Consider the following 1,111,955-nt stretch of genomic DNA (forward strand, 5'->3'; position numbering starts at 1 on the left):
TACAAGCGTATCTCCTGTTTTATTTGCAAAGCGAGAACGGTACCGTAGGAGAGCGGGGAATTGGATTCCTCCGAGCCTGCTGTTCCTAGTCAGTGTGGCTGTAGACAGCTGGGCGCCCACTACTGTTAAGATCAGAGGCCTTGATAACCTGGGCCCTGATTTATGGAGAGCGAGCGGCCTCTGCAATCACCTAATGAGGTAGAGAACGCAGAGTGTTTACATGTTTATTAGATAGCCAGAACCAGCTGGGGACACATTCTCTCTGCCTCGCTGTCTCCCTCGCTCTGTTTTCAACATTTACACTGTTACAGTCTAACGTTGCCTCATCTAATAAAGCCTGTACCTGGATGCTACACTGTAGCACATTGTAACATGCTCTGGATTATTGATGGGTGAATCACTTCTGACCCTTTAATTATATGAATATGTGCTTTTGCTCCGAGAGGAGGAAAAAGGTCGGTCAATGCTGTAATTCAGTGAAAACAAACATGTCTGTCTGCGTGTTGCCAGTTAGATATATTTGTTCCTTCCTCAGTCTGCCTCAGGTACTTTATGAACCAGAGCAGGTTCCGTTGTCTGCGTTCACAATCTCACTGCTCCACATACTTTGCTTGGAAAAGCTCAACTATGTGGCCTTTGGTCAGTTGCAGGAGACTAATAGTTAATGGCTCTGAGTCTTTGGGCTTTAATAATGTGCAAATCATTATTTAATATTCATCAGTTGTATGAACTACCTGTATTAGTGCTGGTAGGTCAGACAGACACCATATATAGACATTTTTCAGCTTCCAGCGCTCACTAGAAATCAGATCTTCTAATCCCTGCTGTTGGCGGCTCCGTTAAAATAAAAGGTGGAACAAGTGGCGGTGGAGGTTTGAGTGCTCCGTCTATTACGCTCATGTACGTCCGCACACAGATGAGCCGTCTTTCAACAATGTTCTCGAAGTTGCAGTGATAAACGATAAAATAACACACGTGTGCGCGACGCACACACAAACACCCGTGCAAAATAAGCCACCAGCATCTCTGGAATCTCTCTGCACCTGGGAAAAACTTGCTGCTGTCCAAAAACTTTAATGCACAACAGACCACTTGCTTTCGCTCTCTCTCTCTCTCTCTCTCTCTCTCTCTCTCTCTCTCTCTCTCTCTCTCTCTCTCTCTCTCTCTCTCTCTCTCTCTCCACTTGGCCCTGTAAAACCTTTGCAAATCAAATCCTCTCTCCATCAGAGTTCGATAATTGTTGTTTTGGTTCGAGGAACAGCGGTTCCAGAGCCTCAGAGTTTGTCTCCAACAGGAACGTGTCGCTTCTTGGTTTTTATCTGCTGCAGTGTCCTGGTGCTCCTCACTGACTCGGAAGAGCGAGCGAGAGAGTTCTTATTAGAGTTGACTGCAGAGGCTTTTGTCAGATCTTTCTGGGGAACAGGGCATATTCAAACACATAGTGGCTTGAGAACAGCCAATATGCTATAATATTAATGGCACTGACTGTTCACACAGGATTCTGGACCCACTGGTTTCTCTGGATATGAACTGCACCTACATCAGTCTGCTCTTTTAGCCTTACAGTAGATGCCGACCGGCTGGCGCTCCTAATCAGCCCCAACCCCCACAAATCACTCAGTTTTATACAATTACCTCTCGCTCCCTTCCTGCGCATGGCTGGGTGCGAGTGTCGCCCGTCTGCCTGCCATTGTGTGCTAATTTTAGGCCCATTATTTGCTGTAACAAATGTGCAATGGGCAGAGTCACTTTCACATTAATAGTTTGCACCCAGAGGGGAAGTCTTCCCCCTCATCATGGATCAAAGGTCCCCTCTATTGTATCTGACTTCCTGTTTCCACTTTTAGCCGCCGCGTGTTGTTTTTTCTCACTCCTTTAACTTCATCTGAAGCACTCAGCAGTTTAGAGCCCCAGATCGGACGCTGCTGCGGGTACGACGCGATGCCTGTTGACCTAGTTGTTGATTGCAGTGGAGCTGACAGATGATTTGTGGAAGCAGGAGGGGATGAGAGGATATGCATAAAATGAAACCCATGCTCTTGATATCGTGTGTCCACAGATGGGAGGGGAAATGTGGATTCCATTGTTGGACTGTCAGCAGAGGTGTCTGAATTTGACAAAATACCTCATCACCTTTCCGTGGTTCAACCACCGCAGATGGGAACCGGCAGAGGCTGCGCTGCTGACATCACCCTGACTGTTAGCTTTCCAGAATAAGACCTTGTTTTAGACCAAAATGGCCGCTCGGATAAGCTCACGCCATCACAATGTGAGGTCACTGCCACCTGCTCTGCATTTCAAGTTCAGGAGGTTGTGATCCTATGTACAGTATCACCTCCAGTGAGTTACTACTCGGGATGCGGTAGCTGTATGTAACAGGAAGCAGTACAGTGCAGCAGACTGGTGGGCCCTAGCACCATAAAACTAAACAAAACGTTACTGTTGTACGATGACACAAGCGAGCCGATGCACGTCCCCTATGAATCACACAGACGTTTGTAGGTAAGAGCTGGGCAATAAATGACCAGGCGGGGAAAAGTCAGTGTCAGCACCAGAATGGAGAATCACACCATCAGATTCAAACCTGGATCTATGTACAGAACAAGTAAAGAATAGCTTGAGTCACGCAAAGATCACAGTACTTGTCCTGATCCTGAACCCACAATAAGGCAAAATGGTACATTTGTGGCAGAAATGGATCATTTATTTATTAAAGGAAAGGTTATAAGGTCTTTTAGAATCTGCAGCTAATTCAACTGCTTCCTGTGGAACCTTCCTTGTCTGATTGTTTATGGGCTTCACAGAATGGGAAGTGTGAAGAGCCACAGCTCAGTCAGTGGACGTTCCCTGGTATTTTAACAGGAACCTTGAAGAGAACAGTCAGAACTAATGTAAAAGGACCTCAAAAAGACCTTAACTCTACATTTAACTCACGTGGACCTGGACTTCATTGACTCATTTGTGCTGTGCTGCTTTTCTCCTGATGCTTCTCGAGTCTCTGTGCCAAAACCAGCATGTCTTTCCCTGTTATCCCCAAAGATAACTTGCTATAGTTACAGTGGGCTTTGCATGGAATAGGCCCAGACACACTGACTTTATCCTCTTTTGTAAAGTTCAGGGGTCTGACAGATGGACAGACAAACACAGATGGGGAAGAATATCTCTAAGCATCTGTATGTCATGGAGTCATGGAGTCTCTCGTGGGGCATGTTTAGAGACTGTGGAGCGGGGCTGAGAGGCAGTCGGGGTTAGAGCTGTGTGGAATGGAGCAGACTGATGGGGGGGGGGGGGGGGGGGGGGGGGGCAGGTCAGGGCGCCTTCGGGCAGGTGGGGGTGGCTCCGGAGTTAATTGGTAGTTTGTGGTTTGATGCTGAGCAGTGGTGACAAGTCTGTGTGGCCAGACCCAGTGAGCCCCTGCTGCTCATACTCACTGTTGCAGGGCATCGTGGCAACTGTCACAGCTCCACCAAGACGGTGGAATAGACAGAATGGAAGGGGCAGTAGTGGAAGATGAGAAAGAGGAAGTGGAGGACAGATTTTATTTACTCTATCTGTCATACTTTTCTCACTATGACGTCCAAACCTGGTCAGGTTATTATCATCTAAATATGACCGCTAACAGGCAGGAGAAGGGGCCTCGGACGCGGCTCCGTGGAAGCGTGACGCCGAGGTGACTCACTGGAGTCCTGCTCCTAATTGTGGCCCAGGGAAACTGCTGTAGCCGGGGCCCGGGTCACCGTGGGCCTCAGGAAGGTTACATCGGCCTCTTAAACCTGTTGTTGCCCGGCGCTCACATAAAAATTACACCTCGTAAATATGGACAGCCAGGGAGTATGTGAGGCAGGACAGGGTCAGTTACTTCGCTGAACCCTGCCCTTTAAACTCGCCGTCACCTCGGCGCTGCCGCCGCCTGCCCGCCTGCATGGCAGCGGCGTGTTTACCGCGCGTTACCAGAACGTAGAAATGCAGTCATTTCAATGTCAAAGGATTTTGTGTCAGGCCTCAGCAATCGTGAAGGCGCATTTGGTGTTTTGATCGGAATCCGGTCGCATCTGCGACACGTAGGACCCCACTTCACATTATAAGTATTCCCTGGTCGGCCCTCACTGTATGCATGAGGTGTACTACTGCATGTACATATGTTCAGCAGGGCTGTTTGAATAAGGCCTCTTTTGTCGGTAAAGTGAATAATGGGGATGCAAGCAATGGAGAGCCCAGGGGAAGGCATCAAAACCTTTGTCAGTCCAATATTGTTTTACAAAATATTTATTCAGCCTCAGCCTCATTACTCTCTCTCCCTCTCTCTCACTCTCTCTGCCCATTTTCTCCTTCTTTGGTTTCCCAGGGACCTTATGTGGGAACAATAGATGTACAATTAACGTGGGCTAGGCGCAGGAGGGCTAGCGTTTGATGTTGCTGTTGAGTGGCCTCCATGCTGAGGGTAGGAAAGCAATGTTTGCCTGTGCTCAGGCTTTACTGTGTGTTTTTTCTTGCTTCTGAAGCATGTTAGCTCCCAGATTATTAAAATTCAAACCATAAATAAGCTGATGGCAGCTGCAATATGCCAGAAATAATGTTTACAAAGGCAAGACCCTCATTATCTCCCCGAGGCCTAAAGTAGGAAGACAAGGAGAGGGAGTAAAAAGGAAAAAATGCTTTCAGCCTCCTGTATGCTCACGTTTAATCTACTCTTATTCATACTCATTACTCCCAGTTGGTGGGAGGAGCAAGAAAAAAAAACAAGCAATGCTAATACCAAACTAAGATTATGAATATTCTCCCCAAAAGTCATCATACAACGCTGAACAGAATAGCTAAAGTGTAAAGTGTAGGTTATTTTTCAGTGGAAGAATATGATGATGTACAGAAAGTACTCTCTCTTTACTGTAAGTCTACTGTATATTTTTATCAATAGGCAAAGCATTCAGCAGCCTAATAACCAAAATAACATCTAAATGGGAAAAAACTGTATGTGGGCTTTACCGAGCTTTCTTACTGTCGAACATACTTAAATCTTAAAAACCATGAACACACAAAACTTCCACCAAAAATCAAGTTATTAGCTGTCTATTCAACTACGTATTCATTGTAAAATATTCTCTATTAATGGGACTTTTCCAGAACTTCAGATACACCATCTATCCCATTACAGATTGAAGGATAAAGTAAGAATAGATTGCTTCTATAGATAAGTGAATCAATCAGTGATATCAAATCCACTACAGATTACATTTCACAATGTTATTGTCTGCAAAACTAGTCAATATAAAATGCCATAAACAGTATTCGCTACAACAAGATGCTTCAGCATTATTGAGAAATCATTAACAACTGCATTCCCATTTCATTTTGAACAGGAGCACATCCAGCCGTTCCTCTAGCTCTCTGCTGAGATGAGATGTTTGGAGGTTCTTCTGAGACATCACCGCAGAGGAGTAAAACAGTTAGCGCAGACAGAGGAATCCATCCAGTGGAGTGGTCCGGCCAAATGAAGCCCGTGGACATGAGGACCGCGGCCGATTCATCCTCAAATGTGGTCACGACGACAAAAGACATTGAAAAGCATGCCTGCTTTGTGGCCGCACAATGGCCATTCTGGGAGGAAAAAATATTGGGGGAGCCCTGAATTGGCTTCACTTGGCTGCCCTGGCAACCCGAGGAGCGAACAATAGCGTTTACATGCACCGGAGGCCAAGTTCATGGAACCTTTGCCATGAAAAGTGTCCAGGTTGAAGTGACACCGCCGCAAAAACAAGCTTTTGTGGCTGATTTATCGAGCTTCACGTCGTAATGACAATAAGTGCTGCCACATTTTGACCTGGCTCACATCGTTTAACACGCGGCCACAAGATATCACCATATATCACCAACACAAAGTCCCGTGTAATGAGTAAATGTTGAAGAGGTCCTTTTTTCCCCCCGCTGACATCCAGCGGCTCACTCCTGGTGCTTTTTTGCGCCGAGACAGGATGCAATTTGGGCCAAACTGAAAACACAAGCCTGCGTGGGTACATGTGAAGTAACAGGCGCAAACACACACAAACCAGGAGCGTGCGCTCGAATCCCGGAGCAAACACAGCGCACGCTTTCAGCATATTGGTGGCAGGTGCTTGTTTTAAATTTAGTGGCAACATCAGCGTCTTTGATCACTGGCACCGCCGATGGAGGGAGCTGAGGGTCGGAGTGTGTTTTGATACAGGATGAGGGCCGGGAAGCAGGCGACATGTCGCACAAAAGCCTGGAAAAGCAGAGCGGAGCGAGCGCGAACTTATGAGGAGGGTGTCGAGTCCTCTCAGGCAAAGCATAAGCAAATGCGACGTCACGTGCTCGCTCCCAACGCGGGGCGGGTGGAACTCCACCAAACACACACACCAAAGCCACGATTAGGGTTCAAAGCGTCGGTGTTGGTTCTGTTGGGCCTCAAAAGACACTGCAGTCGCCAACAGAACTATGAATCAATTGAAAGTCACTTTTCCAACCGCCATCTTGATTGTCCAACCCGAAGCATGCTTCGCCAACCAGTTCTGACAGATGGAGGGGTATTACTTAAAAAGCAGATTTAAATAACCCACAAAGAGCGGAGCTTGGTGGATTTAGGTGGAAGATGTTTCTTTTTCCTTTTTTACTCCAGTGGTTTCTCCCTTCTTGTCTTCTGCGATCCATCTGGTTAAGTGTGTCTAAGGCGATCCATTTGCCTGTCACTTTAGATCCGTTTCTCGTGAAAGCTCATCTACTCCTCGTGGCAGCTAATGGAGGTATTGTGGAGGTGTGGCACTCTGATGGCACATTGGCAGAGGGAGGCTAAGTGTCAGCATGGAGCAATGCCTCCCAGTGATGGTTTTCAGTTTCACGGGCGAAGAACGGGAGGTCGGTGTCGTGAGGGGAAATTTGTCTAAATTAGGGTCAGTGTAGCCATTTGGCTGACGGAGCTCGGCATTATTGAGACCTTTAAGTGCACAAACGGCTCCTTTATGCCAGTGTTTTGAAGTAAGACAGAGAAGGTATTAGACATAATGGAGTTTGCTCCTTTAAAACAAACAAACTCAATGAAACATGCTTCTGATAAAATGACAACAGCACGGAAGAGTGGTGAAATTTATCGGTGGCGCCTATACAAATTGGCAGCATGGAAAAAAGCCCAATATACTCCGCGTAGGATTTAATGAAACGGATACTACTCATGCAATTGCTGCCAGCTGCAGAGCTCCTTTTGCAGCTGAGAGCGAGAGGGGGATAAATCAGAAGTCAAATGCCAATACGCCATCAGCCAAATCTCTCAACCTGATGAAACACAAGAATAATCAGATTTAGAGACGCTTTTTTTGGGAGTGGAAGTTGTGTGTGTGTGTGTGTGTGTGTGTGTGTGTGTGGGGGGGGGGGGGGGGGTTTAGTGGGAGAGTTGGGTGATGATATGAGCAGAGGGGACAGAACAAGGGGCGCTTTTTTCTGACTGACAAACAGTCCCAAACAAGATTCTTCTCTGGGGCAGGGGTGGCGGTGTGGGGGGGGGGGGGGGGGGGCGCAGGGGTCTCGTCCTCAGACGTGATCCCAGGAAAAACTCAGAGGGGAATAAAATGGACTTCTTTGTGGGGGACTGAAGATGCGTTGGTTGATGTGGGTCAGATAAAGGTGGGGAAATTTAGGCCTTGACAGATGAATTAGTCTTGGTAATTTTGTCTTATATAATGTTTTCATGTGCTTGGGTGGTGGTTTTTTTTTCGGCTCAGGGTCAAATATGTGCACATCTAGTTATTTTTTTCTTTATTAACTCGTTTGTTGGTGCATTTGCTCTCCATCAGTTGCTGTTGCACACTCCTCCTCCCACTTGCCATCACTTGGTCTGCCGCTGAGTGTTTGCATACATTTCCCAGCGTCGTTCATTTATCTGAGGACTCAATGAAACATGAGATTCCCCTTCAGTGGGCTGCAGTATGTAATAATTCGGGACGTGATTCATCCTTCACAGGCAGAGCATGTTTAGACAGGGCAGTTTGCTACAGCAGTCATACTGCATCCTGAATTATCTACAGTGAGAATTTTATGAGCGGATGCAAATTATCTGTAAAACTTTGCAAATGATTCTGCGGCGCCTGCCATAACTTTACTTTGAAATGCTCTTGAAATGAGCGAGCTCGCACAGAAACCTGTTGGCTGCGATAATGTCAAATGTAACAGGATGCACGTGAAGCTTCCAACCTACCAGTACATGCAGAAAGGTACTGCAGCCACTCATGGTAATGAGAGAATAGCAAGACGGTGATGTTAAATTGCATTGATGGCAAAGGGCTCTGAATAAATCTGAAAATAAAAACTTAAGTTTGTGATAAAATACACAAGTAGCATTTAAAACGTGCTGATTGGGTGAAACTTCATTTATGCATTTTTTCTGAACTAAACAAATTTTAATCTAATTTTAGTCTTCTGTTGTTGTACAGTAGCAACAACTTTGGTTTGGCTTCATCCTTTTCAAGGCTCTGCTTCGTGACGGCTCAGCCCGTGATTACGCAGACGCGCTTCCCACACGACGACAACGCCAAACCGTGGAGAGGCTCCGAGACGACGTCGGCGGCCCAGCTGTTTGTGTGACTTCCACTGATCCGCTCCATTCAGCTCAGTCAATGGGAGCAGCGGCGGCGCCTGCAGAGGGGAGGGGAGGGGGGGGGGGGGGGGGGGGGTCAGCAGGCTGCAGTTGGGCGCAAAACAACGGCGTGTTCGCAGGAGGAGACGTCACGCTGCTGGGACGATCTCCCCGTCGTTCGGCTCCAGTTCGCCACGACTCCGTGGTGCCGTTTTATGTTTTGCTTTGCACTTGTAAAGTGATGCGTACGCGCGAGCGCGTTGCGGTGTGTGCAACGGAGAGAGGGAGGGAGGCAGGGAGCGCGCGCCATAGGCTAAAGTGTGCAGTATCATGCTGCAGCAGCGCCAGGTAGGCAGCAAACACGCTGCGCGCGCTGCGTCTCCGTGGAGCAGAGACAGACACAAGGCCTGAGTCCAGCAGCCAAAGATTAATGAAGACAAGGCAGCAGGCACGTATTCTTTACTTCATTTTGATCACGGGCAGACTAAACAAAATAACCTAATAACATGAGATAAGGTAATAACATAGCAGCCTCTAATACTATTATAATAATGATAAATATGGCAAAGCAAAAAAAGTGTTTTGCCACGTGCATGTCAGAGTAAATATGAACAATACCCCTAATAATAAAATATTAAATGCATTCCTAAAGGCAACCCACATATTTCTAGTATACTGTAAATCCTGTTGCATTTTTGTTGAAGCTGCAACAGTGTCATTCATGATATTTCATTATATAAATTTTAGTTTATCTTACAAAAATAATTCTTTATTACACTCTGCCTCTGAGAAGCGGGAAGTTATTTTGGGATTGTGCTGAAAAATATTATATTGACTGATAATAATAATAATAATAATAATAATAATAATAATAATAATAATAATAATAATAATAATAATAATAATAATAATAATAATTTTTGCTGCCTTCGTCCTGTCAAAGTCAAAAGTCCTGCAGTTCCCTAGCGCCATGCAGTGGCGGGAAAATATTTTTAACGCGGCTATATTCCATATGAGTTTGGTCTCCAAACTGCCCACAAGCGATTTACGCGTATCTTTGTCACATTGTTAGATCCTATCAAAATAAATAAACAAAATAATTAATCATCCCATTTCTATTTACCTATATTTGTTTTTCTTTGTTATTTTGATGGCCGGTTGAATTGTTCGACAATGAAATATTGCTTAAGCAAAACTAAGCGCTTATTTCGACTTTAAACGAAATTGCATGCATTGTATAAAAAACAAAATAAACATATTATAGTATTAAATCAGCTTTGATGTCAAGAATCAAAAGCGTTTTCGTACAAAATCTGTTTCACGGGGAAAAAGTCTAATAGCCTAATTGGCTCTATCAAGTAAAATTGATACAATAACATCCCCTCGCTCGGTTCAAAGAATGCCCAAAGAAAACAGTGACACTTTCTTGTGGTCTAATGACCCCTGCAATTTTCCTCCACCCGGACCTATTTGCCGAGGAGGGAGGAAATATTACATGGGACCATTTGAGGAGATGTTTTTTCTTTGAAACAGACTCTCCAGGTCGCTCGTGGGGGGAGTTTGAAAACATGTCGGACCTAATTAGCGCTTCAGAAATCACACACGACTCCAGGAGTTTTAGCGTTGGAATAGTTTAAAAAAAAAAGCAGTATGTTTCTCTATATTAGTCGACCCAATCTGCGTGCGATCTTGTTTCATATTAGGCTCTAATTTATTTCGTGATGATATTTGATCTATAATTATAACGACACCGCAAAGTCATTAATTTCGAGAGGCTTATTTACATGTTAAATTTTAGCGTCATTTTGCCAAAATATTTAAATTTCCCCGATGTAACGTTATGTAAAAATACGGGAACGTTAAAAAAAGAAAACAAAGTAAAACGTATCCGATAAATATTTACTCCATTGTTTCACGAAGAAGATGAAACAGGCACCAGGTTTCCTCTATTTCTTACTTTCCTATCTGCCAAAATAATGCACATTGTCAGTTATTTACAGCGGGGTTGTTAATATTAAAAATGATTCGATTGGAAGCGGATGTAACATTAATACAGACTAAAAACATCATAATAGCTCAATACAAGCTTTTCTCTGTATAAAATGAATAAATAAAATTATTTATTATTGTTCATGTATGTTCTGCATTTCTTTTCACTCTCACGCAAAACGGTATAAGCAGAAGGAATATGATCATGCATCATGGCCATTTCAATTGCATTACATCAGTGATGATACCAGTATCATAACAATCATTTACCCCAGTTGCCTATTAATCACCTTCCATTAGTGTCTTTACCGGCTTTCAGAGAGGTTCCAGGATCCCAGTCCATGTTTCAGGATAAATGACTCATCAAGCCAACCACAAAAATACAATAACTGAATTTATTCCTCGGGTTTCACTATTTATTTATTTTTTATTTGGGTTCACAACATGATGGTGAGCATCAATTAAAATATGTTTTCCCACCATCAGGACTGGACACAGGTCAGTTTCCCGTGGGATCATCGAAGGCTGGTGGAGAGGAAAAAGGAGAACGGAGGCTCATGTGCAACACTTTAAAAGACCAGGGTTCTCCATCTTGCTTTGTCGGGGGCCTGCTGACATGGGGAAACATCTGCTGCATAGAAATGGAGAACGATGACTCAAATCATATGCAGTCAGAGGGTCTGCCAGCTTAGATGGGGAATGTGGCAGAGAATACGGATGGACAGCATCCAGCCAGCCCCCGGGGCCCAACAGGTATGAGCTCGGAACTGAATGTACTGTAACCGCTCCTCTGTCTTATGCTGGTGGAAACACATTTGGCTCGCTGGGGTGTTGGTGTGTAAACATGAAAGTTCCGAACATGAGTGGGTACGTGTTTCTCTCCACGAAGGTCAAAGTGTGCCTCACCCCGCGTGCATCAGCAGGGCTGTTTGTCGTCCGCCTCTATAATCTGGGCTTCTGCAGCCGAGGAGCCCGTCTCGCTGGTTCACTTGAGTGAAAGTGGAATTTTTAGGAGCACGTTTACCTCTCGGCTCGGCTCCGCGACGGCAGCTCGCCGATGCTTTTATGATTAGGGCCACTAAATTAGAACCAGAAAAAGGGGAGGCAGGAGAAAGAGAGGAACGGGCGAGGATCGTTTTCCGCTGCCACTCTGTCCGGCGGTAACACGCACAACCGGCTCGTGGCACGAAAAAGCACAGTACACGCTGTCCCCGACAGCAGCCAGTTGCTGTGATCATCCCAGTAAAACATGGGACTGGGATCGTTTCATTATATTCCTCCACCACAGGTTGGTTTACATGCAATTGTGAATCATGCAGGTGAATAACAAAGAAGAGCAGGAAATGAAGATACTGTAGGAGGACCGTGTGCTTATGTTCTTGGTTTCAGTCATCAGAGTAAGCTAGTTTATCTTACTATAAGAGGCAGGTCTGGAGAATATGCAGAGAGAAAGCTAATGGATCATTATTATGTGTTCCTCACTCCTCTGCCGTCCCAAACGTCTGCAGGGCTTCGCCGTTTCTGGCTTTGATTTGGAGCCCATTCTCCGATGTGACTTGAGTGGACTAGCTGAGCTAAGACACAATTTCCAGGAGATTGCAGAGTAAGTGCCTCTGGCAAGGCCTTTTTTATTTATGTGCCACTTGACTTTCTCCATCCCTCGGCTCCCGTTTGACAGACAGCAAGCGGGAGAGGGGGAGAGAGAGTGTTTCTAATTAGTATTGATTGGGTTTTAAGGGATGACAAACACGATCAAATGCAGGTCAAATATAGTAAAAGTAGACATGTTTCACTTTTGCACATGATGCTTTAAAGCAGGAAAAAATACATTTATTGTTGTGTTTAAAGTCTATTAATGTTCTCAGTGATTTGATGATCTAATGAGTTGAATACTGCTGTTTTTATTTATAAAGTATATATATAGTCAAGGTAAAAAAGCTGAAAATATGGAGAATTTCAGACTTTCTTTTGCAAAAATACATATAATTTTGTGAACTATACGCCCATCATGTCATGTGGTCACTGCATGTCCATTCCGGAGTCCCCACACACATTTATGAGCAATGCACGAGGTTTTGTTTTACCACTGCCTAAAACACACCTTGTGCTGCATTATGGAGTTAATCTGACACGTGCACAGTCACATGTTTCTCTTCTCAAAATCACAAAATAAAGGTTTATTTTGTACCACATCCTTGTCTCTGTACATTTATGTGGGTACCAGTGAGTGGGCGGGCTGATACTGACACACTTTGATTGGTTTGCCACTTTGAGCCCCCATCAAATTGCAAAGACATTGCTACAGTATTTTGTTGTGTGTGTTTTTGTGGAATAAGCAATAAAGGTTTTCTCCTTCACATTAATAAAGTCGTTTAAAACCTAAAATATGTTTGTGTGTTTCTTTTTGTCTTGGTGTCGCTGATTACAGTTGTGTGATTAGTCTGAAGTTAATGTAATAGTTTTGTTTCAATACAGTTGATGTGATGAATATCTGCGTGTTCCAACTGTTCTGAGGCTAATGCGTATTTCATCCGTTGACTAACACCCCTCCCTTGTGGGCACGGATGACATTGCATGACTGATGAACTCACCTTCACCTTCTATTGCTGTGTCACTTTAAACATTACACTAAACAGATACATGTATTAAACACAACAATAAACCCTAACAATAAGCAGCACATCTGAACAAAAGGCTGTCGCTAAAACTGTCCCATCAGCACATGTGACATCATCTTATGCTCAGCCAATCACCTGTGTAGTCTGTAGGCTGCTCTTAATAATTAGGTCAAATAACAAATGAAATAGAACACAGAGTGTGGAGAGGCTTGTTTTATGGCCTTGACAGACTTCTTCATGCTGCCAAGAGGAGTTTAAGTGTTGGGTGACTTAAGGATCAGACACTGAATTTGTCCTGAAAGACATTAAAGTTGTATCAGTAATCAATAAGTGTGTGTACATTTCTTCAAGGTTTCAAGGTTTTTCATTTTTATTTTTTAAATTTATTTTATTCTTAAAATATTGAGCACTAAAACAACAGAATTAAACAGCAAACAGTAATATGTATTGATTTAGTTTTATTTGTTTACAGCCATGCTTTGAGCCTCAAACTGCTCTTACGGCGTCAGCTTTCTGGCAGACTCAACTGGAAATAAGCCAGTTCATGTGTCAAAATATGCTAAAGCTACACTTGCACATCTGTCTGCTAGAGTCCATATCAAAGCCAGATTCTCCTGCTTGTAATTGCTTCAGTGATGTTAGAGTGCAGATTTGCATTTTTTAGGCGTCCTACTGTATAATTCATTAATATTCAAAAAGTAATCAGTGCAAAACTATGAAGTACAGAGCAAACATGACGCTGAAATATGTGACAGGCTTATCATCATACACATGCTACGTATCAACACGTGTCCCTGCTCCACAAGATTTGGCACAAAGCTCTATTCCCCATCCTTGGGTTTCCTCGAGGTCTTATTTGCCCATTCAGTCTTCCTGGATCACTTGTGATGCACAATCATCAAGAGGATTAATGTCCTTCAAACTTTAATATCCGACATAAACGGCAGATTGTTTTCTCTGCAGCGTTTTGATGTGAGCGAGAGAAGGGCGCACGGGGACTGCTTTGAAGTCTGCAGAGCTTTTATCTTCTGCTATTTACATTGGCTAAAGTGTTAAGTGGAGTTCTTGTTGGGCTTGAAGGATGTAATGGCCCGCAATGACAGATTTACAGAGCAAACCCTGCATGCTCCTTTTTTGCCAGGTTTCTAACAAAACCTATTTATGCAAATGAAAAAGTCTTTTCATTAAAAACGTTTCTCATTAAATGCTGTACTAAATGTTTTGTATGTTGTAATGTATGTTTTGTCTACAACACACTACACTAAAGCATGATTTTGATGGAATACTATACTATATATATAATATACTTTCTGATGACATACTAAACTATGACACTTTACCCCCTTTTTTCCCTCTTGACTTTCTGTCATTACATGCTTTATTATTATATGGCCGTTTTCACCAAAAATGCTAAAGGTACATTATGCCTTATATACCAAGGCGAGTTTTTTCATCACATACTATACTATGATTAATTTTTACCATATATTATACTATGACATTTTTTCACAATATACTATACTATGATCCTGTTTTGACCACATATTATACTTTGAAACTATTTCACAATACACTATACTATGATACTTCACCACATACAGTTCCACAGTAAGGCATGTTTTTTCACTGCATACTACTGTACATACTGCATTCTACAGTATATACTGTCATACATACAGTACATGTACATACAGTTTTTCCCACTTAACTTGGCAACACACTCTACTACTGTTCTTAACCACATACTATGGCACTTTTCATCATGACATAAGTGACATACAAATATGACAATATGCCATATTTTTCAGAAAATACTGTACTAAGGTTTTGGTGACATACCATGCTAAGGCATGTTTTGTGACGACAAACTGTACAGCAATTATAACAATTTTCTCCTGCATGTTATACAATAATACTGTTTTTACCACATGCTATACTATGACAAGTTTTTCAACAAATGCCATACTATACCACCATTTTAACCAAATACAGTACTATACTATGACTATACTTAGGCATGTGTTTTTTTCGGCAACACAGTATACTGTGTCAGACATGTTTTTCTTCAAATACTATGATGTGTTTTTGAGCACATACTATATAGTACTAAGTCATGCTTTTTTTACTGCATATTTTATGTTTTTTTTCCTGTGACATGTTTTTAATGATATACTTTAGTATTTGGTGAAATATACTGTAAGGCACAGTATAGTACAGTACTGTATGTCATGACAAAAAGTGTCATAGTATAATATATAGTCAAAAACACATATTTGGTGAAAAAGTGTAATAGTACAGCACAGTATGTGATAAACGACACATCATAATATAGTATAAGGTGAAGAAGTAGTGTAGTAAAGTATAATGTATGGTGAAACAATGGTCAAATGTGACAATATATACAGTAGTATGTGATATTAAAAAGTGTCATAGTTTAGTATGTTTTAAAAAAACATGTCTTAGTATAGTCTGTTCCTAAAAACTCTAATAGTATAGTATTTGTCAAAAAAGGTTTTAAAGCACTGTATAATATGTTTTCAACAACAAGGCATAGTATAGTGATGAAAAAAGTGTCATAGAATAGGATCTTGTGTAAAAAGAGCTATAGTATAGTATGTGGTGAAGAAATAGTCAAAATACACTATGTTATGAAATAAGGGCCATAGTAGTATCAAAAACACGCCTTAGTATAGTACAGAACAGTATGTAATAAAAAAGATGTCATAGTATAGTATAACATATTATAGTGATAACAAAAATTTATTAGGTCTTCAAAAAGTTTGTTTACTTTTCGTATTTTGTTTAGTATACTATATTACTAAAAACACACCAAAGTTTCAAATTATAGTATGTTGTCAACAACACACTACAGTACAGTATAGTACAGTATGTGATGCAAAAAGTGGCACACTATAGTTTGTGGGGAAAAAAGTGGCATAGTATAGTATGTCGTCATGCTTTAGTATAGTACTGTACTATACTGTATGTGGTACATAACAGGTCATACTATAGTATGTGGTAAATAAAAGTGTCACAGTATAATACTATATGTGTAGAAAAAGTGTCAAAGTACAGTATGTGGTCAAAACATGCTGCTGATGACCCTCTGCAATGAGTGGAAACTGCCCCAGGGCTGCAGTTTCTTTTAACCATCTGAAAAATGTCTGAGGATTTGCAGTAACTTATGTACAGCAAGAGATGCTGATATTTCCACTCAGTAAAATACAGTATGTGTATATAAACCAGGCCCACACTATAGGCCATATCGGCAGTAAAAAAATTGGGTTTGGTTACTTTGCTTTGGACCAATTATGTGCGATACATTTCATTCAAATTCATTTGGGTCAAACCAACCCTTTAGAAAACAAGAGCATAATAGAATAATAATCTACTACCACTGTATGTGAGTGGATGGAAGGAGTACAAATAAACTGTCCTGAAAATAGACAGTAAGATACTTTACTTTACTTTACTGTACCTCATTGGATGGAGGCTGATTAAAGTGGGCTGCAGCCAATCTGGAGCTGCTTTGAAGCTGAATGTTTGTCAGAAGCAGCTGTAGTGTGAGATCTTCAATGAGGCATATAACATAATTACGTCATGTCGTCCTGTCAAATGTGTGACTCAAATCCAGCACCTCTTTTACGTAGTCAGATTATCTGTGAAGCCATTGGTAAAACAAACAGATATGAGCAGGTGACAGAACAGAGCAGGTAACAGCCAGATGTGGTGAGGCTTCACTTCGTGGGCATCATATACTTTAAGTGCTTTCTGACTCAAATATGCACAGTGTTTTTTAAAAATCAATAAAATTATCACAATAAGCCAGATTTTTATGTCCCTACAAGCCTTTTCCTGAACAACCTTGTCGTTTATCGTGACCTGACATGTCAGCGACTTCTAATTGTGTTTGCTAGAACCTGGCCTCCCTTTGTTCTGCCTGTGGGCCATTTGGCTGCACTTGGCAACGCCAGAGAACAGGTGAATGGCTGTGGCCTAATAGGCCATCTGTGGAGAACACGTTGCCGTCAATTAAGAGTCCACTTCCTCCAGCTGTGATGGCCATTAGGCAACCCCACCACAACAAGTGACTCTTCAGCGGCTTTTACTCTGCAGCTACCTGCTCTTCGTCATTCACGGTGTCCTCGAGCTGCCCAGTGCCTCAAAGACTGACTTTAGGTGGAGTTTTGTTGTCCAGTATGTTTTTCTATATCCTATTGAAATCCAGTTTTTCACTCAAGGATTTTATGTGACCCTGATGGTCAGAAATAAACTCCTTCATTATCATTCCTGCTTTTTCTCTCCTGTCCTTTCTCCAATCTAAAGGACAGTTCTTAGTTCCCCTCAAGAGGACACACTTTAGAATCATTACACAGACATAATGAAAAGAATTCAGGCTAAAAGTCCTTAACGTTTGTTTGACAAATGTATTTCTTATCTCCATATTTTGTCTCTCGCGTCCTCAGCCTTCTGGAGCTCCGGCAGCCTTCAGTTCTGACACTGGTTGATGTGGCCTGCCTGGTTTCGTGACTCACTTCCATTTCCTTAGCAGTGTTTTTTAACAATGCCCACTCACAGAGATAATTGCAGAGATAACACTTTTTATGTAAAAATTGACTTTACTATAACTATTTCTGTGCTTTCTAAAGCAGTTTAATCAGTGGACTGAACACACGTTATAAAACTAGACCATCTCGTACAGGAAGGCTCAACAGCTGCGTGATAGTGGGAAGTGATTATATTTAATTAAGCAGTCGTAAACGTTGCTCATCTTCAAAGGTCAGGATATCTCCTCCACAGCCATGTTTTACTCACAACAGCACAAGTTGTTCTTATTGTTTTGGCAAAGCGCTAGTTGGATGTAATGTGGAAGGCAGATGTTGGAAAACGAGGGTTTACACCTCTTCACAGCACAGTCCAGGAAATAATCTTTTATTTTCAGGTGTTGTGCAGCTTGTCCATGGTTATGCTCGAAGAGTATATAAATAAACCCTTTAAGATTTATGCACTGTTGCCCATGATGTCATATTGAAACTTTTTAATACGTTCCCATTTTTACTTCTGTTCATTCACATCTGAATTCACTTTTGACCAGGTGAACAATGATGTTTTTTATTTAAGTCAGTGTCCTAATCATTTTATGAAAAGAGCTTTATGAGCAGCAGTGTATTGAGTATGTCTATACTATAAATACTAAACATATGAGACAATCTATTTGAAAAAGTCAAGTTAAAAAAAACTAGAAGGGTGAAAGCATTTTAACACAAGTGACATTATTTCATTAGTGGGAGGCAGCAATGTACTAAACTCAGCCACGTCTGCTGGAAAGACTTGCAAGAAATCATAAGCAGGACTTAGACACTCCGCCTAATTCTGTTATAACTAAACAAGACCATTGAGCGTTTTTACCTTCTCCTGGCATTTTCTAAAAGTGGGGAATTCAGTTTCTCCATTCAGTTTGTGCTGTTGCCAGCAACACTATATTTCAGATTCTTCCAGTAATTGGGCATCAGAGTACATTTTACACTATTGTTGGACAATGAGTAAAATATGTGCAAAAGAGAGTTCAAATAGTGAAAGGTTTTTTGCTCCCAAATCAAGCTTTGATGTTGACTGTATCGCACAAAGAACAGCACTGAAAAACATTGAAAAACAGTGTCTGGTGTTATTAGTCTTTTGTGTTTGAAGGAGCAGACTGAACACAAAGTCATTTTCAAGAGTTTTAATAATTTACTAAAAAAGAGTGTAAAAGTAACAGATCGTGGACCTGTTTGATATTCAAAGTGATGACTGATGTAACAAATTTTTGCAAACTTGCCCTTGTCTGTACATTTTTTGTACACTTACTTGGCAACAACATCTCAGCTGGAATTAAATGGGTTTTGCGCTGTATATTGTATATCAAAAAAGGTTACAGCAAAAAAAAAAAAAATAATAACTAAAAAAACAAAACAATTTTGATATGAATCACTTGAAAATAAACCAACCAGCATGAAATATACAGTTTTAAGAAATGTTTAAAAAGACACAGCTGAAAGTGTATATACAAACATGCTAGGAATCTAACAAAGAGCAGACTGAGCGAAGCTGAGGAGGCAGGCTCTCTAACGGTCGCTTGACATCACTCAGGAGATCCAGAGAAATAAAGCATTATTGTTAAATATTTAATAACCTTGCAATGTTCAAATACCATCGTCTTCTATTGCCTATTTCAAGTTTTTTAACAGAAGAGAAACAATTTATAAATATACAGTATACTGTATCTCCTGCATCAATTAATTTAATTTAAGCTCATTAAATAAAACGTTAAAATATCAGAAAATAAAAAAAGAATAACTCAAATGCTTTGAATAATGTTCATACTGTGTCCACTTCTACAGAGATGGTTGTGTTCATCCACATCATCATTAAGTGCCTGCTTCGAAGAGGTAATATATATTTATGTATATACATATATATCAAATTCTATGACATGATATAATTTGTATAAATATGGCATCTTTACAATTGCATTAAAATGACAATTTTTATTTCAGATCCCAAGACAATTAACAGTCAATTGGGGACAAAAGGCCTTGTTTAATTTGTAATTTTATTGTTTTAAATATTAAAAATAAGTCTCAATTCTTTGCAAATGAGTGTCTTATATTATAAACAACACTTCTGTCTTAACTGGTCAAAAGCTTCCTGTGTATAATATCTTCAACACTTTGGAAGGTGAGGAAAAAAGTGCCATTAACAAATGCTCCCCTTTTGGAGGAAATGACGACCCCCTTTCAGAGTAAAGTTTCATTTTCCCACAGCAAGTCCCACGAAGCTCAACAGCGCAGTTCTATACAAAACTGTAAAAACATCATTGGTGTAACGAAGCCACACGTTTGTGTTGTCATGTCACTTTGCTGGTTGTGTGGAGGTGTGATGACGATCATACGGGTCTCGCCTTGACCTGTCATCCACAGACGCTTCAGAAGCCGCATGTGTGGGACATCGTGCTGTTTCCATGAGGGGAACGATGACACTGTGATATGTCAGGAAAGTGGGCATAGTTTGACCGTACTCCTGGTTGCCCCTCACGAAGCACCAGCATCAAACATACAAACTGCTCTGGGTTTGCATGCTCTGCTTTACCAAAGTTGCTGTTCAGAGCACTTCGCTTGCTTATTTATTACATTCCAGGTCTGTGGGGGTCCTACGTGCCCTGTCCTTTATTTGGCATGTCTACCAAAACCACAGAGGAGCTCTGCTGCTCTCTGGTGCCCAGAAGGAGGAAGCGTAGGCACGGAGAAAGTGAAGGTACTGTAGCCACCACCCCCCAAGACCTAAAGCATGTTCAGGATGGCGTTGTACATTTGGGTCAGTACAGCCAAGTGGACGGGCAGGCAGGACTGGCGGTCCTGGGTGGCAGGGGTGCACGTCAGCCAGGAAAGGGCGTTGTACTGCTCCAACACAAACCTAAGGTTGAAAAAGAACAAGAACACATTTTTTTACTTTTAATATGAGATTTGAATTTAAAAATATGATTTTTTATAATGTAAATGTTTACTTATGTCATTATTCGTATTTTATCATAATATTTAGAAATCAAAAAGTGAAGGAAATGACAAATGATAGTCAGCTGTTAATACATTTCCATCTTAGCTACTTCAATGCACCTCAGACTCTGACTAGAAGGCTTTACACATTTCTACTCTGGCGCCTGTGTCCAATTTCAAAAGCCGTGTTTACTAGCAGACGACAAAGACGTCTGCAGGTACGACATGTGTTACGTATTTACCTGAGCACATCAGAGGTGGTCTTTGAGTCTAAGGGGTGAGGGGTTCGCTTGCTCTTGTCTGACACCAGCTCATCAGACTGGGCTATGGAAATGTGGTGGTGGAGAGAGGCCTGAAGAGAAGGAGCGAAGGGCACCATGTCAAATGCTTGAACAGACCAGTATGAAGGAGCAGGAGTTTTGATCAAACCAATATGTCTTTGAGTACCTTGAGGAAGAGTGGACATTGGTTCTCAGCCTGTGGGCAGGAGGCCCAGAACCAGTGAGGAAGTCCGTTTGCTTGTGCAGTGGACACGTAGTAGCCCAGAGCCAGCGGCTGCTGCTTCAGCTCCTCTGGTGGATTGTCCCTGGACAGCAAGCGCTCTCCCTGGCCCTGAACATGCAAGAGGAGGCCAGAAATTAATCACATGTACAGCCTCCATTGTGATTCTGACAGTTCTTGGGTCATGGCCCATATTATTTATTCATGCATCTACAGCCTATGTTGTTAGGCAGCTGCACTGGCGAGGCAAACATTAATGTAAACAATAATATATTCATGGGAATGCAAGAAAACAAAAACAACACAGGCTACTAAACATAGCAGAGAGCATGCAGTAGAACTGCATAGTTATTTCCAACCAATATTCCGTATTTCTTTCCAGCGATCCCGGGACTCACCCTCGTGTGCTGGAAATGGGATCCCATTCCCATTCCAGATGGAGAGCCAGGTGAGGGCACCGGGGACGTGTTGGGGGACGGGTGAAGGTTCCCTGTGATTAGCATCATGTCATGGCCAATGTCATTCTCCAGTTCATCAGGGAAGGGCAGATCAAACATGTCATCTGACGGGAAAACAGGGAGAAGAAACTATTTTATTTGAATAGTCTGTCATCACTGCACCATTTACTATACATCATGTTCTTTTGCACAAATCATTTGTGACTTTGATAAAGTTAGCAATATCTTAGCACAGTCCTGCCCCCTGCTGGTAAAGCATATTTACAGTATGTTCCTCAAGCAAAGCGCTATCCTGCCAGACGTTACCATTGTTGTCCTCGGTCGGGTAGGAGCTGGGCTCCAGCTGGGTGGTGGCAGACGTTGGGAAGACTAGGATGTGTGTACAGGAAGCGTCCTGAGGCGTGTTCAGCTGCGACGTTTGCAGGTTCAAAGCAGTGCTGCGACCAAACACCGAGCCCATAGTCACCGCATCTAGACACATACACAGAAGAAAAAGGAACATTAGTGGGTATTAATATGTGAAGTTATGTATTTATTTTGGTTTGCTGTAATATCCAATCCTGTTAAGAAGACAAGCTACTAACCGGGCATGACGACCAGCGAACCCTGAGGCTCCATGGCGACCAGGCAGGCGCTGAGGATGCTGGGAGAGTCAGCAGCTGAGATCCCACACATACGGCACGCTTCCCTCAGCTGGCGTCCTATCGAGTGGAGGGAGTGCTCCCCGAGGAGTGAGCTCCAGTCTGGTCAGGAGTGAATGAGAGAGAGACCGAAAAGCAACAAATAAGAGTGAGAAAAAATTCATAATTTAATTCAGTTTTTCTTTTGTGAGCAGTCACCTTTGAGCTCGCCATGGCCCAGTCTGCCTAACCGGCCAATCACAATCCTCCATGGCAGTGAGGTCATCTGGATGATGCCAACACACCACTCCCACAGTTTCTGCAGCCCCACCTTCCTGGCTGAAACCTTGGGCCGCCGTGCTCTGAGGTGACAAACATGATTTGCACAGTGTCACGGTGCGGTGTCAGAACAGCTACCGGAACCGCTGTCTCTCACTAACAGTGAGTTCTGACCTGTTTGGGACGTCGATGTTGATGATGCAGGTCTCGAGAAGCTCGCCCTGCTGGTCCGTGCAGGACACCAGGATCCAGCGCTGGTCATGGGACAGGCAGTATCCTACGAAGAGAACGTTGTACTTGGGAGGCAGTTCCGCCCAAATCTCTCCAGGTTCTGGCTGCTTTTGCCGGGTCGGTCCAAGTATATACGGTGGGGAGTAGAGATGAAGGGGGCTGGGATGCTGGGGGAGAAAAGGGAAATTGATTTGCTAGAAAAAGCACGCTGAAAGTTGACGTTGGGAGATGGTTTCCATCTTTGTGTTTACCTCTGGACTTTTAAAGACACAGTTGACAGTGGACACCGGCCCAAAGCCAGTCAGGGACTTGATGTGTGTTTGCTGGGGCAGGAGGCGTCTGCACTGGGAGTAACAGGAGAAGGCAAGAGAGCGCAGGTGCTGCATGTACAAATTGCTTTCCCCACTGGCGGGCTGGAGAAGATACTGGCACGGCACCACCTGTGAAAAGAACTCGTTAGAAGGCGCAACAGAGAACTCTGAATGTAAATACCAGTGGCTGCTTTACCTGTAGCACCAGAGCAGGTCTCATCGTCTCAGGCAGCGTCTGTAGCATCTCTGTGTAGCAGCGCAGGAGCCCGAGCAGCCAGACGCTCCCCGCCTCTGCCTCCTCACCCTCCTCTTCCTCCCCCCCTTCATTCCTGGCTCCGCTCAGGCTGAGAAATGCATCCACTATGTAAATAACGATAGCTGGTGGGTTGGCGTGGCTGTCCACCGAGTCTGCAACGGTGGGGATGCCGATTCTGGACTGCTCGAAGGTGCTGAAACATCGCAACAGAGGAGAGAAGTTGTATGAGACGATAGCGGTCCGAATGTGCGGAACGGCGTTTTTAATGGAGCCACGTACAGTTCTGGGTTTTCTGATGAAGCGTTGGGAGGGGGCGTGGCGCCGGGCCCTTTGGGTTCGTTGGAACCTGCTGGATTCGTCTCCCCCGTCTGTGCTCCGGTCGGCGTGGGAGTCTTTGCTGAAGGGCCAGCGCCTGGACCTTGCTCTCCATCTGGGGCCCACGTCTGCGGCTGCCCGGTCGAAGCAGGCTGACCAGAGGAAGGGTTGTTTACCGGGGGCTGGTTCTTCGGGGGCAGCAGAAGACTGGCGTCCAAAGGCAGCGCCGACAACTGGGGAGCTGCAAAACGAAGACAAACAAGAGAAAAGATCACTGATTCTGAATGCAGAGCGGACGATTTAAAGGTCTATCACTCACCTAGCTGCAGTTTGCAGGCATAAGCGTAGAGTTTGAGCTTGCTGAGGTTGTCGGTGTGTTGCTGCCCTGCCCAGGGCCCCGTCATCCACTGATCCACATCCACCTCGTCCAGCTTCTCTGGTTCCACTTCCTCGCCCACGCGGACGAGGCCGTCCCTGGACACCTTGGCCAGCGGACGGTGCTTCCCGAGGCGGCACGTCTGGAAACACAGTCAAAACTACTGCTCTCGTTCCCATTGCACCGCTCACGGCCCCAAATGTGTTGCCCGCCGCACCCATTCCAATTCTTCCCAGTCAGAACCCAGGCTTTTTTACCTCGTAAACGGCGCTGAGCTCCTGGAAGAAGGACCGGGCAGCAGCCAGCAGGGAGGGGCTGCTGGGGCACAGCACCACATAGGCCACATCCCGCTGCCCCCCGTACGGCTCCAACAGCAGCTTCTCCCAGAAAGGTAGCGCCAGAGGCGACAGCGCCAAGAAGTCCCGCTCACATTCATAGCCCAGTAACACTGTTGGAATGGGCAAGGGCTCCGGCGACTCCTCCGAACCTTAGACAAGTGGACACTGTGACTTTTAGCATTAAAGGCGCCTCGCAGTAAAAGAAATGAGGGCCCTTTCCGGACCGACTCACCGTAGGAGCCTCTCCCGGCCATCTTGTGGAACTGCTGCCAGGTGAGCGGGCCCTGGACGTGCTGGATGTTGTCCCACGTCCGGCCCGTCCTCTTCTTCTGGATGGCGTCCTGCAGGAACGGCTGCAGCGACAGCAGCATGCGGACCATGTCCTGGGACGACAGCATGCTCATGTCCACCACTGCGGAGCGGAGACACATGCACGAAGGCGCACAGACAGAAAGGAGACATGGGCACACATGTTAACATTCTGTACACGGAAGGAACAAATGAACAAACATAAAACACATTAAACACAGTTTAGGTAACACAGAGGCAAAAACAGGTCTTCATAATCTACGTGATTTACTCGATGAGCCACTGTTATTGCGATGCATGGATGCCTGATCGTGCTTACTGTTAGTGTGAGGCCACGAGTGAAGAGCTGTACTTCGGACAACAACCGGATCTACTTTCCCTCCCGTAGGGTTATCCACGTACTGCAGCCCCTGCTCCAGGGCGTTGAAGCACTCCACGCAGGCGTCACTCCCATCCGCCCACTGCTTTTCCGACATCCAACTTTGCAACAGCGCCCCCTTGCGCCCGTGGCAGGAACAGCTGAGAGGGAGATGCAGCGACGCCAGGGAAGAAATGGGCTGAGAGGCCTGTTCCTGCAAAAGGATCATGACCGGCGGGGTGGCGGGGGCCGCGTCCTGTGGTCTCTTGGCCTTTGGGTCGCCCATGGTCGGGTCCCGCCTGCAGAGAGCCAGCCGTCTCTCTGCTGCCTGGCCCACTTCAGAGGTCCGGCCAAAAATATCCAGCTCGTCCTCCAGGAAGAGGCCTGTGCCGTGAGCCAGCCGCCTGTTCACAATGGCGCTGAAGCCACACATGCAGCGATACTGATCTTCACAGGTGGAGTCGGGGATGTAGACTCCCACATCTGCCCCTTTGACATTCATATTGCAGGCACAGATACAGCAGCTGTCGAAGTTGCGGTCCTTGAAGACGTTGAGGACGGAGTCTGAGAGCAGGAGGACGACGTAGAGGCTGTGGGCCTCGGGCAGGGAGGGTCCCGGGCGAGCGTGGGGCTCCACGGAGCTGAGCGGCAGGCTGGTGGAGGGCGTGGAGATGGGCGAGCTGAGCTCGGTGCCGTCCTGCTTCACAGAACCCTGGCCAGAACTGGCGGCGTTGATGCCCCGAGGGGTGCGGGGCGTGCGGGGGGTGGGCACGGAAAAGCGGGGGGTGGCCGGGGATGGAAGGATGCCACCAGTGGTGCCCACGGAGGCCGAGGCGGCGCTCATTTGGCCATACTCCTGATCTGTGATGGTATTAACGCTGGGAACATTTCTGAAAAGCACGTAAAGAAAAAAATAACATTATGCATTTCTTCCTGTCTGAGCAAACGTTCGACTGAAGCAGAGTAAATGGTTTGAACCAACACAAAGCAGCGGTTCACTCACGTGTAGCCGTCCCTAATGAAGTGGGCGTTCTGCGGATGCATGACCGTGGCGTAATGTTCCATTTTGGGCAGGAGAGACCAGGAGGGACGGTAGAAGCACTGCTCAGGAACCTTCAGAGGAGGCAGCGTCTGGCTGGGCAGGCAGGACAGCGGAGCGAACATAGAGGAGCCCATGTGCGGCTGGATGGAGAGAGTCATTAGTTCTCAAGACTTGAAATTATTAGATATGAAGACGTTGATGTTTTTAAGCAGGCAGTAACAGGGTTGCAGAAACGAGTCCAAATGTCTCTAAATGCCATTTGAGCCAAATTTGGTCATTTCCTTAATATAAGCCATTGGCTTTAAATAGCTTTCATTCCTGTTCCAACCCTGGCAAAGCTCTTCTCACTGTGCTTCTTCTCCAGATAATATTTCCACTTCACTTAGCAGTAAATGTGTGTTGATTGCACACAGTACAGTACCAGATCACATTAATGGAGGCTAAAATAAAATGTATTACGAAAGCAGCTCACGCTAAGTAGTCGTTAATTTACTTAGATTAAATCTAATGAAATGTTAAATTGAACCTTTGAATCTATTATGTACGTTTCAACAAGAGTTGTTGCCTGTTATTTGTGTTAACAAGGAAATGCACCCAATAGTGGATTCAGGGATATTTATGACTTCTGATGTATAACTCACTACCAATTACAGAGCTACAGGTAACACTAAAACGTAGATCTGACCAGCAGTCAGTCACTGAGCATGAACAAGGTCCCCAATGCTCAGACTGGTGCTGGTGCTGGTCTGAGCGCTTCTCACCTTGAGGTCGTCCTGCCTGGGACTGGCCATGGCCTCCTCCACCTCCATCCTCAGCTCGGCGAGCTGCGTGGACGCAAAGGGCGGCAGATGGTCAGCGGCTCCGCTGGGGGCGGGCGCCTCCTGGCTCGGGGTGTCTCGGTACGTCATGATGGGAGAGAAGGCCGGGTGCTGCTCGAGGGAGGGCGGGGTGGGAAACATGCGCTGGAGGTCTGCTACTGCTGAAAGAAGGCGACGGAAATGGGGAAGGAGAGGTGGACTAGGTCAATTGATTCATTAAAGGGTTATTAAAGCAATAACCAATCACATTTAGTCACATTGTTATACGCTTCAAGTCTATTAGTGGGTTATTACTGAGTGACTCACTTGATGGATAGGGCACTGGGGCTCTCCCTTCTTTCCCCATGGGGCGATCCTCAGTTGACACTGGGAGCTTGGTTGAGTGCTGGTTGGAGTAAACAGTCTACAAATAAGCAGAGTAGTGGATTGTTGACTGAACCTTTTTATGCCAATTACAGAAATACATTTGTATCACAATATCATATCATAGTACCCCCAACTCTTCCTCGTCTTCATCAAATATGTTGTCTAGGTCCGAGATGTTGACCACCAGGTCTTTTTCTCTGGTCAGAGAAGGATTGGCTTTGGCAGATCCGTCATCCTGACCCGATTCATCTGAAACAACACAAAGACAACCTCAGACCCAATGTTTGAAGGTATAAATTGCTCTGAAGCTGCGTCCACTGTTGGATGTGTAGTTGACGTCGACCTCCCACCTGATTTTGGTGCAGAGTTAAAAATGGACATGGCGTCTTTCCCATCAGGCAGTGAGCTGTTGGTGGTGATTTCTTCCCCCTGATGAATAAAATGCAACACAAATAGGATGCTGTCAAGTCAAATAATTTGTAAATGAATGATTGGTGGATCTTCACCAATTCGTATGTCAAAGCACAGTTGCTGTTGTTTCATGGCTTCAGAAACTACTGAGTTTTATAATTAGAATAAACAAATAAATTGAACTGAGCCCTACCTTAGCCTTCTTGCTGGCTTCTCGTCCTTGGCCCTTTAATCTCTTAGAGGAGGAGAACGTGTACTCGATGTCTCCTTCCTTAAAGTCGTATGGATCGTCCCCCGGCTCCCGCAGAGCATCCACACCTGGCTGCTGGAACAGGCCCAGCGTGTGGATGTGGTCCCTCAGCCGCTCCTCGGAGATTTTAAATCTCTTCTGGGTCTGTGTGTACAGTCTGGAGAAGACAAAGAGACAAATGCAATCATTAGGGTGAAGCAGTGGTAGTTTGTTCTGGCTGTCCTGCCTGCGTTCTCTAGTGCCTGTACCTCAGATGCTTTTATTGGCTGTGTTGTACACGAGCTACTTGATAATGTGTTAAATCCCACACTTTTTATCTGTTAGTATTCAACTATGTGTCTGGCTCAAGGAGCAGGGTCACATTAAAAATTCTAACAGCCCACAATCTTTCTCCTACAATTCTGCATTCGTGACTCTCCTCCGCTCCCTTTCATCTAAACCTATTGGCATCTTTTACCTCTTTAGTGGAGCTCCCTCAGTGGTCGTCTCCGTCTTGACCTCCTCTAACTTATCAGTGGGAAGCTCCGGAGGTCTGAAGTCAGTCTTATCAGTCCTGGGAGTCCTGAAGCCTCTCCACCAGCCCGCCCCGTTCTCCCGCTGCCTCAGGAGAGCCATGTACACCGACGTCTCGCTGGCGATCACCCCCACGCCCGGAAGCCCGTCTGGACAGACGGCCATGTCCACGGGCCCGTCGAGAACCTCCCGGTCCTGCACCCGCGGGTGAGGGCTGAGCGTGGGTGGGAGCGGAGACATGGGCGAGTGGAGGATGGACTCGGGGGCTTTCCTGCCATTGGGGAGGGATTTGGGGTACTTGCAGCTTGGCAGAGCTGCCAGAGGCTCCAGGGGTGGCTCCAGAGCCACAAGAGCCCCAAGCGGAGCACCTCCTGACGCGTCCTGCTCTAGAGGGGCCTCCTGCGTTACGAATAGGCGGTGATGGAAGGGGATCATGGCTGGCTTCTTGGACTGTTTGTCGGCCTTTTCCGTCTTCTCACTGGTTTTGTGTTTGGGCACAAAGGAAGGGTACGACGTGCCGGACTGAGCGTTGGCACTAGTCTGAGCATTGGCAGTGGAAGGGACGGCCAGATTAAGCTTCTGCTGCTTCAACCTGCAACAGAGAAAGAAATATTGTTAGGTTTATGTAAACTGTACATCACATGTGTGTATAATGCACACACACAACAGCTGTAGTACCTGGAGCAGGTGCAGGATGCTCTCACTCCCAGGTCACTGAAGTCCCACGTGGTGACTCCATTATTTGGCACCTCCTTCTTGGTCACATCAGCCCCAGACGTATGACGCGATCTGCAGGTGAACGCAAAACCAGGTGAAGCCGCCGGCTCAAGTTGAGCAAGCAATCGAAAAAGAGAAGACAAGCTCGGGTGCGGTTGAACCTACAAGTGCTGGGGGTGGTTGAGGTGGCACTCCTTCCAAGCCTGGTGGATCACCTGGCAGGTGAGCTTCTTCCCAGAATGCTTGGGGCTGATGCTGGCCACAGCCATGCTGCTGTCTAGCGTGGGAACGCTGGAGACGGAGGTCACGAAACCGCTGTCCGCTGAAAAGAGTGTCAAAAATATCCCGTTTGAACGGGCATTAATAAATGATCCGTAACGTGGGTTCACAGGTTACGCGGATCAGCCACAACATGAAATCCACCTGGTGGTTTTAAAATTTAAAGCAAACCCGCAGACACGGTTCAGCAAACCGGCTCTGACAGCCCGACACGGCCACTAATGCGTGTGAGCGAGGCCTCCTGACCGCCGCAGCATCGCGCCGGCGCCGGGCCGCGTGTGGTACCTGAGCACGGCTGCTCCGGCGAGGTGGGCGGCGTCAGCGGCACGCTGCAGTGGTTGGGCTCCCTGCTGAGGCCCTGGGCCGCGGCAGCGGGCGCGGGCTGCTCCGCCGGCAGGTCCCCCTGGGCGATCAGCACAAAGGCAGCTGGGTAGGTCATCCTCACTCCGCCTAGAACGAGGCACAGAGACGTCAGCGGCTGCATCAGAACCTCTCAGCTGCGCGGCTCCTTTCTGCTATTTGAACAGTGGGCGTCAGATAAAACAACAGCGGCTTGTTTTCTTTATTACACAACACCCACATAAGAAGGACTGGGCCAAAACGCTGATGAGTGGCCTCAAGCAGAGAGACTCCATAGTATTTCCACTTGCTCCTTATCCATCCATAATCACGCTTTCCTATCTGTTGCTCCTTTAAAACTTATCTTAAATCCTGTTACACTCGCTTCTTTGCCATCATTTCAGGCTGTTAAGACCAGACAGGCTTTTCCTCTTTAGATGTAAAAGCCACTGCTATCCCTAAGAGTTTTGATTAGAATCAGGTTAAACCAACACTGTGGGATCAGAGCGATTAGACATCGCTATGAGAGGAACTCCCCTGGAGCTTTGACCTTGTCTTCCATATCTTTGCCTCTCTCTCTCTCTTTCTACTCCTTCCCTCGTCCACTCGCAGGATCACTGCAGTTAAAGCACTCCTCAATGGCGCCGCTGTTCAAACCGCAGCTGCTGCGCGTCTGTGTGGAGCTAATCAATGTGATGCTGATCCCTCGTTTGCTGCTCCGGTAGAGCAGCATCACTGGGGTCCGACGTCTTATTGCTGCTTCAAGCATCAGTGTTCTTTCCAACTGTACACGCTGGTGTGCGACTACATAAACCACAGCAAAAAGTCTGAAAAGATTTCCATAAAGCCGTCAGAGCTGCTGCTGCTGGTGATGCATGACGTTCGGGTCCGCTAGGCGCCGCGTCCGTACCTACGATGACCTCCACCGCCACGTGACAGTTGCGATCGTAGGTCTGGCTGGCGTCTTCCTTTTCCTTTTCCCCTCCTCCCTCTCTCTGCCTTAGCACCATGGGGTAGAAGTAGCTCCACTCCTCCATCAGCTTGCGTGTCGCTGGGTCACTCATCTTGAAGGCCTGCCCCGTCAGAGTACCGCTCAGCCCGTACGGACTCAAGATTACTGCAGGTGGAATAAACAGGTTTGTTTTCATGGCGGGGCGTTCTTTTAGTGCCTCCTCGCTGAATGCTGAATGGAAGAAATCGATGGCTTTGTGGTGTTACCTTGTACTGGTGCGATGGAGCTCTGTGCGAGGCGGATGTGGTGCTCTGTGATGTGGTACGCAGGCTGGTGCTGGGCGATCTCCACGCTAGTGCACACGTTGCTCTCCCCGTGGAGGAAGAAGGAGAAGGAGCACGATAGGTGCTCGCTGGGGACAGAAGACAGCAAAGGCTTGTGACGAAAAGCCGCTGGAGCGGAGCAGGAAAATGGGATCAAAATCTGCTAAAAGGCAAGTGTTCTGTTTGTCCATTTAGAATTTTATCGACGAGAACCTACAGAACTGTTGATATAATCAAACTGAGTTTTTACAAATATGAAGTTGCATTTAATTATGCTAAATTGGATATTAAATGAACCCGGGAATCGCATCTTTTGAGGAGTAAATCATGGACACGCCAGCCGTTCCGGCAGCGACGTGACAGATGACGAGTGCCGTTCGCCACGCAGCAATTTAGCAAACAACTCAGAATGTCTCTAAAAGCCTGGCTGCGCTCAACCTGCATTGATCATCTTCATCATTTCCCACACAGGCTGCTTATTGCAGGTATAAATCCTCATTTGCTCATGACTGATGGCAGTGACTACATGTGTACATATGCAACGCTCCCTTTATTAAGCTGCCCAGGCACTTCTCCCCTTTTTTAATCAAAGACAAGTAATTGCAATCTATATACCAGTGGGTGTCCTGGACATCATTAACTACCAACATGGCTTCACTGATGTATATTTTTAATCTATAAAACTCTTTACTGCCTTGGTTTATATATACTGTGTGTCAGACTGGCAATACGGTCAGCAGGTACTGTAATCTCCTTGTGATTACCCTGCTGCCTATGCAATATCCCCTTAGCCCTAAGGGAGCTGCACCTCTATTGGAGCTGTAATGGATCATCAAATTCAATAAAATAGCCAGTTCCACAGTTCCTCCTGGACAGAACTAAACACAGTCATGAGGAAGCCCAGCAGCCTGTGACATTAACCGTGACGACCTCCAGATGGCGCTGATTGAACCCAAACAGGGGAGCGACGCCAGTTTATCAGTTCCTTAAACATTCCTGATGCTCCCAGAAGCGACGAAAGTGTATAACAGCCAGCGGATTAAACACAGGTCTGCACAATCACAGGAGGATCGAACCTCGGGCGCATTAACGCGTGCACAGTGCAGATCTAAACCTATGACCACAGTGGTGCGCGGTGCCACGCGAGTCAGAATGCTTTCAATGTCACTGCCCTCCAACCTTGTCCTCAGTGCATAATTACACCATACGAAGTGCTATATATAGCTGCATGTGCAAGTTCAGGGGAACAGCTGCAAGTCAAGAGGACCAATCCAGCTCAAACAACCACAATTTACAGTACCTTCAGGGATCTACTGCACACAGGACACAAGCAACAGCACACAGTATTATCACTTACTGTACAGTAAGTCTGAATCTTTATAAAGCCATAAAACTCTATGGGTACAGCCGACATCAAGGCTGCTTTATGTTGACCCAATGTGTACTTATAGCCACGTGCAGATTAAATAAGGCTGTGAAATGAAGCATCCAGTCGAATTTATTCCCCTCTTGTTTTAATAACTCGGTTTACTGTATATTGTTATTTTATTTTTTTACGAGATATGTGTGTACTGATCAGCGGTGATGTGCACACACAAAAAAAAAAAAAACGACTCCCTAAAGAGCCCTCGTAAAACCTCAGGCCTGGCTAAATAGCAGGGAATCACAGTTGGAAATGGTTTCCACTGAATCTCCGTTATCTTCCTCTCTCTGTTTTTAAATGATCATGATCCAACAGCATCAGGGGCTGGAGTCCACACTGTTTCTGCTAACATGACAGCGCTAATGAAAAACTGTAGACCTCAGGTCAATTGAAAGCTCTGTAATACTGTAGGCATTAAAGCAAAGGGCAACTGATTAACATGATTTAAATAACCTATTATTATACAGAGAGGGGATGTTTGGTTGTCTAAACAATTAAAGTGGATAACAGAAACAATCCATCTCACCAATGTGCGACAATGTGAGCTGAGATCTATTATAACAGCAATAAAGTGCAATTAAATATGAGTCAGAGAAAAGCAGAACTACCAAAAGAGCATCAAACTGCAGACTGATGCAGCTGGGAGATTGATGCTCCCTGTCCTTTTACAAAGGGCATTTTCCTGCACAGTAAGCGGGTGTGAGTGTGTGGACACACTGGGCTTCTCGCGTCCTCAGGGACATTTGTGCAGCCGGCAAGGGCGTGCACGTGCGCGTGCACGTGTAGGAGAGCAGTGGACGGAGATGCGAGGCAGCGGTGTGTGTGTGTGTGTGTGTGTGTGTGTGTGTGTGTGTGTGTGTGTGTGTGTGTGTGTGTGTGTGTGTGTGTGTGTGTTGAGCTGTATGAGTACAGGTATTAATAAATGAAGCAGAGTGATGGCTGAGACTTGCCTCAGGGCTGACAGTACTGGAGAGAGATGGAGAGAGGAGAGGAGAGAAGGAAGGGCAGAGTGTGGGGGGGGGGGGGGGGGGGTGGAGAGAGAGAAAAAGATGTGAGATGAAGAGAGAAGAAAGAGTGGAAAGAATGACAGCAATGGAGACAAAGTGAGCACTAGAGGTAGAAAAATTAAAAAAAGGCCTGGGAACAACTCAGACAAAAAGGGAGAATAGAGGAAATTAGGAGGACAAGGAATGGAAGATACAGCATGAAAGGAGGTTTGAGAACAAAATGAGCGTGAGAGAAAGAGGAGGAGGTGAATAATTCAGTGCCATGCACCGCAATAGCTGCACACATATCGATGAGATCAGAGTTTTAATGGGTGGCTACTGAGCACAATTTTATGGTGTAATCTATCAGGGAATGTGGAGCAGGGGAACACGTGTGTGTGTGTGTGTGTGTGTGTGTGTGTGTGTGTGTGTGTGTGTGTGTGTGTGTGTGTGTGTGTGTGTGTGTGTGTGTGTGTGTGTGTGTGTCATTTGATTTATTGCCCGCGTTTGCATGGGACACGCAGCGAAAGGCGTCGATTCAATTAAATCCAGGAAATCATACGTGAGCAAATGCCATAAACCTGCGCACGCCTCAGCCTACAGTGAACATCTGGACACATGTTCACACGGCACTGATGTGAAGGTTGCCGTGTGGCACCAACATGGCACCAGACAGACAGACAGACAGACAGACAGGCAGGCAGGCAGGCAGGCAGGCAGGCAGGCAGGTAGGCAGGCAGGCAGACAGACAGACAGACAGACAGACAGACAGACAGACAGACACAAACAGGCAGGCAGACAGACAGACAGACAGACAGACAGACAGACAGACAGACAGACAGACAGACACAAACAGGCAGGCAGACAGACAGACAGACAGACAGACAGACAGACAGACAGACAGACAGGCAGGCAGACAGACAGACAGACAGACAGACAGACAGACAGACAGACAGACAGGCAGGCAGACAGACAGGCAGGCAGACAGACAGGCAGACAGGCAGGCAGGCAGGCAGGCAGACAGACAGACAGACAGACAGACAGGCAGGCAGGCAGGCAGGCAGGCAGGCAGGCAGGCAGACAGACAGGCAGCAGGGGCGCTGGTTAATGTCCGACATGCATCACAGCCTTGACACGCGCATCTGTGTACAGCCACATGCACACAACATAACAATTGTTATCTTGGTTGTTGGGCTGCACTCATGTCCAACCCGGGGGAGGTGGGGATAAAGATTAGATTAAAGGAAATAGAAAGCAATAAACTGCAGAGCAGGAGGCGCGCCAGCCTCCGTTTCAGCCGCGAAGCCGACGCTTCGGCCGCGGAGCCGTTTCTCCGGGACTCGGATCAGGAGGCTGAGAAGAAGCGCCGCTCGCCCCACGCTTCTGCTGGCGCAAACCTTCCCACACACACACACACAGCGCGGCTTCCTGGAAGCAGGAGAATGCGGACGCTCCTCTGGCGCATGTGCTGCGGCGTGGAGGATGTTTACCCTCCTGTTAGCAGCATGTACACACACGCCTCAAAAGTCCCCACCGCACTTACACAATGCTGCCTATTTATCCCATACAAACAAACGCTACCAAACACGGATAATACGCTCGGGCTTATGCAGGTGCGCGCACACACACACACACACACACACACACACACGCGCACACACACACACACACACACACACACACACACACACACACACACACACACACACACACACACACACACACACACACACACACACACAGTATTAGCACCAGCATAAGGGGGATGCAGTCAGCTTGATGTATTATTCAGTGGCCCCCGGTGGGTGGCTTTAGCCAGTGTTGCTATCATAATGTTTGCGCTCAAACACTGCTCCAACTAAGTATATGGATTCACAGCGAAAAGGTGCCAGGCTCAAGGACACAAACTGTGCACACGCCGCCTTTTCTTTGGACACAGGAAGCGCAGAAAAATATCCGTCAGCTGCAACCAAAATTAGATTTATTGTTAGCCCTGAAAAATAGCAGAGAAGGAGAAATTTGTCACCGGGGCCGTTCCCACACAAATATTGCCGAGAAGAAAAACCCAAGTCGCTTGAATGTGAGAACATCAATGCAAGATACCAGGCTTTTACCTTCATATCTGTGGTCCTAATTAAAAAGAGGAAAGGGGTGTTGGTAGGCTGTTGCTATGATGTATCACCATCCTCTCTATTGATCTGGCTGTTTTTTTTATCTCGCTTCCCTCGCTCGCTCTTTGTGGTTTTACCTGGCTGCATTAAAAATCTGCAGGACGTCATCTCGTGTGCTCTCTGCTGTTTTTGTGCCTGAGAGACGCGACAGAACAACAGTCACAGATGTCTTACAATGAAACAGGATGCCAATCAAAATATATAACGATGAGATCAGTTAATTATAGGTGATGATAAAAGCCACTGTACAGACTGTGTAGAAGCTGATTGAATCTATAAAAGCTTTTTAGCCTGAATTAGTAATTAATTTTCTGGTAATTATAAAAAAAATTTCTGATCAGTGCAATTGTTTGCATCTAAAACTATACTTCATTTTATTATAGGAGCTGTTGAAGCGCACAGGTGAGAGCAAGAGATAAATATATATTTCAATGACTTAAAGTACACAATAGATTTAAAAAATGAGCTCAGCATCCTGAAATTGAATGTCAAAAAATGTCAAGTAGTAATTAGTAAATCTTCCCACGGTCAAATATTACAGTAAGCCCTGGAAAAAAAAACAATCAGCAATAAAACCTAATCAAATATTCAAATTGTTATCGCTATCACACAGCGCCGCTGCTCTCGTAAAGTTCCTCCGTCACTTGAAACGCTCAGCGCTGCGTGTTTCTGTGTGACGTGACGCCTCACGAAACGCTATTCCTGTTACACCGTAGAATATTAGCTTTATTAATGCATGAGTGTGTGGCCATTAAGGCACCTATAGATTAACGAACGCGCCGTCGGATCTCCTGGAATTGACAAAACTAGCACGCGAGCTAGATGAAAACATCCATTCAGCCGTCTATGGTGATGATTAATTTACGACCCCCCACCTTCGCTGATCCCCACTCCCACACACACACACACACACACACACACACACACACACACACACACACACACACACACACACACACACACACACACACACACCGAGCCTCCTCCCTGCTCTTTCTGTCTCATGCCTCTTCTCTCACTCTCTCCTCTGTATTCCTGCAACTCCCTCTCTCTCTCTTTCTCTCTCTCTCTCTCTCTCTCTCTCTCTCCCTCTCTCTCTCTCTCCCCTCAGCGTCTGATGCAATCCGTTACCAACCCAGAGAGCCTTCCTCCCATTCAGACACAAAGAGAGTGTTGGGTTGAGATGTGGAGTGGGAGTGGGAGGGGGTGTTGGGAATCTTCTCCTGGATTTGCCAATCCTCTCCGTGCCCCAGGGACACACATGAGATAAACAGCAAATAAGCCTGACAAAGGTAGCAGCCCCCAGGAGCAGGAGCTGGCATGAATAAGGGGGCACGGCGTGGATGCGAGCGCAGAGGCGCCCCCTGCTGGGGATGAAAGGGATGAAAGTGTGGGAGTGAGGAGGAGACAAAGGAGCTGGTTACAGCGGAGGCAGGGTGTCAGTGTGTGGCATGAAAAGCGCTGATGGGCAGGGATCTGCAGGGGTCCTCACACCGCCGACCGCACCACCACGCTGGCGAGGCAGCGGAGGGTGCGCGCCGGCGTTTAGGACCTCGCGTGCGCGGGGAGGAGGAGGTGGAGATGTGTGGGAAGGAGGAAATCGCCACGGTTCGCTTGCGCCATGTGATGTATGCAGCAGAGTGCAAGCCTGAGAAATGACAAGCAGCGCAGACATCTACATAAGATTTGTTTTCATTTGTGTCTGAGGACCTGAATCTCTCTCTCTCTCTCTCTCTCTCTCTCCCTCCTTCTCTCCTTCAAGGATGTTCAATAATTTACAGACAGTACGAGTCTGGGTTGGCTCAGCAGGGGGCGTACCGGCTGGAAACATATTCATACAGGGCTGTCAAATGAAGAGAGTTACATGAAAAGACACACACATGTAAATCCCTGCATGCGCAAAAGCTTTAAACTCAACAGATGTGTGCATGTATAAAGCATCCACGCACACACACACACACACACACACACACACACACACACACACACACACACACACACACAGGACAACGACACTCTCTTCACACCTTCCTACTTCCACTGTTCCACTTGCAATGCGCTCTTGGATACATTTTAAATTACTGTAGCAACAGTTTTTTTCTCCTTCTCTTATTCTCACCAGATCCGTTTTGAAGGCTAATTAGAAAGAATGGGAAGAAGGGGAAAGAAGAGCCACGGTAATTAGAATCTGGGTCACCTTGTGAGCGCGCGTACGTGAGAAAAGTTGGTGAACCTATGGAACAGAAAGCGTTTACATCAGCTGCCTGCGCCGACGCTGCGAGTGCCGCGAACTTGGCCGTCGAGATGCTGTTTCACAGTGTTTTTATGATGGAGATAAGATCTCACACTGATAAGGCCTTTACATGATTCACATCCTCCTCACACCCTATAAACCTTTGTGTTGTATAAAAGAAGCAGCTGCATTCAACATATTCCTGTTTATTTAGGTTCGGTTTTCACACTGGTGAACTCGTTCAGTTCTCATTGTACAGTTACGGTCTTCTAATCTTTATTGAGGTTCTGCACAGCTCAATTTCCCGTTTTTGCGGCACTTGTGACACGTTCAGGGACCGCTCCCAACGACTGAACCTGAGTCTGCTGAGGCGCATCTCGGCAGCCTGCACTGGCGTCAGCAACTTTCAGGAGCCGACGGTTTCCTGTGCGTCGCCTGATCTGCACCCTATTGACACGCTAATGCAATTTATGGCTCTCCAGTTCAAAACGACCAGGCAAACACAAATACAGGAGGGATTCTGGTGCCGCCGGGGCTCCGAGCAGAGGCAGATAGGGGCCATTTGACAGCTGACTGGTTTCCTCTGAGTCATTTCGCCGAATACTCAGCATCTGAGCGCGGCAATGCTAGAGATGCAAGGAATGTAGCGTCCTCACCAGCGGGAGAAGCTGCAGTGGGCATGCTGATATGTGAGGGAGCTATAATGGCTGTAGCAACAAGTCGAGCTACTGTCATCACACCCACAGCTTCTTTTTCTCTGTTTCAGCCTCTCGCTCTGTTACTCTCTCTCTCCCCCACACTGCCAGCACAATTACACACACACACACACACACACACACACACACACACACACACACACACACACACACACACACACACACACACACACACACACACACACACACACACGCGCGCTGCCCTCATCCAGAGACAGAGCGCTTTAAAAAGCTCAGGTCGGGTCTCACCTCTCACCACCATTTAGAGACAAGACAAATACCGGATCAGGTTCAAACTACATGTCACATTTTTACACACATATACTGCAATGCTGTATTGATCTCCCAGTGTAGTGCAGGTGAAGCTTTATGGGCCCAGACGCACAAATAGCATCAGTGTGTCAGTGATGTGTGTGGGTTCAATGTTCACTTACCTGTTGCCCAAAGACTTTTCGTCCACATCGTACGGTTTGAGGAACCACTTCCCGATCCGCACGAACCCCTTATCCATCAAACATCTGTTCAAAAACAAAACACAGAGTCAGAAAAGCAACAAAGGAATCATTTATTTTATTATTAATATTAGAATTATTTAACATCCCCTCTGTGTTTGTCTCTCTTTAACTGTGTTAAACGCTTCTCAGAAATCAGGGTATGACCTGGTTTATGAGGAGAAACTAACTGTTTAATGTGATTTATATTCACTCCACCTTGTTAACTCACATTCATTATTCTCTTTGCTTAAAACAAAATGAAGTCACAACAAAAGCAAAGCGGAATTGTACCGAATCCAACTTTGATCCTCTGTTGTCTTTTACAGATGGAGTCCAACAGCTGCATCTGAGCAAAGTCTGATGTGAAGTTGGCGAAATGAACTCTCGCGATCTAAAATCCCCTTTTCATCAGCTCTGACCTCTGTCCCATCAGCGCTTCCAGCCGCAGCGCTCCCTATTCTGGCTATCGCTCCATCTGTTCACCGTAGCTCAGCCTCTGTCCGCAGACTCGGCCCGACACGCTGAGCGTCGGCCCGTCTGTGTGTGCGGGTGCCAGCAGACTCCCAGCCAGATCCCTTGACCCGGGTCGAGGAATTACAAAATTATTTTACGGACGTCTCTCCGCTCGTCCGGGCTCAGTTAGTCAAAGCCTCGGCCTCCAGCTCCACCATGTTTGGTGTTTGTACGTGTCACAGTTTTCTTGGGGCGGCCCCTCATCAGATAAGTCTCTCTGTTGCTCTCTCGCTTTTTAAAAGGATGTATTTTATACACACATCAATAAAGAAGCTTAATAGACAGTGACTTATTAATATAATGGTCAACAAGCAAACTGTGAATGAAATACTAAACCTTCCTCAGTGTTAAATAAACACTAACTCAAATTATAATGTTCATGTCTAAAGGATGCAAAAATATTTCCCTTAATTAAAAAAAGCCAATATCTTAATGCCACAAGAAGACAATTCCTAATAGTGTGTTTTGCGGCTTGAAATAGAGTTTGGTCTCCTCTTGTGAGAAATGCTTTAGATTTCTGCAGGATATTTGCTTGATTAGCTGGTGACTCGCCCACCTACTCATTACATACAATCAAGCTTCTCCTAGTGATCCAAACATGTTCCAAACATGATCCAAACAGCAGAGCTGGCGTTTGCTGGCGACACCACACCACTGTTCACATCTTCACAGTGGCTTCCAGTAGCTTTCCCACGTCAAGCCACTCTGCAGCCCTGAGTCCAAATATTAAAAACCTCCTGAAGATAATCAGTCTGGAAAAAAAAAGTCCCTAATAGCGTTTCAATCTAAAACCAAAACTGCAATCTAAAACTCATATCATGGGAAATAAAAGCATCTGGCAAATGACTAAACATTAAAGTAAATGTCTCCACAAACTATGACCTCAGTTTTCCCTGGATTCATTCTGCTGTAAAATCAACATAATCAACAAAAGAAAATCTGCACTATTTAAAAATTAGATGTTCTGTGTTTGAGTCTTAATTGTAATTCTAATTTAGAATCCCTAATAATAATAATAATAATATTAATAATAATAATAATAATAATAATAATAATAATAATAATAATAATAATAATAATAATAATAATAATAATATTAATAATAATAATAATAATAATAATAATAATAATAATAATAATAATAATAATAATAATAATAATAATAATAATAATAATAATAATAATAATACAAGCAGCCTTGAATGGGGTTGATTTCATCTGTAGAGTGTGTGAGAGAACATGGAATTGATCCCTCCAGTAGAGAAAGAGTGAGCTATAAAAAGGAGTTAGCTTCAAGGTAATAGGAAGGTTAATTCAGCCTGCCCCCTATGATGATCACTGATGCTTAACTTAATAGAGAGCAAATATGTACTGCTTCATTTAACAGATGGCTCTGACTCAGAAAGGAGAGCTTTGGGTACTTGAGCAAGTGATTCAGCGCTCAGATTATAATTTCATTAAGGTGAAGCTGCAGGAAGAAAACCAAAGCTGTCTATCAGTGAAACCTAACACTTACTGTTTGCGTGACTATTATTTGTACTCATTTGTTTATTTAAAAGTGAAAAGAAATAGCCCTGTAATTTATTTTAATTATTCTAAAAGCCGTGTGATCACAGGGGCACGTGGGTGCAGTTTAACTAGAGTCCGTCTCGTCCAGCAAACTAAAAATACAGAGGAACTTTGACAAACTCAATTAGAATCTCTTGAACCCTAAAGCAAATAACTAATGATGCTGAATTATGAAATCTAAAATAATTATAAACCATTAAGGTCTTCTATCAGTCAGTGCTGGAGTAAAAGCGGTCTGTTACTAAACCAACACTTCACCACACGGCTAGTGATCTACTCCATTAAATATGTACAGTAACTGCAACGATGCTGGTTATTCTGTGTCAGTCAGTCTCAGCGTGGCTGCAGCCGCCGCTGTGCAGCTGATGAAGTGGCCCCTGGACGGTGGTTTTACCTTTCCAGCAGGTTGTGTATGGCCTTGAACAGCAGCGTCCTGCACTCGTAGGACAGTCCGCACTCCCACAGCCCCTCCTCAGCCACTGGAAGAAAGCAGGAGATCACAGCATTTGAATGTGTAATCAAGTCGATCATTGGAGAAGTAAATACTCGTAATCCTTTAATTATGTTTCCTGTGGCGGCGAAACATCTGCGAAGGATCGATAATACACGATTCTGCTTCTGAAGCAGGAGCTGATGAGGAGACCTGCCCGACTTATCGCAAACTATAATTAAGATAAAGCGCGTGCGTGTTCGGTGGGGGCCCGGCTCTGCGGCTGTCAGCTCGGCCCTGTCGAGCCCCATGCAGGTGTCAAGCCCAGTTAGCCTGGTCCCGGTCCGCGCGCACGTCAGGCGCCTCGCGAACGAGTCGGAGCCCTGGTGATGTTTTTTTAACCCCTTGACCCCCACCACCCCCCACCCCCAGCGCCACCAACACCACACACACACACACACACACACACACACACACACACACACACACACACACACACACACACACAAGCTCAGGCCAGTTAAGCGTCGCTCTTTGTTCCTCGCCATATACCTGCAGGGCTGCTGGCAGGAGCGGAGGATTGTGGGTGGGTGCCGTGTTTGCTTATAGGGTGACGGCAAACAAAACAGGCATCAGAGAAATACACAAGAAAAAGGGAAATGATGACGGAGACGGAGGCAGCCGCCTGGGGGATGGGTGGCACGAAACCCGGCAGAGGGCTTTCTTCTCTTTATTTTCAGGTGTTGTGTGTCCTGCTCAGTTGCTTTGTTGATCTTCCCCTCCTGTTTTCTCCTTCTTCTCCTTCTTCTTCATCCCCTCGTCTTCATACCAGAGTGAATGAAATTTCCTTACTCGCCAGAATTGCCCCGTAACCATGGAAACGCTGGCGGTAAGAACATGGCGCCCTGGCATTCAATTTCAGCGCCGGTCCCTCCCGCCCCTCACCCTCCCCTCTCTCCTCCTTCCTCTGTTCTTCTGCTTCCAACACCCAGCAGCCGCCCACCCCGCCCCCCACCCCTCATTTACTCCTGCTCCGGGGCTCAGACAGGAAGCTCGCTCTCGCCAGCGCCTCTACAGAGGAGAGAGATAGAGTGAGAACCATGAGCAGAATGCCAAGTCTCCAGCAAAATCCGCTCATTAGCTCCCACTGTCTCTATATCTCCCTCCCTTAAAAATCCCCCAACTTTTTCTTCTTCCCCCACTCTGTCAATCCTCCACCTCCCATCTTCATTTACTCTCCTCACGGCAGACTCCTGACCCCCATTACTCCAAAACGGTGTCACCGGCTCCTCATCATTGCATCTTCTTGACATTCCCGCGCGAAAGTCATCAAAACTGAAGCGCACACACCTCAGAGGAAGCCTTAAAGACGCTTTCCTCCATTTGCAGCTTTTACAAGAGCAGACGTAATGTTTTTCAAGCAAAAAGAAAAAACCCCAGCAGTGCAGGAAACATGCGATCCACATTTAATGCTCCTGTTTATATTGTGGTTGTCAAAGAGCCAGCTCACTGCACCATTTCAGCACAAGGTGTGACAAATCACTCTCGCAAGCAAACAAGGTCAGGCATCCGCAGAAGCACGCACACGCGTCTGCACGTAAACATTATGAATATGGAAAAGGTGGCGGGATACGAAACAATGATCACCTCGTCCCAACAGGGACGGGTGACACTTATATTTAAAGGAAAAACACCAGCGACGTGTCATTTTCACAAAGGCTCAGTCAGTAACGACCAGGCTTCGCGTTGCCGCCTGTTAATCAGAGGAGGAACACAGATGGCCCACGGGAGAAGGATGCTGTAGATACTGAATGTACAGCTAAGTGCAGTACAGCAGGCCTGCGTCTGTCATCTATCGCAACATTGTGTCTGAGAGAATAAACCTCCGTCTCAATTAGATTAAACTAATGGCTCATACAGTAGTTTGGGTTTTTTTATTACATTTTTATTGGGTTTCACTGACAAATCAAGAGAAACATCTCTATGGAAACGATGTGAAGATATATTTTTATATTTATTAAACATATTTTAAACTCAAACAATCACTATGACAGCGTTAATAAGTATAAGAATATTAATAATACATTTACTACCAGTTAATTACTTGATCTTGATTTGGTTTTGCAGAATGTTTCCCTAAATTTCATTGTGCAGCCTTTGTGCTTGGCGCACACTTTGCATGCGTACTGTATGTGCATGCGTGTTCAGAATGAGGTAACGCGCGTACAAATGCCCCTTTATTTCAAACAACCTCTCCTCCCCTGATCCCCTCGCACACAGCGCCAGCCCAAACACAAACAGGCAGTGATGGAACTGGGTCGCCACCACTCATAACGTTTCCACCTCCCATCCCCTCCACTCCATTCACCCGTCTCTCCACCTCCGACGGCCCCCGCTCGCTTTCTCTCTCCCCGCGGTTCATTCACATCCTCGCTGCACCCCCTTCAGGTGCCCCAACTGTTAGCATGGCTCCACTAGGGGGAGCGGCCACTCGCCGCTAGCAAACACTAGGCTGGTATTGATCTGAGGGGGGAGAGAATGTGGAAGTTGAGGTGTGACAACACTCAGTTTTGTACGTGATGAGCCACACATATTCTTCCACATGTCTCTCTCTCTCTCTCGCTCGCCCAGTTGCTCATTTGTCTTGAATCGATGGCACCGGCAGCCGGGGTGTCCGCGTGCGTCTCTGCAGTGTGTGGACTATGAGCCTTGTAACAGTGTGATTACACACAAAAAGAGCCCATTGCCACTCTCCTAATTAGCTGCCGTGCTGGGTGTCTAAGAGGGTCGTTCTATCTGCGTGCACATATTTGCTGTGCCGCGTGTGTAGCGTGTACATGACAACATGTTTCCACACGCTAACATGTAACACACGCTAACATGCAAAGACAGAGAGAAATCTGACAATGTTCTTAAAGATGGACAGAAAGTAAAAAAGCAGTAGAGAGAAGAGTAATGATGATGATGATGATGATGATGATAATGATGATGTCTCACACATATATTCACACATGGCCTGACATGAGATTACAGATTATTAGCTAGACCTACAACATTAGACCTAAAACATTGGTTGCATTTAGTTTTTACACTCATTCACTGATTCAAAGGCATCTGAAAACAGGGCTGTCCTCCACTCAACACTTTGTGTATCTCCATTCACTTGCATTCTCCCAATATAAAGAGGTAAATTCCCACCTGGCCCAGTGTAATAAGAATTTGTCAGACTGCTAACAGAGAACTTCCCCCGGGGCTCTTGCCTATATAGTAAGAGGAGCAGCAGTTATTATGGTAATAATATGCTGTATCACCCTGGCACTGAGCCACAGTTAAAGCAGACGGGCAGCTGAGCCACAACGGCCTCAGTGAAAAGCCCCAAACAAGACGTTTTCCAGGACATCACCAGTTACTGTGCTGGAACTTCACCCAAGAAAGCTGGAAATTTGAAAAATATAAACATTTGAACATAGCAGGTACAATCAGTATTCAGTATTATTATATGTACAAAAACATTTGTAAACACTTGTTGTGTGACCTGCTGTAATCAAATGATTTTTATTATTTTGCTAAATGTAAATAAAGTCAATTTTACTGACTGTAGCTTTTGTATCAGTTTGCCAGCGTTCGTCTTACGTAACTCTACACAGATCTGTGCTCAGTTACAGCAGCTCCTAGCTCTCTGCTCGAGCCCACTCCTTCTGGCTGCGAAGTTCAAGCGCAAAAGAAGCATCGCGTCCCACGTTGGCCTCGCCGCCGCGATGCGGAAAAGTCTGCTGTGCAGCTTCAGGCCGACTCTTATGGCGCGGCTGCTATTTCAGCTAAGTGGCTGTTGAGAAAAGACTGAGAAAGTTCCACGCGAGAGAACAGGAAAGGTCAATCAGACATGGAGTGTGTCTGACGCTGAGAGCAGGACATGACATCTGCCTGTGTATTAATACAAGCCTGGGCTGCTACACTCACAGTGCTTCACACACTCGGATGCACGAGGTCGAACTCGCTTCACGGAAGCCGCTGCATGAAACGCAATTGGTGCAAGTCGGCGTTTTAATTTTCCAAGAGCGGAGGCTTCTCCCCACAGCGAAACGAGCTCACGCACTGTTCACCACGTTCGCCGCCGCGCCGCCAATCATTGACCACGCCCGCCCGTTGTGACAGTCGCCCACGCACTCTCGTGCACTGGTGACACGATTCCCGAAACTTTTCAGCACCACCTGTCAGCTGAACGCAGCGCAAGACAATTTAGCAAAGTTTAGAGGGCAGTAAACAAGAAACTCACATTTTTATTACCTCTAAAACTGCTCAGTCGCTTCTATTGCCTTTCTTTCAGACGGGAACCGGTAAGATTTACAACTTCTGGTTAAAGTTGCGCTTATCAGATCCATCAGCTGTAAAACTGCAGGCACTCAAATGTGGACATTAATCAGCTCCTTAATCACCCAAAGCTGGGAATAGATACATACAATTCTGCGAAAGGACAGGACAATTACCAAACCTCTATGGAATCGTGACATGGAAATAACAAAGAAAATAGGACGAGAACATGACGAATGCCCAGTGTTTAAACAAGAAAGGAAACTAGTTGAGTGCATAAATGGCAGGCACTGAGACCCAGTGAGCCAGACAGATGGACGAGGGGCAGTAGTGACAGCGGGAGGAGGGGGAGGAGGGGGAGGCAGCTCAGGGAGAGCGGAGGGAATGGGGGGGGGGGTCTGGAATCAATTAGGCGACTGAGCTGGAGTTGCTTGCATAGTTGTGGGGGTGAGTCAGGCAGAAAGAGCAAAAGAAGGGACCAGGGTGTGAGCGTTGTGCCACGAGTCTATTGGAATAAACACAAGGGTTCGAAAGCAAGTCCAGTGGTACAAATGCGACCAGGAAGGCGCTGAAAACGTGGCCCCCGTTTCCTCACACGCCTTTTCCTCGAACACAACGCTCACGGCACTCTTGCTTCCCATCGAATAAATACAGCGGTGTTTTGTTTTTTTTGAAACTGTGCAGACGTGCAGAACGGATTCAAATTTGCAGACATACGCGCAGAATATATCAGGCTGGAGCAAGACGTTGTGCCCGCGCCATTATCGCTGCACAGCGTGATAAAGTGCTTCCTGCGATGACCTGCAGTGAATACTAGGAGCCGGCAGCACCTCTGCCGTCATGCATAAGGCATACTGATGACTAGAGGGAGGACAGAGTGGCGTAAATAAAAGGTGAGGACTCGGAAGTGGGAGAAAAAGACAATGACTCAAAGCGATGGAGAGAGAGACAGGTAAGAAGTGACCGGCGGGTTGAGGCCTCTGAGGAGAAAGCTGTGCATTTTATCCACCTGAGAGTGAAGCATTGTGGGCACGAAGGAAGAAATTATGTTAACAACAAAGGAGCTGCTTCGCGCGCGATGCTGCGCTCAAACACCGACTCAGATCGTCGCCATCGAGTCAACAAGACGAGCAGAGCGCGCCGCTCACGTTTAATTTGCCGCATTAGACTCTGTAGAGATTAAAAACCTCCGTCGGGTTATTTCTACATTGGTTCGCCTCGTGCGTTCCATTTAGTTTTTATTTGGTAAATAAAAATGACACGAGCCCCTTTGATGGAGCCGCAGTCTCACCCGTCAGCCCGGTGTTGACGCGGAGCGATAGTCTGTGTGATTCCAGTTAGAGCACTGTCAGCGTAATTTATAATTTACAGGATATGTGTTTTAATGCCAGCCAGTGGTGTAATTAGAGTGACTGGAGAGGATTCAGCTCGGGCCATTATACCAACATCAAGAGCAAACTGTGATTACTGGCTAATGTGACCCGCCGTGAAAGTGCATGCGAGTTTGAGCGACCGGAGGAAAGAAAAAAGACAAAAGGAAAGCGCTGAACCAGCGACAGATGAGGCAAAAGGGGTGAAAACTGGTTCTGGAGGATACTGCGAGTAAAAAAAAAAAAGAACGAGAGTGTGTGTGTGTTAGTGTGTGTGTTAATGTGTGTGCATGGGTTGTGCGTTGGCTGCCTGCCAACCCTGACAATCAAAAAGAAGCCAATTGTGCAAAGAAAAGCCAACAGAATTATCCCACACCCTTACATAATATGACAGTCACTTAGCTCGTTCAATCCCACAAGACACACACACACACACACACACACACACACACACACACACACACACACACACACACACACACACACACACACACACACACACACACACACACACACACACACACACACGCACGCACACTCTCGTCTGATGTTTGAGATGGTACGGATGGATGGATGCTAAGTGCTGAGTGCCAAGTGTTTTCCCATAAGTCAGTGGGAAATAAATAAATGAAGGGACGTGGTGTCTGAACTGTTTTGCACACATTGTCATGAAAACACATTTTATCTCCGCGGTCTCATAGAATCACAATCATCCTCCCGGATTTCCGCACACAAAATTCGAAAGTCTAAAAGAATGGAGTCGCACTAAATTCGAGGAGCTGAACGAGATTAAGTGAAACACTTTTTTGTGCCTCTATCAATTTTAACACTAGACGCATTAATATTACTGTGAATGTTTTTGGATTTTGACATTATATTTCCTGTACGAATGAGGCCCCTGTGCCTGCTTCTGTTTAGATACCTGCAGCTGAATGTGAGGAGCAGTACTTCTGTTTACATTCTGCTGTTTTTGCAGTTTAACCACTGGCTGAGAACGTGTCTGGCACAGACTTCATGTTGTTGCTACTTGTATGAAAGAGCAGCGGAGGCAAATGTCACGACCTGATTTTCCAGACGCTGTCTAGAATTCATGTGAGGAAACTGAGATTTAAACAATATCCTCATCACCAGGGAGATTAAAGCGTCAAAACAGAAAGTAACCTTCAAACGTACAGAAAAAAACCCTTTCCATCACGCTTTTAGCCGTTGTTTATATTTGACTAGTGATCCTGTCGCGTCATTGTATTTCCTCTAATGTGTTTTAATAGAACGTGACTGGAGAATTATGTGCTGCAGCAAATCAAAAAGGATTAAACACTATCAAAAGCAAACAGACCTGAAGACTTCACCTCAGTAGAAACAAACACCTCCTGCTCTTTTCCTCTCGCTTCCACCTCCGATAAGTGGCTTCTTCTGCTTCTCACTAACCAGCGACTCCAACCTGACACCAAACTCCACCTGTGCCGGTTCACGCAGGATTCGCGTAATTAAAGAAAGGTGGGACTGTTATTTTGACTGCACTCACTTCACACCGCAGCCGTTTACAAATGCTTAAAAACAAGGTGCCGGAGGGAGCGTTTGATGGAAGCTGACTGCGGGTGAAGTGGCTCCTGCCTGCTGTTGTTGCAGTCGGGAGCACGAGGTCCGTTTGGGACCTTGATATTCAGAGCACTGCTCATGTGGAGAAAAGTCATACTCCTGCTGTGTGTAACTTTCTCAATAAGTGCTGGAATATGCCAATATACAGCATCATCTGTCTCCAAAAGCAATACTTGATACATACATAGAATGTATTTAAGTACATCTTCATGTGAGCAAGCTCAGCAATTAATAACATGATGACTATCTGATGCACAAAGCAGATCTGACAAGCGCTTTCACTAATGCACATGAGACTGAAATGCTAACAGATTATATTATAAGAGCACAATATCATTAATCACTTCTGCAGCGTTTCGCGGGAACGGCTGGAGCCGGCGGTGTAAAAGGGCCCGTTTCTGTGGTGTTGACCCTCATGTTAAGCCACAGACACTTGAGCACCTCATTAGAAGTGAATGGGCCTTGAGGTGGGAGGCAGGGCAGCTATTGAGAAGCTTAGCAGGACCCCACAGGGCTTGCTAACTGCCACTAGAGGGAATAGGAGAGGGAGACCGAGGGAGACGCTCTCTCTCTCTCTCTCTCTCTCTCTCTCTCTCTTTCTTTCTGGAGGAAGGCGTGATGGAGAGTTCTGCTCTTCCAGGCGGGCCAAGCAGCGGTACTTAGGCCCTTGGAGTATGAGGACAGTTTTCCAGCCAAGTCTGGGCATTACACAGCAGAGATCAATAGTTGGAGGCTGTGTCTGAAAAGATGTCATGTCTCAAATATCACCGATCTGAACATGTTTAATTCAGGTCCCTCTCAGTGGCCACATGCAGGTAAAACAATGAAACGTAAGGATGATCCGGCCAAATATGAGCACAGGTCTCTGCCATCACTCTATTTACGGCTGCAGGAGCAATGTGTTCAATTATCAGCCATCGATGAGCTCATAAGAAAAAGGAGAGATACAGAAAGTCTCAGCTCTGGTTCATCCATCCTATTCTTTATTACAGATCCAGACATGCATTGTTTACCGCTAGTGATTAAATGTTAAATCCATGAGGAGAACAATCCAGAGTGAATCTCTCAAAAGATTTCTGTTTTTGGCTTCAAGAAGTATCGATATGTCGGATTGGAATTGTTTTGTTTTGGAAGATTGAGAATTCTCCCAGTCCAACCAGAAATGAGTTCACAGAAGATTAAGGACAAATAAAGATGCAGGTGAGGAAATGAAAGTCCATTTAAAAAAGTGTAAAAATTTACAAGTACCAAACCAGGGACATAAATGCAATATAAAAAAATGTGACTGAGCACATAACCAGTAGATAGCACAGCATGCAGCATAACATGCACGCTGTTAGGATCCAAAAGTGCAATTTTCATAATTGCTAATTGTTTTAGCGAACAGCAGTAGCCGCTGCAGGAGAATAGCCGTCTATTGATTGTGTAGTTACTGCAACAAAATCAGCATTTCTGTGCTGGTGATAAAAACACCAGGGGAAAAAATCAATTTGGCCGTTGTAGACACTTGATGCGGGCGGAGGGGACCCACGAAGCGCAGATATCAAAGGCAGCTGGCTCGTCTTCAAAATGGAGGATAGACGAAAGCAACGAGGCCCGCATTCGTTGCATTTAATCCTCGATCAGTCATTTGGAATGAATCTATGTATGAACACTGTCATTTCTGTTTAAGAAATCTAGCTTCAGCGTGTGCGTCATGATTCTCGTGCCCTCGAGCTAAATAAATCCAATCTCAGATGATGTGGAGGAGTGCACTCATTGTCTACAGTTCTTGTTGTTCTTCTTTATTTGTTCTTGTTCTTTAGCTCAAAGCAGTTTGCTGTTATGCACGTTTCTCACAATACGCGTCCCTAACTAATGCTGACAGCACCGGCTGACGAGTCAATTTTAAGTTGGCCCCGTTTTGAATCTGTACAGCGTCATTTACAACCTGCTGGCCGATGACCTCTGACCTTTAAAAGCTCTTACACAGGGATACAGCACAGAGATACATTAAATATCTGCCTAAAGTCAGTGAAGTTGTATTATTTTATATTTGACTGTGGTCCTACAACCTCCTGTGCAGTCTGTGTCTGTGTGCATACGCAAACATATCAAAGGCTGAGTTGAGTGAGTTTCATAAGCGGCCGCTTGTGTTTATTGTGCTTCCAGATGATCCCATAAAAGGCGGCTGAGAAACACGTTCGTTTTACTTCAAAGACCAACACAGCTGCCTTTGTACGGAGCTGAATGGGCAAGACGCACAATTAAAGCGAGTATGTTCAGGGATCCCCACTAATCTGTAGATGCATTTTATTCATGCATGCAAAATAAAAGGTCGTAGCTTTCCCCCAACCTCCTTCTGACAGTCGGCCCCACCCCTCAGCTCTGCTTCCCATTTCTTCACCCTCACTTCCCTAAAACAGCCTTTCCTCTTTCTCCTCCGCTCCCTTTTCATTTGCTCTGTACTTCTTTTTGTCTCTCCATCTCTTGCCGTGTCACTCCTCCCCTCTGTCTCAGACACACACGAGTACAAACACACACAAAGCTCTTATTCTCTCGGTTTGTGGCTTTTCTCTAAGTGAAAGCTTGCGAAGGAAAACTCGCACCACAGCCCCCTCTCCCCCTCACCCCCCCTCCCCTCACCCACCCCTTCTCCATGCAGCTGGGAAACTTCAGCCGAACCATCTCATCTCACACGCACACACACACACACACACACACACACACACACACACACACACACACACACACACACACACACACACGGGACAAGGTCAGGAGGTCACAGGCCACGCCTCGACAGCCCACAAGGGGAGGAGAGAAGGAGAGGAGGAGGAGGGAAGGAAATCAGAGATTCTACTTCTTTCCCCACAAAATTTACACACAAGTAAACATGACTGAGGCAATTTTTTCCCTCTCTTCTCGGCACCAGCTCACTTTCCGTAGACTCGGCCTCTCGGTCCGGGCAAAACCTCCCCGCGAAGCAATTCTGCCTGCGAATCTGCGACAGCATCGGCCGGCGCCGACGAACAGACTGATCGCTCGCTCGCAGATTTGACGCGGGAAAGATGTGAACAGGAGGTGCGAAGCGGGCGATTTTCAAAATAAGTGCATGTTGTTTTCTCTGGCGCGGCGGCGAGTAAGAAAACACGGGGAGCGCGCAGCTCCCACACCAACTGCACGTCTAACGGCGCACAGACAAATCGCAGATGTTCCCCTCGCTCCAAACACACCACTTCTTTTCTTCTTTTTCAAGCCTGAATTCCCGTCACACGCTCCCCTCCCTCTCTTTCACTGCATCCATCTTTCTCTCTTGTCCTTCTCCTCCCTCTTCGTACTCCCACTGCCGCCACCCCTCCTCCCTTCTTTCTCCTGCTCATGTTTTCTTTCCCCCTTTTTTTAATGCTATCATGGAATCGCTGCTTTCCACGTGTGAGTCACTTTTTCAACAGCCAAAGCCAGACGGGACGAGTCATAAAGCTTGAGTCCTCTCTCTCTCGCGCTCTGACTCTGTCCTTCTCAGTAGGTGAAGCAGCATTCCTTCAGGGGGCTCTCATAACCTCCGTAGGTCTCCCTCTTTCAGTGAAGTCGTTCCCTATTGAGACGTGTCAGCCGGCGACCTAGTTCCCGATCCCAGCAAAAAAACTGGGAGGCTAATTATTCATTCTCTCTGTTTGAGTTTTGCTTCTGAGAGCTGAAACTGAAGACAAACCCCGGAGGGAATAAAGGGAATGAGTAGGCCTTGATTGGCAAGCGCACACCCCCACCTTTTATTTGCCAAGGAACCGAGTGCACTCGCAGACATTCGCCACCCGAACATCACAGACAGCAACCCCAAAAACAAGGGAGGAGAGAGAGAAAAAGAGAATGGAGCACAACAAAGCCTGAAAAGAGGAGGAGTAGCAGTAGGGGGGGGGGGGCACGGTGAGAGGGCTGGAAGAGGCGAGAGTGAATGCCAAGTAATACTTGTTGACACAGAAATAAAAGCTTGGCAGTTATTTCAGATCAGTGTCATGTTGTTGTTTTTTTTGTTTTTTTTTTTTATTAAAATGAGATTTGCAGAGAAGCATTTCTACGATTCCCCTAATGAGGAGCATCGTCAGCTTTAACCCGATGCAGTGAAACGTGACCGTACCTGCGGTTCTGTCTTTTTTTACAGGCCGGTTGGTGAGATTTGTTTAAAAGCCCTGTCTCGTTATTATTGCAAAGATCAGCAGCTCGCCGTTTACACTGAAGCGACCCCTCGACGAACACCTTCAGCGCTCACGCGGGCCCTCCGCTCGTCCGTTCGCCGTTTTATGCCACTATAATTGGCGCACGCGGCTTCCGTCGTCCTTTCATCTAGTTTCCATTCACCGGTTTGTGGCCACAAGTCACAACCTGAGGACGGGCTTTCGAACAAAAGCCGCAGGGCAAAGGAACGAGCGCTTTCACCCACATTATCAGGTCAGAAACACGGTTTCCTGTCTGCGCGGCGGCACCTATCCGATCCGCCATTATTCAGCACACGAGGGGGGGGGGGGGGGGGGGGTATGGGGGGCAGGAGGAGCGCCAAGCTTTTTAAAGTCACCTGTGACAACCGCTCCTTTTCCTTTTGTTAATGTGCCACCGTACGGTATCATTAGGCCGGGGGTGATGACGGGAGGAGAATGGGGGGCGAAGCGGCGGAGGACGGATTATAACACACACCCCAACGCGCAGATGTGCGCCACATCTGACGATTTCACACGGAGAGACCCAAATATAGGCTTAAAGGTTAAATTTCACACTACACAGTATATTGCCCTGCTCACTGTCATCATCAAAATGATCTGTTGGGCGCAGCTCGCAGTAAATCACCGAGCGCCGGCCCTTTAGGATCACCGATTTGAATCTAGGCTGCCATTATCAGGGAGGCGAAATGGACACCTGTCTCCATTCACTTAACAACCGCTGCCGAGATGCACTTCAGCAAAAACACTTAATCCGTCACTGATTCGGGAGCCGCGAGTCGCAGGCCGGCTGTTCTGTGGAGGACGGAGGCGCTATTAGCTGCATAGGTGTAAATATTTGTCATCGCACAAGGAGGTTGCTGTCAATTGCACATAATATTTAAAAATGGCACATCCCATCATTAAACACGGGAGCTGCTATATAGTTAATAGTTAATGCACTGTGTTTGGCGCCTGCTGGATTTCTGTGGGTGGACTTTCTTGGGAAAATAAGCAGATCTTGGCATGAAGCATCCTCGCCTGCAGACCTATACCATCGATAACCTCGGCCGAACCCGCATCGCTGAAGCAGGTGGCAAGTGTTGAGGAGGCTCCGTCTCTGCAGGCCAGATTACGGGTTCACAGCCAGATGTGGACAGATGGAGGCAGAGGTGAGCCCTCACGCCCGCTACCGACTGCACACACACACATTTGGCAACGATTCTTCACAGGACAATTACCCTGCGACCTCTGCCAGCGCGCGCACACACACACACGCACACACACACACACACACACACACACACACACACACACACACACACACACACACACACACACAAATCGGCCACAGTCGCCATCAAGCCACACATACATACTGTAGGAACTTGTCATAGAAGCGACATGTCACACAACAACGTGCCCTCAGCTCCACAAAATATGCCAAGCAGCTCTGCTTCTGAAGGGCACAGCACCCAGCTGCCGCTTTCTAACACAGCAGACACACACACACACACACCGAGACTCCGCTTCCTCCCTGTCCGCATTAGGCACCATTTTTTTCCCTTAGCCTGGTTTAAACCTAACGCCTGAAGTCATGTCCAATTCACTCTCCCCATGTTCTGCTAATTCCATTATCTCTGATTATTTTCTCATAAGCATTGCTGGTCTAATCCACTTGTTGGGCCCATATCTTTGTTGCAGCAGCCAACCACTGTGCCGATAATGGATATGCACAACCCAGGTTTTTAATTCACTTCTATTACACTTTGCTCTCACACTCACTGTTAACTGTCACGACAACACACGCACAAAGCAGAACCGTGCCGAGAATCCATCTAAACTATGATAATGGCAAAGAGTTGTAAATGAGTCTACTCTTCAAATCAAAGTGTAGGAATGTTATTTAGGCTGCGCTCTTTAAGATCAGTTCTGACTTAAATATGAATATAATTTCTCTCAGACAGTGTGTTTAATACTCCCATCAGTGGAACAACATCCACCCGCAGCTAGGATTGATTCCAGTCACTATTTTTTCTTCTGGATTTCCCCTACTTTGTATTCCTCTCAGCTTTACTACAGTATGAAGCAAGAAAAGCAAATCTCGGGCTGGAGGAACGCTCGCTCGGGTAAAAACACAAAGATAAATGTGTCCTGTGATATTTTGACAATGAAAGGAGCAAAAATGTCCTAAAAACCTAAAAGCGTTTGAGGCGTTAAGGTTAAATGCAACACATGCATATTTTACCAAGCTCAGACAAAATTATTCCGATCATGCAACACCTGCGACGCGGCGTTGCGCGAATGACCCTCTCGCTGCTCGTGCTGCTTCCGCGTTCACCTTGACCACATGCTGTTTCAGTGGCACGCAGGAGCACCGCCTATGGCGCTATCAAAGTCATCAGCCCTCGGAATTCTGTTGTAGACGCTCCTAACAAGATAACACTACCCACACACTCCTCAATCCATAATCAATTCCACTGTGGTGCCCTTTGCTCAATGTGAACTGAGCACATTTGTCAGCTGACAAAATAACCGAACATTCCCATTTTAGGATCCACTGCAGCTGATGTTTTTATTCTGAGCAATTTGTGATGAGTGCAACAGTGGAATAATTTGAAATTCATAAATTACCAAACCACAGTAGGGGCTGCAGTGTTGCTGAGCCCGTGTAACTCCTATAACAGAGTCCTTATTTGTGCTAAAGGGCTTCTGAAAATTTAATGAAAGCTTTGTTTTTTTTCAAAACCTATTTCTGTCCTACTAAAAAAAATTTAAAAGTGCAAATACACAAATTCTTCTTCTACAAAAACATATAACACAACCAAAAACATAATAATAGCATAATCAAATATTCTCTATTATTATTGAGTGTCTAATCATTGTAAACTAGTCATTTTGTTTGTACTGAATTGGACAGAAATCCTGAAACTAGATGAAACAAAAGGTCAATATTTGAAGCCAGTAGAGAGAAACCACAATATGACTCAGGCATAGTTTCTGAAGCTGTTATGGAGGAGAGGTAATGATTTGTGCTTTTCTAACTCAGGTGAGAAAGTCATTCCTCCATGGGGAAGAAAGGAGACGGCAAGGCCACTGCAGGAAACGGGATAAATAATTGGACAATTGTACCAGAACAGAGTGCATGGACAAAAGTCTAGGTCATGGCATGAAAGCATGAGTGTTGTGTTCAAAGTCAGTGTGTAGCGTACGGTTGTGTGCAAGGTGTAGGACGAATACAACAGAAGGCATTTAGGGGCCGTATGGACTTTACTGGATGCAGCTTCACAGATGAGATGCAAATAAAGAATACAGTATAAAAGTAAATAGTTGGCAGTTAAGTTTTTATGTTTGTGGATATAGTCTGGCTTTGGGACATGTGGCGCGTTCAGATCGCTGCTGTGATTTGAGGCTCCCACAGCATTTTGTTATCCGAGTCACTGCAGGGCTGTCACTATTGATAGGGAGGTCTTCCACACAGTTTTCCAAAAGGAAAACAGCTGCAGTCTTGTCAAGGCTGAGCTTATGATGGTGGACAAGCGTTCGACTGGAGTTGTCAGGGAGGCGAGAACAGGTGAGCGCCGCTCGGCTGAAAGGGAGCTCTCAGTCCCCATGTGTCATATTCCCAGCTGTCAAAGGTTGGAGTGTGAAGGTAGAGCACTGCTGGTCTCACAGCTGCGGGGAAAGCTGTGATGTGAAGGCAGAAGCAAAGTCTGGTGGAGAGAAAGAAGAGGGTGGGCCTAGCGGTGAACCCTGAGGGACACCTGTGGAGACTGTGTGGAGCTTGTCTCTGAATCCTGGCAGGTTTTTACCAGTGAGTCATACATAAATAGATGAGGCATTAAAGGGAAAGCGCGAAGCTAAATAAAGAAAATGTGAAGTATCTGGACAAATCAGAGCGCTTATTCAAATGAACTGCAGAAAATCCTTCTAACGCATCAGTTAAGTGCAGCGACTGATTTTAAAAACTCTGTTTTCATTTCTAAAGCCTGTTAATACCTAAACGTTTTCCACGTCCCCTCGTCCACTTCCGATGTTTGAAGGTTAAGTGGGCAGCCATTTATTGAGGCTGTGTTTGGTCAGCGTGATGAGGCTGCTGACTGTGTGCCTGCACGCAGCCAGCTGTGACTAAAGACTTGTTTACACCGGACACGAGTCAGACTAATATTTTATAGTCATTCGTCTCGCGGAGCAGAAACGCCTTCACTTGAACAAACGCTGCCGACTGCAGCGGCCACGCTCCACATTCACGCTCCGACGCCTTCCCACTGGCGTGACACTGACCTGAAGCATTGCCTGATTTCACGTCTAAAGCTCGGAACATTTAATGGCCATCTACAGCATAAACACCAGGGTCTGTGCTCGCACTGGATACAGCACCGTGTCCTTGGACCCGGACGAGCTGCCAAAACCTGCAGTGGCACCATCAACAAAGTTGTTCTCGTTATTATACATCTTCAGATGCAGTAATTGATGCTATCTTTTAGCATCTGACAACCTATTCAAACTGGAGATGAATCACATCATCATCACCAGACTCATAACCACAGAACACAATGCATGTGTGTGTCTGTGTGTGTGTAGACGAGTAATGACACTGCACTCGGGGGCCCGGGTGCCTCTGTGTACAGTATGTAAATGCGCTGAATGTCACGTGATCCGTGCGCTCTGTCCTACGTCGGCCATTGTTGCATGTGCATGCACGTTGTAAAACCTGCACAAGTGCTTGTGTGAGTTCACGCATGTGACTCGCGCCCAAACTATGTCGAATTCTCTGTGCAGCGCTGGCAACGTGCTGATGACTCAGCCCATTCGACGCATTTCCTTGCAGACTGTACTCAAGCCACCCAAGCAATATCGAGACAATATAATTATCCATACAGCTCCCAAACTTTAACTGGATTTGGCTGCAGACTCCCTTTTGTTCAGGTTTCTCCTCCATTGCTCGTCGTTAGCAGACCAGACATTTGGCTTCAGAACAGAATGAGCCTGTAGTAGTGGAGCAGCAGCCAATTTAGAAATGACAGAGGGGTCAGAGACTTCACTTCTTCTCCTAGAGCGTAAACATTTGACTCTGCCTTGAAAGTGAACTGCATGTTTGACGCTTTCATTTTCTGCACACGTCTACGTGCATTTTAAAATGACACGTCAAGAAGTGAATGAAACTCCGATGAGGAACTTGTCAATAAGAGCCTTATAAGGTTCTGAGGAACTTTTGTGTAACTCAGAAAAAATGTGTCAGCAATCTAAACTGTCATCACTGAAACACCTTTAGCAGATGACCCCTCCCTTCCGTAACATAACATTGAGTAATTTCTTGGGGACATTCATCATCTTCATGTCATTAGCTCGTGTTTACATGACGTCACCTTTGTTTCTTTTGAAACGCATCACTGCTGATAATTATTACTGTTTCCATTTGACATGTGATTGACCTCCTACTCCACACCCTTCTCCACCGGCTATACTTGTTTTGAATCAGCTGCTAAATCATTTCAAATTAAAAGCGGGATAAAATTGTAAGATTTTATGAATTATCTTTACACTAAATGTCCCCAATGGCGTACAGTTCATGTTTTGTTTGTACAAGGATTCTAAGCTCAGCTCTTGGAACATCATGGACCAGTCACAGCCGAGCCTGACTGGGTCAGAGCGAGCAAAAAGCAGACAAAGGAACCGAGGGATCACATGAGGAGCAGAGTGACACAAGTGAGACAGAGGAGAGGAAGAAGTCGAGGCGACATGAGAGACAAAGCCGGTGGAGGGCAGGGACGAGACAGTGAACACACCAGAACATTCCCACAGTGAATACCAAGCCAGTTGTGGCCCTAAAAGCCTCATATTCTGTGTTACAACTGAATCTAATTTGGCGGAACTCCAGCTTCGCTTTAATTACCAACCGCTCACACCCAAAGCGCTATTCTTAGTGCTTAATAGGGATTATACGGAGACCTGTGAGATTTTGCAGAAGTAAGAAAGCAGCGGTATCATAATTGAAGGCAGAATGACTGTGTGAGCGCACATCTGCTGCGTAGAGTCCCCTCGCTCTCATCCAGATAGTCAGATGGTGGAATCTGGAGCTCATTCAACTGGACCAGCAAAACGAAAGCAGGTGTGGAAGTTCAGGGTTGCCAGGTTGTGGACGCGCCACATTCAATAGCTCCAGCACGACGTGTAAGGATTTAACCAAACCTCCTCTGGAACGTCACCACACACCCGTGGCGCTGACTGTGTGTTTTTGGGGATCGCTGTCAGACGCTGTGGCCGCTCGCAGCGTCAGTCATCACCGCATGGAGCAGTTCTGCCGTCGTGGTGCGCTCCACTGCTTGTATTGTCAGAGCAAATCTGTCAGAGACGTACTGCAGGTCCGTTCACATCAAGTCGGCTTTATTAGGCAACTGCAGAGGAGATTTTCCCAATATCACTTCAGCCTCTCCATCCAATTACTCCTCCTTCCCTCCTCCCGACTGTCGATCACCTGAACCAAACCTAATATAATCGCTCCCCTGTCTCCCTCTCTCCTCGTCCTCCCGGGGCTCGGTCGCGTTGTTGGCCTTCCGCGCACATGCGCCGCCAGATAATGCAAATGTTTCTATAAATAGGGACAATACTGCTGACAGTCGCACTCTTTCAAGTGAGATATCGCGGTGTAATTTCCACCAACACTCACGACCACACTTACACTCGCAGTAAATAGTGGCAGAGGAAATCTACGGCGCTGCTGCGAGATTCGCAGACGCGTGCTACAGGGAAGGAGCTCAAAAAAAAGACTGCAAAAGCTTCAATCTACATAACGCAGGGCCTTCTATATCTTCCAGGTGAACTCCTTCTCAAACATTTGCCATTTGTACAAGTGATCTTGCTGTAACACACAATATTTCACCCCTCCACAGTCAGCTTTAGACTAAATAAAACCGCGAAAGTACTGTTTCCACGCAATCATTCCCCAGTCTATATAATCAAATGCAGCATAATAAAAGCGAGCATGAAATGACACCGTCTGTACAAGGCTCCGACCTAAAGTTTCAGCGCGTGAACGAAAGCTGCGGCGAAGAGCGATGAGATGGAAAAATAATTGGGACGGCTGGAACAGCAGAGCCGCCGCTCATCCTTCACCTCCGTCTCCCTCCGACTCACCTTCCAGCTCGTGATGAATGATGTCGGAGAGGCCGGGCTCCTCCCCCCACCAGAAGATCCACAGCTCCTTGGCGTCGGGTTTGATCTTGCGCCGCCACACGCACAGCAGGTTGGCCTGCACGCAGCGCATGAAGCTGCGCAGGACCGGGTCGTCCTGGGCCGGCGCCGAGATCACCGGCCCGTATTCCCCACCGCTGCGGAAGTTGTAGCAGCGCCATTTAATGCCCGTCAGCTCCGCCTGGGAGAGAGGAGAGAGTCCTGATTAAAACACGGCAGACGAAACCAGACTATTATGTGCACAGACCTAGATATAATTCAATTTAATCTTCTGTTCCGGCGTGTTTATTTGTTACATGCACACAATTGACCCGTTTAATGAAGTCAGTTAAAAGACGAATTATCGGAATTCATTCTGAATAGGTATGAATCACTTGAGACAATTTTGTTGTTAATACACATCAATGTGAAACAAAACCATCGGATCATCATATTGGAGTCTGGGAAATAAAGAAGGAAATAAAGTCTCTTATCAAATTGAACAAACGTGAATGTGTTTTAATTTTGTATATATAGAATTAGTCACATAATATGTTATAATTGTATTTGAACAAATCTTTGATTTAATATTTCCGACTGGAACAATTCTTGCTCTTTTGGATGTTAGGCTAATGGATTTTTAAAGAATAGTGCAGTGGGTGTAATTAAACAATGATTATGTTTTATACCAGATTGCATGATTAACTCAGCGTCAACTAAAAAGCTTGCAGCGACTGAATGCGAGATTATTTGGCTTTGTGTGTCACCGAGCGTCAAACAATGACGATGCAATCAATAACGCACAATCGGCTTTTTATACTTTCATCAATTACCTGTTTACAGCCATAATCTTTGCGCTGGAGTGTGTTTAATGTCGCCCTGCTCTATTGTTGTAACCTTGTTCAACCGACGCACTCGCTCACAGCTGAGAAGAAAGTGACAATGAGGCATAAAAGAAGGCCTTGAATCACATACAGCGACTGAACTACAGTAGGAGACGCGCTGGGTTATGAAGAGAGCTGCAAACAGAGACATGAGACAGGAACCATCGGGCATCGATACTGAATCTAATGCCCTGGTAGGAGTTTATGCTTACGTTTAGTAATGGGCCCAAAGAATAACTCCACCTGCACAGGGGCCGCCACTGCAAACACGGGTGCTATTTAGAAAATGATGCTGCACATGTGGACAAGCAAAAGCATCTGTGATGCTTGTGTGCTTTGGAAACTTTTTTTTGTGCGTGTTTGTTTGCGTTTGTGCATGAATGGGCGCACAAAGGCACTGTTGAGGAGAACTGAACCCAGATTTGGCTGGCTGACGAGGGGGGGGGGGCATCACGCTGCCCTCCTCTCCTGTGTTCACCCAGCTGTGGGGCTCGTGTTTGGCAGACTCGCCCGGGCGCCGAGCCATTCAAGACCAGCTGAGAGGGAGCGAGAGGGCGGTAAAAAAAGGAAAACACGACCCGCTGTTAAAAGCGACACAGGTAGAGAGGAGGCGCTGGATATTAAAGTCTGCAGAGAGGATTTACAGCCGGGAGGGTGGTGGAGGAAGGAACCAAGACAACAGGTAGTGAGTCCAATTTGGAGCGGGAGCCCAATCAGAAGCAAACTGATGGTAAATGGAGGCACCAGATGAGGGGACACGCACGCTGCAGCACCTTAGAAGTGAATGCGCAGCACACGACCCCCAGGAACATCCTGACTGTCCAACGCAGCCATAATTACAAGCGCGGCCCTCCTGTAATGACAGTGTGTGTAATGGGAGATACAAACATTGGCGCTGTGATAAGCCGGGCCCTAAAATTAGCCCTGACAAGGTCAAGGATGCCGTTTCTCCCAAAGCAAAGAGGGAAGACATCTGCTGCACTGCCTCGTCACTCCCAGTCAATGTCAAGAGTCCCTGCGCTGTTTGACACAGCTGTCTGCCGCTACTGAACGGGGAGATGAGGAGAAGTCAAATGTCAGGAAATGTATTCACAATAAAGGCACAGCGGCTGCTTTCTGAGCCAACACATGCACGCTGCTGAAATGACTGTTAAAGACTAAAGAGAGGCTCGATAATTCATAATATTTGAATATCTTATTACGTTTTAGAAATGACCGATTGTCCTCGAATGCACTCGACAACAAAGCACTAATGCAGAACTTTCAGTATGAATACACTATTGTTTATTTGTGCAATAACGGCTCCTGTTTCACTCAGACTCCACTGAAATGTGACTCCAAATGCCTGGGGCTGCACTATGGCTTCCCCGAGCACAGTTGTGTGTGTGTGTGTGTGTGTGTGTGTATGTGTGTTTTTTCTTCTGGCCATGTGTAAAGCACTAACCTACAGTAACACCCTGCTGAACTCCTGTAGAAGATTAACTGTGGCACTGTTGCAGGAAGAGGAACGGTGCCACAGTCACATGCTTGCAGGCTGCGCCAAACACATGCCTGCACACACACACACACACACACACACACACACACACACACACACACACCGCAGCAGCTGTGAGGATGTGCAGGCCAGAAGTGCTCTAAAACACTGAAATGCATCAGGAGGCAGGCATATTTTCCGGCTGATGTCCAGTTAGATTTCGGTGGTGACAGCTAAGATCTGCCCGTCTGTGTGTCTTCTGCTGCATGTTTCTGTCACGCATCCATATGTGCATGTGTGCAAACGCTTACACTCTCACTGATTATGCCCCAGATTGATTTCTCACCCTGCCTCTCCCTCACCATCAGCCCTCTGAAGTCACAGCGATAATAAACAGCTAATTATCATATTTTAAGGAATACATTATCATACATAACACATGAAAGAACACATGTCAAGCACATTGAGCTATTACCGCTGCAGCTTTCGCAAATGTTGTGACTAAATTCCTTTCAAGCCGCATAAGTATTATTTTAGTCGGTGCAGCAAATGACGCGCGGGACCGAATCGCAAGAAGGTGGTGAAGTTGAAGCCGTAAAAAGCAGAGGGCAGAATTTGGTGCAATCAGTGGCAACGATAACGGGTTTGTTTAGTGGAGCGTGTGTGTATTTATGAAGACAAGAGCAGAGCAAGCAGATGTAAAGCGACTGTACATCTAAAAGGAGCTTCTTCCTCGCGACGAAGAGGACGGGAGCGAATCAACAATGATTCCAGCACCAGTCTCCGCCTCCTTTAAACACCACCGCAGGGGTAAAAGGGCCAAAGGGGTCGAGCAAAAAGACAGTGGATTTGGTTTCACTGTCAATAAAGCCACACTCCTCCAAGCCCCCTTAGTCTGTAGATTGGCTGCTTCAATTCCTGATTGAGTGCAGGACCAAAAACAAGAGCTTTTCCTTCCATCGCAGAGACGAACCAAAGCTTTGACCTTACTCTCACCTCTATTATCTTTCTCGTCTCCACTCTCCCTCTCATCTCTCAGCGCTCTCTCACCGTCACGGACGCCTATTGAATACAGCAGGAGGATCTCACGCCCCCCCCCTCCCTCTTCCTGCCGCTCCTCTTTTATTCTTCTCTTCATGTCTTTATGTCTCGTAAACAGAGGAAGAGGTGACTGCTGCTGTATGTTTCCAGCGTATTTTTGTATTACTACAGAGGAGGTGGAAGATCACTCTGAATTTCTATTTTATTTTAATTAAAATCCCTCTGGCTTCAGAATCCTCCAGCACGGTTGATTTATTGTCGTTTGATAGGCTTTTTTTAAATATTTTTTTAATCAGATTTTAAAAAAGGAACCAAACCATCGGAATAATTTCCTGACATAAGGTGAACTGGGCCCGGGCTTGGAAAACGAAATCTGCATCTCAACCAAAGGTCAACGTCAGTGCAACCGACGTGTGTCTGTAATCAAAGAAAAACATGGAAGCCAGAACGTTAATCTGTAACACGCGCCGCTCAAACAGAAAGCAGTGGATAAGGATCCGCGCTCCTTAAACAGAGAGGAGGCTCCTTTTTTCCGAGAGATTGAAAATATTTGTCATAGAGCATTAAATAAAGCAGGCGCTGCTTACAGTAGTGGCACTTCACAATCCAGAGGAAACCTTCATTTGTTAGAGAGCGGAGCCAAGCGGAAAAGCCACTTGACATACACTCTGCAAGGATGCATCTGCAGACTGAGCATAATTCACTTCTATCTTTCTTACCTCTTGTGGGACCTTTAAAATTGACCTATTGAACTTCCAAAATGCAGCAGAACACATGTTTACCCAGCATTTTCACATACAGTAGGAAAACACAGATACGTACTTGAACTCGACTTGTAAAAGATCCTACGAGGCTAAATGCATGCGTTTAACCAAGCAATGAAACATATGCAGCCCACATACGTGCAGCTGCTTGAGTCTCATTAGGAGCATGTTCCTGGTGAAACCGCAGCTTTTGTGGTGGTTTGAATTAGCATCCAAGCGGATAGGTGCCGGGCGCTCCATCAAAGATGACAGAAAGCTCAATCGAAGAGGCACGGCGCTTCTTCAGGAGGCTCACAACCGCACAAGAGCCTCGGAGTCAAAGAGTCTGACAAAGGAGGCACTTTAGGCGATTGAGAGACAGCTTGTATCAGCAGATTTACCTTTTCTGGCACGAGCGAAACACTTATTGTGTCAGAGCGGCATAGCTGTCTCATCAATGTCAAGTCTGTTTAAGCACTTGACAAGCTGCCAATATTTAGGGGTGTATTCAGATCACTTGTGATGCCTGAGCCTTTAGATAAGGCTTGTGGTCTTTATCAGAAACATGCAACGCTATCTGTTCTCTTTGATTTCAAAGAACAAGGGACATTTAGTTATTTCTAACACACACACGCTGGGAGCGAATTAGCTCGAACTTATCTGAGGTTTCTGCAAAAGCGCTCAGCAAAGTTACAAAAGCAGAGAAACTTCAGCATTCATGACCCGTGGCCATTTCATGTATTTGCATCTCACGTGCAACAGTAAATGTTACTCCGTGTAAGTTCTGCCTGTGGATGTCAGTCACAGCTGGAATCAAGGGCATGAAACAGGCTTAATTAAATTAAACACAGGTAACTGATGATGGATTTCCTTTCTCAGAAAAACAAGAACAAATATTTGGGGCCTTTTCTCACAAAGGCGGTTTTAACAGCATGGAATCTTTCATTATTTTACATAAAACTGGGTTTTATGAAGACAATGAGTTGGTTTGGCTGCTCTAACTTTGCTTCCTAACACTGCCCAGCGAGTGTTTACTGTTATATATGACCCTGCCTCCGGTTGCCATAGTAACACACCACAGCGTTATCAAAGTCCTACGGATTACAACTGCAACGACACAGTTTCTCTGAACGTGTCAGAGCTGCAACACTGAAACGAAAGAAAAGGAAGACGACGGACAAAACTTCACTTTGCCAGTTAGAAGAACCAGTGGCAGAAATCAGAGCAGGCGACGACTCCCCCCTTCATCAATTAGCCCCGCTGAAATCAAATTAGCCCACGAGGAGCCGCGCTCCCCTCTGGCATCGCACATCACGCATGAAGAGCGATGTGCATTACTGTGGGGACGCGAGAGCAACACAAACGCTCCAAACAGGTGGAGAACGGCCTGTGGGCCTCAGGCACCAAACAGATGTTTTCCTCTGCTTTATTCTGACACCTTTACAAGTCCCTACTAAACACGGGACAGCCATTTGATCGGTGTTCTGGTGTAGCATCCAGCCCTGGGAGGTGAGCAAGCCAAGCGACCTAATTAGAGCAGCCAGAGTCCCCAGGGCTGAGTGACGGATAGACCTGCCAATCACGCCACCGAATGCCTCCATCAAGCCGTGACTTCACCTGACACAAAGAGAGGCAGGAGGCAGCAACGGTGGAGGACGAATGAGGGGAGAAGACACTGTGTACAGTAGCCCCGCTCCCCAAAGGTGGATACAGCATCAGGCTGTTATTAAGTGTTAGGGGACGGGCTAAAACCGTGGCCCTGCGTGGCCTAAATTATTAACGTGCAAATAAATAAATCAGTCTCCGCTTTACTGGGGTCTGTGGATGCAACTTAATTAACAGTGACAAGCCACGGGGATGAGGAAGTGGGGAAGAGACACAAAGAAACGCTGGGAAATCACAAAGAAGGGAAAACAGAAGACAGCGAGGGAGAGAGAGAAGTAAAAACAGTTGCTAGGCAACATACAACATCTGTAGGAATTCAGCAAGGTATTCAGTTTTTGAGATTTCTGTCTCCAGGGTTACGGTGGAAATGTAACATCTCAACATCTCCGTCTGCGGACCCTCGCCCAATTCCAAAAATCACAGGCAAATAAACCGGATCTCGTCTCTCGAATTATCCCAGCGCCGCTGGAATCGGCGGGCTCAGGTTTGGCTGAACGAATCATCGAGTACGTCAGACATGCGTCAGGAAGGTCCTGGAATTACCTGAAGCTGGATATTAACATTATAGCATAGGATTACCTATGGGGGGGGTTGTCAGCCAGTGATTAGAGTTTTATTAAAAAATTATTCGACACAGCAATTGCACAATTATGGAGGTTCCTGAAATGCCTACAAGTAGTTAATAGTCTGATTGTTCTTGAAATTGGGCAAATGGAACCTAAGCGGTATGAAGAATATCTCGTTTGGCTTGTAATTTCCTGCATTGATTTTTTTTTTTCCACGGGGAAGCTAGTTCAGATGAAACGATAGCCCCGCACGAGTCGGCGTGCACCTCCCCTGTTCAATACCCGGCAGCCGAGCGAGATCCATATAGGAGCTGGAGCTGCGGAAGTGCTTGGCACCGGCAGCGTCTCCGCGCGTGGGGCGCGCAGGACGTGGGCCGCTCCGCCCGATCGGGTCGCACCTGAGCAGGTCTCAGCCCGCAGCTCACCTGGCTGCTGCCTGCAAGCTGCCGCGTGCTTGCAAAGTGGGAGCGGCGGTGAATCAGACACACGCACACACACACACACGCACGCACACGCACACACACACACGCACACACACACATGCACGCGCACGCACGCACACACGCACACACGCACGCACACACACGCACACACTTATGTAATCCCACGCGAATCCGCCTCCTCCGTCCATTCACGCTGCACGATGCTCACAATAACGCGACGGCGTGTTCGTATCTGCTTAAACACGCCGCGCGGGCCGCTTGTACAGCGCTGTTACACTGTAGCGTCCATTTACTCCAGCGAAGCTGAAATTGAGCTGTACGGGTTTTCATTAGCATCTGAGGAATCACGGGGTGTCCGCCTAATTCAAGATGAGAGAGCTGCTGTTTGGCAGCAGAGGGAGAATCAATGCACCACAAATGGCTGTGAATCAACAGCCTGCACATAATGTGTTTGTTCTCATCAAGCACCCGTCTGATTGGTCGGCAGATAATCTCTCAATGGAACGTGAACACATGATAATTAGAATTTGCAACAGCACCGCACACAGCGTTAATGCCCCCCGCCCCCCCTCGGGTTTTGTAGCACTGGAAGACACCCTAACCTAAGTGTGCTCTAACTGCAATTGAATCCCAGCCAAGCATGATATTGGCGAAGCTGTCTGGCTTGCAGAAAATATTTGCCCAGTTACAGGCAGGGTAATATCTCCCTGTAAAGAAGTTCTTTGTGAGCGTGTCTGCAAGTCAGGTGAAGAGACTGCCAACAAGAAAGAGCCCAGAAGAACGCCGGCTTAACGTCTGTCTGGAATTTATCTACCAATCAGGCGACAGGTTTAAGAATCCCAATTTGAACTAAAGGCTCTGCAGCAGCACAGCTGATTTATTCAGGACATTTATTCACTTGCATTTAAATATTTCTTTTTTTTTTTTTAACATGATACATTTTAGAGGGTAAAATATCCTTTTTTACAGATTCAGACTAATGTTATATTTAAACCTAATAGTCAGATTTTCTTTTATTTTATATTATTTCAACAGATTCAGAATAATGTTATATTTAAACCTAATAGTCAGATTTTCTTTTATTTTATATTATTTCAAATCGTGACTTTAACTATCGACACCTTCCCAGCTCTTACGAGCAGCTCCTGTCGCCCCGCGCACGTGCAGGAACAGAACCCAGCTGGCAGCGACAGGCTCACATACTTCACACTCAGGCCACTGCTTGGAAATGGCCCAGCCCGGTCCCAGTCCGGTCCCAGTCCCGTCCCAGCGGCTCCCTCCCTCCCTGAGCCCTTCTTTCCCTCTGAGTCAGAGCCATGACAAACCTGCAGCTCAGATAATATCACGGATACACGCAGGAGAATAACTGTAACCAAATCATTTCATTTTGGTTATTTCTGTGTGTGTGTGTGTGTGTCCGGCGCCGAGACCTCCACGTTCACATAGGCGGGTCGTCCTACAGCGCTGACAAGGGATTCCCACAGCAGTGACAGGGTCAGATTAGTGGGAGGCGCCGCACACGGACTCAAGGTGAAGCCGGCGCCGGCTGTCAAAACCGTAAGCGAGCGGAGCCCGGACGCAGATGCCGCGTGTGTGTGTGTGTGTGTGTGTGTGTGTGTGTGTGTGTGTGTGTGTGTGTGTGTTGGGTGGGAAGCAGCCAGATGGAGCTGCTCTGTGGGGCGAACGGCAGAGGGCCGGGGCAGCTGCCTTGGAAACCCGGATCGATCGTCTCCTCGAGTGAGAGGACAGTCACGGAGTCAGAGACGCCCTCGGACGATCACTAAATACACGTAGACTGGGTTTTAGTTCTAGTTTTCTCCAAATCTGTTCAATCTGTGAGAAACGATTCAAGGTTATTTCCTATCCCTCTCCCTCACTCTTGTACGAGCGGTGATACGTGCATAAACAGCGGCGTGAGCGGTTCTCTAGCTCAGCGCTCCCCGGCGCACGCTTCATCCAACCCCTCCGGCTCTTTTCATCTTCCGCTACACCCAGCGCCATTAATAACGGGCAAATGCAAACAGCCTATATTAAAAAGGCAGCGCTCCTGATTACCTGCTTCTTCCTACAAGCCGCGGCCACTCACCTGCCATAAATCAAGACACCGCTGTTAATGCCGTTCCCTCAGCCACATCTCTTAGCACTTTATTTCCACGCCAGACAGTGGCATCATTATTACATATGCAAGATCTCTATTGGAGTACAGTTTGGCTAATGAGCACCTCTTAGTTGATCACATTAGACCTCCACTTGAGGACACTTAATTACCAGTGTTGCACTTGGCGCTCGTGTGGACGGGGGACAGGAGAACGCCTTTAATTAAGGTCTCTGCGTTCTACCTATGTATGAGCAGACCTCTGTCCTTGGGAAGCAGGAGGCATTCAGGGTCCGGATAAAGGCTAAGACATAAAACATGTGGCGTGTTTGTGTGTGGGTGGATGATTTAGTGCATGCATGTGTGTTGGACTTGTGCTACATATGTTTGTGTTGCCATGTGGGTGTTTATTCCTTCTCTCTCTCCCGCTCTCTCTCTCTCTCTCTGTGTCTGAGTCTGTGTTTGTGAATGCATGTGTGTGTATAATATTATGGGCGTTTGAAGTTTGTCTCCTGAGTCTGAATCGTTTGCAGTGAAGCAGGCACACACACACACACACACACACGCACACACACACACACACACACACACACACACACACACTGGGGCTTCCTGTGTCGTGAAGCTCTTAGCTGTCTCCTCCTTGCCTTACATATTCAGGCTGGGACTCGGCGCGTTAGAAGAACCTGCCCAGTCCACAGAACCATGACTGTTTTCTCTCCCTCCCTCTCTCATTATGTTCCTCCCTCTTTAATTTTCTCCCTTGCCCCGTCTCACTCTTTCGCTCTCTGTTTCTCTCGCAAAACAGGCTGAGGCTAGCAGTCAGGAAATGCACATCAGTCATAATACTTTCCTAAAATGAAAACAGATTCCACTGCAGTCCTTCAGCCGCCTGCTCTCTCTCTCGCTCTCTCTCTCTCTCTCTCTCGCTTCCTCGCTCGCCCTCCGCCTCGCTCCTTCGGCTGAACACATTCCTGTGTTCCTCCTCACGTTCTCCACCCTTTCCCTCCTCTGTCGCCACTCCAGCTCAGATCACCAGCTTGGATCTTTTCTCCCACTTACAAGGGCCTCGTTTGCTTTTTCCGTCACAGACGGATGATCCCCGCCGCACAGGACAGTTGTTTTGTGGGCTGCGTGATCACAGTAATCTCAAGTATCTGACACCGGCCACACAGAGCACTTGCTGGTAATTTGCTGCTCTCCCTATAAACCCCACAGTACGGCCACTTATACTTTTTAAAGCCCTTTTTATTAATGCAGCTTGCAGTAACAGCCAGTAAATCAGTGTGAGGGATGAGGTTGGAGCATGCTGGAATGCCGTCAGACCAGAGCACTCGCTGGTGAGTTAGATATTTACACTGGCAACACAGCGGATGTAACCTGGAGGGAAGGTTCAAGGAATCACGCCACGCAGAAAGCTCCGAACGTGCAAGTTGAGCCCTGTAACCCATTATCAGTGTCATCTGTGCATTGATTGCGCTTCATTTCCCAATAACATTAATAAAAAAGGCTGGAAATGAATTTCCCGTCAACGGCCCTGATGATTAATTGATTCGTTTCTCCTACAATAAACAAAGAGGCGACTAGTAAAATTCAGGAAATGTAATTATTCACACACGTTTCCAGTCTTTTTATGCTGAATCGATCAAATCCAAGGCCGAGATGCTCTCCGCTCTCATCTCGCTCCGTGTCTTTGCCGGGCCCTTCACCCCTGAGCCTCCGTGTCATTACCGCTTTGGTCTATTTTGCGCTGCCCGGCCAGTGAGTAACTGCTGTGGCACCAGCCAGTCATAAATATTCCCAACAAGGCGGCTGATGGATGGCCACTTTCTCCGTGACTTTGAATAGGACGTCGCGGGAAGCCGAATGGAGGCGGGTTCCACCAGGGACCAGCGCCGTGGACTCGGACAGGGTCGGACGGGGAGAATCTGAGACGGCCGACGCCGCGGCGCTGCTGCATTTATTTATCTCGGCTTTAGCACACAGACAGTGAAGCAAGATGCCTCTGAAGAGTCTGAGGAGCCCGCGGTGCCCCCCCCCTTCAAAATCCTCTTTTACACATTTGTCACATTACACAAAAAGGGAGACTTGGCCCCGCTTTGTGCTGAGATGTGGGGGATTTTCTGAAAGCTCCCCGACACCGACTGTACAAAGTTCGCCCGTGTTCTTGCATCCGCCGAAGAACAATTAAAATCCATACCGTGCGGCACTTGTTTATTTAGCTCCAGGGCCGGCTGCTGTTGCACATTGACAAAAGCTGCGTGCTCACCTAAAAAGCCCTCAGGATGCCTGTGTTGTTGTGCTTCTCAGCAGCCTGGGCGCTGAGCGGTCTATTGCATGCCGTTCCACTCGGCTGCCCGTTGTAGTAGGACAGTTAACGCGCTGATTGCAGGATAGAGGAAAAAAAACTGTGAAAACACGCTGCTCAATATCTTCCACCCTGGAAAAACCAGCGACTTCTGCAAAAATGATACCGCCTGCACAGTCAAGAACACCTTTTTGAGACACAGAGTGTGAAAGTCCTGTTTCCGCAGCTCGTCCAGATGTTATTAACCTTATTTTCTCTGCGAGACATGATTATACTTTTATTTCACCGGTTTAGTGAGTTCTCCTCAGCTGACATTCAAGCCTAATGGTCGTCCACATTACAGCGTGGTGGGATTTCTGCAGCTCGACACGTGAAATGATTATTTACCGCAGATCAGGAAACGTTGTTTTTTTTTTCGCTCCTCAACAAACATTTGACAGAGGAGCCAGTGCGCTTCTCTTTCCAAGTTAGTTGCTTGGCAATGCAGCAGAGCTGAACCGAGATTCCCAGTGAAATCATAATTTAAAGGGGGGCTGAGCGGCAGCCAGAGCACATTGTGTTTTTGGTGGGAATAAAAATCTGTTCATCATTATAAACATAAATGCTGAAGAAGTTAAGCATCAGCTCGTTTTTTGGATTGAAACCTAACAATAAGGTAAATAAACCACGCCGATATGAGCCTATGGGAAGATCATTATTATTACAATAACAGGCTTAGTGGCGAATGGTGGCGCTTTTATCCCCGGACCACTAACCCGTGTTAATGATTGCCCAATAACAACATCAACAACGAGTTCACCTTTGCACAGCAGTCACACATTCGAGCGTGCCTCCCACGGCTGGCTCGCGTGTCTGTAACGAGCATGATTTATTGATACTGTACCAGAGAGAAGACGTTGGAGTGGCAGTCCTCGAGGCTTGCCCCGTTAGCCACCCAGTTCGCCGTCGTAGTCATAATGGTCCGCCGTTGGGGTCGTCAGCGCTGGGCATGTCGAAATCCTACATCGGTACCAAAACACCGAGCAGGGGCGCCGAGCGGGTCTCCGAAACACGCGGGGGCTAGAAACCCACGAGAGGTCCAGGCGATCGGACGCGGGATGGTCGGGCAGAGGAATGGGCGTATTCAAAAAGAAGTGCGGGATGCATCAATGAAGCCCGGGCGACAGAAATGTGGCGACGTTGTAAATCCAGGCGCGCGCGCGCGCGCGGATCAAAACATTGTTACAATCCAGGTCAGACGTGTCCAAATCTGGTCGCTGTCAAACGCCGAGGGCACAGGAGCGTATCCATTTCAAATTACGCACAGAGGAAGATCGGCCCGTGTCCTCGTCAGCCGTTCCGCCGATAGTTTCAACGTGAAATACGCGTAATCCATGGGGAGACGGCTCCTTTCTTCCACACGGAGGGAACACCCCCAACAAAATATGAGATTAGAGTCGAAACTTCTTTTCAAAAAAAAAAAAATCTCAGGCTGTACGTTCGCCGCTGTGTAAAACAATCAACTTAGAGCCGAGGCATTACACGCAGGATGTGTGTGATTCCGTCTGCTCCACAAGCTGATGCACCACTTGTGATAGTTTTCGAGAATTGCGCGAGCTATTTATAGCCTTCTTTCTTACCACAACGGCTCCTCTCACAATGTAGCCCAGTGTGCCTCACACACGCGCGCGAGCGCGCGCGCGCACACACACACACATACACGCACGCACGCACGCGCGCGCACACAAACGCGGCGAGCAGGAATGTTTAATCCCTCTGTTGCTCTTGAATTGAACGCACCGCAGACGAAGGGGTCGCTGAAAAGGAGAGACCCCCCTCCAGGTGCCGCCGCCGCCGCCGACGCCGCTTCTCCTCCGCGTCAGGGCGGACAAAGTCGAGCGGGGTGGGTTTCTGCCGTTTTCTTGCCCGAATCGTAAGTCAAAGCGTTCGGCCGAGAAAAAACTATTCTGACACTCCGCCACCAGGAAAACGACAAACAGGCGTCTGTAGACGGAGGTTTGAAAAAATCCTTCCTTCCTTTCAGTTTTACATCATTACGAAACGTTCTCTCGCGACCGCAACAGCCTCAGTCTTGCAGCGGCAACAACCAAAAAAAATGAGGTCTCGCGTCGTTTTTGGGTGAATAAATGCACAGTTCAGACAAAAGTGACAGTTATTGTCTGGTTGTGAGCACGACGAATGCGTTGCACGCTGCAGAATCGTTCGCTTTTTTCTCTCAGCTTTTCAGCTGAACGCGAATCCTCCTCCTTCCTAAAACGATCGGGTCGTGGAATTAAATCCTCAAAGTGAGCATCGTTGCTCCGGCGGCGACTCGTCCTCGCCGCTTCTCTCTCGCAGCGTGTTATTATATTGGTAAATAAGTGGAAGTGTGCGCGGAGCCTGCCCGTGTCATTCTCACCCTCTGTCTGTTTGCTTTACGCGAAGCGCCGCTGTAGCGTTTTTTTTTTTTTTTTTTTTTTTTTTCTCTCGTCCTGCCCACCACGCATTGTAATGTAATGGCGGTCGGAAGCGTACTACCGAGACTCGCCTTCCCATTTGGCCAAGTTTGCGCCCACGTGATCAAAGTCTGGGATTACAGTACTGTTTAGTATCTGTGATATGAGGCGGGTTGCGACGTCGGAGACCCCGTGCCAGGCGCGCGCGCCGTCGGTCCGCAGCCGCAGGGATCCCTTTTATTGTCACACCTTTTTTTTTGTTAACCGTGGTTTTTGTTGTTGTTGTCGTTGCTTCTGGTCACCCGGCTGTTGAAACGCTCGAAGGGAGATTTTTTCGCGTCTATTTCCACCACTGCGGGGTGTCATTCTGGGATGCACTGGTTACATAATGTAACCGTGTTCTCACAACAGAGGATGTGACAGAATAGAGGTCAGAATGACTTACTGAGCTCATACTGTTTCATAAGAGACCTCTACTGTATGTAGGTTAGTCTTAAACTGAACTCACTCATAATGTACCGCATGATATCACTTGGTTCGCCTCATCATTTTTAATCTTAAAATTAAATTCATATTCAAATCACTGGTTTAGCAGATTTCAAAATTGCTAATTTCCTGTTCTGTAGTTGAGATTTTAAAGATACTGGGGTCACAATTTTTGCATTGAATACATTATGTGGAGCATCTTAATGTTAAATGTATGTGCACTATATCTGACCTAGTATTTAATATTTACACATGTGAATTCAAATCAAATTGCCTCTTATTGTAAATATGTCGAGGCACAACAGATTCATTAGGTTCCTGAAAAGAGCCCGTTTCACACAAACACACTCCTACCTGATGAAAACGACGCCCGATGAGAAGCAGTCGCACTCGTCTGAATAAAACCAAAGCAGACAGTCGTTTTCCTGAAAGAACGAAACTGAGTCAGAACGGAGGAAAAGAAGGTCAACACAGTGTCTGAGTACTTGCACATGTAAATGTGTGACATGCAACCAGAACATTAAGACCGGCAGCTGTGTGCATTTCATAAATCAATTATCTAGTAGTGATGTAGACTACAGTACATGATCATCACCACACATTAGAAATTCATATTAATGAAAAAAGGGGAAACCCATGCTCACTTCAGAGACTTCCTTATTGTAAACAATAAGGACTAATGACTTAACCTTTAATATGAGCAATAAAGTAAAAGGCGTTACGGTAGCAGCCGTAGTCATTTTCATAGACAGTTGGTGGTTTTGTTTACACTATCTATAAAAATCTGCTTCAGTTCTTCCTTCGGCTCTGCAAGATAGCAGGTGGCCTTTGAGGCTGAGGAACAAAAGGCTGTTGATACAACCACAGTTTCCCGAGAAAGGAAAAGGGGGCCGCGCAGCAGCCAGTGTGTGAAACGTTGGCCGCAATCAAACCTGCAGCGAAGATCCAGAAATATCCGGGCTACGTGTTCGCAGGTGCAGTCAGTTTGCTTTGGCTGAGATGTGTCTACAACTCGAATCCACTCAGTTGATGGGACACGTGCCCGTGTGTCACTCTACTGTAAATGCCATGGGAAAGCCAAGCCCCGCCCACGGAGCTCTGTGATAAGCCATATCTCATCATATACAGTAGATAAGGGCAAAGGTAGCTTTTATTTATACAGTAGGACTCGGCTTAACCTCAGCCACAGTCGTGGACAAACAGGGAAATCAGTCGACTCCTGTGGATCTTTGATGCGCGTGCATCAAGGTCTTCAGAAGATTCACCACTTAGTTTATTCAGTCAATAAGCCTTTATCCCACAATCACACTGTCACTTACAGATAAATGTACGTATTAAAGTGAACTGAATGGACGTTTTCATCTGCTGCTATAAAGCTGCAATGATTTTTTTTTTAAATCCTGACAATGTGTAAATACATTCATCCTGTATGAGACGCCTTTGTTTTTTTTTAGGGATTTATTCTGCATGACAGCGTATCGGCATGAAGATTCAGCCAAGACTATTTTTAAGACTAAATTAGTAACAGGCGATGACGAGTGAAGTGTCTTCTTGTGTTTGTAAAAAAAATAAAAAAGCAAATAATACCCGTGTTCCCTTGAAGCGAGGTGTTGTCGTTAGCGCGGGAGGTGCAAACACATGATTGTGTGGCTTCTGCTAACTGCTGCTTTTGTGTCCTGATTACCTGACTGATCTTTCCAACATAATTGCACGGCTCCAGTGATAAACAGCCATTTGAGCGGCTGCGCCCGATACGAGACGTGTGTCGACGTCGCCGGGTTTGTACAGTTTCGCCTGAACATCGACAGGCCCAGAAACAGTGGCAGGGGGTCTATTTAATAATTCATACACGTTGAATGTAAAACCATTTCTACATAAATGATACAGTATGTTACCTCTAAGTGTAAATGTAACAGGGAGCTTTTTATAGACAGCTGTACAGTATGTTTGCCTTGCTGCAATGTATCAGGCATCCAGTGTACATTAGCATTTACATTAACCGTGCGGGACCATTGGGGAGCATTGCATGTGGTACATGGTGCCACAGGGAGGAAACCTGTAGTCCAGGATTCATCCTGTACCTGAAGAGCAGCCAGGAAAGCGATATGAATCAGATGGATGAGCAGCGGCTTAGTCTGCTGGTTATCGATCCCCTCGCTCCAGGACTGATCCACACCTCATCAGGAGACGCTTTCTCTCTCTCTTTTTTTTCTTTTTTTAACCTTTTGTTCGATACACCCTCAGAGGCATTGAAAAGAGTCGCGCGCGCAGTCCGGCACGCTCGCGTCGGAGCGGATGGAACGAGATGCTATCGGCGTGAATGAATCCATTCCAATGCGCCGCGCGTCTCCTCTCGTCGGGCCCCCACTGACTTGACTGACTCGAGGAGAAAGGGCACTGATTTAGGATAATGTGTTTGTCTGGACCATGTGATGTCTGTGTGTTTAATAGACTAGTGTGTCATTTAAACTTACCTGTAGACGTATTTGGACATTTTAATTTTAAATTGAAATCAGGCATTATTTACTTTAGATAAATCTTGAAGCCTAAATGATGTATACACTATTATTTATGAGGTCTGTGTATAAATAGACTGTGTTTAATAGACTAGTGTGTCATTTAAACTTACCTGTAGACGTATTTGGACATGACTCTAATTTTAAATTGAAATCAGGCATTATTTACTTTAGATAAATCTTGAAGCCTAAATGATGTATACACTATTATTTATGAGGTCTGTGTATAAAACTATGACTTTAGCAAAGACACTGTCTTTGAACTGGTGCCTCCAGTGCAGAACTATGTGGGAGTAGATGACAGTATTAGTATGACACTGCATCCAAGCAGCGTTTTCACTCACAGTGAGGTCTTAATTGCCAAAATAACTCCTAAGGTTCTTTAAATCATCATAAATAGGCCACGGTGACAAATGATTAGACGTGTTTTTCAAAATGTTTAGCACGCAGCTAATCGCTGTAGCGCTCATTAATAATTCAGGGTGTAATGTAAGGGACTGTGCTCCAGCAGACTTGGAGGAGCATTTGTCACGGCGCGGGCAGCGTTTCGTGTGTGTTTTAAGACAGTAGCCTCGCAGTGTCTTCATTAGTGATTGATGGATCGCCGTGCGCCACCTCAACACACCTAGCAGCGCCTTTTCTGCACAGCATCAGGCGAGAGCGTCTCTCCCCCTGTTTGCGGCTCCGGCAGCTCCCTGGCATTTCCTAGAGCGCAGAGACTCCGGCTGAGAAGAATAGATGGTGCGCATTATAATGAACAGGGGCTGACACCGCCTCATCCATCATTTCACCCGGGAAAATTATAGCTGTGCCAGAGAGGGCGAGAGAGAGGAGGAGAGAGAGAGGGGTAGATAGAGAGACTCTAAATCACACATCTTCAGGTCTAACTTGTCTCAGACTGTCATCAGCTCATTGTTGTTGTTTTTTAACTGCCTGCTCCACTTTTGCTCTCAAAAAGAGCCCGGCCAGTGTCGGAGCTCCTTGTCAGTTCACTCTAGTTAACTACCAGTTAGTTTGGTTTGGAGTTGGCAGAGAATGATGTGTTCACTTTTGCCAACGTTAGAATGCTGGAAATGATCAAGACCAAAAAAAAATAAGAGAAAAAAACTTAATCAAATAAAGCTGTATGTTTACTCGATGTTAATGTTCACTTTAAAGGATTTAGGGTTTGCCTGCTCCTGTGCCGCCGTTAGTCATAAACCGGGTCAGTGGTCAGTCAGTGAAACACTGAACCAAGCAGCAGATTAGTAAATTACAAACCCAGAAATCTACTGGAGCACATTTTGATATGTTGCTCCTTTCTTAGAGACCAATGATCCACACCACATCCACTTTGTCCCATCACGATGCTGCTTTTTGCATAATTTTACATTCACATTTCATAGGGCTGCCTCTTACACAATAAAATCATGCAAAAACATTTGTTCAAGGCTTTTTACATAATCTTGTTGCTGCACTCGTGCACGACGCGCCCGAGGTGACAGCCAGAGCCTCCCTTTGTTCCCGCGCCGCCGCCGCCTGCGAGCGCACGCCCGTCCGCGCTCTCCGGCGATTCACCCGACTCTTGTAATGGTGTTTCCGCAGCGTATTGATTCCACGACGAGCAGATGATGTCTTTGTAAGACGACTCGAGAGATGGGAAATTAGACGTTATCTGGTAAAAAACAGAATCGTACAGGGGCGCTATCTGATCTTGTGTCAGTTATGCTGGGCTGTCGGACCCCTGGCACACAGCGTGGGTGCCACAAGCCTCTCTGCATGATTAGTACAGATACACTGACTCCTGATGGTAAACAACATATAGATTTTAATTTAGACTGTAAATAGCAGCTCGCAGCTACGTCTTAAAGGTCAGAACTCGGCCCCTTTAATTCCCCGTTGTCCTAATAAACCTCCTCCGCGGACCCCGGCTGGAAAAACACATCTCAGGCCGTATGTGGCACTTTGATGTAGAAAGATTACCACAGATAGTGTACTTTAAGCGACCAGGCAGCATTTCCACTCGGCTGCACAACTCTGATGCCACCTGAACGGAATCCAGCAGGAGCCTTCAAGCTCCTCATACATAATGCATGGCCGAAGGTCTGCTCAGTTTTCATGTTCTCCTAATTCATTTTCGCAAAGAGAGCGAGCTCCGTCAGCATCCAGAGCCCACAGCCTAGAACGCACTGTACACGGTCACATCACGGCACGTTTCATGCTGCAACACACACACCTATTGTCTTTTATTGAGCTTAAACTCTATGTATTCCTAATATCAGCCCTTGCACTCAGACCTGTATTTTCCAAAAGGTGCTTTTTCAAACTGTACCGATAATGAGCTGATTTACTCAGGTCGGGAGCAAAGAACTTGATCCAGTCTAAATAACAGCCTCATTTAACGGAATTCTCCACGCTCTTTGTCTTCATGTTTCACAGGCACAACCTGATATTTATTAGTTTAACGCTCCGCGACACGGCTCTGGCCTTGCCCTTGATTCTTTATGCCTCCTTCCCGTTTTTTGTGCCGCGACTTGATGTGCCGCGATTGTCTTTTATTTCTCTCTCGCTCGCAGCACAAAATCATTCACGAAAGTCAATCCGGACGCGGCCCCGCTCTTCTGTTTCTCAAAAACGTAGCCTCCTGCTGACCTCAATAAATCGACCAGTGAGCGTTAAACATTTCAGTTAGTGCCCTTAAAGTGGCCCTTCCACGAACACGGTCCTTCACTAAAAGGGGGGCACTGAAAGCTGCGCGTCTGTGTGAGAGGGGGACGCGGTCGTGTAGTAACCACTGTTGTAGCACAATAAAACATGGCCCCTGGTAGAAGATGTGAAAAAGAACTGGTCTTTATCAGTGGGCCGAATGAAATAAGGGTTTTTAGCGGGAACTCGGAGGTTCAGTCATGAACCGCTACAATACATTTAGGCACAGGAAGTCACATCTAAGTCTCACTTTTAGTTGAAGTCTCATCTCTAACTTTAAAGTGTGTTATAAAGGTCAGGCTCCTGCTGTGAACATCACAGAATAAGTCTAGTCCCAGTTCACTTTACTCCAGTCCCTCTGCAGAGCCCCACTCTGCCACCACATGCCCCCTCGTCCCCTTCTACACCTGCTGCACTTGTCAAAAAGCCACCGCCACCATGCTTCTGCTCTCAGGCTGCATTATTATCTAGTTGCTAAATAGATTTCAATGTGCAATCCTCAGGCCACACAAAGGGAAGGAAGGAATCGGAGCTCCGTTCTCGCCATTGAGTCGGCTTTTACCACCTGTTCCTCCAACGGGTCAGGCGCCTCTGAAACGGCAGGTGCTCGGGGCTGAAGATGGCCCCTGTAATTTACAGCCTCTGAACAACAGGTTTTGCAGAAGAGGTCAGGAAAAAAAGTTGCACTGGACGTTCAGACCCACTTTAGTTTATTAACATAAAACGCTGGGCAGCACAGCGTGGTCGTCTATGGCTTCATATGCTCAGGGTCAATGAAGCAAACCATTAGCTGGAATCAGAACAGGATTTCTTGCTTTTTTTGGACCAAACAAGGAAAATCTAACCGAAGTTCGAATGCCAAGCTACTCCACTTTGCACTTATATGGGCTGCACTGTCAAAGCTAAGAGGATTACATTTTCTGTGTTTACATGTTACTGGAACCCAGTGATATCAACTTATCGGATTTCTTGCTTTTAGCCTATTTCAATTACAAACATAATACAGGTTTGGGGTGTGGACAAGATGATTTAGTGTCTGAATTAAACAACAGCTGTATATTAAACGAGATGAGAGAGACAGATAACTTGTTTCCTTTTTCTGGTGCTTGTTTTCCTGCATCTGGCTGTATGGATATGAACATAAGCCGTGGAGTGAGAGACATTGAATGGCTGGGAATTCCTGGGGGGGTTCGGGGCAGCAAGACAAGCGAGAAGGAGAGGGAGGTCTTTTCGCCACTTGTGGCCTTCACAACCCAGGCACAAATCATAATGGGACATGGCAATTGGAGTGACAGATGAACAATGCTCCCCTTTTCCAACCCCCCATGAACAGGCCTATCCATCACAAGAGGGTAGATTAATTCAATTCATCAGATTTTTTGTCTCCGTGGGCCCCCTCATATTACCCAAAGGGGGCTTGTAAATGTTTGTGGATTTGATCAGAGTCTGCTTGCTCGACATTGAATTAAAACATTACTCTTTACTCTCAGCAGTACACTGGACTTCCACTAGTGTCATAATTCTGATGAAGAGTTATGCATGAACAGGAAAACATTTAGCAAAGGCATTTTGCTAAATTTACCACCAGTGAAGACATAACACAAAAGATATGTGCCTGTTAATGTTGAAGTCATGCTCTTGATAAAGTAGGGGGGCAGCAAAAAAGACAGCAGAGAGTGAAACAATATGCTGAAGGTTGTGCATCAAACCACTGGTGTCACAGGACAAAGATTTTAGGACTTGATGTCTGGTGGAACCCAGGGTTTACCACTGAGCTGAACACAAGGTTAATGGCGACATCTAGTGGTCGTCACAGTAATTGCATTAAACTTTTGAATGAAGAATGTGTTGCAGGAATTGCATTAATAATGCAAAAACTAATGAACACATTAGACTTCTTCGGGTAATTTCAAACAGTGCATTTATTTAAATGAAGGCATGATTAGGTTTCTGAAGCTGATAGTGAACCCTGCCCCCTCTCCAGACACACAGGTAGTAGGCCAAGCTCAGACACCCCAGTACAGCCACCAGCAGGACGACTGCCACCAGGGCAACTTTCCACACTGTGGAGTCTTCTCCTTCATGATCTGACAATAACGGGAAAACAAGTGTAGGAATCAACTAAATCCATTGAGAATGTTGCGTATTTTACTCTAAAACCTAATGTTCTACCCACCTTGGTCTTTAATGACATATGGCTCTGGAGTCGTCTGGACGTTCTGGTCCTTCAGTGAAACCAGATGAACCATTTCTAGCTCAACATCAGGCCAGTAGTCCTCCACTGCAGCTACTGACTGTTCATCAGCGGCTTCAGACTGTAGATTCTCATGAAGGAGAGCCCACTTGCCTTGAATGTAATGAGGTAACCCTGTAAATGTTAACACAGAACAGGTGTAAACTGATCAAACGCAACATACAGTAAATGATATGCATCTTTTCATACCTGATTGAACGCCTACTGCAGCTAAAAGAGCCAATAACACAAGATTTAGAAGAGCCATGACTGGAGCGACCAAGGCTGCGTTCTTAGTGTTTTAAGTGGAGGGCTCATCTGCAGAACTGGCCTCAGCTGTGGCTTTCAGACTAAAGTCACACCTGCTCTGATCTGATTGGTTGAACCATTCTTTCAGCGACACCTCTTTCATCTGCAAGTGACACAGGTTACTCAGGAAATGGAAACTCTGCCTGCAACAAAAAGCAGCTTATAATGCTGCTGTTTGAAATCGATGTAGGCGTGTTTTTTTATAGGAAGCTCTTGATGCAGATTGTGTTTAGCATTTTCCTGAAATAGCACTGTCAAAAATCCTCAAAGCCACAAAAGACGCTGTTATACTTGTTTGTAGTATAAATGTAATGAATGCAAGTATGTTGGTTTAACAAAGACTCAACTAAACGTGTCTCGTCATTCATCAACAGACCACAAATCAAGCGAACTTTTCTTTGATGTAGTTTATTTGTCAAGTGTTTTTTCCAGTGTTTTAGTAACTGTTACAGAATGAAAGAAATGCTGAGAATCCAGCATCTGTTGTAATGAATGGAGCTTCATTACTTCACTTTTTACATTTAAAACAACTTATTTGCACCTTGTGAAAAACAGAAAATGGAACAGTTTCAGGTTTGATGAGCTTTTTTTCAGTTAAGGCTGAACACTTGACTCACAGAAGCCACTTCCGAACCCACAGTGACATAATAATACATCAAAACACTTTCATAAAGGTAAACCTGTCTTGTCTTTTTCAGCATGTAAGAAAGAAAATACAATATTATGCCACGTGTAAAATTTAAAACACTAAATATGAATATATAGATTTTTACCTATCTTGCAGAAAGAGCACAGGCATAACTATTAACACAAATAGAGAGTGCACTACATTACAGTGCTGGTAGCGTGGGGAGTTACAGGCCTGTGCTTTTCCAGCTATGACAAATCAAACTGTAAAGATAAAAATCTGCAACCGTTTTTTCTCCATCTCAAAGTGAACCACAAAATCTGTAGAGCAACAATGTGAAGGTACACAACAACAGAAGTGACAGTGGTGCATGCCGTTATAAAAAAGCCTATCAAACCATTTCCAAAATTAAATTCCCTCTCTCATCTAACTACATTTTGGATGTATTTCTAAAATGGGAGAACAGTTCCAATGATTTGCAAAGCCTGTGTACGTACAGCACAGATTCTTGCTCCCCTTGCATAGTTTAGTTTGAGACACAGCATATGTTCCTCTAAGCAAAGCCTACAGTACATACACAGCACCCAAAATGAATCCCTTTAACCATCGTCTGCACAGATAGATAATAAGCTCCATTTCTTAAACAGTCCATGCAAAATAAAGTTTTTAAAATGTCCTGACTAAAGTTATTATAATTCGCCTTAATAAAATATAGGCATGACTATTTATGAATTTAAACTAATGTTGCATAATCACACAAATACTTGAAGGTGTCCTGGTGTCCTCCATAAGTACTACTCGCTGTTAAAGGAACCATAAAATATATTGATATATATATACAATATACAGTATATATACACAATCATCCAGATTGTAATTCAAATGTGGAAAAAAATGGCTAAATGGTGGAAAAGTGCATAATAGATGTTCCTGAAAATTTTTTTTCAGAAAGAGACTAAAAACGCTAAAAGACGCTGTTACAGCAAGTACTAGGTATGTGTAAGTACAGTAACATCATCTGAAAGTGTCAGTACAGTACCACTAATTATGGCTAATTGGTATTTAATAGCTTGACTTATGGACATGAGCTCTGTGAACTCTAGCCCATTAGGTCAAACATGAGTCTCCTCTAGATTTTATCGCTGACATCTCACTGCACACTGTGTCCCTTCAATAAAATACTAACAAGAGGGATTCAACACGTCCACTGACATATTTATACAGTTACATTTGTATTTAGACATTTTTGGTGAGGCTACCTAGATTGCCCTGAGAGGTTAAAGATAGAAAACCCCAGTCTTTCCTTATTTGTGCTTCTCCCCCCCATCGTAGACCTTTCGAAGGCTCGAATCCAACAGGAAATCCACAGACCTACAAGGCAGAGTGTGAAAACACTGGCATGAGATAGAGTCATCCAAAGTGGTACAGTAAGTGCAGCGGAGCATGTGAATCATGTGTTATCAACTTTTTATGTAGTACATGCAGAGTACAGACACTGTAGAACCTGATGCACATACCTGTCTATGGGAGTAATGATGAAGGGGATTGTGGAGAGCCCAATAGCTGTAGTGGCCCACTTACGGACAGGCAGAGGCCATTTGGTGGTTCTGCCCAGCACATAGAGCGAGGCGGCGCACACGCGGTTAATGGTGAAGCCCGGGATCATCACAGAGGCGAGGGCCTGCCACACAAAGGTGTCAACCACGGCCGCCGCAACCCGCGTGGTCCTCCCTGGGTTGTCTCCATGGGCCTTGGAAAAATCACAGGAATTATTATTTTTTTATATTCTTGTGCATTTTTTTTTATCCCAATGTTGTAACTTCTGTTCGATTGCCACATCTTACCGCCGCGGCTTTCTTCCCTTTATCCACAGCATCGGCAGTAACGTACGCGGTGGCCACGGCGTAGCTGCCCCACACCAAACTCACCGGCACCAGAGCACGAAACGCCTCCCCGACCTCGTTGGCATAGCCTGTGGGCACATGGATACACAGTTTAACATTCATGGTGTCCTTTAAAAGCATATTAGCTTTGGACAGCCTCTAAACACAGGAGATGCTAATGAACCTCCACCTGATACCTGACATTGCTCAAGTAAAAACACCAAGGGACAATTTGTGATATCCATTCAACAGACTTAAATGTCCTTGATGATTTATTAAAAAGTCCCCTCTGCCATTTATGTAACAAATGCATATTCGTATGTAAATCACTAGTGAATTGAAATCCAGTTACGCAGAGTGTTATCTTCGGTTGAGTGGCGACAGAATTATCAGGCCACGGCTGAGTCAAATTCTTCTGCTGCTGTTTGTCTCTATCACCGGTGCAGCTGACAAAAGTCAGGCTACTATGCAAACACTGCACTCTGCTGTGCTGAAGCAGGCACTTGTGTTACAAGCATTAATATCACAGGCAAACAAACCCAGCTCAGTGACAATCTATTACGCCCCCTACAAGGGCCGATAGCTAAATAAATAAGGAAGAATCATCTTTATGCTCTACCTAATCAAGACTTAGTGAGGAGTCGAAACTTCATAGCCATACAAATAAGTAAAGCATGCTTGAGAACCATACGGTGTCTTATTCACAGCTTGTCACTTTAGTGTATTAAAAGTTAGTTATCCACAGTAATAAGTTATTAATCCAACAAATACTGTACATGCTGTGGACTGCTAAAAAGGGCTACACCCAGACTACTGCACCATCGTGGCAAACTGGATTTTCCTGTCAGCCCGGGAGGTCACGCCAGTCACATTCCAGGATAAATCCAGTGTTTGTTATGTGACTTCTATCCCAGATTTTTACAATCATCGTAAAAAATAATCAGTTCCAGAAATGCAGCAGAGTTCTGGCAAATGCAGTAAAAAGCTATGCACGGCAGCATCTTGTGCAAATGTTCCTGATGTAAAAAGTACAAAAGGTAAAAATACTTTTACTTCTTTACTATATATTCTGCTTGTAAGTTTGAGAATTTCGCACCAGGAACCAATAAATAATAAAACAGATGCCATAATAGTTTGACTTTTTCCAGTCTCGTGTATAATAGGATAAAAATACTACAGACAGATGTGGGGCTGCGCTTATATTCTACTTGCTCCTCAGTGTAGAGATTACTGGACAGGGGGGATTAAAGGTAACAGCCAACAGATCAGTGAAGGGATAAACACGTTAGCATGACATCAAATGAGCGATGCGAGGCATGGAAAGAGCCGGAGGGGACGCGTTCTCTGTGGGAACAGCTGCAGCCTCAATGCCCTTCACGTGCACGTGTCCTTCCTCAGGTCGTCGTGTAACCAGATCCCTGCAGAAATGACCCCCGTGCTTCAACAGAGAGGACCAGCGGTGAAAGCAGGTACTAAGTTGCTACTACAGAGACTCTACACTGTGCTGTCAATGTGCGGCTGTGAGTCACGCGTGAACTCGCTACCGACATTCAATGAAACGGCGCTGGTGACAAATCAACACAACTCAACACAACCAACAGTCATAACGCTAATTCGACGGTGTGGGAGTCATTTGTGCTACAGTGTCAAAGTGTGCGTTAATAGTCAGTTTTGCTATAAAATTGGGGTAAAATTTAAATGGGGTTAGCCTGTTATGCTAACTTCTAGCTAGCTGGAGCTCGCCTCCATAATAACATAATAATCACGCCCGTTTCCTGAAGCTACTGGTCTGTTCGTTCGAAAACAAATCGGAAGCTTTACCCAAGTAGCGGACCCATGTGTCGCGATAAATGTCGACTGGTTGGCTCGTTTGTTCTCCAGCGGGATCCATGACTTTCTTCCTGCATTTACTCCATCCCCCCTGGTGCTGCTACTACTACTCGCTCAGCACCGGTGGGAACGTGCGCGAGTGTCAGTCTGCGGAAAGTCAAAGAGTGGGAGGATCGTGGAGGGGGCGGACCACGTTCTACAAGAACAGTTCAATCAATTTCATTCAAAGGGGAAGGCTAATGGTTCATTTCGGTTCTGTTCAAAACTCATATGCAACAATGTGACATTGAGGGACAATGTGTGTTTGAATTATGCCGTGAAACACGTAAAAATTCTGTACAGAACACTGTACATTAGTAATAAAGTTGTATACAATGCGGATGTAAGTGCAATAACGAATATTAACGACGATTTCCCCAGTTTATAAATAAAAACATTATATATATGGCATGTGTTATTTATTATTTATTATTATGCTGTACTGTCAAATGAATAAACGTTTAAGGTCCGGTATACTAGCCATGCAAAAGAACCGTACCGGAGGTCCAATAAACTGCGTGCATTAGGATTGACAAAAGAGGCAACCAATAATAACGATGGTTCAACACGTCGGGCCAATAGAAAGGTAGCCGACAGTGTAGTGGGCGGGGTTTAGCTGAACGATGGCCGCCGCCTGCAGCAGAAATCATTCCAGAGAATCCAAATCTCCGTTTTGTTTCATTCTCAGAGGAAACATAATGGGTTTTCATATATACCGGGCCGTCGCTTGTCTTATTCTTACCATAAGCCCGTGTTTTGCCGAGGATGATCACGAAATGGAGGAGTTTCTGAAGCGGGAGTATTCCCTGTCCAAGCCCTACCAAGGTATCCCAGCGGTTAGTGTAACACTGGAGAGAGACAGATGTTTCCAGAATAATCCATTCGGTGATCTTGTGTGTTTGATGTCTGTATCGTTTAGTAACGAATAGTTTGAACACCATGTAACTCTTATCCATGACATTCAGTCAATAAGACGATATGTTGTTATTTGTATAGTTTTACGTTGTGCTGTGTCAGCTTTGGTAAAGATGCTGGTGTTTGTGTGTTCAGGTGTAGGATCCTTAGGCTCCTCCCACTGGGAGCTAATGGGGGATGCCATGGTAACCACGGACCAGGTGCGCCTCACACCTGAGATGCAAAGCAGGCAGGGGGCAGTCTGGAGCCGCATTGTGAGTATATACGGGTATTCTTGTCTACATGGGTGTCCTGTGTGTAGAGCTGCAACTCTATGAATATGTGAGGTCCTGGAGCATGACCTTCGAACCCTATTATGAACTATCATACAAGAGAAAGATCCCACAATGGTTCTAATGACTCCAAATGTGAACTTCTACTCAATCTACCTTTTCTTAATTATTCAATAAACATGTTTGTCTTTTTAGCCTTGTCACCTGAAAGACTGGGAAATGCAGGTGCACTTTAAGGTTCACGGGCAAGGAAAGAAGAACCTGAATGGTGACGGACTGGCCATCTGGTACACTAAGGAACGCATGCAGAAAGGTACAAGCTAGAGGGAGCAAGTGCACTTCTCAACTCGTACCGAACTGTGATTATTTGATTACTGTCAGCGCTGTATTCTTTTTTACAGGCCCTGTGTTTGGAAACATGGACAACTTCACTGGTTTGGGTGTTTTTGTGGACACGTATCCCAATGAGGAGAAATTCATAGAAGTATGTTGCAGTCGTACTGCTTAGATCTGAGCTGCTGGGTCACATGCTTACAGGCGTTTAAAGAGGTTGTATCTGTGTTCTTTTGTGCAACCCTGGATGCAGGCACAGAAAAAGAGATACACTCCTCGCACACAGGTAATCGACCATTTAACACTCAGCCCTATGTCTCTTCTGTTTGTTCCGCATGTCTTTGTTTTATCGACGGTAGGAAGTAACATACATTTCATTTTTGTACATTCGTGAACATTGTGAACTTCTGTTGCCTCCTCTGATTTTGCTCTGACCACCTATAGAGGATCTTCCCTTTTGTTCTGGCCATGGTGGGGAATGGCAGCATCAGCTACGACCATGACCGGGACGGTCGGCCCACAGAGCTGGGCGGCTGCAACGCCATGGTGCGCAACCTCAAGCACGACACCTTCCTGTTCATCCGTTACGTCCGCCGCAGGTTGACGGTGAGCGTCACACCTTTCGTTTCCTCTCTTCCATTCCCTAGATGCAGAACAACACGGTAATTCCTAGTATTTTTGAATGTGACATCAGTCAGGGCCTGAGAGGATGTTCAGGTTCAGAGCATGTTCCAAAGCAGGTTTCCTGAATAGTCACATGACCCTTATGTGAGTATACTGTAAATGAAGCAAACCTAAATTCACAGCAGCTTCCTGTTTCCTCTGTCCTTCAGGTGATGATAGATATCGATGGGCAACACGAATGGAGGGACTGCCTGGACATACCTGGTGTGCGACTGCCCCAGGGGTATTATTTTGGAGCGTCAGCCATCACTGGTGATCTCTCAGGTGAAAAGCTTTCCCCACACAGCTCTCAGGTCATCATGTTGATAGTGGCACTTCCAGCAGCGCTTTGACTATTTTTAGTCTTTTTTCTGTGATGTCACAATCTGCAATGCTTACATGCATACAATATATATAGAATTGTAAAACCTCTGATATTTAGATGACATACTCCTTTACACATCACCTAATACTGGTTTACCAATAACATAAATATTTTTTGAAATAATACATTTAGCTGAAATAGGTCTAAGACAATAACTTATAACTGAATCCATGTGTTTTTTCCTTGTTTTCTATAAGTACTGTTTTCTGATTCTTCATTTATAGATAATCATGATATAATTTCCCTGAAACTCTATCAACTGACTGTGTTGCGGAGTCAGAAGGAAGTGGACGAGGAAGAAGAAATAACCATACCCAGTGTGGATAACATAGAACTACTAAGATGTAAGACCAATATTAATGTGTTCAACCTCACTATTAGCCTTTACTCCATTCACATGGTTTATTCTCTTCTCCTCCAGTGGATCAGAATGAAGAGGGCATGAGCGGAATAGCCATTTTCTTCACTGTTCTCTTCTCCATGCTGGGTTGCATCTTCCTCATCGTCATCTGCCTGGTGCTCTACAGCCACTGGAACGAGAGCCGACGCAAGCGCTTCTACTGACACGCGGAGACAAAGAGATCCGCGATTGTGCTGACCACTGGGGTTCACAAACCGGTTGCACGAAAGACAGCAGCAGAGCGCTGTTGTTGTGTCCTGAGGACATCACTGACTGCTAAAAGCCATTCTCCAACTTCACTGTTAGTAGTGAAAAGTAGTGTGCTGACCTGATGACTTTATCCTCGGCCGCCGCCTGACACACACCAACTTGGCCTTACCATGTGATTATTATTTATTTGTTGCCTCTTGTTTCATCTTTGAACCCAGCGCCTCCTTTGACTGTGTATATGATGTAGTATTCAGTGTGCTCTTATCCTGTAGTGGCTGTAGGATGCATGCCAATTTTGAATTTATTAGTCTTATCAATTGTCTGGGCCACAACTTTATTAGACCTTGACTGTTTTATGCCTTTCTGTAGGGGCGCATGTACTAATGGCAAAGATTAAAGTTTTTACAGAGAAAATAACTAATAATTTAAGTAGAGGATTCAAGAAAAGGTTATGTATGCAAGTACTACATGTAAGCACTATTATTCTTCCTGACTATATATTCAAAAAGCAAATTCTTCTAAATATATTTAAATGTAATGAACGGGCCCTTGCGCCGAAGGCTGACTGACAGCCCATTTACTACTGAAGGTATGTTTGTTGTTTTGTGTGTGAAGTGTACACAAAAGGATCACTTGTGTTTTTATGTGGACTCTGTCATAGTGTGTTTCCAACATGCTGGTCTGGCCACGGGCTGCCTCTGATAAATGTGGGTGTCGGCCAGCTGTTGTCGACTCTGCTTCAAAACCTTCACGAAATGGTTCCAAGACTCATGTGGTGCTTTGTTTTTCATTGTGCAATGTTTAAAGACTTCATTTCATGTGGCCACTCTGACAACGTCCCTAACTTATTTATATTCTATGAAAACTTTGCCTCATTTTTCCTTTCAGTGAGACACAGAGCCATTTTTAACTCAAGCTGTTTCACAATATCCCACTAACGATCAAACAAGTCTCTATATACAGATATTACTATACAGAATCACAATTGTTCTACATTTGAAGGACAATGTTGGTTTTGTTTGAGCATTGAATTAAAAGTTTCACAATGATCCTGTGTTTTTAAATACGTCCTTGCAAAGTGCAAAAACAGCTCCAGATCAGACCTTTTGTGAGGATTTCAAGGGGATAAATGGAGTCTGTCTGTTTATTGCCAATGTTTGTTTTATTAAAAAAATAAAATACATATGATGACCTAAAGAGTACACAGCAGACATATTCTCAAAACCAAAGCAAGTTTATCATTCAGTGCTTCCAGATCTTTTCCACTTTACCAATTTTAGCTGGTTTAAAGTCAGGTGTGTCATTGTAGACAATGAGTGGTTTAAAGTATTTCTGCTAGTGTCCTGGTCTAACTCTAGCTGACTGTGTTCCATGTTGAGGTCTTTCATATGTATAGTATATACAAATTTTGGAAACTGGTGGTGTTGTACTTACTGAGGATTAAAAGGCAACAGTTAAATATTCAGATATTTCAGTCAGTTAAGAATCAATAAAATGAAAACAAGATGAAAGCAGTTGTTCAATCTAAGAAACACAACTTACTGGATTAGTGCAACAAAAGTGAGGGATGGAAATGCATCAAACGGATAAATGTGCCTAAAAGGAATTCATCCAACAACACCCAACATTTATATGAAACTTCTTCTTTCGGCTTACACAACTCATTCATGTGGAAAAGTGTTAGTGGTTGAGGAGGCAGACTGGAAAAAGACAAACTAAAACTAAACAAAATATTAACTAGAATGGCTTTTGAACTGAAAGCCCCCCAGCTGACATACATAATTGAAATAGCATTACAAGCATATATTTATGCAGGCTTTCTGAAAAAAAAAAAATGCAAATACACAGACCAGCCAAAGTAGATTACAGTACAGTGCAGTGCCACAAGTACAGAGAATGATATTGCTTGTACTGGTGTCCACAAACAAATGAAAGTAAGAAAGGGTTCGCAGCATACAACAGTAGGTTTAGGTTTTTGCATAGCCTAGTTGGGTAAAGTACAAGATTCTACACAGATGTGATGTACAGTTAATATTGGGCGACAATATTCACGAAACAACTGCTTTGGCTTTCTGAGAGTGGTGGGTGAAAATGCAATAATTTAAAACTCTAGCACTAGTTGTTATAACCCTGAGAGTGGGAATCCTAATACACCATCATCACGACAACCACACAAACACACGCAGCTCAGTGAAAACGGAGACGATCTGTGTACGACCACCGCTGTCATCACGTCTACACGGGCGGCCGTGCCCTCCTGTTTCCAGGGGTCCGCGACACAGAGCGGTGCGGACGAGAAAAATCAAACAGCTACAGCGCTGGCTACAGTTTCTGTTACCAAGACACAAGCTCGGTGCAGCGCGGACGTCCACAAAGCACCACCGGAGCACAGCAAAACCTCCCGTAACAACTACACATGCAACGTGAAGACTTGTTTCCCACTGGACGGGGTTTGGGTAGGTTGCATCACACACCTCAGCTGCAGTAAACAAAAAAGGCAATGTCGAAGCCTAGAAACAAACACACGGTCATATACAATCAACTATTCTTGAATAGGAGCTCCACCACAACAAGAAGACAAATCCAAACAATGCTCACGCTGCAAATGTCTGATCAGCGTGACGCTGACAAATGTGGTTTTAAATGAACGACAGAAATGAAATGCTTGACCACAACCGATGACTGTTCTAGCCCTTAGGATCGGTAAACATGAGAAAGTAAGAGCAATAGTAGTTTGGCAAAGGTAAGTCTATAAAATTCCAGTTTACTCATGCACAAAAAAAGCCCACTCCATCCCTCATTCCCTTGCTTTGTCTGTTAATCTGTCTAAATACAAACAAGCAAAAATGCACATCGGCAAAAAGGTTACAAAGCAATCTGTATAGTTTTTACTCTCCAATTTATAAATATAACCATAGGCTGTCCATCCAGTTATTCCACAAACTACATGAGCACTAACTCGGTCTACTCTTGAAAAATTCCATCAGCGCCACAATTAACAAGACACACAGTATTTGAAATTTAAAAACAATCACCCCTAAGGTACAAACCCAATGAACAGTAAGTAAAACATCACTGAGCAGGCGAAATTTTTATAGACCAAAAACTTTTCTAAACGCAAGCTCAGATGCTATTTTCCATCGATCCAAAAACACTCCTCTGCAGCGATCACGCTCCAGAGCAACACAAATGTCACCAATTAAAAGAAAGCTGGAAGAAAACCACTTATGTAAATCTGATCTAATAAGGCAGTAGCACGTCTGTCGTCCCGCTGAGGCTGAATTATACTCTGCAGCTCCGTTGTCAGAAATGTTTCCTCTCTAAAAATGCAGCAAGGCAGTTGGAGGCATGTTGGTCAAAAACAGTCCTTGTGTTACTTCTGCTAATGTGTGTTCATGCTCACAGTCTAACAGCTTTACTGAAAAGGTCAGCGTCATTTAAGCACCTGTTTCAGTGGGCAACACAAGGTGTTCATAATGTGAGTATCCAATGTTTAAGGGAACATTTAAGCAGGCGTCCATACTGAGTGACCTCCAGGATGTTTTTCCAGTTTACAACAGCAAATGCTCCAGCTCACAGTATAGAACTCAAAACACACAACCTCTACAAGTGAGCTCCAGGTTATGCTATTTGTAGGTTTCATGCACCACTGAGCTGTGCAGCTTCTAAAATTATACGTATTTAAGCAGAAGCCGGCGTTAGGTAATGCCAAGACTGTTCTACTTGTCCTTGTCAGAGTTCAAACTGTTATGATATGAAATGTTGGTATCTGAAAAACATGGACCAACTCAAAATGGAACGTTTGCCCTTGAAGTGCCTTAACAGGTCTTTGGAGTTGTTGAACAGTTCAAAAGCTCTTCACATGCTGAGAAGCATAACACAAAGCACAGGTGAGTGTTGGTGTGAGGCCGCACGACTGACCTGAGATGTTACACAATGTGCCAATTTATCACACGGCACCAGAGCAGGCAAACAAAAAGATAGCTGATCATACTTTGTCTGCAAGAGACACGGACTCTTTAATCTCAATCAATTTCAGTTTTTTTTCCTGTGGTTTCCATATCTGACAACATCCAGTATGAATGCTACGCTTTGGATATATACACACAAACACACACACACATACAATACAACATGTTGGACAGGCAACAGCAACACAGGAGAGCATGCACTTATTCACAACCGCTGCAGGCGTCACTGAATGGACTGCAAAGCAGCGCCTGCATCCACCTCAACTTGCTGCACTTGCCCTTTGCCACAATGGAAAATACCATCGCAAATCCCTCACACTGCCGAGAGCTACAGGGGCCATAACGAGCCAGGAGATCGCCAGCTACCAATGCTGTCAAACTCTATATCACCATTAAAAAAAACTTTATGAACACAATGAAACCAGATCCAGTAAATTAGAGCTTGAGCTTCTCTGCACCAGCATCTGGGTACAGAGTTGTGTAGCCCGTCACTGTTATAATAAGCACACGGCAATGCAAGTAACACAGCTGCTGGAAAATGTTAATTAACTCAAATTTAAAGACAGAAATTCATGCTTCATGCAAATATACCAGTGCGTTTTATTTTTAATCCACCTCAGAGCTGAATATTTTAACCAGATGCTACAGCACTTTAAAAAAGGTACACACACAACCCGAACCTACTGAACTAACACCCACTGACTGGTACGATTAGTACGGCTTTGTTGCAATTCATGATATCACCTGTTGCATTTAATGAACTAGCTCGTCATGAAATAAAAAACAAAAACAAAAAGAAAAACCACATCCTTCTTTACAAACGTACAAAACACACGCTGAGCAATCTACTCCGCTGTAACAGTAAATCACACATGCTAACAAAAAGCCACCACAAGGCTTTTATTGATTAAGAAATGTTGGTGGCGTAGCCCTTTTTGGCTATTTCTCTCCAAAAAAATGCAGTCAGAGAACAGACTCTGAATGTGCACACAATCAATAAATCACAAAACGTTGATCACCCCTTAATTACAGTCATAATAATCTGTGAACCCTTGAGGCCACAGTATGGATATCAAAAAGGAAAAGGGTGCTGGGTGTCAGGAGGAGGGTGACTAATTCAGCTCATTCATATCTCTCTCTACTACCGGTTGTGGGTTTTTCTATTACCCTGCCTTATTCCCCCATAGTCTAGGTACAGTCACTTTGTAAGAAGTTTCTCAGACTTTACACCAGATGCTGGTTGTCAATTAGAGCTGACATCACCATGCAGCTGTGCCCTAGATTACACAGCACGCTCACTAGGTTTCTTACACACACTGCTTCAGGGATAATGAAATGTGTACTATAAACGTCTAACCACTATGATTGTAAGGTTTGAAAAGGTTTGCTTTCTGGTCTGCTTAGTCCTAGTGGGGATACAACATTTTGCTTGATTTTGATGGTAGGCTCCTAGCTAGTCCTCTATTCAAAAAGGATTTGCTACCAAATTATATTGTCACAATTAACCAGATAGAAAATCTGAAAGTCTGCTAGTTTACCCACTAAGAAAAAGCAAAACAGAAAGAGTCAAATAGGACTCCATGAAGTGTCCTTTCGAAACCAAGGGCCATTAGATTAGTTATCATCATCATCATCATCATCATGCCTGTGTTAGTTTTGATATGAAAACACAAACACTCCCTGTGGTGAGGATGATGATAGCAGCCATTATGTTATATCACCCAGTACGAGGCGGAGAGCAACACATCACACCATGTGGTCTCCAGTGGTGCTGGTGGTTTGGCTGGGCAGCTCAGACGAGTGCTCCTTCTGTCTGAAGGGCTGCTGCTGCTGGTGCCCAGAGCAGCAGTCTCCACCGGTGGCCTTGCACATTTGATGCTCTTCATCACTTTCCTCCTCAAGACCTGAGCCCTCATCTACATCTAGCTGGCAAATACATACCTCAATACCTGAGTCGCCGGTTACGTGCCGACGGCGAGTGATTAGCTCCTCATCCTCCTCCTCCTCAGCCAATAATGAAGCCTCCACATTCTCCTCTTCCCGATGCTCTAACTGGATGTGCACAGGAGCTGCTGCTTGAGCCAATGATGAGCCTGAGGCCTGGCTGTTTAACTCTGGTTCTGTCCCAGAGAGCAGCTGTGGCCCTGCGGCAGCATGTGGCTGAGGATGGCTCAGTTGGGGAGGGAGGGCTGGATGCGTTTCAGGAGGGTTTTCGGAATAAGGAGGTGGTGGTGTTGGGGGGTGACCTACTACCTCTTCATAGTCAGGAAGCTTGCAGTCATTCCAAAATCCTAAAAGGAATCAAATCAAAAATCAAATTAGAACCTTTACATCCACAAAGGACAAGTTTAACAAATATATATAACATAATATTTAACAAATATATATAACATAACTTTTATATGTATATTTTTAATGGTAAAACACTGAGATAAAATAAATAATATCTACAAAAACTGCAAGCCAATATTAAACATGCATCATTTAGATGCTTTTCAAATTATGTGTCTTAGTTTGTCAAGGATCAAAAAGACATAACAAGGACACAAGGTTGTGCAAACACTTACACACATTAATAGCTAACCTACTATATCGCTACACCGCTGTGTTCTTATTAGGGACCACTGCTCTCATAACACAACCACCAGTGAATGATCTCATTAAAAGGTGAGTTTAAACCTACAATGTTGAAAAAACCTAAACGACTTGCCTTGGCTTTTGCTAAGAGCTATCAAAGTACATGTTGCTATGTTTGTGTGTGAGTCGCTGTCTGGGTATTCTTGACATTATCGCAAGCGTTTTATTTAATGCCTTTAGACCCTGACAAGTGTGTAAGATGTCCCAGTCAGCTCTGTTTTATTAGTGGACATGATATCGAATTGCAGACAAGGTCCAGACTGACCACTGACATCAGGGTTGTGTAATCAACCCCATGGCCGTGGATTCACATTTGCAGCACCGTTATGAAGATTATCATGACACTGATAGAGGCTGTATTAGCAAACAAAGAGACCACTCACTCAGATTGAGTGGTGGAGGAGAAATGAAGGAACTAGAGGCTCCCTGGTAGGCCATGAGACTGATCTCACGCTGACGTTGCTCTTGCTGAAGGCGCATTTTAACTCTTCGGTGTCGGTAGGCACAGCAGCAGCTCAGCATGATGATTAGGGTCCATACCAGCCAGAACCCTGTGAAGGGGGGCAGTCCAAATGTAATCTTATGATCACTATAGGCAAGTCACCTAAGAAACATTAGATCAGCCTGACTTATAACACGTAACAGGTGAAGGTCGCATAATTGGGCACACAGTATATCACTGAGAGAAGGTTGTGAATACAACTTCAAAATAAATATTAAATGTGGGGAAAAGTGCGCTAAAAGTAGTGTGATGTGATGTTTCTGAAAGAGACGCTGAGTAAAAGGAGGGACAAGAATAAAAAATACTTACACCAAAGCTCATAGTAGTAGGTGCAGCACTCGGTCTCTCCACAGCAATACCCCATCTCACAGCGGTACTGTTCATTGTTTACACCGAAACAGAACTCCTTGCCCTTAAATACACACAGAAGGTAAACAACGTGAAGACACGAGTAAATGCTCCACTGCCACAGTAAACACGTGAACGCACAGCATCCTCTTGACGGATCTGGGATCTATTTATCCAGTTGCCACTTGTTATGTCGGCGTCAGTTCCTTTCAGATTTCATTCAAGTCCAAAACGTGGCACCAATATTAGTACAGATTAAACCATGCTGAAATTAAACACATCTTTAAATGTTAAGATGCTTTTATGAATGCAGGTGAAATTTTTCAGGGAGCTAGACAAGAAATACATTTGACTGGTAAGTCTGGACATAATAATAAGAAACCTTGCGTAAAGAGTAATTAATCGATGACAATAGAAATGGGTTCTACAGGTTTAAATCACTATTGGCGAGTTCAAACTTTTAAATACCTGCATTCGTAAAGCAAACAGACGAGTGAGTGTCTCGTCTTCCTCCTATTAGTTAGCTCACACCAAACGGCATCATCGCCACTTAGCAACGTTAATCTTTATCTTTCCGGATTCAAACTGAAAACACCCAGGCCACGAAACACACCCGCGTAGTTCTTCGCGTGAACACGAGTTTCGTCTAAAAAGCCATCTGTCAAAATATAAGTCCAAACTTTGACTAACTGACGTCACCCTCGGTGTCGGTAGAGAAGCAGTTTCCTTTGTGGAGGAAACAAAAAGGGTCGAGGAGAGGCCTTAACCCAGCCCTAGAGCCGCGGTCTGGCCTGAAACCGTCGGCCGACACGGGGGGCGCTAGTGGCGGCTTACCTGCACCAGACAGGTCCCGGTACAAAGAAGACCTACAATGGATCCCAGTGCTTTCTGCGGCATCTTTCTGGGTTGTCGGCCGTCGACACGATGGGAATCACATAGCAGTCGGTCGCCCCGACAGCTTGTTGCAGCGACTGCAGGTGGCCGTCGCTCCTTTAGCCTCGCAGCGCGTCGCACTCGGACATGTTTTTGTTGCCGTTCGACTCAGAATCGCCACTTGTAGTGTAATACGACAACCGGACGCCCGCCGCCAGGGGGCGCTGTGCGCGTGCGCACGAGTGAAAACACATGATTTCGTGTAATGTAGGTTCACGTTCCGTAGGGCAGATTAAACTCAACATAAAGTGGCTATTAATTAATTTTTAACGGTTTTTAGAATTCCCGTTTTGATAATTCCTGTGAGGAGCATGTGGGTCAAGGGAAAAGTAATGTTTCTTGCGTATTTCAGTTAACTCAAGTCTTTAAATCGTTTTTCAATTTTACTGCATGTAGAACATGTTGAGGTTTTAATGACTTTATACATATTTTATTTTCTGTCTATTTACAGACGAGGTAAGAACATGAATATTAAAAAATACGATCGTTACATAATGCATAATACAAATATTACAGGTATTACAGGTACAATACTTCGTGGTGCCTTCCCTGCTCTGTAATTTGTTGTTCTCATGACGCCCAGCTGTCACGTTGTTTATGTTGACGTCATCGTTTCCACGCTCTCCCAAGAAGCGAGATGTTAATCCAGTCATCGTGTAAAGGGACCACGACACCTGAGGAAAGCATGGTGAGTTATAGCGATTTACACTCATGGCAGGAATAGAAGCATTAGATTAATACATACACTTACAGCGTGAATAGAAAAGTCACCAACTGCTCAAACCCTTAGAAAGTTGACACTGTTGTTTCTGAGGGCAATAATATGTATTATGTAATATGTATTGCATTATATATGCATTCAACCAATATTCCAGCCTCAGCAAATGTTATTTGAGTTTTTATTTACTATTCATTTGTGTTGAGGAAACAATTTAAAATATTAAAATAAATGAAAAACAACACACATTAAACAATAATTACATCACATCAGATTAACAAAAAGTGAGTTCTAAGATGTAAACTGAAATATGTTTTAATTCTTATTATGATTATTGTCGGGTGTGGTCTGCTCTGGTGCTGACACAGTCACAGAGACAACGTTTCCATTTCAAGAGAGCACGTTGCCACCTAAATAGCTTGAGTCATTAGTCTTCCTTAGCATCTTCTGGACGGAAGTAACTCTCCGTGCACATGCCTAATCTGGGCTAAATGCTTTTGGCCCGCTACATTTGTAGGTCATTGCCAGCTTCCAGAAGCTAAATCCTCAGCTGCTCTGCAGTAGATGGCTGTTGCTCTAGGGTGAGTGTTTAACCTCCTTGTTCCTCTGATGAGTGGTGCATGTTGCATTGGGTGCCAGCCCGCTGATTGCTGGAGACTTAATCTAATGAACCAAGGCCATGATGCAGTAAAAATGCCTGCAGGTTTCACTATTCTAGTTGTTATAAAAACCTATTTTCTGTTGAAGCTCATCATCTCTTGCATATTCTGTGATCCAGGGCCTGCTGTCCATTCTGCGGCGGCTGAAGCATTCTCCAAACCAGGAAGTGCACATACTGTTGTTAGGTTTGGACAATGCTGGCAAGACTACGCTGCTGAAACAACTGGCAGCTGAAGATATTAGCCACATCACCCCCACACAAGTACTGATAAGCACACACACATCTGGAACCTACATTATGTCGTCTGTGCTCAGTGCTAACCTCTTTATGTTGCAGGGCTTCAACATAAAGAGCGTTCAGTCATCGGGCTTCAAGTTAAATGTCTGGGACATTGGAGGACAGCGCAAGATCCGGCCCTACTGGAGGAACTATTATGAGCACACAGATGTACTGGTAGATTATGTTTTATGTACTTATATATGTTTTTAAACCCAGTACACAAACATAATTTAAACATGAACGAGTTACAGTAAAGTGTTTTCTGTACATTTTTCAGATCTATGTGATTGACAGCTCTGATATAAAAAGGTTTGAAGAGACAAGTTTGGTAAGATGGAAGCTTTTCATTTGTGATGACTAGTTAAGGAGTATCATGAAAGTTAAAACATCATTTTATGTCATATTTTAATTTCCTGTAATGACCTAGAGTTGTGTACTCTGTTTGTACAGGAACTGGCTGAGTTGCTGGAGGAGGAGAAACTTGCTGCTGTGCCGCTGCTCATCTTTGCCAACAAACAGGACCTGATGACAGCGACTCCAGCGTCTGAGCTGGCGGAAGGTCTCAAGCTGCACACTATCCGGGATCGCATGTGGCAGGTGCAGGCCTGCTCCGGCCTGACTGGTGAGGGACTGCAGGTAAATGCAGCACAGACAAATCTTTTTATTTTTATATTCATTGTACCTCAGCTCTTGTTTCTTTACTGTTAGTCAGGGGCACTGATGCTGAATTGGAGTTGGTTTTATCTCATAGAGTTTTTGTCTGTTTTGCTCTTCCCCAGGATGGTATGACCTGGGTTTGCAGAAATCTGGCTTCACGGAAGAAATAGGGGAAACATCTATGAAGAACTAAACTTGCACTTTATCTCTGATCTCTGTTTATGCATGTCTATCATCGCTTGATAGTATGAGAACCAAATAATGTACAGAAGCCTTTGTGCTCAAATGTATCTACTATATAATAATACAATTATTTATTATTTATTCATTTATGTGTAGCTTTAAAGGTTTGTGGTAAATGTCTGTCTGTTTTGTATGGTGCATTTGTAAACTAGCATCATTTGGCTGTAATTCTCTCTAATCACCGCTAGAGGACGGTCTTGCATTATTATTGTGTTTTATATTTGTCCCTGCGTTAAAAAGTATATATTCTTCTCTTTGGACTTTAGCTGTATTTTCCAAACAGATTCAATGCCATATACACAAATCATGCAGTAATCAGTTTGCCTGTTAATATTTATCTAAACTTTTACTGAAGTTGGCTTCTGTGAGTGAAAAGCAACAAAAACGTACAGAACTACTACTGCAACACTGCTTATTCACCCCCAGTTCTCCTCTGGCGCTGAAAAAAAACCTATAATTTGCAAAAAAATGACCATGAAACGTAAACACCTGCACGTGCAAACAGGAAACAGACCTCAACGCATTTCTCCTGCATCCACAACAAACGATTCAATTACTCAACTTCTCACCTTGTTCACCGTGATTTACCACAAGGCAATTGCATTTTCAGACCATTTTCCTATTTTGCCTTTTGCAACGCATTTGCCACAAACCCAGTAAAGTGAACTGGCCGAGCACCTCGCCGTGGTCCTATAGGGCATTTACATACGAACCCTTTCCAGGACTAATAGCTCCCCAATACCATTTGCATTTATATAGCCCCTTCATACCAACACGATCTGGCGCCTTTGCCCATGATAAAATAAACCTCCTCTTTTGGCCTTGAGTTACTGCCCTGCTGCCGCTGCTACTGCGAGTGTTACGTGTGCATGAGTGTGTGTCGCTCTCCATATGTAAGGCTGGCTGGCTTTAATATGCCAGAGCTGCTTGACCCTCTGATTGAGGCTAAAACAAGTGCACAAAGTGTAAAAATCCACCTATTTGTCGGCTTTAATCTTTTTTGATAGTGTCTCGCCTGTTAGTGTTTTTTCTATTATTGCTGATACAGCAATATGCACGTAGGACACTTAACTTGGGTAAAGGGTCACAGGGAAAATATTAAACCACAGCAGAACCTCAAAAAAAACCTTGTGTGTTTTATTAAACCTTTTAATTTGTTCTTGAATGTGCGCACACTTTTCAAAGCTCCATGGAGCAAACATCAAAAGAAAAAAGCAGAATGTAATGAATAAGGAAATGAAAATCTTCCATGTGAGACAGACAATAAAAGCCCTCCTTCTCTGTCCTTGGCTTGCTTAATCATTAACATCTAATACATGTGATAATCACCCAACCTGTAAAAAATATACCCAATTACACATTAAAATAGTCAGATGGATGTTTTAATGCTATCTAGCAAAGCCGTATAAATCACACAGCGAAAGCTGTGAAGTGGCTTTGAATCCCAGATGAATAACATTGGATTTGCCAAACAGAAGGGTGGATTGGCGCAACCCGTCCTTGTTACCTCCGGCTCCACCATCAGCGAGGTGAGAGGCAGTCAGGCCTGCAAAAGGCCATAAATCATGGGACTTTCCCAGCTACTCAGGCCTGCACGCTGGCCTCCCACACAGGGGAAACTAAGGGCAGAGAGGCTGATTGACTTACAGGGCCGGGGAGAAATCCTCTGACTTAATTAAAGTGCATCGTGCCAACTTTAACTGCGGCGCACTCACTTTGGTTAGCGGTGGCGCGGGATTATTCAGATTCTAAGACGAAAGGTGCCTGACGTATGTATTTTGTTTCCTCAGGAAAGTTTGTCAAGTTTAAACAACAATAATAATAATAACATATTCACTGGACAGTTTAGAAAAATTGTGGCAGAGACAGGAGGCATTAGGTCTATTTACAGTTGAGGGAAGTTATGTTTAAAGAATGTTGTGAAATACAGAAGACAATAGAACAAAATGTATTGCCTAATGTACAATAAGTATGGTCTGGAATGTTATTTGCCAGTAAAACAGAAATAAATAATACCAAAAAAAAGGAACAAACCATTGTCTGTATCTAATAAATGGGCAATTCTAAAAGGCACAAGTCTAAAATGAGTATAAATAGTGAACTCACTCAGGTGCGTCTTAACAGCAGCAGGACTCTTAATGTTAAAGTAAACTGTTAGCTTGTTCTCTCCTCATATTAAACTCCCATGTAGCTTGTAAAGGGCTCTAATCACACTGACGTTGGCCCATCCCTTCAGTAACAATTACAGTGTGGGGTAGTGTTTGTTTGGTCAGCGCAGAGTCCCTCCTGCCTCATTCCCAGGCCAATCCTTTATGATTAAGCAGATAAGTGCTGGTACTGGATGATAAAACAAACAACAAATGTCCACATTCCACTCATAGCTTCTTTGAAGAGCGTGTGTGTGTGTGTGTGTGTGTGTGTGTTACCTCTCCAACCCCTCTTTGCTATAATCAAACTGCAGAGTCATAAACAGCAAGGGATGGGGACTATAAAAATGATTGGGAGGTTCTATCAGCCGGGGGACAAGAGTTCACACCTCGGAGCGGGTCGGTTCAGAGCGTGGTGGGGGTCGGCTTGGCAGGGGGTCCGAAGCCCTGTTTGATGTTCCTGAAACAGAAAGCAGACGGGAAAGAGAAGCGTGTCTAGTATTTGGTGATCATATAACGATTTGGTGATGTTTCAAACCAATTCTGAATCCAGAATCTGGGATCGTGCGTCTCATGTCGGATCATTCTGGGACTATTCCTAGTAACGCATTTTATTTCGTTTATTATATTGTCCTGCCAATCACATCCCTGTCACGTGTTTGTGTTAGTGCTTTCACTTCCAATCACTGCAATTGGAAAGCAATCGTGTCCAGCAGATAATGACATGAGTAAACTGGGAGGCCTATGAATCAATAACCGACCGACTGGTGTCTCACACTCCACTAGCACGAGGTCAGAGGTCATACTCTTGACCCCTCGCCAACCCCTCGCTGACCCTTCACTCCAAAGTGCACCGGGAGGAAATAACACTTTCACGGTCCTGAAATGCTCCCAGATTGCCTGATTGCCCTTATCATTTGACGGATCTTGTCCAGTCCTTGTTCCCCCCCCCACCCCCCACCCCCCACCCCACACTCTCTCGTCCCTCCCCACCACTCATAATTTGACTTTTTATCACCTCTCCCTGAAAGAGAGACCCAGCGCCATCCGTCATTACAGCATGCGCTGACATCTCCTCACACATGCATGGATTTCTGCATCCGACTCCATCCAGGGGCTTACTTTACTGTAACCGATTCAATATTCCTCAAATGAGCCGACTGATCTATATACACGGCACAGTGGATGGGATGATCTATTGCATTTCATTAATTGATTTCCCAGCCTGACTAGTTTAGTTGAAAGGGCATAATTTGTGCAATAAAATATAATCATTTATTTGACTTACGCCTATGGATTTACAGCAAATGTGCGGTGTCCTGTTTTAATTCACAATTCTTTTGCTGCTTTTGCTGGTTTCAAAGTCTATATTGTGGGCAATAAATGTGAATATGTGGAAATCATGATTAAATGACATTTCATTGGACGGTAAGTGAAGCACCCCCCAAACCCACTACAGAAACCGGAGTCAGCAAAGTGTTGGTGGGTCAAAAATACACACAGATGATCACAAATGAGATGATTTAATAAATGCAGGAATGAGCTGTGTTTGTTTGCGTTCATACAAAACAGAGCCCTCCAGCACTAACTGAAGTGACATTTTCACCAACGCCTTTCGAGTTAATGTCATCACATTCTTTAATTCTCCGTCTTGTGCGTTCAGAGATCATGCCATAATGTACTTATTAGCTCTGTTAATTGTCTGGCTAATTATTCTGGTTGTGAGTGACTTTTTTACTTTAGTAAAACGTCCACATGGTAAAAAAACAACTTCATGAAGAGACTTCTAAACAAACAGAGCCATTAAGAAACATAAGCAGCTTTACTGTCTTTCTGCCAGAGTTTAAATAAGACAAAACGTGTGTTTCCTGTGGCATCGTGATTAAAACGTTTATGTTGATAGCGTTCCATTTCATATTATAAATACATTTCAGGGGAGCACACGAGAGAGGTGCGCGTTGTGTCTGACGAACACAGATTATCTGCCACAAAACGGAAGAGGAAATATAGCCCGTGTTCTTATTTTGTCGGTATCTCGCTTCCTTTCATGGCTCCCGCGCGAGCCCTGCGAGCGGCAGCAGCGAGGGTGAGAGAGAGCGAGCGAAAAAGAGTATTCTCAATTTCCTTCTAAAAAGAAAATTCATTTGCAGTTGCTAATGTAATGTCATTGTTGTGTTTACTGAGCGTGGATGATGTATAGGGGATGTTGCATTGAGTGAGACTGCTTAATGATGCATAGAATTAAGTCTGTGGCTTTCAGCTGAGCTCCCCTCTCTCTCTCTCTCTCTCTCTCTCTCTCTCCTCTCCCTTTTCCTCTCCTCTACTCGCTCTCACGCACTCTCACTCTCTGACTCCCTGTTCCCTCCTTATTCCCTTCCCTCCTTTTTACCTCTCTTCGTTTAATCCCCTCCCTCCCCCTCACCGCTCCAGCCTCTCTTTCTCTCGGATGCAGGCTGTCTTGGACTGTTGGCCACACGTTGCTCTGTGCTCCGTTGCCTAACTCCATCAATCACTGAGAAGGGAAAGGAGAGAGAGAGAGAGAGAGTGTGTGTGTGTGTGTGTGTGTGTGTGTGTGTGTGTGTGTGTGTGTGTGTGTGTGTGTGTGTGTGTGTGTGTGTGTGTGTGTGTGTGTGTGTGTGTGTGTGTGTGTGTTGGGGGGGTGATAAAAAGAATGAAAATAAGATATGGTCGGGGAAAATATGGGCGCACACATTGGGTGTAGACATTTTACAGGAAGAGTTTTAGGAAGCCAGAGGGAAGAGAGCAAACGAGAGGGAAGAACACCTCTAACATTTAATGATCCGCTGTGCACGGTGCCAGTCCAAATAACTGCCTGGGTGTGAATATATGGGTGCAATTGTGTTATTCCTGGCACTAGCTCTGATTACAACTGTGAGCAGATGATGATGATGATGATGATGATGTTGATGATTATGATGATGTGATTTTAGTGCCTATGCTAACGTTTATTACCTAAGTCGGATGACTACCTGGTTCAGATGAGGGCTGAGCAGGAGGATCGTCGCTGCACGGGAGAGAATAGATGATTTTATGCACACTTCACTTCATGCAAAAGCAGGTGTAAACAAAGTACAGTATGGTGCATGTTGTGTTCGTTTTTGCTTTTTACTACTGTATGTACAAGATTTAGAAAGGAATAAACGCTGATATTGCTTTCTTATCTGTAAAAGTATGTGAAACTAAACGTCTTTGGTTCGTTGAGGAATAAACATTTAATTGTAAACATATGTGACGTTGAGTGTCTAAAAACAATATGGCTTAGAGAAATAACAAAAACTGGGAGGATATTGTGATACTTTTATGTTTATTCAGCACATAAAAGACATATGTTATATTGCAATACAGTTTCCTTTCCTTTCCTTTCCTTTCCTTTCCTTTCCTTTCCTTTCCTTTCCTTTCCTTTCCTTTCCTTTCCTTATCTTTACCTACACTAAGCATATTATGAAAACTATCAATAGCACTGAATAATCTCACGTGTGTTGAAGTATTTGTCCAGATGAGACTGGACTCGGACACGTCAGCCAAGTGTTGGTCTGCTCAGAAATGTACAGTACATAACAGCTGTCTGACAGTGGGTTTGTTTGTGTGTTGATTTTACAGTTTGTCTCTCTCTCCCCCCACTCATTCATCTCTCTCTCGCTCCCTCATTCACTCCATTGCTCCGTTGTGATCCAGCTGTCCACCCCATTCATCATCCCGCCACTCCCTCCGCACAAAATTATTATTTCTTTGATGTGTTACTAGTTGAAAACAAATCCATTTTTCAGGCCATCAATTTATCATTTGGAACGGTGGGTGTCACACTTGAGTTGCAGGGGCAGCCGCCTTTTCCCCAATTCCAACCTGCACCGGGTGCTGTGGCAGTTTGTGTGCGTGCGCCTGGCTTTGTGTACACGGAGAGTCAGACGTGAAATGTGTGTGCTGCTGTTGTGATTGGGGCTCGGACTGAAGACAGAACAAGGCCAAAATGGGAATTAAATAAAGGGAATAAAAACTTAGGGAAGTGGAAGTGTGTGAGAGAGAAAGTGAGAGCGAGCGAGCGAGCGAGAGAAAGTGAGAGCGCGAGAGAGAGAGAGAGAGAGAGAGAGAGAGAGGGAGAGAGGGCTTCCCTCTTCTTCTAGTCACCCTCCTTCACCTAACGTCTGTGATAATTTATCACTCCTCCTAGCTTGGCTGACAAACTATTTGCAGGAAAATGAGTTTTTCCGCCATGGATTTGTCCTCTGGGAATAGAAAGGGGAGCTGCTGTGTTTTTATTCCGTCACACACACACACACACACACACACACACACACACACACACACACACACACACACACGAAGGGTTGTGCATGTGCACGTACGCAGTCCTACACACACACACACACAGGGACTGAGGTCTCCAGTATTTATTGGGGGGAGGGGGAGGTGGTTAAGATAAATGAGGTAAATTAATAGAGTCACTGAGGGAAAAGATCTGCTTCCGCACCAGCAGATCTGCAACTGACACACAAGAGATGAGCACATACATCCCCCCACCTCCACCTCCAGCCCACCCCTCTTCATTCACTCTCTCTTCCTCCCTCCTTCACCTGCCAGGCCATCCTTTCCCCTCTCTCTCTCTCTCTCTCTCTCTCTCTCTCTCTCTCTCTCTCTCTCTCTCTCTCTCTCTCTCTCTCTCTCTCTCTCTCACTTTGCTCTCCGGTCCCCCTGATCGCCCCGCGTGCCCTCCCGCAGATGACAAATGTAACAGTCAGACAAACAGCAATCGGGGCCATACAGCATAATGTCAGCTTAGATCAACACCGGCACAAAAGCAAATATCACAGCGGCAACACAGCATTACAAGCAATGTGTGCGAGCGTGCCGTTATTACGGCAGCTGGCCCAGGTCACCGGATTTCAATCTCACTTTCAACCTCATCAGCCCAGATATTGACAATGTGCTTGATGGAGAATTACACGACAGTAAATGCCTAATTATGTCGCTATTACCCTGGGCTATCCATAATCTTCAAACACGACGCATCAGTGGGACATCACAGCAGTAAATCTGCAAGCGCTCCCTTTGTCTCTCTGAATGCCAATTAGCGTTACACTGGTAGCATTTCTTTCCCCTTTATCGCCAGTTGACGACAGAGAGGGACACGTTTCCAAAAATCTTTCCAATTCAATAATATACTAAAATAATAAATGCATTGTTTTCTATATGTAAATACACACAGTATAATGGGAGTACATAACCAGATTACACGGTTTAGGTTAAATTTGTGTGTCTGTGGATAATGGGTGTTTATCATTAGCTTGTTATCAGGCTAACATAACTAGCTACAGCCCCAGTACCCGTCCAGAATCTCCGTTCCTTTCAGTCATGATGTGAGGTTTTCAGCTTTACACCAACAGACGACTCTGAGAACACCAGGTTCTCCATGAGTGGGGCTGTGGTCCATCTCCCGTCTCGCAGCAGGAACACCTGCGTTCCCACGAGGACTCTCCACGCAGCTCCTCACCCCTCATAACACGGCAGCCAGTTGCCAACTTTGTGATGCTCATCTCCATGGACACCACCTCTGACTGACAGGCACGAAGATAAGGTCCACCAGTCGCTCTGATCCTCAAAGTCCTCAGCAATTACTAGTGTGTGGCGATGGGGGTGGATGTGTGTGTGTGTGTGTGTGTGTGTGTGTGTGTGTGTGTGTGTGTGTGTGTGTGTGTGTGTGTGTGTGTGTGTGTGTGTGTGTGTGTGTGTGTGTGTGTGTGTTCTTGTATCAATCCCTCTGATCTCACTGATGTAAACCATCAGGTCAATGACTGCACAATAGGTCTTCTACTTTTATTCTGTTTTAGAGGAAATTTAAGCCAAAATAATCAAACATGGATCATCAGCGACGGACAAAAAGACACAGAGCTCAAGTATGATGTATAAAAGATCAATGGCGATTAGAAGACTTCACATCTTACCAACAGTTCAAATGCACATAGGTTAAACACAACTTCTCAAAACGCTCCTCAAAGGCCAAGCCCCTCTGCCTCTACACACTGCATGTCATTGTAGGACTCACAATGGAAATCATGCTGGGATTTTGTGTGACGCTCGCTAGCAACAGTTATTAGTGCCCCCCAAAAACACAGTTAGAGAGGGAGAAGTCCAGAAGACTTGGGGTCCTGGGGAGGCGGGCCACCAGGAGGGATGGGGGGTAGGACAGGGTGCGGGGTCAAAGGGCAACACCAAAGGGAAATGGGAGGCACAGAGGTAACAATGGATGGGGCAGGACTAGGACACACAAAAGCAGGAGGAAGGGTGGACAGTACACAAAACACAGGAAGGTGAAGAGAAAAAGATGAAGGGACAGAATGGAGGGATACCAAAACAGATGGTAAAGGCTGGTCGGAGCGAGGGGGGGGGGGTGATGCTGAAAGAAGGAATGAGGAGGGCTGAAAAGCCATTGGCAACACATGAATCATGACAGTAACAGTGAGAGAGAGAACCTCAGGACCTAAACATGACTGGATCCCATATGGCAACGAGCAACGCTGCAGAGATGTTTGCAGTCGAACAGACAAACTGGGAAACTGGGAAACTGGGAATGTCATAATATTTATGGCTTTCAGACTAGAACTTAACTAACAAATCAAGCCGTTATGGCGAATAACATAAATTCTGACTCCTATTCCAAACGTGTAATTATTGTAGCCGTCGTCCAAACATCAGCGTGGGAAAACACAGGCTACATTTCCGCACTTGTGCGCTGAGAAAATCACTGCCCTAATGAGATCATCAATACCGAGGTGTTTCTCCAGCTATTATGACCTAATTATCTGGCTCATCTCGACTCGCTGACCACAAAGCGACGCGCGCTCGCCGGGCCACATTTATAAAAGTTGTCATTAAGTGGAAGCATTTATCTTCAGGGAGCGCGCAAACGAGCGGGAGGCGACGCATCAGTGCGTACGCGCGCGCGCGGGCGCCGCGACTCAGACGGATGAGACGCGGAGAAGAAGCCGGAGCACGTGCGTGCAGTTTATGTTCTAATTTCCAAACATCCAAAAAACTATGAACAACATAACTATAACTAATGTATTGTCATCGCGTCTGTCGGAAGCGACGGCTCTGACCTTTTAGCCTCGCCGCTTGTTTCCACCTGTCGCCGCAGGTTACGCAGCTATCTCGCGGAGAGACTAAATCCGGAGATACACCCGTCAACAAGACACGCCCCGACAGGGAAGGAGTCATCTTTTTTTTTTCTCAATGTACTGTAATGGTTTACTCATACGCGGTACTGGTACGTGGTTCACCCTATAATGCAGCGTTTATGGGGTCGCCACGGTTTTACGGCAAAATTAGCCCACGTGCGCTCGCAGGCACAAAACGTGTGCCACGGTGGGTTTAATGACTCACTCATAAGTGGGTGAAGGAGACAGGTGTGTGTTTACCTGTAAACTGCCCTGTTGTGATTATGACAAGCCTTAAAGATGAATAAAACAAATAGTTATATTTCATACAAGTATGTCAGTCATATCACAGTTAAACGCACGAATTAACATTATTTCGCTGTTATTTGAGGCATTTTGCACCTCAATATCTTTTATTAATTGAATATTACCTGATGACAAATTACTTCTTCTCAAATTTTTGGTCAGTGGCACATTTAAATGATTCTTACAGCAGAAAATCCTCATTTTTTACTCTCCCTGACCACATAACGTTCAACGTCGTTGCTGCTTGGAGGCGTCAGTCACCTGATTCTGCCATAGGACGAGCCAATAAATGCATGTCAGCTTCCACGTCTTGCGGCTTCTCGGCCTTTACCTGCGTCGTTACAGTCCGACTTTAGGGCGTGTGTGAATTCTGCCCCTTGGCAAGAGGATCCATGTAATTATGCGCTATTTTAATTCACGGTATCGTCATGATAGATACCAATCTGAGAGTTTTAATCCCTTGTTAAACTCTCTGTAACCCCTCTCTCTCTCCCCTCTCTCTCGAATGCAACGCATCCCTCCGGGCATCTGCGCTCTGGTCACTCCACAGAAGACCGTCTCATGTTATGATTCCCCTTCATCTCTTGACAGTTTTATTTATTTGAAAACAGCCGTCTCATTGTCCTGCAGCATCACTGATAGTGACAGGGGTCATTTTGAAAGACGAGGAATTAGAGGCTCGACGAGGTAAAGATCACGCACCAGGCGTATATTTTTTTTATTTAGCGTCTATACGTTCTCACCTCTGCGTCTTTCAAGAAACTCTGTAAGAGTAAACCTGCGTATAAATCACTGCTAGGCCGCGGGGGGGCCATAAATGAGTGTTATTAGAGGTGTTGTGTTTGTTTTACAGTACTGTGAGAACAACACTAACGGTGTTTTAACTCAGGGGGTCCTGACACCCTGGTGTGTCATCACGCGTAAACAGAGCCTGTTCCACGCAGGGCGCAGAAAGTAAAAACATCTGACTGCACTGCCCCGAAGCTCTGAGTCGTTTTTATCCATTAAAAAACACTGCAGCTATATTCTGCTTTGTATATTTACACATGACAGGAAAACAGGTTACACGGTTACAGGTAAAATATAATTTTTAAGTCCGGTTGATTCCTCAATTAGATTTTAATTTTATTTGATTAGGCTTTTCTTTATCTGGGCAGATATAAAGATCCCCGTCCATTTAAATCAGTTTATTTGAAAAATTAAATAGCTTCTGTGAAGCATCCGTGACCGCCTAACACATTTCACATTTAGCTATTTAATTTATAAAGTACTCTACTATTTATTAACGCCATTTATAGGGGCGAACACGGTTTGACGGTTTCACGGACATAATTGAACGTTTAGAATAAAAATTATACGAGGTTAAAATATAGTATGGAACAAAATTTGTTGTTCTGTATTAGTTTTATTATTTTCTCTATCCACAAATGCTCAGTGTAAACGTGAAAGGTTTGGGGTGAGTTAGTCTTCTCTGCGCTGAACTTCCTATTGCTCAGACAGGTGATTTTCTGCAGCCCAGAGGCGAATCTGTGACGGATCGGAGCAAACACAATCGTGGGACCGTCGGAAGCGGCGTCGCCTGCCTGGACACGGTCTAATCAAAGCGGCTCTGTCTTGGTGACAAGTGTTTCCGTACAGTCGCTCGGTGGGTCCGATGCCATCACAACACAGGGTCGGTCGTCCTGGCTGCGTTTTTAGGAGGGCGGCTCTTTGAGTTACCATAAACCACGCCCCCTCCTCCACCTCGTCCAATGGCTGCGGGGCGTCGTCCCCTGCGCAGCCCCGGTTGGATAAAACCTGGTTCAGCGTTGGCAGAACACACACACTCAACACAACAGCCCGGACACACACCGCATCACACCATCGGCGTCCCAGCATTTGGATAATACCCAGAAACCTGCTGCGAAGCGTTTTTGTCCTGAGCTCCAGCGTGGAAAAGGTAGGCCGCGGCTTCAGTCTATTCATGTAATGTGACATCTGCTTTCCCGCTGCAACCGTAGTGAACCGCAGATCTGACAGCAACGAGCCAGACGCTGAAATGATCCAGAAACACTCAGCGAGACGCGCTACACAAAAATGTATAATTGAAATCCGCTTTAACGATTCGCAGAGACATGGAATATAAACACGCGGGTTCTGTGACATGAAAATGGACCAAATGTGCTAAAAGTCTGTTCAAACACAATTTTCATTGTTATTGCGTACGATGAAAGATTTCAGGATTTTATTTTGGTCCACGGACTAAATCCAGAATAAGAGTTTATGTGTTACTGATTTGACGCATTACAGAAAAAAGATTTTAAGCAAAAACCGAACCCTAATAACGCAACCATAACTAAGAAAACACGGACAACTGAAACAAAGAAATCGTCGCTTGGAAAAAGACAATTCATGGATTAAAATATTAAAAGAAGCTAAAAGACAAATGTAAAATGTTGCATGATTTAAATATTTAAAGAATTGCGAAAATTTGTTCCTATTATACACCCGAGGACAAGTTAAACCTGTAGTTAAATTAATAAATAATTTAAACTTTGACTCTGTTGATTAAGCAGCTGTCTACTTATCAAGAGATACAGATAAAAATAAAAATCCCTTAAATTCTAATGAAGGAAAATAATTGGAAAAAATTATGAATTTGTTTACAGTTACTGCCTCAAAATCAGGCGATATTCTAACAAATGGCTCCAGCAATGACTGAAATACTTAATTTAATTTTTTTAAATTGTTTTTATTTATATCTAAAATTATTTTAGTTGTTTATATATTTTTGTATCAGTTATTTAAACCTAAAATCACATCTTACACTGAAAACAATTACACTTAAAACCAAATACATGCAATTAGATTTCATGAAAAAATGCAACATACTGTTTTTTTATCTTATTCACAACACGTTAAAATAAATCTGAAAGGAATCAAGAACTATCCATTCATATCACCTGTCAAGCACCAGACCCACTAATTCGACAGTCTTTATTATTTATTATTGGGCATTTTTAAAACGCAACACTGCAGCAGGGAACACACTGTTTAACACCAGTTCATCATTGTTTGCATAACTGTGCTTCTTTATTACTTACTTTCTTCACGTGATCATGTGGGCCTTTCAATACGGTTTTGACCTTGGTGTGAATGTAAAGCGCTCCCATCTCTGTGCCTGTGCGTTATTAACACATTACGCAGTGTTATTAGTGTTTGGTCTTGTTAGTGTGAACTTCATGGGTCTGGAAGTTCCCCTGCTTTATTACACACAGTTCACTCTGCAGCCTGGAGCAGATGGAGCCTGTAAACAAGACTCAAAACAAATGCCAGCCGTCACATTGACAACAGCTTTAAGATCCTTTAATTAACCTTTTATTTATTTTTTGGATTTCATTCATATCCGTGCTATTCATCAAAATTTAAACAGAATAAAGATTCTGTTTCTAATTGTTTTTCATGTACGAACTAATTAAATTAGATTAGTTTTAATTGTAATTTAGTTTAACCTTTTGACTCTTAAGCCCCAGTAAAAATATAGTAAAGGCTAATTCCTGTCCATCAGTTCTGTACAGCTACAAACGTTTTCCAATGACAGACTTCGGATAATATATTTCTACTTCTTAAATTTGCTAATGCTAATGATTTAAGATGATTAATGAGAGCAGTCATTCCCAATTACAAAGCAATTAATAGAGGGAATTTTATATTTAAATTTGAGTTGGCTGAAGGGAAATTAATTAAGATACAGTCACTTTCCACAAAACAGGCACATTTTGCAATATTAAAATTAAAAGGGCCTGAAGTTTTTTTTAAGGCTTTGTTGCTGTCACCTCCCTGTCTTTATAACAAACACAATCCCTCAGCCCTAGAGACCTTCATAATGTCAACCAGCTTGACTGACCCCTGTCGTCCCGCAGGGTGTGATCTGCAGCGGTCTACTCAGGAGCACACTCATGCCAGTCGAGGCCAGGCGAGGGATAAACACACTTTAACTGGGACACTGTGGAGCAGAGAGACGCGTTCAGCAGGTGAAGCAAAGACAAGCAACTCAGGGATATGTCCAGCAACAGTGGAAGAGGTAAATACCCAACACTGGATCCCACTGACCTCAGCCAAAGAAACCTCTCCTTCTCACCAACAACCAGCTAACATTGGCTTTTCCACTCGGACGTCCCTCTTTGCAGCTATTTCAGAAAGAATGCGTTGGTTACTGTGTGTCCTGTTTAGTATGCAGTACATGGATACACCGTGCTTGCCTGCAGGTTAATTATTAAAGCTCATGTGTCCATGTTTGTTATGACTACACATAGTTTGGTATCTTTGGAAACTTTGGGAGTTCAACTGGAGGTTTCCATTAAGTTGGTGATTGATAGTGACTAAAGTTTGGATAGAAAGCATGAGGGGCCCAAAGATGAATGACACATGAATAAGAAGTCTATCTATCTATCTATCTATCTATCTATCTATCTATCTATCTATCTATCTATCTATCTATCTATCTTCACAATGACTGCGTGCACGCGATGTCTGTGCGCGTGCCCGCCGGCTCGCCCCCCCCCACCCCGGGGCTGCTCCGCTTTAATATCCTGCAGGTTGATGAAGCTTGGCGGGGAGATTTTTTCCACACTCCGCTGGCAGCGTTAATAGAGGCCGCTCCCCTCCCTCGCTCGGCCTCGTCCGGCCGCTGTTTGATGTGGAAATGAAAGCTGGGAAAAGGCTGCGAGAAAGAAGCGACTCAATGGGTTAAATGAAAAGCAGCGGTGTCGCCGCGGAGTCACCAGCGCGGAGGCTGCCGGAGCTCACGTTTCACTTTATAACTTTTATTTTGGCAAATTAACTGTTGAGAGTAAAACACTGTTTTACAACATATTGAGCGTGGCTGTAAAACATACTAATATCAGATCAGACTGATAATGGCAAATTATCATGTGCGTTTAATTAAATAATTAATTCTGAATAATTAATTTATATGTATACGTGCAAATAATCTCGTTTACTTCACTTGAACTTGACCACTCTCTATATATATTAGTATGACCAAAATTATTACTTCTCAGTCAACTCCTAATGATGCCATTGTCACCACAAATGACTAAACTATAAATTAGATATAGGTATTATTAAAACAGAGTATTAGCATTTATTAACTGTTATACAATGTTTTATGTTTTAGTATGATTTTTGGTGTTTGGATGTTATAATTTTGATCGTATTTGATTTGTAGAGAGAGACAGACTGAGTAACTAAACTTCACCTTCAGTCTTTCTTCATGTCTGCACTTTAATAATGAACAGCGTCTTCACTATGACTTGAGTCTGCCAACCTCTGTTTAGGGCTGTGCAGGGTTGTTTCCTCTTACATAACCAGCCAGTTCAGGCCTTTTTGCTTTTCTAAAAGTCAAATAAAAGCTCTGACATGCTCAAGGCTGCAGAACTAAAACAATGAGCTGTTGCTAAAGCTTTGAGAGTATTTGTTGTGTTGTTTTTTCATGATCACTTGCAACATTAAATCAGTCAATTGACTGAAACCCGTTCCTCTGCTCCTGTGACTGACAGTTTGCAGCGTGTGGACGCTCACGTGGTTCCTTGACATTTATGAGTGTTCATCCCGCCTCCTCCCCCAGGTCATGGGGGTCTTAACCAACTAGGTGGAATGTTTGTTAATGGTCGCCCGCTTCCGGAGGTGATCCGGCAACGCATCGTGGACATGGCCCACCAGGGGGTCCGGCCCTGCGACATCTCCCGGCAGCTCAGAGTCAGCCACGGCTGCGTCAGCAAGATCCTGGGCCGGTGAGTCCTCACGGGAGCCGCCCACTGAATGTCCCGTTACCGCGCTTTGACCCTCGGCCCACTCATTCCTCCTCACAGCTACTACGAGACCGGCAGCATCAAGCCGGGGGTCATTGGCGGCTCCAAGCCCAAAGTGGCCACACCGAAGGTTGTGGAGAAGATCGCCGAGTACAAGAAGCAGAACCCCACCATGTTCGCCTGGGAGATCAGGGACCGGCTGCTGACGGAGGGAGTGTGTGACAGCGACACGGTGCCCAGCGTCAGCTCCATTAACAGGTGGGGAACTGCCCTGAGCCACTGCAGGGACGTGCAGGGTCCAGGCTGACATGTTCCAAAAGCAGCCACAGGTCACGCCCAGCGGTGAAAGTCTGTGTTTTCTTTCAGAATAATTCGAACAAAGGTCCAACAGCCGTTCAACCTCTCTCTGGATGGAAAATGCCTGAGTCCAGGACAAACCATGAGTAAGTCCTCCTTGTTCTGCAGCACTAATGCTGGAACAGAACCGCTGCGCAGCTCGGCCCGTCTCTAAAGTGTCGCCGTGGCTCTTTCAGTTCCCAGTTCGGCCGTGACTCCTCCCGAGTCCCCGCAGTCCGACTCCCTGGGCTCCACCTACTCCATCAACGGGCTGCTGGCCATCCAGCCCAGCGCCGAGAGCAAGAGGAGCCACGACGACAGTAAGAACCGCACGTTAGGAGCGGCCGCGCGCGCCGCCGAGCGCCCCCACTCACGCCCCCACTCACGCCCCCACTCACGCCCCGGTCCCCCTCAGGCGACCAGGAGAGCTGCCGCCACAGCGTGGACTCCCAGGGCAGCGGCGGCGGCGTCCCCAGGAAGCAGATGAGGCTGGACCACTTCTCCGTCGCCGCACAGCACCTGGACTGCGGGTTCGAGCGCCACCACTACCAGGCGGACGCCTTCGGCTCGGCCTCCGGCAGCAAGGCGGAGCAGGTAGCGTGGCGCTGGGGGCAGCGGGCTTTAAACCCATCCCTGTGGGGAAAATGAGACGTCTTTCCTACGTGTTTGGTTGGTTCCTCCGCTGTTTGTGCCAATGGCTAATCTCGGTTTGTCATCCCCAGACTTTGTACCCGCTGTCCCTCATCAGCAGCAGCCTCGACGAGGCCAAGACCAGCCTCTCGACATCCAGCTCCGCCATTGGACGGAACCTGACGCCGCACCAGACCTACACCATGGTGACGGGTGAGACCCCCGGCGTTAGACCCGGCCCAGGCTGCTTCAGTCCAACATCCTGAAGCCGCTCAGTCTCATCGCTCAGTTGGCTTTTAATTCCACTCACGCTCACCATTTTGTTTTCGCCTCCCCGCCTCCACCGCCTCCACCTCAGAGCCCCTACAGCCGCTGCCGCTCTGCCTGAAACAGGAAATGTCTCCAGAAGCCACCAGCTCCAGCTCGTCCCCGAACGTGGCGGCGTCCAACCTGCCGTTCATGGAGCTGCAGGTGCGACAGAAGCCCATGTCGGTCAGCAGCAGCGGCAGCTGCAGCGGCTCTAACCACTTCCCTAACGCCTTCAACTCATTCTCCCATCATGCTCCTGTGTACGGGCAGTTCAGCAGTCATTCTATCATCTCAGGTAACGCAGGCATCCATCTCATTCATGTTCACACCCAAAACATTTGTGTTTATGTTCTCACTTTTTATTTTTTATTTATTTCTTTATTAAATTTACTATACGTGTGTGTATTTTTCTCATGATGCTGAAGGCGTGTGTGTGCTTTCAGGGCGTGACATGGTGAGCTCCACTCTGCCAGGTTACCCACCTCACATCGCCTCCTCTGCCCAAACGGGATACTCGTCCTCCGCCATCACAGGCATGGTTGCAGGTAACAGACCCATGTCACCAGTCTGCCAAATAAAGCTCAGAGGGATTGAGTGAGTGAAAGAGGGACACAGAGAACGTGAAGGGAGGCTGAAGGAGGCAGGAAGGGAAACACGAGGCTGCGATGGAGGCTCGTAGATTAACGCGAGACAGGCTGAGTTAATGAGTAGCTTTGCCAGGGTGAACTGTGTGTGTGTGTGTGTGTGTGTGTGTGTGTGTGTGTGTGTGTGTGTGTGTGTGTGTGCGTGCGTGCGTGCGTGCGTGCGTGCGTGTGTGCACATGGGCCCAGGGGGTACGAGGAACAGGCTGGGGGTTCCACCCTGCTGACCATGCCCCCACCCACCCAGACACCTCTGACCACACATCGCCATGGGAACGAGGGGGCCCAGGAGGGAGATGCAGCGATGGGCAGAGGCGGTGTAAAGTCTGTGTATGAACAAATAGGAGTAGGTCTTTGTGATCTGTGTAAGTGTGTGTGTGTGTATGCACATGAAACGCGTGTGTCTTCATATGTGTGTGTGTGTGTGTGTGTGTGTGTGTGTGTGTACATTGAGATGCCTGCATACGACCACAGAGAGTGTGTGAGTGCGTGCGTGTGGTGTGCTGCTTTTTATTTGAAGTCTGCCCTCCGAAGCGCGAAATGAGAGGGTCTGATTTATTATTTTTCTGGTGGGCTCGCTGTGAGGAAGCGTTGATACACAATTACTGAGCGAAGGAAGGGGGGGGGGGGTGCGCGGGTGACGGCGGGTTTAGGACGGGGGGCGGGGGGGAGCTCAGGGATTCATTCCAGGCAACATAATTACCAATTAGATATTGGAATGTTTAAAAAAAAAACGAGTGAGAAAAGAAAGGAGGAGTGGCAGAAAGCAGGAAGTGTACGGTGAGAGTGGGGGGTGGAGGGGGGGGGGGTCTCTTAGAGCCGAGTGCTGGGGCGAGAGGGCGCAGGGGCCGGCTGCGTGCACGCACCACTGGGCCGAGGGATTCTGAGCCTCCGTCCACCTGCATCGCAGATTAATGGTTTACAGGCCGCACTAACTGTTGGTGAATTATGAGCTAAAGCTGAGCAGCAGCCGGCCGGCGACGGAAAAACAAGTTCCCGCTGATGTTTCGACTGTGCAGAGCTCTGCTTTAACGCAGCTCTTCTTCTTTGCCACAGCAGGTGCAGACTACACCGGTCAGACCTACAGCCATTCGCCCTACACCTCGTACAGTGAAGCGTGGAGGTTCAACTCCAGCATACTGGGTGAGACATCGGCTCAATATTGACCTTTACCATTGAAGACCAACATTCAGGAGTTCACTAGTGTCTCCATAGGCTTAAAAACTCTCCCTGAGAATTAAAGAAAAAAGTCAGTGACCCTATGATTCAAAATGGACGACTACCAGGAAGCAAACGGCCTCAGTCACATGTCGCATAATGCAGCTTTTGTCCTCTGTAAAAGTCTAACAACGAGCTCCACGTCATTTATCTATATTTACTTGACCTTGTTCTGCCCAGACAGGTTAGAAAATGATAATGAGTTGTAATAGAAATAAAAAGAGACCCGGGTTCTAAGGAGACACGCTCAGACTCTGTTCACCTCCAAACTGTCCGAGCCCTTTGGACCTCCAGCTCTGAAGGCCGCCATCTTTGTCCCCCCCCCCCCACAGGTTCGCCGTATTACTACAGCTCCGCCTCGCGCACGGCTCCACCGTCTGCAGCCGCCTACGACCACCTCTAGTCCCGCCCCCCCACCCCCCCCACCCCCCGCGCTGGGTGGACGCGGGCCGAGGCTGGAGAACTCTACATCAGCAGGCGCATCTGATTCCAGGCACCTGAGTCCAAACTGGATGTGGAGCTTCCTGCGCAGCAGTCCTTCATGGCCCGTCTTGGCCTAAACGCCTGCTTCTGTTATTTATTTGTCCTGACTGAGACCATTTTCCAGGGTAACGCTGAGTCACACACGTTTACACACTGCAGACACTGAACTCCTCCTTGGGCCTGTTTCTTCAGGCTCCAGACCTCTCTGACACTGTTTCGGCCAAAGACTTTATTTCTCACACGTCTGCGACTTGAATCCACTGATCAAGTGAGCAGAGATATGCAACATCTTTATACTATGCTTGCTTTTGTTTACAATGTTTCATTATTATTATGATTAATATTATTGTGAACCCTGTCCATTCCAGATGAATTCATTCACTGATCTCTGCTTGCTAATTAAGTTTGACATTGGATTCTACTGTAAATTCAGATTTTAAGAATTGCCCCTGTAGTGAAAATAGAGCAACACAATAAATCACACTTACAACATGCACACAAATGCCCCTCAAGGACAACTAATGTATCTGTCTAGCAATATGTACATAGTGTAAATGATGATGCACAAAGTGATGCAGTTTTACACAGAGAACAACTGATGAAGGAGGAGGCGGCAGCGGTGATTCGGCCCCTAAAACCAACAAGGCTTGAAATACATTTGTTTGCCTAAAATAAATTTAGTTTGTTGTCATGCTGATGTTCTGATGTTTGGTAAGAACTGTGACTATTTTTTCTTATACTGTCATTAATATTATTGCAGATGTAAATAATGAATTTCTAAAAAATTATTTTAATTAAAGCATGACAAATGTATTACTGCTTGTACTGTTGTATTTCTTACATTATGTAAGCCATTACATAAGCTACAGATTTTATTTTTACATTATTATATATTTTGTATTATTTACAGTGTTTTCCAACTCTTGCATGATGATTTTCAGTTGCTTGACCTGAAATGTGGCGTATTTTTTTGCAACTCTCAGCATTTTTTAAAGGACAAAAGCAATGATCCCGAAAACACGGGCATCTGTTTAATTTCTTCCTTTTTTTATTTTCTGCATCATGTAGTTTTATTTGCAATTATTTCGCTCCCGTTTCGCGTCTCATTATTGCGCTGCGTTAACGAGGCCACGGTTCGGCGCTGCCGCGGCCCACCTGGTGCCACCGCGCGCGGGGTGATGGAGCGGGCGGCCAAGTGTCGCGCGCGCTGAGCGAGACAACGTGCGCGCGTGGGCCCCTCGGAGAGACGCGCGTGTAACTATACTTAAGCCTGTGTTTATAGAAGAAATCGTACAGGATATTATATTATATCACAGCCTCTATAAAACCAATCACACAAAATAGTCTAACAGAATGAAAATACGTAAAGTAAAGTTGTTTATTACCTCTGCTTAACTAGAAAATAAAACCTGTAATATTTATACGCAGTTATAATATTTATTATACTGATATAATACATTTAAATCAATAGAAATGTTCATGAACTTGAACCTCACTCTGCCTCATTAGACCACTGCAACCTCCGCAGCAATTTCCACTTCTTAAACATCTGCACAGTTCATGACCTAACAGATCATTCGACCTAATTATTGATAATCGCGTCTGAACCCGTCTTTTGTCCGACGCCTAAGAAAACCCCGTCAGCTCCTCGGTATCAGCTCAGTGGCGGCGGATTGCGTCCGCTGACGAACACGGGCCCTGACGTTTGCTGTTTACAGTAAGCGCTCGTCCGTCTCGCTGCGTTCTCGCCTCACGCCCTCCTGGCTGTGGCCTTGTCCCGCAGCCACGTCACCGCACACACCGCATACCACGCTGCAAACTTTGAACAATAGCCGCACTCGATGCCATTGTTGTCCAAGCGGCCTGGCCCTCTCCAGACGCCGCGTTCTGCCCTGGCCTCTGCTTAGGCATGCAGAAACCCATCCACCTACACTTCTACATGAGGAGCTTTTAGGCGGCTTCGCAGTCCCCTAACAGCCGAGCAGAACGCGTTAAACATTAACCGTCTCGCTGCCGGCCGAGCGAAAGACAAAGCGCGCGCGGCGCAGCAGGACCGGCTCCTCGCTGTCTCTCTCCGGGCCTATTAGCGCGAGGGTTCCGGGCCACGGTGCTTCTGGTAATGAGCCCGGCAGCACAATACGGGCACCGGGCCGGAACAGCTGAGGGCAGACAAAGCTGGCAGGACGGGGCGACGGGGACCCACTACGTTTAGCACGGAGCCACAGGAGCGCGGCGTCTGCGCGTGAAGGAGAAGGCATGTGTCCCATTACCATTACGGGGCCCGGCCCAAAGACACAATGAGGGCCCCTTGAGGAATCGCTGCCAAAAAGGCAGCGGAGAAGTGTGTGACAATCAGCGGGATGACGGGTCAGGGTTGTCCCGCGCCAGTCATCTGGAAAGTCCCCCACTTGTCTCCGGGGCCCGCGACGGCGGCCAAAGCAGTTCGGCCCGGCGAACGCGTATTATGCAGGCTGGCAGGACGCGTCCGTCCAAATGGGCTGCGGAACCCGTCCTCGCTTTGACGTGCGCGCGCAGAAGCCCGACTGTGCGGGTTGTTTGCGCTCATTTCCTGTCAGAGCCGCTACGCGTCGTCCACTAGTAGGAAACTGATTCTGGAGTCGACGCTGCCTGTGATTTGCCTATTGCTGGAGTTGACATGCATCGTTTTACTGATATTGGCTGTTAAAAGAAGAAATGAACACCTGAGCGGACTTCAAACAGCATCTTCGAGTTTCAAGATGCTATCTGACGTCCTCCGCCTCGAACCGCGACGCACCTGGAACGAATGTGGCCGTGGAACAGAGCACAGTGGTCAAACAGAGGGTGTTTCTGTGCAGGAGGAGGAAACATAGGTGCCCTGTGTCAGACCAGACTATTAAACTCCACACAGCCCCGCAGGCAGGAAGCGACTATTGACTGCGACGCATCAAGAAAAACGCACCTTTCAAAACACACACACACACACACACTCAGAGCTATACACACACACACACAGGTGGATAAAATCTTCCAGGTATCGGGTGCTGCCCTCAGGGAACGCTGTGACCTGCCGAGACCGGAGGAGTCAAACACACAGCTGGCAAAAAAACACCATTCAACCTCACACACGTCTCAATTATACTTATTTATCCCACGCAGTGGATTAAACATTACTCAGCTGATGCACCAGATTATAGTTCACGTCTTGTGTCCGCTGCTTTTACCCATAACGAGGCTGGTATGTTTGTCCTGCATGGGTTTGTGCCTGAGGCCTGTTGTCAGAGGCAGGAGTGTGTGTGTGTGTGTGTGTGTGTGTGTGTGTGTGTGTGTGTGTGTGTGTGTGTGTGTGTGTGTGTGTGTGTGTGTGTGTGTGTGTGTGTGTGTGGAGGCCAAAAGCAGGTCATGCGTTGAAACGCCCTTAAGCAAGGCACTTGATTTAACTCTTTCAAAGAGAGGCTCCTTTGCCACAAAGGCAAGCATTCGTAAAAAAGGGTTAGTTATGATGAAATCCAAGGGCCGAGTCGCGTTGGGATGAGGTCTGATTGGCAAACAAAATGAAAATGTCTGGGTTTGAGCCGGGCCACGGGGGGAGCTACTAATGAGCTGCCAGGGAGGAAGCAACGCAGGGCCCACGTTCGTCTCCAGTGCGTCCAGTGTCCTTAAAAATCATTTAGTGCAATAAAAGAGCAACGCTGCAGCGGAAAAGGAGCGTCACACTCCACGATGTGGAAACGGGACCGGGGCGCGTTCAGCTCCGTGCAGAGGACAGCGGCGGTAAGCAGCGGCCGCTGGGTGGGAGTCAGTGGAGGAAACGAGTGGAGGAGACGAGTGGAGGAGACGAGTGGAGGAGACGAGTGGAGGAGACGAGTGGAGGAGACGAGTGGAGGAGACGAGTGGAGGAAACGAGTGGAGGAAACGAGTGGAGGAGACGAGTGGAGGAGACGAGTGGAGGAGACGAGTGGAGGAAACGAGTGGAGGAGACGAGTGGAAGGGCCCCGGAGCCACGGCGGTCGAGCTCCAAAGATGGAGCTCAGACGCGGGCGAGGGAGGAATTAAAAGAGAGAGAGATTAAAACGTAACAAATAGAGCATGAGAGGCGTCGGCGGCAGGTGGAGAACGCGCGTCAGGAGGAGCATCGAGGGCTAAAAACGCACGCTGGGGTCAACGCGAGCGTCTCCAGTACAGTTAATGGTGGTTGGCAGCGGCCGCAGGTGTTAGTGGCTCATGTTTACAGAGGGTTTCAGAGCCAGAGTGGATGTTGAGCAATGAGCAGTGGAAGAGGAGTGAAAGGAAAACAGTGTGTGTGTGTGTGTGTGTGTGTGTGTGTGTGTGTGTGTGTGTGTGTGTGTGTGTGTGTGTGTGTGTGTGTGTGTGTGCTGGACTGGCCCCTAATGATCACAACTTGAGCTCTTGCCTTTTTAATTACCCACCCAGGCCTGACTGAGCCGCACAAAGCGCAGGCAGAACAAAAAAGAAAAAAAAAAAAAAAGAGCGCAGGCGGGTTCCTCGGGAGCGACGCCCTCAGAACCCGGCGGCGAGCACGACAACGGCGCCGGCGCCGGGGTCATGGTCCGCGGGCCACGTGAGGAGAGCGTCCTCTCTCTCTCTTGGCCCAGATCGCACCAGGTTCCGGGACGGTTGGTGGATGAGCTGCTCTTCCTGTAACGCTTGGCCCCGGAGCATGTGGGTTAACGGAGGTGGCGCCGCCCTCCAGAACCCCCCGCCCCGGCCCCTGAGCCCCTCTGAAGGCGCTGCCACGGCCCCGGGGCCCCTGTCACTCACTGTGGCCCATCAGTCTCCCTCATCTGCTCAATCTGACTTTATCTCAATGACTTGTTGTGATTCCTGCGCATGAATAGAGGCCGCTTCCTCTCTGAGGACGAGATGAGCGTTATCACTTTAACCGAGCGCCGCAGTTCATCAGGGTGACGTCCGTCAGAGGAGTAAATGGAGAAGGACGAATGTTCAGCACCTGGACACAGTCTGGACGTCCAGACAGGAGGATGTGTCCGTGTGTGTGTTGTCTCTGCTCCACATTACGGTTTCCTGTTGTCACATCACATTCCCACGTCTGACTGAGAGAGAGAAAGAACCACTTGAGACAAAAGAGCAACGGCGGCATGTTGTTGTTTCAAATTCACAAGTAACTTTTTATTATTTCCTCAAAAGAGAATCCTTCATATTAACAAAATACTTAAAAGTGACATCACTGTCAACAATTAAATGATTTATATAAAATAGTGCTAAAGTGCAGTTATGAGGCTTTTAAACCGAGGGTCTTTTCTTGCTCCCTTCACCAGGACGTCAGGTGTCCGGTACTACAGCGCCCTCTTGTGGTTTACATTTAAAAGGCACATTTCCCCCCAGGTTCAACACTGCACTTTGTACTATTTGTAAGTGTTCGTAACCAAATTCATTTCAAAAATAAATTATTTGAGTCCAGACATTTTGGGTCATAGAATCACCCAGGCACCTGGGACTTGGGAATTTCCTGAGGTTTCTTTTGTAAAAGTGCCAAAGAAATAAAAACTGAGGGTTTGTTGCATGTTTATCATGTTTCTCCGCCCGGTAACTGGCTGTGTTTCCAGGCGACACCCGTTCAGGCCTCTTTGTTCCTCCGAGGGACCACGACCCTGCGCTGCGTCCGCCTCTCCGAGATGTTCCGCTTCACCTTGATGACGGCGGGCGGCGCCAGCTCCACGGCCAGCGAGGGGCTGGACAGGGACTTCTTCAGGCCGCCGCCCTCGCCGTCCGCCTCCTCCGCCGCGTCTGCACACGTGGCTCTATCGTACCGCTGCAGCTCCGCGGGGCTCGGCGCGCTGCCGGCGCCCGCGGCCGCCGTCCTCCAGGCCTCCAGCACCCGAATGTAGGCCTCATAGCGACTGATCTGCAGCACGTGGACACTGGGTCACTAACAGCCTTGTTTAAAGTCACACAATCGGCCAGACGCGGCCTCGGCTCTACCTCGTGCTGCAGGTACTCGGCTCTGACGCGCTGCTCCTCCAGCTCCTTGCCTCTGATCTTCCGGTTCTCCGGGGGGTTCTGCTGCAGGTGCAGCAAGTCGGCCTTGAAGGACTCCAGCATCCCGGCGTGCGACTGCAGCTGGCGCTCCTGTGCACGGACGGACAGACTTCGTGAGGCCGCGCGGGGCGAGGACGACTGCGGTGTGTGTGTGTGCGTGTGCGTGTGACGTACCAGGGTGTGAGCGGACCGCGAGGCCGGCAGGATCGGCCTGAAGAACTTCCTCTGGGAGCCCACGGCGGCGGGGAAGGGGGGCGAGGAGTGGAGCGCCGAGACCAGGTTGATCCGACTGATCCACGAGTTCATCTCCGCTTTGGATCTGAAGCAACAGCAACGAAAAGTGACTGTCAGACACTCGCACACACACACACACACACACACGCACACGCACACACACACACACTTACGAGGCCTGAAAGAGGAAAACCCGCCAGTCGGCCGTCTGCAGCCGGAGCACGTGCGGCTTCTTGGTGTAGTCGGCCGCCTGCTCGGCCAGAGAGTGGTGCACGCTCACCACCTCCTCGTTGACCTGCTGCTCCGCCCGGCCGTCGCTCTGGCGCACACGCAAACAGAATTCACCCATTCGTGTGGCGCCGACTCAACGTCCGCGCAACACAACCCAGAGCTGAGAGATTCTGACCTTCTGCAGGTACAGGACCATTCCACGCAGGACGCCGTAGAACGTCTTCCAGCCTCTTTTCCCCCACGGAGCTGCGGCACAAAACAACAAAGTGCATGAGAATTATGAAGAATATATAAATATATATATATATATATATATATATATATATATATATATATATATATATATATATATATATATATATATATATATATATATGGTTCCCACTCACTGCGTTTGCCGTCGATGTCGGCGTGGACCTTCCTCCTGATGAAGCCATCTTTGACCACGGAGGCGTTCTTGTCGTGGGGGACGTCCAGGAAGGGGTTGGTTTTGGAGCGCGGGCCGAGTCCGTCCACCGTGTCTTCCTCCAGCAGCATGGAGCTCTTCAGCTCGTCATCGTCACTGCAGCGGCGAAGGGGAGATCGGCGTGAGCTGCGTGTGTGTGTGTGTGTGCGTGCGTGCGTGTGTGTGTGTGTGCGTGTGTGTGCGTGCGTGTGTGTGTGTGTGTGTGTGTGTGTGTGTGTATACTTACACGGCCCACTCCAGCGGCTCGTTCTTAATGGAATTGTAAAGACTCTAAAAGGTCAAAGTGGGAGGAGGTTCTTAAAAACAACATCGTGGGAAGAATCTACGAACGGAGATGAACGGCACCGTCACCTTCAGGAGGTCCTTGCTGAAGTTTGTGCCTTCATTCATCTCATCCAGGTTGGAGACAAACTTGGAGGACGTCATGGACTTTCCTACATTCTAATAACCCACACATGTAAATATCCCAATGCAGCTATTGGAAATGACAGGGTGATCATGTTACACAGTCAATATTTCCCACCTGTCCGTGCAGGTCAGTGTTGAGAAGCATCACGGCACACGTCAAGGTCAACGCCGCGCCTGTGAGCGTGAAACACGTAGAAGCAGTCACGTGACGACCTAACGCTACGTGCAACGCTACGCAGATACTCGCTGCGAGGAGGCACCTGAGGAGGAGAAGCTGCCCGGGTTGCACTGGTGGAAGCGGCAGGCGAAGTGCTGCAGCACGCGCTCCCTCTCCTGGGTCTCGCCGATCAGAATCACCACCTTGAGGAAGGACCTGAGGAGAGGAAGCGGTCCGGTCAGCGGACGGCGCTCCGGGGCCCCGGGGCCGATGAGTGGGACTCCTACCTCAGCGCCTGGTCCAGAGTCTGCCCGCTGAAGTCGAAGAACTTCAGGTACTCCTCTCCAACAGCGCGACTGAAATGATTGCTGAACAGAGAACGGCGTGGTTTTTATATGTGTGTTAGATGTTCAGCGGCGGCGGACGCCGTAGCCGTCTGTTACTCACTCTTTGTCCACGTGCTTCACCACATCGACGCGCTGGATGTCGTCCAGGTTGAAGAGCCGCTGCGCCAGAGCGCGAGCCATCTCTCTGTCCACGTCCCCGTTCGCCAGCACCGGCGTCCGATCCGCCGGTTCGGCCCGGTCCGCTCGGCTCGGCCCGGCCTCCTCCATCCGCGCGTCCTCTGGCCCGGCTGCGTTCTGGGCTCGGCCCGGCTGCGCGCTCGCCTCCGCCGCCGTCTCCATCTGTTCCTGCTGAGCTGCGACTCCAGGTTCTTCCGCTTCAGCGGAAACTGTCCCCTCGGAGCGAACAGGCCGTTCGGTCCCGTCTACGTTCTCATCTTGAATCGACTGATCCGGACGCTGCGACGGCTCTAACTGCTCGGAGGCTCCAGAGTTCTGCTCCTCTTGATCCTCTGATGCGTTGGTCATTTGAGGCGATGGTGACTCGTGTCCCGTCTCCTCTATCAACTCAGTTTCTTTTGACAGCTCCCGTTCTACGAGTACATCTACATCTCTACACATTTCCGGGTCTCCAGTTTGACCTGTGGAACCTTCATGCGTCCGTTCTAGTACCTCCGTGTCCTCGGGTTCTGACTGCTGGCCTTCTTCCAGATGTTCCACTTGCAGCTCATCTGAGTTTACAGTTAGTCCAGTGTCAGTTTGCAATGGTTCAACAGGAACGTCTCTAAAAATAAATGAGGTTACATTAATGTTAAAGCAGAACTTATATGAAACCATTCAAAGGTTAAATACACTTCCTGTTCCCCTTTATTCCAGTCTGTAATACTCACACGTCACTAGAGCAACTGACAGTTTGTAATTCCTCGCTTTCTTCAGTACAGGATGCATTTACGTCACTCAGCTCCTCTTCTTCTTCACTCAGCTCCTCTTCTCCACGCTGCTCCTCATTCGTGTCGTCCGTCTCGACACCAGTGGCTGCAGTTGCCTCTTCTTCTGGGTTTTCCAGTGCAGCGAACAGAACACCGGGCTCCTCCTGCTCCTCTTCTACTTCACTCAGCTCCTCATCCGTTGCCTGTGCAGCAAACAGAACACCGGGCTCCTCCTGCTCCTCTTCTAGTCGAACGTCCACAAAGCCGTCGCCGTCATCTTCGGAGCCTTCGGCCTCAAGAGGATTAATGACATCAACCGTTTCCGGAGGATCTGAAGCCGAGGAGAGTTCCTCTTCCTCCTCTGAGTCCGTTCTCGGTGAGGTTTCTAGAAGGTTGAACGTAATTAAAGTCACCAAACCCCTAACACTGCACCAATACTAGAAACTAAAAGAAAAACAAAGGCATGTGGAGGCATCGCTGAGTAATACGCACCGCTTCGACTCTCTGAGGGCTCATCTGTCACTTCTACTTCCTGTCGCCTCCGCTCTTGCGCGTCCTCAGCATCACATGGCTGAAAGTTGCAACACGGGCCGTCGATGGTGAGAGAAAAAAACAAACTTGTGACTGCGAGTGGGTTCAGGATTACGTCCACTCCCACCTCCTCCCACTACAGCATCTCAAGCCCCTTTAACGGACGGGTGAAGGTCGTGTCTATACTTACTGATACGTGACACTGGTAATGACACAGGAAACCGTGTCTAATTCTGTACATGCAGGGCATTTTATGACTAACAGCAGCACCTTCCTATACGTGGCTGCTCACAGCTCCTACCTCGTATGCGCCTCCTCTCCACTCCACGTCCAGGAACAATGGGTCGAACCCAGCATCTTCCTCCCCCTCCCCCGGCGCGAAGAGCTCAGCGCTATCGCCTCCAGACGCGCGGGGTGGGGGGGGTGGGGAGTCTCCGCCGTCCGGCCCATTGGCCGAGGGGCCGTCAGTCACCAGGGGAGGCGTCGCTCCCGAGGAACCGGGCATGTCCCACTGCACCGTGGCGAAGGAGAGAGAGGCGCCGGTGCGGAGCGTGGGCGAGAGAGGCCACGCCACGTGCTCCCACGGCGCCGCCTCGTTAGGAGCCTCCCGCCCGGCGCCGGGGGGGGGGTTCGGCTGATCTGTCCCGTGTGACTGCTTTATCTGCATCTCCGTCTCCCCCCAAACAATGGTCTCGTGGTCACCATTGACGCACTGGCTCTGCACCGGGGTCCCGGCGTCTGCCTCCGGCTGCCGAGGGGCTGCAGAGCAGCGCAGCCTTTCCTCCTCCATCGGCGTCGCTTTCAGTCAGTTCCGTCGTTGAGGTCTCTGCGGTTTTCCGCTGGAAGCGTCGCTACAAGATGTCCGCCTCTGCCCTGTGAAGGGTGTCCATGTTGTAGCGACGCACGAACGCGACACCCTGATGCATGTTCACAGATCTGCAACAAAAACAGCATCATAGTTCAGAAACACTGAACCTACACCAGCATCGCTCTTAGTTTAAGCTTGAAAACCACAGTGTTGCATGAAGTTTTAGCAGAAAGGTCACGCTTAAAACGCTCCCAGAGTTATGTTTAAATTACACAATGTCACAAACAGAAAACCCAACGTGTCATCACGGCCCTGAATACACAAACATACCCACCATCCTCACCACTGTTCCTGTTTAGAAGCGAGAATTGCCAGTTGGGTTTCATCCCCTTCTCTGTTCATCTACTTCCTGACCACTGCCGCAGCAAATCATTCAAGTAAAACACAGAGAAGTGAATAGTGGGGATTAAGACGAGAGGCCGAGGGTGGGGCGTTGTGTCTGGTTGCTACTTTAACTGTCTGCGTCCCGTGTTTATCATTTTATCGCCACGCCGCACCGCGATCCCGGCTCATGGATAAAAGCGCGTCAGTAAAGACTCTGAGCTCCCAACACAGCAAAAGGCCAGCAGCAGAGCCTCCACACACGGAACAGCAGCCGAGCAGAGGGTGTGGAAACCCCCCCCCATCGAAGCGCTGCCAGCGTTAACACACTTCAGTTCTCCACAGACTCATCTCCGCAGACGCTCGCTGCAGCAACTCTTGCCTTCATTAGCCCGTTCGCGTCACCCAACCAACATCCGGGACAGACCGTGGCCACATTTCCTGTGTGGGTGCTTGCTTCTCAGTTCCTGTCAGGGTGCAGCAGGGTGCTATGGTGCATTCATAAAGACTAGCAAGAAGTATCATCGGCGCATTCGTTCAACCCTCAACGGTTTTGCATCTGGAGCGTGTGCAGTTGTAATCTGCCTTAGCTGATTATGGAGAGAAATATTTGACCATCATGTGACTCTTGGGTTTCACATGATAACACTGCCAGTCCTCTCATTGTGATGTTATCTTTGGCAGCACCACAGACAATAAAAAGCCGTAGAGATTGTTTAATAAAAAAGGATCAGGATTAACAAAAAAAATGCGTTCACCCAAAAGTGCCGTTACTGAGACAAACTGCAGCTTGCTGCAAGTGTTCCAGGAAAAGTTACTTATAATACAAAGGGGAAGTTTATACAGAGTGTCAACGTGCTGACAGAATGGGAAACAAATAAAAGCAGAAGTAACAACTGTAGAACATCAAGTCAGACTGGACTACAGAAAGAGAAACAGTCGGGGGCTGATGTGAAAGTCGGTAACAGACCTGAGTATGTGTGTTATACCATATAGAATAATGAAATAGTTGAATTTATTCTTACCAGGAAACATTTACTGCTTACAAATAAGTCTTATTATGAGGAATCCATTATAGTAATAGAGAGATGGAACACTTACCCCTCCAGGATCTTTAAAGCATCATCATATGATCCGCCCGTGAGTGAGGTTTTTAGTCTTGTGGGAGGGTAAGACACCACTGTGTTATACTAAGCTTTGCCTTCACAGACACAGCCAGGAGCACTCACGCACATAAGTATACAAATAGCCCTCAGTGAGTCAGTCTGAACCTGCTGCGCACAACAAACAAGCCTCACATCCGCTCCCTTTCAGCCCAGCAGCCTTTAAGACTGTGGTGTCGCATGAAAATGCTTGCAAGTCACAAGCCCTTCTCTGCTCCGGCTCCGGCTCCCTCTTCTTCGGGTTTCCTGTCCATGATTGAATCACGATAGCGCGACGCGCTCCCCTCTGCCCCGTTTTCCCCCTCTGCAGATAGGGCAGAAAAAAAAGAAGGGGGCCAAAAGTTAGACGCGCCAAAGCATGACAGCGCTGCTCAGCAGAAAACAACGAGGAAGAAGTATCTCATCGCTATTGGCAGATTGTGGAGGTGGAAGACACCTGAGAGGCCTCAGCCACTGCCCTGAAGGCAAGTGAGCACACACATAGTCAGGTAAGGGGAGTGGCTCAGCTTCATTCCTGCACCGGCAAGGATGTGGTAAAACCAGAAGCTGAAAGGACTCCAGGTGAGTTACAGCACTGGAATTAGTCGGCGCTCAGTCTGCAGCCTTATTGGCTTATTGTGTGCTGGGCAGAAAAGCCTGTTTAACACAGACATGAGGCAATATTTGCAATGAATGTACTAGAACAATAATCACAATGCATTATTTATAGATGTAGTTAGTACTGTAATAGTAGCAGTGGCAATAATGGTAGTTTACATTATGCAGTGAGAGATCACATTGGAATTAACTGGTGATTAGTTCTAGTAACTAATGTATATTGATATCCAAGTATTATTACGTACCTTGGGCTTTCAGATAGTTGCATATATTGCTTGCAGCATTCTATTCGTGTTGTTTTAAACGCTATGCATCTGTTACTACGCGTACGAGGCGCCTGCAGTTCCCCGCCGGTCCGCCGGGGGCGCTAGAGGCCCGGGCGCTGTTAACAAACCCAGCCCCGCTTCTCCTCGCCGTTCCTCTCGCGCTTTCTTTGTCTGGCGCACGGCTGCGCTGCGCAGATGCTCTCGACCGTGTAGAATTCGCCTGCTGGCTCGTCTGCAGCCGCCTCTGCTCGACCCGACATGGACAACTCCAATGACCTGAAGCTCTACCTGGAGTCGTCGCTGAACGAGATCTTTAAAGCGACGGTGAGCGACATCCTGGACTCGGTGGACCGGACTCTGTGCGGGTTCCAGGGCACGATACAGAGGATCGAGTCTGAAAACGAGGGCCTGAAGCGGCTGCTGTTTGCTCAGCAGAGCGCCGAGCCTGGAGCCAGAGGTAACGCTAGCCGTGTGTCCTCCAGGAACAGCCCGCGTTTGCCCTGATTGTGGACGGCGACGCTTCGCGCAGCCGCCGATCCTTTGTTCGCGCTCCACGGTGTCGGCGACCTGTAACCGTGCGTTTGTTTATCCAGACACCCAGTAATAATCACTGCCTCCACGTCGAGAACGCTGCACTTGACCTTCTAACATCATCATTTGTTTTCGTTCTAGGCCATTTAACCATTATAATGATTGTTTTTACTCCATTTTGTAGACAAAGCTATTGAATAGCGAAAGCCAAAAATAGTTACATCATTGTTTATAAGTTATAAATTTACACCGTTAATTACTATGTAATAGACAGCTTGTACGTTTCATAAGTTTCACAACATTTGTTCACCTAACATTACATAATACTTTTCATTTACTATGTTAAAAATCAACCACACCACAAACACACAGATTATATGGTTGCATTAAGTTAACAAAAAGGCTATTTTGTTCATTTCTTATTGGCATAAAAAATATTTCAGCTAATTATTTAATTTAGTTGAAGTTTAGTACATACCTCAGTGTCAGTTGGTGCTTTTTTCTCAATTCTGTCTTTCAATCTTTACAGATGCACAAGAAGACAATGCCACAAACAGCTTTCCAACTTCAGAGTGGAGCGCTCATCCGGTCAGCTCTGTTCAGGGCAAATTCAAAATGTCCATATCCAGCAGTGACAAGAAGAAATGCAGAAGGAAACGTCAAGGCAAGAAGAGGGAGAACATATCATCTGCCTCCTTCTACCTGCAGGCTAATCATCTAATAGAACAACCGGACGTCAACACATCAGGGGTAGATGTGGCCACACAAAGCTTTATGTCAGTCAAATCTGAGGCTCTGGAGGAAAGTGGCGCTGTTGACCTCTCCCAGCCCTCGTGTCTTCTCAATCTGACAATGCAGCCAATCAAAAATGAGAGCCCATTTATCAACTGTGACACTCATGTTGCACGTACACCTCTACTGTCCTCTTCAGGCCCTGAAGAAGTTCTCAGCGGCGAGGACAGTGAAGTTAAAGTCCGTTTTATTAAGTATGACGACTGCAGTCAGGATGAACAATTTAAGTCTGAGGAGGAGGAGTTAAATGAGAATTTAAAGTACAATGAAAGTTTTCCTAAGCAAGAGTTAAACAATGTGTTGAGTTATTATCCTGAATCAGAAACAGATCCTGAGGAAGTGAGTAGACAAATTGTGGAGGCAGGAGAAGAGACAAATCAGGACAATGTTTCTCCTCCTGTACCTGCAGGGGAGCTTTTAGAGATTAACAACTTTCTGCGTTGTCCCACCTGCCCGAAAACATTTAGTCGAGCATCTTCACTGAACATTCACATCAAGACGCACTCTGCTGAGAAGCCCCACGTCTGTAGCTACTGTGATAAACGCTTTGGCCGCGCCGATCTGCTCAGATCCCACAAGCGCACCCACACGGGAGAACGGCCCTACAGCTGTAACACCTGCAGCAAAACCTACGCTCATCCCAGTCAGCTCCGGATACACAAACGCATCCACACCGGCGAGAGGCCGTATTCCTGCGCGCACTGCAAGAAGCGCTTCAACGAGCACAACCAGCTCAAAGTCCACCTGCGGACTCACACCGGGGAGAGGCCGTACAGCTGCCAGCAGTGTGGCAAAGCATTCAGCAATACAGGAAACCTGCGCATACATGAGAGGATCCACACGGGTGAAAAGCCCTACTGCTGCGCACAGTGTGGGAAACGGTTCAACAGCTTGGGTGACCTCAAAACACATTACAGGATTCACACTGGAGAGAGGCCCTACAGCTGTGAGCTGTGCAAGAAGACCTTCAGCCAAACGGGTCACCTCACCATACACATGCGGATGCACACAGGGGAGAAACCGTACGGCTGCAACGAGTGCGGCAGGAGGTTCACGGTGGCCAGCAGCCTCAAACTGCACCAGAGGACTCACACGGGTGAGAAGGAGTACAGCTGCTCACACTGCAGCAAGAAGTTTAGCAGGCTGGGCCACCTGAAGAGACACGAACTGGTCCACACCAAAGAGAAAATCTTCCTCTGCAGCCTGTGCGGAAAAATGTACACGGACCAGTCTTCCCTTAATAAGCACCTGAAGCTGCACGCAGCCAGGACACAGAAGTAGAAAGAGGGAGGCAAACACGAGTTACACATAAAAAAAGAAGGAATGTAATATAAAAGTTCAAAATCTTCCGACTAAAAGTCGTCCTGAAACGCCCTCAGTGAATTCTTTACACACAGCCTGTCGGCGGGTTAAGTTGAAAATCGCATTTCTACCGTTCACTTCAACAAAAGGTGAAACAGTAGCAGCAGCGACACGTTTCACTCTGTGTGTAGCGTCTGCCTTTTCAATCTGTTGCTCCATCTGGACTCCCCGTATCGTTTTCTGTTGTCCGTCTGCTGTTCGACGCCCGTCAGTGCAGCCCCCCTGCTCTTGCTCTGTTCTAAGGTTGTGTGCTGTTAAAAGGAGGGAGCCAGTAAATTAATCTCCTTGTCTCGCCACTGTTCCTATGATTAACAAATTATTTAAAAACTGTGATGTTTGTTAATAGACCTTTGACTAATCTAATGTAATTTATGATCCAGTAATTTAACTATTTTATGCAATTTAGCATTTTTATTCACTATAAAGATAAGACGGGGGTCTTATCTTTATATTGAATAGTTTCCCTTCAAACACTACAGCTGTATGCTACCAAAATGTTGGTAATATGTTCTTTTAGGAAGCTTTATGAAAAAAACAACACAATTTTATCCCCCAAGCTGATGTCTTTGATCAATTCCAGGTCCAAACATAAGTCTTGACCTTTATCATTACTGATCACTAGCACAGGTTTGCCAGTGATCAGTAATCACTACTATTAGTAAAAAGCAGAAGTATAAATGTACACATTTATACACTTGGTTAGTTAGTTAGAAGTTTGCAGCTCTGTGATTTATTGCTGTACATAGCTTTAAATATAGAACTTGCAGTTTGACCCAGTGAAATGACAAGAATGTATTTATATAACAATGTGATTGAAAAAAGTATTTATAAACGTGCAATAATAAAAAAGAATAGATATGCTGATTTTAGAGACAAGATTCCAGATTATTTTAGGTTGTTCCCCGTAAAACCAGAGGACACATCAGATGATGAATCTGACAATGAACATGCACAAGGAAACAAAGTGTTTGTTTGTTGAGGCTGTTGGCTGATATCCCTGTAAAGCAGCGTTTTGCTGTAAACAATGTTTTGTGATTTGTGTCAACATTAAAGAAAACCTTGTACGTCTCATTTTTCTCATTTCCCATCAGCTAAAGGACACAAAGGCTGAAAACGTGGCTCGTCTGTTCAGAAGAATGTAGAAAACTAAACAAAATACAGAATGTTCTGAGGAGCCATTCTATGTTTACGGTCTCCAACTACTACTCTTCATTTACATCTAAACCAGCATAACCAACACCATCAAGCACTTTACTCGATGTGGGTTGTGCTGGTGATGCTGGGGATCGGGATCCTGTCGGAGACATTAGCTTCCTGTTGGGGGTGCGTTACTCTGATCTGGCAGCAGTCCGTCACCCGTGTCATTTTCTCCTTGGACAGATAGAGCACAGGCTGAATACTGCTGCTCAGGTTCATCAGGCCAAAGGCGATGTTGTGAATATAGCAGCGGAACACGTCAGGGGAAAAGAAGTCCTCGAAGGGGAACAGCGCAACAGGAGGGGAGTAGTTGAACACTATGATGACCAGTATGACAAGGACGAGCTTGAAGGCCCGTTTCTTCACCGGGTGCATTGCATCCCTGCCCTGCCGGGACTGCCGCAGGGCGATGAGGATCGCAGTATTGCAAAAGACCATGAGGAAGAACGCTGCCAGAATGATCCCTATGAAGATCTTGTCAAAGTTCACAACGCCTCCCAATGCGCACTTAGCTGCTGAGTAGGCGAAAATGAGGAGCCAGGCCACCAGGGCCAGGATGGTCCTGTGCTGCCGATCTTTGAGTCTGGTGAAGGTGATGGGGTGGAGTACGGCTACATACCGGTCCAGGCAGATGCAGGACAGGAGCAGCGGCGAGGTGTCTTTCATGCCGTAGAAGAAGCGGAGAACATACCCGGCGGTGCTGGTGGTGAGGAAGACGATGTTGGCCAGCTCCAAGGGGAAGATGAGGCAGAAGAGTATGTCTAACACGGCAAGGTGAAAGATGAAGATGTCCGAGGTGGACGAGTCCCCCTTGTTCTTGTGGATGAGCCACAGCACCATGAGGTTGGCCGGGACGCCCAGGAACATGTTAATGGACTGTAGGACGAGGTACCAAATGAGAACAGCGTTCAGGTCTCCGCAGCTCTGGTACACCGTCACCGCACCGCTGGTGGCATTGGGCGGCCTGTTGAGGTGGGAGACGTCCATGACGTGCGCATGAGCGGATGAAGCCGAGGGAAGAGAAGTCTGCGAGACAAAGAAACAAGCCAGGGGAACGCGTCACATTCGGCTGATGAGGCAGCGAATGGTGTCGGTTGACCCCTGTAGTTCTGTCTGTAATAATTTAAACATGTAGCTGTTTAGAAAAAAACAGAACAAATGTGTTACCACCGTAGTTTTGAGTCAGAGAGTGTTCTAAACAACATTATTAGATTATACAATAGTATTAGAAGCTAGATGCAATAAAGAAGAACAATTTGGTTTAAATGAAATCCTAAATAAAGCTGGGTTTGAATTCAAAAGTAGAAGAGATGTGATGTTTTAGTCTTTATCTGCATCATCAGGTAATAATCATAGTATCTTACCTTTAACTAACTAGTGTTGCACGGTCTTTGTCCTCAGCGACTCTGTCTGAAAGCTCCTTTCCTTTTCATATACCTATACAGAGTTCTGTGACATGACTGCATTCAAATGTTGCTTTGTTCGCTCATGTTTCCTGGAAGTAAATCAACATCACGTTATCTCTGTCGGTATGTAAATGTGCACCTGAACTAGAAATCGGCTCCTCCAAACATTAAATAAGGTCACAATACCGACTCTGTAGGAATGACTGTGACTGTTGTGTTTAAAACCTGATTTATAGAAATAAGAGATCAAAGTGCTGCTCACCTGACTGACAGCGTATTCCAGCACCGTCTTGAGGAACCTGTGTCCTTTTCAGGTCTGCTCCAACGTGAACAATGTCTAAGCCCCAACCTCTGCCTGTCTGTCTATCTAAAAAGAATGAAAAACATATTTTCTATGACCCAACACTTCAGGGAACCTGCTCCATCTGATCAACCAATCGCAGCATCAGGATGCGGGTGTGGATGGTGAACGTCTCCCTCTGGATGCCATGAGGCTTTCGTGCATCCCATGTTAAATCAAGTAATAAATTAGCAAATAAAGAGCAAATAAATGGCCATAAACAACATTGGGGATCAAAAACTGTACGATGTGAAGCTGTGTAAAAGTCAAAGCGGGAAAAGGTTTGGAAACATGGAATGGGTTTCTTTCGGATGACGTGTTGTCGCCCATTCGCGCTGATTGGCAATGATGCAACAAACAAATGGTGCCTGATGGAAACGCGTAAGTAAACAACTGATGCAATAGTCCAGAAAATCACTTCTGATTCAATTCAGTGTAACGTGTTACATGAGGCCGACACTTTTCAAGGCTCAAATTCTGTTGAAGACTTTAACCCGAACAAGCAGAATAATGACTTGTGTACCTGTTATTATATTTGAATTCACTTTTGAAGGATAAATGTTATGTTATATTGCATTGAGTTGATTAGGTTCTTGCAAGCTATATGCTATATTACTAATTAGTTCTATTGGATGCAGTGTTAAAAACCTAGTTAATATATAACCTGTGGCCGGTCGGCTACTTTATTATTAGAGGTCTGTGTTTTATTACTGTGTTGTGTTGTGAGTGTTTCAGGCTGTTTGAACAGCTTGACAGCCCATCTGCTCAAACTCGACCCCGGCTGGTTTACTTTCATGCTACGCGGTCTCTGAACTCGTTTGTATTGGTGCCAGTTTCTCTCTCCGCTAAAGTCCACGATTCTCGCAGGTTTGCTAAATTCTGCATCCAAGGAGAAACACGCGGCGTAGCTGCCACAGCTGCTTTTGCCCCAAGAGTCTGTGGCTCCTCAGAGTTCGATCCTTTGGAAAATACACTGGAAAGAAGCCCAAACAGAGTCTGCGTCGTTCGGCCAGATTTATTTTTTTTAGCTCTCAACAGCTGGAGTACCTTCAATAAAAAGTGTAAGCAAGAGTTTGACTCACATATAAGGTTTGAGCAGCAAGAAACACAATCAGCATTTGGGAGAAGGACATAGAACAGAACATAACGATATGTGCAGACGTCCCATCAGTACCATGAAGATCCATCAGAACACTACAATGCTTCTACTGGCACAATGACTAAATATTTGTCCTGTAAACAGCTAAATGTTTTTATAGTTTAGTCTAAAACCAAACCTTTGCGAGTGAAGAACCACGATTAAGAGGACAATTAACATTTAACATTGTGCTAATATTTAATCTCTAAATTCCAACAGAAATCTTTTTTTTTTAATCTGTTATGATCCATGCAAAGGATCAGACATACAGGAGCGTAGCAGAAGGAGGCCAAAGTAATGATGTGCTTTTCATGTCGTCTCCAGTCTCCTACACATTCATCGCCTGCTGCCTTTTATCCTCCTGGGCTTTTTTTTCTACGTGCAAACTTCCAAACTTTTCCCATTAACCTCTGCCTCGACGTTTCGCCGGCTTGTAAACTGTCCTTTCGTCTCTTATTTCAATCTACCAAAAGAAAAGCACATTTCAAACTTCACGGAAGGCCTTAACACACTTAACATACTACTGTTACCTACAGCACAAGCTGTTCTTACAGCCAGTTATCAAACACTCTAAAGCCAAGGAATAAATGTCAGGTAAACAATATCATTCAGATACAATAAAAAGGAGGAAATGGTGAAAGACAGTAAAGTCTGTTAGTATTGATTAAATCCAAGTATCAATCTTTTAACAATAACTTAAATGATAGGTCACAGCAAGCCAATTTGTTTTACAATAAACTGTAAGATTATGGCATTTTATTCCAACAAAACCGCTGTCCTATTACATTTTGGACCATTATTTTAAAGTTAATGTTTCGTCTACTGTCGGTGCAGTTGAGCAGCAAAATGAAAAGCCTCCATTGAGAACGTGGTCGTAGCCTCATATGACTCCTGACTCATTTCTGGATACCGATCCTGTCGTTTCAGCATAATGGGAGTGTTTCTTTTTAAAGGAAACATTAAAAAAGGTAGCAGAGCCTTTTGACTCTACGGTTCACATTTGAGTAGTGCATGAGTTGGTTTGAGTGGAGTGGTCACGTAGCAGCTGAGGGTGTTGCAGGTAAAAGGTGCTTCACTGGCACCAAGCAGTCAAAGGTAAACAAGTTAGCTTCAATCCTACCAATGTCTGTTCCAGACCGACAGATATGCTGACATTTTGTCCTAGTGTTTCCTCACTGGAACATGGCAATGTTTTGGTGCTGGGTGGGGTTTAATTGTTTTCAGATGAAGGTGGAGTCCAGGGTGCTGGTGTCCTGCACACAACGCGCTCGAGTCTCAAAAAGCTGTTTAATCAGTGCAGACTTCTCCTGCTCCAGCTGGGTGATCCGTTCACTCTTCTCCGTCACCTCCTTATTAATGAAGAAACAAAGAAGAAAGTTAGTGGCAACCGCACGCCCAGAGGCTACAGCGACGTCTGTGTATTGGCAGACTGGAGCGTGTTGGACCTGTGTAAGCAGTCGATTCTGGTCCTTCAGTCTCTGGATGGCTTGTGGAGGAGCTGGAGCTGGAGGCTGGGAGTTTGCTGATAGGGTCTGAGCAACGCTGGAAGGGAATGACTGCTGAGAAACAGAAAGAGGAGCATGGTTTACAGAAACATTTGGCTGGATTGTATTTGCAATAGTTGTGGATTTAACTTTTCTTAATAACTTCACAGTCTAAATTTTGACAGATAAAAAAGAGTGCTTGGAGTCACTGCAAGAAAGGCACTCACCACCCCAGTGCTGGAGATGAGGTCATTGAGGCACCGGTTGACTTCTTGCAGTTTGGGAATGAGAACATTCATGCGACTCTGGCTGGCTTCAGTAAAGAAATCCTAGTATGAATTCAAGGTGGTTAAAAAAGAGAAAGGACGACTTAATAACTTTTTAAAAAAGGACAGGATTTGGTAAAATAACATCTCTCTAGTGGATTTTCATTTCAGCAATCCTGGCTAGTGACTAAACACATGCAGGTATCCACCCAAGTAGTTAAAAAAATTTTAACAATATTAGATTTTGGACCCACTGTGCATTGGGAGCTCTGCCCGACCTGCCGCTGCCTCTCTGTGACATTGTGGATTTGGCCTTGGTACCACTCTCGGGCCCGTTCCACCACTTCCAGACCCGCCAGCAGGGAGTCCTTCTCCTGTTCCAGCTCTTTCATTTGCTTCAACTGTGCAAGTTAAAAAGTAAAAAAAAAAACAATAAAATAAACAAGACATTGTGCTTCTACATTTTATTTTGAACTCTTTTACGTCATCAATAACTGACTCATCAAGCCCTACAATGCTTTGAGGTGTTTATTGCATTATTCTGCTGGCCCTCATAGCCGATCCATAGAACTTGACGATTGAATTAGATTGATTCCAAGTTCCAAACACTCTGCATTATGGACAAACTGCTATTTTTCCCCCCAAGGGCATCTGCAGCAAACTCCTTTGTGCTGCCCGAGACAATGGCGCCATTCCAATTGTGCCAGACTCTCTTCCATCCTCAACAATGTTTAGAGAAGCAATCAGCCCAGCGTCATGGCAACCACACAGCAACCTAAGAATGGGGAAAATAGCAGACCCACTTCAACTATTGCCACCCCAGTGAGTGTGTGTGTGTGTGTGTGTGGGAAAGAAAGAGGGAGAGATGTGTGTGCGTCCCAGCAAGGCTGCATTGAGTTGTGCTGACCAGGCTGTCCATGCAGCACACTGCCATAGTCCAGGCCTCATTGCTGGCATTCAGCCACCTGGCATGTCATCTTTCTATCCACCCTCTGCTCCATCCCTGTGTAACTCATTCACCGATCATGGCTCACACACTTGGGTGCATGTCGCAGAAGCAAAACAGAAAAAGAAACACACAAGCACACAAGTGAAGCTCTTTTTCACACACTTGTGCATTTTTCCCCTGGACACTAGAAAACACATATGTAACTGAGTCAAAATGTGAGACGGGAGTTCTGTGTCAATAATGAGCCAGTGTCAATGTTTAGTATATATGACTGTGAAAGTGAGGGGGGGCAGATAGAACACGCAGGAAGGGAGTAACAGCCAACAGCTGAAAGGTCATGGAAAACTGTGCATGTCTGTCTGTGTGCTCTCTGCTGCCTGAACGACCAGCCATGAATACGCACAACAAGGCACATACAATAACGTGACATCCTCTACACAAGTTGTTTAGACAAACGCACAAAGGACAGAATGACATCCTTTCAAATATCATACACAAAGCAGCACCGAGTGAAGCCCACCAGCTCTGTCATACAACAGGAGGTCAAAGTCAAACGTCAGATGTTTACAGGCTCCATGAAAAACGTGGTTTGTTCAACCCAAGGAAAAATAGATGTTCTATATTAATATTTAAGTCTTGTCCGATCAATTTTCTGCTGATTATGTTTTAAGACACATCCACAAAGCAGTGCACAATCAGACTTTGCTGTGTAACACACAGACTGACACAAAAAACATCAGGAAAGGCTCAAAATGTACTCACTTCAGAACTTTCTCATAGACAGACTTTAAATTCTGTCCTCTACATCAACCGCTCCCTCCCTCACCGTCCTACTGCCCCTCTCGTCCTACTCACCCAGAGGAAAAAGTGCACGGCCTTGCTGCTGTAGAGGCTGCTGCTGAGGGGGATGAAGACGGTGGTGTAGGCAGCCCAGACAGCCGTCCAGGCTGGCTCAGGCCGCCCGAGCGAGTCCTCTGCCTCCACCAGGCCCCTGGGCCCGACCCGGCTCACTACCATCAGGGCAGCAGTGGGCCAAGTCGGCCTGGGGTGGGAGGGACAGAGGGAAGGGGGAGGAGGAGAGGGGGAGGGATGGAGGGAGAAGGAGGGGAGTCGATCGGTCAGCCTCCTCAGACACAGAGGCCAAGGGAGGAAAAGAGACGGAGACGGCAACACAGACCGTGAGCAAGGGGGAGAGGAGGCGAGCTGGAGAGAATGAGAACGGTGGGGCAGGGGGGGAGAGACAGCGACCGAGAGGAGGTACCGACTGGAGGTGGGAGGGGCAGAGTGAGAGGGGGAGGCAGAGGCAGAGGGCAGGAGGATGGGAGGGGAATGTGGAGGCCAATATAAAAAGGTCTAATAGAGAAGTCTTTCCCTTTTCACATTTTCTCATTTCTACCAATTATATCCAATCAACAATGATCGCTGGCATAAGACGTATATAGAGTGTGTGTGTGTGTGAGTGTGTGTGTGTGTGTGTGTGTGTGTGTACCAACCATTCCATAATCCACTCCATTGGATATGGTATGTCGCCTCTGCTCTTCCCGACTCCGCCCGCGTCGCCTTGAGCCTCCTGTAAAGCCTGTGGCCGACTCGCTTTGAGATCTTGGTAAACCTGATTTCGCAACACCTGGACAAAAAGGCACGTGTTAAATCCGTTCGGGCACAGCTCGATAGTCCGGCTCAGACGTTTGTGGTGGAACACCAGGTGACTGTACCTGTTGCTACAGTTAGGAGCGGCAGAGGGATAGAAAGCCTGTTTTTACATGTTCTGACATAGACTCATGGCATTCGGGTGGGTCCGAAACTCAGACTAAGTGGTGGCATAAGTACTGGATTAAAGTATTTCATCAAAACCTTTTAAATATTAACTATTGAATGTACATGGATTACAAAAAATACTCATTATTACAGTCTTTAAATGTTTCTAGCAGGTGTAGGTAGAACACGCTTGACTTGATCAATCCCTTGGGCTGCTGGTGTTACACCACTGGAGGGAGCTGTGCTTTGCAAATGTTTCTGGCATCAACATATGAGACAATAATCATAAAACAGCAATAATGAAATTTGTGAAATATTTTTTTAAAGGAAAAACTAAATCATATTCGTGGATTTGCTTGAATGAAAGTGGAGCAGAGTGAAATATGGCTGAGGGGAGAGTAACAAGCAGAAAGTTCCTTAATACATTGATGTTAACAAACATATTACAAACATAAAAAGGGAAGTAGGACTTGTAAATTAGGCTTTAACAAGGTTTATTTACTTGTACGATCTTCTCTCTTTACACATTTTTTTCTGGATTTCTTCTGTTCGGTTCTAATGAATCGATGGCATTTTTGTGCCTGTTGCTCTATTGTCTTTACTTGTCTAGTACTTCTTGCATTTCCATTATGAGATGTCACAACGGATGCACATAGCGCTCTTGTTCCACGTCTTTTCCCGTAAACCACAGCGCAGGGAGACAGAGAAAGTGACAGAATGTCAGGAATTTGTGTTCGTGTGCAGGGGAGGATTTCACCAGTGCAGTGATTTTGTGAGCCCTGGTCTTTCTGATGTAATCTGGCCTAATCCAGCAGGGTTTGGCTGCATGTGAGAGATTACTGTACACACACTGTCAAAGTATGAACACATTTCTCTTATATTTAGTATTTTAAAGCAGTGTATATATGTATATACTACTTTAGTACCTTCGTTTGCACAGGGTAAATCTTACTGTACACATTTACTCCCAATTCTGACCGAAAAGTATATAAGCATTCAGTGGTGTGGTGGATCTACAGTACCATTTATCAGAAAGAAAGCCTGAGGGCTCAAACACAGGAAATGTAAGCTTGTCACTCTGATGGTTCCAGACAAGCCTGGCTGTACAGAGATCAGCCGAGCTCAAAGGGACTGGAGTGTGTGTATGTGTGTGTGGAAAAAGAGGAACTGCAGTGAGTCTGCGTTTAGAAGGAGATAATGAGGCACAGGATATAAATGTGAACATGCACACGAGTGACCATCACTAGTCAGAGACACTGACAGACTCCCTGCAGAACCCTGAGTTAGAGAAATGACCTCTGACCTGACCTTAACAGATATAATTTAATTAGTGAAGAAGAGGTCCGTCATGTAGTTTAGATAAGATAAGATTTATTGATCCCACAGAACAAAGCGATACCTCAAGAGGACCACTTTGACATGCGGGTTAGAATTTCAAAATGCTGAAGAACCAGCTCTGCAGACACGGTCCATGGTGTGGCTTCAGCACACGCATCACTGGATCCAGTTCATTTACAGTGCGAGGTTGAAGCTGGCACGAAGTCAGACAACAACATCGGCTCAGTTATGCACGCATTTAAACGGCTCTCGTGGGGGTTTAATCTCAAGGGTGTTTTTTCCCCTTGTGTACTGGCAGGTATTCAATGATGCACCAGCTCCACTTTATCCATATACACATAATGTTCACACGAGATTTAATTCTAACTCAACAGCAAAAACATTATGTTTTACTTAGATTCTGAAAGGGTTTTTTCTTAATATATGACGTATATGTAATATGTCAAATACTTCATACATATTTTTTGCAGGTTGACCCATAAGTCTTACTTGATGCCACTTACTTGATTCATGGAGCTGCGGTGACTCCAGAGCCAGCGACTCAATGGACCGGACCCTGCTCTGCTGCGGCTGTGCTGCTTTGGTGCCGTGGCCCGCTTCGGTCGCGTAGCACGCGCCCTCCGGAGGGACGGGAATCCGCTCCAAACTTCGGCCGGACCTCTCGAAGCCCGCGTTGTAGCGCGCCGGTCCGCACGCTTGGTAGCCGGGCCCTTCCTCGGGCCGGGCCCGGTTCTGCAGGGAGGAGGCGCGGTGCTGCTGGGTGTTGGTCACGTTGCTCGGGCCCAGCGGGCGGACCTTGTTTTCCGCCCGGGTTCCGACGCTGCATGTGGACAGCGGTGCGGGTTTCTGGGGCTGCTTCGGGTTCTGCTGCGGGTTCTGCTGCGGGTTCTGCTGCGGGTTCTGCTGCGGGTGCACCGCAGCCTGGGCCCTGAAGTGAGAGCTGTTCTCCGGGTTCAGCATGGAGTAGCGCAGCCCCGCCACGAACCGCTCGAAGGTGAGGCAGCCGTGCGGCGGGGTGACCCTCCTGAGGCAGGGCAGCACCCCGCCGGGTAGGTCCCGGGTGTCCGCACCCTGCCAGCGGCTCTCGATCTCCGAGATGTGGACGTAGCCTCGTCCACCATCGTCCAAGATGTCAAACAGGGTCCTCAGGCTGTGCAGGAACGCTTTGGGCAGGCCGTCCGTGGAATACTCGGCGTCCCTTGGCTGGAATTTGGCCGATTTAAAATTCTCCCCTTTTCCATGAAACTCCTCTTTTCTTGGTCCAACTCTGCCGTAAATCACCGACATGCCGTTCACTTTGCAGCCCTGGTCAGTGGCGATCAGAGCCATGGCGGCGCACGGACTGATCAATCAAACGGCACCAACACAAAGTTGGCTAACTTTACATAAACACACAGGGCAATTAAACGAACCACCGCTAAATCACTGATCAACAAAACGCGTCTCTCTGTGTGGAGGTCCAGTCTGACATCTTGCACTTTCTTCCCAGTTCCACCGTCTCGTCGCAGCGAAACGCCGCCGCTCTGTGATCCATACTTTTCTTTTTCCGACCAGCACCTCCCCTTCAAACGGCTGTGCGCGAGCGTCCCGGGACCTGCCATTGGCCGCGGTGTGCACGAGCTCGGCGTTGATTGGCGGAGGCGTGAGGTAGGCTCTCGTTTGAGTTGCGCTTTTGTTACGAGACGTTATTCATAAAGCCTGGATTATTATGCCGCTCATCTTAATCAGAAAGAGCTGAGTAAACGATCGCCCCCCACACGGGCAACACAAGCTCTTTGTTTCATTTAAGTCCCCCCATAAAATGTTCTTTAGTTCATAGCTCTCAGTTTCCTGTTCATAATAATCTTATAGACACACCAAAAAAGTAAATTTACTAGTTAGTTCAACTATAACATTCATGTCTATAGGATATATGAAGATATGCTGTTATTATATAAGTTCTTTTCCCCACACAGAGAATTTAAAGTACTCGTTAAAAATATTCGATTGTATCTTTCATTCATAACATTAAACTAATGCATGCAGTGTTATCCCCCAAAATTGGCACACATTTGTTTTTTGTTAAAGTTGACGCCTGATCCCCAAATTAAGTTACTTAAGTGACAATGATGACAAATAACAAACAAATAATCCTATCCACTCAAGAGCTCCTTTTCCTTTCCCGTCTAAAGATCCTTTCATTCCTTGTGAATCGGATATATTACGTAATGTGGCTTATATCCAGATCTTCTATCAGGCAGGCTAATAGCTGCATTCATGCATCTCCACGCTGATCCCAAATCGACCTTTCACATCTAAACACATCAGAACTGACACTTGGATGACAACTTCTTTCTCTCTAGCGATGAGCCACACTGAGAAGCCCTTGATTCCTGTTGGCATTCATCTCTGACCTGCCCAGACTTGAACTCCCATCCTGTCATTATCTGTAAAAAAAAACTCAGTAGTGATTAAAGATATTGTGACACTCGGTTATTTTTCCTGTCAGACCAGATATGGTTGATCGAATACAAAAGCTAGAATTCACGACCAGTTAATCTCCTGGGGGAAAAATATGTGCTGCCCGTCCTGTGACAATAAATCAAACAGCAGTTGTTGTTCACACATTCACTTGTCAAAATTGATTATAACTCTAGGGCACAGAGCGAATGTTCACTCGATTAGATGCTGAAATACCCAATAATACAGACTCCCAATGTAGAATTAGCCCATGACTGGTTTGGTTTGGTTTGGTATGTTCGAAAAAGTACAGGACCTGTGCATTTCAATGTACAGTGTTATATAACCAAAGAAACACAAAAAGTCGAAGAGAGACGAGAATGACACACACACGCTCACACACACCATCCAGTTGCTGCTCGGCTCAGTGTGATCACTCGACACGCAGGGTCAGACAACTGAACACTCGCTGTCGTATTATCTCGTTCTGGGTTTGTCACGCATATACATCACTGTTGCTGCTGCAGAAATCAGCCAAACACACACGCACATACACACGCACACACACACACACATGGAGAAGGCTTAAAACCATCCCAGAGCCGAGCATGCCAACAGGCCAGTTCACACAGCTCTATTTTTTGGACGTGTACCCATCTTCAGCTTCATCGGACAGCGAGTCCTCTCATGTAACACACACACACACACAAACACACGTCGACATTCCTCATTATCATCCTTTGGCTCCGTTACCCGGACTCTTTTCTGTTAGCTGTATCCCTGTGCATGTGACGAAGGATTTGAGAGATTATGCCATTCATGACGGCTGTTTTCTGGATGCAAAACGACACAGAAAGCGATTTCCAACCCCTCAAATCTCAAAGGTGTTAAATCAGATTTGAATTACAGTCTGTGGGAGTCTGAGAGCAAGTGGAACCAAGAGAGGGGGTGGATTCAGGCTGAGTTAAAGCCAGATCGTTCCTAATTCAAACTGTGTCTTCTGTCAGGATAACCATGCAGGCTTCTTTCTCCCACAAATACATTAAAGACATTTCCTACTGAGCTGGTGTCAGCTTATGTTTTCCTCTTAGAATTTCTTCATCTGCATGAATCAAAACCTTGGACTTTGGTTTGGCTTGTTCACTCAAGGTGTTTAAGTATGAAAGACCTCATTGTTTTCAATGGTCTGCACAGCATGGTGCAGAATTTACATTACCAACTCCTTTCTGAATAAATTAGTTCAGCAATGTAAGTCTAATCACAGTGCACAAATATATATATATATATATATATATATATATATATATATATATATATATATATATATATATATATATATATATATATATATATATATATATATAAAATCCCAAATTCCTTTGAAGACAGCCAAGCCAGAACGGTAGTCCTCCTCCGTGGTATATACAATATGTGTAAAAATAGCATGTTTGATACAGTATCAAAATGATATATTGCTCGGCCCTTGTTTTATTTTCTGGCATTTTGTGTTGGCTTAATCAGCGCACATTTAGGCGTGGGAGGAATCTAGCTTACTGGTGCGCAGCGTCTGCTTCATTCCAAAGGCATGAAGTGGAAAGATGTGGGCAGGATATGGGTGATGGTGTAAGTTTGTTGTTAGGAGTTGTTTTCAGAACAAATCTGACTGACCAGTGGCAACTAGTGTTTAGTTTTGACATTTGTGCATTTATTGTGAAACACAAATGGAAATATCACATTAGATGCTCTACGTGATAAAAACCCGAGCCAGTGTCTGATCTTTGTCCAAAGAAAAATCTGTTTCAGAAAACATGGTAGATGAAAGTCAGAATACAGCAAGATGCATTAAATGAGAATTTATGCTATTGTTCAAAAGTTTGGTGTTAATTAGTGTCATCTTCTTGTTTCTTTTAAGGACATTTGATTGACAGCTCAGTCTTAAAGATTACAGTTCGTTCATACAGAATAGTAAATATTAGATACATTACTTAACCCCAAACTTTTGAACAATAGCATTTCAGGAGGTTTATTTTTATATAATTGATAGAATACATTTATTATTTATTATCATACTCAGTCCATCACATCTCCATACTTTGTACTCTTTGGTCGTTGTTGTGACTCATCTGGTTTAGGGACTGAAACAAGCAAAACAATGTTCATATTAAAACAAGGTATACAGGGGTCTTTATTCAGCCAGCAGAGGTAAATCTGAGAATACTGGACAAAATACTGCTCTAAACATCAGAATCAGTACCAAAATAAAATAAACATTTCATAATTTTCCAGATAGAGAGGCAAGCAGGTACACGTATTTACCTTGTGCTGATCTGTCTGGGACTTGTCCCGTTTCTAGTAGCAGCCAGAGGTCTGAGCACTTTTGTGTTTCCCAGCGAGTTACTGTATAACTGCCCACTGACGCTGCCACTGGGAGACGACACGAAGCAGGAATTACACAGGACACAGAATTACTGAAGCACTAGTAGGTGTAAGTTCATTCAGTTCTGTGTCGCTTCTCACCCACTGAGATGAGCACGTTCCACTGAAAAGGATATGGAAACTTTCTCTGAAAAGCCGTCTGAATTGCAAATAGTCCTGCAGCTCCTGCAAACGCATGTACAAAACACACACTGTGCATGAATGTCTTGCTGAATCCTGAATCACTGAAATCTATCGTGCTTTGTTGATGCAGCTCCCTCCTGTGGTAAACACTGGTTAAAATACTGTTCACTTCACTTTATGTACGGTCAGCCTGTGTGCCTGTTAGCATTTAGCTACTATTTAACTCAGGGGCTTAAAATCATATTTTTAATAGCTACATCTAGTACTAGTACTAGTACTACTACTAGATGTAGCTGATTCTGTGTCAATGATAGTAAAATTATTTCAATTTTTCAGTTACAGAAACTCACCAAGTATGAAACTCACAGTCCCCTTCATGAAGGCTTGAGACTGACATGCAGCATAAGTCTTCAGACCCTGAAAGGAGACAAAACTCTTACCCTGACGTTTTCCAGGTACATTGCACAGTAATATAAAAGTGATGGTCATGTTTTCTCCACGCATCATCAACATGTACAAGTGAGAAAACCTACGGGGTGTTTTGCTGCCAGTGCGTCGTCCACCTTAGTGATACCGAGATTCACCATTTCTACTGTTGTTATGAAGTTATAAAAAGGTAAAGCAATATACTAATAAAATAATGGAGTGTAAACACAACTGGGTTGTGATCAGACTTCCGTGCTAGAAAGGAAGAATCGCGTATGTGAAGATGTTTGTATGTCGCACTGGCGACACCTTGAGCAGCGGAGGCGACACTGCAGCTCCACCGTTCAAGACAGCGTTAGAACCTTTTAAATTCAAAGTACATATGCACAGAAAACAGAGCACAAAACATATACATTAGTGACAAATATAAAAATGTGATGACGACGTTTTTTTGCACCGCATAGAAAAATAAAAACATTTTATATTTAGGTTTATAGGTTTTATTTAGGTTTGTATTTTCCACTTTTCACACTGAGGCTGTCACTTTTTAAAACTCTAAACTAATTTTGACGCATAATTACAGCAGCTTTGAGTTAAACTAAATAGCTAAACCAGTCAAGGCTGGTGCTTAAATGAAGCCACCCTAAGTAAACTTGGCCCTAAGCGTGTGAGACAGACGCACGCTGATGTCTGTGACCCGCTCTGGTGAACTCGGAGCGAGGTGGAGGCTCTCCTGCAGACTGCAGATGTGTGGGAAGGAAGAGATGCAACAATATGGAGAGAATCCAACTGCGGCAAAGACACGAGTAACAGAGGATTAAGTTACCACAGAGCCACAGTGCTGCAGCTCCACATCTGTTACGAGTTACATTGGAGAACAATGAAGCATGTGACCGAACAGAGAAAATAGTGATAAAGATTTTATGTTCTTAAGTATTAACTCTAATTACATACATGGACACACATCAGATGAGATTAAATCCAGATTTTCAGTTTAAATACAGACTGATTTAAAGGGCTCATATCATGCAAAATCCACTTTTTAGACATTTTGGAGCGTCCCTATGACTCTATGGGTCACATATACACACACTGAGCACGGTAGAAATGCATTTCCTGCTTTTTTCACATTTTGAAAACGTAAATTTTCTCATCCAATGGAGAGAGAGATCTACTGTTCTGAGGCCGTTCCCCAGGTTTCGTCATACTGGTTGAAAGTTCTCCTTGCAAATCCTGAACCACCACCCCCACAATGATCCCGAACCAAAACTGGACTTCCGCCATTTCCCCCCTCTCACTCACCGTGAACAGACCAGCACGGCAGCGCCCAAGTCCTCCCATAGAAATAGTTCAGTTCTTAGGTGTTCTAACCAACACCAAAGTCTATTCACTTTACCAAGGGATCAACAAGTGAGGATTTGTGGGTCACTTTTATTTTTAACGGACCGGTGCCAGAAACACTGCCTCAGCATTTATACGTATGTGCATTTCAAACAACGGTGCGTACAATGCTGGGTTTGTTTCACGGCTCCTGTTGGGAAAAAAAGGACCTATTCCTAAAGTCCGCCATCCACTCACTGCAGTAAGTACATGCTTGATATTTATAATGTTTTAAAATGTTAGTTTGTCCGTTTAAAATGTAGTAACCTATGTGTGGGGCAAGTTACTAGCTAGCTATGCTAACGGCTACAGTCAGTCGACCGAGCCTTTGTCCCCTTCAAATGTGCTCATGTGGGCTCCTGCAGCCACACACCTGTGTGGAGAAAAGCTAATGACTATCGGCATCGAGCGGCTACAGGCAGGGAGCGGTGGGTCTAGCGTCTGTCCTTTTTCTGTAATCTCATACACCTGCGGGGAACAGCTGATCGTTATCGCCCTTCCAGCGGCGACAGACAGGAAGCGGTGGATCTAGCTCGCTGTAGTAAGTTTGTGCTTGATACTTGTGATATCTAAATATGTTAGTTGGGTCTGTTTAAAATGCAGTTACCCACATGTGAGACAAGCTAATCGCTAGCGTCGCTAACGGCTACAGTGAGTCAACCGAGCCTTTGTCCCTTTCAAATGTGCTACTCTGAGTTGGTGCAACCACACACCTGTGTGGGGAACAGCTAATAGTGATGGGCCTTCGATCGGCGACAGGCAGGAAACGGTGGATCGAGCTTTTGTCCTGTTGACGTGCTGCCGCTCCTGTTTGTGTTGCGTTAGCCGTTAGCATGCCTTTAGGCCTTTGCACTTTAGAGCTACAGCTGGTCGATCGCTACAAAAAGAACCTGCAGATGAACGCGGTTATGTTTATTACCCAGTCCTGTGTCACAGCCTAAATCAACTTGTGATTTGGGGTTATGTCATTGTTCTATCAAATTCTAACATGATTAGTTGGAATGATTACTGTGTTGTGTTTCAAGCTTAGTTGCTAATTAGTCACATCTCTACAATACCTGCTGCTTATCTGGTCAGTTACCGATAGCTTGTACCATAGCCATTATATTTGTAGGACCAATACAATTTACAGTAAATGTAACAGTCTTTTCTATACTGTAGGAGGGCAAATCCCAGTTGCCCACATGCAAGGAGGCTGTCAAACAGAGAAATCACTGCAGACTGTTGGTACACGGACATCTGCTGCCCAGCTCAGGAGTAAAGGTATGTACGTTTGTATGTACCAACAGTAAGATAGGTAATAGAAGATTTTAATTGGTATATACTGTTTAGATTTTATATTTGAATTGTAACAACTGTTACAATTGTTGTAACAGTTGTTTTAGCACAGACAGGCCTGTCCTCTTGTTTGGTTTAATTTTTTGTCTGGTATTGTGTGTTCTTACATTAGAGAAGGTTTTGACCTACATAATAATGTAGGTCTAATCTACAATTCTGATTGCAGTACCTTTTGTTTTGATGAGGTGATGGTGAGGACAGCCACAGCTTCCATCTGGTAGAGGACTGCTTCCGCTCAGTCTTCCTAATAGTGATGAGAACAAGGATCACCACATCTCCCTGTTTACCCTACTTTCATGCATTTCGTCTTCAAGGCCCTGCAAAAGCTTCTGACCTCAAACCCCCAGACCTCTTAATTAACTCAGTAACCTATACATTGCACATTGGAGTGTGAAGGTAACAGTTTGTTCTAACTTTGGAGTAGTGGTGTATTTTTTTGGTTTACAATAAAGTTGGCTTTAACTATTATGTATTTCACTAAACTCTGTTTCTGAAGGTAAAACACTTTTATTTAGGAAATCATAGTATTGAAATTACATGTTTTTCTCTTTCTAATATGGTAAGCTATAAAGTTGAATCGGCCATAAATAAAAAGCATATAAATTATATATAAATAAAATAAAAAAATTCTTAATGAGTGTTGCACTCACAAAAAACACATTTTTACTCAAATGGTAAAGGAGTTATTCCACAGGTGGTCTACATCAATCATACTATGAGTGTTTTAGTGTTTTATCCATCAGGAAACTGCCTTCATCTACAACCCAAGCATGAAGAGATGGCAACTCAGATTCTTCACCCCAGGAATTCTCAGCACCAGCTCACTAGCCTCTGTAGACTAGATACCTGTAACAACTTCAGATACAGAGACATATTACTGTCAAATTTATCAAGAATGACAAAAAACAATTAAAAGCAGTAAAAATACGTTAGGTCAATATATAATTTGAACCAATGCTTTTTGTTCCCAGGAAGGTCATGCAGTGATTGCTCTAAATATTAATGCACATTTTTAAAATAAAATTGTCAGAGCAGCAGCACAAGTAAGACAAAAACAGTGAAATGTGTAAATCTAAAATGTATTTATATTATTTCAGCTATGCTCTCAAACTTATTTATTTGTATAATGTAAGCTAAAGTAGTGTTTTCTATTAACGAGAGTTTTCCAGGTAAGTCGTGTTGTGAATATTCAAGCTGCACACGCCATTTAGCATTCGCATTAGCAACCGCTAGTCGCTTTGCAAATTACATAAATCAATTAAATTGAAGTAAATGCGACATTACCAATGAGACACATCTTGCATCAGCCGAAATGTGGCGACTTCAACAGCCTCCTCTTCAGCTTCAGGGTCAGATTCGGGATCGTAGACGTATGGTTCTACAACGCTACGAATCAGCTGGCTAATGTTGTGCAGTTCTGTAGCGGGTCTTCTTCTTCTGTGGAGGATTGCGGTGGATTGCATTCTCAATGTCGCACTACTGCCACCTATTGTATTGTAACCGTGCGGTGGCTCGTATCCATGGAGCCAATTTAAAAAAAAAAAAAACAACAACAACAAAAAAGGTATGCGCTTCCGCACAGAGGTGTGTTGAGCAGCTTCGCTTGCGACACGCCCAGAAAACAGCGTTTGCTGATGGGGAGTGAGAACCACATATTGACAGGGGCAGTGTGGACGATCTAAAGGGTTTTATGGGATGAAAATTTACAGAGACCTTACTGAGACATTAAACTCTAATATTTTTTAGAATGAAAAGTATGATATGACTCCTTTAAACAATAGCCCATCAGCATCCACATGCTGTCCAAATTGATTTACATTTTAATTTGCCCCCCTCGTATATTAAAGGGCAAACTATGGAGAACATTAACCAGGAAAACAAAGGAGCTAAACTATTATTTGTGGCTCTGTGGTTAATAGTGTCACTGCACTGTGTGGTAAGCGAGAAGACTCCACTCAGCCAACTGGCTGGTGTCCATGAGGCATCCTGAAGCTGATCATACCAAGAACCCAGGATCTAACTTGCCATATTGACAGATGGATGGAAGTAACAAGGCCTGCAGCAAACTGACTAGCAAACATCTCTTCAGTTTCTTTCCCAAAAAGCATTCTTTTGACAAAAAAAAATATTTTGATTGATGGTTGATAATTGTAGGCTCCCAAGTTTATCATTACTGAAACTGCAACGTCACAAAGCAGTTCCGACAAATGAGGCTGATTTTATTTATTATCATTTTACATTGGAAAAGCAACGCTCATTTATCCCCAACTGTACTTCCACTGACATATTGTAGCTCTTTATTTCTAGGTGATTAATGCTTATATTCTTACAAAACAAACAAAAAAAGATTTTAGACACAATCTGTAAACCGCAAATCACAGCCCTCTCTTCAAACCATCAGTGACAAGTACACTAACATGGGAGACAAACTTTAGTGCAGAGTTGAAAAGCTGTTCTCACACAGAAAAGGAAACAATCAACATGTTGCATGTACATGTGTGAATTACATGCTCATTAAGTATCTGGACTGAACATTAGCAGGTGTGCATTGTAGGTAATACAAGGAAGGCAGGTAATTCAGGATTTAACTGACATGGAAAAAATTAACTTTGTCTAAAAACAAAAGCGGGAAATGGTTTAGTTACAAAACAAATCTCCAAAATAAAATGCAGCTCAAGTTTTACACTCCCAGACATCTCACGTGGAAGATTTGAGTGACAACAGTGTGCAGTGTTTTCGTGGAAAATCTGGAAGGTCAAATGCAAGGACTCACTCACTCCTTCGGTATCAGTAAAGTAGAATAGAAAATAGCAGGGGTAAATCATCCAGCCTCCCTCCCTGCTTAAAACCGCTGTGACATAAAGGTCCTACAAATCATTTACCTTCAAAATCACCAGGACAAAAACATGTTTAACAATCAAGTGTTTTAAATAAATATAGCTCCATTGATAGAATTTCTTCAAAAAATAACCCTCAGAGCAAACTCACAAGAAACTGACGCCCCCTCCAGAAACCAACACGCACAAACACACCCAGCAGATTTAAACAATACTGTGTTGCAAAAAGGACGAAGGTTAAGAATGCCAAACCACAGTAGCACACTTTGGCTAAGATACCTTCCGTTTTCTCATCACAGTAAAACGTTGTTAGAAACAATATTTTGTGGCCACAAGAAATAAAAGGACAGATTTGATAAGTAGCTGGACAATTTAGCTTGAAATAAATCTGATTGTGGTAATTTACTAAAACTGTGCCTTGTCTGACCAAAGTGATTTTAAACAAATTCTTTTTATAAACATTTCAAGAAACCTGTGAAAAAAATATTAAAGCCTTTATTTGGCAGCTACTTTATTACAGAACACTGAAAATATTTTAACCCATGAAATAAACATTAAATTTAAAACTGTAATATGGCCACTTTAGAAAGTGAAGACAAACATTAACCAGTCCCTTAACCCATGTTGGCCATTTTAATGTCCTTCAGTACATACTGGCAACACATACATACATTCACACACACGCACACACACACAACCTCAATACTGGTAGTGCGATTTAATCAGTGACATTTATCTGATGCACGTTGTTCTTGTTTGTGTGCGGAGTATAACAGACGGGGAGACGGCTAATGTGTGGATGACCATGTAGACGGCAGCTGTGTGCACCAGAGAGGTCAGAAAAGGAGCGATACAGTGAAAAGGTCCATGTCCCATTGTACCAAGTGAATGACGGGTACTGTAGCTCCTGGTGTCCCCCGTTTGCACGGACGTCACCACAGCCAGTAGTTTGTTTGGTGGAGGAACAGAAGTGGTCGACGACAACTGTCCGCATTAGACCGTGGTCCAAAGAAGCTTGTCAAGTTCATCAACAAGAACATATACAAAAATCATAGCAGCAGGTAGAGCTCGAGGGTCTCCCTCCTTGAGAAAAAAAAATAATTTCAAAATAAAATAAAATACCTTTCCCCATCATCCACATGAAAAGTAAGCTATGGAGAATTACCAGTTCTGGGAAGTGGCAGATGTCTTTCCTTTATTTTTCTTCCCCTCCTCCATCAAACAATTAACCAACATTGTCCTCTGTTAGCCTCTTGTCAGCAATGCCCCCCACCCCCCTCCATTTTTGCACTTCATTATCCCCCCCCTCCCATAAGTCAAACTGTGCCCCCGACCCACTCAAAATCTTCCTCATAAGCTCCAAGGTAGGGATGAGGGCAGATCATCGCTCGGGCTCCGACTCCAGGGCCAGCACCCGTTTGCGTTCTCGACACTGCTTCTTATGGGCGGGCCAGTCCCTCTGCTGGCACTGGGAGCCACAGTAGCGTGCCACCTGGCAGCGACCACAGATGTTGAACTCCCGCAGCTGTGAAGAAACGACAACAACAACAAGAACAAGGAATCACATGCAACTCTTTTTTTTTTTGGTAATGTAATCCCAGATTGGACTGGCGACCTGTCCAGGGTGAAATGACAGCTGGAACAGGCTTCAGCATACCCAGCACACATCAAGGATCAAGAGTTTCAGAAGATGAGAGAGTGTAATCCTAGGTAACAACTTTGCTGGACAAGGCTTTGCTCATCTCCTGCTAACGCTATTCCTGTGGTGGGACAGTCTGTTAGAATTATACTTTGTCCCACTACTCAACAACATTGAGAAAATGTTAATGACTGATTGCAGCAAAAACATGAACTGGCTGTTTATTTTGGCTGGCTGTACAAGAGAACTTTCTACAATGTTGCAAGACATTTATCTGATCTGAATTGTACATAAAAAGGTAATTCACAAAGATGCGGCATACAGTACATACCCTCCTCTCAATGAGTGAACAAGGAGGATAATGACACTCGTAGTAAGTGCAGGAGCACTCCTCTTCCTCCACAAGCTCCCCGTTAGCGTTGTAGTAGCGCGTGCGGCTCAGCTCTAGATACTGCTCCTCTACTGGGTCAGCAGGCACCTGCTGGATGGCCAGCCAGTACAGAGACTGCTCTCTAGACAACAACAGCACATAGAAAGACATATTAGACGTGTGTATGAATTTGCCCCTTCACCACAGCCACTGTGGTCCTACCTCTGCTTGCTAGAGACTTCCTCTGGTTTGGGGCTCCAGCCCACCGGCACCAGTCGCAGGTTGTCTAGCCTGTTGTCCACTGTGACTGCATTGATGTGGATGACTTGAAAACTGGGTGCAATACCTCCTCTGTGTTTCTCCCTGAATAGAGACAGGAATCCAGATAATGTTAACTAGTCTGCAAAACAATTACAGCCCATCAGGGTAAACTCTACTCGTTGCTGGCTGCCTACACTGGCATTGACAATACTGCCCATTAGTCACCTGTGGCTTCTGTGGAGCCAGATATAATGAGAGCACCCTGCTACACAACATGGGAAATTAGCAAAAGGCTCAACTTCATGCAAAACTCTTCAGATGCCGTGTAAGCAACAGGTAGGTCCGCGGCAAACAAGCTGATCTTTATCCCAGTAGAAACCAAGGTACAATGTCAGTTACTGCACCACACAAAGAAAACAGATACTGCCCCCTGGTATTTATCTCAGTTTCAAATACTACAATGTAGACATCCAGAGTGCCTAAGAAAAAAAAAGATACTAAACTCATCCTAAGAAAAGATTGTTGATAATACACACCTATGTGCAAATCAAATACAATCCGTAAAACCAACATCAGTAATCCACTCAACAATTTAGAGCTTTGTAGGACACCTCCTTGTAAGACACCTCCAAAACTGTCATCTCAGAGAGGGCAGGTAGGGTGTCCCTTCACTACTGACTACCCCAGAGTTGCCTCAACAGCTCTCATCTCGCAGTTTTAGAAAACTATTATAAATCATGGCCACAATCCAGATGTTCATGTTCACATCTGGGTTAAAAATGATCAGCAGGTTACAGTAACACTTCAGAATATTTGCTTCATCTCACCAGATACATCAACAGGAAGTGGAGGAGACAGCTTCATCCCACACAATATTATTAGAAAGAATATTACTTACCACAGCAGCTCATGCAGTGGCCTTCCTGCCCAGCGGCCTTTACCGATGTCAAACGCATAGGCAAAGATCTTCGCTCCGTTGCCATCTGCATCTACTTCCATGCGCGCCTGGAAAAACAGAACCAAGATTTCATTAAATCAGAAAATATCAAGGATTTAAACAATCTGCAGCTCAAGCCTCATTATTTACCTCAAAGGCATAGTTTTCCACAAGTGGTATGTCCTGTTCATCTATGAGGGTGTATTTTGTCTGAAATGACAAAATTGAGATGATCACAACTTTTTAGAGGTTAGCGATTAATGAAAATTAACCTGAAGATGAAAATTATGTAAACATTTGCATGAAAGGCAGAACAATAATACTCATAAAAAGACAAGAGCAGTTTACAGAGGGAGTCTGATCAAGGTCCTTCTAAGAAACCCGCCCCAGAAGCGACAGCTGCAACGAAGGCACACAGGGAATCTCTTCAAGCTTCAAACACCTTAATATCATCGAGAGAAAATACGCCTAGACCCGTGCGTTTCATTCAAGGTGCAACACGTTTATGAAAATATAGCTCTGCCTATTTAAGTGTCCTGCGCTCCAATGCAATGTGACACTTCGTCTCGACTGTGTAGACGTTAACAGTGACATCATGTAAATGAGTTGTGTGACTGCTGCCCGGACCCCAGCGGCTCTGTCAGTCAGCCGGTGAACAGCTGACTCGTCACAGCTCGCGCAAAACTGCCTGCACCGTTCATCCCGGAGTGTGAGCGTCTTGTGACATAAGCAGCCGGAGGCATTTCTTGACCAACATTCACAAATTAGCCGCACGAATGTTTATTTGAACCCCCCCCCCCTCCAAAAAAAAATATGACCGTGCCAGCTTTCGCAGGCTGCCCCGGCGCTTTGTCACGTTGCACAAAAGGACCAGTTGGTGGAGGATGGCGACGGCTTCCTCATTAGCAGACACTTCACCGTGTAATCCCGATAACACGGCTAGCGCGGCGGCGCTAACTCCGCCACCGACCGTTAGCGTGATCCGTGCCGCTCCGAGACATAAAGCACGTCCCTGCTTCCATAACACACGTGGTGACACAACCCCTGTTTAATATAGCGCCTCTATTTTACATTTTAACATGGACAAACACCCACACTAACGTGCTACATGCTAGCTAGCGTTAGCTTCCTAGCGAGACTGGTGGCGGCTGTGGTAGAGAAAACAGCCTGTCGGCGCGGCCGGCTTTTCTAACCTGCTCGAACTAGACAAGAATCAGCAAAGCGGAGCCACCGCCGCATTATCGCGGATTAGTAATCATGAAAGCTAGTGACTTTAGTGATTTTTCCCCAACGCCTTTTGTGATGCCCGCGGGCCCTCCCCCGGCCGCACATGGCAGCCCTGGGATCCAGCTCACCTTCCCGGCCACACGGCCGAGCCGTACGATGCCGAGCTTGAAATCCGACATCGGGAGGACGGGTGGTGGCACGAGAGAGGCGCGCGATCCAACCTAACCGTTTTTTTAGGTGTAAAACTCGCAGGGGCAGCCCCTCAGCCCCGCTGCGATGCCAGGGTGGATTAAGTGGTGTGTTTCGCCCTCACTCCGGGTGTCTCCAGCAGCGGTAGCCCAGCCTCGATAACACACCGCTGCTGGCGCAGGAAAGCCGAGCGACCTACTGGGGGTGGAACGGGATGACCCACGGCCTCTCCCTCCAATCACCATTAACGTAGCTCTGGTTTCCGAAGATGCTGTCCAATAGGAGATGGGCATTTTTAAAGGCCCGCCCACTTCTAATTCTTCGTCACGCCACTCTCGTGACCACTTCCAGCCATTTTCGCGCGAAATGTTTGATATCTGGGTGGGACCAGAGTCCTTTAACTTAGCGGTGTTTGACGTAATACTGCATGACGTCATGATTCACGCCGTTAATATACGTGTAGGTGGGTTGTTTTTGAAACCTAAAGAATATTTGAATGTTTTAAAATTGACCCCAATTGCTTGTATTCAAGAAAAGAACATAAGATGCAGAGTTCATGAGAAGAAAAACCTCCAAAAATAAGTAAAGGGGCTTTGACAAGAGTTTGGGATAAGTACCCAACAAGAGATTTCAAACAGAGCAATATGTAGAAAACAGTGAGGTTAATTTTTCAATCACTTGACAACATTGTGTTTTTTTTCTGACTTTTGTTATGCCAGCAGGTTAAATGTTGCCTTATATAGACATTCTACCTGTCTGTTTCCTAATTTCTATCCATTACAGGATAAACCAGTCATATTTCAGTTAAATAACAGGTTAATCTCAAATAATTGTTTTTGTATATTTTCACTGACCCGTTAAATGCGATTTATCGTTGCTTTGTACATGTGAGAAAATGCAATGTACAAACAATGGACAACTTCTGCTTCCTAGTTACACAACACATTTTATTTGGGCAGAGAGATACATTTTTTCAGAGTATTTCTATTTCTCAGTTTTATACTTAATATGTGTATTCATCAATATAAATCTTTGACTCTCGTTTTGTTTCATTTGTACAAAAGCAGCACATCTGCTCAATAGTGGTAATGAAATAGTGGTTGACCTAGTGACTGAGCGCCCTCTAGTGATCGGGAGCTATAATGCATACAATGTTCTACTTTTATTACTTCCTTAATGTGTGGCATTTGTCAGGTGAAACACGTTGAAATTAGTTACTTTGACATAAAATGTGAAGGAACAAAACCTTTTATCTACAAAACCCAAACTATGATACTTAAAATTGGTGTGCTTGTTACACACCAATTTTATAGTAACTATAGTAACTAATTTTATAATGGCATTTATCTCCTGCCAGAGAAAAAGGGAACACCGCCATGATTCACTCAACAAACTGGAAACTCGTGTTTTCTTCACTCTGTTTCTCTATATCTTCTAGTTTTACCTGTTACAAACCAGCTTTTATGACGTGCTGTTGTTCTTTCAGGGTGAAACGTGGAAGCCTTTCTGCTATAGTCACTCCCATCCTCCTGTAGTGTGTGTGTGTAAATACACCTTGTTCCTGCACATTTGTCAGCAGTGAGTAGAACATCTTTCATCATTTACAATTGGTTTCAGAGTTTATTTTCCAGACAATGGGAGCTGCTCCCTGTGTTGTCCCTGAGGTGTGGCTCTGATCCTTGGGTGTACTAAGAAACAGCTCACTCAACCCACCAGAAAAATGTTGTACAATATTCTCTGTAAACATAACTTACTCAGTTTCATTTTGAGACATATGACATTTATTTAAAAAGTTGATTATATCGTAAATTATTACTTTAGTGTAAGATCTGAGTTTTAAAGTATGTTGTAGCACTCAATACATGCATAAATATGTTGTTAAAGGCCAAAACTAGATACCTGAGAGAAATAAAGGAGCTCAAAAATGAGTTTGTATTTGTTGTGTAATAAGGCTTTTATAATTAAAGGATTCACCCGTTTGTATTGGCTTAAACCCTGATTTGAGACCTTAATATGCGCGTATCAGCTGACGCCCAAAACAAACAGCTGAAAACCAGCAGGGCAGAAACTTTTTGCCTGCTCTGACCTCTGGCGTCCGCGTTACTTCCGTGTTCCGCTCACCTGTTACACCTGTGTAACAGCGCTGCGCGCGCGCGTCTCCGGCTCAGTCGGTGCACCTGTTGCTTTATTGCGCCATGACCGAGGAGTTCACGGCGTGTGACTTGACGTACCCGTCCTCACCGGGGGCCCCGGGAGAGGCCCCGAGAAGTGCGGCGGACGCGGGGATGAGCTGCGAACAGCCCATTTTCTCCGCGTTAATAAGCGGCGGCGGCGGCGGAGTGAAGCCGGCGGCGTCGAGCTCGTGCGGCGACGGAGCGACGTCTCCGGCCGCGGCTACTTCGGACACGGAGTCTGGGATCTTTTCTGGTGAATGCGAGCTCTGCGTGCAGCATGAATCTGAACTGGACTGGTTCTGCGGTACCGAGCAGAAACTCATCTGTTCTCACTGTGCCATCGTGGGCTCCTGCCACGGACACACTGTGACCCCTCTGTCCACCAGAGTTACCACAGTCAGGGTAAGTGTCCAGACCGTGGACTGGAGCATATGAAACACATTTATTATTTTATATCTTTAATTATTTTTCATTTGAATGCAAGGTGTTAAATGTTATTTGCGTTTTTAGTGAGTGTGTGTTTAGGACAGGCCTACCTGCAGACTAAAAATAGCACAGGAAGCTGCTTTCACATGAACCAATAGGAATCGGTTTGAACCATTTTTTCTATTCTTATTATCTGATCTACTTTAAAAGATACACTTTTGCAAGTCTAAATGTATTTTTAGAAAGTTTCCATCCTAAATTTTCAGAAGAAATTTAAAAAAAAGTGTATTTACACTAATTGGCCACTCATGTATGAGCACTGACCTAAGCATTTCCTGTTCCCTTATTTTGAGATGTCACTGCTTTCATTCCTTCTTGGGTGTGTCACATTCACCATGTGGTCCACCTTTCTGATTCCTGTGGCATTTGAAAAGACCGGATTTTCTTGTTGCGTCATCAGCTGGTGTTGTCCTGTCTTATCAAAAGCTGCTGTGTTTGTGTTGGCCGTATCAGAACCAACTGGTGGACGCGTGTGAGAAAATGCAGCTGCAGGCACTGAGGATTGAGAAGTTCATTAACCAGACGCTCGCAGCCAAAGAGCAAAAGCTTCAGGTGAGGCGTCCACTTCCATTTTCCAGCCCACAATGAAACCACTAATCTATTGATGACAGACGGCGCCAAAGCATCATTAACAAGACTGTAGTTAATACACTGTGATCGGTTTCACAAGGAGTGTGGATGGATTGGGTCTAATGGACACAGGTGTGGGTCAGTGGTCAGGAAACCCCCAGGCCACAGATTCTGTATGAAGAGGAGAATAGAACCTTTTGAGCACAGAACAAAGACAATAGATTACTGCTCAGAGGCCACAAAGAATAGCACTTACTGTATAAATACAAAACAAGTAAAGAAAATCACAAACATTAGAAACAAACACATGAAAAATGACAGAAAAGGTTTAGAATGTAAACATAAAGATGAATAAGTGACAAATAGAAGTAGAAAGTTGCTACTGAAGCAAAACCATGTGTAGTAGTGTGGAAAACCTTGGAACAAAGATCCTTTTTGCTGTTTCGGTGAATTAATCAGTGATACGGTGCAAAGATAGGGCTGCAGACCCCCCCCACATGTTTATTAACTGCTTTTAACACAGAGGGTCCACAGTGGTCAGGGGTCCGGTTGCCTAGGCAACAGGGCGAATCACACCCGAGGCAGTAATCAGAAGCTCATAGGAGTGAAACCACTGAGAAGAAATCAACTCACAGTTCTGTAACAGCGTTCCACGCGATCAAAACTGCGCGTCGACCCACATTTTGGTGTTTCTCAGCAACCCCTGGAATCAGGTGTGAGAAGTCGGAGGTGTTAAATGTCACTCAGGACCTTGAACCGACTTCAAAAGCCATTGTGTTTTATTTCCTAAGGGAGGGAGGCAAATCACATGTTCTCACGTAGAACAGAGCAAACCATTATTAGTTGACAAAGAACCGACTGACTGGCAAACTAAGTAGTAGTAGTTAGTAACATTACAAGCTCGGGTTTTTTTTATTTTCATTTTGTTTTCCACTCATTTCCGTTGGCTCCAACCCCGCAGGCCGCGGCCAGCGCAGCCAGGGACCGGGTTCTGGCTCAGGTCAGCGCGGCGCGCGAGGCCCTGGAGGAGGAGGAGCAGCGGCTGCTGGAGCGCGTGCAGAGGGAGGAGGAGCGCGTGGAGCAGTGCCTGCTCACGCAGCGGGCCCACTGGGGCCAGGCGCTGGCCAGCCTGACGCAGACGCGCTCCCGCCTGGTGCACACGCTCACGCACACCCCCGACGCACAGCTGGTGGTGAGACTGAGCACAGGTATAATCGACTGCTCCATTTTAATGCTCAGGGGAGTAATCGGTCGCTTTTTACCTTTGCTTTCTTTCCAGACCAACATCCAGGACATAGCTGAAAGGTAATGTTTTATCATGAGACGGACTTGTGAATATGCCCGTGATGCGACCAGAGAGGTCCAATCTCTGCTTCCATCTGTGTGTGCGTCAGGGTGGAGGAGGCAGAAGGCGTCGGGGAGCCCTGCGACACAGACAAGCTCAACATGAACCCAGGCTGCGGCGAGAGCCGGCTGCTCCGAGGCCTGTGGGCCACCGCGGTGCTGCTTGGACCTAACGGTTAGCACGGCTTTACGCATTCAAGCTGCCTCGTGTACTTCCTGTGATGCTGATCCTTTTAGTCCTCCCTCAGCTTACGGGTCGAGCCATTTGAGGTTCGACGGGCGCACAGTGAGCCCCCTCCTCTCCCTGTCCGACGACCTGTGCACCGTGACCTTCCTGCACAAAAAGCCCCGGCAGGCGCTTCCCTACGACCCGGCGCGCTTCGACTGCTGGCCCAACGCGCTGGGCTCGCTCCCCATGTCCTGCGGCACCCACAGCTGGGTGCTGGACGTGGGCGAGAGCGGCGCCTTCAAGGTCGGCGTCTGCTACGCCTCCCTGGAGCGCAAAGGTTCTGGGAACCAGGCCCGGCTCGGGGAGAACAGCCAGTCCTGGGTGCTGTCGCATTACGACGGGGACTACAGCTTCTGCCACGCGGGGAAGAAGGTGCCGCTGCAGGTGGCGAGGAGGCCTCAGAGGATCGGCCTGCTGCTGGACTGGCCGAGTCAGACGCTGCTGTTCTACGAGCCGGAGTCCGGCGCCGTGCTGTTCTCGGTCACACAGCACTTCAGCGCCGCGCTGCTGCCGGCGTGTGCCGTGACGGACCAAAGTATCACCATAGTGCACTGACACAAGTCACCAAACGGCCTTTAACATGTGAAGACTCCCAGCTTTTAATTAGCAGCAGGTCACGACCCTCAGTCTGTGAAATAAGGAAGATGTGGACACTTTGCTATTTATTATTAGTAGCTGCCTACATTTAAGCGGAAAATTATTTCTTTCAATTTTTATTTGTTTTAGATTGTGATACAGTGTTGTTTTTGTCTGTTGATGACATTGTGTATTAGTTATTGCTATTATGACTGACAATTATTGTTTTTGTATAAGTTTGCTGTGTTTAAGAATGAATGTTTCAGAATCAATTCATACTATCCTGGTTGATCCAGGACTGTTTTCAATGTAAAGTTAAAAAAAACTAGAATAATAAAACACTTTTATATAATGATTGTGTTTTTGCTCAGTAATAAAACAAAAACAAATTACAGGCTGACCATTTTATTTCTGACTTTACAGCAGACATTTAAAGAGCACATAGGTCACTGCTGGTATATAAGAAAAAGATAAAAAATAAAGCAAATGCTAGAAAAGACTTTATCAAAACTTTATCAGAAACCGCTCAAAATGGTTGTTGTTTAAGACGTTTTTGTATTCAACAGTTAGAGAAAAAGGTCCTAATATGAGCAAAAAGACGCTATGGACACTTCGAATGTCATCCGCCAGAGGGCAGCAAAGTCAAATTATCAAGAAGAACCAGCTTCACTATTAAGAGGCTGCTTGACAAGTAATTTCAGCAGAGTAAATAAAGGCGAACAGGTCTTTTCCAGGACCACGGACAGCTACAGGGCCGCCATGAACTTTAAACTGCGCAAATAATGCACAGATGCTGGAATATCTCAGCCTTCCAGAAATCAACAGAATCACGACCCCTTAATTTATAACACCTAAATTTTCAGGTAAAATTCCACTAATACTGTGAAGCAAACTAAACACTAGGTGGAGACATTTGAAGGGGAGGATAATAACAGAGAAGTGGAGTTTGTCTAAAAAGGATTTGTATCAATTAAAACATAGAAATGGCACAAATGCAATGTATATATATCAATATATGTATATATAAACACACACACGTCTTTCTCCTCACTGTAGGTTGAAATGTTTCACTACTCTTCCAAGTAGTTTCATGAGTCTGACAAAGATACTTGTATGAGTATTTAGAAAGAAGACTTAAGAAATCCAGTTGACATGAGTCAGCTTCAGAAGATCACAAGCTTACTGAGTAATTCAAACCTTTTCATGGTGCTTAAGCCTGTTCAACACAGACAGATAGTTAAAGCACAGTGATGTAAAAGCCAAAAGTGCTTTAAACTATTATAGACTAAACCAGCTAAACATGTTCAAAGTCATCAAATCCCGTACTGACAAGTTACCACAACAGATAAAAATATCCCAGCCTCATTTCCAGTAACACGTGTCGGCAGTCAGGCGGCAATAAGGAAAACCTTACTGCCGGTACTTCATGGAAAGGTTTACACATCAAACATTGTTCGTTCTTTGTGTTTCCTAAAACGTGAATTTACATTTTAACTGAATTTTAAAAACAATATTCTACCTGTGTTTCATTTTACCCAGAAAGGAGGGAGACAACATAACCGGAGCAGCTGCACTGATGCTCGTTTTAGCCGTCTGTTCATCTTCACACGTTGGTCTTATGACGCCTAAAATGTGAAAGCTATGATAATTAGAAAAGTTTGTTTTATAAGCTCAAAAAATCAAATAAAACAAGTTCTACTGTCTACATGGCTCAACAGAAAACAAATGACCTCATTCAAAACCTTTACTTTATTTTAAAGACAAGCAGACCTAGAATGTACACAAGAACAAACCAAAGTTTGGCAAATGTGACATTCCTCTATTTCCTCAGTACTTAGAAATTCCACTGTATTGCATCCTAAATATTCCTGGTTTGTCCATTATTGTCTTTTAGGTTCTTGTTCCTGGTTTTGGGTTTTCAGCTGCTGCTCTTGTTGGATGCACTGAGCATTAGTGGGGGCGGCTCGATGTTGAGCTCCTGACGGAGGTCTTCGAGACTCTGTTCCCATCGTCTCTCGTAGAAGATGCTGAGGACGCACCGAGCCTGTCGGCCGTTCTTCAGGGCCCAGGGGCCAAGGGATGTCACCAGTTTCTGTAAACGTCTATGAGGAGGCAGTACAGTAAAAGGGAAGTTTAAGCATGATACAATAGTAAAAAGGAACTTCTGTCATGCTGAGCAAATGAGCCAGCCACTTCCCCAGAAACTAAGGTAACCGTCAAAGACTGAGGATGTAATAATACACGTAAAGACACTGTTTATAACATAGTAATGATTCTTAGGAAGCTAAACCTTTAGTATTATTGTTGAGAATAATGTGAATATAAGGAACATTATTTGTTGCTGATGCAAAACAAAAACAGCTGCCACAAGTGCTGCTTGTTTTTCATGTTTATATTTTTCATTTGTTGAAGGATAAAGGTCCATGTAGGATTGGTGCCTTTGTTACTGAGTAAAATGTTTAGACAGTTACCTGAAGAAAAATGACATTTTTATTTCATGATATTTCATAAGCTACAGTGAAAAGCTACAGAAAAATCCCCTTTTTTCAAATCTCTGTGTCATTGGATCAAAGAACTCTGTATCTGATCTGTATCTGTATTCAACAATTAAACCAACTTTGTACTCGTACCGTGTATTCAGTCGAAGGGGTCCCAGCACAGCTCCAAGGGCACACATGGGAAGCCCCGTCTGAGCAGCTTCAAACCATTTTACTGCTACCTCACCTGGACTCACCAGAATGTCAGGAAAAGAAACAGACATGTAAAATCAAAAATCAATTCTAAGTTCTGCAATGAAACTGTTTCTGTGGTCAATATTTCATTACTAAACCTAAAGCATGAATCAACGTTAACTAGTTAGGGTCTGTAAAAAGCAGGGGATTTGTTTGAACACCTGGACAGGAAAGTGTGGGAGAGACACAAATAGGTTCCTGAGAACTGAGCTGCACTGCCAGCAGTCGACTGTGCAGCTCCAGCTGTGAGCCATAAACACAATTCTCATTGACACCGTGGAGCAACTGTACAGATGTCCTTCCTTTGCTAGTTTACTATGGCTTTATAAATGCTGAACAAGGCTGCTGATACATAGCACACACTGTGACTCACCCAGCATATTAGTGGGCATGCCCAGCAAGGTGTGCAACAAATCATGAACTTCTCTATATCTCTGCATGACGTACGCGAGCTCCTCATCGTCCACAAACTTCACATCGACCCTGGAGTCAGGAGTCACGTGCTAGGAAACATAAAACACGTTAAAATACGTTAAAATAATATAGATGATGTTATAAAAGAAAAGGTGTTTTGTGGATTATTTTGTACCACAAATCAGTGGATACTGACATTGTCCTCCAGAAAACGAAGGTATTCCTTTCCAAAGGAGCCATCAGGCAAAGAAGCCATTTTGCTCAGGTCAAGTGTAGACAACCGGATCCTGGGCCTTTCTCTGCCACAGCCAATCAACAACAAGTCTACATGTGATATATTCACCAGGAGAAAAGGCTATTATAAAGCACCCATATGATAGTCACCATGGTGCAGCAGAGACTCACATGAGGATGGTGTAGCCTTCTGGGTCATTTCTCATCCTGTTCCTCAGATTTATCAGTGCTAGGTGTCCTGTTGTCTCTCCAAGCACTGCAACCATGTCTGTGTGCACAGTAGTTGATGATGAAGATGGGGTTGTGGTACAAATATGAATTTAATTTAAATCAAAAGCTAATTTAACTACATTTATCACACTTGAACTCGAGTATTTCTGTATTTGTTGTTCGTATGAGTTATATTAGCTCACTCATCATGGAGAGTACCCAATAAGCAGCTGATGTTTTCTCTGTTGGTGGATGACATTAATTGAGTCTTGTGATGTCATGAGAGTTGTTTCTGTATCGATATGGAGACAGCACATGACGATTTCAAAAAACAAAGATGGCTCAAAAGAACAGACTCAGATTCTGTAGTTTCCCAAATCTTCAAACAAGAAAAAGTGAAAGTATTGAGGCTGTAGGAAGTTGTTGTTTCATGTCAAATGGAACAAAAATCAGGTCTATGAATCAAATCAGTATGGTTTTAAAATAATTACAGGCAGAACCAAGTGGCACAAACTGATACTAAGCTTTAGGAGCAGAAGGGAACTTTTATAAATACTTAGATCTCTAAACTAAACTTCACATGAAAAGTATTATCGCTTTGTTCCTCAGTAGGTTTCAGGGTAACCACCACACGCTGCATAGCGTGACCTTGATTTGTTTCTCATTTCAGTTTCCAGAACGACCTTCATAAAGATTGCACTTCAGCACTCAATTATTACAGAAAGCAGTGTAGGTGAAATCCCTGCTGACATCTCTTCACTGAAAACACACAAACAGGATGAAACGGTTGTGTTCCTGTTAACGATCGGAGACCTGCCAAGTGAGCAAGTTCCCAACGTGCAGAATCACACGTGCAGGATTTTTAGTTTGATAGATTTAGATTGATTAATATTTCACCTGCAACAAAATGCTTATATTAGCTGTACTCTGAACTCTCTACAGCTGATGATAGCCTCACCGTGCCTGTAGGGGTCCTGTAGCGCAGCCACACCTGAGCCAACAGCCAGCAGGGCCTTCTGGATGGGCGTTGTGGAGATGTGTCCAGGATACAGCCCATCATAGCAGCGGTCTGTAAACGCTCTGCTGCTACTGTGGGCACAAACCGCTGGAACAAAGGCGAAGCAGCGTTGTTGAGCGGTTTGTTTTTGTTACAAAGCAGTATAATGATTGGTTATTTAAACCTGGAATGAGTGCTGTGTCAAAGGGCAAAAGAGTCAAACCCTTCAGCAGTACTTGTTTTCTTAGATTGTTGATGGAGCATTTGCACATTTGTAAATGGGGTATCACGTTCTTATATATTTGTATGTAATAGGTGTAAAGCATGTTTCCACAATTAGCTACATCATTAATAATGAGAGTTCTGGTGAATGTATCGAGAAGATGAATGATCATAGCACATCACCTTTGGACCTGTTGCTATGGCAACAGCCAGCTAGCTAACAAGCAAGAATCCAAACTCAAGTGCAATCATAGACATTTAAATCTGTTCATCCGGGCGTGAAGAACATGACCCTGAGATCCAAGAAACTGAAGCGTTTGCTGTTTAGCCCCAATGTCATGCTGGCGCTGCGTGACTGCCGTACATTAAGCTAGCTAGAAACCCTTTCGCTTTTGCTTTAAGCCCGTTCGAGCCTGTACATTTGGCGCTTAACGCAGCGCCGTGCAATAACTGGCGCGGATCACTAGCACATTTCGATAACTCGTACCTTTGGCGATCACCTTGCTGTGTCGCTGGTGTAAGCGTCGCAGGGCTCGACCAAAGCACGGCCACATTGCTGAAAGCCTGCGCATGCGCGTCGCGTTACTAGTGTACTTGTTTGCAGTTGCTGTGCAGTCCTCGCACGGGGGGCGGTGTTTGTCGTTAACGTCTGTACTGCGGAGCCGGAGCAAAGGGCGACTCCGGCTGTGCTCATCACAAAATTAAGCGCAAGTCCTGCAGTAAAATTGTAAACATAGTTTCCAAACGACTGAAGGCGTCCTTCAGCGAACAGTGCTGTTTGGTACTTGAGCTGGTGTCGCTTCGTGCTCAGGTGAGTAACGTAGAAATGAGCGGCGTAGTTCACGAACACAAACCCTGTTTAACTTAGCATAACACGACGTAATGTTAGCTGGATAAAGTTGCGCGCGTGAGCTAGTTACTCATACGAACCAATAAGTAACAACGCAAGCTACGTAATTCAGTTATATTATCGCTTGTCCAATGTAAAAATAAGTAAAATAATATATTCATAATGCGCCACAGGCTGAGCACGGGACGCTACGATCAGCTCTAGTCACAGAACACAGCGCAAATGAACCTTCCCTCCTCTCACCACTATATATATACTGACTGCGCTGACGTGACTACAAATAGCAAGGAGGGTTGGTGCGGCCCCTATATGAACAGCCGTCCGTCCTCAGTCCTGGTGAGTAAGTCGTGGTTGGTTTCGAGCTAGTCACTCACACCGGGTTAAGAGTTTACAGCAGGTTTAGGGAGCAGTCACTGGCTGCAGTGCAGCATTTAAACCGAATAGTGGGCAGGAACATGGCGGCGAGGACACAGAACAGGCAGAGCAGGAGGGCGTTCTTTTTATTCAGTTTGAACCAGACGTAGGAAACAGTCAGACACAAGTCACGGCTGTAGAGACAAAGAGGAGAACGTGGTTCAGCTCTGCTTTTGAAGCCACTGCTTTGATTGAAACTCTTTTAAAACCTAAAGGTTTTGTTGGTCCTTGTTGTAGTTCTGTCCTCACTACTTTTTCAAAGTTAGTTGCGTTTGCTCTTTAGTGTGTGGACGTGGCTGTTGTGTCACTTCTTGTTTTTTTGTTGTTGTTTTCAACCACACTGTACCCAGTGTCTAGTCTGTGTCCTCGGGCTGGTGGTTTGTGATGTTGGACAGAAAATCCCCATGGTTGCAGGAGATTGACTTAATGGGTGTTTTCACTACTGTGCATGCTGACATTGAGACTTGCAATAAAGAACTTCCTGCCATGTCACAACGGTGCTGGGTGTGTTTGCAATCTGAACTGTTTCATCAGATATGTACTGAGTCATTTACAAGGAAAAGCATTTCCAAATTAAAACTGCAATGGGCCTTTACATAGAGATGCAAAAATGAAGTACATTGCGCACTATTGCCATGTAGAAACTAAATGGTGCTAGTCTTTAGTAAGTGGTAGTTGCAGTTTAATTTAAATTGGGTAAATAATAAGTCAGAAACATTATTTAGCATTGTTAAAAAATAATTGTAACTAGTTATTGTATTTTTGCGTAATTAAAATGCTTTGTAATGCCCTCTTCAAAATTAAATAATTTTCCTCAATATTTCCACAATTGCTTAATAGATACAAACTATGTCATGAAGCCACTTATAATATTACTACATTGTAACTGAACAGGCTATAAGTGTATTGACAACTACTAACACTGTTTGAACAGCTGTCACAGCTGTAACTGTGACAGCTGTTCTGTGAATTTCACTGTTCAGACTGGCAACTTTTTACAGCGCAGTGACTCTATTTTACTTCCTACATTTTACTTTCATTCAATTCTTTTGCTTATATAAAAACAAGCAATGTCAGCAAAGAGGTCTTTGAGACACAGAAAAAAAATATGCAAACTTTTTAACAGAATATGTGGGGAAGTGGTTCTGCTGGGAAACAGTAACTCAAACTAACACTGCATCATAGCTAAACAAGTCGTGGGTTGCTATTGTGACTCCCACGGTTAACTATGTGGACACTATGACATTCAACACTCATAATCTTATTCATGGAATTTGTCCAGGGGTTGTACAGACATGCCAGAGTTCATTAGTTCACATTTTTAGAGTTCTCAAGATATCTACACAAACAGTATGCTGACGTACACACTAGCACACAGTTTCCCCTGAAGCCCAGTTTGGTGGATGGACCGGAAAGTGTCAATATATGATGACGTCTGGTGGTAAATGTTCCCACGTAAGGTATTTTTGCATGTTTGATAGTGTGGGTGGTTCTACATAGTACCAAATTCAAGCGGTGACATGCTTCTTAGCATTTAGAAACTTTGTGGAAATCCCTTGCGTGTCGTATCTTTTCTAGAATCTGTGGGCTGTGGTTCGTTGCTGATAATGAGATAGGGATGACGCAGTAAAATCCTTTAATCAGCAGTGGATCATAACTGATAAAGATACTGAAAGTCCTGCTGTTGCTGCAACTTCTCATGTGTTTTATTAGTTAATAACAGTGAGATAGTGTTGGGGCTTTCGCAAAAAGGTTCACGCTTGGTGACACATTTGTTTCCTACAGTGTCATTCCCAAAAGCTCCCCCAGATGGCACTGTTCACGTTAACGTAGCAGCATGTTCGTATCTGTGTAAAAAATAAAACAAGCATATTTGCTCACATTTCAGTTAAAATTGTGCATGTGTGACATTGTTGTACTGTGCATTCAAACCACAACATATCACTTAAAGCATGAATATGAACCATTGTATAGTAATTATGGACCTGAGAAAAAGAAAACTATTAACGTTTAGGTCTGTAATGTGAACATAGTCGTAGTTGGAGACATTGTAGCAGTTGGAAGATGGTGCGATTTTGACATTACTCATTACATCGGTTAACCACATGGTGGCGCTGTAACTAAAACGTTTTCGTTATGTTTACGTTGAATATGTCAAAGACAATTATTTCGTTTTTTCGATATATTTAAAAACTCTTAAGTTAGCATTCGTTTTTCTTGTAACTCAGCAGTACCCATATTTTTAATATATAATAGCAGCTCAGATCAGTATTTCAGCTACAGATTTTCCCCCTAAGAGCCTCCATAGCAACACAGTAGATAAGAAGACACACCACATATAGACCACAATTGCGTGTTGTAAACAAACGGGAAGTACTCAGTAGATTGATATGAGGGGAAGCACAAGACATTGAGTGATGTTCTACATCTGCTGGTGACTAATAGCCATGTGTGGTTGTTTATCACAGGATAGAGCACCAGATTGATGGAGAAGAATGGCTCGAATCTCGTTGGAATCCTCCAACTCTTTACCAGGGATCCCCCTCAGTGTGCTGTCAGTGCCCATGGAGAATAAATACAAATGTCAGCAATGTCTCCAGGTTCTGAGGAGGCCTGTCCAGGCTCAGTGTGGACATCGCTTCTGTGTACACTGCTTCAAGCAGCTCACCAGGTAGACTGGAGGTCCTCAGACCACCCTCAGACGTGTGACTTGCAAACCCCTTCCCCTCCGTACTGCTTCACCTCTTACTGGACATGCTTCAGCATACCCTGTGTTCTTGTTTCCGCTCTCCTCTGGGATTTTTTTGGCACCCAAGGTCAATTACTTTATGTCGACTCATCCCTCACATGACTGGATTCTTAACACTGAATCACAAGGATGGTCCCTTAGGACGCTGATTCATTCTAAAGGTGTCCATTGTTTTATATTTCTTGGTACTGATACACGAAACTATGCATAATAACACAAACATTTCAAACATCACAATGCAGCAAAAAGCACTTTAAAAGAAAGTTGTCTGAGTCATGAGATCCTATGAAAAATGTTCCACAGAATGAACTATATCCTTAATAGAATCCATGACATTGCCAATGTGAAGGGTGACCCCACTAGTTTTTCCTTTTGCCCTAGACTCAGCAGGCTAGTCACACTTTACCACGTGCTTTTTGTTGTATGTGTGTGTTTCTGTGTACATGGTGTACTTGTACATTGTTAAGGAACTAAAGCATTTTTCTTTTTTTTTTTCCACACTTCATCATAGTTGGATCATTTGTGTTGTGCTTCGAGCTTCTTTTACTGCTTTCGCATGGATTAATGTTCCATCTGTTCCGAACACTGATTCATAGTGGTCAGCAGCTGTTGCAGTAATGGATCAGTGGCGAATCATTGACTCTTGGTTTAATCCAGTATAATAATGGGGACACTATAAAAGGTACCAACCTGTTCTTGTTTGTTAGTTCTGGCCCAAAGCCTTGTGAAGCCTGTCGCCAGGAGGAAATATATGAGGAGCCCATTTCCATACTGAATAGTAGTGAGGTAAGTCACAGCAATATACATTCTGAGCCACTTCTGTCTTGTTTAACAGGAAATTATATAATTAGCATGAAGGGGATTTTCCTTCAATAGCTGCCAGACAGTGTAAGTCATGGTTATATTTGAATGGATTCTTTGTTGTTGGCTCTCCCACCAGGCATTTCCAGATAATGCAGCAGGTCGGGAAATAGCAAGTCTGCCTGCCAGGTGTTTGAACCAAGACTGCAATTGGACGGGCTCAATAAAAGAGTATGAGGTGAGTAAGAGCTTTTATTGTTTTTGTTCCTGTTTGCTGTGGTGCAAAGTCAGTCCCATTTAAGTTTTGTACTAGTTTTACTTTTTAGTATGAGCTAAAGGTAATCCGTCTGTCCTTCCTAAGCTTTCGTTGTGCTAACAAAGCCGACAAAGAGCTTGTATTTCAGTGCCTGAACAGGCGGAACAGCATGCTCAAATTACATGCTGCAGAGAAACAGGAAGTGAAACCTAACAGCCTGGAAAGTCCCTGCTTATTCAGTAAACAGTGGAAAGTACCAGAGACGAAATGCCATTTGACCTGAGTAGCTTGATTTCCATTACCATTAAATCATACTGAAAGTGCTGGACGTAGAGTTCCTGTGGGAGCTGAATTCATGCTGGCTTGAAAGGACAAAACTGAAACTCAAAGTGCATTATGATATAAACATAGTCCTGTTTGTCGTCTGTCTTCAATTGTTTGTCTGCAAACATTTCAGTGTTTGGTAAGTTAGTTATGGCATGTTATGGCAGGAAATATGGTTTAAAAGTGTGGTTGCGGGTGGTTATTTGCAAGCTCTGCAAATGTGCAAATGTGAGACGCTACTGAAGCGCTTTGTATGAGTGGAATAATGTATAAAGCGGCCACGCTTGTGTCAGTATATGTGGGTTGGTGTTGGTCTCAAACATGGCTGCCTAGAAAAAGTCTGTATTGCAATTGGCACGGAAACGTAGGCCTCGTCGCGCTGGAAAAGTAGACAAAATGTGGCGCGTGAGCGGCCTGGTAAGAACAGGGATTCAACGGAGAGACTGGTAATGCTGACTCATACTGGTGTGGTATTCGGGTGTAGATTTTTCAGTTTAGCGTGTATCTGAAAAGTGAGTAGTCAAAGCGAAAAACAGGCTAACATACCTGTGGCTCTCGTTCTGTGGCTTCACCATGCTGCTGCTGGTAGTCATGAAATGAACCTACTTCCCTGTTTTTAACTCCACCTCCCTATCAAGCCCCTCCCCCCTTTCTGGCGATTTTCAAAAATACGGCGATAATTTTTTTTTTTTTTTACGAAAATATTTTTTGTTCCTTTCTTATTTATTTATTTAGTTTATGTTTTGTTTACCTCTGTTGTTTTTTATGTCAGCGCCAGACAGTAACTTGCTGGGTGTCATTTCTATTAATCTGTTTGTCGGGTGTGGCTCCAGTTAAATTGCATTTTGCTCAAGGTATTTATTTAAATAACTCACAAGGGTGTAACCCCTTTACCCAAGCTCTTACATAGATCATTTCATTTGCAAATTATCCTTTTGCATTCTAATAACTTAACACCCTATAAACCCCAACTGTCAACGTTTGTTATCTAAGACCAGACAAACCTGACTTGCATGAGAACAATAAGTTGCAGGAAGGTTCTTGTTATAATAGACTTGTCGTCCATTTTTAGGCTCAGCATGAAGGTCGCTGTGATTTTGAACGGATACAATGTGAGGCCTGCCACAACTTCATCCTCCGTACAGAGAAAGACCGACATAACGAGAGAGAATGTGAGGCACGAACACTCAACTGCAAATACTGCAAACTGACCTTCAACTTTAAGGATATCAAGGTCAGAGACTAAGATTATCAACAGTGAGGCAACTGTTTCTTATATCTGTCTCTGCATGAAAAGAGTAAATGACTCTCTTATTCCAGGCCCATGATGAGATCTGTTTGAAGTATCCTTTACAATGCAAGGACTGTGGCAAGAAGAAGATCCCAAGAGAAAAGGTTTGAGCTTCACCTAGACAATCAGTGGTCACTTACACATTCTGTACTGAGCAGTGGTTACATAGTAAATGTTCTATAGTGAATGAAATGACTATTTTATGAGAAGTGAAAGTTGTCTATGTCAAAAAAAGCTGGTCCCATGGACAACTGAATGCCTTCTCCTATCACCATTTAGTTTCTTTCTGTCTAAGAGTACTTTGCTTCACTTCACTTTCACTTTCTGAATCATGCACTGTCTCATAACGTGCTTTTTGTTCTTTCAACCTTTAGTTCACTGACCACATCAAGACTTGTGCCAAGTCAAAGAGTGCCTGTCCATATAGTGAACTAGGCTGTAAAACTGTGGTATGTATACAAGATATAGAATCCTCCTTCTAGTGTTTGTGCATTTTAATTTTAGTGAAACTGGTTGACAGAAAATATTCAATACCTAGACTTATCACTATGTTGTAAATAGATTTTGATTAGATAAAGAGGTCAGGATCTGGAAGGAAGGCTGTGTGCTAGATTTTATATCTGTGCCCCTGTGATGTCCTGGTAACTAGTTCATAGTGTTCACCGCCTGTCATGGTTTATAGTAACTAGCATATAACAGGAAAAAGTCAGTTTAGGCGGCTACAGTATTTGTTCTATATGCCGTTAAACACACTCACAGTGAGAAAGCCATTAAGAACACCACCCTCTAATTACTGACTTTTTCAAACTTGGATATTTTATATTCATGGAGTCAGAGAGATTTAAAACCATATTTTTCACACACAGATCTTTATCGAAATGTTATGTACACATAGCAAGTGTTAGATATAATAATATATATCTAATTATAGTATGTGTTTGGCCCTAATCACAGCAGCTAAACAAGCTATGTTGTGTTCCTCAGGTAGAGAATGGGAAGATCAGTGAGCATGAGCAGAGCTGCACCATGGAGCACTTGCGCCTGCTGCTGCCCATGGTGCTGTCCGTGACTCGAACCCGTTCAGAGGCGTCTGGTCCCGGGGAGTGGCAGGAGGACGGGCCTGGTTGGGGCCTATACAGGGGTCCTGGGGATGGAGTGGTGGAAGACTCTGCCGCCATCCCACAGCCAGTGGATTTGGATAAAAAGGCAAGTCTGAGCAGATTTAAGGGCGTGTTAAATCCACGGTTATCTTTGGGTGTTGAATCTGGGTCTAAGTGTATTTGTTGTCATTTTTAACAGGTATCTGCTTTGGAAAACATTGTGTGTGTCCTAAACCGGGAAGTTGAGCGCAATTCTCTCACACAGGAGGCCTTTGCTCACCAACATCGATTAGACCAAGAAAATATAGAAAATTTGTCCAACAAAATTCGACAGCTAGAAAGGACGTTGACGATGAGAGACTTGCAGTTGTCTGAGACCGAACAACTAGTTCGGGAACTCCAGTTCTGTACCTATGACGGGGTATTTGTCTGGAAAATCTCAGACTTCTCGCGCCGCAGGCAGGACGCCGTGGCCGGTCGAACACCTGCAATGTTCTCACCAGGTAAGATCAGATTGGGCCCATCATGCATTTCAAACATTTCATATAGTGAGACTATGAGACTGCACAACTATTTGGGTGTGTTGAGATCAGGGAGTTTGCTTGGTGTCAGCTTTTGGCCTGTAGACAAGTTTCCATTAACTACACCCTTGTGATTCTATAGGAGGAGTGCATGCCATTCCTGTTTGCACATCATCTGTTTTCTTCCAATTCTTTGCAGCGTTTTACTCAAGCAAATATGGCTACAAAATGTGTCTGAGGCTGTATCTGAACGGGGACGGGACGGGGCGAGGAACACACCTTTCGCTGTTCTTTGTTGTCATGAGGGGCAAGTGTGATGCTCTGCTCAAATGGCCATTCAGTCAGAAGGTAGGAAACATTTACCTGAGCCTTTGTTTGAATTCATGCAATAACTGGCACAAAACAAACTGGTGGTCTTGTCTTTCCCAGGTGACTCTAATGCTCTTGGATCAAAACAACAGAGAGCACATTATTGATGCTTTCCGTCCTGATATCACCTCCACCTCGTTCCAAAGGCCGATCAGCGAAATGAACATCGCCAGCGGCTGCCCGCTCTTCTGCCCACTGGCTAAGCTGGCTGGCAAAAGCCCTTATCTAAGAGATGATACAATTTTCATTAAAGCCATTGTAGACCTCACAGGGTTATAGGCTACAAGGTGTGGGCTGTGGAAGCCACACTTCAGAAACTGCAGTAAAAAAGGCACATAAAATAATAATATAATATATAAATAATATAGGTATATAATAAACCTATATTTATTTAAGAAATGACCTTATTATAATAATATTAATAATAATAATGATAATCATAAGGACAATTATAAAGTTAAGGCTATTAGCTAATTTACATACATTTTATTACTTACAAATGCTATTGCATACTTTATAAATCAATTATATTACTGAAGGAATGTTACATTAGTGTGTAGATAACAGCTGAGTTTAGGTGGTTGGTTGAATTGTATAAATGTTTGAACTTGTAAACATTAATAGGTGAATAGTCAAGTGTTGCTTTCTAATTCTTAATCATGCTAATGTGACATTCCTCTCAGATGGTAAGTAAAATACACGAGGTATTATTACATATCCTGGTATAGGAGAAATACAGTAACCCATGCTTAACTTTCTTTGTATTCTTATATCTATGTATTTCCTTTGGAATTTATAATATGTTCTTTGATATTATCCTTTATTAGTTCTACATTTAGATTTAACTTAAAATTTTAACTAAATTCTGTTTAATGCACTATATGCAATTTAATCTGTTATACCTGTTAGAATCTCCTACTATCAGTTTTACATGTTTGGTGTGATGTTTTAGTGTGTGATTGTACACATTAATAAAGTAACCATTTATTGCAATAACGTGTTCTTTAATATAAAAAAACAATGTTTGGATGTAGCACAAACTCTACAATATAAATTAACCTTGATCTGGAAATAAAAGGTGCAGAAGACAATATCTGCCTTAAAATGAGCTCTGTTTGAAGTCAAAATATATTGCAATAAAAAAAGGACATTTCTACATGTAGTTCATATTTTCATCGTCAGCATTTGGAGTTCTGGTAGTACACTAAACTAATTTAAAATGTTTTATTTGTTTACTTTAATCTGCTTTCTAAAAATTACATTTAAAATATGTTAAATTTGACAAATATGCTTAAATATACACATTTATTAAAAAGAGCCTTATTGTTTTTGAGCAATAAATAGTTAAAACATTTAGCAGGTGGTGGCCAGACTTTTGCAAACATCTGTATGTAGACTAGACATCAGTGACTGAATCATGATGAGTGTAACAGAGTGTGACTCAGTTTCATGTCTCAGTGCTTCAGCTAATATTTATGTCTCTGTTGCCGATGATCGTTTTAGGTGAGGTTGAAAAAGCATCACTGTGCTCGTTAAACCAGTTGTGTTTGCTGTGGTTTAGAGAAATGTGCATGTCATTCTGTTCTTTAGTTCTGGTACAGGAGGTGCTAGGCTCGTTTTCTAAATTATGTTTTATACAAGGGTGTTCCCCTGATTGCACGATGTAAAGGTCAGTGCAATTGCAGTATGTGCTGTAACTACTCAACTTGTGACAACAGGTGTAAGGTCAGGTTGGAGGGAGTTTTTTTTAAGTGGGAGAAAATGCTGCGATGAGTTTGAAGCAAAAAAATATATTTTAATCTGAACGTTATTTAATTGGAACAAGACTCGGTTCAAATTTTTAATTTTAGGATGTAGCTTTACATTACCAACACATTTTATATATAAAATATATTTCTGTTTTGTGCTAAACAACAGAAAGATCATTCTTTCCAAATGTAGGCCATGGTATGAGCCAGTTTAGAGGTAGATCGTGAACCCGGCCAAACTAACCAAGACTTTAAACTAGTTTTCCAGGAAGCTCGTTATAACTCGTACCTACATACTTGTGGCTGTGTGCTGCATCATTCTGAGCGTCTGGCTTATTTTAACCTCGAGTGTTAACCACAGGTACTGCTCAACCAGGGCAGTTAACGCCCACGCAGTGAAACATCTTTCGACGCATCCAGTTCACACTAAGCAATTGTGAAAGTGTCTTTTCTGCAAAGCAAAGGCATCTGAGCGTACCAATTACTGGAGAGATTATTAATTTTACTACAGACATTTTTCTTCTTACAATGAATTAATGACACAAGTGATGTTTCCTCTCCATCGTACAGGCAACGGTCTAAACAAAGAACCATAGACCTTTCCTCTAGCTCTTCCAGGGGGACCCAAAGGTGTTCCCAGGTCAGCTGAGAGAGACAGTCCCTCACCTGGAATACGTCCCACTGAGGGCGTCCCAAGTGATGCCGGAGCCAACTGGCTCCTCTCGATGTGGAGGAGCAGCATCTTTACTTTACCTGTGTTTTTAGTCATGACCCTCAAAAAAGGCCACATGAAATAAGATTTCCTAGCAGAAAAGGTATTAATCCGACACTTACTCAGGCTTCTGGCCGTTCAGAGCATGCTTTTATTTTGGGGGAGTGAAACAGATGGTAAAAAACATGATATCAGGGTTTTAAAGAGGTCCAAGGAGAAAGCCCACGACTGACACATTTCAAGGGCAACGATGAAGCATTCACATTGCTGAAGTGACAGTAAAACCATCTACAGAAGAAACTAATTATGGAAACTAACGTCTACGTGGTAAAGTACCTGAAGTCTGAATCAGTTAAACTGAGACGGAAAAAAAACCTCTCTAGGTTGTTTATTTCTAAGTTACTTTTTGTTTTGATTACACTGGTCCTTGAGTGACGCGAATAAAGAACATTGAGAGAGCAAGGATGGAAGTCCAGGGGAACCCACCCACACAAACAGTTAAAGAGAGCTGTTACTGTAAACAGTTTGTTATTTATTGTTCATATTTCAGGATTCCTCTGTTAGACGCCATCATACTTCAGTACTTTAATGACGCTACACAATAAAACGATTTGAGTAGATGTGGCCTGTGATGTTTTTTCTTTATGTTCACATTAATGAATAATTACACTTGGATAGATGTATTACTTCTATAATTCATCATTGCGTGTCCTGAAATGCATATACTGTAACGTACAGTCGCCATGAAACATTCCTTGTGTGTACTTAGAGGTCCTGAAACCCATTCACTATGTGAGGATTTTTGGCATTAGTAGGAAATAAAACCTCTTTGCCACAAAACAAACAATTTGCCCATGTAATTAAATAAAAGAACATAATTTATTTTATGAAAAAACTAAAAGATCTATTTCTGAGATCCATTCTAAGTGTCAGTCAGTCATTACACAAACTTAAAGGTTGCAGGTTTGTGCTACCAATGAATGAGGGTGTTTAAATACATAAGACAAATTAACAACACAAACTATTTTTCTTTGAAGTCATGCAACACACCAAATGTTCCTCAACAAATAATCTAGACTTCAATACTTAATTCTATATTGGAAGGAACAGTAATGAGTCACTGAAGATGGAACCTTTTCCCCTTTTGGCTTTAAATGGTCTGAAAACTGTGTTTACACTCAAGACATCTATTGAATAAGTCCAGTATTAAGAAACATCTTGTTGTTCATTTTGTCGTTATAGCACTTTGCCTCTGATGAGCAGGACATTACAACAAATATTAGTATCTGCAGGACACTTACAAACATTTACAGCTCAGGTCCAGGAGTTGAGTGTCCGACCTGCTCAGACGCAAAGTTACAGATAAAACCAAGACAAAAGTGTCTCTTAAGGATCAGGTTTGGACTTCCACTTGACGTGCACTCAGGTATCAGCTCTACACTGTCTGTGATAACACAGAACTGCTGCCGATTTCAGCCCTTTGCTTGTGAAACAGCGCTCCCTTGTGTCTAACCCCGAATCACATCTCATCTCCAGCTGCTGTGGGTTACAACACCATGAGCTCAAGCAAAACCACTGTCACCACACTGTACTTGTACATGGAGTGCAAATATAGTCACACCTATTGGGAAATGTTTGAATTTCCCACTTCCCACTCCCTCCCCTCTTAGTGTTTTCCAACCTGGCTCATGGTTTTCCACCGACACTGCTGGCAGATGTGGAGTTTTTGTTGCGGCTCAGCCAGGATGACAGGAGGTTCCGAGGCCTCAGCGGTCTTGCCGGAGTCTGTGCTAGACGGACCATGCGTGGCGAGCGCCACACTTTAATGGTAGAGTCATCGCTAGCAGAGAGCAGCAGCTCTTGATCAGCAGGGCTAAATGCTACTGAGTTCACTACGTCGTCATGGGCCAGACGTGCAAGACAGATGTTGTAGTGCCTGTCCCAGATGTAGCCGTGCTTGTCCTCTGCTCCACTACACAGAAGATGTGGAGGAAAAGGTAAATAAAACCAACAGAATGGATTATTCCAACATTGCTGTCTAAATGTTTGTCTTTCTTTAAAAATGGGATTAATATTAAATCTCATTAAAGGTCACAAGCAGAAAAATAACGAAAAACAAAACAGAACAAAATCATACTCATGTATCTGTGAGGTTTGAACTGAAGGTACATAAAAAATGCTAATACAACATTTTTAAAAATTTTCTCTTTATACACAATTTATAAATGCTGGGTTCTCACACCTCAGATTGTTTTGATCTTGTTGAAAATATAAATTTCTGCTCAACTTCTGTTTACACTGTAAAATCTCACTTCCCCAAACTCATTTTCACAAATTAACAGTGGAGGTTTATGTGTGAACGCTGCATCTGTCAGATACAGCAACATACTGTATTTTTGCAGAAGCACATGCTCTGTAACTCACCTGGCAACAAAGTCCCTGCTGACGTCTAGAAAGATAAAAAAACACTCATCGTTGGGCGTGAAGGCTCTGTGAGCACGAAGACTCCTCCTTTCCTCCCTCAGATTCTTCAGGTCGATGACATGCAGGTCTATCTCCTCAGCAATGGGAGGTGGAGACATGGGGTCAGAGATCACGCATCCGGCCGGCCAAGCTCGGCTGTTCACATACAGGTACCTGATCAATGAGAAAAGAACAAGTCAGAACTAGTACCAAGACATCTAGGACAGTATCGAGCATTAGTTCCTACATATATGTTCAGAATATATAATGAACACATCATCTGATTCAAATATTATATGCTTAAAATGACATGTACAGATGAATATTCCAACTGATATGCAAGAACTGATAACCAGTTATTAAGGCTTTAGACAAACTGTCACAAAAAGTTATCTAACATAAACTTGTAACATATAATATAAAAACTTCATAAAGGAAAGAGATTTGTGTTTGTGATCTAAGATTAAATGAATCATGTCTAGCAAAACAAGGCTCAGATGATTCATTTAATCAAGTCACTTGGATAAAGTGAAAAAGAAAAATGTTAGAGCTTAGATTTGCAGTGGACAACAGACAACTTTCCCATAAAAGGAGAGGATTTAGTTCTGCAGCTAAGCCGAGCTAAATCCACTCCGAAGGCGAGTGCCCAGAACAGCTGTGACCTTTAGATGTACTGTATCTCCCACCAAAACTATAAAAATATGACTCAGAAGCAGTTGTGTGGGAAAACAGGAATAATGTTCACAACATGTGACTATGATTCCTAAGATCGATGTAGGACAGATTAACAGGTTTTTAAAATGAACTAAATACTGATATGGTACCTGTGGTCTGGAGAAAGGCCCATACCAATGATGTGTCCATGGATATCAATTACATGATCCAAGGAATCGAAAAACTCATCTGAACTTCGCTCTTCACCAAGGACTGGGCCACTAGTTGTCATCTGATCAGGCTTGATTCGTTTAATCCCTGGAATTTAGAAGCAAATACCACATGAGAGGAGATGTGTGCAGTGTATATTTCTTTCAAAAACGTGAGCTTGGGAAAAAGTTGTACCAATCTGGTGAGGGGAGTACGTAAGGCTGCCAGTGGTGAAGAGTAAATAAGTCTTATCTTCTTGCTCTCCGCTCTCAATTAGGTTGGAATCCGGTGCTTTTGTATGGGCTCTGCCCATCATCTGAGCCACATGGGTTTCAATCTCCAGCTCTCTGGATCCAACATTTTTACAACTCTAACAGTAAGATAAAAAAATGACAAATCAAAGCAAAATGAAAAACAATAGCTACTGAATAAAACAGTCAATAGTAGTGTTACACCTAAAGAAATATCACCCGCATAACATGGTCGAGACCAGAGATGGTGGCTTGGGGGATGCGGGCAGTGGAACGACCATGATGTCTTGCTTCTCTATGATACTCATCGTCTTCCTCCTCCTCCTCGTCCTCGTCTTCTTCACTGCCAGAGGTACCCAGGTCAAAAAAGAGCGGCTGGTGCTTCTGCTGATCTTTCTGCCTGCGAGCCTGAGACTGAGCCTCATAGTCCAGCAACAAGTCTGGGTTGTCATGACGACGGCAATGGGCAACCATGACGGTACGAATAGTGCTGGCATTAATGTTCTGAATCTTGAAAAGGCGTTTCACCACATTGACATTCTCCGATTCAATATCCTGTTAGATGAAATCAAAGAAAATGTGAGTAAAGAGCTTGTAAGATTTTTTTATAATTTAATATGTTTCTGATCAAAGTTTTGAACTGTACTAGATGAATATCCAGTTTTAGACTATGCAAAAGTTCAATTATTGCATTCCACAAGTGGCCATTACAACCTTACATGAAATAAATAAGTTAACTTAAGTATGTTAATGTTGATTTACAGCGTAGAAAAGGTAAACTTGAGTATAATAACATAAGACAAAGAGCTACAAAACTCTACACTTGGTTTACTGACATAAGTCTTACCTGAAAAGCTTTATTAAGCCAGAGCACAGAACAGGACGTCATGTTGCCTATCCAGTGCAGGTTCCCAGAGATCAGATGGGTCTCATTCAGCCAGCAGCCAAACACATCATATGGTTTATTCCTCACGCGGGACAGAAGTGTGTAATTATCTGTGATGATGAATATGAAGAGGAAAGAAATGGATAGCAGCAGCTCAGGTAAGATATAAACAGCTCTGTACTGGAACTGTTGTTTTCTAACTGTTCACTTTCTGCCTAGTCTCCACTGTGTAACCAAGATAGAGTATACTATAACAAACAATTGTAATACTGAAAGCAACCGACCAAACAAACTGACAGATTTAGACTATACTTTCTATTTTGTTAAAACTCAAAGTATTTATGACATAATTAATATTTCATTGCCAGTACAAGAATTTCTAATCAGCTGAATGTACCCGATAGTTCCTACATTTATATAAACCAACATGAATCTTATACTATCATCTATCTATACAGAATAATGTCAAACCATGTCAACTGCATTTATATCTCTCACAATGATGACAGATTTATTAGTGGGAGAAAAATTATAACATTAGAATAAATAATATAAAGAAATGGGGACATATGACAGTTGGACACTTTTTATTTTTGTTCCTACCGAGACTGATCACAGCAATTTCTCCAGAAGAGGAGTGATGTGGGCCCAGGTAAACACCAGATACGAGAAGCAGACTGTCATCAGCATTAAACTGGGAGAACTGGGTGTAACCCCAATTGAACTGTCGCATGCTGGAACTGTGCACCAGTGAGATGTTACCATCAGATCGTTCTGTGTCCCACAGCTGCACACAAGAAAAAAGGTTTGAAATAAAGAAGGTCAATGTTAAGATGAATGACAACTGCTTCTGATCGCGCATCAACACCTGGGACAATAAACTAATATCAGAACTGCTGAACTAATCAGGCTCACAAAATGCACCATCAGGGCTGTCCTTAGATGCATTCCATGTAAAATGAAAGTCAAGCAAACTAAATACCTGATGTGTAAATTAGAACTGAAATTTTTAAATCACACTTGTAAAAACAAGTAGCACCCTGCTAAAATAAATATTAAACTGCAAGATTAGATTTTGAGTAAAAGTTTAATACTGACCTTGACAGTACAGTCTTTAGAGCAGGATGAGAACCGATGGCCCCTGTGAGAGAAAGCCAAGTGGAGGACTTGGTCGCTGTGTTCTCTTAGTGTCTGAACCTCCACACAAGGGATGCAGTCAAACAGACGCCTGAACTCTCTGTACCATGACACAGCCGCTGCAAATAAGTAAGAGTAAGTTACTAAAAGCTGCAGCTGGCCTTCAAAAAAAGTTTGAAAAAAAAACACATGTTTCTAATTGACTCACGCGTGAAAGATATGGATAAAATGATTTACCTGGGTGTCGGGGTACGCAGCGCGGGATGCGGTAGTAGTTGTAGAACAGCGCTCTCCAGAGGAACTCATCTCTGGAGACAGCCAGCCACTGTTTACAGGTCAGACCAGCTCTCAGCACAGCATCATGAGGCAGACGAAGGAAGATCTCCAACACCAGGCTGTCCGGTAAAACTTGGTCGCACTCCATCCTAACATCCTGTGGAACACATGCACACACAGAAATGCTAAATTATTTAACCTGCTTCTTCTGATTAAATGCAGCAATCTGTGATACAATTAATCATTTGCCTGTAATAACTAATAACCCAACACACAATGAAAATATAATATATTAAATTTACTGTGAAACATAAAAACTAACAAGCAAGCAAATAATTATGGTAAAAGCTGGATTTTGAGAATGTTTGGCATTTTGCTTTAAGACAGATGAAGTAATTAAGTAATGAATTAATAACAACTGGATAATTATTTGTTTAACCATGTCAGCTCCACATTAGATACTAAACTTTATGTGTATGTGTGTATCTTCAGTGATTATTAAACAGTAATCTAAATATTACTATAAATGTAATATTGAGATACATTGATAAATAAATATTGATAAAAACGATACTCAGAGTTCTGTTTTGTATTTATATTTTTCTGGATGTGAAGCCCTAAAGAATTTCAAACACTGTGTGCTACAATAGACAGTCAACAGCCAGTGCAATAATATTGCCAACCCAATCATTGTGCTTCTGGGCATGTCATTGCATCCAGTCACTACATTTCGAATAACGGCTGTGGGTTAATTTTTCTCTGTTACCACAGAAAAAGACTTCTGCTGGAGCAGAGCGCGACATTACCTCCGACACAAAACAGTCGTAATAATAAAGAAATCAGTGCTCATGTATTTAGCAGGACCCTTATTTAATGCATGCATCTTATGTCTTTTGTCTCTTATATGTGATGAAACAAATCGTCGTGTGAAGATGACCTAAAATGGAAATTTGTCTAGCTGAGCATTAAACTCCAAACAAGTTGACGTTTAACTTATAGCAAACTGTCTAGCTTCCCTACTAAATAACAAAATAGTAAGAAGACAGATGTCTGGTTGTAAAACGCTGTAATATTTGCACTAATAACAATCAACAAATGCCTATATTTAGAGGAACACTAGCCAAAGATGTGCTGTGAAGCTAACGTTAACTAGCCAGCTAGCTGTTAGCTGACGTTTGCTGCCAACTTCGAACTACGTTATACAGCAGTTAACTTAACGACAAATCGTTTCCTTTATAAATGAATGTGCTCGTTGCATGAGTGAACTGTTGTGGTTAAGTAAAAAGTTGCTGACATAAACTGTAACCCACCTGGTGGATCAAAGTATGAGGGAGAGAAAATCACACGGCTAGCTAAGGCTAGCCTAAGGAGTATGACAACAATCCTCCTTGAGCAGCGGCGAGTCGACAAGACTCGATTAACAGATGACAGACTCATTCCAGCTGCAGCAAGACAAACTCAATCAATTACAGATGAACAAATAAGTAAATCAATACGATCTTATTTTTTGATTCGACCTTTAGGTTTGTCAATGGGGGATTATTATTTTTAAATTAAATAAAAATCTCTAACGTATCCCTCCTCAAAGTGACGTAAGACCTACTGTATGAATAACTAAAATATTCTGTCACACACTATTATGCAAATTGGGCACAAATTTCAATTCAGGCAAATATATTTGTATTGTTTTATATGTAACGTTTTATACTGTAATATATTTAACTGAGTGTAGGTTTCAGTTCAATAACAACCTGCTGAGTGTCATGCATTATTCAAGCCTGTGAAAAATGTTGTCATTGTCCTCCTCGCTTCACAGACTAGAGCTGGTCTTCAAGACTAATACATAAAGGTGCTAAATTAACTGAAGTAATGCTGTGACTACTGTTCTCTGGTGAGTATTTCAACTTTATCATATATTTGGCGACTGTACTGTACAGTATTGCAGACAGACTTTTTTAAGTTGTTGTTTACTGAAAAATTACATAGTTTGTTAATATGTTACCTTTATCTTGATGGCGTGTTAATGAAAAAATATACAACTAAACAAAAAAAATGTTTGTAAATAGGCTTGTTTGTAAAACAGGGAGTGTTAAACCTGATAGGGGTGGGATGAGGTTACCTGTCACAGCTTTGTCTTCAGCAGACTAGACGTGACGGTAGAGTGACTAATAGTACAGACAGACAAAAGAAAGATGAAAATGTCAGTTTTGTCCTGTTTTTCCAGTACTGAGCAATGCAGCTAACTGGATAGTTTCCTGCTGTGGCTGCTCAGACAAGAGCCAGACAGCAACAGGATGACAATACCTGTATAAAGGTGCACCCAAGGCTGTTAAATTATACCAAATGTTTATCTAAGTAGGTTTGGAGGCTCAGCTGTTTTCTTTTCCTTCTTTTGCAGATGAGAAAGTGTGGACAGTCTCTAGTGATGGAACATCACCCAGTCCCAGTCCTCTTAACTTCACTGACTAGAATGGACACAAGATTCCCACACGGGTCCACCTGCTCACTTTATCTATACATCTAGTTGATGTCTCAGCTCTGCAGTTGTTACAATGATGACTTATCTGAAAACTCCTTAATAGAAGCTAGATAAAGTCTGAAAACTGACAAGTGCAGCAATGGCACCCCTTACACGTTAATTGTGAATCCAGTTATTTAAATAAATAAAATGTTTGGGATTGTTTGATGTAAAACGTGCAATAAACCTGCTTTTGCAGGAGACTTGTTTTCTGCGTGTTTGGCGCCATCTTGTGGATAAAAGTGTCCAACTGTGTGACTCAGTATAGATCATTAACTTAAATTTTTCATAATCTGCAAATTTGCTGTGCGAGAACTGAATTGACTGAATTGTCTTTCGTCCATCTGATAAATCGATCAATTATCAAGTGTAGGAGATGCAGGCAGCTGAGAGTGTAGTAGAACAAGGCAGCAGGCTCTGGGCATCTTGTCCAGTCTTCTGCAGAATAATGAAAACATAAGCCACAGGTTAAAAGAGACAGTTGTGTTGTTTGACCTTAAAAAACTATCAGTTACTTCAAACAGGGGTTCTGGCCCCTAGGGGCTGTGTTTTCCTCTCAAAAAACACTTGCAACAAAAAAGTACTTTCAGTAAAGACCTGCTTTTGTCAGCAGAACCTTTTTAGAATTCACAAAGCCTCATGACAGAACTGTGGCGAATAGAGATAGTTTTAATATCACATTATTAACTAATAACCTTGTTGACATTACATTTCCTACATTTTTTCGTTTACCCACAAATACCTAAGATTATATATTTGTTTTTATTTTTGTGAGTATTAGAATCCCAAAAAACGCCTGTTGCTTGCCTCAGACCAGGCTTTTCTTACTCTTAATACAAACGAACACAAACTGATGAAATTCACTGTATTGGAGCATATCATTTATTTAGAATAGAAGAAAACACAAATATATTTACATTCACATGTACAGTAGCGTACAATACAATTTTACAATGACACCATTTTCCAAAGTCTTAAAGGTTAAAGTGACAGGTTCTGTTTACATTATGGAGCGATGGGTCTTCGTTTCTACTGACTAAAATCTCTGAGTGCGAGCTCAAACGATCTTTAGGAGATATAATGTAAAATGTAAAACATGTTGAAAACATTTGACTCGTCTCACATTTGATCAAGTGACATTTGACACGTTTTAGTTACCAAAATGACCCAGTCTTGTAACATAGGTGTTTTTTTAAAGTTCCAAAATACAAACATTAAAACATCGCTCTGCAATTTAAATAAGGCAACACATTTGAATGTCTTTGTGAAATGCTTTAACACCACGTCTGTTTCCACCCTGAGGAGTGTCCTCCTCCGGGAGCTCCGCTCTCACGAAAGTGCAACGTTGTTCCTCCCGACTGTCCCGCCGTGTTTGCGTCATCATAGCACCATGGTGGGGATGTGGTGCACGAGGGGCATCGGGTGCTGGTGCGCTATGGCGCTAATCTGCGGCGGGGGGGGCGACACCTGGGGGGCCGCGTCGGCGCCGGCCGCCACCGGCTTGTGCCGCGCGCTCTTCTGGTGCGCTCTCAGGCCGGCGAGCTGCGAGTAGGCGCTCTGGCACACGTGGCACTTGTAGGGCCGCTCGCCGGTGTGCAGGCGCACGTGGTTGCGCAGCGTGGACGACTGGCTGAAGCGGCGGTTGCAGAAGCGGCACACGAACGGCTTGTCCAGCGTGTGGATGCGCATGTGCGAGCGCAGGTTGCTGCGGGAGTTGAAGCCGCGGTGGCAGATGACGCAGCGCATGCGGCCGGCGGTGGTGGCCGCGGAGGAGGAGGAGGAGGCGGAGGAGGAGGGCGAGCACGAGGAAGAGCCGTCACAGGAGTGGGACTCATCTGAGGGAGTGGGAAAAGGGGGCAATGTTAGTCAAAGGTTGTCTCGGGTGGAAGCTACTCGACTCAAATGGTGGATTTTTATCACCAAAATATTTGCAGTATTAAAATGCTCATTCACCATTTCTGCTTTTTTTCTGGTGCTCCTCCTCGACTCCAGGAACTCCAGGGATTCCCAGGAATGTGTTGTGGGTGTTCCCATACCAGACAAGAAGCTCCTGGTCTGGAGGAATGGTCTGGAGGAGCAACAAAAGATGGAGAATGTCCGTTAATATCAACATGGGACTTTCGTGCCACCCATCAATCAGCTCGTCTAAATTAGAATCAGTTCAATATTCATTTCTGTCAACAGGTGACGCTGTTCTAAAGGACATTTACTCCCGTATCCGCTAAACTGTTACTTTGTTTTAGTTCCCACCTCCACCGCCTTGTAGAAGATGCTGCTGCCGATCTGCACCACCTCCAGGTTCTGCTCCTGTTCGTTCCTGGCGCACTTGATGTAGGTCATCCAGCTGCGCTGATCCTCCTGACTCGCGTCGATGAAATAACGCACGGTGCCGTCTTCGTTAAACACCTGGGCGCAAATGAGAGACGCAACAAGTTTCAGAACCAGGAAGCAAAGTGGATTTAACGTTTAACAGATCGGTTTAACGTCGAGCATCACAGGCCTCAAATATAGAAGGCTTCAGTAAAACTGTTAAAACTCACCTCCCACATTAGGTTGTTATTCTTGAGCAGGTCCACGTGTTCAGGGGACAAGACTCTCCCAGTGAATGGGCCCATTTCGGTTCCGGCTTTGATCCAGGTCTTTGAGAAGATGCCCAGACCTTCTCCGGGGATGGAGCTCTGGGCGATGATCACCTCGCTGGGCAGCACCAGGCTGGACAGCTTCTGCACCTCTGCGAACAGAAACGCGAGCTTGTGAGTTTTGAGTTGACAACTCTGTCTGCTAGAGATTGATAATTTCACAATAAACTTTAGAAAACCAAGAATAAATGTTGCGGTCACAGTGTGTGAATGTCAGAACGTCGCGTGAAACCGGATTGTGGGAAAAGTCCTGAAAGCAGTATTTGACTGGATCTTATTTTAGTCACGAAATATTAAACTGCACATTATCACCCGTTTAATTCGATTATCTGGCTCAATTGGACGTTTTTGTTGCACAGATAAAACCTCCGCGGAAAGCATTTTCATGCGCATCAGAAAAGGGGGGAAAAAGAAAAATTGCGCTTCTTTAATGTGAAAATCAAAGATTTTTTTCCCCCCTAAGTTTTAAAGCTGTAAAAACCGGCCAAACGGGGGTCCACTATTGCCCAGGGTCCAGCAATTTGTCATGCTCACGATGTGATATTCATTAAAGTTTACTGGAAAAGAAACGGCTAATTCCAAATTCATTATCCTTTTAAGAACTTTGTAGCAATAAATTTGCGCTGAATGAAACGAGGACTTGTTTAAAAGACCCAGGAATTTCTGTAACAAAAAAATGGAAAGGCGATTAGATGGTTGACATGCAATGAATAGCATTAGATTTAGCCTTCACGGTGCATTATGCGGGGAACAGCAAATCTTTTAAGGGGAGAGAAGGAGAAAAGCTCCGGAGCCCCATAGCTGCCAAGAGAGGAAAAGAGACTGTCCGGAGATTGATGAATGCGGGATAAAACCCGGGACGTCTTAAAGAAAGGAAACCTTTCTCTCTCTCTTAAGTGGAAACTTTCCCAGGTCAAGCACAAAGTTAACCAAATGAATTTAATGCTCTGCGTCTTTCAATCAGCGGCAGTTACACGCCTAACAAGGCTCCAAACGCGAGGTCTCGGAGCTTTGAACGGGTTAATGCGTTAAATGGCTCGAAATAAAAGCAGCAGAATAGGGAGAAGCGCAGAAACAAACGAAAAATGTTTGAAAAATATATTATATTTAGAAAAGTTAAGGTTTTTCGGATCATCTCGAATTGTGAGTGAGTGATCACACACTCGCTGCAGACTGGGATTAATTACACTCCAGAATTTCAGCAAAAAAATATGTTAAGAATATTTTCACAAGGCTGAAATAAAATATGCACTCAGCCAAGTGTTCAAAAATGCACAATTTGACACGTTTGCTCAAACGCGCATCTCAACGTACCTCCAGCGAAAGACTGCGCCAGCACCTCGGCGGTGAAGGCGGTCTTGGGGCTGCTGCTCTGCCGCTCCTCCGTCAGGTGTTCGCCCAGCACGTTCCTCCACCTGCCGTACAGGAAGCTGTGCAGGATGTCCGACGTGATCACGTCCGACAGAGCGCGGCTCGGACACTTAAATCCAGACTTGAGGGCCAGAGCGTCGGCGGGAAGCACGGAGCCCATGTTGACTTCTCCTTTTTTTGAAAAAAAAGCAAGGATGGAGAAGGAGGCGGGTTGGTGGAAAGAAAGCCCCCGGGAACGGCGACGGCGACGCGGCTGCTGCGAGTGGAGCGAGGCGGAAAAAAAAGAAAAAGAAGGGAGTAGTGGACGCAGAGCTGCGGCTCAGTCCGTGCCTCTGCTCCAAACCGTGCGTAAAGCTACTGCGTCTGGCTGCGAGGGCCTCTTATATAAGTGGCTGGCGTGACCCCTGGCTAATTACTTATTAATGACACACCCCTCACGGCGAGGACCTGCCTGCTGCAGGCAGCACCCAGCGGAGACGCGCAGGGGAGAGGGAGACGGCGGCCCAAACTTTATTGTCACCAATTATCTGTATTTACGAAACCAGCGCGGCTGAGAGTGCATTTTAGGCTATTCTTAAAATGGAAATAAGCAAATAAACGGATGCGGACAGCTGATGATGAAGCACGAGTTGGTCTTATTTTCTATTTAGGCCCACGCTTGATTTAATATTAGCGCGCGACTGCGAAAAATAACGCAGCAAAGGTAAAAACAGCCGAAGAGAAAGAAAGTTTGTTCAAACGGGCAGAAGTGGGTCATCGAGTCTGGGATCTGCTCGCCCATTTTCTTCTCAGGCATTTCGCATTCATGCGCTGGTGATATTAATTTTTTTTTGTGAGGGCTGAGCGCGGGAATGACGAGAATGGAAACAAGTTCGACGTGGATTTTTTTTTTGTGCGCGTCCCGCAGCTTTGTTCGCATGCAAAAAATGCAAAGCTGTTTTGACGTGGTTCACTTTTTCAAGCCCTTGTTGAGGTAAGCGGTTTAATATTCATTGTTGTTCGGAGCCCCCTTCGCATTGTGGCAACGTTTAGATGAGCATTTACGCTCCTTTCTTCTCTATAGTCACAGTCCTCTGTGTTTTTTCCTCTCTTGCCTATTTTTCGGACTTGATGGACTGGGGCTAAATGGGCAGTTTTCCTTCTTTTCCAGCAGAGAGGACATCTTTATTCCATCCCCGGCTCACAGGTTTCCTATTCAGCTCCCCTCCAAGTAATGTCAGGGCCCTGAAAAGTGCTGCAAATCAATCTTTCATGGTGTTTTGAGGGCAATTTGACATCCATGCACTCGTCTTTTCTCTCCAACAACTACAAGGGGATTGTCCGAAAAAGCTGGGCAAGTGGCGCTCTCTCCCTCTTTCTCCCTCTCTTTTCTCTCTGTGGACGAATATGGACTATGGCGATGTAATGAGAAAGAAGATGTGGCAACTAAATACAATGGCGCAGAGTTTTGTTGAGCAGCAGAGATAGTGAAAAGGCAAGGTGAGTGACAGGGCACGAAAAAAGATTACTGTGAAACAGCTGCTTTTTATGAGCAGGGCCCCTCCTACGTTTGTCTCCTTTTCCCAGATGAAATTTCTCTGCTCTTTCAATGGGATTCTTTCTCATCTAGATTGATTTACATTTATAGCATTCATGGCACAAATCCGAGGTAAATGGCAGGGACAGGGGGGCGGGGCCGCTTCTTTATTAAAGAGGAATTAAATGAATTGAATTGGGGTAACGCATGGATTTGATTTGCTTATTTATGCATTAACCTGTGGCATTATCTGGAGCTGGTAAAGCCGCGGGCATGTCAGCAATAGCAAATCATCCTGCTTAGCTGTTCCATTGTAAAACAATTTAAGCTATTATTCCGTCTATTTAAAGCTTATCAATTTAATGTGGATGATTGACAATTATTGCACAAAGAGGGCAGTAATTGTTTTATTTCAAAGAGGTGGTGGGAAACCTATCAAAGAAAAGCGTTTGTTTGTGGATTAACAGCAGAGTTTACGCTCATCAGGAGAGATAAAAACACTGAAGGACAAAACAGGTTCGATCACGTTAAACTATTTAAGTTTTAATGATCACACAGCGGGATTTTTTAAAAAATTGATATGAATTAACTTTTGAAATTGTTTATTTTTTTATGATTTAGCTGCGTAAAATAAAAACGAAAAATGACAAAATGCGTTAAAAACGTGACTAGTCACGTTAAGAGAAACCTGCGGGGAACACACACACACACACACACACACACACACACAGGCGCGCAAACAGCTGGAGAGAAAGAGCGCGCGGTCTCTCGGGATCCTCTACAGTGTCATTAAAAACAGATTAAGGTAGCTGCCACAGTGTGCGGGATACTGAAGATCGGCTTATCTGTTGCAAAGGTGAGCGAGGTGCACCCCCCCCCCCCCCCCCCCCCCCCCCCCTCCTCCTCCTCTCCGACCAGAAAAGATTTTTTTTTGCTTTCCCTCTTTCATGTTGAACGGAACGGGGGGAGCCGGGACACCTGCTCGTTTTGGAGGAAGTGGAGGTGTGTGCGCGTGTCCTCCTCAATTTACGCAGCATGGAAAATGTTTTTGGAACTGTTCAGTCCGCAATTTGACTTAAGCAGCTGCAGCCCTCCGCGTCTGGAGCAGTTCTTATTCATTTAATTATTCAGAAGGTAACATTATCTGTATATGAATATATCCAAATTTTTAACACGTTAAAATACAAATAAAAATGAATTTCCATATAAGATCTCAAGCCACATCAGCACAGATGTCACAGGAGCGTGTTCTCCCACCTGTTTCACAGAGTTTGGCTGTGCATCATGAGGCCACCAACACATCTTCTGAAGAACCATCATCTTAAAATGACAAACTCCAGCAGCGTTGGAGGAAACTTGAAACTGGCTGTAAACTGATTCCAAAGTTGTTGCTTTGACAGTGAGGACATAGGACGTATTATAGTCTCTCCTCACAAAGGTAGTTTTGGGACCACATAATCTGAGCTGAAGCAAGTTATAACTTCAAGTGTTTCAAGGCTAACACTCAGCACCCCCTTTCGTTTTCTGTAAAGAGACATGGGCAAAGAGTCTTAACTTCAGGAGAAAACTCCAATGTGGCCAAGAAGTCATCAACACCAAAGACTCTCCTCCCATTATCTGTGACAACAGGGCCAACATCTCAATCATCCCAGGTCAGGGATGCAAAAAAAAAAGAGTCACACAAAGCCCACGACTGTCCCAGAGCCAGAGAGAACCAAAACAAGCTCAGTAGGCCAACATGACGAGATCCAAGATCCCAGGACTATAAAAAAGCGAAGGCCGATGACATCATCACTAACAGAGATAACAAAAGAAATCTTTGGTGAACAGGACATTTCAAAAAAAGCAACAATTTGTCCATCAAAAGCGGCGAACTACTGTTAAACTTGAACTCAGTGGATGATTTGAGGTGTAAAACTGACATAAATAAAATTAGCCTTAATTGGAAATAAAGGGGGATCAGAATCAATTGCTGAATTTGTAAACAGCTGCACGGAATCAATCCAGTGCCACTATAGCACAAGGCCCCCTGCTGAGCACTGAGATTTGCAGTGACAAAGGTGGTGGGGAGTGGAGATCAGACGTGCTGTCGGCCACAAAGAAGCAACGCTGGTGCAGAGGAAAGGATTACGTTGAGGATACCTTATACGTAAACCATAAGTAACTTCAGACAATCAGTGATAAAACAGCAGTTGGAGAAGAGTCAGGCAGAACATTTTACCTCATTGCATGTTACTTTAATCAGGCTGTAAAGTAGATGAACAAACGTTTTTCATATTTCACATAAAAAGGCCGCAATTATAGCAGCACGCAGAGACGTCGAGTGTCCGTGTACTAATGAAAAGTACCTCAGTATCTGTTGTTGTGATGTGCACAGTTGGAGAAATATTCACCAGGCATTTACTCAAGTGTTTCACTAAAGGTCAAAGTGCATTGAACTAAAAAGCAGAGGAATAAGGTAACACTTAAAACTTGGTAACGATATAACTCAACCACAAGAGAGGCTTGCGGAAAATTTATTTGAATTAGAGAACTGGCAATGGACTATAGAAAATAGATATATATTCTGCTTATAAAACATGAATACACACAGTTGGCCTATATAACCTCTATGCATCAAACCTAGCGTAATCAACACTTTGTATCATAATACAACAGAAGACATCCAAGAGCTTATATTATTGACAAACAGAAAATCAGCTTAACAGTACACAAAGGTAGTCTGGATGTTTTTAATACATGGTTAACTGTACACGTAAGGGAAAAAAACAAAACAAACAAACCTCATAATTAGACATCTTGAAATTATATCCCTTTGTCAAGAATGACACTAATACCAGAATCATTTTCCATAATAATGCATCATTTATATTAGCTCACACAAACAAATAAAAAATTAATTAAAAAGTTATTAGCATTGGACTGAGTCCAACACCCCACTGAGTCCACAGCAAGGGCTCAGTGGGGTGTTGGTGAACTGGGAGGTTCCAAATAAGACAGTTTTTGATCATAATACTTAAAACATAAAAATACTACATTAAATTTTACACAGGTAGAAGTACAGAGGCTTAGCAGTCTTGAATAGTTCAGGTACAAAACATACACAAAAATCTACCACTTCTTAGTTTTCTTCATAACAAGATGCAACATCAAATTTCAAATCACACAGTTACAACATTTTCAGTATGAAAACAGAAAAAGAGGGACAATTTTCCTGCACCACTGATCCCAGGAAGGAAATCTAGATAAGTTTATATATGAAATATATTTTTTAAATTAACAGTCAAATATATGCGATATATACACAGTCTTACAAGATAGCAAAGGCAAAACAGCTATTTGCAACATCCCCCTAAATTCTATCAATGAAATAAATCAGATCAATGTAATAAATTATCCATGACATTTAATTTGAAATAAAGAAACATCTTAAAACTACAAGTTAAAAGTCTGTCAAAATATACCCATCTTTGTTTCAAAAGTGAAATAAGATATTGCACCTTTTGTTAAACCAGAGCACAATAAAATGACAATGAAAAACAGCATACAATGCACATCAGGAATTAAAGTAGAACTATTGCCACTGGTGGACATTAATCCTTTTTAAACCTTGTAACAAAAATACATTTCCTGTAACAAAACATCACAGTTTCATTTCACTGAATTATGTAAAAGGAAAACAATTTAACACACTCTTTAAACATCTTATGACATGACAGGCACTATTCAACACTGCTAAGCTTATAATCATGGTTTCATATCAACAGAACTAGAAAAAAATAGATCATATTGCCTTGTGAAATGTTACAAGTCTTGGGTTCGTTTTGGCGAAACAATCTGAGTCAAAGACAGGAAAGTATAGAAAAAAAACAAAACAGCTCTCTCAAGTCCAAAAAGGGATCCCAGATACTGTCTATCCAAAAAAACGTAAAACAGTGTACATAAGCATTTAGTAACAAATAAATGTTCCTGATTTTAGAAATATTAACGTTATCATACAAGTCATTCTACAGCTAGTGTTTCTCACTAAGAAAAAAAGTCTTGAAGGCGTTGCAAATCTAGACCCCCCTCTGTTCAGAAAGGGCCGTTTTCATCATCTCAGTGATTCAAGTCTTTAACCTGGGAGGCTTCTCTAATGATCCTGTGAAGAAAACCAGGTAATGGCTTTGAATTACAGCTATTTTCAACTAAATAAATAACACATTTGACATTTGGATATTAAAAAGGAACAGTGATAAAAGTTTTGTTTCATTCTGACAAAAGACTAACAAGACGACAAAACTAATTGTTTACTGCCGTTTGGGACTACAAGTAATTATTGGCCCTTAATTCCTTATATCTAGAAAAACTAAATAGCAACAAAAACAGTATTAATGTTTTTTTACTATAAGAAAGAAAAAGAAACCGCCCTAAGATCTGTGCTGGTGCACAGCTAAAGCTTGAGGCAGTGCACCCTCTCACCTGAAGGCCTGGGGCTTGTGCCTGCTGTGCTCCTTGGTTGAAGTAGGCCATCGGCTGTCTGTAGAAGTCAACCCAGGCGCTGTAGTCGGGATTAGAGGTCTGCTGAGATGCAGGACTGGCTGCCTGGCCTAAAGAGTGGCGAATGCATAAAATAAGGAGTAGTAATAACAGCTTTGAGGCGTCAAACCTGTAGTATGAGTGTTGTAAAACTTACCCCAAGATTTGTTGTATTCAGGAGCAGTGCTCTGAGCTTGATTCTGCTGACCTGCAAGAGATTTTTATTTGACACCAGACTGATGCGAGCGAAGTGTATGAAAAGCTAAATGAGAGAGACATTAAGCCCTGAGCAGCCATTTAAAATATTCTTTTCTCTCTGAATGACACTTGCCTAGCTTTTTATAATACTGCTCCCAGTCCATCTGGCCCGTCTGGGATCCATTGTGACCTGAAACCAGACACAGATAACGCCACAAGAGTTACTGAGGGCGAGCTAAGCGTTCGCCTTTCCACCTTCTGCTCTCTAATTATTTCCATTGATAGCAGCTTTAGAATCTGTCCATACAGGAAAGACGTGGTTAGCCACAGGGAATGCAACGCTCTCATCCCAGTTTGCATGAGACGGAGCACAGAACAGCAATAAAACTGGCCTGACTGCTGCTCTGGATCAAATGGAGATCTAAACATTCAGACAAGACTCTTGACAGACTTGATGTTCTTTCTTCAGGTTTGACAACAATTATCCATCTGAGCAAAATTCAGGCTGTTTTGTATTGACTTACTGTGGTCCTGTTGGCCTTGAGGCTGCCATATCTGAAAGGTCGTACCCCATCCTCCAGTCATGAACGTCTGAGGTCCACTTTAAAAAACAAAATTAGGCAGAATTGTTCTCAGAAATTGGGTCCTACCTTCGGTTTCATTTCTTTTAATGCATTACTGGCCAAACGCGACATGAGAGAAGTGAAACCTTACTGTTGAGGAGGAGTGGTTGGTCCTTGGTTGTAGGGATTCATGCCAAAGCTGCTGTTGCCCCCCATGCCTGGGCTCTGTAGCAGAAAAAGGGAAAAGCAAGAGAGAGACCACACTTGTGTTTAAAGGGAGCCAACAGGCAAGGTCAGAGGGCAGGGCTGGCTGCTGATGCACTCCATTAAGTCCATTTGATGGATTCTTCATGTTTAACCTCTGGTGACATCCTGCCGGCCACCAGCACCACAGCAGCTCCTCGCCACTGACATGTGCACTCATGAATATCAGGAAAGACAATAGTGACTTGAGGGGGGGCAGCGAGGGTAGGAGTCAGACCACCTACCCCAATTCTCTCATCGATCAGCTGGCGGGCCTTCTCCAACTGCTGAGGGGTGCCTCGGATCGAGAAGATGCGTACGTTGGGGTCGGTGTTGGGCGGCGGGATTCTCTGTAGCTCCACATGGGCACGGGACTGCTCTTTGATGTTCTTGATGGTCTCTCCACCTGAAGAGATGATGTCCTTTAACGTCAGTGTGCTTTTTCATCTGCAAGCCCCTCACACCTCTCTGAGGTCACATCAACATACAGTTCATAAGTGAATGTTGAACGCCACACATTCACATGGTTACATTCAGAAGGGTTATTAACTTTAAGCCTGATCTGCGATTACAGACTTGCTAAATGGTAACGATGCTCATATTGAACGTGGCAATAGACCAGACCGTGGTAGTTGTACCTTACGAAGACTCTGGCATGTGTCTCACCACTTATCTACCATTCTGTGGTAACATCCATGCAAATCGGGAAACAAAAGGAGACATCTCCTGCACACCACCCCCACCACGCCGCATCAGATGCCAGCTTCCCGACGTGTGGGGAGAGCAATTACACCAGCAGGGAGAAATGAAACATAGCTGGCAGGAGAAAAGGGCCAAAATTGAAGCGTATCCTCCTTCTGGGATATCGTTTGTCTCTCTTACCCTTTTCATTCTTGACTATGTGTTGTCTTCTGTGATGAGAGGAGGGAGTGGACGGGGGGCATACGGCTGCCCCCCTCCCGCCACAATGCCCATCTGAATGAAAAAGGCTGAGGGTGCTTCCCGGGGGGACACTAGGGCTGTCCCAACATCAATTACACATTTGTTCACTTGTGGCTGACACTCTGATGACCCTGGCTGACCTCCGAATGAAAACGCTCATCAAAACCTCTCCTCCTTCCGTAGCCTATTCCTTGCTGGCAACAGACTGCACATGGGCCATTAACCCATTGTCAACCAAATGAAACTTCTGCCTTAATGAAGCCATTATGAGCTCTTCTAGTCAGACAGCAGAGAGCAATGAAGACCCTGACTATTCATTTCATGGACTGGGCTGTAGTGAGAACAGATAATACAGGCCTTATTAATGAGACTGGTTTAGTGAGCTGGAGAAAAGGAGGGATACAAAAGTGCAACTGGTGACAGCATTCAGAGCGAAGCTAAGGGTCTTGTTAGCTGCAGGTGGGGAAAACGACGAACCTCTGCTTCACATGAACCTAGGAGTTGGCAACGCGGTTAACCTTTTCCGCCCAAAGCCTACTTTCTGGGGGTAACTGTTTTAGTGCGGATAAAATAAATAAAAATATGCCCGACGCATATGGAAACCTTTAACACTACATCCAAATTTAGGCTGGCAAAATAAGTGTGTCAATATCTATATTCATGCATGTAAACCATTTAGCAGTGACACAGAATTAGAGAACTACACTTAGGAGTGTCTGAAGATTGGAGGAAAAGAACATTCTGATTCTTTGCCCACCATCAGCTTTTTAGATAACTGTTTCAGGATGTGGACAGGGCCATGCCCAACAAGTCAAAGAATCCCCCATGAGCTTCCCACTAATGCCAAGATTTCACACACGTGACTTGATAACTGAAAATAACTGCAGGACATTTACTTATCAGACAGATGTGCTTTTATATTAAACTAAAGATATTATTTATCTCCAAGAATTCATGTAAGTTTTAACAGTCAGCAGCAGAAAGTATCCTTTGAAACACTAACAAACTGCATTTGCTGAGATGGGGTAGAAATCTGCCTGCAAAACCAAATAAAAGAAGGTTTAGAGATTTTTTTTAGGTCAAAAATCACGAGTTAAGCTGTAGGATGCTCCTGCAATGAATTCAGAGCTGTAATAAAGCCCCAGCAGGTTGGTGGGTGGCTTGATTCATCACGCAGTGTGAGTGAGTGAGTGTGTGTATAGGGGGTCAAAAGAGTGGGGCAATGGGCTGCATATGGCATCGTAAAGATATTAATCACTGCGCCCTTTAAGGAATGGCTGACAGCATCCAGACCCACCGCCATCTTCACCATATTGGCCCACTTCATATGCTAATGCCCAAAGAGGGGGACGCAACGCCCAGGTTTATTTGTTTCCCTCGCCCCACTACATGCACAAAAGCCACTTGACATTTCTATTGCCATGTTTTTATCTTAGGTAAAGAGGCCCCCCTCCGACCCCACCCACCAACTGCACATGCACGCACACACCAAGGCAAGATGCATGCACACATTTCCCTTCTCTCACACACACCTCCTTCCAATGCAATGGTCAATGACTTTTAAATAGCTGGCAATAGAGTGGGCATGAATAGCCAATAAGCTAATTCCTCCTATTCATTCCCTCGCTGCACTCTATTGGCTTGAAAGACGCTCATTAGATGCCAGGCAGCCTTCCACATGATTGAGGGCTGTTATTATGCACCTTTAACAATTAATGTCACATTACACGCATTATCCCCGTCATTAAGCCCTTAGTGAAGCCAATGAATGCCACTTGTGCTGTATACATGAGCCCTGGAGGGAGAATGGGAGGGTGGTCACTAACCCCCTCTTCTCATCAGCTTCATGCAACCAGACAGCCTTTGGTTATTAAAAGGAAAAAGGCAATCTGGTGAGCTGGACATGCTCTGAGTAGGACAATACAAATCTTTGCATTGCATAGAAAGAACCAGCAAAAAGCTCATGGGGCTACTAAATTATCAAACTCTAAAAGCAAAGACATAATATTTACCTTTGCCAATTACTAGGCCACACTTATCAGCAGGTACCGCATATGTCACTTCCTGCAGTCCTCCCACGTTAGAGTCACCTCGCCCCCGGCGTCCCATTGCACCCCCAAATCCATCTCGCTCCTACAGGAAGAGGATTTATACAGGTGGGAAATTAAATTTTGGAGGTTGCCACTTGGTTGGTCCACTTTGTAGATGTTTGCCTTTTCATGCTTTTAAATAGAAACGCTGATACATACCTGAGCTGTTTGAACCAGTTCATTTATGAGATGAACTGCATGGTGGCAGTGTTCAGGCTGACCCATCACCTGAGCAACTCTGTCAGGACTGACCCCATCATCTGGGCAAAGAAGACAAGAGGAAAATGTAAAGATGCGTCTTAGCTGCCAAGACACTGGTTCAAATCAACTGTCTGCTTTTGTCTCTGTTTCAAAGTTAACTTCCTACCTTGTTTGAACTGGATCCTGACCCCAGCATCGTTCTGGATCCTCTTGATCATCTCTCCGTTTCTGCCAATGATGATGCCGACAGCAAATCTGGGAACAGCAACCTGCAAAAACACGAGACCAATGAAAATGTTACTCCAAATAAATGAATACAGTCAGAATGAACATGGTTGTCCAGCATTTAATAAAATCAAAGGCATGCTCTTACATCTAGACTGTTTCCACCTATTTTGGATCCAAAGTCTGCCCTGCCAACCCTGAAGTCTCCTTGGTCCTTATCCCGAATGAGCTTTACCACAAGTTCCCGGGCTTGCTGCAGAGAAGATTGAAGGACATCAAAATCTGATGTTTTATTACCAGGTAACTATGGTTGTAAAGCAGAGCAACAGCCCAGCAGAATGTCTCAATAAAAAAAAAGATGTTTTTCCAAATGTTTTGGCAAAAGCTGAGAGATAAAATGTGTAAAACCGAGTGTAAACTAGAAAGACAGTGGAACACACTGAGCTCCTCGGAGACCGACCTGCACTTTATGGGGATCCCCAGTGATTCTCAGAGGCTTGTCTGCTCCAGTGGGCATGGGGTCATCCTGAATCATTATCATCTGCACTCCTGTTCTCTCCTGCAAGAGTAGAATCACATGGAAGCAGAAAACAACCATCACAGTGTTACCTGGGGCACAAAACACTATTCACTGAAGGGTGAAATTTGTGTTTTGATCAGGAAGAAATAAGAATTAATATTAAGCCCAAAATACTTTAAACCCTGCTAAATGCCATTAATGAAGGAATCATTATTTTTAAAGTTGGAAAGATTGTGATGTTTTTAGTTGATACTACAGCAGGTATTGGAAAGGAGCAGTGTTGAGTACAGGTAGCCTGTCCACAATCAAGCAGACAAGAAGAAACAATAAGATAACTATTTACTGTAGAAGCTAAAGTTTAGTGTAACCTGCTACCAGACCTGCAGTTGTTTGATGGTTTCTCCACCCTTCCCAATGACCAGACCAACTTTGTTTGCAGGTATAAGAATCTGCTGGATGGAACTGTTGCCGTCCATGTCATTGTGGAAGCCTGGGCCGTACCGACACTGCTCCACGATCTCACTGAGCAGCCTCTTGGCCTGCCTGTGTGGGCGGATCAGAGAGCAGGACATGTGCCACCAGTTACAGATCTGACACAAAAGCATTTCTGTGTCACATTTTTCTTTGTCACACGGTGAAAGATGTTCAGGTGATTCAGTCACTGATTAAGAGGAGATGTGAAAAGACATTTGAGTTCATGCCGTGGTTAAAACAACAAAAGAATACTTTCCAAATGCTCCCTGCGCTTTTAATAAACCTGTCAAAATCAAAAGCTGAGCCTGTTTGTCTGTCTCGATTAATGTCAGATACAGACTCATTTTTCCATTTCACACATCAGATGTGCGTTACATTGTGTAAAAGGTGGCTCTGTCTTGCGCTGCAATTCGTTATATGCCAAAGTTCATACGTTTTGGTAACTAAAGGTGTCTGTTTCATAGTTAGCGCTTTTTGGAATTCATCACAGCTTTTTGCATAAAAATATACACTGCCAAATTTGCGTAAAAATATACACTGCCAAATTTCTAAAATTACATTGCATCACTTTCAGCCTGTTTGGGGAAAAAAGACAGCATAGTACTACAGAGCTGTGAATGCAGTGCAAGACCCATTTATAGTCACCCATTAAAAAAAAAAAAAAAAAAAGCAGATTATGAAGGATAAATATATTCAGAAGAAGAACATATGTTGAGCATTCGTGGGGAACAGGAATGAATTTACAAGTACCGTTTCAGCACCATGGCTCCATATAGGAGGTAAATTAAATTATTTAGTAGATAGAAACATCTGTTAAGATTGCAGCAGAACAGTTCAAATGTTGATTATAGACTCTGGCACACCTTATTTCTAGATTTATAAAAAGGTGCTGACTTACTCAATATTCTCTGGGGTTCCAGTCAGCGTACAGGGTCTGTCCAACATGCCTCCACTGTCTGTATAAAAAGATTAAACTGACTGAATATGAAAAAACCTGGCGATATAATACATATGGTACTAGGGTTACATTTAAATATACTATTATACAACTAAATGTCAATGATACTTTAAGCAAAGTCATTTAGGAAAGTATAAAGAACACAGACATATGCACGGATCCTGAGAAAGACAAACACTGGGCACGTAAATGTGAAAATAATTGTTTTTGCCATGTGTTTTTCACATTGTGGCTCCTCTATACATTTACCTGAGTTACACAGTACATGCAGGATTAGGAGTTTTCGTCCAAATTAAAATGATAAAACGGGCTTTTCTGCAGGCACCAGCCTGAGTGACAGGTCTGACAAGCAGTTTACAGCATGTGTTTGTGTGCACCCACAGGTAAAGACATATGGCTTAGGGAGGCCTAATCGCTCATTAGCTAATGCCTCTCAGTTCTAACCAGCAGCAGAAAGAGGCAGGCTTAGATAATGTGTTTAGACAGAGCTTACCTGAAGCAATCTGGATTTTACAACCCGATTCCAGTTGAATTCTTGAGATCTGCTCTCCTCCTTTTCCAATGACTGTGAAGAGGTGGCGACAAAAGACCAGTTAGTCTCTTTTTAAAATTTAGACAGGTGCAGAAGCAGTGACCTAAAACTATGTAGAATGTCAATACTGATTATCACCGATGAAACATTACTCTGAACGATAATAGCCTCAAGGTCTACTTACTGAATCCCACCATCTTATCAGGCACTTTGAAGTCTTCTGTCGCAAAAGCCCTGAGAAAGAGACGAAGACTGGATGAAATATAAAAATGCAGAAAACCATTCTACAAAAAAATTTTTAATTTAAAATCATTAGGACTGCAATTATTCATTAGATTTAGAATATCCCCTGTAAAGGTCAACATGGTCAGGAGCAATATTTAAACAGTAACTACTTTAAGCTATAAAATGTTTAAATAAATGGAGATTTCCTCCTATATGAATGAAAACTGTTGCACTAGTTTCAAAAGAAAAAAAAAAACAAATATATACTAAATCCTTATATACAACAGTAAAAGTTATGTTCGGTTAGGAAAAGATTAAATATATCTGAAAACATCATGTCATTAAGAAAGCTCACCTTTGATGTACCATTGCACCAAGGTGATTCCCTACTGAGAAATGAGATCAAAGCAAACCAATTAAACATAATTTGAGATCATAGATAAAATATGTACTAAAAATATCTGCAAAAGTGAAAGCAGACAAAGCAAAGTTTGAAAAAAAAAAAAATGTTGGGGCTGGAGGGGACAGAAGCAGATGGATACGGTTCTGCCAATCCTTCATGTTCGTGTCTGACCCACAGTGGGGGGCTTTCAACAGCATGGAAATCAGGCCTGCGAGTGTATGAGTGAGTATTTCAATCAGAGCTGCTCATAAATAGAGAGGCGGCAGCAGACGGGTCAGTGGCTGCTGGTCCTGAATTGAATTTTGACAGGTAGCACCACGCAAAGGTCCTGCAGGGTCAGTGGAGGATGCGCTGCCGTGGATGTGAACACCTGAGTTGATATCTAGCAGGTTCAATCAATTTTATGGTCGTTTGCACTGATTTCACTTCTTCTGGAAATGCACCAGGGTTAACGCTTGAGAATGGAACAGCTATGAATATAAAAAAGGAGGTGTACTGAACTCACAAGGACAAGACTGGAACATAGTGAGATGGCTCACGTGTATCATTATACTAGTATGGTGAATATTTTAAATCAGAAGACCTAAAATACTTAGTGCTTTACAGTCATGTAATAACTGTCCTTTTAGTCTGTAATAATAAAAAGCTTACAAACTTCAGAAGTTTACTTTATTTGACTCAGAGCCTCCTTTTGGAATTCAGTCATTATTAATAAAACAGTGCATTAAACAAAGCTAAAGAACTGCCTATGACATTTCTATCCATGAATAAACTGTAGAAAGACTATAAGACTGACAGATAAGTTACGTACATTTCCAATTCATGCGTATGAAAAAGGATGAAATCTGTGTCAGACACAAGGCATACAGAGGTAGGATGGGACTTCGACAACACACTGCAGGGTCAGACACTTGATACCGCATAAAGAAAAACAACAAAACATGTAGGAGAACAGGAACCCTGTAGGCATTGAAGACTTACCCCCATTGTCTAGTGAACGCTTTGGGCCTCCAAAACCATAAAGAGAGGGGTCTATGACAGGAGGGGAACTGTTCATGTTGGGCATCTGCTCTCCTCCCATCTTGGCTGCCATCTGAGGACAACAAGACCATATAGTAAAAGGTGAGAAGTAGATAAGTGATATGATTTGAATACATATCATTTTCACAGTCACTTCTTCAGCCCTGACATGCTCTTGAGTCCTACGGTCCTTGAGATTAGGGATGATGGCCCTTTCCTTCAAACCACTCGCCATGTGCGTGTCTGCGAAAATAACCTTTTCCAGCTTTCTCTGACAAATGACACGCGTCATCATGGCAACATCTCTGAATTTTGCCAGTGGATTTGTTGCCTGAAAGTTATGACAGCTGCCCAAAAACAGACATTTCCATACCCTATAAGCCTGAGGTCTTGAATCATTCCAGTGTATAGAAAGATAACAATAAATAAATAAAAATTTGTTTATGCTTTTCAAATCAATGAATGACCTATTTGTAATCCTTGGCCTGTACTGACCCAACCTTTCTGTTTGTGTTAAGCAACAGCACAACAACCTCTGCACTCAACATCAAGAAACAGGCACATATTCACGTCACCGCTTAGCTAAAAATCAATCTGCACCTATTTTCAAAAATCAGTCTTTCGCCGACCTAAATAAGTCATGCAGATTCTGCAGTGATGGACATGTAAATCTTCGGTTACGCTGCTGCTGAATGCCAACAGCATTTTCTACTCCCGGTTAATCTACCACCTCTCCTTTCATTACAAAAATATAGCATTTCAGAAAATTACACTAAATTGAAACCTGTGCCTGACTGGGATTTTTTTTTCACAATATGAAAATGCAGAGATGGCAATTAGAGTCTTCCATCACCTTCAGGGATGATTATCTACTTCAGAGCTCACCAGTGAAATGAGAGGGGTGAAGTGGAAAGAAGAGGACAGAAAAGGAAACCGGTTGCCATTTTACATAATACTCAAATAAGATTTTATTGTCTGGAGAGTTAAGACAAACTGTGTTGTGTCTGTGTCACACTATCAGACGTTGGCTATGACGCTGATCTAGGGTTTACTGCCAAGTGATAAATGGACAAAGACAAGATTGTGTCATTTTTCTATAGTTTGTTTCTTACAAACAACATAGTCTGAATATACAATAAATTCCCACACTCACGTGGATGGTGCACATCAGATCCTGGTTTACCTTGGTCACCTCACAATCAATTATGCATCTGAGGCAGTGAGAGTGCCTCCGTGTGCGTTTACAGTTAATAGTCGTGCACTCAGGTGACTTTAGTAGCAAAAGGGTACCAGCTATCTACGTTAACAACATGTGTTGATCGCAGAACTTTAGGGTAGTAGATAAAAATTAAGCATGAATTTTCCTCTACAAAACAGCAAGCACCATAAAAAGGAACATGTTCCCTTTGTACAGACAAATTTCAATTATAAATGTCATTTCTAATAAATCTAAATAGCACACGCTGTACTGTAGCTGAGCTGTATGAGGAACTCGCGTAACAAGGCTCACAGGAATGAAAGTATGTATAGTTTATATTTAGCATGAGAGAACAATGTGCCCAGAGACTGCGTCATTGCTTTAATGTATACTATACTAACCATGACTGACTTTTACTCACTTCCATTTTCAGAGTTTAAGTTGCCACTTTTACATCATATTTTTGTTGAGGTTATGGCAGATTATTATGTTTGGATCACCAATACTAGCATTAAAAACACTAAATAAGCAGAAGGGAGGGCGCGTTTATCTTCTTCGCGATTTGCTCTGCTAAAGCAGCTAACATGAAAAGTGCTACTGAGAAATGTCGGCCTGTGCAGCATCACGATTTTCCATGAGAAGCAGGTGACCACTTCAACAGCACTGTGGAAAGCACCACCGCACAGTTTAGAGAAGCATTAGACTGGAGGTGTCTACTTCCCATCTCTCACCAACCTGCCTTGTTATCACGTCACATGGACATCACATGATGCCATGCAATATAAAACGGCCACTTACAGCCGTGTCAATTGTGTTATCACTGGAACTCATTGTCAAGTTAACAATAAATACGGCTGAAATGAACAGCTTCGATGTGAATTCAAAGTGTCAAACATCCTGTTGGTTGGTGGTGATGGTTTACAGGCAGAGGGTTTCTCCTTGAGTGCGAGTAGTTTGTTGTGCTGAACGTGACATCTTCTGAACAAGGTGTGAGCACAGATAAAAAAGTGGGACACACAGATAGGACGGTGGCACACGTCACGCACAAAACTACGGGACAGTACGCGTCTGTACATTACACGCTTTAGACTTTTGCACAATGTGTGGAGTGGATCTCTTGTGTAAATGGACGAAAAAAAATGAAGGCGATATACCTGGTGTTTACAGTTTGTTCTGGAGTTTACTGGTTAAACTAGCAGGTTTAGGACTAAAGTCCAATTTGCAAACTATAAAGTGCACTTGGTGCTGTACTAATCGTGTAATTCAGTGAATACTCAGCTGTACTATTGCCCAGGTACAGTGACTACACTGTCACTGTCCGACACCAACGAGCCACAGTGAAAAAGGCTAGCAGTGAATACAGGTGGTATTTCTAAGAACGTGTTTTCTAAACAGCAACGGAAAAATCCGTGTGCTCACCAGGAGGAGTGGGGGCTTATTTGAACAGATGACGTTACATTACATGGCCTAGCTCCAACTCTGAGGACACACCGTGCCACACATGCTAAAGGCTAACACGAGCTAGTGTGGATTACTTCGTGGTGATGCGTGCACAATGTGCCTCGAGCTCTGGCCACAAACATCTCATCAAGATAAATAATGGGGTTTAATCGCGAGTTGTGTGTGTGTGTGTGTGTGTGTGTGTGTGTGGTTACTGGGCGACTTCTCAGTATTTCGCTTCATCCGGCACAACAAACTCCTTGACTTCAAAACTAGCGAGCTAGCACGTCGACAGCGTGTCAGACGGAGCGCTCGGTCAGGCGTCATGTGTGGATTAAATGAAAGTTTAATCACGGTGTGGTTCCGGCTCCAGAGCACCAAACTCGTGTGAGTAAGTTAGCCGGCTAAGCTAACTTAGCAGCAACTTATGTGACTTGACAACAGGTTGCAGTGTCGACTTCGCCCACTAAAGTTGCACAAACTCCGACACGCTCACGTCGCTTTCGGTCTCGTGTGGGCCGTGGCACGTCCGGCCATGCGGGCAGCTTCACCGCCGGTTAACGCGTCTCCTGCTCCGTGTTAACTCTAATCTATCCACTCAGCTAACTGTTATGCTGCCTCGGCTATTTCACGTTAGCTTGCTCGCTGCATGAGGAGTGCTTGGAGCGGGGTGCCCCGACCGGAGCCCGGCCCGGCTCCGCCGAGCGCGCGAGCTGCCCGCGACCCGAAAGCAGCCGGCTCGCGCTCGCCGCGCGGCGATTTACCTGTCGCACCCGACGTATCGTGTCAGCGAAGTCATCTTTCGCTCCAGGCTGAGCCACCGAGGCCTGTCCCTGAACCAGCTCCGCCATCATCATCCTCCGCCTCGGCAGCTGAGAGCCACACTTAAAAAAACAGCACACGTGCCGAGTCCAAGCTCCGCGAGCCGCGTGATATCGCGAGCGGCCCTGAGAGCACGAGGAGGCGAGGACAGGAGGCAGCTCGTAGCTCACGTTGTTGAGACAATAAAACCAAATGATTTTAGCAACGTAATCGACAATGCGAGCTGAGGCAACTGTTGAAGGCGATCGAGATTTGGTTTACGTTCCTCGTATAATATTATTTCTACAAAAATCTAAAATGTTCAGATTTTGTCAAGTTTAAAGTGGCGTGTCAGTACTTTCATTCGGAGACTCTTTTGATACAACATTATATGATTTTCAAGCATGAAAAATGCAACAGTTTCTCTGGAACTGACCATGAAAACGCTCATTGAGGTCCTGTGTCTTTAAGCCCCCCCTCCCCGCACCTCGCTTTATTATGATTGGTCAGCTTGTGGACGTCTTCCTGTTTTCCTGGGGCTTAAATGGCCGTGTACCTGGAGCAGGCTGTGAAAATAGCTGTAATCCCCCCAGAACTGTGAAAGGAAAGAAGTTATTGAATGTCACGTCATTTTAATGTTGTTAAGTTCACCTCAGGACTTGCATCTTTGACAGTGAGTAACACAAGACCTCCCAACTCCACATACCTGTATGATTAATACCGTTCCTGTAATTTAAAGAGTGAATGAGAAAACCACCTAAGTTATAAAAATGTCATTCAACATTCTTGTAATTTTAATCATAAATGTGAATTAAATCTAACCCATAACCCAAGGAAGATGCCACAAAAGATGCTGGTATTTCAACATCACCTTTGTTGTCTAGAGTCTTAACTTTTAATTCTGTTTTGACAGAATGAAAAAAAAAGGAACACAACATATCTGACATCCACACAAAAGAATACAGAGGAACACTGGTTTTTCCCCTGTGCTGCACATGTGGAAACATCTATCGCGGAACATCTGGAAAATGCCAGCAGCCAGACAGAAGAAAGTCAAATTGCAGCGAATTTCCAAACTGTTTATGCAAAACAGTTCCTGCTCCATAAATTGTATCCAAACGTCAATGAGCAAAGTGCACCAGTAAAGGCTAAAATCAATGTGTGGTCCAACAGAGTTCACAGTGATTTGTGCTCTTGGTTTTCAGTATCTGGGGGAACCTTTCCTATAGAAAATGGCATTTGATGTATATTGTAAATATTTTCCAGTAATTCTTCTGGTGTGAATGCTCAGAACTGTTAAATACCTCATAACACAAGAAATGTGAGTTTATGACATGGACAATAATGGCATAAGAGAAAATGTATGTTTACTGAGTTCTGTGCTGCTTCTATACGCTTAAATAGTTTCCCTAGTTACTAGTTTCTAGTATATATATACACATATATATATATATGATATACATATATACATATACATGTTCATGCAGCTGCTACAAAAATGATGACTGACTTAAATTTGACACAAGCACCTTGGAGTTCTGTGTCTTATAGACATCTATGCACATATCAATTTCCCTTCCCCATCAGCCCCTGGGCATTTTATCGCCTCCAAAAAAGACGCAGAGAAATTAAGTGGACCAGCACCTCTAAATAAAGACCTCCAATTTAGCATGATTGAAGTCTGATCCTGACCCAGACAACATATTGCTACCATGTGCCTTCCAATGTATTCAAACCTGGAGGTGGCTGGGGAATGATGCTCGAGCTCAGTATCAAAGGGAACAGTCAGGTGGTGGTCATCATACATCCAGATGATGCATACATGTACATGAGCTCATATGGACACAGATTTATTATGAATTCAGTCCCCATCTGGTCAAACAGACTAAAATGTAAAGGCAGTTAAAGCAGGTGTGAGTCTCTGGAGTCCTGCCAGTGACGCAGTTGGACAAAGTGTGTGTCTGTCTGTGTGTGTCAATCTGTGGTTAGCATGGGAGGCCGATCAAATATCACACACACACACACACACACACACACACACACACACACACACACACACACACACACACACACACACACACATACACACACACACCTTATTGTCTTGCATAGAGCCGATTCTTGTTCCCAGGGTTCACTGTGGTAAAGCTTAACCTCACTGAATAATTTCAGCAAAACTCAGGTTTTTCATTGACAAGACGTACAAGAAATCATCATCATCACCACCATCATCATCATAATCATCATCATCATTAACATGTGCTGAGTAACTGAACCATTTTGATTCTCCTGCAGCAAAAATGTGATGTTTTGGGGTCTGGCGAGTGGAATTCGTGCCCAGTTTTATAAAAAAGGAACATCAATATTGGCACACGTAACTCTTTTTAACCACTGTGCTTTCACCTCCTCCTCCTCAATGTGAAAGGAGCAGGCCATATGAAACTGTAATTGCTTAATAATTGCCATGATTCTGCTATGGGCGTAAATTTCTAAAGGCAGGATGCAAGAAAGGGATAATGTTACATCCTGAGACCCGAGAGGGAGCCCAGCACGGCTTTCATTCAGGAACACATTGTTCACAAAGAACAAGAAGGGAATAAAAGCTATAACTTGTCTTGAACATGTCTTTACTAGAGAAATAGACTCAGCAGCATATGACACGCTGACCTTATTTCATCTTTTGCTTTTATTTTGAGCATAATCCTCATTGTGTTATTGCCATCTTGTTAAACTATCTAGTCATATTCTGGTAGACCTCACAGAACCTGCAATTCATCAGAAACAGAAATCTTGATTTTTTTGCCAAAACCTGCCACAGACGTAACCCACGATACATCTGAACGGCCAGCAGTTCAATCGCAGCTTCACTTATGAAGCAGCTAACGCCTCTAGAATCTTTTTTCCCCTACACTTTCCAGCATTTTTGACTGTAGTCAACCCAGCGCTGCCTAAAAGCATACTTGACGTATTTCATCACCGTCTGCTTTAATTGGAGTCAACTTAAACTTTATATGATGTCCATTACACACGTTTCGCACTTTTGCTCCCTAAGAACTGAAAACTGAGGCGGTTATGTAGTTATGTAGGTACAACCGCTATGTTTCAGTTATTTAAATAATCAATGAGCTGAGTTCGCCACCAGTTATTTTGTCCTTCACTGTTTTTTTATTCTATTTGTGCAATTTCCAATACACATTTCAAAATACAACTAAAATAAAAAGTAATAGAAATAAAAAAGACACCTAACCAACAGAAGCAGGAGAATCATGGTGGGTGAAAGACTGGCATAAAAATAAACAAAAATACATCTGACAGGTAACATCCCGGCTTGAAGGAGAAGACTGACGCATGAAAAGAATAAACAGACCAGTTTTGTCTAATAATGGGAGACACACACTTGTACCTCCTTCTTTTTACCTCTCTTTGGTTTTACCTTTCAGCCTCCTCTTCTCCTCCTCCTTCACCAGCCACTTTTGCTTTGATTCAGCTCTGTATCTGTATTTTAAATGACTCAATTACGTGGGATCCCGTGGTGAAAATTACGGATGTTTTCCACTATTTCCCTCCCCTGGGACACCGTGACCCCTCCCTGGCTCCAATAACCTCCCGTCTTTTCTCCATCCCTCTCTCTGGGCCTCTCTCTCCCTCTCTCTCTCTCCACCTGTCCTATTTTGCTCCTCTCCCACAGTCGCCCCCTTTTTTTTTCCTCACTAAGCGTTGGCTCTGCCGTGCGTATCTGCGACTGAGAGGAAATAATAGCTAAATGGTCTTGTTTGTGAGCTCTCTGCACAGCGAGCTGACAAAGAGTGTTTTCGCAGGTAATTCTTCTGCTGTCACCAACACAACAAGCCGCCAAAAAAGAGTTTCTTAAGGATGACATGAGGCACCATTCAAACCCAAACACCAGGCATGACAGAAATAAAAGCACATCAGCAGGCAGAGTAGGCGAGATGGACAGAATGTTTTTTTATTCATCTAAAGCAAAAGCAGTGGTGATTCTTGAGCACTTTAAACCCTCAGCTTATGGGGGCCTGAAGCTTTTTAAAAGTGGAACCCATCTTGGATGTGCTCTGTTGGTGGTGAATCTACTTTCAGGGTAAAACTCTCACCCACCGCTGTATTGCTCATATTCAGTGAAGTGCAAAGCGACAAGTAATGCTCAGTGTACGGCTGGATCAACTTCAAGGTACAAATACATCCACTAGTCCCGTGAAGCAAAACATGTTTTCCTCATATAATGCATACAGACGGGCCCCTGAAATGCTTGGTGAGCGGGAGGACCGGTCGGGAGACCATTAGGCCAAACATCGCCAGAAATTCTTCAGCTTTAACAGAATTTGAAGGTCAGTTAAACACCCAACCCAAACAGACTGTATACCCTGTGGTGTACTTCAGGCACCATCGGAAAACATTGCATTATCATCCATCATAACACACGCCAACACGGCCAAATAACCAGCGCCATTAAACATTTAGATCGTCTGAGGGATTCACGGAGAGTGGGGAGACGGACCTACCAGACCAGGCACCTTGAACATGATCGGTCTCTCGTCCATTGTGAGCACAGCAACAGATCGAAGAACATAAAGCGCGGAGACCAGCAAACACACCCCACCAGTGGACCCCCCGGGGGAAAAGAGGGGAAGGGGAGAGTCCCTTTAAAAATGAAGGAGATAAGTTTATTGATTTGAGATCATTTGCATTACTGCTACTGCACCAGGGGGACAAGGAGGGTTCAACAGTGAAGGCTGGTTTTTGATAAGAACGGGCCGAGCCTGTGATCCAGTTCAGATGTGGCAGTCAATGTTCTGGCACCTTCAAAACTCACTCTCATCTCTGACTTGCGTAACCTTTGCAAAGAAATAACTTTAAAAGTGATTAGTGTGGGATTTAGTGTCTGCTGAACCTTTTAAAGGTTGAAAATGTTAGCAACCTTCAACAACCAATGCAAATATTCAATCAATGATAACAGAGTAACTTAATCTGGCGAGAACAGGTTTATTGATTCTTGTTCGGCCTGCAGACTCCAGTCAAGTCACTGTTAGAGGGCCGTCGAGCTATACTTTTCTGTAACAGGAGACAGGAAAGTCCTCCCACTCATTAACCCTTTTAGATGCAGCAGGCAAAATATTTCTATTTTTCCATCAATATTTCATCACCGGCTTAGCCCAAACAAAGCCAGGGGCTTTGACCGTAATGGTTCCATCTGTCTATAGATCTTCAGGACATCAGCATATGGGTGTCCTTTGACACTAGGAAATAGGCTTTGACATCGAGGAAACAAACTGCGCGCACGCACGCACGCACACGCACACACACACACACACACACACACACACACACACACACACACACACACACACACACACACACACAGGATCCATGGATGTTATCCAGCCTGGAAGGCAAAGTGTATCCTGCTTTATTTTGATGGTTCCTCACAGATGGTCTCTTGATGTTGTAGCAGAAGATCGAATTTCATGAGAATGAATGAATGGACAGCTCAGTTATTAGGACCAATCAGAGCTGTTAGTCTGCATAAGTGGTCTGAGCCACAACCTTGATCAATAAATTAAGATGAATTAGAGAATTTCTGTCACTTTCATACAAACAGCATATTAAGATATTGTTAACAAAAATAATTTTACATCAATCATATTACATGAGACACACTTTATTGAGTGTTCAAAGCAAATGTAGAGGGTATAAATATGAACACATATTTAAAGTGAACCAGTCCAAGCATGATATCCTGGCCTGTGGATTGACCATTGTTTCTTAGCAATGAAAGAATGACATCATCATCTTAGCCCGACCCATTAGCTTTCTGCCCAGACCTCAGGGGAGCGGTCCATTAATCCCTTACCTGCTAAGTAAAGCAGCATTAAGTGAAAACAAGACACCACTGGCAGTTTAATAAGATATAACTGAGTTTTCTTTACACAAGTGTGGATAAAATATGAGAAATGAAATAAGAAAAGTGTAAACATGAAACATTTCATTTTCAATGCACATGTTGAATTAAACATGGAATCTTAGAAAAGTCTCAGCTCCTGGTGACGACCCGAGACAGAAGGAGCGATATTTACAATAGAGGCTCCACGCAGCTTCCTGGGCTTGAGTTACACACAAACCCATAGTGATGGAGAGCCACTAATTGGAGGTAATTAAACCTCTGTGGTCATTGTTCCGGTCTCATTGTGTTTTAAGAGGAAAGGTCAGCGTGTCGACGCAGACAGGTAGACAGACGACGGGCACAGATTAAATGACCCAAAAATATTCTGATGGACAGAAGACAAGATGTTCTTGTGTGATTTGATCATTGCATTGATTGATTTTACCATTCAGTTGTTTAATAAAAAGCTGAATATTGTGGTAATGGGCATCTGCCATTTATTCTAAATCAAGACATTGCAAAGCAACTAAGTGTTCAGTATAAACTCTAATGATGGAGAAAAAAGTGACTCTACAGTTTCCTCTCCCAAACCTTGAGTCATGCCATGGTTTTCCATGGCTGCCCCCTCATCGCCAGCAGGCACTTCATCTCAAGAGGTCATGGACCCTGATCTTGAACAATGGCGCCCTTTGTATGTGTGCTGTTGCAGAGTGACAGGGACTTGAAGGTTTGTCGACCTGGACTCCCGAGGAGACGCGGCCGCACAGGAGCGTCCATTAGGGCTCGGTCCGGTGACGCCGCCGTCTTTCATGTTGCGCTATTGTTACAGTGCTCTCCCCTGAGAGGTGGACACAGAGTGGGTAATGAGGGGTAATTGGTCCAGGGTCAAGGATGATTAATTCCCTTGGTCAGGTGTCAGGCAGTTTTCATACCTGGCTGGCTGGCTCGACAGGTAGGAGGGAGGGGACGGTGGATGGAATATGAGACGCGGTAGATGAGTGGATAAATGGACGGTATCCAGGGTGAACACGGGACCGGCGATGTTAGACGTCTGAGCCTTGGCTTGAGTCCACGAGCAGAAACCACGTTACATTACTCAAACACACAGATCTTGCATAAAGCTGCCACATCAGTATAAATTTCCCAGGATCATATCTGTTCAGAACCAAAGATGAAAGGTCACCGCAGTCCTCCCCCTCCAACCACAGAGGCCAGATTGAGATTGATAGCTGTCCCCATCCCTCCTTTCAGCTTGACTGACTAATCTGAATACCTCTCCATCCATCCCTTCATTCCAAGCGGGCAATTTTGGACACTGATTATCTTGCAACCTGTGTGTGCACGACAGTAAATGCAGGGGCTGGCTGTAATTGACCAGGCAAAAACTGAGACGCCTGCCGCGTAATTGAGTGGGGGCTGAGGGGCTCTTGCGGGACTGAAAGGGTCCGAGGATGCCTCACTGCCCATTAGACCTGGCAGGGGGTCCCCGGTGCATGTGGACTCCACCGTGAGGCCCACACTGCTCCCAGCATGTCGGTGCAGGACGTGCACCTTTTAGTGGTGGGGAGTGAATAGAGGTGCTCACAAGAAGTCCTCACATTGTGGATTTGGAAGAAATACAGATCTTTTTGAAATATACAAAATATGTTTTAACACCAATGCACTAATGACGCATCCGTTTTGGCACAAAAGCCTCTTCCTTAAGGATTAGAGTGTATGCTTTTAAAAAATCACTGTAGATGGTAGATGTAGAAGTTTCCTGTTCTCAGAAAACACACTTAGATAGTGATAAGGCTCATCTCTAATTGTGACTTTTGTGATCGAACGCAGCAGAGAGAAAAGCAACCTCATTTTGTTTATAGTTCCTGCACAGGAACTCACCGTTGTCACAGCATGGTGCATAATTGGAAAGGATGGTTCAACTTTAATTTTATGACATTTTCTTGTTTGGTTCTTTGAGAAGCATCTTCATCATTACCACTAACACACCAATTGAAACTTTTAAAAGTAGCAATACCACAATTAAATGTCTGAAAGCAATGTAGTCTGCATTACAATTTAAGATGCTTCTTTGTTTTCTTTTCATTACACAAACGAGCAGTGCAATATACCACGTGCCTCATCAGACGTTCTGCCTTTTAAGCTTATTAAGGGGACACAGCCTTTTTACTGTGCCCACCTGGTTCCCTTTCGCATTTGCCAGACGCCTGCGCTGCTCCTGCCTCATCTTTCATCTGCATAGTGTAAACAAAACGTCCTCGCTGACCCAAAAACCTTCACGGGGCAGTGACTGTGCAGCCTCAGGAGTTAAACAGGCAGGCATTAATAAATAGGCTGTCTGCCAAAGACTATTAATCACCGACGGAGAAGGTGATAAACGCTTATTCCCTGTAACGGGCAGAGAAATGATCCAAACAAGCAATAATACAATTAATTGGCTATAGTTTTATTTTTTCTATCCCAGCTTACTTACAATGGGTAAGGAATGCATGTTATTACATTAACATTTTTCAAAAAGCCACATTCTGCGTTAAAATCTAAGGCCAAAGGTACAACACAGAAACATAGCTCACTGTAAGCTGGAGATAAGCTGGAGCTGGAATCAGTTCTTTTTGCTGGAGAGTCCCTGCAGACGATGGTGCTCCCTCAGCCTATGGAGAGAATATGAGAGAATGAGTGGGGAAACAGGTAGACATGCTTCATAGATGTGCCTTGCTGATGCCAACCTGACTGCGTTGATCCTAATGAATCCAGTGGCATCACATGGATCGTAGTCGCCCTGAACGTCCATGCTGGAGTTAAGAGACAAATTAGGAGTTAAAAGTAAATGGGGGAAGTTCTTTTTAAATCTTTGGTTTGGGGAAACCAGCTGAAAAAGAGCTGAAAGAAAAAAAAAAGTTACAATAAATTCTGGTAATTTAATTGAAATGTTTGGCATCAGTGTATTAAACTTGAGATGGAGCCTCATCAACTACTGGGATAACTGGATCACTGATAATCTGCTCTCATTGATTCGCTTGATTGCTCTCCTTTAGCATTGTTTGTCCCGAAAAATGGAGAATCAATACAGGAGAATGAAAACGCGCCCGTGTTTTGATTCTGTGCATTTGGCGCAGACAAAAGACACACGCGAAATCCCATTATATCAGCTGTGAGCCAAGTGTCTGGATGATTTTGCAATCCGTCGTTTCGCTACTCAAGTTTATCCTCGTCTTAAAAAAAAAAAGTAGTAAATCTATAGTTTGTTTGCCTGTCCCACATTGTTTAGGCTGCTTGTTGTATGGTCATCTCTTCTTATTGTGCGAGCGAGGGTCTCACAAAGAGAATCCGTGCGCTGTGTAATTACAGCAGTTTCTACCTGCAGTGCTTAATACACTCTCTCACCGAGTCCTCTCTTCCCCGTGACACCCCCAACACCCAATGTACAGCTTGCTCGCATTCTTCAAAAGCACTTAGCAAAAGAGGAAATTGCCAACAAATGACAGGATAAACACTATAAAAAGAAAGACAGACAACTAAATCATCAACTCTCAATACAAGGCTCCCCGCTCGCCACCTGAGCACCATTATGAGTGAGTGGATTCAAAGAACACAAAACCTCGCGTCTGTGGGTGTGCGCGCAAGCGAGTGATATTTTGTGTACTGCTTTAAGAAACCCTGCCGTCTAATTGAGCGCGGAGCCTGCAGACGGCGAGGAGGGTGACATTTCTGTCTGAGGCGGCCGCAGTGACGGCTGTATTACCAGCGTGTTAATGACGCCGTTTACTGTTGCCTGTGGAGAGCCAACAGGATGTCAACGGGGGCTTCATGTCTAATCTGCTCTGTGCGTCCGTGTGACTGAGTCAGGCTTTCACGTATGCACGGGTTATGGGTAGAACACCTTCACAGGCCCTGTGTTACAACTAGCGTCTAAGAAGGGAGCCTCATTTATTAGAAACTTTAGATTGATTTAATATCATAAATTGCTTGTCAGTGGTAAATGACGAATGGAGAAGTCAATTCTCACTTTGATGTTTTCCTTTAATTCTTCAAACATTTGTCTACTCTCAAAAGCAATTTACAAAGCTTAAACACTTCCACCCTGAGCCTAATCAATGCATTTCAGTTTTTGCAGAGAAATCATTGTTTTTCCGGTAAGAAATCTCAGTGGCTCGATTGCGCGACAAAACCTAAAACTGCAACTTTTGCTTCCTAGTTTTCTCTGTACCTGCCCCAGTAACAGTTGGGCTGGGAGGGAGGCGGGGCGATGCTGAGATTTTTCCATGTATACACGTAGAATACTAATATTAAATGTCCGAAGGTCAGATTATTTGGAAGCAGCGGTTCTACAGTGTGTTAGCACATTAACATGGATGCACAGCATCCGGCAAGGTAAATGGTCAGAGGAGCTGGAAACTAGCTTCAGGATGAAAAATTTGTTTTTAAAGCCTTAAATGGTCTGGCTCTCCCTTATCTGAGCTGCTACTGTTACATTCCCCCTCCAGCTCGCTTAGATCAGCTGCTCCTGGATGTGCCAACGACACAGCTGAAACTTGGGATGGGGCATTTGCTACTGCTGGTCCTAACTTATGGAACGCACTGCCTGTACGGGTTAGACAGAGACTCTGGCTTTTAAACCAATAGGAGTTGGTGCTTTATTGATTTTTACGTCATTTTAGTTAATTCAGTTAGTTTTGTTTTATTGTCGAGCGCTTCGGTCAGCCTCTGCTTTTTTAAAAAAGAGCTTTATAAATAAAAAGACGACAAGAAAGATGTCTCAACGCCGCCACATAAATCAAGAGCGCATACAACATTCGAGTCTCAACAGTTTTCAATTGTCTGCACAGTGCAAACATCTTGGCGCCATGTTTAGTACAGTGTGCAAGTGCATTGCATTCTGGTTGTTGTAGAATCTGACCATTTTCAGCCACAATACTGCCGCTTTTTCCTGTTTACTCTGGACACAAACCATCAATGTTAAATGTTTTGGCCAATTTTTAAAACAACTTGCTCTTTAGTGAAGTATCGCTTTAATTTATTTGTAAACATTAGTAAAGAGGTTTTGCAGTTTAATATGCAGGAGATGTTAAAACCGATAAGTGTAAGGTCTGTCAGTTTGATTGAAATCATTCACATGCATGAGGTTCTAGGTTGCTGAACGGCAACAACATCAACTTGAGTCCGATATGTGAGTCTTATTGTTTGGCATGGTGTAATGAACTCTTATGGGCAACCGCTGGGCCCATCTGTCCGTGGCCTCAAGGACTTTTTTCCCCTTCTTATTTAAAAAGCAGTCACACTACATCTGTCGCTTGTATCCGAGCTGAGAGAGAAGTCTCGGCAAGGTGACATGCTGAGATGGGAACAGTGGTCGAGAGTGTTTCTGAAAAGGTCAAGAAATGTCAAATACTTCAACCAGACTAAGCTGAAGTTAGTACAATACGGACCTTTAAGGCTGAATGAATACAATTAGTACAGTATAATCACAATGCATCTTCCTCTCAACGGAATGTACTCTGGGTATTGATTTTTTTGCCTTCTTTCCAATCCAGTGAGGAGTGGACTGGCCGACTGTGAGGGACACGTCTCCTTGTCTCCGTCTTTCTGACCTGCTTAACTAGCATGACACCCTGGTACGCTCCTCTTAAAAGCCCAGTGTAATCACCTCTCTCCTCTGGCTGAAAACACCATTAGCTCTCTGACTCTAGGGTACAAGTGTGTGACTGAAGTGGGGTTTTGCGAGGCATATGGCATATTTTTACTTTAGTCAGTGCTGAGCCTGCCCAGGGGGCACGAGGGGTCAGGCTGCTGAACAAACCCACTGTTACCACAGGCTTAGGGTCGGAGGCTGCCCCCCCTCCCCAGAACAGAGCCCCACACTTCTGATGTCTTTGTGAGGCAGGGCCGGTTTAGCATGTTGATGTGGAGGTCACAAGAGAACTTGGACAAGCTGACTGGCTGCTCCAACACAGCTGTCGCGCAAGAACAGGCAACTTTCAGCCCCAACCTCACCTGACCAGCTCTTCGTTGTACAGGGACTTGGGTGACGAGCGTCCCAGGATGTTGACCTGCCCCTTGAAGATCGACAGCTCTACTTTGCCCTCCACATTGGCCTGGGACATGGCGATGCAGGCCCGCACAAAGTCGCACTCGGGGCTGTACCAAAAACCTAAAAAGGAGATCAGTGGCAATTTTAATACAATAGAAAAACTTTTTTATTTCCACAATTGTACCATTGAAGAAGTCCTTTTTCAGTAGCGGGGTCTACAGGGATATGTAATGACGTAATTCTCATTTCTGTTCCAGGTGTACTACATAACAGCCCTCTTTGCTCCCACTCGGCCGACCGGGCCCGTCACTCAGACAGATGGGTGTGTGTCTGCGTCTATACGTTCAGAGGTCGGGCACGCCCCGCTCAGCAGGGGTCCTCCTCTCATCAGCGGCTGACCTCCACCTCATCATCTGGCCACGTTCAAAGACACAGTCCTTCCCTGCTATTATTACCCCCGAGCTGGCACCACGACAGGACTCGTTTTAGTCCAGGGTCAGTTAGACTGCGTCAGCCTTTGTGTGTTGCATTCGTATCGTCTCCTCCCCATTATGTCGTTTGATCAGTTTTACTTTAAATATTTTACAACGTCCACACCTGAACTTGCTTATTTCATTTGATACACTGTCTTAAACGTTAAAGACGCCGCACAGGTGTAATGTTAACATAAGCCCCACCAGCAGCCATCTGCTATCTATCTGCAGTTATTAATCATTTAAACACAGTGGGTTTAATCTCTGCCCTGCGTCTGAAGGTGCCACCTTTGTGTCTGCGTGCGTTTGCCTCTCGTCTCTGGAGGGTATAACTGAAGTGGCCTAGTAGTCGGTCTCTAATGGCCCTGATCCTATTATGTGGATGAAGGTGCAGGGGAGAGGATTAAGACACCTGAGCCAAGAAAAGCTCACACGAACACAAACACACAGGAACGTGCAAACATGTTTACTTCTCCCTTACAGTTCAAAGATGTTGGAACAACGAACAGTTGAATTCATTTTTATAAAGTATATTATTATAGTCAGGATATCAGCAGGTCAGTACAGGGAGCACAGCCTAGGGACGTGTTTGACTACGATTTGCATTTACACCAGTCTGAATAATAAAACACAAAGACTTACCGTTGTAGACCAGTTCAGAGAACCTGATGCCCAGTCCCTGTTTGATGCGACGCACCTCTTTATCCATGGTAAAGAGCTCGATGTCCAGATGGGCATTGAACAGGATGTGGGCTCCTGGAGTTTCATAAATCCCTGACAAACAATTAACAGATTAATTAAGAGATTAGTAATTTTGTAAATCAGTTTCATAATTTTAAACCAGTTATTGTTCGATGTGTAGGTAGTTAGAAACTTTCCCATGCCTTGTAGCAAATGCTTCATGAGTGAACACTCGGCTTATCTGAACGATGGGCCAACATCTCTATAAACCATCAGCTGTTTGACAGACGGGCCTCGTCAGGGCTCAGAAAACAGAGGAGTGTGTCCTGGGTAAATGACAGGGTAGAAGGCCCCTGCCAGCCTGGAGCCTGGACCAGAAATCTGCCTAACCTGCAATTTACACCCCCCACGGACGGGGAGGGAGGGGCGCCAGCAGAAAAGATGAAGTACGTGACAGGGGAAATGAAGCTGTCACTCAAATGTCAACTAAAACAAAAGCGCAAGGGGGAAAAACCCAATAAGACCCATTTGACAGCTAAAGAAAACCTTAACATAAATTTGTTAGAGACCCGTTCAAAAATTCCAGGTCTGTCAGTTTGATTGAAATCATTCACACGCATGAGGTTCTAGTTCGTGGGCTTCAGCGCCGTGGCGTAATTTCAACGCTTCCAGAGCAAACGTGAAAACGGAGAAGCGCTTCCTTTGTGCGACGCAGCCCCAAACAGAGCTTAGCAGCGCCGGTAATTGTCCTAAGCCTCAAAGGGTTTCCACCTGAGCCCGTGCGGCGCGCGGCCTCCGGGTGATCCAGGGCGGCAGAGGGCACGCCGGGACGCTTCCACCGGCTCCATCAGATAAATACGTTAAAACTGCCCTCCAACACAACTCGGCTTAAGAGCTTCCAAAACCGAGGTAGCAGACAATGATGCGCCGTCTAAGCTCCAACAGCGGCAGTTTAGTTAAGCTTAAAAAGACAAGCCCCCCATTTGGAGATTTTAATCTTCCGTGTAGCTGCGGGCCTGCTGGGGTCCGGGCCGGGCACCAACTCATCATCCCACTCATTCTTCAATAAACAGATCAGCGAAAGATGAGCATGCATATGCTGATCAGGCTGCAGAACTCAGCCGTTTCTGCCCGTTCACCAAGTCATCGCCGACCGGTGAACAGGTCAGAGGCCCGACGCTGCTGTGACAGGTGGGAAATGTTGGTCTGTTGAGATGGTTCCTGACGAACCATTTCGGGCCCCTCCGCCTCCCTGACCCCTCACAAATAAATATGACCCAACACAAATGCGTATGACACCCCCCCCCCCATTCACTGCCTGCTGTCATATATTGTGCAAACACGGCTGCCATTCCTGAGGAGAGCGACACACGCGCTGGATGGCGGCTATTCAAGCGCTTGGACACTTTGTGCTCCACCTCTTCCTATTGCTTCAGCGGAGGAAGGAGAAAAAGAAAAAAAAAGCTTTGATCTTTTGTTCAGCCAAGGGGAGAGAAAAGTGGGCTTCCCATTTTCCAATTTCTACCTGCCAAGTTGAGCCACAATCTGTTGGCCAGTCAATTTGCCAATCACGGTGCATAGTGTCTGTCTGGACAGCTCACCGGCCTCGTATTGTTCCTCTGATAACATGTACAGGCGTAACAAAAGCAGCTTTTCAGCGTTCCTGTCGCCACCAACGGTAAAGAGAAATACAAAACTTCCCTGTACGAGTGTGCGCGTGGGAGCCACTAATTGTGGATTCAGTGAAGCTTGTTCACGTTGTGTGCGTTTTCTGCATGCGTAAGTGAACTGAAGTAACTTCGCGTGAACTAGAGTAGGAAAAAGAAAAACCTGAGGCGATCGTTCGCCTTCTATCTCACTTTTATGGAGGCAGAATAGCAGCTGTGACACTTAAAGCACTCATGTAAAATAACTGCAAATTGCATGAAAGCCCTGCACGCTGAAAGGAAGTCCTCTGAATGGATGCCAAATTAAAATACCGGGACTTGTTTTGGAGTAAGTGCAAAATATGTCCATCTCACTGCATTTACAGTGCGCAGTGTAGTTTTTGTGGAAGTGAACACCTTTCGGAACAAGTTGACACCAATAGAAATAAAAATGTCATGATAAAAATAAATAAAAAAAGTACAACTTTCTGGCGCTTACCTCGGGACTTCATTCCAATAAAACGGTTCTCAACAATGTCAATTCGGCCCACGCCATGTTTTGCTCTAAGGAGGGAAACGGAGAGATAACTCGGGGCGCAGTCATGGATTTCAGTCAAATGCAAAAAAAAAAAAAAAAAAGTTCCACTTAAGAAAAAAAAAAAAAAAAAAAAAAATCACAGTTTACAACACTTTCTATTGAGCATCATTAGTAAAGTCTGTTAGAATAAACTGCCATAAAAGTAAATATTAGCATCACTTTGAAATGTATAACTGAAAGGCACCAGTAAAGAAATATGCACGAAATTTAAGTGATGCCCCATGAACCTGGAGGAATACCAATGTCGAGACCCAGAAAGAACAGGCTCCATGTCAGACATAAGGTGTTTCATCTTCTACTGTCTGAATAAATCCAGAGAAGATGTATGTGAACTATGACAACCCTTATGAGCTGCAGAAACAACTCACCCAATATCAGAGACGTATGAGAAGATTTCTAGGGGTGTCACCTTGGATTTGCCCTCATTCACATTGGTCACCTTCACAGGCACTCCTATATGGAAAGGGGTTCACAGAAAAGTACATTGAACCTTCACACAGACTGATTACAAAAAAAAAAAAATACTCTGAGAAAATGAACACACTGATTTGATAAAAATCTGCTGACAACTGTTCATTTTCGCAGTTGCTGGAATCAATAGCCGTCAGCTGAAAGTGAAAAGCATCACAATAGGAGCTGGTGAGAAAAGGATAATAAATTCAAAGGCTCTGTTTGTTTGAAAGCTGCGAAATCGTGGGCAGGCCTTTACTTAATTCAATTACACACGCAGCTTTGTTATCCATACGCTCTGCAGCGCTGATTTTATTTGTGGGAGGGGGGGTCGTGTCACCGGCCGCGTTTGTGCGCAAGTGCGGGAAACCACTTGCAGATTCATCACCCCGTCTTCCCATTACTACGTTTGACAGTTCTCCTTTCAACGACGCCCACGTTCGCGCCACACACACTTCCTGTCCACTTAGGCCACTAAAACCCAAGTGCACATCAATCACCGTCATTGGACCTGCTGATAGAAGGCCTTCAGTGGAGCAACACGGGCCAAAGGTGGAGGCGAGCCAACAAAGACGGGGTGAAGGGGAGCGCGTGGAGACGAGCAGCACGGGAGGAAATCCTCAGTCCAGTAACAGTTTCGAAAATCATTCCACCTGATAGCGATGACTGAGACTTCAGATTTCTCCTCTAGAAGAGGTCATTGTTGATGGAGCTGCTATGGTGGGAATCCTGGAGGCTCCCATGGAACTAGATAAAGTAACTCCCAGAGCATGACAGGGCAGAATGGATGGTGCATTAAAGAGCGAACTCACCACAGTTCCCCAATAATTAGATTAAAAGTTCAAAAACGTAAATTAAGAGGGCGCCTGAACACGGGAGCGCAGGGGCCGGCCTTTCGTCTCTCCATCAACCGGGATCCATCATTCACGAGGGTCCTTTTTGCCCCCGTGATCCCTTTCTTGCGTTCCTCGCAGCCCAACAGTGCAGACAATGGGAGCGCAGACACAGTTGTAGGAAAAATTACTGCTTTACATTTTTCCTCTGTCTCTCTTTCCACTACATTTCTTTGGCATGAAAAGGAGGGAGGGATGATTTTTTTCTGGGGTAGAGGAATGGGGAACGGGAGTTTGACGGAGAAGAAGAAAAAAAAAAAAAAAGTTCCTGGCGTTAAATATTCTTTTTTTAATCAGTGAGAAAACTTTGGTGAGAAAGGCAGGGATGAAAAGGTGGGAGGGGGAATGAAATGAAACATTCTTGTGCTCTGAGGGAGGAGCAGGCCGGGCCTTTGTGTGGACAACTAAAACAGCTTTTGTCATAGGTCGCTCAATAAAAAAAAAAAAAGGGGACAGAATGTGTGAAAACAGAGCACAGGCCTGTAAAGAACCCGCGAAACCAGACGAGGCTTTACTTTAAAAAAAAAAAAAAAAAAAAAAAAAAAAAAAAAAGGCATCTCATCTGCTAAAGTGACACTCGAGGTAACTGATGTTTTCCCCAGAGTTTCAGCAGTAGCTCCAAACGTGTGATCTGAGGCGCCAGTGTCTCTCAAGGCAAGTGATGTTTGTGCTCTTCAGCCACTAGTGACCAGATATGAGGACACATCTGTGCCACACGCCCCAGGCTTGGATGTTTGCCATTTTCTCTGTGCGTAAACATGTGACACTTTCTTCTGTTCAGTCAGCTCCGTGTGGTAATATGTCGTTTCTCTGGGCCCTCAGGGCTCCGTATTAGCTCCACTTAATGCTTCCGGTCTGTGTGTGTGTGTGTAGCCCCAGGCCAAACATGGCAGCTTTGGACCAAAGAACACTGAGGGGTTAAGGCTAAGTCTGGGTGGTCAGATATGGTGATAAAGTGCAGCCGGGTCAACGTTAGCTGTAACCATTAATGTTAACCAACATAAAAAGGGAGGACATCCTTTTTAATGGCACAAAGAAATTCTTTTACCAGTGGATGTAAAGTACCTCCAGATAGAGGTTTTATGACAAGATTCTGTTCATTAATTTATACATGGGCATAACTGAACACCACCTGTGACAAATACTGATGTAAAGATTCTTTTTTAGAACGCTTAAAGGATCAACAGGTGAGACGTGTTGCAGACAAACCGTTTTTGTACTCCACCTCCAGCACATCGGGGGTGTTGGGAGCATCTTCAGGGTTCCTGGTCATGACGTACAGGTCAGCCGGAGCACGGCACTGAAAAGAGAGACAACAGTCAATTTCTCCATTTCACACACTTCATTCCTCTTGATGAGCGACTGGGACCTTCAAAGACCCCCATCAAAACGGGACCTCGAGTGGAGAGGCTAAAAGACACTGAGCAGAAGAAAAGAGTGGATGAAGCGTGAAAAAGGAAAGCCTAAAATGCAATCAGGAGTTGGAGAGAGGGGAAAAAAAAAAGAAAATCAATGATCCATTTTTCTACTGCGCTCGCTGTTCCCTCCTCAGCCCTTCACCGCGGGGGAAAGGTGGCCAAAGTGGGATGCAGCCGAAAGGGGAGTGAGAAAAGGGCAAAAGAGAGAAATGACTCATCCCCGCGAACGGTAAACACGGCGGCAGTCACGGCGGCTGATATGATGAGCAAAGCCATTTATCCGGGAGGAAGTCCTCAGTCGCATTAAAATGCCCCATCTGGAGATTCCATCATGTGGAATGTCACGTTTGGCAAGATTCAGGAATGTCACTCGGAAAATCCAGGTCTACGAAACCCAGTAAAGTCGTCCTGGGTAATGAACAGTGGGCACCCCCCCGACTTTACAGGAGCAATTTCAATAAGTCATGGTTTGGACTTAGAGCGCAGCGGCCTGACACGGCCGCCCAGCGACGTGCCCCTCCAACAATTACACAGCATTAGGACAAGATGATGGCCGATGTCTCCTGAGCTGGGGCAAATTGCAGGGGGACTATGCAAAATAACTACCCAGCGCATTTAAATGGAAAGCTTTACCAGACGCCAAATCATCATACAATAACTAATCGGCATCCGCCGGCCGCCTGTCAGCGAGGAGAAAACGAGCAGCGCAATCACTTTCCTTCCTTTTAACTAAACACCGAAATTGACTGGGACGCGGCCGTCTCCCTCTCCTTTATTTTCTGCCTCAGTGCCCTGAAAGATGCCAAATGAGAGCAACCGGGAGAGAGGGGTGAAATGGCTCCCTTAAAAAGCCTTTTGATGCATACGCTAAAGGGGGGAAATAAAAGGACGGACAGAATTTTAAATACTGCAGAACGAGAAGGTCCGCGATTCCTGCGTCACACGCTGGTTGTAGACAGTTTCATGTCAATAGAAACAATATACAGTCAATACCTGAAGCAGTTTTACTTATAGAGAGCTTTTACTTTCACTGGGTTTGCAACCGATTTTTTTTATTTAACAGTTACATTTCTGTAAATTCCTATTTCTAAGATTTACCTTAGCCAAATTTTTCAAAAATGTCCTTTTCTGGATGAGTATCGCTCGGAAAATCATGCATGCTTCAATCACGAAAGCTTCAACTTCAAGCATTGAATACAAAAAAAAAAAAAAAAAGAAAGAAATAGGCTTGTTTCCAGTGAGCAAGAGATCAATGCATTTCAATTCAAACCCCCTGCAGGTGGACCGGTCCCAAAGCCACGGCCCTGAAAGAGGAAAAAGGTAGAGATATAGAAGATGGGGGGGCGAGGGGGCATTGGTGGGAAATGGGCCGTGAAGCGCACCATCATGTAGCACAGTGCAGCTCCTTTGGCAGCCTTTGCTCCTGCCATATTGTTGTGCTAAATGTGCCCCATACAGCAAAGGAGGAGGCTGACGCATGAACTTAAAGCAACTAAATTTCTCTCTTTCCACATATTAGTTGCCTCATTGGTTTTAAATCAAAGCCGACGGGGCCCAGAGAGGCAGAAGTGGCAGGAGGGAGAGAGGGGACGGGAGCGCGGAGGAGGACGGAAGGAAACCGATGGTAAAAACATCTTTGGCGCAATGGCTTGGAAGTGACGCTTAAATCACCATGTTTCAAGTCTGTCCTTCTCTTTAAAATGCAAACATTGCAAATTGAGTCCAAAAAAAAAAAAAGAAAAAAAAAAAAAAAAAGACATTTATATCCTTAACACGGGATGTTTTGGTTAATGTCAGACTCAGGTGGATTTAACAAGGATCGATTCCTACAGTGGAGGTCAGACTGACGGCGGCGCAGGGACCAGGCTTCCTCCCCCTGCAGGCGCTCGTCTCTCCAGCCGCCCGTGCGACCGGCGGAACGAGCTTTCATTTCCTCCCAAGGAAGGCGAGCGAGGCCCGCCGCGACGCCCCTCAGCCCCCGGATCAGAGAGCGGAGCGAGGCCGCGGAAGCGCACGGACGCGGGCTATAATTAAGACTAAAGGTGATGTTTTAATGACTCGGGACAAGTGTCCGGCTGCTCCAGGGCGGGTTCTGACTGCTCATGCGGAGGGACAAAGGAGAACCGGACCGGCGAAGAGCAACACTTGTGTTGTTTTGCCATTAAATACCCAACAATGACAATGAATCCACGATCTCAAGGCTTTAAATTTACAGGCCAACAAAAAAAAAAAAAAAAAAAAAAAAAAAGCCAGACGCTAAAAATTCACCATGATAACTGCTGGTTGAAGTGACTTGTGTGGAGCTGTGCACCCATGGTTAACACCACCAGATGGAGGCGAGTAAACAAGTCGCCAGGATGTTGTGCCACAGGCAAAGCGGGTCGAGGTTATCAGTAAAACTACAGTATTAATCACGGCGTAACCTGAACTCGGCCGACCCTTATCTACAGGTGAACACGTGAGCGGCCATTTGGATGTTTCCTAATCTGGCTGTGTTGAACAGAGAGGGGCCATTGTGCCACAGGTGGGGCCTGAATAGCCGAGGTCCACGCCGAGCCTTCGGGGCTGAAACCAGAGGAGAGCGAGCGACCGATACGGAGCACGAGAGTGACCTCTCAGGTGACCCGCGCCGACCAGAACCACACAGGTTTAGCAGCGTTTCAGAGATTCAGCATGGTGTCATTTCAGGGGAAGATTAGCAATTTTTACACGCCATTAAAAATCAGATCAATGACATTAATATTTAAATATTCAGAGCTTTGCTACAAAGAGCTACAGGTTGTAGATTAATGTTAGTCATTAATTATAGTAGCTCATTTAAGGTCCAAAATTTCATTTGGTGCCTGTAATTTATTCAAATCCTTTCACCACCCTGCACCATAAATATTTCATTGTGTTTAATTCCATTAATTGATTCAATTTCGATGTAAATGCTCCAATACAACCCCCCCCCCGAATGAAATCAGCCACACAATACGGGCATCATACATGTCTATGCCATTGAGTCTTCACAGGCCGGCCACTGACGGGGCAGCGGAGGGGTGGGAAAGGGACAGAGGGAGCGAGAGGTCTGAGTTACAGTGGCCCCGTCCCGACACGTACGCCGCCGCAGCGCGGGAACCCTCGCCGTAATAGCCCGTCCATTGGGGACTCATCTGTCTGGTGCACCGTCTTTGTACTTTACTGTTACTAGTGACATTTCGGTGTCACGGTGTCACGGTGAAATGGCTCCCCTCCCACGTCGCAGCCCGCGGCGGCGCAACCAGTGGAACAATGAGGTCCCGAGGAGCTGGGGCTGGAACTCAGGAGGCCCCAGCTGGGCGCAACGCCCTAACCCTTCCCCCCTCCCCGGCTCCCATGAAATCGGGAATTAGTCGAAGCGTTGCTGACGACAAGTCAGTGTCTGTGTGTCCCAGGCTCTTCCCAGGGCCCGGCGAGGACCCAGGGTGAGCGGAGACACAGCGACCGAGGGATGGGCGCTCCGGGGGTCAGTGGGGGCAACCTGCATGTACTGCTTTGACCTCTGACCCCAGCAGAGATCAAACCCGGCCTCACCCATGGCACTGTGGGAAGGGTGAGCCGTGTTCGTCTCTGGAGAAGCCAACGTGGGTCAGGAGAGGGGACAGCGGGCTCGCAGCCACCTTATTGTTACAGTCATCCCAACAAATCAGCTCTTTCAGAGCATGTGTCACAATTTTGAAAAATGTTCTGCCCGCTTCATTTAAGGTACTTGCTCTTTAAGTCCATCTTGATGTAATCAAAGCAGAGATCTGAAGATGACTGTCCAGATGTTGTCTAGAAGCACCAACAACTGGCTCCAGTTCAGTTACATTTCTACACTCAGTCACAACTTTTCTTTTAGACCAACGCATTTGAGTTGAGGTCGGGATGTTTAGGAAATGAATGGTTTCTTACCTTGGGATCCTCGAGGATGCCGGACTCGTAGCTGTAAGGAAGCAGAACGTTTTAGAACTCCCACTGCTACTGTGAAACACAGGAACTGGTACCGTACGCGACCGGCGGCTCGCGCTGTACCCACCTCGTGTGCATGAGGTTCGCGTCGATGCTCCAGGGGGCCTTGGGAGTGACGGGCACAGGGATGCCATTTTTCTGCCAATTTGACAGGAAGCAGCCGTTACGACAGCAATCGGAGCAGAGTCTAAAGCTCGGCCACCTTTCGAGCGCTTAATCACAACATTCCTCCGGTTTTCACGCTTTGACTGGTTTTACCGGTTGTTCATTGTAAAACTTGAATGACTGTTCCAAAGGGGAAGTTGTTGAGTAAGTTGAGACTGTGCCAACAGAGCGGAGGCATTTAAAATCATTGTCTCCAAAGAAGAACAGAGCGAAGCTGCCATCTGCTGGAATCACGCGAACACACAGCCGGAGAACGCGTGTGGACTCACATATGCAAATCAAATGCTTGAGGTCTCATTCAAATAAAGCTACTAAACTTGATCTATACAAAAAAAGTGAACTTATTCTAAACTAAAACAAATTCATGGACATTTCATGGCGTCAGATTTACCGCTGCAAAGTCCAACAGGTCTTTTCTTCCCTTGAAGCGGTTGAAAAACTCGGGGATCCTCCACGGTGCCAGGACCTAAAAGACGCATGAAGTGGACGACACTGCAGAAATGATGCTACAGCAGAGAAGCACAGAAACCAGACGGCTTCAAACCGGCAACTCACCTTGACCTCAGGGTAGAGAGCGTAGGACGACAGCTCAAAGCGCACCTGGTCATTTCCCTGGGTGGAAAAAATAGAAAGAGTGATATGATAATAAAGAGGCTCAAATGCTTTACTTTAGAATAGTTCCCTGTGTGCATCACTATTACTTGTGTCAAAACGACTGAAGTCTGCGTTCGTAACTTTGTGGAGTTTGTCTCCATCTACAGGTGAAACGTGGGCACTGCAGCTCAGTGTTTGACAAGCAGACATGATGCAGGGAAGCAGGTGAACTACTACGGTTTTAGGTGGTATTTATTCATTCTGTGACCTTGATGTGCTCAGAGAGGTTTTCTCCCTTCCGCTCTGCAAGAACAGGGAGTATGTGTGGGCAGCTTTATCTGATGTGCTTGGCAGGAAATATTTATTGCTCACTCCTGAGTATAAATCCAATAAAATTCCTGAAGTCTAAGGCATAACTACAGAGGGGATTTAATTTTTCTGTGTTCTGTTACCTTTCCAGTGGCGCCGTGGGCGACGAACTGGGCGCCCTCCCGCCGCGCGATCTCGACCTGCCGGCGAGCGATACAGGGCCGAGCGATGGCGGTTCCCAGCAGGTATCGGTCCTCGTAGACGGCGTTGGCTTGAATTGCGGGCCAGATGAAGTCCTGCACGAACTCAGCACGTATGTCTTCAATGAAAACCTGCACAGGAACGAAGGTCACTGGTTGCTTTTTAGGTACAGATCAGCTCAGTTTCTGTCAATTGTAGCCATTTCCCCCCCCAAAAAAATTTATTTATTTGATATCACATTCTACCAGTCTCTGACCTTCACTGCTCCGAGGCTTTCGGCCTTTTTCCGAGCCGCTTCGAAATCTTCCTTTTGCCCAATGTTGGCCTGAAAAGACACACACAGCTGAGGCAGACGCACATTTTCGGTTCCTGAGCTACAGACTGGCACCTGAACGAATGTCAGTTTCACATCACATCTGTGGAACATGAACATGACTCAAGAGTCAGAGCACCTTATCCCAGACCACATAACTGAGTAAAGCCTTGATCCTGATCTAATAACCATCAGATCAATTGAGTTTCATGCAGCTGCTCTGCTGGAGCATGTCGGCCCTTGTCCTAACCTGAACACGCGCCCTTAAAAAGCTGCTCAAAGTCCTGTAATTTCACTGTGCTTTGGATGAGAGCCCGCCATTCTCTTCAGGGCCAAAAAGATACGGAAGGCTGCACATCACATTTCACAGTTAACAGATAACTATAGAGCGCAACCCCCCCCCCACCCCACCCCTCAGATCCCCTGCAACGAAAAGTCTGGATGAACAAAAAACTGCTTGCTGTGCAGTTCTGAACCGCCCCAGGGCAAAAGCCACGCGGCTCTTTGACATCGTAAAGCCAGACCCACTGTTTGGGTTCTGAGAATGAGAAACTGCACCAGTAAATGCAGCTGCTGGGCGACACACACACACACACACACGCACACGCACGCACGCACACGCACGCGCACGCGTTGCTAAAGCTTACTGTACCAAGTATGCGATGACAGTGTAGCCCTGTTCCTTCAACCACACCAGGATGCAGGACGTGTCCAGTCCACCGCTGTAGGCGAGCACCACAGTTCCCTTAGACATGATGAGGTTTGTCTGTGTAATGGACAGCAAAAAAAAAAACAAAAAAACAACAGGTACGATCAAAGATGCTCTAACAACATGGCACCGTCTTAGTAACTGGACCTGCTTTGCATTTATGGGTGGCAGAGGGTGAAATAACCATATTCAGTTTTCCAGAGCAAACAATATGCAACCAGGTTAATGCAATGAGAACATCCAAAATATCTGATGCTGAGGGAGCAACAGTGGAAAGAATGGATTCAAGGAATTGTCATGCCACTAATATTGAGTAGCTTGATGTCTATATATTGACATCTAGAGGTAACAAAGTTGATGACAAAAGGTGACTCGGCTATTCACGCACATATTTATGCAACCAACCCTTTGTGCATTCTGTCTACCTGCGTCAGAGTTCAACACTCAACAGGAAAAAAGTACGTTTCCTCAAAATAAACTAGAGCAGACTTTCCAGTCGATCTGGATGAATGATGCAATGTGCGTTTCCCAAGTGAAAGACTTAACGCTTTCATGATGAAGTTCATCACTTTAACACGTTTTGAGCAGAGGTCCAACTGCTTTAATAATAAAGATAAGATGATTATCCAATTATTAGTTTGTCAATTTTCCACAAAGTGTCAAATACTGTTTTGGGATCAAATCAAATTGTACTCAAGTATAACGATTACTTCACTTAGTTGCTTTTCACCACTAATGCTTCGTTCAGTCACACACGAACACGCGCTGGTCCGTGTCCGCCTCGTCTTTCCACGTCTATCACACGCCACATGTCGGCGGGGACCGTGGCGCCGCGCCGCGCCGCGCCGCGCCGCCGGAGCGTCCGCGGCCCGCGACGAGTCCCCGCCGTCGACCCGTCGACTCTTAACGCGCAGCCACGCTTCGTTACGTACCGAGAGTCGGACTCTTCGTGGCCGCAGAGGCAGCGAGAGACGCGGCCGGGTTCTCGGTCGAGGAGGACGGGGAGCAGCGTGCTCGGCCTTTTTATCCACGAGGCGCGAGGCTGCCGCTGCCGCCGCCTGACTGGTTCGGCTGACGTTGCGTCATCAGCAGCATCAAGCTCATGTAACAGGGGTAAATTAAAAGCACAGGTTGCGGGAGGCTGCAGCTCTGCTGTAAAGAAAGTTCATCGTTTCAATTCCGGATTTTAGATAGACATTTTTTAAAAACATTTTTCCTTTTATATTCCACAATGGGAAAAATGTTAAATGCGACTTGGCCAGTTTTAAAAGCAGACCTATAACATATTTAGCCTCAGTCCTCAAAAAAAAAAAAAAAAAAAAATAGATAGTCCATTTATTTATAGTACAACATTATTAGGAATTTGGCTTTCTACTTAATCACCTTACAAAAATTATGATTAGATTGTTATTCTTTGAACTTGAAAACGGAAATTCAACAGCTGCTCTCTATAAAGTGATGGGTTGTTTCTGGTTCTTGTAAAATGCCGTTGCACAAGCTGAACCCTGGTTCAGCTGACCTCGCATTGGTCGTCCTTCTTTTTATCTTTGTTTGGTTATGCAATATTGATTGATTTAATGACTGATGTGCCTATTATTAAATTTGTATAGATTTGATAGGATTTGAAGTCAGAAGTGTGTCTTTTTTGAGGTTTTTATTCATTTTGGTCACGTTTTTAAGTTTTGTTCAATGGCAACTGGACTTTTTGCTTTTTCTTGAAGACGTGCCACTTTCCACCCCAAAAGGCTTCTTAATTTTTGAACTTCACTTCTTCAAACTTTTATTTTAGTTTATTGTCTGGATAGTTACACTACCTGTTCTTAATTAAAGCATTTGAGCATCTGTATTGTCATAAATGTCACTTGTCTCTCTTTAATGTATAGGTGATAATTAACGTAACAACTTATTTCACTCAACAGAATGGGTCACAAAAAGCATGCTGGGTTGAAAGAGTGTAACCCAAAAAGAGGTCAAAATAACCCAAAGTGTGTTCTTACCAATGTAATTTAATTTTGAGGAACTCTGAAAGGAGCCATAATGTGGATCAATGTCCAAAATATCATATCAAAACAGAATAGCATCAGTGTTGAGTAAGTTGACACTACCTGGAAGAACCTCCAGTTGATCTCTCTGTCCCATTAAATGAAGCTTAACTATGTCAACTTGCATTGAAATTACTGGAATCATTAAGGTCTAGTCAATCTATGTGAGGAATCTCCAAATATTTGAGTTTGTTCATGAATACCAAACTAATTTCCAGTGTGTTACTTTTTGTGCTTGTGTGTGGCTGAAAATGTTGAAACTTTGACTGCACTTGTCATTAGAAGTCAAATCCGAAATTTCTTTTGGAAACAACTTGCATATGTAACTGCAGTGTTCAGTGATGGATCGTCTCCAACTCTACGTGAGCCTTTGGACGGGGGTGATGGGACGCAAAGACTGTTACAGCCTTTAGAATAAAAAAACAGAGTTGGTCTTTGTTCTTTCTTGTCGGGTTGTGGAAGAAATCTTTAAAAAAGGTATCAGAAGTGATAGTTTCTGGACACAAACAGTCTTTAGTCCGAAGGTCATGTAGTAACAATCTCAGTCCATTACACCCGTCCACAATTGTAACTGTGGAGGACGAGAAAAGTAGTTTATCGCAGGCGATCACAGTCAGATAAAGGCAGACACAAAAGGCATGCACACATCTCCATTACCCATGACTCCAGCATTGGTTTAAGGATATCAACAATTGTGTCATCCCTTCTGTCCAGGCAGAACTAACTTCTCATCCTCCTATAAGATGCTGGAGCAAGCAGCTCATCCAACATATTCGACCAGACAAACCTCGACTGAGACAGGGACTTGGAACTTTTTGAAGTTTTGAAATTTTATTTCTTCGCAATGAGCTTCCAAAAATCAAAACAACAAATGATCAAAAATACAATATAAACTTCTGAAAATTAATACACTGAATATTTTTTATTTTATTTTATTACAGGCAAAGAACACTGAGCAGAGACAAAGTCCTGGAGGCTTATGACTGTGCTTAGTCCTCTTTGCTTTTATAGAGATTGCAGAATATGTTGCTTCACAAACGCTGGGCCTCCCACTACGATCCCATCAATTACAGCTGACTACTTAGGCATTTGCCAAAGACGTACAGTACAAAGTGCCCAACGACGAGTCCCGGAACTAATGACTGTCTCGCAACACTCACTCAAGCACAACTGCAATCCACCACTTGATACACCAATGAACACGCGCCCCCTCCCAGATAAGGCTCCCCGTGATCAAGAATGTCACGTTGAGAATGACCAGGTGGAGGCGGGAACAGAGCGGGGGCTGTGGTATCGAGAGAAACCGATGAAATCTTGAGAGTCCGTGTTTGCTGCTGTCAGATCAGTGCCCAGAGCTTCATGATCCATCTCCAAGGATCCAGTAGCAAAAGACGCTCAGCATCCAAGGGGGAGGGGGGGTGGGGGTCTATGATAATGTTTGGCCTGGCAGCCAATACAAACAAATGAATCTTTTTTTTCTTAGCGTTCTGAAGTAGATCAGGCTGTTTTTATTTTTGCTGTCATTAAAATAAACATACTAGGAAGTTATGGAAAGAAAAATATGGCATAAACTTGTTTAACTTAAAAACAAAAACAGCATTTGAGTGAAACTACAAAACAAAGCCCGTCTGTGGGTGAGACAGTGTCTGTGGGTTTGGCCAAATGAAAAATAATAATAAACTAAGGAAAAGACTATGTACCCTGGTGAGGAACTGGAGGAAGGAGGGTCCCTGTGTCCTGGCTGTGGGCGATGTTAGTGGTGCTGTGCTTCTCTGACCCCCCGCCGCCTACCACTCTTTCTTTTTCTCATCCATGGACACTCCACCGGGCCCGAGTGCCACCACCAAAAGCAGGCCGCCGATGACCGAGGTGGTCTGGAAGAAGTCGTACTTGAGGAAGTCGTGCATCGGCTTGTAGGCGGGGATGGTCCAGAAGGCGTTGAAGTAAACGTTGATCGCCAGGAGCCACACGACGAGGGTCAAAGCCGCCAGCTTGGTCTTGAAGCCAATGGCCACCAGAATGATGAGGGCAGTTCCCACCATGTTCTGTAGGATCTGTTGACACATATATTCAAGTTCAAGGACGTAGACCTAACCTAATGGTCAGGATATTTCAAAAAGCCTACTTGTTTTTCCATCACTGTGACAAAATTGCTATGAAGCCATCAATGAGATACTGTCTGTGTTCCAGCTGCTTGGAGGTATAGCTACGTACAGGAAGACAGGAAATGCAGAAGTAACTGGTGGCGGCACTCACGGAGAAGAAGCTGGAGTCGAAGTGAAGCAGAGTCATGAACATGAGCACCAGCAGCACTCGACCTCCCAGCTGCATGTACTGCTTTGGCGAACTCTCCCCCATGGACGGGACGCCGGCGAACATGCTCTTCCCTTCCGAACGGGACTCGGCCAGCAGCAGGAGCAGACCGCCTCCGAGGGCCAGGTTTCTACAGGAGGAAGGAGGTGAGGGATGTTTTTGGACACAGTATTTTTTAAAGAAGGCCTGTGTGGACATCTGATGAGCAACTGATTCCATCCTATGAGTTCAGTGCCCTCTACCTGGTGTGAGACTGCAGTACCACCTTTAGTCACTTGGGGTCAGTGCTACATGTAGTGGCAGGTTTCCTTCTGTGCATCTGTTGCTTTGAATAACTGATAATTAATTCAGAAGGTTTTACAGCAGAACTGGTTTTAACAGGTTTCTTGGACAAGAACTGTGGATGTGCTAATGCTTAAATGACAGGTCTTCTCCTCATAATCACAGTAATTTTAGCTGATTGCCTGACATCTGAGATGCATTTACTAGCACAGACATTTCATGTTCCCACTCCAGCAGCAAAAAGGACTCTGTTCTACTGTATTAAACCAACTTTAATTATTATAATAAACCATAGCAGCAATGATTAAATCTTGACATAATTGAGTGTGTGTGATACAGTCAAATAATATCTGATTTATACTTTAAACTTACATATGTCACACCCATGAAGGGGGGTTGAATAAGGCACAAAACAAATATTTAGTAATCACAGATGACCTGTGGATCACGTTTGAGAGGTAAATAAATTATGCAACATGATAGGTAATATTCTAATTCCAACAATATTGTTTACAGAACGCTTTAAAGCATGACTACAACTTGAAAACACGTACCTCATCAAAAATTTAAGATCCCATAAAATGCTGTATGCAACTGTCTGGTGGAAAAGAAACAAGGTGTTCCAGGTTAGACACAATGACAGTGACTGTGTGTGCAGACTGAAAAAAAAAGATGTTTTACTCTCACCTGTAGCGCTATGATGCCAAATAAGCCAAAGCAGGCGTACTGTACAAAATTTCTACTGAGGACAAGGACACAACCACCTGTTGGACACAAAACAAGGCAAAGCAGAAAACATATTGTTTAAATAAGTTATCATATAAAAAATGTTGTATTTGGAAAGGAAATCTGGTGACAGTGACAATTCAAAGACTATATGTTTATATGACTGCTGCGTGAGTTGAAGGAGCTGGAACCTTGCTCTCGCTCGCTCACCCAGCTGTCCTATGAGGTTGAGTAGAACAAAGCACGTAGCCAGGAAGTAGCCACAGCTCCAAGTAGCCTCGATGTAGTCTCTCTGCTCGTTCCACTGGAACCACATGCGGATGCCGTCTTCCAGGAAGGTGCTGATGAGGCACAGGCGCGCCAGGTGGGGCAAGTACTGTTTGGTTACCCGCAGGAACTGGGCAGTGCAGGGAAACAGGGGTTAAGTAATGAAGAAAGGGGTGGAGAGAGGTGAGAGAAACAAAAGGGATGTGGCTTCTGAGATTAGCTTGATTACAACAGCCTCACAAAGCAAAAACACATCTTGTAAGTCATCAACACAAGCTTTAAAGAAATCTAATAATATTTTAACCTAGATCATTAAGACTTTAAAGTTCTGTGAGCAGAGCAGCAGTGAGTTCTGATTTTATATCAGTAATGTTACATACTTGTTATGCTGATTGTCACAATTCAAATAAAAAATTCTTAAAATAATAAACAAAGCCTTGCATGTATAACAGTAAGCGGTCACATGCTGAACGAACTAAAGTTTTAAAGCCACAAATTAAACTGCCATAAACAAACGAGGTGCTCTTGAACTAAAACCGCGACCTGATCTTCAAACACTACAGTGACACAGTAGCAGAGCGGCCGGCCCCTGGCTCCACCTACTCAGCAGTCCACATCAGCACTGCCGCGCCTCGGCGGCCTATCAGCGGCCAACAACTCCCCCTAACGCTGCTGCAAGGGGCATGAATGGAACCAATCTGAACAAGCCCAGGGTTGCAGCCTAGAGACACACCAGTCTGTGGAGCAACATGTTGACTTAGGAGCCGTCAGCTTGAGAAGGGCCCTTGACAAGGATTTGCATTAGAGTTCCTCTTTTTCCCTATACACAAACAAAGTGTTGCACACATTAGCAGCTCCCGTCTGTCTTTTTTTTTTTTTCTTTTTACAGTGTGCTGTACACAACACCTGTGGCAAGGGTGTATAACTCATTCAGACTGAGAACAGCCAACACAAACGCTTATAAATACGCTCTGAACAAACACCCAGATGTGACATTTTAGCCGCCGGTGGCAACGTGAGGCCTGAGATGCCCTGCAGCATCACAAGATAGAAAAGCTTTAATGCCAGCATCTCCAATACCTCAGACGACTGCAACAGATGGTTAATATCGATGACCCAAATCTCTGGGGTTTTCTCCCCTTTTACATGGAAACATGAGTCAGAGACATGCATGAAATCTGATCTACAAACACTTGACCTATTACAGAGCAGCACTTTGGCTGTAGTCTCACGACTGGAGCAGAAACAAAACCAAAGAGCCATTAAAAGAAAGAAAACACAATTGTGTACTAATTATAGCTGTGTGATCAGATCAGCTGTGTGTGATGAAGACAACGGGTCACGGCCAGTTTTGGGGTGAGCGTGGTGCTGGGGCTCTGCGGGGGCCACACGCCTGCGGATTCCTGGGGACCGCGAACGCATCACGGGCCAGACGGACTCCAGCCTGCGGCCACCTGCGACGCAGGACGTCCAGGTGCGACCACACGCTGCGACTCCTAGGCGTTAGCCCGCTAAGCTAGGCGATTTCACAACCGCTGCCTGCGCTGGCACCGACTCGCCTGCGATACTGTTATAAACCGGGCGGCTACGGCGACGAGCTAACAGCCTCCCGTGACACGGCGACTGACCAGAAACGGGAGCTGCGGGCGCCGCGTTCACGGAACGAGCCTCCGTCAAGTTTGTCAAGATCATCCGAGTGAAATATTGTTGTGAAATCTGGACCTGAGACGCATGACACGAGCGGACACCCCAACACGTTTGACCTGGGAGCCACAACACGGGTGTTTATGAGCCTCCGAGCCGCTTCAACGTCGGGTTAAATCTGACGACAAGCCGCAGGGACGAGAAATAAACGAGTGAAAATGTCGAAGGAGACGCGCAGGGAGGCTCTCACTCCAACTGGTTAGCGGATGACGAGCTAACAGCGGCTAGCGGCAATAACTGTCGGGCTAAGGCTGAAGTTACCTGGTCTGCCACGTCCTCGGCTGTGCTCATGAGATCCTCCTGCCCCATAGTTGCCCGATATTGCGCGTTCTTTCCTTCCCTAATTATTAACAATCAGCGCGGCACCGTGTCGCCGTGTCGGGGTTTCGCAGGGTGTCCTCGCGCCGTTCCTCCCCCCGTTAGCGTTATTCACTTCAAGATTTCCCGATCGGCTGAACGCAGTGAAAGGCCGCCTCCGCCCCACAATGCCCCGCGCTTTGACGAGCGACACGGAGCCCCCCTACATGGTACTGCAACCGCTGCATGCCACGTAGACCGATCCGCGCACGGGCTCGTCACGTCGAGCCCGGCGGAGACCGCGGCGAGAACCGATCGACAGCCCCGCCGCCTCACCTCCGTCCGTTTCTACGGCGCACGGCCACGTAGGACCGCGCGAGCCGCGGGCACGACACGTGGCCGCAGCTGAAAGACGGCGGCTGCACTTCGGCCAGATGTGCATTTAGCATCTGATTAGTGATCAGTGAAACAATGTAGAAATAGATTCGGTCTTGTTCGTACACCAGTATCTGTCACCTGCACGTGATCAAAAGAACCAGTTTGGCAAATATGAGCGATAATCAAATAAATGAATACATACTAAATAAAACTATATGACTAGATGATATCGATCCACCATGAAGTAATCTTACTAAAGTTGATGACAGAAAACGGCAGCAGGGTGATGGAAATGCAACTGGTACAAAAGACCCAGAGAATGTCTTTATTATGAATAGCCCGGCTTCATTGAAGCCTCGCATAAAAAGGGTTTTTCCTTCCAGGGCATCTCATGTGACAACAGATGTGTTTAATGCATAGCAACATGACACCGCGGAAGAGGAAATAGATGATGCTGATAACATGCAGGAACACAAGCATAACTGAGATGCAGTAATGGAACCATTACGCAGACGTACACCTAAAGCACTGATTTGTTTGGAGACTCATCTGATCACATCACTCTATTAGCAGTATTGTGCTGCTCTGTGTGATATGAGTGTACAAAGTAAGGCACTGGCAGAACCTATCTACCATATTTGATAAACTAATTTAGTGGTTAAAGCTTTATCTTCTAATATTGTCCACTTTGAGGTCAGTGCTATCACACTACTACTACAATTTCATATCAAAGACTGAAGAAGAAATTACTCAGACACTGTTTGCAAATCCACAGTTGTATTTTGTTGAAGACCATACAATTGAACATTTTCCATCAAAATGATCTGTTAAGTGTCACAAGCACATTTTCCACATCATATCAACAAGTCTTGCTGGACGAGTCCATCATCAGAACCTACACAGACATCCTTTGCAAAGAGGTCAGACAGCTCTTATGTACTGAGGCAAAGGGTGTTTACTTATTCCGAAAGTCGGGCAAATTTAAATGTAGAAGTACAATAAACTAGAGGTCAGTGCTAGAATACTATACAAATACAGTTTTGCAAATTACTTTTCACTGTTTTTCACTTTTCCATGTTTCTTGCGTCCGGATTTCCACTGATTATTTCTGAATTTCTTCTGAAAACCATCACTCTGGACCTACAAGACATCAATATTACAGCATTAATATCCATCCAGGAAAACACTTGCAACACTGATAAAGTCAATCACAAACACAGGGACACGAGCACTGTTTCAGATTCCAATTCCGCCGACCTTTTTACGTTTTTGCGTCTCCTGCTTGTCCACCTGCATATCCTCTTCCTCATCTGTTCGGAAGTCGTCATCGTCATCTTTATCATCAACACTTATACTTTCTTCCGTTTTTAAAACGAACATAGATGCTGTAAGAAATAGGACAAAAAGGGAAATCAACCATAATGAAAACTTAGACACCATAAACAATCAAATCTTATAATTATCATACAGGTGGACAAAGACATATACGTTGTGTGAACTTGGGAGGACTGACCAGGATAGAGGTCACTCATGCTGTCGTCCGAGTCGCTTTCTTCCGATTCACTGGATGGTGGTTCCATCTGGCTGCCTTCGTGTTCTGAAGCCACATCCTGACTGACCTCCTCGTCTGTGGTTTGGCGCTTTTTCCGTCTGAGACAAGGTGGAACATATTGGATCCCTTGTTTCACACACTCTTCATCTGGAGCAAAAAGGAGACAATCGTGTCAGCAGCTGCCTGAAAATGCTAACGTTTTGGTTCTGTTAAAATATACAGAAGCTCCACAAAGGATCACAATATGTTAAAAAAAGCCTTTCTTAAATTTACTAAGTAAAATATTTTGTACGTTTGTAAATTTTAAAACACAAGACATATTACGTCAGGCAGTTTGAATTTCCTTCCTGAATGATGGGAGTGGCAGAAAAGGTCTTTGTGACCTGGAGCTGGGTGAGGATACACCAGTGTGAAGAGACTTTACCAGCACAATGCAGTACAGTATCAGCACCCTGTTATCTAAAAACCCATACAAACAGTCTCCATGTAGATGTATCAGTGATGCACTAACACGTGGCGAGGGCCTTTTTGAATCGTTTCCCATTGACATGTCTGAGGATGTGGTGCGGCTGCCGGTTGAGATGTCTCAGGGTTAGTTTACAGAAGAACTGATTCCTGGAAAACACACAGGAAACATCTCAGCACAGAGAAAAACTTTACAGAGACTGATATTACGTCACCCCATTCAATTATGACAATGTCCCTTACGGTTGTTTTGTGCTTGGAACTATGTGTGGCTCATACTGGCTGTAGTTGAACTGGGCTGCAGCGCTCAGTTTCTCGTATTTCTTCCCTTGAGTGAACTTCTGCAGCTCCGTCAGGTTGCTCGGAAACTCGTGTCCATTCAGTGTGCATTTGATCTGGAACAACACATCAGATGGCGCATTTGGTGACGCTAATGGCGCAGTTCCGCTTGGTCCAACGATAAAACTGGCAATGATTTACAGGTTTCACCAGCTTGGTCAGCACGTTAGCCAGTGCAGCTCATGGGGCAAATTAGCATCACAGCTAGCATAGCATTGTACCAAACTAGCATTCTGGGTGATGTGCTGTAGTTTGCTTGCTAACCTTGTTTCCATCTGTTAATTGAAGAGAGGGGTGTTTAAGAAGAAATGTTCTTAGGTCCGCGGGTAACTGGTCCATAGTTTAAAACCACTCCAGACGCGCTGTTCCTGCGTGTTGACCAGGCCACCCCTCTGACAGGAAACGTCCACACGTGTGTGTGACAGCTCAGCGCCCCCCACTGGTCAATTTAAGGAAGGTCGTTTCAAAGGAGAGCTTTTGAATCAGTTAAAAATCAATAAATAGACAGTCCTCTCAGTTTGTGGCACTGTGTCAACAAATTGTCTGTCTGAACTATTATCTTTTCTGCAACAGTGCCAGAGTAAACAAAAATAGTTGTCTGAATTATTCGGTGCTACTGGAGCGTTCAGACAATTCACGTCTGCTTATGTTGCGGTAAAGTAACATAAGCAGTGTGTGTTTATAAGATGCTGGAGTGCAGCGCAGTGCGTTGTACTATATAAATGTAAATGGCGAACATTACAACGCTGATGGCAGACAGTTCTTATAGTTGTGCAAAACTACCTCACACGTTTTTGTGGTGTAGAATTGAGGATTTTTGCAGGAAAAATACTTCTCATGTTATCGCCATAGAGTGACACATCGTGTTACAATTTAAAATCTTTGAGAGAAAGCAAACTCCGCCCATATTTCTCCCACAATTCTTTGTTTCCGTAAACAGATACTTGACGTTTTCCAATGACAAGGGTAGCCAGCTGTCTAGATAATGGACAGTTTCATTTGAAAACGACGGATCTACCAAAGTCGTCTGAAAATATTTATTACGGTGAAACTAGACATTTATTAGTGCATTAGCTCCTAATATCATTCTAATCAAAACTAGCTGCTAACCCAGCTAGCTTAGCAGCGTCAAGGAGGCACTTGTTAACATAGCTAACGGTGTTTTGTTATAACTTAATAACCAACTAAACGATGTCGGGACCAAATGGAGATCCAACTATCTCTATTGACGATGGTATTATAAACGACGAAGATGAATTCGACGAGGAAGGTAATGAAAAGTCTTCATTCATCGCAATACTATTAAGAACGTTATAGCGGTAATTACTGTAAATGTGGGTGCAGAAAAAAAACAAAGTTCTAAATTATTCATCGCTTTCGCAATGATAGTAAAAATGTTTAAACCGAAACTTCTCCGAAAAAGAAACACTAATGCTAAATGAAGGAGATTAACCCGTGATCTAAAGTCATGTGACTGACCTTTAATTAGCATAGTGGCTTCTTAGGGCGGAAGATTAGAAGTTAAATAACTTGCATCTACAAAGTTATCCAAACAAAACTGCAAAATAAATGTTTTAATAATACAGATGTACTGCTATGATACATTAATATACAAATAACTCCCTGGAGTTCATCTGATACAGCTCTTTGTGTTGATGAGATGTTCCGCTGCTCGTCCACAGAGTATGCAAGCATCAACTCCATGCTAGATCAGATCAACTCCTATCTTGACGATCTGGAGGAGCGGAATGATGCACTTAATGGCAAACTACATGAGCTAATGGAGTCAAACCGTCAGGCTCGCCTGGAGTTCAGGGCCCAACTGCTTGGCTCGTCTAACCAGGAGGACAATCCTTCTGCAGATGGAAACTCCTCATCCAGCAAAGAAGACATAAACAAAGACACTGAGGACTTGGAAATGAGTGAGAAGAGCAAATGAATAAAATGGACTGGGTTATACGAGAATAGATATATTTGTGAAAGTTGAGTAAATTCTGTTTGATTATTGTGCAAAACCCTTTCTTCTACCACTGATCTTAATCTAGTTTTTCCTCCTTTTTTGAACTATAGTAATCAACAGTTCAAAGTGTGAGCCGCTTTCTATACAAGTTGGACATCAATCATTTTGTAGTCGGCTTGAAGTTTCCAAATGTTCTGTCACTTTAAAGCTGTCTGTACAGACTTTAACTTTATTCGACAAGAAATCATGAAAAAACAGAAACAGAAATTCAACTCAAAATTGCTGACATTAAAATACGTTTTAACTTATCCAGCTCATTAATCAAAAGACAAGAGTTTAGATTCTTGACTCCCATGGGCTTGAGTCATTCCTCCCGGAAAGAAAGGCATTCAGTGTGTGCTAACATTAATATGAACCTTGTAATAGTTGTACATTCTCTGTAATTACTGTATTATCCTATGAAGTAAATATGCAACATTCCTGCTGCTATGTTAATTTCATTATTTAATGATAGATAATGTTCAGTAATGTGTTAATGTCACATACTTGCAAGGATTCAAACTTAAAGTGTGGGAATAATCAGACATTTTAATACAAATTAAAATGACTTCTAAACAAAAATCCAAACATCCAAAAATACATTAAACTTCCAGAAGTTAGAAAACACCTGTTCATCTCAATTGTCAGTAGCTGAATAAAAATACAATAAGAAACATACAACTTTTTTTGAAATGATCATTTACATGTCCTTTTTTTTTCCTCTGCCCTGTTCCATATTGTGTCAGAGCTAAAGATCCAATGTGGCCAGATCAGCCAGAACGTTGTAGTCATGTGACAGTCGCCACCAAACCTAAGAGATGCTACATGTGTCAGTTATTCCTCTGTGGTTAAAAATGTAATTCTCTACAGTGGAAGGTGAAATGTTTCCAGAACAGCACACAACTTGAAAAAAAGAACACATCCCTATTTACAATATTTGCTGGTGTGCGTGACAACCAAAATGCCAGAACCAAAGATGATCTGTTATGTTACTGGTGCTTTGCATCAGTGTTTAAGGATACGTTGCTCCATTAAATAGCTACAAATGTTTTATGGGTTGACTTTGTAGATAAAATAAATCTATAAATTCAACTATCCAATCCAGAGACATGAAGGTTAACTGGAGTTTCTACGATGTGAGTGCAAATGTGCATGTGGCCCAGCGATGGACTGGGGACTCGTCCAGTGTTTACTCCAGCGTTTGCCTGAATGACAGCAGGGATTGGCTTCACCAACCAAGGGTCACCAATGCCCCTTGAATGGTTTAAGCAATTCAGAATATAAGGGAGTGAGTGAGTTGAACTCTCCCGTCTGGACTAATTCAAACATCTTTGAGGAGGGTAAAAGAAGAAAGGGTGAACCTTAAGCAAATAAGCTGCAACTATTTCATTTCCATACATCTATGTATAAAAATATGACATGATGCATTATTTTATTCAAAATGTAGGCACACTAGATCAATTTCTATAGTAACGAGAATCAAATGAGATTTTGTAGAAAATAACCCTGTCTGCCTGAATATACTGACACATTTCAATTCAAGCAGAGTCAGTTAGGCTGTAATTTATGTTCATGTCTTGCTCCTGAAATGGTGATAGAGCTTTAGTAGGATGTAAGCCAATAAGAATCTGTACATGGCTTTGACAGCTGACAAATATATTAGCCCCAAACACAACCTCGTCTTGAGCCAGAGATGTGTACGAAAAAAAGACAAAAAGAAAACGTACCATTTTAACACTTTTAAAACAAAAGCTGTCGCCTGCTCAAACACTTAATTTGGTTACATTCTACATTTCAGCTCGCTACAAGCGTGCGCTACGTGAATTGCAACGTGGAAAATGTATCCACTTTGCTGTCAGTACGTCTTCTACATTTGCAGGTTATTGAAAGTTAACAATCATTAACGCAGCTAGCTAGACAATGTGCAAAGAGTGACATTCAGCCCTCATCAACCTCCTGATCTGCAACGACAGCAGGGTGGAAAATTAAAAAAAAAAAAAAAAAGGAAAAGAGGTAACTCATGTTGTCTTCACATGAAATGTTTAGAAAATCATTCTCAATATGTAGATTTCGATGGAAGTTGCATATAGGCTATATAACCAATGATATTATATATACGTTTTAGAAGACATTCCAATTCTTTAATACTCATGTAGAGTACAATCGTCACAGTAGATCATCTGGTGGAAGGGAAGTATGAGCACACCTCATACTCAGACAGTAGATTTAACGGAGAAGCAGGATTCTGTTTTGTTATTGATATGATGAGGCTCAATGCATTTCCTGTGTTAAATTTCCACCCTGCTGCACCACGGCCTTGTTGCTGTGTGTGTGTGTGTGTGTGTGTGTGTGTGTGTGTGTGTGTGTGTGTGGTTGGGGGGGTTGCAGGGCTGCTCACTTCTTGGTCTCTGTTTCATGAAAGCACCGCTTCATATATTGACACATCCCATTCCAAGGATGCTACATCAAATCCGGGGCTCAGCGTCTGTTCATGGCCCTCCCTGACCTGCGTTTGGGTGTGGCTTTAGCCTTCCCTGTGCCATTCTTTTTCCCTGGGACAGCAGGAGATTCCTTCTCCTCGTCCACTTCATTCACATCCCCAACAGCAGCTGCCGGTTGTGAGTCTGGCTCCTCTCTGCTGCCAGAAGGCAGCTCGCCAAGACTCTCTTGCTCTACAGATTCCTGGGATGTGGTCTCTTCTTGGTTATGGAGGTGGAGGTCTTGGTCTGTGCTATTACTGCTGGAACCTGAGGTGATGAGGTCCTGTGAGGTTAGGCTGGGTTCTGCTTCATCTTCCCGCTGTTGGTTGTCTGTCTCAACTTTCAGCCGGGTAAGGTTAATGATGGGCTGCATGGAGTCTAGGCTCGTCTCTAATCCAGTCTCATTTGAAAGAGAACTGTTTTCTGGACAGTCTGTGGTGGCGTCTGTTGCGGGCCTGAGGCTTTCCTCAACCAGGAGAGATTCTCTGGAAGGTTCAAACGCTTCACCCTTTTGACTCAGCAACAATCTGTACGCCTGAGAAAAGAGAAACGCCTGAAGTCACCAGATCTGTGCGATTTGTCCCACACCTTTCAGTATCAGCCCACTTCCACCTCCATGTTTACCAATCAGCACTACACAGACATCAAATTATTGTATGTTTTATTTTTAACTTGTCACATTCCTTGGAAAACTATATTTGACTATTCAGTACTTTTGGTCTTGGACATGTCCGTCACGCAAGGAAACATTTGCCTGTATGACTGTGGTGTAAACAGCTACTTGTGCATGGTGTCATTTTTCAAGGGGGGTCACTGCACCTAGATACTGATAGCATGGCTCTTTGTACATTTCATGCCCAGTACCTACTGATGGAACAACAGCCAGTGCTGCATTTATTTATTGGATTGAAGCATTTCAGCACTTTGATGTAATAGGACAGTTTTAGAAGTTGAAAAACCAACCTTGAGGTTATCAAAATGCTTCCGTGACTTGCAGTGGGTGTGCAGGGCCGAAGATTCAAAGTGGTAGAACTTATTACACAGTCTGCAGATGAAACCTGCTACGGGCACAAAGAAGCTGGACCCTGCAGTAAGAGAACAGCAGGCGAGACTTAATCTGAATGTGAAACTTCACAAAAAGATGGGACTTTATCTTTAAACAAAAAATAGACAAGAGAGGGGGTTTGTCACATACCATAGGCGGTATCAGGGTCATACTTCTCATTACTTGCCATTTCCTTTAAGGTTACTTCCTTAATGGGGGACCAGCAATCCTGCATCAATTCAACATCACATATACCTTGACATTACCTTTACTGGTCACTGTATTGCTGTAATGCGTCAATGAAAAAATTAGAAATAACAGATTATATGGAAAGCACCTGTTTTTCAAAGCAGTCCTGGTCTCCTTCATTACTCGGACTGTCCTCACCCTCCTCTACCTCACTGCCCTCCTCCTCTTCCAACAAAAAGCCATCTTTGTCCATCACAGTCAGGTTGCCCAAAGCATCGCCACCCTCTTTTTCCTGCAGCTGATGAGAAAACAAGACAATGAGATCAGTTTTAGATAGATATAGATAGATTATAGATTAGATAGATATAGATACCTTATCCACTTTGTGTCTGTGCTCCTGTGACTGCAAATGCTCCACAAATATCTGTGAGGTCCTAAAATGCTTCTTGCAGACTGTGCAGGAGGAGATGGTTGTTCTACTGGCAAGCTAGACATAAGATAAAGATTATACTGAGTATTCACAATATAACACCATCAGAATGTACAGTGCACCACGAATAGCCCAGTACTTTGTGCTCTTCAGAGCGACGGTGGTCCATTACGCTACTAGTGAAGTGGGTGTGACAGGTGGAACACCAGCGCTTCAACTCAGAAGTTTTCTCACTGCAAATAACACAGAAAAACATTATTAATCTCATTAGAACGATTGAACACTTTGTTGTAAAGTAAAAGAAGGAACAGTCTTATCAAGAATAATTCCTAAAAAAGACAACTGCATCTCTGTGCACTTAGACACTGACCTATCTTTGCTTGCTCCCTGTAGAGACTCCTGCACTCGTGGCAGCAGGGTGACCAGACAGGCGTTGCTCATGTGTTGGATCTCCATCATCCTCTGCTGGTGGGACACACTGTTCATGTGACTCCTGAAGTTCTACAAAATCACAGAGTGGAGAAGATTAGCACTTGAATCCAATAACAAAACACTCATCTTTCATTTGCAGTTTTGCTCTTTTCCGCCAAACACAAGCAACTGTTCTATAAAGCTCCATTCCTCTGTGTCTCTGTGTCATTTCTATGTGAGTGTTAAACCCACCTGCTGGTTGTGGCAGGTGATGCTGCACAGGTAGCAGTAGAACTTGTTGGCCCCCTCTGCTACACCCTCCTCTCCTCCATCCTGGTTGTCAGGTGAACCCAGAGTGCTATCGTTCCTTTGTGTTTCTTCAGGGGGGGAATTAACCTGCTGGTCATCCTCATTTAGCCTCCCAGAGGGTGAAGGGCCAGAGGAACTGCACTGCACCTGCAGAGAAGATAAAAGGTTTACATTCAGCTTAACGTTAATCACACATCCATCCATCCATTTTCTATTGCTTAGTCCCATGCAGGGTCGCAGTGGTACTGGAACCTATCCCAACTACCTATGGGTGAGAGGCAGGGTGCACCCTGAACAGGTCACTAGTCCATCGCAATCTAGAGTGACCAATGAACCAATGTTTTTGCACCGTGGGAGGAAGCCGGAGTTCCCGCGAACAAGGGAAGAACATGCAAAGTCCACAGAGAAAGGACCTTCTCGCTATAAGGCGACAGTGCTACCCACTGCACCACCTTAACCACATATGTACATTGATGAAGTTTATGATAAAATTGCATCTAAATAACCATTTTTTTCAGTTCAGACAGTTGACACATCCTTCCATAGTTTGTCTTACCTCATCAGCTCTGCGCTCTTCCAGTGCTTCAACAACATCTGAACCACCTGAAGAGCCTCCTCCCTCTACAATGGTGCAGTCTGGGAAAAAGGTTTGAGGTCAAATAAAAGATTTATAGCGAGTGTTCACGTCGGCTAAGCAAACATTTACCGGTAGATCAGATTCTTTAACTGACGTGAAATGATGCTAAAGGTTTAAACACGACTTACCTCCAGGCTTGTCCTCTTCTTTGTTGCTATTAGACTCTAACAGAAGAACCTCCTCATCTGCATAAGTCGCAGTTTCTTTGAGCTCATTTGAGCTGATAGAAAAAGAGGAAAATGGCACAAACGTAGAACGTTAGGTTTTCTGCAAGTTATTTCATGCTTTATGACTTTAACTACTAACCTGTTATCACCGATTGTAATAAGAAATATACACGCTCAAATTCTTCCTATAATTAAAATCTTTTCCCTACCCCTCTGTCTTCAGTTTCTTCAATGCAGGCTCCTCAAGCTGCTCCTCCAACATGTGTGTGGGACTATCCACTCCCCCCACTGCTCCATCGGTCAGTAGAAAATCCAAAGTTACATTCAAACAAGAAAACGTTAGTCCTTGATCATCTCTAACTTCTCTCAAAATATGTTCTGTAGTTTGTGAAACATGGCCAGTTGAAACAACCAACATCGTTCGTTGCTGACTACTTTGAAGCTCTACCTGTTTCAGACTTATCAGGTTCAATGGCTCCGCTAGCTGCTGGCTCGTCTATGCTCCCAGCTGCCATCTGCTCGCTGTCTCTTTTTCTGTCTGGCTGACGAGCTGCTGTGTCCTACAAACACACACACACACAGAACCTGAAATATTTCAAATTTACTGTATTTAAGAAGCAACTAGTGTCCTGTTGTTGATCCCGAATAACCCAAACCAACAACTATCAAATACAACTCCAACCGTGTTTTCTTCTTTCATTAAATACATTGGGAAAATCTGAAATCTAATTACCATTGCACTGGACGAGGAGGCAGAAGAGACTGTAGGAGCAGTGGTGTTGTTGTAGTAGCGAGCATGAGGGTGGAAGGACCGTGCAGCTGGAAAACCCATGATGGGAGACTTGATGGCCATGCCCATGGGAACTGGGCCGAGCAGAGATGACCTCGCTCCAGCCGGGAAGAACTGACGGAACTGCTGCCCACCCATCCCAAAGCCCCGCATGTTACCTGCACAAAATAAAATAAGTTGAGAATTTAAACAAATCATGTGCATAAATCAGAACTCATGTACGAATAGTCAAAACTCTACCCTGCATCTGCTGCATCAGAATGGCTCCCTGCAACATGGGATTGGGAGCGATGATGGTCGTCTGAGTTGCCTGACACAGGTTGACCATCCTGGGTGGAGGGGCTGGCTGAGGCGGCACAGGAATGGCCCTGAAATACAAGAAATACAAGAAAAAATGAACATGTACCATTAATAAGGTTACAATGTTAGTTACGACAAGCAAGACTGCAAAGTTCCAAAGATACAGGTCGGTAAGAGCAAGTTTAATAATAATTCAGTTTAGTAGTTGGGTTACAAGTTATTTTACAAGGTTAACTAACAGGAAAGCAAACACTGCAAGTGTTTGGAAAAAGAGCCAAGAAAACAGGTAAAGTCTGAAAAAACAAGCTGCTGCCTCTGGTCACGCCAGGAATAAACAGGCCTGCGTTTTGAGTTTGTGTGAGGATTAAAAATACAGTAATAAAAACAGACAGGTAACAAAGCACCGAGACATAAAGGTCTTTTTAAAAAATAAAATGGTTTTGCACTGGTTCCAGAAGACGAAAACACATGAGACTGGATCACACATTCAGCTCTGACGCCTCTAAGCTGTATTTGATATTATCTGCAGCCGAATGCTTAACTAAACGCAGTAACAAGAACGAAATGCTTCTGATTACGAAGAACACGCGAACTGACAACACTTGTAAAGCGATTAAATAACATTTAAACTTAAAAGGCGTTAATCTAAAATATTAACCAACATACAGCCTGATATCATTTAGCAGGTTTTTCAGCTCAGGCTGCGTCAATCGCCACACAGGGACCTCTTAGGCCCCGACTAATCCCCGGGCTCGGCTGAACGCGCTTACCGCGGCGTCTGGTGGTGGTGATGGGCGACATGATGCCCCGGAGGCGGCTGTGGCGGAGGAGGCGGAGGCTGCTGCTGAAAAAGTTGTTGAAGCTGCCGCAGGTGCTGGTGGAACTGTTGCTGCTGCTGCTGCTGCTGATGGTGAATGTGCGGATTGAACATTACGGGCTGCAATTTCCCCAGTCGCGCCTCTTTAAAATGGAAAGGTCCTGAATCGGGGGAGGAAAGAGGCTGGTGTGACTGCGCCCCGCTGTCAGAACAACTCTTTGTTGTAAACAGTCAATAATAGGTCGCAGGTCGCTCTCCTATTACGCGATGACAACAGCTAACGTTAGCAACTTAGCTAGCAATCACATACGCTTTGTTATTATAGTTAACGTTGGCTCTGTCTCCTCACTCTCGTATCCAAGTTTGTGATAATCATACCAACAATTCGTTACCATAAACGAGTCAAACCGTAAACCATAACTATCACAAAGCGACGCTGCGGAGCCAATAAATGAACAAGCTACACCTGCGCTTAAAATGAACGGAGCCACAATAAGCCAACAAGTTAGCTTAGCTTAGCATTGGCTAACTCACAAACGAACCCGCGGCGCTTCGTCGCGCACTTTTTAGATTCCCCTGACTTACTTCGCAAAAAGAAAAGCGACGACGACTGATGATCCCAGTAAACGCATAGCACGGGGTTAAATATCTGCTCTGAGTCCCAGCGACCTGCATAAACCAACCCAGGCAGGAACCCAATGCAGCCTCTCTAGACCAGACAAGTGAGTGCAGGCTGTCGCCCTCTAGCGGCCGTCTGGGGAATTAACCATGTCGAATCAAATAAGTCATCAAATAATTTTATTTTTTCAAATTAAATCTAATCTTGGATAATTTCTTTTTCCACAACTATGTCCTTTATATATTATATTTTTTATTTAAGGCATAATTCTAACATACTAATCAATAAACAGCCTTCCTGCTGAGTATTAGATGTATAAATATGTGTTTATTTGTATGCATATTTTTCATGCCTGGCTTAAATTCAGGACACGGGTATGGCATTCTGTAACTGTTGATCTCAACTTCTTCTTCAAGTCACAAATACAACATCTCTTATTCATCTGTTACTATAAATATGATTGGTGACACAATCTATATTCTCCATTGTATGCAAAGGTGTATTTATAGCGCATGAACAGCAAATCTGACTCCAATATGATCTGTGAAGTGCTGTATCTCCGTTCTCAAAGAGGGTATTGAATTGCAGTCTAAGAAAATTATAGATTTCTTCCAAAAGTTCAAGCAAATGTGGAAATTATTTACTTTATCCATCCAAATTCTGACACAAACGTGTTTATGTTGTTATTTATTTAACCAACATTTTGGTTTCATATACTGTATATCTGAGTATGGCAATTTATTTCTGTCAAGGCTCCATCAAACTGAACAGCAGGTTTTTGCCATTTTGTTTCTTCTAAAATGTTCTGAACGTCTCTGTCCATGGTGCTAACAGACGCAGGACCATGGACAGATCCGTAATACAATCTGGGTTTGGGTCTTAATCCGAAAAACTGGACCCCAAGTTCTACTTTTACGCCTTTCGACATTTAAGATGAGGTTAGACCGAAGAGCCTCTGAAATGTTAAAAAAAAATCATGTAATGTTGACGGATTTAAAAGTGAAAGTACACCAGTGTCGCCACCCAGCGGTGCGCGTGGAGCAGTGCAGGGACCTCTTCTGAGAAAATACGCGAGATCATCCTCATCCTCCTCCCCCCTGCGGTGCTCGGTGGAGAGGAGTGTTCGTGTTCGCGTTCGCTGGTGGACATTGATCTGACACGCCGAGGAGGCGCAGTCAATGAGAGAGCGATCCAAAAAGTCAATCGGTTCTGTTAGCGGTCCAAAATTCCCTCCGAACGACGAGAGTGGCGCGGACGGACGCGGAGGAGAATAAGGATTGAATTTCCCCGTTCCTTGACACGGAAGACAGGCTGCCCGTTGCGCCGCAGAGATGGGGAACCGGGGAATGGAGGACCTGATTCCTCTGGTGAACCGCATGCAGGATGCGTTCTCCGCCATCGGTCAGAACGCGAACCTGGACCTGCCGCAGATCGCGGTGGTGGGCGGCCAGAGTGCGGGGAAGAGCTCGGTGCTGGAGAACTTCGTAGGCAGGTAAGTCGCTTTCCCAGGCTGCAGCCGTGGCTCTGTGCGGCCGCTTTCATTTTACACATCTCATTACCCATCCCCCTCCTCCGGCAGTTTAAAACCCAGCACCCAGGCTTCACTGAGACCCAATGACTGCATCTAAACGGCACAAACCATTCACAGCTCATCAGTTTGATCGTTTTATCGCCCTGCTTCTGTGAACGCAGCAGAGAGATTATTTTGTTAGGCCTCTATAAATCCCTAGTGAAGTTTATCTGTGAACTGCATGCATGATGCATTCACGGGACTGGCAATTCCTCTGAAATAACCTGATATTGCCACAATATTGAGACAAACGTCTTGATTTAGATTTTTACTTGACTTTCACTTTAGATGCTGACCTCCTGCAACAGACAACCTGGTGTGTGTGTGTGTGTGTGTGTGTGTGTGTGTGTGTGTGTGTGTGTGTGTGTGTGCGTTCTTGTTTCTGTGGCAGAGCTACATATTATTTCCCCCTCAGCGGACAGGGGTGCAAACCCCCATTGACGTGAAGAGGCCTCAGTTTTCCTTCTGTCAGCTGATGATGCAAAACAAACCAAGTGCACAAATCTGATCTGTTATGCTGCATCATGACCTTGCAGAGAGAGAGAGAGAGAGAGAGAGAGAAAGAGGGACTCCACCTGAGCTTTGAGCCCTTCCAGCTCAGCTCATCCATCTGTCTATTGGTGCTTATGCGAGTGAAGCTTACATCACACAGGCAGTGGCGTAGGTGTCACCAATACTGTCAGCGCCGTTTGCTTGCGTTTCACTTAGTCTGAGCATTTTGTGGCCCGGGACACACAGATGCACAGTCTGTGTGATTCAGCAGTATTTCCTGCCTGAGCAAGGTCAGAGTGTTTGGGTGCAGTCACGGTCACTTCACCCCCACGCTGACCAGCGCAGCGGCCGATCTGACAGCCTTCATTTACGACTGCTGTTCTGGTAGATGCCGTCAAGCACTTCGTTATTCATTTCCCTGACACCTTCAGGCATTTTCCACACAACAGTCGTTTGCCACGTGGCCACAGTGATAATCCCCATCTTAACAGGTCCATGTTTACATATCAGGATAATCTGCTGATGATGCCACGCGGAAGTGGGAGAACACCACCGACTAATACAGTTACAGTTAAAGACGAGCGCTAACTGTTCATTTGTGGTCAATAACTACATTTCCCAAAATTCCAACTCCAGATTGAGCAGCCAACAGGGCATCAGGCCTTCGATGGTCCCGTGGAGATGACCGTAGTCTTTGACAAAGATTAAGTTAAGATCTGCTTTTCATAATGTTTCATCCTGTCTCCTTGTGTTTGTTTGCTGGGCCGAGCTTTGCTGCCCTCACTCAGCTGTAGTCATAGAAACTGCTTATGTCTAATTGCTGCCTAACCCAAGGGAGCGGTGGTTCAGATGAAGGAAAGTTTTAGGAATGTTAGGGAAGTAATGAGACATTTGTGTGAACTGTTTATGGAGCCATTGTTTTGTGTTGATGTCCAACTGCAGTGACATCACTCCTCCTCCTCAAAATCTCCACAGGATGATGAGAAGGTGGCCCATTGTGTGTTGTGTTATCACCCTGAACCAACAGGACGGATAATCACACGCTACAACAGCTCTCCCCCATCTTTGTCCTCCTCAGAAAGTCATTTCATCAGAGACGTGTCAGAGCTGTGACATCCATCACTTGGACTTTTCTTACAAGCAGAAACATTGTTGCAGGTTTTGGCAGTAAAGCACAGCTGCTTGTTTCACCCACACAGCTCCCGGCGGCCGCTCTGTTAGCAGCGTTTGGTTAACACAGGAAAATCAATACCAGAGTGTGAGATTTCAGGAAACGGCACAGACATTGAGACATTGTTTACCAAAGTCATATATGTAAGATCGGTTTAACGTTTCTTCATACAGTAACATGGGATCTCTAACTTGATCAGTTAATTGTCTGCTCATGGAGGTAAAACATTCCTCTGAGTTAGTCCTCTAGTCTCTGTTTATTGGCCTCCCTCTAATTTGAGTGAAGAAGATGTTTTATAAATCATAATCTGAGCACATCCCCCCTTTTCCATTTGTGTCTGTAGTTCCTCCCAAGAGTCTAATTAGTTCAGAAAAAAGCAGGCAGTTCTGGCTCCAGCTGCGTGAATCATAGTAATTTAGTCCAGGTGACAATGGGGATGTTGAATCACATGTGGAAATTTGACTAACGTCAATATTTTTGCACACACAGTGATATCATGTTTGACTTGAATATTTGAGAAACTGTATTTCTCTTATACACTTAAAGTGATGTTTTAATGTGCCAACAAAGAAGAATATTTAGTATTAAGTATTGTTCTCACAACCATATGATTTATTTGGCTAGAGAAGCGTTTCAGCACCACGGAGAGCTCATAATGCTTTTAAAGCTTCTAACATAGTGAAGTCAAACGCAGCAGGATGCTGCTACATGGTACGTACTCACAACCGTCACTACACCAACCCCCACACAGTGATAACATTTATGTAGTATGACTATATTACATAACTCCGAACGGGCTGGAAGCATTTTGACGAGCAGCAGATTCACTCATGTGAGAGGCAAGAACAGAAGACGGTGGCTCCATTAGAAGCCTTTATTCCGTCGAGCCCTGGAGAGGGGGGCGTGAAATCGAATATGTTTCTGAAGCATCAATAATGAAGGTTCTTTAATGTCTTATCCAGGTCAATATGACAGAGACGCTGCTTTGATGCAAACCATACAGCTTTTTAGCATTTTGTATCCAGATCAGCCCACAGTGGTTTCTTAATGGTTTCTATTAAGTTGTTTATTCTCCTGGATATTAATGCAAAGCGACTGTCATTTGTTACTAATTAGAGTAAATGACTGTGTTCAGCTGGTGCTTGGATCATAATGATGGTTTAATCACCACACAGCAGTTCAGCTGAACATAAACAATGTGATAGTTTGCTCTTTCACTCATTATTATTTTAGCGACTCTTTCAAAAGACAGAAATGTTTTGATAAAGAAATAAACAGATCTGTACATTCTAGGCTGTTTCAGAATATGGTTCCCCTCTTTTTTAACAAATTGCATATTTCCTATTATGACATCACAAGGACCTAAGGAGATTTACTGTGACTCTCATAGCATATGTCTCAGAGAGCGACGCAAACTGTAAAAGCAGGGACACAAAGTGAGACAGGCCGGACACCACTTGCTGAGGATTACCACTAATCTGTGCCCGGCCTGCAGCTCTGCAGCTTCACGTCCTCCTGTTGGCTCCGGTTTAATCTGGACGTCCACCATCCAGCAACAGGCCCTTTCATTGGCTCCATGATCGTGGGTTGACGACAGAGCATGTGTGTGTGTGTGTGTGTGTGTGTGTGTGTGTGTGTGTGTGTGTGTGTGTGTGTGTGTGTGTGTGTGCGCGTGCGTGCGTGCGTGTGTCTGTGAAAATCATCATCAAAAAGCAGCCCTCACCCTTCACAGATGCAAACGCTGCTGGGAAGGAGAGGTGCCTGGCTGCGCTGCTTCATTCCCGTCAGGGCCGTAATTGCTACCAGCATTAGACCAGGATTACATGTGTTTCAATACGCGACGGACTGAACGTTACGCACATAAATAGATCAGCATGTTTGGCTTTGGTTATTAGGAAATCACACATGAAAATCACCCTGATGGAACAAAAGACTCCAATATGAAGAACTGTTGTAGCAGAAGAATGAATACATGATACACTGTCATCACTGCTTCCTCTGCTCTTTCATTACTCCTGCATGCGATCACATTTCCTGATAGAATAACAGTTTTACTGACCAACGTCCCACTTCTCTTCCAGGGATTTCCTTCCTCGTGGTTCTGGCATCGTCACTCGTCGTCCTTTGGTTCTGCAGCTCATGAACTGTCCCACAGGTAAAACAGAACCATCCGTTAAAGTTCTTGATTTTTTGTTTTTGGAGAATGAACTAGTCCAATTAGAGGCTTTCGGTTTTAGACATTTAAAGACATTTGGAGACATTTCTCATGTTTACCTTTGTTATGTATCATCTTTTACACACACCTTAGTTGACCCTAAGGTGTTGTTTCTTGTTTGACCCAGACACACATTTCTCTTTGTTTCATTTAAGCATACACTCCTTGTAATATTAATTAGGAAATTTAAAGCCTTCTTAAAATGAGAAATCCTCTTGTTTAAAATCATCCTCTTCCTCCTTGTTTTTTATCTTGTCATGAGTTTAATGCATATTTATGTGAAACGCTGTGTTCATGGCACAGAATTCGCAGAGTTCCTCCACTGCAAGGGCAAAAAGTTCACAGACTTTGACGAGGTCCGTCAGGAGATCGAGGCGGAGACCGATCGCCTCACTGGGGCCAACAAGGGCATCTCACCTGTACCCATCAACCTCCGCGTCTATTCCCCTAACGGTGAGCTTGACGCAGCTGTGCCTCCATACAGACACTAACCTGAGGGGACTTATTGGTTTACGGCTGTGTCAGAAATAAAATGTTAACTTTTAACATAAGATTTTAAGACGTAATACATTTTAAATTCACTATAAAACGTCTGGACTTGTTGCTTTTCTGTTCTTCTCGCAGTGCTGAACCTCACCCTGGTGGACCTGCCGGGCATGACCAAGGTGCCGGTGGGTGACCAGCCCGCAGACATCGAGTCCCAGATTAGAGACATGCTGCTGCAGTTCGTCACCAAGGAGAACTGCCTGATGCTGGCCGTGTCCCCGGCCAACTCTGACCTGGCCAACTCTGACGCTTTGAAGATCGCCAAAGAGGTCGACCCTCAGGGTGAGTCCTACTGTTCCTTTAATCTGCTGTTAGTAACATTCAGTTAGTCCTAAAACATCATTTTATGTGACATAGTGCATCAAATAAATGAACTGTGTTGATTTTACTGGTTTACTGCACTGTGGTATTTTGGTGAACTTTGACAGTTATTGTTTTCTTGATTTAATGTCGGGTGTGAATTGCACATCTGGAGTGTTTTCGGCCAGATGTTGACTTCCACTTTTGGGAGCATCCGACACTTTTCACCACAGTTCACTTCTCTCGCGCTCGCAGGCATGAGAACCATCGGCGTCATCACCAAGCTGGACCTGATGGATGAGGGAACCGACGCTAAAGACATCCTGGAGAACAAGCTGCTGCCGCTGAGGAGGGGTGAGCGCACACACACACACACACACACACACACACACACACACACACACACACACACACACACACACACACACACACAGTCCGACGCCGTTCTGCAGAGTGACGCGCGGTTTCCCTCTTGTGGCAATAATGCAGTCATGCTACGAAGTGCTGAGGGATCCCAGCTCTGAGGAGAGAGACCTCGGGGAGGAGGGAGTAATAGAACAGAGGACGGAGGTAGAGAAGTGGAAAAACACAGAGCTCCCATGTTTCTTGTGGGCTGCCCTTTGCTGCTATGTGCTGATGTGGTGCTTCTCGTCTCCATTTGCACTTAGTGAGGACCCAGGCACGCGCTTTTGAACCATTTCCACGTTCTTTGTTTTCTCTACCGCCCCCGACTCGTCCGACGCGACGGGCTTTCAAGTTTACAAGGCCTGTGGCTCACATGCATGAAACAGCCTTTAACCAGGAAAACTAAACTGAAGTCGAAACTGAAACGCGGCTGAAGTCCCCTGGTTGTTCCTTCTCCTTTCTGCCATTAAAACTTGGACCCGCATGTGCAGACACACATCAACGTAATCCCTCCTTCCTTTTTTGCTTTCCTTCCTCCATCCTTCATCCTCGTGTCCTTTAAAATGTGGTTTTCCACAGCGAAACATTAATAAGTGCAGTTTCTAAGCGGTCGGGTCCTTGAGGGGCTTTTCATTCTGGGTTTGGATCTTCAGACTCATTTGATATGTTAGAGTGCGGCAGCCCAGCACAATCCCAAAATCACCATTAAGGCCACAAGCGCCGGGGCCGTTCCAGCGTGTTCTCAGAAATTCCAGGAAGCGATTAAAAAAGGAGCTGGAGCTCAGTGTTTCGTCTGTGAACGCCTGTGGGCCGCTGCGTCCAGGTTACATTGGCGTCGTCAATCGGAGCCAGAAGGACATCGACGGCAAGAAGGACATCAACGCTGCCATTGCCGCCGAGAGGAAGTTCTTCCTCTCGCACCCCGCGTACAGACACCTGGCTGACCGCATGGGCACTCCCTACCTGCAGAAGGTCCTGAATCAGGTGCGAGAGCGTCAGAAGCTCAGTCACATCATCAGTTAGTGTCCTGTGGTTTGACCCTGACCTCTGACCTGCACAGCAACTGACCAACCACATCCGGGACACGCTGCCAGCCCTGCGGGCCAAGCTGCAGAGTCAGCTCCTGTCCATCGAGAAGGAGGTGGAGGAGTACAAGAACTTCAGGCCCGACGACCCGTCGCGGAAAACCAAGGCTCTGCTCCAGTCAGTATGAAGCCTGGTGCGCGCATGAACGCAGGTCGGTGGCTTTGTTGGCAGCCGTGTCCTTGCGCTCCCCGCAGGATGGTGCAGCAGTTCTCGGTGGACTTCGACAAGTGCATAGAGGGCTCCGGGGACCAGATCGACACGGCCGAGCTGTCGGGCGGTGCCAGGATCAACCGCATCTTCCACGAGCGCTTCCCGTTTGAACTGGTGAAGGTGGGTTAATGCAGGTCTCTCTCTCTCTCTCTCTCTCTCTCTCTCTCTCTCTCTCTCCCTAACCAGCGGCCTTGCTCGTAACACCAGAAGCCCCAACGTCTGCCAGGCGCATTAGACGTCTGCTCATTATTGTGTTTTATACGTTTATAATAAAGGCTGTGGGGAGATTATCAAAGTTCGCTGCAGAAAGCGGTGCACTGCAGGAAAATAAGCAAGATGGCGAAAACAGGCTTTAGAGGAATGCGACGGATCAGCTCAGCCGCTATTGGGTTACAGCAAACTCACGCCCTCCGGTTGTGTTGCAGATGGAGTTCGACGAGAAGGAGCTCCGCAAGGAGATCAGCTACGCCATCAAGAACATCCACGGCATCAGGCACGTCTGCTCTCCCTCCGTCCCTAAAACCACCCCCTTCACCTCCCCCTGTTTTTCCCCCTCAGTCGCCTCTGCTGCGTCTTTAGATTCAGGCCTCCGGTCGCCTAGACGTTTGCTTTGCACTAATAACATGTTGTACGCAGGTAACACATTTAAGCTTATAATATTAAATACAATAACTAAAGCTAATGTTAAAGTGCCAGTGTAACAATGTTGAACCTTTCAGCCATTCATCCTCCTGATTTTTCCATTCCAGCTATAACAACATTCCAGCTCTTCACTTTTGAGGGAGGATGACTGGATATTCTTCCAATGACTTGATATTTGTTACTTTCTAAGTGTCTAATAGCTTCATTTCATTGCTGTTTGGGGGAAAACCTCAGCAGTGGATAAATCCTCATTAACTAATAATCTTCTCTTTGCCCAACCCTCCTCTCTCTCTCTTTCTCTCCGTCATCCTGCTTTTTCTATTGACCCCGTGGCTGGTTCTCTCTCTGCTGGGCAGAACTGGCCTCTTCACCCCGGACATGGCCTTTGAGACCATTGTGAAACGGCAGATTGGGAAGATTAAAGAGCCTTGCACCAAATGTGTGGACATGGTCATTTCTGAGCTAGTCAATACAGTTAGGCAGTGTACCAAGAAGGTAAAGAATTAAAGCCCTATGTGCAAGGTCCCTCCGCTGTTCACTCCCTCCTACTGTGACCACCCAGCTGCCTCCAGCCCTCGTTGTTTTAGGACAGCGAGGGACCCCTGGAGCGCAGGGTGGGCTGTGGGTACCTGCCCGCCTGCTGCGGGCGGGTTTGGCTGGAAAGGCTGACTGTGGTAGAAGGCTGTTCTGGAGGAAAGCTGAGCTGTCGTCACAATATGGCTGCCGAAAACACGCTCATACGACCGCAAAGCTAGATAATTCACCACTTTCCAGTCACGGGACATACCTGGCAGCCATATTGGATGAGCTCAGAGTTCAGCCCTGATGTGTGCGAGACAGTAGCTGTGCACCTGCAGCTGATGAGGACAGAGCAGCAGTCTTTTTCCAAATCCATGCCGTGCAACCAAACATTTGAAACGGTGGGATAATAACTACGCCTCCTCTCAGAGGGGGTGAGGGAGGGACGGGTGGTGACAGGGTGAACTCGGCTGAGGCCTGGGGTGCACAGCTGGGGTTTTGCAGAGCGTCGCTTGAAGGTTTTGGCTGGTGGAAAGGCACAGACTGGGATCTCTCTCTATTTCGTCCTCTTTCTCATCATCCGCAGAGCGAGGTCCCAGCGCTGCTCTGTTTTAGAATGGCTTCAAAGAAAAACAGATGTCTCACGTGCGTTTTCTTCCTTCTGTGCCGTTTATCCCCACACTCTCTCCACTCCCATGTTTCTTCTGAATTTCCTCACCCCCCTCACCCGTTTCTTGTCCCTCTCCTTCACCCTTTGTCTTCATTTATTTCACTTCGTCTTCCACACCGGCGCCACCAATTCTCCTCCCTCTGCACTTTTATTTTACTCCTGTCCCCGTGCCGCCTGCCTCTCCCCACAGGACGGGGCTGTTCACCCCTGACCTGGCCTTTGAGGCCATAGTGAAAAAGCTGATCCAAAAGCTGAAGGAGCCCACACTGAAGTGTATAGATATGGTAGTGAGTGAACTGACCTTCACCATTCAAAAGTGTAGTCAAAAGGTAAAGACCCATAGAGTATGAGCGTGTCTAAGAAGAGGGATAGACCGATGGCTGGGCCACAGTAGCATTAGCTTTAATGATCCGCCTTAACAGTACATCACATTAACTGCTTTAGTTTGTACAGCATCATATTTTATTTATATATATATATATATATATATATATATATATATATATATATATATATATATATATATATATATATATATATATATATATATATATATATATATATTATATAAATTTTGACTTTTCTGTAGTCTGAATGTAGGAATGACCAAACTGAACTAAAAACACATCCAGCTGATATCGGTCTATCCTTAGTCAGCATTTTAATGAAGCTTTGTGGTCCTTGATCCAAAGATTAGCCTCAAATTGCTCACATACAAACATAGCTCATTTTAGGCTGCATGTTGAAGAAGTCTCTGTTATATTAGACCCCATGTTTCAAAAAAGCCTTTGTCTCCGTCAGTGTGACTTAAAGCGGTGGAGTGACTGACTGTGTGGTTCCACTCAATGACTAACGGACACATTCAGAAACTCTTTATTTCTTTTTCTTTTTTGGTTCTGTCCATCCTGTCGCCCCCTGAACTTTTCAACTGGCTGCTTCTTCCTGAAGCAAATGTGACCTCCTTTGGATTTCTCATCTATATACTGTATTTAGAGCTACTGTATTATAATCTACTGCTTGGGGAATCCACAGAGGGGTCAGTTTGACTCATCTTCCCTCATCCCTCCCTCTCCTTTCTACCTTGCGCTGCATGAACTGCCTGCTGCCTTTTTCACAGTGTTTTGTGTGACTGTGCGTTTGTTTAGGCACAAAACACTCGAGCGGATGTCGACAGCCTTCGGCCTTCAAGTTACAATGCACTGGTTCACTAGGACGGATCCTGTCCCGCTCTGATACTGAAATAACCTCTTTATTGAGCTTCTTCTAATTTTAATTTCACGTTTAGTTTTTTTTTTCAAATCCAAGGTGATTTCAGAAATTGTGATACCTTGTAATTTTCTTTCTAATCACTAAATTAACCGTGACTCCAACGCTTGATGCGTGTTCTCAGGCTATGAGTAAGATGTCATCATACATAATTATAGGCTACCATCAGCCATAGGATTATTCATATGCAGCATTATATATTAGCAACATAAAGATAGAAAGGCAGCTGTTGTTTGACTTGGCATCCGAGGACCTGGGTTTCGCCTCATGTGCAGTAACTCAAATGAGTGAACACTTTAACCTGGCGGCGAAACGGAAAGCTTGACAGTCACGTTTTTGCAAGTTTGATCATTTGTTGCAGACACTTACACATTCATTGTTATTTTCAGTAATTAGTCTGACATCCATCTTAACAGGGTGCACCATTATTATAGAGCATCTGTGCTTTATGGACGTCATCCACTCTGTAATTGGGCCGAGTCCCAGGAAGCAGTAAATCAAGTGTGGGACCAGATTGAGGCCTGTTGACATCCATTCACTCCCAAAGCCATCAGACACATATGAACCATGCGTTGTAACTTGTAAGAAAACAGTGTATATTTTTCTTTCTTGTGCTGTGATTTTTGGTTTGGATTTCTTTCTTCTCTCCTCACACTTCCCCAAATATGTTTGTGTCACATCGGAGGCCCACCACTATCTGCATTTGTGGGTTTGCAATGAGCTCATGGAAAAAGACCCACACTGTGCTGGGAAAAGAACGCTTTTCTGCCAGGAACATTGTTTACTTTGCGTTTGTGTGGCAATATCGCAGACTTTGCACGATTCTTCTGCATTTGGTCCAATTTGGCCTTGGATATTTTCTGCGCATAAAATTCTAGTCTAACGTGAATCCACCCACTGATCAGGTTGTGCAGAGACTAGAGCTGAGTCTGAGATGAAGCCCTCACAACATAACATCGTCCACAGTCTCTGTGATGTATTTGGTTCTGTTGGTGGAACTGTGTTGTGGTTGGTGAGATAAGTAACGTATTGGTTTAGTGAATCATAGACGTACAGTAAATGTGTGTGTGTGTGTGTGTGTGTGTATGGGTTTTTTGCTGCCTACCTACTGTTCTCTGTGCTCACAGCTGGCTCAGTATCCAATGCTGAGAGAAGAGATGGAGAGAATCGTCACTCAACACATCAGGGACAGAGAAAGTCGCACTAAGGATCAGGTAACATAGCAAAAGAAACAAAGATCATTTGAATGATGCTGAACTTTCAGGGTTCTGTGTTTACTCTGGCCTGAAAGCTCACTGTCAAATGTTATATTTAATGAGCTCATTAGAAAGTGTGCGAGGGCTCCGAGCCATTACATACAGTAACACCCCAGTAACGCTCTGCATGGTATTGTTTCATTCTATCACTTTCCACAAGGACTCAACAAATGCCCCACATGCAGACTGAGTTTAGCAGCACTAGTTTAATTCAATAACATGATAAACTAGGCTGAAATCCAATGAGATCTTACTGCCAGGGCCGCTGCTGACCTCTGACCCAAGACGAGTAAAGGCTTTTATTTTGATATTGGTGTTACACTCACGGCTCTTCCTCTGTCCAGGTGTTGCTGTTGATAGACATCGAGTTGTCTTACATGAACACCAACCACGAGGACTTCATTGGATTTGCTAAGTGAGTAAAACTATCAGTGTATTTACCGACAAACAGCTCGTTTGAGTTTAAACCACCGGTGATGATGCTGATGTGCTTTTTGTGCAGCGCTCAGCAGAGGATCAGCCAGATGAACAAGAAAAAGGCAGCTGGCAATCAGGTACCGTCACCCAGCACACGCTCCGGGCACATTCACTGCAGACTCGTACTTTGAGTTCACAGGTCACACCAGCGAGCTGCGTTCTTCTGTGTTTTGTCTGACCTGCAGTCTGTCCCTAAGCCTTCATTCTGTTAGCGCCCAGCTCTGCTTTTTGATGTGTGGAAGGAGTCCTTACATATTAAACCACGATAACAGGTGGAGGCAATGAGCATGACTGACTGGTAACAAAAAGGAAATGGACAAAAAACAAACAGGAAGTGATGTAAGACCAACAAGGAAAACTGAAATGTCACACATTTCTGTTATGAAATGTTGCACCACAGACAGGATACTGAAAAAGCTCTAATCATTTTATTAGAATCAAATAATACTTCAGAAGCTTTAGAAGCTTCATCCAAAGTTGCATAATATCCAAAATCATTTCGATAATAGAAAATGTTTCAACATTGTAAACAGTAATCTCCATCTGGTTCCAAATACTCAGAGAGATAGATTTCAGAAATGTTCACAATATTACACAAAAAATATAGTAATGCTAAAATCCTCCAAATCAGATAAAGCCTCTTTGTGTTGCTGTGTCTGCTTGTAGATCGTCTGTATTTCATACCTTTTTTAATTTGGCTCTTTCTTCTTCTCTTGTTTTTCTTCTCTTGTTTTCTGGCATCTGGTGTGATTTTGTCTTCTGTGCTGCCTTCTTTCTTCTTTTCCTTCTTATCTTGGTTTGGTTTTCCTGCTTCAGGATGAAATCATGGTGAGTAGTGTGTGTGTGTGTGTGTGTGTGTGTGTGTGTGTGTGTGTGTGTGTGTGTGTGTGTGTGAGACAGAGAGATGATAAGATGGTGAATGTGTGTCTGTGCATGTCTGCAGGCAGGCTTTCATGCATATGTGCTCATGTTTTTAAGATCAAGATGCATCAAATCAGGCTTACATGTGTTTAGAAATGGTTAAATTTGCTCTGCTTTTTTATGTGTGTTTGAGGTGTTTGGTTGTACGTGTGTGTTACAGTAGATGGGCTTAATGTAAAATGCCAGTATATGAGGAGGTGGCTGTGTTGGGGGATGCTTGGCTGCCTCCTTTTCCTTTTTATCTATGTCCTCCCTCCAAGCGCAAACAACAACACTCACACACACAAGAGGAAACAAACAGTAAACAATGAAACCAGGATCTTGTCTGTTGTGGCCGCCGTCATCTTTTTGGAACGTTTGGAGACACTCGCCGTGGCTTCAGAGACACATTTTACTCTTCTCTTCATCTTCCTTATCTAAATAAGACGACAACCTGCAGCTGCCACAGTTATCAGTCGTCATGACAACCACCCAGACCGGGGTCAAAGGTGTGGGGCACATGGTAAACAAATGGTGCTCCTCACATCCTGTTTAAAACTGGGACTATGATGCAAATGCATTATGGGTAGCCAGGGTTGCACACAGAACATGAAACCAGAGCCTAATGACGTTCTCCTCTCTTTTCTCTCATATTGAATGGAAGCTAAATAAACACCATAGCTCACTCACACTCTCCTCACTTAGTGATGCTATGCTACACATTGAAGTATGAAGTTATCCGGCGGCCGTGTTGCATTGCATGGTCGGCATTAGACATTTTAGTGCCCCCCCCCCCGCTACGTGACCCCCCCCCCCTGCCTGTTGACCTCTGCTGCCATCCCCGCCGCCTCCATGCGCTGGCGCGCGGCGGCACCTTTGTGTATTTGGCGCCGCTTTGTAACGTTCTCTCCACGTTCTCATTCAGCCAGAGAGAGGAGTTAACGATCGGTTCAAGGTAAATAACCTGTGCACCCGAACACCCCCACGTGTGTCTTTTAGTGTGTGTGTGTGTGTGTGTGTGTGTGTGGATGAAGAGAACGAGGTCCAGCAGTGAGTTCGGTCGCTGTTGTTCGTGGCAGTTGCTTGTTACTGTGTCTCCACCAGCAGCAGCGCCTGTAGTTCACCCTGCTGGTGCATATAGTGACTCAGCTACACATAACAGGAGTTGGGCGACAGGTCGACCTGCTGGATTTGATCCCCCCTCGCCTCCGTCTGTGTCTCGCTCAGGTGATCAGGAAGGGCTGGCTGACCATCAACAACATCGGCATCATGAAGGGAGGAGCCAAGGAGTACTGGTTCGTCCTCACGGCGGAGTCGCTGTCCTGGTACAAGGACGACGAGGTGAGGCGGCTCCCGCGCGCGCCGGGGTCCTGAACTTCAGCCTGCGTTAATGACTGTTGGCCTTTTGTTTTACGCGTGTGCGTCACTGCGAGCCACAGGCTTAATGCGACGCATCTGTCAGAGGTGTATTGCACGAACTGTTTTATTCAAGCTAGAGTGGTGGTTTTTACTTCGCTTTGGACTCTTTTAAACAACTCTGGCACAAACGAACTGGTGCATTTTGGTATTTAGAGCAATATATTACAATTATAAACCATGCATATTGGGTTTGATGGAGGGATACGCTTAAATTTACTTCACAACCTAAGACATCAAAAGATAATTTGTCTCATATTTTACAAAAAATGACTCCATCAGCGTTTGAGCAGCTTCCACCAGAGGTTCAAGTGTTTGTTTTCCGCTTTCGGTTCCAAATTCATTCCGTCTCATCCCACGGGCAAATATGACGGTCAGGTTCAGCGGTTCTTCCCTGCACGCTGAGATGATTTGACTGGATACGCTTTGTCACTGGGCTGAATGGTCAGAGTGGTCTCCCATGATGCTTTGCAGAACTATTAGGCGCTAGCCACAGTCTCACTGTCTCCAGGCCGTAGCCGCAGCCGCTCTGCTGTGCGTGCGTGTGTGTGTGTGTGTGTGTGTGTGTGTGTGTGTGTGTGTGTGTGTGTGTGTGTGTGTGTGTGTGTGTGTGTGTGTGTGTGTGTGTGTGAGGCGGAGACGGCCCTTCAGGACCCCCCAGCATGTCAGACACCGAAGCTGGCACCCACATGTGCATTCCAGAGCCCCTTGCCCTGTCCTGTTCCCAATTACACACACACACACACACACACACACACACACACACACACACACACACACACATGCAAGCTGGTTCTAATCAGCCTACTTCATTTCAAAGAGAGGGGCACAAAACCAGAGAGGTCCTGCACTAAAGGGGAGGAGGCAGCAGTGTCTCTCGTTAGCTAGTCAGAGAGAAAGTGAGCAGAAGTAGAAATGGAGGAAGCGGACGGTGGGTTGCTGTGGACTTACTCAGTATTTTCCCCTCTTACTGTTTTTTCTCGATACCTTTCCTCTCGTTTGAAGCTGTTCCTCATCACTCCTCGACTCTACTTCATCCTCAGTCTTTCCTTGCCCCCCTTTCCCTTCTTTTCTGCCCTGTTTTTCCCCTCCCATCTTGTACTGTATATTTATTTGAACGTGCAAGTTGTGAGGGCACCCAAAGTCAATACACTGCGTCAGTGTTAAAGTTCAGAGCTGAGGCTGAAAGGCCACATTGAATGGAAAAAAAAGAAAAACAGGAGAACAAAAACCAGGAGAAAAGAAAAAAAGAAAATGTTCTATCCCGGCTGAACATTTTTATAGGATTCAGTCACACACACACACACACACACACACACACACACACACACACACACACACACACACACACACACACACACACACACTGTAGGGTAGCGTTGGGGGCTTATACATGTGCACCTGGGTGGATTCTTGCCAAAATACACACAGTTGATAAGAAGTTGGGAACTGGTTTAACATTTAGATTAATGGCACAGAAATAAACTCAAAAAAGAAAAATCAATTCCTGTGGAGAAATAAAAGTTTGTGTGCATAATTTTCTTTTTTTTTTGTGCAGTTTCCTATAGAATTTTTTTTTACACTAAGTCACAAAACGGCACATCACCGTTTTACTGGCTGCCTCTCGTCATGGGGAAAACCCTCACACATGCACACAGCGCACACACCCACCTCCAGACACTAATAATAACTTTCGAACCAAGGAGTGGTGCCAGGATGTTTTGGTTAGTGCTCATGTGTGTACTTTTAGAAACCTCTGGCGTATTTTACCACAGGACATGCCAGTACTTTGAATCAGGCTGTGCCAGAGCTCAAAGTAGAGAGAACGAGCGAGCGAGAGAGAGAGAAAGAGAGAGAGAGAGTGGAAAACTAAAATGCATAAAACTGGATTTGATGCTCGTATATGTGTCAATCAGGAATCGCACTATTAAATAAGCTGTATGTCAATGGCAGCATGTAGTGTATTTAGTGTGTGTGTGTATGTGTGTGTGTGTCTGTGTTTGCCTGGGCTTCCCTGCTCCTGTTAAAGTTGCCAGAAAGCCAGACTCGCCTGGTGATCCCAGCTGTAAACATCCTGGGGGGGAGACAGCAGCGCACTCACCAGAAACATGTCGACTGTGTGTGTGTGTTTGTGTGTGTGTGTGTGTGTGTGTGTGTGTGTGTGTGTGTGTTAAATGGAAACGGCTTGCGGCTGGTTTGCGGCGTTGGTTCCTGCAGCCGATGCTCCGTGATGGGACTCCCTGTGAACACTGTGAGTGCTGGTACACCGTGGCTCCACTTTATCAAAAGCAGCCCGGCTGCAAGGCTGCAAAATTATAAGACGAGACAAAACAAGGCAGGGGGTCCGGCGAAAATTGTAACACTTCGCATGACGTCACCTACAAACTCTGAAGCCACAAACAAATTTCTGTCTTACTTTGGGAGCGCTAAACAAAGACTCGTAAAGATGGCGAGTTCACAATGAGAGACTGGCTCTTCCAACATCACTGCATGGTGGCTTCCTGCCTCTCTGCGCATTACATGGTCATTTGAGGTGACGCGGCCGCAGGCTGATGCAGGGAAGGCCCACACGTAATTGTACATTTTGGTCAAGCGTGCAGTGGATGCTGGGGGTTTACTGTGTGTTTTAGTTCTCTTCTTTGCTAAGTGCTCTGTTTTTTTCTCAGTGGTTGAACTTTTTTTTTCTTTTTTTTGGTTTCAGATATTTTGGTAACGTAGAAAAACAAACAACATGTTGAGCTGCCATTCAATCATCACTATTGTATATTTATCCGTATATTTATATTAGTATTTGATATATTTGCCACTTGTGTCCTTTTCGACGAAAGAAAAAGAAAACAAATGAATATTCCAACATCTTTATTTCAACCATTCCAAAAAATCTTTGACAATTTGTACCTTTTACTTCAACCTCAACTTTTAGTCTTGGTTGACAGACAAGCAATGCAACAAATACAAAGAAAATAAGACTGGGGTGTCCGTCACTCATACGTCCAGGCCTCTGTGGTGGAGCCTTGAAGCTGCTTTATTTAGTTCTGCTTGGGTTGGTCCACATGGACGCAGGGTGGTGCTGCCTGGTCCCACAGCTGGATGTCCTGGTGTCGGCCTCTGGAGCTGTCTCCTCGCTCGCTCGCTCGCTCGCTCGCTCGCTCTCTCTCTCGTCCCCGTGCTTCCCTGGCCAGCCTAACCAATGTGCAGACTACTGTACAACCACTACTTCCTGAACAGGTAGTCTGAACACTGGGCAGGCGGGCTGGGCGGCTGTAGGAGAAAGCTCAACCAGGACGGGAGACGCTGTCGGATCCGGACGCACGCGGCCGGACGCCGCCGAGTGCCGATGAGGCTGACGGAGTGGGCTGGGGGAGAAACAGCCCGCTCCATCAGCAGGGGGCTGCTAGGGAGGTGGGGGAGAGGTTAGACGGAGGTGACGGCCACCGACTGGCGGATCCGGTGACAAGAGGCAGCAGCGCCTCATGCATGGACCAAACATGAGGAAAGCTGTGATTTAGGAGTTATGTAGTGAATTGGGCTTAATTAGTAAAACTACAGACACAGATTACACAAAATACAAGCTACAATATTCACATAAGCAGATAATACTTGACTCCCAGTTCATCAATGGATACAGCAAACAGCCAACACACGTCTTGAAAAGTTACCCTGATGCAGTTGAGGCTCCTGGCCTTGATAGAATACAGAGAATACCTGATGCTGAATCATCCGGCTCTTCTTCACTATCAAACGCGACGTCTCTTCATGCTCGTTAAGGATTCTCCTGTCTCCTCGTCGGCCCATTGCCCCCCGTGTCCCTCCGCTGAGCCACAGCCGGGTCTGTTGTGGGTTTTGTCTTGGGCATCGTCTTCTGAAGCTCCGCGGAGTCAGTAAAAAAAAAAAGTCAAGCTAAGGCACCGCTGTGAAGATCAAGGACCTACTGGAGGCTCGACGTGGCAAAAGACTGGCCACCAAGTTTCCCCTTCAAGTCCCAGAAGGAGAAAAAGGAAGGAGAGAGAGAGGAGATATGGAGAGAGACGGGGGAGGAGGAGGAGCTCGCCTACTTTCCTCTCTCCTCTTCTGCCTCTCTCCTCCCTCCGTCTGGCTCGTTCCGTTTTCTGTTTTTTTTCCCCCCCTGGCTTTTTGGGAGAAAGTGTGAGGTCAAAGGTGAACAGGAAGTGAGCCGCGTGCATTTGGCGCGCGCGTTAAAGAGGTTCAGGGGCTGAGAGGCTTCGCTGGACGCCGTCGTGAGCAGATGGGAGCTGTGGGACGCGACTGCTCGCACCCGGCTCCTGTCCAACGCGCAGCGCTACATATGGTACATGCACGGGTTCCTGAGTGATGGATGTGTGTAGGAGGGTTCTGGATGGGAGCAGAGGCTCCATGGTCTTTGTAGCCGGGGCAGGAATGTCGGCGTTTTCTTGGCAAGCGGGAGGAAGCCTTGTAATAACTCCAGATGTGCAGCCCTGTGGTCTCCGTCTCTTGCTCCCTCTGTTTTTACTTCTAAAGCTGATTTCCTCTCCCTGTCCGACTGGAATAAAGAGTCCTTTATGCAGCTCTGCAGCCGTCCAACACACACACACACACACACACACACACACACACACACACACACACACACACACACACACACACACACACACACACACACACACACACACACACACAGGAGGAGGAGTGACATACAACTGGTAAATCAGAACCAGAGCAAAAGAAGAGGTGTGTGTGTGTGTGTGTGTGTGTGTGTGTGTGTGTGTGTGTGTGTGTGTGTGTGTGTGTGTGTGTGTGTGTGTGTGTGTGTGTGTGTGTGTGCGTTTCACAGTGGAGACATAACTCGTTAAACTTTTTCCTCCTCCACTACCATTTCCCACATCACACAGCCCTCGTTCCTTCTTCTCGTGGACAGGGGTAATTCATGCCAGCGTTTCCAGGTGTGTGTCCCTGAGTGTGCGCTTGTGTGTGTGTGTGTTTGTGTGCGCGCGCAGAGGTGTTTTTGTTTCAGCTACGCTTTCGGAGCCGACCTGAGCCCCAAATTAAAGCGGGCGCAGCCCCCGGGGGAGACGAGTCAGCAGCGCCGGCAGCCGGGGCGGAGGGAAAGTGAGGGGGAGAGAAAATGACAGGAGGAAGCACGAACGAGAGGATGGAAGCTGAATTGTGACAGAGCCGGTCCTTCGGTGGGGACGGGATGCGTGATCGTTGCAGTCAACCTCTGGATTCATGATTTGGAAGCAGTGAATTTTAATGGCTGGGTGGGGGCAGCGCCGCGGTCACATCTACATTGTTTCCAGTGTTTGGACCAGGCAGCCAGCTTCCTTTTCAGGGTCCGTCTCAGCGAAGCCAGAAATGTGCGTCCGTGTTATTCTGTCTCATCGTGACCTCCTTCTGGTTAATATCGTCCCCACAAACCCCACGCTTCCGATCTCACATTTACAGGCTATACTTCATTAAAGCCAGCGTCTCCGTCTCGTCTTGTGGGCGTAATTCCCGCGTGTTTGCATCAGTGTGACGAGGCTGCGCTCGTGAACCATACAGACTGATTTGACTTTAGCCAAACCCCCAAAAAGGAGCACGTTATAACAGCAGGTCCCACGTATTTTATATATTGTCCAAAGTGATGAGTCGGGGTCAAAGTTCAAGTGTTAGATCCTGTGAGAAACAACTTCTTCTGCTGTCTGTACTTTTAATAAAGCGGCGCTAACTGGGTGATAGTTTGTTTATTGGGATTGAACTCAATCTAAGAGAGGCTAAAATGAGCTGTAGCCGTTCAGAGAGCGGTAAAAGGTTAATGGATGATGCAGAGTTTGACTGATGAGGCAGATGAGATTGAATATTCTTCTTCACTGATTCTTCCCGGTTTATTCAGAACGGCCTCAATACAAAAATCATTAGAGAAACAAAGGCTGGGCCCAGAGACAGGGAATGATAAAGAGACACCAGAGCGGTGTGAACTTCATGTGTCTTCTGGCACGTTGTGTGTGTGTGTACTTGCACGGATATCTTTGTGCGACTTTGACATTTATCCCTACGGGAGCGGGGGTATTTTTAGAACGTGCGGACGCTGCGGTCGGTTCTCCAAAGGGCTGCGGTGGACGCTTCGTTGCCATCCCAAAATAAAGAAGTGCAACTTTTTTTTTTATTATGTGTGTGGGAGATTCTGCAGGTTCAGTCTGTCCAGTAAAGCGGCGACAGCAGGTCCCTCCACGTGCAGAAAAGGTTCATTTAGTACCACCTGACATTATTTGGATCGACAAATCCACGCTGCCAACACATGTTAGTGTGTTATTGAGCGCCTCACGCTACTGACACAGACACCAAACACAGGTTGAACAGAGCATTTGTTCTCTGCCAGACAAGAGTCTGTAGATGTGTGGGGATTTTCACATGTGTTTATGTTGTTAGAGGGCTGGGGGCTGCCCCCCCCCTCCTCCTCCTACTCTTTGGTGGTCACCGGTGATTGATCACATATCCCGGCGAGCCCCAAGGTCGTTACTCTGACCTCTCGCAGAGGTAAACGCAGAGCAGGTAATTAAGCGCTTAGCAATTAGCTGCCGAGCAGGAAGGCATCGCTGACCTGCCGGCCCCGACTGAATGTGTCATTGTCATGTGGACACCACGGTCCAGTCCCTGCGCCCTCAGGAGGAGCGGAGCAACAAAAGGAACCTTTATAGGCACAAATGAGAAGTTAGGACTGGACAGCGCAAAAGAAAACACATCGTACGTGAGTCGGACAAGAAGCCCCAGGACCCGCTGCTATTTGTCTGCTATCAAGCAGCGCTTCACGTGATGTACAAAGTCCAGACCGGCGCGATTTGTTACGAGCGTCGCACGCGTTCGTAGCGCGATGACTCACGGGCAGCTGTGCGTTTTTACGCGCGGTCCCAGAATAGCTGCAGCCCAGTCGTTCCCATTGGCGGAGTTCTGCGCCTGTGCTGATTCAAACGCTGGCAACATGTGGCCCCGCTAGGAGTCAGGTCCAAATGGCAATAAGTCAAATTAGGTTTCCTCAGATGCCGTGTCTCCAGGACGTATTACTCACAGACCCAGCAGGGATTGTGCATGCGTTTTTTTGATTACGCCGACCCACTAAACATTTTTTTTCGCACAAGTCGATTGTGAGCAACAAAATATTTGTCCAAATATCTAAAAGAACTAATTTCCCTGGTCTTAACTCTGAGTGTGGATGCTAATCCACTGTTAGCATCCCTCTACAGGTCGTTTCCACACCCCCATCGCTTGAGTCTGACTCTGGTCTCTGGGTTTCATTTTTTTTTTTCGCGTCAGAGCTCAATAGGGGAATGGCAGAAGAATGGAGGGAAAGAAAAGCAGAGGGAGGTGAGGAGGAGGGTTGTGAAAATTGCCATTGGCCGCCACCCAGGGCCCAGTCTTTGTGGTAATGAAGGGTTAGAAACAACGTTATTGCTCCCAGATGCCGTGCGGCTTCTCCACAGCCCTTTGATGCATGGCCCAAGTCACCAGGACTTTTCTATCAGACTCCCATCAACATACGCACACATGCACACACCAGGACACGCAGCTCTTAAAACAACATGGACGCCGTAAACGACTATCTGCTCGGGTTTGCCCACCGAGCCGCTCACACTTGCTGCAAAGTGTTAATTGGCCACGGTTTGTCTTTCGGGCTGTTGCATGCGCTCGTGCATATTCCATGCACATTTTTAGAAAAGTGTGTTTTGGGTCTCGGAGCCGTTTTCCGGACGGTATGCAGATTGGTAAAATAACCACATGAACCCAGAAGTGAACCCGGGCCCTCGTAATTAGCCTGCTATTACTCACTGGCAAAACAAGAGCACGGAAAGTTCTTCGTTCGTGCTCTTTGGAAGCGCCGCAGCTCACCTACCAAGAGGACGGCTGCGTGTGTGTGTGTGTGAGAGAGAGAGAGAGAAAGAGAAGCCCTTTGGGACATTTAGACAATAGTAACGGACGTGGCAGATGCGGCAGAAATGAAACAAACCTGTTTACTGTGCTGCTGGCGGTGAAATGGAATGACTGATCTATTTTACTGTCACGGGCCCAAACCTGGCAACCCAACACGCATTATAAGTAAGTGGCTGCTGCTCAGTGTGTGAAACATCTTCTGCTACTGATGTGTGTATAACTCACACAGTAACACCTGTACTTTTACACAGTCACCTGTTCAAAGCGTCCGTTACTTGCAGATACAGGCTCCGACCCTTTAAATGCAATATTACATGTGTATTAGGAATATTCTATTCTAACTATTAGCGACATATATTATTTATATAATAGCCCAGACACATGTACAACCAAAAGCAAAGCATTGATACTGCTTGTTTAGGCTGAGATTTTATATCAGAGATTCTTTGATATATAAATTCTGGACTCCCAAGAGGAGTGTGGATATGATCAAAATGACCACGGACACACACTTTTTATGGCACATGAGCTGTTGGTGGAATGCTGACAGGCCGGGTTCACAGGCGCTGGGTCGCAGCCAAGTAAAATGTTGCAGACAAAGGTCAAATTCAAAGTGTGTGCACTTTTATGTAGCTCATAAGTCATGTATGTCCCAGCGTGTGTGTGTGTGTGTGTGTGTGTGTGTGTGTGTGTGTGTGTGTGTGTGTGTGTGTGTGTGTGTGTGTGTGTGTGAGCGTGCTAACATCTGCAATCTGTGCATGTGCCCATTTTCGCTGGCTGGATTTTATTAGAGCATATGTGGAAACGCTTAATCTCCAACTTTCCCAAAATACAGACAAGGAGACACACATGAAAACGCACACAAGCCAAAGATGAATGATAATCATCACGTTCTCTCCATTATTGTTTATTACTTTCCTTCTTTGTTCTTCACTCTTGCTGCTAAAAGTGTAACTACTACATGTCTTCGTTTCTCATATTGTAAGAACCTTTTTTGACTGTAGAAGAGTTCATTTTTCATCACATCGCACACACGCGCTCCTTTTCCAACTCTACCGACTGGATTTACTGGCCAGGGGAGAGGAAAATGTCTGAATGTGTCCAAGGCTGCTCATTCCCATGGAAAGGGGGGGGGGGTCCAGAGAGTGAAGGGAACGAGGGTTACTAGGAGGGAGCAACAAGAGAAATGGCCAAAAAACAGGCATGTTCAGCCGAAGGTGGAGAACAAAGAGGGATAAAAGCATTGAGCCGCCTGTCGTCTTTGTGTGGCTGTGTTTGTGAATGGGAGAGGGTTTTTACGCCAGCGTTCGGCTGCACCGGTCATTAATTCTTCGGTCGCTCCCTCTCTCCCTCACACACCACACTGGGCTGGGCAGGGCAGCCTGGTGGTTCGCCCTCCAGATGGTTTTAAGGTTAGTTAGAGACTACGCTCAAAGGTGCTGTTTGCAACCAAGGCAGTGTGTGTGTATGTGTGTGCGCGTGTGCATTCTCAGGCGTTGTTGACACAAACTCACTCACCCTGTGCTACTTTTGGCTGCACACTGCAGCTTGCTGCACTTTTACTGTACATTGTAAAATACAGATTCACCCTCGGTAAAGAAGCGTCATGTAACGGAGACTCTGAAGACGTGTGTCTGTCGGCGGGCGAGAGACACTGGGATGAAGCAGGAGAGAGAGAGAAAGAGAGAGAGAGAGAGGGAGCGCTGGCGTGTGTCTCACTGAGCTGACTAACTGATGCTGCCGGGGCTGGAGATCATATGCTGCGTGCACATTTACAAGTACAAGAGAAATCTACTCTGGAAGCCCCCCCCCCCCCCCCCCCCCTCCTCCTCCGTGTATGTGTGTGTTTTTCATTTGTTGCTCGCCCTATTTTTTCCCCCTGCACAAGTGTAATGAAAACCACAGACTTCAGGCCCGTGTCCGTCTTTTTTCTTCCCCTCTTTCAGGTTTGCTTTTAAATCTTGTATCAGTTCCCACAGTTCTCTCATCTGCTTTCACTTTTAATCGATGAGTGTTATCGGCCATGAAGCTGATGCTGCAAAATATCAAAAGCTTACACGATGTTGTAAATGAATCAGCGCATATCAGCATTCTTTGAGACTTATTTATTACTCAGTGCAGTTCTAAACCTATAAATCCCCTCAACCGTTTTTACCTTTAGGCCAAGTTTCTCATCCACAGAGTCCAATGTCCAATAGCTTCTCTCGTCCTCCGCGTGTTAACACGCCTCTCTGTCGCCCCCTGCAGGAGAAAGAGAAGAAGTACATGCTGCAGGTGGACAACCTGAAACTGCGTGATGTGGAGAAAGGCTTCATGTCCAGCAAGCATATCTTTGCTCTCTTCAACACTGAACAGAGGTGAGATCACACATCAATATCACCAGAACGGACAATTAATCAGCCTCTGATTCTGACGTTGTTTTTTTACACAGGAACGTGTACAAGGACTACCGTCAGCTGGAGTTGGCCTGTGAGAGTCAGGAAGACGTGGATGCCTGGAAGGCGTCCTTCCTCAGAGCCGGAGTTTATCCTGAACGCGTCACTGTAAGAGTTGAAGCACAAGACATGACCCTGGCTTTGTCTCTGTCATCAACGTGTGCAGGAAAACAGATGTCATGTTGATGTTGTTGAAGTCTATTGAGTCTCTTTTAATGTTTTCTGTCCCTTTCAACGTCTTCCATGGCTGTTTAACCTTGTAGGAGAAGGAAGGGAAGGTACGCTACCTCCATCTAGACCATCATCAGCCTAAACTTGATCTGACTGCAGTGATACATGGACATTTGAGCCTGATTACACACCATGAACGGTGAACTCACTGTCTGTGCAGAGCGACGGAGGCGATGAAAACGGCTCCGACAGCTTCGTGCACAGCATGGACCCTCAGCTGGAGCGGCAGGTGGAGACCATCCGGAACCTGGTGGACTCCTACATGGCCATCGTCAACAAGACCGTTCGCGACCTGATGCCGAAGACCATCATGCACCTCATGATCAACAACGTGAGCCGCGCGCGGGCGCCGACGCCGACGCCGCTCGTGCGATCGCGGCCGCAAAAACCCACCTGTTTCTCTGCGTGCAGACGAAGGAGTTCATCAACGCCGAGCTGCTGGCCCAGCTGTACTCGTGCGGCGACCAGAACACGCTGATGGAGGAGTCCGTGGAGCAGGCGCAGCACCGCGACGAGATGCTGCGCATGTACCACGCGCTGCGCGAGGCCCTCAACATCATCGGCGACATCAGCACCACCACCGTGAGCACCGCCATGCCGCCGCCGGTGGACGACTCCTGGCTGCAGGTGCAGCGGGGCAGCGCCGGGGGGAGGTGAGGCATGATGGGAAGGGGGGGTGGTGTTGGGGGGCGGGGCATCGGTGGTGAACCAGCGGCCTCACGCTCCGTCCCCTCCCAGGTCTCCGGCCACCAGTCCGACTCCGAACCGCAGGGCCCCGCCCGGACCCCCGGCCCGGCCCGTGTCCCGCGGGCCCCCCCCCCGGGCCCCCCCCCGCGGGCGGACCCCCTGTCCCGTCGCGCCCCGGAGCCTCTCCGGACCCTTACAGCGGGGCCCCGCCCACTGTGCCCTCCAGACCTAACCGTGCCCCCCCCAACGTGCCCAGGTGAGCGCATGACATGTGTTAGAGCGGCGCGTATACTGTACATCCAAACCACAGCCGTGGAGAGAATTACAGCCTTTTTTAGTATCCACATCCACATCATTTCCTGTGTTCAAGTCAGAGCTGAGCTAATCTGTTCCTCTGCGGTAACTCTTCTTCTCTCCTTCACCTGTCTCCGTTCCACACGTAACCGCGGTTCCTCCTACAGAATCACTATCACTGACCAGTGAGGACGGACGCCTCGGGTACGTTGGGTGCTGTGCGCCTCCGTCACAGTCAGCATCATCCCCATCGTCCTGTGTCCTCTCCTCCTCAGAGTGCTGCATGAGCAAACACGCGGCCAAGTCGGAGGCCGCGTGTTTGCGTTCGGGGCATCGGCTGAGCCCGTTGGGTTCGCAGCCGTTCGGAGGTGATGCTCATTTGCCCCCTAAAGAGCTCATTGTGTCAGGATGAAAAGAAGCGTGTTTCGGGCAACAGTGAGTGGCCTGAAGCTCGCGGTTGTGTGTTTTGTGTTCGCTCCGCTTTCTCAGTGACGTCCATCCGTTTTCACATGGGGCCCGGTTTTCTGCCCAGCTGGTTGGTGGAGGCTGACGTGTGCAGGTTGTTAGAGCTCCAGCTACGTCTGCAGCACGTGAGAGGATGGGAAGTTTTTCTATGCTACGGAGGTCTTGGTTCTGTGTGTGTGTGTGTGTGTGTGTGTGTGTGTGTGTGTGTGTGTGTGTGTGTGTGTGTGTGTGTGTGTGTGTGTGTGTATGCATGCGTGCGTGCGTGCGTGTGTGTGTGCGCGTGTGTGTCTGGTAGCTGCCTCTTTTCATCACAGTGACCCTCTGTTTCTTTCTGGGACTTCAGTCCTTATAACAGCATGCAGTTAAAAAGTTCCAGATACTTTACAACCAAGCAAAACTGCCTGAAGTTGCAACTGCAAATGCAATTATGACTTACTTGCATTGTGGTCATAATAAATGCACCTGATCTCTCCAGGATGTTGATTGTGTTTGAGTAGATGTCTGTGACGATACAGATTTTATTTTTATGTGCATGAATTTACACAAGGAAACCCCCTTGACAACTGTATTTGAACCTCCTCCCGTTCTGTCTCCTCCTGTCTGTCCCTGTGTGTGTGTGTGTGTGTGTGTGTGTGTGTGTGTGTGTGTGTGTGCGCGCGCGCTGCAGTCGGAGACCCCCACCTTCTCCAACCCACTGAGCTCCTCCCCCCCTCCTCTGGATGCGAGGCTGTGGACTCCGGCGCCACCTCCCTGCCGTTTTTCTGCCTCACCCGACCTGAGCATCCCTCCTCCTGCTCCTCCTACAAGCCACGTCTCTCTCCTCCCTCCCTCTCTCTGAGATGCTGAGATGCAGAATACTTGAAACAAACCCGCATGGCTGACATAAGAACATGCTGCACCCCTCAGATAAGCTCCAGTAAACTTTGTAGAAAATAATAAAATAAATATTTATAACAACCATGTCAGCAAGTGTATGCGTATGTGCATGCACCACACAAACAAAAGTCATTAAAGGGCATTTGCAAATATAGCATGACACTGAGTATAACACTATACTCCAACATTTCTGAGTATCCTGGATGCAGACTGACTTTAGCTGTTATATTTATCTCATATTCTCGGATTTATTATATTCTTTTCAAGGAACAGTTCAAATCTGTTGTATCACAGGCTCATTGCATGTTGCCTCCTGTGCTAGCACGTGAGAGCTAGCATAGCTCTAAACTATTTTTGGGTAAAATTATGCCAAACAAATCACTTGACTTAACAATAAATGTTTAATCAACTAAAGTAATAGATACCAGTGACATGATTTATGCTGTAAGAATTCATTTTCTTGCAGCATTTCAGGCCACAATAGATTTAGTTTGGATGAATTCGAAATGAAGGAAATGAACATGATGCAATATGAGGTCAAGCCGAACTGGACTGAACATTGCATCTATGAAGCCCTTCTTTTTTTGATTGGTCTTCATCTGCATCAGTAGAAACCCAAAGTCTCAGTTGAGAGCACTTCCAACCCGTTTCCTGCCCTCGCTGACTTTAAGGCTTCTCTCAATCTTGTTCCTTCTTTCATGTAAGCGTTTCCATTTTCTCTGTTCCCACGAAGCAGCCGGCCAAACAGGGGAGACCCCCCTCGCCCCGAGAGCCCCCTGCCGCCACTTGACTCTTAGAAGAACCCCCTCCACTCTTTTGCCTCCTCCCTTTTAAAGCTCCAGCAGAACTGCACGATCCGTCCCTCAGCTGGGACAGACACAAACCGACTACACGCACACGTACTGGGATGTGTGCTGCTCTTCATCCTTCACCTCCCGCTCCTCTTCTTTTTGCTGTAGGACAAGAGGAGCGATCATCTGAGGGACTTTTTTCAATTTGTCACACTGTGGTTTTACGTTCCTGGTTACTGAATTATTTTCTGAATTATTATTTTTTCACAGCTTTGTCACAAGCACATCGTAAAATGCTGTTGTCGCCACTTCTACACAACCTATGCAACAAGTACGTTTTTGGACTTAGGGAAGTGTCTCCTCTCATTTCCCTCTCTTCATAAAAGCTGTGTTAAACCAGTCTCACATGGGCAAGTGCATTTCTACCTGAGCTGCTCGTACAGTCACGGTTTTAGAACGTTTGGAGAATGTTTGAACGTCAGCTTTGATCACATCATGTATCAGATCTTTTAATACTGACAGGAAGTCCTTAAGGATTGCATCCATGCTGGTAACCCTCCATTTCTTTTCTGTTTCTTCTCCTTTTTCTTTACTCCCTCAGTGGTCACGGGGGTGAGTGAGCACACAGTCAGAGTCACAGTCTATGCATAGAAACCTATGACACGCTCCTTCTGGTTCCCCCTCTCACACGCGCTTTGTGACTTCAACCCATCTTTTCACCCCTTTATCTGCCTTTGCTGTTAGTGTGACGTCTTGTACTACCCCAATGAGAAGAACAAACCCGCCTGTATCTCGACTCAATTTAAAACCCACCGATCCCTTCTTAGTCTTAGCTCTCCACAAGTGCACAAAAAACAACAAAGCATATCCCACTTATTATTTAAGAGTAAATAGCTATTTATGGACATTACGTATTGTGTTTTGTGTGTGTGTGATGCATATTACAAGTTGACTTGTACTTTCACTGTGTAAAGAATTTAGTCTGCAGAGTATGAAGACTGAACATTTAAATTATGAATAAGTGAGTATGTGTGAAATATTAATATAAAAAAACGACATAAGTGTCTAATTATGTGATGTGTATGAACATTGGCAGGTTGTGTGATACTTTAGCTCATAGCACAGCGGTTGTGTTGTTTTTTTTTTTTGGTCGATGTCTTGTTGAAGAGCAGGGAGGCGCCGTGGATGCTGAAACCAGGTCGTCAAAAAGAACAGAGTTACAGTACGGTGCAGGACAGATGTGCTTTGTCCACACAATAAAAAACCTCAGTGTACCGAACGCTTGTCGTGTCCTCTTTCCACAGAACGACGAACTGCACTGTTACATGTACAGACCTAATCCCACTGATCTGGTTTTGTGCACCAGGAATGGGGAATAAAATGGTTCAGACACCATCGTCAAGTTGCTCAATCAGTTTTATTGAGGAGAAGGGGAGAAAATATTACTCAAGGAAAAATAAATCACAAAGCTTCTGTCAGAAGCAACCCTCGAACAAATCAGTTCTCTGAAAGATCCTTCACTTCCAACACTCACTTTATTTTACATTAAACTGATTAGTTGAGAGACTAACTTTATTTCAAATAAATAGTTTGTCTTTATTTGACCTTTGTATTAAACTTCAATCACAGCCTGTAATGTTCAAGACTCTAATTCTGTCCACTCTGACGGCAAAAACAGCAGAGCAGCTTCTCCCCAACACACCAAGCATAATGAATATACAGTATGTTACACAGTTACAGTATATACAACACCTTTTACAATAGACACCATAAATGCTTTTTCATTTTGTTTCAATCACATATTTTGTCATTGATTATACCACCCCGGAAACAAAAACCCTAATGACTCTGTTGACTAGCTGCTCCCAAAACCCAAAACCAACAGATTTAAAACAAATGTGGCATGTTGTGAAAGAAAACCAAACCAGCGACAGAACAATTAAGAAGCAAGGAATTTAAATGAAAATTCTTTATTCAAAAGCCACCGGTTCCTGCCAAAGTGCTGTGGCTTAGGGCAGATAGGGTCGCTTATGTTTCCTAGAAACACCAGCTCCCATCTCTATAACATCCCCAACTACAACCTGCTTTATATAACTGGCTTTTAATATTAGATCCTCATAATCTGCCTTAGTGCTTTTACAGATAAATATCAAGTGTACAATTGAATAATTTAAGCATGTACTAGACTTTTGCATTGGGTCATGACACTACTGTTAAGGTTACTTTTGAAAATGTAAAATTAGGTGTGACTTTTATTAGTTAAAGAGAAAGGATCAAACCCCTCACTCCCCCAAAAGAAACAATGGTGGTTAATATGGATCCGTCCTCCTTCTCAGTTAGTATTGATTATGAGGATAAATAAGAACATAACACATTTGACTAGTTTTGTTGACTAGTTTTGCAAAGAGATTTATTAATTAGTTTTCTGGTCCCACACTAAGAGGAATAAAATCACTCCTTAAAGTAAGAAGTTGTAATAATTTCCCCATCAGTTCATATTTATGTGTCCTATTATTCGCACAAGTGCAACACGGCACATTCCAACACAACCGCTCTTCGATAAATTAATTTGCTTCAACAGGAACCCTCAGCTTGACAATGAGGCATCATAGGATTCCTCCGTTTCTTTTAAAGACACCTGGAGGCTCTGGGGGAGAAGCTCAGCTGAATGAGAAGCTTTTTACAGTTTTAGTGCAATCAAACTTATATCATCTACAACTCTACAAATAGTACAACTGATGGAAGCACATTCACACCACTTTCACAGTCACTCTCCAGCTGAGTCCAGTTATAAAGGATGTGCATTCACTCAACACCGATATGCAGAACTTGAAACCAAAAGTAACAGAAAAGAACAGGATCTTATTAATAGTGTCAGACTGTTTAGATCTTTAAAGAACCCAGCTAGAACCCAAGAGGATGAGGAAGAAAACAAACTACATCTGTAACTTGAGCGATGGAAGTGGGGAGTGACTTTGTGACGTGGCCTGACAAATGCCACAAAGCACCAAATCACAGAACCGGTGAAAAACAGAAGGGGAGTCTTTAACACCTAAACGTCCCATAACGTCTTCAAAGTATGGACGTCTGCAGAGATCATGCCCATTCAAAGCACTGCAGGGTCTCAGATGATTCTGAAGAACATGTATGAAGGTTGTCTTCACCAACAATAACAAATAATGCCTAAATTCCATCTAATCCAGTCTAAAAGAATCAGAAACCATCTTTAATGACAGTGGTCAGTTTCCTTAGTCCAACAAGATATTTAACAACGTAAATATATTAACAAATATATTTAGGTTATCAAATATAAACATTTTACACTGTACAAACATATGACTTATTTTCAGTGTTTGGAGAAGAAGGACACTGCAGAGAACAGGTAGATTTTCAGACCTGTAACACCTGCCTCCGTCGTCCTGGGCCTGTGTAATTAGCGAAGTCTTAACTTTGAAACAGAACAGAGCCTACAGTTAAAAACATTATGTGCAGTTCCTCTCTGACCAAAATATTCTGTCATTGACACCTCACTTCCTTGCTTTCCTTCACATTACTCATACAGGTAAGTATCCACAACATTACATTCAAATGTGATGCTCGCTTTTGGCATTTGTACTGTAAAACGGAGCAAAAAAAAAAAAAGTTAAATAATATAAATGCACATAAACAGGCTGCTATTTACCAGACAGCTCTTAAAGTACTGTATCATCAAGAGGACATGTTATATGGCCTCTTTATTGCACTTCTGTGTATGATGGAGATGAGGGGAAAATGGGAATGGGAACTTGTGATCATATGAATAACCAGATTGCGGTAAAGGAATACTGACTATGGCCTCTCTGGGAAAAGCATCATAGACTAAAACAGACATGTGAAACCAAACAGACAATGCTCACGTGGAGACATCTGTGATGAGTTTTGTACGGTGCTTCTCACAAAGTATCTGTGAATATGATCCATAAACTACATACATAGTAAACTATGGCATTCAAGACATATCCAATATTGCTCTCGCACTCCAGCATCTGTCAGACTCACACCACCAGGATCTTGACCTCGTCCTGTTCGTCAGGCCGGTAGAAGAAAGGGATACAGGGATTCTCCCCAAGGAAGGGGGGTGATCGCATTGTGCTCTGGGGATTCTGGATCTCCTGGAGCAGCTGCATGATCTGCTGGGCTGTGCCGTCCTCTCTTGGCACCAGCAGCTTGGAGTCAGTCTGGACTGACCCTGATGATGAGGGGACTTCCATGCCTTCTTCTGACAGAGGAATGACCTCCATGGCTTCTGTGGTAGAGAAAGACGTACATAGACATTAGAAAAAGATATGCTGAGTGATCACAGAAGCAATAGATACCCACACCTCATTATGTGCCTACCTGCTCTATTGAAGGCATGTGAATCAGAGTGCATGTGTGCTTGGTAGTCTGAGTGGGTTTGTTCCTCTCCAACAGGAACCAGGTCAGGGTTTGCTGATCCAGCACCAGCTACAATTCCATTGTAGCGGTTGTACCAGTCGTTCCTCTCAGCCACCAGCCTCATCACCAGATCCTGCAGCTCTGTCAGCTTCGCCTAAACCACAGGACGGAACAAAGGATAGGGTCACCTTAACCATCCAAATGTCTACTAGTACAGACATCTCTGCACCATTTAACAGTATAATTTATATACAGCACCCTCATCTCCTCCTTGTCCTGGGCTAACATGCTGATGTATTGTTCCTTCTCCTGGTGTTTCTGCTTCATGATGGCGCGCTGACTCTGGTACAGCGCTATGTACTCTCCTAAGCAACAAAGGGGACAACATTACAGACTTTGACAGTACCTACATATACAATACAAACAACACTCACGCAGTTATTATGAAAACAATACCACGAATAGGCTGTTCTTTCATCTCACCTATAGTATCTGTCTCTCCAGACAGCTGGATGCAGCGGTGCTCCAGCTCCTCCACCCTCTCTTTCAGGTCAACTTTCTCTTGCATGAGAGAAGTAAAACGATGCTGAAGTTTGTCCATTGCAGCCTGCAGAGCCTGATGAACTTCCACTGGCACTCCTCCCTCTGGGAAACAGACAGCATTTAGTAAAGCTAGAATCACATAACAGTACTACAAACATGCCTTGTATAAACCAAGCATTCAGCCTCACCTAAATGTTCATGACTATGTTCACAGTGACTGTGTTGGCCTTGAGTGTCATCATGCTCGTGATGATGGTCCTGAACGTGTCGGTGACTGTTGTGTTGATGTTCGAGGTTGTGGGCCAAAGCAGCCTGTTGCCGGGCTGCCATGTGGAGTCTGTGCTCCTCCTCAAGTTGCCTTCTGGCTTCATCCCTCTGAGCCTCTACCTGAGCCAGGGTTCCACGTATAAATTCCTCCTGTGTAGTAAAAAGTAGAGGTGATGAGTATGGAGGGATCCAGTGAATCATTTCATATTGATGCATCCACCATGCAGAGAAAGTTGCAAGAAACATCAAATTATGACTTCCATGTGGGAAGGTAACACTGAATATGTAAAAGTCATGTATTAGTCTTCTCACCATCTCTTTTTGAGTCTCAAAGTCTTCTGGGATGACTATGGAAGAGGACAAATTTGGACTTTCTTGCAGGGATTGGTTTTCAACACTGTCTCCTAAATGAAGTAAAGAAAAATTAAACAGACTCTAAACTGATGATGACCTGTAGGTAAGACTGCAGCATGATTAGAAAACGTTGACACATAGTGACACAGTTCATGTTTCTTGCAAAAGAAAACTAGTTAAATTTGATTTAAATTTGTTAGACAATTCATTAAAAAAAAACAAACAAACAACCAAATTGACCTAGAAATTAAGATTAAACTAAATAAAGAAAGAAAGAAAGTGTCAAACTATCAGTGTAAAAAGATAAACCTCACCTTGATGTCTGGGTGATGTGGACAGAGCTGAACTATTTAGCAGCTCCCTCACCTCAGACTTCAGCTGTTCATTGTCCCTGACCAACTGCTCCAAATGGTCCTGCAGGGGGAGACAGAGTTACTCATATCCAAAAACTGCTTAATAAGACAGAAACCACAGCAAGTTATTCAGCACAACTTAAGGATAGTCACCCATGAGCCGAGTTAAATTACTGACGTTAACTTTGTTGTACTGCTATTGTTTATTGTAAATATGTTCATTTTCACTCGATCATAAACATCTGTGTGAACAGAAAACACACCTGCGCTTGTTTGAGCTGACTGTAACTCATCTCCAGCTGTGCGCGACCCTGGCTTTCATCGTGCTGCAGTCGGTCCATGAGTTGACTCTGCTGCAGATACTGTTTGTGCAGCTGTTCTCGCTCAGACACCAGAGCCTGGTAGCCAGCACAGTACTGCTGTAGGTGGGCCACTACCTGTTCCCTCTGCTCCATCAGGCCACGAGCCTCCTCACTTTTTAATTCCAGCTGGAGGATGAGAGATTGAAGATAGAAATTTAACCAGCAGGATGCAGAATATGATGAGAATGACAGTCACTCTCTGTATGTTTGCATTTGGCTTGTGTTAAACTATTACAGTAACACACCAAGACCATACCTGTTCCTTGATGTTGTGCACTTCCTCCTGAAGTTCACCCATCCGGCGAGCCAGCTCCTTCTTCACATGTTGCTCCGACTGGATGGCATTAGTCAGCTCCATGTTCTCATTAGTCTGTACAAATGAAAGATTGAGAGTGGCTTGAGAAATGATCACAGGAGACCAAGTCAACTGCAAAAAAAGACTGAGAACTAGCAAGTTTCAGTCTCACCAGCTTGACAAAACCATTCTGGAGCTCAGCCAGCTGGTCCTTCAGTGTGCGGTTCTGGGTGAGAGCGCGGCTAATGGTAGCCTTGTCTGACTGGACATCCTCTAGCATGCGCCGACGGTCCTCCGCCTCCTGGGTTTGACTCTCCACCTGTCGCTCCAACTCCCCTAAACGTGACTCCTGCTCTGCACACAGTCGGCTCAGCTGCTCGTTATCCCGCAGCTAGAGTAAAAAAAAAAAATTCATAAATTCAATGAAAAATAAGGAATTACCACTTGAATACTGTGAAATAGGGTGAGGTGAAGTCAATGCAATGCATACCTGTGCCTGGTACTGTGCAGTAATGGCCTCTTTCTCCTGTTGGAGACTGATGATGTTCTCCTGGAGTGCCACTTCATTCTCTGATGGTTGTGAAGACTGAGGTTCCGCATACTCCTGAGCCTCTTTCTCCTTGGAGAGTAATGCTGGAGGAAAAAAAAGGATGTTGCATTAGATTATGGTAGTTGTGTGCCCAATATTAGGAAAACATTGTAATTCAAGATTTTTAAAATTGAGATTATGCTAAATAAATTATAATCTCTAGAAAAGAAGTATTTTGCTTGCTAGTTATTAACAAACAAAAAAACAAACAGAACCAAATTATTTATGTTTTATCAAATCAGTGAATTAAACCAGCTGTAGAGAGATTCCAATAGATGAGAGATGAAGCACTGAATGCACCTGCAGCATTTTTTAGCTCTGTGATGTTGGCCTCCAGTTCTTGGACCCGGCTGATGTTTCTGTCTCTCTCCTCCGCAACCAAAGACACCTGAGCAGGCACGGGACACGTTAATTAGTCCTTTGTTAGTAAAAAGACGAATAAAAACATTTCTATCTTGCGGATGTCTTGTGGTAGTTAACCTGTGTTAACAGCTGTTCTGTTTTATCCTTCCATATACGGCCCTCCTCATGGATCTGCTCTGCATAGCAATCCCTCTCCGTCTTCAGGTGGGTCATCGACTCCATTAGCTACAATAGCACAAACATAAGGAGAAATTGTTTTATAGGAAATAAGTAGGCATCAACTACTTTTTGAAAGATCATCAAGACGTTAACGTTTTACATCACTCTTAGATAAGTAGTGTGATATACAGTCTAACCTAAACCTATCACACACCTGGTGGTTATGTGCCTCCAGCTGTTGCTTCTCTTCCAGCAGCAACTGGACCTGCTGGTTGGCACTGGTGGGATCTGACTGACTGGAGCACTGAAATAAAAAAATAAGTGAAATTCAGGTTAAACCACTGAAGAAAAAAAAAGAGTTTTAGTGTTTATGTACTAAGACATTATGTCTGTATTTTGACCAACCTGTTGCAACATTAGGTCAGCTATTTCTAGCCTCTTGCGAAGATCCTCCACCTCAAACCTCATGACTCCATTCTCCTGTGTTTTCAGCTTCAACTGCTCCGTTAACTCTGAGCTCTGCTGCTTGGATTCATCACTCAAATTGCTGTAAACAGAGATTAATCATTATTTCTGGAAATCACCTGCTGTGGTTTTATGCAATACTTGTACTTACTTCAGTCTAAACACCTCTAGTCGCAGACTGTCTCTTTCCTTTTCAAGGTCTTTATTGTGCTGGAGTGAAAAAGAAGAAACTGTATTAAAGATTACATCCATCAGCACAATCTCAGAACTCTGTGTGTAGAAAGTAATGGCTGCAAACCTTTTCAAACTGCTTCTGCTGTGATGAGACAGACGACAGAGTTCTCTCCAGCTCTGACACTCTTTGCTTGGTTGCCTGCAGACGGCTGTTAAACTCCTCTGCTTCAGCTATACACACGCAGACAAACAAACAAATAAACACACACAATGTAACTTTGACCAACCACTGTGACATGAACATAGTGGCAACAGAAAACATTGTAATAATTCTATACACACACCTGTTTTCTGTCTTGCAGCCTGTTGTGTGTATTGTAGTGCAGTTTGTAGCTCTGATTTCTCTGATACCAGTATGCCAATGGTTTGGATGTGAACCTAAAAAAGAAAATCACGCATTTATTGTTACTCTGGGTGAGATTATGCAAACCTACATAAAGTCTCTTATGAAATGACAACAATCAAAAGTTTGTTGTATTCTTCGATCAAACTTATATCCATTCAATAAAAGGGTAACAAATGCAAAATATGACACAGTAAATTCCTGTATTTGAACTTTAGAAGTCACCTGTAATTGCTCACGCATGGCTCCCTGCTCTTTTGAGAACCTCTGTTCAAATTCTTTCCTCTCCTGAAGGAAGAACAGTTAAAGGTTCATGAATGACCAAGAACAAAGCAAAAAATTCAGCAGACCGGGAAAAATGTAGACAGGAACGGACAGACAGAGAGAGGGGGAAAAAACTTTTTACCTTTTGAAGCTGATCCGACAGGTCCTGAGATTGTTGTGCCTGTCAATTCAACAGGAGAGAAATTTACAGAAAACAGAAAAAGGAAAATATATTACATCAATTAAGTGCTATTAAACATTTGGAGCTTCATAAGCTGTCATAAAATACCTTGTTTGCATGCCAGACAAAGCATAAATAGAGAAAAAATAAGTACGGTAAATTATAGTCAAAAAACAAACTAACATTAGGGATCTGGTTTCAGGATATAATCATTCTGCACTATGGTTGTGGCAGTCTAGGTGAAAACCAAATTAATAACTTGTAAGCCATGCGGGATGGCATGCAGTGTGCAGTGTTTATGCAGTGGTAGGTAATAAATGGTGATAGGGCTGGAAGGGGGATGCTCCGCTCCAAGGTTACTCCAAGGTGCGCACACATACACACATACACACAGCTTCTTACCAGCTGGTCTAGCTTGGTTTTGAGCTGAGAGTTTGTTAGGCTGCTGGACTCCAGGGCGGCTGCCAGCTCCTGGTTCCGACTCTATCACGTGCACACATGCATCCAGAAAAGAAAAGGAAATAAAAAAAAAAAAAGAAGACGGATAAAGTGAAGTGACAAAAGTCAAACAAAGTACACGTGGAAGGAGGGAAGAACTAAAGGTGAATAACCAACATGGGGTAAAAAGTAATACAAACCCTAGTGGTGCAAAAACATGTTCTGGATGAGGCGTGAATCAAACCATTTAAATACATGATAGTTGAGCTGAGTAATGAAGGGAAGTTTAAGAAACTCAGTGTAAGACTCGTTTAGCATTTCTCCTTCAGCCGTTAGAGAAAACAAATGTTATCCTCCCAATTATTATTCTTCTAAATTCCAACTTTTAAGAGTTTGTATAATACTTGGTCCATACATTCATAAATGCACATAGCAACGACTTTTCTTAGTTTGAAATATAGCTTTTGGCCATATTAGATTCTGATTCATTAACACATACAAACCTCACACAAAGGCTCACTTTGTGTAGATTATACTGCAATAGAAACATGAGGCTCACCATTCCAGACAGCTGGCTAGCAAGCACACTATCACATAACTAATTATAAAAGGGTTCCACTGAACATTCAATCTTGACAAAATGTCAATTCTGAGTTGTGTTTCACTTTAGATGCAAACACAGTCTGATCTGAAACGCTCTTGTTCCTAAATGAAGGTCTTGGGTACACAGCTAACAGAGGACGTGGCTTTAAATAACATTGTTCCTGTTGTACTGCTCATCACATGACATTTATTCTCTGTAGTATGACCTCACTGACTTATAAAAACATTTAGCTAATAGAACCGGTTAAGATTTACATCTTACCTCCAGATCTCTTTCGCTGACAGAAGGTGTACTCTCCCCATTCACGTATGCAGCATTTGACTTAAAAGATACATAAGCACAATAATTTAACTTATTAAAAGACATTATACAGTAAATGTTTTAAGACAGATAGCCATTAGGATGTTTTCTGAAAAATGACCATACTTGTCTTATAAGTCTAGCTTTTATTGTGGCAAAATAAAAATGGATGCAACTCACTGAAGCACTTCAAATAATCACCTAGTGAGCAAATTTAACACCTGCATCATCTCACTATGTAGGACAACTATACTATGACTTAATTTATTTACACCAGTTCGCCCATTACATCTGTATTTGACTTGTGATGGACCTATGTGATTAAAAATGCTTCCAGTGCATTCCTGCCGTGAATAGATGCAACACACACTCATGTAGTGACCATCAGTGACATTGTGCCTTTGTTAAAAACCCACCACTGCGAGAGTGCAAGAGAGCAGGATAGAGGTGGGGTGACAATAATAGTTCTGAATTCCTACCTCAGAGACTAGCCCATTGAGCTTTTGTGAAAGTTGTCGCAGGCTCTCTGTGGAAGATAGTGGCCTGTAGGACAACGTGCAAAAACATACAACATTAAGCAATTGATAAATTAATCTGTAAAAAAAAAAAGAGTGAAATCCTTAAAAAGCACGCACTGTGAGTAAAAGATTAAACAGGCAGCTCACCCACCTATTCTCTTCAGTTAAACTTTCATTGCCATTGGTATCTGTATAGTCCTGCAAAAAACAAAACAGAACCAATTTGAGAGACTATAATAAAAGACAATGGGCACAAAGAAACAGAATTATGCACCAAGACACAACACCACGAACAATGACTTTGCTCAGTTTGTTAGGGCTTCGGAACTATTTAGTAACCTTCACCTTTCTCATATTTGTTGTGTTGTCGTTTTCATTTTACATGGTGTATTTGGTGACCATATTCTGTGTTCTGGTTCCACCAATAGGCTGAACCAGCCAATCAGGATGGTTCAATACATTGTGGGATTCGAGTGGGACCCTTCACTGGTTTAGCCTGAGATGAAAATGCTGTACAAACTCCTCTGACAGCATTTTATTGTATTTGTCTAAGCAGAATGAGACTAAAAAAAACAGAGTGTTGCACACCTGTAGATCAGGGTTGTGACTAACAGAGTCGGGGTTATTAGTAGTGTTAGCACTAGCAGGGTTAGACACAGGTGAGCTGCGACTCGGCTCTGCCACTGGGTCCTCCAGCAGCTGAGGAAGTGATGACCCCATGGCCTCAACTTCAGCAAAGGCCTGAGGTGACACAGACACACACTAAATTAATGCCACAAAAAAAGAGCTGTTAAGACAAAAAAGGAATGACAACACTTAAGTATTCAAAAGCAGAGACATGACCTGATTAATATATTGTCTCAGATTAAAGTGATAGTTTAATAATTAAATGACATCCTTTGCAGTGTGGTGAATTTATGACAACAGAACATCTTAGCTGTTTCTGCTGCTGTCTCACTTTTCCCACTAATTCTACAACAGAGGCTTATCTGAAACAGAACTTAGCTCACACTCCGGGCTAAACTAAATGACTGGCTTAAAGCACTACTCCTTACTTCCTTTTTATGAAGCAAAACCCTTGCAACACATTTTAATCTAAAATCAACAAGAAGTGACAAGCAACACAGACAAAAAAAATCCCAAAGTGATACATGTCTAGATTCTGTGTTTTGTGTCAGGTACATAATGAACAATGTATTAAAGACACAGAAAACACAACCATGCAAACACTAAAACTCATGCCACACAACTCTGCATATGCCACCAATCCACAAATGTATGCTGAACTCCACAAGCCCATCAAACACACTGGTATAAAGAAACAACATTGGACGATGTGCATTTCTCACCATTAATACACTCTTGACATGGTTTCAGCACAAGAGCAGCGTAACAATTTTTCAATATTAAAACACTGCAGAGCCAGAGGTTAATTTTAGCAGAGGGGAGCAGATAGCACAGAAAAGGAAAGAGAATGCATAAGGGGCTCACCTGACTGTTGCCATAGCAAGGTAGAACTACGCCATTGCTTTGACTAAGTGCTTTCAGAATACTGTCAAACTACAGGAAAGAAGAAACAAGGTTGGAGAGTCAAAGGGATGTGAAAGGTAAGTATGAGCCCATAGAACTAAGATACAGCTAAAAAGAACAGAGCAGCTGTTGCTAGGAAGGAATCTTACAAGCATGCCTAAAAGTAAGATTGGATTACACATGGAGGAGAATTTGAAGCTAGCATGCTAACCAGCGCCACAGCATTGATTCACATTGTTAACTTTTCACAGCAACTCTATTGTTGTACTGATCCCAGTCTTCCTGTTAAAGTCAATTTGCAACATGATGACCAACACTTTTTGTCCAGTGATTCCCTTTATCTAGGATGAACACTATTTTACCCTGTCACCTTGCGAGGAAATAGGTCAGGGTGGCCAACCCTGGTCCTCGGGAGCCACAGACCTGCTGGTTTTCCCACTCATCCTGTCCCAGCTAATACCTTGACTAGGTGTGTTCAGTCAATAGCAGCTACCTGACACACCACATCAAGGTAAATCAGCAGTGAGATTTGGAAAACAAGCAGAACTGTGGCTCGGGGACCAGGGTTGGCCACCCCTGAAATAGGTGTTAATATTGTTACTGTGTTATGTATGTCATTTGCGAACTGCACAGTGATTTGGCTGTATTATTTCACATCTGACATGGAGGCTTTTACCAATGATCAGAGCAAGGCCAAAGCAAACAATAAAGGTCTGCCAACTCATAGTCACATTGACAGTGTTGACCACTGAGGAATGTAGAACATGTGACATATCACTTATGCATAAGGTACAAAAGACTCTCTATACTAATTGTTTGTGTATAACAAACAACATTTAAGTGGAATAAATATAGACAATCTAAACATCTACTTTATCTTAGCCTATCAAATTACTTGACAAAACAGGTCAGGTTCAGACAGACAAACAAGGGCATATGTACACAACATGCTTGGAGAGCTGAATGACATGCAGGTTAAGAATGGTTGAGACTGACTTACATTGTCTGTGGAGTTACTGTCTGTTGAAGGTTCATTGAGTTGGTTCGGTCCCTTTACTTTCCTCTTCTTCTTGGCTGCTGCTGCTCCGCCACCACCTCCCCCTCCACTCTTTTCTCCTCCCACACTAACAGGGGAGCTCTTCTGCTGAAACTCCTTCAGCTAAACAGCACATGAAAAAAATGTGTAAATGCATCAAGTATAGTTTTGCTGACTACTTAATTAAATATTATTTATTTCTATTTCTCGTTACATATTGAATGGTTGAACTCTAGGATTATATCTGACTGCAAACCAGATACAGACAGTACACCAAGTACAGACAAGTATAGCCACTCTAAGGGTGGCTTGCTTGTTTATGTTCTGCAGCACTTAATATAAGGATCATGAAGCGTAGAGTTAATAAAACATTTTAGCTTTGTCCTGAATGTGTGAGGGATTTGCTCACGGGCCAGTGACAGCTGTTGTTGGGGGCCAGGGAGAATTACAAGCCAACCACTGGAAGTGCAGCAAAACACTGAGGTTCAATCACAACGAAATGTCAACCATTATTACTAAGGCCACTCATCCATAATGACTGTGGGGCATTAAGAAATGCTGACCAAGCTGACATTACAGTTGATGAGGCCGTTTTTCTCACTAGCTTAACACACCTAGCTAAAGCACACAGCAGGACAGGATAGAGGGGTGTCAGCTGTCAAAACACTCCCTGTCATTTTATGCAGCTAACTGTGCAACGCTGTTAGCATACTCTGTCTTATTTTTGTAGCCATTTGTTTGCATTTCTCTTGACTAATCAATCCACAAAGAAAGATAAGACCGTAAAGCTGCCCGACTGCTTTGTAGCATTCCTTACAGCAACACTTAGCGTGCGCTAACTAGCCGTTAGTTAGCCAGCATGCTAACGTTAACTTGCCCAAGTTGGCTAGCCCGTCACGGTTTGCTAAGAACTAAGTTAATTAAAGGTTATGTTAGCTAGAAAGACGCGCAGAATCGAGAAAAAGTTGAGTTCACCACTGATCGTGTAGGCTGTGTAAGACGACAAGTGTGTCCGCGAACTAAAAATGAGCCACATCATCTTAAAGTTAACGCTATCAGCAGAGGCCTTGAAGCAGCACCGGCGTTTCCTACGCGCCGAAGCCTCAAGAAGGCGCAGCGGCGAGTGCACCGCTACCGGACAGCGTGTAATGACAACACCCCTCCTCCACGAAGGAATTTATAACTAAACGAAAGAAACGCCTGCAACATATGTGGAAACGAGAAACTGACTCAGTGGTCTCCGTAACATTTATCCGGGTCATCCCTAAAAAGTGTTTTACCTTTTTCTTAGCTGCAGCGAGTTTTGTTTGCCTGCTCTGGTCGGCCATCCTGCTGCTCTGGTCAACCGAGCGCACCACGTCATCAGTTTGGTCCCCGGTAGTGCCTCAGCGAGGAGGCGGCGCGAGAGCGAGGACCCCGAGACGCGGTTGCTTTTCGACCGTTTTTCTTCTCTAAGCACCGGCTTTGTTAATTTAACTATTTATGTCAGTGTGATGTGTCACACAACAGCGTTTGGCTTTCAAATGTAATACGTGTCAAGGGGATTACTAACTAGCTACACTCTATTGCTTCTTTCTTTAATCATCAAAAATAATATCAGGCTATTATCAAGATATCATCTTTGAATGTATTAATGTTCTTACCCAGACAAGTTGTAAAAATAAACATTCTGGTAAATTTTAAATAATTTGTGCTTTCAGTCATGTGATTTTTAGTGTTTACTGTTTTTTAGTTTCATACAAGCTTCTAATGAGATATTATTTGCTAACTATAGCTGCATTCTATCAAAGAATGAGTGCATTTTCTGGTTTTCTGGTCACATGATGTGGATCAGGTAATCCTGCATTTTATTCCTTTCCTGCATGTGTTTCACTTCCTCTAGCATTCAGTGAGTGGTGTCATAGCTCCTCCTACAGTAAACAGATAAATATAAAAACGAGAGAACAGAAAGAAAAAGCACATCAAGACACACAGAAGGTAAACAGATGACACTACTTTTAAAATGAGGTTTAATAATGGGAGGCCTCCAGAAGGAGCATTATCGTGTACCTGGCAAGTGCAACATTTTCTGTAATAACAGTCCTTTCAGTTCCTCATTAATTAACTACCAACATCTGAGCAAAAATTGTTTCAGCACAATAAACTACAAACACAAATCTTTGTCAGAACCTTACTGAAATTGGTGATTTGAGAACATTCACTGTGTTCATCAGAAATTATTTTATGACAATGCAACATTTAGAGAACAAACAGAAGGAGTTTGTTGAAGATGCAGCCTGATTCTTTCGATAATTTAATATGTTTCATGTTTTAGTTTTTCAAAAGCAAAGATTACGCTACATACAATCACTGTTTTTTTTCAGGAATGTTCTAGAAATTACTAGAATAATAGAATAAAGTAGAGACTTTGAGTTTATTAAATATACGCTAAGTAGCAGAACATTGTCACAAACACAAAAACAGGTAACATGTTTTTAGATTTAGGTACTTTATATAAGTGAATAAGAATTTTCCTGTCGTGCCACAAACAGGCCTGAAGATTTGATTTATTTAACCTTGACCTGTGTTGACGTTTGGGATATACTGTAGGAGAAGGCAGTGTCTGATTTTATTTCATGTATATTTTAACCTAAGTGTATAATGTGGAAAATAATGCAGGTAATCAGAAATCAGTATTTGATCACTGAAACTGTAGGCTGGAGAGCAAACTTGCCCAAAATAAATGTTTAAGTGAAATAATTGCAGACTTCCTGCATATTCAGATAAACGCCTTAAGACTCAGTGGCAAACTAGTACATTTATTGAAAACACACAGCAAACACATCTGATGTAACAGCATTTGCTTTAAGGCAAACAGGTTACATGCATATTACACATTTAGTAAGCGAGTCATAAGTACCAGTGAGATTACTCACACCTATCAAAGCTTAAAACAAGTGAAACATGGGTCTAAATATTAACCATTTGATTTGCGTTTTGGATTATTAAAAACTGTACCAATATGAAACGTATGAAACGTGAAAATGGAGTCTTCCTTGATTAATAGACTGGCGTATCTTTGTACCAACTGCGTTCATGAAGCCGCTTGATAGGCAGCCAATCAGCACTCTCTCAGTAGACAAAAGTCGTGACGTAACGTCGACACTATGTGTGCAAATCAGCGACGGCCAGCGTGCCGGTTGGCACCAATCAGCGCGTTCCAACGAGCAGCTGCTCAGCCAATCACCGTCGTCCACGACGGGGAAGAAGTGAGCGCTTATATATGGAGAGAGCACGATTCATCCAGCATCATTTCACAGAGGAGAGTTACAGAACAGCAGAGAAAAAAGGGAGATACATTTTGCATCAAGCAACTAGTACCTATCGAGGCAACGTCAATTCGCTAACAGTACTGAGTTTACGGTAGGTAACAACCCTTTGAATATGATAATGTGGTAGCGTCATACTGCGTTCTACACGACAGAACGTGATTGGGAGACGATGTCATAATTGTAAAGAAAGATGGATTAAGCTAATGGTTGACAATAGTGGATTGCTTCACATTAATGGGTTATTGCTAGAGCTCTTTAACTCAAATTGGACTGAATTCTGTCTAACACACGTGTTTATTTCTTGTTATTTCAATGCATTTTCCCTCGTGTGTGCTACGTATGCTACCGTGTTTAAGCTAGCTACCGGCCGGATGGGAAAAAAACGTTAGGGGTGTTAACAGTCGGACAAGGGAGTGGTACGGCGTGTCAGTGCAATTCTATAGATTTATTAGCTGTTTGAGGACAGTCAACCATTTTGCAAAGTAGTGTATATGGAATAAAATATTGTTGCCGGTTAGTTTTGAGTGAGCACGGATTCACACTGCCTTTTTCTGCAGGTTTCGTCTGAATACAAAAGATCAACGATGAAGCTGTTGTGGGCTGTGATGCTGGTGGTCGGCATCGTGTTTGCCGAGGAGGACGAAAAGAAGGAGAGCGTGGGGACTGTGGTTGGAATCGACTTAGGAACAACCTACTCATGGTAAAAAAAAAAAAAAAAAAAGTACCTTGTTCCACGATTGAATGTTGCTGTTCGTGCAAATTTTAAATTCAGTGACTAACTAAAATATTTTTGTCGTATAGTGTTGGCGTTTTCAAGAATGGCCGTGTGGAGATTATTGCTAATGACCAGGGCAACCGGATCACCCCATCCTATGTGGCCTTCACCAGTGAGGGTGAGCGTCTGATTGGTGACGCTGCCAAGAACCAACTGACCTCTAACCCTGAGAACACGGTCTTCGATGCCAAAAGACTGATTGGTCGTACTTGGGGTGACTCCTCTGTGCAGCAGGATATAAAATACTTCCCATTTAAGGTACATTAAACTCCAGGCACAAAATAAAAGTTATGAGTGCGTGGTGTACAAACCTTCACATTTTTTTTGTAAAACATGCTTAATCCATTAATATGTGTATATTCCTGTTTAGGTTCTTGAAAAGAAGAGCAAGCCTCATATCCAGCTTGACATTGGTGGCCAAATGAAGACCTTTGCTCCTGAGGAGATCTCTGCCATGGTGTTGGTTAAGATGAAGGAGACTGCTGAGGCTTACCTAGGCAAGAAGGTACAAATAATAAACTAAACCAAAAAAATCTATCATTGAATGGGGGGGGGGGACTGTTCAATTTATTCAAATATTGTAATCTTTTCTCCAGATTACAAACGCTGTGGTGACCGTCCCTGCATACTTCAATGATGCCCAGCGACAGGCCACTAAGGATGCTGGAACCATAGCCGGTCTGAATGTGATGAGAATCATCAATGAGCCGTAAGTGTCTAATGAAATTTGTTTTTGATGATTGCCTCTCTCAAAACTGAAAATACAACATTTTCTCTGTAATAATCTTATGATTGTGTGCCGTAGAACTGCCGCTGCTATTGCCTATGGCCTTGACAAGAAGGATGGCGAGAAGAACATTCTTGTGTTTGATCTTGGTGGTGGCACCTTTGATGTCTCCCTCCTGACCATTGACAATGGTGTGTTTGAAGTTGTGGCCACTAACGGTGACACTCATCTGGGAGGAGAGGACTTTGACCAACGTGTGATGGAGCACTTCATCAAGCTGTACAAGAAGAAGACTGGCAAAGATGTACGCAAGGACAACCGTGCTGTGCAGAAACTGCGTCGTGAGGTTGAGAAGGCAAAGAGGGCACTGTCTGCTCAGCATCAGGCCCGCATTGAGATCGAATCCTTCTTTGAAGGAGAAGACTTTTCTGAGACCCTGACCCGTGCTAAATTTGAAGAGCTGAACATGGTAAGGATCTTTCCTATTAGCTAGTAATTCCTATTAGGTTTTTTTTTTTTTTTTTTTTTTTTTTTTTTTTGTAGTTTGATATAATTGCCAAAAATGCTAACACATACTAACTGTTTCTCTTTTTTTTAATCTTTGTTCAGGACCTGTTCCGCTCCACCATGAAACCTGTACAGAAGGTACTTGAAGATGCTGACTTAAAGAAGTCTGATATAGATGAGATTGTCCTGGTTGGAGGTTCCACTCGTATTCCCAAAATCCAGCAGCTGGTAAAGGAGTTCTTCAACGGCAAAGAGCCCTCTAGGGGCATCAACCCTGATGAGGCAGTAGCATATGGAGCCGCTGTGCAGGCTGGTGTTCTTTCTGGAGAGGAGGATACTGGTTAGTAGTCAGTTTTATGTATTGTCTCTTTTTTTTCTATAGAACTAAATACTTTGAATTTTTTTTTAAATGTTTAGTTTTTTAATTAAATATTTTCTCTCAACTCCCTCAGGTGACGTCGTCCTTCTGGATGTGTGCCCCCTGACTCTTGGTATTGAGACCGTTGGTGGCGTAATGACTAAACTGATCCCCAGGAACACTGTGGTGCCCACCAAGAAATCACAGATCTTTTCTACAGCTTCTGATAACCAGCCTACTGTTACCATTAAGGTCTATGAAGGTAAGAAATTACAGTGTTAATGTTGCTAAGCGATTGTGCTCTCTTTAGTAAGGATGCTATTTGTATTTTATAGTTGGGAATCTCAACTGCATAAACTCACATTGACTGTCTTTTCAGGTGAGCGTCCTCTGACAAAAGACAACCATCTGCTGGGCACCTTTGACCTGACTGGTATCCCTCCTGCCCCTCGTGGTGTGCCTCAGATTGAGGTTACCTTTGAGATCGATGTTAATGGTATTCTGCGGGTTACTGCAGAGGACAAGGGCACTGGCAACAAGAACAAGATTACAATCACAAATGACCAAAACCGTCTCACCCCAGAGGACATTGAGCGCATGGTGAATGATGCTGAACGCTTTGCTGATGAGGACAAGAAGTTGAAGGAGCGAATCGATGCCCGTAATGAGTTGGAAAGCTATGCCTACTCTCTGAAGAACCAGATTGGTGACAAGGAGAAGCTTGGCGGCAAGCTATCAGATGACGATAAGGAAACCATTGGAAAAGCGGTTGAGGAGAAGATTGAGTGGATGGAGTCACACCAAGATGCAGATCTGGAAGAATTCCAGGCCAAGAAGAAAGAGCTGGAGGAGGTGGTACAGCCCATAATCAGCAAACTTTATGGTAGTGCAGGCGGACCCCCACCTGAAGGCGCTGAGAGTGAACAAGAGGAGAAGGATGAGTTGTAGGCAGGTTTAAAGGCAACTCTTTGGTCACCCCTCACCTCTCTGGTAGCGACATCTAGATGTACATATTGGACTCAAGGGACTCAGATAGTGAGGATAACAAGCAACCATACTGAATCTTCAGAGACTTTATAATTTTCAGTGTGTGAGAGGTTTTCTCTTCGCTGAAAGGCGGAGATATTGTCGGCCTGAATGAGGCTTGCTGCTGCTGTTCTCAGGCAGTCTGTTTGGCTTCTGTAGTGGGGAGGGACAGGGTGGGGTGGGCAGGTGTTTCTGGGTCCACTGAGAAAAGTGTTTGGGTTCAAGGGCTCATGTTCAGAGGCAAAACTAAAAGTTATTTATTGAATCTGGTCATTGTATGTTTGGGAAGACATTCAAATAAATGTTTGATATAAAGAATTGTTTCCTGGAGTCATTTTAAATTTTTAGCACTTGGTATCAAACAAATTCTTTGGTAAATTTTCTTAATGTACAAATTACTAGCTCAAGTTGGTACCATTTTAGCACTTTTTCACTACCTGAACTTGTGTTTTAGTCTCAACAGAACACACATTCTCGAGTTTAGCATTTCCAATTAAAAAATACTCCATCTTGTCCTTTAACAGCATTTTATTGTAATTTGTGAATAGTTATTACACATCAGTGCATCATTTTAACACAGTCACAATACAGTCATTGTATAGTACACCTTCAGTGTCCATCCCTCCAAAAACAAAGGCTAGAGGTACTGTCTCTTGGGCTGCTATGCTGTTTGGTTGCTCATTATTTCCATCCTCCTCGGCACGCACCTTCCATGGTAATAAACACATTGAGTGGTCCAGACGATTGGGGGGAATATCGCCTTCAAACTTCATTAAAATCCATCTATTTTTCTCTAGATGGCGTGGAAGAAAATATGCTGAATCAGAACTGAATGACAGCAATTTGAGGGCAAAAAAGCTACTTGACATGCGGTTGTGTCAGGATAAAGGCAGTGTACCTGTGTTGAATCTGTACATGGAGTTGCTGGCTCCATCTGCAGTCATCCCTCCAAAGATGTAAATATCCTTGTCCAGTACCATGGCAGAGTGGGCAGCTACTCCTGGTGGGATATCTCCTTTGACAGGGACTTTCTCCCACTTCATGTTCACTTTAAACAACAGCCACAGGTTTTATAACCACAAACTGAGGGCCTCTCAGTGCCAAACTCTTTGATTTCATCCTGTGTGTTGTCCTTCTAAAACAAACAGATCTATTTTTTCTGCCTTACTTGTGTCAAGTGAGTACATATCATTGTGGAATTTCTGTCCAGCCATCCCTCCCTGAATGTAGATCTTTGAACCCACTGCTACAATAATGTGGCCGTGTCTGGGTGAGGGTTGCCTTCCATGTGTATCTGGTTGTGACCATGTAGAAGACACTGGAACACATAATAAAAAGTTATGGCACATAATCCAATACAATCAGGTATTTCTACACAGAAGACCTTTTGAAATTAGTTATTGGGTCTTTAGGTTTCCTATAGGCAGCTGTGGTGAAATATTTTGTCTTGGTGCTTGGATAATTTGGTTTTTGCCAGTGAGGCAGCATGCTTAGAAATCAGACTCTAAGTTAAATGAAAGCTTAAAAGCAAACTTTTGCTCTAATAGGCTAAAATGTTATTTGGAACAAACCTGTATCAAAGACATGAAGTTTTTGGTCTGACACGGGTGCAGCTCCTGCTTCACCACCAGAAAAGACATATAGTCTGTCCCCAAGGCAGGCTGAGTTGGTGTGGTATGTCCTAGGACAGGGTGGGGTTCCTTCCACTGATACTTTCTGCCAGTGGGACCCATCATCTGAAGTATATATAGAAATAATATTATAATATAAGGAAAAATACTAAGTGATTTACATACTTAAAAGCCCTGTAGTCCTATGTTACAAAATATTTCATATTATTTAACTGTGAGTCCTTCATCTACTTATTTCTAGGTGAACTATTTAACAGAATAGGCATTTACCTGTCAACTGTATGGTCTGTATACAGCTGCGATTGCCAGTCTGCTGAGCTCCCCCGAACACCCACAAGCTCTGAGGACAACTCTCTGGCACAAAGCTGCAGTGTTCATACCGTGCTGCTAAACCCTCCCACTCTGGAATGTCCCATTCAAGCTTATCTGATGGAATCACAGAATACACATTGAATAGTGACAGAATGATGGGTAACTGCACTGTGGCTTATATAACATACACTTATGCATAAAAATGTGATATCTACTTAGATTTATAATGTGGGAATGTGGAAAACTGCCGCTGGGGTTGGCTCCTCCAACAATAAGAATTCTTCCTTCTCCCTCTTCTCCACATGGAATAAAAGTACAGGTGTGACCCACACTAACACCTGGAGCACTTCCTCTTGGTATCAAAGAATACCTGATGACAGGAAAAGGACTTTAGGAGAGACAAACAAGTAATCTCATATATCTGGTTAATCTTAATCTACATACCATATCCCTTTATTAGGTTTATCTAGAGGCTCCAGAACCGGAAGGATTTCCATGTCTGAGAAGAAATATGACTGCATTGGATGTATGGTTTTGATACATGCGGTCATCCTATGCTAAATAACTGACACACTCAAAAAAAGCTGATGTAGAATCCGGTCAATTATTCTTGGTATTAATTATAGACTATGTATAATGTCATGTTAAGGAAACCCAAATATGAATTTAATATGTTCTAGAAAAAAGCTTGATACTATCCACGTTGTTTTTTCCACGAGTGTTTGTTAGGTTTGTGAACGGTCCTTGATCCGAAGCTTCTAAAACACAGTCATTAATAGTATCAAATGAAATGTGTATAAGATCAGCAGGAGTTTCACCGAGGTACAGTTGAAGCATACTCAGCTCAAAACTTGGCGCTAAGCGCTTAGCTAACGGAGAGACGCGTGCAGAGCTGCCACTGACCTGTTCTTCTGGGTGTAACGAGGTGCGGCTAAATATCATTTATATATGAGTGATTCATCTGAGATCAGCATTTTATACTATCTATCATATAGTTGCAGCGATTCTCTGCGTTAAGCTAGCTAACACGTTTAGCTCACAGTCATAGGAAGCATATACGTCGAAAACAGTACGTAACTTGTTACGTTGGCAACGACCAAAACGTATTTACCATGGTTACAAGGGGAGCATGCGCAGTTGCCTTAACATCGTGTTTGGCGACCAAGGAGTTTCGCATTAAACTTAAACAGAATTCCCAGTTCGCAGGTGAGTTCTTCGCTAAATTAGCGAAGAGGCACGTGTCACTTATTTCGAATCACAAAGGTAGGTTTTTTACGAAGCTCCACACTTTTTGCGTTGCTAATGTTAGTAGCACATTCAAAACTACTATATTATCAACGTTAGCTAACAGAATGAAAAGCGTTTATGACTTTATGCCGGTAGGTCTCAGTTTAAACACAACTGGTTACTTCCTTATTGCCTAAAGTATCAACGTCAGTCCATTAAAACATATAAACAAACAATAATTGAACTTACTTTTTTTCAGCAGTTTCAGCGTCAAATAGGCTCTATATTAACGTACATATTAATTATACGGACAGTACACGTTACAAAGTTGAACTAGATTGAATTTTGCAACAGGTATGCATTTCCTAAAACGACCAGTAGGCTGTGCCATTGTATTGTCATGACGTCTGTAGCGTCTGTGTATGTAATAATTTTTGTAATAATAATAATTATTATTGTAATAATAATAATAATAATAATAATAATAATAATAATAATAATAATAATAATAATAATAATTATTATATTGTAATAATTATTGTAATAATTATAATTATATTGTAATAATTATTGTCATTATTGTCATATTATGTGGAATAAAGGAAAGATGGCAAAACACTGAGTAATAAACAGTGGAAATGAATTGTTTGGCAAGTTTTAAAAGCTTTGACACTGTCTTTGACAAGCTGTTTTACTATAAGGAATAAAAAATAATCTGCCATTGGGTATATGAGAAATTGTTTTATCTCAACTAATATTTTTGTAAAAACTGTTGGCCATTAATGTGCCAAGGGTGTGTCCATTTTTATGTCTTTGTGGGTCAACTACATATGAAAGTCCCATTCTGACGAAGCCATGTCACTGAAGCATTATCAGTTTCCTCTTATGGGAAGTGCAGTAGGAGTTTCAGAGAACTCTTTTGTTTTCTCTTCACTGTAACTGACAAGGAGCAAATGAATAAGGGGCTTTTTATGGAGAGATAGAATGAAAGGAAAACGGAAAATGATTATGACTTTTTCATAGTCCTAAGGAAGGGACAGGAGGCAGCAGGAAGAGATAATTAGGTATATATTTATATATATTTCAGCCAAAAATAATTTCTTTGATTGCATTTTATTGTTTACATGTCACGTCTAGATGCGCTGATTTATATTTGGACTGCTTTAATACAGCGTAATATGGGTTCATTTATCACGGAATAGCAGTTAGGTAATCTGGGTTATCTCTGGGTTACTGGTACATTGTCCGGACCAGATGTCAAAGCAATGTACTGCAGCTATTGCTGTGTATTTCATATTTTACCTGAAGGTGTGTTAAGATGTACTGCACAGCAAGATGGATTGTCACCAGTGGCTTAGTCCCATCTAATCTACACTGTCACTCATGATTTAATCCGGGTGTTAAAAACATGTTTTCTTGCATTTGTTGTTTTTTGTTGTGTGTGGGCTGCTTTTGTTTATGTTAGGTTTCACTTGTCACAAGTGAAAATATCCTTTGTTACATTTCAAACCGAATAGTAAAATTATATAATAATACATTTATAACATCTGAGCAAAGAGGTCAATAGTGAATATGGTTCCTCTGGGAACCACCAGGAGCAGTTCTTGAAAACTGAGTTGGCATTGTTCTCATGTTGTAACGCTTGTGTCTGTGAATGACTGTCCAATGACTGAAAAGAACAAGAGCTGTGAATGGAGCGCATATTGTTTTGTCAACTCCAAATGATGCTTAACCCACCAGTCTACAAAAAGCAGGAAATTGAAGGCATTGTTTCTGTAACGTAATTTAAACATAATTGTCCTATTTTTTTACCGGGTGGCTCAACATTAACGGTTCGCCAGAAGTAGTCAAAATTTTCAAATGAACTGTGTGAAACACGAGTTTAGGGGTATTTTGCTGTGTCATAGTTATAGCACGTGCACCTCAGACTAACAGGCATCAAGTTTCTCTTCTCTCTAGATGCAACCATCTCACCTCCCCATTCTCCTGCCACGATGACCTGTCTCAGAGCTTACTTGCGAAAACCCTGTCCGGACTCCACAGGGACATCCTCCTTCCTCCTCAGTACTCATGGTGAGTCCACACTTTTAGTTTGTGTTGAAATGATCAGACTGTAGTTTTGCATCGGCTGTGTGATGGTTTTAGAAGCAGAAATGTTTTTTACTTTCACCCATAACCTCTATCAAAAGCCTGCAGACTGCTTTTGTTTTGGGGTTGAATATTATTAATATTTCTTCATAATTATATATATTCTTTATCATGTTGGTGATATAGCAATGCGCTCATGTTATATGAAGGATGTGTTCTATAGGTCAGACAGCACAGACACTCGATCCTGCGGCGTGTAGAACATGAGAAGCATATTACTAGCAGCAACAAGTGGGCTCAGATGTAGCAACAAGTCCTTTGGTCTGGTAATGAGCCTGCCCTCTTTATCTAGTGACTTTTAATGATTTATGGAGGGTATTAGTGAGACTAGAGGAGGGTGCACCTGCACTCATTCCTATGACTGAAGCCTCATCTATTATCCAGTATTTACCTGTCTACACAAATTAATATGGATAAGACATTACAGGGGTGCAGGCTTTGGTTGTGCTGTATTTTACCCCTGCTATGCGTGTGTGGGTGTGCATCAGGAGGAGGTCTGATGGATTAGATAATGGTGCACTAGCAAGCATTGGCTCAGTGAAGGCAGCTGGGTGTGCTTCAGCTTTATGGGCAGCGACTAACCTCGAAAGAACTTTGGAAATGTAGTTAACGGCCCAGTTTTTTCATCTGTGTCCAAGGCGTCTTGGAAGCCATTTGCTGCGTTTGCTACACACAGATATGACTGTATGACGAGGCACAAATAAGCTTGTCGGGTAAAGATCCAACATTTCCTGGACTCTCTTCTTTCCTTTAGTTCTGGCACCACAGCTATTTGTCTGCAGTATTCAAGTATGATATTTGGTTTTTGGAGGCTAGTCAGACAGTGAGATTGCAAGATTCTCTCTCTGGACCGCTGTGAATAATATATGGTGTCCCTGACTTGGCATGGCCTAATAAAAAACAATAAAGTAGAACCATAAATTTGCATGTTTTTAATAATTGTTGTGTTATGCATGGTCTTTCAACTCAGCAAATTTATTCCATGTGCCCCTTTGAGACCTGGGTTAGATTTGGCGCTGAGCTTGACTTCTTCCTGAAAGCTTCTATTGTTTGGCAGAGTTTGTCTGTGGTCACCCCTCAGGGAAAGATTCTTCACTGTCAAAGAGTGAATTACAGTCACCAACGTGGTCAGGGGCTAATGCTTCCACTTCCCCTCTGCCTTTTCCCCCCAGTTGTTTCCAAGAGCACTAAGTAGAAAGTTTGATAGCATGTTTTGTTATTTCCTTCACTGATTTTCCTTCATTTGATGTTGACATGCAGCACATCATGTGACTTTACTGATGCAAAGTAAATGTGCCATGGAAATGTCTGCAATCCAAGCAATGTTACAGACACAAACATACTGAAGCTGGATCAGCTAGGACACATCTGCTACAAATTTAAAGTGAGTTGACGCGTCTTGATGTGTAGCTGCTGATTGGAGTGCCTTGAGCAAAGCTTCTGCGTTGTTCAGGTTTTGTTTCTTTGGCAAACTTTTCTTTGACAGGTACAGTCTTTCTGTAGAGTTAATTACTGCACCATTCAGGGGTTTGAGACAATGCCTGAGTCAGAAAGACGGTAAGAAAGAGGCAAAAAACAGCTATAGATGAAGGGTGGAGCAGGAGATAAGATAGGAGCAGAGGAAAGGAACTGGGGAACAGGATTCTTCAAAGAATAATCAGGTCTTGGATTTACAAAGATCAAGTGATGCTCCAATAGATCAACGTATTATCTTCAGACTTCACAAACAGTGATTTGGTAAATGTATTTCACATTTTGACGTGATTTTAATCTAATGAGTAAAAAACTGCATAAAATAAACAAACAACAGCTTTAGTGTTGAGGTTCAGCTTTCTTGCACTTAGAATGGAATGACAATTCTGGTTGACTGTCTATGCCTACATACTGTGTGTGTTCTTCTAATTCTATAGATTTAATTTATCTACTTCATTATTTAGAATGCAGCAGTAGCTCTATCTCTGATTTTGGCAGCTAACATGAAACAAAGTTATGTAACAAGCCCGTTAAAAGACATTCTGAGGAAACGAGAGGACACCTTGCATGTCATCAAATCTACTCTTTGTTCCCGCTGTGGATCGAATGGGATGAATTGGCGCTCATCCCGGATGGAAACTTCAAAACCTATACACAGCAGTTTCCCAGCTTTTAAAAACGGGCCCCATTCTCCCACAAAATGTTACAGAACATGGATTTAGTCCCGTTTCTTTTTTCCTCCGTTCTGCTGATAATGGCTACTTTAGCTCACACATAAAGCCCAACAGTGTCCCCTGGCCTGGCCTTATTGGATGCTGGTCAGGCACAGGTTTTCAAATGTAAATGTGACAATTAAGTGGTAAAGCCTATGAAACAGGCAGAGCAGGAGCGGGAGGCAGAGAATAATGAAGAGACCCACGCTTAAATGTGCAACATGACCTCAAAAGCTTGACTGTGGCCTTTTCTTTCGTGTTTGGTAGCTTGACTAAAGAGAACCATTCATAAACTATTTGTAACAGTAGCATTTTATTGTTGTCTTTACTGATTTAGTAAGAATGGCAATAATACCTGAGGTCATCCTCAATTTTAGTTCTTTGCATTCTTTTTTGTAATTCTAGTCTTTTTTTTTATCTTCTTGAAAATTTTTTTTCCATATTGTACTAATTACACATGTATTTTTCCAGGTTGATGTGATAAAATGCTGACATACCCATGATTCGCTCAAAGTTGTATTTCTTACGTTGTTTTAGGTCTTTTTTCTAATCATTGCAACAAACTAGACATTTTTTAATCAGAGTAATAAGTTGTGCTTTGGCAGAGTTAAACCTTTTTATTCTTTCCTGTCTGTATTATTTTGGCTCTGCCTTCGTCGTGCTGAATAGCTGTATTGTTTATGAGTCTCGTTATTTTTTATTGCTGCTGTAAAAAGCATCATTTTGGACTTTTATTATTCAACATTGGTTTCATTATATATTTTCTCTGTGTTTTTTGTTAGAAAGGTTGAAAGGTTGGCTTCTTCTCTATACGTTGGGCTCATTTCCTTCTGCACTTCCTATACTTGCATAAGTCTGGCATTTTCTAAAATAGCAGTCACATATTGACTGCGTCCTTTTGTATCAGTTGTGTATAAAGACAGTAAAGTCAGTTAGATTAATCTATGCGACACTATTTCAACAAGGTGTTCAATTGTTCTTCTCATACAGCCATTTGTGTTTTTACAGCATTGTGTGTTCATTTGCAGTCTTTACACTGCTTTGATCTACACCTGCATTATGATGGAGTCTGCTACATTTGAGACGGCTTTATAAATATTTTTGTATTGAGCAGGTTTAGATGTATTAGGAATATATTTCAAACGGGGTTCTCACTTTGTTCTTTTACCACAGCCAGCTGCACAAAACCATGCCAAGTCCAGTGTGGGAACGACAAACATCCCTTGTACCCAAGCTCTGAAGTGCCAGCAACGTTATCACAAGGCTCCCACTTTTTAGCTTCAGACTGTGCTCTTATGCACGGGATTAATTGAGAACAGTACAAAACCAATGTTAGCAGTGACCATGTCAACATAGCTAACAAGTCTCCTGGAGAGACAGGCCAACGCGTGCGCACACACACACACACACACACACACACACACACACACACACACACACACACACACACACACACACACACACTGTAATTTGTGTCTCAGTCTCAGTAATTTGATGGGCTTTTCTTCTCATGTTTTCAACAGGTCAGCTGAAGCTGTCAGTTTTACAGGAGAATCAAGTGCTTGTTGTTAGTGGTGAGTGTCTGTCATGAGGATGTGTTTAACAGTTTTCTTAACATTCTAAAGACTAAGAGTCTAATCTCATTAAAACATTGTAAAACATTCAATGTAAAATAATAAAACATACTTGTTGTATCCATCTTCATTTTGATAATATGTTGTATATGAAATGTATTTAGAGGAATATATTACTGTAGGTGCTACATGTCTTAAGCAGGTAGGAAGGGAGCTGAGTACATTTAGAATTGTTTTTTGGTCTCTCAGCAACCAGTTCCATATTCCCTCCTCCTTTTGTTTAATTTCCCATCTCCCCTCTCAGCTTCTTTGTGTCCTTGTCATTTTTCTGTGTAAATGGCCATTTACTCAGATGCTCAACTGGCTGTTTTTCTCTGTATTTGTTAAAGTCCACATTTTCAGGACATAAAAGATTACACTGTGTTTTTTAAATAGAAACTAAAACATCACCAGCGATATAACATACGATCTGTTTTTAATTATAATACACCAGGATCCTCCTTCATTATTTCCTTCAGTGCTGATCCTTGACCATGGACAGAACCCGCTGTGACTGACCGTTAGGACTCACTGCTGGTCTCACCGCTACACATTATGCCTGTCTATATAGTATAAATATTTCCTGTTTCGGTCCTTAGCCAGTGGGAATAGTTGATGGCTTCTTGCAAATCATTGTTACAACCTGTTATTTCAGCAGCCAGGCATCCACTCATTCTTCCTACACATGCTGTACTTCAACCAGAAAGAAAAATAAGGGTGAGCTAGTAGTTCTAAAACAATGTAAACTGGAAGTTACTTAATTTATTGTTATGTGGTTCATACAGTCACCACATACATAGGTCATATTTTATATTCTGATGACTTTTACTGTACTGCAAAAACATTAACTTCATTTAGAAATACTGCTCATCAGACATCAATCTTTTCAACATCACACTTTATGGTCCGTGTAAGTTTGTGGGACCAGTGTTGGTTCTTTATTAGTAGCATTTTTACCTAATATTTGGAAGTATGTACAGTATGCAGTTGTAGAAGTAGTATAGTGTAGTGTGAGGATATTTAGTCAGTTGTTTCATATATATGTTATTCATATATATGAAACACACAATATGTTTTTTCCACTTTCTTTCTACACAGTTCTGGAGGCAAGGAGCATTTTGGGGGAGAGCCAGGGTTCATGTGACTCTTATGTGAAGGTATGTGACTCACTCCTCTACTAAACATTATTAAATAAAAGCTGATGCGGAAACAGTATTGTATGTTTGCCTTGTTCTTCAGGTTGGCATGTTTCCAGACAGCGATCCTAGCGGCAGACAGAAGACTCAGATGGTTCCCAACTGCAAGAACCCCATCTTCTTACAGACCTTCCACTTGTAAGTATTTCTTTTTAGACATACAGGACATCACATTTTTCAAAAACCTTTCGGCTCAAATAAACTAGTGAATGAATCAATGTCATTATTTCTAAATTCAGTCGCATTTTATCGTTTTGTTTTTTTAGCGTTGTCAGTGAGTCGGACCTTCATAAGAGACTGCTCGTAACGATGTGGAACTCTGACTCTACAACAAGGTAAAGCTGATGAAAGTTGAGGGTGGTATCAGTATAGTAATATTGATGACAGGACAATGGAGAGAAGCGTATTTTCACCTACACTGCTTGTGCAGATGAAAATGTTTGTTTTTGTGAAGCTGTCACACGTTAGCAGTCAGTCAGCATAATGATGTTGCTCAGTACTTCTGTGTAGGCAAGGTGGTTGTTCTGTCCTGGTTTGACGCTGGCTGAGTCTGAATGTGTTACTCCTGCCTCTCTGCTTCAACCGACTTAAGATTAAAAGAGAGTCATTCCTGGGGATAGAGGACATATGGTCGGATGAGTCACACATTTCATGGCTAAGTTATGTCAAGAGGACAGAAGAAGAGGATTACTATGTGCTAGAAATACTGACAAACATAATTCTCTCACCAAAAAAAAAACATTGGTGTGCAGCAAAAAGATGCAAAGAGACAGAAAGAAACACTTCAGTGTTTGTCTAATGGAAAAGTTCAGTTAAGGTGATCAGGCAGTTGAGCATCTTGAAGTTGGAGGGCTGTCAACTAGAATAGATGTCTGAGGAAAGTCTGAGGGCATCTGGTGGCTGGATGAGGAAAGACGGACCTGAGGTTGAATCCACAAAACAAACAAGCATCAGACCATTTTTATTTTATTTAAAAGATTGACTAAATCCACATGAAATGCACTGTATGCTGACATGTGCTGTGTAGAGTTAGTGGCTTAAATCAGTTTAGATGATGGGATGATTATTAAGATAAAGACCTTTTTGGTACAGTTTCTGGGACACAGATTAAGAGTGATTTACTCATCTTCGCTAAGCAATTAAGCCCCATTCACACCAAATGGTCACTAGTAATATGGAAAAAAACAGGAAACACGTGTTTCTAGTACAACATTCAAATATGAGTTGGTTTAGGACTTCTTGGGATTCTGTGTCGAATGGAGACCTCTGTGTACTGGTCTCAGTGGAGAAGTCAACAAGAACGTGGATCCTTGTTTGCATTGTCGCCAGCATGTGTAGTCAGGGGTCTGTTGCAATACGCAGCCAGCCTGTGGTCTCTGTAGGTGACCATCGCTTCTGTGCCACCAATGCACCCATTCTCTTCACAAGCCTTTTTTCTTAATAGCTTGAAATGTTTTGAAAAGGTGCTTATTCAACCTCTATGCGGGAAGCAGTGCCCCTTCAGCAAATGCTGCTTGGCCAAAGTGCTGCAGTGGCAAGACCCAGCAAGAATGTGTGCAGTTCTGTACAATAACAGTGTGCTGCAACAAATTACAAGTATTTGACTCAAATGTGTTTACAAACCCAATCATATGATCAATAACTCCACACCTTTTTAGCCATTTTTAAATTATTATTAGCAAACATATATATTAATCAGTATTACTTTCCTTACTTATAATAACTTGCCATTCTCTATTCTGTTGTATTTGTGACCCTTTAATTATTTTTTAAGTCCTATTGAAGAAAATGGGTCACAAATATATTGTCTGATTTTGCTGTAGATTTTTGCAAATGCTCTGTTTTCAGCTGCTTTGTTGCCCTGGTCAGTTTTCACATCAGCAGTAAACTGATATAAAACACAAATGCTACTTAATAAAATGAAAGGACATCAGCTGCTACATACAGCATTGTCCGTGCAATATTCAGTCAGAGCAGTGCAGAGAACCTTTTCTGTCTTTGGCCAAGAAACTATTGAGGTCCTTAGTCTGCCCTCGCATCGGCATCAGCATCAGCATCAGAAGCCGCATTAGCACTGTTCATCTGGAAGGATGTCTTAGATTTCATGTTTGCATAATGAAACACCCACCTCCAGATCTCTCTCTCTCACACACACACACACACACACACACACACACACACACACACACACACACACACACACACACACACACACACACACACACACACACACACACACACACACAGGTACAGTATATGTGCACATAATTTCCCAAATAATAGTGGTTCCAGCATCATAGTTTCTTTTTTGTTTATCATAATAGGAGCATTTACTGTGTATAAAATACTGTCATCAGGTTTGGAAACATAATAATAAAAATTTCAACATTTTATTGATTTATTTGTGTTTGATGTCAGGTTTGCAGGTTTCAATGCACCTGGAGGATAAAAAATCCATTTGAGGTATCAGACCTGAGTTAGAGGATGATGATGATGATGATCGGCTTTCCTTGCGTACCAGTCGATTTTTGTCCTACTTATCTATTCTCTCTGTCTGTCTCCCGTGTGTGAGCAGGATGAGCGCGCTGCTGGGTTGCATGAGCTTTGGTGTGCGCTCCCTTATGGACGAAGGCAAGGTGCGTTTACACATACATGCAGACATTACAGGTACAAAAATATGCTGTAAACAGCCTCCTTGGCTCCCGTTTCAACCTTTACTATTTATGGCTTTCTGTGTATCCATCCATTAAACCATGAATCCAAGAGGTTAGTTCAGTTTGACTGAATTCACGTGACCTCAATAGTTGTGATGAAACACTTTAGGGTTAACAGTGTTACAGCCGCCAGATGCTTGAGCAAAACACAGTTGAGTCAGTCTTTTTAGTGAAATGTTAGGGGTCACCCACAAACACAACAGGCTCACGGTCCTCTTCTCTAAAACAACCATATAAGTGCAAACGTGTTGTTTATCCAATGGTTAATGTTGCACATTGACCCTTTTGTAACAGCACATTCCATAGTGTAGCTCCTTAAATAGAACCAGCAGTGTATGTTGTGTACACAGAGATGTTTGGACAATCCCTCCTACAATGACGAGACCTGTTTTGTGTCTGTCCATCACAAGACAACAAAGCCCCGAGCCTCTTCCTTAGTGTGTGTTTGTGCTGTCAGGAGCGCAGCACATCCTGTTCTCATAACACATATGCTTCTTAGCTGCCACAAGCCCAGTACTGTTACTTTCACAACTACTCAAACAGGCCCCCAAAGGCTGACGCTGTCTTCACACCAGCGGCACTATGATATCCTGTAGAACACTTTGGCCCTCAGATGCAAACACGTGAGGAGTCCGAGGCTTTTGGAATAACTAGTAGATTATTGTCCACCATACATTTTAATAAACTCTGACAACTGTTTGTCTTTCTATTTGCTTTCAGAGTTTTATTGTTAAACAAGTTATGCAAATGTGCATGCTTTCCACTACCTTGTATTCACAGGTAAAAAAAGGGGTTGGTGCAGTAACCAGTTCAGGGGTTTGTTGGCACAGTAAAAGACGTGTGTGTATAGTTAAGGTGTGGACGTAAGGAAGTGTGGAGGTTTTGTAACTATCCAAACATCACTGCTGCGTAAAACTGTCAGACTGCGAGTGGCGAAACCCCCCGTTTAAATCACTGCCCCTGTAAAAGGAGCAGCACCCTTCGCTGATGGAGACCCCTGCCACAATGCAGCCCACAGTAAAGTGGGAAAGACACTTGTCCTGTTGACACAGGGCTGGAAGATGCATCACAACACAAAGTTGCTTACTGGACTGTAAAGGTTTTATAGACCACTTAGATACTGTAACATCCACATCACTGAGGAAAACAAACAATGGAGAGAAGGTCTAGTTTAGTGAGCCTTGTTTTCTTCCTGTAACATTTATCCCAATGAATATTTTATTGGCTTAATATGCAAATGAGGGATTTTTAGCTTTGCATCGTAGGGAGGTTTATCTCTGTTTGTCTTTAACCACCATCCGCTTTTCTTTTCGTTTTCATTCACTTCTTCCTAGAAATGTGTCTCTTCTCTTTTTTACTTCAAACACAGTTTTGGTATTAGCTGTCATTCGTTTGCATCCCTTACCCACTTCATGCCTTTGATGCTCCTCATCTCCTCCCTCTGTCATTGGTTTCTCTCCTAACGAACAGCTGTCTTTGCCCCAATCTTTTGCCTTTGTTACATGTGCAGGGGAATATCGAACGATGGCTTAAATCCCTCCCTGACTTTCAGAACATATGCCCTCCCCTCCCCCTCTCTTTATAAACGTCTCCCACCCATCTTTCCCTCTTGTCCCACCGCCCGCAGAAATCTGTCCACTCAGATAAGATGCTTTTAAAATGGAGATTATTGTCACTGTCCATGGCATCACATTATTTAGCACAAAAGACGAGCCAGCGTGTGCGTGTGAGCGTGCTCATGCTGTGTAACAGAGAGAAGTGATGGCTGAGCTCATGACGGTGTTTTCATGTCCTTGTTTCCAAGACTGTGTCCACATCACCAGGATTACAAATCAGACACCCTCCGCCGCTGCCTGCATAGCTTTATGTAACACACATACAATGGTGGCAAACGCACGCACAAACACACACACACCATCTGGCTCACGGGGCAGAAGTGGGGGGCATCAGCTGCTGGAATAAGCTAAAGCATTGTGACTGGTGAGTGTGTGTGCGCTCAGTGTTTGCAAGCCCTCGAGGAGCCATCAAATTGAGTGTGTGCGCTTGTGCATGTTTTCATCCTCTGTGTGTGTGTTTGTGTTTCTGCGTATAACATATTTAAGTGCTCACATTTTAAATTTAGTAGTCTAAGCTTAAACTCTCTTAAGCTTAAGCACTCATGCATACACACCCTACATGCGAATACACACAGTGATTGTCTGTGCGTGTGCTGTAGGAGGTTCGGGGATGGTACTACCTGCTTGGGGAGGAGGTGGGGAGGATGAAACATCTGAAAGTACCCCAACAAATCAACCGCACTACTGGTAAGTTAGTAAGAACACACTGAAATGTGCCTGTCAGTCTTTGATACTATAATATATATATATGATGTAAAAATGTATAAACACAACATTTACAAAAGCAATAACAAATGAGTTAGCAAATTAAACAACTGTAGGTGTGTGCGTGGACCGTGTCGTGGCGGTGGATCAGGAGGTGGGACACCTACAGTGGGGGAGTGAGGGATTACGAGAGGGAAAGAGAGGGATTGGGAGAGCGAATGAGGGAAAGACAGAGGGAGTGGGAGGGAGCGAGTGGTCTGGACGAAACCCTGACGCGTCACAATCGCCAGCAAGAGAGCACGAGAGAGAGAAAGTGACGGCGCGGTCCCGTACCATTTGCTGCTGGAGTGGATCTCCCCTCACACACAGACGCGCACACATCTCCAACACACACACACACACAACCACACACACACACGTTTGTTTGATCTGCTCTTTTTCCGACTGCTCCCGCGTCGCTCTAGCACTGGCTGCATGTTTGTAATCACTAGTAGTTTCACATTGGCGGCGGTGGCATCTGTGTTTTGGAGTTATGCTACTTTCTGTCAGCCGTTGGGCATCCTAGACTAGGTGAGTACCACGTCTGCCTCATCCTGATGTCCTGTCTTTGCATGCTGTGTAGCAGAGCAGCATGTTTAATGTACTTTGCTATTGTCTCTTGTGGAGACTCACAGTACAGTAATATAGTCTTGTCATGCTTTTATATTCTCTCCTGCCTCCATTCCTTCTCTTGCGGCTTCATTTTTTCTTATTTCCTCTATTATTCATAGTGACTTTCTATCGTCTCCTACAGTACGTGCATTGCATTCTCCCCTTATTATTCTGTGTGTGTGCTGCTAATCTGTCAGTTCTCATCAGATGTTTTTGTGCTGAGCTGAATTAGTCTCACAACAGTTTTCCAGTGAGTACTTTCCTCATCCGTTCAGTGGACTGTCAGCAGTATTGGCAGTTGTTGTTGCATACCCATACAGTACACCTGTGCATGAGCACATCTGTGGATGCTCCTGTGTTACATACAGTGTGTCTGCTGTGTGTAGCCCTGGCCTTCTGCACCCACTGGCTTTTCTTACCTCACTTCCATCCTGGGTTGTGGTATTGTAAGACGTCAGCTAACCCATCCCAATTTACACTGCTTGGCTGAACTGGGCTAATCTGCCTCATGCAACTTTAAAATTAGTTTTAGGCTTCTGTGGTTGGAACTGGGACAGGGGTATCAGATTTGACTAGACTCAGCCAGCAGCAAACCATTACAAAGCTCGCATGACGGGAATTCTGACGTATACTCAGGGGTTTCGTAGGACAGTTATTTCTGCAGGGGGACGGTGGGTTGGAGGGTATTTTTTAACATTGCAGGAGTAGCCACATATGGTGACAGTTATTATTTTAAAGGGTGTCAGGAAATTGGAAAAAAACACTCTTGACTGTATTAATGAGTATAGAATGGTTTAATCTTTCCCAGTGGTGATTCTGCCCCACTACTGTCTCATCTGATCTGTGAGCATGTGTGTGTGTGTGTGAGTGTGAGTGTGAGTGAGTGGGGGTGCATACCCATGCATGCACTTGTGCACTGCCAGCTGGCAGAATGTAGGCCATGGAGGCACTGCTGCACCATGACATGCAGTAACATCTCATTCATTACAAAATCACTCTGTATGTGTCCATGCTCTCTCTGCCTCTCTCTCTCTCTCTCTCTCTCTCTCTGATTCTTTCCCCTTGTGTGTCTCAGGCCATTTATGTTTTGCATGGCTTGCCTCCTTTAACACTGATAATCCATGTGTTTCCTTCAACTCACTCACCTGAATTTTTATTCACTTGACTCAGTTTAATTTTCACATCTCCACTTTAAAGTCGTTGATCATCATTTCCCCGTTAGTCCACAGTCCATCTTTCACATAACTTGGCACAGAGGCAAATTGCAAAAAGACCTTCACTGAATATACTGCTTCAAGCAACAGTAGCTGCTAGGTCACAGTTTGAACCATATCCAGTGTATCATTAGGCGTGAATCACACTTGAAGTTGGGCAGATGCTCCTTGGGTTGTTATAAAATGAAATTAAACTACATAGAAAAATAAGAAAACCCCAGAATGAATGTAAGGAGCTGACAATAACATCATTTACATGCATAGCATTCAATGAGGCTGCATATATTCATAAATATAATGACATATATTCGCTGATTATCCAACTTATTGTGTTTAGAGACGTAAATAATGAAAATTAATGTTAGATGTAGGAGTTAGTGGAATTGATTGTCATGTCATGTTTTGCTAAAATATGCCTTAAACTGGTCTGATGGATTAGACTGAACCACGTGGACGTGCGCAGGACTCAGCAGTGTACAATATTTGGTTCAGTGTGTCTGACTAATCCATCCCTCAGAGATGCCAGTTCAGGGTCAGGGCAGTGCCAGCCAAAATCCCTGAAGCAGAATTATGTGGGACTAGGAATCCAGATATGATGTAACCTCAAGTTGACCGAATGGGAAGAAAATACCCAGTACCTGGTGTGGGCCTCACATTATAAGCATATTACCTGTCTGAATACTAACCTTTTATTTGTTGCTGTTCAGATTTAAGTTTTGGTTGAAACGAATGTGTTTAGAATTGAGAGATAAAAGAGTGAGGACACATTGCGATGGATTAACAGATTGCAATTTTAAAAATGTATTCGTCTAACCCCCTTTTCTTTGCGTTTTATCTTTTATACACTGCAACGACAGATTTAAAAGATTGTACGCTTATTCTCAAAATGTTGGGGAACAACCTCCAAATATGATGCTTCTCTTTTGGTGCAGCTGTTGCCTACATAGACTTTCCTCATGGCCTGGACTTCATAACAAAAATCATCTACTGACAGATAATTACACTGTAGGCTAGAGAAAAGGCTGCCATCCTGAATTTGCTAAGCAAGAATTGAGAGGCTGAATTAGAAAGACGGCGCGAGAGTGGCCGTCAAAGAATATTTCTGACATGAGGAGTGACAGAGCAATTACTGCTAATTTCCAGGACATAGTTTGATAAGTTTCAGTGGGAGAGAACTCCGATAGCTCTGTATTGTTTTCTTTTAATTCTGCTTCACAATGCTCATTTATTTTGGAAATAAAAAGTGAGTGTTTGTTTGGAGGAATAGTATCTTGGTTCATTTTCCCATGTGCACTGTGCCGACGGAGACCGGTGACCCACGGTGACATGTACGTGTGTGTGTTTTTAACCATTGCTAATTAATTTCCCTTTAACAAGCGTAGGATGTGGGTCAGGTGGTGCATGAAAGGCAAAAAAGAAAACGCTCGCTGGGCTCGAGCTGGAAAAGTGTGTCATCTGCTTCATACACACTTTGTATAATGCATGAGTACAATTCAGATGTAAACACACACGGGCAGGACATACTGTACTGACAGGCTTTACCCACTTGGAAAGCTGTGCTTTTAGCAGATTAATAAACAGATTAAAATGAAGAATATGTGATAAATTTATGGAAGGGCTTGAAATTGTGTGCATGAACCTACAGTTACACAAGAAGGTTAAGTTTGCATAGTGTTTAATAGACATTTCAGTGTAATATTATTTTGTTTTGTCTTCTTGCCGTTTGAATGTGACTCACTATTAGGCCGCTCTGCCTTCTGTAATCTCTGCATTGTTCCAGTAAATCGATCACAGCCTTTGTGAGAATGGATTACACATTACAATATTCCTACACAGTTGCCAGAAGCCTACCGTGCCGCTCAGACGCTGCTCGTCTCCACACATCAGGCCTGTCATACTTGAATGTGTTGATTAGCTGTCAGCATCCCGGGCCGTTCGGAGCCCAGCGTCCTGTCATCCGCACATCACCGCGTCACCGTTACGCCTTCAAATCAGCCTTTTGCCAGTCACTTAATTTTTTATGAGCTTTGTGGTTTCTTAGCGTAAGCAGTTTAAGGAATCATTTCCAGATGGTTGAGGTGATCGTGAGACACTCAAAGCAGTGAAGTGGAGGCAGCCACCTCCTTTAATGGCTTTTCCACTCTCTCCAACAAGTGTTTATTTGTTTGTGGGCGACAGGAGGTGAAAAGAGGGACTGGGTGTCAAGTGAATGAGTGGTGCAGTGAGGGACTTGGGTCCAGTCAAGTGCTTTTTATGTTCTGGCAGATCTGAGTCTGGGCGAATCAGCTGCAGGAGGCTGCCAACACCTTTTGATTTCTTTTTTTTGATTCTTGCCTTTTGGATGTCTCCATTTTGTAAACCCCTTAGCTTCTTCTCACCTTCTAACCGCTACCAACTATGTTCTTGTTTCCTTTTCTTTTTTTCCTTTATTGCCTGCATTTTCCTTGTGTATACTTTTCCCACTGTCCTCCACTTCAGGCTTTTATTGTCCCACTTTCTTTTTCCCATTTTCGTGTCAGTCATCCTGGATCCATGGTGTTGCCAGCTGCTGTCTCTCCCCTCATAGGCCCTGTGTTATTGATGTAGTATCTAGACAAAGGCCTCCTCCTGGGCTTGGTGCCAGCCAGGTTAGCCCCTCTCTTTTGCTGGACCTCCTGGAGGTGTTAGATTCACCAGCGACAGAATCCCCTTTTCTTTTTTACAAAAAAGTCTGGGGTTACTGGGGCAACCATAAGCTTTGGTTTGGGCCGTTTACCCTGTGGTTAAACAGTGAAGTGAAAATATTGTGATGGACTTAATTTTATTCTTCATGTGTTTTTACCTTCAAATCGTACATGAAATGTGTTTTACTATCTTATAAGAATCTGACCAGGCCGAGGTTACATTAATAACTCCATGGGTACGTGTAGGTAAGTGTTAAAAGTAAACAATGTTGACTGATGGCAGGAAGAGGAAATGACAGAATCCCAGGTTTTGTTGTCACACTACTTCCTACATGGATTCGCACGGAGTCATGATTACAACAACTGTTACGTGTGGAGTTTCTGCCACTTGAGCTTAAGTATATATTTGAATTTGTCATGTCTAGGATTTGCAGAGACATCAGCCATTTCAGGCAGCATTATATTATGTTACTGTAGATTGTGATGTTTCCTTCACATTATGTCAAGAATAGTTTGAGCTGCACCAATTATTTAAAACATATGATATCATAATTAAGTATTAACCTCTGAGTTCTCTCTCATTTCAAAGTATTTGATTTAACATATTGTAGTTTTTCCAACTTTGTAACATTTCCCAGTCTGGGGCAGGATATTTACTCACCTGTGGTGATGGAGGTTCAGGTCATGATGCAAGAGTAAAGAAAAGGGAGGGATTAGAAAAAGAATAAAACAGCCAAACAACGGGTGGCTCTGCTTGAAGTGTTAGAGAGAGATAAGGGGAAAGATGTGTGTATGTGTGTGTGTGTGTATGAACAGATCTGCAGAGAGAGAGAGAAAGAGAGAATGTGAGAGAGAGGCCGATCTGCATTGTGGCCCAAAGCTGAATGCTGCCTTTATGAGCAATAGTTAAAAGGACACTGAGGCGTGAGTTGCTGTAACCATAGCAACTTCCCAGGAGCCCTGTGACGGACAGATAATAGAGCGGAGAGGAGTTCCTTTTCTCTTCTTCAGCCCTCCTTCGCTCCCGCTCCCGTACTTGTTCTCACTTTTACTCCTCTCTTGAGCAGTTTGTCGGATTCTTGCGTCTTAGGGGATTGTCTTTGACTCAGCCGGCCTGTTTTTGCCTTTTATGTGCGCTCCGAAGTTTGAATCCCAGCCCGGCGCAGCCCGCTCCAGACAACTGTTGCCATAATTGCTCGTTGTTATCTTTCTGAGTCACTTTTATGGACTCTCAGAACTGTTTAAGGACTTTAATTTTGTGCGACCAAAAGGCTGTTTTGCGTTGGCACAGGGAGAAATGTGCTCCAAAGGCACTGTCTCAGCCCGTGATTCTTTTGTCTACATTTCAGACGCTGTGCTGTCAAACCATGGTGCTGCCCTCGAGACCAATTGCCCGGAGAATATGCAATGCTTAACAGTAAGTGTGGTCATACTGTTTCTATTTGTCGTAGTCTTTTGTGTGTTTTAATGTCTGTCTAAAATCTTTCCTGTTCTGCATGTGGGTGTGAAGTTGAACGAGTGAAATGTTGTGGAAGTTTATTGGCGTGGTCATGTGTAGAAACGTCTAGTGATGCCAAAGTTTCAGGATTGTTGTGAGTCTATATACATATTCATGATCTATTTGTGTGTTTCTCGTTTGCCTCCGCTTTATGCGTCACATGAATTTATGTGCATTCCCAATTTATGAATTTGCCTAATAATTCACATAGAGTAGTTGACCTGTGACATTGCACAAACTCATCATGCATAAACATGCCTTCAGCAAGACATTTAGTGCATGAATACCACGTTACACATTCTCAGCAGCCATAGCAACTAATTGAATCATACATTTGAGCTTGAAGCAGTGAATAGAGCACGATGACCTCTCCTGAAAGACGGTGTTTATCGAGATGCTTGCTTGCATATGAGTCACATGTGCAGCAGAAGGATGGTTTGTTATAAGAAACAGGGGAGAAACATTGTGCAGCCGGATGCAAATTCAGCTTTTCATGGCTGTCACGAATACGTCTTAGATTTGTGTTTGAGATTGAAGTCAGGTTTTTTTAATTTCCGCATTGTTGCCTGTCTGGGAGCAGTGAGATAATTAAAGATGAATGTGAAAGTCCACGGTCAAACGATGGAATTATAGAAATATGAATCTATTTTAAAAGAGGTGTGAAGAAGAAGCTTTAAGACAATATCACTGGCAGAGGATTGTCACCGTCTTCATTGTCATCTGACCCCTTGTCAGAGATAGGATTGCCTACTTTGCTCTGAATACAGCATCTTTTCACATGCTTTTGTTCACACCATTGCTGTGGGGGGAAATCTACCCCTCCGCTGCTTTGCTGGGTAATCATATTGGGCTCTGAGCTGGCAACATTCCAGAGTGGTTGGGTCATGCCTCGGTCTGTTTTAGACATTGCTGTCATAAAACAGAAAGAATTCACACTCAGAGTTTAGCCCTGAACCAACTACTCAGTGGACATAAATCCAGCGAAACGGGTAATGGCTTCCGTCGTGGGAATAATCATAAAAGCTAATTAGGAATGAAGATTAGTGTCTTGTCAGCGTTTTATTTAACCACTACACTGTTGCGTTTTTGTAATTAGTTTAATATGCTGACCAACACTTCTCTAATATGATGCTCATATGTTTTTAAAAGCAGTAATTCTTCCCGAAGTTCCTAAAATGCTCAGCAATTGTATAGTTTAAATGTAACTATATAATTTAAATCTAAGCTATTATTTTAAAACATTTAAACGATGAGGCCTCGTCTTCAAGTCCTGGAGCCACTGATACTTACTCCTATTCAGCAGATCAGCGTGTCACTGACACGTATCCGTAACTCTGGAGACCCTCCAGGATGTGGAGTCTGTGGAGAGCGGTGGTCATATGGAGTTACTGCGGGCAATAAGCTCAGACAGGATTAACAGAGGAGTGCACTTTACTTTCACCTTTCACACACTCCTCATTTTTCAACATGTAAGTGATGATCTCACCAAGTAGCTCTGCTGCGTTTGACCCCGGGCCTTTATTATTGTGTTGCTGATACACTGTACTGTACTTGATACACTAACAAATTGTGTTGAGTTCCTTCATTCCTTAGACCTGCAGTAAATATTGACGCCGCATCCAATATGCAACGGGCATACGAGCCTGAAGCCCCACAGCGATGATGGGAATCAGCTTTAGGATGGAGCGGATTTGCGTCCGTATTTGTCACCGCTCCTTTTCGTCTCCACTTTCCTCCTTCACGTCTTGTTCTGATTCTCTCGCTTCCTCTTTATCTCTGGGTGAATCAGAGTAACACATGATTGTGCAGTTTGTGTGGAACGGTCTCAGGGGAGAGTGGAGGGAGGGGCAGCAGCACATTTACAGACTTAATTGGGAGAGAATGGGAACCCTTTTAGACCCTTTTCTGCCTCGTCGTTGCTCCCGCAGACCGTGTGCCTACGTCCTCTTGACTCCTCTCCCCCTTTTCTCTTACCCCTCCCTCATCTCCCTCTCTCACCCACTGGTCATCGCCCCCAGTGCACAACGAGCCCTGGGGTTTCACGAGCTGCCCACTCATTCCCCACTGCAACATTTGTCAGTGTGTGTTGATGATGGCCTTACGCGTGATTTACAAAGGGCTCATTTAGGGCTTTGGACACTTCAGATGTTGGTGAAGATAATACTTGATATTCACTAAGGAATGTCGCTCAGCAAACCACAAGGCTATTTCAAGAACATTTTCCTATCCACTGACTACTCTTTTACAGCTTTCATCTGCATTTCCACTCGGATTACTGCATGCTTCTTATATATTAGGATAATTACCACTTCTTTTAGATATATACTGCTTTAAAATGTCACCAATTAACTTTTGATATGTTGCTTCTTCTGACTCACTCTCAACCAAATGCCTTTTAATCGTATCCAAAAGAACTGGAGTTGGGGTGTTTTGATAGAATGAAACCCTTCAGTGTTATATTGATACTATACATCAGGTTCATTCTCTCCTTTAATTGTTTGCACTGTGAACATATTGTTCATTGTATTTTAAAAGTCATCATTTGGACCAGAAGCTATGGAGCAGCACAAGCATCTCTTCAGTTGCCGTGTTACCCTTTTACCAATTAGGTGAACACAGCAAGACAAGCTCTGTCCATGTCATTGGCAAGGTTGCAGAGAGTTCATGAATATTAACAGTGGCTGCAACCCGGGCAACATGTGCCCCTGCATCACTCTGCTTGTCAGCTAACATTAGCTACTAAAGCGTCTCTGTGAAAATGGGTCTGACACGTCTGTGCGACAGAAAAGATGGGAAGGAAGGGCGAGGTCAGCTGAAGAAGGGATAGTAAGTTCAGATTTTGGGGCCAGCATCTCAGATTAAGTGAAGAATGGTTGGTTTTTATTGCCACAACATGTCCCTTTGTGAGTATTTTAAGCCTGAGTCCCTGGCTGCTCATAACCTTCATGAGTTCTCTGCTGGATGCACAATGAATCAGTGCTTATCCTCAGCCTCTGCGAGTGTAATTTGAAAGATGTGCGCACACGCTCGGCTATAGTTGAGCACTATTTTTCACATTTACTACTGTGTCTCAGGTGGAGACGAGAGCGGCCTATTAGTCTGAGAGGGGTCGATGGCGGCTGCGTCCTGTTCATACTGTGTGTCATGTCCCATCAGGTCAGGTTCAGATTCAAGTCTGTTGATGATCAGGTCACGGTGGTGCACAGCAACTTTGCAATGACTTGGTGTTTTCATTAATTTCAGCATCTCTTACATAGGAAAGTACATTCACATTAGTTTTTAGATTTAATGAGTAGAACAAAATGCATCTATTTCAGCATTTTGCTTTATTTTGGATGCATATGCTTTTTATTGCCTTATTTCCTCATTAGGACCTTGAAGTGCACCCGTTTTTAAAGCTAATCGTTTTTTGCTTATAGCTTCATGAGGCACTGGGGTTTAATTTGAATAAGCCCAGCCCCAGTCTACAGCAGAAGCCACGGTAAGAGGTAATGTTACCTCTTTATTCATCTTATTCACAATGCCACCTCAGGATTGTTTTATCTGTAATTATGAATCCGTATGCAGCTTTCACCGCCAGGGTCTTAAGTGCAACTTCTGCTCTGACTGTGAACTTGGCCTTAGACCCGTCTTGTGTATTCATTTGTTTGAAGGACGCCTCCTGCTTTGATAGCTGTTTATTCAGGTCAGAAAGCGCGAGAGAGAGAGTGACAGGGAGAGAGGGATCCCACACTACTAAAGAACAGATTGGCCTCGTCTGGCTCCTAGACAAGCTTTTCAAACTCCTCTTTCACTCCTCTCCCTAAGACGTGCTTTCTTCTCCCCCTTTCTTCTCTCCCTCTAATCCGTCCTTCTGCCTATTTAGAGGTGAACAGCGCAGCGTGAAAGAGAGAGAAAGTGTTTTTTGTGTTTTTGACGGGTAACCCTCGCCCTTTTCAAAAGGCAAACAGGGCAAAGCTGCCATTACTACAGGCAAAGAGAGATCTTAAGACAACGGCCTTTTCTGCCACTTTATTAGCATTGTAGAGACTAGTGCAGCATCGCTCTTCTTTATCCCGCGCTTTCTCTGTCACTTCTCTGTCCGTGTTGCATTCGATGAGCCAGACATTCAAAAGTTAAAAAGGAAGGGAATTAATGGGGTTGCTAAGGGTTAGACTGGCCACTGTGTTAGCCGAAATACAACAGCTTTTTTCCCCTTCAGTCCTGCTGAGGTGTTTGTTGTTGTTTTTGCACATTACCGCCCCTTTCCCAGGGATACAGAAATTGAAGTAAAAGTAGCGCTAGGGAAAATTGCAGGAGGATTTCGCAGACCTGCACATTTCCGTGCGGCGTGGCTGAAAGGCCGAGCGACAGCAGCCGAAAGGAAGAGCGGAGGAAATATGGAAGTTGAAAGCATAACAAACAAGTCTAATGTCTGGACGGAGACTGGGGAGCGTGGGAGTTAAGGTGGAAAGAGTACGATGAGGTGTGTGTGTGTGTGTGTGTGTGTGAGAAAGGTATTTGCCCCAAACAATGCTGTTGTCATTCGCTGTTGTTGGGAAATGTGTCCATTAAGGCTGTCACACCGAGTTAATCAGTATGAGCTCCGCTTCTGTGAAATCCTGCTTTTCTCACTCTCCATCCAGCTTCTCCTTATTCATACACGTCTCTCTCATGCTGCATGTGTCATCGTTAGTCACCGTAGTGTATATTTGCAGGCGTCTGAGTGCTGTAGCACCTCTCACAGCAGCATAGTGTGGACTCAGGAAGCAAACTGGCCTTATCGGGGGCAGACACACAAAGCTGTCCTGGCTGTAGGGTGGCGAGGTATGCATAAGTGCATGCGCATCTGTGTGTATGTGTGTGAAGGGGGGAAGCGGTGGGAGGCACTTCCTCCCATTCTTCTGCTGTTGAAGAGTTCCCATGAGCGCCCCTGCCAGGAGCGACAGTGTGGCCTGAGCAGGCCCGGCCAGCGCCAGTCTCGCCTACATGACGCCGTCACACGCTCTCCCACAGCTGATCCCAGCCACTGTTGCAGCCGCCCGCAGAGCGAGAAGCCGAGGAGACGACCTGCACGGAGACACGCGAGAACGCAGAGGGTGATGGACCGAAGAGTCGGTTGAGGTGAAGTTTGAAGAGGATATCGGGAGGAAAAACGCATGTTTGGAGGAACACACGAGATGAGATTGTGCATTGATGGCTGGAGTTGTAAGCGATGGACCTTGAATGGATAAGGGTGCAGCTGGAGGTCACCACTCCTATGAAAGAAAGTGTCTAAAAAACATTTCCAAGGACAGATTTTGTTCGGCTCAACAGATCTGCAACTGAGAAACACAACCGGTATCGGTAACCATTTCATCTGAAGAACTAGGCTTTTTGGACAGTACAAGACCAAACCCAAGCCGGCCGCTCTTTCAGCACCTGTCACTGTGGACATGATCCACAACACCCTGAAGTCCACGCAGATGTCGGAGCGCAGCCCCAGGAGCACGCACTCGGCCGCACAGAGGAAGCTGTGGAGGTACTCGGGCTGCAGGAGGGCAGGCCAGGTCGAGAGCCAGCGCCACAGCGTGTGCGTGTTGGCCGCCGACTTGAATGGCGGAGCAGCGGGAGGAGGAAGAGGTGGAGGGGGACCGGTGATGCACACCATCCACGGACTGTGCCACCTCTGCATCGGATGTAGGCTGCCCCAGGTGTGTCTGTGTCGCAGGGAGAAAGTTGGGAGAAAGGAGCCCTCGCCTGCCGTTAATGTAGGAAATGGGAGTTTCTTGAAAAGGGGAGAACCGCAAAAATTCGAGCACGGACGTGCAGCATGCGGCTGGCGCAGTAGACGTAGCGCCCGTCTGTCGGCAGCTACCTCTGCTGAAGGAGCTGAAGATTTAAACATCGGAGGATGTGAGGCAGGAGTTTAGCTCTGGGCTTCATGCAGTCATGTGTGAAAGGACGGTGGAGCGCTGAGGCGTAAATATGACAAACGAAGGTCTGCCACACACGCATGAGCACGTTGATACGTGGGCTTTCCATTTGTTCCTTCTGGAGGTTCAAAATTAATTTCAAGAAAGTTGAAATCGTATGTTTTAGTCTCATCAATTCTACCACGCTCCCTTTGATTGCATTATGAATTCATCAATAAGGCCCTGCTCGTACAGTTTAAATATTTAATGCACACTGGGACCTCTGGTAGTCATTTATCTTCATTTATTTTCCGTAATACGTCTTGTGATTGATGCACTACAAAAACTCACTTAAAGGACATTCATATTAATTTGTAGCCTTTTTCCCCAGCTTCTTCTGTAGTTTGGAAAAAAAATCCCCCTGCTCTCTTTTCGAAGTGAAAATTGGGTGCGTGTTTCTCCCACACGGCCCAGAGGGAGTCCAAGTGGTTTGTACTTCAGTGTGCTTACAAATTTAATTAATTCCTAAAAGGCTCTGGAGTTGGGTTGAATCAGTTGAAATTAGGCAGCTCTGTCTGAAGCAGCCTTTAAAGCAGACGCAGACGTGGATGATATAGGCAGTGCACACGCACTGATGAGCTGCACCAGATAAATCCCTTTCTTTGATTGTGTTCATTTCCAGTCACAGTCTTTGCTTTTCTTCCATTTCTTCCACTTATTAAACTTCAATGCAATCCTTCAAAATGTTCTGTGACTTTGTTGTTGTTTTTCTTCCCTAATCCTTCTTTCATAGCATCTGTTCCTCCATTTGTCATCCGCTCTGTCACCGTGTCTTCTTCCCCCATTCGTCTCCCTCCCTCTCTACCTGCAGCGACTTCCTTACTTACTTGGTTCCTCCCTGTGTGCCTCATCCTTTTCTCCCTTTAATGTCAGTGTTGTCTCTGTCAGACCTGAGGGTGATTATTGTATATCTGTCTGTCTGCATGCAAACACAAACACGCAGGGCAAAGCAAGGACTTTAGCATCTAAAACACCATCTGTACTTTTTGATACAGTCATGAATGAAGATGAGGCTGTTGTGTATGTGTGTGTGAGAGACACTCACAAGGTCCGTTGTTATAAAATTTGTCCCAAAATTTTTTGTATATCTATAAATGTTTCAATCTTAATCACTCAGCTATTGACCAGTAATCATAATAACGTTTAATTGGCTTTATTTTACAAGGTTGTTCAATTTTTATCATTGATCTCAGTTTCTCCTCTACAACAGGGAATGAATCAATCCGTGATTCTCTGTAGCATCACGGTTATTATTTTTTAGCAGTGTCAGTTTGGTGGTAGCCTGAAATAGAGACACGTTCAAGGAGCTGAAGGGCAGAGAAATATGGTAAAGGAATTGTTGTTCTGAACAGGGTGACAGAGGACACTGAAAAGCAGTGGACTATAAGAAACCAGAATCATACACGACATTTTAGGGTCATCACAAGCTTCAGGCCCCTGAATAATCACCATTTTTCTCCAAGTGACTGCGTCTCACTAGTGGGTAGACTTTGCAGTTTAGCAGCAGCTTTTCCTCTGCTGCAGAAACGAAGCGATAGAGGGAGAGGAGGGGATGTCTGTGTGTTTTGGGCCCCCCGGTCACCAGATGAGACTGGAAAGTGAGATGTTTTGGATGGATCTTTGTTGACTTTGGCTCGGACCTCCGGGCACAGGTACCGAATGTTTGACTTCGTGGGGTCAAAGAGAAAGAGAGACAATGGGAAGAGCCGTCAGCGTTTGTGTGTGTGTGTGTGTGTGTGTGTCTGGGTGTGTGTGTGTGTGTGTGTGTGTGTGTGTGTGTGTGTGTGTGTGTGTGTGTGTGTGTGTGTGTGTGTGTGCGCGCGCTGTCCTGGTTCCCCCTCTGAACACTGGCCCACAAACATTTCAGAAAATGGATTTTTATCCATTTTTTATTTTTATTTATTTTTTATTTTGATCGCTGATTTTATTACGACACTACCAGATCCAGTTTAAAACCATAAAGCTTATAATAAAATAAAAATGTCTGAGCTGATCCTGTCTGACCTGTGATTACAAATACTGTAGCATTTCTGTTGCTGATACAAAAACAAAGTACTTTCACTGTCTGCACTAACTGGTCAGTGTTAAAACCTGTGGTAACGCATATATAATTGGGCTTCTGTAGATTCATTATTTCACTTCGTCCCCAACCAACGGACAAAGAGTCTTTCTTCCGTGTCAGTCTTGTTTTTCACACTAACTCGGCTAATTGGGTTCACAGGGAAACTGCTGTCAGACACTTTTAATAGGAAGCAGAAGCAGAATACAAATCTTCTTAATCATCTGGTAGGAGGGAGGTGGATCGCTCTGCCAGAGTGCAGTTGCTCAGGTAATCCTCTCCTCCGATCACGAAATAACCGAGCGTGTGCTTCGTCCACAGGTGACTATCCTTCGAGGAAAGGATGGATTTGGCTTCACCATCTGCTCCGATTCCCCTGTGAGGGTGCAGGCAGTTGATCCAGGCAGGTTTTAAACATCGCACATCAGCGCATATGAAAAAGACTTTAAAAAAAGCTCAGTCTTTCATTAAAATATTCTTTACGGCTGTTCCAACTCGGGAGATTTCTTCATTCAACAAACAAAGTTGAAGTCGTGCCCGAAATCTACTTAGTAGTAAAACAGCTGCTGTACAATGACAAGGTCATCAGCAATAAACACTTTATTACAAATTAAAGGAGATACTAAGCAAATTGCTGCACAGTTAATCTCATAAATACATCATGACTCGGCAGAGTGTTTAGTGGTTAATAAGGGAACCTGTCTGTCAGATTGAGGCCTCCCAGTCAGGCCCCCATGTTGGCAGGTGTCCACCCTGCTGTCATGACTTGAGCTGATCACTTTGTTAGTGTCTGACCAGCTGAGTGGGCTTTGAGAGCGTGTGATGATCTGACGTCTTTCCTGCGCCCTTGGCTCTGGCAGGGGGTCCAGCGGATCAGGCCGGCCTGCAGCAGCTGGACACGCTCCTGCAGCTGAACGGTCAGCCGGTGGAGCAGTGGAAGTGTGTGGACTTGGCCCATGCCATCAGGTAATGATGAATTTATTGAAAGGATTGTCTCCAAATAAAAAGCTGCAGATTCTGATTACTGTTGTTTATTATTTGTTCTTACAGAAATAGTCCCAGCGTAATTACGGTGGTGGTGTGGCGCACCGGCCCCTCAGCCAAGCCTAATTTCGAGGGCCTCATCCATCGGCCCACTTACAAGCCCTCCGCCTCTAACTACGATGCCCCCTCGCCACCGACGCGCAGGCGAGCCGCCGATATCGGCACGAGCAAAAGCCCGCCGGCCGTCCCGCCTCTGCCGGCGCACCACCGGGCCACCGCCACCCGCAGGTTGCTGGTCAATGGCTCCGAGGCCGCCAGTAGCGGTGTAGGCATGGGGACCCTGGCGTGGGGGGCTCAGGGAGGGTCGGCCGAGGAGCTGGACGGGAAGCCGCGGCACCTGCACCACCCTCACACTGCCACGCTCAAGGGGACCAGGGTGAAGGCGTCCAACGGCGACAACTACATCATCCTTGCACCCATCAACCCTGGAAGCCAGGTACCGCAGACTGGTGGTGGGCTGCATCTTCATCATCTTCTTCGTCCTCCTCATCCTCACCATGGTCATTTGGTGGCTCATCCTAGATATGTCTCCTTACCTTACATCCCTGGCGCTGATAGATAGATAGAAGGACTCTGTATATTTTGGTTTTGTTGTCTCGTCAATGTGTGCTTTTTGTTTTCACAAACCTCCATACAATGCATTTATACATAGACGTGAAGTAATGGGCTCAGGTGCAAAAGAAGTCCATCACAAAAGATATAGCTGTTGACAATACATTATATGCCTGTACTATGAGAAGCTTTCACAATATTTCTTTGAGTATAATCTACTGTATCGTCTAATTCATATTAGGGAAACGAAGCACATGTATCTGATATAAGTTACAGACATCTGTAGATAATCTCTGTGCCACAGATTCAGTGTTTTTTAAAACAAATACTGGAATTTAAGAAATAACTTCTTTAACACACTTTAGTTAGCATGCATGTACATACACAGTATTACATGTACAGGATATAACACTTTATACAGCTTTATACACGTTTGCATCCACTGACACTATGTATTTAAGGTTAAGTCCTTGGTCATAAAATAAAGCAAACTCATTAAATCAAAAAGACTGAACTGAATTCCTCAGCTAACCCCAAAACAATACAGTACTAACCCGTCAACTACCTCAGCTGAAGCTAAACACTCAGGATGTGAATGAGACACTCCCTGCAGCTGTGCCCTCAGTTGTAATTGATAGAATTTACATTCAACTTGCAGGTAGTAAATATTTTCTTTAGGCCTACTTGTACATGTATGCAACTACAGTACCTGATGCATTTGAATTCATTCATAGAGTTAGTATTAATTTGCATTCTTCCCTTTTCCTTTCATCTGGTTGCTGATGAGTGTCTGTCTGCCCGTCCGTCTGTCTGCCTGTCTGTCTGCCTGTCTGTCTGCCTGTCTGTCTGCTCGTCTGTCTGCCTGTCTGTTTGCGGGTCGCTGTTGTTTGTGCCCACCTTCATCTGTGAATGCTTTTCAGGTTCATTTAAGGGACATTTGCAATGTGAGGCAACAGAAAGTGTGCTGTGAGCTCTGTGCAGAACAGAAGCCCATTCAGGGAAAGGCAGACAATGCAGTGAAGGAAGGACTGGAGGGTGGTCGGGCAGCCCCAGGAAAAGTATTAGCTGTTCTATGTACCTTAGAAACAGCCAACTGCTTGTATCCCAAATAAAAGGGGCAGGGATTTGGTGTAATGTTTGTGGTGGATATTGCAGCCTAAATATACCGAAAGCCCTGTGGAAATGGGTCATGCTGGTGACTTATCACAGCAGAGCAGCTCTAGAAAAGGCAAAAGCTTTGAAGGCCCACACTACGGGAGCCACCATCACTGTGTAGGAGAATGTTAATGCAATCCTAGAAACCTTCAGTGATCTTTCAACATCTACTGTACAGTAGAACAAATGACATGGTAAAAGCTAAAAAGAGTTAAATGTTATGACATGTAGAAACCAGCAGAGTCTTCGAACCTGAGTCATATACTGTAAATACATCCCAGATGATAAAGCCCAGTTTGGTCCTGAGACCTTCTGTTCATAAAAAGTGTAATGAAAGTGTAGGACACAAACATCCCAGGGTGCAAGATGAGTGTAGAATGCTGCAACCTAATAGATGATGCATTAATAATAATGCATGGGGCCAGATCTTATTTTAATGTGACAATATTTATTTAGTAATAGATTATATTATGTTGCAGTGTCTTTTAAATTTAGACCAATTTATAACATCCATAAAACACCTGTTTCTTAATAATGTCATTTAATATTGTTCTTCTTTTAGATCTTGACGCCTGTTTACCAGGACAACCAGGGAACATTAGGTAAGACTCACACTGTATGTAACGATCAATAATAGCAATAGAAAACAAAAGCTACTCTAAACTTTGACTTTCAATTAAATTGAATTACTTTACAGTGAGTCCAACTTGTTTGACATGTATGACATAAGCGTTACAGCAACAGAACCCATCATGTGCTCCATCTTCCGGTTGTTCCGCAGCCGCCAGGTTGTACCCCACACGCCAGGCTCCTGTTCCACAGCCCCAGGCTGGTGGAGGCGGTGGGGGTGTGTTTTCTGGAGGCGTGAGTGGCAGCGGCGCTGCTGGCGGAGGATTCTCCAGTCGCACTGGCTTCTTGCGACGGTCCAACAACTCCAAGACGGCGAAGACGTCGTCCACCTCCACCGGCGCCGGTGGGCCCGTCTATCCGCAGCAGAACGCCAACTTCGCCAATTACCAGAACTGTACCATTGTCCGCTCACACACTCCTCATGCTAATTATGGATATGTCAAGGTGGCGCCCAAGATCCTCATCTTCCCTATTTTTGTTCAGGTGAGTGTGTTTTTGCACAGTTCTGTTACAGTTCTGAGTGTAGACTGATCCAGACTGGCTCTTTCCCTTCGGTATCACTCGTCTGATCTCGTATTCTCTGCAGTATTGGATACCTCCCCAAATGTCAGACTGATATTAATAATACTGACAGACAAAAGCCTGGCTGGATGCACTGCACATAGCGGTTACGCTGCATGCATCTAACACCATAGGTCACCATGCTGTGAAGTCTTCAGTGGTCAAAACCAAAGGCGACGGAGAAGGAAACTGGTTTTATCGTTATGTCATGAGGGCTTTACATTATTAATGCATTTTAGACGTGGAGTTGTTCAGTTTCAAGCAAAGCAAAACGTAGATGAAATAATTTGTAAAATTAAAGTGAAGCTAAATCAGCAAAGGCCTGCAAAGCAAATACTTCATCATTGTTTATACTTTATACTTCTGCAGGGGGAGGAGAAGCCCAAAAAAGGGAAGCATATACAATTACTGTAACTGTATGTTAGGTTCGTGGTCATTACATGTAAATGGTTATAAAGGTAACATAGAAAGGATTACAGTTACTGCCATACATCAGACTCTGGTAGCACTCTGTTAATCTATATGTACAACCCTGACCCTCCTTCACACAGTTTGCCTGTGAAGGAGGACACACACACACACACACACACACTGAATCAGCCCCCTTTCAAACCCTGGACTTGAGAGGAAGTTCTGTCCTCCCACGTTGCAATGCTAATTCATTTTTAGTGTCAGTTTCTTCCTCAGATGACACAGTTCGCCTCACAGTCGCTTCAGTTTCGGTTGTAATTTCAACATATAAAGGGTCTGTAGCTGTTTGCGATTTAGCTGATCATATGGATTTGTGTGCCAACATGGATCTGGTACTTCTACCTTTTCTTAAATTAGTCTATAACAAATGCATTAGTCTAGTATTTTTAAAGCCTGTGTCCTAATCTGTAATCGTTCTGGTACCGTACAGCCTCTGGACCTGTGCAGCCGAGCTCTCATCATATCTGAAGAGATGATACTACACGAGAGCAAGCACCACTCTCTCAAGGTACAGTGTTCTTACTTCAGCAGCTATGTGTGTGTCGTATGCCTGTGGTGTGTGATGCAGGATCTCATCTGAAGAGAAAGGAAACTTTCTCGTCTTTCAAAGTTCTCCTCTGCTCGCTCCTCTCCAGATCGCAGGCGACAAACAGACTAGTGGCAAACATTTAGTTTCTCACAACCATTTCTGGGGTTTGTTTATTTGGCCAGGCTGGACGCGACACTCCATCGCCTCCGTGTACTTCTGAAGTCAAAATGTGTGCGTGCCTGTTTCAGAGTTGTGATTGTGTCTAGAAGTACGCAGCAGAGGTGTGAGAGAGGAGATATCCCAACATCTAAGTATCTGCAAGGAAATGGTAATGAGTCTGAACTGTCAGGTCCACATGAGTCGAGAAAAGTTAATAATTGATTAAGAAGGAGATCTGACTGACAGAAATATTCAGTTTGTGGATCAAACAGTAGCTCCTTCCATATATACACTATTAATATTTCTTTCACTGCTTCTATAATATTCAGCATTAAAAAAAATTGAAAGTAACAGTGAAAATACTGTACTATATTTTCATTCATTCTCTCAGTGATGCACATCTTGTCTAATGATGGTAATAATTTAAAAGTGCTTTATTTACACTATTTTACATAACTAATCTAGGATCTATGTGGACAAACAGTGAAAAAAAGCTTAGCTTATTTGAAGCAGTATTTCAAATTTGAATAGCTAGTTTGGAGTGTAGAGTAATGTTGTGGACTAAGTTTATGCCACAGTTGTCCAGTTTGCTGCGTCAGATTATCGCTGCAGTGAAGTACACTGGCTGCTGGCGCGGGAGGCAACCCTGCCTCTCTCTGCGTCCAGCCACACAACAGTGTTTGGCAGCAGGGACTTTCTCTGTTTTTAACGATCCCTCGTGTTGTTTCAGCTTTCCCAGCTCCGTAGTTCTGCCCCGAAGGCCGGCACGCCACACGCGCTGGTACCAATATGTGCCACGTTCATGCGAATCAGCAGTAAGATCTGAGCAGGGAACCAGTTTGGTTGGAAACAGTTATATAGATCTGCTTAGATTGAGACCAAAGCCTGCATATTGTGTGCGTTCATGGTTGTGGTGAATGCTGTCATTTGCTCGTTTACCTATTTAACCTATTTACACACAGGTCTGTGCGAGAGTCACTGCTGCCTGTGTCTCAGATGCTTTGTCCTTGTTCTTTACACTCACCTCCACCCACTCAAACCCACACGACACACAAACCGTCAACTGGCTACGTCTGAAATACCCTCTCTGCTACAGCGCGTCACGCTTCAGAGGAAGCCGCTGTAGCAGACGCGTTGCACTGGAACGGCCATCGTGCCTGCGTGGTTTTAGGATTCTTTTACTCTGTGTCATGCAGTTGTTTGTTATTCTGTGTTCAGCTGTGTTAACTTTAAAACCACACGGCCATAAAGCTAAACGTGCTGTCACGGTGTGACTCTATCACATCTGCAGTCACTCAGGCTGACAGTAATTGATCACAATGCGTTTTGGGCACCTGTTGAGAAAACGTTTTATTGCTTGGGATTCCTGTAAACAATGTGAGATCACCTCTGCTGCTGCATGTAAAGTAGAGGAATGTTCCTACTGTAGCATATGGGTTCATTCGTTCCTTATTACCTGGATGGAGAATACGAGAGACAACTACTGTTACATGTAGTATACGTGAGGAGCCACAGCTGTGGGTAGGTGTGAATGTGCGACCCTGACTGTGTGTGAAGTGCATTTCCTGTGTTGTGTGACATGAAGCAGGGGAATTCTTTTAAGGGTGCGAGATTTGTTCTCTGTTAGACGTGTGCATCATTGTTTGTGAGATGCATTAGCTTTAAGGCGGAATGTTTTTCCCTTTTCAATTTCAGGTGACGGTGTTTGTCTACAGCGACCTGATGCTGGTTACTAGAGAAGACGAGCCAGGCAGGTGCAACGTGCTTCAGAGTCCCTTGTTCCTACGACATCTGCGGCTCCAGGACGGTACGCAGGCATCAACACACTTTACCTTCATTCCAACCGGACAGATGTGTGGCTGCTAGTTGCTCTGCCTGGTCCTGGTCCAACTGGTTAAATCACACTCAAATCAAGGTTGAGGCCAAATCAGAGTCCTGAGGTGGATACTGTAGGAAATCACCAGTAGTCATCATCATCATGTGCTTTGAAAATAGCCTTTAAAGTCACATAAAACTGCAGAGCAGCAAGGAAGGAAGGGAGGAAGGAAGGAAGGAAGAGTGAAAGTACAGACAAAGTTAATTTCAGGGATGGAAGAAATGCTAGACATGACTAAGTCCATCATGAGCCTGAGACAAAAGACAAACTGTACTTACAGTAAGTCTGGACATGAACTCGGGTCCGAACTCAAGTAGCTCTGTAGCTTCATCTCTGTTTACTACACCAACAAATTAAAAGTCCTAAATCAGCAAAACGTTATCGGGCCGTAAATACATCTCCAAACAATGTTATCTGCACGTTGCCACATTTTGTATTACAACACAGATTAAACATACTTGAACACGCTCTATTTAGGGAAACACTGCCCCAGTTCCTGTTGCTTTGTCTTTTTATTTCACCTTATTGTAAACAGCCGTCTCCTCTGGCAGAACGGAGAGAATCGCTTGGCCACACGGAGGCAAATAAATAGCGCTCACTGTAAATATCTGTTGTGGATGAGGACATGGGAAAGTCTGGAGTGATGCTTGAGTCAGAGCAAGTGGAGACGCACACAGTGCACTGAACTGGTTCTCTACATACTGCAGCCAGTGTCGACCCAGTGCTTTCATTGTTTGTACGTTCTTGTTTTTTAGATCATGATTATGTCACAATACTGGCTCTGATTCAACTTTACTCAGATGCAGGATGCTATAGATTCACTATAGCATATTAGCATGAGCTGAATCAGCATTTGACAAAATAAGAGCAGATTCATGTCGTGTCAGAATTATTATGTTGCTTTCTGCGCAACGTTTCTGAAGTGTGGATCTGCAGTAGCTTCCTGATCAGACATCGCTGGTCTCCTCCAGGCCAATTTTGACCTCCACCCTTCACCTAAACAATCAGAGATCGCCAGGGTGGGGGATTCAGCGGGGTTTTGCGTGTCTGTGTGGGTTTCGTTAGAGGACACACACAGACACAGATCTCCGCCCTGTTGCCTGTCATTGTTATTTCGCTTCGGCAGCGTCACTCAGGAAAGAGGTGCCGGGGGCTTGTGTTTGTTTCAGCAGGGGTGTGTTTGACATGCGTGTGTGTGTGTGTGTGTGTGTGTGTGTGTGTGTGTGTGTGTGTGTGTGTGTGTGTGTGTGTGTGTAATGACACATTGCAAGTTCAATACAGGGGCTTTCCTGTGTTCCTGCTACACTGATAGTAGGCAGAGGAGCGTGGGAAACACTGACAGTGATATCAAAGGCAAAAACAAAGCATGATCATGTAAAGGTCCAAAGACAACAAACAAACAAACCCCCTGCTTTAATCATAAATATGATATCATAAATATGATTACATAAATAAATATTGTGACATGCCCTAAAAGTGTCAAATCACCTACAGAAGAATAGTAAAGCAACAAAATGTTGTTGGGAGTGAATCTGAATCACAGGGATGCCGTAAATTGACTACACATAAGACAAAAAATGAAATCACAGACACGTATGGATGAAGGCTGTAAAGTTTATACAGACAATTCGCAGACATCACACTGCAGCTCTGTGTCCCTATAAGTACAACATCCCAGCATCGTCAGATGTGTAGGACAAGAGGTTACAGGCCCAGTGCAGTCCTGAACCCTGCTGGTCTGCTGACAACCAGAAAGTCATCCAACAGCGACCTCTGCTGGTGATGAAGGGAAACGGCTCTAATGTGAAAGCAGCTCCTCCGCACATGGGCCCTGCTGCGCTAACATTACATACTAATGAGCACCAGCTCTTCTCCCTTAACATCATCCTCTCTGTTCTATGGTGGATATGAATAATATGCCTTTAGAAGGTAATTTATTGATTTGTTTCTTATCAAGCACATTATAACCTTGTTTATTCCACTTGTGCTTTCACTGAATAATATTGAATGTGTTTTGCCTGATTTGGTGTGTTGACATTCATCATTTCTCTTGATTTGACACTGACTGAGTTCAATCACTTTAAAATCGCATACATGGGTTTTTGCTTCATCATAGTATTTATAAATACTTATTTCATGCTTTAGACTTTAGCTTTCATTGATATTGATAGACAGTCCTGTGCACTAATTAAGGATGACGTGTGATAGGAAAATGATTTATGGAGGATCACTCCCATGATCCTTTTTTTCTATAACGCAATTAATCATTTTTAATTTCATTTTGGCATCAGCTGGCCGGGGCATGTGCTACCGTGTAAATATATATATATATATAAAAGTGTGTGTGTGTGTGTGTGTGTGTGTGTGTGTGTGTGTGTTATTATATTACGCATATAGAAAGTGAACATGATCTATACATCATATGTGTACAGTGTTGTGGGAGTGGGCAGGGCCATTCGATTAAAGCTATTTATCTTGACTCCAGACCCACAGGCCTCTCGCACTGGGCACATTTTCAGTGAGATATGGTTGAAGGTTTATGGCTAACCTGCAGTACAAACTCCTGATCATTAAAAGTATCTGGGAAATATAACAGATATTCAAGCAAGCAAATGAAATCAATTGTTTTATTAACCCAAGGAAGGGTATTTGGTACATTTAGACTGACAACTGGATCAAACCTCATCTCTGTTTTGTTTTGTTTTGTTTTACAGATTTTGCTGAAGAGCTGAGGTTCTACCTCATTCACATGACCGAGGTAAGGAGGTTGTTTGTGTTTTCAAAGAGAACTAGACAGACAAATGGGGGAAAGGAGGGTCTGATGTCAGCAGCCTGCTGTGTCTGAGAGCCAGAGGGGTCGTTGACTCTGGTGGAAATCACATTACACCCAAGACACGAGGATTAACAGAAAGCTCTAATGGAAATTTCTTTACTGTGTCTGTCTCTGTAACAAACCCAGCTCTGTCATACTGTAAATATTTATTTCACAGGTAAAGAATCTAGTTATTTATAGGGCCTTGTTATAAAGACGTATGTGTAAGTGATGTGTGAAATTGAACTAGTGTTGTTGGCTCACAGATTGGCAAATTCAGCACAAAGTGAAATAACGTAGCTTAAATATGATGCCTGTGGTTTTTCTGTTGAGCCAGTCTTTGTTGTGACAAGTAATCATCCTCCTTCCTGCTCTAACACCTCCCAGGCTTTTACCATGAAATGGAAAAGCACAGTTATTAATATTTCATCACTTTGTTCACCAATTATTCAACGCTGGGCAACTGAGAATTTCCGTTGTTTCAGCAGAATCAAAAATACACGACTACAAGAGCGTTTTAGTAGTTTAAAGGATGGATTCTCTCCTGGCACCGGTGCTTTAGTTAATGAGTATGTGGTGGTTTCCAGTCGTCCTCTCGTCTATTCCGCTGCCCCTCCCTTCCTCCCACCTCTCTCTGGCCCTTCATGATTGCATTTTTTTACCTTGAAGTGCACAGAAAGGGACCAAAACTGCCGGTTTCATCGTTCTTTAAATGTTGCTGTACGTTACGTATTCAGCACTTCGCTGCATCGCGCTCTCCATCCTTGATCCAACTTCAAATGCTCCCAGGAGCCGCTTGATTCTTATGCTGTGGACACACGTTCACAGCGTTTGATAATCGGCCACTAACACCTCCAGATCATCTGGCAAAGCATAAAAACAGCCTGTGACCTGCTACAGCTACCGGATGAGCGGCCGCCACCCTGTAAAGGTAGATGCTTAGCGGAGTGGAAAATTTCAGTTGTATACTCAACATAATGAGGCATTCAGACTACAAACAAAAAAGTGCTGGGCTCCGTGGTTTCAGCTGGAATCAAGACGATCCCTGTTGGCTGTGGACAGATTGTTGCTGTCCCAGCCTATTTGCATGAAGGTGAGCATTTCTCCACTCGCGCGGCGGCGTTAGTAGCTGAAGTTCAGGTTGAACCAACAGAAACCGCAGCTTTTCCGTGCAGCTTTTCACCTCTTGTCAACACACAAAGATGAAAAACCGCGGGCCCGTCGACGTGCGGGCGTCTTTTTCTCGGGTGCCTCAGGTCGGGGCCGTCACGAACGCAGCAGCAGCATTAGTCATACCTGTCAGCGTTGGTGAATAAGAGGCTCCTGTAGTTATTGCTACCAACTCCCTCTTGGTGGCTGGGACACCTGTGGAAGCAGTGTGGGACCAGGAGTGAGTTAGTGTGAAGCCTAATGTGCGTTACACATTTCTAAAAAACCTTCACACTGGTTTTAAAGCTCTCTATTTACGACATGGATTCGTGTCCATACGTCACGAATCCATGGACAGTGACGCATCACTGTAGAAACAAACCCTCTGTTCCTCTTTGTGTCTTGGGAATATCTGTATATGAAACCACAGCTATTTAAAGGCCGAGGCGTGTCTGAGAATTGATTGCTGCATGAGCCCACTGGGAAGCTGCTGCCTCCATTTTTCTTTCTTACCTTATTTTCATCTGTTGGGCCGTTTGTTCCAGCTGCAGATGTCTTCTCGCCCTTAATCTTTTTTTACCCGGCGCCTAACTAAACCCCGAACCCTCGTGCCGCAGGCGCCCGCGCAAGAAATAGTGTGACGGCGCTATTTTCTGCTTTGAAATGTGCTGCAAAACCTCATTAGCAGCTTATGAATCTTTTAGAGAACCCTTTTTTTCCAGATATTCCAGACAGATTGAGAGAGACCTGATATCTGTCCCACAGGCTGGAAAAGAGGAAGGAAAAGGCTCCAATATTATTCACTGGATCCAATTAGGCAGCATATATAAATAGCAGCACTTACGTAAGACAGCACAGGAGCGACACAGAGACTGAGGGAAGTTAGCGGCAGACTTTAGACATGTGAGAACTCTTTACGATTATTGCGTCAGCTCTCGTGCTTTTCTTTTATTCCTCCTGTTTATATTTTGTAAATTCTTCTTTAGTTTTCCCCGCGCGGCTCTTTGTTACCTGTGGCTCAGAGATGTCATAAATGCCACATATGAACAAACACATTTCCAATTACTGTTATGGAGCAGCGGGGCCCGTTGACAGCTTGACACCTTGGGCTTGAAAAGAGCGATTGGTTCACCGGGCAACGGCCGTCGGCTGAGGCAACCTTGTAACGGTGCTCCCAAAAATACCAAACCGGCGCCGATTATGTGACACGAGACAGACAAGCAGACAGGGAGAGACACAGCAAAGAGACTGAGTGTGTGTGTGTGTGTGTGTGTCTGCTTGTTTGCAGTTAAGATTTACTCGCCTCAGCCTTCCCCTGTCAGACTCCCTCCTCCATCGCACCCTATCAGATCAACCACACACAGCCTCGCGTCACACACATACGCAAAGTGTGCAGTCGTCTGTAGTCGACACACCTGTCAGCAGTTCAAACCGAAGCTCCTCGTGGAGTTCGCTCCTCCTCAAGCTCTCGTCTCTGTAAAGCAAACACTTTCTAGTCTGTAATTTACCACATTCTATTTATGAGGTGTAAACAAACAGTGTGCACATTTATGTTGAAGTTAGGAAAGACGTTGGGAAAGGAGAGGCCTGGACCAACCACCTCTAATAATCATACATCAACACAAAGAGACGTGTGTGTGTGTGTGTGTGTGTGTGTGTGTGTGTGTGTGTGTGTGTGTGTGTGTGTGTGTGTGTGTGTGTATGTGTTTTTTTAGTCAACATTAGTTTTGTCGTGTAGTCTTTCCCCTCATGGCGGAGTCTCTTTGTGTCTCTTTCTATCAGTCAGAAGTCAGAAAATGCTGGACGTATAAAAGGAAACAAAGAAAAGATTGTAACATGTATGTTTATGTACATATAAAAGACGAACCCAAAGAATCCATTTCCAAAACTGGAAATTTGCTGTGATTCCCAGAGGATCACACAGCAGCATATGTGGAATCTATCACCACATACTGCTTTTCCCAGCTGACCCATTCATTATGTGACTTCCCTGCTCCTCATCACAGTGAAGCACTTTGTCTCCAACACCAGCGAATGCAAAGAGTTGCTGTTGTATAACCTCCACTAGTTTTTATTTTGAAGGTGACTAGATACTTTCCTTCTGCAGAAGTAATAACCACAGTAATAACTTATTTTGTTGTCACTGTAATTATACTTCTGTTTCTTTCTTTTTGTAAACGTTCAATCTCTCACGCTGTCATCGTCCGCTCTCCTTCCTTTGTCTGCTCCTGTCCTTCTCCATAGCTGGAGGTCATCCTATTTTAGTCCTTGCTCAAAACAGAACTGATCTAACCCAGATTTATCCCAGAAAGGAACGTGTGTGTGTGTGTGTGTGTGTGTGTGTGTGTGTGTGTGTGTGTGTGTGTATGTGTGTGGGAGAGAAAGAGAGAGAGAGAGAGAGAGAGGAGGTTTGCAGTTGCGCTCTAGAAAGTTGTAAGTGTGTCAGCGACGCAGGATCCTGGAGAGGAAGCGGGACGTATGGTGCAGGTAAACCAAACACCCAGAGAACAAGGAGAGACACTGTGCGAGATCATTGATTGTGAAGTGGAGAAGTGGAGAGCATCAGGGCCACCACAGTCTCTATGGGTAACCTGGCCGACAGGGTCGGGCCCAAAAGGTGGTTTGTCAGAGAGGCGAGCTCGCTTCAGCAGCACCTGCTATTTGACAGTGGAGATGTAAGTGCTACTGACTGACTGTTCTGTTCAAGAACATTCAAATGTGCGGAGAGGGGGATTTGTACTGCGCTCATGTGTTGCTACAGTAAATTGCATGAAATGGCAAGGATAGAAACCATTGTGACTCAGTTGTTCGATGACTTGATAGTTGCTTCTTGCTACTACTTTCTTAAAAGCAGTGATAAACGTAACAGGTTAATCTTCACTATTGTTATATTGCACAGTCACCGTTATTATACTGTAGCGTGCATGTAAATGTGGTAATGGCTTCCACTAGTGAGCCTGAGAGCTTCAGGAGCACTATTTCCCAGAAATGCTTATTAGGATCTAATTGGCACAATGCAGTCGTCACTGATGACCGAAAGCTGCTGAATAATCACCACAGCAGCAACACGTCTGTATCACATTTAAATCAGCTCACCACTGTGTTTGCAGGCATGATGCACATTTGCTGTGGCATTTGAGCTTATTGGTTTTATTGGTAGTCGCGTTTTTGCACACCTGAAGCCCCATGGAGGTTGTTTTGATTGAGAAAAACGCGGGGAGCGGAGAGAGACGCCGCCAAACTGGGTGAAATCACAGTGTGAGGATCTGCGTGCATAGGCCCAAGAGCTCAGTCAGCTGAACAGGAGTTCATTCCTGCTGGAGGTTCGTAGCGTTAGGCGTCCGATTGTTCCCGTCCATGCGATTAGATGGTGTCGGAGGATATACCGTAGAGTTTAAATGCTTCCTGCGTTGCCCTCATGCATATGCATTTTTCTGGCCGCCATTACCTGCATGACAGCCCGGCTGTTGCCTGCAGTCTGAAGGCAGGCCAAGAGCTCTCGTCAGCAAAATGCTTCTTTTATGGTGGCTATCCATAACGTGGCCGGGACAGGACCCGCCTCTCTGGGGCCTAATTCCACCAACATGTGCCCTCTCTGCTCTGTTTGCTCTAGCTGAGTCACATCTTAAAGTGTCCTTTGCTTTTTTACTGATTTAATGCACCGGTGCTGCAGTGACAGTGGCTATACGTCTAAATATAATCAAGGCCTCCGTTTCAGACAAATTGGCACACAGAGATCTATTATCATCAGCGGTGCTGATGATAAAAGTGTTCTCCTGAGCCGATCTGAGCGGAGGTTTATCCTCCTGGTGCATCAGGCAACTGGTGATCAGTGTCTCAGGCATCCATCAATTTTATGGGACTTTTATGAGGAGAAGTAATTTCCAAACACTAGTGTCATGCTTATGTAAGAATGTGGTACGCACTTAAGAGTAATTGTCATAATGGAAGTCAGGGGAAACTTCAATAGTCTTCCTTTAGGTTGTGTCATGTGCTCCTCATCCTCCCCAGTGGATACGAGGCGGCCTCGGGTCAAGGACTGCAGTTTACATGCTCTGCTCATGGCAGCGTTGTCTGTGCAAACCACAGCAGAGCGCCGAGCTGAAAACTAGACAAACAAACTAGAAATAGATGAAAGTGTGTGGGAAAACCACTTCAGAGGAAAATGCGTTCGCCGCTCTTTTTTTTGTGGAATCTAAAATATGCATCTGTTTGTGTGTGTTTTGTTGACAGTAATTTGCTCTTTCAGGCCACCATGTGTCTGAAAAATCAAAGTTTTTACGCAACCCAGCTTCCAGTGCTGCTTCCTGTTATGGGAAACCCAATCGCTGAGCGGGTTATGTTCTAGCGCAACTTCTTTAATGAATCAAAGAAGAGCTTTTATTAACAGAATCAAATCACAAGGATGTGGCGTCAGAGCTTGCGTCAGAGGTTGAACAAGAGCTGTTGTTTCTTATAATACACACTTGCTTTTCTTTAAATAGACACTGAGGTCTTTAACGTATGAGTTATGAGTGGAACGGTGGAACCTGAACCCCATGCTGTGACCTCACTCGACCTTCTCACGTAGCCATAAAACTGTCTTGCTCCAAGAAAAACTTGGCAAGACTGTAAGTAGTGTTTACGATTTACACTACATGTTTACAATGATAACACAAATGACCTTATGTTTGTTGTCTTATTTCGTCATGAAAACATTTTATTCCTGAGTTGGTTGTAAATGGCGATGATGAAACTCCCACCGTGGCAGGTGTGGTACAGTAATTGACTATTACAGTAGCTACCAGAAATAATTCGCTCTGCGCTGACAGACACTGTGGATGTTGACGTCTGCAGACCCAGAAGAGCAACTAACAAGGCTGTAATGTAAGTTCCCCAAATGAGGAACAAGAGAGAAATGAACAGGAAAAGACAGTTTAAGTGGCCACATCCACTGACATTAGTGAGGATATATTGGACCACTCTAAGTATATCCTCACCAGCTTTGCCGCTTTTGCATCATTAGCTTTTGTTTATGTGTCACTTTATTGGAAGCTATGAAGCTATTAAATGCTACAGTAAAGCCTCGCCGGTCGACTGTAGTAAAATGGGAAGGTAAAATGCTTCTACTACTGTACCAAGCTTTTGATTAAGTAGCAGGAACCGCGGCGATAGTTTTATTTTTAGTGACCTTAACTGTGATGGAATGACAAGAAATGCTGCAAATGAGTGACTCGAAGGGTCAGAGGCTTTTACAGGGAGCTGAAACACCGGGACTGATGGGATGTAAACTTTACATTTTATATTATACCACTATTGTGTCTTTTTTCTGAAAAGCAATTTTAGAAATGTGCATTAAAAACATCACACTACTATTATCAAGGCAGCAGTTATGTCTTGATTTAGACCGTTTTAGTGCCTTGTGGCTGCACTGGAGATACTTGTACTCATTTTATAGCACGGACCTTATGTGCTGTGCATGATGGGCCGATTTCACCTCTATGTGACTATGCACTAAAATAATAGAAATATGCTTCATATTTTTGCGAAGGGGGAAACATAACAAAACTTAGTATTTGTTTTGTAATTTAAGAGACACTATTTTTTTCCCACGTTATGGTGGAAAATTCCGATTCCACTGCCTTACAAAGACAATAACAGGACGCGTGACCCTTCAGCAATATTATGTGCATTAGCTGTCAGTGAAACCACGCTAACCTGTGCTAAAGCAGCTTAGGTGAGCCGTGTTGACAGCCGTCCAGTGACACACTGAAACCTCATCTTCCAGATGGCTTGGGGGAGGGCTTCATCCAGAGAGCACTTTAATCAATCTGATTAAGGGGAAATGCTGCCTGTATTTTTAGCCACTCCGCGGCGGACCAGTGGCCAGTCATTGAATTTTGTGTCATTAGCTCTCATGTTTATCTCATGGACAGGGGGATTTATGAAATGGGCAAACTCAAGTAGAAGAGTAAAGGAAACATTTGTTTTTTATAGCTAATACAGCTCTTGAGCTAATCGTTTTCTGAGCAGGAGGAATAATCACTCTATTATCCATACGATACGCGCTTCATTAATAACATCACTTGGCTGCTGAAAATGATAAATTACAGTCTGTCTTCAAAAGGGTAACTTCTCTTTCTGGGTTCACCAGCTGCACGGTGTTTAATGCCAAGGAGAAATATGACCTTAACATGAAAATCAGCCTTCACTGCATCCTCTCCTCACAATCCATATGCTGAAGATGATTTATGCTCTTGAAGGTACTTACTCACAGTACCCCAATGAGAGTCAAGCCTACTGTACACCACATAAAAACCCGATTTAAACTGAGAGACAGCTGTTTGCTGGAGCCTACATTATAGAAAACTCCAGCCCGGACGCTTCCTGATGAAAATATGTGCTCTGCAAACAGCTGTAAGCAGTTTGCTGGCATGATTATTTCAATGGTAATGTTAAACAAAGAGCAATGAACCCTATTAATGTACTCTCTTTATATATACTGTATAAATTATCTATACACAATATGAGCATAATGTTGTGTACTGTGTAGTTTACACTTTGTGCCTCATGTTTACACACCAACGCTGTGTCAACACACACACTTCCTGTCCTTGACTGATTAGAGATTCAAGCCCTCCTGCACCTCTGGGACCCGTTCTCCTGACCTTGCTCTGTCTAATGAAGCGCTGCAACCCTGCTGGTGGCTTTTTTTTTTTGCTGTTGTCTTAATTATTATATCTATGTAGCCACAGTGGAGCGTCCCACAGGAGAAGCAAAGTGAAATTAAAGCACCAGATGTGGGCAGAACATAGTAAAGAGTAGTGGATCCGGGATTATTTTATTTTATGCATGACACTTGTTTATTTTCCACTTCAGTGTTCAGTGCTCTCTGACTTGTATGTCACATTCTAACCTTAGTTGCTAGTTGTTTATGTGTGTGTGCGTGTGCTTGCGTGTGCGTGCGTGTGTGCATGAGCGAGCCTTAATACGTCTCTGCGGCACAATTACAGACTTAGATTCAGTCCAAATGATGGATATCAAAAAAAATCAACATTGATTTCTGTCTGCTCTGAAAAAGCCCCTGTTTCATCATCTTATGCAATTGAAAACAGTCAGACACAATTTCATAAAAGCTTTTGTTCTGTAACCTGCCTTTCTTCTTTGTTTTTTTTTTCTGCCTTTGACCTTAAAAAAAGTGTTTTTGTCTCTTATTGTAACCCACGTGCTTGTTATTTTGCTTGTGTTTCCTGTGTTCATGTTCTCTAAATGTTCTTGCATAAAAAATATATATATATTAACAAAAAAAATTGGAGGATTAAGGAGGACAAAAATTACAGACCAATATTTTTTTTACAGTACATTTCTTGCTGCCTACAAATAAAACAATATTGATATTCCTGCCATTAATGCAGCATTAATGTCACTAACAATATCAAAGCTTTAACCAAACCTCGATGGCAGCATCCCCATCTTGGCCAGAACTGACTGACTGAGACTGAAAAAGACAGCTGGTCCTTAAGATGGCAACCCAGCGAGGCATTCAAACCACATGGAACGACAACATCATGACTCTCCACTGACCAGTACAGTGAGCGTCAAGGAAAGCCCCGAGGACTTCAATCAATCTCTGTAGACTTGCACAAAATGGGGAAAAAATCCTATTTATAGTCTGAGTCTTGCCTAAAAATGTCAGGACAATGTTTTTCCCCGGCACCACCGGAAGCAGAACAACCAAGGTAGATGGAAATTAAATTGGAATGGAGAGAAATAGATACATTACAGCGCAAACGTAATTGAAAAGTGGACTTCGCTGTCAGATAAATAACACAAGTGACACTAAAGGTGAAGGAAAGGAGAAATAGAAGTATTCGAGGTGTGAAATGTGAAGGAACTAAAACTTTGCATGTTTAAAGTACGTTTCAGCAACCGTTTGAAACAATTGCATCACTGAAAGTAAACTGAACGTTTTCCATTCAGCCTTTAAATACTTCAGCTGCAGACAGGACATGACACCGCTAACTGGCACAGAGTGTTCCTATTCTAGATAATATACCCCCATTCATTCTCCTAAACTTTTTAAAAGGAAACAATTTCCACATTAGGATCTGGAGCAAAAAACAAATGAATAATTTGTCTTTTACTAAAGATTTATTCTGGACTTTGGAAGATTCTGGGTGTCCTGCGGTGTCAGCTGAGAGGCATTAACCTTTAAAGTTAAAATCTATTCACTAATCTCTAGCAACTAACTAACTGAATTAATTGTTAAATATTTATTGACATCTAATACTAAGTGTATTGATTTTTGCCCATTTAGCAGCAGCATCTTGCCGTTGGTCACAGAGTCGTTTCGTCAGCATATCAAATTCTGCCCAAAGTCGATAGTGGCTGTTATCTAATTTCACTAATGCAGGCTTTTCTCTACCTAGAAGCCTGTGCCTGTTTGGAGTCCCCAAGAAAAGTGGCACCGTGGAAACGAAGTAGTGAAAAAAAAAAAAAAACAGGCAAAGAGCAAATACTACATAAAACTGTAGTGTCAGTAACGGCTACATGCATATACACTACATACACAAAGCTCTAACATCTGTGATGCTGTGAAGGAATGAGGACTTCTGTCATATTAAAATTAAAAAGCTCATCTTCTGCATTTAAATGTTATTGCATTTTTTATAGTCAGAATTTGAACTGCTACATATAATATTAGCAGACGATAGACGCCTCATTGCCTCTCTCCCTCTCTCTCTCCCTCTCTCTCTCCCTCTCTCTCTCTCTCTCTCTCTCTCTCTCTCTCCCCCCCTCAGAAGTGTGACTGCCTGCTCAGCCTGGAAGCCTATTCAGCGGACCAGAAGCGTCGCGTGTGTCAGTGCCTGAAGGACAACATTGACAAGCAGCTCCAGCTTCACAGGAGGGAGCCTGTCGTTCCGCATTTTGACCAGGTAAGACACACACGCACACACACACACACACACACACACACACACACACACACACACACACACACACACACACACACACACACACACACGCTCTCTCCCTTCCTCTGCTGGGGCCAAAGACGCGTCCGTAAACACATGAGCACATGGCAGCGCATATATTTGTGCATACCCCCTCACAGATGCCATGTGAGCACCGCGCACTCACAGGCATAAGTACACACTGGTTCAGTCAGCGTGTGATGCTGCTCCACTTTGTGTAGCTCTTAGATTTGTTGGCCAACTTCTATTTGCTTCGCTTTAAGCGGCGTCTGAAGCGTCGCTCTGCTCCGTGCAGTTATTCAGGTGAGCGAGTACAGTGAAGGTTTCATGTGTATTCAAGCGCATCCAGTGTTGTCAGCTGGGCTCATTTATTAGTTGTGATGGCTCAAGATGCTAACACTGGGCAGAGTGCTGGATCCTGGGAGCTTTTTCCTTAGCATGACAGTGGTGATTCATAAACTCTACATATTCATGGAACAGCTGGTTACGTTCTAAAGGATTTCAGTTGGTTTGTTTTGCCTTTTGGTTGCGTTTCTGCTAGATTTTTGCAACAGAATACTTATAGTTATTTATATATCTATTTATATATCTAGTGTAGAAGCATGTCTGGTCTCCATGTCAATCTGCTTTTGGTCTCCGTTAGCTGCTGAGGAAAATAGTCCGTAGGGCTGAACGTGGGACCGTCCACCCTCTCACCACTGACTATGTTCCTGTTTTCGTGCTGCACAGGTCGTGGCATGTTTTTAGTTTAATCAGAGTCCTGTTTTATGTAGGGATGCACTGTTTGGAGTTTTCTCCAAACAACACGAATGTAAATACTCACTGGACTCTGACGGTCCTGCTGGCGAAGCTGCGAGTGAGACGAATGAGGCCCAGTTCAGTCATTTCAAGTATTATCTGGAGAAATCTACTCAAAGTGCCTTTCAGTGCCAGGTTCTCTAAACGCAATTTGGGGAGTTTTATGTAAAAGCTGTGCAAATGATTTCTCTAAATCCCATGAAGCAGTCTGGGAGGGGTTAATATAATTTGTTTGTTATCGTCAATAATATTTCCATAATGTCTTTTGCCACCATTCCGCTGATGCTTTTTCCGAGTTCATTTCATTTTGATGAAACGGCGATGACAGTTTGAGCTTCGCTGACACACCTGTTGTACATTAAGGCTTCATTTCATCAGCACATGAAAGAGACAAAGGGAAAGGACGAGTCGACGGTGTTTCATTCCTCTCTCTCTCTCTCTCTCTCTCTCTCTGCGCGTGTGCACGGACGCGTGCATGTGTGTGCGTTTTCACTCACACGGTTCATCGGAAACGATTCAGGATGAGACCTGATTACCCAGAAATGTAAATGACCCAGAACTTGGCCTGTATTTAAATACGGCCCAACGTCTGTGATACTTCAGAGTCAACTTTTTCACTCTGTTTTTGCAATAATGCACAATTTGTATCATCTCATTAAAAAAAAGATGGGAGTTGCAACCATTGCTCTTTTGTCTCTTTCCCCTCGTGATTGGTTTCAATTAAGTGCATGAACGAACACATTTACACACACACTGCAGTGGTCAATACTGCATAACAAAACAGCAAAGTCATGGAGGCCTAGTGCATTGATCAGTGGAGACACAGTAGAATTTAACCCTAAAATGGGAACTAATGCATCTTGTTAAAAATGTCTTTGTTAGTTTTAAAACATATGATGATGCAGGTTTTGCATTCCACCCTGCTCTCATCTTTCCCACCAACGTTCCCTGTGTGCTTGTTAGAACCTTTTACTGTAATCTGCTACAGTAAATGGAAATCTGCCCGTTATCCCGAAGGCGGGGGAATACATGCTTAATCACAACATTTTACATCTAGACAAATTAGTTCACTTTTGATTGCATTTCTCCAGTGTACCTTAGAGGCAAATAGTTTGTATTCAGTCGATTCCAAATGTGTTTAATTATGTGCAAATCCACCGTGTGAAGTGCAGGGAGAAGGAAGCCTTTGTTGTATCCTGATGAAGTCTCATGTGAATTCCACCAGACATGTTGGAGAGCAGGAAAAGTCCTGTTGTATACAGACATACGCACATCATAGCACTCGTTAACAGAAATCAATGCTTTTATTCTCGCTCTGTGCTCTAGTTTGTATTATAAAGATTTTAAACATACCAGAGAATCCATATTTGCTATAATCAGATGATTTGTGTCTCATCCTGACTGCAGTCAACATCAAAACCTATGCTGTTAACATGGTTCTGTGATGCGCTGTGTTGCCCTTTCCAGTGAGGAAGAACTGTCGAAAAAGGAGCTTTAGAAAATTGCCCTTTGAATCGCATATTTCCCTGGTGTCAGAGGCTGCGTTTGTGCCTCATTCACAAAGCCGAGCAAATCCACACTCAGCTGAATCATGCACTTTACTTAAGAGTTGCGCTCAAGTGATCGGAGGGCGCCGGAGCCACTCGAGGCGGAGGACACACACTGTCCACATCACACCCATTGTATCTGCTGCCATTTACTGGGTCCATTCATGTTTCCCCAGCAAACCGGGTCACGATGTTGATCTCAGCAGCTGTCCCAGTTCCTCCCAGTTCCTCCCAGTTCCTCCCAGCTCCGCCCGGTCCCTGAGCTCTTTTGGACTTGAGCCCTTCTTTTTTTTTTTTTTACTAGGAGAATCTTTAATCCTCCAGTCCTTCGGAGAGTTGAGCATTTCTGTTTCATGTGCAGCTCAATTAAAAATTCACAGATGTTAAATGGGGGATTTGGGGCAAAATTTTGTGATGACTAATCTCAGTGTGAAAAACAAATGCCTCTGTCTGTCAGATCGGAGCCATGACCGAAATACACCGAAAATAGGCTGACGTGAAATTGGCAGCAAAAACATTACTGTCAAGACTTAATTGCTAACTATGGCAGCGTCTCCCTAAGTTGCTCATTAATGCCTGGAAATCGTATAGAAACGAATACTTTGATGCAGCGCTCTGAGATACAGAGTTACAGGCATTTAAAACCTCCGAGCTCCGTCCTTGGAAAGCTTCCGGTGCATTCTTGCCTGGGCAGCGTTAGCCACTAAGCTGCTGGGAAAATAAATTTGTTCAGCTGCACACGCACACGTGCACTGTTAGCATTGGACGAGCAACGGCGGGGCCTGTGTCCGCGTCAGCGGGGAAAACGCGAATTATCTGCAGCAAAGGTCCCATAAATTGACTTCACCGCAACATCAGCAGTGAATAAAAGATGCCTGCTGCGGGGTTTGGAGTGGGCTCGTTCTGTTCTGTGTTCTGGCTGCTCATGACACATTTATGAGAATCTGCTTCAGCTGCTAAAATTATTTTAATACTGCGTCTGTTTTAGGATGCGGCGTGACCTCCCCCCCCCCCCCCCCCCCCCCCATGACAATACAGGCGGCGTTGCTCCCTTCGTGCCTCTGCTTTCCTTCCAACCACCACGTCCGCCTGCCTCAGCCAGTCAAGTACAGCCAGCGATCAATGATACATGACACAGATAGGAAGTGTCAGTGAATATGCAGCTCACGCTAGCGGCGCACGCTGCATGTCAAGCAGGATTGCACCACATATGCTGAAATTTGTGCGTGTTACTTATCAGAAAACCATGTAATTGACGCCTTGAGTGTCTCTGAAGACGCCTCGACAGCGTCAGGCTGTCAGGATCTGCCTCCGTCCTCCTGGATTTCTCACCGCTGCACGTCCGCTCTGGAGCCGAGCAGGAGGTACCTGCACGTCCGGCGCCGCTCTGCCTCGTCTGGCTCAGGCTGCGTGACGCATCCCATGTGCAGCGTCCATGACGCTGTTACACTTGACACGGACTCGTTGACTTCACCAGGAGCAGCAGTTCTGCAAGTCACTGGCCACAAGTTCTTTGAGAAAGTTTCCTCCTGTGTAGAGGTGAGGACGGTTGAAGACGCAACACAGTGGTTTTGGGCAAAAACTCTGCAAAACTCCTACTGTAAATTAGTGAGACTTTAGGCCCAAACTGCTGCCGAAATCTAACCTGGCTTGTTGTAAAGCAATGAATGGGCCACGTTACACTACGTACACATAGCCCGACATTGACACGATTTGGAGAAAACTCCAAACTGTAAATAAAAGATGACAAAAGCTGAAGCAGAAGGTTTGTCACCCGCTGAGAAAGAGTGTGATTTGGACTGAACTGGACAGGTTCTGTGCGATGTACAGTATAACATGACAGGGACTCATCACAGATTGAACAAGGCCCCCGGTCTTCTTCGCACGACGAGGGGGACAGACAGGGAGACGCCCGTGAGGTGATGGACGGCAGTGACGAGGCAGTGACGGGTTTGTCAGGACGAGGACGCGCTCCCTGAGGTCCCGCAGGGCAGCGACAGGGGCCCACGTGAGGAGCAGGCTAACAAGGAGCGGAGGGGAAGGTGTGTGAGCGCTGACAGGTTTCCCACCGGAGCGAGCCCACACATGAAGTGGTAGAATAGAAACCCGTACATTAAGGATGTCCTGAGTTTAATCAGCGGCCATTAAGGATTATTGACTAAGAATCAGGATTGCAGAGATGCAAAGGACGAGCTTGCTTTTGCTGCAACACACGCTTTTTCCACGTCGCCGTCTGTAATTAGACAAGTTCCACTTGTCGTCTCGCCTCTTGACACACGCGTCTGCGCACGTGCGCGTCCGCGTGCGCGCGCACACGCCCGCCACACACCAGCGGCAGCGCCGGTTATTTTTGGGCCGCGTGACATTCGGATTTAGCGCCGGGTCCAAACCGAGCAGATACGAGGAGCAACGCGGTAAAGTTGGATCGCAGTCGTGTTACTTCTGCGTCTTCCTTTTCAAACACAGTTTGCGTTTCTAAATGTCAGAGACAATTATTTCGAATGCCAGAGATAATTATTCAACATGCTCAGTGTTTTTTGGTGTTTTACCACAGAAGGATGAGAGTTGGTCCCATTTTGCTTTCGGAGCCTTACATTAGCACAGAGGGATGTGAGAGGTTAAGCATCTCTGCCTCGTTGTTGAATGGATGAAGAGCAGTTTGGACGTGTCAGTGATTTCATTTCTGCCCTGACCTCCTTCTTTTGTATCATTGTAGTGTGTTGTCATGTGCACGTTTACTATCTTTCACCTTGCCTCTGTATCGTTAACACTCTGCTGCTGCTGCTACTCCTCCGTGTCTCTGTGAGCTGCACACACAGCCTTTTTTATTGTGGCCTCTGTGATTAATTCCCCGCTCTGTCTTGAAACATTAATGATTTTCCTCTGATGGAGTGGTGTTTGGCTTTATTTTAGCTCACCTTTAACTATTCATAACTGTTATATAACAGCAATTATGCATCCGCACAGGGGTGTATAGAAAAGCCTCCCAGACTCGATCCTGAGAAAGCGCAGCCGAGTGTGAAATTCATTTACTCGCAATATTAATTACGCACTAAAAAACGGCCTGCTCCGCTGAGCAGCAACGGAGCCGGGATAATAGTTTAATGTGCAAATAACAGGGGTCCTCTCAGCGCGAGCGCCGTCAAGATTTGGGCAAGTGTTGATAAGTTTGGAACACTTCTGCTTCCCTATTAGCGCGAGAGCGCTCCACTACAGCGAGCCTTTCAAATGTCAATCATTACTTTGTGCTCAACCTGCAAATCCTTCCCCCAGAATACCTTCAGCCGCAGACAGTCGGAGGCAGCAGACTGTGGCGCGTGATTGAGCCTGTTGAAAATAAGTATCCAAAAAGCCCATTACCTATTAGCACATTATATGATTAGATAAGGCCTGATGAATTGCTTACAGTGCTGCCCTCAGGTCTGATGCAGACACATGGTCACTGTAACAGGCCTAGCTGTGTGTGTGTGCGTGTGTGTGTGTGTGTGTGTGTGTGTGTGTGTGTGTGTGCGTGTGTGTGTGTGTTGGGGTCATGAAGTGCGCAAAGACACGGACCCTTAACATCCTGCTCTTTGAGAGGTTTTGATACAGCGCTTTGATTTGTGACAGAGCAACTTCTAAAAATAGCATCCACAGGGAGAGAAGGGGAGACGGAGAAAGAGAGAGGAGAGAAAAGACACTGGCTGCTTTGGTCTCCAGAGAATTAGTTGCATTTGATCTTTTCACAACCGTCACTCCCTTTGTGTGCTTAAAACGCCGTTCCTCCTTTTCCTTTCGCACCTCAGTCACTCCCCAAATCCATCAGCCTTTATTTTTATCCCCCCTCCCCACCACCTTCACCAAATCCCTCTTTGCCCCTGCCTCCCCTCCTCTTCCCATCCGCTCTCGCTGTCTCCCGCACACGTTGGCATGCACGTTATTCCGGAGCTCGGGGAAAGGCTGAGACTGCCACAACAGCAGCGTGAGAACGAGGAGGACGGAAGAAGCGCTGAGACGTCCAGCGAACGGACGAGGGAGGAGAAACAAACCCCGTATGGTCACGGAGGATTACCAGCCTGCCCCTGTTGGCGCCGCACACGTGTTGGTGTGTGGATGCACTGTTCCCCGGGACGCGTATCAGTTTGACACACTCGTAGGAGCGAGCGGGCACAGCAGCCGTCCACATGCCCGTGTCGAAGGTACCGTATGCGGCGCGAGGGTCCGACGGGACCCGGTCTCACCTCTGCAGGGGAGCGCGTCGGTTCTGATTGTTGGCATGTGTATTGTGTGCGACGTGAAGGTGTCACGGCGCGTGAGTGAGCAGCACTGCACCCAAACTGTCCGCTCATGGTTTTCTACGTGAAGTAGAAGCGTTTGCCCATGAATTAAAATCATAGAACTGGAACTTTATAAAGCATGGATTCATTGTTCTTCAACTTGTTGGGACATTTTGCTCCTGTCCATTTTTGTGCTTTGTGATGTTTGTGTGTTTTTCTCAATCTGTGTACAGTTAATTTGTTCAATTACTTGAGGTGAATATAGATAATATTGCAACGAGTGATCGACTCTGTTTTATGTCAGACTAGTTCACAATCGTGTCGCTACAACCGCGTAGAGCGACTGCAGCGGTGTGTGCGTTCCTGTGTCTCCCGCTTCTCAACGTCAAATGTCATTTGTCGCAGTGAGAAGATAAAGAATCAGTTTGTAAGAAACACTGAAGGGCTTTTAATACAAGAGTAGGTTGAGAGAGAGAAAGAGAAATGAGAGAGAGACCCCAGCAGCCACTCAAGCAGTGATTTGAGCCAAAAAATCCAGCCCAACGTTTAAAATATTGCATCTTATTTATTATGAGACATACATTTGAATCAGTGCTGCAGAAGTCATCTCTGTGGAGCAAGCTGGCGCTGAAATCAGCGCAGAGCGTGTGGCCCCGTGCTCCTGCAGGATGCATCTAGTGCTTCCTGGTCTGTTGAGGCATTGTTTGAATAAAACGGGTGCATTGATGTTACCCAAGTCAAGGTTATTGTGAGTGGCTGTGACTCAGTGCCGTTACACAGAGCACATGTCTATATATAGCCATACGGTGCATATCTGGAGTGACCCAGACAACAATAAAACAATAAAACTGTCACTGCACATCAGCCGCGGTTGAGTCACTTGACATATCATACACAGATAATCAGATTATGACATCCTCCATTTAATAAGAAAGTAGTGGATGTTTAGTTCGCTACTGTACCAGTGTGTGGCAGTACATTAATGCCCTAAGCTTATTAATCAGATCTTATTGGTTTTGTCCAGATGAAAAATGAGATTGACAGGAACTGCTGCCTCACAGACTCGTCTGCTCAGTGTCCAGTGAAATGGAACAAACGCCGTGCTCACAAGCAGAAAACGTCAGTAATGCAGTGTTGAAGATTTAATATTGGTCCCCGCGTCTTATACTGTACGCGATGCCTATTGTATGACATGTAGCCGCACTGTGTGTTTGAACTGGGCTTGTGTGTGTTTACAGCAGTTACGTCCATTGTGTGCTCTGTGCATCCGGTGGGACCTGGACGTAATGCCTTAATGTCCTCGCAGAGAAGCGGAGGGCGGAGGTGTTGTGCCGACACAAATAGACACAATCTATGTGCGCATACGTCACGCGATGTTTGCAGACACACATCTGCTATCGTGAGGGACATTATGGAGCGTTTAGTGGGTCCGCATCTCACACGCACGCACGCACACACACACACACACACACACACACACACACACACACACACACACACACACACACACACACACACACACACACACACACACACACACACACACACGTGCTGCTCTCTGAGCTCTTACCGCTCGGTCATCTCTTCTCATTAAATCTATCTCTTCCCTCTCCCTCCTTCCTTCTCACTTGTTTGTGCAGCTTGGGAGTCTACCTTCTTAGCCTCTTGGGCATTCTCTCTCTCTCTCTCTCTCTCTCTCTCTCTCTCTCTCTCTCTCTCTCTCTCTCTCTCTCTCTCTCTCTCTCTCTCTCCCTGTGTCTCTGCACAGTTCATTTGGCCTAGCCCACACTGACAGAATCACACACCAGCCCAGATAACCAGCCACAAGCACTCACACACCAGTTTGCCAGAGGAAGTAGGCCACTCTATTGGGGATGTGTCTCTGCCTTTAGTGGATTGTAACCTGGGACCGCTTCTTCTTGCCAGGTAGAGTTTTCATACTGCCATTTTCTCCGCGTCTCGTTCATAGGCTGCGTCGTTATTTGTGAGTGATCAACAGAGAGCTTTCATGCAAATGGATTTCATGGTGCTTTGGGGGAAAAAAGGGGATTTGAGTGTGGATTCATGCACTTAGTTTGAGTTGCTGGTATTTCGCTGCTGGGGAGGAGGGAGCGGTTTGGTCATACGGAGCGAGAGGTTGGAAATAAGATGTGGGGATGGGAGGAAAGATAGGAGAAGGCAATAGAGGCTTATTTATCCTGCGTCCATATGACTGGCTCAGGTGCTTTTCATATCCTCTCACTCTTTGTTTTTCATTTGTTTGTTTCCTGGTTTCCTCTTTAACTCCTTCCTCCCTTCCTCTCACAACTTTAATAGCTCTCCTTAATAGAACTGCATGCATTTCTATCTGTACTATCACCTACTTCTTAATAAGCAAGAGTTGCAGACACTTTTTTTTTCCTGAAAAGCAAATTGTTTACCTACCCCCTGCGGCGGCTTTATGTTGTGACACTGACATGATTTAGACCTGTGCACAGCTGGAGTGTCACGGGGTGAGAATCGGGGACACACAACTGCGGGGAGACGGCCATTAAGAAGACATACTCTATAGCATGTTACAGTAGAGTCAAGCTGAAAGTGATAGAGACAAGTGGGGAGTGCAAACAGAGGCACCAGAAGGGAAATAAACAACAGGAAGCGCACTGGGAAAATTGCCTTTCTCTTTTCCTCATTAGGGGAATTGTGGGGTTAGAGGGAGAATTAGATGCAGGGTGTGCGGCAGTGTGTTAGTGCCCGCTGATACACAAACAGGGGGATGATCAATACTACACTGAGCAAATGGTAGCTGGTGTTTGAAGGGACTTCAGGCTGCGCCAGTGAAATATTGGAGTTGGGGAAGTTGAAGTGACGTGTCTCACCTCACCTGCGCCTCCTCAGCCTTTCCTTTGTCCTTGATCAATAGCAGACGGTGTCGACGGCCCGTCCGTCTGCTGCACACACACAGTGGGATTTATCAGCCGGTCCCAGCTTGAACACACGGGCGGTTTGTGATGTGTTATAACCCGGGAAAAACAATGTCAGCACCGCGTGTTTGTCGCATAGACACGCGCGCGCATCGTGAAACAAAGGCAGATGCCTTTTTTTTTCCCCGTCACTCTTTCTTCCACGCAGACAAACACAGTGTGTGTACACACACACACACACACACACACACACACACACACACACTCGCACACAAGCGTCTCTCTCTGTTCGCCCGGCTAAGGCCTTCTCCAGCCGCTCTCACTGGTCACATTGTCTTCAGCTGCCTGGCGTCACGGGACGAGTTGCGTCAATGACATTTTCCCTCTGAACCCTCGGCTTCTATCAGTAATGCCTTTGCATTTCTCAGAGTGACACACACACACACACACACACACACACACACACACACACACACACACACACACACACACACACACACACACACACACACACACACACACACACACACACACACACACACACACAAGCATAAACCCAACCCCATCCTGGTGGAAGTGCCTCTTTGGCAGTGACAGGGCTTCAGTGCCCAGCTCCTACAATGCTGGTACCTGTGATGGAGGTAACCCTTGTGTGTGGAGACAACATTGCCATTGTTTTATCTTGTTTATACTTGACCCAAGCTCATGAAACACGCAAGCCAACACCTCCTCCAGCCTACCTGCCATAGGAGTTAATGCAGTTATTGAATCATTCAGATACAGATACAGTGGATGTAACATCTTGTCCTTTCACTTGTTCCTGTGCTCTTCGTCCCTCTGTGGACAGCTTTGACAGATAAACGACTATTACCGTCTCATCTCGCCTCTCGCTGCGAAATCGAGGGCAAAAGAGGCCAGTGCATCGCGTCGCATGTAATGAGGCCATTCAGAGATTGATCATCTATACGGTCCGGGCCCTTAATCAGTTATTGGGTTTACACAAAGAAATAATGCCTCTAAATCTTTAATCTGCAGATCAGATGTCTAATATATGTTTCGTTAGCATAGACATGCACAGATATGAACGGCATTCACATTAGTTATACACTTGGATTTTTGTTTTTTGTAGCAACAAACACATGGAGCAAATCCCACTTGTAGTATCTACTCTTATCTAATATAAGATTTTGAATGCAGGGCTTTGATTTACATTCAATAAACAGATTTAAAATTCTGTCTAGGGTAAATATGTTATCAGTTGGAGGTAGTTACCATCACCACAAAGTAATTAGAAATGAGGTAAGTGGGACAAACGCATTAGTAAATCCAAACCACAGGGTGGTTGCGCTGGTGCTTCTCAAAAAGGAATGCAGCGGATGATGTTCAGGAATCACTGGATCCTCAGTGAGCAGGAAATGTAGTGGAAATGGGAAAACATGTAGAGAAAAACCCGTGGTTGAAACATTTAGACCGCCGTCATCAGCCTGCTGAGTTTGTTCTACAACATTTATTACACATGGGCCGAAACTGGTGTGAAGCCAAAGGCATCGAACCTTCTTTTAATCTGTCAGAGTATTTCAGTCGTTTCTAAACAGGAGAACAATTTGTAAGAGTCTGACTAACTTTGATCCTGCTTCTTGTTCTCACTGTTTAATTACGTTTCCTCTGGGGGCCTGTACAAAGAGGACCACTTCTGTGACTCCACGTCCTTTGAAGAAATCAATCAAATCAATAGAACACAGTTAATATGGATGGATTATGTGCATCACTTATACATTGTACCAGCTAATTTGAGGAAGAGGAAGAAAGAGAAAGCTCATGCTTTTGTTTGGTTGTGGAAATGTTTAATCATGTGGATTTACACAGGCTGGAAGTGGATCTGGCGAGAGATGACCATGAGCGAGTTCATAGGTACATCTCCAGCTTTTGAGGATGCACAGCGCTGCTGCTCCCCTGGGTTGGGTCTCTGGTTGCCGCGGCAACCGTGGTGGCACAAGGTTCACCCGATCGTCTCCGTGCGTTCGTGTTTTTACTGTACGCGATGATGTTTGATGCTGTTTTACCAGCTCTAAACTGATGCTTTTAGCAGGTTGATCCAACTGCAGTTAGTTGCAGTAAAGTTCATCCGTGTGCGAACTGACTTCAGCGCCCTGAAATGGAATTCGGCGCGGCTCATTAGCTGGTGAAGGAGCATCATCATGCCTGCTGGCCTTCAATGTGAACACAAGCTCTAACATCATGAAGCATTGTTTTAGCTCACAGAGGTCATGAAATTAGCCGTCCAGCAGGACATCAAATCAAATCTTCCCAGAGAGCTGAATCCTTTTCTGTTTCCCCCTCTGTGCTGCAGCTGAGACAAACCCAACACCTCCACCTTTCAATCATATACCTTCACTTTCCTCCATTATTCAACATCTTCTTCTGTCTGTCCTCCTCTTTCTCCTCCTCATCTCACTTCCTTCCCTCTTTCTGTCTCCTTTCCTTTCTACCTTGTCTCCTCCATACATTCACTCTCCTGCCTCCAACCCTTGGTGCCTTTTAACACATGCTTGTATTTCCTTACTAATTGATGTGATGCCAGAGATTGTGATGTGCTGAATCATTGATGATTTCAAGTCAGGTTTGTGTATGTGTATAATACCTGCATGTGTCTGAAGACATTTTACCTCGTAACGCAAGACATAAAAAGGTTTAAATGATACAAGGCTGAAGTGAAGCTCTATTTTGATGTGTGTTTCCGCTGAGGAGAGCGTGAGGAGGAAGGAGTGATCATTTGATAGGACAGGTGGCTCCATTGTGTCTCAAACTATATCTTCAGCAGTCACCGGTTTATGTGCGTGAGGCAGGGAATAGATGGGAAGGGAGTAGAAGGGGGTCACAGAGGCAGACAGTGACTCACGCTCCTGACTCCGACCACCCCGGCCAAGAAAAGTACAGGGAAGATGTGAAGGAAGATACGGAACACAGGGGCTCTGCTTCCACTTTCCTCTCCTGGTGCGTGTATGAAAGTACATCACGTTCTAAAAATACCCCTGGTTGCACCCTGTGAGTCAGTACCAAGTCTCCATGTCTAGGTTGTAACGCTGCCGTGAACCATTTAGATAGGATCGCAGGAGGGTTAAGAGGGAGGCGCAGTCCGGGGGGAAATGAGAGGCCGGTATCTGTGTGGGCCAGCGGTGCCGTACAGTATGAAACCACCAAGAACCAGATAAGTCGAGTGGATATTTATAGCCCTGAGTCACCGTTTGTGTCTCACCGTGGACACGCTGGGACGGGAGCAAATGACCCAAACAAGCATCCACTGCCGCCTCCACCCGGGACACGGCAGCGCCGCTAAAGCAGTCCAGGAATCCTCTCCTTAGCAACAGCCTGGGCTCCTCCTGTGGGACCCCACAGTGTTCCGGGGCAGGTGAGGTGTGTCGTCACTTCGCCAGCGGAACGGAGGCCTTCACCGCTCGCTGCACCGCCTCGGAGCAGCGGCTGCACAGTTGGATGGTTTCGAGTCAAGTCAAGTGGACGCAGGTCAAAAGTTTGCCAGCAGACGCCGTCCGCACGTGGGGAGACCAATTTAGGCAGCAAACGTAGGCAGGCGGCTTGTGAAATATCATGCGAGCGGCCTCAGAGGAGCCCGTGTTCTGTCTAATTGGAGCACGGCGTCTTGTGACTGCGCGCCGTCGTCATGAGTTGCCTCGACCGGCACAATGAGGCCTTTTTAAGCGGAGGAGCCGCAGACTTAAAGAGGGTTGAACGGACTCGTTAAAGACGCGGCTCCTTCTGTGGTTTTAGCACCTTAACGCGCGTCTCGTCTCATCGTGTGCTGCTCTCGATCAGAAACTGTGAGTTTGAACCAGTTCAAGATAATCGCTTCGTCTGATCTCCTTTGAGTGAACTTTCCTTAATTGTCTGATGACCAAGTGGGACAAGGATTAGTTCCAGTTTTTCACAACAACGTTTGTTCTTTTCTGACTGTAGATTGGATTTTAATATTTAAACCAGCGCAGCGTTTAAAGTATTCATGCAGGCCTGCAGGTATTTGGATGTTTTCACTACCCGTACACACAGTGACGCAGAGCGGCTGAAAGCTGAGGATGAGAGCAAACAATAATGAACGTCTGTGTTGTTGTCAGGTTGTCATTGATGATCATTGACGTAAATGATTCAACAATGTTAATTAAAGCAGTATTTAAAAGCTACCGGCTTAGTTTGACTGATTCAGAGCCGCAAACTCAGCATCTAACAACAGGCTGAAAAGAAACACATAAAGCCCCTGATTCTGGCTTTATAATATGGTTTAGCCAGTTACCATTGGAAACACATCCCACTCTTGGACCCAAATAGAAAGACACATGGCATCATCTTTATGCTGTCATCCAGTCAGTGTGATGATGCTTACACTGTGGTCTGCGATATGAGCTCCCAGGTCATCGTTGTTTACATCCCACAGCCAATCAGGATTTAGTATGTGTAGTATATATAGACAGTCCAAACACGTGTCTAGACTGACGTTCCCGCTTCTTTCTCTGCTTCATTTTGTAGATGTTGGAGCCTAAGGTGGATGCCCCCTCGTGTGAACTGGGCGGAGTGGGAGGAGGTGTGTGTCTCCATCTGCCCCCCCGCAGCTCAGAGGGCGAGGACAGCAGTCTGTATCCCTCGAGCCCCTCGGAGCCCCCAACGCTGGGCAGTCCTCACCCGTCGGAGCCCCTCACCCCCCTGGATGAGGTCTACATGCCCCTCGGGGGTTTGATGGGATCTGTGGACCGGCATAAGGTGCCTCCCACACCGCCCCCGTCCACAGAAGGTGAGGATTGCAAGAGCATGGAGGGGAACGAGATGGAGCTCTGGAGAGAGATGAAGGACGTCGAGAACAGGGGGGAAGAAGAAGAGGAGGATGGCTCCAGCAGGAAGAGTGCGGGGAGTGAAAGGGACGAAGGAGAGGAGGAAGGTGAGAAGAAAGAGGAGGCGCTGATCAACCTGAACCTGATGGTGTCAAACACAGACGAGGACTACGCCTCAGAGCCCCCGGACCCCAACGCTCCTCCATCCTCCTCCTCGTCCTCCTTCGTCATCCCCGAGCTGCGCCTCGACCGCTCCTTCAGCGCCGACGCCCTCTCCTCCCCCAACACCGACGACGAAGAGTACGACGAGGACGAGGAGTCGGAGGAGGACGAGGACGAGGACGACAGCGACGACGCCTACCTGCAGCGCAGCGACAGCAAGCGCCGCAGCATGGTGGAGGGCGCCACCTGCGAGAAGCACGGCGGGGGCGGGCTCAGCGTGCAGAACTCCCTCCGCCGGCGCACGCACAGCGAGGGCAGCCTCCTGCAGGACCCCCGCACGCCGTGCTTCACCTCCGACAACGCCATCAACTGCCTGGAGGTGGGCGGGGCGCACCACAAGGGCGGCTGGACGCTGCCGTCGCCCAAGACCCTGAAGAAGGAGCTGACCAAGAACGGCGGCTCCATGCATCAGCTGTGCATGCTGTTCTCCGGGCGGAAGGTGAGCGCACTGCGTGAATGGTCATAGTAGGAGTTCCTTATTGTTCCATCACTCTATGTGAAACGCATCTCACCTCGGCCCAGTGTTTGAGCGCATGCGTTCTTGTACACAGGGCGACCTCAAGTGGCAAAACAGAGGAAGTGCTTGAAATAATTTGACCTTGTTGACCCGAATCCGCAGTTAAAGACCAACTCACAATATATCAGTCGACAACATTTAACATTATTTTATACATGGTCCTGGTAAAAATGTGAAGCCTTTAGACATCAGACTGTATCAATATACAATGATGTCATGTTCCTGCTGGTTTCCCAAATTTAAACCACAGACTATCAAGACAATGAGATACAATAAATGTATGAAAGTCCCAAAGAATTTCTTCTAGGCTCTTTTTAATAGGTTGTGCAGTGACTATGTCGTAATGCAGGTAGTAGTTGTTGCAGTTGTCCAACAGAGGGAAGCATCACATCCTGTATAGCTGATAAACTGTAATACATTTGGACCCTGTCTTGTTTTACTGCACTTTTATAAAGGTTGAGAAACAATAAATTACAAATTCTCAGTATGTCTCATTTTCCTGTAGAAATTATGGAATTAGTTTCTAATGAATTCAAATTCCTAATAAGTTATTAATATACTTTCCTGAAATCAGTACAAAAGCTGGAACTGGAGGTCAGTATGTTTCCATCAGGATGGGACCTGCACGTGTTTTTAATAAATACGCAAAAAAAATAAAAAGTGCTAAAAAAACAAGGCTCAATTAAAAACACGTGGGGGGAAAATGGACGACCGAGACCAACGTAGTGATGCGACAGCTGTACAGATCAACCACAGGCTTAGTGGTGGATGCTCCCTCCCGTTGTTGTTGTAGAATCAGAGGCAGCGCTGTGTCCTCCTGTCAACGCACTCAGCAGCCTTAAATGGCAGCGTGAGCCGTGCACAGGAGGAATGCAGCGCACGGGGCCCGGGCCTGTTGGCCTTGGCAGATTCAGGAGTAATGGTGCTACCTATTGGCGTCATGGACACTTTTCCATTATTTAAACGGCTCCCTCCTCTCCTCCCACGCATGCATCTCCCGAAACCTGAAGTTTGTGCTGCGTGTGTCTTAATCGGATGGCTTGAGATTTGTAACATTGATTTGTGAGCATGCAAAACGCTTTTTAAAGCTTGTTGATGCTGATTTAGAACAACAGGATCTGTGATTGTTATTCAATTGTTATGTATAACTAATGTACAAGTTTTATTATCACTGAAGAGAAGGAAGAGAAGGATTACTCCACAGAGACAAGTACAGAAATATCATGTGTTTATGTACAATTAATCATTTAAATGCAGATCAGTCCACTTCTACTTCCTGCTGTTTGACGTCTGACATCCAGACGTGATGTCTCATCTCCTTTCCACTTGTGAAAGTGATGCAAAGGTTTGTGCAACACACACGTGTGTGTCCGTCCCAGCATTTTTGGCTCAGACAGGCCAAACATTTTGTTTATGGGAAGCGTTTGATGCTTGTTTGAAATCTGGATAAATAGCAGCGGCCTCCGCCGACGCTGGAAGGGAACCGTTTTAATGTGTTTACCGATCGCTGCGTGATTGCTTACATTCCTGCGCGGTGTCGAGGACACAGAGTAGAACAGTGGGCTAGCATGCGTCCGACCCTGGAGCACAGGTGTGTGTTCGGTGCTGCAGCCTGTCCTCAGTAACGACCGCCCGCTTCACCAGAGGACGGACAGTGATGCTCGGTTCATAACACAACCTGCATTTAAGGAGCACAAATGAGGACTTTTAGTGATAAAGAGGTGGAAATTAAACCTGCTGTTTACTTTGAACTTGAGCTTTTCCAATTGTTGTTGAAGCATTGCTCAAACAGTCAAGCTCCATACGAAATGTAGATATAAATACATTATTGTCCCAAAGTAAATTAACACAGCCCAGATGTAATACCAGGTGAATACACACAGCTCCATTGAACCTGGTGACTCATCTTTATCCTTGGGGCTAAATCCAAAATCATCACTGAAAAAAAAACTAATTCAAACCGATCCATGTTTCAGTGTGTACGCTTTCACTTTCTTCACTTAATGCTCCAACTGTCCTTAGCTATTTTAGACCTACACGCTGTGACATTAGTAAACGTCATGTAGTTTAAGTACCTCAGCTTCGCGTCTGCCGGGACCTCGGCAGCTTTAAGCGACTCGCTCTGACCTTATTTTATTCCCAAGACCTAATGTGCAGAATGCTTTCAGTTCCGCTAATCTTAGTTGTTGTAGTATTAGAGACACAGCACTTGTGGATATCAGGACAGCGATGTGTACCCTTCATGGGCACATGACCGGAGCTAATAATAGTTTGTTTTTTAGCGAATGAACAACGTAAGAGATTCGCGGAAGCCATTTAAAAATACTAGGTATCAGGAAGTACCAGTCCCATCGCTTCACGTGTTGTTTTGTTCACGATAGATCCAGCGCAGGGAAACGTAGATCTGAGTCAATGTGTGTTTGACACAATGATGGGGTACTGTAGCAAAACACAAGGTTTGGCAGGCTGGCTGTACAGTAAATGTTGTGGAATGGACAAAGGGTCGTCAGGGGTCAGGTTCATGTGGGATACGTCCAGTCAAATGCAAAACCAGTAGCGTAAATATTTACTGAGCAGACGGAACAAGCTGCAGGACAGTCAACACAGTGTCCAGTCATGAGTCTATTGACAAAAATGTGAATGAACTCAGTGCAATGCTTCACTTCTGCTTAACATGTAGTTTCAGCGACTGTACCTGGAGGTTCAGAGTTAAAAAAAGGCAATAAATAGATTATAAGACTACTAAAATATGGTTCCGTAAGAGAGAACAGACGGAGCTTTTTCATTTAGGAAGGAATTCTTGTCACTTGTGAAATCAGAGGCATCTTGCGCGCTCTGTGGGTGAAATCCTTGTCTGGAAGCTTCCAGACAGATTCCTTTTAGTTTGAGGAATGAACAGCGTCGCATGTGCCTTGAGTAAGAAAATTATGCGGTTCAAGCAATATTATTTTTAATTATTAGAAAGTGAGGACGAATTATGTGTTGTATTTGAAATCATAAGGGAGGGGAATGAGAGAGGACAGGATGGAGCCAGCAGCGTAAAGAGAGAAAGCAGGTGATGAATTCAGCTCAAGACGAGATGATGTCGACAAAGCAGCTTTCATAACATTCTATTGATTCTGGAAAAGCTGTGGAAACGACGCATCACGTCAGGATGTGCAGAAAAATGAACATCAGGAGAGGTTCACCATTTAGTTGTTGATCACTTGTGTTTCATTTCCGCTTTTGACTTAACATAAATATGTTGACATTTCTCTCAGGCACTTCCCAGAGATTTTATTCTGACATTATAATTAAATACTCACCTCATTCTTCACATCTGCTTATTACATTTCGTTCACTTGTGCCTGTGGTCGAGAAACACATGTTTTTACTATTCAGATACTGTAGGTGTAGGTTCATCTCATACTGTAGATGGATTAACGTTTGTTGACTGTTATGGAATATTTTTGTTACTTAATTATTGTTCCAGCTGTAGTTTTTTATTGTTTTTACAATGAATGTAAGGTGACAATATAGGAGGTGCGAACAGAAACAAATAATTCAGTTTCTTGCCACAAGTAAATAGCCTCATTGATCAACACCTGACCTTCTATCAAAAAGAACCTCCAAAACACAAAGCGATACACTTTTCCCCCTGAAATGAACCCCACTTGTCTTTTAGATCTGTCTCACTCCTTCTGGCCACATGAGAGACTCCCACACTGATCCTTTCTTTCCAGAGAAGCTCCCACGTGGCCTGAGGACCTGCACCGATTCTGTCTCACTGTTTTTTCTATTAGCTCCCACACGGATTTAAAGACTTTCCTTAAATCCCCAGCACCAAAGCTAGTTTATCCCGGGCTAATGAAGCTAGCATTAGTCTCATTTGCTACTGTTGGGCTGTTTGTGGTAACTGAGGGCTTTATTCAGCTGCCTGGTTGCTACTGCTATGAACCATTTGTAAGAAAAAACGTGGGAAGGCGCTGTTTCCATCCATTAGCCGTGATATTGCTGTAATAGAATGTCATCCACGTCGATCTGGCTGTTTCCCATTGGAACAAAACAGAACAAGTCAAACACTGAACCATGGCTCAGTACACACAAGTGTTTCCCCATGTAACAGATTGCTTCTGTGCGACTGTGTGACACATGCCTGAACTGACACCTGACAAAAGTAGTGACAGTGCAACAAGGCTTTCGTCCCGCGTGACTAATAAAAATAGAGGGAGCGGATGTGACACCTTCCGAAGCAATCTAGTCTGACAGAGCCTGGAGGAGGTGGGGAGCCATTGTTTCAGTTCCCCACAGCAAATAAAAATTATTCTAACCCACATGACTAATACAATAACAGGATTGTACTGGAGCATACTGGCAGCTGCTATCAGGGATCCGTGTGCCGCTCCGATGATGTGTGGATGATGGCTTGAAGTCACTTACTGTAGAACCCAGACTCTCTGCCCACCTCAGCGTCCTGCAGTCTGCGTGCAGGCAGTTGGACCATTAGAGGACAGGACTCCTCTGGTCCAAGACAGGACCCAGGAGCTGTGTTGTGTTTGGATGCAGGTGTTTACATCACTGGTTGCCATAGCAGTATTTTGACTAATGTTGACCTTAACACTGGATTACTGTACATTGTGCATATAAATAAGCTCAGTGATTGTTCGACCAACCCGGAGAGGTCTGGTAGAAGACACACAGTGACAGACAAGAAGCAGGGCAGTGGAAAAGTTGTGTTGGGACCACGTCAGTGTTCCTGCATACTGCGGTCAGGGTGGAGGGCGGACACGCCTTCACTACTAAGGACGTGTGCTCAGTTGGCAGCCCACAGCGAGAGTTGCTTCACGCTCTGTTGTGATGAATTATCTACTTAATATAACCTAAATGTTTTTACTTGCCTCCGATGCAGCCTGAAGGTTTGTGTCATTATATAACTTCACCCCAAATATTCTCACTCGCTCAAAGACTCTGACTAGATCTCACTTTATCCTTGAAAGTGTTGCGCAACATACGCAGGTGGTGTGTGTGTGTGTGTGTGTGTGTGTGTGTGTGTGTGTGTGTGTGTGTATTTTGTGTATCCTTTTTGTCTTATATTTGTTTGTACTAGATTTGCTGGATTGTCGTACTGTAAATACGACTTCTCATCCTTGTCTTTGTGTTAGTGCTGCTCTGAGCCTGAAGTCTTTAAACGGTGTGGAAGAGCACAATAATTCAAAGTCACTGATGTGTATAATTTGCTCTCAGGCGTTTTGTTCCATCTTTTTGGGACAGTTTGCATCTTGACACAATGGTGAGAATGATGGTGTAGAATTATGTAACAAGTACTGAGCCCAGTACCTTGATTCCAAATTCACATCAGATGAACAGGGAACGGATGTTAAAGTCCTGTGTGTCACTGCTTTACTTCCTTACTATGTAAATGTGTCAGTTATGATCCTCAAGGTTCTCAAATAGAACTCTGTGTCATAACCCTGTGATCTGGGATTAATCCCAGTAGAACTTAAGACAGTGTGACTCGTCTGAATGTTCGAACACTACTGCAATTAAACATGAGCAAATCATTAGCAGCTATGCAAATGAACAGTGATGCTCTCACTAAGTAATTAACCATGAAGCGTATAATCATCAGCACCTACATGACCTGTCAAGAGGAAAGAGCTCTGTTTAAGAACAGGACTCAATTATTATTCAAACATTACATCCTTTTTGTTTTCACATAGTAATTACAGTTTAAAAAGTGAATATGCAGCTCAAACAATTAAAAGCAGTTAATGGCAATTTAAGGTCATTTAAGACACCATCGCTATAACAACCAGCTACTGTACAACACTGAAGTACCTGGCACCAAAGTGAGTAGAGTTATACTGAGAAATTCTTTGATAAAAATATGCTAAAAGTTATTTATGCTTTGAAAAGACAACACGAGTTCACAGTTAAAAACGGTGAACATTATTGCAAACAAAAAAAAGCAAAAAAAGAAAAATGTCTGGTGATTTATTTGTGAATAAAAATCCCACACACACAGAGACAGTGCTCTCTTTTTATCTGCTTTCATGTAGTTTAGGTAGAGATGAGTCAGTTTCCTATTCTAGGCTGAGTTTATATTCATTTCATTTGTTTTATTACTCATAATTGTATTGTATGTGTGTGAAAATGCTTGTGATTCATAATTACATAAGTTCCCTATAGAAACACAGTTTTTCAGTTTTTTTTAGAAACTGCTTATTAATGCAGGAAGTTGGAAAATATTCTTGGTGACGCACTGTAAATAGAAAGAAGAGAAATTAAATAAATTAAGTAATTGCGCATCAAAGAAAAGGAAAGTGCTCATTAAAACTCAGAAAAATGCTTAATTTAATAACTGGACCTTTTGATCTCTTCCAGTTTCTAAGTTTAAACATCAGTTTGTGCCCTTGTGAAAAGTTCTCATAACATGCTCTGTTGCATCAATGATCCCCTCATTTTCATGCGTGTATTAATGTGTGTGATGATTGTCACTGACTGAGTCCCAGTTCGTCCTGTCCCTGATTAACCTACTGGCGTCAGCAGCCTGTTCATTGTGAGATCACCACAGATGACTTTATCCTGGTGGAGCACAGAGCAACACAGCGATAATTTGCCACCGATATTAAAAAATACCAAACAGATCACGCGTGACTGTGTGTGAGGACTTTGTCTTAATACCTTAACAACCACTTTTTCTGGGTAATGAATGACACAAGAAGTTGAGAAGCTAATTTAAGGAGATCACTTCCTCCTTTATTTGTGCACTTAATAGCTTCCACATCCTGAAAGCCAAGACTTTGTTTAACCTGTGTTCTTTTCTCTTTTAAAATAAATGCAACATTTTATTTATGCAAAGTTTTATCAAAATGTAATGTAAAATGTATTGAAGCTACATTTATTGGCGATGGGGCAAATATAAGATTGTCATACTTCAATAGTTATACAGTAATCCCATGTTTTGGATGATTAGCATCAGAGCTGCCCAGGTCTTGACACCAGGCTGGAAGACGTCACTGGTCCAGTCTGAACCGGGTCTGACACATACTGTACACAGAGCAGAAGCACACAATGTCAGGAAGCCGATTCCTAATGCACTAAAAGCAACGCTAGCTCGTCTGGGTCCAATAACAATGTTCCGACCCCGGCTCGTCCATTTGTTTTCAAATAAAATCCAAAGAGGGGGCCGTGAAAAGGAAGGAAGCAGGCCGGCGGAGCTCTGCTGAGGGAAAGCAGCACTCAACAGCTGGGAAGACTTTAAAGCACAACAAAGAGCAGGGTTCACGTCTTTGTCTGACGGGTTTTAGGCCCGTGAAGGATTTAGCGTCTGGGTCAAGAACGCTCCCGAGCTGTTCAGAATATTCTCCCTGCACAAAGTGTCCATCGCTGGAGGGCGGACAGTTCGTTGAGACGGAGGCAGACGGCTCGGTTCTGCCCTGCTCACACACCGTCCTGTCCCGAGTTCGGTACCGTTTCTGGCCTTGTCTGGAACTGGGTTACATCTGGTTACCTTCCGCTCCTCTGCTGTGCATCGAGCGGTGCCTCTGTTTTCTTACTGTCCTCGATGAGGCATGTGAGCACATCAGCACGGACACACACACACACACACACACACACACACACACACACACACACACACACACACACACACACACTGGGGCTATTTTTAGAAAGGGCTCAGACTTTTCACGCTTCACTGACCATTGCCAGGCAGACTGAGTGTGGGTCTAAGTCTCGTTTGTGTTATGGGAAAAGGGGGAAAAGCAGAAGAAAAACTGAGGCATTCTTATTATTATTTATTGCGAAACCTCTCCACTGCATGCATCCAGATGCCAAAGCGGCGCATGTGATGGGTTCAGCGTGTGGTCTGGTATTCAGTGATTTATTGAGCAATGACCTCTCTCATCTGGAATTCAATCTGTCACTATCACGATGGGAGTACGGAGCAAACGGGCGGCGCTCGATCGCGGCCCGTGCTTCGGCATCAGACGCGTGCGGATGCTGCATCGGCGTTAAAAGGCCGACGCATTTCCCTCCGAGCGCATCCGCCGGCGTGGGAGAGCATTAGGCCACTGGTTGCACAGACCCGACCCGACCCGACAGGCAGACGAGCCTCTGATCTGTGTGTAATCTGCCTCACTGAGACCCCTGAATAGGCCTGACCTGGGGCAGAAAGCTGACGAGGTCTCTCCTGTTGTGACGCTCCCTTTCAGATCTCTGATGGGATTGTGACGCCCCCCATGAGGCCCAATGACTTAATCCCGGCACATGCATCTAAATGCGAGAAGAAAGTTAGAATAGATAGAAGTTACTGCAGAGTGAAACAGAGTCAGCCCATGTTAATAACAGGCATAATTACCTCTTATTTGCTCAGTAAATTCCAGCTGGTGGCTTCGTATCTAAATGAAAGCACAAAAGACATTGTGCCCTGGGCAGCTGGTACGCGCAGCAGGGCCACATGCAGGTGGATGTGTAATGAGGGAAATGTTTGCTCAGTAAGATGATTTAAACACAATAATAGTCTCACGTGCACAGTCCGCACACAGACACGCTGCTGATGCACTGTACCGCACAATCGGCCGTTTGTATACACGCACATCAGCATCTATTGATGTTCAATGCTCTTCTCCTGACCTTAAAGGGGGTAAAAGGGCGTGTGTCACCTTCCTATGACTCACTTTTAAAGGGCAGCTCCACCTAATCTATTGTCCAATCGACTGAGTATTAAATGTGGATGGTTATTCACGCACTGCAAGTTTCTAGTGCGCTGCTGAGACGTTCAGGGACCCTTAACTTTTATAAGCGATACCGTCCTATAACATGAAGGTCAATCAAGACTTTGTGAATTTGAAGCTGTGGCTCTGACGGCTGAAAGCGAGCGGCCTGCAGCGCTGTGGCCGGGATCCAGCGCAGACTCAACTGCGTGTTCCTGTAACACAATGGCTCATTATTTAGAGCCTCACACACGCACACACACACACACACACACACACACACAATGGGGCAGGCCATCAGATTAGTAGCGATTGACCCCATCCACACCCTGAAGCAACTTCCCCTTCCTCCCCCCAGCCAATCAAAATGGTGGGTTGGCAGAAAGTGTAATGTGAAACCGGGGTCTTGGCTCCACACTTCAAACCTTTGGCACAGTTGGAGGCCGGCAGAAACAAGAGCTGTAGTCTTTCACACTCGCTCCCACATCTTCAGTCATTTGTTCTACCTACTGCCCGCAAACGCAGCCAGACGCCGCAGAGCTGCCTTGCGGGACTGAAACTCTTGCCGCTGCTATGGATTAATCCTCCTGGTCGCCGGCTGTGTGCGTTGCAGACGGGACCGCTCTCGGTCCGGGGGCCGTCGTAGTGTGTGGAGTGCGGATGATGCAGTGTGTGCTCTCCTTCCTCTGCCCTCAGCTGAGCTCCGGATCCCCCTGTAGCTGCGAGGTCGGCCCTGACGGGACCAAGAAGAAGAAATCCAAGAACCTGTGAGTACTTCAGTCTCAGTGTGTTCCTCTGCCTGTGCTCATTGTCCCTTTGGCCATCTGCTCATTTTCAACCCCTGACCTGTGACATTTGAAACCATGTTTAGAAAATTTCATGAAACATTTGCCCCGGAAATGAATACAGCGTCAGGCACAACCGGTATGAGGCACAGTGGAGCTTTTCATGCTAATTCAATCTGGTGAAAGGGTCAAAATTTCACACCGTGCGTTAGCGTCCTTTATTGTGAAAGGATGTTGTTGCTTGTGTTCCAGCTAACGCCGGATGATAGTGTTTTATGGCACCTCATGGGGGGGGGGGGCTGCGATTTCAGGACATCTGTGACATCATCCACCAGTTCAACCATTAACGTAACATGGGAATAGTCCGGTCATGTGCGTTTCCTGCACGTGTTAACGGACCCACAAACGCCGCTGACTCATTTATCGCTGCCCATCCATCTCATTAAGTGGCGAATTACCCACGTGCCGCTGAGCAGCGCGCCGCTGCACGCGGGTCTCACTGTCGCGGGAGGCGGCGCGCGTTTGTTTGGGCGCGTTGTCGACGCCTCGGCGGTTCGCCAGCTGTTGAGCCCTTTTTTCACGCCGCTGTCCGTCGACACCAAAGCCCTTTTCACGCCGTGGGACAACAAAGCCACGCACGGCGACCGCTCTTGGGCCCATTCTCCCGCACAGGCGGGGTGTCGGTGCTGTTTAGTTAACCAGAAGATTAAGTGATTAAGATTCCACGGTCCCAAGAGTGGTCGGTGCCTTTTTGTCCACTCTGTGCAAACAGCTTCAAGCCTTTGTTTGCTTCATTATGACAGACAGACGCACAGGAGACACTTTGATGAACCAGCTGAATGGTAATTGGCTGTAGACACTCCACTGCTTTATAAGAAGCGTCTTTAGCGCCTTTAGCGTCTTTATTGTCGTGATCCTGGTGAAACACACATGGAAGAAACAGTTTTTAACACTTGAACATAGCAGAAATTAGATCCTTGGACCCATTGAGCACGTGATCGTTACAGTATTTACATGTGTCCTTGTGAAACTGTGGAGCTCTTTTCCACAGCGCAGTGAATGCATTGTTTTCTCCACACTCATGCATCATTCAGAACAAAGACGCTCCGCTCCTTAACTTCCTGAGCATTATTCCCCCATCCTCCCATTCTTTCGGTTTTACATTTCCCACTCCCCGCACCCCGTTCTCCCGTTTCCTCCTCTCCTCGCGCCTGGCGTTCTGCTTTCAGCCCAGCTGTTTTCCTGAGGATTGTCCAACTCACTTCTGCCGCCGCCCCTTCATTACCACCTTTTGTTTCACGTTGTGCAGGTGCTCCGCTTCCGAAACAACCTTTAACAGCCGCGCTCCTTCCTCGCTCGGTGGTTTTTAAGGCCGTAAATCCGCAGCGCGTCGAGAAGTGCAGCGCATCAGAGTGAAACTCATGACGGGTGAATCCTCATTCATGGAAAAGGACCCATGAGCAGATCTGGAGTCCCCTTTAGACTCATAGAGGCAGGAAACAGAAACAGATGGAGAGAAAGGGAGCAGCATCTGTGTGTTTGCCTGTAAACATGGACACAACACGTGGTCATTACTGTATTGATAGATGCAGCCTGGGGCTGTTATGAGTCTGCATCTCGTGATGGTTCAGAGCAGTCGATGGATGAGCGGCAGCAAAGCTGACACGTCCATATGTCTTTCAATGACATTAATTAGGTTTTTAAATGAACATATTTAGTCTTCAATTCTCTACGACTGGATGCATGGATCATTTTAACTTACTAACCCATAAATGACCAGGCAGCACTGTGGTGATTGGGTGAGCCTAGGGTCCGCCTCCCCCAGCCCCCCACCACTATATAAAGCGCCACCGGAGCCTCTAGGGGGTCAGAGGAATGTGACTGTCAAACAAACCGGGCCCCGAGCGCCGGCACTCTTGACACGCGCTGACTGTACACATGCAGCGGGACCTCCACACGCACCCGTCGAACCTGCTCGGAGGCCGGCACCCATGTTTCACACCGTGGTGGATTTGTCAGAGCGGTACCTGGAGAGGTAGGTGGGAGTGGGTGCGAGGGTCCATTTGAGCCTCGCTTTCCGTGATCGCAGACTGTGTAGTGTCCCACCGTGGCTCCAGAGGGGCTTACTGTGGGAAGCGCTCTGACCCCCACATGGTCCTCATCTGTAGCTTGGCCCCCTTTCTTATTATATGCAGCCTGGATTTCAGGAATAGGACGACGGCTCCTGCGGTCTTTGTGGAGGAGAAGGTTAGTTTGCTCAGAAATAGAGCTCCGTGAATGTGATGGTGTTATATTTATGGACGGAATTTAGGGCAATTCCCTTTCTTCGAGGAATATTCCAAAGGCGGTCGGCGGGAGAGGCGAGTCCGCGTGGACGTGTGTCTCGGCTGTTTTGCTCGTGAAGACGTTCACTCACAGTTTGCTCACGTAGCCCAGGATGCGTGTTGCAGCCGCGTTTTGAGGCGACCCTTGACCTTTTATACTCGCACTCGCACAGATGCACAAACATGGTCGCACAGTGGCGACGTATCGGTTCGCGGCCGCCCGTGGGAAGTGGAAGGCGAAATGAAAGTCCAGCTGTTTCTGAGCCGCCCTGTGCTTCGGTTCCTGACGCAGGCGACGAAGTGGGGCAGTGGACGGCGCTCGCGCCCGCGCATCGGGATGTGCAGCACGTCTGTCTGCAGCTCTCCCCCATGTGCTCCCAGAGCCTTTCCCTGGGAGTGCGGCCTATTTTTCAGAGCACCAGGAATAGCCAGTGGGGTGCTATTAGCGCGTCTAATGTGAGCCAAGCAGAGAGGGAATAAAGAACGGAAACCTGAAGATAATTGCACCACTTAAAGCTCCCTCCGTCCCCGAGCAGACGCTAATGTGTGCGTACACACGTGCTGCAAACAGAGATGCTGCTGTTGCCATGCCATCCTAATTTTGCAGTTTTGTGCCTGAAGTGTTTTTACTGTAATATGTCAACTGTGTGATTGCTCCTGGAATTAGAGCTGGGAGGCTGTTTCACACGTCCCATGGACTCAACAGAGGCGTTTTAGTGTTATTTCTTTGTTTGGGTCTGAAAATAATTGGGCAGATAAATCGACGTTTGAACGTGTTTGTTTCAGTTTTGTCATCAGGTGGGAACTAATGCCTTGTAAGCAGTCAGCTGAGCGCAGCAGGGTGCGGTATCCACTGTCATCCACATGGTGGCAGCAGACAAACACTTTTTTCAGTCATAGTCATGGTTATGACATCATCGTCACATTTTTCCCACCCGAGCTTATAGATTTCATGGAATCACACCAAATAACAGAGTGTCCTTTGTCATACAAACTCTTTTTCAGCCCTTATTAAATATAACTTTCCCCCCTTTCGTGCACCGGAAAGCCAGAGGCCATCTCTCTCATTTAAGTCAGCTCCAGACCTCACTGCCTGGAGTGAACACTTAAAATAGAACAATCTATTAAACCCTGCTCAGATGTTATGAGTTTATTTAACAGCAAGCAAGTTTTTATTTGGGTGATAATGTCCTTCAGGCTCTTTTGTACTGAAGCACCCTGTTGTTTCTATAAAAGAGCGAACTGTTCTCCAGTTAAGCATCTGGCTCGATCTGCTTCTGTTGTTATTTCTGTCGGGCGATGCATCATTTCTCCACCACAGACCTCGTGAATATTTAGGTAGCATTTACAGAATTTGGGCGTGACAGTTATTTCGCTATAAAGTGGACATTTTCATCTAAATCGCGTTTGGTCTGTTAACTTTATTTCGTCTCACATCCTTGCTTACCTCAGCTGCTTTAGCCGTCGCACCAGAACACTTTACATGTCGCTGATCGTGACTAATGCATTGGAAAGGCTCTTTGTGCTCCTCTGAGTCAACCAAAGAAATCTGCACCAGTCCAGCTCCTAAACACAGGCCAAATCCATTAAAAGGCCCAGTCAGCAATATTTCCAACACCTCCTACAGTCATGTTGTAAAAATGACCTCTCCCTGATGCAGGCTGGGAGTTTTCCAGCACCTTAAAGTGTGGGGGGCTTCTCCTTTTATCCACGTACTGTATCTTCATGTGCAGCATTTGTGCCACCCTCCCTCCGAGCACACGTTTGAATGATAGGTGTCTATAACTGGAGAAGGTGTTGCTTTTTTTGGGGTGTTGTCGCTCTCCAGGGGCCGGTGGGTTGGCGGTGGGACCAGCCTGCCGTGATTAGGGCCAGCGAGCGCACGCCTCCGCGCCGCGCTATTAGCAGGCCAGCCAATCCACAGTGGAAATCAGAAGCGGGGACTCAGGAAATGGGTGTTGAGCGAGGTCACGTCCCAACGAGACAGCACGTGCTCCGGGTCGGGAGAAGCCAGGACGCGCACCGTGGGATTATGGGAGCGCGCCGCCGTTTCTCGCCCCTCGCCCGATACTTAAGGCGGCACACGTGTGCGCGACGCGAGGACGGAGAGGCGGCCGAGGTGAAGCGGGGGGGTTTCGGATGCTGGAGTCGAGCAGGGGAGCAGCGCGGAGGTCACGGTGCCCTGTTGTGGCCCCGGGTCGGCTCCCTCTCAGCATCCCCTCCAGGCGCATGGAGAATGGCGTGATGAGACGGTGGAGTGAGGATTGAGTCTCTCTCCTCCTCTGCCACACTCGCTCAGTCCCTGCCGAGGAACCTGCCAGGGACGCATCCACAGCAAAGACTGCTGGAGGTTTTAGCTTGTCGCTAGACGCGCTGCTGCGAAGCGAGGACGAGGAGCCCACCAGCTGCTTTTGGGGGAAAATCCTGTCCCGCCATATCAAGATACAAGGCTGAAAATGTACACACACATTTGGGTTTTATTTCACGCGCATTGGATTTACAAAGCTGAACCGTTGGATTGTTTCACTTCTGGACTTTGAACTTGGAGACTCAACACTCTCTTCCGTCTCTTTTTCTTCTCTGATTCCTTTCATCCTCTCCTTGTCCTGCCTCAACTTTCCGCCAACGTCACCTTCACATTCCTCCTTTCATCTCCTCTCTTTTTCCGACTCCCCCCTCTCCTCTGTCTTCCTCTCACCCAGGGCCAAAGACATGAAGAACCGCCTGGCTTTCCTGCGGAGGAGGAACGAATCTCCAGGAAGCAACCCGGCCAGCAAGCTAGACAAATCCATGAAGTCAGTCAAGTAAGTGGCCACTTCCTGGCTTTATGCGCGAGGCTGCTTTCCGGGTCTCGCCACAGCTGGAGGCGAACTGGTCTGGGAAGTCAGACATGTGGGCAGCGGGAGAGACGGGAGGGTGCATGTGATGTGTGGCATGATTAAAGTAAATGGGAGGATGCGTTATTAAGGAATGAACGTCACAAGGAAGGGAAAGTGAATTGTGTGTAAATTATGGGAAGGAAGTACATTAACCAAATCGAATATGCTTGTAATTATCAGACACACACCGTTTGTACAGTCCGGCCGGTCTCGGTCTCTCAGTCCATGCAAGTATTAAAAAGACAGTTGTTTGACTTTATTTCACTTAAAAGTGGCTTTACAGTCCAGCACAGAACATAGAATAATCAATAATGACACAAAAAAATTGTTGATTTGTCAGAATAAATTTAAGAATAAATTAGGTATTAAGTATATAATAAAAAAATGTCCAAATTGACTAAAATGTCAAATTACGCAGCAACTGCCTTCATGCTGGGTTAGAAAAGGCCTGAGATGTGGACCACAGGGAGCCATAAGTACTGTACAAGACCTTCCGCTTATAGCAGGGTACAGGAAGGATGGAAGGAAGGCAGCAGGGGGCAGACAGACACTGGTGGGGGAGGAGGAGGGCTCTAAACCCGAGAGCACCCCACCGATTGGCTGGCTGAAGTCCCGCCCCTCCAGCAGGAGTATAAAGGCCCAGATCCCCTCCAGAGTGAGGCAGGATGTCTCATGGCTCTCGTGTGGGAACCATTCATAAGGCAGAACCCAATGTGAGGCGAGAGCTGTAGACACAGACGATAGCGCAGAGGGATTATCCACGTCCACGTTTTCCACCTGATCAACGCAGACGACGTCCCGCGGATGGGTCACACAATGAGAAACCTGGCTGAGATGGGCTTGTTAAAGAATCGCTCTGCTTTCATCTGCAGACCCTGCCCGGAGGAAGCGCTCAAATGGGGGGACTCGCTGGACAAACTGCTGACACACAAATGTGAGTTGAACATAAGTCATTGTTTTCATGAGAGTCATCTGTTTGGAAATGTGGCGGTTAATAGTTTAATAGGTGAATAGGAACTTGTGGACGCACACACACACACACACACACACACACACACACACACACACACACACACACACACACACACACACACACACACACACACACACACACACACACACAGCCGCAGAGCCCGAACAGCTTGCAGCAAGTTGAACTAATCCTTAAGCTCTGAATCTACGCTTTACATGGGGAGAACGAGGGGGGGGGTCGTGTTGGGGGGGTGGGGGTTTACTAGCACAGGCAACCTGCAAGTGTGCTGCTATTTTTGTTTCCCGCACTTCATCCTCCAAAGCCCTTCTTCATTTTCCACGACAGAAAGCTGATGCACAGCCAGCGTCACATCTGCTCTCCATTCGGCCTCGCAGGCCTCTTTATTCCCCCGCTTCTAATTTCCTCCCCCCCTCCTCACCTCACTCCTGCTTGCCAGAGTGAGGTGAGACTGGCTGGGCTTATCAACGTGGGTGATTCATGGGAACGGGAAGGTGCCGACAGCGGCCGTGGGAGTACGCGGCTTCCTGCCATTCTCTCCTCTCAGTGCCTTCTTCCTCCAATCATTAACTCCACCGAAACCTGAAAAGCTCAAAGTGCCGGAATGCGTTTCTTTCCCCTTACGCTCAAACAGTCACGCCTTTGTTCATTAGCAGTGTGTGCGGGCGATGCATGCGTGGGTCAGTGGGGCGCTGTCGAGGGCTCTTTACACGTGCTGCGGCTTCTTTCTTCCAGCCACATGACTCGTGTAGTTGCTGTTCCCGTTGCCATGGCGCCCCAGTCAACTCCGCTCTTGTTTATTCTCATCTCCCCCCGTCTCCGCTCTCTCTCTCCCTCAGATGGCCTGGCGGCGTTCAGAGCTTTCCTGCGGACGGAGTTCAGCGAGGAGAACCTGGAGTTCTGGCTGGCGTGCGAGGAGTACAGGAAGATAAAGTCGCAGTCCAAGATGGCGTCCAAAGCCAAGAAGATCTTCGCCGAGTACATCGCCATCCAGTCGTGTAAAGAGGTGAGTGGAGGCGATGTCGCAGCAGCTTCCTGCTTCTTCGAGACCTTGCCCCCCCCCCTCACTGTCGCGTCCCTCCCCCCTGCAGGTGAACCTGGACTCCTACACCAGAGACCACACTAAGGACAACCTGCAGAATGTGACGCGCTCCTGCTTTGACCTGGCGCAGCGGCGGATATACGGGCTGATGGAGAAAGACTCATATCCCCGCTTCCTGCGCTCAGAACTCTACTTGGACTTAATCAACCAAAAAAAGCCCAGCTCCACTTCGACCTCCTCCTCTTCGTAAGAGGCCAGAAGCTGAGACGAGGAGAAGAGAAAGATGACGAAAGAAAAAAAAAACAAAAACATGGGCAGACTTGAAACATGTACAGTGGGTGTGTGGGAGTTATTTTGGTTTGCCTTTTTTTTATTTCAATCTCTGTTTGTCATCCAGTCCACTATGATGTTTTATTGTTATGGTGTGAGAGGACCGGCGAAGCTACGGCAATGCAGAGGAATGTAGTTTACCAGGATGGATGGAAGAATGGATGGGCTGACGAGTGCGTGAATGGTTCTTGCTAAATGACACAAGCCCGCAAGCGAGGGCTGAAACAGAAGCTGGACACTTGTCTCATCACTGTTGCTTTGTTGTTTCAGTCTCTTGTGTATCCAGTTTTACTGGTGAAACGGAGGGGTCGCCTCAAAAAAAAAAACAAACCCTGCAGACGTGAAGACAGTCCGGTACTGTTTTGTCACCCTCCTCCTTTTATTTTGAAAGTCCCACTTTAAACCCTTCCTCTGTGAAGCCTCGTCAGAGCTGTCGGTACGACACAAAGTCCTTCTCGCGGTGTTTTCACCAGGTTCCAAACACAGCGGCGAAGGGGGAAAGAAGACGCGGCGATGTCTGAACGAAAACTGGTGTTGACGCTGTGTTTCACATGCATCTCTGTTAACCTCCGAGCTTCTATAGATGACGCTCATCTCACTCGATTCACCCGGAGACTGCGAAACGTGCTGAACCTTTGACAAAGTCGGAGACGGCGACGGGGCGAAGAGCGCGCGTGCGACTGGAGACCGGGTCGAAGGTCACGCTGCAGAAAACGACGACTCGCTCCCCGTCTCCAAAGACTGTTTACAACCAGAAGCGAAGAAAAACACACAAAAAACAAGGTGTCCATGCAGACATTTCCTTTAACGTTGTAGCTTATTCTGGACTAATGGAGGAACATTCTCAGGACATTGCTGTGACAGGTCTCGCTCGGTTTAACTCCTCAACTCGTTCTGTTTTTCTACACGCTCACTGTTTTTCTATGCTTTAGGGATCTGGCGCTCCCTAGTTCCACTGAGCAATACACAAGACGTTGCTTGTTCCGTAGTCGGAGTTGGAAAAAAAACAAAAAAAAACGCTTCAAGTTGTACAAAGGTTTGCCTATTTATTTAGATTAACTCTAACTCTCACGTCCTCCAAAGCACTCAGCTAAAAGCTCTCACTTTCCTCTTAACCACCAAACAGGTCCTGAACTTTAAGTGCAATATATTTTTATTTTATTATTATTGTTTTTGGTTCATTCATTTATTTGAATAACTTTAAATTTTTATGGGAACGACAAACAGCTTGAGCTCTGTATTAACTTTATTTGTTAAGAGACAAAAACAAACTTAGAGCTATAAGGTTGACTTACGTACATTTTCAAGAACCATGCGTAGTTTATTGAATTTTAAGCAAGTGATTCTAACTGTGTGTTGATCTCCGGCAGCAGGCAGCTGGAGGTGTCATGGTTGTAAATATAATTCTTTAAGAAAACTATGTGATAACACATTAAAAAAAACAAAAAACTAATAGGTGTGCGCTGGTGGAGAACGTGGGACCCAGCTGTACCTATGTAAATATGAGAGGCTCACAACTATAACATCACGTGTATTGTTAAGTAGGTGAGCTACTGTAGAGCAGGCCCGGTCCGCCCCCCCCCCATGGCCATACACTGCTTATAAGGAGCTCTCTGAAATGCATTTCATCATTCTCACTGTTTACAAGTCAAAATGCATCTCCTAAGATAGCAAGTGGAAACAGTAGAGTACATTTGGTGTCACTGCTAATGATAAATAAACCAACCAACTGATGAAGTAAGACGCGTTGTCTCTGGCTTTTTCTTGGGATGTGTCTGTGTTCACGGCAACATGACTGTGAAGGTACTTTGAATCTTTTAAAATGCCGACTGATAAATATGCAAAATATGCTATTCAAGCTCTGATAAAGGCTGGAAAAGATTAGATTTAACTTTCAACTCTCATTCAAATACTTTCCACATATCTAAGGCTTCCAGATTCAAGGTATGGGTGGGTTTGTTACAGTAGGTGGACAGAAGATGGAGTCTCCAGCAGACAGAACCAGCAGAGTCATGGCAGACAGGACTGGGACTGAGTAACCACAGGCCGGAGCCGACCTTCCTTTTGGCTTTTAGGAGGTGTGGATGTTTTTGATGCCTCCTACATGCGGTTGTGACTGTGGGAGTTAACAGCAGGTTCTCTAGGTTTCTATTTCCTCTATAAGAACTGGACAGTCCAGGAGGATCGGTGTGTTGTTCCTGGAGTCTATGATGAAGATCATGTCTGTCCACTGTTGCAAATTAATGCTTAAACCCATATACAGGTAAGTTCAACTATCCAATATTTCCTACAGTGTAGTTGGTGCCTGAGGAGCCGGACGAACATCTCGTCCTGATCACAGCTGTCTTGCTGGTCTGAAGAGACGAGCAAGTGAGTGTGACACGGGGTCAAGTGTGTTCCCGCAGTGTTGATGACGGGAAACAGTTGGAGTCAGTAGTGTGTGTGTGTGTGTGCGTGTGTGTCCTTGCGGTTACATTGGAGTGGGGCCCCAAATCTTTTTTTTTTCTACCCAAGTGGGGCCCTATGGTCACTTGTGGGGCCCTTTGGCCGGGCCCCACAACTTTAAAGGCCTTTTTGAGGGTCAAGATGTGATTTTAGGGCTGAGGTTAGAATTGAGGTTTGGTTCAGATTAGAGCAAAGATCTGCCTTTATTTGTGATGGTTAGGGTTAGGGTAAAGGGCTAGGGAAGGCATCATGTCAATGGTGGGGCCCCACTTTTATAGCACCGCAAGGCTGTGTGTGTGTGTGTGTGTGTGTGTGTGTGTGTGTGTGTGTGTGTGTGTGTGTGTGTGTGTGTGTGTGTGTGTGTGTGTCTGAGGCGTGTGGGAAACAGTAGTAACCTAATCTCCTGTCGCTGCCATCTGTTTTGACAGACAGAAGGAATTGTCATCAGGCTCTCTATCACTTTTCTCGGCCTGTTTCCTCCCCGCTGACCTTCGCGGCCCATGCCTTTATTTGTCGCCCGCCGCACAATGGCGGTTCCGCTCTGGCGCTGGATTCCCTCACCGAATCTTTTTGTCGAAAGTTTCCTTCCTCTCGTTTGTCTGTGCAGAACCTGTCGCGCGGCCCTCCATTGTTTCCACATTCAGCTGTCATGTGGGATTTCCTGCGCAGATCTGGTGTCCTGCGGGTCCAAAGATGGCCGCCGGGTTCCTCCCACCGCCACCGCCTCGTATCCGGTGTTACCAGGACAACCGCTGTTAGCTCTGCTACCAGTCTTTATGCTACGCTAAGCTAACTATTAACTATTAGAGTCCCATTACTCTGAGATCCATAAATGTATATGCAACAGTCTTTATCATTGTTGCACAAGCTTTAATTTCTACCCTGTAACTAACAGCATCATCATTTTCAGTTCTTGCATAATCCATGGAAACGAATTCCACGCCTTCCTGACACTGCAGCGTTTGTACAGCTGCACAAAGGCCCCACTCAGACCCACGGCTGCAGCTGAATGCTTGAACTCCTACTCCACGCGCCGCGTCCCCCGTCAGCTGTCTCCGCGGCGAGACGTCCCATTGTGGACTTGATGTCTGTTTTTAGCACCGTGAACTCGGGGGACTCATGCTGGATTCAGTGGGACTTGCCCTCCTGGCTCGGTTTCTATCTGTTTGTGCAGCAGCCGAGGGTCTTAAGCCCCGGATTAATCCCTAATTCTCAAATCTGCCCATCTTCTCAACTCCTGGCAGGTTTGCCAGTCCTGATCCCTCCCCTGTTTGTGTTTGTGGGGATTTATTTGTTGTCTACTCTGTCAACCACGTGGAGCGACTGTGTTATTTTCACACCACCAGTTCAATATATGTGAACAGATTAAAGGTTTTTCTTTGACAAACATATTATTTTCTGAGCTTCTCTTTCAGGTATTTTCGTCATTAATGTCATACTGACCTTTTCCTCAGCCTGTGCAGGAACCGGTGGATCCCTGACTTCACGACCTTTCCCTGCACAGCATTATGTCTCATGCCCACCCCCGCAGCCTCCCCGTTTTCCATTATAGGGACACAGCCTGGCGGCTTATCCAGATGTCGTCATCGCTGCTGGATGACGAGCAATTTAAAACCGGTGCGACAAAGGTGGGAAGAATGACAGGAAGCCGGCTAATCCCGCTGGCTTTATATATCGCCTTCATGCTAATAGCCTCAGCAGATAATCATCACCTCACAACAAAACCGTTTCTACGCCTGTAGTGAAAAGCCGCGTGGATCTGTGTGGGTTATGAGCAGTAATGTCAAAAGAACCTGAGGAAAATCCCTGGTTATTGCTGCACAATGACCAAATCCTTGTGGAGATTCAGCTGCACTGACAGGAAGCAGCTGGAGACCTTGGAAACAGACACCTTTAATAAAAACGGACACATACAGTACACGTGTGCAACATGCTTTTAGAAAAAGTGAATCTGCACAATGAACACGAGCCTTGACTCTTCCGTTGTCTCGCAGTGATCTGGACTGTGTTGAAGCTGCAGGAGGAGGAGGCTGCGCACGGTGCAATGCAATTTGGGTGTCAAAGGCCTGGCAGCTCGCTCCTCCTCAACCAGTCTGTTCAGTGTCTAACTACCAGTTCTGGTGGAGCTGTCAGCTGGTATCATCGAACCATCCATTTCGTTACATAAGGCTTCTGTTTCCCTCTCCCCTCTTGGACCGGACACCTTAACCAGATGGTTCCTCCCTGGTGAAACGGCACCAGATCAACCCCATGCCTCAGCTGTAGACCACGAGCCGTGAGCCATTGGCAAAGGGTGAGACGTCGGGTGAGACAGCGTCCGTGCTCCCACTTGTGAATTTCACTTCATGAGGTTCGGTGACATTTAAGAGAGAGTCACGCTCATGCTTTCGATCTAAACCCCCGTGTTCTTTACAGTATGTCACAACGCACAGTATTTTGACCTTTGACCTTTCAGACTGTGGAACTTCCTCTAAAAACACTTAAAATGATGAATGTTATAAGTACAGTAGCACTAAGCTCCAATGCTGCACTAATAGGATTGTAATCAACCAAAAACCCACTTACCTCAACAGATTAGTAGTGTACTCCTACTGTAAATTTTGTGTTGTAGCTAATCCTGCTTTTATCTCAACATAATTTTGGACCTCAGATGCTCGTCTGGGACCACCTTCATTTTATTTACAGTCCTCCAGTTACTTGGTTGCTGGTGTTGTATCTTGCTTAGATGAACTACTCTATGTCACCCAATGAATCATGTATGGAATCAAGCAGCAGCAGTTGCTGCTCACCACAGAAGCAGGAAGCTACTTGTTTTAACCCAGGGAGGGGTGACGGTGTTGAGGTCAGTGTTGTCACACGGTGGTCATAAGAAAGCAACTTTTTATTATGTCATCAGATAACCTTGTATTTGAGTTAAAAATGTCAAAATTCTATTTGTACTTGCCTATTTTAAACAAATAAAGAAAGAGGATTTACATCAATACTCAAAAATAAAAATGTTGCAATTATACATGAATCTTATCTCTTTGTCACTGAGTCTTTTTTTTATTAACGCGTGCATTCTGTAACTCCCCATCTGTAATTTACGCCTCATTCTTCACTCCAGGCCTCATCTAATTACTCGCAGGCGTCTGATGGCAGACACAGATGTGCTCGCCGCTCGCCGTTGGCCGCGCTTCCTCGCATTGTTGATTACGTGCCTTGATTCACATTAACGAGCCATTCTGCGGTGGACCGGCATTCGTGAGCGCGTATGTCACTCGGAGCTCGGAAGTGAAACACAGGAAGTGAATCAAGTTCATGAAGTCACTGAAGCAACAGCTGATACTTTGTTCCAAAATCGGCCTTGACTCATGATCTGGTTCGCATATTTCCTCACAGATATTAATAAATAGCCAAAAGAAACATATAATCAATTTTTAATTTACTCCCTCACGTTGGCAGCATAAATCCAGAGTAAATATCCTTTTCTAACTCAATTAGTTTTGTTGGTATGCGTGAAATAGTGAGTAAAATTAAAGAGGAGACATTTTTAGATACTCAGTTTCCCCGTTTATGTGGAAAAATCCCCAGGAGGAAAAAATGTGAGGCATGGTTGTAGAAACGATGATCCGTGACTGTGAAGGGATGACGCTCACGCACACATCATTTCATGTGACCATGAAGCCGAGCGTCTCCTCTGCGTCTCTCAAAGCGCGGAGGCGCGACGCGACGGCGAGTGCGTCACCTTCTTCTCGGTTTCACGCCGATTTCACGCGCGGGCGAAAATAGAAGCAACCTCTTCAGCCACCTGAGGCGAAACGCGGGCGTTCCTCCCACGCTCCCACGTTAACGGCGGTCCGACCCGTGGGGGGTTCTAAATCACGGCCTGGAAGAGGTTCTTCAGGGCGGAACAAAGACCGGGAGACGGACGAGGGTTTATTTAGAGACGCAAGGTTTTATTTATGGAGAAGAAGCGACACCTCATCGGTCTCTCTCTTCTCACTGTCATTTATTTATAGCTCTTTGGTTTCCGTCCATCGTCCATCGGACCTGAAGAAGCATCAGCATCACTCATCCGAACCCGTTTACTACGGTGCTCCTCCATATGGACCTATGGCAATAGGGTCAAACTACTAACCCGTCCTGGTGCCGGGTGGTTCCGGCCGTTCCTACAGTCATGACATGAACGTGCACGCGACCGGGTCGTCCTGTTTCAGGAGGCTTTGGACTGTCATTTCCCACTATATTTAGCCACTGGTTTAAGTTACTGTCAAGTGGAAAGTGTTGAGATGGAAACTCGAGCGCGTTTTAGTCTGTAAGCGTTTATGCTAGTTGCCCTTAAATGGAGCACGCGCCGCAGATTCGGGCTCGGCGAACCCGTTTCCCGGTCCGTCTGATCATCTGACCTCCCTCAATGGGCGCATTCATTTAGTGGTTACGACACATTTCAAACGCTGCGAACCTTAAGTTACGAAACTGTTTGCAAATATTTATTTCGCCTCGCAGACAGACGTAAATATGTTGATACGAGGTAGAATCAGCATGTTCTGAGATCGAAGCACTTGCACGGTGCTTATGGAAACTGTTGTTTGGTTTACATCCTGCTCGTGTCTGATGATGCATTTACTGGCCACTGTTATCTGCAGCATCTCCTCATCATTCTCAGCTTCACACAAGTGGAGCTGTTCATTCAACAGCATCCAGCTTGACCCGACCCGACTTCCACCTCCTGCATACCTTCAGGCTCAAGGAGAAGCATTTCAAACCATTTAGATGCCAAGCAAAACAACAAAAACTTGAGCTTCAATAGCAAAACACACAAATAAAGGACTCAGAACCACATCTGGACCAGTCACATGGAAAAGAAAAGCAAATAATTATGACTTCTATTTGTAGAAACACCATTACATAAACCACACTCAGCCAAATTGGCCTCAGTTCTTATCCACTAATACAAAAACCTCCCGTTCAGTGTGACACATATTTGGACAGCAGGCATCAGCTGAACTTTGGCCGCGTGCAGTTTATCTTCCATCACTAAGAATGTGGTGAGAGATAGCACTGGATCGGCGAAAAGGGGCTTTTCAGCTTGGCAGCGTGTCGTGCATCTGCAAAACGAATCTCCCCCAACATTTGTCCATGTGCCAGACCTGCGCCAGTGAATGTACTGTAGGAGGCTAGAAAAAGAAAGCAGCGGCTCAAGTGCTTTGTTTTTACCAGACATTTTTCTAAATTACTGCAATATAAATATAATAGTTGTAGTATCATTTATCATTATAATATATAACATGTTGGAACCAGGACCAGGCTTTAATGTCTTTTTCATGTGACTAGGAGGAGGTGGGAGTCAAACAAGTGACCCCGTGGTTCATGGACGTCTGCTGTAATTGCTATATCATTAAATCCCTCCAATAAAAAACACTGAATCCTGTTAGTTCTCAAAACATTCCTAGCTTTGCCTCATCGTACTGTTGCATCAAACCCTTCCTGACCCTTTCCGTAATCGTCACAACTGGGACCATCACATATTACTTCATCACCCTTTCAAGTTTTTCCTTTTTTATTGTTTATCCGTTAGCTATTATTTCCATGAGACACAAGACGAGACTAATCGCTCACTCACTCCACCCACCGCGAGACGCTGTGGATGCGTGGAGGCAGACCGAAGCGTCTGACACAGACATGACTTGTTGCTTCTCGTCCTCTCACGGCGGTGGGTGGGTTGGTGGGTGGGTTCCGGGTCGGGGAGTGGCCCTGTCAGACAGGGAAACAGGCCGACGCGTCGACGGCTGTTCACTGTGGGCTTCAGGCCACGTCCTGGGGTTAATTCTTACATGGTGCATTACTCCACACGCGTCACATACTGTAGATATAGATCGAGAAGGAAAAGACTGGAGGTTACGAAAGGAGAATGTCAGTTATAGCGTGAATCAGAACCATCAAGGTTTATCATCAGATCATCAATATAAATCTCATAATTTTTATTTTAAATTTCTGCAAGCGGAGAAAAAAAAATGTTATTTTTCCATACGCACATATTGAATGGAATACAGGAATGTAAAACGTTGGAGTGATGGTATGTGATGCTCTTCAAGTTCCAATGAACGAGCACGGCCAGAGGGGGAACCTGCCCAAACCTGTTGACGGTGTCTAATCAGACGTCAGAGCAACAACAACTAGGCTCATTTACTGTAAGTCATTATTACTGTAAGTCATATTTACTGTAATTCACATAGTTATTCCAGAAAGGAGTGACAGAAATGCAACTAACGTTATGGAAAATGAAAACTTTTGGATGCATGGAAATAAGCAGACAAAGGCTGGTGTGTAACAAAGTCCAGGGGTGAACGGGTTCGTCCCTGACCCACATTCCCTCGTTATAATAGACCAGATTATGGAAAATGTTACTTAGTAAATGATGCCATAAAAACAATACTAACCCTAGAAACAGAATTTCCAAACCCGACAGGTTGCAAACAGTGATTTCAGAGTGTGGAAATGATTACGGTATCAACCGGCTGCTTCGTATTCACGCTGTTCTTGTCTTTGAAGGCACCTCTTCCTCGTTAAAAAGGATTTTAAAAGTTTATTTGGTTGGTGGTTGAACAACGGCAGAATAACTGTCTTTGACTCTGCAGCAGCAGCCGCAGGAGCCTAGTAAAAACAGTAGCGATGACAAAAGGGCTTTTTCCAGCCTGCGATGCTTTCACTTCCTTTGGATCTATTCCTGTCTCAGACAGTTTGTTCCACATCTTTAAGTGGCGGATAGAAAAAAAACTGCTGGTATACAAACGTTTACGGCACAAAGTTTCCTTTAGTGCAATATTTGCCCTGATTGTTATTGATTTCTTTCTAAGCTCTTTTCCGCTCATTGCAACATGGAAGCACTGGCTGATGGAGTACAATGCAATCGGGTTGGAACAATTAAAACAATTCTTCTATATTGTTCAATACTTAACATGAGCAGGTTTATGTTTTTATGTTCGAGGTTCGGGTTCCAGCGGTGAGGAGCTCCATCGGCTGCTGCCGTTGGGCCGTTTCCGTAACGCGCGCTCTTTCTTAATGTAAATGTCAAGGAAACACGCAGTTAATCGGGATAAAGCCAGCAGGAACACATGTCCTGCCGTCGCCCACAGAGCCGTTACCCAACACCTCCGCGGTTAATGTCAGCGCGCACTGCCAGCCCCGGCTGCGGCACCCGCTTCACACAAACTACAGCTCATCGGGACGGAGGGGAAGCAACGGCGCTGCGCAAAGTCTGACACAGACGAAAAGAATCCATCTTTCTGTATCTTCAACAAACACGCGCAGTGACTGGTCCTGGGAACCTGCGTGAAGCTCCATGATTGCGTCAGTGAAGTCGGTCTGACTGTACAGAACAACATAAGTGCAACATAAATATCTTTTATGACCTTTGGAGCATAAATACTATCACGTTGAACATAAACTGAAAACTGCACTGGAAACAGAAAAACTAGTGCTCTGGCCTTGAACGTCGACACACTGTAGAGAGCATTTAATCAGTGAGGGAGATGCTGCAGTTTAAGACACGTTTCCAGACTTTTCATTTTCTACCATCACGCCCTCAGATCGCGCTGTACGTTCATAACATGCAGCTGAACTTCCAGTTCAAACTCTTATTTTGATAAACCACTTCCCATCTCTCTGCACCCTCAGCTCGTCCAGCTTCATCAATAATCACCTGTTTCATTGGCATCAGCTGCTTTTCTCCCTCCAGAAGCAGCGACTCTCACACAGTGCTCATTTTCCTCATCCACTCGAACCAGAACCACGTTCTGGACATTGACCTGCTTCTCTGCTTTGCCCTGAATGACTGAGGTTTGATTGTATATACTGTAGGTTTGGCTTGATCGCTTCCCTCTTGGCCTTGTTGTTCTCTTTGCTCTTATTTTAGACAGCGTTTCCACATTTCCTCTCGTCTCGTCCCGTCGTCTTGTGGAAATTGTGACTGTCTTGTCGACCGTCTGATTTGTTGCTGCCCCCTCAGTGCTGTGTCCATCTATTTTGAGTCTTACTACAATTGCCGCCTTCAGGCCACATTATGCCGCTGTTCTTCACACACTACTACATCTGCCATAAGTCATGGATTCCATTCACTTCCTGTTTCCTCCACACTTGTCTATTCCATTTTTCTCCAAACCTGTTCCTGTTCCTTCCTGTTTGGAAAGTTATTATCAAAAGAATTCCTGTTTTCTCCATAAAATCATTGCCTTCAGACAAATAAGAACTGTGGTTGTAAAAGCTTTGTTAAACTTGGTGTTTTACCAAATCGTGTCACATTTATTTTTTTTCAGTTTTGCAGATGTTTTTTTTTTTCTTTTGGACACTGTTATGTCCTGTGTTTACTGTGGTTTATTATCCTTTAAAACAATTAAATTCTGCCTGAATCCAGAGTTGCTGCAGTGACAAACAGGAGATTAAGAGCACTACAAACAATGCGTCGTAAATGCTGCACATGCTTTCAATTTCTCTGCTCTATGACTCATTATCTAAGACACGTTGCACAGATGTGGATGTGCAATAACACTGGCTTTGTTTTAAGAAACATGTCCAATAAATTCATTAAGGTTTTGAGGAACTTGGACGCAGCACATACAAATAAAACTGTGTCAAGCCAAAAGCACCATTACGGGCAGAGATAGAGCATTACCAGTTGCACATGGACTCACAAGCAGATGTTGACCTCAAACAACACTGATATGAAAATATTTTTATAGTGACGTAATGGTGCGTATGTTTGTGAATCATTTCCTCTTTTAATTATCTTCTATATATTTTTCAACCTGCACTCTGTTTGCTCTGCTCGGTGACTCACTCCTGCCATTCCTTTAGCCTCTGACTTTCCATTAGTCTCTTAGCAACCAGGTCCTGGTCCCTCAGGACACAGCCAGGACCCTCCTCATCTCATTTTCTGATGTAAAATTAGACTACAAGCGCCATAAATTCTTGATTCTACTCCCTTATGGTTTGACATCTGTAAATGGAGTAGTGTTGATGAATATAATACAGCTACTTGATGCTCTCTGCAATTATTAAAATAAGCAAGCGAGGGACCATGGATGGAAGACTTCAGCTTACGGATCTTTCAATCTGCCCGTCACTGATCGCTTTCTAAGTGGGAGCAGATTTTGTACGTACACACTGGTTCTGAGGTTTTCAGTTGGATTTTAGCCACACAGCCTGTTCCTGTTAGTCTAACCACTTTTCCAGTTTAAGCTTTTTGTCAAAATGCTGATAGCCAACAATAATATTTCACCTGGCAATTGTCCTGGTCCTTCTCCTCCTTCCTCAGCATGGCAACAATAATAAAACAAATTTTGCAAGGCTGCCTGAAACTATAAATAAATCTAAAAAAACCCAACAACAACTGATATCATCCTAGCGTAGGTTTTACCAGGAAGGCCACCTCACTCTCTCTCCCCAGAGCAGCCTAAATTTGCTCAGTAGCCTTTTATGTAACATTGATTCAGCATATATTTAGTCCTTTTATTTATAGTTGCTGCAAAAACAAACAAATGACTGCCAGCGTTTTTATATTTCCCCCAGATTATAATAAAGTACATCTAAAAAAGTACAAAACTACGCGTGAAAAGTTTTTCCTTCAGCTTTTTTGCTAAGACGTAGTTTCACCTGGTGTTCATCAGCTGTTTTCTTTAACGACTGTGTGTCCCTTAATCAGCTGAATGCATTGTGGTCCAGCTGATAGTGCAACAGGAAGTGTCTGTGTGCCGTTTGAATCAGGCAACTTACTGTACACAAAGCCGACAAGCATAAGGGAACAATGTAAACACAGCTCTCCGCAGAAACGTAGGAGACGCACACAGTGATGCCACATTTCAGTATTTAGACCCGACACATGCTCGACTCAGTCGTGACGTATGCTTGGCTCTGTGACTAACAGGCTGTGGCAGCTGACGGGATGTGAGTATGAGAAACACAGGCCGCACTCGGGTGACGCTAAAACAACACAAAGAACAGTTGTGCCATTGAGAAAGAAGCACTGGTGCATTTGAAGGATTGAGATCGTTGGTTTTACTTCATCTCGTCGCGTGAAACCTGTTATTTTTCCATATCTCTTTATGCCGCTATAAAATTAGATCTACTGTGTTGTAGTGAGCCCATGGTTTTTGAGTAGCTGCTTGACTTATGTGCCATGTAATATTGGCGTGAGAGTCCCCTGTTAGACGTCAACACTTGAGCTGCTCGTACAGTAAGTGCACAGTGACAATGTTCCCACTGCATGAGTCACTCTTGAATGTATGTGCAACAAGCTGACGTTCGATTGCAGCAGCAGCAGCTGTAGAGATGCTGGAACATTTTAAGCCATAAATGATCTTTAATTCAAGCATTTGTCTCTATTTACTGGATTCATTCACAAGTAAAACCTTATCAGCCGGGTATAAAGCATTTGGGTCATCATAGAGCCGCATTCCCACTCAAGCTGAAGGTAAAAAAAATAGCTGTTGGAAACCGGATCTGGATTAGAGCTCACGTTTGACTTTGCATAATCCCCGACTCTGGCAGCACGAGCAAAGTGCTATGGTTAAAAATGATGCGAAGGCAGAAGTGCACATTCGTGTGTGTGTGTGTTTGTGACTGTGTGCACAGCTGGATTTTTATCTCCCAGCGTCATGCAGGAGGAGGGGGAGTCATCCATTAAAGATATTTGACGGCTATTTTTAGCCGTGTGCATCAAAACAAAACAAAAGGATTAAAGATGTGACGTTAATGCTCGCAAATATACAGAAAATCATGCAGCAAGTCATGTTTTCACCATTCTAAATCGTTCAAAGCCACTGAGCCCATTCATGTTTGTGCTGCATACCAGGGGTTCATTTATCCATGCTCTTTTAGCTGGAGAAATATTCATCAAAGGGTGCATTAAGTTTGAAATAGCTGTCCCTTATTCCCATTATCCTTCCTGACGTTTCCTCCGGGGGAAAAAAGGCTTTTAAGGACGAGATGGTGCTTTTACCGCTGCTGAACAACAATGAAACACAGGCAAAGTATGGCCAATTCCCCCAGACTCTAAGTCAGTTATACCTGTAGGACAATTATGTAATGTCACACAATTAGAGTGACTCAAAATGAGACACTAGGAGAACTAATCTAATCCCCACAGGCCAAGAGGAGAAATATGTGAATGACAAAGGCACAAGCTCACTGTGTTACTGGATGATCACTCCTTTCTAGAGAAGAGACACTAGCGTGGGAGAAAATGATCTCTCTGATAATTTCATTAACAAGTTGATGCTGGTAAAGACATGCTGGCTAAAAATGCTAAAAGTCCCAGTAGAACCTGTTGGTACCACTGTTGTCTGCGTTTGAAACAACTCCCCCAGACAAAAACCTGAGGCTCTGGGTTTTTGCCTTTTGCAGGACTCCTCGGCATTAGTAGGACACCAGCTTCGTGACACCTGCTTTAGGCTGTGGTTATGAATTATCCCACAGAGCCAACCTTTGCTGATTCATTGCCTTCTCTTACAGAGGGCACCGATGTCAAGCATCATTCGTGGCGAGGCGGCTCTGGTGTGTGTGGGTTCAAGGCTGAGAAATAAAATATACACAAAGCATTTATAGAACTAAATTATATGGAAAAGTCTGAAAACACTCTGGGACAGGAGGTTTACAATGAAGCATTAAACTTTTTTTAATTCAGTTTGGGAGTTACGTTATGACAGTTACTCCTACACAGGCTGAAGCCCTATTTATGGGAGTCTGTGATGTAATGATTCGGTTTGTCTGTCTTTTTCTGTGGTGTGAGTTACAGTAGAGGAGCAGCTTTGTCATGGTTTGCTTATAGAGTTTTGCAGTTACTGTGTTTATAGTGAGGCAGGGAAAGCAAGAAAAAAGGGTGAAAGAACAACTTAAGTGTTTTCTCCAGAGAGAACTGGAGTCTGACTTCACTGAAGGCCAGACACCAGCGACCTTGTGTATTTACTGTGGCCTTTGACTGCAGGACGTTAAGTAGAATCTACTCTCATAAATCCTTAAATTCAGTTCTGCTCATAAAACCGTCATTTGTGAATCACTCATTTAGGATCCTATTGACAAATGTTTCGTGAATCAACCCATTCACCGTGTAGGTGTACACTTACATACAGGTACTGATGAATGTAGGCCAGCACTATGAATAACCAGCGCTGCAGTGTTTTGTAACGTCCCTGTGTGGGCTGCAGAGTCCCAGTTACTGACCGTTCATTCACAGGAGACAGACAGACAGACAGACAGACAGACAGACAGACAGACAGACAGACAGACAGACAGACAGACAGGCAGGCAGGCAGGCAGGCAGGCAGGCAGGCAGCAGGCAGGCAGACAGGCAGGCAGACAGACAGACAGACAGACAGACAGACAGACAGACAGGCAGGCAGAGAGACAGACAGACAGACAGACAGACAGACAGACAGACAGACAGACAGACAGACAGACAGACAGACAGACAGACAGACAGACAACAGAGGACAACATGAAGGTAAGACTGAGAAAGGAGAGCAGTAGGAGGAACATGCTGGAAAAAGCTGATGCTGGGTCAAAGATTGTGGGAAGAAAACATCCTAAGCTGTAATTTACAGATTTGTTTGCCCACACAAACCCGAGGCAGAATGTCATCCATCAAGTCTCCCTCTGGCTCCACTTCCCTTCGGCACCTCGTCATGCCACGTTCAGGACAAAGCAGACAAAACCGGGCCCCACAAGTGGACCCTGAGTGCAGATTAGGCGGACGCTGATGAATATGGAGAACGGAGAAACAACCCAACAAAGGCGCTCGACATAAGAGTAGCGGCTTCAAAGAGCTCGGTGCACGGCTCTAATGTGAGCGGTTGAATGGAGCATTACGCAACCTGCACCGTAGCATAGAAAAATAAGGCGCCAAAGTGGACGATAGGACACAAGTTTTTATGGCCAGTAACAGTAAAATACTGAAAAGAGGAGAAACTAGCACCCACTTTTTGTTTTACTCACTTCTCTTTGTGTCGTGTTTTGCATGTAAATTAAATACTGTTGTTGCTGCGGCCACTGGATGGAGTATATCATATGTGACCATCAGCAGCAAAGTCCTTGTCCATTCAAGTCCATTCAAATCGGCGTCTAGCGTTTAACTGTAAAGGTGAGAGCAGACGAGAAGTGAGACGCGAACGCGCCTCAATGTTGCGTCACTGGCAGAATTTTAACCCACGAGGGTCCTTCTCTATTATAACCGCTCACTAATGAGATTCCCTTTATAGCCTGCTCATTTATGATGTCAATGCTCAGGTCAGGCAACACACACACCTTCACATGTGAGTCTCAGATTAAATGGGATTCACCAATACCTTGAAAAGTCCGACTGCCGCTTAAGAATTTGCTCGAGGTTCCTTTTGGCCCACATTCATACGGTTTCGCTTACATAACTGCCTTTTGTTAGAAGCTGAATTTTAAGGCTGCGCTTGGCAACGAGGACGTTCACTTTGCTTTAAGGAAAGCGCTGACCAAGCATGATGTGGCTGGAAGTCACCTCGTTTCAGGCCCATGCTCTCCTGATCTGTGTGTGTGTGTGTGTGTGTGTGTGTGTGTGTGTGTGTGTGTGTGTGTGTGTGTGTGTGTGTGTGTCATCTTTGAGTCTGCTCGGAGGTCAGGAGGTCCCCTCTGCTCTGGGCCAGTGCTGCACACGGAGCACGGAACACATAAACACTACAAGCACATCTTCTGATTGTGTTTACGCAGCTTCTTCTATTACTCCAGTCTTTGCACTTGTTGACGCGACTGCGATGAGTTCTATTACACTTTCGGTCTCGATTCAGCTTGGAACACGTAAACGTAGCTTTAACGGTCCAAACAAAGCATAATTTCTTGCATGCTTGTATTGTTCTCAGCTTTGGAAGAAGACATCTGCCCCTTTGAGCAAATTTGTCACCATCTGTAATTTCTGGCAAGTCCACTCCTCCATCTGCAGATGGAGAGAGCTCTTTGTTTTGCTGCATACCCGAGTGCTTTGTAATCTGTCTGTCTGACTTGGCCGGCTTCCTGGTTTTGTTCTTCTGGCGAGTGATGGCAGATGGTGCACCTAGGTCACTGTCACCGCTCTCAGCGAAACTAAATTCAATTTATCCATCAGTGTATGCTCTTAATTTAGCTGCTAATGAATTCAGGCATGTGGACTGTGGAGTGGCCGGTGTTCTGAGCCAAGCAGGCGCACAGCTCTGGGTTATTTTTATCATTGTGGAGGACTCGGGCTATCATTACCCCTCCAGGTTTGGTCTTCTGAGAACGTCTTTCAAAGTTGAAGCATTAGCGGGATTTGTTTGTATGATGAATCAGTTCTGGTGGGCAGCCAGACGGCGGAAGAATGACATGACACAGAAAGCTAAAAAGGAAGAAAGGGAATAGGAAGACAGATAAAAGACAGAACAGGATGACCCGACTCTAATTTTGAACTCGCAGTGAGCTGCAGATACTGAAGCACTTTTGTGATAAGGTACAATCAAGTGTGACTAAAACTTAAAGCTGTAGGCAAGAGACTGTTGTGTAGATCCCGGTAACTAATACCATCGTCTTTGACGACTGGCACTTTGAACGGAGAACATCATGAATGCACTGCCTCCTCGAGCACTTTCACTTCCTTGATGATGATTTTAGGCTGTGACTGTACATAAAAACAAGCGGCGGCAGCATGTGGCTATAATCAGTCGTGGAAATGGCATTGCTGTAATCACACACATGTTGTCATTGTGGGCAGCAGAGGCCGACTGCACAATCACTGTATGATTTATTCTTAGCTTCTTCTCAACCGCTCCTGACTCCTAGTGCATATTAAGGTGGGTTTAGTCTTATCATGACTATAATTATATTACTCACTTCTCTTTTCTTCCTCAGGGCTCAAAACGTGCTCAAACATGCTCAACGTGTTTTAAATGAATATGACATGTCAAACGGATATATTTCCCAGAAATGTTGAGATGCTTCAACTATAGCTTGTTTCATAACTCATCCTTTGCTGTCTATGGCCTTTTTAGCCTTCGGTTGGAACTGAACAGGGCCACTGATCCTAAATGACACGCTGTGCATGGAAACGCGAAGCCTTTGATTGAAAACCTGCAATTATCTGGCAACGTAACAATCAACAGGCAGGACTCTTACCTGCCTTCAGTTGCTTGTGGTCGACCGACCAACAACCGTTTTCTCCTTCCAACAATACACATTAACAAAAGTAGAAACCTTTGCACTGTAATGGCTGGTTGCACTGAGGTACTGAGGAGCATTGTATCATTGTTCGTAAGATGTTTTTTTGGGATCAACACTGTTATCAGTCTGTGTTATGACCTATAAGAGGCCATTTGCACATGAATGTCAACATATTTGCCTGAAAATAGACAGTAATGATATATTAGCAGCCCGGGTGTATATAAATATTTACTCCATACACATGTCAGTTGTTTTGATGTGAGAATCAGTGCCACCTCTTGAAACAATAAAACTGTGGTACTGTATATTAAACAGGCTCCAGCATTTAATTTAATTTAAAATTTTAATATTTGTGCTGGACATGCTAAAATCATTCTTTGGTTCTTTGTGACACACAGGTTCCTTTCTGGCAGTTGTTCCTCTTGTAAATCTGTTATGTTTGCCAGGGTTTGGAAGAATCACGTTAATAACAACAGTGTGTCTGGGACTGTCTAATTTATGCCCGTCTCCTGAGCCTGCAGCAAAGGTCTGACGGCTCTCCAGCCCAAGTAGGTCACTCTGGAAAAAAATAGCATCCTCATTGTCAGCAACTCTCACCTGTTGCTTCTTCCGCCAGTGGAAGGAATATTTCTCAAAAAAAAAGTAGGTTGACAGAAGGTCAGGCCAACCTTGAGCTGCAAAACAGGATGAGGAAAAATGTGATGCTTTGTAATATCGAGGCAGTGAGTTTACTAAAATAGGTTTCACCCCCAGTTTCTGAGCTACTGTGAAAAATAGTTTGATTCACGCTCCACTTCCTGCAGCATCCTCTCTTTGCTGGTGTCACTGCGGAGGAAGTAAAACACCTCTTACTTCAGTTCAGAGTAGCGCCTGCTTTCGAATCACATGTGGAACCCCTTCACGTCTGATCACATGCACTGCATTGCCCTTTGTACTTCTTCCCCATAGTTGTTGTTCATTGCACATGGGAGAAAACCTAATTGCTTAGCGTTTTGGGATTTATAAACACTTAAGCCAACAATATGTATAAATATATGAGATACTGTATCCTACTGTATAGATATAGATAGTCTTTACATACCAATCCTGCTATGCTCTTTTTTATTTACCATCACCACTTGGAATCACCACAATGCTCTTGACTAATTAATAACCTGTAGTCCATCAGGGTGCTATCAGAAATACCGGACACACGTATGAACTTTGAAACTGATGCGGCGACACACAAAAGAGCCGTGCAGAGCATCAACAGCAGAGGGAGACGCAGAGGACAACTGGAGCGGACGTACAGATGCTGTATGATGACCAGCCACTGCATCTGAGCACGATTCATTGGTATGTTGGTGCTCTCTGCTGGACGCAGTAAATAAATGCAGCACAGGAGCAAAGATTCATACATGGTACAAGACAACACATCAAGAGCAGCGTGAGAAACTGTAGGACTGTGTGAAACATTAAAAAAAATATATATTGATGCCAAGACAAGACTTATATTTTGTCATTTTTCATACAAAAGTCGGAAAATGTTTTAAATGTGTCACAGGTCAGTTTAGTACCCAGACTCTTGACGCTGTCTTTTTTAAATAAGTGGTGTCTTATTAAAATAATTATTATACATAGATTTATATTAAGATTATCTGGCTGGTCACATACTGTATGAGTTAGGTAACATTTGGTCCCTCTCCATCATTATCTGACTTTGACTCCTGTGGACTTGCCCTCAGACCTTTTGAAGTGAGCTGAGGGACAGAGAAGACAATTTTTAGTTTTAACATGATGGACGTAGCAATGAACCACTGATGGTGGTTTATAGAAAAAAAAGTCTTTTTGAGGGCAAATGATTTATTGTCATTATCACTTTTGTTACCATGTCATCTCTGCATGTAACCCATGCCCTGGGGCAGCAGTGGGCTGTCATGCAAGGTGCATGGGAAGCTGGCGTGAAGTGTCTTACTCAAGGACACACTTTGAGCTTTGAGCTTGAACCTGGGACCTTTCACTTCCCAAGCTACTGCTCTACCAACTGAGCTACCAACAGTGAAGTAATTACGCCCAGTTTAATCATTTCCAGATATAATTTTGTCCTTTGTTTAATGAGGGGCCACCTGGTTCCGCCTCTTTCCATTGTGTTGTTGTTTTTAGTGGCTTATTTACATTATCTACCATAAATGATTAAATCCACAGATTCTTTGCAACCTGTCTTTCCTTATGATTCCTTATGATTAACATTATACAAAACAAATCATGCTGAAAATGAAAGTTTAGCATGGCCACCCTGTACTAATAGGACTGGCTTTACTGTAAGTCTTGCAGTGCAGCAGTGTTTCCCTCTGAACTGTAGTTGCACATAGATCATAGCTCAACAGTACGTTCCACCAGGCCACCACTTATTCTTACCTGGATTCTAACTTTTCTTTGTTTTAGTCACCTCTGTGTCGCTGTGGCTTGTTGGATGCTTGTCATACTGGAAATAAACTCCACAGAATGTGTTTCTTCAAACTACAGGGTATGTGTACTTTTCACGTGTGGTCATTGTAATTTATTGTGAAATAAAATGAATAAAATTACTTATTGGTGAAATTAATCTTACATAACATGTGAGATGAAACAATAGTAAATGTATTTATCACACATCTTTCATCCTTTTTTCATTGTATCTCCATGGATTTCCCACATTTATGTACCATTTTTACGTTTACATACAAGCCATGACAAGTCTAGCAATTTATGAATTATTAATTGATTGATTAAATAATTGTGTAGGTAATCAATAGATACTTGAGGATCCTTTATAAGAGATTTACAAATGTAATGAATTGAAGCTCTGAAATATGTATACCTGTTTCCTATTCCACCCTGTCCTTATTTTATTATATATTATATTTCTGTGGGAACACAAGGCTTGAAGATGCATTTCACAACCTGGTACCACAGTATTAGTATACAGAAGGAGATTCTGTCATGGCAGATGTAAAGAGAATTTATCTTTATTAAACGTTTGTTGACAAACTGGGGTTATTTAGAAAATTTGTTTTAATTAAAAACAACAATATTTCAAAAGGAAAAAAAAGAAATTTGTTAATTCTGAGGTTTTGAAATTGAAATTTGTTGGCCAACCAAAAACTTGCCTTTGAAGTAACCTTTAAAAAGCAGCATCTGGGTGCTGCAGCAAACATCTGTAACAGTAGTGGATGGTTTTTTTTATTTGGGTTTAACGCCAACACCGGGAAAACAGCATCAGGTCATGGATGCTGCAGCGTTACATTCTACAGGGTGAGTATAAATGGAGATTAGGACACAGTAACTATGAGCGTTAACCTGATAAGATGACTGTGGTAATTTTACAGATAAAGTACTAAACATTAACCCATTCAAAAATTATTATATGAATATGGAAATCAATCCTAACGTCTCAGTTGCTCATACTAAAGAATATTATCAGTTCACAAGAGAATGTTTCCCTCTGCGTAATTCCCAGCCTCTTATTTTCCCTGTGTAACTTTATTGTCGGCCACCTCCCTTTCCCCTCTCTCTCTCTCTTCTTCCCAGACTTTTTTTTTTCCTTTTTCTTTTTTTCATGTAGGCTAATACACAGGCCGGCGCAGCAATTTCGGAATCTGCCCTTGTATATGGCGGACGAAAATTTCCACAGGAGGAACCGCAACACCAGCCCCGGTGAGCGAGGCACGAGCGTAGAGGCTGCGCGCGACGAGTAAACCTCGGCAAATTCACCTTTTCATTACGCCATTACTCTGCACTAAAAATGTAACGCGGCGTGTTGCGGCGGAGGAGAGAGAGAGAGAGAGAGAGAGAAAAAAACGCAGCAGTGAAATTTTTTAACATTTGGAATTTCTCATAACTAATTCAGAATTTTTTTTCGAGGAAGCAGTTGTGCAGTCACCTCTGTTCGGGGAGGGACGGTTTCTGGAGCGGGAGCCCGGTTCGCGCGAGCTGCATCGTTCTTGGAGGTATGTCAAACCGCAGTGTTTGCTTTTTTTTCCTCCTGAATTACAAATCCCGAATTTGAGAAATTTCACTAGCGCATATCAAGTTTCCGTAGCCTGGACCTGGCGCGCGAGCCCTGCTGGTGTTGTTGCACTCCTGCCCGCCTCGGAACCAGGTGCAGGTTTTGGAGCCACCCGAAACAGACCTAATCTGTTGATGTGTTGTGTTTTTTTCCCACTGAATATTCCTAATGAAGTTTCCGCGCGAGCGCTGACTGTCGCCCCGCGCGCGCAGTTGGCTCGCGGTGGAAACCAGACGATAGTGGCAACATGAAGGACGATGAGGGGAGGAACAATCTGAAACACAAAAACCTCCTGCAGCCATGTTTTATGAATTTTCCTGCAAATTTGAGCAGAGCTCCGGAGTTGCTCCCCTCAGAACTCGCGCGGCGCAAGCGGCACTTTGGCTTTTGACGGCGTCTTCAGTGCGATACACGCGTGTGGATGAAATAAAACCACCATCGTGTCGACATGTCAAAGCCACGTTCGGACTTTTATTTTTAGGAAGATAGAGGATTTTAAACCTGGAGCTCAATGGCGCCACCTGTAGGCAGACATTTTGGGAAATTAGAAAAAAAATTGCAATGAGACTAGTTTTGAGACTTGGTTATTGAGCTGGTTATTGGTTGGGTCTCACTTAAAAAAAAACAACAAACTACCTTGTGGTTTTTATGCAGATTGATTTATAATGACCTCAGAGCTGCATGCACAGTTAATTTGGTTCATTCTCTCACTGGCTTTGTTAATATAAAATATTATGGCCCTGAATGCTTTTGATAATGGCTTAAAATGTTATTTGCAGGGTTCTCAAGTTTAATCCATCCTGTTTGTCACATAACTGAATCTCTGCTCGTCCTTTTCCCTTGTTGTTGCTTTAGTCTCTATTTATGTGTGCTGCTGTGGATCCAGATGTGATTTGCCACTATGTGAACAAGGGCAGAATTTTGAGTTTTTATTAACAGAGTTTGGAAATGTGTGAGTGGAAAATAGCTGTCCAAAGTGAACCAAATAGCACTGGAAGAAGAGAGACTATGTCAGCATAATTTGAGGGCAGGAAAAACAATCACAACCACTGCCTCTACTGTTTAGAATAATCCTGCAGACACCAAACACTCTCCATCTTGCATGGCTTGCTTTTATTTTAATGTAAAGGGAAATTGTGGAGGCCATTTTGCTGTGGGTAATTTTAATTTTGACCTTCAAATCTGTATAAATTCAAAGAGCTGCCGGAAATTGTATGGCTGCTATGCAAAAAGCTGAGTGTAAATCTTGACCTTTGCTTGGAAAGTTTAATCAAAAAGCAGCAGTTTCTTTTGAAGTACAGAATAGAAGAGAGGCAACCAGTGTTGTGAGTTTAATAGGGTTGGATCAGTGTGTGAGTGATGGGAATGTTTATATGCAGAATACCTGAAGGAACGAGTAATGAGTTATAAAGCCCTCTGGAATAATACTGCAGTGTTAAAACAACAAAAACCACCTCAGCCCATTTCTTGGTTAATGGGAACTTTATTCTGGAAGGGTTCTCATTTTAAGTAAGAGAAGAGGAATGCTGGGCTGTCATTACTGTAATGAACAAAAGCTTTGTATCATGGAGGATACTTGGAGCGAGTGGTTTGGATGGAGAGGTGAAACTCGTCCCCCCAGGCTGTGATACACAAGAAAGTTAGGGATCATATCACAGCTTGTGGGTTTCAGTTTGTAAAACTTAGCTGCTGTTCTAATTGTCATCAACTTCGCAGAGAAGTGTTGTTTTCCTTCGAAAAGGTTATGGGTTGTTCCACTAATGGCCTCGGTTTGATTTTATGCCACTTATTTTATTACACATTCGTCATTTGTGCTTGAAAGTATCTCATGAAAGATACATCATTTTTAAATGTTGTGAGCATCTTGTGGGCTGTTGTTTTCTTAGTGGCATGTTGAAAATGGCCTAACTTAAATTAGTCTCCAGGGAAAGGCTTTACAGGGATTGGGCTGCCTGCATTAAAAAATTCTGTGCATTCTGCACATATTTTTCCTGCCTTTTCCTTTGTAAAAATGAACCTTATTGGTTTCATGAATAATACATGAGGACGTTCAATTGCTGCAGCAATGAAAATTAGGCCTGTTTACGTGCAGTGGTTATGTACACAGAAGCTTCTTTTTTCCTTGACCATTTTCTGAAGGTAGAGCAGAGCCCGAGTAGCTTGTCTGAAAATACAAATTTTCAGCAAAGCAAATCTCATTTCTTTGAGTGAAAAGGGGAGGGGTGAAACTCCCGTGGGTTTAATGAATCCATAAATCACAATAGTGCCACGTTTGCTGCTCCTGCGTCAGTGTGCAGTGTAATTTTGATTTTCATCAAAAATTTAATCTGCCAGCCTACAAGGGTTTAGCAGCAGACTGGATGCCGCTCTGAATTTCTAATTTTAGGGGCCTGATTTTTGAGGATTTATTTTTGTATAATTCAAGTCTGCTTTTTCAATATCTCTTGTTATTAAATTTTAATTCGTAGTATTAACATATAGATTGAAAAGGTTTTTATGGGGGTTTTGGAGTGTATGCTGATGGAATTTTACTATACGACACAGTTTCTTTTTCCAGAGCATCTCGCGTGTGTGTGTGTGTGCGGGGGGGGGTTTATCCATTTCTCTGCATTATTGCTTTTTGAGATCGTTGGTCATACACCATCTTGGTAGACATTTATTACAGTGGACAGGAAAATGTGCATTTGATTAAAGAACCAGGGGAAGCAAAGCATTTAGTGTGAAACAGGACTTTGGTCAAGCCCTGCTTCGTCACTGACTCTGCTGTGGATAATGCAAACATGCAGTGAAAGCAGTGATTGAAGTGACCCCCCCTTCATCCCTCAGTTTAGCTGATTTTCTATTTTAATCTCTCTGAGTGGAAACATTTTCGCAAGCCTTAAACAAATTTGTATTTCATTTTTGGAATCTCTATTCCAGTCTGCTCCACTGTGCAGTACACAGCACAGTGGTATTTGACAAAATAAGATGTATGTAAACATGTATGAAACCACTGTATTAGAGGCACCTAATTATTGTTTTTTGCTTAAACTAAGCATGGTGATTGATTTACTTCATTACTGTGCAGAGGCAGACACAGGACCGTGCAAATATAGGACATTTATTTTAAGTACTTTGTATAAGCTGGATTGTGCACAGAGGTACGTCCTAGAGATGTTTTCCTTATATATCTAACGTCCTTATTCTGTAACCATTGCATGTAAACATTGCTGAAAGGAGCTGAAGGGAAATAGGAGTTGCTTTAACAGGGCTGAATGTTAGCAGAAGAAGCTGAAGCAGTTAAATTTCAAAACCTCTAAAGGTTATTACAACACTATATGTAAGATTTATAGTGTAATATCTGGAGACTTTCAAAGTTCAAATCGTGTCTGTGTCCAGATGTAGGCTGGAGTAGTTAAAGCTGAAGTCGAAGGTCTCTCCATTTATTGTAAAATGGAAAAAAATGCTGAATTAAGCTGAATATTATAAAAACTGCGAAGTAGATGGAAAAAGTTGAATGGAGTATTTAAAGTAGTTAAGAGCTAAAAAACGTACAGAGGAACTATAATAACTAGAAAATGCACTTTGAACGCTGTAATGCTGAATGTGGTTCTGGAACATCTAAAAGAAGGTTCTCTTAATTTACTGCCATTATATAATATTATATAATGTTAATAAAGATTAGGAAAATAATACAGCTCTGAACATAATGTCTGCCTACCTTATTACCTACTGTACTGATGATTGTTTTTGTTTTTATTGGTGTTTTATCTTTTTTTTTTGTTTAAGCTTTATTTGTAAGGGACATTGATTATCAGAAGCTTCAAACTATAAAAGAACAATAGGCCAGATGGCAATTTTGCATATTTACTTAATGCCACAACAGCCATTTTGTGTTCAGGATATGCATGTAAAATATTGCATAGCGTATATCAGGGATTGATGTGTTGCAGATACATGTCTTTTAGCAAATATTGTATTTGTTCGCAGATGATAAAAGCCAGTTACATCTTGATTGTTTTGATGAGATGCATTTCAGTCACAGTAGGTACACCACTTAATCAAAAGTCAGTCGGTATCATCACAACACTGAGTTCACTGCTTGATCTCCTGCTCACAGCTGTCTGAGGCAGTTACTCAACCCCACACCAGCGATGGCAGAAAAACACAAACTGCACCTAAGTGGCAGTGCAAGTACTTGCATAAGAAGTACTGCAATACAAGTAAAAGAAGTACTTTAAATGCTTTATTCAAGCTAAAGGGTTAAGTCCATCTGCTGCATGCAATCACACATTCGAAAGCACTCCACTAAGAAAACAGTGTTTTAAACACTAATGAAAACATCCAAGTTTAGTCCAGATGTATCTCATAATGATTCTTCAAAAGTCTAAAATGCTTTGACCTTGTTAAGTTTAATTCATGCACAGTTTCAAGGAGAGAAAAACTCAGAAGCTTTATTTCTGAACATTTCTTTTATTCAGAAATATGGCCTTTAGTTAAGCAAAAAGAAAGGGAGAGACAGAAGCGGAAATACGCTTTTCAAAAGGAGACATCTGGGAGTTAATTTTAACATTTATATGCAATGACAGGGAGTAAATAAAACACATTTGTTTATTAGTTTATATAGAAGCTAAAGTAGGATTAAATAAAAAATACTCAAGTAAAGTTCAGGGTTTTACTTTTGGAGTTTTTTAATGGTTTCACACCACACATCCTGGTCATAGCTTTGTCCATGTGTGGCTCCCCTGACTTACTCCTATCAGCTACAAAAGAGGCTGGTGGTGCTTAGTGAGCACTAGGGGCCTTTTGTCAGTAGCGGAAGTTCTTATTCCTTTTCAGAACAACAGCAAACTTTTTGCTGATGATGAAAACAGATAAAGTATTATCTGCAAAATGAAAGGACTTAGGGTCTCATTAAAAGGCCTCTGTGTGACTGAATCTGCTCTTTCTTACCATTCTCCTCTTTCTCTCTGTGTATATATAATATTAAAATATGCATTACTGTTTAACTGATTGAGATGGGCCAAGCTGGACCAAAGCCAATTTACTGGTTTGTCCAGTATTTCCATTCGTGGGGTAAGTCTCCTCCCAAAGGGTCAACAGATAAATCCAAGGGGCCACAACTTGACTACTAGGAGAGGAAGGAAAAGGAAAAACATGGTCCTGCTGTTAGTCAGTTTTTAAAATATTTGCATTCAGAAAAACAGATACTTCCTTAACTACAGTAGTTGCAGGGGTAAAACCATGCAAAAGGTTTAGAAGAGTGTTATCCAGTTGTTGTAAAGGGCACATTTAGGAAGCTACAGTAAAAAACATTATGCAAATATCTTAGTTTTCACTGATGTTAATAATGAATAAAAATACGTTGAACTATTGGTAATGAGACATTATCAATGATTTCTTGAAACTATAATAATAACTTCTAATATTTGGTCATTTAAGTTTGCGACTGACACTGAGCTTGATAAAGGTTGTAATGAAACTCACTTGATGAAATCATCAGATTTTTACATTCCCACCCCCCAGTGTCATGATCCATTCATCTTCTTTGGTGTGAAATGTATAAAGAGGTGATAAAAGGATCAGTTCGGCGTCTCTGTATATGTGCTGTCTTCATTTGTGTTGTTAGGAATTTAAGCTGACAGAAGCCTTTACAGTGATGACACATTGCTTTTTCTATGTGTGGGTGATTAGACTTGTCACGGTAGAAAATCTTCATACCAGCGTAAGTTCTGCCAGAACTCTGCCAAATACCCGTATTGTTGATTTAGGAATTGCCTCCCTCGGGCTAGGTTTAGAGAAAATAATGAGATGGAGAAACCTGACTTTCCTTGTTCTTCTGCGATTCCATTTGAAATTTACAAAATCTAATTTTCTCAATGGATTTTCAGCAAACAGATGATTAAAAAAAACACTTCTAAAATGGCTTATTGAAATACAAACACACAGTCTAACCTGCTAAGCCTTTGAGTCTGGGTCTAGTGACAATGGATCTTGCAAAATTTTAATTTCCTGTATAAGCTGAGCAAACTTGCCTGAAACTGCCGTCACAATTGAACAACTGTATTGATCTTAGTAGCCAAAGCAACAGTCATAATGTTTAAAATGAGGTAATCTCTCATCCCCAGTCAGATGTTGGTTAAAATCAAATACGTTCACATTTTATAGGTGCACTTTGTTTTTGTGAACATCACTTTTGTTTTTACAGGGACTTTTCTCACAAATGGTGCTGCTTGGCTGCTGTGAGTTCATTGGATTTATCCACAAAGTATTACGTGTGCAGAATCCAGTGTAATATTATGAAATGTATACCACACTTTTTCTTTGGTGCTATTGCAGCAGAATCTTTTTTTGAAGCAACATTTTTACCATCAGAACAACCTAGAAGACCAGAAAACTCTGTTTGCATTCTGTTATGTAGTGGCTGATTTCCTGAAATGGTGATGGGTACTCTTGCATTACCTTTACAACTTTGCACCAAGGTCGTCCTTGCAGAGGACTCTTAAAGGTAAATGCATTTACATAGCTAGAATTATCTTTTTCCATCTGAGAGTTCAGTCCTAAAGCCAAAAAAAAAATGTAGAACTGACTATTTAATTAATAATATCACTGGGATGTAAAATTTGGCATTGGTGTGTAGACAATAAATGGGCCACTGACTTTGCTGACCGAGACTATTTGTGTGGATTGCATGCAAATTAGGTTTGGTTTCACTTTAGTCTGAAAACTGCCTTCATGAAAACCCCACACTTACTCGGGTCTGATATAAATTCTGGATCAAACCTCTACTGTATAGCGCACAACAGTAACTGCCAAAGTCAAGTTTTAGTTACTGTGTTCTCTGATGCCCTCATTAAAGACTCTGAGTGTTAAATGCTGAATAAATAAACAAGATGCTATGAAAAAATAATTGTGCGATTGGTTGTTGCTTTGGTTTAGATGAAAAGACAGACAGTCACATAACGAAGTCTGGCCTGTTTGGTTTATATGAAAGGAAGATTAAAGTGAAGTGGGGGAAAAGGGCATTTTCAAATAAAGGAAATATAAATACATTTTTGCTACTTAGTAAAAATGAGTTTTTGAGCATTCAGAAGGTTAATTAATAATAACAATTGTTTGTTTTTTTTAAATACATGGTCTGTGTTGAGTCATTTCTAATAATACTTTTCTTATTAACCAATATGACCAATATTATTTGTCAGTATTCAGGTGTTACAGATTGTTGTTGGTATAGGAATTGAAGTAAATCAGCAGCTTGATAAGGTTTCTATGGGCTTAAAGATTCTTCAGGTTTTAGATCTTTATGAATGTTGATTCAACAAACCTTTAAATGTTGTATAGAAGCAAAATTGTAATTTCTTACTGTTGTATGTTTTCCATCATCTTCAGTTTCTTTTGCTTTTGTCAAAATGTTTTTATTCTGATTCTCCTTTTTATTTCACATATAGGCCATTTGAAAAATATTAAAGCTGTTATGGCTTATTTCATCACCTGTTAGGGCAGTGATAACCTGCTCTATGGTTCCGATGTTACCAAGACTGTAAACGGCAGCATTTTTTTCACCTGCTTTGTAAGGCAGCTGATATGGAATCTAGGAAAATGAAAAGACAAACCGTAAAACCTTATTGCAATCTCGGCTCTCGTATACAAAGCCCTGCCAGGACCTGGTGGGGTGGATGAGATTTGCTGCAGTGTGGTTCATCTATATAGTAAAGTACAGTAGTTAGAAGAAATACTGCTCCTTTTTAGCAGCAGTGTTTTTTCAGCTGTTGCTTAACAGGCTCCCACAGATTGGCTGTTGGTATATGCACAAGCTGCGTGGCTATTTTCATGTTAAAATATAAATCGTGACAAGTCGAATAGAAAAGAAATTTAAGAACTCCAATGGAAATTTACTGATGACTTGTAGAAGTGGGTGGTCTGCCATATTGCTCTGGTCTTAGACGATGAGTCCTGCCTAATCTGGTGATCTCTTGACATTTCAAATAGTGAGTGTTCGTGCTTGTTCCATACAAGTCTTGGGACATGACTGCTTACACAACATTGCAAAAGACAATTTGAGGGTTACACATTGTGTATGATTTAACAGCCATTTTTTAGGTAAGCTAATAAAGTGAAAAGCAATATTGTTTTCCTTTGACATTATCTGGCTTATGGGCATGTTTTCTGAGCTTCCCTGTTTGTCATATTCCAAGAAAGGTATATTCACTATGAAAAGGCTTGTTGTTGCTGTATGGGTGCGCTATTATTAGAAGACCAATTTTCTCTTTTTCCATAATATCAGTCATCCTGGCACAACTCTGTTTTGCTTGGTTGCATTTTGAGCACCTTCTCTTGACAAAGCCTTTTATAGTCCTGGGCTAAAGTGGCAAGCTGTGTAATTTGGATGTTTCTGAATTTAGAACATTTGGAGGCCAAAGCTCTGGAGTTTGTCATCAGAGGTCACCCACTGAGCAGTTAGGCCATTCTGTTCTCCACGGTGAATGGCACATTTACTTTTTCCCCATCCTCAAAATTACAGTGTCACTCTCGGGGGTCACACAGACAGCAGGATGTCTCGCAGTGTGGGTCCTACTTTAGGCTTTTACAGTTGTCAGGTGTTGCAGCGTATCAAACAACACTTTTTTGTTTATTCCGCTGATGCATTTAAGCTAGAAATTTCATCCCAGTCATGACTGTTTCTGTGTCTTCCCCCTACAGAAGTACAGGCTCACGGGAGGCGGAGTCATGAGTGCACAAGAGGCACCCAATCCTGGGAAGGAGCAAGCAGACGGTGGGAGTTCAGCCACAGATGGCCCCTCACCAGCCCTACCCTCAACGACCAAGAACACTAGTCCACCACCTGTCACAGTGAAGAAGGAGCCTGGGACCTCAGAGACGAGCAATGGGAAACTGGGCGATGCCAACCCTGCTGAGATCTGTGTTGTCATTGGAGGAAACGATGGAGCAAGTGCAGGTGGATCTCGTAGAGCTCAGGCCGAGAACATGTTTGCCCTTGGTACCCCTCCTCCAACGAAGAGCACAGACTCATGCATAGGTGTGTGAATATACAGTCAAAACTGGCTGCGCAGCACAGAACTGGCTCTGCCGTTGATCATTTTTTAATTCTATGATCACAAAGTTCTGTTGATTGCCAGGTAGGGGGGCATTTGAAGTCTGTTACAAGGATGAAGCATATAAAAAAAGGCACTTTTGTATGTTTTGGGCTAGTGTGAGTATTTCCAGTCAGATTCTTTGGTGTCATGTGATGATGGTGATGGTTTATTATTATTGTTATTATTATTAAAACATCTCAAATACAGAAATGTATTTTTCAGTTGCTAGGTTACTGATCAGTCTTTCTGGGTTTAATACAAAATTTATAAACCTCTTTTATGAAGCTATACCATTTCTATTGTTTACCAAACTCGATGTACATCACATGGATAATTTAAAATATTGCCTGTGAGCAGCATTACATAAAGACCAGTGAATAACTATAAAGCTGATTTAAATTCTAAATGACTAAACTTGTAGTTATGCTGAAACTATGAACTGATCAATGTTAGTTATTTTATGAAGAATCTGGGATTTTCTGTTCCACTATTTTCTGTAACATTCCTTCAGTCATTCATTTATTTTTAGGCATTGAAAGCTAAAAGACCTGGAAATCTTTTGATTAAAAGGTGAAAGATGAATGATCTACTGTATTCAGAACAGAAACGCTAACTAGTGGTTGCTTCCATTTTGTTGATAGATTATTACGGCATTTTAAAATGTGTATGCACTCCTGAGACTGTGGCCTTGTTTTATGACACTATTTTTTCCTCCTCTGCAGGTTCCTATGTATGTGGAGTGTGTGGGAAGAAGTACAAGTATTACAACTGCTTTCAGACACATGTCAGGGCACACAGAGGTAAGATGCTAGATTCTTTTTGACCTGCTTTATTTTTCTTTTTCCTCTTGGGACTGTGTGGTCTTAAATTATTTCCTTCCTCTTGTGCAGTGTTTTTATTGGAAACAAGAATTGTACTCAAATAATCAATTTCATTTGAATTATTTTAATCAGAATTTTTTAAACTGATGCTGGAAAGCATAACCATTTTTTTTAAAGTCTGTTTTCTTTTAATTACTTTAGAATCAGAAAGCATGGTTGGAGATGGCCTACCCCAGACACCTAATAGTAAGTACACTTATAGACTAGGGTCAAAGTTATCTGCACGTCACCACAGACTTTTATGCTATGTTTTTAACGTCTCTACAGCATTTTCTTTATTTTCTACCTATCACTTTTCTTATAGCAGATAGATTTTCATTTTATCTAATAGAGCCAATTTTTGGCGCCCTTAAGTCTATTATTTTACCTTGGCATGTTTTAAAGTAATGTCCATAATGTCCTTTTACCTTTACTTTTATCTGTAATGATGGATCAGGCTCTCTATGCCATTCTCTAACCTCTGGTTTTACTCTCTCTGCCTCTACAGTGTACAAGGATAAATCAATACAATTGGGCATAAAAACATCTCTGATTTCTTTCTTCTTGTAAATGTGTGCTGTCAGTCAGCCACAGTGAGACAGTTTGTTTTTCTGCTGTCCTGCTCACATACAGATACACAAAACTGATTGAATGCAGTGTCACATCAATGTTCAAGTTGTTGTCACTTAGGAGAAACATAAAACCAGTTAGTTTTGGGGAAAAAAATGATATCTAAAAAAAACACCCCGCAGATAAAAGAAAGCTTACTTGATGAAAGAAACAACAACTCAATTAAAAAAACAAAGTGGCGTTTTTTAAATGTGCTGCTGCTTTTCAAGTAAAGCCACTGGGAAAATTAAAACAAGGCCTCAGTTTAAACAGAGGATGTAGCTGTCATCAGTGTAGGACAGGAGTTGTGAGACCCTAAACTCAGGCTGCGCTGCCATGACAGTTTGTCCTCGGCGATGTTAAACTGTGCAGATTTAACCCTGCTGCACCAGAAGGTGACAGTTTATGGACATAACCATCACTATCACTATGTAGCTACAATATAAAAGTTTGTTTTTAATGACAAAACACAGAGGAAGACTAAATTATTTATCAGTGCTGCATGCTGGAAATGCTCTTGTATAATTCATTTTAAATGAACATACAGCAGTTAATGTTTTAATGTTAATGTCTGTCAGAATGTTTTCTCTTGTTCATCTTCATGAATCCACCCCTGCATGCCAGAACAGAAAATACACTTATGCTGCTATGGTGCTTATTAATAGGGTGGCAGACGAATCCCTGTTAAATCTACCTTTGCCAGCATTTTAATAAGTGGTCCACATGTGTTGTACTATACCAAAGGGCCAAGTTCATCTAACAGGTTAAAAATTATTTATGTATGTGCATGTTGACCTCTTTCTCATTCAGTCTCTGTGACCTGTATGTGCGACCGTTTATATTGGTTGCTTTTTAAAAGTTTAGCTGCGATGGATGGATTGGTGGATTGATGGAGAAGGTTCTCAACACAGTCAAACAGTGAACCCTCATTATGTGACTACACTCGTTCTTCTTATTCAGCTGAAGTAAACTGCCAGTGAAGATAAATGCTGTCCTGCAGTTGTGAGGATGCTTGTTTAATGGCGTTGTTTATATCGCCCCTAGAAGCCTATATAGCATCTTAAAATTACTCCCAGAATTCAGGGTGAAAGTTTGATTAGCACTAAAAATACTTGTACCTCAGAGTAGTACTTGAGAGTTATTTATAAAGCTTGCTACATGCACTCACAGCAATCATTTTGTGAATGTTCACATCACTTAAAGGCAACGCTATCATCATGGCAGAGAAAAGAAATGGCAATCATCTGTATGCACAGGGAACAACAGTCATTTTTTTGAATGCTGTATAAAGAATACAAACACATTTTAACCAAAAGGTCTGTGACAGTGTTAATAAGTGGGTTACAGAGACTGGTTGGCCAAAAACGCTGATAGATTAAATTCTTAAGAGGATGGAACATGCTGTTTAGCATTTTTGGTGGCTTGTTCTGATAGAGTGCTCGCTGTACCGCCATCACTGGAAGACATTTTAAAAGTCGCTATGGAAAATTAAGAGAATAGGTCAGGATTTTACAGTATTTGGAAATGAGTGCAGGCAAGTTAGGTGGAGGAGTTCTACAAGCTAAAATGAGTATTTTGGGAGCGAGGCTATAACACACTTTCCCAAGTTCTGATGAAGCGAATGCTCAGGCCAAAAAACAGCCATGTGTTAAAAAACATACAGCCTGGTGGGGGGTGTCGCATCAGATGCTGATGAGACGAGATGGTTTACACTGACTGCGGGGACAAGACAAGCCTTAATGTTACAAGGTAATCCCTGGAGCTCGAGTGGGGTCAAAAAAATGATGTGCTTGTGGCTTAGATTAACTTTTCTATGGAGGATTTGTACTAAAAGATAATTACGTAATTTGCATTCGTAATCAAATTTGGGTAAAAAAAGATACAGCAGGCATCTAGTTCTGGTATCTGGTAACGTGTGTTTCTAAAAGAGGAATTTAAATGGGGCTGTACCGGTTCTGGTATTTATTTACAGTAAATACAATACAGAAAATCACTACACACTGTACCACAGCTAATGTTTGAGACACTAGTCAGAAAACATCTGAAGCGGATGGTGTTCTAAGAGCATTTATTAATGTTTATTAATGTTTAATATCGTATAAAAATGGATCCTACTTTACTCTAGAGTGGAGAGGTTGTGCAAAAGACATTCATTGAAGCACTGTAGTAACCTTCTTTCTGGCTACACATAATACTGGCAATGCTAGTCAAGGTTGCTAATGAGTTAATGGCTGGCAAGGTACATTAACATTCAGCTGTGAATAAACAAAACAACCATTCTTTGTGGATTTGTACACACTGTGAGCACTTGAGTTGTACAGTTTTCTGCATCACAGCTCCATAAAGGTTTATACACATACAAATCTTTACACATGCACTTTTTTATTATAAACAAAACCCTTTTAAGCCATTTAACCTTTCTTGACCGCATCATCTGAAGTAATGATGTGGGTTCAAATAGAAACCTGAAGGCTTGATGGATGGCTGCCTTTGCATAACAATTGTTGTGGTTCCTGTAGGTTCATATTACTTGAACAGTTAGACGATTATTAAAAACGTAACAGCACGAGCACAACATGGGAGGAAGCTTCAAGCATCCCACACCCACGCAAGCATTTTACACCTCTGTCAAAATGAGAAGTCGGTTTACAAGCATATTCTGAGGTCAAACAATGTCATATGATTATGAAATGAAATGGATTTAGCATTTTCTGTGTTAAATTGGCAGGCTGCAACCTGAACTTGAAAATGAAAATGCTAACACTGTTTTTGGCTTTTGAATGTAGAACGTGTCGCGGGTTTGGTGTTTAATAAATGAAAACAAAATGGAAATGCCAGTTTGCATTTTTATTGGAATAATGAGTCTTTGTTTTGAAGCCAGTCTGCAGGGATTCGAGTCCAGTTTGAGTTCTATCAGACATACCCATCAAAGTTAGCACTAACCTGCAAGGATCATGCATCCATAACCAATTCTCTTAGTCTCTATTGATTCGGTTTGAATGTGTTCTCACATATGCTCGGGGCAGTAATGTTACGTGTTCTTTAATTACACTGACATATGCCAGGAACCCACTAATTTGTGGAAAACAGTTTTAGTCACATTAATTAGTTGGGGAATTATAGGATAGGCCTGGTATTAGAGCCTTAAGGTGTTGTACATACAATCACAGTCAGGTACAGCTGTATTTCCTGCATGCAAATGAATATTACATTGCATTAACTTTGCTGCTGTGAATAAGGTCATTGTTTTAGATCAGCTGTGTTAAATATATGTGACCTCTTGTTTCACGTTCCTGGAATAACCAAGCGCTGTGTATCCAAAATAGTGAAACACTTCTTGACAGCACTTATTTAAAGGACCATCTTGGTTTTTCTTTTGAGTTTTTCTGCTGAATTGCAGCACATTAAAAACGATCTTGAAATGCTACAGGAATTCAGCCAAAGTGCCTGCTGATTGAAGTCAGATCTAAATCAGCTGAGCAACCTCAGTCAGACACATTGTTATGGCCTAAAAAAAACTACCCTCCATCACTGGTGTGGACTAAAGGGGCACAGATATCTTGTACAATTACTCCACTCTGTGCCGTTTATGCAACAGATTGCCTTCATACAGGACTTTACTGTGTTGTGCCAAGACTCACTTCACGTGTCCCTAATTGTCAACAGCCACCTGGCTGCACACAGCCTCCCACTGCAGCAAAATTGGAATAGAAGTTGTCCGCTTTTATGTGTCCTATAAAAATAACTGGCGCTGCAATTTAATGCATTTAAAATATGTTAATAAATCTCAGTATTAATGCACATTGTCAAATGTGTGTTTCCATTTGAACTTCATTGGAATCCGGTGCTACTAGTGATGATCTTGAGAAAATCTACTATTTTATGAATGACTTTATCTGATAAACATATAAAATGGTCCCATAAGCTAGTTTGTACTAAACATTTTATGTCTTTTGTGTGATCATTCCAGTGAATTATAAATAAATATAATAGTAAAATAAGACAAATAAGAAAATTGTTATTTAAATCTTTCTGCTTGTGTCGTAATGCGGTCAAGTGGTATCTAGTGTGTTTTAAATTGATTTGTGTTATTTTTAAATGTAAAATGACTGGACCACAGCTCCATCTGAGTCATCAGAGTCTTTCTATAGCCTTTTATGTAATTAGTAGTGGAACATTAGCTGCTTTTCTGAACTCAGCCTGCTGCATGTCAGCATTCAGTTGTTTCTCCCATTTCTTCTGTTCTCTGCAGAGCTCTATAAAGTCTTATTGTTTACTGGTCGTTGTGTATATAACATCCATGGCCTGCCTGTCTGCCACACATAAACCGTTTCGCTGTTTCTCTGTTTATCTGCAGGTAGCTTCCGTTACTCCTGTGACATCTGTGGCAAGAAGTATAAATACTACAGCTGCTTCCAGGAGCATCGTGACCTGCATGCAGTCGATGGTACCTGGGATTTTTATTTTATATTTTTTTACATAATTTGATTGACAGTCTAGTTTCCATTGAAACGCCAAGACTTGAACTTGAAAGCCATTCATTGTTGAACTTCCCATTTCACCTACTGTGAGCAGTAAAAGCTGAGTATTACATAAGCACAGACTTTCTGGGCGCAGTAAATTCACATACTGCTGCAGTTTGTAAACTTAGTCATGTGTGTTTTACAAATGATGCAGCACTGCTTTCTGAAGTGTTAAGCAGAAGCAAAATTGAGTTTTTGCTTGGGCTGCCTGGTACTTTCCATTTTGGTATCAGTTCTGATTTGGAGAGGAGTTTTGTTTTCAACCTTAAGTACAAAGACACCATGTTAAATTAAAATAGATTACTTCAAATTTCTTTCTTTTAAGTGAAGTGATGTAGCTATTTTTATTTATTTCCTATTCCAAAGATTTTTCCTTCTTTTTAAAATAGCCGCGTCTCTTATTGATGTTTGTCTAATGAGAGTGATTTCAAAGAATAACATTGCCCATTTACAACTTCCAGGGTTTAATGCAGCTATTAGATGTTTCACACATTTGCTGTTATCACTCTTTTCACTCTCACTGTGTTGCTAAAATAATCAAAGCTCCCTCACTCATAAAGATGCATGTTTTGCTCCCAGACATGTGTATGTCTGTCATAGCGTATTAATGGTATCTTCACTGGTGCCCTTGGTGTGTGCACTACTGCACCTCTATATCATTACAGATGCTGGTAACAAGCAGGATAGTTTCTCTCCCCTTGAGCACAGAGGATGTGACGCCCATGAATTTCAAAATGAAAATCACATGTTGAATCATTTTTCAGTTACTGCCTCTAACTATATTGAGCTCAGACCCAGAGAAGGTTTCAGTGTTTCAGTCCCTTGTATTTGTTGTACCTCATGTATGTGCCATAGAATAACACATAAATATTAATAATTGGGTAAATAATTAGTCATGTACTGTTTCAGAGTGGGAAACCTACCTCATCATCTATAACATGATTCAAATATTCATGGGAAAGTTACAACATGACTTGTGACATTTAAAATTTTCAGTTCAAGTTAATTTTAGAGTGAGGATGAAGTAGTGGAAAATGTACGCAAGCAAAACTTTTAGAATTGAACTTTTCCCTCCTTGTTTCTCTCTCTCAGATCCTTATGAACAGGTAGTGTTACCTGTGGATGGCCTTAAAGAAGAGGAACCAGTTGAACCCTATCAGAAAATTGGCCCAAGTAAGTCTGTAGTTGACTCAATTTTGCTTCTTTTACAGAAAATGTCTACAATGATTGTCTGTAAACCTGAAAATAGGACTGATACTATAGCAGAATAAGATAATACTTAATATAGTACAGTTACAGCTGATTGTCTTAAATTCTGTCTTGTTGTACCCTGCAGAAGAAAGACATAAACTCACCATAACCCAAGGTTTAATTCCATGTAATTAGGCCTGTTATTTTTCCTATTTTACCTACTGCATTAGGCCAAGAAATATCTAAATATGAAATTAAGTAATTTGCCTATTAACAGTCATTGATAGTCCGCCTCCTGTACGTCCTGTATAGTGTGCTGGGCACAGTTTGTAAGGACTATCCTCATGTCAAGACATGATCCATGACCCACTAATGTTAGAAAATTAAATATCTACACATAAGAGCTAGCGCCAGATTGGAAAGGTTTCAGAACATGAGTCCAAAAGTCCTCCTTCACAGGGGAAAAAGCACTCGCCCACCTCCGCAGAGACCGCGGGTTCAGCCGACGGCAGCGGGTGTCCCTTCAAACACAATTGGCAGTGTTCGCAGGTGGGAAGCCTGCGTTTCTAACTGCACTAATGACTCCTACTGATTGGGGGGGATAATGTCAACCTCACACTTTGAAGTGAAATCTTTATACTTATGCCGTAGCTACCACTTTAAATTTGAATTACCAGTTGGGAAAAGGCACAGCTACCAGATCCTTCCACCTCCCCACTCTATTAGGACTTCTTGTGTTCTTCTCTCCCTTGTGATGCAACATAATTAACAGAATTGTTCTGTCTCTTGATTTTTCTAATTGAACACAACTACTCCAACAAACTGGATCTTATTTACTTGCTGTGATACAACATGAGGATTTATCTGCATCATCAGTTTTGATGAAAAGAAACTTGTTTGTGTGATTTTTTATTCCTTTTTCCAGAAACTGGGAGCTACGTTTGTGAATTCTGTGGGAAGCAGTACAAGTATTTTAACCCATACCAGGAGCACGTCGCTCTCCACACGCCAATGGGTGAGCACGTCTGGTTACTGCTTAAAACCACTATGTGCATGTAATTTTAGGTAATACAGGTTTCTGTTTTTGCCATTATGTGCCACTGGTTTAAATCACAGCCCCTTTCTATTGATGTAGGTTCCTTTGATATGAAGACATCACGGGTACAAGAATGTGGCAGCATGGAATTGAGTAAATTTGGCCACAGTCAGACTGGTAAAATAAAAAGTAAGCATCTGTTTCTTTTGTGTTTTGCAGTTTTGTTTATTTTATTTTTTTACCATCTGCTCATTTATGTTATTTGTGTCATTAGAAACGTAAAAATGCCGTGTAACTGACAGCATAACCAAGTGAATTGTTAAAGTTAAAGACAGTAAAAATTGATGCTGATTAAACTGTTCGAGCACTGTAGTAAACTCTTGTACTACACATGCACCTCTCAATGCTACACTGATTCAGAGGAAAAGCCACTTTTATAGTTCTGGGTCACCTTGCCACTGTATTTGTGGAAACCCTGCTGGAAAGTATTAACCTTTAATCACTGGCTAATAGCACAATTTAAATAATGATTTATTTCCTGTTATGATAGTTTTAATTGCCTCAAGCATCACATTAACAGTATGATTAAAAAATTAGAAGACAAACTACCCGTTTTGTGCAGTATATTATCTCTATTTATTATCTAACATACAACGATCAACCATTTCTATTTTACCTTAATATATTTATATACAGTCTGTGAATAATGCTGTTTACTCTACTTTGACACTTCACCAAAACTTTTTTTTCATCTGTCATAAATCATTGATGTCTCTTGTAACTGGTGCTGTATTTTCTGATACATGACACTCCTCCACCCCCCTGATTTTTCTGCTAAGACACCATAAAGAACTATTTAAAGCAACGCTCGCGCCCATCTTAGAAGTGGGTCAAAAACATGAAATGCAGAGAGTGAATTATTCCCATATTTAAACATAAATTTAAGGTTTGGGTCCATCTCCGAGGCTGTTAGCATGAATCATTTGCATGACAAGCTAAAATTTAAATTAAGTTAAATTTACAAAGTATAAATTGCATTTCACTGGCTTTCTTTTGCCGTCTTTACTCTTGGCCTAGCTTATTATCCACATTATTCAGCTTTGGCATGTCACTCACGTCTCCTGTGTTTTTACCCCTAGACAGTCCATTCAGGCGGAAACTGGAGAGCGCAAGTCTGCTTGATACAAACAGTTCGCAGAATTCAAGCGGTGAGCACTGGGTTACACACTTTGTGGAAGTGTGGCTGCTGTGTAGAAACGTGTACTGTGAAAGGTAATGAAAGCTAATGTTTAGGTGTGTTTATGTTAAAGTGATAGCTGAGTGGGGGGGGGTATACAGAGGTTTGTATGATCTACCGTGTAAAAATTATTAACTTCTCTGCCAGTTATGAACCATTATTCAAATAGGTTCTCCTTGGACATTATGTCTGCAGTTTTCTCCGTAGGTCGGGTTCCATAATATACACATTTACACACGTTCCTTCCAGTTCTTAGAGCCAGAATCTGATGACAGCATGGAGGGTATTTGCTTCTTTTACCAGGCCACTGGCAATTAAATCTGATGAAATCCAACTTTGTTTATAGTCACAATCATTTAATGCTTTTTATGGCGATCAAACACTTAATGCTTGAGCTTTGAAACCGCGCTTTCAAACGCCTTAAGTTAAAGCTGACTGCAGAGACATCTGTGCTAGATGTGCTGTCCTCTCTGTGGATGTTTCACCCTCAGTGGAGAGCAGACAAGAAAGATATGCAGGCAAATGTGAGAAACTGCTTGTCACGCCACACCCAAGCGTTTGATGTTCAGCACAAGAGATGTAATATAAGATGCAAGTGATCACCAAACAGTGACCTCCCTCCTAGCAAGCATTTCATGTTAGATTAAAAAAGAAAAATGGGTTTGGGATTTTGCTGTGGATTCATAGATTTTAGGTTTCTTACACAGTAGTTGCTGCTGCGGGATTCAAGCCGTATGTACCTGTAACAAATGCGGTATTACATTGATTATGTACAGTTTACGTCGACATCTCATAATGCCCTCCTCTGCACCAAATCACATTTTACAGTATGTTTATACCTATATACTATAGATACAAAATTGGGCAATTGCTGCTTTATTGCATTTGTGCATGCGTTTGTACAAAAGGATACAATTAAGGTAACATTCAATACTAGACAAAGCTTTTGTTGCATAAATACGAGAATAGCTCAGTCTGTCTCCCTCCCTTTCCTTGCTGCTGTCCACAGGAACTCCAAGCCCTCTGGTGGCGAGTACCTTCACTACAACACAGAGTAAGCCTAACCCCACCTTTCTGCACAAAAAGAAATATATGCATGCTGCACTCCTCCTCATTTCACTGTTTTGTCTAGTGTCCTTCAGCTTTTGTTCATCTCCCATAGTTTGGTTCAAATAGGTTTTTGATTACACTTATGTTCTGCATTTAGCTTCACTGTCATGAGGAAATGTCTGAACAGGATGGCCAGTGTTACTCTTTGTGTTCAGAAACAGCTGTGTCATGTAATGGCTGACAACTAAGCTCCCGCTGGATCCTTTCGGTGGCCAGGAATGCTGTTACGATTTAGGGAGTTTAAAGCTTTGCCTTTATTAAATAGGACACAGTACAGGAAATTAGAAGAGGTCACAGCTCCAGCCAGATTCAAAACCCTTTGTGGACATTGCTGCAGTTATTTGTTTGCAAGTAATGCAACAACATTTGCATATCACTGCAGAGTTTACAGAAGTGCCTCTGCAAACCGAATGACCGAGTTTCAGAGCTGTATCATTTGTCAGGGTTCCAGTGTAGGTCGGAGAGATTAGAGGCTAGTGGACAGACAGTATTTTCATTTTTGCCTCCAACAAAGAGTCAACGCTCTTCTGGGCCTTGTGATTTTTTTAGAACCCTACACTTGTGGTGCCTGTGGCATCCAGTTCCAGTTCTACAACAACCTGCTGGAGCACATGCAGTCCCATGCTGGTGAGTCCACGACTACGAACGCATGTTAAGCTCAACAAAGCAACAAAGGCAGAATGTCAACACACCCTCAGTGGCATGTGAAAGGCTGAATGATTACACATAAAACCCTCTATTTATATTGAGGTTAAGGCATAAAATTTGTGTATACAACCCAACATTTCTATGGGGTTCTGTGTTGTTACGATCAGGGTTGTTGCAGATCTGGATCTGTGGCTGCTGGCTACATTTTTTTTAGCATGTAACCATGTGGATACACCACATTTTGTGCTTTTCTGATCACGTTGGATTGATTCAATCAGTTTGCATATGAAAAATCAGGATTAAAGACCTACTCTCCTTTTCAGTCAAGTAGCAAGCAAACATGCACATTTAAGAATATGTAATGCCGTCATACTTCTGATCAGATTTATATTTCTACTTGAGGATGTATGGATTGTGTTGCTGGTTCACCTGAACAGTTTTAAAATGCACAGACTTTATTTCATAACACATTATGCAAGATGTCTGACTGATTATGTTTGAGGGAAATTTGGTTTTTGAACTTGCACAGTTGTTTCAAAGGCACAGACTCAGGGAGCAAGTATCTGTCATTTCTGTTGCTGGCTGCTGTTGTGCTTGGTTATGTTTGTGTCATGTTTTTAATCTTTACATTTTTCTCGACTGGGCACTAACAGTTTTTCCATTTTAAAAGTGCAGCTTTGTTGCCTCAGACTGAGCTTCTGTCTTTGAATCTCCTCAGCGGACAATGAGAACCATACCAAAGGGGACTCTCCCAAAACCTCCTCTGCCTCGGGTCCTCAGGAGCAGCTGTGGAGAGGTTCTCAGGCTCAGTCCCATTCCTCAGTTAAAGTACAAATCCAGCCTCAAAGTATCTCCCAGAGAAACCACACTCTCAGTCGTAAGTTTCACCTGAGTGCATTTCATGTCAAAACGTTAATGTAGGTAAGGTTTTCACAACTTGACTTTAAATTAGTATTTATTTATAAAAAACTTGTAATTAAATATTTTTAACATGTGAATCATGTAGATTGTTATTCAATTATTCTTTGGCCTCTGTGGAAGTGAGACATGCACTTGTGCCTTTTAGAAATGATCCTTTACGAATGTGTTTTGCTTTTCATTTTTAATATATCAAGTGTTGTGTGGTAGTATACCAAATAAAAATCATTAACACTGTTTGTCCTCTCTCTTCTTATCCGTCTTTCTGCTGTTTGTGCTGGCAGAGAACAATGGACTACCTGAGAAAGAGCGACAGCAGGTGGCCGAGCGCCTCTTACGGGTGATGTGTTCAGATCTGAGCATGCTAAATGTGCTTAACAGCAAAGACTTCCTGAAGTTGGCACAAACCTTCGTGGACACGGGTGCTCGTCACGGCGCCTACTCCACCCGTGACGCTCTTGGCAACATGAGTACCTTGGCTCTGCGCCAGCTGCCCCGCATGTACAACCAAGTAAAGGTCAAGGTCACATGTGCCCTTGGATCCAATGCTTCACTTGGCATCGCTGTCACCTGCCACGCCCAGACATCTGGCCCAGATGCCTGCTATGTTCTGACAGCCTACCAGGTGGAGGGGTCGAGACTCAAGCGGTATGTGCTCGGTGTGAGGGAGGCAGAGCTAAGGGAAGGTCCTGAGCAGGTACATCACTGGGTGCAGAACGTACTGTCTGAGTTTGTGATGTCGGACATTCGCACTGTGTATGTCTCAGAGCCCAGAGTGTGGGCGGCGGGATTTACGGGATCACCACTGGGGAGCGGTGGCAGGGGGAGGATATGCTTGCGATGCACCGGGTGTTCCCTCGGTGCGGTCGTCCAGGCCGTCCTGGGGAAGCGCAGCCTCCAGGCCCGAGGTCTCCATGAGCTGGCGGAGCTTCTCTCAACGTGCCGAGACATTGCCTCCTCCACAACACTGGCACTTCGTGAGGAACAGAGCACCAATACATCCACAAGCACAACTGAGGAAGGTACTCAGGGTAGCCAGTGCCCCACGCCTCCTTGTTGGGATCGCATGGCTGAAGCTCTTCTGCAGGTCCATGCCCACTTTGAACAGATTTGTGAGGCTTATGGACGCAGTAAGTCCACGGCTCCGCTCCTCCAAGGCCTCAACAAGCATCTGCTCGGCACGCTGGCTTGCCTGCTGGCTCCTCTGCGCCTGGCAGCTTTGGAGCTGAGCAGCCAGAGAAGACCAACCCTGCAGCAGGTGCTGCCTGTCTACCTACGCTTGGAGAAGTTTTTTACATCCAAAGCTGGAGAGGCTGGAACTGGCACAGCGAGCAAACTCTGCCACTATTTCTTAGAAGCACTTAAGGAGAACTTCAAGGTATTGTACTAGTATTTTTTTCAATTTGGCTCTAGTGTTTGTAGCTTGTTGAATGAAAGTGCTATGTAAAGTACATAACAGCAGCTACAGTATACTTTAATAATTTTGCATCAATAATTGCAAGTCTGAATTATTTTACACCAACATCATATGATAGTCACAAAAGTCACTCTTAAAAGACCCTGGTGTTAAATAGAATAAAATGCCTTTATTAGTCCCACAGAAGAGAAATTTCATCAGCAGCCAGCTTGACCGGCGCCAAATCCAACAGTGGAAGCAAGTTGCAGTACAAAACAATACAAAAACACACACACAGTGGCACACAGTACAAGTGGAACCCTTGCTAGAATTTTTTCTTGGATACATCAGGACAGATAGATAAGGTCGGAGAGGGGGGGGGGGGGTTATATCTGCATCAGTATAGTGAAGTGTTGTTTATAGAAGTATGACCGAGGCCGACCAAGGTGTTTACAAGCCAGTCCAACAGTTGTCCTTGAAGGGAGACGCAATAAGGAAAAGTGGCACAGCTAGTGAGCTAGATTGGACCTGGGAAGGGAGGGTTAAAGGGAGAAGGGACAGAATAATACACAGCCAATTTTAGTACATTTTAACAATCCATGTCTAATTTGTCTTGATCAATGGTCCAATCGGTCAGAACTCAGGGCTTCATCTCCTCTTGTGGGACCATGGGGTACCCGTGACATCTCCTCAAGCCTGTCAGACAAGGCTGTCACCATATTCACCGCCGTCAAGTTATCAGTCTGTCTGCAGATGTTATCCCTCAGTCTCTTGTCTTCCTTCGAGCGGGCTGAGATCTTACTAGTCAGTCCTGCAATTCGGGCCTCTTCCTCCTCTTCTGGTGTAATTCCCTCAGCCGAGTAACCATGGTCCCCATCTGCGTTTGTAACTCCACGGCAGGTAGACACGCCAATGAGCCGCAGATTTTCCAATCTTCCGATAGAGCAAGGCACCACCAAAGCCAATTATGATTAGCCCTGTTATCAAAGTCCAAAATATGAATGGATCCTCTGCCACCTTCGATGGACAGTTGCTCCAGACACACAGGGCACCAGGAATTCCAAGCGTCTCACACGTAACCAGAGGCAAGAGTTCCCGAGGGGCAGAGTGGTTCTCCTGGAGATTCTTTTCTTTGTGAGAAAACTTTAACCAGTTGATTAGCTCAATTTTCAAAAAAAGAGTTATTCCAGAATAGCAGATCAGGGTGCACAAAAGAGACAGGACAAGGACACTGCAAGCAAAGTAGAGTAGGAGCAGAGAGAAAACACGTCTGCACTCCTCAAGAGGTGGAAGAAATGATAAGCTAATTGGTTTTAGAAAGAGTTAACTTCTAAAAGTTAAAATTTTTTTCTATTTCCTGGCTGAAGGTGGAACGAGCTCACCAGGTTGCCATGGTCCTGGACCCACAGCTCAAATTGCGTTCGGTGCCAGCTTACCAGCATGAAGACATCATTTCACGTGCCTGTGAAATGGCTGCTGAAAACAGAGACGGCATGACCGGCGGCGGAGGCACAGGCGGTGACGAGCGGGACGCCGATGGCCCACCAACCCCTAAAATAAGCCGTAAAGAGGGATGCGGGAACAACGGCGGCACCTCAAGGGGGGGGACCTCCTCATCTTGCACAGTTTCTGGTACTGACGAGAGCCAAAGCCAAGTTAGACAAGAGATTTTCCAGTACCTGGCGGAGCCTCTCCTTCAAGGCACCCCTGATCTCTTCCACTACTGGAGCTCGGCTGTGGGGGAGAAGTTCCCCAGGCTTGCTCGCCTGGCGCTGTGGCTCCTCGCTGTGCCCGCTGTGGGCATACGCAGCGAGTGTGTAACTGTGTGCGAGCAGAGCCTTGCTATGAAGCGGCGGCAGCAAGTAACCACTGAAGAGATGAACAAACTCATTTTCCTTCGTTCTAACTTAGGCTAGAAGAGAAACCCAAACAACCCTAACCAACCAAACCTTCACCTCCAACCAATGACTTAAGACTATTATTTATATGCTGTAGGTTTAGACCAACTGTAAACTTCAATGTGTATGGACGTAAAATGAGAAGCTATCTACAGGAAAACTCATTGTATAGGCTGCACACACCCATAAAACAAAATGGCTTGTTAAATATTTGATATGGAGAAAGGACTGTTGTCAAGTACTGTGGACAAAGGTTAGGGGTGGAACGTTACCTCCCAAAAGACGATTTCGCTGTCCTCAGTTTGGGATGCACGGGTTGGCGTTTGGTACACTCACGGCCGGTGATTTACACTAAACCGCCACAAAAGGCTATAATGCTGTTGTTCTTACTGGATGGCAACATTTTCAGGTAAAATCAGTTTTCACTGCTTGAAACTACCGTCACAGACCTCTGAAAACACTCCTCCTCGACTCGTAGTCCAGCAGGGAGATCGCAGTAAATACCGTAGTACACACACCATGTAGTAGAGTTACTGTAATATATTCACTGGTGTGTGTACTGCCATTACACCTCTCAGCGTTGTGCTAGGTTTATGAGTTACACACATTTCTACTGTGTATTTTTTACCCTTAGATGAAAGAGGCTAATAACAAAGCTAAATCAATGCCGCTAATTCGACCTCTGCTTCAGTGGCTTATTTGCATGCAATGCACTGAACTGCATGCATTTTTCATCCACCAGAGTATACAGATAGCTGATTAAACATTAATCCCTATATGATGCCTTCCTCCTGGTTTACCGTCTCAAGATGTAAAGCAAATTCTAGCGAGTTTTCATTTTAAAAATGAACTCTTACGCTGCTTCAGGCGCAAGTCAAACTGCTAGACTTGCACAAAAGGCCAAAATTGTTTAACCGAAAAAAATGAGTCTTAACTGCGTTTTCTTTCAAATATTAGTTTGACAGAATGAGTGTGGTCAGCTACTACACTCAGTCATACTATAACTTTATCGCCACAGCCTACAGGCCTGTTGTTCTGCTGTGATTCTAGGTTCCAGTGCAGCTAATTCAGGAATGTCAGGAATGGCTTCATGTTTGCCCGCTGTGTACTTGTATGTGTGTTAAAAGACTTGTTTCCAGGTCATTTACAATAATTTATGTTAGTTAATATTCTTATATCATATAATGGTAAAATAGAAGCAGTCTTCCTCGTATGAGCAGGAAATTTCTCTCTTTTTTCTTTTAAAGCAATAAGCTTTACTGTCGGCCATGGTTCACTTTCATCTGTTCAGAATGACTGTTCTCATGATTCTCCTATGGTGGATTACAACACAAAGCCAATTATTTGTTTGTGAAATCAATGAGAGCTTTCTCAGGAATGAGTGCAGCAGGCACCGCCACTTTTTCCTCACTGTAACCGAAAAACACACCAAACTGTGACCTCAGCGCCGAGGCATGTACTGAAGCGTGACTTTTGCGAAACGTTCCACCCCGAATGCAGTTAGTGCCATTAGCAACAAACGAAGAAGCGGCAGCGTCGCTGAGGGTTTATTTTTTATTTTAGGGCGACGCAAATTCTGCCAGTACATTCACTAAAGTCAACACGTGCATACTAATGAAGTGATGTTATTTTTATGGATCGTAGAATACATTTCATGAGCTAATACCTCCCAAAATGACTTTGACGAATGGAAGTTACTGTAACATGTTTGTTGCCTCTGGTACTAATTTGTCAAGTACTAGTTGTCATGTCTGTTTCTGGGCCTTAGTTTCTTCATGTTATCACCTTAAGCCCTACAAACATTCTGCCTTTAATTTTGTTTAATGGCCTTTTTTACTTGTTTTTTTCTACTCCTATAGATTCTGAGTGACAGGGCCATCTAGTGGTCAAATGTGGACTGTTTATTCATGAGAGCGTTATTTAATTGTTCAGTTTTAGTGTGTTGTGTCTGTGTGTGCATAAAACAGATCAGGAACATTTTGAACAACTACACACTGAAGCACAAATATCCGCTGTATTCACTTGTACTGAAAGGAGACAGGAGTCGAGTTTGTGCCACTTTAACAGGAGCAGGTAATGTTGAAGCTCCCGGTCATGTTAAGGTGTGACACTGCCCTCTGGCCCTTTCAGTACACCCGAAGCCTGTAAAGTGGACTAATTTAAACATCCATTTCCAGAGGTTTCAATATAAATATATATGACTATATTTTTATTACAGAAATGAAAAGGTTGTGACTTATTTGACTGATTTTGACCACATTAAGTTGACTGATTTCAGATTCTTAAAACAACACACGTTTCAGGTCTGACAGTCTGTAAACATGTAAAAGCGTGTGGCTGAACTATAAACACACCTTCACCTGTAGAGCTTTCTATACGTGTTTTTCAGATGAGGCCCAAATCATCATCATCATCATCATCTCCAATGAACTTAATGTGACACAGGAAGTTGGAAGTCAGTGCAGGCAGGAAATAAACAGTGTAGTTTAAACTCCAGCTCATTAACATATGTCCACCTGTTTTTAATGTTACCTTTCATTAGACTTGCACATACAGTAAGGCCTAGATTTCCTGAATATGTCAAAGTTGATCAACTCTCATTACAGGTGTTTAAAATACTGTAGCCTCCTTACCTCTGCTCGAAGCTTTGTTTTGTTTCTTCTTACTGACCGATCAGCTCTTTTTGTCTGTTTTACATGTAGGTTCTCAATGAACTATTGTTATGTCTGGGTGTATTTGGGTTATTTAACATTGAAGATCATTCACATTTGCATTCTGTTTTTATAGAGTGTGGAGAGCCAGTGTAACCGAGGCACACCTGATTGCATTTGAACTCCTACAATCAATATGTACACTGCTGTTTTCAAACTGATTTATGTCACATTTATATTTTGGTAAAAAAAGAAAATTGCTGTAAATTATATTTAAAATTTTATTTTTAAGTATCGATCCACTGTTTTACCTCAATAAGGTGTAATTTAGTGATTGAAAATCAGTTATTCATGCCAAATTTATCTTTGGTTTAAGACCTGGTCAAAATACTGTATATGGCTTTGTGATTTTAGCAAGCAGTGACCCTGGGCTGAACTGATGAAGGGATTTTTATTACAGTTTTTGAATAAGTATTTTAAATACTGTAGGATATGCTCTGGGACAAAATGCCATTGTTGACCTAATGATGTCAACTTGATTTTACCTAGAAATAGCATTGTTTTGGTTGATTAAATGAGAATTATATCTACGATATGCATGCTTTTAATAAGAGTACTGATATATAAAGTTATAAGCCAGTGTTTCTCATCAGATGGAAGCAAATTACCTTGGCTCTGACTCCACAGTCGTCAAGACGACACCAGAGCAACAGATATATATATATATATATATATATATATATATATATATATATATATATATATATATATATATATATATATATATATATATATATATATATATATATTTATATATATTATATATGAAAATGTAAACTTTCAAGGTGGGAGTAGTGATGCTGATAATGGTTTGGTGTGTCTGGATTGACATCATTCATTTTCAGAGACTGTACTATGTAAATACAAGATAACTGCTGTTTCTACGCCACAAGGGGGCGCCTTCATTTCAGAGATAAAGTAGGGAGCACCAATAACATTATACCTCTTTTTTCTACAGTAGCATTTCAAAAGGTTTTGATATACTAGACAACTCAACTTAGATACTGTTATTAGAAATCTGAGATCAGCTGTAAGTTTTATTTTGTTTCAGGACTTTAACTTATTCAGATAATAAAAGTACAAATGTAACATATGGTATAAGAATGCATACATGGAGATCTGTTCTGTTCCACTATGGATTATAGTCTGTATTATCAATTCAGGTTAAAAAATTAGTGTTGCTTTCATCCTATTTTACAGATATTTCTTCCTTTTATACTCTGCAAATAATGTGTTTGATTCTATTCATTTTGCCTTTTTTTATCGCACTTTGGCAGCAGATTCCTGTGTAGATTCAGATCTGAGTTGTCTTATTAGTAAGCCTAATTTATACTTTTGTAGCAACACTATTTTTATATAATGGCAAAGAAAGAGTTGGGTGTTTTTTTTTAAATTTAGTTTATTTCCTGTGTCATATATGGCAGCGCTGTTTGATGTTTCTTGAATACATTACCCACTGTAGTATGTGATGTGTGAATAAACTCCAATTCTGTGTCAAACTGTGACGTACATTCAGTAAGAGGACACAGTGAGGATTTTAACAGTGAAGGACCAAGGGATTTCAAAAACTTTGCATTTTAGACAGGTTTCCAGATCAGGCAAAAGGTGAAGTACAGTTGAAAGCTTTAAAAAAATCTGCTTCTTTATTTATGAATGTTGAGAACTTGAGATGTTATTTGCCTACCTTCCTGTAAATGAGACTGTCTGCTTATTTTCAGTATAAATGAGAACTCCCACCCAGAGAGAAATGAAGCAGAGCTTTCCACAGTGGCTGAGAGGGAGACGGAGGGCCTCAAACACATGTAGCAGAGGAAAGAGGCCTTATATAAGGGCAGCGGGACTGAAGACGCACGTGGGGAGTGAGTGCACAGAGGCCGCTCGGAGGTGCGTGCCACGGCTCCCCGGGGGCTCCGGACAGGAGGGCGAGCGCTGTCTCTCCTCCTGGAGGTGCGGCGGCCGTGCAGAAACACGCGCGGCCTCGTCTCCGCCGCGGCTTAATTTGCAGCACATGCGTTTGCACAAGCCGCCCCCTCCTCCGACAACCCCTCACCCAGCACACGGACGCAGGCCTCCCTACCTCCCTCCCCCCCACACCCTGCCGCTGAAGGTGACGTTCTCCCACCAGCTATTACTACGGTGAGACGGACGCCAAGCGTGCGATCGCTTAATACGGCGCAAAGTGCCTCGCGAGCAGCCCCTCATTTTCAGTCATTAAGGAAAGAAAAATGCGGGGAAAGCGAGACCCGCCCTCTGGACAATTGCTTCCGTTTTGCTCTGGGTTACAGACCTGAACAGTTGCAGATCAGCTATGTGTCAACGGGTTGGAGCGGGCTGCTGTGTCCAAACGCAGCCGTCCTGTCCCCCGCGTGTTAAAGTTTCTAAATGATTCAGTGGGAGGGCATTTTAAAGGGGGGGGGGGGCCCTCTGTAGCGGGACGTGGACAGTAGGTGGCAGTATCTGGCTTCTTATGAGTTACAGGGAGGATCCACTGAAGGGATCACCTGTGCAGTATAATTAAACCCTGTAAAGCAACACTCCACACGGAGGCCTCAGAAATGGATCACATTAATATATTAAGTAGCTTTTCTCACGTGAGGGAAAAGCCTCTGGAACCGCTTAGCTGTTGCTGACGCTCATCCAGGGGCCGTCCCCTGTAGAGCGTGTACTTGGCAGGTTTCACCTGTGTTTACTGCTAAAGGACCCCGTTCACGTCCCACCCCTGCGCTCCTGCACAGGCAGCGCTTCCACCGTGTCCCACTGAACACTTGGGGCCCGGGAGCCTCCGTCACCTGACGCGGAGCGTCCACTGGACTTCCCTCTGCCCTTGGCTGTTGCGCAACCGAAAAGGGACGCGTCCAGGTTTTGTGCGAGCCCAGATCGGGCGGCGCCTCGCGGCTTCGCTCCCACCTCTGGCAGTGACAAGGTTGGCACCTTCGCCCCTGCCCAGCCAGCGGCCGTCACAGCCGTCCCGGCTCTGCAGGGACAGCGAAGGACAGGAAGAAGGGAGTGTTCCGTCCTCCTCCTCCCGTCGTGCGCGGAGAACCCGGCGCCCGGTGCCGGCGCCGCGGTTTCTGCTGCTCAGCAGGTGCTGATTTTATCGGGGGTGACATGAATGTACAGAACTGCCAGGCCACATCCGCCCAGTTGCTGTCAGGTGTCGGTCCTGCTAACACTCCACCTAGCCCCTGACCTCACGGGTACCCAGTGCGCCTGTCTGTTCATCTGCCTGCTCCGCTCCCCCCGCACACCTGCGCAGACCGTGCTTCCACACGTGCACGCACGCCACGCACCCACTAAGCTTTTCCACAGGAGGCCAGAAGATCGGGTTTGTGACCTCCCTCCTTCCCCAGAACACAGAGTTCTTCTGAAGACCCACTATAATAGCGTGAAGTACATAGAGTAATACTGCCCAGGTCCAGGTGAACGTGTCCATAGATGCCAGTAACATTCTCCCTGTAATTAAGTTACTCGTGAGGACTTTCGATCCCGGCGAGAAGAGCAGCATCTGAAATATTTCCAATCTGCCGCTGAGTTACGAGATGACGCCGACGTGTGGAAATGTGGCGTTTGACTCCTGGCCCGAAGACGCGCGTGTAGTCACTGTCTGAAGCCAAGAAGGAGGTCAAGGTTGCGTTTGCTCTGGAGGATATAAATAGGCTTTCAGCGACGTCTCCCCCAATCGCACCGGTATTATTTATTGATCGTGGCCGTGATCAGCGCTGGAGGAGAAACGCGCGGCCGCCTCACCTGAGGATTAGAAACAGGCCGCGTTCACCTGCTGCCACAAGGATTCAATAATAGGACTATTTGTGAATTGACCAACAATAAACATATTTTAGAATTGATGTGTCAGGTGGAATTAAGAGTCTATTTTTTTACTAACCTGGAGCGACTTCCTGCTTCCTCAGACACCGTCCCACGGGTTGAACCTGTGGGTATGTTGTTCCTGGTGATTTTCGACTGCTCATATATGATTACAGAGCTTTTAAATCTGTTTTATGGCTGCGTGTCATGCCTGTGTCATTAGAATATTTGCCCTTTAGTTTTAGTGTTTTTCGAAATATTTAATTTTTTTTTCCTCACCACAGAGCAGCCCGCGCCTGCTCACGCTTCATGCTTGGCCGTCTGCCAGCTAATATCATGAGGCGTCGCTCTGGAGCTGAGGTAAAGAAAGTCCACTTTTAATGATTTAGCATCCCAGTGCCTTTCTATTCTATATTCCATCATCTCATTTCCATGATTTGTAACTGCTTGGTGGCTGGAATTATTCCTCAGGGGGAATAATTCCTTGGCATAGAAGCAGACACTCAATTGAAAATACACACTGGGCAATTTTAATTTGAGAGGATACTGAAAAATGACCCATTTATTAAAGCCGTTTTAATAATCAAAGTTAATGGATCATTTCAATTTTCTTAACTCTGCAATTGCTAAAAGGAAATGAGAGGAGGCTGCTTGGGTTTTGTAATTTGGTTATATGAAATGAGGTGATTTACAATTATACTGTATGTAAGCAAGCTTTTGGTAATAATGTAGTTATATCATTAGGAGCAGACCTTTTTCCACTGTAATGAAGTAAGATGAATGTAAACTTATACAAATATTAACCTTTTTAAAATTATTGCCGCCATTAAGTCGGACTTCGCTGGTAGAGTGCCGTGTGTGTGTGCGTGTGTGTGCGTGTGCGTGCGTGTGCGTGTGTGTGCGTGTGTGTGCGTGTGTGTGTGTGTGTTAATGCCACGGCGAGCTGATTACTATGCAGCCACAGATCTAAATCTCCCACAAGGTGTCTCAGATCTGGAGCCAACACAGAGGGGCCCAAGGGCATTACAGGTGCATCACGATGACGCACAGCGCTCATCAATGTCCTAGTCCTTGACAATGTCATTCTAAACTGAGGAAAAAACAGGAGCTTCTGGGATCCGCTGAGCCGCGGAGGCTTGTTTACATTCCCCACTTTTCTTGCTCCTCCTAATGCTTTGTGGCGTTCCTTTTCCTCTCACTCCTTTTGTTTTGGTTGACGCCAGTGCCTGATTGTTGGGAACGAAAATTCAAGTTGATTGATCAGCCCGGGGGGGTATTGATCGAGCTGATCCTCTGCCGTGACCCTTGACCTTTCGATTGACAGCAGCCCCTATAATGAGCCCGCAGAAGAGAGACCGTAGGATTGGGGGGTTTTGGGAACAGCATCTGTTGGGGGGGGGGTTAGAAACCCAAGAGGCACCGAGTTGATTGAGCTGAGCTGTATGTGCGTACACACACACACACACACACACACACACACACACACACACACACACACACACACACACACACACACACACACAGCCCAGCTCAATCAACTTGGTGCCATTGTTACATTGCAATGCCCTCGATAACCCCAATTTTCATAATTGGCTTTTGCATTGTGTGGCCCAGACAGATTAAGGTGCACTGTTGCATTGTTGGCTGCGAGTCAGCATGTGCTCCCTGTTTTCTCATCTCTGTGCAGCATTAGACATCGGTTACTGCCGCCGCAGCACGTGCCCCGCTGCTGCTTAGCGTCACAATAAATGCACTTTTGTTTTTCCAGCCACAGACAAATGCACATTATCCTACAAAACAGCATATGAGTTCAACAAAAGCCTCCCGTTCTTCTTCATGCACACACTCTTTACGACGCACCCAGAGTCATATACGTCCTTCACAAAGCAGACTGCATTGGACGTTGTTTACCAACCACATTCTCGACATTCCTGCCATATTTGTCTTGGTTGCAGTCTGCTGGGGACTGCACTTCCACCCAGTGCTTTGAACCCATACGGTAAAATGTATAGAGATAATAAGTGGAGAGATCCATGCAAGACGCCAGAGGAAACATTCAGCGTGCAGGTGAATAGTGGCTTCATTGAATAATGAGGCGTGGACGTATTAACGACAGCAAAAACAATATTAAGAATAGAACCATCACAGTTTTATGCATCTGTCTGAGGTTTGTCGTCCTTTTCTGCTGCTTTGTGGTCTTTGCTGTCCAATTTGATTCATCTCCATTCAGATGCACAGAGCATGTTGAAGTCAGTCCACATCTGAGGCCGCGTTTGAATCCGTTGTCTGTCGTTATCGTGTGGAAGGAGTTAAATATGGTTTTATCTTTCGTGGGCGCTGGGTCGCTCTCCGCAGACACCTGGAGGCAAATATTTGCCTTTTTTTTGTTTTGTGTGTGTGCTCGGTGAACGCTCCGCTGGGTTCACCGCTAGTTGTTAACTTTAAGTATCATTTGGTGCTGGGCAGTAAAGTTGTGATATGTAAAACCCACTCGCTGAGTAAAGGGGAACTATAAACATTTGTGAGGCTGAGGAAAGTGCGGGCTTAGTGATACGTGTCTGTGTGATTTGTCACCTTGAGGAACAAGACAGTGGAAAAAGGCCTCGCTTACATAATGCAGGCTGCACAATGAAACTATCAAGAGCTGCACTTTTTCATGCATCTTTGCCACAATTAAGTGCAATTTCCCCTTGTTTCAGCTCCACTAATTAGGCCTCTGCTACAATAAGCTGGGGGACAGTTTGTTTTATCCAAAGAGCCTCTTAGAAGTGCAACAAGGAAGGTTTGACCTGTAGTTTAGTGAATTCAGGGTGAAAGCGATGCTGAAAAGCCAGCGGTGACGAGCTGCAGGCCACTGCATGGATTTGGGTTTCTCTCTCTCTCTCTCTCTCTCTCTCTCTCTCTCTCGCCCTTCCCTGCCCTAAAGCCAGCTTCTGGTCGCCCTAAATGTTTTTAATAACACCAAGCCATTTTTCTTCCAATGGGCCATATCCCATTCACCTTACCAGACATTTTCCACCCGTCCTCACCCAGATGGATCCGAGCGCCTCGTGCGAAAGCCTTTCGAAAATCTTCCAAGAAATAATTTCTTTCCCTCTTGCTTTCTTGGAAAGCCCTCAGCTTCTGCCATCGTTTGGTGAAACGGACGCCTGCGCCAGATCGTTGTCAGTCGATGCCTCAACCTGGTTAATGCCACGGCAGAAACCACTCCACTTTGTGTTTTTATGGACAAGCGTCACTGCAACTGTATTTCAAGTAGGTCGGCTAATGAGCTTTTTAACCATCTCCATATGGACGTGCTCTAACGTCTAGACGGAGGGGCAGTGGTGGTGGCAAGCCGTGGTGCTGACTGAGCTCTACTCTGCACCCCTACACGTATAATGCTTCGCCACAAGCAGCAGAATTAAACTGGGGGCAAGCCTGGGTTGCCGGCGGGGGACCTATAACGAGTTATTGTTTACCACACGTCCAGGATCCAGGATGTGAGGATGATGAGGAACACGCCGCTCGCTGGAAAATCTGCCGCTGTTGTCGAAGAGTTCATAGAATTCTGTTTTTTTTTTTCAGGGTGATTTCTCTGATCGGTTAAAAATGGACCGAGCGCCATTAAGCTGGAGGCCGACTTGTGTCCAGCTCCAGCAGAAAAGCTGATATTCCGCGCGACCTCTCTCGGCCTCGGGCGGCGGTTCACCTGCTTTCGTGCCGCATCTTGGATCGTGTTTTGATTTTTTCAAGCCGAGACACAATAGCGGTCTCCATATGTGGAGTCCACAGCTGAACTGGATGCCCTTCTGCGCTAAGCGCATATAAATGACAGCTGTCATAAGCATTAGACAAGAATTAACCCGCTTTACTAATGTATACATTTTCCGTAATCTTTAAATATATTGTGTATAGAAGCAGCAAACAACACCTCTGTGTTTCCCAGAAAGCGGCTGCGTGACTGTTCTGGTGAACGTTTCTGAGCAGCGGAGCCGGCGTGGGTCCGTCCCCAGCACGGGATTATACTCTTAAAGGCTTTAATGGCTATTCTGTGGCGGCATTACGTTTGAAAGAGCCACTGCCTTCCAAGGTTCCGGCCACTATTATGGGATGCTATTGTCACTGCGGCTTTGCGTGACCACTGTCATTTTTCCATTCACATCCCGTTCAGACGTTTGCCGTATTTACCGTGAACCTAATCTGCATTATTCTTTAATGTGTTAACATCGTTGACACTTGAGTGTGGATCCTTTTACTCTCCTCATCATCCACCATCACGCATTTAGATTTGCACTTTACCACAGTCACAGATTAATCTGGGTGCACTAATGGATTATAGGACAATGCCCCCCCCCCCCCCCCCCCCCCCCCCCCCCCCCCCCGGTTACACTCACAGTCACAGATTATTCGACAATACCGCAACCACTTTGCTGTAAATGGGAAGTAACGGAGAGAAAGCAGTAGCTGCGTCTCCTGTTTAGCGCGAGTGCTGTAAACGGGTGCGGTCGGTCTTTGATGCATTAAAAGCCGCCGGACATTAGCAATAACAACACAAAGGTCAGGTGGACGTGCGCCAGCGCCGCCGCAGCAGCGGCTCCTCACACGCCGACTGGCCCTCGGCCCTGACATCACGCCGACTTTTCCAACTCCGCCACTTAGATTCTTCTGCAGGGACAGTCTGACCCAAGGAGCAGCAGTGAAGAATGTCATTACGGAGCTGGAGATGTCTCGCACCCGCTGACGCGATGCCCTGGCACCTCGGCGGGGTCACATTTCCACTTGTCCACAGGGTCAACTTCTAGTGAGGGATGAAAAAAAGTTCAGTTCTGGGACTGAGTGAGTTATTTTTCACGACAACAAAAAAAATATAGGTCAAATCCCAAAAATGTATTTTACCACAATGCAGTCGCCAAAGGCGAGCAGGCTCATGGGAATCAGGGGTTTCTGAGACCGGCACCCAAACAAACCAGGGTGTGTGTTGACAAGCTGTCATGTGAAGGTTTGGGCACGCGGAGTTTTCCACTGTGTCCTTTGGAAAAGATTTAAATTTGTGGTCCGTGTGAACCTGGCGCTCAGGGCCCTTTTCAAGGTCAAACGCCCCCCGAGATGTCATTTCCACACAAAAAGGTTAACGCGCGGGGCAAAGTCGCGGCGCGCCACGAGGTGGGAGGCAAATATTGAACGTTTGTGCCCTCCCTCCTTTACGGCCGGTGGCAGGTTCGCGCTCTCTAAACACACATCCACAACAAACAACTGCGGGAGTGACATTCCAGCTGACGGTCTCCAAGGAAAGCCGTTAAAGATAAAGTCCCTCTCGCTTCTGAGTCACGGTTTTCACAAAACACGATTGTTTTGGTTTCACTCAGCAGCTAAGACTCAAAAAGATCGCAGCGATTTGGCAAATCTTAGTCAAGAGCATCATTTTTTTAAAATTCACATCCATCTAAAGTGATGTGTCAGTAAACATTAGGATGTGTGAAACTTTAAAAACACTTTTTTTTCAAATACCTAACAAGCATCTTTGTTTGGTATGAGGTTGGGAGGCTCAGGTTTAAACCCAGTGCCCTGATTTCCCTTATGTGGTTAAAACACTAAACTATGGGTTTTGAGTAGATGGACAGATATTTGATGCATCCCATTAATTCCAGTAAGGAAATCAAGAAAGGACTAGATGTGCTATGGCTTTGTCAATGTTCCCACATTTATTTGATCTACTGCTTACTTTATTTTGAAAAGACATTAATGGGAAACATGACTTTGACCGGTCTGCCTTTACAGAATACATCACACTTTGCCAGAGCAAAATGTACAGTTGAATTTTCCTAAAGTCAAACGCATCGGATAAATAACATTTTTCGCTCGGGGTCGTTTTTTATTCGTTTGGTTGCTTGTTTCTGTTTTGACTTGGATTCCGTTGACTTTTAACTCTTCAAAATAAAAGCTTTGATAACTGACTAAATTTTGCACGTTCTCTAAATGGAGTCGCAGCCTGTGATTGAAGCTTTCACGCGCTTCTTGACGAAAAAACAATGACGAAACCCTTTCAAAGCGAGCTTTAGAATGCGCCTAAAACGGGACGCTGCACTTTTATTTGCACTGTTGTGGGTTTGAGGCAGTGCTCGTTTAAAGTGCAGCCGCTAGAGGGATACATAAACTCCAACACCGTCCTATCACTATACCATAGAGAAAATTGCCGTCAGTGAGAGTTGCCTACCTGTGTGACTTCCCACTTTGAAAAAAAAAAAAAAAAAAAAACAACACAGCCCCGGAACATTTGAAACATGAGTTGTTCTTAAAAAGACTTAGGGAGAAAGTGCCTTTAAAGCGGATGACGAGCTCCGACTCCTGCAAGTGTATCTGCTCCAGGCAATCAATGAGGACCGCGATGCTTACTTCTGCAGCTCCCGGTCCCTCTTCCTGCGTCTCGCCTCGCCAGAAATCATAGTGCACCTCAACTTTTGTGCAGACACGCGGGCTCTGGCGAAGTTTGGATGGCATTTTTGATCACAACTCAGCGCTGGTGTGCTGTAATAAATATGAGAGGTCGCTTTGTGGTGACTTTCCTCTGGAATTTAATATGTGACATTTCTTATGCTGTTTTACGGGTAGGATAAGGAAACAACAAAAAGGTGTGACAGGAGCTTGGCGGACAACTGTGGATTTCTGCGAGTAACTCCTACCGTCCACAGAGGATGAGGGGGGCATCGGCCGGACTCCCCTCTTGATTGATTACTTATTAGTCATCCCTTTGGCTAAATGGGACCCATTGAAAAGGCACCGTGGAACACATACATGAATCAAATATTCCTGTGTCCCCTGAATGTCTCCAGAGTAGTTTTGCTTAAGAGAGGGGGTCGTGGCTTAGCATTATAAAGAGGGAAAAACAGCATAGCTTTATGGGTTTATTTAGACAGTTTCTACGCTTTGACATTGTGCCGCTGTAAAAAGACAGAAGGGAAAACTCGAGAAGATTCCAAAGAAGAGAACATTGTGGACATATATTTTTTTCTACTTATCCCGTTGTTTCTCTAATTTTTTTATTTTATTTTTCCTCCTATTTTAATTTTTTTCTTTCGCTATTTCCTTTCGAAAAATGAAACTTTGGACGTCTCCCGGGGTGTCTTGCCTGCTGATTCTCCTCCTGTGTTTTGGATCAGAGTGCGGGACAGTCCGGAGTAAGGGGAGATCCAAGAGGGAGTTGGTGCGCATTAGGGAGGCGAAAGCCACCATCCCAGGGGCTTGTGCCACACGGCTGCCCCGGGGCAAACGCTCTTTGCCCGGCTTGGAGCGACGCGTGTTTCGCCAGCGCCGGCGCTTTTCGCAGACGGAGGAAAACTCCTCAGACCGAGGGAAAGCGGTCTATTTTACCGGCAGGGGAGATCAGCTGCGGCTGAAGCCCGGCGTGGAGATACCCAGAGGAAATTTCACTCTGGAGATGTGGATCAAACCGGAGGGAGGTCAACGATCACCCACGGTGATTGCAGGTAGGATAGTCTCCACGTCCTCCATCCTTATTGTAAAGACAACTCTTTTTTTTATTAGTCTAACTCCGAGGCTGGCGAGTTCAACCGGGTCCTGGGAAGTAAACATGTAAATGTAATGTCATTTAGCTTAACCCAGTGTCATGTTGTATATCAAACAAAGCAACATACAGTTTCAGCGAGTTGAAACTGAGTTCATCTATCAGACTAGACAATGATGTAATGCTCCGAAGTACAGCGGATATTTTAGGTAGTGCAAGCGTAGGGTCACTGGGGATTATAATCACATTTAAGTTTGTCACCTTACGCGGCAATAGCCGCTGAGAAATTGTGTTATTTCACAAGATGTTGTTTATTTGCACGCTTCTACTCGGGAATCGTGACTGATTTGGCTCCTGGTCCCTAAAATGCAAGTGAGGAGCGCGAGGAGGAGATATCGGCTGCTGCGTCGTTTGACCGGCGGCTGATGTCACCGTGCGTAAAATGTAATTTCTCCGAGCCGACTTAGCTATTTTAAAACTATGATGTAATGGCCCAAACTTTGTGAGCGAGCACGTCACGTCGGACACACAAAGCGCGAGACGTTCGCAGTGCATCCAGGCGCTCCGAGCTCGCGCTCCGAGCCGCAAGCTTGCGTGACCCCCCCCCCCCCCCCCCTCCTCCCTCCATCCTCCCCTCTCTCTCTCCCCCTATCTCTCCCGATGACCGACACCTTTGGATTGGCTATCCGACTTAAGAGACGGGACCGAGAGAACCTGGGTTTCCCCCCTTTTGCGCTCGCGTGTCTGCGCCGTGGTGCGCTTTCACGGTCGTGCAAACGCGCGCCACGCGAGGAGCCCTGCGTCGCTCGCCGACTCCCCAATTTGCGGCGCGCGTCGGACGGCGGTGATGCATCCGCATCCACCGACTGCGCAGGAGAGGAGTCGCAGACAATTGAGCAGATGCCCGTCGTCAAAGGGGGAAGCTCGACACTTTGTGGCTGTCATGTGTGTGTGTGTGCGCGCGCGCGCGCGGCGTTTTCGTGCTCTGCCGAGTCTGCAGCCACGCGTAAATGAGCGCCAGGGATACGTTGCATCCTCTCTTACTCCCAGCAGCGCTTTTGTGCACCATAGTATTGTTTGACAGCTTTTTTTATTGCATTTCCTTGCCGATAGGGAGCGTAGCGCACACAACCGACCGCCCGCTACGCTACTTGTGCAGATGGCTGCCTTTCAACGCAGCCTCCTGCCAGTCTGCACGTTCGGGGACTCGACGAAACCATACGAGTAAATTTGCTTGCTCTTTTATTTTCTGTCTGCCCGGTCCTCTGAAAACAGCCCCTCCCCGCTGCACGCATAAATAATCAGTTATGCGAGTCTCCGAGTGTGTGCTGAGATACAGTACACTTTTAGGTAGAGCTCGCCAGTTGGCAGAGGCACGCGCTGCAGAGCCAATCCCCTTGTAAGAGTCTCACTGGGGACGAGGGGGGTGAGAGGGTCTGTTGTGACCTGAGTGACTCCTAGATTTACAGGGGATGGACACAATAACAAGAACATCTGTACAGTATAATGCAACCTAGTACAACAACAACATGAATGATGACCTCCACGGAGAACACAGCGTTGAATAAACACACACTGACACAGTCTGAGCAGAAAATGAGATCGGCAGGTTTGGACCCAATCATTTAGTCCAGGTGTTATTGTGCCCTGGCCTTATCTTGAATTGGCCTCCACCAGCCACAGATTACCGCCCATGTATAATCTTGTGTTTTCATATGTAGAATTCGCACGAGTGCGCCACACAAAGAACAAATAGGACGATCAAACAAACTCAATGAAGCTTAATCTTTTTTAAATCCAATTCAGGGCCTCAAAAATCCCAGTGCCTCGAAAAAATGCTCCATCCCCTTGTTTTTATCCCGGCACAATGTTGTTTGCAGCAGCTGTTTTTTTTTTTTACTGGGTTGTTTTTCACTTTTAGTCTTGGTCTTAGTTCTGGTTTCTTTCCTCCAGATTTACATTTTTCTTTTTGTTTCTAGTGACAAGTTTAATGAAAATAGAAAGAATAGGAAGACGGCTCAACTCGAAAGAATAGAGTTAACTGTCACAGATCTGCAACCGTTGCTGTATATTTTACAGATGACAGACCATGATGAGTATAAAGTATTGTTTTTTTGCCCTTCAAAGGAGACATGTGCTGCAAATTTCCCAAGTGGGCCGGTCAGATGTTATCAGAACCGTTCCCCTCTTTAAAGAATCTGAGCCGCTGCAAGAGTTTATCCACACACAGGTAGACACCCGAGTCCCCGCGCACACAGGCGCACAATGGGAACATCGGGTTCTGGGTCCAAATGTTATGCAAACTGCGTTGTGCCCTATTTGCCCTTGCATCCAGGTCACGTTAGGTTATCCCGCATCAAAGGAGGAGGAAAATAAATCACAAGAGGAACAAACGCTCTCTTCCATGACCTGCTGCGGACGATTATGTGCAGACACTGGCAGATAATTGCTGATATCTTGGTTGCTGTTTTTTTGTAGTGTGATAACAGGTTTATGAGAGTCAAGTACTTTAAAATTGTATGATGACATTTTTGAGATAAGTATATATTTTTTCCATGCTCTATTGTCTCCTCAGAGAAACTGTTGTGATACTAACTTTTATATTTTTTACCTTTTCGACCTTTCAGAGGCAGAAACGCTCAAAAGTAAACATAGTATTCATTGTCTTCCCCTCTCTGCGTTTTATCAAGCGCTTGTGACACACTTCTTTGGTTGTGTATATGTGTTTTTTTTTTTTTTTTACTTTTTTCCCCGACTGTGTTTTTCTTGGAAGAAGATGAATGGCGGCTGTGCGGAAGGTCGCCTTTGAGCCTGACGGGAGCCGCTCACCGTCGTGGCGCGCGCTCCCGCGCGAGCGCCTCCGCTCCCGCGCGCGCCCGCGTCAGCGCCGACGGGAACGCCTCCGTCCGTCCTGCCATTTATTTGCGCGTGTTCATCAGCATGCGTCTGAGCGCGCCTGTATAAATAGGCGCACACGTGTGTGTAGGTGTATTTGTGTGAGCTGAGCCGTCGCAGCGCGGGGTCTGGAAAAGTGTAGTGTGTTAGATTAATTGAGCATGGCAGAATTATGACAGCTGTTTACACTAGGAGCCCTACAAGCATTTTAGCACACCTTTTAGCCTTGAGTGCACTAGCTGACAGATGGAAGGCTTTTTCCTCCCAGTGTAGCGGAAAGCCTGAAAACGTCATCCACCAAAAGGACTGACCTTGACACTGAACCCAGTCCTCGCTCTTTGAACAGTAGTTCATTGAAGTAGCACGTTAACGAATGTATCCTGGAGTGCTGAGCTAATTAGAAGCAGGGGAAAGCTAGCGAGTGCCATTAGCATGCCACGTTTAGCCCGCAGTAGCCTAAACATGCTGATTATTGGAAGGTATGTGTAGTTACTGTAATAGGGACATACTGCAGCATAACTGTACAATATACATAGGTCACAGATTGACTGAGGAGCCCTGATGTTACAGTCACCAGTGGATACACAGAGACCTCCACATGCTCACATGGACGTTGTGAGGCAAGGTGCTTTGGAATCCTTACGCACGGACGTGCATTACCAAACACCATTGCACATGCACAAGCATGGCGCACACATACCTCAACAAGCACTAAGCAAACAAACAGTTAGCATTCAGCGATTCCCTAAGATGTGAAAACACATTACCATGCTGAAGCCGACATGCGCCGTCCAAGTGAAACAGGAAAAAGGTGTTTTTGTGCCTCTAGAATAACAAGGTTTTAGCAGAAAACTAGCCATTTTGGCGACCCCACTGGCAGGAGGCATTCACACGAACAACTTTAAATGTGCTCAGTGTTCACGAAAAGCCTGTAGCAGGACATTTCCATGGGGTCTCTTAGCTAAACATGCACTTCAACCCAAGATGAAGGACAACGTTTATATGCATGTAACATAGATATTTGGAAAAAAAATCTATCCATGCATTTTTGGCTCCATTTCCCAACAACATTTTCAATCGCACCCTCCTCTAATCTTAAAATTTTAAGAAATAAGGTGATTATTAAGAACTGAAGACAGAGACTGAGAAACTCTCAGCAGGTGATGAACAATTCTGTTTGCTACTGCTGTTTATTTAATCTTACTCTTATTGTCCACATTCACATTGGAAATAAAGATAATCAAAGATTAACTGGCCTTTTTCGTTCTCTCCCCAGGCCTTTACGACAAATGCTTCTATGCCTCCAGTGACCGTGGCTGGCTGCTTGGCATCCACGCAGTTAGCGAACAAGGAAACCGTGACCCGCGCTTCTTTTTTTCCCTTAAAACTGATCGTGCGCACAAAGTGACCGCCATCCACTCCAACGCCCGCTACGTACCCAACCAGTGGGCACACGTGGCAGTCACATATGATGGCGTGTACATGAAGCTCTATGTCAACGGTGCACAAGTGGGCGTCAGTCGAGAGCAGTCTGGTGACATCTTCAGTCATTTGACCAAAAAGTGCAAAGTACTGATGATCGGCGGAAATGCACTGAATCACAATTACCGGGGAGCAGTGGAAAGGGTTGGTCTCTGGAGGCAAGCCCGAGGACAGAGGCAGATTATCATGGACATGCACGGCGTCGAGAACCCCCAAGATCTACCTCAACTGGTCATTCGTGAAACGTTTGAGCACCCGGGTCGAAAGTGGCTAACCGTCAAAGATGGTAGCTTTCCCCAGCCTGAACATGAAGGAAGTAGACGAATAGGTCGCAGTGCGATCAAAAAGGCGGAGGGAATGTTGGATACAACGCTGGAGCCTCCGACTTGTGGTCAAACTGTCTGTGACAATGTTCACGTCATCAAAAACTACAACGAACTTTGGACCTTCCGTCGACCCAAGAAAGTCCGCTACCGCGTCGTAAACGTGTGGGACGACGCGTGGGCGAGGCCGACTGTGTCCGACCACCAGATCAGCCTGCAGCACCAGCAGCTGAACGACGCCTTCAGCCCCTACAACATCACCTGGGAGCTCAGCATTCACAACGTCACCAGCTCCTTCCTGCGTAATAGGTTGATTTTAGCTAACTGTGAAATCAGTAAAGTCGGTGATGATTCGTGTGACCCGGAATGCAACCATCGACTCACAGGATATGATGCAGGTGACTGCATGTCTGGGCACCGGAGTCGTTGCCCTGAGTACAAACAGGGGAATGGTGCATGTGACCCTGAATGTAACTGGGAAAACTTCTCCTACGACCTTGGTGACTGCTGTAATCCTAATGTGACAGACGTGACCAAGACGTGCTTCAACCGCTCTTCTCCGCACAAGTAAGCTCACTTATTTCACATTTTGCATGCTGTCATGTTTCCAGCACCAGTGCTCATCTTTGATTTAACAAACATACCACTTTGGCTGACGACAACATTCTTCCCCTAATTTAAAGCAGTTTTTAGTGGACATGATCAAATAATTCTGGTAAACCAACTCCACACCGTGGCCTTACATGCCTTGAGTAAATCAAACAATCTTTCCATACATGTCCCTGAAGAGAGGTTTTAATGTCTAGTCCTACTGTTTCCTGGCCATTTAGACTGAGGTTGAGTGTAACTCAACTCTCAGCCTGTGTGGCCTGGGAAATCCTCAGGGGACAGCTAGTCCAATCTAGCCTTGGCCTGGTTCAATCAGTGTTCCACACTTGGGCAGGGCAAAACAAACGGACTTTCCTGGTAGCAAACGCACAAGCCAGACCGCTCGTTTTTGTATGCATTTTTCAGCAACTCTCCCCACCTTTTTCTAGTCTCGCTTCTATAGCCATTGGTCCTAATTAACGTTGCTTGATTGGAAAATGGCGTGGGTTTGGAAACACTGACATTCTAAACAGTGTAAGGGCAATTAGATTTGAAAAAATAGGGTCCAGTATGGCTTTTGCTTGTAGCAATGGAAACCATTTCAAAGATATACACTCTGTCCAGGAAACCACAGACAGACGTGTTTCCAGGGGAGGCAGGTATGGGCCCTTAAACATGCACGCTTGAAAGAATTTTCCAGGAAAAACATTGAAAAAAGTTCACTTTACTTTACCCATATTAGAGAATCTCCCAGGTGTACTGTACACAGAGATGAGATTATATGGTTTTATTTGGCTGCAGTACGAGAACACCAAGCACCTCATAAATGAATGTGAATTTTTGTTTTTGGGGTAGTCTCATTGCAAGCGTGTAGATGATGAATAAAGGCTGGCAAGGAGAATACATATCTAGTATTGGCTGTAATACGATTTGTGCCAGACCTCCAAAAGCAGGATTGTTTGTTTCTCGGTACACTGAAACTCAACACAGTAGACTGAGACATTTTTGCGGGCGGCGTAGGGGGTCTTTATGGTCAGGCCAGGAAAGGAGACGAAATGAGTGAAATTCAGATGTTTGTCAGGATTTCTTGCCACTGTCATGTGGGGACAAGCGACTGAGAGAATAACCAGTAGGTCTAGTGTGTGGGATTGTTTGGGCCTTTCTGATAGAATGAATCAAGGCTGTTTTCAATCACAGTTAAGCCGAGAGCACTGTCTGTTTGGCTTTGTGCTGTGCTGTTTAAAATGGCTGCTGAATAGCAGTAATAACAGTAATAAGTAATAAGATCTAATTATCAACATCAGAAAAGGATAAGCAGGTGTGTCCGCCGTTGCTTCCATCTCTCAGTTCCCAGCACATTTTTTTAGCTTAGTTACAATTAGAAGGTCATTCATCAAGTGGCGGGAAAACTACTTAATTTAGACATCAGCCAATGGAAAACTCTTGCAAATGCTATGCTCAAATCTCCCTATGGGCATTTGAAAGATGTGCTTGTGAAGGGAAGGATACCAGCAAGAGTGAAAAAAGAGATGGACGGAAAGGGAACAAGAGCATTTTCTGTCTAAGAAAATAGATATAATCTACCCAAGTGGTTGCTTATTTTGCTTTGATTATGGTATGTCTAGGGAGACTTGCAGAGAGCCGCACTGCAAACAGTTTGACATTCCTCCTTAATTATGGAATTCTGGATGAACAATGTAACTGTATGCAGGGAAACAATAGCTGAGATGGCCTATGTTTGTGCGTCTGCTAATAGTTATGTGTAGGCTTCTGGGTAACTCAGGACACAGGCAGATTCTGCAGACTTTATTATGAAAACCATTCATAGTAACCCCCCTTCCTTCCACATTAAAGTGAGGGGAACCTCTTTGCATTATTTTCACAGTCTTTGCTGTTGACACTTCGTATGGTTTTGGAAGGATGTGATGTTACGTGACAGCACTTACTTTAAGGCTGAATGTTCTGTGAAGTTATATTACGTGTTCAGGGAAGCAGAAAACAAATGGCATTGATAAAATGCTGCTTGAGGAGCTGCCGTCTGTGACTATCAGTGAAAAGGTCACACTAATATCCGTGCCACTGGATAAAAGATCAATCCCATAATAATGAAAATCATCAGAGTGAGACTCGCACCTGATATTAAAGTAGTTTTTGGAGACGCCTCCCAAAATAAAGCAACAAGGACCATTTCAGACTCAATAGATTTTGGGAAAATGAAGTTCTTGCCTGGCTTTGTCAGAGGCTAATAGGTCATTCGTTTTCCCTTGGCCTCTGCCTCCCTCACCCCTCCTGGGTCAATACCTCTCACTGTGGCAGGTTAATAGATGGACCACCCTTTCTCTTTCCACCACTTCTTCTCCCTGCTGTATTCTAATTCAACCCTGGAGGTAATCTCCAGGGCCCTTGACTTGGGTGTTTTACAGTTGGTCGTCTAAACCTTAAGCCCCTGTCCCATAAAACATAATGGAGTGCTTGGGCGTAAATACCACGACTTTGCACTCCCCCTTTAAAGCCGTAGCACACTTATACAAGCACCTGTTGTCAAGGTTTCACCTGTGCTCCCTGAGGATGGACAGAAGTCTTTCTGCATAACTCGCTGAGTGAGGAAAAGGTGGTTTGGGGGGGGGGGGGGGGGGGGCTGGTCAGTCACTGGCGTTAGGCTATGATGAAGTACTATACAGGTACTAATTGAAAAATATGATAAATATAAATAAATATGATAAATATGCATTTTTCCTCTTCAGACTGGAGCTGGTTGTGTTGGGGTACAGCACGACTCCCGCCATTGGCCCTTCCAGCGTTTTCCCAGTCTGCTCCTGCAGTCATTGTTGCAAGTGTCTTTCTTGGAAGGGAAAAACCATCAGAGTAGACTGAAAGGTTAAAGAGGAGGGAGCAAGTAGCGTAATAAAGGCAGAGATGAATGATGGCTTTAGGGGCTGCAGTGTTGACCAACTTGATGACAGGGAAGCTGAGGGCCCCCTCCAGTTTTAAAAGTGTTCTTGGCTGTGAGATCGTCATTGCTACTGCCAGCTAACCCCAGCTTTCACACTACGCCACCCCAGAAGTGTGTATATGAGGCAAATTTATGAGCTTATATGAATTATATATGAGTGTAAATGGACGAAGTCATAATTCCCCATTTAATATGTATCAGATATAAAAGCATTAACATGGCAGTGCCTCTCTATGCCCGGATCTCCCAATAGATGCCCTGCAGTGATGCTTGGGTTTAGTCAAGCTAAGCTGCACTCACCTTACCTTTCCCTCCCTCTGTTTCTTCCTTTGTAAGTCTTTTAAATACGTTTCCCAGGAATTGTCTCAAGAGCTGCGTGTTTAAATGCATGGAAAATCTGGTCTTTCCCAAGTGGCTCATCTCCGCTGAAAAAAAAGAAAAGAAACGTACGATGAGAGGCAAGAGAGGGAAACGGGGGCTATGGGATGGGGGAATAGTTGAGGGGTATGAGACAGAGGGAGCAAATACTGGGGGGGTAGGGTAAAGCGGGGTCATTTGGAACGAGGTTTGAGTTAGATGAGGATGGACAGATGGAAGAAAGTAGAGGTATGTGAAGGGCCCAAACTGTTCTGACACAAACACCCCAATGATGAAGTCACTGGGTACTTACTTCCTACAGTGGCAGCTAACCATAGCCTCCGCCAGACCTTTTTGCAATCATTAGGCATAGTGTGAAATCAAAAACATGCACACGTGTGTGTCTGCGCACATGGAGGCACACGAAGCGCCTTTTTTTGATTATCCTACAACTGTCTGTTTCTGCTCTGAAAGCCCCCAATGTGTGATGCACATTGTGTAACTGTAACAGTACCAAGGACGTTGGACTAATCAAACTCAGATTAGTTAGGCTCTGACCCTACAGTAGAATCGCTGCTCTTATCCGTTGCTGACTCAATCTTTTCAGCATCAAACCCCTCTGACCTCTTTCTCCCTCATGCCTGTCCAAAAACCTCTGGACAAATATTTTCTAAGGAAATAATGAAATTCCTGAAATTATTAGGAAGAGGGACCTTCCACTGTATCATCTCTCACTCCTCCAGTAAGTGCCCCCAGTTGCTCTCGCATTTGATTGAGGAAGGCGTTCGCTGCCCTGAACGCTTTATTCAAAACGTCTGTTTTGAGGGAAAGCTGCGTCTTCGCTAAGCAGCTGCTTATCCAACTTATGATTTGAGGCAAAGAGACTTGTCCACTCTGGGTTGTGGAGATGTTATGAAACATTTCGTGCAGCTGCATATGAAATGTGGACTGGTGGGCCTGTTGTGGTGGGAGAATTTTCTCACTGGTGGAAATACTTCCAGAACATTGCCAGACACCAGTATTACTGACTTTTAAATCTCTTCCTTTAAGCATCAGTGAGCATGAGCTGTGCGACACCTTGGTTTGCACTTAAGGTTGAACTTTTTATGGATACTGCTGCTTATAAAACATAGAAACATTTGAAAAAAAAAATACATTTTCTCATCATCTAAACGTATAAATGTTGCACTGGGATATTAAATTAATTTTCTTTTTTTTTCTTATGTATTATACACAAACTGTCACAGGAAGAGAAAATGTCACTCAAGCAAATGAAGTTTGACTCCCTCTAGTTTCAGCAGCTCAGTTTTACAGATGTGTTTGTTATCGCCATTAACGTAAAAGAATGGTGTGTAAATCTGAATAATTTTTCATCAGATGTTTGATGGAAGTAATATAAATAGCACATCCCAGATTTATGCACTTCACAACGCTTTTAGTCTTTGATTCTTTACCTGAATTCCCTTGAGTGGGACAAATATGATATGCACATTAAGATGACTGCCTCTGTTCTCCACAGCATTGATTCCTCCCCGCTTTTCCACTTACTTATATATAGGTCTACAACTAATTTTTCCAACACTTTTTTGCCACTAATACGTAATAATGGAACTATTAACAAAATAATATCAACATCAGGTAAATGTTTTTCTTCCTTAGAGATATTGTTCTATATCACTTTATAACAATGTATGTTTAATTACCTACATGAAGGGTCTATTAGATACAAAGCTACTGCAGATACAGTAGTATTTTATTATCCCCCAATAAAGTGCACACAAAACATAAGTGGAGCAAGTGGGTCACAAAAACTAGGTCAAAACATCTGAAGATGGTCTGATTTGAGGAAGTTAGGTAGCTTTTGTGTTTTGTTTCTGATAAACTCCTGTTTCTGTATCCATTGCATATCTATTTCCAAAGCATCTGACAGCCAAAGGAGAAGAATAAACTATCACTTCAACATATGCAACAGATTATTGACTCTTCCAAGAGATGACTGAGCTTGTTGATGCTGTTTGCCAGGACCACCAGCCAGGCTCATAGACTCAACCGTGTTTGATGTGTTCATAAAATGAATGACAGCTTCGTGGAGAGAACATCTTATTGTGCATTCATTAGTTCTGCTGTGAGGATTTCCAGACAAGGCATTATCTCAGGGACAGGGAGGCATCAGAACACCTGGGCGGTTAATTGAAGTGTCCGGCTTAAGTAAATGAGTCAGATTTAAGATGCTATCAGCTAAAACTCGTGCTACGCTGTAGCTACAAGTAAGGAAAGACTGAACACATGTTTCTGCAGGAACATATACAGTATAGGTTTTATGTCAAAGCAATGCTTACATTACCTCATATACAGTATAATACAAAATATCAAATATCAAATGTGCTTAATAAGGCCAAGCATGAGTCACTCAGTGTTTATTTCACTCAAGAGTAACATAAAAAGGGACTATTTCAGAGCCAAAGAACCCGTAAAACATTCAGCAATGTCAATATTAAGATATCCAACATTCCCAGATTATTTTCACTCTCGAGTTGAGTGGATTTATTCCCACTGAGCACCTATTGGTAACTTAAGTGACTTGTAACGACATCCCTTTCCACTCAAGGGGACAGTCAAAAAACAGAAGACAATGATGGAAAAAAATCGGCATGATTCACTTCCTTCCAAAACAAAACATCCAACATAATCATGCACTGAAAAACATTGTGGCTTGGTTTCGAGAGTCTCCACACTATACGCCCATAGTTGGACACATATTTGGGGTACTGCACTGCCTGTTTGCCTCATGCACTTTCTACATAACACAGTGGGCATGGTCTATAATATCCCTCCTTATACAGGACTACAGTAAACAGAATGGAACAGAATGGAATGAAATCATGCTTTCGCTCAAAAGTGATTCTCGTCTGATACGACTGCTACTTACTATAAGTTCTTTGGGCAGACATTACACCGCAGCCTGTGCCACGGTTGTCCAGATGAGCCAGTGAATTGATAGTACACAATATTTTGTAGTACACTTAAACCTTTTATTCTTGCCTGTTAGAGGAAAATAGACTTCAGGCACAAGGACAGAAATTATATTAAGTCCTTATTTATTTGGGCTAAACTGGTTTAGCCTTATAGGTTCAATTATTATCCTTCAACCTAAGTCTGTTGGTTTAAGGGCCATTGCAATTGCCAACGCTTTTTAAAGACATACTTTAATTCGACAGGGAGCCAATTTTCAACTCTGTTTTCCTGAACAATAACACCACATAAGCCTCTTTCTGGCTAGAAACCCTGCTGTTATTTGTAAAACTTGGTGCCTTGGTGAGATCTGCATTCAATAGCAAGAGACTCTCTCATTGTGGAACTATTAACATAATTCGGAACACGCTTTTTCTCTTGTTTTGTATTTTCCAGAGCCTATTTGGATATGAAAGAGCTGAAAGAGATTCTGCGTTTGGATGGCTCGACTCACCTAAACGTCTTCTTTGCCAATTCGTCTGATGAAGATCTGGCAGGCGTCGCTACTTGGCCCTGGGACAAAGAGGCCCTCACGCATTTGGGTAGAAGACAAATACAAACACATACATAAATGCATGCATTTACACATATAATATGCGCACTCTTAAGTATATGCACATATCTTTTCTTTGGCAGATTGTTGATTTTGAGTAATTAAAGTTCAAGCCCCAAGCAGTTTCTGTCTTCATCACTGTCCCTACAGGGGAGATGGTGTTAATGAAGCAGAGGAGGCCCATGAATAATGTATTATCTAGTCCTACTCCACTTTAACAATTACATTACACTACTCTAGGAACAGGCTCGTGTGTTGTGTTTTCACAGGTGGCATTGTGCTGAACCCTTCATTTTATGGCATGTTTGGTCACACGGACACGATGGTCCACGAGATCGGCCACAGTCTCGGGCTGTACCATGTGTTTCGAGGTATATCAGAGATTGAGTCGTGCAACGATGCGTGTTTGGAGACTGAACCCTCAATGGAAACGGGGGACCTGTGCGCCGACACCAACCCCTCCCCCAAATACAAAGGCTGCCACGATCCCGAACCAGGGAATGAAACGTGCGGCTGCCGACATTTCACGAGAACGCCATTTAACAACTACATGAGTTACTCAGGTGAGGGGTCGCCTCAATATGTGAATGACTTAAGGGGGGGATCTGTTAAGTGTGTGTGCCCAAATTGAGCAGCAGCCTCTTTCTCTTCCAGATGATGCCTGTACAGACTCTTTTACGCTCAACCAGGTGGCTAGGATGCACTGCTACCTGGACCTGATCTACCAGACCTGGCAACCCTCTGCCAAACCTCCCCCCGTGCCAATGGCACCCCAGGTGGTTGAGCAGCATCACAACTCCATCACGCTGGAATGGTTTCCGCCAATTTCAGGACACTTTTACGAGAGGTGAAATGAGCCAGATAGGTTGCAAAGCAGATGCTGGTGTTTAAGGGATAAAGCTGAAAATCATTATTAATTAAATACCGTAGAAACGGATGCATTGTGTGTTTGGCCTGTATCTAAGTTGTTTGATGTGTCTATCTGTTGGTTTCCTAGAGAAGTGGGATCAGTGTGTGACAAATGCACCGAAGGGAGAGTTTTGCTGCAGTACGCGTCCAACTCCTCCTCCCCACGACCGTGCGCACCTTCTGGACACTGGTCCCCGCGAGAGGCTGAAGGTACAGTCCAACACTGTATAGCAGGCCTAATGTTAGCTTGCATGTAGCTAAATGCTGTCACTGTGTGGGTGAGAATGCCATTCTTACATTAGTTGTTCATTTACATTTTGCACTTTACTGAAAGTAAATTTAAAATAAAAATTCGAGTCGTTCACTTTTCATAGGTTACCACAACATGACACAAGGTTCATCAGTAGTTCCTTTTTTAGAGTCACTCCAAAACATCCCAGATTTGGTGACTGACTCAACCTCTAACCATGTAAATGACTCACTGGTTTCGTGACACTTGGGCCGTGGGACAACACGGACGGGTCAAGGAGGCTGCGTCCCAAAGGGATGGTGCTGTATGGTACCACAATTCCCATTCGAGGGCTTGGGTCCAAACCCAAGGTTAAAGAGCAGTGTTAACTGAAATCCCCTATTAAGACAGTTTAGTGAGATTTGAGTGACACAAATCAGCAGAAATTTAGAAAAAAAATTACGCTCAGTTAGAATATTTCATATTAGAACAGCTACACATGGACATAAATTAGAGATGGTGTATTAAAGCTACGTATATGATTGTTGTCCCATCTGTGCAGCTCTGACCAGCGTCAGATTTGCTCTGGACGTATGTGACTGGATGCACAAACGATGATATTACTCATTTCTGCCACACACATGCCAAAATGTCAAAATGTTGTGTTTAATGAATCATTTTAAGCAGAGGAAGGTTTCCCACTTGTAAAAATGTTGCATGGAGATTTGCATGGAACTGGTCTGCATTTAGGACGTTTTGGTCTGGAAAATTGGGTTACACATCTACTTATTCACAGCAGCAGATGTTCTCTTAAAATGCAACAATCTAGTACCAGCTGTACTTAGCAGGGCTGTTGCTCAGAGTGCCTGCTGCATTATGAGCTGCTTCAGCCTTAGCATCGCCAGGTTAGCAGGTTTAACCCCGTGTTTCTGCATTAATAGCCCCAGTAGCAGTGCACGTGCAAAACCGGTTCCTACAAATCCAATCCAAAGTATACCACAACATATTTTGAGTAAAGGTGCAAAGCTTCTGTCCCATGAACCTCCTTTAAAAGGTCACATTTTCACACTGGTGATGTGAATTGGTGACAATAACAGTGAACTAACTATAATTTCCTAACAGGAACTTTTCTTGTACTGTGCAGGTATGTTTCACTGTGTGTGAGTTTATGTGTGGATGCTCTATAGATCCGCTGCCTGTAAACCAAAGGCAAGTCTGGGCTTGTCCAACCCAGTGTGCGTTAACTGCACGGTGCTCTCCCTCGCGTCAGCTCCTCACCGGATCGTACAGCTGCCGTGTCACAGTTACTGTATGTGTGCGCAGCACTTACTCTCCTGTGGCAAACCCCTGCTTCTAGTTTTGCCTTTTTGAAACAAGCACCGACACACTGGCTTAAGCCCATTAGCCTGGATAAGCATGTTAGAGCATGCACGCGTGTGTCTGTTAATGTTTCATTCATGTGCTGCGTGCACCAGCATCCATGAACAGACAGCACCTGTTATCTACTGCGGGGATGTGTGGGCAGGGGAGCACAGAGGTGGTCAGAGAGAGCCGGGGTATCGCTCTTAAATCTTTATGGTGGGAGGGGTAAAAAAGCCAAAAATAATGAAAAAGGGGCAAAAGCACACATGGCTGTAGATGCAGAGAGGGAGGGAGGCAGGTTGGGTAGGGTGGAAACCACCCAGGATAGTTAAGTGAATTACATGTGGTTAGTGACATTCACAAGGGAGGATCCTGGGTTGATTGAAAACAGCAGTGTGCATGAATGGAAGTGAAAGGTCTACTTTGCCCTCATATCTGAGTGGAGCTGCATGTGTAACTCTGTGTGAATGCACATTCCTGTGCACATGGAGGTGCACTTACAAGTAATCCTCTTCATCTGCATCTGGAATGCAGAAAATGTTTGCCTGTGTATGGATTTAAGAAACGAGTGCTCGCAGCCAGCGCGACTGTATGTGGACTGTAGGTATAATGACTGTTAACCTTCCCTGAAAGGAACTTATGTAGTGGCAACTGTTGCTGGTTTATATGATGCCACACAGGGTCTGTAGGTCTGGAGGAAGCATAGAGCGGCTTAAAAAACACGTCTTCACTTCATTCTATGTTTCAAATAGTAGATATTGTTAAGTTTTGTGGTAGATGCCAAAGCTCATCAAAGGTTTTAACAATCACTGGGACATACAGGTAGTTTGACTCAGAAGCTTTTATTAATTAAATAATATTGTTTTGCAAATATGCTTCGCTTGAGCCGAACAAATCTCGTTTTAACGAAAGAATTTGAACTTCATTTAAAACGAAAAGAAGAGAGCGCTCTTTGACAGTTTTATGGGACTCCTGTGTTTAGTTTATCACACCATGTTCCATTGCTATAATATATCAAGTAATTGGCTATAAAGATTATGCAAAACAAGTAGTCAAGGGAATAGAATGTGATTATCCTTCACGCCAAGTTCAAGCAAATTACACTGGCAATATAATGTCTGACGATGTTCTCGGTTTTACTACGCTTTGCTTCGTTATCCAACATATGTAGACGTTTACAATTGGCATTAAATGCAAGCATTGTCCTAATCCTTCCATCTATTTCTTTTCAAAGTAAAAGCAGCACCTTTGTCATCAGCCTTATACATCAAAGCAAACAAACGAACGCCTGCTACCAAGAGCTATGACGGTTCAGGCACTGAAATCCCCTGAACGCAACATGATGTGACATTGATTCCTGAGCCGTAGTGTCTGGTTCTTTCGTAGTGTCTGTGAAGCGTCTCTCTGTTTGTGTGTCTGTCAGGGCCAAAGGGCTAGAGGAGGGTGATGTCTGCCTCCTGAGCGAGGAAGTGTGTAACAGTGTGTGACAGTGAGTCATCGATAGTGAGAGCCAGAGCCAGACACTTCTTAGAAAGCATAAAGCGTGCATGCCCGGACATATCCCTGTCTGTTTATTCATCTGGCACTCTGGACTTTGGTGGATCAGGACAATTCTCCAGAGCAGAAGGCTTATGACTGGCACCAACAGCCACGCTCACATTCTAGTTGTCATTTTTAACTGCTTAGAGTCGCTACGGGCAAACATTTCTTTTTGTGATTACGTTCGCTTCAATCGTCAAAATAGTGCAACCGTTCATTAATCACTAAACACAATAACCAACAAAGAAGGAAACGAGTTCAAGTTGCCTCCTTCATCCTATATATGTATATGATCATCAGGCTAATCTCCACGTTGGTAGAGAGTGACGCAGGCTAGTGATGTAACGCTGTTGGAGATCCTGGATTAAGACTTTGATGGAGTCGTTTTTTTATAGCGACACTGACGACCTGTAGCTGTTCGTTACACAACAGACCAGTGTCATGCATATCTTGGTGATGTCGAGTCCTCCGCGTGCACGGATCCCTCTTTTCAAATGCAGCGCGCTGCCTTCGCTTACACAGTGGATGACACCCCTGCTCTGTCTCCTCCTAAATCTCTAACCGCATTAACATCAGCGCCAGAGCAGGAGTAGGGCCCATCATAACAGCTGACATTACAAAATGTTTTCTGTGGCTACAGCGCCTTTCCCTGCAAACTCAATGAAAGTGTACCCACAAAAACAAGGCTGCATGAGCCGAGCACGGCGCCAAGAAAGCCAAGTTCTTGGAGTATCTCGGTTAATTCTCTCCCAGAACATCTTTTCCCCCCCTCCCTGCTCCCCCCTTTCCCCCTCTGTCTTTCTCCTTTTCTTTAATTTACCTTCGCTGTGACCACACACACACTTACAGTACAATAATAAATGTGTTGAGATAATGTGGCTTGGAAACCATATTCAGTCCTCACTTGATTAAACACTGGAATTTTGCGCAGTGCCCAGAAATGAGGTTAGCAAATGGCTTCGTTGGTTGCCAGCTTGGAAATGCACAAAAGGAAATCGAAGGAGAACATAGTGTCTGCCGCTCGCTGGCTTCTAGAAGTGCTTGATGAATGTTAGTGTACGTCACTTGGGATAATGCGAGTTAGCTGTGTGTGGACTCCAAATATGGCTGGAGTGTGACTGTTAGAGCTTGTAATGACTGCTGAAGTGCGAACCCTGCACGGGGCCCCTCTCAGAAGGTACACACCTCAGCTCTGCCTTTCCTCTGCACACGGACTCACAATGAACTCTCAGTTTCACCGCTACCTTGATGCTGCGAGACGTGTTGATGCACCAGAAGCCCAGTACAACAATTAATTAATAAGCGCTCAAGAAATGCTATTAGCGCTTTGGTTTAGACGTTTCAGGAGCTATTCCTTTGTGTTGTTTCATAATCCAGGACCCCCAGATGTGGAACAAGCTTGCGAGCCGAGCGTGCGCACCTGGAGCCCCAACGCAGGCGTCGAGCAAGGCGTCGTGGGCCTGTCCGAGTGTCCTCTCCAAGGCTGCATGCTCCAGCTGGAGTTCACCTACCCACTCGTGCCAGACTCCCTGACCGTGTGGGTCACCTTCCTCAGCCCAGAGGAAACGGCTCTTCCGGCGATCCACAACATCCTGCTGCTCACCGTCAGCGGGAACAACATCTCGCTGGGGCCCAGTAACGTCTTCTGCGACACCCCGCTGACCCTGAAGCTGGACATAGAGGAGGAGGTGTACGGGGTGCAGTTCTTCACCATGGAGCAACACCTGGAGATCGACGCCACCATGTTGGCGTCCAGGCCCGACTGCTCGCTCTGTAGGCACTGCCAACCGCTGCACTACCGCCTGCTGCGCCAGCCGCCCTTCACCCACGCGCCGCACGGCCTGATGCTGAACGAGCCCGCTCGCCGTTACACGGACAGGTGAGTCACCTGGCGAACGCATTTATACGGATGCAGAGCGTCTATCGCCGACCCAGTCTCAATATGTTCCCCATTGATTCTTAGCGTTGGGAAATGACTACATAAATAAAGTCAGTTTGGTCTTTTTCAAGGTTCAAGAAGGATCAATGTTTCCACAGAGCAGAGGATGTTGGTTTTGAAACTGTTGTCTTTACCCAAAGTATTTTCTTTTAAGCGTTCAGAATAGCTGAGTGGTTTCCCATTTAGCTTCCTGCGTTAGTGTGATGTAATCCAGGGTCTTTAGAAACACCAGTAAAAAAGGTGTTTATTTATCTACTGAAACTATCCACAAAAATATGTTCTTGTGATGCCAGATATCCTTTTTAATACCCCCAGGAGCTCTAGAAGGCCACCACTGCTTCTGCAGCTTCAAATCTGCTGCCCAGCATTTGTTTCCTAAGTCACAGGTCAGTTGTTGCCCACATTTGTTTTTTTTCCCATGTTCCATGAAGCAAGGGCAAACAGATGGCTTGTTCAAGGTATTATCTTTGCGCTGTGGTGAGAGTTCAGTGCTTTACTTTCGCGGAATGTGCTGACGAGATAAAGGGCCGCGCTTTACGTGGCGCTGCAGTGTGTTGTGCCATCTCACATGCCGGCGTGGTTTACATGAGAAGGGATAGAGGCAGAAGGGTGAGTGTGCGTGTTATGCAAGCTGGAGCGATGGCACTCGAGCATCATCAAGTGTCCCTACACAACTTCATGGTTGAGTGTCAGTGGAAAGAAGGATATGCAGTTATTTGAGCCATTTGGCAGAGATCACTTATCACTGATGTATTCTGGGTAATTTTATGTTAGGCACAGTATACCTTTGTTGGATCTTTCTATCATGTGTGTATTGTGCTATATTATATAAGAATAATTAATTAATTTTCTCATTGCTTAAGCTGTGGATTGTTTCCCTGATTAATGTATTTTGTAGCTGTGTCAGCTTTGTGAGTTTGGGGAGGTATTAAGTCCTCTGGCTAACTCAATGCTTCATCACACTAACCGACACACAACAAACACAGCCTTTGACACTGCCGAGTAAAGAGCAAAGTTCACCAAAACATTTTGGCATGCCACAAATGCAATTGCTCCGTTTGATCGCCCTGGTCCAGCTTCTGAAATGCTTTTGTTGACCACACAGCTGCTTCTTCTCGCTGCGCGTTCCCACTGTGGATAGCAGGATGGGAGCGCAGGGGAGGGAGGTGAATGACCTCTCGATGTCAGGCCGCTGGCCTTCGCCTGAGCGGGGGCAAACAGAGCAAGAGGAATAGCTGACATCTTGTCTCACTTGGCTTCATCCATGGGTGGTGGTTTGTTTGGAATGGCGGAGGCTGGGAGGTCAGGGTGACAGAGTAAATTATGGAGGAGAGTTGGAAGGGTGAAGTGAGGAGGAGACATTAGGGGTGGAAGGTTTGACCAGTTGTGGGTAAATCATTGCTAGGCTCAGGGGGGGGCAAGAGGTGAAGAGAAGAACATTAGGGTGTCAATAAAGTTTGAAGCGAGAGGGTACAAGGATTGGCTTAGCTTGACCTCGTCCCTCTGAGGCATCCTGGCCCATGGACTAATCCTATTACTCACGTGGGTTTCAGAGCTGTCATTCAGTCAAAGCCTATCTCAGGCCTGATGTGAAGAAGACCTCCCAGCAGAAATAGAGTTGGCTACCCCAACATCCCTACTACCCCCCATCCAACTGAGTCCTCACTATAATTGCTTAGTGGAAGCTAGATGCAGCAAACAAAGGATGCTGTTGCTAACTGTGATCCAGAGCCACGCTGGTCAAACAGGCTCTCACCAACAGAGTCACCAGTAAACGAGCCCCGCACCATCACAGCTCCTCCTCCACATTTCGCAGCATAAGCGACACATTCAGCAACCGTCTGTTCCCCCCGTCTATGACAAACAAAGGCCTGAAGAGCAGAACCAAAAATTGGGAGCCATAAGGGTGAAGGACGGGCTTTAGATTGGCTAATTTCCTAAAGCAATGACCGACCACGTCTTTTCCCTTGACTTAACTGAGAGTTTCTTTCCATAATATAGATTTGTACAATAGTTGTAGCAGCTCTAATAGGTCTATTTACTCTGTGCCCACCCTTCCCCCTCCTCTTCCTTTTGGTCCAAAGCACATTAAGCAAGAAGAAAGAAATGTCACAGACAAGTCAGACCGTGAAAGCTAAATGCAGATACACGAACAAAAACCCGAAGTACAATAATTATTAGGGGTTATTTAAAAAAAAATAAAAAAGCTTGTCAGAGGCTGATGACTGTCCTTTTTTAAATGCATGCACTTGTCGCTAAGATGACTCACTCTCGCTTTGAAGGTACATATAAACATGTAGCGTTAGTTTGTTTGACCCCGATTATTAAATTAATAACAGTGAAACCTCAAATGCATTTCAGATGCCACACCGACAAAGGCGGCATTGCGCTGTTTGTTGTTCTTGCAGGCGCAATCTAAGATTTTTTCTCAACTTCCTTAAATTTATCTGTTTTTCTCATCTGGGATCTCTTAGCCAAGAATAACAAGCAGCTACAGAGCGGAAACACATCCATATGCATGCTCACACATAGGCCTAATGCACACACGGGCCCGGACGCGAACACACAGACGCACACCGCCACTCTCAGTAGCAGGAAACTACGTCTGCACATGCTCCTGTGTGTAATCACCTGGTTCTATCAAAACACCTTTGAGAGGCACATCACGGCGACTTGTGTCTGATGTCGAGCGTGAGCCACGTTCAAAACCAAATGAAGAGTGCCTCGAGACATGACATATTGTCTGTGACGTTCTGGTATGAGTAGCACATCAGATCAGTTTCATATGATACTGTATGAAATCAGTTACAGATGAAAGTGTGGCTTAATGCTTTCTGGAGACACGCCAGAAGAGATAAGGCTGCCCAGTCAGAGCCGTCCTAAATCGTAGGACCTCGACAAGATGCTAGACATCATTTCCTTCACAAATATGCAGTTTATTAATATCCGTGTCCTCATGTGGATTATATTGTACATGTTTTAAAGGGCAGAATGGGTAGAAATGTGATACTTGTGTACGTCTGGCTCGGTCTCAGCCCTTGCTGCTTCTGACAGCATAGCCTCGCGCAACATGATTATTAGCGGTGAGGTCAGGAGGAATCGAACCTGCGCCTAATTAGGAACAGGTTGCAAGCCTCTTTTAAACAGTTGTTATCACTCTTTGCGGAGTTGCACCGTTGACCCCGTGGAGCCAAAGGTGCGTTGTGACACCAAGCAACGGCAAGCAACATGTGTTGCTCAGCTCCCCGTTCAGCACAGGATGTGGAAAGATTACGAGTGGATAGAAAACAGCCTCTACGGTCAGTGAAGGAATCTTTTATAGTCTTTTTCACACAGTCGTTAGGTTCGGCGGTAATGCCCAGCTTTGTGTTTGCTCTGTGACTGAGGTGGAGAAATCACCTGAATGAACCCGAGTCCTGTTTCGGCGGGGGGGGCTTTTGTCCAGGAAAATGTTGACAGAAGGCAGTTGTGGGGTCTCTGTTTGCAGTGGGCTGCTATTGACTGGTTTGCCTTCTAGCCCAGATAGACTTATAAAAGAAAATGAGCGTTGACTGTGGAAGCGAACCGCAGCCGTGTGATTGTAGGATATGCCTCTCAGCTTCCTTCCTGAGACCTTACCACTAAATTAGGCTTAGCATCACCTCCGTATCCACTGAAAAGGACATTCCTGTGCTTCCTTGCGACAAGGCGATATCTTTTCCTGTCTTCTCTCTGCCTCGTCTAAGTGTCGGCTCCGCTCTGAGATAAAGTCTCCCACAGCTTGACGTTTCCAGGGACTACGCTAATTCAGTTAGAGGGGGCATGTTTGAGTGTAGCCTGGAGTTGCACCAGCTTTAACCAACACTGCAGAACAGAGCATACTGTGGCATTAAAAGGGGAGTCAGTCAAGGCAAACATTCTGTGTTGATAATACCAAAGCCAACACAAATATCTCATCCTGGTCACAAATATGGCAAGTTAGCAAATTTCATTTTGTTTCTCGGTCTTCAGGTTCATTGGTTTTTATGGGGACAGCGCGGCTCACTTGGACTCGGTTAACAATACTTTCATCTGTTGGAATGTGAGGAACCAATGAGGGAGGAATAGAGATAAAAATGACAAAAAAGGAACGTGTATAAGAATGAATGTCCGAGTCGGCCAAGCTGCTTCTGCAGGATGTTTTGGACCACAAGTGGATGTTGGTGCCTTTGCTCTTTTGCTGTCGGCAGCAGAGTCAGCGGAGAGATTTTGAACGAGTGTCTTTTTTAAAAAAAAACATAGGGCGCGCTGCCCCATGTCCTGCTTCAGTTTTACTCTGGTACCACCCCACCACAAGCCTGAAGACTACCCGAGCTGACAGGATCCACTTTTCAGGCAAAAAGCCGCTGTCGCGAGTTGTTATTCTTTATGTCTTTGTGGCGTGAGGCTACAATTAAAGCTAAAAGTGAAACACATGCAGAAATGTTTTTTTTTTTTTTTTTTTGCCGTGAGTGGGTGCAATTTTAGTGAAGCGGGTGAAGCCTACTGTTACTGTTAATGTATCAAATGCCTTCAAATTTTTTTACACGCAGATCAAACTGTGCTGTCCTGTTCGCACAGAATGCATGGAGATGGTTCCTTGAGCCACGGCGATAAGGAAACGAGACACAACTGGACCCAAAGTTGGCAAACATGACCATATCAGTGTGTGACCGGATAGGTAGATGCCTCGAAGTGTGTGCTGAGACAGATGCTTTTATTTCTGTTGGCCGGTTTAGACACTGAAAGAAGGGCCACATCACACACTCGCCAGCGGAGCTGATAGAACAGCCGTCCTGTCCTGTTGTCCTGTCGAGCGCCTCCCGGCACGTTCGGTGATTCTTTATGCGACATGTTTTCAGCCCATTGATAAGAACCTTCACCCTCCTCTGCTCAGGAATGTGGTTCCACGCGTCAGATACACCTACCAGGTCCAAACCGTCTCCGGCCGCGGTGAGAGCGAGCCCTCGCCACCCTTGGTGCATGAACTGGGGTCGCCCTACTGCGGCGACGGCCGCATCCAAAGGTAACCGGGCTGAGACTGGAAGCACTGAAACCGATTCTAACCGTTCGGGAGTTACTGTATGTGTGAGAGAATCCTTTCTAATCTTTCTGCTATTTCAGTTCCAAAGGCGAGGAATGCGATGATATGAATTCCATGAATGGCGACGGCTGCTCCAGTCAGTGCAAGAAGGAGTCCTTCTTCAACTGTGTCGGTAGGTCGTACGCGTGTTCACCTCCTTCAGGCTAAAGCCGCGATCGTCTGAATCAAGGTGTTCTCACCCACGTTCATTTTATCGGCACCAATGACGGTATGTGTGCAGCATCGCTGGCTGTTAATGAATGACTCGACGTGAGTCACTGATGCGTCCAGCACGAGTGGTCAGCGGCTTCGTTCAAATCATCTGATGCGCCTCCAAACATTCTTTCCAGATCAGAAGTGATGTTCGCGTGCCGTTTGTTCTATTAGTCGCATGTGTTACACGCAGCGTTCATCCGTCATCGGGTTCTTGCGTAACGCGCTCTGACCGGACTCGTGCTTCTGCTTTTCCTGGGTCCTGGTTCTTAAGGTCCGGGCTGTCATGGTTCTGAAGCCTTCCTGCTGGGCTCTTACATTATCTTGTGTGCAACTTTACAGTGCATGTTATGTAAGAACACCGTGCTCACATGCCTGAATGAAACAGCCTTTTCACTCACATAATCAGTCTCACCTGTGGACAACCAGCTTATTCTCTGGAAACACTTTTTATAAAGTTGAACTGCATCTCTCACCCTTTTTTCTTTTATAAGATGCATCACTTCCCGCCCGAACTGCTGTAATAGATATGCACACACAAGGCTACCTAGTTCCCGTCCGACTGCTGGATAACCGCATCGACTGCGCTGCTTTTCCACCGGCGTGTGTGCGAGCGAACGCACGCCGGCGTGTGTCTGACACCTCCTGACATGGTTGCAGCTTTGCACAGAAACCGGACACTATAACGACGGGACCTTCTGTCCGTCTGTCTGCATGTGTGAGAGAGCGGCAGCTTGTCAGCGGGCTGGATAGCGAGCGCCGAGTACACAACAGGGCCAAGGTTCTGCAATTTGGATGCACTTTAATGGGGCATTCACACGATTGAGCCCAATTACATGTGGAAATAGGTGAAACTGACACGTTTCCTTTCACGTGGCCCCACCTGGCTCTGCGATTCCACTGGCTGCGTCTCAACGGGGTGTCAAGCCACAGTAAACACAGGTGCTGACATGAAGCATAAAGTAAATGTAATCTGATTTGCTCGGCTAAAGTGATAGTTGGAAGGTTGTTCTTTCAATCTTTCCATCACTTTAATGTGTCAACTGTAACTTAGGCGGCAGCGCAAAGACAACTAAACAAACACAACAAGCAGAGTTTATTTTGTCAGCCCAGGTGCCATTTTTCTGTCTCTATCTGTCTCTGTTCATCTCATCACTCTTTCTTTTTCCGACTGCACTCACTCGCCTTTCCACTTTTTTCATTCCCTACTTAGTCCTTTCTTAGTCCTAAGTCTCCGCTCCATGTTAACTTTCGCTTTCTACGTCCTTTCCCTCCGTTAGCTCTCTCAAGCTCACGCTACCTATTACGGTTTTCACAATGCGCTATTCGTGCTTCCTCTTGTCCCGGTCCCGCTGCCTCCTCGCCTCTGTTCCCGCTGAGTGAGTGGCGGGAGCGTGTTCTGTATGCCCCTTCAGTAGCCCCTCGTTTCACCATCGCCAGAGCACAGAACTAAGTTTTTGGCTGAGCTGGGGAGGTCTGGAATTTCGTCGAGGAGGCCCCGGCCAACTTGGCACAGGATGCCGCCTTTCCCCCTAACTGGAACCCCAACGGCTGACACTGCTGTAGCTGAGAGCTCTGAGGCCCAGGCAACCTCCCTGTTCTGCTCACCTCTCCTCCAAGCCTCCAGTTCCAGACCTAAACTCCGGGTGGGATGTCTGGAAAAATTACAGCTGTATCTTTGTGTACCTCTTGACTTGACTGTCTGGTCCCCCCACAGCTCCCTCCTCATTGTGTGTTTGGCTCAGTTGCTCTGGTTTTATCATCCTCTCTCTCTCTCTCTCTCTCTCTCTCGCTCTCTCTCTCTCTCTCTCTCTCTCTCTCTCTTTCTCTCTCTCTCATTCTTCTGTCTGTTTTTTTCTCCTTCTCTCATCTCTATTTGAAGATGTGCTAAAGAATTTACCCTTCTTTTATCCATGCACCTTCTGCTCTTCACCTCATCCCCATCAGATCTTCTCCTTCCCATACAAAATAACAGATGAGGTCAGAAGTTATATTCCAAAGACTGGTGGTATGAATAAATTCACGTGACTGTGTATCTCTTGCAGCTTGACAAGAGCAAAGCAGAGTGATGTGAAGTCTTACGGGTTTTCTTTTCACCCACAGAGGAACCAAGCATGTGCTACTACTATGACGGCGACGGGGTGTGTGAGGACTTCGAACGGGAGACTGGGGTGAGAGACTGCGGCCTCTACACCCCGAGTGGCTATCTGGATCAGTGGGCCTCCACAGTGGAAGTGTCCCATGAAGAGAAGCCCTACTGCTCTGGAGAGGTGGCTGCTGGATACCCTGCTGTTACCAAGGTAAGGCCATACGCAGCTCATGTGACCTGATGTGAAGGTTAAAAGACATTATATATTTTAATGAAAACAGCCATTTTTGACATGGGGACATTTAATTAAGTCTCCCTATGTGGGTGCAGACATTTGCTGCCCTAATTAGAGTAATGCTTATTGAAGACGAGGGAAGAAGCCATTGATTCTGCCTAAGCCGGGTGGAGTTATTGATCTGTTGCTTTTGCAGCACAGGAAAGTCAGATTCCCCAAAACACTGGGGTGAGACAGACTTGTACAAATGCAAAGCTTTGGACACAGTTAAGCTCCGCCCCTTTCATTACTCGGCCCCTAATACATACAGTCAAAGGTAAGTCATCTCATTTCACTGTGCTTTTATCCAGTTGGTTGATTCCTGCTGGAACTAGGCCTTTCCCCTGTGCTGATGCTGCATTTTTCGAGGCCAGCAAATGAGTTATAGTGGAAGAAATGTGGTCAGGTGCCTTGCTCAAGAACACTTGGCAAGGATGCAGGCAAACGGAGGTAGGACATTAATCAATAACACCGAATGCATGCGAGATCCTGTGTAAGCGAATCACACGAGCGTGTTCTGACCCAGATCGTTGCAGATGTTCAGGTCCATAAAAGCGTGACGGGCTTCTGGTGTGAAGGACGCGATATTTCCAGACGGTCGCATGTGATGAGGTCATCTTGTTTAGCCTACACAGCCTACGTTCACGCAACTGCATGTGTGGACAATATGCAAACCCACGCTTCTGAACTACAGTATATACATTACACAGCACAAGTTGATGCTGCTTTGATTTTTCACCACCAGGAGCACAAGTCATAACGCATCGTCATCCCCAACTCCGAATTAGCTGTTATTGCGCGGCGTCCTTGGAGCTTGGAGCGTATGTGCGCACCAGCAACTGTGTGTGTTCTCACTTGTTTGCTTATTGTTGTTCCCTGGAAAACAGCGGGAACATAACTCTCGAGTTGAGAATCTCTTTCGGGCGGTGTTGTGCAACTGCATGCGTGTGTCTACGACAGTCCTGGAGAGCTGGAGGCTCCACATGAAACTTGTAAGGTTTGGTTCTGGTGATGAAGACCAGACAGGAGGCTCGGCTTTATGCGTGGATCCAGTTTAGATGGGACCGCTTTGGAAACGCCACAGTGGCTGCTAAAGAGTTTTTGAAGATATTACGTATTTTCATTGATGTCTGGCCACCTGGTGTTTTAACTGCTGTTTCTGCTGACAATCGCTCTCGATGGCAATCGGGAATCTGCCACGGAGTTCCAAGGAAATCATTCTCCAGGCATCTGGATCGAATTCTCATTCCTGTTTTCTCAGTTTGAGTGAGGTTGTTTACAGAGCCGGTTGATTTTTGGTCGACTTTGACAATTTGTTGATTGAAAGGAATGTTAAAAAACCTATAGACATTAGCTGTAATAACATGCAACACATCCAAATTCCAAGCAGGAGGTCTGTATAGCTCCTCGTGCTCATTGTGCTATGATATGTGTTAGCAGCCTTATCTGAGTCTTATACTCATATACTGATCTTGACTCAGACAGTTTTGAGAAGCCTGTTATCAATATTAAGATGGCAACGACTGAAAAAAGGAGGCTGCTGCTTGTGTCTGAATTCAAATGAGACGCATTATCTTTATAGAATATTGGAATTTGATCTCATAAAGTCACTAAGTCAGCGAAGGTTAATTGTGCTGTGATTGTACCCACTCATTTAAATAAACGCTCTCTGCTCCTGTTTGATGTGTGGAACTGGACCGGGCCAGAAGCTAAGCTGCCTTTGGAACGGCCCCACACAACCATTGACTTTTCATCATTCGCCCACTGCCTTTTATAAGGCGGGACTAAGTAAGTGCTGTGAGATCGGTTTGCTTGACAGGATCAATAATAGAGACGCAGACGGCCCATTGTCATTTCTTCATGGGGACTTTGATCCCAGTCAACCACGGTCCTGAGACAATGTCACTGCCGCAGCACGGTTCTCTGCTGGAGTTACTGTCTGGTTAACCACAAGCATCCATCCCACAATATCCACCATTATTGTCCTTCCAGTGCTGGACTGTGTGTATTTCTGTTTGACAGTGACAAATAATGGTGGAAAGACAAACTCGGATAAAGGATTTAATTGTTTTCGCAAGGTGTTCGGCCTCCGGAACAGTCTGTGTTCACTGGTTTCTCCAACTCTCTGTATCTCTATAGTGTGTTCTCCCTAAACAATAAAATCATTCATTTCAGCAAATGCCTAAAGATGAGATATGTTTATGTTCAAGTAACCAAATATTTTACCAGCCATACTATTTATGAGCCTTTTCTATTGGGAGCAAAGGAGGAAATAGTGCGAGGTTGTTATAGAACCACAAAGTCCACAAAGGGGTGACAGATGGGTCAACGTACTGTTGGACTTTGACACAGAAGAATGTTGTTTACTTCCCCTTTTCTACCAAAAGCCAACTCTGGTTTCTTTTAATCTTCACGACAATCTTTCTTTCACCATAACTAGTTGTTTTTGTGCCTGAACCTGACCAAAGGCAACCACTTAACCATCAGAAAATGATTTGACGGCTGCTATAAGTATTTGCAACGGTCTGGGTTGGCAGTGACGCAAGACGTCGTCCGGTTGACGGGGTGACAGAGAGACACCCAGTTGTTCTGGAGGTTTAGTCATAAATAGACTAAGATGTTGTTACAGACCGTGTGTCCTGCCTTGTGGTCCAGATACTGTATGTTTCGCATTAAAGTATTGTAAGGGAAATGTTACATATTAAATGCTGAGACGACAACATAAAGCTGTTCCACCGAATTCTTCGTTCACGGGAGCGACTGCTGGTTGCACTTATCATGGCATTATCACAAATCAACAACACATTGTTCTACCTTGTTAATAGCTCACTTCACCCTTTGTGGTGTAATGGAATCATGTTTCTGAGTTCATGGCTCACAGGTCTGTGGTAGACTTGGGCTAGAGATGGGCTCCTCTGATACAGAACAATGCAAAAGCGTAATCAACTTTATGTGTGTGTCTTTTGACCTGAACGAGTGTGGTGGAGGTACAGGCGTTAGCATTTTCGTCTAATCTGGTGACTATGTCCTATTGGCTTTGTGTATCAACCCCTTTTGATGCCTAAAGACAGTGATGATTGTGTGTGTGTGTGTGTGTGTGTGAGAGAGAGAGAGAGATAGAGATAGCGAGAGAGGCAGGCAGTGCTGATAGGAATCTTTAAAAACAACAACAGCACAAGAAGGCACTTGAGGAAAAAGAGAGATCACATACTGTATCTGGATGAAATCTCAAGCATGTGTGTGTCTGTGTGCGTGAGCGGTAGATGGTGGCAAGCGCACAAACACATACAGAGCGTCAGCCTGTTAACGCAGTATTCAGCATTACTGCACGAGAGCTGAACTTCATGCACCACAGCGAAGCCAAGGAGAAAGATGGGTGAGTGCGTTTACATTTAAAGCACAGCTGAGGGAGGGTTCAGCAACATAAGAATAAATGGCGCATAGAGCCATAAATACATGGCGACCCTTATGACACAATGGCGAGTAGTCTGGAGGCTGTGTTACACAATGTATTACATCAGCTAAGATGATGCAGATTCATTTTTTGGGGGTAGACCTGTAATCACTGCAAAAGGTTACAGCAAATGGATTAAATGCAGTTTTCAGCTGTTCAAACAGAGACAGAGGAAGAAAGGGCAATGAAATATTAGCAGACACTGTATAATGGCTCCAATGACTTGAAACAACGTTGACAGAAACGCACATGACAAAAGACAGAACCAATGAGGTTTAACTTGTTGTAATTGGAGGTAAAACAATCTGGAAGTTGGGTTTGACGGACAGTCTCATTGCGTTCGAACGAAAATACATCACGGAGTAAGAAATGATTGTCAAAGAAGCGAGCGCTCCAAAACCGCTCACGCCGGCCCTCTCCACATTAAAGTGTCCTTAAACGAGCGGTTGGGTCCAACTAAAATACCACACGGACGGCGGGGGAATGAATGAAGTTCAAACTGCTGTGACATATTAATGATTGCAGAAATGTCCAACTGGCCAAGTCCAGCGGCTGCGCTGCCGTCATGTGTCAAACGTTCCTGCTTGCCCGCTGCAGAATGCTGCAATTCACCTGTGAATACTGTAACATGGCGTCAGCTCATTAAAAAGACCCCCACACACCTCCTCCAGGTACACAGACAGAGAGGCATAGGCAAAGGCACAGTGTGCTGACTCCAGGCAGGATTATAGGGCAGGCCCATGGGGGACTGAAATGTACTACTGCTGTCACTGTGGAGCAGAACATAATGTTCCCCCACCACCACACCATGGAATACGGTGAGCCAGCTCAACCTGCTCCGGGGGGATTGGATAGGAGAACTGGCCCTAGCAACTAGCCCTTGTGTTTGCGCCGACGCACGCGTGCGGACGAGTCTGCGTTGGTCGGCGCGGGTGCACGAGCATCCGAACGCCGGGCCAGGTGATGCCTCCGGAGAGGCCCGCTGCCTCGGCAATGTCTGACGCAAGCCCTCATCCCCGGAGAGCGCTCCCTTAATTATACATAGGCAACAGAAGGGATGACATTTTAGTCCTCTGCTGCAAGACGCTGCCTATATGTGGAAATGTGCAGGAGGGGCTGCGTGAAGTGAGACCTAGTGGAGGACACGTCCGTTCTGCCGAGGCTACCGTCGCGTGGCTAACGCGCGGCCGAGCTTATGTACTATACACTGCCGCGCATGCTAACCGCCGAACACGCACACGTGCGCTCGCAAACAAAGTCTCGTACGGTAGCCCAGCACAGGAGGGCCAGTGTCTCCCTCACACCGCACGGGTCGAAACCTCTGGCGTGACGCGACTCCTCTTCCCCTTTTACTTTCCCGCCGGTTCAATTATTCTTGCGGTTGCGCCATGTGGAAGCCTCGTTGTGGCGGGTGGATTTCTTCATGGCGCTGATGACCCCCCGTAACATTTTCAGGCTGTTAATATACAGGCCTTTGGCTCGGTTTTATTGAGCATAGAAGCCACTGGCTGTGGGACATTTATATTCTCCGCAGACCCATGTGTTTCCAACTTGCTGGCATTGTACGCTCGCCAGTCCCTATACGTACGTCTGTGGTCTGGTTTCTTGCTACCCAGTTGCTGCTCATGTCTCCCCTGATGGGAGCGGGGATAGGTGAGCTGCATAATTGTAGCCACTCACAAACTTTTACTGCCGCAATTTCAGTAGGCTCTGGAAGTCGTCCATCATCAGCCTCAGACCAATGAGACGGTGAGCTTCGGTGGGTATGGGTGGGGCTGGGTGACAGGACATTACCTCACACACAAGGCGCTCACCAGCATTCCAGTAAACCCTGGGATGGTGCTTGGAAACCCCACTAGTTTCTTTCTGTTTGCGCTTTCTCCTTTTCTCTCCACAAATGCCTCACAGATGCGCCGTCTTGCTTCCAATTTGTATACAGCATGTGCCTTTAACAAAGAGAGAGCGAGAGCGATGGAAAGAGGAGAAAAGGAATACCTGTTGATGGAAATAAACACATCACAGGAGGCGCTGTGGCTGGATAAATATTCCCTGAGGAAATTGTGTTCATAATTTGCACATGCACACAGCAGGTTTGTGTCTGACCCCACAGAGTCCCAACAACGGCATTAGAACCTTATTGTACCTGTACTCAGTGAATACCGACGACCTCGTCTGACTCAGAATCAATGGACGTTTTGTTGCTGTTGTACTGACTGAATGAAGGTCTAAGCCGTGGACAAACTGTCAAGATTTAAGGCGATGGGGTTGGAGTCATTTGGGGAAATGGGGAGTCCCAAATTGATGTAGACAAGGGGACTTGTGGGAAAGTTGGTTGACAAAACGGTCCATGAGCCAATCCCCTGATGATCTCTATCAGTGTGTGTTCGCATCCTGCCACATGCTACATAGTATGCGAGAGATTATGTTGTCATGAGGGCGTCTTCAAGTCTGTCTCTGTGTGGATGCGACTCTTTTTTGCGATCAGTCTTCAAATCTGTAGGCGACAGAACAAGACATGGTCACATCCTATAAAGAAAACGGATTTGCATCTGCCAAGACAGCGTCGCAGTAATTGCTTGAACGACTCCTTGCTACTGGGTGGTGTTTGGCGTGTGCGAGGCATAAGGAGTGTGGAGTGTCAGGAAAGTCCTGAGTTGTACTAAGGTCATCCTCCAGCTCCTTGGCTGCCCTCTAGTCTTGTAGAATACAGGAAGAACCTTCTCGGGGCCTCCTATAAATGTCTGAGGGCCTCAGTAGTCTTTCAAGAACATGTGGCCCATGTTTGTGTGTATGTGTCAGTGAGGTTTATTGATTTGATTCCAAGATACAGTATTCCGAAAATCTGGGGGCTTGAACTTCAGTAACACAGCCAAGGTAAGAGTAGCATATGTGAGTCTGTGTGTGTCTTTCTACATGTGTGAAGAGGTGATGTAACTTCAGTCTGGCACCGAATCTCCATCAAGAGGGGGGGGGGGGTATAGTTGAGGTACATTGTGCTGTTAGAGCCATTATTATTGTCATTACTCTGTCTTCACTAACGGCACCACTCTTTGTTCCCACTTCCCAAGTTTATGTTCGCTTCATGCTCCTAATGAGGGTTTTTACAGTACCGACATATTTTCAGTCTCTGACAGTTGCACTGTCTCTTTCACCCCACTGTTATCTACTTCGGTTTCCCCCTTTGGCTCAAGACACTTACCTCTCCTTTTATCTGAAGTGGTGATTTACAAACACCAGTTTGTGTCTACAGACCAGGGGTTGGCTGTTGTCTGCCAGTCTGACTAGCCAGCTGGTACGAATTAAGACCATATGTGTAACGTGTGTGTGTGTGTGTGTGTGTGTGTGTGTGTGTGTGTGTGTGTGTGTGTGTGTGTGTGTGTGTGTGTGTGTGTGTGTGTGTGTGTGTGTGTGTGTGTGTGGTTGTGAGGTAACAAGCTGAACTCATCTCCACTGTTGCCGTGCCTGTTTTCCAGAGTTTGTTTTGCTCCAAAGAGACGTCTAACATTTGACACATGTACCTGGAAAGGTAAACTTTTATATGCTTGCAATAAATCAGAACGAGGGGAACCACGAGCGATGGTGGACCAAGTGAACTAATCCTTTTATAAAACCTGCCTTGGCTTTTTGCACAATAGTAACTGTTTCCTCTTAAAAACAGCTATTATGCATAATGAGCATTACAGCACTACATTTTCCTGTTTCTTTTTCTCTTGTTAGTTTTAATAATCATTATTTTACTCTGCTAATGGATTCAAATTCATTGGATGGTGCTTTGGCTGGTTGTTGGTTTTAAAGGTGTCATTACAATCATTTGGTGCTTGACACAGATTCTGCCGCCTGAATGATCTCGACTGTGCTTGTGATAAAGGAAATCACAACTGTTTTTAATTCAGTCTTGTTAGATTGAGCTAATATTTGAGTTTATCAAAAAAATTCTGAGGTATGAAACCAAACAAAGAAAGCTGTAGGACCACGTTCATACTGTTGAGATGCTGGTGTAGCATTGTTCAAGTCACATTGGTAACATCGGTTAAAGAAGCTTTTGTATATTAATACTTTATTTGTACGTTGTGAGCTTCTGTGTAATGTTTTGTTACTTAATCAATGATGAAATGAGTGTTTCTGGACAAACGTCCCTTCTCTAAAACAGACCTAGAGCCAAGAGGGAAACTAGATGAAGATGCAGATGAACCTACATTGTGTAATTTTATACCTTTTTAGCAACACAAAGACATGCAACTCTATATGGTGATACTTTGAATATATACACGAAAGATGTATTAAACCTTTTCAATCATAAACTTGGTTTAGGGTTTCCAGCGTATCAAAGCTGGAAACAAATGGGTTGAGTTTACGAAAACCTTCAATGGGTTGTATAATGATCGTTTAATATGCGTTCATATCCCAAAAGAGGATGATAAATGGACTTAATTATTTATTATAACATATAAAACAACAAATAAACAGCAGAAGGAAAACACTTGGTTGACCATATGTTAAGTGGACATGAAATAACCTGATTACAAAGTTAGTTGGACTTGAAAAAGGTATAGGAATGTTCTTGATCTTAGCAGAGTAAACAAGTCCATAACCAAGGACTGAATTGAATTAGCGCTTGTTGCCGTGGAGGTGAGGAGCTTGGAGGAAGTGTGGGTGCCGTGAACCTCCCGCTAGTGCTGATGCTTCATGTGGGGCGTTTGCCCGAGGGCAGGGTTTTTGGCAAACCAAGCAGTGTTTACCTGCCTCGAACAGTAGGTCGTTAGAAAAACACACTGCGAGATGGGAGGGGGCCGTGGGGGAAGGTGTAGCAAGTGCCACCTGTGTTTACATGAATAAGTCATCAGTTTGCACATGGAAAGGGGTTTTGTCACCTGCCCTGTCTGTGAAGGACTCGCAGTGGAAACCGTTGCCCTTGACTTCACTTCATTAGCAGACCGACAGTCCTTTTAAAATCATATTGGTTAATTAAGTCATGCCGTCAGAGTGAGTTACTCAGAATGTTATGGTTTTTTGTCAAGGCCAGACCAAAGTCAGAGTTTGGCTGAGATCTAATGCTGGATTCTGGGAAGCCCTGCACTTGCCAAAGTAAAATAACTCGGGGTTATTTATTTTAGTTACTGTATTTATTATATTAACATTTAGCGAAAAGGGTACATTTTCTGTAAACCATAATCTGACATGGAAATCTAAGAACAGTCGCGCATTCACGGAACAAAGACCGCGGAGACCCAATCAACTGGGGCCAGAGGCTCATGGCGTCTGATCTCAGGTGTTTGTCACCTGCATTTCTCATTTCTGCCACTTCAGCTGTGTGCAGAACAGTCACGTCAACAGATCCAGGGGACAGATATATGGAGAGATAGCTGGTCGGGCCAGTTTTCCATAGTGGCAGGATCCTACAGTAGCCTCTCCAGCAGAAGTCTCCAGTTACTGGTGTCTCATTTCACTGGCTCAGGGCAGCAGGTGAAACTCACTGTCCTTGGGCATGTGCCCTCTCTCCTTTTCTGTCAGTATTTACATATTGATCAGGGCTGTTTCATAATCTATCGCTGTCCTTTTTCGGTTCCTCCGCCTCAAGCACGAACCTCTTAATTTGAAAGTTTCACTCGTACAGAGTGGAAAGGTGAGAAGACGCATATACGGTATACATACATACTACATGGAAATACAGGAGGCTTGTCACAGCAGGAAAAAGAAGTGAAATTTTATTTACTCTATGTATAATTAATGTGTTTTCAGACTAGACTCAAATATTACCAAACTGTCTCTCTTTTATTTCCTAAGTTACGTCCTGACACATATCCTGAGTATTTATGTGTATCTTTATATCCATGCAACATGTGAAGACTGCTTCAGGGGCTTAAACAAATAATAATAAAAAAAATTGGCACATTGCACAACTGTGCAGAACAGATGACTACGGGTGATTCAGGTACTGTGGGAGCTTTTGAAAACGCTCCGAGGGCTTCTAGTGGACAGGTGAGGCACGACAGGTCCTAGAAGCCGACCCACTGTTTTTTTACAAAAGAGGAGGAATGAGTGACATGAACAGGGCAGAGCTATGTGGGGCGGGTGATGCCTGACTGGTCCTGGACGTGTTGACACAATACAAACAAACGAGTGATGCGCGTCAGGTACTCGTCAGCCCGGCCGCACGACCAGCAGCTGACGGCTGTGGAAAACGCGGGTCACGGCGTTGCCAAAAGGCCACGACTCACTTTATTCACGCAAACGTGTCATAGATACTATATTGAGAATCCTACCTACCAAACTTCTTGATAATGTGGAAAACTGTTGCTTACTCAAGCAAATATGTCTTTAGTGGTTCTGACTTTTGGTGCAAATGGATTTATGATGCGTTTACTTGTTTCGCTCATCCCCAGACATGTCAGTCCAAAGTGTTCGATCTGTCAGACGGCGTGTCCCAGTACGCGTGGTTTCCCTGCCAAGAGGCCCGCGCTTCAACCTGGGGATACTGGCTCAAGGTGAGTATTGCAGTGTCTTTGACCTTTGACCTGGGGCTCCAGTTCCTAAAGTTGTGCCTAACGCTTTGTGCAGGCCCACTTTTCTCACCCCATGGTAGCAGCTGCAGTGATTCTGCACCTGGCTGCCGATGGGACAGGCTTCATGGACCAGACCCAGTGTAACGTCACCGTTCAGCTGGTGGACACCAAGGAGCTCATCCACAGTCTCGGTGAGAACTGTCTCAAGGGAGCTTGGGTCCAACCCACAGCGAACGACTTGGTCTGATTCACCCGGCCACCACTCTCCGCAGGTGACTGGCGTCTCAGCTGCCGCACCAACCCCTTGGTGATCCCCGTGAGCCACGACCTGTCCGTGGCTTTCTACCACACCAAGGCCATCCGGATCATGTTCACCTCCCGGTTCGTGGCCATCTCCGGCGTGGGCCTGCGCTCCTTCCAGTCCTTCGACCCCATCACGATAAGCGGTTGCCAGAGCAACGAGATCTACAACCCAACAGGCCAGAGGTGAGGAACACACAGAACCTCCATAACGGTATAGTTCCACATGCACGTTTGTTTGTAGGTGGACCTACACAACCAGCCAGTGATACACTCCTCATCCGAGAGATAGCGAGAGATGCGTGTTTCTCCCAAGTGCATTGATAGTGCAGTGTGCAAAACAAGTTTATTTATAAAGATTACAAAGTTATCCCAGAAGACTTGATCATTTAAACAAAATTAGATTATTATGAGCTATTTTCCACAACAAGCATGACAAACAACGGAGGGGGGAACCCTCTTCCAGGAATGATACACATGACGTTTCTAGTGAATTGCCAAGAGAAACAGAAATAGAGCAGCAGTTGGAGGAAAAGGAGTGTTTACAGTAAAGGAAACACAATATGTAGCAGGTAGTATATAACTAAGCCGAAGTGTGAAAGCGTCTTGGGAAACAGAGTGGTTGAGCACCCACCAAGCGTTGCCAAGCAGCGCTACGTGTACCAAGACCTCGGCCACACGATATTTTGTCTCTCACTTGGACACGCGACAAAACAAAGAGCCGCTTTTGCGGTCGTCGGCCGCGTTAGCGCGAAGGAGGCCGAGGCCTGTGTGAAACGGTGGTGCCAACAAGCTGTTTAATGTTAGACATCTGCAACCGTAAAACCTCCTAGGTAACAAATAGAATATCGCTGGAAATTTACAATCAATTTAGGCCTATTGCTGAGGTCCAGGGATTTGCAACAAAAGAGCCGACCCGCCGCCTCCAGCACTAAATCTTGTTTACTGCCCCAGCGTGTTTTGTTTTGGCTGAAGTGCACGCTGCATAATAATATCCTTTTTCTTAGAAAAACCCGGCCAAAGTGTTTCTCCTCTGAAACTATAAATGTATACTGTGATGCTGTAAATGTCCTGTCAATCACGCATTAAACTTTTCTTCCCGGTGCGAGGAAAAACAAATAGCAGCCGTTTAAAAGCTGGCGTCTGTACCCGAACACGGATGATTAGCCTGTAGCGGTTATTGATCACTTAGCTACAGGTGTCGCCGTTAGCGTTAGCCGCTAGCCGCTAGCCACGTGGCGTCAGGCCGTTCCTCACGGGCAGCGCTACCTGTTAACGGGAATTGTTCCCAGCGGTGTCTTGAAAACAGCGAGGGGGCGGTCGGGGACGATCGGGGACCGTTGGGGACGGGGCTGTTTGTGCCGTCGCTGCGTGCCAGCGAGGCATCCAAGAACACCTAAATAGATTAAAACTGCTGTCTGTCTGCATCAGCCAGGAAATTGTTTGCTGCAGCGCACGCTCGCCGGCACTAGTTGCTTTCTTGCAGAGTTCTCGCTGACTTTCCTTTCTTTCATCATCTCTCTACTTCATCTAATTTTCAGAGGCTCTTGAAAAGTAATGTGGTTACGCGGTGGCAGGGCCGCCAGACCTGCGCGTCTATGTTCAGGAGTTTTGATCCCACATCAGTGGAGCTCATCAAGGCTCCGTCTCTTTGTCATTGATCTGTTTTTCGAATCCTCTCTAAACTCCAACTCTCCAGTATCCTGTCGTTTATAATCCAGATTCCAAAGTCCCTTATCTCTGTCCTGCATTTTGCCTCGCTCCCCCTCTCCTTCCCGGCGTTTCCCCATCCTCCCCTTTCACTTCATCCCTCGCTGTCTTCTCATTCTTTACTTTCACATCATTTCCTCTCCTTCTGTTTGCCATCTCCCCTTTGGTGCCTCCTGCTCCCGCTTTCCCCGTCTCTGTCTCCTGAGCTGAGCAGCACATTTCCCGTAATACTTATTCCTCCACGGATCACCACATCCCCCTTTTTGCCCCAGTTGTTAACAACAGCCGCTATTAACATGACTCAGTTTTATGTTCCATGCTCGTCTGCGAGCGCACACTCGTGTACGCTTTTCCCTTTTGTCTTGTTGCAACAGTTTTTTCCTTCTCTTCACTTTTGACCTCTTTTGCATTCTGCCTCATTGTGCCGTCTACTGTACAGCACTGCTCAAACATAAGGGAAGAGGATAGTTTTCCAGGTAGTTAGTTATAATTTATGTCAGAAATTCCAAAGTGACTAGTAGAAAACCATGAGGAGATTTAGTTCCAAGCCAAAATGTCCACAGAGGAGGCTTCTAGGCTTCTCTAGCTTGTCCTCAAACAGCCTAGATGTGCCTGCTGTACATGTACAAGTCTCTATTTAATGAGAGTTTTTAATTACGAGCTTTGTGTTTTATTTAGAGACATGATATAGGTGCACGGTAGTTTATAATTTCAGAGTAAAGGCTTAAATGAGGTATGCACCAAACTGAAAAAGCAAATAGAGATTCCATTTGTTTAGGAGTGACTTTAACAGGCTTGTATTTTCTTACATCCTTCCCGCGTTTCTGTTTCCCTCTCCCTCCTTCTCCGCCGGCTTCATAAGGGAACCCTATACCGTAGAATGTGTACGGTTGTAAAAAAGGTGCCTTGGGCATCCAAACATTCCAGAGGCATTAAATGCCTTCTCCATCAGGCGACCGACGCGACGCTGTGGCCAAGCGCTGCCATCGTAGCCTGCACATAATACATCCTGTCACTCTTCATTTGCAAGCTGCACCCGCACCCAGACGCACATGCTTTCATGTGCGCAGCACATGTCCGCGCGCATCGGCTGCTTTATTGATTTGTTACGTGAAACAGTCGCCGATGAATAAATGTCGAGGACACAGCGTCTAGACATTGTGCGCAAACGTGACTGTTTGCATGTTCACCTGCAGTGAATTTATGTTAACTTAAAATGTGATTTTCACTTTGTTGCTCTCTCCTTTTCTTTTACTTTCTTCTTACCCCCCCCCCCCCCCCCCCCCCCCCACACACACACACACACACACACAGTTGTGTACACTATTCGTGCGAAGCCATTGACTGCCAGGAACCCTTAATCCGCAATGCAGAGCTCAAGTGCGGTAGCCTTGGCCGCCACTTCTTCAATGGAGATCGCTGCACCATCTCCTGCAACTCGGGCTACGTCCTGCAAGTCCACCAGGACGATGACATCATCAAGAGCCAGGTAAGCACACTGCCGCACACCACGCACGCCGAGATGCATAGAGGCACGTGAATTCATAATTAGGCACACGTGAGCATGCAGCGGCGTCCCGCAGCATATGGGCGTGTTTGTGCATACGTGTATGTTTTACCCGTGCATTCGTGCGTCGATGCGGAATCGCAAGAACACGAGCGTCTCTCCTCCCCTTCGCTCTCCTCCCTGCGTTTACTTTGTCACCTGCAAAAACTAGGCCCGGCACGGCGAGCCTCTGGGGAGGATGACATCATACGCATCCAGGTAGACGAGTGCAGCACTGAGCAGCGCCCCGCGCGCGCACACGCCCCACGAGCACCGGCATAATGGTGTTTAGCCTCCTTCTGAGCATGCCGCACCATCACCTCAAACAGTCATTTTGTATCACTACTCCACCGGGACGATGACATCATCGCATAGTGTCTGCTCCCTCTGCCGCCGCCCCCCCCCCCCCCCCCCCCCCCCCCCCTTCCCGCCGTCCCTGCTCATTGCGCACACATTGAAGTCTCTGTTAAGGCGCGGAGATTTGCTGCTGCTCCCACAGAGCGCGCTCATTAAACGCTCCCATGAAGACAGCGTACACACAGATGAATGCACACCGCAAGGAAACAAACAGAGGAAGGGTACTTGACACTGTATTGGCAACCTTCTGGATCAAGGCCAAGCTACTGTAAAGGCTTTAATGTTCCGTTTGACTCTGTAAAGCAGCGTGGAGGGCTGTTTATTGTCTGTGTGTCCGACTTGTTGATTCATTTTAATTCAAGAACAGTCTTTTGGAAGAACCGGCGTGTGCTACTGTAGCTTATTGTAGAGCACGTATGGTACAGCTACTGTAGTAATGCGGCAGCAGGACAGCTGTGACTGGCTGAACTCGGCTGGTGGCCGACATCTGTCAGCCTAGTTTTTGTACTTTGGTAGAGGACAGCACATGAAGCAGAAGAGACATCTGCGATCACCTCTACGAAAGGGTCCCATGTTAAACTATACACCCTTCGTTGACTCTGCGTTATCATCCTTTACTTCATCCCCGTCCTGCGTCCATCCTCCTCCACGCCGAGGTTGAAAAGTGCAGCGTGAAATGAGCTCGTCTCCTTTTCAGCCCGTTAAGTTCTTGTTTGAGTGATGGCTGCTTCCAAAGTGGTTTTTTCGGGAACACCACCTTCTCAGATAGTGCTGTCTCTTGCCTAACTTTTATGTACGTGCTTTATTGCTGCTTGTTGTCTTTGAAGTGGTTAGGGAACACGGAGTGCCGGCCCCGAAAAAGCCAGTTCTGTTTAACTCGCTGTAGGTGTTTCCGTTAACAGGGTGCCCTGGTTGACCACTGTCCACCATCAAACACCACCGTACCACAAACCACGGACGCTCTGCTTCAGCTTTTATGTAAATCACAGGCCCAACACTTTCTGATCAACGGTAGAATGTTTATAGAAATTAAGGGGTCCGACCGGTGAAGCGGCAAACTTTCAGGTTGTCTCTCTTTTATAACTTAACTTCGCTGCTTATTAAGTTGTGATCATTTAATGCGCTTTAAACACTGGCTTTGAAACCAGATGAGCCACTTTTTAATGTTACTTTATTCCCTGTGTGAAAGGCTTATAAAGGAGCATCCTGCTGATTTCTGATCTGAGCTCTAAGCTGCTCTGGGACGGGGGCCTCACCCCTGTAATCCCCCACGCAAAACCCTGGGTGTACTGAAGTGTAATCCTAGTTCCTTTAACAGTGGTTCCTGACACTGTGGAGGCTGAGTTAAGGGTTCATTCCTGCCGACTGGGCGAGGAATACAAATGGCAGTGTGCTGCACTGCAGTAAAGACGGGCCGAATCTATAAAGCCTGTCCCGGGACTTTACATCTCCCAGTAAAAGGCGTATAATTCTCCAACTGGTTTGTAACAATAGCAGTTCTGAAATCCACTCTGCTAATGTGGCTGTCCGAATCGTAAAAATTAATTCACCCTCAGAATTATACATACTTAGAAGTACTATTAGATTCTGAGTAGCACCCAGCTGCTCGCTCTCACTCTACCAGGGATTGTGCATAGTCCAGAAGGCGAATAAAACCTCTGTGCTTCTAAGCAAAGAAGACGTTTTGACTGTTTTTCCCTCTAAAACGCTTTCTTAAAGGGCTTTTCCCTCAGGAGCAGACAATCATAAATTCTACTTAAGTCCACCCCTTAGAGTCACTGTAGTGTTTTTTTATCCTTATTAATTCACAGCCGTGTACTTTGACCATACTGCATTTGCATTGCTCATGTTTGGGTGCCATCCGCCCCTCGAGACCAAGGAAGAGACTGTCAATGCGTTTGTCTCCTGCTCTGTCTGGCTTGAATTAGGCCGAGTTGCCAAAGGTTGTTAAAATTTGCTACTGGAAGAGAAGTAGTCCGCTGTAAATTTTTTAAAGGAGGGAAAATTCCCACACGTTTGTACACGCAGTAGTACACACAGGCGCGCGGCCCCGTACTGTATGTACAGGCGGACGCGCTCGGAGGCGCCCGCGAAAAGAAGCCGTGGCCGACGCCAACGCGTCCGGGCCCCGGTTTCGTGCACGCGCTTCAAAAAAACAGCCAAACCTTGACTTTACGCGATTTCACAAACGCTCACAACCGTTCCAGCTGCGCACACATTTACAGTTTGCACATTTGCACTAATCTGTCCTCGTTCCCCTCTGACGTGATTGACTCACTCAACTCTACACCCCGTTATTTTTCAACAGGCAGTCACATGTGATGCATATGTTACTTTGTTGCGTATCCAAATGTGAAAGGAGCTTATTTATTTAGAAGCAACCCGATACTGTTATGCAGTATGATATAATGCGATCAAGATGAAAGATTGAAATACATGCGAAGGTTATGAGGCAACAGCTACGTAACGCTAACTGGGGCCAGCTTGTGTGGCCTTAATGTTTGGCCACTCTTTAAAAGGATGTGTGCAATTAAAGTCAAGCAAGAGTTGAGTGTAATTCATGGTAACACACAGGTTTCCTTTTATTTCCTCGTCCTCTGAGTGAAAAGTCGCAATGATTGAGCTCTCGCAGCTTTGTTGTGAGTTTTCTGGGCACCCCTATCAATAGGAGCATTCCTGTTGCCTTACGTGGGGATATTTAACGGACGAGGATGAAAACAGCTGAGGTTTAGATGATGCAGGGCCTCCCCCAATCTGGGCTCATCTCTGCAAATATCGTACCACAAGCCGAACAATTTACAGATATCAGAGCTAATAGACCTGAGATCAGAAAGTCAGGGTTGAGAGAGTGACTTTGGGAAATGTAAACTAGCTGCTGTTTCCAGAAGCACAGGAATATTGTGCCTTTAATGCAATATCCACCTCACTTTAGATCAGACACACACACACACACACACACACACACACACACACACACACACACACACACACACACACGCATTAATGGGAAACATGTGGCCTTTACAACTCTCAGTCAGGCCTTGCTAGGTCATACATCCTTCAGCAGTAACCTGAATGGCTGCTGTTTCTAATCAGGGGCTGTTCTCCATAGCAGGTCAACAAAGGGAGTAGAAGTGATATTAATATAGTGTATTAGGCCTAATATTGGGCTTAAGTCTTGAAGTTGTCTTTGTCCAATTACAGTGGTGTTACCAGGACTGGGTTTGACTCCCGAGTCCTTTCTTGTGGATTTTGCATGTTCTCCCCATGTGTGGATTTCCTCTGGGTTCTCCAGTTTCCTCCCACATTCCAACAACATGTAAGGGCCCAATCGCACAGGATGCACTCTGTAGATTCTGAGAGCCGCTGCGAGCACACAGGAAGAAGCGCTGGGAATCGTCCGACTGAACCGCTTCACTTGCATTCGAACGCGAGTCAGGCCCAGCGCAGACAATGCGATCGTGACTGCACACATCCTCGCAACGTGCGGTTTTCCAGCCGTGGAAGAATCCCTCTTCGCCTCCGTTTCCCCCGAAGTTGTCACACTGCCACCAAAGTCAATGTGTTTTGTGTTAGAGCTGATTGTGCAGTTGTTGGATATCAGTTGTCTGAGTGACATGACTTGACCTTACAAACGCTATCAGCAGTTACTTGAGCTGCTGAGTGGCCCGCGAGGCTTACTGACATACAGTAAGCTAAGCCCGATCCCGCTCTGTAAGGTTACACACTGATTGGGGGACTTGTCGGAGTGAGTGCTGAATTGCTGTAGTCATTTTTTGTGAGGTAAACATTTATAGGATGTGTGCGGGAAATCAATCGGACACGTCAATGTGCAAATTAGCGCTCGCCGGGGTGCGCGCTGGCGCGTACGTCAGTGTGACCCTAACGCTGTAATCCCATCTGTCTGGGTTCCAGTCGGACTCGTCGGTGACTATAACCTGTGCAAACGGGAAGTGGAACAAACAGGTGTCGTGCGAACCTGTGGACTGCGGCCTGCCCGACAAGTACCACGTGCACCCGGCCCACTTCAACTTCCCAGAGGGCACCACCTACGGGAAGAGGAGCACCTTCCAGTGCCGGGAGCCGGCGCAGCTCGTAGGTGAGTCGGGCGTTGGTCGGCGCCCGCTTCATTCACCCGACTCCCGCTAAAATCGCCTGTTCCGACGCCAGGTACGAACAACACCCTCACCTGCCTGGAGGACGGCCTGTGGTCCTTCCCCGAGGCCCTGTGCGAGCTCCGCTGCCCGGCCCCCCCCCCCGTGCCCAACGCCGTGCTGCAGACCAAGCGCTGCAACGAGACCGGCCTCAAAGTGGGCACGCTGTGCAAGTATAAGTGCAAGCCGGGCTTCCACGTCACCAACAAACCCAAGAGGTGCGGGCGGAAAGTGCACTCGTTTGTTCGGTTCTCATAAAATGGGTCCATGCGTCTCCATTAACCGACCACCCCCCCTCCGCAGGCGTGCCTTCAAACGCCAGTGCACCGAGGACGGCAGCTGGCTGGAGGGGGCGTGCGAGCCCGTGACGTGCGACCCCCCCCCTGCCATCTTCCACGGCTCCTATCACTGCACCGACGGCTTCCGCTTCGACAGCGTCTGCAGGCTCAACTGCTCCGATCCTGCCGGTAATGCCGCTGCCGCCGCCGCCGCAGGAGGCTCCGCCCATACGGTGAGGCTGCTGCACGCCATGCCATGCAAGCAGGTCCGTCCATCACTTTCCTCTCTTCCTCTACCCATGTTTTTGTTGCCTTTTTCACATCCTTGTTATTTGATAATGTTTAGGTTTAATATGAGTTATTGCACTTCGAAATAAACGTAATCGATAAATTGCAGGTATAATCTTATAACTATTCTAATGTTGTTATTAATGAAGGAACCACAGACACAAATGCACTTTGTCCTTGCTGTGGTTTTCCCCTCTCCTGCGCTGCCTTCACTGTCTCAGGGCTCGTCTCCGTCTGCCTGGTTCGCTCCCTGTCTCCCTTAGCCCCACTCAATTTGACGCCATGCTAATTAGATTGCTATTGATTTCCAGAATAGTCCTGCTGCCACAGACTTTTGAAATGTATACACCTTTTAATCTGTTCTGCCGCCCAGGCCTTGCGGCTTGGATGCCTGATAAAAATTGGATTGTATTTCCCTCTTTGCAACGCGAGGCCATCCGAGTGTCCTTGGTCGTCTGCAGGTGTTTGTGTGTCACCGCGTGGGTGCGCGCGTGCGTGCGTGCGTGGGGGAAAAATTTGTTCATCTGCCGGCGCATGTGTTATTTTCAGGGCGCGGGGTCAAATGTGATCCGCTGCAGGAAAGATGGAAACTGGACGGGATCGTTCCGCCTGTGCCCACAAAGCAAAGGCCAGTGTTCTTTACCTCAGAACCTCCATTACAGCCTACAGTACTCCTGCAAGCGAGGACACGGAATAGGTCAGTGTTGCCAAGTGCACTGTTATATACAGTAGCAATTAAGTTTTCTTACTGCTCATGTCATCATTCATCTATTAAATGTTCCAATTCTCAAGCTCTGCCATTATTTCAAGTTTGGCGGCTTCATATTAGGATGATTTGGCCACTATATTTAAAATGAATGATTAATTTGCTGCAGATTGTACAGGTAAACCCAATAAAGTGGACAGTAAGTGTAGAATAACTGTGGCATAAGGTAAATTTAAGTTACTTATACTTTACAGTAAGTATCGCAGTTAAATTTAGAGCTGGAGGGGCGGAATCCAGCAGCGTGTCGGGTTTGTGTACTTTCATGCATGGGCTTTTTGATTCCTCCCCCACGTAGGTGAGGAGTGTGAGCTGACGTGCAGAGAGAGCAACAACGACGTGGTGATCCTGCCCGGCAACATGACGGCCGAGGGCGTCCTCAAGGAGCACTGGAGGAACCCGCTGAAAGTCAAGGTTGGCGCCGCCCCGCCGCTCCGACAGACGCACTTCGCGGCGCCCCGCGATCCACAGCTCCTCCTGCAAAGGAATTTCGCGCGTTGCCGCTGCAGCCAAGTTGTGAAGCACTATTAAATGACTAGTCACCAGTAATCAGCGTAATTTCTGAAATAAACCTGATGCTCATTAATTCATGGCCTCATTAGACCTCAGCAGCCGACTACACTGAGTGAGTAGCGCTTGCTCAAATTAGCGGATAGGAAAACATGGAGATCAGAGGTTATGTTGGGAGAGGTCATTAAACGCTCCACTGTGTGCTCACGCAGCCGTTTTCATGAAGCTTGTGAGTGGGATGAGGAGGGGGGGGGGGCAGTAGGTACCGATGACTAGACTGAACACATTCACAAGCATTTACCACTTTCACCTTGATCGATGGCAGCGCCAGGCAACTTCTTAAGTGTTTTAGTCAGCCCCACGTCCTCTTGCTGTAGAGTCAGCAAACAATCGTACTTAATTGCATCAAGTTTTGTAACTAGAGAAGGAGAAAAGAGAAACCACGGCCGAGTAAAAGAACACACTGTATTTCTCCTTTTTCCTACAACTCCTTTTGTTTTCGTTTCACAGTCACACTAAGTCAGCAGCTTTTCGCAGGAATGGCTTGGTTGGACCACATGGACATGTAATGATCTGTTTTTCATGGATTTATGTAATTGATATGATTTGCGTTCAGTGGCAATTTGAGCCTAGAGTCTGTGCTGTTGGGTGAGTGGATAGCTTGAAGGAAACCTGAGGCGTGTGGGTGGCAGTAGATGGAAGTGTTGCTGCTGTGGGAGGTTGGAGAAGGTGGACTTGCTGCAGGTACCGTCCGCTTTAGCGTGAAACCGTCCAACCCCCGGAGCTCCTGGCTTTTTTTCATCCAATTCGAAGACACTCCCCCCGACGTCGCGTAAACTGGACGCAGAGCATTCCTACGATTAGCATTTACCGCCACCGTGTTTCAATAAAATGAAATTAAAAGCAATCATAACCGTGAATTTTAACAGTAGGAGGTGGTAACACATAAAATCCACTTTAGTGAAGGAGAATTCATGTCCCCAAATGCACTTGCTAGTTCTACTTTGCTGAGATGGAGGTTAACGTTGCCCACTATAATAAGTGATGTTGATTTATTGCCTTTAAACTAGTCGTATTTCAGTTCTCGGTGTGACCCACTTAGAATTCTCTCCAGCCTCCACTTTCTCCTCTTCTTTTCCCTGTCCCTCTACATATAACAGTTGTGCCCCCGCCCACTCCACCTTCCACCATCCTCCCCCTTTATCAGCAAAATTACCCTGTCGGGCTTGCTGTGGAATTAGTCATTTTCTATATGACACGACCTCGTCTGCGGTGGCGCTGAGATAGGGATCTATTTTTATGTGGTATCAGCGCCCCGGGGAGGCTTCAGAGGGTGAGGATCCCATACGTAGTGAGGGGTGAGGCCAGGCCATGATCATGGATTATCGTGATTTACGGCCTTGCTGAGAGAGGGGAAAAAAAATAGCGAGAGAGAGAGAGAGAGAGAGAAAATGAGACAGAGAGAGGGGAGGTGAGGGAGTTTCTGGATGACATCATCGTAGCAGAAAAACAATGTAAAGGGAGGAAATGCACAGCGTTTCACTGAAAATCCTTAATGTCCTGCTACTGTACAGGACGCAGTACTACATTACAGTTGTACAACTGTACAACTCCCACCGCTCTCAGCTGTCCTCGGTTGCTATGTTGCGCCTTGTCTCCACCTTCAACCCACCCCCCCACCCCCGTCTTTCGTTTTTGCATTGATTTGCTGACGGCACTGAAATGAAAAATACCTTAGTTCGCAGCAACACAAGAAAAGCACGTCAACTTCGGGACGCGCGGGGTCTGAGAAATGGACCATCTGAGGTCAGCCAGCCCTGCTGCGGACGGCACTTTTGCCCGTGCGCGCTACTATCCATGTCTGCAGACACACTTAAGCTGTAAACAGAACCCCTTCGCCTCCTCCTGGCTCGGGTAGACTCATATGTCCCACTACCTCCACCCACTGTGGCCAGGTATGAGTCATACAGTGCGTATTGTGTATTTTCATACTTTTCTATATAGAAAGACCTGTAAACTAATTCCATACACTGATTTTTACAACATGTTCTGCTGCATTTGACTCGGGAGCACAGTGGGAGAACAGGATGGGATTCCACACATTCTGCGGACATATTTGGGAACGTGGCACTCCTTACCTCTATATCACTCTCAGCTCCACGCCCTCCTGGGGGCACGACTTGGTTATAAAAAATCAATTTTTACCAAGCTGTATCTTGTCAAAATCAATTTATCCAGCTTTGTTCTGGGCTGGAAAAAGGTCAGTGTAAATCAAAGGAGGCTTCGTAGTGAAAAGCTCCATGTGGAGCACATGAGCCCTGTTGATAACGCCTGCGCTCCATTGTTTTCAGTGCCAGAAGTGCCCGACTGATTTTAGCTAAGGTGAAAGGGGTTGAAATGCAAGGAGAAGGAACAAAGGCCTGACAAAGCTGCTCACATATAGGAGAATAAAATGAACTGAATGAAGTATGAACCCCAAACCGCTGAGGAACCTTCTTCTTGTTTTACAGAGTATAGTGTGTACAATGGGGCTGAAGTGGTACCCGCACCCAGAGCTGCTCCACTGCATCAAGGGATGTGAGGTGAGGACTCGACCTCAACTATTGTTTCTGTGGAGTAATCGTCTCATCCATCAAACCAACATTTAATACTGTTATAATTATATTATTATAGGCTTCTCACGTCGTGGTGTGATATTTTGCTAAAGCCATATTTTCTGCAACGTATGAAATATTTCACTCTTGTTCCAGTGAAGAATGATATCATGGGCGCAATTTAGGCCGAGTGGATAACCTGACTGGTAAACTCCTGTTTGTGGAGGGGGCGGGGCCTGCTCAATAAATCAGTTTATTGGAGTGTTTTGTGCAGCAAATAGAGTGTCTGATTTACGCGTCTGGCCCACCAAGGCCTCAAAAAGTCACAGTGAAAGATGAAGGAAATTAAATGTATTGGATTCATCAGCTTCTCTAAAAGATCCAGAAAAGGCTCAAGAAGGAAATGCGAACAGAAGCCGTGAACCATGTGCAACAGCTGATTTCCTCGCTCAGCGTGCGCTCTAATTCACTCTCTCTCTCTCTCTCTGTTACGCAGCCGTTCATGGGAGACAACTACTGCGATGCGATCAACAACAGGGCCTTCTGCAACTACGACGGAGGAGACTGCTGCCAGTCCACCGTCAAGACCAAGAAGGTTTGTGTCACCGCGCCTCAAACCGAAGCTCGGGCCTCGGGGGCGTGAACAAAAAATCGTTTCTACATGCAAATGGCAAAAAAAAAAAAAAAAAAAAAAGCCCAGCAAACGGTGTCGAAGCCTGATGTACCCTTGGAACATCTCTAAACAGATTCTTCTTCTGCTTTGTGTCCAGCCTTATATCACTGCTAGACAGATTGTTGATTCCACATCCAAGAGAGTGGGAGTTTTTCAGACTTCATCAATAGTCCTCTCTTCTCTGCGGTATTTAGTTCCTAATGGGTAAAACACCCGTATTTGTTCCCACGTGCCCGTATTCCTACTTCTACACAAAAATGCAGAGCGTGATTTCTCACAGGTCGAGGGTCATGACCGTACACGACGTGCTCAGTGGGTTTCCTCTGAATAATTAGCATTTTATTGTTCGTGCGCTGCAGTTCAGCTTTAATTTGAGTGTCAGAGGACGCTGCGTGGTCCTTTATGGGGCTCATCCCATCCAGCTGCTGGCAGGAGGTCCGATCGCAGCCGCTGCAGCAGCATCTGCTTCTGTGGCCTCGTGGCTTCTGTGAATCTGGCTTCTCCATCTGCGCGTCTCGACTGGATTTATGCTGCGGCCTGTGCGTCTCGCTGCCCGTGTCAGCGCGTCCAACAGGAGAGATTCTTCATTTCCTCTTTGGGAACGAAGGGCCATCTCGGCCGCGCTGGGGTCACGTTCCTGTACTTAGCTTTCCCTCCGGTCTACCTTTACACAAGTCTTTGTGGACACCTGAGTTTGTACCCATGAGGACGGGAAATAATCATGTGTCCTTCCTGGCATTAGACATTAGTTTCTAGAAACAGAAACTTTAGTCTTTGTCCGGAGCAGATGTAAAATGAATGGCCATTCATTATTATGTCAATACCTCCATACTTGTGACACACATAGATGGATTGTAGTGGATTGCAGTCAGTCTGGGATGTCTCGGAATAAAGGGAGAGTCCAACAACTTTTACTGGAGGTGCCAGCTGTGAACAGACACAGCTCGCTAGGAGGAGCGTAGCTCTGTAGTATTAGGTTTAAGGTAACTTACCAAGCAGCAGGAAAGTCAGTTACCAGCCAGCTGGGATGTGACCTCAACCTCTTCAAGTGGTTTCGCTGCTGCTGATTGACACTATCTCATCTCTACATCTGCTGGCACTAATCCAGTGCAGGGGCCCGGCCAGGACTTGCATAATTCACTTTTAGTGACAGACCCAAATGGGAGGATGGACTCTGTGGAATTACTGCAGCCTCAATAGGTCAGACTGGGTAAGAGGAGGGTGCTGTTAAAGGAATTGGTCGAGTTGGACAAAGTCATGGTCTCAGAACCTCAGAATATGTCACATACAATGCTTTCATTGTTTAAAGTTGGACCTGTCTAAAGCTAATATGTTAGCAGCCAGACCCTTTTGATTGACAGGCCGTCTGATGTCCATCCAACGTGGACACGCTTCCCCACCGGCTCAGAGCAATAGAAATATTTCTGCTGTATCCTCAGATACCGTTCGTGTAGTGCTCTAAAAACACAAAACAACAGAAATGATTGCTGACAGCAAAAAGAGTCCGAGTCCGACGTTAATCTGGCTCAGGCGCTGCGGCGTCTTCAAGCCGATAGAACGCGACGGTGAGTGAATCAGGCTGCTGGTCCAGCTTCAGCTTGACCAGATATTCCACTACTGTACACGCGTGGTGCTTGGTGAAACCGTTTGGCTGCTCTCCACTCACAGGTTCCTGGAGACTATATGGAAAGACATTTAAAAAATTAACCACCATGGACTGGATTTATCAGCTGCCAGAAGAAACAAAAGGTTACTGTGAACAAAAGAAAGGAAACACTAAGGCATGAACTTCGTAATGAATCAACCTGAAGCTGCTCGTTAGTCCATTTAGTCCAACTAAAGTCAGTTTGTAAATATCAAGCATTCACAACAACTCCTTAGAATTTACTATTGTGTTGGTTTTTGCGTGTAGTTTTGTATTTTGTATTTATTGCTTTTGGGCAAATTGTTTCCTTCCTACAGTAGTTAGTTAAAACAGAAACAGGGCATTTTGATTTTCCCTAAACAGAACACACGCGTTACAACATTGATCACGCCATCGATAAAAGCATCAGAACAGAACATCAGGCGTTTGTTCCCGCTCGGATCCTCGTCGTCACTCAGCGTTTGTTGGCTGACTGCGATCTACAGGCAAACATGTGTTTAAAGCGGCATCTATTTAAAGCAGGATCCGTGAATGCGGTGGAAGGCGCAGCTCGAACCCTTGTGTTTAGACGAGCGTTTGAGTCACAACAGTTGTCGCCGCCGCCCTTTTATTTTCGTACGCGTTGTGTTTCTTTTGCCCTCTTCTTTCGCTTGTGGCGTTTGATCCGCGAAGGTGGACCGTAAATAAACCAGGAACACGGACAAAACACAGGGGAAGAAAAAACAATTGAACTTTCGCATGAGATCGTGTGTAAAAAGAAAAAGGCGTCCGTGCATTCATTCACCCACATTTGTACTGGTGTGCAGTCTGTCAGTTGTTTTATGACTTTAGGACATTACACCCCACCACAGAGACAGGCCGCATACTGTACACCCACCCACACAGCCCCCTCCTCCACTCTCACACACCCACATTCTGTTGTTTTCATTCACCCCCACTCATTCACATCATAACTCATTCACATCATAACTCATTCACTTTCCTTCTTTGTCCCTCTCTCTCTCTCTCTCTCTCTCTCTCTCTCTCTCCGGTTGTCGCACGCACAGCCGTCGGTCGGGTCTGTGACTCAGTGTTGTCGTCCCCAGTGTGTTGTGACACAGCTCGACAACCATAATATGACCCCTTCCATAAAACGACCCACATCTCGTCTCAGGGTAAAACACAGAGCGCGCTTCATCGTGCGGTCATGTCGTCTCCCCTAGTCTGTTCCGAAAGTTCACCAGTTAGAACAATTAACATCATTCCATTCGAATATTTCACACATTTTCCTATAATTGAGTAATTTCTACTCTTCCCAAATAAACTGCATTTCATTTTTGCTCTTTAACCCAGACTCACCCTAATAAAAGCTAAATGTCTTTCGTGTTGTTTTTAGCAACTGTTGCTCCCGTCCCCGTGTTTTTCTAGAGGTTTGTGCGTTGCAAAGTTGTGGATGACTTGCTGTGTATTATTCTACCCCAGGAGCTTTGAAGGTGTAAGGAATGGCTGCACATAAGGTCACCACAGGATCTCCCCTTAATAGTTGCAAGCTGTTGGCTGGATTTGGAGAAGCGGGGAGGACAGGAGACAGGGGTACGGAGTTTGCCTTTCAGAGGGGAGCTTGTGCAAGACCCCCTTTTTTGTAGCGCCCCCTTGCCCACCCACCCCCTTAGTTTGGAAGGAATTCCTTTCTTAGATGCTGGATGAAGTACATAGAGGGCACCGATAGAAACAACTGTTTCTAAATGTGTCTCTGTGTTTTTCTGCTGCCTTGGTGGTGGGGTCTTGGGTAAGGACTGAGATCCCTCCAGCCCCTCATCTTTGTTTACGTGTCTCGGTCTGGCACAAATATGCTCAGTACGTGACTTGCTATGTGGCACAATTGATGTTTGTGTCTGAGCTGATGATCCGTGATAGCCACTGCTGACCGCTGAGCTCCCTGACTCACGTAGACGAAGCACATGTATGTTTTCCCTTTTTCTGTTCGCTGTAGAAATCCAATGTTTCTACACAATACAGTACATGTTGTACAATAAAATCAAATGCTTGAGAAATTAGGATTTACAGCACTACACGATGCAAAAAAAAGACTTTGAGTTTGGTCGGATGCTTATTTACTGTAAGTCAACAAGTTACTGTAATAAGTAAAATAATAAGTAAGTAAAAATGAGATGAGAATAAGTAAAAAGGATATATTAAAAACCATTAATTTGTTCACATGACAAAACATCCTTAGAAGAAAAACAACACGCTGTGTCACTGGAAAATCAGGTACTTGCTCCTGTATAGTGTGTTATCCATCTCTACATCAGCCGCTTCCCCTTTCTCCAGATCCTTACAACACCTTCTTTCCTTGGAGCCCTAGTTGACATGCACATAGTGCCCCCACAGAACTCTGTGTTATTTTGACCTGTTCCTGATCTTGAAGGATGGGGTTTTTGACAAGGTCTGCGTTCTTCAGAATGGCTTTCATGTTGCTGTTGGTGGGTGTCCTTCCCCCCAGCCCTCCTCTAGCCCTGGGACACGGGGCAGGATGAGGGCCCCCAGGCCCACAAGGCCAGCCAGTCCTATTTCCCAGCCACCCTGAAAGAACCTCAAGTCAGAGCCATATGTGGCAGCTCACCCAGACACCCTGGAGGTCAAGGTCAAAGGAAACATGTCAAATTTGCCACCCACCATCATTCTTTAGATAGAGAGATAAACAGAAGTAGCCATTGAGGGGAGGCAAGGTGTAAAAAGGAAGCAAGTAGCAGCAGTGGGGACTAACAACGCACAAAAGTGAAGAAGACACAGCAGAAAGTGGAATGAAACCAGGAGTCAGGTGGGACAGAGCAGCCCCATGTTCTTGGCTTAAACACGCCACAGGGAAACACTGCTCACACGATTGACAGCTGTTTCTGAAGTGTGTCCGGCCCAGGGCTTGTAAAGTCGTCACATGTAGGCCTCATATTCTCGCTACCCACCTGGCCCTCACATTAGGAACACCCTCCCACACACAAACACGGTTTTATACCCCATTTCAAAGGGAAGCCTGCGTCACTGCTGCGCTGTGACTAGTTTGCTCCCCTGTGCCACTCCACTAAAACTACTGTCCACCAGTTCACAACCCTCGCAAAATGTTGTCCAGAGGAGCTGCTCCAAGCTGTTTTTCTAATCACATTCATTTGATTTGCAGATTTGTTTTTGCACCAACGTTCTTTAGGTCCAAAAATCTAAATCGCCACAATACAACTGACTTCATGACTGTACAGTATGGTATGATTAGCAGCTAGTAGCTAATCTGGACACATGGCATTTGATCAAGAAGCAGACCTTACATTACTGTTGTATTTGTGTTGCGTTGTGAAGAAAAAGGCAATTAGCCCCAATAAAAGAAAAGTCCCAGCAGCTGCAGGCCACCGCGCACTGATCTGATAAGTCACCGGGACACAAGCGCTAACATGCCCTTGGTTTGCTGCCCACCTTCCATGACTTGGACCACATGTGTTCCTTGTTTGGCTGGGAGAAGGGGGACACATTTTGTGTACCCAAACAGCTGAAGCAGGCCCTCGAGAAACGAGCGGACAAGTCAGCGGCAGCTGGTGCTGGTGACGCATTGCCAACGTTGTCGGGTGACGTCAAACGCCGAGGGCAGCAGCCACTGATGTTACGCTTCTATTTTCACCTTTACATAAGGCCACGAGTGGCTGTGTACAGTTTATTCTCAGATTGTTATATATTATGAGTCTTTGAATCAAAACTGTACTGAGATTTCCAAAAGAGCATTTTATGGGCGCAGAGTTTAGGTACACTTTGTTCAGAGTGTGTGTGCCCAATTCAAAACGAGACAAATAACTTAATGGGAACCACACAGATGTAATTTCAAACCTGTTTAATATTTTTGAGACCTGTTCTACATCAGCTACGATGAGAGAGGAGGAGAGCGGGTTGTGTGTGGGTGAAGCCATTGGACACGCACCATCAGCAATAACAAGTAAACAGAACAAGAAAGTCTGTTTTTAAAGATACCAGTGCAGTCACGTGGTCATGATAAATAGGTCAGTGGGTCTTAAACGATGTAGCCTTCCACCACAAGCTTTTTTTTTAACCCTAACTAAACTCTAGGGGGCGCTGTGTCCGGGATGTTCATTCCACATTGTGCTCACAACCAAACCTAGCTATAACTTATTAAATGATCATGTGTGTCCCTCCTCCTCAGGTGATTCCCTTCCCCATGTCCTGTGACCTACGGGATGAGTGCTCCTGTCGGGACATCAACGCTATAGAGAACAGAAAGGATGAACACGTCCACTCCCTGGGGTGACCCACCTGAGCAGGGACTTCCGGTCAGCATCCCAGGACCCTTGCTCCAACACAACACAGCCAGAGCGGCCGAGGCAAACCCCTCCTTCATTCTCCTCTCGGCCTCCACTTTCCCGCACATGCTGCTTAACAGGCATACCTCCATCCATCCATAGTGCAACCCCAACCAGCCGAAAGGCCTCCGCCTCCACATCATCGCAAAGAGCTAGAGAAGAGGATGGGCTTCGTGAGACTCCAGAGCAATCTTCATTTTGTCAGTTCAAAGGAAAGTAACCCTGCAGCATCATCAGGAAAAAAAGCATATAAGCAACAAGTAGAAACAATCACAATCTTTTGTTTATGAATAAGACAAGAAAATAGAGAACCAAAACCTGACTAAGCCTAGGTAGCATGCCCTTTGTTCAGTTTTGTGCTGGCTTCTGTGTCTATTCTACTGACCTACAATCACACAATTGAACCAAAGGTAAATCAAAATGTTCAAGCTGGAGGATTATGTTGATGTCGGCTCTGTGCTTTTCAAATATGAAGGAAATCAAAACAAAAGTTTGTGCTAATAGCATTCCTGGCTTCAAACCGCTCAGACGTCCCATATCTCTAACTGTTCAGTCGTGTCTTTCTCTATAGGCACATTTAAAAGGCTTTAGCCTGGTGGGGAACAAAAAAAGCCATATATTCCAATTCTGAGCCGCAGATTCATTACAAAAAGCCAAATTTAAAATCACAGACACGTCCAAAAAAACAAAAAAAACGTCAGCCGGATGTTGGCTGAGCACGGACTGAAGCTCCCGAGTCGATTTTCTACTTCGAGCGAATTCCTAAACAGCGACGGGAACATTTCTAGCATGGCTTCTGCTACTGTGTTTGCTGCTACTCGCCATCTTCACGTATGATATCTAAAAGGGTTGGACAGGCTCGTCGGCCTTGCTGCTTACAGTACCTCTTTAAACCATTTATCCACACTTGCATGTTGTTACATTAAACCTTCAGCTCACATAATACAAAATACACGTCGACACAAAATATTAAATGCACTAAGAACTTTAAAAAACCCAGAACCTCACTTGTTATTCCTATTTAACCCAGCCTCCCGAGAAAAAAAATACTTCGTACATTGACCACGACTTAAAGAATGTCATCAGTAACACCTCACTTTGGGTTGGGGTGAGTTTAGTTTCAGTTCCGACTCCCCCCTCACGGCGCTCGATACGCTCTTACCTCCAGCGCCGATCCGACACGTCGGAACTGAAAATAAAATGACCCCGGCCCTGTTCAGAATGTAGTCAGGAGTCTGTGGCTTTTTGACCGCACAGAACTGCACAGCACAGTCACACGAGAGGACAGAAATAAACGGCTGGACGCAGGCCAAGAGTGGAAACCAGTGGAGGTGGAGGGAGACCACATCTGACACATAAGTGCAAGGACGCATCCTCCACACACACCTCTCCCAGCCTCTCCCCTCTTTAGTGGGTCTGGACACTCAATGTTGTATGTAAATGACATTTGGATGTATATGTCAGCGCAGCGCTTGCAGTTACAACACGATCTGGAGTCTGGTGGTAATGAGAAGTAATTAACGAAGCCATCAGGTCGGTCTCTGCAGTACGCGGTGCACTTGGCTGTGATCAGTACTTTCCAGTATTGCGAACTCGGGTGCGCTTCCCCGCCAATTAGCTTCATTAGATTCTACGGCTGCTCCGATAGCTTTTGTGTTCCGTTCCCTTCCATTCCACACACACATAAACATTCTCAATCACGTTTTATAATGAAGGCTGCTTGGCATATCGGTCCACGTTTTGCTGCTCGTATTTAGCCGCAATCAAAGCCATGATTACAATCAGCATGATTATGACTTTTTCATTTCGTTTGAGCCAATGGCGCGGTCCCTCTGACTCACACAGGCTGCTAAAGCATTCCAGACCATTCTCATAATTAGGGAAATCGTTGTACACAATAATCCATACAAGTGGCAATGTGAGAGCGATTTCATGCCATTTTAAAACAAAACCCAGCGTAGAGCTAAGACAAAATCATAACATGCAAGTGAAAAGGTATTATTTTCCACCAAATACAAATAATAATAATCTGAAGAATTGTGTACATAAATCAATGTATGTTATTAATGGACAGTTTTATTTTGTTTGTTTTCATTTCTACAAGATGTCATATTTAATCAGTGTTTGTATTATTGACCTCAGTTACTGCACTTTTTAGTTGCCATGTAAGAAGAAAAAGTATATCCTTAAAAAAATGTTTAGAAGCTGCTACTGTCAGAATGGTGATCTGAACAAACTGTATGATATTCAGTCATTTGACTCCCTGTGTTAGCTATTAGCTTTCCCGTCATTAGTGTTTTCCTTCGTTCTTCGCATCCGACGCTGCAGACCCAGATATCAACCCGACGCTACCAATGAAGTAGGGAGGTACTGTCACTATGAACCATCATCCTCAGAGGCCCCCAGTACAACAGCAGGGTCACCTGTTTATGTTAATATTATCAAGTCATACCTAATATCGGTGAGATGAGACTCACTACATTCACCAATGACATGCAGTCTTCATGTTAAAGCCATTCCAGCCGTTTGAATGGATGCATCCAAAAATCTATCAATGGACTTTTTCTTTCATTCTATATCTTGACTTTGCTTCCACATTTTACCACATATCTAAAAATATCCTCCTTAACAGTCACTTGTTCCATCAGCTGATGCCTGGATACCAAACCAGTAGCTGCATGTCAACTTGAAGATGGTTCATTGTCAGCATAGAGAAGGTACCCGTAAGCCATAGTTATTCACCATGTTGATGGAAGACACCTCTCTACTGTAGTCACCACAGGATCCCTTGCTGTACCTCATGCCTGTAATGTTTGCTGCTTCTATATTTTTGGTATTTTAGTGACATTTTTGCGTCTCATACCGATGGTGTAAATAGTAGAACTATTTATTGAGAGTGTTATACTTTTTTAAGTTATATTTAATGTCCATGTAAGTTATTTTTACATTGTTCTTATAAACAAAAGCGAAACATTGTTGGTTGTGAGAACTGTCGGAACTGTGTCGTTGTCTCTGTTCTGGTCTCCGCTCGCCGGCAGCGGTCGGGTTTCAATTCCACAACCGCCGAAAAAACTCATGGGTCCTGAAGTGAACATGGACACTGCTCGCATCCAGTGGGGACTCAACACGTGCAGTGGAGCTTTCTTTACTTTCACAACCAGAATGTATAGTTTGTCCTTCTCTCCGTTGTGTCTTTTGTTCTTAATGCAACCATTAGCCATATGTGAAAAGAAAACCAAGTTTATAATGGTCAAGTACATAAATATATACTATAGCTAATAATGTTGTGGGAGCCAGCGCTTATCACAAAGGCGACATGTGCACAGTCAGACGAGGGCACGAGAAAATGGGCGAGCGGCAGAGAAATGAAGGGAAAGACGCGCTAGAGGTCAGAAGGCAGCCAAGCTGCCCTGATCCCGCGTTCCTGGAAGGTGGAAAAGTAGAAGGTGGGCAGGGAGAGGGGCAGGGCCGGGTGGGCTGCTTTTCCTGGCCTGTCCAGTTATTTGTCCAGGTGTGAAAATGTGCACTCACACAGGCCGCCCCTGGGCCTGACTGGCAACAGGCCGAGGCCAATGAGTCAGAGTTTCTCCCAGGGGGTGGCAGCCATTCCTCTCTGGGACTCCCACCGCCCTCCCCTCTAGCACCCCCCCCCACCCCGCCGCCTTCCCCGCCGCCCCGCTCCTCGACACACACTGCCTCATCTGTCACTGTCAGGTATGCCTGCGCAGGGCGGCCAAGGTCAGGCCGGCCCCGTGAAAATGAGAGAGGATGTTTGCCGGGCTCGCGGGGCCCTTTGAAGTGGGGCCGAAGGAGCTCGCTTCCCCTCCCGAAGCCTGCGCTTATCACACGATATGATTTGTAAAGCACTCTCCTGTGACAGGCTTTGATATCGCGCCACGCGTTCCACCGGCCGCCGCTCTTTTGTTTCTAATTTAACACCTGGTTGTTGTAGTGCTCGTCTAAAAATGGCAGAGACTTTGTGGTGTCTGACGCTTTGCAAAGCGAAGGGGAGGGGAAGAAAGCGTGTCTGAAGCCCTGACGTCTTTGCTCAGATCCTTGTGGAGAAAAATACTGATGTGCCATTTTGTTGTAAGACATTTTCATTGTGTATTGTAACACATGAGTACCAAGTACCTCTCACAGGCCTCTGGCTATAGAATGGTCCACCTCCGTCTGTTTCCTAATCCCTCAATACATAAAAAGGTGAATTAACCCTTTTTCTAAGTGGGAAGTATAAAAAAATGTATTTACATATTACATGGATATCTAGTGGTATTACTGCAATGTTTCATACCTGATTGCTCAACAAATATATTTTAAGATGTAAATAATAATATTATTTGATGATTGTATTTGCAACCCATGTACTAACTGTTCGGGAGTAGCTCTTGGATTAATTTTTATCATAACTATTATACAAAGAGATGAATCGTGAAAATGTTGTGCATTGTGTCAAACTATCACCTGCAAGACAGAAAATTAAAAAAAAAAAAAAAGACCTGTGATGCTTTACTACACCACTCGCTGTCAGCATTTATTTGTTCAGAATGGCTTAGTACAAGCACTGTTGTCAGTTGTCTGAACCATGAATTTATCCATTGAGTCATAGATTATTTATTTGTTGTCATAGTTAATAAAATCCTAGTTGTCATTTCTGGGTCTTAGGAGTCTGTTGAAATCGATCCTCCTAATCAAACTTGACTGGTTTTTGTTTTGCGCTGGGAGTTGGCTCCCGCTTTGTCTGCGCTGACGGTCACTGGCCTGCAGCTTTCACCTCCACCCCACTCATATACTCACATACTGTCCATCGTCCAGCCTCATCCCTACTCGCCTTTGTGTTTGATGAGGACTTCGCCAACACTGTAACGGCGGCCATCGGACTCAGTAGCCCCCTCACTCCACCTGATGGCCTCCTCTCTCTTGGTTCTTACACAGTATGCACTTTTTCAGGCACATAACAACAGAATGGACTTTTGTGTTTCGTTGACGTTTCTCTCTGTTTTCACAGTTGCAATTATATATATTTTTGGTGCTCTGGTACATGGCAAAACATGTCTGATGTGTAGTATATTTTCATAAGGAAGAGTCATAAAGATGAGTATCATGTTCATTTTGCTGTCATTTATTGTGTAGAAATAAAACACTGGTTAAGTGAACATATGCTGGGGGAGTGTGCTTAGTTCTTTTGTTGGTTTTGATTGCTGACAACATCCCACGTACGTCTGTCTAGGTTGATGTTAGTGCTGCTTCAAGTCTCAAGAGTCTCTTTCTTCTGGAAGTCATGAAGACTCATAGTGAATCCTTTCAAAATAAAAACCGAGGTGGTTTAAAAGAGGAACTCATTCTTTAAGCCTTCATTGATACATTGGCATGGAAATGTGAGTGCTGTTCCTGGCACACCAGTGACGTTAATGGCCTAATTTGTGAGAATGAACATCAAGCTACTGATTTTTAAAGTGCAGTTAATGTTGCATGACTGGAAAGAAACTGGACCTGAGCTTAAAGGAATAGTTTGTTGAGAGAGATGGAAAAAGAAAATGCTTCCCAGCAGCTCACACGCAGAGAGGCACAGCCACCTTTAGTTAATGAGATAAATTAGAGTAATTCATCTGGGATAGCTGTCTGTTAGTTCAGTGAATGATTTCCCCCCTTTCCAGCTCAACGTAAATATTGTTCGTCTGGATCTTATGGACACATCGGGTAAGAACAATGCATTCTACATTTGTGGACGTGAAACATGATCACAGGCGATTTTATCTGTGCTCGTGTTGCCATCACTGTAATTAATGCTGATCTGACTATTGCTGTAATATTTTGCAACTCCACTGCAGGGCTTTGTCCTCCAGGAGCTCCTCCTCCCTGAAAGTGTCTCGCAGTTTATCCAGGATTTTATCCCTGGACCTCAAATCAAGGCAAGTATAAATCAAAATACAAAATATAAATTAATATTAGCAAATGAAGAGTTTTGAGGCCTACAACACTAAAAAAAAGACACGCCGTCTTTTTCATCTTTTTTCATCATCTGATTTTAAAATTGTTGCAGGCAAAAAAACATGTTTCTATGTGTCTGAATGTAAAGATGGAGCAACTGCTTTCTGGCCCATCGCACAGGAATGCACAGAATTGATGTATTGCGTCTTCCATAGAGTTGAAGAATGCATTTCTGGATGCAGCTGCAGTTACATTTTTCCTGCCCAAATCATGTGGGCACAATATTCATCATAGTTAAATGCTGGTTTATCATGCAATGCGGTCCAATGGCTCAAAGGACTCTCACTTCCACTAAGGTTTCTATCCTCACAAACCTTGTATAGTTCAGGTTAAAGCTTGTTCTTCAACTAAATATTCAACCAGATTCAGCTTTTCACATACTGTATTCAATCTTATGTGTTTGAGCCTGGTCCATGACAGAGGACACCAGCGAACTTTACCCATCATATCTCTTCCTCTTTCATGCTTTTATTTTAATGGGTTATTTCCTGTCTGCGTGCTCACACTGAACGCTCCGCGCCAACAGCCAGGTCTGCACACCTGCTGATGAACTGTACAGCACATCAAGGGCTGATGTTCTGCTGCTCTTGGGTGCAACTTACCCAGTTTAAATACATAATTTACATTTAATCACTTTAAGGAAAATAACTGCCAGGTGGAAACTACCGATAATATAATATAAAATGTCAACTGAAAAGCAGGAAGCCTTTTACAAAAAGCCTGGAAATAAATAAGGAAGCTATCTGCGGATTAAATTATTTAAATATTATTTAAATATTAAACTTGTTTAGGGAATTCAAATTGCTTTGTGATTTGAGAAGACATAAATAAAATTGCTGCACAGCTGTTGAAGTGACATATTTCCACCCAAATTAACATAATATAATGATTAAATTGTATTGATGAAATTAAAGTCTTCTGGTTTTATATACAGTTTTAATATTTCACATTCTTCAGAAAAAGACAATCAAAGCGACATAATAATCATAATAATAATATTACAGTTGTCTTCTTTTACAATTAAAATTTACAATGTAGTATTTCTTATTACAATTCATGTAACATGAAATGAAAATATTGAAAAAGGCATTTGTAATCTTCAGTAAAATAATAATCCATGGCTTTGAAGTTAACATTGGGCTGAAACGTAAGGACGAACCCTACAATCACTGATTCTTCCCAACTCAGTGTACAGTAGCTCAGATGTTTAACGCTGGTCCAACACAAACTGTGCCACTTTATAGTGTTTCTCAGAATAAATAAATATTATCTGGTAATACATCTGACTACACATAAATATAAGTGAGAACCTGTGACAGAGGAAACGTTTGATGCATTCGCTGTCCTCGCCTCTGAATTTGAATCCTCCCAAAGGAAACCACACTGTCTCGTTTAGGTTTTGAAGCAGATCTAATTCTTCATTTGCTGATAAGCAACTTATTCGTCATCTTTTCATCTATTCGACATCTTTTCCTGTATCAAAGCGATTTACTAAATCTTGATGTAGTAAATAAAGAGGTCAGTGTGGCATTAGCTTGTCCCCATTAGCTTGGTGCAGAAATCTGGGTTCAGGTCAACTTGTAGTTGGTTGGTTGTGGGTCACGGTGCATGAGAATGGTGATTAAATGCCGCCCACTCCAGCTTTGCATATTTTATCAGGCTGATAGCACTGGAGCCCACTTTAGTCCTGTTACCACACTGGCCCGGCTATTTCAAATGACTCCAATGGGATACGAGACTGACTACATAGTTTATCACTTACTGATTTTAAATTCACGAAGCGAAGCTTTATTCTTTTAATGTATAGGAGAACTTGAAAACAAGTAAGTGATGGCTTCGAATGGCTTTAACACGTTTCAGTTTCTCCTTTCAAATAAGGGTAGTAAAGGCAAACCAGTTATGCTAATGATGTCATTTTTTCTACCTCTTCTAGAAGTTCCAGGTGAGCACCAAAGAGGAACCACAATATTACATTCAAAGTATTTAAGCCGACCAGCTTGACCTCTTGGCTGAATGATATTTTACATGTTCCCACTGCAGTTTGTCATTGATATGTGCGATCACTGGCATTTTGTTCTTGATTTTTTTTCTTCATCTTCTCGTCTATCTTATAATAAAAGTAGGCCACACAAAAATATGCTTTTCGGTAGCGTCAACACAATGTCCAGTGAGTTCTGAGGTTTTTCAGGCTCTCCTGGTTTTCAAAACACACCAGTCACTGGAGAGTCACCTGCTGCAGAATGGAGTGAGGAGGTACATCAATAAATGATGTTAATTTGCAGGAAAAACAACAAAAAAACCCACACCGCTTCCCACTTGTGTCTCATCGAAGTTTGGTGTTGCTGTATGTGTTGCGCTGGACTGAAATGAGCTTTTCCATGCAGGTGGTGCGGCTTTCGTGCATGGAGCTGTGCCACGCGTTGGCGGGCGGCCGGCTCTCCTCGCTCCGGCAGAAGACGTACGCCATGGTGTCGGTGCGGCTCTGGATGTGGGTGCTGTGCAGGAGGGAGCGGCAGTAGTGGCTGATCTTGTCGACTCGTCGAAGTATCAGGTTGGCTTTTCTGTGGAGGAGAAACAGGAAAACCACGGAATCAGTGCATTTTTTATTTTCCAGATGACTTTCTCTGATGATAACAGCAGCTCCTTCCTCCAAGCAGTCAAGGCAGATGGCCGCCCACAATGAGCCTGGTTCATTCCATCCTATATATACAGTATCTATATATCCTTTCTTATATATTCCGACTCCAACTGGCTCAGGACTAGAACTACTGTGCCTTGTTTTCATTTAGTTTCCCGCGGCTTTAAAGTACACTAAGCTTTTACTCAGCAGAACTGCTAATACCAGACTGGGTCAAAAATCCTCTAGCTGTAATTCTTTACTGTAGCAGCAGCTTGTGTGGAGTGAAATCAAGAATTTCACTCCAGGTCTGTAGCCTGGAGCTGTTGTTTACGACACAAAAAAGCCACGTGTCAGGTTAGCGCATTTTAATAAGTACAGCTCAGAACACACACAAATGCACGGGTGTCGCATTCTTCACAGACAAATGCGCCTATGGACGGCGTATTTAGGTTGTTTGGACCATATGGATATGAAAATGAGGGAAACACACACGGAGAAGGGCAAAATTCCATTTGTTTTGAAAAGCAGTGTCTGTTGAGCATCAACATCTGTCTTTAGTTAAGCAAGGAGTACAGACATCCTTTTCACTTATTCTCTGAAGGGAGGGGGGGCATTTTCTCATTTCCCTTAAATTCTTACGTCTGAAACAACAGAATACCAAACACATAATCAATGGAGGCATGTGAGCTGGGGACGAATCAAACACATTCGATGACATCAAAGCTACTTTTAAAAGAAAAAAAAGACACATGATTAAATTTTTTCTTTTGCAATGACTGCAAGTAACAAAGATTTAGGGAATGGAGCAATTGATTGAGACAAAATGACAGGACTGGTTCTGGACTGGAAAACATAAAAGCGCCAAGTCTCATGTGTTGAAATAGTAAAAGTAAACTCCAGCACGAGATAATAGTTGTGTTTACAGTAAAAGGCAAAAAAAGCAGCATCGCAGCAACACAATTACATGAAAGGCGCTTGTGTTTGGCGGTAACAATGCTAGTGGACGTTTGGAGGCTCCCGTCCCGGGTCTCTCGGCCCCTGGAGGAGCTGCTGACTGTGCTTACGTTTCACTTGGCCATTCTGTTACCTTTTAAAAGGCACCACCAATAGAGCCTGCTTGTAAATTACCCCAATGAGGCTCAACCCTGCCAACTTCAGGCAGTAAATAATTCCTGCTCGCTCATCCAAAAGCCCCCTCACCTCGCAACCGCCCCCACACAAACACACACACACATAAACACACCGTTGGGCCACCCCAGTCCCCCGTATTAACTCCCAGTGGCCAACCCATGCCTCCCACCCCCTTCACCAATCAGAATGAGGCAGAATCTTCCTACAGACCAAAGTTATTCCATAATTATGATATTATTTATGGCTTGAAAGAAGTGCTTCCAGGCAGTGGGGGTGGACAAACCAAAACACTGGGCCGTAACTTAAGATCTCGTGTTGCTATCATTAGATCTCTCTTGTCAGAGTAGCAAACAGCACATGAATGTTTTTACAAATGCATTTGTATTTGTGTTAAGCGTTGTTCATACTTCCACTGTTCCACTGTGTTAGACACTAAGCTTCACTTTGTCAGCAGCCTGCCGAGGGGTTGCTAAGGGAGTCATAGGTGAAGGGATGCTGGGGAGCCATGGTGCCGACAGGGAGGAAACCTTTTTATGACAAAGGAGAGGAAATGGACTTGGAAGTTGACTTAGTGCTAGCTGGCTATCTAACGTAATGCTTTCCTTGGCTGTCAAACGCTGTTTTGGCATCGCCATGGTAACGTGAGGACCAACCGTAACCTCAGACTTCACGGTGACCTTGCTCACTTGGTTTCCAGTAGAAGCATTTTGGAAAAAGAAGGTTAGGGTCAATTCTGCAACAGCTTTCTCCTCAGTTGGGCTCCAAACAATACCATAAGAAATGGCCAAACAGTTTGAATCTGGCAGCACCGGCTCAGACGGCTTTGGCTTTTGTTATGTAAGAAACCTCCCGATGACTGGAGGCCTAAACAGCACGTCATCAGTAAGAGCACAAGAAACATGCTTTAAAGTAAAACAAGATACAACTCTTACTGTTTCTATTTCCATTTATTTCCATTCAATTTCCATTTCTCACTATATTTAGAATCTGTTTTGACACTAGACTAAATTTCCAAGCATCCCTTTATCCTGCATCATCTTACACCTCCTCACCTGGGGCCCAGCTCATCCTCACTCCGCCACACAAAGTCTCCAAACTTCTCATAGTGTGAGTTATAGTGGTGCTGCACTCGATACAGCAGTGGAGGCGGGATCTCCATCAGCGTGTTGTAGGCCAGCTGCTGCTCCTTGCCGCTGGTGTAGCCGTTGTACAGGTTGTACACCCTGTCTGCGAGTTCTACGCAGGTGAGAGACAGAAGATAGAGAAGCTCAAAGGGTGACGAGGAAAGCAAATGAAATCGTTGAAATGAATCAAATTTCATTCTTATTTTAGGTTTTGGTTTTTGTAATGTTCATTTCCGTGGAAGTTTAGTTGGACTTCATCGGCTGTACATAAAAAGTAAGAACAGCTTCGGCAAGTGTGGACAATGACTTAGGAGATTTATGCAAAAAGCATTAAAGGATTGGAAGAACACACTGTGCGAACAGGAAGGCGTACTTGGAAACAGTGAAAAGGTAAAAGTACCTTCGGCTCGGCTGTCATCCACTACAGGACAGGACGTCCGCACGGAGACGAAGCTCGCCTCCGAATGACTGCCTCTGCTGTCCACTGCGTTCAGAGTGAACCTGAAGGTGACACAAAGGGAACAAGCACTGCATGTTTACTATTTGTCATATTACACGTCAAACTCATCACAGATTCTTAACAATGCAACCAAATCTAACTGATTCCTCGTGAAAATGCAATTACTATAGTATTAGTTTTACAATTTGTAAAGTTAAATATTTCACACTGATGATTCCATTGTTCCAATGTGGCATTCAACTCTTCCATCTCGCTCATACACAGGTTCCTTCTGCATAGAGCTCCCAAACGTCTGCTGCGCTAGTCGGGCAGCGTTCCCCAACGCTCCCGGCCAGCTTCTCCCACACCAGCTCGATGGGCTCGATGGTGAGCGAGCTGGCCAAACCACCACTGAGCGGCTATGTTCTTCTCACACAGCTGGAAAGAGCACTTGGGGTTATTGTCCTGATGCAAAACAGGCCAAAGGGAAAGGCGCGCTGTTCAATATGGAGTGGCATCCACGCTCACGCTGTGAAAGTGGACCAGACGTTTGTCATGACCACGTCCAGAAGCGGAGCACAGGTCTGATCTCCGGCCACGAGCAGAGCTTTCCTGATCCACAGCAGAGCAGTAGCAGCCGCAGCATGTTTGACCCCAGACATGTTTAGGTAATGATTAGAACATGAATGATTGATTAACAATATGGAAACTGAATACGGGTGGAACAAACTCAAAACTACCTGTGGTTTTAATCCACTCGAGTCCAAGTCAAGCACCATTGAAAGTATCATTTGTTTTACCCTTATGTTGCTCTATTCTTGATTTTATATTTTTAGTTTAAAGACTTTTAGACCTTTTGTGCCAATAAACGAGAGTAGGACCTTGTTGCAGTGTAAGTTCCTGCAGGAGGACGTCCCACCGCCCTATAGAAACGCGTCCATGCGTTTTTCCAGTAACGGTTCTGGTGGCTCTGCCTTGTTGCTGTATCTCCTCAGTCTCCTTGACAGGGCTTTCGAGCCTTTGTGCAGTCGTCTCCAGGACCTTGGAGAGTGTCCACCCCCTGTATTTTCCCAGCAGTCTTTGGTGGCATTGCCATACTGTAAGTACTTTGCTGGCATCTGCTAAAATAATATCTCATGGTATTTTTCCACAGAGACTAATCAGTCCTGACAGTTTACTGTAGCTTGTACATAAAACATGTGCATCTGATATTAGCTTTAAGTTAAGTCCAAGTAAAAGCTTATAAAATTGAGTGGTCTCGCTAGGTGAGTGCATATCTGATCACAGACTTGCATTACATCGACTCTTCAGGAAATGTCTTCTTAACAAGGAGCCAGGGATTATGGGATTTAATTACATCTGAAAGTGAGTACGACCAATACCACAATGGTAGAGGAGAGAGGAGTAAAAGGTCACCTGGCTTGACTTCCAGAACTCCGTGAGGACAAAGTTCCTCTCCATGAAAATGTCAGACATCACAGTTTTATGGCTTCCTTGACAGATTTCAGGACCATTCAGTACCCTGATAAGAACCCGCACCAAACAGTTCAGGACACACTGATGAAATATAAAGCATCTCAAGTTTGGTAGGGCCACACAGCCCAGAATAGCAAACAAATGACCTTTACATGGCCTTTTGAAAATGCCAATCTATGTACTTCTGAATAACAAGAAGTACCAGGAGGAGCTGGTCACGGTCTATAAACAAGGATCAAGGGTGGCACAGATTAAGCCATCGGTACCTTTGCGACGGCGAGGAGCGGCGGGGCGGACGTCGCTCTCATGAGTGTGTATGACTGTTTGCCATCTTGATGGTGGCAGAGGTTCTAACGTGCAGCACTGCTACCAGGAGTCACTGTGTAACCATGGCAACTCCAGAAACAACGCCCAAGGGGATGCTGATGCAAAAAAATGACTCTTTGTGGTCTGCTATTAAACCGGATGCCACTTGCTTTAGTGCCTTGCCAAATGAGCGAGAGTTCGGCCCTCTGGCCTGAGGGTACGTTTAGTTTGTGCGTTTAGAGTGGTCTTTGCGTGAGAGTGTTAAATGTAACAAAAGTCTGAAATAGGAATAGCTCATTGAATAGATGTAATAAATCACATCAGAGTTGGCCTCTGTTTGCTGTGGATCCCAGGGTTGCGATATTGTGCATGTGAGCGCACAACCAGAATGCCATGACACTGGAATAAAACAGGAGTTTCCATTTGACCCGTTTTAAGTATTATTTCCTGTGAAGGCTGTGATGCTAACTTATGCAGACTTGTGGGAAAATAGTTTTGTGTATGCTATTTTCCGAGAACAAAATAAGATGATCCTTTGGTCCACATTCATGTTTTTCTTACGGCGGGGGAAGTTTTGAAGAAGTTAATTAAGTATTGAGAAACGTTTGTAACTAGTTATGAAAAACTTTCAGCAGTATTTCCAAAAAGTTACCACTGGAAAAACAAAAAGGGAAACCACAAAGCCCAGTCAGACAAAATGAACAACTGAGATGGCATTCCTGCGCTAAATCGTGTTAGAAATACACAAGAGAAATGATCATACTGTTGTTGCCTTTCTTCCTAAACCCATTTGCCATTTTTTAAAGCATTGTCATCCGAGAGTTGTTTCACTGCTGTCAAATGACTGTTTTGTTAGTAGTAATTCGACCTGTTTGGACATTGCTCACATAGTTCCTCTGGTCTTGTTATTCAGCAGGGTGGATGCGGTGTTCCCCAAGAACCTCACAAAAGACACACGGGCCGCGCTGGCTCCTCTGCCCAGCAAAACAATGCAGTCACACTGTTTAAATTATGTGGCCGCATAACGTGCAAATGGCTGCAGTGTGGTGGGAGGGGGGGGGGGGGGGGGGGGGGGCGGGGGGTTTATCAAGTCATTTTGCTAAAGGTTTTGTTTGGGTGCCACGATGTGAGCCTGCCAGCCGTTTACGGCCGCTTTTGGTTGTTTTAAGAGTTGGCATCCGTGACAGGTAATGTTTCCCGTTCCACAGCTTTTGCAGCAATTAGAAGATTGTTATGTATCGCAATAACGCCGTGACTGCAGGGAGTTTAGTTTAGACAACGGGGAGGAAATTTGACACAGACACTCATGTATTGCAAGCAGCACGGCCGAGCAGTGGAACTTTGGGGGGGATGTGTTGCTTTAAGATACTGTGGATCTCATTCGTGGACATTATTAGCAGTTACAGGGGCCAATTGGACAAAGTCGGGCTCGTACTGATGACTAAGATTGCCTGAGAGAACAAAAGGCCCAGCCACAGTGTGGCCTGCCACGAGAATGTCAAAACACAAGGCAGCCGAGTTGGTAAGACACACACACACACACACACACACACACACACACACACACACACACACACACACACACACACACACACACACACACACACACACACACACACACGTAACGAAGCAAAAAATAACCACACACATACACTTTCCTTTGTCGCCGTGTCTATTTGCATCGCTTGCATATAGCTCAGCTCATCTATCTCCTCTTTCTAATTCCCTGTCTCTCAAATCTATTCCAAGGCTGTCTGGTGCACATGGCTCCTTTGGATGTGCTCGGGTTTGTCTGTGTGCCACAGTTTTGAAAGCTCAGCGAACAATGAGGTGGACAAATGACAGATTAACGTTTGCGTAAATTAACAATGTTGCCATTAAAGTAACCATTGTCCTCTAATTTAATGAGACAGTGCAGGGGGTGGGGGGGGGGGGCTGAGCGGGCGATGGCAAGACAGAGAGCTCGGAGACAGGCGGAGGAATGGGAGAAAGCGAAAGAGGATCAATTAGGGCAGTATTTTTGGCACGCTGAGAGAAGCCGGGGCAGGAGGGGAATGCCTTTTCCATGACGTCAACGTTTGGACACGCATCAGTCGAGCTCAGTCCACAAATCAATCAAAGCCACGTAGAATTGTCTCTCTGCCTAAAGAATTTGTGGCAGCTTACAGTATCTCATGACTCTGTAGCCCTCCGACCTGGTGATGTCATCCTGGCGCAAGTGCCCCTAAATAAAACGGCCGTGCCAACGTGTCGTAAATTAGCGGAATGATCTCAGCCACAAATGATTCCACTTGCAGAGCTGCGGGACTATTGTTCCAAATGATAAAACTATTTAGGCCTCAAAAGTGCCAGATCATCGTCTCACACGTTGAAGTATTTAATAAACAATCTCATGATAATATGAGCTATACACTATCCCAAAAATGTTGATTTAGATTGATATTATCCTGAATCTGCTCAAAGTCTCCAGTTGTGGTTTGAGTGTAGTGCAGCGGTTCTGGAGGACGTGCGCTGGCTGTCCGGCTGGAACGCCGTCTGGTCGTTTCCTGAAATTTCAAATTCAAATGAGGGAATTCCAAATCATCTACAATCGGGAAACACTGGAGCCAGTGGCAGATGGGATTCTCATCTGGACGTCATACTTGTGGAGGCATTTAACCTGTCAGTGTTATGGAATGCACGGAGACGGTGGGTGCGTTGCACAAAGTACAGAGTAGGAAAATGGGATAAACCAGCGAAGTGGACGACCTTTTTCTCGCGGGGGGAAATCCCTGCTGCCTTGGCTACTTCCTTCAAGATGACTATGATGTATCAAGATATTTTACGCAGAGCATGGACGGACAAGTGGTTTTGGCCCGCGAGATGCTGCAACACTTGCACGTCGCTCAGATCGCTTTACCAGCCATTCAACTCCACCGTGCGCATCAGAGAGCACTTCCAGAAGTCTGCGTAGCATCAGATTAAAGGCACTCAACCAGTCTGAGGTTCTGTGGCTCCAGAAAGCAGCCTTTGAGCTCCCGCTGCCTATATATGTACATGTAACACAGACAGTGGTGTTCTTTGGTGAAGTGCGGTGGACAGTGATGCAGCTTCTGCACTGGCTGCTGAGCTGAGGAGGAATCAGGAGGATGCACGGCAGTAACACAATCAGTCTAATGCACAATATCACATTACAGCATCTTTTGGCCTGTCACTGGTTGCGAATGCTACACTGCGGCCACTAGTTTATGATTCTCCCCGTTTTCTCCCGATATTCCAGATTGTTGTTATTTATTGATGCACTTTTCTGCAGTTCTCATTACAGACTGTCATACATAAGCCAAATTACCCCTCACGCTTAACACCACTTTAATTTACACGACTGTTTAGAGACGCCCATTTACCTGTCGCCGTTCACCCACTCAGCACTAACGCGACGCTGAAAAATAATGTGCAAGGCAGTTTTCTCGAGGAAAAGCAATTCTTCTAAGAGTGCGTGCCGCTTTTAACTTTCAACCTTTTTGGCATGAAGTTACCACTACAGTTCATCCGACGTATTGGGAATCACTTATTATTTTCTGAAAATAACTTTGGAAATGAGGTGTGTAACTATTCATAGAGAAAACAGCATTTTTGTTATCATGGGGAACATTAGGGCCACAGCAGCTGTGGTAATGATGAAGTGTAAAGCCAATAGCAGTAGAGGTCTTATCAGGCTCCTGATTAAGACAAGCGGACTTGGCTGCAAACAGATGTGCCCTCAGACGTAATTCCGACGTAAATTCTGCTCTTATCAAAGAAAAACAACGCTCTGGAGAATGCCTAAACAAAGATAGCGCTTCTACAAAGTTGGAAAAAAACGGGTCCTGCTGCAGGTTTTTGTAAGTGGAAGTCTGACTTTTACAGATTAACAGTAAAGTTATGCTCCCACTATTCTTCATCCACTGTCAAAGGTTGTAGGGAACTCCGATTTGTTATTTTTAAAGTAAAATAGATGGTATCTAGCTATTTGTCATTGTTTTAACATTTTAGAAGTGTCATTAATAATGAATGACTAATTCTAAGCCTCTTTCATGTATTTAATCACCTTCGGTTCCTTGTGAAAATGCTCAGTTCTGAACAGGCTGTTCTAACTCCATGTGCATCTCTCATCCTGACAGGTACTATATCCACTTCTCTCGCCTCCCTGCTATCCTCACCTTATGTCTGTGTGGCATTTAGGGACCATACAGTGTGTTCAAAGCTGCGACTGATGAATGGGACAGAACCTTGGGTTAGTGCTTGAGAATATATAGAAACGTCCAACCCCATCAATGCATTTGTGTCATGCGTGGTTTTAAATGTTTTGAAAAAACAACTGTCTTCATGCAACAAACATTCAATAGAAATGGGTACAATTGTGGGTTGTGTTACTATGCTATGTATCCGCATGCAGAAAGGGCGACCACATTAGGCTACCCCGGAGTTTTCCATGCGCTTCTAAATTCTGTTTTTACTGTTTTGTAAGGCAACACTGAGGTTCCCAAAACAAACCAAGGACATCAAGTTGAACAAAGTGTTTCACGCACCCATTGACAGCCACAACAACATCTGGGCCCGTGTCTGCTGGATTGCACTTACAACTTTATTTTAAGACGTCGAAGGAGGGGAATTGTGATGCGTGTCATTGTAATACCCACTGGTGAACAAAGGCAAAACATCAAATGAGCTCTGTTAACTTCATGTTAGGTTTTATTTACAACAAAACTCATATTTGCATGTTTGGCTCGTTAAAACCACCCAAACCCCACAGACACAGAACGACCAGTGTTTCTGTTGAGTATGAGCCTTTATACTGATCCATTTCACCGTTCTCCTCTGACCAAAGAGGGGCGACAATGGAGGCGTCCACCACATCGATACAGAATATGCTTGCCTGCTTTCCCTTAACTGGAGCCAGCTGTTCTTCAGGAGTAGGTAACAAAATTCACCCCCTGAAACTAAATAACATTCACAGCAGGAACTGTAGACACCCAGGGGAGGATGTGGTATTGTTAATATGTGCCCAGTCATTGTTGTTTGGAATGATGTAAACATGACCACAACACAGTGTTTAATGAACGCTCTTTACATGGTAATAGGAAATAATGAACTCATAAAAATGTGGTCAGAAAAAAGGATCAAGTCGATTAGGTTGCAATAAACTGTGAGCAAAGCCAAGAGCAGTGTCACAGCAAACTATATAGGATAATATTCTAAGATGTGCTACTGACCACACACAAATGGAAAGCTTCAAAATTGTTTTCAGTCGACTAAAACTACTATAAAGCTTTTCATTACATACTATGTATATGTTGACTCTTTTTTCATCTTTTTTCAGCATAGTACAGTATGTCATCAAAATGGGGCATACATGTAGTATAGTACCTGGTGAAATATGCCATGTCATCAAAAAAGTCATGTTGTATGAAAGTATGTTGTCAAAAACAAATTGAGTGTTTTCAACACATATAGTATGTGTATACAGCAGAGTATACTGTAGTATGTTATTAAAAAAGTCATGCTATAATATGTGGTGAAAAAACATAATAGTCAGCCAGTATAATATGTCATAAAAAATTAGCATATTATACATTATACAAAAAATGGTAATAGTATATAGTATGTGATGAAAAAAGATTCATAGCATATCAGAGAGAACAGAGAGAAGAATCATAGTATGTTATAAAATCTGCAATAAAACCTGTGGTGGTAGCACGCATAACTCTAAAAGTTTTCCAAACTGGGACTTGAACCCAGGGCTGTGAGTGCAAAATACTAATAATTGTCTAACTACTAAAACAGGTAGGGAGTATTTTTTATCGACTCTGTGCCATAACTGATCTGTTTTAGAAAGTGAGTCTATATATATATATATATATATATATATATATATATATATATATATATATATATATATATATATATATATATATATATATATATATATATATATATATATATATATATATATATACACAGTATACATTCCTCTAGAAAATGCCCCAAACTAGTCCTGTGTTTAGAAAACGATAGCATCGTTTGCAGGTTTGAAGTGAAACCATGCTGGAGGTTAAATGTAAGAAGACAACTTTCCTCAGACTGAAGAAGCCAAACAAATTCACCTAGATGATTTGACTTATGTACACACTGGGACCTGAATCCAAATCCAGGAGTGCAAAAGAGCTGTCTAACCACCGAGCCACATCAACAGTTAGAAACCAACAATTACTTAGGCTACTCTGTGGCATGATTCAATTTTTGAATCAGTAAAATAATAAAATTTATGTAATATAAATATATATGAATATAAAATAAAATGTGTTCATATAATATGTAATGAAAAAAACATATGTATGTATGTGTGAGAAGGTCATAGTATAGTTTATGATCAAACAAAGGGCATAGTATAGTATAGTATAGTACAGTACAGTATAGTATAGTATAGTAGTAAACAGTTGTATCAACTGTCCTTTGTATTGTGAAGTTGCCTTTTAACTAATCTATTTCCACACGTTTGCCTGCATCACAAAAAAAAACACTTTCTAACACCTGACCCTGGAGAACTAAAGTACTGTACTAAATTTTCATACAAATACAAAGCTTTGCATATTGTACCAATCATAGTATGATGACAATGATCTTCAAGCTCAAAAATATTCCACGTACCTTTATTGATTTGCAAATTTAATTTCACAAGGTAAACATCAGACTGTTTTCTTACAGCCTATTAGTTCTGAAAATATTTCTGCACAAAGTACAACAGAACACAATTTACGCCTCATGTTTATTCATACTGTGTAGAAATAAGCAGCTACAATAAATCAGTTAGTCAATTGACAGGAAACTTGGCAAAGAGCGCTGGCAAACTTACTTGTACAGACTGTCGGGTTCTAGGCACTTGAAGACCACAGAATACAACACAGAGTGCGGATGGTCTCCGCTCCTTCTCCCGGCAATAACGCAGGAGGAACCCAAACCCGAGAACAGATCATCCATCAAGCTCAGAACCTCACCTGGTAGAGAGATAAAGAGAAGAACAGAATGAGGCGAATCTCACAGAAAGCTCATTCTGTTAAATGTTAAATGTACTGTTTTACCATCTGTCACACTTTTAGCCAAAAAGGCATTTTCTACCGTCTATTGTTCGTACTTAAACGAAATAACGGCGCACACTTTAACAAGAAAAACAATGGTGCACAATGTGAACGTAGCCATGAATGGATTTCTACGTTTTGGAAAGCGGTGCTTTCCTGATGACTGTGCCATTTGTCTCTGGTGTGAGTTTCACCTCCACCTGGTCCTTGGGGAGTCTTTCACCAGCACCGGACCCGGGGCTAAATTAAATATGACTTTTTACTGGCACCGGCTCATACATTACAGAACTGTAAGAAAACAGGATTTCTTTCCTTTATGGGCACATGGTACCGCTGCAGTGATATCTCACCGAGCACCAGGCCGTCTCACAAAACAAGTTGTGAAATATCTTTCATGTCAGCTTACGGGAAAAAGCGAGCAACGCACACTTGTTCGTTTAGACACACGCAGACACGCATACCGCCAGTTTCCAGTGCTCGTGGGGGTGAGGAAAAAAAAGGGGAGCTGTCAAAATAGTATAAAAGCTCTCAACCAGTTGGATTTCCAGCTATTTCTACATGAGCTAAAGGGCAGCTTAGTTTTAGCTTATGGTACACGGGCCAACTTATAAACACAAAGAGTAGGACTGGCTGGTGGGGCATGAGGGGATGGTAAGAAAAGGTTGCAGAGAGGGAGAGGAAAAAGAAGTGCACGAATGAATGAGTTGACCTTTTCACAGAAAGAGCCCAGTGTAAACACACCGTTGCCGGTTCAAAGGTTTGAGCTTTTTAAACATGGAGCTCAAATTGGACACCATTTCCTTGCTTATGGCAGCAAGTTGCCAAATGTGAAAGAAGTGTTGTTGAGCGTTTTTGTTCAGACCCACAATGGGTGGAGAATTCTCTGCACCTTTTGTTATCAATTACTACTATGTTTCCTTTATTATGCAACTTCACATCCAGTTTGAACTCTTTTACTCTTTGGACCACCTGTATCCACTGTTTATATACGTTTTGATAATGACTGGATAAGCTGTTTGACACAGGGAAAACTATTAAACATATATTATCTTGGTTTTGTCAACTGAACGTCTAGAGGCCAGATGTTTTACGTGATGTCACCTTGTAACGTAACTTAACCGCTGCTGATGCTGATACGCTGGGATTAAACCTCATCAGGAGAAATTCCATCAAACTGTGTTCACTGAGTCTTTCCCACATTACTGGAGCATGATTATTACAGTACATGTCAAGGACAACACAGCACAGTCCAAGATGTGTGTCTACAATTTGATCAGTTTTAGTTTTAGTCTGGATCCAGAAGTTGCACTGGTTTAAACCATGGACTGATCAACGAGCACCAACGTCAGTGCAGTTACATGTACAGTACAGTAAAACCCACCAATGTCTGCCATTTCCAGACAGGCCAGGTATCGGATCTTGTGTTTGGCCGACGAGGTGACTGTATAAGATCAGAGAATGATTAGGGCATCGGTCGAATGCTAATAAAGAAACTAAGCATGAGGAAGGACATGTTTACTTTATCAATACTTAATCAAAACCGCAGCCTTCCGCTAACTTTAATCAACAGCCTGAACCCGACCGCACACATTACTCAGCAGCCATCGCACTCTAATCATCTGCACAGAGACATGGTAGGAAACACGCGCTCTGTCTCCACCGACGGCCAGCGCAGCTCTGCAAGTAATTCAAATTAGTAAAGCAACCTTTTGTGCTGTGTTTCTATCTTCCTGTTTGAAACAAAGTACGTGTGTGGCTCTCTTATTTTTCTTGCAATTAGCGCCCTGAGTATGTGGACACGCCACAGTTTGGTGGAAGAATAAATCATGCCAAGCGCTCCACGAGATCTTTTGCAGAAATAATTGGTAATGATCTATTAAAGATTGACTGTTGACCTGACTTGACCTGTGTTCATTATGCCTTTCAAAGCTCTTCCCCCACCTTTTATTGCAAGCAGTTAGAAGAGGAATGCCCGCCACATGCCAAATTCCTGGTACTTCACAAATGCTTTCAGTAGAAAGTGACAGTTCTGAAAACAGGAGTAAAAGGAAAGAATGGAAGAGGAAAAGCGTCGAGGGGAAGAGACAAGCATTTAACAAGAATGAAAAAAAAGAGCGTTTTATGATTTTGGATCCAGTCATAGAGAGGAATGAGGATGTCATTGGGTGTCAAGCTGAAGAACGACTAGTCGATATGTCATTTGTGATCATACTGATAAACAAAATTTTAAAAGTCAGACCATTTTGTTCTTTGTGATGTACAGGCTGGATATTAATCATAGCTGGGTTGGAATTCTTGGCCCTTATATTCATCCCCATTTGTCTTGTTTTCAGAAAACCTGCCTTCAACTTGTAAATTTCAAGCCAAGATTCTTCTGTTATGACTGAAGTTTTCATTTTCAGATGTTGGTAAGGCTTGGTAACCTTGATTCGACTGTGCGTGTGCAGAAAAGAACAGAATAACGTCATTTATTGATTTTTTTAGGACCAATATAAAATATCTACATGCTGTACTGGAAATGAACAATTCACTTGAATTCAAAGACCAATAAATATGCATTGACCAAAAATGTCGATCATAGCGTTCCAGTAGCAAATACAATAATATAATAATAAAATACTACTTTATTACGGTACACTACTATAAACACAAAATAGAGATTTAAGTAGTTTTGTGACATGAGACAACATATGATAATTGTACATTAGACATATAGTGTAAATAGACCACTTAGCTTGATCTGGAAGACTAACGCAAAGACAAATAGTGCTCAGTGGGTCTAGAGTGCTTTACTATATAATTACCAATTTACGAACTCAGCAGGAAAAATGTGTATAAGTTTTAGTTCTTTTTACAATCATATACTATTACCTTGCAAACTTTACCCACACATCCCATAAGTCAGACTCTCCTTAAAGCTATAACTTATTATACAGGTACATAAATGCGTGCCAGCTTGGTGGTGTAGCAAAAAAACAAGTAATAAAAATATAGAAATATTCTAAACAAACGTAGAACGCGAGGCGGTTTTACGAGGAGTTAATATAAAATCGTAAAAAACATTTGCATTACATACATCCAAATAACAGCAGCATAAATAAATTTATTTTAACAAAGGGCCAAGAAACTGTCAAATTACTGTCAAGTAAGAAGTAATCTCCAGGCCAGGTAATGGAAAATCACTTTATTGGCCTGTATGGTGGAGCGTCATTCATCTTCTCTAATATATAGAGCTGACAGCCGCTGCTTTGACAACAAAGGGCTTTACCTGCGGGATCTAAAAATGCAAAAGAATAAGAGTTTAATTGATGGCTCTGCCTTGTTTCCTTACTGATTTAAGAGACATGCTGGCTTAATTTGTGGACTAGGAACTGACACAAAGCTGGGTGCATTAAATGCATCTGCAAATACTGTTCACTGAGCATGTGCAGCGCCTTGAAACCATCATATTCAAACGGAGCTAAAGGAAGGTTTTAGAAGTTTCACCGCTCTATATTTTTTTGTAATCAAACCCTCCTCGATTCAACGTAGCGACAAAAACAATTTATAATAATAAATTTCTGCATCATCAGCAACATATGATCTAAACTGAGACAAACACGCAGTGCTGAGACAAACCTCGTTTCCCTGATCATACCTGGCAACCAGCTCCCACGCAGCATAAGAGGAGAGGAAAGGTGAGCTGGACGGGTGGTGTGTGCTTTTTCACCCGAGCGTGACAGGGGTGAGGAAATGATACAAGGTGATGAATTGAATGCGGGGTGTTCACACATGCAAAGAGATTGTATGACTCAACAGGAAGCTGGAAGTGTTTTTTACAAGCCGTTGGCCCACATGTTGCCGCGCACGCATTCTAGCGAGGATTTTCATTCATCTTCTTCCTCTAAGGTGGTAACTTTTAAGTGCCTGCATGCCTATGTAGAATTAGGTAATAATAATAATAATCAAAATCTAATCCATTAAGTGTAAAGTCAGATATAAAAACCCACCCAGAAGCAGCATTTATAGTTCCGAGGGGTTCCTCGTGGGTAGGCCTGTGGTCCGTCAACATTTCTGTCAATACCGGAGCCAAACGGCACACAGCTGGCAAAAATTAAGGCCCCTGAAATTCTATTACGGTAAAAGCCATTTTGCGTGTTCTCCAGCTTACATGGCGATTAAAACCTCATGGTACATGCCAGGTGACCTTTTTAGTAAGCAGAGAGGGGAACAAATAATAGCAAATCATGGGAGCGCAGTGGAGTGGACTGATGGACAGTGAACAGAGAGAACCACTCAGATTCGAAAACACGCAGGCCTCGAAAAAGGGTGATGTAGCTGCAAAACAAGCCAAGTTCGGTTTGTTTTTACAGATCAATATCATATACAGTGTCTCAAAGGCCTTTACTGGACCACAAAAGCAACAGTTCCTGACCCAGACTGACCTACATTCTCTAAGAAAGCAAGGAAAACCCCTCTTGAACAATCTTGGCACTTAGCAAAACACAAAAAGGGGGCGGCGGCAGGCACAGGAGGGGACATTCAAGAAGAGATCCTTTTCATGTGCAACGCAGGAGAGCGAGAGCAGCTTCAGGCTGGAGAGGAGCAGGAGCAACAAGTGAGCAGAAGGTTCAGGAGGGATGCGAAAACAAAACAGCGTCTTCAGTAGATAATGAAAAAGCCCATCACTTAGTAATTCACTAATGTGTGCACTCAGGCTATGTACAGTGCAGCATCTGCGCTCACCTTATTTGTCCTTGTGTGGCAGGATGTGAGATCAGTAAGTACTCGGTGGAACGGTGGCAATTCGTCTGCAGCTGAAAGCCAAGTCTCACCGTACTGTTATCCCTGACATCATTTCAATTATGCTATTGAATTCCGGCACGGCGTAATTGCTGCAGCCATTAGGGCTGCGAGCGTGCGCGAGGATGTGGAGGTGAACCCCTGACGTCGGAGCGATCGCACGTCGGGCTTTTCGCGGCCACGGGACGGAATCGGAGGGAATGAACGTGAACACGGTGGAGTTTCTGAACGTCGGTAGCGTAGGATTCACTTGAGCTGAGATGATTTATGATGTCTGTGTTTTCATGAACTTTACACTGTGGTCCGGTCCATTTCAATGTTTCATTTCTTTTATTCGTATATGTTCTTGAGAGGCTCCATGGGTGTATCAGCATACGTGCTACAGTACATGCTGGTCTCTATTTCTGCTAATAGTTCAGTGTTTTTTTCCCCTTTGTGGTTTATTCGCCTTCTGAAATTATGTTCCTGTTTGTCCTCAAACTACCCTCTTAGGGCCTCTTCTGTTAAACTGTCAGCACTCAATCCTGCACTCCCCACACTGAGGCTACACAACACCACCTTTCAGCCCCTCTCTCGCACACACAGTTGACATTACGCAGGTATACACAGTGTCACGCGGAGCCCCACGTCACACGGTGACCCCTGGGGCAGGAAATTCAGGGTAAAAAAAGGACCAAAAACAAAAACAAGACACTGTGGAAGTGTGTTTATGTGTGAGGCGGCTGTAATTGAGTTGAGGGGCGGCTACTAATGACATGCGCGGCAGGTATTTAGAGGAAACAAGCTCCGTGGGAAGGACTTTTCTCCAAATGTGCTGAGCTGCATATAATCGTCCACATGTTTCTGGTGGGACATCCTTTCATATGATTTATTCATTCAAACCGGTTTACATGCATTGAGAGAGAGAGAACTAAAATAGACGCAAGCAGAACGATGTGTTGATGGTTCGTATTCACACGTAAACTTCATTTTGAATGTCCACAAGTGCTCAGGTCATGAAGACGCCTTAACATAGACGGAGGAGGGCCATGTTATATCTCTAACACCTAGAAACACCAAAGCTTCTTGCCTGCATAATCCTTGTTTCCATCCAAATGAAAGAATGCAGCTGGCATATTATAGGTGGACCCAGTGGGAATTAATACCTTACATAAATCTAACCAAGTGTCATCGTTTGATTAGAATCAAGGTCAGACGCATAATTAACACATGCATGATGGAAACATAATGTTGCTTCCCCTAATTAAATAAATGCTTCGTCTCCATAGAAACGCGTTGTCTTTCTCTGGTGTGTCAAGTCACCAGTGACATAATGTTGTAACTGGTGAAGACTGCATGTACTGTAGTACTAATACAATGGACAGCTCAGCCTAAACCTTGATGACACATTTATTAGAGTAATAAGACTGAAATGAATGAAGTTCCTCCCGGCTAATAATAATTACGTTTCCACTCAGCCCACTGCATCATCGTCTATATCGAAGCAACATACAGGTCTGGATGAAACTGTCAATTAGCAGATATAATGGTAAATGAATTTGTGATGCCTCAGGACACAGTAGACGTTTCATTTCACCATCAGCCTGTCAATCTTCTATCTGTAATATACAACAGCATTTTTGCAGCTATGTGAACTGATGATGCTTCAGAAAGAAAGTTCAATTAGGGACATCGTTGAACCTTTAAAAAGAAAAACATGGAGTTCCTCATTATTAATGGAACCAGCCGTAGTAATGCAGAGCTTAGCTTTGGTTATCAAATATAAATGTGATGTGTGATTATCCACGTTCAACAGCTCCATCGTTTCCTGCTCATTTACATATTCAGTGGTAACATGATCAGTGCCTGTTTTTTGATATTCTGGGAAGAGTGTGACACGCTGCTTCTTCCATCCCATGACGTGGTGTATGACACCAGACCATCTCTGCACAGCAGGAAATTGGGTCGTGTGGTGGTTTGTGATGGACTAATGGCCCCTTAGGTGCATGCGGACCATTTTGATGTGACCCGTGTGGGGTCTGCTTTACTGCCCCGTGCTTTTACTGTGGCTTGGACTCCCCCTGGGTCTGTAGCACTAAGAATAGACATGTGGGTGTTGACAGGCTGTTGGATGGTGTCTTACTCTGATGCTGCACTGCATTGGCTGCTTGGTGTGTACTACCATCATCCACCTGCTGCGCCATAATACTGGGCTCTGTGGTAAAGACACCGTTGTTGCTTGTATCACATGCTTGCTTCATGTATGAAAGGTTAAATCCTGTAGTGACAATGTGAGCTGGTCAACAGTATAAGATAACATCCCCTAAATGCTTTCTTGGTGCCTGACTATGATGGGCTGGCGACACTGGCTGATGATTCGCATGCAGATGTTTAAATCCGCATGTGGCTGAAACAATATATGAATACAGACTTAAAGAAAGTGTTTAGTTTTTGCCAATTGTTGGCTATACATGAATCAGCATTAAATTGTGTCTAGCAATAGTTATAATAGCTTTCAGTGAAATTAGCCCCTCGTCGTATTTTATTGCAGACAGCAATTCCATCATTAGTTATTATTTATTTTAGCCATTTTGTGTTTGCGGTGCCCAAACTGCAAAGTGGGGCCAATCAATCTTAATCTAATGCTTAAATGCATTTAAAATTGATTTTTAGCAAGCACTAAAATGAACAAAGACCGAGTCCTGACAATATGAAAAAGAGTTTTACTGTATCAGTGGTTCATATTACTCTGTGGTCTCATAGTTAAATCCACAACTACTGAGGATAAAATACCTGGAAAAAGAAAGGCAGAATCATTATCTTGTCTCAATTGCACCTCCAGCACAAGTTTTATGAACACATATGTATAAATATTTTCATATTATAAGGGACACTGGGGGTGTGTCATGGTTACTGAATGATGGAGAAGAAAATGAAATGAAGTCTTTACCTATGACGAAAAGAGAGAGAGAGAGAAAGGAGAGAGAGAGAGAGAGAGAGAGAGAGAGAGAGAGAGAAAGAGAGAGAGAGAGAGAGAGAGAGACTAACCGTATGTGTGTGCGAAATGGGAAAGGAAGCAAAAAGGGAATGGGAATGCAGAAAGCCCTTGGCCCCCTGCCTGCAATCTGCAATCTGCTGATGGTGAAGCTCGTGACGAGGAGGTGCACAGCGTCCATTTTTAGCGATGAGGTCATCTTTAATTAACAAAACAAAGAGAGTCAGCTGTGTCACTCCAAGCTGTTATCTGCAGCCATGCTCAAGGACACCGTTTATCTCCATATAATTCAATCTCTTTGAATGAGGACTTATCGACGCATTGGGGGGCATTCTTGCTCTCGCCAATAATGAAGCTGTTACATAAACGGGGGAGGGGGATGCCGCTGACCCCCATCACCGGAGAGGTATGTGGAGGTAGGAGACACAAGAGGAGAGTGAAGCAGGGGAAGATCCACGCGACATGTGTGTCGATGGAGCGGCAGCGTGAGCGAACTGGAACTAAAATAAGTGCAAAGATCAAACGGCTGATCTGCTTCTCAGTCCAACAGTGCCAGCGTGAGGTGACATCATTGCTGCTCCTCCACGCTCCGAGCTCTCCCGCCTCTCCTCCCTCCCTCCCTCCCTCCCTCCCTCCCTCTCTTTTCACCCTTCTTCTCACCTGACTGCGCCTTTACACGTTTTCTTAGAATTTCTTCTCACCTTCTCCTTCCGGCAAATCTTAATCCTCCTGCTCCGCCCTGCCCTCCATTTTTCATCATGTCACAAAATCAAGTGTGTGTGTGTGTGTGTGTGTGTGTGTGTGTGTGTGTGTGTGTGTGTGTGTGTGTGTGTGTGTGTGTGTGTGTGCGTGTGTGATGCAACACAGCGCGACTCACAGGTTTTTAATTAGCGCTAAGTGCGTGCATTTGTGCTAGTTGTGGGGAGCACAGTGCTACGTTCAGGAGCACGTAAAAAAAAGTGTCACCTCAGCAGAACTGTCATTTAAGGACAAGTCAAACCCAAATTAGCAACTGGTAAGACAACGGGCGACTTGTTAAAATCTAACGATGGAAAACCAGACGCTTGCTGAGCTCAGCCAGTAAGAAGTGCTTCTGGTTAGGCTTTTTTATTCAATACATTTTTGGCACCTTCCTGTTTTTTTTCTGGGAACTCCCAGTGAGGTACACAGGAAACACAACTCAAGCATGTCTGACATTACAGCTTAGGTGAACCACTAATTATTCTCATATCGCCAAAATGCAGCCTTGCATCTTTTCGCATGACAATCTGCAGCTGTGGTGCATATAAGTCAAATTATAAGTTTGTGGTAGCTACGGTGATTAAAATGGAATTAATACCAGTTGAGTTTCGTTTTCGAAAATCTAGACTGTACCTTAGATTTACATATAGTTTATGGTCAATACATTATTCTAAATAAAACAAAAATGATTAGCATTAGCACTACCCCTACAGATCTTCAATTATCCATTTAAATGTTCTGATCCGATTTCTCAGTGTTATCTGTGGCAGACATATCTTCTTACATACCACAGCTGGTTTGAGGAATGCTGAGCCCCACATTAGTACATCAGCTCGCCTGTGAGCGCTGCCTCTGCCTTGGTGTGCCATCTAGAGGCCTGTGCACGGCCCGGGGAAGCGGATCACTCATTTAAGCATAACCGTCACAAGAGGATGAGATGCTTTTAAAATGCACTGCACCCAGGGTCAAAGGCTTCTGCTAATACACCAAACTCCACCAGTCCTTCGTTTACTGTATGAGCATAATGACGAATGAAGCGAGAGTTGGGCTGAGAGACAGAGCAGCATTAGCAACATGCTATCCCCTTCTGCCTGTAGAACACAGCACAGCAACTAAAGACTCTTTTATTTGACAATACTTATGTGCTTTCCAATAATACTTTTGTATAGATGCAACTATCTGTGAATAATATAATACATAACTCAATTATGTTTACAGCTAGGGTTTCCAGAATATGATGCTCTTCCCTGTTGAATCATATTTACAGGCAGACGTACCACTAGCCGGGTTTCATTTGACTTTTCTCCATTTCTTGTAACACAAGATGTGAGCAGACGTGGGGGGTGGGGGGTGAAGTCAAGATTTATGTTTTTGATTTAAACACCGCTCATGATCAGGGTTTCCTTTAATTATAGTGCTGCTCCTCACAGTGTATGCCCCCTGCAGGGTCTACAAGCCTACTGTAGTTAGTCTTCTCTGCAAACGGGGGGGCTGAATTTATGCTTGACCTCGCCTGCCAGTCATGATGAGTTACCATGTTTGAAGACTGCATATGGCAATTAAAACTCACCTTTGAATCTGCTTTTCCTCAACACTTGAACAGTCGCCATTGAGATGATTAACTGTAATTGGGGATGATCTCATCTTCACCTACGCTGAATCTCTGTGATTTATTGCCCCTCTTGCCTTTTGGCCTTGTACATCTGCCACCTGCAGTGTCCTTACATCTCCTACGCTAATCCTCGAGACCTGGCTCTTGGCTGTGAGACATCCATTGTGAGCCTTTGTCAAAATCCTGGCCAGTGTGATCAACAGGATCCTCATTCCCCCTTTGGCTTTTAAAGGTGGGATGTGCCCTTTTTTTAAAGGTTAAAGAGCTCACAGCCCTGCATCACTATTGTTATACTGTACAGTGCACCACTGATGCCCTGCAGATAGAAGGATTGAGAAACAATGATTGAGATCAATGAGTTGATGGGGGGTGAGGTGCCTCAGTCCTCAGATGATTAAAATTTTGAGTCTTTGAGGTTGGTGTCTGTCTTTACTGACGATGTCCATCACAAGGCCAAGAGAAAATACATGGGCAGATTAGGACTCACCGACTGATGTGAGGTGACTACACTAAACACCATACCTTTACCTTGGGCGTAGGACAGGAGACCACAGCAGGTACTGTAGCAGAGAACTCAAAGCTAAGCTAATGTGTCGTCCAAAGACCAACTCTGGGACACTCAGGGCCAATTTCAAGACCACATTGCAAGTTGACAATATATTTGATGATACTTTGTATATGCTGTCGATTTTACTATGTGGCAATAACATCCCTGAAATTGTCTTGAAAACAGTCCTAAAAGCTGTACGTGATCATTCAATTTAAAATGATTTCATTCTGACATCTTTAATTTAATGATATGGTAATTTGATTAGAAAAAACTGTGTCCTTTTCTGTGCTTCCAGCCAAACACTGTAGCCATCCCAAGCTGAGATAATGACAGCAGAACAAGCCGTTCTAATGTAATGAATAATGATTTGTGCTCTGAGTCTGACATGAGCCAGGGTACGCTGAGCAGAAAATGACAAATTGTAGGGAGAGGCCTAGACAGTATTAGAAACAGCCAGTCAGCTACATGGCTGATTCCTCCACCGCCCACCACAGTGTCGGAGGGCTTAGAACCTAAGAAGGCCCATCCAAACAACACATTCAAACTTTGACGTGACTTTTCCACTTGGTCCCGATGCCCACTGCTAGAAAATGTGCCGCATTACGGTGTGTCATACTCGGAGCCGAGGCGTGATATCATCTCTAGGCTTTACATCCAGGGAGTCACATCAGCGACGTTTATGGATATTAGCCTGGAAGAAGATACCATTCACTGTCAAGATTTTCAAGGACTCTATGATTGCCTCCATTCATGCAGGAAGCTGTTTCGGATGAAAAACCCGAGCTAAAGGGGAGGCACATTATGAATCAGCTTTTTAACATAAAATAATATATGAAGAAAAAACTGCCAACCAGCCTGTGAATGAGCCGACTGCCTTCCAAAACAGATCAACTCCTCATCTGCACTGACAACTAGAGCGATGACGAGCTTTCATGAAACATCTTGTGCACATGGAGGTGACGCAACCGTCAGTGCGTTACACTAATGTTCCTGATGGGTTCGTAAGTAAGGTAAGGGAGCCCGCTGGATGTGAATCAGATATGCCTAATTATTCCCACTGTCTGTGTGAGCGACCTTAATGTGCAGGTTAAGAGGGGTCTGTCTTCCTCTGTCCTCGTCTAGACGGCACTGACACAGAGACGTGTCTTTGGGAACCTAGTGAGGGCTGCATCCAAGTGTCTGCACCTCCACACTCCGTCTCTGTCTGCCATCTGTATGAGTGCACGCGGCTGAATGTGTGTGACTCATGCTCAGCACGCTGGGCTGTATCTGCGTGGAGCTGTCTGTTTATCTTTCCCCTCTCTCAGACGCCCGCCTGAAGCCATGTTTCGGCTTGGAAATGGACGCAGATGCAGCTTTAGCTCCTGTAGATGGATTCCATCCCCTGCCTGTAGTAGATGATATTAGCGATAACCTACTGCAAGTCCCGTCTACCCAACTCACAATGTTTCTCTGTGTCTAGACTTTTGTCCTGATTTCAGTGACATCTATTCTTAATAGACTAAATTGCAAATATCTGGTACTGAGCTTGACTTTGACTTCATCAAACATCTGTAGCTCCCCCTCTTTAACAAGGTCAAACTCAATCAAAACACCTCACACTGTCTGGACTAAGCTTTGCATCAGCCAAGCAAGGCTTTAGTGTGTTCCCACCCGTGAACGCTAGCGAAGCAGGCCTGACTGTTTCAAATCATCACACACTCTTGGAAAATGTGAAGAGGGAAAATGAAGCTGAAGCGGTCGCCTTCCAGTCCAGACAACCACCAAAATGCCCTCCAGCCAACGTCCAATCAAACCGCTCTGGTACAGTGGGGCTGCTCGGTGGCCATTGTTAGAATACTTGTTTCAATGCCAGCCTCACATTCCAAAGTCAAGCAGGGTATAGCTAAAACATGAGAGCACGGGATGCATTTGTTGGGCAGTCGCTTAAAAGGTAGAGCGGGGCTTTTCTTGTACAATACACAAGGTTTTAGTTTCATTCTGCGTAGCTCCATATTTTCCAGATGACATGAATCCAGCGAAGGGCGCAGGGAGTACAAATCCAATAGTTTTAAAATAAGTCAGAGTAAGTGTGAGAAAGTGATACGTCTCAAACACTATGCCCTTGTATTGACTGAGCCCGGAGAACAAGATCTCAGCGTTTTAGGAGGCTGCTATTGTTTCATAAACCTGCGGGTTTGCATCAGCAGTCTTGATTCCCACATTTTGGAGAACGGCGAGGGTTTGTTTTTCGGTCTTTGCATATTACTATCCTGGTTTTAGACGGTTAGTATTTCTCTGCTTTTACCTTGAAGCTGTCATAAAAGAAATAATTCTACGAGGTCCAATTTAAAAAAAAAAAAAATCTGCCAATTACATCAAAAACTTTGGGGTGGCCAGTCAGATTCCCCCCTCTGGCCACGCCCCTGCTGCTCCACACTTACGGGGTCACATACATGAAGACGCTACAGTGCTGCATATAGACGCACTCTGCAGTGCGAAGCAGCTCCACCTCAACACAATAAAAAATGAATTAAACAGTCGCGTCTTAGAGCTAATGAAGACTGACACGCGTGAAGGAAACGAAAAGGCGGCGACTTTTAATCTGCAGTACATTGTCCATTGTGACATGATTTATGGTGGTGACTGGCACATAGCAGAGTGAGTCACCCACACCATCTGCCCCTTCCTACTTCACCTCTGCCAGCATGCCTGCGTCTAGCTGTCTGTACCCTCTCTCTGCTCGCCGGTGCCCACGCTTCATCAGCACTGCTCCCGAGGGTGATGGATGACCTGCTCATGCTTCACCGTGACTACAGCCAGCTTCATCCAGACCACCTCATTTCTCCAGTATTATTAAATTCCTATCACCCTTCCTCTGAGTCACCCCGGTCCCTTGTCACGTCCATGACCACTTCTCGAGGCCCTGTGGCAAAGTGGTCAGCACCACTTATGGCAGCTGATACATTGCCATACGTCATCCTCTTCCATCCTGTGTCTTAGCTACTTCTTCTGTTCTCTATCCAAAACTTCAATTTGCAATTAGCTACATCGTGGAGGGCTCCCTACCACTTATTGGAGCACTTTCAGGTCAAGTCCCCAATGACGCCGACTAGAGAGAAGATTCATTCTGATGGATTAGTCAGAGTATTGTTTTGTATGTAAATGATGAGACTGATTTTAGTTGTAGTCAGCTCCCAAAGGTTATATAAGTTCTTCTACCTGTGTAGACCTCTGCTTCTGACGGGTCGTCCACTCGCTTATGCTGAATGATGTAGTCCGAAACCTTGCAGCCAATGAGAGGCTCCACATCCATCCACTCCAGGGCCACCATTGTGCTTGAGGGCTCCAGGTAGGGGGCTAGGCGCAAGCTAATGAAGCAGCACAGACAGGACAAGGTTTCAGGTACAGACGCGCCATAAACATGAACAGTGAGATTAAAAGCAAAAGCCCTTCTCTGCAAATTCAAATTGAATCAATGCCTGATGCATGAGTGAAAGTCCGTGTAAAGAACGACTACTTTGAACAAACAGCATTCCGATGCCACCTGTTCTCCAGTAGCGCTTCCTGCACAGTTTTTCCTCTTTAATCCCTCAAAAGAGATAAAAGAAGAGTATTTCCATTTTGCCTGCCCTCCAGCTGTGTCTGTGACAATGGTGTGTGAAAGGTGGGTTATCCCTCTCTCATAAAAGCATGCCACTCTGTTTGATCCTGGTGGACAATAATAATGAGCTCTGCAGAATCGGACTGATCTTACACTCTGGTGCTGGCCTGGGTTAGAGATTTGGCCGCTGACTTTGCTCTCGCTGTCTCATGCCAGCAGGCATGAGCCAAGCGAGAGTCGGACCAAAACCCTGGTTGTGGGACCACAGCCGCCATTTCCAACTCCACAACCACAATCCACAAACAAAGCTGCCATAAAAGCATTTCCAAATACTTGTGCAGTAATTGCGCAGAATAATCTACGTCTCAAATATCCATGCGTATGTCACAAAGACCAGGACACTTGGTGGAGTTTTGCTAAAGATTTAAGAACAATCTCACCACAAGGTCAATTTAGATGCTGTTGTTCAAACGTGTGTTTATTCTTCAGTTACTCTTGTGCAATAACACTGGTGGCCACTAGATGCTGATTCTATAAAACAACCTGGCTCCAACTGATTCTCATGAATAGACAATCAATGTCTCTACAGAAATAGTAAGTGAGCAGCTGAGTTGTAGCTCCATTAATAACATTTAAAGCTATAAAGAGACTATATACTTAATTTTGTTAACATTATACATTAAACGTTTACTTTACTTTTGTTTTAGGTCTTTCAACTTCCTGTTATTCTTTCAAAGTTCTAAGGGCAACAATAGCTGAGGTGGATGACTCACAAAAGCCTCGGGAGTATTGTTAGGACACCTCGGAAAAGAGCATGTTCTTTTCAGAGTGGTGTAAGAGCTGACTGACAGCTATTAGAACTTTGGGGACTCTACTTGTTTCTACAACTTCCTCAAGTGCCTCAGGAGTCGGAGGACGCGGGCGTATGTCTACGCGTGCACGTGCACGCGCACGTGCGGGTGCACCGGTGCATGCATCCATGAAATCTCTCTTGTGCATGAATTCCTAGGTGTCATGGTGTCACCTCACACTTACATTGGCTGCCTGAGGGGGCTGCAGTTGGGCAGGCCGTCTTTGCTGAAGGCACTCAGGTCACAGCGACACCAGTTATCAATGACATCGCCCTTTCCAGCACACCAGTATGAGCTCATTGTGGCGCTCTTGAAGGCCTGTAAAGGGTAAGAGGTGAGAAAAATGCAATTATCCCTTTGAACATGCACTCGCTGTCCATCTACGCTCATCCCGCCCCCATATACCATCTCATCCACTCTTCACCAGTGTTCCCCGTATTCCATCACAGAGACATCCCTCCTTGTTCTTCTGTCCAAATCAGCCATTTACTATTTATATTCTCCCTGTCTCTGTGAAAAGTGGCTATTAGATGGTAAAGTAAATGGCTGCTGGACGAAATAAATACTCAAATAGCAAAAAATAAACACAGACACATCAACACAGTGACCTTTCCATACCCAATTACCAGAAACCAGGAACACCTCGGTGACACGCTTGCGCTGTGATATCATAGATGCACTGTGACTTTTATGACGGAGGTGTGAATGCTGGGACACTCATGCATTTGTTTGTGCGTGGAGCTCTCCGTTCCGCTGCCGGGTGGGGCGAGGGGCGGGGCGGTGGGATGTTAGCAGATGACATCATGCCCTGACATCTCGTGCTGCTTCATTAACGGGCGAAAGAAAAATCAAAGGCAGAAGCTTGGTCATTCTCTAAAAGGCAGCAAAACGCCAATATAAACGTCAGAGCAATAAAGAATAATGTCAGGGCTTTCCCTAAAGCCACGGGCATGATAGGCAGTGAGTTCAAGGGAGTTCACAAGCACTCTGGCTCCCTGTCTCACACTATGGATCAATGGACCGCTCACGTATTTATGTGCTCTAACCGGTTGGCAGTGCTGCCTCATGCAGACAACTTTGGGGATCTGCTTGATCATGTCCACAAAAATAGGACACTGGAACCATGCAGAAACATTATCACCGGGAATCAGGCATCCAAAAAAAAAAACAAAAGCTGAGAGAGGCCACTCCTTCTTTCCAGTACACTATGACCAGTACACATGGGCACGTGCAAGGATGCACACACAAATGCACACTCCAATTAATCATTGATTTCCACACTTGATTGTTTGATTTGATTAGCGAGCGGCCAGGGAAGACTTCTGCGGCTGGTTGATTAGTGGAAGTGACATTTGAGATTGCTTTGGGCATATTCCCGACCAGAAATGCCGACAGCTCGTCCAAAAAGAAGTCAGGGTCTGAACTGAGAAGCTGACGTGAGCGTTTTTTCTTCATCCACTGCCACCGAAGCACTTTAAGGATGGAGGCGAACGCAGATAAGGAAACAAATGTGTGAAGAAGGAGGCTCCTGACGCTCAGAGCTCCAACCAACATACTGTGGGGCAGGATCACGATACTTCACCAGTCAAGGCTTTTGGGTTATTTAGGCTCCAACATAAGCTATTACTAACGAGCCCGCTGAATGAGCAGTTATTACAGGCAGTAGGCAGCACTGTAATCCTTAGCCATATAAAACCTACTGGAAAACCAAAAAAGGGGAAAAAAGTTATTACATTTCTCCCCGCTGGCCTGAAACCAAGCGGCTGCCAGAAAACAACAGCGGTTCTCGCCACCTCGTGCAAAGGGAAAGCAGGCCACAGACGCGAGCGACTGGACTCATCCACGCACATGAAACAAACAGGTCTATAAAAAGAACCGCCGTGCATTTACTGTGCCACCCCGCGATTCGGAGGAAAAAAACAAAACAAAACATATGGGTCCGCATGCTTGACTGCACGGCTGCACATGTGAAAAATAGACAAAGCGATTACCGCCGTGTTTATGTTTGAAGAGTAATGCAATTCGGTCTCCACTGGGTAAACAGGGAATCTAATTGCGGTTTACAGAATGCGACGAGGGGGCTGGATGGGGATGGGGGGGGGGGGGGGCAAATAGAGATGCTTAGCACCGCGCTGGATGCGTGTGGTGGGAGGACGGCTGGTGTTAAAAAGGAAAAGGCCTCGGCGGGATGAGGAGCGTCTGGAGCAAGCGTTCTGCGTTCACGGCAGATCCTGGATAAGAGGAGGACACCCTACACTTTATTGATTAGCCATAGATCTTGCATTTCCCAGAACGCTATGGATCCATGCGCCTTCTGTGTTGGGGAAACGGGGCCAAGGAACAAACGCTTTCTGTTATGCTTCATATTAGCGACGCAAGTGTTGCGACAGAGAAGGTCAGGACTGAGCATCGACTGTGAGACGTGGAGCCGTGACAACTTAACTTAACACAACATGACATACGCTTCTACCAGTTTGCGCCACTCGATACTGAAGAAAGTGAGCTGAAACGCAATCATCCCCAGCTTTGAATAGAGGATCACTGAGCACCAGCGACAGCTATAGCAATAAAACCAAAGCCTTGACGTCATGTGGACGGCGCAGAAATACTGGCACCAAGGTCCTATTTGCATGTTTCACTTTGATAGGAGCTTGTCGTGACTTACAAGAAGAGAAGCCAGGCCACGGTGACCTCTTCAATGAATTAATCTGTTTGTCTAGTCTAAACTGACCATATTACTGTCCATCTTCAGAGGCTAATACACAAAAACACTGGCCAGCTGGCCCACAGTATTGATTTATAAGATGATCACCAGTGGTGGTAAAGAGTCTAAGTCAGCACACAGAGCACACCATCAGTGGTGACCTGTGTGTGTGTGTGTGTGTGTGTGTGTGTGTGTGTGTGTGTGTGTGTGTGTGCGCAAATGCATTTATGTGGCCTTTCCAATAATTCAGAGCTAATGGCGTTAACAAATGAACCAATAGGCTGCTTCTAGGAACCTTATCGGAAGGTGTACTTCCAGGAAACTGGACAGTGGGGGCAGATGGAGTATTGGGTCACCCAAAGGTTGATAGAGAACTGCTATGTCACTGGAAAACCCTCAAACAACATCAACAAAGTCATCTCAGCTCACTCAGAGGACGTAAGATGATCTGACCCCGTGCTTCCAGTTACATTCATTCGCTAATTTGCTAGTTTCTTATCATGTTTTATGTGCTAGAAAAACATGGAAAATAGAAGATGAGTAAAACACAATAAATCCAAGTTGAACCTCTATTTAGATAAGGTTCTACGGCACCTGTACAGTTTAAATGGATCTGATGATGAACCTTGAGCTCTCCTTGGTACTGAAATATTGCTCAACAACTTTTAAGAATAGCTTTTTGAATTTGTGTGCATTAGAAAACAAGCTCTCAAAACATGCCATCACCTGTGATAGTTTTCTGGCCAGCTGTAACTGCCCGGCTGCTTCTCAGCCTTGTCTGCCCCACTAAAACAGCTCTAGACACATCCCTGGGAGAAGATGCAGTAGTGCATTATGGCGGGCGCATGACAGCAGATACTCTGCGAGATATAGAGCATTCTGACTCATTAGACTCACAACCAATTTGTTCAAAAGGTTTGCTATAACTCAGTCACTGCAACACAGGACATACGGCCAATGGCAAACTCCACGGGTGTAAGCGTATTTATTTATCCACTAAGGTATTTTTTCTGGCAATAAAAAATGGGAGAACAGTATGTCTGTGTTTGTGTGTGTGTGTGTGTGTGTGTGTGTGTGTGTGTGTGTGTGTGTGTGTGTGTGTGTGTGTGTGTGTGTGTGTGTGTGTGTGTGTGTGTCTGTGCCTTTAAGCGAGACTACCATGGTTGATTCTGAGCCAATTCTATGACTGGTTCCAGGCAAATTCAATTAATGACCAGGTTAAAAACAAGTTGTCCTGGGAAGTGCAAAATGTTGTATACAATTATATATATGTATAGATATATTTAACTAAAGCTGAATGTATACCTACACATCTGCATCTATACAGTATATCTATTTTGTATCTGTATCATATCAAAGCAAATTGAATGTCATAGGAACTTTCTACCGAGTTACATAATAATATGATCTTTTTTTAATTTGCACTCACAAATCTTTTAACATGCTTTCAGGAATTACTCAGGTAACTGTCCGGGATTCGCTGATAGGATCAGTATTATTTTCCCCAAATCCTTAACTTGTCATTGGTCAAATCAATACTTGGCACAGGAACAAAGAAACACTGAAGAATCCCTTCTCGTCTTTAACAAAGCGAAGAAGAAGAAGGTAAGAGACAAACTGTGCCAGACGATTAATTCTGTTCGTTCAATCCTGGCTGTGGTCTTTTCGAAGGAAGGGGTCATTTCAGATTGGAACAAAATTCCCCTCTGGCTGTATAATAAGGAGACTGATGTGAAGGGGACATGACATGTGCTGTCAAACACCCAGCAGCCGGGGAGATGCCACTGAAAGATGCAGGTAGCTGAGAAACAAGGAGCCCGTGGACAGTCACACACTGACACATGCATACAAATAGGTATACAGCTTTACTGTAGGCATGAGTCCACTTAATGATATGCCGGTCAACTAAGCCTGTTTTGATTGCTTCAGTGGCTTTAAGGTATAAAAAAAGCAGCCCCATAGCAGAGAGAGCTTTTTCAACATGGCAGCTGTCTTTTCCGATAGACGCAGCCAAGTAGAAAGATAGTCTCATGCAAAAGTGTGTGCGAGCAACACAAACGGAGAGCGAGGGAGAGGCAGGGTTGCGTGTGGAGAGGCAGGTTGTTGTGTCGCCCGTCTGTAATGCAATATACGTATGCGCCTTTCAGACGAGCGGCAGCGGCGGCGACCAAAAGAAGAACAGACGATGGAGGAAAAAGAAGAAGAAAAAAAAAAAAAAAAAAGCGAAGCGGAGTGATGGACTCCTCTCCCTCCCAAGAGGTTGATGACATCAATAAGAAGCTAATAATCCTGCCTCAAGCTACCTCAGAAGGGCTTGCCAGAGCGATCCGCTGCAGTCTGCCCTTTCTCCTCCTCCACATACAGCTCATTCTCCTCATCCCCAGAAGACCGCGGGTTAGGTAGGGGGAGAGGGAAGGATGTAAAGTGAGGTGTTTAGCTATCGATGAGGCCCACTAGGGATCGTCTGCTATTGATTGTGCCTTCCTTTCTTTGGGGCTGTGGTGCTTATGATTGCTATGGATGGCACGTACAAAGGGCTTTGTTGTATGTACACTCACACACACGCACACACACACATAAATACATATATGTGTACACATATATATATATATATATATATATATATATATATATATATATATATATATATATATATATATATATATATATATATATATATATATATATACACACACACACACAAGTACATGCGTGTGTTACTGTTGTTGTTTACTGCACTCATTTCAGGAGGTAATTAGATGCCTGATTGGGGAGAGCATGCACTAGTCTGCTCCCTATGGCGTGCTCATGCGTGTGCTGGCTGTGAGTCACCTGCAAACGGTGACTTACACATGCAAAAGGCAGAAGACGTGCCCCGGATGTTTGGTAGCAAGGCAACGTTGAGATGGAGTCTAAACAGGGCAAAACGCGGTAAACTAAATGTCAAGTGACGCCAGAGCCCCTCGCTAAAATTACCTTAAGGGAAAGAAATTTGATATAATTAACTTCCACCACACAAAGACTTTTCATGCGAATGAATCATAACCGCAACGTGCGGTCATTAAGCTGATATTACATTCAGCTGCGTGTGCTTGTTTGGACACAGACACATACGTATAGCTCTCACATGCACACATCGACTTCCCCACAAGAGGAGAAAACCATGATGTCATCTTTTTATGTGCTCTGTATTACAGTGCTCTTTTCCAGTGGCTAAAGGTGACCAACTAATGCCATCTAGAGGCGGAGTCCTGCAACTGCAGCCTCCGTTCAAACAATGGGCATGAGCGTTATAGAAGAGTAACGTCACCACAAGGTACAAGAGATGAGCATAATTCAAAAACTGAATAAAAAACATATAACCTCTGGCATAAAGTAGAGTTTTAATCTACTTAATTAATACATGCATTTGGTGTTTGATTGTTGAAATTGTCATAGACTGTAGATTTTAGGGTGTGTTTTCATTTAGTGTGTTGGTTAATGTATATAATCTCTGGGCTTCTTCATGTTTATCTCGATGTGGTCACCTTCTCCTCCACTGCTCACCTCTTTGGTGACGTTGTCTTGGACCAGACTGTACAGAGGCACCACGCGGCTCACGTCCAGAAGCACAGGGATGGGAGAGGGCTGCTCTCCACTCCGGCTGCTTCCGCCGTGGGCCCTCCCCGACACGCCCCCCATCATGGTTTGGTGATGGCACAGGTGGCAGCCAGCTGGACAGTTGCCCTTCTCCTCGCACCGGATCTCCACGCCGTTGACTATGTCGTCTGACAACAGCTGGCTCTTCTGAAGCGCTGACAGGTAGCTGATGAAGGGAACCGACTTCAGCTCATGCCGCCCACCAACCCCTTGGTCTGTAGCCTCTATAGGAGAAGGGGGGGTGCACAATCTTAGAATTAATGTTAGGCATGTTAGCTAAATATGTACAGTACATGCCACAATTGCATATTACTAACTTTGTGTATTTCTCCCTCTCTCACCTTTCTACAGGTGCTGTCATAATGCTTTCTGTGACTGCATTTTGATTCAAATTCATTTTACAAAAGAAAACTGCAATTTGCTCTTTAATAAAATTGAACGGCAGGTGGGGAACGAGCAGACAGAGCAGAAGGAGGGAGAAGTGACTGAAGCACAGGAACAAAAGCAGCAACAGAAGACACGACCCGCGTGTTTGGTTTATTCGAAAGACTCGTCAGGACACATGTCACGATGGAGCAGCTCTGATCTGATGTAAAAGTCTAGAAGACAAATGAGAGTCTTCTAAAGTTTATAAAGGTTGTGAAAATGATGATGTATCATATATACTGGTAGAAATGTTAACAACAACACAAGGCAACACAATACACATATATCAGTAAGTGGATTATTTAACTCATCGTCTGGCAATGAAGACACAATGTGCAAGTGTTTAAGTTATAACCCCACACCCCAACTGAATGTTGTGTGAATGTCAATAGTGTGGTACTTATGTAAACTAATTTTCACACAAGCCCTTAAGCTATAAAAAGAAAATCCAAATTAAACAAATAAGTCCAGAAATGTACAATTATCTAATCCAAAATGTTTATGTGTGGTAAAAATATGCCAACCTCTAGGATTATAAATCAGTTTGAAAGGGAAATTAGAGTCAGTTGTTTCAGTCAATCACAAGCACATGTGAGTCTGGGAGGCCCTGTCTTATTTACAGAAGAGAAGTCTGGCTCTTCACTATCAAAGTTGATCTTGGCAACACGGGTTTATGAGAGCGTGTCACGGCTCGAACACCCATCAAGCGTGTTCTCCAAGCGATGTGGACAGGCCAAACGGCCACTAGCAGAATGAGGCTGGATGGAGTCAAACCAGTGGATAAGATTACCACTATGCTGTAGAGACAACTTAGTAAACTGACAGTAACAACCAGTGAATCTACAGCCAAACTAACTATGTCTGCAACTGCTGCTGGGGCCCTGATGTGTATTTCTACATCTATTTACTGCATGGATGTGTGCGACTTACATCCTGTATGTCTGTCAGACACTGGCAAGCAGTTGAAGAAGGGGGTGGTAACTGCAACAGTATGTAAACAGGCTGAAGGGGAGGCCCAAGAGCCCAATTACACAGACTTCTTGATGCAACACAGACACAGAAAGGAGCTGTTGTCAAGCAGTTCTTAAATAAAGCCCCTGTAGCTGAGGACGGCTGAGATCAGGCTAATTCTTTACCGCTGGCTCTAATTCATTTCACCACACTTTATATTTGAAGTTGCATTTCATGAACAATTTGGCACAGTGGTGTGTTTCTGGAGAAGACGGTCAAAATAAAGGGAGATGACATTAGTGGTTCACATAAAACACAGAAACATTGTCTTCACTCTGAACCTAGATTTATGACCGATACACTGGTGCAAACTGCTGCAACAAACAATTTCCTTTGGGGAATGTTTGAGCACTTTGTGTTTTTCCTCTGTGTGTTTGTGGATGAAAAATTACATTGGACCACGTGCAATTTTGTGCAGTTAAGGATGGCCCATTGTTGGGCCACTTTGTAAGCTATGACAGCTCCTTAGTGCACAAAATAAATGAGATGCTTGTGCAACACTTGCCTGTCATCAAACTCAGTCAAAAGACAAATGGAGCGAAGTCTCAGCCACTGGTGTGGGCTTGGTTAATTAAAATGTTTTTGTAGAGAGGCTGCAGTATAATTACTCATCGGGGACACATTCCCCCTAGCCAGGGTCATGTTGAGAAGACAACAACAGCCAAGGTGTCTGATATTGTTCTTAGTCTCTTCATAGTGATGTTGTTTGTTAGAAATATATATTTTTTATAACAATTTTATTTTTCTTTGCTTTAAAAAAACATCTGTAAGTAATAGAAGTATCAGAATCAAGCTTACAGTTATTTATACTATTCATAAATAATATCATACAAATGTCAAATGTCTGAGAAATATTCTTTAAAATATTATTGTACATTAAAGAAAACCATTTGTATGTCTGACCACACAAAACCATAGTTCCATAGTTATGTTGCATAACATCTTACAGAAGGACAATCCTGACATCTGGTGGCGCCGCTCTCGAATTACTGAACGTGAATTATGTTCACTCCTAAAACAGATGTTATGAAATATTAATCTGTGAGAAGCTCCTTTATGTCTTTTTTGAATTACGGGTTTTTTTCTATTATTTTGGTAATGGTAATTTCCCCATTGCGGAACAGTAAATGTTTTTATTCTATTCTATTAAAAATAATCTCGTAAAATCCAGTTAGTAACAAAAACTCTTTTATGAGACTAAACGATGATGCTGACAAGTCAAATGAAAGACAGTGAAACAGTTTTTACTTTAATACCAGTTCGGTTCTATGAGATGAATCGGGACCACAGCGTTTAATCGGGACTTCGGCGCGTCCGTCCACGAGCCCACAGGGCAGCCAATAGAAACCGACGTCGAGCTCAGACCAGTGCGTCTTACGTCACACTACGGCAGAACGTACAGTACGTCGTCCACGCCGCAGTCTCCCCACTAGCAACTGCAGTAGCAGAAACACAGTACGCCCATTGCGACCTGAGCACCCCAGCTAGTACCGCCGAACAGCAGGTAACGTTTCAAAGCAGAGATATATACGATAGCGACATTCGTGCGTTATTTTATGCACGTGCGTCAAACTGAGAAAAGTAACACGGTCGCTTTGCGTCCGGAGCAGTTTTCACATTAGCTGTGCTGCAGAAAGGGCCATGTTGCACTTAGCTAATTATCTACTCTATGCAATAGTTTGTTATTTGACTGGTTGTTTTATTTTAGTTTTGCTATTAAGCGGGGACTAGAATGTCAACATGTTGGTGGCAACTCCACACGAGCTATTTAGCGTTAGCTGACATGCTGACACAGTGTGGTTAGCATTAACGCTACATGAAAAGTGTCTAGCAGCTAATCGTACCCTCAGTACGTACTTAATAGTAATAGAAACGCCAGGTAAAATCTCGACGAAATGCCTTTAGCTTACTCGCTGTTGTTTTTTTTGCCTTATTGTCGATGTTTATTTTGTTAGGAATGTTTTAAGTTGTGTCTGCTTCTTGTGTTAGCTTATTCAGACATACTTTTAACATAGGTCAGGTTTTCAGAAAGCAGAGAATTAGCTGATTTCGCCAGTCAATTGAGGCTGTGGCATGTTTGCATGTGACTTGTCACTAGAGTTTTTGTTTACTGTGCCACGAGCCTTCGGGAAGTTGGAATAACCTGTGTATGTGCTTCATCCCTCCTTTGATATGAAGGGATATGACATGTAATTTATATGAATTCCAAACAAACCTAACTTTACTTTTTTACCCCTTTCAAAGGAAAGGACCATAATGGCTCTAGCATCTTCCCCACTGGATCCTGATTTAATGAGGGAGGTCCTTGAATGTCCTATCTGCTTGGAAACCTACAACCAGGAACAGATGAGACCCAAACTCCTGCAATGTGGTCACACAGTGTGCCGGCAATGTCTGGAGAAGCTGTTGGCCAATACCATTAATGGCGTGCGGTGCCCCTTCTGTAGCAAGGTCTCCCGTATGAGTAGCATCTCTCAGCTGGCCGATAATCTCACTGTGCTCAAGATCCTAGACTGCACTATGTCTTGCAGCGCTGCTGCATCTGCCCTGATGTGCAAGTCCTGCTGCAGCCGTCTACCACGACAGTATTGTCATGACTGTGCCACTGTTCTCTGTGAGCTTTGCAAAGGCGATGACCATCTGCATCAAGGTCATTCAGTCCAGCTGATTAGAATGGCTGCTGAACGGAGGCGTAAAGAACTGGGTGGCAAACTGGCTGCTCTGCGAGATATTATGGGTGAAATTCAGAAGAAAAAGACGGTCATTGAAAACATTTCCAAGTCTTTGAAGTTTAAGTATCGCACAGTGCAGCAGGATTATACTACAGCTGAGCTACGTCTGCAAGAGGAACTCATCAGGTCTCGAAGAACATTTACAGCTTCTTTGGCAGAGGTGGAAAAGCTCAATGGACAGGTCCTAGAGGAGCAGACATACCTGCTTAACATTGCAGAGGTTAAAGTGGTGTCCCGCTGTGATTACTTGACAATGCGGGTGAGGCAGACTGATATCGCGTTGTTAAAGGATGATTGTGAAGGCAGTGATGATGAAGAGCTGGATCTGAGGACCAGCTTGCCCACCACATTTCAACTCCAAGAGCCAGAATTAATCAAAACGGAGAACTCTAAACCTGTGGAAGTTGGAGAATTGACCACAAACACCTTTACTGTAAATACAGACGATGAGGAGAGTGGGTTGGATTTAGCACTTGAGAGTAACATAGAGGATGTAGTTGGGGCTTTAGGGGCAACAGGTGGCCTAATGGGGGCTCCAGTGGATTTTTATCGAGATATTGACATGGTTGCTCCTGTAGACCAGACAGTTTGTGGTTCTCCAGGTAGCTTTAAATCAAAGTCCATGGATGCAGGTGGGGGATCACCTGGAGGAGCGGGGGCAAGTGTGGGGCCACTTGTATGCCAGTTCGTGAAGAAGATGGGCTGCAAGGGATCGCTCCCTGGTATGTTCAATTTACCTGTCAGCATCTGTGTAACACAACAAGGGGAGGTGTTGGTGGCGGACCGTGGCAACTACCGCATCCAAATCTTTAACCGCAAAGGTTTCCAGCGTGAAATTCGACGCAATGCCAGTAGCATTGACAACTTTGTCTTGAGCTTCCTTGGGGCTGACTTGCCTAACCTCATCCCATTATCCATCGCTGTCACACCTCAAGGCCTGATTGGGGTCACTGACAATTATGATAACTCTGTTAAAGTCTACACTATGGATGGACATTGTGTAGCTTGCCACAAGAACCAACTAATTAAACCATGGGGAATTGCTGCCATGCCATCAGGTCAGTTTGTAGTGTCTGATGTGGAAGGTGGAAAGTTATGGTGTCTAGCGGTGGATCGCAATGTAGGTGTGGTCAGCTACAGCCGATTGTGCTCTGCCGTGCGACCGAAATTTGTGACATGTGATTCAGCTGGAACTGTGTATTTCACCCAGGGTCTGGCCCTGAACTTTGAGAAACGCCAAAATGAGCCCCACCTGGAGGGTGGCTTCTCCATTGGTTCAGTAGGTACTGACGGTCAGCTAGGCAAACAGCTCAGTCATTTCTTCTCAGAGGCCGAGGACTTCCGCTGTATCACTGGCATGTGTGTGGATGCCAATGGGGATTTGCTGGTAACAGACAGTGGCAGGAAAGAAATCCTCCAGTTTCCCAAAGAGGGCGGATTCAAAATTCTCATCCAGGAAGGGTTGACATGCCCCGTGGGAGTGGCCACCACCCAGAAAGGACAGCTGCTAGTCCTGGACTGTTGGGACCACTGTGTGAAAGTCTACACATACATACAGAGGAGGCACTCCTCCACTTCTTAAGGAGTCTATCTGCACATGGTCATGGGAGGTGTAGTAGGTTTGTGTTGCTGGTTGGTGTGTATGGAAAGTTGGAAATGTTAATGATGTTATTTAAGTTCTCACTTTAGCTTTCTTTATTTCATAAATGAAAACTTATGTTACTTTGACTTCATTTAAAGTCTGGATTTTCATTTAATACCTCAAATAAAAACAGCTTCAGCTGCCTCCTACCTGGATATTTAAACTGATCACAACACTAATATACATCCAGAAGCATATTCTCACCAAACACTACTGGCACAAGGTATCACTTTAAATATAAACAAGAGGAGCCACTGATGTCAAGCTAATGCATTCACAAAGCACAGGTGGTTTTCCCTTGTATTGATGGTTGCCATATCTACCATTCAGTCTGACTGTGTTGCATGGCTTGTACTGTTTTGGCTGTGCTTTGGTTCAAATAATGTGAGGAAGAGCTAGAAGTGGAGAGGTATTTATATAGGAGATGAAGCATACCAAGGCGTTTGGCCTGTAAAGCACTTTACTATGGACACATCACTGTCTCCTAGGTTTTTGTAGCACAGATGATCATTGCCGTTACTGAATGCACCTGGCAGCTTTAAAATTTAAAGTACTGTGCAATTAGCGAATGGAATGAATATATCCAAGTATAATCAATTATTGAATTGCAGTCAGTAATATTCAGGGGACATTATAACATGCGGAATATTAGGTTACTTGCATGTGAGAGTTAAACTACAATGACCAATGTGGGTCATGAAGGATAGATGGGCAATATAGTGCAACGGTAATACGTTGTCTGATACTGGTGATCTGTGGGCTCAAGTTTTTTTAACATCCTCCAATATTTTCTGTTGGGCTTAGTAAAAAGACAATAAATGTATTTGTTAAATCTTCTTTAATGTAATGAGTGAATGCAATAAGAATTTCAAATACTGCTTTGCTTTTTTTTCCAATACTGCCTTGTGAACATATGTAAATTAGCCACAACTCAAGCAGAATTGGAGCAGTGTCTCAATTTCAGTATCAGTTTGAAATAATGTGTTTAATCCATGGCCTCCATCAGCGCCAACAGTGCTGAGATCATCAATACCAGTCCAGAATAACCACACATGCACAAAAGTGTGAGCAAGCAGCCTACAGTACTTCAACAATTTAAGGTTTACAGGCTTTGTTCAGCCATATTTTTATGGCAAAAGTATTGACTTTTAGGTTTTAAACTCCAGTATCACCCACCAAACTGGGATGGGTCACTCTAGGATATTGGTTCCATGTCTACTTTAGGCCTAGAGGTCCTGTATGGATGGTTTTAGTCAACACTAAACTAAATGTGTGTTATTTTATTGGTAATTAGCTAAAGGATTTGAGTCCATATACATGAAGCATGTAATGCATATAAGTATTTCAGGTAATAAAACAATAAGACACCTTTAATCCAAACATTCAGTGGCCTAAATGTGGGAAATCAAGTTAATCATTGAAACCCACCTAATAATAGTAATAATAAAAATGTAACACAGTTTATGCTAAAGACATCGTAGTCATTATGATTGTTCTGAGGCAATAACGTGGTTCCAGTCTGTTTGCTCCCACTAGCATGTTGCATACTGACTGAGATTCAGCCTTAAAGATGAATAATTACACAAAGACGACCTTATCTTTGCACCTGCATCCCAATGAAACAGCATCATGCAGACATACAGTACATATCTGACGTGTAAACTTTACAATACATGGTATGTGTTTTACTGGGTCTCCAAAGAGATATGGAGAAAAAAACAGTACTGAGTTTAAATATCAGGTGAAGTGCGTCACAGTCACCCTTGTAGTGTTTTTGTTTACATCGTGTTTGTGTTATGCATATCCAGAATCCAGGTATCTGTGTCATATCTCAACACTAGATCAAGTTTCTAGACCTAAGCTGCATGTCAACCTTACATCCTTCTTTAAGTGCTTTCAATTTGTGTCAGTAGACGTAGCCATTACTAAGGAATAATCCGACTTTTACTGTCTGAAAAAATGCATAAAGTCAAGTGTCCTTGTGTCAGTGCGCTGAACGTCCGACTGTGTCACATTATTTGAATATATTCTATGTCACTGGGCAGAAATCACCTGCGCACTTCACATTTTTTTATTTGTATTGTTGAATTATAATATTGCAATATGACTATAAACCAAACGCCCACATCCTTCAATTGTTCTGTTCTTTGAAGTGTACTTCATCTCTGTGTAGACAAATTCATGTGCATATTGGTAATTATCTGAGTGCAATAAACATTTATGAAATAACTAAAAGCTCTGAAGGATTTTTTTTAACTGTTCATGTGGACCTTTGTCAAATGTGTAGTCATTTTACTAGTTCCTAAAAGCTGGAAACTCACTGGCCTTTTTCATTTCAAGTCACAGGTGGAAAAAAGTCAATTTAAAAAGTTATCATCTGGTTAAGTATTGTTATTGTCAGCGTCATGTACTTTGCTAGCGTACAACTACAATCCACATTAAGCTGCTTTAGTTTCTGACTTTTTCTTTACATTTTTTAGATTTTTACCCCAAATGTATTTTTCCTATAAATTCAGGCCATAGTATTCAATATGAAACTCGGGTATCAGAGTCTTTTTTTTAATGAATGGGCAGAATTTAAAAAGGCCTATTGAGAAACTATTGGGATGATGCTAAGTCACAGTTTAAATCAGTTTCTGCCTCCTATTCAGCAGACGACGATTAATAGAGAATGAAGCTTTTAGGCTAGTTTGAACCTAGTGAATTCCCTGTTTCCTGGTACTGTATAGTGTATCCCTACAAAACAATCTTTGAATTCCTCTTCAGAACTCAGTGACATTCTCCGACAGCGCGCTCACCTTTCTGGTACTGGAGCCAGAGCTGCTGCTGGGCCTTCTTGCTGGGGAAGTAGATGCTGCAGCTGAGCTCGGAGCCGTACAGGGCCTCGGACACGTAGTGGCTGCCGTACTGCTGGAGGAACGCCATCAGCTCCTCGCGCGTGCTTTCCGCCGACAGCGTCTTCAGCACCTTGGAAAAACCTGCCGTGTGGAAAAGGACGAGGGCAGAGCGGTGAGTTTGTTCTGGCGCCCGGAAATAATGGACGTGAACGTCAAGCTGAAGACGGACAGATAATAGTCGTTTGGATGGAGTGTTGTGTCCGGCAATAACACGCATCAGCTGCTTAACAGTTAACATCATTTGAAAATGTCAGTAATCACGTATAAAGACACTGACCTGTAGACAGGGTGATGGAGCTGAGCTTGACTTTATACAAATTGCTGCGGACTCTCCACTGCTGCACCATGGGGTAGCCCACCGCCTCGCTGAACTGAGCATCCCCTTAGAAAGACAAGAACAAAGGGAATGAGGGGCCGTCTACAGATAAAACAATTTGAAGCAAAAACGTATAAAGAGCAGCACTAATTCAAAATAAACGAATAGTAAATGTGTTTCATCACTTTGATTCCAACAGTTTATTGTAGGTGCATGTTATCTATTATTGCCCTAACGTCTTTTATTATCGCAGCCCGTATGCCAGCTGCTCTCAGATCAATGGCTGATATATGGTGCAGCTTGAACTCCAATTGGATTGCTGACATTAGGAGTGGGAGCAGTCCTGCCTTTCTCTGCAATTCAATTACCAAAGTTTCACACCAGTTTAGGACTAAAGGCACAAAAGTGAAGAGCACGGGGGGAAAAAAATAAACTGCTTACAGGAACCTTGATCCTGTGCCTCCAGAAAGCGTTTTACACCTGGGACATTCGTGCATGGTGGGGAAAAAAGGGGCAATTTAGCTTCTGCTGTGTGTGTGCGAGTGTGTGAGTGTGCGTGAGTCCAATTCTGGTGAAAGCCGAACCCCGGTAAAACAAATCTCAGGAGTCAATGTGGACAAAATGCCAATTTAGCTAATGGAAGGATTAAGGAGCAGAGGTGGAGGCGCAGGTTTGAAGCCAAATGGTTAAGTGACACTGTCTCCCACAGGATGGGGCGGAACAGCCTCGAAAAGGATAAAAGGATGAAGTGGAACGTTACGTGCACGAGTTTGCAAGGTCCCACAAGGTGCAGATGCTGAAGGCTGCACACGGCCACACCCTCACCTGTGAGCAGCTGCAGGTTGGGCAGGGGCTCGGACAGGACCCCGCGACACTGCTCCTCCACCGGCAGGGGGATGACCATGAGGCCGTCGGCCAGCTGGGGAAAATCCTTAATGAAGTTGTTGTCCCTGAGGGAGAGAGAGAGGGGGGGATAGAGAGAGAGAGGGAGAGCGAGAGGGAGAGAGAGAGAGGAGAGAGAGAGCAAGAGAGAGAGGGAGAGAGAGAGAGAGAAAGAGAGAAAGAGGGAGAGCGAGAGAGAGACAGAGAGAGAGACAGAGAGAGAGAGAGAGAAAGAGAGAGAGGGGGAGAGAGAGAGAGGGAACAACGGCTAAATGGTTCAGCAGCATCTACTTTATTTATACACTAGGCTGCGTTTAACAGTCAGGGGAGCAGGAAAATTCCACAGATACTGCTCAACAACAGCTCCGCGATAAACATCTACAATCCCGGCATGTTCCCGGTCCCAATCCAGCTGCTTGTCTCCTGAATCATTCAGACACAGGGATTTGGGCGTTTCACCTCGTCTCCGCGACGACGATTATCGGCCCGTTGTCGCCCGACGCCGACGTGTTTGCAGTCACCCGCCTGTGGCTCCGGAGCCAAAGAGCTCAGCAACAGTAACGCGGCTGCGGGGTCACAACGTCTGCATTGAAATGGAAAACAGTGGCGCTCCCCCCAGTTCGAGGGCAGAACAGAGAGCTGCGGGCAAAGATAAAAACGGACCCCGCGGTATCTCTCCTTTCTCTGCTGGAGTCGATAAGTACAAGGCATGATAATGAGCAAGAAAGTCTAAACGGCCGGAGGAACGAGAGGACGCGTGACGGCGACAGGCAACGGGCTTTAAGCGTCTCCCTTTATTTCACTCCCCCATCTGTGAGGCCCCCTCTCATCGTCTCCCAGCGGCTGCACGCACAGCAGCAGTCCTGCATCTGCGGTCCACTTCCTGTCAGGGCCACGCGTCGTCCCGCCGCGGAAAACCGCGGCACCTATTTCACATAATCCACTTTTGTGGAGCCGGGGCTCAGAACGGAGGCCTCGCGCCGCGGAGGCTAAAAGGAGGGAGCCCCGCTCTCCTCCGTATCAATGTTTCACCCCCCCCCTCTCTCTCTCCCCCCTCCTCGCTTCCTCTCGCCACAAAGCCTGTTAGACGCAATCACAGACTTAGTGTTACGATGAAGGGGTGGAGGGATCGACTCAAGGGCAGAGGATGAGACGCAGAGGAGGGAGAGACTCTGGGACCATTACTGTGGCTTACGCTTAAAGGAAATATATTGATTATAAATGAAATCAGCCAGCGCCACGCTGCGGGGCTCGCGGAACCTCTGGAGGTGTGTGGACCACGACGACGTGAGGATCCTTGGCTCACGAGTTCCTTCAAGTCGCACACTCGCCTCAGACAGTAACTGAAAACGAACTGAATCTCATAACAGGAAGTGTGACGGCCGGTCCTTGAGAGGTCAAAACATCGTTCAGTGGTCTTAGCTTCTTGTGCCTCCAACCCTGAGAATAAAAACTCCAAGGGAGGTGCAGGTAGTTGCAGCATTGTTTTTTTTGAGAGGTTAAATGGTTAAAAAGAAAAAAAAAAGGAGGAAAGTGTCAATCTTGCGATTTGTGTTTACATGTTTTGGGGAGACTGCTCCTTGGAGTGCGTTCGTGTGGCGGCTTCAAGCATCTATTCTGCTGACAGCTCATTAGGACGAGGAGCATTTATAAGTAAAACTACAGCCCAAACGCACCAATTCAGCCGCTTGTCTCTTGAGAAAAATCATCTCTGTCCTACATAAATGGTAACAACGTGATTTAGCTGCTGGCTGGACGCGGCCCACTCGTCTCGCTGACAAACCGGCGCCGCCGACCCGTTTTGACGAGCTGACGCTCACGCAGCCGGGACTCTGATGAGATGTGTTATTACATTAGAATTTAAGCTTTACTAGAAACACCTGTCTAATTCAGCAAGTCGGCCATTAATCGTTATTATTATTTCAGTCTGACTCCAGCAGCCGCTGTAACATCATTAATAAACATTAGAATTATTGCCCTTCTGACACATTCAACATAAAAAAATGAAAGTGAAGGTGGAATTAATGAAAGAGTAGCTGTATTGAATTGAATTGGACATGTGTACCTAATAAAGTGGGTTTTTCCTCATAAAGTGGGCAAAACATACTGGTTTTACTGGTCTTTCATTTCTAATCCATGTTATTCACCAACTGATCTATTCTTGGATACATCTCTTTCCACAAATCCTCTACTCCTCAACCCACATCCCACTCTTAACAACCTCCCATACATACATATATGTGTATATATATATGTATATCTATGTGTGTGTGTGTTTGTGTGCACTCGCAGGGGCAACGCCAACAAACTTGTGTATATGTTCATGTTTCATTCAGTACCCATGTGTCTTCATTAGGGCCGGTGGACACTGGGCTTCCTCCTAGTCAAAAAGGCTCCTATCCTACTTGACTCTACAAGTGGCGAACGCTTACCATTTGAATAAGAAGTGGAATCCCAAGCTCCACAGACCGGAGTATAATAAAGTTACATCTGCTGGGCTGCATACAAATACTCCAGCCCGGGTCATGCATATACATTCAAAGCGCTCGTTCCCCTTCGCTTCCTGTCGGCCTCCATCTGCCCTCTGTTTGGGATATTTCAATTCAAACAGCGTAAATATATATGTGATTATTAAAGCGGGCCTAACATGCAAATAGTGGTTTTATACTGTAGATTCCACAGCCGGGCATCAATGTCAGCCGTCCTCCCTGATGGAGTGTGACCACCTTTGGCCGTTTCCTCAACCCGTTCCCCAGCGGTGCTGTAGCCCCCTCGCTCGCCCGCCCGCTCGCTCGCCGCATCCACGGCTCCTGCCGTCGCCTCCGCGCTCGCTCGTCTCCACCTGCTCTCTCCTCCCAAATCACAGGCGCAGACGAGAGCTATCTACAAGTCAATTTGGCAAAATGCTTTTCACGCTTCTCCCTGTGTGTACGAGTGTGTCTCCGTCTGTAATAGGCAATACAACGGGGATGAGAGCTATCTGAAAGTCACAAGTGTGAGAACAATCGTCTCGGCGCGCGCGTTTGAGGGAGTAGATTCATCCCAGCTTCTGACTGTAACTGATATTAAGTGGTGCTTATCTAAAAACTGTCCCGGGTAATTGGCTCTTTCGCTGTTTAGAGGGAACGTCCACGCAGACGCTGCATCCCCACACGGCAGGGCTGATCAGACACAGCGCAGGCACGTCCCGCGTCTCGTCCACAGCGTCTCACTTCGTTATCGACACGCTCACAACTGGTCCCAGGAACAACGCGCCGCAGGCGAACGCCGCCCCTCGACGGTGGCGTCAGCAGGAAAATCACATCCACAAACGGGCTCGTTATTTCATTCAACACAGTCAACACATGACTCAACTAAATATGAGCTTAACACCGACCAGAATCCCAAAATATCAATAATGATACATGGGAGTTTTTGCTACAGCTGTGACAAGAAGAAAGTCAGCCGGGAAGTTTACACTAACATATTATTGTGGCTCCAGTAACAGTAACGGTTTCAGCCGATTGGAAGACGCTTGCCGCTTTTTTAAAAGCTGCCTTTGTAGACAGTTCCCCGATTCCCAGAGGAAATGAGTATTGAATATATTTACAAGTCTTTGGTGCCGAGCTTACAGAGGCTAAAGCCTGATGGCCAGAATCTCTGCTCGGCCTCAGCTGCTGGTTGAGCATGTGACACTGTTTTAGGTCAAAGGTCAAAGGAGTTTGAAAAACGAAATGATTAAATCTTACAATACATGTAGTTAGTATGAGTTGGGAATGCTGGATTTGAAGGCTGATTTAATTTATTAGTCAATCTTCTGGATTTAGAATATCTCTGGGTCATTGCTATCGTTTACAATGCATAAATAATTAACTGGACAGCAGGAAAAAGATGATGCAGTTAGACTCTTTACCACTAGAGGGGGATCTTTCTCTGCGCTGAAGAAAAGACTAATGTGCCAGGATTAGATCAGGAGCAGCGACGTTTCTGCATGCTTAGGTTACCGCACCTGATGTGCGAGCTGCTGCTTTCTCTGCTTCTCTTTGTCTGTCTAACAGTAAAACATGGTGTAATCGTTGTGGCACCGAGGCCTGCGGGAGATATTAAGTGTGAAAAATGTTTTAAATATTAATAACAATGTCAAGCTAATCTCCCTGTCAGGAATCATCGTCCGTCAGTCAAACAGGTCCATCACAACAATTGCAGCCTGAAGCCGCCCGCTCTGTGTGTATCTGTGTATCTGTATGACAGAGATGCAGGATCCGTGGAGTCACGGGTTGGACGCTGAGCTGGAGTTCAGAGGTGACCCGCAGGTGGACGAGACTTCCAGAATGTGTCGGGGAAGGAAGTGATTAAAGTCCTGACTGAGGTGAAAAGATGACTTCTCCGCTGAGAGTGAGGCGGCCGAGCCGAGGAGGCCGCGCGGAGTCAGGACGGCGCGTGCAGGGCGACCGTGGAGAGGGGAGGGGCCGCGAGGCCGGCGGAGGGAGCGAGGGTCCGTGGAGTCTGCGGGTGGGGGTGTGCTGGAGAATGAGGAGAAGCTGTGAGGGGAAAGCGAGGACGCCTTTCCCACAATGCTTCACAGTCAAAGACCTGCTACAGCAGATCCAGCAGCTCCGGCTTCAGAGAAACAAGCGCCGCTGACGATCTGATGCTCGTTTGGGCCTCTTCGTCGCTCCTCTTCGTCACACACAGGAACGCCTGACATCCTGCGTGACACCGCGTGCTTGTCATTTCTATGGCCGCCGCGCTGTTTGGAGCCGTCCCCAAATGGGATAATTACCCAGCGTTTGAAAGAGGAGCGGGCAACAAAAGGCAGCGCACACAAAAGGAAGACGGCTTTGTTCAAAAACCAAATCTCCACCATAAAATGTAGACGTTACTTAAACGCTGAAAGGCAACACAAAAGCTGCACGGTTCCATTAGTGGTAAATACTGAGTCATACTGTGTAATATACAGACATCGCCACGGCCTTACAGTCAGCTGCTCCATTTGTTGAATTCTTTAAAGGGCGATCAAACCAAAAATCGATTTTTCACACTGTCACACCAACCTCCAGCCTGTAAAACACATCATTTAATCCACAAAACGTACAGTGAGTACGTTAACGGTGGAAGTATACAACGACTTACACAATCCATCAGCCTGAAAGTCTGATGCGAAGGCTGAGTCATGTCGCCAAGTAAGAAAATGCATATAATGTCCCGTCCCGTCGTCCATCAACCCAATTTACACTCTTCTTCACTCGTTCCACTCAAAATGCTGCCACTCTTGCCCTTGAGAGCCATTCACCAATATCTCGGACTGAGACTAAGATTTATGAGCGCCGGTGTTGCGGCGCCGACCTCGTTGGGTGTAATATGTTTAATGGCGGTAATATCTGTTATTTGAATAAACACTTGCGAGCGGGGGAGCCTGTCAGACGACTCATAACTGTGATGAAGCACCCGGTGTCACGCGAGGGCACGGCCCCCGATGAGGAATGAAGGCGTTATTAGAGGACGGCCTCCAAAAAAAAAGGGGGGGTTCTAATTAGCGGCGTAATAAAACAATCAGACATGTTTATCTGGAGGTTTGAGTCTCTTATTACACAGTTCAGCTGATGAATAACCCCCCCAACAGCACCAGGTCCGGGGGACGTTGATGGGTCCATGGGTTCTGTTCACAGACAGCCGAGTCGCGTCAAAGTCCGAGCCGGTGTCACAAACGTGTTTTACGTACAATCGAATTTAGGGGCTCGAAGAACGAATTCCCCCGACGCCGCGGACGACGATATGAAAAATGTTTCCTGCTGTACACTATTACATTAAATGTGTTTTTGTCACTCGGCTTTCGACACACGCACACGCACACACACACACACGCACGCACGCACGCACGCACACACACACACACACACACACACACACACACACACACACCACTCAGCCTCCCTGTTACTCCCCTGGGCTGTGCGTACAATTCATACAACGTGAGGCTGCATAGACATGGGTCTTTTCTTTTCTACCTCGGTATCTCTGCTGGCTGCTTTAGGAACTAGTGAAAATGAACTGGGGTGGCCGCGAGCATTACCATAGAGATGAAGCCTGGTAATGCAATGAGCGAGAGGCCACGCGGGCTGTGCAGCTGATTAGACGCTTTCTCCTCCCACCCGCTCGTCCTTTCTTCCCCTGAACCTCCGTTTGCGCCTCCGTCTCCTCTCGTCTGCTCGCGTGTCATCGCGCCGTCAGCGCAGCGCCGCTTCCGAGAAGGTGATCGACAACGCGGGGCTGTTTTTTTTTTGCCGCTGCAGTTTCTATTTTGACAACAAAAAGCATCCTAACAGGCAGAACGCACAACGATTGGTTCCGTTTTTATCCAGACAGTCGAACTAAACTGCCTCTTATGATGTCACTCTTGCCAGGAAGGTGGACTGAAAAAAACTTTTTGGGGAGGAAAGAGGCAAAAAAAAAAGAGTGGAAGTGACACAGACATACTCACACATGCACCCGTAGCTTCGTATACAAGCTGTGTGCATCCATCACTGAAGCCCACATCCTTCATCTGTCAAATACAATCACACCTGAAAGACGCCCAAAGGACAGTGACTCTGTGCCTTCTCTTATTTTACCATAATTACTGCGATATGACTCACAGGACGGCGTGATTAGCTGTTATTATGCGATGCTGTGTTCTGTCCATCAACGTGATATGACTGAGGGAAGAGGAGTCTTGAACGGAAGCCGTGGGAAAGACAGGGGCCATAATTGCGGCGACTGCTTCACACCGTGGCCTTGGAGAACTTTACACGGCGAAATAAAAGTGAGAAATGGCTCCGAACTTCCATCTATTTACTGTATGAATAATTTATGGATGGCAAATTTACTGCGCGGGGCAACAGTGGCGGGGCTGATGGGAAGAGAAAAGGATGACGAGGGGGAGGAGTTAAGACAGATAGTGTGGCGTTCCAGAGGGCATACGGAATTACAGTGCTCCCACCCTGCTGTTCAGGCAGCCCCTCTTCATTATCCAATACTAAAACATCGCCCGGCTAATTCGGGCGTCAGCGCCGGCCCACAAATGGCTCCGTGCGGGTTTCTTTCTCGCGGCGGAAGCCATTTTGGAGGACTGGCACGGCGCGCTGCCGCCTGTGAGGCAACTCCATCAAAGTCCAAGGCTGGGGCTCAATGCTTCATGCTGCACGTTCTCATTTTTCACCCTCCAGTCTGCTATTGATTCAGCGGCACATGCGAGCGATTTTTATCAGTCTGGCACCGCGTCAGAGCAGCATCAGCTAAGCTAATTAAGGACACAAACGCGCCGTGCCCGCGTCCGCATCGTGCCAGAGTGTAACTGTAATGTGAAACTGGAATAGAAGTCTTCGAAAGGTGAAGGTTTCAGTGAGTGGCCGAGAAAGAGAGAGAGGGAAAGAGTTTGTGCAATCGATAAAGAAATACATTTTCATTCTAATGATGAATTAAAGCGTGAGATGAAGCAGACTTTGAAAAACGACTTTGACTCAAACCTTTACGGCACGTCATGATTTTCCTCCCGTATTCTATATTGCATCACAACCATCTTAACCAACAAAAACATCGCTTCTTTTAGTGCAGGACTGGTTCATCATTTGGCTAAATTTATCACCACGATGAGTAAATGAAAAATAAATAGCACCGCGAGACGCCAGGCGCAAGAATCACCTCTTAAGATGCTGCAAACTAAGCAAATGTCAAGTTTCAAAAGGTCATGTGTACTTTGGTTTATTGATTCAGTGTCTCAGATGTTTATGCTGCAACAGATGCAGACGAAGGTGATTTTGAAACATTGTCGGTGAATGTGAGATACTCAGTCCATCATCCTTAAGAGGCCTCGTCTGCTGCAGTTGTTCACTTTTTCCATTTCTTTAGCGTCTCGCTCTTTTTATCTTTCCATTTATTTCCCTATTCAAGTTCTCTCTCTCTCCTCAGTCAAACAGCAGGTAATGCACTACAAGCCTCTCCAGCATTAGCTGATATTAGGCTAGGCTCCATTAGAGCCCGCATCGCCAGGTGAGTTATTGAGCAGAGGGCGACTGCTTCCAGAAGGGCCACGCTCACCTACAGCATGCGTGTGCACTGAATCACACCAGCAAACAGGAGTGTACCCACACACACACACACACACACACACACACACACACACGCACGCACGCACACACCCAAAGCCGCTGAAATCTCCCCAACGTTCACCTGACGTCGGCTAAGTCACAAGGACGCAAGGAGGAATTGCTGAGGCTTTAAGAACCTCCTCTTGTGCATCCACTTTGCTAAATTCCCTCCGTCGAGGCTCCCGCTCGTGAATAAGAGCCAAAGTTCCCAGGACGTCACCTGCTGATGTGTAAACGTCTGCTTGGCGCTGGGCGATAAGCGGATCCGTCTCCCTCTGGGCATTAACACGCAGCCTGTATTCAGACAATCATATCTGATTGCTGGGTTTTTACCATTCACATTCTACTGTTTACTGCGGGTTGTGTACAGTTCTGTTGTTTGTACAGTAGCTTGTTGCCTGGATAGTGGGCGAGTTGAACCAAGCCGCCCCCAGAAGCGGCCCGAGAAGAACACGACGCATTCATTCATTCACAGCGGCATGAGGCAACGCTCACCTTCAACACCTCTCAGGATCCACCAGCAGCTGATGTAAATAAGACTTTCCATGGGCCCGTCTGCAGAAAAGGCCTCTACACCTGTAACTGCTAGACGCCCATGTATTATGAATGCAACAACTACTGTGTGGCAGAAGGATTCGAGCGAGTTCTTCTTTCACAATCCTTACACATAAAACCACATAAAAACCTGTACACGGGTTTTTGCAAACCCGGTGGAACATGTTGGACTTCCCTCTCAATGGGCTCCTGCAGCTCATAGCTTCACAGACCTCAAATCCAAACGTGCTGTACTCCACCGAGCAGTAGCTAAAAATGATGACATCATGAGATAAAAACAATCAGAATAATCATAAATGCTTAATTACAACACGTCTTAGAAACGCCCCTGAAGCCTCTGTGTTTCATTTTCCAGCTCCTCGCATCAACCTTTAGCGGCGTCACCCCTCACCTCAGCAGTCTGCCTCCGTCTCATGGCTACTCATTACCAGAAAAAAACACACCTTACAATGTGTGTTGACTCGACTTCCCAGTAGAAGCTACAGTGTGCGCGCCGAGGAGATAATTACTGGAAATTATACAGGAAAATGTGGCCGCGTTTATGCCTGGGAGCTTTGCGGGCTGCCAGATTCACAAATTATTCATGTTGTGGTGTCGTCTTAGTTTGGGAGGTGAGCGTGTGCCTATCAAACGCGTCCTTGCTCCAGCTTTTTCTCCTTTCTGTAGAAGTAAAAAAAACATATCAGAGTGACAAAAGTGGCAGCGCCGTCTCCACAAAGCAGCTTTTTCTCACTCTTCACTGTGTCGCATTCTCGCCGCGAACGCTTCTGGAGAAAATGCGGCTCAATTAAAAGGGGAAGGTCCTCGAGTCAGATGAGACAAACCTCCGGGTGCGATGACATATTTGTCTCAAGTGGCTTCACGCTCAGCGTCAGCGGTCTCCGCTCGCTTAGAACATGTAACCGTGGCGATAACAGCGCTCGTCTCCTCTTCAGCGGCTGTGAGCTGTGCAGCGCGGGGATGGACGAGGCCCGGATGCTCGTCAGGTGCTGGTACCTGCTGCTGACCGTGTTTGTGTTCGCTCCCCAGTGGGGTCCGTTCAGGTCGGCCACGTTTTGGATCGGCGCTAAGTGTCCCTGGGCCATTTTGGACGCGCTCTCCTCCTCTGAGAATGTGTTTATGCACGTTGGCTCCGGGTAGCGTTTCCAGGGGGACTATTTTGTTCCTCCATTACATGCTTTAAATCCAAGTGCCACTCATGTGTGCGCGCGTTGCTATTACAGACTTAGAAAAGTCTGTAATTAGAACAGGACCAGTTCACATCGGCTTCTGCTCTCTCTGGTCGGGTCCTGTTTCTTACTTTTACCTATACTGTAGCTACATTCCAATCACACTGCAGTAGAACAGAACTGCTCCCAGTCGTAATACTCACATTAACGCAAACATTTATCACCCGCCCGCACGCACGCCCGCACGCACGCACGCACGCACGCACGCACGCACGCCGGCATGCCATTGTATTAGTCTCTAATTTCATAACGGCACATTGCAAATTCCATTCCCTCTGTCCCACTTCAGGAGGCGGCGCAAAAAGCAGAAGAAAATATATGCAACAAACAGCCATAAATCACGCGTGCGTGAAGCCGACTTCAATTATATAACTCATCTCAAAGGGCTAATATTTCCCTGATGCACGGGAGGAAGAGGAGGTGCGAGGGAATCAATAGACGATGGAGGTGCGAGACAGAGATGCTGCAGCATCTGCATATGAAAGGCAGCACCAGGCGAGAGGAGAAAACGATCAGGATAAAATTGTAGCATATTGGCGAACATATATAAACTGTACGCGCCGGCTGTGAAGTATAATCGGCAGGGAGAAAGTCGCTCAGCAGACGGAGCTTTTGTTCTATTAACAAAAGACAGTGGATTTGATATGAAGACTGAGGACGTCAGCGAGATGACATGTAGTAATACACGTTTAATTAGAGGCACAGGAGTCAAGTATCTTAGCACGGCGCGCTTTGCTTGTCTGGCTACACTTAAAATGATGAATAGATGCAGAAAAATACCACTTTCATAATGTTAAATTAATTTGACTAAGCTCATAAAACAAAAATGGATCCACAATAGAGGAGTATTCAAAATACCTGCTGAACAATACTACACAGTTACTGGTCCCTCACTGGCTTTGTGTGCGGTTTGCAGAAACGCTCTTCGCGCTCCGTTCCAAATGCTCTCTGCACCCAGAGACGTGCGCGTCATTCATCCAAAGAGGCGCATCAGCCTGGAAGTGCACTTTCCCCGTCATCTGCACGTAATCAGCGGAGTGCGCCCCTAACCGCCGGCAGCGCCACGAGCGCGGCGGAGAACGCGTCTCGCAATTAGCATCGAAATTCTCCCCAGCTCCTCGGAGCAGGTGCAAATTGCACAGGTGTAAAGAAGCGCAGGTTTGAGTGGGAAAGAGGGAACGGGGTGGTTGACATTCTGCACAACTTCCTTGTGGATGGGCCAAGAGTTTTGGTGAGACTCTGGGGTTCGTGGATGACTCCAAGGTCACACGAAGGTCGACTCTGCTGCCAAAGCGCTGAATTAGCCTACAAACATAGTTTGCGGAGTCCAGCCGAGTCCCGGTCTTAGTGCAAATCTCTGTACTGGCCACAGTTTAAATGTATTCCAGTGCAGCGCTGGAGCCCCGCTGAGTTTTCCACTGCTTGTGGCCAAATGGCTCAAGTGTGTCTGCATGTTTTAAGAACCCTCAGAGTCATTTGCCTTTCTGTGTTTTTTCTGTCAAGCTGCGCACCGTGGTTCCCAATGGGTTTAAGTCCCATGAACCTTTAGGAAACATTAGGCTCAAGTTCTTTTGCTGTATTACAATATGGACACATGCGATTTCCTCAAATGCTCCTAGCTTGTACAGTAGATTAAAGCTCTTTGGTGCCAACACCCAAAGGTAAGACTGCATAACCTTCACCACCCTATCGTGACTGCTCTCCGATAATGTGTGAAAAGCACATACAATTATCATTTTATTGTATGAAAGGGACCCGTTTTATTAATAACTGTCTTCTGAAAACAACTCACGCTAATCACTGCATGCAACAGTCGAGCTGCTTCTCATTAAAGCTCAGCTCCCAAAGGCATCTTCACTTCAAGGACGCACTGAGATAGATTTGTTTACTAGGTTATTAAAACTAAAACTAATTCAACTTAATGTCATTCAAAATCATTGTATCTGAAATACGTTCTTTTCTATTACAGGAGAGACCTCAACAGCGGAGACACAGAATTGTGCATTGGTTGAAAAGCTTGAGTTGACAGGAGACACAAGGTGAGCGATACAGCAGCAACAACAAGCAGACCAGGTGAGGTGACCACCTACGGTACCAATGTTCTCTGGAGACCAGACGGCCGATGCCTTAAACAGTAAAATATGCAATATGCCACAAAGGCCTGAGCACTGAGGGCCGACAGCTCACTGTGTTCCACCAAGCACAACTATTGTAACCTACAGGGCAAAGCAGATGAAAAGAATTTCATGGTTGCTTGAAAACCCGCCTGTGTGTGTGTGTGTGTGTGTGTGTGTGTGTGTGTGTGTGTGTGTGTGTGTGTGTGTGTGTGATGGAGAAAGACAGAGGAAGTGAGTAAATAAAACAAACTGAGAAACACTGGGAGCATGTTTTTTTGCAAATACCGTGTTTGTGCATAGATAGGCCCTCATCAGCTCTTTGTGATTACAGGAGCATTTCTCCACAAACAGCATGTGACTTATCGGAGTGAACCAGGTTTTCAGAGCGCTGACAGTTTAGCAGGCGCTGCCATGGGATAAGTCTCAATCCTCACTCAACCATCACTCTCTCATCCCCTTCTCATCCTCTCCCGTTCTCACACACACACACACACACACACACACACACACACACACACACACACACACACACACACACACACACACACACACACACACACACACACACACACCAAACCCACATCTGTGCAAACACAGATGCTGCAGAACCTGGAAACCGAGCCGCCGATATCCAGGGAGATGTCCAACCCCTCCATCGCATCCCAGAACCGAGATGACCGTGATCTCAGACGACGTGGAGCCCATCGAGCGGAAGAGCACACGGAACGTGAAGTAAACAGAGCAGATGTAAAACAGTGGGTGTCACGGGAAGATTGTGAGTGTAAACGGCACCGGCGGATGGAAATGGATGCTTCCCACAACAAAGTCAAGAGGAACAAAGAAAAATGGTAAGAAATAGAAAAAAAAACTAAGCATGTTCACGGTACCTTACTACTTGTACAGACATCCATCCAAACATGAAACATACTGTAGTGAGTGATGGCAACACAAGGCTTCTGGTCATAGTTCTCTTCCTAGAGTCCAGTGAATGAAACAAAGTCGGTGCACTCTTGAAGCCTTCATTAAAGTTTGATGGGCTCATGAATGACTCCTACGAACAGGCGCGTATCCACGGCACCACAGAGGACGCCGCACTCTCCAAACCAAACACTGCACCATACCTGGAGTTCGCCAGGCATCACCTGAACACTGGCCGCAGCGCTGGGGAGTCGCCCTGCGGACAGACGGAGCTAAAGCCAAAGAATCGTTTGGGAAGACAAGCAGAACCGACGGAGAACCACGCCGCCCTGAACATGCAGCTAAAGAAGCTCCCTGAGGAAGAGTCCTCTGAAATCCCTTCATGTTTACTTTTTCAGGCACAAAAACTAAATCTATGTGAAAGGGAAAAAAAAGGCTGACGACTACCTAAATGTGGTGTATTTGGGACTAGAGACGTGACAAAAAGCAGCTCTGCGGTGGCTTAAAAGAGCGATCTGACATTCCTTGTGGCTTAACTCAGCATGCGGACGTCATACTGCACTGAAAAAGCAGGTTTATCCTATTAGATTCCGTTCCCCTTCCCTTCAAATAATATGAAATGTACAATCTCCATCTTCATAATATGCACATAAATGCTCTGGTCTGAGTCAGGACGATCGTGATGTTCATTCTTGATTTGCAGTTGGCAGAAATCAGCCTGTTTGCTGCAAATGCCACGTTGGATCATCGTTTGTAGAAATAAACCATTATTGTCCATGAACCACAGGAAGGAAACTCTGCCGGACAGTTCTGGCAGGTCCAGTGAACAGGCGTCGGTGCTTTGGGACAAACCACACGGCAGCATCTCCAGAGACTTCGGCTTTTGCAGACAGCAGATTGATGAGTGACTTCTCCTCTTGTCGCACGCGCAGTGGGAGCCTCTGCTCGCACATTGTGCTCCATATGTTGATTTGATTCATAAAGACACAACGTCAAATTCTAGGGGGCAATTATTCAAATGGCTGCGAGCATGAGGTAGAATTAAATACATCTGAGCACAAAATAAAGTAGCTCATACATAAATAATGTGGTTAGCGCATGATGAGCTGATCACATCACAGCAACGTAATCTGACTCTGATCATGTGCTTCGCTGCCGCTCCATTCCACACACTGAGCAAAATCCTCTGTGGACGTCCTCCTTGTCCTTAAACCAGACACAATCAAACGAGGCCCGCGAGCTTGATCCTCTCATTTTACCTCACAATGTACATATTCCATTTCCATCAACCCGGGATCAACTAAGTAAGTATTTAAAATGCATTTCTGCTGATGGAGGCCCTTGGAAGTCCAAAAAGCTTTTTCACTGAAGAAGTTTTGTGAAACTAGAGCTGATGCAATAGGAAAACTAAAAATTATTACAACATTTTTTCACCATCTGCATGTAAAATAGGCTTGTTAAATAAATACATAAAACAGTGGGACTGAGCTTTATCAGAGTAGGAATATTATTGTGACAACAATCAAGTCAAATGTGTGTGCTTGAACACTAGTTACCGGAAGGTCATTTGGAATATCTGTCCCAAGTTGACTTGCTGGGTTTTGTTGTTGTATCCATGCAGCATCTCACCAAACAGGGTGTCATTGAAGTGGACATCCTGCCGTGGGCATTTTGGTCCCTCGCAGTTGTCTGACTGCAGGAGGCAGGAGCGCCCGTCCCCTGCTAGCTTGTACTCCTGCACGCACCTGAGGGGGGGAGGGGGGGGAGCCGTCAGGCCTCACGTGGGATCAAGTGGATCCCACGAACAACAACAGCGGTAGCACAGTAGCACAGCGTGAACTGCTTTAATGGAGGTCCCGAGGTGGGAAAGAAAAACATGCAAATATCTTTTAGTGCAATTATAATTGTGCATCTTTGCCAGCTTTTTATTATCTATGATCCCAGCCTGCTAAACACAGTAACAGTAATATGTATGTAACAATGGGCTCCTCCTTGTATCTATCTAGTACGACAGGCAAACGCTCCTGTGTAAATTGAGGACACTCAACACTGGAATGCTGAACCAAAGAAAGCATCAATCATGACCTACCTGTATGTCACAAATGATATGATTGATGACATGACAAGAAAAAATCATCTCCCCCAGTTATTTTTCACCGTGTTTTGTTGTATTGGGCAAATGGTGCATTTTAGTCTCAGCCATTCTGTAGGGGGAATGGTGGGAGGTAATGTAATTTCGGACACATGACATCCCCCACAGTGGACCTGACTCGCCTCCCGGAGAATTAGAATATCCTTCACCTGTCAGGCTGCTCGCTCCATTAGGTTTCCTGGTGCCACAAACCCAAAAGTAGCCAAGAGCTGCATATTAACAAAGCTTCTTTGTGTCAGTATTAGCACCTGGGATCTCGGTCTCATTTGAATTCAGCAGCCGAAGTCAGGTGTGGCCGCCGCTTTTTGGGCTTAGCTCCCACATTAGCAACTTTAAATTGTGAATGAGAGCAGAAGCGCTAATGTGAAGCAGACGGACGTGGGAACAGACCAGCTTCACTGACACCATGCGCCGTAAAGTCTAGAACGCGACGTCTTCTCGCACGCGAGACCCTCTAGGAACAAAAAGGGAGAGCAGAGAGAAGCAAATGCCACGAGGTGCTGCTGACCAGCTGTGCGGCCTTTCTCAAATGGAACCCCCCTGGAGGTTCGAGCGGCCCGTGACACAGCAGAGCCCTGGGCTGGTCGCTAAAACGGCCTCCCAACACAGACCCTCGGCTCAGCGTGGGATGAATACATCCCTCCGCTCCAGCGTGGTCCAGCATCCAGGTTTAACCCTTGATGCGCCGCGCCCCACACTGTGCCGCCGCCTCCAGCCGTCTACAGCTCATCCTCCTCCTCCGGCTGATCCAGACGCCGCTACCTGCATCCAGACGGAACCGTATGAACCGATGCTGACCTGACAACTGCACAGCTGACTCAATAATGAGGTCTATGCACCTCATAAATGTGCTTATTGATCCCTCCCTATTGATTTAGCTACTTTATAACGTCATCGCTTATTTCTTATTTGTACATCTCAGTTCCTTCATTAGTTTTTGCCTGAGGAAGAATCTCTTGATTGAAATGTTGCTCGTGAAACTCGGTGAAGCTTCATTTCCAGGCGGCAGACGGCCTTTACGTAATGTTCAGTTTCTTACTGTTAGTTATTCTCACCCGCAAAACATAAGCACGTTGCTGGAGCTGGGGTCATCTTCAAGGGGCACGAGCTGCTGGAGACACAGCTGTTCACATCCTCCATTGAAGCCATCTGTGCAGTCAATGCCTCTGGAGTAGTCATAGCAACCTGAGCCATCCTTCATTGGCCTCAGCCCCTCAGGACACTGATAGAAAGGAAAGACAGAGACGGGAGGAGAGGTGGTGGGAGGAAGACATGCAGATAGGGTTAGGAGGAGGGTGCAGATTAGGAAGAGGGAATAAGAGAGTAAGTTACAGAGGTCGGCTGAGCATTTTAAGCAGGATCAGGTGGCACTCGAGGAGACAAGGAGGCTAAGAAGGAAAAGATGAGACAGGAGAAGTGGGCAGAGAAAAGGGAGAAGGGAAGTGGAAGGAGTGAAGATAAAAAACGCCCGTTATCTAACCAAAAACAGGAAACACAGGCAAGTTTAATTCTATTAAAACAGGAACACTGCCAATTTGTAGCTCAATCATCATTGTGTTGTATCTCACTACTTGATTAGAAGAGGCACTTTAACAGGTCTTTGTTTTCTCTCTTTTAATGAGAGAAACCTCAAAAAAAAGAGGAGGTTAGCACAGAATCACACAGTGAACGCAGAGGGAGCGCTCGCTGTGACATCACAGGTGGAAGTTCACATCCCGAGTCTGACATCTGAGCTTGAGCCGGACTCATTTACAGACCCACAGCTAAGTCACGTGGTGCTTTTATATTCTGCAATCAGGCGGAAATGCAGCGGCAGCACGCGCTTTCTTTACTCCCATTAATAACTTGCCGACGTAATGGCCCACTTTTGTGAGCTGGGGTGCATTGTCCATCTCCAGTGTAAACAAAGGCCTCGAGGAACTTTTCTGTGGACTCAGCTCGCGTGCGGAGAGAAACAGCAACGATGTATATTGCAATAACCAAAATGCAAAAGCAATTACGAAGCTTTAAATAGCGGCGCTCTCTGTCGCTGGCGCCCTCATTTCATCTCAAAGTGAATCTGCTGTGACGTTTTCATTGTGTAAAGATGAAATGAGAGTGAAGCCCGTTTAGTGATTTTACAGTCGGCTTCTTTTTGTGTTTTGCGGATTCTTGCCTTTGATTTGTGAAACTCCAAAAGCTCGCTAAGTAAACAGACATTTAAAAAAACAAAACCCTCAGCGCAGATTCCATTCGTTTACAACCGCATGTGAAAACAGCTCATATTTACTTCTGACTTGAACGTTAAATAAGGATGGATGCATGCGAGTATGCAGTAATTGATACTATGAATAGTTTATAGTCATTATGTTCATGTTTGAACCCCTGACAGCTTTTGCCTGCTGGGGATAGAATCAAACTATGAATTTACACTCTCATCAGCGAGCGCCGTATGTTATTTTTAACGACCAACACATCGCTTCTCTGAATGCTGTGAGTGCTGCTGTCGTTTCGCCTTCGCCGGTATCGATGTAACGGATCTGCTGGTTTTACGGTCTGAGGGTTTGTTTTGAGTTTGTGGAGCGCTGTTCAACACTTTCACTGACGGCCACTGACTCATCCTTGCGTCCCGTGCGCCTGTGTGGGACTGAACGTGGGTGCGGGAGCCATGAAAACATGCAGTTGCTGTGTTGAAAATAGCTGTGACAGTTAATCCGGTGCTTAGTATCTTTAAACTGAGAAAAGTTTAGTGAACAAAGCAGGTAAAGAGAGAGTGGCCAGAGGGCCCCTGGGTAAAAAACCTCTCCTACCTCCTCCTCTGTTTAACATCAGTGATCACACAGAACTGCAAAACATTTTGTGAAGAATCACGTTTGTGATAAATGGATTAAAAGACATAAAATAACCCAAGAAGACAAATACACCACAGCTGTCAACTGTGTTGACTGTAGCAGATACATGACGTGTGTGTGTGAAAGCATGCTCAACATCATCTCTTTCGGTTGTTTATCTCCTTCATCTGTACAGTGTGCGGAAAAACAAATGTTTTCTGTATTGCTTCAAATCTGAAGAATGTCAATATTACAAGTGTTGCTCATGCAGCTGTGACACTTACTGTAGCACCTCACGTGTCACAAACAGGGTCTACAGCGACTTAGCATGTTCATTTCCTCTCTACTGGACTGATGCAATAAATAAATCCAATAGGACATAAATACATTTTCACTAAGAATCGATTTGTCCTTTAGATCTGAGGTAAACAACACAAAGCTCACAAGAGCAATTAAAAACTGAATTTAGCGGCTTTCGAGGTTAATACACTGTAATGCAGTTACAGGTAAAGGAACGGAGGCGACGTGGGAAAAAAGACGAGATGAGCAAAACAAATACTGTGAGTGTTACAATGACAAACAGGCTGCGACGCCTCAGAGCGCGTGACGACGCTGACTTCTAACAAATCCCAGTCCGTTCTGCCGGGTTTGCGCCGTGTCTGTCGCCGGCTGCCGAGGACCCGGGCGAGCGTGCACTTTTCCCGAGGTCAGCGAAGTATCCCACTGCTTGGCAAGCGCTGCACGGCCCAACGTGGAACCTCCAACGCCCCCGGAGCAACGGCCGTTCTCCAGCGATCAAACCTTCGCCCCAAATGATCAAGGAGACGATTTTAATGCAGAAACTGCGAGGGAGAGCGGGGATGAGCTGAGGACACCACCTGAAGCTCACTGACTGATGTGTTTGGACGTTTGGAAAGCGTCATGCTTGCGTCAGACTCCATACACCGCTACATTTACCTCCAGCCTCAGAATAAAGCAGCCAGAGAAACACAGATGCAGTAAGTACAGATATAATTAGCTGCTCGGTATTCTCATAATGCGCTGCTTTGACTTCCCCCAGTCGTCGCTGCTGTTGTTTAGCAGACTGAGCTCTATTCTTCTCTCTAAGTGCGAGATTCATTTCGAATCATTTGTTTCCTCATCGAATGAAGATCCCAATCTAAGACGATGGGATTAATGCACAAATCGCGCAGCCCCATCTCTGCTGCAGACTGTTTGGTCGCCCAGGACGGTCCACGCGCGCTCTGACAGAATCCATCCGCTCAACATTCAGTGGGAAACGCAGGAGCCATTAGCCGTGTCCCGTGGATGCACGGTAACGTCCTCACCGGGGCCGGGGCCGGGGCCATTCATCACAGCCAGGCACAGCCGTGGGAATAGCTGCCTGTACTGTAATTCAGAATGGTCATGCAGCCCTCTGCAGATGAATAGAGGGAGCTAAGGTTAGCAGTTAGTGCAGCCCACCAGCTCCGCGCTCTTTCTGCTCGGCCAACTCTCCGAAGACACGGAGGCTGAGGAGGGGGAGGATTTACATTTCAGATAAATGGAGCAGCAGCACAATGGGCCGAGCAGGAGATATCATCAAACACGACTTCATTGATTAAGACGGCGGGAGCCTGACTGATAACTTAAATGTTTGAGAGATAGAGTGAAGATGACAAATTAGACGCATAGTAAATAGACGTTATATCGTGTGGTGTCACATATTAAAATATTACATTCAACTGATGGATGCTTAAATCATCTTTTCTTTGTTTCAAGTACACGGAGGCAACAGAAAACATCAACGGTGCCGTACTGTACGTGTATAATCTCTGTAGGATGTTTGAAATGAAAATTTTATGATGTCATTACATCCCAGAGTGATATCATTTCATTCTTGAGTACACTTGGGGGTAAAAACGTACATGGGAGGCAAGTTTGAAGAAATTTAATTAAAGTGAAAAAAAAGCACAAACGCATGAAATACAGCTGCGCCTATACATTTCTCCCTACATTTTAGGAGTGGCGCATACATCACCGCTAGCAGCTAAAGCTCCACTCCAAATGAAGGCTATTCATTTTCCTAATCGCCCATTAGCGCCCTCAGCTTTAATCAAAAGCGGAGCATAATCTATTGGAAACTCCGTCTCTTAATGATCCTGTCAAAATTAAGATGCTGGATGTTCGTACTTGGTTATGGCACGTCAGAATAATAAGAGCGTCGAAGGGGCGTTCGAACCATCAGTTTCAGGTAAACTTATCCAACGTGACAACAATCATGAGGAATCGATATTTCGCAAAGATGTTTGATGTGTTCATAAAATACACACAGTATAAAAGAAGTCGTTAAAAGGGCGCAGGCCTCAAGTCACACAGACAGGTGGTGGTGGAGGGGGGGGGGAGTCTCTAAAAGCAGAGGTGACAGCCTAATCTGGTTTAGTGGTGCTAAGACGCAAGCCCTGCAGCGCCGCGGCTGCTCGCACGGGTTAAATTAGGCTCAACGGTTCTATTAAGAGCAAAAAAACCCAGCGAGCGCAGAAAGGAAGAAAGCTGCCAGGGTTCCACGCGGCCCCCGGAGAGACGCAGGAAGTCTCAACCCAGCTGCTTTCCCCACATATTCAAATGAATTCATTTCCTCTCGCCCAAAGACAAAATAATATTTCATATATTCAACTCAACCTGTTTTTTTTTTTGGTTTTTTTTTCATTTTGATCCAATTATTTAGTTTTCATTCTGCAGCTAAAGCAGCGCTTGGGTTTGCGTCTCCACTTGACTCTCTGCTGCTCCGGCTCAGCTTGATCAATAAAGCCATTCAAAAACCACGGCTTGCTTTGATCATGTCGAGTACAAGACACAAGTAATTATGAGGAGTTTGTTTGTCACCATTGGAAATATGTAAATTATAAACTAAATGGAAAAAGATTAAGCTTAAGCGGTGCTGTCAAGGTTAACACGCTTGTACTGTATATCAGTATTAGGTCAATAAATGTTAAGTCTTTATATCACAGATGTTATAGGGACACCTCCGTGTGTGATTCATGCGATTTCATCAGCAGCATCAGCGTATGAATAATAAAAAAAAGACAGTCAAAGCCTTAAAACTAAGCGCAGAGGGAGTCACGGTGCTCGGCTGCGAGGACGCGGCGCCGCGAGGACTACGAGACAAGGCTCCGAACTTGTGTTTGGGCGGAGCGGCCATTTTCTTCCTCCCCCGCTGACGCTTTATGCAAACGAGGGGCACCCGAGCGGTTATCTGGCTCCAACTGACAACTCATCATTTAATTCCTGACTTTTGGAGGGCGCTGCACATTTTAATAAACCTCTGCATGCAGCGTGAGCATACGAGTGGCTCCGAATGGGACGGGAGACAATTATCTGTCTTCTCTAAACTATTAGAAACTACGGGAGTTTGACGGATTTGGGATCGTGCCTGACGTAAGAAAAAAAAAAAAAGATCTCCTTGCCTTCGCTGCATTCAAACAATTCTACCAGAGATGTCCCAAAGGGGACGTCGAGTGATGAAAGATACTCCACTAATATCCCACCATCTGCTCAGCCTCTGAGTACTTTCATTAGAGTACAGAACAGGAAAAAAAACCCAGTGGAGTTTCTAGCAGCTTTTGTTCAACAGGGATTTATGTAAAAATGTGAGTCTTATAACTATGGTAACCCCTGATTAATAGCGAGCTTTCTTCTCCTTGAGCTGATTGAGAGACGCTGTCTGGCATTTGAAGGCGTCCAGAGGCCTTTTCTTATGTATTGAGGGGCTCTGCGTGGTACAGTTCATGTCTGTGTGAGCTACTGTCAAGCTCTGCGTGGAACTGGGTAACGCATAGAACGAGAAAATGAATGTTTCATAACAAGGAGCTTGGCAAACACGCTTTTAAACACCGAGGCTGAACTGAACGCTACTAAGTAAATAGCTCACACATTCCAATCTGAATATTCATAATTTGACACCTCTTGCTATTTATTGTGTATCTGATGTTTGCTTGTGCATTACACTGTGTGTTTCTTGCTCTTGTTCACAGGTTTGTGTTTGAACAAGGATCAGAATGAGAATCGCTAAACTCCAGCAAGCTTTTCCCACAGCCACCGTCTCGTTCCCACAGAGGAACAGTGACCTCTGATCATGAAAACAGCGATCGCAGGCTAAAACGTAAACAGCATAACAATATATATGTAGTTTCACACAGCATTTTGCCACTGGCGCTGAAAAAGGAAGGCGTGAGCGCAATATTATCTGTCTAAAATTACCAACCTGAGCTCAGGACAGCTGCTGTTATAAGCTGAGGTTAGCGAGCGCAAATAAGCCACCTGTCATCTTCTGGCTCCAGAAACAAAATGAGGAAGTTCGGCACAGGCTCAGGCTGGAATTTAATTTGTTGCAAATGCGTTTCAACTGCCTTAAGTGCAGCAGACAACCTTGAGGGACTGACTCTGATAATGGATTTAAAACCCAGCGCGTGGCGTGTTACCGCTCCGTGTTAGAATCCACTCTGACAAGGATGGTTAAAATAACAGCAGCCAAAAAAAGGGAAAATAATACCACTGTGTCTGTGATCCTCAGACTTAATCTTTGAAGACTAGCTTTGTCTGTCTTTCTGTCTGTCTGGGTATAAATCGGCTGCAAATGGAGTCCAGGGGCTCTTGGTGGAAATCATTTGAGTCGTTTTTTTTACTGGCGGAGCTGGAAACGCTGGTAGAGCGGCGAGTTTAACGGTCAAACGCCACGGTGTGTGGTGAAAACATGAAGATCAGCCAACGTGAACCTGGACGAAACAATTCAAAGGCATCATGTATTATCACCATGTACTCATTCATGTTTTCTATACTTGCTCCACCACTGGGTCTAATCAGGATCTGTCTTAAGGCAAAGAGGCAGGATGTGAAATTGCTTTTTCAATTGAAGCACCAGCTCTGTAATGAATGCAAATTCTGCTACCGCAGTGCAAATACATAAGAAAACACATATTATTTAATAGTAAATAATTTAGGACTCATCAACTAAATCATAGCATCCATTACATATAGGCTAAATATCAGATTACAAATACTATTTTATGCATTGATTATTAAGGGTATTTTTTAAAGGAATTTATTGACAATAAAAAACTATATGTGGACTCAATCTAAATCTTAAACCTAGTCACATTTAATGATCCTCCACGTGGGTGTTTCAGCAGAAGAGGAAACGAAAACCAACACGAGTTATATAGGAGTTATTACTGTATCTATGATGAACAACAACATAGACAAAAAATAACATCGAACTGTTAAATAAGACACTGGTGGAAATTATTGTGATGAATAATGGGGAAGGTTGTCATGGTAACACTGTGGGGAATGAATTGTGTAGGTTGGAGAGTAGAGAGTGCAAAGTCAGATTAAGTTGAATTGTATGGAAAAGAATCGACTGTTACCAACACTATACTGTATATATTTGAATCTCTGCTGGATCACCTCACGAGACCCAGTTGCTGATTAACACCTGCGTGTGTTATTCCTGATTTGTAGAAAGTGGCAGACAAAATCACTGCAGTGGCGCGATAACAGTTTGACAAAATACAGAATCGGTACCAGTGCGAGGGCTTTCAGGATTATTGAAGAAAGTCATTTTTTTCTGTTCAAACAGAAACAATTGTTTGTTTAATTGAGTTTTAAAATGCAGCATCACGCACAACAAAAAGAGCGGCGGATTTATAGCCCCGTCCACGCTGCTAATGGCCCACCAGACCATCCTCCAGCAATTCAAATGGCTCATCAATTTAATTACCTTACAACCCAGACCCGCCCCGCGCTGTCAGGCGCCCGCGTTGGATGTTTCCACTCACCTTGCACTTGTAAATGGGCCAGAAGTGCTACAATGTTACCTCCAAAGTCAAACTGGGCTTGATGAATAAATAGATTTGTGTTTAATAGTAAGCGTTATTATAATGTTTACTGACATCAATCAGTAAGTGATAGATTTTATATTGTTAATGTTTGGGTTTTCAGTTTAGCTCCCAGATGTGTCAGAAGTGTCACAGTTAATGTCCAGTGTCTAACTCAGACAAGGACAAAGTCTAATAATGTCTGATATTAACAAATACTAAAGCAGCACAACTCATAAAGCTTCAAATCTTCAGCATCTGTGCTCACCCTCACACCAAAACCCACTCATCATGGCGGTAAACAGCTCCTAAAACGTTATGCATTGCTTGGAAACACCACGAAAAAGTTAGTACAAAGCAGATGGCGCCAAATGTAACGAGTGGCATTATCTTGCAAAAGGACATTAAAAGGAGGTGATTATGTAAATGAGCTTTTAAAATATCTCGTCACTACACCGCCTTATCAGTCTTTTAACTGCCAAGTCCAGCAGTAACCGCTGAGCAACAGAGTCGTTATTTGAATGACTCAATATATCTCCTGACTGCTGCTACACAGCAGCTTTGATGCCCTTGACAGAATCTATCCTCAATTTATCCTCTGCACTCGGACTATATTTTGGTGGTCAGTTCTGGAGGGTCAAGGTCGCGGCGACCTTTGTTCCTCACTCGTCCTCACTGGCCTGACTACTACACTACACGCTTGCTCCGGCCTTCCAGAACCAGAACCAGAACCTCGACACCTGAGATGAACTCACCATGCAGCCGGACGAGTCCAGCTGTCGGTCAGTCACGCACTTGAAGTTCTTCTTGCAGCCGCCGTTGTCTTTGGAGCAGTCGCGGACGGGCCCAAAGGACGCCAGCAGGTCTTCTACTGTCTCAAAGTAGGTGGACATCATGGCCTCCTCCCTGAAACAGGAAGTAAACACACGATGGATATAACAGCTTAATTGACTAGTTTCCACTCTGACTTTATGCAGATTTTATAACTGGCTGTGATCATTTAAATGTCATTAAAGCATCCAGTAGGAGTTCAGGCTCGGTTTCTCTGGCGTGACGCGTGCAGAGGTGCATGCTGGTCCACGGCGGCTCCTGGGACTGTCTGATGCGTCGACATTAACATGTTCCATGTGGTGCGTTAATGCACAAGCTCCAGGGTTCAGCTCTTACCATCCATTAACAATTAAAGCAAAGACACATGCAGTTAAAGTCAACTAAGATGCAAAAAGCAAAGTGGAATCCTTATTTATTCATATTTAATTATTTTATTAGACTAACTTGGGTTTTGCGTATTAGTATTATTTCCTGAGAGCAAAACAATATCACTAAAGACGGACATTTAAACCAGAACGACTGCATTGCTTTTATAACTTATACATTTAAATAATTAGTATTTACAGTTTTAATATCAAGCACACGAGCGCTCCTCATCATAGGGCGTCGCCATGAAACCGTCTCATCTACCAGCGCCCACAGACGCTCCTGGCACCGGTCCAGCTCATATAACTGGACAGAAGGGAGGCTTCTTTTCTCAGATCTGACATCAGACGCCTGTTCTTACTTCATCAGTCGCGTGTTTGTGTGTTGTTTCACAGCCACTGCTACATGTAAATAAATGCGGCGCCCTCGTTGGGAGCTTCCTGCAGCGGCGCCTCCTCCGTGTTCAGCTCCACTCGTTATTCCCGTGTCAGATTCCCTGTGTGATCACGTGGCTCCGTGGAATCGGGCTCTTTTATGGGCGCCGGTGGGAGCACGTTGAGGAGGAACAACAGAACCGGCTTTCAACCGACGGGGACGGTGGGATTTACTCATTTGAGAATGAAGGTACGAACTAATCCACGGTTAAAAAGCAGGTCATGAATCCAGCCTTTAAGAAATAGAGTCTAGTCAACGATCAGTGTGTGTTTGCTGTTCGGCCCACTGAATAATATCACTTTAAACCTGACTCCTCCAAACTGGAAATCCGTGTGTGTCTTCCGGAGAGCGGCCAGTTCGACCAGCGCTCCAACGCGGAGCCGCGCGTGTCTGCTGTCAGAGTTCTCCTCCGCAAACACGCAACAGCGCCGGTTCCCCGCTGTGCGAGTCAGGAGACGCCGGACTAACAACCACCCCACGCTGACAGGTGACAGCGTGGCAAAAATGCTTCAGGAAACACGCGGGTGGGGTTTCCAGGACTCCGTGGGTGCATACGTTCCACATGCCACGTTTTAAATAACAAAATAAATTATTTTCCATTATGTTTAATAGCCTCTCTCCATGTGTGATAAGCGTTCGGAGCCAAGTTTAACATATTTATATTTCAAAGGTCGCTTCCACTTTCGTTAGCTGGCGCTTCTTCCTCGCACGAGCGGCGAAGGCGCGCGTGCGTCACGCGGCGAATACTAGGGACGATGTCTATGTGTTCAGACTTTACCGTGGGTGTGCGGGCTAATGTGAGCGTCCATTCAAATGCAAATCCTTCCGCAGGCCGTGATGCGTTTTAAAGCGGAGCCGTGTAAAAGTAACACGCACCGAAGCTGTTATACACTGTTTACAGAGCTGCTACGACGCCGTACCTGCAGTGTGAGTGTGTGTTTTTGTCTCCCTCGAGTTTTGAGCCGCATAAATCAGCCGCGCTCTCTCTCTCCCGTGGGTGCCAGCTGTGTGCGATGGCCAGAGAGGGCCATGATTTGGGTTTTGGGTGCTGGAAAAACATGCAGCCACAGCTGAGAAGAGGGAGGTTGAGTGGCTGCCACAGGAGGCAATGCTTAAAACGTGATTTCACGTCTAGACACATTTGGGGCAAAGCCTTCTCGTACTGAACGTCTGGGAGCAGGTGCAGCTGTCAGTCACAACCAAAGGGACTCACCATCAGAAATACTGTAACTAACACTGTACATCAGATCCAATCGAGTAATGATGACATCATCTAAATAAAATGGAAACACCATCCTGCAGAACTAAACTGCGCCGTCCACAACATCAAACACTGAGGCTGAGTCCAATTTAGTCCAAGTCTGATGTGCACGTTCAATTTTCTTCACTTAATCCCAAATAGGGAAACATATTGGACCTGAAGGGCTCACAGCAGGCACCATAGCGCCTCTTAGCTCCAAAGCACATCCAACATAATGTAATGAAACAACCTTTTCAAACATGAAACACATGCTGACTCTAAAAATAAAAAAAAAAAAAAAAAAAAAAGGCACATTTCAGCAGCTGCTTTACTTCCTGCTCAAGGAAGGTCCGCGAGCCCGGAGACGAGGACTCCTCAGGCCTCAACAGGGGCTGAGCACAGCACCAAACGCTCCGGGGTGGGACGCGTCGCCGGCTGGACGAAAGGGTCACCATGATATGAGAGGCAGAAACGATCACTATCGTCCGGGCGTCCTGCGTGTGCTGGTTTTCAGTTGCTGGGCAACCACAGCCGGCAAGAAACATAAAGGCCCCAGTCTCCGAACCCGGACGCCGGAATGCCGAGCGGCACCGCAGTTCTGTTTGTGCGCAAAATGTGCACATTTGTTTTGGAATCGTGCTGAATAACATGTGTAAAGCAACAGAGCGGAGCTGCAGGTGAGTTAAGATGCAGCGTGATGTTGTCGGGGGGTTGGAGCCTCTGCAGTAGCTGCTGTGAGACGATCCCACCAACACAAATGTGCAAATGCAGAGCGCTGAGGGGCAGCGAGCGGCTGAAATTAGCTCGTTTATTCGCTGTTTTCCCGCAACCCTGAAAAATAAGTGCTTTGTCTGATGCTTTTTTTTTTTTTTTTTTAACAGAACCCAGTCCTCGTTTTACAAATCGCTCTGAGCGGCGTCTTTGCGTAGCACGGACTCACAAAGGTGTGAAAGCAAAATCCCATCCTCCGTCTTCGTCTCCCGCGTTTCCCTCCTCGTCTCTTCATTCGGCAACTCAATTTTTCTGAATTAGACAGGCAACACATGGCGTTCTGTGAATGCGTATGTTTTTTTTTTTGTATTTTTGTTCTGCCAAGCACTCAAAACACTGACAAATGACTCCTTAATTCAGAGGGAAGCGGCGGGAGGGGAAGGTGAGGCAGACAAACGTAATGGGTAGTCGCGGCTGTGAGCTGCATGCTAACGCGCCCGCGTTCCGGCGGAGGGAGCGCCAACAGAAAATGAAACCACAATCAATTTCGAGAGGCCAGTTGCAAGACGGCGAGGACTGCGACTGCTAAAATGGAGGCTGGAGAGAGCTTTACGGGTAAAAACGCTCAATTACGACCAACGTGGGGAATAACAAACAGCGTTTGTGTCTCATTTTGTAACTGAAGAAATCCACTATTACACTATATATCACTGTTCATCTGACACAGCGCACATGTCGCTAAAGTCAACATTAGGAAATCAAGATCATCTCCTTTGGCACCGTGACTCTGCAACATTGGTCGCATCTAAACACTGACTAATGTACTTGTTATTAATCTCCCTCTGTGCCTCTTGCTTTCCCGGATGATGAATGACCAGGCGACACTGCCCAAAGTTAGAGCGCTGCTCCGGCATGATTACAGAGTCCGTTATTGGTCTCCCCCTGCACTTGATTAATGCGCTTGTTCCAGCGCCGCACAAATATGCTGACTCTCATCAAGCGCCCTCGTCATTGAATAGAGTGCGTTTTCTTTAAGCTTGCTATAATCACAGGGGGCGCGGGAAACAGTCCAGTGGCTGCAGCAAACAGCAGGTGAAGCGAGGTGATAAAATAGGGAGCGATACGCGAGCGGGACGGTTGCGATGGAGAGCTGTGAAACGGGTCTGACACGGATCTGGACTGCGTGCAAGGAGATATATGCTTCGGGCTGTCACCCTCCAGCAGACGCATTGGACTATTGGTAATGGAACATTTTGATGGTTCCCTTGATCACGGTGAGTGAGGTCATTAATCACCGGTTACTCAGCGGTATTAACAGCTCCCTATTGACATAAATGCCAGTCCTTGAGCACAGTTTGCGTTGAATAAATCACTGCGTATTATAATTCATGAAGTGTTGGACACGTCCGATACGAGAGCGACCAAATGGAGCCTCGGTAAAAACAAACAAAGCAAAAAAAACTTAAAGTTTATTGCGGTTGCAGATAAATAGTCGAGTGCAAAGTGCAAGGTCAGCATTTATACAACTGGCTTCAGGCTGTATGTACATGTAGTCCACCGCTACCTGGTTTCTCTCTAATCACACACATGGAGACGGATACAGACAAAAACACAGATATAACCTGATTAAAACACCCTGAATCCTTGTAAAATATAATATTATTCCCAATTGTTCAGATAATCCTTTTTATGTGCCCCTCACGGCGAAACGTGCACGCTCAGAGGGAACGCGACACCGATTATCTTCCCAGGCCTGAAGCTCAGATACAGTAAAACACTGGGACGGGACGTCTGCAACGCGTTGGCTGAGCTGAGCGACAACACGCAACAGGCTGCGGCGTCGATCGCGCTTGAATGGACCTAAATTCTGTAACCAGCCAAGACACGCGTCAATTCTCTATTGATGTTTGAGTCCAACGGCAACGTAACAATGGACTAAGTGATTAAAAACAGATATGAATTGAAACAGACGGATTTTAAGTGGAAGTAGATCTCACTGAATGCACCTTAACACAAGGTTAACTTAAAGCCCATGCAACGCTCTTCAAACCACTAATCAGCACAGCCAGCTACAACTACAGGGACTTAGAAATGTGGACTCTCTAATGTAAATGTAAACACGCCGAGCGCAATTTTAAAAGCAGAAACAATGTTGAAAGAGACGCAAGTCAATGTGAGGTCGGGCGATGTTGACGGCAGCGACGCGGCGCCTCCGTTGTGAAAGCCGAGCCTGGTTGAGACGACTCTCGCCTTGACCCTCGCGCCTCCGACTCCGGAATTCTCGTTCAGAAATAATTGCATCAGGGTTGTTTGAGGCAGAGGTAAAATAGATATCTGTGTGGTTTCAAAGGCAGGTCGACTGTTTTGTGTTCGTCCACTTCCCACGTCGACGCGTCTGTCGCGGCCTCCGTCACCTCACGGCGGGAAAAAGAATATCCCATGAGGCCTCATGGGACTGTGTTGCACAGAAATGCTTAGAATAATGAGTTGTGTGCATTATTCATGACAATCTGACACATCCCTCCATGTTACAGGAACTAATCATGAACCAAATGCAGAACATCAACTCATTACTCCGGCTGAAGTGGGCTTTTAATCAGTCATACGACGTGAAATCGCTCCTTCGAGGTTTTAAAAGGTCTAAATCCTGGTGCGATGTCGTTTCAGGCGCCAGGAGTTCTACAGAGTCAGACAAGCTTTGTCTCCATTGGTTATTAATGGTTATTAGTTTCCAAACAGACCTTCTGCATCTTCATCATGTCATCCTTTCCCACAGTGACATAAACTGAGTGCAGTGTTTATTCCCATTATTCATGGGACTTTATGTTCATGCAAATGAAGCAGAACGGGAAGTGAGTCCGACTGACCTGACCTCCCCCGGATCCTCGGTAACCAGCACATCTGTCTTACAGCTGGCGATGGGGTTGATTGACAGCTCCACCGGTGGCACCACGAAGCTCTTGCTGACGGGCAGCCACAAGCCTTGGCCCAGACTGTAGAACGATCTGCGTTGGCACAACCACAAGACAGAGCAACGTCTCAGCCCATTATGTCACAGAAGCACAGACAAAGAGAGGGCGATCGTTTGTGTTGTGGCAGCATCGTGTGGTTCCTACGGCATCTTCTGTCATCCTCCATTAAATTACTTACAGTCACTGATATGAAGTCTTCCCCAATAGAAGGGTGTTACAATTTTACATATTTTGGTGATGTTCAGCATTGAACTATTTCCTTTTTACGCAGCTCGGTGCTTTTGGAGAAACGCGCTGAACGACTGTTCGAAACGGTGTGAAAAATAATTTTCTTTGTCTTTTTATTGTATTTTTTTTTTTGCCTGAGACGTTCCCATTGAGTGAGGATTATTATTCTCAGGAGGACACGCTCAGCAGGGGGGCCCAGACGTGTCGCCCAGGAAAAACAACACCTGGTAAGGGCTCCAGCGAGCGCGGCGAGGCTCAGCCTGCACTGTGTTATGTGGCGTTAACGTATCTGGCTGGGAATCTGAAAGCCGAGCCCGAACGGGCCCGTTTGTCAACAGTGCTCCCGCTGCATTTAATCCCTGATTTCACTCCCCCACAAAACATATCAGGAGAGAACATCACTTCCTCGCCGCTGCCACGGCATTTAAGTGTATCCACCTTTAAATGAGGCTGACATCCAACCTGTCAGACGTTCCTTTGTGCATATGAGATGTGATTATGGGAACGTGGTGTTTTCACGACTGCCAAACTTCAGCATTAGAAACCTTCCCTTTACATAAAAGCCTGTATATGAAGCAGAAAGGAAACACCCGAACGCATGGCATCCTTCCTGTAGGTTCTCCCAGAAAGCCTAAATAAAGCTGGAGGCGGTTTTCTCCAAAGCTGCCCATCTGTGAAGTCAATCCCTCTCCGCGTTTCGCTGCTATCGGACTCGTGCTAACACAGTCCAGATGAAAAGCGCCGCGCTCTCCTCGCTTCCCCGATATAAAAACCTTCCAACGGAAAAGCACACTTCAGCTTTCCACTCGCTGCATCTTTTCACACTCTGCCCGCTATCTGCAGCGGCGCGCCCACAGCCGAGTGTGTATCTGCCGCTGCGTGTGTGTGTGTGTGTGTGTGTGCGTGTGCGTCTTTCATTTTCCCCCTTTAACAACCTCCAGACTGATGGCGCTTCCACAAAGCGAGTGGATGTGGCTTCCGCCTGAGTGCGTGTGGACGCCGGGGCTGGAGGCCCCTATCTCCAGAGTGGTTCTTTTAACAGGCAGCGGGCGGCTGAGGGGTGGAAGGTGCTTCGGCGAAGACGGTGGAGCGACTGCCGGAGTTTTTAGAGCGGACTAATGCCGCGAAGGCCGGCTGAAGGGGAGGAACGCCTTCTATCAACATGGCGAAGGAGTAGTAGCATAAAGACGGGGCCACGCGAAGTACTGTAGGTATCAACGTAGCGCAGACAGCAGAACTGCAGTAACTGGGCCTGAGCGCATCCATGCCCGTCATGCATGCTGGGATGTTGACCCCCCCCACCCCCCGCTGTGAGTCACAGATGGCCGGTGGAGACGGGGCAGAAGGGAAGGACTCACCTGAAGATCCTCTCCGGGGCCTGCTCTCCTGTAACTAGGTCGTAGCCCTTCTCCAAGTTAGCGTAAGGCCAAGGACTTGAGAGCAGAGAGAAAGAACACATCCATTAGAATGACGTTGATTTAAACGTGAACCATGGGGTGATTAGTTGTCCATCTGAACATCAAACACCAGTAAATGCTGCAGACTAAATTTTGTGGATAAAAGAAAAAACTTCCGCCGTCTCCTCCGATTTGCACAAAGTCTACTTCTTCCATTTAAAGACTGCACAGGTACATTTGCCTGCTTTAGTCCATTAACTACAAATTGCTCATATTTCTCTATGAGCATTAGTGAAAGCATACAGTACGACTTTCTGCCCGGGTTCCCATTCATTTAAATACTGCCGAGATCAACTCGCAGGGACTTGAAACCGGCCTCGGAGCCAATCCATCACAGCGAACAATTCACCTTTACTCCATGTAAAGTTAATATCATGCTCTAATGCAGCTGGGACCGGGGGCTGCGACACCGGCCGGGGTCGTTGGAGAACAAGGCAGCTTTTAGATGCGAGTGCAAAGAGCAGACAGCACTTACCCTTCGTTGCGACCCCAGTCGCTGCGAACACAGAGGTGTTTGTGGACGGGGTCGGGGGAGAAGCCCTCGTGACAGCTGCATTCTCCTGCGTCAGAGAGAACGGGATCAGGCACAGTGATGCTATTGAATACGTCGCCGTGTTGTGTACGTGACCCTGCCTGCGCTTTCATCACAGATCTATCAAACGCCAAAAGCAGCTGCCTGGCTGTTTCATTTTCCAGTGAACCAGAGACTTGCCTTAAAAAACAAACCTGCAAATGGATGTTAGCTGAGGCTAATAGGACTCTGACCTCTGACACCACACTCATATGGTTTGTTTATTGATCTGTGCATCATGAGATCAATGAGACCACTGTAGAAACCCTTATTTCCCCTTGTGGGGTTGATGAAGCCTCGTCTTATCTGATCTTGTTTCTACTACAGATTTGAATCCGTGGACACTAATGAGTGCAAGCTTCCATTATTTATTTAAGAGTCTGATACAGTGAGCGTGGAAACGGTATAAAAGTACTGTTACTGTGCTCGACAGCCCAAGGAATAACACCAGTTATCACTGAAATAGGAAAATACTGACAGCGGCCGTGCATTGCTGACTGGAAGTCTTTATCCTGCTCTGTAACATATTTCTGTCCTTGATAGTTCTGTGTCTGCGCTCGACACCAGCCCTCGGTGCTTCTCAGTCGGCCGGACAGCTCCCACTGCAGAATGAGCGAGAGGCCCTCCGACAGCAGCGCCCGCCTCTGTTTTGCTGCAGCGGGCTGCCAATCGCGGGTCACTTTTTTACTTCCCCCGTCTCCCGGAGCCGCAGACTCACTCCCTCGCCATTAAATTTAAAATCACTCCGTTCCCCCTGCAATGAAATGTGCTTGTCAAACAACAGTTGTGCCTAGAGAGCAGTGAAATCCGTGGGGTCCAAGTACAGTAATGTGCCCGGCTCAGTGTATGTATAGTAGCAATTAGCTTAACGGCGGATAATTACTGTAAAAACAACAGATCAATTAACAAAAACAGTCCAGTGCATCTCTACGTCTGTGACAAATGATGATAGTTTTCTACATCTTGGCCGTTTGTCATAGGCACAAATTATTGATGAAGGACATTAACCTGCCACCTTTACTGCTGCGTAGTTTCCACGCAGTGTTTGTAATCTCCTGTAATATTAGATTAGTGCTACTCAATAAAATTAGGAGATTTATTTTATGAGGATTGATTCCACTGGCTTCATGAAGCCAGAAATGCTGCGCAGTGTCATGTGCAGTAAATTAAAAAATAAAAAAACCCAGGAGGCTGCTAATTCATTTGGGTGATGCTGGCTCGCTGCAGAGAAGCCTGTCTGCTGGTCTGTGCCGAAGAAGGAAACACCATTCACATTTTACCACCTAGTGCTTATTAATTTATTGAATGACTTTATAGGCCTAAGAGCCACAGAGAACGCACAAAATGGCTTCACTTCAGGTTCAGGTCCGGTCACGAGGACATAAAATTCTAACGGCGCCGTGTAAATAAGCAGGGCAGCTATGACAGAGCGCTGCAGCCCCATTGTAAATGCACTGGCATCGTCTGCTGAGAGGCCTCGGGCGGGAAGGGGTTAAAAAGACGCAACGGGAAACGTGGCCCGTGCTCCTGATCGACGCCGACGCCGTCCCTGCACTGACGCCGCTTCTCAGTCCCTCCTCGTTTTTCCCTGACAGCAAACAGTCATAACGGCTACCAGCACTAGGCGGCCACGCGACTTAATGTGGAGCGGCGTCGGCCCGCTTCCTGTGGATCACTCTTTGTTTTCACGCTCGCAGGCAAACACACGTGCATCCAGCACACACACACCTCCCCTTCCCATCGCTGCCCATATACACATTTCACCTAGTTATATTTAATTCCTCCTGACTGCCAGAGGCAGTGCTTAATAAAAGTCTCCTTGCACATCTGCAGTCAGGTCACATGTTCCCAGCCTCACGCCGAGGAGGAAGGTAGAAAGTAAATAACTTATTTTTTTGTTGTTTGTTACTTTCGGGAGGTGTCTCTTTTCCTTTTTGGGTCTTCTACAGGCTGATATTAGCATTTTCATTAATAGCCTGTTAATGGTTGGGCTAACAACACTGCCTGAGGTTCGGTTTGTTACATATGCAAGGGGAGAGATTTATATAGTAAACTGATTTGCTGCTGGAAATGCTTGAGTGCATGTCTGATTAATTGGAGAGGAGCGATGGGGGCAGGTTGGATGCAGCCGTCCCAGCGGCTGCTGCTGCTGCGGCTGCTGCTGCTGCTGCCTGAACCGCTGCTTAGTGCCTCAGCCTGCATCCCTCATATTAGAAATGTCAATACATGTGTTTAGCAGACACACATGTAATTAGGAATAACCTTCCCTTCATGGCCCAGCACGTTAATTATTGACACATCATATCAATGTGTAGCTACACCCTGAACTGGTGACCTGTCCAGTGCGGACACTGGCTCATGCATCACGGCCACGACTCAAACCCAGGTACGAAAGGTCAACAGACTTTTCATTGATTTTTGAAAATGACGCCATTAACTGTGTAAACGGCCCCCGTTGTACATTAATGAAGTTCTGCTGGCACCATCAGAGCCAGTGACTGTGTGGGGCCTGGAGGCTGCAGAGGTTCCACGTGTTCGGAGCCGTCTCCGCTGTTGCTTCAAATGAGGCGCGCATCATCTTTTGGCCTGAAATCGTCGGCGCTCTCTGCAAGTAATCAGCAAAGTGTGGCTGTCTCCGCTATGCAAATCCATTTAAGGGAGGATCAAGCAATTAACAGGGGGAGATATGTCTGGTTGATTACACATTCAGCTGGATTAACTAACCTTTACTTGTGAGCATCAGCTCTGCACAACGGTTTCTCTCTATAGACGTCAGGTGCATTAAAAAAACAGGTCGTGACTGAGCAGAGGAACTGAAACAGATTGTATCCCAATGTCAACAACGTAAGGAGGAAAAGGTAGTAAGTACAAACAGTAGCAGTAGAACTAGGATGTTTCTCAGTATGAGTAGAAATGTTCATTTTTGCCTTGGATGTTTGGCCGTGAGTGCACGCATTGAGTGGGTTAGTGCTCAGATGCCAGAAGCGGTCGGCCCAATTCAGAGCTAATCACCTGTGATTGGAAACGGCCATTTGATGACAACAATTATCTAAGTGTGTACGATGCGCGCGGGATTCCAATCGCACCAGCCACTACAGTCATCAGCGTCTCCGTCGCCCGTCTCTTTTTCCTTTGTGCTCCCTTTTTATTTTCTAATCAAAGATGTGTAAAACAGTTCAATGACGGGGCCACGTGGGCGAGAGTGGAATTATGGTTTCCCCAATGCATATTTATGATTTGTGTAAAATCTCCACAGGGAAAAATCCTCCTGTCCTTGGACTCGACGTGCATTAAATGTTTTCCCGCGTTGCAGTTGTGCATCTCTGTGGTTGTGTTGACTGGAAGGATGAAGCAGCCCTATATCTTAGAGTCCCGGCAGGTCCGGTTCCAATTAGATAAAGTTCAAGGAGCCAGGGAGCCGTAATTTCAAGTGAAGGAAACAAATTAAGCGAAGGAGGTTCACGGGTCTTTATGAGGTTAGTTATGATGAGAGGAGGAAAGTGCTGCAGGCACTTTATAAATATATGGAGGCAGTACATAAATACATGAGATAGGATGCACTGACTAACAATATACAGAGCTGTCAGAGGCTTAGGTTGCATTCAAACACCGCCCGTCCAGCGTTTCTGGTTCAAACAGGTGTTTCCTGTGGCGCTCATGGAGGTAGGAGGCTAATGAAACATGGTGACAAGTTTCAGGAGCTCAGATGCATTCAGCATCATGGCCCCCTAACACGCGGATATAAGTAATAATAATTTTATAGAATAATGTACAGTAAGTCATTCTAAGACATGTAGACTGTGTCTAGCTGAGCGTGTGAAACCCAGGGGACTCAGGCCACTCAAGGTGAGATGAAGACTGTTCCGTCACCATCAGCGCTGCTGGTAATTCAGCTCACACACTAGCAATGCTGTCGTCTGCGTTGATGCAGTGACTCTAAATGTCGCATTCAGGCAACAGCTGAATGAGAAAAGCAACTTATCCTCGTCTGAGCAAACCTAAAAATAAAAAATAAAAAACTGCTTTTAATTGGTGCTTTAGAATTCAGCACACAATACATTTATGAAGGTGACCCACAGAGAAGAGGACAGAACCTGTCCTCCACTTCCTCCTCATCCTGGGTTTTGAAATCGGCGCAATTATCAGAACATAAAAGACGATCAAACGCCACTTTTTTATTCTACAGCTCCTGCAGGATATCTTTAAAACTAAGCAGCACAGGTTTTTTCATCAATTGAGCTTCATTATGTTGCTGCAGGCTGAAAAGCCTGCAGTTACTTAATGATTGCATTCAATACTATTAACATGCACGCGTAGTAGTTTCTGCGACAGCAACGTGCAAATACTGGGTGGATCCCAGTTCGCGGGCGCTTTACACACACACACACACACACACACACACACACACACACACACACACACACACACACACACACACACACACACACACACACACACACACACACACACATACACACACACACACACACCGACCTGTGTCTTGGTCACAAAGCTGCTCGCAGGGCTCAGTGGTCCTCTGGCCGCAGTAGTCACGCACCCATTGTGTGGATGAATTGGTCTGGTAGTAGAGCGTCAGCCTGGCCGGGTTCAGCCAATTAGAAACATCCAGGAAGCTGCCCATGCTCACTACGAAGCTGCTTCCTGCACAAAGGGAACGGAATAACGCTGTTTGTAAAAAGAAACGGGGGAAATAGAAATAAATACACGAACAGAATTAAAACGCATGGGTTGGTATTTGTAGAAGCTTCTCCTCTTTTTTTCCTGGTGCTATTGCAAAATCAATTGGAAAGTAGCTAATTCTTTTGTTTGCACTGTAATTTCAATTCCCACCCTGACTAGGCTGAATTTAAATGAGAAAATTAAGACCTATAATGTGTGTATTGATGGGATTTCCTTGGTAATTGCAGGAGAGGGGCTAAAAGGGTTTCACGAGTCAATCAGTAAATGCTCATTGACGCTGACTTACCTTTCTTTTTTATTGCTCCCAGACCAATCGTTAAACTCTGATCACTGAACAAGATTATCCCTAATTGATGCCAATGACTTTTGTTTCCAAAGGGACCAGTGGGAGACCGTTCTGCAGCTCCCTGATGAGCACAGAGATTGTTGCACCGCTATATAATGTGCCATAATCATGTCGCAGTTGCCAAAATTAAAAAGCATTTCCCAAAAACGACTGGGTTTGTTTTCGGCGTGCACCTCGTGGCGCTGGTCTCCAAACAGAGGATTAATACGGATGAAAAGGCTTGGCCGGTGGCCAGGCATCGCATCTGAGTCACGGAACAAAACGCACAACTCAGAAGAAACACCCGAGCAGGAATAATTTGCCCTTTTGCTGTGCGGCAGATAATACGACGTCTCGAGCCTTATTAGACCGCGCTGTTGTTTTTAACATTTCATATCAGAATTCCTGATAGAACAGACAATGATGCGCCTCCTCCTACACACACCGGCTGCTTCTTTTCACTTTGACAGCAAGGCATCATACAGAGACAGCAAGCTGTCAGGAAGACACTTTTACTTCCCCGCTACCTAACAACTCGGAGCAAGTCTGGACTCAGCAGACCAATAACATGGATGCGGAACCCCAACAGCATCTACAGATGTGGCATCTCAAGAGCGCGCGGTGCACGGAAATGATTAAAGACACAATCGCCTGTTGCTTCTGGAAATAACGAACCCCAGACCAAACAAAATGGCAGCGCAGCGGCACGCGCGCAGGCCTGCGGAGGAGAAAGGAGCGGTAAAAGCGTGTGCTGGGTCGATGCCGAGCACAGGTGAGCGGGACGCGGAAGCTTCTGCCGCAGTTCAGAGAACACGAGTGCCAGACGGCCTTATTTGCTGAGGAGCTGGAGAAACCTAATGGCTGCAGCTCACGCGGCGCGGAGGCAATTGTCAGGTTAGGGCTGGGTTTCTGTACGACCCGTAAAGGAACCCTCCTGAGCGATAAGGACGCGCCTGATCACCGGCAGTTTTGCGCTGAATATTGCGAAAACCAGGAGAACGGCTTTTATTTTTTCCATGAATCCCCTTTGAACCGCTTTTTGGGAACACTGGTGCCACAGAAAGCGCTGGAGGGTTGATTAAAACAGCTCCATCCAGCGGTGCCATGAACGTCGCTCCCAAAGAACTGAAAAATAATAGCCATAAATATGAAACAGCCACCGACGAGTCAACACTTTATGTGAAGGGTTTCTTTTTTCATTCATATGCTGCTGCTTTCATATAAAAATATTCAGCCTCACTTTTTGCACACATAAACTAAAGGATTATTTCACGTTGCGTCTTCATAAATGATGCATTCGTCCATTTGCTGCTGGTTATTCCCGCGTTTGAATTGTAATTTGGAGTTATTTGTAACCTTCCCCCATCTACGTTCGCTCTCAGGAGACAAGGAGCTCTTCTTGCTTCAACCGCGTGATTAAAAACAGCGCTTAAACATGAAATGCAGTCGTTGAGCTCAAACTTTGAAAGAAAATGAAAATATACGACGCGCATGATCTCCCTCCGCCGTTAGCGCTGCCTCCCGGCTGCCGCTCCCGCGCCTCCGCCGCTGCCTGACCTTGTCTCCCCCTCCTCAGCTGCCTCCCATCACTCGTCCTGTTAGAGAGTCAGTTATCCTGATGTGACTCTCCATTCTCCCGCTCCTGCTCAGACTCAACGTACGCTTCACCGTGACTCGCCGGCTTTGATTCGCCGCGTTCTGGCTGTTTATCTGTCGGATTTGTCCGTTTGCGCCGGGTGCCTGCTTCCTGCCGACTGGTCGCCTGCCAGACTACGAGGTTAAGCCGAGGTTTATCACATCTGCTCTGCCTCAGGTGTTACATGTATGGTACACAGTCGGCAGAATAGCATTAAAAGTCTATAAACCCCTGGTATAATTCTGTAATTAGAATTAAGGATGAACTGCTCATGCCCCAAGGTAAAAAAAACGCAAAAATAATAGAAGCCGGACAAATTACAATCCTATTTTAAAGGAGTGGCATTGGTTGAAACTGCACCTTCCACCGTTCCTGTTCTATGGACAGATCTGCCCATCTACACATAATGCGTGCACGCTGTCGCTGCTGCTGCAGTTGGAGGCCGCCGGTTCCGTCGTGTGGCTGGAGACGAGGCCGTGGAAGCGTTGCGTATCCGCTGGCCAATGTGTGCGAGTGGGAGGACTGGAAACAAGGCCCTGGCGGCGAGAGCGGCTGATTGACTCATAAGTGAATGCAGTGTTTTCCGAGATATGACAATCGTTAGTTGAATGGGCTCAGCGCGTTTTCTGCCTTTTTACTTCACTGAACCTTTCGCGCGTTTTGGCCTTTTCTCGTCCCCGAGCGCAGTTTGTCCTGTGGTGTCCTGCCAAAACGTGAAGCCAGCTGCCAGTGAGAAATTAAAGAATGACTCCAGACGACTCAACGCTCACGTCTTTTGTTTGGTGCAGACGCTTCTAAAATCCTTCTGTTTCTGTCAGTGATCTAGAAATGTATCAGTCTACCACCCTGAAAAACTGGAACAAACTAACGTAATTACAACACTGGAAGTGCATCAGACTCCGATATTTAACAAGATGAAGGAGAGAAAGTGATGCAGCCGCTCTGGAGGAGGATAACATTTAATTTCACATGGCCTAAATAAAATACCAACATCAAATCCAGCAAAGCAGAAATGAAACATCAGTATCAGGTTAGCTGTCAAAGTCGAGCAGGGAAGCGCTCGGTACCGGATCCACGATTCTGCCCAACAAAAGTCCCCAGCGCCAAAACAAAGAGCAATCATCTTCGGAGCACGCGGCTCCTCATCAGTGAGTGGCTCCAACTGTCGCTCCATCACTCAGGCAATGATCAATCTTATTTTTTTTACTGTGAGCTTTCACTGTGTGGGTTTTAGTGGCCTGTTTTTTTGCCGGCTTCCTGCATGATTTACCTTTGTGCTGGACGGATGTGATTGTTTTGTACGTTCAGTTGCGCAGGAGGGACTTTGACACTGAAAAACACTGAAATTGAAAATCACAAATCACTGCGAAAGAGGTGGGAATCGCACCGGCGGCCATTTGTGACCAGAAACAGGGGACGTGTCCATTCGCCGCGTCTCATCAAATACACACATTACGTAATGTTTTAACCAGTCACAGCAGCATGCGGCTGCTTCACAGTCATCCATGCGTCGTGCTGCTTGACAGACAACCGCTCCTAATTAGGGCTACAAACAACTGTTCACTATAACGAACGACGGCTACAAACATTTTCCCACAAATGAGAGTCTGTTTAAAGCAAAGCTTTAAAGTCTCTGCAGCTGTACTTGCGCCGCATCGCTCCCATTAAGCTGCGCAGGTGAGCGGCTAAGTGAGCAAACACCAGCCTTTCTTGAATATTTACTTTGCCCGGATGAATATTTAGCACTCACCGTCTGCGACGAAATGCTCCGGCACATGGAGCGTGACCTTGACGGTGAGGGGACAGGAGTCTTGCGTGGCATAGACAATGGCGATGACACACATGCTGATGGTAATCAACGTCAGGGTGACCTTATTGAGGGGACTGTGCGAGTAGCCTAGAGGGAGGAAGCGGAAGGAGAGGAAACACGGCAGAGGTGTCAGTTTAACAGGAGCTCGTTCGCTTTGATCATGTTTTTGCATACTGTATCAGTGTTTTTAAGCATCACACAAACCCAATGTGCAATGATTCAATCCTTAACAATTTACATTTAATTGGACGTCTGATTAAAACAAAAGATATGAATGTGCAGTGGTTTGCCGGCGTGATGTATGGTCTTATTGCCACTGACAGGGTTATAGATCGCTTGTTTTGGTTGCCCTTTGCCTCTGTCAGGGCTCCCATTTCCAAGCCAGAATATAGAGGATAAAATTAGCTGCTTAACCTCTGTCTGGTGATATTTATCACGGGGGAGAGGCTGGCGTGTGGAAATCAGGTTTGCTGGGACGTGTGTGAGCGAGCGGGCGAGAGAGAGAGAGAGAGAGAGAGAGAGAGAGAGAGTGCAGACAGAGATAGTGCTGCTCTAGAAACATTGTTATTAGATTTTATCCATTTAATGGTGTCGTCTGGTTAAATATTACACGCGGGACCTTGTTTGGGGTAAATCCAGGACGCTGTTACAGAGGTTTTGAGCATTTTCGCTGTTCTGAACGGTGAAATTTGGCAATGTTTCGCCGCTTCAGTCAAGATGCAGGTTGAACAAACGCCCTGTTTGCTCATCCAGCAACAACACTGTCACATCCTCCGAGGAGAAAGAATGCAATCTGCAAATGGCAAAATGGACCCGAACCAGAACAGCGACGAAGGCGGGACGACGAATCCGCCCCTCGCTGAGTCACGCTCACCACAGCCGCCGGCGGCGTGAGGGGAAGCGGGCCCACAGCGAGGCGCGGCAGAGCGGCTAATCCATCTGGGGTTTGGGCGGTGTCACCGGGCTCGTGAAAGGGGTCCCTCAATTACTATAAAAGCCTACTGAGTAGACAAAAGCATGTGCACTCACGGTGGCAAACACTTTATGGCCACAAAGCAAACACCTAGTCTGTATGCTCATGCACAAACTGGGAAACTAGCACACAGGCTCATAAGCTAATGCAGGAGCAACAAACCAGCCCGGAATAAAAGCCTGAAAGCTCATTTTTAACATTTACTCCTTTCTCTCCTCTCATTTTATTTTTTTTTCCTCTTCATTTATACAGAAGATGAAGCAAAACCTTTTTACACAGGCTGTAACTTTCACGGCCGTGGGTTTTTATCTCCTTTCTGGATGTCGACCTGCAAAGCGTCATCAAATAAAACCTCAGGGTTTCGAGCCGTCGAGACAAGAGCCTCGTCTCTCCCACGACTAATTTCTATATCTTTGTTTGTGAACAATCATCCATTTTCTGCCATCAGACTTTTAATTAACTGTGTAATTGCTCGTGTGTTAAATACACTATGTGTGCGGAGCAGAAAATGTGATTCAGGATTGACTTCATCAGAACCTGTGAAATCAATTAGAGCGCCCCCAGTCTGAGAGCCCATTATTTAAACCTCCAGATGAACTTTCCCTCCTTTCATCTTCATACAAAGGCTCAATATCCAACGCTGCCTCTCGCCCCAGTGATGGGATTGGTTCGGGCACCCCCCGCGACCTGTGGCGGGATAAGCGCTTCACAAAATGAAGGCATGGCTCAATATCCATGTTTAAAAGCCCATCCATTTATTCCTCTCCTCCACTGCTGGATCTCCAGGACGGAGAAATACAAATTAGAAATAATAGAAAGTTTTCTTTCAGTCAAATCTTGGTTTGTTTGTAACCTGAGAGTAAAAGTCACTAATCTGAGTTGTTGTGAGGATGCGAGTGTCTCCCAGATGAGCTCAGGTCTGACTGAACAGTAGCTGCTGCCTTTGAAGGTGTGGATCATTTGCTAAGCAGGTTTCTTCCCAGCACATTGTGTGAAGAACCCCTCTGTAATGTACCTTTGCTGCGTCTTCGTCCTCGGTGCTGCTCTGTGTAAAACTTCATCTGATTGTCATCTTCGGGCTCTGACCCCGACTCCCCTTGAGGTCCGAACACCCCCCCGGTCGCCGGCACTGAGGTCGTAAGAGAGACAGAAACACAGAATCAGAGAATCAGTCAGTCGGTGATCGTGTTATTTCAGAAGCAGCGATGCTTAAACAAACATGGTATTTTTCAGGAAATCAGAGCTTTGAACCCCCCATAAGGCTTGACATTAAATGTCCAATTAAACCTCTGATTGTGTGTATGGAAGCTATTCAATACAGAAAAATCATGATATTGTGGGAGCACAAAAGGCTTCGACTCCATTAGAATAATAACAACGCAGATCATTTCTACATCTACAGTACATGCAGAATATATCTCTATCAGTTTATTGCTGCAGCTTCAATTTAGCTGATGCAATTCTGGGAATGCGGTGATCGTTTCGTACGACAAGGACAGTGATACATTCATTTCATTCAGGTTTAATAATGTGCCGCTGCGTGAGTGTTTGTTTTTTATAAGTGAACGTTCTCATCTCATTATGAAACATTTACATTCTCACATAGTAATAATTTCATCCATTGTTTATATTAATTATCTTGATTTCTCTCCATATCCTTCCCTTTGTGTTCTCTGGGGATCAATTCCAGGGCGTTCACATACTGTATCATTTTCATAACGTGATGATGTCGCTCCGTCTTCCACTGTAACGTGCACCCGCAGCGTAGTTCAGATCTAGTCCTACTGGATTTTCACCCGTATGTGATTTGTCCTTTGTTCCCGAGTCCTGGGAGCTTAATTTGTTAATCGTACCGGGTCACGTCCACAGAAGAAGTCAGGGTAAGAGGAAAAACGAGGGCTGAGAGTTAAGGGGCTTTGTTTGTGCCGCTTTGCCATTTCCACATCAAAACACGTCCCTGCTAAAAGTCATAATGTCACGGATTTGCCAGCATTAAATCAAAACTGGTCTAAAATAAGTTAATTTATGTGTGTACTGATTATATCTACTTTCCAAATCTGTCTGAAATGTGTTTATTGCTAAAATCACCTTTTTCAATCTTTGTAGCTGAGTGATTAGTCAGGCAAACCCTACAGAAATCACTTTATGTTAATAACATCCATTTCATTACCTCATGCTTATACATATGTTTTGCTCGCATAATCCCGGGGATCAAAGTGATTACACTTCCTAATCTCCCAGAGAGGAAAGGGGATGGACGATAGAAAGCAAATCAATGATTTTGTCTTGACTGAGCTTCACCTGTTGAGGGTAAAAAACACAGCTGTGTTTTAACAGAGAACCCCAAAAGCCAGTGAGCGGTTTGATTATATTAGTCCAGAGTAGCTTATTTACAGTATGCCTATGAATAGGGAAGTGTATTGTTATGTATTGCATTGTGTGTGTTATAGATTTATCTTAGAACCTAAAACAGTCCTTATTAAAAGTAGTTTATTGCCAGTGATGGAGCAACATATTCTCACTTCCTTGTTCGCTGCACAGTGTCATAACTCCTGGGCAAACGCTGAGCAGTGCTAGGTGAAATTGCCTCTTTTACTCACTTCATAAACATTGCATCGTAACTCATACGAATTTGCCTGCACCATAAAGATTTGAGACATGATTAAAAGTTCTATTAGGTTTGTGTAAAAAAAAAGGGGAGGGGGGAGCACAGAGAAAGCTGTAGTCATTCTTTCGGTCTGGTGAACTTAAACAGGTCGAGAGTGGAGCTACATTTGGAGTGGGAGAGAGTCTGGCAGTGTTTGGAGAGCGAAGCCAGGGCAATGTGGTGTAAAATTGGTTCTGAATTTATGCATCGTGTTATAAATTGCCCAGAGAGGTGGTGGATGGAAACAAAGTCAGGCTGAGAAAAGGAGGACAGAAACAGAAAGCGGTGCACATACTGTGTATTCAGCAAGGAGAACGAAGGCACAGACGAGCCTGAAAATGATAAGTGTCCAAACGCTTGGACGCAGATATGGGGAAGAGGTTTTATTCATTCTATAACAAAAACATGCACTTTGAAAATGATATGTTCCCATAGAGGCATAGAGGAAACATTTACCCTCCAGTAGCTGGTAAAGCAATTCACGTTTGAGCATAACGACATGAAAACCGGTGCATTTAATACAGTAACATCATACACCAAGTGTGCATCATAGTTATTCTTATTTTCCTTCTGCCAGTAGATTTCCTGTGTTCTTTCTTGTAATACATATGTCTCTTTCTCGGCAGATACCTCATATTAATTCCACGGCTCAAAAAAAAAGGGAAAATGTTTTTTGGAAAAAATGTTTTTATGCTTAAGGTCTGATCAGTGAAGAGTGGTTGTGTTTAGGGTCCTTGAGTTAGGACGTGTAGAGGTCCTTGTCTGATCTAAAAGCTCCAGCTGTGAACAGCCCGTCTCTAAGTGACACAAAATAAAAAAATCCATCAGCAGCAGCAGAAAATCAGGTGAAATAACACACGCACGCACACACGCACACACACACCTTCCAGATGTGTATCGCACAACTTCCTAAGCCTGCGTAAACTCCCGCTGCCACAACTGATACGTCTAATCTGCAAACTAACAAATGGGCTGTTGTGCAAAGACTGATTAAGATTAATTAGGCGGGGGGTGCGGTGGGTGGCTTCACGCCATCACAACCCAGGACCCCGGGCCGCAGGTGCCTTCATTGTATAACAGTGATAAAACATGTAAAATAAAAATAAAACAAAAAACTGATGCCTATTTAAAGTCTGGAAGTGAAAAAGTAATATTAGGAAGGTAATAAACAGATGGAAAGATGAAGACGGACCGAGGAAGGGAAAAGGCTGCTCATATAAACACCTGCCACCAAAATGTAAATGAATTATCAAGAGAGCAATTGCCAGAGTGCATTAGCGGCCCAGCGAACATCAAAATCAATTTCATGTTCAATAAGTACGCAGTCGCCACCTTCCCCACCGCCTTTGTTTAATATTAATACTCAGATATTGCTTTCATTTAAGGCTCCTTTTTGCCTGTGAGGCTCTTGTCTTCTCCCGGTGCAGCCTCCGTGCTCGCGTCTTGTAATTTGTGTCTCCCTTTTGTCTGCCGCCACTGACGTCTGAAAGGAAAACCGGTCACTCACGCGTTCTATTTCGCTCACAACAACCTTCTTTAACGGGGGCCTTTGGCGGATCTCGCACGTCGAGGAGTCTAAAGGACGGTGGATGCGGCGGAACGCGAAGTCAACGCCGCACCTTTCTTTGTCGCTCGTGTGATGCTTCCTGAAATACATATGCATGAAGGATGGAGCGCCGATTCGGTGATCACACAAAGGCGCGCTGACAGGCACTTTGAGCGCGTGTGATCCAGATGACAGGTGAATTGTGCTTCCAGGCCGAGGTACAGGCTTGATAAATAACGCACGCAGGAATACACGTGAAACAATGCACAACAGGCTGTGGGAGCGTAGCCCCGGGTCTTTTCCATTTCATGCCTTCCCTCGCTCCATCCTCCGCTGTCTTGATCTTTTTCCTCTCTCCCTCCGTGGTAACACCTTGAGCCGCTGACACCCCGACTCTCCGGCGTATTACACATTTCAATTACAGCAGAATGCCCATCTCACTATTTCACTGTGCTGAAGTCCATTAGATGAGTTTGTCATAACTTTATCTGTCAGTGCGCTGTGAGGTCATAAATACATCTCAATTGTTTTCATTCAGCAATTTGAATCGGCGCGGTGCTTTCTGAAAGCGATGCATTATTCATTACTGTCTGCTCGCATTCACCTGTGTTGACTTTTTCATTTTGATAAGGTGAAGACACTTGCTGTCACCATTAACACTCTTCCTCAAGGTTGACAACAGCGGATTTTTCTGGGCACAGAAGAAAAAAAAAAAAAAAGGCATATGCTCCCAGACTGTTAAGTCACACTTTGCCTCTTAGCATCGTGCAGGAGACGAATTACAAATACGGAGAAAAAGGGGGAAAAGCACTGCGGGGCTTGATAGACTGTGACATATCAGTTAGTCACAGGAAGGAATGGCTCCAGTTTCTGCCACGCTGTAATGTTAAAGAATAACACAAAGAAGAATCAACATCCTTCTCAAGTTTTATTATTACTATCACTTGTCAATTGATTATTATCATTACTATTATTATTATTAGAGAGAAATTTGGTGAAAGGAAAGTTGAGGCTGCTTTACACATACACACTTGGCAGCCAAGCTGAGAATGAGATGCCACAATTACACTAAAGCAGGACTGATGTGATTTGGTGTTAAAGTGGGCTTAAACCAAAGCGAGACTGACACCATGACTAGTTGCTGTTGACTGTCTCACAGAGGAAGAACAGGCCCGTTCAGCGGTGAGAGCTTCAGCCGCGTCCTGTGTGATTACAGCTGATCACCGTGGCGTGGGTGAGGTCAGGAGTTCATGGTGAATAGTAGAAGCTAATCACTATCTGCATGTATGGAGGGCACATCATGCTCTGCTAGTGCTATGATACACGTCCTTACATCAGGCGGATGCTGGTAAATCTAACACTTCTTATCTACTCCCAAATGGCTGCATTAAACTTAATCTTTTGCAAATGTTTTTTGTTTTTATGTTAACGCTCATGAACAAGCTTCATTTAAACTGTGGCAGTTCTACCTGATGAACGGAGCTCATAACAGCCATATGCAACGCCCAGATAATTATACAGACACCGATACATAAAGGGTTTGAATCTGCCAGAGTATATATGGTGACAAGTAGCCGCAGCATTAGCGCTCGCGCGCATAAATACAGTGTGAGTCTGCATCCTAATCAGCTCCATGCAGACAGTCGCACGTGACTCTCGAAGGGTCGCTGACCTCTGACTGCTGTGACTCCGAGCTTAGATTAATTGCCTCCACTCAGGGCGGCTCAGCAAACAGCACAATGTCACAACGTTCTTCCCTCCTTCCCAGCGTGAATGGGTACAATGCAAACCAGACCCCTTAAAACTCTCCACGTGAATACGTCCCTCTGACACCTTTTACAAGCTACATTTATGAGCTGCTATCTGCTATGTAAGAGAGAAACAACTTGAAAAGGTGGGAGGCACTTGGCTCAGATACTCATGTGGCTTCAGTATTGGTAGACTCATCTCCCTCTCTTTTTTTTTACTGCATCTCTCCTGCCAACAACATACCCACCAATTTGGAGCTAATGAGCTAATGGTAAGGCTAATGTGATTTTGGATATGTAAGTGCCAGGAGGGTGTGACAGGCTGCCTCCAGATGCAGTGGCTCTCGGCGCCGCGTTCTGTCTCGCTTCCATGCTTTTACACAGGGCGAGTACAGGTGTGTGCATCAGAAGCCGCGCCGTTGCTCTGCCCCACATTTTAGGCGGACGGCGGATCTTGCTTAAGGACCGTCTAGTGCTGCCTACAACACAGCGAGTGTAAAGGTCAGCATAATGTAGCTCCACTAATGGATAATTCATGTTGTGAAATCTTAAAAGCAATCCCACATTGAAAAGGTGCCCACTTCAGGAGGACTCTTAGAGCGGACACACGGTGCATGTACATACAGTGCGTCTCTCAGGTTGGCTCATTCTAACAGAATACACACAGCCTGTGTATGAAGGGTCAATGATGTTAAACTGGGAAACCATCAGGCAACAATTGAGCCTTTGAACCAAACCAAAATGCATTCATTGTGAGATATTAAAGTATTCACTCTATAGGTTTTATATAATAATGTAATATCAATAGCTTATTCAAATATGTGTAGGCTGCATCAAAGTATACTTTATGTCTGAGATTCAAAGCATCAGTGTGTGTCTCAGTTTAAGCAACAGTATCCGCAGATGCTGTAACCCACGAGGTGGATTCAAAGAATCATTCTGAACTTGACATCCGACTGACTCCTGGACCCTCTTCACAGCCAGAAAGAGGAGACCCGGCTGGTTCGGACCCTCCACCGTTCATGAATGAACTAATAACTTCAGTGCCTCGTTCTTCGTGTTGAAGCCGGTTCCACTATGACTGTGTTCGCCTGTGTTCAGTAGATTAACCAGATCTTTAACACGCGTTTACTGACGCTTATAAATAAGAGACTAAATTATTCCAAATGAACAGATCAGGGAAATAAAAAGGCATAATGGAGGAGATAGATCAGGGGGTAACTGTGTGATTGCTCTCAGTCTCCCTTTGTTTGTCTCTACAGGTCTCTCACACACAGGACGCATAGAGAGGCACAGTCGCACACTGCGCTGCCTTGGCAGTAGATCAACTGCGTGGCCTGTTGTAGAGAAGCCCCGGGGCTGCAGACCCGCAGCTGTAATCACTGTGTTTTGTCTGCAGTGAAGATTGAGTACTGGTGAAAGTGGAGCTGAGCAGCCAATGAATTCGAGCACCGAGGAACGCAGACACACACACACACGCACGCGCACACACACACGACAGCACAGTAGCTACTTTCATGTGCTGCTTCAAAGCATCAATTAAACACGGGAAAGGCCAGATAATAACCATAAGGTTGTCCTCGACCATAATGAGCCAAAGTATTCGTGGAGACACATCAAGCCGCTACCACGGCTTCCAGCCCTCGCATGGAAATGCACTAACGCCGCAGCGGGGACCGGCCGGCGCAGAGGTGCATGCAAATTAAGGGCACGTGTTTTTAAGGACTAATCTTAATATTTGACGCGAGCGCAATGTGCTGAGACTTCAAAGTGCTACCGGATCGGTGGCTCCAGCACAACAACATTGGTTACACGGTGTAGCTCTAATTGTGTGGGCATCACGGCCTCAGGCTGAACATCAAGGACATAAGTGACTCTACTGTACGTATGAAGGGAGAGCAGTTAAAGCGTATTACAAACACGCTGTTGGACCCTTAGTTTCTCAGAGCCAATATTTATTTTCCTATTGTTGAGCCCCTTTCTAGTAGGTACTGGGCTCCAGTGGCAGCTCGGGGTGAGCAGGACCATTTCTTTCATTTCACAACCTCGAGGGTTGACTGCGGCTTGATGGAATGACACAGGCAAGTAACCTCCTAATACTCACAGAAATCTTCGATGTATACATCAGGCATGAGTGGAAAGTTTCCTTCCCACTTGAGGCCAAAGCGCTCAGCACCTAGCACCAGGCAGCGTGTGTGGGAGTGAGCACTTCAGCCGAGGCCTGTCAGACCACAAAACCTCACGCTCCCAGAAACCAGCCAATCGCTGCCTGACAATAATAAACGGCTTTTGGAATACTTATTGCCATATTAATAATCACTTGGAAGTGAGTTGTGCTTAAAGCACCAAGAATGAAGTAAAGATATAAAAAATATAATCGACTGCGAATGTGAAGTCGATTTAAGCCTTCAGGTCAAATTTCAGAACATTTGATACAGTGTTGAAACAAGTGGAAAAAAACAGGACGATGCAGAAACATAAACGTCTTCGCCTGAATTTTGCAGGACAAGAAAAACCAACCATAGACATAAAATGAGTGTAGCCAGCAGTCGTCGCGTCTGATGAAATGCTATGTCAGAAAATTACTCAACCTCGATCAGGTATGAGTTTTTAGCGGTTTGCGAATGTTTAAAGTGCGTTGGTCATTTCACATCCCGCCGTCCTCCTGTTCGTGCTCTGAAACACAAAGTTTCAAGAAGCCACAGCCGAGATGAGAGAAATTGAAAGTGAAGGTAATGAGCAAAACCGCAAAATCTCTGCAGGAGCCATTTTCCGAGAGTCCAGGTACGAGAAACTAGGGCAGTGCGTGCTGACAGGGCACTAAGGAGTGTTTCCACCAAGCACAATTCCAATCTGCAGCCTCGTGGACACCAGGAGGAGCGGAGATGAGCAGCTGCAGGCTTTGTCTGAGCACACACATCTGTGGACGCCGTGGCCTCACAATGTTAATGCAAATCAACCTAATTGAGGTACCTTTGTTTGTCAACTAAAGACAGTTTTACTCCACAAGCAGGCTCTAATGCGGTGTGTGTCTATACTGCTCACTTACTCGCTCCTACACAGCTTGGGAGAAAACACAGACGGCGCATAAAGCTCATTGATTGGCCATTAGCGGCGCAGATTCTCCGCCACCTCTCGAGCTTGAAGGCAAATAAAAATAAAAAAAAACACAAAACAAGGTGCATCTTCATGAAAAGCGTCACTGTAGCAGTGATGGACTAAGTGATGGATGAGCCCCACGCGTCATCAGCGCCACTCGGATTCCAGGGACGATGGCGGCGCAGCAGCCTGTAGCAGCATGTTAGCTTATTGCACTTTGTGTAGCACCGAGCTGCTGACAGCGTTGTCCTGGTTTTAATCCAGTCTGGAGGAACATGGCTGCAAACATCTCTGTTACAAATACATCACATGGATTCTTGATTGATCACGATAAAGCTTTGCATACTTTCAGGAACTCTACTGAAATTGCAATGCATGCTGGGAAATGCCCGGATCCATGCAAACAGAATTTGTCGTAGCGCTGTTTAGAACCGGGCAGAGGCGCCCCCGTCTTTACCGTGACCCCCTTCCTCTATTCCATGTCCCGCGTGACAGTGACACTAATTCCAGCAGCTCTGCTTAAGCACCTCCCGTCACTTCGCGTGAACGTCACAGACGATGCCTTCGCCTCCGTCTGCCGCCGCTGCGTGGTCGGACCCGCACGGCAGGAACCCCTGTCACACGCAGCATTACCGAGCCTCGCTGTCTATAACGTGATCCGCATTAGGCAAATATATAGGAGGTACCGTTAAAATCCTACCTCACCTCCTCACGACACCTGTAAACATGTGAATATAGACAGCGGGGAATAAAGAAGCTGTATGAGCAGCAATGCATCTGCTTAACCACAATCAATTTCCCTTAGGCTCCACCTGCTGCGTCTCCCAAGGAATTTGGCAAAGCATTAATTTTACTTACGCAGCGCTAACCTTCTGGGTCTGACCAATGAACCTCTCTCCGGCTAATAGAGTTTCCTCCTCAGCTTAAAGGTCCGTCCCATTATCGTGTTTGTAGCGCTGGCTACGCATTTGCACAGAGGACACACATTCACACCTAATTATAGACCCTCAAAGGACACTCTCCCGCGTTTGACCTCCGAGGGGACAGCTCTCAGCGGTGTCCTTCACAGATTTTTGGGGAGTTTGACCTGGATAGAAGTGATTTCATGAGCATCATTTGCTCAGAAGTCCAAAAATGATTTATTCTTTTCATATGTCACAGTTCAATGAGAGAGGCATAAACCAAGGTGAAGGGCTTTAGAGAAGTAAGAAGCTACAATCCTGTGGACGATGGAAACATTTACATACATACAACACATTTTCGAAGCTGAATTTGTGGTTAATGTCTCATTATCAATGTTAATTTCTAACTGGTCAAAATAATGTTAAGTGAGACGCACGGTACGAACTGCGTTTTCACACCTCGCCTTATTAAAATGATTGCAGATGTTTCTGGTAATGAGCTAAATTCACTGCGGTGGAAGAGATCGGCGTCGCCGCACAGTAACGTCTCAATTTCGCAAGGGGAACTGTTTTTCACAAGGTTTAGTAAAACCACTCACAACTGACTTTTTTAATTAAAGAGAACTTTGACATGCTAAGTTCACAACACTTATGGTAATGCAATCACAAAATTTAATTAGAATAGTATAGAAGGAGACAAAGATTAATGTTTTTATTCTGAGTTTAACCAGTCTTCTAAGGGTTTTATGTAAGTGATGCTGAGGCTGTTTTTATGCAGACATAAAACAGAACTGGTGGTAGTCCACTGGTTTCCACTGTCTTCACTATTTTTCATGCAAAAGCGCTTTGATTATACTGGTGTCCACCATCAGTTTGTGATATGAAAGAGATCTGATATAAAGTACATTTTGTGGACGGCTGTAACTTTTTCCCAACCAAACTCTCCGAACGTGCTGTGTCCTACCTCTGTTGTGGCTCGGGAGCCTCCGGCGGCCGGTTGATGAGCTGTGCATGACATGCTGGTAGTGAGACATGTCTGTCAGCGTGTTAGGAACACGGAAACTGTCCTGGAACCTCTGCATCAAATCCTCCACTGACTCTGTGTTTGGGTCAATGGCTACGAGACAGAGATGAAAAACGAAAGCAGTGCGTCAGAAGGCTTCAAAGCCGAGATTATATCACAAACATATGAGATAGTTCATGAGCTCCTAAACATGAAGAGGCTGGTTTCTGTTTTCCTTTAATAAAATAAAAGATTAGTAATTCATCGTAAGTCTGTCCTGTTTAGACACTGTAAAATACAGAGCACCATGTTATTCCTCCTATTCTATTTCTTTTCTAGGCTTTAAACGATTCCATCAATTCAATATTGCCTCATCTCTACAGGGATGCTGCCAACGCTTCCCCTGATGGCGCAGTCTCACTCTTCCTGATGAATGACTCCAAAACAACTGGCGGTGAAGGAAGAAGATAGAATAGAAAGGGAGAGGGAGAGAGCGAGAGAGAGAGGACAGCTTCTCCTCCTTAAAAAATTAGAAATGCACAAAGAGAAGGGCAGGGATGTGGAGTGTCTGGTCATGTTCAGGCTCATTTAGCCCACAAAGGATACTAATTGTGACGAGATACCGCTGTGAACACGTTCTGTTTTATGGACAATGGGAGCCAGAGTTTTGTATTTAAAGCAGCCTGCACTGTCGGACTCCTGTGGCCCAACAAACAGCGACGCAGAGAACTGTGAAAACAGTTCTGTCCCCAAACTTACAGCAGTATAGTGGTTTTCAAAAAGGCCATTCATCAGCCCAACCGCTGGAGTCCCCCCACCTATCATCAAAATCTTTTCATGTGTCAGTCTGGCTCTGAGATGTGGTCCTTCCATGAATAATGGTGATGCGTTGCTCCCAGTGGAAGCTCGTCCTGCATGTCAATAAGCCGCACAGAGAGGAGGCGAGGATGAGGCCCATTCACCTTGTTTTTGATATTACAGGGGGTGACACCTGCGCTAACCTTAGCGATAGTGAGGGTGTTACAGTTACGTCGCAACCAAACTCAACCAAAATACTGTATATTATACAGTCCGCGTGCCACCTTCCACAGCACCAGTCAGATTTAAGTGCACCCTAATGACGACCATCCTTAATGTCTGCAGTTTAATTTCCTGTTGCCGTGTTGGCAAATATGGTTAACGGAAATTAAACCTGGACCCAAATAGTTTCCTAGCAACACGTTTCTGGGGGAATGGTTCCTGCCTTTTTTTTTCTTAATGGAAAAATAACTTCTCCGTCGTTGCATTATCATAATAACAATAATAGTTCCAGGTAAAGGTAAGGAAGCTTTTAATCTCTGCATTTCTGGCCAGCGGCTTTAAGTTCACTTACAGCTACGAGATATCAAACCGCCCTTCGCGGGTTGCACTATTTGAGACGCTCGTGACATCATGCACCGGGTGCCATTGACGGCACAATAAAGGAAAGCAACGGCGTTTCCGGTTTGAAAGGTGAACGCCGGCTTTGATGCCGGAGCGGCTGCAGCAGCTGTTGCTCCCGGCGTTGCTTTTGTAAACCGATGTTAGCTACAGTACACTAATGTTCGGCTGTGAATGGGCTCTGCCTTGTGCTGAAGGAACGCTTTCTTCCCGCTACCGCCGCACAGGAACTCTTTTGAACACACAACACAGGGAAGAAAAACAGAATTCCCTGCATTTTCTGGCACCGGGCTGCGAAGGATTTCCCATCTTCACTGTGTTTCGGCTTTTTTTCCAGCCGACCAAGGCTCAGCTCAGGTTTTCCCACCTGTTAGGCCCCACGTGCGCTACAACGCAAAGGAGCTAGCTCCGTCCTCTCTCCTAAAGAAATCAGTGGACACACATCAGTATTCTTCTTCTGTGGTTTGCGGCATAAGGACGCGTGTCTTGATAGGCTAAACTAGACAGGCAGTTGACATCCACATTCACATTTGCTGTTTGCCAGCGAGCCTCGACTCCGCCCGCGGTGTCATCGCACTAGCTTGAAACGCTAACCTTGAAATAAAAGCGCGTACTCGGAACCCGTTAAGTGGGCTCGCCTCCCCGGAGGTCCTCGCGGCAGCGCCGGGCTAATTCGGGAACTTGGGGTTACCAAACAAACAAGAAGAGCCGGAGCGGTTGGCACTTAAGCTTTGACCTGCCACCACTGAGTCGAGTCTGTGACAGCGTGTCTGACGCTAACGGCTTGCATACATATTTCATGGCCTCCTGGAAGTCTCTTTATCTTTCTTTTTTTGTTCCGTTTGGAGGCTACGGGAGATGACAGAAGTGCTTACAGCCACAGTCTCCTTGAACCAAATGTAATTTCCCTCTAAAGGTTGTCACGACCCTTTGCTCATGGTGTCTTGACTTTAGCTGCGTCTCCCCCACTAACACACATGTTCTTCTCATCATCTTCAAACACTAGAAAAATCATGATAGGAGATTTTGATCGTCTCATTGGCTGAATATGAGCAGAGATTTGAGGTGATTTTTTTTCAGGCTTTAGTCCTGAATATAAAAATTTGCGGGCATTTTTTGCCATCTGATTTTAGTGTTGTGGCCATTTCTCTCTTCTGTCAGAGGCAGCTTCCAGTGATATTTTATTCTGACATTTGTTTTTCCCCCGTTTCCCAAGTCCACGCTGTCTGTCGTTTTGAGTTCAATGTCAGCTGAGGCTCTGGTGCCTTTATTTTGTCCAATTCATCTCCCTTATCTGCAGTTAGTCTCTTATCGCTACTGAGTGTGTGTTAACAGTGTCTCATAAGCAGAGGATGTCAACAGCGTGCTGCCTGGTGGTCTCAGGGCGCTCGCAGGAAGATAACCCTACTCTATTTTGGATTTTTTATATTGTGGGAGTGTGCATGTAAATGCATGTACAGTATTTGTCCTTTGTCTACTGTATGAAAATGCTCCCGTATATCTAAACTCGCAGCCTGCTTCTATTCCCTGCTGTGTCTCCACTGAGAACATCGCTTTCACAGCTGTGTGTAAAGCCGAGCAGTTTACATGAAGTGGACTCCAGGACCAATTTTCAGGTTTTCATGGATTTCATGATAAACATGAAAGCGCCCGCCAAGCCAAATATTTTTCAATGTAAACAGTGGCAAAGACACAAGCGCAGCGGAGATAATTACATTCTGTGCTTTCACATCCAGTGTCGGAACCGTGGGGCAGTGAACAACTGAAGTGTGCACTACAAACGCACAAGTACAATCTATCTGCTGCTCCCTCTGTCTTCTCTCTCCACATCTCCTCCCCTGAGACCTCATTGGCAAAAAATGCACTCATACATTCCTGAAGAGGGAAAATATGCTGTCATTAATCTGGTGATGGACGCGTACTGGGTGTCCTCATTAAGGGTCCACTAAGGTGACAGGAAAGCATCCATAGTCGGAGAAAACACACAAACGGTTAGGACCAAGATCCGTCTGTCTGTCTTATACTGTATAAAGGTTTTTGAATTTACTATTGTCAATAGTATATAACAGTATACAAAATATAATATTTTGCTGTAAATATGTATAGATGCACATGACAGGATAAACTGGTAAAGGCCTCATGTGCAGAAGGAGAGGTTTCTAAAATTGTACGTCTGGGTATTATGGCAAAATGTGATACAATAATTTGATGCCTGTGCCTTAACAGAAAATGATACCCGGCACACGGAAGGGCAGCAAAACGACAGGCTCTAGGACTGGCTACTCCAAAAAAGCCAGATGAACAAGACTAGGCTGGCTTCCACCAAATTGCTGATATAGACGCTGGGAATTACTGTCTGTCAGAAACTGAAACCTTTGACCATAACTCTCTGTCCATAAATAGTGCTTGACCCTTATTTCCTTTGGGCTCGAGGAGATATTCCCTTTCCAGGGAGATTCAGTGAGACGCGAGGAAACCTTTTCAGGATTTTCAACCTTGCCCTGTGTCTGTGAGCAGGTGAGGATGCGATGCAGCCCAGAAGATGGATTACAGAGCTCCAGTCGTGCATTCGCTGCCAGATTTATGCTACCACCATTTTCAGGAAGGAGGCTCACCAGGTTATTTTTCCTAAAGATATAATGAATGTCTATCAACTACAGCACTCCAATCATGTCCCTGACAATTTTTCATAAAACTATAACATCTATAAAGGAAACAGCTTATGAAATTCATGTTTTTTCAAACGTAGAAACTCTTGAGGCAGCCTCATGTGGGACAAACCTTCCTGCTGTTTTCCTCTGCAACGTCCAGTGGCTCTGCAGACATGGTTTCGTTCCCCACAACAATGCGACTAAGCTCACAGTCTTATGGGTTATGTGGGCACGAAAAAAAGCATCGTTGCCAGGGCGATGTAAACAAAAAACAGATCAATACAATCTGGACATTATAGAAAAACGAGGAAAGAAAATGAAAAAAAAAAAACAGAATCTGAAAAAAAAAAACGATAACGCTCATTGTACTTATCGCCACTATAGTTTAAACTGGGAATCCAGTCTGGGTTTTGTCATTTGAATTTAACCCACACAGCAGCGCAGCATGGTTCACATTCATGGAGGCAGATATGAGTATGAAGGAAATGATAGGGACGATTTTGTAGCTCTCTGGATGTTACGAACCCTGCTGTTTTAATTTGGTGAAAATCTGCAGGATGAAAAGAAAATGAGAGCACAAGAAATTAAATTCAGCGCATAGATCTTTTTTACATCACACTTTTATTAGCCTATCTAGTTCCTCACACCGTTTGCATGCAGGCCCACACACACACACACACACACACACACACACACACACACACACACACACTAGTCACATCTCTACTCCCTTAGTTTCGCTCTTCTCCTTCACGGCTTGGGGAGCAAATGAGCGCAGAGGAGATCAATGAGGAGGAAAAGGGGGTTCAGCCCAGGCTCTGATTTCCTCTGTGATTTATTAAATTTGCCATTGTTTCAACAGGACCAGTCCAGTCTAGCTTTCTGGGAAAGCTCTGACAGCACTGCCTCTGGAAGTGTGACAGGTACACGAGACGAGAGGGAGAGGTTGGACAGATACAAAGAAAACGACAAAAGTGTCAGGGAAGACAAGAGACACTGACTTGAATGGGGAGAGAGAGAGAGAAAGAGAGAGGGAGAGATGGATGGACAATGGATGCTGTGAATGTTGAAGGAGAAAGAAAGGGGATAATGATGGGATGAGATGCAGACTGGAGAGTCAGGTGGAAGAGGGAGCAGATGGTATAGAAACATATGAAAAGATGATGGATGAGGAAATAATAACAGGCTGAAAAACACATTCTCTTCTTACATTCATGTTTTGATACAACTAGACCAGAAAAGAGTTCTAGTGTCACGTGTGGAAAGGCTTAGCCAGGCTCACTGGTTTAGGCTAGGTAAAGGTTTAGGCTTATTAAACTATATATAACCTACTGTACATATACTATACCTGTAAATGTGTTAATACGTAAGAATGTGTTCGTTTTTGCTGGTAGAAATCTAGTTTTAAGGAGATGGAACCAAAAGAAGAAGGTGAATAGACGGATGTCAGTGAGAGTCTACAGTAGAGGGTGCGTCAAAATGAAAGGAAAGCAGTATACAGCTGCATAATGATCCATCTATTTCTGAAAATAATAACAACAACAACAAGAACCCTGTGCTTTTGACTTTCACATAACTTAAAAGCACCACAGAGTTCCAGGGAGCACATCACTCCTGCCACTGGCTGGAAATAAAGTCTGACAGCAGAAGAAAAAGACAGATCTTCCAAAATGGAAGATGACTGAACGTTCCAGTGTCTCCTTGTTGCGGCGCCGCAGACAGAAAGACGCGCTTGGCACCGAATCTTCTCCTATGGCGACTGCAAAGACAGGACAAAATGAAAATGTCCTGACAACTGAGCATTTGAAGGCATCTGGAGAACAGGAGGAGCCCCTCCCCGTCCCCAGCGCTGCTCTCTGTGGGACTTGAACGCTCCCTGTCTCATGCCTTGTCATTTCCAGCCACTGGAAAGCATGTGATGTCCCGTCTTTAGTCCGACATTCCTCCTTCCTGCTACTTTTTTGCCTCCACGTGTATTTTAAGGCCTCCGCTGTTTGCAGAGGAGCGAGAATAAAGTGCTATCTATAGCTCAGCTCTTGCCACGGGCGAGAATAAAATATGGATGTGTCTCCTCATGCTGCGCCAGCTGAACATCGCGGGCCGAGCTCTGACCTCCAGCTGCTCCAGACACAGGCTCAACCTCTGTTCTGATAATCACAAAAAGCCCCGGACATGAGATTTAAGAATAAAGAATACACTCAAAATAGCACCGAGCATTGTCTGTGTCACACCTGCCATGTAAGACTCACACTGTAAATACAGATGGATCACTGTGTTTAATCATTTAATAAGAAGCAGCGCTGTGCACCCCGTTGGCAGGACGCCCTACTGTAACGCATGCGAGGAATACATTTCCTTGGCAGATCTTGAAATTGTCTGTCTGAATTCTTAGAATAAAATACGCACTTGTATTGAAAACTACACTTCCTTCATAATCAGCAATTATAACATGAGAACATTTGATCAAAGTAACACTAGCAGCTTCTAGCATTCAAGCATTCAAACAGAACCCTGACCTTGAGCTTTGAGTGTTTGGTTATGAATATCATCACTTCACTAAAGACTATGGATAAAATCGGAGCCTAAAAACACATATGATCCTTTTTAGGCTTTGGCCTAAAACAATCTTGAACAGGCTGCGTGAGTTCACTTCTGAAAAGCGAACGCACTCTGTTGATTCTCGTGGACCTTTGACATACTCTGAGAAAAGCCGACAAAAACAGATCCGGACGTCCCCCGACCACCATCCATCCTCCTCAACACACATCGTGGACTGTGTTAGGTTTCATCCTTGAAAACAAGAATGAAACCTGGTCAACGCTGCGTCCTGGAGAAGGTCATGTTGGATTCACATACAATAATAAAAAAAGGAAAAAACATTTCCATACGCTGACAGGACCTCAGATCTACTTTTCAACTGGGGGAAAATTAGGAACTCCTGACCTCTCACTCTTTCATGTATATTTGTGAAAGCAGATCTGGAGAGACCCCCCCCCCCCCCCCCCCCCCCCCCCTAAAGGCCTAAAGGGCCCAGGCACAAGTTTTCCACTTCACCCGACATGTACCCAGCCTTCAGCATATGCCTCCTCCTGGTCTCAGTGGCCCGGCTGCCCAGGACTTTAACAAGTTATCTTGAGCCAGTTTATAGCGGTTTATAGAAGCCTCTTATGCTCCATCAGCACCATAAAGACTGTTTTCATACTCTTTGGTGATTCATGACGGACTTTGAAAATGATCGTGCTCTTCGGTGAGTCATCCTCCTCCCATTTCCCGTGGTTCACCCAGAGGGCAGCTGGCCGAACGGGCGCCGCTGAGTTCCGGGGAAGCCGGAGTTACGCAACGGGAGCAAATAAAGGGAAGGCGGCCGCTCGCTCCCCCGTCACGTCTGCAGGATTAGATGCAAAATGTCTTAAATCCACTTTATCGCAACAACTTTTTGTTACAGAGTTTAAGCCCTCCTCCTTGAAAAACGACATCCGTCGCGTACAATGAAAATTAAAACTCTGCATGTCGTTGTATCATTAATTCTGGAGGTGCTTAATTACCGCCAGACTGTGATCTCATTATTATGGTTGTTAATAAAACTTTATGGCACTTCCAAGATTATTGCAGCGACTGCACAGTTTGACAGTGATTTACATCTTTGTGGCAAAACCATGTTAAACTTTTGACACGTTATAAAGACAACAATAAATATTAAGAGTTATTTCCAGATCTCGCTCCAGTATAACTGGGAAATATCCAACACAGGCAGGAGCAGAAATGAGGCTGAAAAGACATTATGCAAATATAATTACAATAGGGTGACAATTTATCAAACCTCCAGATGATTCATCACACCCAGAAACAATCCAGTTAATTTAACACACTGCAAGCAACACTATTTTTCCTACAATTACATATTGACCAGAGGCAGGTGGAGGGAAAGGGCACCGATGCTGGATCCTCTCCCAGAAGGTGGTCGGCTAATCAGTCGGACGGTGGCTCAGACAAAGGTCACGTTTAACACAAGGCTTAAAAGAATAAAGGCTGTTTGGTGAAGCTGTACATTTCATTTGTTCTTACCCCAACATTTGCAGGTTGGTGGACAATGCAAATTATTAAAATATGCATTTGAGGTGTTTGTTTTAAGTGAGAGGAGCTTTTATTATTTAAAAAAGCTCATTTAAATGTCAAATTAAGCTTTTGGTAATTCAGTTTCAATTCATGAGCCAAGTCATAATTAAACACAGACGCACAAGGCTGAGGGCCCCGCTATTGGTTTAAATTAAACATTCTACTGCTTCACTCGCTTTCAGCACCTAAAGTAACTGGATTCAAAGCTTCGAAGATGCCGTCTATGTGAACTGTTTGAATAAGTAGCATAATAAGGTTAATGAGCTAAATGTCTTTGAAATACTGGGAGCACAGAAACACTGAGGGATGTATTGACCATTACATGTGGGTGAGCAGCCCAAACCACATTTCAAAACAGCCTCATAAAGATTCTTGGCATGCGATCGACCCACACGTATTGATCCGATGTGGCCTTGGTGCTTACAAGCCCATTTCTATAGTTATGTCTTTTTCTCTCTTTCTTGTTTTCTTTCATTCTTTCTTGCTTTCTAATGCGTCTAACCAAGGCTTTGTATAAGATCAGATAAGTAAAGTCTAATTTTTCAGTGAGTTACAATCCATGGACTTTCTGGCTTCATTTTATTCCCCACCAAACGATTTCATCAGTGGCTGTGCCGTGCATGGGTGGACTTGCTCATTGTGTCCTCCTTTCAAAGTCCTGGACACACACAAAGCACAGAAGATGGCGGAAGCTACGACTGATGAGTCTGATGCCGCCTGTTTTCACACTGGAGTGGGCAAGAAAGGCTCACATTTTATGATGCACTGTTTAAAATGTCAGTTCAGTCCACGATTATCGGACACGTTGGCTCCGTTTATCTCCCAACATGCAGCGCGGGCTTGAATCGTGCTGGTGCACATGGACAAAGCTGCGCATGGGTATCTCTAAGTCATCTTATTTATCTTACTTAATTGCCCTTATTGACAAGACACAGCTTTACAGCTTTTGGTGGATAAAGCAATAGGAAGAATGGGAAGTCTTTGTAATTAACTCCCATCTATTTATCATTGGAGGGGAGACGGGAAGCCTGATTCAGTATTAATCAAAACATTACCCTGAGTTAGCTCATGTGTGCCAAGCTGGCAGCTATTTCTCATCAATGATGTCACATTAGCGATCTGAAGCTTGACACTAGATTATTACTCTCCAGTCCCGAGTTCAATTAAAGCCCAATAAACAGCTGATAAGCTCAGTAATGACAGAAGACTCGCGGATGATGAAACAATATTTTCCCGTGAGGTGTGTCAGACAAACAGGGGAGAGATCTTTAGCACATCGAGTCTGGGAAGGCCAAGATCTCCTCTCAGTAACGACAGCAAAAACACACAGCGCTAGGTAACAGGATGATTCATCCCTCCCATGACCTTGCTTTCCCCCAAGGGCACTCTCGAAGGCTCAGATAAAAACAAAAAGGGATTATCTCCGACTGCCTAAATTATCTCTTTGGTTTGGCTGCTTGATATTCGCCCAGTTCGTCCGTCTCACGTGCTTCACTTGTAAAAAAAGAGAAAAATGAGGAAGAGAAAAAAACACATCATGCAGATTCTAGGAGTCAGGAGGGAAACGTGTGCTTTTTGTTATGCTTGTGAGGAGACGCTCCGTGGGGGGCAGGAAATGTAGAAAATCCCACGTTCTCGCCAGGAATACTTCCCAAAATGTATGTCTCCATTTTGCCTATTTAAAGCAACATTTAGCTACACAAGTACTTCCTCAAAGTGGTAGAATGGGAGGATGTATCAACAGAATCTCAGCGGGTTACACGTGGTGCCCAGGGCTTTATTCCTGTGTTTACAATGTAAAATAAATACCCAGTAATTGCACTCAGCAGTCTGCAAACAATCTAATTTCACCCAGAGAAGAAGAAGCTGTACTGTGTAACTGCTTCTACTTTGGGATTATCCTTTAGTCTTGTTCAAAATGGTCATAAAATGTAATGATGAATGCAGATTAGCTGCAAAGCCTGTATTAGAAACGTTAATATCATTGTTTAATGTTGTTTACTAGTGTCACAGACAGCAATGACCTTTTGGCTGCAGCACATACAGTGTGCAAAGTTATCAAATAGGCCTTTAATTCAATTTTGTTCTTTCAGTTCAGTTTCAGTCGTGCATTCGGAGGATAACGCGACCTTGGCATTAGCTGCATCTGTCACTTCTTATAAATGAACGAAACGAAGCCCACTGCCTTATTGTAGCAGCCCACAATGAAGCCGGACAGCTAAATGCATTACGCCGCTCACTTCTCGGAGAGTTTTCATACGGAGGAGTTTGATTGATTGCTTGACTTTTCTCTCTCCGGACCGGTTCAGTGGTCAAGACGCCCCGAGCGCTGTGCTGGCGGAGCCGTGGCCCAAAGTGCAGGGTCAGCCCTGTCTGAATTAGCTCTGGACTTTTATTACGTTTGGTTGCCCTGCGAGAAAACAACATTCTGTGATCACGTTATTGGAGTCTTTGGCCCAGCAACGTGAATAATATAGACATCCTAATACAGAAATCATAAATCCACAGGCTTGTTTGACATGAAGCAAAGGCTCGACTTAAATAAATATATAAATAAACCACAAGACAAATCCATATGCTACTCGTGCTGTGCAGCCGCTGCCCAATGAGATGGCGTCCAACAAGAAATTATGTTGGCTTTTACAGTTGACAGTAATGAACCGCAATACAATCTCAAAGCCCTTTGTCCTCCAGACAGACACATTGAGCCGGAGGCCCGGGGCCATTTCATCCCGCAGGGGGGATGTTGTTGACCGTTCACAGCAGCATTAGCTGTACATCAACTTCCACCATTAGCTCTCGTCTGCGCCGCTGCGACAACGCTTCCTGACAAGTAAGTCACGTGCAACAACATGTAGCGAAGGTTTCGTGGGATGTGGTTAATAATCACAGACGGAGACCAGTGGTATTTCTCAGTTCTGACTCAATTTGGGGATTTGCAAAAAAAGAAATGAATAAAAAGTCTGTGTGATTTTAATTTCTTTCAGTATAAGGGCAACGTGTTATATTTATTAAATCTGGTTCTATTACTTTTTAAAAATAAGCCAAGAACAACAACAGAGACACAAGTTGTATGTTTCATTTCATGTGCTGGTGATCAATCATTTCCCTGGCTGACAATATTACATTAGTAGCAGTATTATGGTGTCATTACTTGAAAATATATCAAAGATTGAATCATCAAAAAAGTAGCTTTTTGTTCCGCCTGAAAATACAATAACATCATCTCCACCAAGCCTTAAAACAGTCGTACTGTCATCACAGTTGACTATATCTATGTTCAATGTCTTGAAGTGAAGAAACGACTGCTTTCGCTGCGGCAGAGAAAGAAAATTAATACAAATCCTCCTCCAAATCCAGATTTCATTCTTTTACTTACAAGGCTTTGAAAAGCCATTTAGCAGGTAATGCAACAAGAATAACGTGTCACGGGGTCAGAGTGATTTCTCATCCCCTGGGTCCTCAGGTTTATGCCCAGATTTGCAATAAGGCATGTCCCGGCTCTACGGAGCTGGAGACGGAGCCACAGAGGGAAAAATAAACTAAATCACACGCATGGATTACTAAAATTACAGCAGTGATTACTACAGCAAATCGTGCACATGAAATACTAAACGAAGAGCATATGCTGCTACACTGAAGGCACAAATTAAGTCATCTGTGAATCATAATATTACACAGCACCTTGATGTTTGCACAGGTTTTACTTTTTGGGTTTCTGTCCTCAGACGTCAGGTAAAGCCTGAGAAAATGAGGCCCGCTGGTTTTCACATTAGCTGAAACCTAGTTTGTGTTTGTTCACTTATACTTTGTTGACAGACAGACTTGTTTCAGCCTTAATGTGTGTTTGTGGCGCCAGTCTGTCCCCGGTCACACGAGGATAATTCAGTGTGATGCTGAAGGTTTCCTGCATCTGATTCACGGCGTCGACGCTGCCCAGTGCATTTCCTAGCGCAAATCTGTGAGTGTCTTTCAATCTTTGAATAATGCAATTGACAGGCCTCATTTGTTGGCTTGTCTGTGTAACAAAAGCCAATCCCATGCACAACCCTCTGAGATATAGCCATAATTCCTAGGGATAATACCGTTGAGTTCACTTGAATGGGGTTATCTGTCAGCAAGGACAGACAGATAAAGGATGACTGCTATTTGGAGACTTCTGGGATGCCCAGCAGCACAGGACAGGTGGGATAAGAGCTAATCGGCCCTGTATTCAAATGTTGCAGGAGCGCAGATGGAGCGGCAGCGGCATCAAATTAAACAGTTTATGTCCTATCTGTCTGGAAAATGTCATATTGTTTATGCAGCAGATAAAGGATGTTTGGAAAAAGTGCGTTAGGAAAAACAAATCACCCAAATCTGACTCAAAACCAGCTCAATGCATTTGTCATTTGAGGTTTTAATTCACTTTTAAAAAAACACATCTATATATTGAGGTCGATGTACGTTTAGGTTTTTATCATAGCTGAAATCCAACATTGATTTTTAGAATCAGTCTGGAATTGAAAAATCCAACCTAAACGGTAATCGACTTCAATTGAGGCACAAATCTGACACAGTTTTTAATAGGATTGAGATGTTACTGTAAGTGAAAACTACTTTTGGAACCCAAGGGATATTCCACAAATATCATGTATTATTCAGTGAAACGGGAATAACCAGGGAACCCTGCAACCCAGTCAGCACCCTTCAATTATTAAAGGAACTTTTGCAGATGAGCAGCCCAGGTTCAACAGGGTACGATATCAGCACGCTGGTTTACATAATCGGCCATTTTAACACATGGAGAGTCATTGCTTTGGTTGTGAGCGTGCGTTACCTCCACTGCTTGGAGACCGCGGACTATGTTTAGCAGCAGGCCGCTGGCTTCTGACTGCTGACACATCACAACATCCAATCAAGGAGACAAATGCCCCCCCGGGCCCCCCCTTAACGTGACCTTTACACATTACATTGAATTACACGGCACTCCATTACATTACAGCCACGGTGGTTATGAACGACTGCTCTTTGAGAAGAAGGTAGAGCTTTTAGCTAGTTAACAGACTCACAGGATGCAGGATGCGGGGAAGTGAGTCACACAAAACCGATTCTTTTGGATAAAATATAGGCGTACGTACATGCTGTGCTGTCGGGAACATGGGTGGGCTGGCCGCAGCCAAAGTGAACTGTCCAGGCTGGGCCATCTGGGGACCTGGCACCGAAAGCCTCCGCGGATGCAAAAATCATGCTTGCAAAAGCAGAACATCCACCACTGAGCACAACAGATTTCCTCTGACAAGTCATGTTTGTTTTCCATGGCTGCGTTGAGCAGAGGGTATCCTGCCATCACTGTATATTTAAATCCACTCCATGCACGGAGTTCCAGATTCCATCATACTAAACTGATGGAAAGGAAAGTGCATGTAGTGGAGCAGCTTACCTCGTTTATCAAAGTTATGCTTGAGCTCCTCCTCCTGGTACATGATGTCTGCGTGGCCCCCGATGCCGATGTGGTCGTCCTGCACCCTGCCGTCGTTCAGCTTGTTGTGGAGCTGGTTGGGCGTGGAGTTGTGCGAGTGTCCGCCCGGGTCCTCGTCGTCGCAGTCGTAGTCGTCCAGGATGGGCGTCTCGCGTATGGGCATGCCGATGACGGAGCTGCCGTGCTGGTGGGAGCCCCGCGGGCCCCGGTAGCTGTCGCGGCCCTGCGGCCCCAGCAGCACCGAGGGGATGTAGTGGATCTCGTGGGTGGCCTCGGTGCTGGCGCTCTTCTGCGGGATGCGGCGGCGCTTGCACCACCGGTGGCGGGTGTAGAGGACCAGCGTGAAGAGGAGGATGAGGAGGAGGAGGGCGATGAGGCCTCCCTGGATCAAAGCAAGACACAAGTGGCACTGTTGATAACTCCCCAGTTACAATGCAAATACACATTATAATAGAACGAGGACTTCACCTCTAACAATAACAATTACTAGCATTGCTTCAGTGCCAATTACATTAGGCTGAATGTCAATTAGCACCATTTCCCAGCTACTATAGACGCCTGGCAATCAGCACTTCAGCATGTGAGTACAAGGGGCTGAAAGGAGACCACGTTAAAAACTAATGTGAAAAATAGATGGAACCCTCACACTGATGGAGCTGTAGTCAAATCTCATGGACTAACGAAGCAGCTTCCACTGTAGGAGCTTCGCGAATGCTAATTCGTCTGCTGCCCAGTATACAGCAATACACAACATTATAACTGTTGTTATGAATGAGAATTTTTTCCCCATTAAGTGCTATTTGGTCTAATCCTTTCACAAAGCAAAGGAGGCTGGCGAGGTTGAAACGCCTTTTGTATATTTCTTCAGGAGCAGAGGGAAGAACAATGACGAGCAGGGCCTCCCTGCAGCTGTGATGAGCTGGCAAGAAATGAGAAGAGGTAAGAAATGGTAGGAATGGGTTAGAATTAGGATATATCAGCACTTTTTCATCCTACTGTGCATTTCTTGTACTTATAACACGTTAAATATCTGCATACATTAATCACATACTGCATATATATACAGTATACTGTATATATACTTCTGTACTGTACAGGAGTTATACGCCACACGACACAATACAGTCCCATAAAGCCAACCTCAAATATGCCCAAACATGACAGAGGAGGTTGTTTTTGTGTCCACACACAGGAGGCCAGCAGGGTCGGCTTCCTCTGCCGCGCTGCTGCATCTAACTTCCCATCTTCAGAGTGTCACATACCCCAATGCACCTGGGCTGTCGGCTGGCTCTGCCTTCACCCCCCTCCAAGCCCTCGCCGTGGTCCCGTAAATTCACCGAGGAGCATCACATTTCTCCGCGGTTCATCCGATATCTCGCCATCGCGGGGACATCAAACACCCTGTCATACATGCTGCAGCGCGGTGATAAAGCAAATCCATATGTAGAGACGGAACGGTGGAGGCCTGACTTATCCTCTGATTCCACACAATCACGTCCAGGAGGCGAGCGTTTGATCCGCTCATACAGATACAGATATCCAAATGCACCGTCAGCACTCGTCTCACGCCGCATTTAAACTTCTGCTTCTCATGGAGTCGCGCACGTGCGTGCTTGCGCACGCAGACCAAATCCTGACAGAATCATAAATAAAAAAGGCAAGAGGTCATTCATCACAGCATTTAAAATTCCATCTTCATGAGCAAAAACAAACCCCTTTCAAATTATAACTCATGCACTGCTGGGTGTCTATAAATCAAAGGACGCTGAGAGGAGAGGCGGAGGCCGAAAGCAGCACAACACACACTTGTTCATTAATCTCCAGCAGGATGGCAGCTTTGCAGAAATGCAGTCCCCGCACACTTCCCTTCGCCCGCGCCTCTACATTAATTTCCCCTGAAGAATAGCGAAAACATATGAAGGGTTATGTTTCATTTTAGCAGCGGAGTGATAATGGAGTGACATCGCATGGCTCCGCGTTGTCACTGAAAAATGGCAAAGTGAAATTGCAAAGAAAAATTACAAGCGGTTGAAATCTCTTTTAAAATATCCGTCCTTTTAGCGGCTTGAAAAAAAAAAAAAGAACTAAGAAATATCCCCTTCGCCCCGACGATGTCGTTTTTCATCCCGACACTTACTGTGGCGTGTCAGTTTACTGTCAACAGAGCGCGTGTTGCCCTCCTCAAACTCCGGTGTCAATTCTGCAGGTGTTCCTTCGGAGACGTTCGCAACGTGCAGCTCCTCAAACTATAAACCAGCACATTCTGCACCGCGTGTCAGCGTTAATTAACTTCAAACCTTTTTTTTGTTTTGTTTTGTTTTGTTTTGTTTTTCTGCAAGGCTGCAAAAATCAGACGAAGGGGAGCAATGAGCCAAGATTCTACAAGAAAGGTTCTACAATAATATTTCAGGAATCTGCATTGCTTATTTTTAAATATAGCATTTGATTTCAGTTTACTTGTTAGAACACAATTACTGTGTTTCCCTAATTTCTTTCCCTCTCCAATTTGCTTTCCAGTGTCGCTTCTTGTTCTCTCTCTCTCCCTCCAGATTACCGTCGCTCACTCTCTGTTCCCCTTCATGTTTGATCACATCCGTCTTTCTCTCTTCAGCACAACAGTCATATAAATTCACAGTGGCAGATGTAGCCATGAGGGAAAGGGAGTTTTCTGTTCATCTTCAGACCCTACAAATCCCTGCTGCTTTAGTCCTAAGTGACTTCACGGGAAGCAGAGAGGCTGGAAGCCCCATAATTCCGCCCGTTTCTATACTGTAGGTTTACTTCAGCCTGTGATTATTGTACTACTTTGCATTTCTTTTTCTCAACGATGCCCCAATTTCCCTTCTGAATGGCTTCTTTCTGCACCCTTTGCCGTTAACACCCCTGTAAATTTCCTGTCTTGTTCCTGTTGTCCTTGCTTTTTACCTCATTTCCTACTCTCGCGTTCCCCCATTTTCCTCTCAGCTGTGAATCCCGCTGCCTCCTCCCTTTCATGTTCCTCTTCCAGGCTCATTTGATGCGCTTTCACCTCTCCCCACTTCTTATCCCGGTTCTTTCGCAGATTGAATGCAGAATGTGACTACAAACACCAGGAGTGAATTATTCAGTGCTCCAGCTAACCTTTATGTCTGCATATATGAGCCTCCTCACTTTTAATCACAACGCTCATCTTTAACAGCAGCTTCTTTGGTTGGTTGCAAAGCAATAACCGAAAACAATGCAACAGTCTAGACTGAAGTAGAAGTAAAGAAAGTCTGAGTGATGAAGAGATAAACACTTTCTTTCAATCATGCTGCAAAACCTCATTCTAGTGGTTATCGTACTTTAAACTGCATAAAAGGTTACGTTTAGGTAATTTTGTTTTTCTCCACATCCAGACACATTATAGCGAAATATTGCCTTGGACAGAAGAGCAGCATAATTAACACTGATTCAATAACTTGTTTTTCCTCTTTTAGAAGAAGTAGCAGGTTTAGATCAAATCGCTGTATAGATAGTGAAGGTAGTTATAGTGAAGTTAGGAAGTAATTCTCTTCCCATGTGAAAGAGCCACTGGCAGGAAATGAGCCCAAGCAAGAAAACAGTGCAGTGTCGAGCTGTAGAGTCGTAGATGCAGGGAGGAAGCTGCATTCAAGGCTGGACTTCAGCTTCAGGTAAACACACAACATGAAATATCGCCATAAATCAAGTGTCAGTCATGTTTATACTTTCTCATGCAACTTAAATTATTTGCATAAGCTAATGCAAATGCCATAATAACTGTAAATGATGACGACATAATGACATTTAATATCACTTCCTATGGACAAAAGTCCCACAGCATCATTTATGTTAGTCACTGCTCACGTTGATCTATATTCTCAAAACTTGATCAATGTACAGTATGTATGTTTCATGTATTTGTATTGTATTGTATGTATTTCATGTTCTTTACATATTATTTTTAGTGGCTGCATTTAACATCTTTCAAAGGCAATCCTTAATACTTAGATCGTTAATGAGGCAGTTAAAGCTGAGGGTTTGTTGATATTGTGTGATTATTCTCATCATTTATGAACGGAGGCTGTGTCTGCATGTTCTTTGGGGGTGAAAGGGTAATAATCCTGCTAGACAGCCCTTAATGCTCACCTTCACCACGTGGGCTGAACGAGAGACACAGATTAACCTAACATGTGGGAGAATACTGGAATACGCACAGAAAACCTACACACTGTCTAGAAATAGCCACACAAATAATCCTGAGCACACGTTTCTAGTAACGGTTGGATTTGTGGAGGCAAAAAGTAGCTTCAAGTAATTACTTTCCAGCAGTTACTGTACAGTCACGGTCACAATATTAAACTCAGCCTCCACCCAGTACTGTACAAACCATTTTCTGCTCTGTGAAATATGTCACAAATGCTCTTTGTAAATAAATAAATAACAAAATCATGGCATATGTGACATAGCAGGTTAAATGTTTTTCTGTGACACAAAGGATGTGCTTGAGTGGAAGATGGTTATAAGGAGGCAAATGCAGCGAATGCACACTTCTCATTGATGTAAAGGCAATTCAATCAGTCAATCAAAGCATCACACCATCCACATCAAACCTAACAGCCCGGAGTTCTGACGCATTGATCCACTCTGCACTCTGGGTTCACCGGCTTCTGTGGAGCCGGAGGATGTGGCGAAATTGATTAGGATCCCTTGTGATCCTAATAAGCTCATTTATGCAGTGTAGCAGCATGACTCAGAGCCAACATACCCAGCACATGCTCTGTGGTTTAACCACCATCTGTGCACAGTGGTGGCCGTGGCTCACGGAGCCCCAGCAACCATCCATCTCCCGCTCCGAGGGAACGGGAGCCACGCGCCTCGCTCCCTTCAAGGCCCGTGGACCGGGCGCACGCGGCGTGTAGACGCACGGCAATCACAGCATCCCAGGACCACAAAGCTGCACGTGTCCCCGGCAGCATGTGAGTGAGCTGGCACCGCACCAACAGAAACACACCTATTAGCCCGCTGTCAGCGGATTTAAGCACATGCCTTCAAAGCGGGACTCTGACAGCCTCCGTTCCCCTCTTAGCGTCCTTCCTCTCAGCTCCTCTCCCTCACAGCAGGGAACCTGAGGCGGCAGGTGCTCTAGCATCTGCTCGCTGTACTCCCTCCTTCCAGCCAGAAGTTGTGAACGGCGTGAGGCGTTTCCTACTCTTCGCTTTGGACACACATACAGTGAGAAGCACCGCACCCGGCGCCTCCAATGCTTATCGCCCCCTCATCCCGACCGACGGGGGCCGATGGCCGCCTCGCCTCCTCGACGGCGCGGGTCCGTAGTTTCTGGGTGAATTTGAAACAATTTATTGGGAAGTAACTGAAAATCATTCCATTTCCACAGTCCGGGCGACGTAAATCACTGGAGAAATTACGTTGACCAAAAGCCCGTACCTAATCATAAAATCTGATTACACTGTGATTGAAAACTGAATGAAAATCTCCCACAGCTTAACTGAAACGCGCCAGGTCGACCTTTCCATTTCGCCCCCCTCACCATGAGGACTAATACATGTTTCTATCATCTGCGCCAATGCCATCCCTTCATTACTCCTCCTCTCGATCCCCTCCTTTTACCGGCTGCTATGCTCCATCATACACAAAGACGATGGAACGGAAGATAACCCAGCCTTGAGTCCCGGCCTTGTGAATTATACCGGAGAATTAGGCTTGATTTGCTAGTTTGCTGCTTCCGCCTCTACAGTACAGTAGCTCTCTCCCAGGCTTTTTCCAGCTTAAGCCTCTGCCCTACGCCCACCACTTCCCTCTCTCAGCCCGTCTCACAATAATTCTGTTGCAGGATATCCAAGCTGCGGGCTTAAATTGAAGGATGAGGTCTGCGTACGCACCGCTGGCTAAAGAAATAAACGACATCCCGGTTCTGCGTGGCAAGGTTTTTAAACATCGCAGCGCTCGCAGAGAAGGTCGCCGTGAAAAGGTCCTGTTTTTAAGTGTTCTGTGTTCCTTGATTACATTATATTATACAGCATATGATCTTAAAAGAGCCACGGTGGGTTGAGTGAAGGCCTAGTGGAACGGGTTTGCCGGTCGACACGCGCTGAGCAGCGTGCTATTATCAATTAAGCCACAATAGCTCCATCCTTCAAAGGCCCGGACAGCATCTTATCAGACGGCCTTTGGCGAACGCGCGGCCGCTCCGCAGGACACTTAGCAGGCAGCGCGCGGCGTGACCTTGAGCTCCATCTGAATTTATGGCCAGGGCTAATTGCAGGAGCGCTGAGGGCACGGTGGCTGAACCCCCGCTCTTATCAGGATTCCTGGAGAGCGACTGCCACAGTGAATCTGTCGGTGATGGCATCTGGGCTGCCGGTGCACAGAGAGGGTAGAGAAAGCAGGGCGAAGGCCATCGACAACATGACTGGGGGAATGTGAAACAATCCAGCGCAGCCACTGCATGAGGAAGGTGACAGTGGACACAATGGACTTCAAGGCCTAATACTTTAAGTGGAACATCCACCTATAGTTCACATAAGAAAATTTAAATATAACTGGCATAACTAATTGAATAACTAGCATCACGGTTATTAGTTCCTCTGCCGTGTACATTTAAATGGGCCAACATCGATTCCTTTAGTGTGACTAACAGAACTGGGACCACAGCATCATGTGTCATCCAGCTACAGCTGATAGAGAACATCACTGCTGATGGAATCTACAGGCGCCTTCAGTTAAACATTTCCGTGATATTAGTCTAATCGTACATGAATTTGTTTTGGCCTTCGCTATGAATGAACACACTCATCCTTGTTTTCAGCTCACTCGGATTGTTGACATTACTGTATATGTCAAAACATATTACTTATATATGTCCTTTTATAATAACTAATACCTCCATATTCAATTCTAACTGTAGCTCCACAGGGGAACGGTGGTACAAAGGTGTCCAAGCAGCGTGTTTGATATCCACACGGCCTTGTGGAAATACAAAAACAGGGGTCCACATTTGAATAATCTAGTATTTCCTTCTTCCCTCCACTGTAATCGAGCCGGATATGTTTCTCGGCATAATGACATCCCATGATGCTCACTGTTTGCATGGTAACCAAATATAATTGCCTGATGACCATGCACCGCTGCTTGCTCATTACTGTGGCAAATTAGTACTGCCGGAGAAAAAGAGACTGCGATGCCCCCGCACGCCACCCCCCCCACCACACACGCACGCACGCACACACGCACGCACGCACACACGCACGCACGCACACACACACACACACACACACACACACACACACACACACACACACACACACACACACACACACACACACACACACACACACACACATTACGGCTCTTTCATTTGGCCTTATAAGAGATAAATGATATTTCCACATTGAGGAAGCTGTGAGCACACGTGGCCTCCTCTGTGACATATCTGAGGAGTGAATGTGATTAGAAAGCCAACGCCAATATTTGCAGGGGTGTCGCAGGGGGCCGATACGGGCTTGCTACAGATGTTGATAACAAGGCAATAAGAGGGCCCGGACAATGAGGCCCTGGGGGTGACTTTGATTGAGAGAAAGGAAACGCTGAGAGGTGAAAGGGGCGGAGGATGGATTTGGGCTTTTGTAAAAGCCGGACATCGCGGTGCGGACAATGGCGCTCGTTTGTAAAGAGCCGCATGCAAGCGAGCTACGGCGCGTGGGATAATGGGGGTTTTTATGCCTTAGCGGGCGCCCACCTCCATCAGAGGCAGCTGGGGCCTCAGCCCTTGTTATATTCCCTGTCGTTTAGCTTGAAGTGAGGCCTTTATTTGGATCCACAGCTGTCGGCCAAGTGTTACCACAACAGCTTGTGAGCGCGGACCTGTCAGCGCGCGCCAGCAGCTAAAGGGGAGCGTAGTCTCTGTCCGTTCATGCCAGGCACCATCAAAAACTCACTTTTGCCCCCCCCCCCCAACACACACACCCACCTCTGTTCCTCATATAACACAAACGTCTGCTCATTTCACCACACCATAAATTTTATGCTTTACACTGCATAGTTGAATCCCAAGCCTACAGTTCAAACATAGGAGAACACGCCAGCGTCTCATTCCATTGGGTTTGAGAGGAGGAGAGCGCGAATAATGATCAACAGCAATATAAACAACAACTTCCAATGATTTGGATGCGGATTGCTTTGAAAATGGTAATAGATGACACAGGTCTGAATAACACTTCCATGCTCAATTCACATAGCACAGATGTTCCCAATTGGTGCTTGAGTCATTAATGGCTCCTAGCAAAACACATCTGCTATCATTAGCTTTGAGGAGAAGAAAAAAAAAAAAACAAGCAGTTCAAATGTACATTAATGGAAAATTTCCCCGAGACCTTAATCACTGTGCTTCAAGTGGCGATTAAAAAGAGCAGCGAGAATAGGAATGAATCAATAGTGAGATATGGAACCGATAAAGAGATAAGAGGGGAAGCTGAAGTTAGTTCGTTTAGATGGTTAGAGGTTAAAAAGGACGGAACGGAGCACGGCTTATTTGCCAACAGTAAACACTGCAAATGACTTTTCTGTGCAACTAAAATGAACCAGTAAATATTTTTTAAAATCCAAAATGATGGAGGAAATACCAGGATGTTGTTAGAGTGGATTTAAAAGATAATTGCTTTATGCAACAGTACAAAAAAAAAAAACAGCGCAGACATATTTCTAGGTTCATCTTTAATGTGTTTCATATTTTTTTTCTCAACATACTTTCACATTCTGTCACAGAGGAAAGTGAAATAGACCCTGGACGCCCCCCCTCCACATGCAGTTCCACATAGTGACGCAGAGGAATGCACGTACGCATCACGAGGAGGCAGCACATGGATGAACACAGTTACTCAATAATCCTGTCCCTTCGGTGGCAGACTTTCCTTTTGTTCCCCACACTCCTGGTCTCCATCGGTAACTGTTACCCAGGCAACGGAACAGACGGAGAGAAGGTGAGCAAATGGGCAGGAGAAAATGAAAAATAAAAAAAATATAATAAATCAAAACAAAACAAAAGACGGGCCGAGTCAGGCACTCGTGCCCGGGTTCCCTCTCTCCAAAGGTAAACTATAAATAATATCCGGCTTCATTCATTTGTACTAGAACTGGAAGTGTGAGGAGAACTAATTTGCTTTGGTCATGACACTTGCCCTGCGGAGTAACTGTTTGTGTATTCAAGCATGCACATGTTGAGCGGAGGAGGGACAGGCAGATTGTGTATGAGCTGCACATCAGTATGTCTGCGCACGTCGCAGTCTGGGAATGTTCTCTGAATGGATGTTGAAGGGATGGTTACTAAGAAAACCATTTAAACAGTGTCAGAATGCGGTTAATGGCGGCGCCGTCAAGATTTTTAAGTTTAAAGACCGGAGGGTGGAAGTGGGGGCGCGTGCAGAGCGATAACTTTTGTTTATGCAAAGTGAAGGATAAAGGCAAGTCAGCCTTTTTATGAAGTCATGTACACCACTCGAGCTGGAGCAATGAACTGTGGTATTAAAGCAACGCTATAGACTTTAACCGCTGAATTAAATCTAAATACAATTTTGAGAGAGAAAGTCCTCAGTTCAAATCCACTCAACACCTCGGGCAGTTTGGTTTCTATTTCAAGTATCTGCTCGGGTTCCTCCCACAGTCCAAAGATGAAACCGTTTAAACCGGTGCCCCCACACTGTGGCCCCAGACGAAGAACTAAAAGCGATAGAAAGCCCTTCACACCAGCAACTCTCCGCTTGGAGTTAGAATTCAGGCCTCGTCTTTCACCACTGATCAAACGGACGCTTCTGGCTCATATCGGCGTTCAGATGTTCGCCTATCTGTGGACGCTTCATGCAGCTACATGTGTATGTCACACACAGTGGAGCGCGTGGCGGACGTAGACGCTGTGCATCCAAAACACAGTCGGCTCCAGCTTCTCCCCGAAGCAAATGCCAACAAATCGCTTCGAGAACGCACAAACTCTGACAGAGAAACAGATTCATGTCGCGGGGTTCCATCTTTCATCCCGTACACTGTACTGTGCAGCGCCCACTCATTCCCACTCCCACTGAAGGGTGGAATCAAGCCAGTGTGACGGTGGCACGGTCCTCGACGCAGCACCTGACCATGTGTTCAGTGCCAGGGTGGAATCTGGGAACAGAGTCTGTAGCTTGGAACATGTGGCAGACATACTGTTCCCTCCCCTATGGAGACAGGCAAGACAGAGCCTCAGCCAAGTGGAGCCTGCGAGCATTACCTTGACCTGTGCACATATGTTGTACCAACTGCTATGGAGGAGTGGCCTGTAACGAGGTGCACGTCCTCCTTATAGACTCATTAAAGGAAATTAAACTTTTCACACCTGCCCCTAGTGTATTACTGGCCTCATAACCAGGTTCATACTGAGGTTAGAACACCTACTGCTTTAGAGTAGTAATAAGTGATTGGTAAAATTGGAATAAAACATGGTGCAGGTCACCTATTGATTTGATGCAGTTCACAGCTTTGTATCTAGAGGCAGATTTGCAGCGAGGCTGGGAAAAATGTGTTATCTGCGAAAACAGCTCTCCTACACGAGATTTAACAATTATCGCTATCAGTAAAAACTATTAGAGGCTGTTGTAGAAATTCCTTGGGTTAATCTGAGAGTTGCTCCAGTCTCAAAAGATTTGAAGACGATAATAATAATAATAAAAAAAATGCTATGTGGTGAATTATTTCTCATGAACACAGCGCTGTGGAGAGAAAACATTCCAGAGATGGTTCATCTGACGCACCGAGTGCCCCCCCACCCCCCACCCCAGGAGCACACATGTGACATCTCCTGATATCCAACATCTGCACCAACCTGCATTTCTCATAAAGGCAGCACATATTTGACCTACAGCGCTCCACCCTCTATTGTCATTAGTCTTTAAAGAGCATGCAAGGTAAAACTGGAAAGAGGACAAAGAGTCTTTCACAAAGCCCCCTATGACTTCCAAGTCAAACCAAGGGAAGGATGCCCGGAACAGGGACACCAAGGCACATTTAGAGCGTCCCTGTGGACGAGAGGGTGAAACCAATGTGAGTGGATGTTGCAGCGAGGTGAGCGCACCGGGCCGCTAAAAACAGCTTCCTCTTACCTCCTCGTTGAACTGTGAGCTGCCAGAGAAGGCTCCCACCTCTGCAAATCTATATCGGTACTAGAAGACAGAAATTGCCGCATTAGTGAGTCTGGATGAGCATCACGGGGAGGAGCCGATGGCTTTTAATGAACACCATCCAGAAGGGCCAAAGCCGAGGCAGAAGCTGAGCGTTAAAGCCACACGTGACCGGCGGCAGCGCTGCCATTAGGAGCTATTATAGACCGAAACAACTCGTCTCCAACAGGTCCTCCACATCAGCACCGGCAAACAGCTGGAGCGGTGGGCAGCACACACAGCACATCCAACATAAATATACAGTAATATTTATGTTTTGACACATCATGATTTATTTAAACATGATCTAAACAATCTGACGACTAAAGAGTGAGCTTCCAGACGACGAAGGATGACTTTGAGTCGAGTTCCTCGCAGGATGTGGCAACCACAGAGACCCTCACACCCAATAAATAGCCCCCCCCGGACAGAAAGAAGGGGAAACTGGGAGGGAGCTTTGAATATTGATGACGTCCCTTTGGCTTAGTCGGAAACGGGGAACAGAAGCGCGCACTTGTCTGTGCAGCTGCGAAGCGCCACACGCGCCAGGCTGTGACCTCACGCCGGTCCAACGCCAACACGCGCGGCCGACCCAGCCCCCGTACTGTCAGCAGTACCACGCCAGCGGCTGAGGAGGGCGAGCTCGGTCAGCGGGGGTCACACTCGTCTCGTCCCGGCGTCACATCGGCTAATAGACGCGTGTTAATCCGCTGTCGGCACCCACCGTTCCAGAGAAGAAAAACCCCGGCTGCTTGTGAAATATGTAATTGAATCAACACAGCTAAATTTGATTCAGAAAAATAATTACGTTCGCTAATTGTTTTCAGGCCAATGCGTCTAATACACAAACCTCCTTGTAAAGTCCTTGTAAATGAGCTTTTGTATTAATGTACTGAGTGGCTGGACTGGACCACACAGTGGATTACTCCACCTGAACACTGGAGGCTGCGAGTCACGTTCCACTGCAGCCTGAAGCGGAGGACGGGGCGTCACACAACTTTGACAACGCTGTACAGTAATTGATACTTAGTGGAAGTGCAGAGTATGTTCAAAGAGTACATTCGGTGAAAAGGGCTGCAGATAACAATAGTTAATTCCTTTTTGAGTGCTCTTCACTTGACATCAGAATTCCCCAGCGCTGATTACAATCCTAATGGCAAATGAACAAATAACAATAATGAACACTTTCATATTAAAATGAGCGGCATTGTTCTCGTGGCGTCTGATGAAGAAAAGCTCAGATCACCAGCATTTTGCTTCCTGATAGCACTAGTCAGTGTTCGACTACTCCAGTGTCAACAGTACTGACATGTACTGTGTACTGCTACCATCAATACAGTTATTGCATCCCACATTTACAGTACACAAAGACGGCACATAAAGATGGATCTGAACCAAAAGTAGTGTGTCAATAAAGCCCTGGGAAAAAATCCAAACAATAAATGAGGCATAATATGAACTTGTTACAATCTTGAACCTTGTTGAATCGTGTGTGAGTCATGCGGAGGTAATGTGAGGAGTTATTATAAGATGAGTCATGTGAGTCATTTTGAAAGGTACAGTACAGGTAGGTGATTTTCACTAGCTTTAATAATTTATAATAACATTTGCAATATACTTATATCTAGTTTAATCTTCACGGTGCATCAGCAACCATTTCTAAAGCCACAGAATCTAAAGGTGACTGGAACATCTGTAGCTTGCAGCAACTAAAGCACAACTCCGCTAGACTTTCATGTAATAACTGAAGGGGTCCTCACCCACAGTAGGATCAGGCCTGCCTGGACCGGGGCACGGTAAAAAATTAATTTCTGTAGCCCCTGACTTCACAGGAGCCACAATTGCCTCAAATGTCTGGATGACCCTCCGCACTGATGGTCATACATCACCAGTGACTGCTTAATTATGCGGAGGCCATTTCAAGCGTGTAGGGTGCGCCGTATCTCCGTGCATATCTATCAGGACGGAGATAAGAATAGTAGATGTGCCTTCACATTGTGTGAGTCCAGAATATTAAATGACCTATGAGGCATATGCTCAATTATACGAAACGAGCCAGGATGATTAGAAATATGAAATGTTTTCTCCTTATTTCAGCTTTGGGTTGTTCGTGGAGTGCTGCTGCTTCGCTAACAGATATGTTTAACACCATGTCCAGATAGTCAATAAAACATGTCTAATTTCCATTTTGTGTTGTGCTACCAATCTCTAGATCCCAGGGAATGGATGATTATAGTCTGTAATGTGGCACATGAAAGGCTCTGAACTGCCAGCCCTTATTGCATCTCATTTTAGTAAAATACTACCTGTCCTCCCAGTGAACTCAAACATACTATTTCTTTGAAAAATCCTCCACAGCGCTATTCACAATATGACTGATTGCTGTTTCCCCCTGAACCTCATATTCAAATTTCCACCGCATTATATCATCTGCAGCGCTGATGAGAATGAAATGTAATTATATTTCCACCTATAATTCTCTTCCCCCCCAAAAACTTTCTATATCATATCATGCATTGTGCATCGTGGATGGCTCCTGGTGTCGAGGTGGCGCTGAGTGGAGAAAATTGCCTTTTTTCCCCCCAATGATGTGTTGGAGCTGTGGGATGGGGGTTTGTTTGAGGGCTGCTCCAGCACATCTCATAGGTTTAATCAAACCACCAGGGTGAGTCCTTTCTAGAGGCAAACTGTCTCCTGTTAGATGGTAATAATTCCATGAATCACATTATTTTTTTATCATTTTACAGAGATGTCATAGTTCAAATCATCTGGTCAGATTTAATAATTCTTTCTTTATTGAAATATTTCTTTGTGTGTGTGTGTGTGTGTGTGTGTGTGTGTGTGTGTGTGTGTGTGTGTGTGTGTGTGTGTGTGTGTGTGTGTGTGTGTGTGTGTGTGTGACTGGAGAACTGAATAGACACTTCTTTTTCTTTGTAGAGGCATTTGAGCCTTGTTTTTTTTACCTAAATTGAAAATGTGTGTGTGTTTTAAACGTGGTTTCAGTTTTAGGGTGTTTACGGTAGAGGAAATTGTTGAGTTAAAGGTGCAGGGACATTGTGTAAAACATTTCGTCACCCTAATGCTCATAATCAAAGCCAGCTGCTTGTGTCTATGTGTCTTAGCACATAGAGTTAAACACTAATAAACCACATTAAACACTGGATCCCAGTGTTTAATGTGGTTTGTTTGTTTGGAGTACTACCCCTTCACTGATTTACAGTCACAGTCTGAATCCCTCCAGCGCATCTCTCATAGGTACAAAACAAACAGGCCGACAAGCAGATAGTGTGATGTAAAGCCAACCACAACAAATAAAATGCTGTGGTGGTTGAAGTGCTTTGTAGATAATGCAAATAGAGTGTGTTTAGATAAAATCCCAACAAGCAAACTGAAAAAAACAATACTAATCCTGGTACAGTTACCAAAGCAGATGTTTGTGTCACAACCAGAAACTGAATCACAATATAGACATTTGTTACTTAGTTTCATCCAAATTTGAATTATTTATTGTTAAACCATTTTGGCACTTACATAAACTGTCACTGAGCCAGACAGATGCTCTGATCTCAGACTTCACATGTTCTGGGTGTGTATATATACTGTACAGTGTGGGCGTTTGGTAGATGACTTCATAATAAATAATAAAGGAAAACTGTTAAGGCGCTAGGTAGCAAACGTAAGCTACGTGACAGTGAACTGTCATCTCTTGTCACTTGCCGCAGCACGTGCGCCTTCGTTCACAAGAACCCGTTTCGAGAAATGTTTGAGATTGGGATTTCACTGAGAATCACTTATCACAGACAAATCAACTGCTTCTGATTGCTACATCAGTCAGACGTCAGCTTGGCCCGTGTTAAAACTGACACCTGTCTCTGCCTGCTGCTGTCATATGACAGAGAGACAGCGGAGGGGAGGGACGGGCGAGAGGCAGAGAGAGCTGGGGAAACAATTGCTTGAGTGAGTGAGAAACTGACAGCTCAATGCCAGACGGATAGAGTGCTCACCCCTCCGTCTGGCCCAGAACTGACAGCATCAGACATAATGATGTTCACTCAAAGAGCCAGAAGACACCTTGGGGCCATGAGGCCGAACCAGCACACCTGCAGTGCGGTGCCGTTTGGACCGCCTCCATGCACCCCCCCTCCTCCGTATCCTATGCAGTCATGTTCCTCTTCACAGCCTATATGAACTTGATAGTTGGCTGTGAAAACATACTGGCTCACATGACAGGGTATTATATGCAGCAGGGCTTAAATAGCCGCTGCGCTTTGTGGGAGCTAAAGGCATGTTGTTTTTATCTCGAGGGGAAAGTAGGAAACGCTAGAACCAGGAAGACAGGTCAACACGGGTACAGAAATACATAAACTCCAGCACACAGACAAATACAGGCAGTGATCGACCAGTCGGCAGCAAAAGAAAAGCAACTAAACTCAGATTTTTAATATTTAGTACCTGATTATGCCACTATCCCTCGCATAGTTATGAGCGTTACGCAAACACCTTCACGCGAGGCGTCAAAGCGTTTGGCGGGTGACGGAGGACGAGCAGGAGGGACGGCTGCGAGCGGGAGGTGAGAGGACGGGAAAGAACGCGGAGGTGGGTAGAGCGAGACGAGGGGAGAGACGTAAACAGAGGAGGCAGCGGGATGTGCGAGGAGAGAGGAGGTGTGAAAGTGACTGGGAACCTGGAAAGGTTCAGGTTGACGTTAACAGAGAGCGGGAGGGGAGCTTTAACGCGTTCAACAGTGGAGGGATAGAGGAGCGAGCGCGTCTTTACAGCAGCCGCGGCTGGTGGTCAATTATTGTGCACACGGCCCCTTTGAACCCAGCAGCTGCAGGCGTCGCCTTCTCATTGTAATGTCTAGCTGCTGTAGCAGACCTCCTCCGGGTAGATTTACCGTAAAGGCTGGGCCACAGCCCAAATCTTAGGAAAGTGCAGCGTCCATCCAGGAGGAACTAATAACAGTGCTTTACTGTTTAAGCCGTGCTGCGGCCGAGCGTTCGCCAGACCGCCTTGACATTTGGAAGCATCGACCTTCACGTCCACAACAAAGTTCACGTCTGCAAAGTTAAGGGCTGCGCCTCAGCCTCCGATATGCTGTTTCCCCGTGTACAGTGCAGCCAGATTATGGCGTCTCGTGGCACTTCACCAGCAGCAGCGACAGTCGGGCAGCTACCGTTCTGCTGATGGTGGGCCCCATTTTCAAAATCACAACAAATGCCTGACGACAGCAGCATTTAAAATGGTAAGTCAGTTTATTTAACAGCATGCCTGGGATCAGTGGATTCACTTATTTGGCCTATAAATCTGTGCCAGTGGCTAATAGCAACCTGTCAGTGTTTACTATTGGCAGCGCTGACCTTTAGGTAAGAGAAAGGAGGAACGTGGAGCAGCTTTTACTTTCTAGCCATTAGCTGGTAGTAAGACATGTTTTACATTAGCTGTCTAAACAAACTGTCCACATCGCGGCCATCCTCTCATCTTTTAGTAATTCTTCATCGGATTAAATGCCAAGAACAAAATGCCTCCAGGCAGTAAATGCCTCCCAGTGAGAAGCTCAACAAGCACAATCCAGGGCGGCTGGAAACATAAGACCTAGTTGCTTTGTGGCAACAGAAGCCAGAAAGGATGGAGGTGCATTCACGGTTGACTGCACGGTTCACTCACCATCACTGAGATGTGCAGCAGGTGCATGTGTTCGTGGAGGGCGTGGGCCGGCTCGCGGGCCGTGGGCTGCGTCGTCTGGGCCAGCAGCTCCGACTCCGTCATGGACACGTGGAAGTAGAGCGTCCCGTTCTCCAGCCACTGCTGCTTCCAGTGAACCTGAGAGATGTCCTCCCCCGTCCCCGACATCTCTGCCGACAGAGAGAGAGAGAGAGAGACGGTGAGCGGCTTTGAAGACACCAAAACCGGCCCAGAAGAACAGGCCCAAGTTCACATTAGCATTCCAGGGATCGTTCCACGCTCCGCCTCAGCTCCTGAAGAGCCGGACAGGCGTCTTAGGCCGTCTTTGTGCAGCTGTGCTCTCGGCTCAGGAGGAATTAAAATGAGGCTGATGCATTGTTTGCTTTCTTTATTGAAATCTTCATGGTGACAACATTTTCACCCCACGGTATTATTCCTGGATTAGTCTGAATTGAAAAGGAATAAATAATAAGCAGCGCAAATGCTGCAGTCATCGCAGCACTACAACTCTAAACATAGTGAGTCACAGATGGACAAGACTCAATCCTGCTAATATGCAATTGTTTGCACTTGTACCTTTTGTGCGTCAGGAATGATGACACACACACACACACACACACACACACACACACACACACACACACACACACACACACACACACACACACACACACACAACATCGTCTTTACCCTGCATGGAGGGAATGCGGGTTACACGCACCGATGGGCCGACATAACACCTTGGCCGGGGAGGGGAGGACCTGCAAAGGACCAGCTCAGTGTTTAAACGGATGGGTGAAGGCAGCAGTGGGAAGACGTCCTACATTCACTCACACACTCCAGTCTATACGTGATATACATGTTGAGCACCATAGCGACGCTGGTACCTGTGTAAAATGAGCACTCGGGCGCCTTGGGGGCGGCTTTTTTAATTTTAGAGTGAATAAGCAAAGGTGTCGACAGGAGCCGGTGGGTCCATCAAGCTCAATTAAATGTGTCCAGAAAAAAAGTCCAGAGCAGTTGTAGAAATGCTGTCTCACCACTCAAAACCCCTTTCAGATGTGCATAAATCAGCCTACATTTTGTACCAATATAAAACCACAAGCTTGAGGCCAGCGCTGGCATTAAGTACCCGACATCAAAGGGAAGCTGGAAACCTATAAAAGCAACAGCGGGAGGAGGAGGGGGAGCGGAAAAGAAAAAAGGAAAAAAAAAAACAAAAAAAACCTCTCAATTGCAATTTACAGCGCAATGGGGAAAGGAGATGAAAAAGAGCAGGGGGATCACTGGTTTATCTCGATATGGATCATGGCACAAGAATGTAATGCTATCAAGTGGGAGTGGTTGTCGAGGAGAGGAGCAGCGAGAAGCCTCGGGGAGCCTCAGATTGGGAGGCTCGATACTGTATTTGTCATGCGGCCCGGTGACAGGGCCACAGACGTCCGCTGACACCTCCCATCAGCGGCAGGTAGCGAATGACAAATGGCTTTCGGTGCGGCTGGTTATTAACCCGCTGACTCCGGGTCAGGGGATATGGGCACCGGGGGAGATGTTTCGTGAGCTGTGCTCAATACTGCCACGGGCCTCCGGGCGCAGGTAGGGAACACGAGCAACACATATCCTCTGAGATGACACCGCTCCTGACACAGCACCTCGTCCCGCTGACGCGAGGCCAACGCGGATCGGCTATTAAATACGTGGCGTTGCTGCTAATATTTGATTGGCTGATTCATCATCAGACCCTAATTGTCCAACTAGTTCATCAGCGAGTCACTGCATCTCTCCACACGGCTGGAAACTGTCCTGCCCTCCCTCTTCTAATGGACCAGAGAGGAGCTCTATGCTTCTGCTGACTCCAGCTTATGATAAAATTCGACGGCATTACTGCTGGCTATTCAGCTCTTTATGTTGAATCTATTTGCCGAACGCGCGGCTCGACCTTTCGCCTCGCGATAGCTCGTCGTCTGCAGGCCCGCTGCCATTTAAACGTGGCTTATCGGGCGTTGGTTGCGTTCTGCGGGCGCCTTTAAATAACTCCGCTCATGCGCGGCGCTGACGGCTGATCCAAATGAAGGGTGATTTTCGCCGTTTCACGCGCAGGATGGATGGACAATAATAGAGTTTCGGGGGGCTGTTACGTGCGATTGTTATGTAGATGAGGACGCTGGCTATTTAAAGACAAAAGCATTGTGTGTGTGTGTGTGTGTGTGTCCTTGTCTTTTGTGCTACGAGGCTTGTCACCGGGCACCGAGCCAGATGTTGGTGGGGATATAGGTGTGCGGCCTCAAGGTCTGCTTGTAATTCATTAGGAGGAACATTATTAATGTGTATGTGGGCATGACTGTGAGCGCTACCCACTGCATGAGTCGACGGAAGGCGTCCAACCCAAGGACAATGCAGAGTAACGCTTTAACGGACGTGTTGTATAACCAGGAAACGCGTCTCCTCAGACCTCGCCGCTCCACGGGTAGCTGCTGTGCAGAGTGGGAGGGGCTGTAAAAGGGTCTGGCTCCAGTTTCCAGACTGGAACGCCTCCCTGCAGTAAATGGCCCAGCCTTCGCTCCTGACGTCAGATTTTTGGAGTGGGATCATTTGAGAAACGTCTTCGCTCGTCAAAGTGAAACCGCTGAATTGCTTCATGCGCGGTGATGAAGCTGGAGAAAGGTCAGTCGCTCAGCTGATAATGTGAATAATCAAAGCGAAATCGATCGGCAGAAAAGTGTGAAAACGAGCGTGAAACTTTTCACAGTCTTCATGAAGAGAGATATTGAACGATTTTCCCGGATCCTCGATCAGCCTTTGACCCGCGTGTTTAAGATTGAAGCAAAACAAAGTGATACTTCAGCATCAGAAGAGCTACTACAGGAGCTGGTGATGCACTCACCCTATGTCTTACTGTGGTTTCCTCCATTGTTGTCCTTTTATCTGACTCTCCTTCAAAATCGCTCCTCTTTTCATCACCACTTTTGAGGTTTGCCAAGAAGTGCTGAGTTCAACTTTGGGTTTAATGTAGTTTTCGTATTCTTTTTTAGGTTTAGCCTTGAGCGAGCGTGATTTCCACTTAGCCGGTCTCTCAGAGCCGGATATCTGATGAGACGAGGTTGCCCGTAACAACAAAGTGAGAACACAGAGGTCTGGGAGCTATCACACAGGGGAGACAGGCTTAATCTTGCTTACATTCATGCTACTGTATCTGCCAACAAGTGCAAAAGAAACAGCTTTACCCACAAGCACATACACTGACTTAGGATATAATTAAGAAAATGTTATTTAAAGTGAAGGAGCAATTAGAAGGCACCAAATTTTATATCTGCTAACAGGTACAGTAAGTCAAAAAAAAAAACTGTGATTTCTGAAATCAGCCACATCAACTGAATCTGATTCACACATGGTAATATTAATAATGAACAAGTCAAGACGCCCTCAGTTCCACACTACACTATACTATAGCGCGATCACCCTAATTGTTGGCTGTCGAGACCACTCTGCCTCCAACAATGAGACAGGCAGCAAACACAACCTGACATATGACCCGATGTGCAGTACATCCACATAAACACAGTCCTCTGGAGCCGCTCGTAACGCACTTCGCCAAAAGCTTGGTTTAAAGATGATAATAGCAGAGTGGAGCCAATGACTGGGCTGCTGGACGGCTCCGTGACAGTTTGTCAGAACCCTAACAAGTCCATGTCGCCAACATTTACCGTGATGAAAGCCGGCACCCTGCAGCCACTCAGTTGTCTGTCGTTACATACAGAATGTGCTGTAAAAGTCTTATTGCTCGGGCTGCTCGGAGTCTGGCAACAGGGGGATGCGGAATCAATAATAGATGAGTGAATAGGGATGAATTCATTGGGTTCAGATAGAGAGTAGGAGACAGACTGACGAGGCTTTATCGGCCGGACACACAGGCTTCATGCATATCAGCAAACCTTCAGGACACGCTGTCGACAGGAGACAGCAGCAAAGCAAGCAGGTTGAAAAACAACAACACCTTCATGATGAGCTACTAAATGCGCCTGATGTCATATCCGCCCATTCTCAAAATGCTAATCGCACCATTAGCATTTACAATAATCTGATGGGATCTATGGAATATTAAGGCCGCTGCAGATGGAGCTAGAAGATGCATGTGGGGTTCCCCTTTCCAATTTAACACCCGTGCACCTAAATGCCACCCTGGTGTCTCGTTACAAATGCTAATGGAGGAGCTGGCATTCACATAAACACCAGTGAAGAAGAACACGATGCATCAACACTTTTCTTCTTTTTCCTCCCCAGGAACTATAAGACGGTGTACGGATGAGAGAAGTGCTCGCGTGCGATCCGTCCTTCTCCGCAAGACTATTATTAACATCACTTTTAGATTTTAATCTGCTGAAGAGGAACAAAAACTGCAACACTGAGGAAGGAGCTGACGACCAGAAAGCGCCGCTGTCACCGCGCGTCCTTGCTCAATCAGCACCGAGGGATCCGATTGTGTCGACTCAACACCTGTTCCTCCAGACGACCTGCTTTTCACCTCGTGCACCCCTCTCCCCCCACGCCCCCCCCCCCCCCCCCCCCCTCTCCCCCCGCAGAGGCCACGTTGGAACAAATTACACGTGTAGGCTGCACTCGCGCCATCGCTGACGGCGTTGACAGCCGCTAAATTACAGTCATTTATGAATGAAGCTGCCTTAATGGACACAACCTCTAGAGCTAAAACTCGACAGACTGTGTAACTATGTCAAGTCAGCAGTGTGGCCGCATTCCACATCTGCATACAAACCCGTTTCCCTTAATCGTATCAGCGGAGCAGGCAGAATTTCACAGGATTCGCGGCGGCCGCGGGAACTTTGTCCCCGGAGCTCTTAGCAGCGTCTTCGGGAGCGTCTCCCGCTAACGGGCCGCCACTCAGGCCTTTATCGCCGACGTCCACGCCCACGCGAACTCCCACCGCGTTCAATCACGGCGTCAGCTGCTAGCGAGCGCGCTGGCCACCTCCCACTGAAAACCAATCATATTTTCAGAGACGCCACCGGTGGGTCTCCCAGCGTGACGGAGAAGGTGAGTTATGACTTGAGTTCACACAACCAAGCTGCAGCCGTAAGAGTCTCGGGAAGCCGCTGTTCGTGGAAGAAAGCAGCTATTTCACCCTTCTCCCCCCTAATAAACTTCCCAGAAGTTAAGTAGAAGTCATGGGTAAATAATGCATTGCTTCTTGGGAGTGTATCCCAACAAATACTGTATATACCTAAGAATTTAAACTACTAGGAACATTCTTAGACATCATTCTTAACAACACAGACAAGTGCAAAGTAAATGATGAATTATAGAACAATGTTTGTTTTATAGTGGGAGCAGCAAACCTCTGGGAACCTGTTATGACAGTGTAAATAGAATAAACAAGAGCTGCTGCCTTTGGTTCCACTGTGGCACGGTGGGACCTGGATCTTCTCTCATCAGCGGTGATTACATTCTGTCATGTGTTTCTGTGTATCTGCGTATCCGTTTCTGGTCAAGACTACTTAAATTTGGAACGATTTCGATCGGAGCGTGCGTGCGATTATTGTTTTCTCCGGTAAATTAGCGTCATTAACCTGATGGAAAACGGTTAAAGTGCGTTTTTATCTGTGGTTCTGTAAACGCTTTGTCCCTTGTGCACATCGGGATTAGCAGTGCTAGTAAAAAAAAAAAAGAGTCGTCCTACTCCTAATGTATTTAAAGTGGCACGTTAATGGGATAAACAGTCCCCTTATCTGCTGAGTGCATTGGCTTCTTCAAAAACACCACAATCCCATTAACCAGCCCTATTCTGGTTTCACATCTCTCCCACTTTAGTGGGATATAAAGCTCGTCTGTTGATGGGCGTTGTCTGCGCTGCCAACGTGGGCAGTTCAGGGGCAATAATACACACATTAAGATTTGCTAATCCTTTGTTTTGGCCTCTTTAGCCGAGACCTTGGTAAGATAAGAAGGGCGGGAAGCACGGGCGAAGCTCATTTAAACCACATTAACACAACTCGTGTCAGAAGCGTGTCAAGAAACGCTACAAGAGGAAAAAATATGAATATTGCCACCAGCAACCGACAGTTATTTCCTAATGACACGTAGAGGCAAATGGTATTATTTATTATGTCTTGGAGATGTTTAGCCTGTCGTAGCTTACCATCTGTGGCACAATAATTATGTCAACTTCTAATTTAGCAGAAATGCACCAAGCCCACAGCTTTAAATCAGGCCAACGACAACCTGCTTCATTTGCAATTCCAACTACTGCATGTACCATCCGATACCGATCTATTTAGACATGTGGAAAAGCAAAGAGGCGCGAAAGAAAACATTTTCTGTCATCCAGCAGAAGCAAAAGGTCCGACACTCTCTTCCTGAGTCCAGACACATGCAGGGTTCAGAAGCAGAGCTCTGACTCGCAGCAGCCCAGGGTCAGCAAACACACACGCTACACATGAATGAAAGAATCTCCTCCAGGCAAAAATGTCCAGTCTATATTCTAAATATTGCAGTAGAAGTTATCTGTGACTTCTTTTTGGCCATGAAGTGAGCGTGTGATGTGGTCACCGCCCCACTTCCCACAAACAGACTCGTCCATCATCCAAGGTCAGCTCTGTGGCCTTCTGTCTGAAACTGGATGCTGCACAGACTCCTTCCAGCGTTCATCCAGTTTACAGTCAAGGCACTACTGTACATAAGGCATAGTGAGTAAATAAATGAAAATTGCAGCATTTCCTGTCAGTAAATGTGAGTGGAAACTTTAGGATTGATGTCCACACACCAACCATTGCTGCCCTTTCCCATGTTCAGCTGCTCTCGACTACATTTCTCAACTCTCTTGGGTTAGGATTTGCATGGAGCTGGCAGCGCGCTCCAGCCACACCTCCTTGGCAGCGCACGGCTGTTTATTTCAGTATCGGTGCTGCCCGGATCCGAGTCGGGAGCAACAGTTGCAGCCTCACGACAACATTTCGGCGCTCGGTGCGTCCGACCCAAAACACACGGATGAATTTGCAAGCTGGATTCGACTGGGACTCGTACTTATCTCAGCATGTGGTTGCGGAGGAGGGGAGTGTTCTAAAGATTCTGGTCAAGGATTTGATGCATAATGGATGCTGCCTGTCAGGGGTTGCCGCATGGGATCGTTCCTTCTACACCTCCAACTTGGCTCAGGGTTCTTTCGGCTGCAGCTCCTCATGCTGGGCTGTAGCCTGGCTAACCTCGCCTTTGAATGGCTGGCGGATTAGGAATGCAGTACTGCTCTAGTAATTGCATGCTATACACCGCTGAGAATTCTGTGTTCAACTTGAAGCTCTCTGCTCTACTTCAGCTTCTACCCTTAATTACGTCCTTGTCTTATTCTCAATTACCCGGTTCTTCATTACGACCTCGTCCTCCGGGGTCACGAAGTTGCACCGGCTGCAGCGGGTCCAAAAAGCGACGCTTGCTCAATCTCTGGAGTCAAAGCAGTTCTGTAAAGCATCCATGCTCTTCTCTACTACCCTCCAGAGACTGGGTGAATCCACACTAGCATTCAGACTACAGTACTGTACATACATTATGCTTCAGTCCAAGGCCAAGGATTCAGGACTGTTGGTGCACCATTGATAGAATGCTTGGTTGGGGCCGACCTGACTCGCCGAGCTTAACGTCTCGCCAGCTGCCCGGCACCGGCTCCAACACGGGGGGCTGGGTTGACCAGGCGCTGCTGCCCAGCTCCGCAGAGCGTGCAGCACCCGCGTGCGTGCTTTAGTAGCGCATCCTTTAATGACTTCCATGTCAGGCCAGTGGCGAAGCTACACTAGTTTCCTGGAAAGGGACACTGAGTCATCTGTTTACCGCTGTGCCTTTAGGACTGAAGCAATATTTTCTTTTTAGCAGAGAATAATCACTGAACTGGGGACAATCCCGCAGTATGTTCATAACAGTGAGACTAGTAAACAGCGACAATTTAAAGACGAGTCTCCCGACACATACTTAAAGTCATTTCATTAATTGATACAATTAAAAGTCATTGTTTAAAGGTATATTCTTTTTTAATCGGTTTCAGATTTTAATATTTTTAACTATATAACTAGCACTATTATTAATGATAATGACAGACATGCTTAGTCTGTGAATAATGCATAGAGAACCTACCCAGACTACCTCCTGCCCTTCACGGCTCTGGAGCCCGGACATATTTTGCCACGCTGCCACCATTGTGCCAATTCTTCTGGCATTTTTCATAAATCTCTGCCACAGCTTTCTTGATGAGTAGTCATTACTGGCAGTCTCCCATCCACATTCCCCTTGGCTGCTGGTTCCAGGGCACAACCTCTGCTGCCATCAGTAATCTTGATTCATTTCTTCCCGGGTAACAGAGCCACTCTAAGCCCCCCCTCCTCTGTCTCACTGGCGTGTGGAGCCAGCGTTTTAATCGAAATGGCTCATTTTTGAGCCATTAAACATTTGCTTGCTCATTATCATGTTAAACTTGTGTGTTTGTTTGAGTTTAGTTTAATTGTATGACCAGGTGGATTTAATGTCGTGGCTCTTTAGACTAGAGTGCAACTTCATTCATTTGCCACCAAGGCCAATGGCCTGAACCACGGAGCTGCTGCTTCATTTAAAGGTTGTAAGGATTTCACCACACGTGCTCTGTGACATCTATTAATCCTGATCCTTCTTCCTGTGCGCCCGCTGTAGAAGCTGAGGATAAAACATGGTGGAAATTCATTCTATTTCACCATGAACAGAATATATTCTAAACATAGACGTTACAGTACTTGATGGTCTGTATAGAGTAGCTGTTGTAGGTAACTGATGATAACAGCTCACATAACACAGATTATCAGCAGTGGTAGTCTACTCTTGTCTCTTTGTACACCCAGAGACTTTAAACCCTGGACCACAACCTTATCTTCAAGTTCACCGTGATCCGCTCAACAAACACGGAGTCCTCTCGCTGCTGGTGTAGAGAGGAGAGGGCAGCAGCCTGGTTCTGCACATGGACAAGGCAAAGCTCTGTTGTCTCCCTCAGACTGTCAATCCGACTCCGGGTTTGTGGGTCTGCACATTTCTGGGTCTGCCGGTTAGAGAGCACCACGGGCCACGGGGAGGAAAGCTGAGCAGTGGCTTTATTTCATAAGGCTGCCTGAGAAAGCAGGAATTACCCTCAGCCCCACACCAAGCTTTACTTGGGCTTATTGAGAGCATCCTGACCAGAATACAATATCCCACACAGAGTACGGAGAAAAGTGCGGCAGCAGAGCGCAAAGCATCCTAAGAGACCGACAACATGCTGAACACAGACAAAAGAAGCCAACAACCTGAAACGTCTAATAGAATATTGCATAACAGTTAGTTTTTATATGACTTTTATTATTTGTGAAAGCTTTGACCTCATCTAAATATGGATCAACAGAATGGGCTTATTCCACATTTCCTACCTACACAAGCACACAAAGCAGTCAGCTCCACTTTGTCTCCAGGCTGAGCACTCATCCTTCTCAACTCATCACAAATGCACTTTTCCTACTTGGAGAATAAATAAATGCATCGGTGTATTTTTCTTTTGCTAGCGTTGGTACAAAGAGAGGCCAAAGAGGCTGAACGTGAAACTAAAACTCAGTAAAGCACTGGTTTGGCCACTGACCTTCAAAAAGATCTCAATCCAGCTCCTGGATGTAACTAGATGAAGTAAAGTGCATTAGTTCTCTTCATAGACAGAATGACTACAGTACACGCTCAAGCATCTTTTTTTCTATAACTTGACACAAAATGAAGACAGTTTTTGCAGAAGAAAAAGAATTAGAAACATATTTATATAGATTTGCATCAATTCATTGAGTCTGTTCTGTTTGTGTCTATGTGTGCTTGGTTCGGAAGCATCTCCCTCTAAAAGGTAAGTGCTTGGACAAGAAAGTACTTTTCAAACTATTTAGAAAAATTATCTGGCAATCATATCTGATGCACCGCATTTTATTTGCTATTACAGGACAATGGCCAACAGCCAGAACCTCCAGCTACTCATCACATTTCAAAAGCACTGGTGTCTGGCAGCGCTCCACGCCGTGGACAGACGTGCAGGAGTGTTGTCTAAGCCGCTAACGGCGCTCATCTGCAGCACCTACGGCTGCTCCAAGCCGACAAGTCCTTATTGGAAGGTGTGAAGCCGTTAGCATGGGCTGCGCCGTCCAGTCTCCGCTCTCGGCTTCCACGCGAATGCCACGTCTCATGCGCAAATGTGGGTTCATGGAACTACAAGATGAGCACAAATCTTTCTAAAAAAACACCGCCGCTATAAATGAATGATGAACCTATGCTGGTTTTTAAGAGTTAATTAATTTCCTGTGCGCGTGGCTGTGTCCCGACTGATTAATGATGGTGATGCCATTGGCACGCTGACTTGGGTCCCCTGTCACCGGAGATAAATCAGGGCTGCACCGTAAGTCGTCATGCCCCAGCTGTGTCCAACATGTCCCCCTTAACTGGCTCGCCGACCTGTGACACCGAAAGGGGGCGACCTTGGGTGTACGCTATCACCAGTCAAGCCATTTGTTACTCATAACGGTGACATCCAGAAGCGTGGCGTCTGCCTGAGGCCCTGCAACCATCAAGCGGAGCATTTAGGTAAAGTCTGGAGGAGACGTGATGGAGCTGCAGCGATGACAAAAAGGTCTTTCAGACGACATTCACTTGAAAGCCGTCCACAGCCACAGTGTTTCCATTGACTGTGAATGGCTATAGAGGCGGAACGCACACAGTGTTCGGTTCAGTGTTCCATGCGGGTTTTCCTCTGGCTGAGTGCTTACTCGAGGCGCGTGAATTCAGAGCAGAAGTCATTCTTCTTTTCAGAACGAGTAAATTCCTTCCTCGAGAGGCTGGATTTGAAAGTCGCAAAGACAATGTGGGGAGAGTAACGCAGTGTGCTAAATTCAAGGCTCGAATCAGGAGGTATTCATCCAGCCGCCGACGAAGCTAAACGAAGACGCTGGAAATGGCTGTCGCCGACCAGATGGCTTGGATCAAGTAGCAGGAAGCGTTCAGTTGCTGCTTTTGCAGTGGGACTAAGAGTGACTTTTCTTCACCAAACCAAAAGGAGGTACAATTCAATCTACAAGCGACTCTTCATGAGTTTCTGTCTTAGTCCAGTGACGACAAAACACACATGAATTCACTTTGAGAACTTAACTGAGCTCATAAACAATGAACAGCAATACAATATATAGTAGAATGAAGAACAAATCCAAAGGTATCTGGTCAGCATCCCTTCCTAACGAGCTCCAGCCCGTCCACCTCCTTGGGATGAATAAATATCTCTAAAGACTTTAATCCAACCTCGAGTCTCTCTTTTGTTTTGTTTTTTCCACCATTGTGGATAAATAAATACTGTAAGTGCAGAATCGCACTTAACTTGGCATGGTAGACTTTATTAGTGTAAGAGGCTTATCGTCAGCATACGAACCCACTTCCAGTATCACTCTGCACAATATATGCTTTGAGCTGCAGATACTTAACGACACTGACAATGAGAGTGAAAAGTAAAAGGAGATTAGGAAAAGCTGCATGGCTGATGGAAAGTGACAGAAGCACCATGAAAAGTTCATGCAACAAGTGCAGCAGCAAAAAAAAAAAAAAAAAAAAAGCTCCGCATGACGGACCAGGCTACTATGAATATTCACTCTGACATCTGCTATGGGAGAGGAACTGTGGGAACGTCTGTCATATACTGTAGTCACTGCAGGCGAAGACTCGTGTTGTTCATGTCCTGTATCAGCAACCATTACAACTGAGCTGTAAATTATCTGCATCGTATGAAAATATGAATTAATGTCAATTCATTCAAATTTTGCTTGAGGGAAATAATCTTTTATAATCTCTTGGTCATTTATGGTCACACATTTACACTTTGCCCGTGCTGCAATTACCCACTCGCCACTTGTTGCATCACTTATGATTCCTCACGTCCCTGCAAGTCCACGTCTGGGGACACGAGCAACACTCCCAGTAACAGCAACGTTCTCAGCCCTGCATTTTACAGTAGGACTTATTACTACTTAAATAAACACTTAGTCGAGTGTCTTTAACAGGCTTCCTGGTTGGTGACATCAAAAGGCCTCTACAGTAGCAGCACTGCTGCACGTCACTCGGAACACAACAGCTAAAAATATGACGGAAAACAAGACAGCAGCACAGTTTGGTTTGAGCCGTTTGAGGTTCCAGACTCCTTTCTATCGATGTGTTCATTATCGATGGTAAGGTGACGTAGCCAATGCATGTGGCAGAGAGAGAGTCCAATAGTCCAAGGATTGACATGTTAATTATGCATTATTCTCAACTGTTTCATAGTCAACAATAGAAGGTCAATAACGCCAATGCAGCGCGGTATTTACAGCAACGCTAGGCCTTTAAAGCTTTCATAACAAACACAGACTACCGCCCCCTGTTGGACTAAAGTTATGTCCACGTACTTTTTGACCTTGACAAAGAGGCCGTGAGGCGGTGGAATCATCCGTTTCAGTTGCCTTTTGTAATTTAAGAGACAATTTAAGAAGCTAGATCCAATATCTAGAGCTCGATATTAGAGTTTTACCTGAGCGGAATTATTTTCTGCTGCACCCACGACCCCTGCGCACAAGTTATCACGTAGGCAGCAACACCAGACGGACCTCTCCAGCTTGTTTCATTTCCCAGAAAAGGGCAAAAGCATCTTTATGATAATGAGGTCTTTAAAAGGCATGCTGACATAGACAGACATCCTGTCTGCAGTCCACTGTACTCCACGCAGACAGGCTACATTAAATGTGCTGACTGACAAAGACGTGGACCTGAAGAACTCAGCAGCAGCAGACATGGGCTCAGACTGGATCGCGTGGGGCCATTCCAGCATTGATTGATAATAAATAATTGAGTTATTATAAGGGGTGTAGTCATCCAGTTATTCTCCACAGGTCCTCAAAGATGAATGTGTATACAGTAAATGATGGCTCTAATTATGACTTGGGCATGCATAGCAAACAGAGACGTCTCAAACGGGAAATCCATATACATCACACGGGGACAATGAGTGGTGACATTTTCAGAGCACTCCTCCCTCATTTCACCCGCCCCTCGCATCACTTAAAAACATTTCAAACAACAGCAGGAGGCTGAAACGCGCCGCTGTCCTCACTCCGCGGCATCACAAGGTTTTAATCAGGATCCGCATCCGCACAGACAGAGCGGAACGACGCCGGGCCTCATATCTGTCCTTTCTGTCCGGGCTCCCTTGTCTCCGTCATCCCGGCCTTTCTCAGCAGCATCAATTATTTCCTATGGCCTGCAGTCTCCGGGAGATATCGCCCTCTGATTACAGCAGACAGGCGGCTCCACCAGCCAAGGTGGCTAAGTGGTTTGGCACATAAGTGAAAACAGTGGCGAGGCAGTCCTTTCCTGAGCCCAGAGATAAAGGCTGCGGCTCAGATGTGTGTAGTTCCAGCCTACGGAAACAAAGCCACACTTGTTATTAGGAACCAGGCATCACTTCGTCACCGGCCCTCAAGGGCCCGCGTCCTCGAAATGAAGGCGTCTGAGGATGTCGTTCAAAGAAGCTGTTGATTTGATCTAAAATTGCTTCCCCCCCAATATAATATGTTACATAACACTGCTTTGAGGATATGGTCAGAAACAAACACAACATGACATTGTGTTGCCTCAAATAAAACCCGAATAAGCGATTTCTATTTGATGCCTCGCGGTTTTGGGGGAAATCTTGGAGAGAAGAGCACTTCCAAACACAAGAAGCACTTGGACACGTGGACTGCGCTCTCACAGCAGATCACCAGTGCCACCGATCTGACCCCGACCACATGCTAGCCCCTGTCAGTCTGCATTAGCTCTGAGTCCAACCCCATGTGTTCTTTCCTGAGCACCACCAGCACCCCCCACTGAGCAGCACACACAGCCTGAGATGTAATCTCCTCCACTTTCTCTTGCCACAGTTGTCCCCCATTGTGCCGAGGCCTTGTGTTTCTTTTTTTTTTTTTTTAAGCCAAGGTAAAGCTGTCTCCGTGTGGTTTCTCCACCACTGATTGCGATCACAGGTCTGTAAGTGGATTTCTATCTCACCTGGATTCACTTGACTGCTACATTGATTCATATCTGAGCCGAGGCGGGTTCAGACGCGGAGACGCCGGCGTACGTGAGCGGCGGCTGAGAGAAACACGCGTCGCCCGTGCCTCTGCGCATTCAACAAAGCGCCATGATTCGATGCGACCAGCCGCGTTCGCTCGCTGCGTTCGCTCGCGTGCCGACCGGAGGAACACTGCGACTCTTATTGTGGAGGAAGACGGAAGCTTTAAAGCTGCACGTTCAGCACATGACGCAAAGTGAACAGAATGTAATATGCTTGTAGTGCGTTTTTTGTCTTAAAGAGACAGAACAAAGACAACCCTGTCGCACGAATGATGATGATGATGATGATGATGATGATGATGATGATGATGATGATGATGATGATGATGATGATGATGATGAATATACAGCCAGCCTCTATATATGTGGCACGTCCTGTGTTTTCATGCTCGGGTTCATGATCAGATCATATGTATTAAGCAGGCCTCTGCTGCTGTGAGACTGTATCACATGACCATAACAGACGGTCTCTGTCAGAAGCCATTAACCAGAGTCTGTGTTTCCTTTAGACAGCAGACAGTGTTAAGTTGGACACACTGAAATGGAAGCGATACTGATGCCAGAAGCCACAAGCATACAGAATATATATATATACTGTATATGCACACATGCAGCTGTTGGCACGCCAGCATCTAGAGGCCTGGAGTAGCAGGATCACTAAGTTTGCTCAAGCGCAGAATTACACCTGAAGCAACTTTTTTTCAATGTCCTGATTTTAAGGGGACGCTGGCATTTATTCAAAGCAGCTACTATTCTATCCTGAGGTGCATTTACTTTGCTTGACAAGCCTCCAGCAGCCGCAAACACACACACACACACACACACACACACACACACACACACACACACACACACACACACGGTCTTAACCCTGTCCGTGACACAGATACATTCTTCCATCTCTATGATAAATGCCTCTCAGGCAAGTCTTAGGAAATGCAGCCCAAGGTTACATGAATGTGTGTTTGAAAGTGTTTCTTGCAGCGATGAATAATAACATTCGACAGAGCTAACAACTTATTTGTTTGGTTATAATTTCGCAGACCAGTTCAGTTTTATAAAATGCATGTAATCACGCTGTGCCCAAACATTTTGTCAAGTGCCAAGAAGTCCACTTAAGCGGATGTTGACCACTTGGCTTATCTTCTCTCTGGCTCCAGTGATTTCTTGGCTGCGCCCCCCTTCTCTACCACCTCCACAGTTCCACTGCTCAGAAAGGCAACATTTTTTCACTGCCTTGATATCTTAAAATAAAAAAAAGAAATGCAGACAAGTTTGCCCAGTATCAAGTTTCTAGTGGAATAATTTAAAATCAGTTCCACAGACATAAACATATGAGTGAAACAACCTAGTTGTTTATAGCACCGATCAAACGCAGCAAAGCGCTACACATCTGCATCCAAACTGGCAACATCCTTTGCGACGCACAAGCTGCCTGATGTGCGGCTACGCTCAAACACACACCGAAAACATATAAATGGGATGTTCAAGTTCCAATGGCTGCGAGGTCCAACACTCGCACGGATCCCCAGAAATCCCCCAAACACATTTCCACAATTAAGGATTCATAATGTTTCCTGCTGTTTATGCGCCAGGTTATTGCAAGGTTCATTATGGGGAACTGCTAGGCTGCACAGAGTGGGCTGAAGAAAATGATTAAATATGCATTAGAGTTAATAGATGCCTCGTGTTTTCAGGTGCTCCACATGATGAAGTCATTAGATCATCTGTCTTTGGAGCAGTAGTCAAATTAGACCTCTGGAACCTCCAAGCTTCAAGCCATGCTTCTAATCAAATGAGACCCCTCCACGCCGGTGGCAGGTCCCAGATCTGCTGCTATCGCTGGACCAAGTGTACAAGCTGCAAAGTGCGTTTTAAAAACCATTTACTGTACTACATATAAATGTTAAAAAGATACTTCACCTAAGTCTCAAAAACATCCATGGGCCGTGCAGATATTGTGAAAATGTCATTTGTGATTCTGAAAGTACAGTATTGAAAGGAAGCAGCTGAAAAACTCAGGTTCCTCTGCATAAATAGCAGAATGGTGTAAATACTTTTCATTTGAGTCATTTTTTGATGGCTTTAGAGAAAACAGTTTTTCTTTTTCCCTGCTTTACAGTATTTTAAGCATGGCAACAATGTAATTCAGCCCTGCTGCACTCAGGAAGTGGCAAATGATCAAAAGCGAGTAAGTATAAGAGATAAACTATAGTCAAACAAGCACCAATCTGTATACGACCCATGTGACCTTGCAATCTCCTAAAGTGAGCCTCACAAAATCAGCTATAGGAGCCGTCATTTCACATGCACCTATTGTAAGCAAAGTTCCATTTTCATTTCATTCTCCTTTGGTTTGCGTCTGGTTTCCCCCAATAATCATATTGTAGCATTACTGCAAAATGAAACACGAGCTGTTCAGCAAGAAGTGCTGACTTTGGATTTCCGCTTCCTATTTCTTTACGGCGAAGGAGCTGTCCGGTGCTGAAACTGCATCTGCTGGAGTAGGTCAGAGAAGTCCTGCATTTAAATGGTCTGAGACAGGCTGAGATTAAATGTGTTGGAAGGACTGTTCTGAAAAACAGCGGTACGGCGTTGCCTCGGAGGATAAATTGATGTCCTTCTATTACTCTTGGGTTGTTTCCATCCAGATTAGTCATTCGAAAAGCCTGAATTTGTTTTCCACCTGCATTTGCTTCAATAAAGGAAATGCCCCAAAGGATAACATCAGATTCTTGGAGTGAATTAACACACTGCAGGAGGAAACGGCTCCTCTAGGACGCATTTACATCTAAGGATGGAAAAACACAAATGAAGAAGAACTTGGATGCGTTCGATCATTTTCCTAGAAATACGGATTATTGAGCATCAGTGTTGCTGCAAAATATGAAAAAAACAGGCCTTTTAATAAATGCTTCCTGTCACAACTAGGATGAGGTCACCTCTCTCCAGACCACTAAATAATGCAGCAGCCCCTTGGCCATGTAGATTGTGAAAGAAAGGTACATACTGTACACAAAACCTGGAAGATTTAGGAGCTTGTCAGCCCATGAAAGCTGCTCAGACAGCAGCAGACTCATGTTTAGGCACAAACAGGGCCATAAACACAGCTATAGTGTATTTTCTTTAATAGCTTTCAAATAATCCAGGCTTTACATCAGGTCTGTGTGAGAATTAGTGCTAAAACAAAGCAGCTCATGAGCGACACACCTGCAGCTGCGTGTGAAATCGCTCCCTCGCCGACTCATTTGCTGCTGTTTAGCAGACACTGGAGTTGCTCCGCAGCAGCGAGAAGCAGCAAATTGAGACCTGAGACCCTCATGCATCATCGTCGCGTTGCATCATCCGCGACAGGTGTCGCGTCGCATGGCTGTTGATCTTAGCGCCAGCAAAGTGCCACGCATTAATGCTAACGCTGCGATGACTAATGCTTTACACGAGACCTAAAACAGGTTGTCTCTCACTCAGTTACAGACAGGACTTTGAATTGCTTATTGATTCATCATTGTTTACACTTTTTTACAGTTAGTCAACACAACAGCCTTAAAAATGCCAGAACTTTGTTGATTTTTGTGAATTGTGCCGCTCCACAGGTGAGATTTCATCCATGATCACAGGAAGTCCACAAATCATTAACAGGAGTGCAATTTGTTTTGTTCCCATCCTTTCATTTACCTTCGCCCCTTCTTAAGGAAACCGGGAAACAGGTACTCTGCTGGATTGAAAATCATTAGGCAGACAGCACCACACGACTTGCCAACTAAATTGATTGTTTATTCTTAAGTGAGAGCCAGTCACCCACGGTGAGAAATTAGCTAAACAAATCCAAGGCATGAACATAAACAGAATAATGATTTGAATGAAGGCTGGAGAAAGTCAACGCTCCAACCTGTCAACGCTCAATGGGCTGAGACAAAGGAGGAAAGTGCCTTTAAGGGTTTCTTACAGAACTAAACTCAACAAACGAACAGCAAGCGTTTTAATTCCTGATTGCACAGACTGACGCCGCACGTCCGGGCGCTCGCGCTCGATATTTCCGGGGGAATTTTCACAAGCTCGCGCCGGAGAAGGTTAAACGTTTGCGAGCCAAATAAACCGTCGTGAAATGTCATGATCATGACATGATTGAGGCACTTTCACCTCGGCGCGCGGAGGAAAATATGGACATTTACGACATTGCTTCTAATGGGCGACTCTGCCTCGGTGACAGCTTATTACAGTGGCCAAGCCGGCGCCCGTGGGAGAAGTCCATAAAGCCACAAAACACATCATTAGGAATCTGTCTGACCTTAACAGCGATATGGCCCCTCAACTAATCAAATGGCGATCTGCCAGTCAACAGGCTGAATGGAACCATGAACCAGCCATTTTAATGGCACGGCGACTTGCTGAGGAAATCTAATTATTCGGCTTTGAATCGCCGAGAGTTACGCGCTGAAAACCTTAAAGACTGAAAACCTTGAACACTCAGACACCCAGAAAATAGAATTTAGCGTGGAACGGCGCGCTGTGTTATTCTCATAATTAAGTATTTAACTTCCTGGATCTAATTAGCTTCTGCATCCATTACCAGCTGTCAAGCTGTCCTGCAATAATTTCTGTTGACCTTCCCACGACTGCTTTAAATGCTTCGCTGTGTCTTCGGCCATTTAGTCTCATTGTTAACTCTCGAAAAGAAACAAACTTAAAGGGAAAGGAGGAAGAAAGCACTCGCTTCTGCTTCCCTGGTCAATCAGGGAGGCATCACTGCAGTGAAGAAAAAAAAAATCAATGCACTAAAAATATGTTTGTTTTGATCCCTGTATATTAGATGTTGACTTTCTTAAGCCAGGTGACCTTTAACAGTCACTGAATCAATAGGTTGGAAACTAAGAAGCTTGTTCAAATCCACTGACAAATAGCATTAAGTAGTCAAAGGAAGCCGCGGTTTTCATGGAGCCACCGGGAAACACAGCACTCGAGTTTCTGTTTGCATTGGGAGAGAAAAACACGGGCCCGAACTCAATTAGACGAGAGAGCCCTCCTGCAAACAGTCGCCATCCATTAGAAGAGCGTAATAATGACATATAAATGCAATTAATATGACGGATGAGTGGCAACATCCTGACAATCATTTGCCTGTTTCATCATAATAGTCAGTTTGGCAAATCCCATTAGATCAGCCAAGGAACAAATCCATCCCTGGGTTCTTTATTAATGGTAAATCATCAGGCGTTGACAGGTTCCAACAAGACGCAGTACAAGAGATGCTGCAAAACACCAAAGTTTAACTTTCCCCAGTTTATTTGCAGCCACTAAAAGGAAAACGTACAGTTGCACGGTCACCGATGAGGATGCGGTTCGGAGTCGTTGCTCAAAGAAGCTGCCGTCAAAGTTCGATCTGTGCTCAGCGGCCGGCGTTCTTCTATTTCCAGCCGCGTCGAACGCAGACGCAACTAAATTAACATTGATTCGTAACATGAAGAGAAAAGCCTCCGACTGGCTTGATATCGTGACGGCTGATGGGCAGACAAGTGGACCCTCCGGTGCACGGCCGGGCCGGGCGGGTCCGTCGCTCCTGAAGCCGTGTCCACAGCTTCCATGAACTCAGACTGCTTTAAAGCCAGGTCCTGTTTTGGTGGGGTTTTTTTAGAAGGCAGTAAAAGGTCAGTCGCTGCCCTTTCACGATGCTGCACTGAGTCCTGCTCAACATCCTGGTAGCGTGGACCGTTCACCACAGCCATTAAACCACCACTTGCATTTATCGCTCATGGGTTATTAGTACATATTTAATAATAAAAGTGTGTTTTTGTGTTTGTTTTTCTGCTGCAGGTTCATGCAACAAGCTGCAAAGGGGACATTACCAACTCTGGCTATGGATGGCTTAGGGTTACAGTTAACTCTTACAGTTAACTTTTCTTGTTCCAGTCCGAACATGCTGTTTGTATTTACTTTTTCCTGTTGTCGAGCAGTAACTGACTGAGGAATCCGTGTGCCTGTCTTGGCCTGGTTCAGCCTCGTACCAGAGGTTTCAGATCCCAGCAGGATTTACCAAGTTAAAGAAAGGTTAACTAAATAAACTGAAGGCCTAGAAGGAAATGAAATGAAAACAACAGACACAGTGACTCTGACTCCAAATATAGTATCATGGCTTTAGTTTTTTTCGTATTTTGTCTCCACTGGCCTCCAAATGTTCCATATCACCTAAAACCTAAACTTATCACACAGACTCAGAGCAATATCAAATATAAAATAGCATTTAAGCAACTCTGATTGAGCTCAACTTCCTGTAGGAATTTCTAATTATAAGGTCACAGGCTGAGTTTGAGTGGAGCGAAGCCGCCTGTAGAATGAAAATGGAAAGTTGTCCTACAAATGTGTGTCCTGGCTCCGGCTAAGCCTGCGGAGTCTGACAGCCACAGCTACAAGCCTAACTAGTGTTGATCGCTGGAGAGTGCCTTTTTGAACGGACCCATTAATTGTGTTTGTTGAGCTGTCTCATTATGGAGTTAATAGTGCATTTGTCCTGATTGCGGTCATGTTACGGAACAGCGATCACACCGTTGTGCTAATGAGAGGAATGCACAGCGCTCACACAGCCATATATGATAATGGGGCCCGTTTCCTCCTCCCTGAGGCGGTAACGAGAGAAGGGATCGGTTCTTACTGGTGTGACTGGTCCTGGGCCTTTCAGGTGCCAGTGGGTTCAGTGAAGTTCAGCGCTTTTGAAAGAAGCCTCCACTGAAACCAAACGCATACTGCGCCGTGTCATGCTAATAATGTCTGCATGAATTATAGGTTTTATCCAGTCAGTAATTACATGTTAGTGGGTGAGGTGGGCTGTGCCACTCGTAATCACTTGCTCTCGCTTCAGATAAAGGGACATTAATTACAATAATGACACGTTCTCATTAGGTTACGAGGCTTTAGGTCTTTACAGTACGCAGCGAGCGGCAGAAAGACTTGAATAAACGCGATAACTGCACTAAATTAACTCCGACTGAATTTTATTCATCTGCGTTTGTTAAAAAAACTTGTGGAAGGCTAAAATAGGAACAATGTCATCACACAGTCCATGACGTCATGTTCTGAACCTCTTTGCACACAGTCTCAGACATCTAGTAGCGACTGCTAAATGATATTTTATATATAACATATGAATTATACAAGACTTGCTTTTCCTCCTCAAACGAGGCCCACACAGCTCGATGGCGCTCGGGGAGTTTAGCGCTCGCTGCCTTATCCGCGTCCATATCTGTCCTCAGCTCCACTTTTTAGAAAAAAAGGCGCCTCTTCAAAGCGGTGGATGTGGAGCGATGACAGTGGCGCCAGTATATCCTTTTTAGCCTCTGGCAGGCGGTATCACAAGCAGTCAGGACTGTCACACACAGATATGTTGCTTCCTTTGAGGATCTTACGCACGAGGGTGTGCGACCCTTTCGCTTCTATTTACTTAAGGAGCCAGTAGTCACGCATTATGTGTAACTTTAAAACATGTGGTTGGTCGTTTAAGGGTTTTAAAGTTCCCACTTGCTTATTTTACATGACTAAAATAAATGAGCCTTCAATCAATTATGTGATGGATCTACTGTAAATGCACTAACATTCATATGTCACCAGGGGCGATTTATTTATTTACAGGAGACAACGTTAACATTAAAACAACACATGTTTGGCGCATTTTTCTCTCCCCCTGTCGATCTGCATCAGCGTGGAGCAGATGGGAGGAGGAGACGTCTACAGGCCTATTCCTGTAAGCTATCAACACTTGTTTTATCACCACTGGGTCTACTATGCATGAGCGCGTGCAGCAGTGCAGTGTACTGTATGTGTCTTAATCAGCTCAGCTCTAACGTGCACGTCTCAACCAACACACAGCGCCGTGCGTTAAAATGATGGGCACCTCCTGAAAGCACCAAGATAATACACAGTAACAAAAAAATAAAAAGGAGTTCATTTAAAAAAAAAATAAAAGCTGTTCCTCACCTTGACGATGCTCTTAAGTAATCTGGAGACACGTCACCTCGCAGCGACCTCTGGAGAGCGCGCGCCGCTGTGTTACACTTCTAAGGCTAATTGCCGTTAGATCAGAGCAGAGCCAGACAAAATACCTAAAAAAAAATGCACAGTGTGTGCCGGGCCTCTAAATGGAGGCGGGAGGGATACAGCCATGACATACCAATGAGCTTCCTCTGGATGTGAGGCCAAATGGCCGTTTCGCTTTTAGGCCGGTTCACACGTCCTACGCGAGAATTAAACTAAATGAAACAGCAAAATGATGACTACTGCACAAACATGACGGCATGGAGACATCCTGGAGCATACCTTCAAGTCAAGTCTCAGGGCACAATGACTGAGGTTAGCAATAAAATGTCCTTTACATACACTGAAAGGGTTAATTTACACATATTAAAACTTTGTTTGCACTTTGAAACAAATAACACACACTAAAAACTGAAAGTAACAAGTACAAATAGAGAACTCATTGTTTATTTTCTGTTCTATATACTGCTGCTATTTGCTCGATTAAACACTGGAGCAATCGACAGATCCTCAGTCACTAACAGAATTAATAAGCCTAACAATGACACGGCATTATCTCCTCATGCAAATGACATTGCAGCTAGTAAAATCAATGGGAGCGGACACGTTTCCGGGGGGGGGGGGGGGGGGGGGGGGGGGGGGGTTGTAGGCGCAGCTGCCGAGCGCAGAGGCACTATTTGCTGGAGTTCCTTTGATTCCTCTCCAAAACTACTTCCCTGCGCACGACTTCAAAGACGCCGCCGCTGTTTAACGAGCCACGGGTGACGGAGAACAACAAATCCGGCAGCACCTAAGGCCACACAGTGTGCGTCGCATCTCGCGGTGCCCAGATTTGCGCGAATCGAGCTCTGATACGACTCAGGCTGACGATGAGAACGAGAATGAGAAGCCTCAGAACATGTGTCCCTGTGCAGATAAAGCCAACGTCACCGGGAACGGAGACAGAGGTGCGACGGGGCCTCAACATTATTGGGGGGGGGGCATCAATCGAAGGGAGATTAATGCCTTATCTGAAAGGGAATCTCAAAGACTGTACAGCGCGCAGGGAATGCAAATAGGTACAAACACACCGGCGTAGATAAAAGGTTTAGGATCTTTTGCAGGAGCCACGGGGGGACGATGGCGGCGCCGCACAGAGCTGGCACAGCTCCAAGGTGCCGCGCAAATTCTAGTGAGAATCAAATTTTATGGGTCTTAAACATCATTGAGAGCGGCTTATATGAACAATGGCTGTGCCTTTAAAGCGCACACCCCGCTCATCGTGTTTGCACAAAATAAAGTAAAAAAGGAGCCCTACTGCACGTGGCTCCAGTGATTCTATTACCTACTGTAGGTCGGGATGGGAAGCCATGAAGCCGGGCCGCATCCACTGCCAGCCTGACGCACACTATCGCTTCCATCTTGGTCTTAATTATAGCAACTTTGTGCGGCAGACTGCAATTTGATACACCCACTAATTTCCTTCGGCAAAAAAAAAAAAAAAAAGCTTTGTAAGGCTGGAGTCGGCCACAGGATGGAAGAACTTGCGTATCTCAACATAAAACACAGCTCAAAGGAGAAGAGCAGCTGAGGCTACAGGAAAAAGGAAAGTTAAACGTCATATTTTTGGCAATCCACTGATTCATATTTCACATTAGTCCTTTTTAATTCACTCCGAGTCGCTCTTTGTTGCCATTTCTGCTATTGGCAAGAAGCAAATGCCAAAGAGAAAAGAGACTTTGAAAATAAATTGCTTGCGCTGATGACTGACTGATGCTTTGATTTGCACTAAATTAATTATTCATGGAAATGGCTCAAAACTGTTAAAGTTAGCGTCTCCATAAATGGCGGAGGAGGCGGCTTCGCAGAGGATCCCGGGGCTGCGAGCGGGTGCGCGCCGAGCCAAGCCGAGCCAAGCCGAGCCCGCTCGCGCCAGAACCGGCTTTTTCCTCCCGTGTCACGCGGAGGCTTGGCGCCGCGCGGGAATCGGCGGGCGCGCGCGGCATTTCCGTGACAACTCCTGCATGTGGGGCGGGAAGGCGCGCGCGGCCGGGCGAAAGGAAACTCCATCTGCTCCGGAGCGTCCCGCTAGCTGTCGTTTTTGAGCGAGAGCGAGGCTTCCGAGCAGAAATCTAAACGTGAGCACACACCTCCTCAAGGAGTAAACATTCTGCTCCATAAATACCCCGTCTGCTACTGTAGCTTTCGTTTAGTCCGCGCAGTCAGGGGCCGACTGGCTTCTTATGATGTCGTGATGCTGCTCCATAGTCGACGCGCGTTTCTTTCCCTTTTGTTTGTATTGACTAATATCTGTTGGAGGCTCACAGGCAGAATTGACTCCGTTGGTGGCCCAAACCCAAACCGTAACCCGTCCGCAGCTTTAACCCAGCCGCCGCTGTGGCCTGAGCCTAATGAGCAGGTTGAGCAGCCGATCCGAGGCCTGTGGCGTTCCACTCATTCGCTGCATGTCTGACGCCCACCCCGCTCTCACTTTGGCGCGTTTAACATGAACACGAGCCTCCCGGTGTTTGCGTTCCAGGAGCCGCTGTCGTTTAGCCGCGCGGGAACCGCCTACACAGAGCTGTGCATGTACCTGTGTGTAGCCGCTAACTAGCAGCCGCCGCCGCCGCCGCTCGCGTGAGACAAAGTAGGTGAAGGAAAGAAAAGGAACGAATCCTCCCCGGCTTCATTTTGTTGCCCGAATGCAAATGTGCTTTGAGAAGTTCAAACTCGTGAAGATCCATTTTGAAAATTAAACCTCGGCACTGTGTGCAGGGGATCAGTTTTGAACTCTTCAGCTCCATTACTGACACATAGAGGGGAAAATATATGTAATATTCAGATCTAAACTCACTGTGAGTTGTTATAAAAAGCTCCGTGGTCAGGTCTGATTCTCTCGCGTGTTCCTTGCAGCAAACAGTACTTAAATCATTCGATGGAACGGCTATATTGAAAACCGCGAGGGCTCCTCTGCAAACCTGAACTTTGTAAAATATTCAACACGTCTCCTTATCGTGTGCGGTTTTTCCAGAGACTTTGTGCGAGCTGATGGATTCCGCGCGCGCTCCCTCCGGCCTGAATGTCTGGCACACGCTACCAAAAACTATTTTACTAAGAGAGCAAATACATTAAACAGTTTTTGTCACACGGGGCCTTCTATTATGTGGTAGGGGACACGCCAGAGCGGCTCAAGGAGCAAAAAAGAGCAACTAAATGGAATTGCTTTTATAAATCAGTGTCACATTATACATTCAGCGCACAGACTAGAAAGCCTCTCCACAGCACACAAGCAAAAAGTTTATGATTCTTTAGGGACCGGCCTTGCAGCGCGCCGCCTCGTTAGATACACCCAGCGGCCCGTTATGGTCCAGCTCTCCATATCAAGATAAGCTGCCGGAGAATTATACTGTACGGCTACACCCACGTAAACAGAGCGCGCGGGAAAAAGTTACGATAACAAGGTGCTGCACAGAAGAAGGGCTGCATTAGGGGACAAAGCTCAGCAGAAATCCCTTAAAGAGGCACGGAGTCACGACGACGCCCTCGCAGAGGGATGGGATTATGAAAAAGTGGAGGTAGAGCCTTTAGTTTTGATGCTAATGTCTGGAAATGTGCAGACTACTGGATTCGGTTTACATAAAAAGACATGATAGTACTTGTGGGAGTCCCTGCTTGTCACGGAGGCTCTGAAAGCTTTCCAAACCATTATGGGATCCTGTGTTCAATGCTAATGACTGAAATAGCTCTGCAATTACTATAGGTAAATGTATGCGCTGTGGTCGGCGCCGCTTTCTAAATATCAGACTCAGCCTTTCGGTCGCATCACGCAGCTCCAGCGATTACATGGATAAGTCGCATCATACAGGAAACAGAGATCGCATCTCATGTTCACGCAAAACTTTTTCAGGATGCACCGCTTTATTCCGTCTGCTGCGTTAAATCACCCTAAACTCAGCCGACTCATATTAAACCCACAACGGCTGATAAACAAAAAAAAAAAAAAAGGAAACGCGGGAGCTAAATTTGTCCTGCACTCGTTCGCCAAATATTATCTTTGATCTTCGTTGCCAATTAATAGAACAAGGAAAAAAAGAAAATCACATGAACAATTGAGCTTGTTGTTGCTTTGCATAAATCAGAGAGGAAGGCTGGCTGAATCTGAGCCTGTGCATTCGTCAGACGTATTTACATAAACTTCTTTGTTCGCGCCGTCAAAGCGGACGGAGACGAGCCTCTCAGCGGTGATCAGATGATTATGTGGAGATCAAAGCCGCTGCCGCGAGCGAGCGAGCGAAGGGGCCCGGCCCATGCGTCCGCCCGTGGCCCGCCGTGAAACGGGCCCGAGCATCGAAGCCACTGGCATCTCCACCGTTGACCTTTGCCCCCCTCTGCGGTGCCCGTCCTGCAGTGCTGAGCTCGACCCCTGACCCGAGACGCGGCCGGTGCCGCTGGGAACGGGCCGCTCCAGCCGAGCCCTGCTGCTGCTTTTAATCTCTCATCTCTAAGCGAGCACAGTTCGCTGCTTAGAAGAGATACGGGGGAGAGGGAGCGATGCAGGAAGAGAGAGAGAGGGAGGGAGTCGCCACATGCCACAGTTTGACAAGACACAAATAAGATCTAGTGAGGAACGAAAAGCGTAAAGATTCAGTCTGATATGATGAGCGGGAAAAGGACAGAGGGAGATTTGACTGCGTTCGATGCCGCCTTAAGCACCCGGAGGTTCTCAAAAAAGGTGAACTCCTAATGAGGTGTTTACAGAGTCGGCCATGTTGCTAAACGTATCGATTTCCGCCCAGTCCCACAGCATCGCTTAAAACGAGCTGAGGAAACTATCTTATGTGACAATGAGCGGGAGCATTAAAAAAGTCCTCTCCCCGGAAATTCCACGCGTGCTGCTGCTGCAGGCGCGCGTTGAAGAGCTATTTTTCACCCTGCGCAACAGAACGCAGTAGAAGTTGTCATTAGCACATTTGGAAAGTGAAATGATTATAAAGCAGAGGAAGATGGCGTGGCCGCCTCCTTCCTCCTTTAAAGGAGGCCCTGAAGCTTCAAACGCAAACACCGACGACTTAACACAGAAGAGGCTTAAACGTGGATCAATACATCATATCAGCACATTCAATGCACATTATTCTGAGGCCATAACGGCATAGGCTGCCTCTATATATTACATAACCTCCCCCACAGTTTGTCTGATTGTTTTATCAAACCCATAAGGAAAAGAGAGGAAGAGGCCCTGTAGGTTTCCGTCACTCTGCCCTTTCTGCTCATCCAATCTCCACGACGCTCGCGGTAATAAATCACAGCTGAGCAGACAGGCCACAGTGGGAAGGGACAGCAACCCCCCCCCCCCCCCCCCTCCCTTTCTTTAACCTCTGACACCGCTTCGACAAAACAATCGGACATCTGACAGCATCGGAGGAAACAGACAGGTCCATACGTCTCCAACGGCCTCTTTGGCTAATAAGGCCTGAGTCGGCGCTTTGACGCCCGCGTGACACAGATGAGGAGTCGCAGACACATGTGAACCAGCGGCAAGTGGGTGTAGCTGCGCAACGAGACGAAGGCAGCAGATGTTGTGTAATGAAATAATGCGACGCGTCATTTGCACCTCTACAGGTCAGTCGAGTGTGGCGTCGCGGCGAGCGCCGACTGATGAGCCGCGGCTCCAACAGTCGCCAGGAAGACCGCGCGTGTTAAGAAAACGCAGTAATTAAGCTGAGATGAAAGGTCAGCGTGTCCTTCGCCGAGGAAAAAAAAGCAGGTGTCCAATTAGGGGCTAATTAGGATTTCAGTATGTTGATTCTCTGCAATGAGAGTGGGTGAGAACGTGTTAGACTGCATTCTTAGGTTAAATATGAACCAAGGATGAGTCTCCAGCCTTCGCTAAGATATGAAAGGTGACATCATTCCACACATTCTCGCGGTTGGCGGGTGCGGTCACAGCCTGGCCTCAATCACAGTCAGAAGAAACGCACAGGTCGAAGCCAAACATGAACAACTAAACAAACTGCCGGCGTGTGTTTGAAGCGTCCCGGAGCGCCGCGAGTCGGAGTTTTAATAAGGCGGAGGAGATGATGACGGAGGCGAGATGGATGCGGCAGATCCGCGGCTGAGGGTTTAAAGCGGCGCCATCTGGGAAGTTCTGCTGTTCACTTGGCGCCGCTGCGCGTTTTTACGACGGGCGCCGCGGCCGCGCAGGTGACATCGAAATCCCACCGACTGCTGTTTTTGTAGATTTAACACAATTAACCAACCACAACAAGGCAACAATTGAAAAACTAAAAGGCTTGATGTCTGTCTTTGTTGGTGAAAGGACCAGGAAACAGTGACCTGTGCATTATTATGGTCTGTTGCTTAGAGTTCCTGCACTGGGGTGATGCTGTAGCTGCGTTTCCCCTCCTTCTGTCCTGCTGTGCTTCGTCTGGTGTCAGAATGTTACAGTGTGATTGATGATCCGGCTCACATGTGGTCAGTGATGTCTGCATCCTCTCAGGATCCTGGGAACTACAGCGCTGACTGTAAAGCCCATTGTTCACCTTCAAAGTCAACCTTGCCTCTGCGTTCAGAGGAAAATGTCTTCAAATGCTTAATAAAGGCAATAACTGGTGCTATTTCCATGGCGCTGCTTTCTGCTGAGCTCAAAAAGACTAATAGTGCCTTGTGATTTTTTTTTTTTTTAAGTAATTTCCAGCAATTTGCTACGTGAGCCTCTGCAAAGAACAAGCCGCACACATGCCATCCCTTTCGATTTATGTCCTTCCTCCTCCTCCTCCTCCTCCCTCCACGCCGTGCAGTCATGCACTGGAAGGGTGAAGCAGCAAATTTGCTAGCTGGCTGACTGGGAGGACAGAGAGGCCTTTCTCACCAGTCAACGGCCGCCCTTAATGAGAAGAGAAAGTGATTTACTGGCTTAATGCGCCGGCCTCGGCTCCTCCGCTCGCAGCCAGTTCAGCCGGCGCTGAGGCTGGGAAGGGGGAGGTGGGGGGGGGGGGGGGGGGGGGGGGGGGGGGACAACAGGAGACCCACAAGCGGCACCTGAGAGCCGCTGTAATGAGCCGTTGGGAGGAAATCTCCCAGCGACCTCGCGCGACCTTGCGTTCGCCGTATAACAGGTTTCCTGTAACGATCCGCCGCCGCCGCCGCCGGGAGCGTTTGGCAATCGTGCTCCATCTTGTTGGGCTTATTAGAGCCTGAACAAACACCGTCGCGAGCCAAACTCCGGGCACTTCCGCCAACACTTGCAAACAAAAAGGGGGGGAAGTTAATGTACGACGTGGATCTGTGACATTGGGGGAAAACACGGAGGAAGGCGAAGTAATGCACAGCCTGCTCCTGTTACTAATATCCACTGGGCTGGACCACATCAGAGGTAATTCCACCCTATTATACCCTATGATCACAGCCCCAGCCACGCTGCTCCCAACACCAGGCACACTTCATAATCACGGTGCAACTTTTATGCTGAGACGGCCCAGAGCGTGGACTCCCTCCTCGTCCTCCATTCTGGGAGACTTCCACCGCCGGCGACGTGCGCGTGGGACGAATGATGCGCTCAAGTGAGAATAAAATGCCAATTTCATGCATATTTGCAGAGCCAAATTGCGCCGGCTCCGATGGGGCACCGCGCGTTGGGTGCGCGTGAAATTCCAAGCTGTAATCACGTTTAACCACAGAATGGGAAGCGAGTAAAGAGTAGAACAGAGAGAGGGGGGGGGGGGGGGGGGGGGGGGTGAGAGAGGCTGGGTTTGTTTTCCATATGGACGCAGCAGTGTTTTAAGCCAGTCACCGTGGACCCCACGCAGGGAGACGATGACAATTAGGTGCCACCGATTACGCGCGAGCGCACGGTTTGGGGAGGCGTGAATGGCCCCTGCGCACGCTAATGCGCATATGATGGGGGCACTGGTTCCCATCACGGCAGGGAAACACAGAACCACAGCAGTTCTTACCGAGTGTGAAGTAGGGGAGAGCGGTGTTGTCAAGATCATCCATTACGGAAATTCGCCCAGGTAGGTCTGTTCGAACGAATAACAGGAGTCGGGATTCCCCCCCTCCTACTGCTCCTCCTCCTCCTCCTCCGGTTCCTCCTCCGGTTCCTCCTCCGCCAGCACCACCTGCATCCGCGGCGGCGGCGGCGGCGCCCCCTCCTCCGGCCGCGCTCCCGGAGGCTCCGCCGGTGAAGCTGAACTCGTTCTCGCGGAGCACGGGCAGCGTAGACACGGTGACGGTCTTCACCTCGCACGGCGTCTCCGCGTCGCCCTCCTTCTCCCGCTCCTCGTCAGCCGATGTCGCCCCTCGGTTCGCCCGGACCGTCGGGGTCCCCGTCAGCAGGAGCCCCGCGAGAAGGACGCGGAGGTGCAGCAGCGAAATCCTCGCCATCCCGCTCCGTGTGCGTGCTTCTCGCGCTTTGAGTGGGGCTCATAAGCTGTCCGTTCACTTATAGTACAGTTGCTGCAAAGGAGTCGCGTCCGTCCAGGAGGCGGCAGCACAGGTGTAGTGAGAATGACATATTTCCACTCCGCACGTTCGCCTGTGCTCACACGGCGGGACAGCAAATCACTTGAATATGCACGTGTCCCTTTAAAGACAAATATGAGGTGGAGTCATGACGGCAGTCATTATTCAGGCCGTTTGCACTTGGTGCGTTAAAAGGCGCTCGTGTGCAGCGTCAGAGAGGGAATAGTACGTGCGAGTAACAATTAAACGTGTTTTAAATGAATCGGTGCTAGATAGAATGTAACTGTAACTGATGGCGATGTAGCCACGTGATGTAAAAAGAGCCCAATGCGCGACGTTCGTCTCGCGGTGTTAAGTTTGCAGATTTTTACATATGCGGCAATTCCGCAATAGAGAAATGCGGTGTTAGAATGGACTACTTGCAAACATGTGGTCCATACATGACATACCGAATGTGCAAGTAATGGAATACAGCAAAGGTGTGTATGAAGCACAAAGTAACAGCAGTCCATAATAAAACCAAAATATACAGAATATGTCTAAATGAAACACCTCACTGGCCACAAAAAGCCATTTACAGCGCACACATCTTTAATTTGGATTAAACGGAGGTCAAATCTGTAAGTCTGAGTAAATGTGAGAAGGCAGAATACCTCACAGTCCGCTTTTAAACGTAAACTGACGTGTTCTGTTTTCAAATATTCAACACATTTTTTATTCCTCAGAGGATTTTAGTTCATTCAAAAGCTAAAATAGTTTTGTCTGAAAAATACCTCTCTTTGGTTCGTTAAACCAATACCCCGACAAAAGAAAACTAAACAAACAAAACCCTAGATGTTCATGTTGATGTGTTTTGCCTTTGTCGTTCTTCTTGTTCCGACTGTTTTCAACATCTGAAGATGAAAAAACAAACTGTGCTCTATTGTCTTTTGCCAGTGGTGATAAAATAATTAAACCTTGTGCCAGTTCCAGGGATCATACATGCACATGTACTCTAGTGAAGCACTTGCATTTGGGTTGTCAGCCTAATTTAATAATATATACAACACAAACTAATGCTGCCTTTTCTCTGCTAATGAGCAGGAAAACCAGCTGTGCGCCATAATACATTGATCATCCACTGAACTGCAATTTAACCCTAATAAAGCGAAAAGCTAAATGTTTTACTTAAATAAACTTGTATAACATCGGATTCATTCTGATTTGATACAATTCAAAGCTAGTGGCTTCTTTGCTTCCTTCGCATGCGTGCACAGGATGGTCTCTCATTGTCTGTCACTTGTCTGAAGTGAACATACTGCTCACTCCAAACAGGCCTCCAAAGAAAAACGAAAAGGGAACCTGCGTCTGTGTGTCACTCTCCATGGTGCTGAAATATTCAAAGACACTCACAATCACTCCCCTTTCTCTCTCCCTCCCCTTCTCTCTCTCTCTCTCTCTCTCTTTCTCTCTCTCTTGTTCCCTGCACTTAAGGTCTTGCCTTTCGCTAAGTGGTCATGTGTGTTATTTCTAAACAAGATTAACGAATTCTACATTACAGAACACAAGTAAACCACAACACTTATACAGGAAATGATCACACTCACAAGCCTTTATTCAGAAAATATAGTAAATATTTTGAAACCCAGTTTTGCTTCATTTACTGTATGGCGACTTCCACATTGTTTGCAACCTAATCCATCAGTGAGTTAGTGTAAATGAAAGTACAGTATTACAAAATGTCCTAACAGCAAATAAGTATCTGCTGAAGTTGCAGGTCTGCATTACTGAACAAACTTTTTCAGCCTTAAAGTTTTTCCATTTCATCCGTTGTTGCACGAGGTCAGAAGCAATCGCACAGAAAATGTATTAATGTAACACATTCTGACATGTTTTTGCCAAACTTCTGATTAGATTTTCACATATTTTTTTATTCGGTAAAAGATGTATTTAACTTTATTTCTTATGCAGTTTTTATGATGCTGTTTTTGACATTGTCTTTTTTTTTTACTCATGATCGAATGTGAATTTAACTATTATTAAGATTAAAACATCTGAGATGAGACTTTCTTGAGTGACAGGATTAAATTATAAATTAAGTGCGAGATTAATCTTTTAAATCCACCACAACATTTACAATCAACAAACGGTTTCACTCCAGCGAGAGCTTAGTTTATCACAGTTGTGGCTATTAAAAACTCACCGTGTGTGTCTCTCGCCATGATTTTAAAAACACTCAGCCCATGTTGCGCCACAAACAGGTCTGATTTCCCACCGATGGCACTGAACAAACCTGACATTCTGTCATTGAGCGCGAGTGCGGCTCAAACTGAACAGTGCTGTGTGGGGCGGCTCTTCGCATTCTCTTTTAGTCATGTAGTCATGTAAAATATAAAAATAACACAACCCGCGGGCTACGGATAAGTCAACAAAAGATGCCACGGAGCACTTCTGTCAAGCAGCACCTGACCCAGCACAGCGACCGCCGCGCTGGAAGGAAGTCAGCAACTTTGCTCAGGATGCAGAGGAGACAGTTGTGCTGTTGTTTCCTCGTGTCTTCTGGTGATTTTTGCTTGTGCTGAACGACTCAACCCCAATGTCTCTGTTTAGCTCAACCCCAACAGACACATACTTGTATCAGTGCAAACCCAAATCATGTGCCTTCTAACCAAAAACCAAGCGAAACGTAAACAGGCGCCACTGTTTATATGTGTTGATGCCACTGGTTAAGCCACACTTTAAAGCGGTACCATCAAAACAAACCCCTTTAAGCCCCTGCTACATCTACGCTACACCCCTACAGTCATTTGCATTTTCTTGCTTTCCCTTCTGTGTTAATTTGACATTTTATTCCGTCCGTCACCGTGATTTCCTGATAGAATAGTTGGCTACAAAGAATAGCCTAAAGGGCAAATCTGACAAGCTTTGCTGTCCTACTCGTGAAAGTGCTGACACCGGGGAGAGATCTAGTTTGGGCCCATGGAGCATATGCCATAGTTTTGCAGACATGACCTCTTTTACTGGGAGATTCCGTCGAGCACTGTCTGTCCTCAACGGCCAAACAGTAACAAGACATCAGATGGGATTGATTGATGTCGGCGTGTTCACCGAGGTGTCAGAGAGCTGCAAGAAGCAACTTAAACACGGCTATGGAAAGGAAAAGCGGAGTGTTATTAGCTGATGGAGAGCTTTTAAATAGTCTGTGGTTGGCTATATGAGATTTATTGCCCAGGAAATTGCTTCGACCTGAATGCCGTGGCAGCCTCTGACTCTCTCAAAATTGAATTTGATAGACAACAAGCTAACATCCGCTGCACCTAGACAGAGACGGTTAAACAGATTTCTGGGGCATAATGAGCGAAGGACCTGACCTTTTCCCTCCTCGCTTCCTTGAGCAAGACTAGTAGAGTGTTGTTTGATGTCAGCAAAAGATTGAAAAGGGTCTGTCTTCCACTTTTTCCCCTTCGAGTACTTAGAAGTGAGGTGATGAGCTAACTACTAGCCTAGAGCTTGTATCGCCGCTATGCTCTGCGAAATATTGTTCAATAGGCTCCAAATATTTAAGTAGGACCTGTGCAAAGGTCAGTCACTAATGGGGCTTATTATTGATAAGTGAGTGGGTGGGAAAATAAACCGTGTAGTTTTTAATGGTTATTACAGTAGATGCAGGTGATTGATGCCAGCGTGCTAACATGCTAACGGCGGCAGCGCGGGCGTGTGCGCGATGGGCAGGTGGAACCTCGCTACTGTCTGTTCAGCATCTGGGTTTAAAATACCAACCGCTCCTACTGTAGTTTGCACTAATCACGGCGCGGCGCTGACAGGCCCGAGCCGCGCTCAGCTCACCGTTCCGTGCCACCTGCACGCCCACAAAAACCCTGTGTCATGGAATCGCGTTCCGGGAACACACACTCGTGTGTGCGTGTGTGTGTGTGTGTGTGTGTGTGTGTTTTCCCTGCGCTGTCTTAGTTAATTGATTAGTTTAAGTTATCTGGAGACTGCCCCAGATGAGCAGGTGTAAACAACAAAGAGCTCCTCGATTAGAAACTGGGTTACACCTGGAGGACAAACGCGCACCCACAAAACACACATAAGCACAAGGCAAACAGCGTCTAACAAATTGGTTCAGCGGGCGCTGAGCACACTCCGCAGCAACTGTGTACAGCGGGATACTGATAAGTCACGTTAGCGCAGAGTCCCGGATCCCCAAATGTGTTCCCCTGAATGATGTAACACACGAGGGGGCCGGACCATGACAGAACCCTTCCAAATGGCTTCCGTCAGCACTGGTGCATTGTGTGAGGAGAGATAAGTGCGGCGAGATGTAATTATGAGGCATTTGAGTTTAATCTGGTGGAGTTCGTTTTCCCGAGCGAACATCTCGGGGGTAGTTAGGTGCGATTTGTTCTAATAGCAGCATCAGCATCTTTCACACCGGAACGTGTGCTCGCTCTCGTCCTCCACAGAGGACACAGGATTTTACTATTTATGCACAGTAATGCAGGTGGCTGTCCGACAAACACGGAATCAATAAGACAAAGAAGGATTCGTGCTATAAGTAATATTTTAGGGAACAAGTCGAAAGGCATTGTTTTCTCCGTAGCCGTTCCAATCTGCGTGCCATGATGTGCGATGTCCTTATGGCCGTTGCCTCCAGTTTTGTGGATTTCAAAACAAAAATACAGCAGCAGTCACTTTAAGAAATAATGTCAGCAATAACACTCGCATATTTCAGAAAGAAAGCCCACTTCTAGTGTTTCCACTGGCTCAGTAGGTTGTTCTGGAGCAATAGAGTGTTGTCCTACCCCAGCGACAGGCCCATGTCTCTGTGAGATCCCCCAGATCTACCTCTGGGTGACCCCGGCCCGTGCTCGCGTCCTCCTTCATCATCCCCATGGAGAGCTGCCAGGTCAGCTGTCATCCCCGTTTACTGTCCACATCCTGGCCCACTGACTCACCCATCTGTTAGACCCACTGCTGATGGACGGGCTGTGTGGGACAGCGAGGCAAGGTCAGGAGTGTGGCCTTCCTCGCATTACTCTGGCCTTGCTCCTGCCATTACTTTTAGCGCTCCCTCCACGACTCCCCCAATCCATCTGCCACCAGCGTTAAGAGCACAGTAATATATTCCTCAGCCACAGAGATCTATTTTTACATCATTTAAGCTGTTTTGCTTCGTCTCCACTGCACAAAATTGTGCCGGGAGTTTACTGTAGGTAGAATTAAAATGTGTACTTGGAAAGTCTCAACGGAGAAGTTTCTTTTCAACAATAAACCGACTGCTACATAGATGTGCAGGAAACAAAAAGTGAAGCACAGGGTGGCGGAAATCAAATTTGTCACTGATGAAACTATATGTTTCCGTTTCCTTCAGTTTATGACTGTTAAAAATAAAATTCTGCAGCACTTAGCAAGCAGACAACAAATAACACTCTGGCCAATGGTGACGTGTGCAGATGTTATTTATTTCAAACAAAAATATTTACCTTTTAATATAAGTGTGGATATTGTCTGCATTTCACATTCGAGTCAAATAAGTGGTCCTCGTCTGTCTCTAATAGCAGACAACTACTTCAAGAGTCAATAAAACCTCTGCTGTGTTTTCCAATTTTAAAGCTGAACTTGTGTATTGGGCCCGTAGATTTAAATAAAGATGAATATCTGATCGCTGGAAATAGTTTATTTTCCGGTAATCAGCATCTCAGAGCGATAGAGTCACACACGGAACTCACAGTGATGCCGCAGGTCTAACACATTTCTCCAAATCTGTGAATAATTTACATTTAACATCAAGCCATCTCTTTCCAGTACACGTTGTTGAGCAAACATTATATGACTTATTATCCTAAATGTCACTATATACTGACATCAGACAATATAGAAAAATACATGTAGACTTGAAAGCGTCCCCTGAACTCTGCATAACAGGCCTCTAGATTTTCTGTGGCATATCTGATTTTGATGTATTTCATCAGTAAGAATGGAACCCGTCAGTGTTTAGCAGGTACCTTGAGCTGACACAAAAACACTACTACAGGCTGTGGAATAGCGGGGGGGGGGACCGGAGCTAATACCGTTGCAGCAGAGATTATTAGAGAGCTACTGTATCGCTTTCATCTGGTCACGCTGCACTCTGCTATCTACTCCAGTGCCCCTGGCTCATCAGCAAGACCCCAGACCTAATTTGCAGCTCCTCACATGACCCTCCCACACACTGGTTGCTGAAGAATCCATGCCGTCGAACTCATTAGATGGACACAGAGCACAATTAGAGTAACTGATAATTAATGCTGTGGCTAAATATGAGCTGGAAGGTTTGTTTTTTTTATTCTCAGTGGGACATGATCACATATATCAGTACCAGTAGAAGGGGGTGCCCATATGAGTTAGAGCTGTAAAGATGGCTGATCCCAGGTTCTGTTTATTCACTACTGTACAATGCTCAGCGTGTGTTGAAGCGTCGCTCTGTCACCTCCACTTAATGCGCCAGCTTGTGTGTGCGCGTCTTTGCATATTAAAGCGGAGGTTTAATTGCAGTAGGACAATTATGCTTTCATAAAAACAAAATAAAGTGTTAATAATGGAGCGACAGGTCGTGGCTTGCTCAGCCCGAGGCTGTTTATTTGACAGCCAAAATAAAGAGGGAAACATCTGAATTACAAATGTGTCCTCGCAGATCCAGAGAACCGTCAAACTGAGAAAGATACTTAAGATGCAAAGCAGACGAGGTTGCTACAAACCTCTTTAAGAGTCAAGAGCAAACCTCGGCTATATTATCAGATTTGATTAATAAACAGCACAAAAGCCTGATCTGTATAAATACACAAGTGAAGCGAGTGAATGGGAATAAATTAAGCTCGCCACATATCTTGTGCTTAATAAAAGAGACAGTTTGAATAAAAACATCATTTTCATGTTTACTGAAGGTTAGTAAGTGTTTTACTAACAAACTCTACAGTAGTGTATAAATTTTATGCAATTCATGCAGCACAGTGTGTTGTGAGATTGCATTTTCTTGCTGGTATGAAATCTCAGTGCATCCCGTGATAAAGACAGTGATGATGGTCTTATTTGAACTTTATAGCGTTGTTGTTATTCTATGACACACTATTGTTGAATATTCCCGGTTGTGCCGCCAATGACTCTTTCTCTACTCGGTCTTGACAGCGAGCTGTAATCAGCTGGCTGTAAACAGCAGGCAATAAATTAATTGTCAAGATAACTGTGGTGCCGGCGTCATGTGCCAGTAATAAACACCTTAGTACGCGGTCGCACACAATCAACAGCCGAAGAACGAATCAGTCCCCTGCAATCAACACAGGATGCGGCATCGTTGACTGTACCATACATTAGCTCTTAACCGCGCTCCCCCGGCGGCTGTGGCGCTGCAGCAACAGCTGACAAGTGACGCTGCAGGCGAGCGGCGGGGCTCAGCACAGCACCGGCTGAGTCACGCGGATTATGCACTAAGTCACAACTTGATGTGCCGCTGTCTGCTGTGATTAAGCATTAAATCGAAAAGATCCCCGACGGATTTGTGTTTACAATCAGTAGAGAGCGCCAAGAAGCAGGCACAATGGAAACTACTGTACTGCACGAGATGCAGAGTTGTGTGCGGAGGTTTGAGCTCCCTAATAGTTACGGCCCGCTGTATATTCAGCATTGTTTGCTTTCTCCGGCCGAGGCGACAAACACTGTGCATTTGCCCAATGTCATCAGCCAGCGCGTTTCCAGCTCGACCCCCTGTAAAACAGACCCTCCAGCTCTATTTTACAGTCACTTGGACTGAGATACAAACAAAACCACAAAAAACACGTTGATTGAATTCAAATGTCAATCAAAGTAAGATAATTCCTCAAGTAAATAAAAAACACTGCTTTATCATATTTTTTCCCGTCATAAACAACATTCCTCGCTCTCATTTTCAACACTTTCTACTCTGTAAACACAGTGATAACAATGTCTACCGCCTGCAATCACGCTCACAATATGTCTGACCATGAAATTGCATCCTGCTGTCAAACCTTCCTCAGTGCTATTGTGTGCGATTCAGTGAAACATGAGTGAAGCCAGACACCTGCCTGTTCCATTTCTAGCCCCGTCCACCCTCATCTACTGAGTGTGCCTGTGTTGTGGAGCCTGGTTTGGACCGGTTTAAAATGCAAAGGGTATTAATGTGACACCTGTATCATAATGGATCAGAGTGGTTCCAACATGAAGACACTACAGTAGCTGAATCAGAGGCTCTAATAGGAATATACCACGTGCAACCAACAGAGGGCAATGTTGCTCTGTGATTAAACTCAACGCTTTGTGCTTGACTCTCCGGTGCTGCAAAAATCTTCAGGGAAGGTTGAGGAAAAGAAGAAAATATAGCAAAACAAATGAATAAAACCACCAGAGGAGACAAGTGTTGGCCAGAGCCAAATGACTTCAGGCAGCTTCATTTGAACCGCTAAATCAGATTTTATGCTGAAATTGTTCAATAATTAGGGAATACAGTGAGGCTATCCTAGATGTCACAGCAAATACATCCTCACAAGCTATCAAGCCTGCGCAGGTCTGTTCAGGGAGCACCTTTTCTGTGTCCCCTGACCTCAAGGTGTAGAAATTCCACCTGTAAGAGTTGTTGTTTATAGAACAAGCTGCTCCTCTTTTGCTATTTGTGCATGTATGTATGGAGGATGTTGCTGTAAAGATGCTTTTATTAGCCGGACTTATTAAAGACACCCCCGAGCTCCACCTGAAGACAGATCTCCTCCATCTCGTCTTTCATCCCATATTACTCGGCACAGATCAACATGAATTTGTGATTAGACCAACGCGGCTCTGTACTGTAGCTCCCCAAAGCTGAAGGTGAAACATTCACACAGAAGCTCTGCTAACTTTGTGCTGGTGCAACAATGACACCCCTTATCTTATGAAAGTGGAGAAGCCATGAATAAAACATGAGGTCATGCTTTTTTTATAGCCCCTACAATACCTCATACATGGCCAGAATAGCTAACAATCAAAGAGTCAAGGGATAGATCCAGTGGGGAGTGACTCTCTTTTGAAGTTCTGCATCTCTGGCCAATTCTGATTTTCTTTGAAAAGAAATAAGGGAATATTGGACCATCGTGTGTTCTGTCCCCCTGCGGAATGTCTCTTTTCTACTGTATTTATCTATTTACTTAATGCAAAGTGGACTTTTTCAGTATTCTGCTGAGAGTGGGGACTTTGGGAGGGATGATTTGCACATCAATGCTCCCAGTGTCTACAGAACAATACGCTTTTCCTCCTATAAAGACCACTGATGTGCGTGATTGAAATAGCGGTTTATTAAGTGGTGTGATTGATGTCGCGATGATGTCTGCTACAGCGTGTTGGTTGGAGCTGTCACGTAGTCCCCCCCCCCGAGGTGGGCGGCCATCTTCCACGACCAGTCGGGCTGAGAGAGGAAATGACAACAAAAGAACAGCAGGCAGCAACAGAACACAGACGGGTCGGCTGGGTCAGCAGCTACAGGCTAGAAACGTTCAGCTCCAAGCCTGACAATACAGTCGGCACCTGGAGAAAGGCAGCGAGAGACAGAGATTATCCGTAATCTATATGGAGCTGTTTCATGGTTTCCATACACAATTCACCGGCAGAGAGTGGCCAAACATAAGCAGGGCTGTTTATTCGCAGCTCCAAAGGTGACAGAAATCACAAATGAGTCACCGGACTCCCAACAAAGAGCGAAAGACAATTAGACTGAATGATATTCTATATGTGGACCCAGAGACCTGTGGAATAGAGCCGCACTTCTTCATGCCAAAAGCAGAACAAGATCGATACAGCCCAGTCCAAATGGGGAGCTCTCGCGGTGGGGGATTGTGTCTAAGGAGATTTGTGCTGAATACAAACGAGTGAGAATATGGGGTTCAGTGAGCGTCCGCGAGTCCGAGGGCAGGACCAGACAACAGCAGCAGATCACACGCACACAGTGAGGGAGTCTGAAGAAAGACGGCAAATGTTGTGCTTTTTCTGCTTCTACACTGAAGGTCTTAAATATAGATGGATTAGACACGAGTGCTTGAAAAATCAGCTCTCCATTATTTACATTTGCAGTACTTTTACATCCATCCCGCCAGCCATGTAATTACGTCCATATACACCGTACAATGCAATGCATGATTTATGTTCAGCACCAACACGGAGCCGGAGACCGGAGCTTTACTGGACCTAACAATGGGACACGGAGGAAAGAAACTGCCTCAAAATGTTTGATGAAAACCTTACATTTGTCCTTAAGGCGTTTTTTTATACAACTTTTTCATTTAGAGCTGTTGTTGCCAAAGTTCATTTACAGCATCCAGCAGCGTTTAAAATATGTTTGTTTGTGTGCATTACCACACTTTGCACGTGGTTTTGACTGGCTACTGACTGATGGTGCAACAGGTGAGGCTGAAGAGGCTGCTACAGTACGTGGAACGTGTTGCTCGCACATTTTAATAAAATGAAGATCTAAATCCCTTGCGTGTGCTGGAAGATTCTACTAATAAAGACTTTCATGTAGCCCTCAGGCTCAGCTTTAATAACTTTGACGATCTCTTAAATTTTGGGGTTTATGACACAAATGACCTAGAGAAGTAATGACAGTCATTAATCAGCTCAGCGTTGTGTTTAACGCTAATAAGTCTAACACAGGAAGGACTCAGACTTGACTCAGACTGGACGCAGCAAAAATCCAAGGTATGTGGACAATACTTGTGCATACTTAGGTCGTCTATAGTGGAGGTAAACAATCTGATCCTGAGTCACGTGTCCTTTAAGTAACAAACCGAGCTCAGTTAGACGCCTCAGGATCCATTTTATTGAGCGTTGACATTCAGATTTATGAGGCTGTTCTGTGGTAAAAGCACCGCGGCAGTAAAACAACACAATAGTGATGACACCACCGCTTTCCTCCAGGTGTTCGCCGAGCCCATGCCGGGGCAAAACATCATCTTTACAGCACAAAATGCAAATGGCGGGGTTTCCAGAGGTCGTCACGAGACGCGAGAAGTCGCCGGCCTCAGATCGTTAAGTTTAACCTTGCTTGCTTTTTTGGGAAGCGGTAATTATGCAGGACTTCTTCAGACAGCGGGGACTTCTGTGAGAGATTTACCTCACAGGACATAGCAGCAGGGGCACATCAGTGCACGGCAACCTATAGTGTCAGCTGTTTATTGTCTAGCAGCAGTCAGCCATCTTGCTGTCCTTGCTGTTTTTTTTTTTTTTTTCCTCTTTCCGCGGGTGAAGTGCTGATGTTTGTTCCCTCCCATGCCCGAGCAGCTTAGTATTTCAAAGTTAGAATCTCCAACTCCGAGGCAATTATTGCATTTCATCTCTCCGTCGTTGGCAACTCCATTACCCAATTAAATTTGCAGTTATCTTTTTATTGGAATTGCTTACTAGCGAGGGACAAAATGTCAGTCTTTTCCCAGTGATAGATAATTTCATTTTCAAAACATAATTGGACACGAGCATGAGTGCGTTGTTACCAACTGCTCAGGGCGTGGGATAAAAACTGCATACTTTAAACCTTCAAAAATTATCTACCAGAGCAGAAGTAGGGCTATTTTCCAATTCGTGTCCCTGAAGCTATTTAGTTTTGCATTGCAATTGCATTAAACATATTTAAAATCATTAAAAAGGATTGCAGTTAAAATTGTGAATAACATACACCAAACAACAGGTTACCTGTTTCATACAGGCGCAGTGCGTGAGTCGGAGCTAGGTTCCTATGATGAACTAGGCCTGATTTAGTGTCTCGGCCACAGCACTTATATGTTTATTGAACCAAATGCACCTTTGTCTCACAGCATGAATCCAGTGCAGCATCAGATAATAACCCTTTCCATCTCTGTCAGAAGCATGATGACTTAACCGTGCTGCACCGGGGACTGCCAGCAAACTGTTTAGCCTGGAGAGAGAGGGAGAAATAGAGAGGGAAGTGTATGTGTGTGTGTGTGCTTGTGTGTGTGTGCGTGTGTGCGTGCGTGCGTGCATGTGTGTCTGTATGTGTGTGTGTGTGTGTGTGTGTGTGTGTGTGTGTGCTTGTGTGCGTGCGTGTGTCTGTGTGTGTGTTTCTGTGTGTGTGTGTGTGTGTGTGTGTGTGTGTGTGTGTGTGTGTGTGTGTGTGTGTGTGTGTGTGTGTGTGTGTGTGTGTGTCTGTGTGTCTGTGTGTGTGCGTGTGTGTCGAGTGCGGGGGCGGTAGCTGTAAGAGTGACTGCAGCTTATGAGCAAGTGTCTGACAGTGAGAAACACCAAATCAGAGAACAAGTCCTCACTCAGTCAGTAGCTATTGATCCAGGTTCAACAGGCCATCCAAAAGACCATTGATCTGGACTACCTCTCCTCTCGTTGGTCATCATGACAACAGCCAGCGACACATAATAAAAGCCTCAGTGTCTTCATCTGACATTTACTCATACTCTGCCTACTTTTGTTTATTCTTCAAAACAAGATGCTGCACATGAGGTCAGGTAACTCCAGTAGTTCACTCTGCAGTTTCCTTTCTTTGGGCTTTTTCTATAGATGAGCCTCAGTGCCACGATTTAATACACCTCAAATATGCTTTGACAACATTGCAACATAATAGCGGCTTATTTTTTTGACCTGCAATATAGTTTTACACAGGTTTTTGAATCCGATGGGCAAAAACGAGTATTCTCAGTAAGCGACAACGACAGGATCAGGTTATAACTTCAGAATTCACGCCGAGGAGGCAATTTGATTTGATTCATTTAATTTCATTTGATGGAGCACAGAGAGCAGTGAATGAGAACAAAGCTCTTAACGAACAGCGTATATTTATAGCACTGTATGAGACTGGAGATGGAGACAGCAAAAGTCAGCGTGTGATCATCAGACACTGAACCAAACAAAGAACATTCTGTTCATACACACTCCAGTCTCTTATTTACCATCAGAAGACAAGTTTAAATTGGTGCTTTGTCAGATGTTAATAACACTCGACAGTGAATTGCTGCTTGCGGTGGAACGGCATTACAACAAGAAGAGCTGATGACAAATATTATTTTAAAATTTAGCAAGTATGAAATAAAACACAAATTAACATTAGTGACTGTGTAAAACCTGTGAATGCAAACAGGTTCGCTTTAATCAGCGATTGAGATTTTGCTGTTAGATGACACTGTTATTCACTTGTGTTAGAGTCCACGCCCCGTTTTGTTCCTCTAACAATATGGCTGCTTAAATTGATCTAAATAGGACATACTTTGTTTATACTGGACATCGTGGCGTAACTGAAAACACACTGACTTTAAGGTGTTGACATCCAGCCTCCAACTGGAAATTGCTTGTGGCTTCCTCAGGTTTCCAGGCTGAGAGGAGATTGCACCTGTTTAAGGTTTCTCATCTTTAAGTTCGATCTGATCGTATGTGGCAGAAAAATCACCTTCTCATTTGTGGTTCAGCAGCCGTGACCCTCACGGAACAAACACACTGGTGTGATGTGAGCAGCCATTCATATTTTGTCTATAAGCTAACCTCCTTTAAACGTCATTCATGCAGCATCCTTCCTTCCAGCACAGAAAACACAAGGTCCGTGGTGCTAAAGACCCAGGCTTCACAGCGCAAACAGAAAGTGGGACATGCTTTTGAAGTGTAGCTTTAGAAGAACTACAATCCAATAATTCTTGCGGGGATGAGCAGCTTTGTGTTTGTTTTTCTGCTCTGTCATCACGCAGCCTCCCGAGCTAAAGACGCCACAGTAATAGCGACAGCCACAGGGGCTCAGTCTAATTCCCGAGCCCCAAGCATTTTATGGGACTTACAGTACGTCCAACTTTTATAATGCCATTTGTTATAACATTAACAGCTGTAAATACTGGAGAGCCTTTTTATGCCCAGGATCAATGCAAGTGGTTCGGTTCCATCATTAATCATAGACGGTACCTTTTATGAAGCAATCTCACTTTATTCATAAAGGATAACTGTATAGCTCCATTAAGGTGTCACGCTATTTATCTTCCTTATAACCTGCCCGTGGCATTACGAGGTGTCTTGGCTTGCTACTCTCTCCCGTCTCCACTCCATTTGTCCCTTTGCCCTCTCCCACATATAAAATAATTGGAAATACATGGAGGCAATAACAGGGGGGTAGTTTACTGACGATAACAAGGAGGCCGTAAAGGGAGAATTCTTCGTTTGTTGCGGTGTGTGTGTGTGTGTGTGTGTGTGTGTGTGTGTGTGTGTGTGTGTGTGTGTGTGTGTGTGTGTGTGTGTGTGTGTGTGTGTGTGTGTGGTGGGGTAGGGAGGCAAACCTTTTGAATCTAAGGAAAATGGCCAAAATGTGGAGATCAAAGACATGCTACAGCAGCATTAGTCCCACTTTTAATCTCACACATCTTTTTTTTTAAATACAGTACAAATTTTTGCGACAGGTTTGAAGGTTGTACTGAATGTTAAATTCATATTATCAAGGCGGCGCCGTCATGGATTAAATGTGATTAAACATGTGGTAAATCCTACTTCAGTAACAGAGGCAACTGCCCCAATGCAGCCCCCAATAAGACCCCCAACTAGTTAGGCTATAAAAAATACAATATGTGATTTATTACATCTAAGCCTATGCCAGGAGCTCGCGGGGAAAAGCATGCTTTATGAATCTCCAGCTCAGAGTGTTTGATAAACTTGTGGGATACTGTTTGATCCTTGGCAGAGGCTGGACCTAATATCATCAGAGCAGGTTGGCAGAGCCCTGAAGGACCCTCGTTCGTCTTAGCTTATAGTGTACACACTCCTTTCGCTCATTACGGGGGAATGAATGAATACATTGATTTTGCCCATCATGCAGTATCATACTTTTACTGAACCTACCTGGGAATAAAGACTCAAAAATGGTTTGGTATTTAGATTAACTTAGATAAAGTAAAATGCACGTTGATTTACTTTTTTTTCTCTTTATTAATAAATATTAATAGTTGGCATTTGGCCTATGTTTGTCACTGGATGCCCCTGATGATGCAGTCAACAGGTTTGGGACCAGCACCCAAAGCAGACCTCATTGGACATGTGACCAGGAGGAATGGAGCAGAGGACACTGCACTTGCTCATGGTCTACAGTATATGCACAATGAGTAATTGAAAGACCCCAGACTGCCGAACGGAGCTAAATGCTGCTATAAGGGGTCAGGCGCTACTGCAATTCATTCAAGTAATTAACAAAACTCTTTCTCAAATCGAGGCCGATGTGTCTGAACGGTCGCCATCCGTGTTTATGTTTCAATGTTAAAAATTAAACTCTGGCCTTTTTCTCTCACAACTGAGATTCTATAGTGAAACATTTTCCCCGTCACACCTTGAGTATGCGCATGTTTTCAAAGCAGACCTTTCCAACTGAATAACAAGGTTGTGGAGCGGCCATGATCGAGTGCACAGAGAAGAGATTAAATGAAAGCTTGTCATTTCTTAAGAAGAGTGGTTCAAAACCGATGACCTCACCACACACTCACACACATTGATTGTGATTACACCCTCCATATTTCCAGGGTCCTGTAGTATATGTCATGTCAGGGAGGATATATTTGAGCTTGTTGTGGGTTTTCTGAAACTGCTCAACAATATTAAACTTTACAACCTACTGTAAATCTATTAAAGAGCTGGAGTCTGAACCTGTCAACTCCTGTATGATTTCCAGAAAGCTACTAGAGAAAAATTGCCCCTCAGATGAGGGGAGAGATGGAGAGTCAACACATCTTAAAGCAGATATTTTCACTGAGAGGAGTGACAGTAATAAAGGGATCTGTCTTTGTGTGTCCATGTCCTTCAGTCGACTGTGCTCAGGTGGACTCCTAGGCAGGTACAGGCGCTTTAACTAATCTGCCGATTTAACCGATGAATCAAGGTACAAGCGCTGTGTTTAATTACACACGGCGCGTGCCTCGAATGAGATGCTTCATATGCAACGCACATCACATGCTGCATGAAGGCTATTAAATTAACTGAAAGCAAACAAGCTTAATCACTCTACAAGAACGTGAAAAACAATGCTGGGACTTAAAGGGCCCAGTACAAACCCTGACTTCTGATCATTTGCAGAAAATAAGCGCTCGGCCACTGATGTGTTTGGACTGTTTGTGCATGGCTAGAGCAGCGTTTGGGCATCTTATCTGAGCTGCTAGAGTGCATGTGGGGACTGTTACACCTGGCTTCCCATTTTTAAGGACACTAATAATCGTGCTGTCCTTTTGAAGGTTGCATTGAAGCCTTTGGTCCGAGAGCAAAGGCACCTTTTATTCTAACCAAACCTCAAATGCAAACTGTCAAAGTGGTTGAATGGACAGAGACTCTTTTGTGACAAACACATATCAGACTCTATTAGTGGATTCTTTGATCAGCCGCCATGTGCTTTTTTTTAAAACTGTCAAGCTGAGCTGGTTGTTTTTATCACTTTGATTGTATATCAGTCTAAGAGACGCCATCACACAAAGTGAATCTGAAAATCATGGATCTGAAGTGAATGTAAACCTGGTCTTAGTGAAAAGAGATTAGAATAGCAATTATATCTCCAGTACTCTCCTTAGTCTGACAACAGATGGATTCGATTCTTTTTGTTTTTCAGCCTGACTAAACCAGTTGGGATGAAGTTGCCTTGTACTGTAGAAAAGCAGGTCCCAGACTTTATGTTTGACAGATTGTGTTTAACTGATGCAAAGGACTCTCCTGACGGAGCCAGATTTTAACGGGGGCCAAAGTCAGTTGCAGCCGTTCCTGCAGGTCTGAATGATACTACACGGCAACTGCAATAATAATGGCCTGTCAGAATACCTCAGACACAATGGACCTGGCACGGAACAATAACTACAGGCAGGAATAAATAAATGAAGCAGATGATAGAATTGGGTCTAGATGTGCAAGCGTGTGGAGTTAAGGTGACGGGGGAAACAGGTTCAACACCGTGTGGGAGCTGAGTTTCCCTCTCAGATTTTGTTTAACGGATGATTTGACTGCCGACAGACCTTTTTAGTCATCTCCTGCTATCAAACAATGTCCGCTATCAACAAAGGCCCGGCTCCAGATTCCATAGTATCACCAAAACATACAGTACTTATCCTGCCTGCACCCTCCTTTCTATCTCTTCCCTCTATCGTCAAGCACTTAGCAACATGAATCATCGTCCTCCAATCATGCCTATCTGGTTCCAAGTGGCCCGCGATAGTGACGGAGGTAAGTAAGCTCCTGAATTAAGATGATCAAGTAGTGCTCTTTTGTGTCTATCGGTGCATCTTTTGTGACTCTCTAGGCTCAGGTTATTATATTACCCAGCTCCCTTCACCTGATTAAGGTTTTATCTGCAGCCACAGATGTTCTAAAGATTATACGCCATCCTGTGACATTATTTGAACCATGGGAGTCGCATCTCCCAGCTGCCGACGGAAAAAATAAAAAAAAGTGTATGTGTGCACAGTGGGGTGAATCAACAAATGTCAGAAGAAAAAATACCTCCCGTGCTTTAAAAAGACAAGCAAGTGTGACTGTGAATTTCAATTGCGTTGGAATTATATAGTGTCACATTGAAATGCATGACATATACTGTTTTCCGGGACAGGCTGTGATCTGTGCACGAAGAATTGTCCCGTGTTTATTGCCAGTCCTGATGAATTGAGGGTCTCTAAATCCGTGATCCCACTGGTCAGTGCTGATTCCTTGTCTCGCTGAATCTAAAGGGCTTAAAGGCTCTAAAGCTCTCTGTAATTATTTAGAGGTTTATCTAGCATGGCTTGTGTTGACATCTTCAATTAAGCCTAAGTGTTTTTTAAAGATAAAAAGCAAATATGTTCACATACCCCCCACCAAGCACCCCCCCCCCCCCTTGTGCGTGTTACCTACAGTAAAAGATGAACGTGTGCGTGACTAAGCAGTGCATCTGCTCGGTAAGCCGGAGGGGTGTTATCTTGTCCACATTGTGTACATTTAGCCTCCATCTATTCACTAGTTGAAGGTCAAGCAGGCCGCCTCCAAGATTGTTGTCAGGAGAGTATCTGCACGCAAATAAACTACTGTATGTACAGCAAACGAAGGAGATAGATGAGCTGAATGAATAATGCAAAGGTCGTTCAGAATCTGGACCGTACAGGAGGAAGCGTGCTCATTATTAGGAGGGGGGAAACATATAATGCATATGTACAGTGTATATGTACATGAAGTTACTCTGTGGATGATATTAAGACACTCTTCCTAAACAGAGGGATTTAAAGCGAGGGTGGAGGACGACAGGAGAACTGATCTGACTCCCAGTTTCTCAATATGTCAAAGTGTCTAAAGATTTTGAAGCCTGGAACTTTTTCTGCTCTAAACGCAACTGTCTGTCAGCTTTAATTTGCCCAAGGGGATTAAAAACGTATCAATTATTATTATTATGTAGTGTAACAATTCAGGTGTCCTGCTTCACAGGCAGCTTAAGTTGCTGAGGTTGGGACAATTTGGTGGGAGGTGTTGTACAGTCAAACGATGCTGTCAGCACAAAACTGTGACTAAAACTCACTTTTGCACATTTTAAACCGGTGAGGAGGAGCTGGGGTTGGTGAAAGCAGCATCAGTTCATTATAGAGAGAGAAAGGTGTTATCCAAGATAGAATTATGTTCAGTTCCTGCGCCTACATTCTGCTGCTGTTAGACTCCAAAGCATTCTGTGCATTTTAACGTTCATTGCATGTGAGTAACCAGTGGAGGTACTGTAGGAGTCATGCACCTGGCAAAGCGCTGAATCCAATGTGATCATGAGTTTCCACCATAGTACAACAGGCTGGATGAGGTTTAAGCACAAAAAAATTGTAATAAAATCAAAAGACACAGAATCTCATCACCCCCTCGATCTTTCCAGGTAGAAATACTCCTTGTACTTATATCAAATACTTCTAGGGTTGTTATGTAAATGTAAGAGAGGCAATGCAGTCCATGACTATTTTTTTTTTTTTTAGTAAAGGCAGTGGAGGCTTAAATGTAGAGGCGGTGCTAGAAATCCTCCCCTAACTGTCTGGTTTGAAACGGAAACCTTATCTCTGAGGAGCCTCCACACTTTCTGTCTCGCTCAGGTTGCCTTTGATGAACAGGGTGGAGAAACGGACGCCAAACATCCCTCAAGTGCAGATTCTAGGGCAGCCACTTAATATATGACACTGAACAAGTCCTAATAGTCAACGGCATTAAATATTCCTTGACGTATATTGATCAAGGGACTTGCAACATTCAGAATCCCAATCTGTGAAATGACCTGGCGTCGGTGATGTGACGGCACTATGACTGAGACCTCTAGGTGGTAGCAGAGGTCTACTCACGTCCTGATGGGAGATCTGCTGCACCGCGCTGAGACAGTCACACTGGAAACCGCTCCACGGGCGCACACAGCGGCAACAGTGGACCTCGGACAAAGGGAAAGAGGGTACGGAGGCCCTGATGCTAGCAGATACAGAGTCTCCTCCGCTCAGCGTTCACCCCCTGCGCTCCGCTCTCCTCTGTGTCGCCCTCGTTCGCTGTCCTCATCTGGTCACAATGCTGCGTTTTAGAAAGTCATCCCTATTTTAATGCCCTTATTGAAGATGTACTGTATGCGCGGAAACTGAACAACAGCACTTTTTGCCGAGGCCATCTGGGGATAGACCGCGGCGCAATGTACTGGCTGTTCTGAAGGTGTGGCCTTCCTATCAGTATCACTTTATAAAAATAGACTGTTGGCTTCCTGCTGGGCAGAAACCATTAAACAAATGACTTCTTAGCCCCAAGCTGACTTTGAAAAACATTTTGGGTTACAGTGTATACTATTAGTGCGAAGAACACAGTCACTTTGTTTTATCTTTCGCCTCTTGCCTCCTCTAGGCTGCACTTGTTTCTGGGTTAGCATTTGCACTAGACTGTTGCGTGTCTCTGTGTGCACATGCTTTGTGTAATCGTGTTTGAGTGCCTTCTTTATTATCTTTTGATTATTCTGTCCAACGGGACTCTTAAAAGCTACCAACACAAGTCTTTACATGAACTATCCACATGACAATGGCGCTGGGCTGCAGAAAAAATGAATATCGACTTAGTTATGAATTACCGCATGTCATTTTGTTTCCTTCTATTAACTGGTGGACTGTGTGTGAATTCCTCAAACACTTCTCCCACCTTGTTCCGTGCTTGTGGAGAGACAGCCCCTCACCCTCTGGAGCGAGGAAAAGGGGAAACATACAGTAATATGAACATGTTTCCCTCTCATACATAATACCTTCCTGCCTGTCAAGCTACATTTGTGACTTGTTTCATCTCAGAAATATCACTGGATTCAAGTAATCAACAGACTGACAGAATAAACAAAAGCAAATTTATTTATATAAGCGCTATGTATTTCAAAGACTTTCCTTTTTGTTTGTCAGAAACTTTTGTGTTAGTCAAAAGTCGGCATCAGCATAAACAAAACGCCGGAGCTTTAAAGGATGATGAATGACACTACATGCGATGGAAACGCAGAAAACACTCCAATACTGCACTTCCATCCTCGTTTATACTTTAACCTCCCATTATGAGACGGTTGACTGGGAAACAAGGTAAGTTATAATTAGTAACAGCATATTTTATATCGGCTGCACTGATGCTTCATACATGAAATAGTTTATAATATTTTCCTTCTGAGAAGAAAATGAGGAACAATTAAATTTAAGCCTCACATTTTCATAATGAAAAACTGGGAATTAGAGCGAACACCTTATTACAACAGGAGAACTGATCTAATGAGCTGCTTCTCAAAGCGGCTGCAGCTTACATAGTCGAGCAACCAGAGCTCCTCTTGGTAACTTCGTCAGGAATGTAATTCTCTTATTGCGGGAGACACGCTGAGTGTCTGTCTGTGTTCTTGTGCCAGCAGCATTATGTGCAAGACCAGGTGATAATTCACGCTTCACAGGCCCTACAGCTTTTCTATTATGCTATGGGTTCAAAAAGTTCAGGGCGCCATATTGCAGTGCAAATTGCAAGCGAAAGCATGACAGGAGTGAGTGGAATCAATTACAGCGAGTATGACACACATCAAAAGAATGAAGGAAGTAAGCTACCTTGATAAAAGGAAGTCATGTGTCGGATGACAAGCCGCATTCTTCGAAGACAAGCTCCGGGACATTCATAAGTTATTTCTTCACTGCTAATCTCTCTAAGAGGAGATATGTTGGTCCAGTAGTTATAAGGTAATAGGAACGAGAGGCAAGGTAATTAAGTATTGCATAGTGACAGTGGGAAAAGGTGCTAGACAAACCCTTGTGCGTTAGCATACAGTAAATCCCTTGTGGTTCCCATGTCAACCGAGTCGCTGGTTTGACAGCATTTAGAGTATGAAACAGAACAGCCTCCATTCATTCTAATGGTCGGAGCGGTGAGAAGAAGCTGCACAGGCCCAGAACATTAAGCAGGTCATTCACTATCTGCTTAGTCAGCAGTTCAATCACGTGGTGTGTGTGTGTGTGTGTGTGTGTGTGCGTGCGTGCGTGCGTGCGTGCGTGCGTGCGTGCGTGCGTGCGTGCGTGCGTGCGTGCGTGCGTGTGTACAGGATGTATAACAAAGGACTCTGTGTGCATCTAACGCTAAGACCAGTGAACTGCGCTAATGATGTAATTATGTGCACGGCAAGAATAAATGCAAATACAACAGCAAACACTGTTCCGCTGTGTACATGTAAGATGACACTACTAATACTGTTACATGAATACGCTGTAGTGCTGTAATTCACTGATGGCAATGCCACATACTCGGGTATTAAATCATAATGACGGACGCCCACACTGAGGCCAGTTCTGATGGTTTGAGCAGACCTTTGTTGTGACTGGGCTCCACATAAATAAACTGTCAAACACTAGTCGGGTGTCATTGTGCAGACCCATCATGGAGTCCAATTGATTTATACTGGGATGGCCTGATACCCACAGCACGTGAGGCCCAGTAAGAAGAAATACTGAGCGCCCATGTGTTCACTAAAATTCTGCAGTGTGCCAGTTGTGCAAAGATGCTTGGAGAATCCAAAGAGCTCTGGAATTACCTCTGTCAACAAGAAATGTAGCCTCCTCTAGATAATGACACCACAGTAGGACAAACTGATCAAAGACACAGGCGTGTTTATTGGATTCCAACCAGCTCACACACAGTCACATTAGGGTGAGCTCCATCCAGCAGATGCCTGTTCCCTCTTTGTTCACTTAGAAGAAGAAAACATCTTACACAAAGAAATCCAGCCCATCCAACACTCCTCAAAAACCTTTCACAGAAAGGGTTCAGCTTTCCTTATTGATCAAATATAGACAAAAATTGGTGCTATTTCAATGTGCCGTGCCTTTGCTTCTCTGAATGGCTTTGGCCTGTGTAGTCCATCAAAAGTAAACTCAGAAGCAGGCGTAAACAGCGCTGGTGAAAGGGACCGTATCAAAAGAATTAATCTGGCGAGGGTGCCACAACCTGCTGCTGCGCTGAAAGCTGTACTTCTGAAGCGCGGTGCCTTCAGGGCCAGTGTGTCAATTTAAGTACAGACTGCTCAGCTGCTGAAGACGTGGGAATCATGCACTTTCAGCCGCGATGTGAGGACGGGGAGGAAAAGGTGCCGGGCATTAATTGCAGGCTGGGTTACATGGGGACACTTTTGCTGACTGTCGAGCTTTGCACATGATCACTCTGAGCTCCGTGGTGCTACTGCCTCAGCACATCAGAAGCCCGGCCTGCCTCCACCTGCGCCCGCACTAGTCATTCCATGCCCCCCCGTACCGCAGACATCCCTGAGTCTCTAATGAGTGTCTAACTGCTGAGTTCCTATACCCTACGCTGCCTGAACAGGTTTGTGCCTTGGCCCAGAACAACTGTCCTCCCTCCGACTGGCTCCATAGCAATATAATATTTGCACCTTTGATTTTGCAAATGATATGTTCTTTGTAATGCCTGACGTGACTGTAGTACTGTAGGTGAGTACAAAAATAAATACACACCCAAATGGGAAGTCGCAGCTGACACCTGAAGCGGATCAGCGTGGCAGGTAAGCTGTGATGGTATTTGGAACTAGCATGAATGTGAAGTCAGGATTAGTTTGATGCTGCAGTCCGATGGGGGGGACTTGGACTTAATCGAGTCTAGCGTTTGATTGGTGAAAACCTCTCGGCTTCTTCATACACTGATCCAATAAAATGTCATGCGACGGCGGAGCGGGGAGCGCGACGCTCTGCAGCGGTCGCTCGGCCGAAATGACAGCTGACTTTGTCTGTGAAAATCTCTACCGCCAGGATGACTCGCGCGGATCCATCATTCCTGGACAGGAGCGCGGCTGTCTGGCGACTGGGCAAAGAATGAGAGAGAAAGAGATGTGTTTGTCTGAAACTTACGAAATGGTACTGACACCTGCTGGTCTGCTTTGTTTACTACCCCCAACCCCCCACCCCCCAACTCAAATCCATTTCAACTTCCTTGCAGCCTATTAGGTTGACATTTTGCCTGTCAAAGTACAGTAAATAAATAATAATAAAATACATAAGAGAGACAGGAAGACGGGTCAGAGCGGAAAGAACTTTGAACCAAGTTCCTGACTGTTCTTGGGTGACTCAGCCAAAAGCCATAAAACATTAGTGAACAGGCCACAGGAGTCACCAGAGAGGATCTGGAAGAATGGGAAACCTGCCCAGTTCCTGGAGGACAGACGACTCAAAGCTGTAATTGCTGTTAAAAGGATCCTACAAAACACTTAAACGACATCACGTGGTTCAGGTCGATGGAGGAGACCAGACCAGCAGGTCTCTGGAGCACATGAGGTGTATTCTTCTATTCTTCTACCTAAAGATTAGTCCTGAAATTTGATCTGGTTTCTGTTATACTGCAGTAAATCACCTTCAGGCTGATTGTTGGTGCATGTTACACTAAACATATCTACATCTTTTTGTCAAACAGCACATGCTACGACTGTACATTTTACTTACTTAACAAAATAAGTATAATTATGCATTAGGAATATTTTGTTGTATAAGTGTCCTGGATGTTTTAGAAAACAGTGGGCTCGGTTCCAAATTACCCACTGGGCTCGGAGCGACAAAACAAGCTGTGCTCTAGAGAGAGCTTGTAATAGATTGCAGTGATTCCCCTTGGACATGCTGTTGAGCAGGTGGTGCCTTAGCTGGTGCAACACACGGCAATGAATTTACCATTTCCTGCCCCACCATCTGACTATAAATCATACAGTCTGAAAACACATTTTTAATAACCAAAAAGGCAATTAAAATAAATTCAGCAGAGAGTCAGAGACAACTCTCTTTGCAGGTTATTTTCCTCATTAAGCCGTCACACGGATACAGGACTTACGCGTGATCCGCTTTGATTTTACACTCGATTTCAACAGCAGTGTTGTTTAAAGGACATTTAAGGGACTCGCGCATGCAGCATAACTCATGTACAGCACAGCACAGGGGTCTGTAGACTGTGGACTGCAGCTGGCAGCGACAGTGAAGGCACCACGGATGGGACAGTAGCAATACGCTGATTAGCGTGAAGAGGAAGAAGAGCAAAGCAATTCACGTGATGTAGGTTGAGAACTAGTAAACAGCCAAGCTGCATAGTCGAACAACAGGCAGGTTTGCATGTCCATTCAACAGGTTTAGCACTAAAGAGCAGCTTCCTCCAGTTTTTACCATCTGCTCATTAAAATATTTCTATGAGTGAACAACGCCTGTGGTGTCAGTGTCTAGAGGAGGCTTTTAGTTTAATGACAACAACCAAAGCAGCAAAATATTTAAATAAAGTCCTTTAAATGTAAAATGTGTCCATGATCATTACGTACAGTACATGAGGTTGCACAGTTTTAATGAAACCAAATGATGATTGCAAAGAAGAGCAACACATATTACAGTACAGTATATGCATGTACAGTATGCTGCCGTTTCAACAGTTTCAGTAGAAAAAGTCCCTTCCCAACAGACCAGGGACCCAACAGCTTATTTGTGCCCTGCTAAAGCCGCCTACAGCAAGAACCAGCTGTCCACAATCGGCTGGTTTCCTCTGTCTGATTAGTTGCACAGTCACATGTGATTAATCCCCCTGGAGTTCACCTGTAATGGTCATATTTCACTAGCTTCTCTGACAGGGAGGCATGAAAGCCATTAACTGTGCTGAATGAGGCAAACCTGATATTATGACTATTGCCTGAGGGCTTTAAAAGGAAAAATACTTTTTTTTTTCTTACTATTTACAAACCTCTATACAAAACTTCTGTTTAAAAGCAAAGCGAGGATACTAGAAACTATTTGAGAGAAATAAGTACAATTATTAAATGTGTTTATTCTCACAGACGATGCCATGAATTCCTCGCAGTGTTGCCAGTCTCATGACTCTTAAAGACAAAAAAATGCAGCACAGATTAAAAGTGTCATGTATTATTACTATTTGTCCTCCTTTGTTAATTTCCTTCCTGTCTAGGGATATCACTGCACAAACACTGTTTCGGTCCAGGGATGTACTTCAGCTCGTCTTGGATGGTATCCACCATAATTAGTTCCTCAACAGAGATGGTGCATCCTCGGGCTTAATGGGGAACAATCAATGCCAACACAAACAGTGTGTATTTCCTCGCGTGCCACCGCAGATGTTAGTTAGAAGCGATTATTGAATCCCTGTCAAATGTAGCTTTTTGTCCTGCTGCAGTTTTGGATGTGCTCATAAAAATATTAGCAGTTCACAGGTTCGTTCTTCTGTAACCACACAGACACTCCGCGGTGCACGCGCACATCCTGGATGTCAGAGTAGAAAATGATATATGCAAACGCTATTGCTTTCTCGGTCTCTCAACCTGCTGTCAGGGGTTAGACATATAATTGTGTTTATGGCAAAGCACATCTACACAGAAATATTCCACCTACACGCACTTTGAAAATCTCATTTATTTTCTACGGCCATCTGCAAGTACTCCACAATGAACCTTGTGAACCGAGTGAATCACTCTGTGTTTGGAGGCTGCAGCACATAAGTTTTCCTCTGAAATGCGCGAGTCTTTCAAATTGAAAATGCGTTTTGTTACATGCACCTCGGTGTTCAGAGGCTCGTATGCAAACCTGCATTCTCAGAGGTGTTGTGGGAATGTTGAAGGCACAACTTGTGACGGTCGAAGAAGCGGCTCCAAGTAAACCTGCGTTACATTTGTAACTTTGCCTAAACAAAGTAGCTGCAGAGCTTGAGGAGGAAGTATAAGAAAATTTCCTCTAACAGCTTGAGCAGCATAATCCAATTGTGTTGTAATAAATTCAATCTACGGTGGGTCTAAAAGGCAAATAATTAATGACGCTGAACATGTTTCATGAACGTTGCCACATTATGGAAGCGGCTCTACTTTTAGTGGCCATAAAAACAACAACTCTATGTAATTGTGCGCCTTAACAGCTTGGAGAGAGGGAGACGAGACGGGCTCCAGAGAAACCGGTGGGCATGAGATGCAACTTGGAGGCATGATGCAACTAACAAGTGTGTTTCAGCATGTTTGGAGACTCTCTGGCCCAGTGGCTGGAATCATCTCAGGTCAAAACAAAACCACCTGACAGGCCAGGACATAAATCACATGTGGGACACGTGCAGCTGATGCCTGCGTACTGTGATTAATGATCCTGTTCACATACCTCCCGTCACTTTCAATAGGTCTCAGATGGGTATCTTGGAATATATTGGAATCTTCTGATCGAAATGCTAATTCTGTCGTTGGCTCCCACCACAATTGGCTCCTCTGTACTTTCAGCTGGATAATATATTCCAAGTCAGGTTCATTGTCTGACTTAGAATTTGTCCTCTGTGTGTTACTGATGTGAGCGGAGAAAATCGCCAAATAACGTTACACGTAAGTTGCCGGTCTAAAAAATATTAATAAGAGTGTCCATTTATTAAATTTTATGAACATCCACGTATCACCAATGCAAATGCTAATGGGTAATTTATGGCTAATTAGGAGCATATTAATCATGGCAAAATTAAATTGAGTTGCAATGTGATAGTACGCACATTAATTCCCTACACACATGCTCTACAATTTGTGTCCCCTTCACAGGGCCAAGTGCATCTAAGTGCTGCCAAACACATTCTAAGCAACATATTTTGCACACTTGAACACACCACTACCCAAGACTTCGGTGTCAGCTTCATTAAAATGCCTGGCTACTCACACACTTGCACCTTGTGTATGCACAAATTTACATGAATGATTTCACCCTGTTTTGTCCCAGCTGGAGACCCTACATGACTCTAATGTTAACAGACTACATAAAAGTCTGCACGTTGGAGCCTATTTTCGCATCTGCGCATCACTAAAGGCCAGAGCGGCTCTGTTCTTTTAAAGAACCGAAACAGAAAATTAATATTAAAGTAAAAAAAACAACATGAAAACGATTAAATATGGTTCTTTTGATTACAGCACATGACACCAAAAGCTGAGATGTTATGATGATATTCTCGTCCCTCGCACACAGATAGCACAGATTTCCCACTTTTTCCACATTATATTAATTAATATAGAAGCATTTTCTTACCTTCCATTGGACAATCCAGCAGACAGACAGCCAACTGAGGGAACGGGCTCTCTCTTTGGTTGGCTCATTTGTCTTTGGAGCACCTCATTTGCGTTGCAATTACCTGAGAAGAACATATAAGTGAATCCTGCTGCCTCTGACAATTGAGATGGAGTGGGCATTTCTGTTCTGGGCAATGGAATGAAAGAAAAATCAATTGATAGGAGGTTGAGACCCTGAAGTTAGAAGGGTTTTTTTTTCTATACAGTGTAATTAACTTGCACAGAAGCCAGCAAATGAACAGTTCATAGAATCTTCTAGAGGAATATGTGTTTTCCATTTTTTTAATCATTGTTTCAGAAGGTTTACAGCTCCACACATTAGACACAAAACACAAAAATATACTGTAAAAGTAATTCAATCCTGATCCAATCCTGATATGAGCATTGAGCACACTTCAAATTATAAATCACCCATCCATAAAATCGTGGAAATTGCATTGCTCCTAACTACAGTGCCAGTGAATACAGGGCAGTTGTTTGACATTTATAGCATTTAACACCACACAGAACTTTAGTCACAATGCCAGATCAAAGCTTGATCTAATAAAATGGATGCTTTAAAAACACACTAGAGGGAGAAATCAGGCAAAGTATGCATATTTGTTTGCAGGATTGTTGCCATGCCCCCATCATAGATCAGGGGATGCTTCAGCTGAGTTTGCACTTTGCTGCAAACAATTGAGCGATCCATTTTACATGTCACACACTTACTCATTCTGGGCTTTTGCTTTCTTTGCCGTTCCAGTGGCATCCTCCCAGCGTTCCCCCGTCGTTCTTCACGGGTCCTTGATTGCTGGTTTCATCCGTACAGTGCCTTCCTGTTTATACCTCCACTGGCCTTAAATTGCAGTACGCTTTGAAGACGATAGTGTCAAAAAAAAAACAACGATTTTGTTTCAATGAAATGAATTTCAGCTTGTATTTATAAAGAAATTGCCGCGAGAGGAAAACACACAAACCTTTGAGTAAAAAGACTAATTTCACATGCTCTCACGTCTTCAGTGACAGGTGTTAAATAGTCCATGTCACCTGGTAAAAAACAACAGCTACGCTGACATAGTTGCATGAAGTACTGTGATGGGGGAGGAAGAGCTTCGCGAAAATAAAGTTTATATGAGAAGTAGTACAGTCTGAGGAAGGTAAAAGGTAGAAGTTGCTTAGAAGTGACACCTTGCTACAGTTCTTATGCAGATATTCTGCTAATAAGGAGAGTCGCACGTGCTAACTAATATGCTGCTGGCCCCCAGGGATTCCACACAGCTGTCTACACCTGCTGAGTAGTTTCTCCTCTACTTTAGCTTTGTCGCTTTCCTTTGAACACAAGAACATCCTGATGGCTATAATTAGCTCTGTCACTCTGCACTTGTACACAAGGAGCATGCTGCCATTCATTTTCCATCCCTCGCATGCTACATGCAAACATTAGGACGCCTTTTCAAGCTTTGGTTTCTCATTTACTTTGCCTCTGTCTTACTGAACCTCATCTCGCTTTTCTTTGTGTTTTAGTAAATGGCCCCATGTGCTACGGAGGTGCATCTGTAAGCATTCTGTGGGGTAGAGTTAGCTTTGAGTCAGAGTGAGGAGCTATGGAAGGCAAAGTTTGAAAAAAATAGGACATGTTACACAGATTGGTGGAAAAAAAGGAGTTGCTCAATGATACCGTGAAATGCCTCTTCATCTAATTATTTCCCTTTATCTTGTACTAATGCAGCGGCACATTGTCTTTGAAAAGGGAAGAAAGGGAAGGCAGATAATACTATTATTATGATGGAAAAACAGTGTCTGTTTTATCTGGAGCTCCTCACAGGGATTATTAAATACATACTCTTAATTTGTCACAATTAGAAAAAAATAGCACTTCATAGGCAGCTGTAAATGTAACTAGTCTGGTTCTCATGTCGGCTGCACTTTCCTGGTATTCATTATCCACCACTAGCTGACAGGTGGGATTTCTGTTGGTGTTACGTTAGACATTGATTTGTATTTCATGTATTTAAATGTTCCTCCACTGCTGTAGGCGGCCACATGTACCATTCATTTACCAGTACAGACACAATAACATGTAATCATCCTTTTGGAGACCAAACTTTGGGAAAACTATTGCATAAGCTATTTTATTTTGTGTCAGAATAAACTGTTTTAAAATATCTTGAAAAAATAGTACTGTACAGTATGTATTTTTATTTTTGTTTAGATGCCAAAGGACCCACCTACAGGGATGGGCAACAGAGAGAAGAGAAACTACTCCTGCATCCTGGAAGTGGTACAGGATGATGAATGATGCGCTTAGACCTAAACATCACATTAATCCTCTGGCCCAGTGCGACTCCCTCAAGGACACAGCAGCAGTTTCTCTTCCACGATAAGCACAGGGCAAAAGACGGGCAGATTGTGAAGAGGAGGACACTAGTTACGAAGCACAGGGAAGCGGGGATTGGCCGGCGTGGCTCCAGAAAATGGAGAGGAGAGGGGAGAAGTGGACGAGGAGCCTGTTGGAGCGAGAAGAGCATGAGGGGACGACATTAGAGCGAGCAGAGGGGTTGGAGAGCAGAGAGGGACGGACTTGAAACAAGAGTCACTGGAGAGACAACACAGAGGGGGCAGCAGGAGAGGACAGACGGCGTGCCAGCTTACACACCCTTTAAACACACACGGAAACATACTGTACACCCCACGGAGCGGAGTGGGTCTGGATTTCATGTTGCTACTGCTCGACACTGATGAACATATTCCTAGAAACGGGGAAGGGCATGCAACTATGGAAACAAGGGCTTTGCTGTCCATTACTGCTGCTAAAGCATCTGGCAACCCAACTGTCACCTCCCGATCAGCCGCCCCGGGTACAGCAATCACACTGATTGAGAAAACTAACCATGCACAAAAAAGTCATTTCACCTGCCAATGAGGGAGATCTAACAATGTTGTGTCCACCAGAAACAAAGGATGCTGCTTTACTGCCTGAACAAAGCAACCAGGCACATAGCAAGACAAGTTTCAAGTCTGTCTTTGTGATCACCCTATTAGAGATAAGCAACAGAGTCCGTGATTTATTAAGCCTAAACTATACTTAAAAAGCAATCTGACCCGCTGCGTGTCCCTGAAATGCTTGTCAGTGTAAACAGCCAAATAGCTCTTCAGTGTTTAGGAAGCTGCCTCTTCCTTTTGAAGGCGCTTGGTTCGGTCTCGCCATGTACAGTTCTCTACCTAGAGGCGTGAGCATTTATTACTTTCTTCTAATATCAAGGAGACCAAAGAGATCAGTAAAGCAATTAATCAATCACGTCGAGCTGTAGCCCAGTGTGCGGAATGAAGATGGTTCTATATTGTACTGCACCTCTGGACCTTGAGGGCAGTTTTTCTACAGAGGCTCCAGAGAGTGATTTTTCTTCGGATATGACTACAGACGATACAGCAAGTGTTGATAAGACACTGAGTAGTGGGAGCCATGTCTATGATGCTGATGTATTATATGTCAAGTTCATTGTTCATGCAAATGAATTATGCAGTTCTAAACCATATACATTTATACTCATATACTTACTAGACTATACTTATAGTCTCTACCATGGCTCCCTCACTGAGTCACCAACAATGTAAATGATCTGATACCGTTACCAAGAAGGAGAAGCTCACCTGCTGCTTAGGGTCCAGTCATGTAATCAGCAGCCAGGGTCAACTGTGTGACAGCGATGTAGGGTTTAAGCATGGTGACACAATATCCACTGACAATGGAAAAAGGCTTCTACTACTGTATACTGTAGGCTGTAGACCTTTCATTTTCCATTTCATTTAACAAATTCATTTATGACCCCACACCATTTACTTCTTCATTATGTTGACAGAATGTCACCATTATGGATGTTTAAACTTCAGAACATTATCCAAATTCATTTTTTGTGTTTAACCATCGCCGGAGCTTTGGATGTTACTTCAGATGTCTCATTTCCTTTGGCTCGGCCTCACACTGAGTAACAGTAATGTTTGACAGCTTAGGTACTGTATATGATGAAGCCCCGAGATGTTTTCCCACAGTATGTGGTTTGCATTAATGCTGATGTTACAGGTACAGACGGCATTCATTGCAGTACACCTGGCTGTGCCGTATCAGAGCATAAATCTTGTTTCCTTCCAAGCAGAGGCCCTGTACATGTTTATGCCACAGTCCCGCAGTGTTTACTGGTGTTTACTTCCTCTCCATAGGCATGCGTGTTTATTGTAAATACTCAAAAGGTCCTGTGTTGTTTTATGCCCTCCACACAAATTTCACTCATCTGTGACCCTGACAAAAAATAAACAAGCACAAAGTGAACAAATTCACATGTATTATTGATTTTCTCACACAGATCATTCAAGTCAGTCAATAATCCTAGAGGGAAATACAGCCCATGCCCCTGGCTATTTTTTAACAGTGATGCACTGTAATGAATGCTAGTATCTGAATTAATTTGAAAAAGCAGATGAAAAGATCAAATATCAAAACATTGCTTCATTTGACACCGCTGTCTTTCTGCTCTGACAGCACTTGACTTATAAGATCTGAAAGTGAGCCAGTGCCCTGCGCTTTAAGAAAGTGCCCTCATTCTTCTTCCTCGTCTATTGTGTTTAGCGAGAACTCAGCGTTGATAAATGTCTCCGTAACCTTGGCAAAAGTCACGCGGAACACATCCCCAGCAAGTTCTGCTGTCAGCCAGGGGTTGAAGTCAAAAGCAGTCTTCATCACCTATGCACGCTGTGTTATCATTATGAAAGCTCGAGGAGCCCATGCTGAATGAAAAGAGTATTTTGGGGGGGAGCTGATAGGAGGTGACGCGTCCCAGTGAAAACAAATAATCAGCATTTTCTAACAAAGGTTCTGCCAGTGCTGTAGTAGTTTTAATTAGCCTATATAAGCCGCCTGACCGTATTGGACACAATGCCATGTCATAATGAACCTTAGTTTCTTCTACAGATCCATTCAGCTGTGGCCAAAAAAAAAATTCGTCCTTTGCTATTTAATTAAAGGCCAAGCTCACACTCCATCACATTCCGGTCTCTCCCTCTGTGTGCAGCAAGGCCTCTGTTTTGCTTGAGTGTTTATAGAAGGAGAAATAAGTTGGCATTGTTGGCATTTATTTGGATGTGTGACCTTTTTAACATGCCTTCAATTGGAGGCCATCGTGCCTTCTCACTGGAGCTAAAGCTTCTGTGAAAATGCCACAGTGTGAAAGTGGATAATGGGAGAGTAATAGGGCGGCCGTTAGATTTGTCTCCAGAAGAGATAAGTTGCACATGCAAAGAGATCCCGCTCGCAGAACAAGAAATTGCATTAAAGCGGTTTAACGTAATTCATGGATTCTCTTGGATCTCTGCGTGGAACCGTGCCTTTGCAGCCACGCACGCTGTCTGTTACTGCATCATTTATTTGGCTCCCCTTTTTTTCTGCAGCGCTCTTTGACTTTAATGCTGTTTTTGACAATGAATCGTTGTAAAACTAAGGATCTCATTCAGTGGTTTGAACAATCAAAGCTATTTGAAACCTCACCCGCACGAGATGCTGTAGTAAGTGTGAGGTTTGTATCTGACTCAAAAGCTAGAGTTTGTTCCATCCGACAGTCTGATTAACACTTCTGCTCTCACAGCAGCTGATCGCAGCCTCCTCTGACTTACTGTGCATCAGCACGTCAACACTGCCTGTATAGTGTGGTAAACATGCAGATGCCCGTGTAACCTACAACCCAGCTCTGATGCTGTCAGATGGTGTGGACGCAGTAGAAATGAAGAGCAACAGGGTTGGTTAGCTTCCAGTCGGCCTCTGTTTAGATTCACTGTATGTCACCCTATGGGCCAACATTGGTAGGCATAGCTGTGTTTTACAAATATTAGTTGGACAAGAAACCATTTGCCAAGCAATCTCTCCCCTTCTGTCTCTGTATTGTTTGAGGCCGTGTGCAGCACAATTCACCTGCCACAGCTGATTTTCCTCTTTTTCTAGATGATGAAGGACGACAGTGAAAAACTGTAGAATTCTGGAGGCGTCTTATTTGAAACACCTCAGTTCTTAATCTGCACAGAATGTGTGCTCCTCTTGGGACTGAGAGTCATAGTTTAACCACTGATTGTTAATGAAGATCATCAATGACGTGAGACGATAGAAGATGCAGGCAGGTGACCAGGCTGACGCAGAGCTTGATGCCTATTTTACAGTATAATAATTGGCATTTCATACGTGTACTGTTCAAATAAAAAGCACTGTTTCCTTCATGCGATGAGTCAAACTCCCTGTGGCATTAAAGTCTCATGCAGACTAGAAGCCTACATTTTGTTTCTCTGCTGTGCTGCTGTCCACCTCCACACCTGTTCTGTGTGTGGGGGTGTCAGGGGCAAAGTTCTTTTTCATAGTTTATTGGTATAAGACCACTTATATATAAAACAGCACAGTAATACAGTATCATTTGCAGTTTCTTTTTGTTTTTCATTATACTGTACAACTACTGTAATTGGTAAAGATATGACTCTACACTTACTGTAAAATATCTCACTGCAGAGACTACACATTCTGCTGGGCAGTGTTGACTTTCTGCAACATTAAAAGGAGTGGACAAAGCAATAAATATTGCATTATATCATATTTATTTGAACTCACGTCTGTTTGATGAAGAAAGAACAGCCCAAAGATGCAGCATTGTAGTGCTTAGCGGAACCTTTCTTGCATCATTCAATACATGTTTTATTTCACAAACACCAGAGAGACAGCTCAATGCTCATACACAGAGAATATTTGGGAATCAATAAAATGTTATTTATTCATGTATTAAATTGGTATCTCCCTACCTTATGTGCTAACAGCCGAGTACTGGAAGAATGTTTGTTATTGGTTTGGGTTAAAAAGAGTGTTTCCAGGACTTGATAGAAAAACCCGAGACCATTCTAAACACTATTGTTGGCTAAATTACACTCATTCTGGGGTTTCCTTCGCGATCACAGAGGATGTCTGACCATTAAGTTGCCGCATTTTCTTTAAAATTCATAAAAATGGCTTTTGAAGATGTTGGTTTTGTTTGCTGAAAAAGAAAGAGCCTTGGTTAGTCGGGAGAAGGAAACTGCAAAGACTGCGCATTTATCAAAAGCTCTCACTAGATAGACAATATTGATCCAAGATGTGGAAAGGTAAAACCTCTGGGAATATAAAGGCAATCTCTCTTTTAAGCAGTTTCAAACCAACATTCTAGCATTTTTTTTCTCTAACAGGCACCAGAGTGGTTGTCAAAAGTGTCAAATTAGTGTTTGTATGTGTGTCTGCATCCTGGTGCATTACTAAAAAATTGGCAGTGGTTTGTTCACAAATTGATTGTCTGGCCGATCATTACTCGCTTATGTGGACCTGTGCCGTCTGGTCATGCTGCACCACTTTGTCCCCCGATTTCAAGTTGCTTAGTGAAATATCAGCATAGCCTGCAGGCATGATGGCCAGAGCTATGAAAATAACACCCATGATGCTAAAGTCCCACATTGCCCTTAACAATGCTCTCATCATCTTGGCAAGGACAGTGACAGCGATAGGGCAGTGGAGCTAATTGGGGTATATTCAGGATCTATAATTGACAGGCGATGTCAACAAGTAAGGTTAGCCACAGACAAATTGGAAAGCTTTAGTTTACTACAAGGTCAAACATAATTGACTGTTGGTTTTCTAATGTCTATATGTACAAAATGTAAATACATATGTATGTAAATAATGTCACTAAAAAGGTCCAGGCTTGAGTTTAGGTTATAGGTAAATTAAGTAAAAAAACTAAATTGTTCTTATAGGGAACATGACACTGTAACAACATAAACTCTAACATCCAAGATTCTGTCTGCTCAGGGAGAGCACTGTAGATGTCAAGAGGCTGCAGAACTCTGGTGGAGAGTGGGGGGGTGCAATAATGCCCCATATTACAGTACCTGCTGTTTTTGAACACGGCGCTCGGTCTAATAAAACTTTCTGTAGATTTACTGTAGGGCTTTGTATTTGTGACCGGGAAAAAAGCTGCAGACTGTAAGTAGAGGACCAGTATAGCATATGATGCAAGTAAGTGCATATCCAAACTGTTGAATAAAAACCTGTAATATATAACAGAATAATACATAAAAATGTAAAGTGTAAGTGTGTTGCTTTTACTTTCACAATGAACCACTTTGTGTGCAGAAAAACAGACTGTTTCAGGACATATTTGCAGCAGTTGGGGGCAGGGGTTGGGGGAGTTGTAGAGATTTAATCAACTAAACGCTAAGACCCCAATACATCATGCAGACACTACTGAACATCTCATTTTAATTCTCTCACACCAAGTGTAAAAGTAACAAGGATTGTAGTTCAGATTTTTTAGTCTGCACTCTAAGCTTTTTTAATTTGATATGTTGCTAAATTAATTCATACACATGGAATAATAAGACCTGTCAGGTCATAAATAATTTCAGCTGCTACAGTATTTAAAAGAAGCCTTTTCTTTGCATGTTATTCATAAAGTGCTATGGGGATGCTGTATGTCAGGTAGCCTCTCACTTGTGGTGGACAAGTAAAGGTGTCTGTAATCCTTGAAGAACTACATGACTAGAAGACCTCATTTGGAGAACAGTGCTTGTTGCACAGTTCTACTGCTGTAGCTTGGTCGGCAGTATTGTTGGATGGCGCCTCACTCTGCTGGGTTTGGGGTGGGTTTTTACAGCTTTCCATATTACCAGTCAGCTGAGGTTTGACTGGCCTGTTTCAAAAACGTTGTTAATTTCCAAATAATCTGAAATATCGGACACCACATACTGTCCTGGTTACCAGCCTATTATTACTGTGATGTGCTGAAAGCACTTCTAAAACCTCACTGATGCAAAGATGACATTGTTGGTCATCGGGAAATAACACACTGCCACACCATTAATCTGTTAAAGACAAAAGAAAGGATGCCATCATGTGTACTCTCCCAACGCACGCAGCCAAAGGACGCCAGACTCCACCATTATCTAGTTTGACCAGTGCTGTGAGCAAATGCGATAACAGCAGCCGTGTCAATTTCACTTGTCTTTGCACTTGAAATTTTCAGTTGACCATTTGCTTGCTTAATACACTCAGGCCCTTTTCACAGAATGGAAAGGAATGGAATCGTAAAGACAACATCTTTTGTTTTGAAATACGTTTTGTTTTGCATTTGGTAAACATCCTGAGACAATAAACATAACATCTTAACAGCAGTTGCAGCTATTGCTGTAAACATGACATACTGCACGATAAACTAAAGTATTTACTTTGATGAAGTTCTGTGCCTTTGATATTCAACATATGTGCACATTCTACTGTTGTGGCAGTTGTAGAGCATAGGAATAATTTCTTCTATGCAGCTGTTGAAACAACTTTATTAGCTTCTGACTTAATCCACCTGCTATGTCTCCGTACAGCAAATATGTTCAGAGGCTATTTCTCAGCTAAATCACCTCATCACTAATGTCACTGTTTGTGTGTAAGAACATAACATATTTTTTCTTCATTCCTTGTAGCTACAACTGCTGCTGCTATTTAATGTTTTTTTTAAAGCTTAAAGATCAAAAGTAATGAATTCCACTAGGAGAAAGTGGGGAAAACCAGCATCCTCTTTGCCATAGTGAAGCCTAATTACTTGAGAAGATTATTTTAATTAATTTCTGACCTAAAAGTCCATGTTTATTTTGTGTGACCTCAGGTTTATTAGGTAGATGATATGGGTCAGAAGTACAACTGCAAGATGATAATCTGCACCTCTGAGGCAAAAGAAGGGGAAAAGGTTGGATTTTACATTGTTCAGTATATCATTTAAAGCAGTCTGGAAGCTAACTACATTTGAAATTTAATGAGAAATGTAAGACATTCCCTAATAGATGCTACTTAGATGTTTTGGCTAGAGGCAATATCTGTAATCCCTACAATGGTTTGTCAGTTACAGCTAAAATAAGTGCACTCAATTAGGATTAGGACTTAGGGCACAGATTTACATTAAGTGCTACCCTCTAGAAGTGGATGACGTAATGCCAAGTGGTTTAATTCTCTGTGATTGACACAGATGTTCGGGGCATGAAGTTCCAACGCGGTCTTTCCTTGCTTTTGCATATAAATGCTAAAAAATGCCAAAATGGCAGCTGCTTGGTAGATGCATATCCACAACCTTTGCTGAAATGAATCATGTTCTTGTGGCTTCTTGTGGAGAAGTGCAGACTATAGAAAACTATTATCTCCATGCAATTGTGGATGGCAAAGGAGACACCTCTGGAGGTTTAGGCAGGCACTCACCTTCCCTGTGGGCAGTCATGGAACAGGCAGAAAAACATTAATAAAAAATTATTTTTATTTATAGGTCAACGCTTATAATAAATGTCACGCGAAGGATTAGTTTAAAGGTGAAACACAGCTTAGCAATGTTTCTTTTCTAAACTTTGATTTGCCTGTCAAGCATCGGAGTGTACTCCTGCACGAACAATCTGCTTCATACAACAATACATGCTGTTTTTTAGCTGTTTTTTAGCAAAGATCTGTAAACGGCTGTGTAATGTTTAAAATTAAGTTAGACACTGGATATATGAAAAGGTAATTAGTGAATTAACGTCCACAAGCATTTTGAACCGCAATTGTCTCCCCTGTGTTAAATGATGCTTTCAACAATTTCATATATTTTGTGCCAAAGGAAAACCTTCATATTTCAAGAGAATAGAAAATAGTCTAATCCAATTACAGTTTTTCATTTGCATTTAAACAGTAAGAGTCCAAAAGGGAATTCAACCACACTCTCAGAGGATGCTCACATTTTCATTTCATCAACAAACAGAATCTTAATGTTTTTATCCAGTCTCCTAACAGTGAAAGCAATCATATTTCATAATATATGTATTTGAACATGATTGTTTGAAAGAATTCCTTTATGAAAATGTGCATTCTCTTTGTATGCAAATAGCGCAAACAATGACATAATGCTAATCAACCTTGCCTTGATTAGTCTCACACAAATCCGATTAAACGTTATAGACTCCCATATTGGTGAGAAGTAAGTTCAGGCACTCCTCATTATTGCACTTGGTCTTGCATCTAATCGGGCGTCTCTGCTGCACAAGGTGAAGAAGTATCGATCCCTGGACACAGCATGTGTTGAATCAATGGTAATGAAAGCTGCTGCTTATTATAGAGAGTCTTTGCCAGCACTACGCTAAGGACGTATGCGTAAAAAAATAGAAAATGCTTATCAAAAAGAAAGAGATTATTGGTAAAAGACTGCCATCAAAGTTTCTTTAAATTTGGGTTTGTAGTAACTACAGATTTCAGATTGGAAAGTACCAGCTGTTTGATTAACTCACCTAATTGTTGCTGAGAAAAAAATGAACTATAAGTTATGGACATAGCCAAAGTATTGGTGCTTTACATATCTTAGCTGTCATTTCTTTTAAGGACAACATCACAGTCATTACTTACTACAGTCATCAGTCGTGTATACTAAATTCATTAGTGCTAACAAGCTCGGTGATGCTCTGCATCATAATGACAATATCAGATATATGTGGTTGATAGAATGTCAAAGTGAAAAGGAAAAATTCCTGGCGGCCATCTTACTGGGCCAGTTGGGGTCATGGGATAGTGGAGAGGGAGACATGAAAGAATGAGCCCAACTATGGGGAGAAAGACACAAATGCAACACAATTGTGGCATGTGAGTCTATAGAGAGAGAAAAGGAGAGGAAAAGAGGGGAGCTCAGCGTATCAAAGAAATCCCCTGGCTGTCTGAATCCATAGCAGCATAACTCAGAGATGCCTCAAAGTCACCTGAGCCGGCCACTAATACAGCCAGCAGTTAAATCCTGACATACAGCTGTGCTTGTCCTCACTGGTCATTCTGAAGTCCACCTTGGGCAGTAGTAATAAAGGTCTTGTATAAAAATACACATCAACCACTGTAGTTAGCCAGGTGATGCTAACAGGGCTACTCTAGATCCAGCTAATGAGGCTTATACACTACTATTCCCATATATCAACATCCATCTGTGACAAATTGTCAGCTGCTTGCTAATGGTACAGGCTGATCTTCACATACCTCCTTTGACTCCAGATGATGTAGCAATCCATTAATAAAATATGGATAAATAAACCACACTTATTTTAGTCATTATTCTCAGAATCTGCACCTCAATTAAACTGCAAAAAAACTGCTGAGAAAAATAAAGATAAATGTCTTATTTATGAACGGATGCTCAGGTGAAAACAAAATTGTTGGTTGGTATGTGATGTACTCCTTCCAATAAAAACCATTTACATAATAGAATATGTTATACAGTATTTCTGACAAAAAACAGGACTAGTGCAGAAATATAAAATATAAAGTAGCAGTCAACTCAGTACTCAGTACACAGTTTGACTGCCAAAACTAAGATGCAGTGCAAGATCACTATAGCAATAACTGCATGGCACCAAACGCCACATGCTGCCCTTGGCAAAATATGAGGCTCTCACAAATTATCACTTTAAATGAGACAAAATACTGCCACTTGATATTTCTCAAGTGTGCATGTGTGTGTGTGCAGTGGTGTTTTATGCTGCCACCTGGGCCGCTACAGCCATGGAGAGAGCAGTTTGTATATCTGACATACACTCTAAAACAACAACAGCAAAAAAGAAAAAACCCTTGGCTTTGAATTTAACAGCCGAGGCATCACCTCTGACACGCGGTATAAATATTTAACATCTTGTGTTCACCTGCTGCACGGGGGAATTCTCTGCACAACTAAAATTAAAACTTATGGATACAAGCTGTTGGAGATTCCCAGACAAGAGCCCCACATATTTGACAAAGGACTTTAAAGCTAACAGCTGCTGATTAATCACAATGGGCCTAAATTACTGGCTGGCTCTCAACCGGGTATGGAGCTGGATGCTCAGTGCACTTAGAACCTCCTTTGCATGTACTCGACAGCTGCACAGTGTAAGTGCCACTTCTGCCTATTTAGCTGCATCTTTCTACTTCGTCTACAGTAAGTTAAAAATAGCTGCTAAATACAGCGCATGTCCACATTCAAATTTCAACAGCAGATAAATTGGTTAATTAACAACACAAGTGATGGTAAACAGTCGTGCTGTTCTCCCGCTTCATTTACATATAATGCTTAACTTCACTGTAAGGCTTTTGTTGCAAACACGGAAAGCACATGTTTCTTTTAAATGCACACATTTAAGTTGTAAAATAGAGGCAAATAAAAGTATTTGTTTCACTCAAAAAGCATCTGCCAAGCAGGATTTAAAGCTGTGCTAAACTTACTGCAGAAACGTTCTTTTCCACCTTCAGGTGTTTAAGCTACAGTAGGGGTCAACCCACTGGATAGGGACAGGAGGCTTTTTGGATTCAGGACAGATTTAGGTTGGGTCAAATTTTACTTTGAATTGTGCAATGCAAATTGCTCAAAGAGTTGCACCTATTTTGCTTTTATTCTCAAAATCCACCACACAAGCAACCTCCTGTATGTCTGATTTTAACTTAAAAAGCTTGCTTCCTTGTCATGTGAAAGGGTTCATGTACCGTCAAGTCCACTGTGAATGAAAACCAAAGTGATGCGTCTCTAATCTTTTGACCGCTTTCAATTTAATTGAGTCAAGTGGTTCAACCGGCAAGTCCCGGCCAGCGACGTCCGTTACTGCACATGCACCCTAAGAAAGTCAAACGTGCGTATGATTGTGACTAAGTGTAAAATGATGACATTGAATTTTGAAAAAAGATGCACATGATTGTAGACTCGTAAAGCCTGTTTAACAGAATTATGGTGAATTGTGGATGTGAATAATAAAATGTGAGTTTGCTTTGAACATACATTTAAGGAACAGCGCGCTCTATCTATGACAATATTGACAATGAGATAATCCTTGTATTAAATATTTGCTGAAAAGCCAGCACAAATGGTTCTGTTGGCTACTGCCACAGACATGAGGACGGCTGTCCTCAGAGCACCTGTCTAGTAATTGTCAAAGCGAACTGTGTGTACGACAGTGTGTGTGCGCAAGTGCAGAATGTGGGAGGTGGGAGTATAGCTTGATCCGCAGCAGCTGCCCCTCAGACACAATGAAAAGAACGCTCATCCAAATGTTCTTTGTGTATAGTGGAACAGAAGAAATGAGTCAAATCTGTTCTACTCGCAGATGGAGCCAAAATCTATTTGTTCATTTGTCTCAGCAATACTTGTCATAATCAAATTAATCCAGCTGATGTGAAAAAAAATTGACTAAACATGAAAAATGCACTTATGTAGTACACAGCATGAATAATCATTTTCACTTTCATTTCTATGTTGATACAGTGAAAGAACATTTATGAAGCAGTTTGTCATGTTTCCTTTATTATTAGATTTTCTATGAACTTTCATATTACAGTATCCCACTGGCATTTCAGGGGGTTTATTAAAAGAATCAATCATAAATCATTTGCTCAGCGTTTCTTCATACATCTACAGTAGTTCTGCTACTGACAGCACATGAATGTCACTGGCTAAGTGACATGCTCACCTCTAAATGGACCAGTGTTAAATAACAATCCAGAGAGTGGAGATGTAAAATTTAGTCTCTTATTAAACGTCCCGTTCATCCAGAGAGGATGTGCTTTACAAAGGAGGCATAGTTGATACATCCATTGGCATCTTCCTGTCCAGCCATCAGTCTGTCCACCTCGTCTTCCGTCATCCTCTCTCCCAGTGTTGCCAGCACGTGGCGCAGCTCTGCTCCCATGATCGTGCCGTTGCCTTCCTTGTCAAAAACCCTCAGCCCCTCCACAAAGTCTTCAAAGTTGCCTTGATCTTTCGCGCGAGAGATGTGTTGGAGCATTGGCAAAAAGGTCTCGAAATCCACCATTTTAGTGCTCATGTCTTCTGGCCGCGGTTTTCCCAGCACTTTCAGCACATCTGCGTTGGTGGGGTTCTGGCCCAAAGCCCGCATCACGTCCCCACACTGAGCGTATGTAATCTTCATTTCTCCGGTGGGTGTCCGGTCAAACAAGGTGAAGGCCTCCTTGAACTCCTCAATCTGGTCAGCAGTGTACTCAAGGGTGATGCTTTTGGGGTCAAAGTCGGGCTCTTTGGGAAGCTCAGGCTGTGGCTCTGGAGGAGGAGCTGGCTTAGCTGCTGGAGTTGCATCTTTCTTAGGCTCCGGCTTTTTGGGCTCGGGTTTCTTCGGTTCAATCTTCTTAGGTGCCATGTCGTTCAGGGACTCACTCAGAGGTGAACCTGTAACAAGTAAGAGTCTGAATGGGTTGGAATAGTAAAGTGAGTCCCAAGCACACAGGGGCACCTCCTCTTCAGAAGCTTTTATATGTGCTTTCTCTAGGGAGCCAAATAGCAATTTCCAACAGCACACTATAAAAGGAAGCAACCCAAAATAGATCCCCATACCAAGTGATGTCAACATTAAGTATTGTTCTCAGCTGCTGTCATCTAGCCGACAGGGCTATTTGCTGTTATTAGCGAGGGTCCAGTTGCATTAGGCCCAAAATGTTCTGTGTTTCTGGCGGACAAAGGGATCAGAGCATGGCCAGGGTATCAGCTCATGAAACAGAGGGACCAAAATAGCTCAGCTTCCCAATCAGGGGAAGTCTGGGAATCGAAGTTTTCCAGAACGCTGTTAATTTATTAATTATATTTTGGACCTTTGCTGTAGCAAACAAACACTTCGTTTATGTCAGAGGTGTCAGGAAAGCTGAGCACAAAGCAGAAGCTGTCATAATGAATTAGTTTGATTTTATTTTTAAAAAGGAAATTCTCTATGATACGACTTGAGGAAAATGCGTTAGATATGGCTCAGGATGTATGCAATAACGCTAGTGCATTTAAGAGGTACATTGTCTGCCAAACCTTTAGTTATTATGACGTGAGAACTATCAGTTATTTCCTAGAATGTCAATAGGTTGCATTTTCACCTTCTCACTGAGCAGATTGGGGTCCTGGCATATTTAGGAACCTGGCGAGCGCTCATGGATCCAAAATAGGCTCTTAATTAATGCTTTATTAAAGCCTAATGTGCTGGAAAGGTCAAATGGTTAAGCCCATAAATGTTAAAAATAAATACAGTGTGAATATCCGCAGTTACTGACAATATACCATATGCAGTAGTACCTGAATGCATCCCCAGGTGCAGTCGCCAAAGCCAGCAAACGTTATTAGAGCTAGGGAATGAAGCATTCAATCATTCAAGTCATTCTAAGTTTTACGCTGATTGAACAGTAACAACTATGATAGTCACTCATCAGCAGGTACTGTTGTCCGTGATGATATGCTATAAAAAAAAAACTACACACACACACACACACACACACACACACACACACACACACACACACACACACACACACACACATATATATATTGATTAATCAATTAATCAGCTCAGTGTAATACGGCCAAAACCCTTCTCTACCTTGTTGCCAGTCCTCCTTGATCTGTCAATATATAGAGCTCTAAGTCCTTGAACAATGTAATTTTAGTGTGTGTGTGTGCATGTTTGTGTCGTTGTCCTTGGCCTAAGATCATTATCTCCCTTGTCTTTGTTTTTGAGGTCAGACGGCTAGTAAACCTGACAGCTAATTTGTCGTTATTTGCTGTGTATATGTGAATGTGACCGGCAAAGTGTGAATGAAAACCTTAACTGAACCATCAAATGTATAGAATCCAGTTATTTGGCCAAATTGAAAAAGAGAAGACATGAAAAGTTGCAATGTTTCATTTTATTTACTATCATTGATGTGTGATGTGAAATTGTTTTTTTACTATTACTAGCAATTATTACTGGTATTTCGCTCAGCACAAGCTTAAAATCCATAGACATCGACCATGCCTGCTTTGTGACAGAACATAAAGAACTGAATTTAACCAACACTGACGTGTTGACCTCAAGGTTAGAGCTGCTAAAGTTTAGAATGTGGAGCCAACAAGAGTAAATGAACATCAAATACTGATAAATAGAAAGAAAGAAGAAATAACAAATGCACGCTTGAACATTAGGCCTAAACTGGTGGATGCTTTGTCAAATAGTTTCTTGAATGTCCAGCCAAGGCTGGACGGGAGGCGGAGGGAAAGATGTCGTACTGTTTTCTGTCATACTCACTTCAAACAAGGCCTTCAATCAGTGCCCTGCTATAGAAATGACTGAACCAGTAGATTACTGCTTCCAGCATCAATCAAGTGGTAATTTGACTGATCCCTGTACACTTTAAAGAGCTGTCAGCAGCCTGAGAGCTGCAGGAGCCACTCAAAATAGATTTCTACTTATTTTCAGTTGTGTCAAAGTTTGTCACATTATAAATACTGATTCTTATGGTGAAGTTTTCATAATACAACTAGATGATTTGCATTTTTTTATTATAATAGTACTGCAAATGAACAACTAAACAAAAACAAGAGCAGAAGCCTGATGGAAGATGATGTAGAATTTCACATGCTTCTCGTTTTTCAACAGATTCAGTGAAGGTGCACAGTGATGGGAGTGTTAAAAATGTACATGCAGGTCTGAACCAAAGTGCAAACCTTCAGTTCGTACTGACGACAGTGTCAGGACAGAAGTCAGAGCGGTCGAGAACTTGAATAAAGAGTGACAGCCTTTCTGATCCTGACCAGCGCCTCAGCAGATGGATGAGAATATATCAGCTCAACTTTCTGCTTGTGGGAGGGTGCAGAGAGTCTTGATGTCTTGATGACTCAGGACTAAAGCAAAAAACTATTTGGTTCAGATTTTTGCTATTGTTTAAAATACAGTTAGACACCCATCATCTCATGAATGATGTGAAAAATACAGATGTGAAAAAGCAAATATCACTTATGCAGTCAGCACTATCACAGTAGCTAACAATACACTTTCTTTCAGTGCAAATGATATGTGCAATCGTAATTAAGCTCAGCTTTGTCAATATTAAATGTGCAAAAGCAGCTAATTTTATAGCTGCACATGCACAAAACACGTGGCCTGAAATGGTTTTACTGTAGAGACACAAAGTTCGAATAATGTGAGATCTCACTGAATTAGATCCAATCATTCATATGCAACCGGTTGCCGCCTTCCATCTAAATGTGTGTGTGCTTCAATGCCCACGTTTTGGGGAAGTGCTCAGGCTGTTTGCGTATATAGAGTATCTGTGTGACCAAGCCAAGAGAGGGTGGTCGATGGCAGCAAGACCTTAATCCCTGAGATAACAGCAGGAATGACGACAGGCAGATCACCGGTCTGGTCTGGTCTGGTAATAAAAGAGAGTGACTGAGACAACAGTTACATTCCTCCTATGGCTCTGATAGTGTGTGACTCAGACCTGGCTGGTTAAGTGGCTAAAAAGGGAATCAACCATTAACAGTTGCTTCCCATTGGGGCCTTTTTGACTGAGCTGTACAGTATATGGAATGACTTATTGGATGTTTTTTTGTTTTTTTTAATACAGCAATTCTTAAATTCAACAAATACTAAAAATACTCTGCATGCTTGGTTGTTTATTCATAGAGGCAGTTAAATACCAGTTAGTCAACAGGACTCAATGATGTGTAGATAGTGGACTGGGGATTCTGCACAGTGGAGGCTGTATCATAAATTAGATGAGCTTCTATAGATGGACAGGCTCCATAAGCAGAATCTGTTTTATAGTGGTGTAGCGACTCAGAAACTTTCTTATATGAGTCCAGTCCTAATATCACAATGTTATAATAAAATAAGTGTTGCAGGGACCAGCTAACATACATTTGTGTAAACATTTTAATTAAGACCATGCTGATGAATCCTAGCTGGCGAAGCCACTGCCTGTTAATACTTCAGTTTCCAAATTACACCAGACAGCCATGTGTTGATTCTCTTAGCCCACCTCATACTCTTTCCTTCTGCTCACAATGATAGAAATTGAAAAACTACAAAAAGGGAAAGTGCATTTCACACTCTACTGAAGCAAAGCAAGCAATTTGAAATTAATCAAAACACAATAAGTTTACAACATGATAAAGAGGAGCTGTATATGAAATGAGGGGAGTCAATTTGTGATACCCAGTGCTATATTTCACATGTCACCATTTAAAATAGTGGTAGCCAAGAATTACAGTTGGGATAAATTACGTTCTACATGGAAAATTTCAAACACTTGCATAATAAAAAGTATGCATATTAATGTAAAGTCATCCTTCAAGGGGTAAATCAGATTGGCACACTCTCTGAACACTGAAATAACAGACTGTACACATAAAAGACCTAAAGAGAGCTCAATTTGGTTTCTTTCACTCAGTCACTCCTATATATATAGAAGCGACCTTTGCTGGTAAAAAAGACTCAGTGAAGCCAAGCATTGAATGTCAGCACTCATAATAACAATAGCACTGACTTAAACCAATGAACCTTGAATCAGGGAGGAGCACACCCCATGCTTAGGGTCAGATTATCATGCAGTATGTGGCTCAGACAATCAGTGGATCTTGTTTCCTTTGAAAGGCCCATCACATATAACAGTTCACATCAGAAATCAAGGCGAAATGTATTACTTTCATGGACTAACTTTCTATGCTGCATCATAAATGAAAGCCGATTACAAAAAACTGTGAAATACTGTACAGGTAGTTCACAATACAAAAAGTTCAGCGCTTAACTTTTAACATATTAACATGTTTTATATGTTTTAACATATTCTAATGTTATAATATCTATTATTATTTTCTCATTAATCATATGCTGGTCTGCATACAACAGTAGTGCAGACATAGTGCACATCCCCCTGACTAGGAATCATCACTGTGGCTCCTTTACACAAGCTCGGTTTGGAATTCTGACGGGGAGATTAGGGAAGTTTCCAGGCTATTCATACCCCCCCCCCTCCATTCTCTGCAGAGTACTTGGCTTGGCGGCAGAATCCTGTACTGTTCAGCCGGACTGTGCTATTTCCGATGTGCCTCTGATGCCGTGTTTGGAGCGTGTCTCTGAATGGCTTGTACCTGTTTATCCCAGCAGCACACAGGCTTATGAGATGTTTTCCTCAAAGCTTATCAGGTGCTTTTCTCAGCTGGAATGCCTCTGTGTTTACAGTAATTCGAATCCTTAATCCTAGCAGAAGTGGACAAAGCAGATCTTTAGAGTGCTTTTGCTATCACGCAAATGTTGACTATACTTCTTTGCATCTGCTTTAATTTTTCTGTTTACTTCTCTAAACAAAGTGATGTGTGTTCAGACAAAACTATTGTACAGTACCATGTGAATACAAATATCACGCCACTATCACACAAAACAGAATGTAGCTAATAAAAGACATTGTGAGAGATCATACTGTAGTCATTTACCCCAACAAACATCCTATACTGGCCAAAAAATATATATACCGTAGTAAGAACAGTAAGTAGTAAGCATTTCCAAATGATGCATGTTTGACCAATTAACTAACAACGATTACTCATCTTTGAACCAGACAACAATAAACACATTACAGCTACACTACCTGAAAGCATCTATGGCTCAGTGGATAGGTTAATATCACAAAGGTGTTTTCCTATGTTTGCAAAGTGCTGTGCATTTCACAAACAACATCTGGAGCTCACTGAGCCATTGTGCTGGAATGGGAACATATACTGTACCAAGGCTGCTGATTCTGAATGTTAAGTATCATCAACCTACAGCTGTGACGTGTCTGTAATGAGTCCCAGTACAAACGTTTGTGTGTTAAGGTTCTAAAAATTGGACCTCTGGAGGAATCCCGTCTGCTTTGACGTTTGTCTGCTACACTTTGTGGTCCACTCATTTCTGTCTCTTATGAATGCCACAAGGCCTCTGAAAAGAAAGGCTGATGTCTGTTGGTTTGAAATTTTTAAATACCTAATATCAGTGTAATAAAACAACACAAAGAAAAGGACAAAACAAATTTACAGTTATCACAACTTCACTACTTGGTTCTTAGTTAACTTCCATTTTTTTTCAATGTTCAATAGCTCTTTTATTCAAAAAAGAATCAAAAGCAAAAAACTAGTACGCTTTCAGTGATGGTCCCTGGTAAAAGCACTAATCCTACTTGAACCACCACGTCTGTTCAGGCAGACATGATGAGACAAGGTCAGTTGCCGGGCAACAGAAGAAGCAATCATGTACAAAGGCTGCTCTTTGACAAAACTGGGGTTTTGTCCAACAAGGCCAGTGACTCTATTTAGCTGTATATGGGCAAATCTACAGCTAAATACTGACTAAAATGGAGGATATACCTGTATTGCTTTCTAGTGGCAGGAATATTGGACTGCACTGTCGCTGATTCCTCTGTGCAGATAAGTGCAGCGTCTCACTCCTTGTCGCTTGAAATGCTACTCAATTAACCATCACACTAAGATAATCCTTTTCTGCAAGAAACAGCAAATTGGCTGAAGTGAGTGTTTTCAAACTGCTTATTAAGGCGAATGCCTCAATGCAGCAGTACATGCCAACATAAGAGATGTGCTTATTGTTTCTAAACAAAGTCTATTGTACCAACTACATGTACATCATCTACTTTCTTTACTGCCCCCTTTTATTTTGCTTCACTTTCATTCATTTTTGTTTGGTCTGTGTTTTCTGTTTAGCCTGTCCAGCACTACACCAGCTAAAAGGTACAGTAGGCTTTGTACCAGCTGCCAGTCTGCTCCACTTGATGCCAACTGCAGACATTCACTGCACAACACTCTCTGCTGCAGTTTAGAGTTATCAAATCAATGAGCCTGCAAGACTTGTCAGTGTGCTAGGAAGCCAGAACACCTGGAGGAAATCAACGTGCATAAATCCTAACAGATAGATCTGAAACGTTTGAAGTCTTCAGTGTTTACCACTGGAAAACAATCACTCACTAACTATTCAAATGCACAGAGTATAGTAAATAAGAGATGGCCTGTCATACTGTAGAATGACATGAGCTGAGGTAGGGGTGGTTGTAATATTATTAGTAGTAGAGGCTAATCTGAATATTCATTAAGTGTGCATTCATTTGTAATACTGTATATATTTATATATACTTGGCCAATTCAAGGTGTTTGACTTTAGCATGAAAGGCTGCTGATCAATATAATATAATTTCAAAATCAAATCAACACCACCTGATGTGAAGGTGAACTCAACAGTCTCACTGGTCTGTCCGATCTATACCACATTACAATTCAAGGTTCAAACAACTTTATTAATGCCAGAGGGAAATCATAGACTGAAAATTATGTTTAATGTTGGGTGCTGTACAGATCCTGAAGCCTTTACAAGATTTGTACATTCAGTAGGAAAAGGAGCCATTTAGAGGCTGTTAATTAGCTGGCTATCAGGTCTGTGAAGTGAGAAGATGACAACTTGCACTGCTCAACAAATCTCATTAGTACATCGAAATACTAAGGAAATATCATATCTATGACTATCATATCACTTTTTCATGCATAAAGTTTGCTGGCACTGCGGTGACAAAATAGCCAAACACCCGTAAGCCCCTCAACAAACTGGCAGCCACAGCATAAATTATTTATCATTAGCCGTAGAGACCTGGTCAACATGTTAATAACTTCCATCTTAGTGGATGCAAATGCATAAATAGTTTACAAAATCCGTATTAAATAAAAAATAATGATAACTTTCTATTCAGATTAAATCTATCTTGTCTGACATTGATTTTAACAGTATTACAAGCTTTGAATTTAACTGGTGCCATTAACAGAAAAGGAGGTGGACATTATAAATGTCATGAAGATAGATAGAACATTTTATCTATGTATTAAATTAATTGCTTTGTCTGTGGCAAATTGGAATTTTTTTGGCATGTAGGATCAAATATATTTCTCATCTTCAGTTCTGTCTAACTTCATTTGGCAAAACGTGACACCCTGCATGAAAGTGCCATCTCTAAAAATAAAAAAAGAATTGTGCTGCCACAGAGTGTGATGATAAGGGATCGTCTAGATACCAAAGCAAGCCAGCAAACAACTTTAATAACATGGGTTTCTAAATACATCTGAAGCCAATATTAAGATCACAACCTTCAAGCCAAAAGGAAAATGAGCTTTAAATTTATTTCTGCGCATATTTAGCACGTAATCTGTTAGCAACCAGCATTTAAGGCTGCAGATGAAAAAGGTGATGTTGACTGGTGGTCAGCTTCATACATGTAAACAAGTCTCTTGAAAACAGCATATTTCCTTCAGTTGAATCTCCTCATTAGTTCCCAGTTACAGAAACTGCTTAATTGGATTTTCTGAAAGTCACCTTTCCTAAATGCAGAGATGGCCACAGTATACAGCTTCACCATTTAAGCAGTAGTACTGAATGTGAAGGCTTTTAACTATTTTATCGAAAACCTTTTGAGGATAATAATTACTGATCTGCAAAGCCCCTGAAAACCGCAAGTCACTTTGGTGGCTGTCATACATTTTCTGTTATGCATAGAGACTTATGGAATACCTTGGGGCATCTTTTCCAGTTTCATGCTCTGCATAACTAGAGGCTTTGCTCACGATTGCATCTATTTTATGCATCTGTAGGAGATCAGACGGATACAAACAAAGGGCATCTGTATGCTCAGTCAAGATCACTTGAAGTTGTTTTCATTTCAGCACATGCACAAAACACATTTAGTAGCGTGAAGATATACAAGAAAGATAAAGTGTGAAGGCAAAACAAAACAAATCAAAAGAAAAGCGTGCACATTGCTGACAGAGGCTTTCGTTTATTTGCAGGTACTCGTGCTGTATCAATCACTTAGGTGGGGGAGTTTATTGCACTAAATGGTATGCACAAGTAACAGCTGGGGTCGCTGCATCAAAATGTAATGAGTGCATAAATAAAGACAAACATGATGATGAGAAATACAGAGGCCTGCTGGGATATTACACCTCTCAGAGGTAGCGTGGCTGGAGACCAACCGAAATTTGCCTATTGTGTGTTGTGATTGTGGGGCGGAAAGGGCTAAGCATGCAGTAATTCAGATCATAGGATGACCTTAAGCCATATGGTCATCGCCACTTTGTTGCTGGTGCCACTTTTGCTCAGGTTTTAATCTGTTCACTACATTATTTCATAGAGCGAGTGAATAAACTACAGTAGGTGACTTCATCCCTTATTGAAAGCACACAACACAAATAAACACAGAAGAAAAATACCTACATATACTGTTCAATGCATGTTTACAATATGTACTGTACATATACAGTATCTATTCTCCTCACTTGATTGTACATTTGTCTTGCTAATTATTCAACACATTTTAATGATCCCTAAATGTTGTGAAAGTTTTAAAGATGGGATTAAATCTACCATTATCTGGTTTGGTGAGGTGCCAAAAATAAGGTAAAACAGAAGAAGAGGCAGCATTTCTTCTTGGCAATTATAAGGGCCACTAACTGTAGGTAGATCATTTTTATATTCCCATAAATAACAACCTGGAGACTATGGGCTCAACTCATTAACTTGCTTCAAACAAAATATAAATCTACTTGGCAAACTTATTGACACAGGATGACACAAGAATAGCTTGATGAATGACTTGATAAAGCAAGGTGTTATGCAGGGATGTGTAACAACCGAAGCTGCCTGTGGTGAAGAAGCGGTTTAGCGGAGAATAAAGCAACCTGCCAAGTGAAACAAACTGGGGGCACATCCTATTTCAGAAAGGTACTGTATCAAACCTGTTATGCAGTGAACGTTTCCATATTTACTGACACAAATTTAGCAAATTAGAAACTTTTAATCCTGTTTAACCAAAAGGTCTGTACACAAGCATCCATGGGTTTTTAAAACAAGTTTTAAATTAACAATTAATATTAGTGACAGATGATGTCACATCTCAAATCTCCCATTGGATGCAGACCAGCTCACTCGAAAGTTTCCAGCTCTCTATCTCCTTCATCTTCTTGATTCAGCTTAGTGTCGAGTGGGTTCATTAGTAAATAGTAAATCTGTAGGCTGTTAAACAGGAAGACTGAGCTGAAAGGTGTTCAGCTCAACAGCTCATTCTCGCGCACTACTGTGAGAATCACCTTTTACAGTTGATTCACGGTTTTAAAACTACAATTAATGTAGCTTTAAGTGTCTGTATCACACAGAGCAATATGTAAATAAAGCTCCAGTGTCATTACACTGGTGTCAATCAAACATGTGCTGTGTTTTTATAGTTACTGGTCACATGACATGTGTTTCCTTGGCTTTATACAATCATTAGACTCAGAGTAGAGCATATGGTCTACTGTCATATAATGTCAAACTACATCCAATAATAGTTTTACTGTGCACGTGAGAGAAAGGTACCCTGGAATTTAGATTAGCATAACATGAAGTCAAATTTTGAAAACACTACACTGAGATGGGGTTTGACTAGAGTACTCTTACATCTTCATATTCCCTTCACCTGCACTGTTAATAAAGTGTCAATTGACTTTTTGATGGGAGATAAGAAAAGCAAGCATTACCTGAAGGCAACACCTTAAAAACAATGTGCACCTGCCACACAGCTCTACTGTAGGTGCAAAGTTAATCTTGCTGCACTGTCTAACATGGATATTCTTCTGAGTGTAGTTTCTGTGTATGTGTCACATTAATTGCAGTCTAACATGTTACATATTTTGTCTAAATAAATATGTTTAAAAAGACAACAATTGTTTAAAATGACGGTGAAAGCCAATTCCTTCATTCCAGGATGCTAATAGGGTTTACTAATAAATAAAGAACTAAACACCCTTTACCCTTCAGTAAAAGTTTTTTTGAGGACTGTTTTTTTAGCAATGCGGAATTTGAACTACAAATCTGCACACAGAACTAATAGCTCCCAGCAAATTTGATAGTTTGATGTTTTTGAACACAGATCTTTTGAACAAAAGGCAGCAAGAAGAAACACTCACCACGTACAGTAGTTGTGATGTGTAGGTCAGTCTTTTCCAAAGGCTTGGACAATTCTGGTTCTACCATACAAACACAGCTGATCTGTGGGCAGGAAAAACATTGTTCATATAAATGGTACTGTATATAAGCTAAAGCTACTGTGTGGTGAAGTGAGCCACTTTACACAGGTGTACATTAAGTACCTACAGTTTATGGCGTTATGTTTCAATTTTTCTTGTTTCACATTTGAATTACAAAAAAGGGAAATTTAGCACAGAACTACAAAGTTCAAAGCTTAAAAGTCAGATCTACTGTAAATGATTGTGTTTGCTTCGCTGGCTACATACAGTTTATCTTTAACTCATAGCTGTTGAAACACAAGTATTTTTTTAAAGAAAGGAGATGTTTACAGAAAAACGTCAGTGGGCTCATAAACTGTGATTTACATCTCAGGAGCTTTAAAAAATTTCTGATGTGAGCATCACAGTTTTTCTCTGGGCAGTTACAGTATCCACAGCATGTGTGTTTGTACTGTATGTTGTCTGACTGTGAGAGTACTATGGTAGGAGCTACTGCAAGTTACTGAGTGAGCTGAAGTATTTTTATTCCATTTGACAAATTAGAATCTGGGAGACTTTCCCAAAACCAATTTTTAGCCTCTTGAATGCTAACATTGGGTCTAACTGTACACATAGCACACAGCTTAATTATGAAATAAACACCCACATTTATGTCATTTATGAATTTCTGCAGCCAAGCAACTGCAGCCCTGTCCGCAGCTGTGGGAGACTCTTTCCACAGGAGCATTTATCAAATCAATAATTGAATGTGCAATGTGCATAATCCTCACCAACCTAAATGCTGAGAAATGTAAAATAAAATGCTAGGAGCGCACATCTCTTGAACCACACGCAGAAATAGTGGTGCAATACTACAAAACAAAAACAGATTCAGGAACGGCATCTGCTTGACAACAACTTCCAGCTACAGACCTACAGCCACCACATTCTGATGACATTAACTGTGGTGGCAGAAACACTCCACTGTGATAAGAGTAACCTTTTCCTGAGACACCACCGAGACATTTACTTTGGTTGCATGTTTCAGCTTTGGCAGTTGTGCTCCATGGTTTCATGATGTAACCTGAATATGTGCAAGGGGCTACTAACCTTTCTTGGCTTTTGAAAAAAGATATCATGGTGCATGCAGCAAAGACAATTCTGGCACTTGTACCGTACCATACACTGATGCACTGGAAATGAGGCCCAATATACATAATATACTATTCTTTGCATGGATGAACATAGTTGTATGCTTAAGGATGTTAAATTGGCAGAAATAGCCATAAGATTGGCAGCACAAACCACAGGAAAGTATGAGCTGTTCTCACTCTTGGTTTCACACTGACTCGAAGACAGCACGTAATTTAATCAATTCTTCAGAGGAAAAAATCGGGAAAATGTGAACAGGTGTGTACCTACAGGAGAGCTGTTGCAGTCTTTGGCAAGGTCTACTATTCATGCTGTCTGTCTAATATAAAGCAGTTTTTAAATATGGGATTATGAAACTCCATGTGATTTGCGAGCCACAGCTCCATGAGGCCACTTTGTAATCCCTGGAGATAAAAACTTGAGAAAAAGAGAAAAGACAGACCATAAAACCGATAGGCTTGGCTCCCGAGACCTTCAATAGCACTGGTAATTTTAAGATGCTGCTGTGGACTCCCACAGTAACAGTCAGCACCATTAACTGGATATTACCATGCTGTGCCATGCTGCAACACATCACGTGCAGACCCCTCCAAAAGCGACACCTTTATGGAAACATAACAGGGCACACACACTCACACACACACAACATTCCCTCAATGGTGAGACTATGAGCTTTGTGTCCCACATGGTTAGTATGGCTAAATATCTGTGCAGCTCAGCGGTGTTGACAGCATTAACAGCACACTGGAATTTATTTCAACAAACAAGCACCAGAGTCAAGCACCAACAGTAAATATTTTTAATAATGTGACTAAGAAAAATTATTTTGCAGCCCAGCCTTGACAACAGCCCTTAATGTTAACTCCAAATAATATATTTACACAAATATGTGATATGTACAGGGTGTGCAGGGATTTTAAAATGAGATAATAAACTCTAGAGACAAACACTCTAAATAGAGCAGATGCTACACACATAAAGGACTGTCCATGGAAATGACAAAAAGCTCAGATGGACAGTTCAGCACCATCCTATGCATGGCACATAATGAACAGTGGTTTACATAGCTATATTTTTATTAATATAGGTCTAGTCACAAAAACACAATTTGTAATTAGCTAATTAACATGAACAAACAGTAACTGGCATAACTGCAAGCCTTATGGGATTAAGACAAGGTCTCGCCTTCCCGTCAACATTGGGCTATGCCCATGGCTCCAGACGTCTGGCAGCCATTGACCATCTATTAATGGCAGTACTTATGTTGTTCAATTATTTATGAGTTCTCCAGCATCTTTTGGAATTTTATTACTAAGTCTACAGTATGTCTTATGAGAACCTGACTGTTCAGCACCCACATCACCTGCCTTCATAAAAACACAAGTAGCTCCATGTTTACCTGATACTGCAGCCTGTACTGTACTGTACTGTATGTACTTTGTTGTCCAAGGTAATTGTCATAACCTACTGTACAGGACCCACTGGTAATCATGGGAAACCAAACACCCTCTTCTGTGCAGAGATAGAACAGATATATTTATATGTGACATTACCAAACAACAAAGTGATGTGATAATTTAGTATTTATTACATAGTGACCACTGTTCCAGACATGAATATGAAAAAATCTGAAAAAAAAGGATTCATTTTTTAGACAATTTTATGCGCATATTTGTAGTTTACCAGGCAATGTGTGCATGTTTGTGCAGAAGTGTGTGTGTGTGTGTGTGTGTGTGTGTGTGTGTGTGTGTGTGTGTGTGTGTGTGTGTGTGTGTGTGTGTGTAGGTCCATGAAAAAGAGAAAGTATCTCCCTTTTCCTACCTCTCTGCTGTTCCTGCTGCTTTGTTTTAGGTCAGGGTGGAGAGTCCTTTGTTACACAGATTGTGCAGAGCACAGCAAGTAACTGTGGCACACAATGAAAAGGTGAAGTGGAAGTCACTCTGATTGAGAAGAACCCATGCTGATTATTCCAAAGGCGGTTTCTCTTGCTGACCAGCAATGTGGAAGACTTTGAAGGTCTCTTTCTGCGGTGCACAAAAGGTGAGAAAGTCGGATAGGCCCCCCAGGCACAAAGGAGTTGACAAGTGTTTCAATGATACAGTAAATGTAACAGAGCTACTGCAGGCGGGCATGCTACCTTTTCATCACACTACATACAGTATTATACAGGATAGCGGCCACATGCAAGTTATCACTATCACAGCAGACACTGTTTCTGGTGTATAGAGTCAGTTGTCACTAGTAGCTAAATGATTTAACTCTTATAGTACAACAACCTTGAAGGTTGTTGACTAAATGTTTTCCAACTCAATGGTGCAGTATGCAGCTGTGCTCCAAGTGAAGGCAATATTAAGAGAACGTTTAGGGCTTTTTAAAAATCACAGTTTGGGTTCATTCATGCCTAAGGCTATTAATTCTTTCTCGTTAAATAAGTCTAAGCTCACAGAATGACTGCTCGGCAGATCTACCTGCTGCTGATGCTTAGGATCTTTTTTTGGAGTGGGCTCAAAGTAATGAAACAGTCATGCTTGTGCCTTTAGCGCGTGGCTTTAAGATGGAGAAGCATGATTGGGCAAAGAAGCTGGAAATCGGATGTGTTGTTTTAATGCTCTTTGGCAAAAATCTAACTGTTTTAAGAGACTCTTTCAAGCCCTTGTAAAGTTTAATTGTAAATGTGTCTTTGGCGGGACATGGAAAATAATATTACTGGTTTATTAACCAGTAAATCTAGTTTTTTTATTTAAAAAAAAATGAAAAGCAAATGAAAAGCAGAGACTTGACACTTGAGATGGTGCATTTACAGATAGCTGTCAAAAAACTGGTTGCAGTAAAACCACGCTTCAATGAATCCCATAAAAAAAAAATTAAAATATAAAGGTGAACGACAGATGCTTCATCCACAGTCCCTACAAAGAAAGAAACTTAACTTGCATATTAAAGTTTCCTTAAAAACACCATTTCTAATTACAGATAATCATAAGGTTCTCTTAATAATGTAAAGATTTTGATGTCTGTGTCATTTATGCTGAATGACATAATTACTATACATAACACATAACACACACATAACACAATAACATAACACGTTTAGTTTTTAAATGGAAGCTACACTATACTCATCCTCATAGGTAACATAAGGGACTGTGGTGTCTTACATCTGTCTTCACAATGCCATCTGGTGGCAAAATTCTATGCTAAACAGAGGCAGCATCACTGGTTGTACAGTACTTTAGAGCCTTAACATTCTTAATGAGTTACCTTGTAAATAACCACATTTTACTTGTATTTACATGCTCACTTGAGGTCTTTTGCTACCAATGTTTTAAAATTATAAAATCAAACCAATAGAAATGAATGTATAAAATAAAGAAATGTATTAATACAAATAATTATGCTGTTTGCTGCATCGTGTGTTTAGTGTTTTTCCAACAGTATCTAGGATATCTAGGTCACTTTGGAATGCAAGTCAAGTCAAGTTCAACAAAGAAAGAAATGGAGCTTTTAACCTTATCGATCTGACTTGCAAAACTAACACAGAATCAAATTGGTGTCGTCATGAGCATTCGCAATGGTAACCGCCATGAGCAGAGGCGTGGCAGCCAACCTGAGAGCGCGGGTGGGATGGTGCACTTGCTGTGATTAGAAGCCCAAAAAAGATGGATGACAAACAACCTTTGGGTCCTTTTCTCAAAAACATCTTAATCAATCAGATGTCAACTCTATTACAAAGTCAGCGTTTTGAAATGAACCTATTGATCATGTTCCCCAACATGTGACTGCATTAGACAAAACACTGGTGAATGGAAATTGAAGAACTCATAAAAAAACTTTGTGAGAAAAAATAATCATATTGATTAAAGATTGGTAATACTCAACAAGATTGCATTGAATTTTCTACAGTAGATCATGTTTGAGCATTGTGCCACTGAAGAGATGTTCTGAACTCCACTGTTAATTCTCATATTCATACATTGCCACCTTGCTCATAATGCACATTATACTGTAAATAACGTTCCGTGGTTTTCTTCTTTTGTTATGTTATGTAGGGTAAATATATTCAGAATATATTGCTGGGCATCAAACAGATTCAGCCTGGAATAAATGAAAGAGACCCTCGTGGCTCCTTTGAGGCTCTGGCACACACTCGAAACGCAGTCTCCTTTGTGAGACTTGACATCAGCACAATCAGCACTTTCGTGGACAACAGACCTTATCACATGGGTCATTTCAAGCATACCCCAGCCTTAACCCTACCCAGCGTCAGAACCCTCACCTCAGACATCTCTAATCGAAAGCACTGCATTGTGGAGCTTATCAGGTACACTGACACGCCAGGAGGACAACACATTACTTTCTCTTTATCAAATTCAGTGAAAGGTCCGAAAGGTTTGAGAATTCACCCACATGACCTAGAACTTATTGGGGTGTTGGGTTTATGGGTCGTGTCAGCGTGTACTGTGCACGCTGCATTCTGTTCCAGGAAGCCTAACTGCCTGCTGAAGTGACCTTTGTGTCTATGCAGCATTCTGATAATAAGTACAATGTTTAGTTTTTTTTTTCTCTGATGCATCTTTTGTCTCTTGTTCTCAGCCTTCTCACCTCCATTTCTTGCTGCAGAGCTGCACATATTTGCTGCCTACGCCTGCGCATTTTTTCTTTCCATTCGCACTCGACATTTCACCTTTTATTTCCCGTCTCACTGCTTATGCTGTAATTGCATATCTACTTATTAGTTACAACCGTATGTTGAAGGTCTAGCTCCAGAGTCTGTGCTTAACAGTTAAAAATGGTTCATTTGCTGGATTACGAACATGTGTGCTTTGGCAGTTAAATTAAAAAGAAGATGGACAATATCATTGAAATTGAGTACAGGTACTGTATGACCTGCATATACTGTATGCACCAATATCGGTGGACATTTGCAGCAAGTTACAGGCTACTTTGTCCACAAAAGCCAATTTTTGTCTTGCGTCATTCACAGTAATTCATTGGTGAACTGTCACGTAGAACAAAAGCCAAAATACATGGTATAATAGCTGAAATGTAGCCATTGTGTAATCAGCTTAACCTTTTAGAATTCACTCAGACTGTTCTGTGATCATCAAAGTATGCAGACATTATAAACTGGGGTTTCACATAAATGTGAACATAGCTCATTGTGAACATTTACTGTACTGTAGTTCACTGGCATCTGATATATTGACAACTAATATAATTGGCAATGAATGCTCATCTGTCCAGTTCAATGTGGAGAACATTTGATATCCAATTCAGTTCATAACTTTGTGACCACAGTAAGATCATGCCGCCGTCTGCTACAGAGCAGAAGCGGATGGTCGGGAACTGCTCTGTCATTTATAATTCTGTGGTCGAGATGTTGACAGCCTGAAGGTAAAATGCCATGTGGCTCATGTAGCTGTTCCACTTGCAGCTCCTAATTCTCTGTAGGGAGAAAGGGATACTGAAATGCATTGTGTTGATCTGTGCGCAAGGATAGATAGATTTAACTGGGAAAGTAGCTTAGCAAGTGCACTGCTCAGGGACATCGTTGTGAACAAATATACAGTATAACCTATGAAAATGTCCAAGCGTGACCTCAGTTACCAGGCAACCGGTGAAACTGAATTGATTACTCTCTTCCCTTAAGCTGTGAAGAGATCTGGCATTTTCAGAGCTCCCACATCTATTTTTCTTAAACAAGACGTTGGCCTTCTGTAAATTCTAAGAAAGCAAACAAGAGTTTCACCACAATGAAATGGTAATGTGAACATGGAACCAGGCTATTCTTTGGTGGGAAACATGGAGAGTTAAGTTTTGCGCTTGTGAAATAGTGGGTTGGTAAATTTAGAGACCAGTGTTTCAGCCTCCACTCAACAAAGTATGAACGAACCGTATCTTTTCTAAAACCGTACTCCAAAATTACCTGTTTAAGTTTGCTATTCAAACATAATTTCAAAATCGAATAAAGGCGTTAATATGTTCTATTGTAAAACGCAGGATGCCAATTTAGTGCATTGTCACAAAAACCTAATGTAGTAAAGAAATGTAATCATCACATTTACACTTTATTCACACATGCAACACACAGGTCACATTGTGTTTTTAAGTGTTTCATATTAAAATAAGGATTATACAGTAATTATGGTAACTGAAGCACACCATAATAAAAAGTAAATGCTTTTTGTATATAATAACCTTAAAGTACACATAAAAATTTAAATTATGCCTTTTAATTGGCAAACCCACATGATTCCGCCAAGCAACTTTTTATTTTAATTAGAATTAGACTTATTGTGTTTTAATTTTATTATACAGCTAGTTCAGTTGGTAAACACTTAAGACTGAATAACAGGACCACAAGGATATGGCTTCATTATAATAACAGCACAAAGGCAGAGTTATTAGGATATCCAACCTTCCTTTTGAGTTGATTAACTATATGCAAATGCCAACCAGAGGTAAATGTGTTTTCAAGGACAACCACCGCTGTGTACTGTTCTTTACATCATACAGTATCTGAACTGCTTCATCTTCAAACGTACTGCTCTGTACAAAAAGAAAAACATTAGATGCCTCTCAAGAGGAGATGTTCTAAACTTTCTGTTCCATTACCCCTCGGTCAGCACGCCGGGATGGGAAAGCATTGCTTTTAAACAGGATGAGAGGAGCCTGTTATAAAAGGCAGTCTGACCCTGGTTGCTTACTCTGGGAGTCACCACACCCTGAACACAGCCAGCCACGAAGCACCTTATAGTCGTATAAAGCAGGCGGTTTGTACGTTGTGGTTGATGTGGGCGCAGGTCAATTCACACTGGACTTGTTTATTTGTGACTAAATCATTTTTGGCAAAGCTGATAGTCCACCTGGGGTATAGTGACTTGTACACAGATGATCCTGTGCACACAAGGTTCTTTAAATATCAAGAAATAAAATAGCTTCTCGCTTTAATATGATCTGCTGATTGGAAGAGCGTCATTCATCTAAATTAATTCTTCTGGCCAAAAATTGCCTAAGAAAAGAAATTACCCAATGGTTGAAACAGAAATCTTACAGTGATGAAGAAATGACGTGGGTAGAAAAGTGCACATCATTACATGACAGCAATCTCCTCAGCATCTTCCAGATCTGACCTGTGCCAACCAGAACAAGTGTGACTCATGCTCTGAAAGGTTTTCACCCATAAATTGCAGTACTGGCTGAAACGAACACATCAGTACAGTAAGTCAGAAACGGCTAAATAAAACACTAATAACTACAGACTAAATCCATTTCATCTGCTATGCTAGGAAAAAATTTGCCCGTAGGAATTTTGCTCTAAAAACATTCGATAAAATGCAAATTCAGAAGCATTTACTTTAGAATTGTTGCCAACAAACCATTAGCTGTTCCTATAACTTACATTTGGTTTCTGTGAACTCAGTAAGACCATTAGCACTGGGCAGGGACCCTCACTGCCCCTGCAGAGGTGAAGTTGTCCCTTTATCTAATGCTGACATGCTCATTTTGTCTGAGGAAGGAGGTTTCATTCTGTGTGACAGGAAGTCTGATAAGGCAGATGCCTTGATAGATTAGAAGTGGTTTGTTTAATTCGGTCATCTTGCAGACACTTTCAAACAAGTTGGGCAGAACAATGCTTGATGGACACAAACTGACCTGCGGCGCGTGCATGAACATGTTTTATTAAATAGAGTAATGGAGTAAAGACGTTTTAGCTTTATATGTAAATGTCTGACCGGGAGCAAGGAAGCATTGTTCACTATGCTGAACAAACTCAGGGTGAAGTTGATTTCACTTTCATTTGAGATTTGTTGTATAAGATGTTTATTATTTTAACAACAACAAGATACTTAAGATTCAAGACTGTTTTTGTGACCACATTAACCAGGGCCTAATCATTGATGTTCTACAATACTATATGACAATGCTGTCATATATCATTTCATAATTTTTTTTTCAACAGTGGTTTATGAGGACATCAGAAAAATGCAACAAGACCAAAACAAAGTGAAGGGAGAATTATTATACATTATACCATTTTCTAGACTGGACTGTAAAAGCAACCAAAATCATTTTCTCTCAGCATACTGCAGAATCGGCTTGAAGGCCTCTGCAACACTCAACAGGATACTGTAAGTGGTAATACGTGGATGGATGAATAGATAGATTAGACAGGCTGATCCTTAACAGGATTAATTCCTAGGACTTTCTTTTTCAAACTTGGTACCTAGAGAGTTAGTTGATTGGTTATAATTAAAATATCGCATAACCTTTCACAGAAAAGCCACCTTATGTAGTAGTAACATGATTTATAACAAATGTGACATTGTGGGTCAGCCCAGCAATATGCGGTCCCTCATCCAACATCTGTGGAATAAAGCAGAAGTCATTTTAAACTACTAAATCTACAGACCAGCCCATAGAGAGATGTGTAGCATGTACAGTAGTATTGTACTTCCATACAAACAAACTACGTACAAACTCTAATATCCAAGTCTCACATTTAGATATTAACATATACAGTGGATAAAAACATGACGTCACTGGCAGAGGTAATAAGCCATGTAGCTGCTGCCGGTGGAAAAGGAACATCATGCTGCAGTGAGTTTCACTGGGCTGTGGCAGCACAGACTGAGCCTGTGTGTGATAAACAAGAGACTAAGAATACTATTCAAAGGTTAAAAAATTAATTATGAGAAATAAAGCAACCATTACCCAACTTCTGGTACTAAACTAACGAGCGTTGCATGATTAATTGAATCGTTATCACAATATCACCTTATCACCTTATCACCTGTATACAGTATATGTACGGTAACTGCACTACAGTTTTGATATCAATACCTATAAATAATATGATCATACATATACAGTGTATATACAGTATTTTCATGCCATCAATATGTTTTAAACAGAAGAGAGAGGTTCCAGCCACTGGTCCAATCGAGCTGCATGGATTTTTTTTTTTCAGCAAGAAATTTCATTTCTTAGGCTGTCAGTACATTTCATCTACAACCAGGGTTCAGACATGACAAATCTATAAAAGAAATCAGACCATGTGCAAAGGCAATTTATCGCCTTCATCATGTCCAGAATTTGCCTGTAAAACCCATTTTCAGTTTTAGCAATAAGCTGCCTGGAAAGATGACCTACTAGATAAGGGTCAGCTTCTTGGGGGACAACTACATGTAATTGCCATGTCGAAATTATAAATCGTATGTCCTTGTAGTTTCACTGCCATCATTTTATTTCCTGTTAACGTTTAACACTACCCTAACACTGTCTCTCTTTACTAGCTTAACTGTTCCTTCAAATTTCACATAGTCAAAATGCTACATTTATGTCTGTAGCCCAAGAGGTGCTTCTATATACTGTACATAGCTCCTAATTAATGTCCACCAAAACTATTAGTGAGATATAAGAAAACAAATGACCTCTATAGTCATTCCGTTCACATAGGATGTTACCTTACCACCAGCGGCAATACGATTAAGGTTGTGAGTGTACAAATCTTTGACAGCAGGGAGGTGTGAGGCCCCTTGGCCCCAGAAGCAGCAAGCTGTTCGAGTGCTTAGTGTGATGTTTTAAAAGGGCTGACAATGCATGCAAATCATCTTGAGTGTCCGGGATGTTAATGCGCCTGAATCACAAGAGAGCAGTATCCTGCCAAGCTGAACTTTAACCAGTGCCATACCTGTAATCACAGGGTTTACTCCCTAGCTGTCTCACTGAGGGGAAATTAAATGCCTTGTGGGGCCTCAACAGTCAGATTGAATGTTTGTGTTGTTACCACTGAACACACACTGTCAATCATGACAGATTGCCCAAGGTGGAAGGGCAGATTAGGAGACACTTTACGGGTTTAAATCAGTTTCTTGTCAGAAACCAGGCATCTGTGAATTAGTCTGGGGCTTTTTAATGTCTTTCTTAAGCCCTTTATTTAAAAGTGTCTTATGCCTTGATTAGCAAACTTTCCAGAGGGAGGATGGCTGTAATTATAAGTAGTATGTGATTGTTACTAAAATACGTAATAAGAATTACTACCTGCACGTACTAAGCACTGATCCAAACATTACGGTTAAAGCAAATTACAGTAACTACATTACTAATGTTGCATGAATGATATAGACTCAGTATAATATTAAATGGTGATTAAATAACCTCAACGGAACCACCACAATGGAGATATTACCTTTTTACCAAATTGTGCCTTAGTGACTATTAATACAATGGCCTGTGCCCTTCATACAAACAAGACATAAATGATTACAGGTACAGATCGTGACGTCGATTAGATGGATTGGAAGTATGATGTTAGCATGCTGAATGTAGACTTTCTACCCTGCCCCACTCTATCAAGCTCTAGTCAATATCACCTTGGGGATGCAGGGTTGTGGTGGTGGGTTATGTGAAGGGTTCGGTTGATATATGACTGGCCGGCATCATTTGTGACTGCCTTATCACTCAATCACTCAGCAAGATGGAGATGCACAGGCTGACTTTTTTTAATGAACCCACCTCCACCCATGTCAGGAACCTGACAGGTAATCTCAGCCATTTTCTATTTGGGCTCTGCTGTAGTTCACATATTATTTATGCTATGTAAGACTGTGCCTTTTAAATGCCTTAGGTTATGTTGGTAATTTAATTGCATGAAATATAGAGAATAAGCTTCATATTAATTGACATGTCACAAGTCCACTGTATTTAAAGAGGATGTTCAACATCTGATCGCTCATGATATTGTAATTGTGATTTACAGAAAATATGAATTGCCAGTCAGTTCATGACCCCGAATCGTCTGAAAGCTATAGTAGCGATTCCATGTATAATGTGATTGAGGTTGAGTTTCAAATGGTCCAGAGTCTTCACATGTCAACTTTAATTCTAAAGTGTATGCCAATCAGGCGCAACGAGCCTTATCCCTAATGCAGATTTGACCCTCCGAATAGATATATGTGAGTGTGTGTGTCTAAGCAATTTTGCAGCCTCCTCAGTATTTTTCGTCCATAATTGCCTCCTGTCAAAATGTCTGAGTGAGCTGATTGCAGGAAATAGGACAGGACATGTGCGCCCCTCATTAACCCATCAATGGGTGCGGCAGATGTGGCAGATTGAAAGATAGGGTAACACAGGCAGATATCACCTCTGTAGCTTGTGTTATTTTTGCTGCAATCTGTCATTTCATTTATATTTGTTAACCATGAGTTGTGATTTAAATCATGCACTGAACAGACAAATTGCTTATTTATTGATCTTTTTCGACAATTTAAGTAATAAAAACAAATGATCAAAGCCTGAAATCATGAATGTTAGAAATGATTTTGAATGTGCTGTAAATTGTACCTTACATAATTATTTTTCTATGCATGAAATATTATATTAACAAGCACATTAGTAGCAAAAAATCAACTAAACTTCAGTATACATCTCACTGAACCTAAAAATACACAGGCAGGTATATAGCTCAGTATGAACAGAAAGTGACAAGGGCAGCACTATGTGTGAGAGCAGGCATTAGGAGCTGACTTGAGCCAAATTTGTACAGATGTGTTGTACTTAAAGGCGTCAGCAGTCTCTGCTTATAGTACATCTACAGTTTGCCTCATTTGGGAAACATTGCCACCACCCGAACTCCTTAAAGATTAACTTTGCCACCATCTTCTCATTAAGTTTTGAACACTATTTAACACTTTTTGTACTGTATATGTTTTAATGAGGTTGGTAATTAACGTAATGGCAATAAGCCATAAGGAAGCAATAGTTTTTGACTATTAACTAGTCATTTAGGTTCATTTGTAAACAGACTGATGCAGCTGATCGGCCAGGCTCAGAAGAAGTTTACACTTCTACACTGCTCAATGTGTACTGTATGATTGAAGTAAACCTACAGTGAGCAGTAAAACTACAAACAACAGTACAATCAACTGAATGTGAATGGTCCATAGTTAATTCCAACCCAGCACCCTCATGATGTACTGACACAATGTGATGTCCATATTCATATGTAAATGTGAAATGCTCCATACACGACAGTTCTGTCCAAAGTAATCTTAGCAGCATATGAGATTCTCAGGGAGTATGTTAAAACTACAAGGAATATACAAAGGAGAACCCAGAGGGTACATCTCTTTTTACTGTGGGGATATACATAATGCACAAGCAGACTATGCTATGTCAAGTATGGTAATAAGACAGCAGAACAGGAGGTGGAGGAGGGACAAATCAGCACATACACTACAGCAGGAGTAAGCAGCAAACCCAGTAGGCGTAGAGGCAGCATAAATGATCAGAGTGGTGTAAGCTTGTTAGATTATTAAAGCTGTCTTATTGACTTGTTTAAATGGGCCTGCTGATTGCTTTAGTCAGCTAGTGTTTACTAGCAGGCGTTTGCATGACTTCAGACGTCATCAGATTTAGAGCTGTGATTAAACCAAATGACATGCAGTTACTTCTTGCTTGTCTGTATTCAAATGAAACCAAAAAGAATGTGTAATTCTGTAACAAAAAATATGAAACATTTGAAAGCAATATAGTGTACAATTATTTTATGTTAATCATGATTAGATTATTATATATTATAGCTACTCTACAGCTTAATCTGATGAATAAGCAATGTTCGTCTGTATTGTAATGGTACCATTTTCCCTCGAGTTGCTTATTACTAACCAAGCTGTTTAAAACCATTCAAAAGTCATCCTCCATGGCCTCTTTGAACACAGCCTACAGCTTTTGCAAGTACAATATCCTTTTTGGCTTTCACTGCGGTTTTGGCCTGTGGAAAGCTTTGCTTTGAGTCTGAAGGTAGCTGTGCCAACCAGCATTGGATGGCCTCCTTCACTGGTTTGACAGGCTCCCTCACTGCTGTTGTCTAGGCTGCAGGGTTTGAACAATGCTTAAATGTCCCCGGCCTTGGCCTGTAAAGTTTGCTCAAAGGTAAAAGTTGAGACTAATTTGGAAAGACGTGTTCTAAGGGGAATCGGGCTGCAACAACCTCCTTCTTTGACCATCTGATCCAAATCACTACCAGGTGGTGATCAGTTGACAGCTCGGCCCCTCTTTTCACCCAGGACATAACACCTCCAGTCTAATGAGACAGCTACAAAGTCAGCCATTGATCTTTGGCCCAAAGTGTTGTGCTACTGCCAATGAACCCATTTGAGATTTTATCCGAGTGGCACAGCTGATTCCGTGTTTATGCAGATCATGGGGACACTGACTTTTTTTAGTGCATGTTCTGTCATATTATTGTGTGCAGTCGTCCCTCCTAACACCCCCACCCCAATCTCAAGCACTAGAACAGTTTTTCTGACAGCAGTCTGAGCGAGAACAAACAGTTCTGCCAAACTCACACTGCAACCACAACTTAATCCATTCTTTTGTACTGTACTCTAAATTCAAGTCGTCTTTGTTTGGATTACTGTAACTGAAATGCCTAAGCTTCTGAGTTCCTATGGCCCCTACAATTTACCCAGAACCTGACTGCAGCAAGATAATTCAACAGGCTCATTTGAGATGCCCCAAAATCTGCTTTGGACTTAATTAAATGAATTTTTTACTATAATTAATTTAATAGAATTATTATTGGAAAATGAATGAACATTACTGTAAGAATAAATTTACTTGATCTCAGAGCCAGTACTTCAGATAGATGTCCTATTTTTCACAATTCACCCATCAGGGTCAGCTTGTTTGTGACCAAATATGATGTCACACGTTGCCACAAAGCATGATTCTGTGTGACAAATAATGTTCCCAACCTCACCATGAATAGATTTAAATATTACTGTTTATTTCCACATAGAAAGCCTCAAGGCTGCGTGGATTGATAGACTGACAAGCATGTATTAGCAGGCAGGCACAAAACAACACCACAGATGTGTAAACATTTCCCTGCATGCATAAAGGTCTTACCACAGTTCACAGTTTTATCATTCTATTATGAAGGATCAGACTAATAAGAGCCCTAGATTTTACAGATTTACCTTCCACACCTAAAATGCTGCCAAGTGCTATTTATGTGCTAAAGTGCAGAATAAATATGCTACAGTATTCCATTTCACAATTCCCTTCTCACCTCTCCTGAGCAGATGGCTTGTAAAAATAAAAAAAATATGCCAACCAGTAATCATATGTGCAATAAATGGTGCTGGTTATGTTCCTGTGGAGTGACTACAGATGGCGTGGTGATAGTCTTGCCTTAGAGTGCATGTGCACATTTTCGACACACCCTTCATACTGCCCCAATGGGGACTTTTACCACAAACCATGTCACTGCCTATCGCCAAGGCAACTATCCAAAAGACCAGTAAATCAGTGTTAAAATGACTTTTATAGGTGTCTCATTTTATCGTTTTCTATCGGACCAGCTGCTATCCAGTGAGTAGAGGTAATTATTTTAGTTTATATCACAATATTATAAAAAGCTAACTAATAATAAGTAAAAAAAATATTACACTACATTTTTGAATGAAACCCATGGTAAGTAAATCTTTACATATTGAAGATACTACAGTATAATGAGTGTAAAACGTGTATCAGGACGCATGTCATTTTAGTTCCTGAATGGGAGGATTCTAAATTATGAAGGAAAAGTGCATGCATGTCTGAGATGATTCCCAGTCATCAACAGTATTTCAAAAGGTTCTCTTTAGTGGCAACTGGACCTTCTTTGCCTGTGAGGTCTTCTCACTTCTCATCAAAGGCTTGATCAGTCCTGAACACATTCAACCATTAACATCGACTTCACTTGCCACTTTCGATAATGCAATTTTGCAATTTGCCTAAAAAGTAAAGAGGAACAGTCACAGCACCTGATGTGAAGCATAGCTGCCTAGATTGTCTGACTGAAGCTCAAAAGGAAACTAAATCATTCTGCATAAACTGTATCTTTCATCAAGAAAGAAAGCCATCAGATGGATAAAAATAGCAAACAGTAATTGTCAGTAATTACAAAAGAAAAAACAAGGTGTCAATTTGTGTTTGGGAAATAATGGTTCAACAACCTTTATAACACTTTAGAGTGGTTGCATTTTGTCAACAGGTTGAAATTATATGCTTCATGTTGTCAAAATTGCACAAATTGCAGAAAATAAACATTTTGCCAATACTGCCAATATAGTCAAAAAAGCAGTATTTAAAATTAGTGACATAACAACCAAAGGTCACAGCATATTGGAGGCAATATTAAACTAAAAATACAGTACTTGATTTGACAAAAGAAGAGATGGTGGAACAAAAACAGAGCTGCTACCGTAAGAGTTGCTGCTTCAGATCTATGCTTATTTCCAGTGTCTGAGTAAAGGCACTGTTATTACTGGATGTGATCCAAGCTGCCATTGGAGGAAAGGTGGAGTACCACATGGACTAGTCACCGATCTGTCTTAGACTTGGCATGTCTGACATATGAACACATACAACTGTCACATTCACACCTTGGGGCAGGTTAAAGCCATCATTTAACCTAACTGAATATCTTTGGACAGTGTCAGGGCAACCACAGGACCCAGAGGAGTCTTATGAAAGGATAAAGGGAAAAGTTATATGGTAAAAGTCTGGAGTGATCGGCCATCAAACAGCAATATTTGTATACATGCTAATATGCCGTCATGTTTATACAGTTAAACTACTTGAGATGTGAGATGTTTAAAAGTGGCCTGAATACCGTATGTTTTGTTTTGTTTTTATTTCTGGGGTGAAGGTGGATTCAAGAAAAATCTATGCTGTCGCTCTGTGTATGAGAAAACATTGTTGAAAACAAACCTATGTAAACATTTTCTCTAGGTTACATGTTTCTTAAATGTCTAAAATATATAAAATGCAGCTGTTGCAAACATTACTGTACATCACATAACAGTCAAATTTTCTATACATTCTGTATTATCGCTCTACACTGCTGAGTAGGTGAATGCTTGTACTTGTCAGCTTCTATGAAAAAACCTGCATGATAGCAAGGTGACCATAGTAGCATAAAGAATCACAGCCTGTGACTCAATAGCCCATCACATCATCACCATCTGGTGTCCTTTGTTATGCTATGGAAATCTGTGGACTGTTCTCTCACAACTGCTAATGCCTGGTGCAAACCATTCGCCATTAATGCTACCTGCCCAATGCTAGACAGCTTCTATAGATCCTGCGAACACTGCAAGTCTTCATTCAGCAAGCTGCAGTAGTCACAGCCCCTGTGTGTCAGTGTTAGCTATAACTACGTACAGTACTGTAAGACCTTGAACCTCACAGACTCCAACCTGATTCTGCTGCACTGTTTCAATACCTTACATGAAAAGTTTCCATTATAGTATTTTGTAGACTTGAGTCCAACAACAGTGGTAATCACTTATTTTATGACAGATTTTTATTTTAATAAAAATCAGAAGTTGAACTGCACAGTAGCAAAGTTTTTTGACTTCTAAAGCCCTTTCTTTTTCTTGACATATGAATTGATGCCTACAAAGCACAAAAAGCCTGACAAAAGAATCAGACATGGCAAGCTGTGTCTGTCCCACGCTCCTGACGCTTTAGCGTTTAGATTAAGGATTTTAACAGCCATTATATGAAACACAAGGGACATTTATTAAACAAACTGTACAGGTATCTGAGGCATCACAGTAGTCCACATTTGTTGTTTGAGTGCAGTAGAAGCACTTTTTCCACTCTCTATTTCTCTAGTCAGAATGGAAAATGGAAAATGAATAAAGACAAGATCTTAAGGCAACATATTTTCAGAAAGGTCAGTGTATTTATTTCAGCTGCCTATTAAAAACAATGACCACTATATTTTCACATACAAACGTGGAAAACTACAAAATATGTGGAGTAATAACTACATAGCAGACTCAGCCCACAATGATTCAAATTACACTTAGCGCACTCTAAGTCAATCCCAATGTTTTGTGTTGTGTTGTGACAAATTTTATAAGAATGAATGAGCTTAACTAAATAAATGAAAGATCGACAAAATGATTATTTGATAATTTAATGTGTTTGCAAAAACAGCAAATTGAGCATTTGACAATGGCTACAGTTCAGACTGGCCAGGTTATATTTAATTGTGTATTACGAATATACAGTAGTACAGTATGTATAATATAATATTACTGAAGCAGTGTGAATTACCGTGAGCTAGTGGGATTCATCAGCACCAATTTGTTGTTTGGACACATGAAAAAACAACTGGGTCAATCACGTAAATCATTGGTGACTGGTATAAAGCAACCAGACCTGTATTTAATAATTTAGCTGTAGGTGTGTTTGTGCAGAGGAAGATGAAGACTGTTCACCTACTATAATGTAAAGTAATGTAAGGTGAGGCAGGCTGTCTGACGTGTGCGTATCTGTTTCAGTGTGGTTTGTTGTTGGGTTAAATTTGGCAGATTATATGAACAATGATGAATCGGGTCCTGTAAACCATTAGAGCGGTCTGAGCGTTTCTCATTTTAGTATAAATTAAGCACCATTACTCCTACACTTAATAAATGTGGCCATCAGCACACGTGTGCACCATCGCAGCTCGGTGAAATAAATGGACTAATTACGACGCCACCCTAATGTGATCAACAGCCTCAGCCTCGTCACCCATATGAAAACTGTCAAACGCCATTACCTCAAAAGTACAGATCATAATAGGAACACACAATACACCAAAACTGTGTTATTACAATTACAAAACGCCACTCAACGTTACAGTAGAAACCCCAGGACCAGACTACAAGTACAGTTTTACTGTACATGGCGCACACGCTTATTTAAATTCACTGTGAAATGTTGTGTCAGTACTCACAGCTGCTTGATTTCAAGAAAGCTGTTTCTGCGGGGAATCCTCAGCCCGACAGGGTCTGTCTGGAGTGGAGCAACACCCTGAAGCCCTCTCACCTGCCTGCGCAGCCAGCACCGCAGCTGAAACACACATAGTTACAGTATACACACCTCCTTCTAGGCTACAAAGGTTTCATGTTGTTTTGGATCTTGCTAGCATGCTACTATAGCATACGCCGACGCTAGCTAACAACCGTTAGTAGATTAAAAAGTTAATGAGCATAATAAATATACCCAATAAGTAAACTTACTGTCATAATTGCATTTATTTTTCTCTCACGGGGAAACGAATAATATAAAAGGCCTTACTGTTTATAGTAAAACAAATGTCATCTGTAAACTACCGTTTTTCGCTTCTTTAGGTTTAAAAAAAAACGTCTTTGTCCCGCCCATCAAGGAACAGCGGGTAAAATGTTGCCTCGCTCATTGGCTAATCGAATAGACTGACACCTGGCTAACCCATTAACAACAAATGATATTGGCCACGATTTAAGTACTGTTTGGAAAGTTCGTTATTTAATTGTTTAGCACGAATATAATAGTTACTATAGCAACAGCATATATGCTCTATCTATGTCCATTTACTGTGTTGTAAATCCCTGATTTTAGTTAATATCAATCTATATATTATGTCCATTGCATACCCGTCTGTGAATACCATTCATTTTTTCTCCTACACATTCCTATATCCTGCACTTCTGGTTAGACCTAAACTGCATTTCGTTGGCCTGTACATGTGTAATGACAATAAAGTTGAATCTAATCTAATCTAATGTCATGTAAAATTATATGTTTGCAGATATTAACGCAGTTGGTCAAATGTGTACATACAGTATATTTATCCACTGCATGTGATAGCGTATCATTGACTTATCAGTTCATCTGAAAGGGATTAAAAGTAATCAACCTGTTGATGTTACAGTATATTCATGGTCTCTGCTTTTTTCATTATGTGACATTGAGTGGATCATTAACTGTATTGTGTTTTTTTTTTTTTTTTATCAAGGCCATTGCATCAAATCTACAGTAGTTAACTGCTGAGGAGTTCACTGGCATTTAGACCTGTCAGTGGGTGCAAACATCACAGCCGCTTGGATCGCATGTGACTCATTAAGGTCACATAATAGTCTGAGTTACAGTCTGTGAACTGATGTTAAATGTCCTAGAAAAAGACCCGAGGGCGGCACTGGAAGTCGCTGATCAGAGCTACTGCAGGTTCTTCCTTCCTACAGTCCAATCCCACATGTTCCTATGGCTGCTCATGTTCAAGACGGTCAACTTCACTCCTCTTTCGAACTATCTCATCATCATCTATCATCTGTCTTTCCCACTCTCTGGCATTTTCACAGTGCCTGGTAAATGATGGGACTCTGAGCTCCAGCCTGGACAGGATGCTCTAATGGTATTCAGCACCAGGGACACTGTCCACTCCCACACTCCCATTTGAGGTGAGTGTGGGAAGATCGATACTGGATCTGTACTCTCTGAATAATATGACAAGTGCTTTCAGCTCGATGTGCCACAACTTGCTGTGTATGTTGATTACTGATAAAGATGATGCCCCCGTGCCCTGACCTGCAGAGGAGGGATTCACTATCTTTCAACAATCTCTCTATTATCACCTCATCTTTGACTTGCTGTTTAAACCTTCCCTGACATATATACTGTAGTTGACCAGATATATTTAAATATAGACTTTCATATTTATAGGTCAGTGATGACCATGCACTTAAAAACACCTCTATCAAGTGCCAAGCAACATAGCCACAGGAATCTAAGCAGAGGATGAACTCACAACGCATCTAAATGATAATCACCCCATTATTGCGCTGTGACCTTTGCCTTGTTCCGTAACAAGAACAGTGTAGCCTCCTGTCTCAGCGTGTCATCGTGCCTAATGTCCCAGTTTAGCAGCCAGGAACTGCAATAGTCATGTTTCAGTGGAACATCCAGAGTCCAGCCAGCATCACCTGCCAGACATATCACCCTGCCTCTGGCAAAATGACCTGCTTGCTTGCCTTAATTCCCAGTGCCTGTATTATTATTCTTTGAATGTCTTTACAACAGGGACTTCTGAGTTTTCCAAGGTCACGGCTGAAAACTTAAAGTGACTAAGCTTTCCTCCTCAGCAGCTCGCTGTCTGTCTGAGACAGTCTGACAGAAAGCACCTCAAAGTGCTCTTTGCTGTAATATTTACTTTATTAAACTTCCTGTTGTAGGTGGTGCTGGTACGTGATTAGACACGGCCCTGTCTCTCTCCCTTTTCTTTAATACTAAATAGTTTTGACAGCCATTATTTTATTTCTTAATCAAACAGTATTGATAATTACAATGATATTGATAATTAATTTAGAGTTACATAGTTAATACAAAAGTTGCCTAACTAAGAACCTGCACTGCCACACATTACATTTTTAAATGCTCCTACTTTAATCCGGTCTCTCATCAGAGAGCTTAGCAACTCTCTGATTAACCCTATTTAAACAACTGTTTAATTTCCCTCTTTCTTTACCTTTACCTATGCTTCTACTGTACCTTCATTCATATTAGCTGATTGTCTCTCCACTCACCCTTCTTAATTTAATCTACTTTCAGGTGTTCTCTGTAATTCTATACCACTGTGTGCATTGTCTGATGCGATCATTCTCTTAGTATAATTTCTTTAAATGTGCCTGTAATTCTCCAGCAGGCTCCATCCCCCCTGTGTAATGAGGACATCTCCCGTCAGCAGAGGCACCACAAAAGAAGGGAATGATTCAAATCTGCGAGAAGACTTCAGAGCAGAGCTACTGTACGCAGACCGCATTCAAATCTGTGCGTCTGAAGTGTTTTAGTAATAAAAGTACATACAGTATTGGTTCAGTTAAAAGTCTGATCCGCTGGTGGTGCTGCATGAAAAGTCAGAAGCGTATTATAGTCCATTATTAGGGCTGAATATGTGGTTGGCGACCAGTGACAATCCACTGTTAAGATATTTCATTAAAAAAAACAAAAATGTCAACCTGCTGTGGCGTCTCCGGGGATGAGATGACCCCTACATGATGATTACACCGGCAAATATTACCCAGTCCCTGGGGTGTAATGTCTTGCTTTAAATCAACATCATTTAATTATGATGACCATGGACACGCACACTGTCTCCTGAAGTGAAGAAAATGGGAAAGTGCCACATACTGTGATTAAGGTGTTAGACCCAAAGCACTTGTGCGGTGAATAATTTATTCAAATTGTGGCAGAACCAAAATTAAGTCTTTTAGATTATTCAGTGATATTTATGAAAGAAACCCATTTCCACATATTCAGAAAAGACCATTTTAGCGCCATATATAACTGCCAAACTCCCCCCAACCCAACTCAAAGCAAATTCTTCCATTTCCTTTGAACATGCACACGGTGCACGAGTCAACACGTGCACTATAAACAATGAAATGCATAAAGTCCACTCATTTATTTTGAAACTTTAATTACTATACACACAAGAAAAATCTGAAAGTAACTGATAAAAGTTTTCTGAATTAGACACAAAGAGAGGATTTTTTTCTTCTTCTAATCTGGTCTCTCAATACGGTCCTTTTATATTCTGAGACACCTTTAACCACAGGAGATTACTACTTCTAAGAGGAATGCCTGAGGTTGTTGCACTTCTTCATCTTTTTTTTCTAGAGGGCCAGATGTGATGTTCCAACTTCTTTGATGTGGTTTACCCAGGTTGCCAGAAGGTGCAACTCAAGGTCACACAAAGGAATTGAGGATTATAAATCCGGCGGGTTAAAACGAAGCCATTGGAAGCTGAGGTTTGTGACAGGACAGCGTTCATGGATTTATTGTGCAGCTCTGGACGTCTTCAGGGTGAGTCCAGACGTGAAGTCGGGTTTCTGAGAGTGGTCAGTGAGGTTTCGCTTGATAAACCAGAGAGATCAGAACAGCACGACGAGCACGTGTCCAGTTCACACCTGTCACTTTGTTTGTTTGTTCGCATTCACAAGATCGAAACCTATAAATAATGTGGAAAAATGCATTTTGGCTGACGGCTGTTTACTTGATTTTTGTTCAATTAATTTGATGACACGCTCAGTCTTTGCCAAAATTATTTGTTTGCCTCTCACAGCTGGCATCAAAGCAGCAAGCCTTACCGTGGTGTCATATACCCAGTGTTGTTACTCATTCACATAACTGACAGCTTGCCATTTTGTTTCCATAACAGTAGGAAGGAAGCATTAACTCACAACTTTTGCCTAGAAGACTGCGTTTCATCATTTTTAGCAGACCGGCATCTATAACTCATTTCACATGGCCGGAGAATCAAACAAACCCAAGCTGCAGACTGTACAGTCTGAGCTCTGCCTCTTCTGTCGTATTCCTACAACTGTGTATTTCCACAGAGCGGAAGAATCACACTATTATAATTAGCTGCTTGGTCACAAAGTCCACACAAGCTCACGTCAAACAGATGATGGGGCTGGAAATGAATGAAAGTACGGTGACGGAATGATTATGTGTTTGTGTTTAACACTCAGTTTGTCCCCAGAGGAACAAAATCAATAGGATTTGACCCCAAAAGGTCAAGTTGGGTCATTTTGACACCAAAAGGAAATCGTTTGCTGTCAATGTGTTTTTCAGTCATCAAATAAAGCTCTAACACAGAATTGATGACTGACAGTTGATACTTTTCTTTAAATAACAGTCAGAACGTGACAAATACTGTACAGTACTGTATATTATACTATGAAAAGTATTGGGTTCGAGTATTTGCAGCTTCGCTGCAGGTTGTTGATTCAAGCACATTTCTCGTGGCTACGTCATTAAAAATAAATGGAATCTTTGTTGATGTCGGAGGGATCACTTTGTCACAGTTCACCTCAAGCTGAATCAAAGCCTCAACTAAAAATTGCCAGTATCGGCTGCATTTGTCTGTCATCCTCCATCTACCCGTCAGTCCGGCCTTTGTCTGTCTGTCTGCTGACTCGCCCCTCTTGTCTGTCTGCCTGTGTCCGTCTGTCTCAATGACACGGCCTGTCAGCTGGTCAGTGCCATAATGGCGCCGCTGTCACATCATTCTTGGTTTAAGTTATTGGCTCCCTCTCCATCTGTCAAATGGTTGTTGTCATCAGCAACTACCTTCTGGGAATCTTGACCATTTTCGCGACCTGTCTTTGAATAACTCGCACCGCAGCACTTTCTTGTGAGGACAGCCATGACAGGAGTTATAGCAGTCGGTAGAAATGCTAGTAACAATGTATCACCAGGTAATGGGCTTCTATTTCAGTAGAAATGAATCAATTAAGAGGACAATGCTTCCAGCTACTGCGTAGTTCACAGTATTATCTTAGTTTAGATTAGGTGATTGTTACTGAGAGTCATCTACAACTGCCTGCATATGTAAAAGCCTTTATTTTCTGTTGACGCAGTCGTGTGGAAATGAGCAGGTGTGAATGCAGCCTCTAATTTTAGCAGCGCACAACACACGGACGTGGCTGACCAATGGAATGTTGTCGTCTGTTGTGTGGAGCAGGAGTTGGACTGGACTCGTAGGATCCCGGACGGTGAAATCAAGAGGAAGATGCATTACCATGCTATTCCCCCAGATACAGTATCCACTGATATTGAGCTGAGAAGAATGAGCAGGCTTAAGGTCACTGTGACCGTTGACCTTTCACCACCGAAACTAAGCAGTTCATCATTGCATCCAATAGAACCTCTGTCTCTGTATATTATAAAGTCCAACTCCTCACTTTGAGTTTGGCTTTATTAATGGAAGTTAACTTTTTACACCAACCAAACGAGGCACTTCTCCACTGCTGTATTGTCTCGCATGCTTTTACTCCCCTGGTTCACCTTGTGTATGGACTGCGTTTCAAAGCACCTAATGATGTTGCAGATGAATTATGGGCATGAATTAAGCTATAAACCATGCAGTTGCCAGTGAATAGACCCCCTAAATCATCGGATGAAATGCTAACTACTGTGCATTCTGTTGCAGTGACTTTAAGACCTTAATTTCATGAATGGAGTCGCTCGCCTCTCATCAATATCACATAGGCCAAGACGCAATAAGCTATGTGGAACCATAATTTGAAAGGCTCTGCAATCCTCATTAAGACCTAAGAGGGAAATTGTTTTTGTCAGCATGAGGGGAAATAACTTAAGCTCTGTACTAAATGTGCTGCAATATTGTAATGGAATATGTGAGTGCGTTCCTCGTATGCAACAGGGGAGATGGATGTTGAAAGAAACACTGCACTGAATGACCTTGATCATAACAGCGCTCTGCTTGTTTCTGCTGCCCACATACATTGTAGTCGATGTCAGAACCGCGGACGTGGCTTCAAAGTCATGCAGAACTAATTTCCGGGTTTGAAGAATTAGGCTTGTCATTATGTAACCGTGTTGCGGGCGATTCTGCACATGGGGGTGTCCACACGAATTAGTTCCTATTCTGTGAGGAAACTGTAAAATCTAGGAATCGTGCTTCGCAAGAATCATTTTATAGTTGCCACAATAGTAACATAACATTGTCACACTGCGTTGTGTGTGTGCTTCTGATTCGTTGCCAGGTTAGATTACACCTACCCACCCGTGTTAATTACAGGCTCATGAGACGCGAGCGCGGTTTGATCTCCTACACCCACTGACTATCACGCAGGAGACGCTTGGCAGCTGCGACTATAGGAGGACATGTTTTATGTATTGTCTCCTGACACATTTGAATGATTGTTTATTGAAACAATTTGTAGGAATCGTTCTATTGGGAGCAGGCCACGGCGGACTGAGGCAACAAATCCATAGGGGCAAAGAATTTATCCACTCAGTCAGATATCCATTTATCAAGCTGTCTCGGGGAGAGTAAACAACAGAGCTGCACACCCTCCTGAGCCGTCCTGAGGGGTCTGCTGGGGAGATGACGGTGGGGCCGGAGCGCTCGGTCCCCGCGCGCTCCCCGTCGCGGGGGAAGTGACAGCGCCCCGCCGTTTCCCTGTCACTGGTTCACTCCCAGAAACCTGGTTATTTGTTCCGTGGGTGAGCGGGTACAGTGCTTTTATAGATTTCGCTGAGATGTGCAGCCATACACGATGACCTGCTGAGGTAAAGGCGGCCTAAAGGTGCTGCTCATTTAGATGGGAGAACAGAATTCACAGCTAGAATTAGTTTTTATGGCGTTTGTACAGTATGTGTTTGTGGCTCATCCCATATTTAAATATATATTACTTTGCCTTTTGGAGGCCAATAAAATAAATATTTGAAAGACGCCACTGAACTTATGATTCCTTATATAATTTAATAAAACATCAAGCTGTATTTGGCACGGAACTTAAACCTGAAGTCTTATTTGAGTTTAAAGAAAGAAATAAGTAAAAGGTTTTCATGGCAACCCATCTGCAGCCTTGGTCTCCCTGAAAAGCCTTTATGTTGCCTGGCATTTAAATGCGCTTATTTTTCTGTGCGCAGGAAGAAATGTGCTTCAAGGAAACAAATTCCAATTCGTGAAGAACCCAAGGACAGGGGCAAATATAAAAGCAATAAAAGATATCCAGGAGATAGGTCCTATCTGCAGCCATCACACTGCAAAGCATGCATCATGCTTTTGTCCTTGAGACATTTTCTTCTTTTACCCTGCTTCTAATACTTACCCTATCATATGAAAAATGTGATTAAACTGTTCCACAGCAGGAAAAATATTGTGTGATTTTCCCAGAGCCATTATATTTGAAGCTACAAATGTAGCCACCTTCCTTATCTACACATGCTTTACGCCCTCTGCTCCCAGTATTAGATTTCATTCCTTGTTCTAACCACATATCACGTCTGCATGGAAAAAACACCTTTATCACCTAATGAATGAGCCAATGTTCAGCCACAAATCACACATAAATAATAATAATATATGACCGTGTAGTCCAGGGCACAATATATAGAAGAACAGAGATTTTCAATTTTTCATGTCACTGATAAATATTTTTTTACGTGAGTTCATTTCATACAGTCTGAGTAAAGGAAGCTGCTATAGATCTTGATTTAACGCGTAAGTAACAAATAATACAAACATTTATATTGTCTTGTTCGTTAACTACTGTAGCTCTCGGTGTCTCCGTTCCACAGTGATGCCATGTGTCATCTGCGGCACAGATGCACCTATTACCTGGTTACTAGAAGAAAACAATTTAAGTTCTGTATAGCCGCGGTTTTCGAACAGAACGCATCAGATTTGTGTTTCTCCTAGCAACAGTGGACACATCACGGATGCAGGCGGACGGCCGCACCAGCGGAGAGGAGAGGGGAGGCAACGGCGAGATGGAAAAGAAAGGAATTGGATTAGCGCTGGAGCAGAGGGATGGAGCGAGGGAATGATGGATGGATGGGGGAAGGACAAAATGAGGGGGGATCGTGAGGACGGAATGAATAGTAGGAGACAGAAATGTGTGAAAAGAGGAGAATCAGGGACAAAAAGAGGGAGGAGAGACAGGAAGGAATGAAAGAGAAAGAGATGAATGGTGTTGCCTTACTGGCCTTAAGCTGTTATGATTGATGACATGTTTTTTCCCCTCCTTTCTTTCGTGCCATGTCTGACTATTCACTGTGGGGTTGTGTTTAGGGACCACTCCAAGACACTACAGATGGCTGGGCAAGGGTTGAGAAGGAGGAGGAGGAGGAAAAAACAGAGGATGTTTGAGCGAAGCAGGAGCGTTCGCTGCCGTTACTGATCCGGGCCCGCTGTTGTTCCCGCGCAGTCGCTTACGGTGCGACCGCGCGCGCCCTCGGATCTGAAACCCGAGCGAGGCGCTCACTTCCCACCACTTAGGGGAAATTGAGAAATTTATCTGACATGTTAGGTAACATTACAAAGTGGATTATTGCTCCTGCCCCCGGGGAGAAAATCCTATTTAAGCCGCTATCTGTTTAGAGAATGCAGCGGCTCAGACAATGGCGAGAGTCACTGTGTCATCAAAGTCGAATCTGGTGAGGTCGGATTTCCAGAGGGAAGCAACACTAGAAGGTGGGAACCAATATCGCTGCACTCAAATCTGGACTGAAAGGACTTTTGGAGATTAAGTCAACACCTACACGTTCACCAGCACCATATACGCCGAGGAATCCTTTCAAAATAAAAGACAACCCCACAAGAAGCCTTTTTTTGCAGCAGCAGCAGCTCTTCTGGATTTGCGCCTATAAATATGAACAGCGCTGCATCATCTCATGTATAAAGGCATTAAGGCCGTCCACAGCCACACCGCCGTCCACGGGAGCGTCCGCATGTAAATCGCTCCTTCAACCAGGATGGTCTGTGCGTGTGCTCCCGGCCAGCGGGCGGCCGGTCCAAGACGTCAAACTCGCTGCTCATTTCCTGCTGCTCTTACTTATGCATGTCAAGCCCCCACATTACTCAATTATCCACCTGCTGGTTCTGTTTCTTCGCCTCCCCCCATAGGAGGCTCTGACCCTGTCAGTTCTCACTTTTCCCCGGCTTTAACTTATTTCTCAGCGCCTTGACACTGGAATGAAGCCGCGCGCGGTATGTGAACGCGTCCGACTAAAAGAGGAGGTGAGGAGCCAAGAAATGATGAAGTGCAGAGTGAAAGCGGGTGAGAGCCTCAGAATGAAGAGAAACACAAAGTTGGTTTATCTGCGTTTAAACCAAATCTGCATCGAACATGGATTTTAGACCGCGACGCGTGACTTGATCTGATCTCCCTCCGTTTCCTCAGGTTTGATTAGAGCCGGCTGCCTGTGCTCCGCTCGCCTCCTGTTAAACTCCCCCTCGACGCTCCCACTCTCCGTGTCCGTCCTTCATCAGCATTGCTGCCGCTGTTGCTTCTGGATTTGCTTTTGTCCGACCGTGTTGTTCCGTGAGATTACTTCAGCTTGGCCCGCTTTTACATGACAATGGAGACGGGCCCGCATCCTGAGATGCACTGACCTTGCTTCCCCACCTCTACATGAGATGCTCGGTGTAGGTCACGGGCTGCGATGTTGGCATCTAAAGTGAGTCAGGGCTGAGGATGAGAGGGACGCTTTAAACCTAGTACAGTGTATTTTCTTTACATACTGAGATATTCTTCATTTCCAAATCCTCTGTTGGGCTCATTTGTACATTACTTCCTTTCAATAATGTTAACACAGCTGAGCATCATTTGAAATGCCATACATGCTGCATCACAATAATTATGTTGGACTTATGCTGATTGAATGTTTCTACCGAGACTGTCATATTTTCACACATTTCCTCTCCGTTCATTCATCGAGGGAAATCTGCTGAAAGCGACGGCGCCTCTTTTGCAGGAGCACCTTGTTCCTTGTTATGCACAATCACACCTGGAAGCAGCTCCGCTAAAGCACGGGGAGGTTTAGGGGCTTGGCTCAGGTTCCTCAATGGTGGTAATGAGGGAGCAGAAAGTGCCACACCTTTATTTAATTATTTTTTTTTCCTTCAGGCTCAAATAATAAAACAAGCAAATAAACATAGACACAGCGATAAATTGAAGAAAAAAAAACAAACATCCTCGCCGCTGCACGATATGCAAAGTTTCACAGGAATATTATATAAAGCCGAGTTTGGCCTGAATTCCATTGTTGGTTTCTATAAATAAACAAAGACGCAGGCGGGCCGGATGGGAGCAGACGTGACGGGCGGGAAAGCCGCACTCGGAGACAGGAATCTGCAGGCACTCGTGAGATTACCCGAGATGTTTGAAAATCGGAGCGAACCAGACAAATTGTGTCCCGGCAAAGGTTACGGCCACGGGCTTCTGAATCAATCTAATTGAGCGAAAGGGTCTTTGCCGTGGCGCCCGGAAGCATTCGGAAGCTGCAGCGTAGTGCCAGCATTAAGAAGAGTGCTTCCTATAGTCTTTTCTTAAAGCAATCCACTCCCCTTTCAAATCCCTAAGCTATGGTGATGAACTGGATTCATGGGGACTTTATAAGGAAAGGTCACAATATTCTCAGGCTCGGGGTGAGCTGAGGCTCGGTTATGTGGGTTTTTATTGTTGCCTGTGGTGGGCCGAAACAAAATTACCCACAGGATGAGAGTCAGTTCAGACTCAACTGCTGCCGGCTTTAAAATCTATATAAATCTGATCAAAGGGTGGAACGGAACAACAAAGGAAACACATCTAATTGTAAAATAATACAGGGCAGTATTTCTCTAGAACAGGACAGTGGTGAACTACATGTTGCAGTTATCAGTTATTATCCACCCGCTATCTCTGGGGAAAAAAACGGCAGCACCGGAGCCGCGCGGCCGTCGGGAGATAAGGCGTGATCAAGAAAATCTTTAGTTTCTTTGAAGCAGCGCCGGGCGCGAGCGGCGGTCCGTCGCATTCACATCCTGTGGAGGGTCCGAACGGTTCTGCACGGGAAGATATCGTCCTCAAAGGGCAACGTTCAGAGGGAGTCGCACAATAATTGCCCGGCGTCCTCAGAATGGAACGAAGAGGGCGGGATTCATTTATCTGGTTAAGTCCGAGATTGTTGAAGCATCGTTCTTCGACTTTTAGCAGCTTATTGTGGATAAATCAAATATCAAACATATTTTGTGGTCCTGGTTGTGTATGTTGGTGTACTATACTACATGTATACTATAGTATACACTATGGTGTGTTATTCATGCACCTCACTGCCTAGTCTGCCATATTCTGCCGCACCTCTGCTTCTCCCTGTGTCAGGTGACATTTGTTTGTGTCTTACAGTTGTCACCGTGCGACGGGAAATATTTTTGAGAAAGAGAAATACTGAGACCTCCGTGACCCGCAGTCCCGGCGTTACAACGATAACAGCGGCACAGCAGAGAGATTTCTCCTGCAGGTGAGTAACACACAATGGGTTTTCTGAATAGGCTGCGTATAGGCCTGTTTGTACTACAGGAGTCAAATGACAGGCAACATCTGCGGCACAGCAGCACTCTTACATTTATTTCCATTTCTTTCTTCTGCCTGACATCTCCCAGAGAAAGAAACACCGCGTACTGCACCCAGACGTCTCCTCATGCGAGTCAGCTGCCTGTCTAGTTACGAGAACCCTTTTCTGTTGTGAAGTCATTAAACAAGAATATGGAAATTGGATTATGTCTTGATTAGTGATACTTTGCAATGGATCTCATTTAAATTGTGTAAAGAAGTTGAAATGTCTTGAGACTGAAATACAATTTGACCATAAATTACAAAATATAACTTGGGTTTTTATACACAAAATCCTAGAAGATGTTGAGACAGAAGACAGACACGTTGTGTGTTTGACATCGGATGTCAGGCGTGACGCAAACACTGCTGGCAGCTTGTGATGAGATTTACACTGAAACGTAAAATGCCCATGTCACCGCGTCACTGCTCGACAGACAAATCCTCTAAACGCAGGCGTTGGGAGCATTCTTTGTAATCCTCCCCGATAGCAACGGCGTCCTCCTCACACCACCTCTCGTTTGTTGCTTTCTCACTACGTTTACCGCGACAACACAATGCAGTGCACTTCATATCAAACACTTCACTGTGCGTGTGGAAAACGGCAGCGTGAATTAATGAATCATGCCTCCGCTGTTATTATGTTTATGCAAAGGTGTCTGACTTTTCCTCATTCTCCCCTGATAGCTATGCAAGATGCAGATTACTGATGTGATATGCACAGCATTATTCTTTTTAATTAGGGGGCTGGTGTTTATAAGCCCCAAACAGTAACTCGTGATAATAGTGGATTCATGTCCAGTTAATCTAAATCCTTTTGGCAGATAATGGGAGCCAAGGGCTCCACCAGGTTAGCAAAAATTTAATTAGCAAAGGCATGAATCTTTAGTTATCAGTGTGTGCTCAAGGATGAAAAAGACCTGACTGTCTAATGTAGCTGTAAATGCAACACTAGACACAGACATGTATCTGCTGCCATGTGCAGTATGTAACCGCCACTGGAACCAGACATGGAGTTAGCTCCTCTGTCCCCACTGGATAATAAGCTCAGCGGTTGTTGCCGTTTGGACACGGAGGCAGGTCTGAAGGTTAAAAATAGCTCAGCGGGACGTTGGATCGAGAGCACGCAGTTAGTCGGCAAAGACAAACAAATCGAAGCGAAAAAGATCAGGTACGAAAGTGTTGCAGTTCAGCCCTCCGGTCTGTTGGAGGAGCCCTTGGTTGTGCCTGGCTTGTGGTCTTTGTGATGTCACTTCCTGTTAGGGCCCCGTCTCATGTCGCCTGGTTCGTTGTCACGCTTTCTGTCCAGTGGGTCTGTATGCGTAGTTAGTATCTAGTTAGTTGTGATCTTAGTTTGTCATTTTTTACATGAACCTTAGTATCATGTGTTCTCCTGTATTCAGCAGGTTTAGTGTTTACGCTTGTAGTAATATTCTTCCTGCTCCGTAGTGTATTTACTGTATGTTGGTGCCCAGACTCTTCACATTCTCAATTAGTACTTCTGTCCTGCAATTAATCTGTTTAATCAAATATTTTACATCTCGTTATCTCATGGGTCATGCAATTAGGTCCTGGTCTCTTTTTCTCGTTTTACTTTAGTCAAACCACATATTCTGGGCAAAGTCAGGCCTACAGTCTAGTCACTGGACTCTAGTGGGTCAGGTTTCCCCAATTAGGCCAGTGACCCTCTGTGGAGTCAAGCCCACGGTCAAGTAGGTCAATTCAGTGACATCAAGTGGCCGAAAAAATTCCCTGCACCAGGGTCTGGTCAAATGAGAACAGTAGTTTTAAAAGAGAAAGAAGACGTCACACAAAGAGAAGAAGAGGAAATAGAAGAAAAGGATTTACAATAAATGCATTAATGTATGTGACTTATTTCTACTGTAGGTTACTGTATGTTGCTTATTTTGATAAGGAGATATAGCTTCATATGAAAAGTGACTGTTTGTAAAAAGATGGTCAAAGAGCTGCAAGAATAGCCTCCATGCATCTTTGTTCATGGCTCCTCAAAGGCCCTTCTCATGCCTCGGACTTGAAATAAGAGCTTTGGAATGAAAGATGAAATGTCAGGGAAGCAAGGGGAGCAAAGAGTGAGGAACAGAAATACTGCAACTCAACGGGGTCAACCACTGGACACGGTGCACGCAGGTTTAAAAAAGATCCATATAAAATGGTACCTTCAAAAAAAACTGGAAAATTCTTGGAGAGCAATGCTTCAAAGTGTCCACCACTTAGATTATGGCCAGAGTCAAGCAAGAGACGTTTGACCTCATCCTTTCTGAAAACACACGAGGAGCCCTGACCCAACCCGTGTCACTTTTCACCAGAGATCAGAGGTTAGGAGTGGTGACGAGTGCAGGAGGAAGGTTGGAATATCATGAGTAGCCGATCCAGAAATGTGCCTGCTCAGTCTATACCCTGCACGTTTATCATGGAGTAAGGACGTAAACATAGAAAAGAAAAACATCAAGCAGTGCATCAGTAAAGACATATACAGTACTATCTGACTTTACCTGGTAAACTGGGTTAAACTCCATAAGCAAAGAATGTGGAAGCTTGTGCTGAGAGATGCAGGTGAAACTAATGTCCCCTGATTAGTAGGGGAAGCAGAGGGGGCAAAACAGGAAGAGGGAAAACCAAAATAAGAGTCTGAAAGTCATGACAGATGATCTGGAAATGATGAATATCTGCAACTAGTTCAGACCTCAGCACTAGATAAAGTGAAATATGACTGTCCATATATAATATATTTCATTTATATTAGAACCAAGAGTGAAAAGTAAAATTTTGTTTAAGCAAAGCCAAACTTATGAGGCAAATGCAAACACTGTGCGACTTCTTCCTTTTCAAGATCCACAGGAGACCTTTTATTATAACCGTGGTCCTCTACAGCAATTTTACAGCGCGGGCCTAGTTCTCTGTGGAGCAACGGGAGAGTGACCTGAGAACACCGTGAGGCCCACACAATAATAATAACCAGGAGAAAATCACATTTCCTAATAATGCTGTGTCATAGATGTTGTCCTCTTGGAAACCTTTATTAAATTTGCAACCGCTCATTGCTCAGGCTGGAGGACACATCCTCTGACCACATTCTGCTACAGATCAAATGAGTTTTGGATTCGGATCTCCGCCTGCACCCAGCTGCCATCCCCACAAACAAATGGAACCAGAGTCCAAGTAAAGCCTAATGCACCACAGAGAGGACATTAGAAGCACATATCCTGTTTTATTAATGTGGTCAATACAGTCCATTAGACCAGGGATTTAAAAGCCACAGCGTTCTCCCGTCTCCATTAATATTGTCCTCTGACCCTCAGTAATCTTTTCTCTTTTTTGTCAAAGAAAGTTACTTTCTATATTCCCCAAAGAGCAGTAACATGGATTTGTGATGTTGACTATTTTTGAACCTTGTATTCTTGTTATGAGACTATGAGTTTTATGAAGCCCATCCCACCTAAAGTGTTCGGCTTCTGGCGGGATCGTCCTCAACAAACAAATAGCTTGTATCAGCGGAGGGACAGATGCATTAAGCGAAAAATACAAATGTGTCCATAATAGGAAACCGATGGATTTGATGTTAGAAAGGCAAAAGAGCTAATATTCTAGATCCAAATGAGAATAATTAAGAACGTTGCAGATTGAGTGGCTAATGTTGTAAAACACATCAATAATCGGAAACGCCAGTGTCTTTCAAGAACTCGTTACTCAAAGTGAGAACACGTGACGAGCTCAATGATGTGAACCTAATGTGGTTCGGCTCAGTAGGAGATGGGAAACGTCTAGAATTCATAACACTGAAGGACATCGAGTTTCTGAGTGGAACCTGTAAAACGTTCTGTGACGTGGAACCCGGTGCTTCTGGTGCCCAAAGTCGCCGCGTGACTCCCATCAGCATTTGTGTTCATATTTTGGGTCACACCAGTTCCTACGACTCTAATGGCTCTTTAAAAGCCCGCCAGAGGTTGCGTCCCCTCTGCTGCGTGACAGCTTTGAGCGGGAACGGTCAGAACACACCTTGTCCCACTCCCGCCCTCCGCACGCTCGCACGGGAGAACTGGTTCAGCGCCGAGTCTCGCCGTGATTCACAGAGGCATTATTCTGCACAAAGAGATTCACGGGTGTAGTGTCATGCCCTCATTCCAAGGATCAGTAGTGAGCTTTAAAAAAGCCTCTTTGTCCCCATTTTCTTCTGCATTGTAGCCTTATTCCCAAGGAAGAGAGGCACCACTCAAATATCAAAAGGAGATGAGACATAAAAGTGTTTTATTCACAATCAGGTTTGAAACTGGGAAATTATTTTGGTCTTATTATCAGACTTCAGCAGCCGGAGGGAAGAAAATCAGCTTTGAAATTAAAATGTTGTCTGAGGAGACTTTGTGTTGTGTTCAAATGCAGGTGCCGTGTGAAATTTAATTTCCATATAGACGCTATTTTACAACTTCAAATAGTTGAGGACACATACATTAATTATTTTTAAGTGCGGCGTTCGCGTCCGTTTAGTCACAGAACGCGTGGACGTGATCCGGGCTCCGAGCGAAACCCGCGTCGGCCGGGAGCTTTGACCTCCAACGGCTTCCCACAAGGTTAGCATGCCCTGCCTACCACGTTCACCCAGTGGCCCCATACATCAGCCGTGACACCGGCAAAATTAATGTCACCGCGATCCACAGCTCGGCGGCGCCGCTGACGGCATCTGCTTCGGCGGCCGGACGCATTAGAGATCAGCTGAGTTCATCCTCAACAAAGCGTCACACGTTCAAGGTAATATTAAAAGCAAAGTAAATATCAGACCTCCTCCTCCGCCTGCCACTGTCTGAGGAGGTTTTATCTGAAATGTCAAACGCTGACAATGTACATTTTCTCCCCGTGACCACAGGAGATGTGGAATTTCTGTAAAGCTCGAAAATAAATAGTGTGTCACAGGATGACAAACATTTCGCTGGAGCAATAATGTGCAGAATTCTTAGTGAACGGCCCCCTGTGTTAATTATGCTCTCATTAATAACACATTATAAATCAATCTCGGGAAAAACAATTCATCATGTTATTTGAAGGACCACAAACACGGCGAGGTGATTAAATGCTAATGTGGACTTAATGATTACAGCAGTACTTTAACTTCCTGCTGTGAGAAACCAGGTACAGTCTAAAAACACTTAAATCCTCACTTCTCATCATTCTGCGCATCAAATGCATCAATTAATTATTAATTAATTCTAAACCCAGTTCTGCTCTCGTGGCCACTAGGTTGCAACTCAACCTCGTCCACTGCTGTAGATCCGAAAGGAGCGGAACCCTCAATAGCGACGACTGGGTTCTTAGAAACCACATGCAGGCGAGAGACAAGGATGAGGAATCCTGGGGTGGAGGAGGAGGAGGAGGAGGAGCAGGCAGCGCTCCAGCCTGCAGTAACCTTGATGACACCCTTCATTACTATGTGCCGGCTGACATCCTGACAGAGGCATGCGGCACCAGATGGAGGGGAGGGACACGTCACCGTTCCCACCCTCCGCTTGTCCTTTGCAGAGGGCCAGCGAGAAGGAACTCGCGGGCGGGGGAATAAAGCGGCGCCGGCGCCGGGTTTGATGGACGCGGCGCTGCCTCGGCTCCGCTAGGCTGCCCTCGTCCTTGTGCCTGACAGCAGGGGGTCCAAACTCTGGCCCGACCGCCCCCCCCCCCAACGGTCCGCCTACCGCTCCCCAAGCGCCCCCTTCGAGGCGCCGCGAGCCGCGGATATCACAAGCGGGTGGAAACAAACAGCAAAGGGAGGGCGCCGGCGTTGTTTACAGCTCGGTTTCACTCAAGCTCAGCTCATTTACTGTAAATCCACATCTAAACCGCGACCTCTAACAGGTCAGTGTCCTCGTGAGCAATAGCCTCATTAAGCTCCTTCAGTGGAGCGGGCTTTAAAATGCGAGGCAACACAGCGGGCAGATGGTAGCAAGGTGTTTTGATCATGTGTTACCTAAAAGCCACGGCTACAGTATAATACAGTAAGCTACTGTGTTTAATAGTGGGAAACAGTCATGGCGGCTGATCAAAGGTGGCGTTGCCTGAAAGTCCCCTTTAAGGACATTGGTAGTTAGCACAGGGCTGCGCGGCCCCTTTGTCTTCCTGGCAGCGCTTTGATGAGAGCCCCCTGGGTGATTCACTCTTACTTACAGAAGTGCACACGGCCGTTAAGAATTGGATGAAAACAGATCGAGAGGGGGTTGAATGCGCGCAGAAGAGCAGCAGAACAAAGGATTAAAAAACGGGAGATAGATTGGGAGGAGAGGGGAAACAGTGGGTGTGAAGGGAAGCGGAGGGCGCGTGAGAGACGGAGGATTAAAGCGCTGAAATATGCGGGACTATTTATCAGCGGCTTGTTGTCAGAGCGAGGCAAAAAGGTCACTGTAGTTAATGGCCCCCTTGCCCCGCGGTGGCCAACGCGGGTCGCAATCAACTCATCAATTTGAAGTGGGAATCGGTCACACTCGTCTATTCATGGTTACGAATCTGATGTAAATGAAGCCCTGCCCTACTTAACTCATCAGCCCTGACAGCGTCGCTTCCTTCACCCGTCGTCACTGTGCAGATGTGGAGCCTCGGGAGGAATCCTGCTGCATCGACTTCCATGTGATAGACGTAGGTGTGTGAGCACCTACGTTTCAGGATCCAGCGCTTGTAGTGGAGGGTGAGTGTCTCGGCGGCGGCGAGAGGCACATATTGGACCTGCTACATTTCTGGTGGCAGATGGCAGAACTGTGTGCTCTCCCAGAGGGTGGGAGCCAGCTGGCCTCCCCCGCGCCGCCGCCAACAGTAGAGTCGCAACTTTATGTACTGTACGTGGGGACGAGCAAACGCGGGTGTACAGTGTCCACAGCGTATGTGTGTGTGTGTGTGTGTGTGTGGTTCTGGGCTTTCCCGTGGGGTTCTCGTCGTTGATGAAACCCAAGCTGATGTAACGCCTCCTTCCTCTCATTAACACCGGTCCATCTCAAAAACGCCCCTTGTTACCGAAGTCCAGCCTCGGCCGGCCTTCGACCGAGGACCCCCAGCGGCAATTTCCCACGATGCAACAGCACCAAGAGAGCCTCATGAATAACGCAGGCGCCGCAAACAGACACGGACCAGGGTTCCGCCGCGGCGCCGCGCCGGCGTGAAGGCAACAGAAAATCCCACAGTCGTTTACTCTCCGCTTCAGCTGCAACAGTCTGGAGGAACTGATGTAAACATTGCAGAGCGGCTTAAGTTTGTTTACCGAGATGTGAGCGAACGCCGGCAGAATGTGAATAGGAATTAACAATGGGACCGCCGCGCGCACCTTGACTGGCCGCGGCCCGGCGGACGGCGGAACCGACCCGGAATTTTTAGCAGCGCGAGCGGGAGAACAGTGCAACCGATGCTCAGGGAGCCACGGTTAGAACAGGAACGCAGGCGTGGAGCAATTCATTAGCAGCGACACTACAGTTCACTTGTGTAATTGATCACAATGTATTAAAACTCAATTTGTTAATTATTGATTTGGCCTTAGACGTAATCACATATTAATATTGTTTCTCCTCAGAAACATCTAAGCGAGTCATGTTCTCCACTGGTGCAGAATCAGTAATTACTCGTCCCACAAATCTTAATTTGTTTTGCCTAAGATTCCTCTGAGTGGCATGCAAAGCAAGGCCAAAGGTAATCCCATTGATTAGAGTCGTGTGAACCCGGCACCTTTCAACAATGAGGTGAGCATGCCGTCCCATTAAATTAATTAATTACCTTTTGCCATTGGGGAACCGTTTAAATTTGTAAAAATGTGCCTGGGCCAGGCGAGGTTAATTGGGCATTTAGCTCTCAGAGCTCCCATGAACACCCAGGAGGAGCTTGTCCCCAAAACAAAGGCAGGTCCTTAATAAAAGTAGCACAGTGACCCTTCTAACAGACAACTGCTGCTTCCTGCCTTTGACCCCGCCCCCCCGCGCGCGCTGATACTGATAAATGGACGCGCGCGAGTCCTCCTACTACGATCCCTAGAAAGCAGGAGGGGCGCGCGTCGCCGCAAAGGTGTTCCTGACGGCGGCGCGCGCGTGCGTCTCGCTCCTGACAGAGACAGATGGCGCGCGAGCCGCCGGATTTAACAGAGGAAGCAGTTTATAGAATATTGTCGGGAGGGGAGGAGGAGGAGGCAGTTGCCGAAATACAGCTTTCAAGTCGCAGCCATCAATCTCGCCGAGCGTGTGTCTACATCAAGTGAGCCGGGGAGCTAGTTTGTTAGCGTTCACAAAGGATGCGCGCGCCGAGGCCGCGGAGGAGACAAAACAGCCGCCGGCGGTGGCGTCGCGCGAGCCGCTAAGTGGCTGAGGTGACGCCGTCGGTCATCGGCGTGTAAGTAAATTGCCCCATTCTGTCAGTCACGCCTCGAATCTGGGGCGGCGGAAGTGGAGGTTGCGTGTTAACGAGCAGCCTCGCGGGAGGCTTTGAAGCGCGTGGACGTCGTGGAACAAATCTGACCGCCCGCGTCGACGTTTTTGGAGGATTCTGATCCGAGCTCTCGCCTTGTCAAACCAACCGGAAACGCCGATCGGCGGCGCAGATGAACAGAATGGATCTCGTCTGCAACTTTAACGTGACTCAGTAGATTAAAAAACAAGTTGTGCCATTAATCATTCAGCGAATGAAACTCGAGGCCGCCTACGAGCAAAAATAATAGGAAATATGAAAATGTTCTATCGACAATGTCTGAATATCTGTTGGAGCCGAGCTGCTGAAAGGCGATAAGACTAGAAATGCCCCCTGCACGAGTTTCTTTACCACCAATGAGCTGTTAATGGTCCAATTTAAAAGCTGGACGACCGGTGCCTTCTAGTAAAAATAGAAGGTTTCACATTCCTTTAACTCCATTAGAGTTTGTGCTCCTGCTGTGTTGCGTCCCGCATGTGTCGGCTCCATCGGATCAACCTCCAAATCGTATCGAACCGCGCGCCTTGCGAGGCCGTGGCCGCGCGACTTCTACTGGAAATGAATGTTCTGTGCAATATCTAAAGGAAAATGTGCCCTGGGTTCCAATAACCTTAATGGCTCTAATATAAAAACCACGTGTTTCTAGCACTGAGTGCTTATGGAGCGAAAACCCATCCAATTGTGGTTTGATGCAATTTAGGAGCCGAGGGACACTTTTAAAATGAAATGGATTTCGACACAAACACCAGGTGATTCCATCATACGAGTCCGGGAAAAAGAAGCAAGTCATAGAAAAGACAGGCGCAAATAGGGAGTGCGCCACGTACAGTATGTCCAATTATCACCATCCAATCCAATCACCGCTCCAATTAGACAGGCGTTATGATTAACGTGCTCAAAATGGTGTTTCTTGCTCGCTGGCAGGCGATAACTCCTGGATGTCGTCATGCTCGCGACTGGAGTCTGCATCGGAACGGGGAGAAGCGCAAATCTAACTTAAAAGAGGGGGAGGGGGGGGTTGAAACGCACCGAGTCAGTCTAATTACTCCTCTGCAGCGCTGGCAGCCTAATAAACACGCTCACCGGCTGCTCTTCTAATTAGGAGACTGATTCTAGGACCTGAAAGTGACACCTGAGTTTACTACGCGTTGCGTCACCTTTCAGCAGCCGCAGCGTCTCCGGATTCCGCTGAACGAAGGCGTTTCTGCTCGCGTCACCGGGGCTCTTCCCGTGACGTCATCACAAGAGTGGCTCCGTTTCTTCCCAACGCCTTCATCTCTTTCGCCGTTTATTTTAATCGTCGCCGCCTCTGATTTATTGCGCTGCACTGCTGTTTGTGTTTTGAACGGACCCGTTTGATTCATTACTCCATCTTTTCTCTCCTTTCGCACATTCGTGACCTGAGGGCCGCCGTAAACAACACCGCGGCTGAACCCAGGAACGTCGGCGCGTCGTGACACATCCGCGAAGCGCGCCGCTTTTCGCCGCGCGTGAAACCGCGTTAAGGCGTTTCGAGCCGCCTTCCTCTCGCTGCGAGCGACGCGACGGCGTTTTGCACCTAAAATACTCTGCGGTGTTGTTTTCGTGGGGCCCGTCACAAAATCCACTCTGCAGAATGCCCTCAACATCAGCGCGCGCGCGCTCCTCTGTCATCCACAGCTGTTAACAAGATTCCAGAATAACAACAGCCTTGAGGTGTTTACAGTGTAGTGTCTTCAATTATCAGGAGAGCTACCTGCCAGGTTGTGTCTAATTCCTTGCAAGGCGAGAGTGTACACTAACAAGTGTGTTTATTCCTGTCAGCTGCTTTTCTGCCCAGAGGAAAGCACCAACTTAACAGTAAGTTCACCTGCTCCTTGTTAATGGGCTTTATTTATATGACATTTATTTTCCCCACTCTCCATTATATAAGCATACGTCTTCTCCTTGCCCCACTTTTTTTGTATTATTCCAGACTGGAGGCGCTGGATTTGGTGAACTTTGAGAAATATTGTTCTCATTTTATTGTACTTACAGATATAATAGGTTCCTGTGAAGCAAATAGAGTAAATGACATGAGAGGCTCTAAAATGGGGCAGCTTTTGACACCACCCATGTGGCGTAAAACGTATTGTCGTATGATATTTGGAGTTTTTGTTTTTTTTAAAGCTCATGACATACATTGTTCTGATTTAATGAGTCACGGAGCACTGATTCGTTGCCAAAGTCTAACCGGATGAAACATGCTTGATAGAAGGCATCTGTCTGCTCTATCGTCTCGTTGTTCGGGAGCTGCACTCCACCAGGTGTTGGCTATGAAACATCAGACGCTGCTGCTCAGAGGCATGTCTAAAAAAAAAACATGCATATTAATGTGAAAATAGATAATATTCAAGAAAGCCTTGTTCAGCTGTGAATCAAAGCGCTCACATGTTTACGGTTGATTTTTATAATTACACAGGGCAGCGCCGTGTCTCACAGCACATCACCTGTTAGGAATAAACTAGTGCATCTCCTCTGTACGAGCATTTTACCTTCACATTATGCAAATGCACGGCCAGCCAACAATGTCATTAAGCATTAACCTAACCAGAAAAAAAGATCATTAACCAGAGCACGACTGCATTATAAAAACATGAACACACTTTATATTAGCAAATGGCTTCATAACTCAAAAATAGTTGAGCAGGCAAATGATTCAAACAGTTACTGTAACCTTATAACCCACCAAGAGTGTACACTGAGAACTGCTTCTATATCAGTGATTTATTCCATCTTTATATACATATTTAAACGTGGAAGTAATTCACTGAATCAATACGGTTATCTACAGTATATTGGAGTCTGGAGTTTTATGCCTGACATGTCAGCATATCAACAGTTAGGATTTTGATTAGCGACTGTGAAGCATTGATTGGTTTCTGACTGCCTGCTGGAAGGTGTCTGCTTCATTATTAGTCAGGACACACGGCGCTACTGTAGCAGGAATATTTATTTTTACCTTTTCCAAGTCAGGCTACGCACAACTAAGAGTTTCATACAGCTGAAATGAAGCACAACTGCAATAATTTCTCTTTTCATAGAACTAAAAATGAGGTCACTTTTTTGTTGTAATGGTTTTAGACATTTGAATGATTTAAATATTGAACTGCTGTAGCTTTAAAAACTTTCCTTCACTCATGGGCCTCTGGACCAGGAAACCAGTGCCCTCTCCTGTGACTGACACACAGCCTTGCACTGAAAAATACAATGAAGTCAGAAAGACAAGTATCTTGATTACGTGCACGTAACCTGAGCATATGTAAGAACATAAAATCAGACGTTTATGAACCAATACTACAGCCTCACTATGGACTCAAGTTAAAAGTAAAAACAAGGAGCCCAACATGGAGCCTTGCAACCACGGTGCAGTGTCCAGGCGGCAAACCACTGACTGTTTACTGCACTGTAGGTTTACTACCTGGCAGTGACTCCGACCGACAACACTGGCAGTGCTGATTGGAGCAAAGCCAACATGGAAGCGTGTCCTGGTTTTTGCATTGGGAGCTTTAGGAGAGGGCTGAGACAGAGACACAACATCAAAGGTAGAGGAATGCTGTGAAAATTCTGCAACGCTGTTATTGAAGCTGACACGCTCACCTCTAAAAGCTACTGTGTGTCTGACTAAGAGGACCAAAAACCCAGAGCATCAATCATCAAGTCACAAATCCATGAAAACACACAAACGAGCCTAGACACAGCAGCAAAACATGATTAGGAAGCACAACAATGTATTTCACGTTTCCTGGTTTCCTAAAAGGAGACGATTCTGAATGAGGAAAAAGATACATGATCAACTCACATACATTATTGAAACGACGGCTGGATGTTGCTGAACAATGGTTGGCAAAGACTGGGAGTAGGTCAGACACACTGGTGAAGGTATTTAGGTTCATTAGTCAAGCTGAGAGAAGCAAACAGCACAAACAGGAAGTGATTGTCCCAAAATAAAAGCTCCAAAGCAGACTTAAATCTGTGTTGTCACTGGAGGCGGTGCTCCAATCCATGACCTGTCTGGCATTTTACCTTCTTGGAGTCTATAAAAGCTGGTTTGCGTCCAGACTGTGCACCTTGCAGGCATCCAGCACCGGGTGTTCCTGGCCGGGTTCCGTCGGTTCCTTTGTTCTGTGACCGGTGGTGCCCTGGATAAAGCGCCTGAAGATGGATGGTTCCGTTGTTGTGCTCGAGATAAAGTGTGTTTCACCGCATCCATCATCCTCATTTCACCACTGACTCCTTATCTTCTACAAGTGCTCGTTAATCTTGAGATGTTATTAATTTTTACCGTGATGTCCCGCCCCCTTCTTTGCTACAACCCAGCTAGTCAAGAACATCACGGCTCTGGTGCTTGTACTGGATAAGGACCACTTTGAGCGAGAGCTGCACAGGAGCAAATGGTTAAGTGGATATTTAGATGCCCAGACGGGAGCTACAGTAAATTCCCAGTGTGGTGATAATGAATGTTCATATACTGAGTGTGAATCTGTGCACACAAACATCATTTCCTTCGTTTTTCTGACACTTGGCAAACAATAAAATGCAAAAAGAAAGAACCTTTTGGTCTTTTCCACTCACTGATTAAATTCTACTCTTCTATAGGCTGGAACTACTGTATTATGAATAGAAGATCATTTGTGTACGTCTGCTCTGTGTACGAAGAGAGGGTGAACTGCTTGGTTGGTAGAAACAGGCCTTGCTCGTCTTATTAAATATAGGCTTTTAATGAGAAATAGATTATTATATGAAACATTCATTGGAAATAAGCTGATATAATGATCTCAAAAGAACAGCAAAAAAGTACATAGGCAAGGTATTAGGTGTAAAAATCTTTAGACATATCCATGGATACATGTAAGCAACACTGTGGTAGCATAATGTCATACGAGTACATGTGCTTGTTTCATGAACCTTGCAAGTGAGCCGGAACTAAATTGTATTTTACAGCATGTTTTTGACCGTATAAAACCAGTCATAAATTCTTACGAGGTTAATTAGAAAGACGCGGCCCTGTACTTTGTGCTGACGTGCTCAAACGCAGGGCTTCGTTTTCGTTTTCCGATGCCGTTTTCGTTCACGGTCTTGTTACTGTGCTGTAACACAGCTCATATTTACACACTGTACGACACTGTACAACGGGGGGGGGGACGCCGGCGCCACCACTGTGGAGGTCGGCCTTGGTCTCGGTCATGCACGAGTCTGCCTGAAGGCGTGGTCCTCGGAGGCAGATGAGATGTGGACTTCATATATTTATGGGCTTAGTGTAAATTCAGAAAATAAATCAGTGTCGCTCTTCTTTAAACATCTTCTCCAGCTCTGAACATGTTAAAGGGATAGATAACAGGCACTTAATAATAATAATGGTAATAATAATAATAATAATACAGTCAGATATTCCAATGTTGATGCAGATGAATGTGGTTAGTGTTAACGCCCTGTTTACTGCATTGGGCATCTGTTTGGTTCAGTGATGCTATAGATACTTAGATTAGCAAAAATGCTACTTAGTTGGTATTTTCATGCCTATGAACGCAACACAAATTGTATCTGGACCTGATCAACTTGTATAATACTGTGATGCCCTATGAGTGAGCTGGGTGGAGTGGTTCTTCCCTTGCAGGAAGCAACTCTGCTGCTCCCATCTACACTCATGGAGACCTTAGCTTTCCCCATCCCCCTCTGGAGCCTAAACAGCATGTGCAGTACAGTAACTAACATTCCGAAAGTGCGTTTCCAGATGTCGAGCTCTGACAAAGATAGGACAGAACAAAGTAATGCACTGTGAGGTTCGTTTAACAGAGAGCTGAGCCAAACGAGCTGATCTCCTTCTGAACAAGTGACCGCAGACGAGCCACACAATCACTGAGGCCCATGAGCTGAGATGTCGACTCCTGAATCGTCTGACATTCATTTCTTGTTGTTTGAATAAAGTAACACTGAAGTTGCACGTGACTTACTTTGTGGACACAATGAGCATAAAATACTACAGTATCACTCATACTGAGGTGGACGGAGGTCAGCATCTGCCTGAACCCATATTGATGAAGTCTGTGGCTTTAAATCTTTAAGCAATAAAAAAGGACAAATGCACAGGGACAACTATTAATATTGTGATTAGGGAACTACACAGCTCACAACCCTGTTGTTGTTCAGGTTGCTGATCTTTTATAAATGATTGCCCTGACTTTGTTCCCTTCCTTCGAGCAACGCATGGATGCTTTAATTGTTGTAACCGCGGTGATGTCTAGATATATTACATACAGTACAGCTGCTTCCAGCAACACATGTTCTCATCTTAATAAACTGAAGGGGTTGGACGAAAAATACAGAGCCACTCGATCTACTCTCAGACATGAAAGAAACAAAAACAACAAGAAACCGGGAACGCGCTGAGCCTTTGGATGATGGAGCGTGGCGCTTTAACACTGGGAGGACGGGTTCGGTCGGAGCTGGTGTGGCGAAGCAGCAGCATGTGAACACAGCCGAGGGCAGACAGGTCGGATGGGCTCGAACAAGGATAGCTTCAACACTGGATTATCCAAAACATAGGTAGTGTTTCATCTGTGTGTGATGACCGAGCGGCGCGTTTCCAGCATCATGCAAAATAAAATTTTTCTTTTTTACACGTCACCAATAAAAGCTTACAGATTAAACACTGCCAGAAACGTATTTAAAGTTTTAATATAATCATTTCTTCTTCCACTTGTTCGCTGTGGCACAACATAGAAATTCAATGGCTTCAAAACACAACTCGGACCCGACAGCGTTTCCCTCGTCTCATCATCGGCCTTTTTTGCTGTGCTCTTATCTAAAATCAACAGAAATAATAAAAGAGGAACATACAAATGGAACATTTCTTTTTCATTTGATGAAGTACTTAGTAAAACAGGGACGACCTTTATGTTTTATGCTCATGTCTACCTCAGGGGGAGTGTATGGCTTTAAGTTGTCTCGCAAATGTGCCTGAATGATGAATGTTTACATTTTGCTCTTGGTGCTGAAAAGCTCCACGAATCAGCAGTTACAACATGTACATTTTGCTAAGCTGTACAAAATAGCATTGATTGTTAAATCTTCAGACCACAATATTGCACTCACGCACCAGGAGGTACTGCCTTTGTGAAAACACAGCTTGAATTTCAAACACGGAGAAGAAGCGCTCCAAATGCGAAGGTTTAGCGTCGGCCGGGGTTCGGCCTCCGATGACACATTCAGTGGACAAACGGCAATAAGCGTCAAGCCAAAGGAAAAAAGGTACACGCGCACACGTACACACACATTCACCCACATATATATGTATATATAAACAGCTGGCTTTGGTCATGTGACATGACTTTACATTACTGCCCTGCTGTGTGCCTTACCAGATGTGCCAGAACAATGAGTGCCCCAACTTACAAAGAGCAATGCAGAGTTGCTGTGGGTTGAAATGTAATAAAGAGTCTATTAGTAATGTGTTGAGTACTTGCTCACTAGGGCTATTTAATCCTTACAATGTATAAACATCTTTAATATTAAACTGTCCATTTTGTCTGAAATATTTTACACGTTAGCTGAAATAAAAGGATATCTGCTCTGCCCTTGTGTTATGTCATTATTCATTTAAAAATGTTTTTTTTTCAGTAAAGAATGGCAGTTTCAGATATAACCTTTGATCCCTTCGAGTAAAATCAAGGCCTCTTTTCACCAGTGCGTAGATTTATGTTTCTTTTTTTTGTTTTGTTTTCCTCTCTTTTAGATTCTTTTAGGGAATGACAGACATGCTGGGACATATATGATACAGTCTTCAAAGTGGTTCCGTCAAATCTTCTTTATCTGCCTGAAACGCCTTTCGTCATTGCCGTTTTTCCTCTTTCCAACCTTAAGAATTATGCTTACAAAGTTAATATTACATCAAAAGGCAGAAAAGGTCCAAAAACTGAAAAAGAGAAAACAAAGATTAATACGGTGGTTCATTTTGCTGGCTGTCCAGTCCGCTGACCCCGCGCTCCTTCGCGTCACTGGCTTCAACAGAGTTTCGCAGTCAGGTGGTCCGATTGTTTTAGGATCTCTGTGCTGTACATGTCCAAGGCGTGATTAACGCGGATCATCTCGCTGTTGTTGAGCTTGAGCCGATGCTTCAGCATACAGGAGAAGAGGTCCAGCTGCGGCTTGCCGGGCGCAGACGGCGGCGCCAGGCGGTTGATCCGGTCCCGGATGTCCAGCAGCAGGAGCATGACCGACGAGGACGAGTAGAACTGGGTCCCCTGCGTGTACGACTGGTTGACCTGCTGCACGGCGCTGCGGAGCAGGTCGGCGTTGAAGCGCAGGCTGTAGCCGAACACCTGGATGTCGGAGATTTTGATGTAGATCTGCCGCTTGTTGGGGTCGGCCAGGTCCACCGGGCCCGTGTCGTTGCGCAGGCCCGTGGGGATCTTGGCGCGGCTGCGCAGGTAGATGTGCACCGTCTCGAAGAAGGTCTTCCAGCGGTTGCCCAGCAGCAGCGTCCAGTTGAAGCACTGGGAGTTCTGGAGCCGCACCTTCTCCCAGCGCGGGTAGCCGTGCTCGCCGAAGGGCATGCTCCAGCCCTCCGAGTGGCTGCCGCTGAACGGGTTGACGTAGACGAAGAACATGGGGTCGATGCTGCTGTTCCGCATCTGGCAGATCTTCATCGACAGCCCGATGATCATGTGGAGGTAGTCCATCCGGTTTTTGTTGCTCTTCAGAGTCAGGGACATGCGCTTCCGCCACCGGGGGTCGAAGAAGGTCTCCAGGCGGATCTCGTTGCTGATGAACGTGGTGTGAATGTACAGGCGCGAGTCCATCTTTTGCAAAAGGTATTTGAGCTCCAGGTCCTGGAAGTCGAGGTCGGTCTCGAAGCTGATGAACTGCTCGCTGCGCTCGGAGTCCACGTTCTGCGGCTCGCAGCGGCCGCGGTACAGCTTGTAGCCCTTGTTGCAGGAGCCGCATTGCGAGATGTTGGCCAGGCTGCACATGGCGCAGCTGCTGTTGCCGCCTATGACGCAGGGGACGGGCCGCTGGCACAGCGTGACGCCCGTGTGGCACACGCAGGTCCGCTGGCTCTCCAGGAAGGTGCCCCAGAAGCCGTTCTCGTTGCAGTAGAGGAAGGACTGCACCCTGTTGAGCCACTGCATCACAGATCTACGCAGGCAAGACATAGATGGGATGAAAACAAGACCTGTCAGTAGCAGATATTAGCATGTTATGCTACACCTCTGATTTCCTCCATCATAAATCGCATAATGATTAAGGAACCTGAGCCTGGAATTGATGAGTGATCTTCTCCTCCATCACCTGCTCTCATCTGTTTCCCACCTTTACACTTTTCACGTCTCAGCTCTGCCTTTCTGTATATACGGCCCTATAGAAGTCAGAACAGCCACATGCTGTACGTAATAGAATAATTGCTGCGCTCTTCGAGAGGGAGGAGCTGGTGTGTCCCTCGGGTGGAAGGCATCACTTTCTATTCTTATCTTGTCTCCACATTTCCCCTCAGGCATCTTTTTTTGTCATCTTGACAGTGCTGCTACTTCTCCGACTATACGATGTGAATCCTGAATTCGGATTTTTCAGATGAGAGGACTAGTCAAGGTCACATTGACTTGTTAATGAACCCCGGTAATGACTGTCAGAACTAGTTAAGGCCCCACAACATATTGACAGAGCTGCTGCTAACTACAGCCTGCAAATAATTAACATCAGCCACAATTCTTCAACTTTGAAATACTTTTATTTAAATTAAGAAAAGTGAACCCAAGATTAGGTAGGTTTATACACACATGCTGATTGTGACGCTTTAGAAGGCACAAATTAAAAGAAATTATCTACAGTGAGAATAGAATTGTAATTTTTCTCAGTTTGTTTAAACACTGAAGATAAAATAATTAGTTTTGTATTTTCTGACATTGTGATTTTGATTCATTTGTTTTTGATTAAATTGTCCTGAGATTCATCTTGTTCTGAAATTCAGAGAACCTTTTGAATAGTGTATGACTCCACTATATACTCTATGAATAGAGTATGAACACATCCAGTCAGTGTCTTTTGAAAGTAGCTCTTTCAAGATTTGTGTTGTCAATATGCTTTTGCTTTGTAAACGTTTTCTTGGAAAACTGTTTTGTTTTCTTGAATGACAGAGCACAAAAGCCTTTTCACACATAAGAACCTCAATATAAACAATCCTTTAGTGATGTCCTAGCTTTTACTGTATATATGTGTGTATTTTACTGTATTGCTGTTATACATGGTGGATGTGGACTTTCTCAGGTTCTCCCCATGACTTGATTCCATTTCAGATTTGGTACCATACATAAATTGTGTGGAGGCCGGCTCGATTATCTGCATCTGAAAGAGACAAGTTTTCCTCTCCAGGCCCAGAGACTGTAGCTGGGATTTGACATCATTCTGCTCTGCTTTCCTGATGCTTTGCACTTTGGATGGTTTGTATCATGTTCGGCTGCCTCCGGCCCTTTGTGGTCCACGCCTGTGCGGACGTCAAGCCACAAATAATGTGTTTCTCGCAATAATGACATATTTCTAAAGCCATAACAAATAAAATGATATACTTCATATTTTGGGTAGAATTGGCTTCACAGGTGCCACATATAAAAGAACTCCTTTCATTATTTTTCATTGACTATTTGTTATTTCTCTGGATGTAGATACAGCGATAATGACCCTCCTGTGAATATATTGGCGATAAATGCTGAAATATTTCTTCTGAAATACTCTGATACGTCCTATCGCATAACTGCCGGCCTCAATAAGCTTCATGCAGCTACGTTCATTCTTGCCTTATTTGTATCCATCTACAGAAATGGCTTGGCAGAGACTTGCCTATAGGAAATTAAATTCTGTGTTTGTAATGGGGCATCCAGCAGCCCTGGTATCCAGATAACATACATCACAGCTCCCTCCTACATACAGCAGGAGCAAGGAGAAAGAAAAGAGACGGACTGAACATCAGCAGATGGGTCATGCAAATTTAAAATGGTATTAACAACAGAGGGAGGGAGACATATTATTGATAATTCCTCGTGACAGGATGTCAACAGCATAAAGCTAGAGCCGCAATGTGGACAGAACAGAGTGCTAGTGGTAGAAGCATTATAAAAACAGTGCAGCAGGCACAAACAGAAATCTATAGACATTATGGAAAAGTAATTTGTCATATGGACGCTACATTTATATTTGTAAATATGCTTGACTCTGAACATGAATAATTAAAGCCCATGCATACCCTGGATGCAAATTTGGCTGTGAGTCATACTACTTCATATCTGTCACTATTAATCATTTAGGCCAAAGACAAACTGCTGTGTTCATTCGACTTGAAGCGAGCTGCTATAGCCATTACAGGAAATGCAATAGCAAGTCCAATATAGTTCGGCTATAAAGTTCCCACACAGCAAGTGTCCGAAGACGGAATTTACAATGCCTGAAATGAGCCGACGCCTTCCGGATATATAAACCTGGAACAATGACAGGGCGGTGAGGTGCAATAGAAGCAGCGTGATGAGCCAGACGTGCACCTGACGCCCGTCCTTCATTAGCTGATGAAGCTTTATATGCTGGTAAAGCGGCAACATGATTAAAAACCAAGATTCCTTAAAAGCATTATACAAATTAATACTAATTTATCATGTATAATTTAATTAAACTAAACAGATGGAATATGAACGAACTGTTGAGGGTGTATACATTAATTAATTAGGCTGCTACTGTATGTATTACAGAGGTAATATTTCCTTGTACTTGTTGATCTGAGTCCCTGCACTCAGAGGAGCCTGGGTGGCGTTAGAACCACAGGGGATTCTAATGAACACGATTCTCACAGGGCGGCGACGTCACGCTTCCCATTGTGTGCCTGATGTATGAACTGAGGGGGGGGGGTCCAAAATGAGCTGTCACCAGAGATGTGTCCTCCTGTGATTTAGAACACCGGCGTGCCCGTTCCTGGCCACTGGGGCCCGGCAATATGTTTTGGGCACACTCTGCCGTCGCTGACAGGCTGAGGATGCGCTGGGAGGCCTCCCTCAGGTGCTTGGCACACACCTTTAGAACACTTGGGCTGATGCTTTATGGGCCTTCGTCTGCGCTTCGATTCCCTCACCCTTTGATCAGCTGTTATAGCCGACCCACGGGGGAGGCGAGCCCCGGTGTCCCCTCCGGTGATGGGGGGCTCTTCAGTTGAATCAGGGACAAGCGAGGAGGCAGGCAGACCACGGTGGAACAGCAGCGTCACAGGCCGATCGCACACAATGGATGAACTGGCAAATAATAATAATAGCAGAAATATCGCTTTTTTTCCAGGCGACAATGAGTTTGCGGCGAATGTGTGAGCGATAGGACCACTTCTGTCCCCGCCGTGCGAGAGCGCCCGCGTGTGCACAGAGGTGATGAAAACAAATAAGTCCCCCCATCTGATGCAAAGCTGTCTCGCAGAAGCGAGCAAATAAACATGCTGCTCTTATTTCCAGCGCCATCAGGCAGCCTTGATGCATATTCCATGGAAGACGAAGCGCACACTGCAGCTCTTTGATAACACTTCACAACAAACCTTTGCCAACTCTCACACAAATGTGGGTGTGCTCCTTTTCTGTCAGCGGCGGTTGACAACTGCTCATTTTCAGACCACTTAAATGAATATTTCACATATTCTACACTACACCGGCGCAGTTTTAGGCGTGTTTCATGTGGCAGCTAGAAACTTTTTTTTTTTTTTTTTTTTTACATTTTGCATAGTGTTTCCTGATATTTGCTAGAGTGGCTGCAGAAACCCGGGTGGCGCCGGCACCGCGGCACATCCGCAGCAAGGCTCTTAGGCTGCAACTGCAAGCTGCTGGTGACAGATGTGTGCAATGACCTATCAAGAAAACTCCCACAGCTACATTTTCCTTCCCAGACTGCAATGTGAAATACAAGAGTGAGCAAGAGCGCTTTGGGCATGTGCAAGCCTCAGCACTAAGTTGACTTGATGGACAGAAACAACAGACCCATAAGTTGAAATATATAATGGATGGCATCCTAACAGTGCATGCTTCAAGAAGCAAAATAAAACCCTGACATGATCTCAGAGGAGAAACTTCCCATGAAAGATGTCACTTGTCTGTGGGATACTTTCTGCTTTTCCAGCACTATGGGAAGCAAATATCCGGAAACATCAGCACCTTTGGCCCACACTGTGGAGTAAATCCACATCTAATTCCCATCATGTTGTGGAGGTTGTGTTTCCACCCACCTCTCCCTAGGCATCTGGTGGTTGGGATTGTGGTGACAGCGGATGCTGAGGTGAAAGAGCTTGCGGGCTGTCCGCTGAATCTTGAGTCGCTGGATCTCCAGGGAACTCTGGAGGAGCCGGTAGCGAGCCTGCAGGTCCCAGTCGCTGCCCCACAGGAGGTGCACGCTGCTGATGGGCAGGAAGTGCGTGGAGGGCAGCCTCTTCAGGAAGGACTTGAACTCATCTGGGCGCGGGGCGAGACCGGAGCGAGAGGTTCGGGTTACGAAGCGTGGGAGGAGAATGTGGTGGAACATATCAACAATAAATATGTTACTGACTTCATAAACAATAATGCAACAATGCTTGGTTTTATTGAATTGCCTCTGATTTGATCCCTCTTACTATGTGCCCCCCCCAAACAGGAGGCACATTTGTTCCCTGCAGTGGTGAAGATTGTCCTTATGTTCCTCTCGCCGCCTGTGATGATTCTTGCCTGTCTCCTCCTCACACAACCCACGAGCCTGGCTCCCTGACCCTTGTTTTCAACACTACAGTAACTGCCATTTTTCACAGCAATGGGAATAAAAATAAAAAATAAAAAGAAACTCCAGCAGCCAAGACACAAGGAGAAAAAAAAAATCTGTTACCATGCAGTCTATCAACGTATCGCGTTGAACTGTCGCTATTAATAGACCGTATGACTGCGTAGACCACCTGCTGTGCGGAATCTGGTGAACTCCACCCGTCCTATTCCTGGTGAGAATCCAGAGCAGATCTCTAAATTCAGTACATGCAAAGGCCTGCAGAGTTTGCCAGAACCCTCCCACAGACCTCTCCACGACAGTTTAACAGCATTAACCGCAGCCACAGCTCAGAAGTGTCAGAATCTCCTCCACTCTCCTCCCAGGCATGTCAGAACACCCGTCCCCTTCTCTTCAAAGAAGCCTGACTCCGTCTCCTCCCCTGTTTTTGAACCTGCCACGTTCCTCCACCCAGCTCTCCGAGGTGTCAGGCACCTCCCTCACCCCCCTTCCTAGACACGCTGGGCGTCTCCGCCAGCCGATATTCAGAACCGTCCGACTCTCTGAACAAGAAAAGGTCCATTATCAAGTTGTGCCGCAAGACCCGTTTGGTTGTTGCCAGGTCCATTCGCTCAAACACCAAAGCCGTCAGAATCACCACCATCAGTGCTTTCCTTGATATAGCTTTCAAACAGTCCAAAGAGTCCACTGAGTGACTCTTATCACAGCTCACCCAGAACCTTATCTCTCACAGTGAAACTCCACTTTACCCCAAGCACCGGTGCATCTCACTTCGTTGGCTCCCAGACACATCCAGTAGCAACCAGTCCATCCGTTACACAGCATAGCTCCCAATAAATTATTTCATTCTAAACACTGAGCAGGAGGATAAGAATGGGCAAAACCGCATCAGCACTGAAGGAGTTGGTCAAACTGAGACGAGACGAACTGAGTGGAGTGGGTGGGTTCGAAGCCATCGGGGGGAGAGCGAGTGCTCACACGCCGCCCGTTGCCCGGGTTCCTCCACCAGCCGGGGAGCTTTTGAGAGCGGCAAAGAAAAAGCCACTGCTGAGATCACTGAGCGAGACAATGATCCCGAGAAAGCAGCCAAAGCCGCACACAAAGGCTAGAAACAAATGCCTGCGGAACAGCATTGTTAATGTTCTGGAATGGCCGTGTCAGAGACGAGGGCTCGGGCCAGAAGAGGGAACCGGGCCGGGCATGAGAGGCTGCTCACTCGCGGTGGCCAGAGCACAGGTTAATGCTATAACTGCAGGGTGAACACTCACAATCACACACTGTGTGGTTTTACATTTGGATCATATCAGTGGAGGCGATTTAAAAAAAAAAATGCAGGACCTGGAAAACCTCCCACCTTCTCTCATGGTGATCGGAATCAACACAGCACTTCCTAAAACAGGACCAAAACGTCTCATACGTTCTGTGTTGCATGTTAGACTTACAGCACTTTCCAGCTTACCAGAGCTCTCGAAGTCTTTATACGAGGCAGCCCACGTCTCAGACATTCCCAGCAGGGTGTTCTCCATAATCTGGATGTCGGTGATAGGACAATTGCACTGGGGATACTCCTCGGCGCACTGACAGATGCACTGGTTGTTACGGCACATGTACTCCCCCTCTCCATTGCACATAATGTAGCTCAGAGCTGACTGGACGAATTTCTCCTGCAGATATTCTGGGAAAATGACCTGAAGACCTGAAAGAGAGATGAATGCAGTGTTATGGCGGTGCAAAAAACGGGCCTACTGAATGCGATACAATTACAGATGACTAAAAATATATGAATACGTTTCTTCATGTCGTAAATCAATGAGGTAATTGTGCAAAGAGCCAATTTATTTTATTATAGACCGTGAACGTGACCCCTGTTTTGCAGAAAAGCTTTTGAGTCATCATTCCCAATGTACTGTACCAACACACACACACACACACACACACACACACACACACACACACACACACACACACACACACACACACACACACACACACACACACAGATATATATTTAAGGAAAAAAAATAATATTGGGAGAAGCTGCAGTCAAATTGCCGACCGCTCCTCCCTGATTGCTTTTCTGTTTCTCTCAGGGATGTGCTTCACAGCTCACCTACGTTCAGCTTGAGCTGTCTGTGACTCGGGATGTGACAACCTACAGCCGTGATTGATGCCTCCTCTCACGTGCTGCGTCGGTTTATTCAGCCCGCAACCCGTCTCCCCTCGTGTGTGTGCACGTGCGCGTGATTCGCCGCTCGTTCGCTCGTGGTTCACAAACTCCAACTTTGCAGAATTCTGCTAATTACACACTAATGACAATAAATGGATTTGTAAGCTAGAAGCCAAATTGGTGCCGAAGCTGAAAGTAGCTCTCACCGCTGACAAGGTATTTATAATTTTCAGACTCCAAACCTCGCCCTGGGGATCGCATCGCATTCAAGCCTGGACGGCTAACAGTAAAGGCTTTCTTTTCAGCCCGGGCCCGGGAAAATAAATCCCCAGCTCTACAAACCACTGGATTGGAAAGGAACTAAATAGATTTTTTTTCCCTTCTTGTTTCACTTGAGCACAAACAGTGCTTCAGCAGCAAATATGCAACCAGGAAACAGTTATTGAATGATGAGTGATTGCATCATTTTGTTTCCCACTGACGGATTATTTTCACCCAAAGGTGAAAAAAGGAATCTGTTTATGCAAAATCAACAAAACGTAGCAGAGACCCAGGGAAAAGTATGCACATAATTTCATACTGTACGCATGAATCATTTCGAGAGTGTTGTCACAGAGTCAGATGGTTGCACTGATTATGGCATTTGCAAACACAAGACTCAGTAAAAATACAGTTTTTTATACCATATATATATATATATATATATATATATATATATATTACAGTATAGATACAACCGAGAGGTGAATTCTATCACTTTAATCTTCTGAATATCAATGACTTCTCTTCTACATCCACGTCATCCGAACAACGACCCATCAGTGAGAGGGGGAACAGATGGAGGGAAGGGGCTGGATGGAGCATCTCTGACCACAAAAGAGTTGGGCCGCGCTTGGATTTTTCTCCATCAGGCCTGTCTGCGGCCCCCGGATCCAATATTCATTTAGCTTGATGTATATCTGGGCTTGAAACTTTAATGTGATTTGTGGGAGATTCCAGATGGCGAGTTCACGGATCAACGCCGCTCGCTGACAGTGCCGGTGCCAGCGGCCCGGTGAACAATAACATAAAGTGCCTCGTCTCGCCTTCCATCCTTCTTCTGTTTTACTATACGTCATGCTCTCCAGCCGCGCCATCAAAACACACGGGCAGTTATCAAAGGAATCATTCAGGTTGCTGACAGTCGGTTCAGGGCGATCACTCTTGCAATCTCTTGTTTTCCACTTCCTGCCGTCCCCCTGCTCCTTCCACTTTACTCCTTACTCTGTCTCTGTACACATCTCGTCCGTCTTACTTCATTACACTCACTCGTACTCCCACCACACTCGTGCTCGTGCCCCTTGACTCGTCCCCAATCATCCTTTGGCTCTTATTCACTCCATCAATCACGCTCCTCATTCCAGTTCCTTCACCTCTCCGGCGCCCCTCCGCATTCTCCCGCCGAGCACGTACTCATGTTTTTTGGAAATGCGATGTCTTGTCCTCCCACTCCGGTGTGGAAATGATGTCATGCGGCAAAAGTAAATCCGTCAACATTTGTTAGTTCAGCGGGGAACGAGTCAGAAAATTGGGGCCCTCGGGCCAAAAATGAAATGAGAAACTAATGAGAGCAAAAACAGCTTTGCCGCCTTAGTACAGTAACGTGAAGACAGAGCGCAGGACTGGATGATGAAGTTCTGGTTTATGTGGATCTGAGCCAGGTATTTGTTAGGAAAAACACATGATGTTCGGAGGTGGGAGCTACACTTACCCCCATTAAATGGCTGCTGATGAAATGAAAGGTGCATATTGGAATTTCCATGCAGCCATTTGATAACCTCCAACTTCATGCTCTGTCAGTGCACATAATTCCCTGCAACCCCCATGCCTGGCTCGCTCTAAATAAATAGCGCCTCAAAATGGCACTTAATCTCATTGCATACATCAGAAGCAGATGTATTCTCTTCACGTACGTTCGAGGATATAGGCCCTCAAACATTCCATGAATACTAAAAATGGAGAATCCGCAACTGTGACTCTGCCTTTTCATTACGTCTCTTTCTGGAGAGCTCTACTTTAACATGCTGACGGACAGCGAGCGCGGGGCTGCAACCGAGCCTTGTAACTGCCTTGGCAAGCGGTCGCCTGCTTATTGCGATGCCACGCTCCGCCTCATAAGTTACAGTTTCATTAAAGATTAATTGACCATTGTGTGGCCGCAATTTCGCAAAATAATCATTACTTAATTCACTGGTGCAATAAAGTGCATTACTTCAATGGGGGCATTAAATTACCATTGGAGGTTATCGTTGCAGCCATGATACAAAACCAAAGACCTCTAAACTGAAAGACTGCCAGTTTTTTTTCCTCGGCGGGTCCAGGGCTGCCCATTCTGCCTTGCTGATCCCCAGATACAGTACGTAATGCAGAACGGGGCATATAGGCTGAAAATTCGCTGTGATGGCCCATTTCATACTCATGGTCCTATTTTTATTTTATTTTTTTTTAAATATAGGGTAAAGGTGCAGCCAAAGCAGCTATTTATCCACTTTTCATTGCTTTGCATAAAGCGCTTTAGGTCTTTGACAGTGCGTGTGTGTGTATTGGGCCTGACAGAGGATAACATGTTCCACTAGAGCTATTCTCAGCGCTCAGAATATGTTAGCATTTTTTAAAGTTCTGAATGAGGTGTACTTAGCATTCAAACGGATAATGTGTTGCTGTGTCGGTGCTGAGTAGATTATTGCAGATTATGATAAGTGTTTTAAGCACTCTAGAAGGCAAACAGGAACGCTGACGCCGTGTGTTGCATTGCAATCTTTTTGTTTGAGGGAATAATTGTTGAACACAATGACTAATTTCATGATAAACATACTTCCATGTCATTTGTGCAGAACAAAGAAGATGTTTTGGCTGCGAAAGAATGCTGTGTATTTTTATTTCTCATGATGTTTAGACATGCCTATTGCGAAAGAAAGGAGTGGTGGTGAATCCCGTTCAGCGCACATTAACATACAAGCGACTGCATGTGCATATGTGATACACCCTGTATCTGTGTGCAACAGAAAGGCCGTTCTCTTTGAAGAACCCATTCAGGAACCCGGTAACAAAAAGGAGGTGCAGTAATCAGTGTGAAAGCATAAATCGCGTACTGCGTGTAAACGCCTTGGCATCCACAGCTTCTGCCTCCTGGAAAAAACAAGCAGTAGCTGAACCTGCAAACTGAAGCGACTGCTGGAGTGAGCAGGGCAGGATGTATGGTGAAGGAGCTGTCCATGGTGCTGAAGCCTCAACACAGACAGCAGAGCCAGAATACAGACAGGAAGCTGGCGAGCTCACTCGGCGGGTTAAATGTAGTAATTTCGAGATAAATTTGAGAAATATAATGAAACACCCCAGAAATCCGATGTGTCACAACTTCCCCTAGCGTGTTATTAGAGAGGTGGTTGGTTTTGGCTGCTTGCACCGCTCAAGCTGTTACGTCATGCGCTGCCGTGTGTCCCTGCACAGCGGTTGCAGCAGGGCCTCGGCGGCTGAGATGTCATGGAGGAGCCACGTGCACACTCACACTCACACTCACACACACTCACACACACACACACACACACACACAGTACTTTAGAGAAACCCATACGCTCATGTACAAGCACAAACACATCCTCAGTGGGCCCTTGCAGAAGTCACATGTTTTACAAGGACCCATGAGAGAAGCAGAATAGACGCGTGACAAGCCCTGACATTTCCATTTCAGCTATAAAAGACACAACTGCCCTCAAAGTGTCAAGACGTGCTGAATGCATGTCTCAGATCAAAAGCCCAGATTTACTATAGACGTTTAACAGGCATCACTAAATACAGCAACAGTCTGCCGGAAAACTCAGTTTGCGGTAAATAAATCATCAAATCTGCTGTAACGTAGCATTTGGCAGGGAATAAATTCCCTCTTGTTATTTATGAATCTTTCTAAATTATGATGCAACCGTCTTGTTTCTATGCAGCTAAACAGCAACCACAAATATGTTGTGAAGGAACCAGTCGATGACTAGAATGATGATCCTATCTGCAATGATTCTGTACAGTTCTAGTAGCTACACAGAGACCAAAGTTCTCGTGTAATTATTTGCTGATGTCTTTTTTTTTAACTCATTGTTTGCATATACAGCACATGGCAAATCACATGGGTTGGCACGCTGACGTTTTCCCAGACGCAAAGAACATATTAAAGAGTCCCCCGATCAATTGATGAAACGCTCTGTCAGACAGAGAGAACAGGCCGAGTGGAAAAACCGAGGCAGCCTGCAGCTGGCAAGAGTGAGCGGAGCAGAAAGGAGATTTATGGTCATGCTGACCCAAATGGAAACTTACTCTTGATTGACCACTTCCAATTGAAAGCTGACCTCCAGGTTAACATGGAAAGGTTTCATCAGGTAGGGAGGTTTCAGCATGTTAGGGAGAAAGGAAAAATGTGCGCTGCCACCCGTCTTGAAAAATGATCCGGCGTTATCTGGACTCTGGGCGGCGAAGACGCGTGTTTTCATAAAAGACACAGCCGCTCCGGTCCGGTGCTTGAGCCTGTCCGAGAGGTGCTTTAAGACCTCAGACCACCTCCCTGACAAGCCATGGGATACGGCCGGAATTTTAAAAGTCATAAACAAATACAGATCTTTCAATTTTCCACAGTGTCTGGGATTTATGAAGAAAGATAAAAGAGCAGCGCTGGTGAGACAGAGGGAGCTGGGAGGAGGTTGATACCAGGACCTGAGCTCATTGCTGCCCAGCCAGCGCCTGCCCTCCATGTCTTGTGTAAATTATTCCCTAGTATTCAAGGATGTGGCGTGGATAAATACACTTAAGTCTCCAAATCAGCCCACCATCAAAACCGGCTTAATTGATTTCTGCGTGTTTGTCTTCCACATGATGTTTACAGCATCTTCACTTGAGGAAGGGGGGGACAGGCATCGGGCGACAGAGCAATGAGTATCTAATTCATCACTCTCTGCACGACTTGCCTACAGGGCCGGTTTAATTTATTTTCACTTCACCACTTTGAAAACTGTTGGCTCAGGCTATTCTAACATATTCATAAATCTTCCAAGATAGGCTCGTGGCTCTTCCAATATAGGCTCTTGAGAAAAACGGAAAGGGAGAAGCGAGGGGAAACATGTGGTGGGGATTGAAAGAAGCGAATTAGCTCGCTTTTGTGTTAGCTCTAATTTACGACGGCCATATTGGAGGTGGTCGGAGCCCTGGGAGATAATGGCTTGTGGAGATTCCAGGGCTTTTATCTTTCCTTGGGCCAGTTAATATACTGTATGTAACCAATGTGCACATTTCAATATCCAATATGAGTTTTCTATCCATATGTTGGATATCAAATTACCCGAACAATGTTCCAATCCAATTTCATTATTGATGAAATCGTTTCAAAAAAGCCAATCGATGATAAACAGATGAGAAATTAGAATATCAGCGTGTGACTGTTTTCCTCTATGCCCCGAGGAAAACTTGAGCTTAAACATTTAACTACCACATGCTAATTTTCTCTCTCATTTAATTCTAACCCCTAAACAGCCTATTTTTACTTCCGCGTCCCAGCGGAGGCAGGAAGTGAGAATCCGGCCAAAGCCAATATTATCAGGTTTCTAAGCTTTAGCCTGGAGAGAGGACAAACAAATAAAGAACAAATTAATGTGGGAAAACAAAAGCGTATTTATATCCCAAGTGTGGCGAAGCTAAATATTGCAGATCTTTCACTCAAATTAAACTTGTGAGAATAAACAAACCAGAGTTAATAAAATATGCCCATGTTCCAACGAACCAGAGGATCTATTAAAAAGTTAAGTCTTTGCGAACACTTATTGCTTTTGGTAACGATGGGGGATCTGATTTCAGCCCAGCTGATAATTTGTGACATAAATAGGTCAACTGCTGCATATCGTCTTCGGAGTCGCTGGGGTGTGGAAGGTTACAGTGAGATTTATGTCGGGCGACAGAGGAACACAGGGTCGGGATCAATGATTAGCAGGCACTGAGATGCTAAACATGCCAAACTGCCAAGCTAAAAGCTGCACAGCCATATTAGGTTTCTGCAATGAAGACTTTCATATTTAATACATCAAAGCTCACTCAAGTCATGCATGAAATCTAATGTGGAAAAAAGAAAAGTCGCTGCGGTGTCATGTTTAATTCTAATGATGGTTCGGGAAAAACAAAAAAGGAGGAAGCACAAGGTGTCGGTTAATTTGCCAAACATATTAAAAAGCAAAACTGTGGGAGAGGAGCGCTCTGACTCGGAGCTTTGATTCAGCAGGTGACTCCCTTGATGTCAGACTCCGCTGCGGCGCTGGAGTCTGAACGCACGCGTCCGGGGAGCGTCGCGTCCGCGTGCCGTTATCTGCAGCTCACAGACGGCCGGCCGCGGGGGCGAGGAGGGCGGGGGGGGCAGGAGGAAGCCTCTCCAGGAAGCACCCCCACCACGGGGAACCCGGGCCCGGGCCGCGTCGGAACCACGAGGCTGCTTCAGACCACGGCGAATCGCTAACAAGGCAGTGACGAACCTGGCTGCGTGTTTGCAATCAGTTTCTTCTATTTCTTTATTGCCAAATTTCAGCAATTGCACGCTCGCCTCGAGGTAGAGAAAATGCAAAGGCTTGGACCAAACTCAAAAAAAAAAAAAAAAAGAAAAGCATGATTAAAAGTTTAATTAGAAGAATGAAATGGAGTGGGTTTTCTATTACTGCCGCCTTGTTGTAGCTCACATGCTGCTGCATACTAATAGAACTCTCTTATTTAATTCATAAGCAATTAAAATAGCCGGGCTAGATTAGGCTTGTTATACGTTTATTCATCTCCAGAAGATTGAGAGGCTGCTGTGGCATAATGCATGAAGAAGAGCCGCTCCGCACTTACGGCTGATGACCACAGATAATCAGCGGGCGCTTGACTTGGACCAATCAGTGAATCATGAGTGGGTGAAGAGACAAGAGGCCGCTGACCACACGTTGTGTTTATCCAACAGGGCGACAAGTGGGTGACGGTCTTCAGCCTGGCTTGGTTTAAGTGATACATGTCTAATGTAAACAGCACATCTGACCTTCCTGCAGAAACGTACATCTTGCAATTCGTTGTGTATTTTGCTTTGGTTAGACTTTATTTCATTCGCTGGATAATCTGTCACAATGGTTTCCGTGCTTCTTGCTCGTGGTTGTGCGATCGGCTTTGAAAGGTGTCTTGTCTTTGTAGAGAGTCGTGTTTGAGGACGCCCTTGACTTTGTGTTCCTCTTGACACATCCGTTGGTGGTTGGAAGTTGACACTAAAGGGGACTCAATCATGAAACCGAAGATTATGCGACTGAAGGAGGCAGAGCTGGAACAATTGCCCCCCAGCACTTCCAACCCAAAATATGCACATATAATGTAACATTTCTATGGATACCGGAAAGCACACTCTTTTGTCATTCATGAGAACTTTGCGTGAAAAAAAAAGCATATAAGCAATAAATGAAAATGACAAAACAGCACAGCAGGAATAAAAAAGACAAATAGGCAGTGGAATTACTGAGACAGAATAAAAATAGGAGAGCAATCTCTGACAAAAAGAGAAAATGGCTCATGTTGGCTCGCTAGATACCAGCACACACACACACACACACACACACACACACACACACACACACACACACACACACACACACACACACACACACACACACACACACACACACGACATGTCAAGTGCTTCGCACAATCACAAACAGGAAATGTGCATAACACCGTATGTGATTTTGCAATTGCGCCTTCTAAAAGTAGAATTGAAAACGTGTCTGTTTCCCTGCTGGTGGTGCTTTCGTGGCCAGTCCCAGTGCAGACGTAGAAGGCATAGAAGTGCAGTGACGCAAATACCTTCAATACCCGGGACACGGGGGCTGTCGTGATCTCGTTATGTTCTCGTGTGCCAGTCAGCTGCTCTTTGTTGTTCTCACTCTTACTGTACTGAACGCAGGCGGTGACATCATCTGCTCATTAACCTCCCTCCAAAGCCATCGTTCCTTCCTGGGCTGATGTGTGATCACTTTTATCAAAATAGTGGACTCTTTTCAAATTATTAAAAAAAATATAGAACACATACTTCAGTTTGTCCGACCATGACATATTTTAGACCCACCGTGTGGACAGGCTCTCTGCCATATGGCAGTTACAGGCCTGACTAATCTTTCTCTAGATCTGTGTATCTGTTCATGTTGATTACCCTGATTCAGACGATCTGCCCTGATGCTGCTGCCACTTTTTATTTTAATCATATTGTGCAGAAAAGTTAAAAATAACACATGTGCAAAGAGGTGGTTGAACCCCGTCAAGCTGTGTTCATTTATTAGTTCCTTTTTTATTTTATCTCATTTCTTTTTTTCTCATCAGCGCACATTATTACATAGATCTTGTCCATGTAAAGAGGCAGTTGAAGTTACTGTAACGCTAAATAAAAGTTGCATGATGTGCATATTTCTCCTGTATTTCGGATGGCGATGCCAGTGATGGTGATTTCCTACACGGTTCACGTGTGACTCCTCCCCAGCTTAAATGCCAAAACGTAGCATTTTTAGCTAATTGTCTGGTAAAAGGTCAGTGTGTTTCGGGAGGAGACACACGCTGGCTGTGCTGAGACAAAGCAGGGCTTATTAGAGCGGTGCTGGGCCTCTCGGTGTCTCGCTCCTCATTTATGTGCTATATTGTCGAGGGAGAGGACAATATCTTTCTTTTCTGGGGGGGACTGACTGCAAAGAGCATTCAAGGCAGACGCTAAATCTGTCAGGCACTGTAATTGCACCATGTGAATGCAGGGTGATCAAGCTGCTGAGGGAAACGCAGGCTGTTGCAAATGACTCAACATTAACTTTTTTCCATATCTGTTTGAGTTAAAGGGAAAACAAACAAGCACAAATCCTCCTCGGATCAAACTCCATTTCTCCCGTCTGTGTTCTGTTTCCTAATCAGACGTCTGGCACGTTCATTTATCGACCGCGGTTCCGGCCTAAATGGGGACACAGGACAATGGAGGAAGCGCTCGTAGCTTGTGCTGTCACAATGCAGGAGACCTATGTCGCAGCTGAAAGAGGTGTGGAACCAGGAGAGTCCATTATCACACATACATTACCAATGAGTTGGCATCAGAGCCTCACATGCTCTTCTGGCCTTCGCCTGCTTTGCACTGACTTACCCATCTCCGCTCGTCTTACATGGAAACACACACGCCGGCCGCCCTCTACAACTTTGAATGGAACCGAATAAAAGCTTTTTCCCGGGGCAGACACATAGCCTGTACTTATGTTCCTCTCTGTTATAGCGAACCACTCAGAGTAACTCGCTTCCACTGTCGCCACGCGCAGAGGACCCGCGCCGTCGGCCGGTGTGACTCCCTGAAACCTCGTCCACCTCCTCGCGTCTGGTAAAACGTCCGCGCGGCCCCCTGCTGATCCGGCGACACCAAGCTGAACAAGGAAGCGTCTGCTAATGCTTGAGCAGCCATTTAGCAAAGCTCTACCAGCTAATTATTTAGTCATTTATATTACTAAAAACACCTGAATGCGTTGAAATGACCACAACTATTATTATTTTACGACTAAAAGCTTTCAACTGAGGTTTTGACATGTCTAGTGCTTGAGAGATGCTTAGAGCAGTGATACACATATCAAAGTGTTTTCCCGTGAACCAGTTGTGTTAGACACATAGAAACAAATAGCCTATGGATATAGCCTCAGATCCTAATGTCAGTGCATAAATGATATGCAACCGTTTTATAATGCACATTAAAAATCCATATTCAGTGCAGACAGAGTTCCTTGGGAACTCTGTCTGCATTACCCGACCAACATAGGACTGAATGAAAACTTAACCTATGACAAATGCAGGAGCCCGGGAGGGTGAATTATTTATACATGCACATAACCGTCTGGGTTTGAGAGGAATGGTTCACTGTGAGACAAAGGGGCTAATTGTTATGCTTATTGTACACCCGCGTTCGTTAAGGTGAATTAGCAGAATGGATCTGCTTCTAAATCCATCGGAGCGGCATCGACAGTAAAAGCCCTCCATTGACTACATGCCTCTTCATCGGCGGGTAAAGGGCCATCGCTTTAAAGAGCGCCGGGGCTGTTGAGAGGCGACACTGTCCTGTTAATTAAACGCCACCGGGCGCGATCGCTCTTCTCGGAACGCGCCGTCAGGAGGACTCGCCGCACTTCTTCTCACCTTCTGCTCCAACGCAAACGCGCGTTAATTTGGCCCCCGGTGCAAAACTCCCGAGCCCGAAACCAATCGCCAGAAGCTCCTCTATTCTTCAGGCGTTATTATCCAGCCAAATGAAAGAATCTTTTCCAGGCCTGTCATCTATCAGTCGGCCGACAAAACAGTCTTCAAAGCGCAAAGCTAATACATTTGGTGCATGACAATAAGACGTTTCCCTGAAAACCTATAGAGTCCTTTGAGGAAGTAACAGTGGGAGACTTAAAAGTGCTTCTTTGACAAAGCGGTGAGTTCTGTGACTTTTAGAGGAAGCTGGGAGGACGGAGGCTGTGGGGTTAGACTCAACATAAGCCTCTGTGATTCACACACTGGATTTCTTAACCTGTGTACCTGTCGAATAAATCAAAGAACCGATCACATGCGCCAGCATTTGACCATGGTTACGCGTTCTTTCATCAGTCGGCGCCTCTGGCTGACTGTCACTCCGAGCGAGGCCTCCTCTTAAGCTAATTATGACTTGTGTCAGCGTTGAGGACGGAACTGCTTCAACTTTGAAGACAGCGCGGTAAAAGCTGCCGTTTAGATCCGGTGATGTATGATCTGTCTAATTCGAGTCTAATGAGACTTAATCATTCGTGCATTAGCGTCAGGCTGAAACTTGTTTTTGATGTCTATTCAAATAACTACAACGAATGCTACTGTAAGCTGCTGTTAGGTGTTTGCAGCCATGTCCTTAAACGTGTAATCAAACGCTTCCTCGATTCTCACCTTGAAGCGCTGGAACCTTTGCGCCCGAGAGATGCAGTAAAACTCCGGACACCACAGTCCTTGACAGCATTTATGAGTTGAAAGCCCCCGCTGGCAACACCTCTGCTCGGCCTAAGCGCCGTCGTCAATCCCAGAATGCAGGACTGTGTGTACAGTGCTGCCTCGCTGGACTGTGCATCACTGTCAAGCAGGACGGTGCTGGGGTCCCAGTCCACAGAGGGAACTGGGGAGCATCGATCCCAGCGCATCACCCAGTTACAAATGCTCTGACATTTCATTTCCACAGACACACAAACGTTTCCCTAGTCTCCCACAATATGAGGATTTCATGTATGACTTTAATTTTCAAGTCTAAATTGGAGTTTGACCCGTTTGCCCCGCGGTGCCCGACACGCCGGGGCAGCATATGGAAGACGCCGCCTCTGTTTACCTTGCAGATGAAGCTTGCTCTCCGGGCTCTGCAGGAGGATGGAGCTGACCGAGTCCAGATTGTCGTAGCTGCTGCATCCCAGCGGTCCCGTCCGTGTCTCCGTCACCTGCAGGAGAATTATGGCTGGAATCAAAACCGCATTTGAGGAGGGAACAAGTCCATCTGCGTTCTTCTTTCGTTTGTGGGTCTGAATCCGCATGAGGCGCGCGTGGGCCTATTAGCCATGTATTTAACAGATTCTCGCAGATTCACAGACAAAAGCTGCGCCATGACAAAGAGTCCTCGCAGGTTGTAACGCAGGAACCAGTCTTTAAGCGTGTCGCAGTCATTATGTGCAGCCTCGGAGTCAATCGACAAAGGACATTTTAAACCAAACCTTTTGGTGGTGCGTCGTTACAGTAGCCCAAGCTGAACATATTTCAAGGATGTAATTTCCTTTACAGACACTCTTTGTTGAACCGTGCCCTTTTCTTTACAGGAGTCGTTTCTGTTGCCAACCTCAAACCACTGTCAAAGGAAAGAATGGCGCTATTCAGATGTGAAGAGGACTCTTTAAAATACAGAGCCTCTACACTGAAGACCTTGAAGAAGTTGCACTTGAAAATAAAGGCAGACATAAAGTCTGTCCTCTCCTCATTCCCCTTTGATCATTAGGCCCCATTCAATAGTTCCTAATAGTACTTTTACAAAGTTCCGAGAGGCAAAATTAGGTGGTGAAGGGAGATTACAGGCAGAAATTGCCGTCTTTGGCTGCACGCCGTGCCAAGTAGCCGGGAAATAACCAGTTTCAGTCAGCGCGGTAACGTCTCCGTCACCAGCTGGGTGGTGGAGTCTGGGGAGGCAAACACACTCACACACACACGAATTCCTGTTGCCTATTTACAAGTCACCGGTTGTTTGGAATGAGTCTTTTCAGCTTTGTGTGTGGCTGTTCTCTGTCTGTGTTTTCTGTATTTACACCATATTGCCTCAATGTAGAGGATTTTATTCATTTAATGGTTTCCACTTGCTGGTAAAGCGGGGAACAAATCAGAATTCCTAATAAAAACCGCCTGACGCGGAGACTTCCCACCGATGGATAAACAATAAATGACCGATCTGTCCACCTGCGGTCCGGACACGTGACTGCGCCTGTGATTGACAGTGCGATGCCATTTCTCCGGTCTTTAATGTGGATCCTGCAGCAGATGGTGTGCTGACAAGCAAGAAATTAGACAGATGTATATCGTACCCCAGGCAGCAGGCGTTTGGGTGCAAAAGACGGGGAATCGGGAGGAGACAGACAGGGACTACACAAGATGTTGGCAGTCTGAGAATTTGCTCTTGAAAAAATCCTGCACCGCTAAAATACATCACCGCAGACCCGCAAATGCTCATTCCAGGTTAAACGTACTTATGTTTGTCGGATTTGGCTGCAGCATTCGACAACTACTCACTAACTTTAATGATGCTGGTGCACTTTTTTCAGTTTCAGGCATGTTTCGTCTTCACACAATGGGCTTTGTGTGAGTCTGTAGCTCTGAATAAAACAAACGTGCAGATTGATTACAGCGCTGCCTATCGCGCTCCACCATCTTGACGGCTGCTGACGGTGCACCCCCCCCCCCCCGCGCTTTCTTTTTGTTGTTATCGCTGAATGAATTACTTCCTTTAAAAAGGTTGCGTCGCATGATCCATGGCGACTGAGCAAAGCGAGGATCTGTCCCCCGTCGCCGGCAGACAGTCCTCCCGGGCGTCGAAGCGGCTAAATGAACCGGCGGAGGCGTATTTACATTAGCATTCGCACGCGTGCTCTAATGGATGTGCATAAACATGAGCACGGCTTGCGGAGGAACTCGTTGCAGCCGGCTTTGCGGATTAGAGCCTGACCCCTGCAATCCCATCGACTTTAGGACACGAGTGCGGAGGAGTCGTTGGGCTCATTCCGCGACCGAAAACACCACAAGTGTGCCGCGCACCAGATTATGAAAATGGAATACGACGTAGTAAAAATAAAAGGAGCAATCAAAGAACTGAAGTGGGCCGAGGGGGACTTAGAGGATTTGGATTATTAAGCAGAACGCAGCGGCGGAATCCCACCGGGTTCACACTGTATCACAGCCCACAGTCAGAAACCACTGTTCTGGAACATCCTCTGTAATTGTCATCTGTCATCAAGAAAATCATCAGGCGAGTAAATAGGAAATGATGCACATGAGATTTTAGGTTGTTCTGTTAGTAAAGGTGCCTTTTCCCCCCCAAAGGCCCAAGTTAAAGAAAATAAAGTTTCCTCCCTCGGTTTCTTAAAAATGCTAAAAAGGCAGTGGAGCCAGTCACTGAAGACGCCTCTGCCTTCATCTATCTGTATGAATACAGTAAACAGGGACAATCCTCTAATTAATTGGCACTAATTGCATTTCTGTGTGTGAGGAGCATTAGCTTTGCATTAGCATCCGACATTACAACGCTGTGCAAATTAAGATAAAAGGAAATCGTCGCTGCGTGTATTAGGTATCACCCATGGATGTGCTTCCACTGTTCCGGCGCAATAAAAGTGCTTTTTAACAAATTCATTAAAATCATCTCATCATATGGAGCTCGTTACTTTTAATTCCCCTCACTTGTCATGGGAGCGGCGTTCTCATTTCGGTTTTCCAGGGCCGCGCTCTCGGAAACGAAGCCTCGCACGATACCGCGTCCCCCAAGTCGCGTTTTCAACTCAAAAGGTGGTTTGAAGCTACGCGCGATAAGCAAAAACAATATAACGGGCGAGAAGGACAGAGGCGAACGCTGTGCGGCTGACGAGTCTTCATTATGTATTGTCTCTGCTGAGCCCTGCTAATCTGCCCATCACCTGCCACACGCTTAATGACTTGCTATTTCTGGTTACACAGAAATGAAGAGACTTCCTCCTCAGTAACTCTCCAGCCCTTGTAGTGGAAGATCTCTGAGGGCGCTTTTTTCCCTGCCTTGTTCAGATCACGTTACATATGGTTACAGTATTACTGTAAGTCACACTGGGGGGTGCAGCCAATGAGGAATGGGGCGTATGTGCAGCGCTTCCTGTGCGTATTTATAGCATTCTGAGTACAAAAGCTAAAATTAGCTTGGCTTTAGCGTCAGATGTGAAAGTCATTTTTAATGTAACTCATTAGTTTTAAGCGATCAGCATCGGGTTGTTATTAATTATGGCTGCGGCTCTCCAGCGCGTACAGTAAGTCATGCAACGCTGCCTTTGAATCGAGCCGAGCGCGACTCCGACGAGAACCGGTGGCTCCTGCAGGTGACGGGAATCTGGGTCACGCGGTGCAAATGCGATGGGATGTCGTGACCGCGCGAACGCCCACGCTCGGCACTGCGGCGTCATCAGGCGACACGCGTGTTACACGCCGGTGTGAGTGCAGACCGGTGACCTTGAGGCACTTGCACGCGTGCAGGCTCGTCACCAGTCACCATCACACGCAAGTAACTATAGAGCACACATTCACCTTCTAATCACACTTTTCCCCCCTGCATAATCACTCTTCTCCAAGCTTGTAAAATTGACTTTTTTTCCTATTAATACACTCCATTGGGTATCTCATTTTCATTTCTAAATGACCCTGCCTCTCCACTGGAGTCCTGGCTTGCACAGAAAGACAAACAACCATGAGCCATTTATTTCTATCAGCAAGGTATGATACTGTTCACAGCGGGAAGACGCGACTATTTGCATTAACTATATATGCTTTTGTTTTGGAACCCTGGTGACAAATAATATAAAACATTTAGAAGAATATTACCACGTCCGTGTCGGGGAACGGTTTCTCACGTAAACGAAGGACTAAAAGGTGGAGGGAGGGGCTGCAACCCCACCGGCTGCGCGTGTGGCGCAGGAAGAAGTGGAACGTGATTTATGAATCAGTAGAAATGGATCAGACCTCGGTGCTGAATGGATTCTCTGATATTTTTTTGTTTAATAAAAGAGCTGCGATACGTTCATGGAGATAAATGATGTACAGCGCGGATCCTCCCATACTGTACGGTCTCATTATAACGTAACCCCGGGCCAACGTGTTCTCTGCTGTGGTTTCGCTGTGTGCGGTTTGTTTGTTTATGTTTGTTTGTGCAGGCGTGTATTCTTCACATGCAGCTACTCTATAGCTACAGCACTGTATATACGAATGGGCACGTTTCACACAAGGGGATAAGACTGGTTTTGTACTGTATCATAAAGACTGTTACTTTACATGCACGGTTTTACTGCTTCAGTCTGGTCTCTGTTTATTTCTCAATCAACAAAGCGCATGCATTTTGCAGTGATTGGTGTCTGCATATCAGGTAAATAAGGACAAAGCTTTTGCTGAGGCTACTGGCAGCAGAGCGGGGGGATGTCTCGGTGCTGATTAATGCTCACACGTAGCCAAGACCCTGTAAGCAGCGCCGAGGCTCAGGGAGACAGAGACGGGTAATAGGAATGAAAGGTTTGATCGAGTCGGGCGGCTGCAGTGCACGTACTCCGTCAGGCTGCTAATTTAGCGGGAAGCCTTAGGATCCAGTGTGTGCAGATGAAACGCCCGCATGGCGGCTCGTGCTACGCGACGCTAAGGGTCCGACGCGCGCCTCCGTAGCATGTAGCCCTAATGGACGTCCATGATGTGTTCCCAGCGTTGCAGCTCGCGCAGCGTGTGCAGCCTGCAGGAGGCCAATAACAATCAAACATTTGTTTGGATGCCGCGCCGCCGTGGAGGCGACCGCGCCCGTGACGGGAGAACTTTGCATCAGCACCAGCGCAGATGTCGGATGTCACCGGAGAGTGATTGCTACGTGGCCTGCTGGCCGCCCTGATGTTCTCGCACTGTTCTGCTGCCTCATTAGCAGTCAGATAATGACACAGTTAATCAAACCATGCTTGCTGGAACGCTCTTCTGACACTTTACTGTACATTTATACTCTATTTATCGATCGTTTCTCTAATCATACTGTAGCTCTTAGGAAGTGACGTCAGAGGAGCCGTACGATGAGCCAAGTCTCTTCCACATTAAATGCACTGGTTTAAAACCTAATGAATGTTGTTCTTCTTTTTCATGATAATATATTAATGTCTATTCTGATACCTACTGTTCCACAGATAATTGGTGCATATTTCAGGAATCCAAATATTCAGCATTTTTATGATTTTTACAAGGCCGTCTGCATACATTTGCCCCTTAATTGCATTTCCCATCTTTTATTAAAGGGGGGGGGGGTCAAAAGAAGCATAATCTCTACCAGTTGTATCTTGCTTACAACCTTTAGAGAGCAGCATCTGATAAAATACGCACACAGTGAAATTAGTGGGTGGGTGAATGAGTAAATGAGACGATTGTGGGTAAACGATGGACGGTACAGTACGACTACTGCATAGAGCAGCTCAGTGGGACAAAGTGGAGCTAGCTACTGTACTGGCAGACAGGAAATTTCTGCGGTAATGACACGTCTTTCCTATCGGGCTTGTAAGGTTGCACTCCACAGCGGCTCTCACAGCCATATTGAATCAATATTAGAAGAGCAAAGCCCTTGTTCTCTGTGTTTATAGATCCATGCCTTCTGCAGGACTTTGCTTCCTCTGCACATTCTGATCACTGTCTGTCTGCTGGCGACGTGACTGGAGACTCGCAATTTATGCTGCCTTTATTTATAGTCTAGTGATATGAGAGCGCATCAGTTCCTTTTTCGGGAGTTTGTATGTCAGTATTTGTCAGTGAATATTAGAATTAGCAATTAAATCTATTATGAAAACCATAAAATTTAAAAAGAAATGTTTTGGAATGGCTCAGTTAGAATGTTTTTTAACACTATATCATCTGATTAGTACCTGTTTCATTTTCCAAACCAACCATTACTCTTACTGTTAGATGAAAGACAACTATCGTGCTGTTAACCAACCAACTCAGTCCCCAGTCTCTCTGCAGCCCTTGTCCAAACTCAGACAAAGCTTCACCTCTTGACATATGCTACAGGTCCATCAGTCTTGCTGAGCAGATATTCAGTCGACTCAGTGTTGCGGTACCTCTGTGTGTGTGTGTGTGTGTGTGTGTGTGTGTGTGTGTGTGTGTGTCGTCTCCAGCGCCTCCTGTCTTTCCTTTCTGAGCAACTGACTCAGCAGCCACTGTCAGGTCTGCTTAAATTTGTCATGCTTGACTTCCTGCTACCTGGAGTCTCATCTGCCACAGTCTCTTAATCCACTTGTCAGTCACGACAACAAAAAAGTTAGGACGGCACTCCATGAATTAAGACAGGGAGGTGGAGATTAGCGGATGTGTGTGTAGTGGTGGGGGGACTGGATTGTGGGTGTTGGTGTTGGTGCTCAGCAGCAGCTGGGGGAGTTCTGGTGTTTGGAGAAGCCAATAGATCCATCAAGATGTCCATCAAAGCTGACGTTTAATACTAATTAGGTAATAAAGGAACACCAAGGGGCAGAATTTGTCTTTGGGATATGTAATCTCATCTCATTGTTCACCATTACCATGAAACCAGATATGTGCTATGAAAGTACATCAGACAGATGTAAAACAGGAAAAGTATTTCCCAGCTAATTAGAAAACAATTTCAAGCAAAAGTTTTTTACTTGACAATTGTTTTAAATTGTCATTAATTAGATTCCCTGTTGAAACCTGTTCATTTGTTTGTCTGTGGCTCCCACATTCATCAGCTTTCTGCAAGAATTGTGTTGATTGTGTGTTTGTAGAACCATAGGAGACAAGGAAGGTCTAAATGATTTTGGTCACCGGTGCTTGAAATTAACAGCGGCTAACTCGCTCTGTCTGGGTAAAATCAGACTGTGGCAGCTAACAAAGCCTCCTGCACGTCTCTTTCACTAGACTCCTATCGGTTATCAACGATAGCGGGGGCACAAGAGAAGCAGATTAGCTGTAATCGCCGACCAACTGAACAACAAAACAGGACTTTTTTTTAGGTTTTGACACGTGCTGCTATGCAAACTAAGTGTGTTTAAGTAAGTATGAGTTTTTGGGGGCATTTTAACATTCGTGTTTTAATGCCGCTGATGTGGTCACTGCTGATTGTCGCCTTCTCCCTGTTTGAAGCGGTGGTGATTCCACAGTGGGTACAAGACAACGAGACTTCATGCATCAAAACTAATCTGTATCACGCTACTTTAGCGCGTATGCTAATGTGGATTCATCGCGACGCTCGCTCTTTGTACTTCCGTTTTTCTATTTCATTTATTTGTATAATACGCCATCTGTTTCTGTGGAAATGAAAGTGAGGTGTTTATTCCAGTGTTACAACAGATGGTTTGTGTGGGCTACACTAGATTATCTTTACGTTTTCCTCGTGCAGCCTCTCTCTAAAAGCTATTTTCTCCAATTAACAACAGTGGAAGCAATATGATCCTGCACCAAATATCCCTGAGGAGGAGGCTTGGGAAGTGTGACTTTGACACCAGAGATATGGTGTGAAAAGTGATATTTCCCTAACCTCCACCGTGAGCTTCTTCCGTTCCTCTGCACCACATACTGTAGCTGTGGCTGTAGTCCTGCACAAGGGCACAGGCTTGAATTGGGAGGGTGGGGACAGACATGTGCATTTCAATATTTGAACAGTTTTGCATTCTATTTACAGCACGAACACACATCTGTGCCTGTACACCCTCCTCTTTCACCAACCTTGATGGCGTTGGTCGAAATCTGAATCTCATGCAGCTTCCTCATGGTGCCGTCGCGGTCGATGAAGTACGACGAGGCCAGCTGATGGAGGGCCTCCACGTTCTGGGTGGCGTTGGCCAGCTTCCGGTCCAGCTTGTTTTTGGCCAGGTACATCGTCAGCGCCTCCTCTCCTGCACGCAAGAGGCGGAAGGTTGGTCGGTGACCGCGTTACAGCCACTTACAGTAATTAGCTTCAGTAAGTTGCACTGAATAAACAATGTGCATGCGCTGCAGATATGGTCGCCGGGAGTCGTTCAACGCAGGCTTATCACAGCGGCCAGTGGAGCTTTTAACACAAAAGATAAGTCAGAGGTCTGAAAACCAAGGCAAGCGGTTTTAGCTTGAGAAACCAGATGCCCCAGTTTTCCAGGAACAGCCTCCACATTTCCCTGCTCCATCCCCCAGCTGGCACAATCCCCAGAAACGTCCCCAGATTTAACTCCACTGGGATGGCATTATTTCCACGAGAGCCCTGGCGATATAGAATTTTTGCCCCGATACCACACAAATAGTATCCTGAGGAGATCAAATATATCATGTGGCATCTTTTTCGGCTCCTGCACCTCAGGCAGGGACGACTGCGACGGAACAAAGGCACACGTGGAAAAAAAAAAGCCGGGTGCGGAGATTTAATTAGTGCCAAGAAAATTAGAAAATAAGGCTGAGTAGCAGCAGCTGGCTCCTCCTGAGGGTGATCGTACCTGTTTAACGTTGTGGCATGTTCCTGGATTACGCCCCCACACACACACACACACACACACACACACACCCAAAACTGGACCGAGTACTGAAGGGTTAAAATAACCCTGTGTGCTGATACAATCTCCGTATTAAGCAATTAGGTCATTTCTCTCTGTTTAGAACACAATAGAGACAATTATTGTGTCTATTGTGTTCTGTTGACCACACAAATAGTTGAGGCCGTCTCACAAATCAACCTGTAGTTTCTCTTTCTATGTTGTTATGTATTGAATGTGTAATTAAGCCACTCTCTTGATCAGCCATTGTTCTACTAGTAGACATGGACCAGCTACAAACCTTTGTTGCCATTCCTCATTTCATCATTTGAGTCCTTTGCTCTGAATTAAAGCTTAGAAGTGGAGACTGAAACACCCCAAAACAGAGTGCATTTACTTTGTTATTTGGGATTTCCGTGACCTTCCAGCGAGAGTCTGACTGAGAGACTGAGAATATTCTGAGCGCTTAGAACATAATGCTCGAATACTAATAGAGCATCAGGCAATTGCTTTGGTTTCCACGCGATGTTTGTTTGTTGACACACTCTAAACGGTTTAGCTGCTCGTTCGCCACGCGTCGCCTTCCTCCATCGCTCACTCCTCGAAGCAGGAGCAGACGCGGCAAACGCAAACATCAATTCGCTTCCAACGAGCTCGGCGCCGACTCGCCGCGGACGATTACTGCTGCGGCGGAATCTATGCAAAAGCGTGTCACATATGTTCAGGTTTCCCCCCGGCCGGCGCCGTGAACGCTCGCTTGGCCCCGAGTGATGCAGTGGAATTGGTCACTTAACTTGTGGTGACCGTGACTCGGGGTGGGTGGAAGTCAGGGCCGATGTCTCATGCCTGGTTAGAGGTCCCATTCTCCGACGCCGCCGCGCTCCCGCTCCCTCGGGGGTTAGCAAACTTACTTACCCACACTTGACTTACACTGCTGCACAAGAATAATGGTCCCACATTAAGCCCTGGATCTGCCCCCCTTTTTTTATCCCTATTGAAATTTAGTGTTCATAAAAGAGGCCTTCTGTACATAAATACCTTGTGGTTATTGCTGCGGGTCAGGCCAAATCATTAGCTCTGTGGCTTTAAAAAGTCGTCTGTGTGCACCTTTCTGTAAGTAATACATTGTGGTACATTATTACAGGGCACCTCGCTGGCGCACTGTCAGAATTAATCAGCTCATGCAGCGCTTATGCGTTTACAGCTGAGTGGTGTTTAAAAACAAAGAACTATTTCAACTGTGTTTTCTAAACATCCAGGATTATAGATTTAAGGAACAAACACACAGATATGGCTTAATAAGTATAACAAATGTATTTGCATTCTACAAAACTCTACAGGACAGATGTGGAGATTTTATAAAATATACGCATGTTGCTTATATAAATGCATAAAACTCACTAGAAGAATAAATCCAGTCAATTTTATTCTCAACTACATCCCAATTGTCACTGTTTAATGCAGGAGATGTTCTCTCGCCGCCGTAGCTTTCAGATACTCTGCTCTTAGTGGCCAATTAAGCACAGTATTTTTATGTGGGTTGCAGAACAATAGCAAGCAAAAAAAATGAAATAAATAAATAAAAAATCAAGTGCAATGTGGCAAAAGGTTGTGTAGCCGTGTTGACAGCTTTCACTGGGCGCGAGTACACAGCCAACATGTGGACTCTAGCCGCAGGCTTCAGTGACCACAAGTCATTCCGATGAGCAGCTCCGGCGTCCGCGCTGTTGAATGCATAAGACGGTCGCGCTGAAAAGGTTTATGATCCAGTCGCAGCGCGTATTCACTGGAAAGGAGGGCGGCGAATCGGCCTTTTGAGCCAAGACGGACCTTAAAAATGAAAAATAGAAACGGAGAGACTCTTCATCCAGCTGTGCACACGCTGGGTCATCCAGGTACGGGCCTGACCTGATCTGATGCTACTTCACTGATATCATGGGACTTTCTTTTGCCCCTTTTAGCCACTGCAAGGTTTGGGAAAAACATAATTTTAGTGAGTTCAATTGCAATTTGTGTCTCTCTCTCAAAGTAGAAAATGAAGGAGTAAAATTTGTACCTCACAGCTTTAGCAAAATGCAAATCTAGTCCAAAAGCAATACCTTTGAAATGAAACCTCCGTCATGTATGAGAGCTTCAGGGGCGCAGGGAGGTTCGGATAAGTCAATAAACTCACTGCATCGACGGGATCCCAGCGGCTGCGGGCAAATCAGACAACGTTTAATAAGCTCAATGTTTTGAATGTGCTCTCAGTGTCGGCTCCGACTGAAGCACGGGCTCGCAGTCGCGTTGTCTTCTTAAGATGGATTTGCTCTGATAGGGTTCAGTCTCCCCCCACGCGGTGTGCGCCCAGGATCCCGGCCGGCCACACGCTGCATTTTAAAATTCCCCTCCTTTGACGCCTTATCGGAGACGTCCACGTACAGTGAAACCAGCAGCAGGTGGTGCGAGGCAGCTGAAACGTTCAGGCACAAGAAAAGCAGCAGGTAATTGATAATTACTTCCACCCGCTGTCAGTCACTGGCGTTAGTAGAACCTGGGCCGTGTTCCCCTCTGAAATGCTGGTTTTATTAGAGCTGCCACGCAGCATAATCAGTCCAGACACATTTTGTAGGCATGGGATTAAAACAGGCCAGTTTTCAATGAGGATAAAAGGAGGAATGGTTTTGTACTGTTTGTAAGTAAATCAAATTCTTCCTTTCTGAGCAAACTTTATTTGTGCAGTGCAAAAGTTATGAAAGGTATCTCATTGCTGCCGTTTCTGTCAGTGGCACCGATGCAAATTACGACATTTCAAGATGTGCTGTTACAGGAGGTTTCCGATTAAAGGGAACTGAGAATAAGTGAAAGGCCAGACAAACGTGTGTGGCATCTCATCAGCACTGTTATCTGTCTAATCCCCTTAACTCATCTCCACAAAGACACATTCACAGCGCGCTATCAACTGAACAGCCGTAACAGGCTCTAAAGGTTCCACATGACTGCAGCCGAAGCCTGCGTTCACAACAATTAGACTGGTAGCTGCAATCATAACCTGATGCATTGTAGAAGGGGGAGTGACACAATGATAACGTACTGCTCTAACTATGGCAGCCTCCACTTCCTGGCAGGTGGAAATTTAGCTGGATTCTTTAAACGGACACCTGCTGAACATGTAACGAAACCGCGCAACACAACTGCTGCATCTGACGACTATCATCGTGTGGTGAGTTCAGGGGCCGTACAGAATGTGGGTCATCTGGATTTCAGAAACAGCCAGAGTCCTGAAGGCTTCACCTTAAAACATTTCTTATTTAGGGCAAACGTGTTTACATTTTACCTTTTGTGATGAAGTTAGTTTCAGCTTCAGTGTCTGCTACTGTAAAGCAAACAAGGACTCATCCTCCACTTGTGAGCCGTTTTTGACCTTCTACTGACTCTGGGCACGTGTCTACAAACGATAAGTTAAGTTCATGTCATTCATAGTGCTACTTCAACAGCTTGTTTTCAGATTGTGCTGACCCCGTATCAGACAACAGCAAAGATGCTTTTCTTAGGGCCACACACACCAACACCTCCAGAAACATGAACACTAATAACTGCTTTCACAGGTTTTCAATACAGATAGAGTCACTTGACTTATCGGATCACCTCAGTAATGAGCAGCTGCTCCGCCTTACACAACCAATGAGCTCGTAGCAGAATAACAAAGCCTACCCGCCAGGTGAGCCTTTATGCATTACAGCCATTTCTGCTCAGTTCAGAGGAGGCCTCGCGTAATGGGCCACTTTACACTTGACCACTCTACTCTAAGTTACCTAGGAGAAGAGGAATTCACGCCTCTGCTCTCAAGGGTATAATGACTCCTGAGAGCACAAAGAGTAGGTGGCTAAAGAGAGAATTAGCAGCTTCTTATAATTTCATTACTAGCCTGCTGGGCACATTTATTGGTTCATATAACTGTGTTCTTTAATGGGCAATCCCACGGCTCGGACACGAGAACACCGGCCCATAACGTGGAAGAAGATGGCCTCAAGGTTAGAGATAATATGGTGAGCAAACAACAATGGAGGCCGAAGAATTAACACCGAAGAAATATTCAGAGTCGACTCCCAGGAAACAAAGACGTGTGAAGTGCATTAACAAAGTATCATGAATATTTCTCAGAGGCGTCTGATTGTGAGATTACAGCATCATCTCACACGACCGGTGCACCTGAACTACCTGGCAATGTTTCACGCATGCAATTATGTAACACAGGATTTAGGCAAAGAAACAGATTATCTCACTAATTATATCTTTATAATGCAATTGGCAAAGCGATTGCAGTTCGCTGCCTTCACGCGTCCCTCTGAGCCCGAGATAAGATAAGCGATTCATGGGAGAAGCCGTTTATATTTAGACTTGGACAGCAGGGGTGCTTAACTTTTATTTTGGGAGGCACATCCAACATGATGAAATCATCCATTAGAGGCATTGATTCTGCAGCGAGGTTCTGTATCTGGGAATTAAATGTGACTTCTGAAAGACTTTTTTCTTGTTTTTGCAGCTAAAATAGTACGTTATCATACAGTACTTTCTGAAAGGAGTCAAGACTTGAGTCAAACTTTGGCACTGAAAATAAAATTGTAAAACATTTTGGTGCAATATATTACTGTATATTCTGTAGTATCTCTAACATGTGGTATTTATATTTACCAGGTAAATTGAAAATGTAGTGAACATGTTGTTAAATAAATCTAAATCTAATTTACCGAAATGCCCTATTATTAAAAGATCATTACACAGTATTTGTCTTTCCCTGTGATGTTATATAAAACGGCTGTGTAGGTTTATTAATTCCTTTAATTGGGTAAAAATCAATCAAATCGAGTCTCTAGCTTTCCTCGTCCCCTTGATGTAGCTGCACCTTTGCTGTGGGAGAGTTTTCCAACGCCCTGGAGAACAAACTCAACCCCAAAATGCTTCACTGAGCTGTTTTGACATTGTTGAAAACAGGCATATGAATAATCTAGGGCACAGCGGTGTGTTGGCTCCACAGTATAATCATATGGGGTCACGGAGTTGTGATATTCATGTGTTCAGATGAGCAGATGAATATTTATTTGTTAACTTGTTGGAAACAATCCATCTTTTATAGCTTATTGCGGTCATAATCTTGAATTGCTAATTTAATTTATTACAAAAAAGCCTGAGCGAAATTCATGTTTTATAAATAATAGTTCAATTAAATTTTCATAACTAATATTGTAGTATTAGCGTATTTTGCACCATCCTAATTAGGCAATTCAGGATCTGGAAGAAGCTTCAGTCAGTGTGTAAGCAAACCATGTGTTAAACCCTGTTAATCAGGCACTAAAGGAAGCAAATGAAGCCGGTGGACCTCTCTTACCTCCCAGAGTGGCCGAGATGAGGATGTGCGTTCCATATTTCTTAATGATGGTGTCGATAAACTGCTGAGTCGTGGGTCTGCGGCCCAGCAAGCGCATGCTGCGCTGGAACTCGGGCATGAGTGGCACGGGGTTCCGGATCAGGTCCCTTCTCTCAATCGCCGTGTTCCTCACCTTCCAACGTGCAAATTCCCTGACAATCACAGGCAGAACAACGGCTCACGTCAGAACGACTTGTCGTCTACGTTCACCCGCACATGTAGTGGATCACAATCAAACACATCAAAGCTCATTTTAGACATTAAAAATAGTTGTACCCATATTTAACGATTCTGGTGATAAAACAGCACACGACCCTGCTGTGATGATGTGTTCACTGACAGAAACACTGAATCAATGCTTCTGTGTTGCACTTTCAGGCATGTTCTGTCTATGACTGTGTTTTCAGTTCAACTGCTCAAGGTCATTTTGTTTCATCTTTCCCCTGACTTGAATATATGAAACACTTTTAAAATTTTATTTATCAATTTATTTAACTATTAATGCAAACTCGGTGCCGGGCAACGATTTAAATCCCTAATCGCGTTAAACTGCGTGACTTTCTGCGATTGACGCATTAATATGAGAAGCGTCTGGACGGAGGCTCGCGAGTGAAGTCACTCGTTACGATTCTACTAACGTTCCTCAGACCGACATCTTCCAACACTAATCGGCCTGTGGGTCGTAGCTAACCACTTAGCTTTAGCATTTGCTAGCTTGCCTTGCTTTGGTTTATACGTCACCCACGCGCTCCATCCAATGTAGTCAGTCGAAGTCTTTTCCTGGAATCAACGGTGTGTATTGCATTTAGGTGATACTTCAGACTCACAGTGCTACATTGATTCAGATTCAGCTTTGTCGTGAATGACTTGCTTCTATGAACTCCGCCATTCGGAAGAGATTTAAATTGATAATGTCCACGTAAAATACCTTTACCTTTCTCAATTAATCTGCGCCTGCTTTGCAGCGTTCTTAGGCCCCGCCCCCAACGGCTTCTGATTGGTCGAGGAGGCCAGTATTGATCAACCCCGCTCCCTGTGACCCATCGTTTGTTATATATATATATATATATATATATATATATATATATATATATATATATATATATATATATATATATATGTGTGTGTGTGTGTGTGTGTGTGTGTGTGTGTGTGTGTGTGTGTGTGTGTGTTTGTTTGCGTGTTTGTGAAGGTTCATGATGTTTACTTCTGTAACCACTGCGACGTGCATCAAGAAAATGTTTCCAAAGACAGATATTACAGGCATCTCTGTTATTCCGAGGTTTTTACAGAAAATAAACAAACATCCCTGCCCAGGAATAAAAATGCCAGGTTTTCTTCAGCTGCCTGAAACGTACAAAGAAAACACAGTGGGACTAAATCTACTGCCTGAGATATAAAGAACTGACATTCAGATTAGGCAGTCGCGTAAGTATGTTTCTCTAAGTTGTCAAACTGTCACCGTGAAGACATTTAGACTGAGTTACTGTCACATAACACACTGTTCATACATGTAATTCTGTTTTTATTGTCGGGGATGCACAACGAGAGCCTCTGATGTCTTGCTTCACTGCAGCGGTGGCACCTTTAATGCTAATTCAATCAGAAGCGGCGACTGTTGTCATCTGCTCTTACTTTGACACGTTTCTAGTTTTGATTTGGATTATGCAGACTCTCAAACGTCCAACATACATGTGTGCACACGGATGTGGGAGACATATGCTCACACTTTGAAATAAAGGTGTGAGCATGCATATTAAAGCACACATCCGATGCCAGGGACATCATATGCACAGCACACAAAAATATATTAATATATATATTAAATGTAGAAGCAGAGAGAGCCGTACTTCTCTAATTGCTGAAATATAGTTTTAAGAGCATTTTCCTATAATTGGATTTATAGTGAAATCAAAAAGAAGTCATGCAGATGATAACGCTGACGTAAGTGTGTGACTGATGAGTCCAATTACATTAAGTGTGTGACCTTAAATGCAGCAAACGCAACAAGGGAGGAACAAAGGACAGGCTTCGGCGTTGCAATAATTTAACTCTGCTCTGAAACTAAAGTACAAAAATAACACAACCACAATGTAAAGTGCACACGCTCACACTCCACCAATCCAAAGCCACCATGTTTAGAAGATCTGAGTTGTTCTTTGAGCTCTCTGGGTATTAAATTTTAATCCTACTAAAATATTCAATCAGTCTTGAAGGAATCTAATGGAGGTTTGCTTGCTGTCTGCTGCACTTCATGAAAACACTGAATTATGACAATACAATAAGGAAAATGAAAAACAGGGGATTTTTGCTGTTCTTGATATTATTTCAAAAATAGACATTAATGCTTTTTGACAAGAACAATGAGTAACAACAGTAATAATTTGGTAAAAAAAAAACAACAAAAAGATTTTGCAGAACATTGATTATAAAAAGCGCACAACCATATTAGAAGCTGTTTTCACCACTACAGTCTTTTATTCCGTTTTAAAATGCGCAAAGGGGCACAGGAGGCGAAGAAAGAGCGGCATTGTGGGAAATGTCTCAGTCCCATTCAGTAAAATAAACGCAGCCTGAGAAACCTGGACCGTTATCACGCTTCATAGCTTCATTTACAGCCCTCAGGGAATAATTTAGCCACGAATAGGTGTGTCGTCTGAAACCCACTGGTCACTTCGCTTTGAGTTCTGTGACGCGCAGTCAGCGACGCGTCAGTCGGCCTGAACGAGGCGCGACAGCCGGACACTGTGCTCGTTTAAAAGTAATATCCTGACATCTGTGTAAAAGGGGAGGTCACGTCACACGCCGGATGCTGCACAGAGGAACCGCGCTTACGTGGAGCTCATGTTCATGCTACACGTGTGAACTGACGCTAAAAACTGACTTTGCAGCAGCGATGTCCATTTTTTCTCATTCTCTCACTTTTCCCATCGACCTCGCTTAAATATCAATTTGCTCTTAGTGAACCCTCCTCATTGCTCCATCACTGCCAATTATAATATAAAACTTTATACGGCAGCCATATGCAATTGGACCTTTCTGGCCCAGATTAACATGCCAGCAGATGGAACGTGGAAGATGATTCAGTGCTTTACTTCACAGCTCCAAGACCTGTTTAATGACCTATCAGGGGAAGTTAAGAGGAGATAAATGGCATTGCAGCTGCAGAGGAGGACAATGGGAACACGGCGATTATTGCGATTATTGCTTTATGGTCAGTAACTTGCGTTTGTATCGTGCATTACTTTTGACTTTCTGGGAACGTCTGTGGCCTGCAGAAAATGCAGGATGGGTGATGCATTTACCAACACGGCTAATGAGTCGAAGCGCCGTTTCTGACACATGTAGTACCGGAGTCAACTCGCATGAACAGCCACTAGACTGTACATGTACGTGTTTAATGTGCTCCCTGCTCCCTTATGGATGCATTTACTCCAACAAGCAACATTTTGGCATTTTCAACAAAGACTTTGTTTGATGATGAGGATGTTTGAACGCAGTGACTCAACGAGACCCCCATCCATTTAAACAGGTCCGCTGGCTGCTAAAAATGGGTCAGAAACAAAATGATATTCCATGTTAATCATGTACTGTATTCTAATGAATGTACAGGCGCGTCTAACGTGCTTGTTTCTATTTTACACCTTATGTGAAAAAAGACATTGTCTGGTGACGACGTGTGTTTATTGGCATTTTTCTTTTCCGATACGCTTATTGCAGTTACAGTGTAAATGTAGTTCCGGTTCTGCAAGGCTTTTGCAAAATGAATGTTAAACTGTGCAAAGACAGAATCAAGGCGAGCAACGGAAACTCAAGGTAAGTTTGTCAAAGACTTTCGACACATGAGCAGTAAAGAGAATGAAAGCAGCTTTGATTTGCTTTGAATTCCCTGCGTGAAATGTGAATGAAATGAGGCGTCTGATGCTCCGTCCTGCTCAGAGTCAAGTAATCACGAGCGCTCGTGAACTTGAAAGTCGTCTTTTAGGGATGAACCGGATGCAGAACACGGGTATTAAAACCTGATAGAAACGCTGTGACCAGCTGATGAAACTGATGTTTACAAAAGAGATTCACTGGAAACAGTGCAGATCTGCAACGCGGCCTTATACATCACATCACATCACATCACGGGATACTTCCTACTGATGCCGCCTCCACCTAAAAAACCCCTCAACTGTGAAACACAGGCTTTTTCCAGACGGAGCTCAGCGCCGTCGACAATCAATCACAATTTTTTACTCAACGTTTTTGTAGTGCACATTTTGACAGTGTTATCAGTTTTAAATATTGCAGGATGTAATGGACCAGTGGGCTGTCAGATGAACTGCAGAACACCGGCTGCACCACTTGTCAGCAGGTAGCCCTGTTGCTGCCTTGTGATAACCGTGTAGCGTGTCCTGTCGACGGTCGCCTCTAAAAGTCTGATGGCAGCACGAGAAGTCTGATCATCTGTTTTACTCATGGATTCAATGTGGAACTAAATAAAAACCTCTCTGGCAAACACAATCATTTCTACTCATTTGTGTTGCTGTGACTGGAATGGGACCTTCTAACGCTGTGCATGGGCCATCAGGTGAGACTATGTCTAATGTCGTCTGCTTCACGTTGAGCTGAGCGGTACCGACATCCACTGAATATTCCCTCAGGACGCGACAGGGGCAGGAAACGACCATCATGCAGTGCAGGGTGTCACCCAGGGCACTTTGTTGGGCCCGACGCTGGAGCAAAACTTGACAGACACTCGAATTGTGGCAGCGCAGAGTGAAGAGAGGTGTCGTATTTTTTTATTAAAAGCGAATCATTAATTAACGGAGCGAGTAAGTCTCCCAGCAGGACCCAGAGACAACACAAGCCACAGAAATGACAAACAGCAACAGCCAGTTACGCCTCGTTTACCTCCGCCGCCTTTGCCTTTGCAGTCGAGTACAATGGATATTCAGTGGGACATGCTGTTCAGTTACAGCTTGAACTTCAGTGAGTCTGTGATAAAAATCATCAATACTTTAAAAAAACCCTGTTATTTTGTCTTAACATGAAAAAACATCAAATTACGATGCAGCAAACCAAATAAATCTGTTGTATTTACCCGCAGTATAAACATCTTAAGAGTTATTTGAAAAAGACAAGGCGCCATCATAAAGGGCATCCGTGTGGCATCCAGCATTTTGTAGTGCTGCTTGTATAACAGAATATCTTGTAGGAAAATATTTCTCGGCGCTGAACTTCTGCTTTTAACAGAAATGACCGGTCTCAGCAGGATGCGCCTGAATTATCCTCTCATGGCTCGTGCATCCTTTGCGAGGGAACCTTCGACACAATGAAGCCTTTCAGAAAGATTCCACGGCGTCGGGCTGACAAGCCGCTGGTTCAGGATCAGCGCGATGATAGAATAGAAAATTATAAAACATCTGGTAAAAGCAAGAAAACACCATAAAAGGCCTTCTTTTATTTTTAGCCCTGAAGGTTTTTATTTATGAATAAAGATGCATTATTCATCACGCTGGGGTTCTCACTATATGCAAGAATACAATATTAACTGAACTCGCACCAAATGTTTAATTTAGTTACATTATTTTGTAAACCCCTTGTCCCCCCCACAGCCATTCACTCCTCACTCATCCACTTTTGCACGCCACCGGTGACTCACGCCGTTTCCTGCTATTCTTGCCCAAATTCCCGCGACGCATGCTTGAATTTGAAAAAGGCAGATTTGCTTCTCCTTGAGCACCACAGTGCACGCCTGCCGTTACAAGAGGCTCTACGTGCATGTGAAATGTACCCATGAGCAAGTGCCAGAGGACACATATGTGCAGTCGCCGCCATTTTATTCTCCAGGAATGTTTTTGTAATAGATACGAAGCACGCGTGTGAGAAAAGCACTGATATTTAGATTTGGCTTAAGAAAATGAGTCTTGGCTCAGAGTCCTGGTCTTTTCATGGTGTTTGAGAAGTGATCAACTTTTTTGAAAAAGCCGTGGCGTCAGTGAAGTGGTTTCCAAAAAGCGTCTGCTGCTGGTGACGCGCGGAGAAACAGACAGCATCGCTTCTTTCCCGCTTTGATGAGGGATGAACCTTTCATTTTTAGCCATTTGTTCCACCGTTCGTTTGAAAAGAGATGAACTGACTAATGCTTCACATGCTGGTTGAAACGGGGAGAACGCAACGAGCCTCGTTTTTAACCATCCACTTTAGTCAAATTTATTGTCAAGTAACAAAACTCTCCCGAGGGACTTCTCCACGGTTGCGACTCAAAGCAGCGGAGACGTCGGCCGCTGTCTAAACAATCGTGACCTGGAAGCTGAAACCGACTCAAGCTGAGCTGCAGTTACTGTACATGCACGTAAAAAAAAAAATCACATGCATGCCCACCTACAGTAAGGTCATTTAACGCATTTCTGCATTTGACTGTTTTATAATATCGCGTAAATAACAGCAGAAGTGGCTGGGCTGTATTTAACAGCCCGCTCTGCTGTTGCTCCCTGCTTTCTCTGTTTATTGGGGTGCAGACGTGAATGACACCCTAAAAAAATCCCCGGTAATGATTCGGGAGCACAGCCTGAGCCTCATGACTGGCAGAGAGGGGAGAGCACCTCCACTGCAAGGATTTCCTTTATAAATGGCTATAATACTATTTGATTAAAATTAATTAGCAAATGATCCTACACACGGGGATTTTGCATTAAAAGCATCCTACATTATTTACAAAAGCCCCATTAAACATTCCTGAGACATCCCTGATTGAATCGTTGCCAGGCCGGTTTCTGTGAAGCCATGCTCAGCTGACTGATGCACCGTGAGGGGCTCAACAGAAATCACTGGCAAGCTGCTAGGACGGGGGAGGGGGAGGGGGGTGCAAGGGGGGGGGGGCTTTCATCCAATAATGGTAATTCCCCCATGAATGACTTTGTGCAGCAATTTTGCCTTCCCACACAGTATTGACTTATTTCCTCTCATTCTGTACATGGTGTTCCCACACAGACACACCGTCACGCTACCTCATCTCCTTGGATGTGATACTTTGTCCGCGTTGTTAAGTAAACGCCGGGGCCGCTTAGACGGCGACGTGGGCCGCCGGACTTCACAAATGCGTCACACCAGACGCTGGCTGCGCTTAAACTGAGTCGTCATGGATACTATGAAACAAATGGCTGCATTGATTCCTTAGATGTTTAACATTATTTCTTTTCATAGCAAATTAAATGCGCTTCTATTTCGATGGAAATCGCGAACTTGCACAGACCTAAGCATTTTAAAAGGACCTGAAACAACCCCATCACTCATTTAATCTACACATTATTTGCCCGTTTGTGCTCTCAGGGGCGCAGTAATAACTGGATTTCTTCAGGGAGGCTCCTCATTATCTGACTCCTAACCCATGTTCCTGTGCTGCCACAGTGCGACACCATGCAGCACCTTGACAGAATGAGAAGGAGTTTCACAAGCAGAAGGAGGCGAAGCCCAATAATAAATCAAGCAGACACAGATGCTATTAAAGCGCTGTATGAATTTGAGCCACCACGCTGAATGTTATAGCATGAATCTTAATCCCATGCTCCGCTACACAGCGAAGGGCTGCACAGAAGGAGGTGGGATGTTATTTTGGTTGGCCTCAACTGTTTGCTTGCACCTGATTTATTTATTTTCTCAGACACGGGCGAGATTTCTAAACACTGCGGTGGAAATCGAAGGGACGGAAATCTTGCTACAGCGCTGCTAAAAAAGGTAACAGCATCAAAAAGAGACACGATGAGAATAACAGAGGAACTGTTCCCCTATTATGGGTTCAGATGGAATCGCATACATGTACATGCTCAGGATCACTCGCTTCCACATATCTGTCCAGGCGTCAATTTCCAATGTGTGTTAAATGGTGGCTATTGTTGTCAGTGCTTATGAAGGACAACAGAGTTGAATGGAGAGTGAGCGAGAGAGAGACTGTGTTGTTTTATTGTATTAAATCCAGTGAGGCTAATTGGAGGCAGGGCCTGTTGGTGTAGTGGTTAGCGCCGTCGCCTCACAGCCTGAAGGTCTGGCTTTCCAATGTGAAAATTGCATGCTGCTCGTGCTTGTGCCTGGGTTTTCTCCAGGGACTCCGGCTCCCATGCGGTTAGGGTTAATTGGCGACTCTAAATTGAGTGTGATCGGTGGTCTGTCGCTGAGTGTCGGCCCCTTTGTGTGATAGAGCGGCGACCTGTCCGAGGTGCACCCTGCCTCCAATGACGGCAGGATTGGCTCCAGCACGTTGGGGGTAGGAGATGAATGCAGAGTTGGAAGCAGGAAGCAAATAAATAATGATTAAGACTGGCAAATTATTCTGCAGAAATGCTCCTTGTATTAATTGTACAACTAGTCTTGTATGAAGCTTATCTGAACGTATTTTGGCTGGGTCATCATTTTATGTAATTACATATCTGCAGAAGAAAGACAAAAGGGAATAAACAACATAAATCTACCTGACTTACTGCTGTAGTCATGCAGTTCAGCAATAAAGTCTGATGAGTGGAAACACACACAAGCTTAAAGCTGTGATTCCCCTACAGTATGTTCTACGTTTCCCACCTAAAGGTCCACATTCACAGTTAGTTATTATCCATTACTTGCAACGTATCAGCAAATGGAATGTGATTGTCTAAATGGGATGTGATTGCTGACATAATAGCTTTGTTAGTGCATTATGTAATTGTGATGAAGCAATGAAACGAAAATGGATCTAATCAAAAACAATCTCTTAATTCACTTTAATCTCAAGAATTTGATAGGACATGGTGCCGGAAGCGAGCGCACGGATGAGTGACACGAGCGTGCGTTTGAATCTAATTAAGTGTGTAATATGAGAAGTTCTGCTGATGAACTGCTGTAGCTCGACTGTGTGGGCCGGGATCGAAGGCGAGTCGATGACGAGCCCACGCGACAAACAGACGCTGACTTTGTATTTCAAAATCATTTGAAAATTTGGGTTTGCATTTGATCCAAATATTATAAAAAAGGAAAAAAACATCAGTTCAAGATTATTCCTCCTTCAATTTATGTGAAAAGCCTGTCGGTCTGCTTTACTGTTTACATTTGATGAAACAATTCACCTTATGTGTTCTGTAATGAAATTGCACAGAGCATTTTCATTGTACATGCATCAAAAATAGTAGCAAGGTCAAGTCATCGATGCAGTAAAAAGAAATGACGGCTATTGTCAGTGTCCTAGATGCAGCTCATCGTATCCCGTCCATTTGCTGCTGAACTCGAGTTGCCCTGTAATAACTGTCAGTCACACCCCAAATAAAGCAGCGCCAGGCTGATGATCTCCATGTACTGGATTTGTTGTGTGTAATAGGTCAAATAAAATTAAAATAAACAAATCAATAATCCTTGCCATCGTCTTTAATACAAGTATATTCAAAGGCTCCTGCTCCTTTGGGACACCTATTGTTTCTGGTTAACTCTAGAAGATCTGCTTGATATTGTTTGGCAGTCAGAAGGAAAATTTTGTTTGTCAACTTGTTGGGAATTGCAGTGTAAACTGTGAAGAGCGCCGAAGCAAATAAGACGCTTGAGGATGGATTTCAGCACCTTGGACAGCGAACGATACTTCACAAAAAAGAAAACCTTTGGCTGCAAATCAAATTGAAGAAAGCCAATGCAAGTGTTATTCAAAAGAACAGTCTGCGGCATTGGAAAGCGTCTGAAAAGACATGGGTGCTGCCACGTTCTCCACTTTGAGAGCAATAGGGGTTTTTTGTATAGTAACAGTAACAATCAAAAGTTTGAGGATGGTAAGTAGGAATTTTTAAAAGAAAAGTAAGAGTTTCTCTCGAGGCATATTTTTAAAACTTTGATTTATTGAAGTTTATTCTTTTTTATGTTTATGTTTGAATTTTCAGCCGAATTTTCTTCATGTTCATTTTGTTTTCCAAACATGCTTCAGAGCCTCAGCCTCTCCCGAATATTGGCCATTCTTCGGCTGCTCGACACGTAGCCAGGAGTGTTAGAGGACACAGGCGAGCACAAGTCAGCGCTAATCTATAAAATCGTTGCAGCTTCAGTGCTTGAAGTGTGAAAATGAGAAACATGTCATTACTTGTTAAAGCCACTTATCAGGGCTTTGCTGCGTGAGTCCCCAGAGCTGCAAACAACCTTCCTGTGAATCACGCCGACGAACTCGTTGTCCTCTTTTTCAAACTCCTTCATACCTTACACACAAACTATGCGTGTTTTTACTCAAACACAGCACATTTTTTCAGATGAACGTCTTTAATTTCGCCACTTTGGTCCATCTGGTTGATGTTTTCCATCACAAAAGCATCCTGCTGCGTGTTTAGGATCATTGTTCTGCTGTGAGTCCAACCCGTATGGAGGCATTTCTGTAAATCTGAGCTGCAAAATGCATTTTTTTCTTTCCTCCATAGTTCACTTGCATGATCACTTCATTAGTCTGACACACTCCACCAACCTCAGTCTAAAGGGCAACCTTCCACTTTCAACCAACCGTGACTCACACGTGAGCACACAGTTGTTACATTACACGATCCTCTCACGTGTCCAATCGCGGCTGAAACTCTTGGAATCTGCACACTTTATTATAAAAGTCTGTCTCCAAAGCATTTATACTGACATAAGCCTACTTAAATCAAAGCTGAGGCTTCAATGTAATTTCTATTATCTTGTCTTTCAAATGGAGTGTTCTCAAGCTCAGAGCCTCAGTGACGTCTACCTGAATGATATAAAATATGCAACTATGCAGACTATAAACCTGTAAATCACTGCAGAGCACAAATTCAACTTCACAAGCATTAATTTTTATATTTCCTTCTTCCCTAAATGACACTAAGGCCTAACAGGAAAAACCTGCACACTGTATAACATCATGTATAAGTATCTACTGGATCACTAGGCAGGTAGCACATAAAAACCCTCCTGAAATGAATTCTGGATGTGACCTTTCTAGGTTCCTCCCATACACGAGAACCTGACATAAACAACATAGCCAACGTTTTCCGTGTTTTGCTGCAAGTGAACTGACTCAGATGTTCTGCAGGAGGCCTGAAATAAACAGTTTTGGGTTTAGGTAGGTCACGCACAGGCACGCACACACACACACACACACACACACACACACACACACACACACACACACACACACACACACACACACACACACACACACACACACACACACACACACACACACACACACACACACACACACACACACACACACACACACACACACACGCGCTTTCCGCTGACTGCAGGATAGAGGAATACACAAGGAAAGACACCTTTGCTGAGGTGTTGTCTTTTTTGAGTAGAATAAGTATTTTTAATTTTACTTGGCTAAGATTCCACCATTGTCGTGCTGAGTTGGGTTTATTATTGTGTTATCTACCTACATACTAAGTGCTATCTTGACTGACTCACCTCTTCACCATTCTTCAGAAAACTGAGCTTTGATTCTGCTGAATAAATGGAATTTACTTCAGCTCAGCCTCTAACCTCAGGTCTACTCAGCTAAAACACACACAGCGGGTTGATGGTGTTTGCACCTTGGGGGTTGTCGGCGCTAACTTTGAGAATTAAAAGCATACAGAGTCAACCAATGTCAGGTTTCGTATTCCAGGGTCACAAATATGCAGCCTAATTGTTTTCCCGTGGCTGAAACCGCACCTTTCAGGAAACGCTGGACTCATTTTTCCTGCTTTAGCGGCTCAGTCCTCATCACAGGGACGGTTTTGTGCTCCTCCTCGGCGCTTGTTGCTCGGTTGTGTTGCATTGCCGTTCTCGAGGGAGAGTGGCACAGACGTCCCACGCAGTGAATTAGTCACTACTTAACCCTGACAGTTTCTCCTAGCCTCCTGTTTCTCCTCTAATTACCATCCCTTATTTGCCAGTAATTAAGTTGTCCAACAGCGGGGGCTTTTTACCACGAGGGTGGAAAAGAGAAGTCGCATCAAATCCCTCCCCAGACCAGCCGCCGCTGATTCCCGCTAACTTATACATCTGAGAAATGCAGATTAACACCCAGCATCAGTATTTCTCCAGTGATTGTAATTGCAGCTTAGCTCCGGGACAATATTTTGTTTTGTGCGTGTCTGTCTCTGTGTGTGCGTTTGTAAAAGAGCAAGATTATCTTTAAAGAGATTAGAGTAAATTGTATTCCTATGCGAATTAAGTGTGTCATCCAGCACAAACAGCCCCATGTTAATAAATTCTGATTAAATTTTGATTTCCTCCCAGTTATACCCATGACATTCGCCGTGCCTTACAGCCAGGCAGCAGCAGACGTGAGGTGTCCTCCTGTTAAATTTAGACTTTAGGAAACAGGAAATAAGCGGTCAGCTCGGGAAACTCGCTGTTTGGAAGGTTCCTGCTTCAGTCGGCGAGTGGGACTTCACGTCTGCTGCCAGAGCGTGAAGTCACAGCCAAGATCTGCTTTTTGGTTCGCGAGCTGTATGGATTTTCATAATAAAATACCTGCAACATTAACTGTTTTTCAGAGACCTACAGGGACAAAACATTAAAACAGTTTAGATAATCATTTTAATTTGACTTATTTATAAAATTGGAAGATGATTGATTTGAACCGCATAACATCAAAATAACGATGTTGTATTTCATCTACTGAGAATTGGCAAACAAGCACATGGAGGCGTAAAAATAGTTCATATGGATATAAGCAAAGGCATTTTGACAGATGATAAACATGTCATCACAGCAGACAGGACTTTAATAATAGATGCCTCTGGTTTGCGCTCGGACGTGTGGTGTTGGTGATTCATCTGAGTCACTCGGATGCATCAGAGTGTTGCGTCCTCCTCACCTTGGCTCCGACCTCGCTGCCAGTGTACACGTCCGCTCCGCTCACGCCTTGTTTTGATACTGAACCCACCGGACTCCCTTCCACGTCTCCACGTCTCCCGCACCCACACGCGTTCCCTTTATCCCACGCATTCAGCCGTCTCTCTGCCTAATGGCGCCTCACGCCCCTCCACGTCTCTGTCGTCTTCCTTTAGTCCTTTTCATCCCTCCCTAACTTCCTGACTGCCTTCCTCTGGCTACGGCCTGCTGAATTAAACATCGCTGCAGCCTCTCTCTGCAAATCTGCAGACTACATCAAATCAGCCCGCGCTCGCTCTATCCAATTACAGATGGTTCATCCAAACTAATTCAAGACCTGAGTCGGACAAATGTTACACCTTGTTTCTGTTTGAAACAAATGGGCACCCGATAAGCCCTGACAGACAGAGACACGAACACGCCAGGAGGCACAATGGCTTTCTGTCACTGCTCCTTGTTCAGTATAGCATATTAACATGCAACATACAGTGACATGACAGATTAAAAGGAAACCAAAGCAGAGCGAGTCTCGAAATGAGGGGATTCTGTTTGATGAAGGTTCGTATAAAAGATGGAATAAAATAAGTTGTCCATGCAAATGGGAGGTTAGTGATTAGAGAGAGCGCATTACGCATGCACGGTTTTGTGCTGATCAAGTGGTTGTCCGTGGACTGATTATAGTGAGGAATAATTAATGTCATGAAGGAAACATTCAGTTGTGCATAATGTGCTTGAATTAAATATAACCACGTGAAAGCCTGTCAAACTTTACATCAAACAAATGTTTGATGTAAGAATGACGCTACTGTATCTTTAAGCTGAAGGTAAATTTTGCATATACTGTATGTGCCTTAATAAAAAAATTAGAGAACTATATTCTCTACGGTATAAAATGTACTGCAAAATACTGGGATATGTCCCTGTCAGAGCTCTGGGCTGAGCCGATTGATAGTTAATTCTATAAAAGCCAAAGACATCGTGTATATTTTTTGAAAATGGTAACAGATACTATGGAAGCAAAGATCCTCTACGAGGCAAAACGGCATTTTTGCAAATATGTTTCCAGAGGAACAATACTGTAACTAAAAATACAAACAGGTTCTTGTTCAATAGCTCAGATGTTTATTGCTCTTAATTGGAGTTGTAAGGTTGCTAAGATACTCCACGCTGTTAAGTTAATTAGACTGTATGAGCGTAATGTGAGTACAGATGGAAGGACGGCTTCTCGTCTCGAGTGTCCTGAAACGTCCACTGCTCTGTGTTTTAAAGCTCGCCTGTTGAACGACTGATGAAACGAACCCAGACACGGACACGACCTGCAGCCACTGACGGCGGCGTGAGGTGTAAAATGAACCACCTCCAGACATTAGTCTGCACCTTTTGCCTATTTGTCTCGTTTATTTACCACCTGCTGAAGCCGTAATTAATATTTATGACGCTCGCATTGAACACGTTCCGACAGTCTTAGTCTTGTTGTGAATTTGTTCTCTGCTTTTTAACATCACTTCCTGAAGCTGGACGTTGGCTTAAGAGGCCATGTCAGAAGTAGCATTAGTCGCATACAAAGCAGCTCTCACTGCTGGCGCTAACTTCAAATGGAATCAAGTCAGGCAGAAACAAACATCTAAAAGAACTGAAATGCTACTTTAGATGATTTATCGTTCCTAGAACGCTTGCAGAGCCGTCTCGTGTCTGCTTCACCAACGCAGGGGAGTTACGTCACACATCAGAATATCAAATCTCTATCTTTATTTCGCTCGCAGTTTAACTGTGCTACAGTCGCACCCACGGGGCCCGTCGGTCCCGTCCGATCGATTCCCACCATCGGACGTCCCGCCCGCTGCCTCTGTCTGAGGCCTTGTTGGTGAAGTTTAAATATGATGTATTAAATATGTTTGTCGAGCTTTTCTTCTTTAACGCCAGCAGCACACGTGGATTTTATGCAGCGTCCTTCACGCTGTCTGATGGGTCATGAAAACATCAATTTCCACAGATACGCCTTCTGCCAAGTCCAGAGCACTCACCCATCTGGTTTTCATAAACACTGCAGCGAAACATACGACAACTCAATTTCCCTTTTCCAATGAATTACAAAGTAGCAGCGCTGTTCTTTAAACCTTAGATGAATATTATGGTGTTGATGAACTCTGCTCCAGCACCTATCAACACTTTGTGTTTATTCATTTCAACCCAGCTTTTCAAACGTTGATCAATCAGAGCTATGCATTTTCATAAATATATCTCTTTTATTCTAAATAACAACCCTCATTTCGCTTATTTGATTATAGTGCAATGCCAATTCGCCTTTAAAATGCATTAATGGTTAGTGGATTTGCATTTATATTGGATTTTTCACTCAGCCTCACAAGAACCTAAGATAGAGCCGGGCAAACAAAGACCCAAACACGCGTCATCTGGAAACGCATCGAACCTCATAATAGAGTACGAGCCGCAAAACGGAAGACGCCGCCGCCGCCGCCGCCGCCGCCGCCGCGCGTTCGGCCGCCGGCCTGCGCTCGTTGTTCACCTGCAGCTTTGATACGCGGCGACAGGAAATGTACACTCGTGCATACAATAAGAGGGAAGTCGGGGAGGAATCCAGTGGGAAGATTGCAATCACCAGTGACACAGCGATTACTCTTATAAAACACACTCCAATCATCCCTTTAAGAGACATGGGTCTGGAGGGAGAGGATAATTGGTGCCTTGTGGTGTGTCTTTCCCCTTCAAGTGACAGTGACCTTTTCAGAGCAGTAGACAAGAGCCTGGCACCTCCTGAAACTGTGTTTATCCTTCAGATTAGGCCCAGTGCCCATATTAAAGATGGGGCGGATTTGTTTGCTGCTGATCAGGTTGGCATTGTCCACGCAGCGCGCCTCTGGGGGAATCTCTCTCCCGATAAGAGAACCCGAAAGGACTGGATGCTTTGTCTCTCTGCAAATCTGATTCAACCACTTTCCACCACTAAATCGTGGAGGCAGCGACAGACCCTGGGGAAATTTACAAAGCGATTCAGTCCTCATTGCTGGTTAGAGCAGAGCACGGCCGGGCAATCATGTGCAGAGGAGGACCAAGGGTATGTATGATTTCATTCCAGCCAAACACTACAGCAGCTGATGTCACTGATTTCCTCCATCTTTCTAAGTGAGACGCACTAATCGCTGGAATCAAGCCTTTGCCCAGTCGGAGATGAAAAGCCTTGAAAACATTTGAATCTTCCCAGGAATGTCCCACAGCCTTAAATCAAAACGGAGTCGGACTGTTTACTGGGCATGCATCCTTTTCACCATTAATAGTGCTTAGTCTGACAGGTCAGCAGATGTCTGACAGATGTGAATGTGCCTTGTTGATTCCTTTTTAATGAGTATTACAGTGCATCCAAATTTGCTCAGAGTTAATGCAGGATTTAATTGTCTTGTCAAGAGGAAAGGGATATCCAGCGCCGATGGTTGATACTGATGCCACTAATGGTTTGTTATGAGTGAGAAACAACAGGATCCACCTGGGTCCGGCGCCGCTCCCAGCAGCACCCAACATGCGAACGCACGCTCGCCTCCAGTAAATCACCGCCGCGCGGCTGCACGGGCTGCGGCCTCGGACGCCTCGCCTCCGAGACTCACGTCCCCGCGCGGCGTCCTTGCACCGTCAAGTTGCACATTATGCAAATGCGTTGTTTACTGTCAGCGCGACAATATCGAGCGCGGAAGCCAGCGGGGACCCGGGGCCCGAAGTCTGTCAGAGAAACGCAGCAAACGACTCGGCGACGCTGGAGAGAGGACTGCAGACGTAAGCTCCTCAAAGCGCTCCGTTCTGACCTCACGCTTCATGTACCTCTGTGGGAAAACGCCTGATGCAAAGCAAAATGCACGTCACGCTGGAACTGCTGAATCTCCGCGCGTGTAATTATCCCAGAGAGGAGGAGAAAACAAGGGAGAGTTGATGGAAAGTCCAGAAGAACAGCTGGTATCATGGATTTTTGATATGAGACACAGAAAATACAGTGCTCCTAATGCAACTTTATAATTTAAGGACACGCTTTATCTTTTCACCTTCAGAATCATGAATCATTTCTGAACATTTGCACTCGGACGCTCGCAAAAGCGGAGAACGGCCGCGGCTAAACATGGCGCCAGCACATTTAACAGGACAGACACGCAGCTCTTTGCAACTAGAAGGCTCAAAATAGGCCGAAACAGAGAGCGCGAGCGGCGTCGGGACACGGGCCCCAGCGTGAACTCACCTATAAATTTTATATCTGGTCGTAAATCCTTGGCGGAATCTTTCCACAAAGGACAGGTAGCTCCGAGAGTGGTGGAAAGGTCCGCGGTCCGAGATGAGCCAGTCATATTGCTTGGTGACATGTTGCTCAGTGGCCAGCGGGTCCTGGCGGGAGGACTGAACTGTTATATGGTCCCATATAAACAGGAAGCAGATGACCTCAATAAACCTCCAGTTCATGCTTTTTCTTAAGCCGCTCTCTGTTCATTCTTGCTCCATTATGTGGAGACCTGATGGGAGAGAGAAGGGGAGAGAGAAGCACAGAGAAAAAGGGAGAGCTGTTACACCACAAAGTCTATTTTAGCAGCGCAACACGGTGTCATGGAGTAAGGTTAATTGTGTTGTAGCGAACAAATAAGACAGCGGCCTTGTCATCGTCGCTTTATTGTGACACGGCTCGTTCCCCTTCCTGCAGTTCTTTAAAGCGCAGGCTGCGTCGCTGTTGAAGTAGATCCTCCGCCGCGTGGCTTTTTTTTTTTTTTTTTTTTTTATCTAATTGGTGTCATAATATGTTCTGACAAGGTTAGAAGGCTGCTTCATGATATGTTGTGACGCCAAGGCACTAATGTGGAAGAACACCGCCTCCCTTTACCCAGTGGTGTCAATTACCGCTGAAGGAAACTTTCAACTATTGACTCGCAACTTCATGAATTGTTTAACATTTTGTTGTTTTTTTCGATTAAATTTGCCTTTATTTTATAGAATACAGAATAAGACTCATTTGCTTCTAATGAATCTTTTAAGGGTCTTTGTTGTTAATCACTAAAGAGAGATCTACATCTAATAAAGACCACATATGGTTTTAATTTTAATAGCAAGAGAGTCAGATGAAACGCCTCAGACCCCCCACTGTGTGACTTACATGCACGTTGCTTTATGTAATGTATAGAATAATATAGCCCCTTATAATAGCACTGTCTCGTTTCCAGTCGTTCCCAGTTAAAGGAGCCCTAATCTCAAAAAGTTGCAGCTTCATTACACCCTCGCACAAAAACAAGCCTCTTCTCATCTTGGTTAATGAAAATGAAAAAAAAAAAAAAAACACAGAACATCAGAAAGTCTGTGGATGTTAATATGAACTTGACAGTGAATTGATGTCTCTGTGTTTTTGATAAGGGACGATTGTCATCAGTAATTTGATTGAAGAACTTTGGCCCGTGGCCGTGCGGCGCCCAGCAGCGCGCTATCAGGAGCTGCTGCACGCAAACGAGACCCCTTTTTCACGCTTTATTAGACAATAACACATCATAAAAGAGCAGGGAAAATTTAATGGGCCTAATCTTTTCCTGTTAAATACATGATGAACTACTTGATTATGAAAGTTAAACTAATCACACTGGCGCATTGAAATATATGTATAATGTATATGAAATACATCTATTTGTGCCTAATTAGTCAGTCAAGTTTGTGACTGTGCCTTTAATTACTTCAGTATTTGTTATTTAAGTACTACTTCACCTACTGTAGCTGCCCAAGGAAGAATCTGGAATCATTTGAATACATGTGTGTAGGAACAGATCTAAAGTCTAATTATTCTTTGCTTGCTGATTGCCATTTCCATAAAACTATCACTCACATCAGGACTGAGTAACATCTGCTCACACCTTCCATCAACCAGGTGTGAACAGACAACTGACACTCATACATCAACAGGATGAGAGTAAGACAATAATAAGCTCAGAATGGACAATGGAAGTAACCAAAATCTGTGAGTAGATCTGTCTTAAAATAACAATGGTTCATGAAACATGATTTTAGGATTAGAAACCCACTCATAAATGGCCACAAGATGTGATTTAATACAGTATGTTTACATCAGTCAACAAACTAGCTCACTTCATAACCAGTGTATTGACTAGACACTTGTAAGTTATGAGACTCTGATTGTACAAACACTGAAAAGTGAGAAAGAGGAGAACGAGTCAAATATAGCACCTCTGCCAAATCACTTTCATTATAACATTATCACTTTTTCATTATGTGAAATCTCCTCTCACAATTAAAAGATCCCATTTGCTTCATAATGAGAACTATTATGAAGAGAAAAGATATTACGGAAACACTGGAAACGCCGTGTGCTGCTCCATGTTAATCTGTGCGGAACACGTTCCACGAGGTCGTGTGAGCCGCACAGCTGGACACAGACACAGAACCCCCAGCCACTGAGGGCGGATGATGTGGAATCAGCTCTGGAGGAGGAGGGGGGGGGGGGGGTACATTTGGTTAATAATTGCTGCCCAGCTCCTGCGAGGACCTGAGGACTGACCGAGGAACTGGCTCAATGCCGTCACAAGGACGGACCAATAATGTGGCTGTGGCTCATTCACCGTAAGCTGCTCCTCAATCAAACTGCACATCTAGATTTTTTACGATTCAAACAAAAAACATCCAATTAAACTCTTATAACACACGTTGTCTTTAATTATCTGCACGTGGAGCTGAACTTCCAATGCGTCCGGCTTGAAGGACAGCTCAGCCCCAGCGCTCTGTTACGCACGAAGGCCCCCGGCGGCCGGAGTCGCACCTCCACCAAGGTCAGCGTAGGTCACAGACAGAGCAGCGCTGACGGATGCTGGCGGCCGCGCTGCTCCCGCTGCTCGGCCAAAATGGCTTTGGCACGTCCAGGAAGGAAATGGCTTCCTTGAGAGGGACGCGCGGCGCTGACCTCGCTGTCGATGGAAGCGCGATACCGCACGCGCGGGGGCTCGTCGCAGTGAGAGAGAATGGGAAAATGGCCGACGCTAGGGAGCAAACAGTCGCCCTTTCCCGCGGGGATCCGACTCATCGCGCTCGGGACAAATCACTTCCCCGTCTTCGTGAAACAGTGGAAAAACGCACACCTCGCTTGTTTCATCTAAATACCCGCTCACCTTTTGACTGGGACCATAACTCGGGTCCTTAATCTTACGCGCGCGCGCGCCAACGTTTGGCGAAAACGCGCCTCCGCTGTTTGCAGGCCGCTGCTATTTGCAGAGTGGATTAGCGAAAACGGGGAGAGGAGGAGACGCGCGCCACTGGGTCGCATTCACCCTTGAATGAGCAGGGAAAAAAGAGGAGGATGTCTGCTTTGGGAAAATCTCGCGGCGGGACAAGGGAGGCTTGTTTTCTCCATCCTCCTTTTAAACAGCCTTATTCATGCGGCGACTCCTCCTCCATTCTCCTTCATTCAGGGGGATTCAATCGCCATTCTGCTCCCGTCACTTGCTTTGCCAATCAATGCCTCGCTCCCCTGTGCAGGGCCCTAAACGTCCCCTTTTGTTCTCTAAAGTTCATAAGAATGAGGAGGCTTGTTCTGCTTATTTGTATTCGGAATCCCTGGAAGGCGAAGGATCACGGAGGGATGAAGCCTTTAGTCGGGAGGCAGGTATTCTGGAGGGACGCAGAGCAGATTATACTGTATCCATCTACCTGATCACATGTCCGACCTTTATTTTCTACATCCGCTAATGGTAATGTTCTCTTCCCAATGAAGCACAGCCTTTGACGCTGGGTTACGAATGCATGGCAGCATTATAATGATTTCCACCCTCCTCTGGGTTGTTTTAAGTTATTTCGTCTTAATGAAACCTCAGCAGGGCCACGGGGTTACGTGATACTGACGCAAGGGAGCGACAGAGCGCGATCAGACAGCGGCTGCGTCTAAATTCGCCAAACTAGTGTCATCTGCAGCCCGAGAAGCGTTATTGCACAGCCCACAGCCGTGTCTGGAAAGGCGTGGTAACGTCCTGCCACTTGCAATTGCTGGGAAGCAACATAGGAGTGGGAGGGCCGGCTGTGGCTAACTTCATTTGTACTGGATTCTCTCCCATCCCCAATCTCTCGCCTTGGGCCTGGCGTTTCTTCTTCTTCTTCTTCTTCAAAAAAAAAACAAGACCGACTGCAGCAGCACCCTGACCTTCAGAGAGCAAGGCTGAGCAAGCAACACTCCGTTTGATAATTAAATTCTCTGGCTGGTCAGCAACCAATCGGCTCAGCGCGGGGATCAATGGCTGATTAAAGAGCAAACTAATTCACTAATGGTCAGAGTTATTCCAATTTACCTGCCTGCTGAATTATTGTGTCCAAATCTATTCTGGGAGGGGGGAAGGAATCGATGCAAGAGGAGAGGAGAGGAGAGGAGAGAGAGGGGGAGGCGGCATCCGTCACGTGAAGCGGAGCGCGGCCGGTGCTGTGAGGTTTATTTGATAGCGGCCCCCGACGAGCAGCAGCGACGCGGGGGCGGTTTATGAGATGCTTCTAAACAAGAACGGCGTCTGTCATAAAGCAAACTAATTAATAAGGTTTCGGAGCGCTAAAGGTAGAGGGGCTCTGGACGAACGCGGCGCGATGGGGAAGCGGGAGAATGAAACGCAGCTGCGCTTCAGGAGGGATCCGGCTCCAGGGAAATAAAGAACATTGAGACAGTTGAATTAATATTTCCAAACGGCTCCGCCGAACGTGTGTTTTCAAACGGCGAGCTCACCTTTTCATTAACGTGAATGAGCGCGGGAGCCGAGCTGACATTCAGCTACGCCCTGTCTTCAAACGCCCGGCGTAGTCGTTTGCTCCCATCGGCCGCGCGAGAAGGTGTTGGGAGCTGATAGGAGCAACAGACGGATCCGGCCTCTTCAGCCGGCATCACAGACTTTCACCAGAGAAAATGGGCCAGCGAGTCGCCGAGGCGTGCCATTCGTCACCGCATCCACCGCCGCTGCTATATGCTATTGTGACTCCGTTACAGATGAAGATTGATCATTTGTCAACCTGCAAATTGGCTTTCAAGTGCTTTCTCTAATTACTGGTGGTTTTATTGATGAGAAGCCGCCGACTGCGTCCCTTCGATTTACCTTGCAGGATCTTTGTTTTGAACGCGTTGCCGCTCACCTTCGTCACTGAAGGCGCTGCACGGGCAAATGAAATGGGGCGAAATGAGCCGGCCTTTTGTTCTAAGGCTCCACTGATGGAGTGCAAGATTAGAGGCGAGGAAAAAAAACCCTGCCAGAGCAAATTCCTCTCCCTCAGCTGGTCTCACTCAAAATGCACCCGGAGGACCTCCCGACATGAATCAGAGGCTAAACAGGAGTTGCTGGGAGGATGTAAATGACGCCGCTCGCGCTGCACTCCTTTCTTGCTGCCGCATGTAAATGTCAAGTGATGTTATCCCCTGTATGGTTTCCACCGACTAGACTCAGAAGGTCTAGACCAAAGAACGGGATGAACGGGGAGAAAATGTCTCCGAGGGAGTCGTTATTGATTTCACTCTTGAAGAGTGCATATAATACAAACGTCTGTAAGATGAGTATACTATAAATACACCCGAGGTGGTGCCCTGCTCCGGCTGAAGTGTCTGCATGCACACTCTACTGTGCAATCTGTGCACGGAGCAAAATAAAAACGCATTTAATAAATCTGCACCTTCATCAGTGCAAACTCCACCTTATTGTCTTCCCCGTGTGACTGATTTGCCATTATTTCCTGTGTCTGTAACATTTTATTCAAATCTCACCATCAGTGCCACGGGGAAAGGTGTGATGAGTTGTTGCGGAGCAACTATGCGACCGCAATTGGATTGCGGCGCTGCATTTTATTTTAGAAAGATGTGAAGGGAAATAGCACCTTATCTGGGTGAGGGCTTGATTTCCTCATTCTATTTCGGTATCTGAGGTGCAGGACTCTGGCAGGGAAAAGAAATGTAAGTCGTTTCCTCATCCCGGATTTTATCAGCGTGTGCGCACGACGGAGCCCCGGCAGAACAATGTGTTTCTCCCCACCCTGTCCCTCCACACCCGCACTCCCAACGGCCGTCACACTGTTTCCACTGATAGATGTTTATACTGTACAGGTACGCGGTGGAAAAAAGCCGGCGCAATAAAAATAACAAAAACGAAAGGAAAATGTTTTGCCAGCACATTTCTGGGTGTAATGCTGTGTCACCTAATCTTTTTCATGACAACAATACACTTTTCAGGGGTTTGTGGAGAGGAGTGGGGGGGGGGGGGGGGGGGGGGTCCGACAGTAACACATAACAGCTGCTGCCCTCTCTGAGGTCGGTACCGCAGGCGTTAGAGGTGTTGTCCAGCTGCAGTAGCTTATTTTTGTTCACCCAATGCAAGGCCTGTATTTACTGACACAACCCCCACCACCACCACCACACACAGATTTTTAAACAGCCCGAGTGACAAATCGCTCATCCTTCGTATTTGAGAGTCTCCCCTGTCTGACCAACCGCCTTGCTCTCCAGAAGGAGCGTGGGGGTGTTAAGGCGGCGGTCACTTCTTCTATTGTTCCTAATTCAAAGCCATAAATTCCCGGCGAAGGGAGGAGAGTGGGGCGGCGGAGCTCAGATTCAGTGGGTTCCATAAATCAGCAAAATCTGCAGAGACACGGAGCAGATGGTGGAAATAAAAAAAATAAAAAGAGTCGTCCCCATCTCAGTTCATTGCAGATTAAGCATTGCGAAGCTAAACTGCTCCACATTACGTATGCGTTGTGTCAGGACGTCAGGATTCTGGGAGTGCTTGCTCAGCTCCGGTACTTCATGTACTGACCTACTCTGAGTCGCCTGCATTTGTGTTGATCACACAGTCGCACAAAGACTCGTGTAGGAGAGCGGGACTTACATTACGTGAAGCATTTGGGATATTTTTAGCAGTTTTATTGCAGATTATAATGTGGTCATTCAAACACATCTCTCTCACGACTTTCACCCAGTCAGTGGCTTCACGGTGTGACGGAGGAAGCGCTCCACTACTCTCCTACACACCAGCACGCTCACACGCACCCATGCAGTCACACGGCACATTGATCTGCGTGCACAAAGGCATCCTGAGCAGACATTTCCAGGCCTGATATGACTAAAAGGATTGTGAATTTCTGCTGAGGAAAGCTCTTTTTTTCCCGCACTATGTTCTGTCTCCTCTTCTTGGGAGGTTATCTTTTGCAAAAATGTGCCCTTGATATGGGTTGTAGGAACCAAGCTGCACCTATTCCCCATGTTAACAATGAAAATAGAGTGCTCTTGACCTCTTGCCTTTGAAATTCTTTCCCTGTCGCTGTACTCCTCCTCTAGGTTGTCCTCGTTTTTTTTTTTTTTTGGTCATAGCTCAGAGGCTTTTGCCACGAGGCTAGCATTTTCATTGCCTGTGCCTCCGTGTTTCCATGGCCTCCTTCTTGGTCTAAGACGAGAAGAGAACGGCGCCATGTAAAATGCATGTCCTAATACAGGGATTCAAGTCACCTGTGGTTATGGTCTGCCACATGAAAACCTCAACACACGCTTAATAATTTACAGGCCAATTTTTCTCCGCTGACGCTATGAGCCACACGAGAACAGGGGCAACGTTCTGAGGTTCTCTGCTAATGTTTGTGTTTAAAGGAGGAAGACTGCACATTTCTAAAAACCTATAATGAAAAAGAGAATCAAATACTGGGAAAAGGCAAAAACACAACTGGTGAACAGCAGAGGAGCAAAGACCCACAACAAAGTTAGTTGGGTTTATGTCCAATTACTAGAGTTGGGTTTAGCTAAACTGGTTTCCACTATAACTCAAGGACTGATTGCTTGGCATATCGGCTGTTTAGAGCAAGTATGAGTAAGCGAGGCTCCCACTGAGAGAGCCATCTTTGTTAGGTCTGGAAATAAGCTTCGCTAATCCATTTCCTCTTTTGTGACAGAGCTCTGTCTTGCTAGGCTGAGTTTTAGTGAGCGCCGTGAGTCTGGTACAACCCCTGATGAGCTTGTTTTTGTTAGTGGCAAAAAGGCCAGCGAAGTCACTGGGAGGCAGCGAGCCTCAGAAGTAGCTAAATGGGTTAATAAAGAGCACGCTGATTAATGATTAGCTCCCATGTGGCAGGGAGAGGAGTGAATTTTAAGCTTACTTGATTGGATGATGAACTAAGAGGAGTCTGCCTCTTGAATTTTAAACTGATAGGATAATGAAGGGAGGTGGCAATGGAAGGATGCTAGACAAGAGGTGGGGCTTAAAAAGGAGTAATGAATGAAAGAGTAGCCTGGAGGTGAAAGAATCCAAAATGAAGTAGTCTTCCTTATTAAACCTTTGCTAATCTCAATTACCGTGATAAAAGCCTTGTGATAAAGCCTTGTAACGAGAGAGCGTCGGTTCACCAGCATCAAAGCACAAGTACATTTCCTTTCCTTTCTTTCATCAATGCTGAGCCAGACTATAATCCCGTGTCAGTATCCATTTCTCTTTTGGACGTGATCCGCTCCTCGGATGGAGCCGCAGTGTTATCCAGGCGCACGCTACCACCAGTGCACTTTTTTCTGCTCACCGCTGTAACTTGAAGACGCAGCTCTGCCTCTTCCCCCTGTCCTACATTGGTGTCATGGTGGTGTGCTGAGTGCGCACAAACGCCGGGGAGGATGCTGCTCGGGCTGCAGCCTCACCTGGACCGGCCTCTCCATCATTAAAACAAACAACACCACCTCCATCAGCACAAAGGTCTTTGGAGAGGAGGCGAGTGTGTGTGTGTGTGTGTGTGTGTGTGTGTGTGTGTGTGTGTGTGTGTGTGTGTGTGTGTGTGTGTGTGTGCGTGCGTGCGTGTGTGTGCGTGCGTGTGCATGTAAACGTGCACTAGTGCTTGTCCCCTAGAAGTCAGTCTTTGCAAACCATGACACACTTTGCACATCTACAGTATGTTTTTCATGTGGTCGAGTTAGCAGCGATACAGCATCAATAAAATTTTTTTTAAAAAATACAGCACAAACACACACTTGAAGTGTTTCATGTTTTACGTAAGAATACACACTTTATCCTTGATGCTTTAATCTGCTTTGAGTCCGTGGCACCGCGGCCGACCCCGGGATCGGGCCGCGGTTCCTCGGTGAAGTGCGCTGCCAAGAGCTTTGCTAGCGCTGCTTCAGAATCACAGGGAGCAACAAGAAGCTGTGGCAAACACACAAAACAGTGGAGCACCACGAGGACCGGGGCCAAGAGTTAAATCAAACACCTTCTGACTGCGCGCGACGCACAACACACTCAAAGCACATCCCAAATCCCAACAAGCGACACAAAATGAAAGAATAGCGTTATGCTAACACCAGAGCCCGCGCGATGCCCATCGCCGTCCTGTGGCTTCTGATCCATAATTAATTCGCTGGGAATCAAGACATGGGCGAGCATGTTCGCCGCGCGGCGGCCTGAATCATATATGAGCTGCTGTATTTACAGTGCGCTCGCCAACTCGCTGCCAGCAGTTCGGTTCTGACGGCAACACAAATCAGCTCCCTGTCTGGCGCTCGGGCGGGTTTCGCGGGGTTTGCGGCGCCACGGCAGCGTCGCGGTGTAACAAATGGGACCACCGTGGGCCGATTTGCCATTCATAGTTCAAACACTGGGGAGGGTGGAGAACGACGTACAGGGGCTGGATGGGAATAATCCTGGCACCTGCTGACTTCCTGTTTCTGCTAAAATAAGGGAGAGGGGTGTTAATGGAGCGAGGTGCCAGCTTGGCACGACGCTGGTGGCCTCGCACTCGACTGAGAAAACAAATTATTCATGTTAAGAGACTCCACCGATGCGCATTTCCCGATTCCTGTGCTATTTTGATGGGAGGCAACAAGTGTGTCGCCCACCGAGGTGTTGCAGAGTGAATCAAATCGGAAATATTTTGATGTGTTATTCCTCGCATATGGAGCGGGAATATGTGATGATGTAGAGTGAAATGTGTCCATTTATGTTCACGGCTGTCTGACTCTTGCTGCTCGACGCACTGTCGGTTTAAACAAAACCCAAAAGAGGCAGCGAAACAACATTTGGCCTCGCCGGCGTCTCCATCTGCAGATTATGTTATCTTATACACAATCATCCTAAAGCGCGATATAATTACTCTCGACATGTTCTTGATTGTGTTTGAGTCTGTGAAACTCGGGCCCGGAGGGAGCAGAATAAAAGACCTGCTCCACTTTACTGAATTTCACATTATTACAGTTGTTTTAGTTCATCTACAAAATCAAATTAGCGCATTTGTCCTTTGGCAAGTCTTTTTTTTTTGTCTAAGAAGAAAAAGCTGCTCTTAACCCCACTTAGGTGGAGAAACTCGTCCTCGTGATCGTCCTCGCTGCCTCCAGCTCCATCTTGTCAGGCCCGTTCCCTCCCCCACGTATCCACACACCCACCATCTCCCAAACTCCCCTAAAAGAGGAGCGGGGGAGCGCCCCCCCCCCCTTCCAGTCCCTCCCCACCTCTAATAGGCACTTCCTTGTGTTACATGATCACCGGGTGTCAAGATTAAAGAATGGCTACTGCTTCCCAGGGCAGACATAGACGGGAGACAGAGAAAATAGCACTCCATAATTACTGATAAATCGAGCACACTGTCTCCTCTCCCGCTTCCTCCCCATCCACCTGGCCCTGGTGTCAATGTGAGGGGCTGAGCAAGTTAAGCTGAGGAAAAAGTTGACCACGCCAGCCACTTTTTCCCCACTGCTGATATTGCAGTTAAGTTCGGGCAATTCAGGGCCAATTGACTGGCCTGGAGCTTTTCTTCGCCCTCCAATCGTCGCCTCCTTGAAGCGGGACTCGCAGGCACTCGACTACGCCGTCGTAGCACGGCTGAGCTGCTCGGGAGCATACGGCGCGCGTCCCGCCGCCGCCGCGGCCCGTCGGGGTTAGGACCTGCGCAGGATGACGGTCCCCAGCGAAGGCGACGCGGCGTAAGCGACGGCAGCTGGCGCCGGCGACGGCGCCGGCCAGCTGGCTCGCTCGCTTCCCGTCACCGAGCAGCCCTAATGGGTTGCCAGGTGGCGACCCACCGCCATTGTTTATTAGTATTCTCAAATGCCTTCATAGGGAGCAACTCGGAGCTGGGTGAAGCTGAGATAAGCTGAGTGATTAGGTGGAATGAAAAAGTCTAACAAGCTGAATGATCAGCAACGATGGTCGTCATACAGTAGTTCTGAAATCAGACACAGAAGCCTGACTCACCTAAATAGCACTTACAGTACAGCACATGGGCAATAGAGTTTTGAATTCGAGATGAAGATGCTTCTTCTTCCTGCGCTGACCCTCTTCAGTGCTATTGATTTTATGTCATGTGCCACAGAGCTGGGGAATATGTGACAATGAAAGGAAGAGCAGCCATGTGAGCGTGCATTTCCAGTTCAAAACAGTCTGACCTGAGTGTTGAGTACCATGTAAAACTGTTCTGGTGGATGGATTCAGGAAACGGTGAAAATCTAGATTTCAAATACGAATTTATAATAATACTAATAATACATGTGGTTTTGTTTTTTTTATGATTTGAAAGTCATGAATACATTTTGACTATTTTTCTGATTTGATCCAAGAACATCAAAGACTAGAAGCCACACAAACCCATCTCTTATTAATTTCTACTTCTAATGGCTCCTTTCAGTTTGTGTGAGCTGTAAATAACTATAGCACTTATAAAGCCGCTTACACAATACAAAGGGAGAATGTGGTTGTTTCCATTTTATGCGCAAAGTTTTAGTTGAAATCTATTCATAAAGAGAATTTAAAATATTCACCAAAACATAAAGACTAATTTGAGGCCCAGCAATAACAGCAACACATAGATGCCTAGAAGCTAAATAATATTTGATTTATTATCATTTAATCATATTCTTCAACCTGAGGCTAGTTTAGATCATATTGAATAACGTCCAGAACAATATTACAGCCTCCCAGAGTAAATTTGCCTTTAAACACAAGCAGTCATGAAAATCCAACTGTAGCAGTGAATTCACATCTGGTGAAAAGATGGCTCATTATGAGGCTCATTCATTCATCGGGCAAATTAAAAAATAATGACTGCAAGGATGACAAATAGAATTTAAGCCGGCCAAGTACAAGAACAGCAGCTAAAGACATGATACAAGGTTATGAGTTACCATAGCAACCCCCCTGAAGGTAGTGTCACAGGATCACAGATATGCATGGGTTTCAGTGCCCCTCAGCGTTTGTTTAGGTTTATATTTAACATGATGCGGCGCATGGGCAGCAAAGGCAGCATTAGCTGCTCACCCATGGGATCACATGTTGGAATTACCCTCAACACGGATTCCACCTGATCTCAAAGCTACGACGGGCAAGGGTCAGGCTGCAATGGTGCGACCTCTGACCTCTGAAGAATACATACGTTTAAAAGTCTGCCTAATAACAGAAGCAACCTTCTTCACCAGCCAGTCAGATGCTGAAAGCACAAGAGACACACGTGCGTTCGCAGGCACAGCCAAGGTCACGCACTGTAAAATCTATAGGTTGGTACTTCTGGGAAAGTGCTGGGTCAGGTACTTCCATGAGCAACTTCTGGAGTCAGAGGCACAATGGCTTTAACAGCGCTGAGGCTGTTTCTGTGCTGATTAGCCACTGCTCCTACAGTAACTACGCTCATGAGTGGTTCGTACTTGAAACACCTGCACATGTTGACTGATACTGATGCTAAATAGTAGCTGATGTATCATTAAGGATTTGGTTTGCTCAGCAACTGAAGGCAACCACACAGTTCACAGCACAAACGGATGAGGCATCGTTTCATAGAAGGGTTTATGATTAAAAAAGGAGAAGAAGCTGCTGTTTTACACCTTGCGGCAGTGATGGAGACCAATAACTATGAACCATAAAACATAAAAGCATGTTGGACTGTTTTATTAAGTCAAATTCATCATTTATTTAGTGGAGAGTTCTGCTCTCAGGGAGATCGCGTTCATGACTTTTCTGTAACTGGTAACAGGTAAAGAGGTGAATCAAACTGAACGTAATAATATTTAAAGAAATTTTAAGAATATTTGGGCAAACGAAGTTTGCTAGTTTGTGTGTGCAGCCATTAATAATTAGTGTCATGGCACAGACTCACTTAGGAATTAGATCACAAGTCATGTCAGAATTAGTCAGTGATGGGTAAAAACAGTATGCATGTGCTGATCCAGGGGTAAAATGTTATAATTAAGCCCAAATCGCTTAGTTAAGCCAGATAAGAAAGTATTTACTGCTTTTTTTTCAGTCTAATTTGAATATTCAAATCTGATCATTTACTGGCTGCATTGTGTGCTGCCCTGAGCTGCAAAATAGGTCAGCGATGCTGAGCCATTTGGCACGGGCCAAAAGTGCATTGACTCACCAGCATCGCGCCGGTCACGGGTCAGTCTATGAATCTCCGCTCTCTCCCAAATGACGGCTCCGCTGTTTAATTTTTCAGAATTGGGACATGCTGTGTTTGCTGAAAATAGCAGCTTCTCATCTCCATCCAGGCCTCGCGTGCTGAACCTCAGTTATGTGAAATGTTTTAAAAAAACGTTCCTTTTATACTTAAAGTATAATTAGGGGAAGCCAAAATGTTCCAGCAGGGAGCGCGTCTCGCTTGCTTGTCAGCAATAGGCAGATTGCAAAGATTAAAACCTTCTCTGTGAGATGCCTAATTAAGATTTTTCCAAAAGATTATTTCCCCGTGATTGTTTTAATCTTAAAATATGGCTTTTGGTGCCAGCAGGCACACGGCTGACACGCTCACACGAGTAGTATCCTACGTTTCTAAACTGGAACAAGTGTGTGACTTGAAGCAATGGTGGGAATTATTTACTTTAACATCTGCGTTTTACATGGGAGTGACTCTGGACAATGTTTGACTACAACACAAGACATATTCAGCTAATGCCCCAATTTCTTATGATCTTACCACAAAAATATGAAACAGCAGGTGGTAAAAAAATACCCCCAACAAAATTTCTAATACCAAATCTTCAGAGCCACAGTTCATCTCCGTATAAATTAGAGCTGTGAGGTATTTTAAACCTAGAATGGCTGCATGTTGTCTAAAATACCTCAGACACATCTTCTAGTCTGGAACAGATCAAATTATATTGCTGGAGAGAACATGAGAGGCAACAGTGAGCCAAATTAAGTTAAATGTTCTATTTGTAATCCCTGGCCAGTGCAGACCTCCGTTGTTCGGTGATGTGAGAGACCACAGCAAATCAAAACATCTCTCTCCATTTTCCTACTCGCAGTAACACAAAGCAGGAAATTCAGATAAATATATAAGCAGCGCCATCATCAAGCCCGGGTCCAATGCGGTGTCAGGCGAGACAAATCGCTGTAGTTACCACTGTCTTGTCAGAGTTAGATTTTAAAGGAGTAATAACACAACTCCCTGGCAGTGCTTAATGACACAGGGGTCAGGTTTGTAGAGGCTCAATTTAGCATCACTTTTCCATCCAGCGCCTCCTCCTTGGCAACCGCTAAATGTTAGGTCAAGATGCACAGTTTGCAGAGGTGCTAGTGTGTTAAGCAAATAAGCAGGTTCTGGTGTTGCTCAAATTTGCACTTGTCTTCTGTGACCAGAGGAAACACAAGCAGAAAGTCTATTCAATGCTTAATTGTCCTTATATACTGTAGTTATATAATCTAGTCACAACAGACTCTGCTTTCTGGAACTGAGTGAATTTATATTTGACTAATAAGTGACAGATTTCTGTTGGTTTGTCTGTCAGCTTCTGATGTGCGGTTCATTTTTTGATTCCAAAATGGTGCTTATGTTGCCTCACCAGCGTTCAGCCTGTGGGCCCCCCTGCTGTGAGTAGGAAAAAAAGAAAGACGGATGCAACAGAAACAGGCCGCGGCATTCAGATGAGAAATTATGTGTGCTGAATTCCTAAATAGTTTATAACAATAAAATTGTCCCTGTCGTGATTATTTTCCTTAGCTCCTCCGAGGCTTCATACCGAGCCCGAATTTCACGTCTCCGGTAACCGGTAAAGATGGTGAACTGCAATAAATCCAGCTATGAATATTAAAATGCTCCTGCACAAAACCCTCTCAACACAACCGTGCGTCGAACTGAGGGGCTCTTGTAAACAAAAACAAAAAGAAAAGAAAATTTCTTCCTGGAATTGTTAATCAACACTTTACACGGTTTAAATTTTATGGTGCGCCCGCATGCAATTAACTACTTATAATTAGCTACCGAGCCTCTAATTACGAGCCCGAGGGCTGTGAATTCTTTGAACAGTCGACTGTAGGAGCGGGGTTAAACACGTGTGGGACTCAAAGCGGCCGCTCGTAGGTCAGACGGCCCCTGGTGGAGGTCACGCCGCTCGGCCGCCTTTCAGAAACGCTGCGAACGCGCCTCAACTTCTGTGAGACTTTGTCACACGTCGTTATGTGACCCTGTTGTTTGTCTCCAATAAAGGCTGAGCTTTTCTGTTTTTTCCTCCAAACCTCCTGGGAAGCAGCCTTTTGACCACTACAGATGCAGCCCACACCTACATAATAACAATGAGTTGCCAATAGAAGTATCGGGAACAAAGAGACATAAAGGAAGAGAGACTTTATGTGAGAGAATGAGGGGGAGAGGTGGATTCTGCTAATAAAACACATGGATTTCTTCCAATTATGGTTTCTCTGCTTGATCTTCGACCGTCCAATGTTCTCTACTCAGAACTTGAACGCTTCATCAGCACTGGGTCATCGAAAGCATTGACACAAGTTTAGCTTTAAGCCACCGTTGGCATTCTGGGTTTTGGCAGCGCCGCGTGGAAATGATTTCCCTTCGCAAAGTGATTACATCTCACCAGCGTTGTGCCGCAGAAAAGGCCACGAGACTGAACGAGGCACAAGGCGGCTTTCCTCCCTGCAATTTCCGCTGCCAGTGCAATTTTCCGCACCGCACGCGCGGAGACGGGGGCGGAACAGCGGCGCCCGCCGCGGCGCGTATTGACTTGTTATCAACGCGGCGGTGATTTCGAACACTGGAGCTTAACTTGGAATTCTGTGGGATCACTCGCAGCTCTTTAAAGGTGGAGCAAAACAACGTTTGAGTTGAGTCTGAGATCCCGCTTTGTTCGCTGCCGCCCGTTCACTTTTAATTAAATGAAATTACAGCGCAAACCTGACAACCATGGACTCACAAAGTGCTTTTCTTCTGGATATTTTTAATTCTACATGAATGTAGCTAATTAGACCCACTTCCCCCCCAAAAAAAGGAACAATGACAAACAAAACACAAAAAAAGTGCAGATAAATGCTTCCGGTCCAATTTCAAACAGATGCCGCTTCTCTAATTTCATAGAGTTGGTATCAGTATCACACACAGTTATCTTGCCTTTAGCCACATAATGACACCCAGTGTAAAAGAGCATGAGCTCCCCTCGCTGTTAGTCGGTGGAACAGCAATCACAGCAACTTCAGGGACCACGGAACGGCAACTTTGCCTCACTGGTGACACACACACACACACACACACACTCATAACAAGCGTGTACGTGCTTGCCCTGCTCTCGTGCACGCGCACTCTCATGCGCCCGGGGCCACGTACGAGCCGGATCGGCACGTACACACAAACACACAGATTCCACCCACTGTGTTCTTCGCGGCTTTCACAGAATTCGCCACGAGGTGTAATTGATCCGCACGCGCGATTATGATAACGGGGATCACAGCGGAAACCTCGTCCCGCACGCGGCGTCCGTCCAAGACGGGGGGGGGGGGTGACTTTGAGTTTCCACGGTCCCCGGGACGAGCCGCTCAGCGTGGATGCGAAAGGAAATCCACGACTGGACTGAAAGCGGAATTTGCGTGGATCCAAACAGTGACGCCGACAGCACGGTGTTCTGCGGGCCTACTAATACACCTTCACCCCTGTGATGCCAGTCGCTTCAGCCACGACACCCCCCCCCCCACACACACACACAACAAATAAGCCTGATCCCACTGCTTCTCCCAGTGTTTGATGCTCGTTTACATCCGCACGTCCGCCGCATCCCCTCTGTACGAGACGCCGCCTCTCTCAAAGTGCAGCCGGAATGAATGCAGCCGAGCGCACACCGTCGAGAGAACAACTCAAGTGCATAATGTTCGGAGAGGCTGCTTTTGCGCCAGACCGACGCGTGGCATCGGTTTTAATAGTCCCAGTCGACCCGAGCAGAGAGAAGCGGCATCCGCGCGGCCGTCATTTAGTAAGAATAAGAACGCGTCGCCTCCATCCTGAAAAGGATGCCACCGGCCACCTCGGTAGCACGCTGACCACGCAACATCGCCATAATTGTGCCACAATATAGCCCTGCCTCCCCCATCCACTACCTCGTGGTCACTCATACACAGAAATATATATAAATATATAAGATACCTCCGTGTTTTTGAGCGGTCCGAGCCGTACTTACCTAAAACTGACTCTCCCCTCGCTGTATTTGTGGTCCGAGATGTGTTAGTTCTCTACCCAACAACTTCTGCTGGAGCATATGTATCCAGTGTTCATGCTGGTGGCTCGGGCGGCGGTGTTGGATTGCGGATGATTTGGCAATCCTTTTCATGCTCAAAGGAGAGAAATCCTTCTTTTCGGCGTGGTCTCGGGCACCGGCGCGCAGAGGAGTAAAGTCATGAAGTCCGCCAGGAGGAGGGGAAACGGAGAAAAAAGGGAGCCCTGGGTGGGAGATTTATGCCGACGTGTTTGAAACTATTCTGTTCTCTTTTTCTCACCGTAGGAGCTGTTTGCGGGTGGAGAGGTGTGGGGTGGATATCTAGGAAGGGAGGCTGGGATGCACAGACTGAGGGTGAGAAAGGGGAGGTACAAAGAATACAGTCTTGCATTGTAGAGGACGGTCATGGCAGACAGTAAGGGGTGGGTCCGGACTGTATGAGGCGGAAGGCGAGGGGGCCGAGGGTGGACGAGGATACGAAGCCGCGTCGTGACTTGTCACTGCTCATAAGTAAATATTTACATCTTTCACTGTGTGTCGGCCAACATCGAGGGTTTTACCGACGCGTAGCAAATCACACGGGAGGAGAAACCTGGGTGTCTACACGCAGATCGACTGCGTGGAAGAACACGGGGAACGTGAGGAGGCATCGAGCTCTAGATGTGCCACAGGATCCCACGTGCAGGCTGTGTACTTTGCATACAATACAACGTGACTATGATGCTGTGGTAATGTCAACTCGGCGGCGAATGATCCGCAATGTAACTCCGTTGTCGGAGGAGACTGTGGAGTGGCGCTGTACCTGCGAGATGGTCCCTGGTGGCGGCTGTCCATGGTGCTGAAACTCAGCTCAAGTTAAAGTCTGCCGGTCGCTGTCCGCGGTTCTGAAGGTACAAAACTCCAGAACTCCGCGGTGCAAAAGCTCGAAAGTTAACTTTACTGAGACAGATTGTCTGTCAGTGTGATATTCATATTTTTGTTTAGGGTGAGCTCTGAACCTCTTGGCATTCCTGTTATATACTCTTAAGTTATTCCACCTTTCCTAAAATAAAAACAACCCAGACATAATGTAATTAGACATTAAACCACATCCCCCTGGTTGATCAGGACATCTACATTCCTTACAGCCTAATATTTTATTTGATTTGTCTTGTTTTCAAGCCCATACGTAGCTTATGTATAAATATATTATAACTTCTCATATTATAATGGAATGTGATCTGTTGCACATAAAAATTATATGGATACACTGAATAATTTAAGCAACCGATGAATCATACATCATCCATTTGCTGCTTAGTGATATCCATGATACTACTGTGTTAGAAGCTTAGTCACTGCAAATGGCTTCATTTACTTCAACATGACAAACGCTTACTCAACCAATTGTAAACTCAAAAGGTAAAATAAGATTTGTTCTAGGTGGTTTATATCAGCGTAATGTTAACATTTCAGTTCCTGCCAACAGTTTAAAAGTTGATGACTCAACATAGTGTAACCTTAATTATTCTGACATAATCCCTAAGGACAATTAGGTTGATCCAGTGTCTTATAATGGTGAGGTCTGCTTCACAGTGAATATCCACATACAGCTGCATTGACCAACATAATAAAATATAGTAAAAACCATTTTGGTGCCATACAGCGATCTGAAATTATTAGGAGCCTTTGAATGAAAATCCCCAAAATCCATTTCCACACTGAAATATTAGATTGTAGGTCAGAGTCCAGTCATGTGGAAAAGGTAACTTTTCAATTGATTTTGGGCACTGGCGGCTTTGCAACTCACTACCTCTCCAATGGTCCACTTGAAGCATCCACCAATGGGCAGAGCACCTGGCGCGATCAGCGTTGCGTAGAGCTCAATGAGGCTAAATGGATAAATGGTGTCATTACCCAGTCATTAGCTCCGAAGCCGAGGTGACACATGACAAGTTGCTTTCGCGATAGTGGACATAAAATTCTCCAGGGATCATTGGAGTTGTACCATTTCCCTAATTCTACCGGTTGTAGAATTTAATTTGAAACGTTCCCTCCAACTGTGGTCATCAGCACATTCAGATTTACTGGAGTCACTGGTGTAAATGCATCTCCAAATACATATTAAATTTTTTTTTTTTTACCCATCCACCAACAGATTAATATCACATGCTGGTGGAACATTGAGCCCCCAACCTTGAGCGCCTTAAATGTAGCAGCCTGTCCACAACATGAATAAATAAACTCTGCAGGCAACACTGTTGTGGTTGCTTAAATGCCCCCTGGAACACATTTAGAGTCAGACGATGAGTACATGGGTCAGTATAAAAGTACAGGCAGATGTTCAGTGAGACTTGCGAGCTCCGCTTGCATACTCTGTCTGTCTGTCATCTTTTTTCAAAAAGGACCAAAGCAACCGAGCACATCACAGAGATTTCTTGATACCAGACGTCTTATGTGTTGCTCCTGCTGGAGCAGAACTACTGGGGATAAAGCGCTGTAAATTTTTTCGTCACGAAAGCCGTAGTGGACCATTAATCCCACCGCCGCACTGGGTCGACATGCCTGACAGTTCTGCTCTTTGCGTGTTGGCAAGCAGAATACCGGAAAGGACGCGAGTTTTAAATGTGTCCGTGTGCAAAAGGGGAATTAGTTTGCAGAAGAAACAGGAAGTCACAACGTCTGAACGTCTGAATAATATTTGAAAACCGATCTGATGTCTATTTCATAGCGTGCGTTCAAGTCAAGGCCACCGAACGCGTTTCAAACAAGTTTCCACAAATGAGACGCTCCCCGCTTCCCATTTGGAGCGTTCGTATTTGTTTTTGGATTGCTGGTAATTACAGGGGACGGGTAAGAAAACAGATTTCTTGGACATTTGGCATAGCAGATGTTAGAGATAAAATGAGGTGATGCGTTGTTTTGATTCTCCACCTTACAGACACATTAAATCAAGGTCTGTGTGCAGACAAGGGATTTTCAGCCAAAACAATGTAGACAGTTTTTTTTCTTAACTTCCTATTTCGACCCATTTTTTACATTCACCTCATTTACTTAGGACTTTCACAACATTTCCCACCAGTCTGTTCACAAGCTGAACAGTGGGAATCTTACACTTCAGTACCTTTGCGACGGTGTTTGGCCACGTAAACAAAAGTAATCATCACAGGTTTGTTTAGCATCTGAATATTCTAGTTCTTAGAGGCTTTTGTTGCTAAATAACACTTTTTTTCCATTTCAGCTGTAAAAAATATCCAGTATAAATTTGCAGTATAGGAAATAATCTAGAAGTACAGTATGTACTGGCTTCAGAGTCATGTACTGTAGCTCAGAAGTGAGTAAAAAGGTAAAGAATAGTCAGGGTTGAATAGTTTGACATGGAAGACGCTAAAAATACACTAATTTGACATGGCGTCATAGGAAAAGTTTCTCGTCATTAGTGGGGAATAAAATAAACAACCTAAAATGAAACCAGGGAACTGCATCAGGTGTGTGCTGTCGTCAAGTTGTTAAAAATCGTGTTTCACTCGTTAGAATAACTGTTTTCATTGCCGACGCGTGAGCATCAGCTTCCTCGGTGACCTGAAGTGGGGGAATTCAGCAGGAATGTGCCAGCGCTGACGCCACTCAGCGGCTAATTAATGGTTAGCATGTGTTCCTTAATGTCAGCTCGCAGCCCTACCACTGTCAAGTAAAAATACACTTTTATTCCGACGCCATTATCCACATAACTACAATAATTGTGCCATATTCTGCTCCCGCCAAGACATAATGCCCTCACAGGAGCTAAATTTATCTGGACTGTAATGATCTCAAATCTCCTCCTTGTTGGAAGCCATGGGCAGATTCTACCTCCTCGCTGCCCATAAGACTGTTAGCGGAGGCTAGATTGACACCCTACTAATGGCTGATCTCTAAGGCTTAGCCACAGAGATGTTTCTCCCCGGTGTTAGTACACGCCGTCGCCCAAGCCTGTCACACTGTACCCAGACCTCTCCCTGCCAAGGCTATGAAGGAGAAGACAGATGTCCAAATAGCCAGCAGGTCCATCAGTCATGAGGGCGTTTTTTTTTTTTTTTTTTTGGAGTGGGAGGGAGGGTCAGAAGCAGATGAATGAAGATGACACCATTGCAGGTTTTCGCATACGCTTATAAGAAGCAAACTCATTTTCGTTGGAGATGGGACGCGTCCAGACCCGGAGACGAACCTTAGCACCGCACAAACACGCTGCGATTACTGAGATTTGAGCCCATTTTATTTATGGAGAGTCACATTTTAATTAAACATCAAAAATCTGTTCCTACCAGTTGATGTGAATGAATAAGCAGCTGTGCCGTGTTTCAGCAACGACTAGATTCAGTCCCTGCTTTTATTTTTCATAAAGTCTCCTGAAGGCGTAATGTTGTTGTGTCCAAACAGTTTCTAACCTGTTGCGATTGGTTTACCGGGAAAATACTGCAAGTTTTCTGCTGACGCGCTCAATGAATGGTGTTACAGGTACCTCACCACATGTGGCCATGCTGCAGCCAGTGTGTGGGAAGGCGCTCAGCACGCGTGTACCATACTTCTAATTGTCCATCTGCTGCAACACGTAGGACGGAGGCGCACGTTTCATCACAGCAAGAGAACGAAGCCGATTCAGGGGTTCGAAGGCTTCTTTGAAAACAAGCCTCCCTCGAGAATCGACCAGCGCTTCTGAATATCCTTGGAGAATCTCTAACAGGGGAAAATGCTCGACGGCTGGAGATCTGCCTCACAGGATCTCCGTCCATAGACGCACACATGCATCATAAATACCGATGACTGCCTCGACACAATCAGCTCGAGCCAGAAATGTCTCTGAAGGGAATGAAGGAATGAGACGAGTTGGATTAAATCCTTCAAACTACAATCTAACATTCTAAGGATAAAACATGACCATTCCAAAAATAAAAAAGGTTGAGATCTTTAAAGACATCCTGAATGTCTACAAATCCATAGATTGTTCTTCTAGATTGTTGTGTTGCCGCCACTTAAAGCTTGGTACAAACAGCAAAGGAAACCGTTATTGTACCTTTAGTGCATTGTTAGGGATAAAAAAGTGCAGAATACTAAGCGAGAGTCAGGTGGTTTGGACAGCACAAATGCATTATTATGAGCACTGTGGTGCAGAGTGTTCAAGCATAAATCAACGATGAATCACAAGGGGGAGAAAACTGCTGCTTCACTTCTCTCTGTAGGTTGAAACTTTCATGCATGCGAGACCCAGTAAGGGAAGTCGGAGTGGGTATTTTACTAAAAGCACTATATTACCTCAGTGTATGCAAATACCATCTATTTACTGAACCAAGGCTACATAATGTACAGTTACTAAAGTAGTAGGTGGAGAGTGATTTAAAGACTCTAAATCTTTTGCCAAACAGTTTACTTCGGTTTTTATTTCAATTATCTGGAGATAATATATCTGGGTCTCTAAAGATCAGCTATATTATAAAGTATAATGAGCGGCACCAACCTTTATCATGTGGAAGAGAAATGTGGGCCAAATTAAGGAAGATTCTAACTCTAACTGTCGACTATGGGGAGCACTCGCTGCTCTTATTGCTCTTGGCAAACCATGTAATTTCAACACGGAGAAACAAAAAAAAAAAAAAAAAAAAAAAAGAAAAGTGGGCTTTGTTTGTTTTTTCCCACTCCAGACAGCAGAGGAGAGAATAAACATGTGCAATAGGATTACAATGAAACAGAAAACAAAGCACGCTCGAGACTAGTTGTTGAGACTAAATAATTAAGCAGTGATTAGGACGCGGCCAAAGGCTGATGGGCTCGGTGGCAGGCTGCGGACTGGGCCCCGGCCGCCGCTGGAGGAATATGCACGGCTGGAGCCAGCAGTGGAGACGTCTCACGCCTTCACTTTCCCATTTTCCACTTGACAGCAACTCTTACTGTCCTCAGCATTCTCTTTCTCCCTCTAACTCTATCTACACATCTCCCTCCGTTTCATTTTCACATTATATTTTCCTCCTCTGCGTACCAACTCATTATTTATGTATTCTACTGTGAAGACTCGAATTCCCCAGCTCTGGGCACTTTTTGAATCTTATTATGCGTATGATACTTTGTTTCCACATCCCTTTAATCATTTAGACTTTCCATTTCATGTTCCGCTCCCTTATTTGTTAAAGCAGTGTGTGTATTTTTGTTTGCCGAGAGTGCTTGTCGCTCCATTGTGCAATGACTGGTTTTGCTAATGAAGTGCTAATTTAGGCTATGATGATATTTTAATCACCAATAGCAAAGGGGGGGGGGGGGGGGGGGCATGTAGATGCCTGAGCCTGGTAGGGCTTTAGCACATTATTAAAGCTGCAGCCCCAGAAATATAGTTTTAGCACATTTGCAAGTGGAGACACACACACACACACACACACACTGAAACTGAACTACACACCCGCCCATATTGAGCAATTGAGAAGATTTTTTGAAAGCAACAGGTTGCTTCAGTGTTTGGGAAAAGTAAAGAAGAGCTCCAACACGAGTGGATGAGGCAGAGACCTAAGTAAATAAGACACCAAGAACACAATATTGGAGAACTGAGTTGTCGGATCACAGATGAGGAGGGGAGAAACGCATCAGGATGAACAAAGTGCTGCGGGAACTTTTTCCGTCAAAGTGAAGCCGGTGGCGCGACGCCCAGAAGACCGAGATCCAAGAGGAAGAGGAGAGATTACATGCACCAATCAAGATAATGAGAGAGAATATGCAGCAGCATGTCGGGCAGCGAAACAGACATATGTTGATGAATTTACAGCTGTGTATCTTCTTACTGTACAGTAGTTTTGTCCCTAATCTTTAAAAAAAATAAAAAAATCAGCGATCGCACTGCGCTAAACGTGTGATTGGAGCGAGTGGAGCTCGTCCACTGAAGATTGATGGTTTAATCCCCAGACTGCTGGCAAAAAAATGTGCTTGTGGAGTGAGAAAGAGGAGCACTCATTGTGCTTCTTGCTCATTACCCCTGATTGGGAGCCTTAATCCTCCCCCGCGTGACTGTGGGTGCACGGGGCACCTTCAAGGTGAGACGGTCCGGGTAAACAAAAGCGCGAGGAGCCGCCCTCCGGAGCGTTCAAAGGGAAATGAAATGATCACCTAGAGTTAATTTGATTCCGCCGGCGTTCGAGTTCCTCTTCACAGTGTTTGATTTCGTGTCTGAAGCAGATGTCTGAAGGAGGAGAGGGTTCACGCGTGGCACGTAGCGCGCGGCGCGTCATAAATATTGACATCTCATTGTGACAGCTGCAGACGCCCGCGCCCGTCGCCGCAGACGCACACCTGCGCGAACGCAAACAACACCTTTGTGTCGACTGAAAGCTTTTAACAGTCGCGAGGGCGACGACGGGCGCGCGCGGAGGCGCCGGCTTCGCTTTATTGAGGGCGGTTTCGGGCGCCTGACGCACCTGGAGCTCCACAGTGTGGTCTGGATGTGATGAGACTGGTGTCCATCTGCCTCGACCGGTCGAGGACTGGGAAGAAAGAACAGGGTGACGTTACTGCCAGTAACACATTTGTTCTAAATGCATGTTCTGCTCGTATTCAGGCCGACGCCTGGTGACAGCTCGGACTCCGGGACGCGGGCTCGGATTTATCGAGAGCGGCCAAATCGCTTGATCGCACGTGGCAATCTTCCCCCGACTCTAATGTAATTAGTGTGGATATCTCCTGCTTGCTCTGGCCTTTTGTTGTCAGATAAATGTAATGAGATAAAACGAGCGTCACTCAACTAAGACCTCGCTCGTCTGAAGCCTGTAAGAAGAGAGACGTCGTCATTAACAGTGTGCTCAGCCCGCGTCGCCTTGAAGTGATGTTAAACCAGTCTCGCGCTGCTTTCTTTGACTCTGTATTGATTAAACTAGGACTCATTTTCCTACTTTGCTCTGTGTTGGCCGTTCCCGCATTGAACAGCTGCAGAGCCAACATGGCTTCATGGTGAGTCATGTTTCTGCACAGCTGCCTGGTCAAACATCACTCAGAGCAGCTATCAGCGACGCTAATACCCGCACCTTTAGCCAGCTGACATTTTGAAGTAATGCTCTGTTGCATTTCAACAGAACCTTGTGTGTTTTGGTTCAGCCTCTTGTTGCCGTCCTGCTGTGTCAGTTTAAATCCTCACATCCCGATTTCATGAAAGCGCAGCTGCAGACGAAACACAAACCGAATGAACGCCTCTTAACTCGAACATCGTGTCATCGCGTCCCCATTCGGACCAGATGGAAAAAACAAAAGGAGGAGCATGTTTTATTGATTGAACCCAATCAATAAAACATGCCACAGCTGTAGAACATGATTATCTGAGTAAATGTGACTGTTCCAGACGATATGACAGCAGATATAATATCGATGGAGACAGTGACCTCAGAGTTCCACAGGTCAAATGAGTGAGATATGCGGAGATAGTGATTGGAGCTCCTTTTTAAATGTGCCACCAGTTGAATGAAGATGCGATAATAGCTCCAGGAGAAGCTCGAGTGTGCTAATTTATAAATGCATGAATTAGCTAAGTAAAAAGTCAGTGGAACTGTCTTTTTTACACTGTCCAAGTGAAAAAATGATATGAAACCATAAAGCAAACAAACAAATTTAGCCCCTTTCTTCACGTGAGCATGTTTCTGTGGCGTTCGTCAACGTGCATTATTTACACAGGGGACCGGAAGGCGTTTGGCTGTGAATTCCTGCCGAAGCGACAGACTGGCAGCAACGTTCTCCGCAGACGTTTTGCATTGAGGAAAAAAAAAAAAGAAAAAAAAAGGTAACGCTCTAGGATGCCAACATCATCAGCATCAAAACGCTGAGACCGGCGTCGCTCAATAGACTCGTATGAGACACATAATTTCAATTCTCCACAAATAATGCGCGGAAGAAGAGTGATGGATAATCCCTCCGTCTTCTGGAGGTGCATCATAGGGAGACGTTTAGTCTGACCTAGAATAACAGGAACATGAAAGGCCTGGCAGGAATGCATTAATAAAAAGCGATCTTCACAATTATATCTGTGAAATGTGTGTGCATTATCTCTGAATCAGCAGGTGGATGTCAGTCAAACTGCAAAATATGTCGGGAAATAAGGTTATTGAAGGAACTTCTGCAAATTCATACGGCGTCTTCTTTAATCCCGTGTTGAGATTTGTACAGATTCGCCTTTATTTCTCATCTTCCCCCAGGTATCAATAAATCCCTCAAAGCCTTTGTGCTACATCCCTCGTGGGAAGACAAACAATCCATCCTTCCCATACTGCATTAGACACTTTAGAAGCGCTGCCTTTGTCAGCTGGAGTTCGCCGAATGGAAACTGAGAGCACATAAAATGCTCCGAACCTGCGTCGGCACGTTTGACGCCCTTTGATCAGCGCCGCTCCCGAATGGCCAACGCGCGCGGCGTGCGACGCCGGCTGAGTTCAACGCGACGACTTTCAACAATACGCCTGAAAAAAAATAAAAAAAAAATAAAAAACACTGATGAAACTTGTGCAAAATGAATGTATAAATTCTAGGAGAACGGAGTGAGTGGAGCGTTTGGACGCGTGAGCTGAGCCGCGCGCGGCCTTGGGATTATTATTTTTATCCACGGAGCCTTCATCGAATCGGGCCGGGTGGTTCTGATCCTCGTCCGCTTTACCTACACATTTCACCCCCCCCCCCCCCCCCCCCCCGTGACAAACACCCGCCGTCGCGCTGCAGCGAACGCACTCGCGCGTGGTCGCGCGCGACGCCGGGCCCCTCTCAAATCACCCGCGTGCACGGCATCAGCCGCTTTCCCCCCTTTGACTTTAGTGGCAGTAACAATCGATTTATATGATCCATCCCGCGCGCACGCCTCGCTGCGGAGGTGTGCGCGTTCCGGGTTGCTGCGTGACAGATGAAACCCCGGGACCTCCGCGGGAATTGCCGCAGCAATGCGCCATAACCACCGGCTCCCGTTTTTTTTTTTAAAAGAGAAAATTACACAGCCGATTCATGAGGCGACATAATTGTTGCATCACTTGGAGCATCATCGCCTCGTGTGACGACTCAATAACCCGGCGTGACTCACAACAGAGCGGGGTCGCGCCCCGTGAGCTGCAGCCGGTCTGAGCGTCTGCACGTGACCTTTCAATGAAGCCTCACGTATACGTGAGCTTAAGAACATATATTATAATAAATATTACTTTCAGGTTTGCTGCTCATGAGAGGAAGCAGCTAACATCATACAGACGTTCACACTTTAGTAGAATTTAATGGGATTTCAATCCTCTGAAGTCCAAGTCATGCTGGATGTTATCCTCAATGTCGAGTGAATTATGGTACTAATAGTCTTTTTAAGTACTTTAAAGAACACTTATCCCAGGTGATGTCTCAACCAGCGGGTTTGTGTGTGTGTGTGTGTGTGTGTGTGTGTGTGTGTGTGTGTGTGTGTGTGTGTGTGTGTGTGTGTGTGTGTGTGTGTGTGTGTGTGTGTGAGCGTTTGAAGGCAATAATAATTTATCTGTTTACCTGCTGGAGGATAATTTCCTCCTGGAACTCCGCTAGAAGATCCCCGAGTCTCTGCAAACGCGGAACAGGAGTCGCGCTGTTGCATCTGGCACGGAAACGGCGGAGCATGTGCTCGGCGCTCGCGCCATCTCCGCGGCCCGGGACAGGCTGCCCGACATTATGGGCCACCAGCATGGATCCTTGGCGCTCGGCGGCGCTTTCCAGAACTCCGGCTGCGGCGCTGGGGTTCGACAAGACCACAGCGAAGCGGCCCTGTTTAGTCAGAACCATTCAGCGTTACTCACGGCCTCCCTTGTTTTCAGACGAGCGCTTGTCCCTAAAGAGAAGCCAACTTCGACCTTCTTAGAATATCATAGCACACATTCACCGCATAACGTTTAGGTGGTGCTGTTTCTCTGATTCAGTAATGAAGTATTTAAAATCCGCCTTCTTTTATGTTCGCATGTCTCTCTGTAGCAGTGTCTTAAAAGCAGCTGAATTGAATTAAATCACCTGTAGTTATTATTATGTAGTGATTGAAATAAAAAGCGAAAGCCTTGCCTCCCTTGGCCTCCGGCAGAAAATGCCGCTGGTATTTGTAATTTCAGTGATGACTGCCTGTTGTGATAGAAGATCTTTCACCTCAGCGTTTCAGAAATTCTGAAACGCTTGCTGGAAACGGCGTCGCTCTGATATCGAGTGGCTATTTTCTTTGTGCTACATTAACCTGTCGGGCGACTAAACAAGAGCAAAGGCAAAAAAATAAATAAATAAACCGGGCGACTGAGGCAAGAATCTGTTATGATCTGAGTTTTGCTGCCCGATACTGGTCCAGCAGCGCAGTATTAAGCTGCTCAAATGCTCAATTAAAACGCAGGCTGCACTTTTTTTTCCGTTGTATCTGGAAGGTACACAAACACACACGCCGTCTGTGTAAGACCTGGGTAAATACAAGAGGAGAGAAAATGCAAATAGTCTGAGTGTGCGACGCTACGGAGCAAATCCGTCCTGCAGACTCGGCCTCGCCGGTGCTTTGCAGCACAGAAAAAGGCAGATTTGGGAGCGCAGCTGTGAAGGTTTCATACGAATATCAATGGGCGAGAAGTCCCCATGTTTTTATTGCATGTGTTCAGGTTGATGCAAGGCGACATAAATATGCATGTGCATGTCCGTGAATGTGCTGTATGTATATACTCACACACACACACACACACACACACACACACACACACACACACACACACACACACACACACACACACACACACACAGTACATAAGTCCGTGTGTGTGTGTTAACATTTGGGTGCAGGCAACAGGAAAGAATATAACCTGACAATTGTGAAAGCTCCGGCTACTCTCGTTAAGTATTCCCTCCAACACTCAGGAGAACCTCGATGGTCTCGAGCCCGATGCAGTAATGCATTTCCAAGAGAAGAATCTGTCATAAGCTTTATATCTCACTGCGACTGCGGCCCATTGAACAACATCAGTACAGCACAGCTTGATCCATGGTCATCCACCCCCCCCCCCACACACACACACACACACCTCTACCCCCACACACACACACACTTTTTGCTCCCAGTCCAATTCACCCCCACCTTTTCCAAACACCTGCCCCTCCAGTCATGAATGATCCTGGTTGATTGTGACTTCACCAAGGCCAGAATCGAATGCATTACTCCCAGGTCAGAGCCGAGGGAGTTTTGGCCCGGTCAGATATCGGCTTCGAGTAATATACTGTGTTTTTTTTGTTTTTTTTCCACCACAGCGGCTTCTTGAAAATAAGAAGACCTTGCAGTTGTTCATGGAAGATAGTGCGTCTTTAAAACTTAAAGGTAATGCAAGTCGCTGATGCACTGTGACATTTCATTATCCCTTTGAGAAATATCACAGAACCCCAAACACTTTGTCTTGATAGAATAATGCAGCTGGTGTGTTATAATATTTCACATCTTGAATACATACATACCTTAAGCTTGTACTTGAGACCACATTCCATTCAGCATAATTGTCAGCCGTACCCTTTAGATAATACCCGATGACCTTTTGCATACTGGCAAGCCTTACAGTCTGGGCAATCTCACCCATCAACATTAAAATCATTTAGCAGGTGGGGGGCTGATAGAGTTTACCTTGCTTTGATGATACCGCAGGGGCAGCAGCAATTTGCAGATACAAATCAGGGAAAAAAAAGAAAAATGAATTTGCATTCACAGTCATCCCTGGATGTTTGCAGATGCCCAGGGGGATGCAGAGGAAAAATATGATTACATGCCACATTCTGCACTTCAGTCAGTTTTTAATTGAGGGAAAACTGGCATTTAATTAACAATTGACCAAAAGGAAATGAGTTTTATTGATTTGTTTGCTAAAGGACAACATTCATCCATGCATGTGCAGCTCACTACTTCAGTCCTGGGAGGGAACAGACAGAGACTGCATTGTTTATCCACAAATATTGTATCAAAACCCTTTAAATTCTATGCGAGCCTGCGCCTTGAGGGAAGGGAGCGAGTGGTCTGAATAATGGATGAAATTAATACTAATTTCTACACTTAATATCATGACATCTACTTAGACAACCACATCACACACATTCAAATACGGCTGTTATTGGAAGTGGATAAAAACAACATTGCCGCTTATTCGTCATCATTTATAAGCTTTGTTTTTGTCTATTATACTCGTCCTCAACTGAATGTTCCAACTCAAACTAACCAGATAAAACAAAACAGGCAATTCCACATTTCCCCGATTATTATCTGAAAGAAATGCGCGGTCACGGCCCACGCGCTCATAATCTGTGGGCACATTCGGCGTTTGATTTCATTAGCGGCGTTAGATATGGACGCCAGTGGCCGCGAGGACTCAAGGTCACGTGGGTCCAGGCTCATTTTTGGGACAATTCAAGACAACGCAGACTCAGTATGATGTGTTGACGCACAGTTTTATGATGGGAATTGGATTTACTGCACTTACAGCTGTTTCTGGAACTATAATTAATGCATTTAAGACGGGTTGAGAGATAAGCAACACATACAGTAGGAGACAGGAAGGAAAGACAATAAACCTGGCTTAGACTAGAATGATGCTTCTATTGTGCACCTCAAGTTTATTCTTTATGTCGTCTTTAACACCTAATATTGTCTCATCGTTTTGTGTGTGCTGTTGACTAGAAGTGGTTTACTTTCACCTCTAGGTAAAGACACTGTGCCCAAAGGGACCCACAGTGAGCAGCAGCATCAGAATGAAGGCAGGGGGTGAAGCAGCTGCAGTTCTCACTGGGCTTTAACTTGTAGGTAAACGGGTTTAACTGCGGAGAAACCACTTTATTGCTTCTCATATCGCTCGGGCATGTTGGGCAAATCAACAAATAGACGTTTGATTGGTGCATTTCAACAAACTCTCTCTCTCTCTCTGACTCTCTTTCACGCACTCGCTTCAGAACCTCTCGTTAGGAGGCTGCCGGGATGCTTCTTTCCAGATCTCGGCGCCGGCGGAGCCGCGTGGGCGGAGGAGCATGTCTGGAGTGTAAGAACAGCGCCAAGGTTGAAGCTCATAACACTGGGTAAACACATGGCGGTGACACACGAGCGCCGATGCTCCTCCACACGCGAGGGGGACAAGGAGCGCCGGAGCGTGCACGCGCATAAATTAGCCTGCGCACGTACCTTTTGCGGCTTTTCCGCACTTTCAGCAGCGCCATCCGGCCCCAGGTCCGATCGTATGAGGCAGAATTAACTTACTACCCGGTGGCCCCAGCCTCCTGTTTATACTTCCTCTAATTTCCTTCATCACTCCTCTTTTTCTGCTCAGTCGACAGCGCTTTGAGCTGCACCAGGGTAAAAGGGTCATGGACTAAAATAGAGCTGGAGCGATAATAAACCTTTAAGTGCTGCGTCTCCGTTTATTACTTTGGGTGTTTCTTAATATCGTGCAACACACAACATATTATCATGAAATGAAGCCAAAGGAGAGTGAGACTAAACGGAGTAAATTAAAAATGTGTGTGACTGATCTCTGGTGAGTGTGTGTGAGTGTGTGTGTGTGTGTGTGTGTGTGTGTGTGTGTGTGTGTGTGTGTGTGTGTGTGTGTGTGTGTGTGTGTGTGTGTGTGCATAGATGAGTAGTCCAGTCATTTACTGTGGTTTCATTTCTCAGCATCATCAATGAAGTCAGTGTGTGTGTCACACGTGCATTTACGGTTTGAGTTGTCTTTTTCTTCAGACATCAGTCTGTTCAGGACAAGTAATGTTTTTAAGCAGGGAATTTACCTTTACAAATTCAATTAATTTCAAACAACCTGAAAGCACAACCTAAGTACAGTAAGTACATCAGCTAATGACTTTTTTATATTCAAAGACCAATCCAAGTTAGCGCTGTACTGATGCAAACACAGCTCGTTAAATGTCACCTATATTAAAAGAACTTCCCCTTCCTCGTCTCACAGTGATAAGGGCCTGGCTGCTCCAGCTACAGCATGGGACTAAGTGGTAGAAAACGGATGGATGGATGGTATCTTCACCACCAAGACCAGGTTTGATTAAAACACTGACACATTTTTAATGCTGTATATTAATACTAAATAAACACTATTTGCTCAGCACACAGACAAAAAGAAGGTAAAGGACAGAAATCTGACAGCGGACATGTTGGAGTTTATTCTGAAAGGCCGGGACAAACGAAGACGGATGCGTTCGAGGGTGTCTGACAGATGGACAGTAGCGACGCGGGGCTAAGCCCCGAGCACTCGTAATTAAGTTGCACAATTGTGCAGATAATGATTCAGATTGCCTTCAAGTCAAAACACTCCGTGACGCGTCGCAATCAGCCAACGACTGAGGCTGGTGGAGAAAAACGTCCCCACGGTCACTGCTGGAGCACAGTGAAACTTTATACCTCCACGCATCACAGACCCGCTCTTCCAGTAGATGTTGATGTTGTAAAAACAGTCCACTAAAACTTATGGAAAGCAGTGAAGAGGGTAATAGAGGTTTTATGGACACTTGCCTTATAGAGAAAAAAAAACAACACAACACTATGCTAAAAGGGCAAAACCCTAAAGTACATTAGAGATAAGGTTTTAGTGTTTGTAGAGCTGTCGCACAGCGATCTACAAACAAGAAACATGGACGCGTTTTCATATAAAACGTTACAGAGCAGCGGAACTGTGCACAGTTCACTTCTGATTCTTCTGCGGATGCCAAAGCGGCTGCCAGCTGTCATAGTAAGAGGTCCAGTAAATCTTTGCCTGGATTTGTAGTTTATTAAACGCCCAGGGTGGCACAGATGAGAAATCTGGACTGATTATATCGCATTACTGGAGTCACAGACAAGACGCGTGTGGCGGATGAGGTCGTTAGCGCTTTGACTGCGTCGAGGCCAGAAGCTGCAGGAACAAAAAAAAAAAAAAAATACTGTGCATCTATCACAGCCAATCATAGAGATAAACTGAGAATTAACTCCTCAGATGTGAGTGTGATGTTGTTGCGCACTCATACTCCACTGGGGAGAAGAGATGGGGCCATTCCCCGAGACTGGAAATTGACAGTCCCCGCGTTCTGCCACCGGGCGATAGCAACTCCACTCACAGCCCGGACCTCTTATCTGCCGCCGGGAAGTACACAAACTCATTCTCGGGCTCTTAAAATAATTTGTCTCCAAGCATCACCGCATCACACGTGCCTCAAAAAATAAAAGTAAATAAAAAAACACACCGAGCCCACAACAAGAATGTGTGTCCGGTCGCTTCACTGTGTTGACTAATATCCATGAATTGGTCTTTCTGATGGTTTCTGCGTGGGCTGCTCGTTGGCTAATGGCGCTACTATCGCGTTTGCATGCGCACCTGTCGCGGTGCCAGACACTTGTCACTGTAGGTGTAAAATCCTACACTGCCCTCCCCACCACTCGTCAGTCAACGCGCACGCGGCTGCTGGTGCAGTTTGCTTAATCGCTTTATAAAGAGTCCGGATTCATTTAGTCTCTGTCGGGAGTCAGATCCCATTTTTACATCTGGAAAGAAGCCTCGCTTTAGGTTTTAGTCTGCTGTTGTTGCTGTAACTGTTTTATCCCAACTGCCTAATAACTGCATGTGCCGTATGTGTTGAGGGAAGGCAGCATCCCTAAATGCTTGAAACCGATATCTGGTGCATCCACTGTTGGTATTCGCTCATCAATGTGCTCCAACGCCGTGAAAGAATGTCAGTGACACGGAGCATAAAGTGCCTCCTCCGTCTTGGTAAAGACAGAGAAGGCAGCGACTCCCCGGAGGACACATTTGTAGCTGCGGCTTCACAACGGACATGGATCAGGATAACAAAGGAAATTTCTCATTTCTGACACTCGTGCAGCACATTGTGTGTGTGTGTGTGTGTGTGTGTGTGTGTGTGTGTGTGTGTGTGTGTGTGTGTGTGTGTGTGTGTGTGTGTGTGTGTGTAGGGAGGAGGCAAACGGGCACAACAGCGCATGAGCCTTCAGAGGTTTTCTAACTTTGTGTGATTTAAGCCGCTTCCATCCTGTAACTGTCAGCAACCTCAGTCCGGCTACAAAACCCATCCATAAACGAAATGAAGCCCCAGAAGAGTTCGTTAATTACTGCATGTTCCACATGAGTCATGAAGCACAGCGGTGAATAGACAGGTGGCGTTACCTATAGATTTAGACTTTACTTTGCAATTAGGCCAACTTTTATTCTCGCACATTAAAATCTGTGATTCTAAAAGTCCAAGTAGAATTAAATAGATTTAGATGGGTTTTTTTGCAGATCAATAAGCAGATCTGATACAAATATGATCTTGACTTATTAGACATGCTAGTTTAGTCATTCGGGGTGAAACCAGGTCACACAGACACCAAAGTTAGCGCCTCTACTCATTTGCATAACGCACAACGAGAGACGTTTCCTATTGTAGGCAAACGCAAAACGCACGCGAGCTCTTCACTTAGAGCTCTCTGTGAAGCTAAGCAGTGGGTATTAGCTAGCGCTGACACGGGCTTCTACTAATGATGCGATGCCTGAGGCACTCTGACAGGCCTGCTGCAGGGGGCCCGGCCCGAGCGCCAGGTGCCGACGCTCGCTGCAGACAGGTATCGACTCCTTCGGAAGCCGGGGCTTGTGCGGCTCGCGTCGGCGATTACCGCGCGGCGCTTGTTGACATGTGGAGAATGTCAGGCACTTTCGGGGGTGCGCGGCCCCACACCACGACACTGTGATGGAGGCTCACGCGGTTAAAATGCTGTGGGTTTCTTTTCCGCCTTCGTCAGCTCTCACGCTGAGCTCCTGCGCCCCAGCAGCCGGTTCTTGGTGCTTTCATTGACTGTCCAATTAGCTAACTCTTAGCAACCGCATACGCACAGTAATCGGGTTCCAGTGCAGTAACTGGGACCTCCTCCATAATTAAGCATTATACTTGCATTGCTCAGCATGCACACACAGCAACCTGCTAACATGCATGGTTTGCTTAGATGTCATGCTCAAAGGCAATCGGGACGGATGGACGTGAAGAATTCCTGCAATTACACGACCACAGGCGCGAAAAACAATAAAACGCGCTCTGCCTGCGTCTCCGACTTCCTGCCTCGGCCCAGAAATGCACAAAGCGCTCGTCTCAGAGTCTGCCAGTCACTCCGCCGGAGCTGCACAAGTCGATATTGTAACTATTTGACAATCTAAAGCCAGGGTGCCAGTCAGAGATACGTCTGACACGTAAGTGAAGTTAACGGCGGAGTCAAATCCCCTCCAGGGATTTGGGAAGTGGAGCCGTAAACTTCATGAATCCGGTATTTCATCCCAGCACAGAAATACTTGCAAATGCTTAATAGGACTAAATATCCATGCAGTGGTAAATGTTACTCACTGTATGTAGCGCTTTTCTTGCTCAACGGATGCAGAGCTTTATATGATGATTTGCCTCAATTGACCCCCCACAGAGAAGCTTGAGTTTCAGATCAAGTAGATGACGTCTGATCCAGTTTGTTCAGTCCAGCCCATCTCTAAAATCAACACGTAGACCAAAGTCTCATTTAATAATGTCGGTACCTCTCCAGACACAAACCTTTCATTCAGCGCTTTGTTTGCCGATTCAAATAAACCCAGTGTCTTATAAAGCAGCGGTTCACGTCACTTACAGTCAGAGCCTGATTCTGGCTGTATTATTTCATAGATATAGAACATCGCTCTCACTACTGCCCACTTTATGCAGCCAATATAAATTAAAAGCTCCCGGCTGAAAAAGGTGGAACTAGGCCGTGGTTGGTTTATCATTTACAACCCTCAAACGTGACCGGAACGACCCGGTCCGAAATCTACCCTAGTGGTGAAAACCACTAGGTCTTTCGGTTCTGTGAGCTCCTCTGCCTGGCGCTACCTGCTGTTCCAGACACACACACACACACACACACACACACACACACACACACACACACACACACACACACACACACACACACACACTCAGTCATATTCTCCCACTGCCCTTACCTCCTCTCAATTACACCTTTGACACAGCTTTATTCCTGCACAGCTGAGAACTTTCTGTGGTCAACCCACTATTTAGGAGCTGCCACCAAACTCCCCATTTGCCAGATTGGCTGTTCACTTCTGGTAGAGAACGTTATAGCCTGTTTTTATTCTTTGTTCCTGTCGGTGGGGGAATAAGGACAGGATTTCTTGCTTCAGTCTCTCTGGGCTTCCATGTCCTGCATACTTAGTTCGTCTGGTTGTTTCACACAATCACCTCCAGCTTCTCATCAGATTTCCATCGTATTCTGGTTACACAATAAGCACTGAAGTCCTTCTGCTTGTTCTCTTGGGGAATATATATTCTCAAAATATTCAGAAAGATCCTCCGTCATCTGTTACAGTGAAACACTGGTTTGTTAAAAAAACTAGCAACATTTCCAACACTAAATAATCGCATTGAGTGGTTACATTAAGTTATTAATTAAAAAAAGATATATCAAATGACAAACTAAAAGGAGCGTGACGAGCCACAAATAATAATGCACAGCCGCCGCTAATTTTAGTTTTATGTATTAAACTTGCAATTTTATTCCAGAAGTACTGCGTTGGAGGGAGACTTAAACCAGCCTAAACCAGGGCCTCCTGCTGTGGGACTGCTCTTTATTAGATTCTAAAGGTTAAGTCAGAACTTGTGATAACAGCTCTGGGGCCTCTCTGCACTGACGCTTCCTTGACGCCAGCACGTTTGCATAATAAACACCTTCCAGTACCTCCAGAGTGGTTGCTCTCGTGTCAGTAATATCATCTTTTCTCTCATTAATGGTAAATAAGAGTATGAGGCTACTAAAGCTTCATAGAAATTGCTTTGTTTATCAAGTCGAATACATTAATCTGATCTTAAGCATTTTTCTGATAAACATTTGGCGCTGCAGGAAGCTTATTTGGCATAATACTGAAAAAAGTCAATAATAGTCAGTAATTTAGTGTAGGAGTGTTACAACAAAATGCACATCACTGCACCTTTTTAAAGCAACCAGTTAGCGACTAATTACTGTGTATCGCCACTAATATTAATTATAACTAAGGGAGGTCGTAATTGTTGAACATAGCGGGAATCAGTTCAGTTCCAGAGTAGAGTCAGAGTAACATACCTGGCATCGTATCACGTATCACCTCTACATAAGATGCTAAACTGGTGTACTGTGCAAAGCTAAAGCTAAACATACTCATCTTCTGTTCCCTACACAATCTCATACTCAACAATGGATAGATAATATAAATGTGCTTCTTCTGCGATGAACCTGCCTCAGATCTCACGCATTCAGAATGTGCTCGGCGATAGCAGGCTGCAGGAATTAATGGGTTCTTTAGGCAAATGAGAGATAAAAGATCTCTCCTTCTGAGACGCGCACAAAGGGTATTAAATGATAAGAGGTCAGATACAGACACCCACTGAATCTCTCCAAGGAATCTGTCTGTTATCCAGACTCCACTCCCAGTTGTGGCTAAATGACAGTCGTGAACTATGGCTGGGGCGGTGAACCCTGAATGAAAGGTGCCGTCTGTGACAGCGGGAACCCAGGGCGCTGTCACGTCAGAAGGTGAACAGGCACACAGTACAGTATGGAGCGTGTTCTTAGTTAAGCTGAATTTATATTCGGCCACAACACTCGACAGTGACAATCTAATTTTAAAGATTTAATTGAAAGTTGTGTTAAACAGTAAAAAAAAAAAGACCGGTGAAAAGCTCACTTCGAGATAAAAAGAACATACAGTCAGTATAGTTGTTAAAGGTCAACTGTGGCAGAGATTCAATTACTCTGCAGGAAAACCTTTACAGCAGAACCAATGTATAGTACGCTACGTGCCTGCACTGCTCAGCGCAGAGCCGCGCCAGCTGACTCAAACTCCAGAGTTTTTCCTCCCAGTTCCCACTTCAGAGAGAATCCTGTGTCTAGCATCTCAGCTCACCTCAGGGATTACAATAGTTTGCAGTCAAAATAAACAAGTGCACTGTAGCAGCTCAGATCTCAGGGAGACAGTAAAGTAGTTTTGTGGGAAGACGGATAGATAGATAAAAGGAGGGAGGGATGGAGGGATAGACAGACGGATGGATGCGGGTGTGAATTCCTGCAGTCAGCTGCGTCCTGCCACAACACTGATTAATGGTGCAGTGTGCATGTATGTATGTGACAAAGCAAGCCTCCAAAACAAATGATAAAAGTCCTAAATAAATCAAAGTGAGAAAGAGCGTCTGACACCGTCATGATTACAATTTCATATCAGAAGCTCAACGCGAAATAAAAGAATTCTGAAGGGTAAATACAGAACTGTATATAGGACACCGGCGGCAGATAGGAGGCAATGACAGATAATCGGCTTGCGAGAAGAAACTGAGCCGACATATTTATCTTGAGTTCACAAATAAATAGAAGTGGTGGCTGAAATGAAATAAGCAGCTACAAGTGCAGCGGGGGGAAAATTGCCGAGCCGTCGTCAGTGACAACAGACGCCGGCGAAACATATGCAAAGGGCCCGTGTCACCGTGTCGCCCGTCTGTGTGGAAGCCCTGATCTGGAGCAGTGGCACGTCTCGCCACCATGCCCCGATCTTATCACTTACCACTGCTTGAGGACAATACACAACAGTGCAGATTAGCAGAGTTTAAAAAAATCCAATTAATCAGGAGTTTAGTGGGAAAGAGTTTCAATTTAATCTCCCAAAGGAGGATGCTTCATGTACCTCATTGAAGCATGTCAGAGTTCGGGGTTTAAGGGATTGTGGCACAGGCTTATTGCGTCTGGACAGGGACTGTTATTGAGTGCACTCGTCCTTGGGGTCGGACAAGGGCTTACGTGCCAGTGATGAGAGTGACAATGGCAGTTGTCCCTGATTGTCTCCTATGGTGCTTGGATTTGCAAAGGAAATGAAAGGAAGCAAAGTGATGGGAAGAAGAGTATGGAAGGGGTAGTCATCGCATTCAATTAGCACTTGAAAGGATTAATCACCCGGTCGGACAGAAAACGAATGAAGACAACTTTTGACGGATTATTTAATTGCTCAAGTGAAAAAAAGCCACAAATCAATGTGGGGTTGTCCTCATGTTGGGTTGTGTTGTTGTTTTGTGTGGACAAAAGGGGAAAAAAATAAAGAAACATCAGCTCAGGAGCAGATTTTCCGAAAGTATTTTTAAACTCGCCAGCGGAATAGTTCCATCCTTGATGAAAGTCGTGTCCTCGTTCCTGGCGCCGAGTCAAATGTCTCCTCAGTTCATTTTCTGGGTAGCTTGCACTCACCGGTGTCGAACCTGAGGCCAAAGTCCTCTGCCAGAAAGAGGTGGCTCGCACTCAGCTCGCTTCCGAGCTGGGAATGAGCCGCTGCCCTACAGTACGTGAGGAGTTTGAGTATGTCAGGCCGTGCTGGTGGACAGGACTGATCAATAGAACGCCTTACTTTTCTTGCTTTGCAGTCAGCAGTTAGCCGGACTCCTGGAGCCCATTCATGCATTTATTTGTCTTTACGTGTTGCTAAAACCCTCACTGCATTATCCACGCATCCTGTGGAGCTGCGAGGGAATGAACGTGATGAATATTGGTTATCCGAGCAATCGGCATTCTGCTCACGTCACTCCTTCAGGTTAATTAATTCGGGCTGATGAAAGGGCTTCCTCCATATGTTCTCCGGTTGCCAATGGAACCGAATCCCCCCTGCTGTCGATAGTAGTGCTGTATAATAAGTACAGTGGAACCCGGACTCTGGTAGAGGAATATTTCCGTCTTTCTGCCTTTCGGGAGTTGTTGAGCATCGTTCACAGCTTGTGGCCTAAAACAACCCTCTTGCATTCTGTTTACTCTCTTCACCATCCCCTCACCTCCACCAGTCGCCCTCGTCACCGGTTTTGGAAGCGCAATATATTTCTTTTTTAGTGAAATTTTAATCTAGGGCTTAAAAAAATATACTTAAATTATTGAAAATGGAAGAAACTGAATATTAGGTCATCTTGTCAGTCAAGTATGAAATTACAGATCATCATTCTGGGTCCAACAATTAGCAAAAGAGACTTTTGTTCAATTTTAAACTCTTCCTTTTTCTACGTTTGTGCCGTTGCGTGTTTCACCTAATTGCCTCTCCTCTCCTACCGTTATGAATTTACTTCATTCTGTGTCTCTTCACTCTCCAGACCGAGGACTCAGACATTTTTAACTTGGCTGCACACATACAATGCTCATCAGTAAAGGTAATGGGAGCAGACGCTGTGCGTCGTTCTATGCAAATACAACTAATGTTGAAATACTTGAATAGTTTCTCTTTAAATGTGCCTTTGTACCATCTTACTGTTACATGATCCCATTGTCACGGTTACTGTGAATAGGCATCACACCACGCGTTCAGTATATATATATCTCAATCTTCACGAGAACCCAGAATGTCCCACGAGGAACGAGACCAGCCCGGACAAGCACAAGTCACGCCTTTCCAGTCCTTGAAGCTCCCAAACATATAGTATAGACGTCTAAAACATCTAATATTTTGGACTGGTTTGTAGGAAAGGATTTGTTCACCTGTATTAGCTGCAGACTTTTTGCTTATTTGCTTTGCATATTATCACAGGGGAAATGCAAACACATGCAAATGGCCTAATCAGGCTTACATCAAATTTTTTCTCGGCACAAATGCCTCCGCACTCGCTCTCTGTGCATTTTCCTCGCACGCCCTACGCCTGTGTGTGTTTAGAAACCCCGGCAGCTTCTCGGCGCTCCTCATTTCAGGCCGGGGAGATTTTTTGCTGGCTCTGCAGACGGCAAACAGTCATGATTGAGTGGTTTTCCTTGGATCAATAATCCCGGACCGCGCGGGCATCAAGGACGACAACGGGATCCTAGATCTCCGCCATCCTTCAGCGGGCCGCGCCGGGGCGTTGTGTTGCGGGGGACGGGGGTCCCGCGGTTAAACGGCGGACGCGATGCGCAGTCACGATTAAGCACTACATGGAGAGAGTCGAGGCAACGGCGGTAAAACAAGTTCTCATTAGTCACCCATTCCCTATTCTGCCATCGCGCCCGGAGCCGCTCTCCCCGCCGCGCGCATGCTTTGAATGCATCCACGCCTCACACACACGAGCAAGCGCGGGTTTAAACACTAATTCAAATTCTAATTCAGAAATATATTTGATTCATTTTTAATAGCATGCTTTATGAGACCACTGGACACCTCCTGAATAATTACACAGAGCCGTATCATATTAATGCTTATTTGTAATCTGCTTTGGCGAATCCACGGAGCCGGTCTCCCCGACTAGCTAGCCGGCTGGTCGGGGTGGATTTTATGCAAGCAGCGTGGGAGGTTTACATATTATCAAACTACCTTCACGGCCTCCAGTTCATCTGCTCGCTTGTTTATCTGTTTTTCCCTCGCCATTACTGTAATTAGGTCTTTGTACTGGAAGCCACAGCAGTCCTAACGAGAGCGCGGAACAGCATGTAGAGACAGAATGATGGTAAATAGGACAAAAGCAAAATGGACTGTGTGTACAGTGCATTCTCTGCCCTGGCAGCGGTGAATGCTGTAATTGCTCCCTTCAAAGAGCCTCTGCCTTGCCAAGACACAATGGAATGACCTTTTTGTGATTGCAAACCTCTATTAGAGGTGAACCGTGGTGGTCGAAGCCGTGGCCTTCTCCCTTACGCCGCCATGCGCCGTAGTAATTCTAATCATGTAATTCAGCCACCGCTGATATTTTCCCATTTATTTTAAGGGGCAGCAATTCATGTCATTTCAACTGCAACAAGACCGGGGCTTGGTTTTGTTTCTTGCTTTTCACGCCGCGTCCTTGTTTGAGTCATTTCGGTGTAGGAGACACGCTCCCCGGCTGTCAGCTCGGATACTCACCATCTGGCTGTTCTTTGAAAGAGTGACAGTTTTGGACACGGTTGTTTGAATTACTAATTTGCTGTGGAAGTCCTTCTGTGATGTAAGGGTCCACAAGAAATGCAATTTTAATGCATAACTGATGCACCTACTGCGTGAATGTTTGCCACTATGCGTTCGGAGGCTGAGCACGTGATTTATTGTCTTAGCCTCACTTGTAACTCACTAATTAATGAACCATTAGACACATTAACTTCAGGTTAGAGGGTCTAAAATAAATTTACTAAATACAGATGCTCCACTGTAATATTTTTCACCAATAAAAGTCATTGTACAATAATGCAAAAGAATTGGAACACTCTTCAAAACATATGTTGCTCAGTAGGAGCAGCTAGCTAGAGTATAAAAAGCTTCACGCGTCTTTTTTTGAGGTATTAAAATAGACACCTACTGTATGGTGTGATTACGAGTGTTGTTAAGAAGAACACGCGACAGACAACACTTCAGCGAGGTTGAAACTGTGTTACTCATTCACTTCCACCACCAGTGGAAGCGTTCACGAGCCAATATGCTACGAATGTAGAGCTACTGGGTTTGCCAACACGTTTTGGCCTCCACCAAACACCAGATGCCACCTACGGAAACTACTAAATCAATGACATGGTGCAGTTACCGGAGGTAGACACGGAGAGAAACGCATATTCCATCAATAGATCATAAATCAACATGGCTTTTCTGGAGCCTCGCGCTTGGGCAGCGGCGACGCGGAGCCTTTGTTGCCACAATCTGGGAGTTTGACTCATATTCCAGAATCCTCTGCATGGTCACTCTAACACATTTCTACACACCAGGCTGGTTAACCAACCTACACAGCCTCAAAATAGCCCCGCGCTGCGTCATGAAACGCATCAAAACGTTTTAAAGCAAGCTTTCGATGCGAACGGGTGAGCGGCAGCTAATAAGCAACCTTGAGAGTTTGAGACGTTATTAATTCACGTCATGTCACTGACAAATACATGGAACAGGTAAAAATATGTGACAGTACTTGTGGTATTCTTGTCTTCGAAAATTACTACTTCTGAAATGCATGTGCTTGATTCCTGGCAGGGAGAAATGCAGCACTTTAAAGCTTATCTGTGGTTTTACGTGAATTCAATGTGACCATTACCAATTCCATGTTTAGAAGTGCACAAACTGACAACCTCAAATAATAATCCATTTACTCAACATAAGTACTTATTTTGGTCACGGAGGGGGGAAAAAAGTGCTGAAAGTCAACTGTTGCTAGATGGATGCCAAGCAACAAGCTATAAACAGAGCGGCACAGATCGTGTGGAGGCTCCACTCTAAACGAGTAATGAGTCTAATTATATACGTAGTCTATGTACGAGTGTCAGCCTCTGCCTTTTAGGATAAAAACATTTCTACGTGAAAATGTAAAACAAGGTATTTCATATCATTTTAAAATATTGATGCAATGTAAATTTGTTCAGTGGCTCTACTGTACTGTATATGCAGCATACTGTACTGTACCTGCCTGTCAATCACGCTGTCAGTAGCTCAGCCCCCTCCAGCATCATCCCAGATGTTGCTTCCATCTGAGCCGTTCAAAAAAAAGAATAAAATAAAATAAAACCAACCTGCTCTCCATATGCTGTACATGCACGTTTCAATAATCAACTGGTGCTCAGGCCTCGCAGCCAAACGCATCATGAAAGGTCATCCGAGTTGAGCAACTGCGACGGCTTCTGAGCAGCCAAGACCCAGACGGGGGTGAGACGTGATACTCGCGACGCTAACGCAACACACTGGATCCTTCAGCGGCAGCAGAAAAACGTAAGAAGTTTTGTTTACAACAAAAGTCATCTCAAGGTCATTTACAGACACAATAGAACTGTATAGAATTATATAGGAAACCAAACACAATGCACCTGAATAGCACTTGGCAACAGCAAAAGGAAAAAACAAACAACAACAACAACAACAACTCAAGCCACCGGCTCCTCACTGGGGCGTTTCTCTTCCTGCCAGAAGCTACTCCTCAGTCAGAGACTGAGTCTGCGCCAGAACTTATTAATAAATCATGTTTGTCTTATGTTCCTGTTGCCAAGTCTTTTCTAGTTGAATAGCTATTTGTCAGCGCCACACACGCGTTCCACTCGTATTAAATAAATGCATCTATTGTCTGCTGAGGAACATCTGTGACACCGCCACGTTTTTCACAGAAAACTGTGAGCACAATGCGAGACCCACTCGAACAGAAACAAATTGAGGTTCCAGCGTCTGTGAAAATGATGAATCTGAAAAGAGGTTGAATAATACAATTAATGAGCTACAGGGGAGAAAAAACAGAATGAGCCATAAAACGAGAGATCTGGCATTTGGCTCCAACAACCCAGACTTGAATCCTGCTGCATGTGTGTGTGTGTGTGTGTGTGTGTGTGTGTGTGTGTGTGTGTGTGTGTGTGTGTGTGTGTGTGTGTGTGTGTGTGTGTGTGGATATAGCACATCTCAAATGTGCAGCGCATAAAAAAAAGCCCCATGAATATTTCTGAACTAGAGGAAGGAAATGTTGGGGGGAAAGAAACTGAGGCAAAGATGCACAGGTGGAAACTACAGGGCTGCGGTTTCTACACGTGCTCCTTCATACATTGTTCAATGTCAAAGTTTGATTTTTGTTTTGTTTTTTTACTGCGAAATCAACAAGAACGACACCACTTATCTCAGGTGGTCCAGCTGAGAGGTTCTTTTTGGCTCCTCTGCGCCTGCCTGTGTACTGCGTGTGCATGCTTTGTGTGCCTCGTGCACCCGGCGGATTGTACATCAGTGGATTTACTACAAATAGCACGTCTGCCCCCCTACCGGCGGTCCCCCCTCTCTATTTTCTGCATGTTACGTGAGGAGCATTGATGGAACATCCACAGACACTGCCCTGGGTTTCTTATTCAGTAAGTCAGGCCTCTGCGAGCAGCCATCTATCAGAAAATCACTGCCCCAAAACCACTTCTAATTGCACTCAGACTCTCTGGTGGCCGTTGCCAATGCTGCTTCAGATTTAGTGTGTATGACCAACCCATTAAATTGCAATCCATTGTTTTGCAAGTGTCGGAGAAGCAGCGAGCGGTGTTTGTTTTCAGGCCTCCACTCTCTCTCTCTCTCTCTCTCTCTCTCTCTCTCTCTCTCTCCCTCTCTCTCTCTCTCTCTCTCACTCTCCCACCTTCCTCTGCCTTCCGTCCCCTTGGAGCTCGCGTGCGGGGCGCCCGGCCGGTCCGAGTGGACCCCGTTTGTTTGTCATGGATGCCTCTCTCCAGGGGAAGAACAGCAGGCGGCGTTGCTGTGGGCAACGCTGCTCGCTCGTGTGCGGCGACTTGAGTCACTGGTTACATCTGTCTTTATGTCTGTCATAAGTGCTTTCAAGTGCCATTAGAGATGCCCATTATCACGCTGGCAAAAAATAATCGGGTTTAACTCTTCAACTGCATCAAACTCATTCCAGAAACACATTTTAGTGGCCGACCTGTGTTGAGACCGACAAAGTTTAACTGCATATCCCAAAAGGTCGTAAAGTGAAACTAAATAATGGACTGGACGGAATCGGGAGCAAGAAAAGGTGAAAGCGTTGGATGTTTAATTCCCCTCTTCCACATCCATCTGGTTCTACAGTGTTGTGTATCTACCTGTGGTATTTATACCGGTTTTTAACCTCTGCAGAAATGTATCAGAACTGCCACAGCAACTTAGTTATGTTATACTTCAGTCTTCCCAAGGTCATATGAGTCACGGTAACAAACACATTACATAAATCATAAACAGAAACACCGTGTTGCTTTCCCTGCCTGCCACTTTACACTGGTAGCACGCCTATAAGCCACCTTTTCATATTACACAGACAGTTTAATTACGCTGACATTTATTTAATGTTAATATCGCTTAATGGAACTTTAATTACACCTCGCCTCCACCAGTCATTCCTAATGCGCGTGAGGTGGTAGCTCCCTTCTTCTCCGTCTGTTCCCATACTTTGATGTCTTTCTGTCACTGTGCCTTGCTTCCCAGCGCCGCCCGCTCCTCCTCCCTCTATCCCTCCAGCAATATTCCACATCTTTGCAACTCCGCTCTCCCTTTGCCCCAGCGTTGCTTTCCCTTTCTTTGAGCCACAGCTGTCACGAGATGAGAACCTAATTTTTGTGTCTAACCACCCCACCCCCCGCACCCCCCCGCTACATCACCTTGTCTGTTTGACTGCTTTTCTCCCCCCAGCGCCCCTCTACCCACCTCTCACTTCTAACCTGAATCAAGCGGCGGTGCAGCCAGGAACTGTTCAAACAAAATGCTAATGGCCTGCTAATGGATTTGCGCTTCCCATAGCTTTGCCTCATAGCTGGCAAATTATAGAGTCTGCTCGGGAGTTTACAAAGGTCCAGCCTGAAGACATACATTTGTGCGTGCTCCCAGGTACACCTGCCTCGCAGAGCGAATGGTTGCCGTTGCTGTTTCACTTAACATTAGCTCGCACAAAGCATGCGCTTTGAGCTTCTTTGAATGGTGTGACGCCAGTGGCCGATGGCGGGAACAATCACTGCCATGGAGGCCGGAGACGCTGCTGTTATGCAACACACACATGGAGGAGGAACCCAAATGAAGACAGCATTTGGTCACTACGAGCCCCCACAAGTTCACCACAGGTTCTCCAGTTTCATTAAACGGTTCAATATCTTGCGTTTGGTTGAGGTCCAGCGAGAAGGCGTAGCATATGAATTGGATCATTTACATACTCATCACTCCATTCAGTGACCCCCTCATAATGTGTACAGAAGCCTCTGCATTCATTTTGTTTCTCCATTAATTTTCTCAGGTTCTTCCTCTGTTGGACCAAAGTGAACCCAGGAATGTAGAGGTTGAGCCTTGTTGATGACTAGTAGTACCTTTTAATATGAACATTTAAAATATTAATGCTAGTTTTTACACATGTACACTCTTAACTTTAGGTTGCCCTGAGTTTTTTTGCTGGACCAGAAGACCAGTGTCTAATGCATCAAGATATGCAACTGAGCACAGGTATCCAGGTAAACGTAACCGCCGAGCTTCTTCCTGCAGGTTCCACAAAACCTCTAAAGTGATCAAACACATTCCTTCCAGCAGTTGCTTAGTTTGCTCTGGCATCTTTTCACTCAGTGCATCTTGAAAACATTAGAGGAATGAAAGAAAAAGAGAAATGAATGCACCCCGGCAGCCCAAACAAATCACTCCGTGCAATTCTCTCTGCAAAGCGGCAATTGAATGACTCAAAATACCTGCAGATTACTGGTGCCTTCACCCTTCACTGCAGAGTGCCGTGCTATTAAACACCGCATAATTACACGAAAATGACTAATATAATTAGAACTAGATAATTACCTTCTCGTAACTATCTATTGGTATGAAAATCAAGTGTTTCTTCCTTACTTGTCATAATTCATTTGCTGAAACTAAACTGAAATAATAAAACGGGATTCAAAAAGTAGGAGTGAACATCATTAGCATGCAGTGTGACCTCTGTGTGTGTGTGTGTGTGTGTGTGTGTGTGTGTGTGTGTGTGTGTGTGTGTGTGTGTGTGTGTGTGTGTGTGTGTGTGGCAGCAAAAAGAAAGTGACAGAGAAAACAGTTGCGCCAATAAAGTTTCATTTACTGGACACCGTAAAAGGCATCCGGGTGTACAAGTACGCAAACATTGTTGCTTGTGAGAGCCTTGATGAGCCGGCGAGTAAAGACAAACTATACCAATTTGTTTGCTCCGCTATGCTGAGTGAATGCATTACGCAAAGATGAGAATGCAAATCTGGAGACTGCATTCAGGCCAACCTATCGCACTCGAGAATGCAAATGGGCAAGAAATTTTCTGAAGTGATACACGGTCGACATCACAAGAAGAGATGTCAGGAATAAAGCGGCGGGCACTGTGATTCTTGATTAACCTGTCGTCAAGCACATAAGCATGCACGCCCAGCTAGTGCTGGAAAGAGAAAAAACCTCTTACCCGAGGTGGGTATTCAGTCCTTCCAAAGTCATTTCTCAGCATTATCGATTCATTCCCTGCGTGCTGAACTGAATTACATTCGATCCAATTTGGTTTTCCACCTTTTCTCCTTTGCAGGACAGAGGACTTATTTGCATGAAGTCGCAATTGAAGTGTAGTGGGTAGAGACGGGAAAACAGTAGAGAGGAGGCTGGACTGAGCCACGAGGCCAAAAACTGAATAATGAATGTATTACTAGGGTCTGAATTCTTTATATAACCCTGTCAAATAGGGAAAAAAATTATCTGTCTTTCGCATGCCCATAATTTCGCAAACACATGCAGTCTATTATGCAGCATCACAGCAGCTTTAGCCACTGCTGCTGCACGCCGCTCTCTTAGAAGTGCAACAGAAATATTAATGGTTGTCCTTGGTACAGTGCATGTACTGTGTGACAGAGTTGTCTTGGTAACCTTTAAATTAGAGACATTCCTGTGCCAGGGAAGAACTTCTTAGGAATCCAGTTTCTCAAGACCAAATTGCACTTCAGCATTGCGGTTAGGGCAGCCCAGGTGCATTATAATGATTTGTGGAAACTCCTGCCACATTTCCCCCTCGTTTCAGGAGCACACATCTGGTAAAGCCAGGGGCTGCTGACAGGACAGCAGGCCTATTAATGATTACCTTCAGCAGGTGTCCCATCATACTGTATCCTCTGACCTTTCCCACTGAAGAAAGCAGTCGATGGACTGCAACGGTGCCCAGTCAGATGCCCTTCTTCATCCCCCTTATGCCACACCAGCACGCTCCAAAGCCAGACAAAATAACTGTTAATCAGCTTCTTAATTATATCCGGTTTCAGTCCGCCAGAAGAGCATTAACGCAGAACTGACGGGAAGTCGGAGCTTTTGTTTATCTTTAAAACTTTATTTCAGTCCTCCTGTTTTTTTTTCCTTTCCCTCCAGAGCGTCTTTTCTTCCTGACACACAATTATGTACAAATATGGGTCAACACCCATCCCTGGGATGACAACCCAGAATTGATTACATATCTTGACAAGCACTCCAGCTATGCCATTATCAAATATTGCCTAAAACCCCTAAGCAGTGCTTAAGGGAGAATGAATAAGCCCCCATTCATTTTTAAAGACAGTCAAATGGGCTCGCTATCCCCACATCACCTTTATATTATGCTGACAAAAACAAATTAGTGACAGCTCTTAACGATGCCTCATCTGTTTTGTACCTGTGTGAAAAGTGAGGTGTTATCTAACGCCGCAGCTCCCCGCTGAAGAGCAACCCATTACCCCAAGAGTATCTATAGTTTTTTTTTGGTGTTGTTGTTTTTAATTCCTGTACTGTGTGTTGAGAAGAGATATCATGGCGTGCCACTAGCCCTGTACCGCTTCTGTCTTTGCTCCCGTTTGAAGCTCCTGACAGGCTATATACCCTGAATCTTCCTTCTGGGAAAACAGCAGGACATTCCTCAGATAGAGACCCTTTAAAGAGATCCGGTGGTTACAGCTCAGAGTGAGAGCACGAGGTCCTATTAATGTTTTCATTTCACTCATCCAGTCCATCTGAGCGGAGGGTAATTAAGAGACTTCCCCATAGCGACTGAGAAAGGATGATTCTTGTCTTGCTAATTGGGTAAACAGCTTTATTTAGTTTTCTTTATTTATGCACAATTTTTATAGACTAGAATAGGCCATTTGTGATCTTTACTCCTGTGATATTCTTACCTTTAATAAGTGAGTTCATTTTAATTAGTTATATTTGAAGTTGCCTCAATTTGAACCTGTGTTGAGTCAACACCTCCCAAAACAAAGCAAGTTGAACATTTTAAATTTAGCAGCACTTTGCATTTGTCGTGTTTTAGCTTGGTTATTGCATTAAGCTCTTTTAGCCCCCCGATGTATGTGCTGCACTGTCCTGAGGAAACACACACACACACACACACAAACGAGCTGTCATCTAATTAGAACTAAATCTGATTTCACTAAAAGGCTCCATCATTTAGGAGGTCTTTTAGGGAGCAGGCACTGAGATGCATTACATCTGGGAGACTGTTTGCATTCATTTTCACAGCAGTTAGCACATTCTGCTTCAGCTCTTAAGCAAATCACTTACTGCCTCATGTTTGCTAGAGGCAGCTGGCAGATACGGGCAGATAGGGCTAAAGTCGGAACATCATGTGCTGAACACAAACTAAGAGGAGATGGACAAAAACAGGTATGACTCACAATGTGAAACAAAAGCTCTAGAGGAGACTTTGGCTTCGCTGCGTACTGAATGGTACAGCATTCAAAGGCAGAAGGAGACAATGGTGTGGGCAGGGCCACAGGGTGAGCTGGTAAACGGGCACACACTTTACCCAAAGAAAAGTTTATGACCAGCTCATTGTAATAGTTAGTGTTATTAATAACTACTATTTTTACCCTTGTGTTAACGGTAATATTTAGTTTACCAAGCAACCAAACAAGACGTCAGTCACAGATGGGTTTGAGCCCGGGATCTTTCGTGAAGTGGCGGCTGATCTAACAGCTGAGCCACAGCATCTGTCACGGAAAGTGTTTTGCACAAGCTTGGGCTTTTCTGAGGATAGGTCTAATTAGCCACACACCTGTGTGAGCTGGATAGTCTTCTGAAAGCGGAAAGTTGCATCATATCAACCGACTTCAATTATCATGATGGGGCTTTGGCAAGGCGCGATTTCAGAGAGATCTTTAATCAGCCAACAGGAAAGTTGGCCACGCGATGAACCAGCCAAGGCTGAGCTTTAACAGAGGCACCGGCACTAACTAGTGACCTGACATGCCTCCCAGACAAACCGACCTCCACACGCTTTTCTGAGGAAAAGTCTAATTAGGTTTATGCCAAGCACGTGTGTGGGATGGAAAGTCCTTAAAAAAAGAGAGAAAGTTATGAGGAAAGCAAAGCCTCATTCAGGCAAGACCTGCCAGAATAACTTCCAGCTGAAGACATGTGCAGCCTTTAATTCATGTTATAAGCATCTGTCAGGCTTCCAATCTCCAAGGAAGCATAAGATAAGCCTATGACTCTAGTAGTGTGGCCTCATTTGTATAAACTACAGCAATTAAGTAATTAAAGGTGTTTTATTTGTTCTAAACAATAAAATAAATCAAATGAGAGTTAGATAAATGTGATCCAGAAAGTGAAATGGGAAGTAATGCTCTTCTAAAACAGCCTGTTTTGCAAAATTTAACTTACAGTAATAACTAAAATATCCTGTTCAAGCACAAATACAGTACTTTGATTGAGCAGGACCTGAAGTGACAGATGGACCTCACGTCTATGTGACAGCCACCCATTACAGTCTGCTGGGTGGAAGTGTGAGTACAGTACTCTCTATTTCTATGAATTCTGGCCTGGTTAAAGTCGTTTGAACAGCAGCTGTTTACACGGGACGCCAAGTGAAATGAACCTGTTCCAGCACAATGTGCCGAGAAGTAACAAGGCTCATGTCAAACAGCCAAAAATGAACTAGACATCTGTAAAGGAGACATGCACATATATAGAGAGAAAAATCTAGTATAACTTTATTTTTGCCTGAAATAACCCCTGATTATAAAAGAATGAAGTCTGAGCTGGATTAAATCCATTCTTTCTCAACACAGACATGTTTTCCTATTTGTCCATGAACTTATTTTTGACATATTAAAGCATCCAGACCAATGCTGCAAGGTCTTTGCAGAAAAAGAAAAACAAAAAGAACTGACTTTTCTGACCTTCAGGAAGATGACTCCAGGAATGACTGACACATTTATATGCTGCAAACAATTATACAAATTGACTTGGATTTGCAAAAAGGCCAAAAGTGTCACTATAGGTCAGAAGTGAGAAGGGAAATTCATACTGTACAAACATTTTTAGGGGCACGGAAGGAGGGGAGGGGGGATCAATAACGTATTTTAATAGTGAGAAATGAAAGATATGTTTTTGTATCAGGAGCTGATACAAGGAAAAGCCTGACAAAGGAGTCAATTTCACCAGTGTCTTATAGGATGAACTTTGTGCCGCACCATCAACTGTTACCATCGCAACTGAACAGGAAGTTTAAAGTGTAATTCATTGTGGTATTTCAGGAAATATTTCAAGACTTGTAGAACAAATGCAGATTCCCGATAATGGACCAAGAATACCAGTCATTATGTATGCACCGCTATACTGTATAAGTAACAATATGAACGACTGCATTTAAATGAATCGAAAACAAGTCATAATGTTGACATTGTCTCGTGAAAGAAAATTGAGCCTTAATGTGAAGTGGAGCCATATTTGTCTCAATATCCAGTGGTGCTATTGGTAAAAATCAAAACTGTGTCCTTGCATTTATTAATAAAATGATCATGAGGAAAGTTTAAAGTTTAAAAATATATAGCAAATAAATAGTAATAAAAGGTTTATGAAAATATAGAAGCCATAGACATAGATTAGGTATGAACCCAGTTGTTTACTGTAGAGGAGTAAAATTGTGATCCACCTCAAGAGAAGAAGGGATTCAGCTGTTGATTTCCGAGGCTCCCGGCTGAATAAGGGATCAGTTGGTTGGTGTTCTTCATTCTATTTCTCAGTCACATACAGTCACACACTTTCTTATCAAGTTCCCGGAGGCAGCTGGTTTTGGGGCCACAGAGAGATTTCCTCTGACTGGATTTTTTAAGACTGTCTTTAAGGATTTGCTGTCCTCTAACATGACGTCCTGTGACAGCACATTTCTTGGCTGGACCGTATCTGTGCAGAGACGCTGGGAGGTGGGATGTTGTTTTTTTTTCCCCTCGTCCCACTATTTGGGAATTCTAGACAAAGCACGAGGTTTGAAGCCTCGGCTCCCTTGCTTCTTACTTCCACCAGCTGAAACTGTCACGTCAGAAATTATGTACAGCTTCATTGAGAAACGAACGGCTGTTGGCACAAAATGTGCTTGATTCTCCTTTATAGGAGTCTTTTTTGTGTCAACGGAAGTGAAAGCATCAGGGGAAAAAATAAGATGTAGATCTTTTGGGTTTGGCTACCTTGGAGAACATCACACTTGAAGACCTGCCAGCACCATAGGCTGTCTGACTTATGGCCTCATATTTTATTACCTCTTGATTAGCAGGCCCCTGGTGCAATTAATCAAACGCGACACGGCAGACACGTCCTCTTAAGCCCCGGCTCGGTCTCCGCTCCATCTTCTATCCCTCAGAGGCACCAACATCCACTCTGCATTTCACATTTTGAATCCGCTCTGCCGAAATGCTAAATAATTTCTGCATTAAATTACATCACAACGTTGGTCCATTAATAAGGACGGGCGGCCAAGGCCAAGCGTGGTAATCAATGCCGTGGCACGACAACAAGCAATATTTTTTTTCTTCGCATATTCCTTGCTAGCGTTGAGAGCTACTCAGAGGCCGAACTGAAACGCATGCAAATCCATTTAATATAAAAGAAGGGGCCGTTAATTCAGAGGCAGCCTTCTACATAAATAATCCCCAATAGCAGGAGAGTTACAGAAGACAAATGCATTTTTCCTTCTAAATGAAAGGCAGGATATAAAAAGTGCATTGGAATTTCCATGAATGTGTTATTGCCTTATACCTGATCCATACAAAAAAGGTCATTGTGTTCAAGGCGACATAGCTCTAATGATCCATGGCCGCCTTTTATATCAATGCAGCCTTCAGTGGTCAACTCATTATACATTATACTCTTTAAATCAGAGCCTAAATACGACCTTTTTTCCTTTTTTGCATATTCATCACGGTTAATCTACATCATCCACCGTAGCTCCAACTTTAAAGCAGTCGGTCCGGTCCAAGTTTCTCTGCTGCCCCAGTTCTTGTGAACGCATCTTTTCGACCTTCACTAATATACAAATCAAAGTGATCAAAGAAAGACTAAAGAAAAAAGAAAATAAATTTAATGATCTAAACGTAATATTTGGTGGCAGGTGTTGCCTGTCCACATAACTCCATCAGAACAATGTTTTATCATTACAGAGTTTCTGGGAACCCATCATTTGTTTCGCCTTGTTTGATTGCTCCAGAGTCTGAACATGCCTTGCTTCACATCTGGGCTGCTGACTGCTGCTGAATGCGGGCCATGTCAGGAAGAACACTAACTCACGCCAGCCAGAAGCGACTTGCCTGCCATCCGACTTCTGTCATTTAGTCCAGCTCAGGAGGATGCTAAGCGCCTCGTATCAGTCACTTTAAGGCTGCAGCAGTTAGTATAAACGAAGATAAATTAATCCCACAAAGCCACTCGGCGCCCATTGATTCTGCCGCTGCAAACGTCTGCATAAGCCTCAGCGCAGGATATGTGTCAGGTTCTTATTTAATAGGACCAATACTTTCACTGTGGAGTTGGTATGTTCTCCTGTGTCTCTGTGTGGCTTTTCTCCCTGTGCTCCAGCTTCCTACCGCTGTCCAAAAACAATCACCCAGGTTAACTGTTAAATCCATATTGCCCCTAGGTGTAAATGTTTGTGTGTATGGTTGTGAGCCTTTATGTTTTGTCCCTGTGACACACTAGTGCCCTGTCCAGGGTGTACTCTGCCTCGCGCCTAATGGCAGCTGGGATTGGCTACAGCTCCCCTGCAACCCTTACAAGGAAAAGTGGCTGGGATAATGGATGGAAGAGGAAAAAAAACAAAACAACTTCATCTTAACTTTGTTCGATGAAGCCTAAACTCCGGGCACCATCTCCCATCTTCACCCCAACCATCATAAAGACACATCGAGTGGCTTATAACATACTAGGCCTGTGAGAAATGACCTTTTTATGAGCAAGACAATTTGTCATAAAGGTACTTTGTCTCCGTTAATGCTGAGCATTAATGCCAGGCTCCATGATAGGATTGAACAAATGCTCACAGCCCTGGACAGACAGGACGTTTCAAGCTGGATATAAAACGAACTTATTGATGTTACTTTAAAAAAAATGCAGCTGGCTGATGTTATTTGAACTTGACATCTTGACCTGCACTGACTGAGGAGAGTCAGTGGAGATTCTTGGGGATAAACGAGAACGCTGGCTGGTTCTGAAGCGCTGGATGTGAAATATGATCACGTACTGTATTACGTGTTGAGGTTAGTTTAACAATTTGCCACATGTGACTGTGCATCAACACGAAACTGACTAGACAAAAGAGAAAGAGGAAATGATGTTGGATGCATTAAAAGGTGCTAAAAACTGAACAACAGTGCTAAAAAGCTCTCAGTTTGATTAGCACCAACCTGTACATTTTCCTTTTCACTCCTAATTTTTTTTTCAATTGATGCAACTTTAAATAGTTTTAAAGTGAGTTTTTTGTATTGCTGTGATTTGTTTTTTTGTGGCGCTACAGTAAATCTCTATGTTTGGATCACAGTGTGACTTTAAAAGCAGTCACAAACCACTGTGTTGCCATTGAATAGCTGTGAATGTGTGACATGATGGATGCTTGGGGCCAGTGTTGTGGAAAACTTGACTCCACTTCACACCTAATGGACTGGCAGGCTGTCCCGTAGACCGTTAGAGTCCCTAAATAAAGGCCCAGACGTTTGGCCTGGGCTGACAACTCCGCTGACATCAAATTAAAGCTTTGCTATCTCGCTGCGCTGACACGGTTCAGCAAACATTCAGCATGTGGAATCACACGACTACAGAGTCTACATGCGTCGAATCACAATCCCTCGGTTGTGGAAATTAAAATCTCATGTAAGAGCTTTAGTGAAGTCTGAATTTGGCAACGCAACAGAATCTTGCTCCAGTTATGCAACGGTCGCAAACAGAACGACAGCAAATACAGTAGTCGCTCCTCTGCTGGAGGAAGATAACATCAGAAAGCTTTAAGCTTCAAACAAAACCACATTTCGTATCTCATCTTGGTGCAATGAGCTTTACACAAGCACATATGCACAAAAGCAAGCACTGGCAGAGACAGAGGGAAAAACCATCATGCTGCTTTTAACCTTTTCTTAAGGCTCTCGAAACCTTGGGTATTTAGACATCACAAACACAGAAGAGAGCAAAGGGAAAACAGGGAGGCTGCCCTGGTCTGACCTCACTAGAAATGGGATGACTTTGATATTCCCTGGGCACACAACACACGGTACTCAGATTAAAAGCCTTTTATTCACCATGACCTTTCCCTCGCCGTCTTCCCTTCGAGAAATCTCCCCTCCTTCCACTGCCATGGCAGTGACAGGCCATCCCCGACAAAACAAAAGGCCAAGTCGTAGGGTGACAGGAAGTCAATACAAGTGACTTGTTTGCGTTTGAACACATCACACTGTAACCTCTGATATACCGTATATACTAAGCATACTGAGGAAGGGGACGATATGAGGTTTACTAATCACTGTTCATTTCAAACTAAATCAAGATCAACTGTGCGTCAGACTTGTGGTGCATTTTGTGCTCGTCACACTAAATTAGCTCCCGTTTGTCTTTTATTTATAGGTCTTCAATCATATCGCGTTTTGTAGTGACAAGATCTGCCGTGACACGTCCCTGATTGGGTTCCTGTCGCCATTGAAACCTAAATATTGGTCATTTTCACCTTCTCTGTGTAGGCGACCTTTCACCTTCAATATGTCAAACCACGGGGCACATGGCGCTGATGAATTCCTTAATGATCCATTTTGACATTACATGTTACAACTACATCTCCCATCTGGTTCTGACAGGCCAAGTATGTCAAAGGTTTTTTGGAGGCGTGTGCAGAGACAGGCTCAAGTCCCCGTCCTTGTCCAAGCGAATCAAAGGTGCCCCTTAAACTAGAGTTTAGCTCAAGATAATAGCATCATTATTCTGTGTGTTTGTAAGTAACAATGTAATGAACAACTATGTGCAAGTGTGGCTGGATATGCATTACACAGGCCCAACAGCAGTTGTTTCAGGGTAAAGTTAAATGCCAGCAAATTATGTCAGCACTTTTATATTTATAGCGTCCATTAGCATTGACTATATACATACACAAAGAGAAACAGGAGAGGCACTTAGAGGGGTGCAATATACTGTAGAGAGAGGCTGGGACTGATGGGAGATGAAGTCTTCACAGAGCAGGAGAGGTAGTGAAACCAGCCTTGAATAAAACCAGTGAAACCAGTGTGGGACAGTCTGGTAAATGACGATATACTGTGAAGAAACTGCACAACAAAGACTGGGACAGACAGCAGCTCAATGACGGGGCTCCATTCAGTGACAGTTGGCAATAATGAGCGGTGGTACCTAACACACTAATTAGGACTTCTCGTTTTTAAGCCAATGTTTAAAAATACAAAGAGATCAGTTAAAAAAAAGAAAAGAGCACAGACTCTAATCAGGTTTAATCACAATGTCAAAAATTAAGTAATGTTTTGATGCCCTACACAATAACACGCGGAGGAGCATGTTGTGCAGCTCACTGGTGTGTTTTCACTTGCATTATTTATGAATGACTCCCATTATGCTGGTTCGCATTTGGCGCTGCACTGATGATCTTACCCTCGGTATAAAACCCATTACAACTGCTTTGACCCGGGTTCAGCGCCCTCCGAGGAGAGAGCGACGGCTGGTGACAGCTGAGAAACGGAGCACAGTGGGGACATTCTCCAGAATTCACCCGTACACTTCACTCCACGGGCTCTAATAAACCTCCTGGCGAACGTCAGGGCGGTCATTTTTATTTTTATTTTAATACAGATTTGTGTTAACTGCCTGGAAACATCACTGTCGAACAGTTAATTTTCATTTTATAACGTCCGTTACCATGGCATTAAAACTTATGAAGAGCAATCTGTTCCTTCTGCTCCAGCACATACGGTGAGGTGCCACAGCAGGAGTTGAACGCTAAATATTAGTCTTCAGAAAGAAACCACAGCCACACATGCACATAAAACTGTAATTTCTCCTCACACAGACACACACACACACACACACACACACACACACACACACACACACACACACACACACACACACACACACACACACACACACACTGGCTTCATACCTCTTTGGAGTATAGATAAAACATGAGCAAAATCACTCTAATTTGATTTGAACGCGCATTAACATGTATGTTGCTCCCCTAAATTCATTATGGCTGTGCTTTGGCCAGAGGCTTTGTTTGTCGTTGTCCAATTGGTTTGTGCCACCCGCTAGTAACTTTATCTCTCAGCCCAGCTTTCCATCCACCACCGCCAATTCCTCTCTCCCTCCACCCACAAAAAACTGTCCTTTTTGCACAAGGGCCCCTCATTCATTCTAATTAAGCCAACTGAAACTAAATAGCAGAGGCTTTGTTTACAAGGGTCTAGCTGCGCTCAGCATTCTGTGCACGGAGGCACTTGTCTTTACAGCCAGTCAGGGGGTTTATCTGGAGCTACTCTTACCGCTTACACTAATTTACATTTGTGTTTGCCTTTCCACTTATTTCCATATCTGCCACTGTGGTGATAGGTTGGCTTCACAGAGGAAATTTATCAATCACATTTAAGCCATAACTAACACCGGCTTTTTCAGCACCACACAAACACGGGTGTGAATAAGTTTTTTTTCATTGCATCAGCATTCAGACGCGGAAAGCTGATGCAATAGTATCATCACCGGGAAAACAGTCATGTCAGATGAGGTCAGTAATGATTCTGGTGTTAACAAAAACTAAGTCAAACGTTATTGCTGCAGAGAAAAATAAAAAATGCCAGGAAAGTTCAAAGAACATCAAATGCTGAAAAATATCCTTGACAACTTCAAATAGTTGATTGAAGGGGTCAAACACCCGACAGCATGGCACAATGCTCTCTGTGCCACCCAACTTTGATCAAGTCATGGGATTTTGCAAAGGGTTATGAAAACATAGGGGAGTGAGTTGAATAGTAAGAATGTTGCTGTAATGGGAAAATGTGGTGAACTGTGTGGTTTTGGGAGCAGAGAATAAATCAGAGTAATCTTTACGAATAAACAATGTGTTACACACAGTGTTAGGTGCTAATGATAATGTCTCATAGGAAATAAAAGAAAAGCCTATGACATGTCTTGAAAAGTGCGTGGATTGGTGAAAAGACATCTTGGACATAGATGCAACTACTGGTGACCAGTAGGTGAATGGGAATAAGCTTTTACACCCTTTACACCCAGCAGCACTGTAGGTCCAGCAATAAACCCTATTTATACAGCACACAGTTTCTTGTACATGTGCTAATGAGCTAAAAGGCTAACAAATAGGGGCAGCTGTCACCTTTGACCCCTGTAGATCTGCCCCTCACACCATTCACCGTACTGTATCTGCTAAGTGGATGCAAGAAATGTTGGATCCTTAATCATCCAAATGAAGAGCTACTGTACGGCAAAGTGGGAGTAGTTGGAGCTGACACCCATGTTGTTCCGCCTAAAAACCCAAAGTCAAGAGGGTGCAGTCGCTAAATCCACTGGGTTCATTGGTCTTCGGCTGAGATACCCAACATTACACCCAGTTAGGCGTAATACACACACACACACACACACACACACACACACTGTGCCAGCTAAATGGCAAAGATGAAAAGTGCTCTCCAAGACGCCAGCATTAGCAGTTAAAGCACAGAGCGACCGGACGAGAAAACTATAATCTGTTGTGGCAGTTTGGCAGCTCAGACGAGAAACAAAACCCAATACCTGTGAAGCGTTTAACTGTGGCCAATTGCACATCTGGTGGATAACCAGGCAAGACGCTCCAAGAGAATGGATTCAGTAACCTCTGTGTTACGGCTACAGTCATTGCAGGGAGTGGGGAAAAACATTACTCGGTTGGAATATCGAAAGAAAAGCGGGACGTGGTTTGATCTGAGGCACAGCAAAGCGAGGAAGCAGCCAGGTGATATGAAGCAGGGCAGCGAATGAGCTACGAACCCCGATACAGCGCGTGGATTCATGCATTCTGCATCGCAAGCATCTTTCAGGCGCTAATGCGAAAGGCACAGGCAATAATAGGCTGGGTTCCTCCTAATTACTACTGATTAGGGAGGTTTTGCTTGTGGCAGAACTGTGATACCCTCTCCGAGTCACGGGAGATGTTGCCCCTGCAACAGCCGGAACCATTTCCTGTTTCTCCAAATCAATCAATACACGTGCGCTACTGAAGCAGGCTTGCGCTGGCTCTTGCAGGAGCGTTGCCTGTCAAAGGGAAAGACCTGCCTTCGTGGCAGTTTAAAATGCATTGCTTCAGGCGCTGCTTCCCGTTAGATCATCTGAGAGGAGAATGTGAAGCGGTGAGTGAATGTGGAGCACCACTGACAAGCTAAAATTTTAGATGAGAGACAAGGATGGATGCGTGGAAGCCAGAGTACCCCCGTTGTCCAATCCCATCCAGGTGAAGCGTTTGGGGGGGGCTTTGGGTGGAGCGCTCCCCCGTGGCACCCGCTGGAGGAGTTCTGAGGCGGCAGCTGAGATTCGGGTCGTGCTGCGTTACCTCCCTCGGCTTGTGTGCAACAGCTGTCAGTCCCCTGCTGTGGATGGATGGATTGACTCTGAGTGATAAAGTCATGCACAACACACTAAAAGGTGCCTCTGAACTTTTGCTAACATTTTATTAACGTCAAAAATATTGACTTGACTCCTGTTGTGTGCAATCATGTCATGTTTACACAACTTATACTATAGTCGCCATACTATAATAAAAAAAACATTATACAAAATATTCAATTGATATCTTCCAGAAATTACAATAGATTTTCTTCTTCTTTCTTCTTCTTCTTCTTCTTCTTCTTCTTCTTCTTCTTCTTAGAATTCATTTCAAGATTTTAACATTGTTTTTAAGATACTTCTCTTTTTTTTTTTTTTTTTTTTTTTTTTTTTTTTTTTTTTAAGATACTTCAAAGTCTTTCTCTGCGTTATCTGTCTGACCTCTTGAAGCCATACAAACACCCCAGACCACTTGGCTCCCAGGATCAGAGCTTACCTGCAATCCCTTGTACTACAAGCGATTGGGGGGACCGTGCTTTTGCTGTAGTCACCGACTCTCTGGAACAGTCTCCCGCTGCAACTGCGTCTAGCACCAGACCTAAGGTCTTTCAATCAGAGCTTAAAACACACCTTATTAAACAGGCATTTCACTAGCAGAGCACTAGGAGATCATACTTATTATTTACTTATTTTATTTTACATTTATTTATGATTTAGTCATTTTAGACTGGTTCTGTGAAGCACTTTGGTTAACCTGTTGGCTTTTGCAAAGTACTTAAAAAAAATAGTTTATTATTATTATTATTATTATCTATTCATCCATTTCCTGCATCCCATTTGCGGGGTCGCGTGTGTTGCTGGAGCCTATCCCAGCTGCCTATAGGCGAGAGGCGGGTACACCCTGAACAGGTCGCCAGTCCATCTCAGGGCAACACACAGACAGACCACCATTCGCACACACACACACACTCACACCTACAGGCAATTTAGAGTGACCAATGAACCTAATGCATGTTTTTGGACCTTGGGAGAACCCGGAGAGAACCCAAGCAAACACGGGGAGAACATGCAAACGCCACACAGAAAGGCACCCGACCCTATTATTATTATTATTATTATTATTATTATTATTATTATTATTATTATTATTATTATTATTATTATTATTATTATTATTACACATGATATATTTATATATCACATATCCAGTTACTTGCATGTAGAAGAGTGGTACTGGAGCAAAAGGAGGACACATAAAAGCAGAAGAAAGCTGTGTTCTATCACCTGTGAGGTGTTTGAGCCACATGTCAGCTCCTGAGGTGTCTGCATTTTGAGGGAATGGGATTTGCTTTGAGCACACAGCGCTGCCTATAAGTTAGAGGATTACCTCGGTCCAGGCTCTGGATGCGCTAGTGAGGTCTGGGCGAGTATATAGGTGCTTGTGAGAGAGTGAATGTCTGAGTGTGTGTGAGAGACGGGGGAGAGAGGCTGAGCCTGTACACAGTCTTGAAGTGTGTAAACAAGCTTGTGTGCAGCACAGCGCCTCGGGGTGTGAAAGTCTGAGGCAGAGAGGCAGCTTACTCCGAGTTGCTTCACTTATGTTCACGTGTAGCTTCCTGAATTCAACATGCCCTCGAGGTTTTACAGACATCAGGCACACGTTTGTTGAGCTCATTCTAAGAGGAGTATTTAAATATGGGAGCGGGATAATGTGTTGAGATGCGAATCAGTCGACGCGTCGGCAGCACTGCTCGCTGTTCACCGGTGCTCTGACACGGATCTGGTATGATGTCATCACAAGCTGCCGTGGCTCCTGCACAGCGTTACTTCATTACTCCAAATTCTTCTGTTCACAAGCGATTCAATTTGTGTGCTCTAAATACAGCACCACCTGGTGGCTGCCAGAGGAACTTTATGGGGGACAGTGATGAAATATGATGGGAGGTATTCGTCATTATGCAGTGCTGCCAACAACACTGATAAAAGCTATACTGGGAGAGTTTGTCTGTTTAGTTTCATGATATTAGCTTGAGTTTGACACAATCCACTGATTAGTGGGTCTTTACGCTGTTCATCAGGTCGTATGACTAATGACCTTTATGTAAGGTCACTCCTAAAACATCAAGAATACTAATGGCTGTGTTTTTATTCCCATGTTGACTAAAATAAATTTGCCTAATGATCTGCTGGGTACGTCTTTCAGCTCTAGCTATTTGCAGCTCCTTTCTTAAAAGTCTGTCCTCTATTTCAGGGAAGAGTATTAGAATATCTCCAACAAAGGTCAGCAGAGTTTAGTGCAAACACGTTATAATGCATTTGATTTGGAAGCCAGTCCTTAACAATAATGTGCTTTCCCTCGTTTTCCCCCTGGAAGCACATACTGGATATGATTTGTATTCACATAATAAGGGTTTTGAGAAGTCTATGGGTTCATACAATACTGCCATCTGTTCCTTATTCACATGTGAACACACAAGCCTTGTGATGCCATCAAGGAATAAAGAACACAACCACAGAAATTGCCCTGAGAAGTACAAATCCTGACGAGGCTGAGACACACACACACACACACACACACACACACACACCGCATAATGTACCCTGTGCAAGGCCAAATGGTTCCACCGTCATATCTGGAGATGAAGGCAGTCCATAAATGTGCATTGTGTGCCTTGGCTCCAGTCCTGCAAACATTATTGAATTTTTTATAGAAAAAGCGAGACTTGAAACTTCAGCAAAGGCCATGGATTGAGAAAAAAAAATACATCTCGGAACGTCATTACATTTGGATGGGTTTGCATCTTTAATGTCTCTGGGTTTCTAGTCAATCTTACAGTAAATCGAGCTCTGATTTTTTTTTTTGCATTAATGTAAATCAACACCTAATTTCACTAAAATGGGGGACATAAAAAATTATTTAAAATAAAGGTGATGTTTCTACTTTTACTCATGTATTCATCTAATACTTCCTCTGATGAAACCTGACCAGCTGAGGCAGTAGTTCTGCTGCAGATACTAAAATAATAAATAAATATTTCCTCAACCATTGGAACAACCGAGCTCAAACACAGAATCAAATTCCACTCCTTCTTCCTTTTCCACACGCTGATGTTTCTTGCTATTTACTCTGTGTCAGTGCTCTGCTGCTGATTTCTTTACTCTGTAATACTACCCCTCCTGACAGACCCTGGAGTCCGGGGAGCAACACAATATAATGTTCCAGGTTTATCCACTATGGTATCACAAAGATTGTAAAAAGAGACAAAGGCAAAACACAACAAAAGCTTATCATATTCAGTTTTATAAGATTGTTTCAGAAAAAAAACATATTTCTTCAGAGACAAGATAAAAATACATATCATCAGTAATGTACTGTCTCAACAAATGGCCCATTTTAAATTGCAAAAGGTTGCTGACTGTTGCATAAAAAACTGCATGGGATGCTGCAAAAAACTGAAGTACTGTCGATGTCTGACATGTTCAGGCTTCAGAGTCTTCGGTAGGAATTTGGGCATTGTTAGGAGACGGAAGGAGGGATTCACTCACACAAATGTAGGCAGTTACACTGCTGCTCACCTACAAACAGGAACACCCGGTGCACACACAAGATGCCGTGCGTGTGCCGCGTACAGCATGTGTCCGCGAGTGAGTGAGTGTGTGGAGGAGGAAGCTGTTGTCAGAGGTAACGAAGGGATCTGCAGGGTTAAGCGAATAAACTGACAGCATGTCTGATTGTTCTGTCAGTGCTCAAGCTGATTCAACACAGCTATAGAATACCTGACTTTGGCAAAATGCTATTTTTATAAAATTAAATGTAAAAAAAAAAGTTTTCACTACTTGCAGCGCTTTTTTTTTTACTTTGTTAACTTTGGATGTTCCCTTAAAAACTGCCAGAGTGTTGCATATTTAAGCGGGATGCTTCCCGGCGAGACAGTTTGTCTTTCACAGCGCACTTCCCCCTTCACATTCACTGAAGATAGTACAATGGAGAGAATACAATGTCAGGATGTCAGAGGCAGCAGAGATATGCTGAGATTCATCGCAGGAGAATCTTAGGGTTGGAGAGCAGAAGTCAAACTGGGGTAAAACCAGTAAACCGCACGTGGCGCAACACACGCACTGATGGGTGACTGGAAGATTATCAAACGTTGGATCTATACGACAATCAAAAACACAGATCGCTACACAGAACCGTTCTGATAAGTGCATTCATTAGGAATTAACACTTATTCTAACACATGGGTTCAAAGTAGGTCAAAGTTAGAATATCCTACAATACTTACAAAAACAAAATACATATAGACATAACATACAAGTTTACCTCATCATATTGCACAAACACTGAAGTGGCAATTTGTACTGGCCCTGTTTACATGAAGACAACCAGGCATGCACAGAAAAACATGCATGTACACACGGACTGGGACAGAGTGGCTACGTAGCTCAAATACATACAATGGGGCAGCGTTTGAGGAAAGTAGTTGGTCTCAAAACTGTTTTTTTTTTTCCGGTGAGTGTTAAAGTTGAATAACTTATTTAACGATCCAAATGAGGAGGAGGGTGAGCGATTGGAATATATGCATCAGGAAATGGGTAAAAAGTGTTAACATCACAGTTTGGACGCAAACAGATGAGCAGCTGAAGGGTCGCTGGCCAACTCACAAGGCTCAACGTGTGCTAGGGGAAAATTTTATAAAGAGGTAAAAGAGTGGCAATAAAAATATTAAATACATTTACATCTGTACACTGTAACAAACAGTGGATTCACGGATCAACCGTCTCTCTACAGTTGTAGCCCTCGTGTGTCCCCACTGTGCATCCATGCACAATAGTGACAGTCTAGTGTTAGCACATGGCCTTTGGAAAGCAGGAATCATGATATTATAGTATTTTATTACATCATACTGTACTCCAGTACAGCTGGAGACATGTGAAATGGCCAGTTCATTTCCAAACTGGGATCTTTTTTAATCCACCTACGTTCTGCATGTCTGAGTCTCAGGAGCAGACAAATGTAACGTCCTCCTGTATTAAACACGCTCAATATCAGCTTCGGCAGAAAATGTTACAGCCTTGCGTCTGTACCTTCACATCAAGGTGGCAACTTTTCAAATCGGCGGCAGGAATCAAGGACAGCTTGTCAAATGGCTGAATGTGTCTGTGATTCATAACATTCTTTAGAGGCCGAACAATTTCTGTCCCGAAGTCCAATTACAACATCTGAGCATTAGTGGCTTGGCTACAGTTTGATTCAAGAAATCCTGAATATGTGTAGGCATGCTGCTGCCAAGGAAAAGTACTGGAATTCAACCTCTAGACGCACTATTTTAGGGAAACTCCACCCTGTGGGTGTAGCTGCAAGAAGGTCACTTAGGTCCATATAATAGTAAGAGATCTAAAATGTGAAGGTGAAACCTTTTAGTGCTAATTTCCTCACTTGGACACAAGTCTAATTATTACATGCAGTGTTATACACTGTTCACGCATACACACTTCTACTGAATGAATTATAATTAATTGCTTCCTTTGATTCATAAAAATAGATGGCTTCTGTTGGACAGTTAGGAAATCAAGTACAGCATTTTTCTCTGCAGCTTCCAATAAACACTGGAGGGAAACGTCTATGTTTGGCCCTGACGCAGTTACTGGAAAGCATGAAAACGGCACCATGACTTGGTTTTGTTAGCTACAAACAGCTACAAGTGTGACTCAAGAAGAAAATGACAAAGGCAAAAAAAAAATAACATCAATTCACAAGAGAAATCTAGTTTTAAGATGAAACTAGACTTCCAAACAATAGGAGGTAGCAGTAACCGTTGATCTTGAACTCTAATTAGGACAAACACCCGTTGAAGTGAGCGTTTCTTTGACTTGTTTAGGATCCGAACACTCACCGAGGTGTTTTTGACCGAACGAGCCAAAGGCCTCAGCATTTTTTCTTGTAGCTCAGCTGTGAATACAAAACCGCTTTTCATCTGTTTTTCAAAGTCGGTCTTTTGACTGATTTGTCTCTTGTCTAACTATTATTGTGCTGCCATCACACAAGCACAATTCATTGAAAGGAATGCGGTGAATTTCCTGTTAGCTCTTGGGGGGATATGGTTTGTTTTTCCTGTTGCTTGGAGCCAATTTATTTTTTTCCCCCTGCTCTCTTTAACTTCCTGTCTAGGAGCTTGACTTTACAGAGAGGCTGCAGAGGTGAGCATCACAAATTAGACTTTTGTTATTTGTCATCCAGCCCCCCCTCCACCTTCCCCATACACTCCCTGATCACATCCATCTCAAACTCGGTGTGTCACAGATGTAAGCGTTTTAATCAAAATTAAAAGGAGACGGGGGGGGGGGGCATACATGCTTTTTAAGCATAATTAAAGAAACCAAGGACACTAAATCCCTATTGAGGGGGATGGTAGCCTTTGCTGGTGGTGGCAATTAGCCATAATCTCATGCCATGCTGCTGGTCGGTGTGCTCTGGGTGCTGCCAATGCTGGCGTTGGCGCTGCTGTTCTCAGAGGGGGACGGGTTGGTAGAAACTTGTTGTCGCTTCCCTCCTGAGCAGGGACATCCTGAAGAAAAAAGAGAGACAGTTATAGGATTACAAAATAATAGTATTTATAATAATAGTAATAGTATTAATAAGAATAGTAATAAATTTTACCGGGGAGACTTGCTGCGGTTGAGCTCATGTCTAGTCCAGCTGGGTAGCCTAGAAAGGACAAAACAGAACAAATTCAAAACCAATTCAACCCGACAACCACAAATGCTCCACCGTTTATTTACCTGTTTTAATTTTGATAAACCACAAAGCTCCAATAAGTAACACCCCAATCAGGAACCCTCCGAATGCAATGCCCAGAACCTCAGGCAGGCCGAATTCAATGCAGTGTGGAGCTGAAACATAAAAGCATGCAATGTATACAAGCTTTATTTCAACAACAGCAGAATAGCTAACACACACATTTAATAGAAAGCAAAGACTACAGAATATTTTGATGTGATTATAATGTGGAGAGGTGGAGCAAATAAAGGTTCCCATGTTTCAGAAAGGTATTGCTGTATTGTGTCTGCTACTGACTTTCCCTGTAGCACCCATGTTTATAGTGAATACAACACTGCGACGAAACACACTTAACTATAAACTGGTTTTCTAAAATGATTTTCACGAGAGAGAGGCTGATTAACTTACTTGTGCCATCCCAAAGCACCAGAGGTCAATTCAAAGACCGAGTTAAGGCTAATGCAGGAGATATAAAAGTCATAATTTTTAGCAGGGTTAGAGTTTGGTCTGAAATTTAATGATTTGATTTAATGACACAAATTTCAATTTTGAGTCAGCGGTGGCGCTGCCGATGTTCTCGGGGCACACTCTGTGCCGGATTGACTCGCAAGACATGTTTTTGCTGCTAACAAACTTAATAGAAAACATAAAACCCAGAGCCAGCAGCAATAAAATATGGCTCTCCTTCAACGCGGCGCAGGGAGAGCGAGCGCGGGAACAGGCCAACACTAAAACTGGCCCCGGGCTTTGACATACAGTACTGTGGCAAAGACATACTGTACGGTATTAAGCTAGCAAGGCCGCCGCGCAGGTCTGCACTGCTCATTGTGGTCCGGCAAGGCCACGGATGGATTACCTTGAGACAGGTGTCATTTGAAGAAGGCTGCACAATAGATCATTGACAGTTGCCCCCGTTCATTCAAATATCTGACACCTTTAACTCTTCCGACATTTGACTGTGCAGATACGAGTACTAGAAAATTCCAAAACTTCCAAAAAAGGTCCTTGAAAAGGCATTTGGCAGTTTGGAAATTTGAATGCATGAAGTAAAGCTGAAATCCTCCACTGTGCTAAACAGCCTAATTCTGTGTACCTGCATACACGTAGCAGAACCCCCCTCCCCCCACAAGCACATACAGGGAACAGTGTGTACTGTACAAGACAAACTGTGTGCAAACATGTCTCCCCTCTCTTTCTCTGCTACCTGTAGAGATCATCTCACAGGCAGCCACAACATTTGGAAGAAACTAATCATCGCCTTTGCACGAGTTTCTCTCACCTGCCTCTCCTGTCTCCTGCCTCCTGGTGGAGTGTGCTAGGCTAAGTACTATACTGGGCTTCATACAATACTCCTTTCCTGAAGTGCATTAAAGACAGAAGACAGTGGGTCATGTGACTCCGTAGGGTTTCATCTTACTGTATTTCTTAAATTTAAATGTTGAAGCCTTTATTAAATCTATTAAGTCAATACTGGATTACACAATAGCAGCTATTAACACCCACCACACTGAACTACTGACCCCTTGTGGACATTGGAGCTGACTGCATCCCACACTGTCAACCCAGTTTGAGAGAATCTGAACTGGACGCAAAAGATCAGAGCACTTGAGCAGGATTTCTCTTTAGGCCCCTTTTCTGTAATCAGTTGCTGTAATTGTTTGTATAAATGAGGCTTTGACAGCAAAGCTGAATAAACAGGAGCAGGAAAGAGAAGCTCCAGTGCAGGTGGAGAGTAGACAGACAACAAGCCTGTGCTGTGACTCCCTGGAGCCCTCTCTATGAAAACTAGCAAACAGGAAGAAGTGCTGAATGGAGCACTCAGTCCTGTGTGGTGAATGTTTGTAATAGAACGCAGTCTGCTAACTGTGCTGATATAACCCGGTGTCAGACACAAGCTAACGACTGGAACCGCACAAAAGGCCAACGCAGAAAGCACCCTTCCCAACTGGGTGAATTCCACCATTTGAGGTGCTCCAAAAAGCATTTCTAATTACAAATCAGCAAGAAGGAAGGGCAAGGAGGGCACAGGAATGCGTGGATGCGTGGTTCAGTCAGCTTCAAGATAAAGGATGATTTATTCCTGGAGGAATAAACACATTGCGTATCGGTTTTACAAAGTCTGACAAACTCCAGGTGTTTCCCAATTAATCAACATCTACTTCCGAATTTTCACAGAAATTAATCACGTCTCGGGAGACTTCTTTCTTTGTGAAAATGCATCTTTCCTTGTTTGACTGACCGCCGTTGAATGGGCCGACAATAGCATCAGGCCCAGCGGCCGTGTTTGGACAGCAGCATAGTCAGACTCCCTTGGAAACACAAAGGACTTCACCCCCCTCCCCTGAGAGCCATTACTTCTGATTGTGGCCACAAGGTCAGCCTGCAGACCTTCCTAAAGGACAAGGCCCTGCCCCACGGCCCCTTGCTGGCTTCATCGCATATCCTGAGCTCACTGCTATGACAACCGCCTGCACAGCGCTTGCCGCGCGCAGAAAGCAACAATAGGTATGCATGGAAATCATGGCAGCGAGCAGCAATCTCTCTGAGCTCTAGACTAGCAATTAAGTCCTGGAGAAAAGTTTTCCGTTGGCTTCGGGGAGTTTATTGTTAGAGAATTAATTATGAAATGTTCAACTTGCTACTAAAATATTGCAACACAGAGTCTATCAAGATGAGGAACGTGATATACAGTATGTGGGTTGAAACAATTACTTTATAATATATATTGTGGAGTTGAAACTGAACTCACATTGCCGACATGGCTGTGTGACCTCCAGGTTCCTCTTTACTCTTCCTCCATCGCCACAATGCTGGTGAGGAGCAAGAGAGCTAATGAGTAACAAATAAAAAATAATAAAACAAATAATCTGCTGATGGGTTCATACGTCACTGTGGCAGAGTTTGACGGAGCACTCCAGGTCCCATCTGGTGGGCGCCGGCTCCTGGAGCTGCTCTAAGGAGAAGCTGATCCGAGTGCTGTTGGGGCAGGCGCCCAAGGAGCAGGCCTCCGGAATGAAGGGCAGCTCCTTCTCCGCGGAGCACAAGCCCTTGGAGCGCAGGACGCAGCTGGCCACTTTGATGGTCAGGGCGATGGTTCCAAAGGTGTGTCCTGAAATCTGCAGGAAACACGGGATTGTGTCGCCCTAAAGACATAGGTGCCGTGCAGGTGCAGGTGCTGTAGGAGGGCGAATGGCCACCAACCTCTGCATAAATGCGCTTGTCACACTGCAGCTTGGTGCTGGGATCCAAGGGGGAACGGTAGTCAGGGGAGGCGTACAGCTGCATCAGCAGAGGCATCTGACTGGGAGCATTGGCTTTAGTGGGAGGGGCCGTTTGTGGTGGTGCTTCGCTAGCTGAAGGAATTCAACCGTAGACGTCACTTTCTGGTACATTTAAAAGACTCGTGTGACTCGTTGGGTCTCGGCCTCCTCACCTGTCAGGGTTTCCCTGATCTCCAGGTGCAGCGTGACCGTGGACTCGTCCAGCCTGAGCTCGGTGTAGCTGGTGAAAGCGCTGGCCTTGAACTGCTCCAACGCTTTCCGCTGCACATCCGCCGCGTTGTCGCTGGTGACCTCGAACCGAGGCTTGATGGTCGCGATGGTGGGCAGCGTGATGTCATTGTTAGACTGCGGTGGGAGAGGAATTAGAGAATTCGATGCTTTCTACAAGTACTGACTGTAATAAACAGAATGTTATTATGGAACCATTTAACTGTGCTATTGGTTGCGCTATTGTCTTAATAAATTTTTGCCCGTGTGTTGTGTACTCACAGCAAAGCGAGTGTGTTGAGCGTTGAGAAAGGTCCACGTGGTGCCATTAGGGCCCCTTAGGAACAGCTGCGTTTTGGGTTTCGTCTCAATGTGAAGTTCCACGTCGCTGCAATTAAAATGGAAAATGCATTAAAAGAGACATTTTGCCGTTAAGCTCGATGCATAAATCCATGAGGCGCGTTTGCTTCGGTTTACCGAACGCTGGCGTCCTCTGGGATGTTGACGATGTGAATTCCAGGCTCGTCGGCGCCGCTCTGCTGCGGTGGCGAGCAGGACTTGAGCAACGGAGCCATTGGATTGGTGTCAACCTCCATAAAGTGCTTCTCTGATGAATCTTCACGTCCAAGGACGCAGCGAGAAGAGCCAGGCTTGGTTCCTGCACAACACGGGTTCATTCACAAAACGATAAAAATGATAAAGTTTCACTTATTAGACAACAACAATGAACCTTTATGAATTTACTGAGTGGTTTTAATGTATTACCAGTAAGGTATATTTTTATTATATTACATAACTCATAACTATAAGCTGCTACAGGCTTGTTTGCACAACAAATACACATATGATGACATGAATATCAAATCGTATTGTATAGAGACACTCATGAAACCCGAGGGACATATTGTTCTGAGCTACACTGGTGTGGGAGCCTTTAAATCAGCCATACGCTGCTGTGCAGTCGTTGCACAGATTTCTGAAACGCCTACGACGAGGCCCACACAAGTCCACCTAACGCCCCGACGCAGGCCAAGGGACACAACACAGCCCCGCAAACTGTATTCTGCTTGAGTAATTCTAAAGCCCGTAAGAGACATGAGTCAGTTAAAAAATAAATAAATAAATCAGCATGAGCAGGAACGCCAAGGTTTTGCCTGAAATAACAGTAAAATCGGAAAAGAACAATAAGAGCAAGATGTTGAGAGGCTGCTGTCAGTTAATGACAAAACCTGAACAAGAAGAAAGATTAAACTCCAACTCTGAGAAACAAGGGATGCTTTTATGTTCAAAGTGTTGCCTGGGCTCAGGCTGCCGTAGGGAGGCTTTGCTAGGAAATAATTGTGTTTGCATCAAGTACACTGCTGCTGCTGCTGCTGCTGCTGCTGCTGCTGCTGCTGCTGGCACACACACACACACACGCACGCACGCACACACACACACACACAATTACTGTCCTTATGTCCAGCATTCACTGAGCCCATTTAAACGGCAGCTCGTCCGAGTCCATCTCTAGCATCACAGATTCACTTGTTTGTCCAGCAAACTTTACAGTACAAGAACTTTAGTAAACTTTAGGTCATCCCATTAGGTTGAGGTGCTTTTGGACTCTGGGGGAATAACCCCCAGAGAGCATTTTCTAAATATCAAATGCACATAGGGTGTGGACCTGATATGATGTAAGTTTATGCCAGGTGTCATCATCTGGTCCATCAAACACAGACTTAGGTGCTTGAAAAACAGTTCAAAAGGAGCACATTTGATTCCCTTTATTTATTTATGTCTCCATTCGACTCCATTACGTCATTGAGAACCAGCATTTGCACGTTGGAGATCAACCTATCGGGGACTCGTAGTAACCGAAAGAAATTCTGTCATACGAATTAAAACTGGAAGGAACTGAAAAAAGCACAATGTTTTTACACAAAACTCAGATAAGATATGGTTGGTGATGAATTCTTCCATTGGGAGCTCTAGAAAAAACTGCCTCCCCCCTGATGACTGGCCTGCAGTCAGTGCTGAGTTATGTGAGCTGGAGCTGTGTACAGTATATGCTGCTACAGTGGCTTTGTCCTCTTTAGCACCAAAGTATTGTTTCCAATTTAAAATGCACATATTCAATCATATCAATAAACCATGGACCGTGTTGCACACAGATCTTACTTGTGGCCTCCGTGAATGCAATGGTTTGCGCGTATCGGAGCGTGGTGAATGAAGTCACCCCCCCAAACGTCTGCCGCGCCCACTCCACCAGCGCCTCGTCTCCAGTGGGGAAGTCCTCCTGGATGTGATTTCCGCCGTGGCCATTCGTATGGAGTTTAATTTTGGAGTTGTTTCTAATCTGGAAAGCAGAACCCAAACAATGCATAAGGATACCAAAGAAGAAGATTGAGGGTCCGAGCTCTCCTCGTGGAGCATCACTGACTGTTCAGACACAATTGCGTCATTTCCATTTACCTCCTGTCTTCAGCCTTTGTCATGCTTGTTTGCTCATTCTGCTCATTCGCCTCTGTTACTTTTTTTTTTATTCTCCACCCTCCGCCCAATTCTCCCTCCATTCTCCTAGCAGGGTCCCGTTAAAAAGAAATGTTTATTATGGTTAAGTGTCCACGAGCACAGTTGCACAACCCTTTTGGAGCCAAGGTCTTTCCTTTGCTTCCTGAGTGGGGCCAGGAAATGGGACCTTTTTTAGCTTTGTGCGTCACCGCAACGGCTGGAATCTGGCTCCATACAAGGTATAAATATATACATCCATCCCATCGACGAGACACCGCTGTTTCCTTGTCTGGGCCAATTGGAAATAATGGAGTTTACATCAAGCGTTGCATGATTTATAAGGCGGTGGAAGGTTTTTAGAATATAATAATGGGGACTATGTGCGGTGAGATGCGAAAAGGCACTCGATAAATAACAATTCAAGGGAGAAAATGTGTTGCAGTTTTATTTTGGACTCAATTGATTTTAATTTACTCTGCTTTGTCCTTCTTTCCTGCAGCAGTCCAGAGGCTAAAGTGGAAAGCAAGGCGCCATACGAATCCTGCGCCTCTTTATTTTTGCATTCCAAATAACAGGCATCTTTAAATTAGTGGCATATTAAACAGGAAATCAGCTGGAACGTAACTTCTGATTCACCCTCCTTGCGTGAATAAAGTCTAAGCATTAACATATTTGCGAAACTAAGCAAAGTGGCTAATGGCGAGTGCGTTGTTGCACTGTGGCGGAGTCATCGGTCCTTCTACATGAATATTTGACTGACGCGGGATCAGAAATAGCGTGACAGGAAACTACAACAACAAAAAGAGAGAAAACAGTCGCGGCAGAAGCAAACAGACAGGGGAATGTCTGAAAGACAGGATGGGAAAATAACAGTGGCGCTAATGATCACTGTATAATGTAAGTCAGATTGGTCTCGGTGGAATGTGTTTGATATTCTGCAGGCTCGCCATCAAGTTCAGGGAACTGGAGGATGTTTTGAGAGAAGAGAGCGCCTTTATCTACTGCACGTTGCAAAAAGTTCTGAAGATTTGTTCAGAGTGTCTTGGAAAGATGTTAGATACGTGATGCGCGTTGAATGCTGGGCTCCATGTTCTGGCGGAGTTTTATTAATAACCACTAATAAACACGCAGCAGACTGAGATGCAGCTGTGATTTCAAGGAAACCTCTGTCCTCGGGTCGGCTGTGGGAGGCCAACGACCACTGCGACGGCGACGCCGAGCCAAGCTGTCAAGCCGCTGACGCACTTTCCCTGACACAGAGCAGATGTTGTTCCTCTCACGCCGCAATCCGCACTAAAACACTATTATCCCCGGGTGACACTGCTCATCCCACAAAAACATCCTGTGGTCACAGGCAACGCCGCCCGGGATCTCGGCAGGACACGATACAGGATGCGGGACCGCGCTGCTGTCAGTGCATCAGCAGCTAATGACACTCCTATAAACATGTCATCACTTTTATTGGTCTGCAGCAAAAAGCTTGTTTCTATTTTGTTTCTGCTTAAATATGACAGTCAGTTACCAAAAGCTTTAAATTTAACCCCACGACCTCAACAGACACATAACAAAGTACAGCTTTAATTTCCTACGGTCTTGTTTTGCTAAAGAAGCTGCCTGTAAAGATAAAATTGTTCCCCAGACAATTTGTTTCAAACAAAACAGGATCATTAATGGTTTCAAGCAGGATGATACAAAGTACATTGTGATCCCTCGTCTGAAAGCAACTCCTCATTCCGTACTGATACAAATTGATACCGGTGTTAAAAAAAATAGAAATCAAAAAAATAAAGACAACAGTGACAAAGGAAACAGCAACAAAGGATGCTGCAACAGCTTACTCCACGGACCGATAAGCCTGGGAATCATCACCGATTTGTCTCCCACATGTTATTTACACACAGAATCTGAGAACAGTGTGTAAAGTTTGGTGGATTTTCACGGGAACATTAATTTTACAGCGGAATCCATCACCACCCCCTCATCGCTGGCCACTCTAAAGCACTCACATTTTATGCCGGGGATCATAAAAACGCACAAAAAACTGCCTTGTACAGTACAAAGCAGCCGCCGGGGAGCAGCTCTGGAAAACCAGCGTTTTTGAACGGTCTCCCCCCCAAAAAAAGCAGCTTGAAAGCGCTGCACAGCTGCGGACGAACGCCAACAGCTGGCGCGGACTGTACATGTGAATGAACTTGTACCTTGTAGAACCCACGAGCAGTGTCTCCACAGTCTGTTCATTTTCACCAGCAGGAGCTGCAGACGGATCGGGCGCTTTGCTCGTTGTGGACGTCAACACCTGAGCAAAACAAGTGTACTCACATAAATGGCTACGTTGGCGCTGACGTTGTATAGACAGTGAGCTGCCAACGGCGACGTGAGGATGAGCTTCACCGGCTTCTCGCTGCTCAGCCGAAGAGAGAAAACGGCATTCTGAAAGGAAAGGTTCAGATTTCGTTACTTTTGACATTAGTTCATCACATATATATTCAACTGAAATGTCAGAAGTGCTTAAAGCACATGAGCAGCTTTTAATTAAACTATGAAGTTTTGATGATGTTGGAGGAGGAGGTTTAGGATTACTTTATAAAAAGACAAGAAACTAAATCTGACAAAAGTCAGCAAATGTTTTCTGTGGTGGAGGAACTCCAGCCAATTTGCAGGCCTCCCTGTCTGCCAAGACGTGTCATTAAATGAACAGGCCTCACGTTGACAGAGTAGAGGGACATTTTGCCAACAGCGCCAACTTTAAAATAGTCCAAACCGAGGTTTAATTCTGCACGAGTTTGATTCATTCCCCCCCCGATTGCAGACCTCAGCGGGGGACGTGACAATTATCCTGGCTTTGCAACTACGAAATGTCAACACATGCATCTCTGCAGGAAAAGCCTCACCGGCCTTTTGAGGGGCGTTCACAGAGAGGAAAGAAGCAAAATAACGTTGCTCTCTGTCTCCACTGTGACATGTGCAGTAATGAGCTAATGCAGCTCGCTTCTATTATTACACGGCGCTTTTTTTTGCCCTCTTTTAAGCTGCAAAGACATCGCAATCAATTACGAGCTGCATATTTTCACTTGTACTGCATGTGTTTATACCATTAAATAATAGACTGGAGGAGTGCCTTGATTATTACTACACATACAGTATTACTCATCGTCCCACACATGACTGATCCCACTGGCTGTTATGAACTACGCCCTATATCAGACCTCATTAACATAATTTACCACGTATTTTAATACTTCATTACCCATATTTTCGGTGGAGGGTAACACAATGGTGATGTGATTCGCTAATCACTGGCAGTCACTCGGTGAATCAGACCTAATTACCGCGCTCCACTTTGCGTGAGGTGAAACTGGTACCAGTGAATTCTGAAGGCGTAAGCGGTGCTGAGTAAACCTTCCCACTGCTGATGTTACAGGTCTGACTTTAGAGAGTTTCTCTTTTTTTCCAGACTAACTTAATTCCAATAAATCCCAGTTCTAATTACTTTCGCTTCTGTAACAGCCTCAAGATAATTGGGTTTAGAGAAGTGAAGGAGTCACGGATTTAAAACGAGTTCACTCTTATAAGTCGACGCATTAAAAATGAACAGCCGTTTAAAAAAAAAGACTTGAAAATCTCCTCCCAGTGCGAGGCTTTTGTGGGAATTTCACATTCATAAATATACATTTCCCCTTTCATCCATCTGTGATGCATTTCGACAGCAAATATTGTATTCTGTCATATCATGTTTATTTGAAAGTTTTTTGATTGTTTCCAGAACCAAAGCTCGTCGAGGAGACGGCGAGGGAACAGCGTGAACCCCTTAATATTAAATTCATTTACTCGCTACCTGATGTTGCCGAATCGAGGGAGGCGGAATTGTGATGAGCTCAGACTGGAGCTACGAAAATTTCCAGACCCGTACAGAACAAATTAGGTCTAAGGAGACCGTGGACAAACTGCCTACAAGTAAAACACGGATGCATTTGAAAGAGGCGCTCGCACGCGGAGTGCAGCAAATGGAGAGATCTGACACGCACACAAACACACACAGTGTGTTATGAGCGCCTTGGTTAGTTTTGCATAATGGCTGCAGCACCTCATAAAAGTGTTCATTACCTCCTGTTGTTGTGTAGCAGCATACAGTAGCGGAGCTTTATATGGGTAAATATTATTGTTACCAATTGAATGAGCCACGAATAAATTATTGTTTGGAACCATACATTTTGTGATTTATGTAGCATTTAATTCACAACTGAACAAACGCCATTGATTTTAATTTAAAGGTGCCCTGAGGGGCTTTCTTCTAAACAAGCTCAGCATTCAGCACATTGTGTACATCCTTGAGGTCTAAACAAATGAGGCGAATTAAAAGAAGTGTAGCCATAGTTTCTCCCGCCGCTGTTAAACTCATATTTACACCTGTTGTCCTGTTAAATTAGACAGTCGAGGTATTTTGGCACGAAAAGAAAGAGTGAGGGTGACGTCATCGGAAGATGAAATGCATCATGGCTGCCGTGAACGGACGTAGGAGTGACCGGGTGCCTTCCCAGAAACACCACTTTGTTCTTACCTGAATCACTGCCTGGACGTTCAGTAAATGAATGAATGGCGTTTCCTATGAAGTTCACTGAGCCTCACACAGAGATAACACAGCCGGGTTTTCCTTAAATATTCCTCCCTAATGAGCTTCATTGTCCGTCTCTGTCTAGTTTCCCTCCCTTCATCCTTTTGTGACCCACATTCTTCCATTCTGAACTCTGGTCCATATCTGCTGGTGACCCCAATCACTCACCTTTGCTCCTTTTGTTCCTTCGCTTTCAAGATACAATTGTTTTGCTCTTTTCTTTTTCTTGAGAGAACATTTTGATAGGGCCTTTGCTTCTGCAGTTTCCAGTTATTCTTTTGGTTTCTGCCTCTACTTGATTTGGCTCCACTGGTCTAGTCGTGGCCGCGTGCCAACACCAAGACGACTAAAGCCAGCACGTGACATCAATGGACCCCGTCCAGGCGGCTCCTCCCCGCGAATTCTCCCATGATGCTCTCTTGAATCCTCTGCGCGGCCCAACTGTGAGTCAACCGTCGCTGGCACGTTGTAAATCAACACACGCGAACACAAAAGGGATGGAGGTGATAAGAAAATGTAAAGGGATAAAAAAAACGGGACATACTAGAGGACGCCAAACCTCCCGTTTGAATAGTCTGGCAAGAGATGAAGACGTTGCCCTTCCAAAAAGGACAGACAGTCAAGAGCAGATAAGGCTCCATGTTAATGCACCTTCTGTCCACTTTCTTCTTCCGTTTGATGGAACGTCGTGTTATAGTTCCACAAGAGAACAGGATATGCTGCGCTGTACAATTTCCACTCCATCACGCACACCCCAAGACAAGTTCCTTTGACCGGCCCACACAAACCCCCAACCCATTTACTCCGTTCTCCAACGTGCATCATTGTTTCATGGCATAAAACCTGGGTTTTCTTATGCAACATAATGTGGTTTGATCTTCAAGCCAAATAAGACGTCTGAGAGGAGCATTCTCCCCTTAATATGCTTTGAATCTGTTTTGTCATCACAGCTTTTTCATCTGATTTCCAGTCCATTAAATTTGCCGTATTACTCCGGTCCATTAAATGCTGAGAACTAAAAACGGGGCCAGTTCACCAACATTCACACCAGAAACTCTGTCTTTGAGGGTTGTAGTTTTATATAAAACCTGACTGACTCATGTTAGCTTAGTCCATGGGTGAATCACCACAGGACTGCAGAAAGCAACCAGAAGAATTGACCTTGAAGGCTTTTATTAATGTGATCAATGCAAAATGTCCTGTGATGATACAGTAGCACATCTTATTCCTCCTCACAGGCACCACTTCATATGATAAAATGACCAACGGAGCAAAAAGTATAGCGAGGCAGCAGATGCTAAAGAAAGTAAAACGTGAGGAGCAAAAAGCTGAAAACCCTGAGTCCGTCACAGCAAGAAACAACACGAAGATGGAAAGTTTATTTCCAGTGTCTGTCTCTAAAGCCAAGGTTTGACCCAGTATGACCCAACATACTTTCTGTAATTGTGGCCTGTTTTTGTTTTGCTGGAGACGAAATTCGTTAAACACACAGCCTAACGTACAGCACGCAGGCAGTTTAGAGCAGAAAAACAGCCTTACATGTTTGGAAACCCTGTTGTTCTGCAGCGTCTGGCATCTGGGAACAGTTAGCTGGTTATCTGCCTGATAAAAAGCTGCACATCAAGTTTGTTGACATTTTCCTAGTGTGGGAACAAAGTTTCGTGGCCTTTTTACCGCGCTGATCGCGGTTTCGCTGTCGTTTGGATAACGAATGCAAATATACAGCGTCGAGCGAAAGCAAATCTGACCGCTGGACTGTCTCCGTTCCATCTGATTATTCAGGGATGCACAAACAAGCACAGCCCTTATTAAGTCTTTAAAATCCTGCCAGTGGTGTTTTCTCATTAAATGACCTGCTTATTCATCCACACAGGAAACTCTCATTAGCCATTAGATTCAAAAACACATGAATCGAACCATCAGTCTCCATCCAAACCCCAGTCAGCCACGTTTTGGACCCCATTCGTTTGCTGCCGTCATCTTACCTCGTCAGATTTCAGGTTGAGGATGTGGACTTCTGCCTCGTCCCTGGTGATGAAATCGGTCCAGCAGCCGCTGAGCATCTCTCTCACTTTTACCCATGGACTTGTCGCCCCCACCTTCGGCTCACACGTCTGACCTGAGGCTAGAGTCACACACAGAGAGCATCCTCATCCTCAATATCAAACTTCCTGCATTGTCCTGGCCTAAGTTAATTCACAGCAACACTCATATTTAAAAACGTATGAATGAAGGCTTTCATATTTAAAAGCCAAAAAGCCATTATTTAGCAGACGGATGAACCCAGCAACGTTACAGATTCCTTGTCTGAAAACAGCTAAGTTTGTTATTAGTCATCCTGAAAGGTTTTCCCCGGTCTCGGCGTAGAAATGTTAAATGTGTGTGTGGGTCTACATTGTTTAAAAACGGATCCGCTGGTTCACGTTTATCAGGCGTGTCAGGGTAGCGGGCTACAGTCATCCATCACGCCGGCTCACTCTGCTCTCCATGAGCCCGCTGTTTAACCTGGGGATCCGAGTCTCGGGAGGCTGCATTAATCGAGCTGAGGCCGAGCGGTCGTAGATGAGGCGCCGGGATAAACGCCCGGCGTTTGACCCGCGCTGTGTCACTATTGTGCGCTCCGTTGTGTCAGTGGCATGTGCACGTGCTCAGTGTCGTCCACCTGAAGGTACTAAGAACAGTGTTCTATCAAAGGGGTGCTTGTTGAGCCTGAACCTCCACCTTCCAACTGCTGGCTGACCTGGTGCACATCAGCCAGCGAGAGCAGGTTTACAACAGGCGCAACAAATTTAGTAGGCAAATGCTGCGTGACACGCTGCTCCGCTGACTTTTATGATGTATTTGGACCATTTGCCCCGACAGAGACGCGTGCGAGGCAAGAAAGCGGTCGGGTTAACAGGCAGATCTGCAGCGTTCGCCTCATTCATTTACTAACCGAGGAAACAGATGAATGGGATGAAAGATAAACCCTGATAATGTTTCACCCGTTCACCAGCTCTCACTTGATCATCTAAGTACCCCTTATTTTGCTTATATCCCAAGCAAATGCATCTTAAATTCAAGGCTTATGTAGAGAAATGTATTTTTGGTCGATGGGATAGAAGAACCCTGCAGGTTGAGGCTGTTTCCTGTTATTTTGACCCCTGTTTTTAGTGTCTGTTGTTCAACGTCCACCTCTGCAAAGTTATGTCGGTCTTGTTTTACTGTGTCAGAGTCAACAGCCCATGACTGTCTCACAAGAGGTCTCAGTATAAATCACACTGACTGCACAGCACAAGACCCTGTGTGTGTGTGTGTGTGTGTGTGTGTGTGTGTGTGTGTGTGTGTGTGTGTGTGTGTGTGTGTGTGTGTGTGTGTGTGTGTGTGTGTGTCCTTCCTTACGAGTCACCATAGGATATGAAGAACATTCATTTTGCCCTCTTGACCCCCAGAAATGCCAGCGGTTTGCTGGCAAACGAGGTTCAGAGGAATCATTCAGCTCCCCGTCCTCTTTATCTGCTTGTATCGGTCCACGCTGGTTCTTAATGAGGGGATAGGTTTATAGCTATTGGTGCCTACCATTTAATGTTGGCTGTGAGGGGGAAAAAACATTACTATATCAGCTGAATATTAAGCTCCTTCATTCAGTTCATTGCAGAAAATGAGATATTGTACTGATGTCTTCTCTAAACCAGTCTGATAAAAAGGCTTCAGGACTTCAACAACCACATCAACCACTTTCACCCACATCACCCATTTATCAACAGGGCGACAGCTTACCAGTAAGACGATACACTTGCTTCATGTCTGGGATCACGAGGTCAAGGGCACGGCCGCTTATTCTAGAAGAGGCCTCACTGCTCACCGCCAAATCAATCATCATCAATACGTTTAATTACGTATTGACAGCACGAGCCCTGTGGTGGATGTCGCATGTCCCTACGTTCAGTCCTGCGCTGCTGCCGCCGCCTCAGCCGATCATCAATCCTGGCTTCATGAGGCGCTTCGCGTGCTGCTTTTTATCAGTGTGCACTTCATTGTTGGCGTCCATTCATCGCACTCTCAACCCACATCACACATAGCAGTCCGTCTTTATTAAAGAAGAACTGAGGCTAATTAATGAAGCTCAGTCTAGACTAGTAGAAATATACATAACAATGAAGAATTTTAGAAACATTGAAGCTTGATTGCTTAGCTTCATCTAGTCCTGAATTTAAACCTCTTTACTGCACCTCAGGTAAACAAATATAACAAATGAGAACCCTCCAGCATCTAATTAAATAAAAATAATACAATGAGGATGAACCTCCCTGAAAAATGTTAACATGTTACTCTTTTGTCTAGATTTTGACTCCTCCAATTAGGCTGTGGAGCAATTTGTGTAAATAACATTACCTTTTAGTCATTCAAATACTTTCCTGCAGACAGTCAGCGGAATGATTTACGAACAGCGAGCGTGACCTACAACACTCCAGTAATAAACTGTCTACTGTGTTATCTCCATTGTTTCGAGATTTAAATGAACATACACTGTAAAGTGATTAATTCAGGACGCCAACCTGAACCTCCTGAATGAAACTCCATCGTCCAGATAAATATTCAGAGTAAACCTCAGTGCTTGGGCGTTGCTGGATCCATGAGGTGATTCATCATTATCAGTGATCAAGCAGCGCTACGCTGTGCTGACATCCTGTATTTCTTCCTTCCACTTCTGTTTTTCCCTAAAAACTATCGCTACAAACTCTAAGCAGGATGCGATGAGCAAAAATAAACCCCTCCTTCTGGAGTGGATTTCAGTAGAAATGCTTTGCTTCACTGCCTGTACCCATGTGCAGAACACAGAAGTACGTATTACTGTTGATCAGCAGAAAACGTCAGTGAGCTCAACTAAACTTGGAACTGACCGTAATAACCAGGAGGAAACCTCCCAATAAGAAATCACAGGAAAATATATTTCCTAAAAAACCTCACTTACAGTTAAAGTAAGCGAAATTTGGTTTGACGTATTCAGATGAATTTTGCTTTGAACTAACGTCGTTCGGCTGCGATTGCTTGCTTAGATTTCCGGGGCGATATCTTCATCATATTTCGGGGCCCATAAACACCTGAAATTAAATTAAAGATTACAGGAGCCGTCCGTCCGTCTGTCTAGTACGGTTGCGTCACTCTGACCATCAAAGCCCCGCTGCCCGGCTCAGATAGGCAGCGGCGAGGCCTTGAATTTGAGATTTCACACACACCATAACCAAATGTTGATTTAGATTCAAGGGACTGAGGCGCTGCGGCCCAGTAACTAGCTGCCTTTTCACTCACCTCAGGCGAGAAAACAGGCAGACTTGATTTCATGCCCTGTCTTTCATGCCCTCCCTCATTATAAGTCGCTGTGGAGATGAGCATCAGCCCCTTGCCTCGAGTTTAGATGCAAAGGTCGAGCACATGTCCGGGTTTTGGAGCACGAGAGAGGAGGGGGAACCCTGGAAGCGGACCACGTCAAGACCGACCGTCTCCCCCGGTCTCCCGGGGGTCGGCGTCACGGTGGGGAGGGGTCGGCGGGTCCTACCGGGGTTGGTCGAAAAAAGGGAAAGGGGAGCTTCAAGGCTGGCTGGAGCCGCTCGCTCGCTCCACTCTACGCACACACATGTACACACACCTATTGTCCCGATGCTTCCGCAAGTGCAGATTGAGGCCTGACCATCCACAGGAAGGTAAACAAGCTCTTATCAGTGTACTGCAGGGGCCTGCACTGTCCCCTGGCCTCTCACCCCTGCATGCTACACATTACACGCTGCCTAAAACACACAGGCTTCCTGACTATCTCACCTCATTCCTAGCTCCTGAAATTCTATCAAAAAAGAGAAAAAAAAAAGAAAACCGCTGATTAGCCTTGTCAGTTTAATGGCATAAGACTTTTTCTGTGCGTGTGTGTGAGTCCGTGCCAAGTCTTGCTTCCAGTGTTTGCCGGAGAGGAACTGAGGATGTGATAGCGGGCCTGGAGACAGCCTGTCTTCACACTAGCTCTGTTTACACCTCTGGGAGCTATTTGTCCGTCATCCCGTCGTTGTTGGGAGCCAGTGGAACGAGTCCAACGGTGCCGTATAGAAAGTCTATGTTCACCCGTTCACTTTGTTCTCCGCCGGCTGCTGCTCGTTAGCTATTCTACACTTTGTGGATGCGGGTTGACTTGCGTCTGCAGCGACGAGCGGCTGCAGACGTCGTTCATATGCAGACTCTCCTACACTGTCAGGTGATCCAGTACATGTACTGGGAGGCACGTCTTCCCCATTTACATGCTGCACATGAGTAGATTCCTCCCCCAGCAGACCGAAGCAAAGCACTAGCAACACATAATTAATCATCTGAGCCGTAATTGGTGGATGGACAAACTAATGTAACGTTTCATGCTAAGTGCATGCAATTCAAACACACCGGAGTGTTGGAGATAAGCTGCCCAGCGGTTGCTCACAATAACTGAGATTGATGCAGCTTTGCATAACACATGCTTCATGTAAAACCAAAAGCAATTAGTTGTTTTTTCATGACTGACTTTGTGTAAAAATCAATGACTCTGGCATTTTTAGAGTGAGTAAATACAATAAACGTTTAAAGTATCACACATAGAATTGGAGAGGCTATCGATCAGCTTTTTCATAAGGGGTCCTTAAACACAACTGAATAAATATTTTCAGTTCTCATAAGTTGACTAGATACATATGGAAGTAAATTTTATTCTAATATGAGTAACTAGACATTTTAACTCAGAAAAGAAGAGATGGCTTCAAATTTCTGATTTCATTAATACTGCATCAGGATTTGCAAGAGTTTTGACAAGTATGACTTTATTTTCTCCTGAGTCTGTGAAAAGACTCACCACGCAACTCTTGGATGTGTAGTTAGAGAATATGAGCAGATTAAAATAATCTGTCTCAAACCCTTCTCTGCGAATCACATATTCTACATTCTTACATATCGTAGAAATTAGTGAATCCTGTGAGGATTCTGTCATCACTGTCAAACACACACACACATACACACACACACACACACACTAGCCCGGGAACCTTTCATCCCTGAGCATTGCAGCAGGTGAGATTAACAGACTGTAACAGTAACCCTGTTACTAGGGAGTCCAGTTCTGATGTAGAACATGTAGAACATCCACTCCCAGGGGGTCTGACCCCACTTTAAGGACTTGTGACTTGCAGTCGTGTGAGAGTCAGCTGTGTTTTCCGTCGACGGGCAGACAGACCCTCAGATAAGTCCACATAATGACATGCCTTATCTGCACGGGCAGCGGGCATGTTGACATGGGCACAAGTTGTCGCCATGCTGACAAGGCGTTTATCTCACGCGCTGCTAATGAGTCATACAGTGCTCATGTAACTGTATAAAGGAAGGCGTCAGGCCAGAGGGTGAAGGAGCCCACAGTCCCCACGGTGATGATGCTCATTGGCAAAGACAAGACTGGGCCAGTGGTGAAGGGACTTCACAGCTTCCTAGAGTCCAGCGTGTTGCAGTAATGATAATAAAAGATGGGGAGATCGATGCAGAGCAATAAAGCAATTATAAAATAGTGAAACATGCTTTTATATGCATGAACACTGATGATGATTATCCCACAAATATACAGATGGACCAGGTAGGGCCCCTACAGTATCTATGTACCTCTGTCTGCTAACCTGCTAGCGCCATTGTGGTAGCTAGTAAACCGAAAATCATGTGGGAAAACACCTAAGAGAGGAAACTTAGTGCGAGTGAGGCTCCTTCGCACTGCATTCTGTATTCAAACAGAGGAAAAGCGAGGCAGTCAGACGTGGATTGTTATTTGGGAGGGGCATAACACTGGAGGAGATCGAAATCGGGCCGAAGCAGCGACAAGTGGTCGCGTCTCCCTGCCACCCAGTCTGACGGCCGGCAGCGCTGGCTCACCACGGCACAACAGGGGAAGTCCACTGTTTTGACTCTCAGCGCCATTTTTAACTTTGACTTTTTTTCTTTTTTTTTTCTTGCCTTCAGTTTTTTCCACGGCAACGCTTTCCAGGAAGTCTTTCCTAATTTTTTAAATCCCCGTCACCCCCTTTCTGTCACTTCTGCGAACGTGACAGAAGGAATTGTACTGCTCATGGCTTTGGAATTTAATTCCTCTTATCACGGAACTCAGTCTCCGCATCTCCCCGGTTTTATCTGCCTTGTCCATGTTTAATTTGTCTCCTTAATTTGTCCTTCCCCACGTCTCCCTTTTACATCACTTACAGTATCTGCTCATTGATAGCAGCATAAATCTGCCCCCCCACCCCCGCTCCCTCTCTGTCTCCCTGAATCAGTAATTATGAATCATGTTATCTCCGTCTGTCTGTCTGCTCCTTTTTCCTTCGTCAGATCTCTTTTCAGACTGCCCTCCCTCCTTTTTAAGTGGCCCGCTAATCACTTTTGTGCTTTTCCTTCAGCCTGTGGAGGGAGACTCCGGCTTAGGCAGTCATGCAGCAGGAGGTCTGGCAGTTATAACATCATGATGCCTGACTCCCACTGGGAAAGTTGCTGCAGCAGGGGGTATATTCAACACTACTTCCCTACCAGGAAATGCCAGGCACACAGTGGATAAAATCACTAAACACAAAGACTTCAACTGTTTATAAGTCCAACTGTTAGAGACAGTTTGTTAGAATGTTTGCAATCATAAAGAGTTTCAGAAATAATAACACCTTGATATACTGTAGTATAACACTGTACTGTACACTGCAAAACTAAATTAAGTAATAACTTCCTTGAAAGATTTTAAATATTTGCCACAAAAATATATATATTCTAAAATGTCTAATATTTTATAACCTTAAATATCAGTTTCCTCAACCTGGAGAATGTTAATTAGCAGAAACACATAATATCCTGTCTCTGAAGTCCCTTTTGTCTACTTGAGTTTAAGTCTATCTAACGTACAGGGAGGAAGAATTTCACGTTTTGCAAAGACATCGCCATGTGTATGGTCTTAGCATAAAATATAAATCAACATCAATGAAGAAAAGGTGGAAATCAACTGAACAGTAGAGGGACGTTCTACTTCCTCCAAAACAAATTAAAACCCAATTAACCTCAGAGGGAGATGGCGTGTGATGCTGTGTGTCTGACAGGCTTCATGGGCCCACAACAAAGACAGGCCTTCGATGCCCAGCAAGGTGGGCAAAGGGTGCTTTTATGAATAATAACAGGCTCTCAGCGCAGCAGTTACCTGTGTTCATCAAATTCAGGGTTAGATTACCAGCTAGGCTCAGTCCTCTGCCTGTAGCTCGAGAAATGCAGACTAGTCGGTGATGGAAATATAAAAAAAAAATGTAAATTGCTGGTCTTAACAAAAACAACCCCAATTTTATGGTGACTCACCCTGAAAAGAACAGATTGGTCACACTAACGCAGGAGGATGTTCATAAGCCCGGTGGGGACGTTTATATGAGCAACACCATGACGTGTCCCATGTTTCCCCTTTACTTCTATTCAGATAGTTTTACATTGCACACTACATGTATACTGAGCTGCAGCTGGAAACAAAGCTATTGAAAAACAGAATTTCAAATCACTGGGACAATATTAGTGCTGTATATTTTTCCACTGCCTCACATGCAGTGATGGAATGTGTAAATTTGGTTTCATATATAGACTGAAGGCCTCAGTACGTCACACCCAATGTCTATGCTTGCTCTGTTGAAAACAAGACTCAGACTCCGACCTGAGCCCAGGAGACAACGTCAAAAAATAAAATATTATCATGACGATGCTGGACTGTACAGTGATGAATAAACAATAAGGACACACAGTAACTCATATGTGTCACGTCGATGTTTTGATTAATGCGTCAGCATTCAGTACACAGGGTCAAGGTACCCTACTATCTCAGAACAGTGTCACAGCTCCCTCCGGGTTTCCTTCTAAACCTGCTGTAGCGGATGAAAAAGAGAAGGCAGAAAAAGAAATTCCTCTTTCAAGCAAGAACAAATTAATGGCACAGGAATATGTGTCACGGAGGCAATTAAGGCTGAGCTAAACGGCCTCTCACTGAGTCCACCCGCAAACAGGGAAACACGAGGTCAACCCTCCACAGGTCCGCCAGTTGGCCAAAAACCCTGTACCAGCGCCGCGGGCCCCCTGCTGAGAGGGCGCTCAGCTCTTGTGGCAATATTGGGATTTGTCATATAGCAGGTGAGCGGCGAAGCCAGATCAGGTGAACAGGCCTGATTCGTTGGCACGTCGTCTGAACAGCGACGAGCGGCTGCCAGAGCCTTTCTGCCTTATTCAACAGGCAAAATTAGACTTTTATGAAATTTGTTTATTTATTTTTTATAGTTTCATAGTTTTCCTGTAAATGTACAAACTACAACAAATGGGTAAAAGTCTGACTTGATGTCTCTTTTTTTCATTTTAATAAATACAGTAAAAAGGCACATTTCTTGCACTTTGCAGAGCCCAGTGAGTATATCTGGACTGTTACGCTGAAGACAACTCCACAGAATGGCAAGAGCGATCAAAGGCGCGTCTGGGCTTCATTAGAGAACCGCGCGGCCGCACAAACGGCGGAACGCTGCAGGGACGCGAGGCGCAAACACCTTGAAGCTGCAGCGCAGCGCGCCGGCGAGGGCTCAGCCTGGATTACGGCCTCGGGGCACGGGGAGGGTTTCAGATCCCGCTGCCACCTTGTAGGGATTACAGGTTTGAATTTGATACGGGCAGCCACAGGCAGCCAGCGGAGGGTGTTAGCGAGGGGGCAACGGAGGAAGATCACACCTCATCGTGTTTCCCGTGCCCACACTGTCTTTTTAGACAATATTATTTTAACAATATAAACAAAAGCTTCTAAGGGGTGAGTGTGGTTCAATACTCGAATGACGCTGTGTTTTTTGTTTAGTTCTTGTGTTTTAATAAAATATTGCATATAACGTCACACCGTATCTCTGGTTGCTGCAGGGATGAAGCTCCAGAGGATTCTATAGCAATTTTTAATTTCCGACACATCAGTAGTAAAATTCTGATTCAGCTTTTTAGAAAAGAACATGCTTCTATATCTTGAGATTGAAATGACGTCAAGACGCGGAACAGAACAAGATTAAGATCTGCCTTTGAACTTTAGGTGGACAGAACGGGCCCTATGAAGGCCTGTCGTCTGCAGTAACACACACACGCATGCTTCAGCCGCACAGATGTTGACGTAGCATCTTACCAGAGGCTGCAATGGCGGCGCACAGGAGCAAAGCGAACCGCACGTGACCCTCCATCGCTGCTAAGTTTCCGTTCCGGGAGCTGCTGGAGGCCGAGTCTGGGTCTCGAAGGGTGCGAAGATGCCTGGACTGTGCTGCAGCGGCAGAGCAGAGGCGACTGGGGCAGAAATTGCAATCTCCAAAGACCTAGAGGTCAGGAAATTAGAGAAATTAGAAAGTAAAAGGCTAATTTCTCTTATGATCAAAGCACAATAACAGCCTGGTATAAAACGGTATCTCATGAGCACAAATTATGTTTATTTGTGCATAAAAATGTGGACAGTGACCATTTCATCCAACACTCAGTGGGGGGAAAAGGCTGCTGGAGGGTTTCCATTCCTTCAATGAGACCACAGGGTTGTATTTGAGACAATCCCACAATATTTCTCTCCATCTTCCTGGCGCCCAGTGCGGGTCTGAACCCAGGGGTTATCTGCTGGTCACTAACCTCTGGCCGGCAGCTTCAGGAAACACTACAGCATCGCTTTCTTTAAATAATGCCACAATGCCCACATCAGATAAGAGGGAAATTGCCCTTGTTATATGATTCATATGCAGAGAGAGGAAGAGCCTGTGTAAACTGTTTACGCGCGTCTGAGGGAAAACAAAAAGTCACGCTACTCCCCTGAACGTCCCACCGTGGAGGAAAGCGCGTCTCCGGCCAGCAACGTCACTCCTGCCGCAGAATTAGCGTCTAACGGTGACTCACGGCGGGTCACAGCTGCGTGACGGTGTGCGCTACGATCCACGCGGCGCAAGTTCGAAAGACTTCGGCCTCATTTAACGCCGTCCGTTAGGAAAACAGCCATGAAATGGAGCGGCCGACGACTGCAGCGAAAGGAACGGGACCGCGCGACCAACACATGTTGCGCAGATGTAGAGACGAAGCGCCGGACTTACTTTTGATGACGCTGGAGAGCTGGACCCGGTTCCTCTGGACTTCGAGGATGTGGCTGTGACCGCATCCAGCGCCGTAACAAACTTTTGTGCCGCCTGGGCGGCGCAGACTGACTCCGGCTGCCTCCCCTCCCTCCCTCCCTCCCCCTTCCCTCCCCCCGGCCTGTTCCTGCATGTGTCAGGCTTTGTCCTGTCTGGTCAGCGCAGACCGTTAAAAATAGGCCACTCCAGTCGTTAGAGTTAAAACAATGATTTAGTAATTGAGCGGTGCCCAGCTAAATGTTGAGCGGCAGCCTTGATGTTAACCAACCACAAAGCCTGTGGATAAAACAGAATGGTAAAGATAAATGCAAATGTTGCATTTTGTTCTGTCTCAAACTGGAAAATGCATCTGAACATGATGTGAAAATCAACTGAAAAGTGCAAATGTGCGTTAGGGAGATTAACAATCATGAGAAGAATAAATAAGGCTTCTGAGAGAACTGGACTCGAAATGGACATTTAGGCTTTTTATACTAAGTAATAGTGAAAATTATTATTATTTCTTTGCGTTTTACAGTAACATGGCAAATTGTAATACTTTTGGACGTGCACTAACACGAAGACGTCACATAAAAAAAGGATGAAATGTGCTGAGTTTTACCAGAAAGGAAATTTGCAAAAGCATTTTATGAGCAGTTTAATCTGGCAGAAATACAACTCAGTTTACTGTGTTAGGAATATAGTGTATATGCTATCAGCTGTCATCATTAATGTTGGGAAGAGCCCTTATGAACAATATGCACATGGAAAAAAAAATATTGTAGGGATAAAGTAAACATACAGATTTCTGACGAAGCCTATGTTTTATTTCAATTTCACTGAAGCGATATTTGTTGAACTCCGTTATTAAGTTCAGTTATTTTCCCTTTCAGTTCCACGGGAACCCACCGCATAAAACAAATACCACAGTGTTGCAACATATCACAGCACACGGGGTCTCAGGTGTCCCAGGGCAGCGAATAAAGACGAAGTTTCCACCCAAATGTGACAAAATAAACCCAGAGTGGAGTTATTGTGCGCCGTAATCCGCCGCTGCCGCGCTTTGCTATGCAAATGTTAGGAGTGAAGCACAGTGGCATAAACAGACTGTGGCCTTAATTCTCAAGTTGGACACGTTTATAAAAAACACAAAAAAAAAAACACTGCAGAGGCAAAACAAACAACAAGATGATGTAATTACCATTACAGGGCCTGAAACAAACAAGTGCCTTTCATCTCTCCTCCTTCAGAGAGACCTATCACGCTCAGTCCCACACAGTCCACCAGAAACATGTGAACACCTGAGTGGGTGGACTGTGGGAGTGTGGCCTGCCAGTGAAAGTCAAACACCATCACAAGTAAATGTGTTTGTGTTCCGTTTGAACTCGCTGCATGTTAAAATGATGATCACTGCTGGATATTTTTCATCCACATCAAAAAATATGGTCTTTATCTAAATCTAAACTATTATTCCAATCTGAAGCCGCTCTTGAAGTAGTAATGGTTAGTCTCAATGCAGCTTTATTGTTGGTGTGGAAAAATGGACACAGTGAGTAGACACAACATCCTCTCTGTAGCGAACAGACTGAGCGGAGTCATCGTCCTGTTAAATCAACCCCACACACAAAGTGAACATGCTGAGGAGCAAGAGAAAAGTAGACAAAGTAGGCCAGAATGCAGCAATGCTACACAAAACAACACATAACAACACAGCAGCCCCCCCTCTCTCTCTCTCTTGCTCTCTCTCTCTCTCTCTCTCAGGAACCTCTATCGTCTTCCATTCTGTTTTTACTCTCAACCTCTGTACATGAAATCTGTTATTCGTGCCCCATCACAAACCTGCTCACTCCAGATCTAGCATTTAGTGATGAAGTGAAGAGAGTCTATTGACATTAACAAACATGACAGCATCCGACGGGTCGATCGGTAATTTCGCAATTGAGTCTGATACGTTTGACATTCGCATGTATTTGCAAGCTGAGGTGCTTGAACTGTGGATCTGTGTCTAACTAAGCTACACTGTATTTGCAGATGTCAAGTGTTTGACGCACTAATCGACGCGTTGGAGTGGTGAAAACCCTCCGTGCATTAATAGCAGAGACGCTCGTCCAAGATCTGCTTAATATTCTGTTTATTGACCGTGAACTTGTCTCGACCTCCTTCCTTTCAGGCAGCACACGGGGCACGACGGCGGGCAGAAAGCGGCCTCACGCTCATCGTAACTTCGCTGGACCTCATCTGGCCCATGGCTTTAGCTGAGGCATGTGTCATAGCTGGCGTTCTTCTGAGGCCCTCCATCAGGCGGAGGCCGTCCAGAGGACACTCCTCCAGCAGCACTTTCCTTCAAGGGCTTTTCCTTTTATATGTCGGCGCCCCCCCCCCCCTACAAACCGCCCTCCCGCCCGTGAATTGTGTTTCAATAACAGGAAACAATCGGCCGACGTCTTTCATCGCGGGTCGACGCTGGTTCCCGCGCGGTGCCGCTGGGTCTCTGTGGTGCCAGTCAGCCATCCCGCCTGGCAGCCCGCTGCAGCCGAGGGCGAGCGAGCGGGAGAGAGAGAGACAATAAAGAGTGTGGGTTGGCTCGCTTGCGTCCTTATCTGCCAAGGGGGGGGGGGGTCTGATACATGACTTCCCAACAGTAATATCTGAGGACCGATAGAAGACGAACAGAAGCCTGTGCGTGATTCAGCGTCACAACACAATCCCATGACGCCGCTAATCAGTGAGGATCGCTTCCCAGCAAAGAAAGTGAATCGCACGTCGTTTCTCGCTTTTGAATTCAATACCGAGCCTTTCCAGGTAATTTTAAGTCATAAACAAATAATTTGATGTAAGTTTCTCATTTTTAGCGCGGGGTTGTCCTTGTGACACCCTTGGGCGGACGCTTCCAGAGGATTATGATGATTTACTGCGTGTCCAGGTTACATCTAGCCTAGCAGCCTCTCTTTAGAACTCATGGACTATTCATGGAGTTCCTTTCTGGGTTATTAGCCGTTCTTTATTTTAGCACAGTCATCCGTCAACCAAAGGAAAAGTATTATGCATTATGCATGCAGGCAGTATCTGCCACGAGTTTTGATATTTGTCACCCGGCACGATGTTCAAGCCGCCGACGCTCCGGCACAGTTTTTCCACGCGTGGCCATTTATCTGCTGTTCTGTTGGTACCACAAATCAAATCACTATATGAGAACAAGAAACTACACATCGGGTGGCAGTGGGTGGGAGATTCCTCTTTCGACCACAGGGGGGCTCTGAAGCTGCACAGATCGCATCAAGGCTTTACTTCTTTTACATCTACATCTATGTTGACTTTCATTCCTGATAGACAGGTGACACTGACATGTTCCTAGTCAATGCTACACATTTACACACGCTCTCTCTTTCCCTCTCTGGACGGGTTGAGCTCCACTGTCACCTCCCCCTCCTTTGTTTTGTACCTTTATTAGGTGAAGGCAGCATTCCTAGCATTCAAGCTGCATCCTCAATGACTTTATGAAGTTTAGTCGGATTCCTTCTCTTGATGGACTTTCCGACGGACGCATCCTGTCCCCCTTCGGCGGCCGTCTTCCTCTTCCTCATCCCCGCAGCTCCAGAGCCGCGGTCAGAGCCGTCCTCGGAGGATACTCCGGATGCCCGGAGGCCGGCTTTGCTTGTCCAGGTGGAAGTGCACGTGTGTTTTTTGGGTGCGTCGGCGAGGAAGGTGCGAGGTAAAGGAAGACGCGCCGGTCATCACGGACTCAAAGGAAAAGTTATAATAACAGCGGTGGACTATAGCTGTAGCAGCACGTCCTGTATCCTGTTGTGTCTACATGCTCCAGCACCTTGGCCGTGTTTTCTGAAAAGAAAAGCATTTCCTTCTTCAGCTCGGAAACATTGTCCAAGTCCATTGTTCATGCGCGTGTGGGGAATACGTGTTTGTGACGGTTCCTCACGTACTGTGAAGCACTTACATGCAACGTTTTAAATATTCAAAGGAGCTTTGAAGTTTTACTTTTATTTAGTATTTTTTACATATAATGCTTTATAAACACCCATGTTACATGTGTACACCCCGCTGAGAAAACTAGAACGTTTCTGTGCTTTTAATATAGGCATAAATGAATTATTAGCAACAAATACTACCCACAGAGAGGAGTTGAAGGTCTTACAGTGAGATTTTTATCCCCTAAACTCAAATATAGAAGAAAAGTGCAGGTCCAGAGGAAGCATGTTGCCTTCCGAAATGACTAACACCGAAATGACTAACACCTCCTGTACACAGTAGCTGTCACCTGAATACGTCCATGGATTAAGCACCGAATGTAACCCTTTGCAGAAATGAACTGGACTTCAAGATTGCTGCATACACTTAAATGTGTGACGTCATATTGCTGGGTTAAGGGTAACGTTAAGGCGTCTTCATTGCCTTTTTTTTAACAAAAATGACTGATACAGATATTATTATTTCAGTTTTGCCCTTATTAAAGTGACACCGAGGAGATACAAACGACTCAACAGCAACCGGACACAGCTCACGTAGCTATTGCGCTTTACTACAGCGCATCAATGGCCTTGGAGACGTTGCTGAAGACCTCGTCTGCCGGAGGCTCGGAGTCGATCTAGGAAGGAAGAAGGCATCGCGTTAGAACTCAAATTCAGGCTCTCCAGCGTTCGGGGTGGGCGTCGTACACACCTTCCTGACAATCCCGCGGCTCTCGTAAAAGGCGATGACCGGCTCGGTTGCTTTGTAGTACAAGTCCAGGCGCTTCTTGATGGTCTCCTCGTTGTCGTCGGAGCGGCCGCTCGTCTCGCCGCGCTTCAGCAGCCTCTTGACCATGGTCTCGGCCTTGGCGTCGATGTACAGCAGCAGGCAGGGTTTGGCGATCTGAAATCGGGAGGGCCGCTGCCGTGAGCTGCCTGAGGCCGGTGCTGATGTGACTCATCCTCACGGCAACTCCCGGGCTCTTTCCTACCTTCTTCTCGAACTCCTCGCCCTGCTTCACCTCACGGGGGTAGCCATCAATAAGGAAGCCCTTGGAGACGTCAGCCTTGGCGATCATGGCGTCCTTAATCATGTCCAAGACCGTGTCCTGCAAGCGGCCTCAAAACGTTACAATCAGACTTTACAAGGGTAAAGCGCTCATGCATGCACTGCACGGCATTGCACGATTAGCTGTTCTAGTTCTTAGTACAAGTAGCATGAGATGAAGCTGCCGTTGTCTCACCAGGGGCACCAGCTCTCCTTTCTGCATGATGGCCTGGAGCTGCTTGCCCCTCTCAGAGCCGGAAGACACCTCGGCGCGGAGCAGATCCCCAGACGACAGGTGAGTGTAGCCGTACTTCGCGACTACCTTCTCGCACTGGGTGCCCTTTCCAGAGCCGGGGCCACCTGAGAGGGCAGAGCAAAGGCCGTCAACATGAAGGAGAAGGCTGCGAATGGGTCAAATGTGCCAAAAAGAATAAGACAAAAAACTTTCTCACCCACAACAAAAATGACCTTGGCGTCTTTAATTTTGTCTGAAATAAGCATTTACAAAAAGGGTTAAGCACTGTAAATGTAGGTTTTTTCTAACCACAAGTAAAATTCACAAGGAAACAAACCGTTCTGATGGTGACGACCAGCTGAGGCCTTATTTCCCATTTTTTAGGTTGCAGCACAGAGTTCAGTCCCGTCTACTGGGCTGCATTGAACTGGCGTGCTATTGTTTGTGCTATTATTCAAACAGTGTTGCCATGGCAATTGTTGTCACCTTATTTGTTATGTACAGCAGCAACTGTACATTCGAGTGTTTAGTCAGAGTAGAACCAATAATCAACAAAATCAAATCAAAACCAAAGCAACAAAAAATACAAAATGTGGAATATTTTACATTATTTGAAAACTAAAAAGAAAAGTGCTGTTTTTTCCATGTACCCAAATATATTGTGTCATTAAATGTAAAATAGCAATATCTCATTAGAGGCAGATGTATATGCACAGATATAATAACTATATGTTTTAATATGAGTTTATTCATAAAATATCACGTTAAGTGCACTACAGTTTTAGACCTCAACTGCATTCTCTAGAATAACCAAAAGAGGGCAGTAGAGTCAAAGAAACCCTAACATCCACAAGAACGACGATAATATTCCACAAAGAGTTAATGATCAAACTAATAAACATGTAACTTACCTGCCATTGTGATGTGTCAGTTGAGGCTTTGCTTGAACTAAAGAACAAAAAAGGACACATAAATACTAATAACTTACTGCAGCAGACAAAGATAGAAATTAGCACTAATGCATGGTTTCTTGTTCAGTCCTGACTCAAAGCCGTCTGAATTGAAATGAAATGAGTTTAGGTGTGGGCGTGTGTGACACAGCTTCACGCTGATGCTTGTCATGGTCAGAGAGAACGTGTGTGAATAACAATAACCATAGATTTACATGTGATTTGACTGTAAACACACCACATACAGTATGTACTATGTACTACAACTATTACTTTTCACAAACTCGTGCACATTGTGGTCACCAAGTAACCTGAGAAGATGCTGGTCTGAGTCAGATTTATGACTGGAGGCAAAGGTCTGATTCCTCAGGTTACAAATCCAGTCTTGTGAAGTCTTGAGTAATGATACGCACTGTACACACTTTTCTTTGCCCAACTCTACAGTAGATAAAACCAAGGGGAGTGACATTTGATTAGAGCTACTGTAACTGTTTGCACACCTGCACACGCCTCCTATTCAGACTATAAAGAATGTAAGGTTTCAGAAGATACAAAGGGGTCTCTCTCGCTCGCTCTCTCTCTCTTGCTCTCTCTCTCTCTCTATGTATATATATAAATATATACATACATACATATACTGTATTTTTTGGTACTCATAGCAGAGTATACACCCAAGCTGCAAAGTCTTCCAGCTCGTTTGCCTGTTCTCACTTGAAGCACTAATGGCCGCGCTGCTTCTCCGGTGTCCGTTTTTATGTCAGCTGCCATTAACCCTGTGGTCAGTGTAAATGTCACTTGAAGGCTGGCATCTGAGTCAGCACGCACCCCGTTTGGGAACCCCAGCCTGGCCTATTATGGGGCCATCTTCTCTGGCATTTCGCTTCGCTGTCTCTGCCAGACGAGTTTATTGCTTCCAAAACTGATTGAAGTCACAGATCAGGAATGAGTGAGAACAGTGTAACATAAATACAAATTATCTGTAGTGCCCCCCCCCCCCTCAGGTGAATGGATTAGAAGCATGTACAGTGTCCCCATCTTGCCTGTCCCAACCTGATGTCTTATTACAGTTTTCTTACATGCAGCCCTGCTAAAAAAAGACCCCGTCAGTTTGCAGCTGTTACGGGATAACGTGTCAACCATTTTCAGAAAGCACGTGGTGATGGAGCTTTGAATGTCCCGTCCTGGATGCGGCGGCGATGAGGACAAAGCAGCGGGCGCTGACAGTCTGTGAGGGCATTCTCTGTGTGTGCGCTGTCGGTTACTAGGCTGCGACTTTGCAATTTAATTGGCCGTACTGTCCCTTTAAGGAACAACAGGAGACCCTTTGACGTCAGTGCAGTGAAAGATATTCCATGTTATTGGTGAAAAAAATGGAGCAGGCTTAATTCAGCGTTAGCTCTGGCCGTTGGGAATGTGTTTGTTCCACATTGGAAGCTTTGGTTCAGTCGATGTGCACCAGCCATTCACACCAATCAGCTGTTAAGGACCAATACTGGGGCCTGTGGGCATGTCACTGGGAATAAAATGTGAGAGCGGCTCCTGTGTAAATGCCCTTTAGTGGACGTGAGTGAAGGACAATGTTTTCATGATGTTAGAGTGAAAAAGAAACCAGTTATCCACTGATTGTTATCGCTGTGAGCTGCACGCGTGATGCCTTTGCATTGCGAGCAGAAGTGCAGTCTCATGGGAGTTTTAACAAGTTTAACCCGTGTGGCCAGAGTGTCTCAGACCAGATGACAGTTAGCCTCACAGCCCTCTGTTAATCTCTCTCCATCCCATCAAGCAGCCCTGCCCACTCTGCACGTCCACATTCGCTCTCTCTGACATCCCCCCCTCCGTGCCACTGCCTCTGACTAAGTTAAACCCGCCGCCGTAGCCTGAACGCTCTGCTCTGCGGAGCCGCTCTCCTCTGTACTGACCTCTCTGTCGCGCTGTGGCTCTAGATCCCAGTGCAAAAGGGGGCTGCCGTCCCTGGATCCCCGTGAGTGCGTGTGTCTGCACAGTTCCTGCTGCACGGCAGCCCTCCCTCCCCCACGCCATGGCTTTTTATAGCTCAGCTGAGCCTGCTCAGGCGGTGTTGCATTCTGGGTAAGAGGGAGGAAGAATAGAGAAGGAGAGGGAGGAAGATAAAAGATGATGGACAAGGGGGGACGAGGGGGGAGACCACTGGGGCTGTGTTCAAATGCAAGTATTGAGGCATTTGGGAATTGTTGGCTGTCATTGCAGCTTTGGAAAGGTTTGGTTTATGTAGGATCTTGTGATCAAAAGGCTGAGTCATAAATGGTGAGTAATAGTAATATGGAAGTGATGTATTTTCACATGGTCAAAATACTAAAGGCCGGCAACCAATCAGATGCAAAGCAAGCAGGAAGTGAATGTTTATACAGATAAAGTCTAATAAATGTCTATTCTTTAAATTCCTCCTCAATCTGAGTAAACCAGGCTGAACATTGAGCAATATGTTTGAGTCTTTTGTGCCGCTGGACGCTGGGTAATCCCTCGATCGTGCTGAGCTGTAAAGGTCACTATACTTGTGTGCAAACTTCGCAAAACCACGTTTTTCCAATGCTAAATAAAAACCTGTGTGCAAATAAACATCTGAAACATTTTATTAAAAGCATGAGGGGACATGTTCATGTCCTCAAATAGAACATAAATACAAAATATATTTATATGTACAAATTAGGCAGAGACTGGGGAGCTTCTAAAAACATGAATTCACAATAAAAACAAGAGAAGGTGAAATTTGTTTATCAAAGAGAGATGAATCACACAGAACCACCGTGGACCTGTCACACGATCCTCGCAGTTCACAACTGAAGATCTCTAAGGTTCATATGAATGCATAAGGTTTGAAGTACAAAAAATGAGGTATGCACTAATTTTGAATAAAGACAAAGCCCGTAGCTAAGGTCAAACATTTTAGTACCGTGATACAGATGAGCTGTACAGCAAAGAGTCTCAAACACTTAGCAGATCAAAGTTTCTGTCCCATAGCTCGTACCTCAATTTGAATATTCCCACTGCTGTCAAATTAGGAGCACAAACGTGTACAAGGAACGCTCTGTTGATTCCACAGAGGTAATGTCATGTTTTGACCACGTGATGGCAGCAAAGACACCTTCACAACCTTAAATTCAAACTCGTTTTCTATTCTCTCTAATCTATAAAATCAGCAGCTATTTTACATCCTTTGCTCGGTTACCGCACCCTATGCAAAAATGCACATAAATAATTTGCATGACTAAATTAGTTTAAATAAATCCTACTGTTTTGCAAAGTGGTGAAACTGACTGGGGCAGTTTGGTGAACACTGCAGGGTCATTTTTAATACTGTCACACAAATGGGGGGGGGGGGGGGGGGGGGGTCAAAAAGCAGCATTTGATCAGATCAGAGTAGAAATGACTGGGAAATATCGTCAGCATCATTCGCATTGACTCACCTGTGTCTGTTTAATCGCCCTCATTATGTTCAAAACTCACCCAACACCAGGAAATACAATCTTTGAGTCTGGAAAAAAATGCTGATTAAGGCATTTGACACGTTGACTGTTTGTCACTGTGATGTTTAAATCTTCCACCCCAAACCACACACCCTAAACCCTGCTTATATTTACACAGCTGTAATACGTGTACACGGAGCACCACCTATTGCACATGAAATCTGTCATGTCGTCAAGAAGAACGGTGTTATTTGGGCCGTGGGGGTCGTCTGGACCTTCCGCTCCGCTCGCCGTTGCCCGACTAGCTGGGCAGCCCGCCGGGCGGCTCCTGGGGCTGGGGGCCGTCCTGCTCGTCGGGCAGCTGGACGCGCTGCTCGTCCATGCGCTTGGCCTGCACCCTCTGGATTAGACTGAAGAAGTCTTCATCAGGCACTGTGGGGGCGTGGGGCCCGGCTTCTGGGGGGGAGCACCGCTGATCGTCAATCCTGGACGACTACAGGCAGAAACCATGATGCACTCAGAAAAGAGGGACCCCTTGGCTTCTCATCATATAAGCCCGTGGCCGTACCTGGCACTTGATGAGCATGTTGAAGAAGTCATCGCTGGGCTCTTGATGGTCTCCCTCACCCACCAGGTGGCCGAGGTTGTTGTGAGTAATCCTCAGGCCTGGGAGGTTGCCCACGTTGACCCGCTGGTCGTCCAGACGGCGGCTCTGGGAGCTGGCGATCAAGTCGAACAGCTCCTCCGTCTGGGGGGAGGTGGTAACAGCAGGATCTGAGAGGAGAGACAAAGCGCGGAGGTTTTAACGTCGGCGTCTGCGAGAAGTGGCGAAAGGGCTTTTCTGGGAGCCGACCGATCATCTCCGTCAGGGCGTTGGCGGCGCCTTCTCCGTTGTCGCCGTTCTGCGGCTCGTCGAGGTGGCAGCGCTGGTCATCCATGCGGCTGCTCTGAAACTTGCTGAGGAGGTCGAAGAAGCAGTCTTCATCAGAGGGATCACGACCCAGCTTCTGAAACAAAAAAAAAAAAAAAAGACAGTGGTGAGACCCGTCTAGCAGATGATGATGATGATGATGATGATGATGATGATGATGATGATGATGATGATGATGATGATGATGATGATGATGATGATGATGATGATGATGATGATGAAGGCATCGTTTATTCCCGAAATTTATAAATCTGACGAGAGCTACAGGAAATATTGAGGAACTCCAGCTGCAGGGTTTCAATACTGAATGAGAGCTAATCCACTTGACAGCAGCAAGTGTGTTGTAACACTGAGCCAGAATTAAACTGATGGTGACGGCAACTGGCAAAAAAAAAAGGTATGAAGCTATGAAAAGCCATCAAGCTTAGAGCGTTATATTAGGCAATAAATTAAAATACAGCAGCAGCAGCATTGTTTTTCCCTCATCCTGTCAATGTGATGGATGTCCCCCATGACGCATGTTTACCAACTGGAAAACCCTCTGATGGCTCCATGCTCTTGAAGCTTAAGCAATGGTTTCAGTTCAGACTAGAGGAAACAATGCAAGGTTAAGGATAATTATCGCAAGGATTCTTTATATGGAAAAGCAATATCACAAAACACTGACACTCGAAACTCATTGTAATCAATAGTAAATTGAAGTAATTAATTTAAAATAGAAAAAACATTTCTAGCCTATATTTTGACAAAAAACGTCAGACGGCAGCTTTAAAGCTGGTCCAGTCATTATGTCCTCATCAAAAAGCATTGACCTCCTCTCATCAAACTCACCCCAGCGGCGGTGCCGGTCCAAACTTTCTACCAACACTTGTGCGGTCGGAGAAGAACGATATGTGACGCCTCGCGGGTCAAGTGGAAATAAGTTTGTCTTAGAGCGAGATGGGAAGTGGGCCAACATCAGCAGACACCTGATTCACTGGCCTCTATTCTAGGAAGCCCTTCTTATCTATCGGACCTTTTGTGCTGGAAACACCCGACCGCGGCTCTGCGGACAAGCGTCGCACTGTCGGAGGAGCGGAGTTTTCCTGCATAGCGTGAAACCCGTGAGGACCCGGCGCTGGAAGCACCTCGCATACGTTCCCCCGTGCTGTTATTGAAGGTAGAAGATGGTGATCTTACCGGCGGCGCTTCAGCGTTGTCCTCTACTCTCTCTCTCTCTCATTCCGCTCAGACCTCGCTCGCTCGCTCTCTCTCTCTCTCTCTTCCTGTGGCTCTGTCCACACGCCTGGCTCACACCTCCTTTCCCCCCACTTTACATCACTCTCTCTCCCTCGTTCCCTTCCTCCGCTGTACAGCGACCACCTCCCTCCAATCCTTTCCCCTGTATCACCCGATTTAAGCCTCCTTATAATCTCCACATGACACTCCCTCCTCCTCCTCCTCCTCCTCCTCTCTCTCTCCTGCAGGCCATTTTCGTCCCGTTCGCCCACTGTGGGAAAACAACTCATTATGGGAAGCAGGGGGGATGACCCTGTGGGGAGGGTAGCCGTTCTCTGATCAAGGTCACATTATCAGCAGAGTGAGAGCTGGGCCAGGGGGGACAAAGGGGTGGAAGGATGGGTGCAGGGGTACAACTACAGTATGAGTAAAGTGCGTGCAAGCACTGGCAGCCAGCACTGATCAGCTTTCAGGATTTAACATTTAAAAAGCTAATATCGCTGGGCTTTTAATACACTGTTGATCATCTAGGACCTTTTGCAGCATGCACATTAAAAGGTCTTCCATGTAATTGTTATTTACTTGCTCTCTGCACACTAATCGGCTGTGACTTATGGCTGCTTCTGTCCTTGGCCCAGTGGTCTCTGCATGGCTGTCATCACTTCCCTTCCTTTATCGTTCAATTAATCAAGTAGGCCAAAGGGGCTAAACAAGAGAGAAAGGAGCACGTGGTGGCAGAGCGACATGAGAGAGAGCATTGAGTATTAAAGGAAGGAAAAATGAATGAAATATCAATGATAATTAGAATTGAACTATTCAGAGTTGCTATTGTTTGAATTGTCAGCTAGTCTGATTTATGCAGTGCAGTGTTCATAACCCTAAACCACTTTGAAATTTGTGATTAACAAACACAAACTTTGTAAATTCTTCTTCTTTTTCTTCATCAAACTGACTTTCTCATTTCCGACTGTATAACTTGAGGCAACGTGTGCTCCAGCGCCATCGGGATTACTAACATTTAGCCGCGGATGCTATTTCCGGCCCCTCGTGACGAGCGGCCGTCACGTCGCCCGGTAATTTTCACACTTATCGCGCGGTGTCAACCTCCTGATTACAACGATTAGCGCCGTCGCCGGAACGTGTTGTTTCAGAGATTCTAGGGCACAACAGCTGTGAAAGAACATATTCATTAGGAATCTAGTTCAGAGCAAATGGGCCACTGTGGGCATTTAATGAGAAGACAGACACCTTTACACTGTAGCTGACTTCTTACATTATTCTGTGTGACCGCATGGGAAATTAAACAGGGAACATGCCGCTTAATCTCTTTAATTTCTCTCATCTTCTCTTTTAAGCACAGACCCAGAAGACACGTTGGACAGAGGATGATGAAGAAGGGAAATAATGTTTCAGCAGTCAGCACTTTGGATTCCCTTGATGTTTGCTGGGAGGAAATTTAAGCCCATCTTTTCTCGGGATTTCCAGTGATTGAATTAAATCTCGCATTTAAGAGACAGCGAACTGCGACTTTACACAGATTGATCGGCTGCATAATGCTCCGAGGCATGAAATGAAGTTGATAGCTTGAGCAGGTACGATCCACACAGTCATAATGTCAAGTATGAGAGAGGTCACTGGTAATAGGATGGTGGTAAAGCACGTATGCATAACATACACGGTCAGTAAAGACCAGTCGCTCACCGGCAAGGGGGGCGGGACTTGCACAGTGATGTCATCGGTGTCCACAGGGGAGTCCAACCACGGCCTCTCGTCCGACGACTGGCTGTCAGTATAGCCCTTCCTCTTCCCGGCCTGCGGCGGCTTAGACCTCCTGGCCGCGCTCTCCAAGTCCTGGTTCTCGTCGTTCTTTTGGTGGGAAAGCGCTTCGTTAAGAGTGCGATTGCACGTCGTTGGTGGACGTTTGCATATGGAAAGTGAAGTCACCTTGTCTGATGAGTACTTCCACAGTTCCACGCTGTCCATGCTGTTTCTCTTGGAGAACTTGGGTCTCGCTCCTAAAGGGGAAAAAAAAAGCAAAATAAGCACAGGACACTAACATCACGCAAGAAGTTTGAGCCGATTCCAGGAAGCAAAGGGCTCTTTGTGTTTCTACTGTAACATCAGTGGTGGTCACATGACGTTCGGTGTGGATACAAGGTTTAGGCAGACAACCAGGCAAACAGTCTGAATAGCTCTGCACTAGAGAGGGAAATGTAGGGCACGGGTGTGAGTTTCTCCCCCGAGGAAGGTTTATGAAAGCAAACATCACAAAAGCCAGATGAACGCTGAGCTTCATTAAAGTGATCTCACTTTGAGAGTTGAGGGGGAATCTACAGTAAAATAATCAACTTTACTATTAGAGAATAATCTTAAAAACATGTGCAAACCACCCAAAAACCAACAATCTTCATCTAAAAATATATGCACCTCTGCTTTCTCTCATATTTAGACCAGACATAACAAACACTGTTTATGTGTCTGCCCTCAGATTAGTTTGACCACGTCTCCCTCGTCATCAGACAGAAGATACTGTATGTGTTGAACCCACACTGTCTGACTCCCACCTTGCATCTCGAACTCGGAGCTGGAAGGCGAAAGGTCGCTCTCATTGACCCCCAGAGCCTCCATCAGCTGCTCCACGTTCATCCGGGCCGTCAGTTCCCCGTTTCGGTCTCCGATCTGCGTCGGAGCAGAAGCGACAGCGACCGTTAACCCGGAAGGCGAGAAGCGGCCGCCGGTTTTAAACCAGCGCCTCACCTCCTTGGAGATGTCCAGGTGCCTGCGGGCGTAGTGGAGAGCTTGCTTGTGGTTGCTCAGAGAGACGTATGCGTTTCCCAGACTCCAGCAGGCGCGACCTTCACCTACCCTGTTAAAACAGACACACACACACACACACACACACACACACACACACACACATGAAGAAGGACGGTCATCTCCAGCTGAGGCATCGTTCAGGCTCATCCTACCTGTCGTTCAGCTCCTGGGCTATGTGCAGGTGTTTCAGGTGATAGTCTATGGATCTATCATACTGCTGCAACAGCGTGTAGGTGTTTCCTAGGCTGTAACAGGCCTGAGCCTCCATCACCTGGTCCCTCAGCTGTCTGGACAGTTGTAACGTCTTCCTAGAAAGAGAAGGATATAAAAAAAAATCTAAATTCCCACATGGCGCATTAGTTAATTGATATTTATATTCTTTCATTCCTTTGGGACTGGCTGCGTTTACATCTTTCCGCCACTAGATGTCGCCCTGTGCCTCCTTCCTCACCTGTAGTACTCCGTGGCTGTGTTGAACTGGCCCAGGAAGATCAGGGCGTTGCCTAGGTTACTGTAAGCCCGCCGCTCTGCCGCTTTATCCCCAAATTCTTTAGCAATAGATAATCGCTGTGAATGACAAGGAAGCACAATGCATGAGTTCTTCGACATTACCTGGTCATATTTATTGAACTCAGTGGAGTAAAAGCAGATGCAGTTATAGAAGTTGGGGTTACACTTTCATGAGCACAGGTGCTGCTGGAGGTGCATTAAATCAGCTCCTCGGACTCGCTTTGAATCAGCGTGCTCCCCGCTGCAGCGCTGATAGGTTTGTAATGGAGCAGGAAAGAGAAACGGATTTCTCCCTAGAGGCGGCAGGTGGTTTACAATGGGCAGCAACAGGCGAAGCGAGAGGAGAGCGCGCCCGAGGCCGCGCTTACCACCGATTCACCAGGAAACCAATTTCCTGCATTCTTCCCCTTTCTCTATATGGAACCATCAATCTGTGCGCGGTGTAGCTGCACCGTGAGATGGTTGATGCACTGGAAGCCCTCTGTCCTGATGTTATTAGACGAATGAATGAATGCCTCTCACTCCATCTGAGCTGTTTTTCCCTAAGGACTATGCAAGCTCTGCAAAAATACAGGTTAAACAGGATGTTGACATGTCACAGGTGGACACTGTATCACCTAACCACACTGGACTGTGTGTGGTAATAATGTGGACAAGGCAAACAAATGTTTGTAGTGACTGTAACACACGCTCCGACACAATTCCCATTTGTCATTACAGAAGTGACCCGTGTCCCTTTCTGTTAAACGTTAAGCTCCTGCTGTATCTATGTGCTCTGTGGTGCAGGTAAAGCTCCCGAGTGGCTCACCTGACGGTGAAACTTGATAGCTTCGACAAAGTTTCCCAGCAGGTAGTGGGTGTTGCCCAGATTTCCATAAGCTCTGCCCTGAGCAGCCCGATCGCCGAGTTCTTTTACTAAACACAAGTTCATCCTGCAAAGAAAAAGTAGAGGCGTGTGAACTGTGTTAATAAGGACCATTAATACTGTGTGTGTTTGTGTGTGTGTGTGTGTGTGTGTGTGTGTGTGTGTGCATACTCATAGAAGCCAGTAGCCCTTTGCAGTGTGTCTCTGACATCTAGAGGCAGGTCACCCGGGTCCTGGGTGCAGCCCCATAACTGTTGCTTTCCCTTGGCATGAAACACGTTTCCAATGTTGTACAGAGCCCTGGCCTCCCCGACCTGCCGGCAAGAAATAAAGGTCCAGAATAAAAAGGCGGAGCTCCACATTCATAAACGTATCATAAATCAACATGCGCGTCAACGTACCTTGTCGCCCTGCTCTTGAGAAATATCCAGATGTCTCTGACAGCACACAACAGCCTCGTCGAACCGTCCCAAGACTTTTAATGTGTTACCAAGGTTACCGCTGGCTTTTCCTTCTCCAATTCTATCGCCAATTGTTCTACAAAAATCAACGAAACGTTTCTGAGTGGAGATAATAGATGATTTATTTGGACAAGCTAAAGCCATTAATGGAAAGATGGAGAGTAGTGTGTTTCAAATACTGGGTACGTCTTAAGACTAGGTCCTAGTAGCCCTGTTAAAACTGTAATGTAACAAGGTAAAGATCTCCAGGGTCTTTAATCACATCCCTGCTGAAATACCAGATGCACTCACTGCAGGAGGCCGGATTACTCATACAAGCTAAATATCCTGCTGGTAGTCGCGGCCGGTGCTACAGTATATGAAAGTCCCATCACTTTTTCTTGGAGACCACAAAGTGGGACTCAAAGCAGCATATTATAAAAGCTGTGATGCTGCATATACATCTAGTGGTGCACATACAGGATGTTGGAGACTGAATCAAAGCTTGAACTAGAATAAAATAGAAGGGAAGTGATTACCTGGCCAAGGTCAGGTCATGTTTGTGGTATTCCAGGGCTTTCCCAAACTCCTTGAGGTAGAAGTAGGCATTTCCCAGCTGGCTGTATATGGCACTGAGGGTCTTCAGGTCTTCTGTCCCGACTTGTACAGCGGCCTCAAAGAACGCTGTTCCTCCTTTAAAGTCCCCCGCCTTGCACAGCCGCTCCCCCTCCAAGGCCAACTCCAGGCAGGAAGCCTCCATCCTGGAAGCACAGTAACATGGATGTACAGGAGCAGTACAGCACCTCAGCATCAGGAACAATAAATGGCCAGTATCACGGCCAGGGCCGGGGCCTATGCCGTATCTCTGGACCGTTGCCACGGCAACTGAATTGGAGCTGTGGGATGTGAAACCTTGAAAAAGGCGCTGCACTTCTCATTCAACACGGCCCATGAATCTAGATTTAGCAAAAGTACATGGGAAGCAGCAATGTTGGTCAGTCCTGAGCTCGACTTCCCATCATTATTTGGTTGCCATGGAAACTGCTAGATCAACGATACAGATGTATTAAAAACGTAGAGAACTTCACTTTATTTTAATACCTATAAACAAATGCTGAATATACAATGAAGTGACAACAAACACAATAGGGTTTCATCAGTGAATTGGATCCAGAAACCATATGCCCCAGATTCATTGTATAATCCAGGATCAGCTAAAGACCCTTCAACCAGATCAACTGTTCAAATGTAGAGTTAAGCAAGGATTATCCTCCGATTTAATCTGTTTTACAAAAGGCCCCATTCAAAAGCTATAACAAAGAGATATGCTCCGCGATGATGGTTGTAAAGTGCTTTCATGTCCTAATGTAGTGTGTTGTAGAAAAGCAGTCATCTGGTACCAGTGTTCCTTTTAGCGAGTTTTCCAGATATTTTTTTTCTCTTTTTCTCAGCGTTTGCTGATCCAGAACACGACGTAACGGAAGTACCTGTGCTTTTGCTTGGCTCTCGTTTTGTCCACGTACACCTGCAGCTCCAGGCGCAGCGGCCTCAGCACAGCCTGCGGCCGAGGGCCACGGTGCACCAGTCTGCACACGGCCCGCTCCGCTCCAGTCAGGGGGCAGGGCTGCGATGCCATGGAGACGGCCGCCTGTCTCCGTCTATGCAGACGATGAACCGCTCTTCAAACGGTGACCGGAGTTTCCAATCTGGAGGTTCTACACAGTCCGGGTAGTTCCAAATGAAATGCTTAATAAAAGAATTGCCTCCCACAGTTGGTCCTTCGGCCCACTTGCCCTCATCTCCGTCAACGGCATCCGTTGCTGCCGAGGCTACAATGAGGGGAACATTCTGGGTGTCGTCGGGGGGACAGCGGGTGATGACAACGCCAACACAATGCCCCTAAGCTTCGCCCGTGCCCCAATGAGAGTCCGAGGGCGAGAGAGAGAGAGCGAGCGGCTAATCCGGCGTCGTGCGGCTCCTCGGTGGAGACCACACAGGGCCGCGAGTGGCCAAGGCTAATCCAACTATTTGCTGACACCAGCAGAAACATTATTAGGTCACCGGCCAAGACAAACAGCAGCACGAGCAACGACGGGGAAAGAGACGGGAACTGTGAGATTAGTCCGTGAATCAAGACGCGCTAAATGCTCATGTTCAGCAGTTTGAGGTCATGAAACGCTGCATTAACGCTCATGATAATCTTGATTTATTTGATGAACACCATGGAACAGACAGCGGTAGGATGGCGCCAGTTGCCCAGATGTGCATGGTTACTCCTTCACATCTACTGAGCCCTTTGAGCAGAGTCCAGCTATGGACGGGTGGCAGGGCCTCTGCAAACCACAGCTGACTTTAAAAACACACACTGTGGGAAATGAAGGGGGCGTCACCTCGGAAAAACTTCATTGTAAAGTTTGTGGCCATTGTATGAACTTCATGAAGCTTTGGTTGAAGGAAAGAGAAGTGGAAGCAAAATAAAAAGTCAGACGAGGGGAACAGACATTTATGGGGACGCGACAGGCGTCGAGGGGACTTCGCTGCGTCCCTCATTCTTGCCGCCTCTGTGGTCGGTAGAAGAATGGATGCGTGTGGTGCCGTCTGCCACTCTCTCTCTGATTATGACTCTAATTGGTCTGTTTGGGAGACACTCATCCCATAATAGCCTGCTTGTGGTCTAGGAGAGACACTCGCCCAAAGCTGTTACCATGGCAGCGGTGTGTGTGTGTGTGTGTGTGTGTGTGTGTGTGTGTGTGTGTGTGTGTGTGTGTGTGTGTGTGTGTGTGTGTGTGTGTGTGTGTGTGTGTGTGTGAATAAGGGAGGTGGAAGTGTGCGTAAGCGGAGCTGTACAGTGTGGAAGTCTTTTCCTTTAAACAAAGAGCCATTGTCAGACAATGGAACCAGAATGAATCGCGTTCTTCACAGTTGAGGTTAAATACATTTATTACACTTCTTAGAATCAGGGAAGGTTGTTTTAGATTCCTGAGTGACTTTTTTTTACTGACTTTGCATGTTCTTTGCGGATTCTCCAGCTTCCCACGGTCCAAAGACATGCAGAAGCCCCTGTGTCTGTGGGCTGTCCATAATAATAATAATAATATGGATGCCAATCATCTGCGTCACCAGAATCATTAAACCAATCGAAACCTCTGTCTGAAGAATAGAACCACAGAAACAGCTTCCAAACATCTGCACCAACACACCAGCAGCCGCCTTCGCTCCGCTTGGTTCCAGCTGCACTAAATATTTCAGCGTCTGCGCAACAAATACTTTAACTATGAGTGAAGTTGAACACATCCCAACAGCGATAAAGGCAATAAAGGCCGTGGGTCGGAGCAAAACAAACGCTCTGATGTCAGTAATGGCAGCCTGCGGTGCAGCGAGCTGAGCTCAAACATGCTAAAAGCACAATTAGCACCAGTGTCCCTACGATTCCTGGCTCAGCAGAGTAACCGGGTGTTCACAGTAGCATCCAGATATAATTACACAGTGCTACCGCCAGTTGTCCGGGAAACCAGAGGAAACTCTCCAGGAATGTTTTTTTTCCCTCTTCCAGTGGATGTTGCTTTCAGTTTGAGCAGAGACGTCTCTCATTTCTCATTTGTCCAGTTTTCTCCCTGATCTGTTAAGCCTGTGGTCGACAGTATGATGATTCCAATTATTATGATTATTATTATTATTATTATTATTATTATTATTATTATTATTATTATTATTATTAGTGTCCTTAAGGAAAACAAGATGGACCTAATGACTTACCAGCAAACGTGGCTACTAGCTTAGTTCTGGGGGTTCGTCCAATTATATTTGCTTGTCAATGTGGACATTTATCTCTTTGTGTAGTTTCATGTTGAGCTGTTACACACAGAGACATCACCACCATCCAAATATTAACACTTTTCCATTACCAGACCCCTCAAACAAATTCATTTTCCAGGAACTGTTTGTTGACAAAGACCTCACTGATAATGTTCCCTTTGTCTCATCTGTATTTTCCCGGAGGCCACGGACACAAACATCCACAACACCGAATGAAGAGACGCAATTAATGTGTTTGTAGAATGATGAAACGCCACAGCACGAGGCGGACGTGGCTCCACGAGCACAGCAACACTCTGTTTATCAGGGACGTAGCCTCACAGGGCTCAAGAACGTCACTTCACAACTCCACAGTGATTAACATTCCCAGCAGCGCTCTCTGCGTCAGACGCCGGACCTCTGATAACGTCACGTCAAAGCGCCACAGCCGTTTACTCCACGTTTGTTACAACTGTGACAGCGCGTCATTACCTTGATTTCACTTCTTCCACTTTCCTTCCTTGGGATTTTTTGGCGCATAGCGCGTTTATAGCGCGGCTGATTTTGCATGATTCTCCCAAACAGGAAATAAAATCTGTTTTATGACATGCAAAGAGTGCAAAAGTGCAGATAGAAGATAGTTGAGGCCTGGGAACACAGGACCTTTGCAAATGACTGGTGACACGGTTCTCATACGAAACCACAACTATGCAAATATTACGGGCAGCCGGTAAAAAAATGCCACCCGCAGCTTCCAGCGCGCGTCGCTTTTACGCACACGTGGAGCGGCTCTGCACCCGCACGGGCGCGTTCCGGCCGCAGCCACGCGCACCGTCAGCGCGTCCAGCCTCCGCGGAGACTCGCCGAACCCTCATCCCCCTGCGTCCACATCCCGAGGCTCCTCTCAGTCTGCGCATTCCAGCCGCAGCAGCTCCGTGGCCCGCGCCGGGGTTGAGGCTTGGAACCGCGCTCCGGCCGCGCGTCGCCCCGGTGGTAATAATAAGCGAACCCCTCCTCAGCTGACAGCCTGTCGTCCCGTCCCTCCGTCCGTTCTGCCGCTCCCCTTTCCTCTTATGTAGCATAGCAGACATGCTACAAGGCTGACCCCCCCCTGTTTACCGATGCACCCCCCCCTTTGGGTTCCTACCTTGAGTGCAGCCTCTTGCTGGCCAGATCCTGGGCCACACCGTTAGCAGCCGAGTGAGCCATGGAACCGCTCGCTTCCTCCCGCTGCGGGGCCTCTTCGCGATCCTCTCCTCCAGCGGCAGGATCTCCTTCTTTCCTGCGCCGCGCCGCTTCTCGGTGCCTCCCTCCCTTCTTCCGGTGTCTCGCCCTGCCTCTCGCTCCCCTCTTTTCTCATTCACCACAGCAATGGCAGCTGCTGAGGAAGTGAGGTGTTGTGGAGACACGCCATGAAGGCACGAAGGCCCCGCCCCGCGCGTTGCGTCACCGGCCGGAGACGGGTAATGCGCGCGTGCGCCGGCGCGCGGTGCTGGAGCGCAAGAAGCGATTCTCATCTGCCTCCTCTCTACTATCGCAGGGTGCTTTTGAAATAAATACATATATATATATAAATAAGGCAAATTGCAGTCATCCTCATGTAAATGCGACAAATTATAATTGGACCTGAACAAACATGCACGCGTTTTCCTCTTCTGATCCCTCTTCAGCCACATTTGCGGAGTCAGTCATCTCAACCTGCAAGCACAGCGCGTTTTAAACTGCCTGACGCATCTGGACTTTCTCTTAGTGCCTCCAGCTGCCTGTCTATGTGAACGTGCTCCCTCACAATAAGGCTTCCACGTCTATAATGAATGTGTCCAAAGCTTTCAGAGGTTTTCAAGTTGTTGTTGTTGTTTTTTTTAATTGTAGAATGTTATGCTGTACCTGATCCTGTTATACTGTACACGATGATACAATCACAAATGTTCATGTGCTTTTAGATACCAACAAACTATTCTGTGTAACATCTTGTTTTGCAACTCGTAAATAAAAGTGTCTGCAGTTTCCACGTGTCACCGTAAGAGGGCAGCATTGCTTTAGTAAATGAAGAGTCAGATTTGATTCCCTATGCTGGAGGATCTCTTACACGGAAACATATGGAGGTCAATTAAATATCTAAAAATAAAACAGATTCAGTTCACTTTGTTTAATTGCACTAATTACACATAACTACTCATATTTTTATTTTATGAAATTGAAAGTAATTAATGCATTTGTATAAATTTAGTGATCTGCTTTGAGCAAGAGATATTTTGTCACTTTAAATATCCCTTTAGTGAAGACATCAAGCTGTCGTGCTGTCTGTTGACAATCCTGTTGTTTTGCAGGGTACGCTCCTTAATCATCCTCTTCACTTGCATTAATATGCTTCCTATATGTCAGATATTAATCTATAGAGTCAGGAAATCGAGTGTTTGTTGAGGATAAGACAACCCAGCTCTTAATCTTCAGAGTACGTTCACGCTGTTTTTGTTTTTGTCTCATGTTACATTATAACACCGGAAACCACTTATTTTAATGAAATGCCATTTGTGCAATCAGAATAATAAGCTCTGACAAGAATTCAACATTCCTCTGCTGCTCTTCCTTGGTGGATGCTTTGCACTGTTTGTTTGCATCTTAATCCTTCAGCTGTGTTTTTGGTGCAGTGATAGCAGCCGGTCGTTACAAACAAGGAGCAACGAGAGCAGAAGTGATTGAGGTAAGCTGATTTCAGAGCAAACCGGAGCTCTGTTGCTCTCATGATCTGGGCCATTTTACAACAACACACACATCTGAGAAGGTGCTCTTGGAGGTTTTGTGATGTTTTTACATCCTCTGGGGAATACATCAGTATTTAGCGTACAGTATGCACATGCATTTACATTGTTCCAATTGCATCTCAAATTTTTAATAACTGTTTTAAAGCGACATAAATTCAAAAAAATAAAAAGACAGTCCAATCTGTCTCTTATTTTCAAATATTTTCAAGGTTCATTTACCTTATGTGTTCATGAACAAACTGTTGTATGTATATTTGATCAAAAAATGAAAGGTTAAAAAATAAGAACCATTCTCAAACCTGATCATTATTTCATTCACTGTTGGGTTGTGGAGATGTGCAGTTTACAATCACTCAGGCTCTGGATGATAGTTTGTTTGTGTACCAGCAGCTAAGGGTTAGTTTGCACCAAAGAGCTTCTGTAAGTGAAAGCTCTGTTTTTTCTGCCAATGGGCAAACAAACGAGACATGGCATTAAAATAAACAAATATACTAACGAAAAACACAAGTTTTTATTATTAAATGCATTTTGTGAGCCTTTTGTGTTTGTTGTAAACGTTTCATCAAAATATAATATCACAGTGTGTCAACATATACTATAGTGTGATGTGTGCATTACACAAATATGCATGATTTAAAATCAGCACTGTGGGAACAATATGACCCTGCTCCCACCTGATGAATCCATTACAATAATGTATTCCCTCTCGCAGTCTCCTTTCTATTGCGCTGCATGTACCTTTGTCATATAATACCCAACATCAAGACCTGGCTATTTTCTGTGCTGTTTGGTGCTAATGATAAAGCAATCTCTCAACAAAATTAAGTGATGACAGGGGACGGAGAAGCAGAAAACAATTTACATAATGGAAAAATCAGACCTAATCTTCTCCAGGAGTGGCTGCAGACGATGAAGGGAGGGAGGGAAGAAGGAGCAACGTACAGTTTGAGGCTTTGGATTTTGACTGGAGCTGACGACTTTAGGCCTATAACAAAAGCTCCATGGACGTCTGCCACAGCCAGGAAACTGTTCAGCACATTGCTTTTGACTATATGTATTAACTGCACTGTCTATAGTGTGATACACATTAACGTCTTCATGCTGTAGGTGAGTTTTCTGCAGACAACCAGCAGGTGGCGATGTTGGGTCCTTTTCACACTTACAGTATGAGATAGTTGTTATTGTAAAGATGAAGAATTTTATCTAATTTTATATAATTTTATTTAAGAAGTTTTTTTAACAGTGAAGTTAATGATTGAATAAATTACAATCACAGTTTTTTAGTATGAACACGTATTTAATTGTTTGATTTAATCATTTTAAACCAGGGAGTCTCTATGTATATGTGTGTATCAGGGTTTATTTGTCTCTTATATTGTATAGTATAAGTCGCACCTTCACTCATAAGAGCTCAGATCTGTCATCTGACAGGAGGCAGCTGGAACAGCGTACGGAGAGTCGTGATTTAGAAAATTATTGATTTGTGTTCCCGGCTCAGGCCCAGGCCCACCTGCTGTGCCGACAGGTCCCTCCTATTAAGCTGCAGTGCACGCAAAGAAAGTTTTGATCTAATTAGCAGGAAACGAGAATCCGCACACGTGAATAGAGCCGATCCCCTTCCCGCGGCCGCCGGGAGAAATAAATAAAATGCAGATTTAAAGGCGGCTGCCTGTGTACAGTATGTGATGCTGGAGTAAAGGCCGTGGACGCATGCATGTGTGTGGTTCATTCCGTGTGTCTGGCAGCATGATAATGCTGAGCCTCATGAAGCCGCTTGCCTCTCTGTTGTGGCTCCTTGTTCTTGGCCTACTTTGCGAGAGGTGAATTGAGGGCAACTCGAGTCTATGGGTAAGGGGATTAGGTCTCCAAACACGCTTCCCTCCAGTTTGGGATTTTGCCCCGATGCCAGACACTTAAAGTCTGCCAGGGATTAAGATAAAGAGAGAAGTAAGAGCGGCGTGCATTGTGGTGCGCGTGGGGAGATGTTTTCAACAACAACAAAAAAAGAGGGAGAGGAGGGGTAGGTGGTTAAAAAACAAAATAAGATGTATGGAGGAGATATGATCCCATGCGCCGGCGCTGACCTAGTTGCCGGCGGCTCGTGCCACGATGCCGGTCGGGAGGTTTTCAGGGGATAAGGCACAATATTGGAGAAGCTGCTCTTTTCACCTCCATTGTTTTAATGGATGATCTCTTCCTAATTCACAGGTTTAATTAGGAAATGGAGCAGATCCTGGCTCCATATTGAGCGTTTCACGGGCTCCTGATTTAAAGAGCAGAGTGAAGACCAACCAGAAAATGTGGGCCAAGCCACGAACTCATAATTGAAGATTTTGGAGTAATTCTGCTGAAATACTAGACGCAGTATTACGCACAGATGCGACACTGATAAAAAACTGTCACAAATATGATTATAAACTAATAAAGCCTCCGAACAACAGGTATTTTGGACGTCCACCGTGCATCACATTGAGGTGCTGGCGTCCTCCTAACTCCTGTTTGACTTTTAGAGTCTCGGCCGGGGGCACGTCTTCTCCTTTGTTTGGACGGAGTGGGGTGGAGGGACCCGGTCCACCCGGTCCACCCCTCCACCCCTCCACCCCGCGTCTGGAGCCTCCTCCTGGGCTCGGCTGCTGCTCCATCACGCTCCTCCAAGAAAGTGGGTCATGAGTCTGAGACTGTAGGATTATGGTGCGTAAGGCCGACGTGTGCCGGGTCACCTCTTATCCATAATGTTCAGACCCCCCCCCCACCACACACACACACACACACACACACACACACACACACACACACACACACACAAACCCCTCACCCCCATCCTCCCATCACAAGAAAAGACAGGCAAAAGCATGTCCTCCACCACCCACAGAAGGCAAACCTCCATCTTCAGCCCTAAGCTTGTTAGTCTGAGACTGAGTAAGTATTAGCATGTACAGTGCTGCTAAACAGTTGATTTGTCCCCGAGGATGCGATTTCTACAATGATCCTAACGAATTGTTTTGTAATTTACCAAATCCCAGCCAGCTCAGCAACACCGACGTCTAATAGCGACACGGTGATGAATGTCGGCTTTTAAACAGCTGACCCGTGATAGTAATTGCAGGCCGGTTGTCTGCTTTGCTCTGACATGGAGTATGATTAATCGGCAAATAAATTACTAATAATAAATTCATTCATTTCGTAGCGGGAGGATTTCATTCATCATCCGAGGTCGCCGCTGCCTTGCTCAGGTGCTAATGGGCCTCTGTGGTTTCCACCCATGCGTTCAGGCCTTCCTGGGTTCCAGCTGGAATTCAGCTTCCTGTTTTGTGCATTTTGGGGAGTGATGATTTTCACAGCTTGTTGCAAACAGAGGCTAGTTGAACATTTTGAAACAACATTTGAAAAGAAAACCACAGCTTACGTAAACGATGAATGTGATTCCGTTTGTTCTTAAATGATCCATACACCACATTCTCAGCTGCCTCTTCTTCATCAAAACATGTTATTATGCAACGCAATCATAAACATACGAATGCTTCCAAAGCTGATTTAGTGCCACATAACTTACTCAGATCACCAGTAAGCTCTTTACAACTCCTTATTTTCCCAGTTACTGCTTCTACCAGAATAAGCCACCTACACGCTGGTAAGACCCCGTGGAGGACCAACATCTGCAGGGACGAGCCGGGTCCGGCCTCAGCCCTGCTTGAGAGGTTTGAACTGTGACCTCTCCGGCATTATGCTGCCTTATCATTGCTCCACAAAACTGATATTTCCCACCCTGGACAAAGACGCGTGAAGCGCAGCCCAACCAACTGGGTCCCCAGACGGTGCGTCCGGGCCGGCTAAACGCATCCCTCATATAAATAGATGGACAGTTGCTGGCCTTTATTGTGCGAGCGTGAAACTAGGGACACATGTTGGGTGGTAAAAGTGTCACGGTCTGACTGAAGAGCCATTGTACTGGTTTCCAGTGGTAGCAGTCGGCCATTGTTCCCAGCGTTGTTCACCATTTGCATATGAATATTACGAGGAACTGATGCCGGGCAGAGGTGGCAGCCTTTTTAGTGCGGAGGAGACCCTTGTGCTCAAATAAAGACTCCTGCATTCAACTGTTGAGGGCCAGCTGTTGAGTAAAGAATGCACTGAACTATAACGGCTCCAGAGGCTTGAGCTGCATTCTCATATTTGTCTTGTCTCTTAAATAATCACTGATCAGTTCAGACGCCTGCAGTATCATGAAATTTTTTCCAGTTCTATGTGAGCAAAGGTCTGAATGGTCTCACTCCTCTCCTGCAACCACCACCACCCCTCCACCATTGTGCCCCCCCCCCCCCCCTCAATTCCAGCCAACTGACCCCCAGCACTGGCAGACTGGGGGACAGTTAGTGTGTGTGTGTGTGTGTGTGTGTGTGTGTGTGTGTGTGTGTGTGTGTGTGTGTGTGTGTGTGTGTGTGTGTGTGTGTGTGTGTGTGTGCGTGTGTGTGCATAGCCACCGGAGAGTGTCGGTTACTCCAAGGGCCGAGCGGTTGGACAGTTTAGCCAGCTGCTGGGGGAGTCAGCCATGGCTGGCCTGGTCAGTGAAACCTTGCCAGATGGAGCCATTTCAAAACAATGAGAGCGGATCGCTGGTTGAAAACTCAGTTGCTCAGCAGAAACGGAGGGTGGACCTTCATACACTGAATAGAGTTAGTTAGTAGTTAGTATTTGTCATCCCAAGGATTACAGATGCTCAGACCGATGCAAATTACATGTAAATGTACTTTCCTTTGTCTTTATTAGTTACAGTTTATTTTCTTGCTGGTTTTATTTTTCATCTTTCTCCAGTTTGCTATTTTCCCCTACTTCTCCCTCCTCTCCTCCAGACAGCAACAGGCTGAGGTGTCCTGGGACCGCTCTGCTTAGGAGTAACCAAGCCAGGGTAATGAGGCATGTGATTGGTCCCCTCCCTCCCGGACAAGGCCCGTCTTTGGGAGGACGTGATTGATCGTGACAGGAGCACAATAACAGCCCGGTGTCAAGAGGGGTGGCCCGGACCCCCGCAGTAACACTCGGCCGTCCAGCTCAGCTGAGCATGAGAGGTCGGACACAAAGATGACACGAACACGATTCAGCACAGAGTGCACGCGAATAACAAAGGCAGACAAAGCTTTCCAGCGTAACAGTTTGTAGAAGCAACCAGTTTAGTAAAATATGTAAAAAAGAGCAGCATCTCAAAATGTCCGTTCGTAAACTTGTATTATTATTTGATTAAATGTCATAAAGACACATAGGTTATGATTAGGATAACATTGTTTGTTTGAAATCATTTGTTTTCACAAACTAAACAGCCCAAAACATCATTTTCTATTTCCTATAATGCTCAAAACAAAACAGGTCTGAGTAGAAATTTGTATTCAGAGAGTCATTCCTCTCTCTCTCTTCAGCTAAGTGCTCCCACTTGATGATATAGGATCCGCATGTAGCTTACTGTTCTTTTGAAGTAGGCCTCGTCTATCAAATACTCGGCACTCGTGAGCCCGTTGAACCTGCTCATGTTCAAGGTCAAAAATCAAGTTCCCGATAGGTCCAATAGGCCGAGGCTTCATCAAGCACCATTATTGGTTGATTGCGGCTGCTTTCTCAAGTAGGACCCAGGTGTGGTAACGCTTCGCCAATTTCCTGTGATGATGCTCTGGGTTTCATGGAAGACAAACAAAACCGGATAAAAGCCTCTGTGTTTCACGGGTTTGACTCACACACAGTGTTTGTGAAAGAGACCAAAGGGGAATCAAAGGTGCACATTGTAATTTCACAAAGAGTGTGAGGAAAAAGGAAAGACGTTCTGTTGTTCTGCTTGTACTGTCCATGTTGTATAAGCTCCTTTGATGCTCCACTGGCTTTAGGACAGTTACTGTGTACAACTCCTCTCCCACTTAATCTGCGTAAAGATCTACACGGACTTGTTGAGCAGAGATCACAGCACAACAAAACACCCAAACTTGCTTCTCACCCTGCACAACAACTGGTTGAATGTAAAAAGAGTGTGGGTTTGCGAGGCTAATTACCCTGACTAATGAACAGCATAGGTCTAATTGGCTTACACCGCTTGAGGGCCGGCATGCTGAGCCACTAAAATTGAATCAAAGCTGTATTCTACGTCAGAGTGCTTTTGCGCGTTGTGGTGATAATTGGCAGGGCACTCAGCCAAAATTTGACCAGGCTCTGCGCAAAACACTAAGGCGTAAATTAGGGGGGGGTCTTCACAAAAATGCAAGAATGAAAAATAACGACAGAAATAGATGTAATTATTGCGGTTGCTTTATTCGCAAAAGATCAATTCGATAACTGTTTTGGTTTTTTTTGTTAGATTTAAACGTCATCCAACAAAATCGTGGATCTGTTTTTCAAATAATTTCCGTCCGAATACGCCGTAACAAATACAAGCCAAACGACAAACGCACTCCATCCACTTGTATCATAAATTCGCCGGGGTCTATTTTTAAACAGACAAAAGAGAGACGCAGCGATGGAAACGACTGACAACAATGTCCCAAGCAATGCCCAATTGCCCCATTGTGCGCAATGAAAGACAGACACGTGCAACACAACACAGATAAGGAGGAAAAGGGGAGGGCAATTGTGTGTGTGTGTGTGTGTGTGTGTGTGTGTGTGTGTGTGTGTGTGTGTGTGTGTGTGTGTGTGCTTAAAGATAACCGCGGGGGGTATAGGAGCATCACACACGCCTCCACCCTCTTTGGAGAAACTCCCCCTTTCAGCACCCTGGACAGAGGCAGCGCTGACCGCCGCCTATGTTGGTGAAGTCGCAGATCCGGGCTCACACTCACTCCAACTGACATCGCTAATGGTCACACGCTTTTCCCACTGCCACCTCACAGTCACGTCGAGCTGACCGGCGAGGAAATCAGCGCGCAACTTGATGAGTATTGTGAGTTTCCGTTCATGGCGGCTGGCGACAGGAGGCAGGTCCGCGGAGGCGCTTTTTAACGTTTGAAATCAAGCTGCCGTCGAAGAGAGCTCCGCTCAGTCCGGAGAGGACGCCTCCACGGGACCGTGCTGGTTTAAACCCTTCACGCCCACCTGCTCTCTGGGCTGCATTTAACCACGAGCGTGCGTCTTTCGACGCGGCCGGAGCGTGTGAACATTGGCAAAAATGCTGCTTGAGCACCCGGGGTCAAGTTGTCAAAACACCGGGAATTTTTCTCGGTACACGTCAGGCCAAGGTAAGAACACGGGTTTATTCATTCTTTTCTGCGACCTTGCATCAACCAAATACAAGCACCAGACTTCCGTCCTTTAATTGATGCCTTAATGACTTACAATCAGGCGTGAAATAGTGGGGAACACAGCAAATTGGCCCAGCAGGAAAGAGGTTCTTGTCTTATTGAATTGATCTTAAGTAGCGTGAAATTAACTCAGAGGACACTTGTTGTGTGTATCACTGCTGGCAAATGACGTGTATCTTTTGAAAGTAAATAGAACACGGATATAAAACGTGATGAAAGTCGACCGATTCATCAGGACGCACCGATGTGGAGGCCACAGGCTGTCGAGGCGCTCCTTATGATCAGCACGAGGGAGACGTTATGAATCTGTAATGAGCTCTCATTGTTGGGGGAGCCCTCCGACAGATGTTATGCGCGTGCTGTCATTTCACACCGCCGCGTGCGGTTGGACGGAGACGGGGAGCGCCGGGCCCGTGCGACGACAGCAGCGTCTCTGCGGCCGCGTGGGCCGCCGCAGACCGCCAGCGGGTGGCGAGGCGCTGCCCCGTCCACGCAGAAGCCGTCAACAGGTGTCACATTCCTGCCGTGACAGGTGGGACACCTGAGGTTGCAGTGGAGGCGGTGGGGGAGCCTGGCACGCGGCACCTTTACAAAGCGGCCGTAGGAAAAAAAGCCTGTTGATTAGTGCATATGCTTTTATCACCCACTGCATTTATTTAGTGAAATGAGTGTTGTTTTTTTATATTCTGGCAATTCTGGCAAGAAAGGACAATGTTAAAATACGGTTAACATTGTGAGAGAACTGCAGGTTGAAATACAATTTGAAAAATAATACTTCACATTTGTTCAAATGTTTTAAAAAAGAAAGGAAACTCAGTGGGTGTCCTTTTCTAACTGACCCGTCTCTGATGGTCGTTTTATGCCTTTGTTGTCCCATTACCTTCGCTATCATCCCCTCAAAAGTCAGCGATCAATATGACATAAAAAATTATTACAAAGCTGAAAACCAAAAGGGCCCAACCATGAACTTAGGCGTTTTTTTTTTAAAAAAAACGTCTTCTATACGTGGTGAAATGCAGGCAAATAGCACATTGATTTTAGATTCATCAGCGGAGCGGGCCGCTGTGGCACTACCGCTGATTTCCCCAGACGCTCTTTTGAGCCTCAGATCAGTGTCAATAAAAGTCACTGGGCTGTTGGTCCGATCAACATGTTATTGAACAGCCAATCTCTCCCCTAAATAAACACTTGTCTTTGTGCACGCGACACTCGAGCTGAGGACTCTCTCTCGCGCGCGCGCGCTCTCTCTGTCTCTCTCTCTCTCTCTCTCTAGAGATATATATAGATATACATATTTGACAACGTTTTTATATATATAATAACTTATTTCAAATCTGATCCAATCTAATGACAAAAATGTTTTAAATCTAATAAATAATAATAATAATAATAATAATAAGAATAATAATAATAATAATAATAATAATAATAATAATAATAATAATAATAATAATAATAATAATAATAATAATAATAATAATAATAATAATAATCTAATAAAATAACCAAATAAGAATAAACCATTATTTCTTTTTTAAATGTTCAGTAATTCTAAAGAATAAATATTAAAATAGATTTCTGAACAAATAGTATTTTTGCCTGGTGTCATAAACATTTGAAACATATTAAAACATAAACATATTAAACCCATAAACATTTTAGACTGATTGACATAATTCAATTATCAACATTATATTTTCTTTCTGTTTGATGACTTGTATGTATTTTTGCGCGTGTTTGATGTAGATTGACAGGTGAAATTCTGCCTGATACTCCTCCTCCTCAGGTCTAAAACGACACCTCCCTATATTGCGGAAAGTTCTTCGTATAAAACAGGAATGGCGTGAGAATTTCTTAACGTCTTAATCTTTTATGTCGACCGTAAACAGATGGGAATATTTTAAAAACAATTTACATAACGTATTTTAGATTTAAAATGAGCGTTTATAGATTAAAAGTCGATATTAAGAACGTTGATCATACTGTTCTCTTATTTTGACAGTATAGTGTCCAGCGTCTGTGAGTAAGGCTACCACCCAACAGTGAGAATCTATTGGCCCCCCCTCACCTCCTGTTTATTCCTCTTCCGGGTAAGGGAATCAGGAGGTGATGTTAATCTATCTCCCCGTCGCCCGGGAAACGGCGCAGCGTAATCCTGCACAGGCTTCGGCACAGTGAGGCGTAAAAGCAAAGTCCAGCGGTAGCGCACCGTGCACACACCCCCTGTTGCACACACACACACACACTCACGCGCTTGCTTCGCGCATCAATGTGGACGGATGACAAAAAAGGACAGACTTGCATCAATGTAGGCCTGCGTTATGCGCAATGGATGGCCACGGTGAGCGCCACTCTCCAAACGAGGCACCAAATAACGCAGAGATGCTTCTTGCTCTGCTGTCGCACAGCGAGCGGTTACGAAAAGGTAACGACTGGACCGCATGTCATCATTGTGCATTCATTTGAGCGTGGACTGCATGTGAAATCATCATTGTGTTGAAATAGGCCTTTAAACGTGGCTGCAGGACTAATTGCAGTTTTCCAGCAGCTCAGTCCGACCGCATGTGTCATCTGTGTGGCTCTACGTTTATCAAATGCAACTAGATTCAACTTATCTGAACAGCTGTTCAAATTTTCACATTTATTGCAACTATTTATTCGCTTTCTTGCGTTTATTTTCCTTTTCACGCATTGTCGACACTAACCTTTATAACGAACCGGACGCGTCTGCGTGTGGACGAATACAGTAAACCAACGACGTTAAATGAGTTTACGATCGTCGTTATGCTTCCACTCCGAGAATTGTCCATTTAAACAAGTACGAGGGCGAAACCTAACGACCAGTTTAAAACCTATGAATTGCAAAAGGACTTTTCCACCTCCGTCCCGCAAATGGAGTGTTTCGCCTGGACATCGTATTTCTCTGTAGCGTGAGGCTACCGCAGCTTTCTAGTTTTACAGAGCGCACTGAATTAATGATGACTGGGTACACCTGTTCTGGACGTGGCTTCCCACCGCACTTATGCAGGGCTTGCTGGTGACGGCAGTAGAAATGGTTCGTTCATTTTTCATGAGACGTGAACAATAGAAACGCGATTCCTTGTGCGGATGGAATATGAAGTGGTTGCGCTTCGTTTAATTAGTAATAAAGAGGACTGATAACGTCTTACTTGGCATTTCAGTTGTCCTTGTTTAACTTTGGTGGATTTTTGGTTTGTATTTATTTACAGCATGTTTGTTTTGTGGAGTTTGGGATTTTTACGCACGACAGGCCTTTTGGATGTGAAGATGTCCGTACATACAGGCTTTTCCCACGGTAGAGGATGCCACTGGCCCATTAGGGAACGCTTGGTCGCTATTCTCAGGGTGCTTAATATCTCTAAGATGGTGTTGTAGGCACCATTTAATATTTTAATGGATGTACTGCCATGTTTCGCTGTTAATTGCATTCGCTGCACAAACGAATGACGACCTCTATCGTCGTGTGTTGTTTTTTTGCAATAAAATTCGTGCAGAAAATTCGGTTTCGATTCGGTTACACAATGTGGAAAATGTTCACTGTTTGCACCACTGTGGAAATACGTTCATGCTCTTTCCAAGAACAAAAGTGTCATGAATTGTTTGTTTAAATGTGAGTTGAACACGTAAAGAAACGTCTAATTTTTTACACTGCAAAGCTTGTATGTGATTTGTGTGTCGATCACATGAAGCTGAGGCCCAAGAAGCCTGAAATGGAGCATCTACAATCACGATTCTGAACCAGTCCAACATGGACTCAACTAGTTCTTGGGTCCACGTCCCAAATTTTATATATATTATAAAATAGATTTTATAAATATAATGTAATTGATACTGTTTGAGACGTATTGTAAATTAACACAAATATTCAAGCACAAAAATATGAATCTTCCTGATGCATTTATTTAAGTTTAAAAACACAACTTCATATCCTGAAAATGTTTTATGGCTTTAATACATTTATTAAAATTATTATTTTATCTGGCATGTGGCCAATAAGGCTTCAGATTATTTAAGTGTACAATTAATGTGTTTAATTTAGTTCGTAATATTTTAATCTTTTCCCCCATTCTAATTTTTTTTTTTACATTTGGGCGAGTATTTTTATACATTTTATTAAATGAAACGAACTAAATAACCACATTAAAAGAACTTAAAGTGTTAAAAGTGTGCCAACATAACTTATACATTATCAGCGTACGTTAAATATAACAAACGTGTCTCCCACAGAAATTCCAGTGTGCGCGGGCTGCAATCAACACATCGTGGACCGCTTCATCCTCAAAGTGCTGGATCGCCACTGGCACAGCAAGTGCCTGAAATGCAGCGACTGCCAGGCGCAACTGGCGGACAAGTGCTTCAGCAGAGGCGACAGCGTCTACTGCAAGGACGACTTCTTCAAGTGAGCCGCTTTTCGAAACCCGCCCATTTACGCGCACCGATTAAACGAGCGCATAGCTAATCATGGCAACCTTGTGATTCTCTAAAAGGAGGTTTGGGACCAAATGCGCAGCCTGTCAGCAGGGCATCCCGCCCACGCAGGTGGTGAGGAGAGCGCAGGACTTCGTTTACCACCTGCACTGTTTTGCGTGCATCGTGTGCAAGAGGCAGCTGGCCACGGGCGACGAGTACTATCTGATGGAGGACAGCAGGCTGGTGTGCAAGGCCGACTACGAGACCGCCAAGCAAAGAGGTGAGCCGCCGCCGCAGCCGCCGCCGCCGCCGCCGCCGGGCTTGGCGCACAAAAGGCCCGCAAACGATTGCGTCGCGTTCGCGTCCACGCCGCGTCGCCCGTCGACCTGCTCTTAATTAGTTTTGCCGTGCGTTGTGACGTGACAGTGAGGTCACCCATAAACTCTGACCCACCTGCGCTAATTGCATCGTTGCCCGCAGCCCAATCGATAGCAAACTGCATCAAGGGGAGTCCCAGAGGTTTACACTCGCTCCGTGCAGTCAGGAAGCAGCGCGTGCCTCTCTACACATAGGCTCCCCATTGTTTCCCATAGGTGCAATAAAATCTTAAATAGAAATCTGAATGTGGTATTTCTGAATTTGTTAAAGCAAATGTACTTTTTGACTTCTTTATAGATTTTAAAGTATGTCTTTATGCATATTGCTTAAAATATTGTTTTTAGTGCATAAAATGCTTTAATATGTTACAATGAATGAGTTGATGGGGTTTCAGACACTTTATGTCTCCAAGCATGTCTCAGTACCAACTCAGGCATCCCAGCAGGCCGTGTTCTCCACAGGGCCGGTTTTTATCTCCCCATCTGTTTATTTGAATTTACTGCCCTACACCAAGTGTTGATTTATGCAGGGAGTTGACGCAAGTTTTCACTGAAAACACACACGTTTATTTTACTAATGAGAGGGTGCAATTACTTGGGCATCATCCATTTAGATGATGATTTTGTATTTTGCTGTGCTGGCCAACGGCTGTGTGGCGATAATGCAGTCGGATGCCAGATTTTGGTTTATAGGCAGAAGCGCAACTATCCATTTATGTTTAATTGGAGCGCTATATTAAAGATGCTGTTTTACGATTTAAGCTAATGTGAATTTCTGCTTTAGTAAACGTTATCGACACCAACACAAAAAAAACCTCTATATGGGAATGTGAAACTTCACAGGCCACACACCAGCAGCCATTTTCTTACATTGTCTGCAAATGTCTGTATGTTTTCCAGAAGCGGACTCAACGGCAAAGCGGCCGCGCACAACCATCACCGCTAAACAACTGGAAACACTAAAGAACGCGTACAACAACTCTCCCAAACCGGCCCGTCACGTCCGAGAGCAGCTGTCGTCAGAAACAGGCCTGGACATGCGGGTTGTGCAGGTAAAGTATATTAGTCCCCATTAAGGGCTCTTCCATTAGCGCCCCCCCCCTTTATTATCAAGAGACAATTGCACCAGAGCTGGCACAACACCGGGAGGGTGCTGCTGGCAAATTTACGGCCAGATGGACTAAAATGAAGTCCACGTGAAAGTCAGCGTGGTTTAAGTGCAGGCTCGTTAGCAATTCCATGAGGCCCCTGTGCATATTGTCTGCTGCTAAGAAGCCCCACGCCGCTCGCTGGGTGGTGGTCATATATATCGTTTTATTTGCAAGGACAAAAGTAGAGCCGCGAGCCACGGAGATGCTCCTCATTATTCACTGGAGAGGAGGAGGTGAAGAGGCCTCAGTCAGGGCGGAATATCATTAAGGAGAACGGGAGGCTGCTTTTTGCACTCCTGATTTTTGCACGTTATTAAATGAATAGGAATGCATTCATTTTATACCTTCAATATCGTCAATGTGGTTTGTTGGAACAGATGCTCCACATGTGCTGCGTTATTTCCAAAAATGCACATGAGAATTTATAGATGAAGCCCAGATATAGAGAAAAATGGACTAATTTAAGTTAGAGGCTCGCTGACCTGTCTGCTCCCTGGGGCGAGGACAACTTGTAGCTGTCGCCAAGTTAATTAAATGCGTGATAAATCAGGTGAAGAGGACACTGGGCCCCGGATTACTGCTCAGTGTCACCGCGTTAGTCACCGACTGGGGCTCACAAAGGGGCCAAGCGGCGTCCAGACAGTCCTTGAAAATTAATTTTGCTTTAATACTTCATAGTGTAACGTGCGCGTGGAGGAAGGACGGCGTCGGATGTGAGGGATTCAACCTGTGCCTGATAGAGTAGACGTCGATGCCGCTTCCTGGTGGATTCATCAGTGAAGGAATGAACTGAATGAATGCTTTTTGAATTTAATCTTTTTTTTTTTCTTTCTTAGGTTTGGTTTCAGAACAGACGGGCTAAAGAGAAAAGGCTGAAGAAAGACGCCGGCCGGCAGAGGTGGGGCCAGTACTTCCGCAACATGAAGCGCTCGCGGGGCAGCTCCAAGTCGGACAAGGACAGCATCCAGGAGGAGGGAATGGACAGCGACGCAGAGGTGTCGTTCACAGGTAGAGACAGAACCGGGCCTCTCCTCCTCCGACGGCGGTGAAGCTGTCTGAAACTCACCGCCCTCTGTCTCTTTTGTCGCGCAGACGAGCAGCCCATGTCGGAGCTTGGCCACACCAACGGCATCTACAGCAGCCTGAGCGAGTCCTCCCCGGCCATGGGCGGCCGCCAGGGGGGCAACGGCCACGGCTCCTTCCCCCTGGAGCACGGAGGCCTCCCCTCTCAGGAGCAGTTCCACGACATGCGCTCCAGCAGCCCCTACGGCCTCCCCCCGTCGCCGGGCTCGCTCCCGGTGCTGCCCAGGCACCAGCCCCTCATCTCCAGCCTGGTCTACCCAGATTCCGCCCTCTCCATAATGGGCCAGGGCAGCGGGCCCGGCGTCAACCCGGCCGCGAGGGTCTCCATGGGCGCGGCCAACGGCCCCAGCTCGGACCTCTCCACAGGCAGCAGCGGAGGATACCCAGACTTCCCCGCCAGTCCCGCCTCCTGGCTGGACGAAGTGGACCACGGGCAGTTTTGATTGGACAATATCAGGATGTTTGACGTTTTACCAGTGTCTTTAGTCGGATTTTAGGAACTAACGGACTCGGACTTTGACCTGGATGGATGGAATCTTTCCTAGAAGCACTTGGCCTAAAGGTTATATACAGTATGTAAAGCAAGGGGCCGTGAAGCGATGCCCGGTTGTTAGATACCTCTAGAAGCGATTTCAGAACAATGTAGAGACCACACACGGAGGAGACGAACACACCCCTGCTCCTCGTCTCATCTCTTCCTCTGGCTGTCTGTTTGTCGGCGGTGTGTTCAGGTGCAGAATTCAGTTTGTTGTTCAGAGTCTTTAAATGTCTAGTCGTTGCCAAATGTCTATATATAAATATAATTGTTTATCATTGTGGAGACTTTATTTTTATACAACTCGCTCCTTGGACATGAATACGAACCCAGATATGAGGACTTTGTACATTCTTAAACAGGGATATAGGCAAAAGTGTAGATGTTGTCTTAAATGGTACCTAGAGGTCCAATTACTTCTATGCATTTGTGTGTTGTCAGATGTATCTCGCTGATTTTGTTCTCACTGAAAACAAACCCTGACGGAAGAACTGCTGTAAAACTTGGGACCGATATATATGTTTGTTTATGTGGAAATAGTTTTATGTCTTATTTATTCCTTCTGGTAATGATGCTGATGACTCCTCCTGGTTACGTAACAGGACTTTAATAAATTTGTCATCGAAATCAAGACAGAGTTCATTCTTCCTTGTGGAGCGAGCGCGACGCGATCTGTTGGGTAGATTTTGATGAGTGTGTGTGTGTGTGTGTGTGTGTGTGTGTGTGTGTGTGTGTGTGTGTGTGTGTGTGTGTGTGTGTGTGGCACGTCTCCGTCCCACTGCTGGCACTGAAACCAGAGCGAGGCCCACGGCGCTGCCCGTTTCTGCAAATTGAGTCTCTGGCTAACCACCAACACTGTATCAGGGGTTCAACAGCTCTTTAGTGGGGAAATTTGATGCAGACAGAGAGTCAACTCATCAATTCAGAGATTACTCAGTCTTGTTTGCCCAAATGCCCCTATGGGAAAGGAATCTCCAATCCATTAGCCGAGGAGGGATCAAGTGCCCCTTGTGAATGTCCTCATTTGTTTAGATATTCAAAGTCAGGCTCAATTAAATAGATTAAACAGTGTGTGTGTGTGTGTGTGTGTGTGTGTGTGTGTGTGTGTGTGTGTGTGTGTGTGTGTGTGTGTGAGTGCACGTGCGTATTTGTGTGTTTATTAGGAGTGTGTGTTAGCTGAAGCTGTAGGTGAGGCACAGTCTTAAACCTCCGTCTCTACATTTTACCTTCTGCTTTTATTTGTTGATCTATTTATGGACGTGCTCTCTGCTCCGTGTCCCAGTTTGTGGAGTGTCCCGACAACCACTTAACTGGTAACTAGTCTGACTGCAGGACCTGGTGTTTGACCTGCAGCCGAGCTGACTCAAAATGGTAGCTTTCATCCAAACAGTGACAGAATAGCGTTCACACACTGTTTTCAGTGTTTTTAGCCACGGCCTCCGCTCCTCAGGTTCCCCCGAACATGAAAAGGAACTCCCGACAGGAAATTCGTCTGAATCCTCCGCAGGTGAATGGCAGGTATCACTTTTGCCTGACAGAAGCGACAGGTGTGTAACCTGATCGGAGCGCGTTTGGCAAAGACACCGGGGGTGAGAGTAAAGTGTCAAAGTCTGTGCTGATCTCCTGCGACGCCGTCGTGCTCTGTTTGTATTAGAGGTTGGACACGATGACTTGTCGCTGACTCGGGACAAACAGAGGGGGCGTTGGCTGTTATTCATGGTCCAGGTCAGAAATTACAGCATGGGAACAGGTCACTCAAGCAAAAGCTACATGCTCAGGTAGTGGCGCTGGTCCGTTCACTCACCTTAATCCCATCGCTGTCGAACAGCTCTGTCTCACGCTGAATGTGAGATTCTGGTGAACACAGAGTGAAGGTTTCTAAGCAAATTACTGGGATTATCTGGCTGCACTCTTCCAGATTGAGTTGAGACACTTTCTCAGCACAGAGTTTGATTAAGTTGGGTGTGCAATTTGGCAGATGGGCTGTAAAAGTGAGAAAAAGTAGCTGTGGGCGAGGTTTGAGCAGGTTGCCTCACAGTATGAAGGTGAACAGTGGGAAAATAAATTATTATTATTATTATTATTATTATTATTATTATTATTATTATTATTATTATTATTATTATTATTATTATTATTATTATTATTATTATTATTATTATTATTACTACTACTACTACTACAGTCTAGTGTTTCTAATTTACAATGCAGAAGTAAAATTTCAGTCCTCACAAATACACAAGTGCCGGCAAATGAAATTAAACACTCTGGGGGTTTTCTGTTGCTTTGCAGTTAAACTGCTAAACTGTTGCTGTTAACTGTCCTTTCCGTAAAGGACTCTAAGCCTGGTACACACACACACACACACACACACACAGGGCCGCGGCTCCAACTCAGATGGTGCTGAGTAAATCAGGTCTGACAATAACACCTCCCTTGGGTCCTACACATCACAGCCACAATTCAGACCTAATGGAGCAGCAACGGATGGGAGGCCGCTTGGTGCGTGCTGTGTGTGTGTGCATGTGTGTGTGTTTGTCTGTGCGTGTGTAAATGTATGCGTGGATGCACGGAAGCTGTGCTGTGCTCTTTTTCATTTTGGGAGGACCACGGAGTCTGGGGAGAGAAGCAGGAGGAAGAGGAGGAGGAGGAGGAGGAGGTGCACAGAGGATTCGCTGCGGTGCAAATCAATTAGGGCAACGTGCTAATGAATAAGATCCTCCAGAGTTTAGGGCTGTGGTTGTGTAGAGGCAGAAATAAAACATGCGGGACGCGTTTTATTTAAACAAGCCCACTTCCAAACACCCCCACAGAAAGTATATGCAGAGGACCTCTTCTTCATCTTGGTGCAAACAAAGTGCAAGCACAGCAGTGACCACCACAATACTTTTGTTCATGCTGTAAATTAATGGCAGCGGCGCCATTAAAGCAATCTAACTAATCAACACGGTCATTAGCGCGTGTTTCCACTGACAACTTTAATCAAATCTATCACAGCTCCACCTCCCCATTATCCACCAGCTGCATAATTATCTCTTCATTTCACTCGGAGACGGGAATGCGATATCTGGTAATCAGTCTGCGATGCTTGACTCAAATGCGCTGGGGAACATTCATATTAGAAATGTATGGGCCAATGCATCACTCAGCTCTTCTTCCCACTGCTGGTATTTAGATGTTTGTCATTTTTTATGCAACCGCCGGGGCATTTGATGTCGGCATTACCCAGGCTGCAGCGTGTACGTGAGAGGCGTGCTGAACAACAGGCAGCTTCCATCCGGGCCGCACAACATGGCACGAGTGGTTTTACACAGTGCTGTGGCTATGTATTTATTGGTTTCACTCCAGGAGATATTGTTTACTTATTCTGAACACAGAATAAACAAATGCAAAGTGAATAAATTAGAAATAATTGGATCTGTGATATTTTTTTTATGTTATAAAAAAATACAGATCCTCCTCCATATTCCTTTTATGCCCTTTTATGTCTTATTGCCATTAAAGGGTTCATGTGTTTGCTTTGCAGCCTGATAATCACCATGTTTCTCATTAGGAGTCCCAGCTCTGCAAAGGAGCATCTCGGGGCTTCTTGGCATCTATGAGGTGTTAACAGCTCCCCACGGGGCCTGTCTGGCTCTCGCGTCACCCCCGACCTCCACGCCCGCAAACACAACACCCACCACCACCACACCACTCAGACTCACAGATGGTCGCTGCACCACGCTTTTCAATTATCACCGCGCCGATACGGGGCCATTGCTCAACTGTCATCGCTAAGTGGCGCGAGGTGCGGGAGGGAAAGGAAGATTCCTGCATCCGAAGCCGGGAAGGAGAGACTGGTTAGAACATGGCTCACATGCGTTGATACAGTTAAACATTGCTTTTTGGTGGGGATGAAGACAAGAGGAATGGACTGATGAACCAGAATCTATAGGTACAGTCCCATTATCTTACAGCATTTGTTTTATTTTATCATAAACATATTGTACAGTTATTCTATTTTTGGAGAAAAGGAAAATTAAGAGAATAATTAGAAATACTGAAATTGCACAACACCAAGCGCCAGATGTTCACAGATGTTTTATAGATATCCAGCCTCTCTGACTTTGAGTCTTCTAACACAACTCCAGTCTAATCAATCACCAGGCCTGAATAAAAAGGGAAATATTCAACACAGGGTGAAGTAAATGTTATTGAGGAATCATATATTTTCTGATTTTACACTTGGAGATGTTACAAATATGCAACTAGTAGTTATTCAACCCAAACAGAGCTCGGGTTTCTATTTGACTGCATTCCCAGGCAAGCTACTTGTTTTTCCCAGTGGGAAGAAGTAATCCTGCTTCAGCCGGAGGACCACCCCCACCCCCAAGGTCGCCGTCATCAGTTGCCAACTTTCAGCCCAGGTTGAAGCATTTGTTTCAGCCTCTCTCTCCCTCTCTCTCTTACTCTTTCCCTCCCTCTCTCAATCCTTGCTTGTCCCTTTTTTTCCAAAATTCATATCAAAGAATCTCTGGAGAGATGAGTGAGGCTGGTGTGCGTCGGGGTAGGAGGGGAGGTGGCGAGCGAAGAGGACAAGGGGGTGGAGAGGGCATACACTTAATCCCCGGGTCAAGATGTATTTATTGAAGATTAATAACCGAGCAGCAATCTCATCATGCTCTCGATGATTTTATAATTTGGTTTCTGGGGGCAGGGAGGGTGGGGAAGGATGAGGGGCAAAGACAAGAGGCAGACACTGAACTATTGTCACCACACGCACATCGGCACTGTACAGTTATTTCCATGTGGCTGCTTCACAGGGAGCAGCAGTGCAACAGGAATGTGACTAGATCTGTTTCATAATTTAAGTTGCATATTATATTGCAAATTAAGAGCAGCACATACCAGGCACTACACAACTATACACTCATCTCATCATGATGATGATGGGACACATGATCGTTGTAGCTGTGTCCCCTTTATTCTGCATATGTAGAGTGGCAGCATCCATCTCATTAGGGTAATGGATTTGTTGCAAGCCGGACCAAAGACCACAAGGGAAGGAGAACTGAGGAGGCTGAGAGAGACACACCTTTTGTCACCGAATAACACAGGAAAAGACGGTGGAACGATAAATTTCATCCGAGGCTAAAGGGTCAAAGGCCAAGGTGCAGTCTCCTATCCAAATTTATTTATACCTGTAATAATAATGAGTGGATTGAATAGATTGTTCGTCCCTGACCTTGGTGAAGAGGCAAAGCTTATGCCACTACATCAAAGCAGACAGGCAGCTATGTCTGTGCAGTGTGACGGCTGCCACCTTCTGCTCTGGAGTTGGAGCGAGTGATGGAGGGAGGGAATGAGAGGTGAGGGGAGGCGGGAGGCAGGCGGCTATGTAGAGCAGGCGTGATGAGAGGTGAAGGGGGCACCGCGTTTGCATTTGGTGCGGAATGAGGCCCGAAGGATGCGTGAAGGACGCCGACGTGTGTGCGCGTGTGCGTGTGTGTGTGTGTGTGTGTGTCTGGGTGGAAGCACTGGCTGGAGTTGTTGCCATTTTAAACTTTCTCTCCACCCAATCTGAGTCATCATCTAAGAAGCAACACAGCTCATCCCTCCTGAGACGCTCCGAGCATTAGCCACCGAACAGACATCCCCGGCTGCATTAAACGTATTTAGAGCCCACAAAGTGCTCCCCCTTGACTCCATCACTTCTTTAAATGACTTAAGAAGGGAAAAAGGAGGTACGGGGGGAGTGGGTGGGGGGAAGGGAGGGGGGGGGCTGGGGGAAGGATTTATGGTGACAAAATGCTGGGGTCAAGCAGGGTGTGTGGCAGCGGTATTGATCAGCGAGGCATGCAGCGCGCACGTGGCCCGAACCCTGACCCTTAAATAGCGAATGAATCTCAATCCAATAGACTGGAGTGTGTGGAACGGCCTACACACACTCAACGCATAAAACACACACACGGCATAAATATATAAATATATATATATATATATATATATATGTACAAATACACTTCATGGCAAGTAAACAGCACACGCCCCTTCCTGCCTCGATCGATACCAGCAGAGCATGAATTCTACATTAAAGTCTGGCCGGTTCTTAATAAAAGGAAGGATGCACTCCCGTCATTGTTTAGATGCTTTCATACTGCATTAACCTGTTCACACAAAGGGAAAAACATCATAAAAAAGCACACAGTCTAGATATAGATATTTTTATTTATAGAGGGGAAAAAGATAAACATTTCTAACGTTCCTTAAGCATTTCAGAACGTCTGATTCCACTGAAGCTCAGCTGTAAAATCAACGCGACCAGAACAGAATTATGGACAAACGCATGAGCAAAGGATTGTGGGTGATTTTTCTTATTTGCAAGCCTGTACATTTTGTATTACAAAAAGTCATTATAGTTTTTTTTAAAACATAAATTATTTGTTTTTTAACTGGTTATATGACACTATTCAATAAACACAATGAAATAATTTTATTATTATCACAGGCACAAAAAAAGGCCTCCTTAGGGATTTATTATTTATTATTTATTAACAAAAACATAAAGTCATTTTTCCAAAACACTGAAAACTAATTTCCCAATATGTTTTATTCGATCCCCAGCAAATGGCAAAACTGTTGTGAAATCCCATAACACAAAATAAAGCATATTTGCTGTATGTTTCCTTTAAGGTTAATCAGAGTTGAGATCAGCCTCTGTTCCACTTTAATAACCCGCATCATAAGGACTGAACCTCTTCAATTCAGTCCCATATGCAAATTGCCTCCATACATAAGTGCATAGTAAAATCTCCAAACAACAGAGACCTGCCGGGATTATTCTAATGTCAAGGCTCTCCTCTTTATTTAATGCCTTCGACTACTTTGCATTTCTGGGATCTTGACGCTGACACACATTCACCCTCGACCGGCGCAGTAGCCTACGCACAGGCATGACACAAACATAAGGCTTTACTAATAATCACTCCTTCTATCTTCTTAAACCCCAAGCCACACGTGCCCACGCGTGCACACAACCACAGCCCCCTAACACACACACACACACACACACACACACACACACACACGTAGACTACCTCCGCTCCCCAACAAACACCGAACCCTTTTACGTAATGAAATTACATAGAGTGATATGTTACATCGTCGACTAGAATTATAGATAGGTTTTACATAAAACTCACATCGGCTGCATTGTCCAGGATGCATGTGTGCATACGGATTTACATTTCGGGGAGTATTAAAGAAATGAGCAGGCCGCGGTAAAATAGGAAGGAGAAAAATGAAAAAGCCCAATTTCCTGTTCTTTCATCTCAAATCCTGGCAGCAATAAATAACAGGAGCAGGAACCCTTTGTTTCCCAACAAAACACCTTCACGCGCTGGAAAATGAAACACGCCTCGACACGGGGTAATTTTCATTTTACTTGAAAGAAAAAAAAAACACATGTTTATATGTGGACTAAAGCATCTTCAAATGATATGATACTTAACGTGAAGACGTGGGACCAAGCAAAGTTCTGCTTCTCACATTTCCTGCCTGTCTTCCACCCATAGACCCAGCATCAGGAGGCACAGAGCAGCCTGGACCACCCTTAATCCAACACGGCTCACCGGATTCCAACAAGCAAATCTCATATTTCTAAACACTGGATTATGCTTTTCTTTTATTACTGTTGGAGATGGAGGAGAGTTGTAGGGTTGGGGGGGGGGGGGTTTGGGGAGGTCGAACTGATAGGATTACCAGAAAAGCCCGTGGACTTAAATATGAAGGGAGAAATAATAAAAAATACATATATGTGTGTTCATTACGATGATGACTGAATGAAAAATGGGAATAAAAGAAGGGCTAAAAATACTTATGTGGGCTAAGGTAAAAGTAGGTCTGACACAGAATAATAATCCCAAGATAAGCTGAAAAGCAGTTCAGCAGTGACACACAAGACAGTTGCACACACACACACGAGCCCACGAGGACAGCGCGAGCGGGGAGCGCACGCGACCGCAGCGGAGGAACAATGTGCGCAAACGAGACACGCCGACACGCAGCAGCACGCCACGCGTGCGCGCGGAGCGGGATGCCGCGGACAACCTTGTCACGGTGGACCCCCCCCCCCCCCCCCCTTCCTCACCCCTCGCTCACACCGCTATGAGTCGCCTATAATAAAGCTATCATCGCGCTAAGAACAGCAGCGAGCGCGCGCTGAGGGAGGGAGAGGGACGAAGATGCGCGCCGTGAGATGTAGGGACGCGGGGGAGAGGTGTGAGTGTGACCTTGCAGGAAGTAACAACAGGAGCCCTTAATGTGTTGCATTACAAGGTATGTGATAAAACACTTTTATGGGGAGGGCTGTAAACGCGGAGGTCTCATCCCATACGGTGCCCACTCAGCGACCCACTTTGTCTGTGGGTGTCTGCGTGTCAGAGTGGAGCGGGTGGGTGGTGTCCGCTGTCCAGATCCGGCCGTTTCACGTCCGTGGAGCACACGCACCGACTGATTGTCTTTCTTCTCACCTTGGTCCAGCATAAATACATTTGGGTCTCTCGTGTAAACACCTGTATGTACGTGAATCCGGTGAGCGGGCTCTTAAATATCTGTGTGTGTGTGTGTGTGTGTGTGTGTGTGTGTGTGTGTGTGTGTGTGTGTGTGTGTGTGTGTGTGTGTGTGTGTGTGTGTGGACAGATTATTGACATAGACTCAACATCGCCCCCTGATGGACGTGTCGCAGAACAACACTACCTCAGGCTTGTTCCCACAGATTAATCTAAACCATCTGTTAAGATCTTACCTAACGCTGGAATCTAATGTTTGTGTGCTCCAGAGTGATTTTAGTTACTGATTAACTTTGCTGTTTTTCATGTCTGAATATGAATCATGTCTTTCGAATCTTTCAAAATTGCCCAAAATACTTCTTTTTAATTAAATATAATAATAATAAAAAGGAAACCCGATTTCTTTGTCAAGTAAAACCTAAATCATTTTCATCCTCCATGCAAGACAACTAGAAAAGTTCAAGGTTCAAGACGACAACAAAGATCATTTCATAATTCAAGGTGGTGCCGGGTGTCACATTAATAAGCACCTAATAAGAATATTTCAGATGACGAGAGCCTGGTTGTCAGACTCGACGAGCTTTGCCGGAAGACTGATTCCCTCGTTTTGCAACATAAATTGACATTTGAATTAAAAAAATGGAGGCGAGGCGGCGCTGAGAGGTGTCAGTGATCACTGTGTGTGTGTGTGTGTGTGTGTGTGTGTGTGTGTGTGTGTGTGTGTGTGTGTGTGTGTGTGTGTGATGCACACACCTGCAGTGAGCAGATGTCCAACACTTTTAACACATGAAACTAACCAAAGCGCTTTAATCATCTGCTTGATCGGCTGCTGTTGGTCAGAATTAGTCCGTTTTTTTTACCCCGCCTCCTCCCATTACTGCTCCCGTGTCCTTTTTTCATTTGGTTTCCGGACCCTCCTTCGCTCTGCATCCTGACTTCTGTCTCTCCCTGACAGTCTTTCTCTTTGTCACTCGTTCGTTACCCGACATTCACCTTCTCCCCTGTTTGTGGACCGTGACAGTCCCTCCAGCCCTCATATCCAGCCAGTGTAGATGTTAGGGCAGGACTTATCGATCACGCTATAAATTGCCCATGCATCACCTCCTCTCCTCCGCCTGGGGCCTTATGGAGAGGAGAGGGGAGGCGCGTGGGGAGGGAGAGAGAGTCTCCGGCAAATTGTTAATTAAATACAAATCAATCGTCTGCCATTTATCAGGCCATACGTCCACCTCACCTTTTAGAGAAAGGTGGAGGGAGAGACGGACAGAGCAAATCAATACGGCAGACTGAGGGGAGGGATAAGTGTTTAATCCACCAATCAAACTACATCATGGCCATTATAGAGATGCAACAGGACATTATGGGGTGAACAGGTTGTGGTTGTGTTCTAGCATCTCTCCCAGCGTATTTGGTTACGTAGCAGTCAGGATATAAGCAAACAGGGACCATTGCTGTTACAGGTGCATTACTTCAGCTTTGCCTTTGTCCGAGTCCACATGTGAGGCGTGTGTGCGCAGCTGCTTTGCTTTTATTAGTGCCATAAATGCTATTTATTTATAACTCTGTTTGTTGAGAGTGCGTCTATTGCCAGTGATGTGCTGATTATTTCAGTGCTGGCTGACCACAGGCGCACTCACCCAAAGTCCATAAATCTGCGAGCGCCGCGAATAACACGGGATCTGACCCTCCACTGTAAATCTGAGGAGGGTGCAGGAAGACGATGCTGATGGGAGTTCTCGCGCGTTCGCATCGACTCGGAGTCTCGCGCCGCGGCTCGTTCCGCTGGTGGAAACAGGTTCTCCTCGCCTCTTCAGGGGACGAGACGTCGGCGCGCGCCTCGCCATAAATCACACGCCTCAGTGAAACGGAGCTATTTCATAAGCGCGGGCAGCGCTCGCGTCTCCTCCTCTAAGAACCCCGGGAGCTTAGCGATCATCCAGCGTCAGTCTGAAGCCTCAGAAAGGCAGAGGCCCAGATGTCAGAGAGATTGGTCTTATGGGAGTAGGCTTCTTGGCTCCTTCACCGGCCCAGTTAGTGAACTAGGCCTAGAATTACGGCATATCTTGGAGCTGGACAGTGTGAGAAGAAAACAACTTTGCTGCTGGATTCAATTGGAAATTAAGAATCAGACATAATTAATGAATGAGACAGATTGAACATCTTTGTAAAAAAAAACTTATCAGCGTATCATTACATTACTCCCATGAGTTCAAACACTAATTTCAGCATATGCGTTTCCGTTGTGCACTTTCCACATCTGTATCTTCTGCAGTTACATTGTCCTCTATTAGAGTTGCTTCTGTTTCGCTGCCGTAATCCTCCGCGCTGGAGCTTCGCCTCGCTCCTAATCTGAGGCACAATCTCTCCTGCAGATGGTTCTCTCCTAAAGCACGGCGAAAAGAAAAAAAAGTGAGCTCATCCTTATCCCTCCTGTTATCCCCCTGTTATCTCTCAACTCCCTTATATCTTTCTCCCAACATTACTCTCTCATTTCTCATCCGGAGTAATTTCAGACGTGCCATCGGTCTAACTGTCTGCAGCACAGGGAATTTGGATATTTGTGAAACCCCGATGAGTTGTACAACTGCGTAATATTGTTTTCAACAACGTAACAACAGATAGACAAAAATGAGCACAAGCATGTTTGTTTTTATTATAGAAAAATTTACCGGAATCAGTTGCTGAAATTACACACGTCATTAGCGAAATATTTTTCGTTTTAAATAAAAATTGAGGTTAGTGAGGAACTTAATGTTTTTATTCAAGATAAGCATTAAAATGCCCATTGTGTGCACTGAACATTCCTAAAGTGTGTGGCTGTTTTACCAAACTTCCTCATCATAGCACTCAATTACAGGCCCAGTCGACCTGTCCCCTGAGAACCGCCCCCCCCCCCGCCCCCCCCCCCCCCCCCCCCCCTCCTTTGCCCCACAGCTACAGTAATAGCCAACAATTGATGGCCCCCTCTGACGGGTAGTCTTCTCTAAATGCTGTGCCAGAAGGGGCACAAAGACGAAGGAAGGGATAAAGGACGGGAGGCGACGAGCAATAATCCAGAGCGGGTTTCTATGGCAACAAGGTAATGAAAGCCAGGTACACAGTGTGCGCGGGGAGGCAGGAGGCCGGTGTCGTGATCAGGTGCTGTCAGAATGCTGGAGGAGCGGGAGGCAAAAGCTCGGTGGCGCCAAATGGATTGCGGGGCTGTGATTCACCGCGGAGGCGAGGGGAGAGACCGGGGGAGAGGGAGGGGGGAGCGGGGGAGGGAGGGAGGGGGGTGCTGGAGATGAGAGTTGCGGCACCATTTTTCACAGCAGACAAAAACATTTGCTGGGATATCAATTTGGAGCCGCAAGGCAGTCTTCCCCTTCTGCCCCATCATCCATCATCTTTTCATACCAACACTTGGGCACCCCCCCCGTCCTCGCCTCCACCACGCAGCCCACCCACGCACGTGCACACTTAAAACAGCCTCACCCCCCTGTTGCCCCCCCCCCCCCCCGCAAGCATGAACGCACAGACAAACACCTGGAGCGATGCAACGCTCTCCAACAGGACACAGCAGTGTGACCCTCAGGTGCCGCGAGCAGGAGGGAAAATGCAAAGCGGAACGAAAGTGCACTACCTCGAGTGGTCGGGGTTGCAGGGGCGGGGCCGGGCGGTTGCCACGGCGGCCGTCTCCCCCAGTCTTTTCCTATTACCGCCAGTAGGGGAGACCCCGCCCTCCAGCTGCCCCCTTATTGGCACCTTTGCCTGCACCCCATCACTCATCTCCCAGCCATCATCCATCACCCATTGCGATCAATAGAAGACCACGCATTCATCAGCCTCTAGGTGCTGATGGGAAAGAGGAGGGAAAGAAGAGTGGGGGGGGTGGTGGATGGGGGGGGGGATCACATGGTAGAGGGAGGGAGGGAGTAGAAGAGGTCAGAACCAAGAAAAACTGAGCAAAAAGAAGAAATGAGGGAGGAGGTATCACAATCTGAGGAAAACAGGAGCAGCGTTCAGCGTGACGAGAGCAGAATTTTAATTTGCTCACAGGTTTTGGAAGCACCCAGATGGATATTAAGATGTGTTTTGGTGTTAGATATAAATGCACCTCGGAAACAGAATTACTGCGAAGTGGGGCTGTCTAATTTGCAACAGTCACATTCCCAGATGACAGTGATGAAGCCATTATAATGACGAGTGGGGAGTCTTTGAAGAGTGAGTGGCATGAAAAAATAGAAACCATCCTTTAGACCAAGGAGAGAAATGTAACAGAGAGGAGGTTTAATGTGTACGATTATACACAACAAGCGCACACACATGCACGCACACACACACACAAATAGAGAGAACATAATGGTGCAGTGACACTGTCAGTCATTCATTGGTTGTCAGTTTCCGGCAAGGCTCAGCACTTTGCGCTGACAGCCCATAAGTTGTGCCGACCCACACACACACACACACACACACACACACACACACACACACACACGCCCGGGCCTTTCCACCCCCTTGCTGAGGGTGGTCCGGAATAGATCGCACTTTAAGATGATGGATGCTCCCTCTGCCCAGAAAGGTTAGGGACAGGGCGATAAGTTACTGAGCGCCGCATCTAGGGCACGTCGCGGAGGTTGCCAGCAAATATACAGTAATTGTGATTGCTTGACAGTTGGGACATGAACCTCTGTGAAGGCTTGAGCCGCAAAATGATGGATTTTCATGGATAATCTATGAAAAAGGCGTAAAAAGAAATATTCGATTTGTCAAATTTCTTGCAATAGGTCAGTTTTGTCCAGTGGTCGTGAGCAGTGTTTCAGGGTCGACAGTGTCCACTCTCCCCCCTGAGGAGCAAAGGTAGAGAGCGCTAAGGCCACATCACCGGTCCCCGCGCTGTGTTTGTGTCAGATGTCGCTCTCGGGTTTCAACCTCCAGGCCTCCATCTGCCGGATGCTCTCATTGGATTATTCAGGAGAGGCTAAACGCTCTTTGTAGTGAGCTGCCTGGGACAAAAAACCCACCTGGACGGGATAAACCTCCTCAACTCTGGAGAGCGTCTGCTCTGGGACATGTGCAGCTAATTAGCATGTTTGCTATGAAAATAAGGCTAATGTCCGTATCTTAATGTACACTATATGTATATGAAGCTACCTGTGCTGGAGGACGGTTTCCTGCGACCTGTGACACCTTCCACGTTATTCGCTGCCTGTTGCGTTCGAGGCCGCGCGTGCCTCCGCATGTCTGCGCGTGTAAAGGGAGAACGGCGGCACATAATGGACGTCTGTGTTTAATATTAGAGGAGTCTGAGGTAACCGCAAACCTGGCAACCTGGGGTAGGGCGTGTGAGGCCGGACACCTGATCTGAGGACCGTTATCCTCGATACGACGGTTGCTTCACTGGCAAAACATATTCATGCAGTTTCATACGGCACGCACTGAAGACAGAGTGACACTGGGAGAAATGACCATCAACAGTCACGCGGCTGCATTGGAGAAAAACACGAAAAGAAAAGTGGAATATCTAAAAGTAAATTCAGAATAGAAACAGCATAACAACAATCACATTTCGTTATATTGATGACGCAGCGATTCAAGATCGCCTGCTTTCAAGGCCCTTAAACTCTTGACCCCTGACATCATGGCTCAGACCAGCGTGTGGAGGTATTTCTTTCGGGATCGGGACTTGGCAGGTTAAAGGAAGAGTGGCATCCGAGCTGGGTTACTTTTGTACTTGCTGTATCATTAATGGGGCTCCGATAAGGATACGCAGATCGCCGGGCGCTTTGCTATAGATTAGGAGACAGGCTTCGAAAACCGATGCGGTTATCTTGGGTTTTCGATCTAGGCCACGTTTTGGTTCAGTTCACATCTAGGCCTGGCTCCTCTTTTTTAATGGCCGTAATTGATACGAGAGTAAAAAAGCTGTTCAGCGAGAAAATGCATGTGAACCCTTTGGAATTGAAGTTTTAATATTGGACATTTCAGTTGGCCCAAAGTCCAGAAGAACAGTGAGTGAGGTAGCTTTATTATTTGCATACGCCTTCACACGATTCAAATGTCAGATCTCATGCTCATATTTTACCACTGGGAGGTATTTTGCCGCGTAAATCTTCCCGGATTAAATGTTCTGGAGGTGGACAAGAGGCTTGATGGGGCAAAGCGGTCCAAATGTAAATCAGCATAAGTGATCAAATAGATTTTTTTTTTCGTGCTAATGTACCGTAGCCTAGACGTGGACAATAACTCAAACGGAGGGGGGGGGTTGGGGGGGGGGGCGTGTCCGGCGTCCAGCCCTCAGCGTGGTTGGGTCATCGAATCGACAACGTGATTGACCCATCAATTGACCTCTGCTAACCTCTCAGGCCAATCAGGCTAATGGTGGCTGGTGGTTCGAGCTTTGCCTGGCCAGTATCCGTATCCCTATCTCGCGCCCCGGGTTTCTAACCCGTCTCCGTTTTAACGGCCTGTGTTGTCACACCTTTTGGTTGAGGGACTCTTGTTAGCGTTGACCTTTTCCTTCCCGCACGCTTGTTAAAACCAACAGTTGATCTATGGTGCAGTGACACAGAAAGAAGCGCTAGCCTCCACCTGCTTGGGCATCGTGGTCAGGTAATTGATAATTTTCAGCCTTGTAAAAAGATGTATAAATATTATTTTTAAAAATGGGCAATCACAATAAAAATCATGGATCAATATGTTTCTGCAGGTAAACAAATTGGTAAAATTCCTAAACTATGTGTTCAGTGTTAATTATTATTATTAGCATTAAAAAATTTAAATATGCACCATCTTGAAACCCAATTAATATCTAAGAGGACCCAAAGAATTTTCTGCCTTATTAGATGACTGAACAGACACCGTGAGCAGATCATTTCCAGAGCTGATCCCAGACTTTTGTTTCTTGCAGTTCCCTCTGCCAGGTCGACATCTCTCTTTTTCTCTCCTACTGTCTCCTTGTACTGAAATGAATTGCACATCTCAAACAGAGCAATTTCTCCACCATCTGCTCACCAACGTAAATCAGGGCTTGTTGATGTAAACCTCCCTCCTTCCTCAAACTCCCCCCAGTGAGAACCGGAGCGGCCTAATCCCCCGGTCTCCCCTGCGCTCTAAATCATCCCCACATATTAATGGCTCTATGCATCACTACTAGATAGAAACAGGTCTATATGCAAAATATGCAAAACAAACGCCTCGGCCTCACTGGAGACTCGTGATGAGGGGCAGCATGAATGGATTGTTAAGAAGCTGTTAAGTTCAGCAATGTGAGGACACACGCAGGCACTGGCCTTCACAAATTCAAACCCAAGAGCATCTTTCTTATTCTGTCTTTTACAATCCAGCCCTGTGTGCTTGTACTCACAGCAGCCCTAACGCCCCCTGCTCCATTTCTAGGTCCGAGCGTCACAACCTTCTCATCCGCCCCGTACAGATGTTTCTACACCAGGCGATAATCCAGCCATCCCCCCTTATGACAAGGATTAGCACCACGTAGGCTCAATCCAGCCAGATGTGCCCGGGGACAAACAGGAAGAAAAGACAAGACGGCCTCAGCATCTGCAGTCAGTGATAAAATGATCCGGTTTGATAAAAGCTAGTATGATGGAAAACATGATGATGAATCAGTGAAACTGGCGCGTTCAAGGTCTCCTCGTGACTGTGTAGTGGGGATGCTCAAAGTTGGGGAAGGCTGAGGACGACAACCAGTACAACTTTCAAAGTAACATCTGGCCAGATGACTAGTGCACCAGGAGCAGGTCTTAATGACAGCAGACGGCTTGCAGGATTATGAAAGACACACATGCCTGCACTTAACACACATGGACGCACAAGGGATGATGAAACCCTCATAGGGAAAAAACACTGGAGAGGATGGAAAGTGTTTAATGGGCCCCGGGCTCGTTGCTTCATGATTCAAATTTATATAGCAAAGAAAGTTGGAGGCAACTGTCTGACCCTGCTTCCTGCAGCATGTTTTATTTTAATTAGTTTCATTGGGTACTTAATTCGCGCTGCGTGGCTTGGCAACCTCTGCGGAGCTCTGCTGGGACTGAACCTTTTTTCAGGAGAGGGACGTGTGCAGACGGAGGGACAAATAAACGTGGATGGTTGATGTACAGGTGCATGGAACTAGACACACACATATTTTCACCTATGGGGCCAAGGTTTCACCTGACAGGCCCATGGATCTTTGTATAGAAGATCCATAGAGGTGCTTTATAACGCAGCTCAGCGCAAACATGGCTTTGATTAAACTTTCACTAATTAAAGTCTCCCCCATCTTATTAGCCCGACTAATTGATTTAATTTGTCTGAGCTCAACTATTGGCTGTGACCTCTACTTAGTTAATGAATTAATTGATTGGGCCCAACTGTAGTTGGAGGAGTCAAAGCGGATTTTGACGTGTTGCCCCTTTTAATCTCACTCGCTTGAGACGCTCTTTGAGTCGTGATGGCAAAGGACTGGAGGAGATTTTTCCTCCCTGTGCTGAAGTGAAGTAGCCTCAAAAATGAGTCACTATTCCAAACTTGGGAAGAAACTTGGACTCGCACAGGAATCACTACTACTGCTGCTTTCGCTGACAAACGTCCACCCACAGGCATAAAAAGATCCAAAAGGGCTTTAAGTTTTGGAAAAGAAATATATGAGTCAATAATATTGCCATAATGCATGATTAGAAGCAGTGTACATCCTTTGCAGGGACATTTGGATGCTTAAATCACTAGCGTCCATTTTACCGACGTCGTTTTTCTTGGTAATGGTCCAGGGCAGAGGAGCTTCCTCAGCGTGGGTGTAGTTATTAACCAGACGCAGAGGAAAAGCAGGAACATTTAAAGTTGGCACCGCTTAGTTCCAGGTTGCAGCTGTAATGGAGCTATATGTGCCTATTTATCAAAAAGGCAATAATGTAGGAGCTGGATTTCGTTCAAATGAGTGTTTGGAGGAAGGAGGAGCGATGGTTTAGATCTTTGCCCTTGAATGTGCTTCGCTCGCTGCACAGGGAGACGGAGAGGAGTCAGTGAAACCTGAGCCCACAGCGCCCTCCAGTGGTGGAGAGTTTAAATCTAGAGGAGCAACAAGAACGTAAGAACACATGTAATAATAATGTATTGGACGCACATTAGTCAATAATTATAATCTTTATTTGTATTTTATTTTGTTAGACTTGGGAAAACTTGACCTACATTCTTTTAAACTGTCGTAGGGCAAATGTCCTGGTGAGGATCTGAGGTCATCTCAAGGAAGAATTTGCAAAATGTTATGACATAAGCCCGAGATCAAGTTCATCCACATGACGATCAAAGACAGCAGGTCTTCCAGGGAACTGAGCGCAGGCACCAACAGAACCCACGCGCTTTGAAAAGGATGAAATGAGTCAGAAAGCCTTGGGAGAGGCTTCAGACAAAGAGGCCAAGTACTGTAGGCAAAATCTTTGTGTCGACAACTCAATAAACGGCTCAAGTGGATCTAAAGACTGCAGTTAGATCTGATTGTGATTTGACTTTGGTTTAGATCTTAGCTCGGTACCCAATTATGCTTTAGTCATTTTTATAAAAGTGACACTGAACACGCTCCTTGTGGATTTTTATGGAAAACACTTGCTACTCTCTAAATAAAGTTTTTTTTTTTTTAATTTGTAGAGCCAGAGCTGACTTCATATTTTGGCTGCCACTCAATTTATTATGCTATAGATTTCATTACCAAACTTAATCATAACTTGAAAGCAAAGTGCATGCATTAATACAATCATTCCTCTGTGACAGTTTTACGTATATTTGATTAAATATTACAAGGTTTGTTTTTCTAATTTTGCATATTAGTTTCCCGGCAATGAGATCCAGCACAAAATTAACAGCTGCAATAAAGTTTGTTTGTCTTTTCTTTTTTTTCTTAACGAAAGAGAGCCATCAGCTATGATTTATCCTCACCTGCTGCCGTCTGGCCGGCTGACACATAGCTGAGGCGTAATCGCTCGACCAATCCATCAATCGAGCCAGCGAACGCTGATATACTGAGAGGCTAAAACATGTTTATGTGTCGTCTGCACTGCTGAGGATGTGCAACAAATACAGATGCACACGCGCTCAACCTCTGCTTGCACTGCGGCCTCACTCCCCATTGTTTTCTTCCACAGGTGTGTGTGAAAACATTCCAGGACGATACAAAACAAGAAGAGTGGAAATAATCTGAGTTCTCTAATTGGTTAAAAGGTTGAGCCTCACTCCAAAACTGTGGCTGTGGCTGATCTGACAACTTCTCTCTGAGGGAGAAGAACAGTTTACTTTCTACTGGAAACAATGTTGTAGATTTATAATTTGTATAATCAAATCGGAGTGAAATATGCAAAAACGTCAAACAATACAGTCAGTGGGCTTCCAAACCATAACAACGTGAGGAACGTTCGGGTGTAATCAAAAAGTTCTTGGCTGAAAAAAATTTCCAAACGGAAAACTGATGCTTTGTGGTCGAATGTGCCTGAAATGATAAACTATCCCCAGAACGTGGCACGCAGGGGAAAGCCCGGCAACGCAAATGCGGGCAACAATTCATTTTAGAAATGTAATGGTGTAGGTTCAGTCTAGGTTGTTGTCAGAAACACAACTAACGTCGTGATGCACGCGGAGCGTCCATTCCCGAGGAGCGCGTCCCCTTTAACGCGGCCGCTCGCGTCACCACGGCATGACTCGTATATTTTGCGACAGGACGTAGACCGGCTCGCCGTCGCTGCCTCACCTCAGTTTGCATGAAAGGCTTGATCATTGGTCGTTTTGTTGTTGTTTTTTTTAAAAAGCGCAAAACAACACAACAAAGCCCATGCGCCTCCGCCGAGCGTCTCCAATGTGATGCGGGGTCTGCGGCCGCCTGAGAATAAAACGCTCGGTTGGTTTTGAGGAGGACGACGTCGTTGCGCGCGTAAGATCCCCCACTGATTATGCACGATCACTCATTAGCACGCGAGAATCTGGACGAAACGGTCCTTTTTTCTGAGGGGAGGAAGGGGCTTGGGTCGTTAGAATAAACGCCCCTGTTCTCGGCCTGTTACGAGCAGGTTCCGACAAAACGCGTGCACGGGCCTGCGCGGCTTGTGCCAAATCGGCAGCGATGTGCGCATGTTGCTATTGGAGATGCGCCAGAAACGTGCAGTAACCGCCGCATCGTTTGTGTTCTTTCAAGGGACCACCCCGCTGCCGACCGGAACCCGGAGCCAATGACGCAGAGGACCGCGCCGCCGCCGCCGCCGCCGCCCGGGTCTCCTGTGCTCCGCGCTGGGCTCCCGTAGCCCACCCATGCCTGTGATCCCCATCCCACGGCGGGTGCGCAGCTTCCACGGCCCCCACACCACCTGCATGCACTCGGCCTGCGGGGCGACGCACGCGTCCAAGCTGGTGCGCACCAAGTACAACAACTTCGACCTGTACCTGCGCTCGCGCTGCATGTACAGCTTCCTCCGCTTCCTGCTGTATTTCGGCTGCAGCCTGCTGACCTCGCTGCTCTGGGTCGCGCTCGCCGCGCTCTTCTTCCTGCAGTACGTCAGCGTGCGCGTGCTCCTGCGGCTGCAGTACAAGCTGTCCGTCATCCTGCTTCTGCTCGGCCACCGCCGCCTGGACTTCGGCGTGGTCAACGACCTGATCATCTACAGCATGCAGATCACCATGTTCCTCGTGGGGGGGCTCGGCTGGTGCTTTATGGTCTTCGTGGACATGTAGCCCCGGCGGAAGCGAGGCCGGGGACTCCTCTGACACGTCGGACTCTTTCAACACGTCCCCGTGGAGTCCTCTGTCGCTATTTGACAGCAGCTTCTAAAATCAAATTGGTTTAGTTTCAGAAATGCTAGAATCCAACGGGGACCAGTGTATCATGTGTGAATTCTGAGTCTAAAGAGTGACTATAGAGTCCTTATAAAGGTTCGACTCAGAACTGTCTAAATGCTGGACAGTCTGAACACAACTGGACTCATCATGTGGGACTCTCGTGGTCCAGCATCTTTTCCATCACATGCCATTTGTAAACCGTCGTCGTATATATATTTCGATGAGCGTCTTTAATTGAAAGTCGTTTGTTTACAATAAAAGAGAAGGCCAAGTGGGTGCAGCGTGACGCGGCTGACGTGCCTCATACGGGAGCTGCGTGCGGCGCGAGAAAGTCCAGTTTTGCCAAAAGAGCAAATTGCACCAGTCGGGCCTGAAAAAAGCAGAAGTGCATCACGATACCCCGGATTGAAATAGTTGAGTTTTTGTGTTGTGTGCGAGCAAGATATCCTGTTGTGAACGTATACAGTGAGGCCGATGTACTGTAAGTCGCGGTGGCGCGTGTGAGCAAACCAAGTCAAGGGTTCGTCAGTGTGTTGTAATGTTGTGTTGTGGAAGCGGCGGGACCGACCCGAGGAAGGGACATTGCGTAAGTGACCAACCTTAACGTTTTGTTTTTTTTCTTTTTTGGGTAAAATGACTAAACAAATATCCAGCTGATGGAACGCTTCGGTGCTCGGCCGCGCGTGTGAATGCGACGCCGTGCCCCCGGGCCGTGTCATAGGAGTGTGTGACAGTTCAGATGGAGCGTGGCTGTGGGTCAAGTGTTCCTCTCTGACAGACTTCTCTGTTTAGCGCCCCCCCCACCACCACCACCACCACCGACGCACAAACACCGACCACAACTAGACCCCGCTGTTTCTGCCAAGCATAACAATGGCGATGGCTGTGTCCCAATCACCTTATATAGCCTCATTTTCACTTGGCATGAAGTCCGCTTACTGGAACTAATGAGGGCACGGGCCGAGGCAGTGAAATAAGCTGTTTAACGCTTAACCTGGTAAACCGTGAGGGGCCACGCATTATTTTTTCCCTGCCTCATATGTCTCGTACGATTTCGTCATTTTATGTATCGGCACAGGAAGCAAAGCAAGAGGCTGGAAAACACCCAGACGCCATGTTTAGATCTGAACTTTCGACACAGGGCCCGACTTGAGACATGCCTCAGACTGGTTTGGCCCCGGGCTGTAAATGGATAATCAGGGGGCAACAATAAGCTTTTGTTGGAAGGATCAACACATATGCCTCTGAGCCAGGCTGATCTGACAGCCCAGTTGCACCAGAGGGGAACATGATTTGTCTTGTGGTGTTAACGTAGTGCTGATGATTAGGCCTTTGCCTACACATTTTCATTTCTCCTTTTATTTTCCTGAAAGCTGAACATTGCTTAGTCTGAATGACTTGCTAGTTTTTTCTGCCCTCTATACAGTAAGGTCAGATGGTGACCTTTGAACCCTCTGAACATACAGAATGCCATGATGAATCATTAATCTCCGTAAAGATGAGTTTTTACTAGACGGCGGTTTTATTGACACTAATAGAATCAACTGTCATTTTATTTGGCAACGGTTGCTGCTTTCACACAAAAACAAGTGATATTAAAAACAATTTTTGGTGATAACATTAACAACAATAACAATAGTATGCCTCATTATTGTACAGACAATTACTGATGCTTAAGAGTTTGTTTATACTAAAAGGGAAAAAAGATGAAAAAGGAAAAAACTGCTAGAAAAAAAGATCATTTAAAGACATTTTGTTAAAAACAAAAAGCAGTAGATCAAACTGGGATGTGGGATTGTGACTGTTGAAACCTCAAGTCCCCCCTCAAGTTCTTTGTTGAGAACAGGCACCTTGTCGGTTAAAATTAATGTATTAAATACAAGTCAAAACATACTTAAATAATTCAAATACAGATGTCTGGAGCCGGGACCCCCTCTCTGTCGTTTCAAGTCACCGACTGACTAACTCTCCACACACATGATTATATACTCTGCTTATGCCCTCTGGCTATATGACTCTGAACATACATGGAACCCATGACACAACACATGAGTTATAACATACAGTAAAATGGTGACTTAACATATGATTCCACATTTCAGTCTTCCCCAATACATAAGCAATCTTCTATCTCTTCTCTAATGCTAAATAATAATGCATGGTGAAATACACTAATAAATGAAATAGGCCCCACATGGCTCAAACTGGGATGTGGGATTATGACATAATTACCAGTATTTACAATTACAGATGATCTGGATGAGGCCTCATTGCTATTTAAATTTATATTTCATGTCAAACAGAAAACTGAAGTTGTCATAAAAAATAAAAATATTTAAAAATGAAATGCAAATGACATGTCACAAGGACAATAGTGGAGATTTAATTCCCACATACACGCAGTACATGAGAAATGCATGAGGTACTGCAGCACCCCGTCGTCTGCGTGGACGCAAAGAGCCAAACCTAATACCGCCCGTTTCCAAATCCTGCAGTGATTTCGCGTGCTGCGCCGCCGCCGTCGTCGTATCGCATGCCTGCAGTAAAAGGAAAGTTGACTTGAGGTCACACCGCCAGCAGTTGGCGCTTATAATTTAGCAGAGCGGCACACATGCGCATCGCGCAGCCTGAGCTGTCATCACACGCGGACACGTGAGGCGACCACACATGTAAATTATCTTTGGGGAGCACAACGAGGCGTCCTGTGTCCTACTTCGGCTGCGGCACCGAATATCCCCGGCACCGAACCACTACCCCCCCCCCCCCCCCCCGCACCGTGTGCTGCCGTTCCAAATAAACGCCTGGGCGCGGATCGCTGGTTACACCTACAGTGCAGTACAGCAGTCTGCACCTTTAAGCCCGCAGAGTGCACCGGGTTCATGCGTCCGTCAAGGCGCACGGTGTGATGTGACGGGGCCCGCTCGTCGACTCGCTCGACTCGCGGCAGCACGCGCCTCCCGCAGCCCGACAGGTCCCAGCGACGCCGTCCGGGAAAACTCTCTGCGCCGAACGGTGCGTGATGTCAGGGCGCCCGCGGCGGTCCGCACGCCGCTCATGTGAGCCGCGTTCACTTCCTGCAACGGGGACGGCGGCGGGCAGAGAGAGAGAGCGCGCGAGTGGGAACGGGAGATGGGGGGACGAGCGGCGCAGATAGGACGGGAGTGAGAGCGAGAGTGCGCCAGCGGACGGAGGGGAAACCGGGGCCTGCCTTTTTGAAAAAAAGAAAAAAAAAAAGAAAAAAAAACACCCCGCAAACTTTATAGGTGATCCGAAGAGAACGCCGCCACATCTGCGCCAGCGGAGTGCCGCAGTTCATGGAGTAGCGACGTTTCGGGTAAATATGAGCAATCTACCGCCTCTTGGTGTTTACGGCGCCGGATTTGTGTGACGCATAGGTTTCGCCGTGCATTATTCCCTCGCGTTCTCCCCCTTTGCGGCCACAATAGGCAGCTGCACGGCCGGACCTGTCTGCTGACAGCACAGCCCGATGAAAACGGGGAAAAAAACAAGCTCAAGATCAACTCCTGAACTTTCGCGAAGTGAATTGTGAGGATTTCACGCGGAGGGTCGTCGGACCATCCCGACGCGTTGACACGCGAGGAATTGAACCGGGCTGATGATGTTTGGTAGTGTCTTTTTTTCGCACCCCCTCGAAACTGCAGCTCGACATTAGCGGCTCTTAAAACCCGGGGCCGCAATAAATACAGTTGTCATTTGTTTCTGCCGTGCGAGTGGCACGATGTTATCGGCTCTTGCGTCACGATGAAGTCAAAAGAGAAAATCTCCACCCATAACGCATCCATTGTATTGCTATATGTTGCACGGTTGCTACAGTACAAGCTACTGCCAGTATCATTATTAGTGTAGTACTTGTATTATGGGTACACGAGTATATCTTAGACCTTTACTTTGAAGGATGAGGTTTTTTTAATTGCTTTAAAACTTGGAAACTGTTCTCCTCTCTGTACTGTTGCTCGGTGTTTGATCGGATGTGTGAGTTGTGGCCGTGTTTACCTCACCTGAACCCTGCAGGAGCCGTCGGTCCACGCACGAAGCCCCTCCCCCCCGTGTGCACACGCGTGGAGTGGTAATTCTCCTCATTTCCTGTCACTTTGCGTCACTCGTGCGGGCGCTCTCTCTGCCTTTCTGTCAGCCCGCTCTCGGTCTTAGTGTCTCGCCCGCTGACGAGCCGCCCGTTTGTTCTTGAGATGACTGGAAAAAACAACACGACAACAACAACAACCAAACAACACATTTGTGCCAATTCATTGTGAGTTGGAGGCCATGGCTTGTGATGTGGTAACTTATAGCATGTTCTGGTTGCCCGACAGGTTGGGTTACAGTTCCAAGAGCAATGTGGGTCATGTACGTTGTGTAGTGTTGTACAGTAAGTAGTGTGAAGTTCACAGATTGTCAGTGTGTCCCTTTTTACGGTTTTGAATCCCACTTTGCGTGTTGGAGCGCTGTAGCGCCCATCTGTTTGTGCTTCTCTGTAACAATATTATGAGAGATACTGAGATGTATTTTTCTTCTTCTACTGTGTGAGTGTGTGTTGTATGTGCTCTCCAGGCAACAGTGGAGCGGATTTTATCAGGGTAGTTTTTAAGCCACCCCCAGTTCGGGGAAGTGAGTTCAGGATGTCGCAGGTTTACAGTCTTCATGTTTAACACAACATACGTGGAAAAAGCGGGGCTTTTTTATCGGCCTCCCTCTAAACGAAGGCCCCGCGTCCTCGCGTTGGACGCCGGCCAAGGGGCCGTGACGGCTCCCGGCAGCTGTATTTGCCTGCGTGTGTCGGCGCGTGCGTGCGTGCGTGCGCGCGCTCGCGCCGTGTCCCAGGATGCCCTTCCTCCATAGGCCTCGCGCTATACGGCATTCCACAAGGGGGCCCGGGGGGGCCGCGCGCGCGTCTGCAGCGGCAGCACAGTCAGAACTGTGAAATGGGGCTGATGTGGATACGGACGAGGTGGAGGGGGGGGGGTGCAAACGGGAAAAAACTCCGAGCCTGTGGGCTTCCGGCTTCTTGAATGTGAACAGGAGGTGTTGTCTGAACGAGAAGCGAACGCGGGTCACGAGCTTTGGTCGAGATCCGAGGTGGCATCGCTGGGGGAGGGGGGGGGGGGGGTAGCAGCACCTCGGGGTGATTTCCACTGTTGTCTCTTCGCCGGCGGGTGTTTAAAGGACTCGGCCTCGGCTGCATTCGGAATCCGCTTCGGCTCGGCCTCTTCGTACATGCGCGGGGACGGTGTGCACGCGTGTATGCGTTTCCGTCCGTGAGGCGGCGATGAGTCACGGCTGATGGCGCGCCGTGCGCGGCCCCGGTCGAACATCGCATTCTCCCGCGTCGCTCATTTCCTACGTAGCAGTCAAACGGCCGATGGATCACACAACTGCGGCGGCGGGTTTCTGTCCGGGCACGTCGCTCCATTTTAATGGAAGGCGAAGACGTGTCTTTATAGTGAAGCCAGAGCGATCTGGGAGATAAACCCATCGCGCCCTGAGGAACCCTCCATATGTTTATCGGACGCTAATTCGGATTTTATCTACATTAACAAATGAGCTGCACACGATAGCGCAGGTATTTTCTCACGAGGCTTTTCGCAGAACAGTGGAGCTGTTAAACTTATCGGCCGGTTGTAGGTTTGCGGGTGTAAATGTCTATAAAAGCCAGGACTACTTTGATGGGCTCCACCCGATAGCGCTCGGTTACCTTGACTCCACCTGCGTGTGTTTATAGGGGTGTAAAAGTTCTCGTGCGGTGAAACGCAGACGAATGGCAGACGGGGGTTCGAGGACGGAATGAGGCGTTCGTGCGCTGTACGTGAACCTGGGCGTCAGGTTCGACAGAAAAGGCCCCTTGATTTGGTGGAGCGAGAGCCAAAGCTGATGTAGCGGCACTGACACGCGTGGATTGCTGCTGAGCCCCCCCCCCACGCATGTTTCAGGTGCCACATGTGATTGCCAAAGGACCGGGTTTGGCCGGTTCTTCGAATCCGCTGCTCATTTCATATGTAATGTGGCGGGTTCTCTTTCTTGGAATTCACTGGCAGCCAATCGGTCCCCGCCCACTTTGAGCCTCACTCGAGGAAAACAGAGCACATGGGGATGTGTGTGTGTGCGTGTGCGTGTGTGTGTGCGTGTGTGTGTGCTGTTTATATTTGCACCTTTAGAATTGATTCCGTGTTCAACAGGAATCGCAGATACACACACGCGATAAAGTAACTCGGGATCAGACGTTCTGAGGCCGTGACGCCAGTGTTTCTCTGCTTTATCTGCATTTATCATGCTCTGGTGCTAATGTACAACCACACATACGTGCCCGTCTGTAGTAGAGAGTGAAAGTGGAGGGGAGAAAGAGAGGATCAGCAGAGGCCATGAGGAAGCTAGAATGCAGCTCATTGGGTTCTGCCTTGGCTCGCTACGTGCTTTTCAGGAAGCCTTCCAAGAATTAAGACAATGAACAGTAAACATGGCATGTTCCTTAGAACAATTCCACATTAGATCTCTGAGATCACATGTCTTGTTTTTTTTTTTCTTTCTTTCTCAGAATCGACTGCCCCCACACCACGGCACATTGCAGATAACAGTAGCAGCTACATTTCATGTTCCCCGTGCATGTACTGTACTTACACTCTCCCTCACAAACTGACAAACGTGCAGAATCTCTCTCTCTCTCTCTCTCTCTCTCTCTCTCTCTCTCTCTCTCTCTCTCTCTCTCCTCATCTCCCCCCCTCTCCTCTCGTCCTCTCTCTCTCTCTCTCTCTCTCTCTCTCTCTCTCTCTCTCTCTCTCTCTCTCTCTCTCTCCGTCTCGCTCCCTCGCTCTGTCTCAGAGATTTCTGGTAAGTGACATGTTTGGCCGTTGGCATAATGCCTAGGAAGATCACATGGCATGAATGTCGTGCCTGTGTCGTGCGAGAGTGTGTTTGTGCGTGTGTGTGTGTGCGTGCGTGTGCGAATGTCTGTGCATTTGTGCTTGGGTAGGGAAAAAAAAAAGGAAAACGGAGCATGTGCACATTTGATTGTTCCAAGTATTTTCAGCATGAATAGAGGCACGTAGCTGTAGCGGAGTACTGAGAAGTATGACAAGGATGTGTTTTCTGATGCAGTCACGAGATCGCGTTCTCAAGCGAACGATGGAAAATTCGATTTTGCACTTAATGCTACTTCACAGTCAAAGGCGTTTCGCTTAATTCGCCGGCATTCGCGACGTCAGGGCAGCGCGATGCATAAACGTTATGTACCTTTTCGGAGCAGAGGAAAGATTCCCAGGTTGTTCATACATGTCTGCTCACCTTGAGTTCACCTAAATATCTCTGGTTTAGCATTTCACTGGGTCCTTAGTGTTTCAGTGCGGGGGACATTAGACTTACTGTGAAAGTCAAACCTATAATTCAACGGATGACGCACACACACACATAAACTTCACAGAATCATGCAGATACACACACACACACACACACACACACACACACAGAAGTAGACCCAGAGAGAGGGAGAGCCCTGAGGATGGCATTTATCCTTGCAGCCCACCTCAATTTTCCATGCTCTTTTTGCTCTGCGCTGTACATAATTAAACAGTCGCAAACTTCCAAGCTCTCTTTCTCCCTCTCTCTCTCCCTGTGTCTCACTCTCAAGGCTCCTGCCAGTAAACAAAGCTCGCTAATTACTGTATAAGGTAATACGGTAGAAACGCAAATAGGCCTGACCTCTCCTCTGTGCAGATGACCTGCCCTGTATGTGGTCCTCATGTTCTAGCCGCCCGGCAGAATGCCGCAGCGGGCCAGTGGAAAAAGACAGGAATCCCCGGCGCCGCCCGCCCGGCCAACGGTCCCGCTGCAGCTGTAGGTGAAAGCCTGCCATTTAGCTGCTGTTTGCGAGGCGGAAACGGGACCATTCCCGGCGGTAATAATGCAAAACAACATGGACGCCGTGGGATGCGGAGTACTTTTCAATACATATCGTAGTTTGGCTTGTTGCAGAACGCCACAGAGGTGTTCGTGGGTGGACTTGTGTTACTTCCCGACAATGTCAAACGAGCTGCTTCAGGTCCAGAAGCACGGGAAGCGAATTAGCTGCTGGCGGTAGCCGCGTGTTTACACTACATACTGCCTGAGCGTGGTGGCAATGTTTGTATTGTGACTACCAGCACGAATGCACACAAACAAATTGCCACTGGTTTCTCCTCATAATAATACATGTTCATGCGCGAAAAGTAAAAAGTGCGGTCGCTGTAGGTTTGTGTTATATCTCTGCATAGCATCAGGCAGCAGCGAGATTTTCAGTTCATGTAAGCAAAGATTGCGGCTGATTAATTCCTGGAAACCCAGTAGCCTGTGATGCAAGTGCAGCTTTTGTACTGTACGTGTGTGTGTGTGTGTGTGTGTGTGTGTGTGTGTGTGTGTGTGTGTGTGTGTGTGTGTGTGTGTGTGTGTGTGTGTGTGTGTGTGTGTGGAACTCCCACTCCCACTGTCCAGCTTCCACCCCCACCGCTCCCCATCCCAGGCAGCTCCATGGATAGAGGCAGGCACACTACGAGTGGGCCAGAGCCACCGGTTCGTGTGACCGGCCCGTGCAGAGGCACCTGTGGACCCGCTCCGTCCATCCCACCCCCCGCTGTGCGAGAGTGCTGTCTATTTCCATGTTGTTTACTCGGCACTGGCTTGAGACGGAGGTAAACAAGCCCCGGTGGCCCGGGTCGGCCCGGGCCCGCTCCAGTGTTTTACCAGTGGGATGAGGTTATCCAAGGTGACATGCTATTTGAGCACATGCATGCTCGCTTAGGCTGGTGCTGACTGGAGGATTCTTAGGGCACGGGAAGGCGCCTGCATGTGGGTGAGCCCTTAAAATACACGGGCCCGCTTCGCTTTGCACTCGAGCGAAATGCTCCTCCGATCAGGATCCGGTTCTCCCGTTTCCCGTTCAGCTCTCGGGCCCGGCCCACTCCGCGTGCCTTTGTATCGCCGTGCGACAGTCGGGGCACTGATGCTGAAAGATGTGTCCTCATTTCTGCAGCGAACCGGGCTCCTCTGGCGGCCATGTTGGGCCGCTCTGATGATATGCATGTGTCACAGTAGAACACTTAGCTCCGAAACGACGGGGCGATCAAAATGGCATGTTTATTCTCTCTCTCTCTCTCTCTCTCTCTCTCTCTCGCCTCTCTCTCTCTCTCTACGTCTTTCTCGCCTTCTTCCTGTCACTCAGCCTTTCCACTCTTGGTGTCATCTGCACTGGAAACTTCCAGCATTCACTTTGTTGTAAAGAATCGTCCCCTGATCGGAAAAGAAAGTGCATCTGCACCCCGGAGGTATTCGACGTGTTCATAGCTCAAAGGTGTGACCCACGCGTGATTTTGTGTCTTCTCTCGCCTCTCGGCCCCGTTGAATTAACAGTAGCTGCAGCTGTTTAGATGTAGGGTGTAAATAAATGAGCACAACCCGGGACATGCTTTCGAGCAGCCACTTCTACACACTGTAGGCTTCATTTGCTGTTGTGCTTTTTATAACGTCGAACAGGCAGCGAGTGTTTGAAACCGCATTTCAAACAAATGCACTTGTTGTTGTGAACGGTTTCAAACTCCCACTGTTTGAGGTTTAAATGTCTGGGAACTCCCCGACAGTGGGGAGGCCTAAAACAGCGAATGCAGTCAGCATCAACTTAAACATGGCATTTTCAGTGACGTTAACAGCACGACACGAGCCCTAATATAACCTTAAATGCACGACAACCAAATGAGGAGAAAAGGCCCCTGTAGCATCACTTCATCACCTGCCTACGACCGCCAGAGTCGAGGTGGAGTCAAGGAGCGTAAGAAACCAGTTGTTGTGACAAATATAAATGCCAATGGTTTCTTATTTAGCACCAGTAAAAGCACCCTGTGGAAATTTTTGACTAAGCCGTGCGATGGTTTGTTCGCGCGCACCGGGCTGAGCATACAGTACATTCATGTGGGTGATGTGATCCACACTCCCGCCGCTGGTTTCACACCTCGCTCTGCCAAAGAAGGCAGTGAAGAGGAAGACTACTGGCCAGCAAACAGGGATGTAAACAATTCAAGACTCCAAATATTATAAGAAAAATGATCTGACAGGGCTTATTGGGAAAAGACACGGCGGAGAAAACAATAGCTTTTTTTATCCACACGAAGCTTCTAAATTATTGATTAATGAAGGGAATAAAACAATAAGGACATTTTTCTATTATTAAAAGAGAAGCTAAACACTCGCTTAGTGTGTGTGAAGGATCACCACTAAAAAGCTTTGGTGTCATGCTGATTCATCCTGTTTCCTCCATGTTTCCTCCGCTGCCTCGTGCGCCCCTGAAATCGAATTAGGTTTAGAGCAAATGCATATGGTGTGTCACCCCACACACACACACACACACACACACACACACACACACACACACACACACACACACACACACACACAGGCCTCCTGTGTAACGTAACCTAATTGCAGGTCTTGTGTGACAGCCAGTGACACTCAGCAGGCCGTCTCATCGCCCCTGTTGCGCCCAGGCGAAGGTCAGGCTGCAGAGGATATGCGAAGTTTTAGGGTCGCGCGGCGGCGAACGCAGAAGTGCAGGCAACTGCACAAACGCTGCGGCTTCGGGCGCCCTCGAGCGTATCGCGTGTCTTGCGGCCGGGAGTGCTAGCGCAGCAGCGGCGCACCTGTTCGGGCCCCGAATGAGCGATCGGGGTGGTCATCGGCTACTGTGCAGCCAATTAGCTCCTCCTGTGAACCCCCCCCCCCCCCCCCCCCCCCCCCCCCCCCCCCCCCCCCCCCCACACACACACACACACACACACACATGTCCTTGTCAAAGCCAGAGCCGTGAGGCAGGGGTGCGACGGCCCTGCTGCGACGCCAAGGGCAAAGAAGCCCCAGACTCGCTCACAGACAAATAACAATAAGATTAAGAGGGGAGGGGGGTGAATCACATTTAAATTGAAATGAAGCAGGTCACGCCGTTGAGCTGGGAAATATTCAGGCCGAGCTCATCGGAGCTTCTGGCAGATGATCGCCGCTCGCCGGCGTAAAATCGCGGCCCCTGGGCCTCATGGGAAAATGTAGAGTTATCTGTTAGAATGTGGACACGCAGCAGTCACACGGACGCTGCGTGTGGAGGACATATCGGCTCTGAACGGACCTGAAAGCGGATCATGTGGCAGTCATAGTGCAGGGTACTGCGCCCGTGTGCGCGCGCGCGCACGCAGAGGCGGCCGCGGCGCTCACACGTTTTCACGCGCGCCCATTCCATTTTTGCTGCGTCCTGATTCGCTGCTGGTTCCGCGGCGCTCTCTCTTCTCCTCTCCCCTTCCTGTGTGGCCTTCGCTGCTTCCTTTATGACCCGGGAATTTCTGGTCTTGTGTCAGCGCTCGTTGACAACATGTCGCCACCCTCGCGTGTTGCTCCAACGCGGAATGATCCCTGAATGAGGCCTTTAACACTTTCCCACTGACCTCTTTGTGTCACGGACGCTTTCTTCCCCTTTTTCTCTGTCACATAGTTGGAATTTTTTTAGAGCCGCCGCTACGGTTTGTTTGTTTACCACCCACAGCCACTTGGAGTCCATTAGCAATGTCTTTGCCTCAGGAGGATCACGTCCACGCTCTTCCTCCGAGGAAGCTCCCGCTGCTGCTTCTCTCACGCACATCACCAGGAGTCTCCTGTCAGTGGTCGACGCGTGTGTTGGTTGAAGAGGCAAAGACGGAAGCCCTCAAAACTTTCCCACGGGTGGCGTTAACCCTAACCTACATATAACCGAGTTGTTTTCGTGCCTCGGCGTAACCAAACCAGGTGTTTAGACTGTTTACGAGTTGAGAAGCGAGCGGTAGACCAGCACTGTTAAGGTGCGATGTCAGTAGACACTCACTTCGGAGGTGCGACATCCTCCTACGCGTCGTACAAAAAGAGGTTGGCGTCTAATTAACGCGTTTTGAATGTATGCACTCACTAATAGAGAACTATCACTTTTTGTGTGCGCTTTAAAATAATTTGAATGCAGAGTCCACGTTCATGCTTTATATAAATGTATGTGCAGAGCCTGAAAGTCTAAATGCTTGTTAGTCAAGACAAATAAATCATGTGCTGCCACAAAGGACTCATTCAGGCCACTGGCTTTCTATTATTTTGACGTCTTAGAGACTAGTTATCTGCTCATAAGAGACCCCACTGTGGTGTTAGTTAAACCTGAAATCCAGACCTTTTATTAATGCCTCATAATCAGACCACAGAGTTACGTGATTGAATCACAGTGAGTGAATACAAGTGGAAAGATACCAGACAATATCCAGCCCACCACAAATCATTTCATAGTTGTCTGTTTGTTACATAACTGTGTGAATCATTAGGATTTAAAAAAAAAGAAAAAAAAAAGATTATTTTGATTCTGACTGTGCGCAGACAACTTTACCCAGCAGGGTCTATACACAGAGAATGATGTTGCATTATAAGCAGTGATAAGCAGCCTCTCTCTCCCTCTCTCTCACTCACTCACGCTCTCTCTCTCTCTCTCTCTCTCACGACATCCCATAATGATACTCAGACAGACTCAGGCAGACACCCGCTCAGTCCCGATTGGTAGAACTGTTGCCAGGGAGCGTTGCCGTCTCAACGTGGATAGAATCTGTTGTCTGGTACACTTTAGACATGAGAACAACTGCAGGATCTGAATATTTATAACGAGGGAACTGTTCATATTGAGATTGTATAGAAGCAACATACGCGAGAGGGGGAGCATCTGTTCCTGTCTAGCTCTATTCAGAATTTTTTCTCTTTGTTTTCAAGGCTTGCTGTATTCACATAAAGTCCTACCTAATGTTATTAATATTCATATTTTTACCTAAGATAAGTTTTTAATCTGCATTGTGAGACTTTAGTCCCATCATTTAACTTAGTTGGATTGTTTTACACAAGTACTAAAAGGCAGAGACATGAATTTGATGTTTATGATGTTAGTGTTTTTATGGTTGAACGTCACCCGGTTGTCACTTGGTGGGCAGCTACAGGATAACGGCTCATTAAAACCAGTGTGTACGTTTGTGTGTATGTGTGTGTGTGCCATCTGGCTCACAGTCTCATTTCTTCATGTTATTCAAATAAGCCTGGACACGCTCCTACCGTTAATAACGCTGTGCGTAGGTATGAATGCCTGATGAGAATGGATGTTAACGCACAGCGGTCGTCAGGGCTGCGCCGGAATCTTATAGCTCAAGTCACGCACACGCACGCACACACACACACACACACACGTGTGGGATCTGACATACGGTAGCAAACGCCTCGGAGTGGGTTGAGTGGGTTCATGCCTTTATTTTGTTTTATGGTCCTGTTTTTTTTTACAATATATTTTTTATCAGCAGCGTGCAGGAGTTTACGTAACGCAGGCGGGGGGTGGGGTTGTCTTCGCGTGTGATGTATGTGCGACTGTGCGTGAGTGTGCGCTTCTCCTGCCCGTGCACACGTCTGCGTCTTTGTTTGTAGTCCTTCATACGTGCAGCTGTGTGCCTGTGAGCATGTGCAGTGTGGCTGTCTCCCTGACTCAACATATTCTCCGTTCACTCTCCTTTGCTCCGTCTCTCTCTCTCTCCCCCCCCCCCCGCCGCCCTCCCCTCTCCCTCTGCATCTTATCGCTCACTCCGCCCCTCCCCTCGCGCTCTCGCTCTGCCCGGCTGGCACGTACATGCATGTCTGTAGACTCTGTACTGTGCTTGCTGCCGTGGCACGCGCCAACCTCACTGCAATGCAGCCCTGTGTGCATTAATTGGCGGGGAGACAGTGAGTATGTGGTATGCAGAGCGGGAAGGATAGAGAAAATGGAGAGCGGGGGGAGGAGGGAGGGAAGAGGCGATGTAAGGACACAATAGTCACCATAAGTGATGGGCTGATGGGCTGATGGACGTACGGCGGGGCAGATGCATGAAGACACAGGCCGGGAGCTGCAGAGTGTGCACGAGGAGATCACCTGTGTGTGTGTTGGCGTGTAGAATCCAACCCACAAAGGAATATACATGCACACATATGCAGGTGTGTGTGTGTGTGTGTGTGTGTGTGTGTGTGTGTGCGTGCACGCTGCACAGACATCACGCCGCTCAGGCACAGCTCTCCAAACCAAGGTCTGACTCACTGTATTCAGCGCTTTGTGATCCCCTCCCTTTCATATTTCTGCTGTAGAGTAAAAGTTTGCTCGGTTTAGCACAACTTTCTGCACTTGACATTTTTGTTGGGGGGTGGAGGCCGTTGTGTCTGGATGCCTTTTGGGCACATGCTCAAATATACTGCAGCTGTTTTTGTTTTTTCCCTTTTGCATTAGCAGATTGTTTAGTGTGAGATGAAGAGATTTACATGTCCTGACTGTCCCATCAGCCAGAATGCAGCTCAGCCACCACAGCTTCCTACATTGTGTTCCTAGGTGTCTACTGTAACGTACCACGGTTCTGTGTACGCGCACATATTCTGGACGTTCCCGTGGTCCCACACGCGTTCTCCTGCCAGTTCCCCCCTCCTATTCTGCTGTTATCTTTCCTTTTCTCGTCACAAGCTGCGACATCTGGCTCCTGCCTCCTCCCTCGTCCACATCATGTAACATTTAGGGAGGCCTTCCACGTGCTGGTCAAAAAAAAAAAAAAAAAAAAGAAGCCGCATAAATGTCACCTGAATAAGCTGAGCCACCAGTGCAGAGGCGTAAATTAATCATTTAATTTATCAATTCATGTAGAAATACAAAATAGTGCTGCATGTAGACAGTACTTCTCCCTACTTGTGTGTAGGTGTTTGGCAGAGAGGTCCTTGTATGATTCAGAGAAAACACACAGCACTTGCTAAAAAGTAAAAGCTCCTTTTTTTAACTATTGTCTTCCAAAGACTGGAGGAAAATGGGGAATACCTTGAACTGACAGGCTGCGTTTTAGATTAACCTTTTTTTTTTTTATTGTTCCACAATTGAAAGGATTATGGGATTACTGACTCGTGTAAATGAAAGCGTCCAGGTTGGTAATGCTTTGCTTTTTCTGTGCCGAGATGTGACAAATTCTCCCCAGACTTGCGTCAAACAGGGATTTCTGAAGTTTCACTATTCCGTGTCTAATTAATTGGTGGCTGTGACCTCAGCGCGCGTTTTTCATTTCTCCTTTGTCTTCGTCATTCGTATATGGCCCCGCTTTGGCGAGGCCATATACTGCCAGCGTCTGCGTCCACAGGCGAGCGGCAGAAGTTGCTTCAACCTAATTGTCTTTCCCTACTCGTACTGTCCTCAAATGACTTTCTCTCTGTCTCAACTCTCCCCTCGCTCGCTCGCTCCCTCCCTCCTCTGCCTCTCTCTAGCTCTGCCCAGTCTCTGTCTCTGTCTGTAACTGTAGCCTGTGTTTTTCTCTCCCTCCCACTCCCTGCGACGTATAGATACTGCATTGATCAGACACACGCGCACGCACGCACACACACACACACACACACACACACACACACACACACACACACACACACACACACACACACACACACACACACACACACACACACCAAGCCTCCCACTCCTTTCATCATTGATTCACTGTGCTCTCGCTTCTCTCGCTCGCCGCTCTATCTCTCTCTCTCTCTCTCTCTCTCCCTCCACAGCGGCACTTGTTGAATTCAACCCTTGGAGAGTAGAGAGAGAGAGAGAGAGAGGGGAGAGAAACAGAGAGAGATAATGACAGGGAGGCAGAGGGAGGCTTTGAGACAGCGCTAGGACAGACAGCGAGCAGAGAGAATGGGGCTTTGGAGGATATAAGAGATAGAAGATAGTAGCAGGCGAGACAGACAGAGAAAAGTCAGTCAGACAGTAGGAATGACACTTTTAAGTTAAAAAGCGAGTCAAGCAGACGGAGTTCATCTCTCCACCTCTAACTACTCCTCTCCTGTCCTGGTCCCGGCTGCTGCTGCTGCTGCTGCTGCTGCTGCTGCTGCCGCTGCTGCTGCTGTGCTTTTGTGTGTCACGGCTCCATGGTGTCTCCTAAGCAGAGGACTGGCTCACACAGGTCAGAACTGTCTGGGGCGACAGGGAGCACTCTTTGTACATTCGTGCATGTGTGAGAGACGGTTTGTAGTGGAAAGTCATGTCCTGCCTGCCTCTCCAGGTGAGTGCAGGAGGACCCTGTGCAGTCTGCACCGCGTGTGTGTGTGTGTGTGTGTGTGTGTGTGTGTGTGTGTGTGTGTGTGTGTGTGTGTGTGTGTGTGTGTGTGTGTGTGTGTGTGTGTGTGTGTGTGTGTGCGTGCGTGCTGGTTCGCGCACACGTTTATATAAGTGAGCCAGAGTGCACGTCTTTCTGTATGGAGTGCATGAAGTGGGAGCGAGCGAGTGTGTGTATGAGAGAGAGGCGGTGACATTTTTTTTCAGTTTGTATTCCTGGAAACTGTTCTGCAGCATTGCTCAATAATGAAACTAGTGTGTGTATATGTATGTGTGCGTGCGTGTGTGTGGGTTGGTGGGAAGAAGACGAGAAGAAAAAAAAAAAAAAACAATGACACAAGGTTCAGGGAGGGAAAGAAGGTGCAAGTATGCCTGGAGACTTACTGAGACGGACTGAAGGGAGCTTTCAGAGGTAATATCGCATTGTGGGCTGCTCAAAAGTTTAAAGAGGGGACGGAGAGAGAAATGGGAACGTGTGACGTGAAGGAGTGGTGGTATTCGGCCTGAAAAGTTCTTGACGAGGATGAGTGGCAGGTCAACAAAGGGAAGGGTTGTTGTTGATGCCTGACGTGAGGTTCGTGGAACGAATCCAAGGTTCCTTGAAATCAAGTCAACATGTAAAACAACATAGCCTTAAGGTCTTTCATAACGTTCTTACGTACAGAGTGGATGGCATTGTATTCCTCTTCCATGACTCCTCCTTTACTCTCTCACCCACTATCTCTGCATATCTATTTGTCTTTCACACACCTCTCACTTCTCCCTCAACTGTGTTCATTTTCTCACTCTATCGCAACTCTATTTTCATTCTTGCTCTTTGCTTCCTTTAAGATTCCTCCCAAATTTCTCTTCTCGCCTCCCTGCCTCCCTGTGGCACGTCTTTTCGTTTTTTCGCGCATTTCCTCATCGCTCCTTCATCGCCGCGTTTCTCCTTTTCAACGTGCCCATATCTCCCTCTCCTTTCTTTTTTTACAGATGTCTCTCTCACTGGTGAAGTCTGCAGTGAATCTCTGAAGCGCCGTCGTCCTTTCCGTCTGCAGCCAACATGTCCCAGCTGCTCCATGTGGAGATCCCGAACTTTGGAGCCACAGTTTTGGGCTCCCTCAACGAGCAACGCCTGCTGGGACACTACTGCGATGTTTCCATATTGGTTAAAGGTTGGTTATTATCAAATATCAATTTTATTCTAATTTTCCATAGCGTTTTTACCTTCCTTCTCCGCCTTCTCATCCAGGTCAGGCATTCAAAGCCCACCGGGCTGTCTTGGCTGCCAGCAGCCTCTACTTCCGTGACCTCTTCAGCAGCTCCACCAAGACTCAGTTTGAGTTGCCCTCCTCAGTCACACCTGCTTGCTTTGAGCAGATCCTCACTTTCTGCTACACAGGGAAGCTAACGATGGCGGCTAGCGAACAACTAGTGGTCATGTACACCGCTGGCTACCTCCAAATTCAGCACATAGTTGAAAAAGGCATGGACCTCATGTTCAAGGCAAACTCGCCTCACTGTGACTCTCAAACAGCAGGGTCCCTGGAGGAGACAGGATCCGAACCGCAGAGTCCTTGTAATAACGGCAACAGCCTAGCAGTGGCTGCCCTTTTGGGAACTCCCGGCTGGTGTCCATCTCAGCGTAAGATCAAAGTAGAAGGCGGCGACCCGACAGCCCCAGCCGTACCCTCCACGCAAAGCAAGATTTCGTCTTCGGAGTTGGGGAGTCGCCTGGCCAGGTCCAGTTCGCTGTTCTACACAACGGCCGGAGGGACCCCGATCCCTGGGTTGCCTCCCTACCACCTTCCAGGGGCCAGTGGAGGTGGGACGGGGGGAGGGGCAGGGGTGGAAAGGTCCAGCCCTGGAGCGTCCAGCCTGCCCACCACTGACAGTCCCACATCCTACCAGAACGAGGATGAGGAGTTCGAAGAAGAGCCATATGATGGGATCCCTGAGGATACCTACAGTCACCTCTATGGACGTTCCACTAACCCCTATGGGAGTGAGTATCACTGAAGTAGTGTTCAAATGCCACTGTACTGCTTCTTGATTTAAACTTGCTCTTAGTTGCTAGTTAACTTTTTTTATGTCTATATTACAGTAAATGGATGTGGTTTCAAATACAAACGCCAACACACCCTACATCCACATTGTCTTTCTAGTCATGTAAGACCTGACTAAGTGCCGTTCGCTCTCCGCTGCCCTTGGCTTCGGTTGAGAATACTCATTTGATATCGGGCCGATCCAAAAGTTAAACTTGGCATGACTTGCAGGAACATACAGGCGTAAATGCAGGGCTTTGGGAACAGGGCCGCTCCTGAAAACATTCAGCACGTTCATTTCATCCCGGGTACATTATTTAATCTTTCATAAATCATGTATCCTGTGCATCGTGCAAAAAAAGGACGCTTCCAGTATGTGTGTGGGTTCTCTCGGCTTTATGGAGTTATGATTGGATTGTGCATCGTGACCAACGACACACTCCTTATCACAGCTACAGCTGACTAGCGCTGCTGCTTTTTGTCATCGCACTTTCATACTAATGCGCATTTGCCAACAACCACGCTAGTCACAGATAGATTCACTTGCGTTCGCATTCGCTTCCTCACACACAAGCCCCACACTAATGGGTGGCCGCAAACTCCAACATGCATTTCATTATTTGTTGAATCCTGCAAAGGCATCACCCAGGTTTGTCAAATTCTCCAGTTTCAGATATTTATGAAATGCACTCTATCTGCAATCAGTCTGAGCACCCCAGGGTGACATTGTGGGATATCTGAGAACCCTTCAGGACTCGCCTCCGTGCGTGTATTTGTAAGAGAGATGGCATGGGCCACCAGTGTGTATGCACATGCAAATGCATTAATCCAGTTAAGGGTTTCGCTTTCTCCTGCTTTCTTTATATGCGTACGTGCACGAGCGCGTGCACGCGCTGACGAGTCACCTCTGAGTCTAGGCGAAAAAATTTTGTGAGCAAGAACCTAACACCGAGCCTGGGATCTGTCCCTGTCCAAAACTCAAGTTGCTGATGCAGCATCACGACTTATCTGGGATACATCTGCAGCACTCTAAAACATTCATGAAACACAACAAACCTGTGGGAGGTTACTAATTACACACCTAGCTTTTCTTTAAAGTGGCGACACAGAGCGTAGGGGTGATAGTTTGCTCTTACAGTGATAAATTAATGCTTACCTGCTCTCGTTCTGCTGTGTAATGCAAAACCCGTTTGGGTTTCTGCATGCTTTTCTTTAACCCCTTCCGCTCTCGCTTGGTTGCATCAGTTCAGGACAAGGTGGAGATGGCAGCGGTGCCGCTGGCCTTGGAGAACCGCAACTGTGTGCTGATCCGCAGGGACCTGGTGGCGCTGCCCGCCAGCCTCATCAGCCAGATCGGCTACCGCTGCCACCCTAAGCTCTACACCGAGGGCGACCCTGGGGAGAAGCTGGAACTGGTAGCTGGTAGGCATGCACGTACAAAGCCACGCGTCTGCTCGTACCTGCTCACATTGTATCACTGTACACTTTGTCCTGACTCAGGTCTTTTAAAATTCAACCCGGGGCTTGGCAGATCATCATGTACACAGGTTGGACGATATGCATTGAGTCATTCAGATTGATTGCCATCGTAGCTCGGCTCCTGTCGTTGTGTCACTCCGCAAGGGATAAAACAAAACTGCGGAGTGGTTTCGCAGAGATTGAAGAGAGGGACAACCATCTCTGCAGCACTCATCAATCAGGCCTTTATGGTGGAGCGACTGCACAGACACTCGGAAGTAAAGAGCATATGACAGCCTGCCGCGGGTTTGCCAAATGGCCCTTAAAGGGCTCTCAGAGTATGAGGCAAAAGAAATATTTGGTATGATGAGGCAAAACTGAACTTTTGGGTCTGAGTGCTGCGTATTGCTCTTGGCAGTTCGAAGAGATACTTTCAAAGGGAGCAGGTACCGCTCAACACTGACCTAATATAAGTCCAACAAAAGAGTATGGAAAAACTTTAAATCAGTTTAAAAATAGTTTTTTCAGATCAAAGAATGGAGCCTGAATGCTTCCTATTGTACTTCACCCAGTTGCCCACTGTCGGTTTAAATGGGAACGTAAACTGATTGAATTGAAAGCAGAACTTTGATACATGATGCATGTTGTCACCTTGGTGGAAGCTTAGTCCAAGTCTGTCAAACATTCCCCCGGAACGTAAGATTCAAATAGAGCAAAAGGCTGGAAGAAGGGCTGGTAATTATTAGGGGAGCAAACCGAATGTTCTTGTAACCCTGCTACCCAGGTACACAGGTGTTCATGACTCGAGGCCAGCTGATGAACTGTCACCTGTGCGCTGGCATCAAACACAAAGTGTTGCTGCGCCGACTGCTCGCCACATTTTTTGATAGGTGAGTATAAGGAGATGAACAACTTGAGCTCGCCTCAGTCTTTAAAGTCCTACTGTAAGATTTGTGTTCTGTTTATGACTCTAACACTACCGCAGTTGTCACTAACCAACTTTCACACTCCATCTGTGGCCATGTTGTGCAATGCGGTTAGTTGTGTGACTTCCCCATGTCTTTCTACTGTATGTGCTCGTTGGTGACTCTGCCCCCTGGTGTTGACTTTGCAGAAACACTTTAGCCAATAGCTGTGGGACAGGCATCCGCTCTTCAACGAGCGACCCGAGTAGGAAACCCCTGGACAGCAGGGTCCTCAACGCTGTCAAACGTAGGTTCATTCTACGTATCACTAAAAATACCTCTCAGAATTACACAAAAGCTTCAACTGCCTACATGAGCTGTTTCCTCTTTTACAGTCTACTGTCAAAATTTCAACCCTAACTTCAAAGAGAGCGAAATGAATGTCATTGCCGCTGACATGTGCACAAACGCGAGGCGTGTCCGCAAGCGATGGTTGCCCAAGATCAAGTCCATGCTGCCTGACGGCATGGAGGTGTACCGCGCAGGTATGGGCATGGGTGCCGCCGTGGGCCTCGGCCTGGCTCTGGGCGCCTCGCAGCCGGGGGTGCCCCTCCCCTTCGAGCCTGACTTCAAAACCCTAGAGCAGAGGCTGTATCCAGATCGCAAAGACCCCCTCAGGACTCACCCACCGCTGGCAGAAGGCAGCCCCGGATCCGGGGCGGCCGGAGGGGAGGCCGAAGGCGAAGGCGTGGCCCAGGAGGAACAGGAGGAAGACGAGGACGACGCCGGGCTGGAAGGTGTCGACAGGTCGCTGGGGGGCCCCGCTTTGATCCCAGGGGCCGAGGCGGGTAGTGGCGCTGACACGCCACCTGAGCAGGAAATACAAAGCTTCGGACAGGGTTTGCGGGTGAACGGACAGTGAATGTCCACGCGGCTTGCCTCACACATTGTGAAAATCTGTTAAACGCCGCATTTTTATGTTTTCCTTGTTTTTCTTTCTCTTTTTTTTTTTTGCTTGCTCTCTACATGTCGTCAACAACTCCTCCTTCTCTGTGCTTCCTCAACAAGAATTATCCAGTATAAAATGCTGTGCTTGTGGATCTTACTATACAAGGACTTGTCACACATGCATGTGCACACATGTGCTTCTGTACACGCACACACGCTCATAGTAGAAGTAGAACACTGTGGAGGTAGGCACAGGCATGGCACCAGCACGCTGAGGGAATCAATACTTTCTGCTCCACCCTATTCTTCATATGTTCAGTATTTACTAGGTATTTCCGCACCCGCAGCAATATTACAAAGGACTGATAGCAGAACAAATGACTGTAATGATTCATCATTCCAGTGTAATACAAAGGCAGTAGCTGCTTTCCCGGCAGTTTATGAAGTGTGGTGTAATGGTTAGTAAAATGATTATATTTTCTTGGAAAGCTGCGTCTGAAAATAGCTCCTGTAACCTTGGAAAAACAGTTGGAAGGAACACAGGCTCTCATTTATAAAACATCCTTTTTTTTTGTAGTGTTTAAACACTTCACATCACATGATAAATATGTGCGGACATAAATCAAGAATAGTATTAAAGGTCAGGTGCTATATTAATTTTCTTGCCTGTTAAAACGTGCTTTTCTGTGAAAGCCAACGACTTCTCCCCAGTCCAACGCCGAATCTATCACATGGAGCTGTTTTTTATGCCTATTAAGCCGTGAAAACCTCGGATTGAATTTTCAATGCGATGCCTGTGTCTGCTCCACCCCCCACCCCCCCTCCGGCATTCAGTACCACCACACGTACAGATATACACACTCTTTCCCACTTGATGACATTTTAGCCTTTAATATCTACACCGATGCGTAAGAAATGCATAATTCTGCGTTGGCGCGACAGAGAGACGTGAACAAGAACACGCACTAAAATCTGAGCTCGCATGCATGAGTACAAACAGTGGATACAGCGAAGCCACAAACCTGCATCTAAATAAGAAAACAGCTGCCGTTGCCTCGAAATATGCCATTAACACGCAGTGGAACTTTGTTTTTCCTATTTCCCACCGGGATCTGACCTCAGTCTGACTCACAGTAGAACTGACCTGGCTGTGACCTGGGAATGTCTGTGTTTGACACAGTATCGATTGGATTCGTGTTTCCTATTTCCTTTTCCTTTTTTTTTTATGACGGCGTGTGTTGTCACCATGAGTAGAGGACACTGACTCTGTGGCGTAGTAAGAAGTGCACTACACTGAGCGGTAGAAGAGAAATACCAGAGAGAAGCAAGTGTTTCACCTTGATGCGGTGGTGTGATTGGCACAGAGGCTACATGGTCCTGCTTCCATCCTGTTATTTTCCTGAGTGGAGGGAGGGGCCGGGGTAAATTATTTAATGAATCTTATAAGAGCAATTTCTGCTGGCTTATTGCATTTGCACTCAAAGGGGGTTAATAGGTGGGGAAGCGAAAACGTTTGGCAAAATGTGACTGTACTAAATACTGCACATTTCCTCCACATCGCCCTGGTTATTTATTTGATTTAGGGGATTGTGTGTTTGGAAGAAAACTAAAGGTCTTTCTGACAATGACTTTTGTGCTAAAAGGAGTCAGTGAGGAAATGTCAAACAGCGACTTAAACCTGTACTCAGTAATTTTTTTATATCTGTTTTCACGCTTGAAAACGTGTTGCCACGCTTAGGGACGTAGTCTCAACAGCTTTTTTTTTTTCTTTTAGAAAGATGCACTGTTTTATAATTTGTTCTGCTTCATGGGTTGTCCTGATCAGCAGTAAAGCACATTCAATCCTACAATCAGAAGATTTGACTTAACTCAAAAGATTTTAAGCCACGACCTTAAAGTCATAGATATAAATCAGTCACTCAGTATTTCTACTTATAATCAAGCATTGATTGATGTGATCTGTATGCTTTAGTGCTGTAGCATGTCAAGACCTGGACCCGGTTGATCTCCATCTGCGTTCTGCATATCGTGTTTTGGGTTCTTAAGCGGAGCTTTAACATTGCCCTGCACAAGAATCACAGGGTTAAAATTGCACTAGGTAATAAAAATGACGTTTACAGCGTAGTTTTGCTTCGAGAGGTGGCTGTGATGGAACGGCTGCGTTGATGGATGAATGTAAGCGCTAACACTGCTTTGGTGAAGGCTCTAAGCCTTGGATGAACCTGGTGAAATACTGAATCTATGGTTTTTATGACTCCCCCTTCTCCTGAATTGTATACTCTCTACCAAACAATGGGCCATAATAAAAATCAACCTGAGTGTAAGGCTGGATGAGATCTAACCTATAGCTCTAGTGATTTTATAAAGTGATGTGTGCAGGTCTTCCAACCCAGTGAACACCAAGGAGCGTTTCCCTAGTATCTGCAAATCTGCTCTTTTGTTATATATTTATCTCACCAGTTATGTACTGTAAAGTATGTCTCGAATGTTGAAAGAACAATGTTCCCAGAACTGAGAGTCTCTGTGTAGATTTATACACGAGGTTAGCAGATGATTTCTTTAACTTTTAATTTATTAAGCTTTGTTTCCTAAAATTGAAATATAGAATAAAGTAAAGATTTACAGCTGTATATTGCAGCCACTAATGTAATTAGTGGACTTTTGAGAGGATCACCTACACTCCTGAATTGCACTGATGATTTTGTCAACCATTTGTCTTCCCAAAATACTTAATTACAGTAATTACCTTACATTACAACTTAGAGTGTTTGGCTAAAAATGGAGTGTGCAGCAAGTTTGAGAAAATGCATTGAGTTTGAATATCTTACTTTTGATTTTTATGCACAATACATTTGAGGAGAAAATGTGTTGAACAGGAGTAATTTTGCCTAAATGAACAACTTAATCTACACAGGACAGCTGCATAGGGTGGTTCATTGAGAAAGTCCACTGTAGTGATGAAGGGTTGTGGAGCAGTGCCTTACACTGTGACTGTGTGGGAGTGAATGTTGTGATGTGCACCATAACTTTCTGTGACTAAACAAAGGGCCCATTAACTGGTAGAATACAGTTACTTAAATTGTAATTTAGATGTTAAAATTGGAAGGATTAAGTTGACATGTACTACACTGGAAGGTGTTGGACACAGAAACAGTTGTGATGGTTTATTGAAATCTAACATATCTTTTTTATGTCTGTATTAGTCAAACCTGTCTATTTAACTTTCACGGTTAAATTTAAGATACTTCCCGTGTTCCCTGCCCAACAAATCCTACTGCCCATTTTAGGAAAATATTTTCTTGCTTATCTTCTGCTTGGGTCTATTTTTTCATTTTTTTTCCTTGTGCAGGGTGAATTTGAACATGAGTGATGTTGCACTTAAAGCTGAGGAATTCTCAGAGAATGTCATGGCCAAGCCTTTGGGGGATTAACGCTATTTGAGGTGTCTGAAAGAAAGACAAAGTCCAGTAAAATGTATGTATTATTATGTGTGTTTATCTGATTGAACATAGTTTCTCCATCACAGAAAACTCTGTGGGGAGTTTTTTTAAACGTTTTCTTTTTCTTCCATTCACCTGTAACGTTTACTAAAAAGTAAGAGAAAAGAAAATGGGATCGCTGATCAAAAACTTATTTTCATGAATGTTCTTTTCTTAAGCGAATGGTTACTACTTTTTAAAACATAGTGTTCTGTCCACCCCCATTACTGTAAAAATACTGTAATGGACACCATAGTTTTTGTTCAATGGAATGGTTTATCTTGAAATTAATACATTTATATGCAACAAAATACTTGTATAATAAAATGCATGCCATTCTGACAGTCACTCTAACCTGAAAAAACCTCTGATCTTTATGCACCATGTATTTTATGCTGAACAACTGTTGTCACTGTTAGCAAACAAAGACTGTGGAGATTTGCAATGAGATGGGTTGTATTTTTTATCACACACCCCAGCCTTTTATTGAATGTTTGTGTAAAGTTTAACCTCTTGTAAAATGACATCAAAGTAGTGATAAGGAGTGAAATACATAGACTAAATATCCAGCTGTGCATTTGAACTTTCAGCAGACTCACACTAAAATGCACTATAGGTTTATATGTGTATGTATGCGTCATAATGCCAGCACTTTAGAACCACTTAGAAGAATGAAACGATGGAGGAAAACATCAAGAGTGATCGAGGGTTAGGTTAATGAGAGCAAAACTTTTAAAGCCATGTGTTCAGAGCGCTGACAATCAGATTAGGTATGAGACCCAAAGTGCACTATGGAATATCTGACATGATTTGCTATTGCTATTTGCATTGTCTTTCTCCTGCTTTTTTGGTCTGTGCTAGCTTACTTACCAGAATGTGAACGGAGCTGTCCCATTTTGACTTGGACCACATCTGCTCTGGTACAAATTGGCCAAAATTGGTCCAGGCTTATTGGTAACCCCTTGATGGACAATCCATAAAAGAATAAAGGATCTTATCCTTATCTCCTTACATTTTGATCATGGCAGTGTTCCTAACTATCAACAGGGTTTGGACCAGGCAAACTGGGATGGGACAATTTCAGTGCTGATACTGCTTTATGTTTCAAAAATGTTAAAATGTTTATGCGCCTTCTGACTCAAGCATCAATGATATATATACTACAGAAATGCAAGTTGCCAATTTTGATGTTACAGAAAAATCTACCTTTCATTCCCATCATGATATTTGCCATCGGTTTCAGTAATGTAGTCTAAGAGTACCCGATTTCTTTAAATGCAATACAGAAAAATCTGCTTTCTAATAAAAGATCTTACTTCACCAAGTATGACCCTTCTCTTTTTTCCATTATGCATGTACTAATTTTGTTTAAGGACTAGCTCCCGTGTTAACCATTAAATATCTGAGATATCAAATAGCTGCTATTTAAAAAGACTTTTATACAAATACTGTATATTAATGTCCAAGTTACAAAATATGACAGAAATCGACCTCGTTCCATGAAGGAGGTCGAATCTACGAGATCAGAGACGTGATCGCTGAGGCCTCTGGCATCTACTTGTTATCCTGCGTTAGCTGTGACGTCACTGCCTACGACAGTGGCGCGGCATATGTTGCTCACGAGAAATTAGTTTCACATGTACATTAGGAAGGAATAAACTCGAATAAGACATATATTAGAAAAGCAGCAACTTATCTGCTCCAAAATGAGCGACGACACAGACTCCCCTCCTGAGAGGGAAATGAAGGTATGCTTTGTTATGCTAAGGTTAGCGCTGTGTTGACAAGCTAGCATGATAAAGCTAACGTTTCAAGTCATCAGCTAGTTGGCTAGGTTTACTGTAGTTTATTTGTTACCGTAGCTGTTAGCCGGACGTAACAACGCAACCGTGTATATGTACCACACCAGATGACTTTAAACTTTTATCTTCCCAGTTTGAAGCTAGCTAATCTAGTGATGATAGCATTGTGGCTAGAAGCATAATGCGTACATAAATACTTGCATCAATGGTTAAAACGTAAAGTAACTCAATGTGTGTCAATTTGTATTATAGTAATTGTATACTATAATATCAAACCCATTAGAGTCATTTCTTAGTATAAAAACTTTTGCTTTGTAATGCAGTTGATATTAGATCATATTGTAATCACAGAAGTATGTTTACAGATGCAGATGTTGAACTACACCTAAACACGTTTACTGGACATGGTCATCGTGCAGTAATAAACATTGCTGGTTCTGTGTCTTAGGACTTTCAATTTCGTCAGATGAAGAAAGTACGCGTTTTTGAACCTGCTGAGGATTTGCCAAAAGAAAGATCCAGTCTGCTCACCACGTCAAATAAATATGGCTTCACTTTTGTTGGGCTTAACAGAACATTCAAAGTTTACCTAACAAAAGATATTCTGGCAGCAGATAAGGTTGACGGCAACGCCAATGAAATAAGTATGGAACATTAACCTCCAGACTTCAATTTATTTACTGTAGTTTTACTCATTATTGTCATTGTGTACTTTTTGCTGCATTTTCTTTTACTCATTATTAAGAATCATTATTTTCTTGGCATTACAGTTGATGGGATAGAAGCCTTGGCAGAGGTGACCGTTTTAATGGATCTTCATCACTTGGCTCTTAGCTGTGATGAACTTACTTTGTCAGTATGTGGCACGTCTGAGGAGACCGGCTTGTCCCTCACATTCTATGATGTCCGCACCCTCTTGAATAAGGTGATTATTTTACAAGCCATATTATAATAACTATATCTCAAAATTTAACCTTGTCACTTTTATTTATTAATTTAATACATTTTTTTTTAGACATCACAGAGGCTGCCTTTTGCATCCCTGCACCGAGACATACCCTCCAGCACTTTGGTGCAGGACCTGAAATGGAATCCTGCTCAAGCATCCACGTTGGCGGCCTGTCTGTCTGATGGCAGTATGATGGTTATGGATGTTACTAGTGATGTCAAAGTGCTGGCTGAACTACCTGCCTCAAGTGGGATCACATGCCGTGAGTGAGACTTAAACTGGAGCTTAACCTTACTAATTCTACTGTTGGTTGCCCATACGGTTGTTAATATATCTAACTTTCTACAGTTTGCTGGAGTCCTAAAGGAAAGCAAGTTGCTGTTGGAAAAATGAATGCCACAGTCAGTCAGTATACACCAGTAAGTAAATACGTTTCAGTATAAATACAAAATAACCTTTCCTTCCCAAGAACTGCAGTGTCTGAGATTAATTGATTAACTTTGTTCTTTGTTTACAAGGCACTAGAAGAAAAGAAGGTTATACCATGTCCTCACTTCTACATTTCTACTACTGAGGAAGCTGTCAAAGGTAAAATATATTTTTTCCAGAATATATAAAAAAATGTTTTTGCTGGACAGCCTATAGAGAGCCTATGATCCCAGAGTTTCTGTCACAAGTATATCACTTTATTTACTGTGAACCATATAAAGATGTGTCTGTGGTAGGAGCCAATTACTTACATCAAGACAGTATTAGTAAGACAGACATTCCTTGTTCTGCAATAAAGTCTATAATAAAATAAAAATAGAAATAATCCATAACCAGCTCATGTTTAAATGCAATCATGGGCTAATATGTTTTTCCCCATTGTCTCTCTCAGTTCTAGATGTGCTCTGGCTGAAAACCTATGTGTTTGCAGTGGTATATGCTGCTGCAGATGGGTCTCTTGAGACCCCTCCTGAGCTAGTGTTTATCTCTCTCCCTGTAAGTATATCCTATATCCTTTTGCCTTGCCTAACCGCGTTTGAACTTTTCCTCACCTTTTTTCCCTGCACCACTTCAGTTTTCATCACCTCAGCTATTTCTGTCATGGGACGACCAATGCTGCATTGAGTGTTTTGTAGATACGGTGACATGTGTGTTAGGTTATTTAAGTTGAACATTCTGTGTAAATGATAAATTATTTAAAGCTATTTCTACTGATTTTGTATAGAGCATCCTAATTTACATAACATCTAAGAGGTATTGAAGTTGTAAATTGCAACTGGATTTATTGACCATAATGTCTGTAATTCTTTTGTGCTACAGAAAAAAGAGGAGAGGGTGGAGACAAAGTATGTGAACTTTAGTGACACAGTGTATGGCAGCTGCACTGAGCGACAGCACCATTACTTCCTCAGCCATGTAGAGGACTGGTAAGAATGATCATCTGGAACCAGAAGCATATTCCCCACTAAGATTAAAAACATGGTTTATTCGTTCCTTTTATTCTTGTTGTCTTTTAATGCCACTATAAGTAGTTTTTTTATTTTGTTTCCCAAGGGAACTTGTGTTTGCAGCATCAGCAGCTTCTATCGATGTCAGTGTCATAGCCAAACAAGATGACAAGGTGGGTAATTTTGTGGAAAGCTCAATATGACATTTAATTTATGTTTATCTGAACTTATAAAGAAACGCATCAAACATCCGTATACTGCAGTCACCTCCAATTGTTGTCCTTTAGATTTGGGAGCTTTGGATTTTGGAAGATGCAAGCAGAGCTGAGCTTCCAGTAAGTGAGACGAATGAAGACACGCTGCCCCTTGGCTTAGCCATCGACTACACCAGCCAACAAGAGATCCACATTAGTAAGTGACTTTGGGCTTTTAGGTTATTTTAGTCTTAAACTGCCAGATAATATTTGCTAATTACAATGCAGATACTCTTACCCCTGTATTTGGTTTGATATAAATTAATTTGTTTCTGAAATGGTACTACTCAAAGACAGTTTTCACTTGGCATATTAACACAAACTCCTCATCACAGTTCTGTTTGTTTGGATCAAGGTTTTGGACATGTGGACAATTTATTACATTGTAGTTTTTCTTTGTAATTTATGATTTGTAATTGTAATTTCTAATAAACACTGTCCTGCAGTCACTACCTTACTATAACAAATCTCCAGGTGCTCTCTGCATTGGAGATTGGAGAATGTGCTGCATAGACAACTATCTTAATAGCACTCTACTCCTTTAGTCTGGCTTTTAAGGTAGAGTAGTTGAACAAAGCTGTTTTGAAAAGAAGGCAAATGACAAACCTGGACCTTACCAGGCGATATTAAGCCCTTGTAGAACTCCAAAAACGTAAGGTGACTGCTAGATTTGCCAAAATAATACTTGGCATGATGCAAATGTCCATTGTAGATCAATTTTTTAAAATTAAGCTAAAAGGAATGTTTAACATTTTTGCTTAAACTGTTTCAAAACAGTGAATAGCAGATCAGTTTTAAATGTTAGCCATAAAATTCATATTCATCCAAAACCTACTTCAATGAATCTGTTTAAATAAACATGTATGTTGGTGAAAGCTCAAGTGAAAATTCTGCAGTTTTCAACAAAATAATGGTTGTGTGATGGAAATGTGATGGAAAGCTGGTTGTGCCATATTTAAGTTAACTTTAATTTCTTATCTCCTACTGCATTCCCATAATGATGCAGTCGAACTCTGTCAGGTTTCTCTGTGCATATAGCCTCCACTGCAGTGCTCTGTTGCAGCATGTGTGAAGAATAGTGATAAGCTACCGTCTCAGTAAACTGTTTTATCTTAACTAGCCCGGTCTGCCAGACATTCACGTAGAGCTGCTGTAGCTGTCTAGTCACATCTCTGTGCTCACTGCGAACTCCCTCTTCAACAAGAAAAAAAACTCAATTTAAGCAACATTTTGGCATGATTGTAGTCTGTGCAAACCTGCATTCGAAGTTAGACGTTAGAAAGGAAAACTCTGCAAACGCAGAGTAACGAGAGTGTTATGTTTGAGAAAGAATGCACTCATTAAAATGGTTCAGACAAGCTACAGGACCACAACAAACAACAAAGCCAGACAATCCTTTTGCAGAATGCTGATGAGGTTTATCGTGTGTGTCTGCCTTCTGTTTGCTCACTCTTTTACCCCATGTCTTTGCTTTTTACTGTCTTTCAAACTGAGATTAAACTGAACATTGTCATGCTGTGGTTTTTGTTTTTAGCTCTGTCCTTCATGTATTTGTTCACACTTTATTTGTTAATGCAAAATACTTTCTATAGCAACTATTATTTTTGTTGTGGGTGTATGTGTCTGTAGTGGTTATACTGCCAGTTTGAGCTTATGCAAATAATGCAGTAGACTGCTTGAGAGTAAATACATGGTGTTGGTCAGAGCTGAGTCATTTGTCATTAATCAGACACTGAGATGTACTGAAAAAGCTATTTCTGTCATCCTCTAATGACAGTGGAAGTTATACTTGAACAGTTCTTGATGAGGTACAACTGTAGCGAGAACAAAGAACAAACTTATTTCATTCTATACAGCTATTAACGTAGGTTGAAGAGGCTATTATTTATATGCAGATTTAGACTGGGCTGTTCTTTATGTCTGCATGCTACATTTTGGAGAGTGGCTGTAAAGAGCTGGAAAATATTTGGGTTTTTGTCAGGAAGGGAAATATGATAAACTGTATTACCACACGAGGCACTTCAGGACAGTCTTTGCACACAGCTGCAATGTAGAATTCTTTTTAACCACAAGAGGGTGGAACAGGCCATGGTCATGGAGATAAATACAGCAGAGATTAAAGTTCCAAGCTGCATTTTGTCATTATGAACGGAAGATTAACAGTAATGAGCAGAGATAACTTGGAGATAGTCTTTCCTCTTGCAAAAGGCTGTTACTGCCTAAAGGCTGCACATGTTACGTTATTACACAGTTATTATACTAGTATTTCTTTTACTTAACTTACTTTGTTTTCTGCTCTCTTAAAGCCGATGAGAAGATCTTACCCCCAGCGCCGACTATGCTAATGCTGTCAACAGAGGGGATACTCTGTCCATTTGCCCTTCTCAACCTAAATCCTGGGGTTAAACAGCTGGTCTCACCTCCAACCCCCCTCACCCTCGAGGGCGAGAGACTGCCCAAATCAGGTATCAATTGCCATTATTACAGTTCTTGTAGACAAAACATGCCCAACATTAAATGAAATAAAATGAAATGCTTTTCTTTCTGTTCACAGGTTCTTTGGCAGCTAAGCCACCCAAAGCCGCTGCCTCTATCCCATCAGGCCCAGCACTGTTCCCAAACCTCAGTCTTTCTTCAGCAGCTGCTTCCACTCCCCCTGCTATCGGTGCCTCTCTATCTGCTAGCCCATTCAGCGTAGTTCCTGCAGCTCCCGTGTCATCTTCATCTTCTAGTTTTGTTTTCTCAGTCCCCACTACGAGCAGCACCTCAGGCCCTTCTGCTTTCTCCCTGGGTGGATCCACACTTTTTGGTTCAGGATCCTCAAGTTTCTCCTTTGCATCCAAACCTGCCTCAGATGCACCCTCAGCACCTTTAGCATTTTCAGGCTTCTCTATTAAACCTGCTCCTACTCCAACTCCAACTCCAGTTTTACCTGCAACAACAGCTCCAGCTCCAGCTCTGTCTACAACAGCAGCTGCAGCTCCATCTCTAGCTTTTCCTACAATTCCAGTTCTAGCTCCAACTCTAGGTTTACCTATAACACCAGCTACAGCTCCAACACCCCAAAGCATTACCACTGCTTCTCAACCTACAGTAAAACTGAATTTAAATGAAAGGTACTGAACAATAAGTGAAGGTATTCTGATAGTTTTAGTTTACACACAACTAATGCTAATTTGTCTGCTCCTCAGGTTTACAGCAGTGGAGACCCCAGCCCCAGCTCTACAGTCTTTTACTTTCAATTCCCCACTGCCTAAAACCTCCAATTCCAGCAGTCTGACAACCACTCAAATCCCAGCAACCAAGCCACCAGCTGTGTTAGGTAAGACATCTGTTCCATTTTGACCTTTATACTTAACACTGAAATGATTTATTTTTTTTAATCCTAAACTTTAACTGGTTTCTTTGGTTGGGTTGTCATTGATTCTTCTTCAGCGCCAGTGCGCCCTGTTCAAACCAGCACACCACCCACAATGATCCAAAAACCTGCCCCTTCTGCCCCGGCCAGTGCCCAAACTCCACAGGTCCCATCTGTTTATTAATCATTTTGTTGCACAAACTTTATATTTATATTTGCTTGTTTTCACCAATTTCTAATAGCATTTGTTCAATTCTCAATGCAGGCAACTGTGAGTGTGAGGGCCTTGGAAAAGCAGCTACAGCAAAAGAAAGATTTGGATCCCATTATGGCTGGTATATCGGAGGAGGTAAGATTAAGTGAGGAGTACTGTCAAAATTTTGTTTGGATCGAAATACAGAAGAGATTAAATCCATAAAGCTGCACATTAGGTTCTGCTGAACTTAAATTTATATCATATTTTTATCTTAACCATCCTTAATTGATTAACCTCCAGTGTTAGCGTAGTCACTGTATTTATGTATAAAGGTGACATTAATATTCTAGAAGTAACTGGTACAATTGAGTGTTGGTCACCATTAAGATAGTATAAAGTGTTGATATTAGTTCTGAGTTTTCCTAACACTTACTTTGCATTCATTTGACCTGACAACAGATTGCACACTTCCAGAAAGAGTTAGATGATCTTAAAGCGCGAAGTGCAAAAGCCGACTTCAAGATTGGCACCACTGAGGAGATGAAGCAGCTGAGAAAGGCCTCTGAGGACCTGCATGTTTTCACCCTGGAGATCAAGGAAACCACAGAGGTAAGACTGGGGTAGACAAACAAAATATCTTCAGATAGTGCTTGTGCCCCTGCACTAAATTCTACCTTATACATTTAAAAGATTTAAATAAATATATCAAAATAATACTTTTTAAAAGTTTTATATTATGATTAATGAAAAGCCCAAACTAGCTTCCTAAGAAAAGCACTTAGTAAAGCCTGTGTTGCTTACCTTTGCTGTGAGTTTTAACATTCAAATTGAAATAAAAGATTATCCTCCTCTAACCTGTCTTTATTTATTTCATTTGCAGTCTCTTCATGGAGACATTGGGACTCTGAAGACCACCCTACTGGAAGGTTTTGCTGGAGCTGAAGAAGCCAAGGCCCAGAAAGAGCTGAGCAGGGACAGAAATTACAAACAGCTTCTGTATAAGAGACCTCTGGATCCTCGCAGTGAGGAACAGCTTAAGGTGACTCACATAGGTAACAGTTGTTTACATGGAATAATAGAATTTAATAAATTCACTGACACATGTTTTGTTTTTCTCAATGCAGGAGATTCGAAGGCTGTACCAATATGTAACGTTTGCTGTGGAAGATGTCAATGATGTGTTAGATGTCGAATGGGAGAAACACCTGGAGAAGAAGAAAAAACAAAAGTAAGACCAAAAGATATTTTTGTGCTAAAGAAATTTTATGGTTGACCATTATTTGTAATTCAATAACAATCTTTTTCACAGACACATGGTAGTCCCGGGGCGTGAGGGTCTGTTTACTACACTGTCGAATAACCTGTACATCATCAACCAGCAAAAGAACAGACTGGAACAGTTGACCAAGGAACTCACGTCTCTGCAGCTCTATAAGACAACCACTGCAGCTATAAACCACGAGGCTGCAAGAGAAACACCGTCTGGGTAGGCATTGGCAAAGAAAGGAGAAACAAGACCAATTTGAGTGCACTGTTTTCATAAATATTGTAGATACCACTTAAACAATGTTAACATGAAACATCTCTGTTGTGATGGCAGCCTGGACAGAGAGCTTGACAGTTTAAGGGATGCACTTCTGAAAGCCAGGCTGGACTCAACCTCTCCTAAGGCCAAATCTCCAGGTATTAGTCTCGCAATTTATATACAAAAATAACAGGATTTTACTTAACTTAATTTTTCTCAACAAATACTAACTAGATATGTTTTTACAGCGGTGAAGATATCACCAGGGAAACAGTCACAGCTGCGCAACTTCCTCTCAAAGGGGCAGATGCCTCCTGTCCGCTCTACTGCTCCAGGTATGTCTGACTCAGACCATCAAGGGTTTAACAATGGCTACGACTATATAAAACGTGAATGTTGATATCACCATATTAAGGTGTTAACAGTGGTTATTCAGATGTGTTGTGTCTATTCTCTTTTAGCCAACTTGTCTCGTTCAGCCTTCCTTTCACCTAAATACTACGAGGACTTGGATGACGTGAGCTCCACATCCTCTCTGTCCCAGTCTCTGGACCCTCATCCAGCTCACTTGGAGTTGGAGGATGAAGAACTACAGCCACAACCCCTGCCTGTCACTGTTGTGCCTCCAGTACTGTCCACCCCTCGGCACCCCACAGTTGTGAGGACCCCCTCTATCCAGCCAGGCTTCGGGGGCATACAGTCAACCCCATTAAACAAAATTCATTCTGTACCGGGTATGGGTTTTGGACTCAGCCCTATTGTTAGCCCTGGTAAGTAATTATTAAGAGCCTAATACTTAGTGTTTATCTGCGGTGTAAATCAAACAGTTGTTTGGAAATAAAAGTTTTAAATGATTAAATGATTTTTAGCGAGATACTTTCATAAATAAAGTAAATAAATGTTGATAACTGGGTTTATATTTCAGTTCTCACCAATAAGATCAACCTCAGCGGCGCCGATAGCACTGCTCTTGCTACAAAGACCGTAAAACATGGAGCCCCAGCGACTGAGAGGACCATACCTGTCACCGTCCCTGCCCAGCAGGCTGCGGCCACTGCAGCACTGCGCAGGCAGATGGCCAATCAGAAACCAGGTAGGATGATAATGCAACAGTAGCTGCCTACTAGCTAATTGTCCCAGGGTTTAATTAGCTTTAATTGCATAGTATAGTAATAATGCTGATGGTTGTACTGTTGATTAAACAGCTATCGCTTATTTTGACAGTTTGACCCCCGTCAAACTCTGGAATGCAACACATTGTTTACTCCCTGATATCACTGAGAATTAGTGTTTTAGTTTTAAATCTTTATGAACATCATCACTTTTAACTGCAATGGGCAATGCTTTGAGTAAGCATCAGTTGTATTGCTATGCTCGCATAATTCACCAGGGGGAGACACTTACCCACAGAAGTAATGATGACCTCTCCCTATACTGCACTTTTTTCATTATGTACATGTAATATTGATTGCTCAGTTTACTTATTCATTTCCGTGTGTTTCAGCTGTCATCAGTACGTCTTTGACAGAGTCGACTTTAAAGGTTGTTCCCCAGGTGGTGAATGTTCAAGAGCTGAAGGACAAAGGACCTGTGCCCATCTCCACTATCTCCAGGTAAAAATGTTGTAGGAGAGACAGTCTCAATTTCTACGTGTAGACACTCTACGACACTGGACATACTCTAAAATCTGTGGTTACTCATCATTGGGTACATTCATAGATGAACAACTGAGAAAACAGCACAGCTTAAATTCTTACATAACATAGCTAGCATTAGCATTAGTTGAGTGTGAGTGTTTATTGTTTCCGTACAGACTCCACAGACTTGCACATAATATTTACTTGCGTATAATATTTATTATGTTAACTCATGCATGGTTCTTTTTGGAAAAAATAACTTCAAGTCAGTTTGTTTGTATAGCCTTTATTTTGCATAAAGTAAAAATAATTTAGATTAAGACAATATTTTCTAGAATAACTATAGTTCATGAAAAAGGATCTGCTCGTTAACCTTTTCTGACCTTTAGTTGGTGGGCATGATGGCAAGAGGCAGTAAAGGAGACACTCCTACTCTCCCTGCCTCACTTGGCGCTTCTAAAATGTTTTGCTTTTTATCAAAGTTTTTGCCAGTCATTCACCAGCTTACGATTTCCTATACAATCCTGTGCACATTAATGAAGTATGAGATTGTGAGTTGTTGTATATTTTGTTTTTCTCCACCTGGGCGAAACTTTAAAAATCTCACCGTCTGCTTTGTTTTCTAGTTCCTCACTACCAGATCAAGCAGCTCAAGTATTTGCAACAGTGTCATCCAATCAGGCCAAACGAGTGAGTAATGTATGTGTTTTCTATGCTTTCACAGATGTTATTTTATTCCAGCTCTAACTTTAAACATCCACCTTGTGAAAACTGGCACATCACTGGCAGTTATGCATATGGACTGTGTGGCCCAGCAGTGTCCTAGTGACCTCACATGCTGATGTTACAAACTGCAGTTGGGTGACAAGGAAACTCCTTTCATAAATCAGTGTTATCGCACAGAATTTTTGCTGGGAATGATCCAAACATGGCCGGCCACATGTGTTCACAAGCGCATTTGAGGTTTTTGTCTTCACAGGTTTAGAATGATAACTTATTGAGGTTTTAGACTATTTATAGGTATAATGCAATAAGGAGTTTTCATTTTTAATTCACACCAGGTGGCCCTCTTCTGTACTAGGGTTTCACTGAATTGAAGAATACAATTCAGTGACAGTTTCAAGGGAAATGTTTCTTGCAGATTCCTGCGCAGGCTGTCCAGAAGGTGCCCGCTGAAACCACCCCCTCTACAACCACTCCACAGTCAGGCTTCGTCTTTGGTAAGCACTAGTAGAAAGCAAATTTGGCTGAATATGAACAAGTCACTTTTTTGAGCTTTTCTTATCTTGCTTGATCAATGGTCACCAAAGCAATGTGTGTGAAAGTAGACATGGTATTAGTATTAACAGTATCACTGCTGTGATATTGTTGCTTGTATGATAGATTGTGGTGGATTTCATCATCTTTCTTTTTTAGGTCAACCACCCAAAACTGATATTTCTGCAACCCCTGTTGCTTTAGCAGAGCAACATACCAGCAAGGGCTTTTCTTTTACTTCAGGGTGAGTCATCCTATAATAAATGATCACGTTCTTTCAAGAAAATTTATTTTTAATTATATATCGATCTTGTGAGTTCTGTAGCATGCTGATTATTATTATCTTAAATGGTTTCTCTTACAGGTCTGCTGGTTTCAGTTTTGCTTCAGTTTCACAGGGAGCTGGAATGCCCCAAGGTAGAGAATGTCAGCTCAGAATCAAACAGTTGTACTGTGATGTGCATGCCCTTATATTTCTGTTTCCTTTATGTCTCTGCAGTGAAGGATGCAAGTAAATTCTCCTTTGGAAATGGCAAGATAGGGTTTGACCAGACTGTGGAGGAGACATTCTCCCTCAACTCAAAGTCCAGCTCTGCTCTGGGTACCGGATCTCCTACCCTGCCTCCAGGCACATCAGAAGATGCAGCAAAACCTACCGCTACCACAACTGGCCTCAGGGTAGAGCCACAGCCTCCTAAGACAGTTGGAGGAGAGACACTGGGCAGTTTCTCTGGACTGCGTGTGGGCCAAGGAGAAGAAGCTAAAGAGTCAAAACCTGCTGCTTCCTCATTTACCTTCGGTGAGCCTGGATTTGGTGTGAGCAAGGGAACAGTACAGTTTAGCTTTGGTGCAGGTCTTCAAAAGTCTGCTGAAGATTCTACAGGAGCAGACGTGGCCAAAGGAGTAACTTTGAGCAGTCTGTTGAAGCCTTCTGAATCAAATACCAAGCCAGCTTTCTCCATTCCCCAGCCTGCCTCGTCTGTCTCAGCTCCTACATACTTTGCTCCTACTACTTTCAGTAGTCTGCTTACAGCATCTTCAGATTCCTCTGAAGAACCAAAAGCTACTCCACAACCCTCAGAGTCAACACCACCCCCCGAAAAAGATCTAGCTCCTAAACCTGCTGTGGAAAGCACCAGCCCCCCTGCAGTAATCGAGTCTGCAGGAAATGTGGTCCCCCCAGTCTCCACACCAGCATCCCCACCACCAACACCTGCACTTCCTTTGGCCACAAATGCTTCTATACCAGACTCCTCTTCTTCAAGCTCTGCACCAAGTGAAGCAATTCCTTCAGCAGCTGCTCCCACAGTAGAAGCCACTGTCATCAGCTCCACCACCTCTGTTCCTGTCCCCACCTCAGCTGCTGCAGCTCCAGCTCCTGCTGTTGCACCCACCTCTCAGATAGCTCCCACAGCATTTCAGGTGCCCATTTCTGAAAAGCCGGGTTCTATTTTTACCCAGCCTGCTCCTGTAACAACAGACAGCAGCTCCATTGGAGGCGCACCAGTTATCAACACAGTCACCACTGCAGCCACCACTGCCACTCCTGCCGTTGCTAGTAGCACAGCAACTACTCCTACTAGCACTGTGTTTGGGCAACCTGCAGCACCTCAAGTGTCCTCACCCCCCTCCGCCCCCTCGGTCCCCTCAGCCCCAGCATCCACAGGCTTTGGCTCAGCTGGCTTTGGTTCACCAGCTGGAACTGGTTTTGGCAAATCTGTATTTGGCCAGGTGAGCGGTTTTGGTCAGCTTGCCAGTGGCACATCTAGTAGCTTCTCCTTCGGACAGTCAGCATTTGGGGCAAGTTCCAGCAGTGCACCTGCAGGTGGAAGTCTTTTTGGCGCTCCGACTGCTAGCAATGCAAGCTCCTTCTCTTTTGGCACAAGCAGTGCCAACACAGCCAGTAGCACCGGCACAGGGTTGTTTGGACAAAGCACAGCTCCAGCATTTGGCCAGAGCTCTGCATTTGGGCAAGGATCTGTGTTTGGCAGTAACACCACCACATCATCCTCTACTGGATTCAGCTTCGGGCAACCCTCAGGTGAGTTTGACTCTATAACCAAATTATTCGTGCCCAGTGGAAAGGTTTTTTGGTAACTGTGTTTTCCCCTGAATGATAATTAATAATAATCTGTATTGTTACCAAATGTGGCATACTAATACACTTTTCTAGTGTAAATCACAAAAAGCCCAGACATATTGGTAACTTGTAATGAGGCTTATCTTTTGACATTAGCCTCAAAATTGAAGTGAGGGTTTATGTCATATTCTGACCAGCCATCGACTCCATTCTTTTGCGTCAGACTGTACAGTCAGCCTGAGTGAGCTGAAGGTGTGGCAGAGGGCGGCATGGGTGGGCGGTTCCCCGTTCCCACAGATTCTCTAAATTCCCAGCTGAGTATAGGAAGGTCTGTGCCTCTTTAGACAGCTGATGCAAGTGCAACTTAGTAGTTTCAGATACTTAGCACAGATTCTCATTCCTGTCTATAGAGGGTTTTTTGGATGGGTAGGGCAAGTTTGTGGCACGACCATATACACAGCCTCTACTAGTGCAGGTCCCAACTGTTTCTCCTTTGCTTCTAATTACAGGGTTTGGCTGCTCAACCACCACCCCTGTGTTTGGCCAACAAGCGAGCAGTGGGAGCGTATTTGGACAGGTAACATCCACTGGTGTAAACCACCAGTGTGTATTTTAGTAATGTATAGTATTTAGTATCATTTTTTTCTATTCACAACATAATGTGTCTTCCAGCCGTCAACTGGTGGGAGTCTGTTTGGTTCAAATACAGCCAATGCAGCAGGATCGTCCACCGGTGGAGGATTCTTTAGTGGTCTAGGAGGCAAACCGAGTGAAGAAGCCGCCAATAAGAACCCATTTGGCAGCCCTGCTTCCACTGGAGGGTTTGGCCAGCCTGCTCAGACAGGTACCCTACACAATCCATAAATGTTTTAGTTTGCTGCTGTGTTTTGTTCTGTTTAATATTTATTTGGTATTGAGTGACTTGTCATGCAGGAAATGCTCTATGAACCATTAAACAAAAACTCTAATTTTTGTCCTTGAATTCTACTTTCATCTGCTTATTTTTTTTCCTACAGGTACTAGCAGTCTCTTTGGGAATAGCGGTGCCAAGAGCTTTGGTTTTGGACAACCCTCCTCCTTTGATCAGAAAGCTAGTGGGACGTTCACCACTGGAGGTGGGAGCGTTGCTTCACAGGGCTTTGGCTCATTCTCTACTCCAACAAAATCAGGTACAACTTCTCCAATATTCTATCTGCTTTTGTCTTTGTCTCATTCTTCAGAGACACTTGCGCGCTATCTTTGGTGCTTGCCGGTACTTTGCAGTCAACATTTAATCCGGATTTTAGTCAATTTAGGCGTAAACACATCCCTTCAGTTATATGGCCCTAAGCCACTGAGCACCGTCCTAGTGATGCGATAGTGTTCTGGCTGTAATAGAAACCGTGTGTACCTATACATCTCTTGACATTGCTTTCTCTTTTATCATCCGAGCTACAGCTAGTGCCCTTATCTTCTCGCCCCAGCAGAGCAGAAAGTGAGGTAGTCGGATGTTTCAGCAGTGCCAGCCAGAACACTGCTGATGCAGTTTTACCTCTCGCTGTGCTGAGTCACAGTGCAGCCAGTCAGATATATGATGTGTTTGTTCTAGTGTACAGCATGTGGACTGAGACTTCATGTAATATGGTTTTCATTTGTGGTTTAGTAACATTCATTTATGCTTCGATATTAACCATTGTCTTCATTTATAAGATTCATAGTCTGACATCGTAACAAAACAGTGAGCAGGGACTGTGTTGTGTTTTGTTGTGTTTTAGCAGGTTTTAAGCAGCAGCCACATTTTCAGATGTCAAGTCTCCTAGTTTGTCTCTCTCTCTTTGCTGTAATACCTGGACCTGTTCATCTTAGATGCAGCTTAGCAGCTTAGTAGATAAAATATGAGCCAGGCAAGAAGAAGAAAGGAAAAGTATAAATAAAGAAAGTTGTTCTTTGTTTAATTTATATATCACATGTCTTTTTCTCCTTCCAGGTGATGTTTTTAAAGTCTAGCAGCCCCTTTATTATTTTTGAAAAAGAACATCATCTATTTTATTGCTTTGGGAGATATGAAATAAAGCCACAGACGGGGAAAAAAGACCAAACCCATGTTGTGGTTATTAACTTACATTGGCTTTCACTTTTTTTCCAGACACTTTACTGTGTTGTCACATAAAGTACAGTATGTGTAGTTCAGCAGAATCCCAAATGGATTATTTGGTGTTGACTTTACTGTCTCTCTTCGTAGTAATAAATAGTAGGAGCCCTCCATCCTCCTGTGTTATTGGTACCTCTCGGCAGACTAACACCCTATCACTGGCTCTCTTACAGAGAATGTAATCTTGTTACATTAGCTCAATCAATTATTTACTGGGGCATGCTGGTAGCCAGGCTGTAATTTCACAGCACTCGTTCTCCTCTGACACCACGTGTTTACGTCGGCGCGAAGTTTTTATTCTGTCGTCAAGTTTGCTATTTTAACATGTACTGCATAGAAATCTACATATTCATTGGGCAAATGAAATACTCATTTCACTTCAAAGCATAATCTGTAAAACCAGGAAACTCTGTTTTCCCCTCCATATGTAGGTGCCTTTGGAAATGCTCCAGTGTTTGGAAGCCCCCCTTCTTTTGGAGGTTCCCCTGCGTTTGGTAGTGCAGCATCGTTTGGCTCCAGCCCTTCATTCAACAGTAATATAGGTTCCACAGCTAATAAAGTATTCGGAGAGGGAACGGCGGCTTCCAACATGGGAGGATTTGGGTAAGAAACGTACCGAGCACTTTGTGAACAGTTTTTATGTGTGTATGTATTTATTTATTTATGTATTTATTTATCTTTTGAATGCAGCTGTCAGCGAAGCGTTTAAGAATGCAAGTGTTTCTTTATAGTGCAATATAAAGGGGGGAATTGGGATGGGAGAGTTTTGCCCTCAGCGTAATGCAGCTTTTTTAGAAATCAGAACATCTGTGTTATCCCTTCGACTCACTGCACCAACACACAAGGATAATGCATAAATCAAGAGAAGCACACGCTACCTACTGACACTGTCCTAACATAAGTGTGAGATCAGTCAGTTCACTTAGCTTCTAGATCGGAGTCAATACTGAAGTCTTGTGCATATAAGTGACTACAGCTTCAACCGCTGAGACTGAGAGTTTTGTCAAAGTTAAGAATTACTCTTGGTTAAACTTCGCCCAATACGAGTAATACTAAGACTGTGTGTCAGTTTGTCGTCACTATCGCCAGTTGCCAGGATACAGACTTTTTTCACTCCTCATTGTGCTTCACGGGCTCAATGATCTGTCATATGTGTACTTTGTGTTTTCCCTCTGCCACCCTACGATGTAATTTGAGGAGATTAAAGTGGGAGCACTTGGTTTGACGTAACCAATCTCCCTGCTAATGCACATGCTGCAGAGTCATTGTCATTTCACAAATTGCATTTCACTGTGATAAACGAATGAAATTGCAATTCCGATGAAATTAATAGCACAGCTGTCCTGAGGAATAATGGAATCATAGTTTCACCATGATGTATAGTAAACCACTGAATGGGAACACCTTTAAGCCTACAGCAAGTCAACTGAAGTTTCAATTTAGCGACGGAAAAAGGGGATTATTTCATTTGCTACATCCTATCCCACCCATTCCACTCCTGTGGTCCCGGTCCTTCCTGTCTTTATCATCCCATGGCTTTTTTATACCAGTGAGCATGGCTGTGAGCCCAAAACTGGAGCTGTAGACCAGATTATTTTCCCCACATAATCTCACTCTGGGGTCATGCTGTCAGCAGATTAAACCGGCCTGTTTTCTCTCTCTCTCTCTTTCTCCCCCCCCCCCCCCCCCCCCCCCCTCTGTTTAGTCTATTCCTTCTCTCTTTCTGGAGTCAGTGGGTGTGGGTCCTGTAGAAGGATTAAACCCCCACCTCTCAATCCCCTGCTATCCTGGGGCACAACTACATGCACACACCATCTGACACCTTCTATTATGTTTGCTTGTTTACTTGGAAGGAACTAGAAAGTCATATATCCTACTCATACTGTCTGTCTCTTGTTTCCCTTCTTGTTGTTTTCTAACCAAATTGTGTAGGTTCACTTTATCGCACCCTCTCTGTCTGTCAGGTTTGCCTCAACTCCCAGCGCTCCCTCCTTCGGGGGTCTAGCCAATCAGACGACCCCATCGTTCGGCAGCATGGCCCAGCAGAGCTCGGGGTTCGTAAGTCAGCCCAGCAGTTTCTCAGGCTTTGGGCAACAGCCACAGACAGGAGGTGAGACTCTTCCTCTTTATCTTAACGTTGCATATCATCTTCAGATGCCCCATTTCTGTACTAGAAACCCTGTCCGAGGCAGTAAGCAGGCTTTGTTTTGTTAGCTGCACATTAGTAACCGTACCTGCTAGCTTTTTATAGTAAAGCCCTGTCTTGTCAAGTCACTATAAAATATGTTAATATTGCTGACACTCACATTTGTTGTGTTGCATAGACCTAATCTATGTTTTCTATTTTGTAGTATTCCCTGGAAACACATTTGGAAATGCAAACCAGTAAGTGGCCATTCTGTTTAGTTTTTATTCATGTCATGTGTTTGCAAGCTCACAGACCTACATCTCTACTTTGGATTTAATGTTTCTGTTCTTCTTCTGTCTCATTTTTAATTAATTTAGATACCAATTAGACAGTGTATATAATATTGCATATATAAAGCTTTAGATACTAAATATACAGTGTTTTAGAGTTAGCGCAGATGTGACTCATCACTCTGGATCTGTGTGGGAAGTCACTGTCCCCAAAATGTGTGGTGCATCATTTTAATTCTCTAGTAGCACATCCTAACTGATTGCACACTGGTGAATAGATTTGTCACAGCCGTCTCCTTATCGCTTGCACTTTCTCCCTTCCACTCTTATTTGCTTGCGTGTGTCACATGGCAGCCAGAGTTCCCCAGGGTGCATTTTAGTGGAATGCACTCTGAAGTGTGCAGGGGTGTGTGAAGACGATGCTCAGCCAACTGGACACATTTAGATGCTTTTAATAAAAGCACTGTATTTGTTAGAACCTGTCCACATCCTATGTGTATCTTAGAGTAGTATACAAGTCATTTGTCTGACTCTGTCTGTTTAAACTTGTCAATAATCCCTTGTCTGTCTGTTTCTTCTTCCAGACAAGGATCACAAGCATTTGGAGGCTGGAGGAGCTAGTTCTAATAAACCTCTGCTAGACCCCACTGTTACAATACGTACTGCAATCCAACTGTCTTTACTACACAGCTGGAGCAGGTAAAAGGGAAGAAACTGGTATATTTAAGGACAAGTAAAAAAAGTAAATGAGCAAATTTCCATGCATAATTTTCTGCAGTAAACGCTGGTATACAAATCTATAATGATGTATATAAGCAGTGGATTCTCAGCATGTGGTAAAACAAATAGAAAACCTCAAATACTCCTTATTTATAATTTGGAACCAAATTGAATTAGCCTAGTCATTGATTTGTCCATTCTTTTTTGTAGACTTTTGTCAGCTTCTTTCTCAGCTTTACAATAAAATGAATGTTCAGTCCTGTAAATTATAGGAAACGGTGAAGATGCAAAGATTCTATTTTCCCATTCTATTCATTTTTTTTCTACTAAATGTCTATTTGTTAATTTTTACGCTGAAGATGGAAATAATTCATTTTTTAAGAAAAGCTATTTGAATAATGTACTCTACATTTCCTGATCAATGTTGCTTGGTTTTACGGCCATATCAATATGTTCTATCATTCTAATAGAAATTGTGTTAAGTTCCAATAAAGTGGGTTTTCTGCAGAAAACTTGGAAGCAATAGTGTCATCACAATGTGACTGTATATGCTTATTTGTTTTTGGATCAAAAATTAAGCAATACAATTTTATTGAATTTTAAATTTGTCAAAACACAAATTACAATCTGATTATTATGTTAAGGAAAATGCGGCAGCTTTCCTGTTGAGTTCCCTTCCCTGAGTCCTGTTTTGATGCTATGCTAATTAATGCTAAATCCTCCCTGACATGCAGCTTGTTCCTCCATCCTCAGTAAGGAATTTGTTGTCTCCTCTAAAGAGCTAATTTGGTCTGTGTGAATACTGATGGGAATCTACAGCTCATACCAGAGTCTTGATGCTGTGGCATGTGGCCACCATCAGTAGAGGAGCCCGTCACCGTCGCCCCGTCCACCCTTATCTCCTGCCTCCAAGCGAAAGGCTGGCAGCGATCCTGGTGGTTCTGAAGTGAGACAGGAATGTCAGCGTCACCGCTTGTGACCTGGACTAGAGTCTGTCTGAAATGCCAGCTCCATTTTCCACAGCAGTCGTTGTCTTTATGCAACCTAGCTTAGTGGTTCCTCAGAATGGAGCCACCAAACAACCAGTGAAAGGTCACCGCGTGTAGTCAGCATCTCAGGTAGAATAATTATTTGGACACATTAGCAGATTACACAGGCACACGGGCAGTTACAGAGCCCACAGTCTAATGCTTTCAGCTAAAGCGGATGAGCTTATGAGATTTTCAGCGCCCACTCAACAACGGGTCCCTATGAAAGCAACACAAAAATAATGTGTTTTGTTTTGTCACAGGTCTGACAAATGCTGTAGTAGTTTTTTCTCATGGTGTCACTTTGTCTAAACATAAAGTCAGGAAGGAAACAGGAGGGTGACAGCTGTCTTTAAGGAATCCAGATAAAAATAGCTAAGTCCAAATCACGCACCCTCCTTTTCAGACCTCACCCTCATCCATTCTCTGCTCCCACCCCACCCTCACCCAGTAGTAAGTGACAATTATCAGCCTATCTTACTTTGCTTCAGTGACACACTTCATCCACCTCCCCTTGTGCCTTTGCATCTTCTTGCTCTTGGGGCATTTTTGGGAAGTGTATTTTGCTTCTATGGTGAATGCTAATGACTCACTCAGCTCAGCGCGCTCTCTCGTTGTGCACAGTGGAGCAGCCAGGCTGCTTGGGTCATGGTGTTGTGCGGGGTAAGTGTGCTCAAATGCATCATATCACCTGAATGACCATGCTGCCATTTTCTTTAATGGCTCATTATCCACTAACAGGTTAGCGTGACCTGCCTTTCGCTTTTCTAAAAGGGATTATGTAGTTCAGTATCACTACTTATTGTGATGCAAAGCATCTTCATACTTACATACTAATGCAACCATCTAATGCAACCAGTCGAACCTGTGGTAGGCTAATTGGACTACAGGGATTCGGATCCCTTGGTTATATCATCATTTCATAAATATCCCTCTGAGACTGTTTCAATTTCTGATTGAATCTCAGTCAAGTTAAAGTCATTCTCATATGTGCTAAATCCAGGACTTTCCTCATTTTCACTGAGCAAGCATTTTGATTTTGAATGCATTCAATAGATCCTGCTATTGTCAGTCATACAGCCAGGACGTGAGGTGCATTAATTCAGATTCACCTCTAGAAGCAGTCTAGTTTTCCTTAAAGGTTGTTGTGAGGCACCAAGTGGTTAAGAAGAAGCGTTTCTGTGCACTTAATATGTCTTTGACTGGATCATTTGATGGAGGATCTATCAAAGTTCAACTCAAGCCAGCAGAATCTTTACAAATGAATATTTTCATGAATTCTTTAGATACACTAAGGCCTGACAGAAATGAGTCAGTGGCCTTTTGTTGGGTCTTGAGTTTATGGAGCTGTTACAGATCACACTGTGGTGTGGAATGATGAGACATTTCTGAGGAATCCATGGTTGAAGACCGTCTCACGTGTCTAAGGGCTGCTATTGATTTAAATGGAAAATTACATTGCACTCTATAGCGAGTGTCCACATTCAAGGGCTTGTCAGACAGTCCAGATGTACATCAGTCTCTTACATAACTGTAAAGGTTGCAAAGGCAGCTCCTGGCTTAACCATGATTCATCTGCATTTAAATCTAAGTTATATAATACTGTCTGCCAGAGACCAGGTAGAGGAAAAGTCTTGGCTTGACTGTGGAAGGTCTTTTTAAAATATTCTGAAATTAAATTTACAATGCTCCTGAGTATTAAGGCAGGAGTTAGATTATGAGAAGCTGATCTGATATAAGTACTCTAACTAAAATCAAGAAGGTTCAGTAGCAGTATTAGAAAAGTTATATGGAGGTCGAGCTTGGTAAAGACGTCAGTAGATTTTAGTGGTTAATAAGTACCAGCATTGTCACGGAGGATGACTGAGAACGATCACAACTCTGACTGTGAGACCACTGGGGTATTAATAGCAAGGATGTGGAACCAAAGATGCCGTGATTATGCGCTATTACAAATAGGGACAGGTGGATGTATACAGGGAGACACCGCAGCCTCCTCACAGACTGAGCATGTAAATAGATCAGTGAATATGCAGCTCAGGAATGTGACGAGAATAGCCCGGTCGGGGCGACAGGTCTGGAAGCCAGTTCGCTGGTGCACGGACGAGCGGCCCGGCTCCGTCATGTGTCTGTGTTTGCATAATTATACTAATAATGTATTAGGAAATGAGTGGGTTACAGTAGAAGGAGGAAGCGGCGTGTTGTGGTGGGAAAAGCTGCTGGTGCTGTTCAGCACATCCCGGCACCGTCTTGCATTTCAATGACTTCTTTCAGGTTCATACATTTGTATTCATTTGATCCAATCATTGTGCGACGCCCGGAGGAAAAGTTGTCACTGATCCACTGCTTTGCACCACCTTTTAAATACATTATATTACAGTTACTCGCAGTCTTAGCAGGGGATGAAATGATACAGCTGTATTTTTAATCCTATCACCATGCAGGTAAATATGCCTAGAAATACAAAAGTGTGCATGTGTGATGAATGAAAATGGTCTGAGCATACGTGATCTCTGCCTGTGCATCCACCGTAACCTTCGTCTTGATTTAACGCTATCAACCAAAGAAGACAGACGGCATATAGAGCAGCAGCGTCACATGCTCAGCAGTGGACGCGTGGCCTCTGGCTTCGGCACATGTGGGCTGGCTTTCATTTTCCGGTTCAGCACTGAAGACGGCACCTCATTGTCCTGGCTTTGAGGGAATGTGCTTCTTTTTTATTTGTGCAAATTAAATCCACACAGGCTGCATAACATGGTAGAACTGGCTGCTGGCTGTGTAGTTGGTTAATGAGAAAAACGTTTCTCGTATAAAAGCTGATTTATTGCTTGTAATGGCTCCTATATGTAAATAGCACAAAAGACAAATTATTTGTACTTTATTTTGTATTTTATTCATTCATGAAAAACCTTTTTATATATATTTTCCAGGGGTAGGTTCCCCGGTGTTGTGCATTTTCACAGTTTAAAATATTTGCCAGAAATGATCCATTTTCAAGTATTGTTGTAAAAGTCAAAGCTGAACATGTGATCAAATACGGCTTTCAACTTTTCCAGTGCTGCATTTTCACAAACAAATCAAACATAACATGAGGAAATACGTCGTCACTCATATTATATTGTCTGCTACATCTGGGGTTGAAGTTCTGAACTAAGAAGAGCAAGATAATTGAATCTTCCCAAAACTAATTTTTATTGGGATATAACCAAAGGAAATGAAGGCAGGTGGTCCTGAGTGTGAACTTGGGATGTTTTCAAAATAAAAGGTTGTATAATAATAATAATAACACAAACATCTGAAACGAGACAGTTAGCAGCCCTCAGAAGAACTGTGATGGTGTGGGTTTAGGAGAGGGGGCTTTAATTGGCACCGCCCAACAAGGAGAACACACGGCCCACAGGCTACAGTTTGCTTCTGTGTTTGTCTGTTAATGCAAAAAATGCTAAATGCATTTAATAATCAGAACAACTCAAAGCAGGTCTTTTGTTGTGTGCCAAATCCACAAGTCATCAACCACATCCTGCTAAATTGGCTTAGTCCAATTTTGGCACTTTTCTTCCTCTATAAACAAACAAACAAACGAAATGTCGGCTTTAGTTTTTCTGTGGCTCAGTAAAGGAAGCATCTATAGCGACTATGAAGTGTTCTTGTGAACATAAAATGCACATCATGAGCACAATATGGACTCACAGCTGAGAGTGTTAGTGCCCTTCTTATAGCAAAACGCTGCTGATGGTCCAGGGTCATATAGAATCAAACAATTGACACAGACTTCCTGTTTGTTCCTGTTTGTTGTGAGCAGGTGTGTTTGATCGTATGGCTTTGTAACGTGCACACGTTTCCGACGGTCCACGTGCAGTCGCTGATGAATTCGTCGGCGCTGCCAATGTGACACGGCTGCAACAATCAGATACGGCGCCAGGACGCCCCCCCCCCCCCACCTCCACCCCCCCTCGACCCCCCGGGGTGGGTGTGAGTCTGCGTTAGTGAGGGCAGACTCTGTCCCTGCTTCATGACAAGGACGTAACCTCCTGTGTGTGTGTGTGTGTGTGTGTGTGTGTGTGTGTGTGTGTGTGTGTGTGTGTGTGTGTGTGTGTGTGTGTGTGTGTGTGTGTGAGAGAGAGAGAGAGAGAGTGAATCATGACTCGACAACAGCCAGAGCACATCCAGTCCAGATCCCAGCAATGGGATTTAGCACGCATGCTCTCACACACACGTTGCGTGTCGAGCTTTAATTACATTACGCGTAGCCGGGCTTGAGCAGGTTCCACGCTGGCTGTAGGTCACTGGAAGACGTTACGAGGCCTTCCACGACACCAAAGCTGCCTTGTGCTTTATTAACCCCGGTGGCCTCCAAACAAGTGGCTAATTTTAAACAACTCGTGGCCGACGTCCAGGTTGTGGTGAAAATGTAGTATTATTTAAAGCTGGTTTCGATTCCTACATGGATCCACTTTGCTGTCGCCTCCTCTCTCGGCCACACAGTTCGAGGCCTGTGACGGCTCTGACCCGAGCTGTTCGCCCCCTGACCTCTGCTATTTGACCCCGTTTAAGCCCCACCCGTGGCTCCTGGCAGCCTCTGCACCGCGTGGCCCGGCTCGGCGCAGCTCAGGCCGTCTAGGGCACGTAAGTGTGTCACTGCAGATCTAATTCTGACAGCGCTCTCCAACCGGCGCCTCGGCCCCCGAGCGGAGGCTATTGTGGTAACGCGAGCCCTCCAATTAATCACAACAGCAACAATATGGATTTAAATGTGGTGTGAAGCCATTTTATGCCCGGGTGCTTCAGTCAATAGTAGGGAGACGATAATATGCCTTGGGATGTGAAGTACACAAGCGGAGCGCGCTTGAATACAAACCATCTCCTTGGATGAAGCCAAAATCCAGGGACTCAATTTATTATGTAAAAAAACAAAAACAAATGACCACTAACAACTTTTAAAACGTGGTTCTTGGCTTCAGCCGCTGCAGCGATAACAGCCCCAGATGTCTAATCCAGGTTCCCTCTGCCCGCGCCTCCAGATTAAAATTAAAACGGGCATCATCCCTTTTAATGGTGCCCTCAGCTGAGCGCAGCGCTTTGTTTACGCGCCTCGCGCTCGCTGGCAGTGGAATAAAGGGAGACGGGCCTCGCGTCTCTGCCACAACTGGCAGAGCGGAGAAGTGGGTCATCTATATGCCAGGCAGGCAGACCGCATGCCTCCTGCTCCGCTTCCCAGCCCCGACAGCACTGGAAACGCAAGTCTGAGGAGGGGGGACCGGTTTTGGTTGTACGATTACAGGAAGAAGGGATGCTGCTGCTTTAAAGGAAGGCAGTGACACTGTGTGTGCGATTGTCAAACACAGCGGTGAGAATGTGTCGTTACTAAATGTCGGCTGATGGTGAAAGAGGAAGGAAGCGGAGAAGGGGCCCTCGGACCGAGCGTCGTAGCTGCTGAACACTACAGCCGCAGCTGGAGGAACGACCGGAGTTGAGAGTGAGGCCTTCTTCTTCTTCTGTGGTTTCATTCCTGTCCTGAACCCACGCGCGCCACCACCCACAGTCTGCAGGACGTGGGACCAATGAGCAAGAATACTGCATTGCACTTCGTTTAAGGCTAGAAAGTTTGCAGTGGGAAGCAGTGGAACTTAAGGCAGCATGGGTTGAATGTCTTGCATGTCTTGATTGTTTTTTTTTTTTTTTAAAGGACTAGAAACTCATATGTCATCCAACAAACAAACTAAATCAAATGCAGCTGCTCCCACCTGGTCATAAATAAACACACAACATTTATGCAGACCCATGTATGTAGTATGTGCGCAGACATGGTCATAGACAATACTTGAAATCAGCCACACTCACAAGCCCCACGTCGCGTGGCCTAATGTGGCCAGTATATAAAAGTTTCCAATAAAAAAAAACAAATTCTCTGTTTTCCATTTTTAGCACAGTGAGACCCGACCCAGGTTGAAGGTAGAATGGTTGCAGTTTGTTCACTCCCGTTGTAAAATGCACGAGCTCGTTAAAGTTGCCTGGGGTTTTTATAAATAAATACGTGACAGAGGAGCTGGTGGAGCGCAGGAACAACATAACAGGAAGTGCGAGATGATACTGTTAAGGTACGTTCAAGGCCAGTGTGGTCAGTGAAGCGGGTCAGTATTTGGGCGGGATGACCACGACGGGGTCTCCGTTCTTTGGCCGCCACATCAGCACCTGGGCGTCGTTGGCGTTGGGCTTGACCATGGCGTTCGGGGGGATGGACTCGTTCTTGCCCAGGATCTGGGGCTGCTCCTGGCTCACGGGCTCCTCCAGCACGGCCCTGCGGCCCAGGGGCCGGTCGGGGTCCACCCTGATGCGCAGCCGCATCCTCCAGCGGATGGTCTGCAGCACCAGCGTCTCCGCCGTGGCCCGGTTGACGGCCACCAGCCACGTGGTGAAGCTCTGGTCGCGGCGGATGCCGCTGAGCTGAGGCACGTTGCTGTCGCTGACCGGCACGCCCCAGGTCACGCTGGGGTAGAAGTTGTCGTTCATGCTGACGGTGAACCTGCTGTCCTTCTTGGTGGGGCCCACGACGGTGCAGGTCTCCGTGGTGTTGCCGTACCAGGGGTAGTTCACGCCGTCCGAGTCGCTGATGGCCTGGATCTTGCCGTCGCGCAGGTCGGGCAGCTCCCAGCTGGACCTGCGGGTCCAAAGGAGAGGTCACGTTAAAACCCATCTGCAAACTGGGAGTTGTGTTGCATTTTGTTGGGACGACAGACAAAGAGAAATTCCCTTCACATTTCATGCTTTTTATCTTTTCACTCAAGTGACACCTATCAATTTTCTGCTTGCAGCCGTAAAAAGATTATCCTTTCGTGTCCCTGAGACGAATGGAGAAATCGAATGGGACCGGCGATCACATGACCCGCTCTGTGCTCAGCCTGGACACACAATATGATTTATGCATTCACCCAGAGGGTTAGATTAACATGTCAGGCGTGACGATGGCCAGCGTTTGAGTGTGTGGGTGTGTGTGTGTGTGTGTGTGTGTGTGTGTACTTCTGTTCAGAAAAATCACTTAATCCCCTCCATTCTCCAAAACAATTCGCAAGTCTCCGTTGTGCTTTGAATTTAGACTCAGTGTTCAGTTATTTCAGCAGTGAGTCATTTTCTGAGGAGCAAAATTCAATTCACACCTAATAGCTTTTTTTCCTCGGTGGGTTGTAAATTCCATCATAAATGCTGCTTTGTTTGACCCACTTCTGTACTTCGTAATAAGCATGGGGGGGGGGGTGGGGGGTGCAGACTGCTCACAGTTCCAACGTCTTCTCAACCAGGGGCTTTGATCACACCTGAGCAAAGCGCGGCGGCAGTTTCACTTCCTGTTTGTGCTTTGGTGCTTTTTTCGTCACCGTCGCTGTTCTGTCACTGCAGGTCGATAACATCTGACTACACGACCACTCGACGGTGACTCCTGGGTTCATCCGTTAATGTCAATGACTGAGTTACATCAAACATAAAATCATCATATGACCACTCAGTGTAGGTGGAGGAACGGTGCATCTCCCACCAGCTACATGCATTAGTAACTATACCTGTTCATGCTCATAACAGATGAATATTACAGTAGTTCATATTTCACTCTCACTTCCTGACTTTGCCTCATGTATTTTTAAAGCAACACGGCCTTAATGACAACTGTCCATCAGACGTCAGCAACAGCAAACGGGGGAAAAGACGGCGAATGTGCTCCGAATCCCGAGCACCTCATCCACGGCCGCAGAGGAGTCATCCACATCACCTTCCTCCGCTGTTCTGTCCAGTTGCAGCCTGCTGGAGCTTGAGAACCATCAAAGAGCCTACTTAGTATGGGCGGACTCGCCTCTCGCATCCTAAGAGCGGATCCAAAATCAGCATCCACATACAGCAGCACATCGAGGCCCCGATGCTGATCAGAACAGAACATTTCCCACCTTTGTTTCTCGCATTGGTGCCGTTCGACCCTGTCGAGCGCCCGTAGCTGTTAGTGACTGTCTCCAGCCGTCGCGCTTTTAGCCTGGACGTGACAGACGGGCCATTGACCGGACCGGACCGGACCCTTTCTCACACACATGGGGTCGCACTGGGGTGGGGCGAGGGGGGAGGAGGGTCTAATCTTAGACGTGCAGCCCTCACGCACAGGAGGACGTTCCAGGGCTGCAGCGTCTACAGATAAAGCGCATTCTGGGCGCGTGTCATCTTGTGGCGTCCCACTGCAGGATGTGACGTCCATATTTGTATCGATATGACACACACACACAAGACGAAGGAGCTTTGTCTGAGGAACAGCACTCTCGCGCTTCTTACTGGCATAGCTTCCTACTTCCAAAGCACTTTGCCCCGTGTGACGTTTTAAAAGTAGCGACGAAAGTTATTGGTGTTATTAGTGTTAAAGATACAGTTATTAGTGTTAAATATAAAGTTATTAGCGTTGAATACACAGTCAAAATACAGGATGTGAGATATTATGGTAACTAGAGGTACCTCCCTGATAAAGTTCTAAGTAAGAGTAAGTCTCACAGCAGAGACTGTTTCCACTGAAGAGGAAATTTAGAACCATTGCTCAATACAGGATGGATGAAACGTGTGAAATCTAGCTTGAATTAATCAGTTTGATACAACGGTGATTGAGCATGAATTGATTAAATCTTAATTATTAGGTTTAGGAACGTTAACGTCATAAACGGTTTTCAAAACTGCTCTCAATCAACACCTAATGTGCCAGTCATCCGGTACTCACATCCCTTTGTTGCCGTAGGTGTTGAAGAACTCCATGTGATTACACGCCTGAATCCAGCCGATGGTCCAGGTCTCCTGACCGGCCACCGGCGGTACCAGGACGTGCGCGTGTGCGCGGAAGTGCGGCGTCCGGTAGCGCAGGACCACGCTGGACGACTCGTCGATGCTGGTGGGGTTCGAATCGATGCACGTTTTCACCTCCAGGACGATGATACTGTCTCGGAAACTCTTGGGCTTACACCTGATACTCTGGATGCAGCCCATCGCACTCAATCCACAACAACGTCCAGAGGTCTGGAGAGGAGAGACGCATGGAAACAGCAAGAATATCACCACGGCTGGATCCACATCGTGGCCCTCACCCTCCAAAAAAAAATGCTTAGCGAAATAAAAAAGTGTTTAATTATAACAGTCTGTCTCTTAGAAATCCACGCGTCTTTGATCCATAGCTAATAAAAAACAAAGTCGACGACCACAGATCTAGAAAATCCTCCATTCTGCAGAGCGCATGTTTTCCGGTGCGTAAACACAACTTCACCGAACAGGCGCCGCTGGGGCCTGCAGCCTTCCTTCGCCGTGCGTCGACGCTCTCGTGTCATTTCCTCCTAAGTGTGTTTTATCAGCGACTCAGCACGTGCTTCGCAACGCGCACCCTCCGCCGGGAGCGCGTGTGGGCTCCGGTTGACCAGAAAGCTGAATAATTAACGGAATCTAACGTTACACGTCGGTGTCGCCTTCTCTTTTGTGGGATTCTTGGTTTGACTGTTTGATGATCCCTCAACTATGATCTAATGTCCAGCTGGTGACAGAGCATATTTGACAAATGCTAAGCCGGACATAAACGACAAACGGCAGCTCAGATGTGAGACTCACGCTGAGCACTTTAATCCGCAATGGCTTCTGTTCATTACAATAATAATAGAAAAAAGTGCCATTAACATTTTGTAATGGTTTACGTCAGTTGACATACGAGGATTAAGGGTCCGCGCGGTGTAGTTGGATGAATTGTGATGCATTAGCTATAAAAAAGACACACACACATGCAAAAATGAGTCTACCTATGAGACAGTCCACTGGAAAGTGTCCAGTGCTTCGCTTTGGGGGGGTTCACAGTGCACCTCACGCAGTCCTTCGGTCACTGAGGTAATTCCGTTATCCCGTCTCCCCTCTACCGCTGCGAATCATTCCTCCGTCCCGAGCATTTCCCACCGGCACCGAAGTCTAGTCGAGTTGGACGCGGAGCGCCGCGACGTCCAACGGACACCGTCGGGTCAACTTCAGCACCCATTTGACGGGATCCATTCCCAGATTCAAAACCCGAATGACAAAAATGCCCCCGACGGGAGAAGAGGCGCCAGCTGTCACATAGTTCTGCCGAGCCCACGGCTCCGGTCCTGCCTGCGACGGGATGCGCGTCAGCCCAGATTCCCGCACGCGCTGCCATTCCTCCGCGCGCGTCCCATCGCCGCCACAACAGGTTCACCCCCGCTACGCACTGGTCTATTTCAGCAGACTGGGAAGCAGCTTTATAGTATCTTTGAGTCGACACTTCCCCTCCGAGCCACGGGCATTCTGGGAAACGTAGTGCAGCAGGACGTCTGCTCGGTGCGGCGGATTGGCATCAACTACGAGCACAAATTGCGCTGCGAGCGTAAGAATGTGCTTGGACAAACGCTGAATTTAAAAAAAAAGTGGAATGATTTGCATATTTTTCATCAACAGCAGTACCTTTACATATTTAAGTCAATAAACACAAACAAAGCTCCAATCTATCATTTTAGCCACACTTTCTTATGTTCAATATGTATTCATTCATAATGAAGGCACCATAGCCTCTAATAGTATAGTTTTATCACAATATATCTAACAAGACAATAAACCGTTACAACTGGTTCCTCTTGTTTTGTATGTGAATGGTAAACGCGAGTAAATAATAAGAAAGTTCATGCAAATTATCTTGAAAAAGATTCTGATTCGATTTTTCTGGACAGGGATTTTAGATGACACATGATGTAGAACGGGTCAAATTCCTTTTCCCCGTGCTCCTCCTGTCTCCGCTGCCGCCCGCTGTCTGATTAAGCACCTTGGAGAACTCCGCGCCAGCAGAGCGCACCACACACGCTCGAACTGGGATCGTGCGTACATTACGTCAAATCCGTACGGAAGGACCCAGCGCTGCGCTGGCTCCGCTGCCCCGTCCTCATCCCTTTGTTGGCGATTTTTGCCGGACTGATAACTTTTCCTATTTGTGCCTGCAGCGGTTAATACAACACACTCCCAGCTTCGCTGCCGGAGATGTTATGGGGGTTGTGGGGAGGGGATCTGGAGCGTTAACGTGGGATTGTGTGGCTGTTCGCCTGGTAAGATGACAACGTCGTCTCGTGCGTGTGTTTTTGCACATCCTCTGCATGCGCAGTTCACCTCGCCAGCCCCGCGTTGCGCAGTGTTATGTTGTTATTTTATTCCCATGCTGTAGGTCGGGTTTCAGTGGACGGGTCCAGCCGGACACTCGGCACACTCTCCCTGGCTGCACGGTATAAACAGCATGGACATCGCGCATTCCACTCAGTCTAAATATATCTATTAGGGCCACTGAAGGGGAAGGACCGCTGTTGGGGGTTTATCCTGGGACTCGCACCGTTCGAATTATCCGCCGGAGACTGACCATTGGTTCCTGAGCCCACATAGGAGAACTCGGCCCTGTCCAGATATGCCCTCGGGTTATAATGTGCGATCCGGCGCGCGGGAGAGGAACAGCGTCCTGAGCCGACCCGAGTTCATGTCCCTGAACCATCAACCGGGCCGCGGCGGCGGCGGCGGCGGCGGCGGCAGCGGCGGAGGGGCGCCGTCCGCGTGCCGCGGCGGCGCGAGGCGACCGGGTCAGCTCAAGCACCAGACGAGCCAGCAGAGCGAGGAACCCGCTGACGGCGGCAGTAAAGACAGGAGGGAGCCCAGCAAAATGCCAGAGGAGGACTGCATGCAGCTGAACCCGTCGTTCAAGGGGATCGCCATGAACTCCCTCCTCGCCATTGACATCTGCCTGTCGAAGCGCATGGGGGTGTGCGCGTACGCGTCCTCCTCGTGGGGAGGCTGCCGCTCCATGGTCGGCCTGCTGGCCCTCACCGGCCACGGCATCACGTGGATCATTGGCACCATAGTGTGCCTCACAAGGAGTAACACTCTGGCCGGACAGGAGGTCCTGGTGAACCTGCTGCTCGGTAAATGTCACACTACACGCCTCAGCCGGTTCACACACACACACACACACACACACACACACACACACACACACACACACACACACACACACACACAGTGTGTCAGCTGTGCCAAGGCTGCAACCTGAACGATCGCCACCCACCCAAATAAACCTGGTGTACAGTTACAGTGGGCATATATACTCTAATATGTATAATGAAAAAGCTATAGAAATTTAAAAACAATGTACCTTTAATGTAGTGACACACTCAGCTTTTAGTTGATAAAGCTTATGAGTATATACAAAAATATACAATAAAAGTATATATACAAAAAATATATATGTTTACCCATTGAATTGATGTCCTGTTGCATAAGAGGATGTTTCGAAAGCACTTTGATTGAGTTTATGAACAGTCCAGGTCGCCTACACATTAAAGGGACAGTCTGCTGAGCATCGTGGAGACTCGAGGGCAGATCTTGACTGTGCCGAGGTTCTTCACACTCTCATCAGCCTTGGTGTTGAGTGTTTTCTGGTTCCTTTCTCTGTCTCTCCTCCTGCTGGGTCAAACTATCCTCGCTAGCATGCCGTTGGGCAGCTCCACGCTAAAACAATAGCTTTGTTAGGACAGAGTGAAGTAGGGCGACATAACTATGGTTACTATGTGCACTGTCCAGGCTAACGCCACAGCGTTAGCATTAGCATTAGCATGAGCTAACACTGGCCTCCCCTCTATTCCCAGCCCTCATCCTGGACGTCATGACCGTCGCCGGCGTCCAGCGGCTGGTGAAGCGCCGGGGCCCGTGGGAGATGACGCCCGGCCTCCTGGACTGCATCGCCCTGGACCTCTACTCCTTCCCCGCGGCCCACGCCAGCCGGGCCACCATGGTGTCCAAGTTCCTGCTGTCCCACCTGGTGCTGGCCGTGCCGCTGCGCATCCTGCTGGTGCTGTGGGCGTTCCTGGTGAGCATCTCGCGGGCGCTGCTGGGGAAGCACCACCTCACCGACATCGTGTGCGGCTTCGCCCTGGGAATGCTCCACTTCAGCCTGATGGAGACGGTGTGGCTCTCGTCAAACACGTGCCAGACTCTCATTTCCATAAGCACACTGAGCTGGAGCCCGTTTTACTAAGCGTCCGGCACACGAGCCGGATCCGGTCCGGTAACTGTGCACTGTCGGGGGCTCAGGTCCAGTCTCGTCAGGTAACTTTCCCAACAGTTCTCATTTCAGACTTGCATGCAACACTTAAAACAGACAGGTCACCTTAGAGAGCAAATTCAGGTCAAGTCACATCTGCTCCCACACTTCTATCGCTCTTTTCTAATTTAAGTCCTAATAATAAGCTGAGTAGAGTTTAGTGAAGTGCACATAGTAATAAACATGTTTTTGTTTCATACAGTATGAAAGCTGGTACTGCTCATCTATGTCTTGACTTCCTTTAGGATAAATAAAGAGTCTCTTGAGTTCGCGTGCCTCTTCTTTCCTTTCACTTCCTCTTCCTTGTTACTGCTTCCTCTTTTTTTTAACATTTTGTAATGGAAATAAAATATCCTGGCCTCCGTCTGTGATTACAAAACAATTTTGAACTGAACACTGAACGTTAAACTAAAATACTGTGGTTGTTGTTATTCCACACTGTTCTCAATTGGTTTATATTCGGATTCGTTTGTATACTGATGATGCAATTTTGTTGGTTTTGACTGTATATTTATAGAATGTAAATTTATTTTGTGTAAAACTGACGTTTCACAGAATGAGATATTTTCTTATAGGGTCAGAAAGAACTCCCTTCACTGGGCTGTTTTAAACCTTTTTACAGCTGACACTTCTCTGCAGTTGCTTGATTAAAGGCGGCTGCACATTTTTATGCTTTATTGGTCAATCAGATCGTGTGCTCTGCTAAAACATCGGCTTCAAGCATCACGTGGACAATGTGCTGGTTTTTGAATTGACTTGAATGAAACTTGCTTGGATTATGTTAAAGAGCTTTTAGTGGTTTGATTTGTAAATACGGCTTGATGTAAATGACTCCATTTTGTTCTGTGTCATGTTTTTACGTGGATTTTCCATCTTGTTAATAAAATGAGGTGAACTGTCAGTAGAACGTGGATGACTTTGTGTTTGTGTGCTCGTGAAGCTGCAGCAGTCAGACCAATACACACACAGAGGTTTTATTTATTTAGTCGACACAGAAAAATTGGATGAGAATTCTCTGGTGAACATTGTTTCTTGGATCTTATAGTTACTAAGCCAAGGAGGACACATGATCCTCATCCACGTGTTGGTGTTCAAGACTTAGGTTTGAGGTGGAAGGATGAAATGTTCCACACTGCAAACGCCAGTCGCTTGATCGATCCCCCTCAACGCCCTTTGACTACGAATGGATTATATTGCAGACGCTCACAGTTCACAGCGGGTGATTCTGCATCAGTGGCTGCATTAAGGCAAAGTTTCCACATGAATGCAGCCTCAATATGTACACACCAAAGGACATAACATTGTGTTCAAATGCTTTTTCTACATGTTCTCATTTTGGCCCAGTATTCACTAGGTTTCTTGGGATAAAATGATCAAATTTCAGTGTCCTAGAAAATCTTTTTTTTTATCTTGGTCCCAATTCAAGGTCTGTGATACTCTGCAAAGCACGTTTCCAAACGCCTCCAGTGAGAAAGTGCTGACGGTGGTTGAAAGCCCAAGTTTGCACTGGGTTCACATCCACTGACTCAACAGACACCACACTCCTACTGTTGTGTCTCTAAGCTCTGTTTGTGTCATGCATTCGTTGTGTATAAACAAGATAGAGGGTAACACTAGACAACACACTGTCACAGGTGTGATGCTGTGGGCATGATAAAATGTCAAACATAAGATAAAACTCCCAAAAATGTATTGGATTTATGAAACTTATACAGTATGTTTATACATATTTACAATATCTTAAATTCACTTTATTTTATCAGAAAAAAATATTATGAAATATGTATTAGCTAGATCCCTGTATGATGTATGTAAACCTGAGTCCTAAAATTCTGTGTTTGATTTGTTGATGTGGATGTCGGTAAATGGTAGCTTGCATTTATGACGAGTGCGCCCTCTAGAGGAGTGCAAACCGAACCATCACCCTGACCACGGGTACTGTTATGATGCTGTAATATTGTTTTGATCACCTTTGTCTGTGAACCCTGATGGATTATTGAATCTCTTTTAAAAGGGTGCATCAAAGATGGGGCTGGGGGGTTGGTGGGGGCTGCATGGTATTTAAGATATCACCAGTTATATTTCTTGATAAGATCCAAGAAATAAATGTGCTTTAAAGAAAAAAAAAAGCACAGGACATTAAATTATAACCTAAAGGCCAAAAAGCAATGGTGGAACTGGTACAAGAATGCAAGTTATTGCTGTTGTTTTGAGTCCTGCAGATTTGTTCTTTATGAGATTTAGTGTGTTTTTATGAAATCATTAATAACGTAACCTCATTGGCATCAGGTACTAGGATCCAAAAAAGCAGCCTATTACCGGAAAGGTGTGAAATAAAAAGTTGCTTTAAAAAGCTGCATTAAGTTGTACATAGGTGAAGTCATTTTTTATTTAGGTGAAAGTTCAAATTTTTTCAAGTGTTACAAAATCACAGCACTATTTTAATGCTGTTTTGTTTTTCCACGTTGTGGTCAGTCTGACAAGAATGGACCGCAGTGACGGTGACAGCGGGGGTTGTGTAGTTGCATTAACAGTTCAGGAGGGGGCGCTCGTGTCCTCTATTCTACGTCGTGTGGTGACGTCATGACGCGGGGGTCGGAGCTGATCCAACACACTGCCCTGTTCATTCTCAGGCCGGGTAGGACCCCAGCAACAACACTACGATCGGTTCAATATACGAACATTGGGCTTTACAATCGTCATCCATCCTTTGAATAGATACAGTTTTGTGGATATATATCACTGTCGCTGATCAGAAGATACACTAAGTCGTTAAACCGGTGAGTTATGGATGCGGATCGGTGTGTCAAATCTCCGGTTTTGCCCGTCTGCTCTGCTGCCTAGTTTTATTGTTGCTTTGTTCTGGGCAGCAGCCATTTTTAATCGCCTTGTCCTACATTCCCATATCTGCCTTCAGACCCGTCAGAAGGCTAAGTAAGGTGAAAAAACACTTGCATGAAGATAAGTTTTTTGAACGTTCTACGGAGCCAGGGGTTTAAATTTAAATTGAATATAAATCACATTCAAACGCACAGACCCCCACCCGGCCTGTCAGCTTGTTTTCGGAACACTACACTGGAAGTTTATCGGGATGCTAGTTTTCAAACAAGTTAGCCAATGCTAACTCAAAGCCAGCGTTTTTAGACGTTCTTGCTCAAATAAAAAAGCACCAGGTTCTTTATCCGTTGACCGTCTTCATTTGTGTTCACTAACATATTCACCTGTACACGAACACTTGATGTTTACATAGCCATTTTCTCCTAGCATATGTCGCTAGCAACTAGCGCTACACCCAGGATTGGTCTTTATGTTCGTACTTTTACGCCATACTTTAAGATTATGTTGTGTTACAGTCTTGGGTGAATTTGCTTGATTATTTTCTTAGCTGTTAGCTGGAATGTTTGTTTTCTTGCTGCATACGGCGTAATTAGCCATAACATGGCGTTTAGCCGCATAGGGATAACTACAGAGAGGTCAAACGTTATCCTGCTGCGGAAACGTGTAACCACAGCTTATAATGTTATTTTTCTCCCCACCTGTGTTATTTTGCTTTATTTGTCTGCTTAAAGTTTCGTTTAGAATTAGACACGGCTAATGTTAACGCTAGCTAGCTGTCATACCGTTACCAAGCTAATGTTCAAACCTAAAGGGCTTTCAAGTCAGTTTGAGTTTGTTTTTTGTTCATATTTTAGGACTGAATAAGTAAGTCGCATGGAATTTACGTTTTTAGTACACAAGTAAATAGATTGTGATAAATGTATATTTTTATGAAAGTCCCGGTGAAACGCCTATACCTTATAGCGGAGCGGCCTGCCATTCACTGTGGGTTCTTAGTAGTGTTAGTGTATTTAAACGATACATATTATTGTTCTGTCTGTCATTGGTCTGTGTTGAACATAAATCTGTCGTATTTACCTTATTTAACAGTCATTATTAAGAGGCGAGGACTCCGTGTAAAGAACCTTTTTGTGGTGTGCATCACAGTGAACTACAAAAGCATAGCAATAATTGGCATGGCAGCACATTGAAACGTGCTTCTTGCCAACAAGGATGTAGTTTCTTCTTCCCAATGTGATTTGAGTGAAGGAGTTACCGATTGGTGACTGCAGATAGTTGCAGTAGAGGTTTTGAGAGATGTGCTGCTGATGCTGGACGGCTGCACCAAATAGGGTTTGGGGTATTCGAAGCATGGAACAAATCTGTTTGGCTAAAACCTTAGAGGCCATATGTTGATAATAGTGTTTTTGCAGTAATTATTTAACCTATCAGGAAAATTACAGTGCGTTAGATGTCATAAACTGATAGATGAGTGGAAAGTAATGCTTTCTTCCTAACAAAAAAGGAAATTTTTCTGGTGCTCAAGAGCTTTGAGTACCAGCAAAATTTGTAGTAACTGTATTTGAAAAGAAAGACTTTCTATAATCTCCTGCTACATATTCTTTATTGGTTTGTAGATGCAGCGCTACTGTAATAAAAGTTATATTTTGAGAGTATGACTGTAAACTCAAGCAAGGTCTGTTCTCAGAACATTACTTTTTTTTGCAGAATCCGAAGGCACTGGGAAGAGGCGCAAAGAAAAATTTCCATACTCGATGACATTACATCGCAATGTCCGATCGTTTGGGGCAAATAACCAAGTCCAAGGATGGGAAAAGCAAGTATTCCTCACTCAGCCTATTTGACAAGTACAAGGGAAAATCAGTAGAGAATCAGAAAAACACAGGTAAGCTTTGGTACGCTTGACATCTGTTTCAACCTTTTTCAAAACAGTAGCTCCATATTTTAAGTACCCCTTCGGTCTTCCAGTAGTTCCACGACATGGCTTACAGAGTCTTGGCAAAGTGGCCACAGCCCGGCGCATGCCCCCACCTGCTCATCTGCCAAGCTTGAAGTCTGAAAACAAAGGAAACGATCCCAACGTGATTATTGTGCCCAAAGACGGTACAGGATGGGCAAACAAGCAGGAACAACCCGATCAAAAGAGGTAAGAGGCATTAATAGACTGCAGACTATAGAATGCGTAGGCTTTAATTAAGTAGTCGTCTTTAATAAATTTATTTAGTTATTCAAGATTGCTGGCTCATAATTGGAGACAGTCACAGAATTCATATTAGCTCAAAGGGAGTTAGGCTGTCGGTGTTGATCGGTCTGTTCAAGCTACATGTTCATTTCTTAACATACATTTTCTTTCCTTGTAGTTCTATTGCATCAATACCACAGCTGCCGGAGTTGCAGCCGCAGCTGGCTTTACAGAAATCTGTCTCCAATCTTCAGAAGCCCTTGCCAGTAGCCAACCAGGAGGTATGAATGTGTGTCTATGTCTATGCTCAGATTGGGACTTTACCTTCCAGATTATACCAGCATGAAGTTTATGCTTCTGTCACTTGCTATCTTCTTAAAACGTAACTGGGGTCAGGTAGACGGAATGAGGCTATTCAGTAACCTTGGATTTTCTGAATTTCACAGAACACAAACACAGGTGGACCAAAGCAATGGGCCCAACTAAATGGAAAGGCAGTAGAGCACGATGGTGAGTCATTTCAGATTCATAATGAATGAATGCAAAGTACAAAAAGGTTCTTTTTGAACAAATGTTTTGTCCAGATTATCACAAGTGTTTGTTAATCAGTAAAAAGTTAAAACATCAACTCTCTATTTCCATTTTGCTTTAAACAATTTCATCAGGTTCAAGGGCCTCAAACCGACTTCAGCCCTTCTCTCACGAGGAATTTCCCACGCTGAAGGCAGCTGGAGAACAGGACAGGGCTGGCAAGGAAAGAAGCGGCTTCGATCCGTCGTATGGGCCCGGACCAAGCCTCCGCCCCCAGAGTACGTTTCAAGTCAGAAATTGGCTGGCTGTCTCCTAGACATGCTAATGCCTGCAGCAAAGCTAACTATTCAAATAGTTGTGTGATTAATTAACTAATCCCGTTTAAAATGTTTGAATTTGTGAAATTTGATTGTAAATCTCATCCCACCTCAAGATGTGACAAGCTGGAGGGAAGGTGGTGGCAGGAACCTTCAGCCCTCGTCCCTAACCCTTGGCCTGCCTGCAGATCCCGAGGGTAAGATTACTGCCCTGGGTGAGACTGGCAGCCCTCCAGCCACGTCTCACCCGTCATCTGCCACTGGCACCGCCTCCTCAAGTGCAGTGACAGCTCCGTCACCAGTCCTTGACCCAAAGGAGCCTTCCTTGCGACCTGCCCAGCCTGTCCGCAGAACAACCGTCCCTACTGCGCTGCAGTACCAGCTTCATCATACTTCCACTGCTGTCTACCATGACATGTTGCCAGCATTTGTAAGTACTTGTACTGGTTTTACTCGTACGCAGCATCATTAATTGTTCTGCAAACACATTGTATTATTTTGCTGTTTTTAGATGTGCTCTAAAGAGTCGCGTGAAACCCCAGGCACAGAACATGTTCCCACCACCATAGCAGCCCCTGCCAGATTTGACAGCAAGCCTACATTCAGACAGAGCTATGCCAAACCTGAACTGGTTAAGTAAGTACATTGACCAACATTTACAAACATCTAACACATTTGGGACGTTTGACCATGGATAATTTTCTGCCATGTTTTGATTGCAGCGGCGATGTGAGAAGAGAGAACCGTTTTGTTCGTGCTCCTCCAAGGCTCTCGTCTCAGCCAATCCGAAGGCCTGGTGACAGGCCACAACGGGCAGCCATTATTAATCCAGAGGACCTGAAAGACCTGGATGAGCTTGACAATGATTGCGAGGATGGATGGGCCGGTCCGTAATCTTACATATGCAAATTTTGGTCTTTTTTGTAGCATACTACATTCTCTAAATCCTATATCACACAACTTTCATTGAAAATTGTATGTTTTTCAGGACTTCATGAGGAAGTCGATTATAGTGAGAAGCTCAAGTTCAGTGATGATGAAGATGAGCACTCAACCAATGATAAAAACAAGATGTGGTGAGTATTTTTCACCTCATACTTTGTCACTACTTTAGGTACAAATTTATTTAAAAAAACACTGCCACAGCTTCATTAGTTAAAGGTTTCTTAGTTAATATTTGATTGTCCACCTCTCAGGACTGAATGGGAGAGGGAGAGAGAAAACCAGCGTGACTGCCAGTCCTCCTTGAGTTCAGGAGAGGCATCTTATTCCCAGGACGCACCCGACGAGACTTATTCCTACCAGCATCACCATCATGAGCCTTCCAGGAAGATCAGTGGGAGATATCTCTCTGTAGATACTATGGTAACTATTGAGTTGTTGTGTTTCTCTTTTATTTTTTTATTGTTAGGTTACTTATCAGCACTTATGATTTTGATTACTGTTAAAACACTGTGGAAGAAAACGCTACACTAAAGAGCATATGAAATTCAGTGCACCTTCACACAGCTCTGAGTGAGAGTATCATTGTGAATTGCGAGTGATGACCTTGCAGTAACCATAGTGATTTGTGTCTGACTGCTTTTCATCAGGCAACTGAAAAGGATGTGATAAGCCCATTCTGCACCTCTTTTTGTTTTATGGTTGCAGACGTTAGTCACACTTTTTGCCTAAATAAGGCTTACATCTTTACTAGGCCTCGCAGACAAACACATTTTTGTGATTATTAAGGACTACGTGAAATCTGATACCCTGTCTGGTAATGAGAAGTAGGAAAAAAAACTGTGAAACATATAATACATGCCTTAGGTTCTTAGTTCAGCTCATACAGTGGAAAATCACATGGAAATTAAGATTTACCTTTAATTAAGTATTTAAGTATTAATTACATGTGATTGATGACAATTAGACAACAGTAATAATATTTCACCTTTGTTTTATCTCTAGGCTCAGCAGAAAAACCAAGGTGAGCTGCAGGCTGACCAGGAAGATCACCATCGCCAGGCTCCTGCTAGGGCAAAATATGTTTCACCTGAGCTGTCAGAAGCTGTTGAGAGGGCCCGCAGACGCCGTGAGGAGGAGGAGCGGCGTGCTCGTGAGGAACGTCTGGCTGCTTGTGCTGAAAAACTCAAAAAGCTGGATGAAAAGTTTGGCAAGACTGAAAGACAGACATCAAGAACAGAGGAAGGCCAGAAGGAAGGAGAGGGTAAAGATGTCCCTCTGTCCCCAAACAGAGAACTAAGTAAAGGCCACCATGAAAATTGGCAATACAGCTCAAAAGGCAAAAACAATGAATATACATATATTAAAAAAAACAAAAAAAAAAACCAATCCTATTTTTAACAGCAATTTCCAACCATGTGTTTTGTGCTCCACTGATACTCAGATGGAAGTGAGTGTCCTCCAGACAACTCTCCTGGCCAAAGTTACAGTGAGGAACCTGGTTTCTCTACCTACCGTTCCAGTGAGGATGATCTCCAGGAGCCTTTGTCCCCCACTGGAGAGTACAGTGGACGCCACTCATCCAAACCCATCCCACCACGCTTTCAAAAGCAACCCCAGCACCACCAGCAGCAGGTGAGTGCTACCTTGTAGCAGGCTATTTCTCCATTTAGTTTCTACTGTTAAAGAATGTGTTGAAGGCTCAATGGAAGCAAATTAAAAAAAACTCCCAACTTTCAAAAAAAATCAAAGTTGGGAGTTTAATAGTCTGGTTTAGCACTCGTTAGCACACAGGACTTAATGTTAAAGGTACTTTTGTTAATTAATTCGGAACATTGTCATCTTCTTTACTATGACATAAAACAGAAATTCAGAAGTTATTTTAGCTCCGTTAAGTTGATGGTACTTCTTGTATAGGAACAAGTATACAAGATGCAGCACTGGCAGCAGTCAGGTCACCCAACCTCATCTGGCTCAAGCCATGGCCAGAGAGGCTATTATCCTCCTCATGTCCTTGGATTTGACCCTCGTTGGATGATGATGCCACCTTTCATGGACCCCCGCATGACTCAAGGGCGATCTCCTGTAGACTACTACCCTGGTACAGTCCACTCTTCAGGTACACAGTAACACTAGAAAAAAAATGAAAAATGTCCCCATGTTTGGAATTCTTCAAGTTTTCTTTTTATTTAATGTGTGGCTGTTTTAATAGAATAACTAAATTTTAACACTTTATTGTTTTCAGCAGGAATGATAAAAACCATGGTAAATCAAGATCACTTGAATAGTCCTGGCTCTGACGAGGGGTGCCACCCTAACCTGCACCAGGAGAGAAGAGCCCCTTCTACTGAGCCTTACCCTATGTGGAACCAAGATGGCTACCCCCTGCGCAGCTTCACACCACCTTACCAGAGACAGCATGATAGCTCAGACAGTGGACAGCCAGATGACAGGTCATCTATTGTTTTGAAAACATTTGTCTCTGTATGTTTTGCACTTTACCCAGTTTGTAATTTTTTTTGTAACCCCCCCCACCCTTTTTTTTTTTTTTTTTTTACTCAACAGAAGTGACATTGCCTGCTCACAACAAGACTCCTATGATGAGAGACCTAGTGAGTGCTTGTCCCACACTCAAGATGATCTCTCTCATCACGTTTACCACAGAGGCCAAGATAGAGAACACCATGAGCAAGGTTTGCTGACCACTGCACAGAAACACTCCCAGAGCCATACAGACCTGAAGGATGGCCCTGAATGTCATGATGTGATACTAGATAGCTCCAGGGACAGTTGGAAAAGGGATGGAGGGCAGAAACAAGACGGAGGTCTTAATAGTACTCAAAAACAGTGGTCTGAACCTAGTTCCAGCTCTAGCAGTGGTATCAGCCAGCCATCTGAGACCAGTGGGCGCACCTTAACCCGTAGAACTGGACCCATTAAGAAACCAGTTCTCAAGGCTCTTAAAGTGGAAGACAAGGAGAATGAGAAGCCAAAGCCCGAGCCTGAAGAGAAGCCTGTCCCCTACCGTCTAGAGAAAGAAGTCCTGACTAATGTTTATGACTTGAAGAAAGATAATCAGCCTCCCAGCAACCGACGTTCAGTATCACCTGTTTTTGAGAAACAACCAGAAGAGAGGCAGCGTCAGTCACCAGCTCCCACCAAAACAGAAAGACCTCTGAGCACCCACAGTGACGAAGCTCCTAAAGAGAGCCCCTGGGACAGCAGTAAGAGCCAGACATCCAGAGATGGCCAAGAAAACAGAGAACCCCAGGCACCACGGCGTAATAACTGGATTTTCATTGACGAAGAGCAGGCTTTTGGCACAGTTAGAGGAACAGGTAGGGGCCGTGGTCGTGGCTTTAAGGATTTCAACTCTAGAGGTGGAACTCGTGGCCGAGGAGGAGACAATGTCCGAGGGGCTTATAACAACAATACCAGCAGTAATGGCACTCAGCGCACAAGCAGAGGCCGAGCACCACCTAGAGAGCTTGTCAAGGTGGAAGAGTTTCAGAGGGGGAAGTCCCGGAGGCGAAATGTCAGTGAGACTTTGAGCGAAACCTCAGAGTATGAAGAGCTGCCCAAGAGACGCCGTCAAAAAGGATCTGAAAATGTAGAAGGCTACACAGAGTCTGGAGAAGTCCGTAAAGTTGATAGGGACTCCTGGAGATCCAACAAAGTGTATACAGATGACCAGGCAACTACAGATTCTAGAGAAAAGGTCAAGACCAGCAGAGGCTTTGGAAGCCGTATGTTGCCTCCGAGACTAAACACTGCTGGAAGTTACAGTCGAAGCATCGGAGGCTCGAGGGATATTTCTACATGGAGAGGTCGTGGGCCTCAGTTTAATAGTAGTGGTGGGCCTGCCTTGCAGGAAAATGGTTATGTTCCTGGAGCGGAGACTAATTATACACGCAGACCTCCTGTTGAACGTGAGCCCTTCAAGGGCACCCCAAAATTTACAGGCTCCTTCTTGGAAAATAACACAGAAGACCGTGAAGGAGAGTATTACTTCGACAACGATAACCCTGACAGGCAGATGTTGAGGCGGCGGCGTCCACCCCGTCAAGACAAACCTCCACGATTCCGCCGTCTGCGACAAGAACGTGAACCCGGATCAAACCAGTGGACAAGTGATGAGTACGTAAATGGAGACTTCTCAAATCCTTGGCCTGGGCGCCCCAAAGGCAGCGGAGAGGAAAACTGGCCAAGTGGCCACTACTCTGGAGGGCGTCCCAGCCAGCATGCTCAGGCAGAAGAATGGGACACAGGATCAGACAACAGCGACTTTAGTGACTGGAGAGAGAAGCGAGGCGGAAGTGGAGGCACAGTAGCGCAGGGGCATGATATCCCCTCTGACTCTGGCCACAGTGAACCAGGTTCCAGCGAAAAGAGGGAACTTTCCAAGCGAAGCTTCTCCAGCCAGAGACCACTGGTGGAACGGCAGAATAGGAAAGGAGACCCATCACTGCTGGACGGCGGCAAGATGACACGTGTGCCTGATATTCCTCCCACCAGCGCCTCTAACAGGGCTGATAGCTGGCACAATGGAGGAAATTCTTGTAAGAGGTAAGATAAATTGTAGTTCAAACCTGAAAGTCATTTGAAAAGTTCCTGTATATACAATTAACCTTACTATTATAAAACATTTTACTTCAAAACACATGAGAATGGATTTTGCTTTTGAGAGTTTTCCATTATTATTGCTCCTTTCAGCTCTAGTCTTTCTGAAAAATGTGTTTTGGCATTTGTCAATGTTGAATTCCTTTGTCATATTTTTGATTTCAGCAGGAGCTCAGATGAGTCTGGCCCAGTGTACGCTATAGAGCAGCCAGAAGAGAGAGAGTCCAGTGAGACCTCCGGGAAGAAATTAGACAAGGACCTGAAACCTGGACCTGTCAAGACAGACATTGTTGAACCGCTGTCGCAGTATGAGCTCAGCAGCTACCCAAGTGAGTTCATGTTGAATTTATGTTTATTTATTCTTCAAGCTAGTAGAATGGAAATATTCTTGGGCAGTTGGTGCTGGCACATTTCGCTCTAATCTCAATGCCTGTTTTGTAGTTGAAGGTGACACAGGGGGATCAGCGTCAAATCCAGATGGATACCAGGATGCCTTGTCTAAGAAGCAAAGACGTCCACAGGAGGATGAGAGGAGGAGGAAGGAGCAAGGACCGGCTGTAAGTGACATGCTTCGTATGATCAATTCAGGTACTCAGTTAGTTGGCAAGCATCATCATAGATTAATATTCTCTTGCTGCTGTCATTAGGTGACGGTGAAAAGTAGGCCAATTGGATCCAAGATACCGCCACGCTTTGCCAAAAAGCAGGGAAGCATGAGTATGGAGCAGCCCGAGGAGACACTGTCTGCCAACAACCTAGGAACCGAAATCTGGGAGACCAACAACTCCGGTAACAGACAAACCCAGCAGGCAGTGACAAAGTGCAAAACTCAGATTGTTTTTTTGCTGAATAGAAATGCAAGACACTTGACAATGGCATTTTTCCTTTTTCAGCTCTTTCAGTTCAGTCTTCAGGGGGAGATTCATGGACAAAACAGGTGTCTTACACTGGCAGTGAGCCCAATTCCGAGGTACCTACTATTCTTCCTTCTGTTGCAAAATATCAGTATCTGCAGTTCAAAAATACTTGTTAAATTTACATTTTGTTAGTCGATAAAGTAAAAAACAAACTGCAATCTTCTTGTTCAGGACTCTGATGCTGGCCCAGAGCAGAATAAAGAACAGCACAAACCAGGGCCGATTGGAAATGAACGCTCTCTGAAGCACCGCAAGGGTTCAGAAGGCATCGATCGGCTGGAAGGTGGTCCCATCACGCCAGTCAATGGAGTGGACCTCCATGTAGATGCCGTGCTGCCTGTGCCACCTATTGAGTTCGGTGTCAGCGCCAAAGACTCCGACTTTAGCTTGCCCCCGGGCTCCTCACCTGTGCCCACGTCTAACCCTGGCAACAAGCTTCAAGATGCACTTAATGCCAACGTAAGAGACCTTTGGCCATACTTCCTTTTTTGTCCACACCTATAAAATATCATAACAAAATGTAAACCAAAATATATTTACTTTACAGTTTCTTTCTTTTAACCAGACTGCTCTCAATCAGAGCATCCCTATGCTGCGTTCCAATCACCTGCAGCCTGGCATTAACCTCAACCCCATTACTTTTCCTAATGCTGACCTTACTCTGAAGGTAAGCGAAAATACCTTCATACCTGCATCAAATAAAGAATTGATAGCTCATGCATCTCTTTATTGTATGGTGAAAATAGTTTAACATACACACATTACCTGCTAATTAAATGTTTTTTTTTTTATAGATGGAATCTGCACGGAAGGCGTGGGAGAACTCTCAGTCGCTCCCTGAGCAGGGCTCTCCTGGTGGTGCTGCGTCAGGTGCTCAGCCTCCATGTAGTGTCGGCTCCTCCAGCGGTGTCAGCTACAGTTCCTTCGGAGGAGTTTCCATGCCTCCGATGCCTGTGGCATCAGTGGCACCTTCCATGTCAATGCAAGGTTAAAACCCGCATTTCATTTAGCCTTCTTGATGGGTTTTTGAGAGGATGCTTTGAGAATTGAAGAAAACTCCTTTCGCTGCCGCCCTCTCTTTTAGGTAGTCATATTCCTCCATTGTATCTGGATGGTCATGTCTTTCCAAGCCAACCACGCCTCGTCCCTCCCACCATGACCCAGCAGCAGACCTACCAACAGGTAAAGATGGCGTGAACATACACACAAAACTGTTCCTGAGCAGAAGAATTGCCATTAAGTTGTATTTGTTCTTTCAGGCAGCTGCGCCCCAACAGATTCCCATCTCGTTACATACATCACTTCAGGCCCAGGCTCAGTTAGGGCTTCGGGGAGGTCTGCCTGTCTCCCAGTCCCAAGAGATGTTCAACTCTATTCCCCCATTCAGGTACTTCCTCCTCAGTCTGGCAATTCAACGTTGTGCTGCCATTTTGTCTGATTACTGTATAAGGTACACAGAGTGTCATAAACATTCTCTTTGTCTCATTCTGTTGCCCCACTGTCTTTTCAGGTCCCAGGTTTACATGCACCCTAATCTGTCACAGCCCAGCCCCATGGTGCTCTCGGGCGGGGCCCCTCTCAAAGGGCCCTACTCGGCTTTTCCTGGAATGCAGCCCTCGGACATGGTTAAGCCCCAGTCAGGCTCACACTACCAGCCAATGAACGGTAACCAGCAGCTAGTCTATGACAGCCAGATGAACCAGGGACCCGGTATGGGTTCCTCCCAGTTAATGGACTCTCAGCTCATCCAGGTGAGTCAAAATTTGGTTTCATAACCACTCAAGAAAGCGTTCAGCTAAACATTTGTCATTTCCGTACTTTTAATTGTTTTCTTTTTATTTTTTACAAGGTGACTATGCCCCTGCCCGGTTCTCAGTTGCGCTATGGCTCAGCTCAACAACATCTCATCCTGCCACAGTCCATCCAGCTGCAGCAGGGACAGAACCTGTCAGTCGGAGCCCCACGCCGGATGCTGCCACCTGGCTCCCAGGCCGCTGTCATGCCTGGCAGTAGAGAGGTGAGACCGGTTGTATTTATATGGTTGGTCATTACAGTAAGGCCCCTACGCACTGTACATACACCTATTTTATATAACTTAAATTTCAGTCCACAGCAGTGTGCTGTATAATGAATGTGTTTGACCTTTTCTCAGGGCTCCCAAATGGAAATGAAAGGTTTCCAGTTCTCTGAAAAGCCTAACCACTCCCCAGGCTTGTCAGGAGGGTCCTATAGGTGAGAGAAAACAGTCCCTGTGAACCTTTTATACGATTATGAATGAAATAAGTGTATGAGAAAACACAGTTTGGGAAATGGGTTGTTAGACTTTCTTTCTTCACTGCCTTCATCAGGCCTGGTTCTGCCAGCCCCAGCGGAAAGCCCTCTGGTCCTGGAGGCCCTGTGGGTCCTCTGCCTACACACTTCACTCAACAGGTAGGTCTGCTTCACACATATGGGTGTAATATATTTAGTTGAAAGGGTTGTAATAGGGCAATTAAATGTTTTACCAATGTGAGGGATTTCCACGTGACTGAAGCTATTGGTTTTGAAACTTTTCTAAAGTCTAAACCCAATAGGTGTTCAAATTAATCTACATTTTATATCACTCAAATTAACACATCATCTGTCAATATGTATTTCTTCATTAAAAAAGTTACACAACAAAACTGTGACAGAACTCAAGTTAAACTGTCCTAATGCTGTCAGAAACAGGATGCTAATTCTGTTCCTTTATTTCCTACCTACCCTGTCCTGATTATTCTTCCCCTCCTCCTCCCCCTACATCACAACAGGTCCCACCCACTCAGGGCAGCATGGTGATGCACATGCGGCCCCCTACCACAGGCCCTTACCCCAACCCTATCCAGAGACCTGTAATGCAGGTCAACAAACCTGTAATCATTCGTTCCCCTCCTTATCCTAACCCTGGCCGTGACCCTCCCCATTCTACCCCTCCCTCTGCCCCCGAGCCCCCTGTCAAAGGGCCAGAGGATGGCATGAAGGTGAGCCACCCACTGTAAATATAGGTAATTTAATTTAATCTATTTTTTCTTTTTTCTCTTTGCATCATTTCACTGTTTATTTACTAGAATTGTAATTCATAAAGTACTTTTGGTTGCATATGATCTGTGCTAGTTTAAAATTATATAGTACTATTACTAATATAGCAATATTAGTACCCTTTTGTCCATAGCCTAAATTGTACAGTAGTTGAGAATTGTTGAACAAACATGAATAATAGTAATTGTATAATCTATGCTCAGGCCGACTGCTGTGTCTATTTTTGTATAAGTTGTATCAGTCTTTGACTGTTTGCTGCATGCTGTGTGTAGTTTGACAGGTGCTGCTGTTTGTCTTAGTAATGTCATCTTTTTGCAGAACAAAAGCATCCGTGAAGTGCGAAAAGTGGTGGGTGAGAGCAAAACACCACCCGGAGGCTTGACCAGCAAACTCCAGGAGCCCCTCCCCTCCACAGGGCAAGCCAAACCAGCACGCACTGGAGCCATAAAACCCCAGGCCGTCAAAGTAGAGGAGGGCAAGGCGTAACAATGGACCTTAAGATCTCATCACCACTTAGCCTGCCAACACAAAGCCCCCCGACCCGACCAATGTCTGAGCCTTCCAAGACCAATCTTACCCGAAGGCACGGGGCAAAAGTGCAGACATCACGAGAGAACTCAGAACTGGACACTATTATTTCAAACCACATATAGAGATATATAAATATATATAAATATATACATAGACACACTTTTAAGCAGATTTCTTCAAGGTCCTCTTTTAATTTATTATTGTCACATTTAAGGGGAGAATAGTAAAAATAAATATTTGTGTTTTTTGTGTTTCTCTTCATCTCTTGATGTGGAGTAAAGGAAAAAAAGGCCAGCTCCCACAGACGGTTAATTTTTCCATTTTGCCAATCTGTATTTAGTCCCTGAAAATGGACTGTAGCCCAAAATACCAGGCAGGTGCTTGAGTTTCAGTCTGTTAACATTTTTAAAACGAATTTGAAACATTTTGATGGAAAATAAAGGTTCGTCCTTATTCATTCATGCTGCTGGTAAAGGAGTTATTTTATTCATCCAGAAAAAGGAAATCTTCAATTTATGGACATCTTTGCATGTCAACATGGGAAGATTCACATGCGCCACTCTAGAACGGCATCCAAGGCCATGAACTGTGGCACCAGTGCTTAGTAGAATTGATTTCTTAAACCGTTTGCTTTTACATTCTGTTGCTTGCTCTCCTTTGTATGTAAATTGAGACAAAAAAGTGGACATTTTACCAAAATCATGTTGCTTCCATGGGAACTTCACTGGCATTGATAGTGTGTGCATGTGATGTGCTGAATGTGTGTAAACCTGCAGGACTCCTACCCAGAAGCTAGCATTTCACAAAGACTGTACCTGAACTCAGCATTTACTATGGTGCCATCGACCTTATGGATTTTGATCAGCCACGCTGGCATCCTGTGGGGTTCATTGTGAAGTTGTGTGTGTAAAGGGGGGTTGTGGGGGGGGTTGGATGCATTCACAATAGCTGTAAAGAACCCTGAAAATAGCTGATGGAATTGTTGACTTTCTTGTGAAATGTGATGATTTTTATGTCCTTCAACCTAAGGTGTTTTTCTCTTCAAGCTCCTGAAAGACTTTTCTCTCCACTTCCATTGAAAACCCACTTGTCACTCACTGTGGGGAAACTGTGAAGAAGCAAACTCATCCCAATTTGGTTACTCAGTATCTGGTCTCTGAGGTGGCACTAGCAATAAATGCAGCCTAACTATTATCACAATCAGGGTCCAAACAACTTATGGTCACAACCAAGGGGCGTTGAGTGTTTTTTGTTGAAATAAAGCACCTTTGCTTAAGCTTTTTGTGTGCGCACTGCAGTTGCAGGACTACGAAGGACTTTTGAGGTGTTCTGTTGGGCTTGTTTATTTTGTTTGTAGAAGATATTCAATTTGAAACTCAATGCCAATGTCAATGCCTAGTTCAATGTTACTGCTTACTGTAACGCTCCTTGACACTACAAAACATTGCAGTTTATCTTTGAGAGTGTTTCACTGGTAAATATGTATATGCATACTTAACTGTACAGGCAGGCCTCGCCTACGAGGCTTATACCCACCTTTCATTTAAAATGCTATGGCACTATAAAGGACTTCATATTGAAAAGGTCACTGTTCTCAGACATGGACTACTTTCACATGCTGATGGATTTATGGGCATGGAGTGTTTTGCCTCTTATCCTTTACTGCAAAAGACATGGACGCTTCTCATCATTATACCTGCACCAAACTAATGTTGCCCTGATGTTTTTGTACTTTTAAGATGCATATTTCATTTTGTCAGAGGACCAGTGCTTTCTACAGCTGATCAGCATTCTGTTTATCCTATCTGATCTTTATCCTTTCAGATATTTGGTCATTACTCTCCCTTGTTAAAAAAAAAAAAAGCTTATTGAAAGAAAAGAAATAAAGCAGTTGTGATTTCTTAACCGTACTGTTGACCCTGTATTGCTGATTTGTTCTGGATTCATGCATCAAATTCATGTGAAAGAATTTGTAGATAAATCATTTTAAAACAGGCAAGAATCATCAGAGGTTAGTGTGTTAAGTTATGTGCTTGAGGGAAAATCATTTCAAAGGAGATGAAACTGTATTTTTAAGCTTCGGATTCAGTCACTGTGGTGAAATCGACCATGCGAATCTGCTAAACAGACTTGTTCCAGCAAAACCATAATGGTTAAAACAAAAATAACTACTTTATGAATACTAAGGCTTTAATGAGCAACTGGTGTGGGTTTTATATTTGAGGACTGAAAATTGTGTTTTAAAATGTCAGTCCTTCTGCTTTTCTCCCAAAAGTCAAGGAGAAATTTACCCAAAAAAATCTATGGGGGAAATTCTGGAACTCTCTGTGCTTTGAGACAGATAAAATCTAAAGCACAGGTCTGTTTGCATAGCCAGACACACTATTAAAAAGAAGACAAGTATGACTTTCACTGAGTGAAAAATAGTTTTCGTAGAGTGGAAATTGTGGCTGTGGAGGCGAGTTAAAGAGGGAATTTTAAAAAAATGTGCCCTTGCACTGTAGCTCATGCAATACACACTAATGGAAAAGCTGAGAATTCATAGAAATCCACCCAATATTTTAACTGCCACAAATCAGAAACTATTAAAGCTGTTAAAAAGCTGAATGGAAGATTATTAGTTTGGAAGTTTGATTTGAAGTTCAAATGGTGTCTGTAGCTTCAAGTTTGCTGAAGTAGCTCAGGGGAACAGTATTTAAAAGACATCTCTCTATTCATTTAATGGGAAAAAAGCTGAAAACAAACTAATAATTTGATTAAAAAAAAGAAACATATGAAAAAGTTAAACGAAAACCTGCATCTCCTTAAAAGGCTGAATATTTTATTATTCCCTTCACAGCCTACTTACAACTACAAACAAACATAAGTCGGCTCAAAAACAGCACCTGTAGAAAGCAGTGCCGTGACGTCACAGGTGTCAGATTCCAGGCGTCTCATCAGGACAAAGCCGAGACTTGTCTGCAGGCAGAAAAGTCCCGCTGTGTGGCCGCGGACCGAGGAATCCTCGTCCTCTACAAACACTCCGAGGCCTCTGCGTCAAACAAACAAGGTACTTTATTCTGTCGCCTTTCACCTTTTTATCCACGGGCCGGAGAAGTTGTCCCGTGTTTCCTGCGACTGCGTTGACTTCGACGTGTGTGTAGTTTTGTAGGAGCGTGTGATTTTTTTTTTAGCTGAAGCAGCGATCTCTGTCTGGGATGCGAGTCGAAGCTCGTCTTGAAGTTGTAAAAAAAACACTTACGAGCCTCGTATATAGCAGCAAGTTTGCTCCTCTGCAGCATTAAAAGCACAATTGCACGAGTTTTTTTTGCATATGTGGGACGAGTGACTGCAGTGTCTCCCTCTAGTGGTCAAAAATATATACCCTCTGAAACCTTTTGCGGCCTCAAGCTTATGGAATTACTAATTACCCTCCTCACCTTTTTAAACAATGTTCTTAATGGATGCCAATGACTTATTTTGTGTTATGATTAAACTCCTTATAAATAACAGATGTTTGTGTCATTCAGCATGTCTACCAAAGGTGGTGCCAGGTCCGATGAAGCCCTGATGATGATGCAGGAGCTTGACGACCATCTGAAAGAGCAGATCGGCAAACTGGAGCACGTCCGCCTCTCTGCTCTTGAACTGAAGGACGTCTTGTCTGGGGTACAACAGTGGGCCATGAATCACCATCTGTAGTGACAGGCCTTCATTTGACGCTTCACATTTTTACCCTGTAATACAGAGCAACGGTGACCTCAGCCAGTCTATCACTGACCATCTGGAGTGGTTGAATCACTTGTCGGAGCGAGTGGACACTCTTCACATGAACACGACTGTTTTTGTTCAGGTAGGGAACACACAGGTTTGAATGACATGACAGTGAGCTGTTAATATAAATATTAGTTATAGATGCTGCATACTTCGTGGGAGCATAGCACAGAAACTGTTGGTGTCACAATTTGTAAATACTTTTAGTTTTTCCAACAGCTGTCACTTAGTAGTTGCCTCTTCTGTTTCCAGATGAATCCCAAGCCTCGTGGATGGGCAGGGAAGCAGGGCTCAAAACACGGGTACCGCTGGGGACGTGTCCACCAGGCAGAGGATGCACAGTCTGAGATTGGATGGTCGCCCATACGCACGCGGCGTAACAGCGACGCTGCCTCCGAAATGTCCTGCAACTGGTGACACTGCATACGTAGGAGTCAAAATGATGATTAAAATTTAATTTTGAGTAGTGCATTTAGTGGAGATGTCCGTTTTTTGTCACTTTTTATACATTTTATACTTTCTCTTTTGTGTTGCTGAACATGATGTGTTTGGTTGGGTCTGTTCGAAAGTCAACTTAGTAAATTGTAATATTCAAATGGAGAATTCGTGTCTTCTCTTCTTCTAATTTAGAAAAAAAGGACATGATTTTGTAATAATTTTTATTGAACGCTGTATAAATCTCACCGTTAGGGGTCGCTGTTGTCACGTCTCCTCTGTCACTGTTCATGCGCCTCTTGTAAATAAAGCTTTGGCAGAACGCGTGGGTGATAGTTCTGGAAGGAGCGTCTGATTTGCTGAAGTGACACTTCCCTCTTTAGAAGCATTATTTTCAACACATCGGGTTAAACTCCCATTTTTGTATTTATATTAACACATTACGGGTATCGAGCGAGCGTCTGAAAATGGCAGAAAGTGACTGGGACACCGTGACTGTCTTGAGGAAGAAGGGGCCGAGCGCTGCCCAAGCCAAATCCAAGCAGGTTAGCATGGACGGCTCCACTTCGCCTCCTCGTTTGTTTTGAAGCGTATTCACGACAATGCGTCGTGTAAATGTCACAAAAGGACGCGTCGAATGTTATCTTCGAACGATCCAGCGTTGAGGGACACGTTGATAGTTGCCGTTAGTGTATAACAAGTCGATAGCAGCTATTTCTGCACGTGGGTAATGGTTGAAGTGGTCAACACTAAGTTGGTTGTTGTCATCGGCTAGCTGTGGCAGCTAGCGTGTTCCATAAAACGAGTAGAAGGTGCGTTTTGCAACCAGATCTTCGTTATTGCCTTTGTAAACAACAGAGGCTCCGAGTGGTGCCTGATCTGCGTTCAGTTGGATAAGCAAATACGTAGGTTCAGCTGCTGTCGTGAAGTCAAATTACACGAATCACCCGCACCTTAAACAAAATTACTACCCCGAAGGCGTTTTAAACATGGATGTGGACAAAGTTAGCAACTAGCTAGCCTTAACCAGTTAGCTAGCTGTTGTGATTCGTAATGGGGCCTTGATAATAACTAGCTAGCTAAGCATAAATTACGCTAGTTTGATGTTTCAATAAAGATGACGTTTCTTGTCCCAAACTGTGTTCATTAAACATACATACAGACATGTTTATTACAGAGTCTGTTCCAGATCATGTTTATCAAACGTGAAATGAGAACCAAATGTTTTGTATTGATCTCACTCTAAAGCCATAAAAATAAACCCAACCACTTGTAGCGTTATGCTCTGACAGCATTGATTAGGTTATCTGTTCTGTATCCTCTTGAGTGTTTTAAAACAGATGTGTTATTTATTAACTAATTAATAATGCATTCATAATGCAGCCTACTGTTAAGACAGGCAGAATGTCCAGAACATGACTGCTAACGTGTCCGTGTTTTCTCCAGGCTGTCACTGCTGCTCAGAGACGCGGGGAGGAAATTGAGACGACCAAGAAATGTAAACTTCTGTGTAAATCTGATGAAGCCTGTCTGTTTTTAAAATGCTCTTGCTATTTGATGTGGTGCCTAAAATGTAACGAGGACCGAGTGAACACTTGCGGTGGCTTGTTGTAAGTTTAACATTTGTGTGATCCATTGCCTACACAGGGTCTGCGGGGCAGAACAAACAGCACCTTGTGACAAAGAACACAGCCAAACTCGACAGGGAGACGGAGGAGCTGCACCATGAACGGGTGACCTTGGAGGTGGGAAAGGTCATTCAGAAAGGCCGACAGGACAAAGGCTTGACCCAGAAAGATCTGGCCACTGTGAGTTTACAGCCTTTTCACACATTGTTGCGTTTGTTCCAATAGAACTGAGATGAAGGAAAACTGAACAATGAGAGATTCAGAAAAATAAGATTTTAACTAAACAGAACATTTGTATTAGGCTAAAGCTTTTTTGATTTTATGTTACATCTGTCACTTGTTATAAACGTTCTGAGACCGCAGCCTCGCACTTAAACCAGTTCTCCTTCCCCTAGAAAACATGCAAACTATTATAAAAACATGGGGACATAACGCTCTGTCAGATCAAGTCACATGATTTAGTGACACAACAAGTGTGCATTCACGTCACATTTAGCTCCACTGCTTTAACATTTTTACAATTCTTTAGCAATTACTCATATCTGTTACCTGTTAAAAAAAAATAAAGTGACAGCCACCTACCACAGACAAAAACAACCATAATAGTCCTGGGATGTATAGTAGGAATCACATCTACAAGAATATGTAAATGATAAATTATTTATTGTGAATTTTCTTCTCAGAAAATTAATGAGAAGCCTCAAGTCATTGCCGACTACGAGGCTGGCAAAGCAATTCCCAATAACCAGGTCATGGGCAAGATAGAGAGAGCCATTGGTAAGAAAACATTATTTGAACACACAGTTACACAGATACACATTATTGCTCCTCCAGTTGTCGGTTTATCTCGTGTTCCTCAGTAAGTGTCTTTTCACTTTGGTGAACAGGCCTGAAGCTGCGTGGAAAGGAGATTGGCCTACCACTAGAAGCAAAACCCAAGAAAAAATGAACACAAAGCCTCGCAATCAGCCCTCCCCTTCCCCGTGTTTCCTTTATTATTGAATCCTAAACCAGCCATCCTCTTCCCCCGGTCCCTTCCTCTTCCTGGGCTGATGTCACCTGTGTCCTCCCAGAGGACCCGGTGCTCCAACACATTACAGGCTGCATACTGACAAGTCATCTGAAACACTGTCTTGACTACGTTATCATGCATTTTCTTCACAAACTCAGTTTTGTACATTTCATTTCACTTATGCCTGCTTAGGCTTTGGCATGATAGATTCAACTTTTTGATGGATGTATAATCATAAAAAGGGCGAATTATTTTTCATGACCAAATTAGTTCGACTAACTTCAGTCATGAGCATGAAGTTAACCAAGAAGTGCTTGATTGCATTTTTTTCACACTTGAGGCTGTGGGTGGATGTCAATACAGTGTTAAAGTGGTTTAATGCTGTAATTTGTTTTGATCTAAGAATAAAGATTGGCAGTTCATGACATTTGAGTGTGAACGTATATCCAGTGTAGCACAGAATGTAATAAAACTGTTTACTTACACGTTTTCAAGAGTAACTTGTGTTTGTAAGTAATTATTATGACTAATACAACTAATTCCTCAATGTAGAATTACACACCAGTTTTAGAAATATTTGGTTTAAATGTTTTTTTTTTAATTCAAATTCAAATATGCCTCTAAATGTTTGACTGAGCTGTGCAGTAGTTGAGAGCCCCACTAGGTGTCAGAGTGCCTCTAAGAAATGCAGCAAGGCACTTCCCCAGTCATCAAGTATGCAATTAATTAAAAGTTAGTACCGGTTGACTGTTTAATATATTGTGACTATTTGCAGAAGTTTATCCGTATTAATAGTGGTTTCATATTTATTATTTGCAAATTGACGTATGTATGCGAGGAGGAAAAAAGGAAAGGTTTTGCAAAAATACTGGTTGTAAATATGATATATTGCTGAATTTCACTAAGTGATGTCACATGCAAGTCGACTGCTTTAAATAGCTGAGATTTTATATATATTTCTGTAGCCTTCCATAGCACGCGTGCTGACTTGCTGGTGGCACGGCTGCCTTCTGTTTTTATTAAAGATTCATGGTGCTTATTGTGAACAATGACAAGGGGCAGTGCGAGTTGGGGGACAGTCCAAGGATTTATGCTTGATCCCCACGAGAAGTGCAGGGTTGCTGTATTGATGAGCTAGTGGAGCGTGAAGGATTTACCCAGTAAGGCATGGCTGACTTTCAATGCGCAGGACTAGTGTTGTTGAAAGAAAGGTCTAATTGGGAAGGTGAGCCTGTGTGTCCCGCAGAAGCTCACAGTCTGTGTTGATTGTCTCCTGTAGCTGTGTCAGTACAATAAAATGTAGTTTGCTGTGGATGAAACCACGAGGGAACATCAGGTGCCCAACATCTCCACTGACCTTCATTTAGCTATTCTCCTCAGTGGTAGTCGTCTCTAATGGGCAGCTGCGTAGGACTGCTAGAGAACAAGCACTCTGGGCTACTGTCAAACCAGCAATTGCTTGTGTTATAACACAGTAAACTCAGCCCGAGTGGAAATCCAGCCTGCAGACTTTGGTAGATACTTTTAGTTTAGAGAAAATAATTAACAATTAGGAATTTCCCTTCACATCTGAGAGATTTCAGTGCTTTCTGATTGACTTGAAGCTAAGAATTAAACATGTCTACGCTGTGTATTGATGTCAGTGAGCAGACCAGTCTACTCGCATCTGCTTCCAGCATATTTACGTTATTCTGTATGTAAATATACTGAACAAGCTCTGAAGATAGTATGCTGGGATCCATATTGGCTCAAATAAAGTATGCAACCTCCTGACCGCTGCTCACTAGGCAAACAAAGAAGGGAGCCTTGCTGTTGTTACCAGGGGGTTATTTGGATTCTTGCTCAACAGGCTGTTTCATTTGGTGTGTGTGAGCGAGCGAGCGAGCGAGAGAGAGAGGGAGACAGAGACTCGGCGCGTTCCTGGAAATGCCACTCCATTGGCCAAAACTCCATAGCAACGAAGTTCCACCTATGACAAGGGAGCAGCCAGTGGTTTTGAGGGATGTGAAGCAGAAAGCCGCATGGTGGGGGTCCGGGACGGGTGTGGGGAGAGGTCTGAGGTCTGTTTTGCCCCGAGGCCCTAAACTTAAATTGAGATTTCACTACACGTACAACCTGTTGTGTTTACCCGTGCAAGGCGCACAGCAGCAGACGTGTCTCCTGAAGCTCACTGGACTTTTGTTTAATCCTCGCTAGGACATAATAGTAGTTTACAAGAGGCTCGGTGAAATAATTAAAAAGGTCCACATCAAAGTTAATGTGTTTTCAATAATAAAGAGCAGCGAAGGAATGTGTTGAGCTGCAACATCACTTCCTTCTGAGGATGCCGACGTTGCTGGATGCTAAAGGCATTCATAAATATTATGGCTTGTCACAGCCTGCTGCTATTCACACGCTTTTCATTTTTTACTTACACAAAGAGCATAAGGAATCTGAAACCTAAAGATAAAGACGATCAGGTTACGCAGAATGAAGTCGCGACCGGCGTTGTCCACATTGCCCTGGTCAGTCTGTAGGAAAAAAAAGTTTATTTTATTTTGTGAAAAAACTTAAATAAAAAAATCCAACGCCCACTAATACAGTGAGAAAATATATGCACGGTTTATTGATGTAAATAAGTGAGGCGCACACAGAATAATGAAAATCAATAATGTGTTAGTTGTGAATTCCAACCATGTTTTTCTTCTCTTTTACATTGGAAACATGTCACGGTTTAAACACGGGGCTCTTCATCTTTTCATTTTAAGAGCTCGCATCATGAAGTTTTCTCCGCAGGACGCAAACGGCCCCCAGCGCTGCTGTGCCAAACACAACCAACTTAATATGAAAATAAAGAGAAGCTCCAGTGACTACTGCAGGATGTCCAAGCATATAAATATCTGAACTGCTATTAATGGCTTTTTAAGACCAGCTTTCTAGTATCATCTACAAATAAAGAAACAACTTTGTACAGTTAACGGTTTGTGAAAGGCCAGTTTCACAAGGGACGAATGAAAGGAATATTTACATGGAGCCACTGGAACATACAGAACAGCTGCTTTGTAAAAACATTGAAAGGGAGGTTTATTATATTAAAGTTGCTTTGGAAACTATTCACACCTTCACATTTTACTGCCCTGTCAAAGTATGAAAATGAAAGGAATCCCCATTTATCTTGATGCGTGAACCAGTATTCACTGTGTAGAAGTTCCTTTGCAGTCAATTACAAGCATTTAACTTTAAAGTTAAGGTACTTTCTCCTTGATCTGTGCCTCAAGACAAAATGTGAGGTGAGGTGATGCACAGGATTCCTTTGTCTTCATCTCATGTGTCCTGACATGCAGTGCATCGTGTCTACAGGTTTGAAGCTAACGAGATGTTCTGACGGATTTGATTCACAAATCTAGAAGGTTTCATATCTTCCTTTACAGAATATTGTTTATAGTTCTTTTAGAAAAAAAATCTGTGCCCAAATGACTGTATGAATACTTGCCAAAGCAAAGCAGTTGTATACTGAGTTCCACAGAGAACACACAGGTCTGATCCGTATCCATGACGTAACGGGCAGGATTAGGTGAATCTGGTTGCAGAGAGGTGTGTGTGTGTGGTTTACACAAAGGAACATGATTAAAAAGGTGCAACACTTTGTCTGCCGCTGACAAATTAAAAGTTAGATCAGCATGTTTTGCTTGGCTCTCAGACTGTGTGTCAGTGGTGTAATAACTGGATATTAAATGCTAATGTTAACTGCGTGAAAGAATTATTAATTTGGCATCTCCAGTCTGAAGGGGAATCTTTTTAGTCCACGTATGAGGCTTTACGGGTCCAGTCTGTGGGGAGATGCTAGTGGTCCAGTGGCGTTTGTGTGCATGCGTGGCTCGGATGCGTGCAGTAGTAGCACATCGACACACGGGAAGGCGGGTTCACAGCATCTCCAGGTACTCACCCCTTCTGGGGGTCTAGATACAAGAGTCAACATTTCTGGTGGTTCTGACCGTTCACAGATTCACATATAAACCTAGCTCCACTCACTTCCTAAAGCGCGCCGTTACTTTAGTGAGTAGAGCAGATCAGCAGTGTGGCACAGGGACAGAGGATGAGCGGAGGAAAAGTACAGGCAGCACAGCCAGTCCTCCAGCTCGGCGTTCCTCTCGGGCTCCAGCGAGAGCTCCGCGAACTTCATCATCAGCAGGGCCCGTTTCACGTCCAGCCAGTTGAGGAGGCCCTCGTGTCGGGCTCCGTCCGCGAAGCTGCCGCCCGGCGCGTGCCTCTCCAGCTGCTGCTCCATCAGGTCCCTCCTGGGACCCCAGAGCAGGCTCTGCAGGATGCGCTTGGCCTCCTGGATGTGGATGCGCTTGATGGGGTCGGGCTGGAGCAGCAGCTGCGCCAGCCTCTGGAGCCCGGCTGAGTAAAGGGAGGCCGAGGGGATGGACGGCAGATCCTCGCAGCGGTAGTCCTGCTCCTTCAGCGCCGGGTTCACCTCGAACGGGTTGGGCTGGTGCAGGAGCTCGTAAATCAAAATGCCCGTCTGGAACTCGTCGAACTTTCGATACTGGGCCGCGGAGACGATCTCCGGCGCCAGGCGGGCGTGGTCGCGCTTCACGCGCGGGTCGGCGCAGGTCGAGGCGGCGTCCTCCGGGGAGCGGCGCTTGGCCTTGGCAAAGTTGCTGATGAGGAGGCGCGGGAGGTGGCGCTGGATGTTGGCGCCGCCGGACGCGCTGCCGTCGTGGTTGGTGTGCAGGTGGAAGTGGGGGGGCCTGCGCTGGTGAGGGACCAGCAGCAGGTTTTCTAAGCAGAGGTCGCGGTGCGTGACCCCGTGCTCCTTCAGGTGCTCCAGGCCGTTGCAGAGCTGCAGGAGGAGGAAGCAGACGCGCCGCTCGTACACCTCCGGTTGGGTTTTATGGAACGACGCCCACTCCCGGACGAAGTCCGAGGCCGTCTGCTGGGGGATCTCGGGCGTGATGACCACCACGCGCTCCTGGTCCACCTGTTGGCCGGAGGCAGGCGAGGGCACGGAGGGCTGCGGCGGTGGCGGCGGCGCCGGCGTGGGGGCGGCGGCCTCGTCGGGCGGCAGCATGCTCTGCGGGACGCAGGCCAGGAAGTGGCCGCGGTCCTGCTGCAGGTTGAAGTGGGGGGGCATGCTCTGCTGCACCGACAGGCCGTAGAGGTGGCCCTGCTTGGCCTCCATGGACGCACTCTTGCAGATCTGGGGGGGGTGGAATGTAAGAGAGAGGGCGAAAACATGAGAAAGACATTCCTGTTGGAGACGTTTCAAGGTCGACAAGTTCCTGCCTTAATTCAGTGCTAGTTCTCAGCTTAGCCTGAAAACATGATGCTAGCGTCACAATACAATATAACGTGAGTAGGATGAAGTCACGCTATGGTGAGTACTAGCTTATGTAACTACGCGCTGGCGTTGCCAGCAGCAGCCTTACTGTAAATGCTGCAAAGATTAATTGGGTCTGGAGATATGAAGCAGGTCGGCGGGCGCCCAGGCTGTGACACAACAGAGTGGTGCCTTAAAGATGACTTTAGAACAAAGGTCAGAGGCTGAACACACGCCCTTCTTTTGTTCCTCGCTGTTTACACTACACGCTCCGAATACTTGTTTGTGCTACACTGGGACCATCCCATCTGCAGCCTGGGGACAAACAAACCCAGTTTGAATCTAGCTCCATCCTTAAACGGACACATCCCGGCAACACCCACTGTGCAAACACTTCCTTAATCAATCACCAGTGAGTTGTTAGTTGCTCTTTTCATTAATCACTAATCATCAGTCACGTTTGTTGTACTAGTAGAAATTAGGCTCAGTTTACCTTGACGGCGTAGGAGTTGCTGGGGTCTGAGGCGCAGGCAGCAGAGTAGTACACGGCGTCTCCCGTGGTGCAGCTTGGCTTGTTGGACGTCAGCCTGAACAGAGACCAGTTGCTCTCCTCGAACCGGAGCGGGTTCTTCTGGGAGCGGGTGAAGTGGTCCTCACATTTCAGGGCCAGGCGCCGCAGGGACTCGGCGTACAGGCCTCCCAGTTTGGAGTACACGCCCTCTCGGCTGTCGATGTTGCTCAGCAGGGTCTGGAGCTGCAGGCTGGAGCCCAGGTTCGGCGCCAGGCCCGGTTCCGAGGACGACGGCGGCGCGCTGAGCTGAGGGGAGGAGGAGCAGGTGGCGCTGGTTCGGCAGTGGACGCCGAGACGCCCGTGAGTCTTCAGGGGCTCGTCCAGCGTCCGAGACCTGGAGGGTCGCGCCTGCAGGGCGTGGCACCGCTCCAGAGACTCGTTGGAGGAGAAGATGGGCCGTGGGTCCAGAGGGCTGGACGGCAAACTGGACCGGGAACCGGAGTCGGCAGGTCGGCACACGTTGACATCTGAGCCCGTGAAGGGGAGCCGCGGGTAGGGCCGGACGAACGGCCTCCCGTTGGCGCTGTCCGGAGCCGACGCCGTGCGGTTGATGAGCTTTTTCTCTGGTAGCGGAGGCGGCTGCGCGCTCAGACCCTTAAACGAGGGCGGGTGAGGGGAGCCGGGAGCCGAGGACACGGGGCTCCTGGAAAATGGAGAGGAACACGACATCCGTGCAGCATCCCGAGAACCTGAAGATCACACATTCAGGTTAAACATCCAGACACCTGGAAGTCTCCACAATCCAGGGTTCCAGCTGACACTCAAAACGCCTCCAATTATGATCCATTTGTGGATTAAACAGCAGACTTTTGAACTTCACACTCCGCTAAAGGAGACAGATACTGACATAATTGTACAGCGCAGCCTAATAAATGCCTCAGCGGAGGGGGGGGGGGCGCTGTAGGATGTGGCCCAGCCCTTTTTCCCCTCGTTATCTGACTCCGTAATTATCCCTTCAAACAACGCTGCCCAGGAAGTTACAGCAATTACAAACGTCTGAGCATCAGACGTCGAGGGCTCATACGTAAAAGGGGGACGGCGGCTTCTCCAAAATCTGGCAACCTCCCACAGATTTCAATGTCAGTGGTTCATTCGTAATAAAAAGCCGAGCAGTAACTTTCACGGGACCTACCGGCGTCGGCGACCAGGCTGTCGGTGGAGGCCGTGGGCAGGCCCCACAGGGAGGACGTGGGGCTGCAGCGATCCAGCTCCATGCTGCTGCCGCTCATCTTGCTGCACACCCTGTACGAGGGAGCAGCGTTAGTGAGCAAGGCATTCGAAGCGCAAAATCGAGTCACATTTTAGGGCTATTTTTTTTTCCTGTTGCAGCTAGAGGACATTTCCTTGTGTCCGCTCACGAACGTGGAACCGGTCCACTTCTTCTTCACGCTGTCGCCACTGCGTTATTATAACGCGTCTTATTTTAAACAATGAACACAGTTTTACTTCCCTCTGAGAGGGCAACACTTCCTGATTCACTTCATTTATGACGCCAGCACAGCAAGAAAAACACTCTGTTCCCACAAATGACTCCCGTCCTATCAAATGTGTAGTAGCGCTGCTGAAGACTCAACAGTAACGTTGCATTGTGGGTGATGTAGGTGCAAGGTTTTGGTCCGTATTCATAGACTTAGGTTTGTTCACTGCACACAAGCGTCGTATTCTCGGTTCCTGTTTCCAGTTTGCCTGCTGAATGTAATAGCCCCTATAATGACGAGCACACACGAGTAGACTATCTAATCAAGCTGACCAATTAGGCTGAGTGACAGCAATTCACTTGTCTCATTATACCCACTAATGGCTCAGAGAAGCCGAGTCCCTTCCCAATGCCTTCATCTGGATTTCCACCCCTCCATCACAAAATGACTCCTCTATCCATTTACCTGCCCCCATAAATCTGCAGAACAAACAGACAAAGAGAGAGGAAGAGGCGCACGGGGGAGACAAAGGGTGAGGCGGTCGCTCAGGGCACTCAGCTAAAGGATCTGGTGTTATTTTACAGACGAAGATGCCGTGATGAAAAGCAGTAGGAACGCCGGTGCGGAGAAGAAGCGCTAATGGCTGAAGGGATTAGGAGTCTGCGTGCATGCGGTTCTCTGGATCTAGATTTGTAACCAAAACATGAGATTTGTCTTGGTGGAAGAATGTGGTTGCTGATATCCTGTGGGAGGACGTGTATGGCTGAATGAACATTCTGTGCAAGGGCACGTACTAGACCTTGACTCTGCACACTAGCACTTAGAGATTGCTCCAGTTATTTTTCTTAAATTACATCTTTACATTGTTTCCTTCAACCGTAATACACTGCTGAAAAGCGTATGTGTTTATTAATACAGACGAGCAGTGATGGGTTTAACAGCCGAGCAGCTACAAATACAAGCATGACAGTGTAAAATGAGACCCGCAGGACTAATCTGCTGTGTTGTTGTTGTGGCTGCAGTTCACAACTGGTTTCACTTTCCACCTTATTTCTAGGACCCAACAAATCCTGCACTAGGTAAGGACGGACAGGGAAACAGAAGGACCGTCCACCAGAACCGGGCTCAGAGTGGGCGGTCATCTGCCTCTGCAGGTTGTAATCAGGTAACATCGCTGACGCCGACATATGAGAATAGAAACTTAAAATGATATATTGACACACAAAGTTGTGTCTAGAGAGCTGCAGTCTTTTTAGTGCTCATTCCAACGCATGCAACAAAGCACAGCAAAGACAGACACTCATTGTTTCCCATCGCGTGGTTCTAGTTATTGAGGCTATAAAAGTATATAAAGCAAATATTCATTAATATTTAACACCAGTCCTCGTTATCGTTCACAAACCGCTCCACTTTCACCCATTTATCTCCGTCAGCCATCACCTTTCTTTTCTCATACAATCCACCTCCACCTGCTTGCAAACACACTGTTCAGCAAATTTATTGTTAGTTTGTCTCTTTACGTTACTGGCGATTTAATCTCACCGACTCGGGCTAATACATAAGAATCAGATTATCTGGGTGGAACTGGATTAAAAGATTAGAAAAAAAAGGGCAAAAGCCACTGTGTGTCAGGGAAATGGAAATCTGTCGCTGCTCCGTGTAAAGCACCTGTCACATTTGGTTGACAGAGGTGTGAAAACAGGTCTCAGGACCTAAAGAGCGACTGTGGTTGTCACACATACATCAGCAGGCTAACAACGGATGTCACACCACACGCAACAGAACGAGTAGCCATCAGGTGCCTACCTCATGCTGAGGTCCTCAGAACCCTACGTTTGCATGCGTGCCAACGGCCCTGTGTATTTAAAGTCTCTGCACCCATCACACGCACGCAGTGAAAAACACCCACATCTCACATACGGCGTCCACTCAGCAGGCGACTGTAGCGCGGCACCGGGTCCGTCAGGCAGCAACAAGATGCTTTCTGCTCTGCCCCGGAGAGGGAACCTGCCGCGGCTCTGCAGGGAGGGGCAGCTTGTCTTGGATTGGCAGCTTCCAGCACCAACTTGAACCGGAGTCCGACTCGGTGGACCCGAGTCCACGTGTCTGATCTATATATTCTGTTTCTATTGGCTGCCACCGACAGGCAGCGTGGGGCCGTTTGGATGTTGCCCGGGGAAACAATCTGTTCGCTAGAGCCCTTCCCGTTGGCAACCATCACTGACCAGTGGACACACCCCTTAAATAGAACAGGCTCACACACACACACACACACACACACACACACACACACACACACACACACACACACACACACACACACACACACACACACACACACACACACACACACGTTGACATGTTACGGGGCGTGAAAGCGGGAAGCGTTTCATTAACGGCTCTGGGAAGCAGATTTTTTTTTTTAAACCATCTGTGGCTTTTAAATGATTCACAACAAGAGGCGTCCGCTTCACACGCCGCCGCGTGCCGAACGCTTCAGCTTTCTGCGATTGCTCTGCAGACACCGTTTGGACCCTGCAGCATGAGAGGCACTTGTTGATCCAACGCGCCAAAACCACCGATAAACTTGGAACAGCAGAAACCCACCGCCGTCGCCGGCTGGAGGCGTGTTCCCACATGCGCCTCAACAAGGTGTATTTTTATCAGCGCAGAATGCCGGCAAGGTCATAACAGCAGAGACGGCTCCTTACTAGGATTACATTAACATAAAGACCCCTGAAACTCGAGCATCGGTCTGTGGTCTCGACAGGCCGCTCGGCTTTTGCTGAAACGGCAGAAGGCGTTTGTTTTTGAGGACGTCGTCGCTGTCGTCGTGGGTTTTGCCTCGTGCCTGAGTGAACTTTATTTATTTGATGCTCTAATAGGTGCAACACAAGAAGCTGACTCAGATGATGGTGGGTATTCTATTCTTAGGCTCGTGCAGATTCAGGTGAAAGCACCTCTAAGCGGAGGCCGAGTTTAGTGGATTTTGTGCATACATAATAAATATAGCTGTGTTTAATAATTGTTTTGCCCGAGACTTTCATGAATGTGTCCCTGTATGACAATATCAACAGAACAAAGCCCTCTCTCTCTCTCTCTCTCTCTCTCTCTCTCTCTCTCCTTTTTAGTGTCTGTTGTACTTCATCCAAAACAAATTTACAGCAGCGAGACAACAGAGGACGATTTAGCAGAGCCACTGTTAATTAGTCACACGGCATGAATGGAACAAGACGCGCATTGAGCAATAAGCCGGAACAGTATGAGCGATCACAAGCCTAGAGTGAAGGCGAATTCAAGCCCGGACAATGATGCTGTGAACACGCAAGGCACAGTGGGAGACACGCGAGCGTCTGCACCGACAGGAAGAAAGACGGAGCCAAGCGCTTAAACCAGCAGCAACGTTATATTACACCGCTAACAGCCTGAACAGAAAGGATCTGGAATATTTTCAGCACTAGAATACGTTAGCACTTTGTGAATAGTAAATATATGATTGATAATCATTTATGTCTTTTCTTATCATGTTGTGTTTCACTGTATCGTACTGTAAAACAATTAAAGGCGTTACACCTGATATTTCACCGACAGCACGATTAAATCTAAAATACTATCATGTCTGTTTAAATAGTCTCCCACAGTCCCTGAACTTTCTACTCTTTGAGGGTTAATAATTTACCCATGAAGGTTCGTATTCTTACCTGTGCAGCTTCTTAGGTGGAGGAGGTGGAGGATGAGGCTCATTACTGGCAGATCCCTTTCCGGCAGCTGGTGGCTCTGATGGGCCACCGTGCATCGGCTGCTTGGCTGGCATGCTCCCGTTATGCTTGCCCTCCTCCTCTGCACCGATGCCCCCGGTCTCCCCTTGACAGGCACCATTGTTGGGGACAAGCGAGGGGGCTGTGCCTGGCGCTGTCTTCGGAGGGGGGCTGCTGTGGACCTTCCAGTCCTTGGCTTCCTTCCAGACAGTGGCACCATTGACCAGGGCTGTCCCCCGAGAGGTGGTCCCCGGGCTGGTGGCGAGCTTCTTCCTCTCCCCCTCTTTCCGCTCTCTCTCCTCCTCCTCTTGTTCTTCCTCGATGCGGCAGTGGTGGTGGTGCTTGTGCCAGCGCTCAGATGCGGCGCTGGGGTTCTCTGCGTTGACTTTGAAGTGGCCCTCTCTAGCAGAGACCAGGAATAGCATCGGAAGGTCTGGGAGAGGGACGGGAGAAGACATGGATGGCGAGAGACCGGGCACGCCCAGTTTGGGAAGTTCCGGAAGAGGGACTGGAGAAGACATGGACGGTGAGAGACTGGAGGTGCCCAGTCTTGGAGAGCGGGAGTTCCTCTTTGGGGGGATAGGTGGACTAGACTGAGGCTTGTGGTGCAGAGATGGAGTGAGACCGGCCTCCGAGGTCAGACAGGGTGCACTGTGGCTGGGACTCGGCCAGCGGAATGCCGAGCTACTGGAGTCTTTACGTGCTGGTGGACTGAAGTGACACTGGGTGCTGACGGCTGAATCCGGGCTGCTCAGGTAGAAAGTCCTGTTATTCTCCTCCGTGTGAGCAGCCATTACAGTGATGGTGGCCCGATGCTCTCCAGAAACCTCCAGCTCAGAACTTGACGAGTCCTTACTCTGAGATGGAGACTCTCGGAGGGAGTGCACCGCACTCCCATGCGGCCGCCGCTTTTTCTTGGTGCTTTCTGCGTAAATGGGTTCGGAAACGGGCTGGTCATTGGGAGAGTTGGGGGCAGACTGGGGGCTAGTCAGAGCTGCTGGACTCTGGGGACTGTCTGACTTGGAAGCAAGTGAGTCAACGCTGCTATGATAGGAACGGGACGAGTCCAACCGGATGGGAACAGAGTGGAGGGGCGGTGGAGGGCTGCAGCTACTCATGTCCAAACTGAAGGCTTTGGTGGGGGAAGTGGTGCAAGTGCTGGAGGTCTTAGTGGTAACAGTGGGAGTAGTCACAGGGCTGATACCAATGCTCTGGGTCGTGGCAGGAGAAGGGACTATATCCAATGACATAGGTAATTCCACAGATGCCTGATGGGAGTCCTGATGGCTTCCATTGTGAGTGCTCTTGGCTTTAAAAGCGGTCGCGCCGTTCTGCTGTCGGCAGGTTTCTCCACCCACGTCTTTCTTTAAACTCTGGGAGCCTCTGCTCTCCTCCTGGGTGACGAAGATGCTACTAATGATCACCGAGTCCTTGGGGATTTTGGGGGACACGGGCGACAAAGGGAAGCAGTTGTTGTTGTCATTCTTGGCTTCGGGACTCTGAAGAGCTGCCTCTCTGTGGGATTTGTTGCATCCGTTACTGTCAATGAATAAGGTGGACAGGTCCAAGAGCTTCTTCAGGTCCAAACACTCGACGGGACTCTTTGTGTTCTCCTGTTGCACATAAACACAACGGAACATTAAACGCAAATACATTCACTATAACATTAGAAGCAGATCAGTATCATTCCAGATGTTTCTACCTGCTCGATGTTCATGTTGACGTCGGTCGACTCGGCGGTGTCAAGGCTCATCATGGTGGGCTTGACGGCGATGGTCGGCTTGCTGTAGGGCGAAGGCGCCGTCACTTCAGCCTCTTCATCGCCTCCAGGGCCGCCTCTCACGCAAGCCGGCGCGCCGCCATCCAGGCAGCCGGCGGCCTTGTGCGCGCTGAGCGGGTTGAAGCAGTTCTTACAGGAGCCGGGTTTCCACACGTGTTCTGCAAAGTCGCTGCACGCTGACATGTTTGTTCTGCTGAATCGGGTTGGGTCAGAGGCGGTCGGGGAGGGGTGTCGCAGATGCAGGATGAACTCTCATGGCTGACCATAAAATGAGAAGAAAACAAAGATTATTCACTTCATTTGTACTTATTTGAATGGATATTTCAAACAGTGTTTCTGCTGCTATTCCAGTCTAGCATTTTAATCTGGATGCAAGAACAGCCTGACAAGTGTCTCTAAGCTTATTTAAGACCCCTGTGTCATCCATGGCTGAAACCTAAGAAGACCCGAGGTGTGCCTGGCTACTTGTTCCCATGGCCTCCTAAATTAGAGGGTATGTGGTTTCTGTTCAACCAGCGGGCCTGTCGGCGTGAGCCTAGCAACATAAAAGCCCTCCGCGAGTCCTCAGCAGCCCCCAGCAGGCCAGAAGAAGACTGAGGAGCTTCAAGCATCCCGGAGGTCGGAATGCCAGGAATGTCTAAAGGCGCAAGTCTCACCAGGGTGAATCTCCCAACCTCCCTCCCCCCCACCACACACACACACACACACACACACACACACACACACACACACACACACACACACACACACACACACACACAAACAAAACTCCCACTCCACATGTGTGCGCTCACACACACTGTTATTCTGTGTGTTCTGTTTTACTGGACGGACAGTGAGAAGATCAACGCTGCCGTTCTGGTCCCTACGCAGCTTTAATGGCCCCTCGACAAGGTGCAATGACACACGGCAACGTTGGCCAGAAAAGAGGAAGCGGCAGGATGAGAAATGACTCAGTTTAGGGCATGAACACAGCTTTCGTATCAGGCATTTCTCTGGAGACGGTGATTCTCGGTTTCACTCGAACGTGCACGTTTACACTCTAATAAACATGAACAAAAGGCCTGAAACTTGTTAAGACTCCTGGTTGAGTGCGTGGCTCCAGCGTGACAACCATGCCACCCACTAATCCTATAGGAATGAAGCGTTATCCTGTTGTTAAAGATAATGTGTGTTTACATTTTTCTTTGTTCTGTCTGACTCAGTCCGGGCAGGAAAGCACCCACTGTCCCGCTGTTTGTTTAACTGTTCCTGCGCCGGCTGAGGAAGCGGAGCCTCAGCATCATATGGCACAGTGCATGAGTCATGCGACGCAATGAGTGATCGCACACATCATTAGGCCACGAGGCTCGAGTCGAGTGTTCAGGGGACTCTGACATCGACAGGGGAGAAAATGACGAAAGCTTCATCCAAAAGCTTTTCCGTGTAAACCACGCGACGCGTCTCGAAGGGTATTTAAGGCGAAGACGACTTCAGCTCTCGCCGCTTGTTTGAACAGGGACGATCCCCACGCCTTCTCAAGCTCAAGGTCCAATATTTCTCACTTCCTCGGGTGAGACACACAAACACGTGAAGCAGAACTGCCAAAAGGTTCAGCTGTATGAGGAATTCAAGGCAGAAAAGGGCCAGAGGAAACCAGTAGGGGGGGGGGGGGGGGGGGGGGGGGGGTCTCGCTCTGATGTGGTCTTTCCAGTTTTTATGGCAACTTACAATGTCAGTGAGAACCTTTTAGTCACACAAATCCACAACATCAGGTTGGACCTTTTATTTGTACCTGCTCTGAGTCAGCAGACGTTCAGCAGCTCGCACATGTTGGGACCAAGAGGAGCGATTCAACGAGAGGGCTGGAGGTGTGGTGTCACGCGTGACCCACCTGGAACACACCAGCACGCGCGCGCCCGTGACGCACGGGTCATCTGATGGTTAGTGTCACACACACACAAAAAAAGCAGCGCGTCGGGCAAAACGGGGCCATTAGAGGAAGTGAGCGGGCAGCGTTTGGCCCATGTTACGCTCCGATACGCAGCTCACGTCACACACTTGGGTACAAATTCTTTTACGACCAGCATTCGTCACGCCCGATCTCTCCCACAGCCCATTCATTTAGAGGAGGGGGCGCGACCTGTTATTCGGATACTGCGTAGGGATTTCCGCCCAAACAACTTCTGACAAAACCCCCTAAAACTTCCACCTGCTTCAACACAGGCGCTCGGCTTTAAACCCCCTCGTGTCTTATTTTATTCTAACAGAGGCAGACGCATGTGCTTCGCTAGTGTTTTGGGGGGTTTACTGGCCAAAAATGTTCACGTGCGCGTGATCTGAGGAAACTGGCAAAATGGCTGTTACCTGCGACAACATGCTACACGAACAGGACGTGCAATTAGAACTTGGCTTCGAGCCCGCGTGATGTGCGTATCTGCTGGACAGAAAGCCGCCAGCTGCAGTGGAACCGAGCTAATTACCCAGCGTCTACGCGGCCGCTTACCTGCTCCGACTTTGTTTTGCCTGGCAACACAAAAAAACCCTCCAAAAAATAAAAAATAAAAAGAATAGATCACAAATGCGGACGCGGAGATCCGTGCGCCCTCGCGTATCCCACACGCGCGCGGTTAACGATCCAGCGGGACTGTGCGCCGTCGCAGCCGGGTGCGCTACTGCTGCCGCCGCTCGCGCTGTGTGCAGAGGTGGCGCGAGGCGGAGCAGGAGTCCTCCGCTGCGGCGCGAGGCGCTCGGTGGGAGGAGCTCGCCGAGCGGGTGCCGGTGTCTCTGAGGCGTTCGTCCCGTCAGCTGCCAGTGTGCGAAGCCTTGGTGTAGACGAGCCTCCGCTGGGTTTCATGCTCCCCCCCCCCCCCTCCCTCCTCCTCCCCTGGACCGCTCCTGCTTCTGTTCATCAAGGGTGACAAGGCTGATAGAAAAAAAACACCGCCTCTGACCGGACCCCTGCTGGTTTCCATTACAGGCAGCAAACGGGGAGGCAAAGCTGCATGGGGACAAACACTGCTGTGGGTGACGGTCCGCTGTGTCCGCTGTGAGGATGAACCTTTTAACCAAGCACAACTCCAAACAAGCTTATTATTGGTATCCGGTGGCATTTTGACTGCTGCATCCATGCACGCTGGACCCAAAACACGGCACCAGCCAAGGATTTATGTGGCACAGCGGAGACTGCATCCAAGGGAAGGTGATGTCTTCTACAACACCACCTGTTGAATCGAAAAAGCATCACAGTCCTCTCTAGAGGATGAAGAGTTCTCTCTCTAATATGAACGTATTGTCAGTCTGCACGTATCAAACCAGTCCATCCGAGACACAGTAAATCTTCTATCATCAGCGGCTGAGTTTTCAGATCAGGTACTTATGAGCCCCCCCCCCCCGAAAGGCATCTTCATTCATTACATCATCCACTAAATGACAAAATATGTATAAATGAGTGCAGCTAAATTAAAGATGCCCGATCTGCACACTTCCCTCTTACTCTGAGGCTGAACGTCTCGGTGTCTCATAAAACATGTGGAGCTGCTCATCCTTTATATTGCCAACTTAAATTATGAAGGGAGCCCGAGCCACTTGCGGTTAATCGGGCTGAGCTGATGAATTGGCAGTTGCTGCAGGCTGCTGGGCGTCAGCACGGCGCTGCTGGAGAGGATCCCGTACCTCTGCCTCCCATTCCCTCACATCTGCACCGAGACCTTAGTGGGAGTATAGAATGTTCAATCTTTGATGCGCATTGATCCATTTTTAATAGGAACGTGGGTTTTCCGGCTGCGCACGTGCTCCCGCGGCTGCGCCAGCATTCGGGCTGTCGTACCCGCTCCCGTTCTCAATTATTAACGCGACAATCGCCTCAAATTAAATCCAGAGAGGGGAGAAGCGGGTTTTGAGGCAAAGTGGCAAGAAATAGATTTTCCCCGATTATTGAGAGCGTTAGTCAGGCCAGATGGGCCTCAGACCCCGCCGTCGGCCATGATGAGCAGTGAGTAACATCAGTGCTGAGGATGGAATAAAAGCTCGGCAGAGTGATTATCGCTGTGGAAGTTGACAGTACAGTTACTTTTAGACAGAAAATTGGAAAATACAGTGTAACTATATGAAAGTCCTATTGCGTGTCTTTATTTTGTGATGGACTCATGCTCAGATCCAAAAGGAAGATGTTCGGGTTAATGAACAAAGCAGGTATGGAGCTGCTCGGGTTTCTGCCTGCAACTTCCTCAGGAGACCCCATAAAAGATACGCTGTCACGACACCAAAAGGTCTTTGTTTTCATTTGGCCTCCACACCAAGAAAACAGTCACTGGAGACTTTACACTTCCCATCTGAGACGCCATTCTTCTCTCCCCTGGAACCGAGGGAGCTCAACTTGAGGTCCGGGTGAAATCGGAGCATTCTCAACAGGTGCTCGGAAGAAACGATGAAAGGAGGAAGGAGCCTCTGTTTGCGCTCGGCCTGTTTACCGCCGGTCGGAGGCTACGAAGAGCAGAGAGCAGCTCCCTCAGGACTCACTTTTTTCTCCGTAGGTTGCCGCTCTTAAAACCTGAACTATCAAAGGTACCCCCCCCCCCCCCCCCGTGTAACTATACGCCTCTGAGAGCCAGGCGGCAGGAATGAATCTGTGTGTGTGAAGGGAGCGGTGAGCGTCGACGGGTGTCAAATTTAGAGCCGTTCCTCTTTTAAGTCGCCATAGTTTCTGCAGAGGAAGTCGGAGTATTTAGGAATGCTCCGGTAGCCTCGCACGGCCACACCTCACACACACACACACACACACACACACACACACACACACGCGCGCACACACACACACACACACACACACACACACACACACACACACACACGCACAGCCAAACCCAGCTCGTGCGCTTCCTCTCACCTACACAGTCTCAGATGACGACGTACCTCCGCTACCTCCACCGCCGCATTCCTCTGCTTGTCCCTACTGGCTTCACCCCCGATTATGAAACGCGCACAAAAAAACGACACGTTTCAGCACCTATAGGACACGCACACACACACAAACACACACAAACACACATACTGTTGATGGAGACTGAGGGAAATTTAGCTGTAAGCCTAAAATAATTATTTGCAGCATCCCACATATATTTCTTCCCAATTTAAAACAGTGATTAAGCTACAGGCCCAACTTTGTGTATCACTGGTTGTGTGGTGCCACACCAGACAATCGAACAGATACGCAGAATAATTTGAAGAATACATCTACACATAATAACCGTGGAAAAACAATAAAGAAGTCTTGTGTTTATTCCAGCGCGAACTCAAAATCGCGAGAGTCAAGCAGATTTGTCCTATCAGGCAGACACGCTTGTCAGGCACAGATACAGGAGCAGCAGCTGGTCAGCACAGATTGTGCTAATACCTACCGCACACCACCGACCTGTTTGCCACGGGAGCCGCCGCTCTGCTCGAACACTTAACACACAGATACACGGATGTTAGGACACGCACACACACACACACACACACACACACACACACACACACACACACACACACACACGCACACACGCTGCCATCTGCCAGATGCATTAGCCGGCTACAGATGCCCGGGTCGGAGCAGGCACCGAGCAGAGAGTGTGAGCCATGTGTTCGTGAGGGGCTCAGATTATTTCAACAGACCAGCCAAGACGCCCTGCGTCCTCAGAGGGTGGTTTCAACCCCACACGCAGACACACAACTGTAGAAAGTCTGTGTTTAGGGCTCGAAAGCTCACTGATCTGAACTTTGTCATGTTACAGGAAGGGTTGGACAGTATAGTATATTACAAGGCTCCTTAGACAGAGCCACACAGAGACAGACGTGTTATTATGATTGCTCACTGCTATTTGTGCCCTGCTTTGATTCGATGCCTCGCTGCTCTTGCAATGTGGCACTTTAAAATCCCCCCCAAAAGATGGCTCAACAAAGGCAACACAAGCGTCGAAGTTCACACACGTCCCCGTGCATACATGCTTATGTTCTAATAAGTCCTTCACGTTTTTGAGTAGCCTCGAGCTAAATGATTCATTGATGCTTTCACGTGACGGCCGCCGCGAGGTGATGGTAGTGCAACAGTGGAGGGATATAGAGACAGCAGGTCTCTGGCATGCAAACATGGAATAATTGTGACTGAACACTACAAACAGCATCTTTTCTGGTTGCAGTCATTTTATATAACATTCTTTTCTATTGTCTTTACAGTCTTTTTGCATCTCTCTGGAGTCTGCAGCTGTTCTGAAGCTCAAGAGGAGAACTGTGAATGCGTTTTGCGCCCTGTGTGGTGCATGTTTGGATTCTCACATTGGGAAACGTCTCCCCGTTTGCGGCGCTGTGTGATATTTGGCTGACGCCGGCTCCTGCAGCCTGCAGCGTCTTCCCCTCTGCCTCACACATTCCCAGAAGGCCGATCGTGATTCAGTCATCGTCGCGGGCAGACGGTCTGACTGGATGCGGCATCGCTCCCCGTCCATCTACCTGTCTTCCTATTCCCAGTATTAGTTACTAACCTAAAGCCAACTCAGTGTCCATCGAGCCGTCAGACAAGACGCTGAGAGGAGTAAAGATGCCACTGAGAGCTTTGAGACCCCTCTGTTGTCACTTTCAGGTTCTCAACAAAGAGCCAGGGGACTGTAATTAGCCCTTGTGTGGGTAATAACAGCCCTCTTCATGTGCTACACTTATCCACTTACTGCCACGTGTAGTGGACTTTCCACCTGTTCACACCTGTGTCTTTTTCCTGAAGCTTTTATCATAGTGGTGCCTTTATTTGCTAGTGAAGCAGGTGAGTACGACTTGACCACTTGATTTCTTCGACTCGGGTCTCTCTTGTAAACTAACAAAAGAATAACTGAATGAGAGCCGAGCCCCTGATGATACCGAAGGAGACAAAACCAAACATACAGTTGTTGATTCCCTTCAACTCTTGCTCCCAAACACTCAGGGCTCTAAACAAAGCCCCCTCTCAGTGAAGTGCCTGAGGCTCCGTATGGAGCGGAGCTGTATGGGGATGAGTAGCGTGTGAATCACACTTGGTTCCCAGACACACATTCGCCCCCCCCCCCCGTTTTGCCTCTTTCCCCTCTGATGACCTCCTGGAGGTCAACATGCCTTTACATCATGTCAGAGACCGGAGCTCAGTGCAGGAACGGGTGCAGTGGATTCTTTTAAGAGCGACTCTGCATCTGTGTTGTACCTGAGGCTTCGTAAACTTGACCTGATGTCATAATCTTAATAAATTTGGATGATTCCTGCTTCATTATTTGTCTCAGTCCCGGTTTATTTTGGCGTGAGAGAGTTTGCTGTTAAATATAGTCGCTATATTTACCATACGTCCTGTTTTAGCGAATACAGAGACACGGTTCTTTTTACATCACGGTTCTAAATCATACAGTTTTACTGCAGCTCACGCTGTTAACTTTAGCAGCGCCGGAGTAAAAAGTGAGGCAGGGAAAGAAGCGAGAGGACTTTGAGGAACAGTTAGTGGGAGCCGAAGCCGCCTGCCGTGTAATTATATCAGCAGATCTGGAAGAGACATGTTTCAGTGAGACGCGGAGTGGGCGCGACTCGCCTGTGTCTCAATCTGCGCTCGTTACGCTGGGCGGGATAACGAAGTAGAACAAAAGACGAGCGTGTGTGGCGGAGGGCGACGGGGAGTCACTAAACAGCACGCTTGCAGTTGCAGCGTGTAAGAATAGCGCCTGGTGTTTTCAGAAATGACTGGAAAGCTCCACTCCATGTAGCGATTCCTTGTCATTTCAGGAGTGCACCACGTTTGCTGCCTCTGTTGGCAGATGTGTTATTCCAGCAGCCATGTTATGACTGGGCTATAAAAGCTTAGTGCCTAAAATGACTCGAAATAATCTTTAATTTAAAAATTTTACTTTATTTTTACAGATACAAACATGAGATAACATTTACAGTCTGAAACACAGGAATAATATTTTTGGCCGTCACAGCGGAAATAAAATATAAACAATCTGTACTTCAGGGGAATGTGCAACATTTCATATCCTGTCAGTGTCTTCGGGTGCAACTTGATCACTAAACTTTGAAATTCCACACATCGCCCAAAGTCCGGTCAAGTTGCAGGCGACCTGTGTGTTGAACCAGAGCGGGAATCAAAGGTTCAGGGTTCGTTCGAGGCTGAACGCAGCCCTGCGATCTGCGACGTCGGCGTCAAAAACCAGGAGGGCGATTTTTTTTATAAAAAAAGCAGGACTCGTGACGAACTCCAGAGGATTCAATTAAACAAACACGCTGATGTGAGACGCAACCGAGTGAAGATGGGAAAAGCTTCACGTTCACGCTGAAAAGGTGCATTCCAACTTTGCTTCTAGTTCAAAGGAAATGAGCTGTAGCTTCTGCTAAAATTGGCCTCGTTGCGAAACCACAGCGCCGACCTAAAATAGTGCCTCTGAGATAAAAGCTCTGGGGGCATAAATAATGACTAATAACCAAATCTATATGAGGCGAACAACGCAGGAATGTGGTGCAAAAACAAAGCAAATGTTTGCAGAGTGAACCAGAACAGGCCCTTAATGGAGCATCGTTAGGAAAGTCTCCAGGTATCCTCCTTCATCTCTGCATTCACAACAGCCCAGGTCCCAGCATGCCCAATACTTATGACAACAGCTGCAATGATCCTTATCTAACACTATTTTATATGAATATATTTAAAACAAGTGTAATTAAATATAAATAGATTTTCCTGTAAATAGTTGACTCACATCAGTTTGAATGTAGAGCATGCAGGCAGCAATCATCCATCCTGTTTTTTAGAAGTGCACACAAAAATAACTCTGCGATGGGCTACAATGCAGAATATGTTGTTGCACAGGGATTTAAGTACAATTCACTGAAAAATGGAGCGGTTCAATGTGCGAGTTGATTTAATCTTTCATGAGATCATAAAAAAAACGATTGCATGAAATGGATTCGTTAGTTTTGTGTGTGTGTGTGTGTGTGTGTGTGTGTGTGTGTGTGTGTGTGTGTGTGTGTGTGTGTGCAGTAGTTGCAATTACTCCTTAATGGCATGAAACAGGGCTGTGGGCAGACGTCTCAGAGGACATGGAAGCGGGCGTATTAACCCCTGCTGCACCCAAACACCTGCCTGCCCATTTAAAACGGGACGGGACAAAAGGAACACGTCCACGTGATCTGGTCTCAACTCATCTGCATAGTGTTAAATCTGTGTTGTGTCATACAGAAGGTACAGATTTTATCAAACATCCTATAAATTAACATGGAATATGTGAAAGCAGCCTCTCACACACAAGGAAGCACAGTGATGTGGAAAACCCTTGAAGACCTTCTGTTTGCACTCATCATCTATAATGTAACAGGGGCACATCTGGCAAACACACACACACACACACACACACACACACACACACACACACACACACACACACACACACACACACACACACACACACACACACACACACACACACTTCTGATCTGTCAGGGAACCAGTCAAATGTTCCTCAGAAGTGACAGTGGCTTGCGATGATGTGCACTATGAAAAAAAAAAAAAAAGAAAAAAAAAGGCCTTGCGACGATCAATCAGTGGAGCCAGTGTCTGTTTAATAATTCACGTGAGCATGACTTCTGTGTCCCGTGGGACGGGGCGAGACGCCGGGGGAAGGCACTCGCTTCCACCCGGGAGATCGCGTTACCAGCCAGGACATTAGGCCGATGAGAACACCTGCTCACGGCCCTCTCAGCGCTTATGCTGCAAATTAAAACGTGCTGATTAATGAACGCGCGCTCTGATACGGAAGCGAGGGGCAGATTATGAGGTCGAACGGGAGGAAACTGAGCAGCCCGTTTCTTTTCTATCTCCATTACAAAGTATTAACACCTGAGCTTTTTCACTCTACTACACAAACGCCAAGAGGCTACAGTACAGCATGGCCTCTGCTGGTGAGCAGAGAATCTCAGGGTTTCCTGGCTCCGTCCACGGGCACTGGGCCGTGCGAAACGAGCCTTTAATGAGTTACAGTCACCGAGCGATGGAGCTTAATGAGCGCTGTTAAGCGCATCAGTGAACAGTCACAAAGAGCCGGCCTCCCCTGAGGCCCGTCAGTTATGGAGCTCGCGATACGAAGGAAAATAATGCACATAGGTCCAGTTCTGCTTCTGTCACGTAAGGTTCTGCTGCTCAGACTGAGACGGACGTCCCCTCGGCCCAAACAGGAAGTGCCGCCTGTGCTCCCGCACAGTCTCGCCGATCTCGGGTTCATGAGGGAAAACGCCATCGCAGGAGTCACATATCAAACGACGGGGGCGGGAGAGGCCACATCAATGGGCCGCGGCACTCAAAGCAGAGCTCGCCCCGAACCGCTGAGCTCAGCAGAACGGAGGAGCGTCCAGAGGCAAATCGCTTGGTCATGACATTCAATGGTGAGAGACGAACTTCAGAGGGCAAAGGCCTCGAGCTGATTTGCCTTGCGTTTCCCAGCAGATTTTAGAAACTGCTTTCACCTTCAGCTGCTGGAGAATAACAAAACTGAAGCCTTTTATTGCTCATTTATACCCAGAATTACAACTGGAGGGGGGATCTGTCCCGCGTCTTTGAAAGATGAGCTTCTGAAGATGTTGGTGGGTGGTCTGGAAGGAGTCCTCATCTCCAGTTTCCATCGTTCTCTCTCCCATTCTGTGTGTTGACCTCAGCCAGCCAGCGCTCGAGACAAAGCCTCGGCTTTGGGGAAGCTTTAATAAGCCACTGTCTGCGGGAGAGAGAGAGCGGAAGATCCCGACGGCTCTCTGTGCGCGTTTCTGCGTCTGCTAAACCTCATCACAACAGCGATCGCCGATCTGACAGAACGGCCACAGGTGCAGGTTTCTCCTGCTCTATCAGTCAGAGGCAAATGTTTGTCGACATTTGGGTCTTGTGGCCTCATCGACATCTCTCAAAAAGTTATTCAAGAGTGTAACTTGCTTTACAAGGGAGCACGATTTGCCATAATCAATCTAGACACTTTGTTAACCACAGAAGCTAAATGTAAAAGTGATGGAACAGGTTTTAATGAAGGCAATATTCATAATGTCACGCTGTGATATTCAAGTTTGTTCTGTCTGTAATGTGAGCATTACAGTTTAATTTAGCAGGAGTGGGGTTGAATAAACAGGGCGACGAAATCCTGATGAACAGATGGAAAGACGAGGAAGATGCAGCCGAGCGATTAGGCAGGAAGAGAGAGAGAGAGAGAGGAAGTGGAGGAGAGGGAAGAGTTGAAACACGGCGGGAAGGAAGAGGATGAAATGAAAATCCTGAGTGATGAGACAATAGACAAGATCTTCCTGTGCAAAGCTCAGCAACGAGAACGTCCCTGCACACACACACACACATACACACACACAAATGCATGCGGACGCTCGCACGCACGCACACACACACGCACGCACACACACACACACACACACACACACACACACACACACACACACACAAATGCATGCGGACGCTCGCACGCACGCACGCACACACGCACGCACGCACACACACACACACACACACACACACACACACACACACACTCACTGGTTCCACAGAATAAAGGGGACCTTCTACCTGGTTCGACCTCTAAGAATAACTGAACATACATGGAGTTAATTTCCTTCCCCGCGGTCTGAAATGAGACCGAGTGGATGGAGCAGTGAAGCGCTGTGCTCCGGGACAATTCTGATTGCTTTTTCTCAAACTGTGGAAGTTGCTGAGTCAGAAAATGTTCTGTGTGCAATTACAACAGCCCGCAGCAAATAATAGTCAATCCAAAGACAAAGAGATGGACTCTGCAAATGGGCCGAGGGGGAAAACTCTCTCCTCGATTGTTGTAACAAGTCACGGATGAGGAAACGCTTTGGCACAGAGCTTTATTTATTTCCCACTGAAGCGGTTCTTTATTCAGTGTGATGCTGAAGCAAAGTGCTTTTTATGACACGAGAAAAAAAACATTACTTTATAGCTTCATCCATTATGTCAAATACGATACAAAACTGTATAAAAGATTTGCTATGTGATTTTAAATAATTTCATGTTATTTATTACAGATGGTCCTTGAACTTGGCGTCACGTCATGAAAATAGGCATTGTTCCCTCGTCCTTATTTAGTCTCCACACCCTTAAAAGGTTCACGCCAAGCCCAGTTGGACTTAATTTTTTGGTTTCTACACTGAGATTGATCACAGTTCATTAAATTTTAAACAGTTGCTCATATAGTGTAAACTTTCCTAGAATCTGATCTGGTATATGATTATTCTGAGATGGAGTTTGCTGCGACCGATGAGCCGACCATCGATATAAAACCCAATCTCCACTTCTTCGGGTCTTTGTTCTGTGCAGCCTGTTTACATCGGGTTTAACCTTGAAGACTGTAGGAAGCAGCTTTATTGACTGCACGTTGTGCATGTGCATGTGCGCCTCTGAACAGTGAAGCAACTCTGCTGAATAATTCAAATTCATAACCCTGAGCTGCATGATATTAGAGTGTGTGTGTGTGTGTGTGTGTGGGGGGGGGGGGGGGGGATGTCAGCATCTGTTTGTGTTCGCAGGCATGCTTGAATACATGTTTGAATGGGAAGTATCCCAGAATGCAACATTACACGTGCTTGTAATCAAGGAGGCAGATGATGAATGAAGTATTTACATCCCACCGAACCTCGTGAACCAGTAAACTCATTTCTGGCCTGGCTCTCGTCTCTCCACCAAACGCTGAGTCGCTGCCAGGTTAGTCACTGTCTCATTCAGCTATTGTCTGCATAAATGAGCCGGGACAGTCGGACTCCTCTGTCCCGCCTTCACTTTGCCTTTTCCTGTCCGTGTCTTTGTCTCGTTTAATAATGATTCTTTTCTGCCTGAACAAAAACTTTTTTTTTTGTGGTGTGAGGGGGTCGGGCTTTGTCCAACCCCCTCCCCATCCTCATCTCCCCTCGCTCCGCTCCGACTCCCCCGGTGTCCCCCCCACATTTTGCTGCCCCTTCCTCTCTCCTCCCTCGCTCCCTCTTTTACGCGGGGTCCGATTTTCTTTTCGGAATTTAGCTTTTCAGGACAGAAATACACATTTGCTTCACACACACACACACACACACACACACACACACACACACACACACACACACACACACACACACACACACACACACACACACACACACACACAGCGGTTCATGAAAATGGTTTGAAGGGAAAAAAAAAGGTGTGAATATAATGAAAGGAGGTGCTGGCTGCGTAGTAACGTATGCATGGTTAATCTCCCATACATTCAACCAGTGTGTCAGTTTGGGCCGGCGCTACAAAAGCCTTTTGTGTGCTTCCAGTAACCTCAAGCTTTGCTGCTCAACTTACTTAATTGGCTATGCTCTGTTTGCAGTGTGTGCGTGTGTGCGTGTGTGTGTGTGTGTGGCTGGAGGACTGTTTAGATCACTGACTGGAGCCAGGTTTGCACAGGTTCGCTTCCCCTGGTGTTTCGGGGGAAAACGTGCTAATCTTTGTGTTGTGACACAATGGTGTCTGCAGGCGGCCCGTCATCAAAAGCAGAACCCGGGAAAGGGGAACAGAACTCCACGTTAGCGCCCGACAGGGCCATTAGTCACCAACACGGCTTTAAATAAACTCCAACCCCGTTAGAGCGGATCGATGCGCCGGGCTCCGTTCTTTTTTAGCGATTTCACGCTCGGCTGAGGGGAAAAGCTGTCGTATCGATAAGAATAAAGTGCAGCAAAACGAAGCGGACTGCGGCGAAACGTCATGCGTGGTTCATGTTCAAGAGTCACTCAAGCAAATGGAGACGACTGATGCCCAAACACTCACATTATTTTATATATAATGCCTTGAACTTTATTATGAGACCAACAGCAGCTCAAACTATTCCACCTGCAGACACAGAACGCGGCCCTATTTTTTTTGATGAGAAAACATTTTGTGGGGAAACGTGATCAATTTCAGTCGCGGCGCAGAAAACTGCAGCGTGCGCTTTTTTTCTGTGCAGAGAACAAAACAATAGGCTCATTTACGGGGACTGTGCACAAAAGACGCCAGCGCCAGCGCTTCTCCGGTCAGAACCGGCGCGGGCCACCGTGTTTTAAACAATCTGTTTTATTTTTTTTTTTCCTGTGGTCACTCTTGCTTATCAGCCCGACTTCCTGCTTTTGAGCCGCCAGGGGGGAAGCGATGCAGATCTGGAGGTGGTCCGCTTCCTGTCGGGCCGGCAGGTGACAGATGCTGCTCCTGCAGGTCCGGTCACACCGCGCCCACAGGAACCTGCACTTTACCGTCAAAACCCCTTTGGTGCGTTCGCCCACGCAAGCGTCTGCCCGTGACCAGCGCGTCACCAGAATAAGAGAAGTCCAGAAATGTCAATGGATGACACAGCATATTTACCAGCAGGACCTATGACTGTGTCTGAAGAACTCACTATCAGCAACTGGTGAGATAATGATAAAAAACGTTCCTCTTTCTATGTAATATTCCTCTGAGGAGTAGATCACATGTGATCACACTCAGGTCAGAAGCATTTGGAAACTCTTTCTCACTGGATCGTTTGTTTTTTATGTCTCACGTTGACAACGGGACTCCCCGTCAGGTAAAGGGTATCTTTCCATTGTTTAACCTTGGCGTTGGCCAGGTTTTAGTATGAGCGGAATGCGCACGTGAGAGCCGCGCGAGCTGAGGGGGGAGGGGGGAGTCTACTCGTCGCTCTCTGCGCCAACTGCTTTGAGGCACGACAGGAGATTTACCGCAAACACCGGCTCTGGCGGAGGCAGGACACGACACGTACGCACGGGCGACGCGCACGCTCCCTCCCGGGAACGCGCCGGCTTCCCCTCGTATCAGACGGAGGCGCGTCGTCTCGACGGGCGCACGTGCAGGGAGGAAGCTGCCGGGGCGACACCTGGAACGGTCCGCGCCGAGCGGGCGTGACAGCCACAGCTGCGGCGAGCGCACGCGCACGCGCAGCACATCCTGCCATCTGTCCGGTCCAGTGACTGTGGTTTGGCGAAGATCATATGTGAGACTCCATGCGTTATGATAGGGCAGCAGCATCTTTAAACACACTTTATCAAAATAATAAATATAAATAATAATAAATAAAATAATAATCACCCTTGCAACATGACATGATATAACAAATAATGTATGGCTGCTTTCTCTCCTGTTTTTTTCAGGGTCAGGGAACCTTCAAAGAGAAGTCTTTACCTGTTTACCTGTGATACAGGAGAGTCAGAGCACACAGGAAAGGATTTTCTTTTCTTTATTCAGCGTTGTCCTTGATCGAACGCAAGCAGTTGATGTGTTTCTGTCCGTGCAAGTTGAAATGATTCAATTCTCTGTGCTACACATTTCCACACAAACCGGGTCTCATTAAAACCTCCAGTCTCATGCTCCGCATCATCCCGATCGGGTCTCTCTCCTCCTGCTGTAATAGCACAGAATGCAGCGGTTAAGACGCGACGCTCAGATACCCATCAGCTCGTCGGGGACTCTCTCCCACTATCTGGAATGACCTCTGCGAAAGGCCAGGACGTTCACAAACAGATAAAGGTCTCTCAGTGATTAAACGTAATCAGTGTTGCTAGGCAACAGCGGGCAGACTTGGTTAGGCTCAGGAAATTTCGCGCGGTCTCCGCCTCTCGCACACCCAGACCACCGCGGCCGCTCGCGCTCGTCACTGAATCCCCACTTCCTGGCATTCATCAACTTCCTTCCTGCCAGTTTGCCAATCAGAAGCAGTCGGGCTATATGTGATTTGCTGATTTCAGCTGGCTGCAAAGCGACGAGTGTGACGACCTTGACCCACTTAGTTTCTACCCATCGTCTGCGATGCAGTGGGCTGACGCGGCGGCGACCGGAGAAACCACGTCCCTGTTCTGGCAGATGTGGAAGGACCGGACACGTCTGTGTGGTTGAAAAGGTTCCCTCCAAACTCAGACACGCGTGGAAACGACCCTGCATGGCAACGGGGCTAAAATCAATGTCCCACCCGTTCACAGGCACCAGGCTTAAGTTGCATCTCACGCTTCCACTTGCTGTTAAATACCCACTTACATGGAGCAACACGATCCCGTCCGTCACGTGTATGAATGTGCCTGTGATGTAGCGCATAACTGCTCATTGGGGGAGCTCTAGAATAGATTGTAGAGTGGATGTGAGGAAGAGCTGACTCAGCGCTCTGCAGCGACCCCCCCCCCCCCCCCCCCCCCCCCCCGAGCCCTCCATACATACATTTATCCCTCCATCTTCTCTAGTAGTGTGCCCTCTATCAGAATTATTAGCGTGGGAATAACAGACGGACTCTGGCGGAGGAGTCAGTGAGCTCTTCTCTCGATTACGGGAAGTAAAAATTCTGCCGATACACCTTTACACCGTGATTCTGAGGGCCTCGCCGTATATAAATAGACAGAAGGCCCTTGTTTTGCTTTAGTGCTCGGGTCTGGCAGCAGAACCCTTGCTGATAAGATCTCTTTAGCTCAGGGCTTCTCCCTCCTGTTTTTCTCTTTAACTGTGTTTCTAATGATAGCTGGATCATCTGGGCTCCTTTTTGTAAAGCTCGACTGTTGCTGCCCTCTATTCAAAACCGCCAAAGCAGAACCTTCGCATCAGGGTTTAGATGCAGAGTGTTGATTTGAGAACCAGGAGCAATCCTGGAGTATTCAAGCCAGTGTGTGTGTGTGTGTGTGTGTGTGTGTGTGTGTGTGTGTGTGTGTGTGTGTGTGTGTGTGTGTGTGTGTGTATGTCTGGTCTTTCTGAACATGTCTGGACATATCTCTGAGGAATGTGTGTTATGTATTCTAATAGACACATTTTTTTGCTGCTTATGGACCAACTAACAGCACAAAGTCCAAGAGGTTGCTGCCCCCGGCCCATCCACCACCACCACCGCCGCCGCCGCCCTCATTAGCTAGCAGCACTGCCGCCAGTGTGGGAAAAGCTCCCTGGAATGTCGTTAAGAGACACAACAGCTCAAATAAACAAGCTTCCTCCTCTACAGGTGGGAACTGGGGGGAGATAATGCGAGGAAAAGTTGTTTTTCGCGTCTTCTGGAGACGGCGCGGTTGGTGCGCGCGTTTGCTAGCGCCCGCCGCGCGTGAGCCATTCCTCATCAGTAAGCAGTGAGCACGCGGTGAGAGGCGGTAATCAGCGCCAATTATCCTCAAACACGGAGAGAGTCAAGAGGAGCATTCCTCCCCAGCATGATAAGCACTCAGCTCAGACCTGATTAATCCAGATGTCTGTCTGAGGCGGCGCAGGAAATTAGCGGGACTTGAAAGAGCGAATTAAGTCGCTCCTGAAAGGCGCAACTTAAAATAACGCTGATAACACGATCGCGATGTTTAATTACCTTTGAGAAAATACGGGTTGTTAATTAGAGCGGGGCTGTAATCATAAACATGTTTATGTCAGTCAGGATTAGACGGACACAATTAATTCACAATGCCCTTGACAGCGAGCTTTGCAGTACTTCAGCTCCAACTTGGCCTTGATTTTAACGCGCGGAGCTTTCCCACCGTGGATTATTGCTCACAAACACTAACACACTGCACCTCTTTTTCCTCAGTAGTTCAAAGCAAACAAGGGGCAGGACACTGGACACAGGCCCAAATGATGGGAAGACTCAGCAATAGAGCTGCCTGGCTGGAGTCTCTATTACAAAGGTTTGCCAAGACTTTACCTTCTATCTATTAACTTTATCGCACTGAGTGTATATTGGGCTGGTATGAAGTCTGAACGCTCCTGCTTTCTGTTGTGTGATAAGTTAAAGGCCAGGGTGAGCGGGTTCTGCTGGTTTGACCTCTGACCCCTGCTCTATGTCAGTTTAACTCTCACTCTGACACGTCTCTTCTTGTTAAACATCCAGATTTTTGCTAGCCTGTGATCAACGCGTACACACACCGACACACACACACACTGAAGGGTACAAATCATGTCCTATTTTGGTGATGCCAGATTTGGGTGGAGTGTCTTTTTCTTTCACTTCTCTTTCCTTTTACAGTCATAGCGTCCATTAAAGCTGTAACCACAGCCATCTCTCCAACCAGCCTGGTGGTGTGGTTTCACCAAAAAGACGCCACCCACATCTGGTATTCCTGAAATAATACGGTTTAACCTGGCAGCAATGAGGGAGGCTCCACCCTCTAATGATGCAGATAGTGTGTAACAATTAATTTAATAAATCGCAAAGTCTATTTGTAACAACTCCCCATCAGACTTAGCAATATACTTTTCATACCTTTACCATTGGGTGCAACTGTTTTTAGTTTGGTAATTATGATGAAACCCTCGCCTGTGTAATCAAAGGGAGAGGACGAGGGCAGAGTCACTCGTGTTTAGGGCTAAGCCATCATTTGCTATGCACGTAATCAGAGACTAAAATAATCTGTTTATAACATGACTACTAATGTACCGCATAATGACAGCAGTCACACAAGTGCCTGCATCGATGCGTGGTCAGACTGACAGACACACACCAGCAGCACACAATTTGGTTAACAGGATGCTGTAGAAAGAATCCACTGCATCAGTGTGTGTGTGTGTGTGTGTGTGTGTGTGTGTGTGTGTGTGTGTGTGTGTGTGTGTGTGTGTGTGTGTGTGTGTGTGTGTGTGTGTGTGTGTGTGTGTGTGTGAGCCTGGCAGCTGACAGCACTGTGGAAAGGTCTTGAGGGTGAGAGATTTTTCCGGCTAGACCCAGAGGCAACCGATGTCCCACATACATCTTCCCCGCGGCCGTAAACAAGGAGCTGACTCACTGCCTGACCTTGTACGTGCATCAACTGTGCTGAGAACTGCATTGTCCCATGTCACAGTCTTGAGTGTTTGATTCATTCCAAGCACTTCCTGGTAAACAGGCATAAATACTTTTTCTACTGTATATTATTACGAGCACAGGGACTATTGTGTTATTTGCCAGATTAGACTGATTAGATTGAAGGACGACCTCATGTTATGACATTATAATTTAAAGAATGCATCTGAATAATTATAGTGGCAACACAGGAATTATGAATTTAAGCTTGCACTTAATTATTGGAAAAACCTATACAGGACATTTCCTTTGGTCAGGCTGGTTTGGTGTTTGGTGGAGGAGGCGGTGGTTTGGGGCTACATTAGGGAACTGATTCTGACCTTTTGACCTTTTCGGTGACTATAACGGCTGCTTTGCTTCACACAAACACGGTTTGAAGGGAAAAGACAAGCGAGTCTTTGTGTAATCAACGTCTTTGTGTCGGCTGCGGAAGCTTGATCGCGGGTCTCGCTCCTGAAGAGGATGAAGCATCACCTGATACTCTGTGGTTGTCGCTGGAACATGATTGATGCTATCATTATTCCGCTAGCTTGTGTGTTTGTATATATAAGGTTTGGGGGAAACAAACACAGTCAGGTAGGAGTCCAAATACAGCACGCGCTCCGCTCAAACCGCTGTAACCGTATATGAGCGGTTTCATGTCGCTATCGCTCGACATATTTAGCGAAACCACAAACGCGTCAGAGGCTGTTCTTCATCTTGGACTTAGTACTGTTTTAAGCAGCGTTGCTAGGTATTAACAGAGAGATGTTGGTGCAAACAAATCTCTGTGACATTGTTCAGCCTATAATAGTAAGAGCCGTTCACCTGGCTTAAAGAACACATAGCAACAGTCGGCTCTGCTGCAGTTTACAAGCAACGCAGGCTCCGCGGAGGCCGCTCTCCTGCACGCGCAGCGTAAGCAGCCTTTAACAGGAAACACCCTCGACTGCTGCTTCCGCGTTGGATGTGTCGCACTGCACTCGCTGTCGTCTCTGACAATGGGCGCCGGCTTTGAGGAGTAATTGTTTGCAGAGGCACGGGCAGGCAGTTTTGGGGAGTTCAAGGTTTCAAACTGTAATTAAAAGCCATTTAAAGGAATGATTCAGGCGGAGAAAGCAGCCGCAGCTGTGAAGCAATTTGGGGAATCATGAGATCAGATGAAAGCTCAGCTCCGAACGAACAAACAGTAAAAGAACCGCATGTAATATCTGAAGACCATGAAATAACCATGAAAGTGCGACCCCGACCGTGACCCTCCGCTTTAGTTTTTCTGGGAAGAGGCTTGTTCATACAAGTTTGTGTTACTGCAGAGTTTCATGTGCATATAATAGACCCTCTCAGTGGTTTGGTTTGATTAATGGGCCCCTACACTGCATCTTTCTCTCCAAACTAAAGAATTTGATCTGTTACGACAAACATACACAGCGACACGGAACCCATTTGTTCTGTTTCCAGCTTTGCTTGGACCTGTCTGTTGTCATAGACTGGGGAGTTTCGGGAGAATTTCAAGAGCAACACCTGGGAACAGCTGCATGATGCGTTCACAATTAGTCACAGTCTTATTACTTTATGTCATCATCCGAAAGCGTCTGTTGTTTAATCATGACACCTTTTTTTTCTTTTACACCCCAGCAATTTGTCTGTTAGCAGTCTGTTAAATTCAGAATGTGTCAAGATATTAATGCTATTCTTTTATTGAAAGATGTTTTTAGTAGAAATACCAGCACAAGCTAATTTGGCTTCACTTGCCCTGTGTTGACAGCACTGGCGGTTTGAACTGGAGGGAGGGTCGGGGGGTGATACACTGGTGACAGGCTGGGCGGTCACAGACATAATTGAATAAAGATTCCAGTTGTTCTGAAACGTCCGGTTTTAGCCACCGGGCTCTTTGAGGTGGACCCGAGAAATCTGAGGAATGAGAGGCCGTCCCCGCGCTCCCAGCACTGCAGACACAATTTAATCCCGCACCACCGGGAGAATACTAATGAGAAGTGCTTTGTGTGTGTGTGTGTGTGTGTGTGTGTGTGTGTGTGTGTGTGTGTGTGTGTGTGTGTGTGTGTGTGTGTGTGTGTGTTGAAAGCGTTGACAAGCGGTGAGCCTTGAACCAGAGGGACCCGTGGCTGCGCAATGTATTTACGGGTAGGTGTCGCGTTATATCGCCGGGCCTCTTCTAAAATATAAGGACGGCAAATAATGTACAGCTCCCACTTACGACACACTGTAAAACTCAACAAGCTGATACACATCTCAGGTCTCTGCTGGCTACCAACACAAACACAGGAGTGGTCCCAGGTGGAGTCTCACCGTGACGGCTGGTTTTGAGTAAGTGGTGACATCATTACCTGGCCACGTTGGGTGTATTGTGTCTAAAACTCAACCCCTCTTGGATTATTATTTGCCTTTATAATCAGGGCCTTTAAATCTCCTCAGTGTGCATCAGAGTGACACCAGGGCTGATCCTGCTGATACTAAAGATACTACTAATGATACTAATACTTTTGTCAGCAAACACGAATCTGGAATTATTGCTTTTTAGTTTACCGATTTCAATGGATGATTACGTTTTAGCTGGATGATATGAACAGCGGGTATCGACATAGTCAACGTCTGCCATCTAGTGGTTATTTCCTCATATTACAGCATGCAGACAATCCCAAATACCCACATACTAAATATGTTAGACGAGGATCCTTTCAAATACCACAGGTTTATCCAATGTAAACTGATCACAGGTTAAAGGTTGTTGTGTCTGAGTAAACAAAGCGGATGTTGACTGATCGCGTCGTTGGTAGCTGCTGGGTTTCCTGCCAGATGTCAGATTATTCACTGAAACGTGATATCTTTCTGCTTTTTTTAAATGACATTAATAAAGTATCAATGGCTGCTATTAATAAGGGAATCTCTTCGGTAAACTGGCCATGTTTTAACATTTTTCAGACTCCAACGCTTCTGTTTACGTTTACAAATCCATAATCGCTCCAAACCGTAATCCGGCTCCTGATTGGCTGGCCGCGTGGCCTCTCCTCCAATCAGAGAGCCGCTTCGACTCCGCCCGCCACATCACTAGCATGGCGGAACACGTAGCAGGAATTCCGCCTATGCGCCCGTGACAGCGTCGTCGACGAGGTAACGCCGGTGATGACCGCCTGCTCGCGGCACAGATCGGCGGCCCTGCGACCATCGGCGACGCCCGGCGTCCACTGAGCAGCTGGGACAGCTCGGCGGCGGCGTCTCCTCCGGAGCACAGCTGCCCGGACGTGTGTCACTCTTGGCAGGCGGCGGATGACGTCCAGGACTTGCGCCGATGCTCTGAGTTGGACCGGTGCCTTTCCTCCACTTTGGACCCCCTAAGAGTCGCTCACCGTCGCCGAACAGGTGCAGAGCAGCACCATGGAGGCGTTGGGCCTGCTGCAGTTGGACGATCTGGCGCATGGACTGGCCAGCTTGTCGATGTTCCCGTACTTTGACATGGCGCACTACGTGGTGTCGGTCATGGCGCTGAGGGAGCAGCCAGGTGAGTTCAGCAAAGTTTTGGCAAGTAATCCAATTGGTAAACTTGATGATGATCTACTCACTGCAGCTTCCCTTTGTAAATTCATGTATGCGTATATTTATCTGTTTAGTAATTTAATTGTCTGTATATTAAAGGACCTACTGTTTTATAGCCAGTTTGTTTTGCACTAATTGAATTCTTTATATGTCACAATAACAGCGACACACACGGACACACACACACACACACACACACACACACACACACACACGCTGCACACAGTCTATTGTAGTACGGCTGCTGTCAATCTGGTCTATTTTTGAACTCGCCTTCCGAAGCATCTGAGTGGCTGCGACCCTTCAACCCTTTGTCCTCCGCTCCCATCTGTTGATCTGCGGACGTACGAGAGATACGCGCACATTAAAAGCGTGACGCGCAAAGAGGCCGGCGAAAACTCTGCAAGCTCAAAGAACAGTTGCAAACACCCAGGATTCAGCTCTGTCAAAGTCAAGGTACAAAGCACATCAGGGGTCAGCAGAACCTCTCTGTTTCCCCCAAGAAGGAATGGAACGCTGGTACTCATTCACCCCCGCGTGACTCGTCTCTGTCTTGTGTTAAATGTCCAGTTCGGTTTGAGTAACTTCAGAGGGTTTCCTAAACTCAGTTTCCTCACACACATACAACAACTAAGCCTGTTCCTGCTGTGGAGTTATTTTAGGTTCATGTCTAATCACTGGTATGAGTGGATTGTATACAGAAAGCAGGAGGACAGGGAGATGGAAGAGGAGCAGCAGTCCTCCCCTCGACTCAGAAATAACCACAGATGAACCACTTTAAACTTATCAAGCTCTGCCTGTAACGACTCTGTCTGTGTGGAGATAAGGATAAAGGGAAACGGTGGACAAAATGAAAGCGAGTAATAAGCACATGTTGTCTTCCACAAAAACTCTGCACAAATCCTTCCTAATTTACGAGCGATCTTTGCTCTCTCTTAGCATGACATGTCTCCAGGGACCCGGCAGTAATTATGGCTGGCTTTGAAGACAGAGGGTTCTAAAATGGGAACAGCCCTCGGTTTGTTTTCGATTTCCCCCGAGAGGTGAGGAGAACCCACTCTACGGAACCAGCGCGGTGCACGTCGCAGCCGCGGCGACGGAGGCCTTCGCCCCATTGGACTTGCAAATGGGGCTCTTTCACATGCAAACATCCAGAGACGGGGTGTGGTGACGCGAGCTTGTAGCGCGTGAGCAAAGCGCGGTTCCGGGGTGAACTGGTTGGTGCTGTTAGACGAGAAGCTCTGATCCGGGGCAGGCAGGCTAGCACATGAGAAACAGTCAGGGGGCTCTTATTTTGTAGCCTTTCTTGCTACTTCTACTCGACTCATGTTAGTTTCCACCCTGCTCACAGAAACGTACAGTATGGAGCGAAGGTCGGGGGGGGGCTCCACGTCTGCCAGCCTCTCCAGGAGCCTTTAATCTGCCTGTAATCCTCAGATTAGCAGACGCTCCTGTGTGTGTGGCCACAGTGACTCTGCGCAGGTGGTTTGGGATTGAACACGTACATCCCAGTTTACGTCCGCGGGAGTCAAGGAGGCCGGTGTTGCGCTGTTTTGCAGAACTCAAACTGTGCTCGGGTCGTTTATCAGCCCGTGAACACGGCCGCTGACTTTATCTTGAGCGAGCTGATATCGCTCTGCACTTTGAACCCCCTCACCAGTTAATATTTCACGGGCCGTGTCCTCCTGTCCGTCCGCAGGGGCCCTGGAGGTGTCCCGCACCAGCCCGCTGGCCTGCTGGTTCAGCTCCATGCTCTACTGTTTCGGGGGGGCCGTGCTGTCGGGCATCATGCTGGCCGAGCCGCCCGTCGCACCTCTGACCAACAGCACCAGTGTCCTGCTGGCGTCCGTCATCTGGTAAATGTCAGGGGAGGCGAAGCTCCTAATTGAGTGTGAACTGTGGAGGCGCAGAATGAAAGAGAGAGTATTGGGTTTCACCCTCTTAATATGCACCCTTTAGTGCCATCTGCTGGTGGGATATATAATTACAGCATTATTTTAAAAAACACTGCCCCCAGCTGGTAAGGTGGGCACATTACAGACTCTACTCTAGATTTATACTTTAAATGTTGAGTCGTCTGCTGGATCATCTCCATTGAGGCTGTGTGTTTCTCCCCAGGTACCTGGTGTTCTACTGCCCCATGGACCTGGTGTACTGCTGCGCCGCCCCGTTGCCTCCCCGGCTGCTGCTCTCGGGGATGAAAGAGGTGACCCGGACGTGGAAGGTGCTCGGGGGGGTCACCCAGGCCCACGGCAAATACAAGGACAGTCTGCTGGTCATGATCGCCGTCGGCTGGGCCCGAGGTCTGTAGCTGCGTCGCACACTGTTATATAACAGGAGTGTTGTCATTACTGTGAAGTGTGCATGACGTGTGGTTCTCCTGCACCCAGGTGCTGGAGGTGGGCTGATCAGTAATTTTGAGCAGCTGGTTCGAGGTGTGTGGAAACCAGAGACTAATGAGCTCCTCAAAATGTCTTAGTAAGTGTTGCAATGCGTTGGTTTCTTGCACGTACCGCAGGTACTGGTTCTGTAAGACCCAAGTGGATTGGGCCAGTGAGCCTCAGACTCTGGCAAAGACTAAAACTCACATCCTCCTCTGTTTTTTTTTTTTTTTCTTTAGTCCCACCAAGATCACCCTGATTGGGGCGGTGCTGTTTGCGCTGCAGCAGACCCACTACCTGCCCCTCCAGAAGCACCACCTGATGCTCATCTACACCATCTTCATTGTCGGCAACAAGGTTAGTGCGGCGCGTCGGGTGGAACTCGTGCTAAGTAGTGACTTAGTTGGAAAACAACAAGGTGAATGCTGTCGATCGCTTACGTGGGCAAAGGAAAGTTGTCTTGGTTGAGGTGTGACAGATGTTTGGATGCTTCCAAATCTCGCATTGCGTGTCTTCTAAATGACCTTTCTCCCTCTGCTTTTTTGAAGTTTTAGCTGTGGTGACTCGCATTAGCTCGGTATTACCCTCAGGGCTGGTGCTTTTGCATCATTTTCATCAGCTTGCATCATCCCCTCTTCTCTTCTCTGGGAAACTTGTGCTCTTGACTGAGGCACCGATAAATCTACCATGTCTTCTTTCAACTCTCATTCTCTCAGCTCCCTCAGACTCTGATCCGTCAAATTAACCCAGAGCCATTTCATCAGATTGAAGACAAACTTGTTATTTATTATTTTGTTGTGCTGATAATTAAAATGTTCCACTGTCATCCCATGACAAGTAAATAGTGACTTGCTACCCTTGCTTAATGCTTTTAATAAATGAACACTAGCACAATCACGTAAGTGGCTGCTTTCCACGAAGGAAAATGACAAATAGCCTGAACGAGGCATGAGGATGTTTTGTCTGTAGCGTCATTTCCCGCATTCTTCTCCGTTTCAGTCGAGGATGATGCTGACGGGCTCCTCCACGTCGCCATTCAGCACCATCGAGGCGGCCGTCTACAAGACCCTCTTCACCGGCCCCTCCCCTTACGCCGCGCTGACCGGCGCCTCCGGGTCCAAGGAACCCGCGCCGGCCTCTCCCGTCGGGGGCCAGAACGGGTCGCCTCCAGCCAAACAGGAGTCCGAGACGTGCAAGAAAACCGACTAGTCGGCACCTTCTCGCCTCCTGCACGGGGGGTGGAGTCATTTCTGATGCGCATTTTTCACAGCAGTTTGTGTTTTAGTTGTTTATTAACGCCTTCTTTACTGAACCTGTGTTTAGATTTTCTAAAGTTTCTTCGAATGCAGTTCAAAGCATGCAGAAAAGGAGCTGACTCCAGCCAAGCCTGCAACCTGGATAATCACCGCATCCTTAAAGTACTGTGATATTATGCTCCTGGATCTCATCCTCTGGCTGATAACACACTTGCAGTACAATATGTAGCCTGAGTATATATTTATATGAAAATAATCACAATCGTGTCTCTGGGTTTCGGGAACAGTGCTGTGCACCTGCTGATCTATGAATGCCTTTCTTTCTGTATATATTCGGCTCTCTGTAAATGCTATATTTCCTACTTTGAAATAATTATAGAATTTTTAAAAAGAGATTATATTTTATGACACTCAAATGTTTAGTTGTATTTATACTAATTCATTCCAATGTTGAATTTAAAGCATTTAAAATGGAACGCAAGCTTCTATTGTCGTTTCTTGTGAAAGCTTTAAATTGAAACCGAAAGCACACGAGTAAAGGGCTTAAATACAGTAATGTGTTCTAACATTGTTTAAAGCCTCCAGCTTAAAAATGAATGCAACTCTGCATTTCCTCATGTTAAGTTACATCACATTTAAAATTAGCTCCTCCTACCTGGTAATTACAAGTTGATGTAAAGCAGCACGGTGTCCAGAACTAACCTCCTCCATAGGCTGAAAGATTGCATCAGTGTAACATCAGCACCTGACTGATACCTCACCCTCTTTTAAGAAGCTGCTGGTGAGAGATCCCCAAATCCCCCCCAATTCTCATCGTTGTAGCCTCAGATGGCGAGGAACCCCCCTGTGAATACAAATTAAGAACAGAAGGAGCGGTTGAGCAGGAAAGACAAGACGTTCAAAGACAATCAAAAGCGATGCTGGTTGAGATGATGTACCTGCCTTTATCGCGCCTCCAGTCCACAGATGTCAGATATGCATATCAATTACGGGCTTGTTTGCTGCCAGGCTGCTCTGTGTCAGCGAAGCGTTGAGCCGCGTGACCTGGAAAACTGAAAGGCAATCAGCTGTTTTCCTTACGCGGCCGACGTGACGTCAGCTCCGCTCCAGAACGTTCCCAGACAGTTCCGGAGGACAGTAATGAGGTCCAGACCTATGACCTCACGCTGCAATTACTCCATGAACCGAGCAGCGCCCCCCCGTAGAGCCCCTTCCTTTTCAGCCTATGCTCCCTGGGCTTCACCTGTGCTACAGCTCATCTCATTTGTGCTGCAGACTTTGTCTGTGTTGGTTGTGCTGCAAAAAATCCATTATTTATGATTAATTATTTATTGCAATGCAAGCATTCATCTGCACAAAACTGAATCTACACATCTATTATAGCATCATCACCGCGCAGAGCCCAGATGCAGTCTATATCTGCCATAGTGGCGGAGGCTCTGCTGAGGAGAGGTGCAGTGCAGGCGGTCACCACTTGGTGGCGTGAGGAGACGTCATCTCTGATGGCTTGATGCCTGGGAACTGACAGGCTGCCCAGCAGCTGCAGGCAAGACAAGACGAGGACAGGAGGGGACACTGTTTGCTGAGCCAGTGGTAGCCGCCGCTCTGCAAATGGAGGGATAGCGCTTATTTAACCGTTGGTTACGGGATTTTATCCATTTGATAATAAAAATGGATCCGCGATGGGCCGTTTTGTGTAATTCGGCTCCGCGTGAGTGATTTCAGTGACAGCGTGTCTCAGCAGGCCTCGAGTGCGGCTGTGAAGGTGTTAAACTAGCTGCAGTCTCCAGGCCTGTGCACCTGCTCCAGCTCAGTGGTGTCTAAGTGGTGACGTGTCCTGGCCTCTCACCAGATCCTGACGTGATCTTCGATGGGACCTTGTGATGTATTATTCACACAAACCGAACGCCTCCTACAGTAGGTAGTTCCTAGCAAGGAGACAGTGAGTGGGGATTTTTACTAATAGGATGTTCTAAAACAATGATTTAGAAGCTAGTTTTGTACATTAGGAGTGAATGATGCAATCCAGATCATTACAGTATCTTTTCATGAGAGATGAAAGTGCGTGGAGAGCTGCTTGGGACCACACAGGAAAAGCGTCACTTAGTTAAGCTGGGGAGAAGGAAGGAGAAGGATGGATAGAGGGCAGCCATTAGGGGGTGGGGGACTAACTAGTGCAGCTAAAGTAAACTAAGTGGAAATGTCACACACACACACACACACACACACACACACACACACACACACACACACACACACACACACACACACACACACTTTAGGAACACATCAGTGTCTTCAGATGATTCTCCAAATGGCCTGAGTCTACCGACATTCATGATCTGACTCGTAAGGAACAGCTGCGAGCAGAATGCCAAAAAACAGAGCTACTGTAGTCTGACAAGCAAAGCTGGTCGTGTGGGAGAGAGAGAGAGAGGCAGAGATTTAGAGAAAAGAGTTCAGGGGTGGAAACTTTATAACCTCCCAAATATCACACAATAGCTCTTAAAACTGAGCAGCTGATTCTTTACAATAATGTTTCCAGTGTGTTAATTAACACAAAGTGGAGCACACTCCAAAAACCTAACAATAAATTAGAATGTTACTTCCATGATAAAATAAATGACCTTGTTAGCAGTTAATTAAAAGCCATGAATGCATTTTATTGTTAAAGAACCTTTAACACCCTCAGTAATTAGCCACTGTCATTGTTTATCCAGAATGTTGAGTTAATATACATTAGTTTCAGTTTCAGTGCCTTTATTTGGTTTAGTTTACACGGATTGTACCTTTGCTGTCCCTGTTTGTAGCTATACGACAAAGTACGAGCCTTAAACGTGCCAAATGACCACAAACAGCTCTAAACAAATACTAATGATGCTTTGTGAGTGGACATGTAACCAAGCAACTGCTCACTATAAAAACAAATCACCATTTTTAATTCAAAAAAGCAGCAATATGTCAGAGACGTGTTCATAACCAGCATCGTACAAGCAATTAATTCCAGCAGACGCAATTATCCAGTAATTGGACGGAATGGCTGGTTGTTTATAGTAAGTGGCCTTGAAGCCTCCCAGCAAAAATCTCCCAATAAAAAGCTTTTAAGTTTGCAAGTTATTGATTGAGGAGTGACTCAAAGTGACAAATAATTCAACTTTGTGGTCTTTTTTTTGTTTTAGGTTCCTCACAAATGAAAATCCCCCCAATAGAACAATATTAGAACCTCGCTTCCCTGACTTCCTGAACGTCGTGTGGACACGGCCGCGGCCTCGGAGCTCGGCGCTCCTTCGCGTCGGCCCGGTTCCACCTTGGAGGCGAGGCCGGCTTCTGGGCACAGGCGCCTTTTGTTCCGCATGGCGTCTGCTCGCATGAGCGCGGCCTCCCGTTGGTACGCGGCCTGCCTCTGTCCCGGCCCCTCCTCTTCCTCTCCTCCTCCTCTCCTTTTCTTCTTTCACCGAGGAAGCAGATGGTGTTTAGTGTTGGTCCTTTTCCCCTTTCATGAAAGAACCAGCAGATATTCTTAGCCCGCGGACCGTGTGGGGTAAATGTGACCTTGTGAAGGGAAGGGAACTGGGGTCTTGGTGCCACAGTGGCTGCGCCCTGCAGCAGGTGATTTGCTCCAGAATGGGAATCTGTCAGATCTGCTCACAAGGAAACAAGGTGATGTCGTGTGGTCCAGTTGTTGGGATCTCGCTTAAATTCCCACTCTTTCTGCCCGTGCTTCCTCCTCTTAATCTGCTGCATCCTCATCCTCTTCCTCCCTCTCCCCCTCTCCCACATCCTGGGGGACCCTCGTCTCCCCCGCCGTGGCCCCTCCCCTCCCGTATGCAAAGCAGGTGTCAGCCAGGACAAGGAGGACGGCGACTACCTCACAAAGGAGGCGACGGGGTCTTTGGGGCAAAAAGCACGCGCTCCCGAAACGCGCCCGCGTGCGGCCCGAGTTATGCATATGTGGTCCCGTGGGCTGGGCCGGGGCTGGGGACCGCCAGCGCCGGAGCTGTCTGTCTGTCATTAGTATTCCAGCAGGAGGCTCCTGGCCCGACCAGACATCTGAGCAGAGCAGCCGCAGCAGATAAAGAAGAAGCCATTAATCCACGGAAGATTACCAGCACTGATACTTTATCCCACCGTAATACAGCAATGCAACCAGACTCATTCCATTTACAATGCCGTCAGAGGAAGAAAGAGGGGAAGGGGAGGCAGCGAGACCTGGGCGAGCTCACCTTGTGGATGGAAAGACACACAGAGAGCCAGCTTCCCCTCTTAAGTCTTGTGATTTGAATTTCTCCTTTGAAGGAGCAGAGCTTGGGCAAATCTGTGTGTGTGTGTGTGTGTGTGTGTGTGTGTGTGTGTGTGTGTGTGTGTGTGTGTGTGTGTGTGTGTGTGTGTGTGTGTGTGTGTGTGTGTGTGTGTGTGTGGTCTTGCATTTGATTCAAAGATGTTTTGAATTCAGAATGGGTCACCCCCTCAATCGCTGTGCCACAGATGGCCACTGTTCTAAGTTGGTTCCAGAGAACAGCTGGCCGTCCTTCCTCCACCACGCTGTGCCTGTTTAAATCTAATATCCTTAATAAGTATGTTTGTGTGGGCCTGCGCATGTGTGCGTGTCCCTGATCAACTTTCACAACACAAAAGAACCCGGCACCAGAGGTGAACTCGGTCGGAATAACGTCCGACTCCGAATGGATGCAACGTTTTTGAGGTGACGGAGCTGAAGCCGCTGCTGAGACGACTGTCACAGCCTGGAGAACATGATCCAGCGGAGCCGAACCACGTGAAGACGCGGAGGAACAAAGAGGAACAGCGGCTCAGCAGACACCACAGATTAGACGGGAGCTGGATTTATACGCGGTAATCGATGACACCCAGATCCTGCATGATGAAATGAAACCAGGAGCGAGAAGAGAGGAGCGGCTGTTGATTCAACAAGCGGCGATAACATACGAGCTGAAGAGAGGAGGAGCCAGATAAAGGAGACAAAGGGACCTCGGGCCGGCAAGGAGGGAGAAATGAAACATTCAGCAGAGAGGCAGAAAGGGAGATGGAGGTGCAGCGGGGAAAGGAGAGACAGTGAGAGCCGAGGGTCCACCGCTGGTGCAGCGCTCGGCTCGTGTGTCCAGGAAAAATCCAATCCCTTCAGAGTTGGCAGATAGTGTTACCATGAGAACAGCAGCAGGGTTATTGTGAGGAGAGAGGAAGCGCGAGAGAGGGAGACGGGGAAAGGCCAGACTTGCTCCAGCAACCATCTGTTACTCCAGCTCGCCCTGGCACCGAGGCCGACCCGCCTCTGGAAAGGAATGCTCCGGTCCAGCCCAACCGCGAGGGAGGCTGCAAAACCAGGCCCCGAGTCCAAGTCCGGACCCGGGGTCCTGCAGTCGCACGGCTTGCTGAAGCTGCCCAGATGTCCGTGTCGCACGGAAACAAAGACCTGGCAGAACCGGTTCTCGCCGGGCGGTGGAAACATAACAAGGCTCCACCTGAGAAACTGGTGGAGTCGGGTCCAAACAGTACAAACGGTGCAGCCGCTAGCAACCAGCGACTTAGCGGCCTATCGCGCTCCGCTAGGAACAGAAACAAGCTAGTTTTATTTATTTTAGGCTGCACAGTCGTTGAACAGGTAGCAAAACAAGACCGTATCGGAACCCACTGAAGCTTTTAGGCCCGGCAGACGAGGCTAAAACTTGGTTTTAAGTAAAGTCACACAGTTGCCATCGAGCTGCGTGTCGTTCTGAATCATTCGTCCACAAGTGGAGTGGATGACGCGAGCTGTCGGCTGAGCTCACGCCTGACAGACAGGACGACCGGTACAGTGTGGACGCACGCCTCCAGTTATCTAACCTGGGCCAATCCGCCGCCTGGTGCCAGGAGGGTGTCGGGATGCGTATCGTCTCATTGCAGCGGTGAGGAATGAGGAGGACGAGGCACCAGTGTATTTAGTCCTTCCTTCTTAGGAGCAGAAGTAAACACACTGTGCAAATGTTCTCAGTGGAAAGTCCCCATGAATGATTTTTGCTTTCTGGGAAATCCTGGACTCTCTATCTATAATGTCAGAGATGAGCTATGTGTTAGGAGCACTACTCGTTTGCATGTCCATTAAGGAGCTGAGGTCAGGGAGGAAATATAGCCCTCAATAGGATCTGATGTGCTACAGATGAAAAATGATCGCTTGGACAAATGTCAGGTACTTTCACCCCTAATGAATTTCTCCCTGTGGAGTGACTCACGCTGGTCGCCTTAAAGCTGCGAAATGCAACCTTCGCTTCCTGTTTGGGTGCGATCGGGAGCCAGCGTGGCAGGTGAACTGAAATCCGCCAGCATTAATAACCGCCACCTGTTATTTAATGGCTATTTTTACTAGGACTGGACGAGCAGCAGGTCGGAGGGTTCTGGTGAATGTGTCCCGGCGTCGTTCCACAAAAAGCTTCCAGCCCAGTTGGTCGCGAAGCATCTGTCAGACTTTAACCAACATGGAGGCAACGCACGTCACGTGGACGTTTGCGTCGTAGGTTCAGACCCAGACAGACTTTGCAAATGATCAGACTTAGGGTTCCCTGCTGCAAACCAAGAAACAATAACACCGCGCTAGTCACAGTCGTTCATTATTATAGCGCTGGTTTACACTTAATGATACCGTCGCTCTCTGAGTGATCTAGTTCTTGTGGTCTCCAAGGAAGAAGTTCAATTCCCCAACCATCGGTGACCTCCACAATTAACTGAGCAACCAATCATATCAGAGCCAGATGGAAGTGGATGTGAGCCACTCAGAACTCTGGAGACCACAGGTCCTCAATACTTCATCATCACTGTCATTATCAGGCGTAGATCACAAGGCTTGGGGGAGAAAGTGACAACGTAGGAGCGGAAAACAGTGCCAAAACTGTGGTATAGTTGAGTGAGAGTCAGCTGAATAAAACACTTTCAGGCTCTTTCTGCTTATACAGTAGGTAGTTGGGGACTGTGGCCCATCTCCATCTCCCACAGAAGGTCATCGATTGCTCCTAAGGGGGTCGGGGGCACGTTGACTCTCCAAATATCTATTTTCGGTGAGTGAGTCTGTACGTGAGGAATCCCACAACGCATGCAAAGAGGCGCTGTCTTTCTCTTTGAACGGATGTGGTTCCAGCGTGTATTCACAGGATGTGGCTGTGGTGGTTCTATTCAGGGGTTGAAATAAAAGTAAAAGCATTTTCCTTCTTTTAAGGCCGCGCAGCTCCAAGCAACGTTCTGTTGTCAAGGTTCATTTGATTTCATACTAGCTCATAATCAATACGTCAAAATATAAAGTTAGGAACGAGTCGTGACCTTTCGGCAGCGTTGAGCTTCTCGTTTCTCCAACTTTCATCACATTCGGCCGTTACGTTCTCCCCCACGTTCCGTTTCCGTGGAGCTTTACAGACGAGCAGAGCCTTTAAAGTGCACCGTCGTTTAAACTGCGGGATGAAGCAAAGAGCAGCGTCTGGCCTTAATAACACCACCCGCGGTCAGCACATCTTTTGAATCTCAACCTGATCTTCTCAGCCCACCCCATAATCTCATCTTTGTGCCGCGGCGCACTTCCTGGCTCCTCGGCCCCCGTCCTGCTCCGTCTAAGCCGACGACGCCGCGGCCTCGCTTTGAGACGAGGAAATTAAAGAAAGTCCCAGTATTTGGCTGAGTGCGGAGCCATTCTTCCATAAACAGTGTATGATAGAGGTTACAGAGCCACAGTCACGGATAGAGCAGCACTGTTTTCAAGAGGAGCCTTATTCCCATTGGTGGACGGCTTTTTCCCCATTGAGTAAAGCTCCTGGCAAACGATACGGCCTGTCTGTGTTGACAGGCTGCAGATAAGGAAGTGCCCTCAGGTATTAGTTGTCATTCCTTTTCACCGGGAAAAGCAGCCGAGAGTAGCTACCTTATTTCTCTCTCCCCCCCCCCCCCCCCCCATCCCCCCCCCCCCGCTCCTCCGTGGAGCACCGTTCCTCTTCTTCGGGATGAATAGAGAAATTCACAACAACAAAGCTTTCCGTTCTCATTAAGTCAGCCGCAAAGCCATGCACCACCAAGGAGCACAGTGTCTGAGGCAGATGAGTTATCCCCTCGCTCGATCGGGAAGCTGGCGCAGAATTTCAAATGTCCATAATAACTGCAGGAGAAGGATGTGAAGGACACACACACACACACACACACACAGTGTCCAAACTCACGCACGTACTGCACTGTGATGAAAATAAATCTGTTATTGACCATTAGTCCACTGCAGCAGAGCTGAACTAAAATGTCCTTCATCTCAGAAAGTCGCCTCTAAAAACCAAACATCTGCAGCGACGATGTCCCCGCGAGGGTATTTTTATTTAGATCCATGGTTTTGCTGGATTATTAGGTGGCGGTAGCTTAATAAATGACCAGGTAATGGTTAGGTGCAAGCTACACGTAGAAGCTCATAGCAACCGCTCACAATGTGACATTTTGGCATAAAGAGCATAAAGACGGTGGCCGCAGCTGGTCGGGAGGCGAGGAGATTGGTGAGACCGCTTAGCTCCTGCCCGCTCTGAAAATATGGAGCAGGAATGCAGCGATGAGTCAGCTGTTTTTGCTTGGAGGATGAATCATTCATCCTGGCCGCCGGCAGGGTCCAGGACCAGGATGGAGGGATGGAGGGATGGAGGGATGCAAGCATGGGGGTTGGGTTGAAGGGAGGTCGGCGAGGATATGATGGCAAGTTCCTCTGCTGACTCCACATCCGGCGTCTGGGGCTGTGGCAGCACTTTAGTCGCTGACTCCTGCTCCTGCAGACGCTGCTGCTCTGGATGCTACAAGGATGAAGAGAAGGAAAAGCAGATTGAGTTTAACCCCGTATTGATCACTTACTTCCTTTTAATGCTTCTCTTAAATTACACTATGGAGTTTTCTAACCTCTTGGCAAGGTTGATCACTTCATCAAAAAATGACAGCAGCTACAATGTGGAAGGTTAAATGATTCTAGCCATAGCATGGGATGTAAAATGGACTTTGAAGCCTGAACTGTGGTTTCAGGTGCATAGAAGGGTCTCACAGGGTTTAAAACTAACCCTGCACCACAAAACAGACATCTCAGGAAGACTGGCCTCCACAGAGCCATGACCTCGACCTCATGAAACACCCTCAGGTATGAGCCGGGCCTCTCTGTCCTACAGCAGCTTCCTAAGACTCCAGAGCTGGAGAAACGTCCCTGCAGCCAAATTCACAAATCTAGGAAAAATCTAGAAAGGAGCAGACTTTTACTGTTAGCAATGGTTCTGGTCCTGGTTGTCACATATGGGTGTGATATTGGAATATTCTTGGCCACGTGGTGTATCTGCAGATGTTTGTAACAGCTGCCTTCAGTTAGGGAGCACATTCCCAATGCTTATGTTTATTCATCTCCTGAAGAACCTGCCTCCTGTAAAGTGCCTCCTCTCAGCTCCTTCCTTTGTCCCAAGAGAGACAAAGAGGGAGACAGTGGGAGAGAGAGCTGGGTTACATCCTGGTAGGACAACCTCACCCAGAGGGCTGGGGTGAAGACAGAGAGGGAGGAGGAGTGGAGACAGAAAAGAGGGGAGGGGAGATGGGAGCGCAGCATATTAGGGAACATGAGGAGAGAGGGAGTCGAGTTTAGGAGAGGCATCGAGTGACCTCGTCCCTCTCCATTGTTAGAGAACTGAAGGGTGAGGCTGGCTAGAGGCCACCAAAGGGGTAGAATACATTAGAGAGCAGCCAAGAAGAGAAAGGAAAAACATGCTTTCTAATCTGCAGTCAGTTACAGAGTTTCAGATTCACCATCACTAGAAGAGAACGCGCAAAATACTTTTTCCATGTTTGCAGCGGGAGGAAACAGATGCTTGTGAGGAGCAAGGATGAACGGGAAGAGGAAGTGCAGGAAGCGTCTGGAGAGGACGGGGGGGAAACAGGTGGCGCGGCGGTGGGGGGAGCCTCTGATGAGCACATGGAGATCTGACTGTGAGGAATGTAGATGCTAGAAGACGGTGTAGGTCAGTGGAGGATGGAACCATCTAGTGCCAATGTTCTCTGTCAGAACAGGAAGTACAGCTGTGGAGGATGGAGCGTTTTCTGTCTAGATTGAGCGTGAGCTCTGCTCCGCGTCCACTGAGCAGGAACCGGTGAAGGAGTCCTGCAGGTGCCTCACCACAGCCTGGTTCCAGCGCGTGAAGAAAGCAAAGGCGACAAAGGAAGGGCAGGAAGGACCCCCGAGCCCCTCGCCCGGGCAGCCATCTGCTCCAAAGCCCTTCCTGTGGCTCCACAGGCCCCCACAAACCAGCTTCAACACACAGTGTGCCATAAAAATAGCAAACGCACAAGAATACGCTACTAAACGAAGCCAAATGCGTCTTAATGTTGTCTGATCTCTTCCCCCGACGTGATTTGCCCCCCCTGCGACACACGTGTTCTGTCCTGGTCACAGCAGAGGGAGCCCCCGCCGCTGCTCCGCCTCGTCTCCTCCTTCCCTCCGGTGATGAATCGGCGGCGGGCGATGATGACGGATGCGGCCGCGCCAAGGTAACCGCCGTCACGGGGCAGTGATGGAGCGCCGCTCGGCCCCGGGTGCTGTTTGCGCTGTCTCCCCGGTGTAAAGGGCTGCGGTGGGGTCCGCACGACGACAGGGGTTATTAGCCGGTGGAAGGTCAGGGCTGTTAAGCTTATGCACTTAAAGATGATAAAGACTGATGCGCAAGTGAGAGGAAGTGGAACCGCTTTTATGTGACTGTCTCAAACAAGGTTGTTTACATTAAACCACCTTTAACTGCTTCACAGTGAAAACTAGCCGATATTATTATGGATTTGAGTCAGCGAAACGGCTCAACACACCAGGCTTTTGGATGATTGTGTCGTGGTCCAGGTCCCTCTGCAGACGTACTGTGGGCTCAGGTTGCTTTGACCCCCAGAGACAGTCGCAGACTGGACCAGAAGGCGTGAGGCACTGCTGAACAGTGAACCAGGAGGTTTGTGCTGCAGTCATGGCTCCGCTAGAAGAAAGGAGCAGACCTGAAGTTTACCAGACTCGCGGCGGTGCTCGGTCTCCACCCGTGGTCCTGCAGGTCCGGCCCGGTCCGCTCTGGTCCTCTAGTGTCAATCACCTCAGTCATCTAATAAGTTCTGTGTTCCTGGCAACTGTCTCATTCATGCATCAGTCAAATTAAGGTCTGCAGAATCAGGTTGTAGCCCCACAATTTAAAAAGAGGGAAGCCACCATGAGGAAGACTGAATAAAAAAACAATAACTGAACCTAATTAGATTTTATGACAAGTACTTTACATCTAAAACCACAACAAGACAGTTGGAGAAACATAAATTATATATGAATAGAAATATGTAATATATAATAGTTGTGCTGGTTAGACTCTAAACACTGATCTGAGTTCAGTTGCCTACAACAACGCCTGTCGGTGAACTCTGCTGACCCCGGCACCTTACCAGGAAACGCACTGTGATTCACGTCTGCCGAGGTCTGGGTGAAACGTCAGCCGAGGCAGAACGTGTGAGAGCGAAAGCAGAAAGCGTGAGATCAGCCACAGGAGACGCGAGTCACGTCTGCCTCGAGCGGCTTTAAACCCGTTCACACAGAGCACGTTGTTGTAGGTGATCAGATTAAACGACATCGGACTGTAGAAAACGTGCACGCGGGGTCTCAGGACGATGAGCTGCCACAACTCTGGGTTTGAATGTCCGCGCTTTGCTTTTTCTGTCCAGAGCTCAGCATTCAGGACACAGTTCCCCATGCTACACCCCCCCTCCTTTCTGCAATATCCTGTGCTTTGCTGTGGCACCTTGTCACTCAATTACATTTATTCATGCATGTCTTGGTTGGTATATAGCGTAAATTTTCTTATTAGACCCGTTTCTTTATGGAGCTGTGAATTTATATTCATGACCACGAATGCATATTGGAGGATGCGTAATGAGAGTCATGTCTTACCACAGGAGGCTATGGAGGAAATAATATTTGTGATGTTTGCATCAACTGGAATGAGCCTGTGTTGCACGCGCAGACTGACATCTCGACTCGGATGAGAAGAAAAAAAAAAAAAAAAGAGAGCGAGCGAGCGAGATATTGAAACTGCGTGTGACTCACCGAGGGTTTTTGATCATCTAGTCTCACATGTGATGCAAGTCTAGCGCAGGAGAGTTGTTGTTCAGTGATGAATATTGGATGGAGACGGTGAAGCGTTTGAGGAAGAACAAAAACCTGTTGCACTAGTAAAAAAAAGTTTATACGACCTGGACTTTAGTGGTCAGACCTTACAACCTTAAGTCTGCAAACGGCCCCAAAACCTCCACGGGCTGAAGTCAATTAGATCAATTAGATGCAAGATGAAGCTGAGCAGGAAAAAGACCAATTTACATGCTTAAAGTCGCCAACGCTGATTGTACGAAGACAAAAATCAAAGGCTTGTTATAGCGTCTCGGGGACAGTGCATATTAATTAACATTTGTGCAAATATGCCTGAGCTCCTGGTCTCTGGTCGCGTGTTAACGGCCTCATGATTTGTCATTGACGCGCAAATCATCCCGCAATCACGAGAGCATTAATAAAGGCCGTATAAGTAGATGCCACCAGCAGAGCAAGTACAAATGAGACAATATCACAGCAGTGCTTCTAATTGTGCAGCAATGAGAGGATTCGTTTCCAATCAGGCTTCTTTTCTCTTTATTTGACAATAGGCGTCCTCATAATAGACTTATTAGCATGGTTTCCCTGCAAACGTCCTCGCCTGCAACGGAGGCAGCGTCGCTCCGTGTCAGCCATCTTGGCGTCGCCATGTTAATGCCTAACATCTGCTCGCATTCCACGACTGTCTCCCGGTGCTTTATTCCAGGAGCGGAGGGAGCTGACGCTTGCCAGAGCCGCAACATCTGGACCCGCGTCGCGTTCCAGTATCTGCTGGTCCTCTGGATCTGGTGAGGCCACGTGTGTTCCTCCAGACTCCTCCTTGACACAGTGATGGAGGGGAAGGGGACAGAAATGTCCAGGAGATGTGAGGACACAGAGCACTGGGCCGTCATGGCCAACGTTGAATGAGTGAATTGCCTTGTTCATACAGTTTGAGGCAACGCGAGCGGGAAGCTGGAGGGGAAACAGCTCCTCGCTTCCTGAAGAATAGACTGTCATTATGGCGAGCAGCTGCCGCACAGCGACGCCACGGTGACAGGTCGGAGATTGGAAATATGATTGGCTAATCCTGCAGGATGAGAGGGAACGCGGCGCCTTCCTGGAGACCGAGGTAAACTTTGTTGAGGACAGGGAGTTAATTGAAGTGTCAGTCAGTCCTCGATTTGAATGACGCGTCGGACGAATGAGAATCAGCGCCGCCTTTCGCTCCCACGCGTCCCCTGCTCTGCATAAACGCCCGTTTAGAGGTCAGCGGCTCCGGGAGCAGCATCCGGTCAGTTGGTTCACACCAATATCCCGGCCGCGCTCCGACGCAGAGCGCTCGCATCGCTTTATCTGCCGCCGCCGGGCTTGACTGACATGCATATTAGCTCCTTCCTCCCAGGGCTCCGAAAACACATCATATTTTCCACATTTTTCATTTTCTCCGTTCAGATTGCAGCCACGCCGCGGCGTCTTCGTTGCATACTAATTGCGCCACGCCTCACCTCCGAGAAGGAGCCAGACAAGGAACCAAGCGTTTCTCGCCGTCTCCGTCGCAATAAAAAGTGTCACCGCCAAGACGGGAGGAAGCCGCGGATCAAAACGGGGGACGGGACGTGATTGTTTGGGGACAAAGAGTCCGCACGGCGACGTGAGCACAGGCGCTCCTCATCTGCAAAGCCTGCAAATCCACCTCTGGTTGCTCTCGGCCCCCGGCTGTCGTTTCCCCTCATTCTAATTCCACGGGAATCACCTTTGGTTTTGTTTCTCAATTAAAAGACAAAAGCGAGCCTCTTGCTCGCACCACAACCCCCCCCCCCCCCCCCCCCCCACACGAAGGATATCAAACGATTCTGCTGACGCATCTTCCCACCTTCACGCTCCCGTTGTTATGCTGCAAGATATGTTATTTCCTCCCCTGACAGAAGAGATGATCACAAATAATGAAACGCCAGAGTGACATGTAGAAACATCCCCATTGTGAGAAGCAGCGTAACAAATGTCTCTCTTGCATGTGGATGGATAGCGGACCCGCTTAAATAGTCAGAGGCAGAGGAATTGAAATGGGATGGGATTTAATATCATTAACAGTGGTCTGGTCGCTCTCGTGGCCTTATTTTGTGTGGAAAACGCTCTGATGGAAAATGAGCAACGCGTCAGAGTGGGTTGGAGCCGGAGGACGCGTGAGTCGCAGGTCAGAGGTCAGAGGTGACGGCCGCCGCTGTGTCACGCAGACGGAGAAGCCTCAAACACTCAGATTCGGTGCACGTGTGTCCCACTCCATGGCCGCCGAGGCCTCTCGCGTGCACTTATCTGCCTAAAGGCCCTCGTGCAGCCGCGTTTCGCGTGCACGTGCACAGGCTCGATGCCACAGATGTCTGGCGGACGCGCGCGAGGCCAAGTTGTCAGAGCAGCAGGAGAATCTGTAAATATGAATATTAATGTACAGTACAGACGCTGCATTATTATGCTAACGCCGCTCCGTCCTTCTGTCTGCAAAAGGAACTGATGGACATTTGGCTGCCAATTTATTCCATCAACTTTTTATTTTAGCATTTTAAAGCGTGAAAAAGAAAAGCAGAAGGAAGACGGAAAAGTTCAACTGTAGATGATGTGCGAGCGTTTTAGGAGAGATTTCTCATTTCTCTAAGTTCTGGCCTGTTGCTCGTTCGCTGCCGGCTTCACCTGACACACGCTGCGTGCGTTGTAAGAAAGAGAAGGCGCGAGTGAGTGGCTGACAAAGGAATGTGTGAGTGAAATGAATGGAGGCTAAATCTGCCCATCAATAAGCAGCTTGGGCCGGTGCCATGGGGCCTGCATGCCTCCCCTGCAGATGCAGCTCCAAAAAAAGCTACATCTGGATCTCAAATCGTGTGTGTGTGTGTGTGTGTGTGTGTGTGTGTGTGTGTGTGTGTGTGTGTGTGTGTGTGTGTGTGTGTGTGTGTGTGTGTGTGTGTGCTTGCGGGCGCATGCTCATGCAACTTGGCGCTCCTTCCAACCAGGATTAAACTCTCAGACATAGACTCATCTAATCACTGGTGGCCCAAATGGAGAGTGCAAATCCAATCCCCTCCCAACAGAGTGCAATCACAAACGCACACAGAAGAAAGTGTTCACTGCGGTGCGACAACTTTACGTTTCTCCCACCGCCTCAAAAGGTGAAAGGCCGCTTCACCCAATTTATGGTCTTTTAGCTTTCCTTCAGACAGACCTAGCAAACACACTCGTGAAACAAGCTGGAAACTGCCTTAGATGAAGGACAACCTGCAGTAACTGGCACCGGCACAGGAAACAAACAGAGATACGAAACGACTCCACAACGTATCTGCAAGATGCTACTGTCATGCAATCAGTGGAGAAAGTGGGACAAGCATGACTCAAAACAGACCTACAACATTCACTGTGCACCACTGTGATGACGCTGTCCATCCCTAAAGTTAAACAGGAGTTCAGGCATGTTTAAACGGGGGAAGCTGGAATGTGCGAATGAAATGATTCCGCCTTGTGTTAAAGCCGATACCATGTGACAGGAGGAGAGAAACACTCAACGATGGCTTCTGGCTGTTGAATAGTTTAATATCCATAATACATAGAAACTAATGGTCAAAAAAAGACAAATGCTTATTGTTGGAGGCTCATCTATCATTCGTGCCTATAGAGAGCAGTGAATTGAAGTGAAATAAAGAGAAATAGAGCAGCGGGGGTGAGGGGGGGTGGAGATGGAGCACATTTGGCTTTGATTGAATTCTGCACAGACAGTGACCAGATGCACCTGTGTTCCTCCGTTCCACGCAGGAATCTGGATATTAGCCCTGAATATGAAGCAGCGGAGGCCGGGACACGGGTTCTCATCCAGCGCCTAGTCGTTTTAGTCAGGAATCGACTCCAAAGCAAACCTTAGCCAGCCCTGTAGCCCACGCGCTAGCATCGGGGAGTCCTTGAGCAAGACACTCGAGCACAACTTCTCCCAGGCCAAAAGACCAGTAATGGTTCAGGTAAGTCTGCTTGTTACCGCCGATATAATGTTGTCGTTACAGCACATCATTATATCTCAGTGAAAGTGATCTCCATCTTGGCTGTGACATTCAGCGCGGCCAGCCGTCAGATCAATAACCTGGTAATGATGCCCTGTGAGGATTTTGATAGAGCTGGAAAGGATGGATGGGGGTGGGGGGGGGTCTAGACCGCAGCCACGATCCGCATTCAGACACTTTCCAGCCATTCGCTCGGCTTGCTCAGATAAAAACTTCAACCTGCCTACCTGCTGCAACCCTCCTGTCATTTCAACCCGGTTACATCATCGACAGCCCGACGTGGAAAGAGCTGAAAGAGAGGCGTGTGCCATTTGGACCTGCAGAATTAATGAACGTAACTGTTGTCAAAATGGCTGGTTTCTCCGCGTGTGTGTGTGTGTGTGTGTGTGCGTGTGTGTACAGTAGTGTGTAGGGAGGATGAGGATTAGAGCTCTGTTACCTCAGTCTAATGAGAAGAGAGCTTAATCCACACCTACCAGCTACTAATTCCTAACCCCACTCACCTCACGCTCACTCGCAAACTACCAGGGTTCGAAACCGTGGCTTTGTGGAACGACATCTAAAGAATGTGACACCAACGGGGAAGTAAATCCACCAGAAGCGACTAGACGCGGCAGCCTCCATGTTTGAACCTCTGATTGGTGCATGCAGGTCATGTGGTGTAGATCCGCACCATCTAGACGCCCGCCGTCTTCTCTACCTTCCGACGCGCAACCAGTGGAGCTCGTCTCACGGCCTCCGCGTGCGAGAACCTCACGCGCTCCATCACGCCGTCCATTTTATTCGTCTCTAGGATCCACGCGTCCGGCAGGCGGACGAGCGTGATGTCCTTCCACACACCGGCGGCTCGGGGGAAACTGCTGACACGGACGCTTGTCCCGTGAATTCCGTGCCAGCGGAGGGAATCTGCTGACGCCGCCAACTGTCTCGGGGAGAAATCTCAACAAAGAAGTGAAATTAAATGCCGACAACTTCTTCGCTGCTTCCTGGAGAGACAGCCCGGCTTTAATATTTCATGCCCTCCATATCTTTCCGCTGGCGACTCCGACCTGACTAGAGCTGAGCAATGAAGGGAAGAGGCCACGAAACAAGTGCTCCTCCATCCTTTGCACTGTTACTTCTACTTATTAGAGAAACTCTATTATTATAGAAAAGAAGCATTCTGGAATTATGGATGCAACAATTAACACAATAGACCCTTTTAGATTTTAATAGTCCAGTGTTCTTCTCCTGATACTGCAGGATCGGAGACAACACAGTCATGTGGAGGAAGTGGCCACACACAAGGAATATGGGTCACTTTGTTGCCTGGAGACTTGGATTTGACTCCAGAGTTTTAACCGGAGGGCAAATTCTCCCCAAAACGAAGCTGACGAACACGCAGCTGTTCGTCCGTATTTGATTCCTTGGCTTTCCTAGAATTAAGACGCTGTACGAGGCTTTGACGGACGGATCAGATGGAGGTTTTTCCGGCCTGACACCTCGGCCTGCGTGCGCGTGCGCGTCGCGCCTCGCCGCCGCCGCCGCCGCCTCGGGACGCCGCGCGCTTCTCATTTATTTCTCGCGATTGCGTGACAGCCTCGGCGGAGAGATGAAGCGTGACCTTGAGGAGACTCTGTCACCTTGAGGCGCTGCGCTTGAATCAGAGGTTTCCTCTCTGGGCGCCGGACCGCCGCGTGCGACGCTGCGAAGTTGCCAGTGTTTGGTTTAAAACACGATGATATTTCCAGAGCGCTCTCTGTGGTGTTTACTCTGAACGTCCAAGGCTGTAATCAAATAGAACCAGAGGGTCGAACTCATCTCAGATCTCACCAAGACAAATCTCTGGGTGGTTTCGTCGAGAGCCTGGACAAGGACAGCAAATCAGTTCAATCTGCTGAATATTCCCGCGATGCATCGCTCTGCTGACATGTGTCTGCTTTCAATTTTTACAGGCTCCCGCATCACGTTTGGATGCTGGCGCTGCGTCTGTGAAGGTGAGCGTGAACTGGATGCAACCAAAGCCCCATAAGAGACAGGACCGGGCTCGGATCCGGTGGGGCCTTCGCGTGCAGTGAGATGAACGAGTAGCGGCCACACACGCAGCAGTGCAAACGCGCACACAAACACACAGTCGACCGGGAGAAGCTGAGAGGATGTGGGAACGAGCAGAGAACCAAACCCAGCGTAAGACGTCAACAGGATAATTAATATCAACGCTGCTCGTTTGATGCTGAATGCAGAAGCATCGAGCTGCTCGTTCTTTGTGGATCTCAAAGTCGAGTAGATCCATTAACTACCTGGCTTTTAGTTCCCAGTAGCGCTTTAGTCGCATTCTTCTCTCCGTGACATTAGTCAGTGATCGCACTCAGGTGTTTTTGGGGGAGAGTCAATCATTGAAGCGTTTGAGAGACAGAAACGTACGCGGCGCGAAACAAAACGCTTCAGGTTGACATTTATGATATTTAGCGATCGGGGGTGTGATTGTTAAACATTCCTGTTTGTCCTCCTCCAGCACTTTCAAGTCTCCCTGTAATAGGCGAGATGCTTTTAAAAGGGGGGGGGGTGACAGAAAAATGGATTAAATTGGGTCTGCTGACTGAATGCATATCAAATCTGCGGGCGTGCGGCATTTGCAAGGCTTAGGGCTTCTGCTGAGGCTGTGGATCCATCAGGCCCTGCCTGCTCACCTCCTCCTCCCGCCGTCCTGGTGTGGAGGAAGAGAGGAGGAGAGGAGGAAAGAGCTCTTGATCACCTGCTTTGTCTGAAGTGAGTCACCTTGCAAATATATGAATAGCAAATGCAGGAAAAGTAATCTGGTGGCGCGCTGGTACATCCTCCTATTTGCATAGCTGCCAGCCCCTGTAGTTAGCTCCTGCATCTCAGGACGTGGCACCTCAAATGCACCACCACATGCATATGGTTTCCTCCTAGTGTCTCCTCCTTTCTTTGTCTGTTTCTCATCCCTGTCCATCTTTTCGCGCCCCCCCCCTCCCTTTCTAACCTCCATCCCCTTCCCTCTGTCTCCCTCAGACATCAGGGTGCATTCCCCCCCCGGCAGGATGCATGACAGGGGAGCAGGTGGAACGGAGAGCAAATGACAAATCTCTCCCTCGCTCTCCTTCTCGAGCCGTCTCTCTGTTTCCATCTCCCCCACTGTCCTGCCAGAGGCCCTCCTCAGCCTCGCCTCCTCCCTCCTCCCAGCACCTACCCGTCGTAGCTGACCGCATTGATATTCAAATCTTCCCCCGGCCGAGTTCCACCTTCTCTCTCTCTCTCCACGAAGGTCTCAGCAGACCTCCCACGGAGGATGATGGCGGGTGGTGCCCTGTAGAAGTCGGGCGACGGTCTGTGGCGAAAGGAGGCGGCGTCTGCTGTGAGGTTTGGTTAAAAGAAGGTTCATCAATCACGGCGGCGAATTGATATCTCCTACTGCACTTTCAGACACATCTGCTCGTTTCCATCAGCCTGTGTTTGCAGATGCACATGTGACCAAGAGAAATAAAAGACATAAAATGACGCGCATAAAATGGTCGTTTCAGACCATCAGCTCCACCTGATCTGCAAGCGGCGATAGCGGCTCACATCTGGCCGTGAGGTGTCATTATTTTTGCCTTCTCCTCTCTGATGAATCCTCAGAAAGGAGCTGGGCTTTATTTAATGGGCTCCTTCGGCCGTGGTTTGCTAGGCAGAAGCCTCTTACAAACCCATTTAAAGAAGGGTCTATGGATTTCATGGCTCCCCGGGCGCTCTCTCCTTCTTTCAATAAGGTGAAGTCCAAGGCTTTATCCATCCGTCAATGGGCCAGGGGAACAGTGGATGCAGCAGTTTTTAATCCCAGCGATGCCACCGTCCAGCGTATGCTTGGCTGTTCTCTGATAGCAGGCCTCCTTGCACAGCTCTCACCTGGGGACGTTTTAGCTCCTGCAGCAGGGCAGATTTATTGTTACACAGATGGGGATAAAGACCAGACGCCCCGGACGCCATGTCGATACAGGGACGCGGACGCATGGAGCGAGAGACGGAGAACGCGGGAGCGGATGCGGCTGGTTTTAAGCCGCCGGGGCGACTCCTACATGTTTCCTGGACCCTGCTGTGCTTGCTAGGGCTGTGGCCCACCTACAGTACAGTGAGCTTTGAACTAAAAGCTAGAAGAAGCGCGCGATGGTCACGCTCTATTCATCGTCTTCCCAAAGATAAGAGAGGAGCTGCTGTGCTGTTACTGTGGATGCGATAGGAGGAACATTTTGACCTGATGACTCAGAAATAAACTAGATTCAGATTTATTTGTCATCTTATGATGCAAAAATGCAAGCATCGTTCCAACAGCAAGATAAACAGGGATCATGGCTTCCAGTAGGAACGATAATAAATTAAAAACAAATAAAACGTGTCCAGATTCAGAGTGAGATACACCCATATACACCCAAATCCTATGCTATGGCTCCTGGCTGTGCCCCAGTGAACTGCAGGGCAGTGGTTAATGGCATTATCAGAAGCAACCACTTGGCTGAGGTCAAAGAAAGGACCTGAAAGCCACGAAACTCCCCACGGTGAGAAATCAACACGTGGACTGTAAACACAGTTTCCAGGTCAACACATGATCCCACAGCTTCTGGAAGGACCAGGGTGGGGGGTGGGGGGTGTCAGCAGACTCCAGTCGCTCGGTGGGGGGCCGAGGCAGGACAATCCCTCTGCTCTTCAAAGGTGATCTGCAGATCAGAGCGTGGGGACGGGGTATGCAAAAAAGCCGCCGGCCCCAAGCTACAGCGCGCTGGGTCCAGTTGCGTATGAACCAAGCGCACAAACACTGTGTCAACGGTTCAATTTCGCGTCCGCGGCGACGCGCATGCAAATGAGCGGCTGGCGTTCGCCGGGTGCTGATTTAAGCGAAGGGAAATGCATGTTTTGTCTGCCGCGCTTTAATCAGTTGATAGCGTTCGCTGAAGGTCACGGGAGAAGAATAGTAATGCCACAAAATGCTTTTTAAGGTCTCCAGGTAAAAGATGTCCTTTCCAATTTGTGGTTAATGACTAAAGATGCTCCATATATATGAGGATTAGAAGCATTTTTAGGATTCATATTTGAAGGGAAACAGCAGCATTCTGTCGACGGTTAAAGGACTCCTCTCAGCCTTGTGTTTCGTTTGCCATCACAAATTGTTGTGCTGCACAAAATATACAAAGTGCTCTCACTCCAAAGCACACTTTAAGTGTAGACTCTGAAAAATGTGCATACGTGTTTGTTCACGAGGCTGACGACTAGATTTGGAGGAAAATCTGGAGTTGAAACTGCGAAAGGGCCCGAATTTAAATGACCGAAAGGCTCTTTTTTGAACTGTTCCTGACTCGTTGCTTTTGTTTGTCACTGCAGATCCTCGTTGCATTTGCATTTTCCTGTCGGGGGAGCGCGGGTCACCAGTCTGCAGGGTGATTGGACCAACACGTGCACACCTTTGGGCTTCCAGCCTCCAGACGGCCTCATTTGCATCTTCAAACTGTTGGAAGACAAAAGTTTTACCAGCTCGGATTCGAGCCTGACACCTGTACATGTATTTCCAGAGCTCTTGAACACATGAAATCATGTATTCCGTGACATCTGTATCCCAACGTCCTCACAGACAGCAGCCGCGGTTTGATTTCATTGTTATACTTGTGTTTTGTAATTTGAGTGATCCTTCGCCGCCACGATGTAATTTTGTGGAGGGAACGCTATTATGTGGAGATGGTGCAGATACTGACGAAAGAAATTATAATGTGTGTTGCCATTTCTTTCATCATAATCTCATAGGAGAAATCCATTTCAATTAGGAAGACATGTCAAAACCCCAACTATTGTAAGAATCCTCCGACGTCTGTCATAGTTGATTATGCAGAAGCTGCGCCCGGTTCCGAGCGCCGGCACCGACGGGTCACACGCGCGTTGACGCCGCCTGTTGTGGACGGGAAGCGGACGAGCTGCGGGGGCTGAAGGTCCGCGGAGCTCCCGCTATCAGCGAGGCCATCGTTTTATCTCCACCAGCGCACGGAGCAGACCTTGCAGGGCGTTCGCCGACCCGTGCAGACCTCGGCTGGGTCTCAACTCGTCCTGAGAGCTTTTTAAAGCTCTGGTTAAAACGGGTACCTTTTCCACACAGGAGCTCATTGTATTGAAGGTGTTTGTTGTTAATTTTCCAGAAAGAAAAAGATAGTGATTTATTAATATTCCCGCGGGCCACCTTCTAAATCGGTCCAGCTCCTCTGCCATCGGATCATCTGAATCCCTGACGAGCGGCCTGTTTTTAGCCGCGCTGGACGGAGGCCTGGCTCAGTGCGTGGGGGAGGCCGGACCAGTGGGGATGTCCTGGTGCAGTCTGTGCTATGCTGCACGCTGGACTCCTGGCCATCCCATATTAATCAGATTTGCCGCAGCAGCCATATGTCCAAGCAGCGTGATAAACCCCCGGCTGCTACCTGGCACCCATGGGAAACGCTGTCAGTGTGTGTGTGTGTGTGTGTGTGTGTGTGTGTGTGTGTGTGTGTGTGTGTGTGTGTGTGTGTGTGTGTGTGTGTGTGCGTTTAACACATCGCTCCTCCAGAGACATTCCTTCAAAGATCCGTGCAGACGTCATATTTATGTTCTGGCATAAATACTACAGGTAATAATTTGGGATTGAGGGGATTTTCATAGACGTTCTTGCTATAAATAAATGTGAATAAACAGGTCACCACAGGTGAAGGAGGAGGAAGTTATCATTGGGCCAAGTGATCATTTGTGTGGGAAATACATGGGGCTACGCACGTCACTGCAACAGGAGAACTGGCACAATGGAGGTGCGTTGAGAAACGCTCATTCCTGCTTCCATCTGTCACCTAACGACGCGTTATATGCTTTACATTCTTCATTCATTCACCACCCGAGCCTCAGGAGAACACCGGTGACACAGGCGGCCGATTGGCGGCGCCACCAGTGACTGAGCGACGTTCCCTACGTGCAGCCTTCGATTAAAACTCCACAAAATATATGCGTCTCCCGCTCCATAATTCATAACCAAACGTTGCAGGAGGCAACAGCAACACCTGTCAACCGTGATTAACTACGTCTGCATCTTACAAAAAATTTAATTCCTCTCAGTGTCTCTGCCGGTAAATCAGACAACAATCACCGGCGAGGGCGCTCGCAAGATTTGTGGTTTAGGTTTTTCATGTATTTGAATGTCTCAGGAAGAATTGTTAGCAATAAACATAATATCAGGGGATCCAAAAAATAACGTTTCCTGAATCAGAAAAAGCTTTTGTTTGACTGATCAGACCAGAGAGAACAGGATCACTCAGAGAGGAGCAACTGTACAAACAAACACATCTGCATTGAGATCAACTTGGAACATATAGTAATTATATATTTACAAGATAAACCAAATCCAGACCCAAGACAAAAGCTTGGATGAGATTTTTTACACAATGCCTAATTCGGGTGTTTGGGCTCTTTTCCATTAAAACATCAGGATGACGCCTGATTAGGCCCGAGATTAATCTTGCGGCACGTTGACGACGAGCGGCAACCACCTCCAGCGACAAGACGTTCGGCAACAGATGGCGTTGCCCCCACAGAGCCATGATCCAACATCACCGAGTCAGTCTGGGATTACATGATGAGACGCGCCAAGTCCACCAGAACTGTGGTAAAAGACGCGCTTCGGTCCAGTATAGTGGGGGTAATTAAACACTGGGAATGAAGTCTAAAATAAAAAATATATATTTAAATAATACATAAATATGAGAGCAAAGTGTAGCTAACACATTTAATTCCTTTGTTCTTAACAATAGCCATTAGGAAGATTAACGCTCCCTCATGATATTGCAGTCACTCAGTCGTTCAAGGTGGACCCTGCTCCTCGACCACCCACCCTCACTCGTGCCCCTTCTCGCTGCTCCAGCACCAGGAAGCCCCCCCCCATCCCTCACCCAGCCACCAACCTACCCACCCGCCCGCCTGCCCACCAGCAGCCCCTCGCCCACCCGCCCCTCCACGCTGACATACATCTGAGCAGGACCCTGCACCTTTTGTCTTGGGCTCCCTCTTTGTTAGCAGCTGGTGGACAGAGCAGCAGCAGCCTCACGTCAACCACACAGCCGCTTAGACTGCATCAAGATATGATTGTATAAT

General features: G+C 45.1%; 46 protein-coding genes and 8 long non-coding RNA genes across 134 annotated transcripts; 27 read left to right on the forward strand and 27 right to left on the reverse strand.

Annotated features, from left to right (window-relative positions):
• Positions 1-18,892: 18,892 nt before the first annotated feature.
• Positions 18,893-73,893, reverse strand: LOC114866511 (mediator of RNA polymerase II transcription subunit 13-like). Of its 4 annotated transcripts, none has more exons than XM_055513688.1 (31): positions 72,345-73,893; positions 60,204-60,441; positions 41,579-41,663; positions 39,043-39,126; positions 31,023-31,168; positions 30,715-30,921; positions 29,751-29,915; positions 29,352-29,508; positions 29,148-29,258; positions 28,414-29,061; positions 27,900-28,113; positions 27,646-27,724; positions 27,423-27,544; positions 27,236-27,314; positions 26,873-27,087; positions 26,073-26,251; positions 25,031-25,959; positions 24,635-24,814; positions 24,322-24,551; positions 24,008-24,206; positions 23,653-23,929; positions 23,314-23,566; positions 23,058-23,246; positions 22,750-22,973; positions 22,516-22,658; positions 22,261-22,419; positions 21,983-22,147; positions 21,617-21,780; positions 21,165-21,329; positions 20,960-21,069; positions 18,893-20,637 (listed from the first exon to the last, which is right to left on the reverse strand). In XM_055513688.1, exons 1-31 carry the CDS (start codon positions 72,414-72,416, stop codon positions 20,505-20,507), a joined length of 6,321 nt encoding a protein of 2,106 aa, XP_055369663.1. In that variant the 5' UTR covers positions 72,417-73,893; the 3' UTR covers positions 18,893-20,504. The 4 variants fall into 4 exon arrangements, with proteins under 4 accessions (XP_055369663.1, XP_055369662.1, XP_029024183.1 ...); XM_055513687.1 differs by having other exon boundaries at positions 26,873-27,090; XM_029168350.3 differs by having other exon boundaries at positions 27,236-27,332.
• Positions 73,894-81,487: 7,594 nt separating this feature from the next.
• On the reverse strand, positions 81,488-86,622 carry mtfp1 (mitochondrial fission process 1). The gene is made up of 6 exons (XM_029168643.3): positions 86,458-86,622; positions 84,598-84,725; positions 84,271-84,503; positions 82,027-84,124; positions 81,760-81,951; positions 81,488-81,670 (listed from the first exon to the last, which is right to left on the reverse strand). Exons 1-4 carry the CDS (start codon positions 86,525-86,527, stop codon positions 84,058-84,060), a joined length of 498 nt encoding a protein of 165 aa, XP_029024476.1. The 5' UTR covers positions 86,528-86,622; the 3' UTR covers positions 81,488-81,670; positions 81,760-81,951; positions 82,027-84,057.
• On the forward strand, positions 85,966-90,732 carry lman2la (lectin, mannose-binding 2-like a). Of its 2 annotated transcripts, none has more exons than XM_029168640.3 (9): positions 85,966-86,105; positions 87,556-87,674; positions 87,888-88,005; positions 88,094-88,176; positions 88,279-88,311; positions 88,470-88,631; positions 88,859-88,973; positions 89,298-89,417; positions 89,495-90,732. In XM_029168640.3, exons 1-9 carry the CDS (start codon positions 86,063-86,065, stop codon positions 89,635-89,637), a joined length of 936 nt encoding a protein of 311 aa, XP_029024473.3. In that variant the 5' UTR covers positions 85,966-86,062; the 3' UTR covers positions 89,638-90,732. The 2 variants fall into 2 exon arrangements, with proteins under 2 accessions (XP_029024473.3, XP_029024472.1); XM_029168639.3 differs by lacking the exon at positions 85,966-86,105 and adding an exon at positions 87,102-87,330.
• Positions 90,733-90,824: 92 nt separating this feature from the next.
• Positions 90,825-98,193, reverse strand: wbp1 (WW domain binding protein 1). The gene is made up of 4 exons (XM_029168641.3): positions 97,976-98,193; positions 97,103-97,205; positions 96,675-96,842; positions 90,825-95,945 (listed from the first exon to the last, which is right to left on the reverse strand). The coding sequence occupies exons 1-4, from the start codon at positions 98,036-98,038 to the stop codon at positions 95,401-95,403; spliced, it is 879 nt and encodes a 292-aa protein (XP_029024474.1). The 5' UTR covers positions 98,039-98,193; the 3' UTR covers positions 90,825-95,400.
• A 30-nt stretch (positions 98,194-98,223) lies between these two features.
• LOC114866637 (ADP-ribosylation factor-like protein 3) lies at positions 98,224-100,947 on the forward strand. 3 transcript variants are annotated; one of them, XM_055513690.1, is made up of 7 exons: positions 98,224-98,530; positions 98,658-98,762; positions 99,571-99,714; positions 99,790-99,906; positions 100,010-100,060; positions 100,183-100,368; positions 100,512-100,947. In XM_055513690.1, exons 2-7 carry the CDS (start codon positions 98,712-98,714, stop codon positions 100,557-100,559), a joined length of 597 nt encoding a protein of 198 aa, XP_055369665.1. In that variant the 5' UTR covers positions 98,224-98,530; positions 98,658-98,711; the 3' UTR covers positions 100,560-100,947. The 3 variants fall into 3 exon arrangements, with proteins under 3 accessions (XP_055369665.1, XP_040929070.1, XP_029024475.1); XM_041073136.2 differs by lacking the exon at positions 98,224-98,530 and having other exon boundaries at positions 98,560-98,762; positions 99,790-99,900; XM_029168642.3 differs by lacking the exon at positions 98,224-98,530 and having other exon boundaries at positions 98,564-98,762.
• Positions 100,948-112,058: 11,111 nt separating this feature from the next.
• On the forward strand, positions 112,059-120,479 carry pax8 (paired box 8). Of its 3 annotated transcripts, none has more exons than XM_029169948.3 (12): positions 112,059-112,196; positions 114,160-114,320; positions 115,866-116,031; positions 116,110-116,307; positions 116,416-116,492; positions 116,583-116,705; positions 116,801-116,979; positions 117,108-117,228; positions 117,374-117,619; positions 117,768-117,869; positions 119,022-119,108; positions 119,516-120,479. In XM_029169948.3, the coding sequence occupies exons 2-12, from the start codon at positions 114,299-114,301 to the stop codon at positions 119,584-119,586; spliced, it is 1,392 nt and encodes a 463-aa protein (XP_029025781.1). In that variant the 5' UTR covers positions 112,059-112,196; positions 114,160-114,298; the 3' UTR covers positions 119,587-120,479. The 3 variants fall into 3 exon arrangements, with proteins under 3 accessions (XP_029025781.1, XP_029025782.1, XP_029025783.1); XM_029169949.3 differs by having other exon boundaries at positions 115,890-116,031; XM_029169950.3 differs by lacking the exon at positions 117,374-117,619.
• Positions 120,480-124,768: 4,289 nt separating this feature from the next.
• Positions 124,769-131,609, reverse strand: LOC114866662 (PH and SEC7 domain-containing protein 1). The gene is made up of 16 exons (XM_029168685.3): positions 131,257-131,609; positions 129,268-129,902; positions 128,928-129,006; positions 128,397-128,820; positions 127,610-128,290; positions 127,450-127,530; positions 127,266-127,378; positions 127,121-127,179; positions 126,949-127,038; positions 126,824-126,867; positions 126,521-126,693; positions 126,307-126,377; positions 126,074-126,219; positions 125,841-125,985; positions 125,610-125,756; positions 124,769-125,532 (listed from the first exon to the last, which is right to left on the reverse strand). Exons 2-16 carry the CDS (start codon positions 129,754-129,756, stop codon positions 125,245-125,247), a joined length of 3,030 nt encoding a protein of 1,009 aa, XP_029024518.1. The 5' UTR covers positions 129,757-129,902; positions 131,257-131,609; the 3' UTR covers positions 124,769-125,244.
• Positions 131,610-131,874: 265 nt separating this feature from the next.
• LOC114866664 (zinc finger protein 664-like) lies at positions 131,875-135,935 on the forward strand. 2 transcript variants are annotated; one of them, XM_029168686.3, is made up of 2 exons: positions 131,875-132,638; positions 133,242-135,935. In XM_029168686.3, exons 1-2 carry the CDS (start codon positions 132,440-132,442, stop codon positions 134,783-134,785), a joined length of 1,743 nt encoding a protein of 580 aa, XP_029024519.1. In that variant the 5' UTR covers positions 131,875-132,439; the 3' UTR covers positions 134,786-135,935. The 2 variants fall into 2 exon arrangements, with proteins under 2 accessions (XP_029024519.1, XP_029024520.1); XM_029168687.3 differs by having other exon boundaries at positions 131,875-132,505.
• Positions 135,936-136,031: 96 nt separating this feature from the next.
• On the reverse strand, positions 136,032-138,657 carry LOC114866666 (proteinase-activated receptor 3). Its single transcript, XM_055513372.1, has 2 exons — positions 137,732-138,657; positions 136,032-137,558 (listed from the first exon to the last, which is right to left on the reverse strand). The coding sequence occupies exon 2, from the start codon at positions 137,048-137,050 to the stop codon at positions 136,118-136,120; it is 933 nt and encodes a 310-aa protein (XP_055369347.1). The 5' UTR covers positions 137,051-137,558; positions 137,732-138,657; the 3' UTR covers positions 136,032-136,117.
• A 147-nt stretch (positions 138,658-138,804) lies between these two features.
• On the reverse strand, positions 138,805-146,270 carry sapcd2 (suppressor APC domain containing 2). Of its 2 annotated transcripts, none has more exons than XM_029168689.3 (6): positions 145,246-146,270; positions 143,140-143,273; positions 140,952-141,098; positions 140,659-140,760; positions 140,393-140,503; positions 138,805-140,296 (listed from the first exon to the last, which is right to left on the reverse strand). In XM_029168689.3, the coding sequence occupies exons 1-6, from the start codon at positions 146,069-146,071 to the stop codon at positions 140,168-140,170; spliced, it is 1,449 nt and encodes a 482-aa protein (XP_029024522.1). In that variant the 5' UTR covers positions 146,072-146,270; the 3' UTR covers positions 138,805-140,167. The 2 variants fall into 2 exon arrangements, with proteins under 2 accessions (XP_029024522.1, XP_029024521.1); XM_029168688.3 differs by having other exon boundaries at positions 140,393-140,506; positions 145,246-146,266.
• Positions 146,271-148,859: 2,589 nt separating this feature from the next.
• Positions 148,860-154,427, reverse strand: tmem141 (transmembrane protein 141). 6 transcript variants are annotated; one of them, XM_055513492.1, is made up of 8 exons: positions 154,169-154,427; positions 153,599-153,739; positions 153,054-153,128; positions 150,091-150,157; positions 149,699-149,782; positions 149,498-149,605; positions 149,274-149,316; positions 148,860-148,975 (listed from the first exon to the last, which is right to left on the reverse strand). In XM_055513492.1, exons 3-8 carry the CDS (start codon positions 153,096-153,098, stop codon positions 148,912-148,914), a joined length of 411 nt encoding a protein of 136 aa, XP_055369467.1. In that variant the 5' UTR covers positions 153,099-153,128; positions 153,599-153,739; positions 154,169-154,427; the 3' UTR covers positions 148,860-148,911. The 6 variants fall into 6 exon arrangements, with proteins under 6 accessions (XP_055369467.1, XP_055369466.1, XP_055369465.1 ...); XM_055513491.1 differs by having other exon boundaries at positions 153,535-153,739; XM_055513490.1 differs by having other exon boundaries at positions 153,054-153,739; positions 154,169-154,426.
• Positions 151,762-153,352, forward strand: LOC129604945 (uncharacterized). The gene is made up of 2 exons (XR_008696322.1): positions 151,762-152,809; positions 153,051-153,352. It is a non-coding gene; the product is annotated as an uncharacterized LOC129604945 (long non-coding RNA).
• A 655-nt stretch (positions 154,428-155,082) lies between the features above and the next one.
• Positions 155,083-160,575, reverse strand: zmynd19 (zinc finger, MYND-type containing 19). The gene is made up of 6 exons (XM_029169733.3): positions 160,284-160,575; positions 159,079-159,138; positions 158,890-158,996; positions 157,953-158,093; positions 157,692-157,872; positions 155,083-157,246 (listed from the first exon to the last, which is right to left on the reverse strand). The coding sequence occupies exons 1-6, from the start codon at positions 160,332-160,334 to the stop codon at positions 157,103-157,105; spliced, it is 684 nt and encodes a 227-aa protein (XP_029025566.1). The 5' UTR covers positions 160,335-160,575; the 3' UTR covers positions 155,083-157,102.
• Positions 160,576-162,414: 1,839 nt separating this feature from the next.
• Positions 162,415-166,115, forward strand: bspry (B-box and SPRY domain containing). The gene is made up of 6 exons (XM_029168506.3): positions 162,415-162,920; positions 163,458-163,556; positions 164,536-164,766; positions 164,854-164,879; positions 164,969-165,093; positions 165,167-166,115. The coding sequence occupies exons 1-6, from the start codon at positions 162,540-162,542 to the stop codon at positions 165,700-165,702; spliced, it is 1,398 nt and encodes a 465-aa protein (XP_029024339.1). The 5' UTR covers positions 162,415-162,539; the 3' UTR covers positions 165,703-166,115.
• Positions 166,116-167,453: 1,338 nt separating this feature from the next.
• Positions 167,454-171,154, reverse strand: coq4 (coenzyme Q4 homolog (S. cerevisiae)). Its single transcript, XM_029168507.2, has 7 exons — positions 171,020-171,154; positions 170,272-170,418; positions 169,275-169,371; positions 169,066-169,168; positions 168,829-168,958; positions 168,354-168,447; positions 167,454-167,825 (listed from the first exon to the last, which is right to left on the reverse strand). The coding sequence occupies exons 1-7, from the start codon at positions 171,102-171,104 to the stop codon at positions 167,642-167,644; spliced, it is 840 nt and encodes a 279-aa protein (XP_029024340.1). The 5' UTR covers positions 171,105-171,154; the 3' UTR covers positions 167,454-167,641.
• Positions 171,155-171,203: 49 nt separating this feature from the next.
• traf2b (Tnf receptor-associated factor 2b) lies at positions 171,204-180,363 on the forward strand. Its single transcript, XM_029168505.3, has 11 exons — positions 171,204-171,343; positions 174,265-174,467; positions 175,253-175,331; positions 175,486-175,584; positions 176,999-177,160; positions 177,247-177,321; positions 177,592-177,666; positions 178,202-178,423; positions 178,517-178,820; positions 179,038-179,186; positions 179,268-180,363. The coding sequence occupies exons 2-11, from the start codon at positions 174,292-174,294 to the stop codon at positions 179,484-179,486; spliced, it is 1,560 nt and encodes a 519-aa protein (XP_029024338.1). The 5' UTR covers positions 171,204-171,343; positions 174,265-174,291; the 3' UTR covers positions 179,487-180,363.
• A 1,815-nt stretch (positions 180,364-182,178) lies between these two features.
• fbxw5 (F-box and WD repeat domain containing 5) lies at positions 182,179-188,987 on the reverse strand. Its single transcript, XM_029168504.3, has 10 exons — positions 188,855-188,987; positions 187,506-187,701; positions 187,230-187,387; positions 186,735-186,918; positions 186,093-186,241; positions 185,465-185,800; positions 185,190-185,364; positions 184,955-185,102; positions 184,092-184,304; positions 182,179-183,639 (listed from the first exon to the last, which is right to left on the reverse strand). The coding sequence occupies exons 2-10, from the start codon at positions 187,690-187,692 to the stop codon at positions 183,354-183,356; spliced, it is 1,836 nt and encodes a 611-aa protein (XP_029024337.1). The 5' UTR covers positions 187,693-187,701; positions 188,855-188,987; the 3' UTR covers positions 182,179-183,353.
• On the forward strand, positions 188,911-190,236 carry LOC129604911 (uncharacterized). Its single transcript, XR_008696241.1, has 4 exons — positions 188,911-189,028; positions 189,361-189,435; positions 189,769-189,858; positions 189,943-190,236. It is a non-coding gene; the product is annotated as an uncharacterized LOC129604911 (long non-coding RNA).
• A 690-nt stretch (positions 190,237-190,926) lies between these two features.
• On the reverse strand, positions 190,927-194,539 carry LOC114867437 (PR domain zinc finger protein 12-like). The gene is made up of 5 exons (XM_029170102.3): positions 194,016-194,539; positions 192,603-192,793; positions 192,313-192,468; positions 192,016-192,130; positions 190,927-191,897 (listed from the first exon to the last, which is right to left on the reverse strand). Exons 1-5 carry the CDS (start codon positions 194,230-194,232, stop codon positions 191,443-191,445), a joined length of 1,134 nt encoding a protein of 377 aa, XP_029025935.1. The 5' UTR covers positions 194,233-194,539; the 3' UTR covers positions 190,927-191,442.
• Positions 194,540-198,064: 3,525 nt separating this feature from the next.
• Positions 198,065-212,237, reverse strand: fubp3 (far upstream element (FUSE) binding protein 3). Of its 2 annotated transcripts, none has more exons than XM_029169153.2 (19): positions 212,103-212,237; positions 208,662-208,773; positions 207,633-207,663; positions 207,237-207,286; positions 207,014-207,085; positions 206,461-206,518; positions 205,469-205,631; positions 205,029-205,127; positions 204,717-204,821; positions 204,510-204,612; positions 204,302-204,402; positions 204,065-204,185; positions 201,356-201,516; positions 201,019-201,092; positions 200,829-200,905; positions 200,438-200,494; positions 200,264-200,314; positions 200,050-200,177; positions 198,065-199,729 (listed from the first exon to the last, which is right to left on the reverse strand). In XM_029169153.2, exons 1-19 carry the CDS (start codon positions 212,193-212,195, stop codon positions 199,721-199,723), a joined length of 1,665 nt encoding a protein of 554 aa, XP_029024986.1. In that variant the 5' UTR covers positions 212,196-212,237; the 3' UTR covers positions 198,065-199,720. The 2 variants fall into 2 exon arrangements, with proteins under 2 accessions (XP_029024986.1, XP_029024985.1); XM_029169152.2 differs by having other exon boundaries at positions 207,633-207,666.
• Positions 212,238-212,556: 319 nt separating this feature from the next.
• On the forward strand, positions 212,557-214,219 carry LOC129604943 (uncharacterized). The gene is made up of 2 exons (XR_008696313.1): positions 212,557-212,812; positions 213,053-214,219. It is a non-coding gene; the product is annotated as an uncharacterized LOC129604943 (long non-coding RNA).
• A 6,241-nt stretch (positions 214,220-220,460) lies between these two features.
• ass1 (argininosuccinate synthase 1) lies at positions 220,461-237,577 on the reverse strand. Its single transcript, XM_029169683.3, has 15 exons — positions 237,418-237,577; positions 236,429-236,542; positions 235,720-235,788; positions 235,406-235,594; positions 234,915-234,971; positions 234,751-234,825; positions 234,262-234,332; positions 234,138-234,168; positions 230,014-230,104; positions 227,830-227,914; positions 227,363-227,427; positions 225,179-225,310; positions 224,027-224,183; positions 220,762-220,827; positions 220,461-220,686 (listed from the first exon to the last, which is right to left on the reverse strand). The coding sequence occupies exons 2-15, from the start codon at positions 236,528-236,530 to the stop codon at positions 220,638-220,640; spliced, it is 1,239 nt and encodes a 412-aa protein (XP_029025516.1). The 5' UTR covers positions 236,531-236,542; positions 237,418-237,577; the 3' UTR covers positions 220,461-220,637.
• A 1,759-nt stretch (positions 237,578-239,336) lies between these two features.
• Positions 239,337-244,473, reverse strand: surf4 (surfeit 4). The gene is made up of 6 exons (XM_029169719.3): positions 244,081-244,473; positions 242,059-242,245; positions 241,810-241,886; positions 241,677-241,720; positions 240,784-240,970; positions 239,337-240,581 (listed from the first exon to the last, which is right to left on the reverse strand). The coding sequence occupies exons 1-6, from the start codon at positions 244,126-244,128 to the stop codon at positions 240,315-240,317; spliced, it is 810 nt and encodes a 269-aa protein (XP_029025552.1). The 5' UTR covers positions 244,129-244,473; the 3' UTR covers positions 239,337-240,314.
• Positions 244,474-245,254: 781 nt separating this feature from the next.
• On the reverse strand, positions 245,255-247,276 carry surf2 (surfeit 2). Its single transcript, XM_029169940.3, has 6 exons — positions 247,115-247,276; positions 246,755-246,906; positions 246,558-246,661; positions 246,008-246,193; positions 245,752-245,879; positions 245,255-245,634 (listed from the first exon to the last, which is right to left on the reverse strand). The coding sequence occupies exons 1-6, from the start codon at positions 247,187-247,189 to the stop codon at positions 245,542-245,544; spliced, it is 738 nt and encodes a 245-aa protein (XP_029025773.1). The 5' UTR covers positions 247,190-247,276; the 3' UTR covers positions 245,255-245,541.
• A 489-nt stretch (positions 247,277-247,765) lies between these two features.
• Positions 247,766-249,290, forward strand: bbln (bublin coiled coil protein). The gene is made up of 2 exons (XM_029169502.3): positions 247,766-248,120; positions 248,533-249,290. The coding sequence occupies exons 1-2, from the start codon at positions 248,042-248,044 to the stop codon at positions 248,787-248,789; spliced, it is 336 nt and encodes a 111-aa protein (XP_029025335.1). The 5' UTR covers positions 247,766-248,041; the 3' UTR covers positions 248,790-249,290.
• Positions 249,291-249,378: 88 nt separating this feature from the next.
• ciz1a (cdkn1a interacting zinc finger protein 1a) lies at positions 249,379-257,166 on the reverse strand. The gene is made up of 16 exons (XM_029169500.3): positions 257,010-257,166; positions 256,378-256,585; positions 255,548-255,675; positions 255,251-255,465; positions 254,966-255,077; positions 254,727-254,805; positions 254,479-254,570; positions 254,270-254,349; positions 253,657-253,860; positions 253,364-253,494; positions 253,133-253,226; positions 252,937-253,050; positions 252,712-252,861; positions 252,525-252,603; positions 252,293-252,414; positions 249,379-251,864 (listed from the first exon to the last, which is right to left on the reverse strand). Exons 2-16 carry the CDS (start codon positions 256,536-256,538, stop codon positions 251,328-251,330), a joined length of 2,298 nt encoding a protein of 765 aa, XP_029025333.1. The 5' UTR covers positions 256,539-256,585; positions 257,010-257,166; the 3' UTR covers positions 249,379-251,327.
• Positions 257,167-258,106: 940 nt separating this feature from the next.
• dnm1a (dynamin 1a) lies at positions 258,107-287,129 on the forward strand. The gene is given in 25 exon segments (XM_029168495.3): positions 258,107-258,535; positions 262,358-262,431; positions 262,795-262,944; positions 263,116-263,319; positions 263,593-263,691; positions 264,566-264,726; positions 264,803-264,945; positions 265,023-265,158; positions 265,464-265,531; positions 266,037-266,175; positions 269,263-269,349; positions 269,736-269,806; positions 269,894-269,945; positions 270,685-270,696; positions 271,694-271,723; positions 271,996-272,109; positions 282,319-282,428; positions 282,503-282,614; positions 282,770-282,784; positions 282,898-283,068; positions 283,149-283,390; positions 283,476-283,545; positions 283,547-283,680; positions 283,886-283,922; positions 284,851-287,129. Coding segments are annotated over 24 exon segments (2,577 nt in total). The 5' UTR covers positions 258,107-258,374; the 3' UTR covers positions 283,908-283,922; positions 284,851-287,129.
• Positions 275,027-276,400, reverse strand: LOC114866586 (uncharacterized). Its single transcript, XR_003787728.3, has 2 exons — positions 275,890-276,400; positions 275,027-275,578 (listed from the first exon to the last, which is right to left on the reverse strand). It is a non-coding gene; the product is annotated as an uncharacterized LOC114866586 (long non-coding RNA).
• A 119-nt stretch (positions 287,130-287,248) lies between the features above and the next one.
• On the reverse strand, positions 287,249-300,899 carry golga2 (golgin A2). 5 transcript variants are annotated; one of them, XM_029168478.3, is made up of 28 exons: positions 300,745-300,899; positions 299,429-299,587; positions 298,390-298,458; positions 297,487-297,639; positions 297,050-297,096; positions 296,860-296,923; positions 296,342-296,401; positions 295,441-295,521; positions 295,000-295,038; positions 294,819-294,881; positions 294,535-294,628; positions 294,315-294,421; positions 294,168-294,226; positions 293,957-294,098; positions 293,766-293,855; positions 293,510-293,617; positions 293,330-293,417; positions 292,931-293,073; positions 292,613-292,831; positions 292,402-292,515; positions 292,047-292,271; positions 291,745-291,844; positions 291,389-291,480; positions 290,998-291,226; positions 290,750-290,911; positions 290,525-290,631; positions 290,228-290,420; positions 287,249-290,135 (listed from the first exon to the last, which is right to left on the reverse strand). In XM_029168478.3, exons 1-28 carry the CDS (start codon positions 300,790-300,792, stop codon positions 289,885-289,887), a joined length of 3,306 nt encoding a protein of 1,101 aa, XP_029024311.1. In that variant the 5' UTR covers positions 300,793-300,899; the 3' UTR covers positions 287,249-289,884. The 5 variants fall into 5 exon arrangements, with proteins under 5 accessions (XP_029024311.1, XP_029024314.1, XP_029024313.1 ...); XM_029168481.3 differs by lacking the exon at positions 297,487-297,639; XM_029168480.3 differs by lacking the exon at positions 295,441-295,521.
• A 1,611-nt stretch (positions 300,900-302,510) lies between these two features.
• hspa5 (heat shock protein 5) lies at positions 302,511-306,486 on the forward strand. The gene is made up of 9 exons (XM_029168496.2): positions 302,511-302,866; positions 303,333-303,475; positions 303,577-303,808; positions 303,921-304,055; positions 304,147-304,259; positions 304,356-304,746; positions 304,887-305,124; positions 305,237-305,404; positions 305,522-306,486. Exons 2-9 carry the CDS (start codon positions 303,360-303,362, stop codon positions 306,088-306,090), a joined length of 1,962 nt encoding a protein of 653 aa, XP_029024329.1. The 5' UTR covers positions 302,511-302,866; positions 303,333-303,359; the 3' UTR covers positions 306,091-306,486.
• Positions 306,487-306,684: 198 nt separating this feature from the next.
• On the reverse strand, positions 306,685-309,668 carry rabepk (Rab9 effector protein with kelch motifs). 2 transcript variants are annotated; one of them, XM_029168498.3, is made up of 8 exons: positions 309,588-309,668; positions 308,556-308,610; positions 308,327-308,481; positions 308,070-308,225; positions 307,740-307,904; positions 307,337-307,486; positions 307,067-307,216; positions 306,685-306,961 (listed from the first exon to the last, which is right to left on the reverse strand). In XM_029168498.3, exons 2-8 carry the CDS (start codon positions 308,606-308,608, stop codon positions 306,735-306,737), a joined length of 1,056 nt encoding a protein of 351 aa, XP_029024331.1. In that variant the 5' UTR covers positions 308,609-308,610; positions 309,588-309,668; the 3' UTR covers positions 306,685-306,734. The 2 variants fall into 2 exon arrangements, with proteins under 2 accessions (XP_029024331.1, XP_029024330.1); XM_029168497.3 differs by lacking the exon at positions 309,588-309,668 and adding an exon at positions 309,015-309,155.
• Positions 309,207-389,294, forward strand: rgs3a (regulator of G protein signaling 3a). 15 transcript variants are annotated; one of them, XM_029168493.3, is made up of 24 exons: positions 309,207-309,374; positions 311,298-311,411; positions 315,196-315,246; positions 316,384-316,442; positions 316,525-316,619; positions 316,748-316,816; positions 319,057-319,117; positions 321,411-321,498; positions 327,394-327,461; positions 335,856-335,937; positions 336,395-336,500; positions 336,585-337,014; positions 338,848-338,887; positions 339,067-339,398; positions 340,378-340,455; positions 342,331-342,442; positions 345,226-345,269; positions 355,253-355,387; positions 369,467-370,426; positions 379,897-379,967; positions 385,012-385,113; positions 386,061-386,122; positions 387,019-387,185; positions 387,271-389,294. In XM_029168493.3, exons 1-24 carry the CDS (start codon positions 309,224-309,226, stop codon positions 387,469-387,471), a joined length of 3,678 nt encoding a protein of 1,225 aa, XP_029024326.1. In that variant the 5' UTR covers positions 309,207-309,223; the 3' UTR covers positions 387,472-389,294. The 15 variants fall into 15 exon arrangements, with proteins under 15 accessions (XP_029024326.1, XP_055369362.1, XP_040928982.1 ...); XM_041073048.1 differs by having other exon boundaries at positions 309,209-309,317; XM_041073049.2 differs by lacking the exon at positions 309,207-309,374 and adding an exon at positions 315,941-316,002 and having other exon boundaries at positions 311,333-311,411.
• A 19,115-nt stretch (positions 389,295-408,409) lies between these two features.
• Positions 408,410-437,901, forward strand: znf618 (zinc finger protein 618). Of its 7 annotated transcripts, none has more exons than XM_029168802.3 (16): positions 408,410-408,839; positions 409,047-409,132; positions 417,871-418,126; positions 418,988-419,065; positions 419,288-419,332; positions 424,092-424,181; positions 425,350-425,430; positions 425,908-425,997; positions 426,374-426,463; positions 426,584-426,673; positions 427,624-427,692; positions 428,731-428,775; positions 429,381-429,458; positions 430,198-430,356; positions 430,682-431,775; positions 433,161-437,901. In XM_029168802.3, the coding sequence occupies exons 1-16, from the start codon at positions 408,794-408,796 to the stop codon at positions 433,707-433,709; spliced, it is 2,946 nt and encodes a 981-aa protein (XP_029024635.1). In that variant the 5' UTR covers positions 408,410-408,793; the 3' UTR covers positions 433,710-437,901. The 7 variants fall into 7 exon arrangements, with proteins under 7 accessions (XP_029024635.1, XP_029024634.1, XP_029024633.1 ...); XM_029168800.3 differs by having other exon boundaries at positions 408,411-408,839; positions 417,871-418,207; XM_029168805.3 differs by having other exon boundaries at positions 408,413-408,839; positions 409,051-409,132; positions 417,871-418,207.
• Positions 437,902-446,131: 8,230 nt separating this feature from the next.
• On the forward strand, positions 446,132-507,772 carry pappaa (pregnancy-associated plasma protein A, pappalysin 1a). Of its 2 annotated transcripts, none has more exons than XM_029168720.2 (22): positions 446,132-447,672; positions 451,882-452,977; positions 459,717-459,862; positions 460,143-460,436; positions 460,528-460,720; positions 460,871-460,992; positions 465,290-465,791; positions 470,746-470,874; positions 470,973-471,064; positions 473,248-473,444; positions 483,345-483,446; positions 483,520-483,655; positions 483,737-483,950; positions 486,789-486,963; positions 491,293-491,476; positions 491,548-491,749; positions 491,835-492,075; positions 492,647-492,794; positions 493,159-493,274; positions 495,881-495,952; positions 496,461-496,559; positions 502,460-507,772. In XM_029168720.2, exons 1-22 carry the CDS (start codon positions 447,282-447,284, stop codon positions 502,562-502,564), a joined length of 4,956 nt encoding a protein of 1,651 aa, XP_029024553.1. In that variant the 5' UTR covers positions 446,132-447,281; the 3' UTR covers positions 502,565-507,772. The 2 variants fall into 2 exon arrangements, with proteins under 2 accessions (XP_029024553.1, XP_029024554.1); XM_029168721.2 differs by having other exon boundaries at positions 491,835-492,042.
• A 1,751-nt stretch (positions 507,773-509,523) lies between these two features.
• Positions 509,524-740,990, reverse strand: LOC114867131 (myosin light chain 4-like). 17 transcript variants are annotated; one of them, XM_029169528.3, is made up of 27 exons: positions 740,832-740,990; positions 740,546-740,661; positions 721,576-721,657; positions 696,464-696,606; positions 695,712-695,814; positions 637,579-637,766; positions 620,690-621,110; positions 607,043-607,195; positions 597,152-597,265; positions 595,104-595,250; positions 591,186-591,353; positions 586,596-586,680; positions 586,022-586,096; positions 584,331-584,468; positions 578,636-578,786; positions 570,271-570,437; positions 568,620-568,808; positions 554,083-554,207; positions 553,219-553,323; positions 552,843-553,022; positions 544,141-544,457; positions 538,075-538,208; positions 536,658-536,806; positions 522,575-522,716; positions 513,883-513,983; positions 513,411-513,594; positions 509,524-511,168 (listed from the first exon to the last, which is right to left on the reverse strand). In XM_029169528.3, exons 5-27 carry the CDS (start codon positions 695,716-695,718, stop codon positions 510,931-510,933), a joined length of 3,678 nt encoding a protein of 1,225 aa, XP_029025361.1. In that variant the 5' UTR covers positions 695,719-695,814; positions 696,464-696,606; positions 721,576-721,657; positions 740,546-740,661; positions 740,832-740,990; the 3' UTR covers positions 509,524-510,930. The 17 variants fall into 17 exon arrangements, with proteins under 17 accessions (XP_029025361.1, XP_055369668.1, XP_055369672.1 ...); XM_055513693.1 differs by lacking the exons at positions 695,712-695,814; positions 696,464-696,606 and adding exons at positions 724,588-724,669; positions 724,760-724,790; XM_055513697.1 differs by lacking the exon at positions 696,464-696,606 and having other exon boundaries at positions 721,583-721,657.
• On the forward strand, positions 547,064-550,242 carry trim32 (tripartite motif containing 32). The gene is made up of 2 exons (XM_029169529.3): positions 547,064-547,174; positions 547,915-550,242. Exon 2 carries the CDS (start codon positions 547,927-547,929, stop codon positions 549,982-549,984), a length of 2,058 nt encoding a protein of 685 aa, XP_029025362.1. The 5' UTR covers positions 547,064-547,174; positions 547,915-547,926; the 3' UTR covers positions 549,985-550,242.
• A 26,539-nt stretch (positions 740,991-767,529) lies between the features above and the next one.
• brinp1 (bone morphogenetic protein/retinoic acid inducible neural-specific 1) lies at positions 767,530-836,694 on the reverse strand. Of its 6 annotated transcripts, XM_029168374.3 has the most exons (8): positions 836,297-836,694; positions 819,143-819,410; positions 802,036-802,226; positions 795,892-796,061; positions 788,264-788,369; positions 776,140-776,376; positions 774,160-774,382; positions 767,530-770,060 (listed from the first exon to the last, which is right to left on the reverse strand). In XM_029168374.3, exons 2-8 carry the CDS (start codon positions 819,358-819,360, stop codon positions 768,926-768,928), a joined length of 2,280 nt encoding a protein of 759 aa, XP_029024207.1. In that variant the 5' UTR covers positions 819,361-819,410; positions 836,297-836,694; the 3' UTR covers positions 767,530-768,925. The 6 variants fall into 6 exon arrangements, with proteins under 6 accessions (XP_029024207.1, XP_040928994.1, XP_029024209.1 ...); XM_041073060.2 differs by lacking the exons at positions 819,143-819,410; positions 836,297-836,694 and adding an exon at positions 803,009-803,080; XM_029168376.2 differs by lacking the exons at positions 819,143-819,410; positions 836,297-836,694 and adding an exon at positions 802,902-803,027.
• Positions 836,695-849,995: 13,301 nt separating this feature from the next.
• LOC129604962 (uncharacterized) lies at positions 849,996-851,795 on the forward strand. Its single transcript, XR_008696362.1, has 4 exons — positions 849,996-850,093; positions 850,244-850,329; positions 851,248-851,334; positions 851,402-851,795. It is a non-coding gene; the product is annotated as an uncharacterized LOC129604962 (long non-coding RNA).
• Positions 851,796-882,820: 31,025 nt separating this feature from the next.
• eng (endoglin) lies at positions 882,821-909,217 on the reverse strand. The gene is made up of 14 exons (XM_029168663.2): positions 909,028-909,217; positions 908,091-908,274; positions 898,894-899,033; positions 894,616-894,726; positions 891,964-892,141; positions 890,281-890,461; positions 890,086-890,191; positions 889,749-889,941; positions 889,517-889,668; positions 889,201-889,431; positions 889,065-889,125; positions 886,318-886,428; positions 886,196-886,243; positions 882,821-886,103 (listed from the first exon to the last, which is right to left on the reverse strand). The coding sequence occupies exons 2-14, from the start codon at positions 908,143-908,145 to the stop codon at positions 885,982-885,984; spliced, it is 1,689 nt and encodes a 562-aa protein (XP_029024496.1). The 5' UTR covers positions 908,146-908,274; positions 909,028-909,217; the 3' UTR covers positions 882,821-885,981.
• Positions 909,218-913,024: 3,807 nt separating this feature from the next.
• Positions 913,025-917,283, reverse strand: ak1 (adenylate kinase 1). 2 transcript variants are annotated; one of them, XM_029169109.3, is made up of 7 exons: positions 917,163-917,283; positions 915,205-915,241; positions 914,511-914,546; positions 914,255-914,418; positions 914,003-914,119; positions 913,723-913,914; positions 913,025-913,648 (listed from the first exon to the last, which is right to left on the reverse strand). In XM_029169109.3, exons 2-7 carry the CDS (start codon positions 915,209-915,211, stop codon positions 913,583-913,585), a joined length of 582 nt encoding a protein of 193 aa, XP_029024942.1. In that variant the 5' UTR covers positions 915,212-915,241; positions 917,163-917,283; the 3' UTR covers positions 913,025-913,582. The 2 variants fall into 2 exon arrangements, with proteins under 2 accessions (XP_029024942.1, XP_029024941.1); XM_029169108.3 differs by lacking the exons at positions 915,205-915,241; positions 917,163-917,283 and adding an exon at positions 914,631-914,756.
• A 553-nt stretch (positions 917,284-917,836) lies between these two features.
• Positions 917,837-930,694, reverse strand: gpsm1b (G protein signaling modulator 1b). The gene is made up of 14 exons (XM_029169107.3): positions 930,410-930,694; positions 926,007-926,228; positions 925,429-925,564; positions 925,199-925,341; positions 924,971-925,094; positions 924,104-924,219; positions 923,805-923,960; positions 923,593-923,701; positions 923,400-923,514; positions 922,780-922,850; positions 922,537-922,701; positions 919,540-919,693; positions 919,255-919,460; positions 917,837-919,179 (listed from the first exon to the last, which is right to left on the reverse strand). Exons 1-14 carry the CDS (start codon positions 930,469-930,471, stop codon positions 918,988-918,990), a joined length of 1,971 nt encoding a protein of 656 aa, XP_029024940.1. The 5' UTR covers positions 930,472-930,694; the 3' UTR covers positions 917,837-918,987.
• On the forward strand, positions 920,615-927,189 carry LOC121202644 (uncharacterized). Its single transcript, XR_005898437.2, has 3 exons — positions 920,615-920,776; positions 922,191-922,427; positions 926,919-927,189. It is a non-coding gene; the product is annotated as an uncharacterized LOC121202644 (long non-coding RNA).
• An 8,063-nt stretch (positions 930,695-938,757) lies between the features above and the next one.
• Positions 938,758-947,506, forward strand: lhx3 (LIM homeobox 3). Of its 2 annotated transcripts, none has more exons than XM_029170050.3 (6): positions 938,758-939,235; positions 943,547-943,718; positions 943,807-944,009; positions 945,007-945,158; positions 946,094-946,265; positions 946,350-947,506. In XM_029170050.3, exons 1-6 carry the CDS (start codon positions 939,166-939,168, stop codon positions 946,781-946,783), a joined length of 1,203 nt encoding a protein of 400 aa, XP_029025883.1. In that variant the 5' UTR covers positions 938,758-939,165; the 3' UTR covers positions 946,784-947,506. The 2 variants fall into 2 exon arrangements, with proteins under 2 accessions (XP_029025883.1, XP_029025882.1); XM_029170049.3 differs by lacking the exon at positions 938,758-939,235 and adding an exon at positions 941,184-941,723.
• Positions 947,507-966,087: 18,581 nt separating this feature from the next.
• Positions 966,088-967,506, forward strand: LOC114867356 (transmembrane protein 250). Its single transcript, XM_029169976.3, has 2 exons — positions 966,088-966,321; positions 966,583-967,506. The coding sequence occupies exon 2, from the start codon at positions 966,696-966,698 to the stop codon at positions 967,113-967,115; it is 420 nt and encodes a 139-aa protein (XP_029025809.1). The 5' UTR covers positions 966,088-966,321; positions 966,583-966,695; the 3' UTR covers positions 967,116-967,506.
• A 1,475-nt stretch (positions 967,507-968,981) lies between these two features.
• Positions 968,982-970,207, reverse strand: LOC114867357 (uncharacterized). Its single transcript, XR_003787848.3, has 2 exons — positions 970,072-970,207; positions 968,982-969,757 (listed from the first exon to the last, which is right to left on the reverse strand). It is a non-coding gene; the product is annotated as an uncharacterized LOC114867357 (long non-coding RNA).
• LOC114867355 (nucleus accumbens-associated protein 2) lies at positions 970,120-993,529 on the forward strand. 3 transcript variants are annotated; one of them, XM_029169974.3, is made up of 7 exons: positions 970,120-970,554; positions 984,364-984,545; positions 984,623-985,375; positions 986,661-986,837; positions 987,658-987,763; positions 987,988-988,085; positions 988,174-993,529. In XM_029169974.3, the coding sequence occupies exons 2-7, from the start codon at positions 984,434-984,436 to the stop codon at positions 988,698-988,700; spliced, it is 1,773 nt and encodes a 590-aa protein (XP_029025807.1). In that variant the 5' UTR covers positions 970,120-970,554; positions 984,364-984,433; the 3' UTR covers positions 988,701-993,529. The 3 variants fall into 3 exon arrangements, with proteins under 3 accessions (XP_029025807.1, XP_029025808.1, XP_055369122.1); XM_029169975.3 differs by lacking the exon at positions 970,120-970,554 and adding an exon at positions 982,791-983,236; XM_055513147.1 differs by lacking the exon at positions 970,120-970,554 and adding an exon at positions 983,316-983,800.
• A 245-nt stretch (positions 993,530-993,774) lies between these two features.
• On the forward strand, positions 993,775-1,012,491 carry nup214 (nucleoporin 214). The gene is made up of 36 exons (XM_029169973.3): positions 993,775-993,953; positions 994,456-994,651; positions 994,778-994,932; positions 995,023-995,218; positions 995,305-995,375; positions 995,475-995,544; positions 995,837-995,940; positions 996,265-996,371; positions 996,499-996,565; positions 996,680-996,803; positions 998,953-999,111; positions 999,201-999,762; positions 999,838-999,968; positions 1,000,082-1,000,170; positions 1,000,270-1,000,353; positions 1,000,660-1,000,809; positions 1,001,081-1,001,239; positions 1,001,325-1,001,428; positions 1,001,510-1,001,686; positions 1,001,801-1,001,883; positions 1,001,974-1,002,060; positions 1,002,187-1,002,495; positions 1,002,651-1,002,818; positions 1,003,230-1,003,338; positions 1,003,989-1,004,052; positions 1,004,504-1,004,582; positions 1,004,779-1,004,863; positions 1,004,984-1,005,036; positions 1,005,119-1,006,660; positions 1,007,209-1,007,276; positions 1,007,372-1,007,543; positions 1,007,716-1,007,868; positions 1,009,262-1,009,433; positions 1,010,795-1,010,940; positions 1,011,182-1,011,215; positions 1,011,833-1,012,491. Exons 1-36 carry the CDS (start codon positions 993,912-993,914, stop codon positions 1,011,867-1,011,869), a joined length of 6,108 nt encoding a protein of 2,035 aa, XP_029025806.1. The 5' UTR covers positions 993,775-993,911; the 3' UTR covers positions 1,011,870-1,012,491.
• Positions 1,012,492-1,015,863: 3,372 nt separating this feature from the next.
• On the reverse strand, positions 1,015,864-1,023,304 carry fam78ab (family with sequence similarity 78 member Ab). Of its 5 annotated transcripts, none has more exons than XM_029169621.3 (3): positions 1,022,791-1,023,304; positions 1,021,734-1,022,026; positions 1,015,864-1,019,654 (listed from the first exon to the last, which is right to left on the reverse strand). In XM_029169621.3, exons 2-3 carry the CDS (start codon positions 1,021,994-1,021,996, stop codon positions 1,019,129-1,019,131), a joined length of 789 nt encoding a protein of 262 aa, XP_029025454.1. In that variant the 5' UTR covers positions 1,021,997-1,022,026; positions 1,022,791-1,023,304; the 3' UTR covers positions 1,015,864-1,019,128. The 5 variants fall into 5 exon arrangements, with proteins under 5 accessions (XP_029025454.1, XP_055369496.1, XP_055369497.1 ...); XM_055513521.1 differs by lacking the exons at positions 1,021,734-1,022,026; positions 1,022,791-1,023,304 and adding exons at positions 1,020,756-1,020,846; positions 1,020,928-1,021,720; XM_055513522.1 differs by lacking the exon at positions 1,021,734-1,022,026.
• Positions 1,023,305-1,023,872: 568 nt separating this feature from the next.
• LOC114867281 (inactive phospholipid phosphatase 7) lies at positions 1,023,873-1,027,029 on the forward strand. Its single transcript, XM_029169837.3, has 3 exons — positions 1,023,873-1,024,092; positions 1,024,209-1,024,950; positions 1,025,674-1,027,029. The coding sequence occupies exons 2-3, from the start codon at positions 1,024,443-1,024,445 to the stop codon at positions 1,026,060-1,026,062; spliced, it is 897 nt and encodes a 298-aa protein (XP_029025670.1). The 5' UTR covers positions 1,023,873-1,024,092; positions 1,024,209-1,024,442; the 3' UTR covers positions 1,026,063-1,027,029.
• A 1,704-nt stretch (positions 1,027,030-1,028,733) lies between these two features.
• Positions 1,028,734-1,043,973, forward strand: prrc2b (proline-rich coiled-coil 2B). 10 transcript variants are annotated; one of them, XM_029168765.3, is made up of 31 exons: positions 1,028,734-1,028,908; positions 1,030,674-1,030,851; positions 1,030,935-1,031,112; positions 1,031,327-1,031,429; positions 1,031,595-1,031,658; positions 1,031,814-1,031,957; positions 1,032,113-1,032,426; positions 1,032,508-1,032,632; positions 1,032,719-1,032,882; positions 1,032,985-1,033,072; positions 1,033,193-1,033,361; positions 1,033,944-1,034,277; positions 1,034,383-1,034,573; positions 1,034,856-1,035,057; positions 1,035,184-1,035,391; positions 1,035,504-1,037,504; positions 1,037,724-1,037,887; positions 1,038,000-1,038,115; positions 1,038,206-1,038,347; positions 1,038,452-1,038,528; positions 1,038,647-1,038,934; positions 1,039,023-1,039,142; positions 1,039,270-1,039,462; positions 1,039,560-1,039,657; positions 1,039,735-1,039,862; positions 1,039,986-1,040,226; positions 1,040,325-1,040,492; positions 1,040,628-1,040,707; positions 1,040,824-1,040,905; positions 1,041,265-1,041,474; positions 1,041,851-1,043,973. In XM_029168765.3, exons 2-31 carry the CDS (start codon positions 1,030,737-1,030,739, stop codon positions 1,042,016-1,042,018), a joined length of 6,675 nt encoding a protein of 2,224 aa, XP_029024598.1. In that variant the 5' UTR covers positions 1,028,734-1,028,908; positions 1,030,674-1,030,736; the 3' UTR covers positions 1,042,019-1,043,973. The 10 variants fall into 10 exon arrangements, with proteins under 10 accessions (XP_029024598.1, XP_029024601.1, XP_029024599.1 ...); XM_029168768.2 differs by having other exon boundaries at positions 1,037,727-1,037,887; XM_029168766.3 differs by having other exon boundaries at positions 1,035,187-1,035,391.
• Positions 1,043,974-1,046,552: 2,579 nt separating this feature from the next.
• On the forward strand, positions 1,046,553-1,049,380 carry edf1 (endothelial differentiation-related factor 1). Its single transcript, XM_029168728.3, has 5 exons — positions 1,046,553-1,046,796; positions 1,047,698-1,047,749; positions 1,047,899-1,048,059; positions 1,048,563-1,048,656; positions 1,048,767-1,049,380. Exons 1-5 carry the CDS (start codon positions 1,046,719-1,046,721, stop codon positions 1,048,826-1,048,828), a joined length of 447 nt encoding a protein of 148 aa, XP_029024561.1. The 5' UTR covers positions 1,046,553-1,046,718; the 3' UTR covers positions 1,048,829-1,049,380.
• A 2,088-nt stretch (positions 1,049,381-1,051,468) lies between these two features.
• On the reverse strand, positions 1,051,469-1,064,582 carry LOC114866683 (inactive tyrosine-protein kinase PRAG1). Its single transcript, XM_029168726.3, has 6 exons — positions 1,064,209-1,064,582; positions 1,061,646-1,061,981; positions 1,059,887-1,061,556; positions 1,055,900-1,056,009; positions 1,054,690-1,055,456; positions 1,051,469-1,054,076 (listed from the first exon to the last, which is right to left on the reverse strand). Exons 2-6 carry the CDS (start codon positions 1,061,904-1,061,906, stop codon positions 1,052,919-1,052,921), a joined length of 3,966 nt encoding a protein of 1,321 aa, XP_029024559.1. The 5' UTR covers positions 1,061,907-1,061,981; positions 1,064,209-1,064,582; the 3' UTR covers positions 1,051,469-1,052,918.
• Positions 1,056,007-1,059,762, forward strand: LOC121202624 (uncharacterized). Its single transcript, XR_005898391.1, has 2 exons — positions 1,056,007-1,057,350; positions 1,059,317-1,059,762. It is a non-coding gene; the product is annotated as an uncharacterized LOC121202624 (long non-coding RNA).
• An 18,965-nt stretch (positions 1,064,583-1,083,547) lies between the features above and the next one.
• tmem38b (transmembrane protein 38B) lies at positions 1,083,548-1,088,164 on the forward strand. Its single transcript, XM_029169737.3, has 6 exons — positions 1,083,548-1,084,016; positions 1,085,751-1,085,907; positions 1,086,170-1,086,354; positions 1,086,442-1,086,529; positions 1,086,672-1,086,789; positions 1,087,432-1,088,164. The coding sequence occupies exons 1-6, from the start codon at positions 1,083,893-1,083,895 to the stop codon at positions 1,087,639-1,087,641; spliced, it is 882 nt and encodes a 293-aa protein (XP_029025570.1). The 5' UTR covers positions 1,083,548-1,083,892; the 3' UTR covers positions 1,087,642-1,088,164.
• The last annotated feature ends 23,791 nt before the right edge of the window (positions 1,088,165-1,111,955 follow it).

This window comes from Betta splendens, chromosome 12 (genome assembly GCF_900634795.4).
Source record: "Betta splendens chromosome 12, fBetSpl5.4, whole genome shotgun sequence".
NCBI classification, from domain to species: domain Eukaryota; kingdom Metazoa; phylum Chordata; class Actinopteri; order Anabantiformes; family Osphronemidae; genus Betta; species Betta splendens.

Excerpts from the sequence above, each read along its gene's own strand:
- mtfp1 (XM_029168643.3), bottom strand. The coding sequence starts at position 86,527 with ATGGATCCCGCTGGAGAACAAACGAGCCAACCAGTCGACATTTATCGC. Across the intron at positions 84,504-84,597 it reads AAGGGAAGAAAGCCGCGGCG|GCCCATGGAGACAACCCAGG; the intron begins GTAAGATGTGGC and ends GATTTTTCCAAG. Across the intron at positions 84,125-84,270 it reads ATCATTACTCCCATAGACAG|GTCTGTGGATTTCCTGTTGG; the intron begins GTATGTGCATCA and ends TCTGCCTTGTAG.
- LOC114866666 (XM_055513372.1), bottom strand. The coding sequence starts at position 137,050 with ATGGACGTCTCCCACCTCAACAGGCCGCCCAATGCCACCAGCGGTGCG.
- LOC114866683 (XM_029168726.3), bottom strand. The coding sequence starts at position 1,061,906 with ATGTCAGCGTGCAGCGACTTTGCAGAACACGTGTGGAAACCCGGCTCC. Across the intron at positions 1,061,557-1,061,645 it reads TCAACATGAACATCGAGCAG|GAGAACACAAAGAGTCCCGT; the intron begins GTAGAAACATCT and ends TATGTGCAACAG. Across the intron at positions 1,054,077-1,054,689 it reads GCAACTCCTACGCCGTCAAG|ATCTGCAAGAGTGCGTCCAT; the intron begins GTAAACTGAGCC and ends CACCCCCCCCAG.
- bspry (XM_029168506.3), top strand. The coding sequence starts at position 162,540 with ATGACCGAGGAGTTCACGGCGTGTGACTTGACGTACCCGTCCTCACCG. Across the intron at positions 162,921-163,457 it reads CCAGAGTTACCACAGTCAGG|AACCAACTGGTGGACGCGTG; the intron begins GTAAGTGTCCAG and ends TGGCCGTATCAG. Across the intron at positions 165,094-165,166 it reads GGTGCTGCTTGGACCTAACG|CTTACGGGTCGAGCCATTTG; the intron begins GTTAGCACGGCT and ends GTCCTCCCTCAG.
- surf4 (XM_029169719.3), bottom strand. The coding sequence starts at position 244,128 with ATGGGGCAGGAGGATCTCATGAGCACAGCCGAGGACGTGGCAGACCAG. Across the intron at positions 242,246-244,080 it reads CCGAGGACGTGGCAGACCAG|TTCCTGCGGGTAACCAAACA; the intron begins GTAACTTCAGCC and ends TGCACTGCCCAG. Across the intron at positions 241,887-242,058 it reads CAACCTCATAGGACAGCTGG|GTGGTTGTGTCCTTGTCCTC; the intron begins GTGAGCGAGCGA and ends TGTGTCCAACAG.
- tmem38b (XM_029169737.3), top strand. The coding sequence starts at position 1,083,893 with ATGGAGGCGTTGGGCCTGCTGCAGTTGGACGATCTGGCGCATGGACTG. Across the intron at positions 1,084,017-1,085,750 it reads GGCGCTGAGGGAGCAGCCAG|GGGCCCTGGAGGTGTCCCGC; the intron begins GTGAGTTCAGCA and ends GTCCGTCCGCAG. Across the intron at positions 1,086,530-1,086,671 it reads GAGCTCCTCAAAATGTCTTA|TCCCACCAAGATCACCCTGA; the intron begins GTAAGTGTTGCA and ends TTTTTTCTTTAG.
- gpsm1b (XM_029169107.3), bottom strand. The coding sequence starts at position 930,471 with ATGGCTCACTCGGCTGCTAACGGTGTGGCCCAGGATCTGGCCAGCAAG. Across the intron at positions 922,851-923,399 it reads CTCCGAGTTCGAGATGCAAG|GAGCGAGACCCAAGTTCTCC; the intron begins GTGGGAGTCAGA and ends TTTCCCCTTTAG. Across the intron at positions 919,180-919,254 it reads ACATGCTCATCAAGTGCCAG|TCGTCCAGGATTGACGATCA; the intron begins GTACGGCCACGG and ends TTCTGCCTGTAG.
- surf2 (XM_029169940.3), bottom strand. The coding sequence starts at position 247,189 with ATGGACCAGTTACCCGCGGACCTAAGAACATTTCTTCTTAAACACCCC. Across the intron at positions 246,907-247,114 it reads AATTAACAGATGGAAACAAG|ATCAAATGCACACTGAATGG; the intron begins GTTAGCAAGCAA and ends GTGTTGTTCCAG. Across the intron at positions 245,635-245,751 it reads AGACGCAAAAACGTAAAAAG|GTCCAGAGTGATGGTTTTCA; the intron begins GTCGGCGGAATT and ends GATGTCTTGTAG.
- hspa5 (XM_029168496.2), top strand. The coding sequence starts at position 303,360 with ATGAAGCTGTTGTGGGCTGTGATGCTGGTGGTCGGCATCGTGTTTGCC. Across the intron at positions 304,056-304,146 it reads AGGCTTACCTAGGCAAGAAG|ATTACAAACGCTGTGGTGAC; the intron begins GTACAAATAATA and ends TCTTTTCTCCAG. Across the intron at positions 305,405-305,521 it reads TACCATTAAGGTCTATGAAG|GTGAGCGTCCTCTGACAAAA; the intron begins GTAAGAAATTAC and ends CTGTCTTTTCAG.
- lhx3 (XM_029170049.3), top strand. The coding sequence starts at position 941,627 with ATGGATGGCCACGGTGAGCGCCACTCTCCAAACGAGGCACCAAATAAC. Across the intron at positions 943,719-943,806 it reads TGCAAGGACGACTTCTTCAA|GAGGTTTGGGACCAAATGCG; the intron begins GTGAGCCGCTTT and ends ATTCTCTAAAAG. Across the intron at positions 945,159-946,093 it reads TGGACATGCGGGTTGTGCAG|GTTTGGTTTCAGAACAGACG; the intron begins GTAAAGTATATT and ends TTTCTTTCTTAG.
- trim32 (XM_029169529.3), top strand. The coding sequence starts at position 547,927 with ATGGCTCTAGCATCTTCCCCACTGGATCCTGATTTAATGAGGGAGGTC.
- prrc2b (XM_029168765.3), top strand. The coding sequence starts at position 1,030,737 with ATGTCCGATCGTTTGGGGCAAATAACCAAGTCCAAGGATGGGAAAAGC. Across the intron at positions 1,033,073-1,033,192 it reads AATGATAAAAACAAGATGTG|GACTGAATGGGAGAGGGAGA; the intron begins GTGAGTATTTTT and ends TCCACCTCTCAG. Across the intron at positions 1,034,574-1,034,855 it reads CCCAGCACCACCAGCAGCAG|GAACAAGTATACAAGATGCA; the intron begins GTGAGTGCTACC and ends CTTCTTGTATAG.
- bbln (XM_029169502.3), top strand. The coding sequence starts at position 248,042 with ATGTCGGGACCAAATGGAGATCCAACTATCTCTATTGACGATGGTATT. Across the intron at positions 248,121-248,532 it reads AGATGAATTCGACGAGGAAG|AGTATGCAAGCATCAACTCC; the intron begins GTAATGAAAAGT and ends GCTCGTCCACAG.
- nup214 (XM_029169973.3), top strand. The coding sequence starts at position 993,912 with ATGAGCGACGACACAGACTCCCCTCCTGAGAGGGAAATGAAG. Across the intron at positions 999,112-999,200 it reads CGAGAGACTGCCCAAATCAG|GTTCTTTGGCAGCTAAGCCA; the intron begins GTATCAATTGCC and ends TTCTGTTCACAG. Across the intron at positions 1,000,354-1,000,659 it reads TGGCTGGTATATCGGAGGAG|ATTGCACACTTCCAGAAAGA; the intron begins GTAAGATTAAGT and ends ACCTGACAACAG.
- zmynd19 (XM_029169733.3), bottom strand. The coding sequence starts at position 160,334 with ATGTCGGATTTCAAGCTCGGCATCGTACGGCTCGGCCGTGTGGCCGGG. Across the intron at positions 158,997-159,078 it reads TGGAAAACTATGCCTTTGAG|GCGCGCATGGAAGTAGATGC; the intron begins GTAAATAATGAG and ends CTGTTTTTCCAG. Across the intron at positions 157,247-157,691 it reads GTTCACTCATTGAGAGGAGG|CTGCGGGAGTTCAACATCTG; the intron begins GTATGTACTGTA and ends GTTTCTTCACAG.
- golga2 (XM_029168478.3), bottom strand. The coding sequence starts at position 300,792 with ATGGCCGACCAGAGCAGGCAAACAAAACTCGCTGCAGCTAAGAAAAAG. Across the intron at positions 293,856-293,956 it reads CTGACCTAATGTTGCAACAG|TGCTCCAGTCAGTCAGATCC; the intron begins GTTGGTCAAAAT and ends TTTTTATTTCAG. Across the intron at positions 290,421-290,524 it reads AGGACAAGGAGGAGATGAGG|GCGAAGCTGACAGAGCTGCA; the intron begins GTGCTGTATATA and ends CCTGTGGTTTAG.
- fubp3 (XM_029169152.2), bottom strand. The coding sequence starts at position 212,195 with ATGATGATGGCGGAGCTGGTTCAGGGACAGGCCTCGGTGGCTCAGCCT. Across the intron at positions 204,186-204,301 it reads AACTGGTTCAAACAGCTCAG|GAGCGAGATGGATTTGGGGG; the intron begins GTATGTATCAGC and ends CTCTTCCTGTAG. Across the intron at positions 200,906-201,018 it reads CCAACCACTCCTCCTCAACA|TGGACCTCAGACGTTCATGA; the intron begins GTAAGGTTTCAC and ends TGTTTTTTAAAG.
- ak1 (XM_029169108.3), bottom strand. The coding sequence starts at position 914,670 with ATGGGAAATAAGGCCTCAGCTGGTCGTCACCATCAGAACG. Across the intron at positions 914,547-914,630 it reads TGGTCGTCACCATCAGAACG|ACAAAATTAAAGACGCCAAG; the intron begins GTTTGTTTCCTT and ends TGCTTATTTCAG. Across the intron at positions 913,915-914,002 it reads GCGAGGAGTTCGAGAAGAAG|ATCGCCAAACCCTGCCTGCT; the intron begins GTAGGAAAGAGC and ends TCCCGATTTCAG.
- LOC114866637 (XM_055513690.1), top strand. The coding sequence starts at position 98,712 with ATGTTAATCCAGTCATCGTGTAAAGGGACCACGACACCTGAGGAAAGC. Across the intron at positions 99,715-99,789 it reads GCCACATCACCCCCACACAA|GGCTTCAACATAAAGAGCGT; the intron begins GTACTGATAAGC and ends TTTATGTTGCAG. Across the intron at positions 100,061-100,182 it reads GGTTTGAAGAGACAAGTTTG|GAACTGGCTGAGTTGCTGGA; the intron begins GTAAGATGGAAG and ends CTGTTTGTACAG.
- pappaa (XM_029168720.2), top strand. The coding sequence starts at position 447,282 with ATGAAACTTTGGACGTCTCCCGGGGTGTCTTGCCTGCTGATTCTCCTC. Across the intron at positions 460,437-460,527 it reads CAACTACATGAGTTACTCAG|ATGATGCCTGTACAGACTCT; the intron begins GTGAGGGGTCGC and ends TTTCTCTTCCAG. Across the intron at positions 483,447-483,519 it reads CCTGGGGATACTGGCTCAAG|GCCCACTTTTCTCACCCCAT; the intron begins GTGAGTATTGCA and ends CGCTTTGTGCAG.
- fam78ab (XM_029169621.3), bottom strand. The coding sequence starts at position 1,021,996 with ATGGGCTGCATCCAGAGTATCAGGTGTAAGCCCAAGAGTTTCCGAGAC. Across the intron at positions 1,019,655-1,021,733 it reads ACCTACGGCAACAAAGGGAT|GTCCAGCTGGGAGCTGCCCG; the intron begins GTGAGTACCGGA and ends TTGGACCCGCAG.
- ciz1a (XM_029169500.3), bottom strand. The coding sequence starts at position 256,538 with ATGTTCAATCCGCACATTCACCATCAGCAGCAGCAGCAGCAGCAACAG. Across the intron at positions 254,571-254,726 it reads AAGAAACTGAAGACAGAGGG|CTCAAATGAGCTCAAAGAAA; the intron begins GTAGGGAAAAGA and ends TTTTTCTATCAG. Across the intron at positions 254,350-254,478 it reads AGAAGAGGACAAGCCTGGAG|ACTGCACCATTGTAGAGGGA; the intron begins GTAAGTCGTGTT and ends CCTTTTTCCCAG.
- LOC114866511 (XM_029168349.3), bottom strand. The coding sequence starts at position 72,416 with ATGACTACGACGGCGAACTGGGTGGCTAACGGGGCAAGCCTCGAGGAC. Across the intron at positions 39,127-41,578 it reads ATACACAACCTGCTGGAAAG|ATGTTTGATGGATAAGGGGT; the intron begins GTAAAACCACCG and ends GTTTTTGAACAG. Across the intron at positions 22,420-22,515 it reads GGGCCATGGCGAGCTCAAAG|ACTGGAGCTCACTCCTCGGG; the intron begins GTGACTGCTCAC and ends ACTCCTGACCAG.
- LOC114867355 (XM_029169974.3), top strand. The coding sequence starts at position 984,434 with ATGTCCCAGCTGCTCCATGTGGAGATCCCGAACTTTGGAGCCACAGTT. Across the intron at positions 987,764-987,987 it reads CTCGCCACATTTTTTGATAG|AAACACTTTAGCCAATAGCT; the intron begins GTGAGTATAAGG and ends TTGACTTTGCAG. Across the intron at positions 988,086-988,173 it reads GGTCCTCAACGCTGTCAAAC|TCTACTGTCAAAATTTCAAC; the intron begins GTAGGTTCATTC and ends CCTCTTTTACAG.
- tmem141 (XM_029170099.3), bottom strand. The coding sequence starts at position 150,327 with ATGGTGAATCTCGGTATCACTAAGGTGGACGACGCACTGGCAGCAAAA. Across the intron at positions 149,606-149,698 it reads GAACGTGCTCATCTCAGTGG|TGGCAGCGTCAGTGGGCAGT; the intron begins GTGAGAAGCGAC and ends GTCGTCTCCCAG. Across the intron at positions 148,976-149,273 it reads CAACGACCAAAGAGTACAAA|ATTTTTCTTTGGACAAAGAT; the intron begins GTATGGAGATGT and ends TTTCTGAAACAG.
- lman2la (XM_029168639.3), top strand. The coding sequence starts at position 87,129 with ATGGCCGCCGCCTGCAGCAGAAATCATTCCAGAGAATCCAAATCTCCG. Across the intron at positions 88,312-88,469 it reads GATACACTCCTCGCACACAG|AGGATCTTCCCTTTTGTTCT; the intron begins GTAATCGACCAT and ends GACCACCTATAG. Across the intron at positions 88,974-89,297 it reads CATCACTGGTGATCTCTCAG|ATAATCATGATATAATTTCC; the intron begins GTGAAAAGCTTT and ends CTTCATTTATAG.
- coq4 (XM_029168507.2), bottom strand. The coding sequence starts at position 171,104 with ATGCGCAGGCTTTCAGCAATGTGGCCGTGCTTTGGTCGAGCCCTGCGA. Across the intron at positions 169,372-170,271 it reads ACAGGACCCCTACAGGCACG|ACATGGTTGCAGTGCTTGGA; the intron begins GTGAGGCTATCA and ends CTGTGCACACAG. Across the intron at positions 168,959-169,065 it reads TTCGTTTTCTGGAGGACAAT|CACGTGACTCCTGACTCCAG; the intron begins GTCAGTATCCAC and ends TATGTTTCCTAG.
- LOC114867131 (XM_029169524.3), bottom strand. The coding sequence starts at position 668,130 with ATGGCGAGGATTTCGCTGCTGCACCTCCGCGTCCTTCTCGCGGGGCTC. Across the intron at positions 597,266-607,042 it reads GCTCCCGAGCCACAACAGAG|TGCCGGCGACCGGGGGGGTG; the intron begins GTAGGACACAGC and ends TTACGACCTCAG. Across the intron at positions 586,681-591,185 it reads GCTTTGTGACCAAGACACAG|GAGAATGCAGCTGTCACGAG; the intron begins GTCGGTGTGTGT and ends TCTCTGACGCAG.
- LOC114867437 (XM_029170102.3), bottom strand. The coding sequence starts at position 194,232 with ATGGGCTCCGTGCTTCCCGCCGACGCTCTGGCCCTCAAGTCTGGATTT. Across the intron at positions 192,794-194,015 it reads GGCGCAGTCTTTCGCTGGAG|AGGTGCAGAAGCTGTCCAGC; the intron begins GTACGTTGAGAT and ends TTCTGTTCGCAG. Across the intron at positions 192,131-192,312 it reads TCTTCTACAAGGCGGTGGAG|ACCATTCCTCCAGACCAGGA; the intron begins GTGGGAACTAAA and ends TTGCTCCTCCAG.
- rgs3a (XM_029168493.3), top strand. The coding sequence starts at position 309,224 with ATGGTTACAAGGGGAGCATGCGCAGTTGCCTTAACATCGTGTTTGGCG. Across the intron at positions 316,620-316,747 it reads TTCTTACAGACCTTCCACTT|CGTTGTCAGTGAGTCGGACC; the intron begins GTAAGTATTTCT and ends TTGTTTTTTTAG. Across the intron at positions 386,123-387,018 it reads CAAACTGCTGACACACAAAT|ATGGCCTGGCGGCGTTCAGA; the intron begins GTGAGTTGAACA and ends TCTCTCCCTCAG.
- wbp1 (XM_029168641.3), bottom strand. The coding sequence starts at position 98,038 with ATGCCGCAGAAAGCACTGGGATCCATTGTAGGTCTTCTTTGTACCGGG. Across the intron at positions 97,206-97,975 it reads CCGGGACCTGTCTGGTGCAG|GGCAAGGAGTTCTGTTTCGG; the intron begins GTAAGCCGCCAC and ends TGTGTATTTAAG. Across the intron at positions 95,946-96,674 it reads TCCTCCACCACTCAATCTGA|GATTTTGGAATGACTGCAAG; the intron begins GTGAGTGGTCTC and ends GATTCCTTTTAG.
- pax8 (XM_029169948.3), top strand. The coding sequence starts at position 114,299 with ATGTCCAGCAACAGTGGAAGAG. Across the intron at positions 116,032-116,109 it reads GTCAGCAAGATCCTGGGCCG|CTACTACGAGACCGGCAGCA; the intron begins GTGAGTCCTCAC and ends TCCTCCTCACAG. Across the intron at positions 117,620-117,767 it reads CAGTCATTCTATCATCTCAG|GGCGTGACATGGTGAGCTCC; the intron begins GTAACGCAGGCA and ends GTGTGCTTTCAG.
- edf1 (XM_029168728.3), top strand. The coding sequence starts at position 1,046,719 with ATGGCAGAAAGTGACTGGGACACCGTGACTGTCTTGAGGAAGAAGGGG. Across the intron at positions 1,048,060-1,048,562 it reads CCCAGAAAGATCTGGCCACT|AAAATTAATGAGAAGCCTCA; the intron begins GTGAGTTTACAG and ends TTTTCTTCTCAG. Across the intron at positions 1,048,657-1,048,766 it reads CAAGATAGAGAGAGCCATTG|GCCTGAAGCTGCGTGGAAAG; the intron begins GTAAGAAAACAT and ends TTTGGTGAACAG.
- LOC114866662 (XM_029168685.3), bottom strand. The coding sequence starts at position 129,756 with ATGGAGGAGGAAAGGCTGCGCTGCTCTGCAGCCCCTCGGCAGCCGGAG. Across the intron at positions 127,379-127,449 it reads ACTCTGGACCAGGCGCTGAG|GTCCTTCCTCAAGGTGGTGA; the intron begins GTAGGAGTCCCA and ends TCCTCTCCTCAG. Across the intron at positions 126,868-126,948 it reads TCAGCAAGGACCTCCTGAAG|AGTCTTTACAATTCCATTAA; the intron begins GTGACGGTGCCG and ends TTGACCTTTTAG.
- LOC114867356 (XM_029169976.3), top strand. The coding sequence starts at position 966,696 with ATGCCTGTGATCCCCATCCCACGGCGGGTGCGCAGCTTCCACGGCCCC.
- eng (XM_029168663.2), bottom strand. The coding sequence starts at position 908,145 with ATGGAGGGTCACGTGCGGTTCGCTTTGCTCCTGTGCGCCGCCATTGCA. Across the intron at positions 899,034-908,090 it reads CGCCGCCATTGCAGCCTCTG|CCTCAGGTCAGACGTGTGAG; the intron begins GTAAGATGCTAC and ends GTGTGACTCTAG. Across the intron at positions 886,104-886,195 it reads AACCGCAGCAAGTCTCCCCG|GATGTCCCTGCTCAGGAGGG; the intron begins GTAAAATTTATT and ends TTTTTTCTTCAG.
- LOC114867281 (XM_029169837.3), top strand. The coding sequence starts at position 1,024,443 with ATGCCCTCGGGTTATAATGTGCGATCCGGCGCGCGGGAGAGGAACAGC. Across the intron at positions 1,024,951-1,025,673 it reads CCTGGTGAACCTGCTGCTCG|CCCTCATCCTGGACGTCATG; the intron begins GTAAATGTCACA and ends CTCTATTCCCAG.
- sapcd2 (XM_029168688.3), bottom strand. The coding sequence starts at position 146,071 with ATGGCTCTGATCGCCACTGACCAGGGCTGCAAAGTGAACGGCATGTCG. Across the intron at positions 143,274-145,245 it reads ACCGCAGCTCCATGAATCAA|GTGTTGCGAAATCAGGTTTA; the intron begins GTAAGTGGCATC and ends CTTTTTGTCCAG. Across the intron at positions 140,761-140,951 it reads GGCAGAGCTCCCAATGCACA|GATTTCTTTACTGAAGCCAG; the intron begins GTGGGTCCAAAA and ends AATTCATACTAG.
- znf618 (XM_029168800.3), top strand. The coding sequence starts at position 408,794 with ATGGCGGACGAAAATTTCCACAGGAGGAACCGCAACACCAGCCCCG. Across the intron at positions 408,840-409,046 it reads GAACCGCAACACCAGCCCCG|GAAGCAGTTGTGCAGTCACC; the intron begins GTGAGCGAGGCA and ends TTTTTTTTCGAG. Across the intron at positions 427,693-428,730 it reads CAGTTCGCAGAATTCAAGCG|GAACTCCAAGCCCTCTGGTG; the intron begins GTGAGCACTGGG and ends TGCTGTCCACAG.
- ass1 (XM_029169683.3), bottom strand. The coding sequence starts at position 236,530 with ATGTCTAAGGGAACTGTGGTGCTCGCCTACAGCGGTGGACTGGACACG. Across the intron at positions 224,184-225,178 it reads CTCTGAACTGGTCTACAACG|GTTTTTGGTACAGCCCCGAG; the intron begins GTAAGTCTTTGT and ends TCTCCTTTTTAG. Across the intron at positions 220,828-224,026 it reads TACAACGAAGAGCTGGTCAG|CATGGACGTTCAGGGCGACT; the intron begins GTGAGGTTGGGG and ends TCTTAACTCCAG.
- rabepk (XM_029168498.3), bottom strand. The coding sequence starts at position 308,608 with ATGGAAATCCTTCCGGTTCTGGAGCCTCTAGATAAACCTAATAAAGGG. Across the intron at positions 308,226-308,326 it reads TTCCCACATTATAAATCTAA|ATAAGCTTGAATGGGACATT; the intron begins GTAGATATCACA and ends TGATTCCATCAG. Across the intron at positions 307,487-307,739 it reads ACTTCATGTCTTTGATACAG|TGTCTTCTACATGGTCACAA; the intron begins GTTTGTTCCAAA and ends TATGTGTTCCAG.
- LOC114866664 (XM_029168686.3), top strand. The coding sequence starts at position 132,440 with ATGGACAACTCCAATGACCTGAAGCTCTACCTGGAGTCGTCGCTGAAC. Across the intron at positions 132,639-133,241 it reads CGCCGAGCCTGGAGCCAGAG|ATGCACAAGAAGACAATGCC; the intron begins GTAACGCTAGCC and ends CAATCTTTACAG.
- traf2b (XM_029168505.3), top strand. The coding sequence starts at position 174,292 with ATGGCTCGAATCTCGTTGGAATCCTCCAACTCTTTACCAGGGATCCCC. Across the intron at positions 175,332-175,485 it reads CCATACTGAATAGTAGTGAG|GCATTTCCAGATAATGCAGC; the intron begins GTAAGTCACAGC and ends CTCTCCCACCAG. Across the intron at positions 178,821-179,037 it reads ACCTGCAATGTTCTCACCAG|CGTTTTACTCAAGCAAATAT; the intron begins GTAAGATCAGAT and ends AATTCTTTGCAG.
- brinp1 (XM_029168374.3), bottom strand. The coding sequence starts at position 819,360 with ATGAACTGGAGGTTTATTGAGGTCATCTGCTTCCTGTTTATATGGGAC. Across the intron at positions 776,377-788,263 it reads GAGCAAGCTTCATCTGCAAG|GTCTTCAGGTCATTTTCCCA; the intron begins GTAAACAGAGGC and ends TCTCTCTTTCAG. Across the intron at positions 770,061-774,159 it reads CACCAGATGCCTAGGGAGAG|ATCTGTGATGCAGTGGCTCA; the intron begins GTGGGTGGAAAC and ends TTGCCTGCGTAG.
- fbxw5 (XM_029168504.3), bottom strand. The coding sequence starts at position 187,692 with ATGGAGTGCGACCAAGTTTTACCGGACAGCCTGGTGTTGGAGATCTTC. Across the intron at positions 186,242-186,734 it reads AATTGCTGTGATCAGTCTCG|ATAATTACACACTTCTGTCC; the intron begins GTAGGAACAAAA and ends TCATCATCACAG. Across the intron at positions 183,640-184,091 it reads AGCAGGGACTTTGTTGCCAG|TGGAGCAGAGGACAAGCACG; the intron begins GTGAGTTACAGA and ends TCTTCTGTGTAG.